The sequence below is a fragment of the Pelodiscus sinensis genome, chromosome 8 (genome assembly GCF_052426305.1).
Source record: "Pelodiscus sinensis isolate ZL-2025 chromosome 8, ASM5242630v1, whole genome shotgun sequence".
Lineage (NCBI taxonomy): Eukaryota > Metazoa > Chordata > Testudines > Trionychidae > Pelodiscus > Pelodiscus sinensis.
In genome coordinates, this window is record NC_143059.1 from 10,656,707 (window position 1) to 11,810,139 (window position 1,153,433).

Below are 1,153,433 nucleotides of genomic sequence, written 5' to 3' on the forward strand. Positions count from 1 at the left end.
GGGGGGAAAAGAGGCTCTGGGCAGGGACACACCACCAGCCAAGAGACCCTGCAGGCCAGACTGGGAGAGGGATTGTAAATCCAACTGGGAGAGGGGTCCTGCCACCTAGAGCCTGAGGCTGTGTGGTCACTGCCAGAGCAAGCGTGTCCATCCTGCAGCCCCCCTGCAGCACAGCCAGGGCCTGAGAGAGAGCCCTGGGACCTATAAGGAACAGACTGTGAACTGTCCTTACACTCTGCAGACTGCTGTTTGTGATGTCCCCGTGCTACAGAGCAGGACTGTGTTCTCATTTAACATTTCTCGTTTCTCCTTATTCTTTTCTTTTTAATCAGTTGTTGTTTAATAAATTGTATTTGCTTTGAACTGTATGAAATGATCACTGGGTCAAGAAAGCATGCAGTGTGCAGAGAGCACCCCGGAGTGAGGACACCCTTGCCCCTGCCCCAAGTGACTACAAGGTTGGGGATGAAGCCCCAGAAAATCTGGGCCCAGCCTTGTTGGGATTTCGAGGACTCTGCTACTCAGGAGAGTGGAAGGGGAGCCCTCAGGGTCAGGGAGGCCTTTGGATAAAAGAAGTGGGAGCGGGGACTCAGATCCTTTCGCAGGTCCATTTCACCAGGGTAATATAGAAGCCAGGAAAGTTCCCCACAATAGCGGGACCATTCCCCCGCTTACATCTGGCTGCCAAGATTGTCTAGTCAGTATCATTGACAAGATTACCAGACTCGTAGCTTTGTCAGTGTCATCTTCAAGTATAACAAACAACATGAATGAGATGCGCTTTATATAGCATCTGGAGGGAGGGGGGGTTTAAATTAATGTGTTATGTAATTTTAAAGTCTCTCTTTAATCTCTTTTCTTTTGTACACAAGTGTCGCTCTCCTTTAGAAAATCCCAACTGTGCTAAATCACGTTAGATGGAGTCTAATGAAAGCTTTATTTCTTGCTGTTAAATCATATTTTATTTAAAAAGCAAACCCAGTGTAAAACATTACTAAAATGGCATAAAATGTGGCTGCTTGGAATTCACCAGGCTCATTCTGTCTGTAATATGCAAAATGGTGCCTCCTTCCAACCATACGGCTATATAGAGTGAGGATATATTGCAGCTTATTACTATTATATTGTATCCTTCTTAAAAGCAAGGTTCTTTTCTCAGACAATCTCGAACAAGCATTTATCAGTTTTATTCCTTTAATGACTCAAATTTCCTTTTTTCCATGATGTGTTATTTGGTACATAGGATTGTATGGATTTAACAGTTTTATTAATTTAAGAGGTTTCCACTGAGCAGTAAAATGGCTCAGTATGACTAAGAAAGTATCATAAATGAATTGATTTGTCCCTTATCAGAATGTGATCCAGCAGTGATTTCATTATTGTGGTTATTTCCCTTCAGTTGTCTGCAAGCTTAAAATGCTAAACAACACCGCTATCTCAACCGAACCAAAAAAAAGTCCCCCAAAACAAATGTCAGATTTCACAAATTTCCTTCAGAATATTGATGCCTCCCATTAAATTTTATTCCTTAAGGCACAATCTTCCTGGAAATCAACAAGATATTTGATTGAAATGTGTTGTGCGAGCTAGGCCTTCAAGGCAAAAGGCAGACAAGCTGTAGAAGAAGTCTGTACAAAAGCTGGAACACACTGTAATGCTGTTATCGAGAACTGCATGTGTCCAGCATTCTATAGTTTTTGCTCTAGGACAGAACTTCTCCTGCTCATATTACCAATTAGATCACAAAAATCTGATAGAAAGGCAAGGAAGTCACGAGTACTGTAGTAAAATGTAACCAATTGTTTTTTTTCTAAAGGGCTGGATTTTTCAAAGCCACAGTCCCACTGAAATGCAGCAGGATTGAGATGTCAGATTTTCTTAGACTATTCCAACAATCCTAGCCTAACATTCTACATTCTGAAGGGCTCTAGCCAAGGGACTTGTGCAGAGGCTGAAAACTACGATGGTAGTTACTATAGTTGGAGACATTTAAGTCTGCTTCAGAGCTCAACTTATTGCTGTCTCCCCTGACAACAAAATCATGTTTAATATCATTTTGGTATCATGACGTCTCATGATCATGTTCTATCACTGCCTAATTTTCTAGTGAAAACAATTGCAGTGAATGGTACTCAGAATTCATTATTTGTACTGCAGTAATGCCTTGAGCCAGGCCACTGTACAAACACATAACTAAGATGAACACTATCCAAAAGAGCTATGTATGAGAGGTGGATGCAATTAAGCAGGTGGATGCAATTAAGACAGGAGAAGTACAAGGAGCTAGTGAAATGAACCTGGGCAGAGACTTTATAGACTGAAGACCAAAAGAGAGCGTTCTGATGTAATCTCTTTTGCTATACTTCTCACACAGTAATTTCTGCATTGAGTCCATAACTTCTCTTCCAGTTGTACTTTATCTTTTTAAGTATCTAGTCTTTATTCCGACCCCATGATAGAGAATCCACCACATACCTTGGTAAGTTGTTGTAATGGTTAATTACCCTCACTAATGAATAATTAAACCTTATTTCTAGACTGAATTTATCTCGTTTTCCGTGTCCAGCCATTTTGTCATCTTATACCATTTGCTGCTATATTAAATAATTGTTTATCAGAAATCTATGGTCTGTGTAGGTACTATGACCAAGTCACCTCTTACCTTTCTCTTGGGTAAATTAAATAGATGGAGTTTATTGAATTTTCTCCAGGTAATGTATGTTTTCCAGACATCAAATTGTTCTTGTCACTCACTTCTCATCCTTTCTAGTTTTTCCACCTCATTTTTGAAATGTGGATGCCTCAACTACTGTCAGCATTCCAGTAATGGTCACAAATGGTGTGTACAGAAACAATACCACATCACTACTCCTATTGCATATTCCCCTGCTTATGCCTCCAAGGAGTATGTTACCCTATTATCTACAGCATTGCTTAGGGAGCTTATTAGATGATGGCTTACCACCTGCCCCAGTGTATCTTTTTGCTGTCAGACATGTATTTCATTATGTGAATGAAATACATGAGCATGGTGGGTTGCAAATAAATGTATTTACTAATTATGTACAACATGGAAGGCCTCTCGTTCTCTCCCCAGAGAGGTGTGAGAACCATAGAATATCTTGAGTTGGTAGTGGATTTGGTTGTTGTTATGGCTGGGCTTTCTCAATACAAATATACCTGTTATGTGTTCATTATCAGAGAAGGCAGGCAAATGTGCCACCCACCTGGTTCAGAAGCTGGTATGGTTTGGGATGGCCCCTAGTTGCCGGGGGAACTCATTCCACAGTCTTCAACCCCCGCTGGAGAAAGTTCTGTCTCCCGCCCAGAAAAATCTTATGATCGTCGATAAGTGTTCCATTGTGCCAGAGAAGCATAGTTGTCTGCCATGATCTTCATCCTGCAATTTGAGATTATTTTAGGTGTCCTGAGTGCTGGCCTTGCAGTGCTTTCAAGATCAGGACTGGAGACCTCGATCTCTTGTTAGAACTTCTCAGGAAAAGCAGTGTAGACTGTGGGGGTTTGTTTGTGTTTGCAGTAGCCTGTTTCTGAGGAGATGCTCTACAGTGTTTTGTGCTCATTGGAATTTTCTAAGTGCTGAAGGCTTGAGCAATGCAGTATATGTGAGCATGCAGTCCAGGCTGGAGGTGAAGGCATGTACAACTAAAGCCAGGTTTTCAGGCATCAGGAGGCGATGGTGTGTCCTTGCCATCCAGAGATGGCAGAAAGTGTTTTTCTGGGATGCTGCTGCATGCTAGCTTAGCATCAGTGAGGAATCCAAGAATACTCCTAGGCTGCAAACTGAATTGGCCAGTTGTGGGAGCATGTCTTTAATCAATGGAGAATTTCACCTGGATACAACCTCTTCAAAATACTCTCCTTTGCCTAAACCATGTCAAGGAACTCTAGCTATATACAGAGAGGAAAAGGTGGGGCTCCAGTATTGCTCCAATGGAGACATCTTCATCTCAGGACATTTCATGTCCATCCTGATGCTACCAGTCTGTGTTATTAGAGGTTTGTCTGCCAGTCCACACGTCTGCAGTCAGATGGCTCTGCCTGCTGTAACAGCTGTCCAGGGCATGCCATACCCCAAGGTCTGAATTCTTGGTAAAGCCACAGTACAGCCTTTTTACAGGGCAAATAATTATCGCATGGAGGTTGCCACTGTAGCTTGCCAGCAGTCAGAATTTCTAGATGCTTTCTATGGCTGCAGGTGAGCAGATGTGTGGACTGGCAGACAAACCTCTGATAACACAGACCATCAGAATGGACATGAAACAACACACTGTCGGCAAATACTGCAGGGACTGCAACTGTTGAAGAGGAATGGTTGCGGTCGTGGCAGTTCCTTTGTTGGCAGGTTCAGCTGTGACGCTTACGATAAAATGGACGTGGAAATTAAAAACCTCTTACGTCGACAGATATGTAAGAATATCCGTGCCTGTGTGCTCTGGGTAAAGAATAAGGTAGTGACAGCCATGTGGGGATGTTTACATGCCATACTTAATATGTGGAATGAGGTCTTATGTCTCCCATGCTGTCAATTTTCCGCCTTTCCAGAGCTCTTTGTTCTTGCAGGGGCAGAAGGGAATATTAAGAATCAGACAATAATATATGTAAACAGTATTTTCCACACACTCAAAAAATTTGGACTCACTGAGTTGACAAAGGTGTCTTTCTGCTAGGCTCTAAACCTTCCAAAACAATTGACAATGGCTCTGAGTAACTAAATAAAACCTCTCCAATGCAGTATGATTATGCAACATGAAAATGGATGAGACAGAATGTCTGTAGATCATTGATTCATTATGTTTAAGGGAGCAGGTGGGATAGAAGGATTAAGCTAGTGAACAACACTCTAACATTAGATCACAACTATGGAATATATGGCATTTAAGTTGTAAAGACAAATGTAGTTGTCATGTTTTTTCCCACTGACCTTTTGCTTTTACATACTGGTGTATGGTTACCTCAAACCATTCATGTGCACTAATTTTGTGTTTCATTCGTGGGCCTGAAAAAGGGGAAGAGACAGATTGAAAGATGGTGAATATGACTAAACCTGAAATAAATTCAAGGTGAATGACGATTCCGGCTTTCTACCTTGAGCATTTCATTGCCTCCCTGACCTCCAAGAGCTCATAAAGCTTTGTTATTTGTGGCATTAAAATAGCCTGTCTAGTGCTACAAAGAGTATCCTTCAGATTACTCCTGAGACATGTAATGAATGCATCCATTAGTCAATACAGGTTGGGCCTCCCTGGTCCACCACTCTCAAGCCCTGAGCTGTCCCTGACCAGGAATTTTGCTGGAGCAGGGGAGGTCAATGCTCCCCTGCAGGGTCCTCTGCTCCTAGGCTCCTCTCCCTAGGGGTCCCTGCCCTGCCGCTGGCCCTGCTGCACAGCTCCCCAATTTGCTGTGCCCACTGCCTCAAGGTCTCCCAGGGTTCCCGGTGGGACTATTTGGCTGCTGCAGGGTATTCCCCGGGGTTCCCAGCTGGGGCCACCCAGCCGCCGCCAGCCCTGCTGCCACCAGAGGTTCCCCAGCTGGGACAACCCAGGCATCCCGCCCCACTGCTGGGGCTGCCCCGCTGCCGCTGGGGATTCCAACTACATGGTCCAACTGATGGCAAGGGTTCCCCAGCTGCTGCCAGGGCCCCTCTGATACCGGGAATTCCCTGGCTGGGGTTGGGGCTCCCTGGCTGCCATCTGGCCCCGTTAATGCTGGGGGTTCCAGTCCAGGGTGGGGGCTCCCCAAATGCTGCCTGGTCCAGCCAGGGCTCCCTAACCCTTGTGTTGCTCCAGGGTTCTTTGATCCAGCAATATCTCTAGTCCTGGTGGACCACGGATCTTGCCAGATCAGAGAGTCCTGGATTTGGGAGGTTCAACCTATATCTCTCTGAGAACATTTACTTATCTAGGATAGGTTAATATTACAGGAAACTCACAGGTCAGATGAAATAGCTTAGAACCATGTGTCAATGAAACAGACTGGAATTTCTCAGCAACCTCTGTGGGGTTGACACATGCAAATTAAATCGCTCGGAAATGTTGCCAGTTACCTTCTCACAAATTGTTGTTCTCACTCTTCACTTGCACAGTTCAAATTTTAAAACCTTTCTGATTGTTAGCATGTACCTTTTTCTCCAATGACTCATTTTCCTTTGCTTTAATCATAAGTATTGATTCCAGATGATCCAACAAGATTGTGATGTATTTAGCATCTAAGTGATACTGGCGGATCTGTGGAAAATTACCTCCCTAAGTCAATTACTACTGCACATGCCGTAATTTTTTCTTTTGAAGATCCACATGGTAAACTTTGATAGTTGTAGGATGTTAAATGGTGCTCTGTATAATATGAATACACACATTCATGCAGAGAGAGAAACTGATATCTCCAGTGAGGAGCTAACTGGTTCATGCAGAAAGATAGCAACATTTTAATTTTGTTGTTATGATTACTATGAAACTAATGTTTCAATTCCAAAATAAGATCTTGAGCATAAAAATGTGTTTCTTCCCTTAGGAATAATCATAGAATCATAGAATAATAGGACTGGAAGGGACCTCAAGAGGTCATCGAGTCCAGCCCCCCGCCCTCAAGGCAGGATCAAGCTCCGTCTACACCATCCCTGACAGATGTCTATCTAACCTGTTCTTAAATATCTCCAGAGATAGAGATTCCACCACCTCCCTTGGCAATTTATTCCAATATTTGACCACCCTGACAGTTAGGAATTTTTTCCTAATGTCCAATCTAAACCTCCCCTGCTGCACTTTAAGCCCATTACTCCTTGTCCTGTCCTCAGAAACCAAGAGGAACAAATTTTCGCCTTCCTCCTTGTGACACCCTTTTAGATATTTGAAAACCGCTATCATGTCCCCCCTTAATCTTCTTTTTTCCAAACTAAACAAGCCCAGTTCACGAAGCCTGGCTTCATAGGTCATGTTCTCTAAACCTTTAATCATTCTTGTCGCTCTTCTCTGTACCCTTTCCAATTTCTCCACATCTTTCTTGAAATGTGGCGCCCAGAACTGGACACAGTACTCCAGCTGAGGCCTAACTAGTGCAGAGTAGAGCGGCAGAATGACTTCACGAGTTTTGCTTACAACACACCTGTTGATACAACCTAGAATCATATTTGCTTTTTTTGCAACAGCATCACACTGTTGACTCATATTCAACTTGTGGTCCACTATGACCCCTAGATCCCTTTCGGCCATGCTCCTTCCTAGACAGTCGCTTCCCATCTTGTATGTATGGAACTGATTGTTCCTTCCTAAGTGGAGCACTTTGCATTTCTCTTTATTAAACCTCATCCTGTTTACCTCTGACCATTTCTCTAACTTTCTAAGGTCATTTTGAATTATGTCCCTATCCTCCAAAGAAGTTGCAACCCCACCCAGTTTGGTATCATCTGCAAACTTAATAAGCATACTCTCTATCCCAATATCTACATCATTGATGAAGATATTGAACAGTACGGGTCCCAAAACAGACCCTTGAGGAACTCCACTTGCTATCCCTTTCCAGCAGGATTTAGAACCGTTAACAACAACTCTCTGACTACGGTTATCCAGCCAATTATGCACCCACCTTATCGTGGCCCTATCTACGTTATATTTGCCTAGTTTATCAATAAGAATATCATGCGAGACCGTATCAAATGCCTTACTAAAGTCTAGGTATATGACATCCACCGCTTCTCCCTTATCCACAAGGCTCGTTATCTTATCAAAGAAAGCTATCAGATTAGTTTGGCATGACTTGTTCTTCATAAACCCATGCTGGCTATTCCCTATCACTTTATTACCTTCCAAGTGTTTGCATATGATTTCCTTAATTACCTGCTCCATTATCTTCCCTGGGACAGACGGTAAACTGACCGGTCTGTAGTTTCCTGGGTTGTTCTTATTCCCCTTTTTATAGATGGGTACAATATTTGCCCTTTTCCAGTCTTCTGGAATCTCCCCTGTCTGCCATGATTTTTCAAAGATCATAGCTAAAGGCTCAGATACCTCCTCTATCAGCTCCTTGAGTATCCTGGGATGCATTTCATCAGGACCTGGTGACTTGCTGACATCTAACTTTCCTAAGTGATTTTTAACTTGTTCTTTGTGTATCCTATCTTCTAAACTTACCCTCTCTCTGCTTGTATTCACTACGTTAGGCACTCTTCCAGACTTCTCGGTGAAGACCGAAACAAAGAAGTCATTGAGCATCTCCGCCATTTCCAAGTTTCCTGTTACTGCTTCTCCCTCCTCACTAAGCAGTGGGCCTACCCTGTCCTTGGTCTTCCTCTTGCTTTTAATGTATTTATAAAATAATGATTTACCTGCTTATTTTGGTTAAGAAAATAATGTTCTTATTTTGGGCTGGGTTGAATTTTTAGCGTTATTATTTATAGCAAACTGGATTTACAAGCATCTTAAAACTGTGTGTTCACTCTACAAAATGAAATGGTTTCCAGTACTTGGTTTTCTCATGATCTTATTGCAGAAGTAACTGTCCTCTTCCTTCAGTTATTAGTTAAATCTCTTGTCTTGTCTTGAATTAGATTGTAAGCTCTCTGGGGCAGGATACAGCAGCTAATGAAATAGTCCCAATCCTGACTGCAGGCTTTAAGTCTTAATATAAACTAAACAATAAATACATCATAATGATTTATAACCAGTTATCCTCTTTTGACTGAGAACAAGTGCATCTAATCTCAGTGGAGGGCAAACTTTGAGACCTCCTCACAATCTGCCGTGGTAGGTCAGTATTCCTAAAAGTTAGAGCTTTTTTGTTCTAGTGATTGTTGTGATGAAAGATTTTATTTTCTGTAATATGAATTCCTCATGGCAGGATTGCATGCCTTTCCGATATACCCCACAGCAATAAAAACACTATCTGAAGTTGGCCAATAATAATAATAACTAATATGCTTATATCTTACTGTGGTGGTCTTATAACAACATTGCTCAGCTGAGGTCTGGGATGCTTGTGGATGCTTTGTAGACACAGAACTTTTAGCCAGGGTCTCATGACAGCTCAATGTGAGTTCAAAATAGCCTGAATTAGTATATCAAATATGTTTTAATCCCAGGAGGCTACTTTTCAGGTTATGGTATCTTTTGGCAATGATTTTCGAAGCTGGTTCTTTCTTTGTTCCTTCATGTTTGTTTTCCCCTGAAGTGGGAATTGGGGCATGAGAGGTATGAGCAGTTATTCTAGAACCTGGATCCTGCATACCAAGGTTTGGTCAGGTGACAGGGAAAATTTGTGAACATCTGATCTGGTTCGTGGTGGAACTTGACTGATGCTTTTTATGCGGCCTACTCCTCGCATTGCATCTTTCCCCAAAGCAGAATATCTTTCTCACAACTTGATCTTCAAAGGGGAAAGAAACTGAAAGAGGAATTCTGTGAATTACATGTGACCGTGTCCCATCCTACTAGCTAGGACACTGCCTGCTTGCTGCTCTTGGCAAATAATCATTAAAGTGATGCACAAACAGACCTTCTTCGAGTAGTGTCCCGTGGGTGCTCCACTGTTGGTGTCGGGCTTGTCCCAGTGCCGCAGATCGGAGATCTTTTCCAGCCATAATCCACCGGACCATGCATACGCGAAGTGTGGCTCATGGCTTTTCGCGCCGTTTGAGTGCGCGTGGTCCAGCCCCCGCCAGTTCCTCCTGACCGTCCTCTGCCGCAGACAGACTCAACGCTCTCTCCATAACTCCAGTCAGAAAGAGAGAGAGAGTTTACATTTAGTTGTAGTATATAGTCATAGTATAGTTATAGTTACTGTTCCTAATCAGTTATAGTTTCATTCGTTTAAAAAAAAAAACATTTTTCCTTCAATAGTTACTGTAAATAGTTTCAATGCTTGGTTTTAAGAAATGCGGCGAATGCCACGAAGCAATGCCTGCCTCTGATGAGCATTCCCTGTGTATCAGGCATCTAGGGGAAAGCCACATACCTTCAAAATGTCCCCATTGCTCAAAGCCCACGACTAGAGCAAGAAGAGATAGGGACATGCGTTGGAAAATCCTGCTATCCACAAAGCCCTGCAACCCCAAACTCAACAACCTAAGGAGCACGCAGAACAACCCAAGAAAGTGAAGGGGAAACCGTCTCCATCACGATCCCTTTCACCTTCACAGGTGAGTGTCGGGGATAAGCCAGGGACCTCGGGGGCACCTGCTGCACGGGGTGCTGGAGAACCAAAAATCAGCTGGAGTAAGTCATCTCCAAGCCCCTCTATATCGGGCTCGACAGTCTCATCCGTTCCCTCGGTCTCCAAACCAATCCCAGGGACTTCCACAGCTCTGAGACCCTCTCCCGGTGCTAGACACTCCCCGGAACCGATCTGTTCCCCGGCATCGACTTGCTCCCCGGCACGGGTCCCGGCACCGAGTCGCTCATCATCCCAGGAGCGCTCGTTGGCACTGACTCATACACTGGCACGATCACAATCGCCAGTTCAGAGTCACTCTCCACCCCGCGCAGGTGCAGCACCGAGGCGTCCCTCACCTTTAAGACACTCTCTGGTGTCTCAACGATCGCCAGCACCGAGACAACCGGGACCGAGATCGCCAGCGCAGAAGTGCTCTGAGACATCTGAGCGCCCTTTGTCACCCATAAGCTTCCCAGTGTCGAGTCGATCGCCAACACCAAGGAGTCTTTCGCCTCCTTCATACTCCTCGGCACCGAGGCATCAGTCACCAGCGAGGCGTTCACCGGCGCCGAGACGTTTCTCCCCATCGAGGTGCTCGTCAGCACCGAGTCAGCCTTCTGGATCGGGCCGCTCGCCGACCCACAGGCGCTCCTCTCCATCAAGATGCTCTCCGGCACCGAGGCGTCCCTCACCTTTGAGACGATCCTCTCCCTCTAAACGCATGCCGGCTCCGACATGATCACCGGTATCGAGACGTTCCCCAAGTGACAGTCGTCCCTTCCGACTCCCTCAGTACCAGTGCAGCTCTTTCCCCATACAGCACTCTCCACTCCAACTTCCTCTGCACCGGAGCAGCTGTTGTCATTACCTACTCAATATAAGGCCAGGAAACTGCCATCACTATCACCAAGCCCAGAATTCTCACCTGTGCTACAATCACCATCTCCAGCGTACTCCAGATACTCGAGTAACCGCCATGCTTCTCCACAACCAAGACATCACTATCGTCATGATCACCAGTCGTCCAGTTATACCACCTACTATAGACAATGGTCACAGTCTCCCAGATCACCCACGCTTTTGACCCACTCTGATTATTACAGATGGTACCGACATTCTTCATAGCTGTACCATCGCCAGAGGTCGCCATCACAACATCGCTGGTCGCCTCCCTGCCATTGGATGAAGCTATTCTGGAGATAGCTGATGATATTTGGCAGCTGCCCGCTTCCACCCCACCCACAAATAAAAAGGCGGATTAAAAGTACTTCGTTCCCGCTAAAGGGATGGAATTTCTTTTCACTCACCCACAGCCCAGTTCGTTGGTTATGGATGCTGTACAACAAAAAGCAAAGATGCCCCAACATAAGCCTACTGTTGCAGACAAGGATAGTAAGCGCCTTGACTTATTTGGCATCAAAGTATATTCCTCAGCAACACTTACTCTTCGCATGGCCAAATATTCAGCATTGTTGGCGAGTCACAATTTTGACAATTATGCCAAATTAGTGCCACTACTTGAACACCTACCGGACACCAAACAGGACATCTTAAAGGCAGTAATACAGGAAGGATACACAGCTTCCAGAACAGCTTTACATATTCCTCTGGATACAGCCGACACTGCAGCGCGCTCGACAGTGACATCGGTCGTTATGCGCAGGGCATCCTGGCTGCAACAGTTGTCTACCCCGAAGGATCTTTTGTCAAAAGTCGAAGATCTTCCGTTTGACAGGCAGAATCTTTTTTCCGATAAGACAGATCAACTCCTCCACTCATGAAAAGATTCTAGGACTACTTTAAAAACATTGGGCATGTAGGCACCACCATTCCGCCGCGAACGATACAATCCTTATCAAAGGCAAAGACCCCTTCTCCGGCAGCCTTCTCCATTCAGGCCACATGAGCAACAAAGGGGTAGACAACGCCAACAACGAAGGCGCCCTCCACCTGCAGCATCTACCCAACAGGGTAACAGACAGCAGGTTTGACGCTCCCGTCGAGGAACTGAGAGCCATTCCCACTATTTACTGGTCTGGGTGCTACAAAGGTAATCATCCACCATCGCTTGAGACCATAACTCCATCGATGGGCCTACATCGCCAACGACAAATGGGTCCTTCAAACAATTCAGCTCGGTTATACCATTCCTTTCACAGCGTTGCTTCCCCCCTCCTCCCTACCCTGTCCCTTTTTAGGGACCCATCTCACGAGTCCTTCCTCAGGCAAGAGGTTACTCGTCTACTCACCATCAGTGTGATAGAATCTGTACCGAACGAATTCAAGGGAAGAGGATTTTATTCCTGGTATTTCGTAACAGAAAAGAAATCGGGGGATGGAGACCAATATTAGATCTCCACGCTCTAAACCGTTACCTGCAAAAACAATGATTTCAAATGGATACCCTGGCTACAATCATCCCAGCATCTCAGAACGGGGACTGGTTCACGTCCCTTGATCTCCAGGACACATATTTTCACATTGCTATTCAGCCGGCACACAGGAGATTCTTACGCTTTCAAATCGGCACAGACCATTTCCAGTAAAAGGTACTGCCGTTCGGTCTCTCATCGATTCCACGGGTTTTCTCCAAGACCCTTGCCATAGTGACTGCCTATCTTCGTCATCTACATGTGATGATTTTTCCGTACCTCGATTGTCCTGCCTAGAGCAGGGGGCTGGAGTTGATGACCTTCTGAGGTCTCTTCCAGTTCTATGATTCTATGATTCTAATCAGAGCTCAATCAATAGAGCACATCATGCCACAAACACCACATGCATAGTCTTCGAAGCGCTGGGTCTCATTCTCAATATCCCCAAGTCATCCTTGGAACCGCACCAATCAATACAATTCATCGGAGCTCATCTCGACTCTACACACGAGTGAGCTTTCTTGCTGACAGCAAGGTTCCAGACAATACAGGATTTGATTCAGATTTTGCTAATCAGCCCAATGGTTCCCATACTGCTGTGTCTACAACTTATAGGACACATGGCTTCCACGACATACGTCGTCAAACATGCGAGGTTATGTTTTCGCTCCCTTCAACATTGGATGGCAATGGTATGCCTCCAAACGTCCGCAACGTACACACGCCAGTAACGATTCCCACCCACGTCAAAGCGTCACTAGCTTGGTGGACCATTCCAGACAATCTAATGTCGGGCGTACCCTTTCATCGCCCACAGCCATCAGTACAGCTTACAATCGATGCGTCACTGATTGGATGGGGCGCTCACCTCGGGCACAAGCAAGTACAAGGCCTATGGACTCCCGACGAATCGCTGAGGCACATCAACTTCCTGGAACTCAGGGCAGTGTACAATGCCTGCCAACATTTCCTTCCCATTATTTGAGGACAGGTCACATGAATGCTCACTGACAATATGACGACCATTTATTATATAAACAAACAGGGTGGAGCCAGATCCCATTCCTTGTGCGCAGAGGCAGTACGTCTATGGAATCTGTACAACCATCACAATGTTTCTCTAATCGCAGAATATCTCCCGGGCCAGCACAACGACACAGCCAATGCCCTGAGCCGACATTTTTCTCTCAACTACGAGTGGGAGTTACATCCCAAAGTGCTTTCTGCAATATTTCAGTGTTGGGGATTTCCATCAGTAGACCTATTTGCTACTCACTGCAATGCGAAGTGTCCTCAGTATTGCTTGACAGCAGGAATTGGACGAGTTTCGAAAGGGGACGCTTTCCTCTATTACTAGGGTCGTCACCTATTATACGCATTTCCCCCCACACCTCTAATACCCAGGGTCGTGGAGAAAATTATTCAGGATGGAGCCACAGTGATTCTAATAGCACCCTCTTGGCCGCAGCAGACATGGTATCCTTACCTCAATCGTATGTCAATACGTCCTCCATATCCTTTACCAATATGATATGATCTACTTTCGCAGGATCACCGCTCCCTACTCCCTCTGCAGGTAGGCCATCTCGCACTGACAGCATGGTAACTAGTTGGTTCCAACAGTCAGAAATAGCATGTTCAGAGTCAGTCAAACACATATTACTAAACAGTAGAAAGTCATCTACGCAAACTACTTACCTCTCAAAGTGGTCTCGCTTCTCATCATGGTGCTTCCAAATAGACCTGGATCTGATTTCTACATGCATACAGAGCATCCTAGACTACCTGGTGCATCTCAAAAATTCCGGCCTTACCTGCGCCTCCATTAAAGTACATGTCACCGCAATAACCACCTTTCACCAACCTGTCGAGAAATACTCAATATTCTCCCATCTGATAATGAAAAGGGTCTTGAAAGGAATGACCAACTTGTATCCACACCATACTCAACCTGCAGACCCTTGGGCTCTTGAAAGGGTCCTCAATGCTTTGATGGGTAAACCTTTTGAACCCTTAGCAATGTGCAACCTTCATAACCTATCCATGAAGGTCGTTTTCTTGCTGGCAATCACCTCCATGAGGAGAGTCAGCAAACTAGCTGCTCTATCAGCCTCACCTCCCTATACGATACTCACCTACCAAGGGGTGATATTGCAACCACAACCACGTTTTCTCCCCAAGGTGAACTCCCATTTTCACATCAATGAGCCTATGGTTTTGCCTATGGTTTTGCCTATCTTCCACCCCAAGCCTCACCTTTGGCCCGAGCATGCATGCCTACACACTTTGGATGTGAGACGAGCACTGGCCTTTTATATTGAAAGAACTAGACCTTTCCGAAAGGCAGACTCACTACCAGTATCAATAGTAGAACGTTCTAAGGGCCGTCCATTATCTGCACAACGCATCTCCTCCATTATTGTGCAATGTATAAGGAGTTGCTATAACCTGCGAAACAAACCACTACCGTCAGCATTGAGACCCCACTCGACTTGGGCTGTTGCAACATCCACTGCTTTCCTCAAGGGAGTCCCATTGAGAGTCCCTGCCACGTGGTCTTTGAACTTAACCTTCACTACACATTACGCCATCCCCAATCTCCTAATACCAGATTCAGCGGTGGTGTCAGCGGTGTTATCCACAGTTAAGGCACATTAGCTCCAAACCCTCCTCCATTCGTGAGCTACTGCTGTACATTCACCAACAGTGGAGCACCCACGGGACACTGCTCGAAGAAGAAGAAGTTACTCACCTTGTGCAGTAACGATGGTTTTTCGAGATGCCTGTCTCGTGGGTGCTCCACGACCCGCCCACCTCCCCTCTTCGGAGTTTTCTCTATTTTATGTCTTTCAGATCAAGAGGCAGGAGGAACTGTCGGGGGCCGGACTGCGCGCACTCAAACGGCGCGAAAAGCCACGAGCCGCACTTGCGCATGCACAGTCTGTCGGACTATGGCTGGAAAAGATCTCCGATCTGTGGCACCGGGACAAGCCTGACACCAACAGTGGAGCACCCACAGGATATGCATCTCAAAGAACCATTGTTACTGCACAAGGTCATAGAATCATAGAATCATAGAATAATAGGACTGGAAGGGACCTCAAGAGGTCATCGAGTCCAGCCCCCCGCCCTCAAGGCAGGACCAAGTTCCACCTATACCATCCCTGACAGATGTCTATCTAACCTGTTCTTAAATATCTCCAGAGAGGGAGATTCCACCACCTCCCTTGGCAATTTATTCCAATATTTGACCACCCTGACAGTTAGGAATTTTTTCCTAATGTCCAATCTAAACCTCCCCTGCTGCACTTTAAGCCCATTACTCCTTGTCCTGTCCTCAGAAACCAAGAGGAACAAATTTTCTCCTTCCTCCTTGTGACACCCTTTTAGATATTTGAAAACCGCTATCATGTCCCCCCTTAATCTTCTTTTTTCCAAACTAAACAAGCCCAGTTCATGAAGCCTGGCTTCATAGGTCATGTTCTCTAGACCTTTAATCATTCTTGTCGCTCTTCTCTGTACCCTTTCCAATTTCTCCACATCTTTCTTGAAATGTGGCGCCCAGAACTGGACACAGTACTCCAGCTGAGGCCTAACTAGTGCAGAGTAGAGCGGCAGAATGACTTCACGAGTTTTGCTTACAACACACCTGTTGATACAACCTAGAATCATATTTGCTTTTTTTGCAACAGCATCACACTGTTGACTCATATTCAACTTATGGTCCACTATGACCCCTAGATCCCTTTCGGCCATGCTCCTTCCTAGACAGTCGCTTCCCATCTTGTATGTATGGAACTGATTGTTCCTTCCTAAGTGGAGCACTTTGCATTTCTCTTTATTAAACCTCATCCTGTTTACCTCTGACCATTTCTCTAACTTGCTAAGGTCATTTTGAATTATGTCCCTATCCTCCAAAGAAGTTGCAACCCCACCCAGTTTGGTATCATCTGCAAACTTAATAAGCGTACTCTCTATCCCAATATCTACATCATTGATGAAGATATTAAACAGTACGGGTCCCAAAACAGACCCTTGAGGAACTCCACTTGTTATCCCTTTCCAGCAGGATTTAGAACCGTTAACAACAACTCTCTGACTACGGTTATCCAGCCAATTATGCACCCACCTTATCGTGGCCCTATCTAAGTTATAGATAGGTGAGTAACTTCTTCTTACCTACAAACAAGAGGCAGACAAAATTTGAACATGCCAACTACATTTAAAAGGTTAAGAATAAGCTTAATCATTTCAATAATGATAATAGCAGGCTTGTGTCATCTGTGATGGGCTAGCAAAACCACCCAGAGGAAAGGGTACCTATCTTGCATTTTAGTCCAAATTTCAATCAGTCAGAAGAAATGCAGGACCTGATTCTGAGTTCACTTAGACTTGTGCAGATTGGAAGGAAGGCAAAAGAATTCCACCGACATTAAACCAATGTAAGTGGAATCAAAATCCAAGTCCTTCAGCAAAAACATTTCAAAGTACCTTAACCCCATCCATACCTCTTCTTTTCATTCGTTGTAAACATTCATCTAAACATTATCTGTTTCAATCTTCCACCCTTGTAATACTTGGCATATTTTTCTGTTCTACACGTGGGTATGAATGTGTCAAAGTGGAGAAGAAAACAATGGAAAAGAAATAGGTCCTCTCCACAGGAAAGATTAACGCTGAAGAGGTGGCCTAGGTTTTGTTTATTGAATGAAAAAAGACTCTTCCAAAGAAAACTACAAGAAACACTAACCAGCTCTTGCTATGAGCTGTAAGTTGTAAGTGAGCTGTTGATGTATTAGTGTCATATTCCATTACTGCTTCTCCAGATTTAAAAGAAATCTTAGCTCAAGTAGTGGGAAGTATCTGAGGTAAATTATGAAGCAATATGGCCTATTAAAACAAATAGTCATTCTAACACATAGTCATCTTACATATTAGATATTAATTGTTTTGATGAATGGGTGTTGGGCTTTGAAATTAAGCAATGCGCAGCACTACATATAAAGTTAGAGCACAGAGGAAGCAAAATGTTGTGACTTAAAAATACATTTTTGTTTGGTGTGGGTTTTTTAGATTTTAAGGTCAAAAAATGTTTAAAAAATTCTCTGAAAATGTTGGCATTGTTTCTTTTAAACCTCTTGGTTTTGTACGTGCAAGAAGTTAGATTTATGTGTGCCAAGACACAACTCCTGCCCCAACCTAGAACTCCCTTAGGTGAGGAAGGTTCTGTTGTGTTGAGGTGAGGGATACATGTGGAGGGCATGGAGGTGAGGCTGAGTGAAGGTCAGCAGAAAACACAATCTTCCCATGTGATAAATGTACTAGCAGGCTGCAAGGTAGTTGATGTTTGTCTGAGCCTTGTCGTGCAAATTTACCAAAGGCAGATAGTATTTTTGGTGACCTCCCTGTACAGTGAAAAACTGCCACAACAGCATCTTCCCTCAGGCAAAGGAGACAGCATCTAATCATTAATCCTGGGCATTTATCTGGGAGCTGAAGCCCACCATCCTGTGACAGCTTTCTGTTATCTGGGCATCAAACTCTTACACACAGTTCCAGTCCCATGGTAGATTGTTATAGACAAACAGGAGCTGCTTAAGAAGTTGCTTTTCAACTAAGGGAGTGAGAATTCCAAAAACGTTTTTAAGTAATTGCATTCCCTGATCGTTATTTCCCCTCGGTGTTTTTTCAATTTTGCCCCAGTCCACTTGGCAAATATGGATTTTCCCCATCCTCCACTTCTGCCTTATGTTCCTACTGAAGCTGGATACTTAACATGTTTTTTTGTGTGTGTTTTGCTCTCCTAGTTCACAGAATGATCAGCCAAGGTCTGACACTCTCAGGGAACAGGGTTTGTTAGCTCACCTTGCTTTGGCAATAAACAACTTTGTGATTCCCAGCTTGGTAACACCTTTCCCCCCCCCCACCCATCTCCAGATTATTTTTTTACTATGAGCAGAGCTGGTTGAGAATAGTACATAATTTTCCCAAAAATGTTAACCTGTTTTATTATTTAGGCCAAAAGTCAGACTTTTGACAGAAAAATTCCAGAATTTCAAAGTTTGCATTTTAGTGGGTCATAGTCGTAATAGCTTCCCCTTTTTTGGTTTAAAAATATCACATTTTGGAAAAATTGGACCAGCTATAAATGTAGGTCACGTCTTCCTCCTCTTGTACTCGGACAAGCACAAGCAGTGGACTTCAGAGAGCTCAATCAGTAGATCAGAGACGTGGTTGTTAAGTGGAGGTAGCAAATAGACTTGTTTGCCCAATTTTCACTAATGAAGCTATTGCTAGGAGGGCTATGGAGTCAGGGTCTCCTCCCCTTATCTCCAGGAGCTATCCAGGTGGGTCTTATAAAATGCCCTATTGCTTGCTGCATAGAGTGGGGACTTACATCAGTGTCTTTGCCAGCATCCTATCTTGCATATACACTGTGCCCAGCTGTATCATGCAGGAACCATACCTGGAGCATAGGAGCTGCTCTCTGTGCATCCCCAAGGGGATCAACATAACCCCAAAAGGGGAATGAAAGGAAAAGAGGAGGGGCCACCCTGGCTCCAACCTCTCGTTTCAGGGGGCAGCAGAATGGTTGGGCGTAAAGTGCCAGTCATGTTGCACCCTCTGGAGGGACATTGTAACAGGCATGTTTCATATAGGGTTGCCAGATGGTTTAACTAAAAATACCAAACACTCCCCTCCCCCTGCAAAAAAAACCCACCAGGGGAAAAATTCTGTTGAGAAAAGAAAGGGAAGACCAAAGTTGTTGAGCGCAAAAAAAAGGACTCCGTTAAGCTAAAATAAGGCCTGGCCCCTCTAAGAAATGCGGCTGTCCGCTATCTGGTCTCCCTGCTCTGGGCTAGACAGGTAAGCACCTGGTATTTTCACCTCCTGGCCAGGAACAAATAAGAACATACCAGACATTTAGGAGTCCGATATTTTCTGAATTTTTTTACCAGACAGGAGGCGAAAATACTGGACTGTCCAGGTCAATACCAGACACCTGGCAACCCTAGTTTCATAGTGTGCCAAAAGATCATTCTTCCGGGTGCTCCCCTGGAGCAATGCAACTTTGAGCCGTGACTTGAAAGCCCACGTGAGCCCGTACTAAAGTGGAAGCCCTGTGCAACTGGAGCCAGTATTTCAGCTTTGTCAGGGGAGGCCGAAAGAACTGCCAGGCCCCTAGGCAGGGGGGGGGGCACTCCTGCGCTCCCAGAAGAGGCGAGACTTGTGAAGAAGGGGCGTGACAGGAGCTACCCTCCCTCGGCCATCCCTTCCGTACCACCCAGAGTGTGCCACACAGCACTCAAATGACAAGGTCAAGGGCTCGGGTATCCAGCAGCCACAGTAGCAGTGGTGATGCTGGGAGTCCCGGGCCCTTTTGAATCGTTGGGCTCTGGGCCCGGGGAAGTTGTTCCCTTCTCCTGCCCCCGTTGACAGGCCTGTGGTGGCTCAAATCCTGAGGCTGAATAACTTGGCCCAGGCTGTGAAGTGGGAGGAGAGTAGACTCTACACCACTCGCTTCCTTGCTCTCTCGGAGATTTGAAGAATATGGGAAATTTCAGGTAACAGCAAAGCCCCAGGGCCTCTTTCAAATACCCCCCTCTCCCCTCATTAAGCATTAGTGCCGGGGGTTGGATTCAGAACCAGGCATGGCTTGAGCCAACCTCTGTGTGTTTTACTCTGGGTATTGCTCTGCTGCTCGGCTGAAGTCCAGGCTGCACGTGAAACATTCTGTTACAAGGTAGGAGAGGCAGGATCTGCCTCCATTGGCCGATGCCAACGCTGCACTGCCAGAACTTCTGTACCTGTCTCTTAAAGCACTTCGCAATAGTTTGTATGAGAGGGGCACAATGGAGTGTCCTGTTCTGTCCAAAACTGTCCCCGGATAGGGGAACCATAAATGCAAAGGCTGAAACTATTTTAAAAAAATCACTGTGATACTCAAGAGTCAAAATTCTAGCACCTCCCCCCCTTAAAGCTGACCAGCTCTCCAAAGAGGAGTATGATGAGCTATTGGCACACTTTGGGCAAGAAAAGGAAATTACATTTGTACACTGCTGAGTGAGAAATCCATGGCAGAGCAATATGGCTGAGCCCTTTGGACCTCTCTGCCAGGATAGGATTTAAATGGATGCATTTTAAGAACAAAGGCGAATGAGCATCAATGTCTAATTCTGCTGCATTGTATTACTTGCTGGTTCTTCTGTTAACCTTTACATTGGCCTCCAAAGGTTATCTTTTGTTCCACATGGATACAGGTGCCCCGTTGCAACCTTCTACTCACTAATGAATTGTCCTAAGTGATCAAAGAAGCAATTCTTGGGTTACTCTTTCACATTGACGTGACCAAGGGAACTGAAGAATCAAAAAAATATATATTTAATAGAAAGACTTAAGGAAATGCACACATTTTCTCCCTGAGGAGATACAGTTAGCAAAAAAGCCAGCTGGACTGCAGAGGTCAGAGAATTATTGCACTCACACGATGGTGACAAGTATGTTTTAATTACCTAGAAAGAATTAGTAACAGACAGATTTTGCTTTCTGATTTGAATCAAGGCCAGGATGGTAATGTTCAAAAGCTGTCCCAAGTCATGCTCGGTCTTAACTAAAAGGGTGCTCTTAGTCCAGGTGCAAGGTAAGGTTGCAAGGGAAATACCATTTTTTCAGGGGAATTCCATGATCCCGAAGCAGAGCTTGTGGGGCAATCCTTTATCCCAAAATTACTTCAGAATCCCTTGTCAGCTGATATGGTAGCAAACGTGCAGAGGGTGTTCCAAAATGTCATGAAGATGCATTTACATCACCATGAAAGAGGAGTTCATCCCATCAGAACTTTGTGCCCTAATTACAAGAGTCAAGTTGTATTTGTTGAGCTCTCAAAAAGAAAATTCTCTTGTAACCTTAGTGTCAAAGGCACATCTCAAAGTACACTAGAAATGCTTTTTTTTTTTTTTAACTCATGCAATCTTAAATCCTTCACTTCAGATCATGTGGCTTGTAAAGCCAATCATGCTGGAGTTCCCTAGAAAAGCATTAATTTTGGAATCAATGTCTCCTAATTGTGCTTAATTAACCCATAGAATTGTTTATCTAGTATTGCAGCAACTTGCTGTCAGAAAACTGAGTTTTCTTTTGATTAGGCTTTTTTTTCTCCCCCAACTCTTCTTTTTATTTCTGTTACAGCTGTGGATACATACTGATGTGCTGCATTATATCATTTCAGGTGTTGGGGAAAAGCCCTGTGAGTCATGAATATGTTATCTTCACTTGAATACATTGATACATGCTATATATTATTGACTTACAAAATGCATACGGACAATAAAAAAGAAACACACAAATAGAACCCTTTAGAGAAAAACTGCAGAGAGTTCACTTATGAATGATTATATGAGCATTCCCAAAGTTTGGGGGAGGTATGCAGATCTACCTTTATAAATAAGGTTGCCCGGTGTCTGGTTTTGAACCAGACAGTCCAGTATTTGAGCTTTCTGTTCAGGGAAACAAATTGAGAAAATATAAATGAGGAAATATAAATGTCCAGTATTTTCTAAATAAGACGTAATGTTGATTGTGATGTAGTGTCAAGTATGTCTGGTATTTTTGTTGAAACCATCTGGCAACCCTATTTATAAACCGAGCCTTCAGGATTCATCGGAAAATACAGATCCAGACTTCAGACCCATTTAAATTTGGCTCTAGATTCATATCTAGAATAATCCTCTGAACTAAGATAAATCACACCAGAGAAAGAGATAACTCACTGAAGGGTCTTACCTCTTAGACATAGTCAAATATACAGCATGAAAAAAGTAAAAAATTCAAAATTTCTCTTTATGCTGCATATCTGACTTGGGTGGTTGAAAACCACGTGAGCCCCATGAAATTTTGCAACAGATTTTTTTTTCCCAAGAAAAGTTCAACTGCAGTAAACCATTTTCACCACTAGACTAATCCTAGGTCAATCTCTTTGATGTTCAGATGCTGGAGAATTTTAGGCATTGTGTGTGCAACAGTATCCTCTATTTTCAAGTAGCCTTTGATTAAAAACAAATTTTCTGAAGACGTGTGTATAGAAAGCCATCCTGACCCTCCTAAGAGCTCTAGGAAAAGTCAGTTGTGACGGGGGAATCCTATCAATGAATCAGGTGCTAGAGATTATTTCTGGTCTACGATTAATGGAAGTGTTGACTCATTTATTCACATCACTTAAAGCACGTCAGCATTTACAGTGCACAGAACAACTGGATTCTAATCCTGGTTGTAATTCTCAGGTGATGTTACAATATAGCACCTAAAGGCACCGAAATTTGTCCAGCAGGGCTGCAATATTTACTTTCCCGAGTCTGAGAGAATCTGCTGGGAATGCAGAGGTTCACAGGACACCTTCGTTAATTACACTATTGGCAGACTCTCTTTGTAAGGGGTTCGTTTATTAAAAGGAGTACAGAACTGGGTGTTAGAAGCAAAGCTCATATAAGAGAAATAGTAGAAATCTGGAGAAAGATTGTGTGTTCTGCCAGGAATTTCTGAGATACTAAGAAGAATGCAATTCCAACAACATTTAGAGAAATGAAGAGCACCCGTGGTATGTTTGGGGGAGAAGGCAGGGAATTTTGTACTCCTTTATGGTGATGTTACGACTTCTGCCTCTCTGGGTAATTCCAATGATCCTTTCACAGCTGTAAATCTTCAAAAGAAAGGCTGGAAATTATTTTCTACGGTTAAGAGCTAGATGGTCAGGGTCAGGTGAGTCCCTTCTCTCCCTCTTTCCCCAGACTGTGACTACATGTAAGAGACCCTACCCCCTCATATTTTGTTTTTCGGTTATCTGCTCTCTTCATGTCCTTCTCGAGCCAGGAACCAGAGCTACAGGAAACTCTCTAGAGGCTCCACTAGAGAATTCTATAATTCTATAATACAGATGTAAAAGAAAAAGATTCTTCTCCTTGTGTGTTCCTAGAAAAGAGATCCAATGTCTAGTGAACCAGATGAGGTTGTATTGCGGATATATACTGTGATTATTATGCTCAGAAGACAGCACTGTAATATACATCTCAGAATATAGTGATTCACAAAACCAATAATATTTTGCATCACAAACACTACTGAAAATGATTTTTAAAACACTATAAAATAAATTTAAGTTAAAATATATTACAGTATTTCTTGGAGCATGTTTCAGATCTGGTTATCCTTAAAGTGCCAATATGCTATGAATAAGAGGCATGTTCCAAATCCACTTTTTTTTTTTCTTAGATGTGTCCCTTCTTGAATTCCTGGCATGAAATGTGATTGGAAAACAAATACAATTATACAAAAGACAGGTAAGAGAGTTTGTGGGGCAGAGGCTGAAACTTTATTGATTTATTCCAGCAGTGGCTTGAAAGATATATATATATATACTGAGATTTTCACCTGAGTCTCAAGGAATTGGGTGCCTAAATCTGTTAGGCCTCATTTTGAAATCTCTGCCTTAAAGTGTATTGCTTACCATACAACGGTATTTCTCTAAGGCTGATCTATAGCTCACAAGATACATCATGCTCATGTCTATCCTCTTTAAAACTCTGCCTCCCATTTAACATTTTGTAAGGACAAAGGTTCAGATATGTGAAAAAACAGAGGCCTGATTTAAGGGCTTTTTAAAAATCAGGCCTTCAGGGAATAGCGAAGCAGTCTCATTCCTGTTGTTATGGCAGGCTGCACAATTTTGGTGCGGGGCGGGCGGAGGGACCTCATAGAATGGAATGGTTCAGTTAGTTGGCCAATTTGGTGCAGATGGGGAATAAGTGCACCAGTCAGTATTAGCACTGGCTCCACCTAGTTCAGAACAATCAGAGTTGCCATGTGCACCTATATCCTAGCTTTGCAGTGTGATGCGGGAGACGATATGGGAAGTTTGGTGGCCATTGCAGTTTTTGTGAAGTGTATTTGCTACTGTTTGTAAAAGCAGTTAAGTTTATATGAACTTCACCGCTGGCCCCATGTTGGGGGATCCAGTCGCCAGCCTGTGTCTGAGGGCCCTGCTGCCACACAGAGTCCTGGCCCCTCACCCTGGGCTCCACAGCCACCCATCCTGGGCAAGGAGGGGCAGGACAGCCCCCCCCCCCCCGAACAGATCTTCAGCACCTGGGCCCAGGATGTCTCCAGAGGATGCGGAATGCTGCGTCCCCATGTTGTCCCCTGGAGCCCCTCTCCATAACACACCCCTTGATTTGTGTGTGCAAATGCGACTTGTCTGTGCAAATCAGGGGGGTGGGACACTCAGGGCATGAGTCTATATTTTAAAAAATCTGACTATTTTTAAGCCAGAGTTGTCGTTTTTAGGGGACTGAGTCCTCCTTGCTGGAGTCTCAATGATGGGAATGCTGCCTACACTCACAAACACGCACGCCATTCTCAATTTTTTGGACAGGAGAAGAGGAGGGAGAGGGAAGGGAAGGAGCACCTCTATTGCAAGTCTGTCTTTCATTGATTTATTTTTAAATAATAACTAAGCTTGTGAAGATAGAACCTGCATTTTCAAAGGAGACTAATTTTTAAATTTTTAGACGCTCAACTTGAAACACTTCCAAATGGACCCGATTTTCAAATAGTGGAGGGACAGAACTTGCTGAAAACCAAGTGCTCTTTAAAATGTTTTAAGTTGGGCACCCAAGAATAAAGCCACCTAAATTCATTCATCACTTTTGAAATGGAGGCTGTGGTGTTTTGCAAGATAAACGCGTTGCATATGTAAACAGATACTCAGCATTCCTGCCTATACCTATTACCTTTTAATGAGGGCCTTACAGTGTCTTACCTTGTCTTTGTCTTATTTGCCTTAACTTAATTAATTAAATTAATGGATAGTAGATATTGTGCAGTACAATAAATGCTTGTAGGGTTTGGTCTGTTATTTATTTTGCTATACATTCATGCAGCTTTTTCCATGGGACTCTTCATGGTAGCGAGCAATGCTTTGATCCTGTTTGCACAATCAGGCCCTTAGATTATAAACTGTTCAGAGCAGTTCTGTAAATGTACAGCTTTCTAGCCACTTATGCCACCATATACGTGCTCATCCGGCAGGCTGACCAATAGAACCCTGCTCTGGAATGCTGCAGAAGCCTTTGAGTGCCATTTTAACTTACTAAAATGACCAGGGGGATGTGGTTCTACACAGTGCGCCTGGTCCTGACTCAGCAAAGCTCTTAAACATATGTTTGAATTGAAGCATGACATCAGCGAGACCACTCACGAGCTTGAAGTTAAGCATAGGCTGCAGGGCTTTGCTGGATCAGAGGCAGACTACGCAGAATTGAAATCCAAACTGGCACTGCTCACCTGAGTGATGGGTCTAATAGTCCAGGGGAGGCTACACCCTGCCTGGTGCAGCCACTGTTGCCAGATGCTGAGTTGCAGGTTTTGGTAGGGTTGGACAGTCCGGTATATTTGGCATCTGTGCAGTAAAAAAACAACAACAAAGTACCGGACATGTAAAATGTCCGGTATTTTCTGTTTGTCTCCGGTGGGGGTGGGAAAGGTGGGGATTTAAAGATGCAATGCCTTTTTTGTTCAACCAATTTTTTTTCCAGTCATGTTCGGTATTTTGTGGGAAAGTATCTGGCAACCGTAGGTTTTGGTGTTTTGCATGGGCTGGGCTTCTGACGGGGAAAGCTTTTGCTTATTATGTGCCATGCAGGTTCTGGGACAGCTGAGGAGGTGAAATCAGCTGCCTAACTTTTGGTTTTATCAGGAATCTTTCTGCATTTTTTGGGGAAGAGCTTTTGCTTTTCCCACCAGACATCTTGGACGGGGAAGTGCAGCATCTCTCCCATTCTGCAGCTGGGGCCAACCAGTCAGCAGTCAACCCAGAGCTTCTCCGGATGCAGGGATTGGGTTTAGGCCAGGCAGGGGCTCCTCTAGCCATGGGGGGGAATGGATGTGGAAGTTAGGGTGGACAGGGAGCTAAGCCTCTCTGAATGGGGGGACATCTACCCACCACCCATAATTACTGCTATTCAGTCAGTTGCCAGACCGATTGTTACTCATGCTCAGTTACTATATATATGTACTGCAGTCATTGCTAGTGTTAATTACTATACTACTATTGTAGTCATGACTAATGTTCACTGTCATTTCTTTTGGAAATGGCTAACCTCCCTAGTGTTAGCTCAGCTTTGACTAACACATCTTTGAGGACACAGGCAGCCCTGCTCTGGGCACACTCAGAAAACTCTGGCACCGAGAAGGAAATCTGCGTGTTCTCTCAGTGGCAAGAAGAAGCTAATCTTGAACTAAACAGAGAGGTTTCTGCACGTCAGAAGCAGGTTGTGTCGGGGGAGAAGAATTGCTGAGGGTAGCTGATTTTTATTTATAATTCCCTTCAGTTATTTACTCACATGAACTTTTCAGAGGGTGAAGAGAAAAATCTGAGGCATCCTGTCAGACACAACACAAAGCTATGAAAATGTGTCTGTCTTAGGATAAAGAATAACTGTACATAAGCTTTTAGAATGTCAGTTTTGAGCTCTTAAATCAACCACAAGATTAAAACCTTGCTGCACGGTTTTGCACATTTGAAATCAGTAGGGTGGGGGACATGCATGTGTGTTGCTTTTATCATGAGACAGTGCAAATTCACCATTCATAAAGCTAGTTATGAACGCACATGGAATACAGGCTGGTATTGACATAGAGTGAAGGCAAGTGCAGACATGGAAAGCAAATATAGAAGGGGGAACACCCAAGATGTAATTTAACTAAATGCCCAGCTAGAGTTACTCTTTGGACTAGAGAACTTAGATTATCTTCCATCCTGTTGCAGTCATTACAGTCAAAGATTTTTTTCAGGAAGATTTGATAGCAATTCCAATTCATCCCTATGTAAGGTATATGGCGTTCACTACCTGGGAGAGCAGAGAGAAGCATTACCAGGATATGTGCTTTTCCTCACAGTGCAAAACAAGCCCCTATAGAACCTGCTATGGTTTATTAAAATATCATGGAATCTGAGAAGCGGACAATCAAGCCACAGAAATAAAGCTGGAGATCTCTGAAAATCAGTCTAGATGTCAAAACCCATTAAATAATGGCCCTGCCCCAGTATTGCTGAAACCCTGTTTAAGCATGGCTGTTGTGAGTTACAGCTGATGAAAAACATGTTGAGAGGGGGAATTGTGCACATTCTTCATCAGCATTTGAATGGGAAACTGCATCCCAGTTTAACATTTGGACAATATTGATCAACTCCATGGCTGGCAGTTTCTCTGGTTATTAGGGAGAGGGATTCGTTCCCTCTGAAAGTGATGCTCTCCATCACCCATGCGGCTAGATGATAGCATTAATCAACTATCATAGGTCCAAGAAAAGCTCTCTCTTTGGAGGTCCCAGCCTAGAAGCTTCCTGAGGAAAAACAATATGTAAATGTCAATCTGACTGTTTCTAGGCTACTTTCAGACATACTGTGAACTGACTGGCCTTTCAGGGACTGGGCCAGTCTTTGCAATCAGTTACATGTCTGTTAACCTGGAAGAATCATAGAGCTGGAAGAGACCTCAGGAGGTCATCAAGTCCAGCCTCCTGGCCAAGGCAGGACCAATCCCAACTAAATCAACCCAGCCAGGGCTTTGTCAAGCCAAGACTTAAAAACCTCACTGCTTTTATTTGGAGCTACTCTAGATTTATACCTGAGTAACTGAGGGCCAAACATGACCCACTATGATGAGCGAGTATTTGGGAGCTGTGGGATGGAGCAGTTGGAGAGAAGAAATTTCACATGACCTCTGATGGCATAGCCACAGGTGCAGTATTTCAGGCAATGGAGGACAGCCAGGGAGGAAGATGCAGTTGTGCAAAGTGGCCTCCCTCTCTCTCCAAGTGGTGTGGAGGGACCAAGCACCAGCCTAGGAGAAGCCAGAGCTGTAATAGCAAGAGATGTTCACCTCCACTCTATCCCCTCAACAGCTTCCTGCAGCAGGACCCCAACAGAAACTAAATCTACCATCAGCTGCCCATTACGTCTTGGGTGCATCCTCCTATGCTGCAGCGGGACAGCTGAATTTAAGGCAAAAAAGCTGTTCTTCATCCTTTGCTGAAAGACGTTGCAGCCATTGGCTACTTTCTCACCACCCCAAGTTGTGACAAAAATCTTCCTGCTGGTTGGCTGCTTCCAAGGAACAAGCCGCTGGTTTCTGTTGAGTAAGCACAAAACCCAATAGCAGAGGAGAAAAGGGTGGGGATTTTTTTTTCAGGGCAGAGCAGGAAACCCTGTTCACAAAATGAGACCCCCTTTCACTGCTTTTAATGAAACCCCCTTCACAAAATGAGACCCCCTCTTACTGAGGATGAGTTTTAAGGGAGAACCCTGACTGGTTCATAGCGATTGGCTAGAGCAGGATAGTTCTAAGGAAGAAGGAAAGTAGAAGTCTCCTACTTGTGTGAAAAATACACACCCACAATTGGTCAGTTTGGCATGTTGTCTAGGAGTAATCTGGGATTCCTTGGTAGTGAGGAGTGCTCCCATAATAGCATCTGTGAGGAATGATTTCTGCGATCTCTGCTTGGCTAGGAAACTCCATTCCATTCCAACTTCACTTATTGTTATACCGGTGGAGTATACCTGGGCATGAAGTCTTCAACACTTAATGAGGAAACCCCAACTAATTCAGTACTTAGCCTGTTTTGCTGAACAGAGGTACTGCAGTTGGAATTTCCTATCACAAACATCTCAGACCTGTTCTCTTCTCTCTGTACTGGCTTCCCTTTTGTGAATCAGTCCTTGAAAGCACTGCATGCCCTGGCTGCAAGATAGCCGAAAATCCATCTAAAGCTCTGGAACAAAGACCATGGTCAACAACTACTTTCCTCTGGTACAATGGAACTCTAACCAATAAGAGTAAAGGTTCTCTGAGCCAGATATGGCAGAGCCTAGATTATCCTGTGCACATTTCTTAGGGCTTCCTGGACACTTTCCCTAACGCCGCTTTGCTCTGCCCCAGAGCACAAAATTCCAGATTTCCTATATTCCTAAGTATTGTGATGGAGGTAAATTTACCTCCTCCTTTCCCACTAGAAATGTAGGTAACAATGGACTCTTGAACAGTCTGTCATTTATTAGATGTGTCGCGTAAGGCCAGTCAGAGTTGAATGTTCAGCAGTTTTTAGGACACTTTTTAGGCCCGTATGTGCAATTCTGGAAAGGTTACTAATTCCTCTAATAAGACTTCAGCTTCATCCAGTAACTTTTTCTCCACTAAGTATTTAGATCCCCTGGCATTCACACTTACACATTGGACTAGGAATACAGATACTTCCCAGGGCCAAAACCTCTCCAATGTAGCTGCACGTGTCACTTATAATCTTGTGTTGCCTGGATCTCCGGGGGGGTTCTGTAATCATGTTGCTGGGTCTGATAGTTTGAGAAATCTCTGTGAATTTTGGTTGGTTTTGTGAAGTTGCTATGTCACCAAAGATCTCAATGTATATTAAATCAGTCATGTGATGCTAGCCCTAGTAGCAGATCTTCCAGACCTGGAACAATAGAGAGGCATTAACCTGAATAGCCATCCATTTAAATGGGAGGGGTTTAGAACAATGGGATTGCCATGGTCTACAGAACAATCAGTTCTACCCACGTTTTGCTTGCAGGAGGGGAGGCTGGATCAGTGAGAAATTCCAGGAAAAGAAAGAAGGAAGGTATAAGCTGTTAGAACTGACTTGTAAAGTCATAAACTTTGGGAAGTTCAGGGAACACTCTGTTAGCTGGGACCCTTTTAATGCGGGTCCCAAACAAGCAGAATAAATTTTGTTACATGCACCAAGGCATGTGTGAATGAACACCACCAGTAAAAACACCTGCTGCTGACCTTACACACTATGGGTATGTCTAGACAACAGGATTTTGTCAACAAAAGTGGACTTTTGTCAACAAAACTATACCTGCATCTACATTACTGCTGAGTTGTCGACATAACATCGACAGAACTTGGCAGTTTTGTCGACGGCGGTAAACCTCAGTCTACGAGGAATAATGCCTTTTGTCGACAGTTCTGTCGACAGAAGGCGTTATTGCATCCACACTGTCCTTTGCATCTCTACTCTCATGTCAACAAAGGAGCTTGCTTTGTGGACAGAACTCGATGTAGTCTAGATGCTCTTTTTCAACAGAAGCTTTGTCGACAGCATCTGTCGACAAAGCCTCTGTCGACAAAAGCCTGTAGTTTAGACGTACCCTATGTGTGCTCTGCTAATCATTTGGGCAGCATTTGAATCTCTCCTGGGTAGCTGCCCATGCACTCCACTTACAGGGAACACTTTAACCTGGTCCTGAATCCTTTGCTCTCTAGTTCATTTTCTTAAGTTAGTATCTAAATTTACCAAAATCAGAATGTGGAGATTTCTTTATTCTAATTATGCATATTGCATAATTGTGGCGGTACTTCTGAGAGTTTCTGTGGACCTTTTCCACGTTTATTCTCCATTTCTTTCTTACACTCGCTTTTTCTTGATTCCCAGGTTGCAGGATTACTGGATGTTTTTCCATGTCCCATTTAAATCACATTTCAAACCCTTGCCTGAAAAAAAGGTCTGTCAGAGTGAGGAAGTGAGGCTGGATGCCAGACATACACCAATGTTCTCGCACTCCTGAATTTAATTAGGGATTTGTATGAAACTCCTTCCTCTAAGCGCCTGCTCTTATTTGGAAGCTTCTAAGGAGAAGATTTTTTTGTTTTGTTTTCATGCTGATGAACTTTCATAACAATAATTTGACTGTATCACTAGTGTCAGAGGCATTCTGGGTTAAAGCTAGTGTGGCAGTTGCCAAAATATTGGTTTTTTTTCCCTCCGCGTACGATATGAGAGAAGCTTTAAATGTTCAATGTAATGTCCTGGAAAGATGCCCTCTATAATCATGATAAGGAAATTAGAATAGAGAAATGATCTCCCAGAAGAATCTGTCCTGGGTTTTACATAAGCGCCTTTGGTAGTTGGAACAGAACTTTTTTAGCAACTTCTAGACAGAAAATGCAGGCAACGTAGATATGGCCAATAAGTGTACTGAATCTTTGCATATTATTCTCTAAGCTGTCAACATTCTGCGACTCACCACTGTAAGCTTTTAAATCACTTTTTCTCTCTGCTGTTTATGTGGCCAGGAATTGTTCATTACCCAGTTGAACTTGCATTCTGATAAGGGAGAACCCCCATTACAACAAAAAATGTGCAGGTTATGGCAGTATAAAGCCCACTCACGCATAGGTGAAAAGTCCTCTCCTGGGCCGAGACCCACCGGTTGTGACAGCCCCGAACTACAGATTATTGACTCCCTATCATAGGCTGCAGATGATCATGCTTTTAACTCTGGACAGTCCTGCTTCAGTTCTCAAGGTGGTGGCCATGACAATAGTACGTAGGCAGAAATGGACAGTCAGTGAGAGAGACTCATGAATAAGGTCTCAACCACCTTTTGAAAAATCCAGGCCCAAACATTGGTCGTCCATTAGACCTTGATTGGGATTATGAACTCCTAGATGCCTCAAGGCACGTCTACACTGCAACACTATTTTGAAATAACTAGCTCTATTTCAAAATAACTTAGTCTGCATCTACCCAGCAGGCAGTTATTTTGAAATTGTGTCAAAATACTGTCAAGCTAGAGGACTTCTTACTCTGACTCCTGCAACGCTCATTGTACGAGGAAAAAGGGAAGTCGGAGGAAGAGTGCTCCATTTTGAAATGAGTGCTGTGTAGACGCTCCCTATTTTGAAGTAAGCTATTTTGAAATAAACTATGCAATTGGCGTAGCTCAATTTGCATAGCTTATTTCGAGTGAAGCCCTGCAGGGTAGAGGCACCCTCAGAAAGGACTCGGACAGTTCAAGAACCATGTCAGCCAGATGCGGAGTGGGTCATGAAATCTGAAGAAAAAGAGTGTGTAACCTGCCGTGGGGTTTCATTGTATTGGTTCCCACAGCTCTGGTCATAAGATTGGAACACTCACCCTTCTTTCTTTCTAGCTGGAGACAGCTTTTTCACCACATGGTGCAGGAAATCATACAACAATACTAGCTAATAGTGCATGCATAACATTTAAACAGGAATATTAGTTATATATACTCCATCTGCACAGGGCATTTACCCTTCCTTTCTGATTGAGATTTTGAAATATCTTTGATTAATGATAGCAATACATTAATTATGTCAAAAAATCAAGACATTGGGCTTTTTTTCTTTTTATTTACTCTTCTTGCCTGGGGAATAGATTCTAAGTAGTAGTTAGGAGAGAAATGGCCACAATAAAATCAATAGGCCGGAGTTTTGGCTGCTGTAAATCAGCATAGCTCCATTGAATCAACTGGGCTTCACTGGACACACTAGAGTTACACTGATTTATATCACCTAAGAATCTGTCTCTCTTTTTTTTTCTGCTGTCTTTTGGTAGCCGGCCATTTTTTAGCCCAGTTAAATTACTCATGCTGAGTAATGTTGATGCACTTCTATTTGTGACGGTGGGATTTGAATTTAGATGAGAGTGGTGGTGTACTTGTAACACCACCTCCGTGTTTGGTGGATTTGGAGGCATTTGGTGCATTCCCTCAAAGTGGAAATTATTCTTAGTTCTGAATCTGATAGAACATCTGAATATGTGCCAGCATTACCGAGAGTAGCACCTGGCCTCATGGTTTTCACAGAGGAATTTTTACTTTATGGGAAGGTTTGATGTCACCAGAATTCTATTCTGCATATTCACAAGCAAAAGAGTGGTCAGTTTCCCATGCCAGAACCAACATCCATCCAGCAAAGCTTCATCATTGAGGAGAAAAGATGGATAGAAATGTTCTGCACAATTCTATTCCATTATATGATGATAATGACAAGGGAATTTTTGCCCTGCATTATGTAGAAATAAAGATTGATAGAAGAAATGTCAAGAAGGACTTAATTGGAGCTGTTTTCCAAATACTTTGGACTGTGGCTAGCCACCTGCGGCTGGTTTTCTATTAATTTCATTATTTTCCTTTGTAACATACAGGAGAGATAAATGGCTACTTCACCATGATAACTACTTTACAAACAGTCTGGGATAGGTGTGTGAAGATTTATCCTTACAGTTCACATTAACAGCTAGACTGAAGATTTATCCTTACAGTTAACGTTTTGTAAATAAGTCTTATGTACACTAAGACAGATGTACATTCCATGCATTTTAGGGACACTTCATGTTGCTATAATGGTGCAAAGGGGCCTTACAGGCCCAATAATCTGGCCATTTATCCTCCGGGAGGGCCCCAATTTTGGATTAGAAAAATTACAGACGAAATGGTAATGCACAGAAGCTCTTCACCACAGTATTCCAGGTTGCTGGGTAGGGGATTATTGCATTGACAGTGAAAGAGAGGTCAGCTGAGAGTTATGAGTTGAAGTGCCATGTATCCTCCGCATCAGAGGCCTTTTGCTGAGTTTTTTGGAAAGAGCCTTCAGGCATTCATCTTATGCTATTGTGTTTCTGATGATACCTTACAGAAGAAGACTGAAATGGCTGTTAATGTTCTTAAGACAGACTTGCCGGTGTCTGATTGATCTGACATCACTTGTATATGTGGTGGCTGGAGTTGGGTAGCAAAAACTGGTAAAACAAGGTTAAAATATGAAGGCTGTCCTAGCAAATAGAGAGTTTTTATGGAGCTAAAATAATTTCCTCTAAGCTTCACAGAATCTCATTATTCAGACTGTCCTGTGATAGCAGAGTTTTCTACTTCGGTGACCACATGGGCTACTTTGCTGTCATCTTATGACCTTGAACGTTGCCTGCCATGATGAACAGAGCCAGTGTTTGGTGTCTGCCAAAGCTGCCAGCCTGGGCTTCCCTAATTTAGGAGAATTAAAAATGTAAAGGAGAGAGGCAAGCTTAGGGTTTGGTTTTGTCATTCTACCTCCCTGCAACCAACCAGCTGCTGTCTGCCATGATCCACGTTACTATCGGGGCGGCCCATGGCTATAGGCCAACTCGGCCATCGCCTAGGGTGCTGCCTTCAACAGCACCCGATGATGACGTCACGGGGCGCCCTGTGATGACGTCATCCCATTGACGGTCCATTGATGGCCGTGCAGGCGAGGGCACCGATCGCGCATTCCGTCTGGGGACCAGCTGCCGCAGCCTGTCTCGGGCCACTCCTGGTCACTATGCATGGGGCTGTCCAATGCATTTTGGTGACGGTTAGTGAGCTAAATCTTTGAGAGACGTACCAAATCAGGGGTGGGGAAGCTCAGCCCCGGGGGCGGAAGACAGACCCTGGCTTACCTGGATCCAGCCCCTGAGGCTTGCAGTTACCCTCCAAGTATTGGGGCTGGAGCATGCACAGTCTATTAGCCTGGGCCCCCCAAGGCTCTGATGTGTGAGGAGAACGTGCAGAGTCTTTCTGCTTCTCAGTCAGGGGCCATGTCAGTGAGGGTTTGTTTGGGGGGTTTTTTTGCTTCTCACTTGTGTGTAGCCCCCAACTGATATTTTTTTCTGTACATTAGTGGCTCCCAACCCAAAAAGGGTTCCCCGCCCCTGCCCTAAATTTGTCACATTTTCCATACAGGGTATATATACAAGAGGCTGCTCTTTTTCAGAAGGCAACTGAACTGAAGGCCACCTAAGTGCTTGTCCATTTCATCTCTGGCCATTGGTTTTTATAACTGCCTTGCCAAATATGTCCTGAGCACATAGACAAAGGGCTAGGGTAATTGCCTGTTTTCAATGCCGTTGAGATTACACATAAAGATTTTCCTTCAAATCAGTTAGAGGAGAGACACCCGGTTGGTTGTCTGATTTGTTTTGTTTGTTAGAAGTGGGATTCAAGCCCTTTTCCTTGGAGATGAAATAGAAGAAGCCAAAGCAAGCTAATGTATAGAATTGAAAGCAAAAAAGCAGCTGGTCTCCACTTCTGCAGCGAATTCTTGGGGGAAACCTACAATTCCCTCCCCACCCACAGTGCATCCACACTTGCCCATTAAACTTAGGATGTGAGTTTCCTAGATATTTGAGGGAAGAAGGGACCATAATGACCATCTGACCTACTGCATAACACAGGCCATAGAATGTCACATAGCGACACCTGTATCAGGTTCAGTAACCACTACAATCCCCGCACTGAGCCTCCTATGTTGTGGAGCAAAGTAGCAGCAAACACCAGACAGTTTTGATCCATCAATTCTTGAGTCACAGGGCAGAGTATACACCCACTCTGTCATGCTGCTGACTCACAGCCCTTCTGGAGAAATTCTAGACTAGTTCCCAACCATAAGAGTGATGGAAGCTATATTGCTAGTGCATGGATACAGTATGGTATTAGGGTGCTAGGCAGGGAGTTCAGGGTTCTGGCTTTAATTCTCTGCTCTGCCGCAGGCTTCCCATAGGACCTCGGGGAAGTCACCTTGTTGGGAATAAATATACTAACTGGTGTGAGGTACTCAGACAGCTCTATAGAAGTACCCAAGATAAAACTAGAGTGGAGAAAACACTCGAAAATGTACTATAAGGATGACCTAATAGGGCTTTTCTATCTCTAACTTCCATGGGCCTAGGAGCCTTGGTGTTTCAGAAGTTCACACAATTCCATCACAATGGCACTGGGCTATTTATTTTTAATTTTATAAAAAAATTATAACCATTTTATGTATACTATGAGTCTTGGGCACCAAAGGGCTTGTCTGCATCACATGCAGGCCCTCCAAGGTTCTCAAGCTGAAGTGGGGGAGGTCTAGGTTGGATATTAGGAAAAACTATTTCCCTAGGAGGGTGTGAAAGCACTGGAATGGGTTATCTAGGGGGTTGGTGGAACCTCCATTCCTAGAGGTTTTTAAGTCTCGGCTTGACGAAGCCCTGGCCTGGGTTGATTTAGTTGGAGTTGGTCCTGCCTTGGGCAGGAGGCTGGACCTGATGACCTCCTGAGGTCTCTTCCAGCCCTAGGATTCTATGAATGGTGGGGGGGGGGGGGGGGGGACGAAGGAGGGAAGGACAAAAGGGCAGTTGCCTTGAGGCCCTGAAATTCAAAGGACCCCTGGGGCTTCAACTGCCACAAGAGTGGTCAATAGAATCATAGAGCTGGAAGAGACCTCAATACCCTGGCCCCTAGTTCTTAAGTTATTTGAACAAGTAAATAATTTTCCTTATTCACTTTTTCCACACCAGTCATGATTTTATAGACCTCAGTCATATCTCCCCTTAGTTTCCTCTTTTCTAAGCTTAAAAGTCCCAGTCTTTTTAATCTCTTTTCATATGGAACCCATTCCAAACCCCGAATCATTCTTGTTGCCCTTTTCTGAACCTTTTAGAATGCCAATATGTCTTTTTTCTTTTAGATGAAGCAACCACATCTGTACACAATTTTCAGGATGTGGGTGTACCATAATTTTTTGAAGAGGCAATAAGATAGTCTCAGTCTTATTCTCTATCCCCTTTTTAATTATTCCTAACATTGTTTGCTTTTTTGACTGCTGCTACACATGGAGTAGATATTTTCAGAGAACTATCCACAGTGACTCCAAGATCTCTCTCTTGAGTAGTTGTAGCTAAATTAGTCCCCATCATATTGCACGTATAGCTGGGATTATTTTTTCCAATGTGCATTACTTTACATTTATCAACACTGCATTTCATTTGCCATTTTGGAGCCCCGTCACTTTGTGAAGGGCTTCAAAAAGATCTCACCAAACTGTCTGCTTTGGTCTTAGCTATCGAGCAGTTTAGTATCATCTGCAAATTCTGTCACCTCACTGCTTTACTTCTTTAGCCAGATGATTTATAAATAGGTTCAATAGGATTGGTCCCAGTATGGACCATTGGGGGTCACCACTAGTTAACTCTCTCCATTCTGAAAACTGACCATTTATTCTACCCTTTGTTTCCTTTTAACCAGTAATCAATCCATGAGAGGACCTTTCCTCTTATCCTATGACAACTTACTTTACTTAAGAGCCTTTGGTGAGGGACCTTGTCAAAGGCTTTCTGGAAATCTAAGTACACTGTATCCACCGGATCAACGTGTTTGTTGACCTCCTCAAAAAACTCTACCAGATTAGTAAGGCATGATTTCCTTTTACAGAAACTGTTGACTTTTCCCCCAACATATTATGTTCATCTATCCATCTGATAATTTTATTCTTTACTTTAGTTTCAACTAATTTTCCCGGTACTCACATTAGACTTACCAGTCTGTAATTGCCAGGATCGCCTCTAGAACCCTTTTAAAATATTGGCATCACATTAGCTATATTCCAGTCATTAGGTACAGAAGCTGATTTAAAGGATAGGTTGCAAACCATAGTTAATAGTTCTGCAATTTCCCATTTGAGTTCTTTCAGAACTCTTGGGTGAATACCATCTGGTCCTGGTGACTTGCTAGTGTTAAGTTTCTCAATTTGTTCCAAAATCTCTTCTAATGACACCTCAATCTGGGACAATTCCTCAGATTTGTCACCTAAAAAGAATGGCCCAGGTTTGGGAAGCTCCCTAAAATACTCAGCCGGGAAGACCGAACCAAAGAATTAAGTTAGCTTCTCCGCAATGACTTTATCATCTTTGGCTTCATCTACATTGCATCCCTCTTGCGCAAAAGCCTATGCAAATGAAGTGTGGATTAGCATATTGCCACGTTTCATTTGCATTATTAATTAGGGGGCATTTTTGCGCAAGAGACTTTGCGGGGAAAAAAGGAGCCAACTACACAGCTCCTTTTCACGAAAAAAAACCCCTCTTGCACAAGAGCCATTCTTCCTGAAACAATGACTCTTGCACAAGAGGGGGGTTTTTGAGTGAAAAGGAGCTGTGTAGATGGCTCCTTTTTTTCCACAAAAAAGGCCTGTAAGAAGTCCTGACAAATACTTCATTCAGTTACCGATTTTATTTTGCTCCCCCCGTCACCTCTACAATTCTCAACAATATAGATTCCTTCTGATTTCCACTTGACAGTTATACCCAATGGATAATCACATTAGCCTGAGCGCCAATATTTGACCTCTGATGGCGGAGGAAGGGGACTTCCCATGTTCCGGCCCAGGGCCCTATGGTACAGAGCCTGACTCCCTACCCTAGCAAATGGGGGAGAAGCCCCTAAACTCGTTTGCACACGGGCTCCACAACCCCACCCTGGGTCACTTCCTACCTCTGCCGTCCGAGTTATTTACTCTATTTCCCTTGAGGAAAAGGGGAAGGGGCGTCTCCTTGCCACCCTGGCGACCTTCCTCCTCCCGTCTCTTCTCTCTCGCCAGCGCCGATGTCGTCTTATTCCCCACCTCAGCACTCGGCGGGTGATGGCACGCCAATTCCTGTGCCTCCCCTCTTCCCTCTCACTCCCTCTCCTGTGCTGGTTTGACGTCATGCCACATTGGCGTGTGACGTCATCCCCTGGCGCCATGCTTGTGGCTGCTTCTGGGGCTCTCACTCTCTGCGCGGTCCCTCCCCTGTCTCCGACCGGGGTTTCAAAGTCCAGCCCCACCACTTCCAGCCCATGGCGGGAACCGGCTGGCCTCAGCTCTGGAGATTCCTCCGGCACCGGGTGAGAGCGGGGTTGCTTCACCCTGCCACGAGGCCTCTAATTAATTATGCAAATGAAGCACAGCAATATGCTAATCTGCACTTCATTTGCCTAGGCTTTTGTGCAAGAGGGATGCATTGTAGACATAGCCTTTGAGTGCTCCTTTGGTATCTCGATCGTCCAGTAGCCTCACTAATTGTTTAGCAGGCTTCCTGCTTCTGATGTGCTTAAAAACATTTTGCTATTATTTTTTGTTTTTAACTAGCTGTTCTTCAAATGCCTCTTTGACTTTTCTTATTATATTTTTACACTTAATTTGACAGAGTTTATGCTCCTTTCTGTATTCCTCACTAGGATTTAACTTTTTAAATGGTGCCTTTTTATCTCTCACTGCTTCTTTTACTTGGTTGTTAAGCCACATTGGCACTTGTTTGGTTCTCTTACGTAACCTATTTGTTCATGTAGACAAGCCCTAAGACTCTTACCATAGTAGAAAAAATTACCTTAGGTCCTCAGGTGCATTGCTCAGGTTCTACTGAGTGAGTGACATTACCAATGGGCTATTGCTTTGGCTTTTTGATCTATTTGATCATATACAACCTTAACTTAGCATGAATATTGTTGTATATACACAGACATGACACGGTACATGTATAAGCATTATCTTTCTATTGATCTATCATCCTTCTCTATCTTTCAGAGCCTAATCCTTGGCCCAGATACAGAGTCTTTTGCATTCCTCTACCTACTTAGAGGGAGATACGTAAAACTCTTTCCAGCTGTGTTCTTCCAATAGACTAAAATACTGATTAGTCACTGATTTTAGTTTTATGAATACCAGCCTTTGAAAGTTAAATTTCAACCTAAACAGTTTGGACAGACAAAATTTTTGCTCTTAGTGCCTTTCTTTTTCGGCGCTGTGGTTGGAGTGGAGCAAGGGGTTGTTTGCTGCAGAAGAAGCATACGGAGCGCTATCCATTTTTAAGGGGTGATTTACAGCAATTGACTTGTTTGAATGTAAAAAAAAACCAAAACCCATCGATAAAGCTGTATGAAAGCACACCCACTACTGGAAAAGTGCCGTATGACCGTGCTTAGAACAGTGCATGTCCCTTACTCGTCAGAGTTTTGGAAAGGACATTCCCTACCTTCTGCAAGACATTTTATCTCATGTCAGTTTGGCTGACACAAATATTACTTACGCTAAAATCCTTAATGTGAGACACCGTATAAAGAAGTTGTTTCATTTAATAACATTCATTGTGTTAGTTCCCCCTGAAGTAATCGCTTTGATGAGCGCATACTCTGGGTTCCTTTATTTGATCTGGGAATAAAATTATCATGTCTTTGCGTTAGTATCTTCTTTTTATTTATTTTTTCTAGCAATAAATAAACATGAAGCTGTCACCGCAGAGCTGGCGCTGCATCTTTGCCATTACACACCTTTTGATTTTCATGTTTAGAGAATTTTCCTTGACAATCATCCCTTTAAAGTATGGTAGAAGTGTTGTGTTGTCTTGCTTTTCACTTGTTTCCCATGTAGATACGTGGGTAGCAACAGACAGAGAGGCTTCCACTAGCCAAATGAAGGTGGTGTCTTAGCGAGCTTCTTATTCTACCTGTCAGAACCAGTCAAATATGTTCATGGTGAAGGAGTTACTCAATCATTGATATTATGTTAGCAGCTAAAGCCACCGGTTAGGTTTTAGGCCCCATTGTACTGCTCAAACATATGTAGGCCCCAATCCAGAAAAGACTGAAGCATATGCTTCACTTGACTCACAGTGAGTAGTGTTATGGAGTTCAGTGGGGTAACAGGATAAGCACAGGTCTGAGTCTTCACAGAACTGGGCCCTGGTTTGTGGGATTTCCAAGAGAGAGGAAAAGAGGGAAGGGACTTTAGCTTTTGAACTGAGAAGTTTCTGTGATCTGTATAAGAGAAAAAAAAATTTCAGTTGGTGAATGATGTTTTATGGTATGTAGGCAATGACAACAAAAAGAGATGTCCTCCCACAGTGGCTTTGTGGGCTAACAGAGCACAGTGATCCTCTCACACCACGTTACTGTGGTGGGGTACAGATGAGTGTTCATATCCTGCTCCTCAGCAGTACGTAGCCCAGCCTTGGGAAGGCTGTGATCCAACCAGCACGTCAAATTTGGTTGTAAATCCTGGTCATGTGCCACTGGAAGCATGTTGTGCATATGCTAAGACCATCTTGTTATGACTTGTGTTATTGAGGAAGGAAAGCTGGCTTGCAAATAGGCCCAATAGAGCAGCAGATTGTCAAAATCTGACAGGCAGAGTTTTGGGGTCACTCTGCTTTGCTGGGGGATCAGTAGAGGGCAAAACATCTCTACTACAGACAGAATCTAGCTGCCCACATAATATTAGGGGAGGATACAACAGCCAGACTGACTGGAGATTTCATGAGACTGGTCATAGAGGGTCAGAATACTGGTCCATCTAGCTCAGCATCCTGTCTTTTGACAGTGGCCAATGTCAGGTGCTTCAGAAGGAATGAACAGAATATGGAATCATCAAGTGATCCATCCCCCTTTGGCCGCTTCCAGCTTTTAGCAAACAGAGACTCGGGACTCATAGAGCATGGTGTGACATCCTTGACCCTCCTGGCTAATAACTATTGACCAATCCTTGAAGAACTGATCCAGTTCTCTGGACTATGTTGTAGTTTTGGTCTTCACAATATTCCCCGGAAAAAAAATTTCCATGAGTGCATTGTGTAAAGAAAAACTTCCTTTTCTTTGTTTTAAACTCACTGCCTATTAACACAAGAACCAGGGGGCCACCTAATGAAGTTAAAGTGAACAGATAAATAACACTTTCTTAATCATTTTCTCCAGACCAGTCAAGATTTTATAGGCCTTTATCATATCCCCTTTTAGTCGTATCTTTTCTAAGTTGAAAAGTCTGTGGTTTTTTTCAATCTTTCCTCATATGGATTCTGTTCCATACCCCTAATCACTTTCGTTTTTCTCTGTACCTTTCAAATTCCAGAATGTCTTTTTTGGGAGGGGGGGGAGGAGGAGGGATCATCCCAGAACTGCACACAGTATTCAAAATGTGGGATATAAAGGATTTACATAGAAAATTGAAGGAGCTTGGTTTGCTATTTTCCTTAATAAAATAAAAACAAAAACAGCTTACTCTAGAATGGTGGCGGGCAATCTGCAGCCTGTAGGCCATGTGCAGCCCTCTGGGTTTCCACCTTCAGCCCACAGACCCCTTGTCTCAAACTTCTTCAGCCTTCTCCCTCCTCCACCCCTGTATATTCAAATACCCTCCAAATTTCAATTCCTGGAGAAAACACTGCATTTAGGTACTTTTGCCAAGTATGTTGCTATGGTTTGGAAACTTAGGAAACTAGGACTGAAGATGTGTAGTCTTTATGACACCTAAGGTGTTATTTCTAATCTAGGTGTTACTCGGTTGGTCTTTACCATCTGATAGCTATTTACAGACCTCTCAGAGATGAGTTGATTCTATCGGTACGGTTTGTGTTAGATAAGTATCCTCACCACAAGAAATCACCATTATACTCAGCATTCTCACTGGACAGCATCTGCAAAACAAAAACAAAAAAAGCTAAAGTTTTAGAGAGAACAGAAATCTTATCACTCTAAGATGGGCTCCCTCAAGATCAACTTTGAAGCCCACTACTAGAAAAAGAGCAGGAATCATAGAATGACAGAACACAAGAACTGGAAGAAACCTCAAGAGATCATCAAGTCCAGTGCCCTGCCCTCACGGCAGGACCAAGCATCATGTAGATCATCCCTGTTAGATGTCTATCCAACCTGTTCTTAAATATCTCCGGTGTTGGAGATTCTACAACCTCCCTAGGCAATTTATTCCAGTGTTTAACAACCCTGGCTGTGTCTAGACTGGCAAGTTTTTCCGCAAAATCATCTGATTTTGCGGAAAAACTTGCCAGCTGTCTACACTGGCCGCTTGAATTTCCGGAAAAGCACTGACGATCTCATGTAAGATCATCAGTGATTTTTCTGGAAATACTATGCTGCTCCCGTTTGGGCACAAGTCTTTTTCCGAAAGACTTTTGCTCAAAAGGGCCAGTGTAAACAGCACAGTACTGTTTTCCGCAAAAAAGCCCCGATCGCGAAAATGGCGATCGGGGCTTTTTTGCAGAAAACCGCGTCTAGATTGGCCACGGACCCTTTTCCTCAAAAAGTGCTTTTGCGGAAAAGCATCCTGCCAATCTAGACGTGCTTTTCTGAAAATGCTTTTAACAGAAAAGTTTCCTGTTAAAAGCATTTTCGGAAAATCATGCCAGTGTAGACGTAGCCCCTGAGTGTTAGGAAGTTTTTCCTCATGTCCAACCTAAACCTCCCTTGCTGCAGTTTAAGCCTATTGCTTCTTGTCCTAAGGAGTTATCCAATCTTCTTCAGCACAGAAATCAGTGTGCTGTCTTGTTCAGATCACATCTGAGAGGCCTGCCCAGAAGTGGGAAGGATGTCAATGTACAGAGCAGGGACAAAATACCATTTATCTCCAGAAAGAATGGAAATGTCACTGTTTTCCTATGCAGCCAAGCAAATGGGGCATACAGAAAAATGCCTCCGATTTTTTCCTGAAGCGCTGTAACTGTCAATCTGATAGTGGTCACACACATTAAATTCACTTACAATTATAAAGAAGCAAAAATGAATGCAGCTGTGAGGGGCTAACTGAGTGAAGTTTCCATTGCTGAGACCAACAAAGTTAAAATTAAGAAGAACGGTAGATCAGCTTTTCTTTGTAATAGAGTCTTATAATGAACATTTAATATCAGTCAATTATCTTCATTATCCGGGTCTCGATTTAATGGGATCAAGTCAAGTACTTGTTTTGTTTAGCGAGATTTTGTATTGAAGTTTATACTTCCATTCCCACTGACATAAGTAGGAAATTTTCTTACTCAATTTTCAGAAAACAATTGACAAATGGTAGGGTTTTCACTCAGTGTGGTACTTACAGGTTTTGGGCTGACTTTTTTTTGTCTGCCAGTTTACGATGAAAGCTTAGGGAAGCTTGCTGCTAATTCACTCCTCTCTCTATCACTAGGTGGCATTACAGGGTAATTTGACTTTGAATTAGTAAAAATGTCACCTTTTTCATGGCTTAATTATTATAACAAACTTTGAGTTCTCTAGGGTCTGTAAATATAAAATTTACGTTTTAGGGGTTTTTTAAAACTTCCTTTATCTACTTAAACTTTTTCTAAAGTAAAAATGAACTAAAAAACATGTCCTGTACACTTTGGGTGCATCTACACAGCAGCATTATTTTGGACTAACTGACATTCCAAAATAACAAAATGCGCTATAAGCCTTTATTTTGAAATAATGTTGAGCTGGAAGATGACTTACTTTGACTCGTGTAACCCTCATTTTATGAGGAGTAAGGGAAGCTGAAGGAAGAGTGTTTTTTCCTTTGACTTCCTGCTCTGTAGACAGTGCCAAAAGCCGAAAAAAGCTATTTCGACTTAAGCTACGCAATTGACATAGATGAAGTTGCATAGCTTATTCCAACTTCAGCCTTGCTGTGTAGAAGTATCCTTTTGTGAGTGAAAGAAACCTAGCAGGAGCTGAGGAAAAGGACATGAGACATCTGTTCAGGAGTCTGTCGGTCACCAGCTGAATTTCCTTACCATTTAATTTCAAGGGGCAAGAAGCAGCCAATGACTTAGGACTAAGAAACTCTGGGAAATATTCAGGGACCAGAAGATTAGACATAAGCAATCTTGGTATCATAAAGGGAACTGACTGACACTTTAAGGACTTGGAACTGGTACCAATGGGGCGGTATTTGAGAATTGCCATTCTAACCATATCTGTTTATGAAACGATACCCAAAAAAGCTCTTTTAAAGAACATCATTGGACACGTAGGACCTCTCTATTCCAGCACACTCTGATCCAACAACATCCGTGGTCCAGCATCATTTTAGTTTGCCAGATGTTCACTTATCATGGGTGTGGACAAGTTTTCTGCGATCCCATAGAATTTATTTACAGCCACCAGTCCTGGCTCTCAGTGCTCTGTGCTGTTATTTAACTCTAATTGACCCCAAATGTCTTCTCAGAGCCCAGTAAGCGGTGGAAGTGATGGTAGCACCACAAGACAGTATTGACCTCCCGTGGTCCGGTAAATTCTCTTGTTCAACACCAGTCAAGCCCCGAGGGTTCTGGACTAAAGAGGTTCAACCTGTACCTTCACTTGAGATTGCATTGCTTTGATTTTAGTGATTTCCAAGCTGATATTTAGAGTGGTACAAAAACTAGGTGGAATCCTGGCCCCATAGAAGTCCATGGCAATATTTCTGTTGACTTCTGTTGACAGATCCCGGGATTTGGGTGTAGACTAATCCCTAAATTAATAGGATGAAACAGAGTCTATTGTACGTTCCTTTTAACAGCTGAATATAAATGAACTGATCAATTTTGCATTGCCCCTCGTGTTTACTTTACCAAAGGCGTACAGCAGGCAATGAAGGCTCAATCCATAAACCCTCTTTCCTCACCCCCAAAAAGCAGAATCCATGGGGGGGGGGGTTAGGTTTGGTCCTAAGGACAATTTTTGTTCAGGCTTTGTTCCTTAGGGATGTGAATGGTATCACCAGTATACTTGTACCAGTACGACCACTACAGTGGAAGCAGTTAGAGAAAGATGCCTTAGACCTATACACCATTTATTCCACTTCCCATGAGAATAAGCTATACGGCCAAAACCACGTTTATGCAAGTATAATGGCATCCAGACCGGTACAATAAAACCACAACAACTTTTCTGTACAGTCCAGGCCGTTAGAAAAAAAACCCTTCCCAAGCAAAAAAATGAGGCACAATAAAGTGTGTGCAAATGAAGATATTTGGTTGGATATTAGGAAAAACTATTTCACTAGGAGGGTGGTGAAGTATTGGAATGGGTTACCTAGGGAGGTGGTGGAATCTCCATCCCTGGAGGTTTTTAAGTCTCAGCTTGAGAAAGCCCTGTCTGGGATGATTTAGTTGGGATTGGTCCTGCTTTGGGCAAGGGGCTGGACTCAATGACCTCCTGAGATCTCTTCCAGCCCTAGGATTCTATGAAGGAAAGTTAATAGCAAGTTAAATTTTTATCTTGCTTGTTGTTTATTTAAAAAAAAAAACTTCACCATCACCACCAACCCAGTCATGCATGCTGTTAGAAATCAAGTTAAGGAGACGTGTGCTTCCCATTCCCAGCTTCCTGTGTGTTCTTGAGATGTATCTCTGGAGACGGACAGTTGCATTAAGATCACTTGACACATGAAAGGGTAATTGATCCCTGGATAGTCCACAAACAGCCATTCACTGTGTACGTTGTGTGATTTCTGAAGTAAATCAAGAATTATGAGTTTTATCTCGGGGACAAAAATAGGAACGGGGGGGGGGAAGAACTTGACTCCTCTCGGGCTCAGAAAACATGTTGTGTTAGGAAAGGTGTTAACTACTGACCTGTCTTAACTGACATGGTATTGACTATGACTTAGTAGTACCAAAGTTTTCGTCACGGGGTACACCTCCATCTCCAAGGGCCTAGAGAGATTCCCACTAGTCTTTGTTGGATTTAGCTCCTTACCAGGAATGAGTTGTGCCTATGCTTCGAAATGGCCTTTGGGACTGATACTGCTAGTGCCCTAGAGGTATTTATTTATGTAGCAACTTGTTGGCTGGAGTGGCAATGAGGAGTCATAACCACAGATGCGGCATCATCCATTCTTTGTCACAGATCCCGTGCAAAGAAGCGTGGGTTGTGAAGGACAGCTCCCACAATGACGATAACCATAAGTTTTGGCTGAGCCTTTACCACCAAACATTTCCTCCCCAGTGATCCCCACCCCAATCTCTGTCCTCTTGGGAACCAGAATAAAAAATCATTCTGAAAACTGTTCTATAGTGAGCAAGTGCTCTGCAGCAGCTGCTGGTGTCTTCAAAGTGGGCAGCCAAAACGAACATGTAGAAAATATGAGCTAGCGCTGATAGCCGCAGGTACCGATCGTATTGTATCTGACTCTGAACAGTCCTAGCAGAACCAACCCTACACTAACTGAGAAGCCTTCACTGCTCTGCATGATACGGAACACTACAAACTGTACCTGAAAGTTCTGCATGTGCCCAGCTGTTAGGCCAAGTTTCTGCCTGTATACTGGATAATTGGGCATTGCAGCTTTTGATGAGCTATCCCTCCATCCTAGAAATGTGGGAAGCCAAGCAAAGTTTTCCACTTTCCCCAGCAGCACCTAATGAAGTGAATGTTTTAGGAAGAGGATTGTCTGAGGAGGATTAGCTCTGTTCCCAATTTCAGCTGTAATGAAAAAGATTACCGGTACTTCCGAAGCATCTCAAGGTATGTCTAGACTACATGGCTCAGTCGCCAGAGCCATGTAGATTAGTTTACTAGTCATACCCAAATTACTTAAATTGCCGCTTCATTGAAATTAAAATGGCTGCCATGCTGAGCCGATCAGCTGTGTGTCGGCTCAGCGCACTAGTCTGGACACTCCGCGGTTGACATCAAAGGCATTTGTCAACGGCCCCGGTAAACCTCATCCCAGGAGGCATAACAGGGCGGTCAACAAATGCCTTTGATGTCGACCACAGAGCGTCCAGACTTGCACGCTGAGCCAACACACAGCTGATCGGCTCATCGTGGCAGCCATTTTAATTTCAATGAAGCGGCAATTTAAGTAATTTGGGTATGACTAGTAAACTAATCTACATGGCTCTGGCGACTGAGCCATGTAGTCTAGACATACCTTGAGATGCTTCGGAAGTACCGATAATCTTTTTCATTACAGCTGAAATTGGGAACAGAGCTAATCCTCCTCAGACAATCCTCTTCCTAAAACATTCACTTCATTAGGTGCTGCTGGGGAAAGTGGAAAACTTGGGTATGACTAGTAAACTAATCTACATGGCTCTGGCGACAGAGCCATGTAGTCTAGACGTACCCTGAGAGTCCTGAGTCCCATCAAATCCAAATTATCACCTTGAACACCCTGTGCAATGGAAGGACACAATGGTAAATGCTCCTATTTCAACAATAAAACTAGGTTATTCTTGCTCTTTGGGCCAGAATCTAGACACTAAAAAATAAAATGAAATGAAATAAAAATAAAACAGAAGGGGCTTTAGTACTTCTATATTTTCCCTTCACCTGCCCTCCTTTATCAGCACTCACAGACACTTGACCAAGGACTGCTACATCAAGAATCAGCTGTTTATAAAGTTTGTTTTCTCATTCATTTCCTGTGTTCTTGCTGGCAGTCCAGCCACCACAAGAACACTGATAATAAAAGGCTTTGTACCTATAATACCAGCTTTAATTTAATTCTTCTTCCGACACTTTAAACAGTTTGAAGGTGTGCTGAAGTGATGTGCATTGCTGGCACATCTCTTCAGCATGTCCTGATCTGAGGCCAACAAACTAAAAAGAAGTTGGATGGGACTCTGAGGCAGGTAATTAGTCAGCCATTGCAAGTGCTGGACACTTAGACCTATCATCTTCCAGTGCTTTTCTACCGCTGCTAGTGGCCTGTTCAGAAGGAAACAAATACACTGGGGGCAAGAGAGGAGATGGTTGAGCTTCTTCTGCTGAAATAGTTGTTGTCAAGCATCCATATATCACCTGGTGCCCTTAACCTAAATTTTCCCTCCTCCTGGGGATTGGCTTCTTAGGGATCCAAGGGTTGGTTGTTACCTACCACCGCAAAGGTGGCTGCATTCCAGTGGTCCTATGTGTATATCATAACATTAGACCAATTTCGGAGCTCTGTTTACTTTTTTCCTGAGCTCAAATTCCCATTGGAGTTGACCTTGCCAAGGACTCAAAAAACTGACTAAGGACCTCAGACTCTGATCCTCAGCGTGCGAAGTGCTTTGGGATTTTGGAGCAAACTGAAATCCTTTTACAACATGTTTCTCCCTTCCCCGTTCAATCCTAAATGCACCATCATTTGGCTCCGGATTACCCAGCCCTGTATTTATACTGGACGACAGTAACACCTTCCTGATTTGTGAATAAAAAACATAAAAAAGGTACCGAATACCAGACTTCCAGCTCCCTCTCCTGGTAGAGCACTGTAGTGGTAATTGAACTCCCAGGCTCTGTGTGTATTCTACCCCCGGCACAAGCAAGCAAGCTGGAATCCAGGACTAAAGTGTGGGAAGCTAATGTGTAAAGGGACTGTGCCATCAGCAATAGCTCCTCTCAACAAGGAACTTAGTGGTAATAATGCAGACCTCGCTTTACCAGCAGATTAATACAGGATTAGCAAAGGCAAAATCTATTCTAGTGAAGACCATCTGTGACAGAGCTTTAGCTGCATAAAAAATTATGTACTTCAGCACAGATAAAAACTTTGTTGCTGCATATTATCTGCAGCCCTTAAGGTTGGGGATAGTTTATTTTAGTCTTTAATATTTTGATACCAGATTAACTTGCACGTGCAACTGTGCTGTGATTCCACTCCGCTGCCTCTGCCCTTCACCGTTTTCCAACTGTATTACAGGCAATCCCAGATTGTAACGTGCTTGTCATGAAATAAACAGGAGCAACTATTGCTTCTTTTTTCTGAATCCGAAAATTAGAGCAAGTGATGTAGAACTCTGGGGCTTTCGTTATTCGTCTTCTGCCCTGCGGAGCCATATGTCACCTTCCCATAGGTCAGGGCACCTGCGTTCGGAAGAGCAGCCATTGCATCTCCGTGTACTGAAACACCCACTGCTGGCGGCACCGTATCAAGAACATCTGTGATAGCAGCAGAGGTAGAAGTGCCACAACTGTCATCTTGGCAAAGGATGAAACCCAAGGACCTCCAGAGCTAAAAGAATAAGACAACAGGCCAAGTCCTGCCGCTGCCATGGATAAATTTGGCTCAATATCTGTTTTATTTTAAAATGTTAAAGGAAGCTGGGCTCTCTGCCTGAAACAGTCCCAATGCAGCCACTTTGATTAGTGACCTTTAAGTCACTTGTTCTGTTTTGGATGCTTTGGATACTGAGGTGTTTTGTCACTGCCGTCTGGCACAAGACAGTGTTTAAGGATTGGTGAGATTCTTGAGGAGAATCTATGTACATGAGTCTGGGGTACTGTCTGTCTTTCAGCCCTTTGTCTGGTGACGTTGACCTGTGTTTGAGAGAGAAATGATCAGCCCATAACTGGGAATTGGCCTGGGATTTGGGAGACCAGCATGCAATTCCTTTCTGTGCCAAATAGTTGCAAAGTGTGGCACTGGGTGAGTGAATATATGCCCATACTGTGTTGTACACCCACATCTGGGGGACTCTGTGGAGCATTCGCTCTACATTGTAAATGTGGGTTTACAATTGCTTGATCCAAGTCTTGCAGCCCTGAGAACTAGGGATGTGAACAGCTAACTGATTAACGAGTTATCCAGGGACGGCTGCTCCATCGCGTGGCTGGATCCAAGAGCTCACAGAGCCAGCCCCAGTGCAGGCTGGGGACTGCAGTGTTGAGATCTTGATAGTCAGGTAATTAGTTAAACATTAGGTTAATGGGTTAACTGATTAACTGGGATGTTACAACCCTAATGCTAACACATCCATTCTGTACCTCTGACTGGGGTGTATGGCTTGCATCTGCACTGCAAACTGACAGGGCGCAGACTTTGGTCATAGCAGGACTTGGGCTGGACTCTGGCCCACTGTCCAGAGCGAGGTGCTAGGTCATGGATCCTGAGTGCTCGCTGCCCTGCGGCAGACTGATTTGTGTGTACCGGCTGCCAGTGGGTAGAAGTACAACATGGCACTCCCACGACAGACGGCCAGGGGCACAGGAAAATGTGGGATACACATGAGAGATGTCAACATTTCCGGTGCCCCTGGCAGTCAGGCGTGCCATGCTGCACTTCTGCCCATCAGGGGCCTGCATCCAGCCCTTCAGCTGCAGGGTCTGTGATGGGTATCACGTCTGAGGCATGATCAGAGCACAACTACAGGATCAGGCCCTGCTGGCGAGAAAGCCATCTTGTGTGAATAAACCCTGTTTCTGGGCCTAGGACTTCAGCTTGATCTAGAGCAGTGTTTCTCAACCAGTGATACCCTCAGGGGTACGTGAGAGAAATCTGGGGGCATACATCAACACAACTGAAATTAGGAGAGAACTGAATTTTTCTTTTAAGTTTTATAGTGCTGGATTATTTTTGTACTTTTTACACCCAAAAATTTCACCGCCCACCCGGCTACGATTAAAGTGTTTAAACAAATGTGTTGGAATGGTAGAAAAAAAATTGTGTGTCTGAAAACTGGAGGTACTTATTTATTTATTTTTTTAAAGGGGTACTTATAATTTTTTAAAGGGGTATTTTATTTAAAAAAAAAAAAAAAAAAAAAAAAGGTTGAGAAACACTGATCTAGGGCTCCAAGCTGCTCAGCAGATAAAGAGAAACCTTCTTGGGATCTGGTCCTCTGTGCTCTTCCCCCCCCCCCCCCCCCACCTGTAAAATAGGGAGAACGTATCCCTATCTCATGGGGTATTGTGAGGATCAAAGCATTGAAGTTGGAGAGGGGCTGAGGTACTACCGGGATTAGAGTGCTACAGGCACCTAAACAAATTAGGAATAGCAGCTACATTGGCCAACTATGTTTCAATGCTGGTTCAGTCAACTAGGACTATTCAGAACATCATTCAGCAATTTGCAGCAAGAGAGTAAACTTGATCTATTCTGGTGAGAATTGTGTGACTTGCTGTTAATTTTGCCTTGGCTTCTTTAATTATTGGGTTTCTATTTCTGAGAGTGCAGTTTGATGAGGCCTTCATCCTGTATCAGAGTCTGAGTCTCACAGAAGTTTGGGGTCCAAAATAGTAGATATGAGACCTAAATCACTGTTTCTTTTAAAGCCACGTTCAGGTGTTGTTCTGAGAGCATCTCCTTAGGAAGGATCCTTCTCCTATCCTCAGGTATTTCTGTCCTTTTTACACCTTTCTACATTACTTCTGAGTTTAGTGTAAGGGGTGAGGTCTTAAATACATTCCACTGGCTGCCATGAATGCAAGAAAAACTTTTAAAAACAAAGAGTCTGGTAGCACTTTAATAAAACATGTAGATGGTATCATGAGCTTTCGTGGGCACAGCCCACTTCTTCAGATGACCAGAGTTTTGGAAGTCCAGAACCAAAAAAGCTCATGATTCCGTCTATATGTTTTGTTAGTCTTTAAAATGCTACCAGACTATTTGTGGTTGTTTAAGTTTTTCCTGTTACAGACTAACTCGGCTACCCCTCTGAAACATTGATGCAGGGCCAGAGCTGTTTAAAGGGTATTTAGCAGAACTGAGGATGCGTCATAAAATGTATCTTATACAGCCAAGATTTCTAGTTCTAGAAGAGTTTCGGGGAAAGGAGGGAGTTTCTTCACCTATTAGTCAGTATACAATTACTGCTTCTTCCTAAGGGACAGGACAGGACTATTGCAAAAGAGGAGAGAGAGGTTTTTTTAAGGGAATAACACAGATCTGTTAAATGCCAGCATAGGCAATGAGATTGATTAAAATCAGAAGGTATTCACATTTACTTGCATGTTACTCTATAAATGTAAACGAGCTGTCTTTTAATTAGGGTGATGCAAGAGACTTCTTAAAATCAAAGGCTCCAAACTTGCAAACATTTCTATGCTTCTTGAACTGAGTTCTGTTCCTTCACTGAGCTCTGTACATGGCAAATGGGGCTCTATCTGAGTGCAGCCTTATGTCTATGGACAATTCACAACGGGAGCTAGCCCGAAAATTGACCTTCTCCTAAAAGCACCAGAAGAAAATTTGACATTAGTTGTCAGCTCCTACTTAACTGGCATTTTGAGTTTAAAATAATAGTTAAATTAATCTCTTGTTCAGGATTTTGTCCTTGAGGTTTCCCAAAGACCCTTTTTAAAAGACTTTTTATGGCAGTGATTATGTTCTTGTGGTAACATCTGAACTAAATATTAATACACTGCATCATGGAATATGTCTTGAAATTAAAAATTAAACAATGGGCCAAACTTCCTGCTGGCATAATGCCCCTTAAATTAATGGAGTTATATCAGTAGAGAGATATTTAGGAGAGTTCATTTAAAATCTTCCCCTGTCTTTCTTTTGGGGTTTTGACTAAGGATGTATTCCCAGAACCTCAAATGTGTTCATGATTTTTTTCATACTTATGTTTCTCACTTTCTATTCTGTTTCATTTTCCCAGTTTGTGTAAACAGGGTTTTTTAAATGTAAAAAGAATATTAAAGAGTGAATAATATGTAGGGTCAAATCCTGGTCTTATTGAAGCCAATGGCAAAACTCCTCTTGGCATTCATGAGTTCAGGCTTTGGCTGCAATTTGGTACTGATCTTCCCTCTTAATCCAACAGCTGCATGTTGAACCTGTCTTGTCCAGCACTCTCTCATCCGGTAACATCCGTCGTCCAGCAAGATTTTAGTTAGTCGGATGTCTGCTTATCATGGGTGTGGCCAAGTTCCCTGTGGTCCCATAAAGTTTGTTTACAGCCACCCATCCTGGCTCTCAGTGTTCTGTGCTGTTATTTAGCTCTAATTTACCTTTAAATATCATCTTAGAGCCCAGAAAGAAGTGGAAGTGTTGTTAATGTTGCTAGACAATATTGACCTCCTATGGTCTGGCAAATCCTCTAGTTTAGCACTGGTCAGGTCCAGAGGGTGCTGGACTAGAGATGTTCAACATGCAATAGCAGATAGCAGTGATATCACATTTTTTCAGGCCCCCAATCAGTCATTATCAATAAAGCCTTTAGGGTTTTTTCTAATCTCTTAGCCCACCAGACTGCTAAGTAAATAGACTGAAGTGTTTGGGGTTTCACAGACCAAGAGGGGAGATGATTCAGCAGGACACACATTCTTATTCCCTGAACAGCCTGTAACCAAGCAATAGTGCCACTCAAGTATTCCACTCCCAAACCTCAATTCCCAACTTCAAATGACATAGTTCCTGAGCCAACATGCCAGCTCCAGAGCCTGACCCCACCCCACTCCAGCTACTCATGTAAGTGCCCCTGTTGAGCAATGGTGACTCTGCATGCAGTCTGTGTTCCCACACTGCATGGCTACCGTCTAGTTCCTAGCCATGAACACAGGGAGGAATTAAGTGACTCGCCTTTGATGACCAAGGGAGGGGGTAAGATTCTCCAATCAATTTCAATTTAGGTTTGGATGACTTCCTGAAAAACACAGGCTGAGTTCAGCTCAACCAGAAGAGGTTGGTGTCATGAGTTACCCCAAGTCACTACCTCCTTGGGTGCCTTCTCGCAGGGACTGGACTTTAGACCACCATCCGCAGCCCCGCCCGGGACCGGCGTTTGCCCACTACTATATTGCTCAATGGGTGTGGGACTTGACTTCCGGTAGGAGGAAGAGGGTCTGGGCCCACCCTCGCTCCGAACCCCAGCCCAGGCCCTAAGGCGAGGTCATCCAACCTCGCTCAGTGAAGGGGGTTGTTGCCCCAAATCCTTCGCTCTTGGGTTCCGCGGCCCCACCCTGGGCTTCTGCTTCCCCCCGGATGCCTCGCCTATTCCCTTCCCTCCGTGACAGGGCCGGTCTTACCCGGATCTTTCTTCTCCCCTGGGTCACGATCTCCAGTCGCCTCCCTCTCCTCTTGGGAGCCTTCCTGGCCCCCTTTTGAATTCCCTGCCGCCGCGCCTCTGCTCTGCCCCGCACTGGCATCTCCTAGGCGTCGTGCCCCCACCCCTTGCGTCACCCGCCGGTGCCGGCTTGAGCCGGCCTCGGTCTTGGCCGGCTCTCCCGGCCACCTCCCAGCTGGGAAGATTTAACGCACCTTTGATGGCGCCGTTCGGCCCCACGGCGTATTCCCCCGCTCGGGCCCCAGGGCTGGATTGAGTGTGGGGTGCGGCCGTGTCGGTCGCCGCCCCGTCACAGTTGGACTTGACTTGCGAATCACTGGGTGAAATCCTGTGGCCCGTGTTGTACACAGATGATTGGAGCAGATCATAATCGTCCCTTCTGGCCTTATGTTCTGTAAGGAGGTAGGGTGTTTTGACCCTGAACTCAAACTTGTGTTTCAAGCTGTAAATGGGTTTTCTATCATGATTGTTCTTTCTTGTGCAGATCGGGCCCCCAGTCAGGTCTGTCACATGAAGGTTTTGTCTATCCTATGAGCTCAGATGTGATTCTCCTACGCCCATCAAGCTAGCGTGAGTATAAATAGCAGTCTAGCCACCGTGGCAGGGGTCATAGCTGCAGAAGTATGACTGAGGCATGCCAAACACCTACTCGCCTGTTTCAGGGGGGGCGGTGTATTTGTACTGAGCCATGCTGCTGCTATTCATACTCACACTAGATCAATGAGGCTGCCACCTTGCCTCCCAGGAAGCTGCCCAGGAGGAAATCCCAAAGCATACTCTACCCACAGCCTTCTGCCTCCAATATGGGATGGCTGCCCGGATTTTTCCCATAAATCGTTGATCCCAGTGAGGCTGCATGGCTCAGCTAATGTGGACACGGCAACACACTTGACCTACAGTGCCCCAAAGGTTGGCGGAGCGCCCCAAGGGTCAGTTCTGGGGCCAATTTTGTTCAACATCTTTATGAATGACCTGGGTGAGGGGGTGGAATGCACCCTCAGCAAGTTTGTGGAGTACACTAAGCTAGGGAGAGAGGTAGATATGCAGGAGGATAGGAATGGAGTCCAGAGCAGCCTGGACATAGATAATTGTGCCAAAAGAAATCTGATGAGGTTCCGCAAGGACAAGTTCAGAGTCCTGCAGCTGGGATAGAAGAATCCCAAGCACTGCTACAGGCTGGGGATCAACTGGCTAAGTAGCAGTTTAGAAGAAAAAGACCTGGGGATTATAGTGGAAGCTGGATAGCCAAGAAGGCTAATGGCATATTGGGATGCATTAGTAGGAGCATTGATCTAGGGAAGTGATTATTCCCCTTTATTCAGCACTGGTGAGGCCATATCTGGAGTATTGCGTCCAGTTCTGGGTCCTCCATTATAGAAAGGATGTGGATGCACTGAAGAGGGTCCAGCGCAGAGCAACCAAAATGATTAGGGGGCTGGAGCACATGATTTATGAGGAGAGGCTGAGGGATTGGGGCTTCTTTAGTCTACAGAAGAGAAGAGTGAGGGGGGAGTCGACAGCAGCCTTTAACTACCTGAAGGGGGGTTCCAAAGAGGATGGAGAGAGGCTGTTCTCAGTAGTGACGGATGGCAGAACAAGGAGCAATGGTCTCAAGTTACAGTGGGAGAGGTCGAGGTTGATATTAGGAAAAACTATTTCACTAGGAGGGTGGGGAAGCACTGGGATGGGTTCCCTAGAGAGGGGGTGGAATCTCCATCCCTAGAGGTTTTTAAGTCCCAGCTTGACCAAGCCCTGGCTGGGATGCTTTAGTTGGGATTGGTCCTGCTTTGGGCAGGTGGTTGGATTCAATGACCTCCTGAGGTCTCTTCCAACCCTAGGATTCTATGATTCTACATTTATGCCAGGAATATTACTGCCAGTCAGGTGCATGGAAATATGTTTTCTCAGCTGCATCAGTGTCAAATGAGCAGGTCCAAGACAACATGGTTCCATTTGTAGCATGGAGAGGGCCAGAGAGAGTATTGTGGTGATTTCAAGTGTGGAAAAATTAGCATGAGCAGATGAGCTCATTAACCACAAGAATTCTCTTTCATGCAAACATCCTTAGTGTTCCAAAAGAAAAGGAGAAGTACAGAAATAATAGTAGGAAATCTGACTGAAACTTTATCATTCAACATTTTCTATGTCATTCAATATTTTCTATGGGGGACAGAGAAGGGGGGGGGGGCAAAAAGCACAAGGGAAGTAGAAGTCAAAGTGCCAAAACAGTGTCCAGATTTTCTTTAAGAGGGCTGACCCATAACTTAGTCCATAACAGCAGTTTGCTCTCCGCACTGTTCGAAATTCAAAGGCCTTGCTTCTATTAGAGGAAGGAATTGTGAATGGGCTTTGATCAGAATAACAGTTTAATTATTCAGTTCTGAGCCACATTTGACAGTAAAGGGAGGCAACATTAGCAGCAGCAATTACTAATTTTTTATTACCTATAAAGCATTTTTAAGCTACACACCCCAGGACAGTGTATGTAGGGGACAGAGGAAGAAGCATGGGAGGGGAAGTTTATGTAGTAGTGTCATAAAAGATTAATGCCCATGTGACACCCAGGGTGGAGAGAAGAAAAAATGCCATGCAAGTCACACCAGAGGTGAAGAATTACAGTGCATGTATAATGCAGGGTTACCGATATACCAGAGAAAATATATTTACCCACCAGCTCACAAGCCTGACCTCTCCTTGCACCAACAGCTCTGTTATTCCAGGCCAGGAATTAATTCACACAGACTCACGTGATGATTTTGTAATGCAGGCAAGAATAGTACTATGGTGAGGTGATCATCGTAATTATATTGTAAGCATCTTTCATTTAAGAATCTTGGTGCGCTTTATGAAAATAGGTTCCCATAGGATTTGGAGAGGTAATATCTGCATTTTAGAGATGCACAGACTAAGAGCATATTTACAGTGCAATAACAGGATGTGATTGCAGCTCATGCAGACATACCCAAGTTAGCTTTAATCTAGCTAGCTTGATTGTTGGATGGGCATCAGTGCAGTCTAGCTACCGAGTAATTTCCCTGAGTCCAGGAAGCATCCTACAACTTGCACTGAAGTCCATGTTGCTCCTCTTTTTTGCTCTAATATGTCAGCCAGTCAGATTAAATCTACCTTGGGTATTTCTACACAAACTGTGACCATGCATCAAGACTGCAATACAGACATATGTGTGTCTCGTCTTCACAAGAAACTTGCATGGTTTATCTGAATGTGCAATGTTAAATGAGTTTGGTTACACTGGTGCAACTTTGTGTGATGACACTCGGAAACTGACTGAAATCTGCCTTACGTTGGCTTAGCTTGCCTCTGGAACTTTGCAAGGGTGGATTGTACATTTGTACAAGTATATCCACACAAAGGTTAAAGGGGTGCAAGCGTAAGAAGGGGAAAGGAAGATAACAGGGAAGGTACAAAAACGACCAATTTTCAGTTATTTTTTTCTGCCCAAAAATCTGAAAACTGAATTTTTTTTAAAAAAAGTTTCAAAATAATGAAAATGTGTTGATCTACTTCTCATTTTCCAAAGTGGCTTAACAACACCTTATGGTACTAGAATGAGGGCTAATATGTGAATAGCAGAGAAAAACAAGGACCATAGAGTGGGTTTTCTGCAGCAAACAGTATTAGGATAAAAGACAGATTCCTGGGCCCATGCCATAGGAAAAGACAGATTATTCTGCAAGAGGAAGATAATTTTGCAAGGGACATAGAACATAAAGGGTTACTGTCTGTGTGGTACTAGACGTAATGCATTACTCTGCATGTGACAGTGGCAGAAAGGGAGTTTTGTGCTTGTGTCACCAGAGGAAAAGGATTACTGTGCAAATGGTACTGGGGGGAAAGGTTTAGTCTGCATGTGACACAGGAGAAGAGAGGTCACTGTACATATGTCATGGGAAGAGCTGGGCAGTGCGACATGGGGTGGAAAGGATTCTTTGAAAGTCCACAAGAAAATGAAAAAAAGAAGTATTGTTGTTGTGCTAGCGTCAGTGGAGGACAAGGTTCCTTGTGGGCAAAAATTAATTGATGCGTTACCATGGGAAAGAGAAGATGTTGTTCAGAAAGAAGTGCCTAGGTTTTCCTGGGCTGTCTTTCCAGAGGAAGGAGAATTTTAGTTTCCAAAGGTAGAAAAAGGAACGCCACAGACAAAGCAAAGGGAGATGGGTAAGCACTGCAGCTCTGATGAGCTTCTGAGGCTTTACCTCTCAATTCACTTTCTAACTCCCAGCTCTGAAAAGGATGGTTCATCCCTCTCTATGAACAGGTTTAGCTGAGAGACAATGGAAGCCCAGACGGCTGAGGTGGTTCGTTATTTCTTTGAGAAAAGGAAGAGATTTCTATGGGAAAGAAAAACTAAATAAGGAACCAATCATTCCTACACTTCCTGCACGAAGAAAGGGGTTGGGAGTGCTCAGTATTCCTCTCCACATGACAAAAATCACCCCTTGCTTTGTCAATCGGTTATCGGGAGTTTCAAGGAATGGGCAAGGCTGCAAAGTGGTGTTTTGTGTCTGCGTGGAGTAAGGAGGGGGAAGGAAGATGGGGACTCCTATTTTGCCTGATTCTAGGTCAGGGCTCCTCAACCTTATGCATGCCATGCTTCTCCACATTTGGCTACTCACAATTTACCTTCAGATGCAGCTCAGAATTCCTTGTACCAGTTCCTGTTGCTCTTCACAACCAGTGACACTGGAATGCAGAAATGGTGTAGGGGTCATTCTGGGGGCCAAAAACACCCTGCTAATTCCTTGGATCTCAGGAAAACTCTATCAAGAATAATGAGGAGCCCTGTGACACCTTACGGACTAACTGAATGATTTGGGCATCAGCTTTCATGGGCAAAAGCTACTTCATAAGGCGTCCATCTGATGAAGCGGCCTTTGCCCATGAAAGTTTGTGCCAATAAATCTGTTTGTCTGTATCTGAAAAACAATGAGGAATCCTGTGACACCTTGAAGATGAACACAGCCATCCCTCTGAGATCTATCAGGGATGAATCTGTCCTCCGCATGTCAAATACAGGGAGAAGCTGCTGATGGAGTGACATTCTGCTTTGGCAGAAGCCCAGAAAGAGGGCAAGAGAGTAGCACTAAGACTTCTCTCCGCACACCAGTATCGTGGGGCTGCATATGTGCTAATACGAACAGCTCATCCTGTACAGAGGGCTGGAGGAGAGTATCTTGCTATCAGTGCTAGAAAATGGCCTGCTCAGTGTCCACACATTCTGGGCTTGTGGTACCAACTTTGATCAATATATTAGATTTTTCCTCCAATCCGATTTCTTCAAAGCTGCTTCAGTAATGTGTCATGGCCGGCGGTGAGTTCCTGCAGGGTTGCCTACGGTGATTTGACAAGCCCCAGTCAGCAAGGAACCCCAGTCTCCTCTCTTGACCTCATCAGACAAGGTATGAATATTTTTTCTGTGCTGGCTTTCGGCTCTACGTATCTGGCAGTGGCCTATTTATCCATTCTATCTCTCTCTGAGAGCTGCACATCTGAAAGCTAGGGCAGTGAGCACCCGGCAGGCTTCAGCTCATGAAGGGGATTACAAACCAGTCCTTGCACTTCGGTTTGCAGTGGTTCAAAGGAAACCGTCACCTGCAGCTTCACCTGGAGCTTAGAGTTCAGTTCATTCAGAGAAATCTTCTCCTCGTGCTCTCCCATCCACCTTTCCCCCACCACCTTTACTGCAGACAGGGCCGGCCCGAGCCCTTTTGACGCCCTGGGCCTGGGCACACGGCGCTGCCCCCGGGTGCAGGGCACATGCACAGGGCTGCCCGTGGGGCACTGGCCCACCCACCCCCGGGGCGCACAGCACATGCGCTGCCCGGCTTGGCCCTGCCAGTGCTGCTGGCGCACATGCCATGCCATGCAGGGCCCTGCAGTCGTGGGGGCAAGGGCACTGCTGTCCTGGCCCCCGGGCCGGTGCTGTGGGAGCCGGGCGTGCAGCTCCTGATGGCAGCTGTAAGGTACACTACATGCCCCTTACAGCTGCCATCAGGCACCCCCCATGAATTGGCGCTCTGGGCAGCTGCCCGGCTCGCCCATGCCTCTGTCCAGCCCTGACTGCAGATACGTTTCTTACACAGATGTTTTCGAAGTGGTAGATACTTCTCATCTATTCATATGGAATCAATACCTTCATCTAGGTTTGCACAAGAACATCCATTGTCCAGTGCAGCCTCATGCTGGAAACCAGCACCACTCTTGGGAAGGGAGAGAGATAGAAAGGGAAAGCTGGCAGGAGGGAGATAGAAAGGGAAAGCTGGCAGGAGGGAGATAGAAAGGGAAAGCTGGCAAGCCTGGCTCTTCCCAGCCAGTGTGTGGTGGAGGAGAGGCAGGTGTAGGCCACTGATAGGGAATCTCCGGCACGTTGGTTTGTCAGGGTTAGCTGCAGGCATGGAACCCACAGCTCCGACTGACTGTGGTTTGCCATTCCCAGCCAATGGGAATGTGGGAAGCACTATGGGCTGGGCCACCACTTCTTGCAGCTCCCATTGGATGGAAACAGCGAACCATGGCCACTGGGAACTGCACCCAACCATGCCTGCGGACGGCCAGGTAAACAAACTGTCTCACAGCCTGCCAACGGCTAACCCTGATAAACCACGTGCGGCTTGTGAATCAGAAATTCCCTGCGCATGGTGTAGGAGAAACTCAACCCCAGTTTGCTGAACTTTCTCAAGCATCGGCTGAAATTCATGAGCTTAGAACCACAAGCCCAACGCTCAATTTAAAGGGGATTGAATGTGATTCTTTTTACATAGCCACCTAATACAGTTATCCTATCCCTGCAGAAGAAATGGAGAGCAGAAATAAGGTATTAGCTGGCACGTTTTGGCTTGAGTTTCCTTTTAAGAATGCGACGCGAATTTAAGGCTGACATTGCGCATTTATCTCAAGCCATCATTCCTCTGATTCTTAGTTTTTCTTGTCGGCACCTGAAGGCCAGAGCTTGCTTTGAAGCTTGTGGCTTTTGACAGTTTGTATCTCTCAGTCATCAGCAGTGCTGCTAAGTGCAGAACTTTGAACATATCGCTGTGGACTAGGACAAGAGACAGGGAGGGGAAACCTCTTAAATATAGAAGGTCTGAGTCAAAGCCCATTGAAGTCAATGGGATTATTTCATGGACTTCAATAGGCTTTGGATCTGGACCTAAGGACCGATATAAATCAAGGTGGGTCTGTTACCTGTGTGAGAGAGAGAGCACTGATTTATCCCAGCTGAGAATTCGCTTCTCAATTACATGTTAAATTTGAAACCTGCTTGTGTAAGTTAAAGGGAACTGAACTTAGCGTTAACAACTGGACTGATTTTTAAAACTGTCTCTAATACAAGCTGTGCCAAAGGTTCATAAGTAAATTAGCCATCCTGCAAAATTCACCTGTTTCAGGAGGCAGGGAGGCTCAGAACTCAATGCACGTTTCCCATAAAAGCTTTTGAGTGACTCTAGGACGATCCTGCCACAAGCTGAGAGGCTCTATCATCCATTTTGGGGAGAAAGGTACCTTGAGGGAAACCTCTGAGCTGGGAAAACTCACAAAAGACAGCAGCACAGCAACTGAGCTCCTTGGCACATTCCCTATGGAGAGGGTTATTGTAGTAGGTGGGCAAACGGGTTGGGAGGGGCCAGGGAGAAGAATGAGGAAAGTGATGATTTGGCCCATGTCTGTCACCGGTGCTCCATCCCCTGCAATCATTTTCTCTCCATGGAATTCCCCAGGAAAGGCAGCAGTGTAACCTGTACCTGCTCTTCTGTTGAGTAAACCCCCTCCAAGGGAAGAGGCTGAACAGAAAGCAGTGGAAAATCATTTTCTCCTTTACTTACCTGTGTTGTCAAAGATTCTGTTTTCCCTGTTAAGGATGGTGAAATTATTACTCCTTAAAGCTGTTTGCCCTTTATTGTAGGATTAGTGACTTCATCAACACAGGCAGAACAAACATAGCTCCCTAAGCTGAGATCTCGGAAGTTAAAATGCTCTCCAGGCCAATGTGAGAAAATAGGGAATCCTTCATGGTAACTGAAGGCACCCAGAATTTACAAACTGATGGTAAAGGCCATGAAACCAACAAGCCAGATTTATCCCTGGTGTAACTTCAGTGTGTTTCCAATTCCAACAATGGAAGGGGGTGGGGAGCAAAGAAGAAAAATTCTTGGTAGTAAATATGATTAGCTGAAGCAAATAGTAAAGGTTCCATTCTATCTGCAGTTCATCATACAATTAGTTTCTTAACAGCTTGACCATTCAGAGGGCTTGTACTTTGGCTCAAAGCCATGCCAACGGAATAAATCAACTTTATATACACAACTGTCAATCAAAACGGAATCTATAAACCTCGAAGGCTGAAGCAGGAGAATAAATTAAGGAGTAGATGGAAAACAAGGCCTGAGGAGGTCCGTAGGAACAGGACAATGGAGAAAAGAAGGAAGGAAGTATTTCTGAATTAATTCACAATGGAGGTAGATGTCTTGAATGGAATCACCAAAAATATTCCTGTAAGCAAAGCTCCTAATGCTGTCACATCCCTTTTGGTTCTGCTAATATGAGAAATTGGAACTAAAAAAGTGAGCTGGAATACTTAATTAAATACAGCCCTCCTCCCGAGTTATTATAAATCACAAATCACTATGATCCAAATTCTATTCGATTATATTGAATTTGCAATGGGATTAAGAGTTTTGACTCATTGGAGACTGCGGGATTTCGCCGTAGCCAAGTTCTTATATTAAGGGTCATCTAGGAAATAGACGTGATCATTTGTGCTTGCAGTTTTGTGCACACAAGTGAGGGGGGCCCAGGAAAAGTGGAGAGGTGAACAGACCACCTCCCTCAAGTTGACTTGAAGGCTGACAGCTATTGGAAAGAGGCTGACTTGTCAAGAGGCCTGTAGAGCAGAGGGGCAAATCTTGGTCTGGAGGGGCAAAGTGGATCAAGCAGTTCCTTGTGTACACTCACAATGGCATACCTGCGGGAATGCCAGCCTGTAAATTAACAATAGGCGCAGAGCTAATTTGTAAAGAACATTCTATTGTCTTCCCTTCCTATACTTACACCACAAATATCACCATGGTATCAAGGCACCTAATACATGTAGCCTAGCAGATGAAAAATTGCCTGGTATTTCAAGTCTTCTGAAGAGGGATGATGGAGCAACAGCTCCTGTATCTAGTTGCAAGTCTCTGTTAGAATATCATGAATGAAGGAGTGAGTTCCAGGGTTGCCAACTCTCCCAATTTTCTCATCATCGTTATGCTATTTGGCATTAATCTTAAAGTACCAGCTCCTGGAATCATGTGAATTTGCAAGAAACTCACTTTTAATGGAAACCACATTTCTGGTCCATCTAGTTGTAGAGGAAAGCAGGAAAACATGATCTCAGTGCATCCCACAGGCTCAGAAAGCAGATGCCAACTTAAAAGAACTCAACATTTTTTTTTTAAATCTCAATATTTAGAAGCCAATATCATTCATAATTGAGAGACTGACTCATGAAAGTTTAGGGCAAGTGAGATATATTGGGATCATGAAAAATATTGCCAACCAGAATTACTTTCCCCCCTTAAATCAGAAACCTTAATATTGGGGGGGGGGGGAAGCCACTACTTTAGTAATTTGTTAAAAATGGAGGGAATCTTTTTATGAAAAGGTTGTCAAACATTTCACAAACAAATCAGTCGTTTTTATCAAACGTTTCATAATTTGAAAATTCTTGACTAGTTCTAACTTAATAATCACTCCAAAGCATGTTACTTGTTTATAAAGGTGATTGATGACAATGAAGAGGTGATTGATTTATGTGGCAAATTGCTTAGAGACTGGTTAAAAACTAATCTTGTCTTGATGGTCATCCATGTACTTTGTATTGTATAAAACAGGGGCAGACTTAGAGACATTCTTTGCCCACAGAGTTTACAGGGTTACTGGCTTCTGTGGTGTTACTCACGTGGACAAATGTGATTGAAGCATAATGTTCCAATATTGCCAACGATTATTATCCAATATACTGCTTTTAGTAAGAGTAATCCCATTGACATTGGGGGCCATTCTAGCAGTAGGAAACATTGCTTCCATTATAAATTCAGGATTGGACCTGTAATCATAAAACCGGTGTCCATATTGTAAAAGAAACTCATGGCATTCCATCCCATTATTTGGAAATACTTGATGTAAACCATCTGTATTTATTTTGTTAATATGTAACTGCACTTTCATTTTTGTTAGCTACATGTATCATAAATACTGTATGTCAGACAGATTGTGAAACCCTAAGTAACACCATATTCTAAAAATAGCTCTGATTTCAGTGGAAATGTTCGAGTTGTAAAGTACGATCAGTGTGAGGAAGGCATTCACAAGCTGGTTCTTCATGAAAATTAGTGAACTAAAAACTTTGATTATTATATCATTTGTTAATAAGCAGAGCTACTCAACTGTTTTCAAATTGAATCTTTTTACTCTTGGAAAATGCTGCTTTGTCAAAACGAAAACTTCCAATTATAATAGGAAAAAAATGAGCTGAAGATAGAATGGAATGTTTCATTTTGATCCAAACACATGTTTGGGTGAAAATTTTATCTTGTGGGAAATTTTTGGATTTTCTTCTGAAGAGGAACAAAAACAAATCTCAAAATTGCAGATTTTTCTACAAAATACACATTCCATTTCCTGCACAGCTCTATGGAAAAAGGTGTACATAATGGGCTTACTCCTCATTGTAGTGCAGGGGGGAAAAGCCATCAATGGATTGACATCAATAGAAAAAAAGTCAGGGTAATTTTTTGCTAAATTAAAGGCCAGTTCTGCCTCAGACAGGAATCACATGGTTGTATACATAATTCAGAGTTCAAAGAAATCCAGCTTGGAGTTTTGCATTAAGTGACCCAAAATCCTACGATCATGTATTTTATGAAAATTTATTATGATAAAAAAAGCTTTGCTGGAAAATCTGAATTTTGATCTCAGGGGAGAATTTATTTAAACTGTTTGGAAAAAAAAGTTTAAATAAACCTCTGTGGGTTCTCTGGAACAGGGCAAGAAGGAATTTTCTCACAACAAACACTTTGGCATTGTTTAAATTATCTTGCCTGTGGCCTGATGGGTTACTTTTTTATTTAATACAATTTATGTTGTTGTCTGTGTAATAAATCCCGCTCCTAAGCCACCTGCAGTTGACTCCACTTAGTTCCATGGAATTACATCAAGGATGAATTTGTCTTCATAGTTTTTCATAGATTATTTATTTGCCTTGGAAACTAGAATTGCCTACAATTAGCTCTCTATTAATTCCAAAAAACTGGCCTCCAACATGAAAAAGCACTACCAGCCAATCTGAAGAATTCCAACTCCCATTTATACCAGTCGGCCAAAAGTGGGACAACTCTGCTAGTGGTTTGATTGATAATTCTAGCAAAAAATAATTTGGCCCCTGAACTGGGTGAATTAAAATGAAAAAGCAACATGTGCACACTAACACCCTAAATTCTCCATTCAGAGATGTGGGGGGTCTCCAATGCAATTGTATGCCAGACAGTGAAGTGGTATTTTTAATATAAAGACTTGACATAGGTCTATTTTGTCCTCCTGTACATCTCATGGGCACATATTATTTGAGTTCACTGGGTGTTGCTCATGGCTGTCTGAAAGAGGGAAAATCATCCCTATACTGCGAGAGTCCTCTATTCAGTATCTGAAATATACTGAAATATAAGACAGACCCATAGTCTCCTATAGACAACCACCTAACCTCAAGATGATTCTTACCAACAACCACAGGACATACCACACTAATACCAACTCTGGTACTTTCCCTTGCAACAAACCCCCTTGCCAGCTTTGTCCACATATTCATTCTGCTGACGCCATTACTGGGCCTAACCTAGGGTATGTCTACACTACCCTCCTAGTTCGAACTAGGAGGGTAATGTAGGCATACCGCACTTGCAAATGAAGCCCGGGATTTGAATTTCCCGGGCTTCATTTGCATAAGCGGGGAGCTGCCATTTTTAAAACCCCGCTGGTTCGAACCCCGTGCAGCGTGGCTACACGGGGCTCGAACTAGGTAGTTCCACGAGGTGTACCGGTAGTTCGGAATAGGAATCCTAGTCCGAACTACCTAGTTTGAGCCCCGTGTAGCCGCGCTGCACGGGGTTCGAACCAGCGGGGTTTTAAAAATGGCGGCTCCCCGCTTATGCAAATGAAGCCCGGGAAATTCAAATCCCGGGCTTCATTTGCAAGTGCGGTATGCCTACATTACCCTCCTAGTTCGAACTAGCGGGGTAGTGTAGACATACCCCAAGTGAGTTATAAGATCAAGAATACATATTCCTGCGCCTCCAGAAATATAATCTATGCTATCATGTGCCGAAAGTATCCGTCTGCTATGTACATTGGACAAACGTCTCAGACACTTCGCCAAAGAATCAATGCCCACAAAACAGACATTAGACAGGATCACAAAGAAAAAACAGTTGCTTGCCATTTCAATCAAAAAGGACACTGTCTCAATGACCTACTCACCTGCATCCTACTTCAGAAGACATTCAAATCTGCACTTGAAAGAGAATCCTCTGAACTGGCATTCATGCTAAAATTCGACACTCTCCGCGGGGGCATGAACAAAGACTCCAGCTATCTTACCCATTACAAAGATAGCTTCCCTAATTATCACCTCTAACACTATTAACTCACAGACATCTACCCTGCCCCACCTCTAATATCAACTCACAGGCATTCACCTTCCTTCCCCCCCCCCCCCCCCCCCCCGCATCCCCCTTCTGTTCTGAAATGTGATTTGTCCTTTTCATATGTGTTCACTTTTTTTTAATTGTATCCTTTGGTATATATGGCTGTGACTATTTTCTTCCACTATTTGATCTGAGGAAGTGGGTCTGGCCCACGAAAGCTCATCACCTAATAAACCATCTTGTTAGTCTTTAAAGTGCTACATAGTCCTGTATTTTGAAATATAAGTGGTTTTTATTAATCATACGAAAGGGAGGAGAGGCTGGAAGAGAGATGGCCCTGGCCCAACAAAATTTTTAATATTGGTCTCTAGGATACACACTGATGCATGACATTGCAAGGTAAACATCATCCTCCATCATCAGCCCAAAAGATATTTTCAGTATGCTCTCAATAGCTATGTCTACACAGCAGTCTACACAGACGTTATTCCAAAATAACTTTGCAAGCATCTACCCAGCAAGCCCATTATTTGGAAATAATTTCAAAATAACATGCATCTTATTCCAAAATCTGTAACGCTCATTGTACGAGGAATAACATCTATTCCCCAATAGCTATTTTGCAATAGGGTGTGTGTAGACAGGGCAGATGGAGTTATTTCGACATAAAAGGCCTCCAGCCCTTCCCACAGGTGCCCTGCTGGCCATCCTAGCCCTACTCATCATGACTCTGTAGTCCTGCTTCCCCTGCAGCCCTTAAAGCTGCAGCTGCTGGGGAAAGGGCTTGCGGCTCGCGGCAGGCCCTGACAGCCCTGAGCCACACAGCAGCTAGCAGCCTAGCCTCTGTTGCTCCTAATGAGCCCTCCTCTTCTCCAAGGGAGCAAGCAGCCTGCTCTCATGACCATGCCCGAGGACAGAAGAGGCGTGCGCCTTCATGGTCTGGTGCAGAGATCCTGGACCTCATTGAGGTTTGGGGAAAAGAGGCAAATCTCAAGGATCTCTGCACTAGGTGCAGGAATGAAGACCTCTATGGATGGATGGCTGACAACCTGGCCACCAAGGGCAACATGCGCACTCAGGAGCAGGTGCACATGAAGGTCAAGGAGCTAAGGCTGGCTTATTCTGAAATATGTGTGCAGTGTAGATGCGCACAGTATCACAAGAACCAAACATGTGGTGCTGGATTCTAATCTCATTCACATCACTATAAATCTGGAGTACCATCACTGATGCCAATGGAATTACTCCAGATTTACACCTCCCAAAGTAACCAAGAAGAAAATCTGATTAATGTTGATTGGAAATCTTTTTTTTTTTTAACAGCCAAAAGTTAATGGAATTTTGTTTTCATTTTCTTCAATTTTGTGTGTGTGAGGGAATAGAGGTTTTCATCAAAAAACTAACAACCTGAATGGGGGGAGGGAAGTCTTCTGGGTTTTTCAATAAAAAATTGTGGAAGAGGTGAAAATGGAAGTTTTTTTCACATATTTTCTATTGATTTGAAAGATCTTTTTCTGTAGAAAAAAAAATGTGTTGGTGGAAAGTTTTTGACCAGCTCCAAATCTGACTCAAAATTCACACAAAGAAGACTGTGCTGAACAGAAATTCAGGAATTAGCGAACTACTGAGAGCCCTAGATCATGCCTATGTTCCCTTTGCCTGGAGGTTACATTCAAGGACAGCTGTAACCTGAAGAGGGAAGGACGGTTCAGTTTTTAGAACTCTAGCCTGAGACGTGGGAGACCTGGATCCATGACAGATACATCTTGGGCAAGTCACTTAGTTTTTCTGTGCTCCAGTTCTCCCCCTGTGAAATGGGGATAATAGCAGTTCTGCCATACATCACTGGGAGGATAAAGATTAGGACAGAGGTTTTTTTCTAGACTCAAAATTGTGGAAATACCAAAGCCACAGTTCGGCAAAGTTTTAGGGGCTTAGAGACTTGCATGGGGTAGCTCCGATGCATCAATATCCACACTTGGTGACGTGCTTTGCGGGTCTGCATCCCCACAGTTGCAGTAAAGAAAGAATCTGCTTTCACCCCCATGTAGGCACGTGCTCCTTTTCTTCATCAAACTACAGCTGTGTTACAAATACATGCTGAAAGTCAACAAAGTGAAGCTAATTTGGCACTCTGCTACACCCGCGTAAATCGGGCATGACTCCAGTGTAGCTGAAATGTGGTCAACTAATTAATTTTTGCATCCAGCAGAGGCCTGGGCTGAAGTATCAAACAGTAATGCATGATTTAGGGACCCTTCTTTGTAGCCTGCCATAGGCACCGATGAAGAAATGAAGCTGAGTATTTCCTATTCGAAGACCTCTCTTAGCAAAAGCTTGGATTTGACGTGTACCTCTTTTCGAGGTGCTTAATGCTCTTCAGTGTATTGTGTCACCAGTGCTAAGGGACCTACGTGGGAGTCATCGATATTGACTCTCCCCTTCTTGCTCTCTCCATCTGTCTTTCGTTCCTCTGTTGCCTGCGGGCACCGTGGGCTTTCTGAATACACTTTCCTTTTCTGGGGATGCTTTGATTATTAAAGGGCAGGGGGAGACATGCAGCATGTTAGCTGGTTTGTTTTTACTTCGTGGTCTTTCAGTGAAATGAAAGTCATTAAAAAACGAAAACAGCAAGAGGCTGTAGCTCCTGCAAAAGCCATTCCATGGCAGCTAAGTGCATCTGCTTGTTCCCACCTCTAAAGCAAATCAATATGGCTTTAACTGATTTCCCTGCTGTCTAGTTTTCTTACGTTGCATTGCTGCCAATCTGGTCATTCTATTAGCTGGTCATTCCGTCCACCTCTTTTCACCTGCTCTTTCTTTCTCTCTCTCTTTCTCTTACCTTCTCTTGTTTAGACACGCATACAAAAATCACTGTGGCTCACTTTTGCTTTCACGTGATTCCCTTTCTCTTGCATATCCTTCCTCTGTTCACACCCACATACCAGCTCTGCTCTCATATTGCCCAGCTGAGCTGCTTGCAAAACATCTGCTCATCAGGGAGTTTTTCTTTCAACGTTGTAGTTAGTGACAAAGGGCTAATGCTTCATGGTGCTTCAGTATTGCAAATAGTTTCTAGCTTTAAAAAAAAGCCATGACCGATCTGAGTGCGCTCTGCTCTTTTTGTCTTTTCTCCCCATCCCATACAAGCAGGAATTATTGAGAGCAAACATGTCACTATTACTGTCAAGGCAAGACCACCCAAAATTCTCATTGAGCAAGGACTCAAATACAGGTATCGAAGAGACCTCAGGAGGTCATCAAGTCCAACCCCCCTGCCCAAATCAGGACCAATCTCAACTAAATCAGTCCAGACAGGTCTTTGTCAAGCCAAGACTTTAAAACCTGTAGGAATGGAAAGTCCTCCACCTCCCAAGGGAACCCATTCCGGTGCTTCACCACCCACCTAGTGAACTAGTTTTTCCTAATATCCAACCTAGATTTCCCCTATTATAACTTGAGACCATTGCTCCTTGTTCTGCCACCCATCACTACTGTGAAGAGCCTCTCTCCATCCTCTTTGGAACCTCCCTTCAGGAAGTTGCAGGCTGCTATCAAATTCCCCCTCACTCTTCTCTTATGCAAACTAAACAAACCCAGGCAAATTCAGCGCAGAGCAGCATTGGTACTGTCCCGTTGTTCTAGACACTGCACGGGCAGCTGTTATGCTAGGAGGGTCAGCCTGACCCCGCCCACACTCTAGGCATTCTGGAGACAGAGTGTTGCTGCCCCTAGCATCCACCCTCCCCATGATCTGGGGCCAAGGAGGCTCAGGCCACGCGCCAGCTGCCTTCCTTGTGCTCCAGAGCTGGCGAGGGCTTAGTCCATGCACCCTTCTTCTGCCCCATGATGGAGCATGGCCTGGCCAGAAAGGGCGAGGCTAGGGGCAGGTTTCAGGACTTGTCTCCCCCAGCCCTACCTTCACCAGCTGCTCATGGAAGACTGCATAATATTGGGTTTGGTTTGCTCTGATCACTAGGGAAGTGAAAGGTGATAAGACACTAGGGAAGTGAAAGGTTAACCAGTTATCTCCTGTGAATTATGGGTGATGCTTACTGGTTCTCGTTAACCATTAACTGGTAGGGGCTGGAGCAGCTCTCTGCCTGCCACAGGCAGGGGGCTGCTCCAGCCCCATTGGGGCTCTGCCGCCAACAGAGGCTTCTCCAGTCATCCAGAGTAGCCTCTGTCCACGGCAGGCTTGGATTCCCTGCCGGCTGGGGCTGCTCCATCTGAGTTGGAGCGGGACCCCCTGCCCATGACCCCTTCAGTCCCTTAACTGGTTAACCATAATGTTTAACCAGCTAACTAATTCATCAGGAATTTACATCCCCATAAGACACCCTCAGAAGTGCTTATTTATCATCTAAGGGCAGTGACTGACGAGTGATATGCCCCAGGGCCACAGACGCTCCAAAAGTACAGTTAGTTCCTCACAACAATTCCCTGAATCCTTTTATCAGTTCAGTGCTGCACATAAACACATCAGCTGTTTATTCCATGCAGAATTCGCTCGTTTTCCAATCTGAACCTCTTTAGGTAGTGTAACCCGAGCCTTTTGCAATGTTTCATCTGTTTCTCTCTGTCTCCCTTTATTTAGTTTTTACCTTAATTGGTGCTTTTATCTGACCATTCATGCTTTTCAAGTAGTTAGCTGCTAAGTACATGATTTTGATTCATTCCTACTGGCCTCTGTATTGGAGTGGGCTTGCCAGAGGTAAGAGTTCAGACTATACCAATGCCAGTCTGCGGCGGGGGGAAACATCTTGTGTTACAATGCATTGTTAAAGAAAGCAGGTGTCACTTTTGTAAAAAGAGACAAGATCTTGCAGAGCTTTGTGAAATAAATAGAGGCTCTGGGTTCCAAAGTTCAGGGTTCGATGAAGAAAACAGAACACTATCTTTCTTCCAGAGGAGAGTGGAGGAGTCAACATATCTGCCGGTGCACATCGTGTAGCACTTTTCTCCCCCAGCAGCACCCCTGAAGCTGCTTTTGGAAGCCTACAGCTCCACCTGCCAGGACCCAAATGGCTGTCCTACTATGTGGCAAAGGCCCAACATGAAGGACGCAAAAATAATTCACCACAGATGCCTTCTATTGGTGCCTGTGCTTGAGATGTGAATGTGTAACCGTTTACACGGTTAAACGATGTGCCTGGGCTCTTTGGTTAACATGCACTGTTACCAACAGTCCCCCTCTCCCCACCCCATGATGCTGCCTCTGTGTGAGACGCAGCAATGCTGAGGGGCAGGTGGGTCTGGTGCTTGCGGGGGGCCATCTTAAAAGCCAGCTCCCCATGCACCTGCCCCCAGGGAGCCGCCTGCCCCCCACATGTGAATGTTTACATTAATAAACACATTTTACATCCCTCGCAATGACTCCAACCTGTTTCATGACTTTACATTTTACATAAAAATGATTTTCCCTAGGAGGAGTGAGGGAATGGCAAATATGTGTGGAATGAAGGTAGTTTTGAGATCGGAGGTGACTGGTTTGGGGCAATCCAAGGGCCACCAGCCACTTGACACCCCCCCCCCCCCACAGCATAGGGAAGTGTGGGACAACCCTCCTACTCCCCAGGCCTTGCCTATCGCTACCCCTGCTTTGCCCCCTCCTCACCATTGCTCCACCCTCTCCCTGTCCCTTCCCCGCCATTGCTCCACTCCTGCCTTTTCGCCCAACTGAGGCAGCCCAGGGAACCAGTCCCTCGGTTTTTTCCTGCAAATATTTGTGTGCTCCCCACACTCGTGCACCCACTGGCGGTGGCGGGGTTGGGGTGAGGGGAGCACAGCAAGGCAGCCCCAGCTGCTTAGCTCCCTCAACCACATTACTCCTTTTTTTCTGCCAGGGAGTGCTAGGGAGTGGCACAGCTGAGAGAGCTAAGTAGCTGGAGCCATCTTGCTACACTGGGGCTAAATCCCTCCTGCAAGCATAGGCTTCCTCCTCCAACCCAGTTCCCACTCTGGCTGCTGGCTGGCCTCTTGTCCCTCCCACCCATGGCACGTGGGTGCATGTGACCCCTCATGTCTCCCTCCTCATCACCCCAGTTTAGGGGCATCACCTCTGTTAATCCCAAAGTGAGGTACATTAGAGAAGTAGGTTGTGCAATAATGTGCTGTTGTGAGTCAGCAAAGGGAGCAGAATCTGGCCCTCAATTAGCTGCTCTTTTGCAATGGTAAGCATTAGCCCATAATCTCTTTCACTGGAGAAGCCACAGAAAGACTTCCATGGGTATTTGGTTACTTCAGAAAAATACCACACCTCCACCACGCCCACAAAAAAAGTGCTAACTCCTGCCTTGGCTTCAGTCCTTCCATTTTTTCCTGCAAATATTTGTTTGCCTGTCGGCAAGACTTTTCTCTCATTGTCTGACATCACTCCAGAAGTGGTGGTGTCCTCTCACAGCATGTCAAAACACCTGAAAATAGTTTTTCTCAGTCAAGACATGGATTTGCTTACCTGGTGTATGAGTGTTATTTTTAGATCAGTGTTTAAGTTAACATCGCTACCATGAATGGACTGAATGGTCACCCATCTCCATTAGGCACTATTGATGTTCAGCCTGTGTTGACAAAATTACCATATATCCTCGATCATAAGCCCATTTGTTCATTAGCAGACCCACCTCCCCTGCGAGTTAAAAAAAATGGTAAAAATCACAACGACCTGTTCATAAGCCAACTCTCTATCCGTGGCTTGCAAACTTCCAGTTTCAGCTCCTCAGCATAAACAGCTGGCACATTGGAACGTTTTGTTCACCTGGAACATCTGCAGGCACGGAGCCTCTCAGCTCCCATTGGCTGCTGTTCGCCGTTCCCAGCCAATGGGAGCCGCAGGAAGCAGCACGGGCCAATGGACGCATTGGCCACCATTTCCCACCACTTTTGTTGATCTGCTGTGGTGGCCACCAGCAGTCACTGAGAGCAGAGGGGCCCAGCGCCCGCTGTTTGCCCTGCTGGGCTGGGAACTGAAGTCTGCCAACCCCTACCCCAAGTTAAAAAAAATTGATAAAATGCATTGACATAAAGCAACCCCCACTTTTTACTGCGTCGTTTTTTACCATAAAAATTAGGCTTATGATCGAGTATATATGGGTAATATTACACTGCAGATCATTACTGTTTCTGGGTTACCTTAGGTAGCATGTACTTTTATTTTTGGGGCCATGTGAGTACATGATACTTCAGCAGAAGGAAAGGGAGCACAAGACAAGGAAAGAGGTGGTGTGGTATCCAAGATGATTGCAAACATACAGAGCATGTGGGAAAATATAGGCTTATTACATCCCCAGTTCCATAATGGTGATTGTGTCAGTGCTGTGACTGGGTGTCTGTGCTTGGCTGTTGACTTCATTGTGCTTGGGTCATAAATGAAAGCCATCTTTTGCTAATGAGCATGGTGCCCACCCTCATCATGCCTTAGAAATATTAATAAAAATAATTTATGTCATGTGACTGCTTTTTAACTAGCTGCTTTCAAGACTTTAGATCAGGATTATAAAAGACGTGCATTTATAAATTATTAGCCTTGAGCACATAAGCACCATATACTATGGGGAGCACTTTTGTAGCACTTTAAATTAATTTATTGTTATTCATTCCAGCTGTCTGTGATGTAAACCTTTGGCTATAAATTTGTACTATCATCCAACACACCATTAAACTAAAGTGGTGCCCGTGCTAGGGCATATAATAAAACACATGAATACAATTTCTGTGGGGACAGGTTTTTAGCTCGCCCCTCAGTTAACGACGCAAGAAAAGTGAGAGAGCCTAGTCACCCAATGACTATGCATTCGTTAAAAACCAGCGGGGGCGATTCACATTTGTCCTTTTATTGAATTCTGACTTGATGTTTTTCCTTTGCCAGACTGTTTCAATTCAAACCCATCTGAAGCGAAGGACTTTGGCCGAATCTGTCATGAAGTCACAGTCTAATAGTGCCAGAGGCTTTTCTCTGACCTGAACCTTTCAGGAATGGAAATAGCTCCTGACCATTGAATCACAGAACAACAAGAGCAGAACAGCTTGATTGCTCTTATCTCTTCCCTAGGAGAACACTCCTCCTGCTCCAGACTCCCACCCGGCTGACAGCCTTCAGTCTGCTGACTGATATCCAGCCTGTCTAAATCCAGCAAACCACATAGCTGTATCCAGCACTGGCCCGTGGGACTCGGTTCCTTAAATCTCACAGGAAATTGCAATCACACAATAGCGTGTCAGGTATATTTAGAAGCTGGTGATGCACGCTCCCTTCCTCCTGCTCACATGCACACAGGCATGTATGCGCGTGTTCCAGTACGAGGTGGTTTACTGATCCAGGAATCCTGCACATGAGTGAGTCAGTGACATTTCTGGTCTGTGTTTGTGAAATGTGACTTCTAGAGCTGTGTGCTGAACACTGAGATAAGAGTTGCAGTTGCTCAGAACTTCTTTAATCCTGATATTAAATATAGAGGGTCAAATATACTTACACCCATCAAGCAAGGGGTGTAAACTAATTGATGCTCATCATGCCAGAGTCTCAGCTGGTGTAAAATGGAACCGTCTCTTTGATTTGCACCAGTGCAGAATCTGTTCCTTGCTTCTGAAATCTAGATCTCACCTGCCTGTCAGCAGGACATTTTTAGAATGATGTTTAGGGTCCTAGCACTTTCTGATTATAACTCCTTACGTGACTCTAAAGATAGATGCGAGGCACAAAGTTCAGCTCCATCTCTGACTCTCACCTTGCCACAAAGATCTTCCTTGGATCCCTTTGTTAGGGATTATCTCTAAATAAATCCAAACAAAGAATATCTGAACTACTTGTGAAATGGCGGCTGTCCGGAATTAGACCAATAGTTGAAATTCACATGAAAATTCATACGTTGGCTACAGGGCAAAGGGAAAATATTATAGATCCCAGAAGATTTTGAATTTGGTTTTGGTTCCAGCATCCAGAAGTTGGGCTGGTTATCTGAACTACCGTAAAAATCGTCAATATAATGCGCACCTATATATAATGTGTACCCTGACTTTAGAATCTTAGCATATTGAAAAAAACTGAACTTCTATGTAGAATGTGCACCCCATTGTACAGGAGAACATTGTATAGGAGAGCGGGAGGGCAGGACATGCCACTTCTACCTGCAGGCTTGCCTGGAAAATGCGCACACAGCGTACAGCTAGCCGCACACTGCGCCGAACTTGCACCTGCCGTGGGGACCCCCAAGGACCTCCAAGTGCAGCCTGAAGGAGCACCAGGCAGGCAGCAAGCCAGGGCTCTGCAGCCTGGTGGCGCCGCTGGCTCCTCGCCTTGTCCGGGAGCCTGGCGGGGCGGCAGCCCCCACGCTACACTGCAGAGGGAAAGTTTCTGTGAAGAGGGGAGGAGGATTTTAAAACTTAAAAAAAATGGCTCCTATGTATAATGTGCACCCCAGCTTTGAGCCTAAAAAACCAGGGGGGGAAAGTACGCGTTATACTCGCGATTTTTCGGTAATCAAAATTTTGAATCCTACCCAGCCATGACTCCAGTGAAGTGACCTATAACCACAACGGCTGAATTTGGCTTTCCAGAATGGGTCCAGAAATCTCAAGCATACAGGAGCTGTTGCAAAATTTTCAGCACTTTGTGGCTGCTTGCCTTCACAAAGAACCATTTTTCACTCTGTGTTGGCATGTCGACTGCCAGATCCTGCAAGTGAAGAGCTACACAGGAATGAAAGGTAACGGGGGCCGGAGAGAGAAACCAGGACTGAGACAATTCTGTGTCTACATGGATGCAACAAGCTAGGGGTATGATTCCCCTGCTCTTTTACAGACGCTAGTTATCATCAGGCTGGCGTGAATAAAAATAGCAGGGTAGCATGGGTCACAGCAGCAGAGATACGTGTATCCACAGGGTTCAGGCGTGTTTGTACTTGTTCGAGGCTAAGCTAGCGTTACCCATGCTTCCGCAGCAACACTACTATGTGTGCGTGTGATAGCTCTCATTAAGCTAGCACAAGTAAGCGTGCACAAACAGGAGAACTACACCACTAGCTCACAGCATAGGGATAGCCCAGTTAGTTTGTGTGGACATGTTACTCCTATCTCTGCACAAAGCGTGAACAGCTGCTTCTTGTGCTGCCCTTTCATCAGCTGCAGTGAGAAGAAAGAGGGTCGCCGTCCTGACACAATCTGCTGCTCTGATTCACGTCTATGTGACAGGGTGCAGGGGCATGACCAACATACAAGGGGTTAATCCCAGTTTAGCTGCTTCCTGGCCTGCACAGGTGCATAGGAGATGGACTGGGAATTGGTTGCTTTAAAAAGCCCATTTTGGGCCAGGTAGGTGTGTTTGTCTGCAGCTGCTAATCTAGGTTCAGTCTCAAGGTAGGGAGTTTTTAAGTTTATCTATGATAACTTAAACTGCTTTCTTGTTTAGCTAGTATTCATAGTGTGGAGGGAGGGGAGGAGATTTTGCTGGCTGTAGCTTTGGTAAGAGATTTTTCTTGTTTCTTCTGAGTCATTCCATCCTCCTACATCCTGCTATGGATTGAATTAGGCCACTCACTCTCTACCTTCAGGGTTTCAGTTTGTGCGCAAAAGGCTGTGGATACGATAGCTTAGCCAGTGGGCAGCAAAACCACCCAGCTTTTAGTGAGTGTCCTACTATGGTCCCACTCTCTCTGGTAAAATGGGAGAGGCAGAGGAGTTGACTTCTTGAATTTGGTAGAAAGGAAGAAAACTCAGTAACTTGCCAATATATAAATAAATGTGATTATATTCACAGCCCTTTTTAAAATCCCGTGTTACAAAATGAACTCATCACCGGGTGTAGTTGTGGTATTCTAAAACTTAAAATACTGAAGGATAAGTATAAAAAAAAGTAAGTAGGACCCACTTAGAGGGGGAGAGAATTTTGTGAGACTGGTGATCTCAGGGTTCAGTTCCTGCCTCTCTCGGATTTTCTATGCCCTCCTTAGCAAATTACTTCAACCTTCTCTGCCTTAGGCCTGTCTCTCTAAAATAGGGAGAAGCCTTTTACTATTTAGCTTGTAAAATGTTTGGGAGTAAGGACTCTCTTCGCCGTGTGTGCGTACAGCTTTGGCTAGGGCCCACAGATGCTATGAAATGAGAAATAGTGGTCCTCCTCAATCATAGGACTTAAGCACAAATGCACTGACATGCCATAATTTCTGTCTTTCCCTTTGTGTCAACGACCTTACCCTAAGCTGCTGTGGTAAGATCTGCCATGAAGCATAATCGCCTCAAGACTGGACGGTTACCTCGCAGTGCTGGGTGCTGTGAAAAAAAGCACATTGAATCAGGGCAAGATATGCAGCACAAAAATGAAAAGCTCTTACTTTCATTTGGGGGGTCTTTGGAATAGAAGCTCAATGCCGATACATTCAAGATGCTAATCTAGTGATAGACCCGGTGCTCCTGTTTGTCATTATAGCAACAATTAAAATGGCTGCCCCCACTCACAGTGGAAGGAAGCAAATAGCAATCCTTGTATTGTATGTCAATAGGATGATGCAAACACCCCTAGGTTCATCATATGATGTGAAGTCAGACAGTACATGGAGTCCATTTTGAATTAATGGGACAGGGGGTTAATTTGTTTTGTTTAAACTTAGAAAATGTTTAGCTCTAAGAAATCTGCCCCATTCTGCAGCAGGAAGCGGAGTCTGCAATCAGGGAGTAATACCACTGCCACTGTTGTCTTACAGGGTTAAAAAGAGGTCATGAATAACTTCCTACACTCAGATCTACCCTTTGCTAACCAGCAGATTTTTAGGTGACTTACCCACAGATGTTTCATGTCAGGGGATAGTCTAGGGGTATTAACAATGTTTTTAATTCTTCTGCAAAGGATGCTCAGGTTCAGATTCTGAAAGATAAATATGCAGATAGATAAAGATGCAGATAGATACTTAGGTCCTAAAAGTCCTAACTTCTTAAAAATCCTCCTATGGGACTATCTGCATATTTAGAAGGTTTAAAACAAACAAAAGGAAGTTTTTCTTCACACAGCGCACAGTCAGCCTGTGGAACTCCTTGCCAGAGGAGGTTATAAGACTAGGACTTTAACAGGGTTCAAGAAAGAACTCGATAAATTCATGGAGGTTATGTCCATCAAAGGCCATTCGCCAGGATGGGTAGGAATGGTGCCCCTAGCCTCTGTTTCTCAGGGCTGGAAATGGTTGACAGGAGAGGAATCACTTGATGATTCCCTGTTCCGTTCTGTTCACTCCCTCTGGGGCATCTGTCATTGGCCACTGTCAGCAGACAGGGCTAGATGGGTCTTTCATCTGACCCAGTATGGCCGCTCTTATGTAGTTGCCTGTATAATGTTGCCCCTTTTCATTCCTTGCAGCTAGTCAAACTCTGTGGCTCTCCCAGTTGGGAGCGGAAATAAGTGACAAGTATTTTGCTGATGGAGCTTGGTTCAAAGCACATACAAAGTCCTAGACCTGATGAAATCAAATGGAACGAAACACCACCTTTTTGCTCAGAGCACTAAGAGCGATCTTTTCAGCCTGCACCTCTGATGATCCTCCCTCCCAGAAATGTCGTCCCAGATTTTTTCAGGGTCAGCCACAAACTTTCATCTGTTCTTTCAGCCTCTTTCTCACTCGGTCTGTTCTGAATTTCTGTGTGTTCTGCATCTTTCCCCTCTGCACACACCCACAGTTGTGATGCCCTGTTAAATCCTCTCACACAGTGCTATTAGATGTGTTTTCGGCGTAGCTTCCCACAACCAACTTAAGTGGGGGACTCACGGACACATCCATTAAAGGGGTTTTCACTGAACTCATAACAAGGATTCACTCAGCTTTAAAAATCGGTCTCTCCACGGTCCAGCCAAGATGACACTGTTGCTTCCCGTCAAATTGCTATCAGGGGAGTCCCTGTCACTTAGCACCCGAGGGGAAGCCCTGAGAGCTGTAACCTAGAAGTGAGATGTGGCATGTTCGTAATTTCTTGAACCATCCAGTCACTCACTCAGGTCAGGATAAATACTCCTTGCACCTACACTCTGTTCTTATATTTGGGGAATGTTGGAAGTCCCACAAGAGAAGGATGAGTACGTGAATGTAAGTCACCCTTTGGTAGCCTCTGAGAGAAGGCTTCATCATGTTTAGTTTTCAGCACTCAAGTGAGTTCCCTTCAATAGGTTGAATGAGCAGCAGTGATGCTGATCACGGCCTTCTTTCTGAAGAAACACAATTTGGCTTTCCCACAGGTAGACTAGGGACTTTGAGAAAAGAAGCTTTGGAGTATGAAGTGTGGAAAAAGCATTGACCATCCGGTATCCTTTGACTGAATATCCGAGGTCGTTGAAGATGACCTTCACCAGCCACACCGGTGTTTAGTTAATCTGTTAGGTAGGCTTGATGCTACTGACCAGGGGCAGCCCTAGACTAGCTGCCAGCAACTGGCGGGCGCCCTAGGCAAACCATGCAATCGGCACTCCCACCTCCAAACCCCTCAATGATATTGCACCGCCTTTTGGTGCCCCATTTAACTTGGCGCCCTAGGCAACCGCCTAGTTTGCCTTTATGGACAGGCCGCCCCTGCTACTGACTTGATGAAGAATGACATGTACAGGCAGTCCCCGAGTTATGCGGATCTGACTTATGTTGGATCCGCACTTACGAACGGGGCTTTTCTCTCCCCGGAGGATGCGGCCGGCGGGACCGCCCAGACGCGCCAAGGTCCCGCCGCCCTCGTCCTCCGGGGCGAGAAAAGCTGCTCCGCGTCTCCCTGGTCTGCTGGGGGGGGGGGCGGGCCCGGCAGACCAGGGAGATGCGGAGCAAAGCCGCGGAGGACCCGGGCGGCGGAAGCGCCCAGATAAAAGTCCAGCTCCTCAAAAGGGGTCTTAATCTCTTTGAACTCACTGGGAGTTTACTGCTTAAATATGAAGACCTGGGCCAAAGTCAAAAATTAATACAGGCAGTCCCCGGGTTACGTACAAGATAGGGACTGTAGGTTTGTACTTAAGTCGAATTTGTACTTAAGTCGGAACTGGCATCCAGATTCAGTCGCTGCCGAAACTGACCAGCGGCTGACTACAGGAAGCCCGAGGCAGAGTTTCTCTGCCCCGGGCATCCTGGAATCAGCTGCTGATCAGTTTCAGCAGCAGCTGACTTGGGGACACCTGGGGTAGAGCACCTGGGGTGCTGCTGGGTTGGTCCCCACAGCGCTGAGGTGCGGTGCTGCAGAGACCTACCCGGCAGCGCCCCAGCTGCTCTGTCCCAGGCGTACAGATTCAGCTGCTGTTGAAACTGATCAGCAGCTGATTCCAGGAAGCCCGGGGCAGAGAAACTCTGCCTCGGGCTTCCTGTAGTCAGCCGCTGGTCAGTTTCGGCAGCAGCTGAATCTGGATGCCAGTTCTGACTTAAGTACAAATTCGACTTAAGTACAAACCTACAGTCCCTATCTTGTACGTAACCCGGGGACTGCCTGTATTTATTTTTGACTTTGGCCCAGGTCTTCATATTTAAGCAGTAAACTCCCAGTGAGTTCAAAGAGATTAAGACCCCTTTTGAGGAGCTGGACTTTTATCTGTGGTCACCATCAGTGTTAATGAATCTGAGACATAAAACCAGGGCTTATGGGGTTTTTTTCTGCAAGAGGTTGGAAGTTGCATTTAGCCAGGACACCGGATTTCAGTTTGGGCAATTGCGTTCTGCCTATGTCCCACCCCCCAACTTCCTTGTTGAATATGTGCTCAATTTTCATCTTCCCCAAAGCCACTGGCTACTTCTGTATGGTTGCCATGTTTCATCTCAAAGGATGTTGCATTTGCGTTTAGTATTTATTTATACTGCAGATGTGCCTAGAGGCCTCAGCAGCAGCTGTGGGGACCCCCTGTGCGAGGCACTGTAGAAGGACAAAAGAAGGCATAATCTTTGTTCCAAGGAGCTCAGACTCTCACTAGACAACACAAGTGGTAGGAGGGGGGAAAAGAGACACAGATGTTGCAACTTCAACTTCACTCAGCACATCAGTTTGAGTGGAACCTGTGTTTCCTGCATCACAGTCCTGCCCCATGCACCAGACAACACCGCTTCCCTGGTACAATGACTTCAGTGACCCTCATCCTTAATCAGCAGGGTCATTGTCAGCACGCACAGCACTTTGAGCTTCTGTGGGGTACCAGGTACCGTGTAAATTATTTTGCTGGGCCTTCCACATAAGCAACACAATGCAGCCCTTTTTCATATATTGAGAGGAAAGATTTTAACTTGTGCCTCTTGCTTTATATTACTGCACGCCAAATAACATGCGGAGAAATAATAGATGGGAGTAAACCCACTGGTTTTGGTTGTGATTAGCCTGGCAGCTCTGGTTTGCTTTAAGTGGAAGCTGGCAAACAATGGGTTTAAGAGAGGAAAGGAAAACAGCCCGTGCTGAGGTCAGTTGCCACTTCCTAGATCCAGCTGGTTTGGTTTATTTTTTTAATTCCATTTGGCTTAAATTAATGACGACAGTTTAAAGGGAGCCCTGTCACCTCTTTTGCTTCCTTTACATCTGAAACCAAGAACTTTCTGTCTGATTGCATTTTGTCCCAGGGCTCGCGGTTCGGATTCTAACAGCCCCACGGGTCATCCCCATTTCACGTTGTCGTCTTTGTGCTCTGCAGTTGCCCTCTGCCCTTTTCTGCCCATTCCAGCTGAGTGTTTCTTACTGCCATGGTCTGAGCAGCGTGCCTCCTAAAGGATCATTAATGCTGCAGGAATGTGGGGTGGTGAGGAGCTGCTAGACCAGAGCATAGGTGGTGGATTCTGGGCAGGCCCACTGACCAGGGGAATGGGAGAAGTTGCCCCAGGGTCTGGCAATTCTAAGGGGGCCCTGAGCTACCAGATGCTACTGCTGCTATTGTGTCAGTGGTGTCAGCCAGAACCCTGTGCCCTTGAAATTGCCATCAGATGCATGCTTCAGGCAGCACTACGGGCTAGAGGGCATGCCATGCTCCGGGAGGCAGGAAGGGCTGGCTGGCTCCAGCTCCACCCCCTCTGCCCAAGGCTCCGCCCCTTCCTGAAGCACAAATTCATACACACCCTCACACGCGTACACACGCCCCTTGCCCAGAGGCCCTTGGAGGCTGTCAGTGCCCCTGATTCTGGGTCAGATCCTGAATTGGCATTACTCAGCATTGCTCCATTGCCATCAGGGGAGCAATGTCGAGGATCTGAGGCACCATCCTGAGCTCTGGCCAATGGCTGACACACCAAATAAAGACTAAATCCCACAGAGCCCCCTACTTAGCAGGATATTCTACCATGATGGTAAAAATGGCTCCCTGTTCCAAGTACTAATTCAGGCCCTGAAGCATATGGGAGCAGTAAGTCTGGAAACAACTGTTCCAGGTGTACAGAGTTGAAACACAGGGAGAAAGACAAATGTTAAGTCGGTGTGTTTTAGGCAAAAGCAAGCTGTCTCGGTTCCACGAGATGCAGCAGTGTACGTCAACCTGATGGCCTTAGGCATCTGGTGGAATCCCCATCCAGCTCCTACAAACTGTAGCCTTTCTGCAAAGAACAAATACCCTCCTGGAGTCCAGTATATTAACTTGAAGCTAATTTACTCTACGTGCAACCCCAGCCTACAATTTCTCTCCAGGCTTCTTTAGTCCCAGGTCACAGTAGCCTCACCTCAGGTGGGAACATCTGCCTTCATCTTCAGGATGAAATACAATAGCCACACCAGAGTTGCTAAATTGCAGCTCTTTGTAGAGTGCCAGCACTTGCTAACAGAGCAATAAAAGAATCATGTCTCGCTGCTCAGGACTCTTCGAAGTATTTGTGACAGGTATGACTACTTCCTACTGTATCTTTGGGGGAGCTTAATGAATGAGGCTTAATTGGCTTTGAATCCCATTGCACTAGAAATGCAAAGTTTAAGTATTTTTGTAAAATTGTGTGTAACTTCTCTAGATGGGAGACATGGCCAAAGGAAACCCAGGGACGTGCTACAAGGATCGAAGGATATTTAAACAAGGTGCCAGACAAGAACTTTCAGGACCAACAAAGGTAAATGGATTTCCTAGGATGTGCCTGGGGAGAAGAGCAATGTAAATTTAAAGTTACACTCAGAGGTGGTGCATCTGATGAAAGGGGTTCTTGCTCATGGAAACTTATGCCCAAATAAATCTGTTAGTCTGTATTCGCAAAAACAATGAGAAGTCCTATGGCACCTTAAAGACTAATATGGATGCCTCTCTGATACCTAGAGGAGAGAGCTCTTGTCTAGCTGGTGACCTATTAATGATCTCTGCAGGCTGCATTAAAAGAAGGCTAACGTATGCATAGGGGTTCTTGTTCTGAGCTAATGCTGCTAGGAACTTGTGAGTACATTAAAACTCCTGTTGGGCTATGAAAGTCTGAATCCTACCAGAGCACTTGCTGGTGTGTCTGTGGGGGTGGGAGTGTGATCTCTGGTAAACTTATTAGCATGTGTATAGGGTTTTTTATTCTCTGTAATGCTTTCACTTTAGGAATAAATGTACTTGCTTAGCAAAGGCTGCATGATAACTTTTAACTGTGGGCAATTAACACTGTTTATAGCCTCTGAGGAGAAAGCAAAGGAGGCCTGCTTAGACCGTCTGACTTGCTGGAGAACTCACAGTGCAGTCAAGGAAGTGTGCAACCTGAAAAAACAGGAGGAGGAGACATGCAGGTCTCTGCCAAACAATGTGACAGCTGAGGAGCTGGGAGTGAGTATCCTTGGACCACAAAGCCATAATAGAGGTGTGGTACAGGTGGATTTGACCCACAATCAATCAATAGCATAACCTGGTCCCTTCCATTTCTATGGCTGCCATTCTATCATCAACCATCAGAAGGACATTGCAGGGCACTCATCAGGGCCTTGCGTACTGTATGTTCTTAATTCAGAGACAACAGGATCCCTACCTGTTGTCTTTTAGTGGCTATCCTGTCAGGCCCTGAAAGGCTGGTTGCCTCCAAAGTGAGCTGTGCAACTGGAATAAATGATCACAAAGCCCTTTCAAACTAAACCAGAAGCATCACAGATTAATAGCAACTCTGATCTGCCATGTGCAAACACCAGATATTTCCGCTAAATTCTGCCAAGGCCAGCAGATTCACTACAAAGGGTTTTCACTCCTTCTGGGAGCAAGATGAAATGTATCACTAGGGAGCAGTACCCTTATTGGGACATTCTAGCATGAGGATCCAAAGGAAATTCTCTTCAATCTCAAGGTGTATCGACATAGCAGTGGGAACCATGCATTGGAGGGTGAGTAGACAGACACAGGTTAGCTCTGCGTGAGCTAGTATGCAAAACAGAGCAATGTGGCTGCAGTGACTTTGGCTAACTACCAAGAACAATCCCATCCAAGCTCCTCAGTAGATAATTGGGTGGCTAGCCTGAGCCATTTCTGATACCATCTTAGCCACATGCTATTTTTAGCATACTAGCCTAAGGAGGGCTCATGAGTGCCTGTCTGTCCATGACAGGACTCATCTTTCCAGCTACAATGTAGACACACCCTTAGACAAAAAATCAGAGCAAAGGATTCTGCAAACCCTGTTTAGTTAGGCTCATCTTGAGTAACAAGAGACCTGACTGCAACACTAATCACTCCCAGCTTCTGGCCAAAGTATAAACACATGAAGAAACAATGTTGCCACTAACAGATTTAATGATACTCCAAATCTCACTTAACACATTATTAAAATACTGCATTCCCAGTATAAAAAATGACTCTTTCCAAACAACAGCTAGACAGCTGGAAGTAAACGGAGGCCCTGGAAGAAAACAAATGGACAAAAGAAGTACAACACGCAGGGGAGTATCCCCTTCACGTTTCCAGGTTTTGCAAACAGCTGAGTGGGCGCCATTTTTCTTCCCTCCGTTGCACCTCTGTTTCCACGGTTGCATGTAGAGGTCCTAGCTGAAACCAAGGCCACATTGTGCTAAGCACTGTGGAAAAAACACAGAGAAAGATAGTTCTTGTCCTGATCTGACCATGCAGTAATAGGAGAAAGGAATTATTTTCTTTCTACACTTTGTAGCTAGGAGACTGAGACACAGAGATTGGCTTGCCCAAGGTCACTCTTTGAAGACTACAGTAGAGCTGAGAGTGACTCCAACTCTCCTTAGTCCTTGCCCAGTGCCTTAACCACAAGACATTAGGTAAATGGTGGGCAACCTGTGGCCCACGGGCTACATGCGGCACATTGGGATTCCATGTGCAGCCTGTGCATCCCCTCTCTGCCCCTCTCGTGCACTGGGAGCCTCACACTTACCTGCTACTCCTCCCCTCTCCCCGGTCTTTTGGAGCACCATGAATTGTCTGATTCATGCCCCCATCCCTGCTCCTCCTTCCTCCCAGAGCTTGAATTCCATGAATCAACTGAAGATAATAAGGCAATAAGTAACCGTCAGCCTGGATTTGTCAAGAACAAATTATATCAAACCAACCTGATAGATTTCTTTGATAACATAACAAGCCTTGTGGATAAGGGGGAAGTGTTAGATGGTATACTTTGATGTTAGTAAAGATTTGATAGAGTCTCGCATGACCTTCTTAAACCTAAACTAGAGAAATAGAACCTAGATGTGGCTACTATAAGATGGATGCATAAAAGATTGGATAACTTCTCAGAGTAGTTATCAGTGGTTCACAGTCATGCTGGAAGGGCATAACAAGTGGGGTTATGTGGGGATCAGTTTTTGGACTGGTTCTGTTCAATACCTTCATCGATAATTTAGATAATAGCATAGAGAGCACACTTATAAAGTTTGTGGATGATATCAAGCCAGTAGGCATTGCAAGTGCTTAGGAGGATAGGATTAACATTCAAAATGACCTGGACAAACAGGAGAAGTGGTCTGAGGTCAAGAAGATGACATTCAATAAGGACAAATGCAAACTACTTCACTTAGGCTATGTCTACAATGTCTGTTTTTTGCGGAAGAGAAAATGCAAATAGAGTGCTTATTTGCATATCTCATGCTCTCATTTGCATATCTTCTTCCGATCCTTTTTGTGGAAGAGGTTTTTGCAATAAAAAGCCCTCTGTACATGGGGCCATTTGTCAGTAAAAAACCCGTTTTGCGCAAGAGCCTGCAAACCTCATTTTTTGAGGAATAAGGGAACTTACGCAAAAGGGTTTTTTTCCCCGACAAATGGCCCTGTCTACACAGGGCTTTTTATTGCAAAAACCTCTTCCGCAAAAAGGATTGGAAGAAGATATGCAAATGAGAGAGTAATATATGCAAATGAGCGCTCCATTTGCATTTCCTCTTCTGCAAAAAACCCGCAGTGTAGACGTAGAAAGGAACAATCAGTTTCACACATACAAAATGGGAAATGATTGTCTAGCAAGGAATATTCCAGAAAGGCATCTGGGAGGTCATAGTGGATCACTAGCTTAAATATGTGTCAACAGTGTGACACTGTTGCAAAAAAAGCTAACATCTTTATTGGATGTATTAACAGGAGTGTAGTAGGCAAGAAATGAGAAGTAATTCTTCCGCTGTACTCTGTGCTGATTAGGCCTCAACTGGAGTACTGTGTCCAGTTCTAAGTACCACGGTTTAGGAAAAACGTGGAGAAATTTGAGAAAGAGGAGCAACACATTTTTTTAAGTGACCTATGAGGGCAGATTGAAAGAACTGGGTTTGCTTAGTCTAGAAAAGAGAAGACTGAGAGGGCATATAACAAATTTCAAGTACCTAAAAGGTTGTTAAAAGAGGAGGAGATAAATTATTCTCCTTAACCTCTGAGGATAAGACAAGAAGCAATTGCAGCAGGGGAGGTTTATTTTGGACATTAGGAAAAACTTCCTGTCATGGTGGTTAAACGCTGGAATAAATTGCTTAGGAAGGTTGTGAAATCTCCTTCATTGGAGATATTTAAGAGCAAGTTAGACAAACGCCCGTCAGGGACAGTCCAGATGGTGCTTGGTCCTGCCGTGAGGGCAGGAGACTGGACTTTGACAACCTCTCTAGGATTTTACGATTCAATGCTGCGCCTGGGAGAGAAGGTGGGGAAAAGGCCGGGCAGGGATTTGATATTGTAAAGTGAGTGTAAATGTTTTTTTATTTGAGGTCGATGACAGTTCTATTAATATATGAATGATTTAAAGCATTTCTGCTTGTTTTGAAATATTCAGCATGCCATGTGTTAATGTATTTAATCTGATTCTTGGGGCTGCTCTTAGTGCACATGACTGATTTCAGTCTTACGGACCACTGAGATGGAGAGTCACTCATGCAGCCCACTCACTAGCCTTGATTGCCCATTGCTGCATTAGAACCTTGTTGCAACCCCTGCTTCCATTTATGCAATTGCTTTATGTAGTGTTAGTTACAATGGCCTTACCTCGTATGTCTCAAGACTTCATTCCCAAACAGCAGCTTACATTAGAACAGGATTGCGAGGTCTTCAGTCCACTGAAAACCAAGTAGGGCTTTCACAATCTCTTCCAGTATTAAGACTGATGCAGCAAGCTACGGATGTACCTATGTAACTTCAAGCAGCCTCACAGAGTCACGCTTGTGCGTAAATATCGTGCTGAAATAGGACCAACGCCTCAGACAAAAAAGGATGAATTTCTCTTCAAAATGCTCTTCACTTGTTTCATTGTAAATATTTTGTTAACCGTGGCTGTGTAGTGCTGTAAAATGCAAGAGCGCCTGGGAACTGGAAAGGGAGACCAACCAGACTAGTTTTATTGTCCAAGCTCAGTGAAATGCAAGAAGGAAACAAAACAAATGTGAGCACTCACTCTGATGTTTAAAACTCCATTTTTAATAATCTAATGTATTAGTAACCTGAGAGAAGACGCTCTAAACTAGTAATATTCTTGTCCCTCTGGAGGACCCGATCTAGTTACATTGATGACAAGGGAAAGACTCCTATGGATTGCAAATGAGTTTTGTTGTTCCCTCTGCATAATGCAAAGTATTAATAGATAAAACAGAATGGCTATACCGAGACCTGGAATGAGCCTATTGTGTCTCTTGTTCATATCTCAAAACACTTGATGAGCATTTAATGAATTAGCACTCTCAACACCCTGGTGAGATGTAGAACTATCATTCTGAAAGAATGAATTACCTTCATGATATCCCTTTCAATTGAATGACATGATTGACTCAATAAGCATTGCACGGATCTTTTAGTGTGGAAAATCATGCCTGAAAGCATTCCACGCCGTTTCACCTCTCTTTAAAAACAAACAAACAAACAAACTAAAACAGTGGAAAAAGTATTAAGTTTTGGAACTATAATGCTTCTGTCTCATTCGCCACCCTTGAAAAAAATCTTCATCAGCATTAATACCTAAGCAAGCAGTAAATCTCTGGATCAGTGTTTCTTAAACTTTTTAAGACCGAGGAATACCAAACAAGGGAAAAGTTGTTGACCAAAAAAAAAAAAAAAAAAGACCCCAGAGAAAATAAAAGGAGGCCATTTTTTAATTCTGTTCTCTCCACGCGGCACACCTCCAACTGCCTTGCAGCACACCAATATACCACGGAACACACTTTAAGAAACGCTGGTCTGGATCATGCATGGAGAAAACTTCCCATTCATAGGTCTCCTTCTCTTTTCATGGTAAAAAGGTAGGGAAAGAAGACTGCATGCTATCTCTGAAGCACCAGCCCTCTGCTTCCTTTGACCCATATATGTCCTACCATCACTATTCTGACCTTGCTGGTGGATGGGACACGGTGAATTTCAGGAGTCCAGAGTCAAGTGGAGAAGTGGGTGGGAAATGTTCACAGTGTAATCTCAACTGGAAGCAATGTTGTCAATCAGAGGAAACAGGAGGGTGGGTGTTGAGTGGAGCAACAGTTATTGGTGCGGGTTCCTGCCCCTACGAATCCACAAGAGTCATGTGGGCATACCTGCCAAGTTCCACAAGTCACGGCAAGGGGAAGAGGGATGTCAGAGAGGTGGGCTGGGCTAATGGTTATGGTATGAAGAATTTGACACCGGAAACCTAGGTTCTATTCACAACTCTGACTGCTATGGGTCTTCTGACAAAGCATGACACTCTCTTTCCTTCCACCCTTTATCTAGCCTCCTTTGTTTTTAACCCTAAATTCAATGGGGTTATAGATTGTTTCTTCTTTTGTGTTTGCACAGTGCCTGGCCTAAGACTAATACATGGAAAACTGCCAAAGGGACGCCAGAGAATATTTCTCCCCCCGCATCACTTCTGCCCTAACATAGAAAACACTCCCAGGGGATGCTGACGTGGACACCGAGCAATGACGCTGTACTTCATAAAACAGTTGGGAGAAAAAAGGAAAAAAAACAAGCATGCTACATGGGCCAGTTCTGAATGTCTGATTTTTGCTTTCCGAATAGGCTTTGCCACTGACCACCGGAATGTTTGTTCTGGCTACTAACAAGGGATGAGACCCTTTGGAAAGTGGGGTTTTGTGGGAGGAGATCAAGAACAAAATCCAGGTCTCATGTAAGAGTTTCCCAATCCTGGGATTTTACAAAGTGCAAAGGATGAATTCCAGTGCAACTGAAGTAATCCTTCCAGTTCAAATTGGGGCATATTTAATCTTCTCTGGAAGTAATAGGGAAAAAATGAACTGGTCTAATTTTAAAGGGCAATCTCATTGAAGTGACATTGGCACACACCACTCAGCTTTGCTGAACAACTGCCACGTTTGCCTTACACATGCCTTACTTCTCAGAGCAGTTTGCAGGAGAATGGCTGTTCGGCTTCCTTGTGAGCAGAGTCCATGTGGTCACGTCAGCCAACTGTTCTGCCGAGGAGAGTCGTAAAGAGAAGTTTAAAAGATGGAAAATCAACTGTACAACAATGGGGCCCCAGTGCACTCATGGTGTAGCTACACATTTCATCAGCTTTGATTTTGGCTTTGAAAAAAATAGTTCAAAAAGGACCTTGCTGGACTTTTTGTGTGTCAGTCACTCCACCTCAGATTTCTGCAATTTATGAGCAGAATTTTTTTCCCTGGACTGGGCTGTCCATGTCTCACACAACACTAGGGGTGTGTCTAGACTACATGCCTCCTTCGACGGAGCATGTAGATTAGCCAGATCGGAAGAGGGAAATGAAGCCGCGATTAAAATAATCGCGGCTTCATTTAAATTTAAATGGCTGCCCCGATCTGCCGATCAGCTGTTTGTCAGCAGATCGGGGCAGTCTGGACGCGATGCGCCGACAAAGAAGCCTTTCTTCATCGGCACAGGTAAACCTGGTTTCACGAGGCTTACCTGTGCCGATGAAGAAAGGCTTCTTTGTCGGCGCGTCGCGTCCAGACTGCCCCGATCTGCCGACAAACAGCTGATCGGCAGATCGGGGCAGCCATTTAAATTTAAATGAAGCCGCGATTATTTTAATCGCGGCTTCATTTCCCTCTTCCGATCTGGCTAATCTACATGCCTCCGTCGAAGGAGGCATGTAGTCTAGACACACCCTAGGGGTATGTCTAGACTGCATCCCTCTGCCAGCAGAGGGATGCAGATTAGGAAGGTCGACATTGCAAATGAAGTAGGGATTTAAATATCCCGTGCTTAATTTGCATAAAAATGGCCACCGTTTTTGCGGACTCAGCACGTTGTCGGCAAAAAGCGGCAGTCTAGAGGGGGATCTGTCGAGAAAGAAAGCCTTTTTCAATAGACCCCTTATGCCTCCTGCAAGGAAACATGGAACCTATGGGCCGTGTCTGACTCCTCAGTTTAGGGAGGCTGCAAATGCCTGGACCATGGCCTGCCCCAAAGCCCACCCCTGCGCAGCCTACGCTCCCTGAAACCTTCTCTCCATCCTGCCACTCATATCTCTGCCCCCTGTCAAGGCCTACCCCACTCACATGCCAGCTTGAGAGCTTAGGCAGACAGCCACTCTCCATTTGCATCTGTGCACCTCTTCACCCCTCCCCTGGCCCTTCTGTCCACCATTTGAACCCTTTTTGCTACCTCACCCAACCCTGCCCACCAGCTGGCTGGCTGCTCAACACTCACACATGCCTCTTCACTCCTTCCCATGAGGCTCCTATATGGGCAGGGCAGGGATAGAATCATAGAATCCTAGGGTTGGAAGAAACATCAAAAGTCATCAAGTCCAACCCGCTGCCCGAAGCAGGACCAATCCCAACTCAATCATCCCAGCCAGGACTTAAAAACCTCTAGGGATGGAAATTCCACCCCCTCCCTAGGTAACCCATCCCAGTGCTTCACCACCCTCCTGGTGAAATAGTTTTTCCTAATATCCAACCTAGATCTCCCCCACTGTAACTTGAGACCATTGCTCCTCATTCTGCCATCCCTCACTACTGAGAACAGCCTCTCTCCATCCTCTCTGGAACCTCCCTTCAGGAAATTGAAGTCTGATCTATAGCGTCTCAGTCTGGATACATGAGAAAATATGAGGGAATAAGAGGGAAGTTTTCCATCACCACATACAAGAAGACTAGGCTGGAGAAAGGAGGACCGAGGGACTCTACCTAGCCTGAAATGCGATGAGTTCAGACTCACAAAAGGGGCGAGTAGGCGGTGGCGTAGCAGCCATGTCAGTCACAGGATATTAGAGAGACATGGTGGGTAAGGTAATAGCTTTTATTGGACCAGCTTCCTTTGGTGGGAGAAACAAGCTTCCAAGCCACACACAGCTCTTCTTCAGGTCTAGCAAATGTACATAAGAGTGTCCCAGCTAAATGTAACATGAAACAGTTAATACATATTTCAAGGGAGCCAGGTGAAGTGGCTCATGAATATCTCTCCCTTCATAGGGAGGAAAGGCAGTGGGAGGAGGGAGAAGAAAGCAGCTGTGGGAGGGTGTTAGCAGGTTATTGATTGCTGTAATAAGCCATAAATCCAGTGTTTCCATTTAGTCCATTGTTTTTTAGTGTCTAGCAGAGTTATGAATTGAAGCTCCCTGTTTTGTCTTTTGAAAGCGTTGTGCACATTTCCTTTGAGGGTGAGGACTAAGAGGTCAGAAAGAGAGTGATCACTCTGTGAAAAAGTGATCACAGAACAGTGGCGAGGGTGTTTTTGTCTCATCATTTTCCTTCGCAAGTTCCTTCCAGAGAGTAGCGATTGTCTGGTTTCATTCTCATCGCACAGTTGCTATGGGGGCGTGTAGCGCCCTGTTGTGATTGGCATGTGTCAGACCCCTGGATCTCGAAAGCTGTGATTGCGGGGAGTGTTGATCACTGCAGCAGCGGAGACATGTCTGCATGCAGATTTTGCTTGCGTTGTTCCGGAAGGGTCTGGTGCCACTTTGAGTTAGTGTGTCATGGGCTGTGGGGAGCTCATTTCTGATGACAAGGCTGGAGAGGTCAGGAGGTTGTTTTGAAGTCTGGAAGAAGGACTTTAAGAAAGATTACTTTTGGGATGTGGTCTCCATTGAATATGGGTATAAAGATTTGATGATGCTCTCTATGTGGGTGACAACTAGGGGCATGTGGTCGGAAGGCGTTTTATTTCTGAATTGAAGCAGATTCTCTTAGGGTATTTTGCTGGCCAGTTCCATGATGCGTTCTACTTCTCGGGTGGAGTGTCCATGTTTGAAGGCAATTTTGTGTGAGTTAAGCTGTATATCGCAAACTTTCTCCTCAGAGCATATTCTGTGGTATTTGAGTGCCTGGCTGTAAGGGTATGTCTACACTACCCCGCTAGTTCGAACTTCCACGAGGTGTACCGGTAGTTCGGAATAGGAACCTAGTCCGAACTACCTAGTTCGAGCCCCGTGTAGCCACACTACACGGGGTTCGAAGCAGCGGGGATTTAAAAATGGCGGCTCCCCGCTTATGCAAATGAAGCCCGGGAAATTCAAATCCCGGGCTTCATTTGCAAGTGCGGTATGCCTACATTACCCTCCTAGTTCGAACTAGGAGGGTAGTGTAGACATACCCTAAGTGAGGGCCATCCTGGGGGAAGAGGCAGGGGTTGGAACAAACCCCCTCTGTCCAAGGCCTTGCTTCTGCCCCCCCCTTTTTTCTGCACCTTCTCCACACACACACACACAAACACACCCATTCTACCACCACTCTGTCCCTACCACAAAGTCTCCCATCACCCCTCTCCTGACTCTGGGAGCCAGCAAGGCAGGGAAAACCAGAGTGAAGCTGGTGGTGCCGCCTCTGACCCCAGCATCACTCAATCCCAACGAAGTGTGAGGTCCCCCAAAGCATGGGGCTTGGGGCATTTGGCCTGAACTGTCCAATGGACAGCCCTGCCGTACGTAACGGTTTGTTTGGGGTGGTCAGTGGATGGATGAAGATAGAAGTAAGATCTTTGAGGTGACCTGTGACTAAGGAGAAGGGGGAGTACATCTCCGAATATTTGTTATTTTGCAAATATCTGTTATTCTGGAGTGCTGTGGAGAGTAAATGTGATTGCTGTTAAGAATTTTTTTTGCAGAGCCTCTTCCTTGCTTGCCTGCTGTTTTGTCCCCAGAGAGTTAAATGAGAATCCAGAGCTCCAGCATAAGTGGGATGCTGAGAAACTACTACAGGGTTTGGGAGGCCAGAGGCACTGGTTACAGCAGTGGTCACCAAGCAGTAGATAGGGATCTACTGGTAATCTTGGGCAAACTAGTTAGGACCCCCTGTGTCAGTGGCTCCAAGAGGCTATCAAGTGTGGGCACTTCAGCTGCCCCTCACCCTCACTGCTGCGCACCTCCTGTCCTTTGCCTTGGAGCTGGGCCCTCAGGAGCTTCCTGATTAAGGCAGGGCAAGGAGAGGAGGGTGCTGTTGTCAAGGTGCCCCCTCTTCCCCTCTGTATCCTATCTCCACAGAGCAGAGAGAGGACACAGCAGGGCTTGGGGTGGAGTTTGCTGGCTGCAGGGCCAGGACAAGGGTGAGTCTGCCTTCTCCCCACTGCACCACCACCCAAGAGCCACCTGAGGCAACCCTTGCCCCAGTCACGAACCCCCTCCTGCACCCCAAGCCCCTTCCCTAGCCCTGAGCACCCCTGCATCCAAACACCCACCCGGAGCCTGCACCCAGAACCCCTCCTGCACCCCAACTGCCTGCCCCAACTCAGCTCAGAGCCCCTCTCGCACTCCAAATCCCTTAGCCCAAGAACAGAGCCTGTGCCCCAACCCACTGCCCCTGCCTGTCGAAAGGAAGGGAGGGAGGATGGAGTGAGCAGCGGCAGGGCCTTGGAGAAGAGGCATGAAGGAGGTGGGGCCAGGGCATCTGGATGTGAGGTAGATCTTGGATTGCACTGAAATTCAAAAAGTGATCTGGTGCTTACAAAGGTTGGAGACCCCTGGGTCACAGGGTGTGAGGCAGCCGGACTGCAGAGGCTCGTATTCCCAGGAAGGGCTCAGAGAAGAGATCTCAACCTGAGCGTGCACCCTAGAGACTCGGAGCTAGACATGGTGATTAGATTCAGCCAAGCTCTGGCTGGCATGGGGACACGTGGAACCCAGTAACTGGAGGCATCTGCAGTGGACTGGTGACGGTCTAGAAGGGGAACTGGGCCAAACGGTTATAACAACATCCATTCATTTCACTGGGCTTTGCTCATGTAAATAACTCAGCCTTACAGTGCTAGTGACTCAACTATGGGCAGCAGCTGAGATGGGGGAAGCATTCAAAAGCTGCCAAAGGTACAAGCTGTGCAAGGCTCGAGTGGAGCATCTCGTTGAAGAAAACCACACTGCTTTGCAGTGAGAGGAGATGGCTGCACTAGCACCTCTAGTCTCCTGCTAGTGGAAGAATCCCAATCTGAGAGGGGCAGTGACTGAGAGACTAGTAGACAGGATAATTAAAAAAAAAAACTTGGTTAAAACACAGCCAGTTGCAGCAAACAATGTTGCCAACTCATTCATCTGCAGAAGAGTTAGAATTTGGGGGACCCTGAAGGGTGTAAAGAGGAAAAATGGGAAACGTTGAGGAAAGAAAGCAGCCAAGAGAAACCTCTGGAAGGTTCCAGCATGCACTCTGCTGTGCACTAATGCTTTATGCCGCTGCAGCACATTAAATGAGCACTTGAAAAGGTAATTAGCACCTTTTCACTGGACCAGAAATCAAAGGTGTAATTTACCAAAAGCCACTGAACAATATAAAGCAATCTAATTTAATCGCATTGCATAGCTTATCGGGGATGAAAAATTAGAAGCATCTCTTGGCTGAATAATTACACTTACAGCACCGTCACTTTTCCCCTACCCGTAAGTGTAACCAGAACTGCAATTGGTGCAGACAATGAAACACTACGGGACAGTCTTACTGCTTGAATTTCACTGCCTTGTTATTGCTGTTGCCTGACACCAACAGGGCTTTCGGATGGGCAGAAGAGAGACCAATTTCTAGCCCAAATGGAGAGTCCCAACACATTTGCCGGCCATGGGTACACCACGGTGCATGTTACCTCTCTAGGCTTTTCGTCACTGAAAAATGTCACTGTATACACAGTGTGGTGTCCATCTGGCAGATATATTGCTGACCACAACTAGGCCATCAGTGCCGCTCAGGGCAAATCATGTTCAGTGATGTGTCAGCTAATCATTCCCAGAAGACTTAAGATGGCCCCCTCGTCTCTGCTACATCTTGCTTGCTCCTGCGACATTAGAAGGTCAACACCCCAGATTCAGTAGCCAGCTTTTGTTTTTAATTGAAACTCCGAATCAGTGCCTGCTCTTTGATCTGCTTCCTGGTATGGATGGCTACATAAATTGACACCCCTCTTTTTTCAGGATTTTCCCACTTGGCCTGAGGCTTTGTCTACACTGGCTCTTGAAAGACAACACTTTTGTCAAAACAATGATGAGTCCTACAGCATCTTAAAGACTAATAATAAAGACTGTTAGTCTTTAAGGTGCCACAGGACTCCTTGTTGTTTTTGTGGATACAGACTAACAGGGCTACCCCTCTGAAACTTTTGTCATTCACAGATGCTTAAAAAGCCCCCCTCTTTTCCCCAAAAGACAAAAGTTTTGCTGCAGTAAGTGGCAGTGTGAATGACTCCTTGCTGGTAGGAGTGTGCTCTTATCGACAACACAAGACTTTAGCTCTTCACCCAGACAATGCATCTTACTGAAGAAGCCCAAATTATGGGGAATGACCTCTTCAGCCACGCTAAGCCAACACATTTCAAATGTGGAACATGCACACAAAATTGTTTGCAATCATCCCGCGGACAGAAAATTGCAAAATCGGTTCAGCAGTTGAACTGGGACGAGAGATCCTGATTCCTCTAAAAGGGTCCGATCTTTTTAGGGATAATTCTTTAAGGGGAAAAAAACCCCACTCAGCTTTAATAATCAGTTAAAATGCTCCTAATTTATTAGCATCTCTATGGGTAGACAGAGTGCCCTGAGATCTTGTTGGGGTAAATGTACTGTAAATTGTATTATTAAATACCAGAGAAGTGCAGGGGAGCCAACAGTCTCTGCAGGACCCTGGGCAAGGTGGGGGAACACCTGGAAGGGGCGTGGTCTCAGGAAGAAGGGGCGGGGCTAGGGCAGCCATCCCTCAGTATGCCCAGAGCCCAGCGCCCCCTCTCCAAGCCCTCAGAGCCGCACAGAGCATGCAGCACGGCACTCCTGCAGTGATTTAAAGGGCCGGGGGCCCCAAACACTGCCACAGCCATAAAAGCAGCGGTGGCAGCCAGGAGTCCTGGGCTTTTTTAAATCGCTAGGCCCTGGGGCAACTGCCCCTTGGCTATTCCCCCCCCCCTCCCCACATCAGAGTGCCTAATGTAGCATAGGCCAAATCCTGTGAGGTTAAAAGCACTGATGTCAATGTTACTCCATTAGGATATGGCTACACTAGCCACCCTAGTTCGAACTAGGGTGGCTAATGTAGTCATTTGAACATTCAAATGAAGCCCAGGATATAAATATCCCGGGCTTCATTTGCATGTTCCCAGGTGCCGCCATTATTAAATGCCCGGTAGCTCGAACTCCCTGCCCACGGCTACACGCGGCACGGACTAGGTCGTTCGAATTAACACTCTTAATTTGAACTACCGTTACTCCTCCTTGCAGTTTAAATCCCGGACTTCATTTGCAATTTCCAATGACTACATTAGCCACCCTAGTTCAAACTAAGGTGGCTAGTGTAGCCATACCCTTAGTTAATACTGCGGTTATTAAAAAGGGAGGTCACAAACTTCTCCTGGCTTGTTGAAGTCGTTCCCTGCTACCCACGGGCCTCTTGAAAAACTTGCCATCCCCCACCCACCATCTCTTCTCCCAGATGCACATTTCCCTCTCCTTGCCTCCTTTTTGGCTAGTTTCAGAAGAGACTCATCACTTATTTCCCTCCCCGCTACAGTAACGACCATTTAGTTTCACTGTAAAGCTTCATGTTCTAAGTATCATTCTTTGCCTCCAGTACTGCGTTGCCGCCTAGTGCTTACAGGGGGTGTTGCTCTTCTCAAGGGCCCTCGTGTTTTTCTCTTCCATACTATAGGAGCTTGGGGACCATTCATTGTTGCTGACTGACTGCCACTTCACTACTAGATAATACGCAGGGCTTAACAACATTTGGAGAAACACTTGGATGATAAATCTGCATTAAGTGAATTAGGAAATTAAGCCACGAGGAACAGAGACTTGGCTGCAAAGCCTGGAGGAGAACATGCTACTGGGCAGGAGGAAATTACTTTTCCCTTTCTCTCTCCATGGATGGATAAAAGCAGGTAGTGTGTCTGATGCGGGTACTGTATTTCATCATCCACAATAAACATATTATGGGCTTCTTTTAAAAACAATGAAAAGAAGCGATTAATTGTTCAGAAAAACCTTGAGCAATTCATTTTAAAAGAATGGCGGTGAGGGAGAAAGTCCCTTAAATCATTACATTTATTAACTTCCAACCACCAATATTTAAAAGCAAGCCCTTGTAAAATACCTTGCAAATGCTTTGGAAAAAAAATCTCCATATTAGTTGTTTCCAGTTGCACAATGAGTGACTCCAAATATCTTTTGTAGAGTCGCCACTCCTATGTCGTGTAGTAACTTGCAATACAAGCCCTGTTTCTTAATTATGCAATGATTGGGTTCGACACAGGTTGAGTGCATTAAAATATACATCCTGCCAACAGCCTTACACCATGATTGGTGGAATAAGAAGAAAGCAAGAAGGTGGGGGTGTAGTTAATGCAAGTAATTCTTTAGTATATGCCTTTTTTTCCCTGATTAACTGGCTGGGGTTTTTTTATTAAAAATCACAAATATAATAGCATATTTAAAGGTAATAAAATAATCTAGAGGCTTCAAATTCTTACAGCTTAAGAAAAACACTCAGAGAACTGCTGTTCACCCCGCCCTGCTAGGTGTTAAGAGAACAGGTTCTCTTCTCATACGCGGATTAACTGCTCCGGATAAGAATCTGCATGCAACTAGAAGTACAAAAATCTTGTTGGGTAAAGGTTTGAAGGAGGTTTTTTAGGTTAGCTATTTCTTGTTTTATAAAGCCTAAACCTTTGAATTTTAGAAGAAACATGTGTCCCTCTTCTTATCTCACATTCGTTGTGAGACATCTCTTCAAGTCAAAGTACTTGAACAAGAACCATCTAACTTCACCCATTCACCTGAGCAGGTCTTGAATCTTTGCAGAGAGAGACTATTTGCAAATCAACTATTGGAGAGAATCTGTTTTTTCAAGAGTCCTTCCTAAGTAGCAAGAGTTACGATCACTAAATTCAGTATGCAGCTTCCTCTTATCATAACTTAAAGCAGGGCTACTCAACATGTGGCCCGCGGCTCATTTGCGGTTTGGGTTTACAAGGGACTCAGCATGTGGCCCACAGGTGGGATCCTTTGAACATGGCCTTCACTGGGAACACGCTCCACAGCTGCAAGGCTGGGTGAGCATTGAAAGATGCAAGCAGACCGTCTGGTGGGAACAGATGAGTGCAGTGTGTCAGCATTTCTAGCCCCCTGGAAGAAGGTGCCGGGAGTGCTGGGGCATTGTGGGAAGTGCTGGCTGCTTAGCCTTGTGGGCAGAGCCTGAGAGGTGCTGACTGGTTCTCATAGGACAAGTTTGGGTCCAGCGCCGTGGTTTAAGGCTTAATCTTTGTATTCATGCTTGTCAGTGTGAAAGAAGCTATTTGCATATATATGTAACCACACTCAAGTTGCAGTCATCAGCATGTGCTTAGGAGTATCATTGTTGCCCCTGAGGCTTCCAAAGTTGAGTAGCCCTGACTTAAAGCCATGTAAGGATTTGGTTGTGTCAGGAAAATGGGATGTGCCTGGAATGGAATTGCTTCTCATAAAGCCATATGGAAAAGAGACAGAATCACCAGGCAGGTGAAAGGGGATGGCTGGGGGAATGCCCCCATCCCCATCTGGGACTGCCCCATCCTCGAGCCTCCCATCTCAGGTGCCCTTTGGGGGGAGGGGAAGCTGAAGCTCTGCCCCCCCCCCACCCCAATTCTTACAGGAACATTGTTGGCTATTCCCCTTTGTCAGGGAGCAGGGGGAAAGTGCAGTTTGCCGCATTCCTCACTCTGGACGTGGAGTGAATGGCAAGACGAACCTGGACCTGCCCCAGCTGGGAGACCCCTCCCCTGGCTGAGACCGCTGGAGCTGCAGCAGACAAGGAGAGGTACTTCTCACCTGACCCCAAAATGCTGTGGTGAGAGTGGGCTGGGGTAGTCCTCTCCCCCTAGGGGCAGCCTGTGTCCTGAACCCCTCCTCCCCAGCCCCACCCCAGAGCAATGATTCAAATGAAGCGTGGACATTTTCATTTTATTTTCCAAACAACAAAAATGAACTGAGTTAAGGACCTGAGTATGCCGGGTATAGAATATACATCATAAAAAAACACACGCACACATTTTATTCAGCTCTATTGTTCTTACTTTTTACTCTACACAGGTAGCAAAACATTTTAATAGACTAAAGTATCAGAGGGGTAGCCGTGTTAGTCTGAATCTGCAAAAACAACAAGAAGTCCTGTGGCACCTTATAGACTAACAGATTGACTGGAACATAAACATTTGTGGGCAAAGACTGACGAAGTGGGTCTTTGCCCACGAAAGCTTATGCTCCAATAAATCTGTTAGCCTATAAGGTGCTAATAGATCAAAGTTTCTTAAAAAAAAGAGAGAGAGAGAACAATTTGTACCATAAAAGAGTACAGTATACAGTCTGTCAGGGTACAGTAATGGAGAACAAAATGGCTGCACAATTAGCTAAAATGTTAAAGACACAGTACATAAAACATAGGTATGCAAATTACAAGTTTCAAACATCATATCTCCCTTCTCCACTGTAGCAGTATGACCACAGAAAGGGACCTGAACCTCATATTAATTAGATGTTTTAAGGTGTGGGTTCTTATTGCCTCAGAAACATATAAAAGACAGATAATCTCCAGGGCTGAAGTTAATCCAGCTCCTGAAAATCCATTCAAATGATACCCATTGCCCCAAACTGTTGAGTGTTCTTTCTAAATTACAGGTCCTACCTGAATGTGCCCACTTAAAAACCTACTGAGGTCAATGAAAGTCTTTCCATAGGGTGTGTCTAGACTACATGCCTCCTTCGACAGAGGCATGTAGATTAGCCAGATCGGAAGAGGGAAATGAAGCCGCGATTAAAATAATCGCGGCTTCATTTAAATTTAAATGGCTGCCCCGATCTGCCGATCAGCTGTTTGTCGGCAGATCGGGGGAGTCTGGACGCGATGCCCCGACAAAGAAGCCTTTCTTCATCGACACAGGTAAGCCTGGTTTCACGAGGCTTACCTGTGTCGATGAAGAAAGGCTTCTTTGTCGGGGCATCGCGTCCAGACTCCCCCGATCTGCCGACAAACAGCTGATCGGCAGATCGGGGCAGCCATTTAAATTTAAATGAAGCCGCGATTATTTTAATCGCGGCTTCATTTCCCTCTTCCGATCTGGCTAATCTACATGCCTCCGTCGAAGGAGGCATGTAGTCTAGACACACCCATAGTGTTCAATGGATTGTGGATCAGGCCTCTAAGGGTATGTCTACACTACCCTCCTAGTTCGAACTAGGAGGGTAATGTATGCATACCGCACTTGCTAATGAAGCCCGGGATTTGAATTTCCCGGGCTTCATTAGCATAAGCGGGGAGCCGCCATTTTTAAATCCCCGCTGCTTCGAACCCCGTGTAGCGCGGCTACACGGGGCTCGAACTAGGTAGTTCGGACTAGGGTCCTATTCCGAACTACCGGTACTCCTCGTGAAACGAGGTGTACCGGTAGTTCGGAATAGGCACCCTAGTCCGAACTACCTAGTTCGAGCCCCGTGTAGCCGCGCTACACGGGGTTCGAAGCAGCGGGGATTTAAAAATGGCGGCTCCCCGCTTATGCTAATGAAGCCCGGGAAATTCAAATCCCGGGCTTCATTAGCAAGTGCGGTATGCATACATTACCCTCCTAGTTCGAACTAGGAGGGTAGTGTAGACATACCCTAAGATAGTAGAGCTGGTTGAAACATTTTCACATGAAATGGCGGGAAGGGTTTTTAAGAATGAGAAATTTCCCCACACACTGCACAGTTTGGATAAATGTAGAAAAGGTCATCTAAGCCTGTTTACTTAAACCTGCTTTTCTTTTGTAAAATTTAGTTGAAATTAGTCGATTTTATTTCAAAACGTCAAAAGGGTTATTGACTCTCTGCTTGCTGAAGACAGAAAAATGGATCTGCTTTTAAACCCAGCCTGATGGAAACAACTATGATTTTTTTTCTCAGTTTTTCACCCAGTTCTGCTACATAACCACTAAGCAATAAGCAAACATCACATTGTTTGGGCTCTGGATGCATCCAGGATAATCTCTGATATTTCTTCCTGCACCACCTTTTTTCCCTTCAGAATGATCATTGTAGGACTTTGTCAAAGCTAAATGGCTAGAGCGGACAGGTGAACAATAATCTGCTTTGGAGAAAGAGCGAGTGACCCAAATGCTCTGATTCAAAAACTGGCTGAGCCTGACCAAAGAGGTTGCCATGTGGCCAGCACCAAGTTATTAAAACTCATGAGTCAAGTCCCAAAAAATCATGTCCTTTTTAAAAATGTGGAGTTGTCTTTCTTTGGCTCTGAGTCTTGAGACTTTACTCTGATTATTTCAAGCTTTTCATCACAAGCATGATGACTAGAAACTTATTTAAAAAGAAATAAAACCCCTGAGGATTTCACTTAATCCCATGCTTCCGGGAGCTGAAGCTTTAAGGGTGGGGGGACCCAAATATCATGAGACTCATGACAAAATAGAGTTGACACCACTGAGGTTGTGGAAGGCTTTAAAGTAATATTTGCTCATAGAAACCATAGGGATTTACTGGCACACTACAAGTAGCAGTTCCAACATCTCAGGCAGAATATAACTTCTTATTAAACCACCCTCTCCCCCTGTCAGATGCAACATAATAAACAAGACAACTTTAACACTAAGCAAAAGTATCATCTGTTGGTAGAGGTACGGGTTACACTGTCATAACATTAACTTCAGAGTCCCACAGATCTGTTAACTAAAACGTATTAACTCTTAATGTATTTCTGGTTAAAACTTGGGAGTTCCCAACTTCTCAAACTAATATGTCCACTGGAGGAGCCATGATGCATACTGAGTGAATGTAAACAAGTTTCTGTATTTTTCTAAGTTGCCAGCAGGCATTTGCAAGCACGGTTTCCAGATGTCCTTTTTCTTCTGCAGGGAAGTAAAGTATGTGTTGTAAATGGCTTACCTTGTTTTTGTAAAGTCCGTCCATGTAAAAGTTTGTGTGGAAGGTTGGTTTTTTATGAGAGTCTCCAGTTCTGAGAGCTCATTCTTGATCTTTTCCTGTTTGCTGTACAGGATGCAGATTAGGTGGTTCTTCAGTTTCTTTGAGAGTGTATGGCACAGTCTCTCACTATAGGTTGTGTAGTATGTTGATTGTAATGGATTTTTCACTCTCAGTTCATTGGGTAGGATGTCCGTCTATTTACACTTGGAGAGGAAGATGATATCTGTTTGTATCTGTGCGAATTTCCTCATGAAGTTGATGGATTTTCCACTTCACATGGCTAAATTTAGTGACTTGCATGGTGACAAGTCTGAAGGGTAGCTGTGTTAGTCTGTATGTGCAAAAACAATGAGGAGTCCTGTGACACCTTAGAGACTAACAAATTTATTAGGGAATAAGTTACATATTTAAGAATGTTGCTAAATCCGTGCCAAGGTTAGGACCTACCTCAGGGGTGGGCAATAATTTTTGAGTAGGGGCCATTTCAAAAATTTTGGAAGTGGTTGCGAGCCAGCCCAGAAGGGGTGGAGCCTGGATGGAAGAGACGGAGCCTTTAAATAACAGGAGTTGAAAGGGCTCGCACCTCCCCTGTGGCTTCCAGGCATCACATTAGCCAGAGACAGGAGCAGCAAGCCCTTTCAATTCCTGCTATTTAAAGGGTGCGCTGCTTCCAGCCTCACTACTAGCGCGTTGCCTGACAGGCACAGAGAACAGGCAGAAGCAGCTGAAAGGGGTTGTGTGGCTCCAGATCCCAAGCAATGCGCTAGCGGGGGGCCTCAAACAGCTACGTGGGCCGGATGAAAGCCCTAGGCGGGCTGAGTGGCTTTTGCCCACCCCTGACCTACCCTGTTCCTGATCCTACACTGCTTCACAGAACAGATTCAGATGAGGTGAAATGACCAAGAAACACATAGGTACTGCAGCTATCCGCACAATACCCTGAGGAAGCTGGTGAATGCCGTTATAGGGAGTCAGCATAAGAACTACCAAGTTTAAAAGCAGGCAGTGCCCAGGAAAGACTCAAAGAAAGTTGCCAGAGGATGTTGTAAAGGCCAAGACTATAACAAAGTTCAAAAAAGAGCTAGATAAATTCATGAAGAATAGGTCCACCAATGGCTAATAGCCAGGATGGGCAGGGAGGATATGTTTGGCCTCTGTGGGTGTATCTAGACTACATGGCTCCGTCGACAGAGCAATGTAGATGAGTTAACTAGACATAGCAAAATGAAGCAGCGATTTAAATAATTGCCACTTCATTTACATCAAAATAGCTGCCACGCTGTGCCGATCAGCTGATTGTCAGCACAGCACAGTAATCTAGACGGGGATCAGCCGACCCCAGAACCCTTTGTCGTCAGATCCTTTATGCCTCGTGAAAGACTCCTTTATGCCTTTATTTAAATCGAAGCTTCATTCTGCTGTCTAGTCAACTCAGCTACATGGCTCCGTCGACGGTGGGATCTCTTGATACCTTTTCTGTTCATTCCCTCTGGGAGCATCTAGCAATGGTCACTGCTTGAAAACAAGAGACTAGGTTAGATGGACCTTTGGTTTGACCCAGTAGGCCATTCTTATGATGTTCTCAGTGTAACAAGCAGGGCTGCTCAGGCAATGTGTGATACTTTCATAAAAGGCCAGGCAAACAGGCGTGTTGGATAGATATGCAAAGGAAGTGAAGTTACAGCTACTAGGAAGGCAAAGATACCATGCTTATTTGGGGAGAAAAGCGCCAAAACATACTGACATTTGAACAATTAGAGCCCCAAGTGGGGAAGAAAGCAAGTCAGAGCAAAACAATGACATTTCCCCTTGTACTATAAAGGAATATCTAGAGATCATGAGGAAACAGAACTAGCCTATAGTTATGGAAGTGAAAGCTGCTGCCTCAGAGTTCTTGCTGTTTGAAAAAATTAATGACAAATTACGAATGACAAACAATGGAATGGTTGTATCCGCCCAGTCAGGGGCTCAGGGTTCTGCCCACTGGGCTGCCTGACGGGGGAGGCGCTGATTAAGCAGCTGCAGGGCTGTGCTGCCACGCAGCTTAGAGGGAACCTTGGTTGTACGGAGATTGGAGAGGGTAGGTGTGTGCATGTGTACACAAATAAGTCTTCAAATATTTTTGAAAGGGCTCAAGATTGGCTTACCTCTGCTGGTCTTGAATCAATAGTAAAATGCTCTGTGATTGCCATTTGCCTTCATTAAAGTGGCATCAGGGTATGGGCAATCATCATCTGCCAACTTTATGTGTTTGTTGCTCCCGTATCCTCTGGGTGGGAGGGGAGTGGTGGATTGTTTGATTTTTTTCCCAAATGTAATTCTTCAGTGTAGGCATAGTGGCTTCTTGTGTATTTGCATAGCCTCTAGCACACAAATAAGGCAAGATTTAAGGAACCACCACTTCAGGCCATCGATGTCAAGATAAAAATGTTGACGGGTCACGTGTAACCCGATATGTACAAGGATGCTGAAGAATCCATTTGGAAGTGTAAACTTTGTCCATTTGCACAGTCTTCTCGTGCATCAGAAGTTGTAAGGCATGGAAATGAGTTCATATGTAATTTACCTTCCTTCTGATCATAGCACGTGCATAATTATCACAACAAGAAATCGACTGTATGTTCTAACAGAGCCAGATGATGGGAGCCTTTCTGGATGGAGTGTAATAATATGAGGAGAGGGTCATCCTCTTTCTATCCGGTGGCCCACATTCAGGCTGGAGAATGCACCTATTTCTCCTGCCCAATGTCCTTCAGAGAACTAGTGTCTTGAAAGGAGGAGGAGCCAAAAAAACTTAATACCTTATTGGAGGCCTTTGTTCATAGCCTAAGTCTTTCCAGACCTTTTTGCTGGATCAATATCAAGGCTCGGTTGAAAATGTGGGAGCATTTTCTGCAGGAAACATTTGAAACTAGCTACAAATATTTATGTTCAGATAGAATGTTTCATAAAACATGTTGATTGGTTTAGTGGTAACAGCTAAATATGTTTAAGGAAACAACGATTCTTGTGAATTTTTTTCTGCAAAATCTTTTTTGTTACTCCTTTGAAAAGTTTGCAACCAACTCTATTCTCCACACTTGCCATCAGACCTGGAGAAGCCAAATGCTTTGTAAGTACTCTTCAACCCTTCCATAAAAGCTGCCAGAAATGACAAATGATCTTAAAATCAGCATATAACATTTTTCTTATCAGGACCACCACACAAGATCTGTTGGAATTGCATCATCCTAAAACTGCTGAAACAATGTGGTAAATGAGACTGACTGTTTCTACAAAGCGTAGATCAGCTGAGTGACAATTAAGATGGCTATGTGCCAAACTGGAACTTAGGAGTTGGGTTTACAAAGGTATTTAGGGATCCCATGGAGGATTTTCAAAATCACCTAAGGGGGTTAGATGCCTAATTCCCCCGTTGATTCAGTGAACCTTATGCAAATAATTGACAGCTCCTGGAAAGAAAACAAGTTATGCAGAAGTTGGTGACCCTCTATAACTTTTGTTAGAGGCAGTGTTGGGTCTGTAGAACATGGACAAAATGGAAACGCCACAATATGAAGAAAAAGGAAACAACATTTAACAGCTGCATACTTATCTCTCACCACTACGTTGGACCAATAAAAGATATTACTGTAGCCATCTTGCTTTAGCGTCTGTTATGAGAGAACCCAGAAAGGAAGTTGAATTTAAGGTCTTATTGTACAAAAGATCAGGACCAGTGATTTATGTATCAGGAATCTCAAGTCTTGGAGAGAGCAACAGCATCTACCAACCCATTCACAGATTGATTAGAAGCAGGCCTGGCCCGAATATATAAGTGAACTAGGTCACATAGAATGCCATGTTTTAAGAGGCACCCAAAGCCCAGCCAATAGGAGTGGGAGGGGAAATGGGGTGGGGCTATGCAAATGAGGGTCTGTTCCACCCTTTCTGACCGTTAAACTTCAAGCCCTGCACAAATACAAAATGTGCAGCCACATCTGATCTCTGAGACACAGCGTTGGGCTGCAGAGATGAAGTGGAGATCTATGGATTTGCAGCTCTCTAGTTACAGTCATTTGGCCATGGTGTTGGTACAGGTCAGTGATACAAGTGTGCAGGGGCGGACCAAGGTGGGTTGCCGGCAGGCAGAATGCGCAATCGGCACCCCCACCTCCACAGCCCTCAATGGCATGACGTCATCATTGGGTGCCCCGTTTAATGCGGCGTCCTAGGCGGCGGCCGAGTCGGCCTATACGCACGGGCCGCCCCTGCAAGTGTGAGGTTTTTTATTTAAGCTGAGCCATGGTGATGAAAGCAGTCTAGGCAACAACACTTTGAAAACCTGAGGGCTTTCTCCTGACTCTTTTCTCCTTCAGAAAGAAAGGTGTGAGAGCAATACACAGTTGTACACGACATTTTAATCATTGCAGGTGCATGAAAATAACTAGCTGTTAGATGATGGTGTGCTTGTCTGCATATGCAAATCCAGTAACTTCAGTCCCTAATACAGGCTCATGACGGAGTGCAGACCTCCAACTGCCTTTTTAAAAATGGATTCCTACGAGTTTGCATTTGGCACCAGAAAATTTCCACTTACCTGTGTTTTTTCCCTTATAGTAAACACAGGGTTCAGCAGGCTTGTCACAAAAAGAATCGCTCCATTTTTATATTAGTTAAAACGAGGTTCAATTTTAGAAGTCTCTCTTCTTCAAATCAATCCTGTGGCTACTTTTAGATCTGCAGCACTATGCTTCTGCTGTTCCGAACCAGACAATATTATCTAGCATATGGAGAACATACCTGTATTAATAAACCAGACATAACTCAAAAACCTGCAACAGACACGTGCCACTGAATTTGGGTTATGACATGCAAGCTGATTGGAAAGTAAAATATGTTCCCTTTGCATTCCCTACCCTAGAATATGTGTGCAGCTAATTTGGATCTTGATTTTAAAATTGAAAAAAGTCACCTTTTTTTCTCTGATTATTTTTCATTTGTGTTTATCACAAGCTTCAGCACATATGCCACAAGTACAGTCGATGCTCAAAGATCACTTTTGTTCATCGCCCCAGTTTGCATGTGTTAGTGCGACTCATTTGCATCTAGCCATTGTGTGACTAACGCTGTAAGATTTATGTAATAGCACTAGTGGTTTGTGTTAACATCTAGTTAGTATTCCATGTGTTGCATGCGGTGGAGTGCAGCTGAATGACGCTGTTTGTCTATGCTGGAGTATGCAATGTCCGTTACTGTGTTGTACAGTATCGCTATTAATCTAGCACGTTTATCTGTCAGGAAATGAGAGGCGCTTCAGAACCTGGTAACTTGCAATATGGTCAATGATGATAATACAGGAGATTTAAATGTGATAAGCTTCATTTGACCTCCAGGGAGAGGAGTTTGAGGTTTTGTTATAAAATGGTGTTCAGCTCAACACATAATCCTGTTTCTTCATCCTTTCCAAGCCCATTTCCCTCCCAGGAGTCTTTTGTAGCCAGAAAGTCTCCTCTGCCATTTTAAAGCTCCCTGCACTTTCACTGTCCCAGATCTTCTTGCCTGGGAATCCAACCCCTGATCCTGAGACCTCCTACCAGCGTCAACCCCTTACTTCGGATCCAGGATTATACTGATCAAGCTGGTTCTTTCCCTGCTTCCTAGAGGCCTCTGCAAATGCCATCATACAACAGGGAAAAGTTCCATCCTCTCCCTCTCACCTCACACCTCTGTTCTAGATTTTACTGCCTACTTCACGGGTGAGGCACCTTTTTTGGGGTATGGGGCCGCTGCCCCACAGAAAAAACAGTCGGGGGCCACACACAAGTGAGAAGCAAAAAAAAAGACAATTCCCCACATTCCCCATGCACACCAGAGCCTGGGGGGAGGGGGCCAGGCTAGTAGATTTTGTGTGCTCCAGCTCCACCGAGGGACAGGGGCGCTGGAGTGCCAAAGCAGGCTCCCCGATGCTGGGCGGGAGCCTCGAGCCTGAGGGGCCGGATCCAGGCAAGCCAGGGGCCGGATGCAGCCCTCAGGCCTTAGGTTCCCCACCTCTGGCTGACATATTACTTTCCACCTAGAACAAAAGTCCAGTGAGTCACACAGGAGTATAAGTGTGTTCTTATTCCCCCTTAAATCCTTGAATGGGCCCATGTCCATGTCAAAATCTAGCAACTGTCAAATCATCAAGACAGGAACTAGATCTCCTAATTGGTCTCCTTTCCAGATGGAGGCTAAACATGGGTCACACTCAGCCCTGAGGTAACTTGATTGAACTCTCTGAAGTTATACCAAGGATGAGTTTGGTACAATGAATTTCAAGACTTGTTCTCTTTCATCGCCATCTGTTCACTTGCTTTGTTTTTATTTATCTTCATGCTTGAAGTGACATAAGCATCACAGGGTGCTTTGCCCTTTTAAGACGGAGCAGTACACCTGTGAATTGTCTTAAGCAAGGGCACCCACGCCTGCCAAAGAGACTGGCAAGAAGGTGAAGGTGCCGACTGCCTGAGAGGAAACTGAAAGAATCACAAGGGGCAAGTGAGAGTTGTCTGAGAACCGAGGGTAGACAGAAGGAGCAGTGGAGAATTGTCTGAAGATTTGTGACCTGCAAGCAGGACCGGCTAGAGCTGGCCACTCCTGCCTGTTGGGAGAAGACTTGTACAGAGACTTCTAGAAAGAAGGAGAAGCAGCAGCATTGTCAGTGTAAGCCAGGCCCAGAAGCAAGGGGCTGAGATCCCCACAAGCAGGCATAGGACCCACAGGCAAGGAGGCCTGGGGAAATGAAATGGTTCTGTGGAAAACTCCCTGGAGAGAAATGGGTCTTGAAACTCTCAGGTAGGAGTCCTGTAGAGAGGGTCCCTGGCATAGGGACTAAAGGTGCCAGGACAGGATGGTTAAGGACACTTGGGTGAATGACCTGAGAACAGTGACATTTCAGTGGGATTAGAAATCTGCTGTGTTGTAACTTTTTGTTCTACTTTGTTCATTACATTAAGGAATGTTGTCTCTTTCAGTGGCAAATGCAAACTATTTTATTCCTATGAAGTGCTACATTTTGTAGACACCGCAGAGCAACAATTCCTCTCAAAAATTTCAAAGGGAAAATGGAGACAAGTGTACCTGTCAGGCCGCAGCCTGAGGATAACCCAGCTGGAAGCTACTCTATAGCAATGAACTACATCAAAGGAAGTCACCGATTCCAGAATGGAGCGTCCACATGGGGAGGTATAATTGCATAGCTGTACTACTGTAATTATATTGTGGGGGTTCCTCAGTTTCTTCATGAAGACAAGTCCTCTGTCCACACCTGATTGAAATATCCATTTAAGTAGGTATCAACTGACCTGCACTGATTATGCAAAGTAGCAGCAGCCTTTTTCTCTTTGATCAGTTAACATTACTATCCATGGAATTTGTATTGATGTATACCATCTTTCTTTTCAATGATATTTACTGGGAGATAAAGGAATGAGGCAAATGATAAATCCCTTCACTGAATAACAGGGACACTTTTTTGGCTCACTCATGCATCGCTTTAAACTGGCTCTAATACATAATTATTGTTCTGGGTACGATCTCAAAAATCCAATACTATTTTTAACTCTCTCACATTTGAACAGAGAACAAGTGATACTTCTAGGGTGTGTTCACTCTGACAAACTGAACGTAGAATTCATTACCAGTGTGGCTCCACGGGTAAAATAACAGTAGGGAGACATAGTGTAGTCAGGACTTGGGGATTTTTATCACCAGGTTTATACTTGCACTGATGAATTTCATACCAGATTTTTTCCAGAGCAGCAAACCAAGAGTGGGAAAGATAGCAGGAGAAGAATTGTAAGACAAGGCAGCTCTGTGTCTAAAGTTCTGGGAGGAACCTAATTTTTGCCCTTGGATGCACAAACTTCCATTTGAAGTTGAGAGGAGAAGTATTGTGCGTAACCTTGGGATCAAACGTCTCAATCTGAGAGGGGAAAAAACTGCGAGTTCAGGGTGTATTTGCGATATGAATTCTAGTCTCTCCCTGCTGAGACTCAATCTCACAGCATTCATAATCAAAAGTGGCAGCGCTGCTGATAATGACTAAAGGAAAATATGCCTTTGCTGTCAGTAAGAGAAGGAGCTCGCTCCTTTTCCTCATCTCGGAAGGTGACATGCTATGACAGCTGCTTCATTACTCTGTCTAGCATAGATTTCATAGGCGAGAGGGCAAACCTTCCCCAGGACCTCATGAAGACCTAGCTGCTTTGCTGGTAGCTTACTCTTAGGAAACGGTAACAAGGGTGGCAACTTTTGCCTTGTCTGAACTTGCCTCGTTCAGTTGTTGTGGTTAGTAGATTATTTTCTGGGGAGTCTGGTTCTCTTCTGGATGGGTCAGTAACCTATTTGCAGAATATAAAAGGCTACACTTGTTAGAGACTTCCTTTGGTATAGACTGGGCAGGGATGGTCTTACACCAGTGGTTCTCAACCGTTGTGACACAGCTTTCTGTGTCATGTGGGCCGCAGACACACAATATATATACTACCTCTATGGCCCTCAGTGTGTCACATGGGCCGCATCTGTGTGCTGATTGGGCCATGGATTGAGCGCCACCACTGTCTTAAACGCATGCCCTGCATAAACTCTGCCCTACATAATACATGGCATTTTTATAAGGCTAGGGTGTCAGGTTCCATCTTGAATAAAAATGTTAGGACCGTAATTGAATTCTCACCTACCTTCCCCTTTCAGTGTTTCAAAAGACTACACTATTTCTCACATCTCTATTGTGACTGAGTGCTGTTAAACATCTCCTGCATTTCAGGAGCAGGTGTAGCCATTGCTGTAGATCTTTTATCCTGCCACTCAGGAGTGTTACGAGGCTCAATACATTAAAGTTTGTTCAACTGTAAGCTCAGTGCTTGAAAAGCACTGTACAAGTGTGAAGATTTTTTTTTTTTATTGCTTGGGGGCAGTACTTAGGGGAATGACAGAAAACAAGATGGATGATACAGCAGTTGTGAAAGGGACAAGCAGTCTGGTCTCCATGAAATCATAAAAACAGCTCCTCATTTCTGGAGTTAGCCATTTTTCAGACCTTCTGACTGCTTTGTTAACATCTCCATGGCACCCAAAAGAAGTCACTGTGCTCATATATCTGTGCTAATTCCCACAGCTACATAGGATGTTATCTTGACCACAGGATAAAAAGAAATCACAGAACCCCATTATTATCAAATATAAGCAGGGCTTGAAATGTAACCATGTGATTAAATTAATGATGGCACTGGAACGTGGTTACAGAAGAGTAATGCTTATGCACAATCACAGTTCAGGTAACTTTCTCTTATGACTTCTTCCACGTATTCTGCAAAGAGCATACTCCCTGGTCAGAGTGAATGTTAACCTTGTGGTATCAAATCTACATTTTTTTGCAAGCCTGGCAGATGATAGTCCCGATGTCTTAGCTGAATTCCAGGTTGGGTAGTTACATTCTGCCCTCTTCAATTCCCCCTTCCAGAACAGTGGACATGTATCATTCTTCACCACTTCTCCTAAATTATTTGCCTGTATTTTGGGAGAAACAAAGACAACATCTCAAAACCAAAGCCCTGTCAGGGATGGCCTAAATTTACTTGGCCTTGCCTCATCATAAGAGGCTGGACTAGAATCATACAATCATTGAATACTAGAACTGAAAGGAACCTTGAGAGGTCATCAAGTCTAGTCCCCTGCCCTCATGGCAGAACCAAACGCCATCTAAATCATCCCTGATAGATATTTATCTAACCTGCTCTTAAATAGCTCCAATGATGGAGATTCCACAACCTTCCTAGGCAATTTATTCCAATGTTTAACCACTGTGACAATTAGGAAATTTACCTAATGTCTAATCTAAATCTTCCTTGCTGCAATTTAAGCCCATTACTTCCTGTCCTATTATCAGAGGCTAAGGAGAATATTTTTTCTTGATCCTCTTTGTAACACTCGTTTAGGTAGTTGAAAGCTGCTCTCATGTCCCCTCTCCATCTTCTCTTTTCCAGACTACACAGTCTTTCCTCATAAATCATGTTTTCTTGTGCTTTAATCATTTTTGTTGCTCTTCCCTGGACCTTCTAAAATTTCTCCCCATCTTTCCTGAAATGTGTTGCTCAGAATTGGACACAATACTCTGACTGGGGCCTAATCAGTGCAGAGTAGAGCAGAATTACTACTCGTGTCTTACTTACAACACTCCTGTTAATACATCCCAGAATTATGTTTGCTTTGTTCCCCCCTACAATACCACACTGCCTCATATTTAGCTTGTGGTCCACTATGACCCCTAGATCTCTTTCTGCAGTACTCCTTCCTAGATTGTCACTTCCCATTCTGTATGTGTACAACTGATTGTTCCTCCCTATGTAAAGTGCTTTACATTTGTCCTTATTCAACTTTATCCTATTTACCTCACACCCTTTCTCCCGTTTGTCCAGATAATTTTGAATTATGGCTCTATCCTCCAAAGCACTTGCAACCTCTCCCAGCTTGGTATCATCTGCAAACTTAATAAGTGTACTCTCTATGCCAACATCTAAATAACTGATGAAGCTATTGAACAGAACCAGTGCCAAGTGATCCCTGCAGAATCCTACTCGTTATGCCTTTCCAGCATGACTGTGAACCATTGGTAACTACTCTCTGAGAAGACTTATCCAACTAGTTATGTAACTGCCTAATAGTACCTTCCAGATATTTGCAGAAGGATTCCTTAATTATTTGCTCCATTATCTTCCTGGCATAGAAGTTAAGCTGACTGGTCTGTTATTTCCTGAGTTGTCCTTGTTTCCCTTTGTATAGATGGGCACTATATTTGCCCTTTTCCAGTCTTCTGGAATCTCTCCCTTCTTCCATGACTTTTCAAAGATGATAGTTAATGACTCAGATACCTCCTCAGTCAGCTCAAGTATTCTAGGATGCATTTCATCAGGTCCAGGTGACTTGACAACATCTAACTTCTCTAAGTAATTTTAACTTGTTCTTTTCCCATTTTAACTTCTGAACCAACCTTCTTTTCTCCAGCATTCACAGTTGTAGCAATCCAATCACCACGAATCTCCTTGGTGAAAAGCGAAAAAAGAAGACATTAATCACCTTAGCCATTTCCACACTTTGTGTTCCTGTTTTTCCCTCTTCATTGAGTCATGAGCCTACCTTGTCCTTGGTCTTTCTCTGGCTTCTAATATATTTCTAGAATGTTTTCTTGTTACCCTAGATTATTTCTCGAGGTCACTTTGAGATCTACATTTTTATGATCATGTGATCCTTCCTTCCTACCCACCTACCTACCCACGTACAAAATTTGTTTGGGCCATTAATTCAATTCATTTTTGTTTTTTGGAAAATGAAATGAAAATGTACGTGCTTCATTTAAATCATTGCTCTGAGGTGGAGCTGGGGCTGAAAAGTTCATGATGCAGGTTGCCTGGGGTAGAGGGGACTACCCCACACTTCTCTTATTGTAGCAGTTTGGTGCCAGGTGAGTAACACTTCTCTATGGCTATCGCAGCCTCAGTAGGCACAGCTGGAGGAGGGGTGCATATCTCCTGGTTTGGGCAGGTCCAGGTTCGTCTGCCCCCTGCACTCCCCAGACAAAGTGAGGAATGCAGCAAACTATGCACTTTTCCCTTGCTCACTGATGAAGGCAAACAGCCAACAATGTTCCTGTACCTATGGGGGGGGGGGGTTCAACTCCCCTGCCCTCTGTAAAGGGCACCTGGGAAGTGGAAGACTTAAGGGCGGGGCAGTGCCAGCCGGGGAGGGGACATGCCCCCTGCCAGCCCCTTTCACCTTTCTGGTGATTTTGTTTCTTTTCCATATAGTTTTATAAGAAGCAATCCAATTCCAGGCACATCCCACTTTCCAGATACAACCACACCCTGACCTTGCCTTGAGATATGATAAGAGGAAGCAGCATACCAAATGTGCTGGGCCTAGCTCCTACTGTTTAGGAGTTATTGAACAACCAGACAGATGCATGCACAGACAAATTCTCTCAACTATATAGCAGATGTCTAAAACAACACCTAGATGTCCCACTCAAGAGTAGGCTCTTTGAGCTAGTTGCTGTACAAACATACATTAAATACCAGTCCCTGCCTCAAATTGCTTGCAGTCTGAATGGACAAGACAAAGGATTGGAGGGCAAATAGAGTCACAGTGAGGTGAAATGACTTGCCCAAGGCCTTGCAGTAAGACCTTTTGGGTAGGGGTTCTCTCCCTTTGGTGTTCATACAATGCTCAGTATTATGGGTAATCGATCTCAATAGGAGCCTTTGGGTTTGACTGCAATTGAAAGGCACCACTGGTTTCTCGTTTTTGCCATTAATATATCTGACAAGAGAGGACTGAGAGCAAGCTCCATACGTACATGTGGCATGAAATAGCTGCCCTTTCCCTCATGGGAAGTCTGAGAGGTTGATGATAAAGTAGCTGGGGGTACATAAACACTCTTTTTTGTCTGCTGCCATGTTCATTCCTTCTCTTTACTCTTTCAATCTTAATCCAGTGCCTGGCTGCAGGTATTAAAGCAGCATGCCTCCTACACAATCACAGGTTTCAGGTAGCTATTGGAAGTGCCTTCATGACTGAAGGGCCTTCATCTGTGAATGCCCATGACACCTGTGCTCAACAAAGGCACATCTACACTACAGGACAAAGTCAAATTAAGATATGTAGCTTCAGCTACATTAATTGCGTAGCTGAAGTCGAAATAGCTTAACTTGGCTTTTGGTGCTGTCTACACCACAGGAAGTCGAAGGCAGAGCACTCTCCCTTCGACTTCCCTTACTCCTCATAAAAACAGGGCTGCCAGCTTCAACCGGTGTGCCCCTATCACTTGGAATTAGTTGTCTTAATTAGACTGCAAATTCGAACCCTGGAAGATAGACACCGGCAGTTTTGGTCTCCCTCTGTCTTTTGGTCTCCCTCTGTCGTGTACACATTTCCCAGCTGTACTACTTATCATAAAATTGGAAGGGATCTTGAGAGGTCATGAAGTCCAGTCTCCTGCACTCATGGCAGGACCTGTCTAGACCATCTCTGACAGGTGTTTTTCTAACCTGCTCTTAACTATCTCCAATAGTGGAGATTCCACAATTTCCTTAAGCAATTTATTACAGTACTTAATCACCCTGACAGGAAGTTTTTTCTACTACCCACCTAAACTTCCCTTGCTGCAATTCAAGCCCATTGCTTATTGCTTTTTGTCCTGTTATCAGAGGCTAAGGAGAATGATTTCTCCTGGTAATACCCTTTGAAAGCTGCTATCATGTCTCCTTTGTGTTCTCTTTTCCAAACTAAACAAACCAGTTCTTTCAGTCTTCCCTCATGGGTCATGTTTTCTAGACCTTTAATCATTCTTGTTGCTCTTCTCTGGGCCTTTTCCAATTTCTCCCCATTTTTCCTGAAATGTGGTACCCAGAACTGGACACAATACTCCAACTGAGGCCTAATCAGCGCAGAGCAGAGCAGAAGAATGACTTCTGATGTCTAGCTCACAACACTCCTGTTAATGCCTCCCAGAATCATGTTTGCTTCCTTTGCAACAGTGTCACACTGTGCATTCATATTTAGTTCGTGGTCCACTATGACCCCCCAGATTGCTTTCTGCAATATTCCTTTCCAGACAGTTACTTCCCATTTTGTATGTGTGAAATTGATTATTTCTTCCTTAGGAAAGTACTTTGTATTTGTCCTTATTGAAGTTTATCCTATTTACCTCAGACCATTTCTCCAGTCAGTCCAAATCATTTTAAATTTTAATCCTATCCTCCAAAGCATTTGCAACTCTTCCCAGTTTGGTATCATCCACAGGTTTATAAGCATACTCTCAGTGCTATTATCTAAAACACTGATGAAAATATTGAACAGAACCGGTCCCAAAAGTGATCCCTACGGAACTCCATTTCTTATGCCCTTCCAGCATGACTGTGAACCATTGATAACTACTCTCTAAGAACAGTTTTTTAACCAATTATATACCCACCTTATAGTAGCCCCATCTAAGTTGCATTTCCCTAGTTTACTGATAAGGTCATGCAAGACTATATCAAACGCTTTACTAAAGTCCAGGTATGCCGCATCTACTGCTTCTCCCTGAGCCCAAGGCTTGTTATGCTATCAAAGCTATCAGATTGGTTCTTTACAATTCCATGCTGACTGTTATTTATCATCTTATTATCTTCCAGATGTTTGCACATGAACTCCTTAATTATTTGCTCCATTATCTTTCCTGGTGCAGAAGTTAAGCTGACTGGTCTGTAGTTTCCTGAGTTTTCCTCATTTCCCTTTGTATAATGGGCACTATATTTGTCCTTGTCCAGTCTTCTGGAATTTCTCCCTTCTTCCATGACTTTTCAAAGATGATAGATAATGACTCAGATACCTCCTTAGTCAGCTTGAGTATTCTAGGATGCACGTCATCAGGACTTGGTGACTTGAAGACATCTAATTTCTCTAAGTAATTTTTAACTTGCTCTTTTCCTATTTTAACTTCTGGACCTACCTCCTTTTCTCCAGCATTCCACAAAGCCTTTTTTATATTCGACATTCCAGTAGAGACATAAAATCCTTCATCAGTCACAGTTGGCTTATTTTAACATATCTGTGAGCTTCTACGAACTTCGTGATAATAGCTACATCACAGGAAATGGACACTCAGAAACAGAATTTGAATCTTTCAGCTTCAAAACATAGGTGTAAACCAAGCTTTAAATTAAAAAAGATTCTCCAGTCTCTATTAGCAGTAGAGTGTCGCTAACACAGCTGAGCTGTACTGAGTCCACTCAACAGAGAGCAACAATGCACATATATCGGTGTTCCACACCGTATTCAGAACCATGGCATAACATTTTTTTTTCTTATGGTCCTCTTTAAATACAAGGGAATGAATTGTGTCCTGCTTTTCTTCCTTTTACATAGACCAGAAAACTAACACAAACTACACTCTCCTCTCTCCACATGGAGCTCAGCTGCCACAAGAAAACATGCTAAGAAGCCTGAAGCTTGCTGGGGAGTTAAATTTGGGCATTTTGATCTGGTTGTACAGTTTCTTGTTTGGGGCAAGAAATGTTTGTTTGTTTATCTGACTGTTTACATGTAAAATAAGTATTGTATGGTACACAGTGGGCCTCCATGTAGAGTCTGAGCCAAATGCTGAGGAAGGATTGCGAAATCCTCAAAGAGTGGAAAATTACGGGAAGAAAAAAATCTGCAGGGCAGAGCTGTGTTTATAAATATGGACAATGAGCTTTGGGGGGAATAACTAAGGGGTACAGAGGTACAGCCTGGTTCTTCCAGTTAATGAAGACAAGCTGCCACCGGGCTAGGTCCTATGAGAAACGATCTCAGCGAAACTGATTGCAAATGCTAAGGGAAGGACTTTGGGTAAGTTATCTTGCAGAAGACAGGGGAAACCTTGTTAGTTACATACTTTCTAGAAATGTTATGCTTTTGTTTTATATATAACTACCTGTGTCGATGTTCTAACTCGCTATCACTCAAGTCTCTGTTGAATAACAAGCTGGTTGTTTTCACTGTATATAAGATAAAAATCACAACGTTTGTGTGTGTTATGTGGCGATCGTGAGTTGAATCTTACAAGTTTGTGTGTACTGTGCCTTTGGCAATAGCAGATCTACGAGCACTGTGGGCATTCCACGGAAGAGGGGTGGATCCTGCAAAGATGAGAACTCAGGTGGGTGAGTGCCTATCGCTAACCCGCACAGAAGAAGCGCAGTCAAAGGAGACTTGGAAGGCAGTGTTTTCAGGGAAATGATCCACAGTAGGTACAGATGAGACTCTTTCACACTAAGGGCAGACAGTGGGGAGGGGCCTTGTAGCCCTGGGGAAGTATCACAACCCTCCTGGTTTGATAACTAGCCATTGATAACTACTTGGAGTGTGGCCTTTTAGTCACTTAACCTTGTAGTGATTTCATCTAGCCCACATTTCCCTAGTTTGCTCAGAAGAATGTTACGTGGGACTATGTCACAAAACCTTGTGAACGTCCAGCTATATCCCGGCTACTGCTTCTCCCATCCACCAGGCCAGTAAAACTGCCAAAGAAAAAATTGGGTTGATTTGGCATGATTTGTTCATGACAAATCCATGCTGGCTTTTATAGACCTATTTATCCTCTAGGTGCTTACAAACTGTTTAATAACTTTTCCAATATCTTCCAGGTTGACTAGTCTATATATGACCTTCTTAAAGACAGGTATGATGCCTGCTCTTCTCCAGTCCTCTGGGGCCTCCCCTGTCCTCCATTTGTTCTCAAAAATAACTGCTAATGGTTCCAAGATGGTTTCAGCTAATTCCTTAAGTACCCTGGGGTGAAGTTCTACAGGTCCTGCCAACTGGAATACATATCCTAAATACAGTATTCTCTAGCCTGTTCTTTCCCTATTTGGGTTGCATTCCTTCTCCTTTGTTAGTATTTAATTGGGTGGAGAAGCTTATCACCTTTGTAAATTCAGCTCTTCCGCCCTCTTGATATAATCTGTTATTAGTTCTCCTTCCCCACTAAGTAGAGAATCTACATTTTCCTATATCTTTCTGCTGCTCCTAATCTATAGAATCTCTTCTCCTTGCCTTTGTGGCCCTCACTGGATGGTCTTATCTGACTTTATTCTGATGTGCTAGCGTTATTCTTTTGGACTCTCCTTAGCAATTCATCCATGCTTCCACTTTTTTTTGTAGGATTCCTTTTTGATTGGTCATTAAAAAGCTCCTGATGGAGACATGTTGACCTCTTACTATTTTTCCTCAGTGATACACACCTGAACATTCTCCCTCAACCTAAATGGAAAATAGCTTCAAGCTCAGGCATATGCTGAGCTGGTGGGAAGGAAAGAAAATAGAAAAATGTTCATCTTCCACCACCCTTGGGAGCAGTGAAGGTGCTAAAATACTCTCTAAAAACCTGCTTCTGAGGCACTTGCAGATGATTGAGGAGTGCAAAGAAAATACATTTATTTTGGATACAGATTTGAACCCCTTCTAAGATTCATTCCTCACTGGCATTTGTTCATCCCCTTAAAGAACCTTTTGGCTACGTCTACACTGGCACCCTTTTCCGGAAATGCTTAAAACGGAACAGTTTTCCGTTATAAGTATTTCCGGAAAAAGCGCGTCTACATTGGCAGGATGCTTTTCTGGAAAAGCACTTTTTCTGGAAAAGCGTCCGTGGCCAATGTAGACGTGCTTTTCCGGATAAAAGCCCCGATCGTCATTTTCGCGATCGGGGTTTTTTGGCGGAAAAGACTACTGTGCTGTCTACACTGGCCCTTTTCCAGAACAGTTTTTCCAGAAAAGGACTTTTGCCCGAACGGGAGCAGCATAGTTTTTCCAGAAAAACACTGACAATTTTACATTAGCAAGCGGCCAGTGTAGACAGCTGGCAAGTTATTCCGGAAAAGCAGCTGCTTTTCTGGAATAAGTGGCCCAGTGTAGACACAGCCTCGGTATTTTTGAATACTTCTTTGTTGTCCCTACTTCTATGTATGGTAATAACCTGGACCAACTGCACTTACCAAAATAACAGAAAACTCATGGTTAGTCCCATGTTAGAGGTGAGATATGAAGAATGGAAAAATTCTATTGTCCAATACAAGTAGAGCTCTCCATTGCATATTCTGGATCTGATGTATTCCGAGATCTCAGAATAAAGTCAATGAAAACCCAACTTTGGGTTTGTTGACTACTCATACATACACTTCCTCACTTCTAAAAAGCCAAATATTTCCTTATTCCTCCCTCTCCAAGGCTTGGTGACTAAAAATGTTAAGTTATTTACAGTCTGTGTTCCTACCTAGGGAGCAGAAACATAAACTGTAAGACAACTCCTATGACTACAGTAGTCTATGATATTTTTGCATGGAATCAAAGACCCATAGATAAGGATTTATTCCAGGGAAAGCTAAGAGTAAAGAGAAAAGAACAGTGCCAGCTGGAATCAAGCATAACAAAAAGGAATACCCAAGCTTCCAAAATAACTTCATTCCCTCCTCAAAAGAAACACAACAAACTTTCCCAGACCTGAAGGAGAGAGCTCTATGTAATTAGAAAGCTTTTCTCTAAGGCTACATCTACACTGCAACGCTATTTTGGGATACCGGAGTATCCCGAAATAGCTATCCTGCATCTTAACAGCAAGCCCGTTATTTCAGACTCACTATTCCAACATCCCTGTAAACCTCATTCTACGAGGAATAAGGAACATTTCAGAAGAGCAGGTTATTTTGAAATTTGGCGCTGTATAGACAGCGCCAAATTACGAAATGAGCAATTTCAAAATAAGATTGAAATAAGATATGCAACTTGCATAGCTCAAATTGTACAATGTAGACGTAGCCTTACTAACAGAAGTTGGTCCAATAATAGGTATTTCCTCACCCATCTTGTGTCTGCCTAGTTAGACAGATCTTCTCAGTGTCATTCATAATCTCTCTCCAACTAGATTGTGTGGTGATTGTTTCATAAGTGATGAGGAAGGTACTTAGATCTTTTCTACATTACAGGTTACATTGCTCAGGGATGTGAATAATCCACATTCCCCTGAGCAATATAAGATATACTGACCTAAGTGCCAATCTAGGCCGCAACATAGCTACATTTCTTGCACAGGCAGGAGTTATTAAGCTGACGGGAGAGTTTTCACCTCTCGGCTTAGAGCGTCTTCACCACAAGTACTACAGCTGTATCAGTGCCACTGTAAGTGCTGTCGTATAGATGTAGCCAAAAGTTATTTTGAAGGGTTGTCGTTTGGTGTTAGGCATATGGCATGTTCTTAGTCTTGGCTCTGCCACTGACTTGAGTGACCTTGGGCTAGTTATTGTCCCTTTCTGCCTCAGTTTCCCACATGTAAAATGTGGATAATAGTATTTACCAACCTCAGAGGGCTGTTATGAGGATTAAATGTTTGGACCCTATCCTGGTTTTCCCATGAGTCCTGTGGAATGGGCAGCATATTGTTGAGATGCATGGGAAACAACTCTTCCTTTCCTAGTGCAAACTAATGATTCTTATCAGCCTCTTTTAACTATTTAGTCTTTGAGGGGCTAATAGACTATTTGTTGTTTTTTAAGTTTTTCCTGTTACAGACTGGTTTGGCTATCCCTTTGAAACTTATCTACGCAATGTCATCTTCCCCCCACTCTACAATTTTTTTCTTCCCTCATACCCTCCTTCCCTTATTTATTCTTGGATCTGGACTTCCAACACTCCGGTCATCTGAAAAAGTGGGCTGTGCCCACAAAAGCTCATGATACCATCTACATGTTTTGTTAGTCTATAAAGTGTTACCAGACTATTTGTTGTTATTTAAGTTTTTCCTGTTACAGACTAACTCGGCTACCCCTCTGAAACATGGGAAACAAACTCAGTCACAACCGGCCTCCAGATACCTCCAGTCCTTTTATTAAAGAGAATGTCCCTAATTTTTTTCTTCTCTGCAGATGGGCAGTGGCTGAATGCTGCAAAAAGCAGGAAGAAATACACCTGGCAAAAGTAGGTGAGTATGGTTTAGTATTATTTATTAATGGCACCATTAGAAGGGATTGCGACAGAATGCTAAGAAAAATGCCTCATTTTTAAAATACAACATTGGCAACCCTATGGCCCTTGCATACTTCAGGGAAGTCCCCTGGCATATCCTACATCCCCTTTGGTGTTCTGGCACAGAGTTAGGTAAGGACATATCTGTCTTGCCTCCACAGAAGAGGAGAGAGGCTGCAAACAGGCAAAGCAGATTCCTAATATGTGTGGAAAGCATTAGGTAAATGGCAAAATAGTGTGGCTAGAGGAGCTTGCAAAGGAGCAAGGCTATTTTGATATACAAAGTGGGCATGATAATTGGTGTCCCTGTTACAAAGGTTTTGACATGCAAAACAACCCTCCCCCCATACACACACACACAACTTCCAGTTCTTGCCATCCCTGCTACAATCCTTGAATTAGATCTTTGGCTCAGGAGGCTGTTATAAAAGCAAATTTTAAAATGCCATAGAGATGAGCAAGATAATAAAGAAAGCCATCATATTATCCTTGAGTGAGGTTTAATAAAAATCAAATAAAAGCAATTATATGAATTTTCAGGAGGATCACCTCTTCCTTCCCTGAGGTATAAGGGAGAATAAACTAAGGAAATCATTAGAATCAAACTCCAGCCACATAACAGAGCCAGCGTCTGCTGTGCAAAGACAAACACAGAAATCTCTTCCCAGGCTCACAGCCTCATTTCTGAAACAGCTTGAGTGGAAAAATCCACCTATAGGTGAAGAAGGGTAATTAAAGAGGCACAAGCATTTCTTTGTAGTGAAGCTGGCTTTTCTGCTCCAATGCGAGCTCCGGTTTTTCAAATGTTCATATTCTGCCTTGGACATCTTGAAATCCCTACAGCTTGCAAATGTGTGTGAATAAATACATGCATTAGACCTCTTCTGCTCTGCTCCAGGCTGGTGTAAATCCAGAGAAGCCAGACATATTATGTGTTTCCCCCTGCTACGGTCATTTAAACACAAAATAAACACAAAGTGAGTACAGAGCTGGCTTTGACCCATTAGTTATAAATGCTCAGAAAAATGTTTTGTTGAAAAATATAGTTTTGTTAATCTACATGTTTTTTCAGGAATGTGTTTATTTCTACACAGTTGTCAATAGAAGAAAATCTCTGAATCAGGGCTGGGGAATCTTTTTTGGATTGGGTGGGCTGCTGACCCACAGAAAAATCAGTTGGGGGTCCCTGACTAAGAAGGAGAGAGACACTTCCCACGTTCACCTTGCATACCAGAGCCTAGAGGGTCCCAGGCTAGTGAATTTTGTGTGCTCCAGCCCTATGGAGGGGTGGGGGATGGAGTGGCAGCGCAAGCTCCCCAATGCAGTAGAGGTGCCCTGAGTCTCAGGAGCTAGATCCAGGCAAGCCAGGGTCCACATCTGGTCCCCAGGCCTTATGCTCCCCACCCCTGCTCTAAATGAATCATTTAAACTCATTACAATAAAGAAACAATGCTTCATATAACTTTCTCATTTAGCTATATTCCATTGAAAAATTGTATAGATTTAATATCATGTCATTTTGACATTATCTAAAAAAAAAATTCGGAGTTCACCTTGGCCAAGACGTTTTTACAGGTCCACTTTTCATTCTGATTCAGAACAGAAAGAGATTTCAAAACGTCAGCATTGCCCTGGGTGTTGAAATTGGCAGAGGAAAAGGGGGTGGAGCTACTGATTGGGAGTCAGGATTCTAGAATCTTTGGATTCGGGATTCTAGTCAGGATTCTTTGCCATGGAGACACTCTCAGCTCATTCTGAGGTTTGTAGGCACTGTCCTTGTGCAAGTCAAAAGGGTATTTGTTTCTAGGACCAAAAACGGGCCCAATCCTGGCATTGATGTTAATAGGTGCTCTGTGTGCAGAACTTCAGCGAGTTTGGGCCCAATCATTTAATCCTCATTTACTATTGAGAATGGGAATTCTGGTTTCCTGGCCTACCCAAAACTTCCATGACAACTGCAGTAGCACAATATAAAAGCACTTAACTAAAACACAAGGGGGAGGGAAGAGAAGTGACTCAAGCCCAATTCTCCAATGACATAAATGCAGGAGGCATTCCACTGAAGTCACGAGGGACTCTGGGAGTCTCTCATAGCGGGTCTAGGGACTTAATTTCCTGAAGCAAAAATGGAAGAAAGCTTGGCTGTGCTCCCTTTGCTCCCCCATGGAACAGGTCTTCCTGCTTTCCTGAGGGTAAAAGCAGTAGTCCATTGTTATGTACCTTTTCTAAGACTGGGAATATATACTTTTGGCCCAAATTCCCAGCTTTCCTAGCATAGATTTTCCCAGGAGACACAAGGACATTTTGCAAAAAATCTTAGCAGCAACTATTTTTAGCCTGGAAGGCTCAGCATTCATCAAATTAAAATAAATATGTACCCAGCCCCCCCTCCCCGTTACAGGTCTTATTGTTATTGTTACTGTAACTGAACTGAGATCTGGTGAAAGGTGTCCACTTCTCAGGGGACTCAGACTGAGTTAATCTTATTGAGGGAATGGCTGGCTTACCAGAAAGCCCACAGAAATCATAAGATTCAGAGCCTCTCCTCCCTAAAACATTCCCACAACTCCTGTTTGTTTTAAATCAAAGAGCATGAGTACCAGCACCAGGGCAGACTGCAAGGCAGCAGGGCATAAACCACAAATGAGCTCTGAGGGCACTACTTTGGGCACATCTTCGCTCCATGGAAAATCAACACTGCCGCGACTGATCTTCCGGAGTTTGATTTAGTGAGTCTGGTTAAGACTTGCTAAATCGAACTCAGAGGGCGCCCTCACCAGTGTCCGATACTCCTGTTCTTGCCAGGAGTAAGGGAAGCGGGCAGAAGCATTTGTTCCTGTCAGCCTCCCGCTGTGGGGATGCCACTAAGCTTGGCGTAAGGTGAGCCAATTCCAGCTATGTAATCTATGTAGCTGGAATTGCATACCTTAAGCCGAGCTACCGCGTCTAGTGTAGACCTGGCCTTTGATTTCACCAAACAGTTATCAAGTGAAACTCCTTGAACACTACACCAACTTTAACCAGAGTCTCACAGACTGTCCCTTTAGCTACTCTGATTGGTCTCACCGACCCCTCGCCCCCTTTCAGAGTATCTTCATGCTAGAGGGTCCCTTACACCAAGGATCACAGCAAATATTCAGATTACTTCCAGTCCCAAAAGACCAGCCACTTACCCTAGATCTTTCGACGTCACAACAAAGACAATGCCTGTCACCGGTCTTATAAACTATCTAAAGACTTATTATATAGGAAAAGGAAATTAGAGAGTTATTTGCAAGGCTATAGCCGGAAAACATACCACCACAACTGAGTTACATTCTTACATTTCCAAACTATAAAAGCTGCTATGATAAACCAGCTCTAAACATCTTTTAGGGCTACCCCAGGCTGAGCACTTTGGATTGTTTTCTTATGTCTAATAAATCTCCCCTATCCTAATCCAAGCAGCAGAAAGATTTGGTTCCTCCCTTCTGCTCTGAACTGCAAACTCAGCTGATGAGAAGATTTCTTCTCAAGACCCATCTTCACAGGAGATGGAGGGAAGTAAACAATAGTCTTTCGTCCTCTTTAACGTTCCATTCTAGACTGTCTGATGTTACTGAGACTTCCTCATTGGCCAGACAAAACACCTTCTCTTGGTGATCAGAGCTTTACACTAGATAATCTTTCTCTCTCTCTCATCAGTTTCAGAGGCTTGCAATTCAAACACTCAAGTACTACCATATATTATGGACTACAGATGTTAAGTGTGAGATTATGGAATGCTTGTCAATTGCTGAATGTGGTAAAGTCAAATGCTAAACACACTCTTGTAATTCTAATACCTATTTTAACATTCAGACGAGGCAGACTGATTTCAGCTGTGTATTCGTCAGTATTCAGTAGGGACCTGGGGACCATGGCATGAGTTGGCACTGAGTCAGCCAGTGTCACAGGGACGGCATCTTCATTTGCCTTCTGTTTTTGGACCCTTCGTGGATCAAACCTTCTAACTTTCCTCTGCACACCTGAGGGCCAGAAACTTTACCTCAGCGCTTTTTCCTTAAATCACATAATCACATGACTCCAGGAGCTGGAGCTTATGGAAAAATGCCAAATATGAGTGCTGGCACCAGTGGGGCACTGGAAATAGCACAAGCTGCAGCAGTGTAAGTTCTCCTGAGCATGATCTCACCTGTAAAGGTGACAGGACAGTTCATTCTCCATGCACCTTCACTCTTTAGTGTCTGAAACATATCTGGCAATAAGGCTAACCGGTAACCTGTGCAGGAATAAGTGGAGCTTATCAAGCCAGGAAGCTGGCAACAGAGAGGAAAAGGCTGCAGTCCCTCCCTGGGAAAACTGCAGTTGCTCCCTAGCAGAAGCAAGTGGTGAAACTGACAGAGAAGGAAAGGAGAGCCAGTTTCCAGGGAAATGCAGCAAGATAGGGGGCAAGTCTCTTAAAGACTCTTCTCCATGTAGGAAAGAGTGTTATTGCCTTCGACGAGCATTCAGTATGCCAGAAGAAAAAATCTCAGACTTGAAATGTGGAAAAGTAAGGTTGGTACAAAAGAACATCATGGAAAGCCAGGAAGCCCTCAATTACAGAGCCTCTGTACAAAAGTGAATTGTTAACAATCACAGGAAATGAAAAGGGTGCTGGGTCAGGCTGGATATGGCAAAATAACGTTTTAAAAGGAGTGACTACAATGAACCCTACAAGCAGAAGATAAAGGGTTGGCTTTTCCTGCTCTGAACTGTTTTGAAATGCGCGGGAAAGTGGAGCAAGCACAGTTCAGTTTGGGAAAATGGCATCACTTCTTCCATAAAAGCAGAGATCTGTAAGCAAAAATACAGGGCTCACATACTCTCCCCTGTGGACACATGTATTGCGATGCATCAGCTAGGAAATCACCACCTAACTTTTTGTCAAAAGAGGAGGGGTAAATTTGCTGGGAAGGCTACTTAAAAGAAAAATAGAAGAGGTTGAAACTCTCTAATCGGGCACTCGCTGGTGTGGCAACATCCGTGGTCTGAATGATTTTTGTTAGCCCGATGTCTACTTACCATGGATGTAGCCAAGTTTCCTGCAGTCCCACAAAGTTTATTTACAGCCACCCATCCTGTTTACAGCCAGTTTGTTTACAGCCACCCATCTGTGTTCTGTGCTGTTAGTTAGCTCTCATTTACCCCTAAATGTCCTCCAACAGCCCAGTAAGCAGCAGAAGTGTTGGTAATACTACTAGACAATATTGACCTCCCACGGTCTACCAAATTCTCCAGTTCAGCACCGGTCAGGCCTCCAGGGTGCTGAACTAGAGAGGTTCAACCCATAGTAGTTTTAAGGCAGATCAGAAAAGACACACAATTTCACTTCTATTGAAATTGCTGTAACTATAATGTAGGGATTGAAGTGGGGAAGTAGGAGAAGGTGTTGTCTAGTAGATAAAACAACAATCATGACTTCTGGCTTCTGTTCCTTCTGACTCTGCCAGTGTTTGCTGGACGAGTTTGTTGCTCAGGCAGTAGAGGTATCCAGCACCCCAAAATGAGTGGAAACTTGAAAATGCAGACCCAAGGGATTTGCTCAAAGATGAGGAGCAGCTAGAATTCAAACATCGTCCGTGTAGCAGTCCTTATGCAAAGTTCTCAATGCATGCAATTATTTTCTCAAAGGCCACGTGCAAAAAACATACGCCTTATTATTCCCATTGTCCACATGGGCCAGCAGAGTCTCATACATTAGCGACCAAATTTTTAAATGATTCCCTATTTTTGGAGTACACAGTTAGAAATAGCAAAGACCATTGGGAGATGTGGCTGAAAAACACTGCTACAAAAGCTAGATGGCCAGACCCGGAAATGTCATAAATTAGGCCCACTGCCTGGAGTTGTAGGAAACAAAGTGAGAGGCAGTGTGACCTTGTGCTAGGGATGTGAGTAGTTGACTAATCGATAAGCCTAGGCACCATCTCTGCACCACCTAAGCACATCTCCACACTGCTGCTTGCCCCCTGCCCACCTGATAGAGACAGCAGTGAGGGAAGGGAAGAGTAGTGAAGGGAGGCTGCCGCGAAGCCGCCTCTGCTTGTGGAGGGCCCAGGTAGGTTGCAGACAGAGGCTGCTCCAGCTGGGCAGGCAGCCCGGCTCAATCCTGACTTGTGCCCGGTCCAGGACCTATCCCCACTGCAGTTTAAATGTACTAGGAGCCAGGCATGCAGGCAACCCAGCTCTTAGTACATTTAAACTGCAGTGAGGGTAGGTCCCGAACCCGGCACAAGCTGGGACTGAACTAGGCATGCTCAGTCTCGACTCACGCTCAGTCCGGGACCAACCCCCGCTTTGGCTCTGCAGTTTAAATGTACTAAGAGCCGGGATGCCTGTGCTCCTGCCTCTTACTACATTTAAATTGCAGAGTTGCAGCGGGGATAGGTCCTGGCCCCAGAGCGAGCTGGGACTGAGCGCTTCTTCACTTATCAGCTGATTGTGTACTTGATAAAAATTCTATTGACTACACAATTAATGAATTACCCGGCTCTTAACAGCCTTACCTTGTGCACAAAGCACTGGACTCTGACTTAGGAGAGCTGGGGTCTACTGCCAGCTCTGCTACAGGTCTGCTGGGTGATCTTGGCCAAGTCACTTCACCTCTGTGCCTCAGTTTCTGAATCTGTAAAATAGGGGTGAGGATGATAGCACTCTCTCTGTCAGGTGCCTCGAAAGCTGCAGATGGAAAGTAGTGTGTAAACCAGGGGTGGGTAAATACTGGCCTGCACTGGTTCCTCAGGTCAGCCCCTGGCAAGCTACCACTACATTTACCTGCGCCACCTCAGATATGAGCTCCTGTTGACTGTGGATCTCCGTTCATGGCCAATGGGCATTGCAGGAAGTGGCATGGATCAGGACACTGCTTCCTGCAACTCCCATTGGCTGGGAACAGCAATGCACGGCCAGCCGGAGCTGCAATTACCCAGACCTGCAGAGATATGGGTAAATACAGCGGCAGTGGCCTACCAGGGGCTAACTCTGGCAAACGGCTGCTGTTTTAATGCCCACCCCGAGGTAAACACTGGGTATTATTACTAATCTATGAGCATGCTCAGTATAGGAATGGCGTAAGGATAAATGAGGGCTGGATTCACCAGACTTCTAGAAATTCACCAGACCCCATCCCAAGATGCCCCAAGTCCCAGACAGATTTAGCTTCCCTCGTAAAACCACTTTGTCTTGTTCTGAAGTGCAGTGGCAGCATTTTACGCTGACTTTCCACCAGTGCAAGGTACTGTAAGCTCAGGCACTCTGGGCCTCTTTTGGCTGCTGTCCAGCTGAGGGGCTTAGCCATCGTGTCTCATCACCAAAGCTGCACCCACAGGTAGACCCCCATGAGATCTTGCAGACCACGTGCGAGAAAAACAAAACCCTCTTTCTTCTTCTCTAGCACTGATACTAATAAGCTCAGCCTTGCCTTGCCTCTGTGACGAGGCTATTTTTATCCTCATGTTCAAGATGGGGAAACTGAAATGACTTTTCAAGGTCCCACAGGAAATCTGTTGAAGAGTTACACACAGAGACCAGGTCTCCAGAGTCCAAATCTTATGCCTCAACCACAAACCATACTTCCTCTAAATTCTAGCTGGGAAACGATTTCTTGTACAATTCTGCTGAAATGCAGGTGAACCCAGTTAAATTTCCAATATTAGATTCGCAGCTGAGTGGGTCCGAATTTTCTTTGAATAATTTTTCCTTTTAACCAAAACCTCCCAATTGGTATAAAACTCGGCAATTAATTTTTTAAGTTAAAGAAAAAATTAAGAAAGGATTGATTTTTGCAATGATATTTTGGGTTATATTCTGCTACCCATAAACCATATCAAATATTATTATTGTATTTATGGTTATTATGGTAGAACCTGCAGCCCAACCATGAATCAATAGGGTTCCAAAGTGGTAGGTGCCGTCCAAACAGAGGGTAGAAGATTGTTGCTTTCCCAAAGAGCTCATTTTGCTTAAAGTAATCCTATGAATGGCAAGAAAATACTTTTTTTGGCTTGTTTTTTCAACATTGCTCCCTTTTAGCACGGTGGATTTCTTTTTAAGTTGAAGTCTTCATTTCAAATCTGTCTAATGCAAATTGTTTGGAAAACTTGAGATTCTTTTATTTAATAATCAGACTACTGCAAAATGCAGTGGCATGGAAAATGTTAAATTTCCTGAAGTTCTAGTGAATTCTTTTGCTCTGTTTGGATCCTTTCTAGTAAATAACCTACTACTACTTATCTAAAGCCAGACTGATGCTTCCACTCATGCCAAATAGTAACTTATTCGATGAGTAGTTCCATTGATATAAATGGCATTAGACACAATACATAGTAGGGATGTTTGAGTATAAACAATTAACTGTTTAACGGTAGCAGTTACATTCAGGGGCCAGCAGGGGGCGGCAGCCCTGCTCCTGGGGAGGCAACTTTGCTCTGGGTGGGTAACCGCATAACCACTGAGTTTTCCAGCGGTTACACGGTTACCCTATTACATTGTTTTTACTATCCCTAAGAAATAGATCTCTGAGCACTCTCCCGTCAACTCCGGTACTCCACCAGGACAAGAAGAATAGCTGATGGGAGAGTCGATGGAAGAGCAGCTCCCGCTAACCTTACCACATAGAAGACGCTAAATATGTCGACTTCAGCTGCACTATTTGTGTAGCCGTCGTCACGTAGATCAGATTGACAGCAAGGGGGGAGGGGTTAGTGTAGACAAGGTCTAAGTGTCGTAGTATTAAAAAGGAATAAGAATTCCTCTTGCTGCCTTTCCCTGAAGTAATAACAAAGAGATGGGACACTCAGTGGAGGAAAAGCGCCAAAGATTAAGTGCGCTCCACCGACCCTCAGATTTAAAACATCAAATGTTTAAACAAAATAGAAAAAAGCCCAAATCTGAAAGGACATTATGTAAGGCACAGTAGTTTCTGTGTGCCCAAAGGGACATGTGGGATGTTGTTTTAATAATACAGCTTTGCTATCATCAATGTTGAAGGGTCCTGAATCCCTGAGTTTTCGTCATTTTCCCCATAGGTTACCTGACTTCTGGCATTTTTGCCATGACAAATTCATGTGTGTCTCCAAAATGTACCATGAAAACCCTGGAGCTTAAATTATGGAGCATTTGCATAATTAGTGCAAATACATGCAATTACCATGTGTACCTATACAATTACCAGCTACAATGATGTACTAACAATCATTATTAAATGTTAGCAGGGGAAATTGCCTGTGCTCAGATACGGTGTTTAAAATGCCATGTCTCTTTCCTGGTTCAAAATAGTTCAAATGTGAAGACACCAAAAGTGTCAGTCCTCAGCATGAGCTGTGTGTCAAATACACTGTTTAACTGAGATCTCTGGTACATTCTGAACACAGAACAAACAGGTCCCCATTATGTTTCTTTAGTCAGTGAAATAGATTTAGGGTGGAATTCTGGCTTCTTGTAAAGTCAAAGGCAAAACTTGCATTGACTTCAACAGGAGTGGGCTTTCCTCTCATATGCAGTTTGATTACTTGGGCCTTGTCTACACTTACCAGGAGATCGATGCTGTAGAGATTGATCTCCTGGGGGTCAATTTAGCGGGTCCAATAAGGACCTGGTAAATCAACTGCTGATTGTGCCCCCTCAACTCCAATACTCCACCAGGTTGCGATGAGTAAGGGAAGTTGATGGGAGAGTTTCTCCCATTGACCTCCCACAGTGCAGAAATTCGACCTAAGGTATTCACATGGCTGGAGTTGAATATCTTTATTCAACTTTGTCCCCTACCATAGACCTGGCCTCCAAGAAATTGTTCTGCTCTTAAACAAGTATCTTAAAATACCAGATCTGAATTTCTAGATAGGCAGCTTAACTTGGATTTAAGTACTAGAAATTGTTCATCTCCTAGACACCTTTATAAATTTATCCCAAGTGCGTGAATGTGTGTCTCAGTAAGAAATGTATAGCAATATTAGTTATTCCAGAGGTAGGGACAGAAGTTAATTTCCCATTGTAAACCCTATTTACAAACCCCATCTCATGTAACTTATGCATAAAGCAACCAATGCAACTAACACTATACAAGCTTCATTTCATTCTGTAGCTCAGTTAATCTTCGAAGCTTGGGAAAAAATCTGAAAAGAACCACATTGCCATACAGCCTTTCCCTCACTCACACTCACCCTACCTGACTTCCCTGGCTTATCTGATCTTCTAAAAGAAAGGAACCTATTTTTTATGCTAACTGGACTCCTTGAAACAGTTTTAACCTTAACATTTTTAAGTGGAACACTCATGCCCGTCAAGAGTTTTGTCACACTTGAAAGTCTGCATTTTTGCTTGGCCTTTAAAAAGAAAACCATTAGTATCTGCTGAAGCACTGAAGATTATGGAAAGCTAATTGTTACAGTTTGGAATTCAATGGAAGTCGGATGTTTTGCTTCATCCTCATTAAGACAGCTATTACATAAAACCCAATGTGTGTTTATTCAGATTTTGTGAAGTGTGGGGTTTTCCCCTACATATTTGATTAGCCATCTCCCTTGTGGAAAAAAAAAGGCAATGAAAATTGTAAAGGATGTTACACAGAGCTATGCATAGGAAAGCAAATCATAAAAAGGTCCCGTGGCTGACAAGGTTGTATTTTATTTAGCGCAATTAGCCTTTCACTGGTAAGGCGGATGTAAAGTCTGATAAAGGGTTAAATGTGACCAGCACCTGATCTAAACACCCCCAAAGTCTGGGAAAGTGCTGACTTTGGGGAGTTCCCGTCTCTAGTGGGTCCTGGCAGAATTCCATTCTAGCAACAGCCTCCCACAACCAACATGTGGCTTCTTTCTTATTTGCCTTTTTGCCTGGTCCAGTGGCCCAGGTAATAGGATCCATACCAGAGGTGAAGAAATTCTTAGACTTACAGCCGCTTGCAAAGAAAGAATGTTGATTTGTTTCCTCTTAAATCTCAGTTCTCTTTCTCCATTAAAAATCAGGGTAAGCCAGAGGAATTCTGCTTCCCTTCCCAGCTAGACAGTAGGTGTCACACACACAATGGTCCTCTCAAAAGTGAGAACATACATCACAGCATGGGCATCCGGTAGCCTTTGCCTTTCCAAACCATCAGGCACAGCCCCAACCACACTCCACCCCCAGAATGCCTGCTGTAGGTGTTCTGGGGGTGGAGTATTGCTGCGCCCAGCGCCCACCCTCCCAGTGCTCCAGGGCCGGGGAGGCTGGGTATGCATACCCTCCTTCTCCAGTGCTCTGGGCTCAGGGAGGCTGGGGACACATGCCCTCCTCCCTCCCTAGTGCTCCGGGCCAGGGAGGCTGGGGCACGTATGTGTGCTTGACCTCTCCCCTCCCCGTGGTGGGGAGTGGGGCCACAGCAGGGGGGCAGGGCTGTAGGGGGGCCTGGGGGCCTGCTTCCCCCAGCCCTAGCTGCACCAACTGCCCATGCATCACAGGCACCTCATGCCCAGCTCCTCAAAGAGACGAGGGTGCCCTGCTCCCATTGAGTCAGGTGCCTATAGGGCTTTGAGGATTGGGTCCATAGTAACTAGAATGATGTCAAAGAAGCTATATGCATGGTTCCGTGGGTAATACTCAACTGCATCATCTGGTGGAGATGAAAAACAAGGTCCTGACATTTGTGGTCATTAAAGATTTTTCTGGCACTTCTTGCACAAGCAAGCTTGTTAGGTGTAGTCTCCTGGCCAGATTCCAGAATGGATAATTATATTCTGCCTGCCTACGCTCCCTTCAATTTCAGTCACATCAGGTATTTCCCTCCACTTCCTGTCCTAAAAAACTGTGAAGTGTAACTGAAACAATAAGAGAAATAGTTTCAGTGGAGCCCAAATCTTTCATTTCAGGTCCGGATCCAAATTTTCCTACTGTTCAGGTGTGTTCTGAGCCAAGATTTGGGGACCAGCAAAGGGATTTAACCAGAGCCAAATCTAGATTTAAATTTCCTTGAAGCTGAGAAGGTGTTCAGATCTGAATTTTTGGTGTGGCCAAAGCTCTAACGGTGTGTGTTCAGACCCTTTGAGAATGAAGAAGTCTAGGCACTGTAACAATGACTATTGTGGATGGCTTTTTAAATGTACATCTTGAACACTGTACCACTGAGATGTTTATAGTGCTGCATGTGATGGAAGCTGCAGACCCCATACTGCCCAGAAAAGGGTTAATGAGCTGCTCTGGGATACCCTTTGCTACATTTGCAATAGATATCTGGCTTAGCGGGGAGGAGTTAAAAGGGGAGAGTTCGTCACATCTGGGAACAGGTTTTGACACGAAACAGACTATTAGATCTCACTCTGAGAAGTCTGGCAAGGGCCGTGAATTGAGTAGAGGCCATTACTGCTGCCAGAGTCTTCCTGAGGGAAGGTAGCCTGATGTGCGACTATTGTTAGATTTGCTACCAGTGACCTGCTTGTTATGGCTGAATAACACTGCTCTTGGTGGCACCCTGCCTGAAAGGGCAGCAGCCAAAAACCCTTTGGTATTTTACACCCAACCAGGGGATGCAGCAGCACGTGGGCCTAGCAGTCAGCATTGTAACTAGGTATTGTTGCACTCCTCTCCTTAGGTTAGCATGCGTCATGCGCTTTACTTTTGTAGCTTATTATTTTTTACTTCTTGCTTCTTTGCACCCTGGGTTATGATGCACCTGGGGCGAGTGCCCCGCTTGCCCCACCCTTGTTACAGCCCTGCTAGGCGTGATCCAGACACTGTGTATTTACCCAGTGCGCACAGACTTGGCTTCTTATCATATAACGATTTGCCTAATTTTCCTATTTCCACAGCTTACTTTTTGACACATTTTTAATGTAACTCCTAAACCTTCAGCATTCCAATCTTGGGTTGCCCTCTTGCCACAGCCTAGTTTATAATTTGTTTTATAAAATAGTTTAATTTGATTGCCAAACATATTGAATCTTCTCGTCTAATGTAGCATCATCAGGGATGCCAATTTTGTTTGGATCTATTCCTGGAGTTTTATCTTTAATTCCTGGTGACTCCAGAATGATCCTGGAGGGTTGGCAACCCTAAGCATGATCCAGACTAAGATCCTCATCCTACATAGGCTTAACTTTAAGCAGGAGCAGACCCAATGAATTCAGTTGAGCTATTCATGTCCTAAAGCTAGGCACACAGGAAAGAGTTTCCAAGATCTGCCATTTAAACTTCAATTCTGCTAATTGCTTTGCACCTGTAAACCCAGTGAGGTTCCATTTAGGTGCACAGGTCCATCTGTGTGGAGCAATGTGTGACATTCAGATTTAATCACCAAGCTCAGAAAGTTCAAGTTCAGGGACAGATGCAGAAGATACCTTTTGTGTGCAAGTAGAGTTGAACTGGGCTTTGTGTCTACTGGCTGTTTTGATCAACAAATTCCGCCTTCCCTCTATCCCTGGAGTCCTCTTGAAGAAATCTGGTCCCTTATTTTTGTTGCTGAGGATTGACTGTCAGGTAAAGTAGATTAAAAAGAACAAAAGAAGGACAAAATCTAGAATATGCAAATTTTCTTAAAACCTCAAAAAGGAAAGGAGAAAGGGAACTCCAACCGCTTCGCCTAATGTCTTCTGACCATTTTCAATGTTTTTCTCTGCAAACTTGTTTGGGGTGTTTTGTCTCTAGGACTCCAAGTGCATAACTGCAAATTTACGTAATGTTTGTTGCACTGCAGTTTAATCTGCCACTGAAAAAAATCCAAATAAGCTCCATTTTCCGTGTTAAGATAAAAGTGTAGACACTTGTCATTAGGGGAACTACAGGCCTCCCAGACACAGTGAAACACACAGGACCTGAGTCTGATCTCACTTAGCGTATGTGTATGCTGAAGGTGTCATTTGCAGCTTGAGTAAACATACCCATGCAATCGCTGATTGAGTTAATGGGTTAAAAATAGTAGCATTGCTGAAGTAGCATGAGCTACAAAACTAGCTAATTCCCTGAGTATCTGCCTATTGTTTCAGATGGGACCATACTCAGGGCATCTAATCTGCGGGCTCTGCAACTACGCTTCTATTTTTAGCATGCTAGCTTTATCAGAGTTAGCACGGGTATGTCTATCCAAGCTGACGGCTCCACCTCCAGCTGTAGTGTGGACATACCCCGCCTTAGACTAGCTACACACTAGTGGAATTTCACTGTCTTCAGTGGCATTTACACTGGGGACAGATCAGGATCCGGCTTTGAGGCCACATCCTTTCTCTAAGGCAATGTCATCTGAATCTTAGTGGGACTATTTTCATGAGTATCTGCAGGACAAGCCCTCTAGGTGGTTGGTGATGAAGAGAGGAACACTGAGAGATGCTGATGCACGAGACTTTTTGTGCTCTGGATTGAAGGCTAACTCTGGTGAACAGGCCCTGTTTAATTGCCCATCCCTGGAATAGATTGGGGGTGGGGAACCTAAGGCCTGGGCGCTGCATCCTGCCCCCAGCTTGTCTGCATCTAGCCTCCGAGGCTTGGGGCTCCTTCCACCCCACACTGGGAAGCCCATGCCGGTGCTCCAGCCTCCCGCCACTCCACCATGGGGATGGAACAAACAAAATCTACTAGCCTGGGTCCCCCTAGTCCAGGGGTGGGCAATAATTTTTTGCCGGGCGCCACTTTGGAAAATTTTTAAGTGGCCCCGGGCCGCACAGGAAGGGGCGGGGCCAAGATACTTCCAGGTTCCCCACCCCCAGACAGTGATAGGTCTGGGGGTGAGGGAATGCCTTTGCCCCCCCATGTTCCTCCTAGGTGCCCATGCCCACGCTCCCTAAGCCCTAAGCCTCCTCCACTCTCCCCCGCCCTTCAAGCCCTAATTGGCCTAGGGGTGGGGATGTAGCAGAGCTTCCGTGGGCCAGATCCACCCGGCCCACGGAAGCCCTTTTGCCCACGCCTGCCCTAGGCTCTGGGGTGTGAGGGAAGTGTGGGGAGTGTTTTTCTGCTTCCCAGTTGGGGCCACATCAGCGAGGGTTGGGGTGGGGGGGCTCCTTCTCACTTGTGTGTGACTGATTGTAATGTGGGTCAGCAACCCCTGACCCCAAAAAAGGTTCCCCAATCCTGGAATAGATGATCACAGTGCTCCAGTCTGGCATTAGAATCTGATTTAACACTATGCCGGACAGTGAGAAATGATCATCCGTGATAGTTATTGACCAAACGAATCGAATAGGCAGTGGTGTTCTGAAAATATCATATAATAACCTGAGCTCTTGCATGCAATCGAGATCAATTTCATTGCAATGTGAATAATGGTAGCAGAACAAACTCATAATTTAAACTACCTCAATGGAGGGTGAGGAGTTGCACTTGGTTTAGTACTCAACCCTCTGCCGCATGCGCTTCAAACCTGCCTTGGGTTACAGAAAGGGGTTTAGCAGATTCAGTCCAGTCTCTGTGGACAGGAGCACTGCAGAATGCAACGTGATTCAGAACAACTCTCTCAGGAGCGGTGAGTATTTCAAGCATTATAGTAGCAAGCTGGGACCGAGGGGCATTTGTCAACAGTGTCTGTGTGAAGGCTAGTGATAGCCACTGCTAAGAGTTTTTAATTGTCAAGCACACCCCTGTGCTAAATGCAGCCCATGCACCCAACCAAAAAAGTGGGCCTAAACTGTGGCCCTGCAAATGCTGCCGTGTCTTACTCTGGCAGTGCAAAGGAGTTGGAAAGGAAGCTGGAAGTCTCCAGGTGACAGGAAGCCACTTTAGTGATTCTTACATTGCCCCTTCTCCTGAGAGGGCACGAGGCCAAAATATCCCTATGGGTGGACAAACCTTAGCTATCAGAATTGTCCCGTGGGGCTATTGCCAGCTGGCTGTAAATCAGAGCAGTTTGGGGCTCTTCTGCCTTATGCTAAGCACCGACCGGTTCCCCAGCTAGCCCCAGAATCAGGAGGATGGCCGGTAGAGAGTATATGGCGTCTTTAAAACCACCTTTGCAGCTCCCTGAATTATGAAAAGCACAGATCCGACCAGCTCAGGCTCTCAGCGTTAGCTTGTAACTTGCATTTAGATAACACCTCTTATCCCAAGGAACGCCGCCACCTTAAAATGATCTCCAAAGAGACCCTTCAAATGGATGACTGCAGCCTCCTCTGGGATGAAACATGGCTGGTGTTAACAGCAACAGTTCAGGGAGGAAGTAAAGGATGGTATCTTGCCCCAGTGTTTTCTGTGGCAGGTGGTAGGCAGAATGCAGTAGCTGGCTTGTGGCCAGGCTCTGTGGTTTCTGCCCTTATTTTTACAAAAGAGGCTGATCTCCGGTGACTAAAAGTGGCCAGGACCTCAGTTTGATGTCTCTGCACATGGCACTTCGAACAGCAGGGTGGCTGCTAACACTGTATTGGGACAATTGATTTTTCGTACCTACTGGTATGAAATCAACAGCACCACTTCCTGCAGCACCTTGATTTTTCCCAGCTCCGTTCAAATCCAGGCAGTCCACATCTGTTTAGCTGGTGAAAACTACAGGCTCACAGTACAAGGTGGTACGGTTGATTAAACCCCCCAGACAATCCAATGATATGGGGGTGGGGGGAGCTCTTTTGTGGCAAAGTCACAAAGAATCTTGAAGAATTGAACCAGTTACTATGCAACATACCAATAACACAGCTTACATTTTCTATCCTGTCGACATTAGTGGAAATGAGGTTTAAGTATAGAGGTTAGAATGTGGCCTTGTAAACATTTTTTCTAGCCTGGAGGGACATTTAATTTCTTAATTTTTTTAATACTTTAGCCTTCAACTAATATAGTGCTAAGCTATTAATTTTTAAAATGTGAAACATTAAACCTTGTTCTGGCCTTTGCCTTTGTGTACGGTTAAAACAAAAGTTTTGACTCCTTAGCAAGTTGATCATTTAATAAGAAAAGGAAATTAATTGCTAATTAATTCACTATTAAGGTGTGATGCTAATGACATATCATCTGTGATTATAATGAAATGACTGCATAGGTACAATGTCATCATCAGTTACTTAGTCTGGGTTTATGCAGCCCACGTTTCAATAATGGGCATCAAAGGCAGGCTTGGGAGCAGAATGATTTATGGGCTGCATTGACTAAACAGTATCCATCTTTTTAATCTCTGGACTGCTGGGTAAAATTATTGGGGTTTAGATGGATCTCAGTGGAAGGGCAATGTAGTATAAAAATGGAGAGGAAAAGGCATCATCATTTTTATAGGAAGGGAAGACGTGGGGGGTGGGGTGGGCTTATCCTCAGGCTGCCCCAAAATCATATGGGGCTTTCGTGAAAATGGGTGACATGAGTATTCTCACCCTCCGAGAGATCCAGCTCACTTATCCTATTAATCTTATTTCTATTGCATGGACCCCTCTACGGTGATGGGAAGTGAAACACTTGTTTTTCCCCGTTTAAACACATTATTCAAAATATTCCAATTTTATTAAATTTTAGCACATGCAATGTAAGAGATTTTTTTTAAAGCTGCGCAAACAGCATTTCTAATCCTAACTGATATAAAATAACACCACCCTAATCAAAACATCTACATTAAAACCCAACTTTAATATACTTTGTCCCTATTGTGAGTCAATGAAAATCCACTGAAGCTATTAGTAGTGTTCTTATGAAATGTTATATGGCTCTTTCCCAACATGGAGCAAACACACTATAACATTGACATTTTTGCACTTGTAGAATAAATAAAATTACTCTTTTTTTCCTTCCATCATCTTTCGGAGTATGTTACAAGTAAAACATTTCCTGGCACATAATACAGGATTATTATCCCTGTTTTCCAGATAAGGAAACTAAAGCATAGATTGGTTAAGAACTACATTTTTAAAAGTGGGCATCATTGTTTTCTGAGAGGGAGCTATCAAGGACCAAATTTTTAAAGGCAGTTGGCTCTGAGGAGCGGGGACGAGTTCTGTAATAAATGGGAAGTAGGATGTTTCGGAAATCCCAATTATTGTTAGTTTTTATTTGTATTATTGCCGTGGTAATACAAATAATAATGCAGCAGCAGCCCTACTAATGGACCAGGTCCCTATTGTGCAAATAGCCATACACACTCAGAACAAATGATGGTTCCGTACCCCCCAAAGCTTACAATCTACATGCCGAAACCCCATGGGACTGAGTATCACCACTGTCCCGATGTATATAAGATGCTGCAAAGCTCAGTAAGATCCACTGGAATACTTCCATTGTTTTCATGGGGCATTGGAGCAGGTCTTGGCTCCGAACACTTCTGACACTCAGGCCTTAGGTGTTCCAAACTGACACCCAAACTCAGAGGACCCATTTTAAAATTTAAATCTGCTGCTGCACAGGCTTATGCATGGCCCTTTCCCTCTTCAAAATCAGTAACTCCACCCACTGGTAAAATTAAGTGGGAGAGGGGAGTGCTTATTGGATCCTGCATGCTCAGCCCAAGGTCATGCCTTTGTCCCAGGACAGTGACACAGGGCCTGAATCAGTGTCCCCTCTAATCTCTACCACCTAGGTGTGCGGAATAATTTTTGGTATATGCACTGAGGTAGGTGCAAAATATGCACCACGCCTGGAAACAAAAGCCAGCTGTGGGCCTCTGCTAATCACCTGAGCCGCATTTGCACCTCTCCTGAGCGGCTGCAGGAGCGCCCAGGTTTCAGGGGACACTGCCCCCCCTCCAGCCCACGAGCTGAGGGTCCTGCTCCCTGCCCGGCTCCTGCAGCCACTGTGCACCGTGGCAATAAACAGCACCCCCTCGGCTGCAATCAAATCGCCGCGGAGCTCATCATCGGGCCATCTGGTGCACCGCGGCGGAGGTGGGGCCCGATCCTGCGCTCCCCGGCTTGCTGGGGGTTGTGCGCGGCTTCCAGCCGGGGAAGCAGCTGCCCCCGGCGCGCGCAGCAGCGGCCCCTTTAAGGCGCGAGGCGGCGGAGAGCCCCGCGCTGCGTGTGGCGGCGTGGAGAGAAGGGGAGGGGGGGGGCGGACAGCAGCCGCGCGGGGCGTGTGTCAGCGCGGCTGGCACGGGCATTGTTCCCTGACGTCACTCCGCCAGCCCTGCCGCCGCGGCTGCTCTCAAACTTGTCTTTGTTATTCAGCGCTCTCCGCCTGACACGCCGGCTGCTTGCAAAACCCGGCGCCCGGATCCGGCCGCGCATGGAACGGGGGCGCCTGCACCCTCCCGCCTCGCTGCTGGCCCACCCCCGCCAGAGAGGTGACCTGCTGGCGGGCGTGGCTCAGTATTTGCACAGCTGCCGGCGGCGGCGGCGGGGGGGAGCTTGGCAGCCGCCTCGGGAGACCGGCCCTGGGCCGGGGGCTGCTCGCTTCCCTCCTCGGTCGGCTGGTATCTTGCAAAGGCGCCTAGACCGGGGGAGGGGCAAAAAGCAAGTTGGGCTGGGCTAGCTGGGGGACACTGGGGGGGGGCGTGGGAAAAGCACAGAGGAGCTCACTTGAGGTGACTGGGGGTCCAGGGGAAAAGCCCCCCCCCCGTGAAGGGCTGGCTGCCCCCCGTCGCCTTTGGATCAGGCCCTTAGCGATGCAGCGCCCCAAGGACGGAGGATTTGTGGCGAGGCAGCCGCTAGCCCAGGCGGAGGTTAAATTCCGGTTCGAGGAGGGATTTATCGACGGGGAAGCTGGCTGGGGAGGGAGCCGAGAAAGGCAGCAGCAGCCCGGGGCAGGGCCCCTCCCCTCCCCAGCAACCCTGAATTCCTGCTCCCTGCGGACAGGGAACACCCACGTAAGGCAGCGAGCGCCACTAACCCGGCACCGAGGCCGCCCAAGGACGGCGATTGTTTCCCTGAGGGTTTGCAGCGTGCAGAGGGCACGACAAAACCACAGGTCCCTCTTCCCTGGTGGTAACCCGCCACCCCTTAAATGCTGCATTCCCCTCTCCTCCTCCCGCAGCCCGAGAAAACCCAGCTCCTGCTTCCAGTGCTTGTCTTAATTGCATAATCTAACAAGCCCCCTTGGAACCGGAATGAATATATTAGGCTTATTAACAACTCCTCCTAAAATACTGATTGGCCTGGGGGTGTTGGTAGCGGGATGGGGAGGGGAAGAGATCGGAGGAGTTGGTTTTAGAAGCTCGATCCTGCTCATAACATGGAATTGCGTTTGTCTTATTGGCAATCACGCTGGATTTGTTCTTTTAAAAAAACACCTTCGCTCTATTTTTGTTGTTGTTGAGCATCAAGATCTGCGAGGCCCTCTTAAAAGCCCCCAGCTTTGCACTTGGAAAAAAAGTGTCGGCAGGAGGGGAGGACAACTCATTGCACTGATGGCCAACAACACGCTCAAACTTTCAGGGACGATTGGCCCCCCCCGCATCCGGAGTGGCTGCTATTAAAATAAAAACCAGCCCCTCCTCTTTGTGTCTGGTTTCCCCTCCCTCTTCCCTGAGCCGTCCTTCTTTGGGGAAGCTTGTGCGTGTGATGCTACCGCCACTCCTCTTCGGGCCGGGGGTGGCTGCTCCCGGCCGATAGAAAGCTCTCTTCGGGAGCAGTTCTCTTCTCTTGGTACCCCTAGAGACGGAGAACAGAGCGTCCGTGCTGTGTGGGGCTAGAAAGGAAGTCCCCACGGAACTAAGATAAAAAGAAACACACACACACACAAAAGCAAAAGGAGCTTGCCCCTTCCAACCAGTAATCTTCCCAGCTCCCCTACGCCCTGCCCCCTCCCCCAAAAAACACCCACCGTAGAGGACATGCACTGAGGCACGCTGTTAATTACATCAATTCCAGAGCGGGGTCTCCCCTCTTCATCCATACACCCATCCAGCAGATGCTCCCCGTGCGTCCCGGCTCCACTCCGGGAAGGGCTGGGCTACGCACCATTCACTAGGCTCAAGAGGAAGTTTGTGATTGCAAAAAAAAAAAAAAAAAATCATCTTGTAAACCAATATTTGCATCTTTAACTTTGCGGGGAGGGAAAAGAGGGAGCGAGACGAGGGAGCGACGGACAGACCATCTCTACCCAAGGCAGCTCCCTTTCAGATAGGAATCTGGGACAGATTTTGCCAACAGCCACAAAGCATGGCCCTTTGGTAATAGAATAGCCAATGTAATTTGACACTTCAACTTGCTGTGCTCTCTGCTAGTTGATTCACTTACTCACCCACTAACATTGAGCTCCTTTTCACTGTCTGTATTGGAGGGGGGGATCAGGAGGGAGAAGCGGCTTTTAAATAAAAAAAAAAATATTTAAAAGCACCTGAACAGAGCTGCCAATCAGTTGGAGAAAGAGGATTTTTGCCTGGCTGCTTCCTTATGATATTTCTTGCTGCAAGCCTGCTGAGCGAGCTGTAGGTAAGTTTCGTGTCTATTTCAGTCTTACGGTCTCACCTCCCTGTGCTGGTGACCGGGCAAAGATTCTGTCTTGAATGAGGCGAAACAATGGAGAAAGCAAGCTAAGGAAATATATATGGATCTATAGAGAGAGAACATTTGGTTTTGGGGGCTTTTTTTTTTTTTTTTTTTTTGCGAGACAAGAAAATGTGTGGAGACTTCTTAAAGGGACAGGTTGTATCTGTGTGGCTGGGAGAGGAGAAAGGGGGAATGAGGCAGAGAAAGAAAACAGGAGCTCCAGCGGAAAAGGAAATTCCTTGCCTTTTTGTGATTGTAGCGAATAGAGATTAAGGAACCGGAGTGTTTTATATTATGCTTGTGGGGCTCGGATCCCTCCCTCCTCCTGGAGCTGGGGAGGGAAGGGGGCAGTGTTGGGGAAATAGGTGACCGTAAAAGGAGGAATCCTTGCAAATTATAAGGGGGGGGGGGTCTAAGATCTAAGTTTTAAAAGCTGAAACAATGAGGCGAATTAGGCATGCCGGAGAGGCAGAGAGCGAGCGAGCTTGTGCCATAAAAACAAAGGAGGTTTACAAATAATCCGGATAGCTTCTGTTTTCTGGCCAGTTTACCTTTCCTGACTGCGCCGGTTGTGCACCGATCAGTCTAGCTGGGACTGAAGAATCTTTGGGGGGTAAGGGGTGGGGAGAGCAAGGCTGCAATAGCTAAAGTATTTTTTTGGGGGGGGGGGAGCGTGTGTGTTTGTAGGGGGGAGAGATTGGGCATGTTGTCCGGGCTTTGGGAAGCTTGCCTGAGCGTAAATTCCTTGTGTCTGGGTTTTGAAAGCCAGTTGGGACTGGGGCCTCTCAATCACAAGGCAAGAGTAGACTCTCTCTCCCTCTCCTGTGTACATCTGTCCAGGAAGCCGGGGGGGGGGGGGGGGGAGGAGAAAGAGGGGCCGATTGAAAGAACCCAACTCCTGCTTTCTTGCCATTGTGAAAGGAAAAAGGAGGGAATCGTTTTCACGGGAGACTGGCTGAGCTAGCTGCAGTAAAAGGGAGAATGGCAGCCAGTTAAAAGACACTTAAGGAATGTAAACATAAAAATAGGAGCCATCTACTCCTGCTGTATTCCTGGCTCTAATCATTGTGTGTATGTGTGTGTGGTGGGGGAGTTCTCTAAGCTGATTTTGCAATAGAGGACAGTGGAGAGGAAAGGGTGAGTGGGGAAGTTGTGGCTATTCCCATTTTTCTACACCTGCAAACTTTGTTTTTACACGTGGAGAGAGTTTAATTTCAGTCCTACCTTGGAGTCTGTGACGGGGAGCACAAGACTAGTTGTTGTGTTAAGTTCTTACTGCTGGTGCAGACCTCCTAGCAGTGCTTCCTAAAGCCTGAACTGTGTATAATGGAAAGAAAAAAAAATCCTGCTGTGATTGTGAGTCTCAGTCCAGGCAGCTGGACTTTTGAGACTGAGAAAACTGCCCCCAATTTCTCGAGACCGAGGCTAAGGGAAGCAGTACTGTCTGATGGTGCACAGGGCATATTTTTGTGCTTCAGTTAATAATCTGCAAACGGCTTAATGGCTCTGTAGTGACAGAGGAATTGGTTTTCTCCATTTACTTCAGCAGGCCTGAGTGAAGCTGGTGTTCTGACTGCTTTTTTCAATGCATTGACATGAAGGAGGAGGATTTAACTTGGCAGCCTGAACAAATGCTCTATCAAAGGTTTCCTAAGAGACAGTAAGAGAGCCGGTGGGAGATGAATGACCTGGGGTAGTTGTAGGGTGCTACCTATGCAAGCTTTCTTTTAAATATGAAATGGCCCCTTAGCCTCCTGAATAGAACTGTGTGCATCTGAGAGGTGACAGGCTTATAAAATTTAAAAGGGCAAAAGACCCATTAATGCTCTGGCAAAGCTTTGGCTCTGGGCTCTGCTTGAGTAGTTCCAACTGCCTTGAAGTGCCCGAGCTTTTAAGGAATCTTTAGCAACAGCTTTTCTATAGTGGCAATATGGAACTTGGCCTTGTAAATTGGGAGGTTAATGATGTAGTTTCCTTCTCTCCAGACAGGAGAATGGGGGTGGGCATAGGATATGGGTTAAAAAAAAAAGCCCACAATAAATGGTTAGGCAGGATTCTAGCTAATGAAAGACCAATCAGGCTGTAATACTTGTGTGATCATTTTGCACTGTGGTAAAAGTTCTAACCCGAAATTAATGCACAGGCAACTGAGGAAAAGTTTGACAAAGAGGCTCAGCAAAACCATACACATGGAACCACTGACTGTCTTTGGGAGAATTAGGATTCATCTGACACAGAGCTTCTGCCTCAAACTTGCACCCCCTTCTTTTGATGGAGGGAAGTTTACTATGGCATCAATCTTCTCTTGGCGGGGCCTGATTCAGGTTTATGAATGCCAGAAGACTTGCGCTGACCTTTTTCTGTTCAAGTCGAGGATGTTGAAACACCAGCCATCAAACAAAAGACACATTGAAAGCAAGATCTGCAATAGAGCACGTGTGACTTTGAGGCTGGTTGAGTGCATTTGGTGACACTGTTTTCCTCTTGAGTTTGGGGGGGGGGAAGTTGGAGGGAGAAAAGACCATTTATTAAAATGAGACTGTGGACAAAATGACTTAAAATAATCTAAACATTCCAAATGAGAGGACCCAATTTTGCTTTTTTTATCACTGTGTTTTTAGTTTCCACAAAAATTCTGAGGCTAAGGAAACAGACGACAATATTTTTCTCCTGTGTGCAAAATTATCTGAATTTTTAAGTAGCTATTCTGTGTGTTTTTTAAAAAGAAAAACAGTGTTTTATGGAACATGAGAACTGAAGTTCTAGGACTGTCTTTAGGAAGTAAAAGGAACAAAATAAAACATTGCTCAGGATTAATTGCTGGATTTGTGGTTTTGCCCTATGTCAGAAGTAATTCTTGTCCACTTTGTAGGTTTATCTAAAAGGGGATTTTATTTTCATTTCAAAATAAAAAAACAGAGACAGCGAATTGAGTATATTCACTTGTCTGTCCCATTCACATCAACATGAATGGATGTTTTTACTATTTACAGCAGTTAAGGTCCACAACACCTTAAATAAAATTTAATCATGATTTTAAAAATTGAATCTGTGGGCAAAGGCTCAGCTAAAACTCTATGGGGAAAAAATCATGTTGTGGACATCTATACAGTGCATGGCTTTGTAGTGTCTTGAGATAATGAAAACTGGATATGAGTGTGGTGTAGAACTTTGTTTTCCAAAATATTGTATGGCACCAAAGATAATTTTTTCTCATTACTTAAAAATATATTTTTTAATGATCAGAAAGGTTTACAAGGAGTTGAAGTGATGAAATTCTAGGCACATACCTTTTCATTCACAATTTTTCTTCCAAGTTGCCTGACCTTTACCCTATATCTCTTCCACTCTTATAGGTTCCAAAAGTTTTGTGTCCACAACAAAACTCATAGGTGGTAACTACATCAGTGACACTGCAGTCGAACCAAAGTAGGCTAGTCCCTAGCAACTTAACTTCTCTTATCGGCTAGGAAGGTTTGGTTTCTCACTATAAGCTGGAAAGACACACACTTTTTTTGTTTTGTTTTTTTTTGTTTTGACTTCTCTCTGGTTAACATGAGCCCTACCATTGGGAGGCAACAAATGTATTTCCAAGTTGCAGAATACGTTGTAACTTGAGGAATGATCATAAGAGTGGCCTTGGGTCTACTAGTTTTTGACCACCATGCCATAATAACTTGGGGAATCAAACAGTGCAGAGAATACTCTAGCCATTGTTCTACCTGTGGAATCTGTTTCTTATAAATATCTAGCTCTGCAATTAGTGCCTATGGTAGCGAATTTGACCACTATGAAATTGACTAGTAATACCAATTTCTTTGAAATTCATACAGTATTCTGTACAGTTGTGGCGATAATATTACTATAGCGCTGAGAATCTGTTTATGATTGCACTTATCAGCTACTGTACGGACAAGACTTCTTTATCCATTTAAGATGTTGGTTTGCTTTTTAAAGAAGAAGCATATTTCATCAAGATGTAGTATAAAGCGCAAACGCATGGGCTGTTCCCAGTAGTTCAGTAAGAGGGGAGCATTGTGTTATTCCACTGAACTTTTGTGTGGATCTAAACTTTTCTGCTGACATCAGGCTGGGCGGTGTCAATGGAGCGAGCAATAATTTATTCTTCAAATGGGCTTAAAAACACAAGATTTGCAAATCAAAGCGTTGCGCAAAGTAAAAACTACGTATGTAACAATTTAATTGTATTTGTTTACATTGGATTTTATAGAACAATTTTGTATTTAGGTTGGTTAATTTGGGGGAGGTTTTTTAAGGGGCTGTAGGTTGTAAAATGTCCAGGTGAGGAGGTGTAATGGAACATCCTAGTTTGACTGTTGGAGGCATTAGTGTATTATGAGAATAGAGGAAGGTCTTATGCTTGGTCATATGATGTTTTTGTTTTAAATAGGTTGAGCTGCATTGAAAACACTACTTGCAAATGTTGGGCTCTAATTATATGAGCATGGTGTTGCAGCCTTCTTGTAAGGAAAGAAGGAGGGAAAATATTGGAGATAGTACTTTTCTAGTGGTAGAGAGAAAACGATCTTGTGTGGAGCCTTAGTCTGCCTAGTTGAATTATGCAGCGAATGGTAATAGAAATGTTGTTCATTTGATTCAAGCTGTCTTCTGTTTGCATCAGTTGAAATAATTATACCTTTCAGACCTGGATATGGGGGTAAAAGCAGTAGCTTATACTCCCATCATCCAATTCTGGAACAGCTGGATCAAATTGTTTCTAGAGTGAGGGGATGATAGCTTGCTTTTTAAAGGTGGCTCTAAAGGGCTAACAACAAAGTAGACCCATATGCCCTTTCTAATGCTAGTTCAATAGTGCAGGCTGGGCGTTTTGTATTTTGGTTAGTTATTTAATAATGTTAGCTTTCAAGTGGTCACATCCAAGCTATTAAGTGAACACTTCATTTAAATGAATATGGGAACTTTATCCTACTACTGATGCTGTGTCTCTCTGACTACAGAGCTGCAATAAATTGCTTCACAAAGTAAAATGTATAGCCTATTGGTTCAATCTAGGTAGTATTTTTTTTTTTAATAAATATAAATCCTTTTACTATTAATGGCACCACAGAAATCTTGGAAGTACCATACATCTGTGGATTTGGATTGCCCCTACTGTTCACTGTTTGTCTTTTTGAGGAACTTGCTATTTGAGTTGCTCCTGTCTAAATGTGTATATGTCAGCGGATGGTGGAACGTTGATTGTAAAACAGATGTCATAATACTAAGACATCCTTCTCCAGGCCGATGTGACCTTGAATTTTGTGTCTCCTCTTTTTTTAATACTCCACTCATAAACTATGCTTGGGACTCTCTGCCCTGCTAGTAGTACTGTCACTGTCTCCTTTGCAACAAAACCATATTTCAGTTTCTGTGCAAAATCGAAGGCATTCTTGGTTGTTCCGCGCTTTCTTTCGCTTGCTAAGGCAGTGGAGAGGTAGAACGAACTTTTGTGCGTGCAGACTCTCGACCAGTTGCTCAGTTTTTTATTGCGAAGGGCACATGTTTTTATCTTCCTACTCTCCACAGCAGCCACTACTTCCTGAAAGCCTAACGTAAGGTAGGAAGTGGGAGCAATACCAAAAGAGATACTAATAAATACATCTACTTGAAATTCGCATGAGAATGAAGCCAACAGACATTATATACCTTCCATGCAGCGTAATGTGAAATCAACATGGTAATTTTCTAATCATTGCGTCTGGACTCTTGAAACTGTTTCTTGCCTCTGCTATTGTAAACCATGGGTAAGAAATCAGTGGAGGAGGTGGGGGAGCAAGAGGGGAGGAGCCATGTGTGTATTTCACAAGCATAAGTCAATGTGGGCCCGGAAGGTATTAATTGAAGGATACTAACTGGTTCATCTTCTTAATACACAAACGCATCCAATGTAGATAAACTGTGCCCTGATCTTGTTACAATTTTTGGTACCTGGTTTTGTAAGGACCTTTTGCTTAACAGATTAACACACTTGTTGGCAGAGGCAACTCGGCTAGGCGAAATAATGGGAGAAGTGCAGCTCAGCTGAGAGCAATTTGGGGTTTATTTGTTTGTGCAGTTCCCTGAGACTGCAGAGCATGATGATTGACTGGATGACAAAGCCGGTGTTATCAGTCTCCTAGGGGTTTCCAGATAGTCTCATAACTAATCAGAGCGTTTTATTTATTGGGGCTACAGTGACACAGATATACGACAGAATGGCAAGGGCTTCAATTGGCCATTTAGTAGGAAAAAACAATTCCTCTGATAAATATCTGCTTGTCTCTTGGCTGTGCTCCTGTTACCCTCTGAGAACAGAAGAGCTTTTCAGCCTCCTGAAACATACACCTTCTACCACTTAGCCAGCAGTTTTTAAAGTGGAAGCTTCTCTTTTCTTTTCCCGGTTTAAACACCCACCCTCCCGCAAATACAGAGGCCCTGAGCTTTGTGTCTCTCTTGGTTAATGGGTCATGGCTGGGTGACAGCACCATTATACTTAAGATTGAGACTAGCTTACTGTTTAACACTTGATTTTCCTAAGTGCTCTGAAATCCACATCCTTATTTGGATTGTCTTGAAACTTGCGGTGGCTCACGAGAATCCAAGGAGGTTCCAGGGCTCCAAATCTGAGACCGTTTAAGCAAGGTGTTCCTGAAATACAATCCTTCCTCCCCTCATGACAGATTTTTCAGTCCTTAATTTTTTCCTCACACACTTGAAGCGCAAATGAGGGTTCTGATCACCCCCAATCTGGTATCACCCACTTGCAGCTGATCTTAGTTTGGCACCTTCATTGCTCCTCCTGCTATAGTGGGAGGCATGAAGGATGCAGGAAGAGGGCAGAGTAGGTAGGTGAGTGGCAGGGAGGTATGCAGTGTTCTTGTAGCCAGGTCAGTTCCAGGCTATTAGAGATACCAAGCTATTGAGTAGCAGCAGCAAGGTGTTCCTCAGGGGATCTGCTTCTGCCCTCCCATCATGGCCCCCTCGCTACTCCCGTTTCCTCAAAAAATAAGGGAAATTCCCTGCCCAGAAATGATTAATGCAAGATTAACGTTGACTGGAGTGTTTCTTAGCCCACCAGGAAGTCAAACGTCCAGATTGGATATTAGGAAAAACTATTTTACTAGGAGGGTAGTGAAGCATTGGAATGGGTTACCTAGGGAAGTAGTGGAGTCTCCATCCCTAGAGGTGTTTAAGTCTCGGCTTGACAAAGCCCTGGCCGGGTTGATTTAGATGGGATTGGTCCTGCCTAGAGCGGAGGGCTGGACTTGACGACCTTCTGAGGTCTCTTCCAGTTCTGATTCTATGATAAGGGGATGGTTGGATGAAATAACATGATCTTGGTAACTAATTGACCATTCATTTCCAGTTGGAAATAGGTCAATGGAGGGATGATAGGAGTTGCTATAGGGAACTTTCTGGGTGTCTGGCTGGTGAGTCTTGCCCACATGCTCAGGGTTTAGCTGATCGCCATATTTGGGGTCAGGAAGGAATTTTCCTCCAGGGTAGATTGGCAGAGGCCCTGGAGGTTTTTCGCCTTCCTCTGTAGCATTGGGCACAGATCACAGCTGAAGGACTCTCTGCATGTTGGGGCCTTCAAAGTATTGGAAGGCTTCAATATCTGAGACATAGGTGAGAGGATTATTCTAAGAGGGGTGGGCGAGATTCTGTGGCCTGCACTGTGCAGGGGGTCAGACTAGATGATCATAATGGTCCTTTCTGACCTTAAAGTCTATGAGTCTATGAGTACTTATACTTTAACTCTGTAGTTCCTATTTTTCATAGATTAAAGTATTGCCAGTTCTGCCCTGCACCCTTAACTCTGCCCTCTTTTGAGTGACATCTAGCCCACTCTGGATAATATTGCAGCACTCTGTCCTTCCAGATAATATGGAGTGCTCCAGGGATGGTAGCTGGGTACAGCAGTAGAAAATCTCAGACTGTGTCCTCTATAAGGTAAAAGTTACGTTTAGGGTGGCTTTTGTGAACCATGCCAGGCCTATACCCAACCATTTCACCTATTAAGCACAAACCACCTCAGAGTTGGCAGATGTTACCTCCCTTTGAACCTTGTCCTAGGATTCCCTCTGGAACGTCCCCTAGCTTAACCTGTTTCCTGTAGTAATATTGTCATAGATGCTTGCAGATTGCTATGGCAACAACCGACCATTGTGCAAATCTGCCCACACAACCCACATGACTCATCACAGAAAGGAGGAGCCCCGCATCCATTTGGGTGCAGATGTACCTTGCCTCATCTTGGTGTGAGCTATGGTTATCTACAGCAAGTGTCCCTGCATCAGTCAATACAGCTGTTCATAACACACTGAAGAACGGTGGCAGACAAATGAGTTTTGTGGGACACAACCCACCACCTAAAATCGTACATTCACTTAGTTTTTCCTAATGTCTGCCTGTAACGGGGCTGAAAAATACTTACACTCTGTGACTAGTGACTCTTGCCAGCTCCAGGGGAAGAAGAGAGGCTGGGGGGAGAAATTGGCGTGCCCCCTGAATATAGGTGTTTCCTGAGGTTTTGGTATAGGTGCACTCAACATTCTGGAAAGAAATGAGGCACCGTTAGGCATCCTGAACTGTGTTAAGGAAGCTTTTGGGCAGTGACTTCAGCTGGATTTAATAAGAGGGCTCCTGTCTCACCTTCAAGTTTTTAAGATTTCCCTTTTCTGCCTCCAAATTTAACAACACAAAAGCAACACAAACCCTTTATAGTCTGAGACAGGCTTTATTTTTTTTTTCAGGGGCTGTAATGTTTCCAGTTAAATGTCACACACAGCAGGGCCTCGATACAAATTTTGAGGATTCCACAGGGTTGTCGTTGCTCATAAGATTTTGGCCTTCTTAGCGGCCAAAAAATGGAATGCTTGTGTAGAAGGAAAATTTGAGGAGAGTGTGTTTCTAGTATGAGAACACTGGGCTAGCGGGTAAGAAGTGTGCAACAGCAAAGAGCCTGTTAAAAGCGGGAAAGTGTTGATGGATGATGTTCCCTCTAATCTTTTCCATCTATGTGCAGATTTTTTCCATCCATGTACAGAAGAAGGTGTGTGACTGTGCACCACCAGGAGAAACACAAGCTTCGAGGCGGGCGCTCCGCTAATGAGCTGGGAGGCATTTGAGTCTTTCCTGAATGGCCGCACAAGCACACAGCTTACAGGGAACACTGTTCATGGGTCAACAGAAATCCCATCTGGCTGCCTTTTCCTCTTCCCCAGGGGAAAAACAAGCATTAAACATAATGTTGAGACTTCCTCAATTACATTCAATTCTTAATAGAATTGTTTATAAACGAGAGAGAGAGAGAGAGTTTCTTTTGCTGCGGTTTGCTGAGGGTAAGAATCGTGATGTGACTGCCACAGGGTCTGCCAGATTTCTTTGTGTCCCTCCTACCATTTCTATGTTTGTTTAATGCTCTGATAACTCTTTCCAAACAATAGGATCACAGGAGTTAACTTGTTTACAACAGGTGCACAGCTTACGCAGGCTGCCCTTGCAGCAACCCTGTGCCTTCTCCACGCATTTTCAAAGGAAACTTCCTCTTTTTGTTCTGCCGCAGGTTGATGCACTTTATATTTGATTTAACAATTTGCATTGAAGATTGAAATGCTCTTTTTACCAGGAACCCGGTTTAGTGAACTTTCTCCTGACAATGCTTCTATGATCGTTGGAGCTCTTTAATCTCAGCTTCTTAAACCACTTTATAAATACTAAGGCTACATCTACACTGCAGACTTTTTGCACAGGAACACCTGTTCTTACGCAAAAACTTGCAGAGCGTCTACACTGAACGTGTATTCTTGTGCAAGTAAATTTATAGTAAAGCATCAGATAAGAGGGCTTCTTGTGCAGGGGTTATTCCTCTCCCCACGAGGGATAATCCCGCTTGCGCCAAGAGCTCTTGTGCAAGAAGGCAGTGTGAACGGGCAACAGTGGGTTCTTGCGCAAGAAACCCCTATGGCTAAAATGGCCATCAGTGCTTTCTTGCGCAAGAGAGTGTCCACACCGCCATAGGCGCGCTTGCGCAAAAGCACATGGCAGTGTGGATGCGCTCTTGTGCAAGACCTTTTGCACAAGAACTCTTGTGCAAAACAGTTCTTGTGCAAAAAGCCTGCAGTGTAGACGTAGCCTAAGTGTACCTCATGATGGCACTGTTATGTAGGTACTATAAAGACACTGGGAAGCAATTCCTTCTTTGTGAACACTCTGAGCAGATAGGGTATATGGAGTTACTGAAAACTCTGATGCACTTTAACCGTGGGCTCCCTGCTGTTCCACCATAATAAAATCTGCATCTTTGCATACTCTTCACCAATTCATCTTTTCTGCTGTGCCTCTCCCATAGCCCTCTGCTGATGGTGGTTCTTCAAAGGACCTGTTTAAGGCAATCAAGAGACAGAATGGGGAAGAAATATTTGGTCAGATTTTTTTGTTTGTTTGTTAGCACACACAAAGCTCCACTGTGCAATACACAGTTGGGAGAAAGGACGTCATTGTTAAATATATCACACCCACATCTCACACCATAACTTTAAGAGCTCGTGTCAGTCATCGGAGGCCTCCATGAAGTCGTCTTGCAAAACCAGACCTTGCATACTTGATACTTCTAAGGTATACATGCAAGCAAAGAAAAACCCATTCAGAAACATGAGATGGACAGAAGTCCAATATATTAAAAGATCCTGTGCCAATGACTTTGAATTGTACATTTTCAGAAGCAATGGGCACCTATTTTTAGTAGTAGTATTTGTGTTTTGTAGGATTGAGACCCTGTTAAGCTAGCCATTCTACAAACACATAGTAATAAAAACTCTGTCCTTCCCCAGAGAATTTGCAGTTGACTAAAATAGATGTGGGCACTCGGCATTTAGATACAAAAGCAGGCCTCTTTTAACTCAGGTAGCTAGTTTGAAAGACACAGTAGTATAATAATAATTCCAGTAACTTTCTTTTCAAACTCCCTGAAATATTAATACATATTTTTCTGTAAAGTCTGTGGCATTGCAGAATACACCACGGTGTGGCGTATAGGTTTTTACTGGAACAGGTTTGAATTGACCTACATAACTGACCAGTGGCAAAGCCATTTGTTAGTAATGAGGACACCTTAACCACTTGCTGGTGAAATCTGTAAGTCAGACCACACACCATCATGTATTCTCTGTGTGCATGCGCATACCATTGTATATGCAATTTTGCTTTATGTATGTTTTGTGCTTTAAATTCTGGATCTTTTGGTATCATCAAGAAGTTGTCTGTGCAGAATGCCGATTCACTCAGTGGAAATGTGCTTGCAAAAGGAGGAATTCCAGGATCAGGCCCAGATAAGACAAGAGCCCTTATATACCACAGCTTTAATGTGGTAATTAGTTCTGCTGTAGAAGATGGAAAGAAATTTTGCTCGGAAGCATTTATGTAAGAAACCGAAAAAAATAGGACTTTATCTTGCATTAACTTAAAACAGCAGGAATGGCACTGATTGGTAATATCCTTGACACATTAAAATCAGAGGGTATGAAAGTAAACTCTTCCATAGGAACTTTAGTCTGGACAGATGACATCTTTGTCTGTTTATCCACACTCTTAAAGTTGCCATTTGAGGGCAGATGCGCAATAGTAAATAATGTGTCTTAAATGTTTATGCAGAACAATTTACTAAGTAAACCTGCCAAAATGTACACAGATCCACTGGCTCCTTACAGCTTTCCCCTTCCACGTCTCTCTCGACCTGCCTTGCCAGAAAATACAGCTTTGTGCTCAGAAACAGGAGGTTTGCCACACTCTGTTTAATATGCTCAGTTTGGGTTTTCACTATTGTAGTTCCCTTAACTAATATGCAAAGATTTTAAACATCAGTATGGAAGATTTGCCAGATTTCCACAGATTGGGCTAGAATATAAGTTGACTGACTGGTGCAGTATTTTAGTACATTATCTTTAATCGTTTGGATATCTGGGCTTAGTGCTGCCTTAGTCCATTGAGGTTCCTTTCCGATTTTAACTGATATTAGATCTACTAAATGTAACAACAACAACACTAATGCACATAGAATAATTGTCCCACAAATCTGCACTGTATCTGGTAGTACCCTGCCTGGCTATTCTCAATGCCATTAGAAACACAGGTGAATGTATTAATAATTGAAGTAAGGAGGGAAAAACATCTGATGGATATATACTAATATTGTTCCACTTACAACAGTTCATTACAGTGGCTAAGTGAGGTGCTTCACAATAGGTTTTCGATCATGGCTTTATGTAATTGTCTTACAAGGTTCCTTTCACACTTCAATGCAAAAAGTGAAAACACCCTGATAGAGTCCAAGTAATTTGCCCACTCCAGTCCTTGCTGACTTTATTATGATGTGACATGGCCTTAAAAATATACATTATTTTCTCAGTGAATAAACTTTGTTGTAGCCTTTTGTGAAATTCTTGCATCCAGTGTTTTAAATCACAAAATGATGGGGAAAAGTTCATATCTGTTAAATACTTAATATTTTTCTGTTTATTCCTCTCAGGCTCTTGTGAATTCTCACTTGATTTTGTGGCAGAAATTGGTGAGGCAGGAGAGTGACCTGAATTGTTATGTTTGTTGAGGAAGCAACGAATTAGGAAGCCAAGTCTCTCTCCTTACTTCCAATGTGGATTCAGAAGCATTTTCAAAAGAGTGTAAGGATTAACTACATATGTGCAAATCCCTTTTAAAAGATGGCTTGTCTTCTTAGTTCAATAAATAGAAAGCCCTAATAAACAACACCGAAAAGGCTGGCATTCTCTTGCAACTGCTGTATATGAAAGTGGGTAATATTTTTAGTTTGAGATATAAACACACACACACTGATATAACCACAGCACCCTTTCTGTTTACTTTAAAGTTTAAACCTTATGGGGTCTAAGGCCCAATTTTTTAAAGGTATTATGCAATACCAAGGTGATTTAGGAGACTAAATATTGATGGAATTTAGACTGTGCCTAAATCCCTTTTGAAAAATGAGATTTGGGCTTCTAGCACATGTAGAGTTGTGACGCTTCGCACAGCAGTTCCTACATGTTTTAAAAATCTGAGTCTCACCCTTACTATTAATATATTTTGGTCTGCCCTTGGCCCACACATGCAGATGAATAACTTAAGTTGTGTATACAGTACAACTAGATAAAAGATCAAGGAAAGATATGTGTGCTTAAGTGTTTCCAGGATTGTGCCCTAAAGGTGTCATTCCAGGAAGAAAAATCAGATTTGTGATTTCTGTCTTACAAAAAATAAATGTGGTTTAGAACATTTTCAGAACTGACTCACAAGTACTGTTTGAGGTGTGTTTGGTTTTTATCCACTTTATAAATGCTTCACTCTTCCTGCCTCAGTGTTAAAGAGATTTAATGATGGAGGGTTGCTTCAAATGTTGTTAGTTTTTCATTTCTGTTATTGAGTGACTAAGATGAGGAACTTCAAGAGACTTCAGTTCAATAGCAGGAGTTCTCCACCTGTGTCTTTCTGCCACATCAATAGATCAGGACAGTACACGGTGAATAGCAGTCAATTGGAATGAACTCCTCTTTCCAGTTATGGTTCCCATTGTACTTAAGAACGTGTGGGGGAAGAGGCCGAGTATTTGTGATATCCTTAATTGAATTAGAAATATAACATAAGCTAAAAACTCACAGGGACCATTTCAGCCTGAAAGCAGCCTTTAAATGTGTGTGCTTGTATATTTGTGTGTTGTAGCATTTACAGAGAAGGATGTAATTAGAGAGAGCGTCTTCCAGTTGCACACAGAGATGGAGGAAAAGGGAACAAAAGTGTGTGAGGCACAAATTTCATTCCTAAAGAATACAGTGTAAAGATTAAAAGGTAGGCTAGCTTTTTTATTTTTTTAAATTGAACTCCCCCTCCTCCTCCCAATGATGATAGCTGGAGGATGAGGAGTGCAAGACAGATGTAATGTCAGTATGTTGAGTATCAAACAACTAATTAGCATATTATTTAAAAGCTGATTTTGTTGGTTAACCTGGAAAGCAGACTACTGAGTAGAAACTGATTGTTTTCTTAGGGGCCATTATTCCACAGGTTCAGTTCTGTACACTTCCTGAAATTCACACTGATAGGATCAGACTAAACTTTTCTAAGGGGGATAATAGGATTGTACAAATGTGACTGATCAGTATCTGAACACTTTGTGGTTTTGTATTTCAAATGTGCTATTATACCTTACTATATATTACCATCATAGCATATGGTAATAGTGCTGGCCTTAGCCAAAGCATGGTCTGTCTTTTTGCTTTTGGAGGTTTAGAACCTTTATTGTAATTTGGGTTTTTGGGTTTTTTATCATCTGTTAAAATGTAAATAATGCAGGACAACAGAAGTGGTAGCCTTCAGGCAGCCATCTTATGTAACGTGATGATTAACATTTTAGACTTGAGTGTTGTGATTTTAGGTTGCGCAGTTTGTATAGTGTTTGAAAGAGGGGCTATACTACTGAAACCATGTTGTTTAGCAATTAAAGCAGATGCTCACCGCCAACATTCATCCATTAGCAGCCAGGTTGCCCAAAATCATAAGGTTATAAATCATGATACATGTGGGGTTCTTTTGATTTGCTTTCTGGTTTTTGTTCCTTTAGAATTCTTATTTACACATTTTTTCACCACAACCATTCATGCAAGAAATGTGTTATTTTTTTAAAAAAGCGGAGATTTCCATTATTGTTTGAGTTTGCTCTTGCACTTTGCCTCAGTTTACTGTCTGTAAAACATTTATTAATACCTGCTCACATATATGGAACTGGGGGCATAATTTCAGAAGTACAGAACACCTGCAGCTCCCACTGGCTTAAGTGGCAGCTGTAGAGGTTGAGTCGTTTTTGGAAATGCAAATTCTTGATGTGTATAAAATGCTACCAAAGATGGGAGGATCTCTGGGAAAATAATGTAGTTTAGGCCCCACCCCTACCAGATGGAAATAGCCTGAATGTGTTGACAATCTAGGACATGTTGGAAAGTTCATCTAATCGAATTGGGAAGAACAGAGAGTGATAGTAAATGGAGTGGAGTGTTTACCTTTAGCTTGGCCATTTTGGGCGAGAGGAAGGCAAGAGGGAGGGTGAAGTGAAAATGTAAAACATACATTGCATTTTTAAATACTTGTCAAGGTCTCAGAGAGTCCGAGGCGAAATTTTTACCTTTATTTAACACATCCACAAAAAATCCATAGTGCTGCCAGATACAAATAGTCTTGGAGGTATTTAATTGCTTGTGTGTGTGTATGAGAGAGAGAGAGAGATAGGACTTCATCTCTGTCGGTCAAGTCCACTTTAATTGCTATGCCCCATGCATCGTTCCAACATCTTAATGAAGCTTGTGAATTGGTTTGATTAAAATTGCATCTCTAGGTGTACGCTCTAAATACCTTTGGTACTACACCTACAAACCAACTGTAGAATTGCTAGTGAGAATGACAGCTGCAGGCAATAAATGAGGACAGTAATAGAAGTCTCAGTGCTAGAACATCATAAATCATGAGGAAAGAGCAGTATGTGTGCTGACAAATCAGCAAGCAGCTGCAAACAGCACTTTCCAGGTAAGAATTATTGCTCTGGCTTCTGATAAGTACTCAGAAAACACCTCTCCCCTTGTATGTGGATGACTTCTCTGCTGCATTGCTAGTCACGGTCATGTAATCAATAGAATTCTGGTAGTTTGACTTGCTGGTGTAACTATTTTGTGGGTGTCATATACATACTGTACTATGGACTTTCATTTTCATCCACGTATATTCAGATGCGAGCTTTCTGCTTCTATGAGGAAAATCCTAATGCCTTTCCATCAGAGAAGTTATTTTACTTAATTTCCTAAGAGACTTTGGAGAACAGTTCTTGACAGGTGGAGTGAGTGGATTGTTTTCTACTGTTTTAAAACCAATTTATTTTGTTAGTTCATGGGGGGCGGAGGGGGAGAGAGTGGAGTGGAGACAATGCACATGTGTTTTTCCCCCTTTTCTTGTTGTAAAAAGATGGAACTGCAGCCTTGCAGGTAAATGAGCTGGCACTATGTATCCCATAGAAATTCAGATTATTTTGTCCTGTTAAAAAAACTAGTGTGTGTGTATGTGCAAGCGAGAGAGAGAAATGATGTGTAAAATCATTGTCTGTCGACAGATTAAGCAACTAGAAGTCTTTTGAACCCTCCAAACTAGAGTATCAAATGCATGTCCCATATAAAACAATCTTTAATTAAATTGTATTCATATTGAAGTGCCAGAACATAGCTTTCAACTGTGCAGATGTTTATATACAAATCAAAACTAAATCTCCTGATTTGTTGTCAGCTAATTTCTTATCATCTTGCCACATCATTGGTTTAATTTTAGTTCAGATCAGTGGTGCACAAAAGTTATTTTACCGCTGTGTCATTTTAGTAGCTATTTACAATTATCTTGACCTGGGTCTAATTTAGGGATGCAAAAGAACAGTTGATTAGTCGACTACCCAATAGGCCTAGGTTTATAGGGTAGTCAGTTCTACTACTCATTCCCTCCTCCCCTGGCAGCATCTATATCAGAGGCAGCTGGGGGAAGCAGGAGCCAGCGTTGGGGGGAACCAGGGCAAGCACAGACTGGGACCTCTTCCCACCGCAGCTCTGCAATTTAAATGTAGTGGGAGCCGTGCTGCCTGGCTCCTACTACATTTAAACTGCAGAGCCACAGTGGGGCTCCTTATCAAATAATTGTGTGCTCAGTAAAAATGGTATTGAGTACAGGATTAGTCAATTACCTGCTTAACATCCTTAGTCTAATTCTGAGACCCATATGTCCACATCACCATAAAAAAAATCATCAGGATTGCCACTTGCTAGAGATCTCAGCAGACTAATGATCTGTATTAGCACTGAGGGGCTTTGCCTTTACTAGAAAAAAAAGGTGCTAACACATTAACACCCATTAAAATCCTAATGTAGACAAGGCAAGTTGTAGATTTAATGTGTTAGCTGTCTGAGGGAAAAACAGTAGGCTCCCAATCCCTGAGACTTCATCCAGTTCAGAGGTGTTTCAGGTGCAGTTGCCTTTGTCTATACTACTGCTTTCAGGTGTTACAAAGCTCTTAGACCTAGTTCACATCTAAAACGTAGGCGGACCAAGCTGAGGTCTGAAAAATTATTCAGAGGTATGAAAAATTCAGTGATGCTGAAGAGAGTCATGGCCACTAATGCACCTTTACGATACAGGACACCATCTTAGTTGCAGAAACTTTTGGAATGGACTGAGCCTACCCCACAGTGATTGCAATTTTACACCACACGAGGATGTCATTTTGAAGACAGCTCCTCCCAGGTAGTGGCAGCAAGGACAAAGCATTAAGCTTTGCAAAACGGCATTCTCAGTGTGGCCATGCTGGTACCAGACAAAACAATGTCTGGTTATATGTTAGTACCGCACAGGGACAGAGCTTACAAAAACAGAACTGTCCAGCTTAAAACTGGATGAATGAGCTGCCTACTTGAGAGATGAAGACTTATGCCTGAGTGTAGCACCACAAGGGTGATGGAAGAATTCTGCTGTCAACCTAACTATTGCCTCTTGGATTAGCTACAGTGACAGAAAAAGCCATTCTGTCTCTGTAATAAATGCTTGTATTACAGCACAACAGCCGTTCAGCTGCTGTGGCATGTGCAGTTTAGATATGACCAGAGTGAACTGTTCATATGTCCAAAGAGGGTAGAGGTACAACAATTAAGCAGATGCTAGGATACTTCTGTACCTGCTCTATGGTTTCAGGATACTAGTCTGTGGATGTGTTAAGGAGATGCCAGATTGTCTTCATAAACAATTATTTTCACTATGTAGAGCATATAGTATAGCCTAAGGAGATGTTTCTTTAAAACAGACAGCTTTTAAAGCAGATAGAATAATGTGTGCTCAAAACTACAGCTCCCAAGATGCACTTAAAAAAAAGTCTAGGAATAGACATAGTTAGCTTGTAGCCGCCCCCACCAGTCCCAAAGCAAAAATCAAAGGAATTTTGTCAAGTCTTCAAAGAAAGTAAATTTAGAGATTGTTAAATACAATGTAGCAGATTTAGTAGGGAAGAAACACTTTCTTCTTTTAACATATTTTTCTTTTCTAACATTATCAGGGGCTAGCTTTACGTCATATCTGCTATATCACATTCACGTGTAGTTGGCCCATGGAAGTCCTGACAAACAGAGATAGTTTTTTCCTCACATTGCTCCAGTATAAATCTAAAAAAAAGCGATAACTTTTCAGCTGGATTGGTAGAATCATTATTATTAGGAAGTAAGTAAAAGTCACAGCAAATATATGCTAAGAAGCCCTTGCTGCTAATGGAAATAATCAGGAGTGAAGCAAATCAAAAGGAAAACAAACATAGACAAACAGGAACTTATCTCTGCCAGTCAACGAATCTGGTGTATGGTGTACTGAAGGCTATTCCTGTTTGAAACCCTGGGTCCAGTTTACGGACTTAGAAAGCTGAAACCCTTTTGATCTTCAGTAAAGGGATTCAGAGAACTGAAACGATGCTGGAAACATTCTGCCTGAAGCCATAACACTTCAGGCTGTGATCTGATCATACCTCAGAAAGTAGATGGGGGTAGGCCTGGCCACTACAAAGGCAAGAAATTTCCAAAGAACCCCTTCTTCCCTCTGTCTGGTGCTGCAGGGCAAGTTGTGTTTGGTTCTTCAGAATATGTCATTCTTCCTTTTGTCAGTGCTCGGCAAATGCTCTACCGTGGTACTATAAGGTACAGAGTCTAAGGCCTGGTCTACAGTAGAGTCTTAAATTGGTATAGCTGTATTTCTTCGGTGTGGCTGTTTCACGCCCTTGACAAATGGACCCATGCTGACCTAACCCCCAATGTAGACAGCACTTGACCCCTCCTGCCAGCATTGTTAGTGTCTACCCTGAAGCTGTGTCTACACTAGAGAGCTGGCGCTTTACTGAAGCAGCTGCACCACTCTTAAAAATCTCGTGTAGCTGCTCTCTGCTGATGGGAAACAGCTTTCCTGTTGACAGTAATCCACCCCCAAGGAGCAGCAGTAGCTATGCTGGCAGAAGAATCTCTCTCACCGACATAGCTCTGTGCACACTAGTGCTTACGCTGGCGTAACTGAAATGGCTCAGGCGGTGGAATATTCGCACCCCCAAGTGACATAATTTTTGATGACATCACTGGTAGTGTAGACATGACCTGAAACGCTACAGCTGCCCCATGTTAAATGTTGACATGCCATTAGATGAGCATTAGAGCCAACGTCCTCGGCATTTTTTGCCATGTAAGCTTCCATGACCATTCTTGCAAGCATAGATTTGGTTAATGCAGCGCTAGTGATTTTGTTTTCTCCAGAGCAGCCAGTTAAGTTCCGCTGGTTCAGACGAAGTTAATATTTCTGCAGATCCGGAATCTTCATGTGAATCCTACATCCAACTTGGTTTTACTGTACTGGCAATGTATTTAGATAGGACCCCCCTTGCTGGGATATGTTCCCTGCGACATTTTGTGGGAGGCAGAGCTATGACTTTGAAACTCATGTCCTGACACCTTTGAGGGCAGAGTATAGCAAGGGCCCTATCAAATTCATGGCCCATTTTTGTAAATTTCACCGTCGTAGCATTTTAAAAATCCTGAATTTCATGGGTTCCGAGATTTAAATCTTAAATGTCACAATTTTGTAAGAAAACAGGAATATGTGTTTTAAAACCGGCAAAGGCTGCTGTAGGGGATCATTGTTTTACCACCCTTTCGCGTTGCCTTTAGATTTTGGGTGGCCAGGGAGTGGCAGCTGCTGGCCCGTGCCCCACTCTGAAGGGCACACAGAAGTAAGGGGGGTAATGCCATGACCCCTCTTCAGTAGCCTTGTGAACCCCCCCTCCCCCTTTTGGGTCAGTACCCCACTTGGAGTGTGTGGTATAAATTTACAAAAGACTGGATTTCATGGTCCGTGACACATTTTTCATGGCTGTCAATCTGGTAGGGCTTTAGTTACAGCTATGGAACCAATCCTCTGTTGCAATATATGAACCCCGCACACAGACAGCTGGGACTAGAACTCTGATTTTCATGTCCCAGAAACGCTCTTCTCTCCCCCCCCGCCCCCACTCACCGAACTAAAGGAGCACCCCTGTACCCACAGTTCTCAGATCCTCCCTTGCGGGCCAGCCACTAGTTGGCAACCTCGCTTACTCATGCGTACAGAACCAGTGCGGTATGGTCAGCTGCTTCTCGGGAGGGACTAGGAGTCAAATAGACCACCTGACAGAATCCTTGGCTGCTTGCTTCAGCAACTCCTTGTTCAGTTTTTGCAGTTTTAAAGCTTAGTTTGGGGGCTGGGGGCTGAAGTGCTGTAGGAGGATTTTCAGGTTTTGGTTAGGGATGTGAAGGACTAATCACTTCCCCCCACCTTGCTACCTCTATCAGATAGCGGCAGCAAGGGAGGGGTGGAGAAGGGGGGCGGCACGGAGCCCGGGGTCAGCTGCAGGGAGCCTAGGGCTGTTGCTACACTTCAAAGGAAGAGGCGCCCTATCGACTAATCGAATAGTTGATGCAAAAAGGCATTGATTATTCAATGAATCAGTTACCTGACACTTAACATTCTTAGTTTTGGTATTTTGCACATTATATGGTGCTTTGGCAAGTGGGGTCCTGGTCCCTTGCTAAGGCTCCTAGACACTATAGTAGTACACATCATCTCTAATGTCAATCTAGAAATTAGTGTGGACTAATACCCAACTGACAGTAACTTATCTACTTTTCAGATTCCCCAAGAAATGTGGAGGGCAATATTCTTTGCTCCCTGATTTTTAATACTGTTTTCTCATCTACACACTTGTTTCTGTGTATTCTTAAGCAGCTGAAAAGTTTCGCCCTAAAGGTGGTTGTATAAGTTCAGTAGTGGTGGATTAAGTCATTAGGCTTACTCTGGGGGTGCATAGGCGATATATCTGTCATGTGCTTTAGAATCCTTGGGAATAAAAATCTCTCTGTCTCGATTATATAAAATGGTGTGTGTGTGTGTGTGTGTGTGTGTGTGTGTGTGTGTGTGTGTGTGTGTGTGTGTGTGTGTGTGTGTGAGACTGACTGACTGAAGGGGCTTTCTCTCCACAGATATGCATAATAGGAGATCGGTACATATGTGAAGTGGAGAATATAAATACATTACATTAATGTCTTCAACTTCCTAAAGAACAAATAGATGGAATACATGTATACAAACTAGGGACTCGATTATGCAATTGCTTATGCACATACTGAATGTTGGGTACTCTGAATAGTCTCAATGAAATCAATAGCACTGGTTTATGTTGTGTTTGTACAGCACCTCACACAATGCAGTCCTGCTTCATGACTAGGAGTGCTAGGCACTGGGGTAATAGAAATAACATTGCCTAAAGCTAACCATGGGTGCAAGTGTTTCAGGATCAGGGCTAGTGCGCATCAATGTGTAAAAATTTTGACTACAATAGTGTTGCAAACAAAATAACAGTCCCCTCTTTTGAGCCCTTGTTATAAAACTGCCCAAAAGAATGATCCCACAAATTTGCTGTAGCTGCAATCAAGAAAGCTTCCCATACCTCTCATTTAGTCTTGTCATCCATATGCTTCTAAAATTTAAGTCATTTCTTTTATTAATTATTATTATTTGGAAAACAAACATTTATGGACATACTGGTTGCCCTCTAATTTTCCATCAAAATTTGGTTTGGATAACATTTTTCTGAACAAATTCTGCACATTTTCCCTAGTTTTTTGGGTGAATTAAATGAGATGCTAAAAAAAGACCTGAGTCCAGGATGTCGTAAGCACTTCCTGTGTGAAAATCAGACCCCTTTTAAGATATCTCAAGTTAGACACCCCCAAAAAAGTCTCTCAAAATCACTAATCACCTTTGAAAATGTAGACCTTACATTTCCTTTGTTCATGGGTTTTGTCATTATTCCTTTCATGATTGTTGGCTTTAATAATCGTTCTTGGGACAAAATTTCATGTTGAAATTCCTTTATTTCAAAAGAATCTGCCTTAAGGAGTTTTTTGTAGATAACATGATGCTTTACACTGCACTTGATTAACACTTTTCAGAGATGGATCTGTTGAAAAATACAGATTAAGTCAAATTATATTGTTTAAAATATTTAAGCAAAGGACTTCATTTTTACAGTCTCAGAAAGTGCTGTCAGAACTCCTTTTTATATGAAAACTTTGTTTCTATTCTTTGAAACCAAAGAACTACTTGCATTTATTAATACGGTCTCAGGAAAATTTAGCTTGATAGGAATTTAGGGGAATATAATATGTAGCTATTAAAATCTGTGATTATTACTAAATCTTACTTTTGAGCATTCACTGTACTGTTGTTTGTATAAAGTGGCATTGGCATTGCATTTACTACTGAGTTGCTTTACTGATTTCATGGCTTTTATAGCCATACTTTCTTCTTTTTAAAAACAAAACAGTGGTTCTTTCTCCTGTTTGTATGTGTAAGATCCACACAGAGGAAACTGATATATGAAATGATGAAACTGACTTTATGGAATATTGTCAAATGCACAAAGCAGTAATACATATTTAAAGAGATATATTTTCTTTTAATTTTAATATTTTTTCTTCAACTTCTGTCACTGAAGTAACAAAATTAGATGGTGCCGGTGGAGAAATCTGGAAACTATTACATTCAGTAGCCCTTTATAACTGAAACATTTTCTGATCTAATTTACTTTGCACACTTTTTGCTTTGTATTCATCAGGTTCCTTGGTTGGGGTGATGAAACTAGACTGGGTGACTGATTTATTTCTAAAGAAGTAATAGTATGGCACCCTTTTGTTGGGGAACGTTGCATTTCAAGTAGTAGGCCTTCTGCCAAACTCATCTTTATACTTCTCCCGCCTAATAACATTGTCCAAACGGAAAGAGATGCTAAAAGGCATAGCAAGTCCAAATGAAGATTGTGGCTGGGTCTCCCGGGCAGCGGGGTGGCCTAATGGTTAGGTCCCGATGGTAGCTGGTGGCCCGGGGTGTTGGTCCCCTGCCGCTGAGGCCCCAGGCCTGTAATTCCAGCCTCTTGTCAGTGTCTGATTCTTCAGTTTGGGGCATGGCCCCAAGAGTCCAATGTCCCCCTCCTCAGTGAAGGTTCCTTCTGCTCTTTGCGCCAGGGGGAGGGGATGGAGGCTTACATGCTCCTGTGGCTGACCCAGTAGACAGCTCAGGTCTCGTCGCTGAGCAACCCCTAACTGAGCCAGGTTCCTCTCTTTCATTCTCCCTACAGGCCTGGCATTGGCTGCAAGTAAAATGGGGCAGGACTAGTTGGACAAAAAGGCCTTGTTTAGTCCCTGCGCTGCCAGGCCCTCCTCTCACTCCCTCACAAGATAAATAAAACTCCGATCCTGAATATACTTATTTACAGAAATAATCCTAAAGACATGACTAGTCCTCCTTGAGCTCTCTGGAAATACTTGTGCGTATAAAAGTTAAAGCACTTGGTTACGTGTTTCAGGCCTATTTTAAGTTTTTAAAATATCTGAGTTTTTAATATTACCAGTCCCTGATGCTACAATGGGAGTTGAAGCTGCTCAGTATGTAAAGTTAAACAATATGTGTAAGTCTTTGAAGGATTTGAGCCCAACACATTTACACAGTTAAATATACTTTTTTGCTGGAAACATTGGACCCAGTCTTATAAAAGTTTCCTACCAGATGTAGCGAGAAAAGAGCATCTTAGGTTTAAGGTACGGCGTGGAGACTCTGGTTGTGTGGGTTCATTTCTGTCCTATATGAGTGAATCACTTAAACTCCGTAATTTGGTGTCCCCTCTGTAAAGCAGCAGTCTGACTTGTCTATTTGCATTAGGGATTACCTAATGTGTACAACACCTAGCACAATGGAGCATCAAGCTTAGTTGGGGGGGGCTCAAGGTAAAATAACTTTACGAAGAAACACAGTTCAGTCAATATGACTTAAGTATACTCCGGTGCCTGTCTGTCTGTAGGATCAGGCTGATAGTTTTTTTTACCTGTATGTTGCCTGTTTAGGCATAGCCTGTATTGATCTCTGATACCTGTGATTGTCCTTTAGTCCCTGCTTGTGTGGTAACTGCTTCTGGGGGTAGTTCTTAGGTGCCAATGTTCTGTGTTTTGAGAAGAGCTGTCAGCACATGAAAACCGGAGCAGCCTTGTGCTGATGTTTCACTGATTTTAATTCCCCCACTTAGCTTCCTCCCTTGGAGGATTGGCAAGCAAATTATAACATCAACCAGCGTGCTGTGTAGGCAACTGCCCATCAGGGAGAGGAGTGGTGGGAGAACATTTGGATGACAGATCAGATTCTCATTAGGCATTTCTGCGTGTAGTTGACACATCTCTGGACAAACAGTGGTTAAGACTCCGATGGAGATGAATGCTCTTTGCAGGAGGCAGAGGGGAAAATTCTGTTGGATAAACATGGGTGTTTCACTTTCCCTCCGCTTCTCCCGCACAGATAATGTAAAGATGCAGCATTACGTGCTCCAAAAGAGCTGATGGGGAGAGTTGGAGGTGGAGAGAGGGGGAAGGAAAGGAGAGGAGGGAATGATGGCAGGTTTGATTACAAGTTTCCAAACCTCAATTTAAATCAGTGCTTTCTATTTAGAGACTATGTTAAACAATGGGGATTCTGCAGAGAACGGCGAGCGATCTGTGTGCGTCTGTGTGTTCCTTGCAAGTGTTGAAATCAGACTGAATTTTTTCCAAAACCTGCTTAATGAGTAGTAATTTTACATAATCATGTGGTTGAATCAGATGACTTTTCCAACGTGTCCTTAAGCCCAGGGTTGCTGTACAGTAAACACCGAACTAGTTTGTTGTTGGTATTTTTTGTTAAAAGTCTGTATCTTAGAATCACAATGTTCACACTTTTTAATTTTTCTTTCGCAAGGAAGATGCCCTTGGCAGTAAGTGACCTGTTTACAGTTTCTGGTGTGGTTTTTGGGGGAAGCGGGCATGATCCATGTTGATTCCGTACATTCAGATAAAGGAAACAGATGTTTGAGAAGCTGCTGAAGGAGCGGGTATAAAAGGACTTTGCATCCAGGCGGTACCGACTTGGGGTGAGGGGCTGGGACATTAGAACTTTTTGTATAGTGACGTGTGCTGGGAGCTGTTGAACCAAACTATAAACCCTGCATATGGGGGAAACCAGGGGGAGGGAGGGAGGGAGGGAGGGAGGGAGAGAGAGAGAGAGAGAGAGAGAGAGAGAGAGAGTGTGTGTGTGTGTGTGTGTGTGTGTGTGTGTGTGTGTGTGTGTGTGTGTGTGTGTGTGTGTGTGTGTGTGTGTGTGTGTGTGTGTGTGTGTGTGTGTTCTTATGATGCCCCAGCAGAGACTTGCTTGAGTTGTGTGGTTTTTAGACCGGGCTTTGGAGCCATGGATGTGCTGCTACAGCAAGCATCTGGGGCTTGATGTAATTGGCAAAGGGGCTGGAGTCCGTGTGTGTCTCCCTCCTTCCACAAGAGAGGGGCAGCCTGGGACCACTGATGGAAACATGATTAGCATCAGCTGGTTTCTGGCAGCCAACCTGCCCTAGAGCTAGAGGAGCCAAGGGGGTGAAAGATAGGGGAGGAGGCTGGAAAAGGGATGAAAAGGGGGAAGGAGAGCACCTCTTACGTGCAGATTCAATTCCTCTCAATCTGTGCAAGGCAGAGGGATTAATTGGGGGGAGGGGGAGAAATGCCATTGCCAAAACTGCAGCGTCCCCTTGCTCTGTGTCTGAAGATCAGGTCCTTCTGGGGCTCTGCGATCTGCTCTGTGTATGGATTAAGGTTGTGAAGCCTAGTGCAGCTGACAGAAATTCAATGCAGGCAGAGAAGAGCAGCTGGTCTCTAGCCAGTGTGGTTTAAATGCTTTTTTTTTTTTTTCCTGCACAGCTGGAAGCTGAATGAGTTTGCTTCAATGGAAGAAAACTCAGCCCTTGGTGCTTGTGTAAACACAGTTTGAGAGACAACAGCCTTGACAAAGAAACTGAAATGTGACTTGCGCGTCAGAAGTACAGTGAGGGAGACCTGTATTTACACAAGTTGGTAAAGTTTTACGTTTTTTGGTTGTGTTTTGGTGAAAGAAGTTGGGTCTATTCTATAGATTAGAGTGGCAGCAATAGACAGCCTAAGATCGTGTATTTATTTTTGGTCCAGGGTACCTAATGAAAGCGATTAAACGTTGGTTGCTGGCAGTCAGTGGTAAAAACAATGCAAACAATGCCAAAGGGTCTGAGGTCTGTTGTGACTGTATTGCACTTGTCAGCCAGGCTAGTATTTAGGACACTTAATCACTGAATTTTGTGTGCTATATTTTGCCTTTTTGGTGCAGTACAATTATTACAGTCATGTTCAAGTTTATCTACAATTGAAGGGATAAAACATTGAACTTCAAAGCCGTTAAGTATAAGTTTTTGTAGGGTTGTGCATTGGTAGTATTTTTCTTAGGATTTTAGTACTGTATACAAATATCTTTTATTTTTGAATTGAAGCATTTTTGTGATCAACAACCAGCGCAGTATTTTGGACATCCCCTCTCCCCTGTCGGTTAAAAAGCAATTGCTTAATACAGCTTTCATGCATTACTGGGTTTTCTTTTCTCTCCCCCTGTCGATCTGGATTGTCTGTGTGGGGAATCATTACTTAGGTTGGTAGAGCGCTTCCTTTTGTTTATGCTTTTAGCTGTAAAAAGGGTGGTTGAGAGGTTGTGACCACGTGAGTGGTAATTTTATTTATGTTGGGCTCCTTTCAAACTGTCACAGTAAATCTATTTTACTTGTCACTTGGTAAATCATTATACAGGATTAAACCTTTTACCAGCTTTTAAGATTTCTGCAATCATTTTAAGCACCTCTTCCCTGCTCTTCTCCCCTCCCCCAGTTCTGTTGAGTGTCTAGCGCTCTCACTAGAAATCACAACTCTTTGCCCCATCTTGGAAAAGATATATTAGAATGAGAAAAAGTATAGAAGGGCAACCAAAATGATTATAGGCATGAAAATAGGAAACCGTTAATGGTTAACTGATAAGTATGAGTCTTACTATTAATATATTGCAGTTAATGTTTAAAACAGGTTGATAAAATAATGTCATGGCACTGTAATACCTAACGTGCATATTAAAAACGCCCCCAGGAATGCCTGGGTGGGGAGTACTGAAGCCTGCAGTGCTCTCGCGGCTTGGCACATCGCTGAATCAACTCCTGCCTGGTCGAGAGCGCACTGTTGACGGCAACCCAGTGTTCCCTCTAATCTTTTCCATCCGTGTGCAGAATAAATTTTTGTGTGCACCATGACGTGTGTGAATGTGCTCTGCTAATAGACACGCGAAACCTAGTTGTAGACACTCTACTAATGAGCTGGGCGCATCTTTTGCAGTGGTGGGTCTGCCCAAGAACCACTGATCTGCTGGAATACTTGGATCTGCCCTGGTGTGGATGTTCTCCTGGCAGCAGGCCACCGAACTAGAAGCCCCTAGTAACTGGGAGAGCGAGAGATACGATCAGAGCAAGGCCATGAACATGCAAACCATCCCCTACCCCACTGTGTACCCAACCTGAGAGGAGAAAAAGCAGGTGCCCCTCACCTAAGCCGGGGTAGCCTGTGAACTGGTTAACAAATATAATTTCAGTAGTGTAAATGGGTACGTTTAAAAACAATATTTGCCTCCCCAGTATAGGACAGTTTCCATCTGAAGAGTGATTACAAACATTGGGACTGGTTTTTTTAGAAAAGAGCAGACTAAAGGGGAACATGATAAGAGTCAGAGAAAATTATGACCTGTGTGGAGGTAAATAAGCAAGTGTTATTTTACCCCTTCACATAAGACATGAACCAGAGATCACCCAGATAAATTACTAGGCAGAAGGTTTAAAACAAACATTAGACAGCACACAGGCAATCTGTGGAACTCATTGCTAGAGGATTTTGTGAAGGCCAAAACTAAAACCGTGTTAAAAAAGAATGAGAGAACTTTATGGAGGATAGGTCCTTAAATGGCAACTAGTCAAGAAGTCAGGGACGCAATGACATGCCATGGGTTTCCCTAAGCCTCTGACTGCCAAGCGTTGGGACTGAATGACAGGGAATGATGGATCACTTGACAAATTGCCTGTTCTGCTCATTCCTTCTGAAGCATCTGGCATTGGCCACTGTTGGAAGATAGGATACTGGACTAGACGGGCCCCTGAGCTGAACCAGCATGGTTGTTCTTATAACAACTCAGATAATATTAGGAGGAAATACTTTGTCCGTGGAATGTAACTGACATTTTCAAAGGCGAAGCTGGAACAAAGGCGTCTTTGAACTGTGTGAAGATTTTAAAAGTTAAATAATATTTTGAATGTTATAGTTCTAATGTTTTTCCCATTGTCATGGGAGACTTGGATCAGGTCCCAGGATTGTGGTAAACTTTGCCAACAGTCTTGGGCCTCATTTATTAAGACTGAGGAGTTTAAAATATGAAACCGTTTTAGCTAATTCTCTTCACTGGAGGAGACATGACAAGAAACCCCTTCTTCTAGATAAAGAATAATAATTATCGGTTTTTCTTTTATTTACGGTTCAGTTCTATTTTTAATAGTCGCTAACTAAACTTATTTTGACACATTTTATAGCATAATCTTTTTTCTGTACCTTGTGGGGATCTTTTCACTGACTGCCTTTCTGTGTGAAAGGGCTATCGGGGCCATTTGAGAGAGTGAATTCTGCCTTCATTTGGTTGGAAAAGTGACTTAAGAAGCGAATGTAAATGGTAAGGATTGGAACCCAGTTTGTGCAGGGTTCTGTTCACATTTTAGGCTTTCTGAAAAGAAACCCTTGCATAGAAAGTGTATACAGGCAGTCCCCGAGTTACGTGGATCCGACTTATCCGCAGTTACGAACGGGGCTTTTCTCGCCCCGGAGGACGGGAGCAGCGGGACGCCCAGATGCGCCGCGGTCCGCCACCCCTGTCCTCCGGGGCGAGAAAAGCTGCTCCCCGTCTCCCTGGTCTCCCAAGTCCTCCACGGCTTTGCTCCGTCTCCCGGGTCTGCTGACCTGGGAGACGCGGAGCAAAGCCGCAGAGCACACGGGCAGCGGGACAGTCCAGGCGCGCCGCGGCTGTCCCACTGCTAGCGTACTCCGAGGCTTTGCTCCCCATCTTCCTGGTCTGCTGGTCAGACCAGGGAGACGGGGAGCAAAGCCGCGGAGCATGCCCACAGGGGGACAGCTCAAGCGCGCCCGGGCTGTCCCGCTGCGGGCGTGCTCCAAGGCTTTGCTCCCCGTCTTTCTGGTCTGCAGGGAGACGGGGAGCAAAGCCTTGAAGCACGCCTGCAGCGGGACAGCCCGGGCGCGCTTCGGCTGTCCTGCTGCGGGCGTGCTCCGCGGCTTTGCTCCCCGTCTCCCTGGTCTGACCAGCAGACCAGGAAGATGGGGAGCAAAGCCTCGGAGTATGCTAGCAGTGGGACAGCCGCGGCGCGCCTGGACTGTCCCGCTGCCCGTGTGCTCTGCGGCTTTGCTCCGCGTCTCCCAGGTCAGCAGACCAGGGAGACGGAGCAAAGCCGTGGAGGACTTGGGCGGTCCCACCACCCTTGTCTCCCTGGTCTTCTGGGGGGGGGGGTGCAGCTAGTGCCCCCCCCCAGCAGACCAGGCTTTTCTTGCCTACACCTGGGGTAGAGCAGCTGGGGGCTGCCGGGTTGGTTCCTCAGCGCCGCTCCGGACCAACCTGGCAGCACCCCAGCTGCTCTGCCCCAGGCGTCCTGATTCAGCTGTTGCTGGTCAGTTTCAGCAGCGGCTGAATCAGGACGCCTGGGGCAGAGCAGCTGGGGTGCTGCTGGGTTGCTCCAGTAGCGCCGAGGAGCTGCGCTACTGGAGCAACCCGGCAGCACCCCAGCTGCTCTGCCCCAGGCGTCCCCAAGTCAGCCGCTGCTGAAACTGACTAGCGGCTGACTACAGGAAGCCGAGGCAGAGTTGCTCTGCCCCAGGCTTCCTGGAATCAGCCGCTGATCAGTTTCAGCAGCAGCTGACTTGGGGACGCCTGGGTTTCTTAAGTTGAATCTGTATGTAAGTCAGAACTGGCGTCCAGATTCAGCCGCGGTTGAAACTGATCAGTTTCAGCAGCGGCTGACGCCAGTTCTGACTTACATACAGATTCAACTTAAGAACAAACCTACAGTCCCTATCTTGTACGTAACCCGGGGACTGCCTGTAAATGCTTTCTGTAAATATAAATTAATGGAAATCACATCTACTTCTGATTAGCATCCCTGATGAAAACTGAGGTAACTGAGGACCAAAGACTAAAAGGCTACTGTCACTTTTGAAGTTTGTTTCTTTAATATAGGGCCTGTTCCTGCAAATATTTAAGCATGTGCACAATTAGCTCATGCAAGTCATGCTATTGCTAACACGTTTTACTAATTTCGGGGCTAACGCTGGTGCGGAGTTTTAAATATTCTGAAGGAAAGGGTTTTGTTTTTGTTGGTTTTGTTTTTTGTTGTGAAAGAAAGAAACAATTTCAAACAACATGAAATGGACTTGCTTGTTTTTTCTTTGATCGAGTTTAGAGAAGTGCAAAAAACTACATTTTTAAAAGAAATTTCAGCTTTAACAATCCAAGACTCTTAGCTAGAACAGTTGATTCTAAATTGTACTTTGAACGGAGTGTCCCTTTAAAGCTTGAATTTCAAGGAGTAATTAAAAGTGTAGAAAATGCTCAGAAGACATGAATTCTGTACAAACATTAAACATATATGCAACATTACTGAGGTGAATAGATCCGTAGAAATCCATGATTCTACTCTCACAAGATAAACAGTTTATTGCATCTTTCAAAGACCAGGGTCTCAAGTTATTTAGCTTTTTTCCCTCTTATGTAAGTTATTTGTGCCAGTTATTTGACATAAGATGTTACTGTTTGTCATTTATTTGACATCAGATTATCTGCATATGGTTGTCATGACAGCATTTGAACTTGTAACTTTAAGGATGTAAGTTTAAGGCTTTTATTGGTTTATGAAGTCTCTTAGGGCTCATTTTCCATTTATATATCCTTCCTGTCCCTTCCCTGGAGGTCTATTATTATTATAATATGTAATGATAGCTTATCAAGCCAGATTATCCTGGTGTAACTTGCTTTTAATAGGCTAACTTTTAAGTGAATTTGGTGGTTGAGTTGAAAGCAAAGCACATAAACCACAGTTCAGCCAGTTTCTCTGGCAAATAAACTTCCCCTTTCAGACATCCAATATGGTCCAGTCCTTTCCTGGATGGTAAGGTGAGTGTGTAGCAAAATGCTTAACAAAAGGTGTGTTATATATCTTCCTTTTGGACCTGGTAAAAATGCAGTAAATCAGGCATGCAGGGGAAACAGAAAGCTAATCAGACACTGAAGAGATTTCATGACTATTAAGTACTTTGCATGGAAGCTGTATTTTTTTTTTGTAATAGTCCAAAACATTAGCTATTGCGACCATCTCCATGAAGGATGTATGGGGAGAAAAAAGTCCCAGTTTAGAGTGATCTTTATCAGCTTGCATGTGCTATAGTAGTTGACCAATAGAATAAGTCAATTTGCATTTTGGAAAACTCCTAAATCTAAAAGCCTCTGCAGAGTCAGCAGCTTGCACAAATAAATAGCATAAGCAAAGTGTGTTGTTTTGGTTCTTGAGGCTAAATACAGAATTTGAGGAAAAACTGTACATCTGATGTGCCCCTTTACACACACTGGACACAACTGGGTAACATAGTGTAACTGAAATGTCTAAGTTACTTTTTTTTTCAGGCTTTCATTCTCAGTGCCTAGAGTAAGTTGTACTCAGCTAAGTCAAGAATAAACCTGTAAATGCATGTTGGGTATCTGCTGGTAAACAATTATAGAAACTATTTGTTCCCAATTGAGTAGAGCATCCATTAGAGTTGCACACTTTCAAGCTGTTACAACTCTTGCAAAACAACGATTGTGAAATTGTTTAAGAGATTGGTGTATTAAGTGATTTTAAAATATAAGATGGGCCAGAATCCTCAGAGGTACATTTTGGGCTACCCAAAGATGGTATTGCCAATGCCTAACAAGTACCATAGAAACAATACTGAGAAAATCTGCTTTCAGTGTCTGCTTTATCCCCCCCATCCCCAATCCCACCCAAAGGAGATGAAATATTCCCCATGCATTCCTGTATACAGCATGCATTCTCTGTAGGGAGTCCCAACACAATAAGATACCTTCACTCCTGTTAAACAGAGTAAGGGAATAAAAATGCCATGCAGTAGGTAAATTCAATTTCCTTTTGAAAAATTTCTCTTCATTGAACATCCGCCAAAGAGCCTTCATCTGTAAGGAGAAAACTTTTCAACATCAAACTGTCCCAAAAGTGAACGCTAGACGAGGGGTTCTCCAACTTCATTGCATCGTCAACCGCTTCAGACAAGACAAATTGCTATGTGACCGCAGGAGGCTGTGACTGACGCCTGAGCCCAGTGGAGCCCACTGCTCCTGACCAGGGGCCAAAGCCCGAGAGTTTAATCCCCAGGCAGAGGTCCTGTCATCTGTGCCCACCACCCAGGACTGAAGCCAAAGCTCAGTCCCCCGTGATGGGGCTCGGAATAATGTCCGCTCTGGCAGTCTAATTAAAACAGGGTCAGCGTGCCCCACGGTGGGCTCCCTACCCTCAGTCTGAGAACTTCTGGGGGTGGGTGCTTGAGGGAAGAGATTATGGCTGGAGGCTAGGAATGCTGTCCCCCCGGTAGTGAACCAAGCCCCCTGGCTACCAGGCTGAGCTCTCCACCCCGGCTGCCAGCTGCGGGTCTGCACGCCTGGCCCTGGCTGAGGGGTTTCACAGCCACCCTTCCTCTCCCCCCCCCCCCCGAGAGCCCTCCACCGTGTTCCCTGTAAGCTGAGTGCTTGGGCGGCAACCCAGGAGAGATTCAAATGAATGCCTTGCTGATTAGCAAAATGCCCACAGCTAGAAGCATGTATTGTACTGGTGGTGCACATCTGCACATACAGTGGTGCACACAACAAAATTTATTCCCCATCATGTCTTCTCCCCCTCCCTTCCGGAGCTTGTGACCCACCAGCTCCCTGCTCCGCAACTCCTACCCCCCACAAAGCTTCCATTTTGCCACAAGCTCAGAACGGAAGGAGAGGGGTAGGGAAGAAGTGGGGATGGTAGACACGCAGGGAGCCCCGGAGCTGAGGTCAGGAGCCAGTGGCAAGGGCCGGGAGCACAGCCCGGCTGTGGGGGAGCTTAGCCCCCTGGCCTCTTCCCTCGAGCATGCCTTGGCTCATGCCAGCCCCTCTGCTGCCACCGAGGTGGAGCATGGCAGCCTGTGGCAGCAGAGGCCTTCATTGACCTTCCCCGGTTCGGCAAATTCCCTGGTTTGGGACCAGTCCGGTCCTGAGGGTGCAGGCAGGACAATCTGTATCATGTTGTGGATTGTCCTTAACTACTGAAACCCGCACTCATTCCATATATTTAAAGAGACACACAAGATAGGTGAACAATATCCTTGACTGGGCTAATTACTGTTGGCGGAAGGTCCAAGCTTTTGAGCTACCGAGAGCTGTTCCTGAGCTCTAGGAAGGAAGGAGAGCGTCTTTTGAATTTTGTAAATCCGAACTAGCTTAAAGGAGAGCTGCAGTATGGGGGAGGATGATCACTGGTGCCTTTCCGCTTTTCTTAGAAAATCCTGAAAAGTCTTGTTCACAAAAATACTTAACCGTGTCTCTTTTTTTAACTTGAAGTATCAGGAGGTTTTGTTAGAGGTTTCTTGGGAGAGCCAGAAAACGGGAACTGCATGGCAGATTTCAGAGCTCATAATTCAGCAAGAAAAGGTGTTCAAACTTTCCCCAAGAGAGCTAGTCTTCCAAATGTTGATCAGGATGTTGAATGACTAGCTAGTAAGTTAAAATAGCTTTTAATGGTCTGACAGGTCACATTGATTGTTCTTGGTGTTTGCGGTGGTGTTGTCGTACTATTTGTTCAGCACTCATGCATGGTTGTCCATGGAGAAAAGGGAAGAAAATACCTCAATTTCTAATTTGAAGAAAATATTTGAGGCCTTATTTATAGTACATAGAGAGGCAAAGAGGGACAAATGCTATTCTTTTACCTGGGCAAGTTAACTTCAACTATTATTGTTAATCTTTAAAGTGCTACATAGTCCTGTATTTTGTTTCAACTATTATGTATGTCTTCCTTCATTTTTCCATGGTTTTTTAATCTCATATCAATAGCCATCATTTATAGGACTCTGTAAAACTGGCTTCCTTGGTGCAGGAAGATATCCTGGGTCTATTTTTTGGTTTTCTTGGCCAAATGAAAGAATGTTAGCGTATGCCATTTGTCATAGCCCAGCATATAAGTGATTCAGTTATGGGCCAATAACTCATAGGTAACACAGTGGTGTCTGAATGATTCCATGCTCTCCTGGCGAGAGAATGGGGTGGAATAAAGCTATGCTAACCATATTTAGCCTCAGTGTATTGTGTGTCAGCTGTGTCGCATTTTTAGTTATTGCTGAAAATTGTGGTAGGAAGCTGCCTGAAATGAAATGTGAGGAACTCTGTATAATAATAAAATCAATTGGACTGTTTCCCCAGTAATTCCAGAGACCGATGCATCATTAATGTTGGTAATACAGTGGCTGTCAGATCACAAACTTCTCAATAAATGTGCAGCTGGCAGGCTTTGATGGAAATTGGAGGCAAGCAGAGAATGAGATTTAGGGCTTTGATATATGGGGTGTCAAGCACGTGATGAAGTTTTTATCAATTTTTGTCCATTCTGACTCGTGTGTTCACTACATCTGTGGTCTTCCGTGCTGCTTGTATTGGTGGCTAAAATGCTAACTCTGTTTTTTTTTTTTTTTTTTTTTTTATATATTCAGTATTGGGAATGTTGTTTAAAGAGAAGAATCAGCTTTGTGTTTTTCAATATGTCACTTGATTAAACCAGTAGCATCACATTAAGAATGTAATGCTATTGCTATAATTGGCAGCAGTTAGGTATCTGTTAGCGGTAATAACACTTTTGATGGAAATTGGAAGCCAAACTTGTCATCTAAGAACGCCCAGTTGCACATCTAGAATAGCAAGTCAGTTATTTAGTATCCTAATTAGCCACCTTGTGTAGGAGAGGCTCCCAAAGAGCCAATTGATGGATTGTCCCTTGACTTGGCCTCTGGATTTTTTTTTTTTTTTCTCTTTCTGTTCAAGCTTTGAACTGTCTGAGAAATCAGAAATTACCAGTGTCTTTTAGCTAAATCGTTTTAGACCGCCTACTCCTCGTGTGATTACTTCAAAAATCAGATGGCTAGGTTGCAGAGACCAAATGGGTGGAAAGTGGTGCAAATATCTGCAACTTTAAGGAAAAATAAATAAGCTAGTTTGCTTAGAGCAAATACTGATAAGAGAGCTAGTATCCATTTACAGCCTGTAAAGAACACACAGCCAGGTGGATTTGCTCCCCTTAGGGACTGCTCTGATTTATACTTTCATTAAAACCTTGTTTGGGCGATCCCCCTTGTTATCCAATAACACAAAGAGGTCTCCATAAACAAAACCGGGATCCTTGCCACCGGAGGGGCAAGTTTATAACTGTTTATTTGCGGCGGCGGGGACTTTTGGGTGGCTGTGAGCCAAAGTTGGCCTAAAAGTGCTTGCTGTAAAAAACACTTGAAAGCTGCTGAAGCCAAGCAAGGGTATTGTTGCATTTTGAACCCTAAAGTCAGAAGGGGCATTCCCCTTCTGGTTTACAGCATGAAATTGCCAGTGATTTCTAAGCTTGCACGATTAGGGGAAAGAGTTGTTGTTTCTGTAGGCTGAAGCTCTTGGCAAAATTTTAAACCTAGCTGGGAGTAAACCTTCCAAAGAGAAGGCTGAGATAAATGTTCCCTCGCTCTCTCTGAATTGTATGCAGGCAAACGTCACAGTGTTATGAAAAGATCACCGTCCCCCACCCCATCATAAACCCACTGATAGCATGACATAAACCTTTAATTCAAATAGCAAATAAGAATAAAAAGTAAGGATGTCCGCATGGAGACGACTACACGATTAACCAGTAAGCCTGGGGAAATCTTGCTGACTACATTCATCTTCCCCCTCCCCCTCCCGGCTTCTGTATCAGAGGCAGCAAAGGGAGGAGGGGCAAAGAGCTGGTGCCCGTGAGGAGCTGGCTGATCTGCCTCCCCCCACGTTGCTGCTTCTGATAAAGAGGCAGCAGTGCGGAGGGTGAGAGTGGTAGGCTGGAGCTGATACGTGTGGGGAGCGGCTTTCAAACAGGCTCCCCGTGCGTCTCAGCTCCCAGACCCGCCTGCCTCTCTGCTGCCTACAGAAACAGTGGGGGGAGGAATGGTGGGCAGATGCCGGTGTGAGGGGGAAGCGGAGGCGGGGGGGGCGGTGCCACGAAGCAGCCTCCTCTTGCAGACTAGCTTCATCAACCACCCTGCGCTGCTGCCTCTGATAGAGAGGCAGCAGTGCAGGGTGGCAGGGGGCTCTCCGGAAGTGGGGCTGGGAGCGCACTGGCTGCCGGCCCCACCCATGAGGACCATAGAATAGTCATGTAACCGCGAAGATTTCATACAGTTCCCCGACTATTGAATTACACGATCTCTAATACAAAATCAGGAAGCGCCAAAGCTTTTGGAAAACGTAACAGTCTTCAGAAAGACGTGGCTCAAGTCTCAAGTGAGCCCAGGTATGAGCAAAACTTGTTATAAAACTGTGTATCTCCCTCCCCATCACATCTGCGCAGCCCCTTGTGGACCTATGAGTGGATGTATTGTGGTGCAGTCCCATAGACTTTAATAGTGGGAGTGTACTATAGAAAATGAATTGGGATCTAGTAAAAAGGATTCTGAAATCTTTGCTTTGCGCCTCCGGTGGACTGTGGATATAAAGCTGTTCTAGCTGGTGTACGGGGAGATCATCTCCGATCAACCAAGTGGCTCAGAGCTGGATGATGGCTTCCAAGCCACACATGTTCCTCAGGGCAGTGGTGGATAACCTATGGCCCACGAGGAGGCATAAGGCCTATCAAAGTAATGTGATTGTGGCGTGGGAGACATTTTGCTGATGCTGATCATCTGCAGGCACCATCCCTCGCGGTTCCCAGGGGTCATGGTTCACAGCGCCCACTGACCAGGAACAGCAGACCATGGCCACTGGGAGCTGCCGGAGGCGGTGCCTGTGAACGGTCATTGTCAGCAAAATGCCTTGCTGCCTGCAATCGCATTTCCCTGATGGGCCACAGGCTACCCACCACTGCCTATGGGGGTGTAATTAGGGTTCATCCCAGATAAAACAGCTCTGTTGATTTCAGTGTTGACTGCGTACACAGCCAGCCCAGGACTCAAAGTTGGCGTGAAGCAGAATTGAAACTCTGATCACCAGGACTAATCAGGGGAGGGCAGCAGGAGAGGGAAGGTAGGTGGGCCATTTGGCCTGGGCCTCAAGCTCAAAGTGGGCCTCAAATTTAGACACTTGTTAATGTTTTGGCATTTGCTAAGTTTTGTAATTTGTTTTTCTGCCCTGGAACAGCATTTGCTAAATAAAAAACATTCAAATTATGGCTCACTTTTTTTTTGGTAGCTTGTTTTGTTTTCATGTGCTGTCATTTTAAATTTTTTTATGGCTAGGGGTCTTCAAAGCTGGAAGTGGTGTGGGGCCTCTTTGGACCTCTGAGAGGGCCTGCGGATCGCTTTTTCCTTTTGTAAATGGCAGCTTGGGTAGATGTGGTTTGTAAAGGCTGCTGGCCTATGAGTTTGGATATTGCTCAATCCCAAGAATTCTAGAAACACGTAAAAAAGACAGGACTGCAAAAACACACCCAAGATTCTCCCCCGTTTCCTTTTTTTAACCAGGTATTTTATGAAAGTAAGGAGAGCAGCTGTAGCCGATTAATAAAAATAAAAGTTTGTTTCCCAGATTACATGGTGGTGGCCCAGGATTTGAGAGATTTGATTGTTATTCCTTCTGCAGCCTGAAACCAGAGACATGGGAGGTAAAGCAGAGATCTAGGAAACACCATCAGACTGGAAACGTTGTATTTTATAGAAGGAAACCAGAAACTGTATTCTGGTTTCATCTAGCCTAATCTAAGTATCTTTGGCTCCTCCTGTGGTCCTAAATATATACATACATCTATTTACTACTCCTCTCTTCTTACTTTCCCTGGAGCGGTAGAATTGGCAGCTGTGTTTAGACAGAAAACTACAAAGTGAACCAGATAACTGCATGGGAGGTGGCTTGGCTGATTTGCTGCTGGTTTTTCAGATGTCTCTGGTGACCCAGATATAGGTGCCTACCTTAATCCTCCTTTTGCTGATACTTTACATTTCTTCTAAGTACAGGTAATAGAATATACATGGTACTGTGGATTCCATAGAGTTTTAGCTTTTTATTTTTTAAACACACCCTTTAATCTTCCTCTATCTCCCTGTATCCTCCTCCAGCAGAGGGTCAGCATTCAAGACTCTGTTGCTGTGAATTTGATTAGCGGGCTATAGCATGTGTTATCTATTTTAATTTGATTAGAGTTGCATGAATTGAGCTGCTCTGATCTGGTAGACTTGATAGTTTCCAGAAACGACAGAGCTTGTGTTCTGACAGCATGTAGCGCTAAATGGGCGTTCTGCGTAATAGGCAACTGTACTATGTAGAACCTATTTATTTTAGTCAGGGCTATGGAGATTCTGCATCTGGCACTCAGGCTACTATAGACAGCAAGAGTGATGAAGAATAGCTGGTGATGTCAGGTAGAATAGATGATAAAATTATTAAATTATGTAGCATTGTCTAATCTGCTCACACAGCTTTGCCTGTTACAAGTGACAAACTAATATGCCATCAAACTTGACAGCCCTCTTAGTTTATTATAGAAACTCAACACAAACTGTCGTTCACGTTCTCTAGACGTGATGTGTTTCAGATAAGGGGAAAGATATTCCTCCGGCATTCTTTACACAGTACACTCAGTTGTGAAGGAAAACACGCTGTTCTGGGTCTAGTAACAAACTCAGCTGAGTATATGAACCCATTCTCACTTTCTCCATCTGAAAGGGTCTGCAGAACTCAGCTCTGTTAGAGTTAAGGTTTTGGTTAACAGGATGCAGGAGTGCGAACTGACTCTTGGCAATTGGAGCCCAGAGCCAAATCCAGCGTCCATCAACTTGTGATTGTCATCTCCATTAAAATGGAAAACTAATAGCACTCGTTGGAGCCAGGCCTTCCGCAGGGCAGACGCTGAGCAAGTTTCACTGCAACATCTCTGCCAATGCTTCTCAATTCTGGTCCTTACGGTCTAATTTTTAAACTTTTATGAAGATCAGGGTAACTCTGCGGTGGTATTGTAAATGATGTGGTGAAGACATGAACATTTAACGGGCTTGTGCTGGTCAGACCCCCCAAACTTTCCTCAGAGGCAAAGAGCTTTGCTGTTACATTGATCCTCTGCTTTATGGAGACATCACTGATATGTTGAGAACCCGTTACATTTTAAAATGTATACAGCCAAATATTCCCCTTAGTTATTCTGGTATAAATCTGGAGTTAATTTGCTGCTGAATAACTGAGGGCAGAATTGGAGAGACGTGATTAAGTATAGGGAATGCTTATTGCTGTGGTTTATAGGTTTTACTGGCATGTGTTTGGCATGGTGTGCATAATTCTTGCAGCTCTTCTATTTGCGAAGCATGCATCCAACTAGGAATGTAAGCGACTAGTGACTAGGCTTATCGGGTAGTCGCTTCCCCCCCGACTTGCTGCCTCTGTTACGGAGGCAGCAAGGGAGGGGGAGAGGGGCGGGGGCGGGAAGGGGGAAGGCGAGGCAGAGGCGCAGTGGAGGAAACGACTGCTGTGCCTCTTGCCTTTTAAGTGAAGTAACCGCCCCCCCCCCCCCGGCAGCACTTAATACATTTATAAGTCAGAGGCACAGCGGGGATAGTGAGCGTCCCCCCTTAATCAACTAATTGAGTAGTCAATTAACTAACTCAATTAGCTGATTAATCGAAATTTAAAATCTCTACAACCAACCTAAACTTATGCTGGTAGAACGTTTATCCCCTTCATTCACGTATCAGCTATATCTCATCTCATTTGCAGTATTCTGCTCTCAGTTATTTTTTCTTTGGGGAGGGGGGAGAAAGAGGGTTTAAAAGTGGACCTAGAGCTTAAGGTTCCAAAGGGGCTAATATGGTAATAGATTATCTTCCCTCACTCTCCTTCCAGAAGACAAATATATCCTATCCCTTCAATAAATGAAATTGCTTGTTTTTATCTGATCACGCTCAAGAGCACTGTCATGAGCAAATCTATTTTTTAACTTTTTTTTTTTCCTGCCTCCTCATCTTTCTCTTACTAAAGATTCCTGAAAAGAGCTGATCCAGATTAGGAAAGAATTTGGGACATCCGTGAAGCATCTAACATGATGATAAAAATTAGAGTTAACATGTAGGATCAAGGCCATTAAGATCCCAAACTAATTAGAGGCTGAATTAGCTTTGAATTACATCTGTTCTCATATCTGCTTGATATGGAGAGACAAAAGGAATGGTAACAAATGAAGAAGCTGAGCTGTTTAAAGACCAAACTTCTCCATTAGGAAAAAAAAAAAAAAACCCTGAACTAGGAAGACAAGACTCAGCTTTATTTATGCCTTAATTTTTTTAGATTTATTTATTACTCTCAGATAATGTTTGCATTTGTTCAGTCACTAAATGATCGTACTTGACAAAGAGGAGGAATAGCATTGGTGACTCATTTGCTTCATTCCTGTTGATCTCTAGGTGATGGATCACTTAATGATCACCTGCTCTGTTGCACCTGGCATTGGCTTCTGGGTTAGATGGATTCAGTCTGGCCATTTATATGACATATTTTGGGCGTGCCTTCCAGATGCTGCCCAACTGAGAGAGTGTTTGCTCTTCCATAAATGAAGAGTATTGTGTGGAATGAGTTTACAGTGGGGTGTTTTTCTGTTAGAACCACACAAACAATAGAAACTCTTTAACATCCAGCTTTAGTTCAGCATTGCTGTGGTTTGTGACGCTGATTATTTTCAGGAATAACGGCATTGCGCAAGAGGGTTTTTCTTGTGCAAGAAGGAGCAGTGTAGACAGATCCTTCTGGCGCAAGAGCCTCTTTTGCAAAAATAGCGACTCATTAGGTATGCAAATGAGGCTCAATGATATTCCATGCTTAGCCTCATTTACATATTTCTCGCACAAGAAGTCGCGAATGTAGACATAGCCTGACTGACTTGGGCATTTGTTCTTATTCAAGAAATGCATCCCTTAGATTGCAGTCTGAAAATGGTTATTTTTTTAAAAAGCAGATTGTTGTCTTCAGTTAATCACCCTTAGCACCAATATCCTTCTTTATATGGACTCTTAGCTGTTTGGATTTTTTTCCATAAGGTTGACGATACTTCCTTTTTAAAAACGAAGGAGCCAGTTGGTGAAATTCACTTCTGTGGGTGAAGTGTGAGGAAGCAGGAAAGGTGAAATGTACTTGGGGTCCCAGAGTAAAGACTCCAGTGCACATTTCTCCAGCCTATATGGCCACTAACCCAGCCACTGTGTGGTAGGTTAGGGACTTGCCTTGTTCCTACTGCTGTCTTCCATGTTGGCTTATGTGAGGCTGACAGAGTCAGAGTATGGGAGAAAAGGCAGAGGTCTCATTTGGGGGACATCATTCAGCCTCGCTTTGGGCAATAAGGTGCACTGGAGCAGTGATTGTCAACCAGGGTACCCCTCTCTCTGGGGGTATGCAGAGGTCTTCCATCAACTCATCTAGCTATTTGTCTATTTTTCCAGCAGGCTGCATAAAAAGCACTAGCTAAGTCAGTACAAACTAAAGTTTTATATGAACAAAATGCAAAAGTAAGTGCAATTTCCCGCTGATTGTGTACTATGACTCTCTTGTAATTTTCGTTTGATTTAGTAAGCGAGTGGTTTAAGTGAAGTGACACTTGAGGGTACATAAGACAAATCAGACTCCTGATAGGAGATCAGTAGTCTGGAAAGGCTGAGAACCACAGTGCTAGAAAGACTGATCCTGTCCCTGTACGGCTTGGGAATCTTCCCTTCTCTGGACATAAAGATTGTGTTTATTAATGCAATTCTATTTAACGTTCAGAGGGTAGATTCAGTATTAAATATCATTAAAAAATCATGATGAGTTATTGTCATACAGTTCATCAATTACAGATAATACAGAGAATGATCTTTGTTAAAGATGCCGTGTGGGAAGCTTTTTCTAATAGCACCATAAAATAGCTGTTCTGTATTCAGTGGGCTTGTTAACTGTAATTTTTGCTCCAGGTGTTTGTATGATTGTCCTTCACAAAGATCTGGAGGCTTAATACACAATTGACAGTCGCTTCTGAATTTATTTTACATTTTTTAAAACTGTCATGATGTGATGATTCTGCACGTGAAAGCTTTATTTTCTTCTCATCTGCACTAGGTCTTCATCTTATTAAAAATAAATGATTTTTGTTTGTTTTGTAAGTTGGAACAGTTTTGCCTTAAAGCATGAATGGGAGAAGAGAAGGGAAACGGGAACATAAATTTTGTTAGCATAGCCAAATGCAGCAGTAAGATGTGGGTACATTTCAGGAGCGGTTGAGACAGCTGCAGTCGAGCTTGTCTGGGTACAGTGGTGGCTACTGGGCGAATGCTGCAGAAATATTTGTAACAAAGTTAAAGCTGTTACCTGAATGCGCATCTTTAGTGTTAATTAATGTCACTTTTTGTTTCTTGAGAGCTTTAGTTTTATGTAAAATGGCTATGGTTTGAAAAGGAGTTTGTACTCAGAAATGGCAATCCGGTTTTGTGGGTCTTTTTCTTTTTAGAGTTTATTGTAAGTTGGGAAGCAAACTTTCTGTCTTCCCCACTGTTCTGATGAAGCTGCCTGGTGGAAAGTCAATGAAGGGAACACTGGGATTTCCTGGTCCCTTTGTAGGTGGGTTTTCCTTTCCCCCTATGGGGTGGCAGGATGTGAGACTGATTTTTTTTTGTTGAAAGAATAGTTAGGAGCTATAATTCCTTTCAAGAAAAGCATGTAAGCAGATGCTTAACTTGAATCACATGGGTAGTAGGGATATGAATGTATGCACATGTACAAGGTTACATGCAGGGAGATTGTATGCATGAAGAGCTGGCTTTTTCATGCAGGGGCTGTTTACGTGTGGGGAGGGGGAGGTGGCCCCCATGGAGTTCCCCTCCTCTCCCTGCTGCTTCTGTATCAGAGGCAGCAGCATGTAGAGGGGGGAAGTGGTGGGAACCATTCTCCTCCCCTCACATGTAAACATGTAACCGCTGAAATGTCAGCAGTAACACGTTTACATAAATAAACTCATTTTAACATCCCTGATGCATAGCTCCCTTGACTTTAGGAGCACAACTTACATGCTAGATATTGAGCACCTGCTTAAAATCTTGGCTTGAAAGAGGCATATGTGCATTAGTCCTGGCTTAGAACTTATTTTAAAAGTATAGTCCAACAAGCTTTTCTAACTATTTATTTAAGAAGTTTTAATAGATTTACAAATTGTGGCTAGGTAAATATTAGAGAGTACAATGATCAGATCATTGCAAGAATAAACTTGTGTTTTGATAAATGTTATACAAGAATATAGTCATCAGCCCTCTCTGTTTAACAAGTTGCTTCCATATTGCAGAGTGTTGTGTCTAGTCATTTTATGAAACTGAATGAAATTTTTATATTTAGCAAACCAGGCGTGCCTTTCAAACATTAATATTAAAAAAAATTGGACAAGTCTGCTGGTTCATTTTGGGGGGGTTGTTTTGTTTGTATCCTTTTAGCAGTGAAGTGTATTTTGTCTGATTATGGTTTAAATAATAACCAATTATCCAAGTATCTTTTGTCCAAAAGACGCTTTAATCACAATCGTGATTGTCCAGCTAATGTAAATCACATCAACCTGGGTTGGTTTTCCTAGTTGGGATGGTTGAAAAATGGTAAATTGAGATTTTTTTTGTTTGTTTTTGTTCAAAGAACCATTGGGCTTTTTGGCAATACTTTTTTTTTTTTGGAGGTGTGGGTGGCTTTTGAAAATGACTGACTATTTGGTATCTTCCCCTCTTCATCCACCCCTTCCAAATATGTACATGCACAGAATTAAACTGGCTAATTTTTGTCATTCCTTTTGAGTTGTCATTTTTTTTCTGTATGCAGAACAATTCCACAAAGGGGTTCTGTCAACTAAACCACCACAGCTAAGTAGCCAGTCTGCAGTATTTCGTATCATAACATCTATATGGAATTTCCTTCTCTTAAATCATGAGTTATTATGTTCTTATTAGATGAGATTTTTTCCTCATATTTCACACACTGTATTCCCAGAAAATCAGTAGTGTTTCATGCAGATACTGATTTAATGGGGAAACTACTTAAGTAGAAGAATTTGGAATAATATTTGTTGAGCGCTGATAGTGGGGGTGTCCAGAATATACAGAGAAAAGAAATTGGCCCTAGGAGGGGGGTAAATTCCCATTTAAAATGTTAACCAGTTAAATAATATGTTTAACAGATTAAATGGCCCACTGCGGCATGCTGCAGCGGACCTGGCCGGGCCAGGCAGGGTCTGCTGCACTGTACTACAAGCTGTGCTGGACTCTGGTTAACTGATTATCCCAGTTAGCATGCTGGTAAAGCTGTGCTTACTGGGTTACAACTAAGGATGTGAATGGGGGCCGGGAGCAAAAGACAGCGGCCCGTGGAGGGAGAGGGGTAGGAGGGGGTGGGGGAGGAGCAGGAGCTGATCTCCTGCACGTGGGGGGCCGGGAGCAGAAGCTGGGCCCCCTGCACACACGGCAGCTGGCTCTCCCCCACCCCCGCCCATTAAGTTGGTTAACCGGTTAACTGATTAACTGGGATTTTATATTGCTCATAATAACAACCAGTGACTACCCCTACTAAAAGAGTTAGGTGAATGTAATTTTTATTTATATGGTTCCAGAGCCTATTAGCATTTTAGAATACACCAGAGTTTTTGGACACCAAAACAGCTTTCTGGAGAACTTTAAAAAAAGGGCTAGTAGTGTGGTGCTTTCCAAGGCCAGTAGAAGAGTGCTCGATAGTCCTGATCTAATGCCTACAGAAGGAAGTCTGAGTCTGTCCATTTATGTGAGCTGACTTTGGGTCAGGCCCCAGAAACTGTTTTGTTGTAAAAGGCAAATGAAGTCACTTCCCATACTACTGTCTAGAAATACCGCTCCACAAACTTACCAATGCTCTAAAATCTTGTGGAATTATACTGACAGAATTGTATGGGGCATGAGAAGGGGTTGTAAAAAAAAAAATGTCCAGTAGAAAATATTAATCCATATAATTTAATGAAGACGTATAAGGACAAAAACTTTGTTTCTTTCGACTTCGGAATGCCGACGGGGCTCCTTGATTGGTGCTATCCACTACTGCTGAAAACATGGGTGCTTACAGTGTTAGAAAGGAGGCAACGTGGGTGTTGGTGGGTAGGACAGCAATCCCGGATCTGTGTTCCATTCCTGGCTCTGCCACTGATGTCCTGTGCGACTGTTACTGGTCACTGTTACTTCTCCGTGCCTCTGTTTCCCCTCCCACCCTTTGTCTCTTTTAAACTGAAAACTCATTGAGGCAGGGATGTCTGTGTCTTCATGTGTTTGTACTATGGTAGGGCGAATTGAATCAAGGCCTTTTAAACCTTGATCTAAACCTTCATTTTAAGGTGAGGCTTTTTAAAACTGATTTGTGCTTTCAATTAACAGTTAATTCATATATAAAAATTAGAGGGTTTTTAAATGCTTTAATTGTGTAGGTATCTAATCACATGTATAGTCACACTGACTATCCCTGTTAGCAAAGTCAGTGTGTGCATAAGTCTTAGCAGCATCGGAGATTAAAATTGCATGTTTATTAAAAAAAATGTCCTTAGTTGCATACCATGTTTGACATTCCCAGATAGAAATGCTTTAGCATTAACCATGAAACACTATTTAGACTTTCAATCAACTTGCCAAGTTATTGTGCATTTCCTCATACACAGGTCTAAATGTGAGCACCAGTTCCACTGACCTCCTGATGGAAGTGGTTAACTCGGTTGTAGCATTTACATGGGCAAGTCAATATATTGGAAAGTAGTGTGAGTTGCACATATAGTCTAGGCTTTTCATGGAGGAGTGTAGAGTTTCTTCTCGCAGTAATGATGCTAATGAGGCATTGCACTTGCCCTTTTCAGCACAGATGAACATGTTGAGTGTGAAACTTCTTAGTCGAAACTGTAACATCTGAAATTCTGCTAATAATGAGGATTGATTAGAAAACAAGAACAAAACCTCCACATTAGCAATGTAATACTATAAATTAGAAAAGAAGGAATGTGTAAAAAAAATATTGACATTAAAAAACCAAATATCTGTGTATACCTTGTGCTTTTTTTGTGCCCAGGCTAGTGAGACTCTGGTCTCAGTGGAGATGTCTGGGCAATACTGTAATATACAGAATAATTAAAATAATCTGCTTTAGAGGTACCTTAGGAGCAATGTGAACTGGTAAAAGAATGAACAAAGCCCCTAACCATGTTTTGGAATAGTGCCCTTGCTGTTCTCATCCAGTGTTATAAACCCGCTCAATGACTAGCATTTGGGAAAAGGAAAAAGTGCATGGGCTGGACATGGATTACATGCTCCTGTTGAGGATTGTTATTTTATTTAGGTTTCTAGAGTTCTCCAAGGGTACGTCTAAACTACATGGCTCCGGAGCCATTTAGATTTGTTTGTTCGGCAAAGGGAAATGAAGCCACGATTTAAATAATCGCGGCTTCATTTAAATTTAAATGGCTGCCCCGCTCTGCCGATCAGCTGTTTGTTGGCAGATCGGGGCAGTCTGGACACTCCCCTGCCGACATGAAAGCCCTTTATCGACCTCCTCGGTAAAGCTCATCCTACGAGGCATAACGGGGAGGTCGATAAAGGGCTTTCAGTTCAGCACGGGAGCGTCCAGACTAGCGCGCTGAGCCGACAAACAGCTGATCAGCTGTTTGTCAGTTCAGCGTGGCAGCCATTTAAATTTAAATGAAGCAGCGATTATTTAAATTGCGGCTTCATTTCCCTTTGCCGATCAGCCTAATCTACATGGCTCCATCGATGGAGCCATGTAGTTTAGACACCCCCAAGTGTGTTAGTGCTTTATTTTATTAGCGTTTCCCTCGCCCTCTGAAAAGATGCCACAGGAGAAGAATTCATTCAAAAGCGTGTCCTGAAGATGGACTCAAAAGTGGTCCAGTGATGAAGGAATGAAAATCGAGTTCATTTGTGGAGCCAAGTCTCCTGGGAAAGTCGTTTGGGAGGTCCCAGGCTACTTATTCTCTTACTCATTTTCTCGTAGTTTTCATTGCAGGTATCCCTTTTCTTTTGTGAGGATTTGACAACATTTAACTACTGGCAGTTTACATACTGAATTTGGAGTGATCTAGCTCTCACTGAAGTCAGTGGAAAGACTTCCTTTGATTTCAATGGCCGCTCGATTGGGTCCCAAGAGGCCACTTACCCGAGTGCCTATATATGCCACTTGGTGCCATGCTGGTAGCTGCCGGGTCTATACTATATGCATGCATAGTATACAAAGGACAGTCTGTCACTGCTTTCTGGATCTCTAGCTTAGTCTCTGCATTGACTCACTTCCTTTATTTTAAGTCTCCCATCTGTGTAGTTCCACTGATGGTAATAAGGGGGAGAGCACTCCCTAGGGGTAAGATAGTTGCCAGAATTGTTAACACTGTGTTGCTTACGCTAGCTCTGAGCAGGTTTAACTGTTAGTGGTAAAAAATGCCAGACCCTGTCTGTGTTAGCATAGTGACTGAGGAACTGCAGGAGATGTCTAGAAAAAGTCTTTGCAGTGTCTGTTTCTGATGCTTTTTAGACCATATGGGAAAAAGTGTGTTGTGACTGCTGGTTAGCTGTGTAAATGCAAGAGATCTAGTCTGATTCTGCAAGATGTTTTTCGTTGGGCCTGTCCTATTTTGGGGGAAGACGAAGGAATTGACTGACTGGAGCAGCGTCTGGTTTAACAACATATGTGTGTTCTAGTTAATCAAATACACAGCTGTATGTATTTTTTAAAACAAAACTCCAAAACAATCCAAACTGATGGTTTGTTTATTAACCTGGAATTAGGCCTACGTTTGCCAGGAATTCGTATACCCTTTGGAAGAACTCCTTCTCTGTGGGTGCTAGAAAGAAAAGGTTTATGTCTCAAACCCAACTGGTTTTCTCAGCTGAATTTTAGTTGAAGTTCAGGTTCACTCCAACAGTAAACTCAAAAGTGAAACTTCAGCGTGTGAACCCACACATACCAAAAAAGAAAAAGGTGCTGTAACCACAGTGTGACACGGCTCTCTAGACATTACCTCTTGCTCCTCCCCTCTAATCCTTGCACAGCAGCTTGCTTTCTCCCATTCTGGGAAGATAAACCTGTAATGAAAGAATCGGCTAGTGTTTTTGAGATCAGTGTTACATTTCTTAGGGCTTGTTCAGTGGACCGTCTCCCATGAAAGAGAGAGCAGGCGGGTGTTTGAAAGAGAAGCGGAGCTAAACTGTATTGAAATTGTTCTGTTCTTCATTTATATAAATATCGTATTCAGTGCTTTGAGAACATAACGCTGAAAGGAGGCAGGGGATTTCAGCTGAGCGTTCTTTCTCTCTGTCCTTGCAATGCGGACAGAGCTGGAGCTGGAAAAGCTTCAAGGAAGTGCAGAGGAGGCGCAGGTGAAAGGTTCAAAGTGCTTGGTTGTTGAGAGGACAGCAGTTTCTGTTTGTGAAAGCACAGCCTACCCATCACTGGTGAGGGGAGGGTTAGGCCATCAGTCTGCAGAGGATGTCTGTGTACAGGGAGATGACTGACAGGGCTGGAACACAACTCATTATACAAGCTGCGGCAGATAGAGGAAACATTAGTTTATGCCAATTCAAATTGCTCAAGTCCCTAGAGACCTGGTGATATGATCCACCAGTATGAAATATTCAAGTTTTAATCATCGTTGCCTAGTGGAAGAACTGTAACTCAGCCTCCCCTAAAATGTTTACTCTACTCTACGTAAACAAGTGTGAATGTACGGAGAGTGCATGCAAATAAAGAGAGATGTTCCATAGCTGTATTATAAGAGATTTGATACGGTGTTTTAGAGACTGTTCGTATTACAGCATACCAAGCGTTGTAGAGAGAATGAGGTTTGCATTCTAGGTGCCTAAAGAAGAACACAGTAGTATGGAATTGAATATTATGAGTACTATCAGATTAGTGATGGTGCTTTGTAAAGAACAGAAGCTCAACTCTAGTGTTTAGAGCTGTCACTTAAATGTGGGCCTGAAATGCTTTTGACTTTTTAAATGCAACCAAACTGCCCTTTTTTTCTTTAACTGTTTTTTAATCATCCCAAATGTTAGTGCTTTTTACTTTGGTTGGCCATGCACTGTAATGTCAGTTAGTTCACAAGTCCTCTTATTATTCAAAATAAAGTCTCCAATAATTACGTACAATAATTACGTACATGATGATATATGGTGCTCATAAAAGCAGTGTTCGCTGGATTAAAGGTGGTGGGAGTCAGGAAGAAAGAATGCTGAATTAACACATCCCCTCCCAAATATAAGTTGTCCAGTGGGGCACAGTCACTCAGTTTAGCTTTGTGAAGGATAACTAAATAATTGCAACAGTTTTGTAAGTAACCTGTAAAGGAAAAAATGGATTTGTGCCTCTCTCCTCTTACTCATAGGGGATCATCTAGTCTGACCCCGTGCTCAGTTCAGGCCACAGAATCTCATCCACCCCTCCCAGAATAATCCTCTCACCTATATCTCAGATATTGAAGCCTTCAAATACTTTGAAGACCCCAAGATGCAGAGAATCCTCTAGCTGTGATCTGTACCCCATGCTACAGAGGAAGGCGAAAAACCTCCAGGGCCTCTGCCAATCTACCCTGGAAGAAAATTCCTTCCTGACTCCAAATATGGCGATCAGCTAAACCCTGAGCATGTGGGCAAGACTCATCAGCCAGACACCCAGAAAGTTCTCTAGTAATTCCTATCATCCCTCCATTGACCTATTTCCCACTGATAATGAATGTCAATTAGTTACCAAGATCATGTTATCTCATCAAACCATCCCCTTCATAAACCCATCTAGTTTAATCTTGAAGCCAGATAGATCTTTTGCCCCCACTACTTCCCTTGGAAGGCCATTCCAGAACCTCACTCCTCTAATGGTTAGAAACCTTCGTCTAATCTCAAGTCTAAACTTCCTACTAGCCAGCTTATATCCATTTGTTCTTGTGTCCACATTGGTATTAAGCTTAAATAATTCCTCTCCCTCCCTGGTATTTATCCCTCTAATATATTTAAAAAGTGCAATCATGTCCCCCCTCAGCCTTCTTTTGGTTAAAGTAAACAAGCCAAGCTCCCTGAGTCTCCTTTCATAAGACAGGTTTTCCATTCCTCGGATCATCCTAGTGGCCCTTCTTTGTACCTGTTCCAGTTTGAATTCATCCTCCTTAAACATGGGAGACCAGAACTGCACACAGTATTCCAAATGGGGTCTCACCAATGCCTTGTATAATGGCACTAACACCTCCTTATCCCTACTGGAAATACCTCGCCTAATGCATCCCAAGATCGTATTAGCCTTTTTCACGGCCATGTCACAATGGCGGCTCATAGTCATTCTATAATCAACCAGGACTCCGAGGTCCTTCTCCTCCTCCGTTACTTCCAACTGATGTGTATAGCTTATAACAAATTCTTGTTATTAATCCCTAAATGCATAACCCTACACTTCTCACTATTAAATTTCATCCTATTGCTATCACTCCAATTTACAAGATCATCCAGATCTTCCTGTATGATATCCTGATCCTTTTCTGAATTGGCAATAGCTCCCAACTTTGTGTCATCCGCAAATTTTATTAGGACACTTCCACTTTTGGTGCCAAGATCAGCAATAAAAAGATTAAATAAAATTGGCCCCAAAACTGATCCCTGAACTCCGCTAGTAACCTTCCTCCAACCTGACAGTTCACCGTTCAGTATGACCTGCTGTAGTCTCCCCTTTAACCAGTTGCTTATCCACCTCTCAACTTTCATATTAATCCCTATCATTTCCAATTTAACCAATAATTCCCCATGTGGTACTGTATCAAATGCCTTACTAAAGTCGAGGTAGATTAGATCCACTGCATTTCCTTTATCTAAAAAATCTGTTACTTTCTCAAAAAAGGAGATCAGGTTGGTTTGACACGATCTACCTTTTGTAAAACCATGTTGTAATTTGTTCCAATTGCCATTAGCCTCAATGTCTCTAAGGGTAGGTCTACACTACCCTGCTAGTTCGAACTAGCGGGGGTAATGTAGTCATCCGCAGTTGCAAATGAAGCCTGGGATTTTAATTTCCCGGGCTTCATTTGCATGAAGCCGGCCGGCGCCATTTTTAAATGCCGGCTAGTTCGGACTCCGTGCCGTGCGGCTACACGCGGCACCGACTAGCTAGTTCGGATTAGGCTTCTAATCCACGAGGCGTACAGCTAGTTCGGATTAGAAGCCTAATCTGTACTAGCTAGTCCGTGCCGCGTGTAGGCGCGTGGCACGGAGTCCGAACTAGCCGGCATTTAAAAATGGTGCCGGCCGGCTTCATGCAAATGAAGCCCGGGAAATTCAAATCCAGGGCTTCATTTGCAACTGCGGATGACTACATTACCCCCTCTAGTTCGAACTAGCGGGGTAGTGTAGACATACCCTTACTACTTTCTCCTTCAAATTTTTTTCCAGGATCTTACATACTACAGATGTCAAACTAACAGGCCTATAGTTACCCGGGTCGCTTTTTTTCCCTTTCTTAAAAATCGGAACTATATTAGCAATTCTCCAGTGAAATGGTACAACCCCTGAGTTTAGAGATTTATTAAAAAATTTTGCTAATGGACTTGCAAGTTCATGTGCCAGTTCCTTTAATATTCTTGGATGAAAATTATCTGGGCCCCACGATTTACTCCCATTAAGCTGTTCAAGTTTGGCTTTTACCTCGGATATGGTAATATCTACCTCCATATCTTTAGTCCCATTTGTTAAGTTACCATTATCCCTAAGCTCTTCATTAGCTTCATTAAAGACTGAAGCAAAGTATTTGTTCAAATATTCCTAGATTATCCTTAACCTCCACTCCATCTTTAGTAATTAGTGGTCCTACTTCTTCTTTTTTTGTTTTTTTCCTATTTATATGGCTATAAAACCTTTTACTATTGGTTTTAATTCCCTTTGCAAGGTCCAACTCTACCTAACTTTTAGCCTTTCTCACTTTGTCCCTACATGCTCTAACCTCAATAAAGTAGCTTTTTTTACTGATCCCTCCCATTTTCTACTCCTTATATGCTTTCTGCTTTTTCTGAGATGCTTGCTCATCCAGCTTGGTCTAACACACCTGCCTATACATTTTTTCCCTTTTCTAGGGATACAGGCTTCTGACAGCTTCTGCAACTTTAACTTAAAATAATTCCAGGTCTCCTCCACTTTAAGGTCCATAATTTCTTTAGTCCAATCAACTTCCCTAACTAATTTCCTTAATTTATTAAAGTTAGCCCTTTTGAAATCAAAAACCCTAGTCTCAGATTTATTTTTGTTTATCCTTCTATTTAATTTGAACTGAATTAGCTCATGATCACTCGAGCCAAGGTTGTCTCTTACAACCATTTCATCTACGAGGTCCTCGCTACTCACCAAAACCAAATCTAAAATAGCATCCCCCCTTGTTGGTTCAGCAACTACTTGATGAAGGAATTCATCAGCTATCACATCTAGGAAAATCTGAGCCCTATTATTATTACTAGCACTTGTTCTCCAGTCTATATCTGGAAAGTTGAAATCTCCCATGATTACGCAGTTTCCATGAGTATTTACTTCATTAAAAACATTAAAGAGGTCTCTATCCATATCCAAATTGGATCCTGGTGGTCTATAATACACCCCAAGCACTATCCCAGGGGAGGATCTGATAGTTTTCTTTCCCAATGAGATTTTTGCCCAAACAGACTCTGTCTTCTCCATTCTATCACTTTTTATTTCTTTACAATCTACCTCATCTTTGATATACAATGCGACTCCATCACCTTTACCCTTATTTCTGTCTTTCCTAAACAGTACATACCCTTCAGTACCTGTACTCCAGTCATGCCTAGTATTCCATCATGTTTCTGTTATTCCTATAATATCTGGTTTCACTTCCTGGACCAATAGCTCTAGTTCCTCCTTTTTGTTACCTAGGCTCCTCGCATTGGTGTACAAACATCTTAATTTTTGCTGTTTGGCCTCATTCACATTCTTTACCCAATTTGGCACGGACGTTATATCTCCAATATGACCTATTAGACTAGTATCCACACCACCCTTCCTCATGTTCATTCTCCTGCCTCCAGCTATATCCTTTCTTACTTCGTTTTCCTCCCTCTCAGTGTTAAAATCTGGCGTAGAGATTACCTGGGCATCTCCCAACCGTCTCCCCCAAATTCTTAGTTTAAAGCTCTCTTAATCAATTGAGCCAGCCTCCATCCTAGAAGTCTATTTCCCTCCCTACTTAGGTGAAGTCCATCCCTAGAGAACAGTCCTCTGTCCATAAATGCCTCCCAGTGACCATACATCCCAAAGCCCTCCTTATAGCACCACTGCCTAAGCCATCTATTGATCATCATAATCCTGTCACATCTTAGTTGCCTTTCTCTAGGAACAGGCAGAATCCCACTAAAAATCACCTGAGCCTCAATTTCCTTGAGCATCCTCCCCAGCCTAGCATAGTCTCCCTTAATTCGTTCCAGCGAGAATCTAGCCGTATCATTTGTTCCTACATGAAGGATGATCAATGGATTCCTTCCTGCTCCCTTAATAATCCTCTTCAACCTCAGTTCCACATCTCCTATCTTAGCACCTGGCAGACAGCACACCCTTCTATTCTCTGGATCAGCTCTGGTTACAGGCCTATCTATTCTTCTCAATAAGGAGTCCCCAATCACATAGACCTGCCTTTTCCTAGTGACAGTAAAATTCTCTAGTCTATCTCTAGCTTCCTCTGGCTGCAAGTCCTTGCCATTCTTATTTTCTCTTCTTAATTACATAAGGCAAACTTATTCTTTCAAATGTCCTGCTTCAAAAAAATAGAATACTAGCTATTGCTTAACCTGGGAGATTTTTTCCCACAGTTGATCATACATGCGGTAATGATAACATAGCAAAATCCTAAAGAAATGAAATCTATTTACCTGAAAGTTGGCATTTTCTACCTAAAAACTGTGAGTTGGGTTTATTTGGGTATTTAAAGCACCTGCTTTTCCCTCCGGCAGTCAGTTCAAAGTTTCATTTGTGAAACCAGGTTGCTAGTTAGCATTAGATACTGTAAATTGTCCATGTTTTAACATTAAAAATATAGATTGGAGGTGCCGAGCAAGAATACCTTCCATAGGCATAATACAGAGTTACTTGTTCTGCTTGGATTGTTTTTTTTTTTTTTTAAACAGTCCTAAGTAAGATCAATTTTCTGAAATTGCAGTGAAGTATCTGTATAGAAGGCTAGGGTTTACCCAGAGAGCTGCTCCCTGTCAAAGGAAGGATTCAAATACTGTCTGATTTCTCTTGCAAGGTGCCAGCCGGTTGATTAGTATTGATTGCTGAAGGAATTGGCCACTTGACTAGGAGCCGAATCAAATAATCCCTCCATTCTTGCTTCGCAAATCCATTGTTATGGAACAATCTGCTCTGAAGCTTTGCTTACACACCACACTGAAATTCTTCCTTAGAGTGGCTGTTAAAATTCACGCCTTTTTTTTTAAAGGCAGGCAATGACTGTTGATTAAATTAAGAGTAAAGAGTTTGCCCATATACCTTATCCTGGCAGGTTTTAAAAGAGGGAAAGGGGTGAGGGTAGGGGAAGAGGCAGTGGAGACAAGAGCTACTGGTGAAACTTTCAAAAATGTCTAATTGCTTTGGAATTTAGGTATTTTTTTAAGTTGCAAGTGCTTTTGAACAGCTTCCTCTGTATCTACACTAGTCTGCATACGTTTCCCATTGTTACTGCCACTATCTGAGGCGGGGCTTCTGGGACCACTAAGGAAGCCATTTTAATGCCATAATATTGAACACTGCTCAAAGGAGGCCTAATTGTAAAAATGCAGCAAACTCCAGAACCTTGTCTATCATATAACACTCCATTGATGCTGAGATGGGAGTGGAATAATGGGACGGTATCTAGGGGAGAAGCTGGCTAGGAAAAAAAAACATTCATGCTTTGGAGAAACCCAATGGGTATGCACAGACTCCAAGAGCACAGTCTTGCTGCTCATATTTGCCTGGGTATTCCCATTGAAGCCAAAAAGTAAAAACTTAAGTAGGAGCTGGCTTTGTGCCTCAGTCCTGCAGATCAAACCATACAAATGCCAACTGACATCAAGGTCCAGCTTCGTGATTTTATTTATAGCAGCAGGGCTTTGCATTGTAAGGCTTGTTGCACATAGTCTACCTCTGGATTTTATTCATCTGTTGGGAGCTGACTATTTCTCTTCTGGCCCTTAACTTCTTCTCCTTGCCCCATGGTATTTATCTTATGAGACACCCTAGCTGGGCTAATCTTACTCAGACACCAGTTCTGTTGCTTTCAGTTGATCACACATTTTATTTGTGTTAAATTATTTATCAAGTAAAAATGTTAGTAGCCTTTTTTTAAAAAATACTAAATTGCTAGGAATATTTTTTCAGGTTCTACAAGTATTTCTTATTCTACATGTGAGGTTTTTGGAAAGCCATAAAATCCCAATGTAGATATTATAAGTGAACACATGAGTCAAAAGTATTCTTTGGTTTTCATTTTCTTCAATTCTCCCTTATGCAAATTTAGGTTATCCTTAATCTCTTGGGCTCAAGGGACAAGCTAACAAGGCATACAACTTGGCCAAGGGATGTTTTTTCCCCCAAATATACAAATATGTATCCAAATCCAAAATTGCCAAATTCCATCTTCCTTACTTGAAATTTATCCCTGCTCCAATTGTTTCCTCATTTTAAAATGGAGATTGCAGGGGAAAAGTTTTTAGCTTAAATAGGTCAGTATGAAAATACTTTTAGTATAGAAAAATGGAAACCGTTTACTTCATAAAAGTGAGTTATGGCAGGTATCTCCAGGTGGCACTGTTTTCTGTGTGTGCACACGGGCACAGCCACATGAAGACAAACAAAAGTGGTGGTGCTTCAGGTAATGCACGTTTCTGTAGAGAGACAAAAGTCGTTGGAAGGAGGAGCAGTGCAAGCAGCAGGATATTTTGGTTTCTGCCTGGTCTCTAATTAGAGTCCATTCTTGAGGCTGAGTTGCTAAGTTACAGGGATTGGTGTTTGGGATGGGATTCCTGGGAGAAGGGGTTACCTTCATACTGTTAGTGATTGCCTATATTCCAGGACTGGTACACACATAAAATAAGTTAGACTATGAATTGATATTTTTTTCCCTCCATTTGTAGTGAGCTAGCAAGGCCCTGGCTGTCTGCTTCTGTTTAGCAGAACATGATGTGGGTATCAGAAGGGATCCTAATATTAGAAAAAGGGCCAACAGTATTTTATAGAAATACTGAGAATGCAAGGAATACATGACTATTGGGTCTTTTTTCTTTAATAAAGATCTACACATTTAACTAAATTTAAAAAACAACAAATAGTCTGGTAGCACTTTAAAGACTAACAAAACATGTAAATAGTATCATGAGCTTTTCATGGGCACAGCCCACTTCTTCAGATGACCGGAGGGAGTGTCTGTACAGGATAAACGTAAAAAACAACAAATTGTATGGTAGTACTTTAAAGACTTAACAAAACAACACTCCCTCCGGTCATCTGAAGAAGTGGGCTGTGCCCATTAAAGCTCATGATACTATCTACATGTTTTGTTAGTCTTTAAAGTGCTACCAGACTATTTGTTGTTTTTTTGAACATTTAACTATGTATTTTTACACACTGAGCTCTTCAAAATACCCAGGTGATAAAAGAATTGAAAGGGGAAGAGCGGTTCATTAAGTGAAACATTGTTAGTCCTAGTACTTTCTTTGAAGGTGGTAATCCATTTTATCATGCTTTGGATAATGTGCAGACTAGGGTGTATCCTCATAGCTTTCAAGGTCACCGCATTTTTAACATAGTCAGACTCTTGAAATGATGAGAAAATTGAGAGAACTGGTTGAAGTTAATTGCCAGTTTTCTAAAGAGACACAACTGGATCCATTGGCAGAATTGTCACAGCACCAACCTGTGACTTTTAAGTGAGTCTCGCATGATTATGATTTTGCAAAACCAGAACTGCTCCATGGATTTTAAACATCTCTTCTCCATTGCATAGTCAGTGGTTTGAAATCACAGTGCTGTTGCCAAATTATCTTTGTTTACAAATAATGAAATTTAGTCTGTTATTCATGTAACAACCACCAAGTGTTGAGACCACATTAACAAACGATTTATGAAAACAACCACCAAGCATTGAGACTACCTTAACAAACGAGTTATGAAACTCACACTTTACTTACTCTTAAGTTCCATATTAGCAATGAATTGGCAATTGGTTGCTCAAATGAGTGGCTTCATTAAGACTTTCTGGTCAAGGGATCAGTTTTGAGAAAACCAGCAATGTTTAAAAAAACATGGCTCCAGCCACACGAGGGAAGACCAAACTCCCTCTCTGAGAGAGGCAAGTGCCAGATATGGCCCTATGGTGGTGCAGCTAACTATGCAACATTATATACGGAACAGAGGATGAATTCTTTCTGATCTCTTATACCCTAAAGGAAGAGGACTTGATGACCTTTGGTCACAGAGCTTCCCATTTATCCTACCAGAGGTAACTGTAGATGCTGTAAATCGTTTTCATAGTATGTTTTTTCCTGGAGAACTGAACTTTTTTGTGGCCTTTGTCGCTGGAGGAATATACTAAGGGAAATCTCAAATGTAGCATAGGAATAGAAATTCTAGATATTTCTAAAGTCACTGGGGGAGTCAGCACTGTGCTGTGGACTGCACAAAATGGACAGGAGCTATGGTCTTTTTGAATGTATGTTCTGTGAAAGAGCAAGTGTGGACTGCAGTGGTAATATATTTAACCTCAGCACGATAGCTAGTTGAAAGTTGGAACTTCTGCACTACAAGAAACTGTTTTTTAAACCTGAATTGGGGTGAAAGTTCAAAGTAGCAGTTTCCTCTATGTATTTAGGAAATGTCTATACATTTAATTTAGACATTTTCAGTTGAAGCTGACTGTGTTATCATTGTCAGATCAAGACATTTTATTTTACTTTGGTTCAACATTCATCATCTGCTGCCATTCACTGAGCTGCTGCCATGCTTCATGGGAGTTGTAGTTTGGATGCCTCTATTTTCCTTTAGGAATCCAACCCATAAAGAACAATGGAGGCATGCGGTTCCTTAACTACAAGTCCCATGAGGCATTGAATGGCATCTCAAGTAGCTACATTTCATGGTTGCGTTAACTCAAAACCAAAATGTTTTGATTTTTCCAGATGGAAAATGAAAAATTTTCCTGTGAGGGGGACAAGCTAAATTTTCCAGAAATTGCCATTTCTATTCAGAAAATATTATGCTAGAAAACTCTTGACCAGCTCTACTAAGCATGTGAAATGCGCCATCTCCTGTGGACGAAGTAGTAGAGGTCTGTAAGCTACTCCATGGCATACCTGTGCAGACCCGGCTCACTTTACTTGGAGTCATGTTGGAATATTAAAGCAGTTCTTAAGGCACACAAATGCCAAGGATAGATAACAGTATTTAAACAGTACCATGTACAACACAAAAGCATAGAAGTGAACAGCTGAGGTGGTGATTAGTTACGGTATTCCTTGTTGTAACTTTAAATATATAAGAAATCTGATTAAACCTAAGCAAGTGAAATTGAGAAAAGAAAAAAACAGGAGGAAGAAGTTTATCCTAATGAGTAGGGTTCATACAAATAATAAAGGTGAATTGTATGTTATCAATGGCAATTAAATACAGATGAACTATGATGGGTTACTTATAGAACACTACCAATTAGTGAAAGCAGAAGGCCGTCTCCTATTAGGGACTGAAGTAATGAGTACTGTCTGAGACGATGAATCGAATACTTTGCAGTCTTTCTTACTGGTTCATGGTAGGAGCACGAGACCTTCTCTCCCCATCTCTCCTCCCCATACTGCAGAACTTGTTCAAGGGTTGGCTCTTGTGCTTCCAATAAATTAAAAGTATTGCATACAAAGAAGGGCAAGTAGTACAGAGTGTCTAGATTCACATACCCAAAGGTACATAGACATATGTCAGTAGTGCCATAGCTTCCAGTGCTGTCCATGTTAAACAAATGACTTCATGAGCAACTAAAGTGGCAAAGGCCGAAAGATACCTCTCTAAGCAGGCAAGCCCTATTGCTTTCATCACATAGGTCTAGGAGGCAAGGCTTATGGTAGCAGGCGTATGGGGGCATAAGTCACCCAGAACTTCCCTTATTCAGCTTGATTGCTCAGGTTGTGTGTGATTTAACTGCAGTGCTCTTGGCATGCATGCAGCCATGGAGTTGTTACAAGCACAGTGAATTGTTGGACCCACCCTGATTTTTATCCTCCTTATCTTTGCAGTTAGCTAGCACTGTGTGGTGTACTGCTTATGGCCTGACTGACAGGCTGGCGCATTTCTCTGAGGCTGAAGCTGGTAGCTTGGTGTGATAGCTTGGGATTGTCGCCTATTATGTTAATAATCTGAGTTCTTACTCCTGTAGTTAAGTGTAGAGATGAGGATGAAATATTTTACTAAAATTGCTGGTAAATGAGAGCTTGTGATGCAACATAAAATCACTAATTTAACATTGTCATATCTTTTACCAATGTTATTGTATTACTTTCCATGAGACTCATTATCATGCAAGTTATAAGCCTCTTTGGAAAAAGAAATTATAAAAAATTATGATTCAGTCTTACCCTGATGATTTGGAAAAAAGGGTTAGCATTTTTTTATGACAGCTTTTGATTGTAAACAAACATTGCACAAAATGTCTTGTTATGACAGCAGCTTTTCCTGACTAGTTGGATATCAATATTTGGCACCATTTCATTGCTTGATACTCTGCCTTTTTTAATTGCTTTCAGGGAAAAACTCCTGAGATTTAGGTTTGGGAGCAAATAGACTTAAGTTGTGTGTATTTGTGTATTTAAATATAGTCCCCTGGTAACATCTAAATTACCCTTTTTTTTTTTTGGCATGGAGAGAAATGTTCCAGTTAATTTTGTATGCTGACATGTACAATGCAGCATTCTGATATTCAGGAATCCTTCCTGAAAGTAATTTCTACTTTGGTTCTGGATAGTGGGAACAGAGGATCACAAATAATAATGCACTATAGTGGATCTAGCCTCTATGTGGTTCTTAATTACTTTAATTTATGGAATATTTAAAAGAAAGAACTTCAGTGGATTTAGTACTGTTTGAAAGATGCAAAGCTGACAATGGAATACTGAAGTTTTCCTTTTTATCCTCCACCCATGGGCTTTGGCATTGATAGACTTCACATCACTGCCTGGCCAGTATATCATAACTAGAGCTGTGCAGAGGCTGGAAATTGTATTTCATGAAAGATTTAGACATTTGTCTTTGTTCTGATTAGGAATGAAACGTGAACATTTAAAAATTATGCAGAGGACAATTCAGGGAAAAATGTATTTTGTGTGTGTGTGTGTTTTCCATTCTGCTGTAGGCAGCAGTCTTGACCACTGAGGTCTTCTGTATGGGAAAGAGGGGCTAGGGAGCTCAGTCTCCATTTAGACAAGCCACAGGCTTTTGTGCTGAGAATACCAGTCGTGGTGGGTGGGGTAGCATGGTTGTGTGGACAACCTATTTTACATTGGCTGCCAGCTAATTATTAGTGTGGTGAAATCTTGGCCCGCTGCAGAGCAAAGGGCCTGATACCCTGAATTACTGAAAGCTTTCTGGATAATACTGCTTGCCTTCAGCACTCACTGAAGCTAATTGCAGTGGAGGGTGCCTGCCACCTTATGCATTGGACCTGTTAACGAGGTGTTGGACCCTTAAATGGAAGCGAGGTGGATAGCCTGTCACCATTCCTTGAAATCATCTAATCCCCAGTAGTGTTAACAACAAAAAATTCCTTTTCCCATACCTGCCTAACCCCATCCCCCAAACATGTTTTTCTTTTCCATCCACAGCAAATGAATTTGTGCCTTCAGGATTTGTAGTCTTTGCACTCTGCTATGTGATAGCTACCCAGTGAGATGCTCTGGAAACTGCATTAATGATTGATAAAAGCTGAGAGCTGTTTAATTTTTTTTCCTGTTTAATGGCTATCAATAATTTAATGCACTTACTGTATGTTTTTAAGAAATAGCACCCATTTTACAGGCTTGGGTTTCACAGACTAAATGATCCAAGCTTTACAAATGCTGTTCTTAGGGGCTAGAATTTTCCCTTTTTAATTTAAAAAAAAAAAAACCTGAGGAGAAAGCATTTATCTTGAAACAAATGATTCTGTTTTTTCAGTATCCTTTAGTTTTGCTGCAGCAAGATAGCTGGTTTTCTGAGTGGCTGAAAACCATTGCAAAGCTAAATAAGAACCTGTGTCTGCTGTCATGTTAGCATGCTGCCCGTCGATAATGGAAAGCACAGGAGCTGACATGGTGTAACTAACAGGGAACCCCGAGAGAACGCCACTCTGGAGAGTGTATCCGTATGCCTGGCATTCCTTCTGTTTATATTCTAACCCGGGGCTCAGGGAACACAGAAATATTATTTGATTTGAGTTATCTGCATCAAATAATCAAACTCATTTAAAAACAAATTCAAAACGAGGGAATTACTTGGGATCCTTTGCCTTAGCCTGGTACAGAAAACAGCAAACCAGAGATTCAGCAATTACAGAAGGGTTGTTACCTGTTCAAAGTATTAAACTTTGTTTGATGCTGACAAATGGTTTTCTTGTCTTTTTTTTTTTTTTTAAGGTTAGAAAACATTTAAGAAAGAGACAGTAGTGGTGTTTTCGGGGGGAGGAGGGGAGAGAGGGAGGGAGTTTTATATGGGTATAACATGAAAATGGCCAATATAAACCTTTAATGATGGAAGCAATAAAGCTGGTAGGGACTCTGTTAATGAAATGTTTTTCAGCTGGTTGAACAAACTGAAACTTTTTGCATTATTAACAAATTTCTAGTTTTTAAGAAAGTGGAAATGACAATATTCTATTTTGCCTCTTTGAAAATGAAAAGTTCTGCTTTTGGTTTGAAACAACTTTATATATATATATATATATATATATATATATATATAATAAAAAATCCCCGCCCCACAACTGAGTAACGTAAACCGTATTTTTGTTTGGATTTTTCACTTGTGGAAGTTGTTGAGTTGTGATTTCACTTTTCAGGATGGGAAAAATCTTTGACATCTTGAACATTTTTTCAAGCACACCCACTTCTTGAAGTGCCTTAAATAAAACGGTAGAACGATATTTTTTACACCCAGAACTTTCATATAGATGAAGTGGAAAGTGGCTTATGGATTTCTACTAGCAGGCAAACCCCTGTGTTCACTGAGAGCTGATTAGATAATGGGAAAACATTATTAACAAAATTATCATGACTCATCTGACCATACTGCTAAGTTTGTTTTCATTTTCATAAACGTTTTTGCAACTTTATTGCAGAGATGTTTGTAGTGGAGCTTTTATGTTTGCAGACACTTTCTAAAGTCTCCAAACTGGCTTTAGAAAGCAGGGACAGATGACAGAAATCGGCAGTGAGGGAACATGCTCCAGAAAGGTGAAAATCCCATCATCGGAGATATTTGAAAAGTATGCTAGCCTTCTGTCTGCTTTGTAGACAGCCATGGAAGTAGGAGAGAGGCTGGAGACAACTGTCCAATGGAACCAACTCTGCATACAGTATAGAGCTGTGTGTATGGTTTTGTAGTATGATGTGTCAGTGTGTAATGCTTTGTGCAATGCCTGCTGCTCTTTGTGACTGGCAGTGGACGTGGGGAATAGTGAAAATATCTAGAGACTTTTAAATTGAATAAGGGATTGAATAAGGGTGTATCCCAATTTCATGAAATGATGTTGTACGGAATGTTGAACTGCAACATGAAAGGGTATGCATTTGGGGAAAGTTCATGCCCTTTTTGCTACTTCATCATGTATTGTAGAGTGTGCCTGTTCTTGTGTCCCTTCCCTGCAATATCTTTTTTTATCTTGATTTTTTATCATTAGAAATTTTGGTTTTATCTACTTTTCATCTACTCTGTGGTGACTAATTTCAAGGCTTCCCTGTAGTGTGGACACACTTTCAAAATAGTTAGTTTGGAAAGAAGTTATTTTGAAATAATTTTCTAGTGTAATCATGCCCTTAAAGACTTAACGGATTGATGTGGGCATCTGACAAAATGGGTTTTTGCCTACAAAAGCATATACCCACATACATCTGTTAGTCTTTAAGGTACTACAGGATTCCTCATTGGTTTTTGTCTTGCCTTCTTACACTGGATCAGGGACTGTCTCTTTCTATGTATATGTTCAGCACTAAGGGTATGTCTACACCACACAGCTTTTACCAACATGATTGTGTTGACACTGCCATGTTGCTAAAAGTCAGGCAGTGCAAACACTGTCAGCACTTCTGCTGATTAAAAAAACTTTAACCCCCCCCCCCCACCAGGAGTTTGTTTGCTTTGTTGGTGGGGCGGGGGTGGGAGGGGCTTAAAAACACCTCTGAATGACAAAAGCTTTGTCACTCAATTGCCAGTGTAGACAAAGCCTCTGATTTTAATTGATTTCTTTAGCCTCCCTGATGGTGTGGGTGTGTGTGTGTGTAAAGAAAGGGGGGGAGAGGTGTTCTGGCCTAGTAATGCAATTTGTGTGTGTGTCAGGAAATGACAAAGAATAACTTCTCCTTGAATTGTGATTTGGCCATTTTAGGTCAGCAGACAGCTATCTGGAATGGATATTGGGGCGAAACGCCAATGTTAGAACCCATGTCTTACAAACATGGTGGGATTTTTGAATGATAAGAAATGAGTGAGATATGTATGGCAGCTAACAGTAGAAGAGTTCTCCCATAGCCTTAGTATTGACCTACAATGATCTTGCTTAGTTTGAGATCTAATAAAACTGCAACTCGAGCTGCCTGCGGCTGTAGGCTTATTTTTATTAAAAATTGGATATGGCAACATTATTGTTATAAATTCTTGACAAATTTATCACAGATCTTGTGAGAGAGCTTGTGTGGTGAATATGTGCATCTTCCCTTCAGTTGTGGATTACAAGGAACACTGAAATTTCCACATCAGTCCTGAACGCCCTCTCTCTTCTCCATTTCTGTTGTCTCAGACTATAATGTAGTTTGCATATATATACAAATGTTTGACGTTTTTGTTAAGCAAATGATCACTTTGGCTTAGCCAGGGACTTTTTGAAGCCACTTGATTTAACATAATAAAACATGTCATTTGGTTAGGTTTCCCCATTTATCAATATTTGTACTACTGTAGCCCATAGGAACCCAGTCATGGACCAGGACTCAGAACAGGAAAATGGTTTCAGCTTTCATTCCTCTCTTCCCCCCAAGTTCACACTGAAGGTAGAAGACCAGTGATAACAGATGCAGACAGACATGGGTGGCGGGGTGCACATTTCATGGCTACTGGATAAACTGTGCTTTAGACCCCTTCAGTCCATCTGGAATGCAGCTCTTAGATGACAAGACACTGCTCACTGGGTAACCAGTCTAGTCCAGCCGCTCTGACTAGATATCTGGGCTCCAGCTGCCCAGTTGCCAACTGAGTTAATGACAGGCTGACCTTGGTTTTGCCACCATTAATAGTTTACCTTGAAGAACATGCGGTAATAAGGCCTGTTCTAATAAAGTCTAGATTTACATTACTCAGGACTATGAAAAAAATGTCATATCCTACCTAGTTCAACGTTACCCGCACAATAGACCTAGCGAGGTCTAGAGAAAAAATTCTTACTTCAATGTAGATATCACCTCTCAGAAAAGTGGGTTAACAACTACATCAGGAAAACCCTTTCTGTGAACAGAAGAAGTGTCTATTTTATGGTGCTACAGTAGTGTAGCTGTTTTGGGCTTTGTCTACACTGGCAAGTTTTGGCGACAAAATATGGAGACAAAAGTTGCGACAAGCACTGAGTTTTGGTGCTAAAAAGCTTCCAACTCCCAAGGAACTTTTGTTTCTCCCTCCCCCTTTTCTGTCGGCAATCATGCCATGTGTACTACAGTAGATTTTTTTGTCGAGTTTACTAAGCTCGAGCATGTTTCCCACGATGCCTGATTAGCCAGTCTGGCCAGCGCTCTGAATTCTGCTGCTCTGCAGCCATGTAAACAAATGTGCCCTTCCCACCTTGCAAACCCCAGAACTTTAAAATTAATTTCCTAATGTCTGAACAGTAGCAAACAGGAGTCACCAGCTTCCACAAAGCAATGGTAACACGTTTCTTTACCGAGAGGGCAGCTGTCATTTCAGGTATCCTTGCACTGCAGTTTAGGGGCCAGATCAGCACACAGCTCCAGGAAGATTGCTTTATGAATCTGAAAGTTCTGTAGCCACTGCTCTTGATCCCACACCTGCATGGCAGTGCAATCCCTGCACTCAGTCCTGGTTTCCCTCACCCAAAAGCAATGCTCTACTGTGCACAGCTGTTCTGTGGTTGCCTAATGCAATACCCTTCTCTGCTGTCCCTGTCACGCACATTGTTGCCCGCATCGGCATCTTCGTTCTCTGTTATTAAGTGCGTAAGTAGCTCTGTTGCAATGTGTGATGTCCTAAGCACATTGAACTCAACATGGGAGAAAAGTCTGGGGATCCATAATTTCTCACAGCAGATCCTGGAGTTTGCATTCAGGTGATGCAAAATTAAGCCAGAAGCCCTGGGAGGGGTGGGGAGCAAAGAGGTGGCTGCTGGGATGTTTTTCATATTCCCCAAATGCCTTGCACTACATTGTGCATTCCCATAGTGCTTAGCGACTGAAGGTGTCACTAGACACTGTGGGATGCTTACCCACATTGCTTTGCTCCTTCTTCGAAGGGGCAGCTAACAATGTGGCCATAATATGTCGACAGTGAGTTTTCAGTTTGGGGAACTTTTGCATGTCGACAGCGCTTTGTTCACCAAACCTTTCCAGTGTAGTGAAAGCCTCGGTTTAGACATATTTTAAGTATGCAGTGACACAAATCCTGTAATCAAAACAAAGCATCGTTTATTTATTCCTCTAAGATACAAAGCAAGTAGAGTAAGAGATAGAAAACAATAAAAGGCTCTTCATATTTACAGCAACTGGCAAAGAAACTTTGTTTAAGGTGTAAGTTCCTCTCAGCTCATCTAAATCCATCTCTGGCAAGGTGAAGCAACTTTTCTGGGCGCAACAGACTCCCAATCTGTGTCTCACTGTAACTCTCTCAGCTTTCATATTCTGCGTGGCCTCTGGCCGCTCATTCAACCCTTCTTTTGCTAGCGTCTTTGAGGTTTAGGATCTCTTTGGATCCTGGGTACACCATTAGGAAGAGTCATTCATTCCAGGGCTATTCTCCAAATTGTTCCCTCAGGAATCCTTGTCTTTGCCATTGTTTCATTTCCCTTCATAGTCTCATTTGGATTTATCTCCTAGCTTAGCCACTGTTTGCTCCTGAGGTTTTTTCATTGGTGAGTCACAAATCATACAATAGGTTGCTCAGGGTATAATTGAATAGCTATTAAAAACTGCCCTTATTTACAGTGAAGAAGCAGCAGCAGGTGAACCGAAGAACTGGAACCGCTACCCAGCCCACCATGGGAGGGTCGGGGGCAGATCATAAAGGCATGCACAGGGGTTAATGGCAGCTCCTCATGCACACACATGGGGCCAGAAAGGCGCAGGATGAAGGCCCTGTCCCTGCCCAGGCAGCTACAAACCTGCCATGGCCTCACCAAGCAGTGGTTACCACAGCAACGCCATTCTAAAATGACTCCTGGGCGTTGTAAATTGCCATGGTAACAAGGAAACTTCTTGAGGCCTTATGAGGCATGCCAAGATTTGAGGCCACGTGGCACTATGTTCTTCAAAGTTTCTGGCACTGGGTTTTGCTGCTGGGAAGAGCGAGTTATGACACTTAAGTTCAAAGACAATTTGTCTTTAAATCTGTATATGCTTATCCATCAAATAAAAAAGAATATGAAAAATGTATTTTGGGGCTGTTGGGAATTCTTGGGTTGGCTGTACCTCACTTGCCAGCTTGCCTGGTCTCCTGACGTTGAGGCAAGTTAATATCACACGGATCACCTGAGGGGGAATATGATGTTTATAAAAAGAAATATAACACAGAACTCCCTTTTTTCTCCCTGTCAAGTTTTTTTGTAAGCATTATGGGTAACGAGGAGGCTTTGCAGATATTTTGCTTTTCCATAGTTCCCAATTCTCTCATTGGTTAGGGTGATGGGAAGAGGACTTCAGCTGTCCCTTTAAGAGCTAAAAAACAAAAAATGGTCTAGTAACATTTTATAGACTAAAGTGGGCACGGCTCATGGTCATCTGAAGAAGTGGGCTGTGCCCACAAAAGCTCACGATACCATCTACATGTTTTGTTAGTCTATAAAGTGCTACCAGACCATTTGTTGTTGTTTTTTTCTGTAAGGGTATGTCTACACTTGCACCCTCTTTTGAGAGAGGGATGCAAATGAAGACATTCGAAATTGCAGATGAAGCTGGGATTTAAATATCCTGTACTTCATTTGCATAATTCCGTTATGCTGCTATTTCGAAATAGCGCTATTTCAAAATAACAGACACTGTTAAGATGAGGTTATTTTGAGAGAAAACCCTTCTCTCGAAATAACCCTTATTCCTCATACAGGGAGTGTCTAGACTACAGGGGTTTTTTTTGGAAAAAGTGGCCTTATTTTGAAAAAACTTCCTCTGCGTCCAGACTGCTGCCACGTTCTTTCGAAAGTAAATTGAAAGAATGCGGCAGGGTTTTTTTTGACTGCGGAATATCTCGTTTTACGAGAAAACACCTTCTTTCGAAAGTGCTTTTTTGAAAAAAGACGCTATGTAATGCAAATTGTGCTATTTTGAAAGAGAGCATCCAGAGGAGTATTGTACAAGATCTTTCAAAAAATTGCCCCGTTGTTGGAAAAAGCGTATCTAAATCGCACTTTCAGTTTCAAAATGGCGCTTGTTCGAAACAGCACCAGGACACGATTATGCAAATGAAGTACGGGATATATAAATCCCCGCTTCACTTGCACTTTCAATGTGTCTAATTTATATCCCTCTGCCAACAGAGGGGTGTAGTTTAGACCACCCTAGACATAGCCACAATGACTACGTCTAGACTACATCCTTCTGTCGGCAGAGGGATGTAAATGAAGCACTTCGAAAGTACAAATGAAGGTGTGGATTTAAATATCCCGTGCTTCATTTGCATAATCATGTTATGGCGCTCTTTCGAAAAAGTGCTATTTCAAAATTGGAAACGCAGTCTAGATGCTGTTCTTTCGAAAATAGAAGCCTTTTTCGAAAGATCCTGTACTCCTCAAAAAATGCGGTTTACAAGATCTTTTGAAAAAGGCTTATGTTTTCGAAAGAACCGCGTCTAGACTGTGGTTTCAATTTTGAAATAGCACCATTATGTGATTATGCAAATGAAGCACGGTATATTTAAATCCCCGCTTTATTTGTACTTTTGAAGTGCCTAATTTACATTCCTCTGCTGACAGTGGGATGCAGTCTAGACACACCCATGAGGTTTATCAGTTATTTCGAGAGAAGGGTTTTCTTAACAGCATCTGTTATTTCGAAATAGCACCATAATGCAATCATGCAAATGAAGCACAGAATATTTAAAGCCCAGCTTCATTTGCAATTTCAAATGTCTTCATTTGCATGCCTCTCTCGAAAGAGGGTGCAAGTGTAGACATACTCAAACAGACTAACTCGGCTCCCCCCTGAAGCTTCTTTAAGAGCTGTAATTTTTTAATCCTTGCTGGGGCTCCCAGTGGGGCTCAGGTCTGGAACTGGTCAGGAAATGTTTGAGAAAATTGTTTGTTGTTGTTGGATAATCCAAATCTTTCCCTGTGAAAGGGTAAGGAAAATGTTAATCAGGAAAGGTGTTTGGGGGTCTTGTGAGATAGCAAGAATTACCACTTCCCATTCCTTCCTAATCTAGAATAGCCAATAGTTTAGTGGCTAGGGTATTTACCTGGGATTTGGAAGACCTAGGTTTCAAATCCCAGTTCTGTTGTAGGAGTGTGAAACTACGTGTGTGATTGAAAAAAAAAAAAGAAGCTGTATTTAAAACATATGACATTTAGCTAGTATGACAACTCCTAACTGGCTCCATCTAACTGGTGTCTGCAGGTTTGGTTTTTTTTCATTGGTAGGGACTTTTCATCATAAATAATGCTGCCTAAAGCGTGTCTTTGATTTCATAATTAAAAAGGAAAGAAGGATGTATTTGATTTGTATTGCTGATGAATGCAAAATAAGTGTGTGTGTGTGTGTGTGTTTTTTCTTTTGCTGTCTTTCCCGACATGGTCTGTGGTGAGTCTGTCAGTAAATATTGATTAGTGCAGTGCCTCAGGAAGCATATATGTCACAACCAGTTCATTGAGGGTCATTTCTTTTCAGTTCTCCATAATCAGGGCTCTGCGTCTACTCCCCGTTGCATGAAAAAGTGTCACATTTTGAGTACTCTACTTATTATCTGAAATTGGTTAAAGGCAATTTAGTGCAAACAACCATAGTACCTGGTGTGTAGAAGAGATGCAAATAGGGAAACTGTATATAATTGTGTTTTTCTACTGTGTGGGAGAGTCTGCCATAGGGAATTTTTTTAACACAGATGATTTTTTGTTTGTTTGTATCTCAGGATCTATCATTCCGGATCACTGGTTTATTTTGTCTGGGTGCTTGAATGGGCAGATGTAGCAGGGCAGAACAGGAGACATTTTGTGCCACTGATCTTGTTTGTTCTATGTATCACTCACTCCCTTTGCATGCAGCCTCTGTGTCTTTTTCTCCAGGATCTTTGTTGAGGTTTTCATTGTAGATTTACACTGCTGTTACTTCATGAATTCTTGTTAGGCCATCACTGTATCTAGAGGTAAAGCTCGTCAGAATTACCCTTGGAGCTGTACGTCTGTCTAGCAGGTAGGAGGATGAAGAGTGGAGGTTTAGTCCTCCTGGCAGATGCAGAAACTGTGGTTGTTTGGAATCGGAGAAAGTGCAGTGTGCGTTGAATGGTTTTAAACACAGATTTCCTATTGATGGGATTGCCTTTTCTCCCTGTTAGGTTCTCCAGCGTCAGATAAAAATGACCTCCTTAGGGAGATGAGGAACAAGTGGCACAATTAGGTATTGCTTGGTATTAGATGCATTTGTTTCTTCTTGCTGCAGAAAATCCAGAGTAGAGTATGTAACCTTGGTAGACCCCCATGGTTGTCTGTGAACAGAATAGAACCTGGTACCTCTGGAGCTTAGTACATGAGCCTCTAACACATTAGCTAAAACCCAATTGGCTGTTAAACAAACTCTTGATTCTCTCTGTAAGTGGCCTCTGTAGTTGTAGGGCAAGGCATGGGATGGGTTGCGAGCAGTTCTCTTTCTGACAGTGGTATGCGGTTGCCAGGTGTCCGGAATTCTACCGGACAGTCCTGTATTTGTGCTCTTTGTCTGGTAAAAAAATATCAGAGAATACTGGACATGTGCAATGTCCAGTGTTCTCTGATTTATTTTTTGATTTTTCCGGCTGCGTGCCCGACGGAAGCTTGGCGTGGACGGGGGGGAGTGGCTGGAAGGCGGGGCCACGATCGGCGCTAGGAGCCTGTAATTGCACAGAAGCCTGGCGGGGGCATGGGGAGTTGCTGGGACTCCCAGCTGGGAGGTGGGGCCGCGATCGCTGCTCTGGGCGCTTCAGAAGCCTAGCTTAGCCGAAGCGGCGGGAGTGGCTGAGAGTCACAGGCTCCCAGCGCCGATCGTGGCTCTGCCCCTCAGCCTTATTGGGGAGGCTTATTATTCCTTTTTTTTTCTTGACCAAAAAAATATTGCGTGTCGGTATTTTTTGGGAGACCATCTGGCAACCCTGTATGTGGCGAGAAGACAAGTTAGTTCCTACTGGGGAAACAGAAATAAGTGAAACTCTGTGAGAAGCGCATTAGGTGGTAGAGGATGGGGCTGAGCATTGGGTTGCTTGTTTTAAATTTCTCTTTTTGGCAGCAGATTGTGTGAAGGCTGGCTTTGTTTGGATAACCATGCTTAGCCTGCCTAAGGCTGTTATACGTACAATGGACCTTACTGCAGCTGCAGGCTGTAATATCTCCTGATTAGCTGCTCTGTGCCAGTAGGGAAAAGCTCTCTCATTGGCTTAATGCAAACCACCCCCAATTAGTGGTAACTAGGTAGTGCTTTCCATGCTGACACTTTTGTCAAGGAAACTTGTTGGTTGGGAGTGGTTTTTATCACACCTGACTGGCAAAGGTGGACAAAGCCTTATATGACCTTCCTTAGACATCCAATTGTGGAAGATGGGACCAGAGATACCTCTGAGGGGAGGGATTAAATTGGATTAAGCTTTTGTTGGAGCTGAGTTGGGAAAGTTTCTGTTTTGTGAACTGGCTTCTTTAGTCTGAAGAAAGCTCGTTGGTTTGTTCCCCTCACTTTTGGATTGTATTTTAAAACTCTTTGTCAAAAATGTAAATTGGCTCCGGAGTTCCTTGGTATTTGCCTACACGGGAATGAAAATAAATAGGAAACATATTGAAATGTGAAGTGATGGCCGGTCCTGTACACCATGTGATGGTGTTTCTGATGAGCACACTAGCACTTGTACGCATGATTCTAAAAGTCTGTGTGTATGAAGACTTGAACGTGTCACTGGAAAATCGGCCACTGTTATTTTGCCAGTGAAAACGACTCATATGAACGTTTTACAAAAATGTACCCGATTATGGTCTAAGTTCCCCCTAAGGTGCATGGCTGAGTGCCTGCACAGCTGCCTGACAACGAGCCTCATGCTGGAGTTCAGGGCGGGTGCCCTGGCTGGAGGGGAGGAGTGTCTCCCTCCCGCCCCTCCTCTACTCGACAGCGGTTGCTCTGTGCTGGGGCCAGGGGAGAGGGTGCCTCTTCCACAGCCATGGCACTCAACTCAGAGCTGCCCCGGCTAGGAGAACAGGTGCCCTTCTCCTGGCTCTGCCCACTGGAGCTACAGTGGCTGTGGAGAGTCACCTCTCACCTGGCCCTGCTGTGGTGAGAGAAGGATGGGGTGGTCCTCTCTCCCTTAGGCAACCTGCACCATGGGGCCTTTATACACCGCCACCCCCCCCATCCAGAGAGGCCTTGCACCGCAACTCTCTGTCCCAGCCCTGAGTCCATTATCCCCAATCCCATTCCAGCGCCTGCAGCACCGGACAGCCCTCGCATACATGCCCCCAAGCCCTCTGACCTACCCCAGACTCCGCATCCCCAGCCCCTGCCCTCACATTTCTGCACCCAGCCCTCTGCCCCAGGCTAAAACCCCTTCCCACACTCAGAACCCGTGGCCCACTCCCACCACACGACTTTTGTTACATGCACTGGTATGAAAGTAATGTGTGGCACATCACTTGGATAGGAAAAATTAGGGGGAACGCTGATTGTGACTAAGACAAATTCATTTGAGTGAATATTCATGTATCTTCTGGCATCTCCCTTGCATTTATCCAGTCCTGGGTTATTTTAGGATCACTATTTGCTCTTTAGAGGACTCCCCCGGCCCACTGGCAAGCATTTGGTTTGGATAAGTTATCTAACAGTTCAGATCAATCCATGCTCTTTTTTTTCTTTTTTAATTAGCAGTTGTCTTGGCCTACACATTCTGGACCTTGACATGACAAGCAGATCAGTACAACCACAGATGGCTATTTTGGGGCTGGAGAAGGGGGAGGGACTACGGCTTTGCTAAGGAGTTGCTGTGATCTGCTGCACCTTGAAAGGATGAGAGAGCTGGTATTTATTTACCTTCCCCTTTTTTGTTTTTTCTCCCTCTTAGGAAATACTGTGCACCACAGACGGAGGCATCAATCCCAGCTCACCCCTCTTTTTTCTTGACTGAATTAGAAGCCCCAGGAATGTGCTAATTGGCGGCGGCCTCTTCAGAGAGGTAAAAGGTAATTGTTATCTGCCTGCTTTAGGTATCTTGCCTGTTAAACCTCTTGCAGAGCAGGTGGGGAAGGAGGGTAAACGTAGAATACGCTTGCCGCTGTGGAATTTTTATTTTCTGAGATCATCTTCAAGTTGATGGGGATGGTTTCCTGTCCTCTTTATGCAGAGCGACTTCTGTGTATGTTCGTTCGTGCATACAGTCCTGTCCTGTGACGATTTCTACATTTAGGGCAGAGAGTTTTGAGCAGCTGTGGGAAACAGTTTGCTTAAAATGTGAGTACAAAACAATTTTTAAAAAACGGTGGAATGACGATGAGTTCTCTGCATTCGCTTTGCTCCTTGCCACCCTCCTCCTCTGCCTCCCATAGCCCTCTGGGGCCATTTAGTTCCGTCAGAATGATGGAATAACAATACCAGGGGAGAAAGACTTCCTACCGGTACCAGCATGAGCCTTAGCTTTTCATTTGAATCGCACCTTTCCTTGAGATTTGGAAGAGATTGGATTAATAATCGTAACCCCTAAATCTTACATAGCAGTTTTCCTCAGTATATGTCAAAGTATTTTACGGAGGGATCCAATATCATTTTCCTCCCTTTTCATAGGAGGAAATTGAGGCATGGGTGGACATGACTTGTTCCAGGTCACCCAGCAGACTGGTGGCAGAGCCAGCAATTGAACCCGGGTGTCCTGAGTCTAAATCCAGTGTCCTATCAATCACAGGTTGAACCTCTTTTGTCCAGGAAGCTCTGGCTTGGCAACATCCGTGTTCTAGCAGGAGCACAGATACTGTTGGATCAGAAAGTCGAGTGGCCATGGCTGAGTGCAGCAGCCCTGGGACAGTGGAGCCACAGCTGCTAGAAGGGCTGGCAGTGGAGGTCGGGAGGCAGGGGAGTGTGGCAGCCAAAGGGTGAGTCTGCCTGGTCTGTTGACGAACCCAGGAGAGCACAAAGTCTCTCAAGAGTGGCAGACTTTAATGGACCCAGGAGTGGCACAATTGACCTCCCTTGGTCTGGCAAACTCCCTTGTTCAAGACGGGTCAGTTCCTGAGAGTGCTGGACGAGGGAGGTCCAACCTGTAGGCTATACTTCCTTCTGATTGAGCTTGTTTTTCACGTATCTGTGCTTCTAGTTCCAGACACAAGTGCCAGCATACGGGATGTGAGAGCCTCTAGGCAATAAATTCCATGGCCGTAGAGGGTAGTGTGACCTTGTGTAATCCTCACCCATATTATCATTTCTTGGAATATGGTTTACATGAAAGATGGTTTCAATGCCATGTCCCCAGTGCCCTGCAAGTTAATGGTTTCAAAACAGTTTCTAGCCTCACAAGTATTTTAGATGAACCTATTTTAGGACATGTTTTTAAATGTTGTTACCTCCTGCTGAGACTCTCAGGAGATGCTGAGGAAATTAAGTACCCAACTTCCATTGAGAGCCAAGTTGATTTGAGTACCTCATTCCTGTAGGCTCTTTTGGAAAAGCCTGTTGTTAATTATTTAGCTTCCAGTACCTAATGGTAACTGATTCCTAAATGAAGCATTAGCCCCGCGATTCAGGGGCATCCACGGACAACAGTGCCATAGACAGTTTGGTGCAAAATGTAGAAACTCAGTGTAAGTGCAAATACACGAGGGTATAACTTGCTGGCCAAATGACAAACTGCAGGTAGGCAACTATGCCTGAAGCAGCTCTGTCCCATGCTTGCCACCTTCCTGCTGACAATGGGAAAGAAAGCAAGTCCTGTATTTGAAGGGCTCCTACTGGGTGACTGATTACCTTCTGAAACAAAGCAACTGAGCTTTCCCCTGACTCTTTCTGGGGAGCTTCAATCGATCAGAGACAAGCAGAAACCTACAGACCAGTTGAAGCATTCTAATGGAGTCTCCTGGAATTTCCCTTGGGCTGCTCCTGGGGTAATTACCTGTCTATCATTTTGTCTGCTATCTTTTAATGAGGGAGGAGTGTCAGACTCTCAGACCACTAATCCTCATTACTGTAGGGAGGTAAGCTTCACTCCTCCCTTTCTCACCTATGAAAAATGGCACTGGCTGCGCAGCCGGCTTGGCTCTCTGAGGCTTTGTCTACACTGGAAAGATTTGGCGATGACAAAATGAGTTGTAAAATCATGTTTACGCTGCCCCCGTTTGTCGAAGTATCATGGCCACATTGTCGGCAGAAAGGGCAAAGCAATGTGGTTATAAATGAATTAATGGAGATTAATGGACAGCAGGACCAAGTACCATCCCTGACAAATTTTTGCTCCAAATCCCTAAATGGCCTCTGCAAGAATTGAACTCACAACCACTGAGCTATTCCCCCCCCCCCATCACCTTCAGTTGCAAAGCATTGTGGGAATGTGCAACATAGTGCTAGCATTTAGGGAACGTGAAAAATATCCCATCAGCTGCCTCATAGCTCCCCTGCTCTCTCAGTGCTTCCAGCTTACTTTCACACCACTTGGAATGGACAGTCTTTGCTGTGAACGCCAGCATCCGTCATAAGAAATCATGGAGCCCAGACTTCTCTCGCATGTGGTGTTTAACATGCATAGGACATTCCACATTGCAGCAGAGCACTTAGTAGCAGAGAATGAAGACTCCAGTGTGGACAACAATGTAAGTGGCAGGGACAGGATAGCATTGCTTTGGGCTATCGCTGAGCAGCTGTGCATAGTAGAGCGTTGCTTTTGGCTGAGGGAGACCAGAGGTAAGTGGTGGGATCGCACTGCCATGCAGGTGTGGGATGAAGTTCAATGGGTACAGAACTTCTAGATGAATAACGCAACCTTCCCAGAGCTGTGTGCTGAGCTGGCCCCTGAATGGTGGCACAAGGACACCCAAATGAGAGCTGCTATCTCGATAGAGAAGCGTGTTTGATTGCTTTGTAGAAGCTGTTGATTCCTGATTGCTACCATTCAGTTGCAGATCTCTGTACATAGATGCTGTTTGGATATAACACAGACTGAGACTTGGCATAGTCAGCTCAGAGAAATACATCCTCTGGTTGCCTCGCGCTGCCACCACCCTCTCCATTGACAGCAAGATCAACTTCCCGCACCGCTGCCCGCGCCATCCTGACCCCGCTGCAATCTGCTGTTGCCATCCCTCCTCCCCCAGCTCCATTAGAGCAACTTACTGCCCCCTCCACAGCTGCACAGTAACTTACCCTGCATCTTTTCCCTTAATTCACGGTCCATATCAGTCTGCGAGAGCCCTCATAAACCTCGGGACTTGAGTGCAATTCCTCGCTGCTTGGCTCACAGGTTGTCACCAGAATGAGCTCCACCTCTTCGTCCGCTTCCACCACTTCATCAGTAACTTCTGCCTCCCGCTTAACGCCTGTTTCTGATTTTGTGCTATGGGAACTATCCACACTCTCCCCATCCAAGATTGCATCCAGTTCTTTATAAAAACGGCATGTGGTGGGAGTGTCTTGAGTGATAGCCACCATTCTTTCTCTGAGGAGATGCCATGAGGAGCACTCTGCGTTGATCAGCCAGCAGGAAATGACTTTTAAAGTTCCCAGGGTTTGCATATGGGAGGGGCACATACGTATACCTGTTTACGTGGGTGCATAGCAGCGGAGTTCAGAGTACTGGCCAGAGTGGCTTATTGGGCATTGTGGGAAACATCCTGGAGTTCAATAAACTTGAACAAAACCCTACTGTAGTGCACGCTGCACGACTGTCAACAGCAAAGCGAGGGGGGAAGAGACAAAAGTCCCTTGCGGAGGTGGAAGTTTTTTGTCGCCAAAACTGGATGCTTGTCGTGACTTTTGTCACATTGCAGTGTGAACACTCTGTATTTTGTTGCTAAAATGGGGGGCTTTGGGGACACAACTTGCCAGTGTAGACAAGGCTTAAATCTTCTTTAAAAGTGGCGGTAACTTTCCCACCTAGCTGCAAGGCTAAATCATGGGGATCTCCTTGCTGCTTCAGACATGTATTCCCCGAATGGGTAAGAGGGAATTTGTAGAGAAGGGAGGCTGGCAGAAGCCACCTCACAACCCTTAGACTCATTTTTCCCCTAGACTGCCTTCTGGGATCTGTTCAGAGCAAATTAACAGATTTGCTAGTCTGGTCTGACTTGGAATTCTGTGTAAAAGCCACTGCAAAACCTGGCAGTTTCAGCTGAGGTTGCTTGGTCTCTGGGTTTGTTCAGACTCCAAAATCTGCTGGAACTGAGTTAATGAAAACCTGTTACCCAAACCTCACAGGAATGTTGGGTGTTTGGGTAGATTTTTGGGACTCTGTGCATTGGCCTTGTGTGGTGGGCAACGTTGTATTTTGCTTTAATCAGATTTTTTTATTTGAAACTTTGCATTTGCTCTGTATTCTCAGTCTCTTCCTGTGAAGACTCTGCTTGAGGACTGTTGCCATTTCTCTTAGGCCAGGCCAAAATACATGGTCTGTGCCTCTCACCTCAGAATAATACTGGGTTTTTCCTTGGATAACCCCCTCTCTTCCTGTTGCTGGCTCAGATTACTGTAACAAGTCAGAGATTTTTCCCTTCCTCAGCAGTTGGTTACGGCAGGAGCTCAGGCATAAGCCCCTTCTCCCTACATGCTCCTCTTTTCTTTGCTCTTCATCTGACCAACATGGCCTGGGGAAATCATGCTGGTTTTGGACGATGTCCTTTTCAAACTGCTTCCATGAGTCAGATGCTGAGAAATGTACATTGTTGTGCTTTTTTAAAAGTACCTTAGTGTGTAGCATGTGCTTTTAACTATCTGCTTATGTGTGGTATTTCTATCAAATGCCATCACACAGTCTCCCTTGGGGTGAAAAGCTTAGAAGAAGAGGTGGGGACCATAGCAGTGACATTTGGGAAACAAAGCAAAAGAAAATTCTTCCAAGATTGTTGGGCTGAAACTTCTTGAAGAAGTAGGGGAAAGAAGTAAGGGAGAAGGAGGGACTATCTGATTAAGTGGTCGAACATTTACTGAAGTTTTATGTTTGTTGTTTCATTGCTGTAAGAGGACAAAAAAGGTAACTCCATTCTTCAGTTAAACTTGGGCAAAGATTTTTTGCTCCTAAAAAGTATAAATTGTATACAAAGGTGAGACCTTGTCCATAAGTGACGCACTTAAAATAATGAGAAGAAAAACATGATTTCAAGATCTAAGCAAAGCCATCTCTTGATTTTATTTTTCCCCTCCCTCCTCTCTATGGGTGAGTCTACACTGCACAGTTATTTCAAGATAGCTAGCGTTATTTCAAAATAACAATGCGAGCATCTACACAGTCATTCCGTTATTTTGAAATAATTTTGAAATAATTGACGGCTTATTCCAAAATCTGTAAACCTCATTCTATGAGGAATAACGCCTACTCTGAAATAGCTATTTTGAAATAAGGTGTGTGTAGAGACTCCACTGCTGCTGTTTTGAAATAGCCCCTCACCAGGGCCATTGTAAGTTATTCCTCCCCAGTGCCTCCTGGGACTCTAAATTGAGATAGCACATCTACATTAGGAAAGCCTGCCTTCAACTAATTTTAAGGCTTCTCTGCAGTGTAGACATGCTATTTCAAAATAAGCTATTTCAAAATAAGCATGCAGTGTAGCTGTACCCTATCTGACTCATCCTCAGAGGAAAGGTGTACAGCTTCTAGTTAATGTACTTCAGGTGGGTGATGCTATAGTAGGTCCATCAGTGTCTGTAATAATCTTATCTACTGGTAATAAAGGTACTTTGTATTTTCACATATGCACATACTCATAGTTCATAGTTTTTTAGCTGTGTTTTAATAGGATATGTGCTTAATGTCTTTCTTTTTTACACAAAAGCCTAATGATAGGTTTGGGGTTAGGCTTTCTAATATAGTAAACCTATCCAGTGTCTGCAGAAGCTATGAAGCTGCACAGCATCCACCCCGGAGTCAGATTTCTGGGTCAAAATGAATTAACAGCAAAGCTTGTGTTTCTAGAAGTTCCAGTCCATGAAGACCTAATCTTCCCATAGGTCTTGAGACCTAATCTTCTCATCCTGATTAAACAGTCCATCACCACTGAGCAAAGCACTTTCAGTGCATGCTTAACTTTCAGTTATGCTCAATTGTAAGCACATGCTTGTGTGTAAGTAGTTGGACGAATAGGGATGGACTTCAGCACATATTGAAATGATTTGTTGAACTGGGGCCTTTCTACACATTGACCCTGTAATACTTAATACTCCTGGGGGAATTCTACATGACTGCGCATGCATAGAATTTAAGTCCCCTGCAGATTTCCTTGCTTTTCTTCAGAAAATTGACTTTCCGACCAGGGCCGGCCCACAACATTTTGGCACCTGAGGCAGGGAACTCAAATGATGCCCCCATACCCCCTTTACTCCAACCTGCCTGTTATGTCTCTTGTGCCCTCTTTCCTCCAGCACAGCTCTCCATCATCCCTGTGCATCTAGAGCAGAGAGAATACATCTGCACCAGCAGCAGACACAATTTTCTACACTCTGGGTCCTAGTGGCGCCCCCCCTCCCCCCACAGTCTGGCACCTGAGGCGGCCACCTCAGTTCACCTCATGGTGAGGCCAGCCCTGCTTCTGACTGGGAAGCAATGGGGAGCCACGAGACCAGTCATGGGACCCTCTTCAGCAGTATGTTCAACTTTTTGTCCTATTTAGAATAGGATTTTTTCCCCTTAAAATTGTAAAATTTCCCCGGGATAGAAAAGTTTCCTGCAGAGCTGTCCATTCTCTTCTCACTTAAAGGAGCTGTGACTAGTATGCTTTGCGATGACTGCAGAAGAGTTGTGGGGGAGCATGGCACATTCTGCCGAAGGGAGGTTTTAAAGTGGGTCCATACTCAGTGTCTGGGAGGAGCAAAGTGAGTTGAGGGTGTGTGTGTAACTGACTTTTGCATATGTTAAACTTTTCCATTTAAAAATAATATTTAAGGCTCAATCGGGGTTAATCTAATGTATGGAAATTAACAATGAAAAGGAGTTTTGAGTCATTTTATTTCCCCTCTAGTGCAGAATTGTTCTCTGCTGCTAAGTAATCTCTGGTGTGTATACACATTACTCCATTCTGTGGCTCTGTATATATGTGCTTGAGATTCCTGTACATTTCAATAACTTGGCCCATTCATGAATACAAAGTCAAAGGGGAATTGTAATATAGGATTCAAGAATCATCAACTAACCTGATTGGTCATGTGGGTTTACGGATAAATAGGGTTGCCAGGTGTCTGAACCGGACAGTCTGGTATTTGAGGGTTCTGTCCGGGAAACAAATTGATATAAAATGTCTCGTATTTTCTAATTAGGTAAGTTTTATTATTATTAGGAGTATCAGTGCATAATTGCATAATGCCTGGCTGGTAGACACGCTCATGCTGCGTGAGCGTGTCTACCAGCCAGGCAATAAGCAACTACACGAAGGAATCCCCGGGGCCGGACTTGCTCGTGCTTTGCCGGGACAGTGTGCGGGATGGACAGCGCCCCAGGATCTGTGTGCGCCTGGGTCAGTCCTGCTCCTCACCAGCCGATTCTCTCACCCTGCTCCCCTCCCCCCAGTCAGCCCCACTCCCCCTGCTCCCTCCCTCCCCCCCCCCACCAGCCCTGCTTCCTGCCTGCCGGATCTCCCTCAGCCAGCCCCGCTGCCCCCGACCAACCCTGCTTCCTGCAGGCCAGTTCCCCCCCTCTCCCCTCCTGATCTCCCCTGGCCAGCTCTGCTCCCCCCTATCCTCTCCTGGCCAGCCCTGCTTCCTGCTGGCCAGTCCCTGCCCCCCCGATCTCCCCTGGCCAGCCCCACTGCCCCCAACCTTCCCCTCCCCCCGCCTTCCCTGCTTCCTGCAGGCCGGTTCCCCCCCATCCCCCCTTCGCCAGCCCAACTCCTCTCCTGGCCAGCCTCCCCCCCATCTGAGATCAAGTGTGTCCAGTAATTTTTTTGAAGCCACCTGGTAATCCTATGGATAAGGTACTGACTGGAATTGAAGTTGGCGTTCTATTCCTAGCTCAATTTCTAAATTGTGGTATGATGGTGGGCAAATCACTTCCACTTCTCTGTACAGACTGTAAGCTTGTCCGGGCAGGATCTTTCTGCCAGTCCTGGAAGAGAGTTCTAGACGGTAATGAAACAGAAGAATTAAAACAAATTGCTGGTCTGTTTGGTGAGGTGGATTATGTACCTGAGTTGTCATGATTTTCAGATGTTTCATATATGTTTTTGGTGGAGATCAGAAGAGTGTCCTCCTCTCTCCCTCCGTGAGATCATGGCACCATTATTATTTAAGTTTTGGCAGGGTCTGGTTTCTCTTCAGCAGTCAAATGCAATCTAGACCTATCTGCGAGGAAGGAATGCTTCATCTTTCAATGAAGAGGAAGAAGGGCATTTTGCTCTTTGCTTCTTTGGCATTTGGTGTTAATAAAATCAGTTGAGGGGGAAGAAAATGCATGTCTGATTTGTAGGTAACAGCAAAATTGGGTTTGGTACCAGCAAGAAGCGTGAATGGGCTTGTTGCTCTTCCTAAATATTTACTTTAAGTCTGCTGGTGTGGGTTTATTTATTTATTTCTCTCTCAGAAATCTAGATTACAGGGGTCACGGGCCACTGTGAACTCTGCAGGTCTGTATGGTTGCAGGAGCTGTCTCTATTCATATACAGCACAGGAATTTGGCTCAGAAGGGAATTCTTTCTTTCTTTTGGAATGTAGGTTTTCTTAATGGAGCTACTATTTGTGATTCCCATGTAAATCTATATCCTCCTCTTGATTGCGAAATGATTTGCCTGGGTTAATGGTATTGTTTACCCTGCCCCCACCTACTCTTTCTTCCCGTTCTGTTATTTCTGTTCTTGTGGTCAACATGGAAATTATGCTAAAGTGCAGACTATAAAACTGCATATTTCCTGCAGAGGCATTGAAAGTTTTAGGTTACAGCTCCTGTCTCTCCCCTACCTTCCCCTCCTCCCATGGAAAAAAAACAAACGCATTTTTGTGGCACATTTGAGGAGGAAGGACAGCAAGTGGAGAGGTCTCCCAAACAGTGTGGTGTGAATGATCAGGGAATAAAAAGAAAATAATGGAAAAATGCAAGCAGTGGCTCACCAGTGACACATTAATAGCATTCTGAAATCAAGTGCTCATTCATTTTAACTAGAGGTTAATTAATCAGAGAGAGTAGATAAAATGATAAGCTGCTTTTAATGAAGTGAAGCAGCATTATTAGCAGTAAGCAAAATGCAAAATATTTGGTCTCCTGCATGTGTGGGTTTGATTGGGCCTGTAGCTTTGGAAATTAACTAGCCTGTGTAGTTGCACTCTGAGGTAGGGGCCTGTGTGTGGTTAGAATGTGTGGCCAGGTGCAATTCCTGGGAAATTGGGGGCTAGAATAAATAAAAAACCAGATACATTGTTCCTTGCAGATTCTTCCTGTATACGAGAGATCGATAATTACTGTCCCTTATACCTCAGATACTTATTTTGCCTCGGCGATAACTGAGCTTTCACCAAAAAATGCCGTTTCACAATGACATTAGAATATGTGAAAGTAAAACAATTGATATTGTTGATGGACCCCAACCTGGTGCAACGCATGATTGCTCGCATAATCTAGGAGAGTTCGCAGCCTTTGGATAGTAATACACCAGGGAGTTACCTACTATTGATCACACTCAGAAGGTCGTTGGCCACTAAGTATTTGGCTATAAATCTGAAGAGGATTTGCTTAGTCCCTTCCAAATGATTGTCTAATTCCAAATGAGTGCCTCTACACCAGGGCTACTCAACACGCAGTAGCACGTTTGTTTGTGCTCCATGGAGTAGTTTGGGTTTATGCAGTGCTGAAACAAAAGAAGTAGTCAGTAGAATGGTCCTCTGTTGATATGTGTTTTACTAGTTACATTCATGGACTGCCATTGCTCGTTACAAGTGCTGTCATATGGGTGGAAATGGGGTAAATATTGCATTTTATGAATATCAGCAGAACTGACTTAAATGGGGCCCGTGTGTTGTGTAGTCTTGCCTGAATCTTTGTATTTATGCCGGTCAATGTGAAATGAGCTATTTGCATGTACAGTAAACTTCCGATAACTTTAGGACCCAGGGGGTGCTGGATTATCAGATATGCCGGACTATGGGAAGAGGAGGCTAGGAGGGGTCTGGTGTGGGGTGGGGAGATGCCACCCCAGACCTCTCATAGCCCCCCCTTTCCAATAGTCTGGCTCTGCCCCAAGTGTTCCCATTCAGCCGCTGCTGGTCAGTTTCAGCAGCGGCTGAATCAGGGACGCCTGCAGCAGAGCAACTGGAGTGCTGCCGGGTTGGTCCGGTAGCGCCGCCTCTTGGTGCTGCGAGACCAACCCAGCAGCACCCCAGCTGCTCTTGGGGACACCTGGGGCAGAGCAGCTGGGGTGAGGCCGGGTTGGTCCCTCAGCGCCGAGGGGCGGCGCTACTGGACCAACCTAGCAGCACCCCAGCTGCTCTGCTCCAGGCATCCCCAAGTCAGCTGCTGCTGATACTGATCAGCAGCTGATTCCAGGAAGCCGGGGGCAGAGCAGCTCTGCCTCGGGCTTCCTGGAGTCAGCCGCTGGTCAGTTTCAACAGCGGTTGACTTGGGGACAGCTGGAGTGCTGCTGGGTTGGTCCCGCAGCCCCGAGGGGCAGCGCTACAGGACCTACCCGGCAGCACTCCAGCTGCTCTGCCCCCGGCTTCCCCGATTCAGCCGCTGGTCAGTTTTAGCAGCGGCTGAATCGAGGAAGCCGGGGGCAGAACAGCTCCAATGGTCCGGCTGCCCAGAGCACATCCAGGTTCCTGATGGTGCCGGACCATAAGGAGTGCCGGACCATCAGATGCCAGACCAACGGAGTTTTACTGTATATGCAACCACAAGTAAGCTGTGGGCCTCGGCATGTGCTGTGAGTATCACTGTGGTCCCCAGGATTCCAAAGCTGAGTAGCTCTCCTCTAAACCATTGTGCCCGTTCCAGTGGTGTCTTCTGAAATGTCGTGGAAACCCGTAAGAGAGTGTTCTGGGATATGAATGGCAATTTAAAGGGTTACAGTTGGCAAACAGCTGAAGAGCTTTGCTATCTATGGAAAAGTCAGTATTTCATTTGTAACAAATAGGCACCTTCACCCTTTAGAAAAGGATAAGGCTGTTTGTAGAATTATTAAATGTACTCTGAGCTATGCTGTATTGTTTTGAATGTTTATATTTCAGGCTGGCATAAAAATTGACTACATGGGGCTTTTAATGTACAAGTCATGCTATTAATTTGTTTCTGAGTCCCTTTACTCGCAAAATGTTGTAGGAGTAAGTTAATATGCTTTTGTGAACTGGAGAAATGTATCCGATGGATTTGAGTGGCTTGATAATAAGACATAAGCAAGCAAAAGAAAATTTATTTAAACGACTAAGCTGCCTACAGTCATTCAAGTGCGAATTCCCCAGCAACAAAGGAAAATCTGACGTCCCTAGTGGTTCAAGGGTGTAAGTGATATTGCAGTGTAAGTTGAAAGGTGGCCTTCACTGAACTAAAAATTCCACTGTAGTGAGACAACCTCTGAAAAAGCTAGCTAGCGTGGTAGGGGAAAGGCCAGGGAGAGCCTTCAAAGCACAGTTGAACCACAGGAATGAGAAGGTGCTGCTGCGGAGAAGTGCTGCATTTTGATTGTGATTATTCTCTTGTGAAGAGAGCATGCTATGCAGCTTGGCAATATTGTAGTCCAAGTATTTTGTTCAAAGAATATGCTAACTACCTCTGGGTTTTTCTGCTTTGTATATCCACATCTAAACCATTGTTTTGCTTTTAAAATAATTTTGGTTTAAGAATTTCCTTGCTAGCTAAAGGTAAAGCCAGGAGGTAAAGCTTCAAAACCGGAGCTCGGGATAAAAAACGGTGTTCCTGTAAAGCAAGAAAAAGTGCACACAACCTATTTGCACTGTGTCTTGTGTTGGATCTAATAGGATGATGTTAGGTTAGACTCAGATAGCTAACATAATTTAGCACAGCGACGGACAACTTGTGAGTGGGCCGCATTAGTGGCCTTCCTTCATCTCAGTGGGTCGCAAGATTGTTGTAATCAAGACCGCCTCCTGGGATTGGGTAGTTTTGCTAACTGCGCTTGTGTACCTAGAATGTGTGGGCTGCACAGATTGATCCGTGTGCCTTGGCTTTATGTGCATATCTCTTTAGTAATACCAGTAGGAAAAGAACGATGTGGTTGGAAACAAGCGGAGTGTGACAGCCCTGGCACGCACAATGGTAAACAAAATGTCTCACGGGACACACGTAGACCCCCGATGGGCTGCAGGTTGCTCATCTCTGATCTAACACCCTTATTTAACTTTAGTCAAGCCAAACTTTACTTTAGCTCAGGCTAAACTGGCTGAGTTAAAGCCACTGAACCTATGAAAATAGCATCAGTGGGAAACTGAAGAGGATTGAACATAAAGAAGGGAAGAAGCCTAGAAGTCTGCAACAAATTTGCAACTGGGTGTGATGAAAAAGTAGGGAAAAAAGCTAGTAGTAGTTTCACAGGCTGAAGGACTAATGAATGTGATCTCCTCCAATGTGAAGCTAGTAAATGATTAATGTTTCAGAACAACATATTTCATAGTTGTGGCATCAGAGGAATTTGACATCTTGGTCTGTGGATGCTAGAATTTCTTATCCATTGTTGAACCCTGTGAATGAGGTTCCACAACAGGTATATAGAGTGATCGTGAAAGACTCTGTATTGGTGGCTTGAAGGGCAAGAAAACAATCCTATACAAGTGTCAAAAATGATCAGCTCTACTTATTCTTACTGTACAGAGACTAGAATAATTACATTTGTAGTGTTAACTTAAGTGTCTTATTTTGTTTATATAAATAATGTGAAATAGGGTATGCTACGTTTGAGTTATTGCTGGTAATGGATCTTCCATGTGTCTGTCTTGAAGGTTATACTAGTGACTACTAGTGACTTGGTAGCGAGCAACTAAATATTTCAGTAACTATTGTAATCTGAGGTTTGCTGTGCATGTCCCCTGCCTATTTATAAATCTACATTTAAAAAAACCTAATAAGTTCCATGGTGCTATTTTTTTCAGATACAGATTAAAGAATACACATACCATTTTTGTGGGACCTTTAGATGAATTGTTGACTCTAGATGGTGACAACCTGTTGAATTGTCTTGTATGTGGGATTTTGAAGCAAGACTCAGTACAGAATATCAGTGTTTATAATTTTTTGAATACCACCCTTTCTGCCTCTGCTTGTTCTCAACATATAGGTTGCATTGTTTTAAGCAATAGTTATTCCATTCTTCATTGTCTAATACCAGTCTAGGTAGAGTTTCACTCTGCTAGCAGGTAGATTTAGTCTCTTCTTGAGAAAGTCATCCCCTAAAACTAAAGTTTTTTGCTGGCTCCAATAGGTGGAAGTGTTAATATCGGTTTTCATATGATGCACCACACTTGAGAATTTCAGAGGGGTAGCCATGTTAGTCTATAAGTGAAAAAACAACGAATACTGCTGTAGAACCTTTAGAAATTAACAAAACATGTAGATGGTATCATGAGCTTTCGTGGGCACAGCCCACTTCTTCAGATGAATGAAGGACTTCAGAGGAAACAAGAGGCCATGTGGCAGGAGACAGCCTTCTACTGGGCTGTGAGATTTGCTTGGGGGAGAGAGGGAACCCTCTCTGATGGCTACCTTCTCCCTTTGCCTGCCTTCTGGGACTGAACAACCAATCAGAGCTGGTACAGGAAGAGCTCTCTCTTTCTCCCTCCCCTTCATCAACCCAAAAGCATTCTCAAAAGAAGGGAGAAGGATTTAAAGAGCTAGCTGCTCAGGGAGCTTCTGCTACTTTCTCCCCTTCTGTGAACAATGGGGTCAGGAGAATTCCTTTGCAGTATCTGACTGGACAGAGAATGCGGGGAGACAGGACTCAAGGCCCCACATCAGACTTGGCACAGGGGTCGGGGGAGAAAGATACCAGGAACCGCTGAGTTGAAGCTGAGGGGCGGAATTGATGGAGGCACAGGGGATACAGGATTGTTGGGAGGCAGAATTAGATGCTAGTGAAGGGATGTGCAGATATTGGGGAGGGACGCTTCTGCAGCAGGGACCAATCATCTTACCCAATAACTCTGGCAATACTATTCATATACACTGGGGAGGGACAGGTGGAAATCAAAAGAACAGATTAAAAAACACACAGTATAAGGTTTTTTTTAATCTCGTGCTTGTGGGGAGAGGGTCGGGGGAGGGCTAAAAACACATTTGTTGAGCTCTTGAGGCTGATGATAATAGGACTGTTATACCCACGCTGTGTGGCTGCTCTGACTGGTCCCACGAGGGTTGTCTCTGTGTTTAGTAGGCTCCTGGAGGAGGGCCTCAGCCTGTCTAACTTCCATTTCTTTTCCCGCCTGCCCCGCCTTCCCATCTCTCCTCCCAGAAAACTCCAGCAGAAGACACCAGGACAGCTGTACCCAGTAACCAAAGGTGGTCCTGGGGGATGTAAAAGGAATGTTTCTTGAAAGGTCTGGAGGATCATTCTTGTGAAACAAGGGCAAGATATTTGTTCTCCTGAAACCAGCTAACGACTTAAGGAAGCCAGGCAGTACCCTCCTTTCTGCAGCGCCCACAGTCCGCATCCCACTGAGCCCTTCCAAGAAGTCTTGGGAGTTTCATTCAGCCGAAGACCCCATGAAAGTGACTTCTGTCTATTTATAAATGAACAGACGGAGGCACAGAAAGCTTAAGTGACTTGCCCAGGGTCTAATGGCAAATAAATGACATAGCTGGGAGTGGAACCGTTTTTCTTGGTTCCGGCCCCTTGCTATAATTACTAGAACCATGTTTTCCTCTTACGCATCATGAGCATGAATTGACCAGAAATGCCATGCACAGTTAACTCCTTGCACCAAAAGTCTGTGTGTGTGGGAGGAGAGGAATATTGCAGAGGTGTTCAGGGACAAGGGTACCTGTTCTGGCACAATTTTAATAATCAGCAACGAGTGGAGGAAGCAGCCTGTGTTCCAGATGCATTGTTATCTGTAAAGTCTCCTATCTAGCAAAGTGCTGCAGAAGGTTTAATGCAAATCCAAGGCCTCTGCCATTGTCAGAGACAGATTAGGTCTCATTTGCATTCTTTCTCCTATAATAATTACCTAGCAAGGAGTGCCTGTTACCATTAACTTCATTCTGTTTGCCTGTGATAACACCATCAGCAATCTCTTCTCGTGGATTATGGACACTATGAGAATGGGGCGAGAGTAGAAAATTTTGAAAGATGATAAATTGAAATTCAGATGAAAGTATGATAATACCCATTAAATACATCTGGAGAAATACCGTGAACTGAAGAGCAAAGGCCAATATTAATCCATAATATTGATGAGCTGTGTGGTTTCAATATAATTTAGTAAAGACAGCACATCATTTTTACTTAGCTTAAAAACCTGTGCTGTTCTTGGCTCAGTGGTTTTGTTTCCTTTTAGGAATTGCCTTTGAAGTGACTCTTGAATTGGTGCGATATTAACAAAATGGTATAAATTTTAGCAACCCATGAGTGTGTGTTTTACTGAACACCAAAAAATAAAAGAAAAACTCATCCACCTCAAAGACAGGCAAATCTGGTGTGCAGGACTCAATCTTGACTTTCACATTGATGTTAAAAATAAAAAAGCAGAGATTATTTGTCCCTCCTCCAAAAATTTAGTATTTTATAAAACAGACGAAACAAAAAGCGCAAAGATGTTTAGGAGAATGGATATCCCAGTTAAACCAGTTGTCCTGTCTACAGTTTAATTCTACATAGAGATCATATAAAATATTTCTTGTAATTTCTGTTTTGCTAATAATCTCTGTGTCTGAGTTCGACTCATTCCTGGTAAACCAAGGGGGGTCACTGCAAGGGTGGCAGACATCCTATTATTTAATCCTGTCCATTCTTTCCCTAGGCTGTAATCTGTTTGTTCCTATGAGCCTCCTAGTCATGGGAGCAAGGTTCCTAATCTGCAAATCAAACCCAAACAGTAGTAGCAAATTGCTACCATAACATCTAGAGTGGATGGCCCCATTTCAGAGGCTTTTATTGTATATTGCACATGCCTCTGTAGAAAGTCTCTTTTTTGCAAAGAGAATTGAGAGCAGAGTAAATAATATTTTTCAGGGGAAAACATCCTTAATATCGTTGGTACCTTGTGGAGAAAGAGCTGCATATACTGCCGGAGTGTGTAATTTTTCTTTCTATTGTTTAATAGAATTTTGTATATTTCAGGGTTTTCACTGGAAAAAGCAAGGGTGTGTGTGTGTGTATGTGTTTTAAATAAGAAGCAACTATGGATATACTGCTAAGCCTCTTCTCTGGAACACGGCATCAAGCAGTTAGTTGCATTTTAATAAATTTTCCTATGGCAAGTGTAGTCTGTGTGGGACATATGCTGTTATCGTCATCTTACATCCCCAGTGGAAATAGCAGTGTGTGAATGATTGGGTTTGGAGAGTCTGTTATAATGTGTTATTTTTTCTCTAGGAAGGCTCTGTGGGGAAGGAGGGGGCGGGCAAGCTAGACTGTTGTTAATCTGTTGGTTAGCCACATAACCCAGCTAATGAATTACTAGAAAAATCCTTTGTTTACTCACTGTCACCATTCCTGCCAGTTAAAGATTTGCTAGAGTAACACAGAGCTTTTAAAACTTGATACAGCCCTTAAGATTTTAAACATCTGTTTGTGTGTGGACTTGCTTGGTACATGGCTAGGTTTTCTTGTTTCCCCAGTTTGATATACTGGTTTTAAAATTTGTAAACACAGACAAACAGAAATACATTTTAAAAATCAGTACAGAGTATCTTCACTCCCTAGATATGCAAATATGTGTGTCAGGGTACCATATTCACTATCAATTACAGTGTGTTGAAATGTTTGGGTAAAACCAATCAGACTGCATTTTTTTTCAGTGATGACAATTGTAGTGGCCATCAGAATGAAGTTTAAAAATGGCACATATTCCAAATGCAGAGAAATGACATCCTATATGGAATAAATCCTCTTTCCTGTTTAGTTTGTGACTAGAGTTGGTCATGTTGATTCAGAAACAATTGATCAGTCAGTCTTTTTATGACATCTGTTTGTTCTGTTTTGGAGAGCGTGAGGCAGTTTTGCAACCAAATATAAATTTTTGTAAGCCGAAGTCCTCCTTCAAAGGAAACTATTCTGGTCTGTTGCAGGTCACATGGGTTGTTTATACCTTCCACATCTTGCTTATGCCCACAACATCCAAGGTACCTGGCCTGGGAGAAAAATTGCTACATTTTCCAATAAGTGAACTTCTTTCATTAGGCTTATTGATGATGTTTGGATCCTCTCCACTGTTCTGATAGGGTGTTCTCCTTTTACTCTTTCTCCACACAACCCATTTCCATGAACTATTCCTGAAGGGGCTCCTAATGAGTAGAGGGAGTTAAGAAAGAACGGTAAAGAAAGAGTAGAAGGAATATGGAGCATCATGTTGGCAATGAAATGTCTCCTTGCCATCCATGGAAGGCTTGTGGTGTGTTTTTTAAGAAATACATCTTCTGGCCCAGCCGATTGACCACCGTTAAAGTTACATAAGATCTGAGCATTGTAGGAGGCCCTATAGAAAGAAAGGCATTGGATGGATAGGCAGTTTTCAGTCTTCCTCTTCAGACTGGCCGTGATATTAAGATAACCTAAAGATTTCTCTGGTTTGAGTTTTTGTCCCATGTGGACCTTGGCTTCAGTATTCATGACCATAATCTACCAAAAACAATGTTCCAAACTTGACATTTAAAGTCTGACTTTTTTAAACCTGTGGTTGACCACAGTTTGCCACCAATTTCCCTCTAATCTTTTCCATCCATGAGTGGAATTTTTTTCATCCATGTGTGGAATACATTTTATTGTGTGCACCAAGGCACGCACAAATGTGCACAAGCAGTATAAACAAAAAGTAGCTGTGGGCACTCTGCTAATCTGCTGGGTGGCATTTGAATCTCTCTTTGAGTGGCCACACAAGCGCTCAGCTTGCAGGGAACGCTGTTTGCCACCCACTTGTTCTAATTCTTCTATGCTAACTAAAGGTTTCAGCATAGAAAAAATCAGCTATTCTAAAACGTGGCATTCTGCAGTGAATGAGGAAGCTAAGTTTTCTAAGCCTGCACGCACAGCTTGTGTACATATTTGTTGAAAGCTAATTGGCAATGCAGTTGCCTTTCAAACTTGTTCTTTCGCCTATCAGCAAGCACAGCTCTCTAGTATTTAATGTACTGTTGATTACGTAAACGCTACCCTGAAATATTTGTATAGGCAATTAACGCTTCTAATTTACTTTATTTAGGATCACAAATGGAATTCTGCTAGAGAGCCCAGATTTTGCTAATGGAGAAAAAATACCATTTTCATCTTGAAGGAAGTAGCCCATTTAGAAATTTTGAATTTTGCTTGTTTTGCAGATTGTATACATTGATTTCCTGTAAAGTTAAATATCCTGCTGCTTTCTCTCTCTTTTTTTTTCTCATCCTTTTTCTTCTGCCTTGCTTTTCCTCCCCATTCTCCCTCCTTTCCCCGCCAAAAAAGAGGGAGAATTGCTGCTCATTCCTTAATTTAGAAATACTGGAACTCCAAGTAGAGTGGTAGATCATATGCCTGGGAGACTTGTTTTAGAATTATTTGTAGGTTTTACTTTACTAGCTTTTGATGCAAGCTCAGTGACAACTTGAGACTGATACTTTCAGATGTTTTTGATATTGATATAACATTCACCAAGAGTTTGTGTATCCCTATCTAACTGACTTGAACTTGTGATAAATGTGGTGGGTCTATATGGTGTTATATATCTATATCATGCTTTTATTGTCTGATTAAAATATACTTAATACATTTTTTTTCTATAAGGCAATAGGGATTGTCTAAACAGCCAGCATACAAAAATTTTCATTTGTAAGTGAATGGGCCGGGCCACCATGGCTACAAAGGACAAAACGGAGCCAATGGGAGCCGCAAGGCTCCGTGGCCGCAGCGCCAGTAAATAAACAAACCAGGGTGGCCAGTTAACGTGTTTCTGAAAGCGATTTCGCGGAAAACTTTCAGAAACACTGGCCTAACTGGTCTCAGTTACACTTCTTAATCTGAGTTCAGGAGCCTGTAGATTCTCAATCTGGAGGCCACAACCCCTTTCAAAGATCCAGGTGGCTCAAGACCACCCTACATTTACGATCAAATGAGAAGAGGGTGAGATTTTGGTTTTCAAAATGTTGCAAACACTGGAGTAGTCACGATTCCTAGACAGAGCATCTTGATGAGATTATACTGGGACACGTATTTGGTATGTGCCTTTTAATTTGACAACTGCTTTAAACAAGACCAAACCTTTTTTTAAGAAGGATAAATGTTTTTAGGTTAGCACCTTGATTTCTACAGTATGCCTCTGATCCTTGCTCCGCTGCCAACATTACCCACCCTAGACCTAAGGCTTTTGCTTGTGGTGCTTTTGCTATTCCATCTTGGGTACTCCAAAACTCTGCATCACTTGGTTACAGGGCAGGATACCCAGTTGGTGTAACTGGTATAGCTTCATTGACTTGAATTTAATTTAATTTATGTCCTCTGAGACTCTGGCCCATAGGCCAATTCAACTTTTTTCTCATTAACGTCCACCTTACTTCAGCCTGTAGCAGTTCCTTTCATGGTAACCTAGTTTTAAGGCAATTAAGCACTTTTGTCTAACACTGATTGGTATGCATATGAAGCTTTCTGCAGTTGTGAGGGTGCAAGATTTTAGGGTGTGATAAGCTGTGTGGGGACCATAACCCTATGGCAAAACTCTATACCATACAAACTTTTCACTATGTAGTTCATGCCATTTTCTTTGGCCATTGTAGCATACGTGAATTTTCACTTTTGGTCTTCTCCTCCCTCAAGTTGATTTTTTTAATGTGGCTAACAATTTGGCACAGCTGACCCTATGTTTAATATCTTAGTGCACCAGAAAGAATGGAAAACATAGTGTTGCCAACATGGAGGATTGGCTGGAGGAAAGAAAGAAACTAATTTAGGTGATTTTATTTGATCCAATCTTTAAATGACCAAACGATTCAATAATTCTAAATTATATATCTGCACTACGGTCTTATCTTCTACAAACATTTTATCATGTAAGCCAAGGGGTAGAACGATAATGATTGGTAGCCTTTCAATTGGAAAGAGTCTAGTTGTGTGGATATCATTATTCTTTCTAGTAACTTTGTAATTAATGGATGTAACTTGAGCCAGGATGAAACACCACAAATTGGTTCTATATAGGGAAACAAAGCTTCTGAAGCATATTCTGGCATTTGTTTCAGTGTCGGGTTTCACCCACGTATTGTGAATCTGAAAGCCAGGTAAATCCCATAGTTGTGCTTTTTTTGTTCTGTGGAAAAGGAAAACAGTAACCTAGTATTTGAAGCATGCAAGTTATGCAGATGTTCAAAAGGCCAAATAAAACAAATAGATGGGCTGCAGCTGCTGGAGCAGTCTTTTAGCAAGGCAAGTTTTGCTGCTGTGATGAGACTGCTCCATCATGCCGCTGGCTTCTGCCTACTTGAGGGAAATAACACAGTGAATTAATTTGCTCTCTTGTAATTGTAAATATAAAATCCCAATTGCAATGGCTTCTGAAAATTATTTTTTTCCTATTAGAAAATATACAGAATGGCCTATGAGGTGTTGGTGTTGTTTCCTGCTATGGAAAGGGGAAATATTTCAAAAGCACAAATGGGAATTGTGTTTACTTCTCATTCTCCTTCAGTGAATTAGGTGCCTAACTTTTATTGGCACATTTGAAAAATCTCCCCCAAATGGAGTAACACAATATTTTAGGGCCTGTAAACTCTCTGAGAGCAGAGAAAGGAGACTGAATGTATTTCATTGGTTAGAATTGATGGAGAGAAACCTCTCACAGTAGCAGGAGGGAGGAGAGTTAGGCTTTGTCTACACTGGCAATCAAGCGAAAAGGTTTGTTGTTCACGGGTGCTTATATCCCTCCCCCTCAATGACAAAGGCTTTGCTGCACCAAGTACTAGTGTGAACAGTGCTTTGTTGACAGCTGCTCATCAGGAGTGGAAGTTTTTTGTTAGCAAATGCCCTACAGTCATGGATAGTGAGTAAAAGTATGCCTGGAGGAGACAATCCCCCCAGCCCCGCCCCTTCTGCCCATGCTCCACCCCCTGCACCACATGAAGCTGGAGGTTCCTGGTTTTCAGATTACTGGGGAGGGAGGAGGGCACGTAGCCCCTGGCCCCGGAGCACAGGGGAGGGCAGGAGGCGCACGGCCCCAGCTGCCCTGGCCCTGGAGTACCAGGGTAGGATGGCGGGTACTGGGGGCAGCAACAACCACTCCCAGTACACGTACAGTAGGCCTTCTGGGGGTGGAGTGTGGGCAGGGCCCCGCCTAAGATACCCATCACCCCTGCCAACAAGTGTTTACACTTCCTGACTTTTAGCGACCCGGCTGTATGACACAGTCATACAGCTGTGTAGTGTAGACATAGCTTTAGTGAAGATGCTTACTAGTAAGGCTATGTCTAGGGTTGCCAGGTGTCCAGTTTTGAACCGGACAGTCCAGTATTTGAGCTTTCTGTTCGGGAAACAAACTGAAAAAATATACATGAGAAAATATAAATGTCCGGTATTTTCTAAATAAGATTTAATGTAGATTGTGATGTAATGTCAAGTGTGTTGGGTATTTTTGTTGAAACCATCTGGCAACCCTATCTATGTCTACAGTTGTACTCGATGAACAAATTTCATGGGTGCCTCTCCTCCCCTGTAAAGGACAAAGGACAGAGAAAGCTGCTCATTGGGGGTAGAAGTTTTGTGTGGGTAAAAGTACGGACAAATAGTGTTGACGCACGCTGACTTTTTGGCTATGTCTAGACTACAGGTTTTTTTTAAAACAGGTGGTCTTTTTTCAAAAAAACTTCACTTGCATCTAGACTGCCGTCACGTTCTGTCGAAATTAAAGCGAAAGAATGCGGCAGGTTTTTTGACAGCGGTAAACCTGCTTTTACGAGGAAGAATGCCTTTTTTCGAAAGATCTCTTTAGAAAAAAAGCTTTCTTGAGTGCAAACAGGGTTTTTTTCGAAAGAGAACATCCAGATTGCCTGGGTGTTCTTCAAAAAAGCGGCTCACTTTTTCTAAACACTTGGGGCTGTCTAGATGATCTCTTTCGAAAGAGGCTTGTGGTCTAGACGTACCCTTAGAGACAGAGTTGTGTTGACATAGCCTTCTCTCTAAAAGCTTCATGGTGTAGACATATCCTAATACTCTTCTAGCTCTGGATAGCCTATATCACAGGGGAGACAAGAATTATTGGCTCAGAAGTGATGAGCAAAACTTCTGTGACGAATACAGTTGGCTGAAGCAGTATGCTATTGACAGCCAACTGAAATCAGCAGGGAGCTGAACTACGATCTTACCGAACAAAGAGTTCCATTGCTTTCAACAAGGGTATTGTAATGACCTTGTGGATGAATCTGGTGACGTTTTCTGTAGAAGTTCCCACCTTTGTGGTGACTCTTTTGCTTTTATATGTTTTGGAGAGGGCCTGCAACTTTAGATTTTGGTTGCCTGTTTTGGAAATTATCGTGCTGAAGTGTCATCTTTCAAGAGGGTGGAGAGATCATGCAGGGCTCAAATCACCCAGAGGAGCTATCCCTTTCAGGGTTTTTCATTTAGAATAATCTCCTTTCACAAAAGGTAAACCAGTGTTAGACTAGATTTGGGCGAAGAGCACAGCTGCCTGGGCATCATCTGAGCCAGCGTAGCTTGTTAAAGGAGAATAGTCTGAGAGATTGCATGATACCAGTCAGAACAGCTGGGCACTTAGGGAGCTCTGTTTAGTGATTCCTTTTTGGTCTTCATTTAATTTTCCGAGGCAAAAATTTGTAATTTCTTTCCCAGTGAGCACCTGTGATGTTTTTCTTCTTTGTCTTTGTTTTGGGGGAGGGGAAGTTGTATGTCTTGTGAACATACTGTTTCACTAACACTTCCTGTGTCCATTGTAGACTATCCGTTTATGTCTGGTCTGACATTCTTCCTGTCAGGAAACTGAAGACTGTATATTGTTCAGTGAGGACAGAAAGAAAGTGCGCGCACACACACACACACACACACACGCACGCACAACGACATCAAGGCTTCTAAGATCTTTTATATTTGGTTCTCTGTAGGTTAAAGAATCAGCAGAGCTAGTCCTGTAATGGTAACGACAGACTTCCATGTTTTTCAGTGAACAGTCGTTCTATTGAAAGTATGGCTGGCTGTTGCCTCCCATGAGCATTACTAGAAAAGGTCTGTGCTGGTCTTCTGTGGAGCAGCAATATGAGCTTCAACCACATAAATTAGCTGCTTATTACCAGGTGGACTTTAGGAACCACAAGAAAAATTATCTGTGGTTTTCAGAAGGATTCTAAAAATCGGAATATTTAAAGACTTTTCACCACTCCTGGCTGGAGGCATCCACGTACGGTGATTGAGTAGGGATTACTAATGGCATCTGGCAACTCAGGAGAGCCACTTTTTACACATTGTAGAAAAAAACTCCCTGATAAGAAAGTAAAGGAGGAAGATGTGGTTGGGCAAGGGAGAAGAGTGAGGAGTGTACCAATGAAATAGCTCGACTTCCCTGTTTGCTATGGGAGCAGCCTATTTACTAGTATTATTGTGGTAGCACCAGTCTGGTCAATACGATGCCTGACTGTCTACCGTAGATATTTCTGTGGCCCTCATTACCTTCTGCGTGCCCCAGAATCTTCTAATAGAGTAAAAATCACAAAACTCTCTTGAGGATTAAAGAGGGGAGGCCTAGCTGAGCAACTGTCCAGGGCACCAACCTATGGGGGGCGCCTGATGGCAGCTGTAAGGGGCGCTGTGCGCCCAGGGCTGAGGGTCGTGTGGCTCCCCTTAGAGCTGCCATTAGTCACTGTGCGCCTGATGGCAGCTGTAAGGTGCGCAGCGTGCCGAGGGTGGGGCCATGCATGTGCCATGCGCCCAGGGGCGGAGCCATGCAAGCGTTGCACGCCCACTGCCCGGGGCATAGGAATGGCTCGAGCTGGCCCTAATCACAGCTGCAGAGCTTCAGAGTAGACAATGCCTACACTAACAGAGGGGTTCTTCTGTTGGTGCAAGTCATCCACCTCTCAGAGAGGTGGTAGTCAAGTGTACAGAAGAACGCTTCCATCAGCCTAGGACTGGGAATTAGGTCTACACTGGGGATTAGGTCGCCATAGCTGTCTCTCAGTGGTGTGAATTTGTAGACCCTCAGGCAGCATTGCTATGTTGATGTAAGTTCCCATTGTAGACCAGGATGATTTGACCAGGGTCATAAAGCAAATATGTATCAGTGCTGGCAATTGAGCATCCCAGATCAAGCCTAACACCCTTAACTACTGGATCATCTGGCTTTTGAAACCATAATAATTAGCAAGCCGTGTGGATTTTGCTGTTCAGATACCACCTTCATTACATAACTTGAATACATTATTGTAGAATGCTTACTCCAATTCTGACATCAACTGACAGCAAAAGATGGAATTCTGAAAGACTAAAAATCATTATCTATAGTTCATACCCACATATCGTGTAAAAAGAAAAGTCTCCAATCATCCTGAGGAAGAACAGAGAAATGCATACATCTTGGAGCCATAGTATTAATCTCATATAGCAATTATAGTTCAGATTACTTTCCGCATAATCATTAATTGAATTTTAAATCACAATCCAGTTTTTAAAAGAACAGATTATTTGTGGAATCAATATTAAACACTGTCCAGAAAGTATATAAAAGTACACGATTAGATTTGAGAAATGAGAGGTTTTTGCATAATAATGAAGTATTATGATTTAGGTTTTAGATTAAGTTAAGATTTGTAGGAAAGAAGAGAAGCAGAAGGGAGAGGAGCAGTGAATTTTGAGGGGAACAATTACTTTTTGTAGTGAACTAGCCAATCTGAGTTTTTATTGAGACCCAGTCTGCTATGCATATGAATTCCGGCTCTGCAGTTTCACACCAAAGTCTGTTTTTTAAGTTTTGTAGCTCACTACAAAAAATAAATTTACCTCTTTTCCTATTTTACACCTTATCACCTGTTGGGAACAGGCCACATTCACCTTGATTGAATTGACCTCCTTTGCACTGGTCCTCCCCATAGTAATGCAATACGCCCATCTTTGCATGTGCATATATCCCTGCCAAACGGAAGTTTCCATTTGATGCATTTGAGGAAGCATGTTCCAGCCCATGAAATCTTATGCCCAAATAAGTCAGTCTTTAAGGTGCCACAGAACTCCTTGTTTTTTTCCTCTGTCTGTTATACACAAAGTTCAGTTTACATTGCTGAATGCTTGTTTGTTGGTTCTGTGTTTACCCATGGTTGTCAGAATCTTCTTTTTCCAGGAGAACGATTCATCCCGTATTGCTATATTAAGAAACATACCATTGACGATGATGCAAACAGGCTGTTGGCAGTGTTCTGAGCAACATGATGCTGCTATTGGGAGGTGTGGTACAATCCCTGGGATAGAATAGCTTTCCGAGATTGCTGTGTGGGATGGAAAGGGGGTTCGTACCATATGATCTCAACTACTCTGTTCTTATGCAGTTTTCTTTTGAGGATTACCCGAAACTGACCTGGAAATTAGGATGCTTTACAGTGGGGGGGGGGGGGGGGGGGGATTGTGAAGCAGATCAGAAGTTGCATGTGGTCACCTGTGGTAATGAAATATGCTTCCACACGGCATTTCATAAGCTGAAATCATCTCTGTGGGAGTAGCGGAGGTAGACCTGATTCTGATAGGAACCTACCGGTTTATGTCTGTAAATCAAGCAATTAGCTGTGTGCTTCTTGTGAGCTGTATGTATGACTAGCCATGGTTCAGATTTGCACCTGTTCTAGGTACAAGCATTATTCTTGTGCATAATGGAATGCAAGTGCGTCAGATATAAATTGCTCAGAATTGTATGGAAACTATTGAATTTCTATATAAAAGTGTTAAATCCACTGAAAGCAGCGGTGGTATGGTGTGTCAGTATGATCTGTCTCTATGTTCCTTCCACCCCTAGTGAAAAAGAAGGAGAGCTGATCTTCTCTTTGTTGATTTGGTTAACTTGTTGAATGAAGGATAGGCAACATTTCTAGCTCAGCTGATGTAAATACATTGGATAACCATACAGTGGAATTATGTATTATTATTTTAATTGTATTGTAGTGCCTACACCAGACTAACATGGCTACATTTCTATCACTAAAGATTCCAAATGAGACTGGGGTGGCTGGGGTCTTGTTGTGCTAGTCATTGTAGTAATAGGTAATAAGAGGCAGCCTGTGACCCAAAGTCTTATGATCTATAATAGACAAGACAGACAGTAGGGCTATGATAATACAAATAATACAGAATGGGAGGAGGAATGCAGGGCTAGAGAGACAAAGCATCTAATGGAAGAACCAAGAATAGAAACCAGATTTCTTGAATCCTACCTAGTTCATTGCTGGGTGCACTTGATTAGAATGTGTACTGTGCGCCATCCAGAGCGCTTCAGCAGTTACATGGCAGTGGATTTGCAATTGGGAAGAGCTGCACTGTTAGTTTAATAGGTGTGAATGTAAATGGAAGTAAACACATACTTTGTCCTACTTGAATTTCTGTTCTCTTTACCCTGAATGGCAAGACCACTTCTGATTTGGGGGTGTTGCCCCCTGCAGAAGAGTAGGTTGGGATTTCATGGAAGTGTTTCTATAAATATGCTCTTTACATTGTTACAAAAGGATGAAATAAAGCTAAAAGACTGGGACAATCTTTAATTGTTGCTGCTGCGTGTAATTTATAAATGCACCAATCTGGATCCATTCATTCGCCCAGCCAATGGCACATCATGTTTCTGCTGCCCCGGCTGCCCTTTTTCTGCTGGAAAGAAATCTTCATTTCAACAAGTCTGATTTTTTTTTTAAAGAAAAAGTTTGTCTAGTTAGCATAGCAAGGAGGTTTATTGCTTATCTCACATTTTGTCTGAGATCTTGAGCCCCCCCCCCCCCGACAACTCATTGTTAAATTGTTATTATATTTAAGCAAATCAATGCCATTGCAGAGTTTTCCTGTCATAATGATCAGTTTGCAGCACATATCTCATTGATTTTTCACAACCCTAAAAACAGTTGATGAATAGCACTGGGAAAACTCAAATCTGGAGAGATGCATTTTGTGGCAGCTTGGAGAACACCTCCTCCCCCCTCCCGCCCCCCCCACCCACACACCTTATCAACCAGGGTGCAAACTTCATCAGGCTTGAATCTTTCCACCAACGAGAGCCAAAGCCTCAGCAAGGCAGGCTGATTGGAATGCAGGCATCCTGCACGTGTTCTGACAATCTGACCTCCCTGTTTACATTTTGTAATCTCAAAGTCAGAATAACGGGTGTGCGAATCTCACTCTTCCCCACCCCTCAGACAGTTTCTTGGCAGATTCAGATTCCAGGAAAACATAAAAATAAGAGTAGGAAGACAAAATTCTCCCAAATTATGTCTGGATTTGCACCGACTCTTATTTGCTCTTCACTGGGTGCTTTTGCTTTACTTTCTGATCTTCCTCTGTTTCTGCTCCCCTTATGCAAAGTCTGTCAGTTTAGGCTTTGTGCCTACACGGCAGGTGTAGTTAGCTTGATGGTAAGCGGGAATTTGGTAAATTTCTTACTTCCACCAGCCTTCTCCTCCTCCTTTCCTAAAGCTGTAATACTGGAGAAGTGAAACTGCTGTGCATTGCTATGCTGCTGTTGCCCGTTGCTCCCTGCATCTGTCTCTGAACTTTTGTGTTTTACACGTGGGGGATGCCAATCATCTGAAATGAGCCATCCTTAACCAACAGTCAAGAGAATCCTGCTACCGAGACGAGGGATGTAAGTGTCCCCGATCCGGCGCGAGCTGGGACTGAGCAAGCCCTGGCTCAATCCCGGCTCATGCCAGGTCCAGGACTTACTCCCGCTATGGCTCTGCAATTTAAATACAGTTGTATCGATTATACAATTAGCCAGTTACCTGCCTCTGAACATCCTTAACTGAGACCTTTCCAGCGTACATGGCCTTACTACAGTTTACCACTACCAGGAGTTCTAAGACTGGACTACCTCTCATCCCCAACAAGTTATGGAGCGTTGCATATTGCACAGGGAACTACTGTGCTGCATGAAGTACAGAAGTAAACACAGGGCTTCTAATACAGGTTGAACCTCTCTAGTTTGGCATTCCCTGGTCTGGAACATCCATGATCTGGAATGATTTTCGTTAGCCAGATGTTCACTTATCATGAGGGTGGCCAAGTTTTCTGCAGTTCCATACATTCCATACATTTTGTTTATAGCCACCAGTCCCAGCTCTCAGCATTCTGTGCTAGTATTTAGCTCTAAATTACCCCTCAATGCCTTCTAAGAGCCCATTAAGCAGTGGAAGTGTTGGTGATGCTGCTAGAGAATATTGACCTCCCATGGTCTGGCAAATTGTCTGGTTCAGCACCGGTCAGGTCCCGAGGGTGCTGGAATAGAGAGGTTCAACCTGTATCTGACTATCCAAGGAGGTAGCCGTTTTTACTTAAATAAGGCTTCCTTATCAGTGAGTGGAGCCTAGCAGGATGACTGTTAGGAGTGTTGATGTTTCTCGCTTGAAAAGAAAAGAACACAGTGTTTTGGATAATGAAACAAAGTGAAGAGGAAACACAAGGTTCTTTTTTTGCTAATGATACTTCCAGCCAAGGCTGCTCACTTACGAAATGAAAGAGCATCATTGAAACTCAGAACGTACAAAAAGCAAATGACAGTTCCCAGAAAATTGTGCATTTGGCCCACCTGGCAATATTATGGCAAAACAAGAACAGCTTTTCACTCTCATTGTCTAGATGGAACACCAAAAGGGGCTTCTCTGTATGCAGAGAAACCACAACATGAACCGTGAGAACTCATAAGAGAGAATGGGAGAATTTTGCTCGCGGAGCTTTATCTGCAATTCTCAGATTGAAAAAAGAAAGTGTGTGCAGTGAGTTATAAGGTGCATAAAGATTGAATTTCTGCCCCAAATTCCTTGTACTAGAATACAGAAAAAAATACACGTGATAATGGATCAGACATGCCAGTGATTCCAGCATGTGAAAGGTTTGCCAAAGGTATGTGCTGATATTTGTAAAGGACTCATTTAGAGGAATAGAAAGGCTTTTGGAACACCAAAATTCGAGGTTGCTCCAAGCATGTTGTCAAGAAGAAGCTGAGAGGTCAAAAGGACAAGCATGACACGAAGAGAATGTCTACACTGCCGTCCAAAATCCATGGTTGGCCTGTGCTGCTGACTCTGGCTTTGGAGCTTAAGGAAAGAGGTTGTTTAATTACAGTATAGACCTTCCAGCTTGGGCTGCAGCCTGGGCTCTAGGTTCCTGGGACAGACCCTGAATTTCTACGCTGCAGTTTAAGAATCCCTTAGCCAAGTCAGATGGCATAGGACAGCTAGTGTTTTTAACTGCAGTGTAGACATGCCTAAAGAGATCAAATTACAATGTGATCAAATTACAGTAAAACTCCCATAGTCCGGCACTTCCGATTGTATGGCACTTCCGATAGTCCGACATCACAATGGCAAGAGCCTAGTGAGTGAGCTTTGGCAAACAGCGAGTCATAAGGCAGCAGCGGCAGCAGCTGAACCATGTGAAACCGGACGGGACAGAGTCAGTCTGCCACTGGCATTGTGTGACGCTGAACAGTCTTTGTGCTACAATAAAAAGGGTTAAAAACACTTTATATACAGTATACACTGTGTATCTATCTATCTATCTATCTATCTATCTATCTATCTATCTATCTATCTATCTATCTATCTATCTATCTATCTATCTATCTATCTATCTATCTATCTTATAGTACCTCCTGATAGTCCGGCATATCCGATAATCCAGCACCACGTAGGTCCCAAAGGGTCCAGATTATCGGAAGTCTACTGTACTATTTGCTGGTATCTCCTTAAACCATAGCAGTGATCGGTAGAGCCACTCACTGTCTGCTGTGCAGTATAGCAGCGCTCCTTTTGCAAGGGAAGGCTACTGCTAGAAACTTTGGACGAGGATTATTTCAGTCTTGCGCAGAATGCTCTGTATCATTAGCCTTGGGAAGAGACAGTGAATGGTTTCTTGCTGAGGCCAGTGGGCAGAATGAAAGGCAACCCCATGCGGGGGCCTTTTCTATCCATCTGCTGCAAATCATGCTCTTCACAAATTAGATTTGGCAGTGAACCCTCATCACGGGGAGTGTTCACATACAGCCAGGTACTAGATCTGTAATTATGCTTCACAGGCCTGCCCTCGTGTAGGAATGATACTAACCAGGCCATAAAGGACGCCATGCATATAAATAAGTGTGTGTGTGGGGAGGGGGAGGGGGGGGAGAGCAGGAGAAAGGGGGCTGGGGAAATATTTGGAAGTGAACTCAAATTTAAAAACAAAATGATGCAAACATCAAATGTGCTTTGAAGAGGGGGCTTTAAAGAGATGTTATGGATGCCAGTGCCTTTCACAGACTGGCTGTAAATGTTGCCAAGTGCATTGCTGGTTCTCAGTCTATCTAAAGAGCAGATTTATTAACCCTGGCAAACCTGGCTGCTTTTTTACTGTCCCCCCCCTCCCCCCGCCCCGAATCTGTAGGAGCTGGTGTACACATGCTCTGCACATACCAGTCTGTGGGGTAAAAGCATTTGCAACAGTTCTTTTCTTTCACAAGCCATAGCGTAAATTACAAATTATTATAAAAACTGTGCTGCACTTGCAAATGTTGCTAAGCAGCATCCAACTCCTCTCCCTCCCCCAACTCTTCCACTAACTAAAAGACGTCAATAGGAAAATTCTGTAGGAGACAGTGATTTTAGTAACACAGGTGACTGGGGGGGGGGGGGGTGAAATCCTGCCCCTGAAGAAATCAACGGTGTTTTACCATTGACGTCGAACCAGAGTTCCAAATTGAGATGATACAAACTCTGTTATTGCCCCGAGAAGCTTGCAGACTATCTTAGGTAGCTACAATGCAAACAATAAAAGATGAGGTTGAAAGTGGTAGCAGTCTGGATCCAAGAGATGAAGGATGACATTGAAGAAAAAGCTGTTAAGGTTTTATGATTGATAGGGGGAGGATATTCCAGATGTTTGTGCCTCTCTCTTCCCCTCCCTTTCTTTGTAATCTGCACAAGCTAGTGAGGAAAGGACTACTCAACATGGAATGTATTTTATTGTGTCATTGTCAAGTTTCTGGTTTTTCCTGGCTGTTTAAGAAATCTTATAGTTTGAACTTAGTAATGGAAATCAAAAGGGGGGTGTATGAAAATCTTATGACATAAAGTGTTACTGAAATAATTCCTGAGGCAGAAATTGTTCTGTTCACCATCTGTAATAAGTTCTAACAATACTATTATTCAATTTCAAATTATGTTATATTAAATATCTCTGTCCATTAAGGAACATTGTAATAAAATGCTCATGAATATTATTACTTCTGATCAATTACGTATCAATTCAAATATGTTAGTGTATAATTGTTACAGAATCATAGAAATGCAGGGCTGGAAGGGACCTCAAAAGATCATCTAGTTCCTCTTCCTGCACTGATTATATGCAAATAAACCAGTAATACATATGTGTGTAACCTCTATAATTGTCAATTATTTGTTATGTACTTATTTACATAATTGTATCATTTACACACACACACACACACGGGAGTGACAGAAATGAAAGATCCCTGCTACTTGTGTCTAAAATTTCCTTTCTGTTTTTCTTGTCATTGAATAAAGTCATAATCATACCACATAATATTTAAATTAAGTGGCTATCTATGGATGCCAGATGAGTAAAATATACTAAGCCTTATGCCTTGTCACATTATTTCCAGTTGGAAATAAAATATTTACTATGTAAATAAAGCAAGCACATTAGGAAATCTGCCATATTTACAAAGGACAGCAACTTTGCATTTGTTGTTTGTTTGTATTCCAATAGCATCCTAAGGCCCCTGCTGAGGTCAGGACACTATTATAGCAGGAGCTGTATAAATATGTACTAAGAGACCATCACTGCTCCAAAGACTTTATAGTCTAAATAGGTGAGTGAAAGAGAGTGGATTATATTTCCCCCATTTGTAGCTGAGGAACAGAGGCACAATGAGATTACTGCTAATAATACTTGACTTTTTGCTATATAACATTTGCCAGTAGTAGATCTCAAAAACCCTTTACAAAAGGAAATCACCGTTGTATTCCCATTGTACAGATGTGGAAACAGGTCCAGAGGTAAAGTTATTTGCCCAAGATTGCTCAGCAGGCCCATGGCTGAGCTGGCATAGAATCCAGGTCTCCTGAGTCTTAGGTCTATCTAGTCGATCGTGGATGGAGAACCTTTATTCTATTGAGGTCCACTGACCAATAGAAAAAATCAGTGATGGTCCACACACAGTTCTGCAGGCGAAGGTCTTCCCCATGGCTCTAGGATGGGGCCATTAATGAGGAGTTTCAGATGTGGGAGGGGGCTCCAGATGGGGGCCAAGGGGTTTGGAGTGCAGGAATGGGCTCAGGGCTGGGGCGGAGGGGTTGGGGGTGATGGTGCAGGCTCTGGGAGGGAGTTAGGATGTGAGGGGGGGTTCTGACTTGTGCGCGGGGGGGATTGGGTGGAGATGGAGGGTCTGAGAGAGTGTTAGGGTGTAGGAGGGGGTTCTGCCCAGGGCCAGGATTTCGTGGCGGGAGTGCAGGCTCTAGGAATGGGTTGGGGTTCGGGAGAGGGAGGGATATGGTCTCTGTCACGGCGTCATTTACCTCCGGTAGCTCTCAGTTGGCAGTGCAGCAGGGCTAAGGCAGCTCTTGCCCCCGTGCCATTCCCAGAAGCTGCCATGATGTGGTTAAGTGGTTCTGCACCGTGTACACGGCCTGCGCCTGCAAGTGCCACCTGTGCAGCTCCCATTAGCCGCAGTTCCCAGCCAAAGGGAGCTCTGGGGCCAGACTTGCAACTTCCCTGATTGTCCGTCCCTGGGCCCACAGGCCGCTGGGACATTCGACCAGCCTGGCACTCTAGCTTCCTCCTGAAGCAGATGAGCCTGTGCTGCACCCATGCAGGGAGGGGTGGGGAAACCACAAAGGCTCAGAGCTTCTCTAACCTGATGTGTGGAGACTTGCCAGAGGCTGGATGAAATTAAGCAGGTTCCTCTCCACTGCACTCAATAATACGGCCCAAGAAATCAACCCCAAAACGTGTCAATGGTGCAGCTATATTGGTGGCCTGTGAAGCCATGTGAAAGAACGTCTCCTGAGATTTTGTTCTAGCGTGGCTACGTAGATGCCAAAGACATGGGAAGATGGGCAGGGAAGAGCTGACCACGTGAGGAACTGTGTATAGCATGTTCACAACATAGGCGAAAATTTTCTTAACAGATCACACAAAAACAGCATACGAATTAAAGTGTCCAATGCCATTTTGCCTTTGTGGATATGAAAAGAGAATCAGGCAAAGTGTACTAATCATTCTACAGTAGTGCCTGAAGAGGACATTGAATTGATCTGAGAACTGTGGGCAGTATGTTTTCAGTGAAGATGTTACCTGTTTATTGCGGCAACTGCTATTTAATGTTTTGAGAAACCTTGTAAGACTTTTTTAATAATCAAACTTAGGGTCAGACAAGATTTCCATACAGTGGAATACAGAGCTCTCCAAACCTGTAAATAAATCTTGTCTAAGATATTGTGTAGTCCCTTCTGTAAATATTGATGAAATTCTAACTTTAACTCTTCTTATATGTGTCTTTTTTAAAACTGTATTAATAGTATCTAAGTGACAGGGTGTTTCTTCCTGTCAGTTAACAATGCTCATTTGAAGGTGCATTGGAATAATTTCTACATTTTAAATTGTCAAAAAAGCTGACTTCTTTTAGAGAGCCTACTGCTTTGTTCCATATTTTAATCAAATCCATAATCTTGAGGCACAGCTCTGATGGACTCATGTACATTCATTAGGGCTAGTAATTTCACCAGCTAGTTTTTAGTGGTAGGGTAAAACATAGGAGTAACAAACCATCTTTCCAAATACATATCCTTAGCTCTGATCCTGCAGAGACTTATCTGCATGCTTAAGTTTATATACTGTGGACCAGACCCTCAGCTGTTTTCAGCTGTGCCAGTTCCATTGACTTGAGTGGAGTCGGGACAGTTTACATGTTTAAGGATTTGTCCCGTGACTTTAATGGGACTACTCACAATGCATACTTGCACAGTCTCTGCAAATTTGGATCTCATTAATCACAAATCCCTGGTTTACATTGGTAGCCATTTAATGTAACTTTATTCTAACCCTCTCAATACACCCTGGGGAGAGAGGTAACATTTTATTTTTATATAAAGTCTGTGTTGCCATTACTGTGTAGAAATCCAGACTTGGGAGCCTCGATGTGAGATGCTCCCCTTTTGTGGGGTTTCAGAGTTTGGGAAATCTCAACATTTGCATAGCAATTTTACAGCCCCACAGCTCAAGCCTGAATCAGATGGTCTGGACCAGCTGCTGTTGTTTAATTGCTGTATAGTCCCTTAGGGCTTGATCCAAGAGCCATTGATGTCACTGTGAGTTGTCTTTTGCTCAAGGTATGGAGGTTCACATTGTTAGCTCAGGGAGAGCCCCCTGGGGTGATGGTCTGCTTACAATTTGAAGTTGGAAATGATGCAGCAAATGAGTGTGACGAAGATTAGGTAGGATATAACGAGGGCGTTACAAGAAGACAGTGAGAGAACTTCAGTTTTTCCTTTTGCCAGGGTTGTGGGGTCCTGTCTTCTGCAGAATGACAGCGATAAAATTAGATAATCTGTTAATCACTAGTAAATTAACCTCATGTCTTTACAGAGAACAAATATAGTATTTATGTAAAAGTTGTTAAGAGTTTTTCTCTTTTTAATTAGCAGAAATACATGCAAAATGAATGATAATTAGGCAGCTGATGAATTCAGTAGTACAATTATGCCTAAAGCTATGCCCCAGTACTTAATGCTGGATGCTCTGAGCAATCAAAGAAGCCTATTTATATAATTTATTTATAAAACAAAGTTACAAATAAGAGTGACACATATACTTCAAGCGCATCAACTTCAGCTGCTGGCAAGATCTTTTTTTTAAATTGAATATATTAAAAAAAGTGTTTAAGTATTTGGCTTAATTAAAAAGAAAAGAGAGAAACCAAAGCTATTTGTGAGGAGACCAGCAATTGAATTTTAACTTTCGTAATAGACAACTGTTAGATTTGTAAAAAAATTTTTTATTTAAAACGCTGGTAAAGAATAACCGAACATTAACTAGAAATGAGCTGAGATTTTCCATGATTCAGGAAGCATGAAAATGAACGTTTTTTTCCTTTGCCCTCTCTCTTGTTTTGTTCCACCTTTGGGGCAGTCTGTGCCCAGAGAGCAGAGGAAATTGTAGAACCCTGGCTGTCTGCTCTATGAGGCTTTAAGAAAATACAAGCCATTAGAAATAGCTGCCTCACGCGCATCCAAGTGGGAAGGCTAAACTGATTAGTGTGTAAACGCTGGGAGATGGTAGGCAGTGGTGTCAGAGAGGCTATGACAGTCATCAGATTGTGGTTTATTTCAGGCTATTGTTTGAATGATGGATCTCTCCCCGTAGAGGCAGCTTTAGAGGTTTGAAGAAGTATAATATAAAACCAGAATGATGGATCCTGCTTTGCTATAAGCAACTTCTTGCTTCACTCCTTTGCACTACCAACCTTAGTGTTTCATGGGCAAGCCTGTTGTTTTTCTGTGTACCAACCGAGCATTACAAGGATAACATGGACTACTCCTAACGGAGGCAAAATTGTGCCCATTTGGAGGTAAGTATTAGACTCGTGCCTGTCAGTGGGCGGGGAGAGACAAAGGAGGCAGTTGCACAGGGACCCAATGGAATTAATGCGGTCTGGGGCCCTGGTCCTTTTAAATAAAACTACTGTAGCAGTATGGCAGCAACTGTGGGAAGCAGCAGAGTGGGGGGGTGAGAGGGTGGGCAGGCAGGAGCTCCCTGCCGCTTTGAACCCCCACCTGGGTCTGCGGAGCGGCCGGGCAGGAGGAGGGGGTCAGAGTGAGTGGTAAAGGGAGAGCCAGGTTGGGTAGACAGGGAAGGAACCGAACTGTCAGGGTAAAGCCGGGCACAGAATTGCAAGGAGCGAGGACTGAGGGGGCAGAGGAGCTGGGCTGGGAAGGCAAAAGAGCAGAGGGGTGGGCAGGGACAATAGGGAGAAAGGAGTGTGTGGAGCGCGCAGGACCGCTGGGGTGTAGCTGGGCTGGAGCAAATTCATCTTCGATTCTCTGGGAGGATAAACTTTAAATAGAGGTCTAGTCTACACTGAAAATGAAGGTTGACTTAGCTATTTCAGTCAGTATGAAAAATCTTTCTCTGAGCAAAGAAGCTATGCTAACCTGACCTCCAGGGTAGACATAGCTAGATCACTGGAAGAATGCTTCCATTGACCCAGCTGGTGTCACCTGCAAAGATGGTGCTCCTACACTGATAGAAACTCCCCCTTCCATTGCTTTAGGCTGCATCTTTGGTGCGCTATGTTACTATCCCTGTACATTCTCCTTACTCTAGGGCTGTATCTAGACTGCATCCCTTTTCCGTAAAAGGGATGCAAATTAGACACATCGCAATTGCAAATGAAGCAGGGATTTAAATCCCCCCACTTCATTTGCATAAACGTGGCTGCCGCTTTTTTCCGGCTCGGAGCTTTGCTGGAAAAAAGCGCCAGTCTAGACGGGGATCTTTCGGAAAATAAAGCCTTTTCCGAAAGATCCCTTATTCCTCTTAAAAAAAGGCTTTATTTTCCGAAAGATCCCCGTCTAGACTGGCGCTTTTTTCCAGCAAAGCTCCGAGCCGGAAAAAAGCGGCAGCCACGTTTATGCAAATGAAGCGGGGAGGATTTAAATCCCCGCTTCATTTGCAATTGCGATGTGTCTAATTTGCATCCCTTTTACGGAAAAGGGATGCAGTCTAGACACAGCCTAGTAGTTTTCAAACTTTTTTTCTTGTGACTCAGTTGAAGAAAATTTTTGATCTCTCCGACCCGACATAATTTGACTAGAGTCTGGACTCCAGAGTCGGGCTGAGGATGAGAGTTTTGGGATGGAGGAGGAGGCTCCGGCTTTGTTTGGGGGCCAGTCAGGGCTGAGGCAGGACGGGCTTATGTTGAGTGGCTCCTGCTGAGCAGTGCAGCGGGGGTGCTAAGGTAGCTTCCTGCCTCTTCAGGCACCCAGAACATGCTGTGCCCCAGAACTAGCCAGCAGCAGGTTCTCAGCCAATGGGAGTGTGGAGCTAGTGCTTGGGGCAGGGGCAGGGGCAGTGCCTGGAACTCTGTGCTCTATCCTGCCCCCCAACCTCAGGAATGGGGCCTGTTGCTGGCCGCTTCTGGGGTGCAACAGTCTGTGGTGCCAGGACAGGCAGGCAGCTAGCTGCCTTAGCACCCCCACTGGTCACCTGATCCCCCTACAGCGAGACTCAATTGCTGACATTCCACAACCAGCAGTGGGGTAGCGACTTGTAGTTTTGAAAACCACTGCTCTAGACCTACCCAGCATGCAACTGCAGAGAATTAGAAAGACAGCTTGTTAACCTTTTTTTGCAAGACGGAAAATGCAACGCATAGGCAAGATCAAAATACAAAGGAGGTAGATCATTATATTACAAATTTGATCTAGAAAGCATTTGTTCACTTGTAACCCAGGGGAAAAAAGTTATAAGCTTTTATAAAATGTGTAACCCCCATTTCTAGAAGCTGATTCTGATCTTTGCTTTGGGGTCAGACATGCTAGTGCTGAGGGACCAATGACTGGAGGAGAGGGAGAGTTGGTGATTAAGGGAGGGGTCTGGCACATAGGACAACTTGTCAATTCAGATTGTGAGTTGTTAAACCTTGGGAGCCCTGTTACAAGTATATATTGTGCCTAGTGCAATCAGGGCCCACAGGCATTAATACCATACAAATGGTAATTGTTCTTCCCGACATTTGTACTCCATGGGAGCGTTTGAACTCTCTTGGCGTGTCCTTTGCTTCCTTTCACATCTCCTGAGTGTATGAATCCTTCACTAGCCATCCTGGTGGATCAATTTAAAATTCCCCATATTCTGATCATTAGTTGTTTTCTAAAATGAGGCCCTTCCATATGTACTCAGGGGAAAAGTGCATTTGACAGACACAGAATTTGATTTAAAACCTGTTGGCAGTCAGACAAAATAGGAGTATTTATCTCTGGTGTCTAAGTCGAACGTTATGAGTTGTCTGAAATGAGACAAGTAAGAAACCAGTCCTCCTCTTCCTGCTGTCGTGGGCAGCTGCAAAGGTGATGACACAGGCGACTAGTTAGTGAGGAGAAGAGGATATTGATTTCTGGCGGACATGTGACAGCGTAAGACAAATATTCATAAAGGCTGTAGGGAGAGCCAAATAATATTTTGAAGTGGAAATCAAAAATGAAATTGATTTCACATAGTTTCTTAAAACAACACTCTCTCCCTCCATACTTCCCTGCTGTTTAGGCTCTGTCCTGGCAACCTACGAAAGAGCTGAGAGTGCTAGCTGTTCTAATTGCTTGGAATTTTGGCAAACTGGAAGGGATGCCACTCATGTCTGCCTGCTTGGACATTTATAACTTGCAGCTGTGCTGTCCAGGACTTAACTCAGTGTGGTAAACCAATCTGGCCATTGGAAAGCAAAGTTCCTTCTCTTTGTCCCCCTCCCCTCCCTCGCTAACACCTCTTATCACACATGCGCGTGTGTCGTCTTCTCCATCCTGGTTGGTAGAGCCATAAAAGAGCCTTTAGTTTTCTGTAGTGCTGGACTGTATTGTTTAAAGTGCTTTGCAGGTGTCTTTGAATTGTTCCTGCCACTGTCCCAATCTGGTAAAGGATCATTGTTTCCATTTTATATAGGGGAAGACTGAGGCAGAGAGGTTGGTTGACTTGGCCACTTCCTACTGACGTAGAACTTTGGGACAGGGAGCGCCTAGCTTCCGCACCATGCTCCTTGCGTGCCTTTTTCTTTTAATACCAACAGCCAGAGTAAGGTGGCTGATTAAAATGAGGAGTTCTGCAGGAGGAACCTTCTGTCTTGTTTCACCCACTGTAAATTACAACTGATGGTATTTCCCCCCACCTCCAACGGAGATTAAGATTAATGTTCGTTTTTGTGCATCTGATTTTATGGCTGTTTGTATGTTGTAAAAGGTTTTTAAAGTAGATATGTGCTTGATTCAGCAGGGCACACTGTTTTGTTCTGTCACAAAGAATTCAGGAGTGTTAAGGTTTGGGTTTTGTTGTTGTGAGAGAGGGCAAAGATTCAAACCTCAAATGTTGAAATACCTCCATATAGGAAGAACCAAAGTTTAGAAGTGCACTACAGTTCAGGCATTGGATGTAGGCTGATGTCTTTTTCAAAGTATTCCCAAACTATTGACTCTCCTGGAGAGGTATCTGGTGCTACCTCCTTCTGGGCTTTTTCATTGCACAACTAAAAGGTTTGTGAACATAGTAGGAAAGGGAAATTGTCATCCTCTTCTTCTGTGGATCAGCTACCTTCTTCTGGCCTATCTCCCATTCTAATGATCAACCAGCCTCCAGTTTCTCTGGTGGTGGTCTCGATCAGTGTCGGTTCACAAGAGCGTGGCCTTCAGATCATAGAGGGAGGATTCAGATTTCAATTAATTAAAAGCCTCCCTCCTGTTCTACTGGAAAGCAATAGACACTACTCTGTTTTGATGTCAGTAGTCTGGTAGGATGTTACAAGCATGCAGCCAGGGCTTTGTAGATTCTTCCTAGTTTTAGGGCAAAATACAGTATTTCAGTGTAACCACTCTTGCCAGGTGCAACTTATTTTGCGACTTTTAGTCCAGTTCTCTTTCTCCTCCATAACTAGTAATTATTAAGCTCTTGGATCTAATTTAATTGATGCATAAAAAGAGTTTTCTACATAACATGATACATAAGTGACCTGGGTATGCATGAATTGGTTAAAACTTTGTATGACCGACAGTGCTCCCCATTAAAATCTGTGCAAATTGCTGTTAGCAGGTAATTAACATTACAGTGGTATTCTTTATGCCAAGTCCAGGAAATACCCTAGTAGCATCAATCTTGTGAAAAGTAAAACTGTACAGATTTTAATGGTGACCTCTGCTTGTGAAGTGAACATGAAGGATTAGACTGTGTAGAAAACGTTTTGAATTAACTAACCTACACATGATTTCTAAGGATTGCTGAGTTTAAGCTATTTCCTGTAAGTGTTTCAGGGGGATATAGTGTATAAGCAGCCCTTTGCCACATCGCTCAGTTATTTTTATTTTGCAAGTGTTGTTTAAAGTGGAAACACAGATGTGCATGCACAAACACGTGTGTGCGCAGACACGCAGTGTCAGTAAGGAATCTACTAATTTCATAGCTAGTAAAGAACTTAACTGCAGGTCAAAGTGCAGTGCTTCTGAGGCTGCTGTAACCAATGCTCCGTGAGATAATTCTGAAGCTAGTGATGGGGGTGGGGGAGGGAAGAAGGGAGACAGACAGCAAGGGCTTTGTATCTTCAGCTAAAAATACCGGCCTTTCGCTGTCATCGTGACGCCTATCATCTTCACAGGCGAGAGATTACTTTCTGTTTTTCTTAAACAAAACCTGCAAACTGGATAAATCAGAGTTTCTCCCAATTCATGCAAAAGGGCTTGCTGCACAATCAGTTGCTCGGTGAAAACTCAGATTAATCTGCATAAGAAGATGAAGTGTAATCTATTCACAAACAGAGCTCTCTCCTCTGTTACTTTTCTCAAGCAAAGACTTATTTTTTTACTTTGTGTGAAAAATCTGCTTTTCTTAATTTTTTTTTTTTTTTTTTTTTTTTTGCAGAGAGGTTGCGAGCCATTTGTGCACGAGATCCACTTGTCACCACATTACACGTCTTGCCAGCAGCGTCCGACGAGTGACTGAAACCAGACAAGTAGTTTAGTCTTAAATGCTGAACAGCGCAAAGGTAAAACTTCTTCTCTTTTTGAAGAAGTTACAAAAGTCCCTGGGTTATGTTGCCACCCACATTTTGATTCCCCATCTAAGTAGCTCACTTGCACACACGATAGTGTGGATCATAGAATCATAGAATACTAGGACTGGAAAGGACCTCGAGAGGTCATCGAATCCAGTCCCCTGCCTCGTGGCAGGACCAAATACTGTCTAAATCATCCCTGATAGACATTTATCTAACCTACTCTTAAATATCTCCAGAGATGGAGTTCTACAACCTCCCTGGGCAATTTATTCCAGTGTTTGACTACCCTGACAGTTAGGAACTTTTTTCTAATGTCCAACCTAAACCTCCCTTGCTGCAGTTTAAGCCCATTGCTTCTTGTTCTATCCTCAGAGGCCAAAATGAACAAATTTTCTCCCTTCTCCTTATGACACCCTTTTAGATACCTGAAAACTGCTATCATGTCCCCCCTCAATCTTCTCTTTTCTAAACTAAACAAACCCAATTCTTTCAGCCTTCCTATGTTGGATGCTATGTTGTGTCTCCAGCCGTGGTCATGCTCAAATATGGTATAAAAAAATACAAGATAAGCACTTGGGCTTTTGAGAGTTCAGGGACACCATGTTTGATACTTGCCAAATTCCTGGAAGCAGTGTTTCAGGCAGATAGCTTTTTGTCTCCGCCAGACCTTGCTTTTCTTATTGTTGACACATGGGAATTTTCTAATCTGCTCTGCCACTGTTCAGATCCACATTTACATCAGGTCTGTCTAGGAATTCATATTTCTGCTCAAAATCTATTCCTTTGGATTGCAGAGGAAACCCTGTATTGTTGCTGGCTGGGTGGAGGGCTGGACCTGATTTTGATATTAGCACATACAGGGAGCTAGTTTCAAGTTAATGCTTGCACAGAGCTTTGAAAATCTGAAGGGCTATTTTAAGTGCCAAGCAGTATTATAGTGAACTGTGATATGAGCGCCAGCTAGATGGAGCGGGAGTGGATTGGCTCAGATACTAATGAGGTGACTGGCCCTGCGAGGCCTGAACAATGCCTGTGTGACCTGACTGCTGCTCTGGAAGTCAGTGGGTGTTGAGAGCACACGGCACCTGGCAGGAGGTACTCAGCTCTTGGCAGAGGTGAGCCTCAAAGAAGGGAAGCAGTGATTTCAGCCTGAATAATAGCACAGAATAGGGAATTAGGTGCCTTGAGTCCTGTTCCAGGCTATCCTACCAATTAGCTCCACGACCATCTGTGTGTATCAGTTTCCCTTCTAATAAAATGGGCGTGGTGACAGTCCTGGTGACACCCAGGACTGTGGGTCATCTCGTTACTCCTTTGCCCCAGCACGAGGGAATTTTGCCTGTATCTGGCTGGATGTCAGATTCCTGACACTACCAGCCTTTCACCCGCCTGTGGCCTCTCTCCTGGGCAATGCCAGCACTACCTTTGCCTGGCAAGTTAACAAAAGGAGCACCCTTTGCCCCTATGCTAGTTTAATCACAAAAATCCTCTATCCTGTTTTCTCCAGGGTGCTGCAACCCAAGTGTGCTGGTTTTACCTGAGACCATCAGTTTAATCCACAGTGATGCTCACAGTGCCCATGAACACTTATTTATAAAACAAAAGTCAGCTGATTTAAGAAGCAATAAAGTTTTAAGTGGAAACGAGAGTGTGTAGAGTTATTGTAACAAATGGGTTACAATACAAAACAAAATCTTAGAAGGCGAAGGAAGGTCTATACTCAATTCATAGTTATCTTTCCCTATCTAGTAAAGTAGGCTTTCCCTACTGCTGGCTGGTTTCTCCAAAACTAGGATCCTCAGAGGAAGGAATTCAGCGGGCTTGTCCCCGCTCTGTACTCTGAAAACAGCCCTTTGTTTCTGTTCCCAGAGGGTGAACCCCTCTTGCAAACTTCTTATTGTACTTTGAGGTGGTTTTGATAGTTCCCAGTTAGCTCTGATGGTTTCCCATAAAAAGTCTGTAGCACTGTGCAAGGCTAAACACCTGATCCTTGCACTGCTTCCTTGGTGAAATAGGGTGGGGTACCCCCTATCTAAATGGGCCATCACTAAGACACATTATCCCCGGGTGACTAATTTTCAATTCAAGTTCATAGAGCATACTTTATATGGGAAAATGTTATTCCTTAAGTATTAGAATCATAGAACACTAGAACTGGAAGGATCCTTGAGAGATCATCAGATCCCAGTCCCCTGCCTTCGCAGCAGGACCAAGTGCCTTGGCTGGTTGAGTGTGGCTAGTTGGCTTGAACAATGTGGGTGTTTGGCCGTTGAGTGTGGCTAGTTGGCTTGAACAATGTGGGTGTTTGGCCGGCTGAGTGTGGCTAGTTGGCTTGAACAATGTGGGTGTTTGGCCGGTTGAGTGTGGCTAGTTGGCTTGAACAATGTGGGTGTTTGGCTGGCTGAGTGTGGCTAGTTGGCTTGAACAATGTGGGTGTTTGGCCGGTTGAGTGTGGCTAGTTGGCTTGAACAATGTGGGTGTTTGGCCGGCTGAGTGTGGCTAGTTGGCTTGAACAATGTGGGTGTTTGGCCGGTTGAGTGTGGCTAGTTGGCTACAGCAGTAGTCACAATAGTGGCTAGTGCTTCAGAACTGGTTGGACACCGTGGACTTAGATTGTCCTTGCTCTTAAATATCTCCAGTGTTGGAAATCCCACAACCTCCAGGCCATTTATTCAAAGAATAACTTTTCTCCCTCCTCCTTGTACCCCCCGTTTAGGAAGTGGAAGGCTGCTATCATGTCCCCTCTCAGTCTTCTCCTTTCCTAGCTAAAAAAAACCCAGTTCTTTCAGTCTGCCCTCATAGCACATTACAAGCAAGCTGAGAGATTGTGCTCAGGGCGCGGGCAGTGTGTGAAGCTGCCCCTCCATGGGCACATGGCACAGAAAGCCACATGGAACAGCCAGCCACTTTGTGCCTGGGGGGCTGCAGCAGGGAAGGAGCCTACATGAGGTTCCTGCTTGGCAGCTGACTGGAAGCCACCTCATCCTGGCCAGAGCCCGCCTCTGATATCCCACTCCACCCCCTCCCACACTCCTACCCCTTACCTCAGGTCACCAGCCAAAACCTCTGCCCCCTGCTCCCCAGGTCACAACTCCCTCCTAGACTCTGCACCTCCTCCTACACCCTTCTCCCAGGCCAGAATCCTTTCCTGCAACCAAACCCTCTCCTGGACCCCTCCCCCAGATCACAACCCCCTCCTAGACTCTGTACCACCTCCTATACCCCTCCTCCAGGTCAGAATCCTCTCCTGCAACCAAACCCTCTCTTGTACTCTACACGCCAATCCCCTGCTCCAGGTCACAACCCCCTCCTTCACCCCAACTCCTTCTGAAACTCCACAGCCCCTCCTGAATCCCAGTCCCCCCCGAGCTCCCTTCTTCACTTAGCCTATATCCCAGACCCTGCCCGCCCTCCATAGAAAAGTGCAGCCATCGACCATTTACCAAAATGTTGGCATGGCCCCCATCAAAAATTATTGCCCATCCCTTGACTAAGAGGATACTAAGTGCAGTGCAGAGGTTGGAGCTGGAGCCCAGGCGCTGAGACCCTGTGAGGTGGGAGGGTCCCCCATCCCAAAGTGCTGCACTGCAATTAAAGAGCCTGAGCCCCACGAGGCCGAGTCAGCTGTCATGGCCCAGCCGCCTGCGTCTAATTGCTACATGGACCTACCCTTGGAGGGTTCAGTTTGGATCTGAACTAGCAAGCCTTATTCATCAGAGCATCTCATTAACACATGGGGTTACGAGTGTGAACGAGTAGTTGGATGAGGGTGGCAGGAGATTACCATTCATGCTCTTTTGTTCATTTTCTTGAGGATCATGTATTTTTCTTAACACTCCAACTTCTCTTAATCATTTTCATGTAGGAGGGAATGAGGGCATAATCAATACTTGTAAATGTTATGGTTGAATCTAATTCAAAAGTAAGTATTTCATAGCTGAAGGTATATCGGTTTGTCTAGCTTGCAGATTTTAAACTTAATTTCCCCTGACAGTCTCTCCAAAAGAGGAAAAATCCCGAAAGTCTACACCAGATTGTCTGCTTATTAATATGTTGATATTGTAGTAAAGCAAATATTTTATGCTCTTTGTTTAGGTTGGCTAGATTTGAGCTAGTGCTTTGTATTGATTAATTATATTCTGGGTTTTAGAAGCACAGTGTCTTGAGTTAGGAATCTATGGAAAAAATCACAAGGAATCTGAAATGGAGAACAAATGTGCATTAGTAATAAGGGAAAAAAATGAAGGCATTCAGGATAAGGCCAGTGAAAGAGTTACTCTAGTATTAGGAGTTATTTTCAATATTTAGAATTGTAAATTTTATTTTTTTAAAGGAAATATTTTCTGTTAGAGCAGGAAGCTTGGGGCCAGGATGGCGGAGTTCTGTTCCTAGACTTAGCTCTGCACGGACTTGCTGTGTGCCCTTGAGCATGCCACTTAACCTCTGTATCGGTTGGTGGTTTGACTATTGATGAGAGCATGGAAATATTCTCCTGCGTACCCCTGCCCCCTTAATACTGACATGGCTGATCCGTCCCAGACAACTCTAGCGAACATTCTGCCCTCACCAGCTGAAGTCATACCAAGTGAAACTTACAAAATACTTAGGCACCAAGCTCCGCTGTCACATCTCACTATAGGTCTGAAAGGGTCGTGCCCATCTGTCAGAGCTGTTGGCTGTATCAGGCACCCCTGAAATACAGCTGTGCTATTTTCACACACCTTGGAGAATTGCCCGTCTGCTGAGCTCAGCTCTCTTGAGAACCTTCTGTGCCAGGCGGGATAGCATGGGGGACACACTAGAACCATTCAAATTAAATTTTGTGTTTACAAACTCCTTGAATATTAAATGTTTATGGGAAGCTTTAATGGCTTGTTCCTGTTCCTGAAATAAGCAAAATGTACACGCAGAAGACACTAGTACCATGTCCAGTTAAAGGCACTAGGTAGGGAGCCAAAATAACTTGGGTTTTGTTCTTGGTAATGCCACTGAGCTTCTGTGACGGCAGGCAAGTTACTTCCGCGCCTTTCTGTGCCTCTCCTTCCCTTCCCATCCCAGTCCTTTCTGTTCGGACTGCAATCTCTTTGGAGCACGGATTGTTTCTTCCTATGTGCTTGCACAGTGCATTGCACAATGGACTCCCAATCTGGGGTGGGAACTCTGGGCTTTAGTGAAGCAGAAATAATTAACAATTAGACAAGATTGGGGAGTTAGGAAATGTTCAGTTCTGCTACTGTTTTGAAATTTTTGATTTTTTTCCCCAAAATAGTGTGACCAACTCAGTTGCTGGTTAAACCGTCTACTTCATGACTTCAACCTCCCCCCGCCCCTCTTTTTTATGCTTATTTTTTTCCCAGAAAAAAACCCAAAATTTGGAATTTGTTGTGCAGTATCCTGTAGTTAAGAGTCCTTCAGCGGGTGCCAATGAGAGAAACTGAATTGCATGTGCCCGGTGGGATGTGCACGTAGTCACTATGAGCTGCTGAAAATGGGATGTGCGATATCTTGGGGTTTTTTCCCGCTGCCATCTCCTTTGGGCCCCAAATGGAGAACTCTACAGAAGCACTACTCCTTTATTCCTGGTCAGGTTCATACTACCAATGATTCTTGGCACTTGTATAGTGCTTAATATAGCCCAGTCTGTGGCTGTTTGAGGCAACTTGTATTTCTAACCTGCATTTCTGCTGTAGCTGCCCTTCACAAAGCCCCTTCTTGTTGACAAGAACCAGAGGCAAGGTAGCGGAGGTGGTTGTTATTATTGAATATCTGGGCTCCGAGATTGGGATCCCCCCGCTGGGTGTACTAGGCACTGTACAGATGTAGTAAGACACAACCCCTGTTCCGAAAGACTCACAATCTAAATAGACAAGTCACATAAGCAGAAACAGGAGCCGAGAGATGCACTGATTTGACCAAGATCACTCAGCTTAGGTGACAGACCCAAGAGTGCACCATTGGTCTCCTATTTCCCAGTCCAGTGTTTAACCACAAGACTAGTGTTCGGCATTTCTTTTTGGAGCATTCCCTTCCCAGGCCCTGAGTAGCGGGACTACTCCTAGCATGAGGGCAGCACCTCTTTCTGGCTTTGCTTTCATAGTTATATATTCATTAAACCCTTACATAGGGCCATAAATGCACACGGCATTTTATAGAACAGAGGGAAGACACATGGGGTGCAACCTAAAGAGATTGAGGGGGCAGAAGCTGAAAAAGAAATGAGGTACAAGAAAGCACCATTTTATGTAAAATCCACCTGGAAGCCTGTGCTACGGTTGCTTGTAAAATTATAATGAGTGCCCAGGGATAAAATCTGTTCGCCCACCCTGAGGGGAGGAACATGGTGATTATGTAAATGACTAATTACATATTTCTAGACAAATAGAAATTTGCAAGGCTCCCCTATGGATGGATCACCGTACAAATGTAACTTGGTAAGGGAAGTGTCTTGTAATGGATAGAGTGCTGGCCATCAGCTTTGGGGTCTCATCTTAGCTCCTGCCACTAAGTCTCTTTTTTTTTTTTTTTGTCTGTGGCATTGTTGTCCCAGCTAAAGATGGGGATAACGATGCTGAACTGCTAGATAAACCCCTGACAGAGCCAGGGATGGAAAATGTTTAGTATTATTTTATATATTCATTGTTTACAGGGTGTTTAATCACAATTTGAAGAACACTTTGAAAACAATCAATCTTCTTCATGCCCCCAACTTCCTCTTGGCTCACATGTGCTCTTGTGGAGTAGGGCTGCTATGTGGGAGGATCTTAGCCAATGTAAGACTTCCCTATGTGTTGGTTGTAAAATGGGCCAACTACAGAGGCCCTGACCAGAGCAGATGCTGCACGTGAGTGGTGCTGTCCTGGGAATAAATATATTGTAAAAGGAAAAGCGCTGAGAGCAGCATGCTTATGTTGATCCTCTTCTTGGAAATGACGGTAGTGGTGATTCCTTTCTCCTGAGATCGTCATTCCAGAGCGAGTCTAGGGACAATACCGACCCCTAGCCTATTGGAAAAAAATCAGCTCTGAGAGTAACAAGCAGACCCTGGGGGATTATCTGCCTGCAGATTCCTGTTAGGTTTAATGCACTACTTGTTTTACTTTCATCTCTCCTATATTATAGCTTGTTTGTTTTATTTTCTCCTCCAAAAGCAGCTCATTTTGTGACTTGTGAAATGGAGAAATAATAGAGCCATTAGTTTGTTTAAATCTCATCTTTAATTTATTCAATTCCACATAAAAACAGTGTGTAATAAACAGGTAGTGTGTGCAAAGACTTTTCAAGAAACATTACCCAGGCAAAGCAGCAGCATATAACCTGGCCACTTGTGTCACTAGTGCGTGTCAATTACCAAGCGTGTTCCCTTCCTGTGTCAGGGAGACAAAATCTAAGCAGACTTTCCTATCTAAATTATCTTGTGGGGGGCTTGCCCATCCCTATAGTATCCGAGCAAGCTTTCTGCTCCAGAAAACATCTTTGGACATGACACTGGTCAGTCCAAAACCTGTGCTCCTTCTCTACTTTGTGCAGTTTTTAATGGACATGTACCTAGTTCATGTAATCTTTCAGAAATCCAAATAAAAGATGGAAATTCTAGGGTTGATTTAACCACATAGTTGATTGGTTTGTTTTTCTTCCTCCTCTTGCCTACAGGATTTTCCTTGAAGCGAGAGAGGCACCTGGATTTGCTACTGAAAAGCTGTGGCAATTCTTTGGAGATTGTAAGCCACGAGGGGCGACATTTTCAGAAGCAGAAGTGGGCTTTAAGCCCCTGACTGCTATTGTTTTTCAGTGGGAATTTAGTGCTTTTGAAAATCTTCCCCAACGTAACTCTCCAACAGTGGCAAAAACAATAGCGGTCCAAGTACTTAATGACATACTGGGCTGAACATATTCTAATCAGTGTTCTCCGCCAGTGCCCACGACCTTCCCTTCAGTTATCCCACCCCCAGAGGTGCATGGACTGTTCCATACCTTGATTGTGAGTGTCCCATATGCAGTTGTGGGAAGAGTATAAACAGGGCTCGCCGAACCGCGGCAAGCCCCGCTCGCCAGCTGCGCTGTCCAGCGATCTACGCATGCGCAGATCACCCGAACCCGTCTCTTCCGGGTTGCAATCTACTAGCCACGGGCGAGCAGATTGTATTATTTGTCAAGCCTGAGTATAAACATTAAAACACAAATTGTCAAAATATTCCAAGTAAATACCCTTAAACGCTAATAGATTCTCAAGTCTTTGTGCACATTTCTATTGTTGGTCAAAATATTTCTTCATTGGTTTGTGAGCCCATGGTGAAATCAACGTTTACTGATATTTACTGATTAAAAAGGTTAATCCTTTCAAACATGATTATATGTTCAGGTGACTCCCTGGTCCTCAGCATCTCTTTAGAAGAGAGGAATGATTCTTTTCTCATTGGGGGCATTTACATGAAATTATCCATTCAACAGTAATCTTAGCAAAACCAAGTTGTATTGGAGAGGCGATGGAATGAAAACAAAATGCACAATTGGTTTAACACCTCTAGGCTGTGTCTACATTGGCACCCTTTTCCGGAAAAGGGATGCTAATGAGACCAGTCGGAATTGCAACTGCCACGGGGGATTTAAATATCCCACGTGACATTTGCATGAACATGGCTGCCGCTTTTTTCCGGCTCGGGGTTTTGCCGGAGAAAAGCGCCAGTCTAGACAGGATCTTGCAGAAAATAAACCCTTTTCCGGAAGATCCCTTATTCCTACTTTCAAGGGAGTCACCTGAACTTTCAAGTAGGAATAAGGGATCTTCTGGAAAAGGGTTTATTTTACGCAAGATCCCGTCTAGACTGGCGCTTTTCTCCGGCAAAACCCTGAGCCAGAAAAAAGCGGCAGCCATGTTCATGCAAATGCCGCGGGGGATATTTAAATCCCCCGCAGCATTTGCAGTTCCGACTGGTCTCATTAGCATCCCTTTTCCGGAAAAGGGTGCCAATGTAGACACAGCCCTAGAGTTACACTTCTCGGTATCAAAACAAGCTCTTCTTGGTGTAGAGTAAGCCAAAAAGTGAATTGCTTACATCTCTTGAAAGCAGTCCCGTCTCTCACCAGTCTGGCCTGACTGTCAGCATCAGTTACTGTCCACATATCAACAACCCCTCTGTTTTTCCCCTGGACATACTTATCACTTTTTTTTTTTAAAGGAACAATTTTTTTCCAAACTGTTTTCTGAAGGCTGAGATGCACAATAAGATATTTTCATTCTGTACCTTCTTGAAGATTGTCCTTTGTGAAGATTGTCCTTTGTGACTATGATGAATAGCTGCCTTTCAAAGACTTGATAAGATGTCTTCGATACCACTGCTCATCTGCCATTTTGGCTGGCAGAGCCACTTTTGGTTAGAGCTTTTGGTAAACCTCCCACGCGGTTTTTTGGTTGTCTTAATATTGATGTGAGCTCTGAATTGCATCAGTCTGCAATGGTCGTCCATGCAGTTTACATGGCAGTAGTGTAATGTGTTCTATGAGGAATATCGTCATGATCAAGCCTATTCTGCACTTGCTGGAGCTTCTGAGGAGTCCAAACATACAAATCCTGTGCGGAGTAAATTGCAGTCAGCAAGCCATGAGTCGCAAAGGAAAATATTTCAGCCTCCTTGGAAACTGAAGGCAAACACACTCCTGGCAAATGATCTTACCTGGCCACTGACAGCCTCTGGAAATTCAACAAGATCCATAAACGGAGAGGTCGTACAATAAGTGGACATGCTGTTGGTAGCAGAGAGTGTGACTATAATGCCCAACACGCCTTCCAACTGCTATCTCACCATTTTTAAGAAATATGTAGGTTTTGTTTGGGTGGAGTATCAACCGGCTAGCCTATACCTGCATCCCTTGTCTCCCAGCTATGCTAACTCTGAGCACACTTTGCCACGGCACTTTCCAGTGAGATTTTTTTTTTTACACTTTAGCGCCATCTAGACCAGTAATGCTCTGTCATCCATACACTGATCATCTTCCAACTTGATTTACACAATCTCCTAATCTGTGGTCTTCCAGATATCCATATCATCTACTCTCAGCTCATCCAAAATGCACCTTTTAAAACTGATCTGGCCACATGATGGTCATCTTTGAATAATGCCACCGCCCCTGCGTTCTCCATCACCTCTCATTTAAAGCAGTAGTTTCCAACCTTTTTTATGCGGACGAGCAAATTCATTCACAAACTTCTGGCAGACTAGCAAAATTTTATTTGCATGTTTGCATACTCATTATGCAAATAAAATGTTTCCTGTCTGCATACTCCCTTGCCTCCCAGTGCCTAACACCTTTGACTCCCCCTGCACCTCAGGCCCTTTGACACTTTAGCTCTGACCCCTACAGCCCATGCCAATATCCTCCTGCCCTTTGACCCCAACACCCTTTTGCCCCCATTCCCGTGCTCCCTAGAGCGAGGCTGCCCCCTTAGGGAGCATGGCTGGTACTGTGTATAGGCAGGGGGAGCGGCCGTTTGCGGTGTGTGTGCTCACTCCTTCGCATCTGCTCCCTCCCCAAGCACGTTTCGAATCCCCATGGGTGGGGTGGGCGAGTGTAGAGCCCTAGCCATCCATTACTGTGGGGGGAGGGACATGCCGCCTCCCCCTGCCTTAGCCCCAGCACCGCCGCTGGCAAAATCAGCCACACGGGCAGGGAAAGCAGCCGTTAGCAGTGCGCATGTTCCCTCCTCCTTCACTCCCCCTCCCTCTCCAAGCCCGAAGAAGGAAAGAGGGAGGGAGGCGTCTCCTGCCTCGCCTCCTCCTGCCACCACTTCAGCCACCACAGTTGCCAGAGCTGAGTCACTGCAAACAACCGGCTTCAGCTCTGGCAGCTGCTGCGGCCTGCAGCCAGTGATCTGCAGACCGGCACCGGTCTGCGGACTGGTGGGTCGAAACCTCTGACTTAAAGGACTTGTTTTCACTTTAAAGATTTGACGCCACTCTGACTCTTTCCTCGTTCCACCTAACGTGTTGCCGTCACTCCCTCTCCTCTGCTAGCAACATGAGCTTTGATATATTGATGAGTTTCTTCTACAGGCATCTCCATGCCACTCTTCATGAAACTGGAATCATAGAACCATGCATAGCTTGAGGAGGGACCACGAGAGCCTAGTCTAACCCCTTGCCAAGATGCAGTGTTTATTGTTTCTAAGCCATCCAAGACAGTCGGCTGTCCAGCCTCCAATGAATAAAATACCCTTCCAACCGTGATGTGCCAACCACCACCATCTCATCATTAAATCTGTTCAGAAAGTGCTTCCGCTGAGGTGGCAACCATAAGCAAATAAGTTGCATCCACTGTCAGTGAACAGAGGAGGATCACCTCTATGGCTGTTGGGTTCCCAAACTGGGGGGCGTTTCCTTTCCTTAACAAGTTTTGCTGCTATTGAAAAGGGTTTCTCAAAAATCAAAAAGGGGGCATGCTGCCAAAAGGTTTGGGAACCACTGACCTATACTTTGAGCATGGTATGAACTAGGGATGTTAAGATGCAGTTAACTGGCCTATCGAGTAGTCAATAGAATTTTTGTCAACCGCTCAATTAGTCGATAATGGAAGGCTCGTTCTGGATCCGGGCCCTACCCCCACTGCAGCTCTGCATTTTAAATGTAATAAGAACCGGGCTGACTGCCTACCCGGCTCTTACTACATTTAAACTGCAGAGCCACAGCGAGGGTTGATCCTGGACTTGGGGTGAACCAAGACTGAGCCGGGCTGCCTGCCTGGCCGGAGCAGCCTTTGTCTGTAGCCAGCCTAGGCTGCTGAGGACAGGGGCTGCTTGGCAGCAACAGCTCCTGTCCATGGAGGGTCCCTGCGGACCAGGGGCTGCTGCCACAGCAGCCTCAATCTGCAGCCAGCCCAGGCCACCACGGACAGGAGCTGCTTCTTAGCAGCCTCTGTCCACGGTTAGCCCGGGCCGCTGCAGACAAGGACTGCTTTGCGTCAGCTTCCCCTGCCCTCTCCTCCCTGTGCTGCCGCCTTATTCCATCTCCGCTGTTTGTCCTCCTCTCTTGTTTTGGCTTGTAAAAAATACGGCATGTGGAAGCTTTTTGCGGCAGGGACTGTCTCATTCCATATTTTCAGTTGAGTACTAAATATGCTTCTGGGTATTACAAATCCCCTAGGAACAAGCTTTCTCATTTCATTGTTGTATGTTTTGTTCTACAGTAGTGCCCAGTAGCCCTAGTTTTAGATCCATGCTCCTTTGTACTAGATACTTTATAAGTTAGATCATCTCTGCCTCACAGAGCTCACCATGCAGAATTATGGCAAAGTACAGCAGGTGGAAGATACCGGCAAAATAAAAACGGGAACAAGTTAACAGGAACAGCAACATGTTGTGCACAGCAGCAGTAGCAATCTCAGTTCACCATTTGTTTAGCTCATTGTTGAGGTGGGCATCTGAACAAAGAAGATCCTGAAAATGAAAAAAATAAGGGCGAATGTGTTGGATGAATATTTAAGCAAGAGGAAAGAAATTAGTGAGCTACTCCCCTGTTTACTGAACCTCTCAAATTGTAGGGTAGTGTGCGTGTTTGTGAAAGTGATAATTCATCATGGCTGTCAGCAGGAAGGTGAAGTTGCCTGAATGATTTTTTTTTAAAGAAATTTTCCTTTTGCTCTTAGGTTACTCTACTAAAGGAGCTAATTGCAAGATAAGATTAATTGGTGCTTAGCCCTCTGGCTATGCTGCACTTTAACTTCCATTTGTTGTTTAAAAAGTGAATTGGGAGAGTTAGTAGTTTTCTGACGTAAGTTGCTAATTTTTTAGAACAGGGTAGAAGCTGGCATGGCCATGAAGTGAAATATCTGTGGTGGGAGAAAGGAATGGACAGCAAATAGGTTTGTTTATCCTTCTTCCATAGGAGTATAAAGCATCACCCTAAATGGGTAACGCTTACTGGTTCCAGTTAACCAGTAACTGGTGGGTGCTGGAGCAGCTCCCCGCCTGCTCTCATCTGGAGCAGCCCCTGTTCATGGCGGGCCGAGCTCTTCTCAAGCTGCCCCCCCCGTCCTAATGTGGCAGCCAGCCCCAGTGCGGGCTGGGGGATTCTCCAACCAGGCTGGCATGTTCCTGGATCCCGCTTAGTTAACCAATTAAACATTAGGTCAACCTAACATCCAACCGGTTAACTAATTAACTGGGAGTTTACATCCCTAATTGTTATATAATGTCATGGAGCCTATTGTTATTTATTCATTGTTTTAATATGTATTCGTCTATTCAAAAACAAACGAAAGGGGCGCCGGGCATCTTACACAAGGCACAAAAATGCCTGCTCAGGCCCTCAAAACACTGAAATCTGTACAAGGCATTTTTATTGCCTTTGCCCTTTGGTGTATTGTTTAGGGGTCTTTTTTTTTATAGTCCCTATTGCCTAGTAGGCCAGAGACAAAATTTTCAGGTGTCTAAAGATAAAAAATCCTGAAATGGGAATTAAACTTTTATTTTGTGTAAAACTTACAAGGTGCCTATTTGTATCGGTAGGCACTTAAAAAAATGAAAATCAGTACTTATTCAGAAAAATGAAATAAAAAACTAGTGTGGCAAACTGCCAAAATGAACAGCATTAAAGAAATGTCGGAGCTACCTAAATACAAGTTGACCCAGAGTTGTAAAGAATAAGACAAAAATTAAAATGAACTGAACCCACACAATCAAATGAATGATAAAATGCGTTAATATTTTGCAAGTTTGTTTTCATTGGCTGGTTGTAGTATATTTCTTTTCTTACTCATCCTGATGGCATTTTGGTTATTTCATTTGGTGATGAGTCCTGTTAATCTGAGAAAAATGTACATTTGCTAAATGTTGTGCAAGGATTAGATGTACTTTATAAAAATGGTATTATTTCTAGTTACTATTTGTTTTCTGGCCTCACTGTGGAATGTGGTTGTCTATGCATATAACAAAAAGAGCCCAAAGAGCTTATAATGAAGTGTCACGTGTAGCCAATAGAAATGTGGTTTCCTGAAGGCTTATTTTAGAGAAAAATTGGTAGAATTGTGGCTCTGTAGAAGTCTCAAAGTTATCATTTACTAAGATGGAGCCAAGATCTCACCCAGTGTATTCAGTTTAGGGCTTTGTGCTTGTGATTCAACTCTGTCCATTTATAATAGCGCTACCGTAAGAACCTGCATTTATCTATCCATTGGTTTCTCATGGCTACAATCCACAAATGATATCCCCAAAGCTTATTTGCTAATACACAGCAGTCTTAGTGATAGCAGTGTCTCTTGGCAGCCATTGGAAACGGCTGTTATTAAAAACCCTATGTTTCTCATTAGAACGACTCTATTGTGCATATTGTTTAAATATAGATTACTAATGAAATGCCTTTTTATTGCTTTCCCAGTGAAGACTTTCAGTGTAAAGTTAATTTGCAGTGTTATGTAAATTTTGTTGAACTTCAATCACATTTTTAATTATGTTTTTACCACAGTAATTCCCATTTGATTTGTCATTTCCTGTTAGGTATTTAACATTGTGCAGGCTGGTTTATTTCTCTCTTTTTCCCTCCCTTTTTACTTTTTGACCTGACGTGGAATGTACTCTTCACTTTTAGACTGAATGAGTCTGATTTCCTTCCATGCATGCATGATGGAATGAGGAAAAGTTACACAAAATGGAAATTGGAAATGCTGTATTTAGTCTATTGATTTAGCAAAAAACATTGATTAAACAAGCATAGCTATGCTATTCCAAAGACATCTTTTGTGTTCTTTTCATATGGCCTTCTTTTGTTTGATTGTTCTTCTTCAGAGAGCCTTTTATACCAACTGCACTTGGATTTCATTTGAAATATCAGATGCTTTTTAGCATGTAATGCATTTAATGATTAGGTTTGTGGCTTTCTGACATGGATAACAATTGTCCCAGCAAACACTTGCCCAACACAAGACTCCGATGGATAAATGGATTGTTCTTTGGCAACCAGTCAAATTACAAATCACTTTGGTGAAGATCGAACTTGTCAAGTTGCATTTTTGAAACATCTTTATTGTGTAAAAGTAACCTGAAATGGTCAGAGTTGAATTAACTGTTTTTGGTTTGCACTCATTTAGGAAGGAAGTCTCTTCCAGAAAACAAGAATGTAACTTGTGTAGTTTCTTCAGGGACCTTTTTTGTAATATATTCAAAAAAATATGCATCAGAGGGTATGTTTTAGTGATCTTCCATCTAGCCCAAGATTGAAGTTAATGAGAGCTTTACTAGTGCGAAGAGTTCTTTGAGAACCTTAACCACTGTACGCTTGTATCCCTTTCATCCTGAGTTGAAGCCACTGTTCCAATGTTGCCTTATATCTCTGCTCGTCCATCAGACCTCTCTTACAGTAGAACTGGAGTGATGGAGAGGGATGAGGAAACCCATGCCTCCGATAGATGCCTTACATTTCTATATATACAGTACACTCTAATCATTTTGAGATAGGAACCATCCGTAGCTCCAACCCAGCACTGCACATGTTAATTTCCTCATGCAGAGTATAAATGCTTGTTGGAGATGGAGCCAAGCAGAAATCTTATGCTTCTGTGTTCAGACTGGCAGACCTAAGGAGGGAATTTTTAATTGCTAAGGCTAGACCATCTCCGCCTTTAACCGGGTACCTAGGTATACTAGTTAATATATAAGGCACTGTAAGGTGTGTTTTTAGTCACCCTCCATCTCCAACAGTCTACCAGAATTCTATGGACTATGAAAGCATTTTAGCACCTTGTGACTTTAGCCACAAAAATATGCTTGTATGTTATTCCTTCACTTAATTTTGTAATACAGGCAGTCCCCGGGTTACGTACAAGATAGGGACTGTAGGTTTGTTCTTAAGTTGAATTTGTATGTAAGTCGGAACTGGCTCCAGATTCAGCTGCTGCCACTGAAACTGACCAGGGGCTGACTACAGGAAGCCGGAGGCAGAGTTGCTCTGCCCCCAGCTTCCTGGAATCAGCCTGATCAGTTTCAACAGCTGCTGAATCTGGAGCCTGGGACAGAACAGCTGGGGTGCTGCCCGGTAGGTTCCCACAGGACCAACCCGGCAGCACCCCAGCTGCTCTACCCGAGGCGTCCCGCAACAAAAGCCTGGTCTTCTGGGGGGGGGGGCGCACTAGCTGCGCCCCCGCCCCCCCCAGCAGACTAGGGAGACCCGAGCAAAGCCACCCAGGCGGCGGACCCCCGCCGCCTGGGCGGCTTTGCTCCTGTCCCCCTGGTCTGGTGGGGGGGGGGTCCAGCAAAGCCGCTGGACCCCCCCAGCAGACCAGGGACACCCGAGCAAAGCTGCCACGTGGGCGGCTTTGCTCGTTTGCCCGGGAGCAAAGCCGCCCAGGCAGCGGGACCCCCGCCGCCTGGGTGGCTTTGCTCCTGTCCCCCTGGTCAGCTGGGGGGGGGGGGTCCAGCAAAGCCGCTGGACCCCCCCCCCCCCCCCCAGCAGACCAGGGTCACCCGAGCAAAGCCGCCGCCTGGGCGGCTTTACGAGCAAAGCCGCCTAGGCGGCGGCTTTGCTCGGGTGTCCCTGGTCTGCTGGGGGGGTCCAGCGGCTTTGCTGGACCCCCCCCCCCCCACAGCAGACCAGGGAGACCAGGAGAAGCTTTTCTCGCCCCGGAGGACACGGGTGGCGACCCGCCGCCCGTGAGCTCCGGGGCGAGAAAAGCCCCGTTCGAAAGTGCGGATCCGACATAAGTCAGATCCGCGTAAGTCGGGGACTGCCTGTACTGAAGTCTCTGTGTCTTTTCTTCATCCCTTTTGATAACTGGGATTCATTTTCTTTGACGGAATGGTTTCCATTTAAGGGCATTGAGTGTGGGTGAAAAGTCCCAGATTGAAGTCTCCTTGGTATTTACAGAACATGTATAGTGCAAACTACTCTCTCTGATTGGGGTTGTAAAGTGAGATGCGGGTTTATGATGTGAATAGTTGTTCACTAAGAGCTGCGCTGAGGTCACCACGTAGCATTAGATAATTTTGGTTGCTCTCTAGGCTGGATTCCTTCTGGTAATAGAACATGGAACTTTTATGCCTCTGCTAGCAATCTCTTGAAATGAGATTCTTACCACTCTTTGAAGGGTTCCCCTCTTGTGTTGTTTGGTAACTGGTGGTTTCTCATAGTTTGTTCTTGCAAAGGCTAACCCAGGTCTAGTGAATACCCAGATTATAACATCACAGATGAACTTTTTAATTTTTTTCCACCAAACCCCAGATAATCTGAATTTGCTGACACTCCTTTCTGTTACAATATCTGAAATTCTCATCCAACTCAATTATATACCACTTTTTACAAATTTTAGATGCTTCCGAGGTCTACATGCAATTGGGTGTTACCTAGATTTCACTCTCTGTCAACCAGTGGATTTTCTCTCTGGGACACCTAATCCCTTGGAGAAGAGAAAATTTTTGGCTGATATTTTTAGCTCTCAAAGCTCACCAGTTGCACTGGGACTGTGGGCAGGGAAGCTAAATCACAGGAATGCTGGGCCACCACACTGTGTCAGGATTTCAAGTCTGCTAGCGATGGAGGATATGTCTGAAAATATGAGAAGAGGAATGCTGGAATTTATTCTCTTCCCTCCCACTCTAGATCTAGGGAAAGTGTCTTTGTCAAAGAACCACAGAACCATGGTCTAGCTCTGCTAGGCTAGCAAATCAGCGGGAACACTTCCTGTTAATTTTTTTTTAAACTGCTGCAGACTATATAGAATTTAAGAGAGAGAGACACTGAAGAGAAGCATGTGCACACAGAAGTAGAAGCCTCATTTTTACGATATAAAAATCGACTCAGAAAATGACAGCCAGACAGCTAGTGATCTCTTTGCCATTATTTTCACAGCTCTGTTTTTTTTCTAAAAAGACCTTTTGGGTGGTAATAAAATAAAAACCCACCACCAAACAGTTACTCCATCAATCAGACAGTCGGGTTGCTGCCACATGACCTGAGATTTTTTTGACTCACTTCCAAAGTAAATGAAATCTTACCCAGTCATGTGACTATTTCTCCTATTTGTTTAAGTAAGCACTGGTGGAGTTGGAAGTGGCTGACTTTTTCAGCTCGGGTGAAAAGTGAAGAAGAGGAGACCAAGCAGAAGGAATGCCATTAGCACAGTGAAGTCAAGAGTGGTGCTATTTAGACAGCTGCACGTGTCGGATCATGAACTGGGGCCTCTGTCAAACTGCTATTTCTGTCTCTTTAGCACAAATCAGAGTATCTGTGTATGTGGGGTAAGGAGGTGGGCTGTCATGCTTGAGGGAGGGCAGCAAAAAAAGATAGGTTCTCATATATGAGCATTTAAAATTATAGTTGTGTTATAAACTGACGGTGATCGTTAAGTGAGGAACATGATAGAATCTGCTGTTGAAATGTCAGTAAAGCCTCAAGTTAAGCAGCAGGTTGACACTTTTCTAAAATGCTTGTATGAAATACAGTTTGGTACTGGTGATTCCTACTCCTGTACTATGTGAATGATTCAGTATTCTCTGGTTAAAAGTATCACCACCACCAAACATTCAAAAATATTAAACCAGACCGTGGAAAATTGAAATTCTGAAGAAAATACACATTGGGTCCTTTAATATTTGCCTTCTGGTTTTAGATCTATTCGCCTTTTCAATTATAAACCTTATTTTTTAAAACCAAGTGAAATCTACAATTTTCAAATAATGACCTGAAACTAGACACTGGTGGTTTAATAAAAATGCCATGATAAAATTACAAACAGTTAAAGTCACTGTGAAAATTCAAAGAAAGCACGATTTGCTTGGGAGTGAATTAGAAATGTCCAGTTGAGAAAAAAAATTGATTTTCCTTTTCACCAAAAACACCCCACAAAACCTAAATCTTATATAGCAGCGCAGCCTTAATTATCTGCATTGCTACTGGCGAACGTGATTTTGGATTTTTAAGTTTGCTTGAGGAATACTTGCCCAAACCAGTGTGCTGAAGTATGAAACATCTTGTTCCTTGTAGTTGTACAGTGTTAGCTGACATTTGATATAAAGTTTCATAGCCTTAGCCAATAATTAATGTAGTTATTAAACCCAGGCAGACCCTACATTTCATGTTGTGAAATAAAGAGGCATGAAGATTCTAAACTTAACTCCAAAGAACACAGTTTTCTGCTGAGAGATCATTCTCCTCCTCAGCCCCATGACACTACATGGTATATTCTGTCCAGACCTTTCAATGTCCTATACACACATTAAATCTCCTCTACCTCCAAGAAGGCAGGTGGTATTATGGTGAAATGGCAGCCATTCCAGATTTGGTTTCTCAAGTTGGGCATCGAAAATCACTAATTACTTTGGAAAACTTACTATTTAGCAGCAATTTACTGTACACTTACTGTTTTGTGGAATCATGCATGTATTAGTTACTGTTCTTAAACTGTTGCAGTGATGGCCGGTTCATATTTTCCAGCACGGCAGTGGACTTTTAAATGTGGCCAAAACCAACCTGCTTTCTGTATTTGATTTCCCTTGTTTTTATGTAAAGAGAAAAAATTGTTTTTTTTAAATAAAACCCAATTTAAACAGTATCATTAAATGTAGCGTTAGTTACACTGTGCCCCAGCTCACTTCATCGTGCATGTTTTTGTAGGGCATTCTCATATGTCCTACATGTTGCTTTCTCCAGATCCAGACCCTTAACATAAATATAACTTTGTGGGGTAATTATTTTCCCCAGTACTACAGGCAGAACCTCCCTAAATCGGACTCTCTGGTCTGACAACATCCATGCTCTGGAAGGATCATGTATGTTCCAAGACCAGAGAGTCCCAGTGGAGAGCAGGCAGCGGGGAGCCTTGTGCACTGCGCTGGTAGGGTAGTGGGCTGCGGCACAGGGCTGGGGGCCAGGAGCAGGGGAGGGAGCTGGCTGGGAGGCCGGTGGACCTCCCCTGGTCTGGCAAAATCCCTTATCCGGGACTTGTGAGGTCTCAAGGGTGCTGTACCAGGGAGGTCCAAACTGTATTATTAAAGAGAATAAATAAACAAAACTTACTGGAAGTGGTGAGACCTGGTATATGCTGGGTTCCGAAAAAGTGATTAACATGATTGGTGTTGTAGTTGTTATGATGGTTGGCGCTGTTACCGTTTGATGTCCAGGCTTTGGCTGGCAATGGTAGAGTGTATGGATTTTTGCTACAATGGTGACTTCTGTGTCATCTTCTCTTTAGACTGCTTAATTAACTGAAACAAAAGACCGTTCTGGTTTGCCATGCCAACGTACTTGATGGTATCTTAAGCTGGGAAATAAAGCATTCACTAAGGATATCATTTTAAATGATTGAGTGACTTGATCAATTTATATGGGCTGCTCTGGTCTAGTCATTTGTAAACACATATTGAAAGTTATGCGTATTCATCTGGTAGCTGTGTTGGTGCAAATATTGAGCTAACATTGACGCTGAGGGAATGTTTGCTGGAAGCTAGATTATAGTGTTTATGATATTGACTAGAGTGACATTCCTAGTTCCTGAAGTATCATTCTAAAGAGAACCCTTCTCTAGGTGTGAGAAGGCAGCTGATTTTTTGGCCCATTAGTGGTCACAGCTATACTTCTTGTGCTCCACTTTCACCACCTGCTTGAGCCATATGCATGGCTGAAGACTAATCAGATTGCTCTCCATCCCTTAGGCCTTGTCTTGGCTCACCAAAAGATCGACGCTGTGGAGATAGATCTCCTGGGGGTCGATTTAGCGTGTCTAGTAAGGATACGCTAAGTTGACTGCAGATCATGCTCCTGTCGATTCCAGTACTCTACTGGGTTGTGAGGAGTAAGGGGAGTTGACAGGAGAGTTTCTCCTGTCAACCTGTCCCCCCATATCCCACCCCCCAGTGAGGATGCCGTGGTAAGTCGAACTAAGGTAATTCAACTCCAGCTATGCTAGTCATATAACTGAAGTCACGTATCTTAGTTCAACTTTGCCCCCTAGTACAGACCTGGCCCTATTCTCCTCCTTTTAAAACCTACCTTTGAAGGCCTTGAAGTATGGCAGATCATAACAACCAGTAGAGGAGGGCTAAAGCAGCAGCCTTCAGAGCTTCTCAGCATTACTCATGGAGAGGACCAGAAAGGTGTCACTTGAAAACAACCTGAAGTACCTACCTCCGAGGTGAAACTGACATTATTATTTTTTTTATTACAGAAGTGCCTGGAAACCCCAATGGAGATCAGCCGTCTGGTTTTTCTTGACATTGTACGAACTCATAAGACACAGTCCTAGTCCTGATCTCTTGCGAATCGTTATACTTTTACCCCATAGAACATAACAAAATACATTTGAAACCATCCATTCTCTACTAGCTTGTTCCAATAGTCCATCCCCCATTAATTTTCAGGGCTTCGTTTTTATAGTTTATTTATATGCTATGGATACCTGGATAGAACAAACGTAACATAAACTTGAAGCTAGTTATGGTGTTGCCTGGTAAACTGCATAATTGATTCTTCTATAGCAGTGTGCAGTGAATTCTGTTCTCCCTTTTGGATTATGGTAGCGTTAAGATTTCATGCATACATGATGTTTCATCTCAAATGGTCTATAATAAATTTAGTCTGAATAAGCTGCACTTTTTATATATCATAAATTTTGCCTCATAATTTCAGCATTACACTTCATCCCACCCCGCATAGCATTTCAATTATGTACTGATAAACTCTTTGACATTTAGATACTACATCAGCTGGCTCAAGGGGGAGATGTGGGTGACACAGAGCTGCCAAGAGAGTGGCATCTCTTTTATATCCAGCTGAATGGGAAGCTTCTAGCTGCTGAGAGTTCTAAGAGGTAGACTGTGCTACAGCGAGGGGCAACTTAGTCTAGTGAGTGGGCCTCATGAGTGGGCCTCCTTCATCTCAGTGGGTCACACGATTGTTGTAATCAAGGTGCTGTCCTGGAAAAGGGTAGTTTTTCTCACCGCACTTGTGCACCTAGAATTTGCGGGGTATGCTGATTGAACCGTAGCAGTGCTTTGATTGGATTCAGATGGAGCATGTGGCTCTCACATTGTCATGTGTAATCAGCACACGCCTCACTTCACGTGCCCTTCATTTAAGTGTGTGTTGCTTTTGTAATGCAAGTAGGAAAAAATAAACCTATGCAGACAAAAAGCAACAGAATCTGGCAACCCCGTGCATGGGCAATGGTAAACAAAAATGTAAACAAAAAAACAAAATGTCTTGTGGTGCATTAATAAAACCTACTACTGCTGTAGTAGCTCAGAGCCTAGAAGTAAAGCATATTGTCATTGTCATGAGGGTGTGCAAAGCACTGGGAATGTGTTCAGAAGTAGGTGAGTTCTGTCCCAGTTTTGCAGTTGGGGAAATTGAGGCAGGACTTGTCTTTTGTGGTCTTTGATAACTGAATCTGAGCCAGACTGAGTTTGAGTCTGTTCAGACAACACCTTCCTCCTACACTTGGCAGGACTGCTGGTTCCAGAAATGGCATCTTCTGTGAAGCTGTTCCAGCACTTGTCCACCTGCTCTGAGGCCTGAGCTTCCATCAGAGACTTCCTCTGTCTGATCTGCCCCCATGTGAAGAGCGGCTGGGAAGAATAGAAGGGTGATGTGTCCAGACCTGCCCTGGGTGGTGGTGGGGCAGAAGAATCATGGGTGTAGGTTTCCTTCTAATACAGTCTCTGCTGTTCGCTACTGGTGGTCATGATAAAGGGGACTACCCAAGAATTCCCAGTTGCCTTAAGCGCCCAGTTAGTGCACAGCAGGATGGATCACACCTGGGTTGATTCTGAAGAGTGGGCCGGGATCTCTACACCCTAACACTTGAGTCTGTCCCAGGGTGGTGGGATTGGGGTATCTCCAGGACCTTGGAGCCATGCTGCAATGTCACTTTTTGGTAGTATGGTCCAAATCATGCCTCAGGCTGGCTACATGGGGACATTTGTTCCCGTTTACCAGTAGGTAGAGCCTCATTGGCCAGTAGGTAGGAGGCCTGGAATCTATCATAGGATCCTTTGGACAGTAGCATATAACATGTCACATCTATTTTATGATGCCGTTTATAAATAGATCATAAAATAAATGTTAGTACACCTTACTGTTTATTTTAGAAATTTGTGTCTGACTGTCCATCTGTCTGAGAGTCCATTTGTTCAAGAACTCCTCCTAAATGGTAAGAGGTAGGACCCCCACATCTGGTAGGCAGCTTCCTCAAGGTCAGGATTTGGTTGTGCCAGGACAATGGGATGTGCATGGGATTTGACTGTTACTCATAAAATGGAAAGGGAGGGTTCTGGTAGGAGGAACGGTTCTGGTAGGAGGAACAGTTCTGCTGTGGAATGACCACAGGGAGGAAGCAAAGGGCCACAGATGGGACCACGGCCACTATAAACCCATTGGACCAGCAAGCGGTAGGGGTGGAGAAAGGGACAGCTATCTGCTACATACTTCAGAGAGTTTATCTGTTTCTTTGTCTGTTTGTCTGTCCCCCAGCCAGGGAACATGCATCCCTGCCCCTTCTGTGCCTGCTGCAGTGGCCATGGACAGGCACTTCTCACCTGACCCCAAGCTGCTGAGGTGGCAGAGGACTGGAGTTGTCCTCTATCTCCAGAGCAGGCTGCCTAGTGAAGCCCTCACCCCCAAACCCACCCCAGAGCAATGATTAAGTGAAGAAAAACAAAACTTATTTGAGTTAAGGAACCAAACAATGCCGGGTAAATCATGTAGTATTTTAAAAAATGGTTAAAGTTATGGATTATTATACAGGCCCCAGTGTCAGTTGGTTTCTTGTAATCATGGCTTATAGCTCTGGATGCTCAACGTTTTCCCATCAAAACATTTTTCTTTTCTTTTTTTTGTGTGTGTGTGTGTGTGTGGTGAAATTGTGAAAAGTGAGTTTTGAATGACCTTCTGGAATAGTGGTGTGTGGTTTTTAGTTGTTGTTTTGGGTGAGTATGAGAAGTGATTATATTAAATCCCCTTCAGATTACTAAATTCTGGCTGTTAGCCGGCTAGTTTAGTGACAAGGCTGGACTGATTACCCAAAAACAGTTATTTTTGCTTTAATGCTGGTTTTGGTGTGTGTGTCATATAATTTACCTTCATATCTTTGCTAGACGGTGCATCAGATATATTGTATCCCGTGTTCCCTACTAAGGGAGAAGGAAAATGTATTTTTGATATGTAGATACAGTAAACTGGTTAACAACCAAAAATAAGTCAGTCCTGCTAGAATCGTCAAGCAAAAAGTAGGCAGAAATGTGACACTAGATTACATTATAAGAACCTCTTATCAGACCCTTTCAATAGAGAATCTCAAGCTTCTTGCAGGCCACGTGCAAATATGATTTCCCTGCAGGGCAGGTGGCATTGTCAGTGTTATGGATATGAGTAAGCCGAGACACATAGATGTCGATGATCCACTTATTAATCAAGCCACTGGCAGCGCTGGGACCAGAACGCAGAAATCCTGAACTTCCTCCTTAACTGTCACCGCTACGTTTCCCCAGCAGACTTTAATCACTGCCATTTTGGACTGGTGAGTAGTCAGAAACACTGACGTTTTGGGGGCAAAAATCCCTTTCCCTCCTCTTTTCACCTAACTTTAAAATGACTTGAGAGGAAACCTGTGACTGATGGTGATAAAGGAAATGACATTGTTTCCCTTTCCCAAATTGCTGGTCTGATGGCATTTTGTGGGAGCTGTCAAAAACAAGTAATTAATAGTTGTTTGCAGGATAGGCTTTTAATTAGTGGGGATGGGGGAAGAGTCAGATTTCTTTCCTTTATTAGGATAACAAATGAAATCCTCGCTTTTAGCCTAAATAACATTTTATGAAATTCATTATGACTTGCTTTTATGGAAGGAATTTGCATGTGAGCAACGAGGTCTAATGCAAGGCTGGGCAAAATGCGGCTCCGGGGGCCAGATCCAGCCTGCCTAACACTTTGATTGGGCTCATGGGCTGTTCTTGACTGCTTTCTATTATATCCTGCTGCCTGTGCCACCAAATTTCCAGCAGGTGGTTCAGGCAGCAGGATCCTATTTAAATGGCTCCCGGTCATGGCGCTACCATGGCAGGGGCTGGAGCTGCAAGCACTTTAAATAGCTGCCGCAACTCCAGCCAGCTGCCAGGTCACACGGTAGCAGCGGTGCCAGGAGTGGCAGGCCCTTTACTGTCTTTTTTAATTCATAGTCTCTGGCCCCAGACAACTCTGGGTGGAGGCCAGTCTCCAGCCTTGCCCCGCCCATTCTGTGCCATGCCCCTTCTGGGGCGGAGCTAACCCGTGACCGCTTACCAAAATTAAGTGGCTCCCCTGCAAAAATGATTACCCACCCCTGGTCTAATGGCTTGAGTACAGATCTGGATGCTTCAAACACATTCTAGACTTTATCTCTGTAGATCTGGAGAAATCACTCAACCATTTCCTACTGAGTTTCATGGTGCTGTGAATACAAGGCTATGGAACTGCATAACATTATGCCAGGTTTTTTTTATTATATACATTACCCATCTGTAAAATGGGGATGATAATAGGTATCCACCTGTCTCTCAGCGGGATCTATGAGGATTTGTTATGTCTCTGTAGTACTGCATAGGGGGTGAGTTTTATTACAAAGGACAAGATTGTGCAATTATGCTAGAGGGGCAGTTAGCTGCGGGTGTCTTGTTACGCTTGCATAGTAGAATAGCTGTCTGATGAGCTTTCCTGACCTATGCATTTAAACCAGATTTCAGCATGGTTGGCTCATTTATGGGCCATTCTGATTTCTTATGTCAGGATGTCTTATGCTTATGCCACCCCTTAGAAAATAAACTGCAGCCATTCAGTGTGGTTTGCGCTTTTCTTTTCACTCTCCAATACTTTTCTTGGACACTGTCAATGCATTGCACTTACACTTGCCAGAAGGATTTCTTTTTGGCCATGCAAGTCTTGATGTCCCATTCATCCACTTTTCCCACAACAGTCTTCGTTCTTTTTTGTGTCCACATCAACCTCTATGCATGGAATGCACTTCCAAATAAATCCCGCAATTGCAGCCTCCTCGCTTTGCTCAAATCCCTCCTAAAGACTCGATTCCTCCATGATGCCAACAAGAAGTCAATCAATAATAATAATCCTATTTATACTTTTTTATGGGCTTCCCAGTGAATCTTGTCTGTTCTTGAATCTGTCTTGTTTATATTGCAAGCTTTTTTTCTCCTCTAGTGCACAGCTGTACACACTGTCAGTGCTCAAACAATAATTAATAGGATTAGCTCCTCCTGCACCACTGCGCCCCACTTTATCTGAATACTTGGGGGCTCTTTGCTTAAAGGTACCTTAATTCATTTAGAATGATATGAAGCATGTAAAGCAGTACAAGTTCCCCTTCAACGTCGCTCACTATATGCTCTAAGGTCCCTGTGAGGTTAAGTTACAGTGACTGCTGAAGTTAATGAGAGCGAGTGATAAGAAAGAGGATTTACTTGTATTTCCATTAGGATCTATTAACACAAATTTAATCAAGCGAGATCAAAATGTTATCACCTTGTGAGGGTCATTGTCAGTAAATGGAACAACAATGGAGATTATTTTAGTGCTTTGCCTTGGGGAAAATTGGACATAAGAACATAATTTCAGACTTGTGTGGTATATTTCGTTGCATGACTCCCATTCATGTAAAAAGGGCATAATTAAGTAGTTTAGACCCCATTGGTTCACGTGCAGTATCTGGCGTTCATTATGGCTTATAAATTAACAGAATCCCCCAATAAATAAATAAATGCCCAGTATTTAGGTTTTGTGTTTAAAAAAAAAAGAAAGGTTTTTACTCATTTTAATGTCAGCAGCATAGGTCTTCACTTCTGAAAATGGCCCATTTTGAGTGTCTTAGCTCTTAGGTGCCCAGGTTGTGACACCACCAAGGAGTCTGATTTTCAAAAGCAGACTCTGCCTGTACTTTCTGAAAGCCTGGCATCTTCAGTGTGTCTCAGTTTGAGCAATGAAAATCTCTAGTCACTTCTGAAAATGTAGGGTAAACTCTCATGCAAGTGTTCCTATGATATGTGAATAACAGTAATATCAGGAGAGCCAAATGATGAAATTGGTGAGAAACAGACTAGATTAATGTCATCGTGCAGTCTGAGTACAATGCAGCACGGATGATGAACACGTCATTAGAATTTAAAAAAATGTTCACTTCAGTGTAAAATCTAAAATATATAAAATCCTTATTTGTGACCTGATCCTGCTAATATATGCTGGTAGACAATGCTATTTTGCAGTTGTTTTATATGTATTTTAATGTTAGCAGGATCAGGCCCCGAAGAGGTTCATATTAAATGATTTTTATCTTCATGATGCCCTATTTAATGGGAGCGACTGCTTGTGGCTAAAGTGTTGCGCACCACTTAGAAAATGTGCTCGTGGCGCTTCAGTTTTCAGCCCTGGGATTAACATTTTGCATCTAAATCTCCCACAGATTGACCTGGAAATGTACCCCGTAGTTATGTAAGAATAACATATTACAGACTGAGGAGGGGAGCATTTATCTCCACTGATAAAGAATAGACCCACATCTCATTCATATGAAAGCCATGATTTATGGTCTTTATCTGTCTTGCGAGGATTAAACTCTTTAGCCTGCTATTTGTTTTGTGTACTTAATTTGTACTTGTTTTATAGGTATTAAAAAGCTCTCTTTTTGGAGTATTTTGTAGCTCTGAAAAGAAAGGGAAAAGATTCCCTGAAACATATTCAGTTAAATAGTTAATGTGGAAACAATATTTTTAAAGAAGGAATGGAAAAAAATGTACCGATGATTTCTCCTCCATGATATGAAGATAATGCCTGTTTAGTTTCAGATCTTAAATACGACCAGTTAAAAGCCTGATCTGAAATCAATGGGAGACTTTCCACTGATTCCAATGAGATTTTGGGGAGACTGGGTGATAAGAGCAGATGGCCTCCACTAGAGACAGAATGTCATGGTAGCATTTTACAGAGCTGGAGATGAGGAGGGGAGGCTTAGTAAAGGGAAGAGGACCAGGAGGAATTCTGCAAAGCTAGAAGTTTCAAATGGATACCAGATCCTGAAGGTGGAAACTTTGGATGATTCCTTTGACAATTAAGTAGGTTCAAGGGAACAGAAAGACATACAAGATACATGTGTCGTTAGCAGGTTAGGCCAATGGGTAAGAAAATCAAGCACGTGTGCAAAGTTATCCAGCTGTCCAAGGAAGATAGACAATCCTTGTTGGTGATTCAAGATTCAAAAGAAATGACAGAATGTTTTACATGGAGCAGGAAGATGACAAGACAGTGTGTTGCCTCCTTGGAGCCAAGACCGGAGATGTCTCTCCAAGAGACATCCCCTCTCCCTTCCCCCGTAATAGACCGGAGATGTTTTGGGTGGGCTGGAGCACCCCCTGCCTGCATCAGGCCCATGGCAGTCAGGGAGACTGCTCCAGCCCCCATAAGTTAACTGTAGCTGGTAAGCCTTACCCATTAAGAGTAAGTGGTTAAACATTCACATCCCTATTCATAGGGGAAGCTCCATGTACTTGTCTGGTATGCTGTCAAGATCAGTAAATGGCAATACTGCAAAAGCATAAAGAAACCACATGATCAAACCAAACTATGAGGATACATTGCCATTTCCTCCTACCGCTCCTTGCAGGGTCTCTCATAGACAGCAGATAACTCCAGGGAATTCAGAAGCATGTAGAAGAGAGAGAATGTCGAAGCAATCTTCCCTGAGGTATTTCCTGTCCCAAGAGCAAAGGAAGACAGAAAGTGGCAAATAGTGGATGTGAACTGCTGTCTACGTAAAGGGTATAAGGTGAAGGATTTTGGTCCATCTTCTGTTTTTGAAAGGCATCCACCTCAGTAGATGAGTAACCAGTCTCCTTGGGAGTAGGCTGGCTATTGTGGTCAGGAGGGGTTTAAACTAATACCCAAAAAGGAAGGTAAAAAAGAGGGAAAAGATGAGGACTCAGTATACCACCAAGACTAATCAAGGAACCAAAATATATGAAGGGAAGAAATTCCTGAATTGCCTGAATGGTAGGAGCCTGGTTAACAAACAAGAGGAATTAGAATTGCTGATTTATGAGCATAGTTTCAGTCTGGTTGGTATTACTGAAACCTGGTGGGATGATTCACAGGAGTGGAATGTTCAGGTCAATGGTTATAATCTGTTTAGGAAGGATCAAGTGGGAACAGGGGAGAGGGAATGGCAGTACCTGTTTCCAAGTCGTGATGAGTCAAACAAAAATGATCTTGAGGGCTTATGGATCATTGTCATAACAGATAAAACACTGAGGTGTTGATGTAACGGGTACACGAGGAGAGTGGTAGGAGGAAATGACAGTGTATCCTAATATTTTGGTGTGATCAAGAAGTTTCTTTATGCCTTTGCAGTACAGCTTCTCCCCGAGTTACGACCACCTCCACGTACGACCATCCTCACTTACGACCAAAGTCGTCGTAAATGCGGATCTGAGTTACGAACAGCGATCCGCGCTTACAAACAGCGCGGTCGCCATGTAACTCTATGGGATCCGAGTTACAAACACTTCGAGTTACGGACCAAATTTTGGTCCGTAACTTGTTCGTAACTTGGGGAGTGGCTGTATTGCCATTTGCTGATCGTGACAGCATTCCAGGCAGGTTCAGTAGGCTTGCCTTGGGAATGTACTCCTGAGAAGTTGTCACATCCCTCAGAGATTCAGAGCAGTATGACATGCATGACTGGGCCTTCCTTCAGATCCCATTTGTAGCTTGGCGGTCATGGATATCGACTCAGATTAAGCTTGGGAAGGATGGACAAAGGTTGATGTAATGATTCATGTTTTTGGAGCTGTTAGTGCAGGATCACTTCTTGTCTCAATAGAACATAAGTAGCTGAGACTTTTTGGTGTCAGTGAACCCTTTTTAATTATTTTAAAAGCCACATTGTGCTTCTGATGCACTAACTCTTTATTTCTAAATGCTATAATCTGGTTTTTGCAAGTATGTTGAATAGCAGTTGCATACAAAACCCTAGATTCTGAGAGACGTAGAAAATGTTATCCAAGACACACAACTGGCTAGTACAAAATGCCTTGTTTATACGAAGGCATCTTCTCCAAGTGTAGTTAGTGTCCTGAGAACCAGTGTTCTGGGCCACAGTTGTGTGTGTTTCGTGCCAGTTCAATGTCATGTGTCAGTAATTTTGCGGTAGACTGGCAGAGTCTCTGGGTTGAAACCAAATGTCGGTGGTTGGCAGCCAGAATGTCTAATTGCAGTGGGTTATAAAGAGCTGTTGTGCACTTTGACAGCACCATGGAAAATTTAGACTGCAAAGAGGTGAGATTATTAACGTGAAACTTGGTTCAAACCTTTCTGCCCCTCTGGATTTGTTTTTGAAGTACATTAAATATAGGGCTTCCCTGCCTTAATAAAACCTGATCTTTATAGTGGTTTCCAGAAGACCTTGATGTTTTAGTTTTTGCATGAAGTAGAATTTTGGGAGACTAAACCATCGGAGTTATTTTTTATTAAAACAGTGCCTTATTTCTCTTGGGTTTTCATAAAGTTAATCGTTTAATAGGCAACCATTAAATAATTTGGTCTGGGGAAAACCAGTGCTGTTTTCTCTCAGGTTTGAGATGAAATAAGTGATCAAATTAATAATTCATTTTCAGGTGTCCAGGATGCAGTATAGAATTGGTTCCGTTTTCACGGCAGTGCCCTATATGACAATGCAGCCAGCTCAATTACTGCATTGTGCTTATTAATAGCTTTTCTTTCCCCCACTTGTGTATGAGGCTCATGCTAATTGCTTGTGGAGACCAAAAAGTATTGATGAAAGCCCCCAATGCCTCTGCGTTTTTTTACAATGTTTTCCTCTCGGGCAGGTACTCCTGTTGTTAAAATAAGAGAGTCCTGGGTAGGGATGTAAGCGACTAGTCGACTACCCGATCAGCATATGCTTATCAAGTAGTTGAGTAGTGACTTGACTAGTCGCTTCTCCCTCCCTCCCCCACTTCTTCCTACCTCTATCAGAGAGAGACAGCAAGAGGGGGAGGAGCAGGAGCCAGTGTTATGGGGAGCTGGCTGAAAAATGGGTTCCCCCCAGCACTGTCTCCAGGAGGCCAAAAGAGGCAGAGGGGTAGCGGGGGACCTGGTGCTAGCTGGGAATCAGCTGATTCCCGGCTCGTCCCAGACACTGTGAGTCTGCTTTTTAAATGTATTAGGAGCCTAGCGGTTTCATGGGGCCACCAGGGCTCACTTCATCTTCATGTGACCTAGAGCCAAAGCCTGAGCCCCACCACCTGGGACCGCAGAACATCTCTAGGTCTTTAGCCATGGATGGTGGGGTTCTGCTTAGAGGCTCCCTTCTTATGGCTGAAGCTCTTGGGTTTTGGTCACTTGTTTGGATTGGCAGAACTCGAGCAGGCTCAGGTATCCATACCCCCTCCTGAGGTCGTGTTGTCATTCTTGCTGCAGAAAGGGGTTGCCACGCAGTGGCGTTTGGGAACTCATGCTATAGAGCATATGCTTTATACTTATGGAGCGGTCAAGAATAAAATGACCACATGCAAATTTCTTGAGTCAAATGTTGAGTAAACAGCAGTGAAAGAGTGCCCATCTTGGACTCTGGGGATTTTTGGCAATATTTTAAAAATAGACAAATAAATAGACCCATCCGTGATCCCAGATCAGATCAACTAACTCAGGGACAATGGATGCACACAAAACCAAAAAGAAAAAAAAAGACTTCTTCACACCACTGCTACCCAGCACTCTGGGGATCACAGAGCCTACCTACCTGCATTTTTGCTACTTCAAAAAAATTCCAATTTGTGTCTAGTAAAGTCATGAATTACTAACAGGTACATTCTCCCCCCACCCTTTTAAAGGACATCTGATCTTGGAGGGATATCACTGAGCTTCATTGGATACAAATCATACTGATTTTATCTCTTTGCTACATAAGAAGGGGGAAAATGTGTAAGTATCACAAAAGGTCAGGTAGTTTTTGTCCAAGTAATACACTGCTCATGGCTTCAGAAATGATGCCTGTTTATGATTCTGCCATCTGCAGGAGCAGTAGCCTATCATAAAGTTACTATATTGATCTGTCACTAGGGCTGTCTTGTCTGCCAAATGAAAGATGGCTTAAACTCATAACCCGGGCCAGCAGTTTTCTTATTGTAAGCCAGACAAAAATGCCATTGATCTTCTTTGCTGAAGTGTTCTTTTCACAGCTTGCCAGCACAAACACTCTGTTGTCCTTAGTCAGGGCTAATTAGCTAATAATTTAATGCAACTGAGACAGCAGTCTTAGTTTAATTCAGCAGTGAAAGGATATGCAGTAACTTTTAAACGATGTGGTATCTTTTTTAAAGGCTGGCCATTTTAATAGGACTTCTCTCAACTTTTACACTCTCACTTCAACTTTGATTTTACTTGGCACTACAAATAATGTACTTGTGACAGATTCTAAGATGGGTTGTCAATTTAAGTTTTATAGAAAAAGCAAAAGACAGATGTAGAATAGGGATGTAAAGAGTTAACTGGTTACCCAGCCTTACCGGCATGCGTACCTGGTAATCACTCTGGCCGGAGCAAGCCCAGACCACGGTGCTATGCAGTAGACCCTGCCCGGCCTGGTTGGAGCAGCCCCTCCCCCCCAGCTGTGGTGCAGTGGGTTTAGCCTGGTTAGAGCAGCCGGTCGCACTGCAGGTGCGGGGCTGCTCCAGAGTGAACCAGTTAAAAAGAGTATTTAATTGGTTAACTTTTTTTTTTATTGTATCCTTGAGTTTTTGGTAACTTGGGCCTTAGGATCGCTTATTAAATGAAATATTAGGTTGATTTAGATTGGAAGCTTACAGTTCATTGGCTTTTCATGACCAATCATACAGATTTAATGATGTTCAATAAATCGAGGGACTACACCTGTCTTCGTCTTGTTAAAAAGATACTGTTGACTAGGTTCAAACTCTAAATATAGGTTTGATAATCTTCCCTTGAAAATGAGGTTTGCTGACCGAATGTGAAAATAAAGTATAACTGTGAATTCAAAAGCTTCTAGTGAACTGTTGGGTTGGGAGCACTGGAGGGATTCAGGGTACCCTTCTGGATTGGCAAAACACATGTAGGCTTCACTCAATCGTGTGTTTGTGTGTGTGTGTGTGGGGGGGGGCGTTAAGTTTTTAATAATCTGCTGTTGGGAGAGAGAAGAACTGAGATGCTGGTCCAGATCCTCAGCTGCAAGCAAGGAGCAGTCAGCCCAGCTTTGGAGGATGATTAATGTTAGGAAACCGGGTTTCTGTTCCTCTGCATCTGTGGCTGATCCAGCTCCTAGCGTAACTTAGAGCAGGCCAACAGCTTCCATAATCGACAGTCGCTTCTTGAACCACCTATTTATCCAGGTCCAGGGATACCTGGCCTCATCTCCCCCTCTGGTGGCTGGGGAGATGGTAGTGATGGGGATGACTTGTGGTATGGGAGCTGCTATAGTGGCTCTGTACCACTCAAATTCAAAAACCCACCTTTTCACACAGGGTGTGTGTGTATTTTCAAGGGTTCTAATCTGATGGGTTTAGGCAGCATATTTGCATGAAGGGCAGGCTATTTTAAAGGAAGTTCCTTTTTAGGAATTTATTATCCTACATAATGTATCCAGTCAATAGAAGTCAGACTACCCTGTGTCTGAGCATTAATTATGCAGTGTCATGTGCTGTGGTTTTTTTTCTTGTACTGTATTATTTTGTATCACAGTTGCAGAAAGGGGAAGAATCATCCCTTACATTTTCCTATATTGTTCACACTTACATTTATTGTCAATGGAGCATGAACAGGTATCCTAATTCTAGTTAAGAATGGGAGGCTAATCTGTGGGGAACCTTAAAGTTGCTTTAATTTGGGGGATTTAGATTATTGTCTCGCAAACCAGCTCAAAAATATTCACCTTTAACAATCCTGTTCTTTTGATAAGGTTCTTAGAACATATCTGTCAAGTTGTGGAAAATGGTGTGCCAATATATGTCATTTTAACTGATTATAAATAGAAATATTGTGATATATACGCCATCTCTGGCAATAATGTCTGTTCCTTAGAGAGATTATAATAATATTGCACAATTGCCTTTCTCTGAAGATTGCGATGTTCTGACGAATTGTTTCACTCTCACACTTGTGTCCTATCTTTGCAAGTTGTTTGAGCTTTTCTTATTCTGTTATAATTTCCTTTTTTAAACAAATAAACTATAGAGTTGTGGGGGTTTTTTTTAATGAAACAAACAAACAAACAAACAAAAAAGAATTTCTTTGTCTTTTTCTGAAGATTCCCAATAGCAAATGCAACTGATTTCAATACTGCACTCCATCTGTCTAGGAAAGAAAAAAGACATTAGTAGTCCACACATGAGCAACTTATTAGTTCATTTGGTGTATGCAGTACAGTGATTCAAGACTGATTTAAAATATTCATCCACAATTACTGGTGCAGCACAGTTCAAAGTGCTGCAAATCTGTGGGTTTGACTGAGAAATTTAAGGAAAATAGCTGCAAATTGATTCTGTATGTAATTAATGAAACATTTCATTCTTATGTAAATATTTAATGCTTGGGTCTTTTTTTTTCTTTTTTCCTTTCTCTCACTCATTTTCTCCTCCCCCCCCCCCCCATCCCATGTTTGTTTGCTCAGGGAGTGTGTGTGGGTATAATTCACAGGCGTGTGGTTGGGGGTAGGGAGAGGAAATACACCTAAGATGAGCGGTATCTTCTGCTGCCACAGTGGCTGATCTGAAGGGTTCTAAAGATTAGCAGATCAGGTCTTTATGTTTTGGAAGGAATAGACAATGACACAGATTAATTACATAGGAGGGGTGCAAGGAGGTGGCTTTTCCCACTTCATAGTAGTTTAATTGAATTTTGCAGTTCTCATCAGTGGCAGAGTTTAGGAAGAGCCTGCAGTAAAACCTCAAAGATCCTGAGGCAGCTTCGGCTTGTGTGGACCGATTGTCTTTCAAGTCAGTTCAGCACATTGGACACAAAATTTGCAACGTGTTCTCCTTTTAGCTGCTTCACTGTGTTGTTGAAGGTTTAGTATTTCAGCGTGGGCCTGCAGACAGGCCTTTCGTTAGGAAGGCAAACCCTGGATCCCAATCTGAAGCTCTCCAAGCAGATCAGAAAACCAAGATCCAGGGCTACCAGTTTGGGGATACTGGCTTAACTGCTTATTTGATACATTCGCGAGAAGAGTTCTTGAAGATTATCTGTTGTAACTGAACAAATTGGAAGGCAGTGCAAAAACAAACAAACAAACCCCCAAGTCATCTGTTTCTAGACAACAACCCCCTGCATATTAAGATTCTTCCTTTGAGGCGTAGAAGATGTTTTCTTCAGTGCTAGATTTATGTGACATTAATCCAGTGCAAAGGGCTTGGAACTGTAACATCAAACTAGATAACGTCCTTGTATCTCATTTATGTTGCGATGATGCAGCTTTTGCTCATTTGTTCCTAGAAATAATGGGACTACTCGTGTGAGTAAGGGTTGCAAAATCAAACCTTCTGCTCTTTGCCACCGACAGTGGTACAGCCAACAGAAGAAGGATACAGTATTGTAACTTAGGAAACTTCTCATGTGGTGAGCAGTGTTCCCTGTAAACTGTGTGCTTGGGCTGCCATCCAGGAGCGATTTAAATGCAGTTCGGCTGATTAGCAGAGCATCCACAGCCAGCATCATGTGTTTCTACTGGTGGTGCACACCCACACATGCCTTAGTGCTCATAACAAAGTTTATTCCACACACAGATGGAAAAAATTTGAGGGAACATTGTTGGTGAGTCAGAGTTGCAGATGCCACACAGAAAAGATCTTCCTGGCTGTGCAGGTACACATGCAAGCAATGTTTCGATGTACTTGTACAGTTTTATATCTCAAGGCTTTTACATATCCAGTGAGGCTAGTGCATGATATATAGACTTTTAATAGTCTATATTGCTTGGCAGCAAAATTAAGTTATTAAAATTATGATTTTCTTTTGGCAGGCAGGCCTTGTTTTCACTAACGCAGGCCTTTAGCTTACCACTGGGAACATTCTCCGTTTTTTTAAGAAAGAAGGAGTTTTAACTTTGTACAAAATGATGAGAGAGACTGAACTTAAATCAGTACCTTTTGGTCCTTCACATAAATTCCAGATAAATAATTTAGTAAATATAGAAACCTCTTCTTCTGTGAGGCAAGTCTAGAATAATCATGTTTGTTGAAGTATTCTCCCTCATGAATAAATTGTTGAAAAATCCAGTTGAACTAAAAACAGCAATGTTTTTGAAAATATTTTGATTTTTTTTTTTAGAATGTTTCATTTTTTGATGAAACATTTGGCCTGGTTTTTCCAAAACATTTTGTGTCTTTTTCGGATTTAGTTTGCTATTTCATCTCACTTTTGTACTCTTTCTCTCTAGTCCTCCTTCCCTCCTCCCCTTTAACTATGAGTTTTAAGAGGGGTTTCCCCCCCCCATGAAGCGTTTCTTCCATCGATCAACAAATTGTCACCCCCCCACACAGAAAAAGAGAAAATGAAAAAAAGGTCATTTCTTTCAAACATTTCTACAAATGTTTTCTTATTTTAGTAGTTTTGATCAAATACACTTCTCTTTTTCAGTCAGCTGTAATAAAACACATCCGTTAAATGCATTATTATATATGCAACTCTTTGGAGAATCCATAATAGTGGAAAATCTAGCCCACCCTGTTTTGCTCTGTAAGGCTTGGATGGAGAAGATCCCAGAACCCACAGTTCTCCTTAAAAATGTATCCACGTCTGCCCAGAACTACTATAATAGATTTATTAGATCCAGTAAATAAAAGCCTTACATTTATTGTATGTCTGTGTTTTATATCTTTAAATTTCATTTAATCCACAATTAAAATGGCCTTACTGTCAACTCAACTTCTATCCCAATTATAGTATCATCTTATGAATTGAGTGTGATTGATTGCCTTTGGACTCTTATGAAGTTAATTTGTCCTCCTTGAAACATTTTGGATTTTTTTTTTTGCCACTTTACATTAATAACCTACTAAGACATAATTGCTATATATAAAGTTAAAAGCATACATTCTGAAAGGTAATAATTTTGATAGCAAAGGTATGCGGTTAGTGTTTCACTGGAAAGAGAAATGAATGGTTAAAAACAAGCATGTCTAATCTTGTCTCAGTGTTTATGCTCCCAGTAGTGATACTGTCATTTGAGAATTAAGTTTATGGCACACATTTGGGTGGGAGGTTTACGGCTGGATTTGGCAATAATCTACTTAGGAGAACCTGAGATATTTTCTCCTCTCTACCACCTCCCTGTATTTTGCCATTTAGATGAGTCTTGTTCATACATACTGCTTTCTTTCCTTCTTACCTTGCTTATATCTTTTCTCTTAGCAATAATAGCTGCTGAACTAGCTTGTGACTCATCTAGATCATTAGTCTTTGCTTTAAGTGTAGCTTTAAGAGACTCCTTTCTGCCTAAAGGTTATTTGGTATCCAACACATGCACTAAAAATTCAGTGTGTCTGCCTCTCTCCAAATGTGTTCAGTGGGCAAGTGGCCATACCTATGAAGAATCCGATACACTAATTATGACAGAAGCAGAACCTCTGTGCCTACAAACTATGTCTGTTGCTATGCTAGAGTGGGTGATGGTTTGAAAGTATAAAGCTTTAGCTATGGGTGGAGGGTGGAGGGGCAATGTTCACTCAATTTTCCCCCATCCATGTGCAGAATAAATTTTGTTATGTGCACCGAGCCATGTATAGATGTGCACCACCAATAGAAACACATGCTGCTGGCTATGGGCAGCTGTGAGTGCTCTACCAGTCAGCTAGGTGGACCTGAATCTCTCCTGGGTGGCTGCTCAAGTGCTCAGCATACAGGGAACACTAGTGAGGGATTGAGTTAAATTAGAAATGCGAAATAGGCTGAGTGCTTGCTGTGAATGGTGTCTGGTTGGGAAAGCTGGCAACCCCCTTGGTAGCAGGATGCCATGTAAGCTCTCCCATCTCAGCTACAGCCACAGTTCATAACTAGAAATGCAGGGAATATTTTTGACAATCTTCACAGAGTTTCCCTGTTCCACATGCAACCTTTCCAAAAAAATTTTTTTTTGCGCAAAAATAGCCAGCAGCCCAGTGATGAGAACACTCACTTGGGATGTGGGGTAACAAATGTGGGTTCTTTTTCCGCCAGGTTGTCAGGAGAAACATGAATCAGGGCCCTCTGCATCCTGTATGAGTGCCCTAACCCCTGCACTATGGGCTACTGTGGGATGTCTGGGTTTGTCTTCTTGGCTCTGCACCATGGGAAAATGTGGCCATTCTAGCAGTGACCACTCTCTTATGCTTGTGAGCCAGTATTAATGCTCTCTGCGCACGGTACTCCACATATATGTAGGCTGTGTCTAGACTGCATCCCTTTTTCGTAAAAGGGATGCAAATGAGACATATCGCAATTGCAAATGAAGCGGGGATTTAAATCCCCCCGCTTCATTAGCATAAAAATGGCTGCCGCTTTTTTCCGGCTCGGAGCTTTGCCGGAAAAAAGCGCCAGTCTAGACGCGGATCTTTTGGAAAATAAAGCCTTTTCCAAAAGATCCCTTTTCCCTTATTTTAAGTGTAGCTTTATTTTTAGCTCATTTTAAGAGGGATAAGGGATCTTTCGGAAAGGCTTTATTTTCTGAAAGATCCGCGTCTAGACTGGCGCTTTTTTCCGGCAAAGCTCCGAGCCGGAAAAAAGCAGCAGCCATTTTTATGCTAATGAAGCGGGGGGATTTAAATCCCCGCTTCATTTGCAATTGCGATATGTCTAATTTGCATCCCTTTTATGAAAAAGGGATGCAGTCTAGACACAGCCGTACAGTAAAACTCCATTGGTCTGGCATCCAATGTTCCGGCACTTCTGATGGTCCGGCACCATCGGGAACCTGGAAATGCTCTGGACAGCCGGACAATTGGAGCTGCTCTGCGCCCGGCTTCCCCGATTCAGCCACTGCTGAAACTGACCAGCAGCTGAATTGGAGAAGCCGGGGAAGAGCAGCTGGGGTGCTGCTGGGTTGTTCCCGCAGCGCCGAGAGGCGGCGCTAAGGGACCAACCCTGTAGCACACCAGCTGCTCTGCCCCAGGAGTCACCGATTCAGCAGTTGCTGAAACTGACCAGCAGCGGCTGAATCGGGGACACATGGGGCAGAGCTGGACTATTGGAATGGGGGGGCTATGAGGGGTCTGGGATGGCATCCTCCCCCCCCCCACCCCAGACCCCTCATAGCCGCCGCTTCCGATAGTCCGGCATATCTGATCATCTGGCACCCCCTGGGTCCTAAAGGTGCCGGATTATCTGGAGTTTACTGTACATGGCTAGTGGCAGAACTTTCAAATTGGTGATCCATGGACCGGTAAATGCACCATCATTGGTTTTTATATGCCAATTGTTTTTGACAAAACAGGGAAAAAAACTTTGAAACATTGCCTGCTTACTTTTAAACAAAACCAAGGTTTTGTTACAAGATTAAACATTTTTCACCTATTGAAAATGCAAAGTTTCCAATTTTAAACCACTGAAAACCTGACAATGTTGACAAAATTTAAAAAAAAAATCATTGGGGGAGTATGTGGGTGAGTGTGTGGGGGAAAATCCATCCCTGCCGGTCTGTAATCATTTACTGCACCCACTAGACAGTCCATTATAGTCATTTAGGAGAAAAGTACATAGTAAACTGTTTTAAAGCAACAGGTTACAGTGTAAACATAATACAGTGCAAATTTGATAGTGTGTGTAGGCCACCCAAGTGTATACCTAAGGCAGCTTTATAATCACAGCCTCATTGTGTAATCTGTACCTCTAGATCTCTGTGCTGTTCTTGGAAGAGAAATTATGTAACACATGGCTGTTGAGGAAGGGTTTGTTTGTGCCTGTAGGGCACCAGCCCTCTGCTAGGAGGAGGGGCAACCTAGTAAAAAAAAAAAAACAGATCCAGATCCAGAGCCTGTCGCTTCCCTTAGTGGGAGCTCAGGGAAAACAAGCTGCTAGTCCCTACAGCGCACTAACATGCAGCAGCAGTCTGCCCAGGACTACAGGGAGACAAGCACTCTCTGGCCTCTGTGCAGCCAGCAAGTTCTGTTGGCTGGTGAATCGGGGGCATCTCACCTATCCTCTTTCAGGTGTTGTACAGGGGTTACACAAAGGGAGCAGTGGTGGCACTTTGATGGATTTTGGTATGCATTTTGGAAAGAAGAGTTAAAGCCATTAGTTAAATTAAATATATAGTCTTGTATCTCTGCAGTGTCTTGGCTCTTTGAACTATATCCATTATTTCTTTTCCAGTATGGTGCTTAAAATCTATCCCATAAGTACTCAAGATTTTCTTCGCTGTAAAACTAGCAGACAACTCCTCCCTCCTTTTTTCAAGTGGGAGTTCTGCAAGGGCCTAAGAAATATGGAAAGTTCACATGATGCTGAATATAAATAGCTACAGGAAATTTTGCAGCAATAAAATTGCAGAAACTTTGCAAACCTATAGAGGGCTCAATTAACTAACTTATAATGCAGGCTGCATAATGAAGGTTATATTTGATGTTTAAAGACACTTTTGTGTACACATTTGTCTGTTTTTCTGAGTAACATAGAAAGCGTGTCAGGTGAATGCTTCTCTTGGAGCGAAGATAATTCTGGATATGATGTTTATGGATGAGGAGGTCTAACTGGTCCGCTGAACAGTTCATTCTGGGATTGGGGGCATTCCTAATTTGAAAGGGGGCCTCCCGTTTAACGAGAAAATAAGTGGATTTGGTAATAATTCTAAAACCAGAATGAACTTTTTAGTTGCATTCCACCCCATAATTTAGGCCTGAATGAGACTGTTGTTGCATGCTTAAGCACATGTCTTAAATTTTTTCAGGCTAAATGAGGCCATGTTGATTCACTAGGGGTTCACTTTTTTGTGTCTCTCCTGCTTTCACTTTATCTGGGTTTTGCTTTTAGTTTCTTCTGCTGATTTTCAAGAGATGAGGGTTTGACACCTACTTACAGTGTCTCTCCTTTCTCCTTGGGCAGACAGAGGTAGGGAGCTTCAGGAAAACAAAGTGATTAATTGTTCCTCAGCAGTGACTTCTCTTGCTGACTGTGGAGCAGAGTTGTTTGGCTCTGAAGGGAGTTTTTTGACTGTCCCCTGTCAAAAAGTTGGTAGCTGTGAGGTCAGACCAGTGTATGTGAGACGGAAGGGAAATCCGCCTTTTCTTGTGATCCGCATAAGTGGTTGAAACTGTTATAATTCAACACTAGCTCATGTCACTTCCCCATTCAAAATATTTCACTGGTTTTCCCCGGTTTTCAAGCTTTCGCTCAACTCTTCTCTAGCTAAATCCTTGCTTATTTCTCTTTGTTAACCTATTTCTTTCTTTCCCCACACAAGCCCTTTTGGTTAATAGCTCCCCGTGTATCCTGCTCCCACTCTTGTCTTCATACCTTCTTCCATGCTGCCCTATTGTGCTTGGAACAGACTTTGTTCCAGTCCCGCCTTAAAAAACAAACAAACAAACCTATTCCATAAGGCCTGACAATAAGCCACTGAGGAGATGCATTTAAATGAGAAATATGTTGAACTGGCCATTGTGAATGATTTGCTCTGTGTGTGTCCTACACACTCTCAAGCTATATTTTCCTTTCTCATTGTTTACTCTTGCAGCATTGCTAATTACCAACCCCACATATTCAAAAACTATGTGTAAGGCACTCAAAATCATGGTTGGCTTAAAAGTCATTATATTTATAAAAATGCTCTGCAACCCCACCCCACATTTGGGGTCCTTTTTATTTGTCTTCTCTTTTTTCAAGCCGTTGAGGCGTGCATTCGGGTCACATATCTGAATTTTTCTGTACAACAGTGGGGGCTAGACATCGACAGCTACGTTTTTCTTTTTTAACATGGAAACTGAGATTTACTTATATTCACAGGATTCCAAGAGCTGAGGCTGAAAGCAAAACACCAAATATTGTCAGACTCATGATAAAATCACAAGAGTTGACAGACAACGCTGTCCACAATGTTCACTTACTGATCATAGAGTCTCATCGCCTCAGAGCAGAGAGTTTAGTCTTTTGTAACTTATAATGCACCACAGATCTGTTGTCCTATAAAAATAATCTAGTATCAACTGCCTTTTAAGGATTGAACATGTGATAGCCACAAAACTTTATTAAAAAGAGGCTCCTTTGAGTCCCACAGCTTGGCTTTTGTGCTCCCTCTGCTGGCTCATCAGGAGCAGCAGACATGCTGTGCTTGCATTGGCAGTGCTGAAGTGAAAACTGGGAGCTTTGTTAGGAGAGATTGTCAATGTGCGTAGAACAGAGAGTTCATCTTAACAGTGCACTGCTCGTACAACTGCCTCACTGAATGTTCAGTGCTTACAGGACAGTGAGAGAGGCTGCATCCTCAGGTTGATAGCAAGTGTTTGTGGAGGGGTAGTATGTGGGCAGCACAGAAGAGGTGTGTTTTTTAGGCCAGCTTTTTAAGAAAGGGATGGAGACTCTGTCAGGTGGGATTATTAATAATAGCAATACTCAGCTGTTGTGCAATGCTTTTCAGCCATAGGTCAGAAAGCACTTGTAAAAGGAAGGACAGTACCACAATCCCCATTTTACAGATGGGCAAACCGAGTCCCAGAGAAGTGAAGTGAATCACTCAGCATTGCATAGTGTGTCAGTAGCAGAACCTAGAACTTTTGACTCCTCTATTAGCTGGAACAAAAATTTAACCTCTAGTGGGAAGACGTTAACTTGTGGGTGTGGGTGGAGGAGAATCTGTGGAAGAGAACAAACATGTAATGGAGAAAATAGACATTGTCATGAGACTTAAAGGTCAACTGTTCTCCAATAGTGTCTGTCCAAATGTGGACTACCTAAAATGGCTGTTTTGTACCAAAAACCCATCCAAATCCATTTCTGAGGCGGATTGTTTCTTTATATCAATATGCATATTTCATTTGGGGTTCTTAGCAAACAATTTAATTTTTACCTTTTTTATTCTTTATGAACAAATTAAATACCCCTGTAATCCAAATAGCAACTTACATTTTTCATTATTCATAACTTACATTTTTCATTATTCTACATTTGTCATCCAACCCTGAATCTGAATATTTTGAGGAATCTGAGTAGTTCCCTGAGTACCTGGCTTTAATTCCTGATAATTGTTGATAGACAGGTAGCCGATAGAATGGACACTCAAATCACATGTGAAATTTTCTGCTTTGGAAAAGTGGTTTTTCATGAATATTCTCGCAAACAAAATATCATTGTGTGAAAAGTTACTTGAAAATCAATAAAAAGATTGTGAACAATGTTCCCTGTAAACTAAGCACTTTGGTAGCCATGCAGGGAAGATTCAAATGCTCCAGCTTATTAGCAGAGAGCCCACAATACCCACAGTTGACAACATGTGTTTTTACTGGTTGTGCACATCTGCACATGCCTCAGTGCACATAATAAAATTTATTCCACACACAATTGAAAAAATTAAAGGGATCAATGATTGCAAACTGTATTCATATGTGAATGTTCTCCTTTTTTTTGCCCAGTATTCTGAATTTTAGAGCCTGTTTGTAGAAGCCTATAAGGAAGGATTCCTTGCTTGGCTGCTGAGACAGCAGGTAACAGAACTCATTCTGCCAGTAAACATTCCACTGTCCCCCATCACAGTATTTCTTTTATTATTTAAAAAGCATTTCCTAGAAGTCAAGGTGTGGCGCCAAAGTAATTGGTAAATTTGCTTTGTTTTGCTTCAGAAAATATGGTGTTTTGTGGTATTTTGTTTCCCACTCTCCTTCACCTAAGGAAAGATCAGGTTTGTTTTTGTTTTGTGTTTGTTTTAATGATAATAGCTCATAACATTCATCAAAGACTTTGCACAAAAAATGAGAGTTCGGCATGGCATTTATCTGAAAAAAAAAAAAAAAGTTCCTTTCAGGTTCATAAATCTGGATACTCACCTCAGTAGAATTCACTAGCTGTTCTCCATCTTCATTTTACAGATGAGCAAACTTTAAGGTTTAAACAGATGAAGTGATTCGTCCCTTCGTTTCACAACAGATCAGTGGCATTGCTGGTTATAGAGCCTAGGATCCCACATTTTAGGTCCCCCCCATATTATATTTTTTAAACATTTAAAATTTCTTGAGTTTTTGCAAATCTGCTGTAGCCGCTTAAACGGTGCCTTGCACTAACGAGGATGCATGAGTGTCGTATCTATATTTCATTGCAGGAACATGGATCGTGTTATGTGAAGGCCCTGAGGACATAGTCATCTGCTCCTGAGAGGAAGAAGGCACTTGCGGAACTCAGGTAGGAAGGTTTTTGTATTCTCACCTGGTAAAATACACATGGGCTTCTTGTCTTTTCTAGCTAGTGCATCATGGTTTATGCTTTAACCACTCATTTACTATTAAGGTTCTTTTGAAAAGCAGTTTGATTGATGGCAATGACAGAACCCTGCAAGCAAAGCTCTTGGTATAAACATTCATTGGCTACCTTGGTTTAATTCTGTTGATTGTAATACATGCTGCGAATGAGCCTTGCACTAGCCATTCCAACTGCAGACTAGAGCATTAGTATGTTCCACATGCTCACAGTAAATGTGCACTTATAATAAACAAACTTTAGTAACCCTTTAACAATTCAACACCAGTTTCAATGCAGGAGTGTTCAGCCTTGATATGCAGGTGTAATGGGGAATAAAAAGTACACAACGAGCTTTATTGTTGTTTGGTTTTGTCACATTAAGGCATTTCCTTCAAACTTGTTCTACCCTCTTAGTTTGGGTCCATCTTTTTTTTAATAGTTTTTAACATACATAAGATGATATTGCCTCTCTGTTTTTGGCATAGCCAGAGAGTACTTTTAGGGGTCTTCAAGTGTTTTTGCAATGTGATCCGCATTTTGTCTTGTCGGTCATCTGAACTCCCACTTACTGTCATGCAGACCATTTCCACTTCCACTCTCAAGAATGTCTCTGTGGCCTTGCATATGTGGGGAGGTAACTGTAGGGAAACATTTAATGTGTGTTCAGTTGTTTTGAATGCAACATAGCATTTGCAAATAAGGAGGAGTTAGTACCATGTGACCATCCAGCTTTTTGCAGCTCATCAGCCAACGGTTTACGGATCATAATTAGAGAGGGACTGGTGTTAATTATTGAATACGCTTCCCTTATTTATTTCTCCCTAGCATTTCAATGATACATATTGGTTAGGTGCAGACTGTTGCCTGGAAGCATTTCTTCATCAATGTTTCTTCCCGGCCTCACCTCCAAACACTCTCGTCCTATCCGCATGCTTATTTCGAGGACCAAATGAGAAAAAAAATGACCGATATTTATAGGCTGAGAGGGGAAGAGAAGGTGTATTGAAAATCTTGCTTCCAGCAGAAAATGCCATCCCAGTTTTGCCTCTGATAATTAGAAACATTTGTGGCATGGCCCATAGAGCAAGTTAGTGGTGTGTGCTTGCCATTTGCTGTACTTTTTACTACAGTGCTGCCTTCCTTTTTTGTGTTTTTTTTTTCTTTTAAAACAGGAAAGCAAATGTTCACAGGTATAGAAAAAGCATTGTATGACTCCCCCCCCCCCCCATATCCCTTATCTCTTGAATGATTACTTACAGATACTGATAAAAATGGAAGGCTATTATTCAGGCTATTATTCACACTATGAGTCATCTTTGGTCACACTTAGCAAAACTTGCATGGACAAATCCGTTAATTAACAGAGCTAACAAAAATCAAACTGAAAAATGGGAAAGACCTCCCCTCCCCTCTATAAGAGCAATTAACCAAGTCTTCCCTGGGAGGTGAGAGGGAAGATGGCTTAATTATTTATACCAAGAAATAGAAAAGTGCAGAACAAGAAAGATAAAACGTGGTTTAGAATATCCTGGAAATATTTTTGTAGCAGTGTCCTAAAAAGGATGTTCAGGTTTGTTCCCTGCATCTGAATACATGTCTAAAGACTTGATCTTTTCAGTACAAAATAAGATGATGTGTTCAGCCAAATAATCTTTAAAAACAACCTTGCGTATGCTGCCCTGGCCATGGATTCTGGCTTCAAAGAAAAAATTTCCCTTTTCCATTCCATGAAGAAACTCAAGGGAAAGAAGTTCCTGGCTGTGCCTACAAGTCACATGGTCTCTCTGCTGTAGAGCTGGAATGTTTGCTATGGTATTTCCGGAGGCTTCATAAACACACAGAAAGCAGGTTTTTTTTAATTTTTTGCCAGCACAAGGACATTACAATCTGGGAGTGCTGAGCTCAAATGATTAGGGTTTCTCTTATAAACAGTGCAAGTGCGTTTTAAATATGTACGTTTTGATGAAAGAAAACTCAGGAAAGCAATATTGTTCTACATGTGTGAGAGACTAAAGCAGTTGTTTTTGAAATTTAATTCTTGGCAAGTTAAATATTAAAGCAAACCCCTCCGCTTAGATGCTCAGAACAGTTCCCTTTTGACAAGTATCATTTTAAAAGGCAGTCTGTAATCTGACGTGATAGCTGTCATCTTGCAAACAAGAGAAATGGAAACAAAAGATGATCACTCAAACGAGGTTATAGAGAAGAGCCATTCTCTAAGTCTTGCTGTCACAGTCCGGAGTCCCCAAGTCAAATTAGAAGAACTTTGAATTCGTTCTGGCTCTTGAGATCTTGCAGTTAAGATTATACAAACTTGCTCTTTCTCATTGTAAGAGTACCTGTTCCTTCTATGACTCTGTAAACACCAATCCAGACGGGGTTGGAGGATGAAGGATGAAGATCTGAGTCTTGGATAGGAGTCGGCCATTTCTCTCTGGTGAGTGAAAGCTTTATAGACACATTGATACAGCTTTATCCACAAATGAAATTAGTGAGGAGTGATCAAATTAGAGGTGAGCATACCAATCCCGTTGTAGTTGCACAACATGGATGTATGTCTACACAGCAGCATTATTTCGGAATAACTGACATTGTTCTGAAATAACAAAGTGTGCAGCTACACTACAAGCCATTATTTCGAAATAATGTCAAGCTGGAGGACTTCTTACTCTGGCTCATGGTAATCCTCATTTCACGAGTAGTAAGGAGAGTCGAAAGAAGAACGCTCTTCCTTCGACTTTCTGCTGTGTACACAGCACCAAATGCTGAGTTAAACTATTTTGACTTAAGCTACCCAATTGACGTAGCTGAAGTTGCATAGCTTAATTCAACTTTATCCTTGCTGTGTAGACATATCCTATGACACTGTGATCTTGTTTAAATTTCAAAAACATATACCTGCTCTCAAGCACTGTGCTGAAACAGCATTACTAAATTTCATACTGTAGATGCACCCAACCACGGAAGAACATTTGCTGTGAGAATAACAAACACAGACAACACAGGCTGCTTGTTGAGGAAGTAATCTTCTTTCTGTAAAAAAGAAGTTCTCTGGACTTCTCTAAAAACCCTCCATCTTATTTTACTTTCTTATTCATGACATTTAGATGCTGGTAACTTTAGTCTACAAAAAAAAAAAAAAAAAAAGAGAAAGAGAGAGAGAGAAATGGAAAAATGAGGTTAGAAATTGTTGCGGGGTGGGTTGTTGAGGAAGAAAATAGATTTTAATTTGTAACTTCTTCAGTTTTTCACCGAAATTAGAAAATTTGAGTGTTTTCATAGAATTTTTCATCTTCAAAAATGGAAGGTCATTTTTCATAAACAAAAAATGTTTTTGACATGCTCCGTTTCATTATACTATGGTAACTTTTCAAGGCCCCACCAGAGGTCTGAGACGCATGGTACTAAACACTATACAGAGTAAGACTCAGTCTTTGTCCCTGAAATCATGCACTTGAAAGAGACAAGGCAGAGAAAGGGCAGGGAAAATAAAAATGGCATTACCCCCATGTTATGGTTGTGGGACTGAGGCAACAAGAGATTAAGTGTCTTGTGTGAGGTGGAAGAAGTCATCGTCTGTGGGCGAGTCCTACTGTCAAGATCAGAGCTCCTGCATCATAAACCAGCATATTAACCGCAAATAATCCATCTCTTTTTAACTTTTCTTCAGCAGTTCATCTTCCCTGTGAATAAATATTCCTATTGAATGAGACTTGGTTTGCCTGCAAATGTGGTCTCAGTGGCTCAACTGAAATTGGAATATTTTTCTGTTTTAATAAAGACTGGGATAGCTGGTCACCCCAGGTGGTGTCTGTCTCAGCTATTTGCCTTGAACTCCTGTCATTTGTGTCTGGGGTCTGTTGGGGAAAGTCTGACAGAAGCGAATAAAAAATACTGAGTGGAGAAGACCTTGAAATGGGGAAGATGGAGAGAGGCAGGTGAGGGGGGGGGGGAAAAAACCCAGGACAATAATGGATGACAAAGAAAAGAGAGTAGCAAAGGACAAGAAAAAGTAGGAGCTATGAGGGAGATAGGAATTGAAGGAAGGCATTTAACGGGGGAAAACAACATTCGCTGAAGGAAAATCTTAAATGAAAGGCAGGAGCTAGTAACTTGTTATAAGGAGAGGTAAATGTACTAAACCTTGGGTATCAAGACTGCTGCAGGAGGTGTGGGTGGGATGTAACAGCGGTTTTGGAAATGGTTCTCAGTATTCTTTTCCCCCATTATTTTCCCCAAGACCAAATGGAAGTACTGCACACAGCTCTGCCTTTTACAGTTCTGCCACAGTGAGTAGCACCTTAAGGTCTTCCTGCAGATAAGTGTAAAGTAATGCACTTCGGGAAAAATAACCCCAACTATACGTATAGTATGATGGGGGCTAATCTGTCTACGACAAATCAGGAAAGAGATCTTGGAGTTATCGTGGATAGTTCTCTGAAAACTTCCACACAGTGTCAAAAAAGATATTTTGGCCTTGGAAAGGGTTCAGAAAAGGGCAACTAAAATGATTAGGAGTTTGGAACGGGTCCCATATGAAGAGAGGTTAAAGCAACTGGGACTTTTCAGTTTAGAAAAGAGGAGACTGAGGGGGGATATGATAGAGGTCTATAAAATCATGAGTGGTGTGGAGAGGGCGGATAAAGAAAAGTTATTTATTCGTTCCCATAATAGAAGAACTAGAGGACACCAAATGAAATTAATGGGTAGCAGGTTTAAAACTAATAAAAGAAAGTTCTTCTTCACACAGTGTGTAGTCAACCTGTGGAACTCCTTGCCAGAGGAGGATGTGAAGGCTAGGACTATAACAGTTTAAAGAGAAGCTAGATAGTTTCATGGAGGTTAGGTCCATAAAAGGCTATTAGCCAGGGGATAGAAATGGTGTCCCTGGCCTCTGTTTGTTAGAGGCTGGAGAAGGATGGCAGGAGACAAATCACTTGATCATTGTCTTCGGTCCACCCTCTCTGGGGCACCTGGTGCTGGCCACTGTCGGCAGACAGGCTACTGGGCTAGATGGACCTTTGGTCTGACCCAGTACGGCCGTTCTTATGTTCTTATGCAGTGAGCACCATTGGATGAGTTGATTGTTAATGTGAGCCATAAGCGTTAAGGGATAGTGTGATATCATCAGTGTTAAAGATCAGCGATCAAAATAGAGACTCAAGCAAGCATGTACATTTTCTATGTTAGAGAGTTGTTAGAAAAGCCCACATGTCACTCTGGCCTTCAGAGAGGCTATTTTTAGCCATAGCATGCGGGTCTGATCTGTGGGTGTTTGAAGGATCTACAGACATACTAGAGGGCGTGGGTCAAATACTCTTCCTTGACAGACAGATGTTTCTTATCTCTCCTCCCCTTTACCATCAAGAGGTCACCAAAGCAAATGCGTTTAGCTGTTCCTTTAGATTGGTGCCTGAAAAGCAATCAGCATATTCCGGAAATGGACATGATCCAGGAAAGCCTTTAGATGAGAAGAGCTCTCTCCACACTCAATGAAGGCTGAAGGTTAGATTCAATGACTTTTAGGCTTCTGTTCAGTACTTTTGCCTAGTTTGAGGAAACTCTCTTGGGCTTATTACACTTACTATTAAGCCTTTATCCTCTCATAGCTGTACTATGGTTGTGAGGGTAACTAAACCGCAGGCCGTATTTTACAGCCCAACCCGAACTAGTTCTGCTCTGCTTTTCCAGAGTGCAGCTTGGAACAAAGGAAGGGAAATCTTTTTTTGCCTGAGAGAGACTTTCTTTGGAAGGGGATATCTCAAGAAAGAGAGAGTGCCTGTAGGTTTTAGGGATGTAAACTCCCGGTTAGGTGGTTAACTGGTTAATGAAATGTCTAACAAGTTAATCATGGTGGAGACGGGGGAGGGGGCATTCTGTCCAGGCTGGAGCAGACCCGCCACTCACAGCATGGCCAATTTAGAGCAGCCTGCCCCCCTCTGCAGTGTGCTCCAGGCATGGGACTGCTCCAGCTGGGCCGGACCCACTGCACCACACCACACCATGGGCAGGAGGGACTGCTCTGAGCAAGCCCAGCCAGAGCAACTCCCCATCATTAACCAGTTACTGGTAAGAGGCATGCTTACTGGTTAACTGGTTAACCCTTTGCACCTCTAGGAGATTTGTCATGGCCTAAGAAATAGATGCCAACAATGGGCCAGAAAACTATGTAGTTCCTGTAAACTGAAGAACGGTTTCCACCTGGGTTGTATTCCCTTCTAAAGGAAGGTGGGGAGGATGTCTTGTTAAGACTTTTTGTACATGGTGACTGTCTAGGAAGTGCTCTCTGCCTTTCATTAAATATTGTAAATGTAGACAGACTGTACCAGGTGTCATTTTGGGCCGCAATGTTAGCACTGTCTGGTTCCTTAGTCCACCTTGCTTCAGGCTTTGAAATACATACCTTTGGGTTGATGCCTACACAGAATCTAATAGAGGGTAGATTTTTCCTTTGAGAAATCCAAACTACAGCGCCCTCAGTCATAAAAATCTTGTGAAGGCTGGTTATTGGTTGTGTCTGTTCGGACTGGCATGGAAGACTAGAATGGGAGTACCTGTTGGTCTGTGACTGGAGAATTCAAATGACAGAAAAACTATCTACAGGTAAAATTACTCCTTAAACAACTCTAGTCTTTTCATGTGAAATAAATACTGTCTTAATCAGATTAAATTTAAGTATGCCAGAACTTTAAGCATAGAAAAGCTTGATACAGATGGGAAATTCCTTTTCAATTCAGCGTTATCTGTTTTTCCAAGTGAACACTGATAAATACAGAGAAATGCCCAACTAAATCTGTATAGGGTAGAATTGAATAAACCTTTATTAACCTTGTACTAGAGTTGTCTTCCAGGCTGTGCTGTCACATGTAACGCCCTGGTAAATGCCCAACTGGAAAAAAAGACACTAACATGACTTCTTAGATAGTGCAAACATTGTATATGAGTTTCATTTCCTGGAGGTAAAATGTCTCAATGCTTTCCCTTGTCTCTTAGTTTATCTTGCCATTATGTGAGAGCTGTGTGTTAGTGAGAAAACCAAAGGAAGTTTCTGTAGCTCTCTTTTTTTTTAAATGGCAGTTTATTTTTTTGGGAGGCCATTTTGCATGCATAGACTTCCAAAGTCATCTTAATCCTTCTAGGCCTGGGTAAGGAATCTTGAATACGGTAGGCGAAAGGGATTGAAAATAACTCCTCAAGAGTTATACTTTCTTCATTAAATTTCACAGAGATTGGGGAAAATGGAGCTTCATTTTAAGGGAACGTGGACAGAACAGGTTCTGTTTTTGACCTCGGGTTCTTTGAACTGTTGAAATGATATGATAACAATGTAAGTACACCAGTGTAAACCCAGCTAATAAGCATTCTACAGACTGATTCCATTCAGGCTGGGGTAAATTATACTATGCACCTGTACATCAGGACTCGGTGCTACACAAGTGCAACAAAGACACAGGGTAGAAAAGCCCTTAGTTGGGTGTGCCTTCCTCTGAAAATCGGGCTTCTTGTGGGGTGTTTTTTTGTTTCTGTTTGGTAGGTGTTTAGTTTTGTTTTTGGCCTGAGCTTCTTTAAAGAGGACTAAATAAGAGCAATTTTTCAAATATTCTATCATCATGTAACCTTCCGGAAGGGTTTATTGCTGTCTCCTGCACTAAAAAATATTTTATTTTGATATGGAGAAAATCCAGACATATTTTTATAGCCTTTTAAGGGACGTAAGCTTGCATTTTTTTCTTTGTGTGTAGAGAAATATTTCCAGAAGAAATAAGATACTGCCTGCATCTTCATTTTTTTCTGCCATACAAAAACAGCTAATTGGCTAACTGGCTACATTTTTACTTTTTTTCCTCTCCTTAATCTTGTTTATCTCTTCAGAGTGTTCTTCCAGCTATCAGAAATGTATTCTTGTAGGGGTCTTTCATAAGTTATTTTAAGAATTGGCACGTTGTTGTGAAATGCATATCAAAGGGATAAATAGGGAGTATAACTTGTAGGATGAATGTTTCTATCAAATTAAACAAAGCATAATACAAATACGTGGGCTAGATCCTGGCTGATGAAATTAACATCAGTTTACATCACCTTCTTACCATATGAGCTTCGATACATACTCATATAGCAAGTTCAGTCTTAATAATAATTTCCGTCCCTTGTGTATATCTAGATATATCTGTAGCCTTACTTTAATCTGTTTTTTAACCTTTAATCTAATTTGTATTATTAAGTTTCACCTAGATTTATTTCAATAATATGAAAAAAATAATGGGAAAGAGAGACTATTCTTTGAAGTGCCCATTAATGATCTGCTCATGTAAATGTTTGAAGTACTAATAAGGATATGTAAATTGCAGTTTTTCTGCACAGACACACACACATGAAGTGTTGGATGATGTGGCTGCAAGGTTGGTGAATGTACATTAAACTGATGTAACATGTGAATGTGATTTAACATGTGACTATAATTGATTTTCAACTCAAAATAGATTAGCTATTCGTTAAAAATATCTATTTTGCCCTATGGCCTAAACTCTAAAAGATTTTCAAAGGAGACTTTGAGTTAGTGAGACATCAATTGTCCCCATGTAGGAAAAAAAACCTTTTTTTGAAATCCTCTAAATGAAAGTAAACCAAATTGGGCTTAAAAAGGTAACAAGAAAAGATCAACTCTCATGGTTTATTTGCCTCTTACTGGTCTTTACCCTGAAACATATGTAATATAAAACCAAAATAAACAAACATTAAAAATTGTAATGAGATAAGAGGCACTGGGCAAGTGGGAACAACGGTTTTGAAAGTTGCTGGATCAGACTACATTGGACCCATTGTCCATCTGGTCTTCAGTATCACCAGATGCTTCAGAGAATGTGCAAGAAACCTCATGTTATGAAGAGGTTGGGTAATTTGTCCTCTGTGTTAGGTGCCTGATATTGTCTAATAGTTACTTAGAGATTTGTTTGAATCCTGAAGCATGATATCATGTGGCAGTGAGTTCCACACTTATTGCACATTGGAAAAAGTGTTTGCTGTAATTGATCTTGAATTTGATCACATCATATCCTCTCATCACATGCTTTGCCAATGTATCAGAGGCAGCAGCATGGGGAGGGGAGAGGAGGGAGGCATAATGCGTGTAGATAGCTATTTTTTAAGCCAGATGCCCATGCGTACCAGCTCCCGCGAAGCTGCAGCTCCTCCCTCTCCCCCCCAGGCTGCTGCTTCTGATACGGCTCTGTGGGAGCCCCCTCCACCCTGCATGTCAACACGTAAATGCTGAATTTTTCAGTGGTTACATATTTACCTAAATATACACATTTTAATACCCCTAGTTAGTATATAGACTAACACAGTGCTACCGCGCCGATACCTGTCAAGGTGACTGTAGGAAGGTCATGGTGGTGCCACCTCGACTTTAGCGTTGCTGCCGACCAAAGGGCGGCCACGGTTCTGAGCAGCAGGCAGTGTAAACGTCAGGGTCAGGTGATATGGGGGGAACATCACTTTGGAGGGAAGGGGGCATAACCTGCCATGTGGGTAGGCAACCGACCAAGGCCTCGTGGTCAAGGTGGTGCCATGGCTTCCCATCCCAACCTCCCTCCCCTGCCAGCCCAAGGCTCGTTTAAGTCTCTCACACGAGGCCCAGAGCTGGGGAGGAAAGAGAGCCGAACCTTTGTAGCAGTGTGGGGGTTACCAGTGCTGGAACCGGGAAGTGCTGGGGTCTGTGCTTCCCACTTTCTAACATGGATCCTCCCTCCATTCTGGTACCATTGGCGAGGGCATCCCAACCAGGGGCTTCTCCCATGCACTGGGCTCCAGTTGCTAGACCCAGCCGGGCTGGGGAAGAACCTTACTCCCTTTTCTCCTGCAGAGGCTGCTCCCAGGACCTGCTCAGAACCTCCCCTCCGATTCTACAATATTCTGTTTGTGCTGGGGTGACCAGTTCTGCCCAGAGAATAGTGCACCATTGATTTATATAGTGACATTATAATACTCTCTGTATAACCCTCCATTCCAGGGTGATATGAGATGATATTTCATTCTCCATACTCATTCCACCTTTGGTCTCTTTGCTGAGACTACGGGTATAGGGTGTAGTTTTCCTTTGTTTGCTCATATTGATTCCTCCCCACTAGGAGCTGGCCCGAGTCCATTGAACATCTGTCAGAGAGTAATACCTTTCAGACATTACCATCCTGGACCTGATTTGAACTGTTGACCTAGACGTGAAATGCTCCTTATTCCCATTACCAGTCCCCAGAGCCATGTACTCCTTCCCGTCCCCTCACCCACTGCTGTTTATCTGCTGCCATAGCTCTTGCAGTCCCCCTGAAACCTCCAGCATGACCCCTGTTTCTTCCATCTGCTGTCTGTAGTGGCACTAGCAAGCCTCAGCAATCTTTTCTCTTATCAGTAATGCTGTAGTAGCATTCGGAGCACTGCAGTGCCTTTACAGGGGCAGGCAATAGAAAAGAAACCAGCTGAAAATAGCCAGTAGCCAGATACACAGGAGACCTGTATGTAAAAGGATCTGAAACTGTGTGTTGGTGGAGGGGAAAGTATGTCTGGGTGGTTGTGTGGACAAAGACAATACTAATGAATGAGGAGATAGGTACAGGTTGGATCTCTCTGGTCTGGCTGTCCAGTACCATTACCAACATTTCCATTGCTTACTGGGCTCTTAGAAGACATTTAAGGGTAAATTAGAGCTAAATAAGAGCACAGAACACTGCGAGCCAGGACTGGTGACTGTAAACAATCCTTATGTGACTGCAGCAAACTTGGCCACTCCCATGATAAGTGAACATCGAGCTAACTAAAATCATGCTGGACCACAGATGTTGCTGGACTAGAGAGGTTCAAACTATTGTAACATTAAAAAGGCCTGATTGTGGTAGCAAGCCTACCTCTAAAATAAGTGGTTTTCATTCTGTCTTTGGCTTCAGTTTGTTTTCTCTTGTTCTTTAGAATACTACCCAAATACATTTTTCCTTTAATTTTTTTTAGAGTATTTGTCTCTCAGATTTAAGCTGCTTCATTACAAGGGAGGTTAGTAGCTGAGGCTAGGTCTGCACTATAGCCTTTATTCGGAAAAAGCTACGCAAAAACCCCACAGTCTAGACATACCCTCAGTGTCCTAACAGGGGAATGGGAAGAGAAATTAACCTAAAATAGACATTTAGAATTCCACGGGGGAAAAGTTTTGCTCTTGCTCTCAACCCTCTACCCCGACCACTTGGTGTAATGAACGCCTTTGCGTGGCCGTTAGCAGACATTCCCTGCTGAATTATATATTGGTTATAGGAGAGTACCAGACCGTAATCCCTCAGTGCCAGTAGTTATGAAAAATGCTAAACATATGCAGTACGCATCTAGAAACAGGAATTATGTAAAAATAGAACCAAAAAGCCAGAGTTTGTGTATTAAGTTTTGGAAAAGCAGAGCACAGTAAAACCTACAAGCCACATCTTGTGCTGCCATAAATTGGGTCTAGTCCTGTTGACTTCAGGAGATTTAGCAGTAACAATATGTATTTACGTCAGCTGAGACTGACCGTACGTACGTGGCTGGTAATCCTTGGGAAATTTCCCAGTGTTATTAGCAGTGGGTGGCTGCCAGCATAGAGAATACAAGTGCATGCCTGTGAATGTGTGTGTGAGAGAGACAATTTTGAACGATCTAGTGAAAGCTAGACCGGTCTAGTCTTTCAATGTATAAGCACCTCAGCACATCTGATACCAACTCCTCCGTAATTCGATTCAATGATCCTCAAATTATTCCTTCCCTCCAAAGTTTTTCTGTGTCTCATACAAACCTTAATTCATCGCTGGTACTAACTCACTTGCTGTTTAAAAAAACATTTTTCCATTTAGCAAATATCCTCAAAAAGACAATATCAACCTTCATTAGTCATAAAATTGCTTTTATAAAACTAACATGGGGATTGTATTTGTGCTAAAGACAGAATTGAATAATGCTTTGTCTCTTGGAATTAATTTTAAATTTTCAGCAGCACTGAATAATATTTCAGTGGCAGCATAATCCTGTACGTTTCATATTAAGTCTGCAGATAGGGCTGCTACTAGAAGAACCCTAAAGTAGTTAAATGACACTGTTATACCACAGTATTACATTCAGGTCATTAGGAGGCATTTTATAGGATTGAGAATATTTGGCAGAATGTCAAGGGTGAATTGTATAAACTGTGTTTACTTTGCCTCTCCAAATACATAGATTAGAGGTTTTATAAAAACAATCACACCTAGCAGACCGGCACTTTCTCTGCCTCAGCCCAGAACATCATCTGCTACTTGTACTGTGAAATACTTACTGGAACAAATACTTAGAGAGAGAAAAGACAGTGGGAATAAGAAACATGAAAATTTACATAGATACCTCAGCTGCTGTTAGCGGGCATAACTGGGAAATCCTAGATTTGAGGGATTTTCAGATTCATACCAGTTTTACAAAGAATATCAGTTTTAAAAGATTTTTTCTGTTGGGGCCAAGTGGTAATGCTACATATATTGATAGTGTCTCTGATCTAATCTAAACAGTCACCGAGGATTTGGTCTTCCTGTAAAGAGCCAAGTATTGGAAAGGTTCAGAACGAAGGCCAGGATTTTCGCACATATGAGGCTAAATTTGGCTTCCTAGGCTATGTCTAGACTGCAGGCTTCTTTCGAAAGATGCTCTTTCGAAAGCATCTTTCGAAAGAGCATCTTTCGAAAGATCGCGTCTAGACTGCAGGCGGATCATTCGAAAGAAAAATCAGCTTTTTCCAAAGAGAGCACCCAGCGAGTCTGGATGCTCTCTTTCGAAGACGGCCTCTTTACATTGAAGAACGCCTTAGGCGTTCTTCCTCGTGAAACGAGGTTTACCGCCATCGAAAGAAAAGCAGCGTTCTTTCGAAATAATTTCGAAAGAACGCGGCTTGAGTCTGGATGCAGGGGAAGTTTTTTCGGGAAAAGGCTACTTTTCCCGAAAAAACCCCTGAGTCTGGTCACGGCCCTAGTGAGGAGATTTTGAAAGGCACCAAGAACAATTAGGCCTCTACCTCTGTTGAAAGCACAATGGGAAGTGGGCATGGAGCTCCCTTTTATGCCTTTGGAAATCTTCTACATTCCTATTTGGACACTTTAATCATTGTGTTGATTTTTCAAAAGGGCCGAAGAGGAGAAGGCCCTATTTACTTCACCGAGAGAGGTTAGCAGCCCAGGAGTTCAGAAAATCTGGCTATTTATTTTCCTTGGCCTAAGTAGATAGATTCTCTATGACACTTCTATTTTCCTCTTGATACTTTCCATAGGATTGAATTAAGAAAAAAAAAAAAGGCAGAGGAGTAGTGCTGGCGGCAACATGCCAGTCCTATCAATGCATAGGATGCTGGAGGATGAGAAGGTTGCAGATCAAAGCAGGTTGCAATAATACATTAGAAAAATGAGAAAAGTGAACATTTAAAGAGTTCATGTTTTTTAATGTGATGGCACGATCTTGCCACCCAAGTCCACTATATGACTTAATCTCTGCAACAGAACTTTACTTCATATGTCAGATGTGCCAAGTGCGTGTAGTTTTTGCTAATGTTTGCTGCACCAAGGACAGAATACGGTGCAAGCTGTGATGCAATATAATGATCACCATTAAGAAATTACCAATTACCTGAATGTTTGAGATGCAGTTTGTTCCAAATGTGATGGCGATGGTGATATCTTAGTATGAACCTATATTTGAAACTAAAAATAGTGGTTGAATGTTGATAGAATTGAATGTCATGTGAAGACAAGGGTATGTTGACTAAGGATGCCATCGTGTAGACAACTACATGATTAACTGATAATCCTGGACTTATTGGTTAATCCTGTCAACTATACACAGTCCCCCGTACCCTGTGCTGCCTCTGTACCAGATCCGCCTCCCCTTTACCTCCACACTGCTGCCTCTAATAGAGAGGGAGCAGCATGGGGTGGCAGGGAGCTCCCTGGGAGTGGGGCCAGGAGCACGCTGGCTGCTGGCCCCACCCCCAGAGACTATCGAATAGTTGTGTAACTGTTAAAATTTGATGCAGTTACATGACTATTCAATTACACACTGTCTAACATCCCTAATACTGACAGAGTGTGTTGTGTGTGGTGCCAACTTCATTCTCCCACTCCTTTCTCTGTCCAAAATAGCCAGAATCTTTTGATTTTAGGGTCTATTGCAAAATGTACAGATACCCCACCCAGCCCCGGCATTTTGAAATGAGGTGAGGGAATTGCAAGGATGAGGAATGCCTAGCTTGCTTGAGGTGTGGGTTACATTGAACCGTACACAGTTAGGGTATTATTTATGCTATAGTTTTCAGTTATATTGAGTGAGCCTACTCAATTAGGATTTGTACACATCTAAAGAAATTAATTACATGGGAGAGGGGAGGTGAGAATGTAGGGGAATCTTGGGTTGAAGGGTTTGGGTTTACAAATGGATTAAATATACACACCCATGTCAAACTATCAAGAAAGGTGTAGAGATTACTTCCTGAAGGGGGATTCCAAAGAGGATGGAGAGAGGCTGTTCTCAGTGGTGAGCGATGGCAGAACAAGGAGCAATGGTCTCAAGTTGCAGTGGGGGAGGTCTAGGTTGGATATTAGGAAAAATGATTCCCCTAGGAGGGTGCTGAAATACTAGAATGGGTTCCCTCGGGAGGTGGTGGAATCTCCATCCCTAGAGGTTTTTACGTCTCCGCTTCACAAAGCCCTGGCTGGGTTGATTTAGTTGGGATTGGTCCTGCTTTAGCTAGGGGGCTGGACTCGATGACATCCTGAGGTCTCTTCCAGCCCTAAGGGTGTGTCTAAACTACATGGCTCCGTCGATGGAGCCATGTAGATTAGGCTGATCGGCAGAGGGAAATGACGCTGCGATTAAAATAATCGCGGCTTCATTTAAATTTAAATGGCTGCCACGCTCTGCCGACCAGCTGATGATCAGCTGTTTGTCGGCAGATCCGGGCAGTCTAGATGCTCCACGGTTGACAAGGAAGCCTTTGTCGACAGGCGCAGGTAAACCTAGTTTTACAAGGCATACCTGCGCCGGTTGACAAAGGCTTCCTTGTCGACTGTGGCTCATCCAGACTGCCCGGATCGGCCGACAAACAGCTGATCATCAGCTGGTCTGTATTAGAATGTCTGGTATTTTTAAAAGAAAAGGAAAACCTATGTAGCACTTTAAAGGCTAACAAGATGGTTTAATAGGTGATGAGCTTTCGTGGATCACCTACTAAACCATCTTGTTAGTCTTTAAAGTGCTACATAGTTTTTCCTTTTGTTTTAGCAAGATCAGACTAACACAGCTACTTCTCTATTGATATTTTTAAGTGTCTGATACAGAGTTGGGGATTTTCTGTTACCCCTCCTCCTACCTGAATGGTACAAGCATACTATGATGAAACAGTAGTAGCACCAAGTTCAGGCTGGTCAGAACTGTAAGCTTTCATCACCCCAGACTTCTAATATGCGCTTTTTCGCTTTGCTAGTTCAATTGCCCCTTTCAGCATATCTGCTGTGGGAGGACCAACTCTGTTTTCACATCTTGTAGTTAGGGCTTGGATGATCCAGCAGCTGAATATTTCCTGTTTTGACTGAAATTATGTTGCCAGTCCCACTGATGGTAAATAAATGAAAACCATTTCTCCTCTTGTTCACTGGAGGCAGCTAGCTGGAACGCAGTCTCCCTTGGCATTCTGTGACGTGTAGTCCTTCACCCGTCACAGGCTGTTTGGATAGACTGACTTTGAACCACTGTTGGCCTAGTATTTGGTCTGGAAGTCTGCCACACTGTGCTTAAATTCCCTTGTGTGTTAAAACTAGACTTTAAATGAAGCTTGAGTGCAATAAACGAAACCAGCTACACCTACAGCTCATTAAGTCCTTATGAGTGTTGGGGAGGTAGTGAGCACAGCACGGTTGATAACAAACGCAAATGTCTATATAAGATTATACATATTTAACTGGCTTTGCTACTTATTAAAGAGTCAATTGGATGCTACTTTATGTAGATACGGAGATGGTAGCACACGGGCACTGTGCTGCCTTGGTGAAATTTGTTGACTATGCTGTCAGTTTAGTTTATCTTTATTTACAGATCAGTGGATAGCACATTACTCTGCTGGCATCCAAGAGATTTCTAACATTTTATCTGTAAGGCTCTGAGGCAAAAAAGGGAAAGTGTTTCTAAGTGAAGCTGCTAAATAATGTAAGATCACATGTTTATATAATTAAAGCTCTTTGCAGGCAATATATAGAGGTTTATGTAAGAAACGGTGGGAATTATATCATGTAGTCACATGTCTTAGTATCTGTTGCCAGGAAGCAGCTCATGACAACACAATGTGATGGATTTTTTCCCCAGCTATTGTACTGGTGAGAGCTACACGGGTTATATTATGGTTATAGGGTCACAGGAAGTGACAGCATCAGACCACTGGTGGGACAATGCGGGAATTGTCTTTGATTATAAATTCATACAGCACTTACTGCACTGCTGACTGGGCAGTGTAAGAATACAAATAATAGTAATAATAATGCAAAGTCATATTGGTGGTACATTATAAAGGCTGCTTGGTATGCATATTTTTATTACCTGGTATCTTGTTCCACATGCAGCTTCCAGGGATGAATGGTCGTATTTTCAGGAAAGGTACGCTGTCAAGTACAAATTAAGCCTATTCTTTGAGGAAGAGGAACATCTACAGCAAATATTGCCCCGCCTCTTTGCCCCCATTTTCCAATTATAGCAGTTTATCCTAGGTCCATTTTGCAGCTGTAGCTTAATACAAACAGCTAACAACATTAAGTCACCCAGTAGCAATAAATGCTACTCAAATTATGGATAAGTGCTCTTACACTTGGGCTGCAACTAATTACCTTTGATTCCTTATATAATTGGATGATAATTACACAGAGTAGTGTTTGCATTGGCATTTTTATAATTTATAAATTTCTGACTGTAAGGGTGTAGGTGTGTGCAAGTTACTACTTATGTCTGCAATATGTAATGTTTCGATGATGTGAAGTCTTGTTAATGTATTTATATTGTCATATTATCCCCAACTTGCACAGAGATGGATACATAGAAGAATTATTAGAGTTTTGGGGGAAATATATGTTATAGGACTAGATGTTAAAATGAAAAAAAAATCTAGCATTTCAGACTCAGTCTTCTGGTGATTAAGTTAAATGTTTAGAAAATAGCTCATGTGTGAGATCTCCTTAAAGTATGTATATGTGTATGTATGAGAGAAGTTTGGAGATTCTTTGCAGCAGGACCCCTCAAAATCTGAAGTGTCTTGGGGAAATTTTTCAAAAGGAGTTCAGATAAAATATTTACTTGGCAAAAGTTAATTATAGTATTACCACAGAAATCACATGCAGATGTCACACATCCTCTGCAAAATTATTGTGTTACATTTGGTGACTGAACTTGATCATTAAAAATGAAATTGAGGGATCTAAATCCAGCTTTAAGTACAAACCTCCATGAGACTTTATTCTGGAGAGCTTCCAATGTGTCGCATGGTTCACATTGCGCAGCTGCCATGTCTGGAGTGATCAGAGGCTGCCACTTCAGATTTTGACACACGGCTGCAACATCCCAAATGAAGGTCTCTGTTTAAATAGTTATAAACACTTAAGACTGAGGATCTAGTTTTCAGTTTTTCAGAAGTACAGCTAGGTCAGTCCTTTATATTCTCATTTTCCACTGAGCATCTTAAAAAGGTATCAAAGTGTAAGAGGCATACATTTCTCCATTATTACAACCATGTCATACCCATTAAACATGAATGGGAGTTGTGTGCAAAAAGAAAAACAGTAGCCCTCTTAAATGGGTCTGAATGTTAGCAAAGTTTATTGGCTGCACCATTCCCAAGTTAACTTTTCGGCTTGTACTTGAAGGAAGAGGCTGCTTTACTCGGAGGACAGCTTTATGGGCTAATCCCCAAAGTATTCTAGAAGTAGGGCACCTCCTTGGAGCTATCTTGGAATGTGCGTCCCTTATTTGCTCAGTGTGAGTGGTGCTAAGGTACTAACGACTGATTAGAGACCTGGTTCACCATGACTAGCTTGCTTTCTAATCCTGCTGCCTTTGTGAGATTATACACAAACTAGGGAAATGTATCTTAGACGGAGCTGCTATAAAATGGTTGGAATTCATAACTGGTTGGAATTCTCAGGGAGTAATTATCAGTAGTTCACAGTTAAACTGGAAGGGCATAACGAATGGGGTCTCTTAGGGATCAGTTCCAGGTTCGGTTGTGTTCAGTATCTTCACCAATGATTAAGACAATCACATCTAGAGTACACTGATAATGTTTGCAGATGATATGAAGATGGGAGAGGCTGCAAGTGCTTTGGAAGCTAGGCTTAAAATTCTAAATAACCTGGACAAACTGGAGAAATTATATGAAGCAAATAGTCTGAACTTCAATAAGGACAAAGGTGTAGGATTGCCAGATTTGGTTGGATGTATTCCTGGAGGATTTATCACATGACATAATCTTCAATTAAAGATTTATCTTTAATTCCTGGAAACTACAGGACAATCTTGGAGCATTGGCAACTCTACAAATGTAAAGTACTCCATTTAGGAAAGAATAATCATTTGCACACATTATAAAATGGGCAATGGCTTCCTATGACAGAGTACTGTGGAAAGAGATCTGAGTGTTATAGTGGATCACAAGCTAAATGTAAGTTGATCATCACTGTCGTCCCCGTCCCCCCCAAAAAGAACCCAAAAACAAACAAAAAAGCAAACATCATTCTGGGATGTTTCAGCAGGAATGATCTAAATAAGGCATGAGCAGGTCTGGCTTTACCATGAGGCAGCTGCCTCTGGTGCCAGACTGTGGGGGGAGGGGAGGGCGTCACTAGGACCCAGAGTGTAGAAAATTGTGTCTGCTGCTGGTGCATATGCAGTCTCTCTGCTCTAGATGCACAGAGATGGCAGAGCAGTACCATGAGAGGAGTAGAACAGGAAGAAGGCAGAATTGAGACCTTTCAAAGTTTTGGCCCAAGTGAGAGGGCGTGGGGGTGTCCTTTGAGCTCCCCGCCTCAGGTGCCAGAATGTTGTGGGCCAGCTCTGGGCACAAGAAGTAATTCTTCTGCTTTACTCTGAGCTGATAGGCCTCAGCTGGATGTGAATAAATTGGAGAAAATCCAGAGGAGACCCACAAAAATGATTAAAGGTCCAGAAAATATGATCTATCAGGAAAGTTTGAAAACTTGGGCTTGTTTAGTCTGTAGAAGACTGAGGGGAGACATGAAATAATTTTCAAATACATAAAAGGTACTTTCAAGGAGAAGGGTGAAAAATTGTTCTCCCTATCCTCTGAGGATAAAACAAGAAGTGATGGGCTTAATTTGCAGCAAGGGAGATTTAGTTTGGATGTTAGGAAAAACTTCCTGTCAGGATAATTAAGAACTGGAACAAATTGCCTAGGGGGATTGTGGAATCTTTCACTGGAGGTTTTTAAGAACAGGCTAGACAACTATCTGTCAGTAATGGTCTTATTATTACTTAGTCCTGCTTTGAATACAAGGGGCTGGAGTAGATGATCTACCGAGGATCCTTCCAGTCTTGTATTTCTATGATTCTGTGTCACTAGAGAATTAACCAAACTGACCTGTTTAATAAAATAGAGCCATTTATATTGCCTGAAGAAAGACTTAAATTGGGAGTGTGAAATAGTCCAGCATATACCTGAAATATAATCCAGTTTGGGGGGGGGGGGTTGTTTTGTTTTGACTTGCCCCAGTCTTCCATGTCTATTTTTTGTCTGTGTTTATATTATGGATGAACTATCATAAGTTACCAGCATCACTGCATGAGAGGGCGATAAGCATTTGAGTGATTTAGCCTGTGTCCTCACCGGGTAGATGACCATCCTGGGGGAAAGAGGAATCTAGGCTTTGCCCCACACCATTAGCTGTACCTGCTAGCGTGGATTGAAAGTACTACTAAATTGGGGAGGAGGCAGTTCCTTTGTGGTGACAAAAGGAAGGTTAGGTGCAATCCCAAGATGCGATCTTGGGCGGACATGGCGGCAAAGACTTAACCTGGACGTAAAGGTCTGTGTGTGACAGTCCTGGAGACTGAAACCCTTTGTTTTTTACAGAGAACGGGACAGCATGGTGAGCAGCATTCCTAGCTGTGCCCTTTCATTGTGCTTCAGTCCTGAGTGTGAGGCTCCACTGCGAATAACAGAGCAATTCAGTTCTTGGCTCCTCTGCATTCCTGCCACATGGGTCAGTAGTTTGTGATGTGGTCATGTGTCCACTAGGAGCTCGATAGAGATGCACAATGCATTTCCGACTAGCCCTCCAACGGACATCAAATGAGAACTACTTTGGGTTGTAACTTCCAGCACAACCATAGACCTAAATCTGAAAGAGGTGCATACCGTGCGAACCTAAGGCTGAAATTTCTGCTTCTGGATAAAGGCTTGTAGTTGTATTTAGTAAAGCCCTAGATGTGCACAAGGAGATATGAAGGGTTTGAGGCAGAAAAAAATAACTAAATGCTATTGAGAGTGCTTCCGAATGTATGTTTAAAAACTAACAAAAGTGGGCTGAGTCTCTGACACATGAACGAGTGTTTTGACTAGATATTCTTTGGATTTAGATACAGGACAGGATTTCATCTAATATGCTCCACGACAGGTTTTATTTTATTTTATTTTATTTTATTTTATTTTATTTTATTTTATTTTATTTTATTTTATTTTTTTACCTTTTTAACAGACTAAGCCCCTGACAGTCTTAACAGCAGATAACAGTGGTTAGATTGTTGGGAAAATAAGTGTCTTGTGAAGGCATATCAATATTTTAAATACGGTTCATAAAAAATTGCGAGGCATAATCCTATCAAATGAGATACGAGGCGTCTGAAAAACTCGGCTCAATAAACTGATACATTCTTCAGGAAATTGATGATATTTCAAAAGCTGTTTCACCAGATCGTAATCGTTGGCTTAGCTTCCCAAAATGAACGTCGAGTTGGAGCATGGAGAGAGGCCTGTATCGGCTTATAATGGTGCCTGCTTTGTATTCAGAATTCTGTGTTTATCTTGTAGGGGGCTCTGACACGCAACAAAACTGATAAAAACAGTTTCCACAACCAGTGGTTTCTTGTGACCTTAAGCATCCTTTAGTTTATGTATATAGGATTCATTCAAAGGATTTGAATGTTTTCCGTTTTTTTAAAGGACCAAACATGCTGCATAAAAGAGCTCTTGTAATTAAAAGATAAGGAAAAAAAATCAACGCCCAAACTGCAAATCAATTCTTCTATACAGCCAAAAAATTAGATAATTTAAATCTGTTTTTTATGCTTACCTGCCTAGGGAGATCCTGCACAGAATCCTACTATATAAGAAAAAAGCAACAGCCTAATGTTGACTAGAATTTGGCTTTCTTGTGGTTATCTAGGTATGTTTTCCCTTGTCCTTACAAATGTGGGAATGAAGCAGTCACCAGTTCACACAACAGGATTTAGAATTTGTGTGTTTACCTCTGTGTACAGAGCACTTTTGGCACATTGTATTTCCACCCTGGGCAAGTGACCTTGTTTGTCCTGTGTGATTTAAGTTGTAACCAGATCTCTGCGAAAATACAAATCCTTAGAGCAGTTGTGTTATAATGAAAACGACCTTAGAAAAGTTTGTTCTCCACTCTCTTCTTTTTTTGACTCCTTTGACAATGCTCCGGTGTTTCAGGAGATCTCTTTTTGCAGCTGCCTGAAGTGGGGATAGCTCAGAGTTTGTGAATGGATAGCTGTAGCCTCTGGCAGATCCACTAGGATCTGTGAATGCTCTGGGCTAAAACTTGGGTTTGTATTGTAGGCACAAGGAACTGCCAATGTTGCTTGGTCACTGTGTTTGTGCAGATAGCTGTTTGTCTCGGCCAGATGCCGCGGGCGGTCAGTGCATTGAGCAGCATAGGCAGGTGCTGTCTCCCTGTGCCAAGGCACTGGAACTATGACCAAAGATGGGTGTGAGGCGTTCTGGAAGGTGAGGGATGTGGGAGGAGTGGTAGAGGCAAGATGGCTTAACCATTATAGCCGGGGAGGAATGGTACGGCTGAGAGCCGCATGGCGGGTTGGGATGGGGGGTGGAATGGTGTCACTTAGCCATTTTTTTCATGGCCGGATTGGTGGGGCTTAGCCATCATTTGAGTGGGAGAGCAGGTTGCTGAAACGATACGCCTAATGTGGGTCTCATGTCATAGCTACTCAATGGCGCGCCATTGGACTGTCCTGTCTTAAACAAAGGATGGCTCCTTATGCCAGGCTGTATTTTTAAACAGAGGACTATGGTAGGGTTGCCAACCCTCCAGGATTGCCCTGGAATCTCCAGGAATTAAAGAGGAACCTTTAATTAAAGATTATGTCATGCAGTGAGACCTCCAAGAATACGTCTAACCAGATTTGGCAACGCTGAGCTCTGAATGACAGAGGGCCCCACAACAAGCTGCTTCAGTCATCTAGAGGAGAGAACAATACCTTTGATTCCTAAAAGCTCCAATCAAAATTTTTCGTGTTTTCAAAGTCAATAGCACTGTCAGAGCCCCGGTGTCAGCTGAGGGAGAGCCAAGACCAGCTCCACTCTTGTTTCCTTTGTGAGCAAGATGCAATGGTTTGTGTTGCCAGCGCTGGCAGTGCCTTCTTCCTTTTTTGTTTTGCTCTTGCCCACCCCCTAACCCCTCCCCCTCCTTTTCCAGGGACCTTGGCTTACTGCTTGTGGGGTGGCAGTAGCAGCTGCTATTGCTGTCCTGTAATTCTTCCATCTTGGCCACAGGGGACTGGAAAGGAAAAGACGGTCTGTCTCAGCAGCAGTCCACCAGCTGCCAGTGCAATGTATAATGCGTAAATTTGCAAAATGCAGCTTTTAATTTCGCTTTGCAGTCAGAATGAAAAACTAGAACTCACCAACACTGCCATTGCTGATTGATTAATAAAAATCTACATCGTATTTGCCAGTGTTCCAATCCCTGGCAGAAGGTACTTGGAAATGGCTACAGGTAAAGGAACAGCAGAATTTTACAGACAGGGTTATTAACAACAATATGCTGTATCTGAATATACGGTACATAAAATGAAGCTGTTGAAGGAAACAAAAAAGTGAATAAATGTAAGAAGTTGACTCCATTTTGGTTCTGTGGTCACATTATTATTTTTTTCAAGTGTTCTGGCAAAAATTGGGTTTTCATGAAAATGGTGCTGTGAAAGATCCACACATTTTAGCATAAATTATTCTCCTGAACATTCATATTGGAAGCATGTCTTCCTTAGTGGATTGGGAGTTCAGAGAGCAGCAACAATACCATGAATAGCATCTAGTGGAGATGAACAGGTCACAAATAACACATGGGCTGAAATTTGTTCCTATAAACTCTTTGGTGAACATTTATAAATAACAAGTATAATTATAGAGATCAGATCGAGATCCTTTCATGAAGAGTCAACAAAATATTGGCTAAATTTGTCAAAGCATGTATTTGCAACAAATAATTTGACACAGGATATAGTGAATAGTTCAGAAGACAATAGTAGTAAAAAAAAAAGTTTTCCTGTAGAAATAATTATTGAGGCTGTGGAATATCCAGCATTGGCCAAAGCTAGAAGCTAACGTACACAGTCATAGGGTGTATTTTTATAACACATCAGTTTTAGTGCTAATGTCCCTAGACAAACCATTACTATATCTGTTTCTCTTTAAATACCCTGAAGTCCTTAATCTCATAGGTCACATAGGCACTTCAGTTCCTAAAGAACAGCACAGTAACATGTCTATTCCAGGTTGCCATGAGAAACTGGAGACAGTCAGCTTACAGGATTCTCTTGGTGGTGGGAAAATTTTGGGCAGCTGGCAGACTCCTTTTCCGCAGTTGGTTCCATTGGGGGTAGCTGGTTGGCTTCTTTTATAAGGCACTCAGGGAAGCCAGCTGCTTGACGTTGTACACCTGAGATATTAACGATGAAACCAGATACAGACTGCTGGCCCCCGGCACGTATTGTTGAACAAATCCAAATGTAAGCAACAGCACAAATCGAATGTTGATCAAGTGACCACACTTTTACCATTCCATGAAACATCTGAGAGCATGTGCGCCAGGCTGGTGGTTACAGCTTAACTATTAATTATGAAAGATGGTTTTGACCAAAGCCTCAGATATAAATGGCCCTGGACTTTGGGGAATTTTACAGCACAGGCTCATATTCACCAGTAAGGGCAGAAGCGTGATATCTTGGCCTGCCATGAAAAGAGTGAGTCTTTTTGTAATATTACCATTAAATGAAAGGATTAGGAAACTCTTCTCGCTCTCAGTCACTCTATTCCCAATAAATAAAAACCTAGAGGGATGCTGTGTGTATACTTAAGTGTAGCTACATCTCTTGGATTCCTTGATGGGAAAAAATTGCCTAGAATAGTTTAGAGCCATGGTGTCCAACCAGTTCTGAAGCAGTAACCACTATCGTGGCTATTGTTATAGAGAATCAGACACACTCATCCAACCAAATAGCGACATTGTTCAAGTAAACTAGCCACGCTCAACTGGCCAAATAGGCACGTGTGGCTAGTGGCTAGCGTATGGGACATCACAGGTTTAGAGGATAAATCAAGCATGTTTAACACAACAGCCTTCTTTCCCCCCCAACGCCCCTCCCATCGTACCAGTGTTGGAAGTTCTTTTTATGAGATGTTGAATTGCAGCCTGGGATATGTTGTATTTTGTCCCAAGGCAAATATTGTCTGAAGAAATGTATTTCAGGCTGACCCATTATTATGACAGCTCTATCCCTTTATCAGTTAAAGGCATGAGTGGAGTGTCGCTTGTACGTACACACAGGAAAGCTCAAAACCTTCAAATCTTTGTCTTACTATGTTTGAAGATTCTATGCAAATTTGGCTCTTTAGGAGGTAGGCGGGAGGCAGGGATGAAGAGGGAGCATTTTGCTCAAAATGCCTTTCAGTTGTTTAAAATACATGTAAACTAGTTGAGTGTTAAGATTTAAGTGGTGGTTAGTTCTGCCATCATTTGAGACAGAAAGGTGATTTAGCAGAAGAGTGTTCTTTGTATAATTAAAATACAGTGTTTTCACCATGCTACCCACAGACACATAGAGGAAACGATAGAAATTATCAACAGACGAGGGACCTAACAATAGGTGTTAACTAATGGCGTGAGAGGCAGTAACCAGGAGAGGCAGATGAAGGATACAACACTCTACATAACCAATTTTTCAAAGGATCAGAAAATTGTTACAAAAAATTGTTGGGCCATAGGCTGTAAAGATCATTAAGAACACATTTTAAAACTCCGATGGTAGTGATATTGATTTAGACTTAGCATTCCTTTGCATTATACTGTGTGTCTGTTGGTAAGGTTTATTTAACATTATAAAGATAAGAAAATGAATCTCCTTTTTTTGCCTTATATCTTTTCATTTCTCCCTTTATTGCACCACATCTAACCATTTGTACTGCTCCCTCAGCTCTGGCAGGGACTGCTTGCAAGATTATAGGATCTGCATCTCCTTGACTGTGTTTCTTTCTTTAAACTACAACACTGACCAGTCACATCTACAGGTGCAGTTTCCTAAATATTGTTCTTGTTATTTTAGAACTGCAACAGATTCCATAATAGCACCTGCCACTCTTAGCACAAACTGCTGTCACGCCACTCTGGAAGGGAAGGTCTGTAATGAGGAGACTGCCCTGACTTTCTGCAGAACAAACAAGATAGACATTGTTCTCCCCTTCTGAGGGTGTGGTCAATCCGAGCTACTGCTTGCTCAGTAATTGCATTAGTGTCATTTTGAGGGCAGTACTCACCTGAGAATGGATGAAGAAATATGGTGTGATTGGATATGAACTGAGTCAGTAAGGACTTGTCATTCATGGAAGGGTAATTTTCAGTGATTTCTCTGGGCTATGACTTCTTACATGTGAGGGCATTTACACGTGTGTGGATATTGTGTCACACTCCACAGATATGTGCATAGGTAAGAAAGAGGGGTTCACGTTTGGGAGATTATCACCATTTTCCCCCCACAAGGCCTATACTCTAAAGACCGCCTGTACTTCTGCATATGGTCTATATGTGTCATGTCTCCCTTCCCATTGTAATACCTTTATCTCTGTCACATTTCCTTGTTAGGAAAAGAAGGTGGGAATGGTGGGAAGTATAAGAGAAGGAGCCCTGGCCACTTCCTTTTACATGGGCTGTGGAAAGGGCTTCAGAGATACCACTAAATGTCCCCTTACAAAGTTTGGATTCCAAAAGCCAGCAGCATTAGGCTAGCACATGAACCTGAATATAGGCAAACTAGCCTAGTTCCACTGCCAAATTAAGCACGACAAGCAACTGGCATAAACCATGCAATGTAAATTAATCTTCTAAATATCTGTTTTCACTGTCCAAAATGTTAATCGTATTGTAAGTGATCATTGATTAAAAAACTGGGCATGACTGCGTCACTGCAATTTATGATCAGAGAAGTGAGAACCAGGTGTTTTTCTTTACAGTGTGAGATCTACAATCTAGAGAGATGCACAATAATCAATAACATCAAGATTGGATTTTTCATCATGTCCTAAGCATATTTTTGGTATAATCTTATGGCTGGAAGTAATATCTGTTTCTATAAATTGTAGCTTGGTACACGCTCACTAACTCAAGATAAACCACATCACTGTTGAAATAAGTGACCTGATATTTTAAATTTGTCATGGCAATCACATGAATAACTCTGCAACTATTTGTGGAAAAATCACACTCTCATGTGTCGCAAGGCAAGTGAGAACTTAACTCGCATGTAAACCCCTGTGAATAAAATTCTTCAACATAGCTTCGATTGTAAAAGTTTCTCAGAATATTGCCGTCATTCAAACTCTTTAAATGTTTCTTATGGCTGAATTCTGTTCTCTCAGCTCCCACTGGATTTCAATGCATATCGCACATACGTACATCAGAGGCAGAATTTGGCTCTTGGAAACACAGCTTTCTTGTAAAATGTACACACACACACAGTAGGCCATAGATCTCTTTTAGGTGGCCCATAGAATGGAATGTTTTGAGAACCAAATACTGGCAGATTGGGCTTGGAAGGAGAAGGTCTCAGAAGTTGGTCTAACTCTTATAAAGTGGCCTGTAAAATGAGAAATTTGGGATCCTATTAAAATAGGCTGCACTGGGTATTGAACATGGTACTTCATCAGCTAGAAAATTGTTGTATGTATCAGATCTTTAAAATATATATTCTACAAGCTCTCTCTTTTAGAAGATGGCAGGAAGGGAAAGAAATGAGCAGCAGAATAAGCAAGTTCGAAGCGTGTTAAGTATGTTACTTGGGATATTAGTGCCCTTGTTTTGTTCCCTGTAAATGCAACAGCAGATCAAAAGCTGGAGGATAATCTTTCACTCTAAACTGTTTTCCTGTAATGGCTGAGTCTACACAGTAGCAAATCTGTAATGGGGAAGGCTATCCTCAGTGTCTTGCTCTGTTTGCAGATGCAAGTGTGATTTCATTATACAAACATTTGTTCCATTAATTGTAATTACTCCTAATCCTTCATTTTGCTTAATGGAAAAGCATTTCACTGCATGCATGTGCGCAAGTGCTCAAAAAAGTGAAGACTTTCAGACAGTAAGGACTAAGTGAAATCTGGAAGGGGGTCCCATGCTGTGCACGTGAGCTATCCAAAAATTATTAATGAGGTATCTAGACAAGTGATACCTGGAAATGGCTCCGCATGCAGTTTAAATTAAGTTGCTTTATGACTCTTTCCTGCTGTGGTGGCATGTGTTTCATCACGCAATTTTATAGGTAGCCAATGTTTCTTAAAACAAAACATACATATGTCTGCCTATCCATTGGTCTGTCCTCCCACACGTGTCCAGGGCTGTAAAAAAAAGCAGCACGGCAGTTCGAGGGGTTAGGAAGCTAGCATATGTTTCTTGCTTTATAGTGGCTTGCTTTTGGGGTCTCAGTTTTCCCTCTCTGTAAAAACTCAAGTTTTTGAAGTGCTTTTAAATCCTTTGATGGAAGTTGCTTTTTTTTATAAAGTGTTATTTCCTTTGTTGGCATCCTTCCTCCCCGACTCTTCCCCCAAGATGCAATGTATAAATGTCTGGGCCTCACACTATTTAATGTGAAGTAGGAAAGTGCTATCATCCCCGTTTTGCAGATAAGCAACTGAGGCACAACGCGACTAACTTGCCCACAGGTTACACAGGAAGTCTTTTGTGTTGCAGGGAATTGAATCGAGGTCTCTCAAGTCCCAGGGGAGCATCCTAACCAATGGATCAAATTTCTTCTCTAGGGGTTGGGTGTGTCTAGCCTACGTATAGTAAATCTTTGGGAGAAGAAGCAAAAGCTGCCACTGACTTGTCTAGACAAGCTAATAAAATTGTGCCTTGGTTTCCCATTTCTAAAATAGGTAGCATAATACTTTATAAATTTATTGTGAGATGTAGTATTTATTAAAGCATTTGGAAAGTGAAATATGTAATTCTCTGAGGGATGAATTTAACTCTGATTCTCGTGCACAACTCTCATTGCTTCAAGGAATTTAAATCTATATGATTCCAGATCTTTGAGTAATTTAATCATTGTCAGATTCTAAATGAAACATGCAGGCTATGCATATTGGTAAGGAACCAAACAAAATGAGAATTCATTCAGTTAAAATGATTTTATATGAAGTCAGCTAATTCCTATGTGTGTTCTGTTCTCGCCTCCCCCAGTCCATTAGGCGAATGTCAGATTAGCTCAGTGACTGTTATTAGACCTCTTTCCTGTTACCCCCTAGATAAATTTATATGACTTAAAAGAGAGGGAACACCAGGCATAACCTTACTCCTGCTGGGGACAGGAGCTACATTTGCTGAATTTCTGTGCTGGTGAATAACACCCCACAGTGCTCTATATGGAAAAATGTGTGGGTGGCAATTTAAATGGTAAACAAAGGCAGGCAGGGATGGAGGATAATATTTCTGCTTCTTATTGCTTGAGTTCTCCCTGAAATGTTGCTGCGAGAAGATTAGCAGCGGTAAACATCTCAAGAGGAAGAATTTGTCAAATCTTATGATGTTAGGGTCATACGCTTTAATTAAATGGTTTCTTTCGTCCATTGGAAAGTCACCCTATAGGTGTAATTCAGGAACTTTTACCCTCTTCTTGCAGTAACACAAATTCAAGAACCTTACCACCTCAGAGATGTTAACTTCATGGCTTCATTGGAAGCATTTGTATTCACAGCAGTAGCGAGGGCACAATTTAGCACCATTTAACATCAGCCCTGCAAATCCACGGCTATCCACTTTATATCCGCGGCTCATTTTTGTGGCTGTGGATGCAGATACACAGTTTATATCCAATCCCCTGCCGATTTGCAGATGTCCGCTGTATATCCGTGGGTATGCAGATGTTGGCAGCTCATTTTTGCAGATACAGATGTGATGGCAGATACAACATTTTGTATCCACACAAGGCTCTACATATGCTCACCCACCTCCCTTGCCAGCCAGAAGGAGCGCCCTGCTCAGTCCTCCTTCAAGCTTTAGTGAAGCAATGTGATCTAGTGGTAGGGTGCTATCCTCAAAGTCAGGGGACAGGACTTCTTCTTTGAGTCGTGTCCCCTTCAGCTGACTGATATAAGTGTTCCACTTGAGGTGAGTATGGGCATCTGAGCAGAGATTTTTTGGGTAGCAGTACCCATTCCACTGATTCTACTCATCCTTTGCTCCATTAGTGATTATACTTAGGGCTACACAGGCAAACTTACAGCCTGAGATGAAGTACGTGGCAGTTACTCTAGCTATAGCCTCAAATTCTAGTTTTAAAATTTGACGATTAATCAATGTAGGTTAGTTTACTTCAGTTTAACTATGATTTTATTTTGAGAGACTCCGTTTCTATGCCCCCTGCCTCCCACCACAATTCAGAGGGGTTTTGTACAGGGGTCCTGATATGCTGGGATTCAAAGGCTGTCTTGGCTGTGTGCAAACTATTCTCCTCAGCAATGAGCATTTCCACTGTATCCGCTATCTGGGTGACACCCACATCTCATCAAAGAGAAGATTTGCTCAGCTTTTGAAAGCAGAACCTGAAAGAACTGGGAGATTAAACTTAGGCTCTTCATGGTGGAACACCCTCTCCCCTCCTCCCGGCCCCAGCAGGCTGTGGTCCAGGCACAGATACCAGACCCTGGATGCTGACCGAGCAAACATTATAGATCTGATACTTCTCTTCGAGCTTCCAACTAGTGGAGTTCTTCATCTCCTCTCAGTGAAGCCTTTGTCATCATCAACATTGGAGACTTTATGTTTTAGAAAAGTTACTGCTGATGCGGCAGGTGTTTCTGGTACCAGCAGCTCCTTAAAGACTCGTGGGCCTATCCATTCCTCCGTACTGAAGTAATTGATGGTACCATCTACGCATGACCATTCCAGAAGAGATCTGAAACACTTACAAAAAATCTGCATGATCCTTGGACTTTCCAGTACCTAGGCTGGCTCAGAACACAGTTTAGACAAATTGGTGTCTATCCGTCGCTGGGTGTTGGATCAGGCATACTGAGTACTATGGGCACTATTCTGAACAGACATTTTTCTCTAGACTCTGAGTGGAAACTGAATTCTCAGATCCAGAATTAGATATTCCTGACATGGAGGTTTCCACATGAGGACCGTTTCCCGACTGCCTTCAGTAGGAAGTGCAACAGGTTCTGTTCAAGTTCAGGTCTGATTGCTCATTCTTTGGGAAGTGCCTTCCTCATCCCTTGAACAAGGAATCTTCTTTATGCCTCTCTTGGATTGGATTACTGACCTAGTGCACGGGGGAAAGCAGTAGGCATGATACACCTTGATTTTAGGAAGGTTTTTGACAACAGTTCCATGGGATATTCTGATATGCAAATGAGGCAGCTGTGGTCTAGATGAAATTACTACAAGAAGGGTACACAACTGGTTGGAAGACCATACGGAAAGAGTAGTGTCAGTGGCTTGCTGTCAGATTGAGAGAGCCTATCTAGTGAGGTCAGGGTACAGTTCAGTATTTTCATTAATGACTTGGATAATGGAGTGGAAAGAATGCTTCTAAAATTTGTGGGTGACACTCGGGAGGAAGGATGTCCTAGTTGCCGACACTTGCAACATGGGCATATGTGCACACCTTTCCAACCAGTGTGCTCTGATGTAATCATTAGGTCAGACGTAGTGCTCAGAAGACCTTCCTGTCTGATTGGACATGTACCTTTGCAGTTCTCTGACTTTTATGGAGTGAAAGGCTACTGTGTCAGCCTAGATCCTCTGCTTTGCTACATGAAGTATCAACGTAGAGACACTTCCATATTGCTGCTTTCCTGATTTGATTTTTACCATATATATATTTTATATAATTTAAAAAAGATATTTCCATAGCTACTTGATCGCTTTAAATAAATGGGGATAATTGAACGATCTTCAAAAAGTATTGCGAATGGATACTATAAATAAATATCACTGGTGTTTTGTACTTATTGAGCAGTTTTTACTGGCAGTTTCCCCTTTGACTGGTGGTTAGCACATGAATGCATTCTCAGGGGAAGGCAGCCACTCAGAGAGGCAGCTAGCTAGTCATAACTTTACCTGAATTCATATAAACGTCATAATGAGCCTGCCTCTTGTTACTAGTGCATAGTAACTGGATTATTATATGATCCATGATCAAGCCCTGGTTCCAAACACTTTCCCTTTCTGAGCTTGTAATTTGGTGCCTGTGCTGATGCCGGAGAAAAATCTTCACAAGGAAATTGCCTCTCTGGATGATTGACTTGTATCCAGGCCACTTACATACGCTGTGATGCAGTGGAACTGCTGAGCTGTTCATATTTAGCCCATGGCCTGTTTAGAAAAAATAGCCTGTTACGTAACAGGTCATGTCAAAATGCTTTACCAGGAACCCAGCCATTATTAAAAGACTGCTCTTTTACCTCACATACAGCTTGACTTCAGTGTGTGTGGCTCAGATGGAAATACAGCCCTGTGTTTTGCAGCGTTAGCATCAAAGACGTTTCATGGGGAGGGGGACGGGGGAGAATCTTAACTGCTTATGCCTTCTCTGACCTCTTCCTCTACGGAAAAGTTTTAATAACTTTTAAAAGCTTGGAACTTTTAATCCAATGAGATACTTTAATATGTTTTTTTTTTTTAATAAAATTAATAATCCCGGAGTTACCAATACTGATCATTCAAAAATCGTGATGCAAAATACCATCAGATTGGTTTAAAAAATTATGAGGTAAAATTCATTTAAGGTTCTTTTAATTTGCCTTCTGGTTTTTCAGTTTGCATGGCTAGATCACATATTCAAGCCTTTCTCCACAATCATGTGGGTTAGTAACAAACTTTTTAAAAATAAAGGTTGAATTTTCTGTGTAATAATCACTTGTCTGCAGGAGCTGTGACTTTAGTATCAACCATTACTAACCTTGTGATAAAATCAAGTAGTCCCTCACCCTAGTGCAGTTCAATAACACTTTTAAAATAATGTCTGTTATTACTGCTGTACCCAAACTATGGTTGCAACTGGCCCCAAATCTCCTTGGAACATACTGCATGCACAGGGAATTCAACTGGCTCTTTTAACAGTGCAGTGTGCTGGGTCAATAGGACAGGTCAGCCCTTCTCCTGGGATTTTGGGAGCAGACACTACCAGGGGAATAAATGGATTCCTTCCTCATTGTGGGAAATCTGCTGCTGCTGAGGCCTTGTCTTCGAGTTTATATTTTATTATTGGCGTTTTTATAAGATCCATCACTGGACAGAGAAACAAAAACAATTTAAAATGTGCAAAGGAGGAAGGGAGGACCAGTGTAGGCCAGGCCGGAATAAAAAGTATTAGTGAAGTGGTTAAACTGTTGAATAGTGCTCAACTTATCCTCTCCCCGGGCATGGTTTTTCTAATAGTGTTTAGGATATTGGCAAACGCCTGTGCTGATAACTGTATTTTGGAAGTAATTAAATATGAACATGTTTCTAGTGAGGTGCTAATTGGTTTACTAATAAACTATAGTCTATTCACTTCAGTTTTCCCATGACCATCCGATCAGAGCATTGGATACAGCACTTCTCCACAACTGGTGACCTGTGATCAAACTGGAGAGGTATGAAACGTTTCCCTGGGGGATGGCTGGGAGAATGATGGTCTAGTGCAGGGCTATTCAACACACGATCCGCAGTGCGGTTTGGGTTTACGCAGGGCTCAACACACAGCCCATGGGTGGGATCCTTTGAACATGGCCACCACTGGGAACACGCTCCACAATGGCGAGGTGTCTCCCACGTGGGATGAGCATTGAAAAACACAAGCAGATGGGCTGGCTGGACCAGACGGGTACAGGGTGTCGCGTTCCTAGTCCCCAGGGAGGAGGTGCCCGGAGCACCGGGGCATTGTGGGAAGTGCTGGCTGCTTAACCTTGTGGGCAGAGCCTGAGAGCTGCTGACTGGTTCACACTGGCCACATTTGGGTCTGGCGCCATGGCTTTAAGGCTTAATCTTTGTATTCACACCCGTCATGGTGAAATAAGCTATTTGCATATATCTGCATATATCTTTGCATATATATGCAACCACATTTAAGTTGCGGCCCTCGGCATGTGCTGTGAGTATCAGTGTGGCCCTTGGGGCTTCCAAAGGTAAGTAGCCCTGGTCTAGTGGTTCTGGCATTCAGGAAATGTGATTTCAAATTCCTGGCCTGGCTACAAGCTTCTTGTCTGACTGTGGGCATTGTACTTGATCTTACTGCACTGCATTTCCTCCTTGTCTAAAAAGGGGACAATAGTACATCCTTTCTCCTATCCCTCATCTCTTTAGATTGTCCCGGAACATATTATAATGTGGCTCAATGTAGGTGCACTATGGTGACTATTTTTTGAATGAATTATATGCTTGTGAAAAAGTATTTGTTTAACAGTCCTGGAGAGTGAAGTCGGCTGTTACTCCACAGAACAAGATGCAGCAGAACTAATATCAGCTTTTCCTTATACTTTTGGCAATGCGCCCCAGTGCTCTTTTGGTATAGACCACGTCTGCTGGTTTGTCTGCAGCACAAAAAAATTTGGGGAATCCAGTTACAACACAGTTGTTCTTTGACCTTTGCCACGGCTAACACCTCTGTCCTGGTTAAAGTATAGTGTAAATGGACAGTGCCCATGTTAAATAACTGAGCTAAAGCTGTGATTGTGTCTGAGGCTCATGGCTCCCTGGGAACAGAACCCAGCGGTGACACTGTTCAAACAACAAGTTTAAACTTGGTCTTTCTGATTCAGTTGTATTTGGTAGTGAAGAGAGCCCTGAAATGGGGGAAGATACCCAACACACTTGCCCATTGAGTTGCTGGCCTGTGAGTCCAGTGTGATGCAGAATTTCAGAGGGGTTGCCATGTTAGTTTGTTTGAGCAAAAATAACAAGGAGTCCAGTGACATCTTAAAGACTAATAAGATGTATTTGGGCATGAGCCTATTTTGTCAGTTTGGCGGAGATATATACACATGCAAAGATGTGAGTGTAGCATTACGATGCGGAGGATCAGTGGTAAGGAGGCCAATTCAATCAACGTGGATGAGGCCCTCCCCCAAGAGTTGGTAAAAAGGTGAGAATACCGAAGGGCAAAAATGACTTTTTGTAGTAAGTTAGGCACTCCCAGTCTCTATTCAGAGAAAACTGGTCCAGGGTAAACTTCATTGCGTGGTGGAAATGGTTGAAATCCTTTTTGAATTCTTCAAGATCCTCCCTCCTGTGGGTCCAGATGATGACCACCATGTCATGAGTGTAGGACACGCAGAGAAAGGGCACTTGGGAACAAAAGCAGGGGAAAGTTTGATGAAGCCTTTTAATGAAGACGCAACTAAACTGAGACCAGGAATTATTTCACTAGGCTACTAATCAGCCGCCATCAGTATAAGACATCTGAATGTAGAATTGTCAGGAATAGTTGCACTGTTAAAAACAAACTGACCATTTTCCCAAACTTTTAGCCATTTGTAAAACAAAATTAAATTATTCTTATAGCTGTAAAGTTTCATAGATTTTAATGACAGAACGGACCATTAGGTCACCTCCTAATATGGGGGTCCAGTCGGAGGTGGAATGTAAGGAGATGAAGTTCTGTAGAAATTAATGAAGCTACACATCCAATGTTTGGCCTCCGCAGGCGCTAAACTGAACATAATTTGACGCGTATTTGCTGCCTCTCTTAGAGTTGGTGCCTTTGATTTCTCCTGTAACTACTCTTAGGAGTTGATTTTTATCAAAATTGCATTATATGAGAGTCTTTTTCAGCCTTGAAATGATAATGCCTCCTTGTGCGAAATCTGCTTCCCACTGAAATCAATGAATAGCAGGGCCTGATTGCTTTTAGGGCACCTGCATTGTTACAAGGTTAACTGAAAATTAAAGGGACAGATCAGCTATTGGCTTGAGTAACTCCACAGGGAAAGTATGTCCATAAACATATCTGCATTGTAAATGTTGCAGAGGAGTTGCTGACTCTGTTGAGATTCCGACCTTTGCTGTAGAAAGGTGCAACTGCATGAACTAGTTCTAAAAGGCTGTAACATACATGGAAGGCCCCATTTGCTCAGAATAATAGACTATACATACCTGGCAGGAACTGTGGGGCTCCAGTGCCCCAGTGCATGAGAGGTGTGTGGGGGAAAGGGGAAGCCAGAGGGGCTGTGGGCCACAGGTCAAGCCTCAGTAGGCTGCAGGTTGCCCACCACTGACCTAACACCACTGGGTTCTGGACCATGACTGGGAATCCTAGGTGATACAGTAAAATAAATAATAATCATATGGACGTCCTACTTTATAAGGATGACTTCAACCATTTAATTGAATCTTTTTAGAATCTTTAGAAAGTATAGATAAATTTTTACAACATTTTTAATATGGCACAGAAAGATCTATTCTTGAAGAAGTTCTGGCCAGTTTGGAACCAGGAAGAACTGGAAATCTCTCAGGATTTTTAGACCAAAGATGTTTGAGGGTGTATATCAAGCCAGGGATACACACCCAAATCTCTGAGAATTTTGAAGTTTGCCCAAACCTAGTCACTACTAATGATGTCAGAAAAAGCTGGTGCACATTTTGGCTTTTAAAAACAGAAAAACTTGCAACAATACATAAAATAAACTCAATTTTAAAGTGGTTTGGGAATGAGAAATTGATCAGTTTGGGTTTTCATTCCCTGGGCTTTTCTTTAAAACCTCTCTTGATACATCTGCTACAGCTACACCCGTGGAAGCAAGGGTGCCTTTGGCCACCGGCTTTGCATAGATGTTTCAAGCATCATCAGGTAATCTGCTCTGATTCTTTTACTGTTTCTGTCACCAGTGGAGCTGCACCAGAACTAATGGTGGGAAATTTCTAAAAAATGGCTACTGCTGATGGAGTAACAGGGTGTCAGAGCCAGCTGTATTTAAGCACAAGACACAAAGCAGTGTTCTGGTCTTCATTATTTGAGAAAGTGCTTTCTTTTAATCTGTGACCCCATTCCTACTTAAAAATCCATAAAAGTTGATGATACTATGTATTAAGTAATTGCTGCATGTTTGACCTAAATTTTGATGGTTCACATTTGAGTTGTACCAAGTAGTCAGAGTTAATTGAGCATAAGAGCCCTGATCACTTTGGGAGATGTGTGCATGCAATTCCCATTGAAATCACTGGGAGCTGCATGCACATCTTCTGGGATGAATCCAGGCCCTAGATTTGTCCTCATCCAGAACTCTGGCCCCAGAATACTTCTGGCAAGTGAGTAGAATGGTGCAGGGCTGGCTAATAGTTCCTTATCCACTGACCCCCTCATCCTTCCTGTCCACTTCACTCTGTCCCCGATTCTTGCTCAGCCATTCAAAGTCATGCCACACCCAAGTGGGCCCTTCTGGCTATGCCACTGGTAGGCAGGCTACATCTCTGACCCTCTTGGTAAATAGCCATTGAGGAACCTATCCCCCATGAACATAACTCAGTATTTTTTATAAACCAGTTATGCTTCTGGTCTTCAAAACATCCCTTGGCACACTAAGATTTTGTGTGTGTGTGTGTGTGTGTGTGTGTGTGTGTGTATTTATATATACATAGATGAGGTTACTAGAACTGTGTGCAGGGTACATTCAAGGTGTGGGGGTACTATGGATTTAGACACTGAAATTGTGATATTTTCTCTCTTACTATCTATCACTTTCCTAATGGTCCTAAACATTCTGCTAGTGTTTTTGACTGGTATTTTCAGGCGACCAGACATGACAACTGTGGATCTCATTTTTGAGCAGTAATAGCTAAGTTAGAGACATTCATTTTGACTGTAGATTTAGAATTATTTTTTCCACCGTGCATTACTTTGCCTTTATCAACATCAAAATTCGTATGTTCCTGCCTGGCCCCCCCACTCAGAAAAAGAATGCCTCATGAATGGGGATCTCCCCCCTCATCTTCTGCAGTGAAGACTGAGCTAGAGAATTCATTTAGCATCTCTGCAAAGACCTTGACTTCCTGGAATGTTCCTCGAGAACCTCAGTCCCTGAGTGGCCCCACTCACGGTTTGGCAGGCTTCCTGCATCTGGTATCCTTAAAAAATGTTCTGTTAGTTTGTGTGTTCTTAACTAGCTGCTCCTCAAATTCTTTCTTAGTCTGTCTTCGGATACTTTTAAAGTTGGCTTGCCAGAGTTTGTGCTTCTTCCTGTTTTCCCCGCTAGGATTTGACTTCCAATTTTCCAAGGAGAGACATTTCCCTCTCAATTTTTCCAGTACTTCGAAACTAGCAAAAATTTGTAGTATTTGCAAATTCTGCAAATGCAGTAAGAATTGTCATCACTGATTACAATGTTTATTAAAGAATTTCCACTGATATTAGGCTTTTAAAATCTTTGATTTAAACAACCCCCCTGCATTTTTAACCTTAACTAGTGAGTCCTTTTGTTTTTGCTTTTTGTTGTTGTTTAATTTTGAAGAAAAGACATGGGTTGTTCTTGGAAGCAGTGCAGCATTCATATTGTGGGTTTCTGGATTCCAGGAGACAAGCTAGAAACATGCATGGAGTGAGCTTATTGATATGAGAACGTTTGCCTATTTTCTCATCCAAGCAAATGATGGGATGAGAAAACGTGTCACTGGCTCAACATCCTGTTTCTGCTGCTGTGTGGTCCACAGCAATGTGCCATTACTGAAAGAACAGGGACAAGACAACTTTGAGATGCCCTGTGGCTTTCCAAAATTGTCTACAAAATGAGAGCTAAAGCCATTTTATTGTACTTCACTGACGGTTTTGTAGCTACTCTGGAACCTTTAGCTCAGTGTGATATAACACGCATTTTATTTAATAGTGTTCTGATTGAAGTCTGAGTCTAGCGGTCCCAGTGGATTTGAAGGAAAATCATAACTCCAAGAAAACTCCCCCTTCATGACATGCTCCTTGCTGGTTTTAGCAGGCTTTTGGTAAGGTTGTTTGTTTACCAGGCTTTTACAATTGTAATTAACATGTTTTGAGTTTTTCTATTAATTTAAAACCAAAACCAAATTTGCTCTCATTTCTATAGTTATTGAACTCAAGGTGTGCAGATGCCATTTGTTTCCACATATCAGCTCTCTGGTACAAAGCTTACATTTGAAAAATAAACACAAGTACCTAAGGGAGAGCCGTCGTATTTTCCTCTCTGCTGCATTACCATTTAATCTGTTTTTAAAAAGGAGAATAAACTGCAATTTTGAGTAGGTAGTATATTGGAAAATAATGCTCAGTTATACAAATGTCTTTATATTTTTAGTCCCTTGTGTATTACTTATGGTTATGAACACGGGAGTCATGCTCAAAGCTATATTAAAAAGAACAAGTGTTGTCCATATTTTAAACAAACATGATGATTGAGTTTGACCAGTGAGAAACTGGTTCAATGTAAATGTAACCCCCCCCACACGTTATACACATCCAAAGCGTATACATTATAGCCATCCAAGGCCTGCTACCAGTTTTGAGTTATAAAGTATGCTTTGCAAAAGTTATGAGTTGGGGAAAGTTCCAGGATAATCTGAATTCAGAAAAGGACGTAAGGCCATGCTTAATTTTAAGCAGAAGAGTAATCTTGGCTGTGTTCAGCAAAGCTCTCAAGCATGTGACTTGAATGGGAGTTAAATGCATGCTTAACCTTAGCTACATGTTTCACATGCTTTGGTATTATGCTGAGTCAGAGTTGCAAAATTAGGGAAAATGGTACAAATTAGATACAGGGGAATAAACCTTGCTCTAGCAGCCCCAGTAGTGTATGGGGGCCTACAGTCCAGGGAGTCTGCAAAAGCAACTGTTGCCATGAGGTAATTTCAGAAAGGCTGACCCTTCCTCTACATCTGATTGCCTGTGGTGAAAGAACATAACATTAGAATGGGTGTACTGAGTCAGACGAATAGTCCATCAAGCCCAGCGTACTGTCTTCTGGCAGCAGCCGGTGCCAAGTGCTTCAGAGGGTATGAACAAAACAGGAAAGTTGGGCGCGATCCATCCCCTTCCATCCAGTCCTATCTTCTGAAAGTCAGAGATCTGGGGACAGCCAGAGTATGGGATTTCATCTCTGACCCTTCTGATTAATAGCCATTGGTGGATGTACCCTCCATTCATTCAAATACTTCTGTTTTTGATCCCACTTTTACTTTTGGCCTTTACAATGTCTCCGGGCAGTGAGTGATTGTTGTGTGAAAAGGTATTTCATTTTGTTTGTTTTAAACCTGCTGCCTGTTTGTTTCCTTGGTTGACCACTGGTCCTTGGGTTATGAGAAGGGGTAAATAAAACTTCCTAATTCTCTTTCTTCACAACAGTCCTGGTTTTATAAACCTCTGGCATATCCTCCTTCTCCTCCCTGCTGGCCCTTTAGTTGTCTCTTTTTTTATGATGAATAATCCTATAGGAAAGCTGTTTCGTACCCCTTCTTGTACCTTTGCACCTTTTCCAGTTCTAACATAGCCTTTTTGCAGTTGGGGAACAAGAACAACATGCAGTATGGGGGTACCTGGGATTTATACAGCAGCATTATGATCATTTCTATCGTACTGTCTCTCCCTTTCCGAATGGTTCCTAACATTCTGTTAGCTCTTCTGCTTGCTGCTGCTCATCGGGCCTGTTGTTTTCTAGCCCTGACAACGCTGAGATCTCTTTCCTGAGTGGTAATTTAGAATCCCTCATTTGCTATTGAGATTCTTTTTTTCCAGCAACCATTACTTTGCCCTTTTCAATATTGGTTTAATCTGCTATTTTGTTGCCCAATTCACCTAGTTCTGTGGCAGAGGAGGCTCAGTCAGGAACGATGGAGGGGAATGGGAAGACCACGAGTAGTGGAGGAACGCTGCCAGATCTCAGCTATCACTGCTGGAAGTTCCCTCCACTGCCAGCAAAACTGTATAGCTGCTTTCAAGTTTTTCCTTTCCACCAGACCATGCGGTGGCCTCTGGAGCAGCCAGCCAAGGGATTAGCACACATAGGAAGGCAGCCACCCACACTAGGGTGTGGTAAACAGTGAAGGCAGTTTCCTTTACTTACGTCAAATGCAAGTGGGCAGAGACACTTGGGTGAGGAACAGAGCCAGCAGGAACTCATAGGATGGGGTGGGTGAGGAGCCACTAGGAATGGGTCAAGGGTTAAGGCGACATTTTAGGAAGGATGGCAGGATTTTCAAAGCTATGTAGGAAACTCTTGTAAAATCTCTGCTTGGGTCCTATGTAAATATTACCATTGGTTTCGTATATTCAGAGAATATTAAATAAGAGCCTATAATAAGGCTTGGGAACTCTGGAATAAAGGGTACTATTTCTGGTTTTGCTCCTCCTTCACTGTGTTTCACAGAGTTCTTCATTTTATCCATCAGTAAATGGGTGTAAAATAATATCTACGTAACAGAATAGGTATTGTGAGAATGCGCGCGCGCACACACACACACAAAAAGCAGTACTGGATTCTTATCTCTTTCCTCCCCCATCCCCAAAGAAAAAATAAATTTGGAATTAAATATACTGCTTACCATATATATCAAACATATTTGTGCACCCTACTCTTGTGTCTGTAGTCCTTAAAGCCTCCCCCCCCCCCCCCCCCACACGTATCCTTCCAAGTACACAGACTGCCAGGCAGCCCAGCAGGCGGAGTGGAGAGCAGTGCCTGCTGGTTGGGTGCCCAGCTCTGAAGGCAGCGCTGTGTCAGCCGCTGCAGCACAGAGATAAGAGTGGCAATGTGAAAAGTGATATTCGTCAATATCACTTTTCTTGGCAGGCTCAGCACTCCACTGAAACCCTTACTTGGAGGGGAGGGGTTGGGGCGGGAGAGGAGAGCCAGGGATGGTGGGGCTCTAGCTGTCAGATTGAAAACTATTGACCATAACAATCCTTAAAAAAATTTTCTTAAAAAAAAAAAAGAAGACCCGAAGCGTGTGCTTCCCTTGACACATTCCTGGGACGCCTGCCCCATAGGTGGAGAACTATTGATTTAGAACTGTTGCTTTTTAAGTTAAGCTTGTTGGCCAATCTATATGGGGGCAAATATGAAAATAATATTCACATGTGCAAGGAGTTCCATAACCAAAGATTTATAAACAAGGTTGACTAAACATTAATTAAGAATAAAGGTTTTTGTAACTATGGCTGTATTTTAAAAATGTAAAACTTTGAAGAAATTAAGAAAGGCCAGGAGTGGGACTTATAAGCTCTGAAGTCAAAACCAGACTCCTTGCATATCCTTGGTCAAGTCACTTAATCCCTTGGTGGTTGAGTTCCCCATCTATAAATTGGGGATGATGCAGTTTTTCCCCAATATGCCTTTGATGGTCTTGGTTATTCAGACCCTAACCCTGCAAAGATAGGCATGTGCTGGCATTGCTGTTGATACATAAAGTTAAGCTTTTATTTAAACATTTGCAGAATCTTTGTATTAGGTTGTGAGCTCTTTGGGGCAGGGATTCTCCCTGGGGGTGTGTTTGTACAATGCCCAGCTGAGGCCTCTTGAGGTTACTATACTAAAAGTAACAAATAATTATAAATAGATATTATGGGGTTTTTGCTCAAATTGCAGATTGCAATCAGTACCTTGAAAAAGAAGGTAAAAGTGGGGCCGGAGAGAACCAGAGCTGCCTTCCTGAATAAATTGCTGAGGGAGGTTGTGGAATCTCTATCACTGGAGGTATTTAAAAGCAGGTTAGACAGATATCTATCAGGGACGATCTAGATGGTGCTTGGTTCTGTCATGAGGGAAGAGGACTGGACTCAATGACCTCTCGAGGTCCCTTCCAGTTCTAGTATTCTATGACTCTATGATTCCTTGATGTTGAAAATTCCCTTTTATTGATGATTTGACAGGTGAGCACTTCAGTGAGCAAAATGGTATTTTATCAAAGGAAACCACTTGTCCAGATTTTAGCTGGGGTCACTCAACTTACTGATGTGCCCCCTCCCTTACCTCAGCCAAAAACACGTTTTGGGTTTTTTATGCTCAATAGATTTCAACCTCAATGTGGGTTTTTTATTTTTGAGCCTAAGTATTTTCAATCGAAAAAGCAGCAATTTGTGACTGTCTGTGGCGTGCTTTTTAATCACATTGGGCAGCATCCCGGGGTGCCACTTTACCATTGCAACCAGCCAGAGACTTAAACTTAAATAGGATTTTAATGGAGACCCTGGTGAGGAGGTAGTAAAACATCCAGGAAGGGCACTAAAAGCTACCTTTGTTACTTTTCGCTTCTGTGCTGCAAGAACTCTTTTCAAAGACTACTTTCGGTTGCAGTGAAACAACTCTTAAGGGTTTTCTCTTCCCCTATGTCCCCTCCATTTTCTTTCAGATCAAGCTGAGAGTTGTTTTTGTTCTTCTGTGAGTCTGAAAAAGCCAGCCAGAGAACAGTTACAGATGATATCCATTAAGATCAGCTTCCTCCCTTTAGCCACTCAGATGAGGCTCCCCCACCCTCTTCATGCCTCCTCCCAACCTCAGAGACTGATTACCTTCTGCTAACCTTCCTTCAGACTGTGCTGCTCTAAAGAAGGTGGTACAGAGTGGAGGAGCGAGGGGAGAAATTGCATGGTGGGGGAAGAATGCGACTCTGCTTCAGTGCCTCGTTATAGATAAATTTCTCTAGACACTCTGCAGAGCCTTAGATCTTTACAAGCCTCCCTCGAAGTGGCTTTGTTCTTTGTGCAGCTCACTTGCAGAGCTGGCATCTGGAATTGTATTTTATTCAAAATGAACTGAAAGACAGGATGTACCTTACCCTTAGAAATATGATGGGCTGTCAGCCCTTTCCCCCAAATTCTATCAGATCTGTACAGTTCTTAATAAACGAACAGACAGCTTATTAACCAGATGGTACAACAGGAGCCTTGTTCCGTCGCAAAGTTTTAAATCATGTTGTTTTTAACAGGTATGCAATTTATCTCCATCTCTTCTTTGGGAATGGGAAATGAGGAGGAAAAGTGCATTCTCTATGATTGAGGGTAATATTAATGCAAAATTTCAGCTATGTCAAAAGATAAAGGGCTGGGTAGCCTGCAGAAATGTTACCAGGCACTGAGAAATTAAATGTCTTTGCCAAGGGTTAAGAGAACACTTAAAGTATTAAGGGAGCTGTTAAACTGGTCTGTTTCCTTTAATGTTGCCTGGTAAGTAAGTGTCATGTCTAACAGCAAATAAATATAATCTTATAAACAACTTAATTGTTTTTAAGTTACATGGTCTTAATCAAAGGGGTATTCATTATTTGGAGTCTATATTAGGGATGTACGTGACTAGTCGAGTAGTCAGCTACTCACTTCCCCCCTCACTTGCTGCCTCTGTATCAGAGGCAGCAAGGAGTGGGGGGGATGCAGGAGCTAGTGCTGAGGGGTAGACAACTGAAAAGTCCTGGCTCGCATTGGGTCCCAAACCTACACCCACTGTGGCTCTGCCTTTTAAATGTAGTAAGAGCTGCCTGACTCTTCCTAGATTAAAAAGACAGAGGCGCAGCACAAGGGGGCTTGGCGTGAGCCGGGACTGGGACCTACCTCTGCTGTGGTTCTGCAGTTTAAATATAGTAGGAGCTGGGCGCACTGGCAGCAAGGGGTGGGGGGTTCCTGTGTGCCTGGCACCTACCACGTTTAAATTGCAGAGCTGCAGCGGGGGTAGCTCCTCGCCCCCCGCCCCCCATTTATCGACTAATTGTGTAGTCAGTTACCCTCTTCACATCCTTAGTCTACAGCAGGGCTACTCAACTTTGGAAACCCTGGGGGCCACAATGATACTCACAGCACATGCCGAGGACCGCAACTCAAGTGTGGCTGCATATACATGCAAATGTATGTGCAAATATATCCAAATAATTTATTTCACACTGATGGGCATGAATACAAAGATTAAGACAAGACGACAACACATGCGGGCCCCATTTAAGTCAGTTCTGCTGATATTAATAAAATGCAATATTTACCCAATTGCACCCATATGACAGCACTTTTAATGGGCAATAACAGTCCAGGAACTTAACTACTAGCACGCATATCAATAGAAAACCGTTATATTGACTACTTTTCTGTTTTAGCTTCACAACAGTCCAGGAATTTAACTACTGAAACATATATGAACCCAAACTGCACCATGGGCCACAAACAAACAGGCCATGTGTTGAGTAGCCCTGGTCTACAGTGACATTTCTGTACAGTTTTTATTCTACTTCTAGGTATGTACATCTGGCCCGGGAAAGGAAACCACACCTCCTATATTTATGTCACTGCTTACCCTTGTTTTCTGAAGTGTGTGCATTTGAAATCAAGTTTTAATACTAGCCCAACCCATTTTATGATATCCACAGGGTCCCCCCACCCCTGGTTAGTAAAAGTGCCCTCTTAAGTGACAGATATAAAATGCCCAATTCTGGAAGGCTCAGTGGATTAGGAGCCATGAAGCTTTTCACCTCTAAATGATTCACTGGTTGAAATCCAGTGAAAGTTCTAGAGAAAAGCCTGGTCCGCACTTAAAATTTAGGTTAGTAACTCTAGCACTCAAGGGTGTGAAACAGCCACACCACTGAGCAGCTGACCTAACTGCAGCTGTAAATGCAGATAGGGTGATGAAAGAATGTAACTATCGTCACCGAGGGGCGGTGGTTTTCCTACACCAGTGGCAGAACCCCTTTGGCTGCTGTGAGATAGGCCTGCACTTAAGGGGAAGTGCTGGTTTGGATATGGTGCCATAGCTATGCCGCTATAATCCACGTAATCTAGACGTAGTGATAGTAACCAACACTGTCTGCCTGTTCGCCGGCCTTTATGTAATGACGGGGAAGTTCTGATTCTGTTACTAGTGGTCAGCTATCCATGTCACAAGCACTGTCACAGTGACTGACTCCTTGGTGTGCAGTCTGGCCAGGGAGGTGTCAGTTTGGATTGGATTGAAGTGGCTTATCAGCACTGTCCCTGACTTCCTTCCAGGAATTAAATACTACATAGGAATGCATTGCATTTACACAGCCCTTGCCAGCCAAAGCCCTCACTGCGCTTTCCAAACAGTCAGGCTGAAACTCTCTGCTGCACGGTCAGTACCCATCCTTTACCTTTTCTACTGAGGGCTCCTGCCTTCAGGACTGCCAAAGAGGGAATAAATATTCATCTCCTACAAAATGATTCACTGGTCTGTGGGAAAACCACTGCTTCCTGAATAAAATGTGGGGCATATTATACCCACTCACAGCCTCCAAAAGGCTTCCGCTACTCAGGAATAACCATTTGCAGTCTGGTCAGCCTTTCTCTGTCAAGTGTGCACTGCTTTGAACTGAATTCTGGTAGAGTCCTTCCTGGTGTGGACCCGCTACTAAATAATGTGCACATTCCTCGACCTTGAAGCACAGCTATATATATGTTGCATTGTAGGTCTGCTGTGTGAGATTTCAGGGGCAATGTAAACTACAGAGGGAATCTGTTGCACTTTGTGAGGCCATAACAAGGTTAATCTCCATTTGTGTTTACACAGGTAATTGTTGAACTGTCTCGGATTGTTCTCTTTTTTTGTTCTTTCCATGTACGGTTTTCCATCTACTGTCATCTCTGTTTGGATGGATTGGCTACACTGAATCCAGCATTTGAAAAAATACTTTGGTTTTTATTAACATAATCATGCATTTAAAATTCTGCCTGCTTTCCCTACCCGGTGGTTTCCCCTGCTTGGAATGTCAATGCATTTTGCTTCTGAAATAACTGAATCACTGGCCAGCCGTATGTGGTAGGTGTGAGAGGTATAATTGCACCAGCAATTATAATCATTGGCTCAATTTTCCAGTGATACCCAGACTGTCAGTAGTCTGGAAGGACACGGAATAGCTGAAATGCTGTAGGAGGAAAGTATTTGTCAGGTGTTCTGTCACTGCAAATTTACATTGTGATGACAGAGGTAATTCTAGAGATCAGGGGAGGAGAAAAGAGGGGGTACATCCTGAATCAGGATTTTATCAGTATTAAGTTAATCTAATTGCCCCTGTATTTGTCTCCCTGTTTAAATTTAGTGTAACCTGTATAAACATGTTCACTTAGGATTTCTTTATAATTTCTTTATCCCAGAGTTTCATACCCGCATACACTTATTTTTCACATCCATGTGCTCCCTGGGTGAATTACTGTTCCAAAATAGAGCTTCTTAAAGCTGACATACCCACCCGAAGAAGTGAAAAAACTGGCTGACAGAGCCAAAAGAGTACCCAGACATGAACTACTTCAAGACAGGCCCAAAAGAGAAAACAACAGAATTCCATTTGTCATCACCTACAGCACACAATTTAAACCCCTCCAGTGCATTATCGACAATCTACAACCTATCCTGGAAAATGACCCCTGGCTCTCAGAGGCCTTGGGGAAAAGGCCAGTCCTCGCCTACAGACCACCCCCTAACCTCAGACAAATTCTTTCCAGTAACCACGCAACACACCTCCATCATGATATCCAGGAACCCACCCCTGCAATCAGCCCTGGTGCCAACTCTGCCCACGCATCTACACCAGCGATTTCATCACTGGACCCAACCACATCAGCCACCACATCAGAGGCTCATTTAACTGCACATCCAGTAATGTGATCTATGTCATCAAATGCCAGCAATGCCCCACTGCCACTTATATTGGCCAAACTGGGACAGTCTCTACGGGAAAGAATTAATGGACATAAATCAGATATCCGAAAAGGCAACACACAGAAACCTGTTGGAGAACACTTTAATCTACCTGGGCACTCATTAATGGATCTCCAAGTCACTGTGTTGTTTCAGGCCAATTCCACAAGCCAAATACACAGGGAACGGTTGGAACTTAACTTCATTCACAAGTTTAATTCTTATGCAAATGGAATGAGTAGGGACATGGGCTAGATTGCACACTACCTTCCACATCCTAATGACTTAACCAACCAACCAAACAATGGAGGTGCTAATTGTTCTTATCAGCCTCTTGTAACTATTTGAACCATCTATTTACTACCTCTCTTCCCCCCCCCTTTTCTCTCCTTTTTTTCCCCCTCCTCCATCCCCCCTTCCCTTATTTATGCTTGGATCTGGACGTCTATTACTCCAGTCATCTGAAGAAGTGGGTTTTGCCCATGAAAGCTCATGATACCATGTAAACGTTTTGTTAGTCTTTAAGGTGGTACTAGACTATTCGTTATTTTTTGAGTTATTCCATAATAAGATTGTCCAACTGTAAAGTTCAGCTGAAGCTGAACCAGGACCCTCTGATTGGCGTGCCAAGTTTACTAGCAAATACACCATGAAATCCAGGACAGGTTGAACCTCTCTCATCAGGGACTTACAGGTTCAGCAGGAGCTCAGCTGGCAGTAGAACCCGGCATCAAGGAGGGGAGCCCAGTGTGGTCTGCAGAGGGACCCTAGGAGAGCCCAGAGTCCATCAGCAGAGGAGTCAGAATTGATTTCTCAGGTCTGGCAAATGCCGAACCAGGGAGGTCCAACCTGTAGTTGTGTTGGCTCAGGGAGAATGGGAAAGCTGATTTGGCTGTGGCACTCTGCTTTGTATTTTACTCGGTTTTGTATCTAGTAGGCTGTTCAGAATGTATTAGCCTTGCCATGCTGGAAAAATCATTAGATGTGACATCAGTCAAACAATAGCTAACTACCAGCAAGCTAAATTCAGTGATTTTTTTTAAGGCAGTGACTGGCAAAACAACCAAATGACAAGCAGACTGCTTCTGGGCTTAGACTTGCCTATTGGAAATCTTGGGTGCCGATACTGATATTGTTGCTAATGGGGTAGCAGCGTTGTTATTCCAAAACTCAGCAGCTCTAATGCTTTTCTTTTAATTGATTTTAGATTTAACTCAATCTCACCCTAACCAGTATAGTATCCTCTTACTACTACATCTTGACAAAATCTTCTGCTTTAAGTGCCATTCTGTTCAAAGTAATTAATTAAATGTGGGCATGTATTTCCTATAGGATCTTACTGGACTCTTTTGGTAACATGGTAATGAAAGGCAAAATCCTCATCAATCAAGTACCGTTTCACGCACTTTCCATTCAAATTTTTCCGTTCTAATAATACGAAGTAAAAATGATCTCGCTGCTCTAGAACTCTGTATTCTCACCACCACCCATTGTCACTTAACATTGGCCAACTCAAATGGATTACTTTTCCTCTTAAAATGAGAAGTTAACTCATGGATTACATTTTCCCCGTGTCTGCAATTTACTTAGCATATGCACAAATATATTCAGACATATGTTTGTTTATATTTCAGTAGCACCGAGAGCCATCGTCCCGAATGGGAGTATGGATAGTGCTAGGTATTCTATAAACCATAACAAATAGATGGCTCCTGCCCCCAAAGAGCTTACAATACAAGTCAAAGACAAGAGACAACCAGAGGGGATACAACAAACAGATGGGGGATAAGGCAGTGGCCTCAACACACCAACTGCTTATCCATTAAGTACTCCTTACTTAAGAAAGTGGCTGAAGAAGCTATTACATAATTAATTTATGGGTAGATCTAATTTTTTTTGCAGTAAGCAAATACATACTTAACAAAGCGTCTCATTTTCAGCAAAACCTCTCTACCACTTCAGTGTAAGTAGTTGCTGACTTTGAGAGAAAGGGGGGCGTTTCCCATGTGCACCAGATCCACTGATGGGACTCATACCCAAGGTTTGTCCTCCTCAGGGACCACATGAGTAGATGAACTGCTAAGGGTACAACTCCCATTGTTATGTAGACTCTCCTGGACTACAGAGGGCGATTTCTGAATGTCAAGATGGCTTGCACTTGGAAAGATGATGCCAGTGTTTTTTCCCAGTCAGGAATCTATATTCATGGACAAGCCCTGATACTATTCCTACCAAATGACAATGACATCAATGGAGCTATTGTATGCACCATTATTCTCTGGATCGCACAATGCACCCTTTAACCTTGGCTTATGAAATTGTACCTGGATTTCAGAAGTCCTGGCAACAGATGGTTTAATTACATTCTCAGTAGTTCGGGCGAGCTTTTGGCAGAATGAAATCTCATTGGAGGTGTTTGAGGACCTGTTTGTAATGCAGTATCATCAATGCTGTACACGTTAATGTGGCTTCCTGTGCTCTTTACAATCTTTGTGAGGTTTGAGGTGAGCCATGTTCTCCTACATGGCCCTATATCAGGAAGTGCCTGTGAACTGGTCCAGCCAGAAAGTGAACCTACTACAAGCGGAGGTGGATTCACTTAGGCAACAGAGTCAGGGATGCTTGGTGCTCCCATGTTATGGACTTGTATGGCCCAGTGGAAGTGGGGGAATAGTATCTTAATGAACGTGCTTGGCGGGGTGTGTGTGTGTGAGGATGGCCCAGTGGAAGTGGGGGAATAGTATCTTACTGAATGTGCTTGGGGTGTGTGTATGTGGGGGGGGGGGGGGTCGGTGGTTGGGAGTTGATTGGAAAGTACTTTGTGAATAACGTAATCACTTATTAAATGCGGGGGGTGGGGGGGACAGGAGGGATGTTGAGACACCTATGGATTGATGTAAGGAAGTGACTGAATTCTGGAGTGATGCAGACAGCTGTACTGAAGCATAGTGTTTGCATACAAATGACCAGTTGTCCCTGATCATGTGTTTAAATCAGTTGTAAATATTCATTGTGATAGAGCGATAACAATAAACCATGTTGATTAAACCAAAAGTTTTATTTATAAACATGGATTAGAAAAGTACAACATCTACTGGGGACCGGGCAGGCCAGCTGCCATTTCCACACTGAAACAACAGAACCTTAAAAAAACAGCCAACAAACAAGTGCATGACCACGTGCAAACACGGAAACCATCTACAAAATGGAAGCCCCCTGTCTTTGCATACTCCCTAGCTTCCCATTCTACTTTCCCTTCTTTCCTCATTTGCCATGCACTTGGCCCCAGGGAGACAGCGGCATCCATATGGGAAAGGGTCAGTATGGAAGGCTGCAAGGGGTAAAGTTGCCCTATCCAGTACTTCATGGGGCCCAACTGTATTAATTAATAATGGAGTTTCCACCCAGTTTCTGGATTCCTTCATTGGGTGCCCTCAGGGGACTCCAGTCATGGTGTGGCAGATGCAACAGGAGTTGGTACTTTTGCAGCCATTAGTGAGATGAGACCCATAAGCAGTTCTTTCTGCTGACCTCTGTCATCCTCCCTTAGCCACTGGTTCTGTTCTAGGAACTGCAAAGCAAGTGCCTGCTCTCTTGCTGCACTCTGCAACCAGCCCTAACTTTTCTTCTTGCCTCTTGCTGGGCCTTTCCTCTTGCCACAAGGCCCTCTGACTTTGATCTTGATCCTGCTTGGACCTGTTCAGAACGTCAACATCTGTTCATCTGGGAAATGCTTTCTCTTGGAACGGTCCATGAAAATCACATTATCCCAGTCTTCTGCTGCAGTGTGTGCTAGCCAGGAGAAGAACAAGACGAAGACGAGGTTATTGCCTTATATAACACAGGAGGAGCACAGCCTAAATCCCTGTTGAATTTCAAGGTGATAGATTGTTTCTTTTTTCTATACTGAACTTGAGTACATTGTGAGGGGGATGCTTCAGACCACAGAAACTCCCGGGAGGCAGCCTGGTCAATTCTGCAGTGAAAGCACTTCCCTGTAATGTGACTATCTAGCTAGGGTTCTTGCTTCGGGAAAGAGTTGCAGCTAACCAGCCTGCAGAATTAGGTCAGAATTCTTGATGGAATTAACAGGATGATACATTAGCTTCCACATGGCTTAAACTGTCAGGGTTACCTGCAAACAGGTGGAACTTCACGGCCATCCTCCTTACCTCCTCCCACTCTATCTTTCTGGGCAAAATTTCACACCCACCCTAGACTTTGGCACAAACAGTTTTCTCACCTCTGGACAGCCTTTAGCTGACAAGCACTACTTGTAAACAGAAAACGTTTCCACCTCCCTTCCTCCTGCAGTTTGCTGTTGGCGTGTGGCTTGTTACACTATGGAGTGGTGGCAAAGAAGCGTACTTACAGGTATGGCAACATAAAGTTGTTATTTTTAAGAAACAGGAACGCTCCAGCAAAAACCTGTGGCTTCACTTTCAAGGCATTTTTCCTCTTTGCATTTCCTGGTCACCATTTTAATTAGGGGTGTAAAATCCCATGTAATTGGTTAACTGGTGTGGCAAAGCTTTGGCTGTGCCCTGAGGGTCCTGTGCTTCCTGGCAGTGTTTGTCCCAGAGATTCTCTGTTATCCTTCATACAGCCTCTTTCCCTTTACTAGAGGCAAACGTCACAGCCTATTGAGCCATCCTCATCATAGGCAAGTCCATAGTTTGGGGTGAAACGCCTCTGTAGTCCTGCCCCTCCCCCCGGGGCAGACTCTGTAGTGGCATGGGAAGGGTTGGAGGGAACTTGGGCCCGCCCACTACTATGGTTTCCAGCCCAGAGACCCTAAGGCATTCACAAATTTCTTCCGCTCCCAGTCTTGCAGCCTTTCCCTGGGCCACTTCCCCAAACAATGTCTCCTAGTATCTGGGCAATCCTTCCTGCTCCTCCACAGCCCTCTTCCACACTCCCTGTTGCTAGCTCTCTCAGTGCACCTCCTCCCCCTCAGTCCTTGGCCTTCTCCTCTGCCCTTCCTGAGGGGGAAGCTTTTTATACTGGCCCCTCACAGGCCTTTATTGGCTGCAGGTGCCCTGATTAGCCTGCTGCTTCAGGCAAGCTTTTAATTGGCCCCAGGTGCCTGTTTGCCTTGATTACGTGGCTAGTTCACTCAGGAACAGAAAACTTATTGCCTAGTTTCCTGTATATTTGCCCTCCACCAAGCTACTGTATTCAACTGCCCTGGGTCTTTCCCATCGGTTAAACATGATGTTTATCCAGTTAACTGATTAAAGGGAGGTCTGGCGTGCCCCCCCTGCTATGGATAAAAGCTGCTCTGGTCAGAGCAGCCCTTGGCCTCGGTGGGCCCTGTGGATCTGGAGCAGCTGCTGGCCTGGGGCATGCAGGAAGGTGTTTCAGCCGCTACCAGTTAACCACTCACAACCCTAATTTTAATGCGGAGCTAGGGGAGCCAAGTTGCTGGTGGCATACAATCTGGCATTAGCAGATACACACCCTTTGGTGGGGCCTCTAATTTTGCATTGGTTCAAAGAATGGAAATCTCTCCCACGCCTGTATTAGTAAACATTAAAATGGAGCCAGAAACTTATTGGACTCAGTGGCAGCTTCTGTCTCTTCCATGTCTCCTGCACTCACAGCCAGCTGCTCCCCAGGGAGTGGGCATCCAATGGGTTCTCTCAATATGGCCCCTGGACACTGCTTCTCCTTCAGGTCTTCCTTTGAGGCTGGTTTCAGCAATGGATTCACTTCTTTGACTTCGCCCAGCGCCTGCTGCTGTCTCCCAGTCAGTTCCCATGCTGGATTCTAGGACTAGCAAGAGATTTACTGAAATCTGGCTGCGTTCCTGGCTTTGCAGAAGACTTTTCTTCAATCTCCATTGCAAATACAGAGGGCTCTGCTGGTGAATTGGCAGCTCAGTGTTCAGAAGACAATAGAAGGGTTAAAAGGTTGATGTACCGAGCTACTGCACTACACCAACAGAAGTGCACTCATTTCCCTGGAGTCTGCTGGCATTCCTTGAGAGAGAGAGACATAAAGGTAAGGACAGCAGCCCCGTGAACTGGGTCATGGCTTGCTTTTCTTCCCATTCCCCGGATGATCAAGGAGTGAGGGGAAAATACTTGAATTCCTCTGCCCCCTCCATTCACCAGCCAGGTGTGAGAGGCACGGACGGAGTGCAAGTACTTTCCCCTCACTCCCTGATTGTCCAGGAACGGGAAGATAGCAACCTGTGTCCCGGTGTGCACGGCTGTTCCCTCCTGAAACTCTGCCTTTGGATAAAGGAGGTTGGCCCATGGGATTGTGAGTTGCTTTTGGTGACTCCCAGGGCCCAAGTTGAGGAGCTGTGCTCAATAAGACTGGAACCCTGGGTCATAGCTTGGCTTGGGCTTGAATCCTCCAGCCCAGAAGGATTCAAGGATCACATCTGAGCCCAAGTAGGAGGGTACATCTACACTTGCATCCCTAGTTTGAACCAGGGATGCAAATGTAGGTGACCGAAATTGCTTATGAAGCGAGGATTTAAATATCCCGCGCTTCATTAGCATGATCTTGCCGCCGCGTTACTCCGCTCAACAGCTGTTTCGAAAGTGAAAGTGCGCGCTGGGACGCAGTAGTTCGAACCAATCCCTTTGGTTCAAAATAACGTTACTCCTAATTTTTTAGACGTACCCAGAGAGATTTATATGTAGGCAGAAGCAGGGTTAGGGCTGAGCATTTCTGGAAAAGCAGACCACTGTATTGGTAGAGCTGTTCTACTCGTGTTACTTCCTAAATAGCCTGGAGAGTACACTTGTTAATGAGTTTAAAGAAGAGGTCCGTTAAATGATAATTTGCAGACAAAAATCTAAATTACAGTGCCCAACAATGGAAGTCATTAGTCATCTTTTAAAAGAACATTTTTCTTAAAGTATTATGCAGGTCGTACTGTTGAAATAATACTTCTGCTGGTTCTTTCTTGACAAATGTCAAATCGCTTGTATATCATGCATAGAAATAATTTAATTTGCCACTGTGTGTGTGTGCGCGTGCACATGCATGCCCTGCGTCCACCAAAAATAATAATGATAATTTCCAAGGGGTTTTTTTGTGTGTGGAAAATTTGGTGGAAAGCAGAAAAACAATCAAATATGCTCAAGAAGGTATTGGAAAGGAACTGAATCACAGAATAGTTATTTGTGTCCATAGTTCAGTGAAAACCAAATCCTTCCCCATTTGTATTGCGGAATCATTTAATTTTAGCTAATTCATATGTGGTTCCTAGCAAAAGTCAGATTCCAAGGTTAGGCATTTCAGGTCTGTTTGTTGTTGAGTGTACTTGTCTCTGTTGCTGAGTGGGTCCTTGTTTCCAAGGATCTCAGAAGTTTTTTACAACAGTCCTGTAAGGTGGATTTCACAAAAGATAAAATGAAACATAGAGGTATTGTACTGCTTGCCTAAGGGCTCGCAGTGTGTCGGGGCATAAGAAGGGATAGATCCCAAGAGTCCTGACACCAGCTCCCCCACCAGTACAAAGCACTACTTCCCACAATTATATCTTTTAAAAAATCAAACGTAAAAAACACTTAAAAATCTCTGTGAGATACTCTTTGTAAGCCAGGTGTTAGAAAATGAATTACATAGAGATCAAAGATGCAATAAGAATGCCCTCGAGGAAAAACAATGCAGTATTGTATCCCTTTGTGGCCTACAGTGAAGATGGAGATGCAACCTCATGACTGTTGCTGATGGGGTTTTAGAGGGCTCATTCTGTCTCAAGTAGGAACTTTCTGGAACATCCCGCTGAAGCCCTTCATGCATGCATTTATCTTGGTACTGTGCTGAATATTTCAGGTGTTCTAGGGACTTCTTTTCTAGTGCCCCGATCCATTAAAATATAGCATCACCCTTTTTTAAAAAGGTATTTTATGCATTTGTGCTTTGAACCGCCATTATTGTTTGTTGTATGTTTTATTTAAAAAAGAGAAGAAAAGAACGCACAATATCAGCAAATAACATCTTGGTCAAAAGTGATACAGACTGTAGAAAGGAAACCATTTGAGTTTTTCACATGGAAATTCCGTACCACAAGGAAAATTAATTTTATGTTCAGGTCACAAAAGCAAGACTTCATTATGATTCCCACCAGCAGAGGGACTCTGTTTTCAAGCACAGATATTTACATTTATAATACACAGGGGGATGCAGGTATCAATTTTTTCCTCTGAGGTGAAAAAATATAGTGTCATTCTTAATTAGGGTTTATACTGAACCTAAATCTTGCATTAATGAGAGTTTCTGCATTAACTTTTAGTGCTAGAGAACAATGCATGAAATGTTAAATTGTGTTTTTAAAAATATAAACGTTTCTGTTTTTACTTAGGATACATTTCAGCCTCATATCTCACAAATACCATAGTATTGTCAGGATAAAGCCATCTATTTATACAATATATAAAATACTGTCAAAATGTAATTTTACATCTCTGAAATATTCACAAATAGGTCCAACTCCAGCAATATAATTTTCCTACAAACATCCTACCAAAGATCATCAATCTTAACGTCAAGGGTACCTACGCTTTAGGGTGCAATAATGACTCATTGTCTATTCCCAAACAGTCCTTAATGTCTTGGCTGAGACAGCAAACACGTGTGTTGGTTGTGGTGCTAGCTTCTTTTATTGCATACCGTGCCAACTAAAAACACTTTTAGAACAGTGATGATGGCTGGACGCATCTACTTCTAAAACACAGTCCAACTTTAGGCCAGGGACATTAAAATAGTAAAATTCCATACAGCATTACAAGAGCCCTACCAAATTCATTGTCCATTTTGGTCAATTTCACAGACATAGGATTTAAAAAATTGTAAATGTCACGATTTCAGCTATTTACATTTGAAATTACAGAATGTTGTAATTGTAAGGGTCCTGACCCAAAAGGAAGTTGTGTGGAGGTGGTCTCAAGGTTATTGTAAGGGAGGTTGCAAACTGCTACACTTCTATGCTGCTGCCTTTGGTGCTGAGCAGTTGGCTGCTGATAGATGGGATGCCAGCTCTGAATGCAGAGCTGCTGCCAGCAGCAAGGTGACATGAAAGAGGCATTGTATGGTATTGCCAGTCTTACTTCATCACTGCAGCTGGTGGGGTGCTGTCTTCGGAGCTGGTTGCCCAGCCAACAGCTACTGCTCTCTGGCTGCCCAGCAGCTTTGATAGCAGCACAGAAGTAAGGGTGGTACTACCAGAACCCCCTCCCAAAATAACCTTTTGAGGCCCTCGTGCAACTCCCTTTTGGGTTCGGACCCCCAAATAGAGAAATTCTGGTCCCCATGAAATCTGTAGAGTATAAGGTAAAAGCACACAAAAGACCAGACTTTATGGTGAAGAGGGAGAGGAGCAGACAACATCAGATTTCATAGTCTGTGACGCATTTTTCATGGCCATTGAATTTGGAAGGGCCCTAACTAAGCATTACCAATTCCATGACTCATCCGATCCCTTAAAATAAAATGATCAGTACAGTTATATTGTGTATTTCCCTGCAGTGGTTGAAATATGCATTTCTCATTTTCAACTTCTGCTTTCTTTTGTTATAGGTGAAAAGCTCGTTTAAAAAAGCAGACTGTACATAGTTTATTATTTCCTCCATGATTAAGAAATCCAGAGTAAGCACATCATAGAAACTAAGAAGTGTAGGACAGGAAGAAACTTCAAAAAACAATCCCGCCCATGTTAAACCCAGAATAATTATGTTGCTATGCCTGGTTTTTATGAATTTTGACAAAAAAGGTATTTGTCTACATCACCAAATATTTGGAGTTTGAGAGAGAGCTTCTTTATATTTCATATGGAGCTAGTTCAGTGCAGAAACATTTTTCCATTCTATGCTATGAAGAGTCCATTTTACAGTTTTCTGTGTCAAAGACAACTGCCTATTTTTGTTATTTTATTTAAGGGGTGTTGGTTAACTTCAATGGAAAAAATCAAGAATTTCAAATTAAAGAACACTTTGTTACACTCCAGGCTTACTATAGGAATGTTTGAATGGTTCTCCCTGTGTACATTTGTCACTGAGATGAACTCTGGTCTTGTAGATGGAAAAGTTCAGGAAAGCTGAATAGAAGCTGCCCTTGTGTCCGACTTGGGTGGAACATTAGGGGTTCGAAAGAGGTGGCAGGAAGTTTGTTTTCTTCTGTAAGATCTACAGGAGTTGAGTGTTGGGATGCCTGCTTTTGTTTATTGAATGTGTATCGGACATAACACTTGGCAGCACACCTGTGATTAAATACAGTGAAAACTTCGTTATCTTTCACTCCTGGGGAATGGGGGTTGCTGGTTAATTGGATGTGCAGGATAACAAAGCTTATTGTTCTGCCCCCAACCCTACTGGTATCTCTGACTCCCGGCAGCTCAAGGGTAAAAGGGACACCTGCTGATGACAGTGCAGCTGTCAGAAGCCCTGCAACGACTGACTGGCAAGGCGGGACTCAGGCACGTGCACCTGAAGACACAGTGGTATTGTGGTGGGGGCAATGCTGGTGAACGAAGTCCTCCAGTTAACAGAGTGCCTGTAGATACAATATATTTGCATAAATAAATGGTAATCTGTAAAATGAGAATTATTTGAGGTACCCAGACAGTCACGAATAAAAAAGAGAGAGCAGAGGGACTAAGGCTATGACTGGAAGCACCACTCTGCCAGGGAAGCCACTTGCAACTCCTTTGTCTCCTAACCTATTTATGGGCCTTGGTCCAACATGACTTCCATTGTATGTGCAAGGGCTTGCATATAATTTTAGTACAGGTTGAACCTCTCTGGTCTGGCAGCATCCATGGACCGGCATGATTTTAGTTCGCCAAATGTCCATGTATCATGGGTGTGGCCAAGTTTCATTTGTTCATATGGTTGCATTTGTTCAAGACAGGACCATGAGATTCCACATTCAGTTGTCTGGAAAGTATGTATGGAAATACATGTTGAATATTTGTCTGTAGTTATGACATCTTCTGGAGGCTTTTCTTCATCTAGGTATTGCTAGTCATGCCAGTCAATCAATAATTTGTAGGCTCAGATGAAATGTCAGTTACATTTTTCATTAGATTTTTTTAATTTTAGCGACAAATGGGACACATTTTTTAAAAGTTTTTTTACCCATTTTTTTACTAGTTCTAATAACGTTGTGTGATATTAGATTGATGGAACACTTTTTAACAGAGTGTAATTAATTCTCAAGGGTCTTTTTTTCATCTTTGATGTCCCACTGACAATGTAAATCAGTTACAGACATCCACACACTTGACTAACATACTCAACTAAAATTTAGATGGTTTCAAGTTGTTGTTTAACTCTGTGAAAGGATCAGCTAAATTCTTCAGATAGTTGATCCTCTAGTGGTTAATCTTAAATCCTCAGCCAAAAGGTATTCTTTAGGGTGTACGGTCTGAGAAACTTGGATTTCTTATGTAACAAGGAATTTGGCACTATGGATTATTTTATAAATGTCTCCAAAATTAAAATTGATCCTTGTTTTTCTGGATCTGTCTGGTAATCAGATGGAAGGAAATACATACTGCGTATCAGCTGAGGTATGATTTGTTTTAATCTTAGGCAGCTCTTTGATGGATTCCAGTTATGCTAGAAAAGATAAATAATGCAACAGTTAGAGAAACATATAGCCTTCCATCGAATTAGTCTTTTGTAACATAAGCAAATTATCCTGAAGGCATTCATGCACAACTCTTTGATAATACAGGTGTTTATATGATAATAGCTATTGGAATTCGAATGGGAGTGAAAAAAACAATAAAGTCATTAGGGTGCTACAACATGACATTAAACTATTTCTATTATGGAGCAATATTATTATCTTAAAGTCTGCAACTGTCTACACACAGCAGATGAAAACAATGTAAAGACCATCTAACAGGAGTTTACATTAGAATTTATTTTAGCCAGGGTGTTTGCTAATGCTGTGATATTTCTATTAAACCATACTTCTTAGCTGATAAACAGTACTACTGTACAGAAAGGATAATATATGATCTACAGGACATTTAGCCACGTAAATTTCCTCCCATAAAATTCCATTCTCTTGCTGAAAATTCATATAGTTGTGTAGTAAGTTTATGGTTAGGGAACTTCTAGAGCAGGGCTACTCAACTTTAGAAGCTCTGGGGGCCACAATGATAGAGCACATGCTGAGGGCTGCAACTTAAGTATGGTTGCACATACATGCAAATATATATGCAAATAACTTATTTCTCACTGGTGGGCATAAATACAAAGATTAAGGCAAGACCACAGAATACACAGGCCCCATTTAAGTCAGTTCTGCTGATATTAATAAAATGCAATATATACCCGATTTCCATCCGCATCACAGCTCTTGTAACGAGCAGTGACAGTCCAGGAATTTAACTGCTAAAACGCATATCAACAGAAGACCCTTATATTGACTATGTTTTTGTTTTGGCTTCCTCTCCCTGGCCACGTGTTGAGCCCCGTGTAAACCAAAACTGTACCGTGGGCCGCAAAGTAATGGGCCGTGGGCTGCATGGCGCCTGCGGGCAACGAGTTGAGCAGCCCTGTTCTAGAGTGCGAAGAACTCTGTTGTGCGTAAGGAATAAACATTGTTAATATGTCAATAAATAAGCATGCATAGCTTGTCGGCCTCTATATTGATATATTTTAAATACTCTAATTTTTAAACATTTTCCTCTTTATTTATTCTGCATTTGTAATTTAATAGGAGCGTATAGGAGCTACCTTATAATGGGGAAAATGATATTCCTTATGTGCTTTGTGAACGTAATTATTTTTTCAAAGCAATTGGTACATTAAGGCCTTAGTTCTGCTGTGCCTGTGAGAAGCAGCATGGATCATCAGTGCTAGCAGACACTACTGTGGAGCTTGGGGCCTAATCTGTATAAGGGACACACAGGGAAAATACATTTAAAAATTAAGTTTGTTTCTATTTAAACTTTCCCTGCAGCATTTGAAATCTAAAGATTGCACCATGGAGCTGCTACTATTATGTATTATTAATTGTTTTTACTGTTTATCAGTTAATCAAAACCAGAACATTGAAACAGACTAGTTAGTTTTTGTGTCCAAACAAAATGAAGTACAGGCAGTCCCCGGGTTACATGGATCCGACTTACATCGGATCCCTACTTACAAACGGGGTGAGGCAACCCAGCACTAGCTGCTTCCCCCCAGCAGACCAGGGAGACGCAAAGCTAGCGGCCCCCTCCAGCAGACTAGGGAGACGCGGAGCGGCTTTTCTCAGCAGACACCTCAGCTTGAGAATAAAGGACTGAGGGAAGTGAGGTGTGGGAGAATAAAACTGAGCTCTGGAGAAATGTTTGGCTAGAGTTTCCCCTACAATATGTACCAGTTCCGACTTACATACAAATTCAACTTAAGAACAAACCTACAGTCCCTATCTTGTACGTAACCCGGGGACTGCCTGTATTATAAATACGCAGCACATATTGTTCCAGTTATTGTTTACTATGTATTACAACAGCACCCCCAACTAAAATTAACTGCTAGTTGCTGGTCATACACGTCACAGTGAAAAGTAAAATATATAAAGGCTCTTTGGTTAACAAAACTAGGGGCAAATTGTCAGCTGGAGTGAATGATCATATTTCCACTGTCTGCATGGAGCTATGACCATTTATTTACAGCAGTAAGGTTATACCCATTTTGTTTCTTAAAATGAGGAAGTTTTCAGAGCCCTCTATACATTTAGCTCAAATAAATAATCCAATGAATTGCAAAATTCAGAAATCATTTTTTTCAACATGAAGTCCCTGATTCACTGATGTACTTAAGTATGTACATACCATTAATCATGTGAATCATGGCAAAGATCTACTCTCGTGCTTAAAGTTCGGCCCATACAGCGCTTAGCACAATGGGGTTCTGATCCAAAATTAGTATACTTATCTCAGCATTACCACAATACAAATAGTCTTAATGCTGTGAAGTACCTTGCTGAATGGGCCTAAATGTATGCAGTGCTATTTTAGGGTAATAGCAGTTCAAACCTGTGTTGTTCAAAATGACTTATTTGATGAAGGATTTTTGTTGTGGCCAGGGCCGGCCCACAACATTTTGGCACCTGAGGCGGGGAGCTCAAAAGACGCCTCCTCTCCCCCATACCTCCTTGCTTGGGCCAAAACTTTGAAAAGTCTCAATTCTCTGGGTCCTAGTGGCGCCCCCACACAGTCTGGCACCTGAGGTGGCCGTCTCAGTTCGCCTCATGGTACGGCCAGCCCTGGTTGTGGCTGTTGTTTTGGTAGGGAGATGTTTCTTACCTTTTTTCCTTTCAGATTTTCTTCCTTTCAGATTTTCCTTCTCATTTGTGTTTTTTAAGAAAATGTTACTTCCTCATTGCTGTTCTCCATCATCCATTGTATAATGTCTTTGTATGCTTTATTTAAAAAAAAAAGTCTAATTAGTATAGCTACAGAGGGGTAGCCGAGTTAGTCTGTAACAGGAAAAACGTAAAAAACAACAAATAGTCTAGTAGCACCTTAAAGACTAACAACATATGTAGGTGGTATACATATAATTAGTATAGTAAAGCTGCAGTCATTTCTCCACAATAGAAGAGATAGCAAATGAATCCTTACTGAACAGTTTGCCTAGTATGAACAACATTCCTGTGCGTGGTTTTGAAAGCTAGTTTTTCAGTCCAGCTTGAAAATTTGTCTCTGGCTACATTCACCATAATTTCATTTCAAACTGTACTTATTTATAGCTAAACATTACAGATCTTCATGTGGACACTGAAATTAAGAAATTGGCTCTACAGATCTAATCACCCATAAGTACAGGTAGTCTATTCAACCCTCCTATTTTCTCATAGAAACCATCTATTAAATTATTTGTAAGTGATTTTAGCTATGGCTTTTAAACCAAAAAATATTTTCAGTGGGCTGGTTCTACAGAATGAGTTTGTCATTTTATCCAGTGAGTCCTAGCCTTAGCTAGCAGAAGACGAAGGGCTATATTTCAAGGTCTTAAATGACAATAGTTCTATGTTCAAATACACTGAGGTTGGCTTGATTTATCTTGCTGTCTTCCTTGCGTAAGCAGTCTGCTTTTTGGTATTCTGTCAGTAAAGGAGATCACTGAAGTAGTCCCCCTTAGAAAGGAGAATGTTTGTTTGAAATTGGGAGAAAGGGGAAAATGATTATATATAAATATGTACACATAGTCATCCGTTACATTTTACTCTTTGTCCGCTCTTGGAGCTCAGTCAGGTTTTGTGACTTTGTTCCTTTGATCTAGGCACAAAAAGTTAGAAATAAAGGGGGAGAGATGGAACGTGGGGGAGGGAGAGGAACTAGAAAAGGCATGCCAGCTAGTGCAGCTGCAGGTTTTAAGCGTTGTAAAGGCTGAAGTAAGGCTGTAGGCTGTCAGCACGCATGAAGAGCCAGAAAAGATCTGACAGACGTAAACATGACGGCTTTCTTCGGCTGTAGAAGTGCAAAGGAACAAACACAGATCTTGACACACATCTTCCTCTTCCTTAGGTAGTCTTACCAAATATATTGTTAGTCACTTGGTTTCTTAATTTATCAAAGCCAGCTCCCTTGAAAACAGTATGAAATACCAGTTAGACCTATCCATATAGACCTTTTATTTGGGAACCAATTAGAAATGGCAGCGATTTTTGTGTGTTAACGATTGTGTGTATGTTGTAGGCCTGGCATGGCATGAGTCATTGGACCTGAGTGAGGAATAATTTTTTTGTTTTCAGGAATTTTAAATAAGCTAGTGGCACAGTAATTGTTGACATTCCAAACTCCTGGTACTATTATAGCGTTACACCAAACATCTATAGCTTCACAAAGTGCAATTATTTGTGCTCACTGTTTATTTAAATCCAGCAGAATATCTGCTACCTTTACACTGATTCAAAACTTGGAGTATAATTCTGTAACCCTTCCCTATGCACACAAAAAATCCGATTTGCTTAATGAGGGCTACTTGGAAAAGTCAAGATTATTTGCATCGAAAGAGTGTATGGAACAAAACTTGAAAGTAGAAAAACATGGGTCCACACATTCTTGTTCTACATAAATACACTTTATTTTCTTAAAATCAAAATGTGATTCCTAAAAGAAATAAAACCTCCTACCACCAGCACTGCATTCTAGAGTGAAAGAAGAGTGGGGGTTACTTGATTAAGTGTAGAACTTGTAAATTGGAAACATGATGTTTCCTGTTTGAATTGTAAAATCTTGGACTTGATCTGTGCTTGGAAAACTGGCTTTCCCTTCAGGAAGTGTTTGCTCCCAACTGCTCTGCAAAAACAGTGGAAAAGTGAAACCTTTTCAAGTCACTGTTTCCACTGTAAATAGAAGAAAAACTCATAATGTCTCCTTTCCATTTTCCACTTTGTTATTACTGGGGATCTCAAAGTCCCTTTTTGCTTTCCCTGAGTGAAGTCCACAAGGAATTTAAAAGCAATTAGAAAAGAATCTGTAGTGTAAAAGCTGGAAAAAAGGCTTTCATTTTGGGGATCTGTAACTAATTGATCAAGGGACTAAACTCATTCTGCTGTATAATTTTTTGTAGGTGGGGGAAGGCTGAGTTAGCAAGTGTCTGTGTTTGCACATGTCCCTTTAAAATATCCCATTTAGATAATAAACTTGAAGTAACAACACTCAGCTGTATATCTCATGCAAATACTAACTGGGTTAAATAAACAGTCTTTACTGCTGTTTGTTTCTCTTTTGTGGGAAGAGCCCCTTTAGCTTCCTTTCTCATGATATGTTGTTTATTCTCTTTTTCAACTCACTATTAACAAAGCCAAACTAGGTAAGGTAATTCACAGAATAGATATGAAAAATGCATCAAATCAAAGAAATATTTTTGCCTGTACTAATTTTATTCTTTTTGGAAGTGAGTCGTGTTGTTGTGTACTGAATTGATCCAAGCCAAGGAAATAAGCTTCATGTTTTATCAATAATACTGTCTTTCTAGAATTCCCTTTAAGGAACTTACCTGAATTTCCTACACTTCATAAAGGGAGTTTTGGGGCTAATTGACATATAGTTCCAGTTGACCTGTTCAGTACTCAGATAATACTGTAATGCAGAAAAAGTTGTGTTATTAGACTCATGCTTACACTAGGAAATTATTTCGAAATAACTCCCAAAATAACTATTTTGAAATAAGCTTATTCCCCAAGCAAAGCAGAAGTTATTATTTCGAAATAACCAGCCTCTTATTTCACAATCAAGGGCTTGGCAAAGTGGATGCTCTGCTTGCTATTTCGAAATAAGGAGAGTTATTTCGAAATCCCTCCCACATGCAGGCCAGGGCCCTGGGAGTATTATGCAAGTTTGTGTTCTTTTAAAAGCACATGCTGATTGTATTTTAAAATATCTTTTCCACTTGAAGAAACAAAAAGTAATAGAGGTTAAAGAGAAGCTCCAAAAAGTCCATTTTCAAGTCAGTGAGGTCTAAAATGTCAGATTAATAGAAAAAAGTAGGAGCACAGCTGTTGCTTTCTGGATGTGAGTGCATTTTACTTCTGTTCTCAAGGGAGAAGTCTTTAAAACATAAACATAAATGCAGAAGCACTGTTGATTAATTTGGCCAATGCTGTAATTATTGCTAAATATCAGTGTAACTTTCTCTCTTTTAGTCACACATCATGCTTTAACTGGTACTACAGAAAACCTGATTATATTACTCTGGCATTCTAGGGGGCTGTTAAGCAGGAGTCTCCTCTCTTTTGCTCTAAAACTCATCTAAATGGAAAACACATTGTCTTCATTATATGCCAGTGTTGAATGAACAGCGTTACCATAGCAACAGCCATCTGAGGCCTTGCTGATTTCAGGCCAGTGAATGGGGTAGACAAACAAAGTACCTTCAAAACCAGAAGGGAACAATTGCTATTCATTCAAGCCAGGTTTAAGATCAGCAAATGTCTTTAGCAAGAGAAATGTAGATAAGAAAGTATCAGACATGGCCACAGAATAGTAACGGAAAATTATCATAATCTTAAACTTTTCTGCCTAGTGGTATAGCATTAAAGACTTTATTTAAAAACTAATTTTTAAGAGAACTGAAATAGACAACGACATTTGTCTACACAAGCTGGTGTCGCGGTTTGAGCATTTGCAATTACATTGCACCTCTTTATAACCTCGGCAATCATGAAGCCAACCATTTTGAGCATTTGCAAGCAGGCACTGTTATAATCAGGGCAGTTATAATGTCATTAAATGTCTTGGAGAACCAAGGTAGAGTAGTCCTATTCAGAAAGCATATTATAATAGAGGTGCTCCTTTTGGGGTGAGTAAGGAATGTATTTTGTGTTCTAGATTATGACCAAAGATACAGAATTATCTGACTTTAATCTTCTGCCTCATCAATTTACTGGATAACTCTTCAAGTTAAATCCGAAGTCCAGATATAATTGTCCTATCAGTCCGCTGATGTTCAGTGATTGTTTTCTGTACAAAATGGTTGACATAGTCAACATAAACCCTGCTTAGACATCACATATACAATAAAAACAAATCGAGGATTTAAGATAAATGCCTTAATGTAATAAAAAGCGGACCAAAGAACTCTGTGTGAAATGTTCATCTGGATGAGAAATGGCATGCGCGCATATGTGAGAAGAGAGATTATTTTCTCTTTCTACCTAAATGAAGAGATTTAAATAAACACTGATAGTGTAATAACAACAGTGGTATTTGGTAAGCCAGTGTTGTCTAATTTATAGGTGGAAGGCGGGGAGGATTGTGAAGCTAGAAAACAAACATCAGCAGATTATGGCATGCTGTTGGCAGCATGCTATAAAGATTCCTTCAGGAGTTCTAGATTTGGGTATAGACAGTGACAAAGGTATCCTTGCTGTCTTCTGCTTCGGGTCTGGCACGATGCAGTAGCTGTAGTATATAAAAGTAACATAGGCACTAACCAGTAACCAGGCTTAGCAGTAGGCTCAAGAGAGCAGAAACCGAGTTTGCTTTTTGAGTCTTTTGTGTTTGGAGAGAGCTGTTACCTCAGAGACATGTCATCTTTTATCTAAAGTGACCACTCTTAGCAGGAGGTTATCTTGAGAGCTAAAACAGACCTCTGCCTCCTGCTCTGGAAGCTATCCAAGCAATTTTTTAAAATATTAGGTAGGCTTAAAAAAAAGTCTCTCCACATGGTACTGCATAGGTAAATCAGACAGGATGATAACATAAACCACTTGCTATGACATTTGGGGAGTTGGAAACAAGGTGCCTTTGTGAAAGAGAGATCAAGCTCCTTGCTAATAATAAGAAAATTGTTATCTTGGGAGGCCTGTCCTGAAGATGGAATCTGTCATATTTTAATTAGTTTGTCTTCTATATTTCATATAGTCTGTATATCCGCGGGGGGAGGGAGAATCATACTTAGGGTACATCTACACAGCAGGGTTTAACTCAAAATAAGCTACGCAAATTGAACTACGTCAATTGAATAGCTTATTTCGAAATAGGGATCGTCTAAACAGGACTTATTTCGAAACAGAGCACTCTTCCTCTGACTTTCCTTACTCCTCGTACAATGAAGATTACAGGAGTCAGAGTAAGAAGTCCTCCAGCTTGACAGTATTTCAGCATTATTCCGAAATAACTGCCAGGTGTATAGACACGAACTAAGTTACTTCAAAATAACACTAGTTACTTTGAAATAATGTTGCTGTGTAGAGGTACCCTAAGGGACCAGACACAGGTGTCTAGACTACCTAGTTTTGTCAACAAAAGTGGACTTTTGTCGACAAAACTATACCAGCGTCTACACTACCGCTGAGTTCTGTCGACATAACGTCGACAGAACTCAGCAGTTTTGTCGACACTGGTATACCTCATTTTACGAGGCATAACACCTTCTGTCGACAGAAGGTGTTATTGCCTGTAACATTGCATCCAGACTACGAGTTCTGTCGACAAAGCAGCTTGCTTTGTCGACAGAACTCAATGTGTCTGGACGCTCTTTGTCGACGGAAGTTTTGTCGACAGTATCTGTCGACAAAACTTCCGTCGACAAAACGCGGTAGTCTAGACGTACCCACAGATTCCAAAGAAGCTCACCATCATACGTAGTGATATAGTCCTTGTAGCATTCTAATTACTTGTTATATAGAGGGGAAGTATAGTGTTGTCACAGCTTGCCATCAACAAAAACAAATTCCATTGTCTGTTCTGGACTCCCATTAAAAAGCATGTTAATGTTGTAACAAGGTGGGTGTTTATAAAAGGGGTTTTTTGTTAATGTAACTTGATTCTTCATTAAGAATAAAAGTTAAAGAAAGCACATGAGAACTTTACAAGATAGTAGTGAAAATGGAACTTAGGTGACTTTTGAACTGAATAAAGGAATGGAAAGTAATGCTGAAAATAGTATGATGACATGAATAAATAAAACAACTGTATATCATCATCTGAAATAACATGTCCTATTCCAGTTACCATATCACTCACAAGCTGTAGTAAAAAATGATTAATGATAAATGGAGAGAATTTGCAGATTGGGAATGTTTAGTTAGAATATGATAGTAGTGTACAAAAAAAAGGAGTTAAAGAAGGTAAATCAGACCCTTCTGCTTACCCTCTTACAAAATAAAGGGTACAGTTCAGGAAACTGAAAGGGAAAATAATTAGAACTGATGAAAGAATGCACTTTTCCACCGTGCAAAAGTAATGTATAGAACTCATTACCACAAGATTATTAGTCAAAGTGATTATCTGAGTTCAGAGACTGGTTAGATGTCAACATTAATATGAATGAGTGCAGTTCCAAAGTCTGAGTTTATATAGAGCCACATGGTTTATGCCATTCTCTGAGTGATCGTTTCTGCCCAGTTTTCCTGAGAAGTTATTCTTGCATTGTGCTCTACAAAGTTTCTTACACCTGCCTCTGACGTTTGTAGTTCTGGTCACTACTGAGACATGGTACTGAACCAGAGGTGGGCAAGATACAGCCCCTGGTCCAGATTCGGCCCACCAAACTGTTGGATTGGCCCACCTTAGCAGAGAAGGTGGGGGCAAGAGACTTCATGCACTCCCCCACCCCAGGCCCTGATTGGCTTGGGGGCGGGGTAACATAAGAAGTCCCCCCATCCCCACCCCCTCCCCCTCATGCCACCAGGGGCACACAAAATCTCCTCTTCCTCCCTACTTCCCCATCCCCGGCCAGGGGTGTTCAAAACAGCTGGCAGTTCCCTCTAGGTGCTACATGACCCTGGTGGGGGGGCAAGAGACTTTAAGCGCTCACTCACCAGCAGGGCCCAAGTGACTTTGGGCTGGGGAAGCGCATGTGAAGTCTCTTGCCCCCAACGGATGTGTGGCCCTGAGCAGCACACGGAGGGAATCAACGTGGCTGGGGTTGCTGCAGGAGGGAGCCTGCCTCAGGGATCTTGTTGGACTGCTGGCTGGGAGCTGCCTAAGGTAAGTGACTCCCAGCCAGAGCCTGCCTCCGGCACCTCAGCCCCTGCCTCTTGCACCCCAGACCCTCCCTCTTCTTAACTCCCTACCCCAGGTCGTCACCACCCAAATGCTCTGCACATCGTCCCAGATTGCAATTCCCTGCCAGACTTGTACCCCCTGCTATATCCCTCTCTCAGGTCAAAATTCACTCCTGCACCCCTACTCCCTCCTGGACCCAGCTCCCTAATCTCCTGCCCAGGGTCACAACCCCAACTTCACCTAAACTCGCTCTCAGACCCCGCACCCTCTCCTATACCCTAGTCTCATACCTCGAGCTCCCTTCTGCACCCAACCTCCATCCCAGTCCCGCACCCATAGAGAAGTGTGGCCCTTGACCATTTTCCAAAATCTTGGAGTGGCCCCTGATCAAAAATTATTGTCCACCCCCATACTGGACTAATTTGCATGCATGGGGGGTGTCACAGTTACTGGGTTAGTTGCACCACTTTCCCTTAACAAGGTCTCACCAAGGGCGTATCTAGACTATGCCAAATGGTCGAAAGAGGATATGCAAATTCCTTGGGAATTTGCATATCTTCTTCCTATCACACTTTTGAAAGCAGAGCTTTTGAAAGTGAAAGTAATTAAGATGCGGCTTTTTCGGCGAAACCCCCCCTTGTCGAAAATCTGTGTTAAACCTCCTCTTTTGAGGAAGAGCAGCTTTTCGACAACGGGGGGGGGGGGGTCGCCAAAAAAGCGACTTTCACTTTCACTTTCGAAAGCTCTGCTTTCAAATGTGCGATCGAAAGAAGATATGCAAATTTCTGCAGAATTTGCACATCCTCTTTCGATCGTTCAGCATAGTCTAGATATGCCTCAAGTGTACACGCTCCCTCCCACCCCCGTCCTTTCCAGGTTTTCATGACCATTCTTGGGATAGAATGCTGGAGTTCATCCACTCTTAGAGCAGCACATGGGTCACAACATGCTGGGTATCAATCAGGTCAGTTCCTCTGACAAACCTTGGAAGGGGTATGTTGGTTCAGTGTTAGCCAAAAAAGGGCTGAACAACTGAAAAGATTATTTTTATGGAAGATTACAGAGCACCTTTGGCAAGAACAGTAATATGATACTGTAATCCTCATGGGATATCTAAATGATAGGTTAGTCATGATCAGGGCTTGCCGAACCACAGCGAGCCCCACTCGCCAGCTGCGCTGTCCGGCGATCTGTGCATGCGCAGATCGCCCAAACCCGGCTCTTCCGGGTTACAATCTACTCGCCCGTGGCGAGTAGATTGTATTATTTGTCGAGACCTGGTCATGATAATACTGGCCATGAACACATTATAGGGAGTCAGGGCATCTCAGGGCAAGCTGCCAATGAATAATGTTTTGTTGAACTCTGTGGCCTGTGCAGTCTTTGGTTTGGTAGCGCATTATTTCCACACAAAGAAAGTCATAAACTGATAGAGATCCATGATGGTTTTATCCAGAAACAGTTCACGTTGTCATTAATAGGCACTGGAGAAGTTCACAATCAGATCCCAGAAAGTATAATAGTGCTGATGATGGAAGTGACTATTACGAAGTTAGTAGATCTGAAGTTAGTAGATCCAGCAGCAAATGTATCTTTCACGTTGAAACTTAACAATCGATTTGCAGAGTTAGACACTGATGGAGGACAAAGATGCAAGTGTGGACACAGCCAGGACTATAGTGAGAAAAAATATCTCCAAATACACGGAGACTTGGTGAAAAGAGAGGGAGGAAAAAGAAAAAAGAGAATTCAGCAAGAATGAGACAGTAGTAAAAGATCTATTCTGCCACAAGGGTATTGCGGACAAAGCCATAGCACTTAAAAGGCTAGCCAAAAGAGATAAGAGAGAGAGAGAGAGTGGATGGAAAATCAGCAAGAGAAGCTGAGGAGATGTACAAGAGAGGGAATTCTATAAAAACTGTTTTTGGTAATTTCTGAACAACTGAGGTCATAGTTCTCGAAGCACGTGGCACCTGAAGGCTGGAGATGTTACAAAGGACAGAGAGCCCACTGACGGAAGTTCCAGATAGCACACAACCACTCAGAACTGCTAACACACATTGAGAGATGGGAAGAAGTAGTGGGCTTAATCTTTATCACAAGAAGTAATTGCCTTCAAGAAAGTAACTGAGGCTATACAGCACCAGCCTGTGATAAGAGAGATGCTAAAATGTTATCAGTGAGGCTGTGTCCAGACTCAGGGTTTTTTTCGAAAAAAGTAGCCTTTTTTTCGAAAAAACTTCACCTGCCTCTAGACTGCAGCCACGTTCTTTCAAAATTAAATCGAAAGAACGCGGCATTTCTTTCGACGGCGGTAAACCTAATTCCACGAGGAAGAACGCCTTTTTTCGAACGTGCTCTTTCGAAAAAAGGCGTTCTTGAAAGCAAACAGGGCTTTTTAGAAAGAGAGCATCCAGACTCACTCGCTGCTTTCTTTCGAAAAAGCGGCTTGCTTTTTCGAAAGTTCCTCATGCAGTCTAGACGCTCTCTTTTGAAAGAGGCTTGCAGTCTAGACATAGTCTGAGAGAGGAAATGAGGATAAATTACACATGCAGGTTGTACAGACTGTTTTGGGAGAAGGGGAGCTCTCCTAAAGAATGGAGAGGTATTTATCTGCAACATTTCTTAAAAGAAGGGGGGACCAGCTTATTTGTGATAACCGGAAAGGGGTGACATTCTTATCTCTTTCTGGAAAAGAGTTTTGCATGATCATTTTCAATAGGATGAAAAAGACTGTTGTTAGGATTCTGATATTCCAAGAACAGGCTGGATTTCACTTTGGTAGGTCATGCTGAGACCTTAGATTTTCAGCTTGAGATGACCTATCAAGAAAGGATTAGAATGCCAGCAGAAGATGTTTTTTCTTGTGATACTGTCCATGGAGAAGCACCTTGGAAAATCCCAAGACACTATGAAATTCCAAAAAAGACAGTTAATATGATACAAGCTTCGTGTGACGCATCTGTGTGCTATATCAGGACAGAGTGGAGACACAGAGCGGGTTAAGATTGTTCCTGAGATAAGGCAAGATTGCATACTATCCCCACTTCTCTTTGGCACTGTCATGGACTTTGATGAGAAGAGAGATGGCTGCTGGCAAGGGCACTGGTGGTATTCAAGCAAGAGATAAACTCCGAGACTCAGATTTCGCACATGATATAGTCATGCTGGATACCAAGTTGGATGGAGTTAAAAGACTTTCAGTGAGCATCAAAGCAGAAGCTGCTGCAGTGAGCCTTTAAATCAGTTTGCAGAAGACCAAAGCCATGAAGTTAGGAGAAAATGCTGTTTACATTGGTGCATGTGTAAATGGTGGAGAAGAGAACAAAAAGGCGTTATAATCACTGTATCTGCTGATGGCCAGCTCACTGAATAAATGAAGGCAGGAATCGGTAAACCAATTAATTGTTTTTCCAAGATTAAGAAGATACATGCACACACTTATATGAGATTGTGCATTGTTATTGTCCTTTACCAGTACGATGGTATCTCTCAGAAATGTGGCAGAAAGTGAAAGTATTCATCAAAAACATGAATGTATTCCACCAGTGTTGAAGAATTCTTGGAAGTGTATTGGAGAGATTGCACAACCCCTATGAAAGTACTGCCCTTCATGGGTGAGCAAACTCTGAATTCAGTCATCGGATACCCTGGCTTGGTCATGTCATCAGGCTACTCTGTGACAGAACCATGACGTACATCTTAGATTGAAGGAGAAAGACTCAACTTATCACAGGACAAATCTATAAGGATGCTGCTTATTGAGACAACTTATGATAGTCAAATGCCTTGCTGTGGACACACAGCTATGGGAGAAATGGGCTTGTTCCACTAGGCATGGGAGATGCTAATTGTTTCTCAGTCTAAGTACCAACAAGGCCTACTTCAGAAGGTCCAGTATGGCTTCGAACTCTACTGGTGTCTTTTCTTTGACCTAGTGCAAAATATACAGGGATCACATAGCCTTCAGACAGTATGGTTTAATGTTACCTGTAATACCACAGCATTGAGGGACATAGCTTAGAAATAGCACAAAAAGAGACCTAACCATATGGGTCTTACACCGTCTTTTCACTTCTCCAGGTCCTGCTTAGAGAGCCTGTCTACAGCTTCTGCTTCTAAGCCAGTTTTGTCTCTACCTTATGGAATGCTGACCACTCCCTCAACATTGTCTTTTCTGCCAGGACCACCTTTTATCTAGTCAAGATCTTTTGATCTTTAGGGGCCTCTGCCTTTTGTGATAGCCCCATTGTTCCTTTAGCTTAGCTGCTTCCCAGTTGTGAACATGAGGCTGATTTTTTTTATGTTCTTACAACCCCTTTACAGCCTCTCTGATTTAACTCTGTGCACTCCAGCAGACAGGGAGAGATACCAAGTTGAAGAGGGAAATGGAATCACCAATTATATTCAGAAGAATAATGCAATTATCTCCTGGTTCATCTAGATTGGTTGTTAGTTCAGTCTGACATGTTGTGGTCTGCAAACACAGTTGATTGCATAGCATGGATTAGACCTTGTCTATCAGAGATCTGCCACCTCATTTGTATACAAGTGACCAGCAAGGCTCAAGAATTCACTCCAGTGTCTTCAGCAGTGCACATGTTCTGTTTGTTTTGTCACTGGAGCAGCGACTCCTCAATGAGCTTAACTCCCAGGCTGTGTCCAGACTCAGGGGTTTTTTCGGGAAAAGTAGCCTTTTCCGAAAAAACTTCCCCTGCGTCCAGACTCAAGCCGCGTTCTTTCGAAATTAAATCGAAAGAACGCGGCTTTTCTTTCGATGGCGGTAAACCTCATTTCACGAGGAAGAACACCTTCTTTCGAAAGTTCCTCTTTCGAAAGAAGGCGTCTTCAATGTAAATAGGGCTTCTTCGAAAGAGAGCATCCAGACTCTTTCGAAAAAGCAAGCCTTTTTCGAAAGTTCAACGTGCAGTCTAGGCGCTCTCTTTCGAAAGAGGCTCTTTCGAAAGTATCTTTCGAAAGAGCCTCTTTCGAAAGAGGCTTGCAGTCTAGACATAGCCCCAGTGAATACAAGAGACCCGGATAGATTTGCCCGCAGCAGCTTTGTGTGTCTCTAGAGGTGTATCTGGAATATATCCAGCTGATGGTGACCTTTTCTATGTGTGGCCTTAGTTAGGTGTGCCATTTTGCTTTACTAAAATGGCAAAGACATTGAAATAGCTGAACATTGAAACATAACTCTTAGTACTGTTTTTCATTGATATTTCACAAGGGACTACACGGGCCAGTTACTAGAGGACAGAAAATCATAACTTTGAGTAATAAGTAATGAGCATTGTAAAAAGGGGAACTTCCTGGGAGCAATTTTGAAGGGTAGAAGTGCCTCTCTTATTTCTCAAGGTGGCCTGGAAATTGAATTTTTAAAGTACCCTCACCTTTAGCAGTACCTGGTGAATACCTCTCAATAGCGAAGCTAAGTGAGGCAATTCAACACACACTCCTGTAAAATCACTTTTCTTTTCCCTAGGTTCTGTGACAGCCAGTCTCACTTGGTTCCCGGTCTCCTACTTCACTGTAATCTTCTAGCAGACACAGCATGGATGACAATTTCAGCAACCATCTTCCCCTGCTGAAACATGGTCCCTTATTTAGAGAGGCTCATTTGTGTTCACTATTATTCTATATCGCCCAGATTGGAAATGACTGACTCATTATTTGGTGGGGCTCCCATTTGATGTGTTGTCACCAGCAATAGCGCATGCTGGGTTCATCACAGAATGAGAGCTGGTAGTCTTAGAGGGGTTCATTAGCTTAGTGTAAGGTAAGAATTACTGAATGTCCCATAGACTGGCTTTTGAGGGCAGTTGCTAAAGATCTGGGAATTTCACCATTCTCTTCATTTCAGTGAATTATAGATATTCATTAGGTTATGTTTTGACCTAACAATGGAGAGGTGAGCTACAGATAACATTATTATTCATATTGTATTAATTATAGGCCTCAATTAAGATCAGGGTCTCATAGTGCTAAGCCCTATCCAGAGGCCTATTAAGAGACAGTCCTGAGCCCAAAGAGTCTGTCTAGGCAAGGCAACGAGAGGGAGGGCAAACACAGGGATGGAGAGGTACGTGACAGACCTGGGAACAGGACCCAGGTCCCCGACTTCCAGTATCTTGTCCTTTCCACTAAACTACCCTGCATCCCTGTCAACTAGGAAACCTCAATTAACCAGGTTAGGACAGGTGGTGCCATATAGGGTTGCCAGCCCTCCAGGCCTGGCCTAAAGTCTCCAGGAATGAAAGACGAATCTTTAAGGAAAGATTACGTCATGTGATGAGACCTCCAGGAATGCGCCCAACCAAAACTAGCAACCCTAGTGCCATAGCAGGTGACTATCGCTCACTGGGAAAGGCAATGCTCACTCCCTGAGGTAAGGAACACTTGCCCAGCAAGTGGCTCAAAGGCTGACGGGTAGGAGTGACCTGCCCTCGAAGGTGTGTTGTGGATTAGATATATTTACATCATGATTGGTACTCACATGGGAAGGACATTAAAAAGTTACTGGCTTACCTACATCCTTGGACTGACGCGCGCTCCTTTTAGCATACGCTCCAATGATCTGAACTGTCCGTTGCTCTTTCTCCACAGCCTGTCTTGAGACACATGTTAATTGGAGATTAAAATCTGTTGTCTAAAATAATTGTCCATTGTTTGTGATGATCTCTTCTGACTCCCTTTGTCGGCTCATCCTCTTTCTTCCAGCATATGCACTCATCCATCTGCTGCCACGCAAATCTCTGAAAGGCTGTCATTTTCCAGGAAGTGGATTACAGGCTTCAAGTACAGATAGAGAAAATATAATTAGAGTAGAAGTTTATTTCTTTCCTTAGGGAATACAGCTCCTCTAGCCTTATATGTAGTTTTATATCAATGTTAAATGAAATTTCAATGAGCAGCAACTTATGGTACATTTTACAAGGAGGTTGGCAAATAGTTTAGGCTCAATATTTACTATTTTCACTTATCAGTTCTTCCAAGTCCAACTATTTAAATCTCAGCTGTATATATGATGTTCAGTGCCTACTACATAAAACCTTACTAGCTTTGGTTTGTACTGATTGTGGTGTGGCTGCAGCCATGTTGATATGGCTGTAGCATCATTCCTGTGTCCTTTGACCTGGATATTTAATGATGTGTTTTTGTAAGACATAAAATGGGCCATACATGGATGTATGCCTCCAGCTAAAGGAAATGGTACCTATTTAATGACTATTTTAAAATTAAATGATAAACATCCTTTATTTGATTTGTTTCCATTTTTAGATGACTTGAGTTCTAGTGATAGGCAGATCGTAAGCTCTGGAGACTGAAATGCTCTTTATCCAGAGAACAAGAGACCAGGTACCTTAACTCAGATTTAAAGAGCCTGCACCTTTAATCTGTGCAATCCACCTTTGCACTTATTTAGACCTTGATCTCTTGCTACAACTCCCAATGAAGGCTGCTTGTGATGTTAGTTTCTGTGACACGCATTCTGGCCTACTTAGAACAGAGGCTGCCACATCTCATATAGGCCACTCAAGAGGCAAATGGTAACAACATTTGGGTGTCCTGCTGGCTGCATTTGAACTGTTGACCTAAAGGGAAAAGCCACTGTCTCCCATTTGTGATCCCATGAGCCATCAAGTAAGGACATTTAGGGTAATACCCAGCCAAGGAAATGCATAACACCATAAATGTGTGGAGTAAAGGAAACCATTTTCTCTTAGTTGTAAAGACTTTTTCTTTTTGTTTTGTTTTTTCTTTCATGATTATAGTTCAAAATTGTTAACTTTTCCTGTCACAAGCTTACTGTTGTAACATTGTTACATGTTAATGAACATTCATGGTTTGGTGAGAGTTTGATGCACAATGTCCCATCCAAAAGAGCAACACTCACTTTGAAAAAGATTTTCAGAAAAACAAGTTTAGATAGGGTTGCCAGGTGTCCAGTTTTTCTGGCCCCTGTCCAGGAAAAAGAAAGAAAATTTTACATGTCCTTCTGGCAGGGGGAAGGGAGGGGAGTGAGGAGTGCGAGGATTCTTAAAGGCACAACTTTTGTCTCCTTGGTTTTTTTTCTCAACCAAGTTTGGACTTCCCCTGCCTGACCGCCCCCCTCTCCCCCTATTTTTTTTTTGTTTGTTTTTTGTTTTTTGCTGAACAAGTTTGGTCTTCTGGATTTTTTTTGCCATATTCGGGATTTTTGGTGAAAGCATCAGGCAAGCCTAAGTTTAGATGTATTTATACTTTTTAGAAGGCATTCAGGGTTTTGGCTATTAGCCTAATTTTGCTATTTTGACAAGAGATGATTATTTCTAGATGCCTTCCTTTCAGTCATTCCAGTAAATATCCAGTTGGAAGTTGGTGTCATTTTACCACAGCTTCCTGATATATGGCTGACTCCTAGACCTGGACAAATACTGGAATTCCCATTACATGGGAAATTTCGAAATTTCAAAACAGAGCACAAAAATAAAAATGTTGAAAATTCCTGCAGAACAGGAATTCTGAAGTTTTGTTTAGAAAAAGCCAAAATGACATTTCATTTCACCCCATCAAGTTGTTTCAAACACTCCTGAGCACTCACGACTTTCAGGCTATGTAGTAGGGGGAAACACTAAGAGTCATGGCTCCAGGTTTTTCCATCCAGTGGGCTGTGCTGGAGCCAGACAGATTGGAAATCCAGGTGGGCTGATGAGGAGCTCTGTAGCTGGGGAAATTAATCCAAGGGAAAATTAAAAATTCCCTGTGGAATATTTTGATTTTGTGGAAAATGTACTTTCCCTATGAAAATCATTTGCAGAGAAACTTTCCAGCCAGCACCATGTATACGAGGCCCCCCCCCCCCAGTTGGGGGAGGGACAAAAGGGGGAATCTGCCACAGTGCCTGAGTCCTTTAAATTTCCACTAAATCTCCTCCTGGTGTGTTTCTTGCAGCACTGAAGGGCTTCTGGGGGAAAGATAGCCCCAGCCCTGTTCCTTCTACTTTTGGCTCCACCCCTTCTAGGACCATGGAGCCACCCCCCCACCCGTCTGGCCTGGGGCCCATCAAGTCTGCCCCCCCCCCCAACTGTATACAGTTCCAGAACCTCCTGTGAAATTCTGTGGTGACACACACGACTTGCATGTGTGAGTTATTCCATATTCTGTGGTGGCCAGCTCGCTGCAGTTCAATTTTCCCTGGCACCCCTCTCTGTCCCATAAAATGTAGGCCATAAAGACTGTCAGTGTATAATGGCTTATATTGCTCCTGTGTGAAAACGGTGTCACTGTCAATCCCAGAGCACTGTTATGTTTATTAATGGCCATTAGATAATGATTTTTGTTCATTTGCTTCATGTAGACCCCAGTCCAAAGAGATAAACGCTCTCCTCTATCCATCCAAGTTCTTAGTTTAAAATATTCATATATTTTTATGTATACATTGCTAACAAGGGTGGCTCTGGATGCTATTTGGTCTAGAAAGTACTGCCATTACAAGCTGACAAAAAAGATATACAGCAAGTTAGAATAGTCCCCTGAAGTATCAGCTGCAAACGGTGCTGTCAGCCAGGCACGGTCCAAGACTCATGATTACAGTAAATGTATAATAGATGGATCAGCAGTTTTGGAACCTGAATCAGTAAGACATGACATTTCTCAGTTTACCTATTTGGCAGTCATGCTCCGCATTTTACTTGCTTAGTGTCTTATCTGCATCTGTTCATACAATAATAGTTCCACTTTTCTGCACAACGGAATCAGGTATGTGGATAGATTAGAGTCCAGCATTTCAAAATATCTTGTATAAAGGCAAGAATTGTACGAGTTTGTGGATATGTCTCTTATGAAGTTTTTACTAGTATTTACCAATACTACAGCCCATTAACTACGCATGGAAGGATTAGATTTTTATTGGTGAATGTTGATAAACGGTCATTTCTCATGCACATAAAAACCAATTAAAAATATTTCCAATGGTAATAGCCATAGTTTACAGGTAAGCAGTCAGACAAATACTGCTTGAGAATATACTGTGGTATAATTGTGGCTAAAAGTTTGACATACGATGTATTTTTACAGTTAGAAAAGCTTTAACTATTTGAATTTATATTGTCATTGTCTGACTCCCTCCCCAGTAATTTCCCACAACTGTGAAAATTTAAACAGAAAAAAATAAAATAAAAAGGCTTAAAATTAAACATTGCTATTATCCATCAATTATTTTTAAAACATCAAATTCTGCCAAGCTTAATATTAACCGATATGAACCACAAGTAGAGTGAGGTTCTGAGCCAGACTTCCAAAAGGGGGAGTGTGTGCAAACCACTTTACTAGTTTTGAGATGGAGTTTGACAAATTTATGAATGTGACTATACGATGGGGTTGCTTATGATATTAGAGGACTAGACTCAGTGACCCCGGAGATGCCTTCTAACTCTGCACTATGCCTTTTTATGTACATCCTGAACCTTGACTTCCAACAGTGCTTAGCAGTAAAATGGGTCTTCGACTCTTTTTAGCTTTGCATTGGTTTTGTGGTTTCTTTAACCAGACAAAAGATATTAGTGCCAAAAAAAAAAAAAATGTAGATAGTATCATGAGCTTTCGTGGGCACAACCCACTTCTTCAGATAATTCTTTGTCGTAGAGACTGTCCAGTTTGGCCAGTATACATGGCAGAGGCGCTTTTCCTTGACTGATGATGCGTCATAGGACAACATGATAGTAATTGCTTACCCAAGAGAGCGTACCACCGTCACAGATAAAATACACATTCAGCTAACACTTGTGGAGGGGGACTCTAGAGAGTGTGCTTAGGCATTTTGAGAGTGAAATGTTTCTCCAGCTACATCACCTCAGCAGGTGAGGGAACTGCGTAGAGAGCTACATGTTAGTTATATTGAGGTAGAAATGGTTTATTAGACTCTACCTAGTATGTAAGGGTGATGACAGTAGTTCTCTGAGGAAAGTGAGCTCATGAAAGGAGGAACCCTAGAAGCTACCACACATGATAGGAAGACCTTAGGAGAAGGCTTTGAGAGGAGGATTAATGCAGTGTTGTTAGCAAAAAAATAATTTCAATTAAAATCAGTTCTTAGGGAAGGTTTCCTAAACTTATAAGAAATGTGCTGTTTTCGTTTGGAGTAGGATGGATATTTTGCCAGATCTCCACATGCTGCATATTGTCTGAACAGTTCTGCCTTTATAACTGCATCTTCCTTCTAGTTTTCACCCGGCATCAGCTATCTGAGTGCAAATTAAAACTTAATGCGTAGTGGAGAGAAATTTAAGTTGCGGCAACTCACATGCTCAATATTAGAAATGGACCCAAACTGTTCTATTTGAGGCAATCAGATCCAGATTTGTGGTTTGCGCTCATCTCTAACATTAAAAGTGGTTGAAGAGGAAAATGGGTTTTAGAGTTTTATTAGTGGAAATAAGTCTTTTCATAACAAATCTTTACATTTCAAATTCAGTGAGAACTGCTAAACAATGGAGCTCTTTCTTGTTTAACAATAACACTGCTCATCCAGATGCCAATAATTAAGTAAAAGAGTGTATCATCTTGATTGCCCAGTGGTTGGTAATCAGTACAGAGCTAAAGATTGCTTTGTAAACAGCAGTTGGTATATATTAGACTTCCTTTGAATGAGCTGTAAGCTGTTAGAGCATAGCAGACACAGAAGGACAGCTAAGCAGCAATCCGCCAGCATATTAGAAGCGCAAGTGTTGTGTTAATGAAGGTGAGAAGAGGTAGTGGCCTGTCTGTTCAATGGAATTCATTACATGCCTACACATCCCTAGTAGGGTGATAAGGAAGATTTATGAGAGAGATTTGCAATTCTGTTTACTTTTATAGTTGTAAAACAGCAGTACTGTCCTCTAAACGTATATCGTGGCAAAACCAGAATGTCTTAATGTTCATGCCCAAACTTTAATGTTTTTTGTGCTCTTAGGAAATTTGAACTAGAATAAGCTCTCTGGGCAAATCTGTATGCTTGAATTAGCATCCTAACCCAGTATCATCCTAACACTGATTCCTCTCACCCAGTAATATGTGATGAGTGTGTGTGCGCACGTGCGCATGCATCTTGCAACACTTAACCCCTCTAGAACAAAGTCTAGTCTTCACTAGTCCTACTGAATAAAGGTAGCAGTGCTTCCTAACTTCCATTGTGAAGTATGAGTAAAATTTTTGAAAGGAGCAAAGTTATTTAGGAGCATAATTCCCGATGTACTTAGATTTTTAAAGATATTGCATAACATAAGAATGGCCATACTGGGTCAGACCGAAGGTCCATCTAGCCCAGTATCCTGTCTTCCAATAGTGACCAATTCCAGGTATCCTCAGAGGAAATGAACAGGACAAGAAATCATCAAATGAGCCCTCCTCTGTCACCCATTCCCAGCCTCTGACAAACAGAGGCTAGGGACACCATTCCTACGCATCCTGGCTAATAGTTATTGATGGACCTGTCCTTAAGCATCGCTGCACTCATCATTGCATGCCTTACTGCCCTTAATTTCAAAAAGGGGTTAGGCACTAAAGAACCTAAATCCTATCAACTGTCAACTGGATTTTTGGCCCTAAAAGCCTAAATTCCTTTAAAAATGTGTTAGGCTCCTAAATCAATTAGGCACAGCAACTTTGAGCACAGCAATATCAAAATATCTTTACAAATCTCAGCCTTCGGTACCTAAACTTCAGTACAAGTCAGTAATATTCAGGCTTGGTCTAGAGACTACCCATTTACGTCAGTATAACTACATCGCCCAGAGGTGTGGAAAATCCATGCCCCTATGCAACATAACCCACCTTAACCTCTGGTCTAAACAGTGCTTTGTCAATATAAGGACTTCTTCCATTGACATAGATCTGCCTCTTGGGGAGCTGGAGTATCTACATTGATTCCCGGCTTCATGAAGTGCTATACGGCACAGCTGTACTGGTGCAGCTCAGTGCTATAAGAGTAGAGAAGCCCTTAAGCTCCTAAATTATTTAGGTACTTTTGAAACTTTTGTATGGTCGGATATGACGGTATTTTCAACAGTTTAAGAACACAAATATGTACAAAGCTATGGCTACAGTAGTATTAGAATTGAGGTTTTGTTATATGTGTGTTTCTGAATAAAATAATTTACATTAGAAATATATTGGGATTCTTCTTTTTACGGAATAATCTCTTTGGTTTTATAGAAAAACTTGCTTCATGTGTGGAAGGGTACCTTCACCACAGCTGCAGTTGGTAAAATGAAACAGTTTGAAACTTGGATTTCAACTTGCCTAACTCTGGAATGTCATCATTATGGTTTGCTGAGAGGGAGCGTTTGTATGTTAGCTACACCTAATCATGTCCAAAAGGAAAACTGTGATGAATATAAAAGCTTCTTGATTTAGCACTCTTTATGAATGTATAATTTTCATCAGCATTGCTACATTCCTTATATACTTGCTTCTTATAAAGGTAGAAGGAAATATTCATTAATGGAAACTTTTGTCACTTATAGTAAACACTATAGATAGGATTTTCAAAGGAGCCTAAGGAAATTAGACATCTGAATCTCCCTGAAATTCAACTCACACCCCTACAGTTGTTTGAAAGATAGTGTACTAATATGTCTCTGTTATAGACAGTTTAGATAATTTAAAAGATGTATTTTTGGTTTTGGTATTCTTTTGATGTATTGTCATACATTATATCATTAGGTCGGATACTGTTGGGTTCTGTATTATTAGAAATGTAGATATATATTTTTCCACATCATGTGCCCCTTATGGATATGCCACAGGTATCTGATCCAAAATACAAACCCAAAGGCAGCTGTGAATATACAGTATCTGGAAACCAGCTGTTTATATACCAGAATTACATTGAGCAGTTCAGCAGAATACCCACTATATATATAAATCTGAAATGTTTGTGGCTATTGATAAATGAGGGACTGCCCCATATTTTCACTTTTCTGATATTTCATTCAACTGTGAAAATGAAATGAATTTCTCTGAAGATTTCTTTTGTCTTCTGTATTGGCCAAAACACTTATTGTTTCTTTTTTCTAACAGGGCTTGAAATTAACTATTTTTAAAAACTGTTATCCATGTTGTGTACCATCCAGGTTAACTAGGTCTGTAAAAAGTAATCTATATTTTCTCTGTTGCTACAAAAAAAAAAAAATTTTTGCATAGATTCCCATGTAAAAATGCAAAATCAATTATTTGTTTTGTGTTGGTGGTAGTGATTTGATACACACACACATGTACACACACAGTGTGTGTGTGTAAAAAAGAGAGAGATTGAAGTTGCAATTTTCCCCATCAAATTAATAATTTTAAGATGGAAAACACTTTATAGTCTAAGTTTAAATGTCACAGTTACTCTGTAGAAACAGTGCAAGATCTTTATCCTTTTCCAGTGACTTAACATGAAACGTATTCTATTCAAAAGAGAAAAAAAAACACCTCTTTTTTTTAAACTTTCAGTGGTACAAACTTTATCTTGGATCTGATTCTCAATTTCCTTTGGTCTTTGAATATAGTAATTGGTAATAAAGGTTCTGCAATCAAAAATTAGCTGAGAATTCTGTTCATGATTCAGGAGTCAGAATAGAATCCAGCTCCCTCACTAGCTGTGTTGATTCTGCAGGGCTAATTCTATTTAAAATGCTTTTAATTTATTTGCTGTTAGTAAAGTAAGCACTGATCACTCAAGATAGCAGATAAGTGATATAACTCTTACATAATGATTTTTGACTGTAATCATACACTAAGTGATAGTTTCCTAAAAAGAGCTAGAGATATTTTTTATTGTGGATTTTATAGTGGTTCTTTTAGGAAGAGATACTCTTATTTATGTTTACTTTTAAATGACACATAAAGAGCATAATTTTGCAAAGCAGTGATAGCGTATGGGAAAGAAAAATATTAAAACTACTGAAGAGCTGGTACTTGAAAACGGCATTCCTTTGTGAAGAACAGGAAATATTGAGTTAGTTTTAGGAGGCAGAGGCATTCAAAGCTGAAGAAGAACTCTTCATGATTCAGAGTAATTTTGTAAAAATTAATTTTCTGTGGCTATTGATTAGGTTGAGTTAGATAATTCCAAGGATAATGAAAGCAGGGAGATGAGAGAGAGTGCTTTGTGGCATCACACATAGTCCATTTTCACCCAGAAATTATTATCTTTTTCTTAAATAAATTTTATTTACTTGTGTGTTCAATATTTCTATTGGCAAATATAGATCTGAGAGGAGACACCTAGGCAAATGCCAATTCTAATTGTTAGCACATTCCAGACAGACCCGCTAATAAAGCATCTGGTAGCAAATACAATATGTAAAAGGTCAACAACTAAGAATGACAAAAGACCGTGGTTTATATTTTCAAAGGTGTCCAGTGATTTTTAGGTGTTAAAGAGCCTGATTTTTCAGAGTCTCTACCTCCTATCCTCTGAGAATCAGACCTGTTAAGAGCATCTCAGGCTGGACACTTGAAATCACTTATCACTTAATGAAAAATTTGGCGCTTGATCTTTTGTACAGTAATGAAGTAAACTGACTGATTTCACATGTAGGTCCCCATCCTGCTGACTTTCACATGCTCTTTATGTGAGTAACTTCTTGCATGAGAAAAGTTATACGAACAAATGTTAGCAAAGTCAAGCTGATAATTTGTGTGTAGAATTCCTTAGAAATCACCATTTTTTCCCTTAGTTAATAGTTTGAATATTTGATATGGAAATGACTAAAATACTTTGCATCAGGTCCTCTGTTTAGCATTATACTTTTCACACTGTAGAGTAAACTAATGAATTACAGCTTGATTACACAGCACATAATTAACTTTGTAATTAATATGCAACTGCCACTTAAACTAAAGCACTCCTTATAAAGATCTACGGCAACAGTAAATCACGGGTCAGAAATAGCACTTGGAATTTTCAAAAGAATGAGAGTAAATGCTGAATCACTTACAGCAACAGAGCAAGTTAATTAAAAATCAGATTAATTGTGAATGTCCTGTTTAATTTTAAATACCTTTGTTATTTCTTTTCTCTTAAGGAGGATTCAGTGTTAAGCCCAACCTATTTGTTGTTGTCTTATATGATATCTCTAAAACTGAGAGGTATGAAGTCTTCTCATTTAGTTTTAGAACTCAGTTGTTTTCTTTATCATGCTATGTACGATATATGATGGAACATAAAGGTTTGTTTTAAACTCTTTTGCTTAGAAGCTTTAAGTCTTAGGGGCTTTCGTCTTAAACAACATTTCTGTTCAGTGATATAAACTCAGTCAAATCAGTTTTCTCTGTACATCCTACTGAGTTGTGTCTATTAGAAGTAGGTGAGGGTGAGGTTTAAATTAGATATCAGCGAAGCCTTGCAAGCCATGTTGTCACAGTTTTGTAGCATCACCATTATCTGTTCAGCTTCACTGGTGTTAGCGTCATTAGCAGCCCTAGTGTAGATAGGCTTAATGTATTTCTTTTTAACTCCACATCAGAAAGACGGAAGAGCATCATCGCACAGTAGTTCAAAAAGTGGCATTGGTTGCCAAAGATCCCTTTTTTTACTAAGACTAAAACTGATGCAACTGAATGGATATTGGCATTGATGGAATGTTCTTAGAAATTTCCCTGATGTCTGTACAACTAGACAGTCTGGATTTTAGTGCACTTGCTCTATAAAAAACAGCATTTAATATGGTGCCTGACTGCCTTTTTCAGGACATGGGACTCCTCGTTCCTAAGAGTCTTAAGCATTTGCTTTCAGCAAATACCCTCCAAAATTCCTTTAGTGTATGCTGCTTGAAAAATAGACTTGTTAGCTTGAACATTAGCATAAAACGCACAAATGAAGTGGGTTTATTTCCCCCCATCAGCATGCACAGAAGTGGTTTTAGATACAAGTTAGTTAATGTAGGCTCCTGAGTCAGTATAGTCTGCATCATTCCAACCTCTATAACTTAATTAAACATCCTTTCCTGAGATGTATACTAGAAACTCTCAGCAGGATGGGGATCAGACAGTAGTTAAGTAATATGACAATAGTAATAGATACTGAAATGTAAAAATAATGTAACTACAGTATTAAAACATAATTTGTCAACAGCCCATAAGTGTCCTTCAAATAAATACTCAAGCATAACTTTTCTCACTTTGCTGAGCTGTACATTTTGATTATCAGTGGAACTTTTTTGTTGTTGATTTGGGTGTGCATGGTGAGTGTTGCTCCACCAGGTTAAGTGGTAGAGAAACCTGAAGATCCAGAGTTCAAACCCTCCTGAGAGTCTAGGACAGGTCCTTATAATTATCCCATTATGGAAGCTCCATTTTCCCAGTTTTCTTAAGGTGGAAACAATCTAGCATAGGAGAGAGTTAGTGAGTGAGAAATTCAACCTTTAAATCAGGTTTTGTCATTAAAAATCTGTTTCCTGCCAATTGAGGGCAAACAGGTTATAAAAGTCAAGTGGTTCAGTGTAGTCATTGGCCGCTCATTTCAGTTGCTTGTGTCACCCATTACCAGGGTTAGAAGGTTGAGAGAAATGTTAGGAATCGCCATATTGGATTAGGCCAGTGATACATCTAGGCTGTGTCTACACTGGCACCCTTTTCCGTAAAAGGGATGCTAATGAGACACTTTGGAATTGCAAATTCCGCGGGGGATTTAAATATCCCCCGCGGCATTTGCATGAACATGGCTGCCGCTTTTTTCCGGCTCGGGGTTTTGCCAGAGAAAAGCGCCAGTCTAGACGTGATCTTGTGGAAAATAAGCCCTTTTCCGCAAGATCCCTTATTCATACTTTCGAGTAGGAATAAGGGATTTTCCGGAAAAGGGCTTATTTTCCGCAAGATCACGTCTAGACTGGCGCTTTTCTCCGGCAAAACCCCGAGCCGGAAAAAAGCGGCAGCCATGTTCATGCAGATGCCGCGGGGGATATTTAAATCCCCTGCGGAATTTGCAATTCCGAAGTGTCTCATTAGCATCCCTTTTACGGAAAAGGGTGCCAGTGTAGACACAGCCCTGGTGTAGTAACTTGTCTGACAGTGGGCATTGGTAGATGCTTCCGAAGAAAGTTTGAGAAACTTCTACACTAGACAGCTATAGAACAACTTCTGTACATTTATAGCAGTAAGATCTGGCTCATGAAAGAGTAGCTATCCAGGCGGGGCAGTTGATGGTTTTGAGCATCAGCAAAGATGTATGAGTTTGGGAACAGCAGTTTTCTAGGGTTAAAGGGAAACTGTGCCTGTGGTACTACTGTTTTTTTAAGTTTTTATCTTATCAGTTTACAAGTTTCATACTTCTGATTAATAGTTTTCAGCCTGGTTTTGTTCTTGAACTCTTCTCATTATTAGCTTTGCATTATATGTAGTTGGTCACTTAAGCCACACAATACTGTTTCTGAACAGCTAACTGGAACTTGAATGAATAGATTTTGGGATGAATTCATATTTATATATTTGTAACGTTTGGGATTCACATGTGTTCTGCTGTTTTCTAAATACTTGGGTAACATAAATATACCTCATGAATCCGAGAGAACTCAACTCAGTGCTCTTATTTTATTTGCCCAAAATATACATAGAATCATAGAATAATAGGACTGGAAGGGACCTCGAGAGGTCATCGAGTCCAGCCCCCCGCCCTCAAGGCAGGACCAAGCTCCGTCTACACCATCCCTGACAGATGTCTATCTAACCTGTTCTTAAATATCTCCAGAGAGGGAGATTCCACCACCTCCCTTGGCAATTTATTCCAATATTTGACCACCCTGACAGTTAGAAATTTTTTCCTAATGTCCAATCTAAACCTCCCCTGCTGCACTTTAAGCCCATTACTCCTTGTCCTGTCCTCAGTAACCAAGAGGAACACATTTTCTCCTTCCTACTTGTGACACCCTTTTAGATATTTGAAAACCGCTATCATGTCCCCCCTTAATCTTCTTTTTTCCAAACTAAACAAGCCCAGTTCATGAAGCCTGGCTTCATAGGTCATGTTCTCTAAACCTTTAATCATTCTTATCGCTCTTCTCTGTACCCTTTCCAATTTCTCCACATCTTTCTTGAAATGTGGCGCCCAGAACTGGACACAGTACTCCAGCTGAGGCCTAACTAGTGCAGAGTAGAGCGGCAGAATGATTTCACGAGTTTTGCTTACAACACACCTGTTGATACAACCTAGAATCATATTTGCTTTTTTTGCAACAGCGTCACACTGTTGACTCATATTCAACGTGTGGTCCACTATGACCCCTAGATCCCTTTCTGCCATGCTCCTTCCTAGACAGTCGCTTCCCATCTTGTATGTATGGAACTGATTGTTCCTTCCTAAGTGGAGCACTTTGCATTTCTCTTTATTAAACCTCATCCTGTTTACCTCTGACCATTTCTCTAACTTGCTAAGGTCATTTTGAATTATGTCCCTATCCTCCAAAGAAGTTGCAACCCCACCCAGTTTGGTATCATCTGCAAACTTAATAAGCGTACTTTCTATCCCAATATCTACATAATTGATGAAGATATTGAACAGTACGGGTCCCAAAACAGACCTTTGCGGAACTCCACTTGTTATCCCTTTCCAGCAGGATTTAGCACCGTTAACAACAACTCTTAGTGTTTCTGTTCTTTAACTGATCTAAAGGCTGATGCTAAAACCAAGCTGCAAAGATTAAAGTGTGTCCCATATTACACCATTAGGAAAGCTGTTCATCCAGGATAGACTGTATGGTAAAGGTGAAGTCCTGGCCCCAGTAATGTCCATGGGAGTTTTCCTATTGAAGTCAGTGGACTCGGGACTTCCCCATCTCTTTTAAGTGCAACTGACTCTGGCTCAGCTGGATCAACGGGAAATGGAGAAGCTTTGTCTCATAAAAAAATATTCTCACAGCTCTCCTCCAAATATTGATCCAAGCAAGGCAAGATCATGACATGGAGAAGATGTGACAAAAAGTAATAAGATGGTATTAGGCAAAGGAGGATTAGTACAGGTGAAGGACAGTTACAATCTGGACAGATTTGCAGTTTATTAATTAAGTGTAAGTAAAACCGTCAAATGGCATCTGTTACGAGACATCGGCAACATAGCTGAATATCAGTTATACCTCCATAGGTGAATTTTACACTATTGCAAATACATTTAAAATGTTGAAAAATTATTTCATGCCTCGGCATCAAAATTCAGTGCTTCATATTATTAAATATATATTTTTTTAACTGATCATCTAAACTAAGAGGAATCTATATTGGAAGCCCCAGCACAGCCTGGAATGCTAAACGAACTAAGCTTTGATGCTTATACCTCGGTAATAAATCTCCACTTACAACTTGGGGGCAGAGGGAATCAAATGGTTGAGGAGAAAATATTTCCTTAAGCCACTTCTTAAGAGTGGATCTCCTTTATACAAAGAGAGTGGATGAAGCTTCTGTTCCTACTACACAGGTTTTTTTTGTGATGGGATTGTAATATATGTTAACGTTATGTTGACATGGACAGCTCTAGTCAATAGGTTAAAATTGCTGGGTAGTTTGTCTTTTTGACAGATCTTGTCTCTGTGTCTAGCAATTTATATGACCTTCCAACCCTAATATTTTCCTTGCCAGTAAGTGTTGTATCAGGCTCCCTTCCAAATACCATCATCATTCCTTTCTTCCTTATCATTCACTGAATCCATTAAGGGGCCTACCAGGTAGGGATATAAAATCCTGCCTAAATTGTTAACCGGTTAGACTGCTCCAACGTGGCTCTGGTTAAACAGTTACCCCAGTAAGCATGCTAGTAAGGCAATGCTTACCAGCTAACTGGTTACCCTTTTACATCCCTACTATCCGATCACTCCCAATGGTAAACTGGGCTTGCAGATTATACATATTCTTTAAAATTGCTCCGTTACTTTCTGTACAGAGTTTTAGTTTTTTAATTAATCCAAATGTCTTGCACTCCTTTTTTTCAGATTCTTTAAAAATCCCTTCCTTGCATGAGGAGATGTTACCAATATAAAAATATATTTATGATATAGTCTTTAAAATGTAAACCACACAGGATGGTTTGCAAAAATCTAGGCCATTCCGCAAGCTATTTTGCACAGACAGAATAGTTGTATCTGTTCACGGCCCTAATATTTTTAAACGATTGATGTTGCTTTAATTTTATGCATTTCATTCATTTTGGACAATAGAAAAAAATTGGTCAATATAATCTGAGTATACTTCAGTCTTCTGGACACTAATAAAATACTATTACAGTTGGGTGTTCAACCTTGTTTGTATTTGTTCTTACAAAAACCTATGTCTTCTCCAGTCTCTTCTGGATTAATTTTTTAAACCAAGACCGACATTTCATTTTTAAACCAAAACCAATAAACTACGTTGGTTGAGCTCCAGGAAGAGTATGCAGTTTGTGCGGAGAACCCTAAAAGGACAAGGTGTTTTTCTCATCCAAATCAGAAAGCTTTTTACAGCTTTGTTTCTCAGCATGATTACAGGAATTTTGCATGTGTTCCTTTCATAACACTAGTTTGGATGTCATCCATGAATTCTTCCTTGAACTGCAGCACAGAGATTGTTGTTCTAAAAGTTCTTACACAAGTACACTTTCAAGTGATATGGAAGTTTGGGGAAACTTAAAGTACATGTAATATAAACTGACCTTTTCTATATAGAATTTAAAACTACTAAGAGAAAGGCAAAATGGTTATGGTATTCTGGTATTCTGACCACTATATATTGTAGCCCAAATAGGTAATATCATCCAACCAATTGAACTCTTGTTGTTGGTGTTATGAGGACTTTGTGATTAAGCATGTACAATCAGAGTCATCCTCAGCTATTGGCACCTAATACGTGACGATTGAGCACCTGTCCTTAGCCTTTGAAACACATAGGACTGCAAATAATTTTATTTGTAAAACAGTGCCCCTTCTTCCATCTTCTCCTCAAAAGTCCTGGCAAAGTGCCTAGGATCAATACAGACAAATAAACATAAACATTGTTATCATAAAACCTTGAATATGAAATTCTTGAATACATTAGTCAAACTCAGTAGTTGAGCTGCTCAAAAATGGTGAGCATTGCATTTGAAAGAAAGTCATTGACATTTTTAAAAAGTTGAAAAATATGCTAATGTTTCAAGGACAAATTTCAACACAATTTTGAAAAATTAAAAAATGTCAACCAGTTCTACTCAGTATTATTTTAAAAGGAGATAAATATTACACCTTCGGCAGAGTTGATGAGGGACTTGGTCAGGCCCTGGGGAAGAGGTGGAAATCAGAGAAGCAAGGGTATATATAAGGACAACAAAAGAAAGAGGGTACTTGTACAAATTAGGTTAATTAAATCAGGGTGGAAGTGGCTCATGTACAGCAGTTAATGTGGATATCAAGAGGGGAAATTGCCTTTGCAATGCGTTAGCCAGTTAAGATCCTTATTCAATCCTAAATTGAGTTATTTTGTAGAAGAATGGCTACTTTAAATCCATTATTGAATGTCCAGGTAGATTAACATGTTCCCCTACAGGTTTATGTGCGTTAATATCCCTGATGTTTGATTTGTGTCCATTTATCCTTTGGCGCAGGGATTGTCTGGTTTGGCAAGTAGACATACCAGAAGGGCATTGCTGGCATTTGATGGCATAGATCACATTAGTGGATGTGCAGGGTGTGGCCTGTGTGGTAGGTCCTGACTTTGGGCACAGTAGAAGGATTTTGCCCCTGTGGCCTAGTCTCAAAGGCCTGTGTCAAATTTGCAGTGCTCTACACTGCATGAGGCCTGTGAATTGAGGGCCTTGTGCTTGATTTTGCGTTGATCAAGCAGAGTGTTGGTCAAAGAGGGAATCTCTGTTTTGCTTCTGATATCTGTATCAAGCCAAACTGGAAGTTTTAGCTCTGGAAAATGCAACATGATTCTTTTAGAACCGTGGAGTCCTTTCTCTTTCTGTCTAGGACTTGAACAGGGTTCAAAAAAGAGCTAGATAAATTCATGATGGTTGGATCCATCAATGGCTTTTCGCCAGGGCGGGTAGGAACGGTGTCCCTAGCCTCTGTTTATCTGGAAATGGGTGACAGGAGAGGGATCACATGAGGATTACCTGTTGTATTTACTCCCTCGGGGGCGTCTGGCATTGGCCAGTGTTGATAGGTAGGATACTGGGCTAGATGGACCTTTGGTCTGACCCAGTATGGCCGTTCTTATGTCTGGGCGAGTTATAGGGAGAAAAAGAAGAAAGCACCAGAAATCTTTACCTAACATCACTCCTGTATGGGTGGAGGGAGTGGGGGAAGAGAGGAAACTCTCCCTTCGAAAGAGGAGGAGGGAGATGTCCTGCCCAATCCCAGCCAGCTGGTAGGAAGGGGGTACCATAGCCAGAAAAGGTGAAACAAGGCAGATCTTCTCATCTTTCTCAGAGCTGTGAAAAGTCAGGCTGTATCTTCAGGTTGCCAGGAGCCCTGGTGGGTCTGGTCAGCACCACTGATTGGGCCATTAAAAGTCCAGTCAGCGATGCAGCAGGGCAAAGGTAGGCTAATCCCTACCTGCCCTGGTTCAGCGCTGTGCCCTGGAAGCAGTCAACAGCCTCTGCTACGAGGCATGGGGTGGGGGGCAGGACGCTTTGCTCAGTCACTGGCTCGGCAGTCTGATTGGCTGGGAATCACGTCCAAGCTGTGGGAGTGGTGCCTGCAGGTAAGAGCAGCATGCGGCGCCTCCTGGCCTCCCACACTTAGGGTGTGTCTAGACTACAGAGTTTTGTCGACAAAAGTGGACTTTTGTCGACAAAACTATACCTGCGTCTACACTACCGCTGAGTTCTGTCGACATGACGTCGACAGAACTCAGCAGTTTTGTCGACGCTGGTAAACCTCCCCCCATAAATCCAGAACTCCCTCCAGCACCACCAAATCCTCCAACCTCACCCTGGAGCCCACCTCCCCAGTTAGAGCCCTCATCCCCTCCTGCATCCCAGCTTCCTGCCTCAGCCCAGTGAAAGTGAGTAAGAGTGGGGAAGAGCGAGCCACCAAGGGGAGGGACGGGGCCTCACGGAAGGGACAGGGGTATGGCGTTTGGTTCTGTGAGATTAGAAAGATGGGAACCCTACTGCCAAGGAAGTGAGGAGGGAGCCAGTATGGCGGCGGTCCCATTCATTCATAGGCTATCGAAAAAGGTAGAGCATGGCTCAATGGGGAGACTGGCCTTTGAATTCTGCCTGACTTCAAGGCAGCATCAGCTGGCAGGTAAGGAAAAATAAAAATCTCAATTACAGGGCTTGCTTTATATCCAAAAATACATTGCAAAACTAGAACTAATCAACTGTACTGGGTATTAGCCACCTAAGACTCTTCCCTCTTCACCAGCTGGCTGAAGTCAGGTCACTCCCCAACCCCGTTTTTCAGAGCTGCTTATTGCTAGTCTCTTTTCTCTGAGAACGCTGCCCACAACAGCCATGTGGTAGGAGCAGCAGGGGTCTTGAGAGAAGGGAAACTGAGGGAGTGTCTGCATTGCCACACTAGATCAGCAGGGGGTACTACAGGCCAGGTACATTTGTCCATGTACAAAGTGTAGACGGCGTTGTGTTTATGCTGCTAGTCCTAGTTCAAAGGCGGCTTCCTGTGACTACATTTGATAGAACTGTGTGTTGGTTCACATTGTAGGATGCTGAACCTACTAATGCCTATAGCACTGCTAACTTTGTATGCACGTCACACGCTCCAGCGTGTGTCTAATCAAGCAGGGGTTCAGAGAAATTTGAAGGCTGTAAATCTGACCTCTGGAGTGTGCAGTGTTGCCGTTGGGAACAAAAAAAGAAAAGTGTTCAGCGTTTTGAGGCCTGTTATGCCAGGCCATAATGAGCGTTTTGGAAAGAAAAAGAAAACTCGATAGAAGGAGGGGCAGAGGGAAGAGGAAAAGAAATTGCCAGGGTACTTTATTCCAGGAGTCATGTGCCTGTGTAATATGAGTTTTAACAGATGAATTTCTGTTGTATTTGGAAATTTGTCTATTTTTTTAATTGCAGGAAAGATGGAAAGCTGCATTCTACTAGTGCAGGTGAGGTTCAGATGAATGTCTCCATATTTCAATATATTATTCGGCTTTTCATTAAGGGGTAAGGGGTAACTAGAGGCCTCATCTGAGATTGGGGCTCTTGCATTAGGTCTGCTTATGCACATGGTGGACACCGTCTCTGCCTCTAAGCGTTTACCATCCAGCCAGACAAGACCGACAAACAGAAACAGGTTCAGTGAAGAGAAGTCTGTTGCAGAGCTAGGAATAAACCTGGGTCTACTCACTCTCTCTCCAGATTCCTATTTCCCAGATCACATTGTTGCCCCATAATTATGGTACAAGCTTGCATGCTTTTCTCTGTGTCAGTACGTGGTAATAGTAATAGTAACTAATAAAAAAGAGGAGCAGTCCAGGTGTTTTGGTTTCATAGGCTATTTTGCATTGTTCCTTTAAGATAGTCATTGAATACGTGCTGGCTAGGATAACCGTTAGGCGTCTTTGTGCTTCAGGGCATAAGATGATAGCCAACTAGAATGCTGCAGCTCTTTGCTTGTTCTGTTAGCCAGTTAGGGACAATGGAGATGGCAGTCATGAATGGTGGTGGTTGTGCCGTCCCCCACAGTGTTTCCTGAAGAAAGGATAGGGGACAAATTGGGGATCGGTTCTTTCTTCTATTGTGCCAGTTTGTGTTCAACACCCAGCTAATGCTTGTGGCAGGGACCACTCACTAGAGGTCATACTTCCTCCTGGGTGTCCTTGGGATTAGTTCTACCAGGTGTCGCACTCTCTGGTGGTGTCTTCACCTCCCGCAGCCTCTCTCGCTCCAGAAACCGCAGCCTCCTCTTTGTGCCTTGGTCCTCCAATGGGATCAGTATGTAGTGTCTGCCTCTGAGGGTGTCTCCCTCTGATGGTTCCACTTCCCTGGTAGGAGAATCCTGGTTTGCCCATTGATCCTGAGATCTGGTCCGGGGACCCAGTACCTGGCACCTGTGGTCTGCTTCCCTCAGCCCTTGTTGTTCCTTTCCCAGATTCTTTCCTCCTGTTTTTCATTCCCCCCGCTTCTCAGGGCAAACCAGCTCAAAGTTCCTCTTCCCAAGGAGGCTACTCTTTATAGCCTCAACACATGTCCCTTTCCCCGGGGAGTGGCTGCAGTCTATTTCCCTGCAGTGACCCTTCTGTTGCCAGCTTCCTGGCTTTATAAACCCGTCTCGGGTTCCCACCCCTCATCCCCGCTGGGCTTTGTCAGCAAACGAGGCCGTAGGCTTTCCTCCAGGTGTGGCTTATGTGTTCATTGGCCTAATGTACCCCATGAGGCCTTGTGTGGGGTGAATGCCATAGCACCCCACTCTGCTGCCTCCGATACAGTGGCTGTCGGCCCCGCTCTCGGGGACTATAGAATAGTCGACTAACAGATAAGAATTCATGAGGTTACTCGATTATTCAATTAACCGATATTTAACATCCCTAATCTATGCTAGTCTTCTGCTGCATGTCATCTCCATATGGTCTTGTGGTGCAGATTAGAGAGATTACAAATTCTAATACAGTTCTAACTCTCAGGGATCTTCTGTCTTTTTGGAACAAAAGGTACTGAATTCTAGACATGATCACAAGTCAGAATTCCATGTGGCTGCAAAGACCAGAGGAGATGACAGAGGTTTGCTGCCGTGGAATTGTTCAGACTTCTAGAAACAGAGTTGCTGTGGAATTTACTAGGTACCATGTTTTTCACTATACATAAGAATTCCACCTCTTAGATTAGGGAAAATCTTTTTGTAGGCTTATTGAGACTTATTTATTTGTGTTGTTAGATCAGATTAGGGAATATGTGAGACAAGGCATGTGCTAGCTGTGATGCGTGTGGCATCTGTGCCTCATTTGTGGAATTAGTTACATTTCTTAGAATGCATTCTTATCTGGTGTAGGTCACAGATTAAATTAATTTCTCTGTCCCTTCTAAAGAGCAGTCCCCTTCACAAAATTTCTGCCTCTCTATTATGGTAATTTCTCCTCTATAAAAAAAAAGTATATGGTGAAATGCATTGTTATTTCAATAAACACATGGTGACGTGGACTGTTTCTTTTGAATGATCAATGGCTTTATGGGCTGGTATTCCCAGTTGAATGAAGTACCTTCATATAGTGTCACGCACTGTGGAATCTCACATATGAAAGTGCTTTTAAAAAATGCCTGGCCCATCCATTGCATGGCCAAGGAAACTGAAAAGTGAATACTGGTTGGGAGTTTTCCTTGTGCTCTTAGGGGTCTATCCGCATATTTGTGTATAATTTCTTCTGACGTTAATGTCAAGTCCATAGGCATAGTGGAAAGGAAATCAGACTTAAATAAATGGCTTTTTGGTCCTGATTTTGACACCAAAAAAGAAAGTTCAGCAGTTCCACTGTCCCCGTGGCTACAGTTTTCCCTGCTTATGATGGTAGCAGACTTGAATATATGCTCATGTTGTCTATAGCATGAGGAACATCATCAAGCATCTCTGTGCCCCGATGATGCAAGTGCATCATTACCCTTCAGTGAGTGGAGGCTTTAGAGAAGATAAAAGCTCTGTTGGTACTTAGAGCCAAATGGGATTTTCTTTTAGTAAAGTGGTTAGGGACCTGTGTTTCTAAAGCAGAAGATACCCAATGTGGCAATTGGAAAATCCTTTGGAACTGAAGATATTTAGAATGTCTTGCATCTGTGTGGAGGTTTTGAAATCTATGTACATAGAGGAATCCCTTTACCTTGGAGAGGGAGCCAATTATGAGGCGGAAAGAAACAGGCAACACATGGCAAATTAGAGAGCGGATGCAGATGATGGTGTGATCTATAACTGGGGGTGGAGGAAGAGCTGCTTCTTCTGGGGATCCTAATTTCCATGCAGAATAGGCAGGACCTTGAATTTTGTTATGCCTTAAATATTGGGTTTCAGAGGAGCTACACCCGCCCTTTAGAGTGCTTGGATGGCAGCTGTGGAAACTGACATTGTTTTATCCATAGAATAGGTATGACTGTGACAGTGACAGCCCCAGGCTCCTGTGCACAGCCCTGATCATGTGCATTACTCCTGACATCAAGGGCCCACTCATAAGGGTGTTGTTAGTTACTCTTCTTGCCTATTCAACCCTTTGTTTTTTGTGTGGTTTGCAAAGGTTCTGACCAGGGCTGTCAGATTTTGTCCCTTAGGATGTTATGGGACTTTTCAGATATGGCCATGTGTACATGAAAAAAATAGACCATGTCCAAAGACCATTGTTTTCAAGATGTAATTCCAAAAAACTGCCACATGGTAAACTGCATGGACATCTGTACAGCTACCTTGGAAGGGTGCAGGGGTTAAGCTGCAACTACAGGATGACAAAATTGGAGGCCAAAGATTCCTAGATGTGTAATATCTTGTGTTTAGGTCATAATCGACAATGCTAGAACTCCTAGTAAGCAGAGATAAATGAAGTGTGATGAAAATTTACAGTTCAGTAAATACTGGAAGGTGATGTCAAAAAAGTAATTCACCAGCCAGTGACTCCTTTGTTTTTCTGACTTTAAAAAAATGTTCAGCCATCTAATTTCTACCTTCTTCCTTCAGCTATGTTTAGCTTTTATGGGTTTTGCCCATCCCCCTGGAATTCATTGTGCTTCCATTCTGGGAAATTGGGTAAATCTTTACTTAAATTTCATCAGAACATACCAGAATAATGGTAGAGCTACGTTGTTAGAGTCCATGTCCCACCTCAGGTATTCTGTTCTCTCTGTTCTCTAGAGATTTTGTTAATTGCAGCAATGCTTTTCTTTTTTTTCTTCTCTTTTCCCCCCTGGTGGTTTTCTCTGGAAGAGTAAGGCAGTCCCTAATGACCAACCAGAAAGTATTGGTTTTGGGAGCAGTTTTTCAGTTCTCCTAGAATGAAAGAGCAACACAATAAATTGTGTTATATTCGTGGACCATAAAAGGAAATCATCGGGTAGGCTAATTATATATTTTAATAGTGAACCAAAAAGTAAGTGTGTGTGTGTGTGTGTGTGTGTGTGTGTGTGTGTGTGTGTATATAAAATCCAAATCTGTCCTAATTTGTGTGTACGTATTGGGGCAGAATATAGTTTTGAAGAGAATAATCAAGTTCTCCGTACTGCTAATGGGGTTCTGAGGAATACAAGAAAATGTCGATGTACTATTCTTTTAAAAACAAATGCTAAATTTCATGTCAACAAATGATTCCCATCAAATTTTATGAGGCAGCTTCCAAAACATGCCTAGTTATATTAAACAGACACGAAGGCATTTTGTCAGAGTGCAGCTCTTCTTAGTTCTCATTCTTGGTGGACTTCTGATATACCTTGCCAGGAGTGTTTCTGCTGGCTGGGCCCAGAAGGGTTTGACCTCTCTCTGCTTGATAGATTGTCGACTGTCTGGTCCTGCAGGGATATGATCAGAGCAGAGCAAACACAAAGAAGTATCTTCAGTTTTTGATAGGTAATTGTTCAATCACTACTAACATCTGCTGCTAGTACTTTTTTCCATCTTTCTTCCACTCCTGTTTCTGAGGTCCTCTTTGGGAAGCTTTTGTTACTGGTAATTACTCTGGACCTAGAAAAATATTTATTTTTTGTTTTGTTGGTTTGTTTGTTTGTCTTCTCTTCTTGTTGCAGTACCCAATATATATGAGTCTATAGCCAAAGAGGGCTTCAGAACCTGTCCAAACCAGCAGAAGTGTTATTGGTAGCTTAATGGCCGGCAAATCCATAACTCTATAACCGCAGTGCAAAAGTGCTGTCTTGACATCCCTAGAGACTGAGTCCCTTACCTACAGAACATGGCGATGGTAGCAGCAGATGTTTCCCTATGCTACCTCCAGTGTGCCTATCATCTATCCTCACCTGCTGAGAAGAGAGATTGATCTCTCTGGTCTTTCCATCCTTTAGTCTCTCCAGTGAGCCTGCCGATGGGGTTTCCAAACACTGGGCAGGCTGGTTTCTGGAGAAAAAAGACAGGATGACCTTTACTAGGCAGCTGCTCTGTTCAGTCCTCTGTTCTGCTGGGGGGTTCTAGAAGACAAACACTAGATCTAGACTACACTCTTTTATTGGAAAAAGCTTTGCAAATTGTGCTCCGCAATTTATGTGGCTTTTTCCGATTGCTTTTCCAGAAGAGGCTTTTCCACCACTTGGCCCCGTCTAGAACAAGATATACAGGACTCCCCAAAAGAGCGTGTTTGCTCTTCTGCAAAAAAAAGCGGAAGAGCAAATGCGGTCCCTGGACCCGCCAGTTTAGACGTACCCTAGAAGAAGTAGGCCACAGGAATGGTAAAATCCTTCAGTGACTATAGATCTATCTTAGATCGAAATGTTAGGTGAAGGGCATGCTGTTCAGTTACAAATCCCATTCCTTGCTCTCTTCCCCTCTGTGCCTCAACGCACACTTTGTTCCAATGCATGGAAACTTAGGGTCCAGTGAATTTACTCAAAATAGCTTTCTTTCTTTTTTGGAAATGGATCTAGGGAGTGGAAAAAGGGGAGTCCAGTCCCCTGTCATTTTAGGCATTTGCCAGTTTCCTGGGGAATTTCTTTTGGTGGTAATGGTGTTATCTGAGTGATCAGGGTCACTTGTTAGAGCTGGCTCATTTGCCTGTAGCTGTCCCTGTGCAGATTAGCATTTCTTGCCTGCAAGCTACAGTATATTTAATAAACCGCTGGATCAGTGGACTTTGCTGTGGAACTGTCAATGTTTGTGCTGGCTGATCTGTCTACATGGCAGCATGCAAAGCCTCAGAGAATGCTACAGCAGGTCTGTCAGCTCCTGCTCCCTACGAGCACACATTTTAAGCACTTTTGCCTTTAATTTTGTATTATTACTTCTTGGTGTTATAAACTGCAGTGTCTGTCTTTCCCCTACCCTTCTGAAATATAACAAGCTTGACAGAATTGTTTTGATGCTTGGGCTTAGGCAGAATGTAGGGAAGCCAACTTCATAATATAAGCGTGCAGCAGGGGGATTGCCCGAAACTGGGATCTGCAAGACACTCTATTTGGTCTGGGGAAATCAGTTTTTCAGACAAGGGGCCAGAGGTGAGGGCCACTGGTGCAAGAGACAGCTCGTGTGCTTTAACTTTATTGTCCTGGCCAATGATCAGTGTGTAGAGATTTAAAGAAGTGTCACACTTGGTTAGAGATGAGATGCTGTTCTGTCCCTCCTCCCCCTGGCAGGTCAGATCATAGTGCCGTGTGCTCCGCAGACAACCCTACCACCTTTGTTTTTGCAATCAGGCTGCAGATGTGCTTGATGATTGAATAATTTCTGCGCACCATCGCTTCCCTTCCCAGAGGAGTGCAGCAGGCTTGCTTATGCGAGGTGTCATGTCTTTTTTTTTTTTTCAAAAGCTTGTGTGGATTTGTTTGTGTGTGTGTGTTGTGTGTGCTTGTGCGCACGTCTGTATGTAATAGACCATGTATATAAACAGATTCTCAAGCACATGGCTGCAGAAAAAGCTTTCTTAACCCAAGATAACTGCCTGCGTTCACATTTCGAGCCACCATAAATTAAATAAATCCACTTCCACCCCTCAGTGAAGCTGTGCATATTGGCAGCATGCATACACACAAACTCTCTGTCTCTCTGTCTCTCTGTCTCTCTCTCTCTCTCCCGTCAAAGATGATAGAAAGTCTTTGGGGGATTATTGCACATTTGTAGAGCAACAATGGAAAGCAGCACTGCACAAATATCTATTCTTCCTCGCCCAGCATAACAAACGCTGCTTTGTCTCACATCTGGCCCTTTTTAATAGCTCAAAGCCAAAAGCAGTAGCTATTTAGCAGCTTATGGTAAATAAAGCTTTATTAAAACTACTTCCTTTTTCAAGTGTTTAATGATTAAATGGCCTTTCACCTGACATTTCTTGCTTCTCATATTTTGAAGCACTGATCTAGCAAGGGAAATAAAATAGTTGTCATGAATGGATATTAAACTTCTTGTAGTTTTATTCTCAAGATGAAAACTATGCTTAAGTGAATTTTTGAACGTTTTTATAGAAAAAGCTCATTTAAAACAGCTTTGTTTAAAATCTAATACTGTACTGTAGCATGTAGGTGTTTTTGTGTGTCTGTGTATGCATTCAGCATTACATATTATCGTATTTTAGATGCCTATGCGGAGAGGTCCATATGTCACCATTTTTTAGTTATGGTACCTAAACGACTTACGTATCCAAAAACTGAATGTATATATAACTTGTGTGCATATACCATTACCCTCCCTTCCTCCCCCCACACCTATGGTTCAGGAAGTAACATTATTTTTAAATCTAATCTATTTTTCAATAAAGAAAAATGTTATGGTTTACTTAAAATATTTATAATCTCAAGCACACTTATACCCACTATACAATTTTGCAGTTTATGAAATATTGAGTAAGACAAGTGGTTTCCTTCTGTGTCTTTCCGAAGTAAACAGAAATGCCTGAGTAGTCAAACAGTCCTACTTGGTCTGTGATTGTAAAGAATGTTTTGAATCATTATTTGAGCCTCATGCTTTAAAATAGGTTTAAAATATTGAAAAAAATCCCGAGCTCTAACTATTGTTCATGCTGGATAGATTAGAAAATGGTATCCAGGGCCATATACAATATTTAGCATTGCCAACGGTTTTCTGCCCCCTTTCACAGTATTTTAGGGGATCGTATTGCAGTGAAAAGAAAGTGCAGTGGATATTTTGAAACCAATAAATTATTTGGGTTTAGGATTATTTTTTCCCTTCTCTGATTTGTGTTGAATTGTTGTAACAAATTTATATTAAATGGTACACGCTGTCAGAACCTGCGTGGTATTTAGTCTTGACATTAACACATTTGATCAAACAGCAGTGTTCTCATTCTGCGTCTCCAAAGGCAGCCCTTTTTGAGAATAGCTGTCACTGAGTATGACTGCAACTCCTTAGCTCTCTATTTGCAAGCTCTGGAGGTGTGAAAGATGGCAGCGAATGGGGAGATAGTTAATCAATAACCACAAGGTCAGACAGACAGTGTCAGTTTTAGTGCTCCCTGTTAGGAAGCAGCAGCAGAGGATTTGTAGGGGCTTGTAAAGGCTTAAAGAAACACAAGACTGCTGTGTGAGAAAGGAATGGAGCTCTCTCGGCTTTCGTAGAAAAGGGAGACACCTGCTGGATTATCTGGGAAGGGGAAAATATGTCCAATACTTTCCTTAATCACACAAGACCACAACCTCACTTCAGCCCAGCTAACGAACAGGCAGATTGTTTAAGTACTTTCAAATGAAATAATGTCATGTAGCATGGGTCTTCCAATTAATGGCGATGTATATTACAAACCAACATATGTAGTAACAATAGAGGATACGCGTGCTATGCATATAAAGTGAGAACTGTGTTTCATCAGTATCTGAATAGCAAATGTGAGGTCATGAACGGGGCTAAATCCTCCATGCTTCTACCTTAATACATAATGATCTTCCTTGGCCAAGTTTTTGTGCCGAAACTAAACTCCTTTTGTATAGGTGAAGCACTCAGTTGGCCGCTCTCCTGAAGGAGATGGTATGTTAGGCACATTAATTGTTTTTAAACCCCTCCTCTCCCCAATGCGTTAATGGTACAATACAAATGTCTCATCTTAATCAGCTCTGTGTTAAATTCCAACACCATAGCTTGAGCCACTTCTTTGCTGATGACTTAATTGATTAATTAGCCAATGTAATCTCCTCCCACCCTCTTCATAGCCTGGTTTGTAACCTGATCAAAGACACTTATTAGATTAAAAAAAAAAATTCCCAGCCCCCTCTCATGTCTCTCGGCATATTAGAGACATATAACAAATTATTCCATTGTATCTGATTGAATAGATAGCATCAGTAGTACGTAGCAACAGCATTCGCCAGCTGTTTGTGCTGAAATTCACTCTCTTAGCACTGAGGGTGGAGAGGGTTGTTTTAAATGTATTGGAGAATTCTTGCTTTGGACATTGTTTGTTCTTTTCTTTTCTCGCACCTCGTTAAGGTTAACACACAGAAATGAAATACACCGCCCCAGTGTGATTTCTTTTCTCAATAAATTTCCCACTCCGATCGACTGGTTCCAAGTGGCTCCAAGTCAGCCCCTTTTATTGATAACAAACGTATGATTTCCCAGATGGTGGCTTCTGGTGTGCCTCTTCTCCATACCCTCAACCTGTAAAATGGAAGCCAAGTATCTTGACCCTCTGAGCGCTCAGCTGGCAAACATCTGTAGGTCCTTGTTCTTTGCCCCACAGCAGTTATTTTCTCTCCCTTTTAGACGCTCACTGTTCCTAGCACATACATTGTGGTGGGTGTTTCTTTACCCCTCAGAGAGCGGGAGGGATGAAAATCAATAGACGAGAGGGAGTGAATTAGAGGAGTGCACTCCTGCCATACTTTCCTTTATCTTGTTATCTATTTGTAACACCATCTTTCATTTTTAAAACATTAACTTTAAATTCGAGTAATTACTTTTTGTTCGAGGTTATTACTCCACGCTACTTATTTATTTATTTTATTTATGCTCCCACTAACCTCTTGAGTCTAAAAATGCTCTCTCATTTGTCAGTGGCGTTCTAATCAACTGTTAGATAATGACATGAATTAACTAATTATATAACAAAATGCCATATTATTTGTTAGCCATCATACACGCTGACACATTATTTACTTACAAGACAGGCTTTTTTCCTCTATTTCTGCCTGTATGTTAAAGGGTCTCCATCTATTTGCCAAAACTAATCAATTAGTAATTGCTTACAAATTGCTCTCTTTGGTTTGTATGCTACGTGAACGTAATGGTTTCCAGGCTGTGTGCAAGTATTTTCAGAGCCTCTGTGGTCTGGAAATCTATTAGAAACCAACTGAATAGAGTTGGTTGTGACATTACATTTACACCTATACTTCCATTGATCAGGCATATGCAATTTCCTATGGTATTTCAGTACCACTTGTGTCTCAAAACCAGAAAGTAGAGCGTTATGAAAGTGTGTATGGGCACGGGATGGGAGAAGTACTCAACTCGACTACCTGATAAGCTTAGGCTTACCTGGTAGTCGAATACTCAACTACTCGCTCACAATGCTACGCCAACCTACTGGTGAACTTAATACCTGGGAATTCTCTTAGAAGCCATTGATTTCCAACATGGGAACAGGCAAATCCATCAGTTCTAATTTTGTTTTGTCACCTGTTAAAATATGGCTAACACATTCCCTATCTAACAAGAGTGTTGTGAGGTTTCATGGATGCAAAGTACCAGATATAATACTTTGCGATCTACTTGGAGCCTCAGTTATTTTACAGGTTATCAGCCAGCAATTCTCAGTTATGTCACAAATGGCGTGCAATTTTGAAGTTTGAATCCGTTCTGTGATTGATTTAAAAGCAACTCATAATCTACCATATTAAGTAAAGATGAATTTTTAAAAACTATTCTTTTTCATTGTAAAATGTCAACTTTTTGAAATTGTATTGAAAGGTATGACTTTTTGAAACAGCTCTAAAACTGATTTAAAAACTTGAACTTTTACTGAAATGCTTTTTGAAAATATTTTTGGTTGAAAATAAAACTTTGGACCAAAACATCAATTGAAAATTCAGAATGTGGGGAATTTCAACCAATATAACAGATTATAACAGCAAGATATGAAATTACTTTTTTATTTTTCTTTGATCCATATATAATGCCTTTTTCTTGTGAGGTACTTGAGAGCATACTTCTAATTATAGTTCACCAAAGAAAGAGTCAATACATTTAAGGTTAAAAAAGCATTGTCTAATAGGTCAATGCATATGTTCCTTTAAAAAACCTCTCTTCCTTTTTGAGCATCATAAATATATAAATAGGGTCTGTTTAATTATTGCCTGGGGCTATAAAGTTGCATGCTTATGGGGAGGGAAAGCAAGAATAATGTACATAATATTTTCTTTAAAAGAGAACAAGTCTGTGTCTCAGAAACACAACAGGAGAATACTCTCTCCATTCGCTGAACAATATAACCCAAAAGGAACAGGAACGGTTCTTTTCAGCCTTGTAGCTGAGGTGCGCATATACAAAGGTAGCCTGTTGCTGATTTCTGTCTGTGGGAGCGAGACAGACAGATTTGCACGTGAAGGCACCAAGTAAGCGTGCCTCTCTGCCCCGCCACTCTGTTGATGCCCTTTAATCCTGATCAGCAGGCCTCGGTGGTGTCCCCCTGAGCAGAAGCCAGTCTTGAATCCTGCTATGGTTTGCTAATGTTGATATAGAAGAGACGAGAATGAGACCCAACAAAGTCATTTTCCGCTCTTAATAAAAGGCTAGTACCATTGCACTCCGCTGAACCTGCCCTCAGTTGAACACTGTTATTTTCCGAGTAAGGTACTGCTGCTAATCTTTGGTAGGGTTGCATCCTCTTTCAAAGAGACAGAAACGAAACCAGAAAAGACTTAAAACAACGAATGGTCTTGCAGCATCTTCGACAAATGTTGTTAGTCTCTAAGGTGCTGCAAGACCATTCGTTATTTTTGACATTGTTTCAGTTATAGACTAACACGGCTAACCCTCTGAAACTTTTAAACCAGAAAAGAACACTCTTATTTCCAGAACGAGAGTGTCCACGTACAACTGTGGCAGTGTAATTATATTAGGATAGTTGGGTCCTGAATTTTGCCAGTCCTCAGTAGCATGGCAATTATGCAGCTTTCTATATTCTGTGCAGTTTTACGTACATATGTTATTCTTCACTTCCCATCCTAAACCGGTAAGAGTTGCTGTGGGCAAGGAAACAGCGTCCATATTATTCTCAAAGGCAGCTGCATAACTATCATGGTTTATTTCTGTATGTTGTACTGATTTTCCTAAATCTTTTGGAGAAATTTACCACTCTTCGGGAAAATGGGGGTTTGGATAAATGGGAGAGTAATGCATGGTTCATGTAGCTGAGATCAACCTTCATTTACACATGTGGTTAACTGGAAGTCAGATGATTGGAGGTGTATTATATACAGTTTATAAATCAATTTGTAAAATTCTTTGCAATCTTCTGGCATGAATGGTACGACATAAATGCAAGTCATTATCATTATCTCTATAGAATCCCCCTGCAGTCTCCCAACCCCACAATGTACTGCCAACAGCACCACAGGAGTTTTCTTGTTATTAGCTGACAGCTTCACTGCCAGGTACATCTACCAGTGCAGGAAAATCATGTTCTCTGGAGGTGTTGGGAATTTCCTCGTGTCTGTTGCCCAGAGTTGAGTTGCTTTTCAGATTGGATTCCAATCTGTGCACATGGCTCTCCAGCTGAGAGAGGGTTAATTAATGCCAAAAAGGGGCACTTCTCTCTGTTCCAAAACCAGCTTAAACGCACCATTTTGGTTACTGGCTGATTGAAAATGTTCTACTGTATTTTTGCTTTGTTTTTTTAAAGAAACAGAGCCAGTGTTTCAAATTTCCTTAGTTATATTTAACCCCACTTTGTTTGTGTGTGCACGTGCACACAGGGGAAGGAGGGGTGGTTTTTGTAATGCGCTCTTTCCCTCTGTCCCAATAAGCAATTAAAATGCAGATAATGTATTCCAGTTCTTAAGATGGATTGTTGCTGAAGTGGTGTCATGTCTGGGCTAGCTTATCTCATGATAAATACCTCCGCTGTCCACTGAAAGATTAAACGCCATGGCTACTGAGGTTGTTTTGGGGGCTTGTAAGCTGATAAGAATGTGTTACTTGTTTTTAATAAAATATATCAATCTGCATTTTCTAAAGGGCCCTTCGATAGTGCCTGCTACTGAGAAGGTGGTGCTGGCAAAGTCTAATAATGATACTTGTACATGAAACTGGCTTTACCAGTCCATGAGTATTATAATTTATTGACAGGAGTGCTTTATTGAACCCTCTTGTGTCTGGAGTGTGGGGATGAGGCGCTTGAGCTGCTGTTGTAAGACCTCATTTAGCTGTCTAGCAGAAAAGATTTCTTTCCCGGAGTCTAATCCGGCAGGAGCCATGAGAGAACGTTATCAGTTAGGTACAGAAATCTCAGACGGCTCGGGTGCGTGGGACACACGCGGATGCCATGGTCTGGAATCCATCCTGCTGTGACAGTGATGCATTCACCGTCTCCATCCAGGGGAGCACAATTCCCTTTCTGGGGGTTGGGCATGGACACGGTAGGCTTTTAGAGGTGCTCTGATTGAAGGGCTGTAAAGAGACGTGAGGCGGGAGTTGAGAGGGGTTAGCTTCTCTAGCAGAACAAACATCAGAAAATTCACCCTCTCTTCCGTGTGTGTGTGTGTGTGTGTGTGTGTGTGTGTGGAGTGAGAAGATATTCTATCGGAGCTGCTATGAACAAAATGAACTACTAGGTACAACAGGCAGGAAACTAGTATTCACAAGGGCAGACATTTGAGTGCAAACTTGGAATCCTGTTGTGCCAGTATAAAATTTGCACGTATGTAAATATGCCATGAGAATATGTCTTACAGAAGATGTCCTCCCAGTCTCCCCATCTCCAGCTCCCTCTCCCCTCCTCCTGCTTCCCCGATCATTGGGTGTGACAAAGCAGCTTCTTACAGTGTTCTTCAAACCGGCTATTACTGTGTTGCAAGGAGCGAGAAATCAATATAGACAAAGAGCAGTTTTGTGATACAATAGTTACTCCATGTCCACCTCAGAGTGTCATGAATGGGGTTGAGAGAAAGAGAAGGGGGGTGGGAATGAGGCACAACTCATCGCCCTTGCCTGAGAAATGACTGCTAGGGGGAAAAAAAAACTTTAAAATTGTTAAGCCTGTTAAGTGCAATTATACGTAGCTGGAGCCTGTCACCGTTATGCTTTTAAACAAATTATAGTGCATACCAGTTGATATTGTGTATTACAGACAGAAATTGCTGGTTGGAATCCACGTTTCCATCTTTCTGAGCAACTGCTCTGCCGCCAAAGTAAAAGAAGAGTCAAGGCAAAGGGCCACGCTGTTAAATCAATCCACAGACAGCGCACGTGGGCTGCCAGGCGTGGTGGCTTACCTTTATGCAGAATTCCTGGTGGCCTAGGCGCCTAGCCGAGCTTTGGCTACAGACACTGAAAGATCAGCGCAAAATCCCCAGTGGATATCTCTCCCTGTGTCTAAAATGGGTGGAGCCATATGTGAGATGCGCTGAGGGAAGAGAGAAAAAGGGATTTAGAAAGCAGAATCCGGAATGAGATGCAGAGCTTACTTGCTAAGCCAGTAATCGTCATGTCTCTACCTTGGTCACTAATGTTAATTCTTTACTTGCATTTCATCACCACTGAAAATCAGTTCTGGGGTGAGCTATTCATTATTTTGACCAGAGATGCTGATGGGCAGGTGCAGGATAGCATGCAGCCTGAATCTAAAAAGGGGTTTACAAACCTATTTCACTCTGCTCCTCTTGATAGCTACCTGCTGACAAATACTGCTCAGCATGCTGAGAGTTGACGGTGGGGCCAAGAGATCCCAGGTCTGCTATTTATATTGTCATAATGCCTTGGTATCATTTCTCATGTGGTGATTTCCTAGTGCTATGCCCACATGAAGCAAAATTCTCAGCGCCTCTTTAAGATGAGAACATGCTGCTCATTTTCCAGAGGCATAAAATGAAGCTCAGAGAGTTTGTGGCTTCCCTAAGGTCACATAGCTAATTCGTAGCAAAGAAGCCAAGATTTTTCACAAGCAACTAGTAGTCTTTGCGGCTTAACGAGAAGCATCATAGAGTGGGGCTGCTGCACAGCACTTTTGAAATGCAGGGTATGTCTAGACTACAGAGCTTTTCCGGGATATAGGAGGCATCCTGGAAAAGTTCTGCCGCGTCCAAGGAATGCGTCCACTTTTCTGAAAAAAAAAAATGTTGGAAAAGTGGACGCATTTTGTCGGCATTCCTGTAAACATCATTTTACAAGGAAGAAGGGATGTTCCAAAAGAGGGTTTTTTCCCCGACATTTGGCCTTGTGTAGACAGGCCAAATGTCGGAAAAGCCTCTTTCGGAAGAAGAATGGAAAAAGATACGCAATTTGTAGTTTGCAATTTGCGTATCTTTTTCCAACTTTTCTTTGTAGTGTAGACCTAGTCTCAGACCCCTGTAAGGAACATCAGGATGGGCACCTAAAACCTCTAGTCACTTTTGAAAATCTTGCCTGAATCCTGGATCCCAGTCCTACTCTTACTGCCAGCACAACTCCAGCCAGAGTCGTTTTTAAATGACCCAGTTTGATAACAAGCCATTCTTGGCATTCTAACGGAAAGTACCAAGATTCAAAGGTTTCATAACTAATACTTAGGCAAGTACATCTAGGCTCAGTTGAGTAAGCCCAGTCTTTATTTGCTGGCCCTGTAATGGTACAGTGCATCTGAGTTCCTTGTGAGAACGAGAGATATTTTTCCCATGGAAAGAGGAGGGGGAGTCCTTTGTGCCTTTGTCTTTATAAAATCCAGACGTTTTAGTTGAGAAATGTGTTAGGGGTTTCTTGGACATTGCCAGCAGCTCTGCTGTTTCATTTCAGTGGTGTGGGGTGAAGGAGTTCTATAGTTCTTTGTGTAAAAGGAACCTTTGTTGGTGGCTTCACAAAAGCTCCCATTGGAGACTGCTGTACCTGGCTAGGTGTCATCATGTGACTTTGGAATGTCATTGTTGAATTTATAACACAGAGCCACTGCCTGTGGCTACTTTGGGGGCCCCCTCACATCCCTCTTTTCCAAACCAGAAGGGGAAAAAAAGCATCCCCAGAAAGGAAGGATAATGCTGTGATGGTCTCTCTTACTCTACGGTTGGTGAAAGTGCATGGGCGTTTTGTTGAGTGATCTTTCCTGTTCTTTTTATCTTTCAGATTGAGGGAATTTTAATGGCTTTCAGGTAGAAGCCCAGTGGAGACAATCAAAATGAATTCTATGGACAGGCACATACAGCAGACCAATGATCGGCTGCAGTGCATAAAACAGGTAAGCTGAAACTGGAGACCACGTCTACGAGTAAAGCTACAGCAGCCACTGTGTTGCGTTGCATGGCATGGCACATCGCTGCTTTCAGAGCCATTTTGTAAGGCGAGTGGGGAAAGCATTCTAATTTGCCTCCGTAGACTTACGGCTCCTGCCAGAGTCACTAAATAGTGCTTTCAAACTCCACGTTCCACAGAGTCATGTGCCTTGTGTTAATCAGTTTGCTCCCCAGAAGAGGAGAGTGGTGAGTAAACTGAATGAACGAGTTTGTAGTTAGTAGACATTTATTCTTTAATGTGTGATTTAAAAAAAACCCCGTTTCTGGCTAAGTAACAGAAAAGCTGAGCTTTAGGGACTGGAGACTGGGGTTAAATTTTTATAAGCCTCTACGCCCTGTGCGCTAAAATGACGTAGGCACTTAGAAGCCTAAGTGTCACCGAAAGTCAGTCAGCCTTAGGCTCCCGCTCATCGATTTCAAGGGAACGAGTTGCTTGAATACCTTGGAGGGGAATCTAGGTGCCAGAATCTCTTTGGGGCTTTTGCATTATTGGGGGTAGGAAGAGGTAGTTTCCAACTGCTTGTCTAATTGATGGTAGAATAAGCTGGCACCATCTCTGCCTATTCACTCCTCCTGGCGAGCTGTGCTGCTGCCCGACCGTTAACCTCCAGCTGCATGTTTTCCCTGACAGGAATCTGTCGCTGTGGGTGGGTGATGGCGGGGGCGGGGAGGGAGAGTTTCTCAATTTGAGGTAAGGCTAAATGGTTGCTGTGTTTTATTTTCAACCAGTTCTAATAGGCACCCCACTCCTTACTCCCATGTGGCGTTTTAAAAATGTATTTGGGAGATCTCTTACCCCAAAAGAAGAAGATGAACTCTAAAATACCACTCCGGAGAGCTGAAACGAAATGTTCTGAATTTTTGTTTAAGCGACATTTCAAATTACAACCCAGAAAAAAGAACATGTTTGTGAAAACATTATTCACAAATTTTCCCTTTTATGACCAGTTCACTTCTTGCACGACTTCCTGAACAGTCTGGACTGTGATGCCCTGGAGGCCAGTATAGATGATTTGCCTCCAAATTTTTAAGCTCTGCAAGGCAGGATCAGTACACACTGCCAGCACTGTGGGGTTCTAGCCTCTAGGTACTTCTGTGACACACATAATAAATAATTATAGTAGGACCCCAGGTTAATGTGTTAGCTAACTATGCATGAAATCTTGCCCACGTAGCAAAATATCTCCCTCTCTCTGTTAAAATTATTCATCATGCTGTGGTCCCCTCTCCCCTCATAACTTTCTTTTGCACAGTGGAGTGAGAACACAGTGGATTGAGAATTTAGTACCCTAATCTAAATTGTCATTTGAAGCCCAGTTTAAAAGGAGAATAAGTGGTGATATATTTCTCCACCTAGACTTCTGAAACATCTGAAACATCGTCTTTTGTTGCTGTCATCTGCTCCCTTGCTCTTAACTTTAGAAATAGCCACCATTGTATAGCATCATACTATCTGGTGTATGGATGTTTGCTGAGGATTATGTTTTCTAAGTTAGAGGATTTTTTTTTCATGCAAATCAATTACTTTAAAGCAGCTGGGTGCTTTGGTTCTGAAAGCTTTATTTGCTAGTGTTACTGACGTATGAGCTGAAAACAGCTGCATTTGGGAAGGTTAGAAGATTGGCTTAAACAACAACATTTTGAATAATCACAGACACGGGGACAAATCAAATGGGTGTAGTTCGTGAGATTCAGTTAGTCCAAATCCAGTACAAGTCAAATAACATAAAAGTTACCATCACATGGCTGTAAAGAGGCTGAAGAGAAATTATGTGGGTCTTGAGCCCCACTCCTGGGGGATAAGTATCTACATCCCCAAAATCAGTCTTGCTTGGTACTAATTAGCCAGCATCCTGACAGTTCCAACAGAGAGGCCAAGAGCAAGTGGATCATGGAGAGCAATCTTGCTTTCCCAACCCTACCAGCAGAACTGCAGGTCAGGCTAAGAGAGACAGATGGGGCAGGATAAAAGATGCTGTTCTCTGTGAATTCTATGGATAAATGAAGGGTCTCTTTCTCCAAAGATGCCCCCCTTTTTGTGTGGAGTTCACGTCATATTTTTTGTAATAATCCATTGCAAAACACAATGAAACTTTTTTCAAGTTTTGGCTACATAGTTGGATCCTTCGTTGGTTAAACCACTAATGCTGCACCCAAACACGGCTGCTTTGATCTAGTTACCTAATTTGTGTCTCTGGGAAACAATTTAGTGGCCAGGAAGAGGAAGGAAGGAACAAATGATGACCTCTCAAGTGTTCTAGTGTTCTATGAAAGCTAACATCCTTCCCAACCTTCTTAGGACATTCCCAGTTCTGTGTGGAATGGAAGCTGCCCGGAAGACAAATGAATGGCAGACTTCATGTTCAGTTCCTGTAGGGTAGGAAATGGTGCCACAGCCAGCAAACACAAATGATTTTGTTCTGCAAGACACAAGGAGGGCAAGTGGCAACCTTGAAAAGGAGACTCCCCCATCACCTCTTATAGAGTAGGGATAGAGGAGTATCTAAATGTGAACATGGTTGCTTATTACAACTCACTCACTACCTACTGTATAGCCTGGCAAGCCAGCAGCTGAATGCAGAGAACACACCCTGGCTGCGTCTAGACTGGCAAGTTTTTCTGCAAAAGCGACCACTTTTGCGGAAAAACTTGCCAGCTGTCTACACTGGCCGCTTTGAATTTGCGCAAGAACACTGACGATCTAATGTAAGATTGTCAGCGTTCTTCCGCAAATATAATGACTTTCCCGTTTGGGAAAAAGCCTTCTTGCGCAAATGCTTTTGTGCAAGAGGGCCAGTGTAGACAACTGAAAGTCGTGTTGCGCAAAAAAGCCCCGATGGCGAAAATGGCGATCGGGACTTTCTTGCGCAAAACCGCGTCTAGATTGGCACGGACACTTTTCCGCAAAAAGTGCTTTTGCGCAAAAGCATCCGTGCCAATCTAGACGCTCTTTTCTACAAATGCTTTTAACGGAAAAACTTTTCCGTTAAAAGCATTTGCGGAAAATCATGCCAGTCTCGACGCAGCCCCTGAGTTTAGTTCCTTAGCACAAGCTTCTTTGCTTTGACCTTTGTTTATATTAATAATGTAGGGGTCCCCCCTCTGAAGGTTAGCTTATAACCTTCGTTTTCCCTAGTTTTAGTAATGGCAATTTTAAAGACCTATTAGATATTTTTTATTACAGAGGACAAAGATCACATTAACTGATCCTACCCTACTAGCTCAGCGCTGGGAATCTTTGGCCCCTACATTTGCAATGCCCTCCTGTTATCAACAGAGTCCTTGCTTGGAAAGGTTAGCTGGTATGCTCATAGTTTAGCCCAGATGGTGAAAATCTGTGGGAGCATGTTGCCTTACAGCAGCTAAAGGTCAGGCCCCTTCTGTCACACACATACACATTCCTTGCTGTGGAGAGCGCAACAATACTTTGTGCTGTGTGTACTGACAGTGAAGAATCATGGCAGAGTCAGAGATCCTTCCCCACCTTAACTAACCCACATCCCCCACGTCTAGTGAACAAAATCTTTCTCCCCTAGGAAGATGAGGGTTTTGTAAAATTGTTAACACACCAGGAGCATGAAAGACGCTGCAAAGAGAGAGAGAAAAAAACCACCATCAAAAATCTTTCCTTGACATCCAGCATCTACACATTTTTTCAACCTTTCTGGCAGCTAGCGGCCCTTGCAACCAGACTGAGAACTGTCTGCTGCGCTCCCCACCCCTCACCCCAACCCTGAGAAACACTATAAATGGTAATCCCTGTGCCTCTTTAACTGGATCAGGTTACAGCACAGGGTCAGCGCAGGTTTCTTTCTTCTGAGCTCTCCCAGTCTCTGAGACTCAGACAATATCCTTTTCTGACTCCACCGACTCCTGTTTCACGCACAAAGTTGTGTGTGATTTTCTCCCTTTTGGTGCGTGTTGCATTTAAAAAGAAGGAAACAAAAACCTGCATATTGATCCACTAGCATGGAAATGAGGTGTATTAGCAACAAAAATGTTTCCAAATAGATAAAACAGGACAAACAAAATTAGGTAAAAAATTAGCTCTTGAAAAAAATTAGCAGCCTTCTGTGAATCCAACAGCTTGTGTGGTCTCTCAGAGTCAGTACTGGGAGAGTATTCTCTAAAATCAAGGGATTGCTTTTTCCAGTGTTCAGTAGAAAAACTTCAGCGATAGTCTTCCCTTGATACATGCAACTAGTTCATAATGGCACAAAGAAGAGCTGTGGGTGAACTGAGGAGGGAATAGACCTTAGTTACATTTTTCCATGATTGTTTAAACAAAGTGCTCATCAAGGTGCAGGTCTGATAACCCCTGCAAACAAGTGCTCTGTTTATCCACAGAGCACTTACAGCACAGATCTTTCCTCCACACCATCTGGCTAACATCTAGCAGAGCTGCTATCTGACCAGCCTATGCAGGGGTGAAAGGTAGTTTAGCCTCTGTTTCCCCCTTCCCTCCTCTCCAGGGTCTGTTCAGTGCGTGATGAACCATTGTGGTGTATTTTGGGAAGCAACCAAGCAGTATAATTCTTCCTGGTAACTTCCAGTAACTACCAGACTGGGTTGGTTATGAACTAGCCACCAAGATGATGACGATAACTAATAATAGACTGACTGCATACCCCATGCCCAGTGGTCTCTCAGCGTCCCCATTGTAGTATTTGCTTTTTTACTCATTCCTCATAATACCCTTGTGGTACTTCAGCCAAATAAATAAGATCTGGAGTCATAGCATCCGTTGTTTTTCTTTGGCAGTACAAGCAAATTCCAGGCCTCCTGCAAAACCATTGGATTGGGTGACCCCTGTGGCCTTAAGAATATCTGGATCCAAAATGTAGAGCTGCCCCAATCCTGAAACTACCTGGCTGCGCTCTATCCGCTGCTTTCTGAGCTGACTCTGGGTAGGGATGTTATAGCATAGTTGATTAACCAGTAAGCAAAAGCTTATAGGTTAATGCTACTACACACACAACCCCCCCCCCCCCTCCCCGGCCAGTACATTTTTGGGCAGGCTGGCCACCTGCCCCGCTCAGTTGTGGTTTGCGTCAGGTCTGGGACCACCACCCTGTGCTCTCCAGGCAAATGCCCTATCTGCTAGGCCACTCCAGAGCCCAAGCCAGCTCCCTACCTTTGGTGGGTCCTGTAGCCTGTGTTGGCTCTCTTATTGCTCTCCAGGGCAGAATGCAGGACCATTGGAGGGCTCCTCCAGTGGTGCAGTGGATAAGGTACTTGCCTTTGGAGCTAGAGATAAGGATTCAAGCTGCCACCCCCTTGACCCAACATAGGGTCATCCAGCACAAGCTTAGCAATGGATGGACCTTGCACCCTTGGAACAAAGGACAGATAAAGGGGGCTCCCTCCAGTGGATAAGAGGCTCCCTCCAGTGGACAAGGTATCTGCTGCAGCTCTGCATTTAAAGTGCATTAGGAGGCAGGCAGCCTGGCTCCACTCCAGCTCATACCAGGTCTGGGGTCTCAGCCTCACGCCCACCCCCCCCCCCCCCAACAGTGCAGGGTGACAGGCAGCCAGTGCAGTGGTTTTTAAACTGGCTCCCCTTGCAGAACAGCTCCTTGGGAGTGAGGCTAGAGCACACTGGCTGCTGGCCACACCCCCAGGGGACTATAGAATAGAATGCATGAGGTTAATCAACTATTCAGTTAACCAATATTTAACATCCCTAACTCTGGGTGAATACTGCTTTTTATAGCTTTTTTTTTTTTTAATTCTTGAAGTGAGGAAGATCAGAAAATCTTTCCATGAAAAAATTACAAAGAAACCACCATTTTCAAAGTATCACTTGATACTGGATTGAGGATTGCCTTTATGGTGCATGTTAAAGTTGTGCTGAAATAGCCACATTTATTTCCAGTAATAGGTTAAAGGAAGTTTCTGGAGGTTTTCTGGTGTCGTCTGGGGTATTTTGCTGTGGTGGGAGTGGAGAGAGCAATTTCCGTTGCATGTCATGTTACATCTGGGTGCACTGAGCAATGTCTCATCAGGCAATGTAATGGGAGGCACACATCTCACTGCTGACTTCTAGAGACGGATTAGCATTCCTCTCCTCTTTGCTCAAGAAGGAGCTTGCTGTGGTTTGAATGCTTTCTGCTGCCTCGCTGGCCATTCAGCAGATGTGTGCTAAAAAGTCTTAACTGCTGTGTGTTTGTGTTGCTTCTTTCTTTCTGGCGTTGCAAACCAACCTTAGAAACAGTGGTTTTCTTTTTCTGCCTTCAGTGCTTGGCTTTGTTTGTTTTTTGTAACTGGCCATTTGTTGGAAAGTTTGATCCTTCACATGTTTGCATAACTTCTCTGAGCATGAAAACTCCAAACTATTTGAAAAGAAATCTTCCTACTTTCCAAAATCATTTGTTGATTATCAGTGTTCCCTGCTTGTAAGCATAAAACTGCTAACCTATTTTGTTAATAAGGTTCACTATAGACTGGTGTTGGCTAATGGAGTAAAGGCAATAATAAAGATACTTAAAAGCGGCATAATTCATGAATTTTAAAAATTAATGACATTTTGCCATAGAGAATATTTGTCAAACACACCTTCTTATTAGTGGCTATGGTTGCATGTAGCTACTGCTCTTTTGTTAGTACTGAATTATCCAATAGTTTATACCAATGACGATTAAGGGTGTAAAATCCCCTTTAATTGGTTAACCAGTTAAACCTGAAGTTTAACTGGTTAACCATTTAAGGGGACTGGAACATCCATCATTCCCTTCCCCGCATGCTGCGGCCACAGCCTCTGCCTGCAGCCTGCCCCTGAGGCCCACCTCAGACAGGGGCTGCAGTGCGCCAGATCTGCCACTGACAGGGGCAAATCCTGATGTCCAGAGCACCCCATGTCCACAGTGGACCCTGTGGGCTGGAGCAGCCCCCTGCCCACAGCAGGCAAGGAGCTGCTCCAGTCCCCACCAGTTAACCAGAACCAGTAAGCATCACCCTTAAGATAAGGTTGAAAAAGGTACTTTTATTTAACTTAAATGAATTAGGAGGCCAGTAGTTGTGTTGGTTATAGATTATTAGTAGATCAGTTCAGCAAAAGTGCCCTAGTATCTATCTTGCTCCTATTTTTCTGAAACCTGTACAGTTGCAAATTCTTTGTCTGCGTCCCACCTCAGTCGGTTGGAATATCTCTCTGCTATGGGTAAATAGTTTAGAAGAGTTGCTTTCCTGGCTACAACTTACCAGTCAACATTCCCGCCATCTTTGATCCTTCATCTTGATAAGATGCCCTTCTAATGTGGGCAGTCAGGCTGAGAGAGACAGAGAAAAAGATATGCTGTGTTAACAACAGGCCAAAGAGAAGAAATAGACACACACGTTTGTGTCAAAGGCCGAATTTGAGAATTGGCTGGGTTTATGAAAGATACCTCTTGAATATGATCCTTCTTCTTTCCAAGCTGGGCTAGTGCTGATTGTAGTTATTTCTTTACCCCCAATTCCATCCGTTTCCTTAGTGTAGCACCTCTTTCTAAGGGAGGAGTGATTTTTCCACCGAGGGAATATATTCTCTCTGAGCTCTTAATCTTTAAAGAATATCTGGAAGAATATTACTCTTCCATGTAATTATCTCATCTGACCTGCTGCTAAAAATGGCATGTGATTTTCATGGGCAAATAAAGGCTATAATTTCAACAATATTGGAGATCCAAAAGGCTATGGGTCAGTCATGCACATGGAATTCTTTTATTTGTAACTGGCCTTGAATATATGATACAGCTGGTAGCATGTCTCTGGTTTTTGACATGCCATTTTTAGCTTGTCCATCAAATTGAGTATCTTCACAGGAGCAAGGTTCTGCTCATTTCCTTTTATATATTTATACACATTAGTGCAGTATTGAACTCATGTGTTACAGAGAATCGATACAATTAATATATTATCCATGGATGGCTAGGTTAGAGTGGATCGGTTTAAAAACGGGGTGGAGAAGGGTAAATAAAGAATAACTTTTTTCTCAATTTTTCTCTTCAAAAATATCGTCTCTTTCTTAGCACCTTGGCCCTTCCATTCCACACATCTCTGCCATTTAAACGAAAGGAAAGCTGTGTCATTGCTGGTGGTGGCACATGCTCCTCCATACACTAAACATGAAGGTCCATGTTTGTTAATGTTAAAAAGGAACACATGTTTTCACCATTTTTATACATCTTCATATTGGAGGTTGCATGTCTGAGCCTTCAGTTCCATAAAGGTATGTTGTTTGTTTGTTTTGTTGGCCTTTGTTTTTCTCCAGTAGCAACTGGGTATGCAAATAATTAGTGTTCATGACTCAAGGGAATTAACTGTGGGATATAGCCTGCCTGCTAGAGGAGATGTTAGCCTGACTTCCAACTATTTAACGGATCAAACCCAAGCCATGTAAGAATTGCTGAAGTTTGTAAAGCTGTTAAGTTGTTGCTGTTGATAATGGGTATTATTTGGGCCATTCCAATATCCAGATGGCAACCTGCTACAAGTCTGCTGGTCCGATTCTGATCCGGATTCTCATTTTCAGAGTTTACTTAAGTAATTATGGGTATGTCTACACAGCAAAGTTATTTAGAAATAACAGCTATTATTTCGAAATAAATATCCTAGTGTCTACACAGCCATTCCATTATTTCGAAATTAAATCAAAATAGCAGAGGGCTTATTTCAAAATTGGTAAATCTCATTCCATGAGGAATAATGCCAATTTCGAAATTGCTACTTTGAAATAAGTGCTGTGTAGACACTTATTTCAAAATAGGGGGCCTCCAGCCTTCCCAGAGTGCTCTGATGGCCACTCTGGCCTCAACCAAGAACACTCCTCTCCCTCCCCCACTCCCCGGAGCCCTTAAAGGCGTAGACTCTGGCCACAGTGCCTGTGCCAGCTCCAAGCCTGCTAACCCAGAGCCAGCAGTCACTGCCCCTGACCCAATGGCCCCAAAACAAGAGCCAGCAAGCCACTGGCAGCCAGCCCTCCACCGCTCCCCAGGAGCATTCTGCCAGCTCCCAGAAGCCTGACAGGGTCCGGAGAAGGCGGGCACTTTCCTGGTCCAGGGTGGAGATCATGGACCTTATTCATGTTTGGGGGGGATGCCCCCAACGTCCATGATCTCTGCATTAGATGGAGGAATGAGGCCGTCTATGGCAGGATAGCTGCCAGCCTGGCCACCAAAGGCCACATGGGAACCCAGGAGCAGGTTTGCATGACAATCAAGTGGGTCCGGCGAGACCCCCAACCCTGAGCTTCCCCTCCCCTTCTTCTCCTTGCTTCCCCCTTCCAGCTCCCTCCTCCCAGGTTTCACCCTCCCCTTCCCACCCTCTCTCTTCCCCTCTCCCGCCTTCTTTTCTTCAGTCTCACCAGAGTTTCATTCCCTCACAGAGTTTGTGTTCATGAAAATACGTGTATTTTATTTGAGATCAGAAAGGGGGGCTAGGGAGGGGTAAGTGGAAGCACGTGAGGGAGGAATGAGGCACAAGCCCCCAGTGGGGCAGACCAGGGAGTCTCTTAGTGCTCCTCAGGGTGGAAGCTCTCCCGCAGGGCCTCCTGGATACTGACAGCCCCCCGATGGACCCCCCGGATGGCAGCCTGCAGAAAGTGCAGCCAGGCTCACAGCAACATGTCCAAGAGAAGCACCAGAGTACCCTGGGGCAGCTCTGGCTCCATGTTGCAGAGTGCTGTGGTGTCCCAAGTGAGGGCAACCAGAGCATGCAGAGACAAAATGCTTTGCTGTCTGTCCCTCAACGAGGTAGGCAAGCAAGCAGGGAAACCTGAGACCCGGCTGTCCGGGGGGGGTCCCTTTAAGCACAAGCCTCAGATAGCCTCAGGCAGCAGCCCCACAAAGTAACTCCTAACCTGATGCCCTGCCGGACCTGGTTCCAGTCAGCCTTACATGCGGTTCAGCGTCCACTCAGTGTGGACGTGCCGTTTCAAAATAGCAAAATGCTATTTCGAAATGCATTTTGTGTGTTATTTCGAAATAGTTATTTCAAAATAATGCTGTAGTGTAGACATACCCTACGAGCTGAAGTCCCATTAACTTTAGTGCCTATATCACTTTTGGAAATAATGCTTGGGGCAAGATTTTTAAAGGCACTTAGGTGCCTTTTAAAGATGCAGAGAGGTGCCTAGTAGGATTTTCAAAAACAGCTAGCACTGATTTCATTTTAGGTTCTTGAACACCCTTGAAATATGTCTGGTGGACTCCTGAGTTACTAAGGTACTTCTGAAACTGTTACCCAGTATTCCTTTTTGGTCGAGCAAGTCCCTAGGTGTCTGTAAGTTTCCATAGATGCGTATTGCTAGTCCATTGTGAGAGCATGTCTATACAGAGTTAGTGTACATCAAGTACACTACCTGATGTGCATGTGAACATCAGGTGTAAATCCACAGCACTCTACCTGATGTGCATGTGAACCCTGCTGTTCTGCACTAGACATTCCATAGTGTGCTTTGACCTAGCAGTGTGGCCAGACAGTATGGGGCAGATGAAGACCTCAGCTTACCCTGTGCTAACCATAGAGACAAACCCTGGGAAAAAGACTCTCACCAGCCCTGTGTTTCTGCTCTGCTGAAGAGGAGCAAAGAAGCTTTTATGATGCCCGAGGATGTAACTTATTTTCCATCAGGTTCTTTAAATGTTGGATCAAGACAGGGGGAAGGCACTGTTAATTCCAAGCAGAAATAAGAGCCATTTATATTCACAGTTATTGCACAATGAGGTTTTTCTTCCGTAGCTGGTTAGGGCTAGTTGCCAGAGGTCTCCCCACATTTGATTTCTAACTGAAAAGAAGCTGAGTTGATTCTCCCTCCAAATGCATAAAAGACAGAAGTACATGGGGTAAGGAAGGGAAAAGGGTAGTTTCCTTGGGGGAGGGTCAGTTCCTGTTTGGATGAACTGGTTGCAGAAGCAGTGAGGGAGAGAGTGTTATTGAAGCTTTGGCTTCCAACAGCAAATGTTTTTCTGTGGGTGGGTCTCTGTGTCTTGAGTTGTCTAATTACCTACACGGAGTTGCAGTTCCGTTATGCTGAACATTTGACGATTCCAGGTTTTCCTCTTCCCTTTCTCGGCATTTGTGGGCAGCATTATGGCTCCCAAGAAGAAACTCTGTAGAGCCTCTCAGGAGTCTGAGGTCAGAACTTTGTCAGTTACTCCAGTTACAAAGCTATTATTACAGCAGTCTAGATTTGCGCCCACCGGGATTGGAATCAGAGGTAGGGTGGCAACGGATTTTCCCTTCTTGGTCAGCCTCTCACAGCCAGATAATGAGGAGGAGATGATACTACAGACAATTCAAGCTTTGGAACAGTGCATTGGACAGGTAATGCTGGATAATCCGTTTAGCTTAGTAATCAAGCATTTTGTTTAACTCGAAACTCAAGTCAGGTTAGAAAGGCAGGAGCTACTAAAAGGAGAGCATCGTTTGGTGGCTGAGATGAGGATTATTTAAAGGCATATTACAACAGGCCAAGCCCTCTGGCACAAGTAACTGAGGAGACCTCCAGGTACCCTGGTCTTCAGGGACACGCTACATTTCTGGTCCAGCTATGGGACTCCCAAGGCCAGCCTGGTTTCCACTTTGGCTGCAAGATTGGAAGAGAGAAGATGTCTTACCAGTCAGTTTCCCTATCCTCCTGTCTGAAAAGCAGAAGTAAGATTCAGAAGCAACAGCCCAGTGCCTGCTAGAGCTTTAATTAAATACATTTTTTTTTCATTTCAGTCCAAAATTGAGAGTCTGAAATAAATCCCGAAAGGAACTTTTTTTAAAATATGATGCTTACTGGGATGCTTAACTTGTAAAAAGAGCCAGGATCCCATATTATTTATTAGTCTGCTTTGAAGCAGTCCTACACTCAAACTTGTAAACAGAAATGGAAATGGGAAAAATTTATAGGACTGTAATTAAAACAGTCCAGTCTATTGGAGGGACAGAAAGAGTAGAACAAACAGAGTATTTGCCTATAAACTTGTGTGTTCCTGTCTGGTATTGCTGGCTGCAAAACCTTCTCCCCTTCAGACATGATCAGTCCTGTTTTTTTCCCAGATGAGAACAGGGATAATTGAAAAGAAGAGAAGGAAGTTGGATGCTTAGAATCTGTGGTATAGGAAGGTAGATGGAAAGCATCATTCTTGAGTCCTGGAAAATTAAGGACCTTTAATGCTTCTATGGGGTATTTGTCTCCTGATTGTGATCAAACAAAAGCATTTTTAAATGTTTATTCAGGTTTCATGAAAATGAAATTCACAGCTTTTTAAAGACTAAATCAAACTCTGAACAGCAGTCTGCCATGCCATTTACAAATGTTCTTCCTGTAACGGGAATGGACACTGATGATAAAAGGATCCTGAGTTATAAATCTAGAGGTGCTGCGGATTTGGATCCTAAAAAACTGAACTTCTGAAACAGTCATATTCTAAATGATCGTAATGTGAGAAATTGTGTTAAATTTATCAGGTTATGATTTAGAACAGATTTTGAGCATTCAGATAGATGGTTTATATTGTTTCTCTGGGTAATTGTAATTGAAGGCTCCTTCATACTGGAAATTGTAAAGTATCTATTGGTGATGGAACTTGAATTTCCCGTGTTAATTGTAGACTTCTGGTTGGCCATTTAAAACAGTGAAGAGGTTAATTACTTACCTGCACCTTCTCTATACTGGTCCTTCCTAAAAAATAAGCCAGGGGGTTTCTGAATGTATGTTTATCTTCATTTCAATGAGTAATGAAAGTTTTGTCTCTCTTATTGAATACTGATAAATAATTCCCATGCAGACATTTTATGTATGATTTTGAAACATGTTAATAATGTATAATTTGCTGATGGGGGGGGGGGGGAGGGAAGGGCTCGTGAAAGTAGGAGGTATTCGGATGTATGACTTTAGTTCTATATAGTCTATCCAGACTCTGAGACTAAAATAAGAAAGCTAAAACCACTGAAATACAAGGAAGATAGATGATGAATATTTAAAAATATTCAGTGAATGAGTAACTTAAGTTGTTGATGTTTGCATTGTAATATTGAAGCTTTATATCATTATGTCAGGCCAGGAAAATATTATAGATGCAATTTGATAACTGTGCTTTGATTACCTTGAGAATTATTGTGGTTTCGTGCTTCTCTCTTGCTCACCGCACTCTCCCCATTCCTGGCATGTGGGGCTTTTCTACTTTCTGATGGAAGGAGCAGTGTCCATAATGCTAATCCAGATGGCCAGCCCTTTCCATAAGGCCTTGTGTATGAGGAACTGTTCTTATGATTGACGTCACTCTTGTTCTACCTGAGCACAGACAGAAGGGGAAGCACAAACCAGGCCTCCCTGATGTGTCCCACGTTGATTGGAGAGCTGTGGGTTGAGTGTTACCACTCCTCAGGTGTAATGGTGACATGGCTAAAGACTGGGCTGGCAATGTTGTTGTAACGACATCTGATGCATTACTAGTGAGCAACACGAGCCGTTGCTGCTAACATGAGCCTGTTTTCCCTGCTGGCTGTCAGAGTGAGATACCAGGCTCAGGGCTTAAACTGCAAAAGGCACATTAGCCTGTGTGGCAGGGCAGAGCATAGTGCAACAACACCCGACAATTTTTGTTATAGAGAAGGTGCATTTGTCGTTTTCTGCCTTAAAAGGAGACAGAGGTTCTCTTGTAAATTTCAGTGTGTACTGCAGCTATTTATATACCAAGCATATAACCCAGAAACTGCCCATGTAATTCTGATCAGCCAAGTCAGACGGTAACCTCATTTCAGCTCGTTTAGATTCTGCTAATGGTTTTCCAGAGCAGGTTCATGATAGGGATGTAAGTGACTAGTTGGCTACCGATAAGTATATGCCTATTGGGTAGTCAAGTAGTGACTCAGCTAGTTGCTTCCCCCCATCCCCTTGCCTCTATCAGAGAGAGGCAGCAAGGGTGGTGGGAGCAGGAGCCGGTGCTGGGGGGAGCCAGACTCAAAGCCTCCCCCCTCCCCCAGCACCGTCTCTGCGAGGGGGAAGGAGGTACAGGGGAGGGAGAGGCAAGGCAGGGACCAGGAGCAAGCCGGTAATCAACTGATTCTCAGCTCACCCCTGGTCTCAGACGCTGCACGTCTGCATTTTAAATGCATTAAGAGCCGCCATTGCCGCCATTAAGATTGTCTGCTGATGCTTCACTTCCAGTTCCCTGCACGTTCTCCTGTCCTCACACTGCGCACATCTCCTCCAGCCGCGTATTCCTCCACTCGCTGAGGAGCTCCCTCTGCGAGTGGGTGGATTGCATTTGCTGCTTGAACATCTCCTCCCATGTCTACTTTCGTCTGTGGGTTTGTGTCAGCCGGCCAAGTGGTGGGGCCGGGGGAGTGCACAGCAGGCTCACTGTGACTCCCGCTGTCACGAAAAGCGAAGGGCTGACTTTACAGGAGATGCACTGCAGAAAGGAAAACCTAAAACGGTTAGAATAAACGGCAGGTCTGTCTAAAGACAGTAGGGATGTGTTCTGGACCAGGCCACAGTTATGCTTTTCAGCGGCCGCTATGCAGCAGGCACACCTCAGAGTTCTTAGGGGAGCAGCTGGACTCTGTTGGGTGGCAGACCCGGTATGGGGCAGGGCCAGGCATGAGCCTGCAGGAGGCAGGGAGTCCACGCGTGGTAGCAGAGCAGGGTAGGGGCTCTCACAGCACTTGTCTGTCCCCCTCCCCTGTGTGCTAGTAGAATACAACTTTCTCTTCCCACAGGAGCAGGTGGGCAGGAGAGGCTGGGCATGGAGACAGAGCAGGGTTCACATGGTGTGAGGGGATCAGTCTTCTCCGAATCACACAGAGTGATCGGGAGCAGACGCTGAAGGAATATGGCCAGAAACCTGGATCTTATACTGCAGTGACACCAGACCACTTAGTGCTGACTTGGTGTGGAAAGGGGTCCTTCCATAGAGGATGGAACAAAGAAAGGCCTCCCCAGAAACCGTGTGAGAGGGATTAAGGGGTTCCTCTGTAAGAGCTTTATGAAGATGTGCAGGGAGGATTCCCTCTCCATCTCCAGACACGTTAACAAGCTGTTCCAGGGATCTCACTTCTGTGTAGGCACAGTGGCTGCCATCACTCACACCCAATTGCCTTCATCCACTTGGAGCAAGATAAAAATGTGAACTCACCGGAAGGGCCCTGCCGGGATCAGTGTCCGACTGTGTCCTGGAAGGAGGGGACTGTCTCCAGAGTTATAAAAGTTCTTGGCTCTTGGTGACATTGGTTGCTCCACTCTCCTGCTGACCATTCTCCCCCTCCTCCTTGCTGTCCTCCAAGCCACTGTCCAAGGCTGTCTGAGGAGTATCTTGGGAGGAATCCACGGTCTGGCTAGAGAAACTGGTCAGGTCCCCGCCAAGTATTGCATGCAGCTGCTCTTAGAAGTGGCACGTTTGTGGCAATGCTCCAGATCATCCGTTTGCCTCCTTTGTGTTTTGGCAGGATGGTCTCAGCTCCTTTATTTTCACTCAGAATTGCTGGAATCCCTGGCGTATCCTTTCTCCTCCATTCCCTTTGCGATCTTGGCATAGCTCTCAGCATTTCTTTTGCTGGTTCATAGTTCTCTGAGAACAGATTAGGCATGTCAAATTTAGTTTACTCAACTAATCGACTAGTCGATGGATTTTCCATCAACTAGTCGATTAGTCCATAAGCGGGGAGCTGCAGCGGGGTTAGATGTTAAATATCGGTTAATTGAATAGTCGAATAACCTCACACATTCTTATTGGTTAGTCGACTAATTCTATCGTCCCAGGGGCGGGGCCGGCAGTAGCGTGGGGTGCCAGGTGGGAACTAGTCTATGAAGAGAGCCAGTTTAAAAACCAGCTCCTCTTGCAGACCAGCTGCTTGTCGCCCTGTGCTGCTGACTTTTCTAAAGAGGCAGCAGTGTGGGGTGGCAGCAGCCCCTGTCTCAGGGGAGAAGGGGGTCTGAGCTCTCGGACCCAGCACAAACTGGAACTGAGCCAGGCTGCCTGCCCGGCTCCTAATACACTTCAAATGCAGAGCCACAGCAGGGGGAAGGTCCCAGACACAGCATGAGCCAGAATTGAGCCGGGCTGCTGGCCAGCCTGCTACGAAATTTACTGGTTGGGACAGGGAGGGAAATGCATGTAGTCTATAGCATTGCCCTATAAGCTTTTGCTAATCGGTTTATCGACTACACTGTTACATCCCTAGAGTTAACTCCGCTGTGGCTCTGCCTTTTAAATATATTAAGAGCCTGCTAAAGTGGGCTAAAGTGCAGCAGGAGGGACCCAACACAAGCCGAGACAGATGATTCCCGGCTCGTGCAGGGTCCGTCTCCCTCCGCCCTCCCCCCGGACCGCCCCCCCCCCCCCGCCGTGGCTCTTCCTGTTGGCTCTTAATACATTTAAAAGACGAAAGCGTAGTACGGGCAACCCAAAACAAGCCAGGAATCATCTGTCCCGGCTCACGCTGGTTCCCCCCTCCGTGCCACTTCACTTCTGATTTTTAAATGTATTAAGTGTTTTAAATGTAAAGCAGAGGTGCTGCATCTGAGATTGAGCATGAGCCAGGAATCGGCTGACTCCCAGCTTGCGCTCAGTCCCCAGTACACCCCTGCCTCCCCGCGGAGACGGCTTTTAAGCTGGCTTCTTCCAGCACTGGCTCCTGTCTCCCCACCCCCACTGCGCCTCTGATAGAGGCAGCAAGGGGGAGCAGGAAGCGACTAGTCAAGGGACTAGTAAACTAGCCAATAAGCTTTTGCTAGTCACTTACATCCCTAGAACAGATTCCTCTCCCCACTAGGGATGTTAAAATCCATTTAATTAAGTAAACGTGTAACCGCCTACCCCCTCCACGCTACTGCCTTGTATACCCAGAGCTTGCATGTAACTGTGAAGATTAGCCCATAAGCCCAGCCTCTTCAGTTGTACACGGTTACACTTTCACATCCCTACTCCCCTAACAGCAGTGAGGTCCAGGATCTTCTGCACGCTTCATGCTGGTGTTCGTTTCTGATCTGGGACCTCATGGTCAGGCAGGTGTGCTTTCTGCCCTGAGGTCTGCTCACCACACAGGAAATGAAATTCAAATTTTCCCTGGGATATTACTGTTCTCCTGGCGAGTAGTAGAGTTGAAAGATGTGGCCAGAGCAGTCACCCTGGGGTACTGGGGGATACCTGCCAGAGGCCAAAAACATAGACATTCAAAGCACTGCATCTGTACTACTGCAAAGTCGACCATGCAAGGTTGAATTTGGTACTTACTCCTTGTGAAAGCAGGAGTACCAAAATCAACTTTAACGGCCCTTAAAGTTGATGGAATATGTTTGGTGGTGCAGACTCCTTGTTTAGCAATAGCCTTAATGCAGCTAAGTTCTCCCTAAAGTCACAAGGCAGAGGAGGCCTAAGTATAGCTCCTCACGTATGCACACTCACTAGATGTATAATCACATTACTTGACAATCACAAACAGAAAAACCAACTATTTCGGGTCATGGCTTTTTCCATTTTAGAAGCACATCAGCAATTAGTGGCTCATATTTCTACACCACTGTAGTTCCCTAAGAGCCAATGAAGGGCATGTTGGGGAGTGATAAAGGGACTTAATTCATGAATGAAGAAACATTGCAGTTATCCATGCATGAGGAGGAGGGGGGTTGTGACTGAGCTTATTTCCTGAACCTCTTGAGCTTTTAGACTAATAAAGGGCTCTATTAATGAATTTCAGTTAATGATCATGACTGAAATGCAGGTCCTTTGCTTGCTTGCATGTGGTGCTGAGTGACTTATCAAATTTAGGTCTAATAGCCCATATTTCTATGCTATGGGACACAAAGAACTGCCTTGTATCCCATCAGTTACTCAGTGGCAAGGGTGTCTGAATGAGTTATGTTTACCTTATTGAGACAGGCAATTTATTTTAATTTCTGCTTTAAGCTTACTTGATCTAGTACACAGGACCACACTAATTCTGCTCCAGTGTTGTTTAAGTTGTAGAGAATCCCTCTCTCTCTTCCCTGTTTGATTTTTTCCTGTTCTGTGTGTATTCAAGACTGCAGTATATTTTCATTAAACAGAGTGAAAAGGAAGTCCAGAGGAGAATATTAAGGTTGAGTAAATGATTAGAAAACATTGATTGATTTTAGATAGAAATTGCGGTTTTTGATCATCAGCCAAAAAAGTTTTGTTGGCTGGTGGACTCAGCAGAAACAGCTGGAGCCCATGTCTTCCATACTAAAGAAAAACTTTGGGGAATGCCAGAGATAAAGACAATGCTTTTAGAGGTAGATATATTTGGCCAGATTGTCAGCTGGTGTTAATTGACTTTGCTGCAAAGGAGGTAGGCCAAATCGGTCTTGCCAAATCTTGAGATTTTAATAGAGAGTATCATGACATTTGGTGGATGTCTTTTTAATCCTCTGCTCTTGGAGTCATGGGTTAATTGCTTATGCCATGTCTACAATATGTGGAAGATCGATGATGCCACAGTCAATCCCGTGGTCTTCTGGGGTTCAATTTAGCACAGGGGTGGGCAATAATTTTTAAAAGGGGGCCACCCCGGAAGGGGCGGGGACAGGGGACTTCTTGTGCTTTCCCCCACCTTGATTGGCCTGGGATGGGGGAGCATGAGAAGTGTTCTCCTTCCCTCCCTCCCCTGCCCTGCCCTACCTCCTACAGAGAAATGCCAGGTTCCCTCTAGGCACCTAGTGGGAGGAGACCTCGCACGCTCTCCATGCCCCCAGGCCAATCAGTACCAATCATTTGACCCACCAAGTCAATGCAGCTAGAGAGACATGCCAGTAATTTTAAAACAGCCAGCATGTCTCTCTAGCCGCTGGGTGCCCCTGGCAGGGCGGGGACAGGACGCGAGAGACTTCGCATCCCCTCCACAACCAAATGCGTGCAGCAGCTAGAGATAAACACTGGCTGTTTTAAACCGATCTGGCCTGTGGAGGTCCCTTTGCCGACCCCTGATTTAGCATATCTAGTGAAGACCCGCTAATTGGAACTGAAAGGGTGCCGCTGTCGGTGCTAGTACTTCTGATCCTCAGGAAGAGTAAGGGAAGCAAGCAGGAGGTAATTGCTCCTGTCAACCTTTTACACTGTGTGGACAGTGATTTAAGATACATCGATTCCAGCTACATAATTAATGTAGCTGGAGTTGTGCATCTTAAGTCAACCTTACCCTTTAGTGTAGACCAGGCCCTCATGTCCAAAAGCAACATACAGCTAGCTGGAGCCGGTTGACAGTGTATGTCTTTTTCTATTCAGTGAAAATTTCCATTTGTTGATAGCTGCATTCTTCTACTCAAATACGATTTGCAAGGCTTCATGTGGCTAGTGAAGCCAGACAGTAGGCAGAGGCCGAAGTGGCTATCCATGTGAGAAATGCAGTGACTGTAGGCCACTGTTAATTAACCTAGAATCTAGCAACATGGCTTAGCGTCTGGATGATTAGTTACGTTATCGTTCAGCAGTTCAATTAAAGCAAGACGTGAGACACAGAGCAGACGAAAGTGGGCAAAATAAACAGACAACTTGAGTCAGCCTTCATAATTTGGTGCGACATCACATAAATAAATGCAATAACTTGTTTAGCATAGTTAAGCAGTTTGCTACTCAAAAGCATCCTATTTGCATGACATCCCATTTGAGCAGCAGTTAAGCCACGGTAAATTAGTTCTGTGTCTTCAGAGCCTGGCATGTTTCAAAGAAAAGGGAAAAAAATATTTTCCCCTCTCAAATATATGCAAGCTTGTAAAATAAAATTCCACATTTAATTTCCATAGCAACATACAAAAAGCAGAGAGTCTGCACTTGGATGATTTTGTTTTCCATATTATTGCTGTCATGATCATGGTGTCTTGATATGTGCATGATAACTTTAACCCCCTGTAATTACTCTTAATTTTGCACTGTTGTTGTCCCAGTATTTACTGCATTGCTAAATCTACAACATGTTGGCATACATCTGGTTTGTAATCTTCTTTATTTAGAGGAGATACACCTGGTATCCTAGCTGTATTTCATTCCGAGTAATTGATTCCTGTGTTGCCAGAATTTTTCTCAAGGTTTCAGTTGTAAAAGGCATGCATGCATTTTGGTGTGAGGATGTAGAGAACTCAGTATATTAAGGATATTTGGCTTTATTTTACTGTGCTTTGGGATCTTTATTTCCTTTTCCTGTCTTGCACATACATGTGTGCACAAACTAGCATATACATTGGTTATATAACCATGCATGTGGTTATATATTGTAGGCCGAGGTTGTCAAAGGTAGGCTGCAGGCCAAAGTTACATTGCTAGATGCTTTTTGAATGGACCTCAAAAATATTTTATTTACCTATCTGTATTGTGAATTTATTTATTTATTTATTTTCTTTGGAGTATTGACTATATCTTGCCCAAGAAATTTAGACCATTACCAAAAATAAATAGCTACCTCGTTGTAGGCCCATGATACAAGCAGTGTGTCATTTCATTGCCATTGCAGGAGAAATGAGTGATGCGGAGTTTAGGTATAATCTTAATACATCTTCTTTTATTTACACATATATACCAGAGGTGTTTGCAGACAATACAGAAATAATCCTTTCTTTCAGGGATCTGATCCATCCACCAATTCCTATTTCTTTGAGAGCAACTCTGCCTCAAGAAGTTAGTCAAGTTAGAGGGGTTAAGGCAGAGAGAGAACTCCCTTGCTTCTTGCAACAGCTCCTCTACACAAGATACTGCCTCAAAAATACAATTAAATAAAAATTTGACTGCAAGGCCAAGGAAAAGAATTTAGGAGACTCACAGCACCACCTGGTGATTCCTGCCCATAACAATATATAGTCACACATCACTGATTTTTGTGTGTCTGAGTCTCTCGATTTCATTCATTTAAGCCAGCTAGAATCCTATGAAGCACTTCATTATAACATCTGAGTTTTGAAAACTTCACGTGAAGGTTCTGATGTAATGAAAAGGTGATGTTTTGTTTTACAATAGAATTAAGTAATACTGCAGATCACTCTTGTAAGTAGCTCTGATTCTTACAGAGCTTGTTTCCATTTTAGATTTTGGGTTCCCTGCAGCAACCTTGATACAAGTGTCTTCAGCAAAGTTGAGCCCATTATTGGTGATGAAAAAATAAGTAATGTGTATTTAAACATCTTGGTTGTATGTGCTTGTAGGTTGAGCAGTGTGGTTCTCTTGTAGAACTTTTGGACTTACAGCTCCACCAACCTGTTATTTTCTTGTGTGCTTAATGCATGAGATGTGATAGCCCAAAGCAAGTACTGAAGGCTTAATTTTTTTAAAAAGTAGTGGTAGTTTTGAATGTTTTCTTGCATAACATAACATTTCTCCATATTTATACTTAGGTTCATGTGTGGTTTCCTTTCAATTCCCCTCCGCTGCTCTCCCCCCTCTCCATCCAGATACACTATCTCTCTCTCTCTGTGTAATTTTCAGGCAACCCTTCATTTATTTTAAAATTTATTGAGGAAATTAGAAGAATGGCATGAAAGGCAATCATGCAGCCTCAACAACAGGCTCGCTACTTTGTTCAGCATCAGCTTTCTCTCTCGCTGTGGAAACTACTCAGACATAAAAAGGATAGAGATCAAACCCATTAGTATTTTGCCAGGTTCTTTTCTTCCTTTAGATTTTGCAGGTACCAGTCTTTCAATTTGACGGAATTGACAAAGGGGGCAGGGGGAATCACTCATCTTGCGTAACCAACTTGCAAATTAATTTTTCAGTAGTACGGTTGCTGCGTAGTGATGCGAACGGGTAACCCAGTCACTCAGTAAACATCACCCTTAGGCCCGTCTGTGGGGTGTGTGTGCAAAGGGTACGAATGCAGTCCCTCATGATCCCCAATGGAGCCAACTCTGGCTGGCCAGGGGAAGGTTGGGGTAGCTTGCTGCTTGACCCTCCCTCCCCCGTGCTCTGGCCAGCTGGGGAAGGCTAGGGCTGATCCTCTACTCCCCACCAAAGCGAGGCTGGGGACAGGGCAGGGCTGGGCCGACATGGCAGGAGGGCAGGGCAGCCTCCAGCCCCCTCCCATGGTTCGGGCTGGGCTGCCGCAGCCACAGCCTAACCAGACGGGGGCTGATTCTGCCCAGCCCTCCCGGGCGGCTGGGGACTTTTGTATGTTGTAACAAAATCATTTTACCAATCACTGTTTCCATTCGGATTTTTCATTAACCTCTCTTATGCATGCTCATTGCATTATATTTACAATAATTGAGGTCCACGTGTACAAAAAAAGCGGCCCCCTACAGAAATTCCTGCATACGAGCCTGACCCTTAATGGGTGGAGGGCTAACAAATGTTTATGCTAACAAATGCTTAATGTTTAACTGGCTAACAAATGAAAATGGGATTTTACATCCCTACTGCTGTGTAGGACATCAAGAATTCAGCATGTGGTGGGTATATATAAAATTGTGGGGGATTTTTGTAGAGACCCGTCTTTTAGTGGATGGTTTATGATAGGACCTTGTTGTGCTTGATCAGGCAAAATAAATAAATAAAAGCCCAAGTGCAATGTGATTGTGGGATGGAAACGCGAGTGCGAGTTGCATAGCACATAATTAATTGAAGTCTGGGTCACCCTCAGCGTTGCATTAGTGCTTCTGCTGTGACATAGCCCACTGAGATGAGTATGTATCTCAACAGTGACGTTGAAACATGAAACACGCTTTTTTTCAGTCCTTTATTCTTGTAAAGGCATTTTTGAAGTAGGTGTCAGTATACGCTACAGTGAAGTGAAAATGAAACCCACATTTAAGGCCTTTTTAATGGTGGCCTAAATCTTCCACAATGGCAAATGATTGAGCGCCTCCATTTTTTGGTGCCCAGCTCGACATCTTGAGGAGGCCTGATTGTTTTCAGAGGGACAGTGCACGTCTTCCAATTAGGTCTCTTTAAGATATCTCAAGTAGAGCCACAAGATTCACCTGATGAGCAGCAAAACAAAAATAATTATTTTTTCACATATTTTGAGAGTGTGGAGTGACAGGCCACTCTAGGAGGAGCTGGTGAAGTGATACTGAAATGCATTTTGTGCCCAGTGATCTTATGCCACAAGGAAAAAAATAGCCATGTTGTTCTGTGTTTAATGTTCAGTATTTGTGAGTTCTTTGCTCTCAGGGTGGGATGTATCCAATGGAAATATCACCTACAAAATCATGAATGTTTACAAATATGTATAGGTCTTGGTGACCAAACCTACAGTATCCAAGAGAGTGTCTATATCACATTTCGTCTCTGTTATAGTTAATGTTGATTTTGTGTTATGGAGGTTGGAACATGCTACCTTTTTTTTTTTTTTTTTTTTTTTTTGCTGCCACTGCAGCATGTGATTATCACAGTATGATTTGTGATCTAGTTATGCTCACATTTTTCTTTCTCTGCAATCTTTGCAGGTACATTACAACAAGAGAAGTTGCAGTGTGTGTATGATGCTTTAAAAGGGGTTTGAGTTGTTTTTTGTGTTTTTCTGCCAAATGACAATGGAGGATTGAAATGACAGTAGATATTGAGCGATTTAGCAACAGACATTCACAGCTTTCTGCTTGCTACAGTTAGGACCAATAACCTAAACTACTTGGCCAGCTGTTTTTTATAAAAGGCATAAAAGATCTCTCTTATCTTTGTTTAATTTATATGCTAATATTCATAAGTATACGGAGAACTTTGCCTCCTTTCATTGAGCTGGAATGGAAATGTTGCTTTCAAAATGCAACCCAGAGGAAGTCATGCAGTTGGTATAAATTTGGCTTCATGTTGTTGAGGGGGAAGATGCCATGTTGCATAACATCTATTTGCTGTTTTTAAAAAATTCTTCTATTGTTTTAAAACTTGCTGCCCCACAAACCAGTCCCCTCTTGTCAATGCAAGGGCCTCTGACAAAGATCCTCCATAGAACAAGGATTAGTGTAACATGATCCAATAGGTCAGGGACATAACCTGGTGTGGGCGGATACTTGTTTTCACTTCTCTGTCTTGGAGCTAATTGATTTGGTTTCTCTGGCATGAAAATAAAGAGGGAAAGAAAACTGAATAGAAAACAGAGTTTGGATGCGAGGCATATATTTATTGCATTACCAACTCCAGCCATTCAAGAATCATGAGTAAACAGCCCCCCTAAAATCATCAGATTGTCTTTAAAATGATGAGAATTTAATACATTCCTTTTATTATTGGTTCCCTTTTATTTGCCTTCTGGATGCACATTTTCAGACTCGTCTGAGCATTCACAAAGGCTAGGACCTTATTTTTTATAAATCCAAGCTGAATTTCTCATGTGAACTCTTGTCTCTAGAAATTGGGGCTTTACATAAAACATCACCCCTTCTTATGAGAGCTGGCAACACTGTAGTTATGTTACATGATTGGGAAGATACTTACATGAGATCTTGATACGCAGGGGAAAAAGAAATAAGTGAATCTTTAGAGTTACGATCAGTGGTTTTTTATTTACTGTGGAGTCTTACCAGAACCTGTGTATGCCGAATAAAGTAGTTTTGAGTCACCAGTGACCATCTCATTTTGGTCAATGAGTCTATTGAGCTGAAGAGTTCTTCCAAGGTTTATATTGCAAAAACTCTACTTTATACAAAATCTTTGCAGTAAAAGGCCAAAGGATTTGAAAAAGTTCCACTAACTTTCCATCTTGGATATGCCAGAGAGGACACATGGTTTGCCAATGGTCACTCTTTTTGATGAACCATAGAGCCAGTCCGATCTCCTGAAAATGGCAGTTCTAGGAATTGCTGACAATTTCCTGGTGCATGAAGTGTATAGTGCTTCAATAATAAGCTTTTGGTTTGGGAGAGGATTGGTTTTGTTGGTTTCTTTTGCATTTTCCATTGCAAAGTATGAAGGACAGATATACAGAATTATAGCTGGACATGGAATATGTCCTTCAGCTTGTAGCCAAATAAATACACAAAAAAGGGGATGCATAGGAAGATGGCAGGCACCATATAAACAGGGACTTGTCTGGGTTTCAGGGATGGCTATGGGGCTCAGGGCTATGGGTTGAGCTGCTGCTTTATGTTTATCAGAGAAAGTATGCATCTTGATGGTGAGTGTGTGTTATAGAGCCTTTCTTATGCCCAGTCTGCAGCCAGGGGTGGCCTGTGACTATAGGCCGACTCGGACGTCGCCTAGGGCGCTGCCTTCAACGGGACGTCTGGGGCAACTGATGATGACATCACTCCATTGACGGCTGTGCAGGCGGGGGCGCCAATCGCGCGTTTTGCCTGGGGCGCCAGCTGCCGCAGCCCGCCTCAGGCCGCTCCTGTCTGCAGCGCATATGGGTCTGTTATAGCCACAGCTAGAAAGCTCAAAGCTGTGTCCCTGAAGGCTAGCGGAAACTAGGGATGTTAAATATCAAGTCATTGACTAATCGAATAATCAATGCATTTTGCATCGACTATTCGATTAATCGATAGGCCGCCTCTGTCTTTAAAGTGTAGCAACACTTCTAGGGCTGATGTTACATTTCACAGGTGAATGTGACTGCTGCCCCTGGGCTCCATGTGGTGCTGCTGCTTTGAAACACCGTGGGGAGCCTGTCGTCAGGCTGCACCTGGCGTTTCACAGTGGCTGTGACACTTGGAGCTTGGAGTCAGCTGGGGACTCCACCACTGACTCCAGGTTCCGTGCAGCACGGCCGCTTTCAAATGCCATGGGGAGCCCAATGTCAGGCTCCCTGCAGCGTTTCAAAGCAGCCGAGCTGCATGGAGCCCAGGGTCAGCCAGGGAGTCTCCAGCTCATCCTGGGCTCCACGTGGCACTGCTGCTTTGATGTACCCCCTGCGTTCCCCCTCTTGCTGCCTCTTTCTGATAGAGGCAACGGGGGGGAGGGGGAGAAGCAACTAGTCGACTAGCCTGACAACTAGTCGTTCACTTCCGTAGCAGAAACCCTTTACATGCCTCATACACTGTGGTACTGATTGTCTCCATTTGTGAAGGAGTTTTTCTAATTTTCTTCTAAGTCCACTGTTGTTTTACTAATTGCAGCCGTAGCAAATACTCCGGCTATGTCTGCACTTACCAGGTTATTTCAAAATAAGTCATTTTGAAATACTAACTCCTGAAATAACTGTTTCAAAATAAGCTCAATCCTCTTCACAAGCAGGAGTTATTTCGAAATAACAAACCTGTTCTTTTGAAATAACAGGCTTGGTCGTGTGGGCGCTCGCCTAGTTATTTCGAAATAAGGGTCGTTATTTTGAAATAACTCCCCAGGTAGACATGCCCTCAGAGAGTGCCTGATGTGTGCCAGGTGCTTTCTACCAAATAAAAAATGCTTCAAAGACCTCATAAACGAAGGCCCAACATGTAAAACTTGTACCATGTGACTCACTTGTGCAATAATGTGTCTCCATTCAGCATGGGGGCATTGTACCAGAACATGGGTACTCAGGCATCATGTTGGCAGGTGACTTTTATACAAATCCAGACAGGGATAGGGGTAAAGGTAAAGACCAGTTGTTTTTGAAAAATAGTGCAGGATTTAGAGGCAACAGTCTTGCTGTACATTGACTTCCACTCCATGCCAGGCTCGCAGATGCTGGAGGTGGGGGAGGGGACCGTTGCCCCAGGGCTGGCTATTCTAACACCGCCTGCCCCAGGGCCGGCTATTTTAACACCGCCACTATTCTCAGCCACCACTGTTGTTACCACGGCAACAGCTGGATCCTTGGGCCGCCAGAGCGCCAGGCAGCATGCACCAAAGCCCTGCGCCGTGCAGTCCAGCCATCTCTGAGTGGGGGGTGAGGGTGGGAGGGGGGGCAGGGACAGATGAACATTGTCCAGCGCTGAGGTCTGTCTGCCCCAACCCTGCTCCTTCCAGGGGGCGCTGAACTGGACCTTCCCCCCCAACACACACACACACACACACACACACACACACAATGCCTAAGGCCCGGCACTCCTGTTGGCCCCCCTGCTCCATGCTAAAATAGGGAGCATTTTGGCTTTAGAATACTTTTAATGTTGATAGTAGGAATTATGGTGTTAAATAATGTTACTACTCTGTGTCCCCCAAAATAGGATTATACTTCGGCCACTGCAGGGGAGGGTGAGAAAGTAGCAGTTAAATTGGTTTCTTTCTCCAAGTGGTGCTGGCTAATGAAATCCTGCTCCTGCCGGGGTTGTGAGATTTCCTCTGGCTATTTCTCAACGCTCTCCGTGCTTTTGTATTGTCCGTTGTGGCAGTGTCACAGCCATACCTTTGTGTCAGTGTTTTCCTCCACGTGCTGTTATCCTGAACTACAGCCCCCAAATGTCTCAATATGTCTTGCAACCCCACGCTAGCCACAGTTGTGCGAACTGTTTAATAAGTATCAGCCATGTCTCTAGCAAGGCAATCCAACCACATTCCGAAAGCAGGCAGATGGTGAAACCAAGCTGTTCTAATAGCGTTGCTGGCTTTGCGACCCCCTTTCCAGGAGTTGGTGTATGGCCTGACGCAGGCAAAGAGTTGAAATGTAGATTGAGATTCAAATCTGCTCTGTGTTGGGATTGGTCAGCCTGGGTGTCCAGCTTCAACACGCTACATCTGTGGGCATAGGCACCAACTCTGTGGGTGCTCTGGGAGAATTTAGCGGGTTCAGAGTCCTCACCCGTGCCAAGTTTCCTCCTCTCTCCATGACGGTGGCCCTTCTGTCCAATCCCTCTTCCTCCCTCCCAGCACTTCCAGAGCGCTGCGAACAACTGATTCTTAGCGTTCAAGCTCCGGGATGAGGGTGAGGAGTGGAGATGGGGCATGTTTGGGGGAAGTGGTGGGACGGGGTGGAGTATGGGTGGGAAGAGACTGCTTAGGGGTTTGGGAGAAGGGATGGAATAGAGGGTGGAGTTAGAGCAAAAGCAAGAAGAGAATTCGGCACCTACATGAGCACAATTCATGAAGTTTTGGTGAACTGGATCTGGACTTTCAATTGAGTTACTACCTCTAAGAAATAAAAATCAGTTAGGACCAGTGATACACAGATAGTAGAGAATGAATTAAGTTGGTCTGCTCTATTCATCCACTCATATGACTTCATTTCATCATCTCCTGGGATTTTTTGGTTTTGAAATAGTGTGTTGAAGAGAATGCATCTAGCAGTTAATGATATTTGTTTACCATGTTTTTTCATCTCTCCCCTTTTCAGCACTTACAGAATCCCGCAAACTTCCATAATGCAGCTACCGAGCTCCTGGACTGGTGTGGAGACCCGAGAGCTTTCCAGAGACCTTTTGAACAGAGTCTGATGGGTTGTTTGACGGTACGTGAACTAATTCTGTGATGGCATTTTTCTTCTCTGTGATTACCCTGTGTGCTGTCTGTCAAACAGTGGTAACTGAGGGTTCGTCTACACAGCGGGTCTAAAGTCAAATTAAGCTACACAACTTCAGCTATGTCAATTGCGTACCTGAAGTAGAAATAGCTTAATTCGGCTTTCGGTGCTGTCTTCACAGCAGAAAGTCGAAGGAAGAGCACTCTTCTTTCGACTTCCCTTACTCCTCGTGAAATGAGACTATCATGAGTCAGAGTAAGAAGTCCTCCAGCTCGACATTATTTCGAAATAAAGGCCTGTAGTGTAGAATAATGCTGCTATGCAGACATACCCTGAGTGTGCAGTTAATCACTCGTTTTGTACAGCACATGATTCCTAAATCCCCACACACTAATATCTATTTATTTCCTAGTAGTCAGGTTGATTAATGTTACTTAACATGCATAGTATTAAGAAATTAATCATATGGAGGGCGAAATCTTACGTAGCTCTATTGTATCTCTTTCTATATTCAGTGGCACTAAGTGAGTCACTAATTAAAAGAACCTTTGAAATTTCAAACAAATTACTTATTTTTGTGGAAGTGAGTGGAAGGGCATTCTTCAGAGGTGACCCGGGCTAGTCTGTCTGCTGATGAGTGCCCCATAGAAATCCATTTCATTTGGCTTAGCCTGTTTCATGTGCTGACATGATTCAAACCCTGACTTACTGCTTATGGAGGTGTTGTTGACTTTCATGGGGCTGCCTGTGTGAGTTCTAGAGGAGCTGCCAAATGCAGAAGGTATATTTCAATGCCTGCAACAGCAGCAATTTTTGTTTTGTATGATGATAGCAGATTTAAGATTCAGCCCAGAAATATTTACCAGAGTCAAGTAAACTCTCTGTGTGCAGGGGTTCCTCGAAGCCTTTTGAGCTCTTTTCATAACATTACATTCAAAAGATAAATGAAAATAAAAGCCTACAAAATAGCAAGGGAAAAAATACATCACCTATGTAGTTCATATCATCCCTCAGCATAAGTGGTCAGAGATACTTGTTATTGGGGGGGTGGGGGGGGGGGAGAGGGGTAACACACAAATTGATCTCATAAAGTTTGTAAAGATCACACATACAGCACTTACTAAGATCCAGATTCAGCTGCAAGCCTTCAAATATTACGGAATGGCTCCATCTTAATGCGTTCAAGAGTATAGCATCTCTCAAAATTCTGTGTCAAGAGTTGGAATGAATCCAGTAATCTATAAGAAGTTGCATATCATCCTTCCAAGCAGTAAATATTTTTGAGAGACTTATAAATGTAATTGGAACCCACAGATTTCTCTGATGACATTCAAACTGTAAGTTGTCTTCATCAAATATCCTGCCTTATCAACATATACACATGATGTAATGTGTCTATAATAATACTGTTCCCAAGTGTTGATGTTGTATCTGGTTGTTGATAAACACTGTGTCTGAGTTTGGTGTTTGTGAAAAGGAGACAAACAAGCCGGGTTGGCGCCATGCATGCTTGCATACAAGCTGTGTTCAGTCTTTTCCCACATAGCTCTGCAAAAACACCTTTAATCCTGACCTGAACTTCCTCCCTGTCATTTTTGTTTCTGAAAAAACAAATAGTTGCCCTCACTCTAGCATGGCAAGGAGTAGGGTGAAACTCAAGGATAATTTTGCAGAATATGGACATTTGGTAGCTGGAGATGAACCACATTTCTTTCTATTGTAGCTTAGCACATAAATGAAAGACTGGCGCAGTATGAAGTCATGTAGACTTTTGTGTCCTTGGGTTAACTCTGCTCACCTGAATATAGCTCAATAAGAAGGCAGGAAAGAAAAGGACTACTGCTGCTGTAGTTGAGGGAGAACTCTCCCCCAGCCCCAGGCAGACAGCTCCATGCCCAAAGCCCTGAGCCCCTGGCTAGGCAGGGCTCTTTAAGCAGTTGCAGGGCTGTACTACCACACAGCTTAGAAGGACCTCTGGATACCACTGGTGACCAGTTGCTTAGTTTTTTCCCATGTAAGTGATTTATTGTTCAGTCATTTGTTTGTTGTTTATTAGTTGTATTGTTTTGCAACTTGCGAGCCCCAGTCATGGATCGGGACTCCACTGTGCTTGGTGCTGTAACAGCGCAGAATTAAAAAGGTCTGCCCCAAGGATCTTACAATGTAAACAGAGCCACACATATATAATGCTAGATGATTTACCTGGCATTGCTCAGGTCCTTAACTCAATTAATGTTTGGTTTTTGGGGGGAAAAAAAGAAAATGTCCATGCTTCAATTTTAATCATTGCTCTGAGGTGGGGCTGAGGAGGAGGGGTTCAGTAGGCAGGCTGCCCCTGGGAGAGAGGACTACCCCAGCCCTCTCTCACTGCAGCAGTTTGGGACCAGGTGAGAAGCAGGTCTGCAGCTCCAGCGGACACAGCTGGGGGAGGGGTGCATGTACCCCAGCTGGAGCAGGTCCAAATTCATCTGCCCCCTACACTCGTCAGCCAGAGTGAGGAATACAGCAAATTGTGCACTTTTCCCTTGCTCCCTGATGAAGGGAAACAGCCAGCAATGTTCCTGTACGAATCGAAGGGGGGGGGGGGAAGGAAGCTTCATCACCCCTTCCCCCCGCCCTCTCTAAAGGATGCCTGAGGGTGGGAGGCTTGGGGCTGGAGCAGTCCCAGATGGGGCGATGCCACCCTCTCCCTCACCCCCAACTGCAGCCAGCTCCTTTCACCTTCCAGGTGATTCTGTTTCTTTTCTATGTGATTTTATGAGAAACCAGTCCCATTCAGGCACATCCCATTTTCCTGGGACAACCAAACCCTGATTTTGCTTTAAGTTATGAAAAGAGGAAGCTGTATATATTTGGTGGTCCTAGCTCTCACAATTTAGGAGGAGTTCTTGAACAAACAGAGAGATGGACACACATACTCTCTCAAATATATAGTAGATTATATCTGAAGCCCCCAAAGACTCCAGTCAGGATCAGGGCCTGTTTCTTCAAGTGCTGATCCATACATGTATTTCACTGTGGGCATGTACACACTCCATGTGCCAGAAATTTCTTGCAATTTGGTCCATGCCTACACCTCTGATCTTTGTGTGCTCCTTACCAAAGTTTTAAATTGGGCCTCTCCAGTTCCTTTTTACTGCCTCGTGGCCCGAGTAGAAATTCACCAGTGGCTGAAGCGTCAGGCATGCAAACTTCGGAGTCAGAAGCACATGGTGGAGCATGCAACAAACCAAGCAACTCAAGCCAGGGGATTACCGGAGGACTCGGTGCAGGGCGACAACGGGGATCGGCCTCCTCCTCAGAGTGGTGGGAGCTGGAGCAACGTGACGGCCTTCTCTGCTTCTCCCTGCCTCCCTATTCCAGCTGGCTGCACTCTGCTTCTCCATGGCAGCAAGAAGCAGAGTGCCCCAACCCAGGGCGCTCTTTTCCATGCTGCTTTGGAAAAGCGGAGTGCAGCAGATTGGAACGGAGTGGGGCAGGCTGCTGGAGTGCTACAGCTCCCACTGCCACGGTGAGTGGAGGTCTGCATTCGGCCCCACAGGTAATCCCACAGGTCCCATCATAGGACAGTTGTGGTGGCCACCCTGCACCTTCCTATGGACAGGACAGCTCTGTTTGGAAGGTTATGTTTCCAAGGGTTACTGGGTGACAGAGAGGAGGAGAAAACCCTGTAGATATTCTTCAGCTGAGGAGACAAAACCAAGTGCTTTGAGATCTGCCACCGGATCCTGCTTAAAGACTCTGCCCCACCCCAAGAAGGCGGAGAAGCAGAATTTAGTTGCAGCTACGGAAGCAGAGTACTTGTTCACCCGCCCTGCCCTGAACTGTTTAGTGGTGCAGGCAGCCACAGTATGACTGATTCAACAACACCCATGGGCCTCTTTGTAGATAGGGAGGCCAAGCATCTTGCCTGCCTGGGATGGGAGGTGTTTACATACACCATCACTGCAGTTTCAGATCTCAAACTATCAGGTCCTTCATGATTTCCTGAATTACTCTAAGTTCCTGGAGTTGAGGAACACGTTGCTTTAGGAGGACAGGGCTCAGTTTCAAGTTCCTATTGATTAGGGCAAACTAGTAGCCAGAACCTCTTCACATGAACTTCCACAGTGACCATAGCGAGAACATGTAAGCTATTTTCGGTATCAAAACAACAACAAAAAACACCTGTATGAGTAATATGGAGTCGGGTGACAATTTACGGAATAACAAATGTATTAGGTCTCATAAGGGAAGCCGTGTTAGTCTGTAACTTTAAAAACAAGTAGTCCTGTGGCACATTAGAGATGAACAAAAATAAGACCCACTTCCCATCAGATGAGTTGGAGTGGAAATAACAGAATTCAAGATATATATAACAGCAAAAGAAGTACCTGTCAATTGTAGGTCCTGTGTTAATGAAGCTAATTAGGTGGGCTGGATGTGTCTCATTCACAGTTTCTGATGTGAAAAAGTGGATGTCAGTGGCAGGGGAAATTGGCTTTGTAGTGAGTTAAGTTAATGTCTTTATTCAAACCCAAAATAATAGTGTCAGATGAATTCCAGTTCTGCAGACTCTCTCTGCAGTTGGGTAGTGAAATTCCTTTGGAGATGGATGGCTACTTTTAAATCCATGATTGAGTGATGTGGGAGGTTAAAATGTTCCCCTGCAGATTTATGTGTGTTACTACTCCAGATGTCTGTTTTGTGTCCTTTTATCCTTGGACTGTCCAGTTTGGCCAATATATATGGCAGAGATCATTGCTGGCATACATCATGATATATACCCATCCATGCTAATCAAATCAGAATGGATGTGGCTCATCTCCAAGGGTAGTGAGAAAGCAAGAGTACCTGAATGGGAAATTACCTATTGTAATGCGAGAACCACTCTATGGCTACGTCTAGACTGGCATGATTTTCCAGAAATGCATTTAACGGAAAAGTTTTCCGTTAAAAGCATTTTCGGAAAAGCGTGTCTAGATTGGCACAGACACTTTTCCGCAAAAGCACTTTTTGCGGAAAAGCGTCCGTGCCAAACTAGACGCGCTTTCCACAAAAAAGCCCCAATCGCCATTTTCGCGATTGGGGCTTTTTTTGCGGAAAACAAATCTGAGCTGTCTACACTAGCCCTTTTGTGCAAAAGTTTTGCGCAAAAGGACTTTTGCCTGAACAGGAACAGCATCGTATTTCCGCAAGAAGCACTGATTTCTTACAGTAGGAAGTCAGTGCTTTTGCGGAAATTCAGGCGGCCAGTGTAGACAGCTGGCAAGTTTTTCCGGAAAAGCAGCTGATTTTCCAGAAAAACTGGCCAGTCTAGACCCAGCCTATGGGTATGTCTACACTACCCCGCTAGTTCGAACTAGCGGGGTAATGTAGGCATACCGCACTTGCAAATGAAGCCCGGGATTTGAATTTCCCGGGCTTCATTTGCATAAGCGGGGAGCCGCCATTTTTAAATCCCCGCTGGTTCGAACCCCGTGCAGCGCGGCTACACGGGGCTCGAACTAGGTAGTTCGGACTAGGGTGCCTATCCCGAACTACCGGTACACCTCGTTTCATGAGGAGTAACGGTAGTTCGGAATAGGAACCTAGTCCGAACTACCTAGTTCGAGCCCCGTGTAGCCGCACTGCACGGGGTTCGAACCAGCGGGGATTTAAAAATGGCGGCTCCCCGCTTATGCAAATGAAGCCCGGGAAATTCAAATCCCGGGCTTCATTTGCAAGTGCGGTATGCCTACATTACCCTCCTAGTTCAAACTAGGAGGGTAGTGTAGACATACCCTATGTGTTTACTTAGACCTTGAGTCAGGGTGTCAAATTGCATATGGGACATTTGCATATGGGGGAAAGAATAAGGCAAAATAAAAGGATAACACCAAAGGAAACTTTTTCAGAAAGCTATGAGCAACTGAAAACAAATTGTATATTGGACTGTCATAATTTACAATATTATGGATCCCTTAATACTAAGTTTCCTCCACAGTTTTATTTAAATTTGCTTACTGTACACAGTCCACAATCTTGCATGAAATTTGAAGTTCGCAACACACACGTTTTTCCTCGCACATACAAGTAGAAACCTCATGATTGACTGTACTATAATACAGCAAAATGTCTGGTTATCAAAAAAATTATCAGGAATAACATAATACTTGAGATTTTTTATTGTTCCAGCAAATTTTTACTTAAACAAATAGGTCTTCTCTGGCTTTTCCAAATTACTGTAATTAATAAAGGTCCATTATTATTTTCCATGATTTTCCATGTCTTTTCCACAGCTCAGCAGCAATTATTTACCAATCATTCTGCAATTCATGTAGGCCTTAGCCATAAACAAAATGAATATTAATTTAGCAACTGTGTATTGTATGATATTAAGAGCCAAAGCTGCTTATCTTTGGAAATGTTTATCAATTATTTTACCTTGTGGGGGATTATACCATAGTTCCCCCACCGCCACCTCCTCTAAAAGTGTAAAAGCCTATTCATTCCACCGCAGCAGGATTATTAATTCTTTATTTCTCCAATCCCTAAAATGACCTTTGAAAACAAATTACTTTGGAACTTCATTACTTTTGGGATATAAATTAAAAAGCACTTAGCCTCTGGCATCATTAGAGCATTTGCATTACATGGGATTCCAAAGCCGCTAGTGCGCTGATAAATGACCCAGGAATTGTTACAAAACATTAGAAAGATTTGCAGTATCGGCTCTTCTTTCTCTGTATGTAAAGAGAAAAATTCTTCATTTTTCACACAGCCATGATTTTCTGTGCACATTGCAAAAGGAAAAAAACAACAACATTAAACTACTCCTTCCAGCACATCAGTGACATGAAAGAACAATGTACTAATCCAGATTTGATGCTGTAGGATCGCTTTCCCTATACACTAGGAAACCCCCTAACCCTAAAGTATGCCGAGAATGTGAACAAAGGGCAGGCTAAAATGAGCAGAGCATCTATTCACTAACTGCAAAGTTTTGAAATGTGAGATGCGAGAATAGTTCTTCAGCACAGACCTGCGTGCTGTTACAAAAAAACTATCCAATGTACTTGGCAGATGTGCATGAATAGCAGTTTTTTCCCCCTGGGTAGCTAACTTTAAAACTCTAATATTTTTGCTGAAATAACAAAGAAGAGTTCTGCACTTGCATAAGACAAATTATATCAAAGCCATCCAACTGTGGTTTTGATCCAAACAGTGGTTCTTGGAAAAAGGGCAGATTGGGGCTACCCTCCAGTTTCCTATGTGGGGTCTTACCCAGCTCTTCTTCAACAAAAGCAATTGTGTTTTTTCTCCTGCTGCCAGTCCCACTGGCTACAAAAGAACATGCTGCATATCATTCTGTGCGTCAGTCATCAGCAATGTTGCCTGCTTTGATTGCGAAATTACTGTTGTTGATGTAAGAAACAGAAAGCTATCCCAGCATGTTTTTCAGATCCTACGTTGAATTTGAAGTGCCAGCAGTTATGGAAGTCCTGGTTTGACTGGTAAACTGCACGAATTGGATACATACCGGCTGTGTCTACACTGGCAAGTTTTTCCGGAAAATCAAATGATTTTCTGGAAAAACTTGCCAGCTGACTACACTGGCCGCTTGAATTTCCGGAAAAGCACTGACGATCTAATGTAAAATCATCAGTGCTTTTCTGGAAAAACTATGCTGCTCCCGTTCGGGCAAAAGTCTTTTTTCCGAAAGACTTTTGCCCGAAAGGGCCAGTGTAGACAGCATAGTTCTGTTTTCCGCAAAAAAGCCCCGATCGCGAAAATGGCGATCGGGGCTTTTTTGCGGAAAAGTGCGTCTAGATTGGCCATGGACGCTTTTCTGGAAAAGCATCCTGCCAATCTAGACGCGCTTTTCCGAAAATGCTTTTAACAGAAAACTTTTCCGTTAAAAGCATTTCTGGAAAATCATGCCAGTGTAGACGTAGCCACCATGTGTGGAACATCGAAACACTATTTTCACGGACAAATCAGTTTTCTTCCAGTGACCACATTTTAGGCTAATGAATAGATTTGCCTTTGTGGTGCACTTTGCATTATTCAAATTGAAATTGTTCCCATAGGTACCAGTGAGAATATACTACAAGTTTAACCTCTCTAGTCCAGCACCCTGGGCCTGACAGGTTCCGAACCAGAGAATTTTCCGGACCACGAGAGGCCAATATTGTTTAACAGCATTACCAACACTTCCACTGCTTATTGGGCTGTTAGAGAACATTTAGGGGTAAATTAGAGCTAAATAACAGCACAGAACACTGAGCGCTAGGAATGGTGACTCTAAACGAAATTTATAGGGCGGCGGGAAACTTGGCCATACCCATGAACAGTGGACATCCAGCTAACTAAAATTATTCCAGATGACAGATGTTTCCGGACCAGAGAGTTCTGGACTAGAGAGGTTCAACTTGTAGAGACAACAGGTGTGGCCTTTTCATTTTATGAGTAAGCCCAGTATTTGTGAGAGTTCTGCTGTAATTTTGCTAGAAAATAAAATGGACAGGTTTTTATCAGACTTCTAGTGAGCTAGATCTAGCTTGTCCAATACCTTTTCCTTGCTAAGAAAACTAGGCGCTGTGTGAGCTCCTTTTCTACAAGGGTTAATTTGCAATACAGATATGAGAATCTGTAAGGCTGAATGCTATCTATAAATGAAATTGCATTTGTCCTATTAATTCTTGAAGTAAATCTGCTTTATAAAACAAACATTACATAATGTCAATAATCTTTATGCTCTATTAACATAAGACTATTTTAGTATTCTACATATTGGTATACTGTAGTGTAGCAGCACTTAATGTCTTTCCCCCAAAAACAATGGCAACCTCAAATAACCAAGTCCAGAGTAGCGAGTCAATAAATACCTGTGGAAGTGATTTCATGAGATTACACAGGCATATGACTGAAGCATCACTGATGGTCCATAGTTTGCAGCTGGTGTCCATAATCACATTGGCTGTGTCTACACTGGGCCACTTATTCCGGAAAATCAGCCGCTTTTCTGGAATAAGCTGCGAGCTGTCTACACTGGCCCTTGAATTTCTGGAAAAGCAACGATGCTCTACTGTACAAAATCAGCCGCTATTCCGGAAAAACTATTCTGCTCCCGTTCGGGCATAAGTCCTTATTCCGGAACATTGTTCCGGAAAAGGGCCAGTGTAGACAGCCCAGTAGTCTTTTCCGGAAAAAAGCCCCGATCGCGAAAATGATGACTACATTGGCCACGGATGCTTTTCCAGAAAAAGGGCTTTTCCGGAAAAGCAGCCTGCCAATGTAGACGCTCCTTTTCCGGAAATACTTATAACGAAAACTATTCTGTTTTAAGCATTTCCGGAAATTCATGCCAGTGTAGACACAGCCATTATGTGTTATCTCCCATCTTCCAGAGGTGAAAGAGTTGACGGTATCTGCTGTTTAGTGTTCTGAAATGGTGCATTGTGAGTCCTCGTGTGTAGCTTAAGTTGAGGCCTGGAACTTCTTTTGTGGGGGCAGCAATCAGGTGTCTGCATTATTCCAGAGTTCTGTCTGCTGAGCACACCAGGGCCAAGGGAAGCTGCTTTGAGCCTGATCTCAGTTTTATGAGATTTCAGGCATGTCTTTGGAAAAGTGTGGAGGTCATGAATAGGTGAGTTCCAGTTAGCTGTTGTTTGATTGAACAGTAATTCCTCATTTAACACTATAGATGCTTTTCTGAAAGTGTTCGTGTTAAGTAAAAAAGTCCTATGCGGGGTCAATTTTCCCATTAAAAATAATCGAAAAGGTGGGGGTTGCGTTTCAGATAGTGATGGCAAAGTCAATTTTTTGTTGGTGATATCTAGCAACGCAAGTTGCAGCAGTTTGTTAAAACACAAAGATAAACACGTGAGTGAGCGGAGGAGCACTGTGACCACGTCTATTCATCCGCTCATGCATATTACCACTGTTTTCACCAACTCACACTGCCGCACGAAGTAGTCTGCCACTTGATTATTTTCGTGTTATTTCGGGGACAGTTGTGTTATTCGAAAAACATTCCCCCAAAAAATCGTGCTATTGCGAAAATGTGTTAAGTGGGCATGTGTTAAATGAGTAATTACAGTATGCGTTAGCTGTGTGTGCATGTGTCTGTCCGTCCGTCCGTCCGGTTTTTGGGTAAGGCTACATGTGCCACAGAGGGCAACCATTAAAGGAATGTTGGGGCAAGAGCTGCCTGGTCTGCTCCCAGGTTGTTAACCTTCAGAAATCTTGAAAGTTAGTCCTATTTATCATGTTAGAGAAATAAGGTGGGTGAGATAATATATTTTATATTGTACCACATTCTGTTGGTGAGAGTCAAGATTTCAAGGTTACATAGCTGAAAAACTTGTCTCTCTCACCAACAGAACTTGGTCCAGTTAGATATTATCTTACTGATCGACTGTCTCAATATACTGGGCCCAACACGGCTACAACTACGTTGCACGTTTGGCATGTGACAGACCATTGTATTGTGTTGGCACATATGTAGAACTGGTCCTGTGGTTCTTCATTGAAGTCCCAGACAAGACCTCTTAAGAACCTGAAGATATTCATTTTGCTAAATGGTAACACATAACAGGAACATCACTTGAAGGCAAAGCATCCCCCCCCAAAAAGAAAACAAAACCAGTAGTAAAATAATTCAGACCACTATATCAGGTAGAACTTAAATCTGGTCACGAGTTGTAATTCTCTTCTGCCCATTTTTAAATCCAGCCTTACACCCATTGCTTTATTCTGCTGTTGACAATTGTCGTGGCATATTAATGATGATGTTAAGGAGATTTCCATCTTGTGATATGCTGCAGAGTTGAAAGTTGTGGCAATAGTAATAAGGGAAAGAGCAATGACTTCTGGACATATCCATGTCTTTGACTGCTTTCAGCAAGGAACAGAGATAGCAGTACTTGTGCACTTTTATAGCACCTTTCATATGAGAATTCACAGTATTTTACAAGTATTTAGGCTTCACAACATGCCTACAAGGCAGTTCAAAGAGAGGGACATGTAGTTTCATGCAGTCATCTCTGATGTGGCGTAGGGATGTAAGAGAGTAATCGACTACTCGATAAGCCTATGTTTATTAGGTAGTTGAGGCGACTACTCCAGACCCTTCCCTCCCAGCTTGCTCAGTGTCAGAGGCAGCAAGTTGGGGGGGAGCAGGAGCCAGTGCTGGAGGGAGCCGGCTGAAAAGCCAGTTCCCCTAGCACTGTTTCGGGAGGAGGGGTGGGAGGGAGAAGGCAGAGCCGCTGTGGTCCTGGAGCAGGCGCGAGCAACTCTGGGACCTCTGTGGCTCTGCACTGTAAATGACCCTCAGAAAGCTTTCAGGGCTGGCGCAAGCCGGGACTGCTTAGTCCTGTCTCTCGCCAGCCCCGGGAGCTAACTGTGCTGCAGCTCTGCAGTTTAAATGTAGTAGGAGCCAGTCTGCCACCCAGCTCCTACTATATTTAAACTGCAGAGCTGCAGTGGGGGCAGCGAGTGCCCCCTCCCTTATTGACTAATCGAGTAGTCGATGGAATTTCCTTCGACTACTCGATTAGCTAATTATCCTCAATTTAACATCCCTAATGTGGAGTACCGCAGTTGTTTAACAGTTCAGGATAGGATATGAAAAAGCATGGCATATCCAGTTTGGAAGTCAGGAGGAATTTAGGTAGATTGAATATAATGTACCAGAATGGGCTGTTTGTCAAAACACAGGGGTTATGCAACTCTGCTGATCCACAGTGTTGTGGGACTGCTGACCACACGTAGTCAGGACCTTGGTTTCTCATCTCATCTGACAGATGTCACTTCCCATGCCATCCTGCCCACAAGCACTATGCTGAGGTATTCATTAAGCATTGATTGATTGATGGAGGAGTGCTTCCCCATGAGTCACAACAGCTCTTCTTTCATCATGTTGCTGTTCTTGTAGGTTTTCTAGCCAGATAATGGCTCATCTCAAGGTTGCTTAGCTGGGATGACCTGGTAGAGTCATAACCAAGGTGGTATGACGGCACTGAAGTGATGGAAAGATTGACAGATATAAAATTCTGATTGTGCTGTATTTGAAGCTCCAGGTTTTCATTTGTATCCTTTTTATAACCTGAACTGTATGTGCTTTAAAGAGACGCATTACTCAAAAATGGGTGGATTATAATGTCCAAAGGAGCAGTGCTGTGGGTCATTTATTTGTGGTTGTGCTACTGTGTACGCTCAGTCTTTTTGCAATGCAACATAACCCGAATTCCATTTCTCCTTGAAAAATCTTTGAAACAAGGCTCTTGACATGTTTCAGATCATTTTAAGAATAGAAAAGCTGTTGTCAGTTTTGTGATATGGAAAGCCATTTTAGCTCATCCAACGTGTAATTAAAAAATTTAATTAAAAACAAAAAGGACAAGCACCATACGTTTGGATAAGGTCAGGTTTCCAAAACAGGATGCCTCAGATGGCAGGAACAACAAAGTTAGGCTAATGTGTTTGCAAGGTATCTGCTGCTAAATTGACTTCATGCCTGACTGGCCTCTTTCTGTTTAATACAGAGAATCACAGAATCGAAAATCAACATGTGACACTTCAAAAATCAGATTTCAGATCAGATCAGGATCACAGTAATTATAGATAGCAGCTCACATCTTTACCCATGGAAGGGCAGGAGACAGCCTGCTGAACCCCTCAGAATAGCACACACATCCTTGCTTCTAAGGTTTTGGTGGAGAAATTCTGCTTCCATCCTCTCCTCTCCCCATATTTATTAGACAAATATTTGTCTATGTCTCAAATGGTGAACTCTGTTCAGGCTAAGTTCAGAATCTCTCTGGGGGCTGTGACCACCATTCGACATCGCTGGAGGACTAGATAGGAAGATTTCCTGCATGCTTAGTCAGTGCTAATCTTCAACTGTCTGCAACAGGCACTCTTGAGTTCCGACTTCAGTCTGTTACTGGATGAAGCTACATTGCTGGAAGCCCTGCTTTGTCCCGGTACAGCTCATCTACATTTGGGCTTTGCACGGCGGGTAGCTAGGGCAGTGCAGCTACATCAGTGAACATTTACTTAGTGTATACACATCAGACATTCCCTCCCAGGGGTGGGTGGCTGAAGGTCCCTATTGGCAGTCCCAAGCAGTGAGGTGCTGAGGTGAACAAAGGAATTTATATCTCTCCTCCCTACCCTACCCTGGCATTTTTGAGTTTTAGCAGAAGAGTCTCATAACCAGCATCAGTGCCACAGACCTGAGATGTGTTGTCATCCAGTTTTCTCTCTTTTTTTTAAAAATGTTATTTATATACTTCTTAATAATACGCTGACTACCTGTGAAACAGCCCTGCTTGCGAAGTACTATTAGAGTTCATGTCTTCTGTAGTCTGCTGCCACTGACGTGATCATGTGGAGCTTATAAGCACCGTGCTCATATACCTACTTGAAGCCAAGACATAGGCAAGGTGGGAGATACAGAGCACTGTCTGTCCTAGGACTGGTTTGTATCTATGCCTGATCTCTCATGATCAATGTTCCCTCTAATTTTCTCCATCCATGTGTGGAATGCATTTTCTTATGTGCACCAAAGCATGTGCGGGTGTGCATCACCATTAGAAACACATGCTATGGGAGGCGGAGGGGACTGTGCTATTCAGTTGGGCGGCATGAGAATTTTACCTGGGTGAACGCCCAAGCGCTCGGGTTACGGGAAACAATGCTCGTGATGTGTGCATGCAGTGCACTCACTGCCTCCTGTGGGTGCGATGCGTAGCGGCCGCCTACAGGGGCTGTGTTTTGCAAACCCTAATGCGTATGGATTGAAAAGGAGGGAAGAGATCAAAAGAAGGGGAGCAGTCCTAACTACCCGCGAGGTGTTCAGAGGAACCAAGTAGTTATAGATGTCTCAAATGCATACAGTGCCGTCCATCCCCAAGGATCCCAAAGTGCTCTGTTGTTGTGGGTGCACTGCACCATCAAAAGGCAGCCAATAAGCACAAAATCCCTGGCCTAACAGCAGAAGCATAAAGACACCCATAAACCCTCGTTTTTATTGGGCCAGTCCTGGCTTTTCATATAAGATCTTGGCATCCTATGCAAAAGAACTTTTTGTTCTTACACTGGGTCAGTTAAAATCCTGGGATATTTAAAGCACTTGAGGTGTAGTGCTAGTCTGAGTTACATGCTTAGTGTGTCCCTAGCGCACTTTGTCACCCAGTCATCAGCAGGTTTCACCCAAACCACTGTTCGAGGTCAAAGGATAATGCGACAGGTAACAATATTGCAACGAGTTGATTACCCTGTCCAGTCAGTCCAAAAACCCGCCATGGCCCCTTAGGGCAGTGGCTCTCAAACCACGGTCGTGACTCAGTATTAGGTGGTGGGATGTCAGGCCCTGGGTCTCCTTGCTGCAGGGGGATCAGCTGAGCAGTTGGGGTGCTAAGGCAGCTCCCTGCCTCTCCTAGCATTACAGACTGCGCTCAGAAGAGGTTGGCAACAGGCCCGGCTTATAGGTGGGGGGAAGAGCACATAGGGCTTCGCACACTGCCCCTGCCCTGACTGAGCACTAGCTCCACACTCCCACTCGCTGGGAACCTGCTGCTGGCTGCTTCTGGGTCGCAGCATTGTCTGCGGTGCCAGGAGGGAAGCCTGTTATAGCACCCGGGCTGCACCATTCACCGGGAGCTGCTCAGGATAAGCCCCTCCTGCCGCAGCTCTGACCCCCCGAAGCTGGCTCCCCTTCCTACAGCCCAAAGCTCTCTTCCTCAGCCCACCCCAGAGCCCACACTCCCGTCAAATTATTTTGAGTCGCGGGCATCAACCATTTTTAACTGGGGCATCAGAAAAAGAGTTTGCAAACCACCGCCCTAGGGGACCACATTGGGAATCTGGTCTTGAGTCCCTGTTTTTCCTAGATGATCTCTGTGGTTGCCAGAACCATAGAGAGGAGGGAAGGAAGGGCCAGCTGTAGCAGATCTCCACTTCCTTGCTCTGGTTGGAGCTTTTCTAAATAGGCCAGATTAGAGAGAGATGCCAGGATGCAGAGCCAGCAAAAATTTCACAGTGCTGATTTTTGCCACAAGGGTGGCAAGGTCCGCTTTTCAAAACGTGATCTTTATCCAGTGAAGGGAGGGAGGGGAAATGTGGAAAATGTCTGCTTTAAGGAACAGGGACTTTGTGGGCTCTTTTATGTCCACAAAGAACAAGCACAGCCTCTGTTTTTAGGTCCATGGTGAAAGGCTTATAAATTGGGTATAATTTTACTTAGCTACTTTGGCTGTCTGAATGGCTGAGGCAAGCCTGCTGGGATTTGATCCTGTTGAGTCTAGTCAAACCAGGGGTTGAGATCATAAAGGTAAGCCCCCCCCCCCCCTTTGAAAGCAGTTCTCTAGTCGTGCTGCAAAAATCCTGTGCGGTTCTTGTTTATCTGATCTTCCTCTGCTACTGAGAGGGGAAAAATTACCATCTACGTTGCAGAATTGTAATTACAAAATTTCTGCTGTAGTCTTCAAACTGTATTCAGATAATTTCAAGGGCACACAAGTGGCTGAGCACAGAGCCGTCTGAACTAGCAATCAGCCGGCATTTTTTATTTTTTTGAGAAGTTGGCAAATTGAATTGGGAAAATTCATTCTGATGCCAGCAGGGGGGGTGCTCTTGACTGCTGCCCGTTAAGAGATTCATTGAAAGCGCAACATAATGGGAAGGGAGTTTTGCAATAAGCAGCCATAAAGCTCTCTTGATTAACAAGCCTGTTAGGTTAAGGGTGCATTGTTCCAGTACTTCATGGTGTGATGACAAGAAGGGCAGGGAGTGGAGCTAGCGACAGCAAGTCATGCCCTTTGCCTCACAAAAAGGAGAACGGGGAAAGAAAAAGCTGTGCTGCGATTTAATGAGACACATTGATAGCTGCATTTCTGTGCTTACTTGGTATCAGTTTCCCATTATTAGAACCTAACGCTAATATCTTTTTGCTCATTATTGATGCCCATGAGGATCCAGCCTGCCAGAACCCTGCTGAACTATGTCACAATGGCTGAATGGGGTGTTTCAGTCACAAATGCAATCCAATGTAGGTTAAAGGTTTTTAAGTACTGGAGCAGGCAGTTCTACCTGTAGGCCAGCATTTGAAATAATGCAGGAATCTGACAATAGTCTACTTCTCCTAGCACACCTTTTATAATTGTTAACATATTTAAGCTAAAGTAACTTCACCGTTTCATGGAGCATAGAATCATAGAGCTGGAAGAGACCTCAGAAGGTCATCAAGTCCAGCCCCCTGCTCTAGGCAGGACCAATCCCAACTAAATCAACCCGGCTAGGGCTTTGTCAAGCCGAGACTTAAACACCTCTAGGGATGGAGACTCCACTACTTCCCTAGGGAACCCATTCCAGTGCTTCACTACTCTCCTAGTGAAATAGTTTTTCCTAATATCCAACCTAGACCTCTCCCACCGCAACTTGAGACCATTGTTCCTTGTTCTACCATTTGTCACCACTGAGAACAGCCTCTCTCCATCCTCTTTGGAACCTCCCTTCAGGAAGTTGAAGGCTGCTATCAAATCCCCCCTCACTCTTCGCTCCTGCAGACTAAACAGACCCAACTCCCTCAGCCTCTCCTCATAAGTCATATGCTCCATCCCCCTAATCATTTTGGTTGCCCTCCAATGCGTCCACATCCTTTTTGTAGTGGGAGGCCCAGAACTGGACACAACACTCCAGATGTGGCCTCACCAGAGCCGAATATAGGGGAATAATGACATCTCTGGATCTGCTGGCAATGCTCCTCTTAATGCAACCTAATATGCCATTAGCCTTCTTGGCTACAAGGGCACACTATTGACTCATATCCAGCTTCTAACCCACTGTAACCTCAGGTCCTTTTCTGCAGAACTACTACTTAACTGGTTGGTCCTCAGCCTGTAACAATGTTTGGGATTCTTCGGTCCCAAGTGCAGGAGTCTGCACTTGTCCTTGTTGAACCTCATCAGGTTTCTTGTGGCCCAATCCTCCAATTTGTCTAAGTCACTCTGGACCCTATTTCTGCCCTCAAGCGTATCTACCTCTCCCCCTAGCTTAGTGTCATCTGCAAACTTGCTGAGGGTGCAATTCATCCCGTCATCCAAGTCATTAATAAAGATATCTAACAAAAGCGGTCCTAGAACCGAACCTTGGGGCTCTCCGCTAAAAACCGACCACCATCCTGACATCGAGCCATTGATCACTACCCACTACATTTGCCTTTTTCCAATCATCCGGGATTTCTCCCGACCTCCATGACTTTTCAAAGACAATGGCCAAAGGCTCCTCAATGACATTTGCCAACTCCCTCAGTACCCTCAGATGCATTAAGTCCAGACCCATGGATTTGTGTACATTTAGCTTTTCTAAATAGTTCCTAACCTGTTCTTTACCCACCAGGGGCTGTCCATCTTCATCCCATCTTGCGTCACTTAACAGATTAGTCTGGGAGCCGACCTTGTCTGTGAATACAAAGGCAAAGAAAGCATTGAGTACTTCAGCTTTCCCCACATCATCTGTCACTAGGTTACCTCCTTCATTCAGTAGGGGCCCCACATCCTCTCTGATCACCTTCTTCTTGTTAACATGCCTGTAGAAACCTTTCTTGTTATCCTTCACATCTTTAGCCAGTCACAATTCCATTTGCGCTTTCGCCTTCCTGATAACCCCCCGGCATTCTCGAACTATGCATTTAATCCCTTCCCTGGTCATTTGTCCAAGTTTCCACTTTTTGTAAGCTTCCTTTTTGTGCTTAAGTTCACCAAGGATTTCTCCTGCAAGCCAATCTGGTTTCCTACCATGTTTGCCTCTCTTGCTGTGCATCGGGATGGTTTCTTTCTGTGCCTTCAATAAGGCTTCTTTAAAATATTGCCAGCTGTCCTAGACTCCTTTCCCCTTCATGTTAGTATCCCAGGGGATTCTACCCATCAGATCTCTGAGGGAGTCAAAATCTGCTTTTCTGAAGTCCAAGGTGTGTATTTTACTACTCTCTTTTCTTCCTTTGGTCAGGATCCTGAAATCTACCATTTCATGATCACTGCTTCCCAGGTTGTCACCCACCTCTACTTCCCCTATTAGTTCCTCCCTGTTTGTGAGCAGAAGGTCAAGCTGCACACGGCCCCTGGTCGGAAACTTCAGCACTTGTACCAAGAAGTTATTCCCAACATTCTCCAAAAACTTCCTGGATTGCCTGTGTACTGCCATATTGGTTTTCCAACAGATGTCAGGGTGATTAAAGTGCCCCACGAGAACCAGGGCCTGCGATCTGGAAGCTTCTCTCAGTTGTCCGAAGAAAGCCTCATCTACCTCATCCACCTGATTCGGTGGCCTGTAGTAGACACCAACCACAACATCACTGCTGTTGTTTTCACCTCTAAACTTAACCCATAGACTCTCAACAGGTTTTTCTCCTTCTATATACTGGAGTTCAGAGCAATCATAGTGTCTCTTATGTATAGTGCAACTCCTCCTCCTTTTCTCCTCTGCCTGTTCTTCCTGTACAGTCTATACCCTTCCATGACAGCGCTCCAGTCATGCGAGTCATCCCACCAAGTCTCTGTTATCCCAATTAAATCATATTTTTTGGACTGGGCCAGGGCCTCCAGTTCTTCCTGTTTGTTGCTCCGGCTTCTCGCATTAGTGTACAAACACTTCAGGTAACCAGTAGATCGCTCTATCTTCTCCATTCGAATCAGGGGTCCTCCTTTGTTGCTTGTTCCTCTTTGCATTTCTTCCCGGTATCCGACTTTCCCACTCCCCTCAGGGTTTTGGTCACCATCCCCTGACGAACCTAGTTTTAAAGCCCTCCTCACTAGGTTTGCAAGCCTGCCCGCCAAGATGCTCCTTCTTCTCTTGGTTAGGTGGATCCCATCTCTTCCTAACAATCCTTGTGCCAGGAACAGAGTCCCATGGTCGAAGAAACCAAAGCCCTCTCTGTGACACCACCTGCGCAACCACGCATTTACTTCCTCAATTCGACGATCCCTGCCCAGTCCTTTTCCTTTAACAGGGAGGATGGAGGAGAACACCACTTGCGCTCCAAATTCTTGGATCCTTCTTCCCAGCGCTCCATAATCCACAGTAACCCACTCAAGGTCATTCTTGGCGCTATCGTTAGTTCCCATGTGGAGAAGCAGGAAGGGGTAGCGATCCGAAGGTTTGATCAGTTTGGTAAGCCTCTCAGTTACATCCTGAATTCGAGCTCCCGGTAAGCAGCACACCTCTCGAGATTCCAGGTCCAGAGGGCAGATGGATGGCTCAGACCCTCTTAGGAGGGAGTCACTGACCACCACTACCCGAGGTAGTGGTAGCAAACTCGGAATGTCTTAAGGACTTCTAAAAAATTCCCTAGGAAAACATTGGGTACAAACCGTGGGCTGGCCAAATGTCCCTGGGCTAGTGCTTTATGTCACCGTGAAGGAGACCTGGTCTCAATTTCTGGCCTTTTCATAACTGTCAGATGCTCCTTTTATGGGGGAAGGAGGGGATCTCATTTTAAAGTCATACCTGATCCCACAGGGATGGACTTTCTACATCGTAATACCTCATGTTTGGCTATGGTGGTGAACCGTTGAGTTAGGTGACTCACTGAGGAACATGAATTCACAGTCTGTGTAGGCCAAGACAAATTACTGTGTACCAGCTATTCTTGATGCAATACTGCACAGTTAGCTGAAATGATGCTAATCCTGGCCTAATGTAACCAGTAACTTGTGGTCACACTCTGTCATCTCACTTGCAAGTGCTCACTTCTAATTCACAGCTGGGTTCAAACACAATAAAACTTTGTAATGCGGACAAACTGAGTTGGGTTGTACCACTCAGCCAACGGTTATTTCTTTCTGAGGCTGCCATCTTGTTCTCCAGATCCAGCACTGATTTAAAATACAAGAAGGAAAAGAAAGAAGGTCTGTACAGCTGATGTGGGGGTGGGAGGAGAGGGCGGGAACGTCCACAGGGCTGGCCTTACCATGAGGCGAACTGAGGCCTGACTGTGCGGGCGGGCGGGCGGGGTGGGGGGGGGGAGGGGAGGGCGCCACTAGGCCCCAGAGTGTAGAAAATTGTGTCTGCTGCTGGTGCATATGTAGGTAGCAGAGCAGTCCCATGAGAGGAGTAGAACAGGAAGAAGGCAAAATTGAGACCTTTCAAAGTTTTGGCCCAAGCGAGGGAGTATGGGGTGCCAAAATGTTGTGGGCTGGCCCTGGATCTTCAGCAGAAAATGGCTACTTTGTCAAAATGGAGATTTCCAAAGAAAATGTCAATTTTTGGTTATATCCACTAGATTATTTGGGAGGAAACAAAATATTATAATGAAAACTAAAAAAAGCACCACAACAACAAAACACCTTCCAGCTGAAACGAAAAAAGAATATTTACCCCAAAATTTCTTACGTGAGGGGAAAAGCATTTCTGAGAGGTCCATAGATTCAGATTCCTTCATACCTTCCCTTATTTACAGACTCCTACTTACAGAAACTACTTTATACATCACTTTTGGACTGGGACCAGACAAGTCAATATGACCTGCCCATGTCACAGATGAGCCTGGAGATCTAGAACCCAATCTTCTTCTCAGATCCGGCCAAGTAGAGAAGATATTTACTGTAATTAGTAAAATAAACAAATACAATTGTTTGCCAATAATGAGTATAACAGACTGGGCCTGGTCTGTATTTCAGCTTACACTGCGATTTTCTGATCAGACTAGTAAAGGTGCTTCGGTCACATAGACTGTGTGTCATGGGTCAAGGTCTGTAATAGGTCTTTTCTGAATTAATTCGGAGAACTTATTCCATAATAGCAAGATGTTGGTTGGAAGAACTTACTTGTCCTTTGGAAAGCTGGATCTGTGTCCAAAAGTCCATATTTTAAATAGAACCAAGTGCAAAAATGTCAATGAAGATTGTAAATAAACACACTTTACTCCTGTTTCACTGATGAGCAGACATATCTGCTTTCATTCCTATCTAGTTTCAAAATATTAAGCTTGCAGATAATGTGCCAGTCAAAAGTGTTTTAATAAAGGCAGGGAGGCAGGTTCCCTTTCTTATCTCAGTGAAGTGTGCTATGCTTTAAATTAGCTAGTATGTGATGTTAGAGTCGATGCTGCCTAAATGAGTTTCAATTATGTTTGCATAATAACAGGACATCCCTCTCAGGAGCCTTTAACAAGATTAAAAAATGAGCTTCCAGTTTGCTCTTTCCAGATCTCTTTCATGACATGTACCTGACAGTGCGACTAGGCAAATAGATTAATGTTTGGATTCTGGCGATACTCAGATGAGGGGGTACAAACTTCTGGACCCTGTCAAATGTGAGTATCCTTCAACTAGCATCAGTCTGACAGCCTTCCTGCCACTCACAGATCATCTGGGGGTCTCTAGGCCCTGATCCTTTAAAGATTTTAACATCATGCAGCTGAACATTCCCACTGCATCAACTTTTTTGCAAGGTCTTTTTTGCAAGACCTTGAGTCTTAACAGAGACACCAATCCTATCCACTGTACAGTCCTGTGACATGTAGGGGTTTGAAGATTCTTACTGAGTTCAAAATGTTGTATATAAAAATATAAACAGACCTTTTCTCCTAAATGATGATTACCTTCTTATGTAAAATTTTCCTTTATCTCTGCAAGTAAAATAGATAAACAGGATAGAAAAGGGCTAGCTGCAGTGTTCCAGATGTGTATTTATGTGTGGATTATTGCAAATTTAATCTTATTTGTTTGTCATGAACAGGGCTTGACAAGCGGCGGTGACCCCACTCGCCAGCCACGCAGTTTGGCACGCTGCGCATGCGCAAACCGTGCTGCGCATGCGCTGATTACGCTGCGGCGCCGTGCCGGGCTAAAATCTACTCGCCATGGGCGAGTAGATTGCCCTAATTGTCGAGCCCTGGTCATGAAAATCTATGGTGCTCAGTTTTGTAATTAGAAGTGTTAAACAAAATGGGGAGGGCACCTGATGCAGTTGCATAAATCTTTGTTTCCCAATGAACATCAACAAAATCTGTCCATAAACAGCAGTGTTATCTATAGTAATACTCTCTTAATAAAGAAATCTGATTCTTTATTGTTAATTAGGAAAAGTAGATACTGGAAAACAATTTGGAGTAAGAAGATGCATGTGATAGAGCTGACTACTTAGCACAGAATGGTACATTTCATTACCATTTATAGGTTATTGTGTATCTTGGTTTCTAACTCTGTTCTGTACCATTGCTTTTTTGAAAGCACAGTTCTAGACACAGATAATTGCACACTAATGTGCATTGTCTTTTAATTTAATGAGTGGCTTTGATCCTGAGACAAGAAAGGAAAAAGAATATTTTATTTCTTGGTTTGCAAGCTACTGGGAACATGGATTGTCTCTCATGGCACCTAGTGTAATAACACTTCAGTTGTAGCTGGGGCCTTTTGGATACTGTTGCAATACAAATGAATAAAACAGTTGATATGACCTAGTCCTTCCTGAAGTTCTCTTTCAGCTTGTATGATATATGTGTGGAAAATACTCCGTTTATATAGCACCTTTTTAGGGATGTTAAATTTAGTTTAATCAACTAATCGACTAGTTGATGGAATTTCCATCGATTAGTCGATAAATGGGGGAGCCACAGCATGGTTTGCTCCCAGCCCTGGGAGCTAACCCTGCTGGGGCTCTGACCTACTGGCTCTTAATACATTTAAAAGGCTGATGCGCAGCGAGGGGGCTCTTAATGCACTAAAAAAACAGAGGCGCAGCATCCTGGAACTGGGCACAATCCAGGAATCAGCTGATTCCCAGCTCGCACCTGGTCTCTGATACCCCCTGCTCCCCACAGCACTGGCTCCTGCTCCCCCATGTTTGCTGCCTCTGATAGAGCCAGCAAAGGGGTGAGGAAAGCAACTAGTCGATTACATCCCTACACCTTTTATTACAGGTTTTGATATCCTGAAGATATCCCAAGATAGTTCCCAGACGGTATGCAATGTTACTGAAGTGCAGCTACCTCTGGGGTGGAGGGTGGCAGCTGACTAGAACATAGCATATTGCATAGCAGTGAGGAGGGAGGAATTTTTGAACAAGACAGTGCTCTTAAGAACAAAGCATTACGTTTATTAATTAACGTTGTTGCATCAGTATTTAAAGTCTGGCCTGTTAGTTGCTAAACACAATAAAACATGCCATACTTAAGTGTATATTAAAAATCTATTGTTTGTTTGTATTGCATTTTGCCTCTCCATCTTTCAGGGGAACACACAGATGCAAAAGTGCAGGTTTCTGAAAACCTCTTGGAGAATAATGCCTTGTATCCGTGTGTATGCTGTTGTTGGCACATGTACCAGTTGTGTCAATAGGCAACTTAATGTGACTTTGCAAGGGGCTTGAGATAACCCCCACTGACGCTTTCTCTGTCCCTTCACAGGTTGTGAGTCGAGTGGCAGCACAGCAAGGATTTGACTTGGATCTTGGATACAGGCTACTGGCCGTATGTGCAGCCAACAGGGACAAGTTCACTCCAAAATCAGCTGGTAGGAAAAGGCTATTTCCAGTTTTCAGTGATTGCTTGAGCATCAGGTTCTGAACAAATATCACCAACTGTCTTGCTCCACCATAGTCGTGGGTCTATTTCTGCCAGTGAAAGTGCTGGCCATGAACCAGGGATACATGACCCAGAACCCTTTGTTTCACGAGGCATAAAGGATCTGCCGACGAAGGGTTCTGGGGTCGGCAGATCCCCGTTTAGACTGCCGCACTGTGCCAACAAACAGCTGATTGGCACAGCGTGGCGGCCATTTTGACTTAAATGAAGCAGCGATTATTTAAATCGCCCCTTCGTTTCCCTTTGTCATCCTGCCTAATCTGCATGGCCTTCAGATTCCTCCCACAATCCTCACAGATTTTGTGTGATATCAGAATTATTAATTTTGCTAAATGTCAAATAAATTGTCCATGATTTTTCACTCCTCTAAGCACTTGCATGAAATAGTTATTGATTCTCAAAATGTTCTAATTTGTTAGATATGATCTCCCATTTGTGAATGATCTCCAGTGATAGAGATTAATGCTTTCAAAGGCTTTTAAAGTCCAGCTATGTGTGCATTATTATCCCATTCTAAACATGTTAAAACCAGATTTACCAAACATGTTGTGTCATTTCTTTTGCCACTTTTTCATGATGTGGATTCCATTATGGTGCTGGCAGAGGGAAGGTTGTCAATCTTCTGACATTTTCGTTTCTCAATTCACTTTTCTGGCGTAGTCTTGACAACCCTCCAGTTTTTCAGTCCTTTTAGGGAAATGTTATGTCTGTGTTTGGCTGCTGCAAATAATTATTTTTTAGTCATCTCTCTCTTCACTCAATGAATCTTCCTTGCAACCCCCGAAAGGTACTGCTGTCTCTATCATTAATTGCTTGTATCTTTATGTATTTGGGAATACAAATCTTTAATTTTTAGCTTAACATATGATAGTAAGAATCTTCTTTTCATTCTCCTCTTTCCATTACCGTTTCCTCCTTCTGAACACAGCCTCATCCTTTAATTCCTCTGACCTTAAGTGTTTCCTTCTCCCCTGCCTGTGTTTTGCGTTGTGTCTCCGTATGTTTCAACAAGGATTTTTGTGTTTCCTTTTCCATTAACATCAACTTTTCACATCACCTTTATTGCCAAATTTGCTAGAGTAGGACCCTAAACAGGGACGTCTATTAATGAATCTGCAAGAAGTCACACCAGTAGATGCAGTCCTTGCCTAGAAGAGTTTATGTTGACATTGCAGACACAATGAGGAGTCCTGGAGCACCTTAAAGACTTGACTTAGATTCATTTGGCTATTAGGGATGTGAACAGGTAACTGGTTTACCCAATCCCCGAGAGCAGCCGCCCCCTCCCCCGCCTCCCTGGGCACACCACAGGCAGAGAGCTGCTCCAGCCACCCACGGGTCAGGAGCTAACTCCCCCTACGTGGCAGGGGAGGGCAGCAGGAGCCGACCACCCTCCACTTGGAGGAGGCCAGGAGCAGAAGCTAGCCTCCCTCATGCATAGGGTCAGTGGCTCCCGCTATCTGTCTCCCCTCCTCCCTGCGCTTGGGGCTGCTGGTTTCTGCTGCCGACTCCGGCAATCCCAAGTGAGGCTGGGGAAGCAGAAGCTGGCTCCCCCATGCTTGGTGCTGCCAGCAGTTCCTGCTTAATCAGTTAACCAGGTAAACCTAAGGATTGATCGGTTAACTGGTTAACTGGGGGTTTACATCCCTATTGGACATAAGCTTTCATGGGTAAAAACCACTTTGTCGGATGCATCTGACGTCCATCTGCTCAAGAAACTCCCTGGAATATCACGGGACCAAATCTATTCCAGTGCGTCTGACAAAGTGGTTTTTAGCCACAAAAGCTTATGCTCAAATACTTCTGTTAGGCTTTAAGGTGCCATTGGACTCCTTGTTGTTGTTGCAGATTCAGACTAACATGGTTACCCCTTTGAGACATGCCAGACATGTGAGAGTTACCACAATAAGTGGGGGACTTAGAAGATGGGCAGACCAGGGTTACAAAATTAAGGTCATCCTAATCATTCTGACAGGAGGAGTTCATAGTAAATTCCAAAGATCCCCACTGCTTTAGGGTTTGTTAAGCCACAACGATTCTACTCACTCATCCAACTTCCTCTAGGATTTTCTGTCAGTTGTTTCCTGACTCTGCCTCACAAGGCTGTTCTCCTTCAGCATTTCCTCTGGATCTTTCTAAGTACTCTTTGTTCCTTCGTATTTATAGCTCCCTTCATGAGTCACTGAAGTTCTTATTTCAAGAGTTCTTGCATGAGTATTTTCTGAATAACATTTTGTTTTTCTCTGGCCTGGCATGTTGATTTTGTATAGGCCACCTTCAGAACCTTGTCTTAATGAAATCCTGTCCTACTCTCAAGATGTGCCGTTATATATCCCAAGTGATTATTTTTTAATCAAATAGTTTTTTGGAATATTTTCTTTCTCTGGACTTCATGTTGAGGAGTAGACAAGGGTTTTAGTCCAATCCTATACGTTACTAAGGGAAGGTACATCTTTAGATGTTGTTATTCCATATTGTTCCCCACTTTGAAATGTGAAATGTGCAAAATTTCATTAGAAATAACCAGGAATTGTTGAATACCTTTCTGCAGGCCATAATTTCGGGTTTACTTATTTGATCTAAAATAAATATGTTTCTCATTTTTATGTGTAAAAGTAGTAAAATATGAGATGCAGTGGTTATTAAATGGTTTATGTGTCTATTGTTTCTGTATGTGTTACACACAGATCACTAGCAAAAGTCAAGTGTTGCCTTGAGAAAGAAAGTTGTCCCCATTAGTACTAATTTCTCACTGATATGTTTTACAAGTGAAAGTGGCTTAAAATGAGGTTCTACTTAGAAAAGTAACTGTTAAAATTGCCCCTTACTCAACATATTTACTGGGTGGTAACCCCCAAGTCAACCCCTGCTAACTTCACTGAACGTGTCTTTTGTGTGGATTGTCAGCTAAATTCTAATGGCAGAATCTTTGGTACCGGGATGATGCAAGGGGGAAAAACAGCTCTCCAATTTGGTTTGGTTTGTAGTTACCAGAAACATCTTTATTTAACTGAGCAGAATTAATCTGGATATAATTGAGAGAATAAATATGGTACCCTACAATGGCCTTTTTACAGAAGCATTTTATTGTATTTGCAGTCCAATGTCTTAAGAGCCAAAGATCTGTTTTTATTATTATACAGATTTTGAACTTTTCCCCCTTGTATCATTCTCCTTTGTAGAAACAGTATTGTTTTAATTTTTCCCCCCACGAGTTGGAATTGCTTTACTAGAATCAGTCACTTTGTTATGGTTAAAGGGGATGGTTTTAGCACTTCCTGTCAGTTAGGAAAGTATTTTCTCTTTGGGGAGTGTGTTCTTTACAATTAACACTAAGAACTTCGTATGTCGTGGTGAGACTCCAAAATGACTCCAGTGCAAAATGGAATTTTGGAGAGCAAACTTATCACATGCAAATTCTTACCAGACTACATTGATGCATCCAGTGGTTGTAAAGGAAAGGTAATATTGTAACAGTCTAGTATTTAAGAAAAAGTCCATGACTGTTAACAATTTGCCTTCAGCAATGCTTTCCATATTAGGATCTCAAAGCACTTTGCAAGCATTAACTATGGGACTAAATCTGAAAGTCATGCAAACCTGTATTCTGTATTGATGTTTTATTTAGTTTACTTAAGGGTCTGGTCTTCCTGTTCTAGTTGACAACTCCCCTGAACAAAAAACTGACCGGCAAATCTGAGAGGCACAGTACCCAAAATCCAGAGGATTCACAGCAATTTGTGAAGTAAAACCAAGAGAACAAATATTGGGACAATGCATTGGAATGTATAGGGCAGTGGTTTATGTTGTGCAGGCATCTGAACAGTTGGATGACCCACCAGAAATGCTGCAAGAATGTTGTCTCTCACAAGACCTGCCAAGTCCTGGCTATTATCTTTGCTTCCTTCTGTGAAAAGAAAGGTCCCATTGGCTTCAGTAGGCTCAGGATGTCACCCCGATGTATGAATCAGCCTTTTTGTGCACTGCAATCAGAGGTGAAAGCAATCCGGGTGCGCTCTGGTGTGCAGCTCCTGCAAGAACTGGCTGAGCTGTGGCAAAGGCCAGCAGGAAGCTATTTAAAGAGCTGGCAGGGACCTGAGTTGCAATAGGACAGGACCTGAAAGAAATTTAAGTTCCTTTCAGCCCTGACCACAATCCAAGAACTCCTGCAATACACAAGTCCTCCCCCCTTGTAGAAGTGCATAGCAGTTTACACAAGCATCAAGATTACAGTAAGTCCAGAGTTGAAACATATAGTGAGACCTTCTGCAGTATGTTTGAAGGCCCTAGAGGAGGTGGTGCTGGGAATCTGGCATTGTTGCTGTTGAGGCTGCAGCTTTTCTTTGGATGAAGAGAAAATCTATTCTGCTACTTTTCACAGACATTAAAGGAGACATATTAAGTTCTGTTTCTTCCCCACATCTAACCCCACCCTAAAAAAGAGAGATTGCTGTTACATTGACAATAAGTCAGTATGCATTCAGAAACTGAGGATGCCAACTGTAAATATCTATCCCATTTTCTTTCTTCCTTTTTTTGGGAGGAGGGAGGAAAGGTGCAAGTAAATGGCATATTAAAATAAAATCAGTTTCCTATACTGCTCTTTGAGTTGTGTTGTGTATATTGAATAAATTTCCTAGGGAAGTTGTGGAATATCCATCGCTGGAGATATTTAAGAGCCGGTTAGATAAACATCTATCAGGGATGATAGATGGTGCTTGGTCCTGCCATGAGGGCAGGAGAATGGACTTGATGACCTCTCGCAGTCCCTTCAGGTGCACCTTCACTGCACTCGTAGCTTGAAAAAAGCTACGCAATTTGACCTATAAAAAATTACATAGCTTATTTCAAGTCCATTTCATCATGGTGGCTGTCTGTCTGAAATGGCAGAGCGGAGGAAGGACAGAGATGAAGGATGGTTCATGGGGTGTGGTGGAAAGGAGAGGCCACTGTGTGGGTTGCATCTTAAAAAAGTGTGTTCTGACCTTATGTTCACTAATGCATTGCAGCTAAACGGAGGTTAGGGCCTAGTAAAGCGAAGGCAGTTTGTCGTTTTCAGCGTGTCAGGGGGAGCTTAGGGTTTAGCGTGGTCTGCTAACATGTCAATAGGACAAAGGCCTTGTATTCACGAGGACTTTACTTCCATGTTCATTGCACGTGTTCACTTCTGTGAGGAGAGAATACATATTTTTTTTCTAGTGAAAACAAAGCCTGTTTGGTGGTTGTTGTTGGAGAAAGTATCAGCCCCCAAACCCTTTTAAGATTCATCCATTATTGGCACAGCTCCTACACAGTGTACTTGTGTAGCTCCTTTCCCCCCCTTTTGGCCTAAACCCTTTGGGTTTGGAACTGTCCGCTCTTGAGAGCATCCGTTTCCTTCCATTCTTGCTCTGTGTTGCTGAGACTGGTTTTGAAGTGCTGCTTTTAAATCCTTATTTATTTTACTTAGTTAATCCTTAACTATCCAAGTGGTTAATGTGAATCACTTTAGCGGGTGTCCAGGGAGACCTGTGTGGCATGAGAAGTATTAAAAAGTTATTGTGTGGTTTTTCAGTAGCAGTGGGGATTTAATGACTTGTGCTTCTTGCCTCTCTTTCTTGGCATTTAACCTGTAATCATGGCCGCACTGTCATTTACTCAGATGGCCTGCACTGCTGTGTCTGGGCCACTGCCTCTGTAGCAGGCCAAAGGCAGCATTTCCCACCTGGAAGACAGAGGACATCGCTTTTAAAAATAGATTGATGTCTCTCTTCGTGACAGCTGCTCCCAAAACAGCATGTGTAGGTTCTGTTGACTAGCTGACACCTCTAGGGAATGGCCCAGCAGGTTAGCTACACGTTCATTTGCTTCTGAACTTTGGCTACCTGTGTGCCTTTGTGTTTGCCTGTCTTTTCTTAATGCCTCCTCCATCAGTGCAGCTTGAGGTCTCCTCTTAGCATAGTACTGCTGATTGGCACCTCTAGAGGTTTTAGGATTTGAATGGAGGCTCTTTGGAGCATGAACTTTGCTGCTTTCACCCTCCCAACCCAGCATTTTCAGTTGTATAATACATTTATTTTAATACCTATTATGCAAGTGAAATGGAGTTCACCAATCACGGTGTTTATTTATTTATTTATTTATTTTAAACCAGGAAGGAAATAAATTGCTGCTTTTTTTTTCATAAATACTTTAACAAGCTGCTGAACTTTTCCTTGCTCTCAGAGTGGCTTTTGCTTTTGTCAGTAGGCCAAGCTGGGGCCAGACAAGGGGACGACAGGATGAGATCATACAGGGAGCTTTGTCAGAAAAAAGACAGTGTTCGATATCTCTGCGCTGAGAAAGGCCTGAGGGCAGTATTGTGCAGAGAAAGTACCTTAGCAGTCACTGAGAAACTGCAGTCAATGAATCCTGTGACAGTCTGGATGGGAGGCTAAGTGTTAGACATTTGATAGCAAAGATAGCAATCCTTTCCCTTTGATAGAGTGCTGTGATTGGCTTGTTTTCAGCCACAATTGGCTTTTTTTTAGTATTGCATTAAATAATAATGCTGCTTAATCTTCTTAATTATGAACTTTATTAAATAAAGCTTGAAACGTCATGTTATTAGGGTTTTGTATATTAAGATTGGTTAAGTTTGGGCATATTCTTTTAAGACCATAATGGCTTATTGTAAGAGTAATAGACTGTGCTTTTAGTGGGTCAGATACCAAAGTTATTAGCACAAAGAAGCCCAGGAAAACTAGTTTATGTTCCAGTTAAGTGAATTGGCAAGTTACAGTTTTAAGACATAGCCTTGACTTGCTGCTGGAGTCAAAGGATTTGTCCTGAGTCGGATAAACGGTCTTTTTCTTTTCCCGTGTGTTAGCTAATGTGACAGAAAACATGGGTGTGGTCAGAGCAAGTTGTATTATAACACTGGTTATCTAGTCATGGCTTATCACTACACTTCCAGCCAACGTGGATTCTAGTCGAGATACGCAGAATCCTGAGAAAAAATATCAAACACAGGTGGCTAACTAAATGTGGTGTTTGCTTTTAGCTCTCACCTTTTGATGTGGTCTTGTGTGTATGACACTGGACTGGATTGACATTCCAGCTTCACAACAGACTCATTACGTGCCTCTAGGCAAGACAGTCAATCTCTCAGTGCCTCCATCTGTGAATTAAGGTTAAAAATGCCCCCTTTCTTTCACCCACGAGCCCCCAGTCTGTTGAAACTGAGAGGCATTTAGGGCAGGGTCTGCTTCAAAAATTATATTTGTCCAGTGCTTAGCACAGAGGAGCCCTGATCACAGATGGGACCCTCGGCACTGCTAGAATTCAAATAATAATAATTCTATGCTGGAGTACAGACCCAAGAAATATAGCTCCATTAACCTTACAAATCTCCTTCTCAATGATTTATTGAGCAGGTAATTCATGCCTAACTCCATAGTTCAGATTAATGGGGATTCACCAAGCCCACGTCCCTGTGCAGCCTCGTCCCCTACACACCATGGTGATTCACCATGTGTGAGCGCAGACAGTGTTTCTGCTACCTGTGGTGAGGCGGGGCCGGAAGCAGCTAGAGCTTGTGTCTGTGCTACGTGCTCCTCCCTCCTCCCCTCCATCAGCATAGACTACGGAAGGGCTACCGTGAATTAACTCAACCTCCCTTTGTGCCCACAGAGAATAATCCACTTTTGGGCTAGGCTGGAGCTGATGGGTTATTTCAGTCATTTCATTACATATCCTTCCCTCAGTGGAACCGCTACTGCAGTGACTGCGTGTTGGGTTTTTGGTGGTAGAGACAAACTTCATTCTGCACTGACCATGGTATAGTGCTTGGCAATCGCTTGAAAAGCGAAGAAATTGGTGGCATAACTGTCCCACAGAAACCCAAAAGAAAAGAGGTGGTAGCTCAGGGAATGTGTAGATATATCAGTGGCATAGCCAGAAGGGCCCACTTTGGGTGGGCGGGCAATGAGCGGGAGGAGGGGTGGCAATTCTGGGAGCCGCCCCCAGTTGCAGTGCATATGGAGAAGAACAAAGCAAATTCTTTATAGTGATATTTTCCCATTCCAAGTTACCCTTTCTGAGCTGTAACAGAGGCCTGCACGTTAGCCTTTTCCAGATGTGCTTCATTCAGATGCCTATCATTGGATCATTCCAGTGCCCTTCTGTTGGTCTGCCTATTTTGAGAGCATTCAGTGAAGTTCATGGGGCGTCCAGCCACCCAGAGACAGTAGCAGCAGCCACTCCTACTGGTATTGGTAGCTTTTTGCCAGTGATGTGCTGTGCTAGCACAAGCATGAATTGGAAGAGCAAATCAGCTCGTTCTATCCCTAGATAACAAGTACAGTCATTCTATATAATTGAGTTCCTGCTGGTCACAATCCCAAATCCATTTCTTAATTCTTAGGGTCCTGTATCACTTAGCTTTAAAGATTGTTTTTGCTTTTAACCCCTTGCACTTAGGGTTGCCAGATGGTTTCAACAAAAATACTGGACACACTTGACATTACATCACAATCTACAGTACATCTTATTTAGAAAATACCAGACATTTCTATTTTCTTGTGTATATTTTCTCAGTTTGTTTCCCGAACAGAAAGTTCAAATACTGGACTGTCCGGTTCAAAACTGGACACCTGGCAACCCTACTTGTACTAGAAACTAGTACAGGCCATCCTCATTATAAGTCCAAGATATGTTCCAAAAAACTTGGACTTGTAGCGAAACAACGTAAAGTGGGGAATTTTTTTCCTGTGTCTCAGTTTAATTTGCACAAATTGGTGGGGTTTTCTGAATGACTGAAGAGCAGGGAACGGGAGGACTTATAACACATCCATTCCTACAAGCATCAACGACTATAGTGCGGAACGGATGTATACCGGGGCGACTCTTATCGGGGATGCCCTGTATTGGCCAGCAGAAAGGTAGCAGACAGTGCTTATTTTCAGAGAAGTATTATGAATTAAGATAATTTCCATGAAGAAAAAGTATTATTTTTGTGACTAGTTCACTATTTCTTCCTCTTCCATTCGTCTTAGTTCTTTCCAGATATAATATACTTGTAACAACGAATTTAGACCAAGTGCTGTGTGATAAAACATAATTTTAAACATCAATTAAAGAATAATCAAAGAATCAAGCAGATCCATTCTAATAAATTATGCTCATTTTTGACCATATCTTTCTGATGGCATATGGAAGTGGAAGTTAAGGAGTAATGTCCTAGAGCAATACAAATGAGATAAGGAGTAGTCGTGAAAAGATCTTTTGGGACATATATTCCCCTTATCAGTGCAAGATTGTTCCCTACTGTGTACAAATTTTTGGCGTGTTGTTGTGGTGGTGTTTTTTATTTTATTTTTATTTTTTTTTGTGAAACTCATTGGAGGTTAATTTGTCCATCTTTGAAAATGCACCTTGATTGTTCTCTTTATATGCATTGTTTTTCTTCAGTGTTGCTTTGTTTTTAATAACTCATAAAGAAAGCAATCTTTGTATGTTTCCTCTGCAGGTCTTTTAGATGGAGAGAAAACTGCCTTCTTTTATTTATTTGTTTACTTGATTAGCAGGTGTGAACCTCAAGAGAGTTTTTATCGACCTGTTCTTTTAATTTTCTAACAAATCCCTTTGCTCTTTTTGTATTCCTGACATCTAAGCAAGCTAAATCATGGTATGTAGCAACTACAAGTAGGACACTGATTAAGCAATAAGGGGAGAAACAAATTTTCACATATAAAAAGAAATTAGTATTCAGCATGAAGGCTGAATGTGACTTGGATCAATCAAAACCTCAAGGACCTGAAACTCAAATGGGGCCAGGGTCAAAACCCCTTTATTTAACTAACACTCTCCAACTTCAGGTTCTTCTGAATCTGACTTTGGTGGCTTGAGCCTGTCTGCCACCAAATGTGGTGTGTAAACGCTGAGATGCTGCTGAAAACGAAGCTATACATGTGGACATGACCGTGTGTGTGTGTGTGTGTGTGTGTGTGTACGTATAACTGAAGCCAAGTTGTGGAGCATCTCTTCTGGCTTACTGAGCTGCCTGAGACAAGACTTTTGACCTCTCTTCTCCATCTGTAAAGTGGGGATGATGGTTGTCCACATATCTACATTGTAATGTGTTTGGAGATGGGGTAAAAGTGTGTTTTAATGTTAAATATTTTATGAGTTCATTCCTCAGTTTGCAACAATTAGGCATACGAAGGGCCATTGCTTCCCTTTGTTATAGGGCAGCCAGGTCTTCATGTGTTTGGTTTCTAGAGCACCAGCCTTACACTCTCAGCACTTCACAAAATGTAAAGCTATATTCCAGACAACAGTGATAAGCATGAACAAGTTCAATAAGTTGCCATAAACCCTCTGAAATCAGCCCCCACACAGAAGACTCATTAGCGCAGTGGTCCCCAATGCGGTGGCACCCGCCGGGCCATTTCTGTGTGCCCGCTGAGTGATCAGGGCCGGCCCTGCCCCCAGGTGTGTGGCGCATGGGCAGAGCCAGCCCCTGGGCACATTCATGGCACCAGCCTTGGGCGCGCAGCACATGGTCAGTGCCGGCCCCAGGCACACGGTGGTTAGGCAGCCCCACCCCTGGGTGCGCGGCACGAGGTCTGTGCCAGCCCCGGCCTTTGGCATGCGGTGTATGGGCGGTGCCGGCCCAGGCGCTGGCACACGGGTGGCGCCAGCCCCGGGCGTGCAGCACATGGGAGGCCCCGCCCCCGGGTGAGCGGCGCAAGGGCTGTGCTGGCCCCGGGCTTGCAGCGTATGGGCGGCACTGGCCTGGGCGCGTGGCATAGGGGCGGCACCAGCCCGAGGCACACAGCACATGGGTGGCCCCGCCACCGGGCACACGGCACATGGACGCTGCCAGCTTCTGAGCGCATGGCACAGGTACCGGCTCCGGGCACACAGCGTATGGGTGGTGGCGTCCCCGCCCCCGGGCTCACGGGACGTGGGCTGTTCCAGCCCCAGGCGTGAGGTGTATGGGCGGCCCCGCCCCTGGGCGTGCAGCACAGTTGCAACGCCAGCCCCAGGAGTGCAGCGCATGGGTGGCTCCAGCTCCGGGCATACAGCGTATGGGTGGCCTCGCCCCCAGGCACGAGCACGGCCCCGCCCCCGGGTGCCTGGTGTCTGAGCAGCCCCACCCCATAGCGCCCGGCAGCCCCAAAAGGTTGGGGACCACTGCATTAGCCCATCAGCCCATTCACTCCAGAGATGAAATAGAAACAGAGAGGCTTGGGGCACTCAGATCGAGGTTTGGAGAGAGCAAATTCCAAAGTACAAGTGCTTTAATGGAAAATGCTTGCCAACAGCCCCTGCCTGCCCTGATTAAACTAATGTGGTTTTACTCATGAGCTCGTGATGCTATCTATTTTTGGTGACAAGTATCAGAGAGATAGCCGTGTTAGTCTGAATCTGTATAAACAACAAGAAATCCTGTGGCATCTTATAGACGAACAAATTTATTGGAGCATAAGCTTTCATGGGCACAGATCCACTTCGTGAGATACATCTAACAAAGTGGGTCTTTGCTCACGAAAGCTTATGCTCCTATAAATCTGTTAGGGTATGTCTACACTACCCCGCTAGTTCGAACTAGGAGGGTAATGTAGGCATACCGCACTTGCAAATGAAGCCCGGGATTTGAATTTCCCGGGCTTCATTTGCATAAGCGGGGAGCCGCCATTTTTAAAACCCCGCTGGTTCGAACCCCGTGCAGCGCGGCTACACGGGGCTCGAACTGGGTAGTTCGGACTAGGCTTCCTATTCCGAACTACCGGTACACCTTGTGGAACGAGGTGTACTGGTAGTTCGGAATAGGAAGCCTAGTCCGAACTACCCAGTTCGAGCCCCGTGTGGCCGCGCTGCACGGGGTTCGAACCAGCGGGGTTTTAAAAATGGCGGCTCCCCGCTTATGCAAATGAAGCCCGGGAAATTCAAATCCCGGGCTTCATTTGCAAGTGCGGTATGCCTACATTACCCTCCTAGTTCGAACTAGCGGGGTAGTGTAGACATACCCTGAGTCTCTAAGGTGCCACCAGACATCTCGTTTTTTAAGGTGACACAAGTATGTGGGTCTCTGCTGATCTCAACTGTGGCCTTCTCACACAAGACGAGAGAGGGGGTAAGCCCAGAATCATTTCCCAAACCATTTAGGGCTTTACAAATAGAAACAAATACCTTCAATTCCAGCTGATCAGTCTGAGCCCTGCAAACCTCTAATGCAAGCTCTTGCGGTGCCTCTATATTAAAATATTTTTAAAAGTCAATTTTATTTATTTCTTACTTTACTTTGGAGTCATTTAAACATACAAATCTGAACATGACTGTTCCCCAGGAAGTAATATTGAACTTCTGAGAACAGGGTTTTGTACAATTGCCTGCCTGGACCCAAATGATATTAATCTTACTTGCTTTGGAAATGTAGGGCCTTTTCATCATAGGAAAAACAAATCACATAACTTAGTGTGTTCACTATAGAAGCAATTTCATTAAGACAAAGAATTGTAGTGGTCTCTAGATTCTCGGTGTGAAAAATGATTCACTGCAGGGCTAAAATGAGATTGGTAGATGTAAAATGTCGAGAATTTGTAACAGTCATTGTCTCCCACTGGGTATTATTGCACAGGCCTTCTGGCCTTGAAGCACCAGACAACAGAGTGAAAGGGAAGGGGTGGGAGGTTTTTTTGGAATGCTCCTGACATTTGCTGGAATAATTTGCATAGTAGGGGTGCTGAGAGCCATTGAACTGAACTGTAAACCCTGTATGTGATGGAAACCATTTCAAGCTAGAGGATTCGGCAGCCCCCTAGTCCTAGCATATATGTTAAAACAGCACACAAAGATACAAATCAACCTCAGTGTCCCCGAATGAGTGAAAGAGAGAAACTGGGTACAGTAGTCTGGAAAGGTTGAGAGCCACTGTTTTACATAACAGTGCTATTTTCAGCATTGTGGCCTTGATACTGAAGAAAGTGCCTAGCACAGTGGAAGTAGTCCCACAATGTGCTGATGTGACAGTATCTGGTAGAGTTGGTTCCTCGGAGGGCAGCACAGTTGAATGTGGCAGGCCAGTGAGGCTAAAGGTCATAGCACTTCATGAGCTATCCTAGTTGTTTCTCGCAACGCCGATGGCGCCTCCTCGTTTACTTGAAAATTGTTGTATTTCTGTAAGATTAAGATAGACATCTGTCAGGGATGGTGTAGACGGAGCTTGATCCTGCCTTGAGGGCGGGGGGCTGGACTCGATGACCTCTCGAGGTCCCTTCCAGTCCTATTATTCTATGATTCTATGATTCTAAGATTTTCATTAAACAGTACTAGGGATGTTAGCGTGTACTTGTGTACACGGTTAACCGGTAAGCCTGGGGTTGGGTGGAGGCAGGAGCTGGTGGGCACAGGGAGCCAGATTTTAAACTGGCTCCTTGTGTGTGCCAGCTCCCATGGAGCACATTGCGGTGGTGGGAGGGAGTGGCCAGGGCGGGCAGGAGCTGATACACACTGGGAGCTGGCTCAAAAGCCCACTTGCCACGAGCACCAGCTCCCATGGAGCTGCCTCCCCCCACTTGTATCAGAGGCAGCAGCATGGTGTGGGGATGGGGGACGCAGGGGGAAGGAGGGAGCTGGCTTAAATGCCAGCTCTCCATGAGCACCAGCTCCCGCCTGCCCCCCTGCATGGAAACGTGTAACTGCTGAAAATGTTAAAAGAAATCAGATGTTTCTATGGAGATGTTTAGCAGAGCAAGCTGATGGGAGGCTGGATTTTGATCCTTCTGCATTGCCCTGGTGTTCTGTGTTGCAGTCACCTAGCTGCATTTTGACCTCCGGAGACTCCCGTTGCTATTTCTGCTGTCTGGATAAGGGTTGTTTATGTTCTGAGCCCTAATAGTATTGTTTGCTTTCTCTAAATTAATACTTTATCATTGCTAAATTGTGAAAATGTTCCTGATTTATGGATCTAGGATTACATGTCATTCTATTCAGTAAATGAAAGTTACAGCTGACTGCTGCATGCCAACATTAGAGAAGGATTCCTGCGTAGAATTAAATTCTATCTAATGTATCTACTCACTTGTCAATTTACTTTCATTTGAAGCTGGCTGTATCACAGTCTGCAGCTCTTCCCTGAAAAGACATTTTTAAAATGGGGCATTTTGTCATTCTGGTCTGTTCATCTTTTTGAAAGGGTAATCCTGCCCCATTTTTGTCATGGACTTAATTGACCATTCATAAAATCATCCTTACTCAGAAAAAACATTAGTACATGCTTAGATTTAAGCACATGCTTAGCTTCCATTGAACTCCGTGGGTCTCAAAAAATAAAGGAGGAGAGGAGGGCAGCCAATGTGTGGCCAAATTAGAACCAATGAACTTTCACTGAGATGGGCTCTGATTCATCAAGTACATGTCTAACAGTGAGCATACAAGTCGTCTCGTTGACATCAAAGTTAGCTTAAAGTGCCCAAAATTAGGCAAATGCTTAAGTTCTGTGGTGAAGCAGGTGTATTCATGCCACTGAGTTATAGGAAATGATCACTGGTAAAATGTACACTATTGTGAATGGAAAGAAGTTCAAACACCTTGTGCTAGTCTCTGATAGTCCCTATGATGTATTTCTGTGGTTAATTCCCTTGTGAAACATGGCTCAGCATCTGTGTCTTTGAGTTTTTCCTAATTTAAGTCAACAATACAGTAAGAACGGAATGAAATGTGTGTCTGTCTGATCTCAGGTATTTTTAACACACTTTTCCTCATGGTATCCAAGAGTAGGGCCTGACACACTGAGCTCTTCAACTTTGTGTGTGTGTGTGTGTGTCCTTTTTTAAATGAGTTTCTTTCTGCCCAGGCTTTGAAAGCTAATTACTAGCCACCTCTGCTGCAAAATTGGAACCAAGGAAAGTGTGTGTGTGTGGGAGTGGGGGAGGGAATGGGAGCTTATTTCAAGGAAAATTCCTTTTGTGAAAAACTTGTATGCTTTTGGTTTTCTATGCTTGTGGGTTTTTTAATGTCATAAATAAAGAAGGCAGCATTTGCTGATTTTAGATCATTAAGGAATTAGTAGGATTTTTTCCCAAAGGGCTATAAAGGACAATATGATACTCCTTACATCGAGATGTACTCATGGGACCTTAAGTAAAGCCTCCTAAATGACTAGAGTTGATTGTGAGCTTTTAAGTATGCTCCCTGCTTAACTAACATAGTAAACTTGCTCTGATGTACTAGCAGGGGATTAATCAAATTGGTATACAGCAAAAGATCAGATTTCTTCCACTTGGTAAAACTCCTGCCATGGGGACTGATGGGCTGCACGGGAAGTTAATAAAGTTATCAACAGCAATTAATTCAGAAAGGAAAAGCAGGTAAGAGGGCTAAATAAATCATGACTTCTATTTTCAAACGTGCTTAATATTCTGATCAGATGCACACCTCTTCTAATCCTTATTTCCTGTTAATTCCCTGAGCCTAGAAATTTAAATATATAGGCCTCTGTACAATACTGGAAATGAAGCACCATGTTTGGTCATTATCTGTGGGTATGTTTAAAAAGAGGAAAATAAACACCTTTCCCTTAAAGATTTCTGCATTGAATTCTCCAGGTTAGTATCTACTGAAACATGTTGTTTTCTGAAGACGGGGTGGTTGTCTGTGTAGGAGAACTTGATGGAGGAAAGGTTCTCAGTGAATGCGTATTTGTATCAGAAATGTTACTTGCATGCCAGCTAGCAGCTGTGTTCACAGTCAGGCTATAATTTCTCTGCAGAAATGGCAAGGTTTTTATAGTAGGGTAATTAATGCATGTTAGCTATCCTGCTGTAAAATCCCGCTGGTGACAAGACACTTGTCATTTTTATCAGAGGGTATGAACTAAGCAAGGTAAACTACAGGTGGGACTATATTATTGGCCTTGCCTACCCTACTGTATGGCTAAAAACTAGAAGGCGCCTTTTGCTGAATAAACTTTCAGTGTTTATTGACTTCAGTTGGCGTGGTGGATTCTCAGCATCTCTGAAAATTGGGCCCCTAACCTGTAAAATGAAGGGACAGTACAGGGCTGGCTTTACCATGAGGTGATCTGAGATGGCCGCCTCAGGTGCCAGACTGTGGGGGGCTGCCATGAGGACCCAGAGTGTAGAAAATTGTGTCTGCTGCTGATGCATATGTAGGTAGCAGAGCAGTACCATGAGAGGAGTAGAACAGGAAGAAGGCAGAATTGAGACCTTTCAAAGTTTTGTCCCGAGCGAGGGGATATGGGGGTGTCCTTTGAGCTCCCCGCCTCAGGTGCCAAAATGTTGTGGGCCGGCCCTGGGACAATACTGTATTTTCATGTGATGTGAGAAAAGAAAACTCCTCCTGTGGTAACCTTTTTGCTATACTGAGGTTGTAAAGAGGAAAGGTGATGAATGAATTGAAATAATCCTGAAATAGCCCCACTGAAATTCAGATCATGCAGCAGGAGGGCGCTTCATGTAGACTGGCCTACTCTGTCTTCACTGCAGAGTTAGCCCTGTCTCTAACTTGGGTGTCACTCCAGCCCCCTCCTATTCACATACACAGAACTTCATACCAAAAGTTTACTAGTACTTTCAGCATGTTTAGCTTGGGTAGGAGGTTAGAGCAAAGGTTTCACATTCAGTGGGGCTCGTAACTTGCCCAGTGTGCAGGCTAAACCTCTCCAATGCTGATAGTTCTCCAGTGCCATCCCACAATTCCCTATTTAGCTACCCAGAGGACAGACAAGTTCTCCCAAAATTCCCTAGGAAAGAATCAGCCCCAGGTGCCAATCATCTGGACTAACTCAGCCATGAAGACAAACCCTCATCTGAAGAAGTGTATGGTACCCATGAAAGCTCATGAGACTATCTACATGTTTTGTTAGTCTCTTAAGTGCTGCTAGACTATTGGTAGTTTTTAATATAATAAGTGTTAGGGAGTAATGGCTGGAGGAAGTTAGCTTTGGGACTAGATGCGTCTGTGAACATGTGATCTTATAGAGATGCCTGTTCTTTGTTCAGGATGAGTCAGAGAGAGGAAGGGACATGCTGTGTTTTGGGAAAGACCGATTGTTACTCAGAAGATACTCACTAACCATTGTTATATCTTCTGTTTCTTGTAACACTAAGACCTTACGTGGAAAAATTGTTACGTTTGATCTGCCTTTTTAACTAATAATAGATGGGCTAAAAGAGCAACAGGTGCTTTTAGTGCCTTCCTTTGGAAATAATGACAAGATCCACTGCACTGCCTCAGTAAAGTGCTTAACAACAGCTATTTCCCACATCCTCCTTTTTGCAGGTCAGTGTGGCACATTCCAATTTGCTTTTGCTTCATGACACACAAAGAATTCCTCATGTAAGGGGAGGAGTTGGTTTAACACACTTTAATGCACAAAAATATTGAGCCCTTTTCTTTCCTCAATAACTCCACTTGGAGACTATTTGTGATGGATCCTGAATTTCTGTCCTGCTCCAAGGGCACAGTGTTTTGTTTTCTGCCACCAGTGAAGTGAAACCCATAATCTGGGGAAATGTATAGTCTACAGAACAGGAATGATGAAACTGATGGCTTAACAGCTGGCAGATTTAATCTTTTGCTCGCTTGCTGCTTAAAACAGCTGCATTAATTCTTTAGGTGGCTCTGAAGGGCCACCATAACGTGTCAGAGGGGAGAAAGCCCTTGCTTTTCCATCTCGAGTTGCTCCTCCTCAGCAGTTAATTACTTTTTACATTTCAAAATGAAGGTATATGCTACAAATTGGGCCATCACCACTGTTGCTAAGTGCTATGCATTCTCTGTGTGACAATATGAGTCCTTTAAATGTCACTTTAAGCAATTATTTTCCCTGCTCTGTTACCCTTAGGGTTGTTTTTTCCCCCTGGAGGAAGAGAGGCACAGTTTAGAGACTGAAGAGGGGAGAATGCCTTCTCCCAAAGTGTGTTTCACATTGTTCAATATGTGTGAGCTTGGTATCCTGTGGCCACTGGCCTGTAAAGGTTTCCAAGTAGCCAAGACACAGATTAGCAGCTTTCTTTCCACACTATGAACGTATCAGTCATCTAGAAGGTGTGCTCTGTGTACAGATGTGGTCTCCTCACCTCAAAAAAGATATTTTGGCCTTGGAAAGGGTTCAGAAAAGGGCAACTAAAATGCTTAGGGGTTTGGAACGGGTCCCATATGAGGAGAGGTTAAAGTGACTGGGATTTTTCAGTTTAGAAAAGAGGAGACTGAGGGGGGATATGATAGAGGTCTATAAAATCATGAGTGGTGTGGAGAGGGCCGATAAAGAAAAGTTATTTATTAGTTCCCTAAATAGAAGAACTAGAGGACACCAAATGAAATTAATGGGTAGCAGGTTTAAAACTAATAAAAGAAAGTTCTTCTTCACACAGCGTGTAGTCAACCTGTGGAACTCCTTGCCAGAGGAGGCTGTGAAGGCTAGGACTATAACAGAGTTTAAAGAGAAGCTAGATAAGTTCATGGAGGTTAGGTCCATAAAAGGCTATTAGCCAGGGGATAAAATGGTGTCCTTGGCCTCTGTTTGTCAGAGGCTGGAGAGAGATGGCAGGAGACAAATTGCTTGATCATTGTCTTCGGTCCACCCTCTCTGGGGCACCTGGTGCTGGCCACTGTCGGCAGACAGGATACTGGGCTAGAAGGACCTTTGGTCTTACCCAGTACGGCCGTTCTTATGTTCTTAGAGAAAAGTGTGTTGCATACAAGTGTTGAGACTGGGGACTCACAAATGGAGTGGAGTCATCTCTTCCTCAGGGCTCCCATCCCTTTAGGATTCCTCTGAACTTTAGCTGTTGTTGTTTTCCTTCAAAGTCTTTGGTGCTCCATTAGATCAAGAAGGGTTTATAGTGGGAAGTCAAGGCATGTCAACTGTAGAAGAGAGACTGTTACAGCAAGAACACAGCATATTCACCTCCCGTTTTTCCAAATTCTGCTGGGGCATCACTCTAGTGTTTTTATAGGTCACATATCCTGAAATGTTCTTTTTATATTACCCAGCTCTAGTAGACAACCAGGGCTATTTACAGGACACTCTGAGTAGTAGCTCATCACTCCCAATGGGCTGATCAAAAAGCTTGGTTTCCCCCTGCAGAACTTGTAAGCAATCAAATGGTTTTGTGGAGAAAATTTACGGGACAGTTACTACTTTTATAAAACTGTCTGGTGTCCCTGTGTAAGTTCAGCCTTTGCCAGGCAATTGGCTAGAACCTAATTCAGTTAAAAGTTTTCAGCATTTTAGTAATCTCAAAAGTCAATCAAAATTTTGATCAAAAGTCAAAACTGATGCTCTCCAAAAAGGTTGTTACAAGAAGATGGGAGAAAAATGATTCTCCTTAGCCTTTGCTTATAAGACAAGAAGCAATAAGCTTAAATTGCAGTAAGGGAGTTTTAGACTGGACATTAGGAAAAACTTCAGAGGGTTAAGCACTGACATAAATTTCCTAGAGAGGTTGTAGAATCTCCATCATTGGAGATTTTGAAGAGCAGGTTAAACAGACATCATGGTGTTTGGTCCTACCATGAGGACAGGGGACTGGATTTGATGACCTAATTATTGACATGTGTTTAACTGTTGGAACAATATGCCAGCATTTTCACACGTAGCTGATGTTGCGCATCTAGGGCTATATTAGATACTTAAGAATGTGGTCCCACTTTTAGAGATGAGGAACTGCCACAACTCTTAACCCCTGTCACCTTCAACCATGGGTCAGTTAATTTGTATATGTTCGTGGTGCAATAATGTCTATTTGTGAAATTACTTTAATACAGGTATTACTGAGTAACTTTTACACTGTGGCTGGGACTCCAGTATAGTGATATAAATTGCTTTAGAATGTTATTCTCTCCTAAAATAACATACGATCCTAAGAGTGTAAAACACAGGACTTCTGAAGTCATTGACGTAAAAGAAAGACCAAGAATCCATATTCTTCATTTAAAGTCATTAGCATGGTCAGTACAAATCTGCTTTTTGCAAATGTTGCTATGTAAAATTATAGTAAATTTTCAAAGTAGGCCTGAAAACCTCAGAAAACATTTCCTGGGTGATGGATTTATTACACCTGGTCTTGTTAAACTATACAATGAGGATGAATTCTTAAAATTGTCCTGCAGATACCTTTCACAGTGACCTGTTCTGCTGCTGTCTTCAGTACTTTTGGTCTACTTTCACTTCCTATCCTCTTCCTCCAATGTAGTATGAACCCTAGCAGGGAAAGCTATACTGATTACTCTTTCTAACAACTAGCTGCTTTTGAAATATCCCTCATGCTTATTTGAAATAAAGCGTCTTAACCCTGGTATACACTGAGGCATTCTTTGAAATAACCCTCCTAGGTCGAATTTATAAGCGGAGAGTCCGCACTACCAAGCCCATTATTTCAAAATAACAGGCCACTTATTTCAGAATCTGTACTCCTGCTTTCCTCAGGGAATAATGCTAATTTCAAAATAGTTATTTAAATAGTTATTTTGAAATAGCGTTAGTGTGGATACTCTGATGCCACTATTTTGAAATAACTCCCCAGAGCAATAGGAACTAATTACTCCTCCGTGCTTCCTGGGGCTCAGAGTCAAGGTAGCGCATCCATATTAATGGAGCCTGCCTTAGATTAATTTTGAGGCTTCCCCATAGTGGGGGAGCCACTATTTCAATTTTGTAGAGTTTAGTTGAATTTAGTAATTTTGAAATAATTTCCTAGTATAGACGTACCCTTAATGACATATCTAGGAACAAGGAAAGGAACCAGGACTCTATATGTTGCCAGTTTTTCATGGGGCACCAGGAAAGGTTCTGCAGGACGATTGGAGAACTGCAGTAGGATACTTCCTTTTTGTGAAAGTCTTACAATATTTGTATATACTACTACATCTGCAGCCACCCTGACCATATTATTGCGACACACCCAAGACCCATTGAATTTTATCTTCTACATATTTACTGGTTTAGTTTGTTTCCTTAAGGCTTAAGGGGCTGGTACTAAGTTGCTTTTGAGTCAATACTTTTCTTTTTTCCCTAGGAGGCAAATTTCTGTAGACGGCTGTATGTTCTGTTGGTCAGATACTATATGCCATCAAATGTGGTCGTGACTCTGTATCTTTTAAAGCACCATCATTTTTCTGTTGCTGGGGGTAATGGGGTGAGGAACACTGATGGCTCACCACTGAAACTTCTGTTTTTGTTTATTATGTTCATTCTCCTAACACACAGCCTAGGAAGTGACATAATTGCATACAATTTAATTTCCTCTAGGCTCTGGGTGGTCTTCAACCACCTTCTCAGATGTTGGTTGCAGATGTTTAAAATCACTTCCTTCCAATTAAACATCTGCCATGAAGTGTTGAAGCGTAGGGTGGCATATGTCTGAAGGGCCAATGTATGTACAAACATTTATTTTTACTAGGTAAAATGGAAACTTCTCCCTTTGCTTTGGCTTTTAATGCACAGACGGTGAGAAATTGCTTCACTTATTGAACTCCATGGGGGAGACTGACTGGTGGTTTTAAGTACATTTTAAAAAGTATGGTTCTTTTTGTGTGTAACTTCTGTGATGTTTTGTTAGTGACATGCACATGTCTCACTGTCTCTGATTTCAAGGGCTATTACTCAATCTAGTCCCAAAGTTCCACACAAATTTGGCCTCTCCTCACTTTTATAATTGAAAATTACTTACATCAGAAATAAAGAATCGTGAAGCTGGGGATATAGAATGTTATTTAGGCTAAAGGGATGAATCTCACCTCATTTAAAGTTAAATGGGACGTCTGTTTCCTGCATTTAGGGGGCTTTGGCAGATTGAGAGAGGAGGACTTGGATTTATATGGTAATTTATTTTTTTTAGTAGAGAGGAGGAGGATTTTAGCAGGTTGGTTTTCTTCGTTTTGACTCTTTTATCAAAATGGAGTACAGGGTTTAAAATATTTACAATCTGAGCATGGTGCAATGAGACTCTGTTAGTAAATTGGGACTCACATGACAGATTCTTTAACCACTGAGTTCATCGAGGTCTCGGAAGTGGGGGCACAAGCTTCATGTGCATATGAAGTGGTGCTATGACATATTAAGACATCACATGCTTAAATGGCTGGGGAGATACAGTGAGGTTAGCAGCAAGAAATGCTTTTGTAGTTTCCCTGGCCAAAGTAAAATACTGAGTGGTGACTGCCTTAGGAGGAAAGAGGGAAGATTAAAAGGAGAACTGCATCCACAAAGAAATGGGAGAAAAACCTTAATTTTACCGAATGCGGAAGAAACCAATAAAAAGCAAATAGAACAGAACATAAACCTTTGCAGATGGAAGTTCAGCAGCTTCGCAAATAAAAGCTTGTCTGGTGGCATATTAACTTGAATTAAAGAGTAAGTGAATGTGTGTGTATGTGTGTATGTGTGTGTGTGTGTTTGTTTTAATAGCAAGGAGTGATGGTATCAGATTAGTGATAAGACTCCATAATATGTTGCTTCTTTTGTTAAATGGATCTTAGCCTGCAGAGTGCAAATGGTGCACAAGAGAATGATGGCACAATTGTCACTGTATGTCTGTCCTTCTAAATAGCTATTTTAAGGCTTTTATTAAAAAGAAAAAATACTAGCTGAAGGACGCGCCAAAAGCTTCTTCGGCGTTAGGGGTCATCTGAAAAAAGAGGACTCCCCACCAAAGAAACCCTTGCCTGTGTGAGTATAAAGTTGTTCAAAGCAAAATCCCTCAGGATTGCAGTCTGCTAGTCATCCATTGGACAGGTACAGTATAGTACCGTGGTTCTCAAGCCGTTTACCATTGCGGGGTGCATTCAATGCTGTCTCTGTGGTCCTAAGGATATCACATGGGCTGCAGCCGTGTGCTGGTTGGGCCGAAAGCTGCCTGCGGGCTGCAGGTGAAGAACCTCTGGCATAAACTCTCCCAGTCATTCCGGCCTTTGCACGTCAAACCTGCTCTGTAGCTCGGTATCTAGGCCCAGTTTGCCCTGAAATCATGTCTCTCAGCAATATTTTTGATGATGTGGATACTTGTCCACTGGCAACTGAACAGCCATCAATGGTAACAAGATAAGCTGGACTGGATTCAATCCGGCCTATGGCTGAGAGGCTGCTTATCCCAATTAACAAAAAATGGGGCTTAGGACTTGTCTACAGGGCATGGCACTGCTGTCCCAGGAGTGTGATGTGAAGTATAGAACTCTTGCAGGTTGCACTCTCCCTGCCTTGTGTAGACCTCTGTTCGTGCAAATGACGAGGCACTTCCTTCACACCAATGTCGTTCTGTGTTAAACAGAACTAGATTAATGTATGCTTTTAGATTACTCCAGCAGGGCATACCTGGGAGAGCTGGAGTGTCACACATTACAGCGCTCTGCACTTCACACTTCTGTAGACTGGTCTGCGGCACTGTGTAGACAAACCCATACAATGAAAACATTTAATTTTTTTTTTAAATTCATTTCTCTTGTTCTTAAATATGTAATGGCCAGTGCTCCCTCTAATCTTTTTCATCCATGTGTGGATGTTTACCATCCATGTGCAGAATAAATGTTTATGTGTGCCGAGGCATGCGCGAATGTGCACCCCCAGTAGAAACAAAACCTACCTATAAGCACTCTGCTAATCAGCTGGGCAGCATCTGAATCTTCCCTGAGTAGCTTCACAAGCACTCAGCTTGCAGGGAACATTTGTAGTGGTCCACTTTAAAGTGAGCAACTAGTACTGTGGTTGCCTTTAGTTAATTTCTTCGATGACTAACTCATGCTTCATCAGTATTTGGAACATCTGAGTATTTTCTATCAGCTGTATTAGGAAGTTCAAGGGAACACTGCATCCACTAAGCCAATAATATGTATGACATTTTTCAAAGGTAAAATTACAAGATGATAACCACGTCTGTTCTATTTTCTATCCTATCGTATGCCAAGAGTCTCTTGGCTGTTATGCTGTACTTGTTTTTTATGTTTGTGTGAATGCCTAGAGATTCATTATCAGTGGGAAATAGGTCAATGGAGGGATGATAGGAGTTACTATAGAGAACTTTCTGGGTGTCTGGCTGGTGAGTCTTGCCCACATGCTCAGGGTTTAGCTGATCGCCATATTTGGGGTCAGGAAGGAATTTTCCTCCAGGGTAGATTGGCAGAGGCCCTGGAGGTTTTTCGCCTTCCTCTGTAGCATGGGGTACAGATCACAGCTGGAGGATTCTCTGCATCTTGGAATCTTCAAAGTATTTGAAGGCTTCACTATCTGAGATATAGGTGAGAGGATTATTCTGGGAGGGGTGGGTGAGATTCTGTGGCCTACACTGTGCAAGGGGTCAGACTAGATGATCATAATGGTCCCTTTTGACCTTAAAGTCTATGAGTCTATGAGATTCCAGGGAGATTGGACAGCATTGTGCTAGGCACCGTATGCATATATTGTTAGTTTCTTGCCTTGAAGTGCCTATCATTGAAATGGACCAGACAGCCGAAGGATGGACGAATGTCAAAGTTAACTCCATTTTGAGAGAGGCTGTGACTTAACCAGCGTCACCCGAAAAGGTTGTGGCAGAGTTAGGCATGGCATTCCATCTCTTGAGTGTCAGTCGAGCGCCATAACCACAAGATTATCTTTTCCCTGGGGAGATCTTGTTAACTAATCATGGTAACTAATAAATATGTCACTCCTGTGAGTTTCTGACTGAAGATGGGAGCCAGAGAACAGATTATAAATGTCTAAGGAGGGTGAATTCCTGGGAGCTGGTTTAGAATTATGGTAATAGGGGAGTGGTGAGAGAAGTTTTTAATGTTCACTGCAAGGGGAAGGTGTTGTGTCTCATGCTGTCCCAACAGAAGGGATGTTGTCAGCAGAGGACTCTCAAACAAGAAGTTATAGGTCCTGGTAACACAGATTTAAGCAGCCAGTCTTAACCCACAGAGACTGAGAACACCTGATCTGGGCTTAACTGCAAATGTTTCCCAAAGCAAGGTGACTTCCTGATCCATGATCTATTGGACATCTCAACAGACCTCTGGATCATTTATTCCCTCACGTGTACAACAGGATTACAAATGAATGGTGAGCCGATATAAGGTGTTTAACTCTTCCCGAGCATAGCTGAAATGGCAACAAAGTGTATTCTCCTTTCTCCCCCCCCCCCTTGAAAAAGAGTTCAAGAGTTAATTGAACTCTTTTTTTAAGTCAATTAAGGAAACTGCTTGTAACATGGGAATGGGTAGAGAGATTGGCTTCATTTTTTTGTATTTTTAAGAAAGTGTTAAAAGGGCGAAAACGTCTTCTCTCCCGTGACTTTCTTTGAAGTAGATGTTTTTGTTTGCAAAGGAGAGTGAAAAACAGGCCCAGTTACTCTGGAGGATTTGATACCACTCCCAGGAATTCCATGTTGAGTAAATCACACATCACAGTTGCCTTGGTTCACCCAAGCGTGTCTGGCCAGTGAATAGTGTTTGTAGTAGAGTCCTGCTGCTGATGATCTGCGTCTTGGTTGCTTTTACAAAGGAATCCACTTGCTGCTACTAAGACCTGCAGGCGTAAATTGTAAAGATTGTGGATTTTTTTCACGATTTATAACCTGATGGGTTGTATCCTCCAGTTAGCATCGCAGGTGACTGACATGCTGTCTGCTCCCCCCTTTTTTTTCTTACCTTGGCATGTTTCTTTCTAGAAAATGCCTGACTACTCTAAAAACATATTGGGTGCATCTAAACTGGCTAGATTTTGCACAAAAGCAGCCGCTTTTGCACAAAAACTTGCCAGCTGTCTAGACTGGCCGCTTGAATTTGTGCAAGAGCACTGACTTTGTATTGTATAAAATCAGTGCTTCTTGCGCAAATACTTTCACGCTCCCGCTCAGGGATAAGCCCTCTTGCGCAAGAATACTTGCGCAAGTGGGCCGGTGTAGACAGGCACCTTAATTTTTTGCGCAAGAAATCCCGATGGCTAAAAAGGCCATCGGAGCTTTCTTGCGCAAAAGTGCGTCTAGATTGGCACGAATGCTTTTGCGCAAAAGCACTTTTTGCGCAAAAGCATCCGTGCCAATCTAGAGGCTCTTTTGCGGAAATACTTTTAACGGAAAATCTTTTCCGTTAAAAGTATTTGCGCAAAATCATGCCAATCGAGACGCAGCCATTGTGTCACTAAGGTATCGCTTCTGTAATCCAATGTGTTTTGAGAACTGTGTTTTTCTCTTTTTGAAATAATCAGACACCACAATCAACACTTTGCTTTCTACTTACTATAAGACAATATAAATATTACATAGCTTACATGTGTCTTGTCTTCCAAAGTTTAGTATATTAATTACAGTCTTCCTGTTGGAATTGTTGTCTGTGTTCAGTTATTAAATATCCATGAAAATAATTCTTACATTTGTGTTAGATAATGTCCTTATGTCAGTCCATCTGTTTTAAGATAAAAATTAGTGATAACATTTTCCTTTTCTCCACTGTAGTGTCTAGCATAATAGAGGCCTCTAGGAGGCACTACTGTAATACCAGCAATACGTGCTAATATTATTACTAATTAAATCACTCCTGCCGTTTATTCAGTTTAATTGGTGTCTCCCTGTTGGGGCCTGTGATATTTTTAAAAACAGATTTGATCACTACCCTCTCCCACATGGACACTGTGGCATTGTCAGCCCTGAAATGCTGAGGATTTGCGCCTCAAATTCTACATCACAGGAAACTAGTTGTATGTGTCTTGTTGCTTCAGCTCACCGCTGTATCCAATTGCATGGGCATTTCCTTTTCCTCTGATTGACCTGTTCTCTCCTCTTGCTCCTAGAAGCCATGTTGAGTAATGGGCAGATTCATTTGCAGGGGGAAATAAAACAAACAGTCTAGAAATACTTAGGATATGTCTAGCTGCAACTGAGCATTTGCTTTCCAGCATAGATAGACAGACCATGTAGCTAATCGGGATCCAAAAATGTGTTTAAAAATGCAACCACATAACTAAAAATCTCAGAGGTTACAGGTGCTGCGGGCTCTGCAGTATAAAGCTTAAATAAGTTTTATACTGCCAGCCCTGCTCCAGGGGAGGAGCCAGCCTGTAACCTGTGGTGGAGGGTGGGGAACGGCTAGGCCCTCTATGGACGGGGGCTAGAACTAGTAAGCCTCACCCACTAACATTAACCTTTTACATGCCTAGTAGCTAATAACAATGTAGGCAACAACACTTGGACTAACTACCTGATACAAACCTGCCTAGATGCTTTGGCTATGTACTTAGGCAGCTAGCCCAAGCTGCTGACCACTGCTATTTCTGGACCTCTAGCTTGCAGAGACCTAGTGCATATATGTCTCCCCACCCTGGCAAATTCTGAGTGATTAAAATAAAGTCTCTTGGGTCTTTGATCTAACCCATTGAAATACATTCTGTTATAATGTTCACTTACAACCAACAGGAACACAAGACAAAAGGAAAAGACACACAACCCCTTTGGGAGAGAGCTGCATGTGGTAGGAGCAGGGCCGGATTAAGGAGGGGAGGGGGCTAGCTGGGCGCCAACCTGTGGGGGACGCCTGATTGAAGTGGTAAGGGGCGCCGCATGCCCGGGGGCGGGGCTGCGCATATGCTGCGTGCCCGGCGCCCCTTACCACTTCAATCAGGCGCCCCCCATAGGTTGGTGTCGGGACAGGGTCGCACATGCGCCAGGCGCCCAATACCGTGTGAATCAGGTGCCGTGTGCCCGAGGGCGGGGCCACGCATGCGCCGTGCGTTCGCTGCCCAGGGCACAAGTATGGCTCGGTCCAGCACTGGGTAGGGGCTGTGGTTCTCCCACAGCCACACTCAGGGTCTGTTTTAAAATGTATTGTTTCATGGTCCAGCCTGTGCTCCCATGATCCAGTCTCCCATTGCTTGCTTCTCAAAATGTTACATTCTGTGCATCATCACTGTGCTAGGGCATTGTAGTGTGTAGGTATGCCAGACAGGAAGGACAAATGTCAGCTAACTATAATGTAGATCTTTATATCCATGACAGTCGGAGTGCAAGAAGTCTTTGACTTGTTCAGGCCAATTGAATGATATGTCTTATTCTGGACAGGAATCCTACCTGGTGGCTGTAAATCATGAAAGGTCTACTGTTGTATAGTCCTCCATGTATTAGTGCATGAGAAATATAAAAATGATGGTTTTAAACACTGATGGATAGTTTTCAAGTTATAGTCTAATGTACTTTCATAGCTATGCTATTGACAAATTCATACAATGCATACATTATTTAATAAAAGGAAGAAAATGGTGAAAATGGTGAACTATGAACTTTAATATGTATTTTTCTATCTTTAAACCAGATTTTTTTGTTTGTTTGTTTGTTTTGGGAGGGATGCAGAGTTAAGACAAGCTCCTAATGAGCTGTTTCTTTGCACTCTGAAACTATAAATTCTTGAAATTAGGGCTGGAGAAAGACTTATTAGGTCAAACTCTCTGCCTATAGAGGATTGCTTCTAGCAGTGTATTTTTCAGTGCTGTCAACAGTATAGTTCTAAATATTGCAAGCGATGAGGTTTCTACTTCTTCTTTTTAGAGATTATTTCAAAACCTGACCAGACTCAGAGACAGGAAGGGCTTTTTTCCCCCTTAAGGCATGTCTACACTAGGTAATTATTTTGAAATAACTGATTTCGAAATAAGAACTCCAGAAATAACTATTTTGAAGTAGCGTGTCCACACTACAGGGAAGCCTTGAAATTAGTCCGAGGCAGGGTCCCTTAATGTGGATGTGCTACCTCGACTATAGAGCCCCAGGAGGCACTGGGGAGTAATTACTTTGAATGACTCTGGGGAGTAGTTATTTCAAAATAGCAGTAGTGGCACGTCCACACAACTGCCATTTTGAAATAACTATTTTGAAATAAGGGTTACTCCGCATGGAAAGCAGGAGTTATTTCAAAATAACCAGCCACTTATTTGTAAATAACAGGCTTGGAAGTGTGGATGCTCTACTTGTTATTTTAAAATAAGTGGAGTTATTTCAAAGTAACTCCCTAGTGTAGGCTAAGTAGCCTAAATTTTCAGTTCCTTAATATCATCTAGTTGCAATGTAGATTTACTTCTTGCATTTCCCTAAGAATTATATCGTCTTGGGGTGTTTCTGTGGCTTAAAACAAAATAACAGACACTGCACAGGGAATCTGCCTTTCATACTTACCACAACTGTATTTTCATGGAGAGGAAAATTGGTATTGTGTTACCTTCTGATTGTGTTTATTGTGCATCAACTTTGCATTAACCATTGTTGTTGGAAACATACCATTCTGACTTGTGTATTACTATATTGACATTTTAATGTGTTTTAAATTCATATCTGTTTCCAAGAAATAAGATCTTCTAAGTGAAAACCTGAAAAGTTTTCCTGATTTTTCTTTTTATCCAAAGAGCTAAAAAGTAGGCACCTGCAACTTGAGCATTTGAGGCATTGTGTAAGACTTGACTTCCAGGGATGATTTGTAATGATGAAAGGATGTCACAATCTCAATGCCCTTTCCATTCTTGGCCTGATCTTATGCCTGGTCTGCAGGCAGAATTGTACCAACATAATTAAGGGTGTAATATTATAGTGATTTAGTTAGACCGGGATTATATCAGTTTAGCTTGTAGGCATGTATTCATAGGCACAAGTAAAACCAATCTACAACAACCCATTTCAGAAGGATGTAGGAGAGGTCTTACACATGCACACAAGGTACATCCACACAGCAGCTGGGACCACGTATCCCATGACAAGTAGACAAGTTAATGGTACCTGTGGTTAAACTTGCATGCTAAAAATAGCGGTAGCTGGGGATATGTGTGTAGTGGCTTGGGGTAGCTCCCCAATTGCCTGTCTTTAGAGTATGAATGGGTTTGCACTCAGGAGATTCCCTGTGCTACAGTGTAGACATAATGCACAAAATACACATCTATGTAATAATACAGAGCTGATGTACAGCACCTTTCATCCATTGATCCCAAAGTGCTTTACAGAGGAAGTACTCACCATTATCACCATTTTCACAAGTGGGTAAATGGAGAGCATAGGAAGATGAAGTGAGTTGCCCGAAGTTGCTCAGCAATCCAGTGGCAGAGTCGAGGATAAAAATCCTGAGTCCCAGTCTAATGCTTTACACATTAGGCAGGGCTGCCTCATTGAAGTTCAACCTCGGAGATCCTGAAAGTGCTCTCCAAGGCACCATATACAAAAACAGGGGTGTGTGTGATAGGAATATTTGCTAGGAAATGGACTCAGAGCACCACCTTGATCTAATGATCAGAGGGGAACAGCCTACGTTAGAAATGACACAGGGGAAAGTCTCTGTCTCATTGTTTCATTTGCAAAGAGTGAAGCTAAATGCCGGGGAAGCTGAACGAGTAGAATATTATTCAGTCCTCTCTCCATGTGGCTGAGCTGTGTCCATCTAACCCTGCCTGTGTTAGTGGCTTGTCAATAGCAGCCCCTCCCGAGAACATGGGGCCCCTGACGTGGGGGAGCGTGGCAAGCCCCCCCTTCCATGCCACGACTGGAGTGCCAGAGCAGGGCAAGTCCCTCTGCCCCAACGCCACTTCCCTGCTAGAGCAGAGGGCAGACAGAGCAAGGCAAGCCCATACCCTGCTCCCCAGCTGGAGCACTGAGGTGCGGGGCATGAAGAGCATATTTTATGGGTGCCTTAGTCCAGAGAATTTATCACTTCCCCTCCCTCCAGTATTGCCTGACTGCTCAAAGTTGGGATCCACTTACCTGTCTTATTCTTGGACACATCACTGGTTTACATGAGACACTTTTGCTGATATTTTTTATGGGGGATTGCTTTCTTAAAAGAACAGCAGTTCTTTGTCAGCAAAACATATGGTTTCACCGATTAACCAATTAAAGGGGGGGAGGAGCGGGAGGGCGGTGCACACTGCCTCTTGTGACTTTAAAGTAGAGATGGTCGCACCTTTCCAGCATTTGGATGCATCTTTTTGGTAGAAATTTGGCTACAACATTTTTACCAAAAGTTTGTCATATTTTTGACCCACCTCTAATTCATTGTTGTAGCTGTTAATAGCAAAACCAAATGTTGTGGTTGCTTTGCCCAGCTGTTCTAACCTTGCTTAATCCGCAATTTGTGACACTTCAGAATGCACCATGCAGGATTAAACGCTCCTTATCAATCCCCATAATATGCCTTTTCATGCTCTTACTCTAGTTTTGTTTTTGACCCTCCACTAAATTTCAGGGATTAAATAACTAAATGTGTTTTAGAAGACAAAACTCTATTATATATTGTATTTGTGAGTAAAGATGCTTCCTACATCCCAGTAATAGCCAGAAAGTGAAGAGTTAAAAAATATATGGCCTTATTAATGTAGGGAAATGCTGACACAAGTCCAATTCTAACAGAGCACCCATTTCTAATTTGCTTGTCTCTTTACCCATATAACATTGTACATCTGTCCTTGAAAACAGCTCTTGCAGCATGAGTGTAACCAGGAGAGTCAATTTAGCAAAGGTTGCTGTCTGTGTCCTAGCAATGCAGGCAGACAGCCTGGAGCTATGACTTATTAACAGCTAAACAGGTATATGAATAATTACTAAAGATGGAAGCTTGTGTTGATTGCTGTTTATAATTTTATTTTCATAAATTGTTACAGATTTTTTTTCCCCTCAGAAAAAAAATGTTGAAGTGAATCTTTTTTCCAGGTTCTAAATAATCTAATAGAGTCTAAGGGATGTTTAGTCAGAAGAGGTGCCTCTCCAGTATTGTAACACACACGCTGAGACTCCTTTATGCCGTTAGCTTTGTAATGTGTAAATGAGTTCAGTGTAGTGGTTCTATTTTGCTTTTGCTAATATCGTAATCCTCCTGGGTGTACAGCTGGGGTGGGCAAATACTGGCCGGTGGGCCAGATCTGGTTCCCCATTGTTAGCCCCTGCTGGGCCGCTGCAACTATATCTGTCTGTGCCTCTGTACATATGGGCGATTGCAGGTCCCGGGACTGTGGATTGCCATTCCCGGTCAATGGGAGCTGCAGGAAGTGGTGTCCCAGCTCCTGTTGGCCGGGAACGGTGATCCGCAGCCAACAGGAGCTGCAAGCAGCCAACAGGAGCTGCAAGCACCTGTACGTGCAGACGTGCAGGTAAATATAGCAGTGGCGGCCTGCCAGGAACTAACTGTGGTAAACTGCCTCCGCTTCATTGCCCACCCCTAGTGTACAGTCACAAATGGATCTTCAGGGATGCTTTGTAAGTCAGATAGGTGTATTATTGATCTGAAACACCTGATACATATTTCATGTCAGTGTCCATTAAAAACAATTTTGGGTGGCTTTCTGTCAGATTAGTATGAAAAATAAATATTTAGTGTATGTGCACAGGCTTGTTTAGGTAGTGAAAGACATCTAGTGGTATTTATTAACTGGATTGCCCATACACAAATGGTTTTTGCAATTTAGAAGAGAACGATTTTTGAGACTGTGACCTACTTGCAAGATAGGTCAAGGTTTTTGGCCTACATCCCTGATGCTATTCCTTATGTGGTCCTGGATAACATTGCCTTCTAACAACTTCGGCATCTTTCTTTAGCATATGCGATATGGTACCACGAAGAGAGCTGTGTGCATTTGCAGTGGTTTTCATGACTCGATGCTGATCTTGGGAGGGCAACACACAGTGTTGTCCTTGTTTTTAGAATGGAACCAAATAGGTTTCACCCCAGCTTTCCTGTTACATTTGAATTCTAATGCACAAACAACTCACGCCCAATTTGGAACTGGGGTTCTCTTGCTGACTTTCCAATGCAGAAAGTGCAAGCTGCTATGGGAAGATGAAGGGAAGTCTTCAGCTTTATCTTATTCATGTCCCACTCAGTACATTAGCATCACTTGTTCTTTCTCAGAAGTCCTTGTATCACTTTGGCTTAGCTCTGGTGGCTGTATGTGGATGAGTTGGGTTTGAGAGGAAACCCTTCCATTCCCCTGGACTGCTGGAGCTCAGCTGCATCAGACAGTAGCATGCTTAGGCTTAAGAATTAGGAGAAAACTGCAAGGGCCTTATTGACAGCATCATTTTAATGGCCCTGGACGGGGGAAGAGAGGAGCTGGACTGAGGAGGAGATGAAGGTGATACGAGGATGTATATGGCAATGGAATGTTTGTAATAATCGAAACAGAAACAGTCCATTTAGGTTAACCTTGTTTTTCTGAAGGCTTTATTTCCTGAGGGTCTTAGAGAGCAACATTGACAGCAGCCGAAACAAAATGAACTTGCCTTACCATTCGGAGAAAAAGAAGAATCCAGAGCAGTGTTTTTACTGGGCCAGCCTTGGAGTCTCTGAGAATGGAACTTTCTTGATTCCAAGCTCTCCCCACCCTCCAGCTCCTTTTGGTGTTTCCTCTCCTCTTTCTTTTTATCTTGCTTCCTCCACCCCGTTATCCACCCCGAACACCTTTACAGGGAGAGGAAGAGGGTTAGCTATAGTTAATGGCCTGCATGCCTGTGCCAATGGGTGGCTTTGGTCCCCTGTCACACAGTAAATCCAAAACAAATAGAGGGGTGGAACTAAATAAATAATAGTAAATGCCTTGGTAGCATTGGCCTAACTCTGCTCTCATTGAAGTGAATAAACAGCGACTCTTAATTCCCAAGTGCTTGAGTGGTGCTGAGATGCTAGAGAAGGTACAAGCTGAAAGTGAAACAAGTGATGTCTCTAATCAGCCTGGATGAGCATCAATATACAAGGCTAAACTAGACCGGCACAAAAGGGTGGCCTCGCGAGATAAATATAGGCAAAAACAAGGGAGCTTTACCCTTTATATAACATTTAAGCCCATTAGAATTAGTCTATCAGTTTCTAAAAGTAACCCCTCCATCTCCAGCCTTACTGAAGTAAGAAGGAAAATTGAGCAGCTTCCCAGTCCCTCTGTGTAAGTATCTGTTTATTTAAATGTTACTGACAAAAAATACAAAGATGGTTGAAAATAAATGGGGCCTGGTTTTGGGAAGCCCCATGGTCATGCAACAGTGGAGCAAACTTGGACTGGATACAAATAGGCCTCAATGAATCTCTGTCTCTGTGTAATTCACCAGAAGTGCTTTGCATGCATTGGACTCCCAACTGCAGGAAAGAAGCAAGTGACTGTTGGAGATGTATATTGCAGGCTTCCACCTATATTCTGGTTTGTATACGACTGTTTACTAATTAGGAGCGTTGGGGAGTAGGGTCATGTAAAAATTAACTAACTAATAGGAGCTTCTCATTTGCTGCATCAGAAATGTTTATATTGGGACTCCCCGACCTAAATCTACATGATGAATTCACAAAAAGCTGGTTCCTGTGAGCCTCATTACTCTTAATGGTGCAAAGTCTGATCTTACTATGCTGGAAGTAATCTAAACCTTTTGTGGTGGAAAACTAGTGAATTAAATGATGTAGTAACTATTGGAAGACTGACAAAAGATGATAGGACAAGAAGCAATGGGCTTAAATTGCAGCAAGGGAGGTTTAGTTGGACATTAGGAAAAACTTCCTGACTGTCAGGGTGGTCAAACACTGGAATAAGTTGCCTAGGGAGGTTGTGGAATCTCCATCACCTCTAATACCATTAACTCACAAACATCCCACTCTCCCCACCTCTAATATCATCAATTCACAGACACTTACCTTCCTTCCTCCCCCCCTCCCCCTTCATCCCCCTCCTGTTCTGAAATGTGATTTGTCCTTTTCATATGTGTTCATTTTTTTTAATTGTATCCTTTGGTATATATGGTTGTGACTATTTTCTTCCACTATTTGATCTGAGGAAGTGGGTCTGGCCCACGAAAGCTCATCATCTAATAAACCATCTTGTTAGTCTTTAAAGTGCTACATTGTCCTGCATTTTGCTTCAGCTACCCCAGACTAACATGGCTACATTTCTATCACATCACTGGAGATTTTTAAGAGCAGGTTGGATAGACATTTATCAGGGATGATCTTGAATGGTGCTTGGTTCTGCTGTGAGGGCAGGGGACCGAACTTGATGACCTCGAGGCCCCTTCCAATTCTAGTATTCTTTGATTCTATTGATGGGAATAGTGAAACAGCACTGGAGACAGTTCATTGATGGTATCATTGTACAATGATTTTCTGATTCTGCAGAGTACATTTTCTGCCTTGCACACTGGGCTAGCTGTGTGATCTTTCCCTTGTTTTCCTATAGCTCCTCCTTCCTTTCTCTTTGTTTGGGTTCCTTTTTCCATGGCTGTGTCTACACTGGCATGAATTTCCGGAACTGCTTAAAACGGAATACTATTCCGTTTTCAGTTTTTCCGGAAAAGGAGCGTCTACATTGGCAGGCGCTTTTCCGGAAAAGCCCTTTTTCTGGAAAAGCGTCTGTGGCCAATGTAGATGCGCTTTTTCGGAAAAGAGCCCCGATCGCCATTTTCGCGATCGGGGCTTTTTTCCGGAAAAGACTACTGGGCTGGCTACACTGGCCCTTTTCCGGAACAGTGTTCCGGAATAGGGACTTATGCCCGAGCGGGAGCAGAATAGTTTTTCCGGAATAGCGGCTGATTTTGTACAGTAGTGTGTCGTTGCTTTTCTGGAAATTCAAGGGCCAGTGTAGACAGCTCGCAGCTTATTCCGGAAAAGCGGCTGATTTTCCGGAATAAGTGGCCCAGTGTAGACACAGCCCATCTGTTTTCGTACAGTGAATGGCAGTAAATGAAAAGTAAATGTATGAATGTAATGAATATGGATTTGTGTTGTCATCTGTATTTTTCCTTATTTTTCCATTTGTCATCTGTATTTTTCCATTGTAAATGTCGTAATTCTTTTGGGTCTATGTATGGTAAAGGCGAGGGTCAGTAACATTTGTTTATTTTTTAAACTTTTAACCACTGAAATACGCATGGAGGCAGACGGAAGCTGGTGTTCACAGGGATCCCACTTGAAAGCTGGTGTCCCGCATGTGCCATCTCCTGCCTGCCACATCCTTCCCTTCCATGAGGCAACTCCCCAGGAGGTGGTGCTCACAGGGAGCTGGCTTGAAAACCATCTCCCCGTGTGTACTGGCTCCCACCTTCTCCCCTCTAGTGCTGCTGCCTCTGTGGGAGGGACAGGTGGCTCCATGGGAGCCGGTTTCCCATGTGCACCAACTCCCTCCTCATAACCTTGCAGCTTACCCAATGAGCCTGGGCTTATCGGTTAACTGTGTACGTGAGTACAGGTTAACATCCTTAATAAAGAATTTAATAAAAAAGAAATAGAGATGAAAATGTAGTAGCATAAATCCTACATTAATAATGATTGAGGGTTGTGAAGTAGGGTTCCTTTTTCGAAGATTATGGTTATTATACAGGGAAAGGATGAGACATTTCCTGTTTAGAGTAGCTATGAGCTTCCATCATTATAGCCCATTCTAGTGCCATCCGAAGGATTGGCGGGAACAACGTTCTTTTATAATGGGATTGTGCAAGAACAGAGAAATGTGCAAGGTCTTAAACATTAAAAAATGGTACCTGTGATTGTCAAGGAAACTGTGAATAAGTGAAGTCTGAAGGGCACTGTTTTCACTAGTTTCAGGTACAATTCTTTGGTACCTCCAGAATATTAAAATATTAATCAGCACAGGGTAGAAATGGTGAACAGAGGGAGCCTATGGGAGCAAAAAGTGATTCTCTACATTCTGGAATTTTTCTGGCTTGCTCATGGAGACACCTTGCAGAGAGGGGACCTCAGCAGAATGGACTGTAGTTTTTTAGACAGAGTGAGCAGTATAGTAATCTTTGATTTAAACACAAGAACAGGAGTAAACCACCTTGGTGAGTTTGTTTTCCTTGCTTAATATGCTAGGCTTCCTCTGACATCTATCTCTCTGGATTGAGTTGGTTTGATCTTAGAAAAGTGGATTATGCATGAAAGGCACTTGATGCTGAGTTAAAGGATCTTAAGTATATCGCTGCTTTCTGAATGGTTTACAGCCTTGTGATTTACTACAGCTTCTCCTGATGCAGTCTACTGTGAGACATTTAAAAAAAATCCATAAGGCCACTGACAGAAGTATTTTCTGTATTTTTAACGTGTAATTGTAATTCTTTGAAAGGGTTTTACAAATCCATTGCATCAGTGGAATCTATATAGTGTTTGGTCCTGCCATGAGGACAGGGACTAGACTCGATGACCTCTTGAGGTCCCTTCCAATTCTAATATTTTATTATTCTAGTTCTAAGCTGTATAAACAACTAGGCATTCCTATCTATGTTAGGTAAGTAGTCCTTGAAGTAATGTACCACGGGACCAATCCTGCATTGATCTCCCATTAAACAAGGACTCCAAGACGGTGCCCGTAGACAATTTTTGATCCACTACTTCTTTCGTTATGGGTAATTTGTCAAGTTGGCAGGTATAACTTGTATTAACTAAAGTGGCATGTTATTCCAGAATTGGGAATAACTGACGTCATCACTTCTTGACAAAGAACACGAATAGTCCATTCACCCTCACCCCTGGCACTTGCTGTGTCTCAAAACTGCTTTGTCCCGCCGCATTGCTTTCTGCGCTGCCATGATAATGAAACCATGGTGGAGTACCATGATGGCCTTATACACTGGGCACCATTAGCCATTCATGTCTGAGACTGTAATTAGCACTAAAGCATTTAAATTAGAGATTGGCTTTTTGTCCCTTCTACAGCCCACTTATTTTCATTCTTCTGTTTGCTGAGAAATGTTGTTTGTTGTTGGTTTGTTTTTCATTTTTTTGTATTTAGCTTTAGGAATGTGCTCTAAAAATGCAGTCCTGCCCTGAAAGAGTTTATAGGTAGAGAAACTGCTGAGCTACAGTTCATCTGCAACTTTGACTCCATCATGTTAGGATTAAACAAAGACTGTGAATGGCTAGCCAACTACAAAAGCAGTTTCTCCTCTCTTGGTGTTCACACCTCCACATCAGCTGCTAGAAGTGGGCCTCATCCTCCCTGATTGAATTGACCTCGTTATCTCTAGCCTTACTCTTGATAGAAACTTTCTTCTTATGCCTACATATTTATACCTGCCTCTGGAATTTCCACTACATGCATCTGACAAAGTGGGTCTTTGTCCATGAAATCTTATGCTCCAATAAATCTGTTAGTCTATAAGGTGCCATAGGACTCCTTATCACTTTTTCAGATTCAGACTTAGGGTATGTCTACACTACCACCCTAGTTCGAACTAGCGGGGTAATGTAGGCATACCGCACTTGCAAATGAAGCCCGGGATTTGAATTTCCCGGGCTTCATTTGCATAAGCCGGCCGGCGCCATTTTTAAATGCCGGCTTGTTCGAACCCCGTGCCGCGCGGCTACACGCGGCACGGGCTAGATAGTTCGAACTAGCGGGGTAGTGTAGACATACCCTAATACTGCTACCCCTCTGATATAGGTAGATACAATTGGTGGGCAGTGCTCCTTTGGGGGCCTTTCATCATCTCTCTTTAATCATCTACGGGTGTTGCAAGTAATGTACTCTTTGCGCTTCCCTGAAGGATTGAATGACACGGAAAATCCAAGGGACACTTGGCAGCTGGAGTCACAGAAATGAGGCGGTTTTCCAGGGAGTAGAATCTGTGTTAACCCAAAGGGCAGCACAAAGCACAGCCACAAGGCCTGCTCTCCTACACTGGTTTTTAAAAAAGGCTTTCCCGGCCCAGGAACACACTCCTACCAATAGGAAATGACTTCAATGAGTCTTGTCAATAGTTATCACTGCATGAGACAACCCTTCCTATGATGTAATTTGACACACTGCTGTCATTGGATTTAAACATAGTAATCTTAAAAATGATTGGGAATTTGCCCTGCAGAAGAAAAAACTCTCATGATTAATTTGTACAGATGATAAACCACTTCTTTGCCAAAATACGGTTTGCTATGAAGTATGATTTAATCCATTTAACTACAGTGCCAGATTCCTCTGACAACTGTGACTCAAAAGTCATCACAGAAAGTGGTATTTCAAGTGGCAGGGTGGGATTAGAAACCTGCTGAAGATTTGTCAGAGGAGAAGTAAGTACATAATTTTTAGATAAATGATTTGTCTACTCTAAACCACTTCCGTTGAAAAGACAGGCAGTTTAAAGAGAAACCTACACTTTGACACTGGAAAGTGAATATAATTGCAGCGAGAAAAAACTGTGATCTTTTTTAATGAAAGTAAAAAAAAAGTGTAAATGCATCAATGGGGAAATTATGTCTATATTTATTGTCTTCTGAGAAACTCAGATTTCAGTATGGTTTGCATTCAGGGAAGCCATCAACATTAAAATGTGCTATATTTTAAAATATGTAATTGGCAATATTGGGATTAAAGCTATTAAAAGCTTAGTAATTGCAATAAAATCTGAAACTGACACAACACTTGGTGTTTTGTGTACATTTACATATTTAAAATGTGCATATATATTTATAAATAAAGAGAATATTTTGGGTTATTTTTTTTCTTCAGATAGAACTTCAAATTCTGAAATCAGAGGAGTTACACCAGCAAGGACTTTGGTTTTTTTGGGGGGTATTCTCATCTCAATCCCTTATAGTATTGCCAGTTCCAAATAACATTGTCATCTGAAACTGACACGTTATCATTTTCTCTGCCTGCCAGCCAGTATAATTCACTTCTCCTTAAAGTGCAGTGTTATTCTGAAAAGTGATAAAAACAGTGTCATGAGATTGTGTGTATCTCTCCTTGTCTCCATCTTAAAGTGGATCAGCTTGCAAATTCAGTTTTTGTTTTGAGGTTTGTGGGTTTGTTTTTCTATCAGCCCTGCAGACTCTCTCTGGACTATGAGAATCTAGCTGGATTCCTTCCACCTCATGTCTCCATCTCAACTCTCAATACTAAAAGTTGTATAGGCCAAATGATGCCCTTTTGACACCATACGCAAGCCATATTGATTTTAAATCCTGCCATCAGTTGCACTTATGCAGCTCTGGAGTTTGCAGAAGTTTAAGTGAGAGGAGGATTTTGACTTGCAGCACCTTTTTCCATTTTTGGATGTATGAGAATGGGTGACAATACAGTTTGACTGCCTGACCTAAAGCTACATCCTCAGGGATGGAAGTTAGTGGAAATGAAATGTACTTTTACTTGTTTGATCTGGATTCACAGGAAAAAATAATGAACCTAACAAGGCCTTTTTTATGGAATCTCTTTTTCGGAGCAGCACCACACTTTAGTATTCCTGATAGTTTGCTGCCTTGATTGGTCATGTTGCACTTTTTTGGGTAGGTGGGGGGAGAGAGAAGGACATGGTTTGCGAGTAATTATGAATTCTGGAAGAAAATACAGAGCTCTTTTAGTTTCTTGGACAAAAAGTAATGCAAGTGGATCTGCTAGTACTTCATAACAATAGTATGTTCATGTTCTTTCTTTTTTTAAATGGAAGCAGCAGTATATTAACCCAGTGAGCTCTGTGATAAAATGTCCTCGTGCCCTTTAAGTGGAGGTACATTTGTGCCTGGGAAGGAAGCGGCTATTTACCACAGGATGCTATGTCAGGAAAAAGCTGATTCTTGGTCAGCCACAACTTAAACTGCCAGTTTTCCCTCAGAGGAGGGGGGGGGGAAGTCAAATATATTTCCTCTACGTTTCTTTCTTGTCTTTTATATTATCAACTCCTTAAAGAAAGCCTTTACGCAGAAGAGCTTATTGAAATATCTTTCTTTGTCAGGAGTACTTTGGAAGTGTTGAATGTATTTAAAATGCACACATCTCTCATTTTAAAATTTCACGGTTTTAATTGTTACAAGGGAAATTATTGGACTTGTTAAGAAGAATGAGCCACAGGTGGGGAGTTGTGGAGGCTTGAACTGCCATTCTGTGTGGTCTTGAGGGAAGCCATTTGAGCTGAAATTTTCAAAGTGGGCCACAGGAGTTAGGCACCTAACTCCCATTGAGTTCCCTTAGGCTCCTTTGAAAGCACATTCTTCTTTTCTCTGTGCCTCAGCTTCCCCTCTCCCCTCCCCAAATTAGCAGTAATATTTACCTATCCATTTGGCAAGGATAAATGCTTGGCTGGTGCTTTGCTTATTGAAATGATACATGAAAACTAAGCATAACTGCAATATTTTGGACTATCAAGGCTAAATAAAAATAAAGGTTCAAGTAACACAATCCTTTCTTCCTCGTTCCCTCTCCTCCACTCCCTGCAAAAAAAAAAAAAAAAATCAGCTATAGGTGCCAATCAAATGGCACTAACCATTTCCTATATTTCAACAAGTAACTAAGATAAATCATGCCCCTGCTGCATATTTAACGTTCATCCTACTAGAAAACGTGTCCATTCACTTCCTCCCACTCTGCCTCCAGTGGACCGATTCCTCTTCACGTAGGAAGCCACCAGCATTGCCTAAATGCAGAGGCTTCTCTTGGCGCTAATTAGCATGACTAGTTTGATGGATTTAGTCAACAGCATTTTAACGGGGAGGGCGGGGGGAGAACAAGTGTCTTAAATTTTCCAGTTCTGAGGATTTTTCAGCCTCCGTGCCCTTAATGATTTGTTATACACACTCGAACCAGAGTGGCTTCAAATTAATTGATCAAGGGGGTTTATTTTAGTATTTTGGCTGGATGCCAAATAAAGAGGCTTTGTCCTTCTACTCTAAGCACCACCCCTCCTTGCAAGTTTGAAATGTGAGCTGCCTGGGTTTTTTTTTCCCCCTCCCCTCCTCCTCCTCCTCTCTTTTCTCCCTTCTGGGCAAAGTGGCTGTGATTGCTTGTGTGTGTGGTGTGTGTGTGTGTGTGTGTGTGTGTGTGTGTGAGAGAGAGAGAGAGAGACAGAGAGAGAGAAGGGATGTGTATATGGATGAGAGAGATGTGTGTAATGGGCGAGATGGATCACTAGAGACAGAAAAGAAAACCATCCATATCAGTAACATGCAGCGGAGGTGAGATTTTCTGAGTGTTTGATTTTCTTAAAACCCTTACAGAAGATTTAAAGCAGCCTGCTTGCATCCTGTTCGCTGAAGACATGCTCCTAAGCAATGTCATATGGATGCTGACATGCACATCGCTGTTTCAGGTCTGTTCGTGTGTGTGTGTGAAGTTTTAAAGCTTAACCTGATTCTCTTTATTGTCTCTGGAGGGTTGTAGCTTGAGCACAAATAGGCTGTTGGCAAGTACGGCATGAGCCCATTAGCAAGACTCCATCTGTGATTGGTTTTGCCTGGAAACCGGGAGACAAGCAATGAATAATTGATGTGTGTTGTGCAGTAGCTGGACAGGCAAAGAGAAGAGAGAGAGAGAGAGAAACAGAGCAGTGCAGGGTGCCCTCAGAAGGGGGAGAGAGAGAGAACAAGCTTGAAAATAGCTACTGGCTGCCTTATGCTGAGATTAAGGCAACCCTGGCTGTCTTTGTTCTGCACTAGATGGTTTCTGCCTAGAAGTGTTTTCAGACATATGTGGCCTTTTTCTACAACAGAAGAGAGGCAGGAAAAAACAGAGGAGGGGGAGCAGAGGAGGTTTTGAATGAAATATAACTTGTGGGTAAGTTGGTTTCTGGGGCGGGGGGAGGAAGGGAGTGTATATGGATGTGTGCGAGCGTGCGCGCGTGTGTGTGTGTTTGCTCCGGTCTGAGACTGTGTGTGTGGTGTATGTGTGACAGAGAGAGAGAGAGAGAAAGAGCATTGTGGGTAAAGCAATGCTGTATGTTGTCAGATGGGAAAGGCAGAATAAGGAGATGAAAGGCAGACATGAGTAGGAAACTGGGACATATTTGCATACAGTTACTGTTCCTTGTGCTAGCCCCTGAAGAGAATTTGGGGATATCCAGGTCTCGCTAATTTGATTGATTGGTACTTAGGACATTGTTATTTTAGAGGGAGAAATGTTGACTTGTAAGCAGACATTTTACATTTTTGGGGGGGCTTCTTTTTACTTGCAACTATAAAAAGCAGAATGTACATCAAACATTGATGGCATTTCCTTAAACTGTCTTGACTGTCAGCATGTTGTATATTCCAACAGATATTATGGAAAGAGCAAGTACTATATGTGTTGTCACCAGTTCATTTATGTTGCCTTCATAAGGACCTTGCTGTATGTAACTTACAACTAACATGCATCCAAACTGGTATAGACATGATGTTGCCAATAGGAATTTCAGATTCTAAAGTTGACATATTTTTTCCTCCCATGTGGAATGTAGTCTGCAATAGTAATTGTGTTACTAAGTTTTATTTAAAAAACAATACAGGACACTTTTGATACATTTGAGAGAGTATTTCAAAAGTTTGGAAATTAAAACTAGTGACACGGAAGCATTTGAAGTCCTGCTAAATGGTGCTTTAGTAATGTTCTTCTTAATTACCTGGAGCAGAGCAAGCGATAGTTTTACAGTGAAATAAACTAGGCTCAGTTAAATCTGTAAAGAAATTAGACATGCAGAGATGTGGTTGGAATGAAGCAGTGTATAAATTCGAAACTCAGAATTGTATTTCTAATAAACATCAACAACATGGCGGAGGAAGTGTGGTACAGTATGTAACAACTTTCCTGATCTGCTTGTCTAGAGTGGTTTTAGAACCTGATCCTGTGTCCAATGAAGTTAGCAGCAAAACTCCAATTGATTGTCGTTATCCAAGATTAGACACACAGTTTAATTGTTTCCATTTAGGGCCTGATCCAAAATCCATTGGCTTTGAATCAGGCCTTCAGTCCAAAGTGGCTTGAACTGAGCAATGACAGGTATATCTTGTCAGCCACTTACATGTTGCCCTATACCAGGATGACCCAACTGTAGAAAACCCATGGATTTAATTTTTGAAGAAGAATCAGTAGAAATGTATTCTCTTGTGTGTGCCAGATGAAATTATGAACTTGTCTGATAAGGAAGTAGCCAGGTTTATTTAAAGAAGTGATAGATTAGATTAGGCAGGTAATTGAACCAAAATGACAAACTTCATCTCTATGAGCATTATGCCATTTGAAATGCGATAGTACTTAAACTAAAAATAAAAAAATAATAAAAATTACCCATTCTTTTATTTTTTGCATAAAGATTTATTACAATTGTATTAATAAGGTTTGTTTAAGTTTTTGTTACTATGGATCTTGTTGTAGATGTGGATGGGTTCCATCTTAGAAATCACTTGTTGGTTGACTTTGTCTTGGTTTTATAATAGGTAGAAGTAGATGCTGCGTTTTAAACTAACAAAAACATAAATTCTGTTCCTACCTCAAGCCACGCTACTCTGCAATGTTTTGATTTCTCCTTTAGTTTAGTCTATATATCAAAATGGCATCTGCAGCAAAGCTTTTGGGCTGAAAATTGAGGTGAAAATTTGCTTACGAACATGTAAAATTAATTTCCGGGAGGCATAGGAAGGAGCCATTGGAGAAAGTTCTTGGGTTGAAATGTAACTGCATTTATAGTATCTTCTTCTTAGAGCTGAGACAATCTGCATATGTAATGATAGGGCGGTAATTTAGAGAGCTGCCTAGTAACATGGGCTTCTTGTGTGCTGAAGGTTAGGAAAAGAATTAGGGGAAGAGTTGGTGTGTCCTACCCAAAAAAACAATTACTAGAGGTTTAACCACGGATAAAAATCTGTGTGCAAGCTATTTATTGCTGCTCTATCTGTTACAAGCTGAACGGATAGCACCTATGTCTCTGTGTTTGCTACTGTGGTTTTCACGTCTCAAGGGTGTCGTACTGTTGTAGTCATACTTTGTCATAGCAAGGTGACCAGCAAAAGGATGTTACTAAACAAGAAGAAATCCTATATAAGTACAGCCAGCCGCGAAGTTTTACCCCGTGGGATTTCAGACTTTTTCCCTAAGAAAAGGTCAAAATCTATGTGAGGACAGGAGGCAAGTTTGGTTTTCCTCTTCACCTTTTATTGCTATCAGCAAACCCTGCTGCTGCCCCTCCAAATGGGATACCTGCGAGGTGTCTGATGCAGAAAACTTACAGGAAGTTACTGCAGAAGACAACCTGCAACAAGCTGGGCTTCAGGGATGATCCACTGCAGTTTGCAGACTGGCTGGAAGTTTCATCTCGCTGTTCTCTCCTCCCTCTCCTCCCCCCCCCAGTCCTGTTCCCCAGATCCAGGTCCAATGAATCCCTTAATCTGTGGCCCTTCTGCAGCGGGATGGAAAAGTACAGAGTTAAAAACCATCAGAAAAGATAGCAGAGTTTCCCACTCTTGTTTGTAGCAGGGCTTGGAAAGTGTCAGAGAAGGTCTGTTTACAGAGATGTTATACAATGATAATACCATCTCTTAGCTTTTCTAGCACTAAGGTAACATTATTCCCTATCTTACAAGCATCCTAGATAGAGATCAGATGAGTAGATTTTTCCCATTCGCTAGTCTTATTTAACCACTTATAATCGATTAAAACACTATTGCCATCGAGGAGGAGTTCCTTATGGTTAGTGTGTGCTGAAGTATGTGGGAGGGAAACTGCCACAAAGCCTTCTCATCCTCTACTGGAACCAAAAATGTAAAACACCTGTGGATAATGTGATCGGGATTCTCCTTAGGATAAGCATTCTAAGTTCCCATAGATAAATAGATCATGTAAGTGAATGTGGTAATGCCAAGCTGTCCACTGGATGATGGGTACTGGGGATGAATGAGAATCATCTCCCCCCATCTAGGGTTGCCAACTTTCCTCAGTGGATGGACTGGACACCATTGCCAAAAATGGCTGGCAGTCCCTCTGGTTGGGAAACATGGCAACCTTATGGCCCTATCTACCCTTATTGTCCCACAGACACATCCTGGTCACAATGGCATGTGTGGGGCACTCTGGGACAGACCCCCAACAAGGGCTTTGAGGAAGGCAGTCAAGATAAATAAAATGTTGGCTGAGAATCAGATGTGTTTGACTTGAACGAGCCCTTCAGCCAGGAAATCCACAAATATTGAGAGATGGTTGAGCTCTTATGAAATGTAAGTGTTTAAAAATGCACAATGGAATCATGCAGTAATTTTTGTTAAATCATGAGGAGTGTCATTTGTCATCAGTGCGAAAGCCAGCCCAACTGGCATACACCTAGGATCATTTAGGGCTCACCAAAGAGAGTGAAACCCACAACACTCTCATCATCTTTTCACTCTTAATTAGAGTTCCCTTAAGAGTTTCTCCTTCAATATTAAGACAAAGAAACCCTGAGAACAGAGGGATGAAACTGAATGATACTGAGGCTGTAGTTCTTCTTCGAGTGCTTGTTCACGTCGATTCTAATCAGGTGTACATGCGTTGCATGCACAAGTGTCGGAAATTTTCCCCCTAGCAGCTCCTGTAGGGTTGGCTGTGGAGACCCCTAGAGTGGCGTCACCATATCAACAGATACCATGGCCGACCCTGCCCTCCCTCAGTTCCTTCTTACCATCCATGACAGTGTTGGAATGTCCTAGCTCTTGCCTTGACACGTGTTTAGTCGCTATCTATAGCTCTTCATTGTCATCTTATTAAGTGTTGCAGAGTTTCAGTGTTATCAGAAACAGCAGGCAAGCGCCCAAGAACTGTAGCCCCTCTGGGGTACCAGAGAATGCCTAATGCCCCAGGCTTTAAATTGTGCCCAATGGCATGGGCCAGTATTATGTTGGAACGTTGAGTCCTCCACATGGTTGGGATGGGATATTCCCTGCAGTTTGCATCTCCACCACCTCACCATCCCCCTTACCCTCCCCTTTCAGGTACCCTCTCATGAGCATCTCCTGCAACAGGAGGCCCGATCTCACCTCAAAATAAGAATGATACAAGAGGTCCCCTTTGGCAGTCAGAGGCAGGGGTTTCTATTCCTGTTACTTCTTTGTTCCAATGGCAAAAGGCGGTCTAAGAACAATCCTAGACCTGAGGAGTCTCAACCACTGTATGTGAAAATTAAACTTCAGGATGGTCACGCTAGCCTCAATAATCCTTTGCCTGGATCCAGGAGACTGGTTCACTGCCCTCGACATGAAGAATGCATATTTCCCCATCTCAGTCCTTATATGTTACCTCAGATTTACGAGAGTGAACAAGCAGTATCAGTGTGCGGCACTGCTGTTTGGCCTTTCTTCTGCCCCACAAGTGTTTACCAAATGTATGGTGGTGGCTACAGGCTTTTTGTGGAAAAGAGGGGTCCAGGTTTTCACACACTTGCTAATTGGTTGCTGACAGTGATGTCCAGAGAACAGCTCTATGCACACGCAGACCTTCTGCTAGTAGGGTTGCCAGGTGTCCAGTATTCACCCGTGCAGTTCGGTATTTTCGGCTCCTGTCTGGTAAAAAAAAATCAGAGAATACCAGGCACCTGAGATGTCCGGTATTCTCTGAATTTTTCCCCAGCCAGGAGGCTAAAATGCCGGGCACCTGGCAACCCCACAAACACTCAGCACCTGGCTTTCCCCCCCGAGCTCCCCCGGCCCCAGCCCCCATCCTTACCTGGTTCCCCAAGGCTGCCGGCCCAAAATGGCTGCCGGCCAAAAGCAATGCTTCCCCTGGGTCTTAGTGTTCAACCACTTCCCTGTTCCTATCCCTGTACTCACTCTTAGACGGGACATGCTGTTTTAATGATGTTTTATTTTTTATTTTTTTTATTTTTGCCCAACAACTTTCATCTCTCCTCCCCCCCCCGTTTGTCCCCCCCCCTTTTTCTCCTTCAACGGATTTTTTTTTCTGATGTTTTTTTTTTTGGGCCGGGCGGAGGGTGGGGTGGTGTTTGGTATTTTTGTTTCAACCGTCTGACAACCCTATCCGCTAGAGCTGTTCAGAGCCCTGGGCAACCTCCTCAACAGGGGAGAAGTCAGTCTTGCAGAGAATAGAGTTTATAGGGGCAACCCTGGACTCAACCCAAGAGAAAGCTTTTCTGCCCAAATCCCAGTCTCAGCCAATATGGGACTTACATAAGAACAGCCATACTGGGTCAGACCAAAGGTCCATCTAGCCCAGTATCATATCTGCCGACAGTGGCCAATACCAGATGCCCCCGAAAGAGGAATCACAACAGGTAATCCTCACATGATCCCTCCCCCCACACCCACCTCCAGAGAAATAGAGGGGAGGGATACCATTCCTATCCATCCTGGCTAATAGCCATTGATGGACCTAATCTCCATGAATCTATCTAACTCTTTTTTGAATCCTGTTAAAGTTCTAGCATTCACTGTATCCTCTGGCAAGGAATTCCACAGGTTAACTGACCGCTGAGTGAAGAAAAATTTCCTTTTGATTGTTTTAAACCTGCTACCTATTAATTTCATTTGGTGACCCCTAGTTCTTATATTTTGGGAATAAGTAAATAACTTTTCCTTATTCACTTTTTCCACACCAGTCATGATTTTATAGACCTCTATCATATCCTCACCCCCTTAGTGTCCTCTTTTCTAAGTTGAAAAGTTCAAGTCTTTTTACTCTCACTTCATATGGAAAACCCCTAATCATTTTTGTTGCCCTTTCCTGAACCTTTTCCAAAACCAGTATATCTTTTTTGAGATGAGGTGACTGCATCTTTTAAAAATATTTGAAATTTTAAAATACTCAGGTGGGATTTTCAAAAGCACTCTGTTTTGGCCTCACTCAGCTCTGATTGAATTCAGTGGCAGCAGAGTTAGGACTCCTAATGTTTTAGAAGCTGTCATTCCAAGATCATACTGATGTTATTAGAGGCTGGTTATCCCACTACTGCCCCTCCAGTCTTGGCATTCTTGAACAGAAATGGGTGAGTGAGATTTTGTGGCCTGCAACGTGCAGCAGGTTAGACTAGGTGGCCGCAACTGTCCCTTCTGATTTTAAAGTCAAAGCCTGAATCTGGCTCCTTGTTTGTTTAATGAGATAAAATTTGGCAGGTGTCAGAAGTTGTCTTATCCCTTGACTGGGCTTCGCTAGGAAGCAAAAAGTATTTACTGTGAGAAAACTTTGCTAATGAATTATCAGGCACATCTCTAGTAAAGATGTTTGTGGTCCAGGCATTTGCAATGCCTTACAGAGCTGCTGTCAGAACTCTTTCTGAAATTTCAATCTGGGTTCAATAGTAGCTATAACTCCAAGACTCTTGGTTGAGTTCATCATGATTTACTTGTTCATGCAAACTTCAGTGGCTTATGTAGCCTTGATGTGTCAGCAGCATTTGATTCTATTGATCACAGAATGTTGTTTGATTGCCTTTAGCAACTTTTAGGTCTCCAGGTTCTGTTAACTTTGGTTTACTTCTTCCATTTCTCTACATTCTCATTTTGCTGCTGTGAATAGTTCTCTCTCTGATTCTCTTTGTGTTCAGTGTGTCATGCTTTTTACTACATGTGATGATACTTTTAGTACACACTGTAGCTGTAATTTGGGTTCATTCCTAGATTTTGTTGTCTATTCTTATCAATAAGAATGTTTCCAGTGCACTCATTTGTCAGGTATCTTGGGTTGTGGAAAATTCCTTTTGTCTTAGCAATAATAAAATGAAAAGCTTGTAGCCCTAAATATTACATTGGTCTTTTGCTACTACATAATATTTCTTTTGTTTGAAATCATATTCTTGTTCTAGATGTACAGAAACAAAGGGTTATCATTAAAAAAAATCTGGCTCATGTCTTCTGACCATTTAGGGAGCATTTTTAGAGTGTATTCTTGTCTATTTTCAGTCAGGTCCTCCTGATGCTTTTATCCGTGTTTTGTTTCCCTTCCTCAGGGAAGAAACATTATAATTTCTTAATTGGCTGATTTGCCTAGAAAGACTTTACATTGACTCCACAGAGCAAAATGGGGCTGTCAGTGAATGTACTGTGCAGTGCAGTGCATTCTGCTTAAAAACTGAGATCCTTGTTCTAAGATATTAGATTACCTCTCCATCAGATTTTGTTGATCTTCTTAATCCTGTGTTGCAAGATGTTCTTTGAGATTTGCCAAGTAAAATTGGTTTATGTTTCCAAGATTCACTTTCAAGCCTCGTGGAAAAAAAGAGATTTAGGTGGTTAAGCTTCAGTTTTATTTCTGGATACACTTATATTCTAAAGTGAGGGGACAACCTGTTTTTCTTTTAAAGCCCCAATTTGATTTATCCCGGTGGATTAATTTACTTACCTGTAGGCCTGTGCAAAGTTTTAGCATAAAAGGCCCAATAAAATAGTGTGTGGGGGTGTAATTGCTGTTAATTTCCACTCTAATTCAGGGTGAGAATAATAATAATTGTAACTTTGAACTTCTAGAGCATCTTTCTTTGCTTTCAGCATGTGCTGTGGTGTATGATTTTTAATTTCCTGAGGCAACATTTCACATATAGACTAGCAAATGTTTTTTGACCTTCATTATACTTCTCATTAACAAACTCCCCAATATCCATAACCAACTGCATCTTAAGCATTAGTGATCATACAGTGTTTAGTGGCATGTCTTTTATGGCATATTTTGGCACTAATTTGGGCAGGAGGCAATGGCTCAGTCAGCAAGATAACCATGGAACATTGTCTGGTTAGTGGTACACACGAATCCTTTCTGTTAAGTGTGTTTTATTAGCAGAGCTGTATCAGCTGAAATTAAATATGAGAAAAACAGGAAAGTTATACCAAAGCCAACTTTAAGTCCACAATATTTATAGTTAAAACTGCCATTGCATTCTTAATTCAGCCCGTCAACTCCATGTCAGAGAGCTCAGAGCCAAATATCCTCCAGACACTACAACCACATGAAATGCATTTACATTGGTCCCAGTTCTTCATTCGCTCCATGTGCTGACTTGCTATTGATCCTGCCTCACACTGTAAGAACCTATCACAGGGGCTGCAAAGATGCATCCTATATCGGCGCTAGCAGGGAGACAGAAGGCATCGCATAGAGTTGCCAACTTTCCTGACCACATGAACCAGGTGCCATTGCCGCGAATAGCACCCATTCCATCTGGTCAGGAAAGTTGGCAACCCTGCATGAGTTCATGGGCTTGGAGGGAAACATTCCCTGTAGGTGGACAAGCAATAACAAGGAGGGTGAGAGCAGAGAAGATACTAACAAAGCAGGGAGACGCCGTGACAGGTGCTGTTTTCTGCAATAGTTTTTTAGCTCTGGGATCTAATAAATACCAGGTAGACAATGTACCAGAGTGCAGTGAAGGCTAGTATCCCACTGCCCATCCCTGTGCCCCTCGTCCGCAAACTCCTCAGAGTTCACAATCAAGCGTAGGACAAGGGTTCTCTGCATTGCAGTGTGACCCCCTTCTGACAACAAAAATTGCTACATGACCCCAGGAGGGAAGACTGAAGCCTGAGCTCACCCATGCCTCGCCATCCCGGACTGGGGACTAATGCCCTGGATATGGGTATCACAGCTGAAATGCAAGGGCTTCAGACCCAGGCAGAGGGCCTGCAACGTGAGCAAAGGGAGTCCCAGGGCGAAAGTCTCCCAGGCTTTGGCTTTGGCCACACGTAGTGGGTCTGGGGCTTTGGCTCCAGCAAGTCTAAGCCCTCGTGATCCCATTAAAATAGGTTTGTGACCCACTTTGGGATCCCGACCCACAGTGTGAAAACTGCAGGATTAAAGCATTGCCTTCATTTCTCTGAGCTAGGTTTCTTCTTCCCCCTCCCACAAAGAGACCGTTTTGCTGGCTGTCAGGATGGTGTCCCATTTTGAGCATTCATAACATTTAATGCATTTCTTTATTGCGGTGTTTCAAAGCTGCTACCAGGCCGCTCTGGTTTGTTTACTTACTCCCATTGGCTGCGGGTCGCTGTTTTTGTATTGGATAAAATGTCTCTTTTGATAAAATATCTATTTTGTACACCAACTGCCCCTGCTGTTCAATATGAACTTCAGAATGATACAAACTATATTGGATGGACTTGGGGTAGTTAAAAACGTGAACAAAAGAAATCCTCCTCCTGGTTAAATTACTATAATTTAGCATGTTCGGTAGGGCTAACTAAGTGATTTATCTGACATCTATTCCTCAGGCATTTAACGAAATCTATTACACTCCCATTCTGTTTATTTTGGCTGATTGACAAATTAACAAGCTATTTGCATGGTAGGTTTGGGGGGTACCTCCCCCTCTTACCCACACTCCCCACATTTGAACAGCTTTTAATTTAATTGTTTATCATGGAGGCAAATTATTATTCAGACAGGTGTCAATCAAAAGAGGACTTAAAAAAAACCAACAAAAACCTGAAGTAATCGTTTGTGAGTATGATCATAAGAAAAGATGGATGAAAATATTGCACTTGAAGCCACTTGCATTTGCACTACAGCATTTCTGACACAAGATTCCCATAGTTTATGAGATGCTTTCTTTTCCTTGAACCCATGTGGAATGGAGTGTTAGTTTTTATTATTTATTTATTATACAGGTACAGCACTCGTGCGGTATGCTGTGTAACCCATTAAACTGTTCTTTTGTAGTGCTATTCAGCAGTGCATTCAGTAGAAAAATGAGCATGGTTTCTTTGTTGGGTTATCACTGTGTTGTTCTACACCTTACCTTTTGAAGACAAAATGATAGGATTTTATTGTAACAATAGACAGTTCATGCTTTCTGACAATTGCAACTAAGTATTTTCACTGGCTATGTCTTGGTTGTATATTATTGCTGGTCTTTCGGAGCTGGGAGGACCTGCAGAGCTCAGCACTGCTATTCTAATCGGCCTATTAATATCCAAGCTCATTCCCAAGAATAGACTGAAGCAAACTGGTATATTCAACTCAGTAAGTGTCTGATTGTGGTTTGTGCAAAGTGAATATAAGCTTGTGCTTGGGGGTGTTACAAATGGTGTTCAGACTTCAATTAGCCTAGCGGTGGATACGACGAATTTGATTAATTGAATGTACCCTGTCTACATGCATTGAAAGCTTATATGTCTGCTTCAAGGTGAGCTATGATATGAAGCTGCCAAGTGGTGTATGTACAAGTCCTGAGTTTCTTCAACACCTCTATTGGTGATAGACTTTGCTACTTCACTATTAGGAAAACCTCCAGCAAGACAGAGTGGTTGTGTTAGATGTAATCCTACACCCTCAGGTGCATTTTGAACTGTATAGTCACTGAAGAATATATTCACAGAAGATGCCACATACACAGTTTTTTTTTTTCCATGCAAGCACAGGGTGTCCACTTATCACCTGGTATTTCTTGCATACAACCTTAGATCTTCTCCGGCGCTGTCTTCCTGCAGTTTTCACAGAGTTACTATTGTCGAATCTATCAGAGTCAGTTGCAGAATTGGCTTTATCCAATCCTTTTAGGAACTTGCCCCAAGTGCTCAGCAGTCAGCTCACCAAATATGGGGAATATGTCTCCAGGCATCGTTTGTACAACCACTGGGGCATCTCAGATGTACCCAGTGGTTTCTTTTTACATATCCTTAGCTCAGGGTCTCTTTCAGCTTGAGCTTCCAGCTTGATGCCCTAAATCAGCTCTGTTCTTCTCACTGTACCATCATCATGGAAGAAGGATGTAGGCATAGGTCCTATTGGATGAATAAGAACAGTTGCCATTGAAACAGCATCTCTATATCTCATTAAAGACGGGGCTCTGCAAAAACAATTTTCAAAATTGATTGGTGCTGTGATTGTCCTTTGCTTGCCAGACTCAAATTTGATGATCTTGACCATGCCAGCAAATGTTTTGCTGCCAGGTTTCTTGACTGGGCCTAAAGAAGCTACATTATCACCAGAAACGAGTACATCTCTCACAAATCTCCATTTCTACTTCACCAATGACTGCTGTTGTACATCTAAAGTTATATGCAGTCTAAGATAGCTTGATAAGCACCTCTGGATGTGATTCAGGGTCAAATGGGTTTGTCATGCTGTACATGACATGGTTGATAAGAGCTGAAATGTGCTTTCCATCACTCTTTAGTGCAGAGGCAAAGAATTCTTTGCCGACTTTGACTTCACTACTTCTTGTTCAGCTATACCTTTCTCTCGTAGCTTTGGCATACTCACGCAGAGCATGTCTTGCGAGGGTCAGTTTCCCATGCTTCTTTCTTGAATGCCAATTAAACTGCAACCCCCAAACTCATGATGTAGCTGTGCACCCAAGGCTTGTGAGCAGTGATGTGATAATTTTGGGACTGTTATATACTATAAACTCCGCTCCTTAAGGGGACATTTTTTAACTGTCTTCTGAAGGACGATACACATTACTGGCTGAATTCCATGTATCAACCAAAGTGCACAAAAGTAGCTGACCCCTGTAAACGGCAGTCTCTTGGCTTTGGATAATATCCTGAGGTTTTCATTCTGGCTGTTTCAGACCAAAGGACTGGAGCACCAATGTAAAACCCACTTGTTCACTTGAGAGCTCTTTATCAGGCTCCCTCACCAGAAGAACATTCACCAACATTTGGATGACTTAAGTCACCAATTTAAGGATGCATGAGGTACAGATCACAGCTGGAGGATTCTCTGCATCTTGGGGTCTTCGAACTATTTGAAGGCTTCAGTATCTGAGATATAGGTGAGAGGATTATTCTAGAAGGGGGTGGGTGAGATTCTGTGGCCTGCATTGTGCAGGGGGTCAGACTAGATGATCATAATGGTCCCTTCTGACCTTAAAGTCTATGGCTGTCTCTACACTGCAACTTGAAAGTAGGAATAAGAGATCCTCCGGAAAAGGGCTTATTTTCCGTAGAATCACGTCTAGACTGGCGCTTTTCTCCGGCTTATCCCCAAGCCAGAAAAAGCGGCAGCCATGTAAATGCAAATGCTGCGGGGGATATTTAAATCCCCCGCGGATTTTGCTATTCCGATGTGTCTAATCTGCATCCCTTTTCCGGAAAAGGGGTGCAGTGTAGACACAGCCTATGAGTCTATGAGTCAGGGGTGGGAAACCACAGGCCTGGGGCAAGATGCAGCTCCCAGCTTGCCTGGATCCAGCCCCCGAGGCTCAGGACTCCCCTCTACCATGGGGCTGGAACACACAAATCTACTAGCCACCCCCTCCGCCCTTGGCTCTGGTGTGTGAGGGGAATGTGGGGAGCGTCTTTCTCCTCAGTCAGGGGCTGCATCAGTGAGGATTTATTTATTTATTTAGCTTCTCAATTGTGTGTGGCCCACAACTGATTTTTTCTGTGGGTCAGTGCCCTCCCCCCTCCCCCTTCAACCCAAAAATGGTTCCTCACATCTCACTTAAGTTCTTGCTTCACATTACAGTCATCTTGAACAGCATTAGATTATGTTGTCATGCCTGGAACAAAATTGTAGAACCATAGTATTTTTTTCTGATTGTGCCCGTAACTTGCTACTGGGACTAGTTTGCAGTTTCTACACCCGAGGGAAGTATAACTTTGTACCTTGGTTGTAGCTACAACAGGAGAAGAGCTGCTTGTGTCTCCCTCTGAACGACAGAATGACATCAGCTGCCCATTTGAATGTGGTCTCAGCATCTCGCTTACTTGCGCTTCAACTAGAACCAACAGCAAAATTGAGATCTGTTTGTAGATCCGTCTGTACTATGTAGTACATGAGCAATAGACCAATTAACCGTTTTTTTCTATACTGCTTCATTTGTTCACTTTTCTATATAAACAGTCCAAGCTTAACAAGCTCTTTGGCCTTTGTGGCCAGCGGGGGCGGGAGGGGGGAACGAGCACAGGATGCAGCCCCCTAGTTGTATATACGATCATTGTCTAGGGTCTTCAATCAGCTGATAAAATGCATCGTATTATTGCAGAGTAATTAGATATTTTTGCTTTGACTGAAGTAGAAAGGAAAGCACGTTGAGTGATAAACTGCATTCTTAGCAATCAAGTCTTCCACGGACATTCCGCTCAACGTGTTATCTGTTCTCTGAAGAGCTGCTTCCTTTAGATTGGTTGCTCTCTCAAATGTTTCTGTGCAGGTTGTTGTCTATCTTGTGTGTGTTTCTCGGGCAAACAATGCAGTCGCACTAATCACGGGAGGATGTGCGTGCTTTGGTGGCAGGTCAACATGATGTTCTCTGATTAGATTTCTGATTTCTATTTTCTTTCCTAGATTCAATATAGTTCTGACGTGTCTCATTCAGCTTGCTTGTGTATTTCTGAAATCAACCCCTATGATAGAGTATTGGTGACCGTTACTGAGGTATGGGGAGTCACCAGATCCTTCACTCCCATCTTCAGTCATATATGACTTTCAGCAAGCAGAAGAGAAGGTTAGGGTTGCCAGGTGTCTGGTATTGACCGGTAAAAACATTCAGAAAATACCTCTCACAGGACTCCTAAAATGTCTGGCATTTTTTAATATTTTTTTCCCGGCCAGGAGGCGAAAATCCCAGGTGCTTACCTGGTTCCACTGGGGAGCAGTCTGGCCTGGAGCAGGGAGACAAGATGGTGGACAGCCAGCAGCCGGCTGTGAGGGCTAAAAAGCCTCAAAAGCATTTCTTAAAGGGGCCACACTGTGTTTTCTTTATTTATTTATTTTTGCTTAACAACTTTGGTTTCCCTCCTTTTTTTCTCAACAGAATTTTTTCCCCAGTGGTTTTTTTTCGGGGGAGGGGAGGTTGTTATTTTTGGTTAAACCATCTGGCAACCCTAGAGAAGGTTTACTAGTCAACAGGGTTACAGCATAGAACAGACTTGTCAGCACAGTAACCAGAATCAGTCAATACAGTCCATTTGAGGGAAAGGGGGCTCACAGCCAAGGCCTCTGACCCTCTCCCTGCACCCCAAAACCAAGACTAAAAAACCCCATTCTTAGCAGCCTGGCCTCAAGCCCCTTCTCTGCCTTTTGTTCTCTGTCCCAGGCAAAAGGTACCACCTGGCTGCACCTCCTCCTGGGCTCAGGTTACAAAGGGCATGGGTCATTGTGTATGGGCTGTGACAAGGGTAAACTCCCACAGTGAGCATCATACCCAAAATTCCCATCACCATCTCGGTGTTAGTGCAGTGTTCCAGGAAACTGAGACACACATGCAGGATTGCTATAGGACAATAGAACTGACATGCAACATAACAAAGTGAATACAATCCCCACTTCATCACAATGAAATATCATTTTAACTAGAAAACTCCTACGGTAGCCTTTAGTAGAATCCATCTCTTCTTCATCTCTGGTTTCTGCTGTCAGCATCACAGGATTCTGTCCAGCACTGGTGGTTTTTGATAATTTTTGCATTCTTTTGATTTTCTTCACAAATAATACATTTTTTTCAAAGCCTCGGGAGAGTCTTTTTCTCTTTGGTGTAAGCTTTGAGGGGTTTGTTTGTATGCGGTAACTTCCCTGGAGAGGTAAAGTTCCTGAAGAATATTGTTAAAATTACCACCACTTTTCATTTTGTAAATGTATACAGATTTGTGCTAAATTAGATATAAATTAGATCAATCCGATAGCATCAACATTGTCATTTTTGTTTAGTGAGCTCTTTGAAGCCCAGTACAAAACAATGTATTATCACCTCTAACATAATACTGACCTGTGTATAAGAATCACCAAATTAAAAATCTGGAGCTAATAGTGTATGCATTATCAATTACCAAATTAAATTCTTCTGCCAGGCAGATTACATGCTACATTGCGTGTACAAAAGTTTAGAAATGGACAAGCATTCCATTAGGAATTCAGGTACATTTATATACAATCTACAGCTTCGGTACATAGTAACCTTCAGCATGCGACTGATCTGGTCAGCAAATTTCTAATTATTTATGAGATACCTTGACAGTTAATAACATGCAATGTGAAAATATTTCATATTAATATATTGCAAAATGTTGACATTCAATCCATCCCTTTAACCACATTCTAAATAGCGTAATCATTTCTAAAAATAATATATACTTGCCCATGCAAAGCCAATCTTTTAATATGTTGATGCTTGCTAGCTTTGATCAATAAACACCATATTAAGGTGGTGACATTAACTACTGTTTCTGGATCTGTGCAAAAAACGTCTTTCATTTTTGGTATCATTGTTTCACCATGTCTACTGGCCTGTGGCTCCTCTTGGAAGCTTCATGCTATATCTCATCTAAGTGTAGTTAAAATAAGCCTTTAAATAGGGGGTGTTTATAGTATGGGTACATTGACCTGCAAAAAATGTGGGCTTTTGTGGAGTATTGCCCCATACCTAAATGTAATGGAGAATGTATTTATTTAAATATAAGCATGTCCCATAGTATGTGAACAATGCATTCATCAAGAACCATTGCAAAAGCCTCATGGATATGCTATTTGTTCCAGAAGTCAGCGTAACTTAAATCTGGGAAAGATTAATAGATTTTCCCCCCATCCCTCTTAAATAGCTGCATGTTTGCTAGTTAATGTGGTTGGCACAGTACAGCTTGAAATGTTTTATAGTCTCGCATCTACTTAACCTTTAATGTTTTCTGTCAACATCTATCATGACCATATGACCTATAGCTAGTAAAAAATGCCCTTGCAGGCTGCCAGATACTCTAATGGAATTAGGCCTTTAAAATAATCAGACCTGTCAAAGGGAATCCTGTAAGAGCTTTAAATGGTTTCTTACCTCTACTTGAGTATACACGTGACCCCTTATTCTTATTTTAAAACCTGTAAGAACCAGTTTCCTTTCAATATAGAAGAACAAGTCCTGCACAGTCTTTTCTCTCAGTTCAGTTTTACTACAGGTTGTACTTCCCTTAACTGGGACTCTCTGGTCCGGCAGGACCACAGATGTTCCTGGACCAAAGAGTCCAGGTATAAGGAGGTCTGGCCACGAGACAGTAGTGCAGCAGGAGTAGGGGGGTGGGATTCACCAGGGAGCCCCGGGGTGGGGGGGAGAGAGAGGCGCCGCAGTGGGAAGATCTGGCCCCTGCAACTGGGCAGTAGCAGGGGACCAGCTGCAACCACAAAGCTCCAGCCCCGGCTATGCAACTCTGGCCCTGGCTGCAGCCAGGAAGGTCTGACCCTGGTGGCAGCCAAGTAGCTCTGGCCTGACTGTGCAGCTGTGGCCCTGACTGTGCAGTTCCGGCCCTGGCAGCAGCCAGGAAGCTCTGATCCCTGCTGCGCAGCTCTGATCCCGGCAGCAGCAGGACCAGTGGTATCTGGAGAGCTCCAGCCCAGGTAGCAACAGCTGGCCAGGCAACAATGGGGCAGGCAGCGTGGGGCAGGCAGTGGTTTAGCACGGGCCATTCATGGAGGGACCTCACTTGGTACGGTAAATCCCGTTGTTCGGGACCAGTCAGGTCCCCAGGATACCAGACCAGAGAGTCCAACCAGTAGTATCTGATTCCCTACCTTTCTCCCTTTATTGCACCTGTAGCGTTCCCATTAACCGTCATGGACATTCTGTAGGTTTTTCAGTGGGCACATAGTCCCTTAAGTGAGCAATAACCACACTCCAGCACATGCATTTGTCAGTCCATTTACACGACGTGATGACATGAGTTAGAATGGAGTGACAGGCTTGCTTTGTATGGGTTTTTAAAATCAATGTTGTGCTCATGGAAGGTGTCGCGCTGACAGCTGCAGCATCTGATGTCATTGCTGATCTGTAGTGCAAGTATAGCATGAGCTGTAACGGTGCACATCTGCCCACGCTGCACCACCAGACTGCCTCAGCCTGAGCTTGCGGGAATACACTGCAGACACAGGGTTGTCTGCCCCAACCCAGTCCAGTCCTTGCTTCCCTGCTGGCGCTGCCCATGACATCCACTCTCACCTTGTCATTCACACCTAGAAATAGATGGAGTCTATCAAGATCTATACACACAAGCCCATAAGCAGCTGGTGACAGCATCAAGTCACTACCAAACTAGAATGTTTTTAGATAGGTACCTTAGGGTATGTCTACACTGCAGAGTTTTTTCGGAAAAACTATTGTTTTTCCGAAAAAACTTCACTTACATCCACACTGCAATCATGTTCTTTCGAAAAAAACCCTGAAAGTACTGAGGGGTTTTTCCAACATTGGTAAACCTCTTTCTATGAGGAAGAGCTCTTTCAGAAAAAGGTGTGTGGGGATGGGGAAAAGGGAGTTCTTTCGAAAGAAGAGGAAAAAGCACAGGTGCCCTGGTGGCAACTCGGTCCATAGTAATCACAGCTTAAATGCGAGATAGTGTCCATTCAGTGCTTTTTAGGTGCGCTACGGCAGTGTAGTCACTCTCTTTCAGAAGACCCTTTTTCAGGAGATCTCTTAGCCTTAAAGGTGAAGAGCTCTGCTTTCTGATCACCAAGCCAGCCGCTCCCGATTGTGGCATTTGAATTTCGTATCAATTAATGGCAGACAACTCACCCTGGATTTTATTGCAGTGTTGGAGGCTAAATGGGTGCTTTTATGTCCTCCATCATCTAGGGTTAGAACGCTTCAGAACGTTCCTGTGAGGTAGGAAGTATTATCCCCAACTACATATGGGAAACGGAGGCAGTAGGCAGTTAAATGGCCTATTCCAGGTCACACAAGAGGTCTGTGGTTGAGCCAGGCAAGTTACTTCATCTCCACATCTCAGGTGTCACAATATAATGTTCTATCCACAGACCATCTTCCCTACTTACGGTGAGGTTGTAGGTGTGAAAGGATTAGTTTCAAATGGCTGGATTATGTTCGCATTGTTGTGATTCGTTAAAGATTAATCTGACTTGGACATGTGAAGGAACCGTGCTGCGCTGACTCAAAACACGAAGTATGAGAGTGACTCCAGGCAAAGATAAAGGGGGAGAAAACGAACTAAATGTGGCTTTTTGAAAATATGCCTTGTTTGAGACCTGATGTATGACTGATGGAGGGAAATGGCCTGCAGCCCTTGTATTTGTGTGATAAAGATCTTCAGCGTTAGTGAGTTTTCACATCTCCGTTATTCTCATGCAGCGTTACAGCCAGGCACGGGAAGACATGAAAAAGAAAAACAAAATTTGGTCCTTATGCTTGAACTGTGTTGAGGGGATAGAAAAAGGCCAGTGTGGGGCTCTTTAAAGGTGAAATGAATGGGGGCGCGGGATGGAGCAAAATCGTCTTTAAAGCAGAAGGAACAGACAGATTTCGCATCCTTCTGGAGTTGAAATTGTTTCTGACCAAAATTGTATATGGGAACTTCCAAGAGCACTCGGGCTCAATTCTGAGTCACAGTAACTAGACAGTAACTGACCTTTAAAATAAAACGGATGTGCTGCTTTTCCCTAGGGAGTCCTAGTCCCAAGGATTCTCCTTAGGCCCCCAAAATTACTACAGCCGGTCCCCGAGTTGCAACGGTCAATTTACGACCATTCCCATTTATGACCAAAACTCCCATTGAGCAGTTGTAAAGACGGTCCCCGAGTTATGAATGCGACCTGCGCTTACGAACAGCACGGTTGCAATGTAACTCAATGGGGTCCAAGTTACGAACATTTTGAGTTATGGCCAAGTGTTTGGTCCGTAACTCGTTCGTAACTCGAGGAGAGGCTGTATACAATAACCCTCCACACAGCATACGACTGTTTGTGAACACCCTACTGAAGACAACCAGCAAGGGTCATTGGAATGTGTTATGAGGTGGGCTACCCCTTCTCTACATGGTCAAAGCAGTATTCTCTATCCTGGGGAATCCAGGAGTGAGTGTAGCTCACCAGCTGTTGCTAGCTGACCAGGACTGCTGTGTTGGAGGCAATGTGCACCATGTAAAACATTATCCTGGGTGGCTGTGTCAGAGGATTCATTGATAGCTACTGCTATATTTTGTCACAATAGCAATTTGCTATTTTTCATTTAAAAATAATTGTCTGGGACGCTGGACGTTTTGAGAATGTTTGGTGTGGATTAGAATTAAATCCTCAGCTGATGGAGAAATGGACTCCTTCCCCTCCCCCAGAGGAATAGGGACTAATGAGTTGCCATTGGTGGGATTTCACAGGTTTGCTGTAACTACAAGACCCACTTTCCACACTGCTGCTGCACAGCAATCTCCACACTATCAGCGGCTTAAGATGCCGGTTAAATGTTATTGGATGGGCTTAACGAAAGGGTGTTTATGTTTTTGTTTGTTTTGGGGTTTTCCCCCAAGTTGCAAACTGAAGGTCCTTTTGATTGAAACAAGGAAATCTGTGACTTAACTATTTGTTTCCGATCAGTACCTTATTCTTCCCCGTGATCAGACCATCCCTTGTCACATAATTTACTGCAATACCTACCAGTGCAGTATGTGGAGCCATTCATCACAATAATTTGTTGAAATCTGCCCAGGGCCAATAGTGACCTGATAATATTAGTTATTGACATCTGATGGCTGTTCTTTTGCATCTGTAAAATGAGCAGGTGGAGTCAGTCCATTTACTTGTGTGCCATCAGCTGCACAACGAAAACCATCATCACAGCCTCATTGACAGCGATAGCTGAAACAGCAAAGATTTGAGTGATCACTGAAACTGTACTCTCCTCTCTTGAGGGGAAATCACACCGGCACCTAGTCCAAGGCAGTGCCAAGACATGCATGAATATGGCTGAACTGTTAAAGGGAGACATGTATAGGATGCTTGTATCGTCACTGCTACTTTCCTTGGAACAGATGTCACCTCATTGCCCACTGTACTCTCGGTGGAGTTGTAGGAAGAGAGCCTGAGACATAAACCCTTGTATCAGAGGCCTGGTATGAGGCTTGAGGCCTTGGCTAGAGTAGTAGTTAAAGCTTTACTGATATATAAAAGTAGTACCAGAACATCCTGATCTCAAGGATGGTACAAAAATAGTCCCCAAGGATAACAGGAACACCCTGAACCCTTCTAAAAGATAAGGTCAGAATAACAGCATGTAATAGAAAAGTTTTCTTCCAACCAGCATGTAAAAGGTGAGGATGGGTGATGATGAGCCACATCAGAAGGCAGTAACTATCTCAGAGGGGCGATATATAACTTTGTTTACGTCAGTGTATAAAGATGTATCTCAGAGGGATTGTCTTTGGGTAGAGTAGGGAGGAACAGAAAGTACCATCATTCACTGAGCTGGTCCATTGTTACAGGCATACATGTGTTAGTGGTCCGGCAGAGTCAGTGGGATACTAGTATGATGTTTCATCAATAATAAACTTGGCCTAGTGCCTTCACACCTTGCTGGATTTTGTGCTCATTGGCAGTTCACTTGAAGTCTCGTATGCCAGCTGTCTGTGCACAACTGGGACAAGACCCAGGGAGAACACAAAAAGAACACACACATGCAGCCGAACATCTGGCTTACAGCATTCACGTCAGTGGGGTAGCCCCATAGGAAACTGGACCTACATGTTTAAAAAAAAGATAATACCTGCCCCACATCCTTTATATTTATTAATGGCCAACAAAACAATTAATGAGACTTTTCAAATACATTATTATAAAATGGGTATGTTAGTCTTTGTTATAAATGTGACCCTGCCTATGCACAGCATTTCTAGAAAGAGGAGATAGGATCCTTATTTATAATTTTGGCAGCATGGTGACTATTTAGAGTAGAAGCCAGCAGGGCTGATCAGCACAGCTCGCGGTAGGTACTAAGATTTCTTTATCTGAAATCCCACCCAATTTGAGCCTAGTGGTCATTTCTACTGATACGTTCACTTACAACTCCACAGTTCTCAATTATAAATGCCCTCCTAGCAGCTAGCCCACATGCACACAGGCCGTTTGAACACTCAAAGGGTTTGTCTAAATCATCCTAAATACTGGGTGACAGGTACTTTACTTGAAATATGCATTACGTTCTGCAGCCATTTAATCAGTTTAAAGATGTACAAATGGCAGAAGGTGTCAGGGTGACCCAGAGCGGATTGAAATGAGAGAATTTATTTCAAGAAGACAGAATCTGATTGCAGAATAATGCCATGTGAGTGAAACACTTTATTTTTAAAGCGAAGTGCTAAATAAAGCCAGTGTGGTTCTTTTGCAATTCTGTCCTATTCACATACAGCTTTAGTTTTTACATTCTTCCTACATTTATATGACAACCTAACTTGTAAATGTGTCGGGAGGGGAGGTTGAAATATAGCAGCCAGTGTCTTACTGTGGAAGTAATATTTATTTATTAAATAGGTTACATTGGAAAATCTTTACTCTTCAAAAAGCATGTCTGAACATTTCATAGTTTCACACCATATCTTCCTTAAAGTATCTGTATGCTTTTAACTGTAGATAACTGTGGATCTCAGTTTCATGTCATTATGAAACACCCTCCTAATTATGCCATTTAGATCATTTGTATATTTCCATGATACTAGTTTGATTTGGATCAGGGACTTGTTCCTGGTCCAGGAAGGTCCTGATCCCTGAGGTAGGACAAGACCGACCTGGGCCCTGTGGTGCTAGTTCTGAGCTGAAGCTGTGATGAACTTGTTGCCACAGGGAAACCCTTTGGGGGGATGTGAAGAGCTGTGTACACCTCTGGTTGCCAGGCAAATAGTTTCAACCAATACACCTGGTCAAAAAGGGACCTTGGTGGCTCCAGCCAGCACCACTGACCCGGCTGGTAAACATGTGTCTGGCAACGCCGTTAGGGCCCAGGGCAAATGCAGGCTCCCTACCTGCTGTGGCACCATGTGGTTCCTAGAAGTGGCCATTCCTACATGCAGGGAACTTTTGTGTGCTGATTCCTCCCCAAGTGCCAACTTCATAGCTATCAGTGGCTGGGAACTGTGACCAGTGAGAGCTGTGAGCACACGCGCGCGCACACACACACACACACACACACACACACACACACACACACACACACACACACACACACACACAGATCTCTTCTCCCTGTCTCTACCTCAGAGCCCACAACCGCAGGGGCCTCTGTCACCCCACACACCAACCCTCTTCCCGAGCCTGGCGAAAGGGGACAGCTCGCAATTGAGGGCAGGGGGGTGGAGTGAGTGAGGCAGGGCCTCAGTGAAGAAGCAGGGCAGGGATGTTTGCTTTTGTGCCATTAAATAGTTGGCAACCCTATGCCTTCCAGAATCCATGTTAGGATAGGGGTCATCTTTGGTGAACATATTGGGTTCTCTTATTGTTTCAATGTTGTAATGTTTTTACCTTAAGAATGCATAAGAACTGTGTAGTACTTATATCTTAGCAATTACACCTGTTAACTATCTCTGAAGAGAAAGCAAGCGTGGATGGACAGCTTTTCTCTGCTGGGAATAACAGCAGGCAGGAAACATCCTAGTCAGAAGGCAGTGAGAGACAGTCTCCACCTAAGAACTGCAGTGCCCTTGCTGAACCCCTGAAAGAAAATACTGAGGCAGTTGCCCTGAAGCGTGATAGAAATATTGATCTGATCGGTATTGCGAGAAGAAAGACTACCAAAACAATAATGCATTCCAACCGCAGCACAGTATTATGGGACCACAGTAGGTGAATAAGTCTAAACTGAGTGAGTTCTGAGGGGGGAATATGGGATTTTACTATCATTTTAAAATTCGTAATAACTTCGGCAGTGAATAAGTCCACCAGGATGATAACGACACTCCCTCTGCATAACTTCCAGCAGGGTTTCTGATTCTTTTCATGAGCTCTGGAAACCTCTATACCTCACCAATTTTTTACACAGACTGGGATATGGACGTTTCTCGGGAGTACTTTGCGAGTATACACAGTGATGTCTCCAAGGCCTGCGATAGAAGCAGCAATCCATAGTGATTCATTTTGCATAGTAATGGGGAAGAGAAAACTGATCTATACTTAAAACTTTCTGCCAGTATAGTAATGGTGTTTAGAGGTGTGTGATTTTTTAAAATGATGTTTCCATACCAACTAAGCCCTAGTATAGATGCAATCATACTGGCAAAAAAGTGTTTTTGCTGGTACAGTTTATTTTGCTCAGGGAACCAAAACACATACTGGAAAAAGCACTTGTTTGATGTTCTAAGCTACATCTATGTTAGGAGGAATTGCTGATATAGTTACACCAAACCTTTTCTAGGGTTGTGGGGTGAGTGAAAGATCTACTTCAATGGTCTCAAGTAGCAAAAGAGGCAAAAAATATTAAAATTCTGATGAATATCTCAACTTCTCAGGGATCACTGTTTTGGCAACAAAAGGCAGTTTTTGGCAACCAAATGTCCTGGTGTAGACAAGGCCTGACTAATCATACCTAGATCTTCCCTGTTGTTTGTTAATGAAGATAAGAATTATGAATATACTTAAAAGCTTATGAGGTTAGTTCAGGCTGCTTCTTCAAGTTCCCACAAAAGAAAGATAAAACTAATTCCCAGAAAGTCTCCTGTGGAAACTCTTCAATATCTAGCTAGAAACAGTCATTCTCCTTGTAACATTATGTTTTCCTTTATCTTGTGACATCCCTTTAGTGTCACAAGTAATAGTATTGTGCCAGTAAACCTGAATAGTCTGCAATTTTGCAAAGAGATAAAGAAAAAGATTTGAAGTGATTTAACTACACTAGAGCAGCTTCTCAGACTTTCTCATGTTTCCCCTTCCCGACATTATAAAGAAGCATAAAAAAACCATTTTTTCCCCCTTTTGCAGGTCACCTTTAAGATGAGTCCTAGAGCAGCTGAGTATAACTGAGAGGTTTCAGTTTGGATGGATTTGATCCCACCCTAAGTTTCATTTAAAGTTTCTGGTTCAGAGAACCACAAACAAATTCTTAACAGAACACAGCGGTATCAGGCTTGGCTCTGTTAATGATTGCAACTAGTGAGTTTCATGTTCTCTTTCTCTGAATTTGTAGTCCCTCAAGACTTGGCTCTAGGTCATTCAATCTCTTCTTGCTCTTTGGCCTACCTGGCCTGAATTTTCTCTGATAACTGTACTGAAGACTACGTCAGGTCAGCCAAGTTTCTAGCAATATATTCCCACTGCTGGAGCCTTGAGTGAAAATTCTTTCACATATAGCTTGTACTGCCTTTGCTTCCTCTGCTCTGCCACACTTAGACCCAGCCCTTGTAAGAAATTGATGCTTTTAAGGGCAAAACACACTTGCAGATTGAGGAACACTAGCCTAAAACCATATCTATAGTAAATGAATAGAAATTCAGTAAAGCCTTCTAGACCAACGCTGTCTTTGGCAGTGTTTAAAAATATATATATCTATTTGCAAGATCTTTGTAAAGACCAATATTTCTTCTTGCCTGTTTTTTTGCTGGCTTGTCTAGAAAATATCAACATATACTTTTTACTTATCGTATAATGATTAGTAACTATCGGTTGTTTGTATCTAATCTTTGGTAGAATCTCTCTCCATATTCAGGAGGTCCAGTTAAGTGTGACTATTACTTCTAGCATTTTATAATCTCTGCTTGGAACATCATGTTTAGCTTTTTTTTAATACCTTGTTAATCCAATGATAATATACTATTGATGTTACAGTTAAGTGAATCCAAGCCATTAAATATTAATCTAGTGATTGACTAGCCCATTTTACAGGATAGGACTAGAATTCCTCCTATCAAGAAGCCTACTTTCAGCATAGCTAATCCTTTTACCTTCACTAAACCCAAACAAGGATTGTTTGTGCTGTGCTCAATTTCTATATGCAGCAACAATATTAACTTTAAGATTCAAGCCATTTTTAGTCTAGCTACTTTGCTTTGGGTTTTTTTTTCTTCTGGAACATTTATGTTGTGTTTTTATTTGGGCATCAAAGTGACATCTTGGAGCAAAACAGGATCAAATAATCAATGGTTTTGGTTTATGTTTTTATTTTGTTTTTTTAAATCTTACCGCCAATGCTTTTGTAAATGGCACCCTGTCCTTCATGTCCCATGAATGAGTGTTAGGAGTTTCTGTTTTTTAACAAAGCAGACATTAAAAATTCTGACTAAAATGAAAGCGCCAATCCTGCAATAGACTGAAAGCAAATAGAACTCAATGCAGGACAGGTGCCTGATACTGCTAAGGATCCTGACCCTATAGGCCCTTACCTACATACATCGAGCTAATGAAGTGATGGGGATCTCCATGTATGCAGATTCCTTTGCACTAAAGAAAGGTTGAGTGTGTCAGCAAGAGAGAGGATGATTGTATGTAAATCTTTAATCATTTTTGTTAGTCATATATCAGAAAAATCAACACAAGACTTTTTTTATCCCATTACAAATATTTAAAATACAGCAAGAAAACAATACACAATAAAAAAGGAAATGTGCAGTATATCAAAGCAATATTTATGCCAGGGTTGGGGAACATTTTTTGGGTCAGGGGCCACTGACTCTCAGAAAAATCAGTCGGGGCTCGCACACAATTGAGAAGCAAAAAAGAAAAACCAAACCGTCACTGATATGGCCCGCAACTGAGAAAGACACTTCTTCACACAGCAGAGTCGAGGAAGACCAAGGCTAGTAGGTTTTGTGTGCTCCTGCCCCATGATGGGATGGTGGTGTGGGTGGGGCGTGAGTCCCAAGCCTCAGTGGGCTGGATCCAAGCAAGCTGGGGGCTGTATTCAACTCCTGGGCCTTAGATTCGCCACCCCTGATATACATGAAGAAATACAGTGAAGAAAATTGTTTGTTGCAGTAATTCTGTAACCTGGTCTATTTGCACCACATAAAAATGGCACTGCCAGCCATCTGAGTCCAAAATAATGACAGCTAAATAAGCAATGGAACACCCACAAAACCACAGCCATTATAGTTGAAGTCAAGAGGACCCACCTGTATATGGGTAATTATCAATCAGTGCAACTGTGGAACAAATAGCACCTGATTCTGATCTCACTTATTCCAGAACAGATCAGTAGTAAATTCATAAGTCAAAGCAACTGTGTACTGGTGCAGGTCAGATGGGAATCAAACCCCATAACAAAATATCCGGTATTTTTTCAATGTCTCTTTTGGCTGCACATGTTCATACTCAGTGGCAACAATGATGTGTCTTTAGTTGTCATTTTAGCTTAAAAACAAAACCTTTGGGCTACGTCTAGACTGGCATGATTTTCCGCAAATGCTTTTAACGGAAAAGTTTTCTGTTAAAAGCATTTGCGGAAAAGAGCGTTTAGATTGGCACGGACGCTTTTCCGCAAAAGCACTTTTTGCGGAAAAGCGTCCGTGCCAATCTAGACGTGGTTTTCTGCAAGAAAGCCCCGATCGCCATTTTCGCGATCGGGGCTTTTTTGCGGAAAACAATACCGCATTGTCTACACTGGCCCTCTCGCGCAAAAGCATTTGCGCAAGAGGGCTTTTGCCCGAACGGAAGCAGCATAGCATTTCTGCAAGAAGCACTGATTTCAGACAATAAGAAGTCAGTGTTCTTGCGGAAATTCAAGCGGCCAGTGTAGACAGCTGGCAAGCTTTTCCGGAAAAGCGGCTGATTTTGCAGAAAAACTTGCCAGTCTAGACACAGCCTTGCTGAATTAAAATGTAAAGGGTGAATACAGTGCCAACTCCAGATTAAGAAACCTGCACATTTTCAGAACTTTTTTTTTCCTGGAAGGGGCTGCCTGATGTTATGCTAGATCTGCTTAGACAGATGGGCAAATGTACCTGAGCGACTTCTCTGCATCACAGCTGTACCCATTAGTCTGCATTTGCTATTGAGTCTCTCCAGTGCCATATGCTCTTTTCTTTAAATAAACAGGTAGTTAGGACAGATGTGAAAAGCAAAACGACATGAGCAGAGGCATGATTCTGAACCAGAATCAAATGATTAATCTTGACAGTCTAGTAGTCTTTTCAGAGCACCAGTTTGCAAGGGGACTGAATTAGTATGTGCTGTACACTTTCTTTCATTGTCCTTGTTAATGGAAGGGTGATTTTCATCCAATTGTAATTTCAGTTTCTATCTGTCTTCTTACAATTCATTAGTATTTATAATTCCATCCCTTTTAAGCTTAGTGGCTTGTATATTGCTTACTAATATGATTCAAGAATGCTGCTGATCTGTTTAGTAGACAGTCCCAGTCAGTCTGTTCATCATATGGATCCACACAACAAATTTTTGTTCTATTTAATTTAATTTTATGAGGTGTACAAACTCACTGAGGTAAATACTTATTCTTTTTTTTTAAATAGTGCTTTAGAAAATGATAGCATTATAAGCATCAATCATAAACACACAGGGAATTACCATACAATTACAATAGCAAAACATCAGCCAGAGATGTAATCATGTAGACAAGTACAATGTAGCAATAAATCCAAAAACAATTGCAAGATTTACTGTAGAATTATTCAAAATTTGCTTAATGTTTATCAGAAGTGTGTCAAAATGTTAGAGGAGATAGGACAGATTGTTTTAAACATACTATTTTCTCCACTTGATAAAGTAACACTGTAAAGTTCAGAAATGTCCCTGTACTATTATTAGATCTAAAACTTGGAACTTTAAACTGTAATTTTTAGTCAGAAAAGTCACTGAAAACAACCTCTTCTAGTTCTTCATCGCTCTTCTCTTTTGGGTTCTTATCTGCTTGCTTTGCTATTGTTAGGCTTGAAGATAAAATACAGCATTGGAAAGTGAATTGGGTTTTAGTCTCATGAATCTCCAACTACATTCTAACTTTTTCCTCCCACTGTGATGTTAATGAGCAAAAAACACAATCTGTTTATTTGTTTGTTTGTTTGTTTGTTTGTTTGTTTGTTTGTTTGTGGAAACTCAGGGCAAGATTGTAGAACAGCCCATTGTAAGATCACTCTTTGCCTTGCAAACTGATCCGATTTGATCTGAATATCACTGAGAGGGACTAAATAAAAACCCTAACAATCTCCTTTCTAAAGTTATCATACTTAAATCCCCACATTGAAACAGGTTAAGTCCTGGGATTTGAGTTCAGTTCTAATGTATATTCTTTGTGAGTGACTTTTCATCTGATGATGATGTTGCCATTTGTGTGTTGGCACTTTTATTTCAGGAGGAAATAATAACATTGTCAGCGTTCTCTTTATGTGCCTACTGCTATGATGATAAACGGTAACTCAGCAGCTCTGATTTACATGGTATTGCAACAGCAGCAATACAGGTATAATTATGCCGAAAAAGGTACAGCAAGCCAACCGGTTTGTATTAGGCTGCTAAGTTATGAGGAGTATATGTTGTGAAAGGAGTGAATATATGACTACCAGTCTTTCGTCAGAAGGTAACAGAACTGATAGAAATTTCTAGTGATCCCCTTGCAAATCCAGACCCAGGGAATGCTGCAAGGGGCAGAGGTAGGACCATAGCACACAGGTCTGTGAAGATTCTGGGTAGTGCCGTGGACCTAAGTTCCTGCTAAGCTGTGCGGCTGCATGACTACCTAATGAGCAGGGCTGCTGCGCATGGAGCTGCAGCAGCTGAAGGAGAGGCACCCCTCCCCTGGCCGGGCAGCTCCCTGCTGGGGCTGGAGGAGCACACCTCTCTCTCAGCCGCAGCAGCCCCCTGCGTAGGCAAGGGGAGAGGCATGTTCTTCTGGCCACAGAGGGGAGCTGCCCGATCCCCTTCCCACAGCGCAGTCCTGCCTCACCAGAGCTCCCATATCTGTGGAGAGGCGCCTCACACCTGGTCTACAGCTGCTGCAGTGAGGGAGGACAAGGGGGAGCCTGTACCCAAAACTCCTCAGTCCCAGCTCCATCCCAGATCCTGCACCCCTAGCAACAGCCTTCACCCTTGCACCCCAACACTCTGCCCCAGCCCTGACCCCGTTCCCACACCCCTTCCCCCCCAGCCAGAGCTCTCATCTCCCCTCAATCCTGAGCCCCCTCCCCTTGGCCTCACCTCTACCACAGTTTGTCCAAGTGCAGAATGAATTTTGTTATATGCACCAGTATGGAGGAGATGTGTCACACATATTGGTGCACAAAATTCATTTTGCACATGGACATAAAAAAATTAGAGGAAACACTGCCATGTACCCATAGGTTATCTTAGTTATGCTGGGGGCTGTAGAGCATTCCAGCATCAGTAAAATGCAGTTGACTTAACGCCACCTTGCTGTCTGAGTTCTGTGCTGGACCTTTTAGAGCAGGGCTGGGCGATAATTTTTTAAAGGGGGTCACTTCATGGATTTCAGACGTGCACACGGGACACCCCAGAAGAGGCGGGACCTCTGGTGGAAGAGGCAGCATCAGGAGACTTTGTGCACTTCCCCATCCCAGGTCCTGTGGTATCCCGAAATAGCTCTGCAGTATAGACGTGGCCACTCTAAGCTGGGAGGATGAGGTGGGAGGGGTCATTTCACATGCTGCCTGTCCAGCAAACAGGCAGCTGCTATTGACTGGAAACTAGCCAATGGGAGCTACTGGGGGGAGGAGGGGAAGGTGGGAGCAATGTGAGAACCCTCTGCCGCCTCCTCCAGGCTCATGGCCCTGCAGCAGCTGGTTTCGCCAAGTGGAGGCAAGGCAGGCAGGTAGCCAGCTGAGGATCTCACGGGACAAATCTGGTGGCTTGGCAGGCCAGATCCAACCTACAGATCATGTTTGCCCAGCCCTGTCTTAGAGGCATAATCAGAATCTCATCCAAAGGGGTGAAATCCAGGTTTCACTGTGGGAGTTTGTTTCTTCTCCTACCCTTTTTTCTTCCAGAAACTAAACTATGAAGAAGCTAACAAATAAAATCAGTATATTTGACTGGTGAATATACTTCGGACATCATGGCTAACAACTTTTGCTAAGTTCAGTTTCTAGTTTCAAAAAGATACCCAGCTTCCCTTTAAAAATGAAGTGTTACTATTTGTGATGGGCATACACGACTTGCAGTTGTCTTTTTGTCATGCGGACATAATACCATCTCACATCATGTTTCCTTCATCTCTTTCTATTAATTTTTTATGAACTTCATCAGAAATGTAAGGCACAGAACTGTTTTCATACTGACAGTTTTTATGCTGATTAAACATTGGAGAAACCAAAACAAATAATTGCCTTGATGTACACACTGCCTGGAATGAACAGCTTGCTTTGAAATGTACCAGTCCAGCACACTGCATAGGCAACAGTCTTATATAATGCAACTGGTTTTTTTTCTGACCCTTGATTTCCTAATCTTATTTTTTCTGATCCTCTGACTTGATTTGTTGTCCTTTTTAGCCATTAGTCAGACAAGTAATTCAGACACACTACTTTATTGTGAAGGTGAAAATCAAAGTAGAATATTAAGTAACATTGATTTGAAGGCTCTGAACTCCCACGATATTCCATGTTTCAGCAAATGGGTAAAATTGTATGATTTGTTCTCTTTCTTGCTTTATGTTCTTATATACTGCAGATACAACTACATAATCAGAATGTGCGCACTCATGCGCACACACTGAGGTACCTATAAGTGCCCCATACAAATTAAGAGTTGCCTAATGCATACAGTCAATTTATGTCCCCATTTTTTTTAAATCCTTTTTAATGTCACAGGGGACGTACTCATTCACAGAAGCATTTAATCATCTTTTGAATTCTGTGGGCTCTTGGCATCAGTGATATGTTGGTTTCACATAGTAACTTTTTGGCTTATGTGAAAAAGGAAAAAGGAGCGCCCAATTTCCTTCTTCTGTACAATTCATTATTTTGCATACCTCCTCTGTCCCCTTATTTGTCTTCTTTCTAAACGGAACAGTCCCAACCCAAGTTAGCTCAGCAAGTTCTGTTTGGCATGCTGTTTGGTTGACACACAAGAGTTCTAGCAGTTTATATCTCTCATATACTAGTGTATAGTTGTGTTGTTCTTGGATTTTAATGATAATTTCTACCAACTTCTCTGCCACTGAAGCAAGGTCTATTGATCTGAAATTCCCATGGCAGCCCCCTAACACCTTCGCTACTTATTAAAGGGAGGATTTCCTGTTAAGTGCAAATAACAGACTCGACATAGGAGGAGGGGAAAACTTGGTGATACTGCATTTCACTCTAAGCATAATAATCAAATTATTGCTAATACAGAATGTGAATTATTTATACTCCATAATTGTAAACTGATGGCTGTCACTGGGGTGGAACTGCAATATAAAACCTTCCTTTTGTTCTAGAGCTAGTCAACAATACTGGAATTGTCTACACAACGAGTCCTGTAGCACTGTAAAGACTTAACATATTGATTTGGACATAAGCTTTTTTGTGGCCTGGAGCATTGTAACACAACTACCCTTCTGAAACAGGCAATGGTCTGTATTACTAAGTATTAATTCATTGGCAACTTTTAAAATGGTTTATTCCTGAGGCTCCAATGGCTTGGCAGTCAGAAGGGAGGCTTGAAGGCAAAGAAAAAGCTGGTGTTTTGCTGACATTGTACTGCAAGTCAGCTGTCTGCTGGGGCTCTCTGTTATTATAAATACTGTGCACTGACTCATGGTCTAGTGGCTCAACAAGGTCAGCTTGAGAAAGCAGATAAAGGAGAAAGTAGTGTCTGCCTGCTGTTTGTGCTGCACTGGATAGATGGACTCTGTTCATTTTGCATGTGTGTTTTTTTAATTCAACGTTCCCTACTGTAGTCATTCATACAAAGGGTGCTTTTAAACGAGTAATGAGTGCTTTCCGTCTTGGCAGTTACTTATACTGAACTTTGTCTAGCGCTCTTTACGATTCACTCATACAAGACCTAAAATAGTCAAGACTAATAGAGGGGAGCAAAGCTCTGTCTGGCTCATGCTGTTTCGAGGAAAAGGGACTCTCAGGGGGAAAACACCCTGCAAAGACGTACAAATTATGCACTGTCTCTTCTGTCCATGAATAGTTTCTCTTGTGAGAGAACTAGGTTGCATTTCTGGACAAGCAGCCAAATCTGTGTAGCTAGGGCTTTTCTCCCCAGGCTCACTTACAAAACTTGTTTTCATAAGAACAGATGGACTTAAATAGGTCTGGGGGTTCTACAGAGTGAGTGGCCAGCCAATCTTTACCTTAGATCATTGGCTCTCAAGCTTTCCCATACTAGGACAGTCCTCCTCTAGAGCCAGGATGTAGCTGGTATCTATCTCCCATTTAGCAGGAGGGGAAACTTGTCAGGGTGTGGCCGATGCTTGCCGACAGGTTGCAGGGGTCAGAGCTGCAGAACCAGGGACATGACGTGTACACAGCTACTCAGGATGTGACCTGCATGCTGGCAGACTTGGCTGTGCAAAGCCAGGTGGGAGCTACCGCAGGAAAGCTATGAGAGGCACACTACGTGGCAGCTCCTTACTAGTCAAGAGGGTACCCCGGAATATCAGGCTGCCTCACCTACTGAGATGGTTAGTACTTCATGGTGCTGATTATTCTTGCATTGCACTTTGAATCAGAGTAAATTTCAGATATGGTCTATTTTGGACAGGGAAGCTATGACATAGTGAGGCCAAGTGTCTGGCTCATGATTGCATGGACACCTGATTCATGGCGTTCATGCTCCAGGAGGGCAGAGGAGGAGTGGGGACGGAGCACGAATCAGCAGAGTCATGGTGCTCCAAAAGCACTGGGCGGGAGGGGAAAGAGTGGGAAGAGGGGGACTCCAGTTTCCCAGTGCGTGAGAGGCACATGGGGGAACGGGGCAGACACGGTGCGCAAGCCACAGGTGGAACCCCAGTGGGCCACAGGTTGCCCACCACTGATTTAGAGGATGTTTCCAGGAAGTGCCGATTTGTGTTGGGGTGGGGAGGAGAGAATATCAATGCATTTATTGGCTTAGTTGCCATTTTGTGAGCTTTGCTAAACTGGTTTTCAGTCCCCCTTTCATTTGCAAAGTGCGGTTTTCTAAGATGTGTGAAGATTAGAAAGAACTTATTGAAAATGAAAAAAAAAGTATTAGTTAAAGCTAGAAAATTGCAGACAGCTTATGCCACTTATAAAGAGTGAGCTGTTCCGCAAGAAAAAAAGACCCTTTAATGCCATTATCTGTAACTTTAAGATTTCTAATCTAGTTACTTATAACCACTCTTCTTTGGAGCATCTGAGCTCCAAATCAACAATGACAAACAACCTGCCAAGCAATTTGAAATTTCTCTCCCTTCTTTCATACAGGAGAGCGAATTCAAATAGTTGACATCTGACAGCGATTTGAGGCTTTCTTTGAAATAAGCCATTGATCTCTCTCCCCTTGCTAGTGAACAGGTGTCTGCACTTGCTAAATTACCATTACAAGTGGCACTCACGGTTGTAGCCCCAATGAGGAGACACGTGATTAAATGGGCAGCAAACTGAAGTGCCCTCTCTGCAAATGCGCAGTGCTCTGCTACGGGTGGGGACACTGGTTGTGAAAGTGCTCGTGTGTGTTCTCTGTATTGTGACTTTTCGGTGGTTAAATAGAGGGCCTTAGTCTCTAAGCTTGTCACTCCAGAACCTTTCATGAGCCACTAAATTCACATTAAGAAAAAGTTCAGTGACTCTAGCACCCTTGAGAGAGGCTGATAGTGGTACTAAATGTCATAAGCCTGTGAGAAAAATGGGGCTTTTCGACTACCTGAATTCAAGTTATTCTACAGTTCACCAATGCAGGGGAGGCTCGAGGAATGAAGCTAGAAAGAACATATTTTAATGACTTTCGGTATGATAACTACACCTTGCTAAAAAATTATCCTATCATAGAAGAGTTTCATTGCTTAGGAGACTTAAACCCTGTGGTGAGAGACAGAGAGAGAATTTGTGTAATGCTTCCTATATGCTGTTTGTTGCCAGTTTTTTGATGTGGGCAGGAAAAGGCTGACCTGACCAAAATAAATCATCATATATAAGCTGTATCAGTGCTTTACGCCACGCTCGTTAGGCTGCATTTTAATACCCAAATGACATTAGTAGTTACAGAGGGAAATTTCATCAAGCTTTCTTTGGTTTACAGCTTTTGAGAAGAGGATCTTTTGTGTCATTTTTGTCTTATATCACACTGTGGTAAAATCTGAGTGTTCAATTCATATATCTGTTTTGCAGGTAGGGCTGGTAGGTCCTGCTTGTTGTAAAAGTAGCCTGTGACTTCCTATTATTAGCCCCTCGTTTCAATTGCTTATAATTTTGCTAAATCTTAGCCATTTGGTTTGAAGCTTTATGTGACTGGTGCCTGCCTTGGCAATCTATGTAATTTTTAGCCAACATGGTCCAGACATTTATATGAATAAAACAAGGACAACAATATAGTTTTGTTTTTTTAAAAAGGGTGACCTTCTTTTTGAACAGGTCTCATGCCCCGCACTTTGAATTAGGGACTTGGAATCTGGCAGAGGGTGGACAGAGATACAGACATTTGGCTATCTCCTTGAAAACCTCCCCAAATTTGGCCAATTATAAGCCTTTGAAAATTGCAGTTTGAAGAGGCTCCATAGCAACTTCTTCGATTTTAGCAGCTCAATCTCCAAGCAGTCTGCCCTCCCTGTAATCGCAGCTCTCAGGCCTTGTCTACGCTTACCAGGAGACTGACGCCGCAAAGATCGATCTCCCAGGGGTCGATTTAGTGGGTCTAGCCAAGGGACAAGTACCAGAAGAGCGAGGAGCTAGTTTCTCCTGTGGTCGCAAGACTCCCCCTGCTGGCACTCGGGCAGCGTGCAGAGGGAAGCCACTTGATTTGGACGGAGGGGAGGGGGACAAAAGCCAGACTAGGGGAAGAGAAAAGAGTAGAGAGGGAAAGGTGGAGAATCTGGGGGAGAGGAACTGGCAAGGGTAACAGGCTGGGCCTGGTTGAGCAACGGGACTGGTGAAGGGAAGGCTTACTTTGCCTAGAAACACACCGACTATAGGTCTCATGCATTGTGCTTCGTTGTCCCCTTATGGTGAGTTGTTCTCTCGTATTTAGTGAACAAGCTGTAGAGAAATGTCGTTTGTATACAGAGTTCTAACTGGTCACTGTCTCCCAAGTTGTTTGGGAAACAGGTTTTGCAATGTAAAATGTTTGCCTGGATCGCATTTATTATCTTCAGTAGTAGAAAGCAGAACTATTTAATTCACCTAACTCATTTCTTTTTCCTGAGGAAAAAGCTCTAGAAGCCAACATTTCTGCTCTGAAATATTTGAACTGTTTTCCTAATTGTTTCATTGCCTCAAAGTCTCTAACATGCTAATCAACAGTGTCCTGTAGAACTGAACGTCTGAGGAGTTTTTTTATACAGCATAGTTATGAACTCCTGCCTCAGGGCTTGAACGTTCCTCCTTGGTAGAGGTAAAAAGGAAACTTTCCCAGGCAAGTTTTATCGGTATTTAATACAAGCTTTGATTTAAATATATTTCTGTCATTAGGTGTGATGATAGCCTTGCAAGCATAAACCAACCGTTGGCCTTCTGTTACTTGTGTGTTTGTCACAAGATACTTGTTTTAAGCACATGGAATTCATGTTTTTACCTGCTGTGTTTATAGGCCATTTTTTGTAAGCATATATAGTTCCCAGATATATACTTACTTTACACCAATTCCATGTACCATCTGGCTAGGTGATGCATTCTCTTGTAGCTGACTAGATTGTTTCTCATTACTTACTTTGCCTCCCAATTAATGGCTGTTCTCTGACACTTTGATACGTTTGCTCCTTTTGCTGCCAACAGTCATACCACTTATTTAAATATATAGCACAGCTTATTTTGACTTGAGACACTAACTGCAGTCAAATGCCAAACTTCTGTAGCCAGCAGCCACATGGCTCCATGTAGAAGAATAGGACCGGCTCTCAGAATTAGACGCACCTGATGCATTCTTGTCATCTCCTTCCTGCTTTTAGGTGTTTGTGGCTTGCGTCTCTTGCCCCTTGCCGCTTTTGGCTTGCTTTGGATTTTAATTTTTCACATTTTTGTGATCTTAAGAGTTAAAGGTTGACTTACGCAGTGCTTTGGGCACTATTCAACATACCATGCCAAATTAGCTGGGTTCCCATGGTGCAGCTGGTGAGCTCATTCAGGGTACCACAAGTTAGCAATTTAGACTGCATTGTGAATTATCATAATTTATGCAAGATCACCATATATTTTAGCTGGTAGCACATTAAGGACCGATACTCCTTCCTGATCATGTAATATCCGCGCTATAACAAATGCCACTGCTTTCCTGAGATTACAATGTTAACACTGTTACTTATTATTTGCTTAATGTTCATGCCCAGCTGAATATCTCCATTTTGCTAAGCAGACAGATACATGGAAAGACACAATCCCTGCTCCAGAGAGCTAAGCAGATTTCTAACTTAGTCCTTTCACTTACTTTTAGTGATTTCTTTTCACCACTCATATATGGCTATCTGATAGATCACTTGCACGTTTTTGTAGTTATAGTGGTGCTTTTTATTTATCTGGTTTTTGCCTTGATAGAATATATGAGCTCTAGTAGATGCAAAAAGAAAAGTACATCATCAAACAGGAACACAATTAAACCGATAAAAGTAATTTACTGATAAAATAGTTCTAGAACCAACTTCTGATCTATTTTAAACGGAATTTTCAATATATTTCAAGGCTCTATTTAGAATTTAGATTTAGTTTATTGAGCGTCTGGTGTTTATAGAAAAGTATAATCAAAACTCGTGTCCAGACTGCAACTGTGCACCACAGGAGTCTGGATTTCCTGGAAAACACCACGGAATAAGTAAAAATATTTTCTCCTTCCTCTGAAGCTTCAAGTTTGGTCACTTTTCCTCTCTCATAATAATTTCTCATCTCTTTGCCTGAATACCTTACCCTTAACTTAGGCACATATTCTCCATTTAAAAAGAGAGTTCATGTTCTTGTGTAGTGACTGATCTTTGTTTCTTTTGTTTGTTCCTCATCTTGGTGCTCAAAGGGCCAATTATTTTCTTTTTAAAAAATCACTTTGTTTGCTGTCTGCTGTCAAGGAACCATCTAGTTAGTTAAGATCTCTAACTTAGAATGCTTATTTTATTTCATCGTGTCATCTCTGGTTTTATTGTCTGTAGACCTGGGGGTTACAGTGGATGAGAAGCTAGATATGAGTCAACAGTGTGCCCTTGTAGCCAAGAAAGCTAATGGCATATTAGGTTGAATTAAGAGGAGCATTGCCAGCAGATCCAGAGATGTCATCATTCCCCTTTATTCGGCTTTGGTGAGGCCGCATCTGGAGTATTGTGTCCAGTTCTGGGCTCCCCACTACAAAAAGGATGTGGACGCATTGGAGAGGGTCCAGCGGAGGGCAACCAAAATGATTAGGGGGCTGGAGCATATGACTTATGAGGAGAGGCTGAGGGACTTGGGTCTGTTTAGTCTGCAGAAGTGAAGAGTGAGGGGGGATTTGATAGCAGCCTTCAACTTCCTGAAGGGAGGTTCCAAAGAGGATGGAGAGAGGCTGTTCTCAGTAGTGACAGATGGCAGAACAAGGAGCAATGGTCTCAAGTTGTGGTGGGAGAGGTCCAGGTTGGATATTAGGAAAAACTATTTCACTAGGAGGGTGATGAAGCACTGGAATGGGTTACCTAGGGAAGTAGTAGAGTCTCCATCCCTAGAGATGTTTAAGTCTCGGCTTGACAAAGCCCTGGCCGGGTTGATTTAGTTGGAATTGGTCCTGCCTAGAGCAGGGGGCTGGACTTGATGACCTTCTGAGGTCTCTTCCAGTTCTATGATTCTATGACCATATAATTCTTTCAGTCTTCTCTTACACCAAGTTCTTTGTACTTTTTTACACATTCATTTTATCTTATATGCAGTTCATCTTGGCTTAGCCATGTTGCATCCTTCTATCTTTTTTGATTCCTAGATTTTACCTAGTTGAATTTGCGCTACTGCCATTTTAATGCTTCTTTAAACATGTTCTACTTTTCTGTCTTAGTTTATTCCAGACTTTAATATCATGAGCTTATTCTGTATCTTTTGAAAGCTGTAAGCCCAGTCCTCTTGAGGTGCTGCCTTTTATGTATGCTTCAGTGAACTAGCCTTCTTCATTTTATATTGTTGATTGCTAGATTCTTTTTCTCAGCCTCTACTCTTTTTGAATATGCCTGACTACTTTCTAGGACTAAAACCAGAATAGCCTTTGATCTTTATTGGTGTTGATCAAAATGTGCAACTAAGACTGTGCATTCTACCATCGAAATCAAATGAAATTGGAGCGATGGCCACTTCAACCAGCTGATGACCTCGTTCCATGATTGTTCAAGATGTTACAAACAATTTAGTGAGGTCTGAGCACAGCCCTGAAAGGAGTTTGAATCTTTATTCCAGCTCTGATGTTGATTTAAGCAATATCCTTGTTTTGAAGGATGCTATGGTCAAATCTGCTTGTCATCAGGAACTAACACTGAAGTTCTAGTTTGAAGCATACTTACCCTCCAGCACAGTTCTCTTGCTTCTTTCCAAGGCCCCTTTGAAGAGCCCTCTCCTATATTCATGGCCAAGCTCTTGTTCTTTCCTAGCCCGCATGTCCGCTCTTCCCCAATGAGGGAGACAGTGTGGCTTCTATCAGCAGAAAGGTGCCCAAACACACTGTAGGCAGGAGCACCAAGCAGGTTTTTTCTCCCTGGTGCTGTGTACACTCTGGATTTCTCTTCATTCCGTCCTCGGAAAAATCTTCAGGTTGAACCTCTCTAACCTGGCACTCTCTGGTCTGGCAACATCAGTGGTTGGCATGATTTTAGTTATCCACATGTCCACTTATCATGGGTGTGGCCAAGTTTCCCGTGGTTCCATAAAATTTGTTTACAGCCACCTGTCCTGGCTCTCAGTGTTCGGTGCTGTTATTTAGCTCCAATGTATCCCTAAATGGCATCTAAGAGACTAGTAAGAAGTGGAAGTGTTGGTAATGCTGCTAGGTCCGGTAAATTCTCTGGTTCAACACCGGTCAGGTCCCAAGAGTGCTGGACTAGAGAGGTTCAACCTGTAATCCCTACAGCACATCCATTTAGCCATTTTGCTAAGGGATAATCTGGCAGCCTCAGTTTCTCCCTTTGTAAAATCAAGCTGACGCACGCTTTACAAATTAGGTGCAGCATAGCAAGCATTCATCGGGTGAATTATAGATGAAAAGTGCTTTATGTACATATGTATCTGTTGGACTACAAGCTCTTTGACAGAGAAGCACTGTACAGTCCTTTGTTTGAAAAGTACCTAATTTGGGACACTGCTGCAGCATAAATATTACACAAATAATGAACAAGAGATGCTGAGTGTTAGCAGAATTGAATACTTGCCTCTTAATCCTGATATCATTCCTAATTTGAAAGTAGTTCACATTGTTATGGATTTTAATATCAACCGCCCCAATTAAGATTCTGTTCCCACTATGATGAGTGATGTACAAAAGTTTAGGTGGGTGCTGTCCCTACATTGCTGAAGTGTTGATCATCTGAAAAAGGAGTTAGTCAGTCACCTTATTGGCCTCAGTATCTTCCATATCAATTATCTCTTGTTTACAAATCAGTCCTTCAATGTCGCACAGGAATCTGAAATCAAGATGTTCTTTCTGCTGCTTCTGTCATTCTTACTTTTGATTTTGCAGCTGGAACTTAGTCGATCATTTTGTTGCTAAAGCAGGAGCGAGCACAAAATTCATCTTGTTCTTCTGTGATGGTTTTGATTCTACACAGCTTTTGTCAGTGTAGTAACTCGGACTCAGGGCAAATAGATATGTTGTGCAAGGAGGTAATTTTCATACTAGTCTTCTAGCCGCTGCAACTCTTAAACCACAATGCCTGGACTATAATAGCAGTTTTTCTCATTTTATTTCTCAGTCTTTGGATGGCACACACGTGAACTTCAGCTGGTATCTGCATTAAGCCTATTCCACCCACATGGACTGCAGATGCATGTTCCTGATGCCCTCACCAAAAAGAATAAGAGGAGTAATTCTATTGGGCAACACTTGCCCTGGGTCAATCACGAGAGATTTGAAGCGGCTTCTCCCACTTTGTTTTGCACCTGTCTGCAGTATGCAGCTTCTAGGCATTATTCCAGACATTTGGGAGCACCACACTTCATGTTCCTGGGATAGGTGTGTTTTTGTTGTAAAAGATGAGCGCAGAATGTGGTCCGTGCCTTTAAGATCTCAATGGCTGCATTTTGGCGGATGTAATATTTACTACTAGCTGCTATTCCATGCGCAAGATGAATGTTTCAGTACAGGACGTTATCTCAACTAAGCCTAATCAGTTCTGCTTTAAAACTGTGGAGGGGAGAGAGTTAGATGGTGCCGGGGATTCCTGAGGTAGGGCCCATACCACCAGGTAGGAATGACTGTCCCTGCCCTTTCTAATGAGTTGTCAAAACAAAATGCAGACCTGAAAGTTGGGGGAAGTTCTTGAATTTCGTATTATTTTAACAGTTTTAGTTACACATTCTTTATTCACCTTTCACGTCCCACCATCCCTGTAGTATCTATTTTACTTTCTCATTCTCTGTTTTCCTCTCTGCTCTTTAGGGCTCTCCATTTCTTTCTGCGGTGTCACTCCTTTCAAAGCTGGCTCTAAGCCTTGGAAGCATTTTTCACTTCCTGACATCCTTTTATAAAACTCAGTTCTTCCAGGAAACTTTACATTAGACTCCTTGGAAATTCCTTATCCAAGCCATCTTCTTTTGAATTATTGTCCCATGTATTGTGTTTGTGTCACGTTCCAAAAAATAGGGACTTCGTCTTTTGTATTTGCAAAGGGCTATGTATGGTCACAACCGCCCATAGACAGTGGATAACTTCACTGGAGTGCTATCTCAAAACACTTGTGAAAATCTGTATTTCTCCACTTTCACAGAACTCTTACCCTCCGCTCTCTTTCTCCAACCCCAGTTGAGTCATTTTCCCATAACCTATATGACCTTCCCATTAAAGTTTTGACAAGATTACAGTTTTCTCCAATGCGTAGAATAGAAATGTCTTTTTGCACCATGATGTCCGACTGTATCTTTCATAGAAGGAACGACACTGTAGGCATTTTACAGAGGTCAGAGTTTGTCCTGCTACTGTATTAAGCCAATAGCAGAACTTCCACTGACTTCACTAAGAGCGGGATCAAATCCAGAATTGTGCTGATCAAGAAGAAACTGGAACTGTTATTCACAATCTTATGTTCTTGGATAGCATCCTCCAAATTGTCATGTAACACTCAGTATTCTGATGTTCCCTCTGCTTCCTTTTCTCCAGATGCCACGGAATTGTCTAACAGATTTAGTTTCTGTTCTGATAAAATGATTAATGATGAGAGCTGTTGATTTTTTCCACAGAATATGATATCAGAAAAGGTTTGTTTGTATTTAAAAAACAAACAACTAAAACAAACACACACACACATAGCAATCGCTCTGTAGAAATAACAGAACTGAAGCCTTAGGAAAATGCTTTTTTCCCTTCCCCTCGACTCTCCCTGCCCCATCCTGCCCACCCGATTTTGCTTCCAAAGATCAAAATCTACCCATGATAATAACTTGTAACTAGTAGTCTTGGATAAGCAAAACACCTTTTTCATTCTCTATGGGTATGTCTACACTAGCCCCCTAGTTCGAACTAGGGAGTCTAATGAAGGTGAACAAAATTGCCAATGAAGCACGGGATTAAAATATCCCGCGCTTGATTAGCATATTCCCGGCCACTCGCCATTTTGGAAACTGACTAGCCCGAAGTAAGTGCCCGCGTCTACACTCAGACTCTTTCAAATTTCTGTGTTTTCCTAATCCTGATTCTGAAATATTCACAGGCATATGGGGGAAGATCCACGCTGCAGTTCAGTGCAAGACTGCCAAACTGTTTTACTGTGTGGCCTTCGTTCTGTGCTGTCTTGTATGTACTTGCTCTCTTATGCCACCACCCCCTTCCTTCATCTGCATCTCGCAGGCCCATTCACCCTTTCAGTGGTTGAGATATTATGTCAATTAAAGGGGAGGGAGGGTTAACAGAACTGCCTGGGGAATTGATTCTCGCCCACCTTGCTGAGAGGTCTATGTGCACAGCAGAACATGATATTATTGTATACAATATCCAGTTCAGATCCAACTCCGCAGCTTCCTAAGGAAGAGCTGGACTGGAAAATAAATAAATAACGGGACTTCTTTGCAGACTAGGGGGAGTGAATGGACTGGAGCTAAATTTGGAACACTAAAGGTTGGTCTCCAGATGCATGCTGTGCTACACATACATAATATCCTTAGCCGGCTTTTCCACGTGAGACTGTTGAATCCAGTGCAGCTGTTATTTATAGATGGTAGGGGTAGTGATGGCAGCCTTTTAGCACTGTGCAGGACTGAAATTACAGTATTCTTCTGTAGTGATTCAGGGCTGGGTGCTCTCCACAAGAATTCAGATCGATGGCTCGTTTTGTAAATGTTCCAATTATGAGATGATTGCCGAATAGCCTTTCCCCCCCCCCCCTTTTTAATAACGGATATTGTAAAACATTAGAACAGGATGTGATTGTTGCTGGCTTCTTCTCTGGACGTGCATAGCAACATTTAATCACTTGGCCCTTGAATAAACTCATTCTTTTCTCTTCTGTTTCCCTATACAACATGTTATAACTCAGGAAAAACCAAATCAGTGTTCTACTGAAGACAAAGACCAACTTTTTCAAATCAGGCTGTCAGAAATTAGGCTCCCAAATCATAACTGTCTGATATTTCAAGGGGCTGAGTATCTGGAGCTTCCAATGATTTCACCCAGCTTTGTGCATGCTCAGTTAGTACCCCTGAAAATCCGGAAGTTTTTGGGTGCTTATTTTAGGGCCCAGATTTGAAAATATAGGCCAAAATAGAAATTATCAGTTTATTTTTAGGGCTATCAATTAATCACAGCCAACTCACACAATTAACTCAAAAATTAATTGTGATTTAAAAAATTAATAGTAATTTTAATTGCACAGTTAAACAATAGAATACCAATTAAATTTTGTTAAACATTTTGGATATTTTCCTACATTTTCAAATATATTAATTTTAGTCCCAATGCAAAATACAAAATGTACACTGCTCACTTTACATTATTATTTATAATTACAAGTATTTGCACTATAAAAATAATAAATGAAAGAAATAGTATTTTTCAATTCACCTCACCTTTGCAACTTACGAAATGTAGATTTTTTTTGTTATATAATTACATTAAAAACAAAATCTTTTAAAGCTTTAGATCCTACAAGTCCACTCAGTCCTACTCTTTGTTCAGCCACGTGCTAAGGCATACAAGTTTGTTTACCTTAATGGGAAATAATGCTGCCCACTTCTTATTTACAATATTACCAGAAAGTGAGAACAGTGTTCACATAGGACTTTTGTGGCCGGCATTGCAAGGTATTCATGTGCCAGATATGCTAAGTGCTCATATGACCCTTCATGCTTCAGCCACCATTCCAGAGGGCATGCTTCCATGTTAAAAAAAAATGTTAATTAAATTTGTGACTGAATTCCTTGGGGGCCCAAATCGACTGGTGGGGAGTGGGACTGACCCGGCCATATGCAGATTTCGGGGTGCTGCCCCTCTTCCCCCCCCCCCAGGGATTCTATTGTGCCCCCCCACACACACACCCTCGAGTAGTTGTGAACTGGCTGACTGGTAGACACACTCATGCAGCCTGAGCACATTTACCAGCCAGGCAGTTCGAAACTACAAACTGATACATCTAGTAATAATAAAACTTACCTAATGTTATATGTCTGGTATTTTCTCAGTTTGTTTTTTATGTGTTTATATTTTTGAGCTGCAAAAAACAGTACTGAAAAAAAAAAGGGTTCCAACTAAAGTAAAAAGTTTGGGAAACCCTGGTCTAACCAGCTTTCTGTCTGTCTTTTACTCCATTTATCCAATCCATATTCCTTAACTTGCTGGCAAGAATATTGTGGGTGACCGTATCAAAAGCTTTTCTAAGACTGGCACTGGGGGCTGTGGGAGGACCAGAAACAACTTATTTGAATATTCATCATTTGATTAATGAATATGCAAATATGCAAATGAATGTTACCAGTTCTCCAAAAGTTTGTGAATGGATTTACTGGTCCTCGCGTCAAAAAGCTTGGGAACCCCTGGTTTACAGTGCAAATATTTATAATAAAAAATATAAATGGCCTGATGAAATGCATGCTAGAATACACAAGGGCTGTGTCTAGACTGGCCAGTTTTTCTGGAAAATCAGCCGCTTTTCCGGAAAAACTTGCCAGCTGTCTACACTGGCCGCTTGAATTTCTGCAAAAGCACCGACTTCCTACTGTAAGAAATCAGTGCTTCTTGCGGAAATACTATGCTGCTCCCGTTCGGGCAAAAGTACCTTTTGCGAAAGCTTTTGCGCAAAAGGGCCAGTGTAGACAACTCACATTTGTTCTGCGCAAAAAAGCCCCGATGGCTAAAATGGCGATCGGGGCTTTTTTGCGCAAAAGCGCATCTAGATTGGCACGGACACTTTTCCGCAAAAAGTGCTTTCCGGAAAATCATGCCAGTCTAGACGTAGCCACGGAGTAACTACAACTGGGCTCAAAAAGGAATAAAAGAAGTTTATGGAGGATAGGTCCATCAACTGGTGTAAACTAATATGGTCAGGGGCATAACCCCTTGTTCTCAGTGTCCCTAAACCTCTGACTGCCAGAAGCTGGGACTGGACCACAGAGGACCGATTATGCTATAATTGCCCTGTTTGATTCATTCTCTCTGGCACTGGCCACTGTCAAAAACCAGATACTGAACTATATTGACCATTGGTCTGACCCAGCATGACCATTTTTATCCTAAGACTTGTACATAAGCAGTTCACCAATAGACATTTCCCACATATAGGAGGATGTAGATCTGACTCACCAGGCAAACAAATGTGAAGATTCTAATTTGGGGTGAAAGACTTGAAGTTCTTTTTAGCTAGAGAGGGAGAGAAAAAAAAAAGCTTTTATCCATATGCAAATACTGAGAGATTCTTGCCTTGGTGATTAATGATACTCTCATTTAGCCATTTTAGTTTCTATTCTTGCAGAGAGAAACTCCTGACTTTGGCTGATCTTTAGGTCCTCAGACAAAGTGTCTCAGTGGATATATGCCATTTTCTTCTTCTCTTCCTAGGTGGGTCCTATTTTAGTAATAAACAGAAGCGAATAGCTTTTCTTGTTTTTAAGGGCCAGAAGGAATTGGCAGTTATCAGTCAGTTGAGTCATATTTCTTCCATATATCTGTTACACATGTTCTGCATCACTCTTAGCTACCTTGCATTATTAGGATTATGATGAACTTCAAATGTTTTATAGTCTTCTACAGTTAGATGCTTTTATTTTTTAAAGTGAAAGACAAGGGGGAAGGTAGGATGTGGTGGTTAAATCAGGCGTTCACAGTGGATTGGGTGGACGGTCTTAGATCAGGCAGACCCATCTCTGTGTTCCCAAAAAACACCTCGATAGCTAACAGATTTCAAGACTGATTATTTTTAACAGTTTCAGTTTTAGTAATTAGTATTTTCTATAGCTGTATATTAATAAACTTGTTTACAGAGATGGTAAACGTGCAAAATTCAAGTTACAATGAGCTATAAGCAAAACTCAGCAGCTAAAATTCCTAAAATAGCTTTTTAGCCTTCTTGGCAGCATAGTGTTAACGTAGGAAATACATTTGTGCCATAAATTTTCGCTGCATGGTTTTCAAGTATTTTTCTCTCTCTTTGAAAGCATGTACAGATGTTTTATGGTTGTTGTATGAAAATGTTCCAGGGCCAGTACTGAAAATATGGGGTTAGAAAACTAACCTTGATGTGGATGGTGTGGTTTTTTTCCCTTCCACTGAGAGGAGGAACTGTGGTTTCCTAGGAATCTGGACTCATGGTTTCTCCTCTTGTTTCTGCCGCTGACAATGTGACCTTCAGGAATTCCCCTCTTCTATCTATGATGTAGTTTCTCCATCTTTAAAATTTAATCACCCAGTGTTTGTTGGATGGCTTATTTACTTTTTTTTCTAAGGCACTACTTATTTCATAACTGAAATATTACAGATTTTAAGTAAAATTATTATTCTGGAAAAACAGAAGACAAGCAAGAATTCAAACCAAATTTAAAGTTCGCTCAAATGCAAAATCTTTGTTTTGAATAGCTATGTATCATAGCGTGACGGAGCATAGGTTCACCATATGCTGAACAATAAGTATCTAAACTTCCTTTCCTGACACTTGTTAGCATAAACAGAAATGTTTCTTATGTAGCTCAGAAGCTGTTTTTGTGGTACTTGGCTAGCTCAGAGGATTGCTAAAGAGAAACACCTTTAGGTCACTGGTTTGAACCTAGCTAGGTTTCTTAAGTGAGCGAAAGTAATTTCCAGACCATAGTGGCAAGTAGAAGGAAAAGGTCTTTAATCAACGAATTGAGTTATTTGGGACCACAGACTTGCCCCCCTTCTTCAGTTCCCCAGAACCTGCCACCTTTTCAAGGAGAGAGAGAACACTGAACAATTTTGCTGTATTCCAAAAGCATGACTGAACAGGACCATCAGACGTCAATCTATGTTTGGCATGTGACAGTTAAATATTGATTTAAAATTAATTTAACATTCTTATAGATAACTATAAGGACATAAGAACAGCTATACTAGGTCAGACCAAAGGTCCATCCAGCCTGGTATCCTGTCTTCTGACAGTGGCCAATGGTAGGTGCCCCAGAGGGAATGAATAAAACAGGTAACCATCAAGTGATCCCTCTCCTGTGGCCCATTCCTACCCATCCTAGCTAATAGCAATTGATGGACCTATCCTCCATGAATTTATCTAGTTCTTTTTTGAACCCTGTTAAAAGTCCTGTTCTTCACAATATCATCTGGCAAGGAGTTCCACAGGGTGACTCTGCATTGCGTGAAGAAATACTTTCTTTTGTTTGTTTTAAACCTGCTACATGTTCATTTCATTTGGTGACACCCCCTTGCTCTTGTGTTATGGGAGCAAGTAAATAATTTTCCTTATCTATTTTCTCCACACCAGGCATGATTTAATAGACCTCTATCATACCGTCCCTTAGGCTAGGTCTAGACTACACTCTTTGATCGGAAAAAGCTTTTTCTTTCGGCAGAGCCCTTATTCTTTCCGCAAAAAAAGCGGAAGATCAAACACGTTTCCTGGACGCAGCAGAGTTTTTCCAGGATACCGACCACCAATCTAGACGTACCCCGTGTCTCCTCTCATCTTAGCTGAAAAGTCCCAGTTTTATTAAACTCTCCTCATATGGCACCCCTTCTAAGCCCTAATCATTTTGTTGCCCTTTTCTGAACTTTTTCCAATGCCAAGATACCGTTTTTGAAATGAGGTGACCAAGTCTGCACACAGTATTCAAGAGGTGGGCATACTATGATTTTATAGAGAGGCAATAAGCTATCTCTATCCCTTTTTTAATTATTCCCAATATGCTGTTTCTTTTTTGGCTGCTGCTGCTCATTGAGTGGATTTTCCAAAGAACTATCCACAGTGACTCCAAGATCTCCCTCTTGAATGGTAATTTAGTCCCCGTCATTTTGGACATATAGTTGGGATTATGTTTTCCAATGTGCAATATTTTGCATTTATCGGCATTAAAATTTGTCTGCCATTTTGTTGCCCAGTCACCTTGTTTTGTGAGATCCTGTTGAAGCTCTTCACAGTCTGCTTTGGACTTAATTATCTTGAGCAGTTTAATGTCATCTGCAAATTTTGCCATCTCACTGTTTATCCCATTCTCCACATTATTTATGAATATGTTGAATAGGGTTGGTTCTAGTACAGACCTCTGTGGGATACTGCTAGTAACCTCTCTCCGTTCTGAAAACTGACCATTTATTCCTGTCCTATGTTTCCGATCTTTAAATTAATTATTTATCCATGAGAGGACCTTCCGTCTTGTATGTGACAGTATCTTCAGAATCCTCTTTGTCCTTTGTGAGGATAGAAATGAAATAAATAGCCAGCACAATATTCTTTCTCCCCCAGTGCCACAAATAATCTGTCAGGGTGATTTGTCAAAAGGACTGTTGCAGACTCTGCTTGTGTAGAAGACTGTACAGCATCCCCTAAAAAGTCTAAAAATCCTGCATCCAGAACATGTGGAATTGCCTTTAAAAACTACATTTCATGTATTGGTGTTGATCTATGAAAGGTGCTGGATTCTCTTGCTCCCACCACAAAAGCCCTAGCATCTTAATCCATTTCTTGCTTAGATTAAAAAAACAAAACAAACTGGGGGTAGTGCTCAACAGATATTCCTTCACAATTTTCATTGCATGGAGCAAAAAATACGAGTCTGCCAAGCTGCCTATTGAACTATCTGCCGCAGCTTAACTGCAGCAAGAAAACAGTAATCCTATTGTGCTCCCACAGCAGTCTCCTGGGAAGCAGAAGGCATTGAAATTACTGAGCAGTTGTCTTGTCCCTTCCTCACCTGCCTTTGTAGCTGTAAATATAGTGTCTGCCTATAAATAACAGTTTGCTGCACCTTTAAGCACGTTCCTTAACAAGAGGAGGTGATTTACTGAAGTGATAAGCTGTAACTAATACTAGGGTATCATAATAGGTAAATAGATTAGCACAGTGCTTCCCTGTATTTTGCTTTCTAGGGAGTCCACAGCCTCATTCATTCATTGTAGATGCTCACTACAGCACTTTGCAATACATCCAGTTAAATCAGTTCCAGGATTGCAGCTATTAATGGTTGTGTGTATAAAGCTAATGAAATGCATTATTGAATCTATCGGGTAACATTGATTGTTTAGGATCTCTGCCTTTCTCCTGCAACACCTCTCCCCAATAAAAGGATTGTCATGAGTAGAGTCCATGATCAGGTATTTTGAAAGGCATCATCATTTTGGTTTTGGGGGAATTGAAAGATCAGAAGTGTGATTGGATCGTTTGCAGCCAGGTGTATAAAAACTGAATATGTAGTCTAGGCTTCGTCCATGGATTCCCCGGCTTGGTACTTTTATGTTCTTAAGAATCTGGCTTTTTCTGGAGCCTGGATCTTTAATTAGCCTAATCATTATTTTTTGTTCTGCCCCTCATGGCAGGTGATGATGTATACGTCAGTCCTGAGCATCCCTGGTCTGTGTAACAGGTGATTGCTCTGGGCTGAGCCAGGACCGCCAAACTCATTCGTCTAATCAAATTGCACAGGTCTTTTGACCTTTGATCGCTGATATGGAGGCATGAATTTTACCCAGGAGCCCTTCCTGTTGTGCTAGTCCTCAAATAATTTCTCTGTCCTTTCCAAACAAGCTGCTTCCTTTTTCCATTTCTCCTGCACCACCTAGTGACTGGTTAGGCATGGGATGGTCTTGTATAATGAATTCCCTTTTTTGGTCAAGCCAGCACATACATAGCACTTGCAATGATTGTACTACATCCTGGGGTCCACATTGCACCTTCTAAGATCAAAGCTATCAGTATTTTATTAAAATACTTTTGAAAAACATGTTTTTAATTTCAAGACAATGATTGATCACTTATCATTATGAAGTACTTTGATCAAACACACTGCAGCAGGTTTGGTGGAAAGTGTTACAGTGTGTGGGCAACACATCAGTATAATGGGGACCTTACAAGATAAAGAGCAAATCTAAGGAGTGTTGCCAACTCTCAAGCTTTTTTTTATCGTAAGCCTTCAGATATTTTGTTTTTTTCTTTAAAGCCCCAGACTCTATACCAAGGGTGGACAAAATATGGCCCACAGTTTTGATCCAGGCTGCCAAGCCACCAGATCTGGCCTATGGCCTTGGCTGCTTTGTCCCCACATGCCATTCTAAGCAATCAGCTGTGTGGGCCATGTGCCTCTCAGTGCTGCCGTGAGTGGAGAAGAAGAGGCTTTGAACGCTGCCCCACCCCCAGCATAATCTCTCAGCTCCTATTGGCTGGAAACGGACCATTGGGAACTGCCTTTTTGCAGTGCTTAAAGTACTCCTCACCCCAGGTCTCGCAACGCTCCAAGCAGCACATGGTCCCCAGTGCTCTGAGCAGCATGAGGGGTCGTGAAAGGCAAGGAGCCTGTGTGAGGGGCCTGCTGGTGGCTAGGAGCTGCTTAGGTAAGCATCTCCCAGCCAGAGTCTGCCTCTTGGCACTCTAGCCCCTCCTTCTGCACTCCTATCCCACATAACCCAAACTCTGCTCCCCTTCCTGCACCCATTCCCCACTTAACCCAAATCCTCTATACCCCTGCTCCTCACCCAAACTGCCTCCCCACAGCCCCTCTTGCATGCTAGTTCCTTACCCCGAGTCCCCTTGTGTGGCCTTGACCCCTTATCAATTCTTGGAGTGGCCCCTCATCAAACATTATTGCCCATCCCTGCTCCAGACTCAAGTGATTACACAAAAATCTCAGTGTTTTAATAAGTTTGTAGCCCAAATGGCTGGAGAGAGAGAGAGAAGCTTGAAAATATTGTTCAAGTGTCTCCTAAAAGTCAGAAGGAAATTGAAAAGAACACAATATGAGTGTGTGTGTGTGTGTGTGTGTGTGTGTGTGTGTGTGTGTGTGTATTTATTTAATATTTTTAAATCATTCTGCATCCTTTTTAGAAGCTTGACTCATTTAAATATGAGGACTTGGTAATACTGGATCTTAAACATGCTGTACATTATTATATAATGAAAGTGACAGGATGTGATTTTGGAGTTGAGAGGATATCGATCAAACTCTCCTTAACTATGCACATGAGATGACATCACTTGACACTAAATGTGTAAACCCCTCGGAAGAAAGAAAGACAGTTGGGCTAGATTGCAGGAGCTGACACACTGAAATTACCTTTCCTAACTTTCAAATATGTACTTTTCTCACTTTTTCAATAACTCCTTGGTTGTTTGTCAGTGAAACCACTCCCTTCCCCCCCCCCCTCCTTTTTTTTAACTGATTCTATTTTTACAAACACACAGACATGTGGCACTGGGGTTTGGTATTGGTTTCTTCATGGGATCCAATTTAGCAAGCTCACATTAATTTGTTTTAACAAAAATACTGAAATCCTTAAAATAAAATAATCGTGTGATGAATGACACCGGTTTTACAAAAGAAAAATAGGTCAAATATTGTGCCAATCAAGTGTGAAGCAAAAGAAATGGGGAATACACTAAAATTGTCAGCCAGTCGTTAACTTCTTTGGTACAAACTGGCAAAGCCTCTGTGACTATTGGGGGGGGAATAACAATTCTATATACTTGATATCTGGGTTGGGGAGAGAGGTATGGAGGAACAAAGAATTTCTTTTCTATCCTTGCAAAAGTTGACTTATTTACACAAGCAGGCTGCATTTATTATATTCAAGGGGCATTGTGACAGTGCGGCACAGGAACACAATTTAATTGCAGCAGAAAGAGGCTGTGAGAGACGCTGCGGATGGTCCATCTGCAAAGTCTGCTCTTGTATTACAAGGAGGAGGGGTTAGAGGGTGGGGGGAGTGAAAAAGCAGCTGCTGTCTGTTCTCTGAGAGGGAGAGGCTGACTGTTGGCACCATCTGTAGCTGTCCTTTGTGCTTGCTGCTTTATCTGTTCATTATAGTGATACTGAATTTCTCGTGCTTCGCGTTTAAATGAGTTGAGATGTGCCTAATACAGTCAGCATAAAAAGCAGAACCGAAGTACACTAAAGATGAATAGTGTAATCTGTAAATTCATATTCGGCTTCCTTGAATAGACACAGGAAGTAATGCTCTTCAGAACCCAGCTGTAGCAGTGGCTTGTGTAGCACATTTCATCTCACCATGTTAAGTGCAAACCAGTATGGGGGCTGGTGGAGGGTTGCAGCATTTCAGACAGGCAATAGCAGAAATACTGAGGGCATAGCTATGCTGCAGTATAAGCTCAGGATTTGAACTCAGGCTCAAGCCCCTTCAGTTTGCACACAAATTGCACTAACCCAGTGCTCAGACCCCTGTTTGAAGGACCCAGTGGTGTTGGAGGGACTTACCTGGGTTCAAGACCAAGTGTTTTGTAGACATAAGCCTACGGGACTCACAATCTGGAAGTTCATCAAAGGAATTGCATCAGCTGACTGACTTTGTTGTCTGGACAGTAAAGTTTAGTGGGCACTCAGGTTTTCCCACACTGCACCACGAACACAGAGCTAGAGCAGACATATTTTGGGGGTGTTAGGGAATCTGGATACAGGTTATTAGACTCAGACCTGCATAAAACAGTGTAGGTCCTGCAGTCTCAGATTGGGACCCAAGGGCTCTGCAATTTTTAACCTCAGTTTACAAATGAATGTAGATGCCCAAGTCCTTGGTTGGGGTGGGCAATAATTTTTACTGGGGGACCATTCCAAGAATTTGGTAAGTGGTCAAGGGCTGCACTCTTCCATGATATTAATGAAGGCGGTATGGGGTCTGGGATGGAGGTTGGGTGCAGAAGGGAGCTTGGGGTAGGGTTTTGGGGCACAGGGGAGGTGTGGGGTCTGGGACAGCGTTTGGGTGAAGGAGGGGATTTGGGTGTGGGAGGGGGATGCAGGATCTGGGATGGGGTACAGGTATGGGTGCAGGAGTGGATTCTGGGTCTGGGAGAGGGTTGTGACCTAGGGCAGGGGATTGGGCTGCAGGATCTGGGATGGGGTACAGGTATGGGTGCAGGAGTGGATTCTGGGTCTGGGAGAGGGTTGTGACCTAGGGCAGGGGATTGGGCTGCAGGATCTGGGAGGGAGGTTGTGTTCCATGGGGTAGCGGTGCGGGGGAGGAGAGGGTTTGGCTTACATGGGGTACAGTTATAGGAGTTGTGGGGAGGTTGGGGATGGGGAGCCAGAGGCAGGCTCTGGCCAGGAGGCACTAACTTAAGCAGCTCCTGGCCAGCAGCCCAGCAGGTCCCTCAAGCAGGCATCCCTGCCTGCCCTACCCCTGCACGGCGCTCAGAGCTGCCAGCTGCAGGAGCCATGTGCTGCTCTGAGCGCTGCAGGCTCCCGGTGGGAGTACTTCACATGCTGCCTGCTCGGCAAACAGGCAGCACCTATTGGCTAGAAACCAGCCAATGGGAGCTGTCTCTCCCGCCCTCTTTCGCCATCCCCACCCCCCAGCTCCTGGTGGCACTCTCAGAGGCACAGCTGTGAGCGCTGAGTGGCATGAGGGGGTGGGGCAGACAGAGAGCCTGCCCAAAGCTCCCGCTGGGCCATGGGCTGAATCCAGCAGGTTGGCAGGGTGGGTTTTGCCCATCCCTGTCGTACGTTAAGAGACTCAGTTCTGCTAATTAGTTCTGTTACCCAGGGCTTACATTGTAGTGGTGGCACATCCAGGGGGGCTTTCTCCACAGCTTGGGTGGAGAGAGCAGTGACTGACATGTTTTGAGACAGTCCAGAACCAGTCTGTTTTCATTCAGTGCACAAACACATTATTATTATACATGGTACATGACTGGGAAATGTCCCAGGAGAGAAGAGGTTAAACCTCTCAGTAATGAGCAGGGAGATGGGGATTGAGTACATTTCTTATGTTATACCTTCAAATTCTCACTTCCCAAAAATGTGAGTCATCTCCTGATAATTTGTAGCATGTAACTGTCTGCCTTATCTGGAAAGCCTCACCATGCTCTGACATTTACATTTCACCTTTACAAATGTGTGCATTTGATATTAGTAATAATAATAACTCATTAATAGCCTACCTTCCTCCCTGCTCCATGCGAAGTTATCTCATTTCCATTGCAAATTATTTTGCCGGGAGTTAACTCTGCTTCTTTCAAAGCAGGTACAAGCTTTTGTTTGCAGATTCATGTCCTCAAATCCATTAGGCGGCTGCTTTTTATCTTTATTTGTCAAGCGCTTATATGTGTGCACTAGGAACAGCTCCCTCCTCACATCAAAGCCACGTTTAAGATGGACGGTTTCCATTCGACACCATAGTAATTACACTCAGCTGTGGAAGTGCTCAGCAGCCGCTATTATTCTGACATGGCTGCATTTACAGCTCGGCAGAACACTTTGTTCATTTTTCTCAGAACTCAAGTAGCCATAGTGTGCATGAGGAAACTATGTTAGGCAGTGATTTTTATCTCCAGGCAGCATGAAAAGGCGGGGCGGGGGGACCCTTTGTCACTGGTACATAAATAATGACATGCCAGGGATAAAAGGTGAGTATAATTTGATCAAATGCTTGTTGACAGATTCCTTGGCTAATAGAGAAGTAGCTTAGAACGACACTCGTTGCTAGACCGTTTCGGCACGGGGCTTAACGAGAATGCTTTCTGTAGGCTAGATACGATGCTAACAATTTCAGAGTAACCATATTTAGTTATATAAAGGAACAGTAACCCCTTCTTGTCACAGAAAGTGTCTCTAAATAACCCTTCGCACCATCATTTACTTTGCATGTGCTAACTACAGTGAAATTACTACATCCTCAACATCCTGATGTGTGTTTACTTTGTTTTAATAGTATTGCGTTTATTAAATATTTCTCAGGTTTGGCCAGTTGATTTTTTTAAACATTTCTGGTGCTTTTATATAGAGGCATATTTTTGTGTTCCTGTCAAAATTACAGATTAACTCAGCTACCCCTCTGAGACTCTTCACAGTGTAACTTTCCATTTGCATCCTTTAAAACTGGTCAGTTGCACCAGTGTTTCTCAACCGGTGGTACGAGTACCCTTGGAGTACTTGAGAGAAGTCGGGAAGGGGGGTGGAAGGGTACATCAACACAACTGACATTTGGAGAAAACTGAATTTTTGTTTTATAGCACTTTATCATTTTTGTACTTTCTACACCCAAAAATTTCATAGCCTGCCCTGCTACGATTAAGTTGTTTAAACAAATGTGCTGCAATGGTAGAAAACAATTCTGTGTGTCTGAAAACTGTAGGTCCTGGGGGTACTTTTTTTTTTTTTTTAAACGGGATACTTTATAAAAAATAAAAGGTGGAGAAACACTGAGTTACACCACTCTATGATTATGTAATGGAAGAAGGTGGGGTCCCTTTTAAAGAATGGGTAATTACAGTATCATGCCATTACAAAAAGCATACAAGTGAAGCTAATCCTCCATGTTTTAGCCTTCTCCTCACCTGTGCCTTTTACATTGGCCATCCTGACATAATGTTATAGCCTCATCTACTTTTGTCCATTTATACAGCATATTTGCTATAGACAAGCCTTCTGGTTTTTGCCCACTAGCACAAATTGTTAGGGAACACAACACTTTAGGGAAACTTCTACATTTAAAAACCTTTTAATTGACATTCAAGACTAGGTTTTGGCTTGCTTGGTTTTTTTTTTTTATCAGCATGAAGATTTGTAAAACTCTTTTAAGGAAGAAGAAAAAGAAGACCCTCCTATTTGAAAAAGTTATTTGTATCAACCACATAATTTTGCATGTAGTCTGAATTATATCTTTTTGGAACGTCTTGCTTACCACTTAGCACCAAAGAGCTGTAATTACATTTCACAACAGTTATCACATTGGAATTTAAAAGCCAGCTCCTTGGTTTAATCAAATTTCTGTGAAGACATATTGGATAAAATCCTGCTTCCTTGCAATCAATGAAGCGGAGATTGTGTCCACTTGCATTTCTAAAGGCCCTCTTTATCTGAATGTGTGTGATTTTTGTAACCTAGGCCAGAATTTTTACATATGGGTAGCTAAATAAGAATCATAATTTTCAAATATGGTATCCCATCCCTTTATTTCTGTGGCAGTTGCAGATATTTAGAGCCTCTGAAAGTCAGGCCTAAGATTCCTTAAGTCCCAATTTATCAAAGTGTGTAAATGTGTGCCCATCTGGGAGTCTATGAGTAGTCCCATTGATCAAAAGATTATTCACATACTTGAAGTTTGGCATATGATTAGGTGTTTTTCAGGATTAGGTCCCAAATAAGGATTCAGGTGTCTTAACTTCAAGCATACAAATTTGAATACTGTAGACATTTTGTTTTGTAAACTCATTCACATTTGGAGGAGATAATCCAGTGTTGCAAACTAAATCCAGTGCCTGATTATTCTTTTGTAATCTGTCTTCTGCAATAAAATTTCCTGCAAAGAAATTGCATTATTGTCTATTCTGTGGAATGGTACTATTTTAACTATGTAAGGAGGCAAAGAAAAATCATCACAATAAATCATATATATGACAGGCTAAATTAAGAAATGCTTTTTGTACAGATTATGAAGATTATCTATAATAAACTGAACCTCAAATAGAATAATTAGCAGAACTAAAACTATCATTCACTGCTGATTAATGTTAGAAATGGAGGGGGATGTGGGAGATGGTAGGGAAAAAAACTTTTCTTGCTCCCCTCTCTTCTTATCTACCAATGATATCATCCCTGTTTCTTCCCATAGTTTTGCCCCATTCAGTGTGACGACATATTCTTTATATGATGGTCGTGGTTCATGGGACAAGTTTTCAGAACTGGACTGTGCCCATTCAATTAGTGACTAATGTGGTTAAAAGTCCTGCAGATTAACACAGCTGCACTCTTCATTGAGTTGTACACCTTAATTTTGTTCTGTTTGCACAGCGCTGCTTTCATCGTGGTGTGAGGAGCTGGGACGGCTCTTGCTGCTTCGTCACCAGAAAAGCCGGCAGAACGATCCTCCCGGGAAGCTACCCATGCAACCCCCCATGAACTCTATGAGCTCCATGAAACCCACGCTTTCTCACAGGTGAGTCACACAAGTCTGCTCTTATGGGAGTAGATGCATATACAAATTCATTACAACAAGAAACCTTTTCACTGAAATGCTTCTTACTGCCCTGACAAATTGGAAGGAACTGGTTGAGGATTTGAAAGTGGAAGGCAGCTTGGGTGAATGTGATTGCGAGATGGTAGAGTTCATGAGTCTCAGGACTGGTAGGAGGGATGACAGCAAAATAAAGATAATGGCTTTCAAGAAGGCAGACTTGAGCTAGTTCAGGAAGTCGGTAGGTAAGATCCCATGGGATGCAAGTGTAATAGGAAAAATAGTCTGAGAGAATTGGCTGCTTTTCAAAGAAACATTATTGAGGGCACAAGTGCAAACTATCCCATTGCATAGGAAAAATAGGAAGTATGGCCAGAGGTCACCCTGTCTTAACCAGGAGATCTTCAGTCATTTGCAACTCAAAGAAGAGTCCTACAAAAAAGTGGGAAGTAGGTCTGATTTCAATGGATGAATGCAAACAAAGAACACAGGCATATACGGACAAACTTAGAAAGGCGGAGACAGCAAACAAGATTGAAGTAGCAAGAGATATAAAGAATAACAAGAAAATATTCTGCAAATGTTATCTTGCAAATATAAAATATGGCAATGGCAGAAGTGCTAAATGCCTTTTTTATTTCAGTTTTCACCAAAAAGGTAATGGAGATCAGATTTCTAGCATAGTAAACACCTGAAAATGCAGTAGGGGGTAAAACTAAAATAGGGAAAGAACAAGTTAAATATTATTTAGACAAGTTAGATGTCCTCGAGTCAGCAGGGCCTGTTGAAAGAACACAAGAACGATCATACTGGGTCATTCTTGCCCAATATCCTGTGGTCAATTGACAGTGGTCAATATCAGATGCTCCAGAGAGAGTGAACAGAACAGGTAATCATGAAGTGATCCATTCCCTGTTGCCCATTCCCAGCTTCTGACAGAGTCTAGGGACACCATTCCTACTTCATCCTGGCTAATAGCCATTGATGAACCTATCCTCCATGAACTTAACTAGCTCTTTTTTGAACCCTGTTAAAGTCCTGGTCTTCACAACATCCTCTGACAAGGAGTTCCACAGGTTGACTGTCAATGTGTGAAGAAGTACTTCTATTAGTTTGTTTTAAACCAGCTACCTGTTAATTTCATTTGGTGATCCTTGGTCCTTGTGATATAGGGAGAAGTAAATAACTGTCCTTTTTTCACTTTCTCCACACCAATCATGATTTTATATACCTCTATCATATCTACCCTTTGTCCTCTCTTTTCCACACTGAAAAGTCTGTCTTATTAATCTTTCCTCATATAACAGTTGTTCCATACCCCAATCATTTTAGTTGCCCTTTTGTAAATCTTTTCCAATGCCAATATATCTTTTCTGAGATGAGGCAACTACATTTGCATGTAATATTCAAGATGTGGGCGTACCATGGATTTATACGGAGGCAATAAGATATTCTGTCTTCTTCTCAATCCCTTTCCTAATGATTCCCATTGTTTTCTTTGCTCTGTTTGACTGCTGATGCACATTGAGTGGATGTTTTCAGAGAACTAGCCACAGTGACTCCAAGATCTCTCTCTTGAGTGGTAACTGTTAATTAATCATCATTTTATAGGTATAGTTGGAATTATGTTTTCCAATATGCATTACTTTGCATTTATCAATACTGAATTTTATCTGCCACTTTGTTGTCCAGTCACCTAATTTTTGAGATCCTTTTGAAGTTCCTCACTGTCTGCTTTGGACTTAACTATCTTGAGCAGTTTTGTATCATCTGCAGATTTTGCCACCTCACTGTTTATTCCTTTCTCCAAATTCATGTATTAGTATGCTGAATAGCATTGGTCCCAGTACAGATGTCTGGAAAACACTGTTAGTTACCTCACTCCGTTCTGAAATCTGACCGTTTATTCCTACCTTTTGTTTTGGCTGGAAAACACTATTAGTTACCTCACTCCATTCTGAAATCTGACCGTTTATTCCTACCTTTGATACAGTTATCAATCCACGAGAGGACATTCCCTCTTCTCTCATGACAGCTTATTTTGCTTAAGAGCCTTTGATGAGGGATCTTGTCAAAGACTTTCTGGAAATCTAAGTACACTGTATCCACTAGATTCCCCTTGTTCACATGCTTGCTGCCCCCCCTCGAAGAATTCTGGTAGATTGGTCAGATCCTAGAATAATCAAGGAGCTGATTCAGGAAATATCTGAGCCATTAGCAATTATCTTTGAAAATTCTTGAAAGGCCGGGAGATTCCAGAAGACTGGAAGTGAGAAAATACAGTGCTAATCTATAAAAGGGGAATAAGGACAATCCAGGGAATCACAGATCAATCAGCTTAACTTTAGTCCTCATAAAGATAGTGAAGCAAATTATCAAGTGGTCAAGATGATAAGTAATAGTCAACATGAATTTGTCAAGAAATAATCTGTCAAACCAGCCTAAAGCTTTCTTTGACAGGGTAGCAAGCCTTGTGGATAAGGGGATGCGGTAGATGCGAATGACTTTAGTAAGGCTTTTGATACTATCTGGTATGAACTTCTTATAAACAAACCAGGAAAATGCAACCTAGATTTAACTACTATAAAGTGGGTGCATAACTAGTTGGATATCCATTCCCTGAGAGTACTTAGTAGTGGTTCACAGCTTAGCTGGAAGGACATATTGAATGGCTTCCCCCAGGGATCAGTCCTAAGTCTAGTTCTATTCAATAACTTCCTAAATGACTTAGATACTAGGAGAGTTTATTTGTGGATGATACCAAGCTGGGAGGGGATGCAAGCAATATTCCCTCTAACCTTTTCATCCATGTGCAGAATAATTTGTATGTGCCTCAAGGCATGTGCACGTGCACCACCAGTAGAAAGTATGGGCACTCTGCTAATCAGCTAGGTGACATTTGACTCTCTCCTCAGCAGCCATACAAGGGAACACAGGTTGCAAGTAGGGATGTAACATCTTGTTTAATTAGTTAACCAGTTAAACTTTAACCAGTTAACCAATTAAGCGGGGCAAACATGGGGAGCTGAAGTAATGGTGAGGCTTACTGGTTAACCATTAACATCCCTAGTTGCAAGTGCTTTCGGGGATAGAATTAAAATTCAAAATGATCTGGGCAAACTGGAGAAAGAGTTTGAAATAAATAGACTGAACTTAAATCAGGAAAAATGCAAAGTACTACACCTATGAATGAACAATCAATTGCACTCACACAAAATGCGAAATGACTGTGTAGGCAGGAGTACTGCAGAAAAGGATCTAGGTTCATAAGCTAAATATGAGTCAACAGTTTAATACTGTTGCAATAAAAGCAAACATCATTCTGTGATTTACCAGCAGGTGTGTTACAAGCTAAACATGAGAAGTAATTCATCTCTATCTACATTGATAAGGCCTCAACTGGAGAAATGTGTCCAGTTCTGGGTGCCACATTAGGACAGGACAAGAAGCAATGGGCTTAAATTGTAGCAAGGACAGTTTAGGTTGTGCATTAAGAAAAACTTCCTAGTAATCAGGGCAGCTAGTCAGAGGAAAAAATTGCCTAGGTAGGCTGTGGAATCTCCATCATTGGGGTTTTTTTAAGCGCAGGTTAGACACACACCTATCAGGAATGTTTTAGTTATCATGTAGTCCTGCTTTGAGCATTATGGCCTGGACTACAGCACCTGTAGAGGTTCCTTCCAGTCCTACACTGCTATGATTCTAAAACACGGGATAGCTAGAGTGGTTCATTCGCAGATGAACATGTAGTAAATAAGCTAAATTTTCAGCATTGCTAACTAACCAGTACATGGTGATGTGACTTTTCCATTTCCCAATCTTAGTTCAGGTTTAGCAAAGAAGCGTGTAATTGGCCCCCTGAGATATCAAGCCTTAAGCCCCACCCTAAGGGGGAAAACTGTACTGACATTAATTAAAACAACACTGCTGTGCATTACTCATCAATTTTTTTCCCATGTTTTATTTAAAGAACACTGTGTGAATATTTCATTTTTTTTCTTTTAGATTTTTATGGTGATGGTCACAGTAGAAATATCTGTATAGATTAGGGTATACTGTATTGGCTGTTGCATCAAGGTTAATCGGGGAAATAAGAACCTTCCCTGCACTTTGTCATCTGTCAATTATCCCATTTGAGCAGAAAAGTGAGCCCCAAGAATTGTTTGAGGAGAGACTAAAGCATGCAGAATTTGAAACCTCTAGTTTCCAGCTAGCTACAGAAAGAGCAGTAGCATTACTTCACGTCAGTGAGAGGTGGGAATTATTGAACTGCATACCTCAAGTTTCTGTTTTTATTTATTTTTAACATCACAGACCAGCAATAATTTCTACAACTGCTTTGTTTATAGCGAAATGTAGGAAATGTTTATTATTAAATCATTAATAATACTGTACACTAAGTTGAATTGCCATTTAAATTCTTCACATCTTAATGCTGTGCTAAGACCTGAACAATACCTGAACTTTGGATCAAACTGTGTGCAGTTATGCCAGAGTACATGGAGTTGACTCCACTTTATGTCAGTGTGTTTGGCTCTGTATAGTCAGATCTGGGTTGGGCTTTTTTTTCTTCTCTCTATTTTTATTTTGGTGTATTTCTTTTTCATTAATGGAGAAAAATATGAAAACTTCCCATCAGCTACTAAAAGTAATTCCCCTTATTCTAATATAACTGATTTTAATTATATCTGTGGCTAGATTGCTTCTTTTCCAAGTTGGCTTATGAAATGATTGGGATCAAATACTAAATTACATTAGCTTGATGAAAGCAAATTTCATACTAGAAAACTCCTTTGATACCACAAATAATAGTTGGACTCCTGCTGCTTGGACTTTAGATAAATTACTCTTCTCTTTTCATCATCCAAGATGAAATCAAATGAGGAGTCTGCATAGTAACACATGCTTTACTGGTATTACAGTGGCTCCAGTCCATTAAAGAATCAGAGGGGCTGAGTTGTAGAGCTAGGGAAAGACAGGATGGTATAGTGGTTAGGGCCTTAGTATGGTTGTGCAAGAGGGCTTGTTCCTGAGCGGGAGCATCATAGTTCTTGCGCAAGAAGCACTGATTTTATACAGTAGAACGTCAGTTTACTTGCACAAGAACACACAGCCAGTGTAGATGGGCAGCAAGTTTTTGCACAAGAGCGGCCGCTTTGGCGCAAGATCGCGCCCGTGTAGACACAGCCAAAAGGTTTACAAAATAGGTCTTTAGGTATTCCATGTATCCATAATATGTCACTGCCTGTGCTAACATGTAGCTTTATAACTCACGTTTGTAAGCAGGCCTTTCAGCTGAACACCTGCTTTTCTTTCTCCTGGCTTAGTGCTTTAAAAAAACCTGGCTGGCACTGTGAGATAAATCCCAAGCCAGCGCTGTCCAATGTTGTGATGTCCCACTGGAAGCAGCACTTCTGTGGCATCTAGTTGTAGTGGTGCAATTTAACATAATGGCACAGAGCAGCCTCTGAGGTCTGTTGGGTATTTGTATCATCATGTTAGAATGTGCATTCATTTCAGCTCTAAATTGGAACCTAATCTGGCCAATGTAAATTATATGTCAGATGGTAGGACAGATGTAGCTGATTTGCAACTGCCTTGCAATCCTTGCTGCGATTCTACATTTCCATGATTGTTCTGCAATAAACCTTTAAAACAGAAATTAAATATAGAGTGGGGATTTACTGAGTTTTATCTTTTGCCTTTTATAAAGTAGAAGACCAACATTAACCATGAAATGCTCCTTCAAGGATATAAAGTCTATCTGGGTTGTGGATAGGGATGTTAAATAGTGGTTAGTAACCTAATCGAGTAGTGGATGGAATTTCCATCGACTACTTGATTAGTTGATGGGGGGGGGGGGGGATTCACTGCAGCTCTGCCTTTTAAATGTAGTAAGAGCTTGGCGGCTCTTAACTTGAGTTAAAAAGGATGTATTCGGATGGTTTTAACATTGGCTTCTGGCTGTGTGCTTCCTAGGCCCCAGAAGCTGAAAATCCCTCTCTGCTTGGGTTTTTCATGAATACAAAATATTCATGAAAGGCTGGAGACGATTATGTGCTCTATTTATTGAGTATTTTTCACTAATAGTAAAGTAGCTGGATGCTAAGTCACTTGCATACAAGCCAAACAATTCAATAAAATAAAAATTTGAATTTGAAGAAAGACGTGCTTTTGGATTAACACTGAAATGTGGTTAGATTGTAAATTCCTTGGTAGGGATATTAGTTGGCTAGTCGACTATCTGATAACAAAAGCTTATCAGACAATCGACTAGTTGCTCCCCCACCCTCACCCCGCCCTTGCTGCCTCTATCAAGATGCGCCTCTGCTTGTCAAATGGATTAAGAGCCAACAAGCTCTTCATCCTTTTAAAAGGCAGCGCCCAGGAACTAACCTTGCTGCAGCTCCCCACTTAATCAACTAGTCGATGGAAAATCCATCGACTAGTCGATTAATTGATTAAACTAAATGTAACATCCCTACTCCTTGGAGCAGGTATCGTCATTTATGTTTTATAGAGCATCCAGATCTGTGTTGGTTCTTTAATAACTCATTTGATATTTTAGTCAACACAGTGTAGTGGGGTAGTTAGTGCAAGACCTGGATAGTGAACTCATAAATTTTGTTCCCAACACTAGCATTGGTTAATTAAAATCCACCCCTGAGCAGAGGGTCAATATGAGACCTGTCCATCTTTTAAGTCTCAACTTAGCCCTCCTGTGAAAGTTTAAGTGGGATTTAGCACATGATCCTTGGGTTGGCCCCCGTCATATAGAATGAATTTCATACTGTGTGGCTGTGGGTAAGTGACATACACTATAGATTCCCAGTCTCTGAGCTAACACATATGACAACGCATACTTACCATACAAGGTAGTTGAATTTTAATTAATATTAGTAGAGTACTTTAAGATCCTTGGGGAATGACGTGGTATAAGTACAAATTATTATTATTACCGTATCTTCCTTGTCTTTTTATCAACTCTATAGTTACTACATTTATTGAATTAAGTGGTTGACCTTGTTAATTATGGACCGTATTAAGCCCAATTTTAAATGGGCACAGCTTCCTCCAAAGTGAGTGAGAGCTGCACGTTGATGGTTACTGCTACCTGTGATGAGTTTGACTCCATACAAGCGTGCATATTTCGGATATCATAGCATATATCTATTATACTGTCAATAACAATGTCTGAAAGCACACAGCTGGCTGCTGTAGTCTCAGTGGGTATGTCTAGACTACAGGGTTTTTTCGAAAAAAGTGGCCTTTTTTCGAAAAAAATGAAAGTAAATTGAAAGAACGCGGCAGTTTTATTGAGCGCGCAAAACCTCGTTTTACGAGGAAGAACGCCTTTTTTCGAAAGTGCGCTTTCGAAAAATGTGCTATGTAATGCAAACTGTGCTTTTTCGAAAGAGCGCATCCAGACTGCCTATGTGCTCTCTTTTGAAAAAGCAACTTGCTTTTTCAAAAGTACTGGTTGTAGTCTAGATGCTCTTTTTCGAAAGAGGCTTGCAGTCTAGACATAGCCATAGTTACCAGAATCTTCCTTTGGTTCTTTTTATCTTCTGTTTCATTTTGAATTTTGGCCTTCCACATTAATTAAATGGCAAGTTTCTTATAGATGGTGATTGGATTATAATAATGCCTGCTTAGAGCAATCTAAATTGAAATAAAGAGATAAAGCCTATTTTTAATAGAAATAATTTAGTTCTGGAAAGTTTGATAAAATTTAAACTGACATTCAAATTAGCCAGTAATTCCGTTTTAGGCAACTTGTTAATTATCATTATTATTTTATGTCTAAGATGTGGCTCCAAAGTAGCATTTTTGGTGTTACTCAAAATTGTTTTAAATTAGGTCTTGTGGTGCTGTATTTTTTCCCTTTTAAATGCAGTCAGTAGAGGCAGTATTTTGTTGGAAGATGTTTGTGGCTTGTGCGAGATAATTGTGCCGCTGATTTTTTTGTATGCACTCAAGTTACGTTTACACTGCATGGTTATTTTGGAATAAGCTATTCCGGAATAGTAATTCTGAAATAGCACATCTATGCTTTAAGAAAGCCTCGAAATTAGTCCAAGGAAGGCTTCCCTAATGTAGACGTGCTATCTCGATTTAGAGCCCCAGGAGAAATAACTTAGAATGGCCCTGGTGAGGGGCTATTTCAAAATAGAAGTGGTGGAGTGTCTATACACGCCTTATTTCAAAATAGCTATTTCGGAATAGGCTTTATTCTTCATAGAATGAAGTTTACAGAAGTCAGAATAAGCCATCCATTATTTCGAAATTATTTCAAAATAATGGAATTGCTGCGTTGACGCTCGCATAGTTATTTCGGAATAATAGCCGTTATTCCAAAATAACTTTGCTGTGTAGCACACCCTTAGAGTCCTGTCCTGTGTGTGGTTGGTTAAGGTCAGATGTCATCCAAATCCTAAGTATTAATGGAGTCATTTTGGAGGCAACCCCATCATTATTAATGGGAGTTTTGATGAACAATGAATATAGCGGCTTTAATCATTTTCCAAGCCCAGTCGTTTTAAAAATAGAGGCCTGGCACAGAGGCCTGTTTTTTGTGAAAAGAAACATTTGTATATTATGTTAGACTCTGTTGGCATTTGGGTCCTTTCCACACCCAGATTGGGCTTCAAACATTTGAAAAATGTACACACTTTCAAAGCATTTCCATCTTTTTGTGATGAAACTGTGAAATATGTATAGTAAGGAACTGAGTGGGACTAACAGATGGTGAATGCTTAATTTAAAGCATGGTGTCCAGTAAAATAACCTATGCTACTCCTGAGTCTGCAAGAACAGGGTTTTGTTTGTTTGTTTTTATGTGGAGAAATGGCAGAATGCACCATCAGAAGGAAACAGATTACAGAAAAGTTCACAGTCCAAAATCTGTTCTGTTCTGTATCTTTGATTGAGAGGGAGGATTTGGAGAAAACACTGCAGTGCAAGAGTCTTGTTTCCTTCAAACTGAGGAAAAAGTGGCCACTCATGCTTGAAAACTTTGTACAGAAAAGGCTGGAATAGTAATTATTTCCCTAAATGTTCTATGCAATGATTCCCTCTGCTCAGCATGCTGCTTTCTAAGGGTATGTCTACACTACCACCCTAGTTTGAACTAGGGTGGTTAATGTAGTCATACGAACTTGCAAATGAAGCCCGGGATTTGAATTTCCCGGGCTTCATTTGCATGTTGCCGGGCGCCGCCATTTTTAAATGTCCGCTAGTGCGGACTCCGTGCCTGCGGCTACACGCGGCACGAACTAGATAGTTCGGACTAGGCTTCCAGATAGTTCGAGGCATACAGATAGTTCGGACTAGGAAGCCTAGTCCGAACTATCTAGTTCGTGCCGCGTGTAGGGCATGGAGTCCGCACTAGCGGACATTTAAAAATGGTGGCGCCCGGCAACATGCAAATGAAGCCCGGGAAATTCAAATCCCAGGCTTCATTTGCAAGTTCAAATGACTACATTAACCACCCTAGTTCGAACTAGGGTGGTAGTGTAGACATACCCTAAATGAGACCATTATTAGTATCTGGGGTCAGCACGTTCTAGGAGAAGCTGAAAGAAGGTCTTGAATGCATGTTGCAGCTGGAAATGCAGAAGCAAAAGCCAAATGTTTAGTAGCCAGATTCTAGCCCTAAAGCCTTCAGACACTATTCACTACATCCTCTGATTTCTAATCACTGATTCTTGACAGGAGCTTCTCGGTACTACAGGTTGGATCTCTATGAACCAGACTTTCCTCGTCCGGCAACATCCCTGGTCCACCATCCATGGGTGCTTTGGGGCTGGAGCAGTCACAGGGAAAAGTGGGAGGCCCTACACTCAGTAACTCATCCCCCTACCCTCCCAGAAGACCACAAATTGCTTATTTGTGGCATTCAAGCTTAAGTAGGGAGGGGGAATAGTGAGGACTGGGGGGATGATCTGGGGAAGAGGCGTGGTAGCTGCCGAGCCTGGTGGCAGAAGCCAGGAGCCCTGTAGCTGTGGGACTCCACAGCCACCCTGCTTCTTCCCCAGAGCACCCTGTCCCTGCTTCTCAGAGCATCCCCTCTGCTGCTCCTGGCATGGAGCCTCACAGCCAGCGGCAGGAAAGAGGCTGGCATTGAATTCCCTTGGACTGGAGGATTCCCTGGTGGGGTGCCAGAGCAGGGAGGCTCAACCTGTACTGTAGTGCTAATAATGATAGGCCAAGAGCATCCCGTTGACGTGTATGTGTGTGTGTAAATGTGCGCATGCATGTTGCTGACATGTTGCTGTGTTAGCTGACATTTTAAAAACTCTAGTGTAGATAGGGCAAGTTTTAATTAACCTGTTTGGGGTGAAATTTGGGCGCCTGGCTAGGGTTTGTGTCAGGTGGCCAATACCTGTTGAAATACCTGCCTGGGCTAAGGTTTGTAGTTAATAAATTAGTCACTTAGGCTGTGTCTACACTGGCCTCCCTTTCGGAAAAGGGATGCTAATGTAGCACGTTGGAATAGGCAAATCCGTGGGGGATTTAAATATCCCCTGCGGTATTTGCATTAACATGGCTGCCGCTTTTTTCCGGCTTGGAGATAAGCCGGAGAATAGCGCCGGTCTAGACGTGATTCTCCGGAAAATAAAGCCTTTTCCGGAGGATCTCTTATTCCTACTTTCAAGTAGGAATAAGAAATCCTCCGGAAAAGGCTTTATTTTCCGGAGAATCACGTCTAGACTGATGCTTTTCTCCGGCTTTTTCCCAAGCTGGAAAAAAGCAGCAGCCATGTTAATGCAAATGCCGCGGGGGATATTTAAATCCCCCACGGATTTGCCTATTCCAACGTGCTATATTAGCATCCCTTTTCCGGAAGGGATGCCAGTGTAGACGTAGCCTTACTGTTTCGTTTACAGGCCTTCATAGCAATACCATACTCTTTATATGAAGGTTACTGTACAAAACAAATCATTGGTGCTAAATATACAATCATGTGCTCGCTCATCTAGCATGGTAGGAAGGTTCCCTCTGTCACTTGTCTTCAATGAAACCAACTCTCCTGTATGATGGCATTGGATTAAAATCATTCGGCTGTGGCCATATCCCTTGATTTTGACAAGTTGTCAACCTGATAACTGTGACATTGCAAGATGCACTTTTTATAGGACCTGATCCCAAACGCATTCAAATCAATGTGGGGAGGTGTCTTTCTGCTGACTTGAGTAAGCTTTGAATCAAGCCCTTCAAGCATCAGAATTTTCCATTTAAAAAACAACTACAGTTTCAGGTCCAAATTAAGTTTTGTGTCTTAAAAAGAGAGAGAGAAAAAGAGAGAATGGCTGAGGTTGGTGGAGTAGGCGGGGATATGGTTTACAATGTGTTACTAACAGAAATGGTGGTTGCTTTGATAGTTATTTCAAGAGCTGTCTGAAATGATGGAAACCCAAACACATGATTAGCTTCACTTTCTTGCTTGAAAACCAGGAAGTGACAGACTTTGAATGGAAAGTGAATTTACTAATCTAGCTTCATTTTCAAATCGAAGTGAAGTGCAAAAACATAAAATAAAAGCAACAATGGCAGAAAGTCCATTTGTTTTTATAATTCTTTTTAATAATCCAATGTTAGGTATACCTGTGAGAATTTTAATTTCACTTGGATGAAATGGCTCTCCTCAGTGACCCTGGCTAATAAGTTACCTCAGTAAAAGTGCAAATTATAAAAGGAATAAATTCCTAACTTATCTTTTTATTATTTTTTAACATTGTCATACACTTGGGCTCTCAAGTTTCACTACATTTCACAGTGTGAACCAAAGGAAGTAGTGGCTAGTAATTGAAGTGATGGAGAGCTTTGGTAATGGTTCCCCTAAATTAAAGTGGGTAGGAACTCTGGCTAAAATCACTGACTGTGTTTCATTAGTGATAACAACAAAGTCTCTGTTCAATAGACAGAGTACATCAACAACCTATACAGATGTATCTGTGAAATTAATTAGATACCGACTATGCCTTTAATGGGCATGGGTTATTTCTTCAAATAAAGAGGCTGCTAAAAGAGGGAGGAAAAAACACATTAGCCAAAGGAGCGGCTTGAATTTGCTCATCTCCCACCATGCTCAATAAAGAATTCAGGGTATGTGCAGCAGTCCTGTTCCGGCTCTCATTTACCACTTACCATGTCAAAGGAGATGCGAAGTGATAGTTTGTTTGCTACTGTCATTGTTTCAAAGCCGTAGCGTTTTCCACATAACTTTGACAGGCAAAGTATTAAAGATTTCTGTTAACATTTCTCAAACCTCTCTTTTACATGCCATGAAGTTTTGTCACACCAGAACAGTGAAGTCATATTTGTACAGGGAAGGCTTTTTCCCCTTGGTCCCCACGTACCTCACTCCTGGCTAATCTGAATCTCTCTGTATTGACACACCACAGCCCCCCCCACCCCCACACACACACACATACACACAATCACCGTGAAAGCACTCTGCTGTGTTTGCCTGGCAAGGCAGAAGGAATTAGTCCACAAACTGCTTCCCACACTAAAACAAAGGAAAATCCGTCCACCCGTTTTACTTAAGTACTTTGCTTCATTCTAAGAACTCAGTCTCTTCTGTGGGGTATGGGCCAATTTGTCCTGTCCTAGAAATCAAAATTTAAAAAAAGGATCACTCATTGGTTCCGATCAGACGGCACAAGCTGCTCATGCAGTTCTTTCCTTGTACTCAGACGTGTTCAGGTATCTGGACTGCAAATCGATCAGCCCCTGAACTGGCGTCTGAAATTCAAAACCGAGCTCATCTCATTTTGACTTTTCCATCGAAAATAATTCATCATCAGCCCCGGTTCCAGTAGGTATTTTGTAAAGAAAGCAATTTTTCTGCTTTTGGGGTGGAGGGCAGAGTCAATTAGCTTCATCCGTAAGCACAGAAGTGCAATTCCATCAAAGCCTTGCTCCTTGATGCCTGCTGCACCTTCTCTGAGTCAGACTCTCTGCAGCTCTTGCTGGAGTCTTATTTCTGTGCATTTCCCTCCCTCCCTCCTCGCACCCGCTGTCTCAGAGGCAGAAGCAGAAGTGGGATCTGCTCACACGCTTTCAGCGGTTCCCTTCCTCGGTTGTTGTAGCAGTCGCTGACCTCCAGGCACTATGAATAAACAGCAAAGCTGGGAACAAAAGGAGTCTACTGGCTGCCATTATCTCACATTAACATAGCAGACGCGCTGCGGTGTGAACAATGCGAGTCTCATTCGCCGATAATCAGCGAGTATTTGGATTACCAAGGCAACAGGCAGTGGTAGACTACTGAGTGTGTGTGTGTGGTTTTTTTTATTGCAAAGGAGCAATCGGATATGGAATCCCAGGTATATTGATAAACCAGAGCAGAATGAATGCCTTGCAACTGACTGGGGGGGAAACTGAGGAATTGGGCTTGCATTCCCGGCACATGTGAGACAAATAAGACACGGATGAAGCAGGTCTGGCTGAAGTGTTAAATGCAATAAAAATTAAACTGCGTTTGGCAAGCTGAAAATGTCCTTAAGGTATTTTTCAACATCTTAGAAAAGGTAACAGGTGGCATGTTAATAATAGGGCCATTAGTGGTGGAATTTGTAACTGATCTGCAGCTGTGGTAGGGCATTGCATGGGCTACTTGTGTAATAATGAGACAGAATGGGATGTGATGCTTTAATCTTTCTTCTTTAATCAGAGTGGATGCCAATGTCATATGGTGATAACCCCATCCAGCTTCTTTTTTTGCAGGGAATAGTGCATTTGTGTTTCTGAACTGCATAGCTGTGTTGTCCTTTGCTCAACACAACCAGAAATAAGTTGCATATGGCTGTGTGTGTTTCACGCACGTGTGTCTAGACAGGTGCAATATATAATATAACAGGATTCGGTGTAGTTTGTACTCGGGTTTAGAAACATGTGAATTTATTTTTAAGGAAGTACAGGGGCCTGCTTCATATTCCATTATAGCGAAACAGATCCAGTGCCCTAAATGAAGTTGAGTAGTGTCTCACGATGCAAGTACCCCCAGCGAGACTGCTCGTGGTGTAAGATGCAACTCACCTCTGATTAAGTGTATCACTATTTGCCCTGTAGGAAGCCAAATGTGCAATGGGAAGGCAGTTTTCCCATCCAATGTGATACAAAGAGTGTGAAGGCCTCTCAGATTCAGCACACTGCTCACCTCTAAGAAAAAATATTCTAGTCACACAGCATCCAGAGGTCTTTGCACCTCCGGGCCTAACTTTGCAGTGTTAAACATACACCAGATTCCACCCCAGAAGTAGCTGAATTTCAGTAGTGATGGCAGTTAATGGACATCTGAATGCATGTGGTGGTGATAGCCAGATGCCAAATTACGGAGCCATGTGATGAACTGCATATATCATGGATCTCTTCCCTATATCACCTGCCTTCTGTCTACTGACTCATCTTTACTGGGAGTGACTTTCCAAACCTCAGAGCAGCTTTAGGATGACCACCCCCAAATTACCAGACATTCCAGTATTTCATGGAACACCACGAGTCTGGCCATCTGCACCGGCATAAGACCTCCCGCCCTTTTCTGACTTTGTATACATCATGTATATGAGGTCATGCCAGAAGGGGAAGAGGAGCACGCTTTTGAAAAAGGCAACTTCTGTCTATGATGCTGGGCAAATCCACGTTCGGTTTTGTCACAGAACTAGACAAGAGAACTAGCCATTTAAAACAGAACTGTCCAGCTTAAAAACTGGACAAATAGCCTGCCTAGATCAACTTTGATCAGCAGCTACCTTGGGTTGGTGTTTTTTCTCTTTTCAAAAAACCTGCCAGAAAAACTTTTTTTCCCCAACCAAAAGTAGAATTTTTAACCCCTTTCCTTCCAATTTACACTGGTCCAGGGCCCAATATAGGCAATCTTCAATCATGGAACAGTAGGGTTAAGGCAGGTCTCTGTCAGTCACCCAAGGCTAGAGATGCCTGCTGTAGTGCCATTGGAAACGGGAGATTCAGGGCCTTCCAGAGGCAGATATAAAACATGCAGCTTGTGGGAAGTTTGGGAGAGATCAGACTAGATGTGTTTATGCAAAGTAATTTTTGATATTTAAAAATAAAGTTTCTCTTGCCCTTTGTAGTTTGGGCTTTTAGACTCATGCTATTCAGAAAATCTGGTGGAGATGATATGAAAAATAGTCTCAGTAAGAACTTTTAAAAACACTCCTAAAATAGTTTTTCTGATAACACATGCAGAATAACCCATGATGTGGCATGAGAGAGATAAAATTGTTATGGGGTTTGGGGCAGAGGGGCCTAAATCCATGATATAGGCCCCTCAACTCTTACTGTAATAAAATGACAATATTAAATAGATATTGGCTCTTATTTTAGGAAGAGCTGTAGAATTCACTCATGGTTTCAGCAGTCAAAAGCATTGCAGTCATCCATAACTTATGCTAATACGAATCTTCATGTTACAGTGCCATCATGCTTGGATTCTTTTCTTCATCTCTCTCTGGTTTGAAGCAGGTTTTAAACTCCATGTGTTGGGGGATATTATATACAAGTAGATACTGTTTGTTGTCCTTACAATCACTCTTTTGATGTCCCTGTTGGCTTGGACCGTGGCTCTTGTACATTTCAACAGGCGAGGCACAGCAGTCAGGACCCTGCATGAGCAGAGACTGCTTCGGTTCCCGCTTGTGCCGTTTCCCCCACTGCGCCTCTGACGACTGCGGAGATGGTGCTGGGGGGAACCAGCTTTTAAGACAGCTCCTCCCAGCACTGGCTCCTGCCCTCCACCTTGGTGCCTCTGATACAAAGGCAGCAAGGGAGGGAAGTGACTAGTCAAGTAGTGACTCAACTACCCAAAAAGTGTATCGGGTAGATGTCTAGTCGCTTACATCCCTAATGTATGGTATGGGTGGGTTTTTTTAAGCCCACATAAAAGGTCATGTGAAGGCTTAACTACGGGTAACTTTTGATCAAATAATATTAATAATAATGCTTTATATTTTAAAAGGTGATTCTAAACCAAAAGAACTCCAAACTGGGTTACTCCCTCTTTGGAGGGGTCGGAAACCCTGTGTCTACACTGCACACTACCAGCAGAGGCGTGTAGTATTCGTGTAGCTATACCCTGCAGTGAAAAGCAGGCTGCATCCACACTGGTGTGTCGCAACAGAAGTCAGTGAAAACTTCAGTAGCTCTCCGCAGCTGGAGCCTTTTGTTGTGGGGAGGAAAGATTGTGGAAGAAGAGAGTCGGCACAGCTTTTCTTGCACCATTCTAGGGCTCTGAGGTTGGGAGCTGCCTCAGTTTTTCTCCCTACCTTCTCCCTGTCAGAGCTTTCCCCAGTAGGGGAATCTTTCCTTGTAACAGGGAAAGGTGCCAGGAAGCAGAAGGGTACCACACTACTGCAGAGGAGCCAGGAAGACATGGCTTGGGTGAATAGAGAGCATGTACGATATGTGCTTGCATACATACCTCCACCTTTGAGGTCTGTCTTTCCTTGCCTCGGCCATGTCCCATCAGTTACTGTCTTATTTATACCTAAGCTAGCTGGGCTCTGTGACTATGTGCTCTATGTACTGCAGAGAGAATGGTGCACCGTATACATACTGCATGCGTGTGTGTGTTATGGCGAGTCAGGAATTTGTTTTTGTTCCTATGAAAAATTTCAGTAAAAAGGAAAACATCAGAAGTTCTGGGGAGTTGTTGAAAAACAGAAACCTGAGAATATTCTAGTTTTGATTGCCAAAAAGCAGAAACGTTTTGATTTTCAAGTTTGGGGGTTTATTTAAATAAACGTCCCCCAAACTTTCCTCTTAATCAGCAATTTCCCCATTGAAATTTCTGTATTGAGTGCAACAAAAGCCATTCTTTCTCCAAAAATAATTTCCAAAGAAAAATGTTGACTCGCTGTAGTGTCTATTGAAAAAGTTACCAGGAATTTCCAGTTGTAAGGCTGTGGTGAGCTACAAGCTGGATTCATATCTGAAGCCTTTGACTGTAATCAAAACTAGGAATTAGTGTAATTCTGTCCATTTTTCTAATTTTACTTTTATTGAAGATGGTTCTATTCATGTAGACGGAAAGAAGAAAGCAGTGAAATCTAATGACACTAACATCCGTACAGTTTACAGTAAGTTTACAATGGTGACCTGATGAAGAGGGGTAACTGACTGCAATGTGTCATAAGTTATCTTATATAGCAGTTACAGAGAATCTCGTATAGAGTAAGCTAGAAAGTCATAAATCTATTAGATTTACCTTTGATTGGTACAGGAGTTGCTTGAGCATTTTATTTCCTTTTCTCATTCTGGGCTTCTTGTATTTATTCAGTGTAGATGTAATGGTTTCTGTTTTGGTTTCTTTTATGGGCTCTTTAGGGGAAGAATATTTATTATTAATAAAAATTACTATTTAATTTGGATTAGAGTAGTACATTCAAAAGCCAAAACCAAGGTTGTGAACCTATTATGCTGATTTTATACATATACATAGGAAGAGGAAGATTCTACTCCAAGAAGTTATATTCTTAACTATAAGCCAGGCGCAATGCAGAACAGAAGCATGGAGAAGCAAAATTACTTGCCTAAGGTCAAACAGCAGAACCGGGAATAGAACCCCAGAGTCCTAGTCCAGCTGCCTCGTAGCCCACACTGCTTTCCTTTAAGCTCTTGGGAAAAGGAGCCAAGAAAGTTGGTCTAGTTTGGAAGTTCAGTCCATGCAACCAGGTGTTTTTGTAGGTGTCTATAGGTAAGGAAATGGAAGGAATGACAGCGAGTGTTGTGTTGGCTATTGTCTATCCACATCACTGTCATTCCAAGGACTGGGTCAGGTAGTGTATTTAAAAGACAGGTTTTATCTACTAGCTAGCAATTTTGCAGATACTGTAGTCAAGCCAAAGAGAACACCTATACCTTAAATGACAGAGAGTCCATTAAAACTAGAGAGCAGAGCTGGGAAGAAAGAAATTGCTGGGAGCCTAATGGCATGAAATAACTTTGTTTATGCATAACCTTAGCCTAGCTTTGGATTGAGAGTGGTGATTTTTATCCCTTTTTATAGATGGGCAATATATTTTCCCCTTTTCCAGTTTTCTGGAATCTCCCGTATTCCATGACTTTTCAGAGATAATAGATAATGGTTCAACTACGTCTTCAGTCAGTTCCTTGAGTATTTAGGATGTATTTCATCAGGTCCTGGTGACTTGAAGACATCTAACTTGTATAAATAATTTTTAACTTGTTCTTTCCCTATTTTAGCTTCTGAATCTACCCCATTTTCACGGGCATTCAATATGTTAGACGTCCAATCCCCACCAACCTTCTTGGTGAAAACCAAAACAAAGAAGTCATTAAGCACTTCTGCCATTTCCACATTTTTTGTTATTGTTTTTCCCCATTCATTGAGTAATGGGCCTATCCTGTCTTTGGTCTTTCTCTTGATTCTGTTGTATAAGTAGAATGTTTTCTTGATATCTTCAGCTAGTTTGTGTGTTGGACATTCTAATTTTGCCCCTACATACTTGTGTTATTTGCTTATTATCATCCTTCATAATGTGACCCAATGTCTACCTTTTTCATTTTTAGATAATTCAAGATCTCCTGGTTAAGACAGGGAGGTGTCTTTCCATGCTTCCTGGTCCCTCACCATACTACTTATCTTTCCTACACAGTAGAGTAGTTTGCTCTTGTGCCCTTAATAAAGTTTCTTTGAAAAATTGCCAAGTGGCCTCAATTGTATTTCCTTGTAAACTTGCTTCCCATGGGATCTTACCTACCAACTACCTGTGTTTGCTAAAGTCTGTCTTCTTGAAATCCATTATCTTTATTTTGCTGCTATCCGGCCTACCATTCTTTAGAATCATAACTCTTATCATTTCATGATCACTGTCACTCAAGCTACCTTCCATTTTCAAATTCTCAGCTAGTTCTTCCTGAGCAAAATGTACCCTTCTGTATGAAGATAAAAGATACAGGTAGTAGAAAACAATATACTGATGGGAATGATGTGCAAGTAGATGGTAAAACATGTGCCTGGAATAAATTAGGGTGAAGATGCACTTTGGAAGTGTGGGGAGTGCACATCTGAGATTGGCTGGACATTATAAAAATGCGAGAATGACCAGCAAAGCAAACATAGGAGGAAGAGGACAGCAAGTAAAGATTTGGAAGACCAAGGATTCGATTGAAAGACTGAAGAGAAAAGGAACAGAACTCCAAGACCTATGAACCCGTATCATGGCTGGAAAGCATGGCAAAGAATCACGGGCACCTTAAAACCTGTGTTAATTGCGAAGAGGAGTCAAGAAGAGAAATTAATCCAGGTTCAATACAGACATCTGAAACAAACCCATTTTTTTTAATAGTAGGATTAAAAGAAGCTTTTATATCTAAAGTCTCGCCTCTTTGACATCAGTGTTGACGGGCCATTGGCTTCCATATGTGTTCACAGCTAGGAAACTTTTTATCTATTTCTTTTCTTTGCACTGTAGTGAATGGTTGCAGCATCACTACATCACAGCCTGAGTGGTAATCGTTCTTTTTATTTGATGCCTTTCTTTGCAGCTTGGCCCACCTCAGTGCTGACCGCTAGCATGTGTGGGTTCGTTAACATTACTATAAATTGAGTCAATATTCTTAGTGGATTCCAGCTGACTCACTGCCCTCCTGAGTGTAATGAAGAGACTTAATTACCCTTGTTCTGTTCAAGAGGAACAATGTTGTGGACAAGATTTCTCTTAAAATGTTAGCGTGTACCGTAAATGACTACAGAAACCAGTGTAGACATCCATCAAAAGGAGTATGGAAAGAAGTACAAGTGGCAACCATCACCTGGGTAGAGGAAAAAAAGTGGAAGGCATTACAGCAGAAGTTCAAAACAGACCCTCATCCCAGACTCTGAGGATCTCCCATAATTTGCTGTATACCCTTTTTTCAGGGATTATGGAGGGATGTTGCTGCTGCATGTATTTGAAATACTGCATCAAGCTGAAATATTGTGCATTGAGACAACATTGGGATGTCCTGTACGAGATTGAAAATGTAGGGTTTGGTGGACTTCTGGTCTGTCAGAAGATATTAAGAAACATTGGATATTCACAGTTGAAAGATTTTTTCCCCTTTTTAATTGTATAAGTTAATTACTTAATTTTAATTTATATGGTTAATTTTACTGTTACTAGATGGAAATCTCTTCAGAGCAAGGACCATGCAAGAACCGTTCTTAATACAAGGGCACCTCAAACCCTAAAATATGCATACCTAGTTATGAGGAGGAAAATAGTTAGATCCTTCAAGTACATATTAACTCAGTTTTACACTCAAGTCTTCCAGAGACATAGGGGAAAGGAAAGATTGTCCAGTGGTTACAGTGAAAGCTGGACACCCACATTCGATTCCCTGCTCAGCACAGATCCCTTGCACGACACTTTTATGTGTCTAGCCTGGAAAATGGTGATAATAGTACTTCCCTGCCTCCCAGGATAAAGATTGTGAGGCACACAGATTCTAGAATAATGAGAGTTGTATGAGTTCCTTAGTTAGATGAGCATTGCAGAATCAGGGTTATAATTTGTAATAAAAAATGAATTCATAGCCTAAGCAGCTGGTCGGTATCTCTTTAAAATAAAAGGATTCTGTGTGTGTTCCTTAAATAGTTTTTTTATGCATATAAAAAGTCATAAATGTAAAATCAACTATAAAAAGTGATGAATAATAATGCATGAACCAAATAATTGTAGGTCTTTGAAGGGACCTTGAGAGGTTATCTAGTGCAGCCCTCTGCACTCGTGGCAGGACTGAGTATTATGAGAAATAAGTTGAAAAAACAATATTGTATTTATGCCTCTGGTTATTTAATTCAGGTTGGGCACATTCAATAGTTATTTTGCGCATACACAGTGTTTTAGTTCAACATACATATATATTCTTTCTCTGTATTATATCCACTAAGACTTGTATATGAGAAGTTTTTTCTTGCTCATATCTTTTGGATTTAGTTTATGGAAAAACCCCAGTGCTCTGCACCACATATTTATCTGGAAAGATGCATTTTTAGTTTCAGCAGTTAACTTTCTAGAATACTGATTAGCTAATACTGTTTTTGGCATGCAGCTCATCTATCGTGTGGTAGAACGCCATCTGGATTTTAATTCACTTTTTGAAAATTATTGTTGGGCTGCTTTTCCTTTAAAGGCTCTTCTGGCCGTGCCGGTACCACCTGCAGACAATGGGGCTGCAGTCTAGTCTCAAAACCTAATTGAATTGGAATGAGAGAGCTGAAGCAATGATTGTTGAAGAGCTTGAGATGGATGACTTTTGCAAAACGAAGGAGTCCAGATAACCACTAGCTTAATGTTCTTGTTGTCGAAAGCTGTGGCTGAGAGTTTATTTTTACTTCTGCGGGTGGCAGAGTTTTAGGGGTGAACTCTCTGTTTGAAGACATTTCATTCATCATCACGAGTTCCCCAATCAGCATTCATTAAACTGTTCCAAACAATGATTGTCTGATAATGTTTGTGTTTTACAGTGATGGGTCTTTCCCCTATGACTCTGTTCCTTGGCAGCAAAACACCAACCAACCACCGGGTTCTTTATCAGTGGTCACTACAGTATGGGGTGTGACTAACACCTCACAAAGCCAGGTAAGCTTCATTTTATGCTCCCAACCCTGAGCTATGCATTTTGGTCAAGTCTTTTGTCAGTAAAATGAAAAAAAAAACCACAACAGAAAAGAAGGGAAAGGCCTGTCATAAAAGCTGTATTTTTCCTCCTCCTTTTGTTCTTCTCTCAGCAGAATGGCTACATATTAGGGTTTGACTTATTTTGAGCTGGTAATGCAATTGTGTGGGTGGAAATGTCACATTATATTGGTGCACTTGTATAAACACTTGCTTTTATACAGGAGAGGGGTGAGAATTAGGGACGTAAAAGCCCAGTTAATCGGTTAACCGGTTAAAAGTTAGGTGACTCTAATGTTTAACTGGCTAAACGGAAACCAGACTGGGCACTGCTTCATCCCAGCTGGGGAAGCCTCCAGACCACAGGACTCCCACTCCCAGCTCCCATGATGGGGGTGGGATTGCAGCAGGCTCCCGGCTACCAGCCCCCGCCAGAGTAGCCCCTGCCTGTGAGTGCCTGGGCCTGCCATGGATAGGGGCTGCTCTTGTGTTTGCTGTGGGCAGGGCCGGATTAAGGAATGGGCTAGTTGGGCAGCTGCCATCAGGCGCCACGCGCCCGGCTCCCGGATCACAGGCTGCAGCATCTTCCAGCGGCCATCCTGCAGCAGCCGCCCGGGGCGGGGGCCGTGTTAATCCCTGCAGTGCCGGCCAGCAGCACCCCTTCCCCCATGGCCGCGAGGCCCTGCACGGCCAGGCTCGGCGCACCCCGTACACGTCCTCCCCCACATGCCAGGCGAGGGTGGTGCCGCGCATGCACCTTCCCCCAACCCGGTGGCGTAATTAACCTGGCTGTGGGCACCCTGCAGGGCTGGAGCAGTCCCTTGACTGTGGCAGGCAGTTTAGGGTGATGCTTACCAGTTAACCCATTAACCTTTCACATCCCTAGCAGTGTTTCCTCTGCGCGGTGCAGCTCAGCTTTACAGGTGATTAGTCAGCCCTGCCCAGTCAGTCAGCTCCCTGACTGGGTAGGGCTCATTAAGCACCTATGAAGTTGTGCTGCCGCGCAGCTTGGAGGGAACACTGATACCTAGTGATTATCGGTCCTGAAATGGTTGTTGTAGCGTTTTTCCTTATGTCCTTAATGGAGAATTTATCTCATGTAGTCTACTGCAATGATTAAAATATTCAGACCATGGAAGAATTGCTAGTGCCAGAATATAACTGTTCTGAAAATCTCTATCCCAGAAAAAATTTGCATTTTTGAGCAAAAGTTTATCTCATATTGGGACGAAAAATCCAAAATGCAAAACTTTTCGCAGGAAGGGATTTCGACAAAATTCGGTTTCAAGAGAACGGGAATGGAATTTTTTAACTTGCATGCAGCTGGCTTTGGAGGGTTCTTATAATTTCACTTTTTTTTCTGTGCAGGCAGAAAATGAAATTGACCAGAACCTTCCACATAAAATGCCAAATGCCATTCACTTGACTCTTCACCTCTTCCCCAACCCCAGGACATCTCTGGTTGCCTGACTGGAAATGTTTTTGTCAATTTTATTTTCTCTTGAAGACAAAATTGATAGGAACCTTTCATGCAGGCATTTTGTTCCAATGGAAAACGGAAAGCTTTCAGGGAAATTTGAAATTTGCTATAGAAAATTCAGTTTTATGGAAACTCCATTTTCCATTGGCAAATCATTCAAATGGCATATTCCCAACCAGTTCTCTATACCAAAGACTCAAGCCAGTTGAAGTTAAAACCAATAAAAATACTTTCGTTGACCTCAGAAAGTACCAGGATTTAGGACCACACACGGTGTGTGACATTGATCATATCACTGAACCACCTGATGCCTTAGTCTATGTCTATCCTATGAACTAAGGTTGTGATTTTCCTGCTCGTGTAAATATACTTGTGTTAGTCTCATTGAGCAAGCATGAGTGTAAATAGTGACAGATGCAAAGCATCAGAACTGGAGGCAAGGCTGATGTATATTTAGTGGAAACCTGCCTGAAACTAGTACATATGTATTGTGCATTGCTCAGCCAGGCCTGCCCTAAATCAATTTTTGGGGACAACAAATTATCAAACTAACACACTTGTTTGTTGATTCTCCACTTTATCAGCTGGATTCCCCATGTGAAAAAAAAGTCTGTGGTTTCTTATTATAACTTATCAAAAGCTTCAGTGAGGTGGTAGTGATCAGAAATAACTGTGGGCTTAAAAATGGCAAGGAGAGCTTACAAGAAATTAACATACCAAGGTGCATGCAGCACAACTAGTCCTGAACTCATTTGTGTACAGTGTATAGAAATTAGTTAATGTCTGAAGCAGAGCTGTCAAGCGATTTTAAAAAATCATGATTAATTACACTGTACAAAAATTAATCATGATTAATTGCACGGGTAAACAACAATAAAATCCATTTATTTTAAATATTTTTTTATTTTGTTACATTTTAAAATATTGATTTCAATTACAACATAAATACAAAGTGCAAGTTTCTCTTTGTAAAAAAAAATGTATTTTTCAATTCATCTCATACAAGTATTATACATATTGAACCTCTCTAATCCGGAACACTGGTCCAGCAACATCCGTGGTCCGGCATGATTTTAGTTAGCCAAATATCCACTTATCATAGGTGTGGTCAAGTCTCCCGTGGTCCCAAAAAGTTTATTTACAGCCACCAGTCCTGGCTCTCAGTGTTGTGTTAAGAGCCCAGTAAGCAGTAGAAGTGTTGGTAATGCTACTAGATAATATTGACCGCCCGTGGTCCTGCAAATTCTCTGGTTCAGCATCATTCAGGTCCAGAGGGAGGGTACTGGACTAGAGAGGTTCAAGCTTTAGTACAATCTCTTTATCATGAAAGTTGAACTTATACATTTAGAATTATGTACAAAAAAATCCCTGCATTCAAAAATAAAAGAAATAAAACTTTAGAGTCCACACAGTCCTGCTTCTTGTTGTTGGAATGATTGTCTGAATAAGTGTGGTTACAATTTGCAGGCGATAATGCTGCTTGCCTCTTGTTAACAGTGTCACCTGAAAGTGAGAATAGGGGTTCACATATCACTATAGTAGCTGACGTTGTAACATATTTACATACCAGATGTGCTACAGATTCATATGTCCACTTCATGCTTTCACCGCCCGCCATTCCAGAGGACATGCGTCTATGCTGCTGAGGGGTTCTGCCTGATAATGATCCAAAGCAGTGCAAACTAATGCATATTCATTTCATCATCTGAATCAGATGCCACCAGCAGAAGGTTGATTTTCTTTTTTTGGTGATTTGGGTTCTGTAGTTTTCGCATCAGAGAGTTGCTCTTTTAGCTCTTGCGAAAGCATGTTTCACCCATCGTCCCTCTTAGATTTTGGATGGCACTTCAGATACTTAAACCTTGGTTTGAGTGCTGTAGCTTTCTCCAGAAATCTCACGTGGATACTTCATTTGCATTTTGTCAAATCTGCTGCAAAAGCATTCTTAAAATGAACAGTGCTGGGTCATCATCCGGGGCTGCTATAACATGGAATATATGGCAGAATGCATGTAAGACAGAGTAAGAGACATACAGTCCTCAAGGAATTAAGTCATTAATGTAAGTAATACATTATTTTTTTAAAGAGCATCATCAGCATGAAAGCATGTCCTCTGGAATGATGGCCGAAGCAGAAAGGGGCGTATGAATGTTTAGCTTATTTGGCAATAAATACCTTTCAACGCTGGCTACAAAAGTGCCATGCGAACATCTGTTCTCACTTTCTGGTGACATTGTAAATAAGCAGGCAGCTGTATCTCCTGTCAATGCAAACAAACTTGTTTGTCTTAGTGATTGGCAGAACAGGAAGTAGGACTGAATACATTCATAGACTCTAAAATGTTACGTTATTTTGTTTTTGAGTGCAGTTATGTAACCCCAAAAATCTACATTTTTAAATTACACTTTCATGGCATAAAGACTGTTCTTCAATATTTGTATGAGGTGAATTGAAAAATTCTATTTTTGTTTATAATTTTTACAGTGCATATATTTGTAATAAAAAATACTAGTATAAACTGAACATTGTACATTTTTTTTATTCTGTGTTTCAATTGAAATCAATATTGAAAATATAGAAAAACATCCACAAATATTTAATAAATGACATTTGGTATTCTAATTTTTCAATCCCAATTAATATTTTGAGTTAATTACATGAATTAAGTATGATTAATTAACAGCTCTAGTCTGTAGCAAACTAACATATTTTACAGCCATAGCTTTAAGTGATCTGAGGGCTTTCTCCTTATTTTGAATATTTCTCTTCATAGGTGCTGGGAAACCCAATGGCAAATGCCAATAATCCTATGAACCCAGCAGGAAACCCCATGGCTTCTGGGATGACTACCAGCAACCCTGGCATTAATTCCCCTCAGTTTGCTGGGCAGCAGCAGCAGTTTTCAGCCAAGGCCGGTTCCGCTCAACCTTACATACAGCAGGGCATGTATGGACGACCCAACTATCCTGGAAGTGGAGGCTTTGGTGGGAGGTAAGACTAGTCTTGGCGGAGTGGAAATTGGACATGAATAGTTCAGGGCATTGTAAGTTTGCGTAGCAATTTAATGTGTCTTAGGGTCCCTTTGGTTATTTAAAGAGCAAATCTACACAACAGCTGGATGGTGTGATTCTCAGCAGACAAACTTGGGCTAGTTCTGCCCAACTTACTGTACAGAAAAAAGCAGTGTGACTCTAGCAATCCACCCAGCCTTGGTACATGTTCAAGCCACCAGGGTCATGCTGCTATTTTTAGCATGCTTAGCTCTAGCAGGGCTACCACATGTATGTTTACCTGCACCGGGAATTGCACCTCCCAGCTGGGCTTAGAAATGCCCCACCTCTTGGTGATTAAGGCCTAGCTAAATTGCATACTGAAGCCATGGCTTGAAAAATCGGCTTGCCAAAGAGCAGGAAATCCATCACTGTACCTGGAAATTAGGTCAATCCATTAGCCCTAACAAACCCCTGAAAGAAAGTTTTAATTAACACAAACACAAGACACAAACCATGGTCTTGAGAATGATTTACATTCCTGATAGTATAACTTCCATCACTCTGTATAGGAATTGAGCTCTGATATTAATAAGGCTATTTTCTTGCAGAGCTAATAGGCAGACCTCTGAGAGAAGGTTTGTATCACTGCAGGAATTTATAAAGCAATTCCTATGACTGAAGGATAGGGCTTTGGTCTTTAATGTTAAACTAGGTATTTATTTTGGTGGCGTAAATATAGTTCTTGTGAAAGGAGCCAAATTAATTAGCCCAGGTTATCTACAGAACACAGGTACAAAATGTAAACCTAGGCAGTAAATATGCAAGCTCCCAACACCTATTCCTGAATGCACTTTTACTAGTGATAGTGTAGCTCTGTCTCTGGGACTCATCAGGGATGGGTTCCTAAAAAAGATACCTGTGCGGTACAATAGAACAGCACTGTCTAAGAATGTTGGAGACTACAATTCTGTTTTCATTTCTGCCACTGTGTTGCCAAGCGACCTTGTACCATTCACTTAAACTTTCTATACTTCAGTACAGTTCTTCTGTAAAATGGGCATAGGGTTGACCCGCCTTTTTAAAGATCCTTGAGGCCTACAGCTGAAGTACTCTATTTTGATTGTGTATTTTGTGGTCATTTTGTGATTAGTATGTGAACTGGGGAGGCACAGCCAATGTGCTGCACACACAATTCTCCAGAACCACCAAATGACAGCCATCAGTTGCTACTTGTCACAAATGGCCCCTGACGGCCACTTTGTTGAGACCTCAGAGGGGACTGATTTACTTTTCTACTCCTGGAAAAACTGATGCTTTCCACAGTTGAGAAACATAGATGGCTTGTTGTGCAGGAAGCTTGCATCTGATGCTGCTGTACATCCTAACCCTGAACGGTAGATAATCAGAGCACGTATTCTCTGATGGCCTATGAGTCCAGCAGCTTGGTAGAACAGAATGCAAGTTGAACCTCTCTAGTCTGGCACTCTCTGGTCTGGCAAAATCTGTGGTGTGACATGCCAGAACAGCTCTTGCATCCTCATTTACATCCCAGGTTCTCACTTCATGTCACAGTGCATGTTTGCAATAGAAACTTTCTACATGGTTTTGGAACTGTTCCAGATGGCATCAGATGGAGTCCCCAGTCTAACCCCCAAACACGAGGCCCATTTTAATATCCCTTTCTCTCCTCTCCGGTAGCTACCCTGGTGGCCCAAATGCTCCTGCAGGAATGGGGATCCCTCCACACACGAGGCCGCCTGCAGATTTCACCCAGCCAGCTGCAGCTGCCGCCGCAGCAGCAGTTGCAGCTGCCGCTGCCACGGCAACAGCTACGGCTACCGCCACTGTCGCAGCCCTTCAGGAAACCCAGAACAAGGACATGAACCAGTATGGACCGGTAAGAAAGTAGCTCTTGCAAACTCCTACCCTCCTGACTTCTGCCTTTAGAGAGAAGTGAGAGCCGCTGTTTAGTATGTGAGGTATTTAGGTATCTGCTATGTCATGTGTGGGTGTGCAGGAGAGATGGAGAGCAAGAGATCTCCTGTAGAAGGCATAGGTATGTATGCGCTAATGACATGCGGTGGCTAATACATCATCTTGATGAATCTCTGTTGCCTGCACTAGTGATGCATTTGTACTTCAGAGAGGTCATCCTGTAGTTATAAACATTTGTATGCAAAGTTTTATGCCCACTTCAAGCATGATGCAGTATTACTTCCCCTCCTCCCAAACTGTAGCACACAGGTAAGTGCTCCCAAGCTTCATTTTAGGGCCTGTGCTGTTTCTCTAATTAATTATGTTGCTCAACTCAGTTTAATTTTTCTAAATACAATTAAAAAGAAAAAAACACCCTTTAAGGAATTATCTTTGAGAACAGCGATTGGAAACATCCATTTTTGGTGACCCAAGGCTCAACACACAATTCTTCCCGTAATAACTATTAATGAAAAGAGGAATGAATGTTTGATCTGTGGCAGCTGCTTTTCTCACCACTTCCACCCGTTTAGTGTTTCTAAGCATAGAGGATAACCTCGCTAGCATAAATAAAATAAGCTCTTTCTAAGTCAATTAAGGTGAGCTGAATTACACCCACAGAGAACTCTGGCCCATTACCTGGAGGAAGATGACTGGTCATGTCAGTGGATTTTTATTTGCTCATACTACATCCGTTTTGCTCTTACTAAACTATTATTTTTCTCTCTTGTTGCTTTTAGAATTCCAGTTGATTTATTATTATGCAAATAAAACCTCACAGAAGGTTACAGAACATGAAAAGAAAATGCGACATAATCCCACCCCCCACCCCCTGCTAACAAACTCCCCGCTCCCATTTTAAATGCATGTCGCATTTTATTCTTTTTTTTTTCTTTTCTTTTCTTTTTTTCTTCCGTTGAAGGTTTGTTCCTCTTTCCAGATGGGTCCGACTCAAGCTTACAACAGCCAGTTCATGAATCAACCTGGCCCTCGCGGCCCCACGTCTATGCCCGGCAGCATGAACCCAGCAAGCATGGGAGCAGGAATGACACCTTCCAGCATGAGCGGGCCGCCTATGGGTATGAGCCAGCCAAGGCCCCCTGGGATAAGCCCCTTCAGCAGCCATGGACAAAGGATGCCACAGCAAGCTTACCCAGGCCCACGCCCCCAGTCTTTGCCTATTCAGGGCATTAAGAGACCGTACCCAGGAGAGGTGAGTGTTCTTGCTCCCTTATTCACTTTGGCTATGTCTAGACTGCAGGCTTCTTTCGAAAGAGCCTCTTTCGAAAGATCGCGTCTAGACTGCAGGCGGATCTTTCGAAAGAGAAATCCGCTTTTTCGAAAGAGAGCACCCAGCGAGTCTGGATGCTCTCTTTCGAAGACGGCCTCTTTACATTGAAGAACGCCTTCTTTCGAAAGAGGAGCTTTCGAAAGAAGGCGTTCTTCCTCGTGAAATGAGGTTTACCGCCATCGAAAGAAAAGCCGCGTTCTTTCGAAATAATTTCGAAAGAACGCGGCTTGAGTCTGGACGCAGGGGAAGTTTTTTCGGGAAAAGGCTACTTTTCCCGAAAAAATCCCTGAGTCTGGACACGGCCTTTGTCTTCCAAGCTACATTATGTGACAGCTGAAATTCCCCCCAGTGCAGAAAACCTATGTACCACCCTGGTGAGCTTGTGTGCGGCAGGTCCGCCTCTGTCCACAAATTGTAGTCTTGCCAAGGGAGCGTTAGCTAAAGCTGTACCTGTTTGCGCTTTTTAGCTGTGAAGGTCCCCAGAGTTCAGTCCCTGGTGTATCAGCCAAGATGGTCACCACCAAGCACACACAGCACTGTGAAGTTCTTGAACCCTCAGAATATTACTTTGAAACCCTCCTAATAGAGCTTAAGGTCATAGATCTTATTCAGACTCTGCACAGAGATGAAATTCAACCTGAATGTTTGAAATAAATTTGTCATGGGCAGAGCATATGCTTTATTTACTGTGGCTTTTTTATTGTTTTAAAGAAATACGAGGCAGCACCTCACATAAACAGCGAACACGTGCAAAACTTTAAAATTCAGATTTACTGTGGCTTGGTTTTCATAGGTGCTGACACTCAAAACTCCTGTGGAGCTCAGCGTCCCTGAAAATTCCCACCTCTTGGCATTTAGGATATTTTCTTTTGGTCTGGAATGAAGACTACCTGAGTTCTTTGCCTGTCTGTCTGTCTATATCTTTTTGCCTCTCCTGGTTTTTATAAGATTAGCATAGGATGCAACCCTTTCCTAAGACATAGCAAACAAATGGCTTACAATGTTTCTTCAGGCAAGCTTGATTGAAATCAATGGGAGTTAGGCATTGAGATGCCTTTGTAAATCCCACCAGTCATCCTCTTTAAGGGCCTATGTACCTTTATACATCTATTCCTTTATCTATAACTTTATATAGAATTATAACATACATTAAACTGATACTACGCTATTGGTAGCGCTGACACTAGCTTTTTATTGGCAGTGCAAGTTTACAGAAAATATACATTGATATTCAAAATTTAACAAATATATATTCAGTTTTGTGCAGTTTTCCTAAATGCAGTGTTTCCTGGACTATAAATAAATGCAACTGTTGTTGTTGCCTTATACATTAAAAATGACTTATGCCTGCAGAAGTTGCTTATCTCACAAGACTTTTCTACTCCGTAAATAATATCACTCCTTTCCAATGGAGCTAACAATGCATAGTGTGTGATTTTTTTCCAGGTGATTATTTTTATCATTATATATCTTATTTTACGCTTTTATGAAAGATTTGGAATCCCTTCTCGCTATTACAATAGCATATTTGTCGTCACAAGTGAAAACAAGAACATTCTCAAGTAATATGCATTTTATAGTGCTATGAAATCATATGTTTTTTGTAATGGCACGGTGTAAGTTGAGTAGATACTATTTATTGATCGATTAATGGAAATTTCATAGAGGAGGTATGAGTTATAAATTAGCTTGGTCCAAAACTATTTTGTTTTTGTTGCAAGTAATCAATATTCATAAATAGATTTGCCATCAGAATGGAAATATTCTTAATTTAACCCTATAGGTGCCGAGCAATAACTATGCCCACTGACTTCCTGTTGGATCACTGCAGGAAAAATGGGAAGGAATTTAGGTCCAGTGGTTAGGGCGCAAGCCTCGGATTTGAGAGGCCTGGGATCAGTAATCTGTTCTGTCTCAGACTTGTTTTGTGACTTTGGAGAGGTCACTTGTTTCAGGGTTAAAGCGGCTGGAGCCACATAAGGATCCTCCCTCTCTCCCCTACTTGATGTATTCTAGTTTTTGGGAAGAGTATTTCCTTTCTCTGAAGCATCAGAGATGGCTATGGCTAAGGATGGGACAATGGCCAAGTTCTGACATGGTATCAAGCAATCTCTCGGGTGGTTGCCTGGCTGGTTTTTGATCACATGCTTAGGATCTGATACTAACTGATACGTGGGGTCAGGAAAGAATTTTTTCCTGAAGTCATATTGGCAGTGATCTTGAGTGGTGGCACGGTGAGGGATAAGCCTTCCCTTGCAGCATAAAACCATAAAACCGGCCATGCTGGGTCAGACTAGTGGTCCAGCTAGCCTCAAATCCTGTCTCTTGACATTGACCAGTTCAAGATGCTTCAGAGGGAATGAGCAGAACAAGGCAATTATCAAGTGCTTGTCCCCTTTATCCACACCCAGTGTCTGCCAGTTGGAGGCTTTAGGGAAACCCAGAGCACAGAGTTGCGTCTCTGACCGTCCTGGCTAATACCCTATCCTCCATGAACTTACCGCGTTCTTTTTTGAGCCCTGTTTAATTTAACCTTCACAACATCCCCTGGTAACAAGTTCCATGAGCTAACTATGTACTGTGTGAAGTACTTCCTTCTGTTTGTTTTAAACCTGCTGCCTATTTATTTCATTGGGCAATCTCCTTTGTTTGTGTGCTTCGGGAAGGGGTATTGACCACACTATTCATGATTTTTTGTATCCCCTGCTTAGTCATTTCCTTTCTAAGTTGACCAGCCCCAGTCTTTTTAATTTCTCTTCATATGGAAATTGTCCATACCCTTAATTTTTTCTCTCTCTTCGCTATACCTTTTCCATATCTTTTTTTGAGGTGGGTGTTCAGCACTACGGGCAGTATTGAAGTTGTGGGCCTACCCTGGATTTACATAGTGGCATTATGATATTTTCTTATTATCTATCCCTTGCCTCATGGTTCCTAATGTTCTGTTTGCTGTTATGACTGCTGCTGTACAGTGAGCAGATGTTTTGAGGGAATTATCCACAATGACTCCAAGATCTTTTTCTTGAGTGGAAATGGCTAAGCTAGGTCCCATCATTTTGTATGTATAATTGGAATTATGTTTTCCAATATGCATTACTTTGCATTAATAAGAGTGAATTTCATTAGCCATTTGGTTGCCTAATCATGCAGTTTTGTGAGATCCCCTCTGTAACTCTTCGCCATCTGCTTTGGACTTAACTATCCTGAATAATTTTGTATGATCTACAAACTTTGCCACCTCACGATTTACCTCTTTTCTCAGATCATTTAAGAATATATGTAACAGCACTGATCCCGGTACAGGTTCCTGGGGGGACCCCATTATTTACCTCTCTCCATTCTGAAGACTGACTTTCTATTCCTACCCTTTGTTTCCTGTCTTTTAACCAGTTACTGATCCATGAGAAGACCTTACCTCTTATCCCATGACTGCTGAGTTTGCTTAAGAGCCCTTGGTGAAGGACCTTGTCATAAGCTCTCTGAAAGTCCAAGTACACTATATCCACTGAATCCCCCTTGTCCATGTGTTTGTTGACCCTCCTCCCCTTCTAAGAATTCTAATAGCATGCGGGTGTGGGTCTTCGCAAGGATTATCCGGGTATATCTCACTCAATCGTTTCCCTGCCATTGCAGTGGTCTCAGGTACAGATGCTCCTCAGTCCCTTATAATCTCTGCTTGTGGCACATAATAGTGTATCTCTTGGGAGCTGTAATACTTTGGTTTGATTTCAGCTATTGGGTTTAGTGCAGGGCTGGGCTGCATCTGGCTGCCTTCTATTTATATCCTACTGCTTGTGCCACCAAATTTCCAGGCAGTGGCTCGGGCACCGATTTAAATGGATCCTATTTAAATGGCTCAAGGCTCCCAGTTGCGGCACTACCCCAGCAGGGGCAAGAACCACAAGCCCTTTAAAATAGCTGCAGTAACCCCAGGGCGTTGCCAGGCAACGTGATAGTGGCGGGGCCAGGAGCTGGGAGCCCTTTGTGTTTTTCATTCAAAGCTTCCGGTCCCAGACAATTCTGGGGAGAGCTAGTCCCCATCCCTTTCCCTTCCGGGGGTAGAGCTGGTTCATGGCCACGTACCAAAATTAATTAAGTGTCCCGCTTGCGAAAATTATTGCCCACCCCTGGTTTACTGTGTAGCCAAATTGTGGTGTGTGGTATATAGAGGTCAGACTACGTGATCTGGTCATCCCTTCTTGATCTTAAACTCTCTGGCTCTGTCATTTAATATCCCTAGGCCTCAGTTCCCCAACTGTAAAACATGGCGCTAGTAGCCCTTCCCTGTCTCCCAGAATTGTTGTGAACATTACACACGAGATGGTAATGCCCTCAGATACTGTGGATATGGGACTTTAGAACTACTTTAGATAGATAGATGCAAGTGCTCAACTCCTCCAAAAATCTGGCTACTTATTTGCGAGCCTAAAGTTGGGCAAAATGTATGACAGATTTTCAAAGGCACAAATGCTTGGGTGCCCATCTCCGTCTGAACAACTTATAAAATTTGAGCACCTTTGAATGCCGGTATCCCTTGTCCTTCAGAGGCCCAAGTCCAGGCACCCAGGTTTGAAAACGCTGGGCAAGGCTTTCATGAGACAGGGAGACATCAGCCTGATTGCATTTTCATTTTAATTCTGTAAGTCAAAGTTCAGTTCAAAATGTATATCTTGTTTTGTTTCATCTTTCTTGTTAATTAGCCAAATTATGGAAACCAGCAGTATGGACCAAATAGCCAGTTTCCTACACAGCCTGGTCAGTATCCAACTCCCAACCCTCCAAGACCTCTTACGTCTCCCAATTACCCTGGACAGAGGATGCCTACCCAGCAAAATACGGGGCAGTACCCTCCTCCGACCGTGAATATGGGACAGTATTACAAGGTGAGACCTTGGGTTCATTGACTGTCTTGGCCGGTGTCACCGAAAGTCCTCTCTTTCTTGTGAGTGGATAAAAAGAGACCCTGGCAAAACCATTGGATCCCCATATAGGATCTGATTGTATACCATTAAAAGAAATAGAAGTTATGCCATTGTCTTTTTGAATCATAATCAGGCCCATACTATGGTAAGCTATACTACATCATAGTTTGGGGGCACGTCAGGTAAATGGTGGGCAAGAAGTAACAGCGAATGTCAAACTGAGCTTGCCTTGGAGGTTGCACCTTTCTAATCGTGGCAAAGCATGATGGTACTCACAGCACGGTTCTTGGACTAATTAAGAAAATTGCAGGAAAGCTAATAGATCAAATCTGCTTTAAGATTAGAATAGTCAAGTCATTTCTGCTATTGGGTTGTAGGGCCATTATATATAATTCTGGAAATGGGGTTGTTTTGTCATTATTTGCATGGGAGGCGGGAACTGTTTTGAGTGGGTCCTGATTGTGTTATTGAAAAAGAATAAGGAACCCTTTACCACCGAACATCTGTCTTGCACGCAGGCAGGTCACTCGTTCCCTGATGTGGAATGTCTAGAAACATTGCTTTTTCTAAAGCAATTGTTACTACACTGTGGCAGTGGCTGTCCGGCTTTGTCAAGATGAATGCACCAAGAGGCTAGATGCTCAGTGGGTGTAAATCGATGTCACTCCATTGCTGTGACCGACGTTACAATGATTTATGCCAACTGAAGAGTGTTTTAAAAGTGAAGGATTTTATATATTTTTATTCCGATTTATTTTTATTGGCTATGTGCAAGGGGATCTTAGTTTGGATTCTTAGTTATGAGAAGAAAATCGCAACAAAATGTAAAGGGGAATGCTTGCTCTATGGAAATATGCTGCGTGTTTTTTTACTGAAATGTGGATTGAGGTGGTGAGAGGATGAATAGATGAGATGAGCTCATGGAGAAAGGCAGGTACCCCAGGTCAGGGGCGAAGCTCTGAGGTGCAACATACATGATCTGGTGTTTGGGAGTGCGAAAATGGTGAAGACTAGAGCCTGGATGAATGGAGAATTCTGAGGAAGGTTGGTCTGTCAGGATATGGTCTGTCATGCCTTGCAAGCTGTGACGGCTCAGTGACCAGAGATAAAATGCCTCAGCCAAAGAGAAGGTGCTGTAATGTTGACTGTAATGTCCAGCAGAGAGGAGAAGAGTTGGAAAATTAGGGTAAAAGTAGCAGAGATCAAAGGTGGAGAACCAGGCACGGAGGCAAGGAAGAATGAAAAAGTGGAGCATCTGTGGTACAGGGCCTTGCAACTTCTTGTGTCAAATGTCAGCTACTGTGTGTTTTTAAAAGTGAGAAGTAAATGCAAAGAAACCAAGTAATTAAGGTTTTACATTTCTGTTCTCCTACTCAGTACATTTTAAATAGTTTTGGCCCAAGCCAAGTGTTTTATAGGAGTGTGTATGATTAGGTCGGTTTTTTATTTTCAAAATTCAGTAACAGCTTTGGTGTTAATTTATTTTCTAGCCATCAAGGCCTGTACCTGTGGCAAACTACCCTCATTCGCCTGTTCCAGGAAACCCCACACCACCCATGACTCCAGGGAGCAGTATTCCACCATACCTGTCACCTAACCAGGATGTCAAACCACCATTCCCACCAGACATTAAGCCAAATATAAATGCTTTACCGCCACCTCCAAGTGAGTAGCCAGTGAAGCAACTCCTCTACCTTTTACTGTCTCTCCTTCCTCTGCCATGCATATCACACAACCCAGAAATGAGACTTTAAAAATAGCATCTTGATTGCTACATGGAGAGAAATGTTGTTTGCCAGTTGATGTTTGGTATCAACCAACCACGTTATTCAAGCTACTCAGCGAGGAAGGAAACAGGAAAGAAGAATGTCTGTTTCAAAACCAAGTATTGGAAAATGCCAGTTGGAAAAATCTCTTAAATGTTAAACTTTTAAGGACTTTGCCCCTTAAATATCTCTCTAGTTGATTTCTCAGAATGAAACGCTTAATTTTCATCTGTTATATGTTGTTGCATTTATTTCTTGTGTATAATCCCCATCATTAGCAATGTGGTGCTATTGGCCAAGGACAAAGCTATTCAACACTACTAAAGAATAGCTTAAAAGGTGAATATTTATTCATCCATGCAGACTAGGGATGTAAAATCCCATTTAATTAGTTAACCAGTTAAACTTTGGGGAGGGGCAGGAGCTGCTCTGGCTGAGCTGGAACGCCCCTACCCACTCCAGGCCAGGCCCACCATGGGCGGGAGCTGCTGCAGCTGAGCTGAAGTAATCCCTCAGGGTGCTGATTAACTGGTTAACCTTTCACATCCTAATGCAGACCTCTTCATATTCAATAGCATGTAAAAAAAATTTTTATACTCTTTTCAAAGCCACTCAAGCTCACTGCTATGTTTGGCTGAGCACAAGGCAGGAATAACACCATCTCAGTGACTCATACAGTTTGTCTGTGGTGTTAAAGGGACTAAAGAGTGATACAGAGTTAGGCCCAGGGAGAAGCTGTGTATTCTGTAAAGAAAGACTTTTGTATTAGCTCTTTACAACCAGCTGTTTAGGTTTCCTGGAGAGCTGAAAGATGGAGGTTGTTGGCATTGTTTTAGCTTCAGCAGCCTTAGAGAGAGGAGAGTATTTTAGGTAAAAAGTTGAACAGCCCCTTCTGTTTCTGGTGAGTGAAGAAGAGACACAATCTTAAACCCATTGATTACAATGGACAGAGGTGACCTTTTCATACTGCAGGTCTTCCTGCTTCAGAATCCCTTCAAGCAAACCTGTTCTTGCAGCCAGAACAGATCTGCAGAAAATATCTGGCCATAATCAATTGTGTATAAAAAGCAGTAATGGGAGAATGAATGGCTTGAGCCTTCCACTTGTAGGTCACCATTAGAAACAAGAGTCAATACCACCTAGTGGCATACTTGAAATGACTTTGGTAATCTCAGTCCCAATTTCTAGGGGAGAAACAGCCACATCACAACAGAAAAAATAGCAACACACTTGGCATTAACTGGCAACCTTAGTGACAGTCTCCGCAAAGAGCCAGTGATTGAATGGGCATGGTGACTGAACTAATCTCTCACAGTGAAAAATGGGCCCTCCACATCAGGTTTAAGGCATGTCTGTGGTGAGAGGCACTTTTGCTGCTCTTTTCATAAACCTTAAGCTGGGATGCAAGTGGAAGACATCCGTCTCCAGAGCTGTCAGTCTGTGCTCTTACACCTGCACGAAATCCACTTATACAATTATTTGTCATTTTCTTTTCTATATGTGACTCTATTGGGTTAAACCCAGCAACAGATCGCTGTATCATTTGTCATTATTCTGTATAAATGTACACGTTGTTATCGCACTGCAGATGCTAAAGGGAAAGTTCACACTTTCTCTCCCTCTTCGATCCCAGCCAACCACAACGATGAGCTACGTCTGACATTCCCTGTGAGAGATGGGGTTGTATTGGAGCCCTTTCGGCTGGAACACAACCTGGCGGTCAGTAACCATGTCTTTCACCTACGGCCAACCGTCCATCAAACGCTGATGTGGAGGTAGGTTCGAGCAATGTTGTGAGGCAATCTTGTATGCTAAAAGCAAAATGGTGGGCAAGATGAGCGGTGCTTGGGTCATTCATGTATTTCAATGTTAGGAAGTATGGTCTGGATAGAAAAAAAAATCCCTTTAGCTCACATTTACATAAATTAACCTCAATTTCCAGAGAGTAAAGCACAATAATATGCTTCCTGATTCCCTTTTTCTAGTGCCAGGTTATGTGCTGTCCTTCCAAGCAAACCTGATGGATTCAGTATGAATGGGACAAGGAGCAATGTCTGCAAAATAATTATTTAAATTTACCTTTTGACTTGCTTCAGCTCATTCTGGTAAATGTGCTAGGAGCATGCATAGCTGAGACCAGCAGGCAAGAATCCTGTATTTCTGAACTAGGCACACTCCTTGCATTATCCATAGGTAATGTTTAGTTACCGTATTGGTAGTTGGCTTGGACAGTCTATGAGAACCATTCTCGCAATACCTGGCAAGTTTGCTTCTACTTTCAGCTGGAACATGGAGGTGTAAAAGCATTGATTTTAGAGAGCTATTTTAACTTACTCAGACAGGAATGAGCCAAACAATTGGCGTGCAACTTTCCCCACATAACACTGCTCTTTCACCTACAGTAAATAATACTTTTCATCAGAGAGAGAAAGAGAGAACAGTCCCTCTGGATAATCTTTTGCAGCTCTGTAATTCAAATATGCATACAATGATTCCAGATTCTGTGCTGGGTTTGTTATATGTACAAGGAATGAAAAGGCATTAAATCACATCAAAACCAAAACTTTGATTTATTAAGTTTCCAGATGCAATAGGATGGACTTGCTTTGAATCTGTGTTTCTGTGGTTTGGAGAATTTAGTTTCTCATTATCTTGTCTCATTATTTGGAAGTGTCTTAGTTACACAAGAAATAGGATTGGAAGAGACCTCAGAAGGTCATCGAGTCTAGCCCCCTGCCCAAAGCAGGACCAATCCCAACTAAATCATCCCAGCTAGGGCTTTGTCCACTACCACCCTAGGGAACCCATCCTGGTGCTTCACCACCCTCCTAGTGAAATAGCTTCCTAATATCCAACCTAGACATCCATCTCCCCCCTCCTCCCGGCTGTAACTTGAGACCATTGTTCCTTGTTCTGCCATCTGTCACTACTGTGAACAGCCTCTCTCCATCCTCTTCAGAACTTCCCTTGAGGAAGTTGAAGGTAGTTGAAGGCTGCTATCAAATCGTCCCCCACTCTTCTCTTCTGAGGACTAAATAAGCCCCAATCCCTCAGCTTCTCCTCACAAGTAATGTGCTCCAGCCTCCTCCTCATTGTTGTTGCCCTCCAGCTGGACTTTCTCCAATGTGTCCACTTCCTGCCTGTAATGGGGCCCCCAGAATACTGCTACTTAGCCAGTTGGTCCACAGCCTGTATCAGTGCTTAGAATTATTCCATCCCAAATGTGGGGTAAATGAAACCTCTTTCCAGTGTGCCTAGAATTCTCCTTCTTCCAGTTTCTCTTAAGAAGTCATCCTTCAAGCCCAGTCTAGGTGGATCATTGGTGTTATGACCTCAGACTTTTCCATACCGGGGACTTCTTTTCAACAAGCTGGAATCTAGCTGTGAGCCCCACTAATTTTGTAATGTGGGAAGGGTGGGTGGCTGTAATCTCCTGGGCATCACAGTTTAGATTTGACTAGGATACAGATACTTGTTCGCCTGTATGATGTTGGTGGTCTCAAACCTAGGAATTGGAAATGTGAGAGATTTCAAATAGGCTACATCCAGTAATTAATGCTTCTCTTTGAGGTCAGTTATTGCTTACTTGCATTTCATTATCCTGGAGTACTCACAGCAAGAGGGAGTTTTGGCAGTTATTTGCTGGTTCTTATTAATAAGTAATCACCATTGGGGATCGTGCCGGCTCGTTCTGTAGATTTATAGAGCTGCACTAAGGCATGAGGCTCTTTCTTAATACCTGATTTTTTTTTAAGTGCGCTAGCACACTGACTTGGACTTGTATTTAAATTTATTTTAATGAAGGCTCATTAGTAATTTGTGCTCAGGTTTGTCACCTTGAAAACCTTGTGATGAGCGGGCCGGGGCAGCTTGAACACTCACAAAAAAAATGGAATCTTGTGTCTGTCACTCTTACCTCTCTTATTTTTCTCTGCCTGATCAGTTACACCCACATGGAAAATGCCCAGACTGCGTCTCTCCCGTGACCAATCAGCTGTGTGTGGAGCATCAGTTGTGTTAGTGTTTCTTGTACAAACACCTCAGCAAAAAGAGAATAGATGTTAGGTGGCATTAAGAGGTTTTGCACATAAAGAAGTAATATGAGGCTTACTTTGGACTGCCTGGATACTAATACATACATTAGTCACATGTGAATTCTAGACCAAACCTTTAGATTTTTAACAGAGAATGATGGAATTGGGCCAGTTGTGAACATTTTTTTACTAATTAAAATATCAAGTAAAACATCCCTCTCATAGTCACACAGCTGATCGCAACACAAGTTGGAGTAGTTCTGGACAGCGATATAGTAAATTCAGGATTCACTGGTCTGGCGTCTTTACAGGCAGGCCCGGCCAAAGAGTTTGCAAGGCCCAAGGCAGAACGCTGTGTTTGGCTGAGCCGAACGGCTCCCAGTCAGGGCAGCGAGAGAGCGGCCGGGTGGGTGAGGCTGGGAGCTGGGCAGTGCGGGGCCCTGAATGCCCGGGACCCAAGGCAACCACCTCGCTCGCCTTGCCCAAACCCCAGGCCTGTTGACAGGTCCCCTGCTCCGTCAGTGATGACAAACGTTTGGCTGCGTGTGTTTCGTGTGCTCCCTGGGTATATCCTGCTGGCTCTGCACAGGTAGCTAGCATAATAGACTTCACGAGAACCCCCAAAGACCACCGACTCAGATAAGATATGAAGGCACCCAAGTCATGTTTATTGTTGAAAGAAGTACATTAATAGCTGTCGGTAGCCAGATGGCCTCCAAGCCCCTACATATTTGTACTTGGGACAGTGGACACAGCTCATTCAATTGTATGGATTTCAATAACGCCCCTTAGGCCAGCCAAAGAATTATGTCGAAGTACCCCAAAATTTATAAACAGAAATGAGCAATCTATGATACACGCCGTACTTATCATCTTACGCATTAATGACATGTTTGATACCTCCCTTTGTACTTTCCTCCAAAGCATTCACTACCCCTTGTTCTCCTTTCACTCTTGCTGTTTCCAACTATTTTATCATGTACTCAACTGGTTGTCCTTGTACTGTCTTGGTGGCAAGTATTTACATACTTCATGTACTTCTATCCATATTAACAATGCTAGTGTTGAGACTTGCAGGCACACATTTGCTTTTGACACGGCCTGTCTGTTCCTCATAGTATAACTCTTGCTTACTTTGGTTCAAGCACCAGGCCTACACTTCAGGCCCTTTCTTTCTCCTACACAAGTATTTTTCTCCCTATTGCATGCTCTTACAGGAAGCAAAAGAATGAAGACAAGATCAACCAGGATAATTTTGCCTTAAAAACGGATCAGTTATTGCTCATCACAATTCATGTATTATGTATCTTTGTGGGGCAGCTTCACTAGCACCCCAAATTCTCCACATTTCCACTCATCTCTGTTTGGCTTTGGACAAACTGTTTAAGGGGAGGTGGAAAAAGCATTTTTGTCCATTATAGTTTCTATATAATACACGAAGATTCTTCCTGGTTTTTTAAATCTACTTGTTTTGAAGTTAGGGATACCAGGTCCCTGCTTCCCTCTTTTATTTATTGTATTGTTTTACATGCTAACTAGATTTCTGTAGGTTCTGAATAGAGATATCACTTGAGATCTGCACCTGAATTGCTGCTTTCCTTCCTCCAAAATAAAGATCCTAACCTAAATCTCCTGAATTTCTGAGTATGATCACACCAGCGGTACAAGACCTAAACCACAACCTTTACAGAGAAAAAACTGAGTACAAATGATCTGAGCCTTCAATAAAAGCGGTCTCTAATGAGGCTGCCCAGAGTTTAAAAAGAAAATTATCAGATACTAAGAAGCAGGGTCAGCACAAGGCCTCTAGTCTTAGACTCTCTAACAAACTGCTCTCTCTTCCTACCTTCACCTCTATTCATGTCCTTCAAAGATCTTACAGGAGATCCCTGCAAAGAGAAGGAAATGAGCATCTGATGTTTCTTACGTAAAAGACGGCCAACAAGTGACTGTATGGCAGTCTTTGTCTGTAATAAACAAAGATTGAAGGACAGACCACCAGAATTTCAGTGTAACTATCCAGTCTACATTTAACCTCTCTGTATGTTAGTTTACCCATTTGTAAAATGAAGTTAATGCTGATGTGATGGGGTGCACATGTGCTACTATCTGCTGCTCTATTTGCTGAGGCCTGGTCTACGCTTAAAATTTAGGTTCACCTAGATACATCATTCAGCGCTGTGAAAAATGTGTTGTGCTCTGTGCAACATGGCTAGGTCAACATAACCCCCACAGTAGATGCAGCTAGGTTGATTGAAAAAAACCGTCGACCTAGCTGCCGCCACTCAGAGAGGAGGATTATGAAAACAAGTTCCATCAGTATTGGTATGACATTATTGCAACCCTCTAACTGTCACTGTAGCTGCTGTAGTCTAGATATATCCTCAGTTACTTAAGGGTTAACTTCAGCTCAGCTTGCTAGATCACCAATGGTTGCTTTGGACATAGAAAGGACCTTGTGCTTTTAGGTAGGTTGGCAAGGATTCTGCAATTGAGATGATCCCCAGCGGGGTGAATTCTTCTGCTTACTCTCTGAATGTGTTAACTTGCTTTATTTTCTTGTTATAAATTCTTAACGCTTGAGGAAAGAGCTACCTGACTACAGTTTTTTTTCTTTCTACTGAGTCATTCCACCGACTTACAGCCCACCATTGTAAAGCACTTTGAGATCTTCACATGAAAAGTCATGTACAAGTGTAAAGTATTATCATTATTATTATTCTCTCAAATTTCAGATGTGTGATCCATCCTGTCTTGTTTCTGTTAATGGCTTTTATGGGGAGGATAATTTATGCATTTATTATTTGTAAGGTATTACGGGGGGTGGGTAATTGAGCAAAGCAGAGCTAAAGTGAAGGGAGTAGGATGGCATAGAATTTCTAGCATCCAAACACCTTTACTTCCTTTACTATTGTGAAAACAGACTTTAAGATGGGTTTGTGCCTTGCGCAACAGGTCTGACTTGGAGCTACAGTTCAAGTGCTACCACCACGAAGACAGACAAATGAACACAAATTGGCCAGCATCAGTTCAGGTCAGCGTTAATGCAACTCCACTTACCATTGAACGTGGCGACAACAAGACGTCTCATAAACCTCTGCACCTGAAGCACGTCTGTCAGCCGGGAAGAAACACAATTCAAATTACAGTCACAGCATGTTGTTGTGTAAGTACATGGGGCTTGCTGCTGCTGCTGACTCCGAGGGTCTGTGGTATAGGAAGGAACAGCATAGAAACACATAGTTCTTTCCTCCCTCACTTGGATTTTCCTCCCATTGTTGGGAGCAGGGAGGAGTAGCACTAGGGACATGACAGGGCCACAGTGATAGTGCTAAAGACCTCGTCATATTTTGCTGTGTAACTGGGGCTCTTGTGAGTGCTCACCTCACACCAGGCAAGCTCACAGACTTGCCAGGCCCCTGGACAAGGGAGGGGGGCCTGGCTCTATGTTCGCAGAAGGGCCTTGGGCTTTGAGTGGAAAGGCCCTCAGCGCCACCTAGACCTTCTTCCTACCTCCCCTTCCTTCCCCCCTTCCCCCCCTCCAAGCTCCACTTGGGGCTTTGCAAAGTTCCAGCGGCGATTTAAAGCGGCCCTGCCAATGTGTCTGGAAGGACTCTCCCTCGAAGGGTCAGATCTCTGCCCATTCGGTGCTTGCCTGTCTTAACAGTTCTGACTGCAGGGGGCATAGTGTGATGGCGGATGGTTTTCTTGCTGTGGACACTTGTCCACTAGGAATTGGAGTGAGGCCAAAATTGTATTTCCTACAGAGCCACCATGACTCTGGGCAGGGTTTAAACGAGCGAGATAACGGAGAAAGGCTCATATCCTATTACTTAATCCACTGAGCCATGCAACTCGCCTCCCACTGGTAGTTCTCACTTAGCATAGATTGTGTTTTTAATGGAGGGGGCTGCACATATCATACTCTGGGCTTGCTGCCATTTCCTTGCCGCTGGCAAGGGCACAGAGTCTAGGGACAGCTTTCCTAGGGTCAAAGTAGGACAGTTTGAAGAGAGACCTAAGCTTGTGCCTAGTGTTTTACTTCAGAATTCTTCTGCCATGCTCAGTTCCACGTTCCTTGTCTCATGCCCCATGGTGTATGAGGGATCCCTTATTGAATGGCTGGGAGGAGAGCTCTCAGTCAGTCTGAGTGCAGGGTGAGTGGACGGTAGAGCAGTGGTAGAAAATCCAGACCTCACAGTGACAAAACCCAGAAATAACGGTTTATAGCATCACATTGTGGACTTTAACAGGGAAAATGGTGAGATGAATGTTTCCTTTTCTTAACAGCAATGTAGCCAGGTGATAGGTGTTCCGCAATCCTAGATCGTGCTTCAAAATCTCCTTCAAGGAAGTATGTTCATTCAGATGTGCAGGGTTCCCACTAGGCTCAATGCAGAGCTGCATACATGCATCCAAGGGCAGATCTCTGCTCCACCCAGTGGTCTGTAGCAACCTAACAGGTTTGGTTCTGTTGGTAACGCTGTGATTTTTCTTGCAGTCACACTTGTTCGTGTTGCAGTTAGTGCACCGGCCATCGGTTCGTTCTGTGCTTCAGGGCCTGCTGAAGAAACGTCTCCTCCCAGCGGAACATTGTATCACTAAGAGTGAGTTGTGTGTGTGTGTGTGTGTGAATGTATTACAGAGACCAGGTGGGTGAGGGATTATACTTTATTGGACCAGCTTCTGTCAGTGAAAGAGGTGAGCTTTCGAGCCATCCTGAGCTCTTCTTCAGCTAAAATAATGTAACCCCCTCCTATTCACCGTGCGAGTGTGGAGTTGTTTAAGGTAGGGCAAGTCTGCCTTGGAGCATTTTAAATAGTTTTGCAAGCCTAGACATGAGGGTTCCTCAGCATGGTCTGTTGTGTGGCAGTGGGTAGTCACCCCACACCTGGCAAGCCAACAGACTCTCCAGGCCCCTGAACAAAGAAGGGGGGACCTGGCACCACGTTCATTGAAGGGGCTTTGGGTGGAAGGGCACTCAACTCTGCCTGGACCATACTGCCTCTGTCAGTGCCACCTGGGGGCGCTGCACTTTTCCGGCAGCAATTTTATGGGTCCAGGGCTCCGGCCGCTGCTGCTACATCTTTTGAATCTCTGGGCTCTGATGCATTTTCCCTCTTGCCCCTCCCCACCCCCATCAACAAGCCTGCCTCAGACCACAACCCCTCAGACAAACCAGCAGGAACTAAGTTTTATTTTATAAGAAAATGTAGAACAGGATTAAAATCCGACAGCCTCCTCCCTCTCTGCCTCACGCTCACAGCCTCAGAAGAGCTCTGTGTAAGCTCGAAAGCTTGTCTCTCACCAGTAGAAGTTGTTCCAATAAAGGATATTACCTCACTCACATTGTCTTTCTAACATCTCGAGACCAACCCGGGTATAAAATACTGCAAACAATGACCGTGTTACAAGCTGATACAGGATTCTAAGACTCTCCAGAATCATAGAATACTAGAACAGGAAGGGACCTCGAGAGATTATAAAGTCCAGTTCCCTATCCTCACAGCAGGACCAAGCACCGTGAGAGATGTCTATACAAACTGCTCTTAAATATCTCCAATAATGGAGATTCCACAACCTCCTTCAACAATGTATTCCAGTGTTTAACCACCCTGACACTTAGGAAGTTTTTCCTAACGTCCAACCTAAACATCCCTTGCTGCAATTTAAGCCCATTGCTTCGTGTCCTATCATCAGAGGCCAAGGAGAACAATTCTCCCTCCTCCTTGTAAGTATCCCTTTTAGATACTTGAAAACTGCTATCATGTCCCCTCTCCGTCTTCTCTTTTCTAAACTAAACAAGCCCAATTCTTTCAGCCATCCCTCATAGTTCATGTTTTACTAGGCCTTGAATCATTTTTGTTGCTCTTCTCTGGACCTTCTCCAATTAGAATGCCTTATTTATTTCGATACCATTTTTACTAACCTAATGAAACTTTTAATAACTTGTGGCTGGGCTTGCCAGAGCATCATACTATTGGGCTACCTCCCTGGTATACTCCAGTTCAGAAGCAGGGACGGGGCAGAGCAAAGAGTGATGTCAGCCCAAGAACTCTGTCATGCTGGGGGAATCCTCAGCTGCTCGCCATGTGAGCTTTTCATCGCTCAGGCTTTGTCTACGCTACAAAGTTTTTTAATCAAAACCCGCCTTTTGGCGACAAACGAGTGACAGCATACACGGTACAAGGGCACTTTTGTTGGGAAAATCACCCTGTTTTGGAGACAAAAAACTTCCAACCCTGCAAGAGACTTTTTTTTCTTTTTCCCTCCTTTTATGTAGACTCTGCTGTTTGTTATGTTGACAGAATTGGCTTCTCCCAGTATCCCACAGTGCCTGCCATGATGGCTGTACTCAGTGTTTTGTGATCTCTGCTGCCCTGCAGGCAAGCACCCCTTCCCTTTCAAAACTCCTGAAGTAACTAACAACTATTTGGGGAAGAAAGAGCAAATCATTGTACTGCTCCTTTTTGTTCCCTGCACTAGGAATATAGTGGCAGGCAGACGGGTGCTGCAGAAGGAGTGGGGCAGGCTGCTGTGCTGCTTTGACATTCCCCAGCACAGAGAGCTCACTGAGTTACTCATGGTGCCACTCCTGGGCAGCTGAAGAGACTGTGGGAGAATGGAGGAGGAATCCCAAGAAGTGCAGGATCAGCTCTTCCTTCCCACAACACTAGACTGTGGGCTTCATACCCACAGTGCATTGCTCACACTGTTGATAATGGTGCCCCCAGTGTGGACATGATATGTTGACAGAGGGAGCAAGTGTGACACCTTCTGGCAATTTTTGGATGTTGTCATAAAGTTGACCAAACTTGGTAGTATAGACATACCAGATCCTCTCAAGGTGGAAGAATCCCTAGTTGTCCATTTAGGGGTGCTTTCCATCTGCTTTGCAGCACAGATTGGACACACGCTGGAACTAAGCACCTGGCCCTATAACTTTTCAGTATGTGATGGTTTCTCTAAATTTGATTTTTATCCTATCTATGCTCAGATTCAGTTGTACACATAATCACTTGCTTAAGTATATAGGACTCTGTGCCATCGCATGAGAGTGGCAGGGGAGCTTTCCAAAATCATATGAAAACACACTGAGGGTATGTCTACACTACAGTTTTTTTGGGAAAATGGCTGTTTTTCTGAAAAAAATCTCACATCCACACTGCAATCATGTTCTTTTGAAAAAAAATCAAAAGAACAGAGGAGTTTTTCCAACATTGATAAGCCTCTTTCTACGAGGAAGAACGCCTTTTCCAAAAGTGCTCTTTCGGAAAAAGGTGTGTGAGGATAGGGAAAGGGAGTTCTTTTGATAGAAGAGGGCAGAGGAAAAAGCACGGATGCCCTGGTGGCCACTCCGCCCATAGTAATCACAGCTTAAATGTGAGAGTGCGTCCGTTCAGTGTGGACTCTGTCTGTCGAAAAAGCAGATCGCTTTTTCGATGAGCATTGGCATTATGGACGCTCTCTTTCGGAAGAAGCTTTTTGAGAAGATATCTTCTGGAAAAGCTTCTTCCGGAAGAAGCCTTCAGTCTAGACATAGCCTTAGATGGCTAAAGCAGCCATTAAATCTGCATACAGAGAGAAATATTGTTCATACAACCAGACTTCAAGCAGCTACATTAAAAGCCAGAGTGCACGTGTGGCTTCTCTCACATACATATTCTGTCTTCCTAAATAGTCAAGAGGAACTTCAGCAGCGTGGCAGCCTCCTCTGGCAATGCAACACTAAATGGCGAGGATGGAGTGGAGCAGACAGCTATTAAAGTGTCTCTGAAATGTCCAATCACATTCCGGCGAATCCAGCTCCCAGCGAGAGGCCATGATTGCAAACATGTGCAAGTGAGTGCATTTTAACGTCGTGACACTTGCCCCTCTGCTGTGCCTCACAGTGTCTTTTGATTGGTTTCTGTGGGTGGGAGATATGGTGAATTTCTCTGTCGTACAGCTTTTGTGGTTCAAGGTCATGTTTTAAATATGTCTAATTTCAGCCAAAGGATGTGACTGTTTCTTAAATAAATACTAAATTCAATTGATGATGGAAGTGTTAATTCCTCTTATCTGATTGCAAAATCACATACTTTTTATTGTGGATAACACCATCATTGGTCAGATCCTCAGGTTGCTATTAAGACTCGGTCCTAAAAACACATCCCTAATCCCACTGAACTCAGTGGAACTATTCACCTGTGTATTTGTAGGATCAGAGCCTGAGTCATTACTGAGATAAACTGTCAGTGAAGTCAGTAGCAGCTCACCTGAGTAAAGACTCAGGACATCAGCTAAAGAATAAGGCCCTACAGATTTGACCCAAAATGCTTCATGTCCCCAGTCTCTGTTGGTTGGGCTCACCTTCATTCCCAACACTTGAAAATGGGAGGAGGGATTATTGGAAGGATCCGTCAAGGATTGAGTTTTAATTTTCCCAGTTTTATTGGTTGCATGTCCTTTTGAAATGTACTGCTGCATTGAAGGGAGTATTTGTGATGTAGTTTTAAGGCATGTCAGGGGTGACTAAAACATATGGGTCTGCACTAGGTTTTAGCATTTTGCAAATGTAAATAATTAACATAATGTATCTGCTTGTTTTGACCAATTCCTCTTGCCAATCAATATGCAAAAAAAAAAATCCCCCTTCTTTGTCTTCATTTTCTTATCAAGGGGGAAATGTTGGAAAATATTACATGCCTGTATGCAGCCTGGGAAAGGATATTTTCCACCTCCTCTCTTCAGCAGACTTGTATCTCCGTGCTTGCAGTCTTCTCTTATCACTCTCTGCAGTTTTATATTTGTGCAGATGGCTCAGCTAACATGTGTGTCTGACTTGCAGTGCTTTGATCTGGAATCTTACTTGCAACTGAACTGTGAACGAGGAACCTGGAGGTGTCCTGTATGCAAGTAAGTGAAACATGCTATGTCAGGTGCAGGTTGCATGGCATTTGTCCCAAGTTCTCTTCCAAAACGAACAATAAGAAGTGTTAGGGGAGAGATGTGTTAAAAATTGTGGGGAAGAACGGACAATGCCACTAAGAATGTGTGGTTTTTCTTGTTCCGTGTTACAGTAATATGGGACATGCCATGATATTTAAAAGGCAACAAAATTCAAATGAATGCAAGAAAATACTTTCTTCTGCAATTTATAACCTGGGGGTCACTGATTCAGGATATTAATGAGGCAAAGATTTGTGCAAGATTCAAAAGACGTTCAAACCTTTATATTGATAGGCTTGCTGGCACCTGCAGGGTTATTACAGCTAGGATAATAGTTACTAAGGCTGTCCTTCCCTATGCATCACAGCATGAACTCCAACTCCATTCAGGAAGAAACTACTAAACGGCATTGGGGAATTGCATTGCATTGCCTCCCTCTGGATTATTCAGTGTAAGCCACAATCAGAGACAAGATACTAGAGTAGAAGGACTTCTGGTCTGTTCTGAGATTGCATCTTTGTTCTTCTGTGTTGTAATTCACAAATTACTGAACTTCAGAAGAGTAAAAGGTGCTCACATTCAGTACACCCACAATACGGGCTTGGCCACATTTTAGCGGTGGGAATCAATAGGGGAAATCTACACTGAGCTTGAAACAGAAATGCTCTGCCATGTAGTTTGTAATGTTTTACCCTGGTGATGGGCTGGTTACAAAATCCCAAGATCATGAGGAAACTGTATCGCGCAGCCAGGAACTGGTGACTTCCTCCCTAAACCAGCCTTCTTCTCTATATACATACTACAGCTATTACAATCTGGGTTTCTTCCTTTCTAGTAAAACTGCTCTACTGGAAGGTTTGGAGGTTGACCAGTATATGTGGGGTATTCTGAATGCTATACAAAAGTAAGTGAACTCTGTTTATTTCAGGTTTGCTTTTTGACCAGCAACACCAGTTCTCTGCTTGTTTTGAAAAGACTTTCCCCAGTTGTGTGTAATGATTAGAGCTGTTCACAGGTATTAGTTCTGGAAGTTGCAAGGGCTTGGGCTACTGATTATGAAGCTTGTCACCTGTTCAATCCAGGACAGGTTGGTAGTAATTGAAATTCATTATATATCAAATGGTTCTTTGGTAGCTTAGATTAAGTGACTTGGTCTCAGTTCAGTTGCTAAGGGAGTTGGCTCCAAATTGGCACTATTAATAGTTGACTCCTCAGAGAGGCAAAAGATGACATGAGGAGTGAGCTATTTTCTCACTCCTAATCCACATTAGTGGCATTTTCATGGACCATACAGAGATGTTTGCATTGCTGCAGTCCTGCTGAACCCCCCTCTGGACAAAAGGAAGGAGTAAATTTTTCAAACTGTCACCTGTTCAGAGTGCTGCTTACACCCTCTTGGCAAAGGAAACACTTTGAGATTGTATTGTCCTTGGGGCAAATGGAAATCACCACTTACAAATGCAGTTTTTCTTGGGAAGTTCAGGAGAACGGATAGCAAAGCAAAAACCAGTGATCCTTGTTGTTCTTGTCTTACAAAATTGTTCTTGTCTTACAGCTCTGAGTTTGAAGAAGTTACCATCGACCCAACGTGCAGTTGGCGGCCAGTCCCTATAAAGTCAGACATTCACATCAAAGATGATCCAGATGGTATTCCTTCCAAGAGGTTTAAAACCATGAGCCCCAGCCAAATGATCATGCCAAATGTGATGGAGATGATTGCAGCACTGGGTCCCGGCCCATCACCTTACCCATCCCTTCCACCTCCACCCGGGGGCAATAACTCCACTGAGTATGGTAACCAAGGTTGGTTTTAGTGTTTCAAGAGCAAAGCAAACATATCCCAAACATTGTTTAGCGATTCAGTCAGCTTTTGTGAGCCACGTGTGTAGCAGTGTCATCTGTGAAAGCCCTTGCATGGAAGATCGTTTGAACAAGTAAGAAAATATACAGCCACTGATATGAAACTCTAAAGCAGCCCTTCCCCTTTAGAATTTATTTAGGCAAAAATCTGTAATGAAGTAAACCCGTTACTCTCACCCATTTTATGATAAAGCGCCTCTATTTCCCCCTACAACGGATGGGCAGCGAAGGCTCCCATGTCTACTTGTCTCATTCCCCAACACAGTTCCCTTCATCTTGCTTTCTGTCCATTTCCTCCATCCCTCCCTTTGGTGACTTCCTTTCCCTGTTCCCACTCTACAGAAGGCCACATACTGCTGAGGGTGATAACCATGGAGAAGCTTGGGCCAGTGGGCTGCCGTCTGAGCCTGCAGTCCTGTACATGTAAGCTTCTCCATTGCCCAGCTTTCATTAAGGGCCACTGTGGGTGCAGGGACAGAAGGCGGGCAACTTTTAAAGAACCATCCACAGCTTTGTTGAGACGCCCAGAAGTGTTTTTGCATTAGAAGTTAGAGTTGGAGTCGTGCACATTTCTCGACCACTACTATGTCCTAAGGTTGGGAAACACTGAACTAAATGCAGGCTGTTGGAGGTATCTGTTCTGCTATATTGAGAGTGACTAGATTAGAGTGACAGGTTGTAGCTCAAATTCTCAAGAGACTGTTGTCAAACTACAGACAGTCATCTTTGCAGTGATATGATATGACTCTCAGTACATCTCTCACTAGTCTCAGAAAACGTCTTTACCCTGGATGTGCTTCTTACAGTCATTTTGGGGAGAAATATATATGACCTATACATAATATTACATACATAATGTGGTTAATTTTCTCCAATGATTGTGAGACCAACAACAGATTATCCAGTTTTTTGAATGATTAAATAAGTGAACAAACGTAACAATATCATGGGTTCTGCATCCCAAAATGTGTTTCACTCGCTCAGTAGGGAGGGTACACAGTCAGAGCATGAGAGTAGGACTCACTCAATTTGGGTTTCGCTACCTGCTCTTCCCACTCACAGCCTGGGACAAGTTACCTCTTTTCTACTCATTACACATCTCCATGCAGTGAAGCTCAGTGCTTAAAAGCAGTTAATGTCCTCTGGTGAAAGACACTGTAGAAGGACAATGTTGTAGTAATAGTAAATACTGTGATGTTCATAGTTTAGTTTTAGTTATTTATTGCAATATGTCAATACGATGAGACCTCGCTCCTGCTCCTTCCTACTAAATCTTTCCTGAGAAGTGGGGTGAGGCCAGCTATGCACCGTAAAACTTACCCGGTTTGCAGATTAGCAAAGTGGGAATTAGCCAGGCTCTACAGCATTTACATGATAGATCAAAGTCTCTACTTCTTTGAGCAATACTCTTACATGGCTAATGACTTCTATTCCTCTGGGATTAAACTTCTGCTTAAAATGAGCTGTGCAGAAAAGCAAACAATGCAGATAGTTCAGTTTGTCAAGCTACCTGCTTGACTTGAAAATTTAAAGCTGATCTACTTCAGCTGACAAACTGCAAGCAAGTGCCAAAGCCGTTGTATTATTTCAGAGCTCAATATGATCCTATTCAGAGGCTTATATGAAATAGCTTGGTAGCCCTAGGTTTCTACCGTTTATATCAAGTAAACCACCAGAGTTGGCAGTCCACTAGGAAGCTTTAACAGAGACAGCCAGGATGAAAAAGGATATGGAGGGTGAATTATCCGCACATCGGTAGAGTCAGTTAGGAAGAGAGTTGGAGCATGCTGGCTAGAACGGTATGGAGCAAAACCACACTAGTCCTGACCAGACAGTACTTTATCTGAAGACAAATAGAGAATTGTAGTCTCTTAATCTAGCCATTTCCCATCCCTCACCAGCTCTCAATTCACTTAAAATCAGTTGTGAGAGGGCTAAAACCAAAGTATTTATTTTGAACCCCCTCCCACCCTGGAACTTTTTTGCTTTCAGGAAGCATCAAATCAAACCAACCTCGGTTTAGTTTTGAAAACTTGTTAATCTTCCATTCAGAATGCACACTTTGTGTTTTAAAATGTTGGCTGCAGTCAGATTGTAACACTGCAAATTAAAAGAATAAATGCCTAAAAGAGTTGGATTGTTTATGTTCCATTTTCCAAATGATCGAGTGCATTTTATTATGTTTTGTGAAAACAAGGAACATGATAGTACAGACTTGAGCCAAAGCATTGAGGCCTCTTCTGTATTACTCTTACAGGAAGCTATATGTTTGCTCTGAAAATGGGGCAGCAAAGTAGATGCCAGCTGTGAGGAAGCGCTGCAGTCACTTTTTTATGCAGTTCTGCCAAAAAGCCACCCAATGAACTACAGCAAGCCTGTAATCCTAGATAGACAGTAATCAAAACTGCATCATACCTGGAGTGGTTACCCTGTATAGGGTTGATTTTTAGGAATAAAGAACCCCAAATACTTTTGGATGTAGGATGTCAGTTAAATTTGAACTCCTGTCCCCAGAAGTGGGCTGTCCTCCAGGATTTTATGTCTTCGCTACTGAGTATTGGTTGTCTCCGTTCTTAAATGATTGTGCTACGTTGAAGTGGTTGCCAATTAAAATACCAGCATTTGCCAAGTTGCTACATGAATGTATCTGAACTGCTCCAGTTTCCCCTTAATTCATAGAATAGGAGCTATGTGGTGTCAATTGGTGAATGGTGACCTTTCTGTGGAAGATGACATAGAAGAGACTGGTTTGTTTGGTTTTTTCTCTACCTCTACTTTGCCCTAGTACACAGAACACAATTCCAGAGTAAGAGTCCAAATCACTGCCTTGCAGCTCTGTGAATTCCACTGCCAGGGGAGCAGTGTCAGAAAGCTGAGAGTCTCTTTCATGGTAACTCTTTTTTGGCTTTTTTAGGCAACAGTTACCAAGGTCATGGCAATTTCGATTTCCCTCACGGGAATCCCGGTGGAACTTCAATGAATGACTTCATGCACGGGCCTCAGCTGTCTCACCCTCCAGATATGCCCAGCAGCATGGCAGCTCTTGACAAGCCCCTCAGTCACCCCATGCAAGAATCAGTAAGTAACCTTACTCCAGAGCTGTCTGGTTTTTGCCTTACGCAGTCGGGGATGTTGCCGCATTAGAATAATCCAGATGGGATTGTGAACTCTTCTTAGGTCTTAGTGGATTCCCCCATGTCAATTTTTAAAATAGATACGTCCTAGTAAAATCCGAAGTGCCACATTTAATTTAGTGTCCGGTTTAGGGCCTGCGAAGCAGCAATTCTGATATTTTTGAGTTGTCATTAAGCTTGTCTCTGTGAAAGAAGGAACCTGGTCCAAGCAGGGTAGTCGCAGTGGTTTGTGACACGTGGAAAACTTTGATTTCATTCCCTGGGCCAGCAGGGTCTGTAAATACTTATCCCCAACAGAGAATCCATGAAAACATGATGAGCTTGAGACTAGCTTCAAAGTACAAGTGCCACCTTGTCGGCCGTTGTGACAGAATTTTGCATCTCAACATTCTGACACTGAAATCTGTCCAAGGCACACTGAGGGTGGAGTTAAACAATCGGAAACTTGTTCTGGTAGGACACAGGACAGAAGCTTGGATGAGGAGAGGTAGACCTGTGGATTTCAAGGGTAGATGCTAACTGTCTTCTGAAAGGATATCAGTTGTTGAAGTGAGGAAAAAAACCAGAGGATGGTCAGATCTCAGATGAAGACACGAGACCACAGGTTGGGGATAGAGCTTGTTTATTTCCGAACACTGGATTGTGACTATTTCATGTGCAGAAATTTTTATCTGGAAAATACAGTTCTGTAGCAACAGTGGCAACACAAAACCTATCAGCGACACTTAGCTTTTAGGCTTGGCTCATCATCTGTTTAACTACTGCAGTAAAATGTTAATGTGCGTGTATATATATCCCCCTCTGTGTTTGTTTAAGTAACAAGGTAGGCCTGTCTATTGTCTGGCACTGTGTTACATGGATAGGAAGAATGCACAACTTGATATGTCAGATGTGCTGTGGTTTTAATGAGTATCGCAAAGCACATTTACAGTGTGCCACATGGACATGTAATGGCATGAGCTTAGGACACGAGTATTTATTCAGTGTCTCTTTTAGGTGGCTGCAGGTTTTTCTGAAAGAGAGTGGTGGGGAATTAGGAAGATGGTAGGATGAGTCCAAGAGCCCCAGTGAACAGAAGGCTGGCTGCAGAGGACAAATCCAGAAGCCATAGCAATTTTGTGAAGTGTAGGTTAATAAGCAATGGTGCAAGGCATACAATATAAGCCTTGGGAAACGTGCTTGTTGAACCATCCAGACTATCTGTAGCAGAGCCAACTGAATAGCCCTAAAATATAGTGAGAATTTGCTACCAGCACGAACTATCCATGCAGAGCAACTGTCGGTTTGTATAAAGGCTATAGGGACTTCTGCTTTGCCTCCAGCTAGGAAACACTTCAAACAAGAGTCCTAAGCCAGCCAGTGCAGATGGACTTCATCAGAGTTGAGCAGTGCCACTGCTCTGATGGGTTCCGTGACATTTTGCATAACAAGTGACAGAAGATTCAGAAAGCAAGTGGCTTGAAATTAGAGTGCAGAGCTTAAGGAGCTGTGTCGCCTTCTGTAAGCCAAGAGGAAGGGCAAAATTCTCTCCAGTCTCTGGGCTTCACTGAGTGCATGAGACTGAAGGGGCAAGTTTGGAGCAGTTCACAGCCCCTTGATTCTGTGGGCCAGTTTGTGAGGTAGTTACTCATACGAATTGGTAATTGATGGATCAGAGCTTAGCTTAGCTTTGCTTCCTACCTACCAGGACATGTACTCTATATTGGTGGAGGGGAGATGGCACTAAAGCTGGCTCCGTCAGGTCTATGTCAGCTGATCCTTCATGCACTTGACAGAGATTCTTGGCTGACCTGTTATGGCCAGTTTCCATCTTTCTTGCAGTGCCTGAATAGCATAAGGAAATCAGATTGGATTGAGAATCTTTCCTTAAGGCTTCAGATATTTCCCATAGAAGAGATTATGTTAGGGTTCTAATTGAGCTATTTGAGTATTATAAAATATCACTTAAAATAATACATCTTGGCTTGAGTATAGCAAGTTTTAAACCCACCGCTTTTCAGTAATTGCATTCCATTGCACACTCATAAAGCGCACACCTAAACGGGTTGTCAGTACCTTAAAGTAACTAAGTAATGCATGCATGATAATTGATATATTAACATAAAAACAGTTTTTGAGTAGCTCCTTACAGATAGCTTGTTTATTATTCTGCTATATACTTAGAATATGGAAATAGAAAATTGCCATACCAGTGGTTCATCTAGACCAGTGTCCTATGTCTAACTAAGATTGACCAATGAATGCCGGATATTGCAGAGGAAGTTGCAAGTAATCCCTTAATGGACTGTGTGGAGTAGCCTGCAAAGAAAGGAGACTAGCAAAGGTTGATCCTTCTTCATAAACCGTGAGGAAATGCAGAAAAAGTGTGGTGAGACATAGACAGGTTCTGATAATGGTGAATTAAATCATTAGAAATATCATTTGTCAACAGCGGTGTTACACCTATCTAACAAGAAAACCGGTCTCCCATCCAGCATGTGGCTGTGAGGAGAGAAATAAACCTCTAGGTTATAAAGTGTTTTAGTGTTCTGTGGGGCATAAGGCTATATATGGATATAAGAGGACTGCAACACAGTAGGCACAATTCCTTCATAATTATATATTTTCATAACATTTCAAGGTTGCAAGTAAGTTTTATGGGGAAGGTGATTTCAGGCTAATTTCAAGCCTGTGGCTCCTAAAGGCAAATTAGAAAAATTCCATATAAAGGTGGTACCCTCATTCATAACGTACATTCAGCAGCACTGTAACTGGTAATATTTAAAGATAGAGTGCTAAATTTACATACTGATCCTTTCCCCATCATTAATTTTTCATTGAGTTCAAAGGAATGTTAGCTTTTGGCCAGCATTTTCAAAATAGCGAAGCACGAGCACTTTATGGCAAGATTCCTAACACTTACTGTCAGTCTTATAAATGTTGTCAGTGCTGTTTTGTGTCATTAAATTGGAGAAGGGGCTTGCATCTCTATTTCTCTGATAAACTGCTATTTTGTAGATTATGTATATCTGTATTTTAAGGAGTACAAAAACTCAGAAAAGTTTGTGGTCTGAGAAGTTTTTGGTTTGCATGCCAGGCTGTAAACAAAGGCAGTTTTGTTAAACTGTGCATCCTGCTTTTTTTATGATATGAGGACAGGGACTTGAACACATTAAAGATGTCTGAGAGTTGTTTAGGAATGCTGCATCCAGCTTTTGAATCCTTATGAGCTTCCTCAAGTTGATTTTTGATGGAGTTTTATGGTCTTGAGTAAATAATCCACTAAATAAGAGAGATTTAAAGCCCAAAATGTATGTTTGAGAACAAGTTCATCTTATAAACAACACTCAAAGTAGAGTTAGATGGTCTGTAAGGGAACTTTTTTGGATTCCCTATCCTTTGATGTTGTTATGAACAATCATTGTCCATCCAGCAAATAGCTCAGGCATCAAAACAGACTCTTACAGATATTACCTAAAATATTCCTTTGCTTTGCTTTGTGTCTTATTATCAAACATAAGAATGTCTCTTAGCTTAAATATATGTATTTTTTTATAAATTGCTAGCAATTTTTCCAGCATTCTCATACCCATGTAGCTTAGGGTTTAAATGGCATAAGTCCAAGAGAACATTTTTAAAAATTCTTTTTTCCCATTTTAACAACACTACATTGAATTATTTAAAAAAATCTATTTCCCTGCTTCTGCTGTACATTTATTTGATTTGATAGCTAGACACTGTCCAATTTCTTTTGCATTTTATTAGCTTTGATACTCATTTATAGTAGGCCCATACTAGTATAGCTACATCAGTGAAGGGCATGTTTTTTCTTATTAAATGAATAGAGCAATAGAACCCTAACTGTGGACACAATTATACTGGCATGAAGGTGCTTTGTACTAGTATAGAACTTATACCTCTTCCTGTACGGGAATAACTATACTGGCATGACAAAGGCCACACTGGAATGGGTCACTCCACTGTAACTATACCAGTGTAATTAAAGGTGTGAGTGTTTCTGTTGACAAGGTTTATGGCTCAGTAGACTGTTCTGGAAGTATAAAGGGATCTATGTTACAGTTTCACCCACTTCCCACCCCATTTACATAGCCAGAGTATTGTAAAGGGATCCTAGTGTAAATGCGAGTCAGACCCACTGGAAAATCTAAAACACAGAAATGTAGACAAATGTTTCAATAAAAAATGACTGGTTTCAGGTATATTTTTGACTGCTGTAAAATATTTCTATTAACATAGGCTTTCATAATAAAGTTCCCGATGCCATTTACTTTCCAAAATTAAATGTTCTAGCTTAATAACCTGACAGTTCCCTTTGAAGTGAAAGGGTCAACTCTGACAGAATTTTGCTGGCTTTTGTGGGTTTGTGTTGGATTGTTTTCATGCTGTTGTTGTTGCTTGCGTTTGCTCTTTTATTTCAGCTATACTTTGTGGCAATATGTAGCATTCCTCAAAAAATGTTCACATTTGCTTATCCATCTACCCAATTACCGTGAACGCATTGGTTCCATGAACATTCATGCCATTTTTTTCATGGCACCAAATTCCCAGGAACACTGCAACATTAAAGGTAGCATGGAAAGGAAGGGAGAAAATAAGGTTTGTGCCCTTTCATTGCTTCTTTATGATGTGAGTAGAGGAACAGAAATTACCCCCCCCCCCCCCATCCTCCCCCAAATAACATTGTTTGAAGATTTCCTTAATTTGGGGGCCTGGAATTTTCTTCCACATAGAAAATTTCAGGAATGGCAAGTCCTTACCTTTTTGGATTTTGAAAGAGGGCTTCTTGGATGACTTAAAGGTAGACTGGGATCTTTCTCAGCCTTTAATTGAAGGACAGAGGTCGTTGACAAAGAGAGGTTTTCTGCCATGTATTTTAAATTAAGTAATAACCATAATGGAATAGAATGTTATTGATATTACCTACTTAACACAAATAGTCTGAAAAACTATCACTTGTCTTCTCAGTTAAGCAGGTTTCTCTTGACTAGCTTCTTTGATGTCACCATCCTACTGTTTCTCCAGTCATCCATAGACCCTTCCTGGGAAAAAAGGATTATTAATGCAAAGAAATAAGCAAAACTTTCCTACCCTGATCTTTTCTCACCTTTAACGCTTTGTTTACCCATCATGAAGAAGCAAATAAATAGCACAAATCCAGTGCTCTCCCCCTTCCTCCCTTTGCAGAAAACCTTGAAAGAGACAAACATTTCCTCTGATACTGGGATATGGGATTCTCTTTTTTGATGGCTTTTTGGTTTTGTTTTTAACATTCAGTTGAGGAATTTCATTTTCTTCAGACACCAGGAGCATTGTACATTGTGGCCTCACTTTCTTTTCCTGCTTTTTTCCTCCTTCGCAGATCCCTCATCCTGGCAGCACTGATCAATCCCATAGTTCCATGCAGCAAGGTTTGCACGTACCTCACCCCAGCAGCCAGTCAGGGCAGCCATTACATCACAGTGGTCCTCCTACCCAGCAGTCCCGGCAGCCGCCACAGGCCGCTTCTAGCAACCATCCACACAGTGACCTGACCTTTAACCCCTCCTCCGCCTTAGAAGGTCAGGCTGGTGGCCAGGGAGCATCTGACATGCCGGAGCCCTCACTGGATGTAAGTTTGTGTCATACTATCATCTGCCTGCCTTGGAATGTGCTTTACATTTCTGAGAGGTGGCGGGGGAGGGCAGGGCGAGGGAAAGGGAAACCGCTTTCACAGCACATGTCATCGTTTCATGCATCGTTACATGGACTTAATCACAGACGCTCTTGGCTTGCTGAGAGAACCCTTTCCGCTGTAAGCAGCTGCATGACCCACACACCAGGTCTTCTTTTTGATGAGGGTGTTTTCCTGGAGCCAACCTTTTCTCAAGAAAATTGGCCATTTGTACATCTGCTTTGTTTTTATTTCTTTGAAGTAGTGAGCCTGTGATAAGTGACCCGAGTAAAGGGCAGGCCACAGGTGCACTGTCCCAGGTGCAGACCATGAACTGAATTGTAACTGAGAAAGTCGCAGTTCAGAGCCTGCTTCCTCCCTAGCTCCTAGGGCATAGGAATCTGCGCCAATATGGTGTCATTTACCATCCCTCGCCATGCTGACTGGTGTCAGAGTGGAACTTTGTCTCCACCCACACTGTCCAGTAGCAGCCCTTCAGTGGCTGCTCTCCCTCATGCACTGACCAACTCTGATGGTAGCCAGTGCTAGAGAAGCAAGCTAAGAGAAGGCCTTTTTAGTCTCTACTCCCCTGCTTGGTTGCTTACGGCAGCTCTTGACTGAATCCTGAGTTATTTCTTTATCCTGTTTCAAGGCCAGTTGTAATCCTCTGTTTCAAACAAGGTTAAGGAGTTTGTTTATCTCTCCAGGAACCCTTCTGGTCAGCCAAACATTTCTTTCAACATACATTTCTTACTGCTAGGGTTTGGTTTGGTTTGCTCCTGTCCTCCTACTTTCAGTCTCTGTTGTCCACTCAACACATGGCGTGATTATAACTTCCAAAGAAGCGCTTACTGATGTGCCGCAGACTTGCACATGTATTTCTTGCTCATATGCTTTTACATATTCTCTACCACAGAACAGTGCTGTGTCTTTAAGTAGCCATACAAAAGGCAGAGGGGTGGAAGTAGAAGTAGAAGAGACAGGATTACCCAAGTCATTCTGGTCATTCCTCCTTTAGTAACTATGAAAGTTACGGGGGGAGGAAGGGGTCAGTTTCAATGTCTACATTTACAAGCTTACAGAGGCACAGCTGTATCCACGTACGTGTGCTGCCGTACGAGTGCTTGTGCTGCCACATTATCCAACAGCAGGGTGCTCTACCTTTGACATAATAGACCCCAATCAGCAAGTGATGGCAGCTGTGCCAGTGGGAGAGCGTCTCGCACCAACATAGCACTGTGCACACAAGCACTTTCCCTGGCAAATCATATGTTGCTCGGGGCGGCAGAGGTATTTTCACATCCCTGAGTGAGAAAGTTTTCATGACGTAAATTCTGCTGCCACTCCTAGGAAGCTCACAGTGAAGCCAGTGGGGGACGCACCTTGGGGGCAGCAACAGAACAAAGTTATTAAGTGCCACATTCTCAAATAGTGTCAATGGGTCACAAAAAGACCTAGGCTTCTCCTTACACAAGTGTTTAGGTAACATGAAGAACGATTTTTTTGGTTTAGGCTCTAGACACCCTTTCTGGAGGGGTAATTCATAGTATAACAATCTGGATAGACAGAAATGATTATCAGTGACAGAATCATTCCATTTCTGAAATTGCTTTACCCAGGCAATGAGACATATGCAGATTGTGCAGTGTGAGTTTTTTTTAACATAGGTAGCAATTCATTAGGGGATATCTTCAGTGGATATGTTATGGAAGTGACAATTAGTTAAAAATGTCATGCAGCATTTGTTATCCATGAACTAAAAGCTAACTTCAAAATATGCAATGGCTGTTAATCTAGCCTGGTGTACTCACTGTTGAGCAGAGCAATTACTTTAGTGAGGCTCAATATGAAGACTCCCATCCCAGGAGAATTTCTCTTCTATATCAAAATCTACATTATCTGGATACGGAAGTGAATCTGTTCTTGTGTTTAGACAGCAATTCAAGACACTCTTATTTTCAGAAGTCTTTTTACAAGCTCAGAAAATGTGCCAAATAACTAAAGAAAAAGAACGTTTACACAATAATTCACTGTGGGCCGCATAGGTATAACTGCCTAGTTTTGGTCACATACTAACACCTTCCTGATCTATTACAACTGCTTCTTTATTTTACATGGACCTTCACATTTATGGCTTGCGGGATAGTGGCGAGAGAAATTGTCTAAACCCACCATTCCAAAAAATGCATACAGTGAGCCTCAACATTACATTAATTCTTTACCTTTAATTAATTGTAAGGCCTTGAGAGCGGGGGCCTTCTTGTACTCTGAACAGCACTTTGCACAGGGGGGTTGCAATCCTGAACAGGGTCCTCTATACAACTATAGTACAAATTATGCTAATGTATGGAAGGGTATCATTGCATGTCATTGCCTAGTACTCTTTGTGATTACAGTGGGGTTGTTTTTTTTATTTAGTGCATGTTCCTAAATAGGACATCAATATTTTAAAAACAATAACAATTATTTCCTCCAGGAGAGGCAATTTTTTAAATCATCGCAATCATATCTTGAAAAAGCAAATAAGAAAAGTACCATCTTAGAGACTATGTTTACATTTCATTTTTAAAATATTGAAAGAGAAATTTACACCTGTTTAAAGTTTATTGAATGAAAATGGTATTTGCATAAGAATACTAAAACAGATTAATATTCAAAGTGCAATATTATTGAAGTCTAGCATTTAGTTTTGTAGCACTGGATAAACACGTAGCCACTACAAGTGTGTATTGGAACGGCTATTCCATTTGTTGAAGTAATCCATGTCTTTCTATCTTGGCACTAAAATAATCTTGAATCTAAAAAGTGCTTATTCTTATTCCATACTCCTTTTCACTGCCACAGTTTAGATTTGTCTTTTCGGTTAGGAACAGAGTAAACTGTAAATTGTCACTGAGAAACTGATTAGTTGGAATTCCTGTGTATCTGTCAGACTCAAAAGGGATCTGAATGGAATTCTGAAGAAATTGTCCGTTTGGAGCCATGTGTCAGTGAGTATTGAGTGGGCTCACCTGTCAGACATGGGTCACCTGTAAGATACTGCAGCCAGTTCATCTTTCCAAGCAGATATGCATAATTCTACTTTGTCTACTTAAAGCGAAAGATATTTGTCAATGAATCTTAGTGAATGTTTAGAGTATGAATTTGCATATAACTTTTATGAGTGCTCCCAACGAGAAAGTCATATACACGGGCAAAAAAAACTTGGCAAATATCACCAACTAGGGGATAAATTGTAACCCATGGAATAAAAACACGCTGGCCTACACATAAGTGATTCATGTTAAGGATGTTTGCCTTGAGACTGTAATTGCCATGATACTGGGACTGCAGTTCTCATACCAAAAACGGTTTATACAGATTTCCCCAGGCACGAGTTCAGACTAGATGATCCCTCCTAGCTCTATACTCTTTGTAGTGGCCATCATATCTTGATATTACATCATCTTACTTTGTTTATGCTTTTGATTTTTTTAAATGTACATACACTACAGTCAGTTTCCAGGTATGTGCAGCTTTTAATCCTTCATTCTGCTAATCTGTTTCCATTACATTTAATTTTCCTGTTAATTTTATATTTTGTAGCTGCTTCCAGAACTCACAAATCCAGATGAGCTGCTTTCGTACCTGGATCCTCCCGACTTGCCAAGCAATAGCAATGACGACCTTCTCTCTCTCTTTGAGAACAACTGAAACCCTATGTATTTTCCCCACCCCATCACTTGTCCACACGTGGGTAGCTGCACAAAGAGGAATCGTCACACTCCCTTTCCACAGAAAAACCAACAAACTCATGACTCAGTCAAATGGTGCACTCCCTACTTTCTTCATCTTAGAACTGATTTTGTCAGCTTCACTGACTGCGGAAGCAATGGGAGAAAAAAATCAGAAAGAAAGTGGTGCTCTCAGAGACTGCCGCTACCTGGCACACCCAAGCACAGACAATAGTGCGGCTAATGGAAACCCTGTTTGTTGTTAATCCTAAAGAGAGAGAGTTCTGAGATACACATAGTGTGAAGTATATTGGCAAGAACCAATCTTGGCAAGGAAACAAAAGGCAAGAGAATGGAATTGTCCTAATTGACCAGTCTCAAAATGTCCTTCCAGCGAGTGTTCTTCCATTTTTTTTTAAATCCTTCTCCCCCCTTTCCCTCCTTCCCCCCTCAACTGCAGATTTGTGTTGGACAGACTGTATTGGCCACACACATGAAGGAAAGCAAACATCTAAATCACCAAAAAGCACAAATAATACAATAAAAATCAAAAATCGGGAAGCGATACATCAAAGGAGACATCTGTGTAGCTAATGTTTTGTCTTCAGTAGAGGAACCCTGAGAATCTCCAGGCTGCAGACAGTGTGTGTTTGTGTTTATAGAGCGTAGGAATCTGCAATACTTGTTTGCAAGATCTCCCTCTGCTTAAACACACAGACTTGGAAAAAACCCTTTAAATTCGTTTTGGGTTGTTTTTGTGTTTTGTTTTTGTGTGTGTGTGTGGCTTTGGTTTCCAATCACTACCATTTGTGACTGTGTCGTTATCCAATTGTTGACATGATTATTTTTATCCAGGATATCCATCCAAAATGGAAAAGAAGTGGGGAGGGAGTGTAAAAAAGTTTTCTATTATCTAGAGCCTTCAGTGTGCTCAGTCTCCATGTCACTAGACCCTCTGTACTGCACAATACATAGCAAGACATGCTGGGTGAAGGCAGGGAAGAGCTCTTGGCATTTTTTTTTTAATTATTATTTTAAAGAGCTTGAAAGGAGCATTGAAAATGGACAGATATGGTAGAGCTTCTCTTTTGTTTTGCTTTATGTTTCACATACAGGACTGTTACATGTAATGAAGCCATTTTCCCGTCCTGTTTTTTTAACTCCTTTAGCTGCCCAGGATGTTTTATTTTTCAACAAGGATGAGAATGGGGAAAATAAGTAATTGTTGGTAGGTTACTACTGCCCTCAACAGACCCTGCTGCCAGGCACTGTCTTGCCCCTGTGATCTGTGATTCTCGTGTGGCTGCTTCTCCTGCATGAGCTTCCTATTGTGTCAGTGCCCATTTTTCTGCACGCGCTCTCTCTCTTTCTCACACACACACACACACACACACACACACACACACACACACACACACACACACACACACAAATTATGTACAGTAGCTGTGTAAAAAGTGCATGTGTGCCAACTTTGCCCTTGTGGTGCGACATTTCAGCTTTTGCCCACTGTACGGTTATTGCTTTCTTTGTTACTAAAGCACATTTGACAGTCCTCCCTCCCTTATTTGTTCTCAAAAATATGTTTTAAAAAACTTAAGTGCCAGATGGAATTTTGTTAGTTTTTTTTTGTCTGTTTGAATATGTAATCCTCCCCTATTCCCCCTCGCCTCCCCATTTCCCTTTTAGTTTGCAATGCTGTAAATGGCATGACACGTGCTTACAGTTCTGGATTTGCTTTCCTCACCAAAGTCAATATTTGTAAATGCTTTGCGTATTTTTTGTTAACATTTCCCATTACTGCTGTACATGCATCGTGATATATATATATGCTAGTCCGCAGCACCTTGCTGTAGATATTAAAGGAAATGGCGGTTTAGTTCTTTTATTTTCCAATAGGCGTATTGAATTTGTCAAGCGTTTTATGTAGAGGTGTTCCCATGCGTATATTTTTCCTGTTTTAAGTTTTTTTAAAGATGCTGTTCATTATGCAAAATCAATTATTTTAAGAATTGCTATTGTAAATATCTTTGTGAATAATTTAGCATCGTCTTTGATGATATTCAACATTTTCATCATTGGGTTATCCTTTTGCTGGCGTTTTAAAATACCTTATCTGGAAAAAAAAATGGATCCTTTTAAAAAAAAAAAAAAAAGTAGGGTTCTTTAACAGAATAAGGGAGCATTTTTTTTCTTTTGATAAATTAGCCCAACTTTCATGCCCATTTCTCGAAAAAATTGATACATCGGGCAGTACCTGGGCAATCAGGTTCCAGCTCTGTCATGCAAACTGAATAATAGATAATTTCCTGGGGCAAAAAATAATCTTCACTGTCTGCATGGGTGATTATGGGCTGGTTAGTGGCAGACATTTTGCCTGAATCATCAGCGCTCGTAGAGCCAGCCCTGAAAACAGGTAAACATGCACTAAGACAAGCAGCAAGTATATAAGGTACAAAATGTATCTGTCTTCAGCTACTCCAGATTTTGAAACTGGAGCTAACACGTAAGGGTATTGGTGGGTGGGACAGGGAAACAGTACAGTATGTTTTATTCTGCTTAGAACTGTCTTTTCTTCACTAGACTTGGCCACTTGTAGCGGATCTCTGCAGAATGTTAACGATATCTCGGTATAATACACAGTGACATGGTTGTGGTATGGTGCCACACTCATGCAATTAGTAGGAAAGACCTTTCTTCAGTTACCAATGTGTTTTGTAGCCGGTTTTACTGTAGTTGTTTTTCCCCTGTATTTTTGCTGCATCATTTATGTAGGTATTGAAGTCATTTGCATGGGTGGATAACAACCTGACTTTGTATTGCCTTTAGGTATTTGGGAGTTTTTTAGTCATAGACCTTAGAATAAGGAACACTTCTTACTATAAGTTGGAATTGGTTGCTCGAATTCTGTAATTGATACTATTATCGATTATTTCACTGCTCTACCCTATTGTTGCTCGAGCAGCTGGCTAAATAAGTCACCTGAAATCATGTGTCTATTAAAACGAACCTATGCCTTTCAAACCAGGTATGTTAAGAACCAATCTGTTGCTAATTGGTAGTTGTCTAACTGTCTCGTGTAGAAGTACCTGTTGAGAAACAAGCTTAAAAACCCACAGAGAATAGCAATGCAGTTATGCTGGTTTTCTAGTTTGTATATTAATAACAGAGAAATCAATGGACTTTTTAACAACTGCAAATGTTCAGCCTACAGAACCACGTTTCCTAAGCAAAAGTGACACTAGGACTTTTAGCCATCATCAAACTGTCAGAAATTTGAGACAGTTTCAAGACTATCAGCTGATGTCAGGTACTGTACAGTGGATTCAGTATGAAAAAACTTCTTAATGAAAATATGGATAATTTTTAATCTGTTCACTGCCATAATGTTAAAATGTAGGGAAAGGCCTACCAAATAGTTATTTTCCTTTAAAGCTTAATTTTTCTATCAAATTCCCGGTAGTGTTTTAATGTTTTTTTGGTTTTTAAAAATTGTTTCCCTATGGAAGCTCATCTGGGAAAGAACCCACAAAGATCTACAGTTCTGCTGCCAAGACATTGTTATAGGACTGCCAGATGCATACCGATGTCTGCAGTGGAGACTCAAGGGACAGCTGTACATATGTAAATGATGAATAGAGACATGTTAACAGAAATGCATTCATTTTCCTTGGAATGTGCATTGTTTTTATTTTGCAGGAAAAAAAAAGCTTGATGCTCCATCTTAAGTGGAAAATGAATCCTGTTTGTTAGCGTTTGTGAAGTCTCAGCATTTGTTTCACTTTCACTTCTGTAATATACTCTGACCCTTTGTGGAAAGAACTCTTCATTTTGTTTTGTTTTTGTTTTACCTACATGTAATAATTAGCTTAAGTGTACTAGTCTATCACCTGTGTATTTTTAGGGTGCTACAGAAATAATGAAGAAAATAAGGGGATTTAAAAAAAAATTGTAACCAAATTCATACTTTGTACAATTTTTGATATCATGATCAGAGGAGAATTTAAAAAAAAAGTACAATCTGAAATAACATGCAAAAATGGCCATTGTCTTTGTTTGTACATTGTATGTACAGTACAATGCAATCATTTCATACTTTAAATTGGTCAAAAAAATAATTGTGATTTTTAGTCTTGCAAAACTGTATGTAGTTAGATGATGTGACAACCTAATATTTATCTAATAAATATGTATTCAGATGAAACCTGTATATTAGGTGTTCATGTGGTTATTTTGTATTTAAAAATCAAATTATTTGACAATTGCTAGACATTTATATATTCTGTTGTAACACTGACGTATTCTCATTTGCTCATGTTAATTTTTTCCTAAATAAATTTACAAAATTAAGGTTTGGCTAATTGGCAGCTATTTTGTAAATCAGAAGTTTCTTTTTAAAACAAGCAGAATTCAATTTGTGTGTTAATTTGAAAGTAACTCTTAATGTATTGTATGATTTTGGGTGGGGGAGAGAAAGTGAAAACAGGGAGGGCCAGCATTTTTTCTGTGAAACTTTTTGAAACAAAATAGTCCTTTTCTTCAAACTGTTCAATAGAATTTTTCTGGTTTTCAGTGAAAAGCCACAAAAAAAATCAGTTTGAGGGGTTTCAAAGTAAAACTGGAAAACTTTGAAGGAAATGACATTTTCATTGAAAATTTTTGTTTTGAATAAATGCTCTTTGTTGATTACAAAACTGATTTTTTCGCCACTGGTTATATACATTATACTTCAGGTTTTATGTGGAAAAAATAGTATTTTCAGATTCTTACTTCATGACTACAGATAAAAAGTATCATTGAAAAACATGGAAAGTCAAAAGGTTTTAGGCTCCAAGTGTCACACACATTAAAGTTTTACCCTGTGCTTTTAAATAGTCCATTAAATATTTCATTGTAGAATCCTGGTTATCACCAGTTGTGAAATTGTACATTTGATCCAGAATCTAATGTGCTCTTGACAATTGTAACCAGGACAACAGGTGAGAAGTTACATATCCAGCAAATTGCTATATGATCCTTTTATATAGGTAAATGTAGAGCTAAGTACAAAGGAAGCAGAGTCATTATCAGATGTCTGTTTTAGGATGGACTTTAAAAATTGTAACTAATTCTTTAACATTAAAGACTTCTTTAAAGGGGAGGAGAAAGACAATGGGAGTTTGACCTGGTATTGGAAATAATTCCATGAAAAGTTTGGTAGAGAATGGAAAGGAAGATAAAAGAACAGTCTGGAAGCTACATATTAGACCCTGATTCTGGAAAACGTGTAAGCACTTGCATAACTTTAAATATGCGTGTAAGTCCAATTGACTTCAGTGAGACTTTCGCATGCGTTTCTGTACTTTCTTGAGATAAGGCCTTGCAGAATGCCAGTCTACAGCTACTGAACATGTAATGTAACATAGTTATTTATTTACTTAATATGTAAGGGATTTCATTACATTGTTACATATCTAATAGAACTGGTCAGAAAGGTTTCAGTGGAAAATGCTGATTTGATTAAATCAAAAATTGAATGGGAAAATAAAAATTTCATCCACACCTTCAATCAGAAATTTTCAAAAGATTTCATTTTGACAGTTTTTTTACTTACATTGTAATACAATCTGTAGTATACTAACTGTTCAAACAATCATGTAGAAACAAAGTCTTTTGACCTTATCAACACAAAACATTTATAGAAGGTCAAGTACAATGTTACAAAATCTTAATTTTGCAAAAAATTCCAAGATTGTAATTTTCTGGGATGACATAAAACAAAATCTTGGAATTTCTCACGAGATAAAGGCTCTGTTTTTGACCAGTTATTACATGTAGGGAAAAAAATAGCAAAGGTTGTATGGGCTTGTGGGCAGGGCACTAGACTGCAAGTCGGGAGTCCTGCTACAGACTTGTGTAACTTTGGGCAACTAATTTCATCTTTATGTGCCTCTGTTTCCCTTCCAATCTTTTCTCTGAATTATTTAAATTGCAAATAAGATTAGCCCCTAACAGCTGTCATAATCTACAATTTTAGGGCCTCACTCTATTAATATAGTCAAGATATATTGGTATTATTTATTTTAATGCATCTGTTTCTGATAGTAGATACTAATATAGCATGTGGTATTGACAAGCCTGTTGTGATTTCATCAGGTATCTTTATATAAGCAAGCTGAGACTGGGTCAGTAGAGTTGTTGGATGAGATATATGGAAAAAAACAGGTGCAGCAAGAAGTATTGCAATAGATAGCACATGTGCATTTGAGTCAGTGTAGAGTAATAATGTCCCTGTATGGAGCTGCAGGGCAATGTGATGCTGGCTATGTCATCCTGTGGGATGGAAAACTGAGCCTTTACTCCTTCTGTAACTACTTTTGTAAGAGTCTTGAGCCAATTCTATTTGGATTAACTATGTTCTGACTCCTGTCTCCCAAATTCCCCTCTTGCTTCAGAAACTGGAGACGGCAACGTTCATATCCTGTTCCAGAATTAGTGTAGCTTGTTCTGTCATATTGGTAGTTGCTTCTTGCATCCAAGGTACTTGTCAGATCGATAAGGTGCATTAATCCTGATAGATGCAGGGGTGTTAGTTCAATAACGCAGGGATTCCCAAATGGTTTCACACAATGGAGCTTCATCATAATAGGGTCCATCTCATGGGCCTTCTTGTTCACAATTGTGCAGATGCTTCTTCTCCCACAAGTAATAATGGAACGCGTTGATTTATAATGAGAGGTAGGTGTTAACAGGTATTTGCCAACCTCACTGGGCAGCTATCTGCATCTTTAGCCAATGAAGAACCCTTTTTAAAAACAGGCCTATTGTGACCAAACAGCTCATTGTGGACTGCCAATAACTGCTCCAGAGACCACGTATTCCACAGACCACCATTTGGGAAGCAACCCTGTAAGACATTCTCGGGCTAGCTAAAGGCAGTACATAAAATGATACATAGTGCAGGTTGAGTAATAAATTCCATTCATACATCATCATTCAGCACACTTGAAACCGAGCTGCCTCATCATGGTAAAAAACAGGAGGAGGAGGTTTTTCTCGTCTGACTTTTGCAGGTAATTAATATGAGGTCATGTGAGGCACACCTTTCTGAATAGTGTGTGACTAGGAGAAGATTTCCAAGGGGAAGCTGAGGAATAGACCTACAAATCAGGGAAAATATTTATTAGTGTTTCTTTCAATCGGTAAGTGCAGGTGTGTCCCATTTCATGCTCTGGGGGCTCTTACATAGTTTAATTTCACAATCTCGTAATGGACTGCTATTTCACCCTCTTTTCCCATGCTAAGCCTACTAAAAAGTACACTCCAGATAATAAAAGTTCAGGCTAAGAGACATAAGTACCACACCCGCTCTCATCCCACCCTCCTCAAAAAAGACCTTTTTAGTATGCCCATGTGCCATGGTGTCCAACACACTAACCACTAACAACGTGTGGTTATTTGGCCAGTTGAGTGTCGCTAGTTCACTATAGTAGTAGCCATTATAGTGGTGACTGCTTCAGAACTGGTTGGCACCATGGCCCTAGTGGGTTACAGTTTGAAGATCTGTCAGATTAAGGGTGAAAGAAGGGATCATTGCAAAGCTGAGAATCTTTTGATGATAATGTCCTGCCAACAGCCAACTCCCTTTCAAACTTGCTGACACCTCGACTCTGTTTCTGAGGTCCCAAGCCAAAAGCTAAAACTAGCATGTTGGAAACCTACTGCCCAGCGGTGCAGATCCTAGGTCATAGGAATAAATATGCTTCTCACGTGAAACGGTGCTCGGTGCTTGATAAACAGATCTCTGCAGCCTGCTTTAAGATTCTTTTCTGTGGAGTCTCAATGTGTGTAGGCCAAGATAGAGCCCATCGCAGCAATCTCACTTCAGTGTGCCAAAGGCATGGATAATTAAGGCTAGTTCCACATCATAGAAAAATTGTCACGCTCCTGCAATCACCCACTAGTGAAAGAAAGAGCTCTTGGACACATCTGCTACTTGGAATGGCCCAAGATCTCTTAGTCTACTTAACATATATATTTGCATTATAAAAGAGCAGGTGGACTCTGTATTAGGAGTGCCAATAAAGCTCAACATTGGCAAGGGAAAAGTAATGCACGCTGGGGAGAGGAAAGAGCCAATTTTATACAAGCAACAAACTTTAAACTCTAAACAAGCTATTACCACCCAAGAAAGAGGTTATCTTGATATTTTCATTTAATACCAGGCACGCACATTTATTCAACTTGATATTCAGACTTTTAGCATATAAGCACTTATAAAATTTGTCACTGTCCACCTTCGTGTAATATAATTGAGACCATATCTACACTTGTGGGAAGATTGCTGCAGCAGTTGGTCGTCTGGTGTTCAATGTAGCAGGTCTTGTAAAGACCCTCTATATCGAAAGCTGAGGGTGCCCCCATCAACCACAATATTCCTTGCTATCGCAAGGAGTAAGGGAAGTTGATGGTAGCATTTCTCCCTTCCACCTCCTGCTGTGGGAATAGCGCCCAAGTTCAGCTTAAGGCACGTCAACTCCAGCTACATAAGTGTCTACCTTAAGCCAACCTTTCCCTGTAGTGTAGACTAGACTGAGACTTTCATTTGACTATTTCTCTTTGTGATTCCCTGATGGGAGCTATGTTAGCTATCTGTTCTTACCTGTACTTTATCAACTTCTATTTTTCTTTCTTTACTATCATACGGTATGTCTACACTAGCCCCCTAGATCGATCTAGGGAGGCTAATGAGGGCGACCGGAATTGCAAATCAGCCCGGGATTTAAATATCCCACGTTTGATTTTCATGTTCCCAGCCGGTCGCCATTTTAGAAATTGACTAGCCTGAAGTAACTGCCCGCGTCTACACGCGGCAGTGAAATGGGATTCCGGAATAAAGCCCCTAAATCAAATTAGGTAGTAAACCTCATTCCATGAGGAATATAGAGTTTTCCCTTTAATATAGATCCTCCCCTAGGCAATGTCTTTGAGCTATGTGCTCCTTTGCACTGGTTGGCATTCCCCTAGCCCTTAGTTCAAAAATGCCTAAATGACCCTTTAAATATTGCATGGCAGCAATCTGGTTCCTTTTTGGTTTATACTGAGCCCATCTCTCCTCCTTTTCAAAGAGATTCTCCAGGTCCTAATAAACCTAAATTCCTCTTCCCAACATCATAGGCTCATCTATGCATTGAAATTTTGTCTAACTGGCCCAGCACAGAAACTGTAAGCAATTCAGAGAATAGTACCATGGAGAGCCTGGACTTTAATTTTTTACCTAACAGTCTAAATTTGGCCTCCAGAGCCTCTCACTTATCCTTCTCTATGTCATCGGTACAAGTGCCACAACCACTAGTTCCTACAAAACATAAATCAAGCAAGACGTCTTGATGTGTCCATCATACAGATGATGGAGGCCTATAAATTGGGCATGGCGTGGAAAAAATTATCAGAAAAAACGATTATTTACCTTTTCACACAATAAAAATCCCAGGGGTTGCCCAATGAAATTAATAGGCAGCAGGTTAACATCAACAAAAGGAAGTATTTTTTCATACAACATACAACTAACCTATTGAACTCATTGCCTTAGGATGTTGTAATGGCCAAAAAGCATAACTGGGTACAGAAAATAAATGAGTAAATTCATGGAGGCTAGTCTATCAGTGGCTATTAACCAAGATGGCTAGTGATTTAACCAAATCCTCATTACCCTAATTCTCTGACCACCACAAGTAGGAAGTGGAAGACAGAAATGGATCATTCCATATTGTCGTGTTCTATTCAATCCTGAACCTCTGGTATAGGCCACCAGTGGAGACGCTATACGGGGCAAGACTGACCACGGTCTGACCCAATACCCAGCTCCCATTTTCTTAACTTTGTTGATATTTGTGCATCCAACCTCCCCACATTTCTTCGGGCTTAGTTGTACCAAGTTGAAGCCAGCTAGCTCTTGTCTAAGCTCCCACATTCATTTAGCTACTGTATCTGGGTTAGGAAGAACCTTCAGTGAATGAATCAAAATCGTAAAAAAAAATCCAGTTTGACTTGAACCAAAACCATCTTTTCTTCCTCCCCCCCCAAAAATACCAACAACTTAATTTCAAATTTACCAAAATGCTTTAGATGGATACAAAATTATTTATTTTTTTACAGTTTTTCAATTTGTTTTGAGTCAGCCCATCTATTTGTCAAAAAATTCACTCGATTGTATTCATTACAATCTTCCATATCAGGAAATCCTTTTTACTTGTTCAGTCATTACCAAGAATGCATGGCCTTTCAGTTGAGACATGTCTTCTCTTCATTTGCATCTTTAGAGAAGACAGTAGATGATGTGGTGATAAGTAACCAACTGTACTCATCCACTACCTCATAGGACAGCAGCCTCAGTTGATGCATCACTTTATGTGAGCAAGATAAATAGTTTCTTAGCCAAATCCATTTTTTAGATGTTAACTAAAATGCCATCATCTAATGTTCCCCAAATAACTCAAGATATTCTCAGCAGATCCAGTTCTAAGTCTGGATCTAGATTTGATATTTCTCAAGGTTCCAGCAGGGTTCATATACTTGTTCCAGGTAGGAGTCATCTCTAATTTTTATCTCTAAATTCTAAGCATGCAGTTATGGGGCTCCCCGCTAGTCTTGGGTTCAGTTGCCCTGAGAAAGATGCATCTCACATACATCAAATGTACTATAGATCTTTTTTCAATTTTGTGTATGAAATATTTGTTTTAATCTTGCAAAGCAACAGAATTTACAATGGGCAGTCTTCAATAATTGATTTTCACACCAGAATTTTATCAGCGCATTCCCAAGGTTTACATCATTATATTTTGCTAAAACTATGTTATACTAAGTAACATCAGGTTCTCAGTCTTCATTAAGACATGCAATTATTGTATAAGCAGGGATGGTCAGTTTTAGTGGCTCTTTTGTAGTTCTTTTAACTTCGAAAAATAGTTATCAAGTCACTATGGGTACGTCTAGACTACATGCCTCTGTCGCCAGAGGCATGTAGATTAGGCTACCCGACAGAGTAAAATGAAGCGGCGATTTAAATAATCGCCGCTTCATTTAAATTTACATGGCTGCCGCTTTGAGCCGACAAACAGCTGATCAGCTGTTTGTCGGCTCAGCGCGATAGTCTGGACGCTCCCCTGCCGACATCAAAGGGAGCTGTCGACAACCCAGGTATGCCTCATCCCAGGAGGCATACCTGGGTTGTCGACAGCTCCCTTTGATGTCGGCAGGGGAGCGTCCAGACTATCGCGCTGAGCCGACAAACAGCTGATCAGCTGTTTGTCGGCTCAAAGCGGCAGCCATGTAAATTTAAATGAAGCGGTGATTATTTAAATCGCCGCTTCATTTTACTCTGTCGGGTAGCCTAATCTACATGCCTCTGGCGACAGAGGCATGTAGTCTAGACGTACCCATTATGTTATAAATGTAACTTAGTGTGGCTCCACTGTACGGCAAGAATGTTGTGCATTTTCTCGGTTGTTGCAGTAACTCTTATGTTCATAGTGTGTTGAAGCACAGTACAGGACTATTACTGAAGTTGGGGGCCCTTGTGTTAAGCACTGTAGGCTGAGTAAATACAGGGGCTGTGTCTAGACTGGCCACTTTTTCTGGAAAAGCAGTTGCTTTTCCGGAAAAACTTGCCAGCTGTCTACACTGGCCACTTGAATTTCCGCAAAAGCACTGACGATCTCATGTAAGATTGTCAGTGCTTTTGCGGAAATACTATGCTGCTCCCGTTCGGGCAAAAATCTTTTTCCGAAAAACTTTGGCGCAAAAGGGCCAGTGTAGACAGCAGAGATCTGTTTTCTGAAAAAAAGCCCCGACTGCAAAAATGGCGATTGGGGCTTTTTTGCGGAAAAGCACGTCTAGATTGGCCATGGCCGCTTTTCCGCAAAAAGTGCTTTTGCGAAAAAGCGTCCTGCCAATCTAGACGCGCTTTTCCAAAAATGCTTTTAATGGAAAACTTTTCCGTTAAAAGCATTTCCGGAAAATCATGCCAGTGTAGACGTAGCCAGGGTGAAATACCAGTTCCTTTAAAAATCAATGGCAAAACTCCCCTTGATTTCAATAGGTCCCATAGTGAGAGGCAGTCCCCATGCTGAAATGTGTAAATTCTACCTACACGAGTGAGGCAAAGTGAAGAACTGGGTAAGGAGAGATTAAGTGAATTGTCCCAACATTGAGAGATCCGGCGAGTGAGGCAGTATCTTTTACTGGGCAAATTTTTGTTGGTGAGAAAGACAAGCTTTTGAGCTTGTCACTGGCAGTGTCAGGAACAGAACCCAGATCTCCTTTATCAGTCCCGTGCCCTGTCTGCTTGACTCTGCTGCCACTTCTAAGCCCCTGCAGAGACGAACTCCTGAGATCTCTTCCGGGCTCCTGCATTTACCCCCTCTGTGGCTTTGAGCAAATCACTTAATCTCTCGGCCAGCTGTAAAATGGGGATCATATTTACTGGCCTAACACACCAGGGTAATGAGCCTGCAATTTGTAAAGCACTGTAAAAACCGATATTATTATTACTGTATGAAAACCTGGAAAAACCCCGTGCACACCTCGAGTGCTACATGTTTTTAGCTTGTGGGATTTTCTTTTAATAGGGCTTATCCATTAAGTCTATTCATGAACCCTTTCACTGAGGCCTTCCTGTTGGTTTCTTATGCTGTTTATATAATTTTTATTGTCTTTCGTGGAACAGAGGCGTGGGACTAACTAGAAATCTCTGATTTGCTAAATGGGCGGCTTTTTTGTTTTGTTTTATTGTGCTTTTTTATTTCAAAAAATAGTTTGTTCAATACACACCTTTCCTCTTTTCTCAAGGGAACACACTTTTCTGGCTGGGCCACAGAGGCGGGAAATATCAGAGGTCTCAGCCTTTAAAGGAGAGTAGCCTTTTAGATGAGTATGTAATGACGCTAATTTCCTCAATGGGCAACTGAATTTTAAGTGACTTTAAAGTAACTATTTACTATCCCATCTCGGAAGCAGAATGTGTGTGAACACAGGATGGGCCAGTCAGTAGAACAGGCATCGGGGGCTCCTCCCAGGTTCTAATATTCCCTCCTCCCACCAAAGACACTTTCTGTGATTTGGGGAAAGTCACTTAAGTCACAAAGGTGCAAGTAAGGCTCCCTCCACCTTATGACCTACCACCTTGTGCCGGGATAGACACAATCCCATTGAATGGTTGGAATTTCTAGCGCTTCGATAAAATTCCTTTATAACTCTGCTGACTTACCTTTCTGGTCTTGTAACCCAGCCTTCTCATTCCACTTCTAATCACTGCAGGTGCAGAGGGCACCGGTTACGCTGATTTTCTTAGCCAAGTCCTGTGGCGTTTCAGTAATGTGGATGAATGTCTTCAAGCAACTAGACTTGACACCGTCCCCAAACACCTCTCACTTCTGAATGAGCTCAGCTAGTGTTAAACCTCAGCGTAAACCTTAGCTGGGACCTAAGATAATCTTTTGACAGTGGGTTTCCGGAGGAATTTCAAATCTTTACCAGAGCGTGAGCTGTTTGTAACTAGCTCCTCGGTTCATAAGATTTTTAACTCTGCCTGCTACACAACGATAAACATAATGATCCCAAGTGACTGGAGAGTTTTATTATTTTAATACAGCTGGAAAAAATAACAGTTTATGAGAAACATCCAAATCGGAATAGTCACTAAAGGAGGAGGCATGATTTCAGGGTTAAAACACAGGCTTGGGAATGAGACCTGCCCGCTCTACAGACTTTCCAGTATACTTCCAATGATGTGTCTCTGTTCCCATGTGTAAATGGGAGGTGATGATACTTCCTTTCTCCCACCTTTCATCTCTCTTGTCTGTTTAAACCAGAAGCTCTTCGGGGCAGGAACTATTTCTTATTCTATTCTCTGTGAGGACAGTGTCTAACACAATAGGGTCCCAATCCAGAGGCTACAGTGATACAAGTAACATAACAGCAAAAAGAGCTTCATTTCTTTTGAGATCACCAATGAGTAACCTTGTGTTATCAATTAGATGAAATAAAATCAGGGATGAGAGAGAACCAAACGATAGGATTAGAAAGATAATACTAATCTGCTTCAGTTACTGTGAAAGGGGTATTTTTTGGAGAAAGGGGTAAACAGCGAGGTGGCTAAATTTGCAGATGATACTAAACTGTTCAAGATAGTCAAGTCTAAAGCAGACTGAAAAACTTCAAAAGGATCTCACAGAACTAGATGACTGGACAACAAAATGGCAGATAAAATTCAGTATTGATAAATACCAAGTAATACACATTGGAATATAAATCTATGTCTACATCCTGAATACTGTGTGCAAATGTGGTGGCCTCATCTCAAAACGGATATCTTAACATTGGAAAAAGTTTAGACAATGGAAACAAAAATGATTAAGGCTTTGGAATGAGGAGGAAAGGTTAAAAAGACTGGGACTTTTCAGCTTGGAAAAGAGATGACTAAACGGGGATATAGTAGAGGTCTATAAAATCACGATTTGTATAGAAAAGTGAATAAAGAATTATTTATTCACTCCCATAATACAAGAACGAGGGGTCACCAAATGAAATTAATAGGTAGCAGGTTTAAAACAAACAAACTGAAGTATTTCTTCACACGACGTACAGTCAACCTGTGGAACTTCTTGCCGGAGGATGTTGTGAAGTCTAAGACTTAGAGTTCAAAAAAAAGTTGATAAATTCATGGAGGCTAGGTCCATCAATGGCTATTAGCCAGGATGGGCAGCAATGGTATCCCGAGCTTCTGTTGGTCAGAAGCTGGAACTGGGTGTCAGGGGGGGATGAATTACTTGATTCTCTGTTCATTCTCTGTGGGGCACCTGGCATTGGCCGCTGTCAGAAAACAGGATACCATGCTAGATGGACCTTTGGTCTGATGTAGTATAGCCCTTCTTGAAAAGCACCTTCTGTCTAGTGCTAATTATAAGAGACTTAAGTGTCTAGTTTGCTTTGTCACATATGTGGTTCATACCTCAGAACTTTCTCAGAGCATGCCATGTTGTCTCAGCCACCCAACCGCTTTTACAATTCTTCCAGCTTTGAGATAAAGATGAAAGCCTTTACAGTAGGCTTACCTCAGCCAGCTGTTGAGGCGTCTTCTCATCCTCTGATGTAACAAGTTGTCCACGTGATGCTGCTTTTTTCAGGTATCCTTTCCAAATATCCAACTGTCTACTTGCCATGTCCACTGTGCACTGAAATCAAATGGTCATTTATAAGTCTTCATTAGCTGAATAGGTCACATGACTCGTCATTAAAGGATACATGGTAGAAGGGAAGAAAATCCCTGCTCCATTTTATGCCGCATGACACCAGTATGATTGTGCTTTTAAAGGCATGTGGTGCCTCTTTGGAGCTCCTTTTGGTGTGAAATCCAACTAACTGAAATCCAAACATCCATTTTCTTTCAAGCTCATGCCTCTCCCAAGACCTTCTCTACACCTCCGCCCTCTTACCCTCACCCGTCTGAGACATGCCATTTATTCTTTTTATTAGGGTTGTACCTAAATGCCATGGCACAAGGTGGTGTGTCCCCACTAACAGAGAGTGGGGCTCAAACCCTGTTTCGTGGCCCCTTTAAGGAAACAGGGCATAGCAGACAAGTTGGGGACAAGGGGACAGATAGTAATCAGGGAGCTGCTTCCAGACCATGATAAAAGCCCAGAGGTTAGCTGAGGCCAGGAAGAGGAGAGCTAGCCCGAAGAATGCTAAGTTGGGAACAATGAGTCAAGGAGGCTCTCTAGGGCGGGAATGAGGGATAGGAAAACCTGCCTGAATTACAGCACAGTCTTAAGAAGGAGGGCTGTGAGGCCCCTCTCAACCAAGGGGAAGAAGTGTGCTAGCCAAAGGACCCACCCAGAGAGTGGGGCTGAAACCCAGAGCCTGGCAAGCTGGGGAAGCTGGAATGGGCCCATGAAGAAGAGGGAAATGGAATTTGCTAACGAGGGAGAAGGAATTGTAAGCCCAGGGAGCAGGGCAGGGAGGGCACCTGCAAGAAAGCCTCTTGAGAGGCCAGGGCCTGCCCTGGGACTAGGAGGTTGTGTCTACATTGGCGCGATCTTGTGCAAAGCAGCCACTTTTGTGCAAAAACTTGCTGCCTATCTACACTGGCCGTGAGTTCTTGAGCACATACACTGACGTTCTAATGTATGAAATCAGTGCTTCTTGCACAAGAACTATGATGCTCCCGCTCAGGAATAAGCCCTCTTGCACAACTGTTCTTGCACAAGAAGCCAGTGTAGACAGGCAACATGAATTTCTTGCGCAAGAAAACTTTATGGTTAAAATGGCCGTCAGAGCTTTCTTGCGCAAGACAGCGTCTACACTGGCATGAATGCTCTTGCGCAAAAGCACATCTCTTGCACAAACACACATGCCAGTGTAGACGCTTTCTTCTGGAAGAGTTTTTGCACAAGAACTCATCTGCAAAAGAGTTTTTGCGCAAGATCATGCCAGTGTAGATGTAGCCGGAGAGTTTCCCTGTGCAGAGAAACTATAGCATAGGTTACGTCTACAATTGCCGCTTCTTGCGGAAGAATAACTGTTCTTCCGCAAAAACTTGCCGGCTGTCTACACTGCATGAGCGTTCTTCCAGAAGTAAATTTACAATATAGCATTGTAAATCAGGGCTTCTTCCAGAAGAGTTATTCCTCTCTCCACGAGGAATAAACCCTCTTGCGCAAGAGCTCTTCCAGAAAAAAACAGTGTAGACAGGCAACGTGAATTTCTTGCGCAAGAAGCCCCTATGGTTAAAATGGCCATCAGAGCTTTCTTGTGGAAGAGAGCATCTACACTGCCATGGATGCTCATGTGCAAAAGCACATCTCTTGCACAAAAGCACATGGCAGTATAGATGCTCTCTTGTGGAAGAGTTTTTGCACAATAACTCTTCCGCAAAAGAGTTCTTGCACAAGAAACTGCCAGGGTAGACATAGCCTATGGGTATCGCATATCTGAAGCCTTGGAAGAAAAGCAAACTGGAAGCCTCCAGAGGGAAAGGTTTGGGCCTGAAGAAGCCTAGAAAATGAATGTACTTTGGGGTGTAAGTTAGAGGGAGAACCAGGAGGGCTCTAAGCTATGCTATTTCATGAAGGAGTACACAGCAGATGGCCACAGGCCCCAGCCAAAATCAGGGCCCCATTTTCTAGACCCTGTCCAAATGCTGCTTAAGAGGCATTGCCTGCCCTGGGGAGCTTACCAGCTAAAGAATGGGTGGTGGAAAGAGGTGAAGTGACCAGGTAAGTGCAGAGGTGGAAGAGAACCGAGCTCATGCTTCCCAATCCTCAGCCTTATTGATAGACATTGTTTCTACTGTGACCTGTCTATGTTCACTCAAGTGTCCGGTAACACAGTGACACACAATGGAGTGCAATTAGAGTAAAAAACAAAAAGGCACTTGTATTTATGAATAAACACATTAGGATAATAGAGGTCAGACCGTCTTTCCTATATAGATGAGTGAGCCAATTATCTTGGTGTCGCATATAGCTGTATTATCTTTTAGAAGTTAGTGTAATCGTCTTTTTAATAGTCTTCCTATTAAATATAGATGAGCTAAGAACAAGGATTAAAATGGTAAATGCTTAGTTGGCTTTATTGTGACAGCCACAAAAATGTTCCAGTTTTGCTTGGGAACCTGGTAGCAATTAGTGTAAAATCAGCTATGTGGCATATTTAATTAGCTGATTTCTTGCAGAAACGGCATTTGTTTGTGCTGTTTAAATGTATGAAAACATGGTATTTTGCTTTAAGGAAAATACACAGAAATGTTCTCCAAATATTTTCTTTAGAAAGTACTGTTTGGTTTGTTTAAATACTTTGTAACATGCACAAACACGTTGGCCATGAAAAATTTTAAACTTCTGGGATACATCTACACTGGCATGATTTTGCGCAAGAACTCTTTTGCGGAAGAGTTCTTGTGCAAAAACTCCTCCAGAAGAAAGCGTCTACACTGGCACGTGCATTTGCGCAAGAGATGTGCTTTTGCACAATGGCATTCATGCCAGTGTAGATGCTCTCTTGCACAAGAAAGCTATGATGGCCATTTTAACCATAGGGCTTTCTTGCGCAAGAAATTCATGTTGCCTGTCTACACTGGCCTCTTGCGCAAGAACAGTTGCACAAGAGGGCTTATTCCTGAGCGGGAGCATCAGAGTTCCTGTGCAAGAAGCACTGATTTCATACATTAGAATGTCAGTGTACTTGTGCAAGAACTCACGGCCAGTGTAGACAGGCAGCAAGTTTTTGCACAAAAGTGGCTGCTTTTGCACAAAATCGCGCCAATGTAAACACAGCCCTAGAGATGCATGTACAAAGTTTATATACAATGGAAGGTGATTTTTATTTCCTAAGTGCAGTATTTCATATAAGCTTCCCTTCCATTCCCCAAAAGATCAGGCATTTTAATAACTGTTGAATCTTTCCATCTACCTGCCTCTCTCACGTGTAACAGATTGTATTTTGGATTGCAGCAGGTTTACTCTATCAGATGTGGTGGTTGGGGAGTGACAGCATGTGTATGCATTTTGAAGAGCTGTCGACCTGGGGGGAACCCTGCAGGGCTGAGACAGGAAGTGTGGCTGGAGGTAGAGTTCATCATTCTGCCACAGATTTTTTGGAGCCGAAGTAATCATTAGCTAACCGTAATTTCCGCCTGCACAGCTGCGCGCAGTTGAGGAAAGGGAATGACAGTTACAGCGTAAGGTTAGTGGGGAAGAAAACACCCAATTAACATACTGGCAAAAGGCACAACTGTAGCAGAACTGTATTTTAAGGGGGAAAAGGATTGTTTGGAGTGTGGCCCATGCTTTAAATAGCCTAAGCAAAAATAGAGCCTTTTCACTCAACAGCTCTTCTTCCAGTGTCCATTCAGAGACAAGTGTGTGTTCTCTCTGTACACTCACAAATGGATTGATCAAAACTCAGTTTTTTGTACTGCACAGCCTGGGAGAGACTGAGATTAATTCCTTTCTGGTACATATGATATAGAAAACATGGAGGTGTTATATACGAAACTCCAAGATGCCGCCTGGGCAGGTTATCTTGTCAGAGTCCTCTTTGTGCATAGGCTATACTATCTGAGCTAGTTTGACTCTCGCTAGCTCAGGTAACAACAGCAGTGAAGACAGCACAACACGGACCCCAGCATGGGTAGTACAAGCTTAGCAGAGACCATGGGGATGTGCTCAGATCACTAGCCTTCTCTGAAGCTGTGATGAATGGGAGGGATAGTTTCCTTTTCTGGACGTTCCAGTCATATAGTCAACTAAAGACTTTTCACAGTGGTTAACTCTTGAGACCTAACCCTAACTGACTTCCCTGTAAGGATTAAAACCATAGACAGTAGGTCCTAGAGAGTCCCCAGGAATGCTAGGGAAGCAGGAAGTGAATTTGAAAGTGAATTATTTTAAGAGGAATAAGGGATCTTTCAGAAAAGGATTTATTTTCCGAAAGATCCCCATCTAGACTGGTGCTTTTTTCCAGCAAAGCTCCGAGCCGGAAAAAAGCGGCAGCCATGTTTATGCAAATGAAGCATGGGGGGATTTAAATCCCCCCTTCATTTGCAATTGCGATGTGTCTAATCTGCATCCCTTTTACGGAAAAGGGATGCAGTCTAGACACAGCCTCTGTGTTTTAATTTTTTTTTTCAATTGCTCGGTAACACCTAGCAGCCAAGTAGTGTTTCAGCAAGAGTGTTTACTTTGTTTTGTTAATAAATATCACCCTTTTAAGACTATGAGCTGGTTCTTGTGTCCGAGAAGGCAAGAGGTTCTGTGTGCATATGCTTATGACTACAAAACCAACTATTAAAGCGAGTACTATTTTTCAAGCTCTCTCCAGAGGGAGTGTTAAAAAAGTTTGAGGGTCCCCTATGGCAAGGAATTCCCAAATGCACCTTCTTGGGGCCTCAAAGAGGCTTTTGCATATGGGTGGTGGCAGCAACACCAATTTAAGGCCAGGGAATCTGTAACCTTGTGGAGTTTTAACACATGCCTTTAGTGGCAAACAGCCTTGACAGAAGTCCACTCTGTCTTCCCGCACTGTGTTACACAAGCTGAATTCAAGCAAGGTTGGATAGGCCAGCCCATGCACAGCTTTTGCTGTGTAACTCTACCCCAAGGGAAAAAATGGCCTAACAGAAATTATTCAGATTAGGGATAAGGAGAAATTCTGCTTTGGTGAAGCTTGGAGCTTTGCTATACTAAAAGACTGGACTGCAGACCCAGTTCTAAGTGTCAGAGGCGTAGCCATAGTAGTCTGTTTCAGCCAAAACAATGAGTCCTGTGGCACCTTAAAGACCAACACATTTATTTGGGCATCAGCTTTCATGGGCTGGAGTCCACTTTGTCTGATGCATAAAGCGGAATCTTCAGTTTGGTAGGGATATGTGCAAAGATGGGAGTGTTATATGTGTACATATTCCTATCAAACACAGGATTCCACTTCATGAATCTGACGACGTGGGCTCCAGCCCATGAAAGCTTAGACCCATTTATGTTGGAAGATAGATGAAAAATCAGTACCAATGTGAAGAGCGTCCAAACCCCCAACTCGCAGCCCCATCAGCTTTGACGAGGGAATTCTCCATGAGCATGATGGCAACAGATTTCCCTAGTTGTTATAATAGAGTAATGTAGCAAGCGGCTAGGTGTTTGGGGAAGGAGAGATTGGCAAAAAAGTGCAAGTAACAGGCTAGATCACTCTCTAGTGAAATGCTGTTGGGCCCATGCAGGTCACTGCACTGAAGATGTACCCATATGCCCTAAATAAGCTATGACACGATTATATTTTAATTATTTTTTTAAATTAAAGCAGAAATCTGCAATCATACAACATTGTGCCATGTAATATCATAACAATGTAAGAACGGCCATGCTGGATCAGACCAAAAATCCATCTAGCCCACTGTCCTGTCTTCTGACAGCGGCCATTGCCCCAGAGGGAATGAACAGAACAGGGAACACTTGGGCTGTGTTTAGACTGGCCAGTTTTTCCAGAAAATCAGCCGCTTTTCCGTAAAAACTTGCCAGCTGTCTACACTGGCCGCTTGAATTTCTGCAAAAGCACTGACTTCCTACTGTAAGAAATCAGTGCTTCTTGCGGAAATACTATGCTGCTCCCGTTCGGGCAAAAGTCCCTTTTGTGCAAAACTTTTGCACAAAAGGACCAGTGTAGACAGCTGAGATTTGTTTTCCGCAAAAAAGCCCCGATCGCGAAAATGGCAATCGGGGCTTTTTTGCGGAAAAGCGCGTCTAGATTGGCCACGGACACTTTTCCGCAAAAAGTGCTTTTGTGGAAAAGCTCCCGTGCCAATCTAGACACTCTGTTCCGAAAATGCTTTTAACGGAAAACTTTTCCGTTAAAAGCATTTGCGGAAAATCATGCCAGTCTAGATGTAGCCTTGGTGTATTCTGATGCCTGCATCCATAGCAGAGACAGGTGTGGCAACAGTACAGAACGCATCAGACCCAGGTTCGGAAAAGGAAATGTTTCAACTATCTGAAAACTCCAGTGACTAGTTTTGTGAGTAAACATGGCTTGAAGGGGTGTTGCATTAGACATTCAGTAGCTCATAGTTACATAACAGCTCATAGTTACACTTCGTTATTCACGTGATATATTTATACAAGATATTCTACAGCCCTTCTAAGAGTCATTACTGTTGTACAAGTAGTTTACATGTATTGTCATTGTATTCAGTGATAGTAAGAAGATAATTATGTGCTTTAGACTTGTGGCTCCAGCTGAGCAGATAACATTAAAAAGTTCTATATTTAGGGGCCAGGAGTCTTCTTATATGCATAATTTCATAACATAGCAGATGGAAAAGCTTTTCTCAAATACGTCCATTCTACAAATAAAAAGATTCTGATGTGTTGCACATATTTCCCAGTCATTCCCAAACAGTATTAGTTCAAGTACTGTACATAGTTGCCTTTTGCCTCTATAAAACCACAGTACTCCCACATCTTGAATACTGCGTGCAGATGTGGTCGCCTCTTCTCAAAAAAAGATATATTGGCATTGGAAAAGGTTCAGAAAAGGGCAACAAAAATGATTAGGGGTTTGGAACGGGTCCCGTTTGAAGAGAGATTAAAAAGACTTAGACTTTTCAGCTTAGAAAAGAGGAGACTAAGGGTATGGCTAGACTGCAGGGGGGTTTTGGGATACCACAGGTATCCTGAAAAAAATCCGTGGCGTCCAGGGAAAGCGTTTTCTCTTCTGCTTTTTTTTTGTGGAAGAGCAAACGCGCTCTTTTGGAAGCCCCTGTATTCCTCGTTCCACGAGGAAGAAGGGGACTTTCGAAATAGGGTTTTTTTTTCCTAAATTTGGCCCAGTCTAGATGGGTCAAATTTTGGAAAGGCCTCTTCCAACAAAAGTATCAGAAAAAGATACGCAAAATGCGGAGCACATTTGCATATCTTTTTCTGATAGATCCTAGCAGTCTAGACATACCCTAAGCAGGGATATGATAGAAGTCTATAAAATCATGACTGGCATGGAAAAAGTAAATTAGGAAAAATTATTTACTTGTTCTCATAATATAGCAACTAGGGGATACTAATTGAAATTAATAGGTAGCAAGTTTAAAATGAACAAAAGGAAGTTTTTCTTCACGCAGTGCACAGTCAATAGATGCAGCGGGGGGAGGGGAGTGACTAGTCGAGTAGTCACTTGAGTAATCAGCTCCTCAACTAGTCGCTTAAATCCCTAGTCCAAGGCAGACTGTGAAGTGTTACAAAGGAATCTCACAAAACTGGATGATTGGACAACAAAAGGACAGATGAAATTCCATGTTGATAAATGCAAAATAATGCACACTGGAAAGGGATAAAGCAGAACATATCATAATGCCACTATATAACTCTATAGTATGAGCACACTTTGAATGTTTTGAAAAAGAGGAAGAGGAAGAGGGGGGTGCTTGGGTTGGCAGCGATGGGGGAGAGATAGGAATGATTTACTGAAGACTGCATCCTTCTACCAATGAGAATTATTGCAAGTGTTGCCTTTGATTTCAGTAGAGTGCAGCAGAGTTCCAAGAAAATTGGCTATAGCAGGAGATTTTTGAAAATGTTGGCAAATGAACAGAATAAGGAAACTCAATACTTCTAAAGTAATATCGGAAATTTGTTTTAGTAATATAGTTAGTCATACAAGTTGAATTTCTGTGATCTGGGACTTTCTGGTTTGGCAGTTGTTAATGGCAATTGTTAATTTTGTTAATCTTACTAAACAGAAACACAACTTTCCTTTATAAACCAGTATAACTTGGCACATCATGACAGTAGTATTGTAATAGTCTCTTAGATAACATCAGGAAGTCTCCAGAATTAGGAAAGAACTTTAGTATCCTGGGAACCTGTGGACATCTCTGGATGTTTATGATGTCAAAATCACATCACACACCTGTGTGTGACTGTTTTACTTATTTCTATTTATAGGCACCATTTCCTAGTAGGTAATAGTTTCAGTCAGTACATATCTAAAGGTTTGCTGTACATGTACACCATGGGTAGCTAATGACTTTTTATTTCTGACCTTGTGCATCATCACACTAGCTAAAGTATGTGGTACTGTAATAGCCAATGTAATTGCCTTTCACAGCTTAGTGCTGAAGATTGTTTCTCCAATTAGATGATTGCTCTGGGATTGTGATAGCCTCTGTGTAGCTCCTAGTGGGTAGATTGCCAATTGTCTCAAAATAAACTTTCATCCTGCCACATAGTCTCAGGAGTAGTATCCAGTCTTTGAGATGGTCACTGTATGTTAAAGACCTTCCTGGGGAAGATGTGGGAGATATTTGTGTTCCCCCATCCCAACTGGGGCATGCTACAAATAATTATTATTATAAACTTATTGATCCCTTCTTGACACTGAATGAATGGTGATAGCTATTTCAATTATTCGAATTAATATGAATTGCTCTTCTAAAGGTTTTTGAACCTGTAAGTGGCAACTCTTGAAAATGTAGTCATGTATATGTTAAATTATTAAGCATCTCCTGTGATCATGCCAGAAATGGACAAGAAAGAGGTGTACAGCAATGAGAACCCAGGCCCTACATTTCAGTTTGTCAATGCCCCTTTATGTGGAAACAAAATATTTCATTATCAGCCAGAAACCCATTTCATTATCAGCCTATTCTGAGCTCTTTAAGTGGCGCCGATTCTCTTTCCAGAGGTGAATTATGGTCAGTTCATAGACCTGAATCTAATCCCGGTTCTGACAGAGACGGCCAACGTATTCATTTTCCAAATACTATGAGGCTCTCCACCTTGTTGTAATAGCATGATCAACATCTCAATACAGAGACTGTCTCACGATGGCCTTCTTTCTCAGACACAAAGGTCTAACAAAGTGGCAATTCTAGGAATTGTTTCCATAGAAAAGTAGCACTAGGAAAGTATTTAATGTGTTTTTCACTGATGTGATTTAATGGTTGGAAAGATAGAGGCAGAGGGTAGCAGCGATGTAGCAGCTTAGGGTGCTGCACCCAGAGCTTGAAATAAGTTACGCAATTTGAGCTACGCAAATTTATTTCAAGTCAATTTTGAAATAGCTTATTTCAAAACATCCATTACTCCTGGAATGAAGTTTACAGGGACTTTCGAATAGTGAGCCTGTTATATTTCAAAAACATGAGGGCTACGTCTACACTGGCCCCTTTTCCAGAAGGGGCATGTAAATTTCACTAGTCGTCGTAGGGAAATCCGCGGGGGATTTAAATATCCCCCGCGGCATTTAAATAAAAATGTCCGCCGCTTTTTTCCGGCTTTTAAAAAAGCCGGAAAAGAGCGTCTACACTGGCCCCGATCCTCCGGAAAAAGTGCCCTTTTCCGGAGGGTCTTATTCCTACTTCAAAGTATCCTGGGAATAAGTAGGAATAAGACCCTCCGGAAAAGGGCACTTTTTCCGGAGGATCGGGGCCAGTGTAGACGCTCTTTTCCGGCTTTTTTAAAAGCCGGAAAAAAGCGGCGGACATTTTTATTTAAATGCCGCGGGGGATATTTAAATCCCCCGCGGATTTCCCTACGACGACTAGTGAAATTTACATGCCCCTTCCGGAAAAGGGGCCAGTGTAGACGTAGCCGAGGGCACTCAAAAGACGCAGAACAGCCACTCCGGTATAACAAAATAGTGCTACAGAGTAGACGTAGCCTTAGAGACTAACCAAACTATATCTAGTATCATGTGCTTTCGTGGGCAAAATATGAGTGGCCAAAAAAGGGGGAACCTCCCAATTTATGACAGAAAAAGAAGGGGAAGGAAAAAATACCTGTCCACTGTAGTGCGGTGCTAATGAGGTAGCTGGAAGTGTCCCATATCTAGCTTTTCATGTCCTTTAGGTGTTGACTATAAGGGCCCCGCCAGTTGGTGTCTTTGTTCAAGCCATGAGAGAGAACCGCAGATGTGTAGATGCAGGCCAGGACCCCCTCCCTCTGTGCTTGGTTTCTGAAGTGCCCCTGTGGGAGAAGGGCTGCTTTGAAAAGCCTGTTTTAGTTACTGGCCCGGGCTGTGCAGCTCTGGCCCTGGCAGCCAGCAGGGGGAGGCACAGGGCGGCAAGCGCCGCGTTCTCCCTGCCTGTCGCCCCCGCCGCCCAGCCCACCTGCCCTGCACCCGCCTCCCCGGGCCGGCGCTGCTGCCGCGTCCCGCCGCTGGAGGCGCTGCGGAGGCGCCCGGCTGCAGCCATAAAAGCGCCCCAGCGGCGGCGCGCCAGCAATTCCCGGCTAGTCTCGCTGCAGCATGTCAGCGCTGCGCTCCGCCCGCCGCCTGCAGCTGCTGCTGCTGCTGCCCGCCTGCAGCCGGGGCTGCAGCGGCGCCGGCCCGCGCAACCCGCTGGTCTACCTGGACGTGGGAGCCGACGACCAGCCTCTGGGGCGCCTGGTGCTGGAGGTAGCGCACCCCCCGCTGGCGGCCGGGCGCGGGAGGCCCTGGCCGCGTGGCCGTAGGCGCAGGGAGGATGCGGGAGCCGGGAGGCAGCCAGGCACCGGGGCTGTGACCTGGGGACGGTGCTTGCGGCCGCTTTGCCCCCACCGGGCCGCTGCCTTGCAAAGCGCCACCTGACCCCTCCTTTGCAAGCACGCTCCAGTTGCACGCGGGGGGGGGCTGTGTGCTGGGGACCGGGTCTGGATCCAGTTATGCAACAGGACAGCCCCGCCTCCCCCTCGGAGGTCACCGGCAGCCCGAGCCTTTGGATTGACTGGGCGCTTTCCAAGGTCGCGCGGGGATGTCCTTAGTTGCAGGCCACGCATCCTCTCGCTGTAGGAGCCCCTCTCCACCTGCTGAGCGCCTCTTGCAGGCAGCACGCAGTGGGGTTAAGAGGCGGCTATAAAGGGTCTCGCAGACAAAGCTTTACTGTATTTACTCCGAATCGAGGCGGTGCGGGCAAATTTCTGCTCTGCAGCAACTGAGCGCGTTGTGTTGGACTTTGGAAGGGCAAGGTCATGCCTGGCACAGGAGGAGACTTTAGCACAGGAGCAAAACTGTCTGCTCCCAAAGCAGAGCAGCACCCTGTTAGGAACAGGAAATGTTACTAAGTCTGGGACCAGGGAAGGGGCGAGGGATTTGCAAGGCTACATTTTCTATTGCTAGAAAATGTAGCCTTGCAAATAACAAACTCCCAAATAACAAAACCCTAATGCTGGTGTTGGCTGTGTACCTATTGGGCACTGAGTGAACTGTTGCTAATGCCCACAGTGGAGTAGCCAAGACTGTACAATTCTCCTTTGTCCCATCAGTATATTGAAATTCAGGCTGTACAGTTTTATTTTTATTTTGTATCTTTCTCTACTCTTCTCTCCCCCCTTCTCCCCCCCCCAAAATAGCCCTCTGTTTCTTCATCTTAGTTTCAGCACGAAACTGAAAGTCCACTTCCTGTATGTGTCTGCTGTTTAGCTTCCTCACCCTCTGATAGGGCATTTGAGAACTCTTCAGTGCTGTGTTTCTAGCATTATATAAGTGGTTTTTATCTTCTGTCAGTTAAAGAGCTTTGTTAAGGCTGACTTTTTTTTTGTTAAGGTGAAGTATGGACAATATCTGTACAATAGTGATAGAAATTGAGGTGAGATGGAAAACTATGAAAGCTCCTGGGAATGAGTGTGGCTTTGTAATAAGCACAGAAAATAATCCATTTGGTTTTGCTTTCTCACTTTGCTTTTGGGTTTTGTCCCCACAGTTGCTGTTGAGACGTTAAATAATGCATTTCGAGATTGAGGAAAACTAGTTTGCTTCAACTGTCTTTAAAATGTTCAGTTCAAAGAGTCTGTGATTTAACTAGGAAGAAACTTTGTACTAAAACGCTTTGAAAAAACACTGAATTTTTAAATTGATTAAAAGCAAAATACATATATTGAAAATTATACTTGTATCACATAATATAAAGTGTTTCCAAAATAATAAATGCCAGAAACACTTTTTCAGTAGTCCAAAACTGCTTTTCCAGCTCCAGACCTCACGTAAACAAACTTGAGACTTTTTGGTATGTGGCTACTATCTCTTCCTGTCACACAGATTTCTGAGTTTTTGGCAGCTTTGTTTGTTTAAAAATACTTCCATCAAGTTTTAGGGTGGCCTGTTTTTCTTTTATTTGGTCTATTTGTACTCTGCTTAAGGGAAAGACGTTTACCATTCTGGTTCCTTGTCTTTCATCCCTGTGGCGTTGTTCCAGTTTTTGTGCTTTGTGTTGGGTTCCTGTACAGTCCCACTCTACAAGCTTATATAGTTGGGCTATGCCTACACTTCGAAGTTCTGCCGACGAAAGTGCTGTAGACATGCAAAAGTCACCAAAAGTGAAAACCGGTCAAACTGTGTGTGGTGTGTGTGGGTTTTTTTTTTTTTTTTTTTTTTTGCCTCCCATTGTTGATGTTTCATGGCCACATTGCTAGCACCCAGTCGACAGAGCAAAGCATTGTAGGTAAACATCCGACAGTGCAGTGTTGTGGGAAGGCAGAGCTATGCTTCTTGGGATTCTCTCGTAGCTCTGTGAGCTCTCCGTGCTAAGTTATGTCAAAGCACACTGCAATTTCTCCAGCCTTCCCCCTACTGTGTTCCTAGCAGGACAGAAAAGGAGCCCACTAATGATTTGCTCTTTGTTTACTCTGAAAACAGAGCAGCTCACTCAGCTGTCAGATACTTCCCAGAGCTTTGAAAGGGGAGGGGCACGTGCCTGCAGGGCAGCAGAGATCACAAAACACTGAGCAACGCCATCAGGGCTGTCATTGTGGGATGCTAGTGGAAGCCAATTTTCTGGACCAAACAAACAGCAAAGCCCACACTGGCTCTCTGCTGACAATAAAGGGAGGGAGAAAAGGGGAAAAAAAATCTCACTGGAAGCATTTTGTTGCCAAAACTCTGTGTGTGTGGTTTTGGGTTTTTTCCCCAACAAAAGTTGCATTGCAGTGTAAATGTTCTCACTGTTTTGTTGCCAAAAGGCAGTTTTTGGCAGCAAAACATGCCAGTGTAGACAAGGCCTTGGAGTCTTTCACATCCACTTAGGCACCCAGCTGGTTGTTTACTGGGTTGTCATAATCTGCAGATACTGAAATTTTGGCCATTAATAGAAATGGAAAAATCATGGCATGCATTACTCCTGTGAGTTGTCATGACAACCACTGAATCTATAAATTCAGTGTGATGGGTTGAAATCACAACTTCCCTAAGGCTTGTTTCCTGATGTGCTGATCATGCCACTGACACCCACCTATTTGTTCTTTGTGGGGCCTAAATATTCTGGTTTTCCCTGGACAAGGCAGAGTTGGGGTTACTGCTTGTCATGATTATGAGGGTTAGCAAGCAGCCTGGGGACTAAGGGGTTAACTACACCTAGCCAGGTGAAGTGGCCAATAGGAATGTAGGTAGGAATTTCAAACTGGGACAAAGGAATGTGGGGTTTCTCCTCCTTTGTCTCTAGGAGTTCTTCGGCAGCTACGGAGAGAGGCAGACAGACATGCCTCTCTCCCCAAGAAACAATTCTTCACTTTCTGTAAGTAGGGTAAAGTTTAGATAAATCCGTCAGGTTTTATTGTTTTAAGGTGTGGCTATGGGATCTGCTGTCTGTGCACTATTTAGGAAATGTTTTGGCTTTTCTTTATAACTAAGTTCTAGGCCCCTGAAGGTTCTCCACGAGTATATTTTTGTTACTATGCTATCTAGTCACGATGCTTGCAACAGGAATATTGTGGTAATAATTTATCTTTTTTCTTTTTATTAACCTAGCATTGGTTAATTGTGTGCCCTGATTTTTATTTTAGGGGTGAGATTTCGCAAATGGTCTCTCCCCTGGTCTATTTGTTAATATTTGGGTGGTGGCAGCGGAAATTCTATTCCCCCAAAATCTTAAAACCCTAGATTTTGGGAAGTTTTATGTCAAAGCCTGGTAGATAAGGCTTTGGGGTATACTTGCTGGCCCCCACTTCTGCATTTATCATGCCAGAGTAGGGAAGGAGCCATGACACTGCTCTTCCCCCAACTCCGTGGCGGAGCAGCACAGACATTGAACTGGTATAGCTCTGAGAGAACTTAGTTTTGAAGGCACCCAGGAAACTAACCCCAAATATATCATTCCTAATCTGTGTAAAAGTTTTACGCAGAGAGAGCTTATAAGGTCCACCCCCTTTATCAATGAAAGAGAAACAAGTGGTTGCTTCCCACCCCAACAATTATTTACACTGGGCTTGATAAGAAACAAAAATGTTTTTATTAAATTCTACATTTTATATTAAAGCAGTTGCAAGTGAAATCCATCAGATTAAAGTAAATTACTAAATTAAAACAAACAACTGCTTAGCTAGTTTTAATTCACTAAGGGTGCATCTACACTGCGCCGTAACTTTAAATAAGATCTACAGTTTGAGCAACACAAATAGCGTATCTTATTTCAATGCTATTTTGAAACAGCTCATTTTGTCATTTGGCACTGTCTACACAGCGCCACATTTTGAAATAAAGCGCTATTCCAAAAGGTCCCTTATTCCTCGTAGAATAAGGTTTATAGAGACTTTGGAATAGCAAGCCTGAAATAATGGGCTTGCTGCGAAGACATGGGATAGCTATACTGGCACTGCAGTGTAGAAGTACCCTGGGAAACTTGTTAAATGCAAATTCTTACCCTAAACAGCTCGTCTTATTTCTAGTAAAAGCTTCAAATTACAGTTGATCTTTAACTTTGACTTGAATTTATAGCTTCTTCAAAGTTCTTTTAAAACTGCCTGGCACACCTAAGAAGATACATAAGTTAGCAGAAGACAAAAGCCAATTGTTTCCCTTTGCTTAAACAGACTTTCCCTCGGGGTGGGATTCTACCACAGACAGAGGCTACTGGAGCAGCCCGTTTGTTGGGTGCCCTGGTCCGCCTCAGGCAGGGGCTATTCTAGCCTGGCCAGCTCCCCTGTGGGCCTGGAGCAGCCTCCCTGACCACAGCTGGTGGCAAGCTGCTCCAGCCCCCACTGGTTAAGGGAAGCCTCAGCTGTTAAGGCTGAGGCTAATTGGTTAAATATTCCCATCTCTGCTTTTAATATAGCTTATGAGGGTTCAAATGCTCCCTCAGAATGGGGTTTCCACATGGCCAAATCCTTTGCTGAAAGTTTTGCTTTGTAAATTAACCAAATCCAAATAGTTTCGATATTGTCTTGAAATGTTTGAATGACTTCTGTTTAAAAAAAAAAATCATTGTGCAAGTAGTTCGTTACCAGATAGTATCTTCTCTTTGGTTTCCTACAATAGTTCTTAGACGTTGGATGGGATGCTAAAGAGAGAGATTTCTATGATTGAATCTTAGGGCAACAGGAGGTAGTCAGCATGCTTGACTGTTGTATGTTGTTCATGGCTGCATGGTCTTCCAGAGACTGTACTTGTGTGGCAATAGTGTTTACTATGTGAGTAACTGTTGGTAGCATATTACATGGTCCTCCTCTGTGCTGTACTGCAGAGGATATGAGTCTGTCATAGCTCCAGTTAGCGCAATTCGGCCATGCTTTCTGCTCCGGAAATCCCCAGTTCAGTCCCTGGTCTGTCGGCCACGATAACAGCCACTGCAATTGCATATCCAGGATGCTCCCTTTGTGGATCTGGCAATGTTCTCTGTGACAATTCCTCTTTCTCCCCACCCCGAAAGCTTTATGGATTTGGCTTATGACTATAAATATGTACAATTTGGAGATGCTTTGGACAAGATACCTCATGTCACCTATCAATTTTAATGTCACAATCTGCTGGCTCTGAAAACAGGTGACCCCCTCACTTACGACCTAATTGGTTCTTGCAGAACCATCGTAAGTCAAGTCATAAGTCAAACCCTTATTTCCCATAGGAATCTTTCTAGTCAAATTCTTCTTAAGTTCATATTGTATTGTTAATTATAGTTCTTAAATACAACTGCAATCAGTCTTAAGTGACTGACCAGAGGCCCAATAAAAAAATAGGTACTTAGAAGAGGTGGTTTTTAATTACGGGGCAAGCCCCATTATAGTGGAGACTGAGGCTATGTTAAAATGGTTGTTTAGGACATGGAGTGGCTTATTGTATAATGAAGGGTCATCCTTAGTACAGGCATCTCCCTCTTTGCATTGGCTTAATTCATGAAACAGATGTACGTGACTTGTTTTCATGTGTGGTTTTTTATTGTTTTTGTTTTGTTTAATGTCAAAGCTGACTTTGTTTTCTCTCTGTTTTTTAATAGCTAAAAGCTGATGTGGTCCCAAAGACAGCTGGTAAGAAAATATGTAGAAAGCTTTGATTTGTGATATTAATATTTATAGTGGAGTTTGTTTAAAGTAAAAATTTCATGTTCTCCAATTTTATTCAAAATTAAAGTTTTTGAGAAACTTAAATTAGCTCAATAGCTGGTTGGAAAATAGGAAAATATTCACCTGCTTTTCATTTTTTTTTTTCTCTGACATAGGCAAAGAAGTGATGTGTTTTGGTTACCAATATAGGAGAAAAAAATTAAAACATGCACTTCTTTCACTGAAATCCAAAGCACAATTGGAGGAATTGTGCAGTGGGGATGGTGTGGTTGGAAGATTGGTGATGGGATATAGCAATGTTAAAAGGTTAACCAGTAAGCATATGCCTTGCCGGCATGCTTACCGATTAACCGGAGGCCCCTCCCTATGTCAGCCCAGCCGGCAGAACCATGGCTGCAACAGGGTAGGAGCAGCCCCCCCTCTGCCTGTAGTAGTTGGTTAACTGGTTAAACAAATTGTGTAACCGGATAACTATTCTGGGTGGTTGTTTTTATATTCCTAATGGGATATACAGGAAACCCCCTGAGTTGCGACTCCTTCCTCCTCCTGCCCCCCCTCCCCGCCGCTTACAACTATTTTTTAAAGTGTGGAAGGGACTGAAAACTCCCGACTTATATCCTCGGCCCGCATTTACGACAGCGCACTGTGCCTATCGTCAATGAGGGTTCGAGTTACAATGCCCCCAACTTGTGATGCTTCCCCAGGAACCAATCGCGTCGCAAGTCACGGGTTGCCTGTAGACTTTCTCTTTCACCTCTAGGCTGGTTTCAATCCTCCTACCCTGTTACTGATCAAAAGATGTTCTTTGAGGGCTCTTCAGTGGCTCATGTGAACTTGAAGTCTTTGAAGTGTGATTTGAGAACTTCTGTGACTCAGCCAGAGGTTATAGATCTGTTATAGGAGTGGGTATGTGACCTGCAGTGTGCAAGAGTCAGACTGGGTGATCATGGTCCCTTCTGACCTTTGGCTATGAATTGGTTATCTTGGTCCACTTCCTAGTAGATGAGTGTCCATAGGGGAAATACCCACTTTCACAGCTGGTAGTGACGGCAAAGGTGAAAGAGGCCTGGAGACTGAACTCACCCCTAGGAGTGCTGTTTCAAGCTGAGATTCAGGAAAAGTCTACACTATAAAATTCAGTAGACCTATTTTAATGCACAGCCACTGCAATAATATCATTTCTTTTGCACATCCAAACTACTCTCCTTGTGTCAGTGGTTTGTGTCTTCACCAGTACCCATTGCACAGATTTAAGGACAATGTGTAGGGCGTTGTGGGACGGCTTCTGAAAAGCAGCAACAGTTGATCTAAGTAACACGTTGTAACAACCTCAGATCTACATCCCTCAGAAAAGCAGAGTGAAGTGTGTGTAGCGGGTGGGTTACATCGGCTGGAGCTGCATTTTAGCATAGGCACTTAGGTTGACACGCTGCTTTATGTCGACCTAACTCTGCAGTGTACGCCAGGCTGAAGAAATGCAAGTGAAATGAGAACTTTCAGGTACCTGTTAGGGATGTAACTGTTTAATCAGTTTCCGTTACGGTTACATGATGGCTCCCAGCCCCACTCCCGGGGAGCTAGCTATCGCCCTGCGCTTGTGGCTCTTTATCAGAGCCTGCAGCTTGGGGCAGCAGCTGCTGGCCCCACTTTCGGGGAGCCGGCTGCGCTGAAAGTTCTGTGATATAAGCTTTATACTGCAGAGCCCGCAGCATGTAACTGTGTGACCACTAAGATGTTTTTAAGTTACGTTAACAACAATTTTTTTTTACATCCCTAGCACCTATAATACTGTTCAGTAGTGCAGTAATCCAACTCTGAGGCACTCTGTGAGCACTTTCCACTAATACAAAGGTCTCAAATATGCACAATATGAGAACTTAAAAAAATGCAATGCCCAACAGGAATAGAAAGTCCTATTCATTTTTTTAAAGCAAATGGATATTAAAAAGCACTGATGTGGGACCTATATTACCCTCCAGTTTTATTTTATAAGGCACTGTATATTGCTGATGTTATGGGATAGTCTTTAATATGCGTTTTTGTTTTATCAGAAAATTTCAGAGCTCTTTGTACCGGTGAAAAGGGTTTCGGGTATAAAGGATCCACCTTTCACAGAGTGATTCCCTCATTTATGTGCCAGGTAATATAACTTGTGGTATTGTCACCAAACTTTTATATGAAAAATATTATGAATTCTGGTATCTTATTAAGAATAATTTTTGTTTGTATTTCAATACCAGTTGAACACTGCTTTTTAAATAGGTTTGCTGTGGACCCTTTTAACAGCAGAAGGAAGATATGACAAATGCCTTGCATTTCTGAGCCTGTTGCTATGGCTATGGTGTGGTGTAGCACATCCCTTTGTATAAGTAAAAGCAAATGCCAGACTGCTTTAGAAATCCTGACTTGGGGATCTGTGCTTTTGTGTAGTGATATGTTTTAACAAGTGGCATGCTCAGTAAAATGACTCTTGGTTAGGAAAACAGTCTGTGTGTAGAATTATAATCAGTGCGTTGTAGCACACACGAGATAAAAGAACAACACACCCATTCGTTCTTTGCTGACAACATCTTGTTAAGCTGTATTGTACTTACTATTGATATATAGGTATTGAAAACAAAACAATTACAGGTTTTCTTATGAGCAACTCACCTGTGGGAGGTAGGGCAGGAGAACGCCCTGTGTGTTTTCCAAGTAAACAGGCTGAGTCACTAAAAGAACACTTGGTATCTTAAGAGGTTCTGAAAGTGGCAATTGCCTCTAATTTGAAGCCTGAGTCATTGTAAATGCCTATAAATAATACACAGACGTGACAGTGATCCTGGCTTTTAAAAAAGTGTGTGCATGCTTTTGGAAGAGAAAGTAATCACCTGCTTTGTGTGGATGCTGCGTTAACGTTCTGTAATGCTCTTCATGACCATAGGGATATGTTCTATTGCAGGGCTACTCAACTTTAGAAGCAGTGGGGGCCACACTGATACTGACAGCACATTCTGAGGGGCGCAACTTAAGTGTAGCTGCATATACGTGCAAATAGCATCTTTCTCACTGATGGGCATGAATACAAAGATTAAGGCAAAACTACACAACACGCGGGCCCCATTTTAAGTCTGTTTTGCTGATATTAATAAAATGCAATATTTACCCGATTTCTACCCATACAACAGCACTTTTAATGAGCAATAACAGTCGAGGAGTTTAACTGCTAAAACACATATCAACAGAGGACTTTATATTGCTTTGCCACTATGGAGCATGTTCCCAGTGGAGGCCATGTTCAAAGGATCCCACCTGCAGGCCGCATGTTGAGCCCCGTGTAAACCCAAACCGCACCGCGAGCCACAAATAAACAGGCCGTGAGCCATATGTGGCTCATGGGCTAGGTGTTGAGTAGCCCTGTTCTATTACATTTGGACAAAATTCCCCACCCCAATTGTTGCAGGGTAAGGAGTGGATGATAATTGGTGAAGACTGAATTTCAATAGTAAGGTATTTATAGAGTGTGCATTGTTGGTTTTTGTTTAGATCCAAAAAAATGCACGTACGTGTTTTAAAATACCAAGAAAGCAAATGTTCTTATTAGGGATATTGGTTATCAGATAATTGAATAGTTGAGTAACCACATGAATTCTTATTGGTTGCTTGACTATTCTATAGTCTCCAGGGGTGGGGCCGGCAGCCAGTGTGCGCTGGCTCCACTCCTGGGGAGCCCCCATGCTGCTACCTCTATAACAGAGGCAGCAGCACGGGGTGCCAGGCAGGAGCCGGTCCACGAAGGGAGCCAGTTTAAAAACCAGCTCCCCGTGTAGGCTGGTTGCCTGCCATTCCACACTGCTGTCTCTGATACAGGGTGGCAGCAGTCCTTGTCCACGAGGATCTGAGTTCCCCACAGACAGAGGCTGCTCTGCCTCCCACAGCTGGTCCAGACCCTTTGCAGACAGGGGCTGCCGCTGGGGACCAGCCTCTGTCTTCGTTGGGCTCAGGCAGCAGCATGGGGGAGCAGGCAGCTCCCGCTTCCTCCTCTTCCCTTCCTCCCTCCCCCCCCAACCCGCCCAGCTAGGGTTGCCAGATGGTTTCAACAAAAATACCGGACACACCTGACATTACATTACATCTTATTTAGAAAATACTGGACATCTCTATTTTCTCCATTTGTTTCCCAATTGGAGAGCTCAAATACTGGACTGTCCAGTTCAAAACCGGACAGCTGGCAACCCTATCCCTTGCTGCCTCTGATACATAGGCAGCAGGGAGGAGGGGAGAAATGCATGTAGTCGACAAGATTCACTTACCAGCCTAGGCTGATCGGTTAAACTTATAGTCGACTACACATCTATATCCCTGGTTCTCGTGTTGTCCTACTTTTGATAAGGGAAAATGAATAAATAAGCTGAAGTTGAATGTCTGACTTTATTTTGAAAATACATGTTGGATCGGTAAGGGATAGACTATGACCTGGTTTAGGAACTTTAAAAATACTGATTGCTGCTTCACCAGTGACCAGTGTAGCACTATCCAAATCATGTCATCCCCATTGCCTCGGTTTGCTCATTTGTAAAATGGAAATATTCATTTTCAGTCTCTCAGGTGTTGAGATGATCAGTTAGTGTTTTGTAAAGTGCTCTGCATTTGTTGCAGATGTGCAACTACTGCTCTGTTCTTCAAAGTCTGTATGATAACTCTAGGACAATTTTCCTTTTGGCATTTGAAAGCTGGTGGAAATAGTGAAGGCTATTCCACTTGTAGGAGGTGCAGTGTCAGTGAGGTGCAGCTTAACTAGCACTAATTAGAGGCCCACATGTACTTTTCTCTGCAATTCAGAGGCCTCTCAATGACATACACAGTAGCTAAGCATGCTTCTGGGATTACACATGGAATTACACAAGAATTGCCACACATTAAGTACAACTTTGGGCTGTTCAAGGCAGTCCTGAAAATGTGAATGTCTTACACAATATATGATGGTTCAGAAGAACGCGAGAGCTGTTATACTGGGTTAGACAATGGTCCATTTTGTCCAGCATCTTAACTCCGACAGTGGCCCATGTCAGACCTTTAGGGGAAATGTACAGAACAGAGCAGTTTTAAAGTGATTCATCCCCATCTTCCACTCCCCCCCTCTGGTAGTCAGAGGCTTAAAGCTATCCGTAGCATGAGGCTGCATTTGTTCATCTTGGCTAATAGCAGTTGATAGACCTATTCTCCATGAATTTTCCAGTCCTTTTTTGAACCTAGTTATTGACACAGGATGCTGTGATGGCCAAAAGTATGAGTTGTAAAGGTTAGTTGTCTGCCACCTATTACTTTTGTCGAGTGACCCTTGGTAAATAACACTTCTCTCTTCACTTTTTCCACACTAGACATAATTTTATAGACCTCTATCATATCTTCCCTTAATTATCCTCCTTCTAATATGAAGTGTCCTCATCTTTTTAAGTCTCTGCTCATATAGAAGCTGTTCCATATCTTTAATCCTCTTTCCTGCCCATCTCTGAGCCTTGTCCAGTTCTACTGTATCCTTTTTCAAATACAGTTTTTAAAAGACTGCACCTAGTATTCAAGGTATTGGTGTGCTATAGATTTATATAGTGGCATTATGATATTTTCTGTCTTAATTTATCTCTATTTCCTAATAGTGCTTAACCTTCTGTTTGCAAGCATTAGTTTTTTTCCAACACTGTTGGAGACTTTACAGTGGGTATATTTTAAACAATGCCAGTTGTAGTATAAAATGTTACCTGTATGTTGGTAAAGTTTAAAAAAACAAACAAAAAAACACCACACACTTATGTTTCAGGGTGGGGACTTTACCAACCACAATGGCACAGGAGGAAAATCCATTTATGGCAGTCGATTCCCAGATGAAAATTTCATACTTAAGCACGTTGGACCTGGTAAATACAGTTATCCCTCTTCTCTTCTGTTGAGTTACCTGTAATGATGATTACTTGTAGAAAATGTCATTTTAAGGAGCACGTGTTTGAGGTGGGTGAGGTATTTGTTACTTGCTTGAAGATCACTGAGGTGGTGTCCAAATGATTGACTATAAGTGGGTGCAGTGCAAATGATTGTAGACTAGAACATAATCACCTTAGGCTCTGTTTACAAACTGCCCCAAACATGGAACAACCAACTCTTTTTGCAATGTGAGTGAATTTGACTAAATTTTCTCTTTTGTGACTCTAGTTTTTACCTAGATTAAAATGAAGTGGTCACAGTTCTATGTGACTGGTCAATATGGTATTGGCTGTCCTCCAGCTACATGGTGTGGAAGGGAGCACGAAAGCTTTTAGCCAAAAGATCAGATATACCAACAGACCAGTTATAATAGTGTGTAGACAAAAGAGCAGGAAAAGCCGCATGTGGAGATGGGAGGAAAGCACCTAGTAACGTGCATTTATGCTAGAATTGCATAGATACTTCCTATCAGACTGTTCTATTTATCATGGGGACTTAGCACTGCTTTTCCCTATTTGCCGCGATAGAGGTTTCAAGATAGGCGGCACCTCCAGAGTCTCAATGGCAGATCAGCTAGCTGTGTTACAATGGCTGGAGGAGAAAGGAAGGAGAAGGAAAGGATGAGACATTAGCAGCCACGTTGAGGCTACCTGTCTAGTCTGCATACGCACTAGATTTCTATAGGCACGGGAAAAGTGTATTTTCTTTGCTGCACACTTTTCAGATGAAAACCTCTCTAATGCGTTTGTTTCTGCAGGTGTACTCTCCATGGCCAATGCGGGACCCAATACAAATGGATCTCAATTCTTCATTTGCACTGCTAAAACTGATTGGTAAGTTTTCCATGGAAATACGTGTGCATGGATCTGCTGTTTCTATTGATATTAATTGCTCTGCCATTACATGTCTTTCTATATTTGGGGAGGCTGGAGGAAACTGAGGACATAAGGGAGATAAATCAGAAAAAGTTTGTTGCTCTGTGCCTTTGAATGGGTCCAATAAAATAGCAAGAGATGATAATTATCTTAAAATGAAGGCATTTTTTTCTATCTCCGGCAAGTAAATGGGATGAACGTGACTGGAGGACTACTCTCTGTTGCATGTTTTAGAAGTTAAAAAGAGAAAATTTTAAAGATTCTGGACACTGGGACTATTTCACTAAGCATTATGGGAGCTAGAAAATCTAAAATCTTGGTTAGCTGAAGATTCCTACCCTTTCCACGTAATTACAACAATCCTGCAAGTGCATTAAGACACCCTGCAAAGCTGCAGGACAGTAATGAATGCCGTGTTTGCTTTCCCCTCCATGTTAAAATATTCCATGACAAATTCTCACAGTAGCCCTGTGATGTGTAGAATGCTTAATGACAAGTGGCAATGGAAAAGTTAAGCGATTTGGTCAATTCCGGGACCTCCATTCTCCCAGACTTGTTTGGGTTACTAGACACCATGCTCCCTTACAGTCCCTTTCAGACTTGATCCGGATGCACTTGTCAACAGATGTTTCTCCTGAATACTTCAGTGAGCTTTGGATTAGTCCTACCTAGACCAGCTCTTGCTGTTCAGATATCCATCTTGACTGCTCCTGCCATCTGGAACGCACAGCTACAGAGTCTCATGTCAATATGCTTTGCCATTTCTTTCCAACTATACCACTTCCCTTCTATCTCCTTCTCCCTCTGCTATTGTTACTTAAGGCCTGAACTCTGGAATGCTTTACCTTCTTAAGTAATGGGCACTGTGCAAGATAAAACCATTATCCTGCTAACCTTTATTCATATGAGGAAGGGCCTGTAGGATCAGGTCCCAAGCTGTACTGAATTGTTTCTGCAAGTAGAGTTGATCAGAATGTCATTAGCTAGTTTGATTATGCATTCATATGCAACATTTCCCTCACTTTCAGTGTGTGTGTTTAGCTTACTATTGCTTATATTACTTATCTGTATTTATTATTTATATTACAGGCTAGATGGAAAACATGTTGTGTTTGGCCACGTAAAGGAAGGCATGGAAGTTGTGAAAAAAATAGAGAGCTTTGGCTGCAAGAATGGAAAGACATCCAAAAAAATTGTTATTACTGACTCTGGTCAGCTGTCGTAATCTACTGCCTGTAACTCAGGAGAACTTAGATGCTGTGAAAAGAAAATGAGCCATTTCTGATTTCATTTAGGGTTGTAAATTGATGTGAAAATATATATATTTCTGTTCAAGATAATTCATTGAAGATACAATGATCAGGGACAGTAGAAATCTGAGGGATTCTGGATAAAATCTTCCTTCTTATGGGTAGGATCGGGACAAGGGTTAGGGGCAGGGGGGACTTTTTGGCCTGAGAGCCAGAGTCAGTACAGAAACTATGCAGCCCCAGCTAGGAAAGTTTGTGGCCTGGCCCCAAACCCCTGTCCAACCTCCCCTCCCTTCCCCACCTGCTCCCTGTCTGTGCTGCCCAGCATGCCAGGGCTGGTGCCATGGCAACCATGCTGCCACAGTAGTGGGGGCACCGTGGCTGAGGGAGACAGGAGGAGACGGGTCGGGGGCTACCGCCAAAGCTGTTTACCTCACTTCCTGGTGGGTGCTCAGGAGTTGTACTGAAGGGTCTGATGAGCTGGATGTGGTCCATAGTTTGCCCTCACTCTGGTCTATCTGGCCCACATTTTCAATTTAACTTGGTCCTATTTTTACATTGTTGCATACTGCTATTTACTGAGAACAGTGAGGATTTTCTTTAATATTTATTAGCTTATTCAACTGAACTAACAAAATAGAGGCTGGAAGGCCGGTAGTATCCTGCAAACTGGACTGCAGTCATCCAACGCTACATTTGGCAGCAATATAGATATTACTCTGGTCATAAATTACAAGGAACATTGTGAGCCTTATCAGAATAGCTGAAAGTTTATCTTGTCAATCTGGCTAGTCAGTATTTGTGCCCTTCTCTGTCTCAGATGAATGTAAAATTAGTGTTTGACAAATATAGCTGGGCACAGGGAATAAATTCATTATCTGGATATTTTAGGCAGTAGGTAAACAGTGAAATAATTAAGGATGTTGCATTTAAACTTTTGTAATTGGAGTTAAAACTATTCGTGAGGGTGAAATAAAGAATGCTGCATTTCCTTTGGTGCTAGGCTTCATTCCCATCTGGTTGCAGACTTGAAGTTAAATTGACAAAGTAAATTAGTTAATGCTCTCAAGGCTGTATTTTTTGCAAAAGATGACACATCTTACAATGCACGGAAATCCTGGGGTTTCTATTGTCTTGTGCCACTGCTAGTTCTTTAACAGAAGGGAGAAGCTTAAGACATAAAATATCTTATATCTAAGTTAATTGATCAAATTAAATTTTCGGTTTACATTAAACTGAGTTGCACACTAGCTCTAAACGTTTATTCAAGAGAGAGCCAGAACTGATCAAGTGACTTTTTTCGTAGTGCAACTGCAAGCTAACCTGTATTGCAGCTCTCTTTTAAAACTCCGTGAGGTAAAAGTAGTAGCAGATTTGGTACAGAATACTGTACCAAATTACATAAGTTTTACTGCTTTTCATTTTTGTTAGCCCTTCACAGCCCACCCTTCTTGGGGATGAGCTGGATTCTGTTTTTTCTGATGCATCATCATGAGAATGACACTGGAATAACTAATTTTAATTTAGTAACTGAGGCCTGGTTTCATCTGCAAAACCTTCATTTCTAGGTTTGATGCATGAGGAGGAAAGAATTCAGTTTTCAGGACTTGCAGTTAGGAAAGTACATCTTCACTTGTAAACTGTGTACATCTGACAGGCAAGCATTGAGCAATAATGGTAAATAAACCACACAATGCCATGTCTAGAGTCACTTAAGTTGCAACTATATACGTATTAGTGGTGGAAGAAGCGCTTTGGTGGCTGGTAGATAACTATTCAGGAAATCAGAATAAAATGTGAAGGCTCTTATCAAATGTCACTTACCATCCATCATATAGAACAGCAATATGCAAGTTTAAAATGTATCTTGCACTGGATCCATGTTGTTTTAGCTAACTAAAGATTACACAAGTGTGTGTGATGGAATTTCAAGTGTAACTTCACCAAAAATGGGACTGAACAGCTTTTTATCATTGTTCCACTATTGATTTTTGTCTTCAAGTATTTTAAAATAATAATTTAAGTGTTTTGACTCATTTTGAATGATGTAAAAATCTTTTAATTTGTATGCAGAAAATAATTAAATATACTTGTTTTTGTAAAAGTCTGTTTCTTACACAACTATTGATTGAAAACTGGCATGGGAACAGCTGAAATATCACTGTAATGATTATGGTTTACTCAGTGCTCTTGCCTCTGAAATTCTTTTGTGGCCTGTATCAATGGTCCTCAGAGTTGCCACTTCTTCTTTTAATATACACTCAGGACTGCAAAGCAAACATGGCAGTGAGGTCCTGACTGACATGCAGAAGCTGATCTGAATGATTGTGCGAGTGACTCCATGAGTCTGTTTCTTAACCCCTCTCAGTCCTGGCTGCTGGGACAGAGGGGAAAGGTGTGTGCAGGAGGAGAGGGATTCTTCCTTCTTGAATCGCTCTAAGAAGAAGAGTAAGTTGCTCCTCTCCTCCTAAGATGGAAGGAGTGATTGTGTGGGGTCCCTTTTCTCATGTGTTGAGTGGAGGTCTTCCTGGGAATATGGCAACTTCTTCCAGTACTGGTTTATTTTTCTCAGCTCCACACAATACAGTGCTAACTGTGTGTGGCCCCGTGAAATATGCTTTGACAAGTGCGTTCAGCCTGGGGATGTTAAAATATGTTTATTCTTGTAAACATTTAACCGCTGAAATGTTCAGCAGTTGTGTTTACATGCAGGGGGGCAGGCGGGAGCCTGATTAAAAGCTGGCTCTCCGTGAGCAACAACTTCTCCCTGCTACCTCCAATATGGAGGCAGCAGATTGGGGGGTGCATGTAACTGTGAGGGTTAACCAATGAGCTCATTGGTTAGCATCCCTAATTCAGCCCCCTTGGAGACCCACATGCTAGGCTGTGAAGGATGGCTTGCCTGTTATGAATGGCCTGCTTGTAACAATGCATAGTCCCCCACTTAGCACACAGTGTCAATGTTAATTTCTGACCCTGAACAATGACGCTACTCAAACTCTGTAAAACTAGGCATGATTGTTCCCACCATTGTGAACTCGTTTACTGCACTGATTTTGGTGGCTTTACTTTGGAACTACACAGGTGAAAATGAAGGTGTAATTATGCTACAAGTAATGTTGGATGAGTTATAAACCCTGCTCATGCTTCAGGGTATAAACTAGTCTATATTTAGGGATTAAAATTAAGTATTCCTGGGAGCAGATTATCCCTCATCTGCTATCTGTGGGTTTATGGCAACTTTGATTTCATGTTGGTCAGCTGTCTCATTCATTCTGACCATTCCTCTGTTCGTATTTGCCCATGGTGTGTATGTGGGGGATGGGGAGGCGGAGAGGAGTTGTGTGTTTGTGACTCAGATACTGTACAGTTCATTTTTATGATCAATACAAAATACGTCTTATTAAATTATTTACCTATAATTGTCTAGTGTTGAGCTTCTCTATTAGATTTCTGGTCTCTCAAAAAAAAAATTATTGTAATCTCACTAACATTCATGCCTGATTGTCTTACGCCAATGGTTGCCAACCTTTTTAACCACAGGATCACTTTTTCAATATAAGTGCAATGTAAGATCTACCTCAAACCTACATACCCTTGCCCCTGCTTCCTTTCTGCCCCTTCTTTGAGGCCCTGGCCCTGCTCTGCCCCTTCTTCAAGGCCTCACCCTGCTCACTGTCCCTCTTTCTCCCCCATCCTCACTCCCTTTCACCAGGCTGGAGTAAGGGGTTGGGGTGCAGGCTATGGTTTTAGGCTAAGGGGTTTGGCATGTGGGAGCAGCTCTGGGGGATAGGAGTGAGTACAAACTCTGGGAAGCAGTTTGGGTGAAGGGGGCCCCATGTCTGGGGCAGGAGGAGGTTCAGGAAGTAGGCTCCGGCTTGGCACTGTTTAATTGAGAGAGCTCCACTGTTCCAGCACCCGCAAGCTTAGGCAGATTTACTCCTGCCCAGGCCCTGCACCACTCCTGAAAGCAGCTGGCATGTACAACAATGGCTCCATGTGTTGCCCCTCATCTACCAGCACTGAGCACACAGCATCTGTTGGCCACAGTTCCCCATTACTGATCAATCGGAGCTGCAGCAGTAGTGTCTGCAGGCAAAGACAGCATGTGCTCTGCCTTTCTCAGGTGCTGCAGGGACATGCCAGCCACTTCCAGGAGCAACAATTGTCACAGGGATAATTGCTCCAGCCACAACAGGTTAGGCATTTGAGAACTCACTACTCAATTACATTTAAGTGCAAGAGAAATGAATATTATGAAATACACAGACCAGTCAACCACCAAAAATAGCCCCCTTTGCAGGTAGTACAAGAAGTAACAACCCCCTATGTATGTGCTGGGCTGGGAGATGAGTGAAGGACAGTTTTTGTGAAAATGACACACATACATGGTGTGACACACACATAGTTGGATTGCTAGATTCCCTCCAATCCCTTCTCTGTGTGGAGATGGGGTACAGAAGTGGGGGGAGGAGGGGCACTCTAACATCTGAGTCCCCGCTTCTTGCTTCCCTCTGCCCCCTGCACAGCAAGCAGGCGGCTTCTGCTGGAGCAGCTGCAAGGCAGGGGGGGAAGCAGGGGAAATGTAGTGCCACTGGTTCATAGCTTCCCAGCCAAACTAGGTAGGGTCACCTGTCAGAGATCTAGTGATAGATCCCAATCTAGTGTTTGGTGACTTATGTAGATGAGAGAGTTCTCTTAAAATAGGTTGTGTTCATGTTCAAATTAAGGCCAGAAGGGGCTATTCAATTCACTGGCCTGACCTGGCTAACACAACATAAAATTTCACTGTTGTTCCTGTACTGAGCTCAATAATGCCTGTTTGACTAATGCATAACTTCCAGAAAGGCCTCCAATATCGATCTGAAGATCTCAAGGGATAGAGAATCTATAACTTCCCCTGGCAATTTGTTCCAGTAGTTAATTATTCGCTAGGGTTTTTTTGTTTTTTGGTTTTTGGTTTTTTTTTAAACAAGTGCCTTCTTTTTTATTTGAAATGGTCTAATTTAGCTTCTGGTCATTGGTCCTTTATTATACTTTTTCTCCTCCAGATTAAAGAGATCTAGTGACACATCCCTTTCCCCCCTGTGAAGTCACTTACACTGTAATCAAGTCTCATTTCAATGTTTTTTGATAAACTAAAGATTATTGAACATATCACAATACAGGGAATTTTCACTGGCCTTCAAACAATTTTTTTTTTTTTTTGCCGGCTTCAGTATCTCAACAGCCTCTCTAAAATATGCACTCCCAAGCTCCACGCAGCATTCCACTATCTTATCTCTCCCATGTCACATGACATGGTGTTATCACCTTCCTACTACTTCTGTTTCCACACCCACAGAATGCATTAGTCCTTTTTTGCACAGTATTCTGCTGGAAGGTCATTGTGAATTGCTTGCCCGTTACGACCTTTTTCGAGATGCTGCTTCTCAGGATCAGGTTACTCATTCTGTATGAGCTACATTTCTTGTGCCTAAATTAAATAACTTTGCATTTGGTTGCATTTGCTTGAAAGAGCCTACCTCACAAAGCAATCACTCTGATAAAATGATGGTAGGGCAGTCATACACTTTCCTCACCTGTGTTATCTGCAAATTTTATCAGCAGTGATTATATATTTACTTCTGAATCCCAAATGCCAAGTAGTCTCAGGCGTAGTACTAATTATTGCTGAATCCAACTGAAAACAATTGTTCAGTGATGATGATTCCATTGTCCTCTACTATTTTTGAGATTTGTCAACTAGCTAGTTCTTAATCCATTTAACATGAAATCCTAGAATCAGCCCTTCCCAGCTGGGTGTAGTCTCTATGATCAGGGGGAGGAACCTCCAGTCCACAGGCTAGATTTGACCACCTGCTTACTTTGATCCAGCCTATAGCACATCTCCATGCTACAGACCTGAAGCCCCAAGCCTCAGTGCCCCTGCATGGGGCTGGAGCATGAGCCCAATCCTCGTATAGGATGAATTAAGAAAGTGGTTTTAGGGACTGCAGCCCCAGTGCCTGGGGCTAAAGGAGGGCCTTCAAAAAGAGCTCCGGGCTACCAAAAGGCCAGATATTTTTGTGAGGCCTCCTTAGCCTGGGGGGCTGTCTGTATCCCCTATAGTGCCAGCATGTTTTCTGGCTGCAGGGAAAGAAGGGGGAGGGACACATAGCTCTGTGCATTGCTGTCCTCCCCCACCCCCACCCCCACCCCCAGGCTGGAATCACGTTGCTGTGAGCACCAGGAGAAACTCCATCCCTGCACTGCCCTTGCCTGCAGGCTCCACCCCCACGGATCCCATTGGCTGGGAGTTGCAGCCAGTGGGAGCTGTGGGAGATAGTGTCTGCAGGTGAGCACGGGACACCAAAGGGGTGCTGCCCCAGGTAAGTGCTCCAACTCCCCTGTCCAAACCTTGAGCCCCCTCCTCTCTAATTTCCTTCTAAACCGCCACACCCCAAACCTGAGCCCCAGTCCTGAGACTTCTCCAGCATTCTAACGCCTTCCTAGAGCCCAGTCTTCTGTCTTGAGCCTACTCCCACATGCCAAACCCCTTGTTCCCAGCTCCACTCTAGAGCTGGCATCCCCAGCGGGAGCCCTCACCCTTTCTCACACCCCACTGCTTATCTCAGCCCTGCAGGCTCCTCTTGCCTGCTGAACCCTTCATCTTTGGCCCCACAAAATACAACTACAGGCAAGTTGAGTGAGGGTTTTTTCCCTGTGTGGTCCCGCAACTGATTTTTCTGTGGCTCAATGGCCCCTGACAGAAAAAAAAAGATTCCCCCACTTCTTCTCTATGCCATTATCAAAATAATTGATTAAGATGAACAGAATTGACCCCAAAACTGATCCCTGCAGAACCCTACACATTATGCCTTTCCAGCATGACTATGAACCATTGATAACTACTCTTCGGGAATGGTTTTCCAAGCAGTTATGCACCCACCTTCTATAATAGCTCCATCTAGTTTGTATTTCCCTCGTTTGTTTATGAGGTCTTGCAAGACTATCAAATGCCTTACTAAAGTGTGGATATATCGCATCTGCTGCTTCCTCCTTATCCACAAAGCTTGTTATCCTGTCAAATAAAGCTATCTTTCTTGGATAGTTGGTTGAATAGTTTATACCATTGCCATGATTTCTTTTTATAACTAGTATACATAAACTTTTTAACTGTGCTCAGTCCTGCTAGCCAGGGATCTCCCCCTGTGCCACCCCGTAACATCCCTTCACCTTCCCTTTCAACTTTCTATGCTTCGTAGCTTCTAATTTATATTGCTTACTGTCTGTCATGACCACGAGGGATGGCCAGCAGCCTGGGGATTAAGGAGTTAACTATGTCCCTTACCTAACCAGGTAGCCACCAGCTAGAAATGTAGGTAGGAATTTCAAACTGGGACAAAGGAATTTTTGGATTTTTCCCTTCTGTGTCCCTGGGCAGTTTCTCTCCAGATACTGAGGGAGACAGACATGTCTCTCTCTCCAATAAATGACACTTCATTATCTATAAGTAGGGCAAAGTTTAGATAAATCTGTTAGGTTTTATTGTTTTGTGTTTTGAGAATGGGAATCTGATGTCTGTGCATTTAAAAATGGGGGTTTCTCTCCTTTGTAACTAAGTTTTGGCCCATGGTGGAATTCCCCATGAGTATATTAATTGGTGACTTTTTCCATCTAGTCATTATGCTTGCAACAGGAGTATTGTGGTGATGATAAAATTTCTTTCTCTTTCCTTTTTAACCTGGTATTGGTTATTTTTTTTTCTGTTCTAGTTTTGCTTTAGGACTGAGATTTCCCAAGTGGTCTCTTCCCTGGTTTCCTTATCATCACTTGGGTGGTGGCAGTGGATTTTTATCCCCAAAATCTAGGTTTTTAAGATTTTTGGGGGAAGCTTTATACCAAAGCCTAGAAAGATAAGGGTTTGGGGTATTTTGCAGGTCCCCACTTCTTCATTCATTGTGCCAGAGTGGGGAAGGAGCCTTGTCCTTGAGCAATTATTGTTCCTTTATTTATGAGTTGCTACTTTCACTACCCCCACTGAATTAGGATGTGCTTTTCCCCCAAAGTCCTCTTTTTAGGTTGTGGAATGGCTTGTTGTTTTTTTTTTGTTGTTTTTTTGCTGGTTTTTGGCCACCTAATGAAATCACAATTTTGATTCATGGTTTTTCAGTAGATATTTTTCTTCACGGTCAATTTCACTCATTTTTCTCAGCTTTGGCAAATTAATCTTTTTTTGAAACTTCAAGAATATGTATTATTGATACTTTCCCCTGTTTGCCCAAATTGAACAAAATCAGGTTACAAGAACTTGTTCTGAGACAACTACTACCTTTCAGTCCAGTGATTAGTTCCTCTTCATGTCATAAGGCAAGCCAAAATAGTTATATATGTGGGGTTCTATACCATTTGTGTTTAAAAATGTATCTGCAATTTTTAGAAACTCAGTTAATTACTACTGGGTGCATGAGTCCTCCAGGCTGTGTCTCCTATTACGAAATCCCTCTGGTACAATATTTCTTTCTATGTAGACCTGTGCTCGAGGGATAACTTACTCTGTTCTCTAGTTTGATTCAGTGGTCGGTAAGGGCATCTCTACACTGTGGGCTAAAGTCGAGTTAAGATACACAACTTCGACTTCAGCTGTGCAATTGACTTTGCTGAAGTAGCTTAAATCTGCTTTTGGCACTGTCTACACAGCAGGAAGTCAAAGGAAGAACACTCTTCCTTCGACTTCCCTTACTTCTCGTGAAATTACAGAAATCGGAGTGAGAAGCCCGTTATTTCAAAATTATTTCAAAGTAACGGGCTTGCTGTGTAGACGCGCACTCTGTTATTTCAAAATACCATGAGTTATTTCTAAATAAGCATGCAATGTAGACAAAACCTAACAGACCACCTGGCTTTGTTCATTAGTACTTTGATCTATATTCATGAATGATGCTGTAGTTGAGTTATTAATTTTAAAACAGGTAATAGTCTCTTGAGTAAAGAGTGCCACCCCATGTCATAGAACCATAGAATACTAGAACTGGAAGGGACCTCGAGAGGTCATCATGTCCAATCCCCTGCCCTCACGGCAGGACCCAGTACCGTCTAGTCCATCCCTGATAGATGTCTATCTAACTTGCTCTTAATAATCTCCAGGGATGGATATTCCACAATCTCCCTAGGCAATTTATTCCAGTGTTTAACCACTGGACAGTTAAAAAGTTTTTCCTAATGTTCAACCTAAACCTCCCTTGCTGCAGTTTAAGCCCATTGCTTCTTGTCCCATCATCAGAGGACAAGGAGAACGATTTTCTCCCTCCTCTTTGTGACACCCTTTTAGATACCTTACAACCGCTATCATGTCCCATCTCAGTCTTCTCCTTTCCAAACTAAACAAGGCCAGTTCTTTCAGTCTTCCTTCATAGGTCATGTTCTCTAGACCTTTAATCATTGTTGTTGCTCTTCTCTAGATCTTCTCCAATATGATCTCACCGCTCCCCTGGCTATACTTGCTGCAGCAGACATGGAGAGATGCTTCTCAGGGTATGTCTACACTGAAGAGGTTTTTCCGGAAAAACTATACTCACATACACATTGCTATTGCATTCTTTCGACAGAAAGTTGAAAGAACAGAGGGGGTTTTCTGACAGCGATAAATCTCTTTCTACGAGGAAGCTTTTTTGGAAAAAGGTGTGTGTGTGGATGTGGCGGAGGGAGTTTTTCAAAACAAGAGGCTTTCAGGAAAAAGCACAGGTGCCCTGGTGGCCACTGTAGCCACAATAATCACTACTAAAATACGAGCTAGCGTCCAATTGATGTGGACGCTCTCCTGTGAAAGAATAATTTTTTCTGGAAAATCTCTTCTGGAAAAGCTTCTTCTGGAAAAAAGCCTGCAGTCTAGATGTAGCCTCACCTACCCCCAAGCTCCTGCGGTGAAAGAAGGCTAGGGTTGTCCTCTCTCACTGGGACAGCCTGCCTCCTGAACCCCTAGCCTCACCCCAAAGCAATGAGTTAAATGAAGAAAAAAAAACGTATTTGAATTAAGGACACAAGCAATGTAAGGAATGTAAATTTCACCTCCCCTCCCCTCTCAGAAGTTCAGTACGTAACAAATACTCATAACTCTGTTAAGGCCTTTGTGTGGTATGAATAGATGTGGCAAAATTAGTTCAGCTCGACACTAGTAAATTACTGGAAAACAAAGGGGTGGTTATGTAAATTCGATTAAAGAAAAATATGATCTGTTACAGGTGATTAATGCAAGCATTACTGTCTAAGTTTTAGTTACAAACTTTGCCTTTTGTAGGAAGTCAGCATAGCAGAAGAAAACCCACAGGTGCCAAAATTTTCAAATAGCTATCTAAATGTATGCATCTAAATAAAGTTGCTTTATTTTGTGCTGTGCAGAGTACTCACAGCAACCAAACAACTTAATTACTTGCAATGAAAATGGTGCAGATTCCTGCGAATGCACTCTTATTTTCATCTAGCTTTAACTTGTTCCCAGTGAACTTAAACTGAGAGAAGACTGTCCCCCCCCACCAGTTTCACCGCTGAAACATTGGATATTATTACAGTAGCAATCATTTTAACACACCCTAATGCATAACATGGATATTAATCAATTTAAAATATTGAGATTTAAAACCCCACCTCATGCAGTTGTCCAAATGCACTTAGAAAGTAAAATTCCTAACTGGGACAGCACATTGGGACTGTCTCTACACTGGCACACTATTCCGTTTTCAGTTATTCCGGAAAAGGAGCGTCTACATTGGCAGGCTGCTTTTCCGGAAAAGCCCTTTTTCCGGAAAAGCATCTGTGGCCAATGTAGACGCGCTTTTCCGGGAAAGAGCCCTGATCGTCATTTTCGCGATCGGGGCTTTTTTCCGGAAAAGACTACTGGGCTGTCTACACTGGCCCTTTTCCGGAACAGTGTTCCGGAATAAGGACTTATGCCCGAGCGGGAGCAGAATAGTTTTTCCGGAATAGTGGCTGATTTTGTACAGTAGAGCATCGTTGCTTTTCTGGAAATTCAAGGGCCAGTGTAGACAGCTCGCAGCTTATTCCGGAAAAGCGGCTGATTTTCCGGAATAAGTGGCCCAGTGCAGACACAGCCTGGGTGTGTTGACGTAGTGAGGCTCTCAAAGCATTGTACAGACCATGAATACACGTGTCTCCTTTCTCCTGAGGGGCAGATAACTAGCATTGCACTTATTTTACAAGGCACCAGTTCAGGACAATACTAAAGCTTAAGTCTCTTTATAGTCAGATAGGCTGTGGGAGTCAAATGTCATCCTGGATGACAGGCATGCCATCCTGAACTGGGCCACAAGGTCTTGATCCCTAAAACAGGTGCTTAACTTTAAGCACATGAGTAATCTCATTGATGTTAAAAAAAATATATATCACACATTAGCTCTACTCTTACAAAGGAACTACTGCTCCCATCACTGTGGCTTGTGTAAGCTCATACAGGAGTCTTGCGGCAGACCTAGGAACAGAGCCCAGGTGTGGGCTGACTTTTTCTGGCCTGTGCTTTAAACACAGAAACTTGTTTGCAATGGAATATTAACTACTCCACAAAATAACGCAAGCACAATTACTTTGGGTTTAGTGTCTAGTTCAGTTATAGTAATTTTTTCATGGGTTATGATTTTAAAGTAGTCATAAAATTTTGGTGTTGGCTTGGCATTTTTCTTCACAATTGTATCTAGGGGCAGGTCTGCTCTATGGGGACAGATGAATCTAAACTAAGCAATTTGAGTTACATTAGTAACATACATCAAATAGGCATAGCTGAAATCTACTTACCTCAGGGTCCACAGGTTGACAGAAGAAACTCACGTCAACTCTCCTTGCTCATCTCATTCTGATGTGGACAAGAAGAGAGGACCAGAGTGTGATCAGCATTCCATTTAGTGGGTCTTCATTAGACCCGCTAAACCGACCCCTGGTAGATTGATCACTGCGGCATCATTCCACTCTGTATTGGGGACAAGCCCTAAGGGATAAAGATGGGGATTTGAGCTGGGGTTTTAATCCTGCTATAGGTGTAGTATGTGCTCTGTGGTGTATTTGATAGTTTTGCAATGCTGTGTTCAGCTTGCTGATTGTTGTGGACTGACACATTTCATCTGCAGTTTTATTTATGAAGTGACAATGGGCTAGTACAAGATTGCTTTATCAGAAGCCTCTAAAATTCTATCGTGTATCGAACTGCTATCTTAATGATCAGTTTCATATGTATAAACTCATTTTTCCCTTCTACATCTTTTGGCATTGTCCCATAACACATTTTGCATAAAGCTTTCAAGTGGTGATACTTATGTACTATCCAAGGCCTTTGCAATGAGTTCCCATTAACGCCTTATGATCCTAAATCTATAAACTTTTCCTTCAGAGGTTTTACTGTGTCTTATTCTACCACTAGGTGGCACCAAAGGATTGTTCGTTTTTGTTGTAAAACCCCATGTGGTAAAAACTCAGCTGACAGCTGTTTAGAGCAAGTCCCAATGGTAGATTTGGAAATGCAGTTTCATTAACATTCAGAGCAGAAACCCTGAAGTCGCAGTACACAGTTTTTAGTAAATGCACCTGAATTCTAAGTAGAATTCTAATACTGTCACTTGTAATGCTCTTAATTCCCCTTCAGTTGCATTGCATCCGTCTCAGCTGACTGGCAAAGTCTCTAGAGGTACTGAAAGTGACTTTATTTTGATTTGCATTACTTGCTGAGAAGAGGTTTAGATCAGTTTAGTGTTTTGACAGGGTGGGGGTGTATTAATCTAATACATTTTCATTATATGCAATTGCATCACCATATTATCATAATCTAACAAAAAGATGAGGTGGGAGATGTTGTAAGAGGGGAAGTATCTTTGGAAAGCCCTGAGCAGTTCTAATTTTCTTTGTTTTGAAAAGGAAAGGAGTGCTCCTAAAAGACCCCGGAGGTAGTTTTTGTTAATACACTGTGATAGAAAACATCACCGTGCTCTAAAGGATAGAGGTTTACACCTTGTTGTTGACGGTGAGAATTTTCACGCCGCACGCACATTTTATTATGCTCTCTATAGCCAACACTGACTTCTTCAATGGCCATCAGCCAGGATGGGTGGCAATGGTAGGCCTAGCCTCTGTTTGTCAGACGCTGGGGATGAGTGACAGGGGAGGGATCACGTGAGGATTACCTGTTGTGTTCCCTCCCTCTGGGGTATCTGGCATTGGCCACTGTTGGAAGACAGGACAGTGGGCTAGATGGACCTTTGGTCTGACCCAGTAGGGCCGTTCTTACGTTCTTCTAGTATGCATGGATGCAATGAAGGAGTACAAGAGGCACTGTTGTTTGAGAACATGGATGCAATTCCAGTGCAGGTGCTCTGGCAGGCTGATGTGTTCCAGCTGACTGTTGTCCCCATCTGGGAGCCTCTGCCTAATAATCTAGGATGCTTTTTGCCCCAGTCTCCTCCTGGGCTATCTCAGGGCCTCAGATAGGTGGAGGGTCAGCCATGGCCTGGTATGCTGAGCTGGAGTAGTACAAAGCAGCCAGAACAAATCAGTGAATCCTGGCCATCCTATCAATATTAAGAAAGAAACCCCTTAATCTCCCGTGACACTAAGGCAGCCATCTTGCCTCCATCACCGTGCTCCTGCCCACACTGGCTGCTGCATTCCTGGCTGTCCTTGCCTTACTCTGTTGCCTCCAGCAGTGCCTGCTTCCAGCTCCCAAGAGTAGCAGGTTTGCTACTAGGGTATAACTGAAGCAGTGAAACGAGGCAGCTCTCTGATACCACAGGCTGGGGTTCTCGGTGGGGGCTGGAGTTTCAGCTATTGGAGAAATTAAAACTCGGCTTCCAAAGGCTCCCCATCCATCACTGGATCGTCAGCGTGAAAGTTTCCTCCTTAATCAATCTGTTCACAGCCGGGTGGCATCAAAACTGTATGTGAGGGGGGTAGTATACGTGTGGGACATTCCTTAACGAGCTGAAGTCATGTCCCATCCCACCTGGACCAGAACAGCTCCTCTGCCACTCACTGCATTTCACCTACCGCTGCGGTCGATTAAGAGACACCGATTCTGTGCTCCCGCTTCCATTCCAGAATTCCTGGAGGGTTTGGAGTCTGACTGGGGCCTCACTATCATGGGAGGAGAAGCCCTGGGATCCACCATGGCCACAGATGGACAGGACCTTGGATTTCATAACCCCTCTGAGAGAGGGCACCTTCATCAATCCCCTGTCACCTTGCTGTCACGTTGCCTGAACGCACAAGCTCAGAGAGAGCCAGGTCATTAGAACCATCAGCACCTCGGCTTTCCCTCCTCCAGTCACCAGCCCTGCTCAGCTTGTGGGAAATGACCAGCCCCACGCCATCAGTGCAGTGCTGTCTGGGCCTGGTAGGTGACTTTCTTCCTGACAGGACAGGAAAGGGACCTCTCCCCCGCAGACTGCGCGCCTGAGCTGACGTTGGACCTGCGTTTCCAAATGAAAAGCAAAAGCACCACATTCTCTTTCCTTCTTGTGCCCGTGCGCCTCCGCCCGCCTGCTCGCAAGAAAACGGTGTCTGATTCCGGAGCCTGCTGAGGCAGCTCCCAGTTTCACACCACGAGGCTTTTTAAGCCCTTGAGAACAAATTATTTGTTCTGGGACCACGGTCAGACCAACATCAGGACCCAAATTAAAAAAATCATGAGACTGGCTTAAAATAATGAGATTAAAGAGAACTAAGCAATTTGTTTATGTATCTTTGCTTTCTGAGCCTTGAGGATATATGTGGGTCATGTTTTCAGCCTTTTCTCTGCAAACCTGAAGACACAAAATACTTTTTACAGGAACGTTGAGGGCACATCTACACTACAGAGCCTATGTTGACATAGCTGTGCTAGCATAGCCCCTTATGCAGCTGACACGCACAGAAGGAGTTTTTCTGTTGTCATAACATCACCACTTAGCTTAAGCACTCGTGCCTAGTAGTCAGAGCAGTGGCAGTGAAAGACCAGGATTCAGAGATATAGGTCACGAGTCTAAGAACAAGCCAAAAGGCAGGACTCATTGATACAGACTTTAAGGGCCCACCCAACCCCACAGTCTCTGCAAATCTGACCCAACTCAGACCATGAGTATTTTGGCCAAACCCACCAGCCAAACACCTGGGAAAGAATTTCTCTGTAGTAACGTAAGGTTGAGGTAGCAGTGCCTTGTCATTCAAAGGGCATGCTGTTCTTTTGGCCCCTTGTAGTCAGTTCTTCCTTGTTTAATAGGTGAGTTGCTGTCCTTAGTAGAAAACTATTTTACCTGCTGGATATGCTCTGCTTAAACCAGTTTCTTGGCTGAAAATTTAATCCATCTTTGGAAGAGCTGGCTTAGTCAGCCTCTGCTCAGGTATCCTGTCTTCACCAGCCTCTGCTCAGGTATCCTGTCTTCACCAGCCTCTGCTCAGGTATCCTGTCTTCACTAGAGAGGAAGACCACAATCACCTGCAAGGAAATGCCTGTTCTAAGCAGAATGCCTAATTCTCAGGGGAATGAAAAGGAACCCCATGATCTTTATAGCAGCACTTAGGCCTCCGCTTTGTTCAGAACGATAGTGAAATTGCATTGGCTATAATGACTTGAACAAGAAGAGATCGGTAATGATGTTTACATGTAATATATTGTGAGTCACTAGAGGTCCTTGCATGCTGTGCATGACATGACATGTCAATCAAGGAGATGAAGCTGGAGCTTGAGCTGTGTGGAAGCCTTGATGTCAGTGAGCAAAGTTAAGCAAGCATGTTGGTCTTTGTAGCACAGGGCACTGACCCTTGGATTCCTTGCCATTGAGGTGCATCTACTTTTACATATAGCTGCACATCCTTGATAACAGGCGTGTCATGGAATCTTCCTCACTTCTGTGCAGGATTATGGATTAGAGAGAGAGGGAGCAGTTAAGAGACAACACGAAATGAATTGGGGGCAGAAAACAAATCCAAGTGCATTGATGTAAGATGGTTCTGTGTTGTTTATTTTCAAGACTCATTCCATTAATAAGTACCACAGCAAGAACATGGAGCTAGATATTTGAGCTGCACTTACTCATTCCAGCATTTTAAAAGCTTCAGATGTGTTCATTTGTATCTATTCTTAACACCTAAAACTGAAATTTCTTAAGTGGGAGGAGGGAGTGGAACAGGGGGCAAGTCAAGCACAGCTGTTCAGATCGTTTTTACACTCGAGTGTTGTTTTCAACCACACTTGGGACACATGAGGCTGAATAGCCAGCTGTTTTCACCCACTTGGATACAATATGTGGCTGGGAAAAATGGATGTGTCTTTGAGACGTGGCCACTGAGAAACTGAAATGTGTGGAAAGAGAGGCTGAGGGAAATAACCCTTCCACAATTCTCCTTTTCACTCACCTCTTACTTACATGTATCCAGCAGGGTGGGCAGACGGACACCGCAGCTGCTAAAATTACTGTATGGAAATCATTTTTAGCAGGCACAAGTGTTTTGTGGTTTTCCTGTACTCGCTCCCTCTCCACCCTTACTCATTGCAGTATATCCTCCAGAGGAACTGTAAAGTCACTGGTGTCTCTCTAAGAACAGCCACTCTCAAGGAAGGGCCAGACGTAATCTGTTTGTGGTATATGTCAGCTGGAACATGAGCCACCAATGGGACCTCAGCCCATAGGAGGGGCGCTGAACAATGCCTAGCAAGGATCTCCGGGGAGTCACTAATCCCCCCCTGCTGGCACAGCTGATGTGAGGGGGGGGTCCTTTGAGAGACAGAGGAGTGTGATGAGGAGGCAGCTGCTAATGTTTAGGGTTGGCTGAAGTCATAAATTGTACATTAGTGCTAAACAGCACAGGGTCCAAATGAGGCCATGTCTTGGGCTTTTTTTTTTCCTGCCAAAAGTCAGTATGTGGTTAGGGGGTTACTTTTTTGGAAGCGATGTTGCTTTTAGATCGATGAGCGCCAAAGGCCATTGAAAGTGCAGAGAGTCCTTCGACAGAGCTGTGTAACCCTGTACATTAAGAGTCATGGGATGTCAGCGTGGGACCACATTGCTGTGGCTTGTCACAGGCCAGGCCATCCTGCCAAAAACCTCAGCAAGCTTTCAATGTTTCCTTTTTGTATCGAATTTGCATCACCAATGCTCTCGTTCACAGGGCAGGAACGAAGCATTTTCCAATCTGTTTTGCTTGAGCATGGCGAGGCCTGGGCAGCCTCTCTCCGAGGCTTGTGCATTCTCCGGTTCGGGGAGGACTGGCTATAAAGAGGTACAGACGATGGAACTTGGATGCAGCATGCAAGTTACACCCAGTGCTCAAAGTTACACCCAATATTCCACACCCTAAGTATGAAATGTTTATTGAAATGATATGATGCATGTCTTCACCCTCTAACGCTTGGCCCTTTTGACTCCCTTGTGTTAGCAAACACTAAACACATGGTCAATACTGTAAACACCATGCATATTGTTACATTATGCACACCCCGCATACATTCCTCGCTCTGGTCATGCAGTCCTTTTCTGTTATTATTTAGTTGACAGGAGCGCCTAGAGACCCCTGTTGGAATCAGGGTGCCAACATATGGAGCTCTGTATTTACAGACAGTGAGAGACAGCTACCTAGCCCACAGAGCTTGCAATCTAAGTAGACTGAGAGGGGGCAAATGGAGGTTGTCTGATCCCCATTTCATAGATGGGGAAAGATAGACTTCACCAGGCCCTGGGCAAGGGCAGGGACTTGGCTCCAGGGTCCCCTGGAAGGAACAGGGTCACTGGTGGAAGGGATGGGGCTGGCTTTTCCTGCCCAGCCATCTGTGCTGCCTGGCTGGTGCCACGTGGGGCTCCTGGCAGTGATATAAACAGCCTGGGGATCTGGCCGCTGCTCTTGTCTCCACGGTAGCTGCAGGAGAGTCTTGGAATCCTTGGCCCTTTTGAATCACCAGGTCCTGGGGCAGCTGCCCACTTCCCCCCTACCCTGTCAATGGCCCTAGGAAAATGAGACATGGAGAGGTTAAGGGATTTGGCCAAGGTCACAGAAAGTCAGTGGAGGAGCTAAGGAATCTCCACATTCCATCCCACCCTTGTCTTCTGGGAATCCTCAAATTATGAACATTAAAGCTTGATTTGGCACTCAGACCAGCCCATTATTATTTTTGGTAACAAGCATTATCTACGTGATGCACCTAGAATCATAGAATAATAGGACTGGAAGGGACCTCGAGAGGTCATCGAGTCCAGCCCCCCGCCCTCAAGGCAGGACCAAGCTCCGTCTACACCATCCCTGACAGATGTCTATCTAACCTGTTCTTAAATATCTCCAGAGAGGGAGATTCCACCACCTCCCTTGGCAATTTATTCCAATATTTGACCACCCTGGCAGTTAGGAATTTTTTCCTAATGTCCAATCTAAACCTCCCCTGCTGCACTTTAAGCCCATTACTCCTTGTCCTGTCCTCAGAAACCAAGAGGAACAAATTTTCTCCTTCCTCCTTGTGACACCCTTTTAGATATTTGAAAACCGCTATCATGTCCCCCCTTAATCTTCTTTTTTCCAAACTAAACAAGCCCAGTTCATGAAGCCTGGCTTCATAGGTCATGTTCTCTAAACCTTTAATCATTCTTGTCGCTCTTCTCTGTACCCTTTCCAATTTCTCCACATCTTTCTTGAAATGTGGCGCCCAGAACTGGACACAGTACTCCAGCTGAGGCCTAACTAGTGCAGAGTAGAGCGGCAGAATGACTTCACGAGTTTTGCTTACAACACACCTGTTGAACAACCTAGAATCATATTTGCTTTTTTTGCAACAGCATCACACTGTTGACTCATATTCAACTTGTGGTCCTTCCTAGACAGTCACTTCCCATCTTGTATGTATGGAACTGATTGTTCCTTCCTAAGTGGAGCACTTTGCATTTCTCTTTATTAAACTTCATCCTGTTTACCTCTGACCATTTCTTTAACTTGCTAAGGTCATTTTGAATTATGTCCCTATCCTCCAAAGAAGTTGCAACCCCACCCAGTTTGGTATCATCTGCAAACTTAATAAGCGTACTCTCTATCCCAATATCTACATCATTGATGAAGATATTGAACAGTACGGGTCCCAAAACAGACCCTTGCGGAACTCCACTTGTTATCCCTTTCCAGCAGGATTTAGCACCGTTAACAACAACTCTCTGACTACGGTTATCCAGCCAATTATGCACCCACCTTATCGTGGCCCTATCTAAGTTATATTTGCCTAGTTTATCAATAAGAATATCATGCGAGACCGTATCAAATGCCTTACTAAAGTCTAGGTATATGACATCCACCGCTTCTCCCTTATCCACAAGGCTCGTTATCCTATCAAAGAAAGCTATCAGATTAGTTTGGCATGACTTGTTCTTCACAAACCCATGCTGGCTATTCCCTATCACTTTATTACCTTCCAAGTGTTTGCATATGATTTCCTTAATTACCTGCTCCATTATCTTCCCTGGGGCAGACGTTAAACTGACCGGTCTGTAGTTTCCTGGGTTGTTCTTATTCCCCTTTTTATAGATGGGCACAATATTTGCCCTTTTCCAGTCTTCTGGAATCTCCCCTGTCTGCCATGATTTTTCAAAGATCATAGCTAAAGGCTCAGATACCTCCTCTATCAGCTCCTTGAGTATCCTGGGATGCATTTCATCAGGACCTGGTGACTTGCTGACATCTAACTTTCCTAAGTGATTTTTAACTTGTTCTTTGTGTATCCTATCTTCTAAACTTACCCTCTCTCTGCTTGTATTCACCTCCAGACTTCTCGGTGAAGACCGAAACAAAGAAGTCATTGAGCATCTCTGCCATTTCCAAGTTTCCTGTTACTGCTTCTCCCTCCTCACTAAGCAGTGGGCTTACCCTGTCCTTGGTCTTCCTCTTGCTTTTAATGTATTTATAAAAGGTTTTCTTGTTTCCCTTTATGCCTGTAGCTAGTTTGATCTCATTTTGTGCCTTTGCCTTTCTAATCTTGCCCCTGCATTCCCGTGTTGCTTGCCTATATTCATCCTTTGTTATTTGTCCTAGTTTCCATTTTTTATACGACTCCTTTTTTATTTTGAGATCATGCAAGATCTCCTTGTTAAGCCAAGCTGGTCTTTTGCCATATTTTCTATCTTTCCTACACAGCGGAATTGTTTGCTTTTGGGCCCTTAACAACGTCCCTTTGAAATACTTCCAACTCTCCTCAGTTGTTTTTCCCTTCAGTCTTGCTTCCCATGGGACCTTACCTACAAGTTCTCTGAGCTTATCAAAATCTGCCTTCCTGAAATCCATTACCTCAATTGTGCTGGTCTCCCTTCTACCTTTCCTTAAGATCATGAACTCTGTTATTTCATGATCACTGTCCCCTATACTGTCTTCCACTTTCAAGTTCTCAACTAGTTCCTCCCTATTTGTTAAAACCAAATCCAGAACAGCTTCTCCTCTGGTAGCTTTTTCAACCTTCTAAAACAGAAAGTTGTCTCCAAATGCAGTCCAGAAACTTATTGGATAGCCTGTGCCCCGCTGTGTTAGTGTCCCAACATATGTCTGGATAGTTGAAGTCCCCCATCACCACCAAATCTTGGGCTTTGGATAGTTTTGTTAATTGTTTAAAAAAGGCCTCATCCACCTCTTCCACCTGGCTAGGTGGCCTGTAGTAGACTCCTAGCATGATATCACCCTCATTTTTTACCCCTTTTAGCTTAACCAGGAGACTCTCTACACAGCTATCTCCTACGTTCATCTCCACTTCAGTCCAAGTGTGTACATTTTTAATATACAAGGCAACCCCTCCTCCCTTTTTTCCCTGTCTGTCCTTCCTGAGCAAGCCGTACCCTTCCATACCAACATTCCAATCGTGCGTCCCATCCCACCAGGTTTCTGTAATACCAATGATATCATAGTTGTATTTATTGGTTAGCAATTCCAGTTCTTCCTGCTTATTACCCATACTTCTTGCATTTGTATATAGGCATCTAAGCCCACCTGAATGAACAGCTAATTGTAGCTTAAGTTAACAGCAAACTATACGGCTACGTGTAGACTGGCATGATTTTCTGGAAATGCTTTTAACGGAAAAGTTTTCCGTTAAAAGCATTTTTGGAACAGAGCGTCTAGATTGGCACAGACGCTTTTCCGCAAAAGCACTTTTTGCGGAAAAGCGTCCGTGCCAATCTAGACGCGCTTTTCTGCAAAAAAGCCCCTATCGCCATTTTTGTAATTGGGGCTTTTTTGCGGAAAACAAATCTGGGCTGTCTACACTGGCCCTATTGCGCAAAAGTTTTGCACAAAAGGACTTTTGCCTGAACAGGAGCAGCATAGTATTTCCGCAAGAACACTGACAATCTTACATGAGATCGTCAGTGCTTTTGCAGAAATTCAAGCGGCCAGTGTAGACAGCTGGCAAGTTTTTCCGGAAAAGTGGCTGATTTTCCAGAAAAACTGGCCAGTCTGGACACAGCCTACCAGTATATATCCAACTATCTGTCTTATATATATGTAATGCAGGAATTGTTCCCACTGAATTGCAGCTGCCTCTGTGGTGGAACAAAGCAGTCAGTTATGAACTAATCTTATGATCCTATGACCACAGAAGTCCATGGAAATGCTCCCATTTACTTCAGCAGTCATTTGATTGAGGCCTACAGTACAGAGCAATGAAAACATAATGTTAGTGTGTAGGAACAGTAATTCATACCCAAGGCAGTATTTCAAATCCTTTGTTATAACTGAGATTAGAGTTTGATCCAGGCACTGGTGCTAAGATCCCACTAGTGAAAACAGTCCTGGGATCGTTAATGGCCCCAGTACTTCTACAATAGTTGTTTTGAATTCTCTTCTGTTTCCCATTCCAGGGAGGAATGTAGAGGGACCCTGCGCATTTCTTTGTGGCTAACCAAGCCGATGGTTATTTCTCTCTCTTTCTCATGCCAACACACAGTGTTTCTCATGTGGGAAGAAGATTTACAAATCTGGACAATAATGGTTCAAATCATTGTCAGGGGCCACTTGAGTACGCAGGACAAATCAGGACAGGGACAACAAAGGAAACTTTAAACTTTCTGGATCTTGGGCTGGTTGTGGGTCAGGCCAGTCTCCGGAAGTAAAACAGAGCAGGCAGCCTTAGGTCAACTCTAATTTGTACCAGTTGTCAATAGTCCCTCAGTCAGCAGCCAGTAATCTGGGGTGTGTGTGTGTGCAGGAATGCCCATGCTCCCGGCACTGGCTATAGGGAGGTGAAAAGTGGTAGACGCTGCTATCCCAGCTTTATACCATGAGACTCCTCCAACGCCAGGGTCATTCTGGGAGCTCTTTCGCTGACAGCTAGCCACATCACAGCTCCGCATCAGGCTTAAATACACACACACAGCCTAGACCTAAGAAGGAAGAGCAATGGAGGGTTTCAAGGACTGTCTTATTTGACGCTTGGATGTACTCAGATGCCACCGCTCTCTCGGTTAAGCCTCTCTTCCATGCAACTTCATTTTCACAGCTGTGGTGCCCAATGCCCCAGGAGTTTGGAGACAGGCCTACGGAATCCTCATGAAGCCCAAACCAAAGCCAACAGCTACTGGCTAGACAAGTGTGGCTCCCTGCCCTCTCGCAATGGAAGGTGTAGTAGACTGTAGCTATGCCTGTCTTTCCTTTGCCTGCCATTACACGTACTGGTATGCAAGGGCGACACATCATGATGGGAGAAAAAACCCACCTGTTTGGCAAAAATCCATGCTCCTCAGCTGCTCGTGTACAAAATGTTCCAATTGCAGCTTGATCAGCCTGAAACAGATGCAGCTTCACTGTTAGATATAGGACAAGTCAATCAAAAGCATTGCTGCTTTTTTCCCCCAAGCAAACATGCAATTAATTGTGGGACTTAAAGTACACTGGATTCAGTGAAACTTGCAGTTGAATCTTAATGAGTGTCTTTTTGTTTTAAAGTAAATTCCTTACTTTCACAAAAACGAAGGGCAGCACAGATTCTTGGACTTCCTCCCTGTCCTCAAGTCAACTCTGCAAATATTAGCTCATTTTTTAAAAGCAAATCTAGTTCTTTCGGGAGTTGTTGGATTGACAATGCTGGAAACTTAAGTCCCTTGTTTAACCCTGGTACAGGGTCTTGTGGGGTAACAAGTTACGGAGGAAGCTTCTGCCCAGAACCTTACCCTATAATTTGGCGGGACTACTGCTAGATGGCGAAGAGGGGTGGGGTTCGGTATACTGTATATAAGCTCCTTTGGACCTTGGTACCACGCTCATACTGACCAACGGTTCCACTTGTGATGGCAGGTGTGTGCTAGGAACATGGAACTCAACAAAGATGACCAACCCATGTCATTCAAGTAGCCTTGGACAGGGGACTTAGATGTGACCGTTTCTGTAGCTTAGCACCAGTCTCTCACCAGAACCTGGTGCTACTTGTTCACATAGTATAAATCTACACGGCTCAGTGGAGGTCATTGGTTCAAGTCACTCAGTTGGCATCTATAATAGTAGCTCCATTGACCTGAGAAGCTACCCCCCCCAATAATAAATGCACCCTTCCTGCACCTATTTCACCCAGTAGCAAATATCCCACTGACTTCAGAGCAAGTGGAAATGCAGGCTGTCTTGTCTTATGCAAAACAGAGGCATAACCTTTGGACTACTTACTTTCTATTTTGCAGTAGATGTTTTTACCAATCGTTCATTGGAATGAACTGAGTCATATTGGGTCAATATAGCAGTTCATTTTCCAGTTGTCTTAATTATATTTCATTTCCAAGAATTATGACATCATGCTGTTTCTAAACTTTGGAAAATAGTGTTCATGCACACATAGGCAGCAAGACATAATGAAGGCAAAAAGATGTTTCCTTTAATTGGAACGCAGCGGTCATTCCTGGCATAAATTGGAGGAGTGTGTTGAGTTTTATTATAGAATGAGTGAAAATGGATTTGGAAATGTGGGGAAGTTATTTACGATTTTGATTGGGATTCATCCTATCATTGATTAAAGTGACGTGCATGTTATTTTTAACGTGAGCGCTAAGTCTTAGTTCCCTCACATGATTTTGGCTTCTGATTGAGTGGAAGAAAAAAAACTTTATACCTTTATAATGACATGAAAGAATTTGGTTAAAAAAAAGGCATGGCATTTTCTGTCCCCTCTATTATAGAGACTGTGCCTGGTTTTGATGTCGTTTACTTGAACTTAACATAATTCCAGAAAAAGGGGGCCTGAACTGGAACCCCGGGGCTGAAATTCCTGTTGGATTTGGGGGGGGGGTTTCAATATTCAAATTCAAATCCCACAATTTGTAGGTAGCTCTTATTTCTCTAATGGGTGAACCAAAGACCAGATCTGAACATTCTCAAATTTCAGGGGTTTCCTGAATTTTGCAGCCCAGTAATCCTGGTAACATTTCAATGTTGGCCAGTCACACCTCTCCCGGAGCTGCTCACTCATCCCAACCTCTGAAGACTCAGAAGTAAAGTATACTATGCTAGCCCCTGCTGCTATATTTAACTGTATGGCTGCCGGTACAGGAGATTACATTGTTCCTGGCCAATGGGAGCTGTGGGAAGCAGCGTAGACCAGGACACCATGTCTCTCAGCTCCTATTGGCTGGGAATGGCGATCCACAGCCAATCAAAGCGAAGGCGCAAGTAAATATAGCACTGGCAGACCACCAGGGGATAACTCTCATGGACTGGATTTGGCCCACCCCTGCGTTAAATGTATCTCTTAATGGCTATTCCTTTCTATCAGTGAGCACGGCAAGGCTTAGTCAACCTCCAAAGAAATTGTCTCAGTTCCCCAGGAATGAAGCAGGCAGAATTGCAATGGCTGGTAAGCAGCCGTCAGAGACCGTAAACTCACTTCATGTTACTCTTTTGAGAGTAGGCACCTAAAAAAATAGACCATGTGACTCCTTGATAATAGTATTCAGTTTCTACTAATATCACCACAGCATGAAAGCGCTGAATAAGGTCCTAGGTTTAACAAGAGCCCAAATTGTTCCAGCAAAGTCATTTGTTTTCCTGTTTTTGAATCATTTGACATCTCTTGTTTCTAAAGGCATGGCTTCAGGGTGCATCCTCCAGTCTGTCAACTGCTCAACACCTCTGAGAGAAAAATGACTCTGGATGATAAGCTAAATAAATGGAAAAAAGAGAAGGCAATTAAGGCACTCGCTTCCCATTCATTGGCACTTTAGGCGAGAGTCTGTCCTCATACTAGTAAAGTGGAAGTAACTCCATGGAAGTCAATGATGCTCACCAGTATAAAAGAAGGCCCTGTCATTTACATCAGGGCAAGCTTAGTGCAAAGTTGGTGCAAAAATACAACCAGATTATTAGTAATTTAGACCAACTTCATGCTGGTGCAAATGGTGCCACTAAATACAGAGCGAAAATGCCTGAAAATGGAACTGAAAAGATAAAAACAATAAATAAACTGGTGCCCTTACTCTCTAGACCACCAATCCCAGCAACTATTAATCCTCTCATAAGACACCAGTTATCTATCTTGCAGGACAAACTATACCATGGAATTCTTCAGTTTCCTGTGTTTTATTTTTAAAAATAAAAATAGCTCCAAGGCTGAAGCACTGGAGCTGAACAACCCTGAACTTTGGAAAGAGCAGCTAGGTATGTAGACTGTGCAGCATGTTTAAAATATGTCCCAATGCTTTTTTTTTTTTTTTTTTGAAAGGCTCACATAAACATCATGGCTGTAAATCTTGTGGGTGAAATCCTAGCCCATTGAAGTGAATGGCGCGCTCCTGCTCTGGAAAGCTGTCTGCAGCGCTCCTAGCTTTGTGGTTCCCTTTAAACGCCTCCCAGGCCAGCCTGAGATCAGTGGCTTTATTTTTGTAAATTCATTGATGTGTTTTGTTCTGTCTGAGAAAATAATTTACAGTGAACGGGATTAGTTTCCTACACTCATGCTCCAAACGGTCATATTCCCATCCAACTATTTTTCCTGTGGATTCTTTAAGGAATTTTGGTCGTCTGGCCACTTTTTATTGGCACTGCTTTTTAATATTGGCAGTGCTGCCTAGATTTTTTTTTTTTTTTTTTTGGTAACAAAACCAAGATAGCATTAAAAAAAACTTGACATGCAGTATTTTTAAGATAGCCATAAATAAAGGCTCTGTAGTGGAAAATGCTCCCAGCTTATCCAGAAAGTACTGTTTTCCAGTCTCCACTGATAACAAGACCACTGACTTTTTTTCACGCTATACTGGTTGCTTTTGGTATCTAAGGCCCTGATTTTGCAAATGATCAACATGAGCAGCCTATTTTGCATGCATCGACTTTCCATTGACAGTACTAGGAATCCACTCATGTTCCTGGGTCTGCTTGTGCAAAGCAGTGTCCAGGGTAGGGGCTTTAGTTAGAATCATAGAATCATAGAATACTAGGACTGGAAGGGATCTCGAGAGGTCATCGAGTCCAGTCCCCTGCCCTCATGGCAAGACCAAATACTGACTAGACCATCCCTGATAGACATTTATCTAACCTACTCTTAAATATCTCCACAGATGGAGCTAGCCAACAAAAGAGTCTCTGCTGCTTGATTCTGCTTGTGGGGAACTTTATCGTGACTTATTATCCTAATTAGTTAGCACTTGCATAGGGCCAGAGATGTGCTCGGAGCTGTACAAAGATAAAAAAGCACCGTCTTTGTCCGTAGGCACTGAATATCTGTTGTCGTTTGGATGTAATCACATGTGACATTGGGCAGGGGGGGAGGGTACCATCAGGCAAAGGGCGTGGAGGAGGAAAAGTTCACACACGATGCATGTTTGCACAATTCATCATGCCAGGTCCCTTTCATGGTGGTTATTAGATTTGGTAAGGTCTAAAGGTGGTTGGTGTTTGCTACTACAGCACCATTTCCTATAGTGCTACTGTTTCCAGGCGTAGGTGGTGAGTTATATGGGCTCAGGGTGCCTGAGCACAAGACCATTCCTAGCTTGGGGCTTGGCTCTAGCATCGTTTGGGGGTCTCTTCCCCAGCTCCACCTGCTGCATCTCTGCACCTCCCCTGGTGTGTCCCTTCCTGCTGTCCCGGGGTGATTTAAAATGGCCAAGGGCCACCGTCACCACCACCAGCGGGGCTAGAGTGGTGGCCGGCACATTGCTGTGACCTTTGCGTGGGAGAGGGAGGGCATGTCTGCACACGCAGCTGCCGGCATGGCCCTGTGGCCCCTGGGCAAATGGGGGTGTATGTGTCTTTGCGCACTGCCCCCACTCCACTGTGGCCAATGGGAGCTGCAGGGATGGTGCCTGAGGGCGGCAGCAGCACAAAGAGACCCCTCCCAGACCCCATGCCTAGGAACTGCTGCCAGAGGAGGGTGCCCCACGTAAGCACTGCACCCCAAATGCCTCTTCCTATACCCTGCCCCTTCCAGAGCCTACATACCCCCTCCTGCCCCTAGCCTGTGGGGTCGGGAGACAAAAGGAGCTGGGGATCAAGGATGGAGCTGATCCTGGAAAATGCATACTCTTGCAGAGAGAGTTTCTGGGACTGAACAGAGTCTTTCCCTATTGGCAATGACAGGCGATGATGCCGATTGGTGGTTGCGACAGGTGGGCGTGGCTAACTGATTGCAGGGATTTTGAAAAAGGGGGGAAAGGCTTAAATGATGAAAAGTCAACATGCAGAGCTGGGTCCTTCGCTGCTGTTCACTGGCACAGCTCAGTTGCCTTCAGTGGCACTCTGCCAGGCTATCCTCATTGAAGAGAGAGCCCCAAGCTTTCTTTTTATGGGCGTAGCAGATTGCTTAGGAGTCTTGAAAAGGGCTTCACAGAATAGGCTAGCAGAAAATTGTGGATTGTTTTCCCCACCAGCCACTAGGAAGGGTCAGAGGATAAGAAGCCCTTGTCAAAATGAATTCACTATGAAACCCATTTATTGATGTTGGTTTTTATTAAAGGTGCAGTTGGGATTTCTGACCTGAGTACTTGAAAACAAAGATGTCATCTGTGAGACTGTGAGAGGATTTACAGGCTGCTTCAGAAATGCTTCTAATATTTTAAAACCAGGCAGTTTCTCTTAGGACTATTCAACTGTTCTAGAAGGTGCTTGGATTCTCGTTTACATACCTTTGAGTAATCTCTCCCTCCCAGTATTACGTGTTTAAAAATCTTTCCCTTGAGGCTTCAGTCCATCTTCAGCTGTCTCACCGCACATGGTGTTGACTGTCTTCCCATTATAAGGTGGAGTGGCGGTTGGGTGAAGAGAAACACACAGTTTTTAAAAGTTTACATTTGCCACCCTTCCACCAGATTTGCTTTCTGCTTTTCCCTCTCTATGCAGAGTCCTCTGAGAACTGCCCCTCCCCACACACCTTTTACTTCAAATTCAAGATAGACCCTGAGCCAGAGGACTACACTGTGACTTTGAAATGTCCCTTGGCAATGGAGGAAGGTGTGGGTTACACACTACACTTGGCAGGATTTTTCATATCGCTGAATGCTGTAGCAATGTCAACCTGGTGTAGACAAAGCTGCCATTGCTCAGGGAGGTGTGTTTCTACAGTGATGGAAAATCCCCTTCCATCACTTTAGGCTGAGTCTATGTAACCCATAGTCACACTTCTGGGTGTGATGTACTACCCCATCTAGAATAGTAATAGAGAGGTAGCCGTGTTAGTCTGATCTTGCTAAACAAAAAGGAAAAACTATGTAGCACTTTAAAGACTAACAAGATGGTTCATCACCTATTAAACCATCTTCTTAGTCTTTAACGTGCTACATAGTTTTTCCTTTTGTTTTAGCCCATCTAGAGCAGTGGTTCCCAAACTTTTCGGTATCACGCCCACTTTTTGATTTTTAAAAAACCCTCACGCCCCCCCCTCCCAAAAAATAGCAGCAAAACTTGGGGTGGGATTGTCAAGGGTGTGTGTGTCTGGGTCGCCTTGCACCCCCCTGGAATTTCTTCACCCCTCCCCCCTAGGAGGGCACATACCCCAGTTTGGGAACCCATGATCCAGAGACACTGAGACCACTTACAGAGAGAATAATGAGTCTGTTCTACAGCCTTTGCTAATATGCTAACTGGCTTTTAGCTCATGCAGGCAGAGGCTCATGCGCTAAGCTCCAGAGGTCCCAGGCTTGATTCTGCCCGCAGACGACCAGGGTCTGTAGGCATTACATTTACACAACGGGGTTATAGTAGCAGAGCTATGGTTTGGTAACTATGCCACTATAGCCCCTGTAGTGTAGAGATGGCCTAAGTTTACACTTCTTAGTTTGTACAATCTAAGTACATCCCTTAGGGCTGGAGAAATTTCACAACCCATGCGATGTACTTAAGTTGGCCAGAGCTCTGGAGTTAGACACTGCTAGGCCGTCTAGGATTCTTCCATCACCCTAGCTCCTGCTCTTTGGAGAAATGGAATTACTGCAGAGATGGAAGAACCCCTTCTGTCACTGCAATAAGTGTTTACATTGGAGACGATACAGAAGCAAACAGGTGGCATTTCTATGGTAGATACAGCCTTTGACTTCACAGAGAGTTAACTTGAATCCTGTCCACGCATAAAATGCCTTCATTCCAATGCACTGGTGCTTCTAACTTAAGTTGCCTGGCTCATTGGGGGACCCAGGCTCCAGTTTGAGCAAGCACAAATCATCAGATGCCTATACAACCTCGCTGGGTTGCTAATGCAAGTGCTGCAGCTCATATAATCATTCTACAGCTTGAGTGTTAATTCTCAGGCCACGTCTACATGACCAACATCAGTTGCTCTGTCACAAGTTATGTCAGTGCACAGCTGTCAACGCTTCCAGATCACTCAGGCGTGTGCATACGTGGCTGCTTGCAACAGTACTGTGCTCAGCAGGCATGCTTGTATTGATGTCAAGCGGGGTGCATCGCCAGTAGGTATCCCAGAGTGATGCACGGGGCTATCTGAGGCGATGCTTTTTTAAATGTCTTTGCCGTGTTTTGTGGGATAATAAGGTCCTCCACCAGGGACCTTTGGGTAACGTTCCCAGCATGCACCTTTCTCTCTCTCTCTGGCCTGTGCGGCTTTCGCTGTTAAATCTTTTGCTGGTACAAACTAGGAAAAAATTGCTGCCCAGCAGGGCAAGCAAGAAGTAAGAGAGGAATTACGACTCAATGTGATGTCACGGAGTCAGAAAGCCTCCCACAGTGACATAATTTATACTTGCTTGCTTGTGGCTAAGCCAAAAAGTTATAATCTAGCCTTCCCTATACATGCTTCCTGCTGCAGCTAATCCTAGACAGTAAATGGGAGATAATCATCCGTATTTTAATCCTCTGTCTTGTCCAACTCCCACCTTTTTTCCTGATGATGCTTGTATTTACAAGTAGGTGCCATCCCCCCTGCAAAAAATTGTACGAACCCCTTTTTCACTGCAGAGGGTTACTTCCATTTCTGTGACATGAAAGAACAACAAGAAGAAGAAAGGGCTGTTACATAAAATGACTGGAATCTCGTGGTAAGATTCTCTTTCACAGTCCTCTTTGTTTAATCTTGGCTTCCAGATCCCTCCCTGGTATCTCTTCTTGTTTCTGTTCTTGTTTGATTCTGTTGTGATGGGGTTTCTCCTCTCACAAGCCCCAACTTTTCGCTGTTCTGCCGCAGACTAAGGCCACACCAAAACTAGGGACGTGACTGTTGCATAGCCGTGAGGCTGTAGCTACGATGCTGCAACGGTGGCGTAGCAGGAGCTGACAGCAATGAAAGATAGTTTTCTGTCACTGTAGAAACTCTACCTCCCGTGTGATAGATCGTAGCTAGGTTGACAGAAACATTTTTCCACTGACCTAAGCCTCATCTATAGTGTGGGTTGGGGCAGCAGAGATACACTAGCGATGGGGGATTTTCAAAGGTTTTGAAGGGAGTTGACATACAATCGAGTGTTGGGCACCTAGTTCTAGGCTCCTTTGAAAATTCCAACTGAAAGCCAGGAGCATGGCTGAGCGCACATCGAATGGTAGACACATTCAAGGTTCAGATTTTGAAGGCATCCCCACACATGGATACTTTCTGAGAGCAAGCATTTTTTTCATTAGTTTTATCTTTAGTTCATATTTTCCAAGCCCAAATACCATGGTGATGGGTGCTCTATAAATATTTGCAGTAAGAAAAACAATACAGAGAGGTTAGAGAACACATGTCTGCTGTCAGATATTCTGCAGTGAAAACGATCAGTGCCATTTTACTGGCTGATTATCTCAAAGCAGCACAACTGCCCAGACTCTTGTCTCCGATGGCTGTTATTAAGGTCAACAGGAAATCCATCCTGTCCAGAAGAATTATTAGGTTTCATTGCTCCTGGAGATGTGCAAAGATGTTAATATTTTTTTGGAACACAAGTAGCCTGCCAACGACTAAGGCTCTGTTCTGATCTCATCCCTTAGCTCTGGGAACTAGGTGGCAGCTGCAGAACTGACGTCAACATTTGGTCCAGGGGGTTATTTATGAAGCAACTCTCCCCCAAACCCCCAGGTTATAGAGTTTATAAATACATTGTTGCATAACCAACCAGCAGGCAAAATTATTATAACTGCTAGAAATGGATCCCAGGTGCAATTAGCCAACAGTTGTTGCCTTTCAGAAGTCAGCATTTATCAATCCTTTCTGAAGAATAGTGTGATAACAGAATTTTCCCTTGTAGCTTGCACAAGAAACAACAAGAACTCAATGCAACAGTTGCTAAGACACAGAGGAAAAGGTCCCTCATTTACATCATAAGGTATATGACTAAAAGTAGTAAGACCAGGAGGAACACAACTGGGAGAACCTAAGGCCTCGTCTATACTTACCTGGAAGGTTAAATTAAGATACGCAATTCCAGCAACGTTAATTACGTAGATGGAGACAACATATCGTAATTTAAGTTTCTGCATGGTCTCCACAGCAGGATGTCAATGAAAGCAAACATTCCCATCAGTTTCCCTTACTCCTCATGAAGAGCAGGAGTACCTGTGCTAACAGGGGCGCCCTCTGAGTTTGATTTAGCAGGTCTTTACTAGACCCACTAAATTGAACTCCAGAAGATCAACTGGGGAAACGTCAATCTTCCCTGTGGTAAAGACATTGCCTTAATCTCACGTAAATGCAGTAAGCCTGATCCTTTTCCATGGATGCTATTTTCATGCCACCAGCTGCAATTGCATAACTATCTGTCAATAAGAAGGAGGGAATTGCCCTCCATGGGCTTGATTTGTCATTGTGTCCTTGTGTTATGCTTAAAAGAAGCACATGGGTCCTTTTTTCAGGGAGATAAGGCAACATGCTGCATTTATTGATAATATAACAAAGTAGCATATGCATTTACACACACACACCCTTATACACACACATGTCCCACTGATGGAATAGTTGCCAGTCTGTTGCTCAACCCATTGGCCAGATAGGTCAAGTATGAGGGGAAGCTGGGTTCTTGTCAGTCCGGACTGATGCTCCATGGTCTTAGCAGGATAGGACCCTGAAGAACCATACATGACACCCCATCCTTTATAGGATGTTCCTTTCATGCAAGTCTATGCATTTTGCCTGGTCAGGTCTTAATCAGTCACTCAGAATCATAATCAATCTTCCTATGACATATGCTTATTGGGAAGAAGTTGTTCTCACAGTCATTTGATATCCACATGCTGACAGTCCTTGGGGTGGTGTCTTTCCAGTGAAAGTTGTTATCGGTTCCCTATCAAGGGGTGCTTGCCACTAACTTCAGGGTTCGTCAATCTGCCCTGGTAGTCTGCATCTTCAGTGTGCTTTCACTTAGTTGATCATTATTTTGTGCTTCTGAGTCTCCGGCCCTTCCTCTGACCATTTGGGCATTCAGTGTCCTTCACACTTATCTCTCCTAAAACATTCTCTCTGGGTATGTCTACACTACGCCGCTAGTTCGAACTAGCAGGGGTAATGTAGTCATCCGCAGTTGCAAATGAAGCCCGGGATTTGAATTTCCACGAGGAGTACAGCTAGTTCAGATTAGAAGCCTAATCTGAACTAGCTAGTCCGTGCCGCGTGTAGCTGCGCGGCACGGGGTTCGAACTAGCCGGCATTTAAAAATGGCGCCGGCCGGCTTAATGCAAATGAAGCCTGGGAAATTCAAATCCCGGGCTTCATTTGCAACTGCGGATGACTACATTACCCCCGCTAGTTCGAACTAGCGGGGTAGTGTAGACATACCCTCTCGCATTCACACAAACAATACATTTACAGAAGTGCAGCATGGGACAAAAGGGTACTTCTAGTCCCTTTAACAAAGTTACAAACTCTTTCAATATTAAACGTCTTTCTATCTATTACAAGGCCTTACCTAATATTAACATCACTATGTATTGCAATATTCCATCCCGCCACTTTAACATGCTAACGTCAAACTGAGCTGGATCTAAGTTAACAAAGCTGCCTGGCCTGTCTGAGGCCTATAGCTTGTATTTAAGTTTAATCCAAACCTTTTGCTATATCATACATTCATTATAACTCACTGACTTATTAGTTACAAAATTCCAGGGCTACACTTGTTCCTTTATGATGGCTATCCTGAAGGGGCAGCTGAAGCATCTTCCTGATTTAGAGGAAGTACTTGCTGGACATTAAATTGGTGGAATTAGCCCTATGCTATCCCAGAAGCAAGGGAAGCCTGTGCTTGCTCCATAATAACCCAGAAGAGCCAGGGCAATCAGGCATAGTCAAAGCAGTCCTGGAGGCTTCTCTGGCCTGCAGCAGTAGTTGAACTGCATTAAAAAGGTCCCAAATTTCCTCCTTCCCACTATAGGCAAAGATCACTTTTGGACCATCTACAACTCTTCCCAACTGGACCCCTCTCGCCAGAGTATGGAAAAGAGGAAGGGTTAGAAAATTTGCATGCTGACTCTCTCTATGGTAAATCCAGTTGGTCACTCGTCCTGAAGTGCTAGATCTCCCCTACTATGAGCAGGACATGCAATAGCAGAGCAGCGTCTGAGCCCTAAGCACTCCTCCAGGAAATTGTTCCAGGCTCTTAAATAAAAATCTAACCCTTGCTTCAAACCTCAAGCTCAACAGGAAACTCTGGCAAGCCAAATACACGAACATGGTAAGTAAATGTACCTGTCAGGACTGCACTTGGTTTTTAGAAAACAACCATGACCAGGTGGTCTGGCAAAAATCTCCTGGAGAAACAGCCCTACTGTGCTGATATAGCCTTGAGCAGGTAATAACACAGTGTTGGAGCTGTCAGGGTAGTTGAGTTCCCCCCCCCCAAAAAAAGGCTTGTGGAGGTAACTGGTACTGGCCCCCGAAAGCAAATATTTTCAAGGCACATTGTTAGCATTGTAACCTAATACGCAGTGTAATGAATCATAAGGGGTGCAGAATGCAGTGGTGCAATGGTCAGTTCCAAGTAATGATGAAAATGTTCCCAAACCATCTTTCATACCGACATGTGAAAACCTTAAATAGCTTGGTTGCAAGCTAAACTGTTTGGAAAGCACTGCAGAGCTTAGGTAAAGCAGGGGATAAAGTGGAAGTGAAATAGCAGGGACCAGCCAGAGGCTCAATTCTTGCCTCACTTACAGTAGCTTATTCCTTAACTTCAGTGACGGCCAGCAGTCATTCCCAAGCTTCTGAATCCAAGCCAAGTTGGTTACGGGAGGGAGTGTTCCAGATGTTGTGACACGTCTCCAATTCCTATCCCACCTGAAGGTTCTCCAAACAACTTACCACCAGGTGGGAAACTGCTGTAGTGGACAGACACGCCCAAGAAGTTCAGGTTTGACTAGTCAGTACAAACGTCTATGGAATTGGACCCCTTTCTAAACCATAGAACTTTACAGATGACTGACTACCGGGATGAAGCAGAAGGTCTCATCTTGCAGATCATTTACTGATGTATAGAGCTCTGATTAAACCTGTGTCTAGATGGGTCTTTTCTAAGGGGAGCCCCCCATTATCTGACTTACTCTGGTGTTGTATTCCTGTAGCAAGTACCTAATAATATCAATACATTGGGATAGTACCACAATTCTATGTGGCAACATGCAGCTTTTCTCCATTGAGCCAGCTTTCAAATGACATCATCTCAAGCACCAGCACTGAAATTAGGTCTAGAGTTCCCTTAACGTGGGCAGGCTGCTGGTCAGTTGTTCTTTAATCTATCTATTTGATTGTCAGAATTGATTTCTATTTGTTCAGTGGGAAAATCTGGGATTCATCAGAAGGAAGGAGCTTGTCTGTTATTTATAGAACACGTGGAACATGCTACACCAGACTCATTGAATGCCCAGCCTCCATTGCTCCTGCCTTATTCTTTTTGCACTGGTTCGTTCTCCTTCTTCTTCCCTTTTCCTATTCGTGTATGTGTTCTCCTATATGATTGCTGTTATGTCAGTGTGGTACTGTCTGGTTGCGTGTTGTCTAGTGTCGCACTTCGACTAGTTGTAGAATTGCATCAGTCTTCTGGAGATCCCATAAAGCGTGCAGGATACAAGCTGTAAGTCTTTATCTTTTTGCACTTTTCAGTGTCTGTTTCTTTAGGAAATCAATAACACTTTGATCGCACACAAAAAGAAGTGCTGTAGGTGATTCAACAGGTGGCATTCTTCTTTGTCCTGTACCAATGACCAGCATCTTCCAGTTAATAGATATGGAAGCTGATTTAAAGGCTAGGTTACAAAGCACAGTTAATAGGTCTGCAATTTCACATTTGAGTGAATGATCTATGTTGTGTCCTGTGGGAAGAGAGAAGCTCCTCAAGTTCTCTCAAGACTTAACCCAACCCTCCTTGTACGCCACTACACTCCTGGGCAATGAAGGGGGAATGAGAACACAGATGAGGGGAGTTAAGTGAGCAAATAATTTTAATCTTAACCCAACTTAACCATGGGGGGGGGGGGGAGAGAAGGTGAGCGTTACTTCCTAAGAAAACAAAAATACCTTTCATAGGCTAAATTGCATGTTTATACCCATTGCTGTAAAATTAAAATACCAGCTGCATTCTCTCCACTTACAAAATGATCTCAGGTGACAAATATCTCCTGTTTCATCAGGTTTGCAATATTTAGTAAGTTGTTCAACATCTTACCAGAAAAACTTGGCAGGCTCTAAAGAGGGAGACACAGTTTATGGATCACATTACATTCTTTAAACATTTAAAAATTTTATTTCACATGAATAGTCCTTGAGGGGACAAAACCACACATACCTTGGATGGAACTTCATCGTTTATAAATCTTGATTTGAACGTCTACTTCTCCTGCAGTTATGCAAAATGCTAAAGCAAAAGCATACAGACTTTACATGTAGGAAGGAAAGTGGTGGAGCATGAAAAGTTCAAGTTCTCTCTTCATTCAGTGTATTTGACAAAGGCCTCCAGATTTAACTCCTTGCATCTGAACACTTCCCATCTGGCTCTTCCTTTCATAGGAATGAGATGAGCAGAAAGTAGGAAAGAGGAATGGTTTTAAATGGTTTCTTAATCCAGCCTTTGTAATATCAGGCATGTATGGTTTTTCACGCTTGCATGTACATATTTGCTTGTACAAAAGAGGGATAGGTGTGGGAGAGACCGATTTCATTACGATCCCTACTGCAGACTGAAGACTTGTTTACACCCACAGTTCCAGCAGCTTAACTAAAGGCATGATTTAAGCTCAGGTGATTGACTGCAGATATGTGAGTGAATGTAAAGTCTCAGGTTTTTAGCATTGAAAAGGAGGGATCTGACTCCTTTCCCTCCAACAACTTCGCATTAATTAGGTACAGAGCAAAACTGAATGGTCTCATGCTATACCACCAAGGAAGGAGAGTTGGTTCACTTAACCCAACCATCCTTGTACGCCACTAACGAGCTTCCTGGACAATGAAGGGGAATGAGAATACAGATGAGGGGAGTTAAGTCTGAGAGAACTTTAGGAGCTCCTCTCTGCCCAGAAGGCACAACATAGGGCCTGTGTTCAGGTTTACCTCAGGCACTGGTCCCTTGAAGCCTGTTACCCACACTGGATGCTGGCTATGACAATGTTTGAGTGTCTCTTATTTTTTAAGATGTACCATCTCATCCTTCTTAACCTCATCTGTCAGGTCACCAGCATGTGGTGAGGAAAGCTAAAACTCGACGACACTTTCTGTGGAGGGCAAAAATCCTTCCTGAGTCTAAAAGGCAAGCCTGGAAACCCATCCATGTAGAGAGGGCAGCTTTCTGCTGTGGTATTCCCAGCAATGTTTGAACACCCAGGAAAGGGGGTTTCAGAGAGCCGGTTAGCTCCCATACGCTCTCTGAATTGGCCATTGACTGGCTAGAAGACACAGAGCGAAAGAGAGAGAGAGATTTTTTGTTAGTCTCTAATGTGCCGCAAGACTTTTGAGAAGAAATAGAGCTTTCCCCAACCTTCGTGTGCAAATAAACATGGGAAAGGGAGGGATGGTCAGAGAGGTACTCCACTTAGGAAGGAACAATCAGTTTCACATATACAGAATAGGAAGCGACTGTCTAGGAAGGAGTACGGCAGAAAGGGATCTAGGGGTCATAGTGGACCACAAGCTGAATATGAGTCAGCAGTGTGATGCTGTTGCAAAAAAAGCAAACTTGATTCTGGGATGCATTAACAGGAGTGTTGTGAGCAAGACACAAGAAGTCATTCTTCCACTCCACTCTGCGCTAGTTAGGCCTCAGTTGGAATAGTGTGTCCAGTTCTGAGCACCACATTTCAAGAAGGATGTTGAGAAATTGGAGAGGGTCCAGAGAAGAACAACAAGAATGATTAAAGGTCTAGAGAACATGACCTATGAGGGAAGGCTGAAGGAATTGGGTTTGTTTAGTTTAGAAAAGAGAAGATTGAGGGGGGACATGATAGCAGTTTTCAGGTATCTAAAAGGGTGTCATGAGGAGGAGGGAGAAAACTTGTTCATCTTGGCCCCTGAGGACATAACAAGAAGCAATGGGCTTAAACTGCAGCAAGGGAGGTTTTGGTTGGACATTAAGAAAAAGTTCCTAACTGTCAGGGTGGTCAAACACTGGAATAAATTGCCCAGGGAGGTTGTGGAATCTCTATCTCTGGAGATATTTAAGAGTAGGTTAGGTAAATGTCTATCAGGGATGGTCTAGTCAGTATTTGGTCCTACCTTGAGGGCAGGGGGCTGGACTCGATGACCTCTCGAGGTCCCTTCCAGACCTAGTATTCTATGAATGCATTCACTTTCCCTGTATCAGGACTCCAACGGCTAGTTTAGCTTCTCCCCGAGCCAGCATGCTCATTCACCCTTTCCATGTTGGAGGGGCAATGAGATAACCTAGTGCCCCAGGCTGTGTAGACGCTCTTTTCTCAATGTGAACCTCACTTGCATTGATTAAGCTTCAATCATGTTTCAAATAAGGTCTTGTGCTGATTTTTAAACCATAACGTTAGTTCAACCAGTGTAATTATTTCTAGAGTCTAGACTACAGCTACTTTAATTAATTATTTGCTCACTGACCGAAATTAATACTTTTAAAACAGTAATCTGGATACGCCATCCAAATTTGATGAAGTACGAAAATGTTGGTGAAATAGCTAGATGAACATTTAATAACGTGAATTAAAACCATGCTGCAGACTCTAACTCAGGGGTAGGTTGCAAATGGCCCACAGGCTGGACAACAGCTTCCCGCAGCTCCCATTGGCCAGGAATGGCAAACCATGGCCAACAGGAGCTGTGAGGGCTCTACCTGCAGACACTTATGTAAATAAAGCATCTTGCAGCTCACCAGGGGCTAACCCTGGTGAACTGTGTTCAGCCTGCAGGCTGCTTATTGCCCATTGCTGTTCTAACTAAACACCTTTATTGTGTGACCTTAGTTTTAGAGGGACGACTTAGTGGTGCCCCAATTATATTCTCAGGTACTTAACTCTCATTGATTACGTCTACACTACACTAAAACCTGTGGCTGGCCCACACTGACTTGGATCTGCGCTGTGGGGAAAACAAGTGTAGTATAAATATGTGGCCTGGGGTTCTGGAACCTGGCGAAGTAGGGTGGGTGAGTCTCACATCCCAGGCTCCAGCCTGAGTCCAAACATCTACATTGCAATTTTTAATCTCACCGCCGAAGCCCTGTGAGCCTGAATCAGTTGACCTGGCCTCTGAGACTTGATGCCGTTATTTATTTTATTGCAATGTAGATGGATTCCCCCTAACTCTGTGCCTTGGTTTCCTCATCTGTAAGGATGTTACAAGTCTGGGACATGCCCGATTTTTACACTGATTTAATTAAATCTGCAAGGAAAACTGGCTTAATTGAAGTGATGCAACACGCTAGTGTGCATGAAACAATAGTGAAAGAAAAGAGGTATATAACACTGTTCTGTTGGTATTTTTGCCTTTGCATTTGATTCTCAGATTAAACCAGTGATCACCGAGCAGTCAATCGGGATCTGCTGGTAGATCTTGGAGCCTCTGACAGGGGATCCTGACTGGTTTGGCCAAGAGGTTATCAAGCCCAGCACTTCAGCTGCCCCTCTCCCCATTGCTGCGCATCTCCTTTGCCTTGGAGCCGCCCACCGGGAGCTTCCTGCTTACTGGGCAGGGCAGGGGAAGAGAAGAGGGGCGCTGATATCAAGGTGCCCCCTCTCCCATCCTGTATCCTATCTCCACAGAGCAGGGCAGGGGTTACAACAGGACTTGGGATGGAGTTTGCTGGCTGCTTTTGGGAGTGGTGAGGAGTGAGCCTGCCTTAGCCCCACTGCACCACCACCCTGAGGTAAGCAATGCCAAATCGGAGCCCACATCCAGAAACCCTCCCCAGTCATGAATCCCCTCCTGCACTCCAAGCCCCTGCCCTAGCCCCGAGCACCCCTGCATCTGAACACCCACCCAGGGCCTGCACCTAGAACCCCTCCGGCACCCCAACTGCCTCCCCCAAGCTCAGCTCAGAGGCCCTCTCACACTCCAGATCCCTTAATCCAAGACCAGAGCCTGCACCCCAGCCCCCTGCCCCAGCCTGGTAAAAACAAGGGAGGATGGGGGAGGGAAGGAGGGTGGAGTGAGCAGGGGCGAAGTCTCAGAGAAGGGGTGCAAAGGAGGCAGGACAAGGGTATTTGGGTTTGAGGTAGATCTTGGATTGCACTTAAACCTGCTTAAAAAGGTTGGAGACCACTGGATTAAACTAAGTTAATTAACTACAGTTGTTGTTAAATCTGCAAAAAGGCCTAAGTTAAACAAAGCAGCTGGCATGATTTTCTGGAAATGATTTTAACGGAAAAGTTTTCCGTTAAAAGCATTTTCGGAACAGAGCGTCTAGATTGGCACGGACGCTTTTCCGCAAAAGCACTTTTTGCGGAAAAGCGTCCGTGCCATTCTAGATGCGCTTTTCTGCAAACAAGCCCCGATTGCCATTTTCGCAATCGGGGCTTTTTTGTGGAAAACAAATCTGAGTTGTCTACACTGGCCCTTTTGTGCAAAAGCTTTGCACAAAAGGGACTTTTGCCCGAACGGGAGCAGAATAGTATTTCCGCAAGAAGCACTGATTTCTTACAGTAGGAAGTCGGTGCTTTTGCAGAAATTCAAGCGGCCAGTGTAGACAGCTGGCAAGTTTTTCCAGAAAAGCGGCTGATTTTCTGGAAAAACTGGCCAGTCTAGACACAGCCAGCATGTGTAGATCCCAGACCCAATAAATGTGGAAAACATTACCTACTCAAGTCTGTATCCATGCAGGAAAATGCCCATGAGTTTTTAGATGCAGTCTGAGTTTATTCCTTTTACAAAAATAGTTACACTAAATCGTCCTTTAAAACATCTTCCTTTGGCCTATTATTTCCTATGATGAACATTTTATAGCTGACCAAGACTGTTCTTTGTTGCTCATAGTTATTGCAGAAAGTCAAGCTTCTGAGCAATAATCCCTAATTATATCAGTCTCCCCCAAACTTTTCCCCTTAAGCTATTAGGTTTGCTCTTGTGGGGTTTTGTTTTGTTTTGTGTGGCATGTATATATGAATGAGTGGGATATAAATGAAATATGAAAAATAGTTGTCTTTGTTCTTACTCCAGAATTTTTTTTCCCTCTAAGGAAAGCAGCCAAGTACAAGTAGGCAAATTAAACACACACCTGTGGATATTGCTCACAACGTCTGGAAGATTTAAATGCAATAAATTAGCAACAGGGAATGTTAAGGAAGATAAAAAACTGCACAAGAGCATGTATGGAGCTCTGACTTCTAATCCAGGGTTTTGGGGCTGGCATTGATTATCTAGGCTGTGCAGCGCTTTGGAAGATTTCCCCCCAAAATAAGAAGGGCAGATATATGCATTTCCCCCCACTTCGATAGCAGCACATTTGATGTGAACTTCACAAGAAGCCACCTCCAGCTATTTGGTCTGCTGCTAATATTTCAAAGTTTTGATTCAAACGACTATGCCAAGTTCAGAAGTGTACTCATATATTCCCCCACAGCAATAAGCCAAATTCAGACACGGTGGTAGTTATGTCCAACTCTTCTGAAGTCATCTGAGTTGCACTTGCTTATGTTACATTTGGATTTTGCCAATTAAGTTTGCAACACTGGATTGGACACCTATGAAAGCCGGCTAATATTAGAGTGCTGGTGCTTGCCACTTTAGGTCGGGCCAGAAATAACACTAGGGAACAGTTCCTGGTGAGGGATCTGCCCTTTCTGATTCCAGCTGAGATGCAAAACAAAAATGCCGCGTCAAAATGAAATATAGTTGGAGAATGGGTGCAAGCCACACTTTTGAAAACCTCTAAAAAGTCTTGGCTCTGGTTTTCTTTGATTCTTAGGATGGGCTTTTTATACTCACTTTCAGCTCACCCATTCTTACAAGAAGTCATATGGTTTTAACAAAATCTGGATGAAACGATGATGGTTTAGTCTACAGGACATGGGCAGGCAACTACATCTAAGTTTTCCAGAGTAGGGTCCTTATGGATGAGCGAGCAATTGCAATCATTTTCAGTCCGTGCTTACTGAATTACTGCATTGTTTGTCAGCCGGGCCGGCTTTAGGTTGATTCACCCGATTCCCCTGAATCGGGCCCCACGCCTAAGAGGGCCCCTCGCCCTAAAGCTAGAAGTGTGCTGGCATGCCGGTCACACTGTGGGAGGGGGGCGTTGGCCCTGGAGGAGGAGTGCGGTGGCTTCTCTGTGCTGCGGGAGGGGGAGTTGACCCCAGGTTTGGCGGGAAGGCGGGACTCTGCCCTGTAGGATTTAAAGGGGTTGTGAGTCTTTTTGTGTGTGCGGTTTTTTTTTTTTTTTTTTTTGCTCAACAAAAATAATCCTGGCTGCTGGGTCCCCGTCGAAACTTTTGTATGTGGTGTGTTTGTTTGGTTTTTTTGCTCAACAAAAAAATCCCGGCTGCCGGGGCTCTGTTGAAACTGTTTGAATTGGGCCCCGCACTTCCTAAAGCCAGCCCTGTTTATCAGCATGGGTCACAGAGCAGAAAGAGAGGGAATGAGCAAGTCTATGGCTGTCCCCAGGTTCAGTTTGGGTTTGTAATATGTCTGGACTGTGTTTAAACACTTAAGATGGTCAATCATCTTTTGTTTCTAACAGAGAAGCAATGAATATCTGTCTGGCAGTGCAACTGGGGGAGTTCCTACATCCATGAATGTGATTGCTGAAACTTACATTTTATCTAGTAAAAGACAGAACTTAGTACTGATTGAAGGAGGTTTTCCCATTGCATTACATCACTAACCACAACCTCTTTTAGATTTTATGACATGTTGATGGGGATTTTTTTTTTTTTTTTTAGGATCTGTCCTTTCCAACAAGCTGTGCCACACATCAAAACCTTTATTAGCCTCAAATATATCTTAATGAGTGATGATAATTGTGTTCATTTTCAACAAGTAAAACACGGGGGCAGGGCCAATTGTGAGTCTGATATCTGAGATTATTAATGTGCTGGGCCAAAAAAAGAAATCTCTTTCTATTCACCCAGAACTGTATACTGAGAAACAATTGAACTGGACAGGGTATTATTTTTTCAGTATTGCAAGTTACTTGTTTGTTATATTTATATGTTTTTATGTGATACTTTTTAGAAATACAAGTTTATGGATTGCTGCTAGGAATCCACACAACGTAATCTAAACATTATCATTATATCTCTCTTCCTCTAGCTTTGCTTTTTAGTCCAAGTGGAGAAGCTGAGTTACTGACATTCTAGGTTCTGAGGTTCACTTTCCTGTCTCTCACCTTTGCTTTGCCTTCCCCGTATCTAGGGACAGTGATAAAAGGGAAACTCCTTCCTTGTTGAGTTACTGGATGTACAATGGAATGTTGTAGGCAAAAATAATTTTAGATGGCTTGTATGTGTTTGCTACACACAGGGATGCACAAGCTTTGTCTTTTTGGACAGGAGTGTTAGGCATAATTCATACATTTTGTACTTCACCCTGTAGTGAAGTAAAACAAACAATAGTAATTAGAGTGAAAAATTATTAAAACGTGCTCATTCTGTGGTTTTGTAGCCCAGCCACCTTCTGGGTGTGGTGTACTGTCCCAACTAGTGGCACCGAAACCAGAAGTCCCAGGTTTGATTATGCACACAGACGACAGGGTTGAATGGACGTTTTTGAGCTTTTGATTTCTGAGCACTAAAACTGCATTTAAGAAAAAACAAAGTGCTTTGCTAACAAATATGACGAGGCTTCAATGTTGTTTTATACAGGCAGTCCCCGAGTTACACGGATCCGACTTATGTCGGATCCGCACTTACGAACGGGGCTTTTCTCGCCCCGGAACTCGCGGGCGGCGGAACCACCCAGAAGCACAGTGGTCCCGCCACCGCATCCTCCGGGGCGAGAAAAGCTGCTCCGGGTGTCCCTGGTCTGCTGGGGGGGGTCCTCAGCAGACCAGGGACACCCGGAGCAAAGCCGCAGAGGCGGCGGGGTCCCGCGCCTCCAAGGCTTTGCTCCGGAACAAAGCCGCAGAGGCGCAGGACCCCGCCGCCTCTGCTGCTTTGCTCCGGGTGTCCCTGGTCTGCTCGGGGTGTCCCTGGTCTGCCAGGAGGGGTCCCCAGCAGACCAGGGACCCCTCCAAGCAGACCAGGGACACCCCGAGCAGACCAGAGACACCCAGAGCAAAGCCGCAGAGGCAGGAGCTGGTGTGTATGAAGAGCTGACTTTTAAGTTGGCTCCCCATGTGCATCGGTGCCCAGAGAGCCAGCTGCTCCTCCCCCACACTGCTGCGGCTGAGGGAAGAGAGGGGGTGGCCCTGCGTGAAACCGTGAAGTTAACCAATGAACCCAGGTTTGTACTAGTGTTTGGTGTATTAAATACAGGCCGTCATTTCTGTAATGAAGAACATAATCCGAGGGCTTTTAAGAAAAGCACCAGAGACAATGACATTGGTGATACAGCGCATGACCACTGGATGTGCTGCCTTAACTCTATCCCCAGCAGAGAAGACTCACTCAGAAGAGAAACCCGAGTTAGAGCCCCAGGAGGCACCGGGGAGGAATAACTTAGAAAGGCCCTGGTGAGGGGCTATTTTGAAATAGCAGCAGTGGAGTGTCTACACACACCTTATTTCGAAATAGCGGTTTCGGAATAGGCATTATTCCACGTAGAATGAGGTTTACAGATTTTGGAATAAGCCATCGGATATTTCGAAATTATTTCAAAATAACGGAATGGCAGTGTAGACGCTCACATTGTTGTTTCAAAATAACGCTAGTTATCTCAAAATAACGGTGCAGTGTAGACGCACCCAGTGTGACCAAACTTAGCAGACGGCTAAAGAACTGAACTGGTGTGGTGATCCTGCTCTTTCTAAGGTCTGGGTTGTTGGTACAAGCTTCTACTCCAACTGCCAGACAGCTCCCGGTCTGTGCATTATTACCATGAAATCAACACGTCATGTTAAAACCCTGAAACGAACAACTCTCAACAAAAACACACAACTCACTGTGTTGTTGCACTATTTTAATACAGCATTAAAATGCTATGATACTAGAGAAAAGCTGTCTACTATCCAGCTAATAAGGCACATGTCGGAATGCCATTTTATGGACAATCCATAACAGAGGCTTTACAGTCTTTTCAGCAACACAGTCACTGGTTGAGTGAGTTGTCATCTTGGTTGCTGAGATAGGACTGGTCCCTCTGAGGCCTATGTCCATAGGTTTTTGTTTTTAAGCTGTACACATTTATTAATAGTTACAGAAAAGGAAATCGTACAAACTGGCAACTAAAATGGGCAAGGTCAATGGGCACAACTGGTTAAAAACAAACAAATGTCATAATAATTAAGCTAATTTTTAAAGCTGCAGAAATTAATAAGATACGGTTTTAGCGCTAATATACAATGTAGTGACTGCTGCACTAAATAACCTTTTAAAGGAAACAAAAGTCCAGTACAGGGTTAGGCAAACCTTCCATTTAAACATGGTTTAAAAACAAAATCCATTACATAATCAAAGCTACATGAAATGTAAAGTGTAAAAATGCTTCAAATACGTGCACATGCATATTCTATCACACTATGAATTCTAATTAAAATAGACACAAATCCCTACAACAATTTATCTTGATCCTTTTCCATTATGTCCTTTGATTGATAATATTGCTTTAGCCAGAATTGCATAGCAGCTCTCACAGTTTATTGTCTCCAAACTGTCATGAATGTCAGTTTGTCAAATGATGCCCCCACACCTACCCTCGCATTATGAAAACAAAATCCCTACAATACAAAAATTGAATATTTGTGTTCCAGAATTTCTGAAAGCTGAATCATTACTGTGCTTTCAGCATTTACCGTGTCACTCACAAGGTCATAAAGTGATAGTATAATATCATCCAATCCTTACGTATACATCTAGTTATAGCTTTTCCTAAAGCGGCAATACTTCTCAAAATACACATATAAATAAACTGCATAAGCACATTAATAGACGTCTATGCACTTGAATAATACATTGGTTACTTAATACTGATATTTTCATCCTAGGAAAACAAAAACAATATGGCTTAAAGAATTGCAAGGGTTTTGTCAGAATTATGTACCAACTTTCATATAATATTCTATGTAGACAATATTTCCTTCTTAATGTAGTTCTGTTGCATACTTTATACAAACAAAAGCATTGTAAAAAAAACAAAAATGTAAATTACTTCCATAAATATTTTCTTGAGGATATACCCTTAGTTTTGCAAAATACTTAAGAAAACTCTTACCTCTGTTAGTATTCTAGTTGAGAGGAAGGCCCTTTTGAAAGCTTCCAAGTTGTGAAAACACTTTTTTAAAAAACCCCAAAAACAAACAATACTATTTTTCTTTTTAAAAAAGGCCCTCAAATATATACAAAAAGTTACTGCGAAGAGTTTCCAGATAAGATAACTCAGTATTACAAGAAATATTTGTAACCATTCAAAAATTTTAACATCTAAAAAGGTTTCCAAAATACACACATAGTATTAAAACAAAACAAAAACTGAAACGAACTCCGTCAAGTATAACTCAAGATAAATACACATCTGCAAGTAAAACTGTAAAATACTTCATACGGGGGTAAACATTAATATCAATGAACTACACCTAGTAACTGCACACGATTGTCCCTTTGAAATTCATCCTAAGAATGCAAACCATCATCCATCTCTCTAAAATCTCTACCAGCCTCTGAACGCTTAAGCAATATAGCAACATTAATGGACAGCAGTGCTTTTTGTGGATGTAAAACTGATATGCACTGGTATCAGGAGCAGAGTGATGTCTTAAAGAATGACATTGTGAAGGGCTAAATTCCATCAAACTTCTATTTATGTTGGCAATATCAAGTGAGAAACACATGTTGAGTCAGTGTATGTTAACAATGCTTGCATGTTGATAAATTATTGCATGCTGTGCATGACTAGCACTTAGAGTATGCACTGGACACACATACAACTGCAATCTATAGAGAAACCATCTATTTATTCTAATACTTTCAAATGGTCTTAATTTTCATCTACAGTTTTAAGTAGTTTGATTTTTGGAATAATGGCAACAGCTTCAAGAGTCTGCAATTCATGGCTAGTCTAAATCCCTTGTTGTACAAAAAGGTAAAATCTAGAGGATCCTTCTATAAATGGTTTCCTCAGAGATACATAACTTCACATTATAGTTTACAGACTAGGTCCCATATAATGGGGAACTTTAAAATACACTTATCTGTAGAAATAATATTTATCTTTTGTGTATTTATTTGCAAGTAAAAAGCAATTTTGAGACACCAAGGCCTTGAATTTTGTTCATGCGGCATCATAATGTATTTTATGCCAGCAGCAGTAGAAACTGGGTAACATGGGGCCAAGATTTACATTATGGGGGAGATGTATCCTCAGGTGGTGCAAACTGATGTAGCCCTTTCAACTTCAGTAGAGTCACAGTGATTAACACGAACTGGGGACCTGTCCTATATATTTATTTCAAATAACTGTTTTTTTTCCTGAGCAATAGTAATCCAGAAGATAGGTTCTGATTTCCTGAAGGAAGGAAGAATTATGATTTACATAGGCAAATGAATGCTAAAAATCTCCAGAGGACACAAGGAAAAGGGTGTGGTGCACAGTTCAGTTCACAGATAGATACCAATCTAATATTCGTAATTAACTTTCCCACATGTCAGGTCAAATCCTACTCTCCCGTGTGCAGCTATCCACACAATCAGTGAAGCCACTTGTGTGTATTCTTTCAGGTAGTATTGGACCTTTAATTTGTACTGAATTAAAAATGTTTTCACTGAGACTTGCTTTTAATTTAAAAAAAAAAGGGCTAAAATACATTCAGGGAACACCAGTTGATGAGTTAAAAAAATAGAGCTGATCAAAGTAAAAATGGTAGAAATTTTTCATGAAAATCTGAGGGGAAAAAGTGATCCTATATTTTTTGGGTCCAAATCAGAAATGTTGATGAAAATGTTCAATTTTGGAAACTTTCAGTTGGTTCTATAGATGATCAAAAGTGGGATGAATTTTTACCAAAAGAGAGAGAGCAAAAATCATTTTCTTTTGGTCAAAATTATTTTTTTTTATAAAAAAATTGTAAATCTGAAATTCAGAAAATGTCAACCTTTACTAAAAACTATGCCTTTACTAAAGACTAACAACTCTGAGCTACTATAGGTTAACAGTGAAATATGTTCCAATATTGACCTTTACATCCATATACAATAAGGATACTTACCAATAAAGATAAATACCAAGAGCTTAATATTCCACTCCTACAAATAATCACATTGGAAGGGGGCAGGAGTACACTTGAAACTTGGTGTTTGGTCATGTGGGTCCCCCTCACCCGTGCCCCAGGTCTACCTCTTGGAGTGATGGGTTTTTTGGCCAGGCACTTGAGTGTAGTCTGGATATCCCAAAACATTCAGAGAGGTGAATGCCAGATTTCATCTCTGTGAATGCAGGTACAGTAAGCTTTATGAGCTGGCATCCTCCGGCCCTCTGGTATTTCATGCTATTCACTCTTCCTCTTCGCTCCGTGGACTGCACTTTATGTCTTGCTGTGTTGATACAAATGGGAAGCAGACACAGAATAAATTCTGCATGAAGCAACATCTACTCCTACCAGACTCAGAGAGGAGCAGGACTCTTTCTGCCCCCTCATCCTGGCTTATATACTTGTGGCACCCCCAGCAGGTGAAGTAATTTTTATGGACTCCGGAGAGAGGGGAGGAGGCCAGGTATATTGCTTCCTGCTTTGCCAATAGTCTTAGCTCCTTTACTTCCTGCTTTTGGGCCCTTCTTCTCCAGCATAAGTGGAAAGGAGGATCTCAATTCAACCCTTGATTATTTCAAATGTGCTTACCAAGTATTAATTAAAGATGCACTAACTAGGCCACCAGAAACACTACAGCTATGTCTACACTGGCAGCTTCTTGCGCAAGAACTCTTTTGCGGAAGAGTTCTTGTGCAAAAACTCTTCCACAAGAGCTCGTCTACACTGCCATGTGCTTTTGTGCAAGAGCATCATTGGCAGTGTAGACGCTCTCTTGCACAAGAAAGCTCTCATGGCCATTTTAACCATGGGGGCTTCTTGTGCAAGAAATTCATGTTGCTTGTCTACACTTCCCTCTTCTAGAAGAGCTCTTGCACAAGAGGGCTTATTCCTCATGGGGAGAGGAATAACTCTTCTGGAAGAAGCCCTGTTTTACAACGCTGTACTGTAAATTTACTTCTGGAAGAACGCTCATGCAGTGTAGACAGCTGGCAAGCTTTTGCAGAAGAACGGCTGTTCTTGCGCAAGAAGCTGCCAGTGTAGATGTAGCCCACGTTTGATGGGTTTCATCCTACATCTTATTTGGGTACATTATGCAAGATTAAATGGTAACTGCTTAAACATCACAGGTGGACCATTTGTGGGGGAGGGAGATCCTATTAGGCATCAAAGGGATGTACTGCATAGGGTAGCTTGCTTGCATAGTCCTTGCGTGGTTTCTACCAGCAACACTCATTCTTTCAAGAACATTCAAGTCACTAACTAAAATGGGTTTGGGTGGGGAGGGGAAATGCCAAAGCCCCGAAAAGATAATGGGAATTGGACCAGGACCCCGGATCCAAATGCAGTCGATTTGTGTCTTCAGTTAATGTGTTGACATGTCTAACATGTAGGATAATATGATGACATGAGTGTTTAACTTCCAGTAAGTATGTTGTAAAAAATGGTTATTCTATACATATGCAAATGATAGTTGTATGAAAGCCACATAAGATGTATATTTGGGAACCTTAGTTTAAAACATACCCTAGAAATCTGTAAACAAAAAACATAAAGCAATATTGAATGTGGACAAATAATATTTAAAATGGAGCTAATGTAAAAAAAGCAGCGCTTTTGTGTAGTAATGTCCTTCAGTTGATCTATGTTAAGAACCTGCAGCTTTTTAAATTACAGCCTGTGATGACAGCTACAAATGGATGTTCACCAACAGTGTTCCCTCTTTTAGTGGTTGCCACAAATTTGAAATTATTTTGAAACTGAGGGGCAGGGTAATAGTTTTATGGAGAAAACAGCTTTTCTCTTAGCTTTTTGTGGTGCGGTTTCCTAGCTTTTCCTGTCGCTGTAGGCTGTGTCAAAGAAATTGCTGCTACTGTACCATTAAGTGCTCAAGGGAAAAAATTATAGCTAGTGTATTGGGTGGCCATCTTGCAATCTTTCCCTTTATATTGCTCACACTTCAAACAATAGATCAAAATTAATACGGAGGCCAAATTTTAAAAACTGACCTCTAACCTGGCATGCACAATTTTTCTTATTTCATGGGCAAATTAAGAAGCTTTGTTTAGAAAAATCAGTTCCTAAATATATTTTTCAGCCTTCAATGAAAAATGCACTTGGAAATACTAAATATCTCACTTGACCGAGGCAGTCAAAATCTGTAATTAGTGTTAAATTTCAGTAATATTTTTTTTGTTTTCAGTATGTTTGCAGTTATGGTACTGCTAACTGGGCAAAACTAGTTTCAAAATGTTTAACTTAATATTGTATTGTAATTAGCAGTTTTCATCCAACAATGTCAAAATGCCTTTAGACATTAAATAAACCTCACAACACCCTTGTGAGGTAGGTATGTTAAATATTATCACCCTTTTTTTGCACACGGGGAAACTAAGGCTCAGAGAATTGCCAATGTCAAGCAGCAGGCCACTGGCAGAACCCAGTACAGAATTCGTGTCTTGTCTCCTATAACACTATTTTAATGAGCAGACCTCCATAAATTGTGAAGCCTGTCGGAGGTGTGTTTGTGTGTGAAGTTTCTAAATACATAATTTCTGCCCTAACAACACTTTGCCCTGTTCACAGACAGTCATGGAAATGGTAAAAATTTCACTCTGGATCAACTTTGTGAAGATCTTCACACTTCTCAAGGGACTGCTTGTTACAAGTTTTTAATTTGCTTCCCAGGACTCTGACGGGTTGTACTAGTAACACCTCAGCCTACCTTGGCATGAGATGACAACGCTGCATTGGATATGTCAAATTTAACTTTGAAATGGCTTTAACTTGCTATGCGTGTTTAGAATTTAAAACATCCTCACTACATTGCAGTCACACACGCATTCCATTTCCTAATGAATGATTCATGAAAATAAAAAAGGGTTAATATCTTTTTCAATGTCCTCCTGTGGTTTTCTAGAGCAGTGGATGATACACACACGTCTTATTAATTTTGTCCTTTTGCCAATGTACTCTTAAAAATACATATAAAACCAGGATACTCTCTTGAAGTACTTTCATTTCACAACATTCCCAAATCTCTGATAATAGAGTTTTCTTTCTAACAGGATCCTCCAACGCAAAGTTCCTTCTACCTAAAATAGGACAACCATATACAATTACTACATTTCCTCTAACTTATATAGATGTTTTAGAAAGACAGAGAAGAGGGAAGGTTACGTTCTTCATGCCCCATATAACCCCTGTGGCTACATATGTATATACTTCTTATATTACTAACAAATTTGCACAGTAGAAAACAGGAGTTAAAATATTTCCAGAAAGTGGCTTACAAACTAGTATAAATATAAAGTCTGGCTACTCTCTCAATTAAGGCTTGGGGACAAATTTAATCATTCTCATTCCCCATTATTCACAGTAAATTTAGTGTGCTTGTGGCCTAATGAATAGCAACTACACATAAAGGGCCCATTTAAAAGAAATTATATGACAAGAGAAGGATATCAGTCAATCACAGCCTGAAGAAAGCAAATGCTATTCTTCCCATCAGATGCTGCAATCCTTACTGATAATCTGTCCAGTTGTTATTCTCCTTTTCCATACAAAAACCACTCCCTCAAACAATTATACACTTGGTTTTACCCTCGCTGAGTCCACCTATGCCCAACCCAAATTACACTGCGTCATGGAAGTCCAAGAAAGCAGCAGCGCCGAACTTTCTAATCTTCCAAAGCAAGGGAAACAATGTTTCCCTTTGTTAATGCTGGGGTTTGTTGAATCTTCCTTTGTCTTGTCCTATAACAGGAATAATGTTCATGGGGTAAGTGAGGACTCCCAATTAATAGCCTTGCAGGGTAGCTAACTCCTGCAAAAAGCCATTCATAATGTTTACTCCCAGTGAACATGATACCTTCCCTAACAAACAGCACTTTTCTTCATTTCACTTGGCCATGATATAGGAACTGTGTAAACAATCAAGAGAAACCACAAGAGCGGTTCCATTGTGAACACTATCAGTAACACTGTTTGATAGATATATAGATAGCTATATAAAACACACCGTAGTCCTATAAATATATCTTGCACGTATACACATACACAGGAAAAGTGTTACATTCTATTAATGGTAAGGCATATTATTAGTTTAAAGATAGGCAAAATTGGCAATCTGTTTTAGTTTTTTATTTCTTCTCATGGGTTCCGTGTTGCTGTTGACTGCGTGCTGCCAGAGGGTCTCGCGGGAGGATGGGGACGGAAGAGGCTACCCTGGAAGGTTTATTGCACACGGCGGCAGTAGTAGCCCAAAACTTTGCACTTCTCACACAGATGCTGAGGATGCTCCTTACTCTGATCTGAAACATCCAGGCCATCTGGCTTCTCCAGGGGTCTCTGCAGGGAGGAAAGGGAACAGAGTATGCTCCAGTAAATGTCACTGACAATTGATCTTTACTAGGCCTACAACTCTCCCACTTTTCAGGTTATTTTGCCAGGCTTCCTCCCAGTGCAGCTAATGGCGCTATACATCTTTCTTGAGAAGCCAAAAGATGTTCCCAGCCACCTGGCTCTGCAGTGCTGGGAACTGGCTACATGGCTTGAATGCCATTCCCTTTCCCACAAACCTTTATTTTAGCTATAGTGCTAAAAAGATTGAATTTATAACCTCACACCATAAACCAGCCTCATTTATTGACTTGATGCCAGTGCCCCAGGCATGCTGGGGTGGGGAGGGTAACACCATTAGCATTCAATGCTAATACCAACAAGTAATCTTGCCAATGTTTGGTTATGAAACAAGTGACGGAGGTTTGCCTGACACATACTTCCATACTTGGAGAGTCAGAATTTCATAAGCACAGCAGCTGCAAAATGGGGGAAGAAAACGGCTCAACTAGTAACATGGTTAAGTATTTGTAATAACAGCTGAATAAAATACAGGGACAGGAAATCAGTAAAACTCCTTCGATTTAAGAGATCTTGTACTTTACATTTCCGTGACACCTAAAAGCTTTCACCTTCATTTAAAATGCAAAACACCCACACTGTATATCAAAGCAAGGCAGATTGTTTGAAAGACCTGATAGGTACAAAGGTGACAGAGACATAAAGATGAAACAATATAGTCTATCGTTTAAAATGGGGATCATGAATAAAGGCAGCTTCTTTGGCTTTCCAAGAGTGTACTTAAAAGGCAGACTGTTTGCTTAATGACTTGCAATGAAGAAGACTATGAGTGTTTCAGAGAACTCTGGATAATGATAGTGAATGACAGTGAAATATGAAAATAAGCCAAAGATTTTCCACTGTGTTAGGAACAGAAACTTGCTGCTGACATCTAAAAATATTATTCTTGGGGAGGGAAGTGGAGAAATATAAAATAGATATTTAACCCTGGTCACTATTCTGATTCATTCCCAAATCCTCACTCTGATCTTTTCTGAAGCAATAAAATGTTAAGAGCATTTGATGTTCTAAATTATTGAGATTTCTAAATTAATAGCAACTAACTAGATGCTCATGATGGTCTCTTCTGGCTTAAAGCCTATGAGATTATTAGTTTAAATATCTGCTCTTCATTCCAGGCCAAACCAAAAAGGCCATTAGAAACTTATAGTGCAGGTAGTAACAATCCGAAGTTGAAGGGGTACATTTTACTGCACTCTTAGGCTATGTCTAAACCACATCCCTTTTTCGAAAGAGGGATGTAAATTAGGCAGATTGAAAGTGTAAATGAAGCGGGGATTTAAATATCCTGCGCTTCATTTGCATAATTGTGTCACGGCATTCTTTAGAAAAAGGATATTTCGAAAGTGAAATCGCCATCTAGACACGGTTCAAAAAAACCCACCCCTTTTTCGAAAGACCCGCGTCTAGACGGAGGTTTCACTTTTGAAATACCCTTTTTCGAAAGAACGCCATGACGCAATTATGCAAATGAAGCGCGGGATATTTAAATCCCTGCTTCATTTACACTTTCAATCTGCCTAATTTACATCCCTCTTTCGAAAGACGGATGTGGTTTAGACATGCCTTTAAAGAAGAATAAAATAAACCAAACTCTACTATATTCTACTTAGTCTCAAAAAAGATAATTCTAACTTCTTGTTGTGTTCATCCTTGTTTCTGACTCTTGAGATGAACCTTTTCACTGAGTTGATTTTCAAGCTGGACACTAAGAACTTGGGCTTAAATAAAGTTATTAACTGGTTAACACCCTACAAAGGCAATTTCCCTCACCTTTGATATTCCCATTTCCACATCAAATACTATGAATGGGACACGTCCAACCTGACATAATTAGCTTCATTAACACTGGTCCTACAACTGACAGGTAACTGCTTTTACTGTTATATAGACCATGGATTCTGTAACTTCCACTCCAACTCATCCGATGAAGAGGGTTTTACTCACAAAAACTCATGATCTAATATATTTGTTAGTCTCTAAGGTGCCACAGGACTGCTCATTATTTTCATTGATTGCCTTTCACACATAGTAATAATAGCAAATGGATTAATTCTATGGAGATTGCCAATAGTTTGTTCATCCCTTTCTCTAGAGTACATTGCCCAATGCTTTGTCCACTCAGGCCAGATTTTCAACTGGTATAAATATGCATAGTTCCATTTACTTTAAGGGACTATCACAGGATTAAACTTAATCACAGATGTCAGTACTTTACTGTATCAAGTACAGTGTTCTCAGCATTCAAAGCCTATGAAAAATTCCCACTGACTTCAACAGGCTTTGAATCAGCCTATTAATGAATTCCTGAGGAACAGAGCATTAGTATTTGGGATGAGAACTCAGGAACTTGAATTCTATCCCTGTGCTCATTTCATGAGGCCACACTGTGGTTCTGCCAGCCTAGTAGTGGCTAGCAATATACAGAGGGGGAGATGACAGTTTTTCCCAATTAAAACCAGACCTTGCATTGCTTATTCACCTTGGTAACTTGGTTTTATTTATTTTAATTGGGAGAAACTGTCATCTGTTCCTCTATTCCCCCCAAAGATTTTTTTCACACGTCAGCCAAAGAAGTGTGTTAGGTAATATATATTTTTTCTGAAGTGTGACCCCCAACTGCAATACAGTCTAAGTTGAGGTTCAGACACTACAAGAGTTAATTTGTGCCCCCAGAGAACCGCTTCTGAGACCTTTGAAATGCTACCCTTAAAACAGAGTAGCCATTCGGCATGGCTCCGATTGCTTCTGCATGATAGCTGTGCTCTGATTAAAGAGCAAAATACAGCAGTTATCATGTTTATTGATATAAGACATATTTTTTTTTAAACACAAGGCCTCGGGAATAGTTTTTCCTGGAAATAGTGCAAAGGCCGTTGGGAATGCCTTAGAGTGCCAAGAGTTTCTTGGACTGCTGTCAGAAACAATACCTCTTCGTGGTTTGTGTTCCCTCTGTAATGACTGAGCTCAGCTTCTTTGGCCTGGGAGACACTTAGATTTCAGAAATGTTATTGTTACCAGTACGTTACGACATACAGACGGGGGAGAGAAGGGTTATGAGCACAGGAAACCAGGTTGCTTGGGGCCAGCTGGAAGGCACAGAGCAGGTTAGGGCTACATTTCTGATGAGGCTAGAGGGCTGTGTCTCCAGAAACTACACTGTGTACATTGCATCCAAAAAAAAGTGTTGATCCAACATTTAAATGCACTGAAGGGCTTGGGTCTGGTGTGTATCTAAATTATTTGCTGTTTAAATTAATCTGCTCCATTTCTATTATTTTTGTGTATCTCTAGTAATGGTAAAACAAATATTTCATAACCAAAAATGTGGAGAGATAAAAGATGAAAACAGTTTTTCTTTTACACCATGTAAAAGGCCCAGAAGGGTGTAAAGAGGCACTCAACGCCCTGTGTATAGCAAGAGCAGAATTCCCCTACTACAGACATAGTGCAGTCCAACTATAAGCCTGCTTCCTGAGGTTCTGAGAGATGCATCTGGACAGAAGGGGGAATAATGGTTTGAGGGAAGGAACTGTTGAGGGCAAGCTGTAAAGACTCTGAGGCTAAAGTCCAGGGAATGCGTCTGCTCTTCTGCTTTTTTTTGGTGGAAGAGTAGACGTGCTCTTTCGGAAGCCCTGTCTTCCTCCTCCCATGAGGAAGAAGGGCTCTTCCGAAAGAGGAGGCTTTCCAAAAAAGCCTCTTCTGAAAAAACTATCGGAAAAAGGTATGCAAATTGCGTACCTTTTCCCGATAGATCACTGTAGTGTAGACATAGCCTGAGCTAGCAGCTGTAATGTAGACAAGCCCACAGAGATATTTAAGCAGTACAAGTGCTTCAGCAATGTAGACACTGCACACTGGAAAGAGTTTTTCTGTCATTGGCACAAATCCCTCCATTTGAGAGAGTGGATGAAAGCATTCTTCCATAAATCTAGATGCATCTACCAGTAGGGTTGCCAGCTGGTTTAACCAAAAATACCGAACACTCCCCCAAAAAACCACTGGGGAAAAAATTCTATTGAGGGAAAAAAAAAGGGGGAGACCAAAGTTGGTGAGCAAAAAACCAAAAAAGGACCCGGAGCGTTATTAAACAAAATAACAACAACAACAAAACCTCCCCAAACCCCCACAGCATTAAAAAAAGCAAGACCCTTTAAGTGCATGCAGCATCAGAATAGGGATCGGAAGAGCAAAGCGGTTGAGCACTAAGACCCAGGGAAGACATTGCTTCCCCTTGCTTCAGGTCTTTAGGCTTTTTGCTGGCAGCCATCTTCTTTTATTGGTCGAGCCAGAAGGCAGCCTCCCTGCGGAACCAGGTAAGCAGGGGATCTGTGGGAATGGAGGTCTGGGGGGAGAAGGGGGCATGGACTGGATCCAGTTGCAGAGCGTGTTGTAGGGTTGCCAGGTGTCCGGTATTTTCTGATTTTTTTTACCAGACAGGAGGCGAAAATACCAGACTGTCTGGGTCAGTACCGGACACCTGGCAATCCTATCTACTAGAATGGGTTAGCTTGACCTAACTATATTGCACATGGCATGACATTTTTCACAGCTATGAGCAATGTAGCTCTAGGTCAACCTAACTTTCAGGTGTAGACCAGGCCTAAGTTATGTCAAGAGCCTCCTCACCTCCTCAGCACCCCAAGAACAGAAAGGCACAGAGGTGGCTTAAAGATATCACAGTCCCCTGCTCTGGGCTGCAAGTTCTGTGTTGCACCGCTTCAAGGCCTATCAGGGCCTCTGACTTATGATTCTTTGATCACAAGTGCCGGGGGCTGGAAAAATAAAACACCAAGAAGTAGAGAAGATAAAATAAAATATAGCAATAATTTCTCCATTGGGAAAATGGCTTTTTGTTTTCTGAATGATTTCATGGGGAAAATACCCATTTTTTTTTCCACTGAATTTTTTCAAGTTTTTATTGAAAATCTGAAACTGTTTCAAACGGAAGAAACTGGAGGTTTGGGTGTTTTTGTTTTTTCAGTGAGCACCCATTTTTGTAATTGAAAAATATCTAGTTTTTCACATACATTTTTCTTTGTGTCTGTGTGGGGTGTGGAAGGAGGAGGAAATTCTGATCTTCTCTACTGAGAATAACATGAAACAAAGCTGAAGTGATTCCATATTTAAACTGCAAGATTTGCTTCCTCAATTAACTTTTAATTGAAGCCTTTTGATAACCCACATTCAGCATTTTCAGATTATAATCCCACCCCGAGTAAGTAAATAATTAACCGAACAAAACACCAACAACAAATGAAAATGAATGAACTGTTAGAAACATGAGGTGAGTCTGCACCAGCAATGGAAGGATTATCAGGGGCAATGTACTGCTCCTTAGCATTACCTGACTATAAGCAGTAATTTACAGTCACAGAGGTGTGGGCGCTCCAGTGGATCTAAGATCACGGTGCTATGTCTCAAAGAGTTCAGAGTCCGGCACACTGAAAAGGGGTCCTCTGTTTGTGGATCTACCCCTGCCTGTGTGTGTGTGGAGGCTGTGTGAAGAGAGGACTGTTAAGGTGCAGAGCCCATGTGGAGACAAAATGTCTCCTGGATAGCCAAAGAGATCTTCCTGTCTGGGGACATGCTTCAAGGTCTTTCCCGTATGAGGACAAACTCTAGTACTTCTTTGGGCTGGTATGAGGGGCTCTTCAAAGGGAGGTCTTCATGGTTGCTCACTTCCCCCCTCAAAGGCTGTACCATGGACTAGATATGACCTGCCCTGTTTGCAGAGTTTTATTTTTAGGTGTCTATAATTACCTTGTTTGGCTAAGAGAACATGCTGATTTGTGGCAAGCTATGAAATAATAACAGCACAAAGGGAGAAGGCCAGCCAAGCCCTGGCTCATAATACGAATAGGAAGGGGAACTTAATGAAATTCAAATGTAAGTGAACAAACAGCATGCAATTAACCCAGGGGATTAATTGTTTCAAGGTCTTAATGAGGTAAATAGATTAGCATGGTTTAAATAAAGGATTAGACATGTATGAATAAAAACAGACTCCACAATTACACCAGACAGGATAACAGTTACAATGGTTGTAATCCTTAAGTGGTCAGAAATTTCCCTCATGACACTAGTTTGGGTAGGAATGGTGTCCCTAGCCTCTGTTTCTCTGGATGTAGGTGACAGAACAGGATTTACCTGTTGTGATCCCTCCCTCGGGGGCATCTGGTATTGGCCACTGTCTTGGCCACTGTCAGCAGACAAGAACTGGGCTAGGTGGACCTTTGGTCTGACCCAGTATGGCTGTTCTTATGTTCTTAGTATTTACACATGTATCATTACAGGTTTGTTCTCACTTTTCTCTGAAGGATCCAGTAATGCCCACAGTCAGACCATTGGCCTGTTCAAACACAGCAGTTCCTATGTCAACTTTAAACACAATTAACACTCTTATGCAGCGTGTACACAATTTGTCTGTAGTGTCAGTACACATGATCATAGGGTGTAGCTCCATCACTCTTGTTATGCAGCAATGATTTTAGCTTATGAGAATGAAATTATTATATATATATAGAGAGAGAGAGAGAGAGAAATGAACTGGAAAGGACTTTGAGAGATCATTGAGTCCAGTCCCCTGCCCTCACAGCAGGACCAAGTACCATCCCTGACAAATTTGCCCCAGATCCCTAAATGGCCCTCTCAAGGATTGAGCTCACAAGGCTGAGTTTAGCAGGCCAATGCTCAAACCACTGAGCTATCCTTCCCCTGTTAGGAAATGTTGTGCTACAAAGCCAAAAGAAAATAAGCAGAATCAATCACATCAGAAGTGTAAGCAATATTAAGAAGTAGGGAAGTTTGCATACAGCTGACATATTTCTGCATTTCTACTAACCGATTTTAAAAAAAGCTCCCCCATGTTTAACTATGCCCTCCGATTCGGAGGACACATTATTAATGGGGCAAGTAGCTTTGAAACAATAGTCCCGTTGTCACTGGACAGCACCACGTTAGTAGGAGTAAGCTCTTCGTTATTTACTGTATTCTTGCACAGTGCCTAGCAAATGGAGCCCGACTTAGTTGTGGCCTTAAGGAAATACCACAATAAAAATATTAATAACAACAATAGGAGATGGCCGTGTGCAAAACCTAACTGGCATTTTGTGAGGCAGAACTGATGCAGCCTGTTAATTTGGTGTGAAAGAGACACACATTGTGGTCTCTCATGGTCAGGGATGCTGACAGACAGGAGAGGAGAAAGGAGCCTGATGATTTAAAAGGGTCCAAGGCCACCGCTAACTCAGCAGCTGCAGTGGCTGGAGCCCCTGATGACGTGCACCCCCCAGTCCTGCTAATTTTGCCTGTGTCTCCTTCTGGGGGGCCCAGAGCCAGCCCCTAAAGGGCCCAGAGACATCTCTCATCGGCCCTGCTTATCGTTGCTTTAATTCTTGCTCTTTTTTCTTGGGGGGAACAAGTCATTAAGACTGGAAATATCTGGTTACTCTTTATGTAGAGACATAAACATTCGTATGCTGTTAGGCCAGTGGCTAGCACAACGAAGCGAGATGTGGTTATGGCTGTGTTAATGCCCTTTTGTATAGGTCTGTGTTGCTTAATGTTATTCTATTGCTATCTCTTGATAACTGTGCAAGTGAAGTGCTGCTATGGTCCAAAAAGTAATTTTGGTTCAAATGCCATTTGATGGTACTTTTTTCCAGCTTCTTATATTTCTTGTCAGCTGGATCGAGGCAGTTTACTCCCAAACAATTTTACTCATGACTTCATGCTCTTAGGGTAAAACACAAAGTTCACCCCACTGACAAAATTACCTTTCTGAGTGATCCATACAAGCCAGAGCCTGGATTTTTGGATTTCATGGAGAATTTATTTACACAATGCATTTATTTTCGGTCCAAGGGAATAAATTCCTAACAGCTGGAAGAAAATGGTCTCCAACAAGACATGTCAGTAACCCAGCTGGCTGATTTTGTACCACTGCAACAGCTGTCATCACAGACAGCAAGGTAGCAAGCCAGAAGGTCAAAGACATGGCTTGACAGGAGGCCAACCAGGAAGAAACCATGGACACAGATGATGCTATAAGAGTGTAAGGGGAGAAAATGAACACTCAGAGCTTGCATCTGGGCTGTGATGCTGCCAAGAATGCCAAGAGGGTGGTTATGGGGACTGGCTCTACTTCTTGGGCACACTGACAAGCAACGTAAATGGCAGCAAAATCCAATTCATGAGCAAGAAGAAAACGTAGGGCCAAGTGCCTCTTGGAAAAGGCAATTTTAATGTTTTTCCCCCCAAACCAGAATTCAAGTGACTGTCCAGTAAATCGTCTGCAGCGGTATCAGGGTGGGCTCTGTCAGGGTATGTCTACACAGCATCGTTATTTTGGAATAACTGATGTCATTTTGAAATAACAAAATGTGTGTCTACCCAGTAAATCATTACTGTACATGGTAATATGCAAACATTGAGATTTATTCAAGATGTATTGAGAAGACTTATTTAATTTGGACAGATAGGGTATTTGAAATAATGGGACAAGACTGCATGGAGACCCTTTCTGTGGGCAGCCGGCATGGGAACTCAATGGGTTATAAGGAGCAAAGAGCAGGTGGTCAGCTCATGGAATTGTGGCTGTTCCAAGCAACAAGGACCAAATGCTGAAATGTGAGAAGACAAAAAGAGGCTGCAGACCATATGAAGCCAGCAGAAGCTCTGGAGAGGATGGAAGAAAGGATACATAGGTGAGAACAGTTATGGCAAGCTTGAAAGTTGAGAACAATTATGTTTGTATTTGACACCCAGTTTGCGAAGACTCAATGTAACAATGTTAAAAAAGTGTGAGTGTTGTCCAAAAAGTAACTTTTTTATTAATTTGTGGAATTATTCTGCCATAGCATCAGAACACAGCAGCCAGCATAACACATTTGGTTATAAAATCTTCAGGGGGTAGCCAAGTTAGTCTGTACAGAATAAACTTAAAAAACAACCATCTACATGTTTTGTTAGTCTTTCAAGTGCTACCAGATTATTTTTGTTGTTTTTTAAGTTTACATTTAGTTATGTTTACTGTTTTATTTTAGTTCTAATTTCACTGATAGTGCGTGTATGAGATAAAGGCTACCAAAAATGGATGGCAGGATCCATGAAAAACAAAAACAGCTGTTAATCATTATCATTGTATTTGCAATATTTCCTGTACGTGGTATGGGAAATACTAAAAATATGGCAAATATACAATAAGCATAGATGATTAATTATGCCTGTTGTTTTAATAGTATTTGCTCCTTTACATATCACAAAGAGGAAGGATCACCAAGTGAAATTAATTGGTTGCAGGTTTAAAACAAACAAAAGGAAGTACTTCTGTACACAATGCACTGTTAACCTGTGAAACTCCTTGCCAGAGGATGTTGTGAAGTCCAAGACTATAATAGGTTTCAAAAAAGAGCTAGATAAATTCACGGAGGAAAGGTCCATCAATGGCTCTTAGCAATTATGGGCAGGAATGTCCCTAGTCTCTGTTTGTCAGAAGCTAGCAATGGTCGATATGGGATGGATTGCTTGATGATTCCCTGTTCTGTTTATTTCCTCTGAGGCACCTGGTATTGGTCACTGTCAGAGGACAGGAGACTGGGCTAAATGGACCTTTGGTCTGACCCGTTATGGCCATTCTTATGTTCTAAATTGATGTAAAATGCCACTATGTAAGCAAGGATACATCCACACCTTGAATTCTGCATGCACTTCTGGTCTTTCCATCTCAAAGGAGTTACATTAGTATTGTAAAAGGTAAAGAAAAAGGCAACAAAATGGTTAAGGGTGTGGAACACCTTCCATATAAGGAGAGATTAGAAGGACTGGGACTGTTCATGTTAGAAAAGGGACAACTAACAAGAAATCATGAACGGTGTCAGGAAAGTGTATAAGGAAGTATTATTTATCCCTTCACGTCAACGAAAACGAGGGGTGACCCACTGAAAATAGTAGGCAGCAGGTTCAAACAAACAACAAAAAATGCTTCTTCATGCCATCATGCACAGTCAACCTTTGGAACTTGTTGCCAGGGGATGTTATGAAGGCCAAAACTATAAGAGGGTTAGAAAAAGAGCTAGCTAAGTTTATGGAGGATAGGTCCATCAATAGCTCTTCACCAAGGTGGCACCTGGGATGCCATCCTTAAATCTCTGACTGGCAGCAGTGGGGATAGGACAATGGGATGGGCCACTGAAAAATGCTCTCTGTTCTTTTCCTCTAAGTCATCTGGCACTGTCCACTGTCAGAAGACAAGGGCATGGTCTGACCCAGTATGAGCATTCTTATGTTCTAATTAATGGAAGTCATGAGTGGTTTTGTGTAACTATTTTTAAGGCCAAGTCTCCCCATGCCTGGCCTCCCTGATAATGCCCAAGCAGGGGCGGATATAGGGCAGGGCGAGCGCCCGTGCTTCAAAAAGCCCCGCGCATGCGCCGTGGTGCCACCGCGCATGCGTATAGCGTCACTGCGCATGCGCCGTGGCAAAAGGGGGGGGCCCGCGGAATTATGCTGCCCGGGGGCCCCGCAAAACGGTCTTCTGCCCCTGTGCCTGAGGCTGGGTCCCTTGGGGACAGGGTGCCATTTTTTGAGGAGTAACGTTAGTTTGAACCATGGGGTTTCATTCGAACTAATGCGTGCCAGAGCACACTTCCTGGTTCGAATCAGCTGTTGAATGGAATAACGCGCAGGCGAGATTATGCTAATGAAGTGCAGGATATTTAAATCCCTGCTTCATTAGCAATTTTGGTAGGCTACATTTGCATCCCTAGCTCGAACTAGGGAGCAAGTGTAGACATACCATATGTGAGCATACCACTGATTTATATAAAGGCAATATGATTTTTTCTGTCTTATCTATCCCTTTCCTAATGTGTCCCATAATCCTGTTGAGTTTCTTTCTTCCTTTTTTTTTTTTAATTGCCACTAGGCATTTTTACTCAACTATCCACAATGACTTCAAGATCTCTTTATTGATGGGTTCAGCTAATTTAGACCCCATCATTTCGTATGCGCATTTGGGATTATATTTTACCATGTGCATTACTTTGCATTTATCAACCAACATTGAGTTTCATCTGCTATTGTGTTGCCCAGTCAGCTAAAGTGTTGTAAAATCCCTTTGTAACTCTTTGCAGTCTGCTTTGGATTTAATGATTTGCAAACCACTGATTTGCATGTTCCAACACTGTTATTGTGTGTGCAAATAAAATGCACACATACTTTACTTCACAGCCTTTGGAATATGGGGCTTTAAAAAAATCAAGCCTTAGTCATTTAGATTTACTAATCTTTCTTTTCCCCTAAAAAACCCTCCAAAACTACCCCTCTACACACTTAATTGTTTATGGGCCTCTCGAAAAATACTGGATTATTTGGATCAGAGGACAAGTAACGGGATATATAATGTGTTCCACAAAGCATTAAGGACCTTAATTAAGGACCCACTACGAATCCTTATTATGCTTTCTGATGTGTAGCCTGCCACATATGGGGGATGCCCCTTTGGCAACTAACTACTCTAAGTCATTTCTGGGGCATCTAGCATCCTGACAATGCTTTCAGGGTCATCTAATGATCGTTAGTTCACTTTAATGACAGTCAAGGTAGGATGCTGAATCATGCAGTCCACATGAGCTGTCTTTTGCTTACCTCATCTACATAAAGAGTCCCATATAACCTCGTGTTAGGAACCAGGGTTTTCCCTATCTATGTGGCCCTAAAGACTGGGCTGCCATGCACGTGTTAAATGATTCTGTGGCTCAATTTGGATTTGTAAAGCAACTTTAGATGTCTAAATACTACTAAATATTTGGGCCAAAGAGACTGGCCACTGGCACTGCTGCAGGTGGATGTGCTGGAGCTGAGATCTGGGGCCAATGCAGCGCAGCTGGTCCTGCCTGCCCGCCATGTACCCTCCCTGCCACCTGGACCTCATCAGATTCCTGTCAGCCAGCTCCATGCAGGTGGCAGTCCGGTTAACTGGTTACCAAGTAAGCCTGGTTACCAAGTAAGCCATCTGGTCAGCCTAACACTTACCGTGTAACCAGTTAACCTTTTACACCTCTAAGCTAAGCAGGAATAAAGATGGTGTCAGGGAGAGGAGAATCATTCATATTAGGAGTCCCATTGCTATTATTATGTTTTATCATAGTATCTCCCTTGTGGATAAGGGAGAAGCGGTGGATGTCATATACCTAGACTTTAGTAAGGCACTTGATACGGTCTTGCATGATATTCTTATTGATAAACTAGGCAAATATAACTTAGATAGGGCCACAATAAGGTGGGTGCATAATTGGCTGGATAACCGTAGTCAGAGAGTTGTTGTTAACGGTTCTACATCCTGCTGGAAAGGGATAACAAGTGGAGTTCCTCAAGGGTCTGTTTTGGGACCCGTACTGTTCAATATCTTCATCAATGATGTAGATATTGGGATAGAGAGTACGCTTATTAAGTTTGCAGATGATACCAAACTGGGTGGGGTTGCAACTTCTTTGGAGGATAGGGACATAATTCAAAATGACCTTAGCAAGTTAGAGAAATGGTCAGAGGTAAACAGGATGAGGTTTAATAAAGAGAAATGCAAAGTGCTCCACTTAGGAAGGAACAATCAGTTCCATACATACAAGATGGGAAGCGACTGTCTAGGAAGGAGAATGGCGGAAAGGGATCTAGGGGTCGTAGTGGACCACAAGTTGAATATGAGTCAACAGTGTGATGCTGTTGCAAAAAAAGCAAATATGATTCTAGGTTGTATCAACAGGTGTGTTGTAAGCAAAACTCATGAAGTCATTCTGCCGCTCTACTCTGCACTAGTTAGGCCTCAGCTGGAGTACTGTGTCCAGTTCTGGGCGCCACATTTCAAGAAAGATGTGGAGAAATTGGAAAGGGTACAGAGAAGAGCGACAAGAATGATTAAAGGTTTAGAGAACATGACCTATGAAGCCAGGCTTCATGAACTGGGCTTGTTTAGTTTGGAAAAAAGAAGATTAAGGGGGGACATGATAGCGGTTTTCAAATATCTAAAAGGGTGTCACAAGGAGGAAGGAGAAAATTTGTTCCTCTTGGTTTCTGAGGACAGGACAAGGAGTAATGGGCTTAAAGTGCAGCAGGGGAGGTTTAGATTGGACATTAGGAAAAAATTCCTAACTGTCAGGGTGGTCAAATATTGGAATAAATTGCCAAGGGAGGTGGTGGAATCTCCCTCTCTGGAGATATTTAAGAACAGGTTAGATAGACATCTGTCAGGGATGGTGTAGACGGAGCTTGGTCCTGGCTTGAGGGCGGGGGGCTGGACTCGATGACCTTTTGAGGTCCCTTCCAGTCCTATTATTCTATGATTCTATCTCAAAGGTCCCATTCAGGGTTGGGGCCACAGTGCATTGTTCACTCTATAAAGACCTATTGTTTCCAATCTGGAGGCGTTTTCCAATGAAGAGCAGGGCGCCTACATTTGGAAACCCTGAGACCATGATCGGCAAGCTCGTTAAGACCGTGAGCAAAAGACATCAGACTAGATAATCTGCTGGTCCCTTCTGGTTTTGCATGCTATGACACTGCATCTTGTTTGCATATAACTTGTCATAAAAACCATGATAATATTTGCTGCAAATACGTAGCTAGATGAATTTAAATTGCTTGTTTGTGTTCACTAGGAATAAAAACCTGCCCGTGACAAGGCTTGTCCGTACACTGTCCCCCCAAGTTTCAATCTGGACCCACCCCGATTTACAGGTCAGCTCAGAAGTCTCTTGATTCCATTCCTGTATCTCCAGAGGTCACACTGCATAGCAGCCACCCTACCTGTTTGTGAGGATAAACATTGATGTGACACTTGATACATTCTTGTCCCATGTTAGCCCAGGAGTTTCCACTCATCCATTTTCTCTTGCACTTGGGGCACTTGTATTCACCAAAGCACCGTTTCTTGCCCTGGTACGGGGTCAGACCTTCTCCTTTTGGACGAGCCTAAATTACAACAAAAAGGAAAAGTAAGTACTCATTATCCGAGAGCAAATCGATAGAAAAGAATGTTCAATCAGGAAGTTCATAACAATCGGATTCAGTGCCCCTCCACAAATGGTTAGTGAACACAAGACTTCAATTTTACCAGTACTGACGGATCTAAATAGCTATGAAGTACTCACCAAATAGCTCTAAAATGACATAAAAAGGATATTTAAAATTCTATGATCAGCAGTTACTGTTCTGACAATAAGATCTATTCCATTACAGCAGAATAGTGTCTGATGACGATAGTCCATCAACTTTCCAATCCAATCTCCACAATTTTCTCTTAAGAAACGTAATAAATCACACCGAACCATGCTTGTGATTGTTCTGTACTGCGCATCCTTTATATTAGGATAATAATGGTTTTTGCATATCCTCAGCACCTTGCATTCAAAGATGCCAAAGCTCTTTCCAAACAAGAATTAGAGAGCGAGCGAGCACGCAACTTGCTCCCACTTTATAGGCAGGTAAATGGAGGCACAAATGCTAAGTGAATTGACCAAGTTCATGGAATGAGTCCGTGGCAAAGATGGAGCACCACAAATCTGAACTCCCAGACTGCTACTTTCAACTGCTAGTCAGTATGTCTTAAGCACATATAGGCTGTGTCTACACTGCACCCCTTTTCCGGAAAAGGGATGCAGATTAGACACTTTGGAATAGCAAAATACGCGGGGGATTTAAATATCTCCCGCGGTATTTGCATTAACATGGCTGCCGCTTTTTTCCGGCTTGGGGATAAGCCGGAGAAAAGCGCCAGTGTAGACGTGATTCTCTGGAAAATAAGCCCCTTTCCGGAGGATCTCTTATTCCTACTTGAAAGTCCCCCGCGGATTTTGCTATTCCAAAGTGTCTAATCTGCATCCCTTTTCCGGAAAAGGGGTGCAGTGTAGACACAGCCATAGAGTATCCACCATAGAAGTATCTAGATGCTAACATAGGGAGCGTCTACACAGCACTTATTTCGAAATACAGGCAGTCCCCGGGTTACGTACAAGATAGGGACTGTAGGTTTGTTCTTAAGTTGAATCTGTATGTAAGTCGGAACTGGCGTCCAGATTCAGCCGCTGCTGAAACTGACCGCCAGTTCTGACTTACATACAGATTCAACTTAAGAACCCCAGGCGTCCCCAAGTCAGCTGCTGCTGAAACTGATCAGCAGCTGATTCCAGGAAGCCTGGGGCAGAGCAACTCTGCCTCGGGCTTCCTGTAGTCAGCCGCTGGTCAGTTTCAGCAGCAGCTAACTTGGGGACGCCTGGGGTAGGGCAGCTCAGGTTCTGCTGGGTTGCTCCAGTAGCGCGGCCGCTCCTTGGCGCTACTGGACCAACCCAGCAGCACCCCAGCTGCTCTGCCCCAGGCGTCCTGATTCAGCCACTGCTGAAACTGATCAACAACGGCTGAATCAGGACTCCTGGGGCTGAGCAGCTGGGGTGCTGTCGGGTTGGTCCAGTAGCGCCAAGGAGCGGTGCTGCGGGACCAACCGGCAGCGCCCCACCTGCTCTACCACAGGCCCCGGGCTTTGCTCCACATCTCCCTGGTCTGCTGAGGGGGGCACTAGCTGCGTCCCCCCAGCAAACCAGGGAGACGCGGAGCAAAGCGGCGGAGGACCCGGGCCGGACTGCGGCGCTTCCAGATCAGCGCCGCGGTCCGGCCCGGGTCCTCCGCCGCTTTGCTCAGCATATCCCTGGTCTGCAGACCAGGGAGACACTGAGCAAAGCCGCGGAGGACCTGGGGCCGGACCCGCGGTGCTTCCAGCTGATCTGGACCCCGGGGCTGGACCCGTAGCCGCTTCCAGATCAGCTGGAAGCGCCACGGGTCGGGCCGGGTCCTGCGCCGCTTTGCTCAGCGTCTCCCTGGTGTGCAGACCAGCAGCAGACCAGGGAGATGGGGAGCAGCTTTTCTCGCCCCGGAAGAGGCGGGCGGCGGGACCAGGTGTCCCGCCACTCGAGTCCTCCGGGGCGAGAAAATCCCTGTTCGTAACTGCGGATCCGACATAAGTCGGATCCGCATAACTCGGGGACTACCTGTAGAGCACTCTTCTTCCTCTGATATCCCTTATTCCTCCTACAATGAGGGTTACAGGAGTTGGAGTAAGAAGTCCTCTAGCTTGACAGTATTTTGACACTATTTCAAAATAACTGCCTGCTGTGTAGAGTGGACTGTTATTCCGGAATAGCAGGAGTTATTTCGAAATAGTGTTACAGTGTAGACGTACCCTTAGGCAGCTCTCATGAATGGTCCCTAAATGGGCTTCAGTTTTCAGAGAGGGCTGTTAGGCCTCTATTCCTATTTGACTCATGACCTCTCTGCTGACCCTCAGAAGAAGGATGTGAATTGTTATATTGGGCATGAAATGCATATTTTTTCCATGAGGTGGTGGGTTGGGATGGGCAGCTTACTTCATACTAGCTATTATATCAGCAGTGTGTACAGATAATCTGAACTTGCTACTAGCCCTGGAGAAGATCCTCATCCATTCCCCATGGCTGTGTTTATTTGCTAGCTGTAGTTAGGAAAGCTTTACTTTTGTTAGTTAGTCTGGATTCATTTGTAAGTCACCCCTATAAGAAATCCTTTAGGTGATGATTTAGCTCTAACAATAAATTGCTACATTGGTTAGGGTTTATTTAATGACAGATCACAATAATTAGAAGCTGAAAGTATGGGGGAGGGGGCGGGAAATGTCTCATAACTCTTAATATGACGAGGCCAGAAATTACAGTTATTTCTCTTGACTACCCTCCTGAGTATATTTCCTTCATTTTATGACTCACAATGATGGGTAGAAAACAATGATTGAAATGTCCTTCATCTAAGAGTATTGGAGATCCACATGGTTTCCATTTTAGATTTTCATTTTCCAATCCCAAGTCCTGGAAACAGTGAATCATGTTTCTCTCTGGGATTGACGGTCTGACAACTACATCATTGCCTCTCATAATGATGTTTACTCTTTTGCCTAAGCTTTTGCTTAACACCCTCTGATGGATTCTAACAGCCTCAGAGTAACCTGAATGCTTTAGGCAACATATGTCCCAATAAAGAAAATGTGGATTCAGTAAAATTATACTTCAGCAGCTGTGTACAGATTCTGTTTGCTTCTGGCCTCGTATAAATTCTGCTCTGGGGCATGTTTTATCTCACATGGGTGAATCTTAAGCCTCCTTGCCTGTTATATTATTTCGAAAATGTGACTGTGATAAATATGCTATTACTTAGGATGGCATGAAGTAATTTCAGCAAGATCTAAGAGTATAAAATGCATTCACACTAGAGTACATCCATATGATCAATTATTGCATAGGACTCCATGGTTTTTTTTTCTCCTCATAAAATGTTCCTTCACTAAATACATTAATCTGTTATATCATTGTTAGATGGATGGATTGTCTGGTTTTAAAACGTAATGAAACCTTGGGATTCATAACCTTCAGCATCCAAACCATCCACATGTAAGTATCCCAAAATAGCAATGCCGCGTCTTTAAATGTGCCCATTATTTCAAAATATATTTTGAAATAACAGCTCTTTTAGCGTCCCTGTAACTCTTGTTCCATGAGGATAAAGAGACTTGTCGGCATAGTGCTTTATTTCAAAATTACCTCGAAATAAACTACACAATTTGCATAGGGCAAACTATGTCACTTATTTTGAGGTAAGGGTTAGAATCTATGTGACAGAAATGCAGCAAATATTTCCAGGTAACTTTTACCTGCAGGTTTCACGTACTGTGGCATTATTGCTGCTTTATTATAATCTATTGGGCTGTGTCTACATTGGCATCCCTTTCCGGAAAAGGGATGCTAATGAGACACTTCGGAATTGCAAATCCGCGGGGGATTTAAATATCTCCCGCGGCATTTGCATTTACATGGCTGCCGCTTTTTTCTGGCTCGGGGTTTTTGCCGGAGAAAAGCGCCAGTGTAGACGCGATTCTCTGGAAAATAAGCCCTTTTCCGGAAGATCCCTTATTCCTTGAAAGTACTTGAAAGTAGGAATAAGGGATCTTCCGGAAAAGGGCTTATTTTCCAGAGAATCGCGTCTACACTGGCACTTTTCTCCGGCAAAAACCCCGAGCCAGAAAAAAGCGGCAGCCATGTAAATGCAAATGCCGCGGAGGATATTTAAATCCCCCGCGGATTTGCAATTCCGAAGTGTCTCATTAGCATCCCTTTTCCGGAAAGGGATGCCAATGTAGACACAGCCTTGATGTCCATTGTTGCAATTTACAAGTGAAAACAATACTTAATTTATTTGCAACACAATAAACTAGTATGTAGGTCACAATATAAACCTATGAGGGTCTTTTCCAAAATGGTTGTTAGTCCTTATGATGAAACTACCAAACATCTAGTGCAGTATTTCTCAAAACTGTAGATTGGGATTCCAAAGTGGGTCAGAACCCTCTGTATGAGGTTGCTAGGGTTGGCTTAGACTTCTTGGGACCCAGAGCTGAATTTGAGGCCCTACTTCCCAGGGCCAACGCTGAGCCCTGGACATTGTGGCTCAGATGACAGGTCCTCTTCTGCGGCTGAAGCCAATGCTCTGGAAGGTGGGACTTGGGCTTTGGCCCCCAACAGCCAGGGCAACGGGGTGTGGGTGGGTTCAGGCAGTAACTTTTGTTGTCAAAAGCAGGCTGTGGTCTCAATGAAGTTGAGAACCCTTGCTCCCATGGGGGGTGGGCAAAATATGGCCCATGGGTTCGGATCCAGCTGCCCAAACATTTTCCTCTGGCCTGCCATGGTAGGGTTGGAGGAAAATGTCCCACGGATCAGCGGGGTGCTTGGGCAGGCTGCTTGCCTGCTGCAGCCCCAGCAACACTGCTCCCAGAAACACTGTGGCTAGCGAGCATGTCTCTGTGTACAACTTGGGGTAGGGAGCAATGGGTCTCCACGCGCTGCCCTCGGCCCCAACACCATCCTCACCGCTCCTATTGAGCAGCATGGGGCCACCACGGCATGCAGCCTGAATGCCCCGCAGTGCCGCTGGCTGGGAATTGCCTTTGGTAAGCCGGAGGCTGTACCTGGCAATCCCTTGTATGTCCCAACCCCCTGCCCCGGGTTCAAAATCCCCTTCTGTACCCGAACTCCCTCCCAGACCCTCTCCTGCGCTCCAGTCTATTCCTGGAGCTCCCTCCTGCCCCTAAACTCCATCCCAGGCCCCCCTCCATTAATATAATAGAAAAGTGCGGCCTGTGACCACTTACCAAAATTCTTGGAGTGCCCCCTCCCCGCAAAAATTATTGCCCACCTCTGCTCTACTGCATTTCATAATGCATTTCATACAGCAAGGTCCAGGACTGGGACTGTAGATGGTCTTGAAGATTGGGACTGACATGTACTGGTGTGTGGGGAACCATGCCTAACACTTGTCTGTATGGTGGCTGGGCCAAGTCTGTTTCAGTAGCGCTTTTTTTTTTTTTAATTTTAAGAAGTATTGCACTTCAATCATAACTGTTTAAACAGGAGCAGGAATCTGTGCTCAGTACAAGTGTTCAAAAGGGAATTCTACTGCTTGTAATCTCCAGCAAAACTTCACTGTATTAGAGAACAATCAGATGCTGCGTCTGCTTAACTATCCTGTTTGGTATGAAGTGTCACATGCAACAGGGCTCCACACCTGTAAGGCGATTTGTCCTCCCACATGCTCTGCATCTGCTGTAGGAGAGTGCGTTCAACCCCACGGTCTAACAGGAGTTAAAATCACACACCACGTGGGAGGCGTTGAACACAGTTTGGATCTACCCACAGCAATTACCATGTTCTCGATCTCCTCACATCAAGTTAAAAAAATTCAGAGCGGGAGCCATGTTAGTCTGGAACTGGAAAAACAACAAGTAGTCCTGTGGCACTTTAGAGACTAACCAACATATATAGAATCATGATCTTATGTGGGTAAAACCCACTTCATCAGGTGAACTAGAGTGGAAATAACAGAAACCAAGATATATATATATATATATATATATATAATAGCAGAAGAAGTACCTGTCAATTGTAGGACCCATGTTAATGAGTAACTTTAAAAACAACAGAGGGGTAGCCGTGTTAGTCCGTAACTGGAAAAACTTAAACAACAAATAATCTTGCAGCATCTTAGAGACCAACAAAAAAAGATGAAGTGGGTTGTGTCCACGAAAGCTCATGATACCATCTACATGTTTTGTTAGTCTCTTAGGTGCTGCAAGACTATTTGTTGTTTTTTAACTGCAGTTTGAGAACCATTGGTATAAAGCCTTTAACTGTATCTTTCCTAATGCCAGATAGCCACCGTATTGAAAACATTAGGACAGTAAAAGAATTAGAGGCTAAAGCAATAATTCATGAATGAGAGCAAAAGCATTTTTCTGGTTTTGATAGGCTGAGGACTAGAGATAGAAATGTTGTCAGGCATTTTTGGGCAGGCTATGTGGGACTATTTATAATATCTACCTCTTCCAACATAGGGTTTCATTAAATAGCATGTCTGCATGGTGCTTGTGTCAAAACCAGTACTGGACTATCCTGGTAGATTTATTCAGTTGTGCACTGACATCTGATAGTTTGGTGTTTCCTCAAGTTTCAGTATATGTTGTAGCACTGCCAGTATATATCCTTAGCTATATTTAAATCCAGGCTCATGATGGGAGATAACACACCCACACTGAATATTCTGACTAATACAGCTCTGTGCCGAAAAGTGACACTGCAGAAAATGGCATTGTGGGGTAGCACATTTATTGTTTCAATGATTTTCATGACAAATATAGACATACTGCAAGTAAACACGGGCGTCTTCTGAACGCCATTCCTGCATACTTTAATGTGGGCTCAGTGAAGTTTTGTTCTTTCCTTCTCGTACACTATACAGGTTCTGTGGCTAAATTAAGGCAGCAACGACCTCACTGCCTATATAAAGGAACGGTTCCTATATATATATATATATATATATTTATAATTTTACCCGGTTGGTGGGGACTACTTTTGGAGCAGGCACAGGAATTAATACAAACAAACAAAATGTTTTCCAGGGGCCTGAGATAGTAGGGGGAGTAAAGAAATATAGGGGCAAATATTTAACATACTTAGAATGCAGATTTGGGATGGGAGAAATAGGAAGCCAACACTTTGATCCAGAGAATAATGTGAGTTGTGTGAGAGGGGTATTTTGTGAGGCTTCTGTTACTTAGCGAATGCACATACACTTGCATCTAGAAAGAGATATGTAATAAGACATAGCATGGACTGTCCTGACGTGCTACAGTTAAATATTTCGAGAGGGAGGTTCCTTTGGTCAAATGACTCCAAGGACCATTGTGGGAGTGAGGCTATTTCAAGAGTTATAGAATGATCTTGGTTAAATATTAGGTTTTATTTTATTCACAGTATACACAGTACAAACATCCAAACATGTATTTTACCTAGGGACAGTAGCACATAACATGTTCATGCTAAAGATGGGATGCACATGCTTTGAAAATATACAGTCAAACGCTCCAAAGATAACAAATTCTCATTCCCAGGGACTGATTCAAACAGGTGTGGAAATATTTGTATCTTTTCTATGTAGCTACTAACTTTTGTCCACTGTTGCCTAATGACAATGACTTTTCTGCATCAGAAGGGCATGGTGACCTATCAAAGGTTCCTCTAATAAGGTAATCTGCCTGTTGAAATGCAAACTCTCTTTGTTTACCAGTCCCATTTAGAAAAGGGGCAGAGGATGCCTTTAAACTAAGGATTCAGAGAGCTCATCTGAAGGGAGGCTAGCTCCTAGGCCTGGCCCTGGAATGACCACTGAGGTTTTCCTGGGTCCACCAGCCTATAGATCTTTGTTATCCATTCCTATATAGACATTCTGTTACCCTCGTGAGACACTTCCCAAATTAAGTTTACAGAAGTAAAGCGGGTCCATCGTTCTGGGAAAAGGTTTGTTTTGCTTGTCCCGTTTCTCAGTGTTCAAAAGTCCAAGTTGCTCTGCGTGCGTGACTGAATGTAGAAAAGGCAGGTGCTTGGCAGAAAACCCGAACTTGGCAACAACTTTGGGACTGCAGCTCCGTGGCTGCTGGAGATTTTAAGAGCTGTGTTACTTCAAGAGCTGCATGTGTGAGCAGTGGAGAACAGTACATTCAGCGTGCTGCATCCTGCAGAAAGACTGGTGGAGGAACAGGAGGCCCCCACATAACTAGCCTAACCTTTTCTACTTGTAATATCTATGAAGAGAACATTATCAACGACCTGCATTGCTTTTTACACATTTATATTCTTCAGTGTGGCCATCATTTTGTGCTCCTGAGATCAGATAACATTGGCAACCTGCATGAACTGAATTGGCAGCTAAGGTGCCAACGTAATCTGTTGACAGGGCTCCCATGAAATCTGACTGGCCCTGTAAGTGTTCTAACTCAGAGGAGAAACAACTAAAATTGACACTACACCAGGATAGTAAATTTGCAGCAGGACTGCGAAGAGAAGCTCCGTATGCAAAGAGAAACAATTGGATACCCAAGTGTAAATGAGTCCAAAATTTAATCCTCTAATCCACCATCTCCCCTGATAAAGAAAGAAGATGGGAATTAAATGAGGGGCGGGAAAATAGTTCTGACAAAACCAAAGCAATTTCCATTTTGGGGGTCAATTTATAAAAAAAAATCTTTATTTAGGACACTTAATTTAATTGGGTCTGGAGAATTTTGTTGTACAGTTCAGGTCAATGGATTGTTGTAAATCTGCAGGCTCACTGCTCTCACAATTCCTCATGGAAATCAGGAGTCCTTTGTGTAGACTCCTTCAGGATAGGCCCTAGATATCTTTATTAACAAACCATATGCTATATATATTTTTAACCTAGGCTGGTTTTTAAGCTTAGGATTTTTCAAAGGAGTTTAAGGGAGTCAGGAAGAGCTAACTCTCACTGAATTTCAGAGGCATTTCTACTCAGCCAAAGAATCTTCCTAGACTTACTGCAGATGTATATGCAGGTCTATTGTTTCTCAGGAGTAGTAATTGTGGCAGTAAGGTGCAGGTAATGAGGTCTGCTTACTCTAAACGAATACAGCACGTTAGAAAAAATAATTAACAACGCCTCATGACGTATGGTATGGTCTACATTTTATAGATCGGGAAATACCAGATATAGACATGTTAATGTCAAAGGAGCTTTTAACGATGGATTGTTCATATTTTAGGTCGCCAACTTCAGACACACTTAATTGCTGAAAATCCCGAGCCTTCACAACTCCAAATGAAATCAGCGGGTGTCTACAGATACTCAATCTCTTGGAAAATCAGGACCCAAAAAATGGAGACACTCCATTTTAGTGTCTACTTTGGGAATTTGGCCTCAGTGACTTATTGAAGGTCACTCAAGTAGGAAACAGAACCAGGAAATGAACCCAGAAGCCTTGACTCCACTGGTAATTTCCTCCTTTCATCACTAGGCTACATTTACATTTGTTTTATTTTTATTTTGACCTCTGAGCCCATCACGACTCCTCTCTGTCAGTAATTTCAATTAGTTTGCTGCCAAAGTTAGAGCATTCTCTGCCAGCATTTTGATAATTTTTTTAATGAATGTTTTTAGTTTGATGCCATCCTCCCTGTATCTTCAGCTTCCTAAACGCTGCACCAAAGGAAATCTAGATGTTCAAACAAACCAACCAGTTTTCTCTGGTTAGAAATTGCCTTAAGAAGTTGTGACAGCAGCAGTGTCTCCATTCCAACCCTCTCTGGTCTTCGGTTCTACCCAAGCCAAGCTGAAGAGGTTGACAAAACAATACTCAAATGTTCACAAAGAACCACTTGGGTGGAGGCAAAACCCAAACATGATGATCTTGGTGGGCTGCTAACCACCAAGAGAGCGGTCCTGAGACAATCACTTTCAGACCTTCTTGCTTGTGTGTACACACAGTTCTTATCCAGGGATTACGCTGGGAAAAGGGGGGCTGAGTTAAACAAGGCCTTCCGAGAAACTGAATGCTCCCCATATCTGAGGCGCCTGTTCCTCTGGGTGTGTGAATGCCTCTCCCTTTCAGGCCACAGGAGTCCCTCAGCCACAGGTCAAAGGTAACATAAAAATGGCTCTCCTCAAATGGAATCCAAAGCGTTTCCTTAGCCAAGTAATAAGAAAGAGCAAGAAGGAATACACTGATGTGCTTCTCCTCATTAGTCCTTGGCTTTTTCTATCTTAAAGCCTCCTCCCATTGTTTGATTTCCCTGGACAGCTGGCCTCCAGTTTGTTCCCCCCATGCACTAGTTTCCTGTTGTTTGAACAGCATTTGCAGCAATCCTTTCCCCACCCCGTCCTGTGCCATCTATAGGGCACTGACAATTGCTTGTCTAGGCACGGAATCGTGGGACGTTAAGCACAGAATCATCATATCCTGGAACTGGAAGGAATCTCAAGAGGTCATCAAGTCCCATCCCCGGCAAAACAATCTTCCAATTGGACTTTGCTCTTTCCATCCCATGGTTCATTCAGTAAACTTTACCTTCTCTGTTTCCTGTTTTTTTATTTTTTCTATTACTGAAGATAGTGTCACGCTAAAATATAGCCCCGGCTTAATCTGGCAAAGTGTAGCAAGCACTATGCCCCTTCCCTTTATGGAGAAGGACTGAGTTGCTAACTGTGTCAGACACACTCTATTCTCCCCTTCCTCCCAGGTAGTCTGGGGCACAGTTTCTGTCTTTGGCTGTCAATGGCCTATGGGGAATCTGATCCATGCCGCAGCTGTTAGACTCTAACTGTGTTTGAAAATAATTCAAGCTATAGCACGGACAAGGCCCGAGTGTTTTCAGCTGTCCCCTACCTGAGTGGCTGGGAAGCTTGTACCAGGCTTTTAACCCTGAAATATATAAACAGATCTGCTCCCAAGCAATGGTCCCCCCTAATCTTCCCATCCATGTGCAGTTTTTTTCCACCCATGTGCAGAAACATTTTGCATGTGCTCCAAGGCATGTGTGAATGTGCACCACCAATAGAAACAAAATCTAGCTGTGAGTGCGCTGCTAATCAGCTGGGGGGCATCTGAATCTCTCCTGAGCGGCTGCACAAGGAAACACTGCTCCCTAGTAAATCTCCATGTCTTTCCCCGGGCATCTGTCCGTTTCCGCATTCAAGGTCTAAATATACCACCATAGCAACATTTCATATATTATTTAATGTTGCCCATAGGCTTAGGCTGCCTCTCAACATTTCCTGAGCACTTTGGATCCAAACTCTAATAAACAAGTAACAACAGCTTGGATGTTCATCAGTTGTCCCATTCCTATTAAGGCTCTAGATTGTGCCACCTTACCCTGGCTCCTCTGTGCTGCACTGGCGTTAAGGACTTTTCCAGGAATTTCCCTCACACAAAGGAGTCCCCAGGTTGTACAGCTGCCATGCTGGCACCGCATTACCACCCCCCTCAGCACTCCCGCAGAGGGAGTGATTCCTGCCTGCCAGATGGCTCCTTTGGTTGCTGTCAGAATTGGGCACAAGTTAGAGCAGCTATCAAGCTGTTCTCGCTACTGCCAGGACTGGGCAGAACCATAGCTGGCCCTGGGTTCAGGGAATAGCAAAAATGGTGCAAAACCATCTTGCCAGCTCCCCACCTGGTCCTGTGCTGAACAAAGCTTAGCCGGGTTCAGTCCCACAGCTGACTTGCGACAAGAAAGTTTTCTCTAGGGCGTATACAGAAATGTTGAAACCAACTGAATTTTCTTACCTGCCTGGTTCAAACGTTGGCTTTTAAAAGCCAGTGGATGTCTTTCCTTTAGCTTATGCACAGATCTATGGCCTCTTATTCCATATAGCATAAGCAACAAAAATGGCAACAATATGACACAAACCCTCCCCCACCCTGGCACTCCTCCGCACTTTTTTTTTATCCCTTTCCTTTCTTCAGCCAAAACTACAAATTGCCCATAATGAGATTTTAAACATGTTTAAGTTAATCTTTTCTGTTGGTAGTTGGCCAGCCGCGCTCTAACAGGACCTATCCGATCATGCAGCTCTTGGAAGAAACTGCCAAATCGCTTGGCAATGATGGACGTAATAAAGGTCTCTCTGCTTCCCCTGGACAATTCCGCCAACGTATCAATTTGCACAGTCAGCAAAGAACAAAACACCCAGCCCCAGTGCCCAGCTCTGAGATTGGAGTCATTATAAACAACTTGCAGAGTGTTGCATCAACAAAAAGTGCAAAAGGAACAATTTATTAAAACCCCTTCCCTCTCCCCCGCAATGTCACATGCTCCAGAGATCAACAGTGTGTTGCATACCTGAAAGGTACAGAATGCTGCAACGGCAAGTCAGCCTGATACTGGATGTGTGACTTACCCAGAGGGCTTCTTAAACATCTGTGTGGAGGGGACCCTTCGTTAACTAAATCCCTCTCCTTGTGACATAAGAGTAATAAAATCCACTAACTTGAGCCACGGACTAACTCCCAAGTGGCGCAGTGTTTTGTGAGCTGTATCTTGATATTTGAGCTCTCCACAGCCTCGAAAGCCAATATTGTTATAAGGAAGGGGGAACGCCACCACCAATCTCTGCTTCACAGTCCATTGAGACGTTTTGGAAAAGACAAAGTGCAGAGTGGCCTTGCTCATGTTCAGAAACTCTCCGGCTGTGTCTAGACTGGCCAGTGTTTCCGGAAAATCAGCTGCTTTTCCGGAAAAACTGGCCAGCTGTCTACACTGGCCACTTGAATTTCCGCAAAAGCACTGACTTCCTACTGTAAGAAATCAGTGCTTCTTGCGGAAATACTATTCTGCTCCTGTTGAGGCAAAAGTCCCTTTTGCGCAAAAGGGCCAGTGTAGACAGCTCAGATATGTTTTCTGCAAAAAAGCCCCAAAAGCGAAAATGGCGATTGGGGCTTTTTTGCAGAAAAGCACATCTAGATTGGCACGGACGCTTTTCCGCAAAAAGTGGTTTTGCGGAAAAGCGCCCATGCCAATCTAGACGCTCTGTTCCGAAAATGCTTTTAACGGAAAACTTTTCCATTAAAAGCATTTCCGGAAAATCATGCCAATCTAGACGCAGCCTCCAGGTATAGAGCATACAGAGACTCTTGAATTAAAAGTGGAGGAAGGATGGTTTGGTGATTAAACTGTGAGGAGTCTAGGTATAGTCCCAGACCCTGGGTAGTACCTAAGAAGAATACCAAGAGGGCAGATCAACCAAGCCCATGCGTTTGTCACATGCTTTTGCTCATCCCTGCCTGATTATCTTGCTATTTTAAATCTATGTTACAAATACTCTGATGTACAGATTGTGCCTGTAAGAAACATCAATGAGATCATTTATTTCCTGTGGCCTTCCGGGCAGACAGGTCCCTCCTGCTCCACCATTGGAGCAAGAGTAAACTCCTCTCAGGCCTTTCAGCCTTTTATAGGGCCCAGACTGGCTCTGATTGGCTGACTGCTCCCTGCCCTAACTGGTCAGGGTTATGCAAGTCTCCTCTGGCTTGTCTGTAACCCTTTCTCTGCTGATATTGCCAGTCTAAGGATTTGAAACGCTAAATCACAACAGGTAGGCCATACATGGGAGACAAACTAAGGGAATGTCACAGGAGAGGCAGGATTTTTGTGGGGGCAAAACTGAGGAGACCCCTTCTCATATATGGAGGTGCCATTAGTGATTCTGTGATAACTAGTTCAGGTGCATGGCTCCTGACATCCTTGGATGTGTGTGGGATCTTATATAATCACAGTAATAACACACACTTACTGTCCTGTTGCATATCTTCTAGATGTCGCTTGTTAAAGGAGTTGATGCTATTGTATGTGATAGAGCTGACTTTGTTAAGTATTATCACTGACTTGGAGCTAGTTTTGGATTTGCTGCTCTCAGTTTCCTCCTCTCCTTCCAGTTACCATTACCACGCTTAAAATCTCACCTGTTCAGGCAATTACTTTCTGATCCATGGAGCCTCAAATAATACTACGGCAGGTATCCTACAAAGCCAGAAGAGTTTTTCCTTCCAGATTAGTGCTTTATTTTGAAATTGGGCGCTGTGTAGACAGCACCAAATGACGAAATAAACTCTTTTGAAATAGCATTGAAGTAAGAGACGCAATTTGTGTAGCTCAGATTACATATCTTATTTCGAGGTCTGGGGCAGTGCAGACACCCCCTCGTGGAGAGCGTGCAATAAATCAGGAATAAGGCACCACACAAGAACCGTGGCTGGTCACTTCCAAATCTCATTAGGGGTACTGAGGAGCCAAAGTCCCACAGCGGGATCAGCATAAATCAGATCCACGTGGCCGCAATCAGCAGAGGGAGCCTGAGGAAGCCCTTTCTTTTTAAGTCTAACTTTGCCTAAGTCAGGGCTACTCAACTTTGGAAGTCCCCGGGGGCCACAACGATACTTACAGCACATGCCAAGGGCCACGCCTTCCAGTTGTGATGACAAAGGGTTGAACTAGGAAAACGGGCAATGAGGCGCTGAAGGTGTTGGCCCTCATATTGAATCATTTACACGAGAGTGCGAAAATACACTTTAGGCTGCAGTTTTGGTCCATTTGCTTGCCAGTGCAGGACTGTTGCCTACAGCACACTTACAAGCATGTGGTCCCATAGAATTTTTCAGTTGTCTCATGCAATGAGGAATCTTTTTCCTTTTGGAAATGTTTCCACGGCCTAATATGGAAAGAAGTGTTGACCTAAATCACCCCTTTCTTAATTTCATCCCAGTGCTTAGACCTCAATCTGACACTCTAAGCAATTTCTTTTCCATGCTTGTACCTTTCAGAAAGGTTTAGACTGTTATTGCATCCTGCAAGAAATCTCCACTCTGAGTTCTGTCATATTCAATGGATGCATAGTTAGTTCTTTTAAACTTTTCTCTTATGACAGTTCCTATCAATGCCTCTTTATTTCTATTGTTCTTTTAAGGGGTCCCTCCACTTAGTCAATATCGTTCTAAGAAAGGAGTGCTCAGAAGAGAATGCAGTATTCCAGGAACAAAGCTTTAGAGAGAGGAATATAAAACTTATCCAACATGCAACCCAAAACCACTCCCTTATTTTCCTTCTACTAGTTTCCGATCTATGCTCCTGCAAATATACTACAAAGGCCCAACAAGACTTAATCTTTGGGATTGTATTGAAAATTACATTTATTAGGCCGTATCAGTGAACCTTTTACAGGTAGTTTTGAAATGTCAGACTTATTTTACCATATGTCACATCGATGCGTGAGTAAGCATGTCTCTTTTCAGTGCTGGCTGCTTAGAAAATCAATCACCAACCGTAATCACAAGTGAAATTTGGATTCGGTTTCCACAATGTTAAACCATGGGTAAGATTTGGCAGCGTTCATCAGTAATAGCCCACACATGTTTTCTGATGCTGATTAAAACGATAGGCATGGCTGTGATGGACGAGCTGATCAAAGTTGAGAAGTCCAAGAATCTGGCTTGGCAAACGCTCTATTGTTTAAATAAAATCAGTGTGGTAGATCTTTCAGAATCCCAGGCGTGCTTTTGGAACAGAGATTTTTCCTGTTATGGAGTGCTTAATTGAGCTGAGCATTAGAACTATCACAGGGTGAAAGGTATACAAGATAATGTTTGGTTCTAAGCACCACAGCAGCTGGGTTGCCAGGTATTTGGAACTGTTGAATGTCTCCACTAACAAATGTCACCAGTGCTAGGACAAGTCAGTAGTGCACATACTGGTTTTTTTTGCTGCTGTTTGTCATTAATCCCACTCATCGCATCCTGAGTGAGGGGAGAAAGGGTTGTAGTTTGCTAATTTCCTAGAAAACCCGTCAGAAAAATGGCTAAATATTTTCTCCCTGGTACAGTGGCATGCTGTTTTCACGAGCTTCTGCCTCCACAATGTAGAAAAGCTGGAGGTGCTCTTACAAAGGCAGCACTGCGCAATGAATACAGATGCACAATTATCTGAAAAGAAGGCCAGATTGTACGGAAGGTCTGAGACTTTTAAGACCTAAGTTCAATGCCCTGTTTTACCCCAGGCGTCCTGAATGACTGTGGCCAAGTCACATAATCACTCTGTGTTTCAGTTCCCCATCTGTGAACTCAAGGATGATAGTACTTCCTTTCCCTCACTTTTTTGTGGCCACAGTTTTGATTGTAAGCATTCCTGGGCAGGGTTTGTCTCTTCTTCTGCAGCTTTCTCCGTTACTGGAGGTTTACAAGCATAGTAGCCCATTCTGATCTGAGGCTTATGAACAGTTCTTTTCACCCACGCAAGATACCACAACATCAATTAAGATCTTGGTTCTCTGTCTTGCGTTTTTCCATCTTCTTTTTCTTCTGTCCTGCCTGCTGAATGCCTTAAAATGGACCCTGCAAGACAAACCTTTCTTTTCGTAAGACGTCTGAGCAGCATTTGCTGAGTTCCAAACACCTGTAATACGTCTTATCCTACGTGAGTTTTGCTTAGCACAGGGGTGGGGAACTTCAGGCCCGGGGGCCGGATGTGGCTTCGGCTTGCCTGGATCCAGCTCCCGAGGCTCAGGGCTCCCCCCACTGCAGCACTGGGGACCCTGTGCTTACTGCAGGACTAGAGCACACAAAATCTCCTATCCTGGACCCAACTAGGTTCTGGTGTGCGAGGGGAATGTGGGGAGTGTTTTTCCCCTTCTCAGTTAGGGGCCATGTCAATGAGAGTTTGTCTTTATTTTTTTCTTCTCAGTTGTGTGCGGCCCTTGACTGATTTTTCTGTGGGTGAGCAGCCCCCGACTCAGAAAAGGTTACCCCCCACTGGTTTAGCACAATGGGACCTCTTACTTCACTGGGTCATCTAGATGCTACTGGAATACGCACAATAATTACTACTGACTTATTAATCAAGCCTTTTATTACTAAATGAAATCCTGATTCTATTGTGTAAGAGCAGAAAAGTCAATCTCTTTCAATGGGGCTGGCAGATGAAACTTCTCAATATTTACTAACCTCAGAGAGAATTTATTTTACCTCAGATTTGACTGCATCCGCAGGAAGTGGTGTCTGGTAATTCTCATTTGGAAGCTCATATGGGAGACAGAGATAAAAAAGTTTCTTGAGGTACCAAGAGGAGGTGGCTGAGGCCCCATGTACTTTGAAAATCTCCTTCAGAATTAGTATATTGCTGTGTCCTACTACTGCCCTGGGGCTTTCTATTAAGGAATGACATTACACTGAGGATAGCTAGGTTTGAATTGTCTTGGCTAAGTGCACATAGAATAAGTAAGCAAATTATGAATGAAGAAGAAAAATACAGTGTTTGGCATCCGCACCAAGAGAGGTAATCCCCAGTATACGACGGTGGCCTGCATTAACTCAGTGGGCTTTGTGTTACCGTGTGGAATTTCTCTGGCAGTCTCGTGAGAAGATGAGCTGACTGGAGGTGGGAGAGGGTGAATCACTCTGCCTAGGCGATGCGTTAGACAAGGACTTGTATTCTGAGCCAGAGGAAACATCTTCTCCAAGGAATTTCTCTACTAGGTTTTCTCTGGACCACAACCTACAATGATCTAAGGGTATGTCTACACTACCCCGCTAGTTCGAACTAGCGGGGTAATGTAGGCATACCGCACTTGCAAATGAAGCCCGGGATTTGAATTTCCCGGGCTTCATTTGCATAAGCGGGGAGCCGCCATTTTTAAAACCCCGCTGGTTTGAACCCCATGCACGGGGCTCGAACTAGGATTCCTATTCCGAACTACCGGTACACCTCGTTCCACCTCGAACTACCTAGTCCGAACTACCTAGTTCGAGCCCCGTGTAGCCGCGCTGCACGGGGTTCGAACCAGCGGGGTTTTAAAAATGGCGGCTCCCCGCTTATGCAAATGAAGCCCGGGAAATTCAAATCCCAGGCTTCATTTGCAAGTGCGGTATGCCTACATTACCCTCCTAGTTCGAACATACCCTAAAGGATGAACATGTCCAGAAGGAATGTGGGTTTTTTTGACTCTCTGCAGGTGACATACACTCTATGACAAAGGAACCACTTGACACAAGAATTGTTAGCGAACAATCTCTGAAAGCAGTAGTGTGGTTGCAGGTACTATCAAAATGAGACAAACTGATGGCCCAGTGTTAGTTTTCCTGTAACAAGTCATTTATGCTGGTTGCCATTTTAAATGTCCTAAAAATCAAATGAAGCTTCTGGTAGCGTATTTTCGTTTCCTGTCTTGGCAATTGCTACAGCCTTCTTATTTGCATAAAATCTCTGTTTTTCTCTAATATCCATAACACTGAATGAGTGATGCTGCGGGCAAGACCACCACCATCTGATCTAATTATGAGCCAATATTTAGGGCATGATCTACAAAGCTGCGTGTATGCAACTCCTCATGTAATTTGCATGTGCAGTCACTGTAAATGAACACCCAAATCGGATAGGAATGTCTGCAAAAAGCTAGTGGCATGTACAACTGGCTTATATCTAGCACACACACCAGCAGCACACTATGTGCATCCAGGAATGTAAATGGCAGCTTAGTTATCCTTCTTTTTGAAAAAAAAATATAACTGAGCCTAATCCAGAATCTACATTTTTCAATAATGATATAAAAAGTGGATCTTTGACACCTATGGATGTGAAGATAATCATCAAACTGTGAACCCAATGTTAGCTAACACAGTGAAGCAAACAGGCAACCTGCAAAAATAGCTCTGAGGGAATATAAAATACTGCTACTTTTATTTTCATATTTAATCTACAAGGAAAGATTCCAGGGAGGACGGGGCAGTGCTGTCATTAATCTAGGTCCTGCCATATATCTTAGGTCTAGTGTGTCGTATAGAACATGGAGATTCATGTATCGGATTAGCATATGCAACAACTACCACTATATTTACACATGAGGACGAAGTCAGGCATGTTCTTTTTTTTTTTTAAAGGGGCCCTCTATGTTACAAAATCATATTGTTCCAAATAGCTTGAGATAAAAGTTAGTGGTTGAAATCCTTTCTCCCTCTCTCATACAGGACGGCCCATACTGAGTTAATTATGAGGACCCTAGGAATGCATTCCCCCTTAATAGCTTCCTGATGTGTGGTTTTCTTCCCTTTCTCACTCTTCATATGGTGCTTGAATACTTACAGTGGCAATCCCTCTCCACACACGCACACTATGGTAAGCCTGTGGCAAAGTGGTGAGGACCATATCCTTGCTGTAGTCAGTCTTGATCTCATCCAGACAGAGGCACATGTTTTTGGTCTTGTAGGACCCGTTTAATTGGTCAACGCTTGGAAAACAGTGGCCACGAGCTGTGCTGCAGATTTCCCCAAGGAATAAATACAGGGCAGCTGCGGCACTGCTCTGATGATCCCTGGGCATGTCTAATGAGGCATGTTTTTTCTCATGTAGCTAGCAGTGTAGGAGCTCAGTCACACCCCTGCTGCCTTCGTACAGGTCACAGATCCCTCACAGAGGTAAAGCAGAGACATAACAGAGGTAGAGCAGTTGGGAAGGAACTCAGACAAGAGCGAAGGTCATTATGCTCCTATCCAGGAAAAAAAGGGACGTTTCGTCTCCTCTGACATCGCTCCAGAGAATGTGCATGTAAAGCACCGGCCAGGGGAAGACAGTTTGGGTGGGAATTTGTTGATAGCCTACCGGTGACACATCTTTTGCCTCCATTAGACCCACAGAGCGCAGTTACTTTCCTTAGTAAGTGCCTAGACTTGGAGACCAGGCTATGGATGAGAATGAGGATGCTGAAGATACAAGCCAGGCAAGATGGATGTCCTTCTGGCTGGCTGCCAGAAAATGAAGGGGGGGGGGGCATGTGGACGCCCTAATTGAGAAAGAGAGTCAGTGATCTTTGCACGTCACAGGATGATTGCTGAACCTGAGGGCAACACAGGCTCATGCTTCTTTCTGCCTGTGCATCTGGCTAGAAATCTGTGATCTCGCCTTTCCAATATGAACCTTACCAACACGACACGTGCCTCATGATTCCTTATAGAGTTCTGCAATGTGGCCTATGTAGCACGGACTAATTGCCAGTGAAGGCCATTTGGAGGCACTAGCTACTGCAGAAGTTCATGGCTGATTTTTACTTATTTCAGTGCTCAACTATTCTTCACTGGGTGCCTGGTTCCTGATTTGTTCTTGGCTGTGACTCAGGCTGACTTTGACTTACAAAGCCCTGGAGACCACGCTTATTGAGATATGTTGGTGCCTAGAAGAATTTACAGAAGCACTGAAACACTTCAGCTCCCCACCGCCCACTGACTTCAAGTCTTAGAAGCTGACTGGAAGTCGAGGGGAATCAGGTGCTTCAACTGCTTGAGTGTTTTTGAAAATCCCATGAGGCACCTTTGTTCATCACTAGGCACTGAAATATATTTGTAAATATGACCCTGTGTGTTTTGGCTTAGAACCAAGACTACCTTGTGTCTTATGTATCCATCTAACATAACTGGGATCAGCTGGGAAGCATCCACAGATTTTAATATAAGGACCCAGGAGGCACAGCGCTCCTAGTGGAGGTCTCCTAGTTTTAGAATTTGCTTCTCTTGTTAGTCCAATGGAGACCAAGTTTGTTGACCTTCAGGATGCACAGGAACAAGAAGGAATGGATTGTATTTCCTGAGCAACATTCACTGATTTACTATGTTAAGTATGTATTTTAATACATATGCAATTAGAAGCTCGGAGACCATTTACACATCTAAAAATTAAATAAACCTGAATTTATTTTTTCCAGTCCACTCCTCCTCTGGAGTGACATAAACACAGATTTTACACTGCAAGTTGCATCCTCAGAACTGATATACTTGAGTTTTCCCTGTCCTGCTTATTTCTGTTTGAACTATACAAGGACAAGGGATTGCTTTCCATTTAGAACTTACAAATCTTATCAAATTCTTTTAAAGGGTTTCTCTCTTCAAAACAAATCTTGGAAAGCAAAGAGAAACACTGTCTCAGAGAGGTAGCAGTGTTCATCTGTATCTGCAAAAACAACAAGGAGTCCTGTGGGATTTGGCCCACAAAAGCTTCTGCCCAAATAAATCTTTACGGTGTCACAAGACAGCTTGTTGTTTTTAAAGAAAAACACTGCTAATGTGATAAGGGCCAGTTGAATTTCAGAAGAAAGGCCATCATTAGAAGAGTTCTGTCTTTTTCCTTCCTAGGCTTTTTAAATGGGACGTGTCCTTCTCCCCTTACCTGCCAAGTCCTGGGTTTAGAATTCTGGACCGGATTCAGAGGTTCCACAAATGATGGTAAGCTGACCCGTGAGTGCAAATTGATGGAGCTTGAATACTTAGAACATGAAAAGATAAGAGTTTAGCAAGAAAAGCATCCAGCTAGAAGGGTAGTCGTGTGGTTAAGGCTTGGGACTGGGCCACTGGAAATCTGGTTTTAAGTCGTGTCTTGGCTACCGACTTTCTGTGTGAGCTTGTGAGCAACTCACTTAATTTCTAAATGCCTTAGTTCCTGATCTGTCAAATGTGTATCAGCGGCATAACCCTCTATTTCATGTTGTGAAAATATAGTCACTGTTGTGCCTCAGGTGCTCTGGTACCATGGAGCTGAACCGTATGGAAAAGACTATTGAGTTATATAAGGTTCTGGCAGGTATTTTTTGACATGAGTGTTGGAGCTGTCATTTCCCTTATACTTGTCAGGTTCATCGCCACTCTCCTTTTTTTTTTTTTTTAATCAAAACCCTACAACCCAAAGTGCACCATGGCAGCACTTCAGCATAGGGATGTAAGCGACTAATCAACTAGTCGACTATCTGGTAAGCAACAGCTTATCAGATAGGTGACACATTAGTCAACTAGTCACTTCCCCCCCTTGTTGCCTCTATCACAAAGAGGCAGCAAGGTGGGGGGAAGGAGGATGAGGTGCTGGGGGGAGCCAGCTTAAATGCCGGTTCCCACCAGCTCCAGATCTGTGGGACGGGCAGGGGTGTAGTGGCGGTGCTTCGTCTTTGAAATGTAGAAGAGCCCCAGCAGAGGTCCTTGTGCATTTCAAAGACTGAAATGCTGCACAGTGGATCCTCTGATCCTGGGCTCCATGCGGTGCTTCCGCATTGAAATATACAAGAGCCCCAGCGGGGACTCTTGTACATTCCAACTCTGGAACGCCAAGTGGATCCCAGGGCCAGTGGGGAGTCCCCCGCTGACCCCAGGCTCCATGTGGGCACTTCCATTTCGAAATGTACAAGAGCACCAGTGGGAACTCTTGTACATTTCAAAGTTTGAAATGCCGTGGGAGCCTGGGGCTAGCAGGGAATCCCTTCCCCCCGATCCCTGGGACAATGGGGGACTCCCCACTGGCCCCAGGCTCCACACGGCTCCACAGGGTCTCTTGTACATTTCAAAGGCAGAACGCGTGCTACACCTTATCGATTAATCGAATAGTCGATGGACATCCCACTGACTATTCAATCAGTTAATTAATCGATATTTAACATCCCGACTTCAGCGAGCATTCCCTTTTTAGAAGATGGGATGTGTAGATACATGGTCATTTGGAAAGATTCCTGCTCAGGAGGAGCCTTCCTGTTAAAGATAAGTATTGTCTCTTTCCTCTCACCTACTCCCCACGAAATCAGTATAAAGATTCCCAACTGCCCCTAGTGTCCCCTTCTTAAAGAAATGTAACAGAGGCTCGATGCATGCTGGGATATTCATACTCATACTCATGCTGCAGCTGGGTCCTTTTCTAGGATGAAATGAGCAAGAGACTCACTGCTTCCAGCTGGACTGGCCCTTTGCTTGGAACTATTAAGAAACAGGGAAAGGAAATAAAGACCAGATGAGTAACCTCCCTCCCTTCTTTCTTCCCCCTTCCCTCCCTGAAATGATACATGAAAACACCCGTCGAGTCAGCCAGCCTGCTTTAAATTACAGCATTCTTTTGAGCCTGGAAAAATACACGGCACACGCACCCCCATCTATGAACCACGACTTTGGCTGCTGCCATCGTCCTGAGACAAGTAAATGTTTATGGCATTTAATGATGTAAGTCAAGTACTTCTTCCCTGTCTTTTTCTACTCTCAACCTTTTTCTTCTGGAAAAACCCTATAAGAGTGAGCTGCATAGAAGCCCCTTCCCTTTACAACTCAAGCCCCTTGGAAGCTGCTGGGAATTATTACAATGTAACTGAAGTTTCTGGGAGTCCTAGCAGCTGGTCATGGCCAGCATGCATGGCAACGCCCTAATGGGCATGGTGGAGTCTAGAACACATTTCCTTCTGACACAGATGCTAAAAAGGAACTTCTTGCTGGAGTAACAGCAAGATGCACTACAGTGCGCACTGTCCCATCCTGAAGCATTCTTCTGTATTGTTGCCAGCTGATTTGGCAACTCTACTCTTCATTCCCTTGTACCGCTCTTTGGCCGAGGGTAGGTTTTCATGGTCTCATTAGATGAGTACATCAGCAAAGGCATCAGCACTAGTTAGAAGACCAGCCATTGTCAAAAGCTTGCCTGCCTTTCAAACTTGCCCATTTCTAGGCATGCAAGCATCATGCTGGGAGAATCTCCATCCCCCATCCCTTCCTGTTCTTACCATACAAAATTCGACCACAGTTTGCCACAGCATGGCTACCAAAGTAACCTTTGAGGAGCTGTTTGTGTCAGGCTACCAGAATCCCCTGGCAGCTGCATGCACTGATCAAGCTTTCAGACCGTCAACGTTTGGTGATCTCCACAGTGTTTTAGGAACTTTTAACCTTTCAGTAAATGACTTGTCGAGAGACAATGGCCTCACACTGTCACGTTCAGCAAGATGGAGGGCCTGGGAGCTGGGGGTCAGAAGGCTGACGTTGTACGGGGAAGCTAGTAAGCAGATCTGTGGCGAATGCGGTGATGTGATCAAAATGGCAGGCAAAGAAGGTGATTTTTCCACAACATTCTGGATGGAACCGAAAAGGAATTAAACAGTCTGGATGGAGGGATGAACCGACTTTTTTTGTATTAACAGTCTTTTCACTAACAACCAGCCTTCAATCTCCTGGAGAAAAGATTGGGTTGCAATCCCTGGCAGCAAGTAGGCTGAGGTTTTCTTATTAGTCCTTTTTATTCATCTGCTATTCTCCCTACTTTTCCTTTAAAAACACACTCTCCGCTTCAGCACCTCTTAGCTTTTCACAATGTATTTGGACAACAGCCCAGGTTGCTCTTTGGCGGTTAAATAAACATATTTTTCACATTAAAGATGCACAGTTTCCTTGCCATTGACACCTAGAATCTCGCCGCATGTGAATCTACACTTAGTCATGGGAAGCCCGGAACCGCTGGGTCACTCTTCTGAATCTGCCTCGGTGGAGCTCGGGATCCTTAGCTGTTGCTCACTGATGGCGTGTTGGTGGCCTATGTGACAATGGGCCATTGGTCTGAGGCCAGTTGGCAGTGGCACTGCATGGACACTGGTTCCAAATATATTGGCAGTATCGGCTGAGAACTGAATGGACCATAAAGGACAGAACTAGCCTTCCTAAGCCTTCCTAACCCAAGAGGAACTTGTCAGAGCTGGGGGATGTCTGGCTGCACCTGTTCTCTGTATACCCAGAGGACTTCATTCTCCATCAGTGTTGGTCAGGCATCTGCCACAAGCGCTACAGTCTTTTTCTAAAACCAAGGGACAGGCTTGCCTTCCCTGTATGAACCTAAGTCAGTGAAAACAGGAAGGATCATTCTGGCCCCTGCATTCATTCCATAACTTATGCCAGGGTTACTCAACACATGGCCCGTGGGCCACACGTGGCCTGTTTGTTTGCGGCCCGCGGTGCAGTTTGGGTTTACGCGAGACTCAACACGCAGCCCATGGTGGGAGCCGAAACAAAAAAGTTATCAATATAATGGTCTTTTGTTGATGTGCATTTTAGTAGTTAAATTCCTGGACTGTAATTGTTCATTAAAAGTGCTGCCATATGGGTGGAAATCGGGTAACTATTGCATTTTATTAGCGCCAGCAGAACTGACTTAAATGGGGCCTGCATATTGTGGAGTCTTGCCTCAATCTTTTTATTCATGCCTGTCTGTGGGAAGGAAGCTATTTGCATATATATTTGCATATATATTTGCATGTATATGCAGCCACACGTAAGTTGCAGCCTTTGGCATGTGCTGTGAGTATCGTTGTGGCCCTCGGGGGCTTCCAAAGGTGAGTAGCCCTGACTTAGGAAAAATTAGACTTAAAAAGACAGGGCTTTCTCAGGCTCCCTCTGCTGATTGAGGCCACGTGGATCTGATTTATGCTGATCCCGCTGTGGCACTTTGGCTTCTTAGCACCGCTAATGAGATTTGGAAGTGACCAGCCACGGTTCTTGTGTGGTGCCTTATCCCGGATTTATTGCACGCTCTCCACGAGGGGGTGTCTACACTGCCCCAGACCTCGAAACAAGACACGCAATCGGAACTACACAAATTGCGTCTCTTACTTGGATGCTATTTCAAAAGAGTTTATTTCATCATTTGGTGCTGTGTACATGGCGCCCAATTTCAAAATAAAGCGCTATTCTGGAAACGTCCCTTACTCCTTGTAGAATGAGGTTTACAGGGACGTCAGAATAGTGAGCCCGATATAACGGTATCCTGAAATAGCATTGCAGTATAGACATAGCTCTAGAATTGTCCCTTCTACAGCCCAGCACCACCAAAAGCAGAAATAATGGAGGCTAGGAAGAAAGATCTGTTTCTCCTCTGAGCTTGATACAAGCCCACACTCCAAGAACACCCCAGGCATTCAAGAGCAATTATGGGTGAGAGTTGCCACATGGTCCAAAATTCAAATCAACAACTTCCATGGATCCATCCTGCACCCTGCAAAATGTGGAAGTGAATCTGCCAGAAACACTAGGGAGAATTCACCATTTATTAAGAAACAAAATGACTTTCAACTCGGTGCTGGTCTTGTTAGCTAAGAACATGTTGCACTGAAAGAAAGCTCTAGGGACAGCTGCTGTATTCAGCAATCATAAATTTTCCAGAGGCTTTTCTTTTTGCTTCAAAGCTGCTAATTATATGTTAAACTCGCTGTTTGGAATATCTGATTCCGTCCTCACTCTACTGTGTTTATATACTGTGCCGTAGCTCTATTGCCCAAGAGCAGTCAGTAGATCATAAGCACACTTCACTGTTAAACAATGGAAAAGATGAATACATGTTTTTCATAACAAGAGTTTGAAAGCGGAGGGCCGGAGTAAAGAACTGCAGGGTTCTGGAGGCACGATGAGGCCATTTGCTGTTGTTCAGCACTTGCATGGGAACAAGTTTTTGAGCAAGAACAAGTCTGGCTTCTCTGAAGCAAAAGCTATTTATTCTTGAGAGAGACACTAAACAGGCCACTGCAAGCTGTCTACGTTAGATGCCGTCTCTCTTTTCATGCCAGCACATACACCAGAAATGACACTGCACAGGACATGTTGGTCAGAGTCATGCCACAGGAAAACAAAACATTAGGAAGCTGGGGTGAAGATACCGGCACAAGGGAGTCCCGGTCCTGTGCCCCTCTAGTTTTTCCCTGCTTTTCTTCCTTTTCTGTCTCACGCAGACATCCTGCTTTTATAACTAAACCAAAACAAGGGCCAAATTCATCCCTGGGATAATTCTATTGATCTCTATGAAGTTCCATCAGGAATGAATTTACCCTTAAATCTTTGCAAAACACTTCCTTCTCCAGAACTGTCTTTGGTATTGGGTGAGACGTCTCCTCGTTACAACAGGAGTCCATCCTCCCTTAATCACACCTTTCGCATTAAGGGTCCCCTTTCCTTTTATCTGCCGCCCTTCATTCAGCAACGTGGCTGGTGACGCCAACCGCATCAGAGGCCAATATCCGAGACTGGAACCTCCCTCCATTCCTTTTGCATCGGAGGCACAGTCTGAGGAAAGCACCTTTGTGACTCTGCTTCAGTGCTGTGCAAGGCGGTTATTCTCTGATTGTTACGCTCATAGCAGAGAAGAAAGTTTTACAGGACTTGACAGTGGCCTGCTAGGCTTTTGGTGTCACACATGCCTCCTGAGCTAGCTACTACTGGCAGGACGGGAGGCTGCCCTAAAGCCCACATAATCCAAACCATTTCATATTCAAATAAATGTTCGGAGCAGGTGCTGTGGGATGAACACATCTTTGGTCAGCGACAGGAAAATACATAAGTGAGATCCCTCCATAATAAGTGAAAGCTATGCTGGCATTCCAGGGGGCTGAACTTGTTCTGCATCCACACTGAGATGTCCAGACTTATGGCTTGTCACTAGTCCTAATTCTGTTTCAAAATCCCTTCCACTTCTGTGTTTCTGAAGATTTTGATGTGCTCTGCAGGTTCCAGTCTGGTGCGCAGTTCCCTGTGTGTTTAGCAAAGGGTTCATTATCCAGCAGAGGCTCAACTCTAGCCCTTGACTGGAAAAAAAAAACCACAACCCAAAACAAAAGGAGAAGCCGGCCATGGTTTCCGGTCTTTCTAGCTGAGCCAGCATTCTGGGCTCCTTGATCATAAGCGCAGCTGTCTCTTTATATGCTTGGGTGTAATAAAAAGGGCTCAGAAGGAAACTGTCAAAATGACAGGTGTGCCATGAAGTGAGAAACTTGGCCTCAGACAATGCCTCTGTGTGTGTGTGTGTGTGTGTGTGTGTGTGTGTGTGTGTGTGTGTGTGTGTGTGTGTGTGTGGTAGTGGGGTGGGGGGAAGGGGGAGGAGGGGAATGTCTTCACACACACAGGTCTTGTGTGTACCTCCCTCCAAGGGTCTCCTTGTCACAGCACAAATAATCTCCTCATGTAGTCTCCCTTTCTGCACTGTCTCTCAGCCAGTTCTGGTCAAAATAATCCCCTCTCTCAAAGCTACTGCCACAGCAGAAATGCCATCGTTATTCTGCAACACTGGTGTTTGTCAAGCCGATGGGAACAAAGAGTGCATTCATTTAGCCAGGAGACAGAAAAGGGGCCTCAGGAAATACCCTTCAAGGGGAAAGAAAAAAAATAGTTCTTCTATCAAACTCTGAACTCCAAAGGAGCTGCCATTTGTCTTGAAGCTGGACTGGATTGGAGGCTGCCTCATTCAGACTGTGTCTTCAGCAAGACTGAGTGAGGTTTAACTCCTTCAGACAGTCAGTACTGACAACCCAGTCTCTCTCTTCACAGGGTACGTGCCCTATGGGTAATCACATGCACGGGAGGGTGTCACCCCCGGCTCTCGCTCATGCTGCAAAATTCAAGCAACATACAATGGAGTCACCATCTTCCCTGTTTTATGTACACTTAAGAGTGTTTGCATCTCCCCAGTGAGGGGTTCAAGCAAAGCAGCTAATCTGGTGCCCCAGAGGGATGAGGCCACGCTACAATGACAAATGTCTGCGCTTCTTTGAACAGCCCAGCAACCATGGAAGAGACACTTTCAAGAGAACCTTTGAAAGCATGCGCACAGCTGGAATTTCTGTGCCGAATTCCCATTGCATGCAAGCATCAACCTTAAGCTGAGACAGGGGAAGAGAGAGATGCCGGTCCGTTTACAGCTTTTCTCCACACCCTTCTAACCAAACGTACCAGATGTCTCACATACACCCCACAGCGTCGAGGGCCGCTTATGGATCACAGTAAATGACCCGAGCGAGGGTAATGTTTTAGCACCAGCATTCTGTTGTATTACAAGCAGATGCCAGGAATTTAAAATGATAAAACGGATGTATGAGCGGAGTGGGTGCAATAAAACAGTGTCCCCTTTGAAATCATCACCTTTCAGAGGTCAGTCTCTTGGGGAGGGAGGTGGTATAATGAGCATTGCTACAATGGAGCTCATGTACAAGGTGGTCAAAATTGCCAATCCATGTTCCCTGGGCAGGTTCAGCTGGTTAAGATATTCTCAACTTTCTGTCCTAAATGGTTGTGTGGTGGTGCTGTGATCTGTTCAACCACTGCCATGGCTCACTGCAGAGGTGGCTGCATTTTTAGTGAAAGATCAGATGATTCATGTTTTGGTAAATAAAACTCTTTGAGATGATTACATACTATTTCGGGTTATATAGCCACTCCCTCCCAAAGCCCTTTGCAAACTATGCAGAATACACTCATTCCTACTGAAATGCAGCCACACACAGGGAACTGCAGTAGGCAGCCAGTGCGTAGCTTCCCAGGGGAAGGGAACATTTTGTCCAGCAGGACTGGGAAATCCTTAAATTAGAAGGTATCATAATATACAGTGCTTGATATTCTGTTACCTGCCTGAAAAGACACATGGCCTCGTTAACTCTAACCAGATTTGAACTTGTGTTTGCTGAAGTTTAAGCCTTCTCAGCAAGATGCTTTGAAAGTCTGAGGTTCTGCACAGGGGTGGGTGAAGGAAAAAACACGTGTGAAAGAGACAAAAAAAAGGAGGACAGGAAAAGGAACAGGAAGTGAGAGGAGGGAATATACTGAGGGGGACATGAACAGTGACATTAGTGCTTTTCAGAGAAGAGAGAGATGTATGAAGAGCAGACCAAGAAAACTAGACAGAAGGAAAAGTATTAACAGCAAAGGGTTAAGGGCTCAATCCTACTCTCAATGAAGTTAATGAAAATGATCACGAGGATCAACAACGAGTGGCTTAAATACTAAGGCACAGGGCCAAATATATTTCTAAGATGGATGGCGAGGAGTTGGTAAGGTTGGAGTACAGCATGAATCGCCCCCATAAAGGCACTTCTGTTTATTTACATGCACTGCTGCAGATTAGGTTGAAAAACACGTCCCTGGTGCTGAGCAACGGATAAACAGCCTGCATGCAGACCAACATAAATGCTATGATCAGACTGTGCATGCACCAAATCACAAGTCACAGTGTGAACTGGTGTTTACTGGAATGCATTTCCAGCCATACTCCTCTTTGTTCTTTGGGCTGCTTCTGCACTTCGCTGGAGTTACTAAATAGGTCAGTCTTACTGTATTATGCCTGAAAAGTGTTCTCAGTCTCTGAATAAGGCTAGTGAAATAAAGGGCACATCTTTGAGACGGGTACATTTCTGTGAGTCTCTGATTAAGTCAGGATGGCCACTTAATAGGTTTGTTTCTTTTGCCCCCTACCCGGGGTTCCGTGCCACTCAAAAACATTCTACTGTGGCAGATTTGATCATGCCGGAGAAAAGCTAGCTACAATGTCAGAAAACTGTAATAAGTAACAACACAGGATAACAGTCTTGTTCCAAACAAGATATTTGATCACCCCAGGTATAGAAAGCCAAGATCAGATGATTCCCTCACATACTGGTGTGAACAACTGAGCGTGTAACGTGCTCCAAATTATTAGAGTGCTATGGCATGTGTGTTAGAAACGTAAATTTCCTTGCTGGGGTGGAGGGCAGGGACACAGTGATATTTGGCAGGAAGGTTCTGCTAATAAAATATTTTGGAAGCAATTGCAAAATAAATAAAAATGCTCCATAAAGAGACGATATGCACAGCAAATGCCAAGGAAGAGAACGGCTGCCCTGATCTTTTCTGTGCTTGCAAGTTTCCAGTTTTAAAACAAAGCTCAATGCAAATAAGCAGTTCATTTCTAACCCAACAGCAAATTCACTGCATTGCTCTGTCTACAGAAAGGTTATCGCTGTGCAAGCCATAACTGTATTCAGATACAGCGTGGCTTCCTTGACCAACATGGACCAGTGTTTAAACCAACCGTTAAACTCTGTATCGAATCCAATAACTACAAGACCAAACTATATTTTAACTGTGTTAGGGAACAATAGTATTATAACGCAGTTCCCACCTGGACACAGCAGATGTTACAGAATAGATGGGTAGATCCGTGCTGCAGACTATTACATAGGGTTGCCCTGTAACATTGACAAAAAAAAAAATTGCTGTTGAGGAACTGTGCCAGCCACAGTCAGGTTAAACATGGAATAGGAAGGTCCGGGCCTTGTGTTCAAGGCAACTCGGTTATGCTGAAGTTATTTATTTCAACAACTTCCCCAAGTGCAACATGGATCTAACTGAATTGTTACTGGCCTTCCAAAATGCTTTGGTGCTTCATGATCAACAGAGTTGTGCTGCATCAGAGTTCGGCAAAAGCAAGCTAGGGCTACAATCAACAACCAACCAACGAGAAAACTACTTTGGCCAACTAATCTCACGGTGAGCACAAAGAAACAAAGCAAAATCACACATGCGGCCCATGCCTAGCATTACAGAGCTCTTTCAAAGACCAGGAAAAGCAAGGATCAGTACGGCCTGGAATTCAGCCTGCAGGGCCTGCATCATGCGTGGTAAAAGCTACCAGCTTATAAAAGCTGGGGTGGGCCAGTCTGGGGGCAGTTGGGTGAGTTTAACAGCTGTGAGTAGGGCATTTTAGTGTTTGCACCAGTGAATGGGGAGGATAAAAGAGAAGACTCCGGCGCAGCCAGTCAGGGTCAGCCTTAGGGAAAATGACATCCTGGGCAAACCTGTATGTTCGCGCCACTGCCCCGGGCAGGGCCAAGTTTATCAAACTTCGTTTAAAATAAAGTACAATATGAATTTGTGTCCAACATAAAAGGTACCCACGTTTTCTTTATTTACGGCAGGAGTGGGGAACCTTTTTTGGGTTGGGGGCCACTGACCCACAGAAAAATCCACTGGGGACCACACAAGGGAAAAGCTTCCACCACTCCCACTGGCTGGATTGCATTCATGCACCAGCACCAGCTTCCCACTGGTCAAGGCGGGAGTGGGGGAATGTGGGGGGAAGAGAGAAAGCCCTGAGCCTCACTGCACGATCCAGCTTGTGGGGATGAAGTGCTCCTCCTCCCCTAGCTGGGGGAACAGCAGCGTACCCGCCAGGAGAGGGGGTGGGGGAGTGCTTCTTCCCCACGAGCTGCATCGTGCAGCGGGGCTCGGGGCTTTCTCTCCCCGCAGCGGGAGGCCGGTGCTAGTGGTCCAACTGTGTGGGGGGGGAGGCGGGGTAGGTGGAGGCTGCAGCGCCCTGCTGTGGGAGGAAGTAGAGGAGCTCAACTTGAGCCATGGACCGTATGGAAGGCAGCCTGCTCACGCTGACTTGGGGAACCATGGGGAGGGGAGTTTCCTGCAGGAAGCAGGAAGAGAAAAACTGGTCAGCAGGAAAGAGGAGCTGAAGGGGAGAGGTGGGGTCAGAGTCTTTTGCTGTGCCCCCCTGGCTGCAGGGCTCTGGGCATAGGCCCAAATCACCCGGCCCTGCTGCCAGTAAAAGGCATATAAATAGTGGCCCAAAGGGATTTTTTCCTCCTGAGGAAATAGGCACTCCTCATTCCAAAGCCCTTTGTAACACCATTCTGGGAAGCGCAGAGCATTTCAAGAATTTGAATGAAGTGTAGAATTTTTTAGGGTGTTCAGATACTTTGAAAGGGGGTGACACCTTCACACAGGTGAAGCATAGAGCCTTCTATTGAAGACCGAGGATGGGATATTCAAATAGCAGTAAGTACCCCAGTCTCAGTGACTTGAATTAACTCCCCTGGAAATCCCTGCCCTGGGTGTGTCAGTACAAGAGCAGGGCAAATAGTGTGTGTGTGAGAGAGAGAAGAGCAAATTGTGTGTGTGTGTGTGAGAGAGAGAGAGAGAGAGAGAGAGAGAGACAGAGATGAGCCATTACCATTACAGGTAACTTGATACAATGTTGCTTTGCAGTATCTGCCTCAATTGTGTATTTGCTTTTCGTGAGCAAGGTTTTTGGTGAATGTTTGTGATTTTTGGGCCAAAGGAGGCACTTCATTTTGCAATTACACTAAGGTCCTTTTCGGCAAGGCCTGTGAATTATATGACACCACACTGCGTGACAGCAACAGCAACAGCACAAACATCCTAAGTTTCTTCTTCATCCAGGAAAGGTATCCGTCACAAATCCCGTTTTTTCTTCCAGGTCTGGTTCCCTTCGAGCAGCAGTTCCAACGTGGCGGGGCTTGTTAAACGACGCAATTATGTTAAGCCATCAACAACTGTCAATATTCAGTGGAACACACGCAGTCTCACATGACAGATCATAAACTAAAGTGCTTGCAGATCTTCTGTGCATTCAAAGATGAAGATGAATGAAAAACAAACCAACAACAAAACTTCACTCTGCCAGTCTTCCAAGTGCCAACTTCAGAGTAATAAGGTGAGTGCTCCATGCCCAGCTCAAATTTTCTCTCCTCTTCTGGCAGTGATGCTGGAACAATAGTGGGAGGGATGGCCGAGGGCTGAGAGCCATTGAACCAAATTGTAAACTCTGTATACCATGGAAACCACTTCAAGCCAGGGGGTGTGGTAGCTCTCCTAGTTCCAGCCCAGTACCTATGCCTCTGGCCCCTGTTCTTTCCTGCTGTGATGCTCAGCAATCTTCCCCCTCTTTTCCTTTTTTCTCTTCAGCAGTGGAGCTGGTTGAAATGTTTCAAATTTTTTAAGTTGTTTTTAAAGGAAAAAATGAAGGTAAAATATATTTATTATGACTCCCCTCTCTTTTTCCCCCCCAATCTGTTCTACTCTGTAGAAAACATATGATATACGTCACAGGCAAATGAACCCTTCTTTCCAATTACACAAGATCACATCCTCTGTACTCCACTAGGGAACCCGCCTCCTCTCTCTGCTTCTTCCCAGTCCCAGTCTGACTGTGCCAGGCAGATTCCTGGGCAGCTACCCATTGTGGTGTGACACTGACAGTAACTTAGTGCTAACAGCAATGCCCGCTAAGAGAATGACATGAGGTTGCTAGTGCTGATGTTTAGATTGTCACTTGGTCTCTGGATAAGACCTAAATGGGTCCTTTCGGGAGGCCTCTCTATCTCCCTCTACCAGCTAATGCATTGTATCTTAAACTTTTTAAGACCGAGGAACACCAAACAATAATATTTTTTTATGGGGAACACCAAGGATTTTTTGTTGAGGAAAAAAAAAAAGTTGGGGGGAAAAAAGGGTTGGGAGAAAAGTTATTGAGGAAAAAAAAAGGTAGCCTGCCCCTTTAAGGGTGGCCATTTTGAATTCTGTTGTTCTCCGTGGCACACCTCTGACATCAGTGTGCCACGGAACACAGTTTAAGAAACACTGAGCTAATGCTTTTGTTCACTGTTTTTGCTAATGACCAGTAAAAGCTGTTGCAGTGAGATGAGTAATTAGTGCAACAAGAGGGCAGACCACTTAAACTATTCCTTAAGCTCTTGGCTGGAATCCTGATCTGCAGGCTGTTGGAGGAATCTGATCCCACCAACCTGGAGCACACATATGCAGCCATGGTGCAATTATTCATTAATCTGTGACAATGACTATGGTGGTGATGGTGAATCAGGGACAGGAAACTGCAGGTCCTGTTGCCCATGGGACACACTGGTAGTCATCAACACCACACGTTGACTCTGCTCCCACAGCCTCAGGTCAGGTAGGTGAAACTAAGAAGAATATACAATTGCACATTTCACAGCTAGCACTGGGTAGCTCTCAACCCAGAGGTGACTTAATAAGCCGGGGAGGAGCTAGTGACAATGGCTAAGACCAGGCATACACAGGTATATGAATGTGACTCCGGCGTATTCTGTCAGTCAATATTCTGCAGCAGTGTGGTCTCACAGGAAGTCTGACTCAAGTGGCCCAGAAAAGAAAAAAATAAGATTATACATTTCCTTAAATCCTAGGATACTGTCAGCTTAAAACTCTTATGTGCTGCTCCCTGTGTGTCCCCAAAACTCCAGTGACTTAATCATACCCCATTCTCTTTGTTACAGTGACACTCATCCAGTTCAGAAGCAGAAGGATGAGCTCTGAGTACATGCAAGTAAAGAAGTTCACCAACAAACCTATTCACTGGACTTTGCATACACAGGTAGACTCAGGACTGTCCATACCCATTGACAGAATACCCAGCTGCGTAGGGCACCTGAAAATTTGGGACACCACTGGGTCTTAATGTCCATCCACCCGCATCTTCCTATCTCTGTTCCATGGCTCTGCTTCTTCTGGAGAGAATCTAATTAACTTAAAAGTGAAGAAACCTGCAAGGCCTATCAGCAGAACACTGAGCCTGTGAAAGAGCCATTCAAGAGGTAAAGAAGCCATTTAACAGCCATCTGACAACTCCAGGTGTATCCTGTCAGTTTCTGAATTTATTGTGTTAGTCGACAGGACCGTAGTTTAAAATTTGTTTTAAAAATATTTCATTGGTGTGTTGTTGAAGATTATAAAATCACATCTCTAAAATACCACCCCCCACCCTCCCACTACCATTCGGCTTAGGGGCACCAGTTTAATGGGACCGTGTAGACGAATAGTTATGAATAAGGAATAAATTCACAAAAATCTAATTATTTATGCACAATTTGCAAACAGAGGAAAAAATAAGTCAAAACCCTGGAGTAAGCTATTGGCTAGGCATAGTTCTCCCAGCGCCACTAAGTACTTATCAGGAGATTCCCATGGAAATTGGAAATCGTAGGAGAAATATTGTACCAACACAGCAGCATCGGCTTTGGGGTTTTTGAACTGCAGTCTTTAAACGACTGTAGACAGCAGCCTTGTTTATAATAAAAACATCCAGCACGGAACTTGAAGAGTGCTTTTTTTTCCCTTTGTAACAACAGCCTACTTTCAAGCTCTCTAGGCCTGGCAGGAGAGGCCGCTGTGCTCTCAGCTTAAGCAGAACCTCCTTCAGAGCAGGTTGGGGACACAAATGCCTGTGTGTCGGCTCAGGTGAGGCCTGTGTCAATGTAACACACATTCTAAAATACACAGTATGAAGTAAAATACTCAGTAGGCAAGCTAGAGGAGTCTTGCGAACCGGTATAACCAGGAATAGAATGAGAACACTTACATATTCTGTACTGTATGGGGGTATGTCTACATTACCCCCCTAGTTCGAACTAGGGGGGGTAATGTAGTCATATGGAGTTGCAAATGAAGCCCGGGATTTGAATTTTCCAGGCTTCATTTGCATAAAGCCGGCCGGCGCCATTTTTAAATGCCGGCTAGGTCGGACCCCGTGCCGCGCAGCTACACGCGGCACGGGCTATCTAGTTCGGATTAGGCTTCCTAATCCGAACTAGCTGTACACCTCGTTCCACAGCTAGTTCGTATAGCCATGCGGCATGGGGTCCGACCTAGCCGGCATTTAAAAATGGCGCCGGCTGGCTTTATGCAAATGAAGCCTGGGAAATTCAAATCCCGGGCTTCATTTGCAACTCCATATGACTACATTACCCCCCCTAGTTCGAACTAGGGGGGTAGTGTAGACATACCCTAGGTTACTAGAAGACTTATCCAGCATTGCCGGGGTCCAGCCTGAGGAAGTGGGAGGCACAGGCCTCCTACCGGTGCTCCCTGGGGGTAGGGGCAGCCAGGGGCTGGAGTAGAGGCTCGCCGTAGGCCAGGAGTGTGGGGGGCATGATCTGGGGCCACAGAGGCTTACCGCCAGCACTTCCTGGGCCTGGATTAGAGGCAAGGTAGGGGGCCATGAAGGCCAGCCCCAGCGGTGTTCCCCCGGACAGCTCAGGGGGGAGGGCTGTCACCTCTGTCAGTCAAAAGAGCAGTGTCTTGCAGCAGATAGCATGGAAGGCGTCAGAGAGTCCAAGAGGATAAGAATGGGCCTTTTCCCGCTAGCTAGAGATCTTCTCAACTAGAGTAAATGGTGGATTCTCTAGCTTGAAATCTTTAAATCAAAATTTGAGGACTTCCATACTTCAGCCAAAGGTTATGGGCCTGCTACAGGGACAATAGTTGAAGTTCTGTGGCCTACGATGTGGAGAGGTCATTTTTTGGCCTTCAAGTCTATTAGTGCCTCAAGCGCAGTTTCAATTCCATGGCTTGGCCTGACTCCAGATTGGGCTGGGTCTAGAATGTTAGCATCAATTAAAAGAGCGGGCTCTTAACTCTTGAGAGAATCACACATCGCCATGGACAAACCGTTCCCTGGAGCAGTTACATTATTGATCTGTGCATATTTGTGGAGCACTTGGAATCTGCCAGCTTCCCCTCAATCTGGTGTACACTTGTAAACATTTGGTCAGGCTGAATTACACCATAGATTTAACCCATCTTCCACAATTATTAAAAAGTTAAGCGTGCATTGCTGTCAATCGAAGCAGCTATTGCACTGCCTCCACCTGCCTCGGTGTGTCATCCTCCTCCGTTCTACGGACATTTGGGATCAACAACAACTGGCAGAAAAAGGAAGAAAGCGTCCCTGGTATCACAGCCGAACCACAAGCCGCATCTTGAAGAATGGTTATTAGATAAAAACAAAACGGCTCAAAGCCTAGTTCTTGGAGCCAGAGTGCCTCCAGCAAACCCACTTAATGGTCCATCTACATCGCTCACCCCCACAGAACTAGCTATAAAAGAAGCCTGTAAATGTCACTTTCCATTTCATTTTGAAAGGGAACGTGATCCAACCAAGGAAACAGAGATTTACTGTAGGAGGGGTGGCCAGACTTCCTGATGCCCTGAGCCGCAGACAATTATCTTCAGAAGTTTGAGAGCCAGGCAGGGTTCAGGGTTTCTGCCCTGCTGCATGATGGTAGGGCTTGCAGCTTCAGCCCCACTCTTGCTGACAGCTGAAGCCCCAAAACCCAGCTGGCATCTCCTGCAATGCCCCTAGACTTCCTCCCATCCATGCTGAGCAGAAACCCCACAACCCGGCCACAAGGCAGAGCCCCAAGCTCTCCCCCACCCCAGTCTGGCAAGAAGAAAAGGAGGGAGGGGGAGCCACGCTTTAAATGTGAAAGTCACCTGTGGCTCAGACGCCACAGTTTGGCCACGGCTGTAATATAGCAAGCTAGTAGGCTAGCCCCGTGCAGAGCTGGATTAAGAAAGGGGGTTTAGAGGCTCTAGCACAGGGCCCACTAAAAGACCTCTGGGATTCCAAAAGTGCAGATCTTTTTTCAGGGCCCCCTAGGCTGGGGCATTGAGCTGCAGCTACAAACGCCCCTCTGTTCCAGCCCTGCCTGGCTGGGCAGGGGAAGGACATGACCACGCGCTTCCCACACTGCCAGGCTCCGCCCTTGCAGCTCCTGTTGGCTGGGAATTGTTTTTGGTGATTTTTCTGAGACTCACCCCCCACATTGTGAACACTTTCTAACCCTGAAACAACCATGCAACATTCATTTATGATTAGCACCTGTATCAGGTAAGTTTTCAGGTATGCTTATTAATAGACTAGTTAATTAAATAGCTCTTCTTGTTTTGAGAGTTGGGTGTAAACTAGGTTTAATACAGCAAAACATGTGACTATATTTGCCTTGATCACGTGCCTGGAGGACAACTAAACTACTCGCAGCAGTACCAACACCCTGCCTTGTCCAAATCGGCACTACTGACAGCCTCTCCTCAAAAGACTAGCACAAGAGGGTCACCGTGGGGGCACTACCTGATCACATCTGATAGAGTTGTCAGAGGAAACTTGTGTCAGACCACATGCCCGGGTAGGTCAGCAGCAACAGGGATCAAAGTTGTGACTACTGACCAGAAAACTGTGAGCCTCTACTACCTACACTAAAAGATCCTACTCTGCTAAGTTTGAAGCAGACCTAAATCTTTGAGCTCCAGCCACTAGATGAGAGCAGAGAACCATGCTGTACCATTGTGGATTATTTAACACTTGTATGGCACTCACCTATTCTATGGTTGTCTTGTGCCTGTAACCTTCATTTCTATTATATGCCTGTTTTTAGTGCACAAATGTATTAAACAGAGGTCCATAGGGACTTTATGTAAACAGCACATTATATGTCACAATTCATTTTGTCAAGTTGAACTACACATAAACTAGTCTAGTGATGAACAATAATCTAGTAGGTTTTAGAGCTGGATGAATTTAGGCTGAACCACCTCTCTAGTCTGGCGCACTCGGAACTGATTGGTGCCAAACCAGAGAACTTGCCGGACCATGGGAGGTCAATATTATCTAGCAGTGTTACCAACACTTCCGCTGCTGACTGGGTTGTTAGACGACGTTTAGGCTATGTCTACACTCGCGGCTTCTTGGACTATCGCCAAGCCTCATTTGCATACCTAATGAGCTACCATTTTTTTCAGAAGAGGCTCTTGCGCAAGAAGGAGCGTCTACACTGCCCTTCTTGCTCAAGAAAAGCCCTCTGGCGCAATGCCGTTCTTCCTGAAAAGTAATAGGTGTAACGGCATTGCGCAAGAGGGTTTTTCTTGCGCAAGAAGGGCAGTGTACATGCTCCTTCTTGTGCAAGAGCCTCTTCTGAAAAAAATGGTGGCTCATTAGGTATGCAATTTAGGCTCGGCGATATTCCACGCGTAGCCTCATTTGCATATTACTCGTGCAAGAAGCCGAGAGTATAGACATAGCCATAGGGGGTAAATTGGAGCTAAATAACAGCACAGAACACTGAGACTGGGGGCTGTAAGCAAACTTTATGGGACTGTGGGAAACTTGGCCATGCCCATGGTAAGTGGACATTTGGCTCACTAAAATCATGCCAAGCCACAGATGTTGCCGGACCAGAGCATCCCGGACTAAAGAGGTTCAACCTATAGTAAAAAACTGACTCGCTTAGATTTTTCCAAATCAAACGAGCAAATTCATTTCTTTTTGGTTCATGGTGCTGCGTTATTTGCAAGTTTTCAGTCAACTGCCAGGTATCAGTGAAAACGTTTACAAATCCCTAAAGCGCCACATATGATCACTTGTACCAGAAATGCGTTGCTTGCTCTGCTCCTGTTTTAAAAATTTCCATCAACTCTTTGGTGGGCTTTAGGGACAATCAGCAATTTACAGGAGGAGGCCCCTAATGCACAATAATCAGCTACTTCCAGTTGGTCTCCCTATCCTTTGTGGGGGTTAAGGAATGTACAGCAGCACGACCTTAAAGGCTATACTGTAACATTGCAGCATACACTTCTAAGCAATGCAGACGGGCATTTTTGCTTTTTGCATGGGAATACTGGCAAAGCAAAAAAGGATCGGTTTCCCACAGGTCAGCCACAGAGGTCTGAATGAGCATGGAAACTGCTATCCCCCTCTGGGCTCTGGAATTTGGCTCTCCCTAGCACAACTCACTGGCAACCCTAGCTAGGGCAGTGTTTCTCAACCCTTTTCTTCTTGTGGTCACCTCTGACACAATCCCCATTCTTAGTATGTAAAAGCCAGGGCCAGCGTTAGGGGGACAGCTAGAAGGACAATTCCTGAGCCCCATTCCACAGGGGGCTCGGTGAAGCTAAGTTGGTTGTTCAGGCTTCAGCTTCAGCCCTGGCTGGTGGGGCTCAGCACCCAGGTTTCAAGTCCATATGGTGGGGCTTCAGTATTTCTGCTCTGGGGCTCCTGCAAATTGAATGCTGGCCCTGCTTGGCGGCCCCCCTGAAGCCTGCTTGCTGCTCCCTAGGAGGCCCCAGACCTCTGGTTGAGAACCACTAGTGTCAGGAAAGCTTGCATTGATCCTGCCAATGCGGAGATGAATTTTGTCTCCTGATGCCATCAGTGTGGCACATGTGCAAAAACCACATTATGTTAAAAAAAGAGCACCGCATAACTGCACTAGCCAATCATTGTGTAGAGTAGCTAGGTTCTAAAACTGCTCTGCCCGTTCAAGGATCTGTTTTCATCTAACCTAGGCTGGCGTGCAATCTGTCACACAAGTGTTCAGGACCAATGGTTTTTTCCCTCTCATTTTTTTCCATCACATGTGCAGAATAAATTTTGTTATGTGCACCGAGGCATGCGCAGATTTGCACCCTCAGTAGAATCACATGCTGCTGACAGCGGGCACTCTGCTAAACATCTGGGTGGCACCTGAACCTCTCCTGGGTGGCCACCCAAGTGCTGAGCTTACAGGGCCACCAGCAATGACCTTGCACGAGGGTGACATGGTTTCAGTGCTCAGTGACTGTTTTGTTTTAAGCCTTTCTGCTGACTAACACAGCCAGCCGTCACAGCTCTGCCAGCATTTTAACAAATGGGAGACTTTCACAGAGGGCACATGCCAATCCTCGGCTTGCAACGGATTGCCCAAGAGTCAGCAAGAGGTTAAAAGAGAAGACGGGCTGGCTTTTCCAACAGCTGGGTTCCATTGTGAAAGGGTCACGCGGTGCCAAGCCAAACAGAAAATAGGAAGGCACACAGATTTGTTAGTTTGAAGTAATTGACCACATGGTGTCCAATGGTTTGTGTTCTCATGTTCTCTGGAGTGAAATCTCATGGGAGCCGAGGCAGGGGTTCCAGTTCCTAGCACTCTATTGTTTACACTGATGGTTTCCAGATGCTGGAGAGAAGGACAGTGAAATCTTTGGGACTCAGCCAAATTGAGGGTTTTTTTCGTTTCTATTTTTAAAGAGACAGTACTTCGATACAATTGCCTTCATTTACAGCCCATTCTCTCAGACAGACAGACACACGCTATCCCTGTGCTTAAGTAGCTGTGTTGTTAAAGCTGTTCTGCAGCTAACCCCAGCAAGGAAATACAGTGTTTGTGGCATTTCCCTAGCTTATCCTGCTCCGTGTGTGGATTGTAGCAACATGTATGTGCAACATCACTCAAGAGCTGAAAATCCCAGTAAGACACTGAGGCAGGCACACTGCAGTCAGACATCATAATGCTGGGAAAGCCTCGGTAGGCTGAGTTTGGTTTGGCAGAGCTCTCAGAAATGCAGATTCTTACCAATGCTTGTCCAAACATCTGAACCTCTTAAAATGGGAGGGGGGAAAATTGGCTTGAAATCTCATAGGAACAAAGAGTTGTTCTTCCTCCCCTCCCCGCATGATTTCAAGCACTTTCAACTCTGGTTCAGGCAGAGTCAGGAAGCACAGAAATGAAGAGGAGGAGGAGGGCAGAAAAAAATTAGCTGAATATTTCATCCATCCCAGAACACTGAAGAGTCAGAGAAGGAACTTTTTTGACTCCAGCAGAACTGCGGGAGTGAGGAATCCCTGTGTTTATTCCTAGCTCTGCCACTGACTTCCAGTGTTAATCATTTAGACTATGTCTACACAGCAGCATTATTTTGGAATAACTGACATTATTCCAAAATAACATAGTCCACATCTACACTAGAGATGTAGCAGTGTAGCTGATTAACCGATAAACTGGCTCTCCTCGTGGACTAGTTCCTGCCTGGCACCCTGCACTGCTGCCTTTCATACAGAGTGGTAGGGGGCTGCTCCGGAGTGCACCCCTGGGGACTATAGAACAGTCAACTAACCAATAAGAATTAATGAGGTTACTCGACTATTCAATTAACCAATATTTAACATCCCTAGTCGACACAGCAAGCCGTTATTTTGACAATGTTGAAATAATGTTGAGCTGGAGGACTTCTTACTCCGACTCCTGTAACCAGCATTGTATGAAGAGTAAAGGAAGTCGGAGGAAGACTTCCTCAGACTTGCTCCTGTGTATACAGTGCCAAAAGCTGAAATAAGCTATTTTGACTCCAGCTATGCAGTCGACATAGCTCAGGAAGCATAGCTTATTTCAGCGTTAGCCCTGCGGTGTAGATGTGCTCTAAAATATTTCTGTGCCTCAGTTTCCCCTGTGTAAAACAGGAATGAGATTTCTTTTTTTTTATAGTGTTGGAAATTGTAAGACTTAACTGAGGTGCTGTAAAGGCTTTGACAGCTTCAGATCAAGGGACTGCTGATGGCCACATGTTTTGTATTTTATTTTAATTGTAACCAAAATATTTTATTGTAATATTTATGTCACATTTCCAGGTATATCAACTGTAACTTTTTACTTGCTATAGTTAGTCTGCACCATGATCATAGGCACAGCCTATACACAAGTAGCGCTGGTTTATTACAAGTGTGAGGTTAAACTGATTTGTTTATACCATCGAGACTTATTCCTAAATGGAATTAAAACGGTCTTGCAGCAGTTCATCTTGCTCCTGTAATTTATAAAGTGTGAGCTACACTGCTGTAAGCCAGATTTAAAGCAATTTAAAAATGTCTGCACTCAAACCTGCACCATTTCCCTAAATCCATTTAACATGCCTTTAGTTAAACCAGTGCAACTTGTGAATGCAGACAAGCAATTACAGGCTGACCAAATGATAAGTCCTTTATTTTTCTTAAACATAAAACAAATGCTAATTATGGATCTCCATCTTAAGTTGGAATTTTATGTTGCTTTCACTAAAAGATCTTCCTAGTACAATCAATACTGCCTGTACTCAGGTACTCTGTTTTTTTAGGAAAGGCCAGCAGCATGCTATAATTACAGATGTGTCGCAAAGGAAGATTTTTACAATAAAAGTTACAAAATCTCTCTTCAGATGGAAAGGAGAATGGAAGAACTCAATTTAGGATGCTGTGTATTTTATTACTGCTATTATTACAAAATTATTTTATGCGGCTCATGAAACCTTATGCCACAATAAAATTGTTTGTCTTTAAGGTGCCACTGGCCTCCCTGTTTTTCCTGAAACAGACTAACATGGATACCACTGAAACCTGTCAGAAGTATTTTAGCCATTTTTAACTTACATGAGTCCAGGAAGAAATGTTTACTTATGTCAAAATCTTTTCTCTGGGTATCTTAAATTTTTATTTTTCTTCCATGCAGAAGTGTGGTAGGCACTTTACAGAACAGACACACACCCTGCAGTGCTCATAATCTAATTTTAGACCCTATTATCTTCCACCTATATTGCTAGTGTCTCAAGGAATCTTTCAGATGTTAAGTTAACCTCACCACATCCTCATGAGGTAGGCATGTGTGACCATATGCATTTTGCAGAGGGGTGAATGGTCAGGCTAGGGTAAGCGGCTTGTTCAGAATCACACAGTGGTTCTTAGTGGAGCAAAGAACAGTACATCACCTCCTACTCCCCCCTCCACTGACTGGTCTCCTGAAGCTAAATAACAGCTCCGTCTTTGCAAATGAAAATGACCATCAGACTACAACGTAGAGTAATGGAACTGGATGTACCATTTGTACCTCTGCGCACCCTTTCCAGCTGAAGTGGGCTTTGCTGTGTCCGGGGACAGTGGTGGGGACAACTTTAAATGGCAGAAAGGGCTCTGTGGTAGCTCAGTTGTTGGCGTCTGCCCTGTGAACCATGCCCTACTTACCCTTCGGGTTGCCCTGGCTGGCTTTGAGCTCCTGATTATAAAGCAGTTACAGACACCTTGTTTGGCTGTGACCATGCTTCTCCAAGTGGATTTCCGCCTTCTAGGACCTGTTTCCATGGTGGAAGTGAGTCACACTTATATAAAAGCATCGACCACATTTTCTGCAGTGACTTTGTTGGATCCTGCTTGTGCGCCTTCAGCATTCTGGTGCCACGCTACTTGTGACTGCATACAACGGCTCCACAATACACAAAGCCTTGTGCCCCCAACATATGTATTCAGAGCACCCCACCCCCAACACCACACTGTGTGCTGTGGAACACATATTGTAATTAGCACCCCCTACCCATGCAAGCTATATTACGAAAAAGCAGAAAGCATACTTTTTGTTATCTGCCTCTGCAGCTTACAACAAAACAAATGCACTGGAAACAATGGCACCAACTTCAGCATAAAGAACCGACAAGATACCATCAGGTTTTCATGAAGCCCTGCAACATGTGATAACAATTGCCCAACCCCCCACTTTATTAAATGTATTTAACATATTTTGTATTTCATTTAGACACAGCAGCATGGACTCCACATAGCAGTGTTTCTTAAACTTTGTAAGACCGAGGAACACCAAACAATAATTTTTTTTTTATGGGGAACATCCAGGATTTTTTGTTGAGGGGGAGAAAAAAAACCCCCAGGGAAAAACTGTTGAGCAAATAAATAAATAAATAAATAAAATGGAGGCTTGTCCCTTTAATGGTGGTCATTTTGATTTCTGCTCTCTCCGCGACACACCTCCAACTGCCTCACGGCACACCGGTGTGCACAGAACACACTTTAAGAAATGCTGCTATATAGCCTGAGCATCCCAATTTTCTGTAAATAATTGTTTCAATTTATTATGTGGTTACTGAGATAGATCTGTAAAAGGGTGTCTTCCGCCCCTTCTATATAGAAACTAATCTTTAGGTTTGACACTTGAATGCCCTTGCCCTGCAAACAAACAAATGAGACGAAGTAAAGTTACTCCCGAGGAACTGCTTACCAACTCGGGGCCTGAAAGATGAACAAAAAGAAAAGAGAATTTTTGAGTTGATTCTTTCTGCTGTTTTTCATGATGTGTAAGTCTCTGCATCATTCATGTCACTTAAGGCCTGTGGCAAAGACTGTGGAACAAAATGGGAATATCAGACTTTGACCTTCCTTTTGTTATATGAAGGGAGTCTTTGGAGAATGGCTATAGTGACATCATAGCTACAGTTCTCTCAGCTCTCAAGTGAGACAGAGCAAGCGTTGTGTCTTTTGGGAGAAAGTCTCTTTCTGCATGCATTCATTGTCAGGAGCCTGCATTAAGCAAGCTCTGATAAAATGGAGGAAAGCATTTTAACCAACTGCTGCAGCTTGATTTTAGACTCAAATCACTGGTAGTCTGGGAAAGCAGATTTCTATCTACTCTGGGATCTCTGTCCTGCTCCACTCATTCACTTCTCCAGAGTGTCCTCTAGTAAAAACAAGGCAATCAAGAACTGAAGTGCAGTAAGATTACAAATGTTTTTCTTTTTGCTTCACAGTTCATGAATATGTAGCATTTAAGATTGGATCCCAGGTCTTCTCCTATTGGAATTTAAGGTGGATTTTCATTCAGTCTATCCCACAGAAATAGAGGAAATACATTTTCAAGGGGAGAAGAGCTAATGTAACCAAAACACATTAACCTGGAAGGATTTTCTATTTGTTTGTAATTAAGATTCCATAGATTTTAAGGCCAAAAGGGGCTATTGTCATCACCTAGCCTGACCTCCTGCTGCACAGGCAATAGACGTTCATCCAGTCCTCCAATGAAAAGGGAATTATTCTTCCTTATTCCGTGTGCTAATACGAGCATGCTAAGGGTGAAATCCCAGCCCATTGAAGCCAATGAGCATGTCATACTAAGAAAATTGCATCCTAGTCCATGGTATGAGCGATCAAATTTCCAAAGAGAGGGAAAATGCATCTCTCAGCAAAAACGTGGGAGGCATCTTTGCACCTTCCAAAACCCATAGCTGGGCACATGTGCATGACCCGGGTGACCTTCATAAGGATATATACAAGCTAGATACCCATTAGCACATGAATTTATGGCACATACATGCCTGGTAAATGCATTCACGAAGCAGTCAGAATGCCTGCAGTTGCATGTGTTTGGTTTTGTAGAGGATACCCGTTTCTTCCCTGTGTGAAAACTGGCCTTCAAAGGTCCGAGTTCATTACAGAATTTCTGGGATAAAGCCAGAATTACCTGATTCGCCCTACTCCAAAAATGTGTTACCCTGAGACACTGCACATCATATGTTCAAATGGCAAGGCCCAACAGGGCAGAGTTAAAAAGGCAAAGGGAAGCAGCCTAAGCCTTCAGTGTTTTTTACTGTGTGTTTACCTCAACCTCTAGCCATATTCCAAGCGAGTTTTCTGTGTAGCAAGTGAACTGGTAGTTTACTCCTCTGCACCCACGCTGTAGAGCAAATTATTATTAATTTCTGTAATGCCATAGTGCCTAACGACTCCCCCCACCTCCGGCCCCCAGTGATCAGTTCCCACCATGATGGGACATATGACAAGCAGTGTCGGAGGCAGGGACTACTTGCCCCACACAGGTAATGAAAGAGGAAACTGGAGATGCAGTGCAACTAGTGTGCCTGGCTACACTCGGAGGTCCCGAATGAACGTGAAGGTGGGAGAGAAACCGGGTAGGGTTGCCAGATGGTTTCAACAAAAATACTGGACACACTTGACATGACATCACAATCTACATTACATATTATTTAGAAAATACCGGACATTTATATTTTCTCAATTTGTTTCCCAAACAGAAAGCTCAAATACTGGACTGTCCGGTTCAAAACTGGACACTTGGCAAACCTAGAGCTGGGTGGCGGGCATAAGTGGAGAAAGACGGCTGCTGTCCCTCTCCAGTTGCTAGAGAGGCCTAGAAAGAGGCAGTTGCACAGTCAGCCTACGGAGGGCCTGTAGGAAGCCCAAGGCTGTGAGAAATCTGAGGGAACAGACCGGAGTGGCCTTCACTGGAACCCAGAGAAGACAAACGGCTTTGGTTCTCCCTCTGGTCCACTGGTCCAGGTGGTGCTGAAACACTCTGATCCACGAGGAGGAAGGCTATTGAATCTGGAGCCAGGTCTCTGGGGAGAGGCACCGCTCTGCCTGAGAGGGGGAGGACAGGCTTGCAGAGCCTAGGAAGGGATGAAGAATCCATGGAGGAATGAGCCAGCAAAGGGAGTGAGGAGTTGTAATTACTGGACTCCTTGCATACCTGGAAGGAGATGGGACGGAGCCACCTGGCCAGAGTGAAGAAGCAAACCACTGCAGGGGGGGAATGATGGCAGCAGGGAACAATTGAAAAAGAGAGGTTGCTATGCCGTGAAACCTCAAAGGGGTGCACCAGCAGCGAGTCCCCTCTGACGCGGCTCCAAAGAGTTTAAAATCATGCATATGGCGCCCACTTCACAGTCATACAGGTCAAATTCTGTTTCCCGCTGTTCTGCAATAAATCCATTAGCTTCACCAGAGTTACTATGGCGTGATTGATTCTGGCGTGATCGACAGCAGAAATGTGGCCCTAGAACTTAATTTTGTACCTATGCAAATGCTACTCCAGAATGCTGCCCAGGAGCAAATCATCCAAGAGCGCTGGTAGCGGAGAGCATAAATTATAAAGAAGTGAGTCAGTAAACGGTGGTGTTAAAAATGTACTGAGTAAATGGCAGCATTTAGTCATGGTTCAGCTGTATGCAAAAAAGGGGGGGGGGAGCACAATTAAACAATATCTCCTGATCCACTGCCAGGAGTTAATGAGGAATCTAAGTACCAAACAATTAGCAAAACACTGACAATTATTATCTCTTCCCTTCACCCCACCTCCCTCTAACATGGCAGGATGTGGATGGAATCAAAATAGGTCTTGTTCAGAGAGTCAGGGCAGAAAGTTTTTTCTTCCTAGACTTGTGCACTGTGAAATCCAGGGGTATTTTTGATAACAGCTTAGCACTGATTTGTTTACAGAAGCGTCTGTTTTCTCTACAAAGGTTCAACCAGGTTGTTTCTTGGTTTAAGTACACTGCTTGGTTTCGGGAGCCTGCTGAATTGTGGTTTCCATCCAATTCCCAAAGGACAAGCATTCCTGAGGCAAAAACCACTACTATAAATATCTCCCTTTGTGGTGGTCTTAACGAGGGGGGCCTAGGACAAAATGGGAATGGAGACGGAGGCACCTACTGGGGGTCTCTTCAGGTCAGGGATGAGAGGTGGGGAAACTTGCAAGACTGCTGCCTATGTTATACCTTCGCTGTGGATAAACAGAAGACTTCATTCTTCAGGGATGTCAAGCCAACATCTTTGCAGCATTTAAACACATTTAAAAGAAAACTGAAAGAAAATACTTGGACTTGAAATAAAGTAGGGTCCAGGAAAATACTTTGGAAATGAGACTGTAATGCCTGCTTTAATTAATACACCAAAACTCTTTAAGCATTTCTTTCTTCTTTCCTTCTTTTTTAAACTTTGTTTATTGCCGTAAACATGGTTACAGGCAGATTTATAGCCCCACTGGGACACAGTGCAGATTGGAGAGTTTTTGAACTAGCCTCCTAAGCTTTTTCTGTTTTTTCTGGCAGTGCTGAAACCAACCAGGTATGGAACTCAAAATGGAGTCTGGTACACGTGAAAGAGAGTCGGTAAAACAGATGGGAGGACAGGGGTAAAATGGACAAAAGATGTGAAAGGAAATTTAATAGAAGGTCCTGTAAGCATGTGAGAAACTCTGAAGGGGTATAAATGTTTGGGGCTTGCTTCTCAGCTAAGGATCTGACCAGGCCCACCATGGAGGAGCGGTGGGAAGGGGCAATTGTTGCAGAATCCAGCATTACAAACAGGACTGAGGTTCCCTGCTGTTGCAGCCTCAACTGCTGCAGCAGCGGTGGATGGAGCCCCGGGCCCTTTAAATCGTCGTTAGAGCACCGTGTGGAGTGCTCCAAGCGGCACTCAGGGCCGGGGAGGGAGGACACGCTACGATCCAAGTGGCGAGGACCCTGGTCCCACCCATTCCGCCTGAGGCCCCGCCCTTTCTGGGGGCTTGCAGCTGGCCCCTCCCCCCCCCCCACACACCTTGTCTGGAGGCCCACGAAGGCTGTCGGCTCCCCTGGATTTGACCAAGGAAGTGGAAAAGGGAAGCTAGAGACTAGATGGTTGGTGGGAGCAGTCCCTGAGTTACTGTAAGTGTAAGGAATGCAGTCCTGGCTGGCCTTTAGGCACACTGCGCCCGATGTGTGGTGGGAAGTCGCATGTGCCCTCTGCACCTCCAGGTACCAGGACAAGGGTCATTCCCCTTGGCTCTAATAAATGGTAAACTTGGTGGTGCTTGGCTTTGATAGCCAAGTAAGAAACATGTAAGGCACAGCATGGAAAAGCTTGAAGGCGGTGTGGAAACCTTTCAATCCAATGCACTTTTAACAGCTGCCAAGTTGGTGCTCTCTCATGTGTGCAAAGTTTGCATTCTGAGCTGTGTGGTTTTTCCAGGCAGAATTTCCTTATTCTAAAAAGTCACTGCTCTTCTGATGCTGTTTCAAAGGAACGGTTCCTTTTTGCTATTTAAAAGGGTGCCGGAAGGGCTGTTTCTCACTGCTCAGTACAGAACATCCCTTGCTTGAGCTGTAGAAAGGGGTAAACAGTGAGGTGGCAAAATTTTCAGAGGCTACAAAACTGCGCAAGATAGGTTCAAAGTAGACAGTGGAGAGCTCCAAAAGAATTTCACAAAACTAGGCGAGTGGGCAACAAAATGGTAGGTGAATTTTAATGTGGATTAATGCAAAGCAGTGCATATTGGAAAACACAATCCCAACTGCAAGTATAAAATGATGGGGACTAGATTAGCTGTTACCACTCAAGAGCGAAATCTTGGAGTCATTGTGGAAAAAGTTCAGAAAAGGTCAACAGAAGTGATAAGGGGTACGGAATAGCTGCCATGTGAGGAGAGATTAATAAATCTGGAACATTTCAGCTTAGATGACTAAGGGGGGATATGAAGAGGTCTATAAAATCATGATTGGTATGAAGCAAGTGAAAAAAAAGAAGAGTTATTTACTTCCTCCCATATCACAAGACCTAGGAGTCACCAAATGAAATTAATAGATAGTGAGTTTAAAACAAACAAAAGGAAGTACTTCTTCACACAGGAACAGTCAGCCTGTGGCAAATGTTGCAAAGGCCAAGATTTCAGTGGGGTTTAAAAAAGAGACAAATAAATTCACAGAGGATAGACCCATTAATGGTTATTAGCCAGGGATGCTGTCCTTAGTTTCTGTTTGTCAGAAGATGAGACCAGGCAACAGGATAGATCACATCATGATTACACCTGTTCTATTCATTCTCTCTGGGGCCTCTGGCATTGGCCACTTTCAGAAGATAGGATACTAGGCTAGGTGGACCTTTAGTCTTACCCAGTATGACTGTTCTTGTGTTCTTAACCCTTAGGAGACTTAAAAGCATGCTATGGCTCCTTACCAAAAATGTTTTTCTGCTCTTACCTATGCACACTGCTTGGTTACAGAAAAGCTGTACATGAATTTCTGAATTAATTTTTAATACACATTGGCACCAAAACATTTGATTTTTTTTAAAGAAAAGATACACGGAAAGAATTGTCTCCAAAGTTTTCAAACAGGGTGTCAGTTTTTGGGTACCCGACCTAAGACACCTTAAAGGGGCCTAATTTTCAGGGATTAACAAACGCCCATACCAAGTGTGTTGAGCACCCAAAATGACTATTTTTGAAAGTCTCTGCCTGTATGTTTTAACTAATAGTGTTATGAAAGGCCACATTTGGGACCCAACTCCTTTCATGCGAAACTAGCATTTTCTCTCGCATCAACTTTCCTGCAATGATCGTAGCTTACAACTGAAATAATACATAGTAGTGCACCGATTACCCATTTTAAATCTGCAAGCAGCCAACCGCCAAACACAACCACATATCCAATCCTACAGATGCAATTCAGAAGAGAAAGGTCTGATCAAGTGAAGGTGCATAGGGAGACGGTAGTTTCACTGGGTATGTCTACACTACAGAGTTTTGTGGGAAAAACAGCCGTTTTTCTGACAAGAAATTGAGGAACGTCTACACTAATCGCATTCTTCCACAAGAAAACTGAAAGAACAGAGGGGTTTTTCCAGCATTGATAATCCTCATTCTATGAGAAAGAAGCCTTTTCCCAAAAGAGTTCTTTCGCAAAAAGAATGTGAGGACGGAGAAGAGGGAGTTATTTTGCAAGAAGAGGAAAAAGGAAAAAGCACAGGAACCCTAGTGGTCATTCCATCCACAGCAATCACAGCTTACATTCGAAGTAGTCCATTCAGTGTGTACACTCTCTTTCGAAAAAGCAGATCGTTTTTTCTATGCACTTGTGCAGTGTGGACGCTCTCTTTCGGAAGAAGATTTCCTGGAAGATCTCGTCTGAAAAAAGCTTCTTCCTAAAGAAGCCTGCAGTCTAGGCATAGCCACTGTGACAGGCAGTGAACAAGGTAGGTTATCTACAGCACCAGTCTATGACTGCAGTCTGCTAGAAATGTGCTCGTTCAGAAGCATCGGACTCCCTTCAAGCGACATATCAGATAGCATTATGTTAGGGAACTATGGTTTATAGAAGGATCAACTCCCAAAGAGATAGTTTTACAGGGAGAAGAAAACAGGGAAATGGTTTTAATTGTTGCATCTGCTTCACTGGTAACAAAACAAAAACAAAAACAAAAACAAAAACATCCAAAATTATATCCTGCATTTTGAGAGTTTCAGTTCCAAGTTTTGTTTGACCCTGCTGCTCTGGGCTGTCTTTAGAAAATGAAACACTGTCTTTCCTTTAGGCCTCAGAACTGTTTCCTCTCTGGGATTTATGGCTAGCGATGTACCTCAAAGGGCTGCGTCATGTTCAGTATCATAGGAAGTGAACTGGATTTGGCTGCAAGCATAAATTTGGAGGAGGATGTGTACCAGATTTCTACAATCTATGTTCTTCTATAACAGTGCCATCGTTTCTGAGAAGGCTTTCTGTCCTTTAGGCTATAAACATTTTTATATGACATGAAACACATCCCTGGACTGCACATAAGTGTTCAAAATGTCTTGCGTTAGGATGCCAGCAATACTGCTGTAAAACATATTAATCGAGTTAATTTCATGCGTCCAGCTTGCTCTTGGGCTGAGGAGCACAAAAATAAATTTTCATGCTAATTAATCTGATCAGTTTGCATAAAATGGAGAAATCTATGATCTCTGCTGAAAGTGTTAAAATATTTTGTGGATTTGGGGGTGTTAAATTGTTTACTGCAAACATTCACAACACAAAAGCACAGGTACTTGAAAGTAGGAATAAGAGATCCTCCAGAAAAGGGCTTTATTCCGGAGGATCGCGCCAGTCTAGATGCTTTTTTTCCGGCTTTTCCCCAAGCCGGAAAAAAAGTGGCGGACATGTTTATTTAAATCCGCAGGGGATATTTAAATCCCCCGCGGATTTCCCTATGCTGACTTACCTAATTTGCATCCCTTTTCCGGAATTTGTGGCCAGTCTAGACGTAGCCGATCTGTTTTATGAGGGGAGCTGAAAATAGGGCCATACACACTCAGAGGCTCTGAATTTTCTTCCTGGAGTGGGTTTGGGAACTGATATAGGGTACGTCTATACTGCAACACTATTTCTAAATAACTGGCACTATTCCAAAATACCTTAGTCTGCGTTTACACCGCCAGCAGTTATTTCAAAATAGTGTCAAAATACTGTCAACCTGGAGGACTTTTTACTCTGACTCCTGTAACCCTCATTGTATAAGGAGTAAGGGAAGTCAGAGGAAGGGTGCTCTATTTCAAAGTAAGTGCTGTGTAGACAATCCCTATTTCAAAATAAGATACGCAATTGACGTAGCTCAATTTGCATATTTCGAATTAAGCTCTGCAGTGCAGATGCACCCTTATATGTTACAAACAATAGTAATACTTTGTATTTCTTATTATAGTACTTTTTTGATACTTTGCACAAATATTGTAGCCCATTCATAGTTTTGAGTGGCCTGACAAAATATTTGAATAAATTTGACAAATGGCCAAAATTTTCAAAAGTGACTAGTGACTTGAGTATCTCCACTTTTGGATATCTTGTTACAGAGGCCTAAAAAAGGTCTGTGTTTTGGAAAATACGGCCTTCTCCCTCTGAATATCAGACCCTTTAATGTATCTAAAACTGTACACTCATAAATATCACTGATCACTTCTGGAAATCCCTTTTACTGTGAGAATGAAGCCCAAAGCTAACGACTTATGTTTATCTCAGTATGTGCCACAATCTTCCACTTCCCATGTTAACCATTTACAATCTGTTTTGGATGAACAATACAAAATATTTCAGCGGGCGGCTTGGAACCAGACAAATTGACAACTCTGATGCTAGACTGGGACTCAGAAAATCTTGGTTCAATACTCAAGTCCGCTGTCTTGGGCACCATTAGGCTATGTCTGCGTTAGGAGTGAGGGGTGCGATTCCCAGCTCACGTAACACACAACTCCTCTCAGCTGGCATGCTAACCACAGTAAGGGAGTCATGGCAGCATGGGCCACAGGCGTAGAGGCATGATCCCGGCTACAAACCTGCCCAAAACCTAGGGGTACATATTTGAAGCCGCAAGCCCACATGGCGGCTGCCTGCGGAGATAACAATATAGCCTAACAGAAGTGTTATAAGGAGGACTAAATTAATCATTATGAGGTGCTAAATGCTACAGTGATTGAGCTCACATGCTAAAATGGAGCATGGCCTCAGTGGTGCACAGGAGTTTCACGAGGAGTAACGGTAGTTCGGACTAGGAAGCCTAGCCCGAACTACCTAGTCCGTGCCGCGTGTAGTCGCGCGGCACGGAGTCCACACTAGCGGACATTTAAAAATGGTGATGCCCGGCTTTATGCAAATGAAGCCCGGGAAATTCAAATCCCGGGCTTCATTTGCAACTCCGGTTGACTGCATTACCACCCTAGTTAAAACTAGGGTGATAGTGTAGACATACCCTTACTGACCAAGCAAAACTCCAACGGCATCAATTTAAGGACCACAGAGTTTGGCTTAGTATCTTATATGCACCTATGATCCTTCTAGGAAGTGAAAATGAGTTACACGCATGTAGCCCTGTTTACATCACTTGATTGCCATGCAAACTTAAAAGCCACTTGGAGTTTGCAAGCATGGGTCTAGCATAACTAGTTCAAGCATCCGAACATAGCCTCCAGCTCAGTGAAGCATTTAAACATATATGCTTAACTTCAGACACATGAGAAGTCCCACAGATGTCCAAATTAAGTATGTACTTTGCCGGCTCATATCCTTAGTTCTGTGAAAGATTTGATTTTAAGAAATTTCAGCTAGAATTTTTTTTCACATAGGAAAAGGAGGAAAACATCCTTATCTAAGCTCTGTTTTACTCCTGCCCCCTCCCCCGTGTGTGTTTGTGTGTATATATATAAATGGAGGGGCTGTGCTGCTTGTTCCTTTTCCTAATACTTCCTCTGTTTTTGATCAGACAAGAGAGAAAAGAATCAGAAGTGAATGGGGCTCTGTTTCCATTACTCAAGATGGCTCTAGTCTTGCTATAAAAGTATGTGTGAAAGAGAGAGAGGGAAAAAAAAGACAGCTGCAACCAAAGAACCCAGTAACCCTGAAATTTCCTGTCCCATTCTTTCCTGTGCAGCATGTGGGGAGTTGGGAGCTTCCAAGACAAATGTGCATCTATGTTCCCAGTTAAGAAGACAGCACAGCTGCCAAGTTTATAAAATGCTAGAGAGAGTCCATAAACATGTCTGAGATAAATTGTGCTAGGAATTTAACTGCAAATAATCCTGCTTTTATATTTCATGTCAGGTTATCTCCTAAAGTCAAATGCATGCTATTAGTAGGCAAACATTTTGATGCTATGATTCTGAGACCCACAGTAATGAGGCTGCCTATCTGAAATGTCTCTCATTGTATTGAGTTCGGGTCACTGGAGTAAGGAGCCTGCGAGAACTAAACTGTACTGCTTCCGGATGAGCGAGAAACACCACAAGACAAGATTTGCTGGTATCAGATGGGCACTGTTGTGATGTGATTGGCTAGACATTCAGACCTAAAATACATTGTGTAGCTGCTGCTGACAGGGTCCCTGGGTTGGAAACAGGTAAACTGGGGCCCTCCCAATACTATGATCAGTGGCATATCTGAGAGCCCAATCAAAGGTCTGAATTTAAAAGGCCCGTTATTGGATTCTTGATTGCACTTAGACATGGCTAGATGGCCAAGTGGCTCAAGACTCACTAAGGTTGGCCGGCAGCCCGCACAAGGAGAGAGAGGAGGATTGTGGTACCAAACCCCACTGCTTGGAGGCATTCAAAATATGAGTGCCCCTATTATGATATCCCTTCACAACTCGATAGAGTTTAACGCCACAATCGACTGCCAGGCTCACCCAGACCACCAGTGTATGTGCTTTGGATTGCTTCTGCCTAGACTTATGAGCTTCCACTTTGCCAAGCTGATTTTCATTTTGTTGTTTTTATTGGGTGCTGGCAACATGGCTCAATTTATTATCAATTTATTATCAGCCTAGCTCAATTTATTAGCTTGCCGACTACTCCCTTCATCAGGACCTTAATTAAGACGCATGATAATGGAAAGACTGGCTTGAGCTATTCGTACACATTGCCTGGGTCCAAACTTGCTGTAACAACACAGGAAACAAAATATCTCTGCATTATCGCGGACAGATCAATGAAAATGTCTGCACAAAGTAACAGAGCGTAGAACGTGTGTGATAGTTGCTGTATGAATCAATAAGCTCTGTCCAGCTGGGATACTGTGTTCAGTTTTGGTCCTCTGGAAATACATCTCCAGAGACATTCAACTAAAGGGCGCATAGGCTCGGGAGGGGTTTAAAGAGATTTAAACAACTGGGAATTCTTAGAGACACAACAAATAAGACGGCACATGAGTGAAGTTCAGAAAATAATTCAGAGAAGGTGAATCACGAGCTCCAATTGGCCTTGTGAAATATAAGGACGTGGAGACATTCCATTAAATTTTAAATGTGTTGCTTTTCAATTTATAAAGGGAAATGAATTTTACACAATGCAAAGTTTACCATTGGAACTCATTGCTACAAACATCACTGAAGCCAACAGCTTAGTAGGATTTAAAACAGGATCTGAGATTTATAAGAATAGCGAGGACAGCCAGTTATATTAGACAAGATAATAACATTTTTTAGAGGCAAACTCTAACATTTCAGGGCATAAGTCAACCACTAACTGAGGAGGACTCAGAAAGAAACTTGCCCTATATCCAAATTATCCCATCACTGTCCATTAAATTGCTTACTGCATTTCCTGTGAATAATTTGGGAGTGGCCATTTGCCAGGTACTGAACTAGAAGGAAAAACGGGTTTGATCCTATATGGCAATTCCCATGTTCTGTGGTAAGAAAGGCTTTCGCTAATGAAAACCTCTGTTGAGAGAAGATACTCAAAACACAGACATCAACAAGAAGGATGTAAAGCTGAGGGTGGGTGAAAGGTGATTTTGGAAACAGCTGGAGGAACATAAGAAGCAAGTGGGGGTGCCAGCAAGGATGGTGTCATGCAGCACCTAGAAACTCTAACCTTGATGCTTGAAGGAAGGGTCAGCCAGCAAAGATTAAAATGCCATGGGGGGAGGAGAAAAGGATGATGGGGCCAGTAATGGTTGCATTAAAGATTTGAACTAAACTAGAGGAGCATTATACTGCATGCATGCTTCCAGTTTAGTCAATATCCTGGAACCGCAGGATATTTACTGGAACTCCAGCTGAAGACGCATTCTTTGAGTACTACTCTAAATAGGAAGATGCCCCCAAGGGACAAGAATTGCCAAACACTGTGACGTGGTGGAGTAAGAGACAAACTCAAACACATGAAGACTCTCCAAAGCCTGTAGCTAAATATTTATATCAAAGTCAATTTAGAAAACAGAACTTTCCTCCAGTAAGAGCAGAGAGTAATCCCACAGGTCCAACTTGGCTTCTCTATCGTGGGGGTGAGGGTGGGAATGCAGTTTGAAAAAACAGATTTGACTGTTTTAATCCTCCAGGACCATACACTGGATCAGAAAGTCCCTGGTGCTGCAGAACTTCCATCAGGTAAGAATTTTGGATGCTCTGCAGCTTTCCAGACTAATATACACTGTTCCTGGTAGCTAACACATCTTAACTCATTAAACACCCCTGCAAATATATGCCAAGAAAAAAAAAAACTTTGAAAGGTGGAAAGTTAATGAGAAGAGTTAGGACTTCAGCTATATAGTTGCCTGAAAAACACAATGTTTATTCAACTACTTTCCAGTTGGGATTTCATGGAACTTTTAATCCACATTAATATAGCAATTTAATCCACATTAATGTACTTTACGCGATCTTGAAATAAACCCTCATCACACACATATTTAATCTCATTTGATCCTGGGCCATGCTGCTGGGTGGCCTTGTGACACACTGATTGATTTGATGGACCCTTCTGGCCTTAAGACTATATGATGCATTTGGTGCTTGCAATTTACATTAATTGCTAAATGCTGGGCTTGTTTAGAGCCCACTTGTGAACTCCTCCCTCTTACTGAGCCATTTACTCCTAGAACGTTAATGGGATTATTGCTGTGAGCGCCAGCTCCCCATGGTGTATAAGGCCTCACAATTTGGCCCGTCATATAAATTATCCTTGGGCACCTTCATAGTTGCTTTCATCTCCACAGAACCTCACAACTCATTCTTTATTCCTTATAATACCCCTGTGGGTTAGGTAAATATTATTATTCCTCACATTGCACCTGAGGAAACAAAGGAAGAGGAATTAAGTAACTTCCCTTCCTCTGAAGGTGTCAGAATAAGGGACAGGGCTCAGAAGTATTAAATATATTCAGGTAGCCTCATCTTTACTCATTTGCCCTTTTTGCATACAACTATCAAGATGAGTAAGTTCCAAGTAACCCTCTCCTTTTGACAGCCTCCCCCTTTCTCTAACAGTGCTAGCCTGTTCTCCGTTTTCTTTCTTTAAAACAAAGCAATACCAACCCATTAGTCCCCTAACAGGTACAGGCCTGGGCATTTGTGGGCTACACAATTCCAGCTTGTTTCTTTATGTCTGAAAGGCTGCATCAGGCTTGGTCTTGGTTAAACTGGTTTTGGTCACCATAACTGTAGGGGAAAGTTTAAAACTAAGAAGCCTCTGTGACACATCAGAGACTGTGTATAGGCCAGTGATAGAGATGCAGCCGTGTTAAGTCTGGTGTAGCTGAAACAAAAGACAGGACTATGTAGCACTTTAAAGACTAACAAGATGGTTTAATAGGTGATGAGCTTTTGTGGGCCAGACCCACTTCCTCAGATCAGTATGCGGAAGAAAAATCGGCACAACCATACATACCAAAGTGATACAATCAAAAAAAATGAATGCATGTGAAACTGACAAATCAAATTTTAGAACAGAGTGGAGGTGAGGGAGGAAGGTAAGTTTCTGTGACGTAATGACATATGGGTGATAATAGAGGAAGTGTATAGACCAGTTTCTCTGGTACATGAAGATTTGTAAAATGTTAACTAAGATTGTGGCCAATGGAGAGAAAGCACCAATAAGATAGGTAATTACACTTGATAGAATGAAAAAAAAATGACTAGAACACCTTTATGTCCAACTCATACTCCTTTCTCCCCCCTCCCCCTTCCCTTATTTATCTGTGGATCTGGACTTTTAATACTCCGGTCATCTGAAGAAGTGGACCGTACCCACGAAAGCTCATGATACCATCTACATGTTTTGTTAGTCTTTTAAGGTGCTGCTAGACCATTCAGTGTTTAAGTTTTTTCATACTCCTCAGTGAATTCTAGAAAGTTCCTTGATGGATCTGTGGGCCTGCTCTTCCGCACAGCCTAGGTAGAATTTTTTAGCTTAAAACCTAGAGTGTGGGTGGAGTAGGCCTACATGACGAGGATCCTCAGGAATGAGGATCAATAGCTGGGCTTTGCTCATGACTTTCACTGCTGGGCAGGGTAGAATGGTTTCATGACACCCTAAGCAAAATAAAAGCTAGTGTGATCTCCTCTAGCTCCTTACCCATCCATGACTGATTTCCCTTTGACCATGCACTCACACATTCCTAGCCACCTCCACCTCCCTGTTAGGGTTGCCCGGTGTCCAGTTTTCTACCAGACAGTCCGGTATTTGCACCGTCTGTCCGGTCGAAAAATTCAGAAAATACCAGACATGTGCAATGTCCGGTATTTTGTGAATTCCTGGCTGGGCACCGGAGGGAAGCCTGGCGGGGGCGGGGGAGCGACTGGGAGGTGGAGCGCGATTGGCTTTGGGAGCCCTGTGGTTGCATGCAAAAGCAGGGCGCGGGACGGGATTCCCAGCCACCCCCACCCCCCTCCCGACTTTTGCACGGGACCAGAGGCTCCCAGCGCCAGTCGTGGCCCACCTCCTAGCTGGTAGCCTCTGGTTGCGAGCAGAAGCCGGGCGGGGGGAGTGGCTCCCAGCCGCCCCCGCCCGGCTTCTGCTGGCAAGTAAAGGGAGCGTCTGCCGGGGGCATGGCTGGAAGGACTCTGGCCGTGGCCAGTGGCTGCACCATCCCCCGCACTAGGTCTGCTTCCTGCCCCCCTTCCTCTGTCCCCCCCCATCCTCCCCTCCAGCCCACAGCCTCTGAGCCCCGCCCCCACAGCTCTGCTTCCTGCCCCCTCTTCCTACTGGCCAGCCCCTCCTCCGGACAAGCATGTCAAGCTTTTTAGTGGGGTCTACCTGGCAACCCTACTCCCTGTGCCTCCCCTTTAGCTGTGGCAAACCCTCTGGGCTGTGTAGCTTTTAGTGCCAGCTATCAACTCAGCAGGCCATGAGCTGATACTGAAGTGGAACTTTGCAAGGAAGGGGAGGCAGCTATAAAATTCATGATTTGCTGCTGGCATGAGACAGGGCATCAGTCTCTGCCTAAGCTATTTTGCTTCAATGTTGTGCAGGGGCTAGAGCAGCTGAAGACGGCCATCTCTACAAGTCCAGAAGTTCACAGGACTGCACTGGTTTCTTCTCCTTGTGCGATCGTGACACTTAGCCAAGGCAATAAAAAAAAAGCCTAGGGAGAAAAAAAGTTTCCCTTGTTCCTCTAGATGTGGCAACTGATTTATTTGTTATGAAGCCATCACTCTTTTCTTCCTGTTAGGCCTGGTGCCATATGCCCCTCTGACACTGCTGAATCATCCCCGCACGCACACCGCCCCCCCTACACACACACTGACAATATTTATAAATGAAACACTTATGTCAACAATCAACACTTGGCAGTGAAAGAAATACGACAGGAAATATCGTGAGTATCAAAAGGGTTGTTACGCAGCAGGATGTATGCACTGCTTCAAAGCAGTGTTTATAGCTGTGTAGTGCGGATCTTTACAGATAGGTATCCATCGCTAGAAAAAAAAAAAGACAGAAGAAGCCAAATTCTGTGCTAATGTCACATGCATCCTCTTGAGTTCTATCACAATAGATTCATCAGATTATGGTAGGACCCTTCTCGTTTAAAAGTCCAGATTTAAAAAAAAAAAAATCAGTGAAGACGGCAGCACCACATTTAACGTTCTGCTTCTGGATGATGCAGTCAAATAGAGTGCAAGGAAAAGGCTGCAGGTTGAAACACCCAGTGCCCCAAGCAGAGTACCACACAGATAAATCACAACGGCACACAGAATGGGGGAAATACGGGGGCACTTGGGGGCCAACTTTCCTTAGGCTCCTTGGGAAAAAACAGCTCAGTGTATTAAGTCAGCTCCTGTAACATCCCACCAGCATCTCAAGCACATTGTCGTTCTTAGCGGAGCCCTGTGTGGTAGAGGGACAAACCCTCCTTGCTCAGGGCCTGGTAATGGTCAGGGGAGGGGCTCACACGCGCCTCTAGTTGATTTCATTGAGGTTTGTGGGTGCTCAAGCCCTTTCAGGATTTTAGTTTTTCTTTCCCTCATGCCCATGGGCCAAGTCCTGAAAGAGTCTCAGTTCCTGTATCTCCCCAGACTGCAAGAGGAATGGGCATTGCTCATTGGCTACGTAAGAGTTTTCGACCCAGGGTTAGCGGCTGAGTCTCATTCCTTTGCATACAACCAAACCCTAACAGGGCCTTATGAATTGTCTTTTGGAAACCCTGCCCGCTGCCCCCACACCGTTAGCAGTGCCGCTTCCTGCTCAGTGACGCCTGTTGCCAGGAAGCAGCAAAGCGGAGGCCAACAGGAGAGAAAGAAAAGAGAAACAGGCCACAGGGCTTGTGCTTCCACTCCGGAAGCGAACTTTCCCTGGCGCTTGCCAAAAGGCCATTGTCTGGACAGCAAGTTCACATTCACAATGTTACCCTCTCAGAAGCAAACCTTTACCCCTCCCAGCCCAGCGGGAAGGTGCTCCAGCATCTCCTGGACAGTCGCTGTATCTCTGGACGGCCAGCCAGTGAGCATTTCCATCTTCCCACTGTGTGCACACATTTTCTCACCATCTCCTGTCCTGTAGGTCTACCCTTTGTGCCACCGGCATAAGGAATCGTTCTTCTGTTTTGGGGACCAAACACCAATGGTCTCATGCAAGATGGCTTAAGACCCTGCCTGCTGGGGGGGTACACCTTAAAGACAAGCATCCCGTGATGATAAATCTCAGGCTGTTTCCCACCCCCACCCCTGAGCTGCAGTTGGGAGTTTCTGAAGGGGAGCTCAGTGCTTTCCCCCAGACTCGTCATGGGAGCTATGTACAGCTGGCCAGTCAGCTTGATAAGCATTACTAATATTTAATAGCATGCTGAGATGATGATCTAGTGCACATGAGAAAAATCCAACTGACAGATTTAGTGACATGAACTGTATGAGTAACAGGAAAATAATTAGAAGTGGCCCATGCTACAGAATTCAAATCCTGAGATTTTTGAATGCTCCAATACCCCTGGGCACTCAGATCCAGGGTTTAGATTGAGACCATTAGACAGACAGGGCCAGCTGTGAAATTCAGACCCGGGTCAGGACTCTGATTTGGAACTTCTCACGCTGCCAGAGTTCAGAGAGGTTCAATTCAGGGATTTTGCTTCAAACTCACCTTTGACAACAGCTTGCATTTAGATTTCACCTTTCATCCTGTGGGCCTGACTGCTTTGCTCTGGCATATACACCACCCATGGACTTCAAAGAAGATAAGAAATGTAAAAATAGACCCTATACAATACATGCAGAGGGGATAAGCCCTGCATAAGCTATGGGATGACTGATCTAAATTCTGCCGCAGGCTCTCTGGATTGTATGATATAGCCACAGACTGGAAATTCTGCTGCTGCTCTGATGTAGATAAAAATCGCACATTTGTATTGAATTAAAGTATGCAAATGAATTTTATAACCAGGAGAGTGTCACCTGGAATATGCAACAATTTGATATTATGCTGCCTCTGAATTTTCACTGGGCTTCCAAATCTGGTCTTCTGCTGCAGAATCTAAGCTATGTCCATTAAAAGGAAAGAGCTGCATAGTCCTTATGGCTGCACAGGTAACTTGTCAAATGGGAAATTAAAGTAGAACGGTGCTCAGTCAACTGCCGCATTGTGCAGACTGCCTGAAACAATAGCACAGAGAGGTGAAAACTGCTTCGTTCATTTCCACAGGGTGTTGACTTTGAAACCTACTTTCAGTTCCAGGTGAACAGCAAGTCCTGCTTGTTATTTCACGCACAGGCAAGAGTGAAAGAGAAACACAATGAAACATCATTCACTTCAGGAAGAGCAGTTCATGAACAAGAGCGTGTTTAGCATCTCAGGACGCAGTGGGAGAGATGGGCAACCTCTCTCTATTCTTGTTTCTAACTGCAGCCAGAAGTATTCTATGCCCGCTGTAATGCCACAGCATATGAAGGAGTTATGACCTCTCCTGCCTCATTTACCACAGGGAAGGAATTCAAACAGCATTTTCTAAAGCTAAAAGACTAACCTTGAGGGCAGGCTGGGAAGGGATCCAGAAATAACAAAGGTATGAACCACCCTCTCCCTCACCCTCTTCCTACTTCTTCATTCTACCTGCCAGCTCAATCAGCCTGAGGCGATGGAGGTAAAGTTCAAGTTTGACAGCAGAATTTGGATTCCAGCTGGCTAAGATACTGTAGATATGTCCTAGCAGAAGGCATATTCTTCCAGGCCCATGGTAAGGGGCCTACTCACGGAAAAGTTTACATGGAAACTCGTAGTTCCTTGAGGAAAACGTAGAGAGGAACATTTCTGTCTACTTGCTAGAGTACACTACAATCTCTGATACCAGGTTACACTCCAAAAATAGCTGACGGTGGTCAACGATATGCTAGAAGCAAGAGGGATGTCATGCCTTGAAGGCACATACCCACTGTGGCCAATTGGTCTTTATACTGCGCTAAAGGAGAGGAGTGCCATGCAGTGAGATAACTCTGATCAAAGAAAATACCTGGGTAACACACGCCATAAACTCAATACTCTGGCTCTGTAGAGTGATTTTCAGCCAAGGATCTCAAAGAATCACAATGATAAAACTAATGACTGTGCAGCCCGTGAGAGTTACTGCTAACAATTTAACAAGAGCTGCCCCCATGGCTGGCAATGAAGGTGAAATTCCCTGAGTGAGGGGGAAAAAGATCTCTCGCCTCTATTCCCTTTTTTCCCTGGCTGGTGTTGGTTAAGGGGATCTTCCCAGACAGTGAGGAGACCACAGTTTTTGTCTGTAAAAGGATTTAGCGGGGTTGTTTCCCTTTGTGGAAGTGGAAGGTATTGGGACATGCAGAGCTTCCACTCAAGCCACATCTTCACTTGCCTCGCCAGATATCGATTTTCTGGGGATCAATTTAGCAGGTCTAGTTAAGACCCACTAAATAGAATGCTGAGTGGCTCTAGTCAGCACCAGTACTCCTAACAGTTGTGAGAAATAAAGAAAGCCTATGGGACTGTAGCTGGAGTTGGGGTACCTTAAACCAACGTACCAGGTCTAGTGCAGACCTGGCCTCAGTGCAACAACAGTGTGACAACCTGTTCCTCTCCTTTTGCACTACGGAAGTGGCTGGTAAGGGGAAGGCAGACATGCTGGTGAAGTAACATGGTGGTTGGGGGATAGTTAGTGGCTTCATTCTACCTTTTGAAGAAAGCTGGACCTTTAAACAATTTAACAAAAGTTAACAGCTGGCCTTTTGGAGCAGGCTTGTGACCCAGCTTGTGCGTACGCACCTATGTTGTACTCAAGCGTTGCGTCTGGGAAAAGGTTACTGAGATGGTTCTTCTGGGGTGACTCTCACACACTTTTACACGACAACATGTGTGTGCATGCGTAATATTTCCTTACCCCATGCCCTGCTGCAGTAACGGAGCCTTGTTCAATCCCCTTCAACAATCAGTTTACATCAGGGTCTATTTTCCAGGCTCTCTTTGCAAGGAAAATGTCTAGACACTTACCATTAAAAAAAACATTAAATGGAGGTTTCCCTCCAGAGAGCGCAAAGGATGTGGTCACTGTGCAGCTCTTGAGCTTTCTAACCTACCGAAGTTCTACATTTGGAGACCCTGTAACTCACAGTGGGATTTCCCACTACGCAAAGTCTGTGCTTCACACACTAGAATGGCTTCACTTTCCTGAGAGCTCCCACTTGCATTGTTACAGGATATTATTCTTCTCCTGTTGCTACATTTTCTGTTCCAAGCTCAGCGTGACTGCTTTTGCTCTTCCTGCCAGGTACACATTCGTTTTCTTATTTAGAGCCTGGGAAAAGAAAGAGGCCCAAGTGATGAACTTCAGATCTGGACTCCGAGCCAAACTTCCCTCAATCTGGGAGGTTTTGGTTCAGCCTATTATAATGATAGAGCTGAGCAAGGAAGTTTAGATCTAGATCAGTTGTTCTCACATTATGGGTTGGGACCCACAGTGGTTTGGGACCCCATTTTAATGGGGTTTCCAGGGCCAGCATGAGACTGTCTGGGACCTAGAGCCGAAGTAGAAGTCCAAGCTCCACACCTTACATGGGGCAACAGGGCTCAGGATCCGGCCTCCTCTTCCTCCCACTTCCCTCTTCCCCCATGCAAAAATGTTGTTAGGAGGGGGTCACCGTGCAGTGAAGTTTGAGCATCACTGACACAGATTCAAACTTTGGGAGGGGAAAAGTTCTAGAGTTGGTGTTTCTATGGGTGCCCATTTCATTCTGGGGAGGTTCAGGCCTGCATAGAATTTAAAAACCCAGCAGAGCAGGCCATGGACTAACGAGATTAATCTCCATCAAATTTCAGTGCAGGTTAATGACAACAAAGATGGGTGGGGGGGCGGGATGCGTTTGTGGTTAAGGTGGGTTCTGCTCCTCTCTCTGGATGGTCCTCTCCCTCAACTCATTATTACGACAGGGGTGGCACGAAGCCTTCCATAATGTGAAATAAATATTGTAGAGTGCTGTTTCCTGCTGGCTTTGTCCCAGGATTTACTGTGTGGGTGAGAGTTGAAGAATTCCTCTAATCATGACTGGGATTGTCAAGTATATGCAGGGTAGACATGCACAGCTCCAGCACGGAGCTCTGGACCATCCGTTCTTTTCTTTTTATGTTGTGCCATCGTTGCTTCACAGAAGGAATAATTTCCTCAGGTGTGATGGAGCCCTTGACAACCTAGGATGGTTCAGCTTTCTAAAAATACATCAGACCCTACTACAGGTTGGACCTCTCTGGTCTAGCATCATCGGGACTTGACCAGTCCTAGATGAGGGATTTTGCCGGACCAGGAGAGGTCATTTTGGACCCCTGCCACTAATTCCCATGGCCTGGCCACTGGCCTCCTAGATGGCTCCCTACCTCCTTCTGGCCTCCATGCCCTGTTGACCCCACTGGGCAGCCATCGCTGCCATGACTCCAAGACCCGCCGAACTACTGTGGCTCCTAGTCCTGCTGAGAAGCCATGCACTGAGCAGCCACACCGCCAACTTGCTGCAAGCAGCCTCCTGCTCTGCCAGCTTCAAAGGGATCCTTGCCGCTGGCCTTCCACCAGAACTCCCTGATCCTGCAACATCCGTACCGTACAGGACCAGAGAATCCTGGTTAAGAGAGTTTCGACCTGTAACACATTTGGTTTAGAAATAGGCTGGCCCCAAAACTCCTTGTTCATAACCAAAAGTGATTCCCAGATCTGAGCATTGCACCTGGACTGATTGGTGCTTCTTCCTGCACTTGGGATGCTGTGAAGAGCTTGTTGTTCGTAAAGGGGAAAAAGCAATCCAAGCCAGACTTTAAGTTGTGCAAGCTAACCCAGTTTAGCTATGATTGTAAACGTGGTAGGGTTTACAAGGGCAGTGAGTCACGTTTAAAAATGCGTTAGCTTGCGGCAAACGCATTTCAACATGCAGTTGGGCCATCTCTCCAGTGCTGAACATCATGTTAGTTAACACGATGCTTTCTCCCAGTGCGGACACGTAACCTGGGTGGAGAATTCTGTTCCTGGAGACTTGGAAGGGAAAGACGAAAACGCTAGCTACTCCCATGTGTAAAACTGCTGCAGTCCAGTATCACGCAGCGTCACAGCGCTGAGTTCAGCATGGGGACTGCAGTTATTTACTTTGGGAAAATGGGGGAGTACAAGGGAGAAGGGTGTATCCTTTCCCCTGTTTTGCCAGCAGCCTGACACCCCAGTGCAGGCCTGTTTTTAATGATTTATGCAGCTGCCGGATGGGGTCTGGTTTCAGGGGATGTGAGCTGCAGGAGCAGGTGGGCTCCTGAGCTTGAGAACAAAACAGAAAGAGAAATCTGTCCTCGTTCCAAACTGGGGAGAGGACTGGCAAGGAAGTGCTTTGTAAGCTTAACTCTGTGAAGCCCTAAGAAACATGACGAGGCCACCTGCCAATTCGAGGCACCGAATCCTTTACAGAAATGCCACGGGATAAGCCCAAAGTGTAGGGCAAAAGCTCTTGCACACCAGTGTCTATGCATGTGAGGTTAGTAAGGGATGGGGACCTACTCTGTGCACTAGACATACTTTCGGGAGGCAGGTTCCCATGAGCAAGCTTGCCCCCCTCACCCTCTCAACTCTGGCATGCAGCAGTTTCCGAGCAGATATTTTATAGGCCCGCCTACGACTCTGTGGTATAACAAGACACTGGACGCTCTTTGCTTTACTGAAGCATTTGGCGTTCTGCTATCAATGGTTTTTGGCATTTAAGAAAAGTTGAACGCCAGGAACAGCCAGTCTAACAACAACAGGGTCTCCGTTGTGTCCTTGTGGAAGTTCATGTCCCTATCCTGCCTGCCTCATGCTGCTAGTCGGTTTGCCAGTAGGCTGATGTTAGACAAGCGCAACAATTTACAAAGAACAGAAGCATTTGTTATTTTACATAAAGCTTTATAATGAGGGGAGGGGAAAGCCCTGGGAAAGGAAAGAATGGACGTGTGGTTAAGGCAAGGGACTGAGAGCGCTGGTTTCTGATTCCCTCTCTGGAATGCATGTCCTGTCTGACCTAAAGCAAGAGACTTCACCTCTATGCCTTAGTTAATACTTCTGTAAAACAGGAGCAATACGTCTCTGGCTTCACGTAAGATGTGAGGATTCATTCATTCATTCATTCCCACGTAGGGTTTTCAGGCCCTTAGAGGGAAGGTCCCTATTCAGCAGTGTCTAAAGTTTAGGCCCTGATTCCCCAAAGCATTCTCCTTAATTTACAGATGTTTGACATCACCCAGTTAATGCCGTTAATTAAAACGAACTCCTTGCCCACTTTCCCCTTGGGTTATAGACCCTGCATACTAGGTCTTCTTCCAGACCTCTGGCAATATAATAATGAAATTACTTTTGAAGAGTCTGGATATTTGGGTTGTTTCTTTTGGAAGCTGGAATGTTATGAAAAGGAAGTCACTGCTTGGAAAAAAGAGAGAGGAGAAAAGAGCTTGATCAGCCCCGATCTCAAAGTCACCTTCACCTTCCTAGGGAGTAGCCCTCACGGTCACGACAGAGACAGATTGCTAGGACACTGCCATTTCCCCAGGCCTGCATAGCCTCCTGCATGCTGCGTATGTTCCTGACCCAGCCCCCTCCTTTGGACTCCCGCCAGCCAGAGATTTGTGTTTGGGGAAATGAAAGCTCCCTGGAGGGTTGGAGCCATCCTCAGAGTGCAGCTCTGAGCCCTGCTTGGTCTGTGGGTTTTGCTGACATCTGGATGTTTCAGTCAGATGTGAGAGAAGTTGCAAGCATGTGCAGAGATGATTGCATCGAGCTTGGGCAACGAGAAAAGGGACAGCTAGCAATTCGCCTCCTCTGCACCGGGACAGACGGTGCCGCTCCTGGGTCTGACACACCTGCACTTCGGAGACACAGTAAGCATGGAGAGAATTGCATGGGAATTGGCAGCTTTGCAGGAGCTGATTTTAACCACCAGCCATTTCTAAGAATTGACGCTCTACTCGAAGCACTGATGCGGCGCACTGGCTGTCATCAGTGCCGTTCACGGCATTGCAACCGGGTGTCTAAGAATGAGGCTGCACCGCATGAAGACGTCCATTCTCCGCTGTGTCGCCGAGGCTGACAAGCTGTCATTTTAGCCAGAGATGGGCCAAGTCAGAGGCTGCGAAGAAGGAGAGCGGTGCGAAGTTCACCAGGTTCACTTTGCAGGCATCTGCTGAAGCATTCACTTCATATGGGATTTGTGCCCTTTGTGTTCCAACGACCTCTCCCGATACCCATCAGGCAATGTCTTTACGCAAAACCACCTTTATGAAACGTAAAAGGCCCCGAGGCATTCATTTTCAAAAGTGGCGAGTGGGTTTTTTGGGAGCCCCACTGGAAACATAGCATTGGCTATTTCTACTTCCACCGGGAGCTCAGCGTTACTGAGGACCGGGACTTGGGTGTCTCAGGGTGAGCACGCAAAAGCAGGGTCTTCCTTTTGGAAATTTAGCCCAAGCCCACTGACGAGGGGAGTTGCCCCCGGACCTGGAGACTCTGAGAGTCGTGGGCCTTTCAAATCGCCGCATGCTCAGTGCAGCTCTGAGGGGCACACTATGCTCCAAGAGGCACAGAAAGCTAGCATCCCTGGCCCCGCCCCTTGTGCCCAAGGCCCCGCCCCTTCAGGGTGTGCAGAGCCAGGCACCCTCCACCTTGCCTAGGGGCCTGCACAAGCTGTCTGCTACTCTAATTTAGGCTTACGTGTATGTACACTTATCTGCAGCTTCTTCTCCCTCATCATAGCCCCAAACATCAAGCCTGAAGTTCCCTGCCAGTGTATGCTGTGCAAATGGGGATTGGACTGGTGGTTTATGAATCCGCTCTGGTTACTTCCTAACAGAAAGCATTGATTTTTCCAGTGAACACAACGTTTTTTTGAAAGGGATCAGAAAGAACCTCAGGCCTCCAAAAATCTTAAGAAAAATGTATAAAATGATTAAAGACACAGCAGGATTCTAAACAAGTTTAACAGTGCAGAAGTCTAGCTGCTGAAGTCGTCCTGTGCCATATTCTTGACCACACTGCCTGCTAAATCAGCTTGCACTGTTCTTACTTTTTTCCAAGTTCCATTATTTACAATTAACCAGCGTAAAAATTCTAGTCAGTATCATAAGACTCAAAAAGCCATGTGTATATGAAATCAGTGCAGAGGTTACTTTCATGTCACATTACATTCCAGTATCTACATTTCCACTCACATCTGAAAACTGAAGATCTTTCTTTGGCTCCCTTCTGCAATACAGATCTGCAAAGTCAACAACCAAGAAATAAAAAATGCTAACGTCCCTTTTACAACCACATCTTTATCCACAACTTGAGCTCTGTCCAAAATGACTGAAATACTAAGTCGATAGGAAATTTTGTTCAGTTCTCTGACTCCAGGCTACTCCTCTCAGAGTTCCACACAGGAAATCAACTTTGCGCCTTTACTTGGATGAGTTTTTAAGCTCTTAAGTAGCAGGTCAAAAACCTTGATTTGCAAACTGCACTTGCACTTTTTAACTCAGCTATTAAGTCCATGGGTACGCTGCACTTACTGCCTGGAGTAAATGCGGGTTGGGGGCAGTATTCCCTATAAGTGGGGCACTTCTGAGGCCACTCAGGAGAGGTTCAAATGCTGCCTAGTTAATTAGCAGAGTGCCCACAGCTAGGTTTTTGTTTCTAGTGGTGCTGCACACACCTCGGTGCACATTTTTAAAAGGTATTCTGCACGTGGAAGGAAAAGATTAGAGGGAACATTGGTCTAGGGCTATCCCAGTTCCATTCCGTGCCAGACTAAACTGTTGTAGGGGGGATGCACTACAGAGACAGCACAATTTATATTTGCTTTCCCTAACTTGTATAAGTGGCTGTACCAAAAGGTATCCAATTTCTGCAATTGCAGGGAGGAACAGATTCTGGTGTGCCTGGATCCTCCTATCATCCTCTAGGTTTGTCTCCCATGGGCCTACTGCATGTCATGTCTTAGGACCACATCACTAGTTAGTTACAGGCACACAGGTTCAGTAAAGCCTCAGTATTCTTCAAACAGTGGGTGGTTTCCCATGTTTGTGTATAATCTAGAACTTCATCTTGGACTAAGTGTACAGTGAAGGCAGGGATGAATTTAAAGAAGTAGAAGCTGAATACCACAAGCCACAATTTTTACTGTAGCTTGAATTCTTTTATATACAGGGTGAAGATTTCCAAATTTTTCACAATTATGGAAAATATATCCGGACCACCTGCGTGTTCCCATTTCTCTCCATCCTCTGGTCCCACTCCAATCCCTCTCCCAGATCATGGAGGTGGAAGTTTCTACTAGGGAATCAGAGTAGGCCAAGCTACAAACAATGATAGGGATACAGGCAGTCCCCGAGTTACGTGGATCCGACTTATGTCGGATCCCTAGATACGAACGGGGCTTTTCTCGCCGTGGAGGACGGAGGCAGCGTGACTGCCCAGACGCGCCGCGGTCCCACCGCCCGCGTCCTCTGCAGCGAGAAAGCTGCTCCGCGTCTTCCTGGTTTGCTGGGGGGGAGGGGGCGCAGCTAGTGCACCCCCCCCCCCCCCCAGCAGACCAGGCTTTTCTCGCAGCAGAGGACGCGGGCGGTCCTGCCGCCTGCGTTCCCCGCGGCGACAAAAGCCGCTCCGCGTCTCCCTGGTCTGCTGGGGGGGGCCCCCATCAGACCAGGGAAACGCAGAGCAAAGCCGCGGCGGACGCGGGGGGCGGGACCGGCACGTCTCAGCGGTCTCACCGCCCGCGTCTGCCTGGTCTGCTGGGGGGGGGGGGGGAGCAGCTAATGTGCCCCCTCCCCCAGCAGACCAGGCTTTTCTCGCCGCGGAGGAAAGCCGCTCCGCGTCTCCCTGGTCTGCTGGGGGGGTTCCAGGGAGATGCGGAACGGCTTTTCTCGCCGCAGAGGATGAGGGCGGCGGGACCGCCCGCGACCTCCGCGGCGAGAAAAGCCTGGTCTGCGGGGGGGGGGGAGGGGGCGCACTAGCTGCGCCCCTCCCCCCAGCAGACCAGGGAGACATGGAGTGGCTTTTCTCGCCACAGAGGATGCGGGCGGCGGGTCCTCCGCAGCGAGAAAAGCCTGGTCTGCTGGGGGGGGGGGGGCGCATTAGCTAGTGCGCCCCCCCCCCCCAGCAGACCAGGCTTTTCTCGCCGATGCCTGGGGTAGAGCAGCTGGGGCGCTGCCAGGTTGGTCCTGCAGCGCTGCTCCTGGGCGCTACTGGACCAACCCAGCAGCACCCCACCTGCTCTGCCCCAGGCGTCCCCAAGTCAGCCGCTGCTGAAACTGACCAGCGGCTGACTACAGGTAGCCCGAGGCAGAGCAGCTCTGCCCCGGGCTTCCTGGAATCAGCCGCTGATCAATTTCAGCAGCGGCTGACTTAGGAACACCTGGGGTAGAACAGCTGGGGTGCTGCCGGGTTGGTCCCCGAGGTGTGGCGCTGCGGGGACCAATGACAGCGCCCCAGCTGCTCTGTCCCCGGCGTCCAGATTCAGCCGCTGTTGAAACTGACGAGCGACTGATTCCAGGAAGCCCGAGGCAGAGCAGCTCTGCCTCGGGCTTCCTGTAGTCAGCCGCTGGTCAGTTAGAACAGTGGCTGAATCTGGACGCCAGTTCCGACTTACATACAAATTCAACTTAAGAACAAACCTACAGTCCCTATCTTGTACGCAACCCGGGAACTGCCTGTACAGAAAGAAACCTCTGTTTTACAACCATAAGTACGGTCGTTCTGTTAGCAGAAAGGTCCACCAGAAGTGAAGGAAAGGTGTCATCACGGAGCTTATGTGGGGTGAGAAATTGTTGCTAGTTGGCAGCGGCTGTGGAAGTGACTTCTCATGATCAGGTCAGTTAAGAGCCAAGTATTCTGTAACACTCAGCGAGTTGATGTGCTGAATCTTGGTCAATAAACAGCATGAGGCATTTGCTCCCACCTACTTAAGTCCCACATGAGCTCAAGTCTCCCATGTAAATGTGCCAAACACTAACCTAGACTAAGACTCCATAATAGCATGTGGTTAAAGGTCCATTTTATGGGATATGCCATAATGTTGGCTTTCAGATTGTGTTCTGAACTAAAAACATTTAGCTTGGCTACTGATTCAAGGTCAGGCAAGCTGACATATTCTAGAAGAGTTAGTCAGTATCTTTCTTCTTAGTTTTTAATTATATTGGCAAGAGGATTTCCCGCTATGGGTATGTCTACACTACATGGCTCTGTCGCCGGAGCCATGTAGATGAGTTTTGTAGACATAGCAAAATGAAGCGGCAATTTAAATAACTGCCGCTTCATTTACATCAAAATGGCTGCCGCGCTGTGTCTATCAGCTATTTGTTGGCTCAGCACGGTAGTCTGGACGCTCAGCGGTCAACATGAAAAGCCTTTGTCGACCGCCCAGTTAAACCTCATCCCACGAGGCATAATGAGGTGGCCAACAAGGGCTTTTGGTGTCGACCACCCCGGTAAACCTTATCCCGCGAGGCATAACGGGGCGGTCGACAAAGGCTTTTGATGTCGACCGCCGAGTGTCCAGACTACCGCGCTGAACTGACAAACAGCTGATCGGCACAGCGCAGCAGCCATTTTGATGTAAATGAAGTGGCGATTTTGCTATGTCTACAAAGCTCATCTACATGGCTGTTTATTGAGGCCTCTAGTTCCAGTTTCTGGTTGTCAAAGGGTTAGGCACAGCCAAAGCATGGAGCGGTGTCCTGACCATCTGGCCTAATAATGGATGGACCTATTCTCCATGAACGTATCTAATTCTTTTCTGAACTCATATGAACAAATTATGTTAGTTTTTTGTTTTCTTTCCAATAAGATGATATGCAGGAGCCGTGGTAGGAGCCATGTAATGTAGACATACCCTCTAAGTCTCTACAAGCATTTCAGGAAATGCTAATTGTTGCTCCTTCAGCAAATACAAAACAATTTTTGTATAATGAAAAACCAAACCAAAAGTGGAGAGAGACATCTTCAATGGTGACTTACTAATCATGGATCCTGCTTTTATTTCCAGTATTTGTGCTTCAAGCTAACCAATTTGATTGGACTCGCCCCCCAACCCTCCAAAAAAAGTGTCAGAATTGTGATGAAATCACGGTGACCTCATTCAAAGAGAAGAATAATATTTCAAACACACTTCAAGATTCTTACTGCCTCTGCATTTGACAAGATCAACATAGCCCTACATTGGTTTGGCACCTTCAGCCAGTCTGGCCACTGATGTTGAAAACTGTATTACATTGTTTATGATCATTGAGCTGCAAAGTCTTCCTGCATTACTGTGACTCAAAGATCATACCATCTGTTGGTGGAAGGGTCATTTTCCATACAGAGTCAGTAAGTTCTAGGATTTGATCTTGACCTGTACTCGGAACATTTATACAATTTAAATACGATTTTCCTTTGTATGGTGGCCAAAATGCTACAGATTAAACTTAGTTAGTAGAACTCATTTATTTATAAAATTTAATTTATGGTATTTAGATGAAATTGACTGTTTGGATATTAGCTGCCATAGTTAAGATGATTCTATTATGTGAAAACAGCACCTGACTCTGCAGATTTGTCCTTCAGGAACCTGATCCAAAGCCCATTAAAGCCAATGGGAGTCTACTGACTTTCCATATGCTTTGGATAGCACCTTAACTGTATTGCGAAGAAGACATGAGAAGTCATTCTTCCACTTTACTCTGCACTGATTAGGCCTCAGTTGGAGTACTGTGTCCAGTTCTGGGCACCACATTTTAAGAAAGATGTGGAGAAACTGGAGAGGGTCCAGAGAAGAGCAACAAAAATGGTTAAAGATCTAGAAAACATGACCTATGAAGGAAGATTGAAAACATTGGGTTTGTTTAGTTTAGAAAAGAGAAGACAGGACATTATAGCAGCTTTCAAGTATCTAAAAGGGTATTCAAAGGAAGAGGGGAAAAAATTGTTCTCCTTGGCCTCTAAGAATGGACAAGAAGCAATGGACTTAAATTGCAGCAAGGGATGTTTAGGTTGGACATTAGAAAAAACTTCGTAACTGTCAGGGTGGTTAAACACTGGAATAAATTGCCGAGGGAGGTTGTGGAATCCCCATCACTGGAGATATTTAAGAGCAGGTTAGATAATCATCTATCAGGGATGACTAGATGGTGCTTGGTTCTGCAGTGCGGGCAGGGGATTGGACTTGACGACCTCTTGAAGTCCCTTCCAGTGCTAGTGTTCTATAAGTCTAATAGGTTGTATGACCCTAACAGAGGCATGCCAGATTAACTGAGAGACAGCAGTAGGATTTTACCTCTCTTTTTGCTCCTCTTTATAATGCAGACCCAACACACCTTTGAGGAGAGTGAATGGACGGTACCCCTGGTGATAAACCAGCAACAGAACTGACACTAGCGCAGAACCCAGTCTGGCTCATTAGTTCGCTGCAATGACACTGCAAACGATGGAGTTGCGGATGGGTAATTCATGGAAGAATTGGTCTTGAAGAATCTTTGTTACTGGTGATATTTTTGCCATTATGAGCTGGGAAGACTCAGGTGCTGTATTCAGATGCGTAGACCACAAGTGGCTGCAAAAAAAATTTGGGCAGCAAATCCAAATCTACTTTATGATCAGAGGTCATGCGTTAAATATCAGAATTTGGGGGCTATGCTACAATGTAACTGTATTATGAGAAACTCTGAAAGAAACACAGACCATGCCACCCACCTCTATGCAATACGCTGGACTCACTGGTGACGACTCGTCTCACAATGGCATGATCACGAAGCGACCTGGAGGATGGCGTGTTCAGCTGTAAGGCCCATCCAGGGCTCCACATGTGCAAGCAATTGTTTTGAACTGCAGGGAGTCCTGCAGTTCTGTAACACTGAGAAACAGGCTGCCCACCGTCCTGCCTCTGGCCATTTCCACCAAGATGACAGGAAAGCAATGACCTGTCTAGATCATGCAAGCTCCAAGGCTAGGCTGAGCCATGTTTTCGCCTGTTGGCAGAACAGGAGAGGAGAGCCATGTTCTCTCCAGCCATAGAAATGGACCCTTGACAAGTCAATGAAGGGACAAACAGGCCGTTCAAGAACAACAGAGAAAGGCCATAAAGGAAAAGAAACGAATTCCAGTGTGGGCCAAAGCGCTGACGCAAGAACATTTGCACAATCAAAGCACTGTGCCGAGGAAACAAAGATCTGGCCTGAGGAAGTCACGGCAGCTTTGTAAGTAACAGTTAAAGAACATTTGTGCTGACTGTGCTGAGAAAATATGCCTTTCGATGCAGGGGCCCTAATAAGGAACAGACGCCAGCACCTCCATGAGTAAACATGGCTTCCTGACCCACGGGCTGCCCTGAAATATACACAAAAGTCTTTACATGGAGCTGCATAATCTGACTGGATCATGGATCTGTGCAGTCGACCGCTGGCCGTCGGGTCCACCAACGGAAGGAGCAACTGCCATGGCAGTTCAAAAGGGGCTCCCGACTGCTGCTACTATGGCATAGGCCACAGCCACGGGCCCTTTAAATCACCGCCAGAGCTCCAGGAGACTAAGGAGTGGGTGGGTGGGGGGAGCAGCATGGCACTGAGGCTGCCCTGCCCCCCCTTTTGCCTGAAGCGGTCCCCAACCCTTCTGGGAGCACAGGGCTGCTCCCCACATTGCTCGGGACCCGGCAAGACTGCTGGCCTTCATAAAAGTATTTCAGTGCTGAATATGCTCTTAGCAACACATGTGGACAAGAGATTTCACACCAAGAGCATCAATCATTTTTTTTGATGATTTTCTACAGCACTGGTGATTTCAGAGCCTAGCACATGCAGCTGTGTTTTAAGTTAGCCCCCCCCCCCCATCACTTCTTTGTGCTCACCCTTCTCCAGTCTTCTCTGGACCTAGATCCCTGCCCCCCACATTGGGATGGGAACAGGATGATCAGGTGTCTTAATTTTGGGGGGGCCATCCCGATATTAGGGGATTTGTCTTATGTACCCAACTACTCCACTCTCCACCAATCCTCCCAGGGGAAAAATGTGTTCTCTGGTCACCATAGTTGGGGAAACCTTGCAACCGTCTATAAAATTTTAGAGTATAGACCATCTCTGCTTGTTCTGTGCCAGAGATTTAACAAACACTATAAAGTCGGTTTAATTATTTGAGGAACAAAGCTTTCTGGGAAAGGACATCAGAGGAACGAAATATAAATAAATACTGAATTAGGAACTTTGCAGCTTGCATCTACAAAAGCAATCAAGTCCCAAAGCATCATCAAAACAGTGGTATGCCATGTAACTTTACCGGGGCAGATGGTTTTAAAAAAGCATCTTAGAGAGCAATAGTTGAGGGCTTGCCCTCAACGCCGTGGAGATCGAAACCGTGGCGATTGATCCTCCAGGGTTCGATTTAGTGGGTCTAGTAAAGACCTGCTAAATCGGACACTGATGGCAGCCCCATTGACCATAGCACTTCTTTTTGAGAGGAGTAAGGGAAGTTGATGGGAGTGTTTCTCTCGTCAACCTTCCACTGTGGGGCCACCCCAGAAAAATTGATGTAAGGTTCTTTGACTCCAGCGACAGAATTGTTGTAGCTGGAATTACGAATCTTATATTGATTTTCTCCACCAGTGTTGACCTTATCTATGATGGGAATTTGTCTATGATGAGATTTGTTGCTACCAGAGATGTCTATGGGTTCAAACCTCTTTGTCCAACATACTAGCGGGAAGCTAGATGCAGGCAACAACATGATTAAAAAAAGCTGGAAAACTGACCACGGAGGAAAAATTAAAAGCACTATGACTGGGCCTTTAAGAGAGCCTGAAGGAGGGAGGCTGAATGACACTAGCTCACTTTGAATGCTTCAGAAAATTCCAATCTGGATATGTATTGATTAGCTAAACAGGGATGAGAAGTTGTTTAAGGCAGTCCTAGGGTTTTGAGTAATAGTATTTCACCTCTCCCTCCCCCCTCTCCCCCCAGATGTTCAACTTAAATTTCCTTTTGCTCAATTTCATCATAACACTGAGATCTATTAGAGTAATAATCAACTGAAGAAAGTGGCAGAATCACCATTGCTTATGATACCTGAAACTATACCAGACAAGGGATTTAAGAGTAAATATGGAATATTTTGGCATCAGAAAGAGGATGGCAAAATCACTGAATATGCCTTTTCCATTTCTGACTGAGATAGCTTTTTCTCCTCTTCCTTCTTTGCACCCTTCCCTATCAGATTGGTCAGATATTCCCCGCACCATCGGCTGAAAAGGTAAGTTACAGCCAAAGCAGTAGTTTAGGCAAGTGAAGTGAAATTCTTTGTAGATACTTTATTTCCCCTTGCTTCCCCCATACCACCAAGAGGGCAGAGAGATGAAGAGCTGTCAAAAATCACAGCATTTCTTATCCACTTAATCTGATAAGAGAACTAGAGAACATGCTTTAACTTCCAAGCTACAAAATTCAGCGTTGGAGAGGGGAAAACTCACTTGACACCGGTATTAACAACTACAACAAGGACACAGGATAATGAAGATTCATGTTTTGTATGAGGAAATACACTCTTCCTTATCTATGCTACTAAGAACACTAAGGTTTGAAAAGGGTTTCTTATACCTTCTCATTGTTTACACTATTTCTTCACTTTTCTTTCAGCTTTGGGACAACTTCAGCCAATGCCAAACATTACGCAAATTAAGAAGTGGGTGACTATTCACTGTTTTTTAAGTTTATTAAGCAAATGAGAAGTCCAAAATACACGCTAAAGTACCTTGTTGAAATGGGGCCTTGAACAGGATGCATTAACAAGTGTGTTGTGAGCAAGACATGAGAAGTCATGTTTCCGCTCTACTCTGCACTGATTAGGCCTCAGCTGGAAGATTGTGTCCAGTTCTGGGCACCTCATTTCAAGAAAGATGGAGAAATTGGAGAAGGTCCAGAGAAGAGCAACAGGAATGATTAAAGGTCTAGAGACCATGACCTATGAAGAAAGACTGAAGGAACTGGGCTTGTTTAGTTTGGAAAAGAAAAGATTGAGAGGGGACATGATAGCGGTTTTCGGGTATCTAAAAGGGTGTCACAAGGAGGAGGGAGAAAAATTGTTCTTCCTGGCCTCTGAGGACAGAACAAGAAGCAATGGGCTTAAACTGCATCAAGGAAGGTTTAGGTTGGACATTAGGAAAAAGTTCCTAACTGTCAGGGTGGTTAAACACTGGAATAAATTGCCTAGGGAAGTTGTGGAATCTCCATCTCTGGAGATTTTTAAGAGTAGGTTAGATAAATGTCTATCAGGGATGGTCTACAAAGTATTTGTTCCTGCCATGAGGGCAGGGGACTGGACTCGATGACCTCTCGAGGTCCCTCCCCATCCTACTATTCTATAATTCTATGAAATGGAAACTTGTCAGTTTCACCTTTAGTTCTAGGAAATTACATGTTCAGATTCTTCTGAACTAACACAATGGCATTGCGTTCCAAGTTCACTATGCCGCCAAAAACAAAACCAATTAAACTTTTCTATTGCTCTTTGAAAAAAGTTTGCTGGTATAAATATAAATATTTCTCTCTCTTGGAGGTCACATGGATTTGCATGATCTGATATGCTGAATTGCATGAGTGCCCAATGGTTTGGACCTGCCTTTGCTTTTATTTTTATGGGCATGCAAGTGTTGTAGGATGAAAGGCCTTCACAGTCAGATAGAGGTAACGAAAGAAATGTTTCCACCTCTCACTGCCAGAATGTTGCAATTGCTCTGTGCTCTGGTTTACAAAAGCTGTTCCCTTTTAGCAGCAGACAGCCAAAAGCATGAAAGAGAAATTAATTCATCTGTGGAGCTGATTGAAAATGCAGTTGCCGAAACCTTGTCGACAATTCATTTTAAACTGAACATTATTAAAGAATATATTTTGGGGGAAAATTTACTACTGGCTGTAGTATGGACTAGAAGACCCAATACACATGTTCCATTTATAATTTTGAGGAATCTATGATTCACTGCAATGGTGACAAACCCAAGAATAAGTTTTACTAGCTGAGAGCTCAAAGCACAGCTTGAACACTTCAAAGTGGACCATCCTCCCAAAATGGAGCATTTCTAAGCCATTGTGTAATTCTCTAGTGGGAATGACATGTTCGTGTGTACAAACTAATGAGAAAAACAGCCACGCAACACTGACTGGTATTTAATTTACCCTGGAGGAACTGTTTCTATGGCTTGCTGCTTACAGCCACAATGATGAGCATTACACCTTGCAAGAGGATGTAGTAAAATGACACAAAATGGACTATAAGCTCATTAACACCCCAGGAAAGGGCATTTGATTGGTTAGAAAGATTTATCAGTTTCCTCGAGTGTCTTGTTATGTTTCTCTTTTCTAATGTAAGTTTTTCTGGACAGATACTGCCTTAGATTCTGGTCATATACGTCAGTGGTTCTCAGCCAGTGGTCTGGAGTCCCCTGGGGGGCCGTGAGCATGTTTCAGGGTGCCACCAAGAGTGGCTGTCAGACTCACTTAGGCCCAGGGCAGAAAGCAAAAGTCCCACCATAGAATCATAGAACTGGCAGGGACCCTGAGAGGTCCTGCTCTCATGGCAGGACCATGCAAGACTGCAGCCTAAGGGCACTGAGCATCTTAGCTTTGCGGTTCCCCCTTGTGACATAGTGCCCAGGGTAACCACCTGCTTCCTGCTCTGACCATCAGGCCTGGCTTTGATATGCAGAGAACTGTGGTTGTGGCACAGCGGGGCCATGGACAATTTTTAGCATGGGGGAGATGAGGCGGGGAGAGCTCAGAAAAAAAACAAAACAGAAAGGCCGAGAACCCTTGATGTACACTGCCAAGCATGAGGCAGCAGCACTTAAATAAGGAAAGACAACAGTATAAACTGAGCCGACCATTCACTGCTGGGGTAACTCCGCTGAACTGAGGGGAGTTATGGCTGCAGAGAATTTGAACTGCAGACGCTGGGACTCCTAAACAGCAGCCAAAAAATTAGCATTAAAACAAAGCCTCAGAGAGAATCTGAGCAGACCTAGGTAACTAAAATTTATCAGCAAGTAACTTCCACTCAGAATGGAAAGAAGTGTAAAGCAAAAACATCTCCCTTCCAAAGCGCTAATGAGCATGCACTCTCTCTGTCTTCACTCACTGAGGCCATAGCTGTTTGCACAGCGACCCATGAACACAGCCTTTCATAAATACACACTTGATCCAGAGTCCTTGATCCGCTCCCTGCTAACTCTGCAAGCCCACAAACATGCCAAAGCCAGCTGTAGACTCAAAGGGAAACAAAACATTTCAGCGTATCATGGAGAACTTGTCCACTTTACTGATGACCCCAGTGGAGATCTCAGTGATGCAGCAGGGTGGATACAGGCCATGTTGAGGTATTGCTCTGGCCTATGACATGATATCACAGTTGTGCACAGACACACTCATAGCAGTTTTAACACCTTTGTTTCTAGATCAGGCCTGCTGGCCAGGGGAGGGCAAAGGAGACAAATGCCCCATGGCCTCATGATTCAGAGAGGCCTGGGGCCCCTGGCCGCTGCTGCTGAAGGAATCCTCGGCCCTATTAAATCACCGCTAGAGTGCCGTGTGGCACGCTCCAGAGCTCAGGCAGCACACTCTGGACAGCACTGAGGGCTGCTGTTCTGGCCCCGCCCCCTTCCACCTGAAGCCCCGCCCCATTCCACCTGAGGCCCCACTCCTACCGGGAGCATGGAGCAACCCCCCTGCACCTGCCCCAGGGGCCCCACAAGTCTGTCCGCTCCCTGTTCTAGATAAAACTGTGCCAGATTAAGGGGCAGATCTACAATTAAAACGCTGCAGTGGTGCAGCTGCACCAGTGCTTGTCTCATCTTTGTTAAGCCATCTCTGTGAGAGATGGTAGCTATGTTGACAGAACAAGCCACCTTCTTCCCCCATTGACACAGGACTGTCTTTTCTGGGGAGTGAAGTCAATATAACTGTGATGCTCCGGGAGGTAGTTTTTCCACAGCCCTGAGCAACGTAGTTATACCCATTTAAGTTTATAGTGTAGACTTGGCCTAAGGCAAAAGACAGTGCAAGTGGGTGAACTACCAAGTTTCATCACACAGACCATAAATTTATAAAATTCACTCTGTTCTTTCCAATGTTACACAATCAGCGCTAATCCAGATTCCAGGGACAGGGAGTGCTTCCCGATCACAGCTCCAGTTACATCAAAAAAGCAATAGCTTACCTTTTTTCACTGCATCCTGCCAAGAAGCACTAGTCTTTGAGTATAAACTCTCTTCCAAGCCATCCTGTACTCGCTCCCCTAGGACAGTGACTGAAAGAATTTGGCCTAGCTCAGGCGGGGGTTAGGAATGAGACTTCCCGCCACTATTTTAGTCTGGACTCAACTGTTTCTTTCAACTAATCCCATTGTGATTTGGGGGGGGGGGGGAGGTTCAGAGGTTGGGTTCAGATTCCTACCCCAATCCCTGCAATCTGCAAAAGTAAAAGGGAGGGAGGGAACGCTCTTCAGATGGTTATTGCCTCGTACCTTCTGATAGGATGTTTACACCAGAACAACTTTTCCTGTACTCATCAGGTCTGCTCCTTGTTCCTGCTGGCACAGCAGAGGTACAGGAGATGATGAGAAAAAGCTAAACTTTTTCAATCCTCCAGAACAGGTCAGCTGGGATTTGGTTCAGACCAAGGTTTTGCAGAGACATTCCTGTTTTACTTGATTCGGTGACTCAACCCTACCCAGCTCCAGATGGCTACCTTCATTCCTGTGGCTCGTCTTGTTGCAAGACATGCTTCCACCACCATCTTCTAATGATGCAAGGAAACAGCACAAGCTGCAGCTCCCTCCCAATCTGGAAAAGTGAAAGAACCTCAGTGCTTCCAGCTCCCAGCCTCTCTCCTGAACCCTGGTCTCTGACATGGTCCTCTGTTATGGCAGCAGAGCAATCTCTCGTGCCAGCGAGGGTTAAATGGGATGGGCAAAAACACTGTCGACTGAATCTGAAAGTCACCAGAAATCTCTGCTGAACTGGAGCACGCTCCCATTACCAGACTAAACCAGAACTTTAGCCCTTTCTTTGGGGTCAGAGAGATTGCCATAAAACCCCCTAATACTACAAAGTAATTTTAAGGGATACTCACTACAAAAGAAATGTGAACCCCACTGAAAGAACTAATGACAGTAGGTGTTGAGATTCAAAAAGCTAAAGCTCCATTAAAACACTATTTGGCGACATTACCTGTCAAAATAAGCTAAATATATATCCTTAAATCAAACACAAATAAGTTCTCAAGAAGCGTTTTTCTTACTTTGCCTAACTGTCCATTTCAATTATCATCAATGGAAATCTTTTTCCGTTGGGTTGTAAGTACAGTGAAATTAGTATTGGTGCAAATTTGGTCCTTCTAAGCTTATGATGAATAAAACAATAGCAAAAAATCGGTGTGATTCCTTTTGAGAGCCCACGAGAGGAAATGTCATATAAATACCACTCTACAAGGCTAAAACAGCATCACCACTTACTCCTGTCCTTACCTCCTCGTTAGCACACTAGCAATCATGTAAAACTGTGCAATAGGTGTCTGGCACCATGTTGTTGTCTTCCCCGTAAGGCACAGAATTCTTGAATGGAACAAACTGTTCTTTCATTTGAACACAAAGAAACCGCAGCCCAGTGTAAACTTCAGCATGTTGCTCTGTGGTCTGGTCCCTGCAATGCAGCCTGGGAGCTCAAATCTAGATAAGGCTGTGAAAGGGTTTGCAGGTGGGAGTCCGCAATGTTGGCTTTTTGCTACAATTTTTTAAAAAGTGTGGCTACCACAGCTGAGAACAGGGCCTGTTTTTTGCATCTTGTTGTAATGAAGAGATACAAAGGCAGCAGCCTAATTTTATCGTCTGGGAAACAGCTGTGGTTAAAACTGCAGCAGCCTGGTACCTGACCCTCACCTGTCTGTAGAGTACACTCCCAGAGTCTGTGAGGTGAGTGCAGAAATGTGCACCTATGTTCCTATGGGTGAGTCTAACTAGGAGTGTATCTACACCCCACGGCTATTTCAGCATACCAGAGGTATCCTGAAATAACTACCCTGTGTCTACACAAACCGCCCATTATTTTGAAATATTTTTTAAAACAACGGGTGCGCGGTTTCTCCATCCTGCTAAATCTCATTGCACGCGGGATAAGGGATGGCTCGAAACAGCCTGTTACTTCGAAACTGGATGCTGTGTAGACGCGCCAAACGTCAACATTTCGAAATAGATTCAAAATAAAATACGCAATTTGCATAACGCAACGTGCATCTCTTGTTTCGAGTTTAGGGTGCTGCCTAGAGGCACCCTAGGGGAGGCGAAACCTCTGAGCGTCACTGCGAAACAGACAGAATAGCTGTGGGGGTGGGAGGAAGGGACCAACTCACAGGCAGCGCCACATAAAACCCCACCCGCCGCCACGTTTGTTTTTAGAAGCTTTATTGCACAGAAAGGAGCGTTTGCGGCTAGCCAAGGTGAGAGAGAGCTGTAAGGCAGGCAGGCTGGCATGAACAGCATTGTTTTCAGGGCCACACAACAGATAATCATGGACAGGCTAGAGAAAATGCTCATGGGAACGGTGCCATTCGCACTCCTACGAAAAGACTGACGGGAGCAGGGTTACACTGGGTGATCTAAATTTATCCTTCTTGGCCTTGCTAACCTGGGCCAGATCCTGCCCTTTGTTAAGTGGGTGTGCTGGGTGACGGGGATTATTATTTCCTGCATCCGCTCCCCTGTGCAGAAACAGAGCAGCAATCCTACCTACCTTCTGAAGGGAGCAGGCAGAGCAACCAGAAATGAAATTACTGCCATTGTTTACAATTTGTATTACTGCAGTGCCTTGGGGGCTCTCCCATGCAATCAGGGCTCCACTGTACAAACCTCATATAAGGGGCAGTTCCCGCCCTAACGAGCTTACGTGCCAGATGGAATACGAGTGGGGAAAAAAGTCGTCGTCTCCACATTTTGCAAGACTGCTGGCCAGTATGCTTGGAGTCCAATCCTACGATCATTTAAGTCAATGGCAACACCCCCAATGACAACAATGGGTACATCAAGCCCAGGTTGTGGTCTAGCAATGTGCACTAGCTAGGAAGCACACGACTGGTTTCCAAGCAGTATTCCTGGCAGCTCTTTCTTCCCTGGCACTACACTGGCAAGAGGGCTTTAGTGCTAGATGAACTACCAGCACTACTCAGTTCCCGAAAGGCAGCCACCTCATAGAATCATAGAATAATAGGACTGGAAGGGACCTCAAGAGGTCATCGAGTCCAGCCCCCCGCCTCAAGGCGGGACCAAGCTCCACCTACACCATCCCTGACAGATGTCTATCTAACCTGTTCTTAAATATCTCCAGAGAGGGAGATTCCACCACCTCCCTTGGCAATTTATTCCAATATTTGACCACCCTGACAGTTAGGAATTTTTTCCTAATGTCCAATCTAAACCTCCCCTGCTGCACTTTAAGCCCATTACTCCTTGTCCTGTCCTCAGAAACCAAGAGGAACAAATTTTCTCCTTCCTCCTTGTGACACCCTTTTAGATATTTGAAAACCGCTATCATGTCCCCCCTTAATTTTCTTTTTTCCAAACTAAACAAGCCCAGTTCATGAAGCCTGGCTTCATAGGTCATGTTCTCTAAACCTTTAATCATTCTTGTCGCTCTTCTCTGTACCCTTTCCAATTTCTCCACATCTTTCTTGAAATGTGGCGCCCAGAACTGGACACAGTACTCTAGCTGAGGCCTAACTAGTGCAGAGTAGAGCAGCAGAATGACTTCACGAGTTTTGCTTACAACACACCTGTTGAGACAACCTAGAATCATATTTGCTTTTTTTGCAACAGCATCACACTGTTGACTCATATTCAACTTGTGGTCCACTATGACCCCTAGATCCCTTTCCGCCATGCTCCTTCCTAGACAGTCACTTCCCATCTTGTATGTATGGAACTGATTGTTCCTTCCTAAGTGGAGCACTTTGCATTTCTCTTTATTAAACCTCATCCTGTTTACCTCTGACCATTTCTCTAACTTGCTACGGTCATTTTGAATTATGTCCCTATCCTCCAAAGAAGTTGCAACCCCACCCAGTTTGGTATCATCTGCAAACTTAATAAGCGTACTCTCTATCCCAATATCTACATCATTGATGAAGATATTGAACAGTACGGGTCCCAAAACAGACCCTTGAGGAACTCCACTTGTTATCCCTTTCCAGCAGGATTTAGCACCGTTAACAACAACTCTCTGACTAGGTTATCCAACCAATTATGCACCCACCTTATCGTGGCCCTATCTAAGTTATATTTGCCTAGTTTATCAATAAGAATATCATGCGAGACCGTATCAAATGCCTTACTAAAGTCTAGGTATATGACATCCACCGCTTCTCCCTTATCCACAAGGCTCGTTATCCTATCAAAGAAAGCTATCAGATTAGTTTGGCATGACTTGTTCTTCACAAACCCATGCTGGCTATTCCCTATCACTTTATTACCTTCCAAGTGTTTGCATATGATTTCCTTAATTACCTGCTCCATTATCTTCCCTGGGACAGACGTTAAACTGACCGGTCTGTAGTTTCCTGGGTTGTTCTTATTCCCCTTTTTATAGATGGGCACAATATTTGCCCTTTTCCAGTCTTCTGGAATCTCCCGTCTGCCATGATTTTTCAAAACCTCTCATAACATTTTGCCTTACGCTTCTAAAGCCTGATCTTGCTCTCCTTGATGTTAATAGTGAAACACCGGTTGATTTCCGTGGGGCAGGTTCAAGCCTCCAAGGAGGTACCATAATTCCAGTTGTAAGGGGGGGGGGGGGGGGAGCATGTATTTCAAGAGTTGAGCCTTCAAAGGAGGCCTGGGTATAGATAAAACTTGAGAACTAGTGTGAACTTTGCTGCCTGTAGCTGAAAGTCAAAAAAAGTTTGGTTAATTTGCTACCTCCATGAGATTTAGTTTCTCATGGCTCTGTTCCTCTGGGTTCCAGCCGGGACCAGAAGTAGAGGTGCCAAAATACCATGAGAAAAAGCTGCCCTTGCAAAATTTCTGGGCTGACCATGTAGGAAAATCTCGTGGAAGAGTCTGTTCCTGTTTGCCTTCCAGCTCTGCTTGGCAACCCCAAAAGGTTGAGAGAGGTTCTATGTGGAAGTTTTGAACTTTAGCTGAACTTTTCTCAGGTTCACCATCTCTCCTGTAAACAGCCAGCTTTTTGCAAATCTGTGCAGTGTGCTAGCCTCTTCTTATCACCCTCAAATGCATGAAAATCGGGGAGTGAAGACAATGTTATTTTCTCCCTTTGTCACAAAGTTATCTTGATTTATATTAGAATAGTACACAGAATTCCAAGGATGGGTTCCCTTTGTGCCAAGGGCTGCACATTTGACTCATAAGAGAAACTCCTTCCTGCGAAGAACTTACAGTCTAAATAGAGAAGGAGTGAGGGAAAAGGTCTTATAATTACCCTAATTTTATAGATCGAAAATTGAGACAAAGATATGACGTGACTTGCCCAAGGTCACACAGGAACTTGGTGGCAGAGACATGAATTGAACCAATATTGCCTGAATTCCAGTCTGGCACCTTAACTTAAAACCATTCTTTTTCTCAAAACAGATGACCCAGACATGGGGAGGTGTCTAACTGTGAACCCAGAGCCAGGTCTGGCTCTATCCTCTTACCTCTGAGCTCATGTTTCAACAACTCAAGCTTGTTGCTCTCAAGTTTCATCTCTGGTGGACCATAAACAGAACCACCATGAAATGACCTCACATAAAATGCCATAAAATGTGTCAAACTGCAAATTTCTAGTGGCACTGCAAAAAAAAGGGAAAGAAAAAGAAAACTTGCTGACTGCAATATATGTCACTTTCCTCTGTTCTTCAGGGGCTGAGAACAGGCATTTGTTTCTAACTTTGCGGTCAGTTACTGAAACCCACGTTCTGCTTCTTTTAGAAGGCAGCTACAATGAACTGCTGTGATTCCCAAAAAGGCCTCTCCCCCTGCGCAGTCCTCAAAGCAGCACACAGCGATGACCGTCTTGAGTGAACTGCAGAAACTCAGTCCCGTCAGTCTTTATGTTAATGAAACTACCCCCACAGCCCATGCTGTTTCCAGTATATATTAGCTAGGACTTCGAGCCAGTAGCAACATGGCAGACCAAAGTTCCCTGGGCACTAGTATTTACCAAGGTGGAGCTGGCTACAGTTTTGAAAACCACGCACTCCCCATGGGAACTGTGTGGGGCACTACGCCACTTGAGGGCAAACTGGGAGAGTCAAGGAATATATTCCTAACAGCACTAGAAAGATTCCCGTGCAAAGTCCACTGGTCAGAACAAACCCTGCTCTGTTTCACACGATGTGGCTGGATTCTAGGGGCACATTACCGCCTCCTTGTAAAATAAAAGGATGCTTTTTGTGACTGAAATTCCTTAGCATAAACACTGCCGTTAAGTCAGAGAGGCCCACGCACAATGTCTCTGTTGTATTACTATGGGAAAATATGTGACACTACAAGAAACAATAGCTGAATAGGCCACAACTGGAACTATCTTCACTGACTACTAAATGAAATTGTCTTCTGCAGGTGCATGTGTCCTAGAACTCTTGCAGTAGAATCCAACTATTGACGCTTTGGTAGACAAGTGGAATTCAAAGAGAAGTTGAGGGCTAATGGCATCTGGAAGAAAACCTATAGTGTGGCCTTCACGTCTCTTCAACAGAGGGGCAGACCAGACAGACCCAAGTTTGTAACGTTCCACCTAGATTCAAGTAGCTAGTCAAAGGCCAAGGGACCGCTGAGATGTGCATTCAATTTCTTGGCTTTGTTGCGTATGTCCTATGGAATCCTGGGCCAAAATTTAATTTGTGGGCCTTAGCTCCTGTTATGTAAAATAGGGACCAACCCCCTCTCCCATCCTTTGTCTAGTTTATTTAAATTATAAGCTCTCTGAGGCCAAGACTATTGTTACGATGTATATTGATGGTGTTTAGTACAATGAGTCCTAGATCTTGGTTTGGGATGCTAAGCGCTACCGTAATACAACTAAATAATCATCTTACTAGATTTCCCAGGGTGCCTTTCTACATAACGAGGCATTTCCTCGCAACATGCTACAAATGATGTGGGATCCTTCACCGTCTTCAGTCGGCCAGGGTGGCACTCAGAGTTACCTCCGTGTTTTTCTGTAGACCCTGCTAAAAAGCGGGCATTTCTCTAAGCCAGTAACAAATAACATTTGCCTTTGCCTTTGCTGGACTAAAGGGAACACAGTTGATAGTTTTCATAAGCTCTCTTGTCTCAGCTCTCTTGTCCCTGGGCTGGATGCCCTAAATATGGGGGAGAGGGGATGTTCTGACAGATTGTTTCAGGGGATCCGTCACCAGAGGTATGTCTTGACTACATGGCTCCGTAAATTAGTTTATTCGGCACAGTCAAAGAAGCGGGGATTTAAATACACACAGCGCAGCAGTCTAGGGAAGCCTTTGCCGACCGATCTCTTATGCCTCGTGAAACGAGTTTACAGGGTCAGTCGGCAAAGGCTTCCCCAGCCGACAGATCCGCGTCTAGACTGTGTCGGATCAGCTGATCGTCGGCACGGCACGGCGGCCATGTTTATTTTAATGAAGTGGGGATTATTTAAATCCCCGCTTCTTTGACTATGCCGAATAAACTAATTTACATGGCTCCGTTGACGGAGCCATGTAGTCTAGACACACGCCAGGAGCCAAGTGGATTTTCTTTCCCGTGATGCCCATTCTTTTGGACACCCACCGCTATCCCAAAATATCCAGCGCACGTAGGAGTCCCCCTTCCCAGTACTGCTGCTACTATGCTGTGATCTCATTTCTAATGCACCTGCGATTTCTGATATACCCCCCAGAAAGATGGGATAAGGAGCAGTCCTTCATCCTCCCAGCAGCATGGCCAATTAGAGCATGCAACATGCCGATGTCATGCTTAGCTCTCTCTTGATCCACACAACAGGTACAGCACAGGCTATGGTAATGCAAACTTCCCCTCACCTGGCTTACCTGGCCAATCCTCAGAAGTGCGAGGGTCTCCGTGCCCCAGTTCCAGAGGCTGCCGATAAAGGTAGCAGTTTGTGCCAGTCATGACAGTGGCATCTGGGATGTGGACACTGGCGCACTGGGAACTGGACCAAGAACATCAACTCATTCTACCCAGGCTCCTTAGTGCACTCACCAACCATGGGTTTTTTTTGGCAATATCAAGCAATCGTGCTTTCACTGCCACTGAGATTCTGAGCTTTTGCACTTAAGTACCTTCCGGGACAGATAGGTCGAATGTGTGTGCAGTTCAATTCCAGCTGGCGAACTAGACCAAAGGGAAGTTCTCTGACTCTTAGATCAGAAAACTGTAAGTAAGGCTACATCCCCTTTAAAGCAACTCCCCACAGCTGACAGGAAACTCCTCTCTTACTCTTAGCTTTTGATTTCCTTTTTAAGGAAGTTTAGTTAATATGCTTTCTCCCCACCCCCTCCCTTACTCTTTCCTCTCCCACCTCCCGCTTTCCTTGTGTGTTGTCTATTTTCCTAAATTAGATTTTAACTGCTTGGGCCTGTCACTGGAAGTATAAACAGACCTAGGCTGTAAGATAGTGCAGTTGGAGTTGAAATTCTGATGTCATAAGGATGTTAAAGTTTGTTTCCTTTAACAGTGACTATCCTAATCCTAACAGTTAAAACACACACACACACACACACACACACACACACACACACACACACACACAAAATCAAAGTTTGTGAAAATGTGTGCTATAGAAACAATATTGCCTTAAGATGCTTATTTCTTTTTAGTGGACTAAGAGGGTACTCCGGAATATTAAATATAAAAAGCAGAGGAGGCAGAGTAACAAAACGTCAAAATCTGCCATTCAAGGCAGGAAATCATAATGAAATCATCTTTTTTTTGGTTACTGTAAGACCGCAAGAGCACTGTGTAGCTTAAACACATGTAAACGAACCTGGTGACACAGCTTTGCCAAATAGCCTGAAATACTGTTCCGACTAAGCCGGGCACCAAAGACTTCAACAGTTCTCTGCAGTGCAAATGGTTAGCCTTATTCTAAGACTCCTGCCTCCAAAGCTGCAGTCATGTCCCGGCTCGCTTTATTGCTGGCAGAACACCTGCAAACTGTGGGGGATGAGTGAGAGGCAGACACCTGGGGTCCTGGCTGAGGAGGCAGGACAACTGTAAAGTCCAACTGAGTTAATGATGGAATGAGGTATGCGAGGAATAGGGGTACATCTACACAGCAGGAGCTAAAGCGGAGATACCTGACACAACTTGAGCTATGTCAAATTGCGTAGCTTAAGTTAGCTTATTTCAGCTTTTGGCACTGTCTACATAGCAGGAAGTCTGAGAAAGAGCACTCTTCCTGTGACTTCCCTTACTCCTCGTAAAATATGGGTTGCAGGAGTCTGAGTAATACGTCCTCCAGCTCAACATTATTTCGACATTATGTCAAAATTGCAGCTTGTAGTATAGATGCAGACTATACCGCTGTGTATATGTTCCCTAGAAGTGGTCTGGTTCCATAACCAGTCAAGGTGCCTCACCACACCAGGAAGTGATGCAGATCTTCAATAGGTGCTTCTCTGAGGGGCAGGAAGGGCGTGAGAGAGGGGGAGAGACAGGCAGAGAGACTATTTTATAAAGATAGCTAATTACATTATTAGCCTACAGAACAAAAGAAGCTGCTGTACCTTTTAAAAACCTTCAACAGCCAGAAGCCTGCACAAAGGTCCAGTGAGCAAATTGTTGAGCCACATGAGAGACAGGGTTTCAAGAGAGACATGGAGTAGTTTTCTCCAAGGAGCGCAAGTAACTTACTGGTGAATTCTGCTGCTGTGGTTTTCTCCTCTTCTCCATCTCCCTGTTACATACAGAGTGCTGCTTTGACTCCTCCTTCCAGGAAGCAAAAGACTTGCCAGTCACTCAGGTTTACATTAGGTCATGCTCCACCCAATGCCCTGCAATCGGAGTACTCCCCGGAAAAGTAATACTGGAAAATACTCCTTCCGTGATACGCCACTATGAGGGAAGGGATGTGGGGTGGGAAGTATAGGAAACCACATAAGGAAGGGGATTTACCCTACCCAGCTAATGCAGCTAGCAAATGCTACCGCAGCGTGTAGAACGCAGAAGGGTATGCTTATAAAGAGCAGAGGGGAACAAGGCCCATTCTGTGATAGAAAACAAAGCCTTAAATAGGTCAGATGTGGCTGCCATGCAGTAAATGACTTCAGTATTCTACCCAACAAGAAGAGATGGTCAGAGCACCCTGAAACACGTGAGCCCTATAGAACAGGTATGTGATTTAAGAGCCGGAAAAAAGCGGCAGCCATGTAAATGCAAATGCCGCGGGGGATGTTTAAATCCCCCACGGAATTTGCAATTCCGAAGTCTACATTAGCATCCCTTTTCCGGAAAGGGGTGCCAATGTAGACACAGCCACCTACTGTAACCACTCCCTGATGCTCACTCCTCAGAGCTTTTGACTCTCCTCAAACTACCATCCATTAAGACACAGGGTTGAAAGGAATGTTGGGTTTGAGTGAATAGTATTTTTAGAGACTGGAGGCAAGTTAGAAAAATGACACCAGTGTACATTGTAGACATTGAGTTCATTCAGGCTACCGATATGATTGAAGTTATTCAGGAGTGTAAGGAAATCCCGAATCCATTGAAGTTAGTGGGCGATTCACCTTTGATTTCAGCAGGGCCAGGTTTTCCCCCGGTCTATCCAAGTGAAACTGCATGCGCAAGTGAGGCAGGAGAGAGAATTGTAATTCCAGAGAAACTCAACTCACTGACATTCTGCTTTGGACTATCAAAATGGCAAGCATTACATCACAAGCTAGCTGAAATGTTTTCATCTAAAACGTTGAGCAAATAGTGCTCCATTGACTTTTCAAAGTAAACAAAACATTTTTGCAGAAATGTTTTGCTCCCCCTCTAAATTTTCAATCACTCACTGAAACAAAGCACACTCAAATTTTTTTTGTTCTATTTAAACTAAAGATGTTCATTTTGATTCAAATCCAGAGGAAAATACACATTTCAGTTTTTCTTAGTTTCACTGACACTGGAAAAGTTCCGTGAAATATATTAAAAGAAAAAAAAAGTGTTTCATTTCATTCAATATTTTTTAAATGTATTTTTTTACTGGCTCTCCTAGTCATACCTTGCGGGGACATATTGTTACTAGCGACTTATGTATCACCACCAGCAGGTTAGCAGCATTTTAAATAACGGAATGCAAAGAGGTTCATCGATATTCCTACTAATAATCACAACTTAACATTCACACCTTTTGAAAAAGAAAAAAAAAGCAGGAACACCTTTGAACCTCTGTATCTTTAAAAGAGCCTGTAATGGGCAATTGTAGGATTGGACAATGATGATTCGTTCAACACCACACAGTGAACATTCCCTGACTGATACACAGAAATGGATGTGATGGTAATTTCCGTGGTCCCTAAAGAAGTGTTTTGGTGGCTAGCAAATCCTAAAGCTGAAATTTACCACAATTCAGAACATTTTAGTAATGAGCGACCATTTGTTGCTTTATTTCAGGACTTCTTAGGGTCTGTGCATTGTGCCTCATGTGGCATGTGACCAGGATTCCTCACCGAATAATTTGGTCTTCTGGTTGGATCATTAGCTTCCTGTGGAAAGAGGATACTAAGCAGTAGCCGCAATAAGGCACAAACCAGTCCTGTAAGCAGGCTACTGGCTAGAGAAAGCTCTCAATTAATTCACGCAGAGCCTGCCACCTCTGCTTACATAAAATATAAATCACAAACAGAATAGGTGGGAAAATGTCTGGGAAGAGATAGAGCATCAATCACCGGCCCGGCTTCTATAATGCACTCAGTATGTGTTATCCCCATCCTTCTCTGGTTCTCATCAGTAGGAAGGGCGAGTCTGATACAGCTGTAGCAACTTGCGCTTTTTAAGCTGTGGAGGTCCCGGTTTTGATCCTGGCATCAGCCACGAGAGTGTCGCTGTGGCTATGCCACAATGTGTCAGAACGCACAAGATAAAATAAGGCTAGCGGCCACCCAAGAAAAATAATAAAATGGTTTTTTACATAGCCATTTTAATGGATATAAGATTAACATGTCCGATGCACCACTTTGTGTGAAGCTTGTTTCACAGAAGTATACTAACATTAATATAGTGCTTTCCACGTACAATCTCAAATCACATCACAACCTATATGCATATCTACAGCACCACGAGGCGGTAGCCCTTGGCGTGGTGGTGAAACTGGGTAACAGCTAAACCATAATAAAAAACTAAAGGCAAAACATCCTACTGGCTAAAGAGTCCCAGGCAGCGAAGGCGTCACCTGGAACTTCCTTTCTATTTTATCATGCAAATAGTTTTTGTGGGCAAGATCCTCCGGTGCTGTACAGAGGTGCACCCTCACTGACTTCAATAAAACTATGCCCACGTTCACCGTCCAGTGGCACAGCTCCTGGTTCAGGCAGAACAGAGGCAGCTTTGTGAAAACTCTGGGAGTGGGGAAAGTTCTGAGGTAAGCCCAGTGGAGGAAGCAGGTGAGGCAGGTGTGACGGAGGAGCAGACTTTGGAAATCCTAGCCCTGCCATTCCATTTAAAATGAAGAACTAGTTGAAGACTGGGTGCCTGCAGCATGAGTACTGCAGCATAAGCTCTTTTCTCTGACAGGAGCCGAAGAGACAGGAAGGCTATTAAAATGCAAACCCCAGTGCAGCTGTTGCGACTTAAAAGTTAAAATGGAGGGGCGGTGGCATGTTTTAATCCACATGGGAGACAGGGAAAGTGGAATTTGCGGTGACCAGACTTTCCGTTGGGTAATCACTTTACCCAGAGTCATTTGTGTATTTCCTCGTGTTATTCCCAGCCTGTCAGGAACATCTCCCAAAAGATCTAAGATTCACCAGATTCCCTGAGAAAAGTTCCCATGTCTGCTGTATAAAGAGGTTGAATTCTGCCACCTGCCTGGCCTGGTTCGGGGGAAAGAGTTGCCATCCATCTGGTAACATAGGTCTTGTTTTTTTCCCTACTTTGCAGTACAGTTAGGGTATGTCTACACAACATTTTGGAGCCCATGGGAGTAAGCTTTCCAGCCCTGGTCTACAGACATGGATTTGGACTTTGTGCACTCAAACTAGCGCTCTAGAAGTAGCTGCGTAGGCTGTGCTTTGCACTTGCGGCTTGGGCTCCAAAGTCTAGTCAGGGGGGTGGGCTCCCTCCATTCTAAAATTATAGCTCTTCAAAAAACACCACAACGGAGGCAATCAAAATCGGATCATGGGTGTTCCATGGAGGAGGAGATTGAATCCACCAAATACGCTGTCAGCAGATAGTTGGTCTCAGATACACCTGCCTGGGACAAAGCTGCACTGGCAGAAGGGAGTTGACAAAAGTGTCCTAATGTCACCTCTGCGTTCTGTGATACTGTATGTCTACATAATCACTCATCCAATTCCAATGGTCACCGTGACTGAAGCTCAGCAGCAACTAAGGGGTTACATCAAAAGTCCACTGTGTTTCTGGGTGCCAAACAATAGGGAACTTTCTACTGCCTGCATCCCACATTCAGCTGGTTAACCCAGCGATACCTCGAAGAAGTTGAAACTAGGAGTTGCAGCCTGCTACGTAGAAGCTTGGACGCCATCAATTTTACAAGAACACCATGAACATTTACAGCTGTTGTATGCAGCTGATGGGTCTTTCAAGCCAACATATGGAGTTCTGGATTAAGGTTAATAAGCACTAACTGTCTAGCGCTCCTTTTCAAGGTCTGTGACTTAACTGCTGGGACTCACTGTTCCTTGGGCTCTCTTACAATAACATCACCCAAAGTGCATGATAAATGTCCAGAGATGGACTCTCTGTGTCTTAGTGTTAAACTGCATGCTCTCTGGAGGTGGTGGCTTAATGATGAAATGAAAATCCTTGGAGACTGAGGGAGAAAATGCAGGTAAAAACAGTCCAAGAAGGAAAAACTGGAGGAGTCTTGTGCCTATGGGAAAAGTACAACACTTTCATGCAGGCTTTGAGACCCAATTCTTCCGAAGGCCTATGCTTCCTACCCCCTACAACTGTGCTTTTCATATGCGCCACTACTGACACGCTTCTGCCTAAACTGTAAACAGATCTGCCTCCGCTCCTACAAGAGTGAGTGTGGCCTCAGAGAAGGGACGGACCTGCACCTGGTCAGAATTCAGAAGCTTGCTATGTTGGAAAAGGAGCGGGAGCTTTAACGAGAATAACTGGATGAGGGAATAGCTGCATGATGTGGGAAAGTCAGTCAGGAGGAGGAAGAGGAGATGAGGGGACCTGTGAAGATGTCTAAAGAAGAGGGAGGAGCGGATGTGAGCAGAGGTTGGGAAGCTAGAGAGGGTGGGAGTTTGGAGTACGTGCTGCACTGATTCTGACAGTGCAGGTGGAGGTCTGGGCGGTTTTCTTGCTGACTGAAAGATGCAAACAGCAGCTCCGAAGGCTGGTAGGCAGAATTCACGTAGGGTCTGATCCAGCTCCCAGTGAAATTAGTGGCATTACAGCCACTTACTGAAATGGGAGTTTGTAAGGCCCTGATTGAGGTAACCATTGTGGAAAGTTTCACACAGACTTATCTGCATCTTCTGGCTTCAGGCACACACATAATTAACACCAGAGTGGAGCCTTCAGACAGCAGCTGCTTCCTCTCAGTATCTTTCTCCCCTCACTCTTTCTCCCCTCACAGGATGCTCTGGCTGCATCCTGACTTCCTATAGCCAGCTTCTGGTTTCTAACCTACACCACAACCAAGTGTTTGCGGCATGCACGTGGGAGGAGGTCTGGGAGCAGAAGGAGAAGATATCCCAAGAAGTGTTTGCAAGAGAGACTCATGAGATGCTACTATTCTTCCTGAGAGAGGTGGCAGCATTCCCAGGAAACTTACTAAAATGGTCTAAATCTTTCCTAGAAGGCCGCATCCTTTTGGTTGAACAAAAAAAACAAACAAACAAACAAAAAAAAAAGGTTGTTGCCCACTCCTTCTGCCCCCGCCAGATGCAGCATGGGAAAAATGTTCCTGCTGGCCTTCCAGACAAGAAAAAAAACTGGACATTTTCCAGTATTTTCAGGGTTTTTTTTTTTTTTACCAGACAGAAGATGCAATTACCGGACTTTTGGGGTGAAAACTGGACAGCTGGCAAACCTACAAAGGATTTAACATTGGCATGCAACCACTAGACAGACTGGTCAGACAAGATGGACTCCAGTGCAGCAGTATGCATGAGACATGAATCTACCACTTCACCATAAACTACTCCCACCATGATAGTCCTTGGATGAGAACAACTCAGGTGACAAAAAGCTGGTTGAACCTACACCTACTTACCTCAAGAGATGATGCTAGTGCGCAGAGGAAAGTGATTTGAAGAGATTACAGTCCCACCTCAGCGCCTTTGGTTGAAAATACACCTCTACCATGCCACCAATTGGTCAATTCAAGTACATGCTTCTGAATTTCTCCCCAATCCTAAACTCTCATATAGCAGCATTCAGAGGTAACACTTTCTACTGTCTTCAGTGGGGTAAGAAACTACATCCCACCCCGACAGTCAGCAACCTGACCTTAGCGACGCACCGTCATGTTCCCTCTGGACTACAGCAATGTAATATACCTGAGCAGGAAGCCACCAGCCCTCAGAAACTCCAATTACTCCAGAACACTGCAGTGCCTCTCCTCAGCAACATTGTCTAGCATGAACCCCTCAGACTTGGCTTCTGCTGCTTCCCACAAAGTCAAGTTCAAAGCCTCCACCTTTAGCTTCAAGACCCTGGGCCTAACCTAGCTAAACAGGAGAGCAGAGTGGGCAACAATTCTGCTCCTCAGGCACGGCAGAACTTTCTGTCGGCAGGATCACCTGAGCTGTTCTCATCCAAAGCTGATTAGTTTAGGAGACCGAGCGTAAGAGGGGCTGGAGAAGAGACGGAGGACTGAATCATTGTGCTGTCATGAACACCTTCCACACCACGTGCAAAGGGCATTTCTCAGATCTACCTTTTCTCACCCTAAAAACAAACCAACCAACCAACCCTACAGAGACATGCTATCCGTACAACTCTCGTCTTGAAGCAAAGGCACTCTAAAGATGGCTTACCCCGCTTTCAGGGAAGTGTCTTAGTAGAGGAGGCTCCTCCAGTCAGGGGAGACCTGTGCCCACCTCCCTTCCAATTCCACCCAGCATTGCAGCCATAGAAAAGCAGGGTTGAGCAGAGCTCTGCTATATCCAGGCTATTCTCAGCTGTCCGAATATTGGCTATAGGAAGTCAGGATGCAGCCAGAGCAGCCCTGAAACTTCCCTCAATCGCACCAGGACTTGAATCGGCCTCTAGCTAGCTCCAGAAGACAGGGATTATAAAGGCAGCAAAAGTAACTTTGGGCATGCAGAGAGTAGAGCTTTGCTGAAATGAACAATTCGGCCCTGAGGTATACCTACGCAGATCTGCATCTTAAAGTTCCACTGTAGCCTATTTGGAAGTCCATTCCAGCGTCAGCACAAAGTCGAAACCAAAGGTTTCAGTTTTAATGACATACTGTGTGTGTCAAGTTGCTGTGGCCACCCCCTAAAGGTTTCTGCTCCCACTTCCTTTGTGTGAAGTGTTTGCCTCACACCGGACTAAGGTAAAATGGATTTTTCACTCTCCCCTCTCTCCCAGAAAAAGGAAAAAAATTTCTCTTTTCTTCCCCCTTACTTCTTCATTACCAGAGTTTTGGTACAACATTCTCTGGACTTTTCTCACAGCTGTGCTTAAGATGTGATGAGTTTCAAACATTCCAGGAATGAAATATAGTAGAATATAAAGCATGTTCATGCATTCATGCCCCAAACCAGCGAAGAGAAAGAGGAAAAAAGTCAAGCTGCCAATTTTATAGTTGGACTAGTTTACTTCATGTTGCTCCTTTATTTCTGACTCAAAATTGCCATCTGCGGTGCTCACAGTAATTTTCCAGGACTCTGGCAACTAGCAACCTACAACACTTGCAAACTTCCCTTTCCCCAAGAGAAACTGAGTAACAAAAAGAACTGGGCACACTATGCTGGTTAGAGTTCATAATATGATCTAGACAACACCCGTCTCTTTCCTCCCCCACCACCGCTGTCTTATGGGGAAATCTTGATTTGCTGTCAGCTTTACCTCTGCCCTCTCCCCCATATGCTCCTTGAAAACTATTTACATCCAGGAATCTAAAGTTTCAGCTGTTCTAGGAATCTCTCTTGTTCCCCCCTCCCTCCAATCTCCAAGAAACCTGATCCACCAGATGGGTGGGAGAGCTTTCTGGGGTTTTTTTTTTTTTTTTGGTCTGACATCTGGATTTTGTTAGTAGTCTCATGCATGCGGAATCAGGAATGGGAGCTCAGACCAGAGCAGATGAGAATTAAAACTCTTTTTGAGCACTGAAGAAACTGCTTATCTCCTTTCCCACCCCCATTCAGTCAGCAAACACACACACACAGAATATGGATCAAATTCAGGCCAGAAATAAAGTGATTTGAAGCAGCTCCTGCCATTCATCCTTCCAGCTGCTCTCATTGATACAGTCCCTCAAATTGTTCCATAGGAAATCATTGCATTACATTAGTTATTTATTATCACTGTTAAAAAGCCTGTGCCACAGTTTTGCATGGATAGTGACACCTTTCAAGTCTGTAGCTACCAATCTCCTGTCTCCTATAGAACTGGATTCCGTACAGTATGAAAGGAACTAATTCATCACAAGTTAATTGGCACACTAGGTCTAGGGCTTGTGGCTTAGGAGTGTGATGTTAATTATACCAACGGGTCTCATTAACAGGGGGGATTTGTGTAATTAAAAGCGTAATGAGCCGCAGCCTGAGTGGCTGTAGTAGTAGGGCCCATATAGTCACAGTATTGCTAATCACCAAAACCTTCGTTACTGAATAACAGCAAAGTCAATATAATCAGGAGCTTTGTGTCAGCCCTATATGTGATGCTATGCAAACACACCTTCTGTGCAATCAGTCTTGTCTTTTGCTATTTCTTATCTGTTTTGATTAGTCAACCTCTTTGATGCTTGCAGATACGTAGCATTCATCTGCTCCACACCCCCGCCCAAAGAAACCCTTCTCCTTTGACTATGGCATTTCCCACCTACCACCGCATGTGTTTTGGGATGAGCAGGGAGAGATTTCAAGGGAGCCTGACAAGCTGGAGCATGCTGAGAAAGAGGCCAGGACAAAAAAAAAAAAAAAAAATCACTCCTGATTTTAGCAGATGAAACAAGTCTGGAATAAGGAACCCCCCCCCCCCAAAAAAAAAAAGCCCTGCCAAAGAAACAAGGTCAAATTATAGATACTACAGAAAAGTTCAGTGTGTAGTTCAGGCCTGGCGACCCTGTATTGCACTTTGCAGTGCCCCCGCCTGCACAGCCGTCAATGGAGTGACATCATCATTGGGCGCCCCGGGCGCCCCATTGAAGGCGGCACTCTAGGATGACTCAGCCGTCGCCTATAGTCACGAACCGCCCCTGCTGATAGGCATGCCTACAGACAATACTTTCCTTATCACAGCTACGCCACCACTCTGTGCTGGAATGAAACCGCTATTACACAGCAATTCTAAGTAATGCATTGGGGGGCCTGATTCTCCACTATCCTGTGCCTTGTGTAGTCATTTGCAACAGTGCAAAGTGGGAGTGTCATGTTGTCGAATCAAAATGGTTGCATTTGGACACCCACTTTGCAGAAACGGCATAGCACTTTTATAAGATCATTTCAACCACCACCTACCCATGCAAAACTGATGCAGAAGATCCCAGAATTTAACATATTGGGGTGGAAGGGTATGACTACACAGCAACATTATTTTAGAATAATGGCTGTTATTCCAAAATAACTATGGGAGCATCTACCCAGCCATTCCGTTATCTTGAAATAATTTTGAAATAACAAACGGCTTCTTCCGACTTCTGTAAACCTCATTCTACAAAGAATAACGCCTATTCCAAAACTGCTATTTCAAAATAAGGCATGTGTAGACACTCCACTTCCTCTGTTTCAAAACAGCCCCTCACCAGGGCTATTCTAAGTTATTCCTCCTAGAGCTCTAAATTGAGATAGTAGGTCTACATTAGGGAAGCCTGCCTTGGACTAATTTTGAGGTTTCCCTGCAGTGTAGACGTGCTAATTTGAAATAAGCTATTTTGGAATAACTAATCCAGATTAATTTATTCTGAAATAACTGTGCAGTGTAGACGTAGCCAAAAGGACCTCAAGGTCTTATAGACCATCTCCCTGCGCTGAGGCAGGATAAGAAACCCACACAACAAATATTTGTAAGGATGAAAGACTGACTCTTGGCTTGAATTTGGGACTTCTGCTTTGCTGTCTGACATTGCACCATTTGGATTGTTGTGTAAGAGGATAAATATATACGCTAAAGTGGTAATATTGACTGGCTGGACCATTGCAGAGTTTCAACGATTTCTCTGTAGGGATATCTGCAACATGGGTTAAAATTAACAATGGGTTTGAAACTGATGCTTTGTATGTGAAACGCCCCCTGAACCTGGGGAAAATTTAGATTCTGACCTGATCCCCATTGCAATCCAAAGATCCAAGTCTAGTTAAAATACGGCTATTCCTTATAACTTGTAATGTGTTAAAAAAGTCTCTAGTCTACTGAGTTCTATTTAATGGAGATGAAGATTTCAGCAGAACTTTTCAAATTCTTATTCAGAGTGTCAGAAAGGGAGTTAGAAACAAAAGGTGAATAACAATTTAAGAGAAAATCAAAAACATAGTTTAACACTCAACTAAAAAAAATCAAGAATGTGTTACCCCCATAATGGTCAATAATAAATGTAAAACTCCCAACATTTTTCATCAATGTTCCATGCCAAGTTTCTGGTGTGTTAGTATTGATTAGTGTCTGGTATAAAATTCTTTCCCTTCTTTTCTTTAATTACCAAAAGAACACTGTAGCTCCTCTGTTATGAGGGAGGAAGGGCGATATATAGAAGGAAATACTAGATCAGAGAAGAAAAGATAAGTCCAGTTTTGGGCTTATGAAACTTGGAAATGTCTTTCTAAACTATAAATTTCATTAACAATATATTAGTTTTAATTTTAGTCCCTAGTGTTAAAGGCTACTGAAAAGATTAGAAAACGTCTCAGTGTGATTATAATTTAAGCGCGATTAGTAGCTTTGCTTAGTGTTCTTTTGCTATGAGAGCTTCATGTTTATGAAGAGTATGAAACATTGCTTTCAGGAATATGAATGATACAGACAGATCTGTTGCCAAAGTTTCATTCACTATATATGCAAACAGAAAACACACCTCAGTAATCAAAGCATGGGAATGGAATCAGAATATCAGGATTCTATTCCCAGATAACTGGACAAGCCATTAAAACTTTTCTGCCACAGTTTGGATGGGCAACCCATACATCTCTCCTTTATAGGTGTGCTATGAGGCTATAATAATTAATCAATGAATATATTTGTGAGACCCTTCAACAGAAAACAGATCGAACCAATGAACAGTGTGCCTTGTAAATCTGCACAACATTCATTCTTTACTCAAACAGTAAGGCTACGTCTACAATGCAGGCTTTTTGCTCAAGAACTGTTGTTCTTGCGCAAAAATTTGCCGGGTGTCTACACTGCACGCACGTTCTTACACAAGTAAATTTACAGTACAGTGTCAGAAAACGGGGCTTCTTCCGGAAGAGTTATTCCTCCCCCCATGAGGAATAAGCCCTCTTGTGCAAGAGCTCTTCCACAAGAAGGCAGTGTAGACAGGCAACATGATTTTCTTGCACAAGAGACCCCTATGGCTAAAATGGCCATCGGAGCTTTCTTGCGCAAGAGAGTGTCCACACTGCCATGGACGCTCTTGCGCAAAAGCACATGGCAGTGTGGACACGCTCTTGTGGAAGACCTTTTGCACAAGAACTCTTCCGCAAAACAGTTCTTGCGCAAGAAGCCTGCAGTGTAGACATAGCCCCAGTGTTGTGAGTTTGAGGAAGACACACTATATTTTTCATACAAAACAAAGAGGATGAATCCTTGGCCTCCATTGAAAAATCACTCAGAGCAAGCACAGGGGCTGCTCTCCTGAAATTAAGTTCACTCAGATTTACAAAAGGATTAGCATGGCTAAGCTGACAGGATCTGTTTCAGCTCGTTTACAGAGGCACTGTCCTTTTCAAAGGTAGGCACTGAGAGAGGCTGCTGCCTCAAGGAACTTCCAATCAGTTAATTGAAAGGTATAAAATGTGACTTTCACAGTACAAGATGCAAACTGCAGCTAAATGAGACTTGTTCCAGGGTTTTGTGTTTAACTATTTAGAGACTTTTTAGGATTATAAAGTATAAACATTATACAAGCCCTTGAAGTTCTACTGTGCCGTAGCCAAGTGTCAGCACTTTATTTTTCAATATGTGTGACGATCTCTTAAAAAAAACACGTTTCAATCCTAGACTCTCCTTTTGCAACTCTAAGAAGGTTGGCTGGCTTGTTAGCAAACACACACCTGGTAGGTAAGATCTCTACTCCAGACAGCATCACTGGGAATATTGCATTCATGGAGTATATTACATGACTTCTCTCATATTTAATGTACTAGAGCTTGCTGCCTATCATTAATACGGGTCTTATACCTACAGTTAAAGTGATGGTTATCCAACTATATGTGGGTCCTTTTACCTCTAATGGCACAATCCAGATGCGGAGGTGGAGCATCAGACAGGAAGGGAATGATTTTCTGTGGTTCCAAGGGCACAGTGTGCAGGTGAGTTGCAGAACATCAGGAGAGAGGTGGATGAGTGTTTGTCTACCTCTGATTTCAAAATCTAGTTGTGTAGATTGGACATCAGGAGGGAGGTAGATGGCTGATTGAATTATCTTTAATGTCTGAATTGCTCAAGAGGGAGGGGCGTGCCTGACTCATTTATGCTGATGTTTGCTCCCACTGGGATAGGATGGTAACTGCAAAGAGAGGAATGCTTGGGTGTCCTCCATGTCCCCTGAATCTCCCAGACTATCTTGGGCAAATCAGAAAGGAAACTAAAGTTCTGGGCAGTAATTGCCAGTTCTAGCCACTAGGAACAGCTGGTCCCGCTGAAGAGGTGTTGCTTTCGCTGCTGCTTCCCTGTTGTTCTCTCCCTGCTCATTTCCCATCTTCCTGCTCTGTGAATTAGGGCAGAGAAAGACAGGAGGAGGGAAGGAAAGCAGGCGCCAGGCCATTCCACCCCAGCCCCCAGCTTTGGCAGGAGTTCTAGCCTGCAGGGAAAAAGATAAGGGGAAAAGCAGGGGGGTGGGGGGGAGAGATTTGAAATCTTGGTGTTGTAACTCAGGGAAAAAAGGAGGGACGGTGCGAATGGGAGATACTAGGGTGGAGAGAAGAAAGGGGATAGACACCACAGTTGGTAAAGTGAGGAATTGGGGTGCATAGGTTAGGGAGTGACTAGGAAGGGAGAAGAGAAAAGGGAGATGCTGGAAAGGGGGGAGAAAGCAAATCTATGAGGCACTCCTAAAAAGGCAACTCCTCCTTTTAAATATGCCGGCTGTAGGATGCTAGTCTGAACCAAGCCTCGCTGGGGATCATTATTTGTGGACAGAACTGGAATTTTCATCCAATAAGAAATGTTGAAATTTGTTTCCATTCCAATTCAGAAGAATGGCAAAACACAGATACATTCCCTAGAACGAAAAATTCCAGGAAGTTTCAAATCTGAAACGTCAAAGTAAAAATGCTGACATTTTCGATTAAAACAAAACATTCTGTTCTGTCGAAACGATACTTGGTTTGTTTCCAGAATGAAACATGTTTCCCTCCCCGAAATGTCATTTCAAAACAAAAATGGTTCATTTTGCTAGCCCAATTGAAAAATGGAAAAATGCTCCCATGGAAAATTCTTGTTGGAAAATGCGATTTAAGGGCATTTAAAATGTCACCAATGACACTTACAAGGTTTAGCAGAAAAATATTTTGTCTGAAAAATTCAATCTGCTTTTTTTGTGAGTTTTACTGTATACGAGTGTTTGCTATAGTGTATACAGGGTTTACTGGTCTTATGATTTTGCAATATTGCATTGGAATTAATTATGCATCAAGGCACTATCATGCTGTAATCTATGAGACTGGCTCTAGTAGACGTTTGCTCTGACAGAGGAAGAAATCTTGAAAAATGATCAATACATGATCAGTACTGAGGCTTGGCAACTGAGTTATTTAAATATCAAAGTAACGCCAAATGCATCTGATTGTCCATGCAAATGCACAGAAAGCCCATGGACTTTACATAAGAACATAAGAACGGCCGTACTGGGTCAAACCAAAGGTCCATCTAGCCCAGTAGCCTCTGCGCCAACAGTGGCCAGTACCAGGTGCCCCAGAGAGGGTGGACCGAAGATAATGATAAAGCGGTTTGCCTCCTGCCATCTCTCTCCAGCCTCTGACAAACAGAGGCCAGGGACACCATTTCTATTCTCTGGCTAATAGCCTTTTATGGACCTAACCTCCATGAAATTATGTAGCTTCTCTTTAAACTCATCATCCTAGCCTTCACAGTCTCCTCTGGCAAGGAGTTCCACAGGTTCACTACGAGCTGTGTGAAGAAGAAAGCGTCCACACTGCTATGGATGCTCTTGCGCAAAAGCTCATGGCTATGCAGATGTGTTTGGTAGAACCGAAAAGTATCTGTTTTCTTGCTCTCAAAGAAAAAATTTGTTTTTCCTGCGGTGCTGGCAGCTATTTGTGCTATCCTGCCTGTGTTGCATAGGGGATGTTTGTTTTATGTTGCTGTGATTAATTTGAAACAGATTAGGTCATACTGATAATGAATCCAACAATCCCAACCGGGCGTCCTATCATAAAACAACAGTCTGCTCGGAGGAGTTTATTTTCTTTTGTTCCATCCCACAGGCTTTGCAGTGGAAGGACATGATCTACTTCACCTCTCTCAGATTGAGCACTCTCTACTAGACTTGCATAAGGAACCTATAAATGCTATGGGTTTGTTCTAGTATTCCTCTTGCTTTGTCTACTGGGCACTTTATGGGAGAGCAAGAAAACAGATACTTCTTGGTTCTATCAAACCCTGTGCCTCGCAGAGAATGCTTACATTTAAGTTCCCAGATGGGATTTCATTCTGAATTATTATTGCACAGTGAGCAAATATCATTTTGTTAGTGTTAGGAAAAGTGCCATGACTATGAATTTGCGGCTTTCTCCACAACTCATTGAAGTCAGTAGTAGTCCCCCCATTGACTTCAATGGGATTTGGATCTTGACTACGGGCGTACGATTTTTTAAACCTAATTCAGCATGTTTATCGTTGTATTAACATATGATAACATTCTCCAGTAATCTGAAGAAGTGGGCTGTGCCCACAAAAGCTCATGATACCATCTACATGTTTTGTTAGTCTATAAAGCACTACCAGACCAGTTTTTGTTTTTTAAGTTTATCCTGTACAGACTAACTCAGCTACCACCTGAAGCTTAAATTGAAACGAATGCATAGAGTAGAACCCAAGTTGAACGCTACCCTTTTCCTGACATCCATTTCCCTCCATCCTTCTTGAGATCAGTCAATGGGCAACAGACTGTGAAATGAAATGGAGATTATTGAACTCACTGTTCCACTGATATGAATGGGAGTTCCATCAAGGGTGATACCAGCCACAAGGAAATCCTGGAGCAGTGACAACGGGCCTGTGAAGTAGCCTCTTGCTCTAATCTAATGGTATAATAAGCCAAGACTAACATGTAAGGCTAAAACGCTAGTCACAGAGCGCCACGACCAACAAGGCCTGAGAGAGAATGGCCTGTCATTGAATTCTGAAACAGAATTCTAGAAAAGCCGTGTATTTGTTATTTTTAGACCAATTGTGTTCATAATGTCCTTTTACGTTCCATTTCCCCAAACCAGAGTGAAAGTACGGTGTGTACGACAGACATCAGGAATACTTTGTTTTGGGCAGGTCTTGGGCACTTTTTGGAACCAAGATGCATCCTCAAAAAGCACGTTAGACAGGAGAGTGGAATAAGAAAACCAAAGGAGGCAACTGGAACTTTCTCTCCCTTCCCACCCCCACCTACTCTACGTATTCACTCTCATCTGCTTGTATTTGGGTTCATTGTCCTTTCTCAAAATGCTTAGAGAAATATCAAACATTTAATCCAAATGTCAAGGACCATGCCAGAGACACCATTTAGAAACTGGAACTCTGTGAGCTTACTATAAAAGCACAGACCATGTAGACAAATTGGCCATGGTAGGCCCTTCTCTGCTTGCATATGGAAGTCTGAGTTACATGCTGCGCTGCTAAATGGTTTAAAGGCACAACACACATCGGTTATTCAGAAGTCCAAAACGCAAACATCAGTGAGTGATCTTTGAAATCTCGGACTATCAACTAGCTTAAGTTGTCGAGGTTGAATTGGATGTTACAAAATCATGAACCCCTCCACTGTTATTGTTCATAAGACTGCTGCAGATTTTCATAACAAAAGTTGCAACGATCTGAAAAACAGTTTTAAAGAAACAAATACAGATCTCACAATCTTTGAGAAACCTGCAGTGCAAAGTTAAACATAGCCAGGTTTATTTTTTCAAGTCTTAGATTTTAAACAAATACACTTGGGGAATAAACTTGAACCAATTTTAAATCATCTAAAATAAAAACAAATATGATCGAGATATAAAAGTAAAAGAGAGTTAATTTGCAATAATGAAATTTAGCTTATAGGTTGAAAGCTGCATATTGTTCCAGTACATTAAAATGTGCAAACTTAAGAGATCATACTGTAAGCACGGTATTTATTTAATCATGTTCATAAGTATTTTCAAGATCATGATCTGAGAATTAATCTCTGCTTACTGAGATGTACATGTGTAGAAATAAAAGTCTTATGTAAATAGATTATTATAATATATGTGAAAGCTATAGGGCCAGATCCTTGGCAAATGTAAATTGGCTTGAACTCAGTGAAGCAACAATCATTTATACAAGCTGGGAACCTGGTCCATAATATATACGACTAAAACAAATTAATTCACGTTATTAAAAATATATGTTATTTTTTCTCACCATATATGTTGTTTGCAGTGTTGCTGAAGCCATATTGATCCCAGGATATGAAAGAAACCAGCTGGGTGAGGAAATATCTTTTACTGAATATAAGACCGGCCATGCTGGGTCAGACCAAAGGTCCATCTAGCCCAGTATCCTGTCTGCCGAAAGTGGCCAATAACAGATGCCCCAGAGGAAGTGAACAGAACACATGATTCCTGTCCTGTCATCCATTTCCAAACAAACACAGACTAAAGGACACCATTCCTTCCCATCCTGGCTGATAGCTATTCATGGACTTAACCTCCATAAACTTATCTAGCTCTGCTCTGAACCCTGTTAAAGTCCTAGTCTTCATAACCTCCTCTGGCAAGGAGTTCCACAGGCTGACTATGCACTCTGAAGAAAAAATTCCTTTTTTTAAAACCTGCTACCTATTAATTTCATTTGGTGCCCCCTAGTTCTTATATCATGGGAACAAATAAATAACTTTTCCTTAGTCACTTGTTTCGCACCAGTGTTGCGGCGTACCATGTGGGCGTACCATGATTTTATATGGAGGTAATAGGATATTCTCTGTCTTATTCTCTATCCCTTTTTTAATTATTCTTAACATTCTGTTTGCTGATTTGACTGCCACTGCACATTGAGAGGATATTTAGAGAGAACTATTCACAATGACTCCAAGATCTCTCTCTAGAGTAGCTGTAACTAAATTAGTCCCCATTCTATATGTATAGTTGGGATTATTTTTTCCAATGAGCATTACTTTACATTTATCAGCATTAAATTTCATTTGCCATTTTGTTGCCTAATCACTTAGTTTTGTGAGATCTTTTTGAAGCTCTTAACAGTTTGCTTTGGTCTTATTGTGCCCATCTATAAAAAGGGGAATAAGAACAACCCAGGAAATTATAGACCGGTCAGTTTAACGTCTGTCCCAGGGAAGATAATGGAGCAGGTAATTAAGGAAATCGTATGCAAACACTTGGAAAGTAATAAAGTGATAGGGAATAGCCAGCATGGGTTTGTGAAGAACAAGTCATGCCAAACTAATCTGATAGCTTTCTTTGAAAAGATAACGAGCCTTGTGGATAAGGGAGAAGCGGTGGATGTCATATACCTAGACTTTAGTAAGGCATTTGATACGGTCTCGCATGATATTCTTATTGATAAACTAGGCAAATATAACTTAGATAGGGCCACGATAAGGTGGGTGCATAATTGGCTGGATAACCGTAGTCAGAGAGTTGTTGTTAACGGTTCTAAATCCTGCTGGAAAGGGATAACAAGTGGAGTTCCTCAAGGGTCTGTTTTGGGACCCGTACTATTCAATATCTTCATCAATGATGTAGATATTGGGATAGAGAGTACTCTTATTAAGTTTGCAGATGATACCAAACTGGGTGGGGTTGCAACTTCTTTGGAGGATAGGGACATAATTCAAAATGACCTTAGCAAGTTAGAGAAATGGTCAGAGGTAAACAGGATGAGGTTTAATAAGGAGAAATGCAGAGTGCTCCACTTAGGAAGGAACAATCAGTTCCATACATACAAGATGGGAAGCGACTGTCTAGGAAGGAGCATGGCGGAAAGGGATCTAGGGGTCATAGTGGACCACAAGTTGAATATGAGTCAACAGTGTGATGCTGTTGCAAAAAAAGCAAATATGATTCTAGGTTGTATCAACAGGTGTGTTGTAAGCAAAACTCGTGAGGTCATTCTGCCGCTCTATTCTGCACTAGTTAGGCCTCAGCTGGAGTACTGTGTCCAGTTCTGGGCGCCACATTTCAAGAAAGATGTGGAGAAATTGGAAAGGGTACAGAGAAGAGCGACAAGAATGATTAAAGGTTTAGAGAACATGACCTATGAAGCCAGGCTTCATGAACTGGGCTTGTTTAGTTTGGAAAAAAGAAGATTAAGGGGGGACATGATAGCGGTTTTCAAATATCTAAAAGGGTGTCACAAGGAGGAAGGCGAAAATTTGTTCCTCTTGGTTTCTGAGGACAGGACAAGGAGTAATGGGCTTAAAGTGCAGCAGGGGAGGTTTAGATTGGACATTAGGAAAAAATTCCTAACTGTCAGGGTGGTCAAATATTGGAATAAATTGCCAAGGGAGGTGGTGGAATCTCCCTCTCTGGAGATATTTAAGAACAGGTTAGATAGACATCTGTCAGGGATGGTGTAGACGGAGCTTGGTCCTGCCTTGAGGGCGGGGGGCTGGACTCGATGACCTCTCGAGGTCCCTTCCAGTCCTATTATTCTGTGATTCTATGATTAGTTATCTTGAGCAATTTAGTAACTCCTGCAAATTTTGCCACCTCACTGTTTACGTCTTTCTCAGGATCATTTATAAACAGGTTGAATAGGACTGGTTCCAGGACAGACCCGAGGGACCCCACTGGTTACCTCTCTCCACTCTGAAAACTTACCATTTATTCCTACCCTTTGTTTCATGTCTTTTAACTAGTTATCAATCCATGATAGGACCTTCCCTCTTACACCATAACAATGTATTGGACCAACTTCTGGTGGTGGAAGAGACATTTTTGAGCTACCCAGAGCTCTTCTTGGCCTTTTTCAGATCTGAAAAAGAGCTTCATGAAGTTCAAAAGCTTGTTTCTCTCCCTAAATTGGTCCAATAAACAATATTACCTTAACTACCTTGTCTCTCTCATATGTCATGATATAAAACTGATCTATTTTTTTGTTACAAGCCAGACATTTGTTTCACATTATATACATACACGTGTCTGACTTTTACATAGTCCAACTTTCCATATGTAAGGCTCAGAAAGATAAAATGGTTTGTTAGCAGAGACTTATGTTGAGGAGAGAACCAAATCTGGAGAATCTTCTGAATTTCAGACAGAATACTAATATACTCCCATAAAGTACAGGCTAAGAGCATTCTCTTTTCTGAGTAGAGATGCACTAGACCAAAATAACCCTGATTTGAAAGAAGTCAGGGGTGTCACATTGGTATTTGGCCTGTTGTCTTTCTGTAGAATGTCTATCACAAAAAGTCCACTTACTCCATGTTTGAGTAAAATAATACCTGGGCTAGTGATTCAAATGCCATTCACTTCTAACGAGAGGTTGCAGGATGCAGATACTATGTTGTTTTCCAATTCTCAAGTCCTACGGCCTGTAATCTGTGCCCTATGTAACAACAAATGCCCACATATCTGGTCTCCAACCCCAGAAGATGGAGGAGTATTCTGGTGAACTTTGAGAGCCTTCGCACCCAAGACTCTGAAACCTTCATAAATGCAGAACATGTACTTGATCACCAAATCTCATAACTGAACAACAAATCTCAAAGCTGCACTCCCTGATTTGCTAAAAAAATGGGTGCATTTAATTGTAAGCCAGAAATCCACACTTACATTCGCCAAGTCAAACGGAGACCCTTCTGTGGCCATCCCTAACAATATCCCATTGCATTGCCAACAGGCACGTCAGAACTCAGCCAGAGGTCGGGGTCTATTATGGGAGTGGGTGGTGAGGTTCTGTGGCCTGCAACGTGTCAGACTAGGTGATCGCAATGGGCCTTGCTCCTTCAGCTCTGTAAGTCTTCGCGTCTATGTAGCTAGTGAGGATTTCCTCATAGTATGTATGGATGCTTGTAGCCTCAAAGTAACTGTTGTTCCCACGTCCTAGAGCTGGTTTTAAGTCTTTGAACTCCTGGCCTGATTCTGGGGATCTATAAAAAGTAAAGGAGGATTTCATATTTCATTAGAAAGTAAGAGTTTCTCTTCTGTTTAAGAAGAGCCTTGACACACAAGCCGGTCATTTAAGTTGAAAGCTTGTTCCTTTTTTTAATCAAGATTACAGATTTTTCCCCCTTCGGTGTCTGTTAAAAAGCAGAAGTCCTTGAATCTTGGGCATGCTCCAGGTCAGCTGACTGTTGTCGGGAGCAGGTAACCACTCACAGCCCCAGGTCACTACACACACTCAGCCAAACAGCTGCCACCTGACCCAGCTCTGCTACACGGCAGCCAGCATGATCTCGGATCACAAGGAAGGACGGCTCTGTGCCATGAGGCAGCATGGCCCTATGGACTAAGTAACGGATTGAGCACATGGAACGTGGTCTCTCTCAGTCTGTCCACAGAGGAAACAACATCTAAACGTGTACATGTATGTGTACGTGTTTGTTATTCCTGCTATTAGCTGCAATGACTTGGAATCATGCCAGTACAGTGATTTTCATCCACAGATGTTAGAGTTCTGCAAAGGAAAGCAAGTATCATTCTCCACTGTGCATGTGTCTATGCTGGTACCTATATCTTTCTATTTCTATAGACACGTCTATATGTCTATACCCATCACCTATGTTTACGGACCTAGACATACACAAAAATAGAGACAATATTCAAACACAAGTTTAAGTATCTTCCAACTCTCCTTGTTGGGGATTAATGATTTAGTGCTCAAAGTATCGGCGTATGGTATTAAGACCACCATATGTCCCAGGGTGGATTACGTAGAGTCTCCGTGATACGAGATCCTTTCCAATGTAGGGAGTTCAAACAGTTCCCTCTTTGTTGGCAAAATCATTCTACACCCCTTCTCAGTGACTAAGGGGTCAAAAGAATTCTTTGGCCAGCATTCAGAACCTATAGATGTGGGATGATAGTCAACTGACAGGCCATGCATGTATTCTTACAACCGGACTTGCAGGCATTTGGTTCATGATGGGACACTGTCACGAGGTGGCTTCTCTTTTCCCCCTCCCAGGTCTATGGCCCTCCCTGTGCACTCTACTCCCAGCTGTGGCCTGGCCCCAACTCTAGGGCCTAACGGGCAGCTCAACCCGAACGGGTCATTCAGAAAGGCTCGCTGGTCCTTTAAGGCCAGGTCCACCGGCCCGAGCCAATGAACCAAGTCAATAGCTGGCCCTTTAAGGCAGGGTCCACCGGCTGGTGGCAGCAAGTCACGGGAAGTGGCTACCCCCGATAGGGGGACCGGGGACCACGCTACCCACCAGGTCCCGGCCCAGGGCCCTGTGAGTGGTAGGAGAATTCACCCCTCTCTCGGCGGGGAATCTGTCCGAAATGCGCCAAGGACTCCGGGGGCGGAGGGAAGGGAGAGGAGAGGCAGCTCCTGTCCCCATCCTGGGCCACTTCCTATCTGATCCTGCGAGATAGCACCCCACTCCTTCCCTGGGGGTCGCGTCTCCCTTGCAGGCTGCAAGGGAGTCATCCCAACTGGCGCTCGGGTCGCTGCTCTCCGCCCTCTGATCGGCTGGCTGATGCTGGTCAGGAGCTCCCCGCCGAGGTCCTTCCTCCCTGGCAGGCAGCCCAGACTGAGCCTCCCTCCAGGCTTTTATACCTGGGCTGCGGTCTGAGCATGCTCAGCCGAGTCGTGGGGGGCAGGGCTTCTTCGGCCAGGTGGGCCTGATTAGGCTCCGCCTTCCCGGTGTGGGGCTGATACACCCCGTCGCAGACGCAAAGACCTAGTTGCTGGAATTAGTGCTTGCAAGAAGCAGCACACCGAGAAGGGGTTTGGCTTGAACACAGACATGTTTTGCTAGAGCCCTGAGACTGAACTGAATCTCTGTTAGCTTTGTTGCTAATCCACCATTGCTCAAAGCAATAAAGGGAACTATGCATATTATAAATATAGCCTAGGAAAGCCTATCCTGAATATGCAATCACACATTCCTCTCCCAACAAGGAATTAAAACAGGCCAGAAGCCCCAAGCACTTGTGGCATCCCAGAAGTTAGGCTAGCATAGTTTGTGCTGTGTGTACGTGTGTACAGACCCACACAATTTTTATGCCACATAAAGTTTCACTGGCTTCAATTTGGGACAGCCACATAAAATCAAGGGTGGTGAAGCAGTGAGTGTGTTATCCAGGTTATCCCAAATGGATGTCAATAAGATATTTATATCACAACATGCCATCGTGTATTTTGCATATGCCACCTACATTACAGAGGAGGAATATCATTTTACAAATACTGTAATTTTTTTTAGTTATCAAGTCTGTAACCATAACATTTGGGAAACAATAAACCCTTTCTAAAATGACCTAAAATAGATTTTCTACACATTCCTATCCCCACAGTCTGATTTTCAGTTCCTACATTTCTGGATGTGTCCTGTTATAATGTGGGTATTGTCTCCCACTTCTAGTCTAGGAGGGCTGTGAGATACCGGACTAGAAACTCATGACATTTTACCTAAACAATAGCTGTTACTGGCCCAGGACTGAACATTATCGGTCTTGGGGAAGATGTACAAGGTGAGGTCAGAGACAAGTTCAGAGATGCAAGGTTCAGTGATGTGGGACCCTTGATAAGCACAAAAAGTTTTTACCCAAATTAAGCATGTGTTTATATTTTTGAGCATATGCATACGTGGGAACAAAGAAAAAAAACTTATTATTTCACTCTTCACATTATAATTTTAAATTAAATGTGCTGTATGTTTGCCATTGTTAGATATAACTGCACAGAGATCCAAATTACACTGAGGTGTGATATTTTGGCCTCGATCCAGCAGTCATTCTAGGACTGAAAGTCCTGATGAAAAATCAGTCAGTTTAGAATAGAATAGTACATGCCTGATGGGAGTGGAAATTTAGCTGTTCTGGCCGATTACATTCAAAAAACCAGTTCAGAGCAAGTGTAGGAACATGTGGGAAAAAGTGATTTGTTGAAAGTGTTGTCCTCTTACAATGTGAAGAAACCACAGGGAAACCTGGGTCCCAAATAAATGTGTTTACTAAGGCCTTGTCTCCAGTTACCAAGAGATCAATGCTGCAGAGATCAATCTCTGAGGGTTGATTTAGCGGGTCTAGTAAGACCTCCTAAACTGACCGCTGATGGAGCTCCGTCAACTCCAATACCCTACTGGGTCACGAGGAGTAAGAGAAGTCAATGGGAGAGTTTATCCTGCTGCCCCCTCGCAGCAGGGATGTCATGGAAATTCGAACAATGACTCGCTGCATCCATAATACCGCTCTGACTCATTTATGGGAGCTTCTAAAACACAGCACCTAAAGGGCTCATAAACTATTCAAAGGGATATCACTCTATTTCCACCTGCACCAAAAAAAAAAAAAAATGACAAGTAGCCATGATTTTATAAAAGTCTTTGGGGATACACCAAAAACCTTTGTAAAAATCAGAGTTTTATAAAATCATACTTCAGAATTGATATAATGCACTGAGATGGCATTTCAAATGCAAAGAACCTTTAGATATCTTAGGTGTAGAAAAATCAGATTTTACATGTTGTGATTTAGGTTTCTGGATTGGGTCATCTCGCAAGGTGTAATCTGAAATAAGGACTTATATTTCTGTCGGAATGGCATGACGTCAACTCACATGGCAGCAGGAAAAGCAAACACTGTGTTATAATGTTTGCAACACAGAGAATAAGGGAGAATTAAAGAGTCCTGAAGTGAGGTAATGTTTTTGTTATGTAGGAAAAACTCCATAATACACTACATAACAAAATCTGTTTCTTATTACATAAAAAAAGGAAAAAGAATATAAAACCACGTGATTTACTGTTTTTTATATTGTCCAAGTCTGATTCTTTTCTCTTTCCCCTGTCTGAATTAAAACATAATTTAAAATAATATGGAATAATGCTTTAATCGTTGTACTATATTAAAATAGCTTTTGTTTTTTTCATGACACTGGGAGAAATTAACCACCAAACCCTACAACTTTTACGCAGTATATGGAATAATTTAAAAAACCAAAATCAGTTACAGTTAGAGGGATCGGTAAAAGGAAGAGGTTTGATAACATGGGCTCCATCCTGCAATTGGATCCATGCTGTTGGACCTATCAACTGGCACCAAGTCTCACTGAAGTCAGCGGGGTGCCAGATGGAGCCATGTGGTGCTGATTCCAGACTCAGGCATTTGAAAATAAAGACCCTGGTTCTATAAAACTCTTAAGGATGCGCTTAACTATAAGCACAGCTTTAAGTACATCACTATTCAACAAAAGCATTCAACTGCCCGCTTAAGTCCCAGTAAAGTGCTTGTGGTTAAGTGCTTTACTGAAGCAGAGTTTATGCTTGAAATTGCACACAAACGGATCTAATTTCATACCTCCTCCCCCTAAACATGGTATATCCTGATGCACAGACACACACATATTCACAAACACAATCACACACACATTATAATAGTACAACTCAGCCACAGAGCACATACTGTAAATAATATTTTCTATTCCTGTTTTATTTCAATGGATAGCTTAAAATAATATTGCTTAAATCATAACAGCCCAGATCCTCAACAGTATTTCAATGGGAGGTACATGCCTAAATACCTTTGAGGATCTGGGCCCACAGGCATACACAAATTGCACAGGGTGTACAACACAGTCACCTTGCTGTAGGCACCTTAACTTTTGTAGATCGTGTGTTTTAGTGTTATGGCTTTAATTTGCATTAACTGATTTTCTATTTTTAGTTAATTTCCTTCACTAGCTCCAAATCTCCACTGAAGATGTTGCTGATACAGTCACTGGGGACAATTTACACAAGCCACTGCCAGACATGGACTGATTGCTAGGGAACCTGATGCATTTCTCTGGTACATACACAGAGACACACTTCTCTCACACAGTATTGCACTGGAGTCTGGTACTTGGTGTATTTAACACAGCTACAGGTAGTACACTTCTGTTCTAGCATTGCACAATGTATGTCCTCACAGGAGCATCTCGGTGTCTTACCAGCACACGCTAACCTGAAAATTAAAACACATTTCTGAACTTTTTTCTCATTCCTGAACAGAATGTTCCATTCCGTGTACCTGGAACAATACAACATGCAATATGTTGAAGTACATTTGCAGAGCAGTGTGGGGTGTTTTGTCCCACAGTTTCCCTTAAAACAAGTGGCACATTTGCAGCTAAAACATCACGGAGATAACTGCCTCTTTGGTTCACCCCTCTGTGACCAATTGCAACAGGAATACACTCAGGTAAAGTTCATTTGACTTCAGACTCAGCTTCATGCTGATCTTGCTTAACTGGCATATATTCCTTCTGCCTGCTATTCCAGCTTCTATATGCCTGATTCCTTTAGGTACCGTGGACGGTGGTCAGTTTTAGTGAGAGAACAAAGCTTACATGTGAAGAAGCCAAGAGGTAAAAACTGTGGTCAAGAGGATGCCACTAATATGCACGTCTGTATTTTTGGAACGTCATCAGCATTTTTTTGCCTCAGGACTCTGAGAAGAGTGCTTGTTGGAGCTGTGAAAGTTTGAACCACCTCCTCTATTTCTATAGGAACCCAGTGCGCCTCAGCAATGCCAAGAAGATGGGAAAACTTGCCACATTGGGATTTGCATCTTCAAGGGAGCAATGCAAATTGGTAACTACCCTACCCCACTTCTTTAAGGAAATAACATGGTCAGTTTTGCTATTGAAAAAGCAATCTACTAGGCCAAGAACCATCCTGAATTCTAGCCAAGTAGCATAAACGCTTTATACATCAAGCAAAGGATATTTTGCACCATCGATTCCTGAAGACTGGGTTTCTACAACATTGGCTCAAGGTTTTCATCTGATAAAACATTTTCTCTTGCTTTATAGCAGGGGTGGGGAACCTTTTTTGGGTCAGTGGCCAAAATACTTAGAAAAAAATCACAGAAAGTCACAGAAAAAAAATCAGTCTGGGGCCGCATACAAGTGAGAAGCAACACCAGAGTCTTGGATGGCCCAGGCTAGAAGATAGTGGGGGGAGAAGGAGCTGGAGTCCCAAGGGCCAGTTCCAGCTCCCAGGCCTTAGGGTCTCCACCCCTGCTTTATAATGTGTAGTGCTGGCTACTTCTATTACATGCTCTGTTTTTAAATTAAATGTTATTTCCAAAATAGCTAAGAAATAGCATCTTTAAAATTAATTTAGTACAATCCTCAAAAGGGAAAATTACTCAGTGACCACCTTTACCATTGCCAAAATCTACCCACTCACATGCCTGGAGTGAGATTATGTAATTTTTTATGTCCATGTATGGAACAATTTTTGTTGTGTGCACCAATATGGAGGTGATGCATCATGTAACAAAAGTCATTCTGCACACAGACACTGTGTGTGGCAAGGGTGGGGCTGAGGGGCTGGCATGAGAGAGTTAAAGCTCCAGGCTGGGGCAGGTAATTGGGCTGCAAGAGGGGGTGAGGCTCAGTCTGGGGGTCTGGATAACGGGTGTGGGATAAGAGGAGGCTCTAGGTTTGGGGAGGGGCTCAGATTTGGAGGTTAGGATACAGGAGGAGATATGGGCTCTGGGCTTGGGCCCAGGATAAGGAGTATGAGGTACAGGAGGTGGCTTTGGGTTGGGGCTTAGGGAGGAACAGTGGGTTTAGGCTAGGGATGTTAAATATCGGTTAATTGAATAGTCGATTAACCTCATGAATTTTTATGCATTAGACAACTATTCTATAGTCCCCAGGGGTGGGGCCAGAAGCCAGTTCGCTGCAGTGTGCAGTGCCAGGCAGGTGCTGGTACGCAAGGGGAGCCACTGGTTGCCTGTCACTCCGCACTGCTGCCTCTGTATCAGAGGCAGCAGAAGCCCCTGTCCAAGGTGGGGGCTGAGCTCCCGGACACAGTGCGAGATGGAACTGAGCTGGATTGCCTGCCCGCCTGGCTCCTAATACACTTTAAATGCAGAGCCACAGCAGGGGCAGGTCCCGCACCCGGCACAAACCAGACACTGAGCTGGGCTGCTGGCCAGCCTGCTACAAAATGTACTAGTGGGGGAGGGGATGCATGTAGTCTATACGTTTTTGCCGATCAGTTGATTGGTTAATGGACTGCACTATTCCACCCCTAGTTTTGGCTCAGGTTTACCTGAGTAGGCTGCCTGGTGCCCGACTGTCCTGGGGCACTGTGCTGTGCCCCGGAAATGACCAGAAGATCCAGCTCCCGAGGAGGGGGGGGAGTTAGGAAGAGCACATGAGGCTTTGTGGTGCACTGCTCTCGCCTGCAAACACTGGCCAATGGGAGCAGGGAGCCAGTGCTCAGGGTAGGGGCAGCACGCAGAGGCCTGAGGCCTCTGCCCCCCTTCCCTGCCCAAGAGCTGGAGCAGCTGCCGGTGGCTTCCCTGATGGCCCCAGTGCAGAGCTGCTCTGGCCATGGTAGCTTTGTGCTGGGGCCAACTGGGAGGGGCCCCTTTCCCCCAGAGGGGCAACTCTGAGGCTTGGGGAGGGGTATCTCTCCCTGCCGCAGCTCGGAGCTCCTGGGGGGGGGGGGGAGGAATTGAATGGAAGATGCACAGCCAGGCAGCTTACAGGGGACTGAGGGGAGGGGAGTTTTCTGTGGAGATGGGAGGATGTACTGTGGCCGAGATAGGGGTGCTGGAACAATTTGCATAGTGGGAGTGCCGAGAGCCACTGAGTCAATGTATCTGACGAAGTGGGTCTTTGCCCACGAAAGCTTATGCTCCTACACTTCAGTTGGTCTATAAGGTGCCACAGGACTCCTCGCCGCTTGAGTCAATGTAATTCATCTTCATGATGGAAACCACTTCAAGCCAGGGAATCCTGCCCACTCCTTAGTTCTAACACCTATGCACAGCGCAGGTGTGGGGAAAAGACACAAATAAAACGCCATGACAGGCCCCATGCTAACAGGTGGGTGAATAGAACTTAGGCCTAGCCTGGCAAATTGTCCAGATATTTCTGCAAAGCTGCTCTGGAAAAAAAACAGCCAATTCTAATGACTCACATTCAGGAAATTGTCTCATTAGACGAGTGGCGGAGTGAACACTCTTTCAGAACAACGCATCTCACTTACCTGTGGACAGTCTTTGATGTAATGTCCCTTGTTAAAGCAGAGGTGACATAGGTAGTTAGGAGGTGGCCTCTTGCTGGGTTTTCTGGCTTCTGAGGAGAGGGATAGGTCAGAGAAGTGCTCGGTGAGAGAGCTTAGCCCATCCACGATGTTATTAAGAGAGCCATAGGGAGATGCACTCTTATACAGACTGCTACTCAGCGCCTGCACAAAAAGAAGAAAGAAAAAGAAATATAGTACTGTCCTAAGGGTTCTTTTGAGGGTGTTCTGAGCAGCAGCAGGCTAAAAATAGCAGCAGGAACTTGGAGAGAGTGTTTAAGAGCAGGGCTGCATACTTTGTGAAAGCAATATACGGGTTATTAATATGGAGGCCTCTCGGTTGTAAACCTAAAGATAGCACGATGGGCCAGGCCACCCCACTGGTGGAAAAAGTTCTCGGCTCACCACGGTTCACTCATCCCGGCCTTGCCACTAAGTGAGGGTTGCTTTCTGATGCGATGTACTCAACCCCAGTCACGGAGTGGTTAGCGCTTCCAAGCACAGCGCTGAAGCGTGACCCACAGAAAAGTAACATTTTTGGTGTGTGCAGATTTTAGGAAGGACAATATTGGAACCTGGGAAAGCAGGGTGGGGAGGGGGAGAGACCAAGAAAAACCTAACTGTTCATTTGCAAGCTGCTTAATGAGACAATAAACAATGTCTTTGGTTTCATAGTTAAGCAATAAGATTGGCCTGGACCTGTGTCTGTCCTGTATTTGCCGGGGGAAACTGCTATGATTTAACCACTTCCTGATAGACAACTAATACCCAGTTTTGTTTTTCCCCTGCATGGGATCTCTGTTCCCAAATCCAACCAAAAGGAAGCCCAATTGCCATTTGGAAGCTTCAGAACAGCAGGCAACCCATAAGCACCTACGCAGGCGCTAAGTGAAAACAAATAGTCATTCTCATTAATGCCTTAGGACACAAGAGATAGTAACTGGTTGACAGGAATTTTAAAACATTAAAAAAAATCGCTTTTTCCTCTGGGCTTTGCAGCACAGCAGCATATGTGTGCAGACAGGACTACAGCATAGATAGTTGTTCCCACCCAAAGTATGGGTAAGACACATTTGCCATGGTAACACCAAGAACTTGTTAGACCAGGTTCTCCACTCACAATAGTTTTACAGGACTGTAACTTTGCTGATTTAGGGAGTCACTCCTGATTTACACCAGGATGTGCAATCACATCCATTCTGTGCCTACAGAGACGACTTTCTTTTTCGATGCTATCAATCAGAAACTTGTACAGGAGGCCCCACGACATACGACCACCGAGTTCCAACCCCCCACACTTACAAAAACGGTTGTAAGTGCAGAAGGGGCCGGAAACCCCCAACTTACATCCTCGGCCCGCATTTATGACGCCCCTGACTTGCAACGCTTCCCCAGGAACGGATTGCATCGCAAGTTGGGGGCTGCCTGTAATGAGGGCCAACATTAATTAATTAATTAATTAATTAAAAGAATCACTGATATAAATAGATGCTAGAAGCTGAGATTCAGCGAGTTTGAAAAATGAATTCACTAATCTTTGAGAATCCCAGAGATTCAGGATTACTGCCCAGCTACAGTGATGCTCAAATAATAAAGGAGTCACAGCAGGATAGCTGAATAAGGGAGACCAGGACATGGGTCTCTGTATAATGTGAAGCCATCCATTGCATCCTAGGACAGTGGTTTTGGATATGCAAATGAAAACCTGGTGTAAGTAACAGGCCATTGTTGTCACTCTTTGCAATTTCCTGCAGCCACAGCAGAGGCAAAAGTCACCAACGGCTTGTCTACACTGGTAAGTTTCGTCACCAAACCCCCCTTTTTGGCAACATAACCCGGAGAGCGTTCACAATGCAATGTGACAAAAGTCAAAAACCACACCCAGTTTTGACAAAAATCGATTGCCATGCTACCGTTTGGAAAGCCCAGTTCAGCAAAGCCAGCCACTATGTTACCCACATTTCCCAGAGTGACCGTTCTATGCAGCAATGTGGGATGTATTGCCGGGCACGCTCGCAGAAGCGCTGCCCTGACTGTAGACTTCCCCACTCTAAACTGATTAGCAACTGAAGGGCACCCGAATCAGCGCTCGGTCGGGAAGCATGTTGCCATTGCTTTGTGGAGGGCGGGCACTCCTGATAGCTACCGTTCTGTTGCTGTCCGTCATTCGCCCTGTTGTCCGCATTTGAGTCGACTTCCTTTGGGAGTAAATTCAACAGTAGCTCTGCTGCAATGTGTGGTGTCCTAAGCATTCCAAACTCAGCACGGGAGAGAAGTCTGGGATCCATCATTTTTCACAGCAGATATTGGAGTGCACAACAAGGACTGTCAGGGTATGTCTACACTAGCCACCCTAGTTCGATCTAGGGTGGCTAATGTAGGCATTCGAACTTGCAAATGAAGCCCGGGATATACATATCCCAGGCTTCATTTGCATGTTCCCGGGTGCTGCCATTTTTAAATGCCTGGTAGTTCGAACTACCTGCCCATGGCTACACGTGGCACGGGCTAGGTAGTTCGAATCAAACCACCGTTACTCCTCATTGCAGAAGGAGTAATGGTAGTTCGAATTAGGAGCTTTAATTCGAACTACCTAGCCCGTGTCGCATGTAGCCGCGGGCAGGCAGTTCGAACCATGGGGCATTTAAAAATGGCGCCCACCCGGGAACATGCAAATGAAGCCCGGGATATTTAAATCCCGGGCTTCATTTGCAAGTTCGAATGCCTACATTAGCCACCCTAGTTCAAACTAGGGTGGCAGTGTAGACATACCCTCAGTTTCAAATGGCACAAAAATAAGTCGGAAGCCCTGGGAGGGCTGGGAAGCAAAGAGGTGGATGACGGGACTTTTTCATGATCCCCAAATGGCTTGCGCTACATCGTGCTTTCCCACGGTGCCTAGTGACTGAAAATGACACCAGGCACTGTAGTTTGCTTACCCACATGGTTTTGCTTTCTGTTGACAGGGAGCTAACAATGTGGCCATGATATGTCGACAGAGGACGGCAGCATAAGCATGATTTAGCAACTTTCTTTCAGGCAACTTTTGCATGTTGGCAGTATTCTCATCACCAAAACTTCCCAGTATGGACATATTCCAAGTTACCCAACTCACAAAAGTTCTAATAGATAGGGCACTGGATTGGGGAGACCGGTGTTCTTTTCCTGCTTTTACCAGTGACTTGCTGTGACCCTGGGAAAGACATTACAATTCTCTCACTCTCTGCCTCAGTTTCCCTTTCATCCTTTGCCTTGACCAATTGCATTGGAAGCTCTTTGGGGAGGCAGAGTCTGTACTGTGTGTTTTCACAATGCCTCGCACAGTGAGTCCTGATCTCAGCTGGGAGGTTGCTATCTTTATTTACCTGGCATGTGGCCTAAGTGTGGTGAACACAGAATCTGGACCTCTGTCATGGGATAATTGTACAAAATGTACAAAATTAACTCAAACAAATAACTGAAAGGTTCTAACTGCCTTGGTCGTCAGGAGTACGTCTAACACTGCACGCTTATTTTGAAATAAGCTATTCCGGAAGAAATACTCGAAAATAGCTTATTTCGAAATCACACATCTACACTACAGGGAAGCCTCAAAATTAGTCTGAGACAGGCTTCCCTAATGTGGATGCACTAGCTCGATACAGAGCCCCAGGAGGCACTGAGGAGTAATTACTCTGAATGGCCTTGGGGAGGAGCTATTTCGAAATAGCAGCAATGGAGCATCCACACTACTGCTATTCCGATATAGGTGTTATTCCTCGTGGAATGAGGTCGACTGAAGTCGGAATAAGCCATCTGTTATTTTGAATTTATTCTGAAATAACAGAATTGCTGTGTAGATGTTTGCATTATTATTTCGGAATGGTCATTATTCCAAAATAACGCTGTAGTATAGATGCACCCATAGTGACTAAGGCCACCTCAACCATCATTATTATTTATTGTCTTGGATTCTGGAATTCCACCGGAATGAGAAAATCTTGGCAGCCAATTCCTAAAAGGAAGGGGAAATGCCATGAAAGCAAATGTGTTATTAATTCATGAAGCTCTTCTCTCCCAAGGAGCCACTTTCGCTTACGTGCACTTGGAATAATACAAAATGTTTTTAATAGCACATTTCGAGTGAGGATTCTGTATTACACGTGCTCTGAATATCTGACCTCCTCAACTACCCTGTGAAATATCTGGGTCATCCCCACTTTTCAGATCAGTGAACTTACATACAGGCAGTGAGAAATTCCACTCCTTCCAGCCTCTGCAGCAAGCCAAAGATCTTCCTTGGGGGGGGGGGGGGGGGTGTGACATGCAAATCTCCTGAGACTCAGAAGAACGAGGTTGCAGTAAAATCTGCACAAGCGCTTTTTCTTCTCATAGAATCCAATCCAATGTCCGTTCTTGGCGAGAGGAGTCCTTCATTGACTCCAGTGGGCATTGGATTGGGCCTATAGATTGCATCGGAGGCTACTTTCCATTCCCCATCCACTTTACATTAAGAACATAAGAATAGTCAGACCAACGGACCATCTGGAAAATATCCTGTCTGCTGACAATGGCCAATACCAAATGCCCCAGAGGGAGGGAACACGACAGGTAATCATCATGTGATCCGTCTCCTGTCACCCATTTCCAGACAAACAGAGGCTAGGGACACCATTCCTACCCACCCTGGCTAATAGCCATTGATGGACCTAACCTCCATGAATCTATCTAGCTCTTTTTGAACCCTGTTAAAATCCTAGCCTTCACCACATCCTCTGGCAAGGAGTTCCACAGGTTAACTGTGTGCTGAGTGGTTTAGCCTCCTGGATGTGTTTTATATTGATGCAGGCAGGTGATACCCTTTCTGGCACATTCAAGGCCAACCCGGGGTTTGCACAGGTAGCCTACTTGATCCTCCACTGGCAAAAAACCGTGCCCTCTGCTGCAATAATGAATATCCTGGAGAGGGAGCACACAATTAGTGCGGGGTCACCCAGTGAGTCAGTGGCTTGGCACAGACCACCTACTTGTATTCACCAAACACTGTCTGTCCTTGGAAAATTCCCTTGAAACTTAACAGAGCCACATCGAGCCCATCAGAAGATAGTAGGGAAAAGGTTAACTCTCACTCCCCAAGCAAAGGACAGCCCAGGGCTAACTACAAAGAGTGTGAAGAATTAGTGTCTTCTGGTTGGGAGAGGATGCAAAAGCCAGTTGGCAAAGCCTGTCTGTCTCTCCGTCCCTCAGTGACTCTGCAAAACGTCTATTTGTTCTTGTTGAATGGGGATCTGCGCTGAAGGGAATTTTTGGAAAACTTAGTTTAAGTCCCCAATTGTAGAAAAGTCTGTTTGCACCACCCACTCAGACTCCCAAGTCCTCTGGGTCCTGGTCCGGTCTGGGTGCAGATGTGGCTTTCCTCACGGCTCAGAGAACTCTTACAGACTTACTTCAGAAAGCGCTCGTTATGGGAGGGCATTACTCAGCTATAAGAAGCCGGGTTTGCTATGCAGATCTGGTGACCCCATGTGTGAAAAGGAGGCTGCAGTCCCACCCAACCTCCTTATTCAAGTCCATGCAGGCATACTGGGTAACATTTTCAAGGGTGCCCAAGTGATTTAGGAGTTAAAAGCCAAATCCCCTTTAGAAAAGGGACTTCTAAGTCACTTGAACAACCTTGAACATTTAAGCTGGATTGCTCCTTGCTGTGCAGAGACCACTTCCTAGGCTGTTGTTTTAGGACTCCCATGCCCAAAGGAAGACAAGAGAACCCCTAAAACCGAGTATGTTTCTCCCGTTCTTGAACAATGAGAGACCAGGAGGACAATGTGTGCGTGTTACAGATATGGTTATATTACAAAATAAAATAGGCCCTCAGCTAGGAGTGTCTGCACTTTCCTCTAGAGCTTCCTTTTGTTGCACACACTAGTTCAGGTCTGAAGGCAGGAAGCAAAGGTGGGAATGCCAGCAGAGATAAGGTCAGCTAGGCCTGCTTGGAACAGATCAGGACAACACAGTGGCTAATGCTGGGAGTTGCTTGTGTCTGGAGTTGAACCTGTGCTCATAACAACGGGAGGTTTCATGGGAGTAGAACCTACTGCTGCCAAGGCCTGACAGGGCTGGGGACCAAAACTGCCAGCTACATGAAACAGCAGGAGTTAGAGTTCCCCTGAGTAGCTCCCTGTTTAAATTTAAAAAGCCCCTTCCAAAGCGAGCGGAGTGGGGGTAATCCCAGGACCTGTGCTCCCTTTAGAGACGGCCCTGGACACAGACATCTCTTAGGGCAGGATCTATTAACAGGGACTCTCTATATGCTAGTAAAGAGGAGAGAACAGAAGTTGAGAAAAGCAGAGATAGGAACTGAAGAGACAATCAAATGAAAAAGAGCCCCATTCAATTACATAATATGAAGTCTGGTCCACTTTGAATAGTGAAGCTTTAGCATCTCACACCTCTTTGGTCTGGTGGGGGTATCAGACTGGTCTGGCTTAAGCCAGCTCTGGGATCACGTCATAAAATACTCACACTGATCTCCATTGTTAGACATCTCCCGGGCAGGGACAATGACTAAATAGGAGTCTATAGTATCCTCTCAGTTCAGGGTTGAGTCACAAGGACAGAGAAGGGGTAGCTTTCACTGTTGCTGGATGCATTGAACCCATGCTGCGGTCAAACAGATGACCGATAAGAAATGTATATCTTTTCCACAGGAACACAATTCAAGAAGGTACCACTCAGACGGCCCAGAAGCGCAACTGTATCTTGAAATTATCCCCAGGGTTTCATTCTGTGAAATGTTAAACTATCCAGACTCGCCAGCACATTCTGATGCTTACGCCGCTCTACAACATTTAAGCCATTTGATGTCTTAGATTTCCAATGTCTTCTGGCTACTGGGCACGCTCTCAGCAAACATTCACTTGGGATTTATTAGATCTATTATATTGCCTAGCTCTCCTAGAACACGCACAAAGCTCCAAAGGAATGTTGCTATCTCAAATCGGAGTTCTGTGCCACACTGGCTCTTGAAATAGAACTTTGGACGTCGTGAAAAGCTTAAATCTAGACATGGATGTCTTAGCCATATTAACCAAACAGAAGACTACTCTGCTACTAACGTGTATCCCTCAAGTACTGATGAGTTTTAAAAGCAGCAAATAGAGCAAAAGTGTACGAAGGATTCTCACTAATCAGTATCCCATTGCTAGGGTATATGCGTGTCTCTCTCTTTGCAATAGTAATTATTTTTCTTAAATGAAATCTGCTAGCAATAGTGTTTTATTTGATAGCTGTTGAGAGAGCTTCTGGATTAATAGCTGTACGGATGGAAAAGTATTTCTTCTGCAGAACAGGGTCAGCACAGGCATCGGCAGTGCAAATATCCCCTCCCCTTCTCCACTAATACCTTTTAAATCAGACCTAGAGGGACTTTTCCAGGAACAAAATTGCACTTCGCTCTCCCAGGACATTCAATCATCTTCCGCAACTGCTAAGCAAGGGTCCAATTAGGGCCAGTTGGGATGGCAGCTTCTGTGAGGTGAACTACTGTCCGTGAGGGACTGCACTTAGATGATCAAATAGCCTTGCTTACGATTACAGGCAGTCCCCAAGTTACGCGGATCCGACATATGTCGGATCCGCAGTTATGAACGGGGCTTTTCTCGCCCCGGAGGACGCGGGCGGCGGGACCGCCCAGACGCGCCGCGGTCCCGCTGCCCACGTCCTCCATGGCTTTGCTCCGCGGCTTTGCTCCCTCTCCCTGGTCTGCTGGCGGGGGGGCCCCAGCAGACCAGGGAGACGCGGAGCAAAGCCACGGAGGATGCGTGCAGGACCGCGGCGCGTCTCAGCGGTCCCACCACCGGCGTCTCCCTGGTCTGCTCAGGGGTGGGGGGTGGGGGCGCAGCTAGTGTGCCCCCCCCCCCCAGCAGACCAGGCTTTTCTCGCCGACGCCTGGGGTAGAGCAGCTGGGGCGCTGCCGGGTTGGTCCCGCAGCGCCGCTCCTCGGCGCTACTGGACCAACCCGGCAGCACCCCAGCTGCTCTGCCCCAGGCATCCCCAAGTCAGCCACTGCTGAAACTGACCAGCGGCTGACTACAGGAAGCCCGAGGCAGAGTTGCTCTGCCCTGGGCTTCCTGGAATCAGCCGCTGATCAGTTTCAACAGCAGCTGACTTGGGGACACCTGGTGTACAGCTGCTGGGGTGCTGCCGGGTTGGTCCCCACAGCGCTGAGGTGCGGCACTGCGGGGACCTACCCGGCACCATCCCAGCTGCTCTGTCCCAGGCATCCAACTTTGCCTCGGGCTTCCTGTAGTCAGCCGCTGGTCAGTTTCAGCAGCAGCTGAATCTGGACGCCAGTTCCGACTTACATACAGATTCAACTTAAGAACAAACCTACAGCCCCTATCTTGTACGTAACCCGGGGACTGCCTGTACATTTATATTGTTACGTCATCAAGCACAAAAAAACCCTCCCTTTGGAGCTGCTCTCTGACAGCCAAGGTAGCAGAGAGGGACGGAGGAAGAGCGCAGGATCCTTCTGTGAAAATGAGACCGTGCCGAGGGAAAGGGGGCTCTTGGCCATCATCAGTGAGAATTCCGTGTCAAGGTGAGAATACCGTTGCAACGGGGCAATGAACTGATTATGCAGAAAGAGACAGGTGTGAAACTGGACACTGCTCTGTGGAAGCTGCACTGCAAGGTTAAAAGCTCTGACCCCAGGCTGCACCATTAACTGCATTGAAAACGGCTAATGCTGATTCCTCGGCTGAGGTTGAAGAGCGCTGAGAGCTTGGAGGGAAGCACCGAGATCGGCTTCACAGCCTAGGTATTGGCAGCTCCCTTATGCTTGGGTGGCTTCCTCAGAATAAAAAAAGCGAGGCACCTGAACCCAGAGGGTTTCTCTATCGTGTTGGGCTAGTGATCCCACCGTCAGCATCCTGCGTCTATGAGTGGGCCATTCCTTGGGGTCAGAGAATCCTGACCTCCATTGGGGTGCACTAAAATGCACGTGAGGTGCTACAGAAAGAGGAGGGGGACAGAATTAGCATACCCATCTCTTGGTATTTCTGACTGCAAGTGTGCAGGGTCAGCGAGTCCATGGAAAGCGCAGCCACCTGTCGCAGACAGGATCACTGTTCCTTAAACCCCAGGTAGAGCGGTTAAGCTTGGATGAGAGAGCCTATCTGTGCACAGTCTCTTATGCCATAGTCCCACTCCCCTCCTTGTAAAAGGGTTGAAAAGCTCTATGGCGAGCCAGTCTGCCTAAGAAGGTCAGTATCCTGTGGATGAGACATTATCACATCGATAACTCCGTTTTGAGGGGTGAAAATTAAAAAGCACCGATTTCTGCCATGCAGGAACGGCAGTCACCCCCAACTGAACCCCCCGTTTTAGAACCTCGGCTGGCAGTCTCTTCGCCCCCTCGACTAAACTGTAGATGCTGCAGTGAGGGGTCACACCTAATTATTCCTACCAAATGTAGTTCAGTGTGCCATCTGTCCCTCTATACACAAAATTAAACTGCCCTTTGAAAAGCAATCAGCAAAGAGCACGTCATGAGTTATCCTCACCCTGATTCAGCAGGACACTGAAGCATGTGGTTCATTTCTAGCAGCAAGTTGGAATCACTGGGATTATTTGATGCTTGTGGTTGGCTGAATAAAGGGTTTTAAGCTCGTTTTCCCTGTCACTTGTCATGTTCTAATACATTGGAAATGATAAATGGCCACAAACTGATGAACAACATGTCATAGAAGTTAGAGTGATTATACTAACAGGTCTTGAAATAAAGAGCCAAAAGATGGTGAAGTCATCGTAAATTAGCTTGGGTTTTCTTGTGGATGGGAAGGGTTGTGCATGCAAGTGGCCCCTTGAGAATGAACTCACTAGCTGTAACGGTCTCCACCTTCACCTAAAAACACCTACTCACAACAAGGACTGCCTGCCAAAATAGCTTGTTTTTAGCTCCCACCCCCGTTCCCCCAAAAAAGCTATTTTGGAAATACTGGCATGAGAGGCAAGAGCATCTCAAACCTGTGACTTTGTGTGCCTGCTATTTCATATCGCAGAGATGATTTCATTTTTCTAGGCTAATTTTCAGGGCAGAATGAATTTTTATAGCTGAGTTATAAGTCCCTGAACACAGGGGCTTTAATGGAAATTGTGACATCACATTTGAACAGCAGCTCAAACACATGTGGACAGCAGTTCAAACAGGCAAGAGTAATGAAATAGGATATGTTAGCCGCCAAAGCCAAAACCATGTCAGGATAAATCTTGGATTCAGAAATAGTAATAAACATTTGGTAATAGGTGATTTGAAAATACTTATTTTGGGTTAGCCAGATTCTGCTCCCAGATAAGTGTGCAAACTCTCAGAGACTTCAGGAGGAATGTTTTCACCTGAAAAGACTCAGGCCTCTTTCTTGCAATACGCTCTGTGTGAGCTGATTTACTGCATGGTCTGGCTCCCCAGTGTGGACTTCAAGACAGCAGCCTTTCTAATTACACTCCAGATTTTACTCCGTGACTTGGTAAAAAACAGAAGAACTCTACGTATCAAGAGAATGGGCAGATGGACCCAGGGAATGTGCAAGTGACTGGATTCTTGAAGAATTTGATCTAAAGCATTGGGCGGCTTCTAGAAGTGCTGTGATTTCAAGGTGTGATTGAGGTAATCCATTCATAATGCTAATGTCCCTCTCTTAGGTGGCAGTCCTCACCTGTAGGTCTCAAATCCCTTTGTAAAGAAAAGAAGGTAAATGTCAGTAGTACAAATAGGGGCAACTGAGAGAGAGAGAGGTAAAGGGACCTGTCTGTGGTCACAAAGCCAAAAAAGAAGTAGGGACAGATTCAGCCCTCAGATGCCCTTGCCTGGGGCCCTATCTACTAGCCTACAAGCTCATTTTAGATTAACTGGCCCAAAAAAGTCTTGATCCATACAAGTTTTGACCCAGAAGAAATTCACCTCTATGGCTAGAGCCATATAGAAAGTACACAGCCTTCCTAGGCTGCTTAAACTGCGGCACGGTAGCTGCTTACTACCCCATATTTGCTTACAAATGGCTGAGTAATGCCATGTGAAGAGCTCTCTCCAATCAGAGTGATAGAGATGCAGCCGTGTTAGTCTGGTCTAGCTGAAACAAAAGACAGGACGATGCAGCACTTTAAAGACTAACAAGATGGTTTATTAGGGGATGAGCTTTCGTGGCCAGACCCACTTCCTCAGATCAATTTGTGGAAGAAAATTGTCACAACCATATATACCAAAGTGATACGATCAAAAAAAAGTCAACACACATAAATTGACAAATCAGATTTTAGAACAGGGAGGCGGGTGAAGGGGGGAAGGTTAGTGTCTATGAGGTAATGACATTAGGAGCTTCCCCAGTTATCACCCCTAATGACATTACCTCATAGACACTGACCTGCCCTCCTCACCCGCCCCCCCATTCTAAAATCTGATGTGTCAATTTTATATGTGTTGACTTTTTTTTGATCGTATCACTTTGGTATATACGGTCGTGCCTATTTTCTTCCACAAATTGATCTGAGGAAGTGGGTCTGGCCCACGAAAGCTCATCACCTAATAAACCATCTTGTTAGTCTTTAAAGTACTACATAGCCCTGTCTTTTGTTTCTCCAATCAGAGGGTACTGAAGGGGAAGACAGGGCTATGCAGTTATTCAGTCAGGCAGGCGAAACATTCTAAAGGAGCTGCACCGTTTCTCTATCAATCACTTTCAAGAGCATTTTCCTGTGGCTGTAATGTAATGAACATGATTTCAGCTGGAATTCTATTTGGAATGAAAAACAACATTCTTTTATTCTGCGTGGGTCAATTACTCATTGAGAGATTTCCTGTCCCGGAGTCAATGCCCACAAAAACCCCACTCTTCATAACTTAATGTGATTACACTTGCATGTGATTGTTGCTTGTGCATCTAAGCAACAGAAACCAAGCTAATGAAACGAGACGAGGACAACTTCATTCCTAGCCTAACCCTGTGGACTTCTGGGGGAAGGGGAGGGGGAGGTGGCAGGTTACAGCAACATTCAGTTTGTCTGTCTTTGCTCCCATAGCTTTCCTGATCAGTATGAAAATGGGAAGAATGAGATGGGAATCAAGCTTTGTGAGGACCAAGGGCCCACAACTTACCTGCTAGCTTAATGCCCACACACTCTACTGAGAGCACAAGGGCCCCAACTGAGATACCTGGTTGGCCACACTGCTTGATAAGCTCTTAAGACCAGCATCAGGAGCAAGGAGGCATTGGCTACTCAAAACATTCCCCTAAGGCTCCAATAGTATCTGTGCTTGTCTCTTCCCATCCCTGCTCTTGTTTACACTCACTCCAAGTAACCTGGCTCTGACTCCAGTTTTGATCCTCAGGGTTTTAACTCTTGACTCCGGCTCTGACCCTCACCTCTGATTCCTGACTTTGGTTCTGCCCCTTGGGTCTGGCATTTACCCCTGACTTCTGCTTTAACCACTAGGTTTGTCCTAATCCCTGACCAGCATTAAAATAAAGGGCGGGTGTCCCTTTTAAAAAATAGCCACCTGTGGTCTGTTAGCTCCAAAGGTTTCTGGAGGAAGACTTAGTTTAAATTGGGGTGGGCAATAATTTTTGATGGGGGGGGGGGAACCACTCCAAGATTTTGGAAAGCGGTTGAGAGCCGCACTCATTCATGATCTTAATGAAGGAGATACGGGGTCTGGGATGGAGCTTGGGTTTGGAAGGGAGCTTGGGGTAAAGAACTGGGGTGCAGGAGGGAGACTGGAGTCTGGGAGGGAGTTGGAATGAAGCAGGCGGTTGTGACCTAGGGCAGGGGACTAGAACTTAGGGGTTTGGGATGTGACCTAGGATAGGAGGGGACTGTGATCTGGGGCAGGAGATTGGGGTGCCAGATCTGGAAGGGGGTATGGGTGCAAGAGGGGGGAAGAGGGTCTGGGAATGTTGATTGGGGAAGGAAGGGTCTGGGGTGCAAGAGGCAGGCTCCGGACAAGAGACTTACCAGCCAGCAGCCAAATCAGCCTGGCCTACCTGGAGAGCTAAGGCTTGCAGAACTTAAAACATTTCTCAGCCAGCCTGCCTGCCTGGCCATGTGCTTGTGTGAATAGCTGAGCTGAGGAGGGGGGCATGGTTCTTCTTGGGTGCCCTTATTCAAACAAGCAGCTCCCACTGGCCGGTTTCTGGCCAGAAACCAGCCAATAAGATTGTGCTGGGGGCAAGGGTAGCTCCTAAGCGTCTCCCTTCCCTTCCAGTTTTGAAACAGAAATGGGGCCTGGTAGCCGCATTTCTAAGCGGCATGAGGGGATGCAGGGGAGCCTGTCTGGGGCTCCCTACTACTTCTGTGGGCCGGATCAACTACCTTGGTCGGGGAGAGGGACAGTAAAGTGTAACACACCTGTCTTTGCTGTAATGCCGGCGTACTTGTATTAAAAATCCTTGTTACATGACATATTAGGTCTGCCTCAGGCAAACCCATTGGCACAAGAACTGCTGATCCCAAGGTGAGCCTATCAGAAAGCTGGCAGGTCTGGATTCAGAGAAACACCTGAATATCTGCATCTAGATGCCTTGAGTGAGCGGCATCTCATGTGACAATCTCCTTTCCCCCAAACTCTCTGTTCCAGAACTCTGGATTGCAGAAGCGAATTAACCGGGTAAAAGGAGGAGGCCTTATCTACTCTCAGATTCTGGCAGGTGCTTATTTTTTCAGAACTGGTGCACCTCAAACTAGGACAGCTGTCCCTTCCCTTCTCAGCTCGAGGGGAAAGAAATTCTAGACTGCTGTATAATTAGATGGTTTTGTAGAGGAGAGGAATTGTAAGAATTCTCCAGAGGGATGGTGCTTTCACACACAGAGATCTGGAGCTCGAGAGGCCGTATAGCCTAGTGCACTGAGCCAGGGAATGGAAGTTAGTCTGTTTGCTGATAATTCACTGTGCCACCGCAGGCAAGCCACCCAAACCCACTATGCCTCTTTCCTCATCCACAAAACAGAGGCAGTTTGGTTTGGTGAGAACCCGCTAAAAACCTCTACCCGAGACTGGCCACTTCTAGGCTTCCTGTGGAAGAGGCATGCAAAGAGCTGTATGAGATTTCCTCACCCCACTCCCCTAAGTCTCTGGTGCCAGTGGCTACAGAACAGCTGGGGAGGTTGGGGGGGAGGGAGTGAGGAGCCCCTGACAACCTCCTGAAATGCACAGCCTAGTCCACAACACTTCACGGGGCGCTGTACTCCGAATGACTCACATAGAATCATAGAATCATAGAATAATAGGACTGGAAGGGACCTCAAGAGGTCATCGAGTCCAGCCCCCCGCCCTCAAGGCAGGACCAAGCTCCGTCTACACCATCCCTGACAGATGTCTATCTAACCTGTTCTTAAATATCTCCAGAGAGGGAGATTCCACCACCTCCCTTGGCAATTTATTCCAATATTTGACCACCCTGACAGTTAGGAATTTTTTCCTAATGTCCAATCTAAACCTCCCCTGCTGCACTTTAAGCCCATTACTCCTTGTCCTGTCCTCAGAAACCAAGAGGAACTATCAATCCAAGTAGCTGCTCCTACCTCTTGCTACCTGAAGGCTCGATCCTGCCCCCTTCACCGTCAGTGGAAACAGCACTGAGTTGCAAGGCACCATTCTATAGTGACACCAGCAAAAGCCCTCAGGATGGGAGTAAGAAATGGGAAGGAGACTATAAAGTTTTCCATGGGTCAGGCTTACGGTCTCGGAGGAATGGTCTAATTCTTGTACCAAGCACTACAGGGAGCCTTTTCATCTTCTGAATGCTCCGCAACTGCCCCCTTCTACTGAAGAGACCCTCTAACACATAAGCACTATAGTAGGGACAAGGGAGACCATTCACACTACTAATTACCGCTGGAGTTTGCATTGCTTCTCTCTCTGGCCTGTGCGCTGCTGGATCTCCCCAAGTTACAGACCGCCAGCCTTCCTGACCTTTCGAGGGGAAGGGAGAGGGAGTGCAAAATATTAAACCTCTGGCCAATAGCTAGATCTAAGAGTGCCTCTGTACTCCGTTATAAATAAGCACAGAGTTTTATGGGTGTTGAGACAGGTTGTTCAAAGATGTGAGGTTAAAAGGGGACGTGGAGTGGGGATGGACATATTCTAATCCCGGTACTTTAATACCCATGGTCAGATACTGTTAGCATCTCTGCTTCCTACAGGAGATTTTGTCTCAAATTGACCTACTGTCTGGAAAAAAACGGGTCAAGTTTCCTTTGCTTTGGTGGCTCTTCTGACACGCCAAATGCAAGAAAAATAATGCCTGGAAATACATATGTGCCTCTTTAAGACATACTTAAGAAGGCATTTCCCTCCTGTGTAGTTGCTGGATGGTTAAACATTTTGGTATACAGTTCTAATTAACCCCTAAATCTGAGACAGTTTCATTGACATCCTTTCCATGTAATAATGCCTTTTTGGCATGGCAAACCTGGACAGCGGCTGCCGAAGTATCAGAGACAAGCCTTCGGGTCACTGTCAAAAGCAGAAAGTAATGTCTCATCTGGCCAGATGGAGCATCGCAATATGTTTGGGGTTTAACGCCAGTTCTTGAGAAAGATTAATGTGGTCGTCACACAAATCCAAAGGCAATTATTTACGGAGCTGCAGGCTGGCGTTGTAATTTGGTAATGCCAGTTTCCACATAGTATTACACGTCTTACGACTCTAATTGCTGCTCAGATTATTGTCCAAGTTGTAGGGATGAGTCTGTCCTCTGAAATGGAAACTAATTGACAGGCATGATGGGGAAAGTAGGGTGGATGAAAGTGCACAGTTCCATCTTAACCTTGTTCTGGTTTTTGTTTAAGCTTTTATTTACTTGCTTGCCTTCCCACATCTTTAAGATGCAGTCAATAAAATAACTTTCTAATAACTACACAGTAACTCTGGCTGCTTTGCATCTATCCAGCCCAAGGTGTCCATGATGTAATGAGACATGTGCCTTGGTTGTCCAGCAGGTTGATCTAGCTCAGCAGTTTCCAACCTTTTCCAGATGGGGATCCATTTTTACAATTCAGGAAGACTTGGTGACCCAGGGCAATTCAAAAAAATGTGTGAATGGCTTCTTAAGAGCCACCTGGGAAGACACCTGGAGACTCTTTTGAAATGTAATGGCGCCCCATATTTGGGTCCATTCCTGTAGCTTGGGAAACCCTGATCTAGCTTGAAGAACTGTGGACTCCTCCCTGCAAACACACCCACCCACCCTCTGGAGAGTTTGGAGGGTAGGAACTGCTAGCTTAAGGGGAAAGCCTCTTTGAACCTTGTAGCCTCTCTACAATACTTTACTGGCTGATTGTTGGGTAATGGAGCTAGTACCGGCCTCCACATTCTCGGAAGATGTTTCTCCATTGTGTGGTTGTTAGATGGGGCAGAACTATGGATTCTTGCCCTTTCAAGGTAATGCCCGTAGGTGGTCATGCGATGAATAAAGGGGCATTATGCATCTGCTACGAAGCTGAAGCAGTGCTCCAAATAGGCTGCAGGAGTCAGAGGGCCATCTACACAGCACGAGCAACCTTGAAATAGGCTACGCAACTTGAGCTACGCTAACTGCGTAGCTTAAATCAAAATAGCTTATTTCGAGTATTGGTGCTGTCTACACAGAAGTTATTTCAAGATAGAGCACTCTTCCTCCGACTTCCCTTACTCCTCATAAAATGAGGGTTACAAGAGTCGGGGTAAGACATCCTCCAGCTCAACATGTTGGAATAAGTGCTTGTGTGTAGACACGTTCTATATTACTTCGGAATAACGTCAGTTATTCTGAAATAACGCTGCTGTGTAGACATAGCCAGAGAGACTGCAGTGCTTTTGTGGGCCATGAGGAAAGCTTCTTGTGAGCTCATGATCAGTCTCAAGAAATGCAGAACCAAATTCTACCTTATAGGATGGAAGCAACTAGTCAACTAGTGATGCAACTCGTCACTTCCCCTCTCTGCAGGGGGCAGAGGAGGTAGAGGCACAGTGGGAAATGGCGCGACTGGGGACTGACGCAGTCTCCGCTCGTGCCTAATTGACTATTCGATTAGTTAATTAATCTAACTTTAACATCACGACTCCCTCATCCTACTGATAAAATATTATCTGCCTAAATCAGATCAGATTTAGCGAAACCCTATCTTTCTAGATTTTTTGAATCTCGATAGTTTTACAAAACTTCAAAATACTTTCAGATTCAAAAGGAACTACAATGGGTGAATGACATTTCCTTCAGATAGTATCAAAGGAGCAGAGTCTAATATTCTCTGCCTAATGTAACCATTTAACTTTCGGTTCTCTTAAAACAGTAAAATGAAATGCCAGAGTGTGGCAAAATGGGCATCAAATCACTTCTCAGGTGTCACAAAGAGAGAAATACAAATACTAATGCTTTATGCCTTGTGGAGCTATGTAGCAGTTTTAAGGAAACATCCAAGATCACTGGATTTGTGTTAAATCAAGTATCCTCTCTGCTTTACTGCCCAGAAACTTTGAACCAGAAAACTTTTCTTTAATTTTATCACAACTCCTGGTCTTGCAATCTGCTCAGAGTAAGCAGAGACAACATGATGATTTTTTGAAGTCCATTTTCCTTCATAGGAATTAACAGTTGTTGCATATTACCCATGTTTACCTCTCCCTTCATCCACACGTTTCCCCCTCCCCCCCCAAAAAAATGTACAACATTTCTTGGAAGAGACAGGACCTTGGTTTTATACCTGCTTTTGAGGATTAAGATCCATTTCCACAAGAACAGGCATGTTAACAAGTGTCCTGGTTAAATTCCTGCCTGCCTACCCAAATTACCTGTGCTATTTCATCCCCAAATGTGTTCTCTGCTTGCTGTTCTTAGTAGCTGAGTGGATTTCCTATGAGCTGTTCTACTTTACAAGGGATCACTACTTCATTCACTAGGAAGAATGAATGAAAGATCACTCCATGGTACTTAGCGACAATATGGCTTGCTCAGATCCTTTAGAATGGAAGGTAAGATAATAACCCTGCATATTCTGTATTTAAAACCTAACTAAAAAGTCTCACATGGTTTATCTTGGGCAGTCTATGTGGGGCAGAAAGTGCTAAAGCTGCCATCAATTAGCAGTTTCTAGGAAGGCAAAATTCAAATTGTTTCCACCAATGAGAATGAAAAGACATGTCTCCGTTGCTGACTTTTTAAAAACTAATTAATAAGAACTTAACTATAAATTACAGTTTCTATATCATTCTCTGCAGAACTGAATTGAGCTTTGCAATTAACTCTGCTCTCTCTAGGCCTTGCCAGTTTTCTAAATGTGATTCAGCCTTTGATGTGATATTAAGTGGCTCTGGAACACTGTGTGGATGACTCCTTTGTTGCCATGATGGAAATGCCCAAGTGTAAATAAACTTTAACAGCTTAAGATAGCAAAGCAGGAGCATATGCACTGCTTAACTCAGCAGTTTTTAAAACAAGGAATGGTCCTGTGGCACCTTAGAGACTAACAAATGTATTAGATCATGAGCTAAAACTCATTTCATCAGAGTTTCACAAATGGTGAGGGTAAAGGAGCCACACAGGCAAGGTTTTCACAGCTGAAGCTAGTTCACAATCAATGGGACCAATTTAGGGCCTAAGTACTGCTAGTCTTACTCAGAGGAGAAATCCCATTGTATTCAGTGGGGGTGTGTCTAGACTACAGGGCTTTTTCAAAAAAAAGTGGCCTTTTTTCGATAAAAATTCCCCTGCGTCTAGACTGCTGCTGCGTTCTTTTGAAAGTAAATCGAAAAACGTGGCAGATTTTTCAACCGTGGAAAACGTCGTTTTATGAGGAATAACGCCTTTTTTCCAAAGTGCTCTTTCAAAAAAAAAGGCGTTATGTAATGCAAACTGTGTTTTTTCGAAAGAGAGCATCCAGACTGCCTGGGTACTCTCTTTTGAAAAAGCAGCTCGCTTTTTCAAAAGTACTGGTTGTCGTCTAGATGCTCTTTTTCGAAAGAGGCTTTTTCAAAAGTATCTTTCGAAAAAGCCTCTTTCGAAAGAGGCTTGCAGACTAGACGTAGCCTGGGAGAACTCCACTGCGTAAAACGGGCAGGATTTCCCTTTTGTAGCCAAACTGCTCTGTTGATTATTCCTGCCATTGCTTGAAGAATAAGAAAGACTTGGTAGGTGCCAACAGTGAATGAAATGAATGAGGACAGTTTCCAAAACAATGCAGGGGATTAAAACCATAATGGACAATGTGCTGGACTGGGATGCAGGGTTACTGGGATCTGTTCCCAGCTCTGAAGCTTGGCTAAATTGCTCCATTTTACTGTTGCTCAGTTTCCCCATGTGTAAAATGGGGGTGATGATACTACTTTCCTTTATAAAGTGGTACGAGATCTATGAATGAAAAGTGCTATGTAAGAGCTACATACTATCACTGATTAACTTTAATGAAAGAGGTCTAAATCAAAAACCTTAACCCTCTATATATTGTTTAATGTAGATTTAAAATAAGCCTTCACTACACTGCAATTTACCTTCAAATATCATTATTTGACTATGATTTCTGCTTCTACATAACCAAACCAAAGGAACATTGCCAGCTTTCAGATCACTTTTCCATCTGATTTTTTTGCATCACGTTATTCCAAGTAGTAAATAAGATAAGTAAGAGACTAGAGATAAATGTATTTTTCTCCTTTCATATTTTCTGTTTTTGTGTGTGCAAGTTGAACCTCTCTAATCTGGTATCCTTGGGACCTGACCAGTTCCAAACCAGAGAATTTGCCAGACCATGGGAGGTCAACATTGTCTAACAGCATTCCCAACATTTATGCTGTTTACTGGGCCAGTGGAGGACATTAAGGAGGTAAATTAGAGCTAAGTAACAGCACAGAACACTGAAAGCCAGGACTAGTGGTTGTAAACAAACTTTATGGGACTGCAGGAAATTTGGCCACACCCATGAAAAGTGGACATTCAGCTAACTAAAATCATTCTAGATGATGGATGTTTCTGGACTAGACAGGTTCACCCTGTAGTCAGTTTCATTGTGCTGTCTCTGGTCACTTGTGCTTGTCTCACGTAGTAGTAGCATGTTGACCTCACTCTGATGCACTGCTCCTTAGGGTGCCTGCCTGCCTGCTCTCTCCCAGATTCTGTAAAATAGTGTTTCCCAGGACAGTAGCAGCAAAACTGAACCTGAACTGACAGAAGCAAAGGTATGAATAGTGGGGCAAGGTACTAAGGCTCTGAGCAGGTACACTGGACAAACGTCTCAGACACTTCGCCAAAGAATCAATGCCTACAAAACAGATTTTAGGCAGGATCACAAACAGTTTCTTGTAATTTCAACCAGAAAGGGCATTGTCTCAATGACTTGATTACCTGCATCCTGCGAAGACATTTTAACAGACTTGAAAGAGAATCCTCTGAACTGTCTTTCATGCTTAAATTTGACACTTTTACACCTAAGTCTTAACAAAGACACTAATTACCTTACCCATTACAAAGATAGCTTCCCCAATTATCACCTCTAATATCATTAGCTCACAGACATTTACCTTCCCCCCCTCTAATCTCCCTTCTGTTCTGAAATTTGATTTGCCCTTTTCATGTGTGTTCATTTTTTGATTGTATCCTTTGGTATATATGGTCATGCCAATTTTCTTCACTATTTGATCTGAGGAAGTGGGTCTGGCCCACGAAAGCTCATCACCTAATAAACCATCTTGTTAGTCTTTAAAGTGCTACATAGTCCTGTTTTTTGTTTCAGCTAGACCAGACTAACACGGCTACATTTCTATCGCTGAACAGGTTTGTCACTGTGGCTCCCATTCCACCTCTGCTCCTAAAGACCCTTCTGAAAATCAACAGGGGGAACAGAAAGCCCTGTATACACTTCTTAAAAGATTTTTTTAACAAAACAAAACAAAACAAAACAAAAAACAAGACATTCATTCACCCTTTCCTTATTTGTAAGTGAAGTTGAGTTCCTCCCTCTAATAGAGCTGGATGATAAATCTCATCTGAGACCATGCAACACAATAATAGGTAGAAACACAAGAAGTAAAGCAACAGATAGCTCATGCAACTGTTAATGGGCTACGGAGCTTCTATCCCTACACTGGTGTTTATCAACTCTCCTCCGAGGTGAAAATGACCAAAATCCTTTAACATGCAAAACCTTATGCAGTGGTGTAAGCAGAATGATTGTAACCCTGAACAAGGTTACAATTGCACCTGCAAGTTACAGCTGCATTTGGCTCTAACTAGCCATTTGGTCCAAAATCTCAGGGATATTCATCACTGGATAGACGATGAAATCTGAACTTGTCACCCTCAGGGGCAATCTCTCCTCAAGTGTATTGGGGCATGCCAGCTGGCTGATCAGAGGGGAAGTTTGCACTTCTCCTGGCTACCGCCCCATCATGCTTGTAAACAAACATGACCAGAGGATTTCAGGTGGAAAATGGACTCTTTCACAAGCATTAATTAATGAAGGAAATGTAAAAACAAACATAATACTAGACCCCAAATACATTATTAGGATTGCTCTTTTGGAGTATTAAAAGTTTTTTAGGCAGGGGTGAGGTGTCTGAATTCAGTATTTCTAGGGCTCCTGAAAGGAAAGATTTAAAGGGACACAAGCAACATAAAACAACCTCTCTTCCCACTGGAATTTTTTTACTCTTTTGTTACAAGTAACAATTAATGATAGGATTGAAAGGTTAGAGTCAAAAAGCTACTTTCTTCCAGTTTGCATACTTTGGCAACACCATGTGTGCTTAGTCAATTTCACTCTTTCACCTATACTGTCGCATTCCCCTCTTTATGTGGGTCTGGATGGTAAAGCTATAGAAAATACCAGGCAACAGTATCTGGTATTTACAGATGTACATGAAACTATTTTTAATTTTTTTAAAAAATGGTTAGAATTCAAGTTGGCTCTTCCTTTAAATGGCCCTAATCTACATGTAATTTACAAAAGTGATGGTTACTCATTTCATATTATTAAAAGAGCCAAACGGTAGGCGTTCTCTAAGCACAGGAATTGTTGAGCTATTTTCTATCATGTCAAATGTGCAGTAGGGTCATGGTTCATAAATACCAGTAATTACATGAACAACAGTGAGACAAATGATGATGAGGAAATTAATCAAGCATAAGGGACTGAGACCACCACCGTAACAGACTGTTTTGTTGGAGTATAATTTTGGGAAAACAGGCGTTAGCACTGTGTTAGTCCAAATGTTACATTTAACATTTGAAAAGAAAAATGCCTTGTTTTAATGTACTGCAAATCTTACTGATATTTCTGCGGTTATAAACATTAATATACCCACAATTCTTTTTCCACCGACCTGGATATTATAACAAAACTACTTGATTTAATATGTGAAAACATGTTTTCTTCTCTGTTTTTACAACCATGTTTAAATTTTTATTTAAATTTCTCTTTCGGTCCAAGAAAGCTAACCTGTTGTGGCTCAACAGACAGGCAATGGGCATAGATGGAAACTGAAAAGCTCTCCAGAGAAGAGCAATCAAGAAAGCGTATTGCAACTAAGGCCCAACACAAGGCATGGTCCTGCTGTCTTTAGGTAAGGAATTGTTACTCACATGAGAAGCCCTACTGAGGTTAATGTAGTACTGTATGGCTGGGCCTTGAAGACATTGCTCTAATGGGAATTCTTGCATTTGCATCAAGAATGATAAGCATTTGGCATGAATAAAAATATTTATTTTGGTTGCATTTAAACACACCTTTATGGTTCTGAAAACAACCTTTTAAAATGTTGTGGCTATGGCTATTAATTCACCTTTCCCACAACAGTGCTTAAAGAAAAGATGGCTAGTAACTGCACTTATTTAGCCTGAAATGGAGAAGCTAGGAAACATTAGAAATATTTAAGAGATTACACATTAGAATGGATGATGGAAAATATTCAGAATCAGAATACTAAATTTTAAAATTCAAGAGAGCTCTGGAAGGGATATAAACTCCCATGCTACGGGGCATAATCTAACATCTACTGGGGATCGGGAAGAAATTTGCCCTAGGAGCAGGTTATCCTGGAACTGCCTGCTGATGGGTTTCTAGCACCTTGATCCAAGACAGCTGTTGTCAGTGAGAGGATACTGAAGTCACCGTCCCAGTTTGCATCATGTATGGCAGTTCCTATGTTCAGAAGATACAAAGCGTATGGTGAAAACCCATCAGTCTCTTTTCTTACCATCTCCCTCAAAATAAGCTTAGAAGGAAATCTCTCTTCACAGAATATGAGCCTGAGAAATGGAGAACAGGTCACCTGATCCATTCCCTTGCAAGTACAAGTCAGTGTTTTACACTGTTTATACTAATGCAAGGCCAAGTGTCCCAACCTACATGGTTTCCATCAATTCCCTGTAAGGGGTCATCTACCAACTTTTAGATTTATGGGGGAAGCTGTTCTTGATATTCTGCGTTGATCTTCCCTTTTTTCATTCCATCCCACTTTGTTATGTGCACAACCCTAAGCAATTCTTCTCAGTGCTTGCTATTCACATCCTTCACATATTGACACACACTAATATCCCTCCAGTCTTTTAATCACTGCTTTGCTAAAAGCATAATTAGTCATTCTGATCCTTCCACTCATTCCACTTTGGCTGGCAATGAATGAGCGGCTCAATGCTACATATCTACAGCTAATGTAATATTTCAGCTAGCTTATTATCTGTATTAATAAGCTCCACCGTACTACAAGGAATTGTACAAACCTGGAACCAAAGGTCCCTGCCCCATAGATGTTACAATCTAAGAGGAGATATAGCTATACAGGAGTATTTCCTATTCCCTGAGGCAATTATCTTTTTCCAGAGTACATGTGTTTAGCTTTTACTAAAGTTATGTTCCTTTTTGTTGCTTTATGCTTATATTATTGGCCACATTTAGGCACTGTAATTCTGTTCAGGCACATACAGGCTGATGTGAGGCAAGTAAAGTTGATATTTAGGTAGGAATAAAACCCAGAGATGTTAAGAGTCTCCCCTTAGAAAATGGGGTGCCAAGTAGCTTTTGGGGTCTCTGTCCTCACTGGCATTCATATTTTCCAGTTTAATATTACCTGTGAATTTCAGGAACATTAACCCTTTTCTCTTGGGAACTGCAATAATGTAAGAATGAGTTGGTAGTCTTCAGGTCATATTGCTTCCCACACTGCATCCATTAGATTTTTTATTTCCCCATCCTCCTCCCCCAATAAACTTCCTTCCTAAATTGGTGAATCCATCCCTTTACAATGGGAAATTCATGTAGCTCATGTTTTCTCATAGCCAATTAGTTCTTTCGTGTCTGCAAGAAGTAGATCTGGGAGGACACAAAGTATCAAATTATCCTTTAGTTAGAGTTTCATAATCAGTAAATACTTGCAGTTATGCATGCTAAAATAAGGGTAAACACACCAGATGCTGCAGGCCTATTGCAGAGGTTACTGGAAGAAATCTCCCTCTTTTTCAGTGCTATGTTCAACACCACACAAAATGGTTGTGCATGATAAACACCCGGCACTTCCTCTCAAGGACAGGTATTGACTTCTACTGGTGTAAGGACACTGAACTTGAAGTTCGGTAGGGTAGGATAAATCCCATGAACCTACATAATGATGGCTTTCTCCACTTGGACAAATCTTGTACCAATTTGGGAGTCAGCTTATTGAAAGTGAATATGGAAAACAACATAGAAATCTGCCACACCATTATCCTAGCTTTCTCAATCATGCCACTTCCTGACACAGTTACCTGGCTGACTCTCAAATACATTAAAATCACTTGTAACCAACTCCACGACAAACCTCAAATACTTGGCTCCCAAGAGCCCAGATATAATGAGAGTTGAGTTCACCCGCGTCGTCATGTTCTAAAACTCGGACAATAAATGCTCCAGTAAAATTTTTATTTAAAACAGGTCTGTTTTGTAAAATGAGTCTCAGAGATGGAACAAAACATTCGTTGTCAATTTACTGTTTAAACCTTTATTGTTGCCTTTTTGTTGGTACAATGGGCTTTTATGCACCAAACAGCTGTATTCAACATGTTTATCTAGAAGGCATCCAGTGTAGTGGAAAAAAGTCTGGAGGACAAAAAATCTTGGTTAAGTGCAAGAGAACTTTGCACTTTTTTTCTGCCCAGTTCCTTTGGTCAGCATGCAAGTCACATACACAGGCACTTCCATGCAGACTTGCAAGCCCTGTATAATAGCAACTTTTCATGAGCTGCCTGCTTTTCCTCTGAAATCCTCCTTTTCCTCCGCAATCTCCTCTGAAAATTTTTCAACGGATTGGCAACATGCGGCATGCATGCTTTTTATACTCCCTGTGATCCTATCCTCTCGCAAACGGTTGCTATTTTGGCCTCTCATTAGGTCACTTTCCAAATATTGTGGACAAGCTATGCGTCAATCATTGTCACGGCTCAGCCCGAGGCGAAGCCAAGACACAACTAGGAGGGGACAAAACCCAACCGAAATAAGCACTATATTGAAAGCAGATAACAGTTTAACTGTAGAAAACGATTCGTGTCCCAAAGGTACTACCCAACTCAGTTGATGTAAAAGAAATACATGGAACCAAAGTCCCAAAAATAACTGTACACATGCAAATACTAAGAATGTACTGCTAGTGCCCTATGCAGCCCGGCATGCCCCGCCCCGTGGGGGGGGGAGAGGAGAGGAGAGATGGCCGCTCCATCTGAGGAAGGCTGAGGGGCAGAAGCTGTGGAGGGCAGGAGTAGGACTGTGAACTCTCCTGGACGGATGCCATTAGCTGCACATGGCATACAGTCTGGGGGAGTTGGCAACCAGGGAGAAGGGCAGAGAGGGAGGCTGCTCTGCAGCCGCAGGGGAGCAGGCAGGAGGTACAGGTGAGCAGCACAAGTGCGGGCCGGAGGACTCAGGAGGAGTAAAGTGCAGCTGCACAGCTAGACAGAGAGAAGTGGTGCTATGAAGGGGAAACAGCCACTTCTCTCCTTGCTCCTCCAGCGTCCTCTAGCCTGCGCTCACACCGCTCGCCACCACCTGATGAGTGGGGGCTGTTGGACTGGCATTTAGCCCAAAGGGGGGGGGGAGGAGGAGAGATAACTGGGAAACAGGGATAGGAGATGCTAGAATCCCGGTGCTGAGCTGGCGGGGTAGCCAGGGAACGGGAATAGGGGCAAGCAGAGCCCATACCCAACAGGTGGCTGCAGAGAGCACCATGAAATTTGGGACAATTTGATGCCCCAGATTTCATGGTGGCCCACACAGCTACATGTTTTTCATATTGGCTGTGTCCAGACTCAGGGGTTTTTTCGGGAAAAGTAGCCTTTTTCCGAAAAAACTTCACCTGCGTCTAGACTGCAGCCGCGTTCTTTCGAAATTAAATCGAAAGAACGCGGCTTTTCTTTCGACGGCGGTAAACCTCATTTCACGAGGAAGAACGCCTTCTTTCGAAAGTGCTTCTTTCGAAAGAAGGCGTTCTTGAATGTAAATAGGGCTTCTTCGAAAGAGAGCATCCAGACTCACTGGGTGCTTTCTTTCGAAAAAGCGGCTTGCTCTTTTGAAAGTTCCGCGTGCAGTCTAGACGCTCTCTTTCGAAAGAGGCTCTTTCAAAAGTATCTTTCGAAAGAGGCTTGCAGTCTAGACATAGCCATTGGTAAGGACAGCCCTGGGATACTTCATCGCATTTGAAACTACTGCCAAAAACAGACATTAGAATTTCAAGAATTAAGAAGAGTGAAATCTCTGCACGCTGCATGGAAATGTTTTAAAGATGCTATAACAAACATAGAACCTTAATTTTAAAAAAAGCTTAGTAAGAGACCCAAGAAGTGCCACGGTGGATAAGACAAAAGTAGAAGTTCTTCCTAGTGAGGAAAATAAAAAGGAACATAAACTCTGTCAAATGAAGAGTAAAAATATAATTAGGAAGGGAAAAGAGAGTTTCAAGTATACCTAGCCAAAAATTTAAAAAGTAATAGCAAAAACATTTTAAGTACATCGTAAGCAAGAAGCCTGCTTAAACAACCAGTGTGGTCACTGGACCACTGAGGTGCTAAAGGACAATAAGGCCATTGGGGAGAAACTAAATTAACTCTTTGCATCAATCTTCACAGCTCAGGACATTAGGGAGATTCCTAAACCTGAGTCATTCTTTTAAGGTGACACATCTGCGGAACTGTCCCAGACTGAGATGGTGTTAGAGTTGGTTTTGGAACAAACGGATAAACTAAGCAGTAATAAGGCACCAAGGCCAGATGGCATTCACCCAAGAGCTCTGAAGGAACTCAGATATGAAACGGCAGAATTACCAACTGTGGTTTGTAACCTATCCTTTAGATCAGCTTCTGCACCAAACGACTGGAGGATCGCTAATGTGCCATTCATTTTTAAAAAGGGCTCCAAAGGTGATCTTGGCAATTAGAGGCTGGTATGTCTAACTTCAGAATCGGGCAAACTGGTTGAAACTATAATAAAGAATAGAAGTCTCAGACATACATATGAACATAATTTGTTGGGGAACAATCAACATGGTTTCTGTAAAGGGGAAAAAAAATCACACATCACCGATCTACTAGAATTCTTGGGGGGGGGGGTCAATAAACATGTGGATAAGAGGGATCCAGTGGAAAGCCTTTGACAAGGTTCTTCATCAAAGGCTCTGAAGTAAAGTAAGGTATCGTGGGGTAAGAGGGAAGGTCCTCTCATGGGTTGGTAACTGGTTACAGAGACAGGAAACAAAGATTAGGAATAAATGGCCAGTTTTCAGAATGAAGGCAGGTAACTACTGATGTCCCCAGTCCTAGTCATAGAATCATAGGGTTGGAAGAGACCCCAGGAGGTCCAATCCCCTGCTAAAAGCAGGACCAATCCCAACTAAATCATCCCAGCCATGGTTGTGTCAAGAAGGGACTTAAAAATCTCTAGGGAGATTCTAGTTCTTCACCACCAACATATTCATTCAACATATTAAATAATGATCTAGAAAAAGGGGTAAACAGTGACCTGGCAAAACGTGCAGATGATTCAGAGCTATTTGAGATTACAGTCTGCCTGGGACTTGACTAAGAGCTACAAAAAGATCGCTCAAAATTGGGTGGCTGTGGAACGATAGGGCAGATGAAATTCAATGTTGGTAAATGCAAAGTAATGCACACTGGAAGACATGATCCCAACCAGACATATAAAATGATGGGATCTAAATTAGCTGTTATCACTCAAGAGAGAGATCTTGGAGTCACTGTGGATAGTTCTCTGAAAACATCCACTCAATGTGCAGTGGCAGTCAAAAAAAAAAAAAAGCAAACAGAATGTTGGGAATCATTAAAAAAAGGATAGTTAATAGGACAGAAAATATCTTATTTCCTCTTTATAAATGCATGGAATGCCCATATCTTGAATACTGTGTGCAGATGTGGTCACCTCATCTCCAAAGGATATACTGGAATTGGAAAAGATTCAGAAATGGGCAACAAAAATTATTGGGAGGATATGGAACGAATGCCATATTTGGAGAAATTAATAAGACAAGAGACTTTTTAGCTCGGAAAAGAGACAACTAAGAGAGGATAATGATAGAGGTCTATAAAATCATGACCGGTATGGAGAAAATAAATAAAGAAGAGTTTTTTACTCTTTCCCATAATACAAGAACTGGGGTTCCCCAAATGAAATTAATAGGCAGCACATTTAAAACAAACAAATGACAGTGTTTCGTCATACAACATACAGTTAACTTGTGGAACTCCCAGCCAGAGGATGTTATGAAGGTCAAGACTGTAAAGCACATCTAACTCGGTTTTACTCTTTTCACTTTTGTAACTTCCTAATGCATTTCACTTACATCTTTGAGAATACAAATATAATAAAAAGTCAATAGAATTCAACCAGGAAACATGGAGCCCTGGTTCCATGAGGATACTTCATATTTACAGAAGATCAAGCTTGTTTGCAATTTTTGTATGAACATTCTCCTGCTTCTGACTGCAGATGAGCAGAACATGCCATTGATTTGAGGCACTTTTAAAATTTCACATTAGTGTATTTATTGTACTCGTTACTCAATTTTCCCTCCTACAGCATCTTTCATTTAAGAATTGCCAAGCTGAACACAACACCAGATTCTACAGGCTTCTCTCCTCTGATCCCACTAAAGAATACCAAAAAAACTCCTAAACCATCTACTCATGAAACTTCCTGCAACACAGGACAAAAACTACACAAACACCCTCCCAAATCCCCAACCAGGCGTTTTTGTTCTGCTACAGATACACAAACCTGGAAATCCTGGATGACCCATCATCTCAAGGACTGGCACACTGACAGCAGGATTATCTGGTTATAGTGACTCTCTCCTCAGATCCTATGCTACCAGCACTCCTAGCTATCTTTAAGACACCACCGACTTCCTGAGGAAATGACAGAACATCAGGAATCTTCCTGAAAACACCGTCCTGGCTGATGTGGACGTAGAAGCTCTTTACACCAACATTCCACATGAAGCTAGATTACTGTCCATCATCAGGAACACTATCCCGGATGATACCACTGCACACCTGGTTACAGAGCTCTGCAACTTTGTCTTCACCAACTACTGTTTCTAATTTGGAGACAATTTGTATCTTCAAATCAGCGGTACAGCCATGAGCACCCGCACGGCCCCACAATATGCCAACATCTTTATGGCTGATCTTGAACAATGTTTCCTCACATCCTGCCCCCTAGTACCACTACTCTTCTTATGCTACATTGAGGACATCTTCATCATATGGACCCATGGTAAAGAGATCCTTGAAGAATTCCACAGGGATTACAATAACTTCCACCCCAGCATGAACGTTATCCTGGACCATTCCACACAAGAATGCACTTCCTTGACACTGTAGTACGGTTACATGACAGACATTTCTACCACCTTATACCAGAAACCTGCTGCCCACTACACTTACCTATATGCCTCTAGGTTCCATCCTAGACACATTTCCCAATCAATGGTTTACAGCCAGGCCCGAAGATACTGCCGGATTTGCTCCAATCCCATGTGCAGAGAAACTTTACCTACAGGATCTATATAGAGCAAACTAAAGTACCCACCCAGAGAACTGAAAAAACAGACTGACAGAGCCAGACAAATACCCAAACGTCAGCTTCTTCAGGACAGGCCCAAAAGAGAAAACGGAACTCCACTTACCATCTACAGCCCCCAACTTAAATCCATCCAGCGCATTATCAGCAATCTACAGCCTATCCTGGAAAATGACCCCACATTCTCCCAGGCCTTTGGGGACAGGGCAGTCCTCACCTACAGACAACCCCCAACCTCAAATAAATTATTTCCAGTAACCACGCAGCACATTTCCATCATACTCACCCAGGAACCCATCCCTGCAATCAGCCCCAGTGCCAATTCTATCTACACATCTATACGAGTGACATTGTCACAGGACCTAACCACATAAACCACCACAACAGAGGCTCATACACCTGCACACCCATCAGTGTGATCCAGGCCAACGAATACCAGCAGTGCCCCTCTTCCATGTATATTGACCAAAGTGGACAGTCTCTACAAGAAAGGATTAATGGACACCAATCAGATATTCAAACAGGTAACATACAGAAACTTGTTGGAAAGCATTTTAACTTGCCCGGACACTCATTAGTGGAACTCAAAGTTACCATATTATTGCAAGCCAATTTCAAAACCATGTTTGTTTGAAAGGGAAGATGCAGAGCTTAATTTCATTTACAAGTCTGATACCTGCAACAGAGGTTTAAACAAAGACCTTAACTGGATTACCCGTTACATTCCACATCCTAATGACATAAAAAAAACCAAACACCGGATACTTAAGAGCACTTAGTACCCACTCCATCAGCTTCATTTAGCACGGACACTCTAATTGACAATATTTTTCCTCTTTTTTTTTTTCCTCTGCCTGCCCTCTCGCCTCCCCCCCATTCTTCCTATCCCCCCTCTTTCTCTGCTATTTATTTGGAAACTGGACCCCTTAACTCCATTCATCTGAAAATGTGGGTTGTACCCACGAAAGCTCATGATACCATCTACATTTTTGGTTAGTCTCTAAGGTGCTGCAAGACTATTCATTATTTTTGAAGTTTTTTCAAAGGATTTAGGTATGTTGTAGCTCCAAATCACATAAGAGGATAGACTTCTCCACTCTGTCCAGAAGATGGAAGTTTGAATGTTTTTTGGCAGGAGAGACCCAAAGAGGGTTTCTTCCAATGTAATCCTCTTACATACCTAAGAACAACCATACTGAATCAAACCAAAAGGTCCATCTAGTCTGCTGTCCTGTCTTCTGACAGCAGCTAGTGCCAGGCTCCCGAGATGGATTGAACAGACAATCAAGCAATTCATCCCTTCACCCATTCCCAGCCCTGACAAAAAGAGGCTCCAACCTAAGTAATAGCCATTGACAGACTTATCCTCCATCTAGGGGTTTGTTTGTTTTTTAATGTACATGCATGGGGGCCTTAGCAGATATGTCCCACAGGTAAATTTAGCTGTTAGTCACCATGCGTGCTTGGGGAGGAGTTGATAATGTTGTGGTTTGCAAGACATAACAGCAACGTGGAGGAGTTGAAGTGAAGCTAGGGACTGAGCCTTGATGTAGAGATGGCAAGAAGAGACTTGGGAAACAGAGAAAGAATCGGAGAGAAATGTTTCCCACAACTTAAGGAAGGGAGCTGCTGCCCATCCCCACACTCCTTTCGGTTATTTTTTACATGAGGAGGAAAACACTTCACAGTCAACAGAATGGATTCTAACATCAGCAAATGCTGTGTTATCAACCCCCCTCTTGAAAACTAAAGTTATGTGAACTGAAACTCTCGATTCCTAGCTCAGTCTCGAAACCAGAATGTGTGCAGCTCAAATGCAAAATGACAATATCTGTCAACTTGGAACTGACAGGTGTGCAGCTCTGCGTTTGACTCCCATTGCCAGCTGGCCTTGCTAAAAGAACCATGTGCGCTGTTGAATTCTGCACTTTTGACTGTTTTAAAGAAATCACACCAAATAAGAATTTGGACAGGGGACTACTGAATGCTGAGTCCGTTTGGGACTCTGTTGCTTCTGCAAAACAAGCCATTATTAACTGAAGTCTGAATTTTAAACTTGTTTCCTTGGTGATTCTTCTTAATCACATCACTAATAAGCTATTAAAATTTTTGCCCGACTGCTTTTAATTGAAGATTCCTTACTTTTGGTTCCTCATTTTAACCTGTTTTTATTTAAACTGGATTCAGGGATGTTCTAAAACTCCATTACCCAAGCATTGCCATGTGCACTGGACTCAAGAGCCCATCTATTCCAGCATCCTATTTTCTACAGAGGCCAACATCATGTGACAGGCAAGAAAGACACCACATTAGGTTTTGCCCCGATTGCTAGTCATTAGAGAGGTTCTTCAAACCCCAAAACAGGAGGTTTTATCTTTCACAATTTTGGCCATACTCTGGATACACACATCAATTTCCAAACCCTTTATGATTATCAAGTCCTTGGCCTCCAAGATTACATCATGTGTCAGTGAGTTCCACAGGTTAACCTCTTACCACACACCCCCCCCCCCCACACACACAACATATCTCCTTTAACAGTTTTTAATTTCATTGACTGTTCCCTTTTGCTTGTGGTGTGAGACACAATGGATGATTCTGCTGCAGACTATGCATCATTTTGTGTACTTTAATCACATCCCTTCTTCCCTTCCCTTTCTAAAATACACAATCCCTCAGAAGAAGTGGGCTGTGCCCACGAAAGCTCATGATACCATCTATATGTTTCCCTAGTCTTTAAAGTGCTGCCAGACTATTTGTTGTTTTTTAAGTTTATCCTCTACAGACTAACTGGGCTACCCCCCTGAAGCCAATGTTTTCTGTCTCCCATCATCATTTGTGGGGCTTCAGCTCTGCCATCCGCGGGGTATGTATTTATACCAGATCTGTATAACAGGGGTACCCTGTGTTTCCAGTGTACTGCCAGTCCCAATGTCAAGGATATTTTGAACTTCAGTAACTTTCAATGACTTAAAAGCTTATAACGCATTTGCTGTCCTTCTCCGTCTCCTCTCCGCCCCTATCCTGTTCCGTCTCTCGAGCAGCTCCAGCATCGCAATGTAAATACACCAGGGTAATCGTTTACCAGAGTGTCAACAGAAGTTGTGTCCCTCGCACCCTCCGCGGGGGGGTGCGTCTTGTCTAATTTAAACCCACGCCATCCCCCCACCCCCTAGAAAAAACCAAATACACTTTCTTCCAACTTGGGTTGCTCACACAACGCTCCGCGCGCTTCTTGTCTGCAGACCTGGCCACACCAGCCGGAGCAGAAAGTTACGGGCGAAAGTGGCCTTTCCCCGGGTGGCGCAACTGCAGAAAAAGCCTCCCCCCTCCCCGTACTGAAGGGCTGCCGGGCCAGACTCGAACTCGGGCCCCCGCCGCGGGGGCGGGCGAGTCCTCGGCACTGATTTAGTGGCGTTTGCCACGGGGCGTCGCAGCCTGCAGCGCGATTCACCGTCCGCCCCCCCCAGACGAACCAGAGCCCGGCTCCCCGGGCATCCCGCTCTCGCAAACCCCGGAGAAACTTCTCCGAGCATCATGGCGCTTGGGGGCTCCGCTGCAGCGCGAACTTGCGGCCGCCCCGCCAGCCCGGCTCGGTCCCCTCTGCAGCAGCCGAGGGTCTGTCTCTGCCCGCCCCGTGCAGCGCGGCGGGCCCCTACCTCGTTGCGCTGGAGCTGGAAGAAGCTGTTGAGATAGCTGGAGTTGAGGGGCGAGCCCAGCTCCGCGCTGCTCTTGCTGTAGCCCAGCTCCGGGTGCTGGGGCGGGGAGGACTCGGGGCGGAAGGCATCGAAGGCGCTGGCCTGGTGGGTGTCTTGCAGCGACAGATAGACCCAGTTGAGCAGCTGGGCAGGCTGGTAGACGGAAGCGGCGCTGGTGTCGATGGCTGACAACAGGCTCATCTTTCCCCCCCAACTCGGCCGCCCGCCGGCCTGGGTCTCCCGCTGCCCCCCTCCGCTCGCCCCGGGATGGTCCCTCCACCCCACGCGCCCCTGCTGGGCCCTCCTGGGGGTGGGGTGCTGCGCTTTATGCCGCTTTAATCCGGGCCCCCCCTCCCTACGGCGAGCCGAGCCCCCCCAACTCCCAGGCCCCGCGCCGCACGGGCATAGCGGCGGCGGCTGCAAAAGTTCGCAGGAAACTTTCTCCCCCCCCCCCCCCGGCTCGCCTCTGGCTGCCCGATCCGCTATCTGACTTTATTCCCACTCCCCCGGGCGGCCCTGCAGGGGCGGGGCGCACGGACTCGGCGGGGCAGCGCGCTGCATATGGAGCGCCGGGGTGGGGAGAAAGCAGACCGGCGCCGCCCTGGAAAACTCAATGGGCTGGCTTATTTGAATATGCAAAAAGTCCTCGGCCAATCAGTGGACGGAGCCGCCTCCAACCCCCCCCCCGATGGGGGGGGGGGTTGTGCGCGCCACGACTGACTGGGTTCGGAACTTAGTACGGGGGGGGGGGGGTTGTGCTTCTGCTGTGCAAACTTTTACCCTGCGTGTATGTGGCTACCTCCTGCCTGCCTGCCCTGCAGAGAGGTTCGCCTAAAGCAGGGCTCCGGTAATCCCGGGAGCGGCTGCTGTCCCCTCTGCGTGTCCGTTCCTCGCCAGAGCTCGTTATTGAAGGTCCTGCCTCGCTCAATCTGTACCCTCACTGCAGGTCTGCAAAAGGTTGCTTGGCTTGGAGGCTGGGCCAAGATCTTGCGGAGAAAAGGTTTCCCAAATAAGGCAGGAGAGTGGGGTGAGTTTTCCCTTGGAAAGCCAGCGAGGTAGCCTGGGATTGGCTTCTGGAAGAGCCTGGGTGCTAGTTAGTGTACAGTGAAGGGATAAACTACCTAGGCCTTTTAAGGAGCCAACTGCCCAAAAGAGGATGAAAGGTTTTTCTTTTGGGAAAGTGCCCGAGTAGGTAATGACTGCTCCAAAAACATTTCCAGCCTGCCTTCCTGAAGATTGTGGCAGAGTAGCCATTTCTTATTATCAGGGCAATGAAACCGAGACATTTTCCCCCCAAAGCCAGAGTATCTGTGTGAAGATAATTTTTAAAATTTGAGCAAAACCTCTTAATCTATTTCTTGCGTTATGAGAGGCTAAACACACGCAGCCTATTTTTGCTTTGTTTTGAAGAATCTCGCCATTTTCTTTGCTTAGATAACCAAAAAACATCAACACTTCGAACCTTCAGACTTGGCTCTTGAAGTTGGCCATAGTAAGTTCTAGGTGTGCTGTTCACACTGAAGAAAAACATTGTTCTGAAGAGAGAAAAAAACAAAGCTACAAATGTTTTGGAAATGCAGAGCTGAGCGTGCACAGTAGAAATACTGTTAAGCTGTCAGCTACAAACTCCCAAGATGGATGTGTTTTGCATATGTGAGTAGCTGATTAACTGCACAGCTGATTAACTGCACTGTTTATAGGAATTTATAAACTCAGTTGAGGAAGATGGAGATTGTAAAGTCCAGAGATTGGAATAAGGGATGGCGGAGTTTGGAAAAAAGCTGCCAAAGGTCTTATCTCAGGGGTGGACAATAATTTTTGAAGGAGACGCCACTTCACCAATGTTGGTAGTGGTTGCAGGCCGGCCCTGGTTTTGATTGGCCTGGGGATGGGGGCACGGCAGGACAGGCCTAAGACCAGATCAAACAGCTTGGTGCGCACGGGCCAGATCTTGCCCATCCCTGCCTTATCTATTGAAAAGTTGTCAGTTTCATTGTGCTGGAATATTTAAAAGAATATCCCTCCCCATCCACACACACACATACACTATGGAGTACAAAATGGTTTAGATCAGTATTCAGTAAAACTTCTTCCTGTAAAAAAGAGCAGTAAGCTATATTGCTATATATAAGGCACATTTATACCAGTGTAACTGTCTTCACACACGATTGTATTGATAAACTATATTGACGAATAAAACCTTCTAGCCCATGTAGTTGTACCAATACAAAAGCAGGCCTAGGGTCTGCAAGCCCCTTTTAGGGCATATCTAGACTATTCAGAACGGTCGAAAGAAGATATGCAAATTCTGCAGGAATTTGCATATCTTCTTCTGATCACACTTTGGAAAGCTCCACTTTTGAAAGTGAACGTCAAAAAGCCATGTAAACCTCATTTTTTGAGGTTTACGCAGCTTTTCGACAAGGGGGGGTTCTCCGAAAAAGCCGCATCTAAACTACTTTCACTTTAGAAAGTTCCGCTTTTGAAAGTGCGATCGGAAGAAGATATGTAAATTCCTGCAGAATTTGCATATCCTCTTCCGACCGTTCTGCATAGTCTAGATGAGCCCTTAGAGAAATACAACCTACAACGAGGGATGTTAAATTTTGATTAATCAGCTAATCGAGTAGTTGATGGAATTTCCATTGACTACTCAATTAGTTGGTAAAGGGTGGGGTGGAGTGCTGGCTATCCTGGAATGTAACAAGAGCTCTGCAGGCAGCACAACAGTCAGGTCCTTGCCCCGCGCAAGGCTCTTGCTACATTTCAAAAGCAGAGGCACAGTAATCGGGATCCAGCGTGAGTGGGGACTCAGTCCCTACTGGCGCTGTTTCCCTGCTGCGCCTCTGCCTCCCCTCCCCCCATCCCTTCCTCTGCAGAGATGTTACTGGGGGGGAGTGACTTTTAAGCCAGCTCCCCCTCGCATCAGCTTCTCCCGCCCCCTGATATGGAGGCGAGGGAAGCAACTAGTCGAGCAAGGGGAGGGGGGAAGCAACTAGTCGAGTAGTGACTTGACTACCCAATAAGACTATGCTTATCAGGTAGTCAACTAGATGACTAGCCACTTACATCCCTCCCTACAACTATATGGGTATGTCTACACTACCACCCTAGTTTGAACTAGGGTGGTAATGTAGTCAACCGGAGTTGCAAATGAAGCCCGGGATTTGAATTTCCCGGGCTTCATTTGCATGTTGACGGGCGCTGCCATTTTTAAATGTCCGCTAGTTCGGACTCCGTGCCCGCGGCTACACGCGGCACGAACTAGATAGGATTAGGCTTCCTATTCCGAACTACCTGTACACCTCGTTCCACTACCTAGTTGTAGTTGACTACATTACCACCCTAGTTCGAACTAGGGTGGTAGTGTAGACATACCCTATGCTACTATAAGCTGTGTGCAAAGCTGGTTGGCTGACTGTTCCCAGAAAGTAGTTATCAATGGTTCACAGTCAAAGTGGAAGGGCATGATGAGTTGGGTCCCACAGTGATCAGTTCTGGGTCAGTTCTGTTCAATATCTTCATCAATGCTTTAGATAATGATATTGTGAGTACACTTATAAAGTTTGTGAATGATACGAGGCCAAGCGGGGTTGCAAGTGCTTTGGAGGACAGGGTTAAAATTCAGATCAAACTGGACGAAGCGGAGAAATGGTCTGAAGTAAAGAGGATGAAATTCAATAAGGACAAATGCAAAGTACTCAGTTTAGGAAGGAACAATCAGCTGCACACATGCAAAATGGGACATGACTGCCAGGGAAGGAGTGCTGCGGAAAGGGATCTGAGGGTCATAATGGATCACAAGCTAAATATGAGTCAACAGCATAACACTGTTGCAAAAATAGGAAACACCATTCTGAGATGTATTAGTAGGAGTGTCATAAGTAACATACCAGAAGTAATTCTTCCACTCTCTTCTGCACTGATTAGGCCTCACAACTGTAGTTGTGTCCAGTTCTAGGTGCCACATTTCAGGACAGTCGTGGACAAATGGGAGAAAGTCCAGAGAAGAGCAACAAAAGTTATTAAATGTCTAGAAAAAATGACGTATGATGTACTATTGAAAAAAACTGTTTCGACTAGAAAAGAGAAAACTTAGAGGGGATGTGATAACTGTTTTCAACTCCCTAAAAGGTTGTTACAAAGAGGAAAAATTAGTCTTGTTAACTTCTGAGGAAAGGACAAGAAGCGATGGACTTAAATTGCAGTTTAGGTTGGATGTTAAGAAGAACTTCCTATCTGTGATGGTGATTAAGTGCTAGAATAAATTGCCTAGGGAGGTTGTAGAATTTCTGTCACTGGAGATTTTGAAGAGCAGGTTAGACAAACACCTGTCAGGGCTGGTCTGGATGGTGCTGGTCCTGGGACTAGATGACCTCTCAAGGTCCCTTCCAATTCTGATTATCTCTGGAATAAGGAATTATTGAGATCTGCTGAGACACAACATACGGAGCCAGCCTGGAGAGCTCACACCTCCACAGGCAGCAGATAGATACACTCGGAAGCCCAGGTGAGGGCTTGAAATTATCTTTGCTGTAAAGGACTCCCTTTTTTTGTGCCTGTTAAGTGCCAGGTCACGCAGGGAGTAGTTTGTATCCCTGTTTTTCTGGAAAAATAAAAGCTGTTGGATGTTGGTCATGGACCAGATCCAGCCCTCACTCGGCATTAGCAACTCTCACTGAAGGTAATGGAAACTACCAGGCTCTTGTAATGAAGATCAAAAATACAGAGCATGTGTCTGATTAGATGGTGCAAGTGCAGAGGGGCTGACAGCCTTGCCAGGCCCCAGAGCAAGGGGTGGAGGTGGCTCTGTGTACCCCTAAAGAGGCAGAGCCGAAGGCAGTCAGCTCTTAGTGCTGCTCACACAGTAAAGCTCCTCCCTCCACAGCCCTCACAGCTACGTGGAGCAACGCTCCCTCAGCAATTCAAAGGCAACCGGGGCTCCAGCCATGGCTACTGCTACAACAGCCAGGCCCTCTGGGCCCCTTTAAATCTCCAGGCCTTGGAGCAATTGCCCTTTTAAGCTGTCTCCTCCAGCACCAGCTCCTGCTTTCCCCCTCCCTCCTGCTGCCTCTGATACAGAGGCAGCAGGGGGGGCGGGGAGGGTAATGTAAGTAGTCAACTTGACTACCCGATAAGCCTAGGCTTATTGGGTAGTCGACTACTCGACTGCTTGCTTATATTTCAAATGCCAAATATGAACTGCACAGCAAAGAGATGCGAGGCTTGCTTGTCGGAATGAAATCTTAAGCTACAGTCACTTTTCATTTTGGCATATTTGAAAAGTTTTCTGCTCTGACCTGAATAATCAGTTTAATTCAGTGACTTCAGTTAATCCCTCTGTTCCTTTAATAAATCATTGAGTTGGAAACATGCAACATGTTTTGATAGCAGAAGTTTATGTAATCAAAACACTTAAGGTTGTTTTGTTTAAACACATCAAATAGCACATAACATTTATCTTTTTTAACTTAATTCCAGTTACCAGCCTAATTTAGCTTGATGCAAATCATGAGCAAAAAGTTAATTATCTAGTAAATAAGAACTATATCATTTACCATTTTCTAACATATTAAAATGTATGGTTAAGAGCCTGAAAATACTAAGCTATATGATTGCTAATATAAGTGTATATAGTTATAGTGTACCCACAACTCTAGCAAAAAGATGTAGCACTTCTAGTGTAAAGGCGCTATTTAGTTGTCATTCAAAATGTTTTAATGGCTATATCAGCCAGGGAGAATGCACCTCTTTTTAGGAAATAAAGAGAAATGAAGTACAAATGGAAAAGTTGATTAAAAGAAATGATTGAAATCAAGGACGTCTAGTTGATTATTTAAATTGCCTTGATTTATATTAGTCCAAACTGATCACAAGTAAGAAGAGGAGAAAAAAAAGGGAGTATTAAAGAGAGCAAAAAAACTCAGAGAGGTAACTGAATTAGTCTGTAACTTAAAAAACGAGCAGTCCTGAGGCACCTTAGACTTTCTCTATGCTATCAGGTTATTTCAAAATAATAACTCCCAAATAACTATTTTGAAATAAGCTTATTCTTCTTGCGCACATCTACACTGCAGAGCTTAACTCAAAATAAGCCACACAAATTGAGCTACGTCAATTACGTTGCTTATTTCGAAATAGGGAGAATCTACAAAGGACTTATTTCGAAATAGAGCACTCTTCCTCAAACTTCCTTTATTCCTTGTACAATGAGAGTTATAGGAGTCAGAGTAAGAAGTCCTCCAGCTTGGCAGTATTTTAACAAAATAAAGGGAGTTATTTCAAAATAACCCCCCAGTGTAGACATGCTCTTACAGACTAATAATATATATATATAGTACAGTAAAACTCCAATAGTCCGGCATCCAGTAGTCCGGCGCTCCTGATAGCCCGGCATCAAAATGGCAAGAGCCTAGTGAGTGAGCTTCGGCAAAAAATGAGTCACGAGGTAACAGAGGCAGCAGCTGAACTGAGCAAAAAGGGTAAAAAAGGCTTAAAAAAACTTAAACATTACAGTATACTGTATACAGTATGTACAATAAAAAGGGTTAAGAACACTTTATATACTGCATATAATGTATACAATATATATATAATTATAGTACCTCCTGATAGTCCGGCATATCTGATAATCCAGCACCACCTAGGTCCCATAGGTTCCGGATTATTGGAAGTCTACTGTATATATAGTATCATGAGCTTTTATGGTCAAAACCCACTTCTTCAGATGAGCTGGCATGGAGGAAAAAGGGAACCCAGAATTTATAACAGAAAAAGAAGGAGGGAGAAGGAAAAAAAGCACCTGTGAATTGTAGTGTGGGTGCTAATGAGGTTAATTCAGCCAGCCCACTCAATTAGCCTCATTAGCACTGGCACTACAATTGACAGGTACTTTTTTTCTCTCCCTTTTTTTCTGTTATAAATTCTGGGTTCCCTTTTTCCACTCCAACTCATCTGAAGAAGTGGGTTTTTACCATGAAAGCTCATGATACTATATATATATATATTATTATTAGTCTCTAAGGGCATGTCTACATTGGGGAGTTATTTTGAAATAACTCCATTTGAGTTATGATCATAGTAACATCATAGAACTGGAAGAAACCTCAGGAGGTCATCAAGTCCAGACCCCTGCCCAAGGTAGGACCAATCCCAACTAAATCAACCCGGCCAGGGCTTTGTCAAGCCGAGACTTAAAAACCTCTAGGGATAGAGATTCCACCACCTCCCCAGGTAACCCGTTCCAATGCTTCGCCACCCTCCCAGTGAAATAGTTTTTCCTAATATCCAACCTAGACGTCCCCAACTGCAACTTGAGACCATTGCTCCTTGTTCTGCCATCTGTCACTACTGTGAACAGTCTCTCTCCAGCCTTGGGGCACTCTGCTAGAAACCAATCACTAACCTGACATCGAGCTGCTGATCACTACCCATTGGGCCTGACAGTCTAGCCAGCTTTCTATCCATCTTACAGTCCATTTATCCAATCCATATTCCCTTAACTTGCTGGCAAGAATATTGTGGGAGACCGTATCAAAAGCTTTGCTAAAGTCAAGGTATATCACAGCCACTGACTTTCGCATGTCCACAGAGCCCGTTACCTCATCATAGAAGCTAATCAGATCGGTCAGGTACGACTTGCCCTTTGTGAATCCATGTTGACTATTCCTGATCACTTTCCCCAATCTACCAAGTGCTTCAAAATGGATTCCTTGAGGTTCCCCTCCATGATTTTTCTGGGGACTGAGGTACTGCTGACTGGTCTGTAGTTCCCTGGATTGTCCTTCTTCCCTTTTTTAAAGATGGGCACTACATTTGCCTTTTTCCAATCATCTGGGATCTCTCCCGATCTCCACGAGTTTTCTAACGTAATGGCCAAAGGCTCCGCAATGACACTTGCCAACTCCCTCAGTACCTTTGGATGCATTAAATTCGGGCCCAGGGATTTGTGTATGTTTAGCTTTTCTAAATAGTTCCTAACTTGTTCTTTCCCCACTAAGGGCTGTCCAGCTCCATCCCATACTCTTGCAGTGCATAGTGCATTTGTCTGGGAGCTGACCTTGTCCATGAAGACAGAGGCAAAGAAAGCATTGAGTACTTTAGCTTTTCCCACATCATCTGTCACTAGGTTACCTCCCTCATCCAATAAGGGCCCCACACCCTCTCTGATCACCTGATGATACTATATATATTTTTGTTAGTCTCTAAGGTGCCACAGGACTATTCATTGTTTTTTAAGGAGAACAAAGTTTCATTAATAAGAGGGACAGCTTCCTTGACTCTTCAAAATGGAACTCCCAATCTTCACTGGCAAGCAATTGCCTTCAAACCTCTGCATGACTCTGCCTGAGTTTCGTGTGAAAGCAGTGTTTGACTTGGATTGCAATAACATTGCAAACATTAACATAGCCTCACTGTACTGAGTTAGTTAAGTACCCTTTAGCGACCAATCCTGCTTGCCTTTCTCCCGAGTAGTCCCACTGAAATCAAAGCATGAGCAGAGCTCAAAGTACAGTTCAGTTTGCTTAAGGGACATGATCCACATTTTAAATCAAGTCTGTGGCAAAGCCTAACCCTGGTCCCTAAACCCTAAGCAGCCTGTTATACAAAATTGTGACGTTGCAAATGTTTAACCCCCCGAGCAATCTCTTAGGCTAATCCTCTTGGATGTGCTTTGACAGACATTAGATAAAAATCTGCATCTCTAGATGGACCATTTACATGTACTCTTACAGTCTCTTCACAAGAGTTACTCATCCAAATATAATATGCACAATCTGTATTTCTAATCTGGCTCCAGACAAGAACAGCCTCCCAAAATGGGGTGGGGATAAAACACCCTGAAACGTGCAAGTGAGTGTAACAGTGCTAATACATAAACAAGACACACAGTAATACTCTGATTTATGGACTGAGATATCTAAAACATATGACTTTATGAACTTCCCGTGGGCCCTGCACCCAAAATGTACCTGGGAATGTTCCAAGTGAGTGGGTTTCACGTGACTGGGGAGTTCTCACGTTATTATGAAATGATTTAATTATGCTATTGGATGGGCATGTAACATTCGTTATAGGAAGACTTCTCTAAAACACATCTCAGTCCTTAAAACTAATTCATATGCGGCTTTTGGAGTGTGTAACATACCAATGGCATTGGTCTTGGATATATAGACACAGCAGTTCTTTCTCCTCAAGAACTGAAGGCAGGTCAGACAGACCCCTTGTCTGGGAAGAAATGCATTTGGCCTTGCACATTATAAACTATTTGCTGATGCATAGGGGCTAGATTGTGTCAAGGAGAGGAGGGTGCAAGGACTCCTGCCTTGTGGTCCTAAGAAGCAATGAGGTATCATTACAAACCCTGTGCTCCAGGGACTGCTCCCTATGGGTACGTCTAGACTACATGCCTCTGCCAATGGAGGCATGTAAGTTAGAGTATGTCTACACTACAATGTTAGTTCGAACTAACGGACGTTAGTTCGAACTAACATTCATAGGCGCTACACTAGCGCTCCGCTAGTTCGAATTTGAATCGAACTAGCGGAGCGCTTAGTTCGAACTAGGAAAACCTCATTTTACGAGGATTAAGCCTAGTTCGAACTTACTAGTTCGAATTAAGGGGTGTGTAGCCCCTTAATTCGAACTAGTGGGAGGCTAGCCCTCCCCAGGTTTCCCTGGTGGCCACTCTGGCCAACACCAGGGAAAATCTATTGCCCCCTCCTGGCCCCGGACCCCTTAAAGGGGCACGGGCTGCTACGGTGTCCGTGCCAGGTGCAAGCCTGCCAGCACCCAGCCAGCAGACCCTGCACCTGGCACGGCACAGAGCCACCCACCCGATGTCCCCCAGCCCAGCCCCTCTTCCCGGGACCAGGCTGGCGGCTCCCGGGAGCTTGCCCGGGACCGCAAGAGGCGGGCACCTTCCTGGGCTAGTGCGGACATCGTGGACCTCGTCCACGATCTCCGCACTAGGCACAGGAAAGTGGCTGGCTAGGGCAGCAGAGCTGCCAGCCTGGCCACCAAGGAGCAGGTGTGCATGATAATCAAGAGGGTCCACTGAGACCCCCGACCCTGAGCCCTGAGCTTACAATGGCCGTCCTGGGTCAGACCAAAGGCCCATCTAACCCAGTAGCCTGTCTGCCGACAGCGGCCAACCCTAGGGACCCTGGAGAGGATGGACCGAAGACAGTGACCAAGCCATTTGTCTCGTGCCATCCCTCTCCAGTCTTCCACAAACTTTGGGCAGGGACACCACTCCTACCCCCTGGCTAAGACTACTCCATGGACCCAACCTCCATGACTTGATCTCACTTCCCTTTAAACTCTGTTCTAGTTGTAGCCTTCACAGCCTCCTGAAGCAAGGAGTTCCACAGGTTAACTATTTGCTTTGGGAAGAAGAACAACTTTCTCTTACTAGTTTGAAGCCTGCTACCCATTCCTTTCCTTTGGTGTCCTCTAGTCCTTCTTTATGGGAACTCATGAAGAACTTTTCTGAATGCACCCTCTCCACCCAACCCCTGCTTTTAGAGACCTCTATCCTGTCCCCGCTCCATCTCCTCTTTTCTAAGCTGAACAGTCCCAGTCTCTGTAGCCTTTCTTCATCTGGGACCTGTTCCCAACCCCTGATCATGTTAGTTGCCCTCCCCTCTCCCAGCCTTTCTCTTCCCCTCTCCCACCTCCTTTTCCCAGTCTCCCCCAGTTTTGTTCAATAAAGACAGAGTCAATGTTGGAAGAAACGTTATCTTTATTTTGTACATCAGGAAGGGGGGCTAGGGAGGGGTAAGTGGAAGGAGGTGAGGGAGGAATGGGGTACGAGCCCCCGATGGGGAGGACTGAGCTGGCTCTGCGGGCTTCTGGGGGTGGAAGCTCTCCTGCAGTCCCCCAATTGCCCCCTCTCCCCAGATGGCAGCCTGCGGCAAGTGCAGCCGGGCTGATGGCCGAGTGGTGTGATGTGCCCAGTGTGGGTACTCCGGGCACTCCAAGCCAGGACTGCTTTGCAAGTGGGGCACCCCTGAGAACTGTCTGTCCGGGGTGGGGGTCGGGTCCCTTTAAGCGCAGCCCTCGGCTAGCCTGAGACAGCAGCTCCACGCTCTAAGTCCTCCTCTGATGCCCTGCCGGCACTGCTTCCGGCCATCCTTAAGCCCTGTTCAGGGTCCACTCAATGTGGACATGCTAGTTCGAATTAGCAAAATGCTAATTTGAACTAGTTTTTAGTTCTAGACACGTTAGTTCGAATTAGCTTAGTTCGAATTAACTAATTCGAACTAAGTTAGTTCGAATTAGCGCTGTAGTGTAGACGTACCCCAAGACATACCGACATAGTCAATGAAGTGGGGATTTAAATATCCCCCGCTTCATTAGAATAAAAATGGCTGCCGCATTGTGCCTGCTCAGCTTTTTGTCGGCACAAACCGGCAGTCAAGACAGGGATCGGTCGATGAAGAAAGCCTTTGCCGACCGATCCCTTATGCCTTGTGAAACGAGGTTTACAGGATTGGTCGGCAAAGGCTTTCCTTAGTGACCGATCCCTGTCTTGACTGCCCGTTTGTGCCGACAAACAGCTGAGCCTGCATAACGCAGCAGCCATTTTTATTCTAATGAAGTGGGGGATATTTAAATCCCTGCTTCATTGACTGTGTTGGTATGTCTAATTTACATGCCTCCATCAGCAGAGGCGTGTAGTCTAGACATACCCAAAGTGCCTCTGCTTCTTCTGGGGAGCAAAACCATGGCTCAGGGGCTTTGAGATGGGGGGATGAATACTGCTATGACCTCACTCCTGCTTGGGGGATGGGTGAGTTTGCTATGCTCTCTGGAGTGGTATCTCAAGATGGTATACTGACGCTTGGACTAGGAAGCTCTAGGAAGCATACTGTCACTTTGTGCTGCATGAGTACAAGGTTTCGCCTCAATGACAGGACCAATGTTAACATTTCCTGCTGCCCCTTCCCTTCAGGTTCTCCAAATCAGCTTTGCATCCCTCACACTTGAATTCCTGGCCTGACAGGCCCCTAAACACTATTCCCCACCTTCATTTGGCTGTGTAATGAAAACTTAAAACAGGCTGTCAGGGCTGTTCCTCACTCTGGCACTCGGAGTACAGAAGGCAGGGGCGCACAAAAGATCTTAATTACCTTGCCTCTGTAGGTTCTGCTTACAAAAAAATTCCCCAGAGTCACAGATGCACTGACTCTGGAAGATAAGCTGCTACCATGAAGTGATTTTTTTTAAAGAACCCTGAAAAAATCAGGAAGGAACAATTGAATTCCTTCCCCAGGGGCACCCGAAGCCCTTCTGCCACAAGAGAGCTTGAAAAAAGAAAAGAAAGAAAACATAGAAAACAAACTGTGTCTTTGATAGCTCACCTCCCAAACTAGGAAGACGTACACACAGACCTCCTGTTACCTTCCAGGACATAAGAATCAAATCATCACCTTAAAAAACAGGATTTTAACAACAAAACAGAAAGGTATACTTGATAAAGTATACTTGGTTGCTAGGTGTTACAGAGCAACTAAGAAAAGAACAGATCAAAACACAACGAACAATCTCTTTGGGCTGTAGCTTAAATATGGTGAGTGGGGGAGTTAAGGCACATGGAATTCACACAGACAAGTTTAACCAAACAACCAAAACAAAGAAAAATTCCCTGATCACGACTAAATATACATTTCCCCCTTATTTACTCATGATCCCTCCATGCCCCAAATTCCTCGGAGACATGGTAGTCCTGATTATGGTTTATTGCTTCCTCCATCTCTTAACTTAGAACTCACACAAAGAAACAGCAGCAGGTATGTTTATACAATTCAGATTTCAGCACTGTATCCCATTGGTTCTTCTCCCGCCCCCCTTCCCGCCAACAACTTTAGCTACCTGAGTTTAATCCTTTAGTCACTGAGTGCTGGCCAGCACTCCTCCTATCCATCACAATGTTGTTTCTCTTCTTGTCCACTTATGCACTGACATTTAATTATCTTTAGAAACCTCTTTAAAAGAGAGCTAATCTATTTAACTACACTAGTCTGGCAGCAAATACCTTAAAGTACAGTACAAACAAGCAAGCTTGGTTCTATTCCAGCAACTTTCTGTGAGGCCTTGGAACAAACTATTTCACATCCCTGCCTCGGTTTCCCCTTTAAAACAGTGGAGATAGTACCCCCCTGTTCCAAGAGTGCTGACGTGCTTGGATGAACGGTGCTGCATCAGTGCAGAGTGCTATTTCCACACGAAGGACTTAAATATTTCCTGCTCATATAAATAGAACACAGTTTGTCAAATACCAGATGCCGCAGAAACGTTACCGGGAGAGTGGCAGACACACCCTGTGGGGCTTCATAGATAGAACTGGTGATTGTGATTGGTTTATGGTGATTGAGTTTGTATCTGTTAAGCTCCTTATAACTTATTACTACCAGAATTCTAACAAACACACCCTGTTTGTGATAATTACAGAGCAAAGCTCATACCCCAGTTACAAACCTCCACCCAGGAGGAAGGATGTTAGCATACTAGAGTCTAGCCTTTAGAGCTGTGGGGCCAAATCCTTCCCCCGACTTGCTTCTGGCCCACGAAAGCTCATCATCTAATAAACCATCTTGTTAGTCTTTAAAGTGCTACATTGTCCTGCATTTTGCTTCAACTACCCCAGACTAACACGGCTACATTTCTATCACCTTTCCCCGGTCTGTCCTTGGTATCTGATTGGCTGAATTGTCACTTAAGGTGACATGTTCTGTTTTTCTTTAGCCCCTTAAATGCATTAGGTACCCATGTAAACAAAGGCGCTGCAGCAGCTGTGCTAGGGGCTCTGTTTATTTTACTTTGCACATCTTTGATTGTTTTCCAATAGGAGTTCTTGACCACTGAGGCTCGTTTTAACTATTGCATCACCTGTGCCCACAGGCGCCCCGCCCTTCTCCTACACCGCTGCCAGTTGCAGCAGCCCCTTCACACCCTACTTCTTCCACCACTTCTCTGCCCTCCCACAAGGACACCAGTAGTAGACTCACTCCTTGTACATCAGGAGTGGGCAATAATTATTTGCCGGCGATCACTTCAGAAATTTTTGAAGTGGCCCTCGGCTGCACTGGAAGGGGCAGAGCCTTAAGCGGAAGAGGCGGGGTCTCAAGCAGAAAGGGCAGGTCCAGGATACTTCCCTACTTCCCCACCCACAGACCATGATTGGTCTGGGGGCGTGGGAGTACCTTTGACCCCCCACCCTCTGGTGCCCATTCCCTTGGTGGTGGGAGGAGACTTTGCATGATCCCCCTTCTGTCCCCAGGCCAATCAGGGGTTGGGGGTGGGGAAGGGCATGAAGTCTCCTCCCACCTTGCCAGGAGCTGCGCACTGCTGGCAGAGCAGAGGAAACTTCATGCCCTTCCCCGCCGCCCCCAGGCCTTAATTGGCCTGGAGGCGGGGGACTGGCAGGGCCTCCACAGGACAGATCAACCCACCTGGTGGGCCGGATCCAGCCCGCGGAGGCCCTTTTGCCCACCCCTGTTGTACATCCAAGTTGGGTAATAGTCTAGGTATTGGGGCATGGAGGACTGCCAGTGGTGGTAGGAGCATGGCAATCACAAGATAAGGAACTGGGGAGCCCCAAATATGAACTAATGTCTGCACGGGGGCTGGAGGTATAATTTCCTGCTCAAGGAGACATGCCCATACTAGCTCTGATTGAGCTAGCACACTGAAAAGAGAAGTATAGCTACAGTGGCATGAGCGCCGGGCCAGGATAGCCACCGCAGGTATGCTTCTGTCTGAGACTCTAGGCATATACTCTGGTGGCTAGTCTGTCTTGCGTTTCTTGATGCCCTAGCTACACTTCTGCTAGTAGCATGGTAGCTCAGTCAGATCTAGTATGAATATGTACAGCTGAGCTGGAACTTTCATCTCCAGCTGAAGTGTAGACATAGCGGAAAAGGAAATAGCAGCTGTCAGCGGAAAGCATCAGTGAGTAACAAGGGATGGGAACAACTCCTGAGGGACTAGTGTGACCTATGAGTGGGGGAAGGGGACAGGTAATGAGGAGGGAGTGTGCTTATTATAGAAATGTACTGGTGCATACACATCATTCTCATCTCAAGTTTGAAGTTCCTGTGATCCTGGAGTAGACCTTTCTTATTTTTATTTTTTAGACACATCACTTTTAGGGACATCCGTCTCAAGGTTACTTACATGAAACACACATCTTATCTCCTGTCCTTCAGTGCTGGAAAATTAAGTGCACTAGAAATGGAGAACCATGGGAGGCTTTCGAAAGTTATTTACTCTCAGGCTATGTCTCCATTACAAGGTTTTTGCGCAAAAAACAACAGCGCGTCCACACCTCAAGTGCGGTTTTGCGCAAAAAAAACCCAGTAAATCGATAGGACAGAGGGCTTTTGCTGGTAGAGTTATTCCTCTCCCCACGAGGAATAACTCCTTTTTGCACTATAGCTCTTGCAGAAAAAGGCATGTGTGGATGCTCTGCAGGGGTTTTTTTGTGCAAAAAGAGCCTACCGGAAAAAATACAGGTGCTCTGATGGCCATTCTGTGATTAGCCATCAGAGCTTTCTTGCACAGGAGCATCCAGGTATTCAAGGTGTGGGTGTACCCTGGATTTATATAGTGGCATTATGACATTTTCTGTCTTCTTATCTCTCTCTTTTCTAATACTTCTGATATTCTATTAGCTTTTTTTGACTGAATACTGAGATGTTGTTTTCTGAGAACTATCCATGAAGACTCTTGAGTGATAACGGATAATTTTATGCATTTGCAGTTGTGATTATGTTTTCTAGTGTGCATTACTATGCACTTATCAACATAGTATTTCATTGTGCTATTTTGTGATCTAGTCACTTAGGTTTGTGAGCTCCCTTTTGTAATATTTGGCAGTCAGATTTTGACTTAACTCTCTTGAGTAATTAGCATCATCTGCAGACTTTGCCATACCTCTGTCTATTCCTTTTTCCAGATCATTTATGAATATATTGAACAGCACAGATCCTTGGGGACCCTGCTATTTACCTATTTCTATTGCTGAAAAAAACCATTTAATCTTGCCCTTTGTTTTCTGTCCTTTGACCTGTTACTGATCCACAAGAGGACCTTTCCTCTTATCGTATAAGTGTTTAATTGGCTTCAAAAAGCCTTTGACAAGATCCCTCACCAGAAGATCTTAAGGTATGTCTAGACTACATGGCTCCGTCGACAGAGGCATAAAGGATTCACGAGGCATAAGGATTCACGAGGCATAAAGGATCTGACGACAGTGGATTCTGGGGTCGGCTGATCCCTGTCTAGACTACTGCGCTGTGCTGACAATCAGTTGATCGGCACAGTGCAGCGGCCATTTTGATGTAAATGAAGCGGCGATTATTTAAATCGCTGCTTCATTTTGCTATGTCTAGTAAACTTACCTACATGGCTCCGTCAATGGAGCCATGTAGTCTAGACACACCCTTAAAGTCCGAGAGCATTATATCTACTGGATCACTTGTGTCCATGTTTGTGGACTCCCTCAAAGAATTTGAATAGATTAGTGATGCATGATTTCCCTTTAGATATGCTGATTCTTTTCCAACATATCATGTTCATTTATGTGGCTGCTAATTGTATTCTTTATTATAGTTTTAACCAATTTACTTGGTATTTAATTAGGCTTTCCAGTCTAATTGCAAGAATAGTCTCTAAACCTTCAGTCATCTAGTACAGAGACTAATTTAAGCACTAAGGGTATGTCTACACTACAAAGTTAGTTCAAACTAACGGACGTTAGTTCGAACTAACTTTCATAGGCGCTACACTAGCGCTCCGTTAGTTCGAACTTAATTCGAACTAGGTAAACCTCATTTTACGAGGATTAAGCCTAGTTCGAACTTACTAGTTCGAACTAAGGGCTGTGTAGCCCTTTAGTTCGAACTAGTGGGAGGCTAGCCCTTCCCAGGTTCCCCCTGGTGGCCTCTCTGGGCACAACCAGGAAAACTCTTCTCCTCTCCCCCAGCCCCGGGCCCTTAAAAGGGTAGACTCTGGCCAGACGGCACTAGAGTCAGCCAGCCCTGCCAGCAGTCTCTGCCCCTGAGCCAGTGGCTGCATGATGAGCCAGGCAGCCAGTGGCAGCGAGCCGTCCCTGCCCAGTCCCCAAGCACCCAGGGGCCAGCCAGGGGCCGTAGACGGCGCGCGGCCTCCTGGTCTAGTGCGGAGGTCATGGACCTCATTGAGTTTGGGGGCAGGCCCCCAATGTCCATGATCTCCGCACTAGGAGGAGGAATGCGGCCGTCTATGGCCGCATAGCAGCCGCCATGGCCATCAGGGGACACAGGCGCACCCAGGAGCAGGTGCGCATTAAGATGAAACAGCTGCGGCAGGGGTACGCCAGAGCAACAAGGGGCGGCGCCGCTGCAGGGGCTGCCACCTGCCCCTACTTCGCTGCCCTCCACCAACTATTGGGGGGCAGGGCGGTCCGTGCCAGCCCGGGGGACATCGAGCCAGGACCAGAGGGCCCTGACCTGGGCGCACCAGAGGGGCCACCGCCAGCTGTTCCAGCAGGGTCGTCCAGGGAGACCGTACCGGGTAAGTAGTTTGAATTAAGTAGTTCGGGGGGGGGGGGGGGGAGGTGGGAGGGAGACCAGAGACCGCGTGCGTGGGCCATGCCTTCCACGGATCACGCAGACACCTGTGCACGTGCGAGCACGTGCCATGCCACCCTTGGGCAGGTGGCTACAGCTGCGTGACACCCAGGGGCCATTGCCCAATAGGCACATGCTTGTGCAAAGAGACGTGACATGCTCCCGACCCTGGGGCAGGACCCAGCAGGATGATTTCCCTTCACATGTCCCCTCTACACGGAGGTAGGGGACATCTCCCCTTCCCCCCGCCGCCCCGGCCACACTGTACACGGCACAGGGACATGGGTGCAGTCTTGGGGCAGCTCCCAGTCCCGGGGAGAGCCAGACATCCTGACCATGGCCTCTGTACAAGCACAGCGGATGTGACGGTGCAGGACATGGTCACCCTCACGTTGCGGAGTTGGGGAGGGGGCTGGGCATCATCCTCTGCGTCCCCAGGGAGAACTGACCACTTCTCTTCTTTCTCTACAGCTGCACCAGCTGCTCGTGCAGGGCGCACCACCCCGCCCGGGACATGCTCCCCCACCCACGGCCTGCTCCGGACCGCCAGCATGGAGCAGGAGTACCGGGACCAGCACCTGGGGGCCCTGCGAGCCGTGCACCGCACACTACAGGCGTGGATGAGGGAAGACCTGCAGGTCCGCCACGAGCTGCTGGCTGAGCTCCGAGGGCTGAGCACCAACCTGCAGCTCCTGCTGCAGAGCATGGTGCCCTGTGCTGGTCCTGCACCTGCTGCCCCCCCAACTGCTGTCCCTCCTCCCACTCCTGCTCCCCCTCCCACCTCTCCCTCCTCAACCCCCACAACCTCTTCCTCAATGTCCACACCCCCCACCTCAACCTCCGCACCCTCCACCCCATCCCCCCGGGGACGCCGAGGCCCCCTCCCTCGCCGTGCTGGGAGGCGGTTGGCCCGACGAGACACCCACCCCTGATCCTTCAGTTTCCCCACCCCCTCCTTTCCCTTGCTTCCCCCTTTCAGCTCCCTCCTCCCAGTTTTCCCCCTCCCCTCTCCCACCCTCTCTCTTCCCCTCTCCCACCTCCTTTTCCCAGTTTCCCCGAGTTTTGTTAAATAAAATGATCACATGAGCTTTCATCCCTAGCAGGGTGACATGACTCTCACACTGTGCTCTAGTGGGAGCCCATTGGCTTGTCCTGGTCCAGGTTCTACAAAGAGGTGCTCAGAAGTATCAAAGCTGAACCTGAACAGAGAGAAAAGGCAGTTGGGCAGGAGGGGTGGGTCCAGCCCCATTTTGTGATGCTCTCAGATCTGCTCCCACGCCTCTCTCAAGTATCAGCACAGGATGGAATTCTGGTAGAATTTTAGAAGATAAAACTGGGGAGGGAGAGTTACTATAAAGTTTCTTCTGATAGAACATGGATGTTTGTAGTGAGAGATGTTTCCCAGCTGAGAATGTTGAAGTTTGTGGAGAAGCGGAGGGGAATGGAAATCTTTCAGAGTTGGTGAGTTCTCTATTCAGTCTCATTCAGTATTGCAGAGGTACTCTGAATTACCAGCTCCATCAGGGTTTTTTTAATTATTATTTTAAAAGGAAAAATAAAATAAAGGGTTTCTTTATGCCTTTGTCTTGGTCCTCTTATTCCTGAAATAGGTGATGTTAACCATGCCACTGAGGCCATGTATATATACGTCAACAGAAAAGTTGTTGCTTTTTTCAAAATTGAATTAACTCCCACCTAAACAGCCATGGCCCAGCTGACAGTGCGACCACCTAAACTGATCTTAGGCTGGCCTACAGCTATGTGAGGTTTGGTTAGCTGGCTTTTTTTTTTTTTAACCAACACAACTATTTTGGCTAGGGGTATGATTTAAAAATATTTAGTTATTATACCAAAATAGTTATCCTGGAACAACCCCTAGTAGGGATCTGGTTATACAGGTGAGAAAGTGCCTTACATCACTATACGTTATTTCCTGTCCCTTTGTGAAATAGGCAATTGCAATAGAAACACTTCCATACTAGTATAACTGTGTACACGAGGGGACCCTACGCCACTTAACTGAACTCGTGTGGTTAAAACAGAGCAACTCTTGTATGTAGACATGGGTTAGAAGGTGTTAAACTCTGTCTCCCATATTGTTAACTTAGATCAAGTTAAATCAGGAGAGGTAACTTGATTGAAAAATACCATTCTTTTCTATGTGTCAACATATCCTGGCTATGTCTATGCTTACAGCATCAGGCAGAGGACATACACCACAAATCTAGCCAGCCGAGGTATAAATACCAGGTAGATGGTGAGGCATTGCTTAGACAAAGACATGTCTAAATGTTAGGGTACGTACCCTGGTTACATGGCTTTCTAGACTCCCAGACTCCCACCTCTACCCAGCTCCTCTTAGCCATCCAATGTCCCATGGTCTTTCTTTGCCATAGAATCCTAGGGCTGAAAGAGACCTTAGGAGGTCATTGAATCCAGCCCCTTGCCCAAAGCAGGACCAACCCCAACTAAATCATCCCAGCCAAGACTTTGTCAAGCTGGGATTTAAAAACCTACAGGGATGGAGATTCCACCACTTCCCTAGGTAACCGATTCCAATACTTCACCACCCTCTTAGTGAAAGAGTTTTTCCTAATATCCAGCATAGACCTCCCCACTGCAACCCCACCTGGCCACATGGATGCATCTGCTTTTTCACACGCCACCTGCCTAAAAGCATGGATGAGGCTTCATGAAAGCAATACTACTGGAAAGCGCCACTGGAAAAAGGCTCTGAAGATGTTATGCCAAAGTGTTCTCCTATGCCAAGTTTCTTGTGGCTGATGAAATCTGTGTGAGTACCCTGTTTCATTCTGCCATAGGCAAAAAGTGATAGCAGGTGGGTTCTCTGTATCTTTTCCATCTCAGCTCTAAAAGAAAAGATAAAATCTAAACACAGGCATACTATAACGCAGCGGTTCTCACGCTGTGGGTCAGGATCCCATTGTAATGGGGTTGCCAGGGCTGGTGCAAGACTTGGTGAGGCTTGAGGCCAAAGCCTGAGCCCTTCAGCCCTGGGTGACAGGGCTTATGTTACAACCCTCCTACTCCCTCCCCCCCCACTCACATGGGGCTAAAGCCCTTATGCTTTAGTTTCCCCCCAGGGCAGTGGGGCTCAAGCAGGCTCAGTCTTTGGTCCAAGTTGTCGTAGTGCGATGATATGAGAGCCCTGCATAACTAAATGAACCAAAATGACGTACATTGTTCTGATTTAAGGAAAAACACCCCACAGTCTCCTAATGTAAACCCTGAATGTTTTGTTTGACTTCTCTTCTTTTGGAAATCTTGCTCCTCTATCAACCTTCTTCATTATGTTGACTTGTGTCCATCCTTTCAATATGACCCTTACCCGGGTTTGTAATAATGTTTAGACTGGTACCAATTTGCAGTAGATGCCTGCTCTTTGTCCAGTTTGTTGTGCCAGTAACTTTATTAATGGCCTTTGCCAACGTGTCGTGCCTCTAGTTTAAACCATAGCCACGATTTCCATCTCTCACCCTGTCCAGTAGGGAAGACTAGCTAATAGCATCATTAACACCACTAACTTGTTCAACAAAAAAATAAAAGTGCAGGGTGATGAAGTCCGCAGGGGTTTCATTGCTACTAATGTTTCTGTGTCACGGGATGTTTCATTTGCCAGGGGATGCTGAGAGAGCCGTGACTAGAATGTGGACTTTCTGACAAAATGGGAAATAACAGTTTAAACTTTTTAGTAATAATTCTACCATTGCTGTGAGGGAAGGGTGATAATCTTACACCAGGGTATGCCACAGAGCATGACCATATGTAGCTATGAAAATGTCTCCGTGTGCCAATGGATAATCTAAGAATGGCCACAGTAAGTCACAACTTTGGTCCATTTAGTCCTACTTTTGTTTCCGACAGTGGCCAATGCCACATGCTGCAGAGGGAATAAACAGAACAGGCAATTATTGAGTGATCCATCATCTGGCCGTCAGAGATTTAAGTCATGGAACCATAAGGATAGAAGGGTCCGCAAGGGCCATCTAGTCTAACTCCCTTCCAAAATACTGGATTTGTTTTGTCTAAGCCTCCAAGACAGATGACTATCCAGTTTCTTTATGAAACTGTCCAGTGAACCCTTCCACAACCTCCCTAGGCAGTCTGTGCCATGGCCTCACTGTTCATACAGCAGGAAGCTTTTGTCCCGAGATTTAATCTAAATCTGTTAGTTTGAACTGATTGCCTCTTGTCCTGCTCTCCCTAGCAAGAAAGAACAACTTTTCTCCATTTTCCGTGGCAGCCTTTCAAGTATTTGACGAGCGTGCTATCCTGTCCCCCCTTAATCTCCTCTCTTCCAAACTAAACACACCCTGTTCCTTCAGTCTTGGCATATATGGCTTGTGTTCCATCCATTTGATCTTCTTTGTTGCTTGTCTCTAGATCCTTTCTATGCATCAATGACCAAAGTTGGACCCAGTGCGCCAGCTGAATCCTAACCAGCACCAACTAGAGCAGGACTGTCTCGCCTCCTGCGGTGTGCATGCTAGGCCTCTGTCAATGTAACTTGCAAATTCATTTGCTTTGTTTTTGTGCTTGGTTTTGTTGTTGTTTTTGTTTGGCTGGTTGGTTTTTTTTTGGTTTTGGGGTTTTTTTTTGCAACACCATCACATTGCTAACTCATGTTGAGTTTGGGTCCACCACAACTCTGGATCATTCTCAGCAGTGCAGCTGCCAAGCCAGTGATACCCCATTCTGTGTTTGTGCACTTGGTTTTTCTTCTCTAAATGTAACGTATGTCTTTGTTGGAATTCATTTTACTGTCTACAGCCCAGTTCTCCAATTTACCTGAATTGTAGGAACATGAGAGCGTTGATTTGCATCCGTGACCATCTCGGCTAGTAGCCATTGATGAACCAAAGAAATGAAAACCAAAGAAATCCGTTAACTTACTCATCTTTTAATCTGGGTTCAATTTTGGCCTTCCCAACATCCCCTGGCAACAAGTTCCTCAGGCTGACGATGCATTGCGTGAAAAAGTATTTCTTTTTGTTTGCTTTTTAAACCTGGTGCCCAGCACCCGCTCTAATTTCTCCCACTCCTGTGCAGAACAAATCAGTATGGAAGTGAGGACCCTCATATTGGTGCACAGAACAAAATTAATGGGGAGGAGCTGAGGAGTTTAGAGTGGGGGGGAGCTCAGGGATGAGGTAGAGGCTTGGAGTGAGGTCTGTGACTGGGGCATGGAGGGTGCAGGCTCTTGGGCGCAGCCAGGAATGAGGAGTATCGGGTGCAGGCAGGCAGCATGGAGCTCCAAGGCCTGCGGCTGCTCTGCATGTCTCAACTTATTCCCCTCTCCAGTTCCTGCCCCCTTCCTCTCCCGGCCCCTGCTGCACAGCCGTTTATAGCTCGCTACACAGCTTAGAGCAGGGGTGGGCAGCCTGTGGGCCACATACAGCCCACTGGGGTTCCACCTGTGGCCTCATGCCTCCCCCGTTTGCTCCCTCTCCCTCACGTGGTTCCCACACACTGTGGCACCAGAGCCCCACACTTACCTGCTCCCCTCTCCCTCCAAGCACTTTCAGAGCGCCACCCCTGCCGTCCCTGAGCTGGAACGCTGTGAATCAGATGAGGGGGAGGGGAATACAGGCGGGCTATGGAGCTGCAGGTAGAACCCCAGTGGGCTGCTGGCTGCTGTAGTCCACTAAGGTGAAAGAGGGCCACCCATGCGGCTCACCCATTATTCATGGTTGTTCATCCCTGGCTTAGAGGGCACGTAGGTTGTCTATTCATTTCTTTGGGTGACCCCAATGTAAACAGGAAGTTTAATAAAAAATGAAAAAAAAAAAGTCTGTCCAGAAATTGGGTGGAAAAAAAATCATTTGTTTGCTAGCTCCAGTATTTACTGTATTAATTAAAATGGTTCCCAAACGGTCAAAATTTTAAAAAAATTATTTTGCTAACTTTTCCACAAGTTTCCTAGCTTTTCTCAGAAACATAGTACAAGTAAAAGGAAAGAAACACACACTAAAAATAGACGTATTTCCCAGCACACAGATTCTCACAGGTCTCATTCCAGTCCTACTTGGAATCAAGGTCAGCGCAACGAGGATTCAGTCCTGGGTGTAATATTCTCACAGCATATATATACAGAGATGTTGTGGTTACAGTTATGAATGGTAGCACAGCACTGTGAGTTGTGCTTGCATGAGAAAGCATAGTGTGTTCCTGGAGGTGAATTCAACTTTATATTTCCCTTTAATTTAAGGTCTGAAATCTTCTGTCCAGCTTTCTTTATCCTACGTGTGAACGGGTAATGCAAACTCTAGACTTGATTCCACCTTAGCATTTAATAGGAGTTCCACGTGTAGAAAAAGGCATAGAAAAGGAGGTGAATAGGTCCAAGATTGAAAGGAGAAATTTGTTCCTTATTTGCCTACATTTGAATCTGATTAAGGTTCTATGTTGTGTATTTGGCGGGAGGGAAATAACATTGTTTTTCTGTTAAGATCTTCAAGAGAAAGGTCCCATAGAAATAGCTAGAAAGCACTTTTGTATTAATTAAGCCTCAGAGCATACATTTGGTAGATAGTATGAAAACCTTTCTACAGACACATATGCTTAGAGCAACTGAATCTCTTGCCCCAGGTCTCTGGGAATGAATGGTAGAGCCCCCAATGAAACCCAGAAATGTACACTTCCACTCTCGTACTTCCAACCACTAAAACCAGAGCAACAATTAGATGCTTGCTCTGGGATGATGGATGCATGAGAAACAGGAATGTTGCTTTGCACTAAGGGTGAAAGAGCCGTTTGGTCAAACGCAAGAACAATTTTCAATAAAGGATCTGTGGGGATTAACCCATGTCTGAAAACACATTTTGCCCTTTCAGCTTTTCCTCTTCTTGAGAGGGCAACCTAAAAAGCAAACATTTAATTTAAAAAATCCCCTGTGTATTCCATGATGATGATTTAGTTTGGAGCTGGTTTCTCTCCCACTCTCTCCCCCGTTAGTTAACTTGGCCTGATTAGAAGATCTTGGCACAAACCACAGTCTGTATAGTTTTATTTCACCCTTCCCCTTGCCCTGCCTCTCGTCATGGACTCCAGAGGAATAGTTTTCACTGTTTATCAGAGCTGGGATTAAGCCTGGCTGTGTTTGAGTGACAGACACTACTGGGGAACTGTAAGAAGGCCTCAACACAAATTCTTTCTTTCTTTCTTTTCGCACTGCTTAGACTTCATTGAAAAGTGGCCCTCAGAGTGAGAAATAGCAAAGCAGGGACTTTAAAGCTAGACCCTTGCTGTCTTTTGGCACCCAAGCAGTTGGGGGTGGGAGGAAGGGAGAGAGAGATGTGTTTGAAAATGCAGACTGTTTATAGCTGGAATATTTGAGCAAAGGCCAATAATGTGTTTCCTGCCATTCTTGGGGATGCAAAATTCTCTTATCGCTTAATTAAAAACATAATCTAAAGCTGACATGTTTTCAGAATCAGCGAGTAAAGGTAATGAAAACCATATCTTGAAACAGTGGTTCTGGATGTATAGGACAAATTGTGTTTGCTTGGCCATGTGTGTGTGTTCGTGGTTTTCAAGTATCTGTCCAGACCTTGGTGTTCTAAGCATAAGCTAGTAATTTACTATTTTTCAGCTTTGAAAATTTTTTTCAGTAAAAATCTCTACTGTTACAGCCCTATTTGACCTTTTTCTGAACTGTAGGTGTCATGTGGCATTCCATACACTTTATGAAATTATGCTTATGATAGGAATGGCTTAACTGAGATATGCTTTATGCATGATGGCTCATGTAAGGTATAGGGTTGTCAGGTGTCCGGTTTTGAACTGAACAGTCCAGTATTTGAGCTTTCTTTTCGGGAAACAAATTGAGAAAATATAAATGAGAAAATATAAATGTCCAGTATTTTCTAAATCAGCTGTAATGTAGATTGTGATGTAATGTCAAGCGTGTCCAGTATTTTTGCTGAAACCACCTGGCAACCCTAGTAAGGTATCATTTAAAAAATTATGAGTTACTGAATATGATTATCACGTTTGTATGCAGGGGGTGTCATTGTGATAGGCAGGCATGCCAACACGGGGACAAAAGGAGCCGCTGTCCTGGGGCCAGGGCTGGCCTTACCATGAGGTGAACTGAGGCGGCCACCTCAGGTGCCAGACTATGGGGGGGCAGAGGGGAGCACCACTAGATCCCAGAGTGTAGAAAATTGTGTCTGCTGCTGGTGCTGTATGTGCATATGGGGGCGTCATTTGAGCTCCCCGCCTCAGGTTCCAAAATGTTGTGGGCCAGCCCTGCCTGGGGCCTGGTGATTCAAAAGGACCTGGAGCCTCCGGCCCTTTAAATCGCCGCTGGAGTGCTGCATGGCTTGCTCCTGGCAGCACTGATGGAAGTTCACCGCGGTCTGGGCAGCGCAAAGAGCTAGCTGCCCCACTTCCGCCCCTTCCAGCTGAGGCCTCACCCCTTCCAGGAGCACCTGATGAGGCTGTAGTTTCCCCTGGCTGTAGGTGAAGTTAGGAATATTGCCCTGTGTATCTGTGTTCCTTATTTGCTGCTTTGAGTCACTCCCATGGCTGACACGAACAGGCAGGGGCACTAGAACTGGGGGAGAGGGCAACACTAGAGCCGCTGAGGGGAGTGGGGCAACTGGTGTTGACTGCCTGAGTGGGTGGAGGAGGGGTGGGATTGAGTCCACCACCCTGCGCTCCCCAGGCCAATGTCAGTGCGCAGAATGAAGAGTACTGGACGCCGGCAGGGGCTGCCCTCAGCGTTCAATGTATGGGTCTACATTAGACCCGTTAAATCTAACACTGGAAGATCGACCTCTGCTAGTGTAGACATTCCCTCAGGGATTAGAATGGAAAAGCCAGACTGGGCTCGATGGCCCATCAGCTAGTACAACGGACTGTGAAAAAGGCTTGGCCTTCTTGTGAGACATTCCATAATGCTACTGACCTATAGATGATGGAGTCAGGTGACCAGATACAAACCAGCATCTTGGACTGCTAAACTGCTCCATGGGGAGGAAAGAGGATCAAACAAATGTTTCCCATCTTACGGAAATTCTAAATAAGGCAGGGAAGGAATCCTGCGGTGGTCTCCAGCTTGCCTTCTCTCTGTCCCCTCCCAAGGGGATACTTGAAAACACCTGGAAACAAAAGGATTGTAACTGAAATGGTGGAGGAAGAACCAGGCCAGAAAGGACTCCTCTGTCCTGTGCAGGACTCTAACAGAAACAACATCCAGGGTGAGAAATTATTGGTTGTTTCATGAGTGAATCTAGCTTAGGTTGGATGCTTTGTAATATTTTCTTAGTGATTTGCTTTGCTCTGTTTGCTACCTCTTTGACCACTTAAAATACACTTTTTTTTATAGTAAATAAGCGTATTTCTACCTGTGACGAGGCGGCCCCGGCCCGCACTCAAGCCCAGGGAGACCATCTGGTGCCGGGGGCGGAGAGGGCCCCGCCCACACTGCCAGGCTCGACCCCAACGACGGAGCCGCCAGCCGACCCCCCTGACCCAGGCACCGGACTGGCCACCGCCAAGCCCGACGCTGGCTGGGGAAGTGCCGCTACCGCCACCCGACTTGCGCCGACAGGTGGGGCCGCGACGGGCCGGGGGCAGGGGTTAGGAAGCAACCAGGGCAGGGAGCTGGAACAGCCCCTGAGGGCTCGGCGCATTGCGGGGAGGAGCCCCACCGAGCCAGTGGGGGGCCCAGGCCCCCCCACCTCTCCTGCCCTGAACCCCGGCGAGTGGGGGCTCGGCTAAAGGAGTAGGCCACAGAGCCTGGATACTAAGGACTGGGCTGGGAGGCCGCATTTCCCATAATACGGGGGCAGTTTACTTTGGGACTAGGCCACAGAGCCTGGATACTAAGGACTAGGCTGGGAGGCCGCATTTCCCCTAATACGGGGGCAGTTTACTTTGGGACTAGGCCACAGAGCCTGGATACTAAGGACTAGGCTGGGAGGCCGCATTTCCCCTAATACGGGGGCAGTTTACTTTGGGACTAGGCCACAGAGCCTGGATACTAAGGACTAGGCTGGGAGGCCGCATTTCCCCTAATACGGGGGCAGTGTACTTTGGGACTAGGCTTCAGGGCCTGCGTACTAAGGACTAGCAGTGAGGCCGCATTTCCCCTAATACAGGGGCAGTGTACTTTGGGACTAGGCTTCAGGGCCTGCGAATTAAGGACTGGGCTGGGAGGCCATATTTCCCCTACTACAGGGGTAGGGTACTTTAAGGCTAGGCCAGTGGGCTGTATTTCCCCTAATAATGGGGCATTGCACTTGGGAACTAGACCCAAGTGGTCTGAATTATGCCCTGGATGGGGGCAGCAATCACATGTCAGGGGGGAGCCCCCAACACTACCTTATAAAATAACCCAGTTTATGTAATTTCTAACCGAGGAGTGGGACAAGCTGTGCATCCCTTCCTTCATGTTGAGGAAGAAGATGAATTTCATATAACTTTTTGGGTTTATACCCGAAGAGGCAGGTGAATATCTGGGTGCTGCAGTAAGTCCCTTACACTGAGTCTTCCCCGAGCTGTTCACTGTCTGTATAGTTCTGCAGCTGCGGGTGGGACTGCCTATGTGTACAATGAAGGAGGCGGATTTGGTGCCTGGCTCAACAAGACAGTTTTAAAGGGGGGCCTAGCCTAGCAGATATTAATTTGTATTTCAGCAGCTCAGTTGATATCCCAGGGAGCCCAACCTGTCACAGTAGGTACAGGCTAGGTTTCAGGTAGGCATTGCTATGTTAGTGGGATGTTGTTTAGGGTTTGAACGTTTTCTTGCCTATCGTGAGAGTTGTGTTTACAAACTTGCTTTGTTTTGTTTTTACATCTCCGCCAGGAAGATTTTCCCTTATTCGTTGGCAGTGATGATTCCCAGATGACTTTCTCCTAAAAAGACGATGGCGTCTAGGTCTGCCATTAGCCTAGCATTAATCAGTCCGAGCCTCCTGTAGCTACCTGGAGAGCTTCCATCTCCAGGAATGAGGACAATGCTATGCAAACCACCGCTCATACTTTTGGCTGCTGAAAATACCGGAATTACTCTCCCAAATATGTTAGTCCACTTCCCTACATTCAGAGGCTCCAGCCTACATGTATTGTTGATTTGTTTGTGAAACGAGGATTTTTTCATCGTCCCTGCTCTTGTTGCTCTCTTGCAAATTGGCTAATTCTGTTACTTCATGAACTTAGATACTAGTAGTCCTACATATTGTCTTTGTGCAATGTTGTTATTTTGGGACCATCCAGTAATTTACACCGTCCAACTTTTTTCTTAGAGTTCCTCCCATCTGTCCAATACTTTACAAGGGCTATTTTACTTTTCTTTACAAATCTCTATGCTCATTTGGTGAAAAGATTTGGTACAAGTGTTTCCAAATTTTTTACTCTAAGAGCTCTTCTGATAACAATGGTGAAAATACTGGACACCTGGCAACCCTAGCACCCACCCCCCAGCCCTCCGCTCCTGGACTCCCTGCTTATCTGGTTCCATAGGGAAGCTAAGTTCTGGCTTGAACAAGAACACAAAATGGCTGCCAGCAAAAAGCCTAAAGACCAAGGGGAATCAATGCCTTCCCTGGGTCTTAGTGCTCTACCGCTACCCTGTTCCTATCCCTATTCTGACTCTGCACTCCCTCTGAAAGGGGCCATGCTGTTTTAATGCTGTTTTATTATTTATTTTTTAATTTTTTGCTTAACAACTTTGGTTTCTGCCCCCCTTTTTTTTTCCTCAACAGAATTTTTTCCCCTGGTGGGGGTTTTTTTGGGAAGGGGGGGGGGTCGTTATTTTTGGTTCAACCATCTGGCAACCCTAATTGGTGGAAGTAGCTTAAGATCACCAACATCTCTCTCCAAGGGCACCAAATAGCCAACAGAATGTGATTTAGGGTCACCATGGAATACCAGCTGAATTTCTGAATCAGAAAGCCAGTTCTGCAAGCTTAGAGGAGTTTGTCCTAAGATGACATTTTCAAGTGCAACAGAACCAACTGATCAGTTGTCACTGAGGTGGGGTGTGTTGCTAAAGCATTGGGTTCCATTTCATTTTCACATCTGTTCTTCTTTATATAAACATGATCTACATTCTTGATCAGTATCTTTACTGGATGAATGGGTCCTTTGTCCTACTTCGTATCCTGCTTTGAGCAAGTCCTAGCTGATGTAGATTGTGACCCAGCAAGTGATCTTGCAGTGTGCAGCAGGATACGTCTATTTTGATTGGCAGTGTAGTTCACATGGGGTCTTTTTGTTCATCGGCTGGATAAGCATTACCATTTGAATTAGGCTTTTGCTGAGGCTCCTCAGAGGGAAAAAAACAAGACTGAAATTTGCTTTCTGTTAATATTCTGCAACATTGCTACGAACCCCAGCTCCTACCTTCATATAGCTGGAAAACCACCAAACGGTTTGCATTGCCAATGAAACAGCGGTATCAACGAGTAAACCGTACCTTCAACATATTGTTCCCACATGGCTTCCAGGCTGAAAATCATTCGTGGAAATTATTCAGCAAATAATCTGAGCCATGCTATTCTCTCTGGCTAGCTAGCAGCAAACTGAAATAGGGAGGTAAAATCCTGTTTAATTGGTGAGACGGTTAACTGAGTAGAGGGAGGTAAGTGGAGTGGAAGGAGACGGGGTGGAGAAGCTGCTTCAGCCTGGCCAGAGCAGCCCTTGTCTGCAACCTCCTGCCACAGGCAAGGGCTGCTTCAGTGTCCCAGTCAGAAGAGCTCCTGTCTACAGCAGGCTAGGACACCCCTGTCCACGGTTCTCCCCCCCCTTCCCAGGTCTAGAGCAGCCCCCTACCTGTGGTGGGCGGGGAGATGCTCCAGCTCCCATGGGTTAACCTTAATCGGTAAGCATTGCCCATTAAGAGTGAGGCTTACGGGTTAAACCTTCACCTCCCTAAACTAAAATAGGCTCAGTTATTTAGCAGGATTAGAATAATTTGCTCAGCTCTTCTCTGAAGTCTCTTTCTTCCAAGAACCCTGCATTTCGTGAGCCCACTATTCTCTTCCCCTTCAAAATCACTAATAAATAGATTAAATAAATGTAGTGTCTGGACTATTCTGCTGTTTGTTTCTCTTTATTCTGTAGACCAGCCATTCACCTTTCCTGTTGGTTTCGTATGACTTTCATCAGATTTTAAACCATGACAGGATTATGCACCTAACCCTCTGGTTATTTATTTTCCTTAATAATCTTTTATGAGGGAACTCCTCAAACACCTTTTGAAAATCCAGATAAATTACGTCTAATGGTTTGCTGTTGTCAACTCTTCTATTACTTGTTTTCAGTATGTGCTAGCACTATGGAGGGGTGTAGCTTTCCTCAAAGGAATCACGCTGCTTTGACCCAATAGTTTATAGTTTTATTCCAAGTGTAGGACGACTCTCTCCTTAATTACCATCTCCATAAGTTGCCTGTAAAATGTCTGTCATTGTTATAGGGGAGGGATTTATTATACATTATATGTAACAGCAAGGCAGGGGGGAGGATTAATGGGGAATGCTTTCATGGAATAAATCTTTGAACTGACTGTGGCCAACTTTTGCAAAATATCTATATTACTTAAGACCCATTAAAGTGTCATGTGCTCTTTTATGGCATCCATTTGCTGAGTAAAATGTTGAGCAACAATGGTACCTAGGGAGGGATGCGGCTTAATGCTAGAGCTGCTTAGGGAAATATTATTTTCCCCATGAAAAGTTTCCACAAACTATATTTTCTTTTTTGTGGAAAAAAAAAAATCTTCCCTACTTTTTGGGAGGTGTTTGAATTGAATTAAAAATTGTAGCGACCTCTCCCCCTTTATATGAAACATATTTGTTTTGTCAAAAAGAAATTGTTTCAATGGGGGAAAAGTTTAGATGGAAAATTATTTACTTGCTTTTGTTGCTGTATTTTCTTTGCTTCGAAGGGGGGTATTATCATAGCTGCCTCTCTGAGCACAGGGCTGGGTCAAGCCAATCTCACCCTCTTGTGAAGCCATGATTGGGCCTCTAAGCTGCCAGGACTGGTATTCAATAAGCAACCTTCTACATGCATCCCATGGTATCCCAATTCCTATAGGCTACATCTAGACTGGCATGATTTTCCGCAAATGCTTTTAACGGAAAAGTTTTCCGTTAAAAGCATTTGTGGAAAAGAGCGTCTAGATTGGCACGGACGCTTTTTTGTGGAAAAGCGTCCGTGCCAATCTAGACGCGCTTTTGCGCAAAAAAGCCCCGATCTCCATTTTCACGATCGGGGCTTTTTTGCGCAAAACAAATCTGAACTGTCTACACTAGCCCTTTTGCGCAAAAGCTTTGCACAAAAGGGAGTTTTGCCCGAATGGGAGCAGCATAGTATTTCTGCAAGAAGCACTGATTTCAGACAGTAGGAAGTCAGCGTTCTTGAGGAAATTCAAGCGGCCAGTGTAGACAGCTGGCAAGTTTTTCCGCAAAAGCAGCTGATTTTGCAGAAAAACTTGCCAGTCTAGACACAGCCATACAGTATTGGCTGAGGAGAAGAGGGGTAATATGATGTGAAAATGGAATATGTCCAGAATTGCAGTGGGGTGGGAAGGAAGAATAGTGCTGGGAGCTTTGGCATTAAAAGAAAAGAACAAATATACTATGGACCCCAGCGAGGATGAAGAGAAAAGTTCTGATTTCCCAAGTGCTTCAAGCTCTTGCTCCCAAGTCTGCCAGCATAAAGCAATTGATCCAGCCCACTTCACACTGTGGAGTCAGAGCAGTAAACACTGTCCCTGGTGTGACTGGTGGGCACTTCCATCTCTATGTTTGACAGCAGGGCCAGCTCTGGACTTCAAGTTTTCTGACTGTTTTGGATGGGAGGTATCCTAGAAGGACAAAGAATTGTGAACTTAGGTCATAGTTTCCCCTCAAATTCCTTGCTGCACCGTGCTACATTATTTTTTCTTCTGAGTTTGATGCCTAGCAGGAGAGGGGGAACTGTTTTTTCTCACATTACAAAAGGTGTGAGTGTCACTATTATCTTTCTAAAGGGTTGAGCAAATGGTTATATTTATTCAGCGTTCACCAAGGTGACATTCTCATGCCTCTCTCATCATTTACCTTCCACCTTCTGTTCCATCCTCTGGTCAGCTGGGCTTTGTTTCTTCCCTAAACAGAATCTGAGGGGCATTACATGCACACTGCTGCCTCAGCGTTGCGTATGCAAGGAGATAAATGCTTCCCTTGTTTAGGCAAAAACCCCCTCAGTGCAGATAACTTCCTGGGGTTGGATGACAGATGAACTGGGTGGCCCCCTGAATACTATTAAAACTTATCAGTTCTCACTTCCTTCTAGGGATCCCTGCTCGCCCAAGTCACGCCTGCTGTTTTGAACTGGACATGGAGATACGTGAGGGGAAAATCTTCATATGATTTTGGATTTTAAGAGGTGGGTGCACCTAGAATGGGCTCCCTTTCCTCTGTGGGCCTGGCATGCTGCTCTGGTAGCATAAAGAGGGGATGGATGATCTCTTGGGAACAGTATTTGAGGTCAAAGGGTTCCCCCGGTCAGTCTGGCAGAACAGGTATGTGATGGATGGCGCTGGGGCAGGAGGGCAGCAGGCTGGAGCAAAGGTTGCCATAATTCAGAACAGCCCTGAGGATGAATTGCTCCAGGGCCCAGCCAAGCCCAGAATTCAGAGGGAGCAATGTAACCTGCATGCAAGGTTGGCATCAAACAGCCTTTTCTTGGCCTCTTTAGAAACTGGTTTTTTTTTCAATGCCTATACTGCTATTCATGGTCAAGATGCTTTGCAAAAATCTAATTAATCATCACCTTGGCTCCATGAAGATTCAGAAAGGAGAGGTATTGTTGCCATTTTATCAGTAGTGGAGCTGAAGCAGAGAGGGATTTTTCCATGTCCACAGTGACTATCAAAGATGGGATTAGAATTTAGTAACCCCTGCCCCCAGCCGATTGCCAGAAACCGCTTGATCACCCTTACTGTTTATAGCCCGTCAGGCTGCTGGAATCCTCCTAGAACCCCATTCAATCTGTAATTCTCACTAAAAGGGAAATCTTGTGACCTTTTTGTTACATTAGAGGTCTTCACACAGCTAATCTGTGGAACTCCTTGCCAGAGGATGCTGTGAAGACCAGGACTTTCACAGTTTTTTTTTTAAAGCCAGATAAATTCATGGAGGATAGGTCCAGCAATGGCTATTAAGCAGGATAGGCAGGAATGATATACCTAACCTCTGTTTGTCAGAAGATGGGAATAAGCAACAGGTGGTGAATCACCTGAGGATTACCTGTTCTGTTCATTCCCTCTTGGGCACCTGTTGCTAGCCACTGTTGGAAGACAGGATACTGGGCTAACTGGACCTTTGGTCTGACCCAGTAGAGCCATCCTTATGTTATGTTCACTTCTAGAGGGAAATCAGTAGCCCCACACACAGTTTGTGTGGGTTGACTGCACTAGTACCAGAATAGCACACCAGAGGTGAGTTGCCCTTCTCAGCGGATAGATATGCTAGTTTTCACAGGGGTTTAGTTTCAGTTCTCAGCAACTGCCAAGGCTTTGTATTGGGATTTCCACTCTCAGCGGCATCTGTGCCGGATTGTAGTTCTTTTGCAGAACTCCATTGTACAGCAGCTATGCCACAGCTGTACTTTTGATATGTCTCTGTTATAAATTTATAGACACTTACTTGCAAAACTTGGAACCAGGTTCCTATTTTAAAGAACACATTTTTAGAGGTGTTTTGTGTTTGATCTTTACTGAAAACCTTAATGATGAGACTATTGCAAACTAGCCATCCCTAATATATCCTTCTGTTCATCGCTTTACAGTTATCTTTGACAAGGGACTCTGGTATTTCATCCAGACTTACCCTTCTCATCAATGAATCTTCTACACTTTTACTAGAAAAGGGAAGAATGGCATACAATTGGGAAAAAAATCTTTACGTGTATATGTTTATGGAGATTAAGGGACTGCTGAGACCCTAACCCAGTGTTTTATATTTATCCACTGACCTACTTACAATGTAGCTTGTGTAGCTAGCAACATACTAGTTTACAGCAGCACTGGGGAAAACTCTCTGACTTGTAGAACACCAACTCTCCAAACATGAAAATAAAGCCGTTTTCATTCAAACCCTGTCTGGGGCATACAGCCATGTAATTGTACTGCATGTGCATACAGTGGTTTTATGCTCTAGAGTTCTGGTTATTTGTTTCTCTTAAGATATCAGGCTGGAGTCGATCTTCCATAGCAAAGCCATTGCAAACACCTATATTTAAACTGAGTGGCTAAAAATGGTGGATCTATTTCTAGAAAACCTTAAAATGCACCCTGCAAAATATTTGCTAATGCAATATAATGCCCATGTGACTACCTGTTGGCACGTGCTAATGTGTCCTTTCCACTAAGTGTAGGAACCTGTTGCTGATCAGTAAACATGCTATTTTTACAAATCTCAGAGGGTGGGGGAGTTATTCTCTATTTAGTCACTTCATGTTCCATAGAATGTGTTGAATAGTGCTGATTTAAAGGGTTTGCACCAGGCTCACTGCCCTAAAATGGAGCCCCTCCTTCTAGCAACACGATGAGCATGGTAAGGCACTGCCAGTGCAAATTTTCCCCTGCAGCTCCACCAATGTGCTTCAGCACCATTGTGGAAAGACTAGGGATGTAATAGTGCAGTCGATTAACTGATAAGCAAAAGCTTATAGGTTAATGCTATAAACTACACACATTTTCCTCCCCTCACCATACATGTTTTAGCAGGCTGACCAGCAGCCTGGCTCACGCCAGGTCTGGGACCTAACCCAGCTGTGGCTCTGCCTTTAAAGTGTATTAGGAGGTGAGTGGGCAGGCAGCCTGGCTCAGTTCTGGCTCATGCCAGGTCCGGGAGCTCAGACCCTGCCCTAGACCAGGACTGTTGCCACCCCTTGTTGCTGCCTCTTTATCAGAGGTAGCAGCATAGGGCAACATGCAGTCGGTCCACAAGGGGAGCTGGTTTTTAAACTGGTTCCCCTCATGGACCAGCTCCCACCTGACACCCTGTGCTGTTGCCTCTGAGACAGAGGCAGCAGTGCGGAGTGACAGGGGGGTCGTTGGGAGTGAGGCCAGAGTGCACTGGCTGCCAACCCCTTCCCTAGGGACTATAGAATAATCGACTAACCAATAAGAATTCATGAGATTACCGACTATTCAATTAACCGATTTTAACATCCCTAGGAAGGACCACAGTTGTTATGTTTAGTACCTTTAGGTGATCTGGCTTTGCCCAGGCCCACAATTGCCCCAACCAGTTGTCTTCTTGCTCTAAGTAGAGTGTACAATCAAAGCGTCCTTTGTCTTTGCAACCAGGCCACTACTTATACCTCAGCCTCTCTCAGGGTATGTCTACACTACCCCGCTAGTTCGAACTAGTGGGGTAATGTATGCATACCGAACTTGCTAATGAAGCCCGGGATTTGAATTTCCCGGGCTTCATTAGCATAAAGCCGGCGCTGCCATTTTTAAAAGCCGGCTAGTGCGAACCCCGTGCCGCGCGGCTACACGCGGCACGGGCTAGATAGTTCGAACTACGTAGCCATTCCGAACTATCTGTACTCCTCGTTCCACTCCTCGTTCGAACTATCTAGCCCGTGCCGCGTGTAGCCGCGCGGCACGGGGTTCGCACTAGCCAGCTTTTAAAAATGGCGGCGCCGGCTTTATGCTAATGAAGCCCGGGAAATTCAAATCCCGGGCTTCATTAGCAAGTTCGGTATGCATACATTACCCCTCTAGTTTGAACTAGCGGGGTAGTGTAGACATACCCTCAGAGTGTTTTCTCTCTCTAAAGTGCCTCTCAGAATCGAACAATTCTGAGGTCCAAATAGCTGGTCTTTAAATAGAAGTGTGTGCTTGGCTATTTTACAAAAACAGAAAAAAATATATAGACTAGAGAACAATATATAATCAAAGATAGTTATGAACAACCTTGGCTAGTCAAATACTGCAAAGGCCTAGGCCAGACTCGGCCATTCTTACCTAGTCTTCAAGACCAGCTCAAGGTGCTGATACTGCAAAATGTTCCCTGCAGGGGGGACCGACGGATCTGCTGGTCTCCTAGGCCAGGTGGGGGTCCTGGCTCTGTTCTCCCAGAAGTGGTGTGGCCATGGGCAGCTGCTTGAAGCATGCCACACTGGTTCCTCCGAGTCCTCAAAGCCACCCAGAGAGTGCTGCGCAATGCTCCAGCAGTGATTTTAAAGGGCCTAAAGTTTAGGTCACTATCATTCCTTTGGTAGCAGTAAGAGCCCTGGGCCTTATTGAAGCATTGAGCTCCAGAGAAACTGCCCTGTTTGGTCCCCCTACTCCAGTGGTGGGTCTGGAGCCCAGCACCTGAAGTTTGTGAATCAGAGTTCCCCTACAATAATTTTCCTTGTGTTATTAGCAAGGAAGAATAGAGCCTAGCTTTTCTCAGTACAGTTCTGGCCTTTCATGCCTCTTACAGCTAACATGCATTTCTTCTTTCCTCAAACTTATTTGAGTATCAAAAGGGCCCTGCCATTCTGGTCAATTTTCATGGTCACAGGATTTTTAAAATAGTCAATGTTATGATTTCAGGTACTTTTATCTGAAATTTCACATTGTTGTAACCAGGAGGACACTGATTCAAAAAAATAAGTTGTGTATGTGTGGGAGAATTACAAGGCTGTTGTATGGAGGTCGTGGGATTGCCACCCTTGCTTCTGCTCTACTGCTGGCAGGGCTGCTGCCTTCAGAGCCGGGCATCTAGAGAGCAGCAGCTGCTGGCCAGGCACCCAGCTCTAAAGCCAGCAACAGCACAGAGGTGAGGGTTGCAGGTCCTGGAGGAGCAGGGGTTACCATATATCCAGTTTTCCCAGCAGCCTCTCCACCTGGGTTCAGAGCTGACAGTTACCTTCACTTCAGTGCTACCTTCCGAGCTGGGAGATTCCTGGAGGTGGGTCTGACCTGGCTCCAGGAATGGCCCCTGCAGGAGAAGAGGAAGCCCTGTCCCTCCCCAGCCCATGCTGGGACTGGCAACTGGAGCACGGGCTATAGTAGGCGCTCCCAGCTGAGGACCATCCCCTCCTTGCTTACAATAGCCAGATTTCACAGTCTGTGATGAGTTTTTCACAGCTGTTAATTTGACAGAGCCCTAAACATCAATAGGTCAATGCTCTCTTTAAGTCCCACATCCAGATGCATTCTCTCAAACACATCTCCCCTGACCCTAAGGTATCTTTTCACTCCTCACATAACCCAGAGACCATATAAACATGCTTCATCTTTAATTATGCTTCAAGTAATGTCTTTGATCCCAATGATCAAGGACATACATTTGGCCCATTCCTTCTAGGAGGGTTTTTCTCTCTAACCATAAACAGTTATTAGAGAGACAAGGTGAGGTAGTATCTCTTATTGGACCAACATCTGTTGGTGAAAGAGACAAGTTTTAGAGTCATGTGGCGCTCTTCATGTCTCGGGAAAAAAGTTGGTCCAATCAAAGACATCTTGTTTCTCTAATATTCTGGGACTGACATGGCTACATCTACACTGCATATGTAAACAGTTGTGTGTGCTTCCCCTCATGCCAACTATGAATTTACTTAGGTCAAAGGCGCATGGAAGACACAGTTTAAATTGTTCTCCCTCTAGACACCTTGTTATATTTTCTTGTTATATTGTACACAGGGAACAAAGCTTGTTTTATTGTCTTTAGTGCAGTGGCACCAAGTTATGGTGAAAGTGACAACTCAAGGAAGCTTTTATTATACTGTAGATTTCACTTAATAATGTGAGAACCTTTGGAACTTAACACCTTCTTGGAAAATTCAGGGTTCTAGATTCAGGGTACATCTACACTGCAGGGCTAAAGTCACTCCTCGTAAAATGAGGATTACAGAAGTTGGTGTAAGAAGTCCTCCAGCTCAACATTAATTTGAAATAAAGGCTGGCAGTGTAGACACACACTATGTCATTTCAGAATAACATTAGTTATTCCAAAATAACACTTCTGTGTAGACGTATCCTGAGTGTCTCTGCAAACACATTTTTAAAATTCAACTTTTCTTGAAATTGGCAGTTTCAATTCAGACCAAATCAATAGCACAAATCTTAAAGTGAAAAAACAAAACCTCACATTCTAAATAATTTTGTGATGCATACAACCACAGTAGTTTTCCAATCTCTAATAAATTGTCATTGATGTAACATCACTTCCACAAATTAAAAAATCCTTCACTGAGGCCTAGTGTGTACAAAAAGTTGCACTGGCTTTACTACATGGCTACGTCTACACTGGCATGATTTTTGGAAAATGCTTTTAAACGTTTTAAAGTTTTCCATTAAAAGCATTTTCAGAAAAGCGCATCTAGATTGGCAGGATTCTTTTCTGCAAAAGCACTTTTTGCGGAAAAGCGTCCGTGGCCAATCTAGATGCAGTTTTACGCAAAAAAGCCCCGATCGCCATTTTCACGATCGGGGCTTTTTTGCGGAAAACACTACTGTGCTGTCTACACTGGCCCTTTTGCGCAAAAGTCTTTCGGAAAAAGACTTTTGCCCGAACGGGAGCAGCATATTTCCGGAAAAGTGCTGACGATCTTACATGAGATCGTCAGCGCTTTTGCAGAAATTCAAGCGGCCAGTGTAGACAGCTGGCAAGTTTTTCCGGAAAAGCTGCTGATTTTCCGGAAAAACTTGCCAGTCTAGACACAGCCCATAAGTATGATTTTCAACTTTTTTAGTTAAATTGATGGAAATTTGTGCTGGACTCTCTTAAACTGATGTAAGTGTCCACACTAGGGAGATTGTACTAGGTTCTGTAAATGAATAGCTAAATCTGTGCACAAACTGTGTGGTATTTTTAATAATAATTTAAAAACTCTTACATTTTAAATTCTTTGGCAGCAGGGAATTGTCTTTTGTTCCATGTTTGTACAGTATTTAGTATAATGGAACTCTGACCCATGGTTGGTCCTGATTCTATGGGTAACTGCAATACAAATAAATGATATTTTATGTTTATGCTTTGCAATATGTTTAATGTAATGTGGAGTGCAAAAAAAAATCTGTGGTGCCTGTGGGCTTTGGATCAGGCCCTGAAAGTAATCAGATAAAATACTGGACCTGAGCAAAGTATCTTGGTTTCCTAATCTTTGCTTTTAAAAAAGGGTTACCTATCTACCTCACAAGTCTATTTAGAAGCCAAATTCTTTAAAGTTTGTAAAGCCCTTTGAAAGCCTAGATGGGAAGACACTTTAGAAGAGCAATTGTTTGTAACTCACGTTTGCCCTACCTTTCTGTTCGCTATTCCATACACAAATATCTTCCAAATTTCCGAGAATTTCTTTCACCCCTGTGCCTGCCAATCGTTTTCTCTCTCAGAAGCACTTAGCAAACTAAGCAATTTAAACTATTTCAGCTGCTACAGTATCTTAATTGAAATTGAACATTGGAAAGCATGTTACTGCTCTGATAAAGAAGGGCTGCATTGTTGATTATAGCTCTCCCGTAAATCTTGTACCACAACATCTCATAAAGCACAATGGATACTGGGGAAGAAATATACAATGGTCCATTGATCTTTTACTACCCCTCTGAACTGTTTTTGTGTTTGTCAGCCTCTAGACACAGAATAAAGCCATAATCTCAAAGAATAGCTGCTAGTATACAACATGGCCTCTTGAATGGGCAATGGCTGAAAATTAGGAGAATCTCATTTCAGCCACTGTGCTTCTGTTCCTTTTTCTGTCCTTTTCCTCCTCCCATCTTCTGCAAGCTCTTTAAGTCAGGAACTGACTTTGGTATGTGTTTATATATGATGCCCCGCATGATGGCGACCCAGCCTTGACTGATAAGGTGTTGGATAGTGTGAACGGTTATTTAGATTCATATATTTTGCCCATCACTATGATATCAGAGTGCCTAGCAGTTGAGTTTGCAAGGCTGGAAATGAATGCAACGTGTAGATTAATATGTATGGTGCACACGTGCTTGTGTTTATTTCGCAAGACCTAGTGCTCTCCTTTTTAGAACTGAGTCTTGCACTACATGATTCATTTTTCTAGCAGAACCCTCTACATTCTCTTGACACAGAATAAGTTTAGCAGATGTCCCAATGTGCTTGCCATTTAAAACACCTCCCCTGGGCTGGAGATGGGCGAATGGGGATAGGTAGCTGAAAGGAATCATGCTGGAGCATAACACCTGTCATTCATAGGTCACATAGGCTGGAGAGACCAAAAGTCACTGTCATTGGGGAGCTATGCTCAGTAGAGTAAACACAAATGTATTGGTGGTCCCAGGCTAATTCCAGATACTATCATCACAATTCACATAAATTGGCCAGATTTATGATATTCTGGGCAGCGAGGACAAGGGTTAAACTGGAACCTTCCCCTGTAGATGGCCGTTCCAGTTCAGAGTTGAGGCAGGGTCACCGTTGTCCATGCCAGTGTTTCTCAACCACTGGTACGAGTACCCTTAGGGGTACTCGAGAGAAGTCTGGGGGTATGTCAACACAACTGAATTTTTGTTTTCAGTTTTACAGCATTTTTTTTTTGGTACTTTTTACATCGAAAAAAGTATCTCCTTTCCGCATGCTTATCCGTTGGAGGAATAGATGCAGGGGTTTGCCACAAGGCTTTGGAGATTTTGGCCACTGTTTTGTTGACCAGTAGAGCCACTCTAGAGGGGGTGTCGGTATGCAGAATGTCAACGGTAGGATTCGAGTCGTCGGAAACCTTCTCCGCTTGAACCCCCAAGCTTTGGGCCAGGTGGTGGAGAAGGTCCTGATAGGCTCTGGGGTCCATGGAGAGCATGGATGGGGTGGAGTTGGCTAATGCCTTGTCCAGGGAGGAGAACAATGACCCCTTTTGGACCTCACCCACAGGGGCATCCTCGCGACCTGGATCATCCAAGGTGTCCATGGACGAAGAGGGGGGAGGTTGGCTCATCGGAGCCACGCTCCCCCCGGAGCTGGGGACGACTGGCCTAGCGGTAGAGAACATTCCGAGGTGGGGGACCTGACCAGAGGTGTCACCGACAGAGGAACTCATGGCCCCGAAGAGACAGAAGTTGGTCTGGGGGAGTCTGCGCCCTGGCCCTGGTGATAAGACCGGGGAGTCCAGAAGGGCCATTGCTGGTGGGGCCATGTTTGCACCATGGGCGCCGGAACTGGCTGAGCCTACTGTTGCTGGTACAGGAGCAGAGGACTACAGTGCCAGGAACGGTGCCGAGAGTGGGAGCGGCACCGCGAGCGAGACCGGGAGGCCCTCGAGGACTGGCCGGATTCCACCTCGGAGTCGGACAAATACTCTGACACAGGCCAGGGAGGTGCTGATGCAGATGCAGAAGGAGTTGTGGTGCCCCGAGACATGGACTCCGGCTTGCCACGGTGCCGAGGCGATGGAGGAGGCATGGCCACGGGTGGTCCCGCATGGAGGTATGTGCTGATGGGCCCTGGGGTAGTGACAGCGCTGGGCGATGTTGCCGCAATGAGTCTGGTGCCGTGTCTTTGGGGGTGTCGGTGCCTCAATGGCTGGTGCCGCATGTGGTGCCATCGGGGCCGGGTGATGTCTGCCCTCATGCACCATGTCTTCAGTCACCCAGGAAGGTGATCGGTAGCAAGCATCCCCGTGCAGCCTAGAGGATGCCGGAGTCAGAGGGGGAGGGGAGGGGAAGGACTCGATTAGAACCCTTGCTGCCTCCAAGGCCTCCTGTGTGGATGGCTCTGGGAAGTCCTCCAAAGGGCTGATGTCCCCTCACTGGGAGGCAGGCCCACCTGACCTGGAGGGCCCAGGCTCCAGGCTCGTTGGCGCTGTGTTCCCCACTGGAGGGCACACAGAGGGAGCATGCCTAGGTGGGGACCGACCCCTGTTAGGCCACCTCTTCTTCTGAGGCGCCGGTGATTGAGAGCAGTGCCGGAGCCCCTGCGGTGCCAGAGGTGCATGGAATCATCATGCACTGAGGCTGGTGCACTCCAGGAGGCCATTGCCAAGTCCGGTACCAGTACTGGTCGGAGAGCCGCTTCCATGAGGAGGATCTTAAGGCGTGACTCCCTTTTGCGTTTTTTCCTGGCTTGAAGGCCTTACAGATTTTACAGGCTTTTGTAAGTTGTGCTTCTCCCAAACACTTCAAGCACGATGAGTGTGGGTCACCGCATGGCATAGGCCTATTGCACTTTTTGCAGGGCATAAATCCTTGTGGGCCGGGCATGCCCTGCTGTGGGCGCACAATGTGCCGCGACGGGGAGCAATCAACAGAAAACAACAAAAAAGTCTTTAACTTAAATTGTAGACACTTAGCTGAAGATTAACTAAAGACTGAAGAAGAACAATGAAGTCAACGATCATTTTGAGGAGCTGAGGGTTGTTCCAACGACTGTCACAGCAGTAAGAAGGAACAGAGTGGGTGAGGGGACCAGCAGGGGTATATACAGGCTGGTATACCAGTGCCACTCCAGGGGGCTCCCTGCTGGCCCTCAAGGTACTGCTGAGGGAAAAACTTCCGACGGCATGTGCACACTGCGTGCACACACCTATATTGGAATGCACATGAGCAATCACTCGAAGAAGAACTGTAGGTAATGGAGGTACTTGTAATTTTTTTTTGAAACAGGGGTACTTTATAAAAAAAAGGTTGACAAACACTGGTCTATGCTACACTTGTTCTGTGCATAACAGGAAAATAGCAGTCTCTCTAGAGCCAGCCCTGTAGCAACCTGCATGGAACTCTGAGGGCACTTCTACGCTACAGGACAAATCAAATTAAGATATGCAATTTCAGCTACTGCAATTGCATAGCTGGAGTTGAAGTAGCTTAACTGAGTTTTTGAGGCTGTTTATACTCCGGGGGCTGTGTCTAGACTGGCAAGTTTTTCCACAAAATCATCTGCTTTTGTGGAAAAACTTGCCAGCTGTCTACACTGGCCGCTTGAATTTCCGGAAAAGCACTGACGATCTCATGTAAGATCATCAGTGCTTTTCCGGAAATACTATGCTGCTCCCGTTTGGGCAAAAGTCTTTGTCTGAAAGACTTTTGCGCAAAAGGGCCAGTGTAAACAGCACAGTAGTGTTTTCCGCAAAAAAGCCCCGATTGCGAAAATAGCGATCGGGGCATTTTTGTGGAAAAGCGCATCTAGATTGGCCATCGACGCTTTTCCGCAAAAAGTGCTTTTGCGGAAAAGCATCTGGCCAATCTAGACGTGCTTTTCCGAAAATGCTTTTAACGGAAAACTTTTCCATTAAAAGCATTTTCAGAAAATCATGCCAGTGTAGACGTAGGGAGTGGAAGGAAGAACACTCTCCCTTTGACTTCCCTTACTCCTTGTGAAAGCAGGGTTACCAGCATCAACCAGCGTGCCCCTCTCTCTTTGATTTAGGTGTCTTAACAAGACTGATAATTCGAACCCTGGAAGTTCGACAGCAGCAGCTTCGATCTTCCTCTGTAGTGTAGATGTACCCTGAGGCTGTGTCTAGACTGGCCACTTTTTCCAGAAAATTAGCCGCTTTTCCGGAAAATCTTGCCAGCTGTCTACACTGGCCGCTTGAATTTCCGCAAAAACACTGACTTCCTACTGTAAGAAATCAGTGCTTCTTGTGGAAATACTATGCTGCTCCCATTCGGGCAAAAGTCCCTTTTGCGCAAAGCTTTTGCGCAAAAGGGCCAGTGTAGACAGCTCAGATTTGTTTTCCGCAAAAAAGCCCCAATTGCGAAAATGGTGATCGGGACATTTTTGCGGAAAAGCGCGTCTAGATTGGCCACAGACTTTTTCCACAAAAAGTGCTTTTGCAGAAAAGCGTCTGTGCCAATTTAGATGCTCTTTTCCAAAAAAGCTTTTAACAGAAAACTTTTCCGTTAAAAGCATTTCCGGAAAATCATGCCAGTCTAGACATAGCCGAAGGGTAAAGGGCAATGGGTTAGAATTCCAGTGGCAATCTTTGTCTTGCCTGTAATAGCTACAGGAAGCGGTCATTCATTGCTAACCTTTCCAGAATGAGGGTATTGAGGTCAGAAATGGCCAATAGAGAAAAATACTATGGCAAAGATTTAAAGAGAGAGAGAGAGAGAGAGAGAGAGAGAGAGGTTGAGTGCAGGGGGGAGAGCAGCGAGAAAAATAAATGCTATGTATTGAACTCCAGAAGAGGAAGGGAGATTGCTCTTTGTACAAGTGGGCAAATTCATTCTTTTGTGGTTGAACTTGATCTACCTATCCTCAACTCCCTGCCACACATCTGATTCTTTAATAGGTTTGCACATAGACCTTTTTGAAGTGCAAAGCAATTGCAGGATATCTCAGGTATTCCTAGGCTCAAAAGTATACTCTGCCCTCTTTACCATGGCACACCCATACCTATTCATGTGAGAACAAGTAGATCAAATTCTAGCTACTACCCTTGATCCAGTGGCTATTTTTCAGTAGGTCTGCCTGTGGCTTGTTTTTACCTTCCCGCACACTTGAGGTTTTTTCCCTGAGGAATTCAAAAGCCCAGCTTCAGTTTGTCTGACTGGGTCAGTCACCTGTGAAAAGGATTAGCCAATGATCTGACCTGTCAGTTCTGTGGATGTGACTGATACTTGTTTCAGTTCACCAACTGGGTAATACCTGCCTGTTTTAGCAAAGGCAGAGTTTGGAGAGAACGGGAGAGGCAGCAGCCGTGTGCACCGGGACGCAGCTTGCTTTTGTTCCCGTTTCCCTGATGATAAGGGAACAAGGGGAAAGTACTTGGATTCCATGATTTAGACCTTTGCTCCCTCCCTTCACAAGCCAGGAACGAGAGGCATGCATGGAATGCAAATACTTTCCTCTCGTTCCCTTATCATCAGGGGAACAGGAAGAAAAGCAATCCATGTCCTGGGTACACACGGCTGCTTCCCCTCCTCCCCCCTGATCTTTTGAAACTCCACCCTTGTGTAACCCTTCTGCCAGACCGAGATAATAGCAGCAAGGGCCGGGTTCAGTATCTAGGGTTTCCTCCCAACAAGGTAATACAACACCGGATCGAGCCTCCACTCAGTGACCTGGGAAATCTTACATACACCTCTGGGTGCTTCAAAGAGGCAATTCTTCCCCTCTCACAAGCACAGAGCCTCAGTAGAGTAGCAAACCTTTAATAACATGAGGTAACTGACATCAGCATTAACTTGGGAAAACACCACAACTTGGATTCATAGATCAAACATGAGCAAAGACCCTCCCCCCAGTCACAAATCCCCCAAAGTTCCAAAAGTCCAACACCCCAAGGCTGTGTCTAGACTGGCAAGTTTTCCGCAAAATCAGCTGCTTTTGCGGAAAAACTTGCCAGCTGTCTACACTGGCCACTTGAATTTCCGCAAGAACACTGACTTCCTAGGCTACGTCTACACTGGCATGATTTTCCGGAAATGCTTTTAATGGAAAAGTTTTCCATTAAAAGCCATTTTCGCGATCGGGGCTTTTTTGCGGAAAACAAATCTCTGCTGTCTATACTGGCCCTTTTGCGCAAAAGTTTTTCGGAAAAAGACTTTTGCCCGAACAGGAGCAGCATAGTATTTCCGCAAAAAGCACTGATTTCTTACAGTAGGAAGTCAGTGCTTTTGCGGAAATTCAAGCGGCCAGCGTAGACACCTGGCAAGTTTTTCCAGAAAAGCGGCTGATTTTCCGGAAAAACTTGCCAATCTAAACACAGCCCAGGTGATGTCAGCAGCAGCTTAGGTTAGGCTCAATATCTGGGGGTTCCTATTAGCACTAGGAAACAGACCCAATTTGAACCTCCCACCCAAGAATCTGGAAAAACTAGTCACCACTCCAAGTGCCTCAGACAGACAGTACTGTCCCCCTCACGAGTGCTGTCTGAGGAGGAAACACATCATAAATTTAGGAGAATGCCATAGCAATTATTCAAAAGTAGGTCAGCAATATGTAAACAGCCTCCTTGCACTATCTTGGGCTGTAGTTCTCTGCTGCAGCGTCCCACCTTACCACAGGAAAAGTCCAATGGACCAATGACCTTTTAATCATAGAATCCTAGGGTTGGAAGAGACCTCAGAAGGTCATCGTGTCCAGCCCTCTGCCCAAAGCAGGACCAACCCCAACTAAATCATCCCAGCCAGGGCTTTGTCAAGCCGTGACTTAAAAACCTCTAGGGATGGAGATTCCACCACCTCCCTAGATAACCCATTCCAGTGCTTCACCACCCGCCTAGTGAAATAGTTTTTCCTAATATCCAACCTAGATCTCCCCCACCTTAACTTGAGACCATTGCTCCTTTTTCTGCCATTGGTCACTACTGAGAACAGCCTCTCTCCATCCTCTTTGGAACCTCCCTTCAGGAAGTTGAAGGCTGCTATCAAATCCCCCCTCACTCTTCTCTTCTGCAGACTAAACAAGCCCAAATCCCTCAGCCTCTCCTTGTAGGTCATGTGCTCCAGCCCCCTCATCATTTTGCTTGCCTTCCGCTGGACCCTCTACAATGCATCCACATCCTTCCTATAGTGAGGGGCCCAGAACTGGACACAGTGCTCCAGATGTGGCATCACCAGAGCCGAATAAAGGGGAATAATTGCTTCTCTAGATCTCCTGGAAATGCTCCTCCTAATGCAATTCACCTCGTGGATTGGTTGTCCTAGGTCAGCTAAGCCCACAGATCCAGGAGTGGGCTCCCATGGTTCTCCTCTCATGCCTGGCAGGTAGCAGTCAAGTGATGTCTGAACTTGCTGCTGTGACTACTGCCTCTCTGCTCACTGCTGCCTTTAGTGGCAGCCAGCGTTCCCTGTAAGCTGTGGGCTTGTGTGCCCATTCAGAAGAGATTCCAACGCCACCTAGCAGATTAGCAGAGCACCCACAGGTAGGTGCTTTGTTTCTACTGCTGGTGCACATTTGCACATGGCTTGGTGCACATAAAATTATTCTGCATGTGGATGAAAAACAACCGCACATGGATAGAAAAGAGAGGGAACGTTGCCATGTTCTGAGATTTCACCCTGTAGCCCTGTCCTTAGTGATTTCAGCTCTCAGAACGTTCTTGCTTGTGCCACCTCCTCTGTGCTTTTGTTCTCTGCAGCACCATCCCCATACTGAAGGCTCAGCCTCTTTAACCTGCCTATCAGTGGTTTCAGCTCTAGTGATCACTAAGAAGAAACAACCTGACCAGAGGAAAATCTCTTTGTAACCACAAAATCATCTCTCCCTCACCAGCTGAAGTTGATCCAATAAAAGATATTCCCTCACCCACCTTCTCTCAAATATACAGGGACTAACACAGCTATAAAACACTGGACACAAGAAGAAACAGTGGTGTAGGAAAGGGGGGGAGGGCAGTTGCCACCAGGCACCACGCTAGGATGGCGACAATTTAGCTGCCAAAAGTTATGCCATTGTTAACTTTTTTATTATTATTTCCTATTTTTTATATATTCCAACAGTCAACTGTGAAAAGGTTTCAGGGAAACCTTCGAAAAGTAAATAGGACGATAGTTATGTTAAACTGAAAGCATTGAGGTTATACTGCAAGCGTTGTACTATGATCTACTAACTGATCCCAGGATCAGTGGATATTAGTAGGTCAGTTAGTAGATCGCTACCCTGATGATGTCTGGCACAAGCCATTGGATTGAAAAGTCATATATGCGTTGAACACCAGAAGCAAGAGCACACAAGATTGACAACAGACGCGGAAGCTTATGGAAGAAACTTTTAAATGTTGTTCTTTTTTTTATTTACATTCTTATTTTTGTTGACTTAGAAATAAACAATATATACATGGTAACAAATAATTGGGTGGTGCAAATTTTGCCTTTGCCCCTGGGCACATAACACCCTCACTATGGCACTGAGAAGAAATAAGGACTCTCAGTTGAGTCTGATCAGCTCTATAAGTTAAAAATTGGAGGGGGAGGATCAAATGGCATCTGAGGCCCTTTCAACAGAACCTGCCATCAGGAGATGAGCAAGGAGGGGAGGAGGGTACACTTTGAATGGCCTCCCCACTCAGGGCATGTTAAGTACAGTTCTGCTGCTCTTTGGTCATATAAGGACAAAAAAATTTCACCACCACTGCTCTCAAGACTTAAGTAAATTTTAACTCCACGCAACCAAAACCGAGCACTTTGGCAAAACAGGTGTGTCTGCTGACCCAATTCATCAGCAAATGGCTGGAGGACATTCATTCAACCACAGGTTTACATTCCATATGCCATTCTGATAAAAAGGTCTCCTTCCATCCAAGAAACTGAAGACAGGAACTTACTGGGCACAAAATCAAGAGGATGGCATACTTTTTTGTTCATCCAACATTTTCTGTCTTATCCAAGTGTGCTCCACCATGGTTACAAACATTGTTTCTTCCTCTCAGTTTATAAGATGAAACTGCTGAAGCAAATGTAGCCAAGTGTTTTAAACATCATTTCTTCGATATTTACCACTCCCCTCCCCCATGACTATAAGGTATTAATGCAAAGGGCAGGTGGTTAAGTCCAAATGAGTTTCCTGGTACCTCCAAACTGGACTCTCATTCCGGTAATACTGGCAGGATAAGACTGGACACTTGAAATTACAGGGAATGGGTTTTTGTGAAAGGATGCATGAGGAAAGACAACCGAATTAAAGGGCTTTCCCCTAGTCAGTGGGCTCCCACTAGGAAGTCCTTTATTTGAGCCAAGAGATGACTGTGGACAGGGTTAACATTAAAATGTGGAGGATTAGTAAAAGGCAAAAATAATTACACTTGCTCTTTTCTAGTGAACCAGACACCTAATCCAGAGCTGGCTTATAGCCGTTCTCTGTCTGTAAGCAGAAGACAGTGCTCCCGTTAGACAGGGCAGCTGTTTTCCAGTCCATGATCTTTTGCCTACATGCTGGACAAGAGGCTATTTTATGGTGGACTGTGATGAGGAACAGTTTCAATTCAGCTCCTAGGTGGTGGGATAATGAGCTAGAACCCTGGGCTGAAATGCCCACTTCTCTCCCCTTGGCAGTACAAGAAGATATTTGGCTCCCTTCTTACTAGCAGACTCCTTGTGGCATATCACTTCCAGAAATCAGAGTATCGCTGGCAAGGAAGGAAAGGGAGACAGAAACTCCCTGTCGAGCAGCCTGGCTTGTCCACACTTCAAGCTTTAAGAGCTGTGGGGGTTACAATGTACTTTCGCTCTGGGCTGAGTAGGGTGCCAGTGCTAAATCTGGCCTTCTACTTGTCTGACTATCAGGACTGATAACTCTGTGGTAACCTGGCACTGGAAACCTAAGACTCCACAGAGACAGTTCAGTCTAGGCTGAATGTCTCTCATTCCATTCAAATACTTGGTGGAACTCCCAGGGACAGTGTAGCCATCGCAGAAGAGAATTTCGTGCATGGGCTCAGCAGAGAACAGTGCAGTGCAGCCCACAGGACCGTGACTCTTGGCGGGCTAGGCTGCCTCCGGCCTATCATCTTTTCCTCAGGCACAGAGCAGCTGTAGGCAGCTCCTGGTAGGGGTTGGGGGCGGGGAGCCATGAAAACAAGATAACATTAGAACACAAGGAAGAAATAAGCCAATGAATTTTCTGGTCATACACTAGATCATTTTGAAATGTAATATGCAGCCAAGTAGGGAGCGAGGAATGGTGTGGGCCGTGCATCACCAGGGCACGTTGGAAAGTGAGAGTGGGTCATTAATAAACAGAATCGTATCTGTCAGCATCTTCCTTTCAGGTATAGAATGTCATTTCTACACCCCCTGAGCCTCGCAGCAACTGGCTTCGAACCAGTTTCCCCTACGTGGATCTGTTAGGTTGATTGATTTTCTGCTAAGAGTTGCCTCGATTCTTTATAAACACGACCAGCACAGAGTTAACAATTACATGCATTTAAATGCCATTCTTCTTGCCATTTTTCCATAGGACTCTGGCAAATGTCCTGTGTTATTGGATAATGTTTGGCTGTAAAGTTGACATGTAGTTGTGCTGTCTCTGGAGCTGGGATGGAGGGGAAAGGACCATAGAAATAGGAAAAGAAGGTACATGGAAGAGGATAAAGGGTCAAATTAAAGTTCTTATGCCTTTATTTCAGAGTCATGTTTTTGGGGGTCATTTTTTTTGCAGGGGTGGGGCAGCTGGGAAATATCAGTTAGGAGGGAAGGTTCTCGATATAACTCTGCTACTATAGCAATTTCCAACCTCTCTCCACCTACTGCAAACTCATAAAAAGGGGATACAGTCTCAAAAATTATTCAAAGTTCCACATTTAGGAACGAGGAGCGTAGACCACCTGTTACCTGGAGACCAATAGGTCTGAGAAGTGGGCCCCGTATCTTGAGCCAATCTCTGAGTTCTGCGCCGGTTTCTAGGCAGGTCGTTTCTAATTGGAATGGATATGAGCAACACATCTCGAAGATCTACAGTTACGAGGTAAGTAACCTCTTCTTTTGGGGTCATAGCAGACAAAAAGTTCAACATGAGGTCCCAGCGCAATGCTGTGGGCAAAAAAAAGGCTATGATCTTTGGATGTGTAAAAAAGGGAGGAGTGAGTAGCAGCAGTATGGTTATTTTATCTCTACGTCAGCACTAGTGAGCCCAGTACCAGAATACTGAATTAGACTCTGGTGTTCATGTTTTAAAAAGGAAACATTTTTGGAAATTCTTCTATTTTGAAAAACAGAAGAGGTTGCAGAAAAGGGCCACAAAAATTATTCAAAGGCTGAAGATAATGCCTGATGTGAGATGCTTAAAGGGATCATTTGTTTGATCAAAAAGATTAACAGGTGACTTGATTACAATGTCTAAATACCTTCTTGAAGTGGAAATGCTGGATAATAGATAATTCCTTTATCTAGTGGAGAAAGGCATAATAAAAACCAATGGCTAGAAACTGAAGACAGACAAATACAAAAGAGAAGTAAGGGAGAAATTTACAACACTGAGGAGATTAACCACTGGAACAAGCTACGGAGAGAAATGATGGTTTACCCATCTCTTGTTGTCTTCAAATCAAGACTGGATCCCTCTTTGAACGATGTGCTTTAGCCAAACACAAGGGGTGCATCTAGACTGGCATGATTTTGCACAAAAGTGGCCGATTTTGCACAAAATCTTGCCGCCTGTCTACACTGGCCGCGAGTATTTGCACAAGAACACTGACTTTGTAATGTACAAAATCAGTGGTTCTTGCGCAAATACTCCGACGCTCCTGCTCAGGGATAAGCCCTCTTGCGCGACTATTCTTGCACAAGAGGACCAGTGTAGACAGCCACGTTAATTTCTTGCGCAAGAAAGCCCGATGGCTAAAATGGCCATCGGAGCTTTCTTGCGCAAGAGCGTCTACACTGGCACGGATGCTTTTGCACAAAAGCTAATCTTTTGCGCAAAGGCACATTCCAGTATAGATGCTCTCTTGTGCAAATACTTTTAATGGAAAAACTTTTCCGTTAAAAGTATTTGTGCAAAATCATGCCAGTCTAGACGCAGCCAAGTTGTGCTCAACACAAAATGGATGGTCTGTATTATACAAGAGGTCAGATTATGTATTATGTAATGTGCCTTCTGTCCTTAAACTGAAGGAAGAATTTAGATTCTCAGCACAGTATTCTGGAGTGAAGTTGCTGATAGAAGTTTCTACCACAAATTGCCCAATGAGGTGTCCAACAACACTAATTGGTTTGATTTAAGATCATCCTAATGAGGTTTGAGATGCTGGCAGTCCAAGAGCCAGCACATGCAAAGGCCCCCAGGCACAACTGAGCACTCACAAATGCATAGCTGGAAACCAGTCTGTCTCACCAATGTGTTAGTATGGCTAAGATAGGTATTGGACTTAAATCAATGGCTACTTACTGTTGACAGAATGTGACAGTAGTGTAGACGCAGGTATAGTTTTGTCGACAAAAGCCCACTTTTGTCGACAAAACCATGTAGTCTAGACATACCCTAACACTGTTTCTATGGGAAAATGCATTCCAAGTTGCAAACAACCGACTCACAAATGAACTTTTGGAACACAACCTGTTCATAAGATGGGGATTTCCTGTCGATGGTATAGCCTCCGCTGGGGTAAGACAACGATGCACAGCAAGATTGTTTTACCTCGTGCATACATTTTCATTCTCTCCAGTGTAACCTTTGATTCCACTTGCACTCAGAATGCAATACTTGGTACAGATTAAATGAAAATGTAAAACAAGACTTGTCTAGAAACACTCCTATGCCACAAGCAGGAATTGCTGCTGATCACACCCACAGAGTGAATACAAAGAGGGCTTTTCTCTCAATGATGTATGCATCTGTGCCTTGCAATAGCCTTCGTGGGGGTTATCTGTATAAGCCTCCCATGCATCAGTGGAACACTAGCTCTCAAAAGATCCTTAAATTCTCTGTCTAGATGTTTACAGAACAGCTTTTTGTCTGGCTGTTCGAACAGTCGGCACATAACAAATCACAGGAAGGCATTTGTAAATTTTCTGGGCTGTGTCTACACTGGCAAGTTTTTCCACAAAATCATCTGTTTTTGCAGAAAAACTTGCCAGCTGCCTACACAGGCCGCTTGAATTTCCGCAAAAGCACTGACGATCTCATGTAAGATTGTCAGTGCTTTTGCGGAAAAACTATGCTGCTCCCGTTCGGGCAAAAGTCTTTTTCTGAAAAACTTTTGCACAAAAGGGCCAGTGTAGACAGCAGAGACTTGTTTTCTGCAAAAATACCCCGATCGCGAAAATGGCGATTGGGGCTTTTTTGTGGAAACGCGCGTCTAGATTGGCCATGGACGCTTTTCCACAAAAAGTGCTTTTGCGGAAAAGTGTCCTGCCAATCTAGACGCGCTTTTCCAAAAATGCTTTTAACGGAAAACTTTTCCATTAAAAGCATTTCCGGAAAATCATGCCAGTGTAGATGTAGCCCTGGTGTATTTCACTGGTTGGGACATGGATGCTGGAAGCTGTACTGAGGATGGGGGAGGAGGAGGAATGATTCTACAGCTGTGCAAACGATGCGAGGATGTTCTTCCCACTCTCTTCCTGCCTGCTGGAGTTGCACCCCCCTCCATTTGGTCAGAGAATGTTGGAAGCCACTTACACTTGACGCAGAGGAACAGACACCTCTCTTGGCTGGAAGCCCTGTGTTCATCGTCCCATTTCAGAGTGCGCTCTGAGAATGACACAGTTGTAATCTGAGGGGGTGAATGGTCATGTACCGTCCAGGATGTCCTGCTTGAGGGCCCGAGTGTATCCTAAATTATGATCACCATGACACCAACTAGGAGGCAGGTCATTAATGAGGACTGTATCCACAGCTATTTTTAGTGTCGCTCCCAGGTGTCGAAGAATGGCAAATTGTGGGGCTTGGCTCCTACAAAGCCAAGCAGGATGATTTCAAAATACAAAAGTAGCTTTTAAGACTGGACTGTTTTCTGGCATGAGTCAGAAAAAGTGAAGGGCAGTTACTGCCAGACAATGCAGCAGAGATGGGTTACGAAGGATGGCAAACTGTAGTTTTTTGAGGTCTTGCTTTCCAACAGCTGCTGGGGAGCAGTCTTAATACTTTACTGACTGGAGCTGGACCATGTAACTCTCTTGCATTTTAATAGTGTGTATTCCCTGCCTGCAATTCTGAGCCTTAGCCATGCAAACTGAATTGGTACATTACTGCCACATAGAGTTCAGTGCCAGCTACTGTGTGTTTTTATATTCCTCCATACAGCATGTGGCAAGTGGGAACTACTTAACTCAGTGTGCAAATGCACTGACATCATTTCCACTTCCTTTCTTCACCTATACACCATATACTCTGATAAAACTGCTCTGATAAAACTCTGATAAAACTGCTCTTAGTGTTGCTCCACTCCAAACCAAAAAACTCGAGGTTCAGTAGTAGATTGCACATGAGAGCTATCATGTTTACATCAAATAAGTGTATAAATAGGTGCACATATTTTATTGTAAATATACTATACTGTGCACTAAAAAGCTCTTATTACAATCACACATTCAGTTTCTATCTGTGGGGTTAGGAAAGACATAAGGGCCTATGTTCTCAATTATAGTAATGTCTAGAGGACCCCTGTTGTGGCTTTGTCTACATTAAAAATGTGCATGGTTTAACTTAAACCAGTTTTTAAAGTGAGTTTATACCAGTGCAAACACCTTGTGCTGGCATGTGTAAACCCTGCCCTGCCCATTAGATTAATCTGTGGCACCTGTTAGGCATAACTGGTAATCAAACCCAGCAGAGGAGGGGCTGGGTCTTCATGAAGGAAGGAGCACAGGACAGTGGGAAAAGCCAATGAGGAGACCTAGGTAAAAGTAGCTGGGAGTTTCTCTTCTGGGCTAAAGACTGGTAGAAGCTTGGGCAGCTAGGGAAAGGCAAAAGGTGCATTCTCCAGGAGGAGGCCATAATATCCCACAAGCCAGGGTAATGTCTAAGGATGTTTGAATTGGAGTCACCAGGATGGGGGAAGGGGCGCTTCAGGAAGGATTTGGCTCCTGTGGAAGCTTCTGAGGAAAGGAGGTCCCAGGGAGGAACCCTCAGTGGCTGTGCTCTGAAGTAAGAGCAGGAAAAAAGTTTGAAGGTATTAAACTGAGCACCAGTAAGAAGCCCTGAGGAAGGAGGATGGGGGATTAGGGAACGAAAACTGGGAAGTGGCGGCTGTTCAGGAAGGGCACAAGACACTGGGGGCTGTGTCTAGACTGGCCAGTTTTTCCGGAAAATCAGCCGCTTTTCCGGAAAAACTTGCCAGCTGTCTACACTGGCTGCTTGAATTTCTGCAAAAGCACTGACTTCCTACTGTAAGAAATCAGTGCTTTTTACGGAAATACTATGCTGCTCCCGTTCGGGCAAAAGTCCTTTTGCGCAAAACTTTTGTGCAAAAGGGCCAGTGTAGACAGCTCAGATTTTTTTTTCCACAAAAAAGCCCCGATTGCGAAAATGGCGATCGGGGCTTTTTTGCGCAAAAGAGCGTCTAGATTGGCCACAGACGCTTTTCCGCAAAAAGTGCTTTTGCGGAAAAGCATCCATGCCAATCTAGATGCTCTTTTCCGAAAATGCTTTTAACGGAAAACTTTTCCGTTAAAAGCATTTCCAGAAAATCATGCCAGTGTAGACGTAGCCCGGGGGAAACCCTGGAAAGGGACAGCTAAAAAGGCGACAGGTGATGGCAAGTTTCATTGCCTTAGCACTGTAATAGGGCTGAGGATGGTGCTGAGACCGAGGAAATACCAAGATGGTGAATGGTTCTTGCGAAGGGTTCAGCAAAGTATTGGGAGCCAAGTACTTAAACTGAAAATTCTTTGAGTGGTCTACACTGAAGATATCCTGGATCTTAGCTTCCTGGGGGTTTCTGAACAGACTGGAGCTTTGTTTTATGTAGACTTGGGACTGGAATTCCCCAGGAGTGGGACTCCAGCGTGACCTGGTCAGAGTGGTCGTTGACAGGGGATGTTAGCCCTGGAGCCCTTGGTAGGCCATGCCCAGCCACAAGGGGGTGCAGCTTTGGTATGGCCACTTTTCTGCATCCCTGTTTTTCTTTTGGGTTGAGTGGCTTATTTCTAAAGTGCCCAGGACACTTATAAACCATATCTGATGCACAGGCATGACTACCTGCCCTTTCCTGGTTATTTCTGTGGCTGGTCTGCAGTCACATCCAGTTTAAAAACAATTGTAATTCAACCACTAATATATTTTACACTGTCAGCTGGGGCATGAAAACCAACAGCAAGGGCAAGGTTTCCCTGGTCCAGTGCCAATCCAGTAGGAAAATAAAAAAAATCCTTTCCTCCATAATTAAAAACATGTAACCCTTCTCAGGCAGAAGCTATCCCTTACCAAGATTGCGAATATGCTCCAGCCCGTAGCTGACCTGCAGGCCAGGAGTTTGAGACCCCCTGCTTTAAAGACTCCACCATTTACTGTCGTTTAAACAAGCAAGTGACTTGCACCCTCTGTTGCAGAGGAAGGCAAAATTTCCCTAGAGTCTCTGCCAATCTGATCTGGGGGGAAACTTCTTCCAACTGCACTTATTCTAAAGTCAGATTAGTCTCTGCAGAAGTATCTGGAAATGGTGGTTGTGTGATACCTTCTGGCTGTGTCTAGACTGCATCCCTTTTCCGTAAAAAGGATGCAAATTAGACACATTGCAAATGAAGCAGGGATTTAAATCCCCCCGCTTCATTTGCATAAACATGGCTGCCGCTTTTTTCTGGCTCGGAGCTTTGCCGGAAAAAAGCGCCAGTCTAGACGTAGATCTTTTGGAAAATAAAGCCTTTTCCGAAAGATCCCTTATTCCTTATTTTAAGAGGATTTACTGTGTTAGGCGACAGGGCCTTAGTTTAAAATTTGTTTAAAACTATTTCATTAATGTGTTGCTGAAGGTTATAAAATCACGTCTCTAAAATATCATTTCCTCCTCCCCCAGCTGCCATAGGACATAGGTTATATAGGCACCAGTTTCATAGGACTGAATAGGGCCCCATAAATCCTAAGGGTGGCCCTGTTTCCCACCCATCTGGGATTTATAAAAGGGGGGGGGGAACTCATCCTCCTACACATGTTACTTCCACAATGAGCAGGACAGAACTGGGGTGATAGAACAGTGAACAGGAGGGCAGATAGAATACACAAGAGAGAGGCTTCTTTGTCTGGCACAATATGAATCCTGCATGAGTTAGTCTCTATTTCTGTATTACAGTTTTAAGCCTGCTTGATAGTTTAAAGAGAATTAGGGGGTTGTTTCTCTTGGTTTTACCATCCAGATGGGCCCGAAATGAAAACCATGCATTTCTAAAGGCTTGTAATGTGATCTCTTCCCTTCACTCCTGTTCAAAACCTTACCCAAAGCTCTTGCTGAAATCCCTGAGCCTCTCCTCTCTCTGTGTGCTAAGATTGGACGCCCATACAGGGTTTTTTTCCCTATCCTAAGGATTTTATTGATAACATGGTTACACTTTGCTCTTTGCTTAATTGTTCCCTTTTCTTAGCATCTTTCTCTGTTATTGACAGCTGTGGTTCTATGTCCCAGCTTCCTAGAAGCCAGTGTTCTTCTCACTTCCCTGGGTGCCTCTCCTGGGGAAAGCAGAATAATTTTTAATCCTTTGAAAATGTGGGATCTAGTGGTTCAGACACCTCTGTTACCCAGCTGTTCAGGAATCTTTCTACAGCTATCCTAGAGCAGAGAAGCAGATCTTTCTCCTATTTCCACACTGCACTGGGCTTTATTATCTACCATACCCTAATAATTGATTGCAAGACTCTAAAATTACTCTGGTGTGAAAGGCCTGTTGAGATTTTTCTATCCAACACTATGAAACCCCATTCCTAAAAGCAAACCCATGCGTGATTAGTCTCATTAAATGGAATGCTGAGTGCTCATGGAATTGCGCCCCTGGGCAAAATTACTCTCAACTCAAACCTAAGTGTTTACAGGAATGGGAATTTAAATGCTCACTTATTAAGGGTTAAGGCTTCTATTGACTTCCGTGGGAGCAGAATTGGGCCAATGCTCAAAATCCTGTATGGCTTTCCCAAGACTTGCGGCCTTCACTTTCTTGGTCTTCACTCAGTAATACTTAGATTTGTTAGATTAATAGATGCTTTGTTTTCACAAAGAAAATTACAAACGATAAAGGATTTAACACTCACTCCCTCTGCTTGTGATTCCAATTCAGACTCCCATAAATAGAAATACATTGCATTTTAGTAGGGCTGAAAGATGGTTTCAACAAAAATACCGGACACCCCTGACATTACATCACAATCTATATTACGTCTTATTTAGAAAATACCCGCCATTTATATTTTCTCAATTTGTTTCCCAAACAGAAAGCTCAAATACTAATCTGTCTGCTTCAAAACTGGACACCTGGCAACCCTACATTTTAGTATTTAGTTTTTTGTCCCATTTAATTCCACACTAAATTTCTTACAATCACTCCCTGATGCTTAATTCCTGACCCCTCCCCTACATATCCTATTTCCACATGACGACTGTAAATGGTTGTCTCTAGGGGAGATCTACTATTTCACTAGGCCTCTAATAACTGGAGATATAAGTAGATTTCCCAAGATAAAACTGTATTTGAAACAATCTGGAATTGCATTCCTAAATACTATGAGCCAGTCCTGCAGCCATTAACAGGCCCTTTGACACAATTAAATCAGTGCAAGTCTTGCTTAATTTGTATTTATGATTTGGCCATATAAATGCTAGTATTTTAATAAAATACAGTATTCTTTACCAGTCTCTTATAAAGTTAACTCCTACAACCCATTGGTATGGCATATCAAAAGACTGATTTGCACTGCTATTGCTCATATATCTTTTCCCCATCTTTCCTGACTAAAAACTTTTTTGCTCATTTAATTAGAAGTGAGACTCTTCTGTGACACAGATAATAAGTAAATGTTTTTTAAAGCTGCTACTATTCTGAAGAAATTCAGTGATAAACTTCATTTCGCTGTCAAACAAAACAGAATACAATAATGGACGAGCTAAGCTCAGGATTTAAAATAATAGATTTCACATGCAAGGTACAGTGAAAGCTAACACATAGCAAACTTTTTTTTTTTTTTTGTTAAATCCTAAGAATATAGATAAACTTCTGACTTGGCAAATGCAGACCAAAAATAACATGATGGATGTGCTACAGAAGGGCTAAAACACACGTTAAAAAAATTTACAGATTGTGCAGAGTTTGGAAAAAGTTGCAGATGTAAGCAGGATCTGAAGGAAGGCATCCCTTTACTACTAGCAGGAAGCAGGGAGAGACCCTGGGTGTATCTATGTAAATATAGTTTGTTCCTGCTTTGCTGAGATTTGTTAGCTATTCAGCAGATGGAGCTATATTTTGTAATCAACTTACTTTGTGACCCAACACCAGCTATGTTTGTATTACATGCAGGAATAGCAGGTTCTGGACTTCCAGCACTCCAGTCATCTGAAGAAGTGGGCTGTGCCCACAAAAGCTCATAATACTATCTACATGTTTTTTAGTCTATAAAGTGTTACCAGACTATTTGTTGTTTTTTAAGTTTTTCCTGTTACAGACTAACTTGGGGTATGTCTACACTACAGCACTCATTCGAACTAACTTAATTTGAATTAGGTAATTCGAACTAAGTTAATTCAAATTAGTGCATCTAGACCTAAAAACTAATTCGAATTAACGTTTTGCTAAGTCGAACTAGCATGTCCACCCTGAGTGGACCCTGAACCGAAGTTAAGGCTGGCTGGAACCAGGACTTAAAGTGTGGAGCTGCTGCCTCAGGCTAGCCAAGGGCTGTTCTTAGAGGGACCCGACCCCCACCCCGGACAGACAGTTCTCAGGTTTCCCCACTTGCTGGTCTACCTCGATGAGGGACAGCAAAGCAGTCCTATCTTGGAGTGACCTGAGTGCTCACACTCGGCACATCACAGCACTCGACCATCAGCCCGGCTGCACTTGCTGCAGGCTGCCATCTGGGGAGGTCAGTCGGGGGGCTGTCAGGATCCAGGAGGCCCTGCAAGAGAGCTTCCACCCCCGAGGAGCCCACAGAGCCACCCCAGTCCTCCCCATTGGGGGCTCGTGCCCCATTCCTCCCTCGCCTCCTTCCACTTACCCCTTCCTAGCCCCCCTTCTTGATGTAAAAAATAAAGGAAACGTGGTCAAAAATAGAAACTCTCTTTATTTAACAAAACGGGGTGGGGGGATGAACCTCTGGGGAGACTGGGAAAAGGAGGTGGGAGAGGGGAAGAGAGAGGGCGGGAGAGGGGAGGGGGAAACCTGGGAGGAGGGAGCTGGAAGGGGGAAGCCAGGGGAAGAAGGAGGAGGGGAAGTATAAAACTATGATACGCCATATCTTCAGTACTGTGTACAGATGTGGTCTCCTCACCTCAAAAAAGATGTTTTGGCCTTGGAAAGGGTTCAGAAAAGGGCAACTAAAATGATTAGGGGTTTGGAACAGGTCCCATATGAAGAGAGGCTAAAGAAACTGGGACTTTTCAGCTTAGAAAAGAGGAGACTGAGGGGGTATATGATAGAGGTATATAAAATCATGAGTGATGTGGAGAGGGTGCATAAAGAAAAGTTCTTCATTAGTTCCCATAATACAAGGACTAGAGGACACCAAATTAAATTAATGGGTAGCAGGCTTCAAACTAATAAAAGAAAGTTCTTCTTCACAAAGCAAATAGTCAACCTGTGGAACTTCTTGCTGCAGGAGGCTGTGAAGGCTAGAACTAGAACAGAGTTTAAAGAGAAGTTAGATAAAGTCATGGAGGTTGGGTCCATGGAGTGCTATTAGCCAGGGGATAGGAATGGTGTCCCTGGCCTCTGTTTGTGGAAGGCTGGAGTTGGATGTCACGAGACAAATGGCTTGGTCATTGTCTTCGGTCCATCCCCTCCGGGGTAGCTGGTGTTGGCCACTGTCAGCAGACAGGCTACTGGGCTAGATGGACCTTTGGTCTGACCCAGTACGGCCATTCTTATGTTCTAAGCTCAGGGTTAGGGGTCTCAGTGGACCAACTTGATTTTCATGGAAACCTACTCCTGGGTTCGCATGTGGCCTTTGGTGGTCAGGCTGGCAGCTATCCTGCCCTAGACGGCCGCTTTCCTGTGCCTAGTGCAGAGATTGTGGACGTTGGAGGCCTCCCCCCAAACCTGGATGAGGTCCACGATCTCTGCACTAGACCAGGCGGGCACCCGACTCTTGAGGCCCTAGGCAGGCTCCTAGGAGCCGCCAGACTGGTCCTGGGAAGAGGCGGAGGGCTGGGTGGCAGCGGGTGGCTGGCTCATGTCGTGCCAGGTGCAGGGTCTGCTGGCTGGGTGCTGGCAGGCTTGCACCTGGCACGGGCACCATAGCCAGACCGTGGTCCTTTAAGGGGTCCGGGACTGGGAGGGGGACAAAAGAGTTTCCCTGGCTTGGCCCAGAGTGACCACCAGGGCAACCTGGGAAGGGCTAGCCTCCAACTAGTTCGAATTAAGTGGCTACACAGCCCTTAATTCGAACTACTTAATTAGAACTAGGCGTTACTCCTCGTAGAATGAGGTTTACCTAGTTCGAATTAAGCGCTCCACTAGTTCGAATTAAGTTCGAACTAGTGGTTTGCATGTGTAGCGCCTATGAAGTTAATTCGAACTAACAACTGTTAGTTCGAATTTACTTTGTAGTGTAGGCATACCCTTGGCTACCCCTTTGAAACTAGCTAAAACATGGTTATCCATGTTTGTAATTTCGTGGGAATAATACAAAATAAGGACTGTGCTATATTGTTCCAAATGAAAGGGCTCACAGTTAGGTGAAAGAATCTTGCTAATACAGGGGCTCAACTTTCAGAGCCCTATTGGGGTGACGGAAACGGAGGAGTTATTCTGGTCAGAAGGCTATATAACTTGGTCTGCCTAGATTGGCCTCACCTATTCCTCCACCCTGGTCAAAGAACAGGGTTATATAGGCGTCATTAGGTGCCTCATGTTGATTGTGTTGGGTTTATGTTTCTTTTACCTTGTATGGTAAGAGTTGAAATCACTGGGAAGTGAAATCATTTGAGACTAATGGGCAGAAGTGGTCATAGTCAGGAAGTGGATGGCAGGGATGGTGGCTGAGAGCCAGTAGGGTGGTACAACAAGTGGCAGCAGAAAGGTGTATCGAGTGGCCAGCAGGGCAGCGGCATAGAGCAGGCAGATGGCACGTGACCAGCAGAGTGAGTACGATACCTCTTTACTTCCCCCCACTCAGGCTGGGAGGTGAACTCTGCAGATGCACCTCGGAACTCTAGGTCTCCTCTGACCAAGGGCAGTGACTGTGAGTGGGGGGGGCAGAAAACGGTTGGGCATGTAAAGGAGACATTTAGGGTGTGTCTACACTGCACCATAGGTCAAAATAAGAAACTCACTTTGAGCTACACAAATTGCGTATCTTATTTCGAAAGAGCTTCTTTCATTATTTGGTGCTCTCTACACAGCACCTAATTTCAAAATAACCTGCTATTCTGAAACATCCTTTACTCCTCGTGGAATGAGGTTTACAGGGGTGTCGGAATAGTGAGCCCGTTACATTCTGAAATAATAGGCTTGCTGTTAAGACATGGGACAGCTATTTCGCAATAATGGAGTGCTGCACTGTAGACGTAGCCTTACATTGCTGGACTTAAGAACCTGAGAGGAAAAGGACGCTACCCAGCCTACTTGGGGTAGGACTTTTACTCATGGTTTTGGTTATGAACTCTCTCTGTGGTGTTTTCTCAAATTAATGCCACGTTACTTCCTTCCCTTTTATTACAAGTTTCTTTTCAAAGCTCAGACTTTGTGCTTGTAAGGGGAGAAGCATTGCCTCACAGAGGCAACCTGGGCCAGTGTCTGAATTTCCCAGGTTACTGGGTCCGTACTGGGTTGGAGCCAGTTCTGTGTTGGATGGATGGAGAGGAACCCCTAGATATTGAACCCGGCCCTAGCTGCTGCTGGCTCCACCTGGCAGAAAAGTTACACACAAACAAGGGAGGGCTGTGAAATGAGAGAGGCTGCAATGAGTAATATGAGCAGGAATAACAAAATGATATTTGATATGGATAATTGCAACTACAACAGGTGGGGAAAACAAACTGAAATGCAAGTATTCTATGAGAAGGAGAAACTCAGAAATCTGAAAAGATACTGTGGGTAACATTGCACTGCATCTTAGGATTTTAATTTGCTAAGCGTTATGATATCAAAAAAGGCCAATACAATTTTGAGCTTTATAACATAGAGGAAGAGGTCAACATGTCTCTGATGTGACCACAGGTGGCAAAAACAATAGTTCTCAATCATGGGTACACACATCTCTGGGGCTAGGCAGAGGTCTTCCAGGGAGTACATCAACTCATCTAGGGTATGTCTACACTGCATTCCTCTTTCGAGAGAGGATTGCAAATGCAGCTTAGCGAAATTGCAAATGAAGCGCGGATTTGAATTTCCCATGCTTCATTTGCATGATCGCATCCAGGCGCTATTTCGAAATACCCTATTTCGAAAAAAGAAACGCATTCTAGACGCGGTTATTTCGAAAGAAAACCTTTCTTTCAAAATTACCCTTAAATCTCATTTTATAAGGAGCAAGGGTAATTTCAAAAGAAGGGTTTTCTTTCGAAATAACCGTGTCTAGACTGCATTTCTTTTTTCGAAATAGGGTATTTCGAAATAGCGCCCGGACGCGATCATGCAAATGAAGCACAGGAAATTCAAATCCGCACTTCATTTGCAATTTTGCTCAGCTGCATTTGCAATCCTCTCTCGAAAGAGGAATGCAGTTTAGACATACCCCTAGTTATTTGCCTAGTTTCACGACAGGCTACATAAAAAGGCACTAGCCAACTCAGTACAAATTACATTTCACCCTGACAATGATTTGTTTATACTGCTCTTTCTACTGGACACCAAAATGTAAGTGCAGTGTTTACATTCCAATTGATTGAGGGCAAAAAGAGAAAGGAAGCAAACTTTCAGTGAGAGCGAGTGTTGTGACACGGTTGTGTCTTTATGTCTGATTTTGCAAGCAAGTACTTTTTTAGTGAGATGAAACTTGGGTACACAAGACAAATCAGATTCCTGAAAGGGGTACAGTAATCTAGCAATGTTAAGAACTGCTGGCGTGCTGTAACACATCTCAGGTACCTACCTGCCATAAGAGCAGAGAGAAGCTAGTGGATGGCCTGAGAAAAGCATCAGTGTTGAGTGAAATGCTGGAGGGATTCTCTTCTGAGGAGAGATTACAAGTCCATTACTGCAGATGTTCTTGCATGCACCATTCCCCTGAAGTCACTGGGGGAGTTTCATATAGAATACCAGAAGATTCACACCCTGAAATGGCTAAATAAATATGTACATCTTGACTAAGCAATAACTGAAGCGTCGAGAGTTCATGGTAGCAGCCTGCAAATATTTGAAGAGTGTAACTATCAGGAAGAGAGGGCATTGTTTAGAGCAGCATAATGAAGAATAATGGGAAGCAATTAAGAGGGGGAAAATATCAGGTTACACTGACAGTGAATTTGGTGGAATGTGGAAGTGGTGGAACTTCCTTTTTGGACACATCATTTGACTGGCTGTAGCACATGAAAATGTACAATGGGAACATTCTTGCCCTGGCAGATAATAGGACTGGGTAATTTAAAATGGTTTTTTCCCCCATCTCTAGCTTCTATAATTGTGTTGTCTCTCCCTGGGACAGCACTTGGGCATGAAAGAGAGAATTCCACCGGTGTGGTATATTTCCTTATTCCAGAGCAAGGAGAGAAAGCTAGCCATACAGTACCGCACAGACCTTGGTGAACACCAAGTACTACCCTAAAAACATAGCATGCAAGCAATGGCAGTACTTGATGTAAAATAGTAACCAAGGCCCCAGGGCACATTTGTCTGCAGCTTTTCTGCTCAGATGGCTGACTATTGCCAGATATGTCTGTTGGGGATTGGTCAGAGAGGGCAAATTTACGCAGCAGTAGGAATGTGAAGGACAAATGCTTATCGGATAGTTGACAGGATAGTCGACTAGTTGCTTCTCCCCCTTCCCTTGCTTCCTCTATCAGAAAGAGGAAGCAAGTGGGGGAAGACAAGGGGGTTTCTTCAAAGCAGCAAAGTCATTTGAAGCCTGGGGTGAGGCTGCTGCTTTGAAACACTGCATGCAGCCTGGGACCAGATGACATTTCAAAGTGGCAGCACTGCGTGGAGCCCGGGATCAGCTGGGGACCCCACTCCCCATTAACCCCAGGCTCCGTGTGGTGCTGCCACTTTGAAACTCCCCGGGGATCCTGGCATTGGGCTCCCCGCGGCGTTTCAAAGTGGCAGCGCTGTGTGGAGCCTGGGATCAACAGTAGTCCCCAGCTGACCCCGGGCTCCACACCACTTTTGCCTTTGAAGTGTAGCAACAGCCCTAGGGCTGTTGCTACACTTCAAAGGCAGAGGCGCCTTATCGACTAAACCAATAGTCAATGCAAAATGCATCAGATATTTGATTAGTCAGTTAGCTGATATTTAACATCCTTACACAGCAGAGCTATACTCAAAATAAGCTATGCAACTTATTGCATAGCTTAAGTTGGAATAGCTTATTTCGACTTTTGGCGCTGTCTACACAGCAGTTATTTCAAAATAGGGCACTCTTCCCCCAACTTCCCTTACTCCTTGTACAACAAGGTTTACAGAAGTTGGAGTAAGAATCCCATTATTTCAAATTTATTTTGAAATAATGGGCTTGCTGTGTAGACGCACACTACGTTATTTTGGTATAACTGACATTATTCCAAAATAACACCGCTGTGTAGACCTGCCCACACTGTCCACTAGTCTCTCTCACATCTCTGCACTTCTGTCAGGCAAAACATTGGTGCAGGATTTTTACACCGAGCACCATATAGGAAGACATTGTGCCCTCCCAAAGCCCCATTATAAATAAGTTTATGGAGATTGCCTATCTCCTAGAACTGTAAGGGACCTTGAAGGTCATCAGGTCCAGTCCCCTGCCTTCACAGCAGGACCAAGTACCATCCCTTACAAATTTTTGCCCCAAATGGCTGCTACAAAGATTGAACTTAGAACCCTGGGTTTAGTAAGCTAGTGCTCAAACCACTGAGCTACCCCTTCTTCTTAATAGAGCCTTCTGCCCAAAGCTCATTGCAGGTTCAGAGATGAGATCAATGTGTGTGTGACACAGCTGTGTGGTGGTGTGTGGGAGATGAGTCTGGGGCCCATGCCAAAGCTGGATTCACACCAGTCACCTGGAGATGAAAGCTGGCCAGTCCAATTCCCACACAAGCAAGAATTGTTGGAATTAGACTCCCACGTGATGATGAGATCGGAGCACACTGCTGTGGGCATGATTCTGCCTTTCTGGTGCACTGTATTTCAGAACCAGGCCAGGCAACTTTGCCTAAACTCCCCCTCCTCCTTGGCTGTAGAATATCCATAACTGTGTGCTTACAGTTTCTCGTGGCTTTTCCGACTAGATTGTGCTTTTAGTTTATAATGCAGTAAAGAGCACACTATGAAAGAATACCCTTTGACCTAATTTACTGAGTAGCTGGTATTCACTGCTTGCCAGATATCCTCTGCTTCAGCTGCCTATCAATGGGGAGGGGAGCTTTATTGCCTCCTGGTGTTCTTTCTGGGGTACTGCCGGTATTTTCCTTCACAAAGACCTTAACATTTAACTTCAGTTAATGCTGTTTTTTATTTGGGGCATGATGCTGTCTTTTTGGTGCACTCGTATTCCATTGGCTCCACTGGGAGTGTTGACTCCTCTAAGGCATGGTGATCCAGTGGCCCATCACAGAGCCTTCGCGTATGCATGAAATTCTGCTTACAGCACAATGAGACAGATGGAGAATTTCCGACTGTTCTTTGTCAACTCTTGGATGCTCCCCAGCATGATCAGAAAGGGCAAGGCACATGTGCTCACAGAGCCCAAACATTTACCCTTCAGACACTGATTCCAGCACCTGCTGCTTCAACAGATGTGAGCTCTGACCCAGATCACAAACTGGTATAATTCAATCTAGCGCCACTTCAGTGATGCTAGGCTGATTTATATGAGAAACTGGGCCTCTGGTGTGGTTCTCTGCTCTGCGGGCAGACTTCTCAGCTGGCCCAATTGGCTTTCAAACACCATATTCTGCTCAGGATAAATATAAATACATGTTTCTTGTTGCTATTGTCTTATTCCTCCTCCTTGTGATCCACTATTAGTACATTTCACACAACGGTCTTGCCTTTTTAGACTTGCCTTTTTACATTGCTAAAATGGTCATGTTAAAGAAGTAGCTTAAAAAGGAAACTGTTTTGAAGAAATCCTTGTGTTACTTAAAAAGAGTTCTCTGTTGTCAACAAAACAGCTGAGCAATTAGACTGATGTTGAATTGCAGAAATGTTTAGGCTCTAAATTACCGCGATCCTTCAGAAAATGGACCTACATGATCTAAGCAAAGGAAAGCACAGAGCTAAGGAAATTAAGTAATTTCCTTCTCTCTGTGATTTCTTTTTTAAAATAGCTTTGTATAAAATTGAGCTAGTGGTAACACTACATAGGTTATCACTTGGAATAATTTCAAATGAGAAAACAGCAACACAGATTTTTTCCCTAGGGGCTAAAATAGCAGTGTATTTTTTCCTCATTTCCACATTTATTTATAAATGTGGTAGAAACTCTGGCCAATCTTTTTTCTAATTTAAACAGTTATAGCTCTGAAACCTCTTATTAGGAATTAACTAGCTAAAGAAAACTATTGTCAGAGTGAAATCCTGCACATTTGTATAGTGTTACATATGCTTTTATTTTAATCCCAGTATTTGAAATTTTGTATTCCCAACTAGATAACAATCAGCAAGAATTTCAGAGGTTTCTTATGGGATCTTTTAACCTCAAGATTGCAAATTCAGATCTCATGAAAGTGACTGGAACAATCCTATTTGTATAGGAGTTGTGCATAGAAGCACCAAATGGCATCAGAATCCCATTGTGCTGGACCAATGGCGGGCAACCTGCAGACCACAAACCCCCTGGCAGCTTCTCTCCGCATGTGCCTCTGTAGCCCTGCACTTCCTATTCTTCTCCTGCCTTCGAAGCACTTTTGGAGCACCTAAATCACCTGATTCATGTTCCATCCCTGATCCTCCCTCTCCGAGTTGGAATGCCACGAATCAATGTGTGGAGTTCCAGCTCTGAGGGGAGAAGGAGGAGCAGGGATGGAGCACGAATCAGGTGATTTTGGTGCCCCGAAAGTTCTGGGAGGGCGGGGGAGAGCAAGTAAGTGCAGGGCTCTGGTGTCTCAGTGCATGAGAGGTGCGTGGGGGAGGGGGAATATACAGGGTGAATCAGGTCCAGTGTTTCTCATTTACACATCTCTAAGGCCAGCATGAATCCCTAACTCCATACATACAACTGTGTCTTTGAAAAAACTCATTGTGTCATGCACAAAACAGGAAACCTGCAATGGTGTGAGCCCCGAAGGAAGCTCTAGAGCTAAATATCCTGAACTCTAAGAGAGCACACATCCCTCTGAAACTTGTCAATGGACTCAAAACATGCAACTTGTCAATGGAATAAAAAAGCTGCCTATAGAAATGTAGATCTTTCCTTGTCTGCATCATACCGGTTTAGAAAGAAAAGCTTGTAGATAAAAGCAGAGCTAAAAATAGAAGTACACAAGCAGACTAGTTCCTGGAGGTATGTAAAAAAGAAATAATAAACAGATAACAAAAGAGAGAGACAACATCATAGGCCAGTTAAATTCATCCTGCAAATAAACTGTTTTTTCCCTGTGGATTGGGAATTAGTTTAGGTCTGTTTTTCTTTTAATGTTTAATTTTCATCAGTCTATATGCTGGCAAATAGGAAAACTCTCCCAAAAGGATATGAGTGACGTAAACACCACAGAGGGAGAGGACTAGTTCAGAACAATTCAAACTGGTCTGAACTAGGAGCAAAGAGCAGAAACTGAAAAAAGAAACATGTGAGACACAGTATGAGAAGTTTCCCAGCAATGAGTTCTTCTAGATGATACATAAGTTGAATAAGAGAAACATAAAGCTGGAAAGGACCTTGAAAGGTCATTTAGTCCTGCTGAGACAGGACCAAGTAAACCTAGACCATCTCTAACAGGTATTTGGCCCATCTGTTCTTAAAAACAATTATAGGGATTCTACAATCTCTAGTTCTAGTTAACTATCCAAATGGTCAGAAAATTGTCCCTAATGTCCAACCAGTGGGCCTGATTCACTACTGACTTACACTTCTGTGACTTATACCAGCACACAGGCCTTGTCTGCACTAACCCTCCACCCCCATTAATCTAATCTACGTAATTTCAGCTACACAAATAGCATAGCTGAAATCAACGTACTTACCATGGTGTTTCTGTGTTGTAAGGTTGGTGGGGACTGCTCTCCTGTCGACTTGGGCTACTCTTCTCATCTTGGTGGAGAACTGGAGTCCACGGGAGAGCACTCATAAATCAATTTATTGTGTCTAAACAGACATGGTAAATCGACTGCCAGTGGATCTATTGCTGCAGCATTGATCCACCACATAGGCTAAGTCTATACTACAGTCCTTTGTCGGAAAAAGCTATACAAATTGTGCTCTGCAATTTGCATAACTTTTGCCGATCGCTTTTCCGGAAGAGGCTGTCCCACCATTTGGCCCAGCCTAGATGGGGCCAAATGGCGGAAAAACCTTCTCTTTCGGCAGAGCCCTGATCCCTCATAGAATGAGATATACAGGGCTCCCTGAAATAGCACGTTTTCTCAACCAGTGATATGAGTACCTTTAGGAGTACTTGAGAGAAGTCTGGTGGGTATGTCATCACAACTGAAATTTAGAAAAAACTTAATTTTTGTTTTAAGTTTTACAGTGCTTTATTATTTTTGTACTTTTTACACCCACAAATTTAATCGCCCGCCCAACTATGATGAATTTGTTTAAACAAATGCGTTACAATGGTAGAAATTTGTTTTGTGTGTCTGAAAACTGTAGGTACTGGGAGTACTTATTTTTTTTTAAAAAAGGGGTACTTTATTAAAAAAAGGTTGAGAAACACTGCACCAAGGCTTATGTGAATATGCATCACCAACAGAAAAAAAAAAGCCTACCTCTGGGCTCTCTGCTAATCAGCAGGGTGGCGTCTAATCTCTGCTGAGAAGCCTCACAAATGCCCATGTTACAGTGATGGATCCTGACACAGACCAGGAAATGAAGAGCTGCCCATGTTGAAGAGGGAGAAGGCGAACAGTTATTTTAAATTCTCCAGTGTTTGGTTTGAGCTTGATTTCAATTCAGAGGTAGCTCTAAGTGGATCACAATTTGTCTGCCCATGTTCATGTCTGTCCAGAATTGGGTCTCTCCCATGGATTTAATACAAATACACAATGAATCATGTAAGACAATAGTTCTCAAACTGGGGGTGGGACCTGCAAAGTGGGTTGTACTCCCATTTTAATGGGGTCACCAGGTCAGGCATTAGATTTGCTGGGGTTTGGGGTTGAAACTGAAGCATGAATCCCAGGGCAAGGTGGGAGGGGCTCAAGTTACAGGCTCCAGGCCTTGGACTGAAGCCCTCATGCTTCTCTTTAGCACCCCCAACCCAGGGCAGAGGAGCTCAAGCAGGCTCAGGCTTTGGTGCCCTCTTCCCCCCGAAGTCATGTAAGGGTTCCCAATGCCATGAAGTATGAGAACTCCTCATTTAGAATATTGTCCCAGAGTCTCTGCACAGGTAAATTTCCCATTGAAGTCAATGTAAGTTTTGCCTGTGACATGACATGAGAATCGTAGAGTAATATATCTTTAGGTACAGCGGTGTGCTTTGCAAACATTAATAAACTAAGCCTCACAGCAGCCTGTGAGTGGCATAACTGAATTGTCGCAGAACTGGAAAGCACCCAAATGACTTTTAGGTATGTGTTTGGCCAAGAGAAAGAAGAGCCCTCTAGCTATATGGCATAATTCTCTAAAATGGGTAAAGTGATTATTCTCTCAGATATTTTAAGTTGTGCCCTAAAGATAGTTTTTGTAACGACAATAACCAATTAAATTCTGCAGTCCCCTTGAAGTGATTGGATGGCTGGTGTTACCCCATGGTTTGTTAATCTATTAAATACTATGATGTAACATTATGTCAAAAACTTTTTTCTTTTTTTTTTGCTATTACTGCAATGGTAGTGGCACAACAGGGACACAACTGATGTTTTAAACTTTTACTAAGTCATTTGTCCAGAATTACACTAGATAGTGAAAGGACTCCCTCTGTTGGCAAATTCATGCATAACTGCTAAATCCCATTTCTGTGTCTCCATTTTTTTTCTACTTTGATTTTGTCAAATAACAGTAGTTTAGCTGACACTGCTAAGATTTGAAACAACCAACCACCGTTTGCAATTAACCAATTCTAATGTTGCAGATGCCTCAACCCAATAAGCTGATATATTTACCTTAGTCACAAAACATTTTTCTCAAGTTCTTTTTGTTGGTTTTTGTGGGTTTTGCTTCAGAGATGAAGACTGCTGTCAAGCGAGTCATCTCCTGGCAGGGCCAGAGGGGTCATATGCGTGGATGCTGAACTATCCTGTTTTTCAAAAGCAGTAAATTAATCTAAGGAAAATGAATTTCACCATCTGAGTTTTTCAGAAGTGTTCAGTTTCTCCTTAGTTCCAAATGGCCATGTAACCTCACCCCTGCATGCATGCACATGTGCGCAACACACACATATGTGCACACACACTCCTCTCCAGACTCTGACACTTGTGATCTTGAACATACTACTGGACTTACAAGCCGGACTCAGTCTCAGACAAGATGTCCTAGAGACGCAGTTATTCCTTTGCTTGATCCTTCAGCTTTTGTTCGCTATCACCTTCTACTCCTGCTTTCAGAGCAGACCTGTTTCTGAGCAAGAGAAAGCAATCTGCAAGCAGGGCCCCTTGCTGCTCCTTATTTAAACAGAAAATTCTAAATATTTTTCTAGCAGTGTCTATGTAACAGTTTTAGCTAGAGCTGTGCTTTCAAAAATTGTCACCCGCCTATATATTTAGATCTCCAGTATCTAAAGTGTGTGTGTATAATTACGTCCTCCCAGTCATTCACGTACAGCTCGAATCTATGTAAACTGGGACTCTCTGGTCTGGCAACATCTTTGTCTAGCACGACCACAGACGTTCCAAGACCAGAGAATCTGGTGCCTAGGAGCCCTGCAGACTGGCAGGGTTGTGGGCTGTTGGCAGTGAACTACCAGTGGGGCCAGAAGCCTAGATCCCCACAGCTGAGAAGCCGAGTGTGCCCCAGCAGGGCTGCCCAGTGGGATTGGGAGCCCGGCGAGCCACAGCAGAGCTGCCTGGAGGAGCTGGGAGTGGCATGCCACAGAAGGGCTGCTCAGCTAGGCTCCTGGTATGCCTCAGCTGGGCTGCTTGGGGGGGGGGGGGGGGGGGAAGAGTAGCAGCCCAGCATGCTGTGAGCTGAGTTGCCTGGCATGGCAGGCAAGCGGGGGGGAGGAACTGGTAGGACAGCAGGGCCTGCAGCCAGTCTAGCTTTGGGGTGGCTAGTAGAGGGGGGCCAGATATGACTTTCCCTGATCTGGCAAAATCCCTCATCTGAAACCAATCCGTTCCTGAGGGTGCCGGATCAGGGAGGTCCAACCTGTATTTAGAAGTTTGGAAAACATCAGACGCCCAGTGCTTATTAAAGCTGCTAGATAAAAAGGATTGCAAAGCTTCACGTGTTTGTTTATAACAGCTTCTCCCGCAGACCTAGTTTCTGCAGCTTGTGAAGATGAGAGGGTAATTTCTATGCCGATGAGAGCACACCCTCCCATTGGAACAGAACATGTTCAGCAAACATGTTGCAGTGTATTGGTACAAATGGGTCACTCAGCACCAGATCGGCAGCTGTGGCCTTGAGTAAGTATAAATTCCCATTGCATCTGATTTGACTCTCTCCTCGTATTGCACATTCTGCCCTGTGCAAAACCCCCTAATGTCAGAGGAAACTATGCATGGGTTATAAGTGTAGGATGTACATGAGAAATCTGAACTGCAATTTGCAGTACACAGGGAAGGTAGAATTTTGCCTTTAATTTAGAGATTATGCACTTGAATAAATCAATACCTCTGACCACAAGAGGGCTCCCTACTTAAGTTCAAACAAAAGACAGGACTATGCAGCACTTTAAAGACTAACAAGATGGTTTATTAGGTGATGAGCTTTCGTAGGCCAGACCCACTTCCTCCGATCAAATTGTGGAAGAAAATTGGCATGACCATATATACCAAAGGGATACAATCAAAAAAAGTGAACACACATAAAAAGGATAAATCAAATTTCAGTTCAGTTCAGTTATTGTATCCAGTCCCACTGTTTGTGAGGGAAACAGCTTTATTTTAGATCCAGATATACCTGCTTTCTGTGGATAACTGTTACTGTCTCTTCCTTTCACTACTGTCAATACTGACAGCAGAAATGCTGTCTGACTAAACTGAGGTTGAAGAAATGTGTTTATTGCAAGCTTTCTGCCTGATGATGTTTCATAGGAATTTTGTCTGGGGGAGTTTGTTCTACATTTTCCCCTCTCCTTTCTGGAGCCACGTTTTTCTTTATGTTGTCCAGCTGAGAGTGCAGGCCAGTCATATGATTCTCAGCATCTGCCTCCCACTGTGCCCAGGGCTGTTAGTAAAGCAGCTTGCCCTGTTCCAGAAATTAAGGTAAAAGGATAATAATCTCCCATGGTTCGGCAAATTCTTTATTTCAGCAACGGTCAGGTCCCAAGAATGCCAGATTAGGGTACGTCTACACAGCAACATTATTTCAAAAGAACTAGCATTATTTAGAAATAATGTCGAAATACTGTCAAGCTCAAGGACTTACACCGACTCCTGTAAACCTCATTGTACGAGGAGTAAGGGAAGTCAGAGGAAGAGTGCTCTACTTCAAACTAAGTGCTGCGGAGACGCTCCCAATTTCAAAATGAGCTATTTTGAAATAAGCTATGCAAATGATGTAGCTCAATTTGCGTAGCTTATTTCAAGTTAAGCCCTTCTGTGTAGATGCACCCCTAGAGAGGTTCAAACTGTATTTTAAAATGGAAACTGAAATGTTCAGCTATCAAGAGACTCCAGGATTTAGGGCTTTAAGAAAAACACTATCTTTCATAAGGCTCCTGTATACATCGCATGAATTGCCACTATAAAATCTGTAGAAATGGTTGGGCATTCTGACCAGTACCAGCCCGGTCCTTCTGCTCTACTCACCTGCTCATTGCCCCCCTCCCTCCCCAAATATTGCACAGTGCTATTTGAAAATGAAAGCTATAGTATACTCCTGATTATCTAAGTTGGGGGACATGGATTTTATTGAATAATTGGGAGTCCAAATAATCGAGACAGCAGGAACCGCTCACCAGCAGTGTGGCTTTGCTTATCCTCTTCCCTCTCGCAGTTTGGTGGGTGGTCTCTGCTCAGCCTTGCTCACTCAGTGATATCCAGTCCCTGCAGGTGCAAGGCAGATTAGAGAACAGACCCCTGGCCAAGACTCTACTCTCTACCCCCACCCCCAGCCTTCCCTGCTGTTTGCACCACGCAGGAATGTGGGGCTGCAGAAAGTCCCTCACACTGTTTTTGGAGATCTCCATTCTAATATAACTGCTGTATTATCCAAATCCCTTCCTACTGCAGCAGCATGAGATATGTGGGGTGCAAGGAAGGGATTGGAATAAGGCAGAGGTCCAGATAGTAGGGTAACAAATGTCACTTGATGAGATTTCAGGTCTGAATGTGGTTATGCAGAACCTATGGCCTTAGGCAGAAGAGCCAAGTGAGTTGCATAAGGAGCAATAACAGGAAAAATTCAGCTGCCAGTGATTGCTAAGGGAAATTGTAGTGCAATGAAAACTGCAAAGGGGTGAGGCAGGGTCCTCTAGGGCTAGTGCATGATGCTGAGTATGAAGTCAGCAGCAAAAGCTGGATCGTGTCCGATAAGGCAGACAGATACTGCACAAACCCATTGTAACACTTGGACTTTACTTAAATATGATTTTGAATTGATATGTTCATATTAATTAAATGGAAACGGGCAGCACTTCCATCTGTTAAAGCTTAACTAATTGGCTTCAAGTACCTTAATCTGCTTCTCACATAAAGGTGGTTTTTTTTTAAACAAAGATATGCTGCATCAATGGAAGTGTCTAATTAGCTCCTTTCCTAATTTTTGAATGAATTTTATGATGGTGAAAGGTGCCAAAATGACAGCCCTGGAGGCCAAAACCTCATGTATGATTGCCTCTGCAGTAAGAGCTCTAGAACAGAGCACCAGAACAGGGTGGTACAGGGAGTCATGGCCCCATCAATTTTTACTGGCAGTAAGGATGAGCAACAGGGGAGAGCAGGCAGAAAGGAGTGAACGGAGGAGAGGGGGCCCTTAGTGCAAGGAGTCATGCGGAGATAGTTCGGGCACTGGTGGGTCCCCACTTCTAGGAAGCTTTTGTTCACCTGTTCTATAAAAATGTTTGTATCCAGCTATCTAAAACTATTACACACATGGCTGGCCCTGGTTACCATAGTATTTGAGTACTGCAGGTACTTATCCTCCCTGTAAGATAGGGGGATGTACTATTATATTTATTGATAAAACTGTAGTGCAGAGCATAGTTCCCTCTAAGGTGCGCACCTGTGCAGCCATGCACAAAAAATTCTAGGCCTGCCCACCTCCTTTGCAGAGCTATACAGCAGCGCTCACTACTCACATTCCTGCTGGAACGTGAGTGGCGGGTTCCTGATTGGTGGATGTCATGTGGCTTGGCTAGCAGGGCCACGGGAGCCAGCATACTCTGAGGCTTTGGTGGACAGCTAGGGCAGCCTCACCGCAGCCTGCTTCCAGCTCCAGCAGCAGCCCCATGATGAGGTGGTTCCTGCCAGGGCTGCGTGTGCCAGGACAGGAAGCAGGGCTGTGATTGCTTGTAAACAGGTAAGGATCTCCTCCCTATTGTGTCATGGTCAGTGTGAGGTTTTCTACCCCATTTCAAATATCTATGGCATTAAAAAAACGTATTCAGTTATGTGCAAAGTTAGCATGAAACTGTAGAACAGAGCTGGGATTATTTTGTTTTTATAATCTACACATCAGTTTCATAGATGAAGATTTTATAATCTTCAACAGTTTCGGTTAAACTTCTTGTTTATTTTCCTAGACCATTAACTCACACTTATATTAGTAGATAAATTAATTGAATTATTATGGGACTTTACTGGCAGTTTTAAGTGCAGAATTGTGAATCTGATTCTCTTTTTCTTATATTGCTCTTTTTTACAATTGTATTTGTTACACAAAGCATGGGGCATTGCTCCATCTGAATGAGTACACCTTTGGGTTCAGTAACAGTGTAAAGAAAGAGTTCCTTTGATGTGTACACATTTAAACCATTTAACAATTTAAATGTTGAAATTAAGACCCTGATTCAGAGATGCATTAATTGTATACTTAAATCCCTTTGAAGTCAATGCAATTTAATCATATGTTTAATGCTAATCATGTACATCTCAGTTCTAACAATTCCATGTTAGAACTGAGACGTACATGCTAATCATGTTAGATCTGAGAATTAAAATGTACATCTCAGCTCTAACAAGTTTCTCCTCTCTTTGATAACATGTACATGCTAATCATGTACATGTTGTTAAAGAGAGAGGAGAAACTTGCATATCTAACTGGACCTATTTTGGATTCCAGCCGTGATTCACTGATAGGGCTAGTTTCTGGGTTACAGTGGAGTATTAATTTTCCTATTATTTGATTTCGTATTAAATAAACATTTAAAGTAATTTACCTTACTTTAATTATCCCTGGTCTTAGTATTTTTCCATAACATTTTAAAAATATGTAGATCTAAGATATTTGTTAGCAACTGGTGGGTGCCATGGTGGTATACATCCAGACAAGTGCACATGACCTCAATAGCAGTGCACAAGACAAAACTCACTCCACTCATGGATGGAAAATATTAGAAGGAACACTAGTACAGAGAAGCAAAATGACCTGCAAAGGTCACAGGGGAAGACTGCAACCTTCCTGCTAGACATAAACCTCGTGGATTTATTGACAATGGCCCAGAATTTTCCTGACTATTAATTCCATTTTGTGGTGGATCTTGTTTTATGCTTAACTAAAATATTTACCCGATGCTGCGTGGGTTCTTAACTCAATTTTTGTAGGCCAGGTCTACACAACTGTAGAAAGTCAACTTAAGATATGCAACTCTAGTTACATGAATAGCATAGCTATAGTCCATGCATAAATTTGACCCAAGATGCAATCTCCCAACTGGAGGAGATCATCCGGTGAAACTCTTCCATCGACTTCCCTTACTCCTCACAACCTAGTGGAGAACAGTGGTCAGCGGGAGCATTATCAGTGGGTGATTTAGTGGGACCTGATTTGACCCACTAAATCAAGAGACCCCTGGAGATCAGTCTCTGTAGCACTGACCTTAGGATAAGTGAAGATAAGCCCTAATAGTGAACAAAAGGAAGGGGGCATTTGGCAGGAGTCCTGGTAATCATCTTGTTTTTCATTTAAACAAACTCTAAAAAGCAGGGAGGCACATACATTGATGTGCATTTCTGATTCCATAACCTAATAATTTACATACTTTCCTTTTGGAAAACATTTCCATTCTTTATGCAACTGAATATTTTTATATATTCAAGGCTGAACTAACACAGTCCATTTCCAGCCTATATTTTGTCCCTTCTCTGAACGGACCAACTCAGAAGTACTAAATGGAGAAAAGAGGAGGAAGAGTGTGCTGTGGACAAGTAGAAATGTCACTGGTGCCAACTCCTGATCCACTGAAGTCAATGGCAACACTGAAAAGTGGGAACAGAATTTGCTTGATAATGCTGAAACAATTACAGTAAACTTCCGATAATCCGGCACCTTTAGGACCCAGGGGGTGCTGGATTATCAAATATGCCAGACTATTGGAAGGGGGGGCTATGAGGGGCCTGGGGTGGGGTGGGAGGGATGCCACCCTAGACCCCTCATAGCCCCCCCCTTCCAATAGTCCGGCTCTGCCCCAGGCATCCCTGATTCAACCGCAGCTGGTCAGTTTCAGCAGCGGCTGAATGGGGGACACCTGCAGCAGAGCAGCTGGAGTGCTGCCTGGTTGGTCCAGTAGCGCCAAGGACCTTGGCGCAGCGAGACCAACCCGGCAGCACCCCAGTTGCTCTTGGGGATGCCTGGGGCAGAGCACCTGGGGTGCTGCCGGGTTGGTCCCGCAGCGCCGCTCCTTGGCGCTATTGGACCAACCCAGCAGCTCCCCAGCTTCTCTACACCAGGTGTCCCCAAGTCAGCTGCTGCTGATACTGATCAGCGACTGACTCCAGGAAGCCCGAGACAGAGCTGCTCTGCCCCCGGCTTCCTGGAGTCAGCCGCTGGTCAGTTTCAACAACAGCTGAATCAGGATGCCTGGGACAGAGCATCTGGGGCGCTGAAGGGTTGGTCCCACAGCGCCACACCTTGGCGCTGCGGGGACCAACCTGGCAGCACCCCAGCTGCCCTGTCCCAGGCGTCCCCAAGTCAGCTGCGGCTGAAACTGATCAGGGGCTGGTTCCAGGAAGCTGGGGCAGAGCTGCTCTGCCTCAGGCTTCCTGGAGTCAGCCTCTGGTCAGTTTCAGCAGTGGCTGAATCGGGGACAGCTGGGGTGCTGCCAGGTTGGTCCCGCAGCCCCTAGGGGCAGCGCTACGGGACCTACCTGGCAGCACTCCAGCTGCTCTGCCCCCAGCTTCCCCGATTCAGCCGCTGGTCAGTTTTAGCAGCGGCTGAATCCGGGAAGCTGGGGGCAGAGCAGCTCCAATGGTCCGGCTGCTCGGAGCACTTCCGGGTTCCTGATGGTGTTGGACCATCAGGAGTGCCGGACCATCAGAGTTTTACTGTCTTCTGTTCCTCATCAGCACTCTTAAATTGCTTCCGTAATATGCTCGAGAGAGTGTCACTGCCAGACATTAATCACTTAATTTAAAGATGCAGCATTCTTCTTTAGTATGTTGAGTTTTTTCCCCCCAACAGAAACTCAAAGGCTGTTCACGGATAGCTAAAAATGAGGATTCCTGTGGCACCTTCATCCTTTGGAATGAAAAGGGAAATCCCTCCTCCCCTGTTACGGCTAATATCCAAGGGGATTGAAAAGGGAAATCCCCCCCCCCCCCCGGCAGGGCTAGCGCCCAGGGGCAATGAAAAGGGAAATCCCCCCCCCCCCGGCAGGGCTAGCGCCCAGGGGCAATGAAAAGGGAAATCCCCCCCCCCCCCCGGCAGGGCTAGCGCCCAGGGGCAATGAAAAGGGAAATCCCCCCCCCCCCCGGCAGGGCTAGCGCCCAGGGGCAATGAAAAGGGAAATCCCCCCCCCCCCCGGCAGGGCTAGCGCCCAGGGGCAATGAAAAGGGAAATCCCCCGGGCAGGGCTAGTGCCAGGCGAACAGGAGGAGCCGGGGATCGAACCCGCGGCCTCAGGTCACTGCACCGCACGGAGCTAACGGAGAAATCTCGCTTCCGTCTTCTCACTCGGGCGAGCACAGCGGCCCCCCCGCTCCCCGGCCGCGGGACCGAGCGAAAGCGGCTCAAACCTGGGGCGCCTCGCGCAACGGCGGAGCCGTTAGCACGTGCAGGCAGTTGGAGTCCGAGGCGGAGCCGAGGGAGGCGCCGGGCGCGCTGCTCCAGGACGCGACAGGCAGGGCAGGCACTCAGGGGACCAGCGGGGGGACCCTCCGGGGTACCGGGGCGGCGGGAGTTGACGGGGCCCAGCTGCCGCGGGGGACAGTAGCGCAGCACGACTCCGACAGCTACGCATGCGCGTGCTCACGACCCCCCCTCACCGCAATGAGCCCCGCCCACAGCACGCTGCGTCGGCGTTCCCCTACTACGCAGGCGCCAACTTTCCCGCCCAAACTGGGCGGAAACCAAATGAGAAACACCTGTTTCCCCCCACCACGCCCAGGGCTGAGTGCATAAAAAGGCCGGTATTGGCCACACCCCTTTCACTCCTGAAAGCGCGCGCCGCCGTGCCGCTCGTCGGGGGGAGGGCTGGTCCCGCAGACGCGCTTTGCCCGCACCAAGACCGGTAATTGCCTCGCTCGGCTCCTCGCCGCGGATAACAACGCCACGAGGCCGCCTGGCCCGTGCGGCTGCCTCCTCGGGCAGCTTCGCTCCAGCTCCGCGTCTTTCCCAGCGTGCGTAGAGAGCGAGGCCCTGTTTCCCGGCCAGGCTGAGGAGACGACGCCGCTGCCTCCTGCTCCCGGCCCGACACCCCCCTGCAGTACCGCAGGGGAGCTCTCCTGGGAAAAGTCGGGTGGAGTTTCGGTGAGTGCGCCCTTGGGGGGGGGGACGCTGTGTCCCGTGCTGGCTGGGCTAAGTACCTGAGGCTCTGTGTGAGGGGTTTCTTTCACTGGTGCTGGTTGCAGTGGCTGTTCGGCAGTGCCTTGAGCAGTGTGAATTGTGTGTCATGGGAGTGCTTTGTTACAGGAGTATATTGAAGGGGCAATGGCATTGGAGATAAGGCTTTGAGCTGGGCCGCCTTCTTAGAGCCACACCCTGATACCAAAGACAGGCTGAAGATAAACTGAGGGAGCACCCAAGAGGGCAGCTTGACTGGAAAGGCCGGATAGGAACTCTGGTAAGGTTGCCCTTTATGGGGGGAGGGATTGTCTGCTGTCCTCGGTTGGCTAAATATTCCAGGGGTGTGTGGTGGCTTTCTTTCACTGGTGCTGGTTGAAGGGGTGATTTGTCAATGTTTATCACAGTGTAGTAGGTGAGCTCTCTTGCAGGTGTATATTCAAGGAGCAATAGGATTAGAGGCAAGGCTCTGAGCTGGGCCTCCTTAGATCCTCCAGCCTTCTACCAAACCCAGACAAAGGGGAAACGGATGGAGCAGCCAACAGCCTCCAACAAAGCATGTTGCTCGGGAATGGTCTGATGGGAGCTCAGGTAAGTTGGGACTTTGGGGGGAGGCAGAGGTGTGTACCTGCTTGGTATGTTAAGTATCCAAGGGTCTCTGAGATGGTTTTCTTCTACTGGTGATGATCGCAGGGATGGTTAGGCTGTGTGTTTCACTGAATTGTGTGTAACAGGTGTGCTTTGTTGTAGCTGTATATTGAAGGGGCAGAGGCATTGGAGGCAAGCCTTTGAGATGGGCCTTGTTCTTAGGACTACAGCCTTATATGAAAGACAGGCTGAGGAGAAAGTGAGGGAGCAACCACGAGATCAGCTTGCCTGGGAAAGGTAGGCTAGCAGCTCAGGTAAGTGTGGTGTGGAGGGGTTGTGTACTGATATAACCTTGGATACCGACAGTACCTATCTGTGATGGTTTTCTTTCACTGGTGCTGGTTGCAGGGATTGTTTGGTCATGTGTTTATCATGGTGAATAGTGTGTAATGGGAGTGCTTTGTTGCAGGTATATATCGAAGGGGCAATGGCATTGGAGGTAAGGCATTGAGATAGGCCGCCTTAGAGCCACACCATTATACCAAAGATGGGCCAAGGATAAATTGAGGGAGCAACCAAGAGATCTGCTTGCCTGGGAAAGGTCACATAGGAGCTCAGGTAAGTGTGGCGTTGAGGAGCGGAGGCGTATACTGTGCTGGATACTGTCAGTATCCAAGTGTGCGTGATGGTTTTCTTTCACAGGTGATGGTTGCAGGGACTGTTTGGCCATGTGTTTATCATGGTGAATAGTGTGTAATGGGTGTGCTTTGTCGTAGGTGCCTCTAAGAGGCGATAGCATTAGAGGTAAGGGTCTGAGATGGGCCTCCTTGTTGGAGCAACCAGCCTTAAACCAAAGGCAAACGGAGGGAGCAACCAAGAGGGGGCAGCATGACTGGAAAGGTTGGATAGCAACTCTGGTAAGGTTGCCCTTTGCCAGGGAGGGAGCATTGTCTGCTGTCCTGGGTTGGGTAAGTATCCTGGGGGGAGGGGTGGTGCTGGTTGAAGGGACTGTTTGGCTGAGTGTTTATCACTGAACTGTGTAGCAAGTGTGCTCTCTTGCAGGTGTACATTCAAGGGGTGATAAGTTTAGAGACCAGGCTCTGAGCTGGGCCGCCTTCTTAAATCCTCCAGGATTATACCAAATGCAGAGGGGAAATGGAGGGAGCAGCAAACAAAGAACGTTGCTTGGGAATGGACTATGGGAGTTCAGGTAAGTAGGGTCTTTGTGGGGGAGGCGGAGGTTTGTACTGTGCTTGGTATAAGTATCTAAGGGTCTGAGATGGTTGTCTTTTACTAGTAATGGTTGCAGGGATGGTGGGGTTGTGTATTTATCACTGAATTGTGTGTAATTGGTGTGCTTTGTTGCAGCTGTATATTGAAGGGACTACAGCAATGGAGGCAAGACTTGGAACTGGTTCTCCTTGGAGCTTCCAGCCTTACACTAAACACCAGCTGAGGGGAAATGGAGGGAGCATCCAAGAGGGCAGCTTGCCTAGGAAAGGTCAGATAGGAACTCAGGTAAGTGTGGCATTGAGGTATGTAGGGGATAGCGTATTGTGCTGGGTACAGTAAGTATCCAAGGGTCTGTGAGATGGTTTCCTTTCACTGGTGTTGGTTGCAGAGGCAGATGGGCTGTGAGTTGATGAATTGTAAGTAACAAGTCTTTTGTTGCAGCTGTATATCGAATGGACAATAGCATTGGAGGCAAGGCTTTGAGAAGAGCACTGGGCCTCTCTCAGCCTCCAGCCTTATAGCAAATGCACTCAGAGGGGAAATGGAGGGAGCAATCAACAAAGCCCCTTGCCTAGGAGAGGTAGGTTAGGAGCTCAGGTAAGTTTGGTCTTTGGGGGTGGGGGAAACGTTGTTGGCTGTGCTGACTGGGCTAAGCATCCAAGTCTCTGATATGCTTTTCTTTCACGGGTGATGTTGCAGGCATGTTGAAAGTGTTGCTGTGTTCTCTGGCCAGGTTGAGAAGCTCTGCCGCCTCCTCCCTGCATGGAACGCACGGCGCCTGTCCCCACAGCAGGGCTGGTCAGTATCATGACAGAGCCCACAGGGGAGCTCCCCTGGGAAAGGTGGGATAGAGTTTAGGTAAGTGTAGCTGGGCTAAGTATCTAAAGCTCTGTGGTGGTTTTCTTTCACTGGTGATGGTTGCAGGGATGTTTATCACTGTGAATTGTGTACAATGGGAATGCTTTGTTGCAGGTATATACTGAAGGGGCAATGGCATTGGAAGCAAAGCCTGCGTGCTTGGTATGTTAAGTATCCAAGCGTCTCGGAGATGATTTTCTTCTACTGGTGATGGTCGCAGGGATGGTTGGGCTGTGTGTTTCACTGAATTGTGTGTAACGGGTGTGCTTTGTTGCAGCTGTATATTGAAGGGGCAGAGGCATTGGAGGCAAGCATTTGAGATGGGCCTTGTTCTTAGGACTACAACCTTATGTGGAAGACCGGCTGAGGAGAAACTGAGGGGAGCCAACCGAAAGGGCAGTTTGCCTGGAAAAGGTAGGATAGTAGCTCAGGTAAGTGTGGTGTGGAGGGGCAGAGGGGTTGTATACTGTGCTGGACACTGTCGTTGTTTAAAGGTCTCGGCTACAGTTTTCTTTCACGGGTGATGGTTGAAGAGACTGTTTGGTCATGTTACACACTGTTCACTGTTGAATGAGTGTGCTTCTTGCAGCTGTACATTCAAGAGACAATAGCATTACAGGTAAGGCTTTGAGACGGGCTTCCTTCTTGGTATTCTTGAACTGGTGATAGCTGCAGGAATGCTTTAGATGTGTGTTTATCACTGTGAACTCTATGTAATGGGTGTGCTTACTTGCAGGTGTATATAGAAGTGACGATAGCGTTAGACGCAAGGTTTTCAGCTTGGCCGATGCCTTGTGTGTACTAAAGACAGAGGGGAAACGGACAGAGCAGCACACAGGGATCCTAACCTGGGAAACATTTAAGAGTTCTTCGGCAAGTGTACTTTTGGAGTGGATGTGGGTGGGAGGGTGTGTTGGGGAGAGGGGCTGTGCTGTGGGCAGGAGGGATGAATATGCAATGATCTGTCTGTTTTGCGTGACTGGTGCTAGTTGCAGGGACTGAGACCATGTGCTTGGCAATTGAGAGTGCCTTGTTGCAGGTGGGGGTGATTGAGCTGGAGACAAAGCTTGGAGCCGACAGAGGGGAGGTGAGGTAAGTGTGGCTTTTGGGGGGCTGTGTTAAGAACATAAGAACGGCCCTACGGGGTCAGACCGGAGGCCCATCTGGCCCCGAACGCTGTCTTGCGACCGTGGCCGGTGGCAGATGCCCCGTAGGGAGTGAACCCCTTTCTGCAGCTCACTTAGAAATAGTTTGAATGGGATCGGTCTCAGTACGGATCCTTGGAGGGACACCTCTCTGCATTCTGAAAACTGGCCATTTATTCTTACCCTTTATTTCCTGGGGTGTAGTTTGGGTTTGGGTGTGGGTTTCGGTTTTTTGTTTTGTTTTTTGTTTTTGTTTTACCAGTCCTCAATCCATGAAGACCTTCCCTCTCATCCCATGACAACGTCCTTGACGTCAGAGCCTTTGGTGAGGGACCTTGTCAAAGGCTTTCTGGAAATCGAAGTATACTATAGCTGCTGGCTTCCCCCTTGTCCGCAGGTCTGTTGGAACCCCTCCCCTTAAGAAGTCTACCGTAAGGCACGACTTCCCTTTACGGAAACTGGGTTGACTTCTCCCGCTCCCCGCCCCCCAACCAATTACGTTCATCTATGTATTTGAGAATTTTAGGGTTGACCGAAGTTCCGAGTAATGTGACTGGTACCGACGTTAGACCTGCTGGTCTGTAATTGCCAGGTTGACCTCTAGAGCCCTTTTAAAAATATTGGCGTCCCATTAGCTGTGTTTCCAGTCATTAGATACAGATGCTTGCTTTAAAGGATAGGTTACACAAACCCCAGTTAATAGCAGTTGCGCAGTTTCACGTTTGACTTCTTCTTTCAGAAGTCTTGGGTGAATGGCGTCTGGTCCCCCGCTGACTTGTTACTGTGGAGTTTTATCGGTTTGTTCCGAAACCACCTCCCGCGGCACCTCAATCTGGGACAATTCCTCAGCTTTGTCAGCTAAAAAGAATTGCTCGGGTTTGGGAATCTCCTGTGGGAGAAAAATCCAATAACTCCAGTTGTCGGGGGGGGGGGGCGAAGAGGGAGGGAGACTGTGCAGGAAAGCAAAACTCTCTAAAAAAACTGCTGTAAGGGTTAAAAGTTTTCCAGGCCTCTCTCCCTGTAAGAGAAACCATCTTAACTCTAATCAAGACCCTTACAATGTTTCCTATCTCAACTTCATGGAGACTCCTCGTTTGTCATGTAAACTCTTATCTTTGTCACAGTTGCCTTATAGACTCCTCACTTGGGTTCTCGTGTGCCTTTGTACTGTAAAACTTTACTTCTAGCACTTCTGGTGTGAACAGAAACGTCTCAGAGTACTTCTGCTGAGACTTTGATATGGTAAAGAAAACAATCAACAACTTAACTGTCTGAACATATTGTATAAAGGATCCCTGAAACTCTCTCAGGGCTGCTGCTGCTCTCACTCTGGTAGCTGTCAGTCTGCATGCATGCATAATAAAGTTTTCCTTCTAGATTTCTCTCCTGCCTCACTGCTTTGATCTCCAGCCTCGGACCCTTCTGGGGACTCTGTACCCCAGGGGAGCGAGATTTCCCCAACAATTTAGCGTCAAAAGTGGGATGGCTTGGAACTCCAGTTGGAAAGGCTGACGATGGGGAACGGGAACGGACTACAGCGCGCATCACGAAGGGTAAGGGATCCATTTAAAATCCCCCAGTCCGCCTCCCTGTTCTCATCACCAGCTGGACCGGCTTGCGGTAAGAGTCATCTTTTGCTCCTAAATTTTCTTGAAGAGGCTGGAGGGAGATTTAAAATGAAAACACTGGGTATAGACAAATAGGGGTTGGATTTTGTTGCTGGCTGACTGGTGGAGAGTCCAAGCGCATGGTTTTGAGTGAGTGAAGTCCGGAACGGGACCGCAGCCGCACCGGTGCTGTCAGTGTCACTGAACAGCTGCCGAAAGCAAGGGCGGTTCCCCTCGGCACATAAGGAGTGTGAGCGAAGCTGACAGTTTGTGTGGACTCCCACCCTATCCTTGGAGAAGATAGTGTTGCTGGATGCCTGTGCTATCCTTGGAGAAGGTAGTACTGTTGGGCTCCTGTGCTGTCCTTGGACAGGACAGTGCTAACGTGGGTGGGATTGCTCCCTCGAGTATGTCTCCGACCGAGGGGAAAGGTTTCTCACAGCCTGGGACTCCCTTGTCTCAGATGATAACAATTTACAGTCAGCTAGGTAAATTGCCGGCAGGTTTGAAACTAAGGAGACTTAAGAAATGAATAAGCCTTTGGAATGGCTATACTCAGGGGAATTCCCAGGAAAAAATGGCCACAAGAAGGTAGCTTTGATTTAGAAAAGCATGCTTATCTTAGTTTTCCTCGAGGAAAAACATCCTAACCAGATGGAATATTGGTGCCTCTGGGAGGATGCGGCGGGGGGGGGGGGGGGGGGAAAGAATCACCGCGTTATGGCTAGCCAAAAAGATTCTATTGAAAAGCTGCAGCAACAATTGGCTACTCTAAAGAAACAGCTTGATTCCCCAGATGTGCCATCTGCGCCTCCATCCCCCCCCCCTTTGGACCCGATCCTGTTTCTCTGGGTAATGGGAGTGCTGATGCAGCGGCCAGACGGGCAGCAGCACATGGACCTCCGGCTCCCTTTCAGATTCTGGTGTCTCTTTCTCTCCCTGTTTCTTTGCAGGACCTGATAGAACTACAGCAAGCTGCAGAGAGAAATCTTTGGGAGAAAGCAGGCTGCTCCTTATCCCCAGCTGGGATAATGGTTGCGCCTGATGGCCGCCCAGTGGCCCCAAGATCTCTCACATGGCAGCTTGCTCAGGTGTCTCATCAAATGACACACGTGAGCAAAAGGGGGGTGGCCTCACAGATCCTAAAACAATGGTACGCCTCAGGTGTGCACCTCGAAGCTGCAAGGGTACCTAATTCATGTGTGATTTGTAAGCAGTTTAATGTTGCAGGAGGAGACCCACAGGCTAGTGGCCACATGGAAAGGCAGAAAGAATTGCCTGGCAGCCCGGTGGGAAGGACCGTTCCAAGTGCTGCTCGTTACCCACACAGCAGTAAAGGTGAAGGAGCGCCCCTCGTGGATCCACGCAAGTCACGTATGCCGAACTGCAGATCCAACAGAGCCGACTGACCCCGTCACCCAGGACCCCTCCCCGGAGGAATCACCTGAGGACGAGGTTCAGCGGACCGAGGCAGCAGACTCTCAAACCAGACTGTTACCAAACGGGCCTCCACCAGGAGCTTCAAGGTACAACCTGAGAGGTAGGACTGTGCCAGCAAAGACCGACAGGTGAGCCTGGTGCCCTGTTGCTCTCGCAAAGGGGAATCCTTTCCAGTGCTGAGTGAACTGAGAGACTACGGAATCTCGAAGAGTGCCTGCAGAGGCAAGCCAAACAATACTGACTGATTAAGCTTAGTTAGACTGCTTTGCTAGGTGCTATTACTTCATTATTTATTTATTATTTATTATCTTTTCTACTTTAGAGATTTAAGATACTATAATAGGATGAGGATTGTTTTCCTTCTTTTAGTAGTCAGAGTAGCCTTAGTATATAACTTTCCCCACCCTTATCGGGAAGCCCTGCAGAAGATTGTGTCCCTCACCAATGCAAGTGACAGTTGGATATGTGAACAGCCTATCAAAGGCTCTGAAGGCCTTTAACCATTACCGTTTATCCCAACTCCTGCCTCCCTGTGGACCAGACCCCTAAAATTCAGATTTACTGGTAGTCAGTATTCTCCAGGAAAGCGGGAGTGGGTAGATGCCCAGAATGAACACACTGTACCAGGAGTACATTGTCATGGGGGTGGGGTGGGGGGGCAGACAGGCAGATTTGGTGTAAAAATCTAATTGCCTCGGGGATTCCCCTATCAGGAACTGTTTCCATTGTGCTTTGAAAGAAAAATTGGCACTGGTAAAGATCTGGGTTGGATCCCAGAAAATACCTGCTATCGTAGAGTATGGTTAAATCCAGGCAATGGGCAGTGGGCCATTCACAACAGAACCAAAGAGGTATTAAGGATGAAAAATTTGGAAGATGGGGATGGGCAAGTATCCTAGCAGAAGAAGAATACCTAAGAATGTCCAGGACAAATTTTGAGTAATACTCCACTAGGAGTATTAAAGGGGGGAATTGAGGGAGAAAAATCAAATAACTCCAATTGTGTAAGGGGGGACTGTGCAGGAAATCAAAACTCTCTAAAAGAAAACTGTTGTAAGGGTTAAAAGTTTTCCAGGCCCCTCTCGCTGTAACAGAGAAATCATCTTAACTCTAATCAAGACCCTTATAATGCCTCCTATCTCAACTTCTTAGTCTGTCACAGTTTGTCATGTAAACTCTTTATCTTTGTCACAGTTGCCTTGTAGACTCCTCACTCGGGTTCTCGTGTGCCTTTGTACTGTAAAACTTACTTCTAGAACTCCTGGTGTGAACAGAAATGTCTCAGAGTACTTCTGCTGAGACTTTGATATGGTAAAGAAAACAATCAACAACTAAACTGTCTGAACATACTGTATAAAGGATCCCTGAAACTCTCTCTCAGGGCTGCTGCTGCTCTCACTGGTAGCTGTCAGCCTGCCTGCATGCTTAATAAAGTTTTGCTTCTAGATTTCTCTCCTGCCTCTCTGCTTTGACCTCCAGCCTGGGGAGCGAGATTTCCCCAACACTCCTTAACTCCGTCCTCCGCTGTGGAGACTAAAGCAAAGAATTCATTTAGTTTCTCCAACGACTTAACGGTGTTGGAGTGCTCCTTGAGCATTTTGCTGGTCAAGTGGCCCCTGCTGGCTGTTAAGCAGGCTTCCTTCTTCTGATGTACTTAGCCAAGTGGGTTTTTATCTTCCCTCCCCCCCTTCTTTTTTTGGACTGTTTGGCTAGCTGTTCTTTATAGTCCTTTTGGCTTTTCTTCTTCTTGTTGTTCTTCTATTTTTGCACTTAATTGGACTGTTTATGCTGCTTTCTCTTTCCTCACCAGGATTTAACTTCCACTTCTTTGTAAATGATGCCTTTTTCTCTGTCACTGCTGCTTTTACTTGGTGGCTCTCTTACTGTGCTTTTTAATTTGGGGTATACATTTAAGTTGGGCCTCCCTTACGGTGTCCTTGAAAAGCGTCCATGCAACTTGCAGGGATTTTACTTAGGACTAAGTCAAGAATTGCCTCTCCCCTTGTGAGTTCTGGAACCAGTTGCTCCAAGAAGCAGTCCTTTTCAGGTGTCAAGAAATGGTATCTCTGCATCCCATCCTGAGGGGAGGTCTACTCGGTCAATGTGGGGGATTTCAACTATCCCCACTATTATTCCTGAGGTTTTAAGGAGCACTGCTTGTAGGCTGTAGGAGATGAGCAAGAGAAAAGCAGGATATCTGTCTTCCTCCCACCCCTTCCCTTCTCCACCCCCCCCCCCAAACAGCAGGGCTGAAATTTCTAAAAGCAAGCTGTAGCCAGTACCTTTTAATCACTGGGGGGGGGGGGGGGGGGGAGGACAAAAGATGAGTAAGTTAAAAGCTAGGTGAGTGGGCCAGCAGGAGAGAACTGCAGTGATTCATTTAAGGCAACTTCAACTAGCATCCAGCAGTCCAACATAGTTCATGGAATCCTAGAATTGGAAGGGCCCTGGAGAGGTCATAGGATTCAGTCCCCTGCTCTCAGGGCAGGACCAAGCACCATCTGGATCATCCGTGACAGGTGTGTCTCTAGCCTGCTCTTAAATATCTCCAGTGATGGTGATTCCACACACACTGTAGGCAATTTATTCCAGTGTTTCACCACTGACAGTACGCAGTTTTTTCCTAATTTCCAGAAAACTTCCCTTGCTTCTTGCCTTAACATTGGAGGACAAGGAGAACAATTTTTCTTCCTCTTCCTTGTAACACCCTTCTAGGTACTTGAAAACCATGATCTTGTCCCCTCTGTCTTCTCTTAAACTCAACAAGCCAAGTTCTTTCAGTCTCCCCACGTAGGTCACTTTTCTACACCTTTAGTCATTTTTTTGCTCTTCATTGGACCATCTCTAATGTCTCCATCTTCCTTGAAATGTGGTACCCGGAACTGGATGCTGTTCTCAAAATGAGGCCTAATCAGTGCAGAGTAGAGCAGAAGAATGACTGGATGGGGGGATGGATTGCACCCTCAGCAAGTTTGCAGATGACACTAAGCTAGGGGGAGAGGTAGATACGCTTAAGGGCAGAGATAGGGTCCAGAGTGACTTAGACAAATTGGAGGATTGGGCCACTAGAAATCTCATGAGATTCAACCAAGACAAGTGTAGAGTCCTGCACTTGGGACGGAAGAATCCCAAGCATAGTTACAGGCTGGGGACCAACCAGTTAAGTAGTAGTTCTGCAGAAAAGGACCTGGGGGTTACAGTGGATGAGAAGCTAGATATGAGTCAACAGTGTGCCCTTGTAGCCAAGAAGGCTAATGGCATATTAGGATGCATTAAGAGGAGCATTGCCAGCAGATCCAGAGATGTCATTATTCCCCTTTATTCGGCTTTGGTGAGGCCACATCTGGAGTACTGTGTCCAGTTCTGGGCCCCCCACTACAAAAAGGATGCGGACGCATTGGAGAGGGTCCAGCGGAGGGCAACCAAAATGATTAGGGGTCTGGAGCATATGACCTACGAGGAGAGGCTGAGGGACTTGGGTCTGTTTAGTCTGCAGAAGCGAAAAGTGAGGGGGGACTTGATAGCAGCCTTCAACTTCCTGAAGGGAGGTTCCAAAGAGGATGGAGAGAGGCTGTTCTCAGTAGTAACAGATGGCAGAACAAGGAGCAATGGTCTCAAGTTGTGGTGGGAGAGGTCCAGGTTGGATATTAGGAAAAACTATTTTACTAGGAGGGTAGTGAAGCATTGGAATGGGTTACCTAGGGAAGTAGTGGAGTCTCCATCCCTAGAGGTGTTTAAGTCTCGGCTTGACAAAGCCCTGGCCGGGTTGATTTAGATGGGATTGGTCCTGCCTAGAGCGGAGGGCTGGACTTGACGACCTTCTGAGGTCTCTTCCAGTTCTATGATTCTATGATAAGGGGAGGGTTGGATGAAATAACATGATCTTGGTAACTAATTGACCATTCATTATAGGGAACTTTCTGGGTGTCTGGCTGGTGAGTCTTGCCCACATGCTCAGGGTTTTAGCTGATCGCCATATTTGGGGTCAGGAAGGAATTTTCCTCCAGGGTAGATTGGCAGAGGCCCTGGAGGTTTTTCGCCTTCCTCTGTAGCATTGGGCACATCACAGCTGAAGGACTCTCTGCATGTTGGAGCCTTCAAAGTATTTGAAGGCTTCAATATCTGAGACATAGGTGAGAGGATTATTCTAAGAGGGGTGGGCGAGATTCTGTGGCTTGCACTGTGCAGGGGGTCAGACTAGATGATCATAATGGTCCCTTCTGACCTTAAAGTCTATGAGTATGAGTCTACTTGTGTCTTGCTCATAATACTTCCGTTAATGTCTCCCAGAATCAGGTTTTCTTTTTTGCAATAGCATCACACTGATTCATGTTTAATTTTTTGTCCACTATGACCCCTAGATCTTTCTCTAATATGTCTTCCTAGACAGTCGCTTACCATTCTGTATGTGTAAGAACATAAGAATGGCCATACTGGGTCAGAGCAAATGTCAATCTAGCCCAGTACCCTGTCTGCTGACTATGGCCAGTGCCAGGTGTCCCAGAGGGAGTGAACTGAACAGTTACTGATCAAGCGATCTCTCTCCTGCCATCCATCTCCACCCTTTGACAAACAAAAGCTAGGGACACCATTCCTTACACATACTGGCTAATAGCCATTAATGGATGTAACCTCCATGAGTGTATCTAGTTCTCTTTTAAACCCTATTAGTCCTAGCCTTCACAACCTTCTCTGGCCAGTAGTTCCTCAGATTGACTATGTGCTGTGTAAAGAACTGGTTTTTATTTGTTTTAAACCTGCTGTCCATTAATTTCATTTGGTGGCCTCTAGTTCTTACATTATGGGAACAAGTAAATAACTTTTCCTCATTCACTTCCTTCACACCTCATGATTTTATATACCTCTATTGCACCTCCCGCTTAGGATACGTCTAGACTACCCGACACAGTAAAATGAAGCGGTGATTTAAATAATCGCCGCTTCATTTAAATTTACATGGCTGCTGTGCTGAGCTGACAAACAGCTAATCAGCTGTTTGTCGGCTCAGCGCGGCAGCCATGTAAATTTAAATGAAGCGGCGATTATTTAAATCGCTTCATTTTACTGTTGGGTAGCCTAATCTACATGCCTCTGGCGACAGAGGCATGTAGTCTAGACGTACCCTTAGTCTCCTCTTTTCCAAGCTGAAAATCCTAGTCTCCTGAATCTCTCCTCGTATGGGACCTGTTCCAAATCCCTAATTTTAGTTGCTCTTTTCTGAACCTTTTCTAATGTCAGTATATCTTTTGAGATGGAGACCACATCTGTACATAATTTTCAAGATGTGGGTGAATATAAGGGCAATAAGGTATTCTCCGTCTTTTTCTCTATACCTTTGTTAATGATCCCTTTTAATGTGCTTTTTGGACTGCCGCTGCACACTGCATGGACATGTTCAGAGAACTATCCACGATGACTCAAAGATCTTTCCTGATTAGTTGTAGCTAAATTAGTCCCCATCATATTGTATGTAGAGTTGGGATTACTTTTTCCAATGTGCATTACTTCACATTTATCCATGTGAAATTTCATTTGCCATTTTGTTGCCCAATCACTTAGTTTTGTGAGATCTTTTTGAAGTTCTTCAGTTTGCTTTGGTCTTAACTACCTTGAGCAGTTTAGTATCATCTGCAAACTTTGCCACTTCACTGTTTACCCCTTTCTCCAGATCATTTACGAATAAGTTGAACAGGATTGATCCTAGGACACCACTAGTTACCCCTCTCCATTCTGAAAATTTACCATTTATTCCTACATTTTTGTTTCCTGGCTTTATAACCAGTTCAAGGTATCAAGAAATTTTCGTGTCTACAATTCTTCCTGAGGTGACATGTACCCAAATTAATATGGGGATAATTGAAATCACCCACTATTGACTTCTTTATTTTGATAGCCTCTCTAATTTCCCTTAGCTTTTCCTAGTCACTCTCACTGTCCTGATCAGGTAGTCGATAATAGATTTTTACTGTTATATTCTTAGATCATGGAATTACTGTCCATAGAGATTCTCTGGAACATATTGATTTGCTTAAGACTTTTACTTCATTTGATTCTAAATTTTTTCACCTAGTGCCACTCCCCCACCTGCACGACTAGTTCTGTCCTTCTGATATATTTTGTACTCCAGAATGATTGTCCCATTGCTTGTCCTCACTCCACCAGGTTTCTCTGATGCCTATTATATCAGCATCCTCCTTTAACACGAGGCACTGTAATTCACCATATTACTATTTAGACTTCTAGCATGTGTGTACAAGCACTTTTAAAAACTGGTCACTATTTATTTCTCTGCCCTTTCGTGTTTACCAGGGTCTATTGTGTTAATCGTATGGCTTTGAAGTTATTTACATGAACCTAATTCACAAATACCACAATAACTTCTTATTCCTGCAGAGTAGTAGTAACATAATTTCACTCTTCATTGGGATAGTCCTAAATAGTGACTTAATGCAATCCTGCATAAAACCTGCCACACTGTTTCGATAAGACATTTAAACAGTAAGGCTGTGTCTAGACTGGCCAATTTTTCCAGAAAATCAGCCACTTTTCCAGAAAAGCTTGCCAGATGTCTACACTGGCCGCTTGAATTTCTGCAAAAGCACTGACTCACTCATGTAGGAGTGTCAGTGTTCTTGTGGAAATACTATGCTGCTCCCATTCAGACAAAAGTCCTTTTTGCGCAAAACTTTTGTGCAAAAGGGCCCGTGTAGACAGCTCAGTTTTTCTGCAAAAAAAGCCCCGATCGTGAAAATAGCGATCGGGGCTTTTTTGCGGAAAAGTGCGTCTAGATTGGCATGGACGCTTTTCCGGAGAAGTGTCCGTGCCAATCTAGACTCTGTTCTGAAAAGGCTTTTAATAGAAAACTTTTCCGTTAAAAGCATTGCCGGAAAATCATGCCAGTCTAGACATAGCCTAAAGGAATACAATGCTTGGAGTGAACGAATTCACTAAGACTTTTAGAGATTGATACTCTAACCCACAAAATGTATTGGCTAAATGGAAATTCGTTATTAGCTAGATTTTTGCCTCCCCCACCGCTTCTTCCCCCCCCCCCAAAGAAACACTGCAACTCTGAGGAGTTGGTTGTGTAATATGTTCTGTAAATACTACCATAGACCACAACTACATTCCCAATCTTACTTCCCATCAAATAATTAAGATGTAGAATTTGATGGCCATATTTCCAGGCATCTTCTTTCTGGAGACTGAGAATTAGTCCTTTAAGGATAAATATAACTTGTTTTTCCTTCTTGTCAATCTAATGTTAATATTTCCATATTGAAGAGGTACTATTTCTTTAAAACTTCTTTGGCATATCACTTGCATTATACAGAAATGAATCATTTTATTTAATGTCTGAATTGTCTCCAGTTAATTTGGACAACCAATATTAATGGTCTTTTTTTGGGTTGGGATGGGGAAGCGGAGGTTGTTTTTTAGGAGTTCAACAATTTTGGTAATCTAGGCATTAGTATCATCTAACTCAGTTTCTTCTTACAAGAATAGTTCCTGCTAAAATGCTGAAAAAATAGTGTAATGATTGCAGGAGAAAAGGCAGCAATAGAAAAATTTCTGATCAAAGCTTGTATTGGAGACCTAGAATGAGAAGGAAATCAGTTTAATTTTCAGTCCCAGCCCACAATATTTTTGCCACTAATCTGGTACTTCAAATTAATGCAGCACAAAGTGAATCACATGGATTTAGAAATAAAGTATTTTAATATGAAAAGCTAAAATATGCTGGTATTGCTACTGTAGGATTTGGTGCAATAACACAGGTATTGTCTCAACACACAGTCCAAGCAGAAACTTTCCTGGGGTTGTCCCACCATCTCCCCCAAATACAGTTTGCAAGAGAAATCAAGTATTTTATTTCTTCAATCCATCACTGTTGGTTGCTCATAATGTTTATAGCTTTGTCAGATCTGTGACATTTGGATTGTTTTTATTTATAGAAGTCTTAGTTTTAATACATTGAATATCTAACTTACATTCTCATGCACTGAGTTTACTTTCATAAAGTAGTTTTAAAATAGAAGGTTTAGAGTTAATAATTACTTGTTTACTCAGTTTACTAAATTTACTAAAGAGCAAATGGAAAGGAACTACTCGTGGGAGAAAATTGTCTCAAATGCTAAAATAGAATGCAACATCCAACAAGACCAGTTTTGCAAGGAAGCTGTGCTTGAAATATTAAGAACTCTTAACAGCTGGGTTCTAACAGGCAGAGAAGGGTTGTGTTGTGATAAATTCATAGTACCCTCCAAAATGCTGATATTTTAAAATATGGGCCTGTGTAAAGAGATAAGACCCATTGCGGCTAGCTTTGACATCCATAAAATCGAAGGAGAAGGCCCATGCCTGGCTATCTGGTCTTAACCATGGATGAGGGAAGACAGAAAAGTGCAACCCCAGATTGCCCAAAATTGGTTCTTAGCAGAAAGCAATTGACAATGAAATCACTTGTTTTGTGTAAAGAACCCATGTTTGCTAAAGGTATCTGTCATTCCCAGCTGATCATACTGGTGCTACGCAGGATGAGAGGTCTTCCTAGAATGGGCTTTTCTTCGGGGATGTCCCAGTGGGTGCTCTATTATGGGTGCTGGGCTTGCCCCAGCGCTGCAGACGAAAGCTTGTGAGAAGCACTGTTCGGCCGGACCGCGCATGTGCCACGGGCTCGCGGCTTTCGCACTCTTTTCTCTAGCAGGTGGTCCGGCCTCCCGCCAGTTCCTCTAGACTGCCTCAGGCTGCAGATGCTTGGAACTGTGCTCCTCACCTCACTTGCTGAATTAGACTACTTCTAGTTGCCCCTTGTGTATACCTTCCTGATATTTCCCTTTTGTTTTCTCCTTATTTCTTCACCAAAAAAAAAAAATAGCCAAATGAAAGGAAGAATAGACCGACACTACTGTTCTTACCTTCTGCCTCTCAGCTGTTCTCCCGTCCCGTTCCTTGTACATAGTTGTCTCCTAAAAAAAGACGACAAAGCAGACAAATTAACAAAATAATAGCACAACTACATATATAAGAACGATCAGCAACCAGACAAATAGACATCTTTCTGTGGCCATATTCAAGAACTGCCTCAGGGCCCGGCAACATGTTGGCAGCTGCCGGCTTAAAAAATGTGGCTCTTGCCGGGAGGCAATGCCGGCCTCCGATGGTCACTCGGAGTGCATCCGTTGTCTGGGGGAAATCTCATGTCCCCCAGAAATGTGCCCACTGCAGCAAACTCACTTCCAGGGCTAGAAAGGACAGGACGAGGCACTGCCGAATGCTCCTCTTTAATAAAGCCCTGCAGCTGCAACACACTGATGCTGACCAACAGTCCCACAAGCGATGGGCTTCCTCCCAGACTGCGGGGCTTCAAAAAAAGCCTAGACTTTCCCCTATTAGATCCCTGCCGACTGCCTTACATGGCAGGGAGAGTCAGGTGGAAAGACGGGGGACGTCTGGCACTGCAAAGACCTGTCCCCCTATCTCAACGGTGCAAAAGCCGAAGCGGTCACGGGAGACTTCTCAAACGACGGAACCCCAGGCAGCGCTGTCTCAACCTCTCTCTCTGCTGCCTGCACAGAGTGCTGAGCCATCGGTGAGGGCTCCCTTGCAGCTGAGTATTACGGCACTGGCACCTGCCGCCGATCCGATCTACTGTGGGCATGGCACCGATTGCTACTGTCTCCGAGCCACCGGCGCCGAGCAGCACAGCACCGGCTAGCGCTTCAGTGCATGCCGCAGGAGCTCTGAGCCGTGCTCCCTTGATCTCTCCACACTGGAGCTACTCTCACTCCTGTCTCTTCTTCCCAGCACCGTGCTCCCCACGCCTCTTCCAGACTGCCTTCCCCATTCTTGGCTGCTGGATCCTCTCATCAGAGACGTCGCTACAGAGAGCTCTCTGTCTCCTGCTTCTTCCAGGGCATCAGATATTCACTCCTGTTCACCTTACTCTCCACACCATTATCGATATCGCGATCATTCTCACCATCACGACAGACGCTCACTGCGACATAGCACATACCACTGCAGCGACCGCTATTCCCGAGATTCTTGCAGCGGGTACTCCTATTGATCACGATCTGCCTATGACTGTCCCACACAGGCACACTCCAACTCCGACTCCACCTACTCCTCTGCATCATTCAGCATCACCATTTCATCTTCCATCAGAATCGGAGCATGCCCCCTTCGTGGGCCAGCTACCGGGGACCTCTATACCAGACTCATCCCCACCAGACGACCTCAGTCAGTTCCAGGAGTTGTTTAATCAAGTAGCCATCACACAGGAGATACCGTTGCAGGAACTCAAGGACAAGCAACACAAGCTTTTCAGAAACCTCCAGCCACAGCACAGGTCATGCCTGGCCGTTCCCCTAGATGAGGGCATTCTGGAAATCACATGCTCCGGCATCTGCTCTTCCAACCAACGGGCAGAAAGGAAATACTTCGTGCCCCCAAAGGGCATGGAATTCCTCTTTGCCCATCCATGACCTAATGCCTTAGTCATCGACGCAGCCCAACTGAGGGCTGGAGCCTCACACCTCAAACAGGGCTCCGACAAGGACATAAAAAGATTGGACCTGGGCAGAAAGGTCTACACATCAGCAACGCTACTCCTTAGAATCGCCAATTACTCGGCGCATCTATCTAACTCGGCGCATCTATCTAACCATACCTTTGACACCTTTTCCCATCTCACCCCCCTCATGGATCACCACCTGGATTCAAAGAAATCTACCCTGAAATCAGTAATCCAAGAGGGCTACACGTCAGCAAGAATGTCCCTCCAAATGCCCATGGACGTTGCTGACGCTGCTGTACGTTCTACTGCCACTGCGATGGTTGTGCAGAGAGCCTCTTACCTTCAAGTGGCGGGAGTTCCAAAGGAGCTCCAGGCCAGAGTTGAGGACTTACCTTTTGACAAAGACAAGCTTTTCGCTGAACACAGACACAATCTTACACTCCTCTAAAGACTCCCAAACAACCCTCCGAACAAGTGGGGATGTACACACCCCCTTCAGGTGGCGCCGGTATTCCCCATACCAACGCAGATACAACTACTCCTACATTAGACATCAATGGCAGCAACAACACCAGCAGCAGAGGTCGTTTGACAACCAATGCTCGCGCCAGAGACCCCAGCGACACTAAAACCCAAAAGGCAGAACAAATATGCTTCCCAACAACAAGCAACAGGTTTGATGCCTTGGTCGGGGGCGAGCAGATAGTCATAGGCAGCACCATGAATCGTTTGACCCATCTTTCACCACCGACTGAGGCCCTTTTTCCATCAATGGGCCAAAATCACTGAAGACAGATTGGTCCTCGAAACTGTCCCTTCACATCCATTCCACCCACCACCCTCCTACTCAGTCCTTTTTCAGGGACCCTTCTCATGAAGCCCTCCTCTGAGCAGAAGTCAACCACCACCTTTCTCTGGGTGCCATAGTCAGTCCCAAACGAGTTCAGAAACGGGCTTCTACTCACATTACTTCCTCACCCAGAAAAGGTCCGGAGGTTGGCGTCCCATCCTAGACCTCCGTCGTTTGAACAAATATCTCAGGAAATGACGATTCAAAATGACCACCTTAGCTGCCCTAATCCCTATGTTAGATCCACAAGACTGGTTTGCCGCCCTCAACCTCCAGGACTCCTATTTCCACATCCCTATCCATCCACCTCACAGGAGGTTCTTACGCTTTGTCGTGGCAAAGGACCACTTCCAATACAAGGTTCTTCCCTTCGGGCTATCATCGGCCCTCAGGGTATTTTCAAAGGTCCTATGGGTAGTCATGGCTTTCTTCTGACAAGGAGTTACTCCTCTTCCTAAATCAGATGATTGCTTACTCAAGGGTCCTTCTTCACTCAAGGTTTCTCAGATGGTTCAGCTCACCAGGCAAGCCTTTCAATCCCTCAGACTCCTCCTCAATGAGCAAAAGACAGTTTTGCACCCCACACATCGAGTTCATAGGGGCCTGCCTTGACTCACTTGCTGGCAGAGCTTTCCTGCCCTTACAAAGGTTTCAGGCTATCCAGGGACCTCATTTGCACGATCAGTCAGCCCCACTGTCTCACTTATGACATGCCTGAGACTGATGGGCCATATGGCCGCCACAACATACGTGGTCAAACATGCCAGGCTACACCTGCGCGCCCTTCAGTACTGGCTGGCACTCATATACGACCACACCAGATACGACCTCCATAGACAGATATCTCCACCCGCCGTTTCCCGGTCGCTCCTGTGGTGGACCTGTCACAAGAATCTCCTATCGGGGTACCTTTCCATCAACAAGAACCCGTCCACCAAATCATAACAGATGCCTCTCTATTAGGCTGGGAGCTCACATGGGCTCCCTCTCAGTGCAGGGTCAATGGTCTCCACAAGAAGCTTATCTACACATAAACCTTTTAGAACTACGTGCCATTTTCAACTCATACAAGTCCTTCCTCATCCACATTTGAAATACCACTGTGAGGATACTCATGGGCTATGTCACGGCCATGTATTATGTGAATCGCCAGGGCTGCGCTTGCTCCCGTTCCCTATTCACGGAAGCTATCCGCTTCCGGAACTGATGCATTCACCACGGAATAACACCTATGACATCCTAGTTACCTGGCATCACAAACGTGACTGCAGATTTCTTAAGCAGACACTTTGATGTGAAACATGAATGGGAAATGCACGATGGGGTCTTACTCAAGCTCTTCAGATGCTGGGGAACTCCCAGACTGGACCTCTTTGCAACTCCCGGCAATACAAAATGCCACAAGTACTGCACCAGGGCGGGTCTCGGTCGTGCATCCCTGGGGAATGCCTTTTAGATGTACCTGGCATGGACCCCTCCTCTATGCCTTCCCCACTGATTCCCAGAGTTCTTCAGAAGCTGAGGGGAGACAAGGCAACGCTAATCCTCATAGCACTGGATTGGCCTCGCCAACATTGGTTTCCCTTACTCCATCTGTCTGCATGGGCACCGATCTGCCTGCCGCTCCTCCCGAATCTCCTGACCCAGGACCGAGGGTGCCTGAAACACCCTCAGATACACACCCTGAACCTGACAGCATGGTTCCTAACTGGTTGACCCCATTCGAATCCCTCTGTTTGGCCCCAGTTCAACATGTCCTTATACACAGTAGGCGACAAGCCACGAGAAACTTACCTTCATATAAGTGGCTCATATTCTCCTTCTGGTGTACCACGATCTGGCATGTCCATCGATCCCCTCTGTACTGGACTGTGTTGCACCTAAAAGACACATGACTCACGTTAGCTTCCATCAGGGTACACTTGGCAGCACTTTCAGCCTTTACACCATCAGTAGATGGCATTTCCGTCTTCACCCATCCTACTAAGAGATTTCTCAAGGGCTTTACCAACATGGCCCTGCTGCATGACCCAGCCCCACCTGTGTGGAACCTGGTTGTAGTCCTCAATGCCCTAATGAGGCCACCGTTCGAGCCTCTGTCAACCGTACCCTAGTTTCATAGTGAGGAGAATTTTCTTACTTGCCATAACATTGGCACTCGGTGGGTGAGCTTTCCACAATGATGGTTACACCACCATATACAGTTTTCCAAAATGATGGGATAGTGCTGAGACTACACTCAAAATTCATACACTCAAAATTCATACCCAAAGTCATCTCACACTGTCATGTCAATGAACCAGTAATCCTACCTACTTTTTTCCTCGAAGCCCCATGCCTCACCACAAGAAGCGGCCCTACACTCCCTGGACACCCGTCGGGCCTTAGCATTCTACATAGACCACACTAAACCTTTTAGATGTACCAACCATTTGTCTCCCTGGCACATAGGACCAAGGGTCAAGTCCTATCTTCCCAGAGGATTTCGAATCTTATAACCTCATGCATAACGCAATCCTACACAGCGAGACACTTACCCCTCCCCACCCAACTACGTGCCCACTCCACCAGGGCCATGGCATCCTCGACAGCGTTCCTTAAGGGAGTATCCCTTAGGGATATTTGTAGGACGGCGACCTGGTCGTCATAAGTCCTTCGCCAAACACTACTCTGTCCCTCGGCATTTGTTCAGATGGGGCAGTGGTGACTGCAGTGCTCTCCACAGCGGATAAATAGGGACTCCTCCGGCCCTCCTTTTGTTCTGGCAACTACTTCTATTCAGTCACCCATAGTGGAGCACCCACAGGGACATCCCTGAAGAAAGCAAAGTTACTCGCCTTTGGTGCAGTAACTGTCGTTCTTCGAGGTGGTGTCCCCGCAGGTGCTCCATTACCCGCTCTCCTCCCTGCTTCGGAGTCCTCTTTCTCTTGTCTTACAGACTGAGGCAGTCTTGAGGAACTGGTGGGAGGCCAGACCGTGTGCTAGAGAAAAGAGCGCGAAAGCTGCGAGCCCGCGGCACATGCGTGGTCCAGCTGAACACTGCTTCTCACAAGCTTCCATCTGCGGCGCAGGGGCAAACCCAGCACCCATAGTGGAACACCCACAGGGACACCACCTCGAAGAACAGTTACTGCACCAAAGGTGAGTAACTTTGCTTTTGAGTGTACTGAACAAACATGTTTGCTACTCTATCCATGTATTGATTGCTTAATGTTTAGAATTTTAGAGCAAGTGTATAATTGGGCCTTTGAATTTAGTAGAATTTATGGTTAAATGCATTTCTGGTAATATTCTACAAGAATTCCACCAACTGCATGCATCAAACTCCAGTTGGTCTAATAGAGTAGGCTTCTTAACCAGTTACTCGGTTTTCAGATATTTCTGGTAGCTCAAATATTGCTCCAGAACTAGAGAACCAGTTGATAAGTTAATATTTAATGTTCATGGCTAGCTACGTCACAGAAGCAGATTAAATCTGTAGATAAAAGGCCCTTATCATTTTCTGCAAGTCTTCCATGGCTGTGTCTTCATCTAGTTCTTACATTTAATAGATCGCAAACTTGGACATGTCACTATACAAGAGGCTCGACCCTTCAACACCAACACCACTCTTGGCACCGGGACCGGTTCCCCCGGTGCCGCAACAGCCACCTGTTCCCCCGGCGCTGCAACAGGCATCGCTAACGGCACCGGGACTGGTCTTCCTGGTGCTGGCACGCCCCCACTGAGCTCATGCTGGCAAACCCGAGTCCATGGCCAGGTTTGCCCCTCTATCGGTTACGGGACATTCCTCATCTGCGCCTCCCTGGCTGGAGTCTGATTACTCGTCGGACTCTGATGCGACATCGTTCCGGTCGGAGTCTTTGGGAGCCTCTTCAGCTCATAGATCCCTCTCCCAGCACCGACGTAATCATCCACAGGTGCAGCAGACTTGGTCGCCTCAGCCACAGTGGCCCTACTGGACTCCATGGGCCTACCACCAATGGCAGGGGCCTGTGCCTTCCTCTGTGGTGTCAGGAGCCTCAGGTCGCCGAACGCAACCATCAGTATCACTGTCGCAACCTCCTTCCCCCACAGGCCTCTTGTGTTGGATCCTGCAGCTGAGACACAGCCTTCGGTACCGGAGCCGCTTCCGCAAGTGGTACCGCATGTCCAACTGGTGCCTCACCTTGTGCCTACGCTGGACCCAGCACTGATCCAGGAGTCATCGTCATCATCTCCTGATGAAGCCCTGGCGGATCCTGCACCGGCGCTGCCTACTATGGATGCCCAAACGCATCAGGAGCTGCTCAGGCATCTGGCCTCCAATCTGGGTGTCCCTGTGGAGCCAGTAGTGGAGGACACAGACCCCGTAATTGACATTCTTTCAGATGATGCGCCTGCCCGTTTGGCTTTGCCACTTAATAAAACCATGGCAAAAATTACCAATGCCCTGTGGCAAACACTGGTGACCCTGACCTCTACCTTAAAAGGAGTCAAGAGGCGCTACTACATTCTCCAGTTGGGGCACGAACACCTATACTCCCAGCCTGTCCTGGGGTTCTTGGTTATCCAGGCTGCTGCCCAAAGGGAGAAGCTCTTCCAGCTGGGGCCATCCCCGAAAGCTTGGGAGCCCAAACGTCTTGACCTGATGGGCCAGAAGGTGTACGCCACTGGTGAGGTGCAACTCTGCATCGCTAATCAGCAGGTGATGCTGAGTTGCTATGCTTTTAATACATGGCAGGCTGTGGATAAGTTTAAGGACAAGCTGCCTGCTGAGTCCCGTCAGTTTGTGGCCATGACCTCTGAGGGTAAAGCCATCGCCCGTACAGCCCTTCTGGCTTCCCTGGACGCTGTCGACTCTGCAGCCCGCACCATGGCGTCAGGTGTGGTTATGCACCATGGTGCCTCACTGCAGGTGTCTGGAATACCCCCGATGTTCAGTCTACCATCCAGGATCTGCCTTTTGACAGCAAGGCGTTATTCTTGGAGCACACGGACTCGAGGCTCTATATGCTCAAGGACATGAGGTCTACCCTTCGATCCCTGGGGATCCACACACCGGCTCCTCAGCGTCGTCAGCTGCCTTACAGGCAGCAGGGGAGACTGCAGTCCCAGGTCCCCCGTGGGGATTACTGGAGACGCTGTCCTCGTCCTCCCGGTGGGGGTGTGGGTGCGGCTGCGAGCCCCTCGTCCACCAGGGGTCTTAGACGTCGTCCGAGGGGACGACCCCTGTGGGGTTGGTCAAGGCCCCTCCCAGCAGCATAGGCACCAATTTTGATGGGCTCCCAGAGTTACGCACCAGGCTCCCACCCTAGCCCCCCATTTGAGGCCAGGTTATCTCGGTTTGCTCAGGCTTGGGAAGAAATCACGACCGATGCCTGGGTCCTAAACATAGTTAGGAGTGGCTATTCCATCCCCTTTTTGAGTCTGCCCCCTTCCAGACCGCCCACCTCATCCCTTTTCAGGGACACCTTTCACGAAGGCACGCTCCGTCAGGAGGTGCTGGCGCTCCTCCAAAAGGGAGCTGTGGAGAGGGTCCCTTTCCATCTGGAGGGCAAGGGGTTTTACTCCTGATATTGCATTGTTCCGAAACCCAAGGGCGGCGTCTGTCCCATCTTAGATCTCAGGGACCTCAACAAGGCGGTCGTGAAATCCAAATTCAGAATGGTAACCCTAGCTTCTGTAATCCCGGACCTACAGTTAGGAGGCTGGTACACAACTCTTGATCTCAAGGATGCTTACTTCCATGTGGCGATAAGACCCAGCCACAGGAGGTTCCTCCGTTTCATTGTTTCCCAATGCCACTTCCAATTTACAGTGCTCCCATTTGGACTTTCAACAGCATCAAGGGTCTTTACAAAATGCATGGCAGTCATAGCGGTGTTCCTCCGCAAAAGAGGGGTACACGTATTTCCGTACCTGGATGACTGGCTAATTCATGGTTGTTCCTACGAACAAGTGGAGACTGTCCCTCACAAGGGCCCTCTTCGTAAGGCTGGGACTCATGCTAAACAAGGAAAAGTCATCGTTGACTCCCTCTCAGTACCTTGAATTCGTGGGTGCCCTCTTGGATACCAGAGTGGCGAGGACACTTCTCCCCAGACCCAGGTTCCTGTCCATAGTGGAGCTGGTCTCCGAACTGACCCGGTCTCCTATCACGACCGCCTAGGTCTGCTCAAGGTTACTGGAGCACGTGGCAGCATGTGGTACGCCATGCTCGAATGAGACTCAGGCCTCTGCAGACCTGGTTGGCAAAGGCATTCAACCAATCCAGAGGTCTCTGGGACACGGTTCTCACAGTGCCTCTGGAGGTAATAGCCTCCTTACAATGGTGGACTCAGGAGGCTGTAGTGTGCAGTGGAATCCCCTTCACTGTACCTCCCCCCTCACTCACTCTGGTCACAGATGCCTCGGACCTGTGTTGGGGAGCACACCTGGGGTGCCACAGGACCCAGGGTCTTTGGTCCTCTGCAGAGCGGGCTCTGCACATAAATGTTTGGGAGCTCAGGGCGGTCAGGAGAGCGTGTGAGACCTTTGTGTCGAAGCGCTCTCACCACTCTGTCCTGGTCCGCATGGACAACACAGCAGCTGTATTTTACATCAACAGGCAGGGGGAAGCCCAGTTGCCTCCCCTCTGCCTTGAGGCTCTGTACCTCCTGGAACCTGTGCGTAGAGCATGACATAGTGTTGCAGGCAGAGTACCTGCTGGGGTGCAAAAACCTGCTGGCCAATGCTCTGAGCAGGTCCTTCGGCGCCCACGAGTGGTCTCTCAAGGACTCGGCCCTTCGTCAGATCTTCCAGAGGTGGGGCTATCCCCTACCAGACCTGTTTGCTTCAGCACGCAGTACCAAGTGTCAGAGTTACTGCTCCCTGTTGGGGCTGGGGGAACACTCCTGGGGGGATGCCATGACGGTCACGTGGCCGGCGGGTATCCTTTATGCTTTCCCTCCATTTCCCAGGGTTTTGATCAGGGTCAAGACCTTCAGGTCCATGGTAATTCTGATAGCCCCCAGGTGGCCCAGACAATTCTGGTTCCCTATACTGGTGGACATGCTCACCAAGAACCCTATAACGCTCCCGCCAGCTCGGGATCTCCTGACCCAACCTTGGGACGTGGGGACCATGGTTCACCCAAATCTCAGGTCTCTCCACCTAACGGCCTGGTCTATCTGTGGTTGACCCAACCGGAATGGGAATGTTTCCAGGAGGTGTACAGATGGTGCTCCTAAGTAGTAGAAAGCTGTCCACCAGGTGGTCGTACGCAGCCGAGTGGAGGCGCTTCTTGTCTTGGGCATCCAGAAGGGGAGTGCACCCGTCCTGTGCACCTGTCCATTCTGGACTACCTTTTTGAACTGAGGTCCAGTGGCCTTTCTACCTCCTCTAGCAAAGTCCATGTGGCATCTCTCTCCACCTTCCATGTTGGTTCGGCAGGAGTTTCTCTGTTTTCTGACCCTGTGGTTCAAAGGTTCCTCAAGGGTTTGGATAAGTTGTATCCCTCGGTTAGACCCCCTCTCCCTGCTTGGGACCTTAACCTCGTTTTGTTTAGACTTGTCGCCCCCCCCCCCCTTTGAGCCGCTGGCCATGTGCTCTTTGAAGCACCTCTCTATGAAGGTTGGGTTCATTGTGGCCATTATGTCAGCTCGCAGGTTCTCCAAACTGAGGGTGTTAACTATAAATCTGCCCTACCTGGTGTGTTCTGACAATGTGAGGCTCCACCCTCACCCAGCCTTTCTCCTCAAGGTGGTGTCACCGTTCCATTTGTCCCAAGAAATTTATCTCCCAGTTTTCTTTCCAAAGCCCCTAAGGAGCAAGTGCTAGACATGCGCTAGCTTTTTATATTGATAGGACCAAACCCTTTAGCAAATCCACACGATTGTTTATTGCTGTCGCTGACAGAATGAAAGGGCTTCCCGTTTCGATCCAGAGGCTGTCCAATTGGGTCGTGGGGTGTATCAGGGAGTGTTATGCCTTGGCTGGGAAGGTCCCACCCTGGGTTACAGCACACTCCACCAGGGTGCAGACCTCCTCTGTGGCTTTTGGGGCACAGGTTCCAATCACTGAAATCTGCAGGCCGGCCACATGGTCGTCGCTCCATACCTTTACAGCGCACTACGCGCTTGCACAGCAGGCCAGGGAGGACGCAGGAGTGGGCTCTGCAGTCCTCAGCTCTATATTGTAAATATGTATGGTTATCAGTGTCATATTGCACTTTCTACAGTGTTTTTTCTGTTTGCTTGGTTGAATAATTTTGTTTGGATTGTTCAACTTTCGTGGACTTCTCTTTCTGAGTGCTCTGACCCCTCCTCCTTGAAGTGGGGTTGGCTTGGAAGTCCCCTAATTTGAATGGACATGACCAACCACTCGAACGGTTAATTACCTGTAACTGTTGTTCTTCGAGATGTGTTGCTCATGTCCATTCGACTCCCCCCCACCTCCTCTTCGTCGGAGCATCTGGCAAGAAGGAACTGAGGTGGGGCAGCGCCGGCAGGGGTACTTATGCACTGCCATGGCGGCGCCACTCCAGGGGGTGCCCTGCCGGTGCTACGGGTACCGCTAGGGAAAACGCTCCAGAGCATGCGGTGCGCACACCTAATTCGAATGGACATGAGCAACACATCTCGAAGAACAACAGTTACAGGTAAGTAACCGTTCTTATCTTCCCTCAGCTGATTAGGCTGTGGACGCGGACTAAATTATTTCAAAGTGATGTTGCTGTGTGATGTACACTTCAAGAATAGCGTATTCTGAAATAGCACATCTACACAGAAAAGTCATATGAAAATAGCACTTTGCAGTTACTAAATAGAGCAGCCGCACTGATTGGATGCTAAATAACATTTAAGGCTACCTGGAACCAGTTCAGGACGGGCATTTGGTCAGCAGTGACTTCCTGGAGCTGCTGCTTGAGGCTCTCTGAGACACGTGCTTAAAGGGATCCTCCACCCATGCAGCTGTTTCTCCACTTCTTCTCCTGTTTGGCTACCTCTGAGGGACATCAAAGCATTTCCACTGCAAGCTTTGGTTGCCCTGTGTTTGGATACCAGAACACTCCCTGCTATTGAGCTGGAGCTGCCTCTGGGCACGTGACAGTCACTGACTGCCCTGCAGGAACATGATCCCGAGCTGCTTGAGGAGACCCTCAACATGTCTAGAAGTAGTTTTCAGGCACACCCCACTGCAGAGCACTGTTTCTTGGAGCTGGACACAAGTTCCGACTGCTGGGTATGGAGCAGTGCAATGACCAGCAGTGGCTCCAAAACTTCTGTATGAGGAAGGAGATGTTCTTCGACTGGTCTCCGTGAGTGCTCCACAGAATGTGTTTGTCCCAGTGCCATAGCTCGGAGATTTTATTCCTTCAAGTTCATTATAAAAAAAAGAGGGAAAGAGAAAACAAGCATGTAGGAAATTCTACACCGTCAGTGGGTCACGGCTTTGCTGCCCTGCTAGGCTGTTTCTGTCTGATTGCTGAAGTGCAAAAAAAAGTAAAACCCATTATGCCTAGTTCGCCAGGATTCAAGAAGTGCTCCCGCTGTCATGAGGTAATGCCAACCTCAGACAGCCATGCTGCATGCATAAGCTGCCTGGGGGAGAAGCATATACCAAAAGTGCTCCCACTGTGCTAAACTTACGGCCAGGGCATGCCGAGACCATGAAATGCAGCTTAAAATGATACTCTTTGACAAGGTGCTCCAACCAGACATGCGAGCCACTGCTGCTCAACTTGAGGTGGCCCAAAAGCTCAGGGTGCCTTCCTCTGAAAGGGCCCCCCGAAAGAAGCCGAGACCATCTCCAGGGTCCTCTTTACTGGCTGGGGTCGCCTCTGGAACCAGTAAGGGTGACAGACCCGGCGCCTCGGGACTCACATCCTGGTCCATGATTTTGCTCCCAGCCACAAAGGCTAAGATGGCACCCACCCTTCAGCAACACCTACCTTTCTGGAACAGCTGGCACCAAGATCGCCAGTGTGGTCTGAGCCGAGTTCGCCAGCACTGAGCCCTCATGACGCTGGTGACTAGGAGCCCATGTGGGCATCGGCACTGCCGGAGACACGGCGTGGCACTCAGACGTTAGCGCTGGCATGACAGATGTGACAGTGGAACCGACACACTTGGCGCAGCTACTGGCACCGAGAAAAGCGCAAGACCAGACCAGGGGCCACAGGAGCAGCATATCCCCATCCTGGACCTTCTCCACCATTCACTTTTGCAGTGGATTTATAGATATCACAATCCCAGAGACCACCATTACTACTGCCGTGGTTCTTATTCACGACATTCACGTCTATCGCACCCACGCAACGAAGAATATTACACATGATGCTCCTATTCTCCAGCTTCCTCCTATAGACGCTCCTTATTCCCCAAGGCGTTTGCCGCCGCCTCCTTACAGCAGATGGTACAATACCCAGTTATCCAGACGCTCCTTGCTGTATTATTCGCATCACTGCTATGATCGGCATTCTGGGTCAGTGCATTCCTCGGCCTACCACTACCAACACCACAATTACAATCGCCCATCAGGATCAGATCTTTCTTTACTGCACCCTTCTCTCCCTCGAGACTCAAAGGAGCCAGGACCGCCAGCCAGCCTCCCCACCTCGTAGCCTAGTAACCGTCACCCAACTGTCAGAGTGGGAGGAGGTACAGCTTTCGGATGCAGACAATCAGCCCCTAGATCCACCAACTGCAGATCATTTCTCCTTCTCTCCAGATGAGGCAGTAGTCCCAGCTGATGCTTCTCCGCAGGATGATTATAGGCAGTTCCAGGAGCTCTTTCGCTGTGTGGCTCAGTCTCAAGAGGTCCAATTAGCTGAAGTACGAGCCAAGCAGTATCGCCTCTTGAAAAATCTCCACCCTCAACAGAGCTCAGTTGCCCTCCCTATTGATGAGGCTATCCTGGAGGCAGCGGAGCTTATCTGGCAGACTTCAACTTCTGTCCCGCCCACCTATAAATGGGCGGATAAGAAATATTTTGTTCCAATGAAAGGTACAGAATTTTTGTTTAATCACCCACAGCCCAATTCTTTGGTAGTGGATGTGGCTCAACAATGCGCAAAAGCGCCACAATATAAGAACTAGGCACCTGACTTAAGGAAATTGGACATTTTTGGAAGAAAGATTTGCTAGTCAGCAACCCTTCTCCAGATCGCTAATCTCAGCTGTGTTATCAAACCACAACTTTGACAATTACGCCAAGGTAGCGGAGCTTCTTCAGCACCTTCCAGAAATGAAGTGACCTCTTCTCAAGGCGCAGGTACAGGAGGGCTTCGCAACTGCAAGGGCTAGCCTTCAGATGGCACTTGAAGTTGCCGACACAGCTGTTTGGGCAACAGCAATAGCCATGAGGAGGTCTTCCTGGCTTACCTCAGCTGCAGTTCCAAAAGAACTCCAGGGTAAAGTAGAGAACCTTCCGTTTGACAGAAGCTGTTTGCAGAACAAACGGATGAGGTCCTTCACTCTGGCAAGGACTCTTGAGTGACACTCCATACAGTGGTAATGTACACGCTGGCTTTTAGGAGCCTTTCCAGCATCAGCAACCTTCCATGCGGCTGACCACAGATGCCTCCTTATTGATTGGGGTGCCCACATGGGAGATATGAAGACGCAAGGGAGATGGTAATCAACAGAATCCACCTGCCACATAAACCTCTTGGAACACAAACGCTTTCGCTCCCACATTGCCAGGAGGACTATCAGTGTCTTGACAGACAATATAGCCACTATGTACTATATAAATTGACAAGGGGGGGCACGTTCTCAATTGCTGTGTGCCCAGGCTGTCCAGCTATGGAACTGGTATATTCAAAACGATGTCACGCTAGTGGCTGGGTCCTTCAGACTTTGATGTATCTGCCTTTTGAACCGATGACTACTACGTCACTCGCATTAACCATGACTGGTTTTTCTTCTAGCAATTATGTCAGCGTGTAGAGTTAGCAAACTAGCAGCTCTGATGGCTACGCCACCATTCATGGTTTTTACTAGATTCCCCTGTGTTGCATTCTCACCCTGCCTTCATTCCCAAATGAACCTGTCTTTCTCTGCTCCTTTCACCCAAAGCCACATACCTCCACTCGGGAAGCACTACTGCATATGCTCGATGTCAGGCGAGCAGTGGTTTTCTATATTGACAGGACACAGAGATGGCGTAAGGAAGATTGTCTAGTGGTGTCCATAGCGGACAGATCAAAGGGTGCTCCTTTGTCCCAGCTGGTTTCAAGACTTATCGTTTCCTGCATAACCACCGCCTATTCCATTTGCAACAAACTTCTCCAGCGACCGCCAAGAGTGCATTCCACCAGAGCGCAGTAGCCGCATCAGCTGCCTTCGTCAGGGGAGTCTCACTGCCTGACATTTGCAGAGCTGCTATGTGATCCTCCAGCACCACATTCATGAACCATTACGCTATAGTGCAGTGCTGGGCTGCGGACTCCAGCGTGGCTTCAGTAGTACTTTCAGTCACTGAAAATCCCTAACTCTGGAGAGCATCCAGAGCACTGCTGTGTAGTCACCTTCCGTGGAGCACACCATGGTGACCCCTCAAAGTTACTCAGGTTGGTGCAGTAATGATGGCTCTTTGAGGTGTGTCCCCGTGGGTGCTCCACATCCCACCCTCCCCGCTCCAGAGCCTTCCTTTTTCGTTTCAGGTATCGGGACGGCAAGAGGAACTGGCGGGAACCGGGCCATGCGCAGTGGACCAAGTGCGTGAATGGTGCAAGACGCTGTCTGCACATGCACGGCCCAGCTGACAACAGCTCTTGAAAATCTCTGAGCTGCAGCGCTGGGATGAGCCTGACACCTTCTGTGGAGCACCCACAGGGACACAACTTGAAGAACCGTTGTTACTGCACCAAGGTGAGTAACTTCTTCTTCCTGGAGCTTGTGTGCCTGGCTTGCCCCTGCCCTCTGATGATGGGACATGCAGATGCGACCTGCCATCCCCCTGGAGAAGTGGGTTGCCATCACTGTCTGCAAGCTCACCACCCCACAGTTACTGGTGCATGGGCAACCAATTCACCATGGGAAAGTTCACTGTTTGGGGCCCTTCTCTTGGAGGTAAGGCATTCTTAGGCTGCAGTCCCTATGGGGGAGGGGGACCATAGGGAAACAAGGGTGCGGGGGTGGGGGAGAATTCCCATGCTCTGCGGGGTTGTGCCGTCCCACCCTCTCACAGCCCTGGGGTGGTTCCTGGGATGTTTGGGGAGGGGAAGGAGGGGGAAGTGGGAACCTCCCAAGGATTCAGGCATGCCCTCCTTCTGTTATGTGTTTTTTCGGTCTCCTCCTGCAGGTGGTAAGGGCCATCAACTCTGTCCTGCTGCACAGGGTCATCTTCCTGAGAGACCTGGACCTGATCGTTGCCAGATTTGCTGCCCAGGGCTTCCCCAACTGTGGGGGAGCCATAGATGGAACCCACATCCCAGTCAACTCACCACATCATTGAGCTGCCAACACATCAACCGAAAGAGCTAATTCTCAATGGTGCTGCAGGCCCTGGTTGACTGCCGTGGATAGTTCTCATGATCATGAGAGATGGCTAGCAGCCTGGGGACTAAGGGGTTAACTACACCTAAGCATGGTGAAGTGGCCAATAGGCATGTAGATAGGAATTTCAAACTGGGACAAAGGAATTTTGATTTTTTCCTTCCTTTGTCCTTAGCAATTCCCTCCAGCTACTGAAGGAGACAGACATGTGTCTGTCTCTCTCTAAAACAATTCTTCACTCTTCTGTAAGTAGGGTAAAGTTTAGATAAATCATTAGGTATTATGGTTTGGGAAATGGGATCTGATGTCTGTGCATTTAAAAATGCTTTTTGCTCTCTTTTGTAACTAAGCTTCTGGTCCATGGTGGGTTTCTCCTCCATGAGAAAATTACTTTGTTACTTTTCTGTCTAGTCATTATGCTTACAACAGGAATATTGTATTGATAATACAAGTTCTTTCTCTTGGTTTTTCTTAACCTAGCTGGGACGGAAGGGCCTTCAAGTTCCTGTGCACAGCTGCATTCTGCAAGGCCCATCAGGGGTGGGGAGGGAGTGCGCACGCATCTGGGAGCCCTGACTGGGAGTTTGTCAAGGACCCATACCTCTCTCCAGGGCCTCCCTGCAGGGGCCTGTACTCCTCCCCCCCCCGCCCCCCATGCCTTTCCTACCACAACCACTCCCTTCCCTGTACAGTCAATAAAGACACCAGTTTTGAGTTGAAAAACAAAACCTTTGTATTACTTTTATGAAAAAAAAAAAACTTGGGATGGTGGAGGGGGGCTCAGGGCTAGGAGTGGCGCACAGCAGGAAGTGCTGACTTGGTTCCGGGGAGAACAGGTGAGTAGGGCTGGAGCAGGATCAGATCTGGCTGGGGGAGGCAGGGGCAGGGGGCATAGGCATAGCATGAGGATCAGGAGCTGGGTGTGCCATGTAGCAGATGGTGGCACACGTTTTTGCCCTGCCACCCAAGCTGATCCCACATGTAGGTCTGACACTGGCCATCCTGGAAAAATGCTACAGTATAAATGTAGCCTACATCATGGTATTGAGAAACTGAATTAGGGTCTAGCCAGTGTTCCAACAACTGGGAGGGCATGGAGAGGGGCAGCTCCCTCAGGGCCCAGTGATTGGAAAGCACCCGCCCCCTGTAAATTACTGCTAGAACACTAGGGGGCACGGCAAGGGCAGTGCTGAAGCGCAGAGGATGTGAAAGTGGCAGGTGCACAGGCACCCAAATCGGACAGTGAACCCTTATCTACCATGATTAGCTTCCCCCAGACCAGGGCATGCAAAAGGCCCTGCTGGACCAGTGGAGGTGCACAGGCTGAAACGTGAGCCCCCATCTATTTACATTAGCGCCCTCTGGACCAGTGGCTGGCGCACTGGCAGCCAAATCTGACACCAGGAACCCCTGTCTATCAGGATTAGCTCCCTCGGCATCCATAAGCAGGGGTAGTAAAAACTGAGCGAAGCCCAACCTGAGGTGGTGATAGAAATGTAGCTGTTTGTCTGGTGTCGCTGAAACAAAAAACAGGACTGTGTAGCACTTTAAAGACTAACAAGATGGTTTACTAGATGATGAGCTTTCGTGGGCCAGACCCACTTCCTCAGATCAAATAGTGGAAGAAAATTGTCACAACCATATATACCAAAGGATACAATTAAAAAAATGAACACATATGAAAAGGACAAATCAAATTTCTTAACTCAAGTTATAAGATTAAGAACACATTCCTGCACATCCAGAAATATAATTTATGCTATCATGGGCCGACAGTGTCCATCTGCTATGTACATTGGACAAACATCTCAGACACTGCCAAAGGATCAATGCCCACAAAACATATTAGACAGGATCTCACAGAAAAAACAGTTTCTTGCCATTTCAACCAGAAAGGACATTGTCTCAACGACTTGATTACCTGCATCCTGTTTCAAAGGCCTTTTAGGATTGCACTTGAAAGAGAATCCTCTGAACTGTCATTCACTCTCAAATTTGACACTTTACACTTAAGTTTGAATAAAGATGCTAATTATCTTACCCATTACAAAGACAGCTCCCCCCATTATCACCTCTAATATTAGCTCTCAGACATTTACCTCCCCCCCCTTCTGTTCTGAAATGTGATTTGTCCTTTTCATGTGTGTTCATTTTTTTAATTGTACCCTTTGGTATATATGGTGGTGACGATTTTCTTCCGCTGTTTGACCTGAGGAAGTGGGTCTGGCCCACGAAAGCTCATCCCCTAATAACCTAAATTGCTGAAGTGCTGCGCCGCCCTGTTCCCGCCTGAGCGCCGCGCGGCCCGCTCGGAGCGCAGAGCGGTGACGCCACACCTGCCCGTTACGCGCCCCGCCTCCAGCGCGCTCAGGGGCGCCGCGGGCTGCTGGCTCCTCCCCGCCAGGGCGGCAGCGCGCTCGTCAGCCGCCCCGCCCCGCCCCGCCAGCGCCCAGGGCCCACCGGACGAGCCGCCGCCTCGCTTCGCCGAGAGCCCCGCGCCCGCAGGTAGGAGCGAGGCCCCGGCGCCTCCCCGCCCCTGGCGCCCCCCTCAGGTGCCGGCAGCGGGGCGCCTCGGGAGCCAAGGAAACTCCCTCCCGGGGAGCCGCCGCGGGCAGCATCGGGGCCCTTGTGTGGAGCGCGCCGGGGCTGGGGGTCGCCTGGTGGGCGCGGCTGTGGGGCAGGCCGAGTTCCCTGTGTGCCTGGGGGCAGCCGCTTGGGGGGCGGCCAATGAGAACAACGTCTCTGGAGCTGCCTTGCGGCTTAGGTCCGGAGTGAGCCGTTCCTCGGCTGGAGCGTGCCCTCTGCCCCGGGTTCCGCCGCATCGCTCCCTCTCCTCGCTGGGTGCTGCCACAAACACCCCTCCCCACAGAGACCGCTTTCTGCCGGCAGCCGCTTCCCTGGCTCCGCTCGCCAGTTTGCCGGATTGTTCATTGCGGGGAAATCCAGTTCCTAGTAAGCACTGGCTCCGAGAGCCGCCCTCTTCCTGGCGTTCCTGGACCTTTGGCTGGTTTTTTTGAGTGGCTGGACGTGCTTACTTTGCATGTAGGATACATCATCTTAAGGGGAAACTGTTGAAGTTGACCCATTCATAATCAGATTTCCGTTGAAATAGAAACGCACAAAACCTGCTCTCTCAATCCTGGGAAGCCTGAGTTTCTACAAAGCTAGGGTTGCAACAGAGAGAAAAAGTTTAAAATATCTGAGCAACCTGACTGTAATAAACCTGGTTTCTGTATGGGTACAACGCCTGCTTAAAAATAGAAGAACAGCCATACTGGGTCACTCTAAAGGCCCATCTAGCCCAGTATTCTGTCTTTTGACAGTGGGCAATACCAGATGCCCCTCAAGGAGAGAGCAAAACAGGGAATCATCAAATGATCCCTCTCCTGTCATCCATTTACAGGTTCTGATAGAGGCTAGGGACACCATTCCTACTTATCCTGGCTAGTAGCCATTGATGGACCTCACCTCCGTGAATTTATCTAGTTTTTTCCTGAACCCTGAAAGTCCTGGTCTTCACAACATCCTGTGGCAAGGAGTTCCACAGGTTGACTGTGCGCTGCATGAAGAAAAGCTTCTGTCTGTTTATTTTAAACCTGCTACTAATTTATTTGGTGATCCCTAGTTTTTAAATTATGGGAACACGTAAATAACTTTTCCTTATTCATTTTTTCCAGACCACTTGTGGTTTTATACACCTCTCTCATATCCCCCCCTTAGTCTCCTCTCTTCTAAGATGAAAAGTCAGTCTTTTTAATCTCTCTTCATATGGGACCTGTTCCAAGCCCCTAATAATTTTTGTCACCCTTTTCTGAACCTTTTCCAATGCTAATATATCTTCTTTGAGATGAGGTGACCACATTTGTATGCAGCATTCAAGATGTGGGCGTGCCATTATTGTATATAGAGGCAATAAAATATTCTCTGTAGTATTCTCTGTCCCTTTTTTAATGATTCCCAAAATTCGGGTTGCTTTTTTGACTGCTGCTGCACATGTTTTCTGGGAACTATCCACAATGACTCCAAGATCTCTCTCTTGAGTAGTTACAGCTAAATTAGTCCCCATCATATTGTATGGGTAGTTCTGGTTGTTTTTTTTTCAATGTGCATTACTTTACATTTACTAACATTAAGCTTCATTTGACATTTTGTTGCCTAATCACTTAGGCTATGGCTACACTGTAGCCTTTTTCCAGAAAAGCGTATGCAAATGAAGCATGATGTGGAATATCACCGTGCTTCATTTGCATAATTAATTAGCAGCCACCTTTGCTCAAGAGGCTTTTGCACAAAAAGGAGCTATCTAGATGGTTCCTTTTTGCACACACACCCCCTCTTGTGCAAGAGCCATTCTTCCTGAAAAAATGAGGAAGAACGGCTCTTGCGCAAGAGGGGGGTTTTGCGCAAAAAAAGAGCTGTCTGCACAGCTCCTTTTTACACACAAGCCTCTTGCACAAAAGCAGCAGCTAATTAATTATGCAAATGAATCGTGGCGATATTCCACTCTGCGCTTCATTTGCATAAGCTTTTCCAGAAGAAGGCTACAGTGTAGCCATAGCCATAATGATGTCGGATCTTTTTGAAGGTTTTACTGCTTTGATATTCACTATCTTGAGCAGTTTAGTATCATCCTTGCTTACCCGGAATGTGATCATCCTGATGGCCTTCTGTATCTATCCTTGTAAATGGGCACAGTATTGAAATCTAAATGAAATGTTCTATGGGCTTTGTTCTTGTATATTTTAATACCTGCCCACTTCTGCATATGGTAGGGTGAACCACGACACCACCTCTTATCCGCTCAACCAAAGATTAAAAATAGATGAACATATACATGTATATCTATGCTTTCAATATATGTTCCTAAGCCAAATGTAGTGAGCTGAATGAATTAGGCCCTGTTCTTGCTCTCACTTATGTGAGTGCTTTCCTTTCCGGCTATAAATAGTTCTGTTGACATCAGTTTTCTCAAGTTAAGATTCACTTGTGTTACTGCTTGCTTTTTTTTTTCTTTTTTTTTTCAGGATGTGTTTACATGACGAGACTTTACACAGGAAATTACTTTTCTCTCTTGCTGCTGTAGAGTTGTGACTCAACTGTATCCTCACTTTCTTTTGCTTATTTGGCTCTGCTGCATACAGTTTTATCAGGCTTATTTATTTACCTCTTTCCATTCAGTTTTCAAAATGGAGAGAGGTAAATAGGAGTGACTCTCAGATCTGTACTGGAACTGGTGCTGTTCAGTGTATTCATAAGTGACCTGGAAAGGGGGCTAAACGGGTGGCAAATTTTGAAGACAATATAAAATTACTTCAGATAGTGAAGTCCAATGCAGACTAGGGATGTAAAAACCTGTTTTATTGGCTAACTGATTAAACATACTATTTAACTGGTTAACCAATTAAAAGGGGGAAGAGTTGGAGTGGAGGGGCAATGCAGCCCCTCCCTATGGGGCATCCTGACTCCCCACAGACAGAGGCTGCTCTGTGGAATGGGGAACTGCTCCAGCCCCACGGGTTAACCTTAACCGGCAAGCCTAACCCATTAAGAGTGGGGCTTACCAGTTAACTGGTTAAACCTTCACATCCCTCACACAGATTTTGACAAGTGACAAAGCGGATCTCACAAAACTAGATGACTGGGCAAAAAAGTGGTAGATAAAATTAAGTGTTGATACCTGCAAATTCATGCACACTGGAATGCACCCCATCTAAAATAAGGTATATTGGAAGGTACAGAGAGGGGCTATTAAACTGATCGGGGGAAGGAACAGATTCCATATGAAGAGAGATTAATAAGACTGCAACTCTTCAGCTTGAAAAAGAGAGAGCCACAGGAGGATATGATAGAAGCCTATAAAATTAGGACTGATGTGGGGAAAGTGAACAAGGAAATATTGTTGAGTTCTTTTCATAATACAAAAATGAGGGGGGGATAAAATTAGTAGGCAGCATGTTTAAAACCCACTAAAGGAAGTAATTTTCCACATGTTGTACAGTCTCTGGAACTCTGTGCAAGTGGATGTTGTGAAGGCAACCATTGTAGCAGGGTTCAAGAAAGAGCTAGATAAGCCTGTAGAGCCGAAACTTTTTGTGTTTGACATAGTATTTTATTTAAAAATGAAGCCTGGCCAACAAACCCCCAGTTGGGGACAAGCCCCCATCTGGCCACAGCATCAGAACACTCCTGCACTCCCCCAGACACTAGATCTGAGTCTGTCATACACTGGAACCCCCTGCCTTGAGCCCCTCACATACCCCAAACCAAATTCCTGAACCCTCACATCCACAAGCCTGTGGCTTGCTTAGTACCCGAACCCTACATCTGACCCCAACACTGCCCGGCCTGGGGCCCCCTCCCCGAGCCAGCGTCCACTTCTCCTCCAGCTCCTACATCCAGATTTCCTCCGAGAACTTGCACCTTTCACCGCTTCCCACACCCAAATCCCTTATTCCCACCCCAAAGCCTACACATCCTGTCTCAACCCAGCGAGGGTACGACTAGACTGCAGGAGTTTTTCAGGATTCTGGAGATATCCCAGAAAGACTCTTCTGCATCCAGGGATGTGTTTGTTCTTCCGCTTTTTTTAGTGGAAGAGCAAACATGCTCTTTCGGTCACCCCTATATTCCTCTTTCCACGAGGAATAAGGGGGCTTCCAAAAGAAGGGGTTTTTCTGACATTTGGTCCGGTCTAGACAGGCCAAATGTTAGAAAAACCTCTTCCTATAGAAGAATTGGGGGGGGGGGAAGCAGCAGTATGAGGGTTGAGGATCGCAAATGATTGAGAGGAAGAGAGTAGAGAGGGAGCAGGGCTTCAAGGAAGGGACAGGGTGGTAGATCTTGGCTTGTTCTGTCATTTAAAAAGTGATCTTGGGTATAAAAAGGTTGGAGACCACTGCTGTAAAGGATCCATTAGGGTATGTCTACACTTGCACCCTCTTTTGAGAGAGGGATGCAAATGAAGACATTCGAAATTGCAAATGAAGCCTGGATTTAAATATCCCATGCTTCATTTGCGTTATAGCGCTATTTTGAAATAGCGCTATTTTGAATTAACAGACGCTGTTAAGACACGGTTATTTTGAGAGAGAACCCTTCTCTTGAAATATCTGGTAAACCTCGTTGTGTGAGGAATAAGGGTTATTTCGAGAGAAGCGTTTTCTCTCGAAATAACCGTGTCTTAACAGCATCTGTTATTTCAAAATAGCGCCATAACGCAAATATGTAAATGAAGCACAGGATATTTAAATCCCAGCTTCATTTGCAGTTTCAAATGTCTTCATTTACATCCCTCTCTTGAAAGAAGGTGCAAGTGTAGACATACACTTAGCCAAGCTGGGCAGGGATGCAATACCATGTTGTTTGCCAGAAGCTGGGAGTGGGTGATAGGAGATGGATAACTTGATTATTGCCTGTTCCAGTTATTCCTGTCTGAAGAACATAGTATTGGCTACTGTAGGAAGACAGGATACTGAGCTAGATAGACCATTCTTATGTTCTGTGTTCTTATTCATGCTGGGGGATTCGCAGGTCATGTAGAGGTACCTCTGAGCTTGAGCTAGCACCTAAACATAATAGTGACATATGTGGCCATTTTGGCTGATACACAATCCTGCTCGACCCACTGGCTGTATGCTGGGATGGCAAGCCCAAACTCTTGCTCATGCCACCATGGACACGCTGCTCTCTTTAGATGCTATGACGGGTCCCTCTCTTTGAGCTGGGAGACATGTATCCCAGCTCAAATGCAGAGACAGCCAGAGAAACAAACTGTCCGATTAATGGGAATCCTTGTCATGGGGTGGAACATATAGGTTGTAGGTCTAGTGACTCAAGGGGAGATTGCAGATGATGCTTCAGGAAGTGAGGGGAAACTGCATTGGGGCAAAAAGACAAGGCAGTGTGCATGGCAGTTCTTTCCCTCAACCCATAACAATGTAAATAAAGCTACAAGTGCCATTGGGTAAGCTATCAGTAATACCCAAGACCAAGTCTTAAAATACTGAGCTGAGTTAAGCATCAGAAGCTGCACAGCGATTCTTTGCCTCAGCTGAAGCCCACAGAAGGTTTTATTTGCTAGTTCATAAACCAGCCAGTTACTGTAAATGTAGCCTCTGGAGGATCATTTACTACCTTTGCATTGGGAAGAGGTAACTTGGGATGAAATCTATTTATGATCCAGAGATGGCCAGAGGGAAGGGTTATAGTACAGATGTGACTAAAGATGCTGGCTAGATGTGACAATAGCTGTGATATAAACAGGCTGCTGACAACTCTAAAGGCAAGGCCCCATGTACTCTTAGTACGGCTCCTTGGTGCTTCATTTAGAAAAACCTGTGTCAGCTGCAGGTACATTCATAGATGGAGGCTTATCCAGAATTAAATCTGAAAGTAAGCAATACAGGCAGTGCTTTTTTCTTCTTTTATTTCATATCAAATTACATTAGATTTACTAGATTAGATTTTAGATTTTACTACTCCTATGCCTTCATTTCTCACTGTGCAACTTTATACACGCAGGCTTTGTCTAGACCGGCAAGTTTTTCCGCAAAAGCAGCTGCTTTTGCGGGAAAAACTTGCCAGCTGTCTACACTGGCTGCTTGAATTTCCACAAGAACACTGACTTCCTGCTGTCTGAAATCAGTGCTTCTTGCGGAAATACTACGCTGCTCCCATTTGGGCAAAAGTCCTTTTGTGCAAAGCTTTTGCACAAAAGGGCCAGTGTAGACCGCTCAGATTTGTTTTGTGCGAAAAAGCCCCGATCGCGAAAATGGCGAGCGGGGCTTTTTTGTGCAAAAGCGCATCTAGATTGGCACGGACGCTTTTCCACAAAAAGTGCTTTTGCGGAAAAGTGTCCGTGCCAATCTAGACACTCTTTTCCGCAAATGCTTTTAACAGAAAACTTTTCTGTTAAAAGCATTTGCAGAAAATCATGCCAGTCTAGACGTAGCCCCAGCGCAACACACTGTGTTGTAAGTATTTAACTGTGTTATAGGAGTTATGTGGGGAAAAGATGGAGGACTTGACCACTGGTTAGAGACACCTTTGGCTTTGGGTGCCTCTTGTAAAATAAGCATAGAAGTTAGATGTTAAGGTAAGCAATGAGCAGTTTAAACAATGTGTCACTTATTGTCACTTAGGGTACGTCTACACTGCATGTTTATTTTAAAATAAGTTTATTCTGGAAGAAATACTCTGAAATAGCTTATTTCAAAATAGCACATCTACACTATAGGGAAGCCTCAAAATTAGTCTGAGGCAGGCGTCCCTAATGTGGACTTGCTACCTCGATTTAGAGCCCCAGGAGGCGCAGGTGAGTAATATCTTTGAATGGCCCTGGGGAGGAGCTATTTCGAAATAGCAGCAGTAGAGCATCCACACTACTGCTATTCCGAAATAGCTATTTTGGAATTGGTGTTATTCCTCATGGAATGAGGTTTACAGAAGTTGGAATAAGCCTTCTGTTATTTCAAATATATTTTGAAATAAGAGAATTGCTGTGTAAATGCTCGCATTGTTATTTCGGAATAACGGCCATTATTTTGAAATAGAGCTGCTTCGTAGACGCTCCTCTATATTTCAGAGTTAATACCCCCGTCACAAGCAGGGGAATTACTTTGCCTCTCATTCAGTTGTTGCGCTAAGCTATTTGTAGACAGAATATACTGGCGGCCCCTGACTTGTAATGCGATTGGTTACCGGAGAAGCGTTGCAAGTCGGTTACAATGGCACCATGCGCCATTGTAAATGCGGGCTGAGGATGTAAGTTGGGGGTTTTCGGCCCCTTCCACACTTACAAAAACAGGCGGAGGTTGTAAGTGCAGGGGGTTGGAACTTGGGCGGTTGCATGTCAGGGGTTTCCTGTACTTGACAAGTTTTTCTGCACAATCATAAGCTCTAGAAATATATATATTTTTTAAATTAAAATGGATGTGGTGGTGCACAGTCTTTTGGCAAAGAGTCACTTAGAAGTGGATAGGGCTCAACAACTTTGGTCCCTCCCTCCCCCTTTTTTTCCTTCAACAAATTTTTTTCCCGGTGGTTTTTTTTGGGGACGGGTGTGTGTTCGGTATTTTTGTTTCAGCAATCTGGCAACCCTATCTGAATGACATAGACTGTGTTGTATTTTTCAGCTTCTCAATTATGCAAATATTCTCTTTCCCTTCAGGCAGCTGCTAGTGTGAAATATGCAGCTGTGCTACAGGTATACAGGTAGTGAAAAGGGAAGCAGTACATATTTACAGTGTATTGCTTCCAGTGTTTCTCTTACCCAGCCTTAATTCCAGATTCTGCCCTCTGATTTTATTATCTAAATCTTTATCTGAGTGTTGATAGAGATAGTTCTCTTAAAAATGGATCTGCCTTTTTAAAGTGAGGAATCCTGTATGGTTGGGGTATCCACACAGAATATATCTGCTACTGGCTGGGAGCTGATCTTTGGTTCATTTACCCTAGGAGAATTTGATCCATATTGCAACAGAAATGTTGCGTCTTGTCTGGCACTCTCTGGTCCAACAACATCGGACTGTCATGGTTTTAGTTATCCAGATGTCCACTTGCCAGATGTCCAGTTTCCTGTTGTCCCATAAAGTTTGTTTCCAGCCACCAGTCCTGGCTCCCAGTGTTCTGTGCTGTCGTTTAGCTCTAATGTACCCCTCAATGTCTTCTGAGAGCCCCGTACGCAGTGGAAGCGTTGGTAATGCTGCTAGACAATACTGACCTCCTCGTGGTTTGGCAAATTCTCTGCTTTGATGCTGGTCAGGTCCCAACGGTGCCAGACTAGAGAGGTTCAATCTGTTCAGCCATGAGAACTTGATCTGACCAGGCTTTTGTTACATGGTGATAAAAGTATCAGAGACCTGCCTACATGCCTGTCTACAGCTGCTGAAGTCAGGGTGTCCCCCCAGCCCCTGTATTCCATCTCTGCAGAGCAGGGGTCAGGGAGAAGTAGACCATAGCAGAGCTGCTCCAATCTGAAGCATGGATGGAAAGTGACTCAGAGGAGTGCCTGTCTTAAAAGTCAGTGCGTTGTTTGTAAGAGAGCGGGGGAGGAAGAGACAACAGAGCAGGACAGCTTTCCTGGTTTTAAAGAGACAGCATGTGGCTTCTCTCCAACTTCCCCATCAGTCGTCAGCACACACATTCTCTGTGTCGCTGTCACGCACACCCAGCCTGTGCCACACTGCTTTTGTGCCACACACACTCTCCCAGCCTCTTTGCCACACACACTCAATCTGTGTTACAAAGTCTGTGTCTCTCTCCCTCCCTTGCTAGCTTGCTTGCCATAGGGTATGCAGAGCTGGCCCATAACCATGTACCAAAATTCATGAAGTAGCCCCACTGCGAAAATTATTGCTGCCCCTGACTTAAGAGCATTACTGTATTTTTCCACTTTTGCAGTCTCTGGAACAGATGTGCAATTATTTGCAATGGAGGTTTTGAAAGGCTCTCTCTTTATATATCTATATCTGTATATATAAATTATAGTGTTTATGTACACACACAAGCTAGGTAGAGAGAATGCCTGACCCCTTAGGCCTCTGAAAGTGGTTGCTACATTCTCTGGGACCCCACCTTACAAAGTTTGTTACATAACAAGCTATAAACAAGGCGTTGGTTTGTAATACAAATTCCCATTGCCATGGTTAGGAATGTTTGTTTTTCTTTTTTAGATAACTTAAATATAGCCCTGAGTTTCCTTGTGTTTGTTTTCATACCAAAATTTAAAAAAGTTATTTTAGTTCTTTATATCTCTTTGGAAAAGCCTACTCAGAGTAATTAAGACAAAAGGGCTAATTATTAAAGCTGAACTTTTGTGAGGTTTGGGCTTGTGTTGGATGTGTGCCCTTTAAAACAGAATATTCTAAACCTCTCAGGAGTAATTGAACTCTGAAAAACATCCATGATATTTGTATGGAGGCTGTTTTATCTGTGTTCCAAATGAATTTATAAAACGTTTTAGGATTAAATCATAACAGTTTTATTGAATCAGATATTCCAAGAGCTCATGGACCTAATTTGAAGTCAGTGGAAGCTATTTTCCTTATGTAAACCTCTTGTTTTCAGGTGAGCTTTGCATCAGGATTCCAGATGTGTGGACTGCAGGGAACAGATAATGTTAAATGGCATGATATGGAGCAGCCAATTAGCATCAGCTCTTGATTTCTATACCACAGAAATGTCCAATGTTTAATTCCAGTGGTACAATGTTGTTTGAATCATGATTATGTTTCCCAGTCACTCTGTCTTGTGCCCTTTGGGATAGATCAGCTCCTCTGTGCTTGGGGAAGAGGGCCAATTGTTGTGTAACACACTGGAATGCCTCAGAATTTAGACTCCTTTAGAGTAGACTAAAACATCATGTAGACAAGGTCTTGGTTTGTTAAAAAGTCTCTAAATACATACCGGAGACAACAAATGCTAAAGTTTTTAACTGTGTCTTTACAAGCTTCTCATTTTCCCACCCAGCTCCATCTGTCAACTAGGAATGTACAAGATTAACTGGTTACCCAGTAAGCATTAGTCTTACCTGCATGCTTACGTGGTAACTGGTTAACTGAAGGGCTGGGTCCAGACAGAGCAGAACCCCTCCTATGGTGGGGCAGCTGTCTGGACTGGAGCAGCCACCACTGTCCATGGAGGACTGGACTGGAAGAGCCCCCTGCCTACTCTCAAGGTACAGGTCATAATTCAGAAGAGCAGTGATCGGTTAAATCTCTTGTGGGAAATGCAGAACTCTCACTAACCAACGGTAAAATAAACAGTTGCTACTTCAAAAGGGTTAGAACAGAAGGGGGAAGGCATAATAATGCTCACAAATATGTTAGGACAGTTTCCTTTCATTTTTCTTTTTTGTCTGCATTGCCACCCTGGAGGGGGAGACACTGGATTCAGTTGTTAACAACTGAAGACTGAATGGAACTCCAGTAATTTGAGTACACCCAGCTCTTTCAAAAGAGTCTATAGTACCTTCTCCAGCTGTACTCCAGCCCAAAGGCAATTGCTGCAGATGTTGGGGGCAGAAGGTGGGTGCCTGAAGGCCATTCATTTCTGTCCCACAGTTCTGATTAAAACTGGGAGAGGAGCAGAGGAGTGTGGGGGAGAGGCAGAAGGCAGCGTATAGGCTGCAAGCAACTCAGAAGATGTTGAGCAAGCTTTGGTGGGGGTAGTGCCTGTAGCAGTGGTGTTAGAGAGGATCTGGAAGCAGCTATTGCTGATGTCATCAAGTAGACCCTTTTTGTTGGGGGAAAAAAGGACTTGAAATCACCCCAGTTAGGGACAGAAATGGGTGAAGGGTCCGATGCATCTCTAGTATGATGCCGGGGCAACTGCTAGGCCACAGTGATGGGGCACTAGAGTAACCACTGGTAGTGCAGCTAGCAAGAGGGCTAGGGAGAACTCCAACCACGCTTCATTGGGAGACAGAAATGTCAGTGCGCCTCCGCTGGGACCGTAGGCTGGCAGGCAGCTCCAGAAACTGGACCTGGGGCAGCCATGTCTCTCCACCATTAATGGATGCTTTCTTCTTGTGCATTCTGGAGGAGGAATGAGGAGCAAGTTTGCCTCTCTGTCTCTCTTATGAGGTCCCTTCCAAACAGGTGGGTGCTGTTCCATCAAGAAAGATGTGGAGAAATTGGAAAGGGTACAGAGAAGAGCGACAAGAATGATTAAAGGTTTAGAGAACATGACCTATGAAGCCAGGCTTCATGAACTGGGCTTGTTTAGTTTGGAAAAAAGAAGATTAAGGGGGGACATGATAGCGGTTTTCAAATATCTAAAAGGGTGTCACAAGGAGGAAGGAGAAAATTTGTTCCTCTTGGTTTCTGAGGACAGGACAAGGAGTAATGGGCTTAAAGTGCAGCAGGGGAGGTTTAGATTGGACATTAGGAAAAAATTCCTAACTGTCAGGGTGGTCAAATATTGGAATAAATTGCCAAGGGAGGTGGTGGAATCTCCCTCTCTGGAGATATTTAAGAACAGGTTAGATAGACATCTGTCAGGGATGGTGTAGACAGAGCTTGATCCTGCCTTGAGGGCGGGGGGCTGGACTCGATGACCTCTCGAGGTCCCTTCCAGTCCTATTATTCTATGATTCTATGATCACGGGTTTCTTATGGGTTGTGGTCTCTACTCTTAGTCCTGCATTCCCCATGGGCCTGGTGGGGTGGTTTAATTGGGATCCTTTCTTGCTCAGGAAAGCATTTGTCCTCACTGAGCTTAGGATGTGTGTCTGTGATTTATTTATTTTTTAATAGGGAGGGTTTTAAAATAGCCTGAACCTATCCGTGTAAGCTTGTTACATCACGTTATATAACGTTTGCACAGCTTAAATCTTTGGCTATTGTAGGCTTGATTCACTCCTGCTCATGGTAGATTAGAGCTGTTTGAATTTTTTAAAAAGGCAATTGGAAAGCACTGCTCTAATTTCTGTTAGCCTAGCTCTGACCATAAAGATGTGAACTTACTTTATAATGTGCCCATCTCCTTTGCTTGTCCTGGTGCTTAAATGAGACTTAATGCAACAGGAAACGGTTCGCTAGTCGCCCCTTTGAATGTATTGTACTGTAGGCCCTATGGTGGTAGGCCTATGAGTTCTAAGTGATACCTTGTGTAGCGCATAAGTAACTTTATGTGCATGAAGTTACACATGTGCATTAAAGTTTGCGAGATTGAGGTAGAGTGCTTTTCAGTGATGACAGCAAACATACCTTGGGGTGTCTTCCTTTATTATGTGGGTTCTCATCCATCACATGAATCAATCATTGCATCAGTCCAGTGGAACTAGTTAGGAGAGAAAGGGATGCAGGGAACCTGTATTTTCAGGGATCAATATTTTGTCTTGCTTAGATTGTCGTGACTGATTACCTTGTGACTTATGTGGTATGTTTTCTTTCTGACGCTTTCAGGAAGTACTAATACAGAATAACCCGATGGAAATCCCCGTGCTTCCTGTCTGAACCCATTGCGATGCTTAGATCCCTGCAGTGCCAATTGGCAAAGGGTTTGCTCTTCTGTAACAGCAATGCCAGTCGGGCCTGACAAGCTCATTGCGCCTAACATGTTGCTCTCATAGTATTTATCTAAAAAAGGGTTGTGTGAGGTGTCTGATAGAAGCTTGTGACTTAATGATCCTCATAATGATAGAGCAAGATGTACATATGAGGCATGTTATACCTTTGTTTTATATATAACCATTTCTGTTCCCGCTTGTTATCCTCGCTTGCTGTCTCTTAGATCTTAATCTTTAATAATAAACATATGGTTGTTTTCACTATAAATACATCTGTGCTGTGATGTTGTCAAGGACCTGATACTGAACTGTACAATCAAGATGTGCGCATACTCACCCTTGGGAGCCGGCAAGCCTGTTAATTTCTGAGAGTGTCTAGTGACAGGAGCAAAATGCAGGACAATGTAGCACTTTAAAGACTAACAAGATGGTTTATTAGATGATGAGCTTTCGTGGGCCAGACCCACTTCCTCAGATCAAATAGTGGAAGAAAATAGTCACAACCATATATACCAAAGGATACAATTAAAAAAAAAATGAACACATATGAAAAGGACAAATAACATTTCAGAACAGGAGGAGGGGGAGGGGGGGAGGAAGGAAGGTAAGTGTCTGTGAATTGATGATAGAGGTGGGGAGAGTGGGATGTTTGTGAGTTAATGGTATTAGAGGTGATAATTGGGGAAGCTATCTTGGTAATGGGTAAGATAGTTTGAGTGTTTTTTCATTCCTTTTTGGAGGGTGTCGAATTTTAACATGAATGACAGTTCAGAGTATCCTTTGGTATATATGGTTGTGACTATTTTCTTCCACTATTTGATCTGAGGAAGTGGGTCTGGCCCACGAAAGCTCATCATCTAATAAACCATCTTGTTAGTCTTTAAAGTGCTACATTGTCCTGCATTTTGCTTCAGCTACCCCAGACTAACACGGCTACATTTCTATCACTAGTCTACATAGTGACAGGAGTGTGTCTATCTCTAGCATGCACAGAGAGCAAGGCCTGCCTAAACCTACAAGAAGTGCTTGTGTGGCCAGAAGCCGTGGGCCTCAGGCAGCTCACGAGAGTTTAACACTAAGGATAGGTGGTGGTGACATACCTCACAGTCCTGATCTCTTAGAAAGAGTTCAACCAATAACAAGATTTCACCCACCTCATAAGAGCATGATATTAAAAGTAACTTTTCTGTACCCTGCTTCTTGGTGTGGAAACTGTGCACTGTGTGTTTTGGCCTAGGAATGTTACAATTGAATAGTCATGTAACCGCATGAAACGTTTGTGGTTACACGACTATTCGATAGTCCCCAAGGCAGGGCTGTCAGCCAGCGCACTCCTGGCCCTGCTCCTAGGGAGCCCTGTGCCGCCCCACGCTGCTTGCCTCTGGCAAGGGGAGCTGGTCCGCGAGTGGAGCCAGTTTAAAAACCAGCTCCCTGCGTAGACCGCTTGCCTGCCGCCCTGCGCTGCTGCCTCTGATACAGAGACCAACAGCACGGGGTGGCAGCAGTCCCTGTCTGCGGGAGAAGGGGGTCCAAGCTCCACACAGACAGAGGCTGCTCCATGAGATGATAGAGCCAGCAGCTCAGGGGACAGGCAGCACCGCGGAGCTGGTGCTGGGGGGAACCGGCTTCTAAGATGGCTCCCCCCAGAACCGGCTCCTGCTCCCCCTCTCCCTCCCGCCTCTGATACAGAGGCAGCGGGGGGAAGGGGAAAGCAAGTTGTCTGGAGCGTGATTGTTTTTAACTAGCTGCTTGTCTTCTGGTGACTTAAAGCTGGAGCAATATACTTCAGTATTAGGATGATGGATGCACTTTGGTTGAAGTGCTGAAGTGCACACAATCTAAGATCGTTCAGTCAGATCCTCTCTGTTTTCAGAGTGGCTGGTGCTTAAACTTGCATGCTGTGAGCAATTTTATTGACTGCAGCTCTTTTCCTCCACTGAATCCCCCTAGTCAGGGGTGTGAGAAGAACCTCTGTTTTTAGGGAATCATGCTGATGCTACTGTATTTTGTGTGATTGCCTGGAGCTGCTGTGTACAAAATGAAACAAAATGGCTTAAATCATTAATATGTCTGAAAGTGAAACAAAATGGCTTAAATCATTAATATGTCTGAAAGTGAAAGGAAACAGCCTCTGAATGCTTCACTAAATGCACTGGAAAATGGCAGACCCCAGAGTACTTTCTGAATAATGTGAAATTTGTAGCTCTGGAGTAGCTTTGCTTCTGAGCATACAGGGGTGTGGTCTTATATCACTGAAAATCGCCAAATACTAATTTAAAAACCAGAATTCTGTAGCATGCTTCTTGGTAATGGAGCACTTTTATTGAGGAACCTTCATACTGAGCTGCTGTGTGGCAGAAACAGCATTTTTTCCCCTGCTTTGACCTTGTTTTGGCCAGGTTTTGTAACTACTACTTCTGTAATTTCTTTTCTCTCTCCTCCCCCCCTCCCCCCAAACACTCGGTGCAAAAAATGTTGGGATGTTTCCCAGGAAGTAGTATCATAGTATGTTGTAAAATTTAGCAAACTTCAGTCATGTTTTTCTCCTATTTCTGCATCAGTAGGCAATTTAAACATACACATTTAAATTTAAAAGTTTTTCTTTTTAGGTGAATTCCTTTTTTGTTTTCCTCATTTACCACCACCTCAGGAGCTGTTGAAAGCACCTTTGTGTAGGGAGTCATAGGGTCAGTGAAGGAGACTGTAGTGCTTTTTAAAGATGATTATACATGGTGCTCAGTACCATGATCTTTGGATGGAAACCAGAAGTGTTCCTGAAGAGAAACCACAAGTGGTGCTTTGTGTACATGAGAGGGGCTATGCCAAATCACGGATTGAGTCAATGTCTACACTTATTGCAATGGATTTAAAATAATTCAATAAAATAAGTCAGACCTACAGTTTCAAATGCTTGTCTAGACTTCTTCCATTTTAAATGAACACACACACACCCCACTTGGAGGTATATTAAACAGCTCTTATCTGACATAATGATGAATATGACTTACATTCACTGCAGGGTGATAAGATAGCAAGAGTGAAAAATCAGGACAAGGGGTGGAAGGTAAAAAGTGCATATGAATCCAAATCCTGAGTATTGAGACTATCCTGATAACATCGGGATGCTTGTAGACCAAGACAAATCTGACTTAATGAGGAGAATGATTAATTCTTGCTCAGACTGAGGATTAATCACAGTTAGGAATAGGATGCTGAATGTGACTTGTCCTCATCTACACTGACTGAGAAATGGGTTCAGCATTATAGCCTAATTTGATTATAATTAGGCCCAACACTCCTGTCAGCTGAAGAAGTGGGCTGTGCCCACGAAAGCTCATGATATCACCTACATGTTTTGTTAGTCCTTAAAGTGCTACTAGACCCGTCATCACCAACCCATTGACATAGTATTTTATTTAAAAATGAAGCTTGGCCAACAAACCCCCAACTGGGGACAAGCCCCCATCTGGCCACAGCATCAGAACACTCCTGCACTCCCCCAGGCCCTAGATCTGAGCCTATCATACACTAGAACCCCCTGCTTTGAGCCCCTCACATACCCCAAACCAAATTCTTCAACCCTCACATCCACAAGCCTGTGGCTTGCTTAGTACCCTGACCCTACATCTGACCCCAACACTGCCCGGCCTGGGGCTCCCTCCCCGAGCCAGCGTCCACTTCTCCTCCAGCTCCTGCATCCAGATTTCCTCCCAGAGCTTGCACCTTTCTCCCCTTCCCACACCCAAATCCCTTATTCCCACCCCAAAGCCTACACATCCTGTCTCAACCCAGCGAGGGTACGACTAGACTGCAGGAATTTTTCAGGATTCTGGAGATATCCTAGAAAGACTCTTCTGCATCCAGTGATGCGTTTGTTCTTCCGCTTTTTTTAGTGGAAGAGCAAACATGCTCTTTCGGTCACCCCTATAGTCCTCTTTCCACGGGGAATAAGGGGGCTTCCAAAAGAAGGGGTTTTTCTGACATTTGGTCCGGTATAGACAGGCCAAATGTTGGAAAAACCTTTTCCTACAGAAGAATTGGGGAAAAAAAGCAGCAGTATAAGCGTTGGGGATAGCAAGTGATTGAGAGTAGGAGAATAGAGAGGGGACGGGGCTGCAGGGAAGGGGCGGGACGGTAGATCTTGGCTTGTTCTGTCATTTAAACAGTGGTCTTAGGTGTAAAAAGGTTGGAGACCACTGTACTAGACTATTCCTTGTTTAAGTTTTTCCTGTACAGACTACCCCTCTGACACTTTTGATTATAATAATAATGTTCAAACATGGGAGAGTTTTGTATTTCACACCTCAAACTCTGTGGTGGTAAGTCCTATTCTGTTTTGTTGTTTCTTATGTCAGTCACATCACACTAGTAACTTAAGGTTTCTCACTAGCGCATTTAGTGATGTGACCAGTGTCTTGTCACGTGATTTATTTTCTCACGTTGTCTTTTCCAAGAGGAGAATTGTGTGTTCCCACTGCAGTGTGTTGTATTTTGAGAAGGGCTTTTGTTGTCATAGTATGATTTTAAAGAAATGTGCACACTACTGGAGCAGCGTGCCTAGTATTTGGAGCAGAAGGTGGAGAGGTTTATCATGGCCCTTGGTTGCTGTGGGAATTCATTCCAGTCTTGGACCAGCCCTTAAGGAAACTCTGTCTCCTGCACTGGTGAGTTTTACCCTTATGGAGCAAAGTTCAACTGTGCCTGAGGAAAGGAGTTGTCAGCAGGAGTGGTCCTGCTGTGAAGGCAGAGGACTGGACTTGATGACCTTTCAAGGTCCGTTCCAGTTCTAGGAGATAGGCAATCTCCATTATTAAAAAAAAAAAAAAGCCATGTTCCACATCCTGCAGCTTTAGGCAATCTTGTAAAAATGCAGCCACACCTTCTGACCATGAAGCATCTTGAAGATAGAACTTCAGCATACCGGCAACTCTGAAAATAGAGGATTTCTGTTGTGTATTTCCATGCTACTTCATCTATAGCTTGGTGAAATGTAGACATTTCAACTTGTGCGCCACATACTCACTGTATTTATGCAGTAAGGTGTGGTATAAATCCTGTTTCAACTGCTCAGTGAACATATTGAAATACGGGTTGAACCGCTCTAATCTGGCATTCTTTGGTCCACAATACCTGTGATCCAACATGATTTTAGTTAGCCAGATGTCCACTTATCATGGGCTGGCCAAGTTTCCCGCAGTCACATAAAGTTTGTTTCCAGCCTCCAGTTCTGGCTTTGTTTTCTGTGCTCTTATTTAGCTCTAATTTGCCCCTAAATATCTTCTAAGAGCCCGGCAAGCAGTGGAAGTGTTGGTGATGCTGCTAGACAATATTGACTTCCCGTGGTTCAGCAAATTCGCTGGTTTGGCAGCAGTCCGGTCCTGACTCAGCATTGCCGGACTAGAGAGATTCAACCTGTAGTCGATTCTGGCACAGTAAGAATTGAAATGAGATACATCAGCACTTTTTCCTCATTGGGCATATGTCACTCCATGCACATGGCTGGGGAAATGTTCGGAAGAGGGGGAAAGAACGTTATGGGAGTGTTTGGGCCAAGCAATGTGGATAGACAGCTGATCTGGGAGAGGAGAAATGGCTCAACAAAAATTATCAGAGCAGGGAAGAAGTTGTGGAAAAATCAGCTGTTGAGAGGTGAACTAGACTTGACTGAAACCAAAGTGGCATTGAAAGAAATCTGTTATAAAACACATGAATAATGTATCTACCCAAAAGTACTAGAGAATTTAATGTAACATACTTTGCATATTGAATAATCCCTTCCTTCTCGTTGGAAATAGTATGGTTTCAGTAGTAGTCTTGCTTTTTGAGTCTCCTAAGGGTGTTAATTTCTCTATAGCACTACAACACAGTGTGGGGGTGTGGTTTTAAACTTTCATTTTAATCTTTAAAGGGTTCAGCTGGAAGCTAGTAGAATGGAAGGGTCAGTTGTTTGTGACTCATCTATATGAAATTTGTGGTATTGCATCTGTAATGTGATATGAAGGTCTGATCTAATGTGTTCATGCACGAGCACGCATGTGCAGGGGGGAGAAAACGCTCTCTCTCTCTCTCTCTCTCTCTCATATTTCTGGAGTTCACACACACACTCACTTTCTTATTTCTGGAGTTAATCATGAAAATAATCTTGAGCGTTTCAGAATGTCCTGTTTTTTGGAGGCAGCAAGGTTATTTATATTTGGGTGCTGAAATCATTTGGCTGTGAAAAATATAAACTGTGAGCTAAACAGCATGCAGTGGCATTACTCCAAGGACAGGTATCTGGCTTAGTAGGGTTTTTGGAAGAGGGCCAGTGTGTTGGCTGGTTTTCGTATTTTAAACTTAAAAAGAAGCATCGTCCTTCTGGTCACACTTGTAATCCACCCAGTGTGTAAATGCCCAGGTTTGCTTAACAAGATTTCTCCCTTCTGTTGTGCTTTGTAAGAAGCTGAACTATATTGTATTACACAGTACTGATAAATAGTACTTGCTTAATAAGGAAATAATACAGGCTTTAAAAATGTATTTTCTCAGGTTCAAAGAGCATCTTTTACTTCATTGCTAAAAAAATAAATCTGTTAGTGGGCCTGTGTATTAATGGGGGAGTGAGAGAGAGAGAAGAACAACAACAAAAATTACAGCATCTCCTTCCATAAAGGCAATTAGAAGAGGTCAGATTTTATTGCAAAGAACAAGTTAATATATAACAAGGACCTGAGTTGCCAAACAATTGTATTTGAATTTTTATGTAACTTCTGTGGCTCTTCCACCACTCCACCCCATGTTCTTGGCTATACTGTCCTTTCTGGTACAAATAGTTGTAGCAGCATTACCAGCTGTAATGGCCAAACCGGGTTTTGAAGGCATTCTGCCTGTGCTGGGCAGCTGATAGACAGAAGGGGCTGCAGACAGGATTCATTGCCTTTGCAGTGAGAAGGTGTGGCATGCAGTTTGAAGAGCTCGAGGAACCAAACTTGATCGACTTGTGTGTTTTGTAATATTCATGTGGCAGATGGGATGAATGTGTCTCAGGTGCATAAAACTTAGTCTTTCACCTAGACATTGTCTGGGATGCTTTATTTGTTGTTCTTTCTTTTAAAAGAATAACTCCTAATTATTTCATTTGGTGTATTGTTCCTAACTTGTTTTGGGGGAAAGTAGGTGTAAGCAAATTTTTATTCTTTAATCCTGATCATGTTCTTTCTTTTCTGCTTTCTTTTGTTTCTTAAAGTGAGATGCTTAACATCCCATTCTCCAAATACAGCAAGAATGATTGAAAAATAAAAATCTCACCGAACAGTAACTGTGTTCCTATGAAACTGCTCTAAAAAGCCAAGTGCTTAGCTTGCTTACGTAACCACTGGTTGTAATGGGAGCTGAAGGGGTTCCAGCAGTCTGCAAGATTGTGTTTTATCTGAGGGAATACTACAGAGGACTATCTGAATTTAAGAAGCCTGTGCAAATACTGGGTGATCAGTGGGGAAGTCAAAGAATTGCATGTGTGTATCCAAGGGTAAGCTCTGGATGAATGCATGAGGCTCACCATGTTAATCTCTGAGCTTCTATCATCTGGATGAATCATTAAAAAAATCTCTGAAAAGTGATCTTTGTGCTCGGATAGTCTTATCCCAAGTCCATGAATGACTCTTTGGAGATGACATTCTGAGGGTTTATCTCAGTTGCCCAATAACGTCTCCAGTGAGACTAGGAACTGATGAGTCAGACAAATTATTTCAGAACCCATAAATTCTGTTCGTCACATAAGAAGTCCCTGTTTAAGATTGGGTCTTGTAAGGGCTATTTGGGGGGCTTATTGGCCATTTGGCTGGCCTATAGGAGCAAGACAAATGGGTGAGTTGCAAGAAGGTAGGTGAAAAAGGTTGACTTGTCCATATGGCCTCCTTCCCAAAAGTAGAAGAAAGCTACTGGGGTGATAAGTGGCGCTAGTAATGTGGAAGCTGTAGCAGGAAATCCAGCCAAGGCAATACTGGTTGGCAGGATGCCCAAAGGAAAGAATGGGTGTATTTTTGCTATAGAGAGTCTTTGAACAGTAGGACAATGCGATCCTCTTCTCTTTTTGCCTATTATGTTTGCCTTTGCCTGCCATTCAGGTCCAGGTTATTTTGAGCTGCAAAAAATGTTCTACCAGAGTTGATGCTAACCCACTAGTTAGGCAATTAGCTGATTCCATGCGGGCTTCTAATCAATCACACATCGGCTGGCACCAATTCTAGGTTGCTGTTGAACCCGGGCCACACTCAATCAAACCAGTGACATGATAGCACTGAGCAAAACACTCAATCCCCAAGTCTGCAAGGGAATGGAAGTCTTAAATTTGTCAGGTGTCCTGTGGGTAAAGATGCCTGTATTCCTGGATTATAAATACTATATGATAAAACACAAACCCTCTCTCCTCTATTGGAGCTAAAGAAACTTTAAAAGCCCTCTCTCTCCCTCCCCCCCTCTTAAATCCTTAACTCTGAGACATGGCAGACATGAAAGAAGGGGCACCTTTCAGACCTACTTTAGTGACAGGTTTGCTCACCCTGAATCAAGGATTGTCATTAACTGAATAACATTTGAGCTATTGTTTCTTAAGCTATATGTTTGTTGCATTCTCTAGACTTTTTCTCCTTGATGATAATACCTAGCTCCTATTTCGGGGGGGACAATACAGCCTCCGCGGGCCAGATCTGGCCTGCCAAGCCATTTGATCTGGCCCATGGCTGCCTTACTGTTCTCCTGCCCCCAAGCCAATCAAGATTGGGGACGGGGAGTGTGTGAACTCGCCTCCCCATCCCATGGTGCAGAGCACTAGAGGGGACTGCCAGCTGTTCACTTCACGTGCTCCCCCTACCCTTAGGTCAATCAGGTTTTGTGGGCAGGGGGGCATGGGAAGTCTCCTGGCCTCGCCCCTTCTGCCGGAGGCCCCGCCCTTTTTGGGGCAGCCTGTTACCACTTCAGAAATTTGTGTAGTGGCCCCCCCTTCAAAAATTATTGCCCATCTCTGTCTTATGTAGTGCTCTTTGTATATAGACCTCAACACACTTCACAAAGGCCATTCCCATTATGTCCATTTTGCAAATGGGGAAACTGAGGCACAGAAGAGACAGTAATTCTCCAATAATCACCCAGCAGGTCAATGGCAGAGCCAGGAATAAAACCCTAGTCTCCTGAATCCTGATCCAGTGTGCTCTATCTGCTAGGTTCTACTGTGCACCCACATGTCCTTTTCATAAACCATCATCTGAGCAGGAGAGAGAAGCAGTGGGAATGTGGCGATGAGAGAAGTCAGAGGATTTGACAGCAGTCTGGAGTGGGATTCATTTGCCTACCCTATCTTTCATAATTCTGATGAAAAATCTAAGCAAAATAGAAATAGGTCTTAGCCACAACATTTGGATCTTGATACAATCCTTCCTCACGGTATTAGGTGTGTGTTGGATCTGGGGTTTTGGTCTGAGACACCATGGAGAGGAAGTGGAGTTGTAAAATTTTGGTTTTAGAATTGAAAAATACTACATTTGGGGAAACCAGACTTCATTGCTTATTTCAGTTTCCAGATCCTAATTTGGTGGCTCTTGGTGTGAGCATAAGCTTCATCTGATTAATCTGGTTTTTCTTTATTTCCTGCAGCTAAATATTTTCTCTGTGTGTGGGTGGCAAACTAATTGCTGGCAAGAGCTGTGCATTTATAAGTTCTTTCAGTGACGCTAGATATCACTAGGTTAGTAAGTGCTTATGTAAGTAAGTAGGGACAGAGGAAAAATGAGTAGAGGAAATATGGGAAATGTTTATTGTTTGCTTTAGAACAGTGTTTCTCAACCAGTGGTACAAGTACCCTTAGAGGTACTTGAGAGAAGTTTGGGGGGAGGTACACAACTGAAATTTGTAGAAAACTGAATTTTTGTTAAGTTTTACAGCACTTTATTATTTTTGTACTTTTTGCACCCAAAAATTTCATTGCCCATCCGACTATGATTAAGTTGTTTAAACAAATGTGTTGCAATGGTTCAAAAAAAATTGTCTGAAAACTGTAGGTACTGGGAGTACTTATAATTTTTTTTTGGAAAGGGGGTACTTTATTAAAAAAAGTTGAGAAACACTGCTTTAGAATACTGAGGGGGCAACTCATACAGAGTAGAGGATTTTCCTTTTTCAGTGCACGTAACTTGGCCGTGCACTATGCATTAGAAGCCAAATGATGGTTGTGGTCTGTACAGAGAGATTCCAGCACCGCAAGGCAGCCTCCTTGACTGTAATGGGACTTTACATGGATGCGTGGGTGTGCTTGTGAGTAGAGCCCTATGTGAATACAAAATTCGTATCCACAGCCACCTCTGCAAAAATGGTCCACAGATATGAAGTGGAGATCTTTCCAGATACAAAATTTGTATCTCGATCCGCAAAAGTGAGCCACAGCTAATGGCATATAAAATGCATATCCATACAGCTGTGGATATAAAATGGATACCGTTGGATTTGCAGGGCTGTACTTGTGAGGATCAGTTTGCAAGTTTGGGATCTAAATCTGTACAAATACCTGCACTTTCTGCTGCAGTTCCTCCTGCTTGCTCTCCTGATCTGAGGAGTTGGTTAAATCATTAACCTCGTTAACACCAAGTGTAGCAGTTGAATACTGCAGCATTCTCAGATACTCCTGCAACCATGTTATTCCCCAAGGCTCCCTGGCAGATACAGGAACAGTTAATCGATGGAGTCACTTGTTCCTCCTGGCTGCTGCAAACAAAGCCTCCATTGAAATAAACTTAAAAAATAACAAATGATCTGGTAGCGCTTTATAGACTAACAAAACATGTAGATGGTATCGTGGTTTGTTAGTCTTTAAAGTGCTACTAGACCATTTGTTGTTTAAGTTTATCCTGTATAGACTAATTCGGCTACCCCCTGAAGCTTCCATTGAAATAGTTAAAGGGGACAAGTGATGGGAAATACCCAGGCTTTTTTTCAGCCTAAATTAGCGTGCAGGGAATTCTTTATTTTAGGGTACTGCTATGTGATTTACAAATAAAGTCAGAACAAGATGTCTGGGCAGATATCCCATTCTGGCTATGTATTGGATCTGATACAATACTTTGCCTCTCTGAATTCCATACCAGGAAGGTACATTCTTATGTATCCATCTAATAGATTTCTCTTTTGTATCAGCAAGAAGAAGGTTGCAGCTTATTTCTGTGGACTTTTGTTAGTCTGCCCTGTGTATTGTAAACTGTATTGAAATTCTTCAACTTTTGTCTCAAATTAAATGAGCACCAGCAATTTGAAACTTAGTTTTTTAGACTAAGGTTATAGGCATTTCAGGCACAGCACTTAGACCTGCTATTTTCCACGGCATTTACTGATCACAAGGTCCCTTTTTAAAAATGCTCTTCTCTACTGTTTGCTATGTGAAAAATCCACATGAAGGGAAATGAATCCAACTATGCAGACGAAAACATGAAACTGACTAAACACAAAATGCTGTCACATGCCCGATGTGAACAAATTAAAAAACAGAACAACGCTTTTCTCGCTAATCTGAGTCATAGGAGATATCGGCAATAAGAATGTAAAATTTTGAGACGGCTATAACTTAAGTCATTGCTGTCCCTTTCTTTATTTCTGCTAATGATGAGCAAGAAGGAAAAGGTGAAATCTTGCCAGGGTTAGAATGACAAGAATGTATCAAACTGACTGCATGTTGAAGACTTGAACCGTTTTCATTCTCTGGTAAATTAAACCCCCTAAAACAATTTCACTGAAATTAGTCTCTGAGTGTTTCTAAAAGAGACTTCTGGCTCATTTATCCACAGTTAAAGCAGTAGTTTTATACTGAATCTTTCCAGTTCTGATGAGTGAGGCTAGCCTGTGATGTGTGTTTCACTAAACTGTAATGAGCGGTGATGCTGTATTCCACTCAGTGCCTTGCATATCCAGGTGTATGATACGTTTGATGAGTCAAGGGCTTCCGTTTGCACAGTAGTGTTTTTGTTTTGTTTTTTTAAATAAATGGTGGTATTTTCTTATCACTTAAAAATAACCTAGAAAACCTAGGAGTGGACATTTTGTTAATCTCAGATTGCTACACTGCTTTCACTATCCTGCTTAATAGAGCCTGCATCCAGAACAGACTGACTGTACAGCCTGAAATATCCACTTCAAAGTAGTTGGCAAAACATGTGGAAGGAAGGCTAAAAAGGGTGAATGGGTGTTGTGAATGTGTTAGCGTATCAAAGAACAATGAGTAGTCTGGTACCTTAGAGACTAACAAAAATATATAGGCTCACGAGCTTTCGTAGGTTAGACCCACTTCATCAGATGAGTTGGAGTGGAAATAACAGAATCCAGGATAGATATAACAGCAAAAGAAGTACAGGCAGTCCCCGGGTTACGTACAAGATAGGGACTGTAGGTTTGTTCTTAAGTTGAATCTGTATGTAAGTCGGAACTGGCATCCGGTGTCAGCCGCTGCTGAAACTGATCAGTTTCAACTGCGGCTGAATCTGGATGCCAGTTCTGACTTACATACAGATTCAACTTAAGAAACCCAGGAATCCCCAAGTCAGCTGCTGCTGAAACTGATCAGCGGCTGATTCCAGGAAGCCTGGGGCAGAGTAACTCTGCCTTGGGCTTCCTGTAGTCAGCCGCTGGTCAGTTTCAGCAGCGGCTGACTTGGGGACACATGGGGCAGAGCAGCTGGGGTGCTGCTGGGTTTCTCCAGTAGCGCGGCTCCTCAGCGCTACTGGAGGCACCCAGCAGCACCCCAGCTGCTCTGCCCCAGGCGTCCTGATTCAGCCGCTGCTGAAACTGACCAGGACCAACTGCTGGGACCAACCCGGCAGCCCCCAGCTGCTCTACCCCAGGGGTAGGCAAGAAAAGCCTGGTCTGCTGGGGGAGGGGCAATAGCTACACCCCCGCCCCCCAGCAGACCAGGGGGACAGGAGCAAAGCTGCAGAGCACACCCGCAGTGGGACAGCCCAAGCGCGCCCGGGCTGTCCCGCTGCAGGCGTGCTCTGCAGCTTTGCTCCTGTCTCCCTGGTCTGCTGGGGGGATCCAGCAAAGCCGCTGGACCCCCCCAGCAGACCAGGGACACCCGAGCAAAGCCGCCCCCCAGCAGACCAGGGACACCTGGCCGGCTTTGCTCGGGTGTCCCTAGTCTGCTGAGGGGGTCCAGTGGCTTTGCTGGACCCCCCCAGCAGACCAGAGGGACAGGGGCAAAGCCGCCCAGGCGGCGGGAGTCCCGCTGCCTGGGCGGCTTTGCTCCGGGGCAAACGAACAAAGCCGCCCAGGCGGCGGCTTTGCTCGGGTGTCCCTGGTCTGCTGGGGGGGTCCAGCGGCTTTGCTGGACCCCCCCAGCAGACCAGGGGGACAGGAGCAAAGCCGCCCAGGCGGCGGGAGTCCTGCTGCCTGGGCGGCTTTGCTCCGGGGCAAACGAGGAAAGCCGCCCAGGCAGCGGGACTCCCGCTGCCTGTACGGCTTTGCTCTAGTGTCCCTGGTCTGCTGGGGGGTCCAGCAGCTTTGCTGGACCCCCCTCCCCCAGCAGACCAGGGAGACCGGGAGAAGCTTTTCTCGCCCTGGAGGACACGGGTGGCGACCCGCCGCCCGTGAGCTCCAGGGCGAGAAAAGCCCTGTTCATAAGTGCAGATCCGACGTAAGACGGATCCGCGTAAGTCGGGGACTGCCTGTACCTGCCAATTGTAGGACCTGTTTTTAATGAAGCTAATTAAGTGGACTGAATATTTTCCATTCATAGTTTTTGATGTAGAAATGAGGAAGTCAAAGGCGGGGAAATTGACTTTGTGGTGCGTTAACCAGTTAATGTCTTTATTCAAGCTCAGGATAAGTGTCAGATTTGTATTCAAATTCAACTTCTGTAGTTTCTCTCTGTAATTGGGAGGTGAAATTCCTTTGTGGAAGAATGGCTTCTTTTAAATTCATGGTTGAGTAACCACATAGGTTAAAATGTTCCCCTTAAAGTTTGTGTGTTACTATTTCTGATGTCTGATTCATGTGCATTTGGTTTGGTCAGTATACATGGACGGCTGACTTTTTCGAACAATTTAATGCCTAAAGGTGCACTCAGGATTGATGTAGCCAGAGTTTGACCTGATTTTTTTCCCCTTCTCCCTTCCTGTTACCTCTTTACAAATTCTATTTTATTGTATCACATCACATATGTCTTCCTGCATATCCACTGTGCCCACCCTCTCTTAAGCCTGGTCTAAAAAGTCAGGTCAACCCAGCTGCTTTGCTCAGGAGTATGAAAAATCCACATCCCTGAGTGATATAGCTCAGCTGACCTACCCCCGGATTATATGTGCCAATGGGAAAACCCCTCTTCTTGCCATAGGGAATGCCTGCACTTAAAACACTACAGCTGTGCTGCTGTGGTATTTCAAGTGCAAACCTAGTTGTATAATCATGGAGTTTAAGGCCAGAAGTTGCCACCAGATCACCTAGTCTGATCTCCTGTATACCGTAGGCTACCAACTCCAGCACTCGTGTGCAAAACCTGACAATGAAAATTATACTGAAGAATTACACCCCATGGTGAAAACATTACACCTGTAAATGCATGACCTTCTAGGGTATGGCAACATGAGGCCTGGGCACACTTGAGAGCTCATCCTTTCAGCTAGTAATACAAACTAACCCTTTTAGATAGTAACCTGGCAGATGGTTAATAGTACAGTAGGGATTACAGGTGGATTGGAGCAGTGTCTAGCAAACAATATCATTGAACAGTGGCTAGTCAACAGTGTGTACCGAGAAAGAAGGGGAAAGGTTGGCGAGCTAGTTATGGATTAGAATCATGAAGATACTTCAGTGCTTTGTTGGACTGAGGCTTACCTAATGATTGGCGTAGGGTAATGATGTAATAAGTAACTAGCCCACACATTGTTAATGATTCAATGGGTGTCAGGCTGGGGAGTTAATAGATGGAGGCGACAGGTATGATTAACATAAACTGCAGCCTTGTCAGGTTAATTCTAGAGCACTTGAATGCTGTCAGTGGCTGTTGCTCCTTGTGTCATTTGAGTGTGCATGCTCTTACCATGACTTGATCCTTAAAATGAAGTGTTCCCATGCTGTTACCCAATGCCTTTGACCCAGCACTACACGATGAGAACAGGGGACCTTATGTTCGTGTCTTTATCAGAAAGAAGCTGCATGGTTTACACAAGAAAGGGTAGCCCAGAAAGATCTAACGTTTTAGATGAACTGACCATCTCTACAATAAATATATGTGGGCATATAAAACATAGAATATTTTTTAAAAATAACTTCATAAATACTGTTCTCCTTTCATTCCAGATCTTAGCCATGAGTTACCCAGGCTATCCTCCAGCAGGCGGGTATCCTCCAGCAGCACCAGGTAACTTATCCATACAACCTTACCCAGGATGAGATAGTGCTCCTGAAAGTGGGATCTAAATGTCTTCAAGAAATGGGGATTGGAGCACAGAGTCTTTTTTGTTTCTAGGCCATCACTGAACATTCAGGGTAGCAGTGAATGAAAGTTCTTATCTCTGGTGGTTAGGTGGCCTCTTAGGAAATGAAGTGAGTTCTTTCATCCTTGCTTAGGGGTATTAGAGATCAACCATTTAACTGATAAGCTGATGCGCGTTGGCTAATGGTGATTGTTAAACTCAGCCGGCCCTAGGGGAGGTGGCTTTGCTGCGGCAGGGCAGGGAAGCTTCCTCCCCGGGAGCTGGGTGGGCAAGAGCTGCCCACTGCTCCCAAGGAGGAAGCTTCGCTGCAGCTCTTTAGTATAAAGCTAAGCTATACATGGTTTCCTTACTGAATGGTTTTTAACATCCCTGCCCCTAATGGACAGGCACTCGCAGCCCACTCAGCACTGGGGTCAGTAGAGAATAAATGGATTTTGATCCTGGAGACCATGGGTGTCAAGCACAATGAGCGGTTCTGGGTACCCAGCTTGTTGTGCCTTACAGAAACGTGATTTCCAGATGGACGAGGCTCGGCACTGTCTGTCCATCGGGCCCACTCACAGTGTTTCAAGTGGAGCACCCGAAAACTGATCCATCTAGTGTCCATAGTCGCATCTGAAAATGGCCCGAGTGAGAAATAACAAAGGAAACTGCACTGATGGCACTGGATTGGGAAAAGAGCTAGAGGAGGTCCATGCCACCTACGTAGTACAGCTCTGTTGTGTGATTTGAGACCAATAAGCCATATGGAACGCTGGTTGTAACATTGAATGTACAATGGGATGAAGCAGTGAATACAGCCAAATGGACAGGGTTGCTGGAGGGCTCCCAACAGTGCTGGAACTAAGACCTCTCTAGCTTCTGCTCCAGACAGGTGTTTGAACCTGGACACAATTTGTTAGATAAGGGATACAAGGAGACCGCCATGCTACCAGAACTATGAAGTCCCTAGGAATGTCTATCCTGCTGGAATACTTGGTCTGCCAAATATCCAGTGTCAACAGCTGCCATCACCAAATAACTGGTCTTAAATGTCAGGACTGAAGCGACTTCAACTGTATTATATAACTGTCATGTTTGCATTTTGTGAACATAATGGTCAGAGGATACTTCACGCATTTATTGCAGGTATCTACTGGGGCTGCTTTTGCTATAATCTTATGTTATCACCTCGATTGAGTGTGAAATCTGCTCACTTGAACCTTGCCAACTTTTTTGCTAGCTTGTCCAAACTACCTGTGTTTAATAGATATTACAGTAAAACAATGCAAGTAATAACAAATGGGGTAAAAAATGTTTAGGTTTTGTGGTTCACTGTGACTGTTTTATTATTTCAGGTAGTAATCCATGGGGCGGCTCTGCTGCTTATCCTTCTTCAAATCCACCTCCAATCGGACTGGAAAGTGTTGGTGGCTATGTTAATCAATTTAATCCTGACTATATGTCAGGGTTGGTGAGTATATTTCTATTTAATATGTTGTAATCATGATCTGCTTCAGTGTCCAGTGGTATCCTACCTTAGCAGCAAGCGGCTTGGATAGGTTTCCAGTGTGTATGTTTTGCCTAGGAACATTCAGGAGTTACCCAATGCTTCATATGTTTTGGGGGCAAAACTTCAAAAAGAGGTGTGGGAAATGGGGGGGAAAACAAACTGGTTGAATTCCTGGCTTGAGTGTGAAAAGTACTGAGCATACGTTAATTCCCACTGTGGCTAATGTATGCTGCTGGGTGCTCGGCATTTAAGAAAATCAGGCCACTAATTTAGTCAACTAAAGGTGGCTGTAGGGACCTAACTTTTAGGTGGCTTTAAAAAAATCTGTGCTTGATATCGTGGCTTTTGCAGTACAAAGTCTGTATGTGGCTCATTGGTTCACACTGAAAATCTCAGACCAATTTCTGCTTTATACCTAACTCTTTAGCCAGTTTGAGTGAGCAAGACGTGAACAAGTGACTTAGGTGAAGATACACAGTGAGATTGTGGCTCAACTCTTCTTTAAGCCTGGATGTGTCTCTTTGTAGCAGGTTAGGGTGAAAATAATTTTTGTAGGCCTAGAAAAATGCAGAAGTGATTTCTCTCTCTATTTTTATTTTATTCTTGTGCTCAAAGCTGAAGCTGCAGGGAGACTGAAATAGTTGATGAATCTCCTTTTGCTGTATGCTGTTTATACACAAAGTGATCAATGTGCATCTGACCTCTCAGTCCTTGTGCTCAAAGGAAAGCTGCACAAACGATGAACCTAGGTGCTTAAATTTATTACTCTGCTAGACACTAAAAGTCATGGACTGAACAGAGCCACCAGATTTACGGCTTATCAGAAAAATCAGTAACTCAACGAACTCTCTCTTTTGGTCCTAAGCTTGCAGGGATGTTAAAGACACACTTTATATTGAGTAGTCTCCATTTGCCAATTATGCTAAACTATCTTTTCCATCTTGTGTTTTGCTGAGATGCTGGGAATGCCTTTCCCACAGCCGAAGAGCTCTGTGTGGCTCAAAAGCTTGTTTCTCTCTTCCCAAGAGAAGTTGGTTCAGTAAAAGATACTAGGGGGCTCTGCCCTCTGCTTGCTATGCTCGCTTAACCCTTTCTCTCTCGCTGAGAGAACCTGTTGACATCATTGTCATCCGGCAGGAAAAAGTTTTTATCTAGAGACAGCGATTACCTCATCTATTTTGTGTTTCTGGTGATACGGTATGACAGACTAAGGCAAATTGTGGCCATTTGCACCACAAAGTGCGTTTCTTAGTGTTTATTATGTGGAGATATTTGATAGTAGGTTGAAATAAACAGCATGTTCTCAGTAGTGAATGTGGCAACACCAACAGCATGAAACCAAATAGAACAGTGGTGGGTAACTTGCAGCCCAAGGGTCGCATGCGGCCCGTTGGGGTTTTGTGTGGCCCACAAGACATTTTGTTTACTATTGCCCACACACAGGATTGCCAGACTGTACTGATTTTCCTCCATGTAGTTTTTTTCCTACCACTGTTACAAAAGTGACATGAATTTAAAGCAAGGGCACACGAAGTGAGGAGTGTGCTGATTGCACACAACATTGTGAGGGCCGTGTGCTGCTCCTGCATCCAATCAAAGCACTGCTACAGTTCAGTCGGCACACCCCACAAATTCTAGTGCAATTAGCAAAACTCCCTGTCCCGGGAGACCATCTTGGTTACTACAGTTTTGCAGCCCACTGAGATGGAGGACCATCCATGCAGCCCATTCATTAGTGTAGGTTGCCCCTCACTGGACTAGAACCATGCCGTCCTTTGGAATGCTTTGCAAGAGCATAGTGCGGTCATGAGAACAGCCACACTGGGTCAGACCAGAGGTCCATCTAGCCCAGTATCCTGTCTGCCGACAGAGGCCAATGCCAGATGTCCCAGAGAGAGGGAACACAGCAGGTAATCCTCACGTGATCCCTCTCCTGTCCCATTTACAAACAGACAGATCACTGTAGGATAGTTCTGTGGGATTCTACCTCTTGGGTTAGGTCCCAATCTAAGAATGCAAAAAATATGAGATCCGTCATGGAAACTAAACAGCCAAACTGTAACTTCTGAAGACTTCTACCCAAATGCTCAAATGCATTGCAGAGGCTTTTAAAAGTTGAGATTGTAGCACATTTGTCTGCCACATAAAATAGCCCAGGAAGGGAAGCAAATGCATGTTACTCACAGTATCTGAGAGTAGATTCCTGCTGCTACAGTAAAACCTTCATGATCAGGAAAGCAATTGACCTGTTCCTTGTTTGGGCTTTTTGGTGCTGGTGTTAATTGGATAACATTTTCAGCTGTAAGGGTGACGTGGCTAGGCCTTGTTGCATAAGTATGTCTACTGTAATAGTCTGTAGTTATGTGATTGTGCATTCTGAATGGCTGAAGTAGAGACACTTTAGAGAAGATGGTAGCAACCATGTGTGGAGCATGGCTCATTTTCTCTGGCTGCTGGTCAATCTTTTCCTTTGGGAAAGGAGATTTTCACACCCAGATATACACTTCCCTCCACTGGTTGTGGCGGGCTCTCTACTTCAGTTTTCTTTTAACACTAAGTTTACACAATTGAAAGTCAATACCTGTTCCATCTTAATCTGAATTGCTTTCATTGTCTGTCATTGCAGGCTTCTAATTTGTCCGGAACGTTTGGGGGTGCCAGTGTACCCCAAGGTGTATATCCTCCTGCACCAGGAGGCTTTCCCCCTGTCCCTCCGGGGGGCTTCGGGCAACCTCCTCCAGGACAGCAAGCTTCTTACGGAATGTACCCCCCGCCTGGAGGAAATCCACCAGCAGGAATGCCAGTTTATCCAGGATATCCAGGCAGCCCCATGCCACCTCCTGGGCAGCAGCCAATGACCTACCCAGGGCAGCAGCCAATGACCTACCCAGGGCAGCAGCCAATGACCTACCCAGGGCAGCAGCCTATGCCACCACCTGGGCAACAGCCTATGCCACCACCTGGGCAGCAGCCAATGCCAAGTTATCCTGCAGGCCCCGCTGTGAATCCCTCTGTGCCACCTTATTCAGGATCTGGGATGCCCATAGTCACACCTGGAACAGTAAGGCATTTCAGTGTGTATAATTGCTGCATGTTTCCTTTGTGTAAACCAGAAGCAAACTAGGACCAATAAAATCATGGACAAAAGGTTTGGTCAGAAAGAGAGAGAGAGAGCGCTATCTCTCATTCAGATAGCCACAAAATAAATACTGACTAGGTGACATGAAATCTGTTTAGCAAAATATCCCAAAAGAAATTCTTATGGCACATTTTAAACTTCTTTTATTAAATCTGCCTTTGCTAACAAAATATTCCACTTAATCAAACCTTAATTAATGAGGCCCTGTGTTTAGGACCTATGAGGCTTTTTCTTTTCCAAATTTCCATATCATTTGAATATAAAAATGAATAAACCATTTGAATTCTGTTGGAACGGTCTTTGTTTCTTCTCTGTGAGGAGACCTTGGCTATGACCCAGGACAAGTTAGTAGTGATGCAAAATCCAGTTTTCTGGCTAATATAGTATCTTGACATGTATCCTTTTTATTGGCATGATTTAGTCTGGAAACCGAGGCACAATCACTGATGCGCCAGGATTTGACCCCTTGAGGGATGCAGAAGTCCTGAGAAAAGCTATGAAAGGATTTGGTAAGTGGTCTATGGGCTTAATATCTGTTGAAAGCAGTATTGCAGCATTGTTCCATCATCGCTGCTCGTTTTTGTTACACTTGCAAAGTGTGGAATAGTTCCAGAACTATTATCCTTCCCATAAGAAACAAAGCCTTCATCTGAGGTAATCAACTGGGAGACACCACAAGAGTACCCAGTGTTATGAATCTGGTATGTTTCTTTCCATTGCATTTGCAGTTAAGATTGGTGCTTGAATTAATTTGAGCCTTATAGCATACAAGTAGAGTATTTAATGTAATGTCCCATCTGATATAGTGTGTATACTCTGCACTAAGGATACAATTCAGCTCCTAGATAAGTCCAATGGGACCATAGCCACTGACATCAGAATCAGACCCTTATAGAACGTGATAGAGTTAAAATGTGATACATCATGCACCCTTTGTGTTCACAGGAACCGATGAGCAGGCAATTATAGATTGTCTTGGAAGTCGCTCCAGCAAGCAAAGGCAGCAGATCCTCCTGTCCTTCAAAACAGCTTATGGAAAGGCAAGTATTTCACAGCAGACCATAAAGATCCAACCACCAGCTGCAGCCGTGCCTTTTATCAAAGGCCAGCCAGTCCCACTGCTTAGCGGATGGGGAGGTGGGGTTAAGGTTGTTGCCAGTTGCTGCCATTAGTACTGTTAAATGGAGCAATTTTATATGGTGTATATGCTACTTATTCTTAAATGTTCAAAAGTTCCCTTCAGGTGCGAGACTCTCGTGCTAGTATTTGTCAGTGTCCCTGATTCGGCGCCTTTTTGACAATTATTTCCAATCAGGATTTGATCAAAGATCTTAAATCTGAGCTGTCGGGCAACTTTGAGAAGACAATCTTGGCAATGATGAAGACACCTGTCATGTTTGACGTCTGTGAAATAAAGGAGTCTATAAAGGTTTGTTGAGGGAAATTAAGCCTTTCAGATGAAGATGTAATTTTTATTACTTGTATTGGGAGCTTAAATTCCCAGATAAACTTGTCTCTAGATAGTATCTCTTAAATAATTGTTTATGGCCCAGCTCTGAAGTAGATAAGGACAAACAGTGGACTAACTGTGAGGCTTTAAAAACCAAACAACATTGTGCAGAGGATCTGTGTGGGTCACTTGGGACCTTAGTTCTAATCCTGATTATGCCATTAACACCCAGTGTGGCTGGAGGCAAGTTATTAGGTCAATATTTTCCACATTGGCTGCTAATTTGAGGAGCTTCTATGCTTGGGTGCCAATGTTCAGGCATGATGGATCTGGTTATTACAGCTCTATTTGGCTTCCTTTGGGTTGGAGTGCACACTGCCGCTGAAAATCAGACCCCTAGATATGTCACTTGGGCATCAAAAATTACTGGCCAGAAATGTTCGCTGTAACCTTGGCCTTTATTTCACCCATCAGTAATATGGGGATATATTTTCCTATCTCATGTAGGACTTCACATGAAGTGCTTTAAAAGTATGAAAAGCATTATGGAAATGCTGCGTATTAAATTTCAATAATAAACAAAACTGTTTTGCAGACTTTATTTTCAAAATAGTTCTATTTTTAAACATGGTAATTCTTAAACTTTTTTGATAATTTTGGAAAAACAAAGCTGAAATAAACATGTAAATCCCTGAATCACCAGAGTACGCATGGTGTCAAGTATCAGAGGGGTAGCCGTGTTAGTCTGAATCTGCAAAAGCGACGAGGAGTCCTGTGGCACCTTATAGACTAACTGAAGTGTAGGAGCATAAGCTTTCGTGGGCAAAGACCCACTTCCTCAGAGTACGCATGGAATTTCTCAGTTGCAGGGTAGAGGCTAAGTAATCAGGGTTGAAACTACAGTTAATAACCTTAGTGACCCTCAGCAATAGAATTAGATCAAATCAGTCAAGTATTGTTCATTATAAGAAATATTAACTATAAAAATTTTGCTTTATAAAATCAACTAGAAATGATAAAATCACTTAAAATATTTTGTAAGTACTTAATTAATGCTCTTAACGTGGCTCTTGTATCTTCTCAGTGAGAAAAAGAGCCTGTTAATTTGTTTGTGTTCAGGAAGTTTTGGAATATGAGTAACATGTGAACTATTTATCTGGAATATTTCTTCTATGAAATAATGACTTCTGAATTGCATAGTTTTAAACTCTGACCTGGAGATAGTGAGAGAGTTTCTTGGTAGAATAATACAGTGCAGTAGTCAGATGAGTGTCCAAGATTTGTGTGTATATATTTTTTCCTCCCTTCTCCCTTGTCTATAGGGTGCTGGCACAGATGAAGCCTGTCTCATTGAAATTCTGTCTTCTCGCAGTAATGAACACATTCGAGAAATCAGCAGGACCTACAAAACAGGTTAGACTTGACTCATTCCCCACAATTGTATCTTTTGTGATCAGTCCTCAGAGTGCCTTTTCATAACAGTAATGGAAGGCCTCCACCAGGCATTGAAGGGATTAATCGCGGATTTGTAGTAAAATTGTGGATAAGCACTTGTATCCGAGTGCACACTTATGAAATGAGCAGATATGCACAATGACTTTTGGTCTTGCAGAATTTAAGAAAACTCTGGAGGAAGCTATACGAAGTGACACTTCTGGACACTTCCAGAGACTTTTAATCTCACTTTCTCAGGTACTTTAACACTCAAGTAATACTTTTTTTTTTTTTACAATCCTTCCTCAAAATCAGTGGACATAGTGGGATGAGCGAGAGATACATATCCAGCCCTTCTTCTGATATAAGATGGCATCCCTCATAGGCATCAGTGGAACTGTGACCATTTAAAATTGCTGAGGATCTCCTGCCTTGTGTTTTAGCATCTAAAATTGAAATGTGGTGTTTTTGTAAGGAATTTTTGAATATGTTCGCCACAGTCCCACATGGTCCTTACAGTGCCATATGGTATAAGATGGTGAAAGGCCGTTAGCAATGCAGCCAGAATTATTCTGGCCAAGAGAATAAAAAGATAGAAAAGACTTAAAATTATCATGTGGGCATACCACAAGACTCTAAATATTTCATTCCCTCCTTGTTTCTTGTCTTGTCTTTTATAGGAAAGGGTAAAAACATAGTAAAGACACACAATGTAATTTTTAAACCACGTTACAATTGCATTGAAGGTTTGCAATGGGACACGTTCATAAGTGTTTGCAGATCTGGAGCCTTAGTTTAGAATTCAGTCGTAGGTAACACAGTTCACTGTTTCTCCAGGAATCATACAACCTGCATCAAAATAAAGAAGCAAAGCGCTTAAACTGAAGTTGCTTGGAAAGTAACTTTGTTGTTACATATGCACACCAGGTGACCAGGGTGGGTTTTTTTTTTTTTTTGGAAATTTTTATGCAAAATAGAGCAAGACATTTTTGTAATTTGGTTCCTATTTTTCTATTGTTGGTTCTACTTTCTTTGCAGTGATTAAAGGGATAAGTACTACGAACTTAACACATGAAAATCTTCCAATGAAATGAGTGTATGTTTTTGTCTGAGTAAAGACTTTGGAAACTGATCCCCAGTTGGAAAAATGATTGTTTTAGTGCTTCTGGGTCTTAAGTGAAAGCAGGGAGAAGAGATAAATGAAAGCAGGGAGAAGAAAATGTAGAAAAATGGGTCAAAATAATCTTAACTTCAAGCCATAAAAATGAGTGCCACGTAATTTTTTGCATAATTTTGATGTCCTATAACTTCATAATAAATCCTCATGTCTCCTACTTCGTGGATTTATTTTAATTCCCTCTCCCTGTGCAAGGATTAGAGCAGGGGTTCTCAAACTGGGGGTTGAGACCCTCAGAGTGTTGTGAGGTTATTACATTGGAGGTTTTCAATTGTCAGCCTCCACCCCAAACCCTGCTTTGTCTCCAGCATTTATAATGCTGTTAAGTATATTTACGAGTTTTTTTAATTTATAATGGGGGAGTAGTTATCTGTCTATGAAATGGAAAAATAGAGAGATAATATCTTTCAGCCTAGAATCTAGGCTTCCCTCTTGATAATAGAAATGAACAGTCCAAGGCTGCACCGATGTAGGTACAAATTAGGTCATAATCTTGTTGGTTTTGAGGTAAATTAAGATGTAACAATGTCATTCTTTCTATTATTCTTATGCCTGCACCAGTTCATTGCAATAGTAAAGCAAGCACACTCCCCAAGTTCAGGTGAACACTTACTTATACACAACTTTTTTTTTCTTTACTTGATTACAAGCGAATCCTATATTTTTATCTGTTACCTCTCTTCGTAGGAATTTTATTTGTCCCAAGGTGAAAGAGTCTGCAGTTTCCTGTGCCTTCAGAACCAGAATCCCTATTATAGCAAAGCAAAAATGGTTTTGTTTGTTCAAGGTTATAAACATTTAAGTGTAAAGGCTTAGTGGCTTTTTGGGAGGGTAGAGAAGGGAGTTTGAATGGAAGGGGCTTTCTTGTTAATTTAAAAGTATGCATATTAATCATTCCTATTTGCAATTCTTTCAGGGAAACAGAGATGAAAGTACAAATGTTGACATGTCCCTTGTCCAAAGGGATGTTCAGGTTAGTAAGAAATACTTCCTCGTGTACAGGTCTATCGCATCTCAGTATGTGGAAGTTTAGTAGCACAGTTCCGATGAAACCCCATAGGATTTGGTCTACTCAAATGGGGCACATTGAATTGAGAGATTCTGTCATTACTCTGCTTTAAATCATTGTTACTGCTTTTATTTAGTAGATTTTTAAAACATATTTTCTTTTTGGCCCTTTCTAAAAATTACTTGTAGAAATAACTGTCCAGAGATCGTTGATCATTTATTTAGGTTGGTTTTTTTAATATCTTCAGGAGTTTCCCCTTGCAGTTCAGCAGCTTTCACTAGCAATTATGGATGCAAATAAGGCTCATCAGAATGTGCATAAAGGTTCGAACTAGTGCCACTTGGGTCACTTGTTGCGTGTTCCTATTTTCCAGTAATGTTCAGACCAAGGGGCCAGTGTTAGAAGAGGAGAAACGTACAAGTGCCTAGATGGCAGACCTAAAAGCCACCAGGCGGGAAACTAATGCGATATGGATTTTTTTTTGGGTTTAGGAGCTTTATGCTGCTGGAGAGAGCCGTCTAGGGACCGATGAGTCCAAGTTCAATGCCATTCTGTGCGCCAGGAGCAGGGCTCACCTCAGGGCAGGTAACAGTGTCTTGATTTGCTACAAAAACATTTCCTAAGAAGCTCAGCTCACTCCCTCACACACACACACATACACACCTTTCAGTTTATCTTGCTGGGAGTGTGTACAGTGAAAAATGTAGGCATACATCTCTCCTAAAAAGTATAGAGGTTCATCTTTGTCTGAATGTGTGCCTTAATTTCTTCCTAAGAAGCCGTACTTTAATTTGTACATAGCAATCCCACGTGTTCCTTGTAACAGTTCATATCAGGAGGTGTTTTGGTGTCTACATACAAATACCACAGTTAACGCTGTTTTGAAAAGCTGACTGTTGGAACTCTGGGGTGGCACGAGGAAGCAAAAGAAGGTCTGAATTGCATCCTTTTTAAGTCTCTAGTGCCGTGCCCTCTCCATCCAACACCAGAGTGCTCTGATCTCAACATGGGTCTTCTCTCTTCTCATCTTTTATCGTCCCCTTTTACAGTCCTCACTGCTGCTATTCTCAGTGCAGTTCCACTGGTGGTAGCCATGGGGCAGGGAGCCATAGTGTAGACAAGATGCTGCTTAACCACCATCTCTGAGCCGAGCTAAACAACACTGTGGTTAAAAGCTGCTCTTCACTAGCGCACTTCCGCTATTGCTGCCACTCGCTGAGCTGCGTGAGAGTGAAAGTTTGGGGGGCGGCAGGTCTAAAAACCACCGGGCTGGGAAACTAATGAAATGTGGATTTTTGGGGGGCGGGAGGGTTAGAAGCTTTATGCTGCTGAAGAGAACTGTCTAGGGACTGATGAATCCAATTTCAGTGTCAAGTGCAGACATCGGCATAATAGTTCAGAATATCAATTTGCAGCTGTCTAAGATTTTGGTTGGCATTTTTCTCTCCTCCTTCCCCACAACTGAAGATTGATCATGGTCCTAGATAGATGCCACCCAGCTCTATATCTTGTTCTTGGTATATATATCTATAGAGAGAGTCTACGTATAGACCCTAGATGTCATTTCCCCTACGAATCTTTGTTAGTGTTCTCAGCATGGCTAAGAGATGTGGCGTAGAAATGCTCCATGGTGATAGAGTAGAAGAGGATCCTTTTTTTCGTCCCTGGTCCTCCTTGTGATCCTGGGTTAACAGAGTAGCTGTTACTCTATGAAGGTCTTAGATAATAGGCTGGAAGGCGACCTTTAAGTTTTTAAAAAGAATGAGTTAACTGTGGGGACCTGTGGCTAGGCTATGCAGTCTTTCTGCTGAGGCTTTCAAAAGAGCTTAAGCTCTTAACCTTAACTGCTGACCGGATAGGACAGCAGGGGCAGAAAGATTCTGTAAGATGGAACAGTCTCAAAGAGGCCAAGATGAAGAAGAATGGAGAATGAACACACTCTTGATGCACTAATCTGGCTGCCTGGAGAAGCTTGTTCATTCTGTACCTCTTCTGTGGTCAGAGAGCCTGAGTCTCCAGGTTGTCTGGCACCGTAAACGAACCTGAGGGTGGTAGCTATGTTGTTATTTCTTTAAATCATACTTGAATTGAATGTTTTTTGAAAAGTTTCTATTAGAAGTGTGCTCTACATATTTTCAAATAATCATTTATTTGAATGTTGTGTGTCTATAAAGAGACAGACCACAGACCCCTTTTCTGTTCCTGCTGCTGGGTTATAAAAGGATTGCAGGACTATGATGCCTGTTTGAAGAAGCAAAAATGAAGACAGGGAGATAGGAGGACAGCATTTCCTATTTATCCACATCGACCCTTCACAGCTACCATGAATGAAGGGGGTAGAGTCTAAGGGTGCGTCTACACTGCACCATAACTCAAAATAAGATACACAATTTGTGTAGTTCAATTGGTGTATCTTATTTCGATGCTATTTTGAAATAGCGTATTTCGCATGACCGCACCATTAGTAAAATAATGCGCTATTCTGAAACATCCCTTACTCCTTGAAGAATGAGCTTTACAGGGACGTCGGAATAGCGAGCCCGAAATAATGGGTTTGCTGTGAAGATGTGGGATAGCTGTTTCAGGATACTCCAGTATCCTGAAATAGCATTGCACTGTAGACATAGCCTAAATGGAATACTAAATATGGGGAAGTCTTGCAGGGTACAACTTAGGATGAACTTTGTTTTATTTTGAAAACTAGCAAATTAGGCCTGAAAAGCATTTGAATCCCTGTCATCAAATGCTACTGTAAAAGCTCTGTCAGCATAGTGTAACTTCAGAGGAATTGGCAAGTATAGGCATGAATCAGTGTCTGTCCGACAAGACTGGTTGCTGAAATTTCTTTCTCCTCCCCACCCCCATCTAGTTTTCAGCGAGTACCAGCGGATGTGCAACCGTGATATCGAGAAGAGCATAGCTCGCGAGATGTCTGGGGACCTCGAAAGTGGCATGCTGGCAGTGGGTGCGTGTCTCTCTCTTTGTTTCACTTTACTGTTGTAGCAATGATGACAGAGTCAGGAGTAGCTGTGGTGTTTGCACTGCTAGTTCTAGCTGGAGTTGCTTTTATTTCTGAGGAAACCTAACCTGTAATTCCAGTTTTTTGCCAGGCTTCCCAGTGAACCTGCCAGCGGTTAATAAAAAAGAACTTACATGAAAAGGAAGGGTGAGGCTTCTGCTGCCGTTTGCCTCTGGACTTAAACTTAGAACTTGTGAAACATAGGAGAGGTAATTAGGCATATGTGGCCTCATTTTCAGCTGTACTGAGCGCTAGTACCTTCCATTGAAGCCCACAAGTGCGCTGCAAATTGAGTATCTTTTGAAAATCAGGCCACTCGGTTCATTGGGCTTTGGATGAGGCCCCAGTTCATTAGACAGCAGTTTAGTTGGATCATGCTTTCCAGGTCAGAATTGCTGTCTCCCCTCTCTAAAGGATAATGTACTTACTCAAATTGCCTCCCCAAAATAGCTGCTTTGCTATGACATTTTTGATGCTGCCACAGAATTATTGTTTTGTAACAGGATTTAATAGTGACTAGAACAGGAACATGACAATAAAAAAAATTGTGTCTTGATTCTGCTGTGGCTGAAATTGATAGGAAAAACTACAGTTAACTTCCAGAAGAGGAAGAATAGGCAATTTGGCCCTATTAGGATAAAATGGCAGGTTTATTTTATGGAATTTCCAAACAAAGCTTTGCAAAATGTTGCTTTTTGTGCAAATGTCCTTGATATTGCACACCGTAGCTCGTGTGCACACAGTCTGCGTATCCATCCTGCCTTCCTTAACTGATAATTAATAGTTTTGAATGCGGTTTTAGAACAACTTGCTTTTTTTAGTTAACTGCTCATATTTCTCTGCTTGTCATTCCAATGGCTTTTTGAAGCCCGGAATGGGATTTATTTCTTTACTAGATTATCAAAACCTAACATCAGTCAGCCAAAGCTGCAGAACAGAAATAATGGCAAATTGAGTACATAATACCAGAGTAAAACCGGTACCCGTTGGCATAGTATTTAACACTGAGGATATTGTATTTGAAAAGGCTGCCGTTTGTCGCAGCATGGATCTTATAGTCTGATCTCTATGGAAGTTCCCTTTCCCTGTGCACAGTCTCATTGACTTGAATGAGACTTTGCAAGACTACAGGGGGCCAGATATCTGCATCTAGTTACAGACTGGGACCCTAGTTTGCAAGCAAAATAATAATCCTTTTCAGCGTGACCTTTGTAACAATGTTGGACTGTTAAGTACAGTAGTATCTCAGCGTTAATTACTAACCATTCAACCACACATTTCATTTGGTACAGGAAGTAGCAGCAGCAGAGACACACACCTCCTCCCAAAAAAGCAAATACAGTACAGTGCTGTGTTAAACTTAAATTACTAAAAATAAAGGGGAAACAGCATTTTTCTTCAATGTACAATTTCAAAGCTGTATTAAGTCTTTGCTCAGTTGTAAACTTTTGAAAGAACAACCATAACGTTTTGTTCAGTGCTATGAACATTTGAGTTACAAACAACCTCCATTTCCAAAATGTTCATAGTAGTTCAAAGTAGCCTTTTTTTCCTGGGATGATCTGTTCTTTCCATCTAGTCTGCAAAAGTCTAATTGTAAATATTTTTTTCCTTTTGGTTTTGCTCTCATTAAAGCTTTCTGGACTGTACAAATGGTAACTTAAAATAATAGACTTAAAACATCTTGCAGTGCAAGTGGAGTGATTTAACAGTTTATGGTAAACAGAAAACATGCATTTCATGTTTTGTCATCCTCTGTTTTGAAGTGAATTGTGCCCATCTTTGATAATTGTGTGTATATGTGGATTGCTGTTTTTCATCTACACTATCAGTTAAAAACCCAAGAAACCTACTTTTTTCTATATAAAGTGTGCATCGCTATGAAATGAAACATTTGTTCCTTTTTCTGATTTGCTCCTTTACGTTTGATCCTGGTCTTAGTTGGTTGCTTTTCATAGTGTGATAATTCCATATGAACTGTCCTTATGAGACAGATGTGTGCTGTGTTCATCGCGTAGTTTGTTTTACAGTGTGTGTCTGACTGTTCGGTCATATCAAATACGGGATAAGTTTGTAGGTTTTCATTCTGGCGAACTGATGGGTGGGATTTTTGTCAGTATGTTTTCTGTGTGCTCTTTTACCTTTCTAGTGATGTATGCAAAGCTAGTTCAAGATAGATTTTACTCATCACTTAAATGGAATTGTTCCTGGGTCTTCAGTCCCATAACCTAGACTCAGTCCATTGACGCAAAAGACTTACTTTTAACAAGGAAGTCCTGAGCAATCGCTGACTCTACAACTACTACAAGTCTAATGCAAAGTTAAACACTTTGCCTTGCAAATTAAAAGCTCATTTCAGTGACCAATTCAAGTAAGCAGAAACTGAGTAGTAGATATCATATATATAAAATAGAAGCACATGCTTGTTTCAGTGATCTTTGTTTAGTTGTGAGTAACTAACCTTTCAATACAATTTCTCTTGCAGTCAAGTGCATGAAAAACACATCAGCTTTCTTTGCAGAAAGGCTCCATAAAGCCATGAAGGTGGGTCTCGGTGTCGTTCTATTTTTATAGAATTGTACAAGTGCCTTGGCATTAGTAATGGGCCAAATGTGTTGCCCATTTTTGACAGAGCAAGATTTTCAGAACTTGGTCAATTATTGTGTGAGCATGGAATAAAGCTAAGTAGGCAGCAAGGATGAAAATCGGTGTGGGATTTATTAAAGAAATGACATGATCTTAATTTACTGTTTGTTTATGGAAGTCCCAATTCAGCAATGCACTTGAGTGTGTGTGGTTAAGCCCCATTCAGGTCATTAAAGTTTAACTAATAGTTGTAATACAAAAGCTTCGGAGAGGTAGCCAAGTTAGTCTGTAACAGGAAAAACTTAAACAACAACAAATAGTCTAGTAGCACCTTAAAGGCTACAAAACATGTAGACACTTTCGTGGGCACAACCCACTTCTTCAGATGACCGGAGTGCTGGAAGACCAGATCCAAGAAACAAGTTGTAGTAATAATCCTCTGGCCTTCAAACCTTACTACAAATGTATTTCACTTCTGTTGTTCTTAGAGCCAGAGCAGGGGTTAAAACAGGGATCCCTTTGGGAATGCAGCTCAGTGTATTTATTTGTGTGGATGACCAAGACAAGGAAGGGTTGACAACGATGGAGTTGTGTGTAATGGGGTGGAAATTCTTCATCTTCTGTGGCTGCTCTTTGTGCAAAGAACTGAAAGTGGCAGTATCCTGTTAGCACACACTCACACCCTGCGTTACTCTGTCTGTTCCATTGACCTCTGTGGGGTTTCCCTGACATATCATGGGGAAGGATTGGCCCATGGACTCTCCAATCTTTGTTGAGTTGTCTAGGATTTGCATGTGGATTGTATTAATGCACTGTGCTGGTTTCTTCACAGGGAGCGGGAACAAAAGACAGGACTCTGATTCGAATCTTGGTATCACGCAGCGAAGTCGACTTGCTGGACATACGTGCTGAATACAAGAGGATGTATGGCAAATCCCTCTACGCGGACATCACAGTGAGGCCCTTTTAAAAAAAAATTCCTACCATTGATTCTTGTACATACCATAGAGTCTCCCCTCCAGATGCTGAATCATGGGACTGCCCAACTGATCCCAGGTTCCATGGAAATGCCGTTCTGAAGTCCAGGATCAGCTGGGGAGTCCCCAGCTGACCCTGGGCTCCACGCACACCGTGCCGCACAGCTGAGCCAGGGATCAGCTATGCAGCGCTGCCGCTTTCAAATACCCCTTCTTTCCCTCCCCCTCCACATTTACTGCCTCTAGAGGCAGCAAGGCGCGGGGGGAATCGACTAGACGACTAACTATCCGATAAGTATTTGCTGGTAGTCGACTGGTCTTTAACATCCCTAGTTTTTACTAGATAAATCCTAAAGATCTTACTCCTATGGACTTGTACTGTGGTTGAGGTCAATTCTTTATGAGCTTGGGCGGCTTTGGAATTCAAATGTGAAGTCTAGAATAATGAAGGTGCCTCTATTAAAAACTCCCCTCAGTCCATTTTTAGCCATTGCTACAGTCCTTGTTGCTGCCATGGTTCTAAATCTTCAGATCCGTACATCACCAAAAATAAAAAACAAAAAAGAAGTGTAACAATTGGATGGCTTCCTTTCCTAACTCTTTTTCCCCTTTGTATTTGTTGCTAGAGTGATACTTCAGGAGACTACCGGAAAATCCTGCTCAAGTTGTGTGGTGGAAACGACTAAGTGGAGCTTTCAGCTTTTTAAAAAGCAGCTGCTTTTCTGTTATCGCTTTAATGTATCAATATTGGATTTGGTTGGTTGGTTTGTTCCCCCCCCCCCCCCCAAAAAAAAAGCCATGAATTGTTTACCTAAAGTTACAGTGTATGTAAAACTAGCTCTACATATCATCCCCTTTTTTCATCCAAAAATATATAATAAACACAAAAAAATCTAGCTATTGTAAAAACTGCTCAAGATTTTTTTAATCACTCTCTAGTTCATGAATAACAGATTATTTTCCTTAGCTTACAATAATTTTATCTCCTGGTACAAAAAATAAGTCTTGTTACTGTCCACAAGGATGACTGGGGGTTTCTTGGATTTTGTTTTGGAGGTTCCTATTGTATGGACATTGTATGAGTCTCTCTTTTTGTGTGTGAATTTTCTTGTATTTGTTGTACACAACAATGATTTTGTGTGCATGAATGGAACAGGTCTTAGTTTGTTTTGCATCTAATTAAATTGTATAAGAAGTTTTATTAAATATTCTTTTTCTAAGGAAGAACTGCTCTGCTCTTCAGGCTTCACTGCAAATATCACAAGAATGGAGCATCTATATAAACTCGGCCTCTCCAGTTAATGTTGTGGATTGTGCCTTAAAATCAATATGTTTGTCTAAAAGAGGATTGTAAAATTAAAGCCATATATCTTTTAAATCACCCTGAATGCCTTTCTGTTGTTACTATCATGCTGTGCTTTTTTTTTTTCTTTTTTGTGACTCAGTTAAACCACTGTTCTTGGGAAATACTCTGCTGGAACTGATTAAGTATTATTCACAAACAAAACTGCCTTAGCCAATCAGTGTCTTGCTCATTGTGCATAGCTATTTCTGTTTTACTTTGCTTATGCAACATCCCACGTGCTGATTAGATGTGGGTGTTTGACTATGGTTAATCACTGCTTATGTGCCAAATATGCAAATCTCTCTACTCTGCTCCTTATCTCTTCATTTTATCATTCCCAAAGAAGGAAAATATCAAAATTTATAAGAGAATAGGAGGTGATCTGGAGCTGTCAGAGGGAAAGATTTAAAAAAAATGCAAAGCCCTGTTAACTGATTTTATCCTTTCCCCTCCTCTCTACCAAAACTCTGCCAGGCGCTTGTTTCTAGGAGAGATCACACTGTTTACACTGGGAGAAGCCCAGGCCTTCCAAATGCAGATTTGAAACGTCATAAGCAAATGCCTGTCGGTGGTATTCTGCAGAGAGATGCCTGGCTGAGCCCTAATGACGGGACAGGAGGCAAGTGGCTTCAAACTTTTAAAATCTGCTTTGCCCACTGTGGTTTTACAGCTCAATTTGTCTTAACCTTTATCTACTAAATCCTTCCTCACAATCAACGAGGGAGTAAATTTACCTTCACCTCAGAAGCTCTTTGGCTTTCAGCCTTTTGATTTTTATTTGCTGCAAATGCCTTCGTTGTGGGCCTCCACATCAGTTGAGCTCCACCTTTCCACAGCAAGCAGCGTGGCACTGTTAGAATAAGGTGACTTCACTTCCAGTTTAGGATGTGCCATTCACATTTCAGGCTAAGGTAGGTGCATGCTGGTAGCTCATGCCAAAACGCCCCTAGCTCTGTCCTGTCAGCCTAGCAGTGCCTTAAGAAAATTCTGAAAGGAAACCATAATTGAAAGCCTGTCTTCACCCAGGACAAATGGTAACAAGAGCTGAATTTCTAGATAGAAAGGAGTAACACCTCCTTCCTGGACTCTAAGACTGTGGTAGTTGAGTTAGTCAGGTGAGAGCTGGCCCAGGTTATAAGGAAAAAGGATCAGGGTGAGATTTTTCAAGAATCTTTGACACTCACCCTCCAAATGCATGTTTTGTTAAGCATGAGTCTGGGGCTGCTTGTGAGAAAAGATAAAACTTTAAAACAATATGTGAAAAGCAATTATTTTTATTCAAAAGCACAAAGGAATTGACTTCTTACTCCCTCTTTGATCTCTAGAAATCCTACCAGGCTTATTAAAGCAACCAAGGGCAACTATGTGACACAACCATACTGTAGAACATCATTAAATTCTGTTCTCATCCATTGTTCTGCTGCTCAGCTGGCATCTGTGGAGAAAAGATTTGGTATTATTTTTTGGTAATATGAAGATCAGACAGACACTTCCCATGTCTGAGCTTTTTGACACTTAGCAGAACCTGTCTCTTGTTTGTTCTTTGAAGTATGAAAGAAACTCTACTGATTCATTGGGTCACAGAGGGAGGTCCCCGCAATCCTTGGGCCATTCAACAATTTCTTCCCACAATAGTATATATTGAGCCTTTCCTAAATCTACAGTCCTTCTAACTTTTTCAGAATTGTCGCTAATGTAGGGAAGAGAATTAATGACTGACCAATAAGCGTTGTTAATGGAAAGGCAACATGATTTAACAAATTGCCACTGGCCAGAGAGGCAGGAGCCCTTGGTTCTAAACCCAGCTCTGGTTGCTGACCTGAGGACAGGTTTCTCAGGGTGCTGCACCTGCAACATGAGCTCCACACAAACCAAGATCCATCATAAACTTTGGGTTCCGTGTGCTCGTGCATTGCACACCTCTGCAACCTGCCTTTTCAAAACACCCAGCTATGTGTATGTTTTTAAAAAATCCACCCAAGCAAAACCCGATATTCCCTGCACGTGCCCTACCCCCAGCTTTGGGGAGAGAACACAAACCACACGGGGTTTGAGTCACGTTACCTAATGCGTGATTGGAGCGTGCTTGGCTGCCTAGGTGATGAGTGCAGTAGAAGATTTTGTATAGAACAGATAGACATTGCGGAAGTCACTTCACCTCTCTGGGCCTATGTGTTTGCAGATGCTCTTCATGCATTTTTGTGTCCAACCTCTGCAGTTCAAAAGTATAATCATTCTAGTAATTTTAAAAGGACCATGTTTGGCCACACGTGGGGACGAGGAGGGGAGGGAGAGAAATCAGATACTGGTGTAGAGTAACAAACGCTATAGCTGACCTTACTACATAATATCCCTAGCAGGTACAGACCATCAAAAATGTCCATGAAGGGGGTTCCAGGAGCAATGGGAGCATTCCATGCCATCTCAGTGATTTCCTTCAGTAATGACTTCACTTCTGACTCTAGATAGTCAACTGTTTTTTCTACCTGCTAATAAAAACAGAGGCAGGAAACTCAGCATCGGGTGGAGGAGAAAGAGGCCCACACCTGCAAATGGGGGTTCAGGACATTAGCTAGACCTAAGTTCAAGCCCTGTACTTGTTATCTATTGTGTCATACTGACCTCTGGTGGCCATAAGAGATTAAATCTTTATGCTTGGTTGATTGATTGATTTACTTTAAACATAGCCGTTCACTAAAGAGGGCTGTTTGTAATGTTGGTTTTTGGAGGGAGGGTTCACAAGGATGTGTGTGTTTGTTAGAGCACCCAGGAAAACAAAACCAATGGGCAAGCTAGATCCAGAGGGGCTGGGTGGAGGGACTGCAGAAAGGTGAGGCATGTTAGGTACCAGCCCTGCTTGCTCATTGAAAACACTTGGTGCTGAGCATATATCTTGTATTGCAAGAGCTTTCTACATCACGGCAAGACAGTAATGGGCACATTTTATACACAGTTTGTAAAGGGTGAATAAGTGAAGCCTCAGTAAATAGTTAATCAAGGGTTGAATGCAGCAAGTCAATATGATCCTTCAGCAATGGGTAATAACAGGGTGCCCTGCCCCTTACAGGCCTGGGGCCAGACCCTGCCGTGCCACACCTGTGCTGGCTGTAGAGTTTTGTTGGTTTTTTTTAAAGAGGGAGGATGCCAGTAGAGCTGGACCTATCAGAATGAGCTAGAGGGGTGTGGCTAGTTCCTGTAGTAAGCCTTGGAACTAAGCCAGGCTCCAAGCCTGGGGCTACTGTTCCTGAAGAGGACTAGAGAGAAGAGGAAGGGGTGAGTGACCTCTCCCCTTCAGGGAGCGATGCGGTGTAGCCCTGCAGGCAGGAAGGCACTCTGAGGGAAAATCCTGTCAGTGCTCTGGGGAGGAGGGTTAGAGGCCTGGTTTTCTCTAGCATGCAGCCCAGAGGAGTTGGAAGCCCACTGTGGTTCCGGTTGTGCTTGGGGAGAATCAGTGCTCTGGGGAAGAGAGAGCTGAGGAGGGGCAGGAGGATTCTGTCTGCGTTAACGTAACGTAGGAACATTGGCAAAGCCTGTGTGTGTTGTGGGCTCTCAAGTGGGTTGAATTCTGAGGGCCCAGGAGAGATGCAAACCCCCTGATGTGGGGGTGTTGCAGGGCCACCTCATGCCAAAAGGGGGTTCCCTGGAGGTGGTGCCTTTGTTACCATAACTAATCTGCAACTTTCTTCTGAGGTGCGCACGTGAGACACACCACTCCAGTGTGGAATGTGCTTCCAGGGCGTAATGAAGAATTAAGGACTATAAATGTACTCTTGATGTAACGTAGGATGAACAAACCATTTAAACAGCTGCAAGGAAAGAGGCCTCCCTTTCCTTCCTTTTCTGATCCAGTCTGATCTTCAGACTCTCACTGGTGTTTATGGAAGCTCTGGTCCAGCTACTTAGAGCTATACTAGGGATGGAATCCTGGCTCCTCTGAAATCAATGGCAAAATTACTGTAGACTGTAGTGGGGCCAAGATTTTATCTCTTGCCGTCAGCATTTAGTTCTGCAGCAAATTGTGCAGGTTTCCTTGCCCCACCTGGAAGGTCTAGCTAAACTGAGCCAGGGATGAAAAACACCTGAGAATGTGGCCTTTTGCCTGGCCTTTTGCCCACCCTTTTGGTCAGCCTGGGGAGACCAAGCTGTGGTTTGGACAAGCTGCTCCCTTTCTTACCTCTTCAATCACATCTAAGCGCTTATGGATTATGTTGTGTTCATTGCACCAGATGCTCCTCTCTGAACTTCCAGGCGGCACGCTGACCGGGTCGGCAGCAGCTGTGGAAACAATCAGTGACGTGACGGGGGCTTTGCCGTTGCTCACAGGAGCTCGCCTTTCCTCGGGCAGTCCCGCTGGGAGCTGTAGTGACCCACGGGCCCTTTGGACATGCCAGAGAATGCAGTGAAACAAACATGGGACTAAGCACCTAAGTCATGTCCAAGAGCGGGGGGGGTTTTAAACTACGGGAGGCGACCTAGTACCGGGCATGGAATGTCAGGCCCCGGGTCTCCTTTTGGCTCGGGGGGGGGGGGGGGGGTGTCAGGTGAGCAGTGGAGGGGCTAAGGCAGCTTCTTGCCTGTCCTGCACCACAGACTGTGCTGTGCTCCAGAAGCAGCCAGCGATGGGCCTGGCTCCTAGCTGGGGAAGAGGAGACAGAGCACATGGGCTCGGCGCACTGCCCCTGCCCTGAGCACTAACTCTGCACTCTCACTGGCTAGAACCTGCTGCTGGCTGCTTCTGGGCGCAGCATGGTCTGGGAGCCAGGAGAGGCAGGAAGCTGCCTTAACACCCCTGCTGCACCACTGACCAGGAGCTGCCTCAGCCCTGGAGCCCCCTTCTGTACCCCAAAGCTCTCATCCTTAGCCCCCACTCTGGGGCCCAGACTAGTCAAATCATGTTGGGTCGCAGGCATCAACGATTTTCTTCAACTGAATCATGAGAAAAAAAAATTGCAAACCACTGCCCTAGGGTTATAAGCAGCTGCTGGGCTTTCCCTAGCATGCTTGTATCTACACTAACGAATGCTCTGATTGCCAAGGAGGCATAGCTAGACATAGTCTGGTACAGAGTCACCTATTTCTGTAAAGGCAGTCTGGTCTGGAAAGGTCTGCATGTTTGCATCTACTGCTCAAAGGGATGCACCTCTCTGTTTGCTGATGCCAATGCTACCTTGCCGTTGAGCAAGTGTCTGTCAGGCTAATTTCACAGCAGGGAGGAGAAATAATGAAGACCTGTACAAATGATGTTCCGTTGACAAATGGCGTGTCTGTGGGGCTGTTTACAATGTGATTAATCTTCATTTATTTGCTTACTAGTGGTGGTGATTGTTTGCACTGCTCTTCCTCCTAATTTACTTGGGGGATTTATTGATGGCACTAATGAGCTCCTTTCACTTCCTATTAGTGCACTTTTTATTTGTGCTGTTGGTAGCCTCTGAGAGGCTGGGTGTGGGCTAGGAGTCTGTCAGCACTCATTCAGTCATGTAGCCATCTCCTCATGCATTCCCTTCCATAATTCTTTCATGTTTATCCATTGCTGCTTTAACAGGGTTTGTAGGTATTGGTGCAAAGTACTAACGAACGGTGCCTCCCAGTACACAAGGGCTGTGTCTAGACTGGCAAGTTTTTTCTGCAAAATCAGCTGCTTTTGCGGAAAAATTTGCCAGCTGTCTACACTGGCCACTTGAATTTCCACAAGAACACTGATTTCCTACTGTAAGAAATCAGTGCTTCTTGCGGAAATACTATGCTGCTCCCGTTCGGGCAAAAGCCCTCTTGCACAAATCATTTGCGCAAGAGGGCCAGTGTAGACAGCACAGTACTGTTTTGCGCAAAAAAGCCCCGATGGCTAAAATGGCGATCGGGGCTTTTTTGCGCAAAAGCGCGTCTAGATTGGCACGGATGCTTTTCCGTAAAAAGTGATTTTGCGGAAAAGCGTCCATGCCAATCTAGATGCTCTCTTCCGCAAATGCTTTTAACGGAAAACTTTTCCATTAAAAGCATTTGCGGAAAATCATGCCAGTCTAGATGTAGCCAAGCATTTCAGCTAGGAATGCTGAGTGCAGGTGGAAGGACCCTTCTGTGTAGAAGGGTGCGAGCTGGAAGGTGGGGGTTCAATTTCTAATTCTGCCACTGATCTGCTGTGAGATCTTCAGCAAATGAATTCGCCCCACACGTCTGGTCTGTTTAGATTGTAAGGTCATTGGCACGGGATTGTCCAGGACCTAGGGCAGTGTGGATCTCCTTTCCGATGTTGGGGTTAGCATGTGGGCGTTGGTAGTCTGTGGGAGGTCAGACTAGAAGATCTGGTGGTTCTGTCTGGCTTTAAACTCCATGATTATAAACCAATAATAATGAACAAATTTTAAGACACTTCTATACAGAAGGTGGTTGATAAACACAAAAGAAAGAGAGAGCAGAGAGGAATCTTGTAACAGTGACACATTCTATTATATACAAGGGCCTGGTCTAACACACATGGAAGTCATTGGGCGTTTTTCTGTCAATACGTATGGGAGTTGGCTCAGCCCTTACATCTGGTGGCTACTCCTGGCACCAGCCCTCAGGCCTGAGGGAACCAGAGAGAGTAGCCAGAAGGCAGAAGAAAAATATCATTGCTCAAATGATACTGGGGAGGGCAGGGAGAAGCTAGCTCCCAGAAATAAGACCACCATCAGACCCTTGGCCTGTGGGCAAATGCAAGTCTTGAAGGCCTGCTGACTGAGGAGGTCCTTCTTTTGGGCTCTTTGTTCCCCTCATGGGGGGACGGAGTCATGGGGTATATCTGAGGCAGTCAATTATTTTGTCCAGGTCCAGATTTCTTGGCCGATATTTAGTCTCCTGAGAAAATAAGTAAATAAAAAGCTATTGGGGTCCATTCAAAAGCATTTGGTGGTCCAGATTTGGTCTCTGGTCTGCCTATTGACTATCCCTAGATTATATGGTACGTTTCCTATAAACCTGAAAATATGTAAACCTGCACTGGATTCACTTAAATGCCGGCTCTGAAGGGGCAGAGAGGGCCCTTCTTCTGTGTTAAATTAATAAAGTTGCAGCCTGCCACTTAAATCCACCCATGCATCTGTTTTCATTTCCCTGTGCATCCTGATCAATGCACATCATTGTTTAAGTTCTCCCCTACTACACCTGCAGCCTCCATTCCCTGCAACATCTAAAATCTCTGAGTATCCCTTGCCTCTCCCCACACTATCATGTACTTCTCTTGGGAATAGGCTTTCCTGGAAACCATGTGTGTACAATCATCAGAAGAAAAGTTTGGCAATGTTCCCTATCGGAAAGTTATTCAGAGCAAGAGATTGTATTAACTATATGCCAGCTAAGCTGATAGGGCCACCCCATATAGCGTGCAATGCGTAAGGAGAAGATGGGCAAAGAGGAAAAACTCATCTGAGGTCACTGGAATTAGAACCATTTGGCTCCTGATGCTTAATCTAATGCCCTATCCATTGTCCCGCTTTGCCTCTTGTCTTCCTCAGATGTCATTTTTGCTTACTGCCTTTTCCATTTGTCCCTCTTTTGCTCTATTACAAGTTGCAGGGAAGGGAAACGGGTACAACATATATATTAGCAGTTGGATATCCCACTGAATTTAAGTACAGTTATAAAGTGGCTAAGAGCTGCAATAGAACAGGTTACCCTAAAAGTGGTCACTTGAACAGAATCCTAAAAACATCTGGCTGGAAGGGACCTTCTGCAATCATCCAATCTAGCCCCCAGTGCTGGGGTAGGACCAAATAAATCTAGGCCATCCCTGACAGGTATCTGTTTGATCTGTTTTTTAAAAATTCTCCAGTGATGGGGATTTCCATAACCTCTCTAGAAAGCCTGTTGCAGTACTTAACTACCTCCACAATGAGGATGGGTTTTTTTTTCTAACATCAAACTTATATTTCCCTTGCTGCAGCTTAAGCCTTTACTACTTTTTCTGTCTTTGCTGGAGCACAGTTGATCGCTGTTCTCTTTGCACATATGCCCTTGACATGTTTGAAGACTGCTATCAACTCCTAGTTGTCTTGTCTCAAGCCTAAACATTCCCGTTTTTTAACTCTTTCCTCGTAGGTCAGGTTTTTGTAAATCTTTTGTCATTTTTGTTCTTCTCTAGACTATCCTCAATTTGTCCCCAACTGAGAAGTTACCAGTGTGGAGTACAGTGGAACAATTACTTCCCATGTCTTACGTATGGGCTGCGTCTAGTCTGGCAAGATTTTGTGCAAATACTTTTAACGGAAAAGTTTTTCCGTTAAAGTATTTGTGCAAGAGAGCGTCTACACTGGCATGGATGCTTTTGCACAAAAGACATCTTTTGCGCAAAAGCATCCGTGCCAGTGTAGACGCTCTCTTGCGCAAGAAAGCTCCGATGGCCATTTTAGCCATCGGGCTTTCTTGCGCAAGAAATTAACTTGGCTGTCTACACAGGCCCTCTTGCTCAAGAATACTTGCGCAAGAGGGCTTATCCCTGAGTGGGAGCGTTGGAGTATTTGCGCAAGAACCACTGATTTTGTACAGTACAAAGTCAGTGTTCTTGCGCAAATACTTGCGGCCAGTGTAGACAAAAGAACAAAAATCTTGCCAGTCTAGACGCAGCCATGATGCCCCTGTTAATACACTGCAGAATGATAATAGGTTTTTAATTCACAGCTGCATCACATTGACTCCTATTCAACTTTTGATCCTCTGTAATCCTCAGGTCCTCTTTAGCAGTACGACTGACTAATCAGTTATTCTTCATTTTGTAGCTGTGAAGTTGATTTTTTCCTTCCTAAGTGAAGTCCTTTGCACTTGAATTTCATCTTGTTGATATCAGACCAATTTTCCAATCTGTGAAGAACATTTTGAATTCTAATCCTGTCCTCTAAAGTGCCTGCAATTCCTCTCAGATTAGTGTCATATGAAAAAATGTATAAGCATGCGTGCCATTTCATTACCCAAGTCCTGAATGAAAATATTGAATAGTATTGGATTGACCTATGTATGACCCCAGTAGATGCTGTCTCCTGAGTGGACAGTGAACTATTGATAACTACTCCTTGAGAACACACTTTCAACCAATTGTGCACCCATTTTATAGTGACTTCATCTAGACCCATGTCATGTGGGCCTCCATCAAAAAGTCTCACAGGAATGTAGATATCACATCTACTGCTCTCACTTCTCACCCCACCCCCACCCCTCCTTCCAGTAGGCTGGAGTATGACTTATAAAAGAAGACATTTTCTGAAACTGCATGATTTTTTTCTAATGTAGAATGTGATTTGATTTTTATTTTAAAATAAGCTAGTCAATGTTTTAATGAAGAATGAAAATGGCCACTTTTGGTAGGTTTTTTTTTTTATTTGTTTACATTGAATTCACCAATAGGTGGTGCTGTTAGGACAGACTCCTACAGAATATGCCAATTCAACACTGAGCAAGGACTGTTGGAATCTGGCCTGTAGGTAACTACTAACTAGTCTGCAAATGGATATAGAAAACTATAGTCACTAATATTTTGTTGCTACTATTGATGCTCTAGGAACATGTTTATGCCATCTTAGCTAGAAGTAAAAGGTGGGTTAGTGGCTCTAAGAATCTACTGCGCACAGATCAGTTATGAAACAGGCTCATTAGTCATGTGTACTTGGAGCTTGATGGTTATGTAAGGGTATGATAATGGAGTAAGCTTTGTTTTACTGAGAGGCTTATGCAGAGTTTATAATAAAGAACTTTGCGGGACTAAATTCTCTTTGTAGTGCAATACAGAGATTTTTGTGTACATTTACACCACTGTCTACATTTTCAAAAATAACAAGTGATTTTCTGGGGGAGGGGAGATGCTGAACTTGACACCATAAAGGAGCCTGGTTTTCAGTGGGTGCAAAGTATTTCAAATTGGGCACTCAAAATCATTAGTCACTCTTGGAAATTTAGGGATGCGTGTGAGAGAGATTGACCTCTGATTGTCAGGCTATTCTCCAAGGGTGTGTCTACACAGCAAAGTTATTTCGGAATAACAGCTGTTATTCCAGCATAACTATGCGAGCGTTTACACAGCAACTCCATTATTTCGAAATAATTTCAAAATAACGGACGGCTTATTCCAACTTCTGTAAACCTCATTCTATGAAGAATAACGCCTATTCCAAAATAGCTATTTGGAAATAAGGCATGTGTAGACGCTCCATTTCTGTTATTTCGAAATAGCTCCTCACCAGGGCCATTCTAAATTATTCCTCTTGGGACTCTAAATCGAGATAGCACGTCTACATTAGGGAAGCCTGCCTCAGATTAATTTTGAGGCTTCCTGCAGTGTAAATAGCTTATTCCGAAATAACTGTGCGGTGTAGACAAAATATTGACACAACAATTGTCTTCCACACAGTTGTATTTACTTAGAAAATTAGATCCATCAGATATTTTGCAATCGTGTTTCAATCTGGAAAGAAAATCAGCAGTTTGAATATACTCAAAGTCCCCAAACATATGGAATGCAGTCTGCTTCTCACAAGCTAAATGCTAAGCAGGCGCTTAAAACCAAAACGACTCCCTCTGAATGTCGACCTGTTAATGTTCAAATTGTTAAATAGTCAAACTATTTTAATGTAGGGGGTCTTAATTAAGAAAAAGGTCTTAATTAAGTTAAAAAAGCAGTCTTTTTGCAGCTACAGGGAACTACATTCATGTATACCACAAGTTACTTCCAATTTCTGTGAGCATTGTATATGCAACTGGAAACTTTAAAGGCTGCTGCAGGCATTATGCTGTCCTTGTCTGCTTTCCCTTTCTCTTGGTCAAAATCTCTCTTTTGCTGTTTATGCCAATGAGCTGAGTAACTTTATAAATTCCCTGTGTGGTAACCAACAGAGGGAGCAGAAAATTGGTCAATCTCAAAATCAACTGCTAATAAATATGGGTATGTCTACACTACCCCGCTAGTTCGAACTAGCGGGGGTAATGTAGTCATCCGCAGTTGCAAATGAAGCCCGGGATTTGAATTTCCTGGGCTTCATTTGCATGAAGCCGGCCGGCGCCATTTTTAAATGCCGGCTAGTTCGAACCCCGTGCCGCGCGGCTAGACGCGGCACGGACTAGCTAGTTCGGATTAGGCTTCTAATCCGAACTAGCTGTACGCCTCGTCTAGCCGCATGGCACGGGGTTTGAACTAGCCGGCATTTAAAAATGGCGCCGGCCGGCTTCATGCAAATGAAGCCCGGGAAATTCAAATCCCAGGCTTCATTTGCAACTGTGGATGACTACATTACCCCCGCTAGTTCGAACTAGTGGGGTAGTGTAGACATACCCTATTTCTTTTATGGAAGTGTAGGTAAGAAACAGTAATTTGGGATGGATTCTAATCTAGTAGTCTTTTATACCCCTACAGGACAGACCCTTGCCTTTTAATAGTGGATGGCTACTGAGATCTATGGTGAGTTGCCTTTTTAGTGAAGAAACGCCCTGTGTTACTCCTAGGGTCTGTGTTCCATATTGATTCATCATTGGTCCATGTCATCATATTGATTCAACTCACAAGTAAAAGACCTTTGTAGTCTAGCCCTGGGAACATCTGTCCTAATTCTAAAGCAAATGCCTTTTGCAGCACACGCAGAACTATGAGTAGGTAGTAACAGTAGGTCAAGACTACTGTTCCCTATAAGCTGAGCACTTGGGCAGCACTTGTTTCTGCTAGTAGAGCACAGTGCACATAAAATTTATTCCACACACAGATGGCAAAAAACTAGAGGGAACATTAGTCTAGCCTGATTATTTGCCCACAGAAGGCTAGTGGGAAGGGAAGTTTGCTCAACAGCTGTCCACACCCAGGAGTAGATCTTTAGGCGTAGGTGGTTAATTGCATACTTAAATCAACATCTAATCCATTAATAATCAAACAGAGAATATATGTCAAAGCTGAATTGTTTCTGTTTAAATTCTCATCTAGCAGCTGGCCTTACTGTTGGACTGTAGCCAAAGGTGGAGTGGAGCTGTTCAAGTAAGAAAAATCCCCCTGGGGATGAAACGATTAAGATCAGCAATGTCATTGACTCCAGTAAAAATATATTACATGCAGAGCACACTCTGATCCATGGAGTGAGCATCTTCCAAACCTGTCTGCCTTTAAATACGTACCTGTTTGCATACATACTCTCTCTGTTTGCCATTCAATTTCTGGTCATGTTATCCATCCCCTGCCAGTAAGTGGAAAGCTTTAGATAACTGTATTTACTGCACAAAAACTCCAAACTTCATTATAACTTGATTTAGTATGAGGGATAAGCAAATGCAGCCTCCAGCTAGCTACATGGCCAAGACATTTCTGATAGTAACTAACTCTTCAATCTAAAAGAAGGCATAATATGATCCAACTGTTGGAAATGAAGCGTGTCATATTCAGACTAGAAATAAGGTGCAGATTTGTAACAGTCTGAACACTTAACCATTGAAACAATTTATCTAGGGAAGTGGTGGTTTCTCCATTACTTGCAGCCTTTAAATGAAAACTGCAGAGCTTTCTAACCACAGATGCTATCCCTGAACAGAAGTTATGGGCGTGATGCAGAAATTACTGGGTGAGGTTCTGTGGGCCTGAATGATCATTCTGTGGCTAGAATGCTCATAATGCTCTCGTCTGACATTCAAATCTAGGACTCTGCAACACTTGCTCTGCTTTGCTTCCTTATCCCTGTGGCTCTGAAATGTTACCAGGTTTGTGTTCCGCTCCAGAAGCTGTGGGTGGGGAGGGGAGAGCGAGGAAAGTATCAAATTGAAGAAGGAGCAGACTGTGCGCTAAATGAAAGACAAGTGAGCCTAAAACAGGAACCAGATGGCAAGCGTGAGAGCTTGAAAATATCCAAAAGGTGGAGGGGAAGTGGGACTAAAACAACAGGAGAGAGGAAGGGTGTAACTGGTGCAGATAATAGGGGTGTGTGTGTGTGTGTGTGTGTGTGTGTGTGTGTGTGTGTGTGTGTGTGTGTATATAACAGAAGGATCCTTCTATTTTTGACACGTAGCACAAGCGTCCCATAATGACTGTCTCCTTTAAGGTAGTAGGGAGATGAGAATGGGTTTAGGAAAAGTTCTTCAACTTACGCACCTAGAAATATGGGGTGTTGGTGGCTAGGAGCCCTGGGCCCTTTTTAATCACTGGGTCCCGAGACAGCTGTCCTGATTGCCCCTCCCCATGGAAGTGTGTTACATTCAACTGTGTTTCTGTTTTTCAGAGAGATAAGTGGTCTGCCAGCACACCAAGAAAAGATTAAACCTGTGTTTAATCCTTCTCTGCACTTGATACAGTAACTGGGCTGAAAGCTGCTGACTAAACAAAGATCTGGTGATAAGTAACGTCAGACTTGTTCATGGGTGATGGTCCAAATCAGTTAATTGGTCATTTCCTGAAACACAGTATTTAATTAGTAAGGAAATGTATGTGCTTGTATATGTTCTACAGATTGTCAGAGTTACAGGGTGTCTTGTTTTTTAACCAGTTCCAATCAAGATTGTTGTAAAGTAGCTTTAAAACAGAATACGGTTCTGTTAACTAAGATTAACTAGCTCTGTATTTTAGAAATGTGCATCTGTCTGTGAATCTGTGTGTGTGTTCAAGAACTCCTAAATGGGAAGAGTCAGGGTCACCAAATTTGGAAGGCAGCTTCCTCTTCTCCTAACTTAAAGCAAGGTCAGGGTTTGGTTGTGCCAGGAAAACAGGCAGTGCCTGAAATCCTATTGTTTTCCATAACGTAGAAAGGGAGGGGGCTGATCGGAGAGACAGCAATACGGCAGAGTGACCACTGGGGATAGCGAGCCTGGGGGAACAATTATACTGCCGTGACCACAGGGAGGTGGCTATACCAGTAATATGGTAGCTGGCTGGGGGAGGGACTCTGCATGTTACTACCCAGGCCACTGTCCCTGAGTAAGTTTCTTGTGCTGGTGCTGGCCAGGGTTTCCCCTCCCCCCTCCCCCACCATGTTGGCTTCCAGACACCATAGTGCAGGGCCTCCTTACAAACTATGGGGCCTTATGCAACTGAAGGCCCCTCCCAGCTTCTGCTGGGGCCTAGGGCTTCCCTCCCACCATGTGCGCCTCCCGTGCAACTCCTCTGGCCTCAGAGCCCGCTGATGGCCGACAGCAGCACGTATGGCAAGGGCCAGAGAGAAACCCTGCTCCAATCCTGGGCATGCAAGCCCACAGGGCTGAGTAGGGGCACCCAGACATGCAGTGCAGCTGCTGCCAGCCACGGAGAGCTGCCTCAGGGAGCCCCTGCTGCCATCCTGGCACTGCTACCCTCACTGCTGCGGGTGGCCCTAAGGACCCACCATCACCCAAACAGCGCCACTCCCACCATTGTAGGTGGCCCTAGTGAGCTCCCACACCCCCTGCCCTAAACCCTTCCTCAGTCCTGCACCTGCCCTCCCCACATGAGCCCCCCTACCCATGCCCTTACTCCAACACCCTCCAACCTCTGCCCTGAACCCCCCCTTCCATACACAAGTCCCTGCCCTGAGACCCTTCTTAAGGACCTGAGCAACACCAGGTAACAGTGCTAGTAGAATAGTATAAATGTGTCTGCCATAGCCAGTGGTTTCACTCAGTCATTCAAGTCCTAGGCACATATAGATATAAAAGGAAACCAAGAGTGCAAGCTTTCTGAACTGCTCTCAGTCTGTAGGAGTATGTTAGTTAGGAGTGCTAATCATGTCCTGAGGCTAGCATTGTGAATTAGGAAAAAGGTAATGTAATGGGGATTGACTACCATAGATCCTTTAGGAAGGAAAACTTTGGTCACTGCGAACGTGAGTAATGGATCAAAATGTTTTGTGATCGAGTTTGTTTTTCCTGTGTTGGGTTAGCAACGCCGAAGCTGACAGCCAATTGACACAAGATTGTGACTGAATACAAGAACTATTTTTCTGTTTGTGCTTTGATCTGAAGACTTGAATGGTTAGATCAACCAATTTTCTCATTACTTAGCCAAATCATTGTCAAATGCCATTTTTACTCCTTATACCCTATATTATTAGTTGCTGCTGCTTAGGACATATAATAGAACTAAACTTGATTTATTGATTCCTTTTTTTTAAGAAACTGAATTTAAAAGCCCCCTAAGAAAGATGGAACACGTATTTCATTAAGCAGTTGCTTAACTAATTGGTTTCATAGCCTCTCTTTCTCACCGTAGATAAGGAGACATCTCTCCATCTGGATCTAGTAGATAGGAAAGTGAAAGCTGATGGAGCTCCTCATGCCAGAAGGCACTGGGGGTAGCTTGTCAGCTACCTACTGAATGTCATTTGTATGGACTGTTTGTGTGAATAGGTAGCTTGTACTGGAAATATGACTGTACCATGGGAGCAAGTTATGTCTTTGCAGCTATTGTCTAGCTGCTCCTGAGAGCTTGCTGTAGATACATCTTCTGGAAGACAGATGGTTTTCCTGTTGTTCAATGTGGTATAAATAAGGTATCATAGAGCTGAAAGAGACCTCGGAAGGTCATCAAGTCCAGCCCCTGCCCAAGGCAGGACCAATCCCAACTAAATCAACCCAGCCAGGGCTTTGTCAAGCCGAGACTTAAAAACTTCTAGGGATGGAGATTCCACCACCTCCCTAGGGAACCCGTTCCAATGCTTCACCACCCTCCCAGTGAAATAGTTTTTCCTAATATCCAACCTGGACCTCCCCCACTGTAACTTGAGACCATTGCTCCTTGTTCTGCCATCCCTCACTACTGAGAACAGCCTTTCTCCGTCCTCTTTGGAACCTCCCTTCAGGAAGTTGAAGGCTGCTGTCAAATTCCTCCTCACTCTTCGCTTCTGCAGACTAAACAAACCCAAATCCCTCAGCCTCTCCTCATAGGTCATGTGCTCCAGCCCCCTAATCATTTTGGTCACCCTCCGCTGGACCCTCTCCAATGTGTCCTTTCTATAGTGGGGGGCCCTGAACTGGACACAATATTCTAGATGTGGCCTCACCAGAGCCGAATAAAGGGGAATAATCACTTCTCTGGATCTGCTGGCAATGCTCTTCCTAATGCACCCCATTATGCCATTAGCCTTCTTGGCTACAAGGACACACTGTTGACTCATATCCCGCTTCTCATCCACTGTAACCTCAGGTCCTTTTTCTACAGAACTGCTACTTAGTCATTCGGTCCCCAGCCTGTAACAATGCTTGGGATTCTTCCATCCCAGGTGCAGGACTCTACACTTGTCCTTGTTGAACCTCGTCAGATTTCTTTTGGCCCAATCCTCTAATATGTCCAGGTCATTCTGGATCCTATCCCTGCCCTCCAGTGTATCTACCTCTCCCCCCAGCTTAGTGTCATCTGCAAACTTGCTGAGGGTGCAATCCATCCCCTCATCCAGGTCATTAATAAAGATGTTGAACAAAACCGGTCCTAGAACAGATCCTTGGGGCACTCCGCTAGAAAGCGACCACCAACCTGCCATCGAGCCGTTGCTTACTACCCGCTGGACCCGACAGTCTAGCCAGCCCTCTATCCATCTTACAATCCATTTATCCAATCCATACTCCCTTAACTTGCTGGCAAGAATATTGTGGGAGACTCTATCAAAAGCTTTGCTAAAGTCAAGATATATCACATCCACTGACTTTCCCACATCCACAGAGCCAGTTACCTCATCATAGAAGCTAATCAGATTGGTCAGGCACAACTTGCCCTTCGTGAATCCATGACTATTCCTGATCACTGTCCGCTCTTCCAAGTGCTTCAAAATGGATTCCTTGAGATTCCCCTCCATGATTTTTCCGGAGACTGAGGTACTGCTGACTGGTCTGTAGTTCCCTGGATTGTCCTTCTTCCCTTTTTTAAAAATGGGCACTACATTTGCCTTTTTCCAGTCATCCGGGATCTCTCCTGATCTCCACGAGTTTTCAAAGATAATAGCCAAAGGCTCCGCAAAGACATTTGCCAACTCCCTCAGTACCCTCGGATGCATTAAATCCTGGCCCATGGATTTGTGTATGTTTAGCTGTCCACCTCCTTCCCATGCTGCGTTGCCTAATGTATTTGTCTGGGAGCTGACCTTATCCGTGAATACATAGGCAAAGAAAGCATTGAGTACTTCAGCTTTTTCCACATCATCTGTCACTAGGTTACCTCCCTCATCCAGTAAGGGCCCCACACCCTCTCTGATGACCCTCTTATTTCTGACATGCCTGTAGAAACCTTTCTTGTTATCCTTCACATCTCTTGCTAGCTGCAATTCCAGTTGTGCTTTTGCCTTCCTGATAATTCCCCTGCATTCTCAAGCAATATATTTATACTCCTCCCTAGTCATCTGTCCAAGTTTTCACTTCTTGTAAGCTTCTTTTTTGTGTTTAAGCTCACCAAGGATGTCTCTGGTAAGGTGTATTCAATGCGCTGCTTGAACTGTAGGATGCTTGTCAAAAAAGTGCATCTGAGTTGCGGACAAGCCATGGAAAATTGGAGAAAAGTAACACTAGACCTTATCTGCAGAAATGAAGCCTATTATAACTTTTCTGCTCTATTCCACTGTTGGCTGCCTGGGGCTCCCACTGTCAGCTCCACGCATGGCAGGGCTCCTGCTGTCAAAAATGCAGTGGAAGCCTAATATTGCAGAATCTGCCATTTTTCAATATTGCTAGGTAAGTAGGACCTTAGATTCAGTGTAATACAAGTTTCCAGCATTTAAACCCAATGCTTCTTTCTCGAGGAGCAGATCAATTAGGCTACGTCTACACTGGTGGCTTCTTGCACAAGAAGAGTTGTTCTTGCGCAAAAACTTGCCGGGTGTCTACACTGCACGTGCATTCTTGCGCAAGTAAATTTACAGTCTAGCGTAAAACAGGGCTTCTTCCACAAGAGCTCTTGTGCAAGAGGGCAGTGTAGACAGGCAACATGAATTCCTTGTGCAAGAAATCCCTATGGCTAAAATGGCCATCAGAGCAAGAGAACGTCCACACTGCCATAGATGCTCTTGCGCAAAAGCACATGGCAGCGTAGACTTGCTCTTGTGGAAAAATTTTTGCGCAAGAACTCTTCTGCAAAACAGTTTTTGCACAAGAAGCTGACAGTGTAGACGTAGCCTTAGAGTTTATAAATACAGGCAGTCCCCGGGTTATATGGATCCGACTTACATCGGATCCCTACTTACAAACGGGGTGAGGCAACCCCGTACTAGCTGCTTCCCCCCAGCAGACCAGGGAGACGCGAAGCTAGCGCCCCCCCCCCCCCCCCCCCCCCCCAGCAGACCAGGGAGACGCGGAGCGGCTTTTCTCAGCAGACACCTCAGCTTGAGAATAAAGGATTGAGGGAAGTGAGGTGTGGGAGAATAAAACTGAGCCCTGGAGAAATGTTTGGCTAGAGTTTCCCCTACAATATGTACCAGTTCCGACTTACATACAAATTCAACTAAGAACAAACCTACAGTCCCTATCTTGTACGTAAACCGGGGACTGCCTGTATAGTCAAACAGTACGGGGTTATTAAAGTCCGCCTGACCCCTGGCTTCCTTTGGAGTCAAGGTAGTTTATAAACTCTACTTCATAGAATGTAATGTCTGGGACATGAGCTTTTTCATGGACTCATAGGCCTGCAAAGGACCACAAGAGGTCATCTAGTGCAGTCCCCTGCATTCATGGCAGGACTAAATATTATCTATAGGAAAAACAACCAATAGTCTAGCAGCACTTGTTTTTTGTTTACATTTTTTCCAGTTACAGACTAACTCGGCTACCCCTCTGAAGATTATTATCTAGAGGGATTTTTAAAATCTGGTAAAGAGCCCAATCCTACTTTGACCCCTTCTTTAGATCTCTGATTCTTCATACAACACACAATCTACCTGTGGAATTCTTTGCCAGGGAATATTGTGAAAGCCAAGACTGTAACAAGGTTCATATAAGACAAGTTCATGGAAGATCAGTCTACCAGTGGCTACTAGCCAGGATGGGCAGGGATCCCCTGGAGGGGCTCTAGCCTCTGTTTGTCAGAAGTTGGGGATGGGCAACAGAGGATGGATCACTGGATGGTTGCCTGTTCTGTTCATTTCTTATGAAGTAACCAGTCAGAAGACAGGATACGGAGCTCAACGAAATGTTGGTCTGACTCAATTTTTATGCTCTTTTTATCTTCTTCTCCTACCTGTATCCAGACTTTCCCTATTGTGCTGCCTTCCATTTCTCTCCCCCATCAGAGCTTCCAGATACCAATGCCTGGGTAGCCCCGTGCCCAATAGGAAGATACCACTTCAGAGAGATCTATGGGCATAGGAAGGGACTGGCTGGGTCATCGTTGCGAGGCAGATGCACAATTAGCGCTTCACACATTTCTGGCATTGAGTGTGGCAGTTTGGGGGCAGGCTCATTAAGGTCCCTGTAGTTCAGCTCTGACTCTGTGTGGACAAGTAGTCAAGGCACAAAAAGACTCAGTTCCACAAAAGACCGTGTGGGCTGGAAGAAGCTGAGCCATGGCAGCAGAAAGCTGGCTGTTTCCCCCTAACTGTGAAGTAATTTGCAGCAGGGTTCTTTTAGGTACATACTTAAACTGAGTGGCTGGTTAACTAGTTAGGGGACTAGCTAACTGAGTGATTTCAACAGAGGAAGAGTCTGCCTGCATGGAGGTTACTACAAGCACGAGGAAAGAAGATATCGTTGCAGTGCTTTAGACTTGGCAGGCTGTATAGATTTTGGTGACCAAAGACTGCAATTGAGAGTGCACTCCTTAGTTTTTGGGAACTGCGAGTGAGTTCTCATTGAGTCTCTCACTTATTTAGATTGAATGTATGTATGACTACGGAGACAGTGCATGTGGATTATAAAGTAATCCTGTTCTGTTGTAAAAATTAAGTGACTATGTTGCGGTACTAAAGGAATTAATTCAGATTTTAAAAAATGTGATTGTGGGGAGATTGTCCCTATGCAATCTTTGCTGAAAATCGTCAGTGACTGAATTCTGGGTCTCCATGTGCTTTGCTGGGGGCGTTGGTGTTTTTTAGGTTCTAGGGGAAAGGCAGGGAAGCAAACACTACCAAAAGTTACACCTGCACATGTTGTAATCTCTGTGTGGGGGATTACAGTGCCTCTGGATTTACAGATGGAGATTAAATGTCCATGACTGGGAACGTGAGCTAACTCACCACTGATTTTATTATGGTGAGGGATAGAAGGCAAAAATCTGGCTACAGCGGAAACACTCTTAAAACTTTAACTATGGATTTGATTCTACACCTGAGTAATCTATTCAGTGGAGTGTTTAGACTCCAGGATGCAAAGCACGTCACTGGGCAATTGTAAGATGACATGCAGGAATACATGGGTCTGAAGCAGTTTTTTCCTTTCTCAAAGACTCAGGCACCCTGCCCACTGAGCACTCAATAGAGCATCCCAGCTCTGGGTGTGAGGCTGGAGTACTTGAACAAGCTGAATTAAGCAGTTGTTCTGTTGCCGTGCACCACATCACCTCGTACAGCCTGGCAGCAGACAAACTCCACTAAATAGCCCTGCCAACCAGAGCGAAGCACAGCCTTTAAAGGGGGCGCACCTTGTTACCGTAGGGGACTCCACGCTACCAGTCGTCTTCAAGCCACTTGGCAGTAGAGCTGGTTGAGAATTTTTCAGACGCACATGTGTGTGGTGGAAAACTCTCATTTGTAGAGGTGTATTAGTTTAGACACAACTTTCTCAGGTTGGGAGGAGAGAGAGGACCTACAATACCCACAGCCTGGCAATTAGGGCACTCACTTGGGATGTGGAAGCGCCAGGTTTAAACTCCTGCTCCAAATCAGTCCCGGGGTCTATTGGCTATTCTGGGCTATTGGCCTCGCTCAGGTCTGTTTGGATCTGAATTAAAACAGATTCCAAAATGAATCTTTTCTTTTCTTTTTCTTTTCTTTTCATGAAATGCAAATGTGGTTCTGCAGCCAGACCTCCTTGCAAGCCACAAAATGCAGTAAAGGCTAACAAGCTCGGATTGAGCGAAGGAAAGTTACAGTGTCCCGATCTGGTCTGAAAGCTAGCATGACACTGAAAAATGTTTTCCTGCTAGAATCATCGTGCTCCTACCGCAACAGTGAAGGTTGGCCTAAGTCTGGGAGGGAGAAGGTACCGCTAGTTTTTCAGGAACTGTTTTGGTTGTAAAGAAAACCTGCTGCTTTGACATAAAATCCAAATGTTCAGGTTTGTCAAAAAGTAACAGGAGAGGTAAAATAACGATGGGGTCTAGCTATTAGCAACACATAAAACAAGCATTTAGCAATGCCAAGTTTCTGGTTATATGGGGACTGTAAAACCTTGAACCAGCAAATGGAAATTTTGATTGAAAATTGATTTCAGCACTCACCATATAAGCCACTGCAATTTCATTAGAGGATAGCCCAGAACTGGATGTTCTACTAATAAAAAGTAAACAGATATACCAGTGTTGTACGGTCTGCCTACATTTTTATTCTTGGCTCACCGTTACTGTAGTATCTGCCTGCTAAGAGTTATGGGCTTAGATAGCTCAGGAACAAATAAGTCCATAACTGCAACAGTACCAGAAACAGAACTTGTTAGTACTGTACTGATGGGAAACTTAAAGTAGGATTTTTTTTTTTGAGAACTGCTCTCCCGGGACACTGATCTCTCAGTGCTCTGATGGAGTCAGTTCAAGATGGTTTTGTACGTATATTACTAATTGATTGCCACAACTGTAATTATAAACATGCAGGGGATTAGAAACAGCATGGGGAAGTAGATCTAAACTTCTGCAAAAATTCACTGAGGGTGTGTTGCATGAGTGATGGAACATCTTCTATTCTATAACATTTCTAATCAGAGCCCTAAGCTCACATGTATTTTAACAGCATCAAATACGAACCTCTCATGTATAAAACATACTTGCATCATGCTTTGCAAACAAACACTACCTGTGTCCACATCACATAAAATCCTCTTTGACTTGCTTTCAGCACCTTTACAGAGAGATGATCTACTTTCCCCCCATTGCAAACCCTTCACCCAAGAAGTTAATTCTCCTCCAGTCTGTGCCTTGCCAGCTTGGAATCACTTACCTGAAAAGTCTTGCTCCTGCAGCACTAAAATAAAAGCCAGAGCCCAAACGAAAAGCATGGTTTTAAACCTTCCGACCTCTGGGGATGGCTCTCCTAATCAGAGGAGAGGAGCAATTCAGAGTCTCTCCTTGGTTTGCATAGACGCCCCAGCCCAGACTTTTGTGCTGAGGTTTAGCCAGAGAGCTGGGAGGAAATACTCCAAGGCTGAGCCAAGATTCTTAAGCTGATCTCTTTCCTTCCTCTTTTTAAAAACACCCTTCAAACTCCACAAAGGGTCCAGTTACCCAGGCAAGCTGGCTGCAAGCCAAGCTTCCCCCACTTTTTACTCTTGTATTTATTTATACTGAGCTTGAATGGAATGTGCTGAGGCACTTCCAATCCTGATGATAGGTGAATGGGGCAAGAAAAGGAGGGATTTGTAAGTAAGTTTCTGCCTGGGAGCATGAGGCAGAAATGAGGGTGTGGATGTGTATTACTCCCTTAGGAGTCTATCTAGGGCAGGGATGTTGATGGTTAATGTCTCTAGGTTTTTTCATCCATAGATTTCAAAGGAGTTTAAAAAGGAGATTTGTATTATTACCCCATTTTATAGAAGGAGAAACTGAGGCATAGGGATCAAATGACTTGCCCAAAGTCACCCTGTAGGCTGGTGGCAGAATCAGGAATAGACCCCAGACTTTCTGAGTTCCAGCTCCAGTGCTCTTCTCAGTAAGCAACGCTGCCTCTACTAGTTGTTCTTCCTGCCTAATGTCTAAAAAAGTACAGTTGGACCTAATCGGGGGCTCACGGCATTACATTCACAAGTTTTGCAGCCATCTTAAATTCCTAACCTGGATCATGATATTTGCCTCTGATACTGTAGTGCATGAAAATTTCCATGCCAAAGAAAACTTGAAGACTTAGTTGCAATCCTATTAAAAGTTAGCTATCTGTTACCGCTCATATTTTTGACTAATGGGGCTAGCTTGTATTCGTTGGGGGCAGTGGTTAGTGTATAGGACTACGGTTTGGGTTCGGCTGGGCTTTAATCTGGATTCTGCCCCAGAATTCCTGTGTAACTTTGAGTACAACACATTTAACCCTCTCCACCTCTCAGATTCCAGCTGGAACTGGATACTCCTCCCAGGACTCTCGGAGTTACTTAATGCTTGTAAAGTGGTTGAAGATTCTTGGATAAAGTAAAGCATTATTCTTTGATGAGGGAAAATTAACACACACAGGAAAAATTTACAAAAGTCGTTTCAGCAGAGTGGCTGTGATTAAATGACATCTGTTCTAGGTGGGGCCCTCTGGAAATCCTGTTGCCCGACTGAGCTGGCAGAGTTAGTATTTTGCTTGGATGCTTCTGAGGATGACCTCTGTGAATCTTTTGACCTGCACAAAAATGTTAACAGAGGCCTACTGTGGATCCAAATCCCTAGTGCCCCCTTTGAAGTGTGGGTGAACAAAAGCAGCAGGATGTCCTACACAGTCAGAAATGTCTGACTTGGTCCTACTCTGAAGTGGACCAAAAGATTAGGTCAGCTGCTCTGTCAGACAGAGTTTGCACAAGGCAGGTTCCATGGCAGTGTGTTCTCCCTGTCCTGTGTCCTTCCCAGAAGGAGATCACCTAGGAGTACTTGTTTTGCCTGGAATGCTTGCTTTAAGGTGATTCCTAAATACCAGCACTAGTCAAAAAAATTTCTAGGAGAAAATGTTTCCCATCAGAAAATGCTGATTTGATGGAATTGAAATCTCCCATGGAAATGTGGTGACCCCATCACGTTTCTCTTTGGAAACCAGGTAGGCAGGCTGGCTGACTGGTCAGCCTGCTGCCTCCTTCCTGCCAGTGGGTACATGGCTAGCAAGAAATCAGACTGCCCACTTACCAGGTGAGCAGGCTCCCTGGCTGCCTGGTTTTCCCCAATCATCTCTGATTTTTTTTTATAACAATTCCATTCTGATTCCCTTGAAATGGAATTCTTTTTCATAAACTCCCGTTCGGAAACATTTGTATCTTTTCCAAAATTGTGACATTTTCCTTGGAATGGAAACTCCAGTTCCCACTCAGGTATGATAAACACCTTTCTCTGTTCCCAGAAGCTTGGTGTGTCTCTTGAACGTGCCCAGTTCTCTTGGAGAGGTGCTGGTGGCCGTGAGAATGGGACTTGGATGGTTGCTCTGAGAATAGTGTATTAGTGGTCGGGTTTTTGTACATGTGCTTCACCAGTGAACGTAATTCCATTTTCCAGTAAGTTAGTTATGCTGGGGCAGGAGAGCACGTCTCTGGAGACTTTACAGTGGAATGACTGGTCTGGCATGACAGCTTTGTGCTTAGGATAGAATTATGCTCAGAATTTCCTAAATGAGGATTTCACAAGCTCTTCTACATGTGGGAGAGATCAGTTTTGCAGAACTGAAAAAACCACAGGTAATAAAATGGTAAATAAACCCTGGCATCCATTTCCATGTCAAAACACTCTGCAGCTCTGACTAGTCCTAACGAAGAAGTGAGGAACCTCAGGTCATCAGAGGGAGTAGAAAAACACCACTAACAAACTAGGCAAACATTGATGAGAGACTAGGATGTTCTACAACCTATGCTTCTATAGCATTACTATTGTAACACTCAGTGTGCTAGCTGCTGAAGGAGTGCATTTTGATGCACGCTGCCCCTATATGTATTTTAAGAATGTCACATTTAAGTAAAAACTCCTGGTTTTTAGAGACTTGACTTGTGACCAAAAAAAAAAAAGTAAGTCTGTGACACTGTAGAGACTAACAAATATATAGGATCATGAGTTTTTGTGGGTAATACCCACTTCATCAGATGAGTTGGAGTGGAAAGTACAGAATCCAGGGTCTATAGAACAGCAAAAGCAGTTACCTGTCAATTGTAGGACCCATGTAGATGAATCTAATTCAATAGACTGGATGTGTCCGATTCATAACTTTTGATGTGAAAATGTTAATGTCAAAGGCAGGGAAATTGCCTTCGTAATGCGTTAATCCCTGGTCTTGAATAAAGATATTAACTGGTTAATGGTTTTCCATGGAAGAAATTGCTGTATGCACAGATGTTCACTGCAATGTAGCCATTCATTCATACAGTCATGGTGGATGGGATAGGGCAATGAAGTGGCTAATGGAGAGCGATGATGCACAATACAACCTATTCAGTAAGGTCTGGTCTGCAATAGAAATATTTAAGTACCTGTAGCAGGGCAGTCGCCCCACTCCAGGCATAACAAGGGTTAAAACAACCCTGGGAGAGGGCTGTAGCTACAGGCCAATAACGAGAGGCCTTTTGGCAGCCAATCAGAGCCCAGTAGGGCTGTATAAAAGAGATGGCTGGCTAGGCTGAGCACTCTCACTCCAGCCCTGGAAGGAGAAGGACCTAGCTGCCTGCTAGCCAGGGTACCACAGACAGAGCAGTGCTGGGGAAAGGCAGGGTGAGCCTGGGGAGCCCTGGCCTGAGCATTCCCAGGCTAAGGCCCAGCAATAAGGGCTTGAGGGGTATTAGGGCTGCAGAGAGGCAGCCAGGGCAAGCAAAGGCAGTAGGTCTCCACCCCCTTGTCTCTGATGAGTGGCCATGTCAGACTGCAGTTGGCCCCCAAGGCAGGTGTGACCCCAGCGCTCCAGTGTTGAGCAGAGTTAATTCCCAGAGTGACCAGCAGGGGGCGCTGTGCTGAAGAGTCGCATGGAGGTATAGTACCCTTAAATCATGTCTAGTAAATCCTATAATTTGGTCCTATTATGATTTGTTTTCCTTCCACTATTGAAACAGAATGGATGGTGGAACTTCCCAGTAAGGCTTATTGGATATAATCTAGCTTCAAACAGACACTCAAGAGACAACTCCACTAAAATGTCCCTATAGATTGATTTTTGGTAGGTGCTAGCTGAGCAGGAGTTACCTTTCCTCAGACTGTCAAATCTCAAGGGCCAGGTGCTCTATCTTGGTGAGTAAGGAACTGTTTCTTTTTTAAAAGGTCGTTAGCCAGGATCAGCAGGACTTTGTTGATTGAAAACACCTGCAAGTGACACAGGTTTTCTTATGTTCTAATTAACGCATTCCTAGTAACGTGAAAATCAAGTTGTTTGACAATAAGACTAGTTGAAGTCATCTTTGAATCCCATGATATCATTTATAAATCTTTAATCAGCCTCCATATCAAGCTTGGTCAGTTTACAAAGAAATGGAAGGGACCCTAAGGAGGTCATAGAATCTTGTCCCTGGCCCTCATGGCAGGACCAAGCACTGTCCAGATCATCCCTGACAGGTGTCTGTCTAACCTGCCCTTAAATATCTCCAGTGATGGAGATTCCACAACCCTCCTAGGCAATTTATTCCATGGTTTCACCACCCTGACTGTTAAGAAGTTTTTCCTAATGTCCAACTTAAACCTCCCTTGTTGCAATGTAAGCCCATTGCTTCTTGTCCTATCCTCAGAGGCCAAGGAGAAGAATTTCTCTACCTCCTCCTTGTAACACCCTTTTAGTTACTTGTAAACCACTGTCATGTCCCCTCTCAGTCTTCTCTTTTCTAAACTAAACAAACCCAGTTCTTTCAGCCTTCCCTCATAGGTCATGTTTTCTACACCTTTAGTCATTTTTGTTGCTCTTCATTGGACCTTCTCCAATTTCTCCACATCTTTCTTGAAATGTGGTGCCCAGAACTGGACACAATATTCCAACTGAGGCCTAATCAGCGCAGAGTAGAGCAGAAGAATAACTTCTCGTGTCTTCAGGTCCAACAGCACCAACAGGAGTAATAGTCCAAAATCATTCAAAAAAAATCCCTGACAGCTTCACTGGGATGGATAAAATCCATGCGTATCCCTTCTGCCTCTTACCTCGTCCTCACGAATCAAGACTCTGCAGTTGGAATTCAGTTATGTTTTCCCTGTTGCATGAGGCAGAATCAAATCCAGCTGCTTCGTTTTATGGCAATACTTACCTTTCAGGGCTAGTAGTAGTAAATGCTTGTCTGTGTCAATACAAAGATCTGACCCTAACGGCGTGTCTATATGGCTCAGAGCAAACTGTGGTGTATATCTACTCCATGCTCCCCTGCAGCACTCCAGGGAAATCTGTGTGGATCCTGCTGCTATGTGCTAGAAATTCCCCAGTCCACTTTAATCAACCCCACTTGAAGGTTGCTGCTGGGTGGTGCTGGTTTACGTAATCTTGCACGTGCTCTTCCTTATCATGCATACAAATTTGTACTCTTTGAAGAAATGCTGCTTTTACTTGTGCTATGCAGATGACCTATGAGAGATACTGTTGCAGACAACGGAGAGTTTGGGGGCCTCTTATTTGAGGCCAGAGCCTGGGACAGAGTAGCTGAACTGTACAACATTCGTAGGTGGTCTCTCTTGTTGAAGCTGTTGCACTTTGTATTAAAGTATAGCGACTTTAGAGTCTGGTGGTTGAGGAACTCGAGAGGTGGGAAACTCTTTTTCAAATTCAGTCTCCTCATCGTGTGTGTGGATGTGATCTGGCATTTCCTACATCCTGGAGGAGTACCCTAACAACTAAACAAATAGTTAACTAGAGCTAATTTCTCCCTTGGCTGTTTTGTGAGGAGTTAGGCATGCCCAGGATTGGGGCCCACTGTGCCCCTGGCTGGAGAATTGTGCTCAAGAAAAGAGAGCATCTGGGAGTTATAAATGAGACAAAAGTGTGCATGCCCAGTGCCAGAAACTTAGGGAATATTTACAGTGGAAATTTAGGTTTGTGTGTCCACAGGTAGCCACCATGCAGGGACTTTCTGGATTGCAGTTGTGCCTAAAACTGCATAATTACCAGTGTTTCTTCATGGATTTGGGCCTTTAGAACAAAAATCCAGCCAAAGAGCATGTAACTAGCAACAGAAAGTGTCTTACTAGACAAAATAGCTCAGCACAGGCATGACGAAACTGATTAAGTAAATTCGTCAACAGACGAGTGGAAGGAAGATTTGGAGACCGAGGACATGGAATGTTACTGATGCCATTCTCTGCAAAGTAAGTTACTAATTGCCATGTTCCAGTGTGTATTCATGCTGGCAATGGCCTAACATGAGAAATTAATTAGATCATGTGAATATGGGTTTGTACTAAATCCAGCTGTTGAGATGTTCCCAGCGTACCACTGGCCAATGAAAACATGTCAGTAAGTTGAGATGTGAATTCTTTCCAGCAAGCTGACTGGTGAAGGACAGAGCATGCACAGGGATAAAGGGAGTGGGTGTTCGCACGAATCTTTCTCTCCCTCCATTTGAGCAAGTCCAGTAGTTGGTAAAAGAAATAAAAAAAGATTACCAGTGATGTTGGAGGGAAAAGGAGAGGGCATCTGTAGGCTGAGATTTGTACTGCTTTGGGGGAGACCTTAGTAGCGTTCCTGTCTGATCGCTTGTACAATGGGCTGACAGAAATTAGGGCTGGGTAGGTCCTTGGGGAGGATTTTGTCTGATGTGAAGTTCCCTCTGACCAAGGAAGGAGATGCAGCTATGGGCTTCAAAGGGAAATCAAGCCTGAGGATCAAAAATGTTATGGTACTGTCTAGGGAAAGAGAAGGGTTTTCCTTCGCTAGAGAGAAGGGGGTGAAGTACAATGAGCTTTTCCCTGAGCAGCTGTGGATAAACAGTCATTGCATCCCTAGGAGGAGATTATTTTGCTGATCGAACCAAAGTAAAATGAGTTCTCTCCTGGTTAGAGCCCATTTTAATAAGGATCAAGGGGATGTGCCTGGAGGTATTCTGAGTATTGGCTCTTTCTCCTCATTTTCCCCTCTCCCCCATCTACATTTAGCTGATAGTGACCAAAAGTTATCACAGTTTGCAGGCTCTTGTATTTAAAATGAGCGGTGCAGGTTTTGCTCTGGTTCTATTGGAGGTATCCAGGGGACCTATCCACTGGACATTATCTCCCCACCTTGTTGACATTGGCAAGGTAAGGGTTGGATAGACATGGAAACTAAATGGACTTTTTTCCTGCGGGGCTGGGCTCTCTAGGGCAGCATTGCAGACCACGGGCTGATCTTCGTGCGGGAAGTTTGCATTGCTGCTACAGTAACCTGTTCTGGGAATAAATAAAAACCAGAGGATCAGAGATCTGGCCAGTGCCAAACTCATCACTTAGAATGTCATGTAAACCATTCCTCTTATCTGCTAAGTTGTATGCGAATACATGTGCTAGGCCAATGAGAGAAGGTGGGAAACCTCAAGGTACAAAGAACAGAAACATAGGCAAGTGCTTTTTTTTCTTTTTTCAGTCCGTCCTTTAAGAAAGGAACATGAATGGGAAAATAGTTCAGATTATCTGACAAGATGAAAGAACTTCCAGTCTAATTGCAATGGAGGACTGAATACAGACACACCCGAAACAGACACAAATCACAGAAGGGGTAGTCAGCATTTGCGTGTTCCAGGGCCACGTTGGCAGCCAGACATGTTATTTTCGAAGCATCGGAAGTACAGGTGGGGGGAGAGGTAATATTTTTTTATTGAGACAATTTCCGTTGGTGAAGGAGACAAGCTTTTGTACGTCCAGAGATCTTTTGAATCTGAAGAAGAACTTAGGGTGAGCTCAAAAACATGTTTCTCTCACCAATGAATATTGGTCCAGTAAAAGACCACCTTTCCTGACCACCCACCTTGTCTCCAATTGTCCGAGACCAATGTGGTTACTCCAACCCTGCAAACACCCTGGTGCTACACTGGAAACATATCCCCAAAAATGGTTGCATAATGTATTGCTGTGAATAACAGCATGCACAATGGTATATGCGCATACTGTCCCAGGGAGAAAGAGACAAACATTAGGATAACGTAGCAAACCTCTTCACATCCAACCCCCTTCAAAACAATACACTTTGTACTGTGTTGGAAGCCAGGAGTGAGTCAGTGATTGGAAGTGTTACTCCTATGTCATCTTGGTGCCAATACACAAAGCAAGATTGTGTTTGCCAATGATGACTCCAAGCTGAAGCACTGCTGCACACATTTTTTGAGTAATTAACTAGAAGAGCCAGGAAATTGACAGGAAAACAGTGGAAAACAAGTGAGTAAATAGCCTCATTTTGTATTTTCAAGCAGGCCTCAGAATGAGGATCTTGGTTCTGAATGAAACCTCATTCAGACACAGAACCACCCTGTGAAATATTACAGGCGTCAGTAAAGCATTGCTTCTTGGCCTTTTGGCTAAAATCAAGCTTTGTTAGAGCCACGTCAGAGAAAGGAGTAAACTTAGACCTGGAGAAATTGACTTAACTAAGGTCCCAGAGTGGCTAAATGACTGGAGCAGGAGTAGAATTTGAGACTCTAAGTATGCTGCTTCCAAAATACACAGAATATTTTCTATTAAATAGGCTGCTTCCATTTGGTACACACTTCCTGGAAAACAAAACATGCCTACTGTAAAGCTGTGTAGTATAATGTGCAGTATACCATCGTTAATAGGGGGTAGACCAAGCTACCAAATGTGACATGGCATATCATACTGCAGAAAAACTCATCATGAAATTATCTGAGTAACCCAGAGTGTCTTTAGCAGGCTAGCTTTGTAAATTGCACTTACGAAAGAGGAAAACTAATGGAAGTGGAGGCAGAACCTCTTCCATCACAAGAATGAGACATTGATTGCTGAGAGAAGCTTAGGCAGGACCCAGGTTTCTTCTTCTTTCCTGTGCCTAAGAGCTACGATCAGGAAACTTGTACAGTTAGTCCACTTACCAGCTCTCATTTATTTCTTAATCTGACTCTGGCATTTGCAGGCTATATTTACACTACGTAGAAGATTGATGCTACTGCAGTTGATCTTCTGGGGTTTGATTTAGTGGGTCTAGTGAAGACCTTCTAAATCAAACTTAGATGGCAAGAAGTAAGGAAAGCCGCTGGGAGCATTTACTTCCCATCAGCCTTCTGTGTTATGGATGGTGCAGAAACTCAATTTAAAATACATCAACTGCAGGCTACATAATTAACGTAGCTGGAGTTGTGTATCTTAATTCAACCTTTCCCTGTAGTGTAGACCAGGTTACAGGTTACGTATGTCTTAGCATAAATAGGACATAAACCTTACATTTTTGTCAGGGTCCCTTCATTACTATTATTGGCCTCTGCAAAATAGGCATATATTTTGCACAGATGTCTCCTCCTCCCCCCGCAACAAACTTCAGACACTTGGTTTAGTTCAGTATTACCACAATTACACCACCAGAAAATGAAGCCTGCTTGGCACTGGGCCAACCTAGTTGATTTTTAAGCACAGCTTGATCCAAAGCTAAGTGTTTTAATCAGATGCATAAGACTAGGAAAGGGGATTTAAATCAATGAGGGTATGTCTACACTACAGCATTATTTTGAAATAGCTTATTTCGAAATAACGCGTCTACACACACAATGCATTTCGAAATAGTGTTTTGCTATTTTGAAATAGCGCGTCCACACTGAGTGGACACCGAATCGCATTTAAGGTCAGCCGGAACCAGGTCTGGCAGGGCACCAGGTCAGGAGTTACTTTGTGTGGTTGCTGCCTGAGGTTATCTGAGGCCTGTGCTTAAATGGACCCTCCCCTGCCCTCCAGACAGCTGGTTCTCAGGTTTCCCTGCTGGCTTGCCTACCTCGATGAGGGACAGCAAAGCATTTTGTGTCTGCGTGCTCTGGTTGCCCTCACTCAGGACACCACAGCACTCAGCAACATGGAGCCGGAGCTGCCCCTGGGCACTCTGGTGCTTCTTGTGGACGTGTAGCTGCGAGCCTGGCTGCACTTTCTAGAAGCTGCCATCCGGGAGGTTCATCGGGGGGCTGTCAGAATCCAGGATGCCCTGCAGGAGAACTTACACCCTGAGGAGCACTAAGAGCCTCCCTGGTCTGCCCCACTGGGGGCTTGTGCCTCATTTCTCCCTCACGTCCTTCCCTTACCCCTCTCTAGCCCCCCTTCCTGATGTAAAATAAAATACAAGGATTTTCATGAACACAAACTCTCTTTATTTAACAAAACTGGACGGGGAGAATGAAACTCTGGTGAGACTGGGGAGAGGGGAGAAGAGAGGGTGGGAGAGGGGAAGGAGAAACCTGGGAGGAGGGAGCTAGAAGGGGGAAGCAAGGAGAAGATGGGGGAGGGGAAGCTCAGGCTTGGGTGCCTTGTTGGACCAACTTGATTGTCATGCAAACCTGCTCCTGGGTTTGCATGTGGCCTTTGGTGGCCAGGCTGGCAGCTATCCTGCCATAGACGGCCTCATTCCTCCATCTAGTGCAGAGATCGTGAACGTTGGGGGCATCCCCCCCAAACCTGAATAAGGTCCATGATCTCCACCCTGGACAAGGAAGGTGCCCGCCTTCTCTGGGCCCTGGCAGGCTCCTGGGAGCTGGCAGACTGCTCCTGGGGAGCGGTGGAGGGCTGGCTGCCAGTGGCTTGCTGGCTCATGTTTTGGGGCCACTGGGTCGGGGCAGTGACTGCTGGCTCTGGACTGGCAGGCTTGGAGCTGGCACAGGCACTATGACCAGAGTTAACCCCTTTAAGGGCTCGGGGGAGGGAAAGGAGTGTTCTTGGTTGAGGCTGGAGAGGCCACCAAGGCACCCTGGGAAGGCTGGAGGCCCCCTATTTCAATATAAGTGTCTACACAGCACTTATTTTGAAATAGCTATTTCAAATTTGGTGTTGTTCCTCATGGAATGAGGTTTACCAAATTCAAAATAAGCGCTCCGCTATTTCAAATTATTTTCAAAATAGCAGTTTGGCTGTGTAGGAGCTAGTAAAGTTATTTTGAAATAACTTTGCTGTGTAGACATATCCTGAGAATCTAGATCCGGGTAAGAGACTGAACCATTGAGTACTTTACTTTGAGACTACTACTGTTGACTAGGAAACAAAGAATTTTTAGTGTTCCATTTTCAAATCGGCCCTGATGTAATAACACTGAGCTGAAACATTTACTTGCTTGCAGCTCAGTGCACATTCATGGGTTTTGTCATTCCCATCAAAGTGGCAATGCATTATAAATGAAGGCTTTTTAAACTCTTAGGGTATGTCTACACTACCCTCCTAGTTCGAACTAGGAGGGTAATGTAGGCATACCGCACTTGCAAATGAAGCCCGGGATTTGAATTTCCCGGGTTTCATTTGCATAAGCGGGGAACCGCCATTTTTAAATCCCCGGTGGTTAGAACCCCGTGCAGCACGGCTACACGGGGCACGAACTAGGTAGTTCGAACTAGGCTTCCTAGTTCGAACTACCGTTACTCCTCATTTCACGAGGAGTTTGAACTAGCGGGGTAGTGTAGACATACCCTTACAGACACAATGCAGCACATGACTAAAGAGTATAATGAATGCTAGCTCCTCCGTGCGATTCTAGAATCACCTACATGTGTTTTTGCTCCGACTAAGAACTGCCATAGTGGGTCAGACCAAAGGTCCTTCTAGCCCATTATCCTGTCCAGTTAGGGTTTTAATTCTTTGGTTATGTTTGTTGATGTACGTACATTGTACATAAAATAATTATTTTTAAAGTTTACTTGAGGAATTGGGTTTCAAAAATGAACAATGCCTTGGTCATCCTTAACTGTTTGAGATCTATAGATCTCCATACATTTATTTCACAGATGAGGAAACTAATAGAAGAGCAGTGAGCAGAAAATGATAATACTGAGTGTGAAGGCTTGGACCTCTTAAGCTGTCACCTGATGAACAGAAATACCTTGGAACCCACCTTTTCCACCAGCCTGAACCCCCTTTCATCCTGTTTTGCTGAGCCAGGCTCTTAAGCCTTCTCCGTCATTTGCACAGGTAGGGCCACACCCAACTATAGACACTGTTTTTAGCTCTGGGAAGGTTCATCTTAAGGGACTTTCCCCAGGTATCCGATGTTCACCTCCCTTGGAGTGCAAACCCAAAATTATATGAAAATCCCCTAATCTCTCAATGTGGAAGAAGTTATGCACAATTTAGAAGTTACATAGACTGGTTTATATTATAAACAAGAAATAAATGTATTAACTACAAAATGTGTATTTTCAGTGGTCAAAGAGGTAGCAAACAGAACAAAGTAAATTATTTTAAAAAATAAGCAAAGCTATAAACTAAATTTGATCCAATAAAGAAATGGGTTATAACCATGGGTTGTGGGTGACCCCCACTTAGAGAGGTAAATCCTTTTCTGCCAAAGGTTCTGTGGCTGTCTTGTTTCACTGTGCCGGCTGAAATGTGACTTGTAACTCCTCCTAGCAATAAATGGTAGGCCACAGCTTTCTAAGTCTTCACTATAGAACATCCCTTTCTCACCCTAAATTTAACTCCAATCCAACTCAACCTGATCTAACAAAGGGGCAGTGTAGACAGAGTGCAGGCATTTTTTGAATGACCACGTTTCTGTTTTGCATCAGATCTGAAAGGACATCATTTCCAATAGCACCAAGCCTTCCACTTGCTGTATCCTCCCAATGGGCTGTTATTAACTTAACCGAAGTGAGTCCTGAATAAAACCAGCTTTCTGTCTAAAAACTGACTGCAGAATTGCTTTATATCATGGAGCACATCACAGCCATTCCACAATTCATGTGGGGGAGATTTGGGAGGGGAGGGAAGAAATCAGTTTAGACAAAAATGGTAATTGTTGCCATGGGAAATCCTTAATATCCCACAATTGTTGCTGTGAAAGGAGATCGGTAAGATAGACTTTTTTTCCTGTAAATTCCTGCATCCTGTGCAGCAACATATGAAGTTCTTGTGTGCTACTAATAATATAATGCTTCGCTTTTATACAGCACTTTGCGCCTTTGAAAATATCCTGGTTTCCATTTTACAAATTGGGAAACTGTGGCAGGAGTGAAGCAGTTCAGCTAAAGTCACAGGTCAGCAAGCCATTAGCAGAGCGAGGAAGAGAATGCTCCAGCCCAGTCGGGCCTGTTGCACTATACTGTGGGTGAGGGAGCTCCAGCCAGCCGGGAGCAGTCCCCCCTATGGTGGGCCCGGCCTGGCTGGAGCAGCCTACCACACTGCAGGTGGGGGGAGCTCCAGCCTGGCTGCCCCCCATCCCTATTTAAGCAGTTAGCCGGTTAAACATAAAGTGTTAACTGGTTCACTGATTAAACAGGATTTTGCATCCCTGTGGTGAGCAATCAGCATGAACCTCACTTTGTGTGCGCTTGTGTGTCACTTTAGTAATACCCGTAGGAAAAACATATGCAGACAGAAACCAGCAGACTCTACCATTGCCCATGCACAGGGCTGCGGAACAAAATGTCTCTTGGGACACACACAGAACCCCCATGGGCCACATATGTTCCACAGGCTGCAGGTTGCCCACCATGGCTTTAATTAGTGTGCAACATGGGCAGTGGGTATGAGACAAGGAGAGGCACTGCCTCCCCTGGGTCTTAGAGCTCAACCTTTCCCCTCATCCTGTCCCTATTCTGATTGTTCCTCTTCCCCAAAAGAGGGTCTGTTACCTTAAAATGAAAAGCCTTCCAGCTTGCCATTTCCCTCCCCTGATAGCTGGCATTTCCTTTTCTTTACTTATGATCTTGATGAACTAGTTTTAACAGACTCTTCCACCAAAATCAGTACCTTACTAAGATATAAAATCCTTTGTTATGCCTAAAATCTTTAGAAACCTATTTTTAACATAAACATATGGTGAAATTTCATAAACATGTCTATTGTTATGGAGATCACACACACGTTAGTGTTCCCTTTTTTCTAAAAACAATGAACTTTGTCATGAACACATTAAACCGCTCTGATGATTAATGTAAATAAAGTCTTTGTTTCAGTGTGTTAAATATGTAGTAATCTGTAATGTTTTGTTTATGAAGGCTTAAGAGTCTATTTAAAATACAACTTAGAAATACTGATTAAGAAAATGTGAAACAGTGTTGTATTCAGCATGACAGCTGACTTGCCCTTACTACAAAGTTTTTGCAAATAAATCTCTGACAAATTTCAGGGTATATAAAAAAAATCCGAGACTGATGTTTTCATTGCCAAATTAGTGCTTCTAATTCGGTGCCTTCTGCGTGTCCAGTCTTCACAATCTGGCATGCAGTGGAAAACCTGCTCCATTTTCTTTAGAGAGAAATTTTAGAAGAGTGGGGTTTAAAAAAAATTGCTACATTTGGTTCAGGGATTTGGCTGGAAGGGGTGAGCAGAGAGCAAAAGAGAAGAGGGAGATAGTGGGGAGGGGTGCTGTGAAGAGTGGGGACATACCATGGGTGAAGCGCGGGAAGGGAGCCGAGGGGAGGAGACTGCGGGCAGAGCCAAAGGCTGGGGAACTTTGCCTCTCCAAGAAACAGCTTCACCCACCACCCATGGCTACGTCTACACTGGCATGATTTTCCGAAAATGCTTTTAACGGAAAAATTTTCCGTTAAAAGCATTTTCGGAAAAATCGCATCTAGATTGGCAGGATGCTTTTCCGCAAAAGCACTTTTTGCAGAAAAGCATCCATGGCCAATCTAGACGCGGTTTTCCGCAAAAAAGCCCCGATCGCCATTTTCGCGATTGGGACTTTTTTGTGGAAAACAGTACTATGCTGTCTACACTGGCCCTTTTGCGCAAAAGTCTTTCGGAAAAAGACTTTTGCCCAAACGGGAGCAGCATAGTATTTCCGGAAAAGCACTGATGATTTTACATGAGATCGTCAGTGCTTTTCCGGAAATTCAAGCGGCCAGTGTAGACAGCTGGCAAGTTTTTCCGCAAAATCAGATGATTTTGTGGAAAAACTTGCCAGTCTAGATACAGCCATGGTGTGTAAGTCCTCTGATACCATCACCGTCTCTTATGTCTGAGTCTAATAGAACCTGGCCAAAGCAGCTGTGTAGTACATATCAAATACAGCCTTGCACGCGGTAGTTTGCGAGTAAACATAGTCACTTCGTCCCCACTGTGCCTGTGGCTTCTTCCCATTACATTTGTTGTGTAAAGAGTGCATAATAACCATTTCTGTCTCTGAGCTGGGGGAAGGACTGGAGCAGGAATGTGCAGACTGAGGTTTGTGGGCCACAAGAGGCTCTTTTATGTGTCTCCTGTGGCTCTTTGCGGCTGTGCGATTTAAATGATAAATCAGTGAGCGCTATGAACGGCTCAGGATGCTTTGCTATGTTAACCGATTGCAATTGATAAAATACTTGGTCAGTCATTTTCCTATGTCCTGCTGTTTAAGTACGAATACATATTTCCCATGTCATGCTGTTTAAATATGAATAGATGTACTACAGTAAATGAAACAGCCAATTCACACAAATTGGGTTATTTTGGATAATGTTGATTTCTAGTTGGTCTTTTGAACCACTGAGTTCTTAGGCTCTCTCGAATACAGCAGACTGGCCTCGGCATGTGAGGGTACGTAGCCTCTGTGAAAACCATGTCATTTACATAGATATTTCAGTATGAATTGTGGAAGCCAACTTGTGCACAATAGATGAACAGGGCCTGTATCCCCTGCAGAAAGCATCTCCCAGAGAAATTTCGGACTCCATTCCAGAATTTTAGGATGACAAACGTTTGTTTTTTAATTGGTTTTCCCCCCTGCCGTACATAGCACAGAAAAGCTGTATTTGTTCCGACTCATTATGGTCTGTTGCATCGTTTTGGGGGTTATTCAGTGGCTCCCTGGAGATAGGAGCAATAAGATGAGACGACACTCACATACTCCAATTGCCATTTCCCAAATGTGAACATATAGGGACATCTTCTATACACACCACTACAGTCTGAGCCCTGCAGTCAGTAAGATGAAACCAGCATTAGGTAGAACAGACATTTAAACTGATCAAGTGAAATTTGTGGTTGGTGGGTGTTCATTCTATTCTCTGTGTGTTTCTCATTGGCTCTTCTCGCACAATTTGGCTGTGTCTAGACTGGCCAGTTTTTCCGGAAAATCAGCCGCTTCTCCGGAAAAACTAGCTAGCTGTCTACGCTGGCCGCTTGAATTTCCGCAAAAGCACTGACTGTAAGAAATCAGTGCTTTTTGCGGAAATACTATGCTGCTCCCATTCTGGCAAAAGTCCCTTTTGCACAAAACTTTTGCGCAAAAGGGCCAGCGTAGACAGCTGAGATTTGTTTTCCACAAAAAAGCCCCTATCGCGAAAATGGTGATGGGGGCTTTTTTGCGGAAAAGCGCGTCTAGATTGGCAAAAAGTGCTTTTGCGGAAAAGCATCTGTGCCAATCTAGACACTGTTCCGAAAATGCTTTTAACGAAAAACTTTTCCGTTAAAAGCATTTCCGGCAAATCATGCCAGTCTAGACATAGCCTTTGTGTTCAGGCTGACCCTCTGAAATCCAGGCTTTCTGGGCTGGCAATATTCGTGGTCCAGCTGGATCAGAGAGCCCTGGAGCCCAGGAGTGCAAACTGGCTGGGAGCCCCATCCCTAGGGAGCCCCCGTGGGCGGGGCAGCAGCTGGACTGGCAAGCTCTGTCCTTGGGGATCTCCAGCAGAGTGCAGGAAAAGCAGGGCAGCTGGCAAGCTCTGTCCCCAGGGATTCCCAGTCAGGCGGGGGAGAAGTGGGGCCAGCCAAGGGAAGGGGAGCATCCTGGGAGGCTGGTGGCAGGGGACCTCCCCCTATCAGGCAAATTCCCTCACTGAGGATGGGCCAGGTCCCAAGGGTTCCGGACAAGGGAGGTCCAACTGGTAGCTGCGTTAGCTTTTATATAATGATGCCCTGTAAAATGTCCATTGCATCACTACACAGCATAATTCTGAGTGATCGTTCTCCATGTAGCCATGCTTTACCACAGGCCCCACGTTCCTTCCTTCTGTAGCTGATCACGTTCTCCAAAGGTCCCTTCACCTCTGCAAGAGCTCCAGTTCCTGCCTGGGCCGTTTTACGCTTCTGTTGCAAATCTTACTCGTTTTAGATTTGAGAAACATCATTACATCCTGTGAATCTACCTTTAAGTAGCATAATTCAAGGGAGGCTTTATTTACCAGGATACCGGCCTCTTGTGCTGTCCAAAATCAGTTCATTCTAGTTTCTTGCAAGTAAATTCCGCCCCTCCTTCTTTTAAAAGCCAACACAATCACTTTGTTTTTGTATTTGTATGGAAACTGGGCAGCACAGAACCTTTTAAACAAGGGCTCCAGTGAAACAAGCAAGCTGTTATTTCACAGATGGAAAGCATTACACAGCCATGGGATGCCTTTCATGAGAAGGAGAGAGGGAATGGTCAATGCCAAGGCAGGCTGTTTAGGGAATAAGATGTACTGTAATGAGTCTGAAACTGCATGTAAAATATTTTGAGGACTGTGTGTATGCGAGGAAGTATATACTGAGCTGCATAAGAGTTAACACAATGTTTGCATAAAAAGATCATCGGCTTGGCTTCACTATGCAGAAGATCAACACTGTTGCAATCGATCTTCCGGAGTTTGATTTAGTGGGGCTAGTAAAGACCTGCTAAATTGAAATCAGAGGGTACCCCCATCGGAGCTGGTATTCCTGCTCCTCGCAACGAGTAAGGGAAGCCGACAGGGACGCTTTCTCCCATTGATCTTCCACTGGGGGGATGGTGTGGAAACTCAAATTAAGGTGTGTTAACTCCAGCTACATAATCAACATAGGTGAAGTTGCTTATCTTACTTCTATCTTCCCTTACAGTATAAACCTGGCTTAAGGGATGTGTCCTGTGATTGTTTAGTATTGTATCTATATTTTTTCACCTGATTTTAATTCCACTGATGGTAAGGTGCTCATGTACCGGTGCAAAAGATTGAGTTTCCACATGACATCTACCGTGAAGCTGAGTTCAGCTCAGGAATTGGCATCAAAAGCTCAAGTGGGTAAAATGTGTCATGCTGATAATGAATTAAAGACCCGGAATAAAATATTGTTACACATTAGCCATATGGGAGATGTGGTACTGTAATGTGAAAAGTAATTGGAAAAGCTTGCCTCTACGATTTCATAAAGGGTCTCCCACAGAAGGCTGGCTTTACTTGGGACCCATTTGCCGATAGTCGTGTTACCTTGGTTTGTGGTGTCCCTTCAGAAAGCAAAGTGTGGGATATAGAAGAAGCTCTTAGAATGCTGCCTAGTGTGATGTGGCTCTCTCTGTCCTGAACCACAGTGTGGTGTTTAAAGAACACTGTTTTTGGAAGTACGGTACTTGGAGAGTATATACTGAGCAGCATAAGAGCTCTGACCGCCCCTCTGTGTCCCTCCACCCCATGTTCTTTAAAAGGCTCATGAGAATTGTTCTAAAGTAGCAGTGTTATCCAGGCTCGAATTTAGCCAGGTTCACTGGTCTATTTAACTTCCCATTTCCATTTCAATTGTAAAAGGTTGGGTTTTTTTCCTTTCTGCATGGGCAGTGGGTGATGTAGGTAAGGGAAGGCTTTGCCCTCCCAAAACTGCCTACCCTGCCTGCTGGCAGCGCCACATGCCCAAGAAAGATCTGTCTTGAGAGCTGGAGTTGGGCAGGACTTGGCTGTGGGGAGGTTGTTGAAGGAGTGTGGTCTCGGGGAAGGGTGTGGCTTTGGGCAGACGAGGCAGGGTTTGAGCTTGCTTTCCCTAGTTGGGTCTTCGCCTGCCGCCCATGTCTTCCTATATTGTTTGTATGTTCTTCAACAGCGTTCTGGCTTGGAGGTGGCTGCATTTCAGTGGGGAATAAATGGATCCTTGTCTGTCACTTAAATTGTATAATGTATTTACAATCCTTTTGGGTAAAATGGACTCTGCAGCCTTTACTGTGCATAGAAGTCACTGGGACTCGGAGCAGAGGAAAATATAAAAGCATCTTTGTAGGACAAGGCCATGACTTTGCAGCGCTATTCAAATTGGTTTGATTAAAAATTGTGGTTGCAGCCCATACAATCACAGTACTAATTGCAATCCTAAGAAATTAAGTTCTGAGCGCATCACTGCCATATTTGGCTTGGAAAGCGGAGTCAAAGAACAAAGCTGCCGTACACGATCAGCAAAATGTGGTCGTAAATGCCCAAAATGACTGAAAACAAAAAATTGTTCCAATTAAACCGTGTCATGAAAGGAGACTGGAAGTCGGGGGCTCTCGTGCTCCCTCTGTTCAGCTTGTTGCATCCAGACCTCCAAGGACACTGAGAACAGTGTGAATTCCAGGTTCTGCACTTGTACATGTGATCTGGGAAACTAAAGAATGAGGGAAAGATTGAAAGGGAAAATATGTCCTGTGTAGTTCATCACCACAGGATATTACTAAGGGTAATAGACTAGTAATGCCTGTCGGGGGCAAAATAGAAATTATAAAGGCTCGTAGCATTATTTGAAGAGTTTGGCTAGAACCTTGAACTCCTTCAGAATCATTGTAGTGTAAGCAGGGTCCAGATGAATGCTTCCTTGGCAGTTAGCTGGGAGGGGGAGACTTGAGTGTTCTTAAAACAGTTTACTCCTGCTCTGCTTACATATTCAGCAAATACAGTGGTGTCAAAGTGAGCGACTTTGGCTGGTGTTATGTACAAATCACCGTAGTACAGAATGCCGGGGTAGTAACATATGGTTACCAATGTAATTCTTGTAGGAATACAGAAAAGCAGGGTTGTGTTTAACCTGTCCCACATGAAGGGGGCACACTCCATTGAAAAAAGCCTCACTTAAGCCAGAGGTGTGAATGTCAGAGCCCTGGGGATGTTGGGGAGCTGGGGAGAGGTGTCCCGGCTGGGGAGAGGTGTCCCGGGAGGACCCTCACAAATGGTCCTCCTTAGACTGGTTCAACCTATTTCTCCCCATTGTTCAAAGAATAGAACAAAATAGGCTTCATTAGGAGCCTCTTTGCTATTTTAATTTCTCAGGCGGAGCTGAAAGCGGCTGTGGTAAGATTGTGTTTCTGCCCTGCCTGCCCAGAGGTGGAAATCACTGTACATCTAAACTACGTTTCCCCCTCCCCTTCCCAAAAGAGCAATGAAATTTCCTCCCTGAAATCCCCATGGAATTTGCATATCTTCTTCCGATTGCTTTTTCGAAAGCAGGTCTTTTGAAAGTGAAAGTAATCTGGACGCGGGGTTTTTTTTGTGGGGGGAAAAAAACCTTTTTTTTTTTTTCAAAAAACCACATAAACCTCCTTTTTATTTTTTTTAGGAAGAGTGTTTTTCGAAAAAGGGGTTCCCCCCAAAAAAAACCGCATCCAGACTACTTTCGCTTTCAAAAGACTCACTTTCGAAGAAGCGATTGGAAGAAGAGATACAAATTTCCGCGGAATTTGCATGTCCTCTTTCAGGGAAACCCCCCCGTAATTTAGACAGGAGAGATGAAATCACTTGAGCTGGGGTAGTGACCACAGTAGAGAGGCAGATGGCAGCAGATGACTGACTGCTGGTGAAATGGAGAGGAGCAAGGAGTGGCCAGCAGGGAGGCTGGTGAGAGGCGCTGTGAGCAAGGCAACTGGTGGAGAGGGGCAGTGATCTGGGTGCCTCTTTATCTCCACCTCCCCCCAGCATGGGAGGTGAATTCTGCAGATGGACCCCTGAATTCAGAGTCTGCGCTGACCAAGGACAGCAATGGGTGCAGAGAATGTGTAAGGGACTTTGAGGTTGCAGGACTTAAGAATGTGAGGGGGGGGGCGGGGAAAGGACACTGCCCAACCTACTTCTGGCTGGGTCTGTTCCTCAGGGTATATATTTATGAATCCTGTTTGTGGTGGTTTCCCAAATTAATGCCACATTACATCCTTCCTTTTAATAAAAAGTTTCTCTTCTACCCTGTGCTTGTGAGTGGAGAAATAGTGCCTCTCAGGCATGCCTGTGATGGGGTGAAAGCTTTCCAGGTTACTGGGTGGGAGCTCCGACTCGTTCTGTGTTGGATGGATGACAAGCAACTCCAGGCTCTGGTTGCTGTTGACTCCCCCTGGCAGAAGAGTTCCAGTAGCAAGCTGACTTGGAAATTAGGTTACTGTAGTTTAGATACACAGACCATTTCCCAGATGGTTAGGTGACTTGCTGCTTTCCCCCTTTTCCCTGATATAACCTGTGCACACAGCTGATAAGAGGCTAAGGAGATGGCATATCCCAAAAGAGATGCTCTTATCTAGCTTCAGAATAGGGTCAGTCATGTTGAACCAAACACCATGTACTTCATCCAGCACGACATGGTAGTTATTTGTAGGACAGCTGGTCGCTCATATCCACGAGACAGACGGCCAGGTTACATGGGAAGGGTTGTCTGGAGCTTAAAACAGATGGTGCAGCTAAGTGTGCAGCTTGCAGCTGAACTGCAGAACTAAGCAAGGAACAAGGCATCTTGCGGGTCACTCAGTCAGCTGTGGTCGTTACCGAAGCCTGCAAACAACTGACTTATGGGGACTAAGAGTGGGAAAAGGGATTTCTAGGACATTGTGTGGCTCAGTGGAGGGATTGCTAATGGGATCGAGAATCTTCCATGTCCAGGTCATTAGTTCAAAGCCACTGCTGGGTGGTAGTAACCGAAAGGCTGTTTGGGGGCCTAGATGGAATGTTTGTAGTTACAGCTACTGAGGGCCTCACCATGGCTGACAGTAGTTGCACTTGGTGGCAGATGTGTAAGACAGCTAGTGTGGTGATCCCACGCTGTTGTGACTTTGACTGTTAGTGTCCACCAGTGGTGGGGCTAATCTAAGGGCTTTGTTGCTATGTTTACTTGATCATTTATACCAGCATAAAGCTCCTATAGTAATTACAGGGCTTTGGGAATGGGGGGTGGAGGGCAGGGGTGGCTGGGTAGGGAGAGCTTAAAAAGAATGAAATACTGAGGAGTAAGGCTGCTAATGATGCCTTGTCATTATTTCTTATGCCAGCGTTCTCCAACTTTTTAATGCTCCCCCCTCCCCTGCCCTACTTTCACCAGGTTGGTGCAGGGGGAGTGCAGGGTGCTGGTTCTGAACGAGGGGTCAGGCCTGGAACTATGGGAGTTCTGGAGTGATCAGACTCTGGATTTTGGAGTTCTCTGTTAGAGTAAGATGTTCATAGCTTCATGTGAGGTTTGGCTTTTGGTCCATCTCTACTTTTTAATCCCTTAGCTGGTGTCTACGGGTGCATCAACACAGCATCCTTCCCTATCTATACACAGTGTCAAATTTCAAAATAAAACACTATTCCAACAAATCCCTTAACCTTTGTGGAACAAGGGTTAGAGGGATACTGGAATAGCATGCCCGTTATTTAAAAATATATTTTGAAAATGGGTGCATTTTTAAAGACACAGAATTTCTATTTTGGGATACGTCTGGTATCCTGAAATAGCCCTGCTGTCTAGATGTAGCCTCGCTGTCCTGGTTTTAAGTGCTTCAGGATTTACTAAATTAAGTCCCACGGAAGGGATCTCTTAGATGATATTTGCACTACCTCACAGTTCAGACTACAAGGGCACGAATAGCATTGCATGCCCACATCCTGCATTGTTACTTTTCTACATGGACACAAGCTAAAAGATCCCTAGTTTGCAGTAACTTAGTTACAAAGCAAACTATGAACTTTTTAGTTCCCATCCAGATAGGGAAGTTATAGCACTGTACTTTGGATGTTGCTATTCATACCCCTGGAATCCAAAATGTGGGGCAGTGTAGGCAAACCCCTTATTTTTAGAGCTGGCTGGAAAGCCACGATTCCCCCCTCTCCCTTCTACGTAATAGTTTGCAGGAAATATCCTCTCTTGAAATTTTCCCACTCTGCTTTTTCTGTAAGAAAGTTTGAAAAAGCAGGAAAGTGTCCATCCGTGCTTTCTTATTGTATGAGGCAACACTGTTAATTGTTTGTTTGAAAGTATTGCTCTGAAAGGTTAAAATATTCCTTGGTCTGAAAATGGCACCAACAGACAAAGTAATACTTTAATCTCTTCACTGATGTTCTCATGCTTTCTCACTGCTACCTAATATGAGGAGGGGAATACTAAGAGAGCCTGCATATATGGGGAGGAGAGCCCACAATTTTCTGAAACAAATTCCTTTGGAAATTGTTTTGACCTGTTAAGAGAAACTGAAGGGGAGGGAAATCAAATATACAAATTTCCTAGGGGGCAAGGGAAAAATCACGTTTATGAAATTCCAGTTTCTGAATTTAAAAAACGTAGACCACATTTGCTAAATCTGTGTGCTTAGTTAAATGAGTTTTGGCACATCTTTGCATGGATATGTATGATTTCTTTCAATGTTAAGCCAAAGGTGCATGGAGTCTGAGACAGCTCCCTTGGGGTATGTCTACACTACCCCGCTAGTTCGAACTAGTGGGGTAATGTAGGCATACCGCACTTGCAAATGAAGCCCGGGATTTGAATTTCCCGGGCTTCATTTGCATAAGCAGGGAGCCGCCATTTTTAAAACCCCGCTGGTTCGAACCCCGTGCAGCGCGGCTACATGGGGCTCGAACTAGGTAGTTCGGACTAGGATTCTTATTCCGAACTACCGGTATACCTCGTGGAATAGGAATCCTAGTCCGAACTACCTAGTTCGAGCCCCGTGTAGCCGCGCTGCACGGGGTTCGAACCAGCGGGGTTTTAAAAATGGCGGCTCCCCGCTTATGCAAATGAAGCCCGGGAAATTCAAATCCCGGGCTTCATTTGCAAGTGCAGTATGCCTACATTACCCTCCTAGTTCGAACTAGGAGGGTAGTGTAGACATACCCTGGGTCTCCAGATAGGGGGGGGAAAAGGGAATTATGTACCTCATTATTAGACCCAAGCACTGGAGACAGGTTTGGATGTTTTGGACAGCAATGGGAGGTATGCTATGATAATTTGCCTTCTTCCAATAATAGCAATAGGGAAAAAAGGAAAGAAATAGAATTTCTTGGAGAGAGATATTAGGGAGACAGACCGGATTCACTTCCTAGATGAAGGTTGCCTAGCTCTGGAGTGGATTTAAGTGAAATGTTAGAGAGAGGTCAAGGTCAGGGAAATAACATAGACATTCAAGATAAAACTGGTGCCTACAAAGGGAGTTGAAATCTGGTTGCTTCAAAAGAAGAGCAAGCAAGGCAAGGAGTGTGAGTGAGAGAGAAGGACCAGCATGTGTCTGGGCAGAGCAAGGCAAAGGCGGCAGAGCATAAGAAGCTTTCAGTGACAATGAAGTTTGACAGGCAAGAATGAGAGGAAGAGACACCTAATAATAGGGCGTGTTTAACCATTTATCTCTCATTAAGAAAAGAACAGCTTGGAAATTGGCCGTTGTTAACTTAGAGGAATTACGGTAATACCGAGCCTTCTGAGATACAGCTCAGTCAGCATTTCCAGCCTAAACTTAATTGGCCAAGCTTCAGTCTGGGGGATGGACACTTGACATGGATTTGAACGTCACTGTGGAAGTTGTGGAGAGGGTCTTTGCTGCGTGGCTACTTAGTTTTGACTGTGTTTCTCCCTAGAATAGCCTCCACTTGGTAAACTGGCTGGGAGTTGCTAGGCAAAATAATTCAACAGTAATTCTCTATTACAGGCAGTCCCCGGGTTACGTACAAGATAGGGACTATAGGTTTGTTCTTAAGTTGAATTTGTATGCAAGTCGGAACTGGTACATATTGTAGGGGAAACTCTAGCCAAACATTTCTCCAGAGCTCAGTTTTATTCTCCCACACCTCACTTCCCTCAGTCCTTTATTCTCAAGCTGAGGTGTCTGCTGAGAAAAGCCGCTCTGCATCTCCCTGATCTGCTGGGGGGGGGGGCGCTAGCTTCGCGTCTCCCTGGTCTGCTGGGGGGAAGCAGCTAGTGCGGGGTTGCCTCACCCCGTTTGTAAGTAGGGATCGGATCCATGTAACCCGGGGACTGCCTGTACTATTATTTTTATTATGGTAGCACCTTGTGGTCCCAAACATAGATCCCATGGTGCTAGACACTGTAAAAATATGTGCTCGCTGCCAGAAGTTAGCTTTGTGGGTTCTGCTCCCCGCTCGGTCACTGACTCACTGTGACTCCTGGTCTGACACTCCCTGTGCCTTTGCTTTCCCCACGTATGAAAAGAGTAAAATAAATTCCTGAGAGGCTGGTTTGTGAGAGGTGATATAATGGAAAAAGAGGCTGACTTGTTGGGTTGTAGCATCTCTGCAATGGGGACACCGCAGTCTTCAGCATCTGCAACAGTGTTTTTCAACCTGGGACTGTCTGGCCAGCCTGGTGCATTCACAGTGTGTGTAACTGAGATATATGGCCTTTGTTTCTTTTTTCTCTTGCCCTCCCTCACTCCCACCCTTCCCCCTCAGCATTTAGTGCTGGCTTTGCTCCTCTCTGCTCTGAAAGAATTGACAGAGCTGAAGGCTCTGGCAGTAGCCACCTAAACACGTGTCTGCATCTGTGGCATTCTGCTGAGGTGAAACCGTGTGCAGCGTGGCCTCCCAGGGCTCCCAGCTGAGACAGCTGATGAGGGGGGAAGACTAGAAGGAGGGGAGTATGAAGAGCTTGCGAGAGAGAGCAGCAACCAGGTCACCACTCAGGGGGTATGGATGAGGGGTGAATACCTACCAGTCTGTTGTGGGGAGGGAGAGAAAATGGCTGAGGATGGGATAGTCCAAATGACAAGCTTGCAGTAATGCACGGAGTTCCCAAGCAGTTCAAATTGTATTCACTGTCTCACCTAGTAAAGAAATGAGATTCCCTGTTCCTATAAGAGATCTTTACCCACGGGTAAGTTTTACAGCTCTGTACCTCTGCCATCATGCTCCGTGAGGGTGCCCATATATCTCTGAAGCAGGCGTCAGGATCAACATCAGACACACCTCCCCGCAATCTTCTGCCTCCAGCCTCCGGGATCTCTTCTTCCTACTTTTCCTGAATGGGCTGCATAGAGTTTCCCCAGATTAGAGACCCTGGACAGGGGGAGTCCTGAGCAAAGCAACCCATCTCTCCGCAATCTGCTTCTGACTCACTGCTGAATTCAGGACTTCCCAGGACCCAGCGTACCAAACTCTGCTTCCTTGGCTTGTGGGATACGTAGTGTAAAACCCAGGTCTCAGGAAAATGCCCCACTGTGAATCCACAAGCCACTATGAGTCCTTTGGGAAAGTGGCAGTCCTTCCTTGCTGTCCCTTTCTGCACAGGTCAATGTTAATAACTGTACGAGCCGTGGCACAAACCTAGACCGTGCTCTGTAAGCTAAGCAGTAGGTATCTAAGGCTGTAAGTGTTCCGCTAACTGAATGTCACCTAAATCTAATCCAGGCCCTGACTCAAATTGACAGTGACAGGCTGGCCTGGGAAATAATCTCTTTAAATAGCAGCAGCCAATTCGCAAAGTCATTTCTTTTGCCCTTTCTAGAGTCAGAGAGCTGCTTATAGCAAGTCACCTACAGAGCACACATCTCACCCAGGCTTGACAGGGGTGGCACTTTCCAAAGGCAAGTGAGTCAGTTGCCTGGGTTGCCACTTGGGCTACCGCCGGGAATTACTATGAATTTTGCAGCCCAGTTTCTCTACTCCAAGGTTTTAAAGAACAGAACTCCCAGGGAATGCTCCAGGGAAGAGGAGGACTATGATCCTTTCTGGCAAAGGTTGGAAAACATTGCTATGTGACTTAGAACTAGATTGCTCTTTTTTCCTCCTTAGGAATGATGGACGGTCGCGGGGCTGGAGTTGTAGGCACCGCTTCCCCTGGATCTCTCCTGCCTCCTTACGGTGCTGTAGTTGGCGTTGTGCTTCACCTCTTTGTGTATTTTGTTGCTCTGCTTTATAGGTAATGCTTTTTATTGTCCCTTTCCTCTCCCAGTTCCCCAGAAAAACAAAGCACTTGTAATTATTCAGTATTTTTCTAAAACTCTTGATGGGCCAAGGTGATCCTTAGAGTCACTAATACAGGAATGAACTTGTCCCACCAGTAGAGCTCAGGACTGAATTGTCTTATCTGTGGGATTTATATATTGTGGAAAAGGCCAGCGGTGGTCAATGAAATGCTGGAAAGTGAGAGTCTTGTGGGAAAATATTTATTGTATGCAGAATTCTGGAATTGGGTGTTAATGGCATGTTACAGATTTCTTGCTGTTAGTGATTATGTGTTAACTATTGTATTACAGTAGAGCGTGGAGTCCCTAGTTGAGATCAGTGGCCCAATTATGCTAGATATTGCTTAACAATTAACTGTGAACATTCCCTGCCCCAAAGATCTTACAATCCCAGGTCCTGATCTTGATATTAAGTGACCGAGGACATTGCAAATTTAAGCACATATTTGAGTATTTATACCTGCACAGACAAGACGGACAGAAGTATTATCCCATTTTCCAAATGAAGATCTGAGTCACAGGGTACGTCTACGCTACCCCGTGTCTACACACACCTTCTGTTGTTTCAAAATATTTTTCGAAATAATGGGTGTGCTATTTTGCCATCCCAGTAAACCTCGTTGCATGAGGGTTAAGGGATGGCTTGAAATAGTGCATTATTTCAAAATTTGGTGCTGTATAGACGTGCCAAATTTCAAAATAAGATATGCAATTTCCATAGTGCAAATTGTGTATCTTATTTCGAGTTTAGGGTCCTGTGTAGATACACCCACAGAAAGAGAAACTGACTTCTCCAAGGTCATGTACAAAGCTTTCAGCAGGGTCAGGAATAGAACCTACATCTCCAGAGCTGACTCCAACGCCTCTAACACAAGACCCACCTTTCTCATCTATGTTGCTTGCCCTTCCTTACATGCAAGCTAATGGCAAACTCAGTGAGTTAGCATCCTCAGAACTTTGCATTTTAAGGGTTTTTTTTTAATTATAAAAATGTTTAAAGCGTTAAGCTTGGATCCTTCACTTTTCGAACAGATCCAGCCACCTCTGAAGTAAATATTGTTCACTTGACTTTCTTCATGAAGAAGCTGCTTTGGGCGATTATTGTGGCATTAGCATCACAGGGAATGAACCACACTAAGCATAGCCACTTAAACTCATCATGCCTCCACATTTTTAATTCCTATATCAAGGAGGTGTCAGATCGTTAAGGGGATAATACTGCCAGCTTTAAGCACTGACATTTGTATGGACTGAGGTCACAGTGACTGTTCAGACAGGACTGCTACTCAGACTGAAGCCAAGTACAGGGTATGATTTGGATCTGTCTCTTATGATGCTGAATTAGCGAAGCTAATGCAATCCACACAGATGCAGAAAATACGTAGAGACTTATGTTGCATTCGCCTGAGCTTGAACTTTGCATTATAGAACGTGGCACATGATGAACTGAGACTCAAATGTGCCTGCTGTATGGGTAGAATCCAAACCATTTCCCAGCTTTGTTATTCAACTTTGTTTATTTTAACTGAAACAAACTGCAGCTAAGATATCTGGTCATGGTTCTTTTGGCTCCATCACCCAGGGCATTAAGCCTGCCTCTCTACAGTCTAATCATTAAGGCTTGCTTATGGAAGATTGACCCCAGAACTGGGACTCGGAAGATCTGGGTTCATTTCCCATCTTGGACAGACTTCCATGGTGATCCTAAGCAAGTTGCTTAAATCTCCCTCTCTCTGCCCCAATTCTGTCTCTGTACAGTGCTTATTCAGAGGATGTTTTCCAAAGTGCCAAAGGGGTTTAGGAGCAGAAATCCAAACGGCTTTTTGTGTGAATCGGGTGCTTAAATCCCTGAGTAGCTTTGGAAAAACCCACCATTGCCTTGTCACTTCTGTGGGGGCAAGGACTGTTTCTTACTGCCAGCCTTGGGAGTCTTTAGGCGCTACCCAAATACAAGGAGTAACAGATTAAAAAAATCCTTTGCTAGATTTGTCATTACAGATGGAATGCTGCAGGGGAATGGGGCTATGTGCTCCCTGTACTTGGGGAAGACCCATTGTACCTCTGGGCCAAGCTATGTAGAATGCTCTTGTACCACTTTGAAAGATGCCTTACAATTGCTGCTGGTGGTGGTGATGCTTTTTTGTAACCTATAAATATGCAGGAGCTTCAGGGGGTAGCTGAGTTAGTCTGTTACAGGAAAAAAACAGCAAGCAAGTGGTCTGGTAGCGCTTTATAGCACTAAATATGCAAGTATTGGTTTGTTTTGCATTGGCCTCTGTTCTCCATGCAGTTCAGAACATCGGGCTGAACCACAAGTTCCGTGCTGGATGCAGAAATTACTGGCTGAAACATTATGGTCTGTTACACCAGAGAGTCAGACTGGTGTATCCTACTGATCCCTTCTGGCCTTCAAATCTATGACTCTGTAGTCGTTAGTCCAAAACGTTAGTCCATTGACTGAAGGACCTGTCACTCAAACCTCTTTTTTAACTTCTCTGAATCATCTATAATGGATGTCACTAAGGCTGGCTACTGTAAACTGCTGAGCCACTCCTGAGAAGTGCTTATCATTTTTAAGAAGATGTTCAGTATCTTGGAGGATCAGGCCTCTGCTGACTAATGTTTTACAGGGGTAGGAATTTTTCCATCTGCAGTAGTCCTTTGAGATTTACAAGTCTGAGATCTGACTGTTATCTTGAATGCAAGCTACAAGTGGGTCTCTTGATTCTAAAAGGATCTGGCTCTCTCTCTTTTCTTTTAAACCTAGATTTGATATTAAAATGCATTGGGGACTCATTTACATTAACAGGAGTTTTCAGAATGGTGTTGGTGCATAATAATCCCTAACAAGCTTGCACATTACCTTGGTCCACTGAGATTTATGCAGAATTCAGAATCATACAGAAATAAAAACACACCGAACTACCCTGCTAATATTCCCCCTGAAAAGCCCAATATTGTCTCTCTGCATCTATACTAGAGTTGAAAAACTTGTCAATCAAAATTCTGACAATAACTCCGAAATGAGAAGCTTATTATCTCTCAATTCTGACTTGCACCATCCCCTCAAAATCCTGGAGGTCACACCCGATAGACCATCCACAGTTCCTTGATGGCAACAGCCACAGCACAGAATTAGGGATAGGATGTAGGGATTGGGAAGTTTTCTGTGCGTCTTAGCAAACACCTCCCTCTTCTACTGCTCTCCCACTTAGTTTATTTTCCCTCTTGACCTGAGTAATCAGAGTAAGGCATCTGGGGAGGGGTTTCATAGACATTTCCAGCTATCCAGACTCAGAACTAGGGTCTTTCAATCTGTCATCAATGTAACAGCGAAGGAGAAAAGCAGATGCTTTCTTTGCCCATGCAAAGCAGGGGACTTCGGCACAAATTTTCAAGAGAAACCATTGCCAGACAGCGGGCACTATAGTTAGAGAACCATTCACCAACAAAAGTATTGTCCTCCTACTCCCAGTGCTGGCATGTTATTTTATCCAGATTCCTGATGACTTGAGGGAAGGCTTTTTTAAAAAAATGATATCACTGATAAATAGAAGCCTGGAAGGTCAGATGCTTCTCTGGCCAATCCTTCATTAATTTTGCCAACACAACTTGGAGTATGGCATAAGAAAGCCAATGGGTCCTGTCAAGGGCATGTGTCCTCTAAAGAATTGTGGGTGTTTCAGAACTGATCAGCAAGCCCTGGTTTGAACACTATCTGTGATATGGTTGAAAACTCTCTCTGGACGTGGATCTGTGCCCTGGTACAACCCATCAATTATCACTTTATGCCATGAATGTGCTGTGCCTCTAGACTGCAGTTCTTGTTCTGGAAAAAAGTTGGAAATGTCATCATATTGGCTATCCATGCGGACCTGGTTTCTCATAGTCACATAAAGCACCACTTGGCCCAGAATATGCTTATATCTTTATAGTTTTCCAACTACTTCATAAAGAACGGCACATCAGACAAGGCTCAGGTTTCACTTACCTCTTTCGCTCAAGAGAAAGCATCCAGCCTGACACTCTGAGGCTTCTGACTTCAGAAATACTGAAGCTGCCAAGTCCAGAAAATGGACCTGCCAATAAGAGGAGGCTTTCCTTAGACCATGTGAGCTCTAGCCTGGATACTTGTAACGAGCAAAGGCTGTATGATCAATTGAAGCTGTTTTGCCTCCACAAAGAATTTTATATAATTCTGGGGACCTGGAATCCAGCCATCATCATCAATCCATGAGAGGCTCCTTTGCTCTCACAAACAAAAAGACTCCCCCCTCCCTTCTGATAAATGCCTCATTTGTTGGGTTTAGATAACATCAGGACAATTTTGACTCTACTGCCCTCTGGTCTTGCTTCTCAGGAATATAGCGAGCAAATAGGCTACCATATAGAGCTGGGTTCCAAAGCATACCCAAGCAGACTGCCTGTAGACATGGAGAAAAGTGATAGCAATTCAGTACCTCAGAAGATAGAGACAGTCTATATTGTACTACAGCTAAGAGAACCTTCTGACTTTTAACTGTAGCGTCTCTTGCAAATATTCAAGAGCAATACACAAATTAAAAGGAATGAGTCTCATTCAGGAAAGGAAACCCTCTCTTAGCAATTAGCAATTATGCATATGAGTTGCATCTGCAATTTAGCCATTTGACCAGCTAATACAAGAAAATTAGAAGTGGGTTTTTCTTTCCTACTTGAAACAAAAAAACAACACCCCCCCCCCCCCAGTTTTGTGGTTTGAATAAAGTGTACTGAATTTTCTTTCCCACAAATACTACTTAACTTCATTTAAAATACGGAGAGTTTTGAAAGCAGACAAATAAAGACAAAACGTATTCCAAGCCTTTTATCATTTAAGACCATATTTCAAAATAATGATCATGCAGCTGCACTGAGACTTTGCATTGAGTAAGATTATCTGTATGCGTAAGTAATTTCATGTAGTTCCTTCATTCTCTTTGGAATGTCTCCATATGGATTTTTTTTTCCAGCTATGCTGAGCAACTGTTCACAAAAAGGTAAGTTTATAAACCATGTTTGCATATTTGTTTTTACTTACCACAATGAATGTGAAATGGCATGAATTAGTCAGGTAGTATAATTTGACATCTGGATATTTGCTTAATGTGTGTGCTGGAGAATCACATGGAAGTAAAAGTCATTCACAGAGCTTCTCTAAGAGAATCTATTAAAAAGCACAGCTGATTCATTTGGAGAGAGCCATAATTTATATGATATGAGGAATATATTTAGAGCTGGGCAACATTTTTTTCTCTGTGAACAACAAATTATCTGGGAAATATGTTTTACCAGGGACCTGAAACCATTTGAGAATTAGACCTGAATTAGGAATAGTTTTGGGGGGAAAACCTTAAAAACAAAAATTTTGGAAATGTCAAAACAGATTGCTGTGAGAATCTTGACTTTTTTTCTTTACATACATTCAGAATGAAATCTTAATTCAAGATGACATTTTTAAACTAAACGTTGACTTCAACTGAAGTTTCATTTTGAAATGTCATTTACAATTATTTTAAAATCAAATGTCCATTTGAAATGCAATCTTAAAATGTTTAATTTGACCTGAAACTTTTTTTTTCTAGCTTTGTGCTTTATTGAGAAACAACAAATCCATTCTGTTTTTAATTCAAAACAGACCTTTTGTTGTTGTTTTATTCCTGGCTGGGCCACTGATATGAAAAAAATCAATGATTTGCTCATTTCTAGATCTGATCCCTCAATCATATGCCACTATTCATAAAAAGTCATCCTTTTGCTTTTTCACTGCCTGCTCTGTTGTTCACATGTTTGTATATAAGCATTAGCTGTAACTCAGCCTCTGCTAAAGAAACAGTGCTGAAGCCAGTTAAGCAAAGTAAACAAACTGCCCTGAGGAAGAGAAATGAACATGACCTGGCATGGCAATTAGATTATTTGAGTTTGCAACATGTGCCTGGACCTCTACAGATCATGAGGCTCTCAACAGGACAACAGCACATCCACGTGGGTTCTACAGGAAAAATATAGCTGACGTGAGAGAGAGAGAGAGAGAGCAGATATGGATAAGAAAAATACAGATGAGACCATCAGAACATATAATCTGACCTGTATCCTTGGTAATGAGGTCCTTAGCAAGAATTTCCCACTAGTGGTGGTAACATACTAACAGTGGCAGATCCTGTGCACAGAGTCATTTGGAGTAAGTGTCAAAGCCAGTGGCATTTTGCTAGCAGGCAATTTGGCTCAGCATTCTTGTAGCCATTAAAACCGTAAGACCAGACAAAGTCTAAGAGTCTGATGTATTTCCCTTCTACCTCTCTTCACCCTTTCCTGAGCCTAAGCAAGGAAATCCAGGAATAAGGCCAAATCCCCCAGTCTGCAATTTTGTCCTCCTCTCTTGTAGAGAAGAATATTTGATGTCATGAATGCATGATGGAAGTGTCACCTCATACCTTCAAATCTCTATCGGTCTAAGCTAACAGAACGTTTTTGTATTTTTTGAAAAATAGGAGTGGGCCTAATATCTGTGTCTTACAAATCAGTCAGTCCCTTGAACTGAAATAAAATCCATATTTGTGTATCTATCTAATAACATACCCTTTTTACCTATCGTCCATTTAAGAAACTTGATATAACTATGTATTTAGGGAGTTATGAGCATGTGTGTTATCTTTTGGAGTAGTTGTGGGCAACTGGGTGATGGGAAATATTTTATTTGTTGGTGTGCTGGGATGGACTAGGCCCTGAAGCCCCCTGCTGGAAGCTTGTGGCCTCATCACACCCTGCCCCAGGGTAAAGAGCAGAGAATAAGTCCTTCAGGAGAGCTAGAGTGGTGCTTCTGCTGCAGCCAATCAAGGCCCAGCAAGCCAGTATAAAGAAATGGCTGGGCCAAGGCCTGTCAGTTCCTCTTTGGAGTTCAAGCCAGGCAGACCCAGGGACTGATGGGGAAAGCAGCAGCAGTATCTTGCACAGGTCAGTGTGTAGAGTAGACTGCAGACCTGGCTGAAGCCCAGGACCAGCTGGTAGGGGGAATTCCAGAACCATGGATAAGGTGCTGTTGGGACTTTGAGATAAAGCCCTGTGAGGGGGCAAGGTACTTGGGTTGCAGGAGAAAGAGGTATAGTCCTAAGCAACCTAGAAGAGGGGCATCTGTGATACTCACAGCCAGCCACTGAATGGGAGCTTGTGAACATGTGTCATTGGCCAGAAGGAGGTGCTTGAGAGAGGGTGAGCTCAAGAGCAGTCAATGAACTTCTGAACTGAGATGTTAGTCTGTTTAAAGATAATTACAATAGGCCTAGTTAGGTGGTCATGGCATCTTGAAATATGTTGTAACCATGTCTATAGGGTGCCATTGATCTGCTGTGTTGAACTAGTCACCATGCAGGAGAACTAACTCCCGACTCCAAAATAACTTAACTGTAGAAATCCATTAGCTGTAGGCTTTCATTTTTAAAAATGAAAATCTGTGCTCCGAGAGTGTGGCAATTTTAAGATATATTCCTGTGAGGAATCTATAAAACACTTCAGCCCAGCTAAATTAGAAACCTGGAAATACAGACCTTATTCAAGACACACATGTTTTATTCAGTCCAGCTTAGAATAGTGACAGAATAATGTTCCTTTTTTTTCTACTAAAGAATTTTTAAAGATGAGTAAGTTTTTGTGGGAAGAAGTCTTATTTCCTGCTCTCAAAAGAATACCCCTTTAAAGATACTTAAATGTATCTTTAAGGAGTGCTACGTGGACCCCTTAAACTCCATTCATCTGAAGAAGTGGGTTGTGCTCACAAAAGCTCATGATATCGTCTACATTTTTTGTTAGTCTGTAAGGTGCTGCAGGACTATTCATTGTTTAAGTTTTTTCTATTACAGAATAACACGGCTACCCCTCTGAAACTAAAACACCTTTTGTTCTCTGCCATAAACATTCCTCCTCTAAGCCACACAGTGGAACAAGCAAGAATGCATTAAGAGACAGCGCATCTGATACGCTTCAGGAGTCCATGAAAGAGTATTGATGGCAGTTTTTCAGCACAAGGCTTTGCAGCTCTGGAAAAGGGGATTTGTCTAGGGAACATTTCCTTCTAAACATGCCATAAAAGTCTTGTTAAAAATCATTGAAATCTGCAGCACCATGGAGTGGTGATAAATGTAAAATGAAGGGGCCATTCCAGTCACCATCTCCATAAACGAATGACCTAAGTTGTTTGAGACTGTTCCAGGACTATAGAAAATAACAGCTCATAGATGTTGTTGGCAAGGATGCTAAAATCTCATATTGAAAATACATTTTTTTTTTAAATCGGGAATGTTTTGTATTAGTGAGACTGAGCTATTACTGTATAATTTGACTTTTAGTAGACCTCTTGTAACCACAGACGTATGAGCAAGGGAGCTATCCCCTATCTGCCCAATTGCTGCTGTTCTGTTTTATGTCTCTTTCCCTCCATAAGTCACTTTCTAAATTCCAAGAGTTTCTGGAAGTTTGGCTTTTATTTGTTCAGAGAATTTATGCATGGGACTACACATTATAGTCTACAATGAATAACATGTAAAGATGACTTTTTGGAATGTTAGTTTTGTTCCACTAAAAAAAACCCCAACCTTCCAATGAGAGGGTAAAACTAGCCTTGCTAATATGACCTAGCAGTTCCCATGAAACGTTTCTCTCCAGTGAAATTAAGATGTAAATTTGTGAATACAACCACTGCTGGCAATAGTACTATATGCACCTCATATTTGCTCTTTCTGTGTTTATTTGCATTACAGTAGTACCTGGATTTGAGTGTCAGTGGGGCCCCATTGTAGCAGGCACTGTGCAAATTCCTAATAAGGGGCGGTGCAAATTCCTAATAAGAGATCCTCCGGAATAGGGCTTTATTCCGGAGGATCGGGCCAGTCTAGACGCTTTTTTCCGGCTTTTCCCAAAGCCGGAAAAAAAGCGGCGGCCATGTTTATTTAAATCCCACGGGGGATATTTAAATCCCCCGTGGATTTCCCTATTCCCACTTTCAAAATTAGCATGCCCCTTCCGAAGAAGGGTCCAGTGTAGACGTAGCCTGTGTGTTTGGCGAGGAGGGAGGGAAGAAATCTGTAATACGTCTGGTCACTTGTGCAGCTGGGAAAAACATTCCTTCCTGGACCCCCACATGTAGCCAACTGCAAACCAAAAGCCAAATGATTTGAAAATGTTTAGTTTTAGTAGGTACAGCTTTACACCTTCCTTTGTTCCTTTCTGTTCCATCATAGAGGATAGACATGTCATCCTGCTTTGCTCCAAATGCAGAACCCGTATATTTATTAAACATTTCTGTCTTTTCTACATTACTATTCACAGTTCTGTCATCTGTAATCTGCAATGGATCTATACCTGACATAGGTTTTATGTTTTTTCATGTTTAAAACATGCCGCCTTATTATCTTAATCCTGTTGGCTACTGATATGTCACTTATTATTTTAGCTTCCCTTATCAGTCACCTACACTTCTTCATTTATTCATTGATATTTTATTCCCATCTTTATATATAAATTCTTCATGTTTTATTGCCACTTCTGCATCTTCTTTTAACTATGATAGCTTTTTGCCAGGTATAACCATTTTGTCTGTGAAATTGTGGGAGTTTGGGACAGTCAGTAATTTTTGTTAAAATTTCCCACTTTTTAAATTTATGTTCCTAATCAGTTATGCTGACAATTGCTTTGTTTTGGAAAAGTGCTCCGCTTAATCACTGATGCCATATTCTTTGCACAAAAGAAATGTAATGATATCATGATCACTGACCGGTACCTAGGCAACTAATTTTTAGTACTGTAAAATGTATACTTTCCCCCCTCTTATTTTTAAGTGAGGGTTTTATTTTAATCCTAGTAATAAAGTATAGTTCATATCCTGGAGCTAAGTCAGACACTGCTGGTGAATCTCTTTGAAATGAGTGGGGGTATTTCTGGTGAAAATGAATGTAGAATGTTTTAAACTGGGGTTTAGGGAGCCATCGTCCTTTAGCTTCATGGTAAGACCCAATTATTAAAGTCAGCCCATCCCTGTCACATGCTGAGGGAGGGCTGCCAGCAGCATACTTTGCAGGTATCCAAGAGCAGAGAGGCAGACACCTGATGCATATGATATAATCACACTTGTTACTGCTATTGTTAGCTTGAAGGGAGTGCCATGTTACAAGCCGTTGGTGTTTTTTCCAGACTTTGGTAGTATTGCAAGCATAGTTTTTCAGCCACACTTAAACAAATGAGAGCTTTTGGTGCTGAACACTCTTTAAAAATCTGGCTTCATCCTCCATAGCAAGGGAATTATAATTCCTTGGTTTGTCCACGTGCCGAGTTATCTGCTGCCACCATGCCAACTGGCTAGTTGCATGAGTTTGCTATCCCCATGAAGCATGATAGACAGATACATTAAGGTATTAATGAACTGAGGCATGCAAGTGAAAGAGAAGATGAGGTGTGCTATCCTGTAGTTATCAGTCTTTTAATCATCCAGACTTTCACTGCTCTGTAACAAGGTTTCATTCTTTCATAGGGATAACCGGAAAGTGAAAAAACAAGATGCCCCAGCACGTTGTGAACTCCATTGCTATAAGGAGGGGCCGATTAGAAATGGCCATGTTGGGCAGCGGCCACCATCCATCAACCCCGAGAGACTGAAAGACTTTGGGGAGGAGGAATACCTGAATGGGGACGTGAAGACCTGGGAAATGAAGATAGTGAGCCGTAATGAGGAACTGCTCAGAGACGCCCTTGACCCAGTTGCTCAGCCGAACAGCAGACCTAGCCGGCCAACCTGTAATAAGCTGATTCGATTTGAAGATATTAGTGCTGCAGCTTTCAAAATCCAGAGTGGCGTCCAGAAAACCCCCTGCATGGTACAGTATTTACAATGCGCCGTTCTCCGAATCTCTCCCATCTCACTGGAGTTAGTGAGAAATGACAGTAGAGCATGCATTATGGGCAGCAGTTGTCTCTGTAGGATGGCCTTTCCAACAAGGTAGCTGATATCAGCCAACATTTATTCTTCTGTATTTTCAGCATTCTAAATTCACAAATGGTTCAGTGACCCATAGAAGTTAAACACTTGCCAGAAGGATCTTCTTACTTAGGCTACGTCTAGACTTCAAGGGTCTTTCGGAAGAAGCTTTTCTGGAAGAAGTCTTCTGGAAAAAACTTATTTAGAAAGAGAGCATACACACAGCAAAAGCACAAAGAAAAAGTGATGTGCTTTTTCAAAAGATAGCGTCCAATCAATGTGGATGCTATCTCGCATTTAAGTTGTGATTAGTTCGGATAGAGTGGCCACCAGGGTACCTGTGTTATTTCCTGGAGGCCTCTTCTTTCTAAATAACTCCCTCTTCTGCATTCACACATGCCTTTTTCCGAAAAAGTTTGTTTGGAAAAAGACTTCTTCCCCATAGAATCAGGTTTACCACTGTCGGAAAAATGCCTCCATTCTTTCAACTTTGTCGAAAGAACTCAATGGCAGTGTGGACGTGAGTATTGTTTTTCCGGAAAAACACTGCAGTGTAGATGCACCCCCTTGGTAGCAATAAACTGGGTATTGTTGTATCCCTTTTGGCAATGTTACACTAAAGGCTATGTCAGCACTTCTAGCATATACACCTTCTGCTTCACAATAGGCAGACATTTTTCAGCAAATCCTCAGATTTACGTTTGGTAGAAGATGTAATCTGTGTAATCCAAAGCAGAATATTTTTAAATCCACTTAAAAATTAAAATGATTAGGACCCAGTATCCCCATGGAAACTATGTAAAACTTTTGCTGCATCCTTTACAAAGCACTGATCTGACCCTTTATATTGCTGGTGCGTAAAGTCGGAGTTCTGGGTTGATGTCTCCAACATTGTGCATATTGGGGTGTTAAGCAAGAGCTGGATCCAGTGATCCAAATGGGGACTGAAAATCATGGGATCTGTAAAAAGAAAAATGGTTCTAAACATCCCGAGTTAAATTCTTTATGCAGCTTGTAGGGATCAGGGAAAGTATGGGGATTATGAATTTTGGGTGCTTAGCAGCCCAAATATTTTACTATCTTGAATAAGTGCACACAGCTCAGGATCACTAGCTATCTGTCTTTCATGTGTTCTCTGTTTTTGGTGGGACTTTTTTTCCTTGGACATTCAAGCAACAAGAAAGAATCAGTTGTTTCTTCACTATTTTCACTGTCCAAGGATTGAAATGACATGCGGGAATGCAGTATTCTCCCCTTCCCCCCCCCCCCTTATTTTTCTCTCTAACCATTCCACACTGCTCACAAGTGACAGAAAAAGAATGGGAAAAGTAGCGTATATTTTAAATCAGAAACATTGCTTTCAGCCATCATCTTTCCTTGTGTCTCCTATTATGTCCTGTCTTGTCAGTTTGTGGCGTGATGCCCAAAGCTAAGAATCCCTAACATTTTATATGCAAATGGCTCTGGGGAAGTGTGGGAGACATTCTCTCTGCAGAGTTACAAACAACGGGGTAAATCCGGTATTAGCGGGAATGGTGCATGGTAGAGACAAATTGTTCCATGGGTATGGTATTCCTTAGCTGTACAGTTGAGAATTCTATTCTGTTTTCTCTGACAGTGCCATTTAGATGCTGTGCCTAAATGAACACTGATGCTGACATATTACATTTTGGTTTATGTGCAGGGTATATATCAGAAAGAGTAGACAAGCATTTGTATTGGAGCCACTGAGTTGGGTGCATGGGTTGTATATATTTCAGGATGCTCAACAACTTGAGTTGGTATTTCTTCATCCGGTTCAATACTGCATTAAGGAAAGAAAATCGGAGCCAAGTTAACTTTTTGGTCTGGGTTCATAATGTGCAAATAATTTACCATTTCCTCACTGATTTTTGGCTGACTGTAAATACTGCTTCAGAGGGGTAGCCGAGTTAGTCTGTAATAGGAAAAACTTAAAAAACAACAAATAGTCTGGTAGCACTTTAAAAACTAACAAAACATGTAGATGGTATCATGAGCTTTCGTGGGCATAGCCCACTTCTTCAGATTATCAGAAATCCAGAACCAAGAAACCAATAAATACTGCTGTGGTTTTAAACATGGTTTTTGATTAATGTAACCTCCCTGAAAGACATCTTAAGTCACAGGAGTGCACAGAAAACATGCCTTAAAAGTGCTGGCAAGTGACAAGTTTTATGTAAAAACCGTTCTTTGTAAAGGCCAGACATGAGCATAACGGACATGGGTTATGACTGAAAAGAATGAAAAAGGCACCAGTGGCTAATAAAGTAAAACTGTAGATAAAGATATTAAATGGCAAGTTTGAATGTAGGGAACAGAAATGAGTCCATGCTCACGGAGAGCCTGGTCCTTCATTTCCATGCACCTCACACAATCACTTCTCTATGTAAAATGCTACTGCCCAGACTTATGGTGAAAATACATCCCATTTTGGCAAGACTAAGAATATTCCCCAACCTCCCCCCCCCCATTTTTAAGAGCTTTGTTCTGGCTGTTCTGACTCTTTTGGGAAGAAGTGGGCATGTGACCCATTTGCTGTAGGGCAGAGGCCCTCTTCTGTCAAAAAAGTGGGTGCAGAAGAACGTGCAGCGAGGCAAATGGTGATGTCAGCCCCATGCAGCAGACGTGGGAGGCTTCAGCTCCTACTGCTGCAGAGAAGTGAGATGCAGCGGGCAGGGAGGGTGGTGTGGTGGGGCAGAACTGGCTGCTCTGGCTCCCATGGCCCAAGTGGTACATGTGTGGAGGGTGACGGATGCTGCCACTGTGCAAGGCCCCCTCTAAGATCCTGGGCCAGATTGCTCAGGGAAAGAGGCAAAGTAGGGGCAGCGCTAGGGGAAGGGATGGAGTGTGGGGGGGGGGGGCCTTTCACCATGTCCCTCTTGGGGCAGCTCTGCCAGCAGAGGATCGGGGAGCACAAAACACTGGGTGCACAGAGGGAGGAGCTCACTGTGTGACTCCCTCGGGAACCAGGACTCAGTGGTGAGGCTGCAGCTGACCCTGACACACAGGGCCGGACTAACTCTTGTGGAGGCCATAGCTATTAGATTTTGTGGGTCCCCCTAGACTCTGGGGTGGCGTGATGGAGGGGGTTGTGGCAAGGGTGTGGGAGGGGATGAGGACTTCGGGGTGGGGTTGGGGTGTCAGGCGCGCGGCGTTTTCAGGGGGAGAGCGCCGGCCCCAGGCGCGCGGCGTTTGCAGGGGACGCTGCCCCCGGGCGCGCGGCGTTTGCAGGGGACGCTGCTCCCGGGCGCGCGGCGTTTGCAGGGGACGCTGCCCCTGGGCGCGCGGCGTTTGCAGGGGACTCTGGCCCCGGGCGCGCGGCACTTGGCAGGGGGAGAGCGCCGGCCTTGGGCACGCGGCGTTTGCGGGGGGCGCCGGCCCCGGGCGCGCGGCACTTGGTGGGGGCCCCGGCCCCAGGCGCGTGGCTATGGGGGGGTCCCCGGCCCCGGGCATGCGGCTATGGGGGGTCCCCGCCCCCTGGAGCCCAGCGGGCGAATGGCCACACCCCCTGACGCTCGGCAACCTCTAATGGTTGGGGACCACTGGCTTAGTGTATGGGGAGGAGCCAGGTGTGGGGTGAGATATGCTGCCCCTTGCAGCTGAGGAGCAATGGGTACAAGAAGCGGATGGAGTAGGGGGACATTTTCAGAACTTCTTCCAGCTGCGGCAGAAATCTGGGAGTAGGTCTGACCCACCCCCAGAAACTGTGCAGGGGAAGAAGTCCCATCTTCCCCAGCCCATCCAGGACTTGGAGCTGAGCCCAGAACAGGGTAGACCCCACCAGCTGGGTCTTCCCCCATCCCACAGTGATCTACCTCTGCCACCTACCCTGGGCACCTGAAACTTACTGCAGGGAAAGGTCTCAGGACTAATTCTTGTGGCTTTCCTTAGCTTCCCCATCAGAGAGCCATTTTTCTGCAGCGAAGCAAAGAAATCTGCAGGGATATAAATTTTGTGCACGCACCGTGGCGCAGAATTCCTCCTTGAGTAACCGGTACATTGGAGTCTTCCCTTACTCCTTTGCCTCTCCACCAACCCTGCCAGTGAGAGAGCATTCCATGTCATGTGCAATGCTCTGTACACAAGGAAGCATACTGATGCACCGACTCGGGAGCAGGGGGAATGGTCTCTGCTCCTCTGTCAGCATTGGATGGACCAGAACTAGCAATGCAGAAGTGAAAGGTTCCACATCTCATTACGAATCCCCTGGGCCATCTAATTGCCTGCAATGTGTGTTAAATGTTTCCTGTCTGAGCCACACCCATCATGTTAGGCACCCATGAATGTCTTCTCCAAAGCACCACTTGTGGCAAGGTCAGTAGAGCCTTATTTTCTACCTCTGCCCCTGAGGGAAATCAGGGCTTGTTAATCATAATCTGACCCCCCAGCTGCAGTACAGAATATAACATGCCTCGACATCTCTCCGGTATGGTGCCACTTCTTCCATAAAGACACTGATATTGAAAATGCACGTGCAGTATGGCCGACAGCCACCAAGTGTAAGGTGTGGGGGCCCCTGGCTCTGCGCCCCCAAGATGGGCAAGGCCTCAGGCAGAAGGGGTGGGGGCAAACGTAGTCAGCCCTTAGTGCCACCCAGACTGTGGCACGTCCCTCCCAGCCTTCAGCCTCACTCTGTGCGCATTGCTCCCAGTACGGTACTCTGGGAGTAATTCAAAGGGGGCAGCCGGGAGTGCGCATGTGTGTGCACCCGCATGCGCGCACACACACACACCCAACCAGCAGGACTGTGTGTGTGCATGCAGATGTAAAGAGTTGAAGCAATAAGCTCATGTGATTGTTTTGGTTCTTGTTGCACATGCTGTTTATGTTACCGCAGCAACGGCAGGCCCCAGCTGAGAACAGGGCCCCAGGGCACTAGATGCTGTATATACCTATGGTAAGAGACCGTCCCTGCCCTATACAGATTACAGCCCTGAGTAGGCACAACAAATATAAGAAAAGGAAAAACCACACACATAGGGTTGCCAGTTTTGATTGGATGTATTCCTGGAGGCTTCATCAAATGATTTAATCTTTAATTAAAGATTAATTTTTAATCCCTTGAGTGTCCAGGACAAACTTGGCAGTTTGACAAATCTAGGTGCACAAGGTCAGGATATATCTGGGAATAGACAGTTGTTATTACTATGAGGACTATAATCATTATCGTAGTGTGTGTAATATGCATATACATACACTACAATAATGATTATAGTCCTCATTGTGTGTGTGTGTGTGTGTGTGTGTGTGTATACACACACACACACACACACACACACACACACACACACACACACATATTTAAAATGTGGGTATATAGGCTTCATGGAGGAAGGTAAGGAAAAATTTGAAGAGGAGGCCTACTAGTTAAAAAGTCACATCATTAATGCAAAGTGTAGATGTAGCCTGAGTTAGATGAGCACCTACAAATAGCTTAATTGAAATAAATTCTAAGAAAAAAATAGATCTTTCTGATTTCTATAAAATGTACTGCACTCTAAAGTCCAACAATCTATAAAATCTCTTACCAAAACTGTTCAGTGGTCATAATGAATATTGCATGATACACTGAAAAATATATAGAGATTAAATATATATTGTCCTGGTATATACTTAAAATAACATAACCTCTTCGTTCTCTGTCCTCAATTAGGGCCTGATCTCAAACTCATAATCCTTATGCCTATCTTAAATCAGTGGAAGTCAGGTCTCTGTTTTATAAAGTTGCTGTTTGCAGTTCATATTGCAGTTACATTCATACCAGATGACTGCAATTCAGTGGCAACTGAAGTGGTTTTGTTGATGTGGAGATGTATGTAATAAAGTAATATAAAACAAACACTAACTTGCATGTAGTATCCGTTTCCATGTGAGCGATGATGCATGTGTGGTATTATGGTAAGGTGGCTCCATACAAGGAAGGAAGTGTAAAATAAAACCTATAACTTTAAGTCTGAAAGGGGTAGTTGTGTTAGTCTGTGTCTGCAAAAACAAAAGCAGTCCTGTGGCACCTGAGACTGTCTACAAAGCAGCATTATTTCAGAATAATGTCAGTTATTCTGAACTGATGTTATTCTGAAATAACACAGAGCACATCAACCCAGCAAGCTATTATTTCGAAATAATGGCGAGCTGGACTTACTCTGACTCCTGTAACCTTCATTTCACGAGTCGTAAGGGCAGTGGAAGGAAGAGTGTTCTTCCTTTGACTTCCTGTTGCGTAGACAGCACCAAAAGCTGAATTCAGCTATTTTGACTTTAATTACACAATTGATGCAGCTGAAGTTGCGTAGCTTAATTCGACTTTGCCCTGCTGTGTAGATGTGCCATTAGAGACTAGCAGATTTATAAGAGGCCATCCCTGGCATAAGCTTTTGTGAGTAAAACACACTTCATCAGATGAATTGGAGTAGAAATAACTTCCTCCTTTTTTATACTAGAACTTATATATAAACCCTGCCTCTCTGCCTCTGTAATTTCCACTCCAATTCATCTGATGAAATGGGTTTTGCCCACTAAAGCTTATGTCCTAATAAATCTGTTAGTCATTGCCATAGGACTCCTCTTTCTTTTAAGTATCACTCTAAATATACCCAAATGACCTTTTACTATAAAATATGTGGCATATACAAAATGGTGCAGTATAAATATTTTATGGACCGTTGTTTGGCATGAGCTACATAACTCCCAGGAATCTTGGAAATTACACCAGACCATTATGTATTTCTAATGGAAATACGTAATTATATTTTCCTGGAATTGACTGATGATTGTGTTCTGGTAAAGCAAGTGAAAGCCTGACTTGAAATCCAGGCAGGTAAAATACCACTGCAACATAATAAACCTTTTCCTATGTTTTAGTATTCTAGACTCTCAAAGCAATATGGAATGGAGATCTATCTAAAGAAAGAGTTCCTTCAATACACAGGATCTGTAAAGGAGCGAGGTGTACTTTACCTGCTAACATCTCTACAGCAGGTATGACAAATTTTCCAACCCTATAAAGAACACACACAAAAAAAAGCCCCACATGTTTAACCTATATGGAACTTCATGCTGCAAAATTAAAGGTCACTGTATTATCTGTAAATCCTCCCAGATTTGTTGTATTTTCTCAATTAAGTATGTACAGGTGCGACAGTATGTGAATAAATTAATTAAAACATTGTATTCATAGCTTTCTTTGACACATCCACAACATTTTTTCATGAAATCTTATGAGAATAATTGAAGGAAAAATGTATACAGGCAGTCCCCGGGTTACATGGATCCGGGTTACATCAGATCCCTACTTACAAACGGGGTGAGGCAACCCCGCACTAGCTGCTTCCCCCCAACAGACCAGGGAGACGCGGAGCGGCTTTTCTCAGCAGACACTTCAGCTTGAGAATAAAGGACTGAGGGAAGTGAGGTGTGGGAGAATAAAACTGAGCTCTGGAGAAATGTTTGGCTAGAGTTTCCCCTACAATATGTACCAGTTCCGACTTACATACAAATTCAACTTAAGAACAAACCTACAGTCCCTATCTTGTACGTAACCCGGGGACTGCCTGTAGTGTGTAGAACTCAAAGCTTTTTCATGGTGTTTGAATGAGCTGATTTTGATGCATATTATATATTACTGGACTGACAAAAAAAATGTTGAATTCCCAAATTCAGGGTGGGTTCTGAGAGAAGAAGCTAAATTAGTGAATGGTTTTGGAGAGAACTCCAGCGGTACTTGAAAACTGGTTTTATCTCTCTTGTTGTACAAGATGTTACCTATCTGTAGAAGAATATTTAGGACACTTGAGAAGTGTTGATTTTTACAGCACCTCTGCATCATTATATTACAGAGAGGGAAAGTGAGGCAGAAAATCAAACATTTTTTCACCAAGTGCAGAGATGGGGACCAGATCTTGTATCAAAATCAGTCTGAGTTTGCCCCTGATTTCAACGGGAGAAGGAGTGAGCTTAGGGAATGTAGAGCTTCAATTTAAGCTCAAAAGTTGCTGACCCCTAGACCGTGTGTTAGGTCATTAGATCCCCTGGAGATGCGTATGCTGTGTACCCATTTTCTGTGGGACTGTGTGATCTAGAAGCAAATGTGTTTTGCAGGAGCAGCAGAGAAAGGGCGTGATAGTGGCTTCTGACAGTAACTTTTCCATGGCAGTCGCGTTCCATGCCTCAGAACTCCGCATTCCAGTATTTGTCATCATGTCAACCAGCACTTCGCCAGTCAGAGTGAAAATGTGCCGTGAGTATGGTGCCCTGGTGATCTCCTATGGCACTACAGCCAAGGATTCCCAGATCCACGCAAAGCGGTTGGCCCAAGAGAATGGCTATCTATACCTTGAAGAGTAAGTGGAAGTTTCATCAGATCATTGTTCTCTGCAAAACCAATTTGGTGTCCTATTTTACTACAACTACAACACTTGGCCTTTGCTCTCTAAAAAATGTCACTGTGCTGATAGTTTATGAAGCAGTGTTCGATTTCGGTCCTTTTCGTGAAGAAAACTGTGGTTATGCTGGACAGAATATAGTGTACAGCAAGGAGAGATTAATGGAATGCAGAGTCTTGCATATGAGGAATGATTGACAAAACTGGGACTTCTTCTTGAGAGAAGGCGATTAAGAGGTGACATGACTGAAGTATTAAACTAGCTAAGGATGAGTATAAAATTAGGCCTGATTATCTGTTAGAAGAAATTGGATAGGCCATATCTAGGGGACATTGTTTTAAAATGAGAAAATATATGCAAAAAATTCAAGAAGGAGCTGTGTTAGAATGGAACAGTATTTTTATTTTTTATTGTAAAATAAATGGAACAAAGAGGGTTCACAAGTCTTTCCTAATTGGTTCATCCATCTCTAGTTTTGAATTTTGGAGCAGAGTTACTGAATCATAGCTTTTCAGTGCACCATATGTCACTCACCGTTAACATTAACTAGGGCAGCAAGACTTCTATGTATGAATTTGGGAAGGAATATATAGTCTTAGATCAGAACTTTTCAAAGAAATCTAAGGGAGTTAAGTGCCCCAAACAAATGATTATTTTAAAATTTCCTTAGGTTCCTTTGAAAATTGCAGCCCAATTTAGCAACATCTAGGGCTTTTTGGCATCTCCTAGGCCTTGTGCCCAAGTAACTGGTTCCTCATTTACCTGTGTCTCACAGTCTCACTAACTTTGAACTGTGTTGCACCAGATGCAACTTTTACTAATGAGAAGTTTTTGCTCCTTTGGAACGCTATATAATGTAAACTAATATCTGCTTTAAATCAGGGTCTTAGCTTGGTTTATAAATCTGGCAACATTGACACAAATGTCTTCCCAGGTTGAAATATCCCTGCTGCCAAGAGGAGGTGCTTATGAGAATTTCTATAGCAGTTGCAGTTATAATTGATGACTGTAAATATCAATTACAATGTATAGATGCCACCACCAAGTGGCTTTTAATCACCTTGACTAATTCAAAACTAAACTAGAACAAAGAAAAGGAATCTGGTCTATTACTTTGTGTCATCCAGAATCTAAATTCCACATACAAACATCACTCAGCAACCAAAACTAAAAAGAAAGCACAGAGCTGTACCATCAAAAGATGCCTCACTCACTCTTTTGAGTGTGGATTTGAACAACATTCCTGAATGATGAATAGCAATAGAGATATAGCCGTGTTAGTCTGGTCTTGCTGAAACAAAAGTGCTGCATAGTCCTGTCTTTTGTTTCATTCCTGAATGATGGACACTCACAGGAGACATCCTCATGTGTAGCAGTATGTGATCCCCCTTGCTGGAATTCAGTCATGATGTCCATATGCATGCCACACTAGTGGCAGGAGATCTTTGAGCCACATGTCTTCAGGACATCAGCTTTACTTTTCTTGAAGGCAAGCATGTACAATAGCACGGTGACCCCACAACAACGTTGAAGCATGGATTACAGGGAGACTTGCAAACGCTTCTTCCATGAGTGTCCTGGGTTTTCGTATATAATTCCACATCCAAGTTCTGACCAGATGGGACTATAGTGATGAGCTTGCTACTTCAGGAAGCATGTCTTGTAGTACTCCGGGATAAAGATCTCTAGAGTTATGTCTGCATCAGTGGCACTCAAAGCCACCACGGGCCCTGAGGCAAGACATGTGAAGGGGGGCCTGGCTCCACTCCCCAGAAGGGGTGGCGGCTTGGCCAGAAGGGGAAGGGCCGGGGGCAGCCAGCTCTCTAGGGCTGTCCAGACTGTGGCCGCCCCCCAGCCGTCAGACTCCCGAAGAGCACCAGACACAGCACTCCAACACTCCAGTGGCAATTCAAAGGGCCCAGGGCTCCAACTGCTGCTGCCGTAACAGTGGTAACTAGGAGCGTCAGGCCCCTTAGAATCGCTGTGCAACTGTCCCTTGCTTCCCCCTCCCTACCTCTTGTCAGCAGGCCTGGTCAGCATGATGAAATTATTATAAGTTAGGTGCTTAGACCTTTGAGGATCTGAGCTCAGAAGCTTTGAAAGACAGGTAAAAAAACCCGTGCTTTGCAAAATTTGTAATATAATGTCTGAGATCGGGAGCTTATTTTCAAACACTGGGCATATGAATCCTACATTTTGGAGGTAAATAGGTACCAAAAAATTAGTTTTACATCACAAGTGCTAACTTTAGCGTCCAAATGCGAGATTCATGTTCTATTAAATTACTGTTTATGTATAAAGAGGGAAGTGAAAGAGCTACTTATATTTGCTTTTATATCTAAGCATGTAAAGATTTAAAAAAACATTAATGAATTAGTTTCATTATGAATCAAAGTTTTAAACATTAAAATAGGCTTGGTTTGGAGTCCTTTCTAAATGTTAGCAAGGAACATGGGACTGTTTAAAACGCCTGTCCAAGTTGCTAATTGGAATGTTCATCTTGATCTATGAAAGGCAGTCTAGCATTTGATACAGCTTTGCATTTCAAAAGCAGCTGTGTTTGTAAATTGAAACTTCCAGAGCCACAATCACCTTTGCAAGTTCTCATGAACTTCAACATGTAGATTGCAAGGGTAACTTTAAAAAAAAAAAACCCTCTAATTCTTGGTTGTGGGGAAAGTGTTCTAACTTCCTCTGAGAATTTTTCAAAGCTCCAATGGTATTTTTATCTTGCTTTACTTTTTAAACAATCATTAACAAAGGCAGGAGGGAGGACCTTTTGGTTATTGCCCTAGGTTGGGAGTCCGTTCCCAGCTTTTCTGCAAACTTCATGTGACCTTGAGCAAATTGATTAATCTCTCTTTGCCTCATCTGTAAAACAGGGATAATAATGAATGTTTCCCTCTCTGTGTCTTCTCCATTAATATTACAAATTGTTCAGGGCAGGCGACTGTCTTTCACCGTCTATGTCATGGCTACTCAACTTTGGAGGTGCTGGGGGCCACAGTGATACTCACAGCACATGCCGAGGCTCATAACTTAAGTTGCAAATAGCTTCTTTCATATTGACAGGCATGAATACAAAGATTAAGGCAAGACTACACAACACACAGGCCCCATTTAAGTCAGTTCTGCTGATATCAATAGAAATGCAATATTTATCCAATTTCCACCCATATGACAGCACTTTTAATGAGCAACAACAGTCCATAAATTTAATTACTAAAACACATATCAACAGAAGACCATTATATCGACTCACCGTTGTGAAGCATGTTCCCAGTGGAGGTCATGTTCAAAGGATTCCACCCACGGGCCATGTGTTGATCCCCTTATAAACCCAAACTGCACCACGGTCCGCAAACAACCGTTGAGTAGCCCAGGTCTATGTGAAGTAGCAAGCACATTGGAGCCGTGATCTCTGTTGGGAGCTTTTAGGTGTTGTTATAATACAAATAATTAATGAATGAACACAGCCCCTTGCACTAGTGGTAAAACTAAGGGGTGATGAATATTTTGCCAGAATATAAAAAAGGAAATCACTGGTACAGTAATTCTGCTTGGTTTATTGATTTGCCAGAAAATGTAGAATGCACACAGGTACTTAACAGTCTTATAGTTTCCGATTAATTTGTTATTCTTCAGGTTTAATTTAAATGATTCTAAATCAGCCAACTCTGAAGTTAAATGATCTTTTGTTGTACCTTTCAGGCTGTGTGCATTCTTAAGCTATGGCTACACTGTAGCTTTCTTCCGGAAAACCTTATGCAAAGGAAGTGCAGCATGGAATATCTCCATGCTTCATTTGCATAATTAATTAGTAGCTGCTTTTGTGCAAGAGGCTTTTGTGCAAAAAGGAGCTGTGTAGGCGGCTCCTTTTTGCACAAAACCCCCCTTTTGCATAAGAGCTGTTCTTCGTCATTTTTTCAGGAAGAATGGCTCTTGCACAAGAGGGGTTTTTTTGTGCAAAAAGGAGCCGTCTACACAGCTCCTTTTCGCACAAAAGCTTCTTGTGCAAAGGAGCTGCTAAGTAATTATGCAAATGAAGTAAGGCAATATTCCACACTATACTTCATTTGCATAAGCTTTTCCGGAAGAAGGCTACAGTATAGCCGTAGCCTCAGTATGTTCGGTAAACTGCCTGTCGCTGTGTTTTTTTTCCCAATGAATACTTAGGCAGACTAAATACTCTTAGGCTATGTCTAGACTGGCCCCTTCTCCGGAAGAGGCATGCTAATTTCTCACTTTGGAATAGGGAAATCTACGGGGGATTTAAATATCCCCCACGGGATTTAAATAAACATGTCCGCCGCTTTTTTTCCGGCTTGGGGAAAAGCCAGAAAAAAGCGTCTAGACTGGCGCGATCCTCCGGAATAAAGCCCTTTTCCGGAGGATCTCTTATTCCTACCTGAAGGAATATTTAAATCCCCCGTAGATTTCCTTATTCCAAAGTGAGAAATTAGCATGCCTCTTCCGGAGAAGGGGCCAGTCTAGACGTAGCCTTATTCTTCAGGGAGGTTTTCCAAGGTGGGCGTTAAGATACCAGATTTTGGCTCTGAATAGCAGAAAGATTTGTGCTCCACTGGTCTGCTCTGTATCTATGGGTGCATCTACACTGTAGATACGCAATTTTGATTTTATTTTTATTTTATTTTGAAATAGGCTGTTTTGAATTTTGGCACATCTACACAGCGCCAAATTTTGAAATAAAGCGCTATTTGAGCCATCCCTTAACCCTTGTGCAATGAGGTTTATGGGGATGATATTTCAAAAAAAACAGGCGCGTTCCTTGGACGTGGGGTAGCTAGTTTGGGATACCTCCAGTATCCTAAAATAGCCATGCAGTGATGATGTACCCTATGTGACTACATAACCGCAGGGCTTCCATGTCCTGTAAATTCTCATTATTGTGAGCACTAAATCATGCCCCATTGAACAGAAACAGCTATACCTACACTAGATTCCTTATTATTGCTTACCAAGTTGACTGGAGGATATTAGAACTCATGAAGCCTAAGAAAGGGGTTGCAGCAGTAAGGGGCACGCTCTGCTTTCCAGCAGTTGAAATAGCTGACAAACAGGCCAATCCAGAATTCACTTGGCCTTCGTTCTCGTAACCTGAGAGCTAGAAGGATAGGCTTTTTAGGGGCAAAAACCTCCGCTCATTCATCTAGCAAAGCATTTTTTGTCACTTTGATCCGGACTCACCTGGCTGAAATCCATCACTGATTGCATACTGTAAAGTGGCAGAGATCTTGAAATATTTGCTGACCTGGCTGCAAGTGCTGAATTGTCATCTGTTACTTTTTGTGGGATTATTTTGTTCCAAGTTGCCTTTCGATGTCACTTTGTTTCCAGAAGCATCTGGATTACTAAGTCTCAGAGGGGTAGCTGTGTTAGTCTGTAACTTGAAAAATGAGCAGTTCAGTGGCTAAATTCTTACAAATTAAATATATTATAGAATCACGAGCTTTTGTGGGCAAAACCCACTTCATCAGATGACCTGGAGAGGGATGACAGGAACCCAGAATTTATAACAGAAGAAGAGGGGGAGGAAAGGTACCTGTCAGTTGTAGGACTGGTGCGAATGTAGCTAATTACGTGGGCTGGACATGTCCCGTACATAGCTTTTGATGTGAAAATGAGGAGTTAAATGCAAGGAAGGCTGGCTTTATAATGCAACATCCAGTTACTGTGGTTCATTGCAGCAATATCTATAGCTGCAATCTATCTTAGGATCTGGTCAGTAGCAGTATTAAAATGTCCGGGAGGCTTTGCCAACAGTATACATTCCCATAGGTGGTTTTCCTGATGAACTGTGTCTGTACAGCTGTGAACTGTTAACAGGTCCCAACTCTTCAATGACTTGTTTGTTCTTTCCTGACAGGGAGGACAGTGCTATGTACCTGTCAGGGCTGGGTACCATGGGATTGGAGATATATGAACAAGTGCCAAAGCTGAATGCTGTGATTTTCCCTGCAGGAGGGCACTGTGGATTGCTGGCAGGTTCAGCTGCTGCCCTCAAACATCTCAACCCACATATTGCTGTGATTGTAAGTTCTCTCTGCCATTCAGTTGTGTGTTTTGAGAGGTTTATCCACCTATCTCTCAAGCTTCAGAAAGGTGTATTCTACTAAGGGTCTGTGTACGCTGCAGACCGAGGTTATTGGTTCCTACAGACCTTCTCCATGAAAACTTTTATTTTAGAATTTGGGCTGCCTGCTTCAATTCTTGGTTAATTGTTTGTTTGGGTTTTTGTTAACTGTGAGGAACCCTTTTTCAAAGTAAATTAAACCAAACTCCACATCTGAATTTTTGACCACTTTTTTTTGTTTGTGTGATGGATTTAGGACTGTTTGTTTAGCTTGTATGAAATCTGTGTGATCTTATTAAAAGTCTTTTTAGCTGTTTCAAAGTTTTGGGACTCTACAGAACTCTTATTTGAAAGACCTCCAAATAGAGAGATCCCCAAAACAGCATGGTAGTAACTTACTCCTGGAAGGAGCAACCTACTCAGGTTAAAACTGAGGTCTCTGTTAAAACTGTGGATTATTGTTTAAAATTTGTCCATAAACAAACCAGTCATCCCAAATTGTACACAGAATCACCCCTCATGGCTCTTGATGTAGATTTCAGCTAGTTGCTGTTGAAACTATAAGTGGTGGGACACAACGGACAAAATATTTCTGTATGATAAAATGTTACTTGACATTGAAAGGTTGAATGACATTAACCATCTGCAAATGTACAATAGTTGTAAAAATGCTACTTGGGTGGTCTTGCTGTTCCTAAAGATGGGCTCCAAACTGCACTTTGAATGCAAACATCTCTAAATTTTAAGAAGTTGGAATCAAGAGCCAAATTTTTAGTCTCTAGTCCATCTCTATATATTAGTAATAGTGGTGGTGATTATTCAAAATAAATGATATTTATATATTAAAAACAAGGGGATAAGACCTGAGATCTTTACTTTTTCTTTAACTCAATCCTGGGACTTTGCCTGAATATTGTGAACTACAGACTTAGCCCAAGGGGGAAAGACCTACGCTGAATATAATAGAAACTTTTATGAATCTTTGATGCGACAGAAATCTACAGAGAACCGTCAAACTCAAGCCTAGAAAAGTATATGAAGCTGTTGATACTATTTCATTATTCCCCATATCTTTGCAACAGATTAATATAAGGCCTGGGTACTATTTAAGACCTATTTTGAGGACTTAAGTGACACATCAGCCTTGTGCTTTCCCTGTGCATCAGGGTGAATTTCACCCTGTTTTAGTATGTATCTTATTTTTTCCCTATTTTTATGTAAACCCTGTAGAAAAGTATGCCCATTTAAGATAGCTGGGCCTAATGTGTTCCCTTCTTAGGGAGGGATGCAATAATCCATACAACTTAATTGTTGTTTCCTTCTCTGACACAAAGGAACTGTTGGATTAAACATGCGTTTTTATTTATTGCTTGCTTCTGTTACAGTAGAATTTGATGTTCTTTAAAAGGACTCTTTTTTACAATCAAGTGACAAGTCAAAAGGAACAATTCAGACTCCTTTTACAAGCTTATTCTCTCATGTCAAAAGTTATAAGGAATTAAATTTCACCTATCTGGAAGGGTTTAGTGACTGAGAAATTTGCAGAGGAGCACAGTCAAGGTAAAATCATTAACTAAAATAAACAGACCACTTTATCCAATCAAAATAATGGCCAAGACTAAAACTAAAAGGATTTTTAAAATATGTAAATAAATGGCAAAAATTCAACTAAAGGAAAAATTACAACTCGTCAGTCATCTTCTAATTATAGAAACTAGTCAGTTTCACTTTGTTTGGCACCAGTACTGTACAATGCTGCTGTGTATTGGGTCCCTTATGGTTTAGATCCTTTTGAAATTCACACGAATATTTCTGTACATTTTTTAAACCTCTCCTCATCCCAATTTTGAAAGGAAAACCTAAATTTGAGGTCTTTACAAAACAGGCAAAATATCTTTAGAACTAGGGGAGAGGTAAAATTAAATTGGCAACAGGGGTTCATAGTGGTTGCTAATCATGACAATAAACTTTGCCCAGACTATACAGAATTTTGTTTCCTTAGTGTTGGTGGTTCCTGTTGTAACTTGATCTGCATGGTAGTATTTTCCCCCCTGTTCTCAGGGTGTTGAATCGGAGAGTTTCCCTGTATTACAACAATCATTAAAGACCGGCAATCCTATTGAAGATCAGCCCTGTAGCAACCATCAGTTTTATGGAGGTAAGAGTGTAAATTCGGACAATAAACGTTGTAATGAATTTCAGCAACCTGTGTCTCCTCTTTTTCAGTCAATCCACATCAGGAGTGAAACATCTGTTTTTATTTAGGGCCAGATTTTGCCATCTGTATCATAACCTTACTCCACTAATATCAGTGTGACAACTTGCAAAGTTAGTCATTAATCAACATTAGAGGTATAAAACAAGGTAGCAGCATTTGGAAATTGGGTTATCAGTTTTTGCAGGTTTTCATTTAATTTTCAGAGAAAGATGTATATTAAAACAAGAACAAAAAACCTTGTTTAGCTGACTTTCAGAGCACCTATTTGAGTTCAATGAGAGCTAGAGATCAGCCCCTCTGAAAATACATCTGTGGGAGGCTACGTCTAGACTGCAAGCCTCTTTCAAAAAAGAGCATCTAGACTACAACCAGTACTTTTGAAAAAGCAAGCCACTTTGAAAAAGCAGGCAGTCTGGATGCTCTCTTTCGAAAAAGCACAGTTTGCATTATATAGCGCCTTTCGAAAAAAGCCATTATTCCTCGTAAAACGAGGTTTTCTGTGGTCGAAAAACCTGCCACATTCTTTCAATTTACTTTTGAAAGAACGTGGCAGCAGTCTAAATGCAGGGGAAGTTTTCTAAAAAAAATGCTACTTTTTAAAAAAAAACCTCTGTAGTCTAGACACCCTTACAGAATGTGCAAAAATCTCCCCTTCTTTCTTAACAATCTCTCCACTCCAACTTGCCACGTCCTTAGCACACATGCACTCTCATATCAACTTGGGGATATTCTTCCATTTAATCAAACTAGAGATGGCCAAAACCAAACTTTTTAGTACTCTTAATAATCCCTCCCCTCCTTATTCTCCTTTGCTGATGCCCCAAACTTGATATGCTTTTCAATTCCTCCTATTGATTTATGATAATATCTATTTTGGGTGCTGTTTGCAGGCACATGGAAGACCACAAATCATTGAAGTCAATGGGACTTTGCAGGCAGAGGGGTTAAGCTGTATGGTTCTTACTACAGATCTGGGGTCTTAGATTGTAAATGCTTAGCTCGCTTATGTTGGCACACTACTCTTATTTGGATACAGAAAAAATTGATAATTAAAATAAGTCTATTTTATAAACTTCATCATGGCAATAGGCTGCGTTTATTTCATTTCAAACAAAACAAAGAAGCCCGGGCCAAATTTGGACATGACTAATACTGCCAGCTTCACTTTTAATATGTTGCTTAAATCTGCAGATATGAATGGCCCTTGTTTTGGTACCAATTCTTTGCAATTGACTGGGAAGCTTGTAGACAAAGTTGTTACTGTCAGGTAGGTGAAGAAAAACAATGTAGTGAAGAATGTTGACTCGAACGGGTATTTGTGAAATGAAATACTGTTGTATGCTAGAGACGGACTATACAGGCTACTCCCTTAGGGCCTGATCAGTCCTGACTTCCATTGAATTGATTTTGTTCATTTGCTGAAAAAAAATCAAAGTTTCAACTGCTTGGGATGGCAGGATCAAGCTCTGAGGTCTTGCATGAACTCTTTGAAGTCAGGAGCAGTTTTTCAGTTGACTTTCTCTGGCTTTCAAATGTGGTGGGGAGAGGGAGAACCTTCAACTAAGTGACAATAATACAATATGTTAAGTCGCACTTATAGTCCCATCTGTTTTGGCATTCATTCCACTGTATGGCCTTCAGCTGTGTTTTTATATAGTGTCTTTCATATGAACGGCATACCAAGTAATTTCAGGCGCATAAATAATATTTACCCAGTTATATATTTTACAAATAGGAAAGAGGTATTTAGAGACAAAAGCAAAGGAGAGAGGTGTTTTCATGTGAGATTTGAAACTGAGAGAGACTGGCAGGGAAATCAAGGGAGACTCTTCCAAATAACATGGCATTTGTGGGTGACTGTAGGGAAGTTGTAGCTGATGTTTATATTACTACAGTGCTATTTACCTTCACATACGATTAACCCATGGAAGAAATGTAAGCCAGATCCACCATTGGGGTAGACTGGCCAGTTGAAGATGAACTCCTTTGCTTTTTCTTAGGCAACTACGCTTGCGTTATCTACCTTGAGAGAGTGCAGGTCCTCTTAGGCCGGGAAGGTCGTCTCAAGGTACATGACACCAGCTACATAAATAATATAGTTGGAGTTGATGTACCTTAAGCTGAGCTCAGCACCATGGAAGGTCATCAGGAGCAAACACTTGCATCAGTTTCCCTTACTTCTCATGAATCAGAGTATAGGCATTGACAGAGGCACCCTCGGTGTTGGATTTAGCATGTCTTTTCTAGACCTGCTAAATCGAACACCAGGAGATGGATCTCTGGTGTGGTAAGTATAGACGTGGCCTGAGTGACGGATGAATTGTGGGGGAAATTATTGATGGATATTTAAGCTAATCAAGATTCAGCCATGTCCATGAACCTTTTATGTTCATTTTCTATAAACATTCAAGCCCTCCAACTTTAGCAGTGTGAATATTGACAAATTGAACATGAAGCTCAAGTGACTTTTGAATTGTGCATCATACAGTGGAATATACAGTTCTACGTTCTTTTCTGTTTGGAAGATTATAAAACCATGTCAAGTGACTTTAGTATATAAACAACAAAGCACAAGTTGCAAATATTATCAGTTTGAAGGCCAAGATTTAGGTTCTAATGAAAATCACTATACATTAAATTAACACAAAAAAGAGAGAATTTGGGTGGCTCATTGTGGCAGGAAAAATGACAAGAGTCACCAAGAAGCATGCACACGCATAGCAACTTGGGTTCAAATATTGGATACTATGAGCAAGCCCAGTCCTGCAATCCTTATTGACGTGTTTGGTCCAAGAGTTGCAAAACAGCTATCCATCAATTAAACAGGCTCACTCTTGTGGTGGAGCAAAAGCCCTTTAACAGCAAACAGCAATGCTACACAACAGTCCAGGTCAGCCTGTAGGAAACAACTAATCCAGGGGAAATAGCGGGGTAGGTAGATGGGATGTACTTATCCAACTGGAGTTGAGCCAGGATGCCAAGGCTAAAGCCTCAACTCTTGCAACAAGTACCATGTGACCTTTTGGGTTATACTATTTTCCCACCCCGCAGAACAATTTCCCATAATGCTATGGTAGGGCCTCTTCAATAAACCAACAGAGGGCCAAAGGAATCCCTTAATACATAAATATCCTATCTCTTCCTGCTAACTGTGGTTTACATTCTCTCTCTGTGTGTGTTCAGTTTTGACACTGCTCCTTTTGCCTTCAGGGAGGAGGACGTTCTCATTTCCATGCTGCGGTTGCTGGAGTATGAGCGAGCCACGGTGGATGCTGAAGGAGCTATTGGACTCGCAGCCTTAGTTGCTGGGAAACTGCCAGAGTTAAAGAATAAAAGGTGCAGCATCCATATGCCAGCTGCTGCGAACATGGGGCTTATTAAGGAAGTCATAGGAGAGAGCGGGCTGTACTTCTCACACTCATTCTTCTTTATTCTGAATGTTGAGTCACCCACTACTCTCAGTGGAGCCTGCACTAGTGACAACTTTCTGAAAGAGAGGGGAAAAGGCCACGGCCTCACCTGAAATGAAACTACACAAATTGACCCCAAGGGTTCAGTATTGCAAGAGGTTGAGCCCTCTGGCCCCAGCATAAATCAATGTGATTTTACATGTGGTTAAAAATAAGCATGTGTGTAAGCAGGCGGCCGGCAGCTTCTGCAGGCCCCTGGGCAAGGTGTGGGAGGACCGGCTCCAGATCCCAGAAGGGGCAGGCCCTGAGGCAGAAAGGGAGGGGCTGGGCAGAGTGTGGTCCTGGGCCTCTCCAGCCCTCAGAGCTCCACGGAGCATGTGGCATGGTGTATAGAGGACTTCCGAAAGAGTGTGTAGACGGGCCCAATGTCAGAAAATCCTCTTCTGGAAAAAGAATCGGAAGAAGATATGCAAATACAAGCACAATTTGCATACTTTCTTCAAAACCCCCCTTCCCCAGCGTAGCTGCACCCTACATGGCATCACCCCCCCCCCCCCCAAAGAAACGCAGCCACCTCCAGCAGCAGACCGTATTGATGATGCTGTCAGGCCAATATAGGCTCCCAGAGAAGATCTATTAAACTGATAATATCACTTCCTGAAGTAGGTAATTTTTTTCCTCTTGTGAGGTCCCTCGTCCAGGTACTGACCAGACTCTGCCTAGCTAGTGAGAGTGAGGTGATCATAGCATGAGGTGGATATGCAGGTAGACACTATCTGAACAGTAATAGAAGAGGATAGCTACAGCAAACAGCAAAAGCAGTATTGCGTACCGTATCAACACGGTTCCTGAAAAAGCTGTATCACTCTCATATGACAATTCTGTAGAGATTTCTTTTGCATAAACAAGAAGTAAGTTGTCCTGTTTGCTCTTGTTTTCAGAGTGGCAATCACTGTATGCAGTGGTAACTTGGAACTACCTTTGATGAGACAATGCATAGATCGTGCCCTGATCCTTGACAACAGAGTGTGCAAATTTTCTCTCCTCCTCTCTGATTGTCCAGGAGATATTTCAAAGCTACTGGAGATACTGACTCGGGAGGAAGTGAGGTAATTTAGAATCCTGTGCATACCGCCAATATTACATTGTTGAGAAAATAACACAGTGGACACAGGCATGCTTATAAGTGACAGCTCCTGCAAAGGGAGTAATCCAAGGGTTACACAAGTGACAACAGGAACCCAGGGAATCTGTTTATATAGTATTGCTGTAGCCTTTGTTGGAAACCTTTCCCTGTCTCAGGCTGAACATTGGTATGTGCTCTCCGTAATAGATCTACAACTCTCCTGCACTGGATGGCTGATCAATGTTGAAATGTAGAATTTCATTGCAAGGTCTCTATTTTTATTAAAACAAATATGAATGGCTGGCTGAACCATGATGTGCTAGTCCGTCTCCTAGTTGTTTTAATCTTTATAAATGCTGCTTAGAAGCATGAAACAGTTTAGCGTACAGGGCAAATCCTGCCTTCCTAAGCAAATACAAGGCCTGTGCACACCTACAACATTTAGGTTTTGTCTCTTTGACCCTATGAATGAAATACATAGTTGTAAAAAGCAAAGGCATCTCTATTGGTGAAGTGCTAACGGAACTTGCAAACCAAGTGACTTCATGGGAGAGTATTTGGGTTGTGAAAGGGGAGATGCACTGGAGAATGCAATTGGAAAAAAAACTCTTCAGGATTAAATTACTGCAACGCCTTTCAATGCAGTTTAATTTCTCTGTTCTTGGTTGCTCCGATCCAGCAATTGTACCTTGGCCCAATTATGCAGTTCCATTTAATTGCTGCTATAAATTTCCCAGATATGTGCTATCACTTACAGAAAGCATTTGATAATGACAAGGATTTGCACCACTAATCCATGTTTGGTTTGTTCTAGGGTGTTGGACATCAAACAAGAACACGCGTTTGTAACATCTGACCTCTTCTCCATTGAGGTAAGGAGAAAAATGCAAGTTCAGTCGCTTCAGATGTGCTGGCTTTTCACAAACTTGGCTGTAATTATGGAGAAGTTCGGACTCCTGCCTTCATATAGCTTCCCAGGATCATGTGGGTTAAGGCACTGAAATGCAGCTCAGCAGAAAATACAGGCTTTGTAAGCAGGATGTTAGATAATCAGCAGTATGCTGTTATAGGGCAACTTAATCACTGTGTTCGTAACAAGCATATAAATAATCCTTGAGTAGCTTCTCCTGTCATTGAAATGCAGCCAGTTTGGAGTGCAATACTGCAGCTGTTGGTATTGCAGGGCTACTTCGTATATAACAGTTCTAAACCAGAAGGGATGAGACACAGCATCCAGCTGAGCCCTCAGGAGGAATCTATGTAGAGGAAGTGTCCCTCCCCAAGCTTGCTTTGGGCCCAGATGTTGCTATTCTTGGCCAAAGTGTCATGGCATCTTTGACCAGAGGTGAGACCTCAGTTCTGAACTTTTCTCTCCTCTTTCCCAATCCCAGTAGCTTGCAGGCAGTTCTGAAAAATCCGTGAAAGAGTCTGTTCTATTTGCACTGAAAGTGGTGGGAAACGTTGGCCCATGGACTGGAAATGGATTTTTTTTCCAAACATTTGATTTGACATGAAGGCTTTGTTCTGGGCATTTTAAAGGCCACAAAATAACCAGAGAAGGTGGAGGTGGTGATGCCACAGCCATTATTATTTTTAGCCTACTGATTATAGGGCACTGACTTTGGAGATGGGGGTTCGCTTTTCCCCTCTGCCTGATGGGTTTTGAAAAATAGTCTCCTATGTAGCAGGAAAGCAAACCAGCCCGAGGGCTCACGGAGTGTCTCAAACTCTCCAGTTGGTATTGAAGTTATTCCGCTTCATATAAATAGAGCAATTGGAGCAGCGACTTGAACTTAAGAATCCCACATCTTCAATGATGTTAAAAGGCTGTAGCATCGTTGTCCCTTGCCCCAATCACTATTCACTGTCATGCACAATTGAATGATGTGCCTGAAATCAGTAGGAGTTAGGTACCTAAATACGTTTGACTATCTGAGCTCTAAGAGTACGTATACAATGCAGCGTTATTTGGGGAGCCTTCTGAAATCCCGAATAGCATTGACCGCGTCTTGACAGCATACCTGTTATTTCAAAATGTAATCGAAATAATAGGTGCATTATTCTGACATCCCGGTAAACCTTGTTCCATGAGGATTAAGGGACTTCTTGGAATAGCGGTCTATTTAGAAATTTGGCACTGTGTAGAAAGCGCCAAATTTCAAAATAGACTATCTCGAAATAAGCTTGAAATAAGGTACACAATTTGCATAGCTCAAATTGCGTAGCTTATTTCGAGCTAGTGCTTCAGTGCAGACACACCCTAAGAATCCTTTAGAAAAATGTTACTCTTCAGTTGAACAGTCTGGAGTAAACTTTAAAGCCCCTTCTAGTTTCACCTTATTGGAATTCAAGAGGTTTCTCAAGTAGATTTTCATGAAAGTGTTTGACACTTATTTATATTACCAAATCACTTGTATTAGATCATCTTTCCTAGTTTTTTGGCAGAGAATATTAAGAGATTTTTTGTTTTTATTGAACCATTTGCAACATGATGGGTCTGTTAGAATATTGAAACCACATATCATCTCTGACCAAAAAAGTTGGCCATTACTCATGGCTGCTTTTAAACATGCTCTGTTTTCATAGGTTTCCATTCCAGTAGACTCGTAGAGTTGTACTTTACGAAGATTTGGATGGTTAGTTAATCAAATGGTCAAAGTGTTTCACAATGATCTCAATGATGATTGTTAACATTACTGGAAGGGGCTTGAATACCTTTGTACTACAATTAGAGATGAGCCCTGAGCTGCAAAGTTGAGATCGAGGCCAAAATATCCCAGAATTGTGTTGATGATATTTTTCATCCAGCACATTAGAGTTAATCCTCAAATTTAGTAATTGTGGATATTTGTCCTTTTGGAGGCAAGCAAAGCCATTGAAATGACATAACACTAAGTAGCAACCCTTTTGTTTAAGGTTCTGAATGCTCAGGAGTTAAAAGTAAAAGTTAGGGTTTCAGAGCAACATTGATTTACCCACATTGTGCTTACTTTGCATTTCTTTTCTTCATGTATTGCTTTTAAGGGTCCAGGACTTGCTTCAGCAAAGCCCTTCAAATGTACTTAAATCCACAATTCCATGAGGATTTCCCCCTTTCTCACTGAGTAATGTGAAATTGGAAATGAATTAAACTAAACTGAATTAAGGCCACTTCAGCTCTGATTGAGTGTCCACACAGGGTTTCAATGCAGTTTAATGAATCCACTGTAAATACATACCTTTCGTTAAATCAGACTAACTTTCCAGAGCATCCCTGCCTGGACAAGCACTGAAATACATGCTCACTCTTGTAAACCCAGATGAGGAAATCTCTAATTGAAATACAGATTAATTGTGAGTGCATTGGCTCATTGAGAGAGCTTTAAATCACTCTAGTGCTTAATCTTCCCTGTGATTTACAGCTTCATTTCCAAGAAGAGAAACTTGGCTTTTACTCACTATTTATCCTGATGATGGAGTGACTTTACTCATTGGCAGGATGCCTTGATGAACTAGTGTTGGCTGATTTGGTACATATCTGTGGAAATATCTGTGCCACTAGCCAGTTGGTGTGTGCTGATGGCTTTAAAAAAAAAAAAGCTGTGTCCAATCACCCTTTCTGTTTTTGGAAAAATCATTGCAGGAATTGTTGGTCACCTATGCAATGGGATTAGCTGCTTGTATTCTTTAGAATGTGCAAGAACACCTTCTGGAGCTCTTCTGTTTTGCACCTCTGATTACGATTCTCTACTCGTGTGAGATTTTTGTCTTGCAGTAGATTGCAGACCCTGGTCAGGCAGCAACAGCAGTGTCACCATGAACCAGGTCATGTTGAAGTTGGTAGTTTTGATACAGAGAAGATTTTTCACTTGTTAATAGTCCTTGGCAGTTTAGATACAACTAGGAGTGCACAATTTCCTGAAGAATTTGTTTTTAAATACACATCTCGTGTTTACACCCAGCAGAATCTGTTTATAGAGAATGGTAGAACGCCATTCCTTGTGAGTTTGGTTGCAAATATGGATTCCAGCGTTGCAAGAATATCCCCTTCCCCAAATTCTTCTCTCTTCCATTTCCTCCTTTCTGCATACTAAGGCCAACAGATCTCTTCTGAGGGCTGATAATCCTAGTCTCTCCCTCCTGGGGTATTTCAGAGAGGGTGCTTGATTTTAGTGTGGGTTTAGGTGTCAGTTTTGTCTTTTGAGGAGCTGGATCCAAGTGACCAATTTGGGACTTGGACTTGTTCCTAGCCTAGCTCCCACATGGGACAGTAAAATGTGTCTGGTTCTAGAAAATTGGGGGCACCTTGGGAAGCCATTCCTTGGCAGAAGAGAATGGTCAGCGATAACATAGAACTACAGGTGTAAAATATCCAAAATTTTAATGCCTCCTAATTGTGCGAGGCAGCAAAATTAAAATAGCAGCATCAAGGAATGAAAACGATCAACATGCTTCTTTCAGCTGTTTTGATTACTCCATTTTTGGTACGGCCATGTGAGCTGTTGAAATGACTTTAAAAAGGGCAAATAACTACCCAGTTTCCAAAGGAATGTGTTTGATTATTTCACTAGGATGGTGGTGAAAGAAACACTTGAATGGGTTGCCTAGGGAGGTGGTGGAAAGTCCATCCTTTGAGGTTTTTAAGGCAAGTCTTGACAAAACCCTGGCTGGGATGATTTAGTTGGGGTTGGTCCTGCATTGAGTGGGGGGTTGGACTCGATGACCTCCTGAGGTCTCTTACAACCCTAATCATCCATGATTCTATGATGACCTTGGGTGCGAACGTACTGGCCTGACCTGCTTTACACCAGATGAAATTTGGGAACGTGGTACAGGTTCCAAATATTTTAAAAATAATACTGACACGTTTTACCAAATCCACTAAAAAAAATCCTAACAATCCCTTCCTGTTTGTGTTGACATTGACCATCAGCAACAGCAAGTGAAAGTCTGGGTCCAATCGCATGGAGAAACGGGCCTGCCTCACTGTGGGCTTATAGGCTCGGTAGGGGGCGGTCCTGTGCTTTGGAAGAGATCTCATAGTTAGAGGGAGAAGTACTGCTTCCTTAACCAGCTGATGCTAGCTTTTCACAGCTCTTTCCTTCCAAATCAGTCAAACTCCCTGAGAACTAGATCTGGATCCCCTTCCGCTGATGACTACAGGTTGCACCTCCTAAAACCAGAATTATCTGGTCTGGCAACACCCATGGTCTGGGTCAGAGAACCCTGGTAGCCTAGTGGCAGGAGGGTCAGATTGAAATAGTGGGACAGTGCAGGGGTTGGGGCTGGCAGCAGCCCCCTGCATCAGTGGGGCTAGAGCCAGCCCCACGACAGCCCTGGTAGCATGGGCTGGGGCAGAGCTTCAGGCAGCCTGCAAAAGTATGGCCAGAGCCCATGGGCTGCCAGTGGGCTGGGACAGGAGCCCGACCCCTCGGCATCCTGACCAGGGCCAGAGCCAGCCCCGACAGTGCGGCTGCTGGAACACGGCCGTCTGGCTGTGGCCGCAGCAGCAGGGCCAGCAACCCTGCTTGTCCTTCGGTAGCTTGCTTCATGGATCAGTCAGGGTAAAGAAGGGGTTAGTGTTCAGAAGGAGCGATTTACAGTGGTGGGGGTTCATGTGCTGAAGGGAGAGACGATAAAGGGGGAGGTGTCTTAGAGAGAGAATACGACTGAGTCAAGCTCAAGTCAAACTATCAAGATGCTCGATGACCAGGGCTCAGTACATTTAAAGACCACCTAGTACTCCGAGATGAAGTGTGTGGTCAACAACTTTGCTTCTTGGCCACAGTGGAACTTTTGACCATGAGGGTAAAGCTCAACTGCGTGGGAAACAGATTTTCTGAGCAGCTGGTCTGAGACTATGTAGGAAACTCCTGCGGGAACTTACGACCATCATCAACCTCCCCACAGTGCAAGGCATGTTTCTCTAACCTGCCTTCTCCAGTACAAACATAGAGCAGCACGCGTGTATAAATGAAACCCTTTGAAGCCAAAACACGGCACTGCCCATACGATTCCCCTTGTGGGAAGAGGATAACAGTCAGGTACAAGAATGTGGCAGGGATGGCGTAACAGTATCTAGTGCTGGTGGTGAAGTCCACTGACTAGAGGGCCCAAAAGTTGCTGCCAGCTCATTTTCTCTCAATCGACACTGGATTTATGTACTTACAAAATGAGGCTGTAATTAACAGGCTGCGCATGAGCACACTTACCCAAGGAGAACAATGTTATAGTTCACCTTGATGATACAGAACATCGGCGTGGGAGCTATGGGTGTGGGAGGTGCTGCAGCATCCCTGGGCTCCCATCATACCACATGGGTTCTCAGCTGCTGGCCATGTGTCCCAGGAGTGCAGCCAAGAACTCAGTGCCAGGGGTCCCAGCTGCTGGTCCCGTGTGCTGGGGCTTTGCTCTTGGTCTCAGCTGGGGGTGAGGGAGGACTGAGGTTAAGGGGGAGCAGCACTTTTAAAAAATGTTCTCGCACCACTGATACAGAAGACACCAGTGGGAGGGAAATCTATTCCTTGCCCATCTGTAATATTCCTCTAGCCTAGGCGCATATTTCTTCCAAATAGCTGTGTCATGAGTCTCACAGACCATGGACTGGAGTGAAAAGGCAGTGAGGAAACAAAATCAAACTGACACAACACTGAAGGAAGAGAGAATTTTTACTTCCAGACTACTCAAGGCTTTGCTGCAGATCCATAGCCTGTCAGACTATGGAAGATCAGAATCCTGCTTGGCGCTGGGAAGTCAGAAGACAAGTTTTGGCTCATCTGGTTCCTAGTGAACACTTTGTTCCCTCACAAAAACCACAACACAAACTGACATGACTGACAGTCTCAACAGAGCACCTGAAGTAGAAGATCTATACTGACAGCTTAGCACAGACTGTTCGAGCAGCATTTTTCCATAGTGTTCTGAGTTCTGTTTAGTTTTCTCTCCATCCACCCTTCAGGGGAATTAATTCAGCCAAACATGAAAACTAATCATAATAAAAGACTATAAATGCTACTTTCCCAACCAATCAATCTCTCTCTCTGTGTCTCTGTTTTTCTGGAAGCAAAACCTTAATTTTTAAGTCAACTGTTGCTTCTTCGGTACGATAATCTTACTTACACTCCCATGAAGAGCTGTTTCCTAGCTCACTCAGTTGATATAATACCTATTCTGCACAGAATTGATTCCCCTCAAACCAGAAGTCATTAAGTTATTTTGGCCTATTCTGGACAACTTCAATAAATTCCTTTGGGCCAGTTGTGTACTGTAAAATACTAGAAAAGAATACTTGAGTGCCTCAGATTCTCTGGCTTCATGTAGGAAGGGGCATATCTAGTGCTCAATGGTGCCTGCATGTTCAGCTTTTGGGGTAGAAGTAAGGTAGTTTTGTGACTTAGGCACTGGATTAGGACTCAAAAGATATAGTCTCTGTTACGGGTTTCCTTTGTGACCTTGAGCAAATCCCTCCGTATATCTGTGCTTCGGGTCCTCATCTGCAAAATGGAGGCATTTGGAACAGGAGGAACATTCTTAACACTCCCAGAGCACCTTTCCCCAGAGGACTTCTGCAACAGTTAGACAACATTGATTAATGGAGCTTCCTTTTGATCTTATGCAGTAGATGAGCATTCATCCTATGGTACTGATGAGAAATAGAGGTACAAGGAATTTTAATGGCTGGATTTTGCAATCCTTATGTCTGTTATGCTGTTGAGCATTACTCATTGACTGCCTGGATGAGTTCGCACTCAGCAACACAAGAAGGGTGCATAACCGAGACCTAGGGCATTTGCTGAACGCTATACAACAAACAGATGGAAGAGCCCAGAAGGGACCACAGGAATCCAAGTCCCCCGCACTCTGGATCAGACCTGCTGGATGGGTTGTTCAGCAGCTACCCTCCAAACCCTAATCCCACCCATTGTTGCCAAAGGAAGTAAAAATTGTTAGAGTAGGTATAGGTCGGAATGGCTTGCAGACTCCCGCAAGCTTTGGGACCTTTTCATTTCTGAGGATCTTCCCTTTACTTATAGAATTGGGAGAATTTTTCCATGTAGGTAAAAAATGTATTTGGCTCTCTGATCTAACCCCACAAATCTTGACGGCAAAAGGGCGTGAGAGAGATTTTGTCAAAGTAAGATGCTTCGCAGATGTTCAGCTGAATCCCTACGGATCTGCTGCTGCGCATTCTACCTTCTCCATGTAACGTCAAGGATGAAATCGTGGATATTTAAAGGCCCCATGAGCAGTTTGGGTAAACGGAACCTGGGGAAACATGTTTCATAGGGATCTTTATGCTACAGAAGAAACAGCTGTAAGGCCTTTTTTTTTTTTTTGCCAGACTCATGCAGGCTTACAGCAACTGAATACAGTGGGAAGCAGGTGGCAGTTGAGGCGTGTAAAACTGGTCCTGAATGTCCCATAAAATGTATTTTTAAAGGGGAAAGTGCAAAAATGAAGACTTCCTTTTGGCAAATGAGAACACATGTTCAGCATGGAAGGCGGTGCCTTGCCAAATCGTGCAGCATGGAGTTTCATAAATCTCTATTTGTGAGGTTTACAAACAGTCATTTCTTTTTTTCCCCCTAAGTACAGGTTGAGCCTCCCAAATCCAGGACTCTCTGGTCTTTGTTGCTGAACCAAAGAGCCCTGGAGGCAGAACGTGGGAGCCAGCCAGGAGAATGTGGGAGGCACCTGGGCCAGGTGGCGGCATCAGCAGGACCAGGTGGTAAATGGGGAGCCCCCACCCTCACCAGAGATCCCCTGGCATCAGCCAGGCCGGGTGGCATATGGGGAGCCCCTGCCCTGGCTGGTAAACCCCCTTTAGCAGTAGGGCCAGGTGGCAACCAAGTGGCCCCTGGGGAATCCTGGGGAATCCCTGGCAGGAGCAGGACTGGCCCCAGCTTTGGGTCTGGTGGCAGCTAGGTGGCCCCAGTGGCAGCGGGTCTGGCAACAGCCAAGCGGTCCTGGTGAACCCGGGGAACTCTGGTGGCAGCAAGCGGGAGCCCAGCTGTGGAAGCCTGGGAATGGGGCAGCCAGCAGTGGAGCATTTACCTCTGTTGGCCCGCAAGCTCTCTGGTTTGGGACCACTCAGGTCCCGAGGGTAGGGTAGGGTATTCACCCGGACAGTCCAGTATTTTCGCCTCCTGTCCGGTAAAAAAAATTCAGAGAATACCAGATACCTGAGATGTCTGGTATTCTCTGAATTTCTCCCTGGCCAGGAGGCAAAAATGCCAGGCACCTGGCAACCCTACTAACACTCAATGCCCGGCCTCTCTTCCCCCCCCCCCCAACACCCCCCAACCCCAGCCCCCGTGCTTACCTGGCTCCCCGAGGCTGCCGGCACAAAATGGCTGCTGGCCAAAATACCTAGTGTTAGTGCTCAACCACTCGTCTTTTCCTATCCCTGCACTCACTCTTAAAGGGGACATGCTGTTTTAATGCTGTTTTCTTTTCTTTTCTTTTAATTTTTTTTTTTTTTTTTTGGCTTAAGTCCTTGGAGTCCTTTTTTTTTTTTTTTTTTTTTTTTCCCCCCCTTCAACAAGTTTGGTCTCTTCCCCCCCCCCTTTTTTTCCCCTTCAACAGAATTTTTTCCAGGTGTTTTTTTTTGGGGGGGGGGGAAGCGGGTTGGTATTTTTGTTTCAACCATCTGGCAACCCTATCCGAGGGTGCCAGACCAGGGAGGTCCAACCTGTATAACTTCTTAACTTTAGCAATCACTCAGTCTGCACTATTATCGTTTAGTATGACGCTACCCAGATACAGAGGTGCAGTGTATTATTCCATCCAGCTATTTTCTCCTTTTGAATTTTTTTTTTAAATAATTACCATTGATTTTTTTTTTTTTTTTTAGGAATTCAAAAACCTCCCTCAAGAAGGGAATGGGAATAACACTCTAATAGACCCCTCCACCTCCGGTTACTTGTAGGCCAGTTTTACATACAAAACAGGACACTTGGACTTGTAGTTCGAGGTCTCTTTATGTGATGCTTCTTGGTTACGGTTAACCAGGGCCTGGCTGGGCTGGAGCAGCTCCCCACCCACATGTGATGCGGTGGGCCCGGCCTGTCTGGAGCGGCCTGTCCAGAGCAGCCTGCCATGCTGTGTGTGGGGGCACTGCAGCTCAGCAAGAGGGGGCGTTGCTCCAGCCCAGCTGGCCCACCGCACCATGCTACGGGTGGGGGCCTGTTCAGCCCATCCAGGCTAAAGCAGCTCCTCTCCCGTTTCCATTTAAGCCGTTAACTGGTTAACCATAACATTTAACTGGTTAATTCATCAAACAGGATTTTACATCCTAGTCCGGAAGCTTTTAACTCAGACTGATTGTCTTGTCTTTAGGAATGTGTATTCTGGCTTAGTTGAAAATTCCACAGCGGCCTGAGAATGTTGTCATCTGTTTAAGACTGTTCCTAATTCTTTTCCCAGGTCACCTGCATTATAGAGACTAGAGACAAAATCCACACAGCTCAACTAAGAAATGCCCTCCTCGAGCGCTACCCGACGATGATGTGGACAGAACGGTGACGGGCGAGGCACAATGGAAAGTGCTGAGGTTCTTTCACCAACACTTCATGGAAAGCTAAGCTGGAGGCACTAATAACACAATATACATCAATCTTTCCAAACTGAACAGTTAGCAAATAGCTACAGGATCAATTTGATTTCTTTTCTTGCTCAGAGTGAAGTGACTGTCCTATGGAATGAAGTAAAACTTGAGGCATTAGATTAGTTCAGGAAAGCTTTGTAGCCTCTGCTGGTGTAGGAATTCATTACTCGGGTATCAAGTGGCCGTTTGGATTTTGACTGGTGGATAGAATCCTGTGGGGTTCAATAAATAAATAGTAAGAGGATACTTTTCTTTAGTTCACAATGCAGCTCGCTCCTCACTTGTCAGATTTTGAGGCCTGCTACTTTAGCAAGCACTACCACCTCCTTCTGCTGGCTTTTTGTCTGTTACTACTGGGCTCATGTTGTGTTTTCCAAGCTAGAGGTGGCACTTCATCTTCTGACTCTTCCTTGGTCATTGTATAGGTGAATTTGTGTGTGCATAAACGACCTTTGTTTTCATGTGTGGGAAGGGAGCTAATGACACATGTTAAAAACATTTTGTTCATTCAAGAGATGCTGTTGAGAGGGAAAACCCCAGCTTGGATATTTCCCGTGAGAAGATGATGATGTTTATGTGGATGTGGCTCCCAAAAATGTTGCAGTTGTAGAAGGCTGTTTTAATGAGATTAGAGCGTGTGTGTATCTAACAAGAACATGGGGTTTCTTTTATCCTGTGGAAACTTACCACAACAAACAGCACAGAAAATGTTTATTTCACCTTACTAAGGAGAGTATATTCCCCCTTTACCACCTCTGCACTTGAATTTTGGGATTAGAAGTCAAATGATGATCTGTGTCTGCTCAAAACAGAGCCTATCAATCTCATGTGACAGATTAAGTATAACATTGAGAATGCTTAACTAACCATCTTATATCTAAGCAAAGGCAACTCCAGGAGAAGAGGAAGCATAAGTCTTAAGCAAATCACTAATGCAATTAAGAAAGAACACATTGAACTGCATGTCCCTGATTACCAGTTGTTTCATAACCATCCCGAGAGCTATTAATAAATTAGCACCATGACGGGAGGAGTGACTTGAGTTAGAGAAAGCTGGAGTCTGTTACTGAGCCTAAGTATTCCAGTTGCCTCTGTAACTGGATGGCTGTGTCTAGACTGGCAAGTTTTTCCGGAAAATTGACAGCTTTTCCGGAAAAACTTGCCAGCTGTCTACACTGGCTGCTTGAATTTCCGGAAAAGCACTGACGATCTCATGTAAAATCATCAGTGCTTTTCCGGAAATACTATGCTGCTCCCGTTCGGGCAAAAGTCTTTTTCTGAAAGACTTTTGCGCAAAAGGGCCAGTGTAGACAGCACAGTACTGTTTTCCGCAAAAAAGCCCCGATCGTGAAAAAGGCGATCGGGGCTTTTTTGCGGAAAAGCATCCCTGGCCAATCTAGACGCGCTTTTCTGAAAATGCTTTTAACGGAAAACTTTTCCGTTAAAAGCATTTTCGGAAAATCATGCCAGTGTAGACGTAGCCAATGAGTTTCAAGGCAAGCTGAGCCATAATGGCTTCAACCAAAATCAATCCACTGGTTACAATTAAACAGAATTTGCCCAATACTCAAACGTGGGCACATGTGCCTCCAGATACTCCTGTTGGGGCTTACATGTATAAAATGGACAGCTGTGTGTTTATGTGCTATATTAGGGCTTAATCCAAAGCCCCCTGAAGTCACTGGGAGTTCCCCAGTGTGCAGGATTTGGATACCCTGTTTAAAACACAGAGAAACTGAAATTTCTGGTTGCAGTTTAGATACAGGCAGTCCCCGGGTTACGTACAAGATAGGGACTATAGGTTTGTTCTTAAGTTGAATTTGTATGCAAGTCGGAACTGGCTCCAGATTCAGCCGTTGCTGCTGAAACTGACCAGGGGCTGACTACAGGAAGCTGGAGGCAGAATTGCTCTGCCCCTAACTTCCTGGAATCAGCCACTGATCAGTTTCAACAGCGGCTGAATCTCGAGCCTGGGACAGAACAGCCGGGCTGCCAGGTAGGTCCCTGCAGGACCAACCCAGCAGCACCCCAGCTGCTCTACCCCAGGGTCCAAAACAAAAGCCTGGTCTGCTGGGGGGGGGGGCGCATTGGCTGCGCCCCCTCCCCCCAGCAGACCAGGGACAGGGGGAGCAAAGCTGCAGCGGCAGCGGGGTGCCGCGCCTCTGAGGCTTTGCTCTGGCAAAGCCTCAGAGGCGCGGGACCCCGCCGCCGCTGCGGCTTTGCTCCCGGTGCCTCTGGTCTGCTGGGGACCATCTGGGGACCATTTGCCTGCTGGGGACCATTTGCCAGAGCAAAGCCTCAGAGGCGCGGCACCCCGCCGCCGCTGCGGCTTTGCTCCCCGTGTCCCTGGTCTGCTGGAGACGGTCCCCAGCAGACCAGGGACACCGGGAGCAGCTTTTCTTGCCCCGGAGGTGGAGGTGGCGGGACCGCTGCGCTCTGGGCGGTCCCGCGGCCTGCGAGCTCTGGGGCGAGAAAGCCCCGTTCGTAAGTGCGGATCCGACATAAGTCGGATCCGCGTAAGTCGGGGACTGCCTGTACAGTGAATGTGGTGGAGGGGGGACTTAGCACAGAGAAACTTAACCAAACAACAAAACAAAGAAAATAACCTGATCATGACTAAATAGACATTTTCCCCTATTTACTCATACACTTCAAGGTCCAGTCCATTTCCATGCCCAGTATTTCTTGTAGGCATGGTAGTCCTGCCTGGATTAATTCATCTTGTTTCTCCCAGTTCTTGTCTTAAACTCACACAAAGAGAACAGCAGGCAGATATATCTAATCAATTTACATTTCAACAATCTTTCTCACTGACTTCCCTGGCTTCCTGTGAACACCTCCTAGCTATCTGAGTTTAACCCTTTAGTCACCAAGTGCTGGCCAGCACTCCTCCTATCCATTACACAAGAAGTCATTCTTCCACTCTACTCTGCACTGGTTAGGCCTCAATTGGAGTATTGTGTTCAGTTCTGGGCACTGCATTTCAAGAAAGATGTGGAGAAATTGGAGAGGGTCCAGAGAAGAGCAACAAGAATGATTAAAGGTCTAGAGAACATGACCTATGAGGGAAGGCTGAAGGAATTGGGTTTGTTTAGTTTAGAAAAGAGAAGATTGAGGGGGGACATGATACCACTTTTCAGATACCTAAAAGGGTGTCATAAGGAGGAGGAAGAAAACTTGTTCATCTTGGCCTCTGGGGATAGAACAAGAAGCAATGGGCTTAAACTGCAGCAAGGGAGTTTTAGGTTGGACATTAGGAAAAAGTTCCTTACTGTCAGGGTGGTCAAACACTGGAATAAATTGCCCAGGGAGGTTGTGGAATCTCCATCTGTGGAGATACTTAAGAGAAGGTTAGATAAATGCCTATCCGGGGTGGTCTAGACAGTATTTGGTCCTGCCATGAGAGCAGGAGACTAGATTCGATGACCTCTCGACGTCCCTTCCAGTCCTAGTATTCTATGATTCTATGATTACACTCGTCGCACTGCAGGCACTCAACCTCCCAGAAGAAGGTTGCAAGTCAAATCAAATGCAAGTGTCTAAAAGTTATTGAATGTAGGTCACATATAACAGGTGTGGGAGTTAATCTTGTTGTCTTGACTATAAATAATTAACACATAATCTTTCTCATAGTTCTTCTATCTTTGTAGTTGTCCTGATCTGTTAATGGAAAAACTACCAGAGTTGATTTCCATGCTACTACACGGCTTTTCGACTGCAAGTCAGTTGGCTTTTAAAGCTAAGATGAAAAATGTACATAGACGAAAGTCATTCTGAGTACTTAAATCCAAGTATGCCACAGGAGAGGATAATAAACTGTCTCTGCAACCAATTTTTTTGTATGAAGTAAAAGGGGATTGTCAATGCAATGTCTAACTTGTATATTAAAGGCTCAGGCAAAGGAGTATATTTAGTATGCGTTGTTTTAAGCTCTCTGCGAGAAGTCTGCTTAAAATATATTAACATTTGTTAAAGTTCCACAAATTGTGAAAACACACAAACATTCCATCAGAGAACTGTTTATTTTTAAGTTAAAATCACAACATGGCACCTCAGCAATGAAAGATTATTCATCCTCTGGTGTGCTGTTTGAAACAAAAACTGTTTTAGCGCTAACCCACCTTAGATCAGGAATTGAAGGCTGGTTTTATGCAGTTATCCTCCGTGAGTGACATACACTGAAAGCCCAGTTGCAGAAGCCTTATGAGTGAACCATACTAGGGACAGGGCGTCTAACCCCATCCCCGAACACAGAGATGAATGCAGGGCTTCTCAGGCCTATGGAATGGACACGGGGGCTGTGTCTACACTGGCCCCTTCTTCGGAACAGGCATGCTAATTTAGAACTTTGGAATAGGGAAATGTGTGGTGGCCATGTTTATTTAAATCCCCTGCGCATTTCCCTATTCCAAAGTTCTAAATTAGCATGCCTATTCTGAAGAAGAGGCCAGTGTAGACACAGCCGGAGCGGGGACCCTTCTGTCATTTGCATGGAGTGATTGGGCCACTGGGTCTAAGTAAACAGAGAATTTGTGGCCTCCATCTTCCATGTGGACTTCGGCAGGACTAACACAAAGATCCCTTTCACAGCACTCTGGAGATGCAGGGCCGGCTTTCCCAGTAGCAGAGCCACTGCACCAATCAGCCAGTGTCTGAGGATAAATGCAGCAGATGGCCTAGGCAGCTCCTCCTCCCCGGAATTAATTTAGTCACGTGGTTACTGCCTGGGCAAGTTCTTAGAAAAGCCAGGTGGTTAACTTCAGAGCCATTCACTGTGAACTCCGATAAGTTCACTCCTGCCCAAGCCTGTCTTTCAGAAGCACTCTTCTCTTGACACAGACCAGGACCGACTCCCATTGCCGTAAATGGACAGTGCTTTATCCTATGGAGGAAGACTCCCTGGTTAAACAATTTAGAAATAAGTTCTAATCTCAGCTTTCACCCCAACCAGCAGTTTCTGGCCTTTCCTGTTGGCAAGGTAGCCTTTGAAAATCAAGCCGGGTGGTTGGATTTGAAAGCTTGTATTGGTAGCTTTTCCTTAAAACAGCAGCTTATGACTGGCCCTTTGAACATCCTCCTTCTTTTGCCATGCAAACCAAAATGGCAGCTGGCCCGCTCCTTCCCAAGGATTCCTCCTGCACATGTACCACCTTGTGGGATGGAGTGATGGAATTTTCCCCTCAGATTCCTGCTCTTCATAGGTCTATGCTATAGGCAGGAACTACTTCCACTGCGCACAGCACTGGAGCCACTGGGAGCAGGCACATGAGGCAAGATCTGAACTTTTGTCTGCCAGAGAAGGTGATGTAACTGTTATAGACTCCAGCGGCCAGTCTTGATTTAAGTGTAAGAAGGCTCAAAAATTCTAGTCACTTCAGATCTTGTCAGTGATGGTAGCCAATCTGGATCTATTAAAATAACATGCTGTTTAAACATGATTCCACATTTGCACTTCACGAAGTAATGTCATTGGATCCTTTCCAGGCTCCATTGCCTGGGTTTTTACATCTATGATATGCAGGAGAAAACCAGAGGCTTGCAATGTGAACAAGGGAGTCTTACTGACATTCCGGAGCAGGGGTGGGGAACCTAAGGTCCAGGGGCCGGATACAGCCCCTGGCTTGCCTGGATCCAGCCCCTGAAGCTTGGAGCTCCCCACTCCACATTGGGGAGCATGCACTGGTGCTCCAGCCCCTCCCATTGTCCCCCCATGGGGCTGGAGCACACAAAATCAATTAACCTGCCTCTGCCACCCCAAGGCTCTGGTGTGCCAGGGGAATTTGGGAATTGTCTTTCTCCTTCTCAGTCAGGGGCTGCCGCAGTGAAAGTTTTGTTTTGGTGTTTTTTGCTTCTCACTGGTGTGCATCCTGCTCCCCCGACTGATTTTTTCTGTGGGTCAGTGGCCTCCCACCCGTTCCAGAGAGTATCATTGTGTACCAAGTACACTGCCCATATTTATAGAAGGCTAGTTCTGGGTGGGGAGAGAGCAAGGGGAGCAGGATACAAAGGCCGGGGCTGTCCAATCTTCATAGCAGTGTTCTGGGTCTCAGCTTGTCTGAAAGGGTGGTTTCCTGTCTGCAAAGACTTCTCGTTTCCTGAAAAGGGATTTGAGCTTTCCCTCCAACAATTCACTGCCCCTGAATCCCATCTCCGGTTTACATAAAGAGTGTGTCTAAACTACACCCCTCTGCCGACAGAGGGATGTAGATTAGGCACTTCGAAAATACAAATGAGCCGGGATTTAAATATCCCAGGCTTCATTTGCATACGCACGTTCGGGCGCTGTGCCGATCACGCGCCCTTTTGAAAGTGAAAGCGAAGTCTAGCCGCGGCTCTGCTGACAGCGGGGAGTTTTTTCAGCAGATCTTGTACTCAGAAAATGAAGGCTATGTCTACACTCGTGGCTTCTTGCGTGAGAATTATGCAAATGAGGCTAAGCATGGAATATCGCCACGCTGCATTTGCATACCTAATGAGCCGCCATTTTTGCAGAAGAGGCTCTTGTGCCAGAAGGAGCTGTCTGCACTGCCCCTTCTTGCACAAGAAATACCCTCTTGTGCAATGCCACTACGCTGATTATTTTCAGGAATAACGGCATGACAAACACAAGATGCAAATGTTCCCTGTAAGCTGAGCTCTTGAGCAGGCAGCAATGAGAGATTCCAATGCCGCCCAGCTGATTAGGGGAGCATCCACAACCTCCCATAGCCAACAGAATGTGATTCTATTGGTAGTACACATCTATACATGCCTTGGTGCACCTGACACAATTTATTCCACACATGGATGAGAAAAAATTAGAGGGAACATTGCAAGAGGCACTCAGTCTTGTTTGGAAGATGATCTACAAATGCTGAAACACCTTTGTATCAGTTGAGCAAACCCTGGTGGGAGTTGACCAGTACAGACTTTTCACTCTTGCAATTCTGATCGGCATGATGCCAACAAGCTAAATGCAAATAGGCCAGATACACATCTGCTGTGGCTCTACTGGTTTCTGAGCCACTCTGCTGCTTTACGCCAGCTGAAGATCTGGCCCCGCAAGCCAAATCTTGGTCGTACTAAAGCAGATGTGCTTATTGCTCCTTGCTTTGGTGAGATCCACATTTTACCCAAAGGGAGAACAGACTTGGAAATGAGAGCTAGTGAAGGACCAGCCTAAAACCGTCTGTGCAAAATATTGACACTTTTATGTACAGTTGATTACAGTTTTTATTTCTGAGATCTAAGAAAGTGAGATCATTAGATCAACAGCCTCTTTTAAAAAAAATAAAACTTTGCCCCAAATCCTGTTGATATTACAGTACCACTAAGTGGCAAATAACTGTAACTAAAGCTAATAATCCTACATGTAAACAAGAGCAGAATAAACATACTGCAATTTAGAGGATGGAAAGCATTGCTCACATATTATAGGGCTGAATCTTAGCCATGAGCCTGAAAGACCATCCAAAACTTTAAGATAAGCAAAGAAGGCAAAAAGGGAAAAAAAGAGCAAGAAATCAAAACCAAGATCAGCTGGAGCATCACACTTGCAGTTGTAGTCAAATGTGAACTTGTCTCATGCTGACTGGAAAAGTGTTGTTGCGTGGGTCTAAGATAAATGTCATGGTGTGAGATATTAAAATGTAGTTAAGGAATATTTATGGAACTTTCTCCACCATACATATTCACTGACTTGTCCCCCCAATATATTAAACAGCTGCCTGTGGCTTCAGCCTCTTTCTTAGTAAATCCATTGTGACCTGGGTCTTAAGGAATGGTTGGACTGGAGATGTGATCTGGGACATCAAGGCAGACATTGTCACTACTCAATCAGGAAATCATTCATCAACTGCAAGACAAATAAAATGTCCTCAACTGCAGAAATGAACCCTCGGAGTGTGATCCCAAGCCTCATGAAGTCAATATAAAGGTTCATGCTGTCCTCCATTGGATTTAGATCAGGCCCTAAAATAGACATAGTATAATGGAGTGTTTCTATGAAGAAGCAATTCAGGAATGTCTTCAAAATTCAACTATATACGTTAGGCATCAGAAAGTCTAGAAGCAGATGGCATGCTTCTTATTGCATCTATGTTTAACTGACCTTATAAGAAAGGTCCAGAGCAAGTCTTCTGAGCTTTCCCCTTTCCCAGGATTCTGATTATAGCATCCTATTACTCAACCCAGCATGACAACCAAACTCATTCAGTTAAATCAGGCATTACAATCTAGCCATGTAAGCTGCTGTTTACGGAGCACATTGACCCGACTCTGGAGTTTGCTCAGAGATGTACCTTGTAGGGATGTATGGCAACTGTAAATACTCAACAGTAACTTTCTCTAACAAGTAGCTTTAAGTGTGGGATGGTTTGTGTTCCTGCTGTTTTCTCTCTAAACGAACTGGATTACTGTACAAATCCAACATGCAGAGCTCCTTGTGAGAGAGAATTACTTGCATGGCTTAATTTCTGCTCATCTCTGGTACAAGCCAAACAAGCTCTTCTTAGTCTGACCTGCTTACACAGAACAGGCCACTCCTGAGGCAAAGTCATCTGAGTCGCTTGGCATCTGTCCCTAGGAGTTATATGTTGCTTCTGTTTCATTAACACAGCTCTTTGCATTTTGCCCCAGGCAGAATTCTAACAGAGCAGAAGGCAAGGAGAATTTGTCAGTATACTTGAGTATCAAAAGATTTTGAAAATCAAGCTGTATTTCTTTCCAGTGCCCTCCTCAACCTGGCTCACAGGAACATTCAGCAGGGGAAGCAGGAGCATTGCTCTGCCCAAGCGTCCATCCCCCACCGGGGGAAGGCTGGGGCTGATTTCCCTGCTTACTTAGGGGACCATAGAGGAGCAGTCACACCTTTATGGTCCACATTTACAAAAAAACACACCCTCCTCCACAGAAATTCCTGCTTAAGGGCCTGCATGTGACCTTAAGCAAAGCTTGTCACCATTCCAAGCCAGTTTCCTGACCTGTTAAATGGGAATGATATCCTCTTTTGGAAAGGGATTTGAAATTTTTATGGAGGGGGAAAAAGTGCTATACAGGTGGATTCCATTCATCTGAATTTCAATTATCCCTACAGCTTTGTTTCCCAAATGATGTATCCTTCATGTCTGTGTCTAGATTGGCCAGTTTTTCCGGAAAATCAGCCACTTTTCCAGAAAAACTTGCCAGCTGTCTACACTGGCCGCTTGAATTTCCACAAAAGCACTGACTTCCTACTGTAAGAAATCAGTGCTTCTTGCGGAAATACTATTCTGTTCCCGTTCAGGCAAAAGTGCCTTTTGCACAAAGCTTTTGTGCAAAAGGGCTAGTGTAGACAGCTCAGATTTGTTTTCCGCAAAAAAGCCCCGATCGCGAAAATGGCAATCGGGGCTTTTTTGCGGAAAAGCGCGTCTACATTGGCATGGATGCTTTTCTGCAAAAAGTGCTTTTGCGGAAAAGCGTCCGTGCCAATCTAGATGCTCTGTTCTGGAAATGCTTTTAACGGAAAATCATGCCAATCTAGACGCAGCACATATGTTTTAAACTTTAAGATATAAATATTAAGAAAGCATCAGCATTATTCAGTTTTCCTCTCATATTAGTAAAACTGCATTTATACAGTTCATCTTAGTGAAAAGGCTGAGAAGTGATAGAAACTGCACCTAAAAATATTACTTTGTTTTATCTGATTGCAGTTGTGCAATAAATACCCATGCCATTTTGGACTGATGGAATTCCCTTGTATAAGACAAACTGTTTTTATTATTAATTGTGCCACAATGCCCCTTGGAGTATTTTTCTTTTAGAGATCATCATTCATATGATTGTTACTTTTTTCCTGGCTTGTATTCCCCCCCCCCCCCCCAAATAATGGGGCTTAATTAGCCTGGAAAAAAATGGAAACTAGGCTTGATCTAAAGCCTGTTAAATCAATGGGATTTTAAACATTCATTTAACAAGCTTTGGAATCAGCTCTGCTATCACTTGTATTTTTTGAAAATATCTTCTGAATAAATTTAATACTGAGTGTATTTACATTGGTGGAAAACTTGCAGGACGCTATTGATCTAAACATCCATCTTGTATCTTCAACACCACCCCCTTGTTTAGCTGAAAAGTTCATGAGTCATGTAAACTATTTGTAATTTTTTAAAACAACAGATATTTTCAGGCTCCCTTTCCCATTAAAACAAGATCAATGACACCAGCCCAAAGTGCTATGCATATGCAATGGAAAGGGGTGAAGATATTTTTAAAATAATGAAAATTAATTGGCTAGTGTCCTCTAAGATTGTTTTAGATTTTTAAAATGCCCATTACCAAAGATGGTTTAGTTAGTTATCACCTGAATATATTTTTCGCGGTACAATTATGTAGCTTAAGTCGAAATAGTGTATTTTGGTGCTATCTACACAGCAGGAATTCCAAGTTAGAGCACTCTTCCTCCAACCTTCCTTACTCCTCATAAAATGAGGGTTACAGGAGTCAGAGTCAGAAGTCCTCCGGCTTGACATTATTTCAACATTATGTCAAAACAACTGCTTGCTGTGTAGATGCGGACTATGTTATTTCAGAATAACATCAGTTATTTTGAAATAACGCTGATTTGTAAACGTAGCCTAAGTTACAGCTGTCATTAGCCTAACTAACTTGTATCAGCGGCTGTGAAGTTCACCAGCTCTTATAGAATATAGGGCTTGCTTTGCCCCAAGTGCAGGAGTAAACTAAGAATGGGATGTGTGTCGTGGAGTATAAACAGAACAATGAGCAAGTGATGGTACCTTTCAACTGCAAGATAAAGTATAAATAATATGTTGAACTTGAAGAAACAAAAGGATTATTTCAATAAACTGAAGGCTTGTCTCATTGCTGAAGGGTCCCATTGTGCACACGTGTTTTACAATTAAGATGGTCTGCTGATGATCCATTGGTCTCTGGTGCCAAAATATTGACCTTAAGTATTGAAGACCCTTCACGACCTTTGTCTTCCTCAGAGAAGAGCCCATCCTCTTGTCTCTAGCCTGGACCTGGTTTCTCATTTTTCTTTCTAGTCCATTTTTTGCTCCTTGTATTTGACACTTTTTTCTTGGCAGTAAATGATGCCATGAAGAGTGCTCACTGTCCCCTTTCTTTACTTTTCAGACTTCTTTGGGGAGGGGGTATGTGAGATTTATCAACTCCCACTGTAGTTTACAACTTTGCTGCCTTAATGTGACAATCTTACCAGCACACCTCTGTGCCAGCCCTGTGAGTGCTTTAAGCTGGTAGCTGGGTAGATTTGTAATGAAGCCATCTTGTTGAGACTACCCAACTATGTATCTGTGGCCTTATTGATAGCTTATGGGATACTTCAATTATGCAGTGTTGAACCTCCCTGCATGTTGCCAGGGAGCCACAGTGCAGCTGGATTTTAACTGGACAAGGGAGGATTTATTATCCCTCTAACATCCTCCTGACAGCAACACTGTTCATGCAGGCCTAGCAGACAACTCCCTGCCTGTCATTCTTTGATGGCTAATAAAACTTGTTAAATTGTCAGGTAAGTATTTAACAGACCCATAGGATTGTTTAAACTCAAGAATCTTTCTTGGAACTCATGAGACTGAAGATATTTACATGGTATGCCAGATACCATGTATGTTAGAAATGGAGCAATTGCAGATCTTGGGGCTGGAACAGGGAGTTAAGATTCCTGCATTCTATTTCCTACTCTGCCATAATTAACTGAGCTTCACAGAAGCTGTAATCTAAGTCCTCCAGTCTATTCACTTGTTCTTGGGCATCTTATGGGATTTACTTGTCGTAAAGTGTGCAGAAATTGTATGTGTATATAGAGATCTATATGTAAAAGACACAGTATTTGTTAAATGGGCATTTCAAACAGCTGTAGTTCACAGTGGCTAAGTCTACACTGCAGGCTTCTTGCACTAGAACTGTTTTGTGCAAGAGTTCTTGCGCAAGAGTGCATCCACACTGCTATGTGCTTTTATGCAAGAGATGTGCTCAGATGGCCATTTTAGCCATAGGGGTTTCTTGTGCAAGAAACCCCTGTTGTCTGCCCACACTGCCTTCTTGCGCAAGAAGCCCTCTGTTCCGATGCTTTACTGTAAATTTACTTGCACAAGAACACACATGCAGTATAGATGCTTTGCAAGTTTTTGTGCAAGAACGGCTGTTCTTGAGCAAAAAGCCTGAAATGTAGATGTAGCCAGTGAGTATAGAGGTATTTGTTATTTTTGTTACTCTGGTAACTTACTCTGCCGGTTCTCCAAATAAGTCTCAAGATAGCTTTTTTTTCTCCCAAACCTTTATTTTTAGTATTCCAGGATGAGAATATCAAAGGGGGAGGGAAAGAGGGGATTACAGAAATGAAGCCAAACTTGTTCTCTCTCACCCTGTTCTCTAGTACCAGATATGGCACTATACCCAACCCTCCCCCGGTGCTCTTATTCTTAAGAAGCAGTTTAACAGTTCTGTGCTGTTAACTCTTCAAGTGTGCCTTATACTCAACTTTGACAATTTCTGCTTTGAGTGTACACTCCCTATGCTCTAGGGCTTGAATGAAGCCTCTGCACCTCAATAGTAACTGCTTTAAAAGGGCAGTGCCAACACTGAGATCCTACGGTCTTGATTCATAGACATATGTGGGCACCACCTAAAATATTTTTAAGATTACTCAAGAGTGACTCTGCAAGTGCAGTAACAGGTCTGGCAGCTGCTCTTTCCTGTTATGTAAGAGTCACCAGGGAGTCTCCCCTGCACCCCCCAGAGGAGACTAGCATCAAAGGGGATATGAATCAGTGGCAATACTTGGTAATAATCTTCTCCCCAAAATACTTTAAATACAGTAGTAAGGATATTTCAAGTGGTCTTGGTCCCTTGGTGTAATGTTAAAACATACTTCAATCTCTTCATCCTATGGAAAAATTCCATAATAGAGAGATACAACAGTGTTCAGTAGAGTTAAAGTTGTCTTAAACAACAGACAAATTGGCTGTTGGTGGCATCGAAGGATGATGGAACAGAATTTTACTTCATATATTTGTGGAACTGCATAATAGAGACTCTTGGACCAGTGCATTAATATCTAGTTAATATGTTAATTGACCCTTTCTTACAGTAACAGTAGATAGAACATATTTGTCTTGAAATAAAAAAAAGTTAAATCTAGGAATCCTTTAATTATCCTTCTATAACTTCTAAGTGTACTGTTAATCAGTCTTTCAGAAAATAGCTGCACTGATCATCTGCTCTCCTTCAAGTTATATATGGTCACTGACTTCCATAATCTAAATTCACCATCCACAGAGAAAAGTTCCCACTGTGTGAGATTTAAGGCAAGAGATCATCAACAAGTTCTCTGTTATCTTTAGCGGAATGAATTGTTTCACTACATATTCTGGCTCAAATCATTGTGCATCATCCTATATAATGTAGCCACTTGTTAGTGTTCCTACAACCTTAGGAACATTTCTCCCTGATATGGGAAGACTGAACTAGAGAAAAACAGGTGTAATATTTAACCAAAAATGTTGGCAAGAAATTTTTATTGAAAGCCCAGGAAAACAGTTCTAACCTATGACAGACAGAGACTTCTCTTTATTATGTAAGTAAAGTGTCTCTGCTGATGTGGTAGGAAAACATCTACCAAAATACAACTGTTCTGCCCAGGCACGGTGGGGTTTCCTTTAGGTGGGGCTGGAGAGGAACTGAGCTTTTCAGTAAGAAGCAAACTGAATACTGTATACAATACAGGTAAGGCTAAGGCTTTGTCACTCATCTTTAGTATAAGTTACAGAAGGGTTATGGCAATAAATAAAAATTCATGGAAGCCTATGACCTGACTCTGAGTTACTAAAAACAGCTTTAAGAAAATGGTAGGGAGAAGAGTCCAGCATGCATCACTGCTGGAGCTCTGGGGTTACCTTGCTGCTGTGGGGTCCTTAACTTGAAGCTCCTTAGCTTGAAGCTCCAGAAGTCCCCACCATATGTGGCACAGAGCTCTGGGGTTCCCCTCTGCTACGGGCTTCCCCCAACCATCCACTGTGGCTAACAGCTACAGTTGTAGCATTCCTCCCACCCCCCTGGGCACCCTGAGCAGGGTCCTGATTGACAGCTCCAATGCTGCTCCACCCGGAATGAAGTCATGGCAGTCACTGGAAGTTATAACTTTCATGACTTCTGCAAACTTCATGATTTATGGCTACAATTTTGAGTGAACTGTCACATAACAGGAAATGCATGCTAGGATCATTCACAGCAACTAAACAGAGTGGATCCACCTTCTGAGAACAAGGCTGAAATATGTTCGCTTCATTTGCTTCTTTCCTAATCCTTTATCTCTGCTTCTTAGGTGGAGGCTTGTAAGCTAGCAGGTGGGAGAGAGAAGCTAAACCAAAGAAGAAGGTTTGGATGAACCATCGACATTGAACGGATGGGTCAGTGATGCCTTTGATCCTGCAATAAAACAAAGTTAGATTTTTATTTTACTATCACAGTCCAATAAAAGTGAAGCACATCTAACACTAATGAGATCTGTGCCTCAACAAAAGCAGGGCTGGCCGACTGTTGCACTAGGACAAGGCAGCAAAATAAAGAGGAAGAGAGACATCTGGTGCAGTGTTTTGCCATAAGAAATCTGAAGGTACAGGATCAAATTCCAAAGTGTGGTCTGGAGCATGTTTTACTGCTCCAGTTACATTTTGAGAGCCTATTCTCCACTAGCCAACACTTATTACTGATGACAGCGCACTTGCTAATTAATGTTGGAAATAAAATGAGCCTCCAACCCTTTCCTTCTCCAGTTAGGTGATACTGCTTTGGAAATCATAACCTGCAAGGATGAAGCCATGAGAAGAATGGCTTCTTATCGTGCTGCAGCCCTTTCCAAGAACGCATGGCTAATACTATCGAGAGCAAGCATATGCTATAAGTCACTGTAGGACTTAAGTCACTGTAGACTAAGTCTGGGAATACATTTAAATTAAAAAACAATCCTAAAAAAAGTGATGTTTAAAAA

At 43.7% G+C, this 1,153,433-nt stretch overlaps 8 protein-coding genes and 5 long non-coding RNA genes across 41 annotated transcripts in view; 6 read left to right on the forward strand and 7 right to left on the reverse strand.

The window, feature by feature from the left end:
* Window positions 1-111,539: 111,539 nt before the first annotated feature.
* Window positions 111,540-144,538, reverse strand: LOC149523973 (uncharacterized). 2 transcript variants are annotated; one of them, XM_089780050.1, is made up of 3 exons: window positions 144,238-144,538; window positions 115,046-115,096; window positions 111,540-113,565 (listed from the first exon to the last, which is right to left on the reverse strand). In XM_089780050.1, the coding sequence occupies exons 1-3, from the start codon at window positions 144,307-144,309 to the stop codon at window positions 113,323-113,325; spliced, it is 366 nt and encodes a 121-aa protein (XP_089636176.1). In that variant the 5' UTR covers window positions 144,310-144,538; the 3' UTR covers window positions 111,540-113,322. The 2 variants fall into 2 exon arrangements, with proteins under 2 accessions (XP_089636176.1, XP_089636177.1); XM_089780051.1 differs by having other exon boundaries at window positions 144,274-144,536.
* A 3-nt stretch (window positions 144,539-144,541) lies between these two features.
* On the forward strand, window positions 144,542-631,498 carry ZMIZ1 (zinc finger MIZ-type containing 1). 22 transcript variants are annotated; one of them, XM_075934735.2, is made up of 26 exons: window positions 144,542-144,848; window positions 158,640-158,765; window positions 218,027-218,144; window positions 259,050-259,173; window positions 303,424-303,503; window positions 412,939-413,050; window positions 441,210-441,323; window positions 464,710-464,815; window positions 563,728-563,872; window positions 585,390-585,504; window positions 589,794-590,011; window positions 591,712-591,910; window positions 592,910-593,200; window positions 597,979-598,161; window positions 599,691-599,865; window positions 601,555-601,741; window positions 606,956-607,166; window positions 608,502-608,607; window positions 611,682-611,842; window positions 612,831-612,898; window positions 613,767-613,835; window positions 614,487-614,734; window positions 615,134-615,214; window positions 617,706-617,869; window positions 623,285-623,533; window positions 627,161-631,498. In XM_075934735.2, the coding sequence occupies exons 6-26, from the start codon at window positions 412,991-412,993 to the stop codon at window positions 627,266-627,268; spliced, it is 3,258 nt and encodes a 1,085-aa protein (XP_075790850.1). In that variant the 5' UTR covers window positions 144,542-144,848; window positions 158,640-158,765; window positions 218,027-218,144; window positions 259,050-259,173; window positions 303,424-303,503; window positions 412,939-412,990; the 3' UTR covers window positions 627,269-631,498. The 22 variants fall into 22 exon arrangements, with proteins under 22 accessions (XP_075790850.1, XP_075790849.1, XP_075790856.1 ...); XM_075934734.2 differs by lacking the exon at window positions 158,640-158,765 and adding an exon at window positions 170,819-170,971; XM_075934741.2 differs by lacking the exon at window positions 158,640-158,765 and adding an exon at window positions 170,819-170,971 and having other exon boundaries at window positions 218,027-218,137.
* LOC112544318 (uncharacterized) lies at window positions 532,626-653,294 on the reverse strand. Its single transcript, XR_012905554.2, has 5 exons — window positions 653,158-653,294; window positions 652,589-652,775; window positions 642,381-642,500; window positions 552,116-552,172; window positions 532,626-533,041 (listed from the first exon to the last, which is right to left on the reverse strand). It is a non-coding gene; the product is annotated as an uncharacterized LOC112544318 (long non-coding RNA).
* Window positions 653,005-669,241, forward strand: PPIF (peptidylprolyl isomerase F). 2 transcript variants are annotated; one of them, XM_075934758.2, is made up of 6 exons: window positions 653,005-653,205; window positions 658,988-659,018; window positions 661,106-661,194; window positions 664,852-664,948; window positions 665,770-665,845; window positions 666,977-669,241. In XM_075934758.2, the coding sequence occupies exons 1-6, from the start codon at window positions 653,056-653,058 to the stop codon at window positions 667,110-667,112; spliced, it is 579 nt and encodes a 192-aa protein (XP_075790873.1). In that variant the 5' UTR covers window positions 653,005-653,055; the 3' UTR covers window positions 667,113-669,241. The 2 variants fall into 2 exon arrangements, with proteins under 2 accessions (XP_075790873.1, XP_006114412.3); XM_006114350.4 differs by lacking the exon at window positions 653,005-653,205 and adding an exon at window positions 655,249-656,293.
* A 42,729-nt stretch (window positions 669,242-711,970) lies between these two features.
* ZCCHC24 (zinc finger CCHC-type containing 24) lies at window positions 711,971-887,239 on the reverse strand. The gene is made up of 4 exons (XM_075934759.2): window positions 886,777-887,239; window positions 853,019-853,219; window positions 733,491-733,655; window positions 711,971-719,615 (listed from the first exon to the last, which is right to left on the reverse strand). The coding sequence occupies exons 1-4, from the start codon at window positions 887,014-887,016 to the stop codon at window positions 719,502-719,504; spliced, it is 720 nt and encodes a 239-aa protein (XP_075790874.1). The 5' UTR covers window positions 887,017-887,239; the 3' UTR covers window positions 711,971-719,501.
* LOC142830369 (uncharacterized) lies at window positions 813,400-842,108 on the reverse strand. Its single transcript, XR_012905557.2, has 2 exons — window positions 819,805-842,108; window positions 813,400-818,342 (listed from the first exon to the last, which is right to left on the reverse strand). It is a non-coding gene; the product is annotated as an uncharacterized LOC142830369 (long non-coding RNA).
* A 69,649-nt stretch (window positions 887,240-956,888) lies between the features above and the next one.
* LOC112544320 (uncharacterized) lies at window positions 956,889-966,700 on the reverse strand. The gene is made up of 4 exons (XR_016350211.1): window positions 966,444-966,700; window positions 961,230-961,317; window positions 958,273-958,406; window positions 956,889-957,045 (listed from the first exon to the last, which is right to left on the reverse strand). It is a non-coding gene; the product is annotated as an uncharacterized LOC112544320 (long non-coding RNA).
* A 166-nt stretch (window positions 966,701-966,866) lies between these two features.
* On the forward strand, window positions 966,867-970,756 carry LOC112544321 (uncharacterized). Its single transcript, XR_016350212.1, has 5 exons — window positions 966,867-967,176; window positions 967,339-969,007; window positions 969,166-969,315; window positions 969,472-970,302; window positions 970,625-970,756. It is a non-coding gene; the product is annotated as an uncharacterized LOC112544321 (long non-coding RNA).
* A 170-nt stretch (window positions 970,757-970,926) lies between these two features.
* On the forward strand, window positions 970,927-975,860 carry LOC142830484 (uncharacterized). The gene is made up of 3 exons (XR_012905778.2): window positions 970,927-970,980; window positions 971,296-971,430; window positions 973,871-975,860. It is a non-coding gene; the product is annotated as an uncharacterized LOC142830484 (long non-coding RNA).
* Window positions 975,861-1,001,260: 25,400 nt separating this feature from the next.
* ANXA11 (annexin A11) lies at window positions 1,001,261-1,047,033 on the forward strand. Its single transcript, XM_075934765.2, has 15 exons — window positions 1,001,261-1,001,417; window positions 1,029,232-1,029,292; window positions 1,030,706-1,030,821; window positions 1,033,487-1,033,921; window positions 1,034,421-1,034,508; window positions 1,034,945-1,035,039; window positions 1,035,315-1,035,428; window positions 1,036,772-1,036,862; window positions 1,037,062-1,037,141; window positions 1,038,977-1,039,033; window positions 1,039,561-1,039,654; window positions 1,041,939-1,042,034; window positions 1,044,574-1,044,632; window positions 1,045,507-1,045,629; window positions 1,046,278-1,047,033. The coding sequence occupies exons 2-15, from the start codon at window positions 1,029,241-1,029,243 to the stop codon at window positions 1,046,335-1,046,337; spliced, it is 1,560 nt and encodes a 519-aa protein (XP_075790880.2). The 5' UTR covers window positions 1,001,261-1,001,417; window positions 1,029,232-1,029,240; the 3' UTR covers window positions 1,046,338-1,047,033.
* Window positions 1,046,425-1,069,412, reverse strand: PLAC9 (placenta associated 9). 2 transcript variants are annotated; one of them, XM_075934766.2, is made up of 4 exons: window positions 1,069,019-1,069,412; window positions 1,051,171-1,051,271; window positions 1,049,333-1,049,485; window positions 1,046,425-1,048,431 (listed from the first exon to the last, which is right to left on the reverse strand). In XM_075934766.2, exons 1-4 carry the CDS (start codon window positions 1,069,074-1,069,076, stop codon window positions 1,048,402-1,048,404), a joined length of 342 nt encoding a protein of 113 aa, XP_075790881.2. In that variant the 5' UTR covers window positions 1,069,077-1,069,412; the 3' UTR covers window positions 1,046,425-1,048,401. The 2 variants fall into 2 exon arrangements, with proteins under 2 accessions (XP_075790881.2, XP_006114471.3); XM_006114409.5 differs by having other exon boundaries at window positions 1,049,365-1,049,485; window positions 1,069,019-1,069,401.
* Window positions 1,069,413-1,095,159: 25,747 nt separating this feature from the next.
* Window positions 1,095,160-1,140,348, forward strand: LOC102460488 (uncharacterized). Of its 4 annotated transcripts, none has more exons than XM_075934762.2 (12): window positions 1,095,160-1,095,394; window positions 1,100,614-1,100,640; window positions 1,106,160-1,106,502; window positions 1,113,486-1,113,602; window positions 1,114,722-1,114,963; window positions 1,120,893-1,121,058; window positions 1,123,161-1,123,257; window positions 1,124,509-1,124,584; window positions 1,126,528-1,126,653; window positions 1,127,669-1,127,836; window positions 1,128,668-1,128,725; window positions 1,138,258-1,140,348. In XM_075934762.2, the coding sequence occupies exons 1-12, from the start codon at window positions 1,095,294-1,095,296 to the stop codon at window positions 1,138,354-1,138,356; spliced, it is 1,620 nt and encodes a 539-aa protein (XP_075790877.2). In that variant the 5' UTR covers window positions 1,095,160-1,095,293; the 3' UTR covers window positions 1,138,357-1,140,348. The 4 variants fall into 4 exon arrangements, with proteins under 4 accessions (XP_075790877.2, XP_075790879.2, XP_075790878.2 ...); XM_075934761.2 differs by lacking the exon at window positions 1,095,160-1,095,394 and adding an exon at window positions 1,095,439-1,095,576; XM_075934764.2 differs by lacking the exon at window positions 1,100,614-1,100,640.
* An 11,596-nt stretch (window positions 1,140,349-1,151,944) lies between these two features.
* Window positions 1,151,945-1,153,433, reverse strand: part of TMEM254 (transmembrane protein 254) — an 11,749-nt gene continuing 10,260 nt past the window's right edge. For both annotated transcript variants that reach the window (XM_075934768.2, XM_075934767.2), the window contains one exon: window positions 1,151,945-1,152,871. In XM_075934768.2, coding sequence (XP_075790883.2) covers window positions 1,152,751-1,152,871 — 121 coding nt within the window. In that variant the 3' untranslated portion in view covers window positions 1,151,945-1,152,750. The remainder of the gene's footprint in view (window positions 1,152,872-1,153,433) is intronic.

What these genes read in the sequence shown, in the direction of transcription:
- ZMIZ1 (XM_075934735.2), top strand. Translation starts at nt 412,991, where the DNA reads ATGAATTCTATGGACAGGCACATACAGCAGACCAATGATCGGCTGCAG. An exon ending in CTAACACCTCACAAAGCCAG is followed by an intron (nt 585,505 to 589,793) that starts GTAAGCTTCATT and finishes TTCTCTTCATAG; the next exon opens with GTGCTGGGAAACCCAATGGC. An exon ending in CAGTCACAGCATGTTGTTGT is followed by an intron (nt 607,167 to 608,501) that starts GTAAGTACATGG and finishes TTTTTCTTGCAG; the next exon opens with TCACACTTGTTCGTGTTGCA.
- PPIF (XM_075934758.2), top strand. Translation starts at nt 653,056, where the DNA reads ATGTCAGCGCTGCGCTCCGCCCGCCGCCTGCAGCTGCTGCTGCTGCTG. An exon ending in TGTGGTCCCAAAGACAGCTG is followed by an intron (nt 659,019 to 661,105) that starts GTAAGAAAATAT and finishes TTGTTTTATCAG; the next exon opens with AAAATTTCAGAGCTCTTTGT. An exon ending in TGCACTGCTAAAACTGATTG is followed by an intron (nt 665,846 to 666,976) that starts GTAAGTTTTCCA and finishes TTTATATTACAG; the next exon opens with GCTAGATGGAAAACATGTTG.
- ANXA11 (XM_075934765.2), top strand. Translation starts at nt 1,029,241, where the DNA reads ATGAGTTACCCAGGCTATCCTCCAGCAGGCGGGTATCCTCCAGCAGCA. An exon ending in CAGGGCTCACCTCAGGGCAG is followed by an intron (nt 1,039,655 to 1,041,938) that starts GTAACAGTGTCT and finishes ACCCCCATCTAG; the next exon opens with TTTTCAGCGAGTACCAGCGG. An exon ending in CCCTCTACGCGGACATCACA is followed by an intron (nt 1,045,630 to 1,046,277) that starts GTGAGGCCCTTT and finishes ATTTGTTGCTAG; the next exon opens with AGTGATACTTCAGGAGACTA.
- PLAC9 (XM_075934766.2), bottom strand. Translation starts at nt 1,069,076, where the DNA reads ATGCTTTTCGTTTGGGCTCTGGCTTTTATTTTAGTGCTGCAGGAGCAA. An exon ending in GCTTAGATGTGATTGAAGAG is followed by an intron (nt 1,049,486 to 1,051,170) that starts GTAAGAAAGGGA and finishes TGTTTTTATTAG; the next exon opens with CAGGTAGAAAAAACAGTTGA. An exon ending in TAGGGATATTATGTAGTAAG is followed by an intron (nt 1,048,432 to 1,049,332) that starts GTCAGCTATAGC and finishes TTTTCTCCACAG; the next exon opens with ATGCCAGCTGAGCAGCAGAA.
- LOC149523973 (XM_089780050.1), bottom strand. Translation starts at nt 144,309, where the DNA reads ATGGATGAAGAGGGGAGACCCCGCTCTGGAATTGATGTAATTAACAGC. An exon ending in CTCAGTGCATGTCCTCTACG is followed by an intron (nt 115,097 to 144,237) that starts GTGGGTGTTTTT and finishes CTTTTCACCAAG; the next exon opens with GAGATTCGTGGTGATTGGAT. An exon ending in TGAATGCTGGAGAAAAGAAG is followed by an intron (nt 113,566 to 115,045) that starts GTTGGTTCAGAA and finishes CCCAAAATACAG; the next exon opens with GCAAATAATTTAGGAGAAGT.
- LOC102460488 (XM_075934761.2), top strand. Translation starts at nt 1,095,452, where the DNA reads ATGATGGACGGTCGCGGGGCTGGAGTTGTAGGCACCGCTTCCCCTGGA. An exon ending in ACCCACATATTGCTGTGATT is followed by an intron (nt 1,121,059 to 1,123,160) that starts GTAAGTTCTCTC and finishes CCCTGTTCTCAG; the next exon opens with GGTGTTGAATCGGAGAGTTT. An exon ending in CCAGAGTTAAAGAATAAAAG is followed by an intron (nt 1,126,654 to 1,127,668) that starts GTGCAGCATCCA and finishes TCTTGTTTTCAG; the next exon opens with AGTGGCAATCACTGTATGCA.
- ZCCHC24 (XM_075934759.2), bottom strand. Translation starts at nt 887,016, where the DNA reads ATGAGCCTGTTGTCAGCCATCGACACCAGCGCCGCTTCCGTCTACCAG. An exon ending in ACATCAAAGACTGTCCACAG is followed by an intron (nt 733,656 to 853,018) that starts GTAAGTGAGATG and finishes GTTGTAATTTAG; the next exon opens with GCTCGTCCAAAAGGAGAAGG. An exon ending in ATGTTTATCCTCACAAACAG is followed by an intron (nt 719,616 to 733,490) that starts GTAGGGTGGCTG and finishes TCCTCCCTGCAG; the next exon opens with AGACCCCTGGAGAAGCCAGA.